Source organism: Aotus nancymaae, unplaced genomic scaffold (genome assembly GCF_030222135.1).
Source record: "Aotus nancymaae isolate 86718 unplaced genomic scaffold, 86718_ANA_hifiasm-v0.15.2.pri h1tg000043l, whole genome shotgun sequence".
NCBI lineage: Eukaryota > Metazoa > Chordata > Mammalia > Primates > Aotidae > Aotus > Aotus nancymaae.
Genome location: NW_026988457.1, coordinates 15,020,715 through 16,174,147, shown reverse-complemented (window position 1 = coordinate 16,174,147; position 1,153,433 = coordinate 15,020,715). Strand labels below are relative to the sequence as shown.

Here is a 1,153,433-nt window from a genome sequence, read left to right as displayed (position 1 = left end):
AGGTGGATCACGAGGTAAGGAGGTCCAGACCAGCTTGGCCAACATGGTGAAACCCCATCTCTATTAAAAATACAAAAGTTAACTGAGCGTGGTGGTGGGCATCTGTAAACTAGCTATTCAGGAGGCTGAGGCAGGAGAATTGTTTGAATTACAGAGGCTGAGGTTGCAGTGAGCCAAGATCACACCGTTGCACTCCAGCCTGGGCAACAGGGCGAGACTCCATCTCAAAAAAAAAAAAGTTTTATTTAATCCTTATAATAATTTTGTGTGATGGCTATTGTTATCCCTATTTTAAAGGTAAGGAAATGGAAATTCAGGAAAGTTAAATAACAATGCCTGTGATTATGTAGGTTGAAATCAAATACCTTCTGATTCTTTTTTTTTTTTTTTTTGAGTCAGAGTCTCGCCCTGTCGCTCAGGCTGGAGTACAATGGTGCCATCTTCACTCATTGCGACCTCTGTCTCCTGGGTTCAAGTGATTCTCCTGCCTCAGCCTTCCAAGTAGCTAGGATTACAGGCACACGCCAGCACACCTGGCTAATTTTTTCTATCTTTAGTAGAGTCAGGGTTTCACTATGTTGGCCAGGATGGTTTCGAACTCTTGACCTCATGATCCCCCCACCTCAGCCTCCCAAATTGCTGGGATTACAGGCGTGAGCCACCGTGCCCAGCTCTACCTTCTGATTCTTAAAACTTTACAGTATAGTATGTGACTCTCTTTTAAAATAAATAATTTTACTTTTCTACTCCTATACATGTCTAAGAGTTTGAGAAGTATCACAGCAATTCATAAGGCTTTCATATTTATCGGATGTCCAAACCAGAGAGCAGCAACTCTATTCCTACAAAGAAGACAAGAGTGTGTTGATATTTATAAATATTAATAAATTAATTTTAATATATTCTCATGTCATTTTATATTTTTCTTACTTTCATAACTCTACCAGGGTTTATACAACAACAGCAACAATACTTAGGAAAACATGTTCTTTCAAATAAATCCATTCTGTACTCTGGAATGTTTTTTGAGACAGATCAAATTTTCATCTATCATACTGTCTGATTTCAGTTAGACTCTAGTAGACTTTTCATTCATCATAGTTATATCACACTATGATGACATGAATTTTTAGAACACATCATTATAAAAATAGATATTTTAATTTATTTGTATATAGTTATTCTGTTAACTTCTTACCTTTGCCTGGCTCTGCTTTTCAGGAACTCTATTAGAAATTATATGGGACAGAAAATGATATTCAAAGCAAATTCTATTTTTAATTTAGTTAGAAAAACCTTTTTTTAATCATTTGGTGTAGAAGAAATAAAAGCTATGGAAAAAATGACCTTTAGAAATTATCTGTTGACTTTTTCATGACTGTTCCAACCTCATTATTTGTAAAATGTAATTTAAGGTTCCTATAAATTATAGCTCCTGTTAGTAAAATGTTTTGCATTTTAAAAGGATTTTAAGACCTATTGCTTCTTTTCACCTTGCTCCTTTTTAATGCTTTGAAACAAGAATATGCATTTTATACACGGAAAAATCAAGATGAAGTAAGGGTGGGAGAAGATCCCAGAGTGAAAAGTCAAGTGTTTTGGCTTTGCCAGAATAGTTCTGAAGCTTGGTTATCTTAATTACAATATGTGAAAATGTAAATAAATAAATATGTAATATGTTAACCCATACCAAACTCTATAGAAATAATGAGTAGCAGGTACAAGTTATTTAAGAAAAAAGTTAGGAGAGTGTTATTTCATATTAAGAAAATTTCATAAATTTAATTTGTTTTTGAAAACTGAGAAAAGAATTTAATATGATTATAGTGGCAGAACACCTGCATTGAACTTGTGCAACTATGAGGGAGTCTAGTTTGAGAGCCACTGAATTATCACATAAAAATTATTAATCAGTACATAGGGTGGCAGTAATATTTTCCTGACTGTTTTTGGTAAGCTGTGTTGGTATGTCAGTAAAGAGTTTATAAGGAATACAGGCCAGCTTAAGTAAACTGCTGAATATCTGTCTCATAGTGTATGAGGAAAAGTGATGACGGCGTAACTATGTAGAGTCATGTAAACTTGGTAAAAAGTCATAAAAATGTGAGCGGAGTGAATTTGTCAACTTGATTTTCTTTTCCCTTAGCCACTTCACTTTCCTTCTCTCTCCATCTGTAATGCTATGCAGTAACTTCAGTTTAATGCTTCCATCCCTGGCAGATATCATCAGCCAATCTGACATTTGTTCTTGTTGAGGTCCCAGTGAGCCTTGAGTCCAAGCTGCCACTACAGGGAGTTATCCACATGGAAAGTGAAGATTGTTACCACTCACCTCATTCCATAAACAGATGCAAATTCTGTATAGGTGAAGGACTTAACTATGACAGCCAGTACTTTAAAATATTTAGAAAATAAATATTATCAGCTAAAATAAGAATTTCTTTACCAAGACTAGGAATACAGCAAATAATAAAGAAAAAAATTATCAATTCAGCAGCACTATAATGACAAAACAAAACTGTATTCCTCAAAGGACACTAAAAAAGAGTAAGAAAAACCCAAAATTGGTTTAGTATATAGAATTTATTAAAGAATCTTTGAATCAGTAAGAAAAGTAAATTTGTAAATATAAAAATAGGAATTTCAAAAAGAGAAAATCCAAATGGTCAATAAACATATGAAAACATGCTGAACCTCATTAATAATTGAAGAACTAAATTAAAACTAGAGTGATGAGAGTTGGGCGTAGTAGCTCATGCCTATAATCCCAGTGCTTAGGAAGGCTGACAGAAGGATCTCTTGAGCCCCAGAGTTGATGATTGTAGTGAACTGTGATCACTCCACTGCACGGTAGCCTGATTGATAGAATGAGACTCTTTATCTCTCTTAGGAAAAAAAAAGGGGTGATGTTCCATTTCATTTCATACCTACCATGTTGGTAAAAATTTAAAAGTCTGAAAATAACAAATTTTGGTGTGGATGTGAAGCAACAGGAACTCTCATTCACTGCTAATGGCGATGCAAATTGGTATAACTGTATAGGTAAATTGAAACTGAACATAAATATGTTTTTTCTCTCAGCAGTTCTATCCCTAGGTATATATTCTGTAGAAATTTTTGCTTATATGCCTCAGGAAATAGGTATGCAATTTTTTAATAGTAGTGTTGTACATGGTAGGGAAACAAACAAATGAAACAAATCTGGAAGCAACCCAACAGAGAACAGAATTGATAAACTGGAAAATATTTTTATACAGGAGAATTAACATAAAAATGAATGAGCCCCAGTTAGATTCATGAGCCTGCAGAATTCCCAAAGCACAATTTTGAATGAAAGAAGCAAGTCACAAAAAAATACATACAACATGATTTTCATTAAAATGATGCAGAGTTTCTTCTTCCCAAGCTCATAGTAAGTTGAAGTTGGCCTCATGGAATTGAGAAACTATGATATTTAAGACACAGTTATGAAGTATGTGTCAGGTTCAAGCGCCAGTTTTCAGGATACCCTTACTTTCTACTTTCGTGGTTTATCTGGGGGATGCTTCATAGTTTGATAAGTGGTTAAAATGGTGGGCTCTGAATTTAGAGAGCTGGAGTTCTGATCCTGCCTCCACCTTCTAGTAACTGTGAGAACTGTAACAAATTAGTTAACCTCTCTGGGCCTCAGTGTCCTCATTTGTTAGGAAGGATGTTTCACTGAAGAAGAGTTCCTCTTTCAGTATGGAGAATGATGAACTGAAGTTGAGAATCTAGCCAAAAGATGGCATACTAAAACTGAGTGATATCAAATGAGAACATGAAATTAAGAGGCAGAGGATTGCAAGTCAAAGGAAACTCTAAAGATATAAAAAGAGCATAAACCAAACATCTGGGGAACTCAGAGAAGGAATAGTGACAGAACATCTCAAGTTGTCTGACTTGGTTGATTGGTTAGATGCTGGTATGATTTATGAAAATGGAAGACATAGGAGGAACCCATTTCAGGGTAAAGATGGGTATTTTACATTTCCTTGTATAAGTACAATAATCTCAGGCCCCCAAAATTAATCTCATCTTTCTTATTGCTGTTTTTCTGTACCTTCCACTGTGTCATTCCTGGAAACTATTTCCATCCATTCCAGTGCATGGTTATTAATCGATGTATGTTTTCTTACGCCTGTTGGAATAGGTCTTTGCTCACCTCGAAGTGGCACCTTTCTGGTTTAATGGAACTTCCATTCTCAGTTATCCACTGTTTTGGAACCATAACTCTTTATCCACTTCATTGTCTAGAACCTGATTTTGGTGCTCTGTTACTTCTTTTTGGTGTTGTGGTGTCTTTTGCTCTCACAGTCATCCCACTTCATTAAAAGAGAAATTTCAGTAGTGTTGCACTTCAAAGGAAATGGAACAGGTGTCTCTGATCCTTGGAAGTTGCTTGGCCATATGAAAATTGTTTAGTTCTTCCCTTCGACTAGCTCTTTAAACTCCAGGATATTGGAAGATCCTTGCTAGGCAACCAGGAATACCCTTTAATCCAGAGCAATGTTGTATCTTTACTTTATTTCTTATGATAAGAAGACCACTCGGGTGTTTAGTAATAGCTAAGAAAGATTTGTTTCAGGGTGAGTTTTGGTGTCCAAATGGATCAAAATGGGTTGACAGATTTTCTCTTCCATTACAAAATGTTAGGGACAATCTCATGAGGCATCGGACCACAGATAATCAGCTTAATTTTTCATATGCTGGATGTGTGCATTATATCATTTAGGAATTGCATTTGGATGCAAGTAAAGAAACTGAAAATAATTGTAGGAAAAAAACTGGAAGTTTATTTCTCTCTCTTTTTTAGTCAAAAACCTTTAATGTATGTCAGTTGCTTTTTAATCTATACCTGATTTGGTTAACAAATTTTTTGTTTGTTAACTTTTATTTTAGGTTTGGGAGTATATGTGAAGGTTGGTTACGTAGATAAGCTTGTGTCACGGGGGTTTGTTGTACAGATTATTTCACCCCATCCCCCCAGGTATTAAGCCCAGTACCCAATGGTTATTTTTCTTGTTCCTTTCCCTCCACCCACCCTCCACCTTCAAGTAGGCCCCACTGTCTGTTGTTTCCTTCTTTGTGTTTGTAAGTGCCCACCGTTTAGCTCCCACTTAGAAGTGAGAACATCCAGTATTTGGTTTTTGGTTCCTGCATTAGTTTGCTAACGACAGTAGCCAGAGGTAGACAATCAGGGATTATGAGTCTGCTCCACAGACCTCAGGGACTTAGTCTCTCTCTTTTTCTGCTCCATCAGTCTAGCATGTGGCTTCCATCTTCAGTGACAAATAGGGTTCATTGCAACTGCTATCGCTCTAACTATCATGTCTAATTTCTAGGCAGCAGGGAAGAGGTGGATATGAGTGACAGACCTATGCACATACCTCCCAGGCAAGTACCTTCTGTAAGCAGCAATTCAAAATGTCCCCCCTCTGGTTACATTTCATTAGCAAGCTTTTAATCAAATGGCTACAGTATGATCTTTTAGCTGGCTATATTACTACTATGAAAAACCAGGAATCTGTTGCCAAGGAAAAAGAAAAGATGGGATTGGGTGCAGTGGCTTATGCCTGTAATCCCAGCACTTTCGGGGGCTGAGGCAGGTGGATCACCTGAGGTTGGGAGTTCAAGACCAGCCTGGCCAACATGGTGAAACTCCGTCTCTACTAAAAATACAAAAATTAGCTGAGCGTGGTGATGCACACCTGTAATTGGGGAAGGAAAATCTCTTGAACTCAGGAGGCAGAGGTTGCAGTGAGCCAACTTCCCACCACTGCACTCCAGCCTGGGCAACAGAGCAAGACTCTGTCTCAAGAAAAAAAAAAGAGAAAAAAAGAAAAGATAGATATTAGGTGATAACTAGCCTGCTTTGCCTCATTTGTTCTACTTAAGATATTGATGGAACTATTTCATTGATAAGAAAAATGGACATTGCTCTTTAGTCATAAATATAATGTGCAGATTCCCTATTTTGAGATGTCCCATTTGAAGTTCATTATCCATTTAAAAATATTTTGGGCTGGGCGCCAGTGGCTCACGCCTGTAATCCCAGCATTTTGGGAGGCTGAAGTGAGTGGATCACGAGATCAGGAGTTCAAGACCAACCTGGTCAACATAGTGAAACCCTGTCTCTACTAAAAATACAAAAATTAGCCGAGTGTGGTGGTGGGCACCTGTAATCCCAGCTACTCGGGAGGCTGAGGCAAAGAATTACTTGAACCTGGGAGGCGGAGGTTGCAGTGAGCCAAGATCATGCTACTGCACTCCAGCCTGGGTGACAGAGCAAGACTCTGCCTCAAAGAAAAAAAAAGTAATTTTGCTGGTTTTTTTTTTTACTTTTTTTTTTTTTTTTGAGACGATGTTTTGCTCTTGTTGCTCAAGCTGGAGTGCAATGGTGCATTTTCAGTTCTCTGCAACCTTCTGGGTTAAAGCAATTCTCCTGCCTCCGCCTCCCAACTAGCTGGGATTACAGGTGTGCACCACCACACCCAGCTAATTTTTTGTATTTTCAGTAGAAACAGGGTTTCACCATGTTAGCCAGGCTGGCCTTGAACTCCTGACCTCAGCTGATCTATCCGCCTTGGCTTCCCAAAGTTCTGGGATTACGGGTGTGAGCCATTGTGCTTGGCCTGGTTTGTTTTTCTTAACACATTAAGTTAAAATGCAGAACTTCATCAAAAGGTTTCAATACTTGTTTCCCTGAATATCTTACACAATTAAAGAACTGAGAGATCAACTAAGAAGGTTTCTGTCTAGATGTATAAACATGTTTAGAACCTTAGGTCTGTTGGAAGGAAGGTATGTTTTTTAGGCAGAACCAGAAAGTGAGGCAGTAATTTTTCCAACATCACAATTTGTGAATTATTATTTCAATACATTACAATGTAATTAATTAAAGAGAAATTGATTCTTGATATGTTTGAATGATTCATTTCTAATCTTAAGCATACGTACTTAACTTAGTCTTTGTGTACTTTGATAGAAATGTGCCTATGCTGCTTCTTATTAATACTGATTTTGAATTAATTTTGGCATAGGGACAGTTATTTTTTATGCCTTTCCAGCTGTGTAAATATACCTATTGCATAAACAGACTAAAATTAATCACAGAATTTACTGTGCTAGCAGTATTTACAACTTCATTGTGGACCCAATGTTTTAAACATCTGTCCTCCATTTACTGTATCTTAAATAGCCTTTTAGAACACAGGCAGAATTAGAAGTATTACACAAAGATGATAAAATACAATAGTACTGAGAAGAAGCAACAAAATTTTGGGGAAGAGTTTCTTCATAATTAACACAGTTCGGGTTAGTATTTCTCACTCCCATAGAAACAAACAGGTGCCTATCCAAAATAAGGAAGAAAGCATTTTTAAGAGAGTTCCTGAGAGATTAAACTTTATAATACTTTTGAAAATGTTGAAAGCAAATTTTTTAAAGGGGAATTTATGTTTTTTAATGGTTTGTCTTATGTTAAAAATTATGAAACTTCCTCATTAAATAACTAGTTTTCCAAATAAAAAAACACGGTGTGGCCTTTAGAGTTAGGACGCTGTACAAAGTAGAGAAACAGATTTAGTAAATATGACTTTCAAGAGTTATTTGTCCCACAAACAGTGACTATATATCTGTCTAATTTGATTATGTGAAAGTTCTAGAATTTTATTTTTATGGCTAATTTTTTAATTTGAGCCCTGCAAGGCTAGTTCTTGATGTATTTTCTTCAACTGATGTTATTTTAGATAAAATTATTTTTATCTGATTTTCCATTGAGAAATCATGGACATTTGCTTCTTTGGCTGACTTACAGGTATGGGTCAGTACTAAAGGACCCACATGAATAGGCTTTACATATGAGACAGCTCAACCCTTGCAGCGATGCCTCCCCAGGCTAGCTAGCTATGCTCTGGAAAAGGCTAATTGCCTGAGAAAACAGGTCCTAAGACTGCCCAGTTTCTCAGGATTTATATACTCGTTTTTTTCTGTATACATGGAAACAAACAGTGTCCTTAAAGATGATTTAAAAAATTAGAAAACGTAAACTTTTGGAATAGTACAACTGATACGTGGAATAGAAGAAAACAGCAAAGCTGAAGTGATGAATTAGAAAAGACATAATTATTTGAAGTCATCAACCCACATGGAAGTCTAGATGTCTATTGTATTTGTTATGTTATAAAGTTGACATTTTATCGTACTACTTATTATATATTTGCTTTGTGTGTATATGTATGTATCACCTTATCTAATTAGATCATAGTCTTTTTGTGGAAACTAATTTTACTTCTTGAGGGTTTCCGGTAGCACCTAGCATCACATCAGACACTTTATCATCCTAAAATAAAGATGTGTATTACCTTAAAACTAGATCAAAATAGCACATTTGCTTAGTAGTGGTTTCTTGGTACAGTGTTTTAAGGATTCTGAGGCTAAGTCTGTGTCATTAGAGAAAATATAGTTTCATATTTGGCCAGGGACTGTGTTTTGTTTATTACTGTTTATCTGGTGCTTAGAATGGTTGCCTGACAGGTTGTAAACTCTTAATAACTGTTAAAAGAATGAATAAACAATTCTATAATAGCTGAGACAGCTGGTTAAGTTCTAAACATATTTGCCATCTTGTTAACTAAATCAACTGTAAAGTCTTTTCTAGTTCTAAATTCTGCAGTTAATGTAAATTTTTGTTGATTCAGCAAATATTATATCAGCATCCAAATTCAGAAAGTTGGATTATCTTATAATTTATAGAATTCACCCAAGAAGTGTAGATTCAAAGATACTAAGAATAAGTTAATAAAAGCAATTCTTTCTAAGGTTCAACTACCATTATTTAAAAAACAATGAAAAAGCCTGACATATTTAATTTGATGAATAGATTTTAATTTTGTTATGCCAAATTTCAACTAATAATAAATTAGTTGTGTGGAATTTTTCTTCGGTTTATATTGCAGCTTATACAGAATGAAAGGCTAGTAACTTGGCTGTGAAATAAGGCTTGGGAATGATTGCATTCTCTGTTTTATGTAGGGTAAGATGATGTGGGGACCTTTTAAATTTTATCATTATAATATCAAAATTTTTAAATGGAACTTAATCTTCCTCTAATATCATCTTTTATACACAAAGTGGATCCTTAGAAATTAAGTGATTAGATTTGTAGATTTTTACTACCAGGGTTAATTTACTACCGAGGTCCTGATTTCAAGATTTGTATGTTTTTGAAATGTCGTTATTTCCCAGGGACTTTCCCACTAAATACTAGTTAAAAACACTCTGCTAAGAACAAAATAGTTCTGTACTTCACACAGTGTCACCTAGCAGGGGTATTGGGTGGAGTGGGAGTGTGGCTGTCCCTCCATCCCGGAGGGTTCTGCAGTGCATGGGAAGAGGCAGCCAGAGCAGTGGCATCTGTAAATTCAAAACTATTTTCACAAGAGCATGAACATGTTATTTGCCTTTTGCTCTGTGCTGCATTTGCTCCTGTGGTTTAGAAGCAGAGCTAGGTAAAATTGCTGCCACCTCAGCACCCCTCAACATACAGGCTGTGCTGTATGCCATTGTGATCTTCACTGCCACACACTTGAAGAAAGAAAAGAAAATGAAAAAAAAAAGAAAAATGAACATTTAACTGAAAAATGTTCTTCATAAAGTAGTAAGAATTTTCAATCGTGAAATCTTATGCCTTTTTAATATTCTTTGTGATGAAATAGAAATATCCTTGGTCCTGCTGCATATTGAAGGACAATAGTTTTACTCAAGGAGTTGTTGCTGAACTAGTTCTTTTATTTAATAGAATATCTTTTTTGACTGTTTTTGCCCAGGCTGGAGTGCAGTGGTGCCATCATAGCTCACTACAGCTCCAACTCCTGGTCTCAAGGTATCTTCCTGCCTCAGCCTTCGAAGTAGCTGTGACTACAGGTGTGCACCACCACACCAGACTAATTATTACATTTTTGTAGAGATAGGGTCTCACTGGGTTGCCCAGGCTGGTCTCCAACTCCTGACCTCAGGTGATTCTTCCACCTCTGCCTTCCAAAGTTCTGGGATTACAGGCGTAAATCACCATGCCCACCCTGGAACACGATTTTTAATTGAAAATGTGACAGACAAACTAACAATTCGGACTTATATATTGAGTAGACATTTTTGTCAAAATGAGTGAACTAATACTTCAAGGCAGATAATTGATAGTGTTTATGCCAGTGATAAAATTTGAGCTTTCACGTAAAAACTGCAATTTTGAAAAATTTTGTAGCTGCCACTGTGACCTTGAGAGCATCTAGATATTTAAAATCCTTTTGGATGACATTGGTCAGATATTACCAGGTGTGATTTTTTTTGTTGTTGCATAAGGAAATGTGTTGGCCAGGATGGTCTCCATCTCTTGACCTCATGATCCACCCACCTTGGCCTCCCAAAGTGCTGGGATTACAGTCGAGAGCCACCACACCTGGGCTAATAAATATTTTATAAACATCTTAGTTTTAATTTTGAGTATGGTGAATGAAACAAAGATAAAACAAGAACATAAATAAAAACAAACCTAAACTAAACATAAACAAAAATAGAAACAAAAGCTCTTCTGGATCCTTATTAAGCTTGAAGAATGTAGAAAGTTCCTGAGACCAAAAACTTTGGTCACATAGCTCTAGACCCTGAGTTAGAGCAGGGACCTTCATGCTGAGTTCTAGCAGGATCTTGTATAACCTGTTAATACTTGTCTCATTACAATTATTACAACTTCATTTTTTTCACTTCTTGATAACGTTTAACATTTAGTATGTACCTTTTACCCTCCAGGTAGCATGTTAGGTGTTCAGAATTATTTTAAGTGAAGATTTTGTCTTCTGCTTATTTTGAAGCTCTTCTGAAGCCATATCCATATGTTATACTTATTTTTATTTCTCTAATTATAATAAATATGTTGACTATCTGGTTTTCTCCTTCCTGTTTTCTGTAACTTTATAGATAGAGAGTTGTAGCTTTTTATTTGTCTTCAGGTTTTTGCCATTTGTTACTATGACAGAGATTGGCTAATATTTGAGCCAGTATGTAATTTTTTCTGGTGTGTTGAAACAATGAAATAGGTAGCTATCTTTGGGGCATTTTGAATGTATGCAATGATTTATAGATTGTAGAGATAAAAGAAAGGCAAGAGAGGGAGAAAGATGGAAGGCTTTAACAAAGTGTTTGTGAAGTGTTTTCCACATCTATTCCTGACTTTTTCGGGGTCCAGGGAAAGAGTACAAATGGAGAACTACAGACCATATGTCAAAATATTTAAAAGTTACACATTTAGCTAACACGTTAGTAAATAAAATATATATGGCTGGATGTGGTGGCTCACGCCTGTAATCCTAGCGCTTTGGGAGGCCAGGGTGGGCGGATCAGAGGTCAAGAGATGGAGACCATCCTAGCCAACATGATGAAACTGAACCTCTACTAAAAATTTAATAATTAGCCCGTTGTGGTGGCACGTGCTGTAGTCCCAGCTACTTGGAAGGCTGAGGCAGGAGAATCACTTGAACCTGGGAGGCGGAGGTTGCAGTGAGCTGAGATCATGCCATTGCACTCTGGTCTAGCGACAGAGGGAGATTCCATCTCAAAAAAAAAAAAAATATATATATATATATAAATTATATATATGTTTTATATATATGAATTATATATTTAATATATTTTAATATATATAAAATATATATTTTAATATATAATATATATTATATAAATTATATGTTTTATATATATGAATTATATATTTAATATATTTTAATATATATAAAATATATATTTTAATATATTATATATTATATAAATTATATATAATATGTATTATGTATAATTAATATATATTATATATAAATTATATGTAATATATAAAAAATATATAATATATAAAAATATATTTAAAAAATTATATATAAATATATATTATATATATAATAAATATATATTATATATATTATAAATATATTTTACATATATATATAAAATACACACACACACATTTATCCCCTTTCCCTGACAAGTGTTCCATCTTACCCACAATATACTATGTAAATATTTGTACAGCAGCAGTTTATACCAAGTAATTATGGATAGTGCAACTTCAACGTGATTGTCATTTTTCCCAAGGACTATGATTTATTACAGGGAGACACAGCAGCATTGTTCAGACAAGACAAGAATAGCGAGAAAAGATTTACACTTATTTTATTTGCTCCTTCTGTTTCTTCTTCTGTAGGGAAAACATTTACTTTGTTTTTCTTTGTGTGAGTGGGGGTCTTACATCCCCACCAATAACCCCACTCTCCAGATTTCCTGGAAGGTGCACAAGTGAGCAATTTGCAAGGTTTCTTTTCACTCTCCAGCAAGCCACAAAAGCAGCTCCCCTTTATGTCAATATTGTTCTTTTCAGTTTCTCAAACGAACTGAAGTTGGAAGGCCATGTTCCAGTGTAGAATTCTTATATTTGTGTGAATTCTGTGCTGACTACTGCTGCCTTGGGTGAAGTTATCTGACCTTTGTCCCATGGCCATCACCCCATTCTTTCTGCCTGTTACTGCACCATGAGGGACTTTTTTGCATGTATTTGGCCTCCACATGTTCATATCTAAAGGCATTATTAGTGTGGGCCATACGGAACCTGTGTTAGAATCATCAGGTGTGTTTCTTAAACATTCATTTCTTGGGCTTCACCTCAGTGTGCCACAAAGTTAGATGTTAAGAGTGTTTTCAGTCACAGGTAATATTTGAGGTGTTTCCTAGACAGATGAATCTTGGCACTTAGCATCAATATTTCAGTGTTGCCCTAAAATCTTTCCTTTAAACCTGTTCTCTCTCAGCAACTCTGTGAGATTGTTATTCCCATTTTTCTATGTGTATACTGTAATGCCATTGGGAAATTTGAGTCTTGAAATGGCCTTCGTATATATCTTTTTGTAATGCAAAGAGTCTACATTTTATTCTTCAGGATTTGTAGATGGTGTTGTTAGGGAACACCTGCTCTACAGTTGTGGCGACTCTAGAGAGATAAGATACTTTTATGTCAACATCAAAGAGGAAATACTGTTATGAGATGGGTAAACAAATGCAGAAAGCTTCTGTGGGCAAAATTCTCTTCTAAAACTTGAGAAAAATACTCTCTTTTCACACTTGATTTTAACCAAAAGGCTAAGCAATAATACTATCGTTTCAGTAAAATCAGTTCACATTAAGTAAAGCAAAATTTTAATTTATAATTTAAACTGAAATATTTAGTGAAGAAATATAAAATAATTATTAAAGAACATCTGCTGATTATTTTATGTACATGTAACAGTGTTATAAAATTCACATTTTAATTTGCTGATAATTTGCATTTTATAATACTGTTCCTAAAGGAAAGAATTTTAGGTATCCAGAATAATATTGCTGTCAACAGAGAAGTTTTACATTGAGTTGGGAATTGTATGGAAATACCTATATTGTTTTTGGAAAGTTTTTTTTAAGAATGAATAAATTGAAAACTGATTAATATTTACATAAAACAAATAATGAAGCCATTTACTCTACTTACTTTTTAAAAAGTTAATATTGCTCCTGCCCATAAAGTGCTGTTTAGTAGCTAGGGGGATGCTAGTTACCGTTAACCACACAGTACTCTAGTTGTTTCCCTGACTTAATATTAACTACCACAGATCTGTAATTTATAATGTGAAGGCATTTTAGTCACTGGATTATCTGGATTATTTAGTATTTTGCATCCCTGTGAAATACTGAATGTCCACTTGTTTATGGAATTATGTGAACTTTTTGTGCAGTTATTTTTGGAATTATTATTTAGTGTAACTGAAATTTCTTCCTAGTGATAAATAGCTACTGTTTTTAAAACTGCCAAAGAAAGCAGCCTAGGATTCAATTTTAGGTTGCATAAGCAAATCAACCTAGTACGGTTAAGAAATGGAACCTGCACTGGAAGAGTTAATGTTCAAGTTCAGCTTGAGCTGTGTTTACTGATCCTTTTCTGCTGCTTCTTGCTTATTGGCGCCTCCGACTTCATACTAATTAATGGGATAGCAAGGGGCAGGTGGCGCCAATCTATTTTGATAATCCTTGTCAGCAATGTCTGTGTAATCTTTTTGTTTAATTATAATGAATGTGCAATTGGGGTGCATGAACTTTCAGCAGTTTTTTTTTTTCCACTGGAAGTTCACTGGTCAAGGAAAGTTTTGCAACTGTTGGCCACTGCTTTGTAATGCATACAAAGCCGCTTGTTTTATCATTGTAGTTGTAGTGATGGAAGTCACTAGTGGAAGTAATCTATGCTTCTTTAAAACTATATAACTCCATCCAGAGAACTGAAAAAAAATTGCTTCATTTAATTGTGCCCACTGCCCCCCTTTTTGGAGTGAGGGTAAGAAATTTTGTTTAAATAAGGACATTTAATTTTAAGAGTGCTTAATGGATGAACATATTAGAATAATGTTTTCTCTGGAAGGAAGAGCCTAGGCAGGGAGTCAAAATAAATGGAACTGCTTTACTTAAGAATTTGCAAGGTTTAGCTATGAAATGACTAGATAAATGATATTTTTGGAAAGTAAAATTACCTACCAGAGAATGCATATTTTGTTCATTTCCATTTTAGAGAAAATATTATGTTTTCAAACGTAAAGGTGGGTTTAGGTAAAATCAGTTCACCATATTAGGAGTATTGAAGTTTGAGGACTGGTCTTAAAATTGCGATCCATGCGATGCATTATTTATTTGTGGGAAGTGGGAGAAAGGGAGGGAGGAAGAAGTCAAAAAACACCTCCTTGGCTGTTAATACCTTGAAACTTAGTGGAAAGGAAATAACACCCAATTTATAAGGACTCCAGTGTAAACAAACAGGACCTATGATAGGAAATAGCAGTAGAGCCAATTTATAAGACTTGGTCCATGTTCATTTTTCAGATAAAACTTCCTGTACTTACTCTTAACTGTTTGAGCTAGACCAAAATCAAAATAAATCTTCCTCAAGTGGTGAAAGGAAATGTTTTAATTGGGGGATATTTTTGGAAAATCAGAAATAGTTACTTCCAATATTGGTACCTTGATAAAATTTAAAATTATTATTGAAGAGAATAGTGTAAATTTATACAATCTTGGGTATTATATACCTTATAAGTTTGTTATATAATAAAGTTTGATTTTATTTGTACCTAGCCAGAGAATCTTGATTTATCTTAATTTAAATTTACAATTAAAATGAAAAAACATTGCCTTAAATCTGTGGTTTTCAACCCAGAGACACATTTTGTCCCCCATGGGACATTTGGCAATGTGTGGAGACATTTTTTATTTTTACTAATGGGTAGGGATGCTACTGGGATCTAATGAATAGAAGTCAGTGATGCTGCTAAACATTCTATACTACAAGGACAGTCTCCTACAAAAAAGAATAATGTAGCCCAAGATGATAGTATTGCCGGTTGAGAAACTTGCCTTACCTAAATGGTGCTGTCTACTGGTAAAACACTATTTTTATTTTGTTATTATTTTCGAGAGAGGGTATTGCCTGTTGCTCAGGCTGGAGTACAGTGGCATAATTATAGCTCACTACAGCCTCCAACTGCAGCCTCCAACTCCAGCCTTGAACTGCAGCCTGGGCTTAAGCAATCCTCCTGCCTCAGCCTCCTGAGTAGCCAGGATTACAGGTGCACACCACCATAACCAGCTAATGTTTTTATTTTATTTCTTTTTTTCTTTTTTTTTTTTTTTTTTTTTTTTTTTTTTTTGAGACGGAGTTTCGCTCTTGATACCCAGGCTGGAGTGCAATGGCGCGATCTCGGCTCACCGCAACCTCCGCCTCCTGGGTTCAGGCAATTCTCCTGCCTCAGCCTCCTGAGTAGCTGGGATTACAGGCATGCGCCACCATGCCCAGCTAATTTTTTGTATTAGTAGAGACGGGGTTTCACCATGTCGACCAGGATGGTCTCGATCTCTTGACCTCGTGATCCACCCGCCTCGGCCTCCCAAAGTGCTGGGATTACAGGCTTGAGCCACCACGCCCGGCCTTTTATTTTATTTCTATAGAGATGGGGTCTTGCTTTGTTGCGCAGGCTGATTTCAAACTCCTGGCCTCAAGTGATTCTCCTGCCTTGCCTCCCAAAGTGCTGGGATTACAGGTATAAGCCATCATGTCTGGCTATCTTATTTATAATCACTGGATTGCAAAGATACTTGAAATTTTATGAAGAAAATATGGTGAAAGAAATAGTCATATATGGGCATGCAAGTATTGAGTTGTGTGGGATTAAGTAACAGCATATTCCTGATATTTAATTTTTTTCCTAGGTCTGAAATATAATGGGAAATAGCAGTTACAATTTTTTTGTAGCTTTTTATTTCAGTTCCTACCATATTTATATTCCAAATGGAAGAAAGTAGAGTACCTACTTGGCCTAGAGAGAATGTAGTGCAAATGCAGTGATTGCCTTATTGCATTCTTTTGTGTTTATAAATTGTTGCATCATTGGCTTGGTGTGGAGTAGCTATAAGTTAGAGATTTTAAAGAAGATTTTTAACCTAGCGGATAAATTCAGCCTTTGGTTGATCTGATTTAATAAAATTTAAATCTGGTGTTAATTTATTATGAAATCAGTAGCTTTATTCCAAATTAAACACTTTATCTGCCTATTTTTCTTTCATGATATTACTACAACTAAATAAATGCCAATTAGGATACAAATTTTTTTTTTTTTTTTGGCATTTTGGTATTCCTCATTGGTCTACCAAAATTCACTAAATCGGTTCTTATTGGCTTCCTTATGTAATAGGGCAGAAATGCTATGCAAAATTTTAAGTTGTGTAATATTTTATATATATGAAATGTGCATGTATGTATAAGTCATGTGAGATATGGAACATAAAAAATGTTTCTGAACCCACCACGGTACCTCAGAAATTGAAAATGAACACTGTTAATGGTGTTTGGAGATTGGTGGAAATAGTTAGAGATGTATATTTCTTCTTTTGAACTGGTCTATTCTCATGTATTGGCAAAGCATGTTCTATCTAAAGAGTTTAGCAGAAAATTAATAGGAACTTACGTAAGCAGTGGGAAAGGTTTCTTTTACATGTGTTACCCCAAAATAACTTGCTAACTATGTGAAAAATAGCTTGTTTAAAAAACAATTCCATTTTGTTTACATTTTCTTTTTTTGGAGAGAAGAAATAGGACAGGCACAGTGGCTAGCAGAGCTGAGAAGACGCATTAGATGGTGAGAGACTTTGTCCGCAGAAACAAGAAGGCTCCTTCAGCTCTGTGACTGTGGTATGTTTTATAAGGAAACCTGTGTCTAAAAATAGATGCTGAATGAAACTTCTTTTTACACAACCATATGGTTTTTAAAGGGCCACTTTGTTTTATTGGAAAGAAAATATGAAAACTCCCCATTTAGAAACAAGTCTTAGTAGTGGCTGTTAGAAAATATCTTTCTGTGCACTGTTGCTAGGTAAGTGTTCCAAATCACATGTGTTTTCTGACCACATTGAATAAGTAACTACTCTAAGCAATCAGCATTTCTCAAATTCTATTAGCATGAACTTCTTTTTTAATGATAGTTGAAATCATTTATAATCATTTGGCATGGTCAACTTTTTTCTGTGAATTTTGGCACATGTTTGATATTTGAAACAAAATGTGAAATGGAAGAAAAATGTATTGATGTCCTAGGTGTGACCTTTGCTATTTATATTTATATATTCTTTTAAAAATTCACGTGCTGTGCCTATTTCAGAGCTTTAATGTTATGTTCTACGGCAGGAAAGTATTTTTATGATGTTTCAAAGTGCGTGTACCCACAGAGTTCATTTCTGTGGCATCAATTTTATAAACTCAAATTTCTAAAATTTGAATTTATAAAAAGACTGTGGAAATTGAGTTTTTAAATGAGGCATTATTAAAATGATATTAAAATACAATATGTCATGTAACTACTGCTAATTTAAATGAATGAGAAATATTTACTATAAAATACATAGAGAACAACCTGCTCTATTGTGAGAAAAACTGTGTGGATCACCAGTAATGTCTTGGTGCTCAGGTTAGATATAAATGAAAGCTACCCTGTTAGCAGGGCCATACTCTAAAGTTAGAACTGAGGGAAAACTTCAGATGCTTTCTTTATTTCCAGAACCACAGTACATCTCTTTTACAGTGAAATTGCCACTACCTTATTTTCCTTCATGGAAGAGTATTTCTCATTTCCAATGTAAAGCCTGTAAGCCTCAAAATATATATAACCCAACGTGTTTCCAGTTTAAACACACTTCCACCCAAAACTTTTCTCCATACCTTTCTCCTCTTTCCTCAGAGACCTTTGCCTTCTCCTATACAACACGTGCCTGCCAAGAACACTTCCAGTATGGTGAAATGTTTTAAATGTATATGTTCTTTCCAACTCTTATGTCAGACCTTTGAAGTTATTTCAGATCTAGCAGCAATGATGGCAAACCTTTAAGACTCATTTCTTTTATTTATTTACATTTACGAGACAGTGTCTAGCTCTGTCATTTAGCCTGGAGTGCAGTAGCACGTTCATGGGTCATTGCAGCCTGAAACTCCTAGACCCAAGAAATCCTTCCATCTCAGCATCCCAAATAACTGAGACTACAAGCGTGTGCCACTATGCCTGGCTAATTTAAAAAAATATATAGAAAAGAAGTCTTGCCATGTTGCCCAGGCTGGTCTCAAACTCCTGGGCTCAAGTGACCCTCCTGCCTTAGCCTCCCAGAGTGCTGAGATTACAGGCATGAGCCACCACATGCAGCCTCACTTTTTTTTAAAAACGTGTTTCACATAACATGTAATTTGTTCAGTGTGACAATATTGGAGGGCATAAGGGATTTCTATTTTCTAGCAAGAACGGATGCTTGGAGAGATTAGGTGACCTCAGAACTGCAGTAGAGCTGGGATCCTGTGATCCTTAGTTTGAGGCACTTCCCTTTAGGCCACTCCTAAAATATATTTTAAAATCGAGCAAGATGACCCTGCTTATTGATAGCAGTGTTGAATTCAAAATTGCCAAATCTGTAAATTAGCCCATAAAGCCAAAATTCTTAGCTATTTGAATAATGATGATTGTATTAGCTAATATATTGGAATCTCCATTTGCACATTGCACATTCTTTGTAATTGAATAAGTAACTTTAACTTGTCTATATTTTAGAAAGTTCCCTTTTCCTCTCTGATGATGAGAAATTATCGATCTTGACAATTGAAGTTTTTTCATTTCTTTCAGGCTATAATTTTATCTTCCAGTTTAAGGTCTCCATTTTTTAGGATTTTCCCCACTTTCTAGAATCCTCCTATGTCTGCCTTCCTAGGTCAGTTGTTAAGAAAAGTGTAATAAGCCTTATTATACTGAGAGAGGACTATCGGGTCCTGATATCTTCATCTGTAACCCATGGCATCCGTCTCTGTGAGAGTTACTTGAAAAGGGCTTATTGTCATATTGTAAATACAACATGAACATGGATAATTCAGTTTACATCACCAGTTTCCTAAGTATCAATTGTGCCAGTCACAGTTATAGATGCTTGGGACATTGTTGTGAACATGACAAAGTACCTGTGTTGATACACAGAAGACAGAGAATAAATACAAAAACAAAGACTATCAAGCCATATCAAGATAAATGCTCTGAGGGAAATAAAATGAGGTAAAAAGCTGATACTTTTACTTAGGATGGTCGTAGAACTGAAACCCAAAAAAATGAAAATAAGAGGGGAAGAAGTACAGGGACTGTGGAAGGAAATTAGTTTTGGGTATGTGGGGAGAAGTGATAGAAAGAAAACCAGTCTTCATGGAGTATTTTGGCAAAGGGGAAAGAGATAAGATGATATGAGGTCAAAGAATCAGATCGAGGCCAAACCATGTAGTCCACAGGAGTCAGTGTGGTTTTGTTTGAAATTGGGAGATGTTAGGCAGGGAAGTCATGTGTGATTTCTAGTTTGTGGTCAGGTCATCTCTAGTTGCTGAGTGGAGAGCTGTGTCCATGGCAGGACACAGTGGAGATAATAGACTAATAAGAAGGCTGTTACAGTAGTTTCTGCAAGACAGATAGATGATGGTGACTGGGGCTAGAGTTCCTGTGGTGGAAGTGGAGAGAAAGGGTTCAACTTGGTATATATTTTGAATATAGTGCTACTGGGTACCACACTTGTGGAAGTGTAAAGTATGATGATTGACTTGGCATTTGCACATGAATTGTTTCATAGTCTTCTTCATCGGGTTCTCGGAAGTTGCGGCTCTAGTAGCTTTGAACACTTCATTAGAAGAAGAAGGTGAGTGGGACAAATTTTGGAGTTGATCTTTAAATTTGAAAGTGATTTTCAGAAACATCATCTTTATTAGAAAGATGAATTTTGAATTTTTTGAATATATGTTATAGAACTTTGATCAAAGTCTTAGTTCACTGGAATGGTTTTTTAAATATCTGTTTACTATAGGATAGGTTATCAAGATATAGAACATTGTTCAAATTTGCGCTGGGAATTTGACAGACTTCATACAATCTTAACAGCATTATTTTAAGGCAGCACATAAAATTGTCAATGAAACATTTGTTAAATTTTTATTAGCGCTGGCATAGATTTACAATTGCATGTTTATATGTCACAAATATACCTGAGGGTACGTCAGGGCCTCTTGTATAATCAGTGTGTACAGTATACTTTTGCTCATTTTATAGAACAAAGAATATAACTTTATTATGTGGAGGTTTATTATCTCAGTCTTTTAATTTATAACATTTTAATCATGTATATGACTTTCTTGATGCTGAAATCTTAGAAATTTAACTTCAAATTATAACATTAGGGTTAATTGTAAAATTAAAGAAAGATATAGCCTTTATAACACAATTGTAAAGCTGTACCTCCTGCAAAATAGCTCTCTGTCCTTATTGACTGTCTACATTAAGCTTGGTTTCTTACCATTTGTTATTCCAAGTATTTTATACCTTACATTCTCTGTATAATTACTAGTAATTTTCATATCCTGAAAAAATTGCTTTAATATTCATACAATTGTTAGAGGTCATTAGAAGTTTTCCCTTAATGTTTAAATTATTTTAGATAAAAGTGGTAATTAGAAGATTATCCCTAATCTTATTTTTCTAAAACATGGGTAAGGGTGCTATAGTTAGTTTTTTTATAAGTCTGTACTTTTAAAGAAATGAAAGGAAGATTTTTCTCCTTCCCTCCCTCCCTTCTGTCACTCCCCTTCCTTCCCCTCAGCTCCCCTCTCCTCGGCTCCCCTCCTCTCCGCTCCCCTCTCCTTTCCTCCCCTCCCTCTCTCCCTTCCATTCTTATTTATTAGAGGTAGGGTCTTACTCTGTTATCTAGGCTGGAGTGCAGTGACATGATCTAGCTCACTGTAGCCTCAATCTTCTGGGCTCCAGAAATTCTCCTCCCTCAGCCTCCCGAGTAGCTAGGACTAAAGGCATGATACCACCACAGGATAATTTTAAAAAGTTGTTTTATAGAGATGGGGTCTTGCTCTGCTTCCCAGCTGTTCCCAAACTTCTGGGCTCAAGTGATCTTCCTGCCTCAGCTTCCCGAAGTGCTGGGATCAAAGGTGTGAGCCACTATGCTCAGCCATGATTTTTCTTAACTAAATTTTTCAAATTATCCATAGTACAGATTATTGCTTCTTTCTCTAAGGCCCACTTAAAAAGAAATAGTAGTCTTTAAGGATCAGAAAATCAGCTAGCTTTGTTTGTACAACATGATGAAAGGAAATATTTGTTTCCAAAACTGGCAGGACTTGTTTTTGTTTTGTATTTTATTAAAAATAAAGTTAAAAATAGAAGTACTGATCATTTCATAGATTAATTTGTTGGGGTCTTAAACGCTAAATCTGTTATCTGAAGTCATCTTATTAAAAGATGTAGGAGAACCCAAAATTTCTCCACTTCTTATCCCCATATTCTGCAGGCATGTGATTTTGAGGGGGAAACTCAGCTTGCTTTATTATTCATCTTTCCTTTGGAACTGGATGATAGATGCTGAGCCATCATGTGAAGCCTATTCTGACGATGTCCAGAGTAACAATAAACCTTTTGTAATGAAAATGGTGTAGGATAGCTGTTTACCAGCACAACCATCATAAGCTTACTTGTTACCTATATTTCATGTACTTTGCACATAGACAGTCTTCAGTTTGACTGGGAAATATGAGTTAAACTATCTTAAATAGGATATAACCGTTTTTACTTTTAGTGTTGTACTTTATTCCCCAGACTGCTCAGATAATTGAGTAGATGAGATGCCTGCTTTTATGCACATAAACACATGTATTTTTCATTATGTTCTATACTTTTTATTGGCAGTGCTAATAATGACCTTTTATCTGTGCATTACTGTCTACTTGATCATTCTATGTCAAAGATTGCCTTGTAGAGGTAAGCTTTCCACTATAGAAGAGTCACCATCTTAAAGGAAAGCACAGTCTTACTCAAATGATTTAACTTAATGAAGATCATCTCTTCAGTGCGGAGGCAACAGAAAGGCAGGGCCAAAAGCACTTACCCCCAGGAGGTTATATATAGGATGACTGGAGACATTCCTAAAGACAATGGAGCACTAGCATTGTGTAAGAGGGAGGCTATTTCACTCTGAGGGCTCATGCTGGAATTAACTGGTGTCATTTTGAAGGAGGGTTTTGCTAATTGGCATCTCCCAATTGTATATAATGCCAACACCTTTTTCTATTAATTATTTCCCATAAGTATAGCTCAGTAAAGCAAAACTCCCTCCAAATGTATAAAGGTTTAAAAGTAACTGTTGGAATTTAATTAGTTTCCAAAAGCCCTATGTGAACTCTAATAGTTGGTTGGTATTATTTGTATAATGCTTTATTGTTTGACTTTGGAAGCATTATGTTCATGTATTGTGGTGATGGCCTGCTGAGTAATTGCAAGGTTCATTATACTACCAAGACTGTCAAGGGGTATTTATGGATATTCATGTGCAGTGAACCCTTGAACTTGAACTGGTCATTCTTGTCTCCCATGACTGGAATTGTGTTTACTCTAAATGGCAGGAGAAACTTTAATTATGAAACTAGAAAAAAGGCAAAATTACCTTCATTTAAAATGGTAAATGGACTATTAAAAAATGTACCTGCATTTTGCACTCTACTAGAAAAGTTGCTATCTCTTTACTCCTAAGGAAACATAATAATTCTAAGCTTTAAATTTTTAAAAGATGCCTTGTTTTTGGTAGAGATATGCTTCTAAGATTATGTGTTTCTGTGAAAAAAGATACGGGAAATCTACTGTTTCCAATGAAGGAATTCTGTCTATCAACAAAATATTAAAGTTGATAAACAGAATTAAATAATAAAAATTAAAAATATTAATGTAAAGTTTAAAATGTGATCTAAGCATTGTACATTTTTTAGAAAATGTTTTAAAATGAGGAAGAAATTTTAAAAGGAAAATGAATTTATATACAGATTTATCAACGAGTATTTTTCAAAGGTATAGTATATGTCATGATAATTGAAATGATCTCTTATCTATGTCTCACCACTAGCCTTTCAACTTCTTGAGAATAGAAACGTTTTCTTAATCTATATATTTTCTCTTAGTTCTCAATGCAGAGAGCATATTCAGTGATATTATGTTGAACTGAATTGAGAGCTGAGGGAGAAGATGGCACATTAGAGAGGAAAGTAATCAGGAGTGGAATGACATGACTGGACTGACATGACTGGGCTGTGAGGTACATAGCAATGGAGCTTGAGAATTAGGCCACACAGATGCTTCTGTTTTCGGAAGCTTGGATCACATACAGGAAATATGGATGGACTGCAGATTTTGTTTAAGGCTGAATAATATTCTGTTGTAGTGTAACCCATGTTTTGTTTATCCATTCATCCATTGATGGACACTTGGGTTGCTTCCACCTTTTGGCTATTGTGAATAATGCTGCTATGAACATGGGCATACAAGTATGTCTTTGAGACACAGCTTTCAAGTCTTAATTTTTGAGAAACTGCCATACTATTTCCATAGCTGCCACACTGTTCTACATTCCCTCCAACAGTGCACAAAGGCTCCAGTCTCTCTGCATCTTTACCAACACTTGTTATTTTGTGTTTTTGATAGTACTCATTCATGTGAAGTAGTATCTCATTGTGGTTTTGATTTGCAGTTACCTAGTTATTAGTGACTTTCATGAGCATATTGGCAGTTTTTATATCTTCCTAAGATAAGGAAGTCTAAGTCCTTTGTCCACTTTTTAACTGGGTTGTTCATGTGTTGTTGTTGAGTTGTAGAAGATTTTTATATATTCTCAATATTAACCCTTCATCAGATACATTACGGATATATCTTCTTCCATCTCATAGGTTGCCTTTTCACTATCTTGATTGCATCTTTTGCATAGAAGTTTTTAATTTTAATGTAGTCCAGTTCATCTATATTTTTCCCCATTGTTACCTGTGCTTTTGGTGTTATATCCAAGAAATCATTGTCAAGCGCAATGACATAAAGCTTTTTGGCCTTTGTGTTTTCTTATAAGAGTTTTATAGTTTTAGCTTTTACGTTTAGGTCTTTAATCCATTTTGAGGTAATTTTTCCATATGGTATAAGTCTCCAACTTCCTTCTTTTACAGTTTTTGCAATACCATTTGTTGAAAAGATGCTCTTTTTCCTTTTGAATGGTCTTGGCATACTTAGTCTACATATACTGCCAGAGCAAACGTGTTTGAGTGTGGAAACGAGGGAATGGCCTAAGTTAAGGCAGAATCTCGGAGACATACTAAGTAAGTTAGTCATGGTGGCATTTCCAGGAACAGAATGGTGAAACTTAGAGGAGGAACTTAGACCAGCTTCCTGAGCCAGAAAGGTGATGTCTGCAATGTTTTGTTTGTGTTTTAAGGATAGCAAAGATAGACAAAGGAGGAAGTATTAAAAGTGTTAAAAGCATGGACAAAGATGAAAGACAGGCACTCCCTGTCCCATAGTGAGGAAAATGAAGTGTGTAATTATAATACAAGGTAAAATAAGTATTATGAAAGTTCAGAATAGGAAGCAATTATTTCTGCTGAGATTACCAATGGAATCTTCTTGAATATATCCATCAAATCCATCAGATTTTTTAGCTCAAAGCAACAGACATCAACCATGATTAATTCACACAGGAAACAAAGTTGGTGGTAGTATATATTAGTTCAACCATCGTGGAAGACAGTGTGGTGATTCCTCAAGGATCTGGAAATAGAAATACCCCAGCAATCTCATTACTGATTATATACCCAAAGGATTATAAATCGTTCTATTATAAAGACATGTGCATACGTATGTTCATTGTGGTACTGTTTACAATAGCAAAGACCTGGAACCAACCCAAATGCCCATCAATGATAGACTGGATAAAGAAAATGTGGCACATATACGCCATGAAATACTAGGCAGCCATAAAAAAGGATGAGTTCATGTCCTTTGCAGGGACATGTATAAATATGGAAGCCATCATTCTCAGCAAACTGACACAAGAACAGAAAACCAAACACCGCATGTTCTCACTCATAGGCAGGTGTTGAACAATGAGAACATGAGGACACAGGGAGGGGAACATTATACAATGGGGTCTGTTGCTGGGGTCTAGCGGAGGGATGGGTTGGTGGGGAGATTGGGAAGGGATAACATTGGGAAAAATACCTAATATAAGGGATGTTGGGATGGAGGCAGCAAACCACCATGGCAAGTGTGAAGCACATTCCTCTTGTCTCAGCTACTCAGGAAGCTGAAGTAGGAGGATTGATCCTGGTAGGTTGAGTCTGCATTAAGCCTTGGTCACACCACTGCACTTTCTCCTGGGTGACACTGTCTCAAAAGGGCAAAGACCTAAATATATATTTCTCAAAGAAGACACACAAATGGCTAACAGATATATGAAAAATTGCTCAACATCTCTAATCATGAGATAATACAAAGTAAAAACCACAATGAGGTGTCACCTCATATCTGTTTGACAGCCAATTAGCAAATAGATGAAAGATAAGTTTTGGAGAAGATGAGGAAAAAAATGGACTTGTTATCCACCATTATTGGTATTGTATATTGATACAGCCATTTTGGAAAACAAAAGTTTCCTCAGAAAACTAAAAATAGAATTGTCATGTGATCCAGTAATTCCACTACTGGGAATATACAGAAAGAAATTAAAATCAGTATATGAAAAAGATGTATGCCTTCCCATGTTTATTGCAGTATTATTTGCAGTATCTAAGATATGAAAACAATCTAGGTGTCCAACAATAGATAAGTGGATTTTAAAATGTGGTATATATACAATCACATAACCCAAATTCAGACTATAGTACAAAGCTACAGTAACCAAAACGGCATGTTACTGGTACAAAAACAGATTTATTGATGAATGGAACAGAATAGAGAGCCCAGAAGTCATGCTGCACACCTACAACAATCGGGTCTTTGACAAAATCTACAAAAACAAGCAATGGTGAAAGTATTCCCATTCAGTAAAGGGTGCTGAAATAACTGGCTAGACTTATGCAAAAGATTGAAACTTGACCCCCTCCTTACATCTTATACAACAATCAGCTAAAGATGACTAAAGACTTAAATGTAAAACTTGAAACTATAAAAGCCCTCAAAGATAACTTAGGGAGTATCATTCTGGACATAGGACCTGGCAAAGATTTCATGATGAAGATGCCAAAAGCAATTGAAACAAAAACTAAAGTCAACAAATCGGACCTAATTAAACTAAAGAGCTTCCCTTTTGAACATTTGCTATGAATAGCAAAATAAACTATCAACAGGTAAACAGACAATCAACGAAATGGGAGAAAACATTTGCAAACTGTGCAGCTAACAAATGTCTATTATCCCGTATCTAAAAGAAACAAATTTACAAGCAAAAAACAGCCTCATTAAATAGTAGACAAAGGGCATAAACAGACAGTTTTCAAAAGAAGATATACATAATGCCCACAAGCATACAAAAAAATGCTGAACACCACTAATCAGTGGAGAGATGCAAATCAAAACCACAAGGAGATACCATCCCACACCAATCAGAATGGCTATAATTCAAAAGTCAAAAAATAGCATGCTGGCAAGGCTGTGGAGCAAAAGAAATACATACACGGCTGGTGGGTATGTAAGTTAGTTCAGCTGTTGTGGAAAGCAGTTTGACAATTTCTTAAAGACAGAATTACCACTGGACCCAGCAATCCCATGATTAGGCATATACCCAAAGGAATATAAACCAGTCTACCCTAAAAGCACATTCATATGCATGTTAATGGCAGCACCCATCAATGGTAGACTGGATAAAGAAGAAAATGTGGTGCATATACCCCATGGAATACTATGTAGTCATAAAAAGAATAAAATCATGTTCTTTACAGCAACATAATGGAACTGGAGGTACTTATCCTAGTGAACTACTGCAAAAACAGAAAACCAAATACACATGTCCTCACTTACTAGTGGGAGCTAAACATTGAATACACATGAACATAAAGATGGGAATAGACATTGAGGATGACTAGACAAGGCAAGGATGGAGGGCCAGCTGAGTTGAAGAACCACCTGTTGGGTACTATGCCTACTTCCTGGATGATGGGATTGTTGGGACCACTAACCTCAGTGTTATGTAATTTAACCCATGTGACAAACCTGCATGTGTATATTTTAATCTGTAATAAAAGTTGAAATTATAAATAAAATTTTTAAATGACAGCACCATTTTACATTCCCAAAAGCATTGGATGAGATTTCCTCTCCAAATTTTTGCCAGTGTTTGGTGATGTCAGTATTTGGGATTTTGGTCATTCTAATAGGTGTGCAGTGGCATGTCATTGTTACATTTCCCTGAGGAAGTATTTTGTGTAGCATCATTACATATGCTTATTTTTCATTTGTATATTTTATTTGATGATGTGCCGGTTAATGTATTTAGCTCCATTTTTAGACAAGGTCTTGCTCCATCACCCAGGTTGGAGTGCAGCAGCACGATCTTGGATCACTGCAACCTCCACCTCCCAGGTTCAAGTGATTTTCCTGCCTTAGCCTCCCAAATAGCTGGGATCACAGGTGTGCACCACCATGCCCAGCTAATTTTTGTATTTTTAGTAGAGACAGGGTTTCATCTTATTGGCCAGGCTGGTCTCAAATTCCTTACCTCAAGTTATCCACCAGCCTCTCCCTCCCAAAGTGCTGGGATTGCAGATGTGAGCCACCACTCCCGCCTGTTAGCTCATTTTTTAATTAAGTTGTTTCTTAATGTTTAGTTTTAAGAATATTAATATATTTCTGTGACAGCCCTTAATCAGATAGGTTTTGGCAAATATTTTCTTCCAGTCCATGGTTTGTTTTTCTTTTTTTTTTTTTTTTTAGTGTCTTCCCCCGGGGGGGGGGTGGGAATTACATTTTCATCAAATCTAGCTCATCAATTACTTCTTTTATGAACTGCAACTCTTATTTTTTCTAAAGGTCATCATCAAACTCAATAATCTGTTTTCTCCTGTGTCATGTTCTGTAAGTTTTATCATTTTCTGTTATATTTTTAGGTCTTTATTTTGAGTTAATTTCGGTTAAGGTGTAAGGTCTGTGATTTATTATTATTATTATTTTTTTGCATGTGGATGTTCAGTTTTTCCAGCACCCCTTCCTGAAAAAAAAATATTTGTTTCATCATCATGTTTCCTTTATTTCCTTTTCAAAGATAAACTGAATATATGTGTCTATTTCTGAACTTTATCCTGTTTCACCAATATGTTTGTCTATTTTTTCATCAATACCACACTCTTGATTAACGTAGCGCTATAGTAAGTGTTGAAGTTGATTAGTCTGTCCTCCAATTTTGTTCTTCAAAATTGTGTTTTGCTATTGAAGGTCTCTTGCCTAGTTATATAAACTTTAGAGCTAGTTTGTCTATATTCTCCAACTTATTTGCTTCCATTTTGATTGGAATTGCATTGAATCTGTGTATTAGGAAAAACTGGCATCTTAACAATACTGAGTCTTTCTGTTTATGAAGAAGCCGGTCACGACTGGACCCCAACAAAGCAGGTGTCCACATCATTTGTTTTTCTGCTTTTTTTTTCCCCAAGAAGTCACTGGTGTTTAATGGAAAGGTATCTTATTAGTCCTTGGTTAAGATAAGGCAGTAAGAGTATCACTAATGTTATGTTTTTGCTTAGAATGAGGCTGATCTTTCCACTGGCATCTTCGTGGGCAATTAGTTCCTTCTCTTTTGCCCCTAGAAACATGGGTAGGAGTGTCTGCCCCCTATTGCTGTTGCATATTCTGAGTGTGTTGAAGGCTCCTCTAGTCTCATCAGAGCAGCTTCCTCAGTGGGATGGAGTGCTGTATATTGCATTGTAGCCTCTCTCCAGGAAGGGTGCAGTCCCCACAGAGGAAAACACAAGCATCTTTCCTTCTGACTTCTCTTCTGTTTCTCTCAGGGACTGGGCCCATAAATGATTCCTTCACATGGTCAATCAGAATGCAAGACACTGTTGACTAAAACATAAAGCAAGTAGCCCTGATCTCGGAGAAATGGACTGACACGTACTATTTTCAACAGTGCCTTAGCTTGCAAGGTAGCTTTTACTGTAAAAGGAGATCAGCTCCTTTTGTCTACCTGTCAGAAGAGAAACAAACCATTTCCATCAAACTAGAAATGCTTAGCTCTTATGACAACATTGTGCTTTTTAAAAAATTCAAATGTTAACATTATTTGCAGTCTGTGTTCTAAGGTTTCAATTTGTTTTTTCTCTAGTCCATTTGATCATTGTTTCTGGTGAGCGATACGGGAATATTAATTTGGCATAGAGATCTTCTTCTAGTTCCAGTTCTCCTGTTTCTGTAACTAAAAAAAATCTGTGCACAACTTCAAAATTCGATCCACATTTGGAAGCTCTTCAAACATGATGGAGTGAAAAATCCCACTGAAGAATTCACGGACAAATTTCCCAATCACAAGGACAACTGAAGCATATAATCCCATAATACTGAAAAAAACAGCAAGTAGAAATTGCATATAGCAGTTAAATATGGTTCCTGAAGCATGTCTAAAAGAAAACATAATATTATTTTCCCTCAAATTCCATAGAAGAAATAACCATATCAAATCTGGTTTGATATGGTTTTTCCTTTTGGTTAAAAAATTGACTTTTTCTATAATTAAAAGGATAATTCATGTTCTTTGTAAAGAAAATAGAATTGTGTATTACAGAACAGCTATTAGACTTGAAAAATGAAAGTCCTTTACAATATCACATTCTGAAAATAATCAATGCCAACTGTTTCATGTATGAACTTTAGGTGGTTTTATTGCATATATTTAATGCATAAACCATATAATATATTTGGTATAAATGTAATTATATATAATTATCTTCTTTCCTTTTAGCAATACTGTCTTTCTCAGAGATTAATTTTTATAATAAAATTCTGGGTGAAAATAGTTTCTTATGAGGCTAACTTTGAGAAATACATTTTATATTTGTGTCTTTGGGGATGCGTGTGTCCTAGGATTTAAGCAACACATTACGAGATGGTTCAGAAGTTCAAAACTGAGATGTCTAATAGATCCTCTGCTAAGGGTTAGAAGGAAATCTAAGCATAAAAGTGATTATTTCTATGCCAATTTCTAAACGTAAACACTGAATTGCATTAAACTGTGCCATAACAGCAAGATGCGGAGTGAAGAAGCCATATGCCTGGACTGTGTGAGTCACACTTGGCATTTTGATCTCTATGGGACTCTGGTGCCTTATTTTTTGAAATGAAGGGCCAAGGATGTGTGCATTTTAATATTACAGCTCTACAATTAGAATATTCTAAGAAGATCAAAGGCTTCCCAACTTTATATGATAAAAGGCTTTCAACTTTATATGATACAGAAATGGACTCACGTAACTGTGAATTGTTCAATGAGTCCTTACCCATAGCCAGCCAGGAATCCCAGACTTGGGGGACTGACTTTGTCACTGAAGGCCACCAGTTCCAGGGCCTGTCACTCCGGATTGTATATTCTGTTCCCAGTCAGGTTGAGAACCCACCACTCACTGTTATATTTAGTTGTATTGTCTCTGGACAAAATGATGGTAATATCCATGAAATTATTTTCTAGAAGGGTAGAAACACAAAATCAAGTCAGCATGAGAATTTTAGGATTTAATGCAACAGTTTTCAGATGGCTAAACCTGGTTACTAACTGTAGCATAAGGTTCTAGGATGAGAATGAGAGGGATGCATGGACATACTAACAGTGTGAGTGGGCAAAGAAGAGTGGGCCCACAGTGGAGGATTCACCACCTGAGCAGCTGAGCAGATAATCCCAAATGACTCTATAGACATTTAAAAACCCAAATCACTGACTCATGATTGAACCAATTCATTCATATTACCAGAATTTACTGAATGCCTTATAGGAGGAAGGCACTCAATTAGGTACTAAGGGGTTCTAAAATTGCATATAACATTGTTCCTTATCTCCATGGGAAAAGACTATGTATACGAGCACAATTTATGCGCACACAACAGCTACCATAGGGCCAGCATTGACAACATGTGTTGGCTTGGAGAGACCATTTCTGGTTAATATGATCCATGGGTGATTCACAGAGGAGATAACTTCTGAGCTGAGATTTGTCAAGTGAGAACTTCAATAGGTGAAGTTGAGTGAGCAGAGGAGCTCAATTCAGGAAGAGTGATGGCATGCAGCTCAGCAAATCTCTGAGAACTATAATATCAGGTCAATGATTACTTTCCTTGGAATTTAGGGTGAAAGCAAAAGACTCATAGAAAATAGGGGGAAAAAGCTTGTGGTGACATTGCATAGGTCCTTCTAAGAAGATATCACTCCTGCCAATGATGCTGGTGCTTCTCCTGAGAAACATGGTGGTGAACTGTAAACTCTGTGAAGGTGGGAACCACATCAGCATCATTTCATACTAAATTCCTAGATCAGGGGTATCTCATCTTTTGGCTTCCCTGGGTCACACTGGAAGAAGAAGACTTGTCTTGGGCCACATAGAAAATATACTAACACCAACGATAGCTTATGTGCTGAAAAAAAGTCATACAAAAAAGATCTCATAATGTTTTAAGAAAGTTTACGGATTTGTGTTGGGCCATATTCAATACTGTCCTGGGCCGCATGCAGTCTGTGGGCTGCAGGTTGGACAAGTTTATCCTAGATGGTAGGAATCCAAGAATGGTGCTTGACAAAAAATACTCTATGGCATGGAAGGATGGATCAAAGAGGAAGAGTAAGGCACAGCATGATCCTGTTAGAGTCCTTATCAAGAAGAACATCAGCAATGCAGAACCCACAGGAACAGGAAGAATGATGGTTCTAAAGTCCAGAGACAGCTATAAGGAGGAAACTCAGGAGCTTGCAGCATAGAGTCACCATGGGAAGAGCTTGTGGAGGGACAGAGTTACTTCGTGGAGAATGACTAATTGTTGAGCAATCTGCATGTACAGATGAAAAACTTCTAGAACCATTCCTGGCTGAAAGGGAAATAGCAAACTTCTCAACGCATCTTGCAAATACCTTGCAAGACATACTTATTTACTGCAAAGGAAGAAATGTGTGTGGATGCGGGGCCCAGCCTGTGCCCATCCCCAGGGCCCTCCATTGGGCCTCTACCAGCCCAATCTCTGTGTGGCCTTCCAAATCTTACTTATGTCTGTGTCTTTCCAGCTAAACACAGCAGCCCAGGCTCCAGTGCCTGGCCTACAGCCTGGTGCATAGTGAACAGCCCATGTTGGAGAATGAATGAATGTGTTCCAGATAACTGCATTGGTTTTCCACATTGTCCAGATCTATACATCTGCTTCTGGTTCAAGCCATGAAGTCAAGCAGTTCTTGATAATTAATAGAATCCAGAAACAGGAAACATGAAATTATACCATCCAAATTATATTGGGGAAATTCAGTCACTAAATTGCCACTACTGATACTTATTAACCCTTGGGATGAATCAAGTACACTTCATGGTATCTTTTTACTGTTCTTATTGTGAGGGGCAGACATATTTAACAGTGTATGAGGCAGTTTTCTGTCAGTAATCTGGCTGCTAATAGAAACAAGCCAATAGTCTAATTAATCAGTACTATAAGAAACTTGGTGTGAATTTAAGTTAATCAAGTTCCATATCAATGGAAAAGAGAAAATGAAGAATGTGGCTCCCAGCTGAGTAAGTAACTCCTTTGGGCTAGTAAAGGAAGGCAGGGGTTTTATAATTCTTGACACACAGGAAGAGATAACTAGAAGGTAGTTTGATGAAGGTCCCAAACACAAACTGTTAACATTGAATAAAAGTAGGATTTAAAAAAATTCTGAAACAAATTTTTCTCATTCTTACCAGATAAAAGTTGCTTTATGGGTTTTGAGTTAGAATCACTAGGTGCTTTCACATCATATGGATAGATCTTTTCTATGGTCCTGTATATTAATAAAAAAAAGATATAATTATGTTTTAGTTGCTTTATTCACCTAAAATTGATTTTTTTATTTTTGACCTCATATCACCAAATAATGGTGAAAGTTTCACATATCTGTACAATGTGTAGACATCATAATTTATAGGTTTCTGTTACAATCAAAACTCTCCGATGCTGAGCAAATTCACTGAACTTTATCTGGATCTATGTGTAAGTCTGTACAACAAGCTAGGTGATGGCTTACAAACAGCCACTGGCCTTTTCCCATTTCTGTGGCTTGTTTGTGAAGCCAAGGTGCTCTCTTTCTTGCTTGGATCCTCTAATTCTTATCCATACCATTGAGCACTCTTTAAATTTTAACTTTTAGATTTTCAAACATATCTATAATCAACCTGATATGGTTTGGCTATGTCCCCACCCAAATCTCATCTTGAATTGTCGCTCCCATGATCCCCATGTATAATGGGAGGGGTCAGTGGGAGATAACTGGATGATGTGGCAGGTTTTCTCATGCTGTTCTCATGATAGTGAATAAGTCTCATGAAATCTAATGGTTTTATAAAGGGCAGTTCCCCTGCACACGATTGCCTACCGCCATGTAAATGTACCTTTGCTCTTCCTTCACCTTCCACCATGATTGTGAGGCACCCCCCGCCATGTGGAACTGTGAGTCCATTAAACCCCTTTCCTTTGTAAATTACCCAGTCTCAGATATGTCTTTATTAGCAGTATGAGAATGGACTAATACACAAGTAGACTGCATGGACTGATTTAGAGGACAGTGAGGGGTGAAGAGAGCTGGTGACCTGGACCTCGAGTGACCTCTGCCTCCCACAAGCCCAGTACCTTGAATATGTTCTTATCTGGGAAGTGATGTGGGAGGATGTGACAATCTCCAATGGCCCTTCAACTTTAGTGAGTTGCAAAACGTATTTTAGTCTGGGAGCTCCTCTAATGCCGGCACCATGGTGCTCTGTATATTCCATGCATTAAAATGGGGGCAAGGCAGACAAGAGGACAGAACTGGGGGCCTTGTTGGTGGATGTCTGAATTATTTTGTTTAGCAGTTTTAGACCCATATCATTTTTTTTTTCTTGCTAGTTCATATATTAGAATTTAAATATCTCAGCTTGCATCTGTTGGAAGTGGAGTACATAAGTGGCAGGATAATATTTTGAGATATATACTATTTTTTTCTTCCAAATTTTCTTTCATCCATGTCCTCTTCAACCCTCTACACTCTACCCCCATTCAGAGACCCAGGGGCAGGAATAATGGTAGAAAAGGGTCTCAGAGGGTCTTTGCCTGGCTTTCGGTGATTTATGGTCAGATAAGAGCAAGGTTTGCCATTCAGAGATGCGATCAATTCTTTCTGTGCCAGGTGGACAGAGAGTGGGACGAGAATGTGCTTGACTCTAGTGGCTTCCTAAAAAGGAACCTTGAGTCCCACCTCCTTCAACTGAGGGTGGACAGGAGAAGTGGGTACCCATGATCAGGTGGCAGACATGAATGACAAGAGTTCTGGGACATTTTAGTGCAGTCCCATGTCCCATTCCTGAGTAGGGACCTTGGAGGCAGCAAGAGCCCAGGACCCCCTGGGGCAGGGAGAATGGGGCACCACTGGTCACATGTTGGGCCAAGTGAACCCAGGTGGATCTGCCGGAGCTCCCATACCTCCAAATGGCATGAGAATCAGTATGATGATTTTTAGTGTGCCCCAAAATGGGTCCCAATAGCTGAGGGAGAGAGCCACTCTGCAGACTTGACAGACCTGGAAGAATAATGTCTCTCAATGGAAGCCCAGTGGGCCAGCACTTTCCATGCCCTGATGAGCTTCCTGGAGCCTGTCACCATACAAACCCTCATTCATGTATTTATTTACTATTTATTTATTTATTTATTTTTGAGATGGAGTCTTGCTCTGTAGCCCAGGCTGGAGTGCAGTGGTGTGATCTAGGCTCACTGTAACCTCTACCTCCTGGGTTCAAGTGATTCTCGTGCCTCAGCCTCCCAAGTGGCTGGGATTACAGAGACATGTACCACCATGCCCAGCTAATTTTTGTATTTTTAGTAGAGACAGGATTTCGCCATGTTGGCCTGGCTGGTCTTGAACTCCTGACTTCAGGTGATCCACCCATCTCAGCCTCCCAAAGTACTGGGATTATAGGCATGAGCCACCATGCCTGGCCCAAACCCATAGACATAACCCTGGGGACAGTGGACAGAAAACTCAACAGCTGAGATTAAGTTTCTTTAATCTTGCAAAATGAGGCCTCCAAATAGAAATTCACTTTGTGTACCAAATAATGAAGTTGCATTTTTCATACACATGAATCTGTAGATGGACATTTTGTACCAGCTGCATATACCTAACAAAACTCTATTAACAAGAAAAATAAACTTACACTGATGTTTTTGAACTTTCTGTGTTGTTGCCTGTATCATTTTAGCAATATTCTTTCGAGTACTATTTTGAAGAGTAAAAGAAAGCTTATCTGTTGCTATTTCCACTTTTGCACCGAGACTTAAGTTTCTGTGAAGAAAAAAAAAAAGCTCAATGTCAATGATTATTCAGAAGTCTAGAAAAGAGATTTACAACATATTTAACTCTTAATTTGATTAATTTCACCAAGTTTTCATTGGGTCTACAATTGTCAGTCCCGACTCTTTCAGTCCATTTCACCTCAATGCTCAGCTTCTTAGACAGTCAAGTAAATAGAACCCAGGGAGGCTACAAACACTTTTAAAACAGAGTTGAAGGTGAGAAAGAGGAGGAGCCTGCTGACCAAAAGAGAACCCATCTCCCATCTTGATGTTTTAATATGAGTTTCTAAGATATTATTTTATTAACCCAATGATGTTAGTCTTCACGACAAGAAACAGACTCTGTGTTAAAAGGAATATTCAATCAGAATTTGAATTTTAATTGTTTTGTTGTTGTTGTTTTGGTAGCTCTAATTTCTTGCAGAATTGGATATGAGGAATTTGAGACACTTAAAAGGAGAAAGTGGGATTGAAGGAGTTCTTTACATTCTAAACAGCCCCACTTTATTTATTATTTTTTTTTTTTTACTATTTCCTTGTACATTTTAGATTCTAGAAGGCACTCTTCTGTATCTGTCACACTTCTTTCTTAATTCTAACTAAGAAGCTGGTCTCATAGACCCAAATGAATCTACTACTTGCCTACCCAAATAAGCTTGCTTAGAGTCCTAAATCTCAAAACTGTAATGAAAGAACTAAGCTAATCAACTAGTGTATTTTGTTGAGGTTCCCAAAACTGCTTCACTAACCTGTTGGGCTTTGGATGGAGTATTTGGATGTGAGAACTTCTGCTAAGATATGATCTTTCTACCAACCCAAGGAAAAAACAAAGCAGGGGCCACGTGGTGGCCACTGGCTCAGGCTGGGCAAGCAGGACCCTCAGGAAGTCTCCCCCTTTGGAGACAGCCAAGCTGCCCTCTCATGTCACACTTGGGGAGAGGGTCAGGTAGGGTTTCCCCAACATTGGTGGAATGCAAGTGATAATCTGGGCCTCCAGAGGGTGCAATTTATTTATTTATTTATTTATTTATTTATTTATTTATTTATTTCTCTCTTTCTTTCTCTCTCTCTCCTTCCTTCCTTTCCTTCCTTTCTTTATTTTTCTTTCTCTTTCCTCCCTCTCTCCTTCTTTCTTTCTGTTTCTTTCTCTTTTGATGAACTCTTTCTCTGTTGCTCAGGCTAGTGCAGTGGTGTGATCTTGGTTTGCTGCAACCTCCGCCTCCCAGGTTGAAGTGATTCTCCTGCCTCCACCTCCTAAGTAGCTGGGATTACAGGCATGTGCTACTACCTCTGTGCTAAATTTTGTATTTTTAGTTGAGACAGAGTTTCGCCATGTTGACCAGGCTGGTCTCAAACTCCTGGCCTCAAGTCATCCGCCCGCCTTGGCCTCCCAAAGTACTAGGATTACAGGTGTGAGTCACCACAGCTGGCCTGAAATTTCTTTGTCATTAAGATGAAACTTCAGTGTTTCGTGAAAATTGTAAAATTTCACCCAGCCTGTTTCATTTTGTAAATCATCACCTTGCTGCTTGTCTATCTACCTCCCTTTCTTGCTCACAGAACTCACTGCCAGCCTCTTTAAAAACTAAAGTTATTATCTAGAATAATCCAACATTAAAATAGATAATTTATTTGGATTTCAGTTTATAAGAAGCAGGATGTTGATTTTTTGGAGACTTACATTCAAATTCTTTTTTTGCATTGAAACAATTTTAGATTTTCTAAAAGCCACATATTAATTTAAATCAACTTTCAAACCACTGGAAATCTGTCTTCATTTCTAGTGTTCATGTGAAGGCACATGGTCAGTTCTTGCTGCATCAGAGCTAGGAGAGGCCCTTCTGTCTCAGGTGAGCATCACTCACTTCCTTTTCCATGGAATATTATGGACAGTAAAATGTAAGACACACAAGGAACATCTAAGTGGAGAGGCTCCCTGTGGTAGATTTACAATAGTACTGTAAGTGATGCACGAGGGAGGTGTTCAGAGCAATACTCTTTTGCATTATAGTAAGAGAACCATTATGTTAATTGTTTCACTAATTGTACATTAAGGTAATAAAATACAGTGGATTTTGAAATGCAAAAGAAACCCAAAACCAAAACACTAAAATTAGCTAAAAACAACAAAAAAGGGAAACTGAAAAGTTCTTAGTCTGGCTGGTGATTCCTGGCCAAGCCATTATTTAATAAACAAAAATGTTAACTTTGGCATTGAAGGTAAGTTCCCAAGGCTGTAATGACAAAGTAAGATCCACATTTATCTAAAGTTTCCATTCTTCCATCCCACCACACCCTCCACCCCGAACTCCAAGTTTAGACTGGGGAAAGGGAGAAATTATGCATGGAAATACAGTAACTACCTCTGAATACTCCATGAAAAAACGACAGAGAAGCTACTATTGGGGTCCAGGAGTTCGTGTATCATTTTCTCCTTACTGGGTGGGCTGATGGTCCACAAAGAATTTGAGTTTCCTTCCAGTTCTGCTACTTATATCTTCTTTTTCATAATTTTCCAGAAATTGCATAGCACCCTGTATGTGCACAAATGCACATGCGTAAATAGATTATATGCATCATGCTGTATACAGAAAGCAGCAGTTACTCTTCCTTTTAACTGGCAGTATGGAAAAAGTTTCTCTCTTTGAAGGGTTTTTTTTTTTTTTTATAATGGATAGTCTTGAGTGTTCCACTGCAATAATTCAGCTCCCTCATCCACAGGTATGGACAGTTTCCATTTACACTGCGCAACCCAGTGGTTGCTACCAGCAATACAGCTACGAAATCATTGCAGTTAAACAATAAAGGAAAAACAGATAATTTAGTGTGATTTTTCCTTTCCACCAAAAGGGAAATGTTATCACCTATGGGGGAATGCCCCTTTTATGAGAGAGACAAAATTTAATCTGCCCAGAACATCCCAACCCTCTCCGAAGAGTTGCTCATTGTTCAAGATTAGTTTATTTTACAGAAGAGAGAAACATCTCCTTACCTATTCACTCTCATAAATAAAAAAAATATTTGTAACAGAAATGGTAATGATGAGGATGATGTTTTCTTATGAAAAGTGTGGCATATAGATAAGAGAATAACATCAGCCACAACTTGCCACCAGAACATCAACATTGTTTTATGTGGTGGGGGATGTATTTCTTATTTTTTATAATTTAAAAAATAATGGCCTCTTTTTAATTTCTGTTTAAGCTTGAGAAATTGTCATGTCCTTTATAGTCTCTGTAATTTTTTTTTAATTACAAAATAAGTTGCTTGGAAAATCTTTGGACAGCATGGCATGTAAATAAAATGGAAAATGGATTAGGAGTCCGCAACGCCCGCGGCCGCCCCCAGTACCTCGCTGCCTCCGCCCCCTGGGGCTCCCCAGCCTCAGCGTCTCCTTTCTGCTCTTTTCCCCGCGCCTCCGGCAGCCGGGAGCCACGTGCAGGCCCGCGGAGACCGTGTCCCGACTGAGGGGAGAGGGCGGAGGCGGCAGCAGTGGGGCGGGCGGCGGCGTAGAGGGAGGCGGAGAGGGGCCAGGCTCGACTGCGCAGGGAAGTCGCTGCCGCCACCGAGCGCCCGTCGGACGGGAAGGAGGAGCAGGAGCTGGAGGAGGAGCCGCTGCCGTCAGCTTCCTGCCTGACACAACTCACTTGAAGAATTGCACAATGTCAGAACGTGGAATTAAGTGGGCTTGTGAATATTGTACGTATGAAAACTGGCCATCTGCAATCAAATGTACTATGTGTCGTGCCCAAAGACCTAGTGGAACAATTATTACGGAAGATCCATTTAAAAGTGGTTCAAGTGATGTTGGTAGAGATTGGGATCCTTCCAGCACCGAAGGAGGAAGTAGTCCTTTGATATGTCCAGACTCGAGTGCAAGACCAAGGGTTAAATCTTCATATAGCATGGAAAATGCAAATAAATGGTCATGCCACATGTGTACATATTTGAACTGGCCAAGAGCAATCAGATGTACCCAGTGCTTATCCCAACGTAGGACCAGGAGTCCTACAGAATCTCCTCAGTCCTCAGGATCTGGCTCAAGACCAGTTGCTTTTTCTGTTGATCCTTGCGAGGAATACAATGATAGAAATAAACTGAACCCTAGGACACAGCACTGGACTTGCTCTGTTTGCACATATGAAAACTGGGCCAAGGCTAAAAGATGTGTTGTTTGTGATCATCCCAGACCTAATAACATTGAAGCAATAGAGTTGGCAGAGACTGAAGAGGCTTCTTCAATAATAAATGAGCAAGACAGAGCTCGGTGGAGGGGAAGTTGCAGTAGTGGTAATAGCCAAAGGCGACCACCTCCTGCTACGAAGCGGGACTCTGAAGTGAAAATGGATTTTCAGAGGATTGAATTGGCTGGTGCTGTCGGCAGCAAGGAGGAACTCAAAGTAGACGTCAAAAAACTAAAGCAAATTAAAAACAGGATGAAAAAGACTGATTGGCTATTCCTCAATGCTTGTGTGGGGGTTGTAGAAGGTGATTTAGCTGCCATAGAAGCATACAAGTCATCAGGAGGAGACATTGCACGCCAGCTCACTGCAGACGAAGTACGCTTGCTGAACCGTCCTTCTGCCTTTGATGTTGGCTATACTCTTGTACACTTGGCTATACATTTTCAGAGGCAGGATATGCTAGCAATATTGCTTACAGAGGTGTCTCAACAAGCAGCAAAGTGTATTCCAGCAATGGTGTATCCTGAACTGACAGAACAAATCCAGAGAGAGATCGCTGCCTCTCTTCATCAGAGAAAGGGGGATTTTGCTTGCTATTTTCTGACTGACCTTGTAACATTTACGTTGCCAGCAGATATTGAAGATTTGCCTCCAACAGTCCAAGAAAAGTTATTTGATGAGGTGCTTGATAGAGACGTTCAAAAAGAATTAGAAGAAGAATCTCCAATTATTAACTGGTCCTTGGAATTGCCTACACGTTTGGACAGTCGACTATATGCACTTTGGAACCGGACTGCAGGAGACTGCCTACTTGATTCAGTACTACAAGCTACCTGGGGCATTTATGACAATGACTCGGTGCTTCAGAAAGCCCTGCATGACAGCCTGCATGACTGTTCACATTGGTTTTACACACGCTGGAAAGATTGGGAATCATGGTATTCTCAGAGCTTTGGTTTACATTTTTCCTTGAGAGAAGAACAGTGGCAAGAAGACTGGGCATTTATACTCTCTCTTGCTAGTCAGCCTGGAGCAAGCTTGGAGCAGACACACATTTTTGTACTGGCACATATTCTTAGACGACCAATTATAGTTTATGGAGTAAAATATTACAAGAGTTTCCGGGGAGAAACTTTAGGATATACTCGGTTTCAAGGTGTTTATCTGCCTTTGTTTTGGGAACAGAGTTTTTGTTGGAAAAGTCCGATTGCTCTGGGGTATACAAGGGGCCACTTCTCTGCTTTGGTTGCCATGGAAAATGACGGCTATGGCAACCGAGGTGCTGGTGCTAATCTGAATACTGATGATGATGTCACCATCACATTTTTGCCTCTGGTTGACAGTGAAAGGAAGCTACTCCATGTGCACTTTCTTTCTGCTCAGGAGCTAGGTAACGAGGAACAGCAAGAAAAACTGCTCAGGGAGTGGCTGGACTGCTGTGTGACAGAGGGGGGAGTTCTGGTTGCCATGCAAAAGAGCTCTCAGCGGCGAAATCACCCGCTGGTTACTCAAATGGTAGAAAAATGGCTTGACCGCTACCGACAGATCCGGCCGTGTACATCCCTGTCTGATGGAGAGGAAGACGAGGATGCTGAAGATGAATGAAAAAAAAAAAAAAGCAGAAGACCAAGTCATTGGATCTGTAATGACCCTAAAGTTAGTGTGGTGCTCCAAGCAGAGTCTACATCATGGACTGAACCAAATGTGGCAGAATCTGCTCGGGTGTTTTCCTGGACCACACACACCTAATGGAGATGCCCTCTCAAAGTACTCTTTTATATTGAATACAATCACACTCGAAATACAGTTTTATAAAAAATGTACTCCCTCTAAAAGTACTCTTTAATATTTTATATAATCACACAGGAAGTACTCTTTTATAAAAAATATACTCCCTCACAATGTACTCTTTATACTGAATATAATCACACCAAAATTAGACTCTTATAAAAAATATACTCCCTCTCAAAGTACTCTTTTAAATTGAATATAATCACACTCAAACTACTCTTTTATAAAAAAAAATACTCCCTCTCAAAGTACTCTTTATTTTGAATATAATCGCACTCAAAGTACTCTTTTATAAAAAATATACTGCCTCTCAAGGTACTCCTTTATATTGAATATAATCAAACTGGAAGTACTCTTTTATAAAAAATATACTCCCTCTCAAAGTACTCTTTTAATTGAATGTAATCACACTGGAAGTACTGTTTTATAAAAAATATACTCCTTCTCAAATTACTATTTTATATTGAATATAATCACACTGGAAGTACTTTTTTATAAAAAAAATACTCCCTCTCAAAATACTCTTTTATACTGAATATAATCACATTCAAAGTACTCTTTTATAAAAAATATACTCCGTTCCATAGTGCTCTTTTATATTGAATATAATCACACTGGAAGTACACTTTTATAAAAAATACACTCACTCTCAAAATATTCTTTTATATTGAATATATTCACACTGGAAGTACTCTTTTATAAAAAATATACTCCCTCTCAAATTACTCTTTTACATTGAATATAATCACACTGGAAGTACTCTTTTATAAAAAATATACTCCCTCTCAAAGGAATCTTTTACATTGAACATAATCACACTCAAAGTACTCTTTTATAAAAAATATACTCCCTCTCAAAGGAATCTTTTACATTGAACATAATCACACTCAAAGTACTCTTTTATAAAAAATATACTCCCTCTCAAAGGAATCTTTTATATTGAATATAATCATACAGGAAATACTCATTTATAAAAATTATACTCCCTCTCAAACTACTCTTTTATATTGAATACAATCGCACTGGAAGTGCTCTTTTATAAAAAATATACTCCCTCCCAAAGTACTCATATATTTAATATAATTACACTCAATGTACAATTTTTTTAAAAAATATAAACCCTCTCAAACTACTCTTTTATTTTGAATATAATCACACTCAAAGGCCTCTTTTATGAAAAATATACTCCCTCTCAAAGTACTCTTTTATATTGAATATGATCACACTGGGAGTGGTCTTCTATAAAAAATATACTTCCTCTCAAAATACTAGTTTATATTGAATATAATCACACTGGAAGTACTCTTTTATAAAAAATATACTCTTTCTCAAATTACTCTTTTATATTGAATATAATAACACTAAAAGTACTCTTTTATAAAAAATATACTCCCTCTCAAAGTACTCTTTTTTTTTAATATAATCACACTGGAAGTACTCTATTATAAAAAATATACTCCCTCTCAAAGTACTCTTTATATTGAATATAATCACACTCAAAGCACTCTTTTATAAAAAATATACTACTTCTCAACGTACTCTTTTATATTTTATATAATCACACCAGAATTACTCTTTCATACAAAATATACTCCCTCTCAATGTACTCTTTTATACTGAATATTATCACACTCAAATTTGTCTCTTAAAAATAATATACTCCCTCTCAAACTACTCTTTTATATTGAAAATAATCACACTCAAAGTACTCTTTTATAAAAAATATACTCCCTCTCATAGTGCTCTTTTATATCGAATATAATCACACTGGAAGTACAGTTTTATAAAAAATATACTCACTCTCAAAATATTCTTTTATATTGAATATATTCACACAGGAAGTACTCTTTTATAAAAAATATACTCCCTCTCACAGTACTATTTTATGTTGAATGTAATCACACTAGAAGTACTCTTTTAGAAAAATATGCTCCCTCTAAAAGTAATCTTTTACATTGAATATAATCACACTCAAAGTACTCTTTTATAAAAAATATACTCCCTCTCAAAGTACTCTTTTATATTGAAATAATCACACTGGAAGTACTCTTTTATAAAAAATATACTCACTCTCAAAGTAATCTTTTATATTGAATATAATCACACTGGAAGTACTCTTTTATTAAAAAAAACTCCCTCTCAAATTACTCTTTAATATTGAATATAATCACACTGGATGTACTCTTTTATAAAAAATATACTCCCTTTCAAAGTACTCTTTTACATTGAATATAATCACACTGGAAGTACTCTTTTATAAAATATATACTCCCTCTCAAAGTACTCTTTTATATTGAATATAATCACACTGGAAGTACTCTTTTACAAATAATATACTCCCTCTCAAAATACTCTTTTATATTGAACATCATCCAATTCAAACTACTCTTTTATCAAAAATATACTCGCTCTTAAATTACTCTTTATTTTGAATATAATCACACTGAAAATACTCTTTTATAAAAAATATACTCCCTCTAAAAGTAGTCTGTTATATTGAATATAATCACACTCAAACTACTCTTTTATAAAAAATAGACTCCCTCTCAAAGTACTCTTTTATTTTTAATATAATCACACTCAATGTCCTCTTTTATAAAAAATATAGTCCCTCTCAAAGTACTCTTTTATATTGAATATAATTACACTGGATGTACTCTTTTATAAAAAATATACTCTCTCACAAAGTACTAGTTTATATTGAATATAATCACACTGGAAATACTCTTTTATAAATAAAATAGTCCCTCTCAATGTATTTTATTATATTGAATATAATGACTCTCAAAGTACTCTTTTATAAAAAATATACTCCCTCTCAAAGTACTCTTTTATTTTGAATATAATCACACTGGAAGTACTCTTTTATGAAAAATATACTCCCTCTCAAAGTACTCTTTTATATTGAATATAATCACACTCAAAGTACTCTTTTATAAAAAATATACTCCCTCTCAAAGTACTCTTTTATATTTTATGTAATCACACCAGAAGTTCTCTTTTATAATAAATATACTCCCGCACAATGTACTCTTTTATACTGAATATAATCACACTCAAATTAGTCTCTTATACAAAATATACTCCCTCTCAAAGAACTCTTTTATATTGAATATAATCACACTCGAAATACAGTTTTATAAAAAATATACTCCCTCTCAAAGTATTCTTTTATATTTTATATAATCACACAGGAAGTACTCTTTTATAAAAAATATACTCCCTCACAATGTACTCTTTATACTGAATATAATCACACTAAAATTAGACTCTTATAAAAAATATACTCCCTCTCAAAGTACTCTTTTAAATTGAATATAATCACACTCGGACTACTCATTTTTAAAAAATAGACTCCCTCTCAAAATACTCTTTTGTATTGAATATAATCACACTCAAAGTACTCTTTTATAAAAAAAAATACTCCCTCTCAAAGTACTCTTTATTTTGAATATAATCGCACTCAAAGTACTCTTTTATAAGAAATATACTGCCTCTCAAGGTACTCCTTTATGTTGAATATAATCAAACTGGAAGTACTCTTTTATAAAAAATACACTCCCTCTCAAAGTACTCTTTCAATTGAATGTAATCACACTGGAAGTGCTGTTTTATAAAAAATATACTCCCTCTCAAATTACTATTTTATATTGAATATAATCACACTGGAAGTACTCTTTTATAAAAAATATACTCCCTCTCAAAATACTCTTTTATGCTGAATATAATCACACTCCATGTATTCTTTTATAAAAAAATATACTCCCTCTCAAAATACTCTGTTTTATTGAATATAATCACACTCAAAGTACAAATTTTTAAAAAATATAAACCCTCTCAAAATACTCCTTTATTTTGAATATAATCACACTCAAAGTCCTCTTTTATAAAAAATATACGCCCTCTCAAAGTATTCTTTTATACTGAATATAATCACACTAAAAGTACTCTTTTATAAAAAATGTACTCCCTCTAAAACTGCTCTTTTATATTGAATATAATCACACTCAAAGTACTCTTTCATAAAAAATATACTCCCTCTCAAACTACTCTTTAATTTTGAATATAATCACACTCAAAATACTCTTTAATAAAAAAATCCTCCCTCACAAAGTACTCTATTTCTTTGAATTTAATCACACTCAAAATACTTTTATAAAAAATATTCTGCCTCCCAAAGTACTCTTTTATTTTGAATATAATCACACTCAAAGTACTCTTTTATAAAAAACATACTCCCTCTTAAAGTACTCTTTTATTTTGAATATAATCACACTTAAAGTACTCTCTTATAAAAAATATACTCCATTTCAACGTCCTCTTTTATAAAAAATTTACTCCCACACAAATGAATGTTATATTTTGAATATAATCACACCCAAATTACTCTTTTATAAAAAATATAATCCCTCTCAAAGTACTCTTTTATTTTGAATATAATCACACTAAAATTACTCTTTTATAAAAAATATACTCACTCTCAAAGTACTCTTTTATTTTGAATATAATCACTCTCAAAGTACTCTTTTATAAAAAATATACTCCCTCTCAAAGTACTCTGTTATTTTGTATATATTCTCACTCAAATTACTCTTTTATAAACAATATATTCTCTCTCAAATTACTCTATTATTTTGAATACAATCACACTCAAAGTACACTTTTATGAAAAATATACTGTCTCTTAAAATACTCTTTGATTTTGAATACAATAACACACAAATTACTCTTTTATAAAAAATATACTCCCTTTCAACGTCCTCTTTTATAAAAAATGTACTCCTCCCAAAGTACTCTTTTATTTTTAATATAATCACACTCAAACTACTTTTTTACAAAAAATATACTCCCTCTCAAAGTATTCTTTTATTTTGAATATAATCACACTCAAACTACTCTTTTATAAAAAATACAGTCCCTCTCAAATTATTCTTTATTTTGAATATAATCACACTCAAAGTAGTCTTTTATAAAAAACCTACTCCCTCTCAAAGTACCCTTTTATTTTGAATATAATGACACTCAAAGTACTCTTTTATAAAAAATATACTCTCTCTCAAAGTACTCTTTTATTTAGAATATTCTCACAGTCAATGTACTTTTTTATAAAAAATATACCCCCACCCAAAGTACTCATTTATAAAAAATTTACTCCCACTCAAATTACTCTTTAATAAAATTTATACTCCCTCTCAAAGTACTCTTTTATTTAGAATATACTCACACTCCATGTAATCTTCTTTAAAATATACACTCCCTCTCAATTACTCTTTTATTTACAGTGTACTCACACTCAAAGTACTCTTTTATAAAAAGTATACTGTTTCTCAAATTACTCATTTTATTAGAATATACTCACACTCAATGTACTCTTTTATTAAAAATATACTCCCTCTAAAAGTACTCTTATATTTAGGATATACTCACACTCAAACTACTCTTTTATAAAAATTATACACCCTCTCAATGTACTCTTTTATTTAGAATTTATTCACATTCAAAGTACTCATAAAATATATACTCTTTCAACGTACTCTTTTATTTAAAATATACTCACACTCAAAATACTTTTATAAAAAATAGACTCCCTCTCCAAGTACTTTCTTAATTAGAAAATACTCACACTCAAGTTACTCTTTACAAATAATATACTTCCTCTCAAAGTACTCTTTTATAAAAAATATACTCCCTCTAAAAGTACTCTTTTATTTAGAAAATACTCACACTTATAGTACTCTTTTATAAAAAAAATACTCCCTCTGAAGGTACTCTTTTATTTTGAATACACTCACACTTAGAGTACTCCTTTATAAAAAATATACTTCCACTCAAAATCCTCTTTTATAAAAAATATACTCCCACTCAAAGTACTCTTTTATAAAAAATATACTCCCTCTTAAATTACTCTTTTATTTTGAATATACTCACAATCAGTGTACTCTTTTATAAAAAATATATTCCCACTCAAGGTACTCCTTTATAAAAAATATACTCTCTCTCAAATTACTCTTATATAAAAAATACACTCCCATTCAAAATACTCTATTATAAAAATATATTCCCTCTCAGAGTACTCTTTTATTTTGAATATACACACACTCAAAGTACTCTTTTATAAAAAATATACTGCCTCTCAAAGTTCTCTTTTATTTATAATATACTCACATGCAAAGTACTCTTTTGTAAAAATTATACTCCCTCTCAAAGTACTCTTTTATTTTGAATATAATCACAGTCAAATTACTCTTTTATAAAAAACATACTCCCTCTCAAAGTCCTCTTTTATCTTGAATATAATCACAATCAAATTACTCTTCTATAAAAAAATATACTCCCTCTCAAAGTACTCATTTATTTTGAATATAATCACACTAAATGTACTGTTTTATAAAAAATATACTCCCTAAAAGTTACTCTTTTATTTTGAATATAATCACTCTCAAAATACTCTTTTATAAAAAATATACTCCCTCTCAAATTACTCTTTTATTTTGAATATAATCACACTCAAAATACTCTTTTATAAAAAATATACTCCCTCTCAAAGTACTCTTTTATTTTGAATATAATCACACACAAAATACTTTCATAGAAAAATATACTCCCTCTCAAAATATTCCTTTATTTTTAATATAATCACACTGAAAGTACTCTTTTATATAAAATATACTTTGAAGAAACTGCAACAATTAATATGCAAAACAACCAGCTAGCATCAAAATGGGGGGATCAAATTCACACATAACAGTATTAACATATAACAAATTCACATGTAACAATATTAACCTTAAATGTAAATGGGCTGAATACCCGAAATAAAAGACACAGACTGGCAAGTTGGATAAAGAGTCAAGACCCATTGGTGTGCTGTATTCAGGAGACCCTTCTCACATGCAAAGACACACATAATCTCAAAATAACATGATGGAGGAAGATTTACCAAGCAAATGGAGAGCTAAAGAAAGCAGGGGTTGCAATCCTAGTCTCTGATAAAACGGACTTTAAACCAACAAAGATCAAAAGAGACAAAGAAAGACATTACATAATGGTAAAGGGATCAATGCAACAAGAAGAGCTAACTATCCTAAATATATATGCACCCAATACAGGAGCACCCAGATACATAAAGCAAGTTCTTAATGACCTACAAAGAGACTTAGTCTCCTATACAATAGTGGAAGACTTTAACACTCCACTGTCAGTATTACAGAGATCAATGAAACAGAAAATTAACAAAGAAATCCAGGACTCGAACTCAGATCTGGACCAAGCGAACCTAATAAATGCATACAGAACTCTCCACCCCAAATCCACAGAATATGCTTTCTTCTCAGTGCCACATCACACTTACTCTAAAATTGACCACATAATTGGAAGTATATCAGTCCTCAGCAAATGCAAAGGAATGGAAATCATAACAAACAGTCTGTCAGACCACAGTGCAATCAAATTAGAACTCAGGATTAAGAAACTAACTTAGAACCACACAACTTCATGGAAACGGAACAAATGGTTCTTGAATGACAACTGGATAATAATTAAATGAAAGCAGAAATAAAGATGTTCTTTGAAACCAATGAGAATGAAGACACAATCTACCAGAATCTCTGGGACACATTTAGAGCAGTGTCTATAGGGAAATTTATAGCACTAAATACCCACATGAGAAGTGAGGAAAGATCTAAAATTGACACCCTAACATCAGATTAAAAGAACTAGAGGGTCAAGATCAAACAAACTCAAAAGCTAGCAGAAGACAAGAAATAACTAAGATCAGAGCAGAACTGAAAGAGATAGAGACATAAAAAGCCCTTCAAAAAATCAATAAATCCAGGAGCCAGTTTTTTAAAAAGATCAACAAAATAGATAGACTGCTAGCCAGGATCATAAAAAAGAAGAGAGGAGAATTGAATAGATGCAATAAAAAATGATAACGGGGATATCACTGATTCCACAGAAATGCAAACTACCATCAGAGATTATTACACACACCTCTATGCACATAAACCAGTAAAAGAAGAAGAAATGGATCTTGTAAATTCCTGGACACTTACACCCTCCCAAGACTAAGCCAGAAAGAAGTTGAATACCTGAATAGACCAATAACAAGGTCTGAAGTTGAGGCAGCAATTAGTAGCCTACTAACCAAAGAAATTCCTGGACCAGACAGGTTCATAGCCAAATTCTATCAGAGGTACAAAGAGGAGCTGGTACCATTCCTTCTGAAACTATTCCATACAATACAAAAAGAGGGTATCCTCCCTAACTCATTTTATGAGACAAACATCATCCCGATACCAAAACCTGACAGAGACACAACTAAAAGAGAAAATTTCAGGCCAATATTCATGATGAGCATTGATGTGAAAATCTTCAATAAAATACTGGCAAACCAAATCCAACAGCATATTAAAAAGCTGCAAGGCTGGTTCAAAATATGCAAATCTATAAATGTAATCCATCACATAAACTGAACCAAAGACAAAAACCACATGATTATCTCAATAGATGCAGAGAAGGCCTTTGACAAAATTCAATTCAATTTTAGCCCTTTGTGCTAAAAACTCTCAATAAACTAGGTTTTGATAGAATGTATCTTAAAATAATAAAAGCTATTTACAAGAAACCCACAGACAATATCATACTGAATGGGCAAAAACTGGAAGCATTCCCTTTGAAAACTGGCACAAGACAAGGGTACCCTCTCTCACCACTCCTATTCAACATAGTATTGGAAGTTCTAGTTAGGGCAATCAGGCAAGAAAAAGAAATAAAGGATATTCAGTTAGGAAAAGAGGAATTCAAATTGTCTCTATTTGCACACAACATGATGGTATATTTAGAAGACTCCATCATCTCAGCCCAAAATCTCCTTAAGCTGATAAGCAACTTCAGCAAAGTCTCAGGATACAAAATCAATATGCAAAAATCACAAGCATTCCTATACACTAATAACAGACAAACAGAGATCCAAATCATGAGTGAAATCCCATTCACAATTGCTACAAAAAGAATAAAATGCCTAGGAATACAATTAACAAGGGATATGAAGGACCTTTTCAAGGAGAACCACAAACCACTGCTCAAGGAAATAAGAGAGGACACAAAAGATGGAAAAACATCTCATGCTCATGGTTAGGAAGAATCAATATCATGAAAATGGCCATACTGCCCAAAGTAATTTATAGATTCCATGCTATCCCCATCAAGCTACCATTGACTTTCTTCACAGAATTCGAAAAAACCACCTTAAACTTCATATGGAGCCAAAAGAGAGCCCACATAGCCAAGACAATCCTAAGCAAAAAGAACGAAGCTGAAGGCATCATGCTACCTGACTTCAAACTATACTACAAGGCTACAGTAATCAAAACAGCATGGTACTGGTACCAAAACAGAGATGTACCAATGGAACAGAACAGAGACCTTGGAAGTAACACCACATATCTACAACCATCTAATCTTTGACAAACCTGACAAAAACAAGCAATGGGGAAAGTATTCCCTATTTAATAAATGGTGTTGGGAAAACTGACTAGCCATGTGCAGAAAGCTGAAACTGTATCCCTTCCTCACACCTTATAAAAAATTAACTCCAGATGGATTAAAGATTTAAACATAAGACCCAACATCATAAAAACCCTAGAAGAAAACCTAGGCAATACCCTTCAGGACATAGGCACAGGCAAGGACTTCATGACTAAAACACCAAAAGCAATGGCAACAAAAGCCAAAACAGACAAATGGGATCTAATTAAACTTCAGACCTTCTGCAGAGAAAAATACACTATCATTAGAGTGAACTGGCAACCAACAGAATGGGAAAAAATTCTTGCAATCTACCTGTCTGGCAAAGGGCTAATAACCAGAATCTACAAAAAAACTTAAACAAATTTACAAGAAAACAAACAACCCCATCAAAAAGTGGGTGAAGGATATGAACAGACACTTCTCAAAAGAAGATATTTATGCAGCCAACAGACATAGGGAAAAAAGCTCATTATCACTGATTGTTAGAGAAATGCAAATCAAAACCACATTGAGATACCATCTCATGCCAGTTAGAATAGCCATCATTAAAATATCGGGAGACAACAGATACTGGAGAGGATGTGGAGAAATAGGAATGCTTTTACATTGTTGGTGGGAGTGTAAATTAGTTCAACCATTCTGGAAGACAGTGTGACAATTCCTCAAGGATCTAAAACTAGCAATACCATTTGACACAGAATCCCATTACTGGGTATATACCCAAAGGATTATAAAACATTCAATTATAAAGAAATGTGTACACGTATATTTATTGCAGAACTGTTTACAATAGCAAAGACTTGGAACCAACCCAAATGCCCATCAATGATAGATTGGATAAAGAAAATGTGGTACATAGATACCATGGAATACTATGCAGCCATAAAAAAGGATTAGTTCATGTCTTTTGCAGGGACATGGATGAAGCTGGAAACCATCATTCTCAGCAAACTGGCACAAGAACAGAAAACCAAATACAGCATGTTCTCACTCATAAGTGGGTGTTGAACAATGAGAACACATGGACATAGGGAGGGGAACATCACACACTGGGGCCTCTCGGGGATGGGGGGCTTGGGGTGGGATAGCAGGGAATGCGGGGATTGGGGAAGGATTACATTAGGAGAAATACCTAATGTAGAAGACAGGGGGATGGATGAGGCAAATCACCATGGCACATGTATACCTATGTAACAAACCTGCATGATCTGCACAAATACCCCAGAACTTAAAGTATAATAACAAAATAAAGGAGGCACTTTTGGTTGACATATCCACTGATGGAGGAATGGTAGTAAGAAAATTTTCTTTACTGAGATCTTTCATTCTAACCTACATATTAATGTATGAAGTTGATTAGGGCAAATAATCATACAGTCATCTCAAAGTAAACTCAAAACATTCACCACCATCACTACCACAACCACCCTCTAAAAACTAGTCAGCCTCCTGTATCCTTTTATGCCTAATTAAAGGCATCACTCCTCGCTTAGTGACCTAAGCCAGGAACTTGGCAGTCACAAAGCACTTTCTCCTTACTCCCATATTTGATTCCTCACCAAATTCTGTTGACTGTCTCAGATCCATCCCTGCCTCTCCTTCAGCACAGATTTTACTTGGTTCAGGTCTTAACATCCCCACCCACCCAGACTCTATGGTTATTTCCCAACTAGTTGCACATATCTGGTCTCACCTCTCTCCAATATGCCATGTACAGCCAGAGAGGATCTAAAATGCAAATCTATTTATGTCATCCCCTTTCTATATCTTGTAATGGTTCCTAATGCCTAAAAAATAAAGTCCTAATTTCTTTGCAAGTCATTCAAGGGCCCTTTTAATCTGGTTCCAGCCTTTCTTTTTAAAATCAACTTGGCTGCTAGCCTATATGCATCATACCTTCTTCCTATCTACAGTTTCAAAGTCTAAAATGGTCAGACTTGAAGTGCCAAGCCATTTTATCTCACTGTGTAGGACAACATTTGACCCTGTATCCATTTAAACTAGTTGACTTACCTTTAGACCTAAACCAAGACTCAATTTATTTCTTGATCACCTCTGCAAGGCTGATACTTTGGTCACCATGATGCCTGGTAAATGCCCCTAATATAGCAATTATTTGATCATATACCCATTTAACCTACTAGAACTTCCCTACTGTCAGAAGGATAGGGAGGGACGTAGCAGATCTTGGCATGGGAGGAGAGTATGTAGTTTGGCATTTCATATATCAGTATCACCACAACAACCATTCAAATGAACATCAGTGAGTCGATGAAAGAGTTTAGAAGAAGGAATTTCAGGGAAGTGGAACAGCAGGAGCAAAGGCTCAGAAGCAATAGTAAACTTGCAGTAGGCTAAGACCATCCCAAGGTGTTTTTTTCCCCCTGTCACTGCTAAATTGAAGGTTTTTATAAAGGGGCTAAAGATGAGGAAAGTAGCCAATCTGAATAAGTGGTGACTCAAGTAGAAGATGAAACCAAAACGTAACCCAAAAACTTCTGCCTGGGAGACTGGAAGATTGGTGACACCTTGAAGGAAAATGATAAGCCTGAATTGTACATTCAGATCAGTTCTCACCATTTGAGTTTGAAAAAAAAGAGGAAAAACAAAACGGAATAGTTACTACAAATTACCTACAAACGTCCTTGCCAGGCTGAGGATTTACACCATCTGGTGGCAATTTACCTAATTTTTTATTCAATTCTTTACAGCGGTGCAAACTCAAAATTTGTACTTACAAACTTGAGCACAGTGTCAGGCATGAAGGAGCTATTAAAATTTTTTTTGTAGAATACATGGATGAGTGGAACATGTAAATAAAGTATTCAATAAAGCAAAGTTCTGTGGTGAAAAAAGCTCTGATCTGAATGTGAAGAGAGTTGGCATCTAGTTCCACATTAACTGTGGAGTGAGTCCCAGGAGGTCACAGAACTCTCTCAGGTCATGGCCAGCTCTAACATTCTTGACTTTATATTGGGGTTTCAGTTTACTTATCTGAAAAAAAAATGATATTTAAAAAATTATATATATGATCTATATATATATGATATATACAGAACAAGAACTCAAATAATATAACTGTAAGACATTTTTATATACCTTTTATTATATATTATATTGGGGTTGTTTGGAAAAATTATTAGCTGAGCTCAAAAGTCCTTCAAGAGTCACAACATCAGAGGGGTTATCAGGAGTGATATGTATACTTTTGGCAGTTAAATTTGAACTCACAGCTGGAGGAACCTTGCTGGTTCCAAGTTCTTTTCCGGGTTATGTCATCATTGTTCCTCCTTAGCCAGATGTTTCTTGGTCCAGCCTCAGAAGCTCCTCCTACACAGCACATTTGATCCCTTCCTATGGTATCCAGGCCATACTAATGGGTGGGAATTGAAGGGTGAGCACACACTACTTTGTGGGGTTTTTTTTTTCTTTTTAGGCTAATATTATGTTTAATAAGTGGGATTATGGTATTATATGTGTTTGTCTAATTTCCCCAACTAAAGCAAAAGATCTATCCCAAAAGAAGCTTTTTGAAAAATTGTATTCCTAACACAAGGTATATTATGCAATGGACGTTCAGTATGTCCTTTTCAATATTGATCTTTATGATGAGAGTTAAAAAGTATCATCCAATCTGGGGACAGGGGAGGGACTATAGAAGATAATTCTGAAGCACTAGTAGTGCCAGAAAGTAAGGGCGTGCTAAAATAACACCCTACAATAATGGGAGTATGTCAAAGGGACACAGGAACCCAGCTGAAAAAGCACCTATGGCCAATTTAAGAAAAACAAATAAAATAATATTAGATTATAATCTAAAGTATATAATAAATATCCATGCATTCATACTGACTTAAATAAATGATTGAATAATGTGACAGAGTAGACAAATCTCAAGTATAGAAGAATTTCTAATAATTGATGTAAATACTCCACCACCACAGGGTGAAACATAACCCTCCACTCTTTAAGCATAAGCTGTGCACACACTGCCATAGAGTGTAGTATGGAAAGGGGGAATGAAAGTGTAACCTTGCGGTGGAAAAACCTGGTAAACACTGCCTAAGTCCGATGATCAACAAATGTCAAGTCAGGTTGGTAGCACGTACTCTCCATGTGATGTGAGGAGAATAGCATGTTACCTCTGTGGTCTTCCTTCCCCAAATCCATATCCTCATTCTAATCATGAGAGAAAATTCAGACAAATCCCAAGTGAGGGAATCCTGTTAATACAATGCTCCTCAGAGCTGCCAAGGTCATGAAAAATAAAGTCTGAGAAACTGTGATAGCCAAGAAGAACCTAAGGAGTTATGACAAATAAATGTAATAAGTTATCCTGGATAAGATCCTAGAACAGAAAAAGAACATTAGATGAAAACAAAGGAAATCTGAATAAAGTATGGACTTTAGTCAACAATAATGTATCAACATTGGGTCATTAATTGCAACAAATGTTCCAAACTAATGTAAGATGTTTCTAATAAATGAAACTGAGTGTTTTGTGTATGGGAACTCTGCACTATCTGTGCAACTCTCTGTAAAAAGTTTATTTTTAAAAATGAGTCAAATCACCCAACACACTCATCAGAAAGTAGTGCCATGTGGAGATGCAAGGAAATGTCAAACTATTACTAAATATCTTTTGGAAAATTAGGTAGCAAAAAATTAGATAGGATATTTTAAAAACATGAATCCTTTGAGGCAGGAAAAAGACAAACGATAGTTTAAGAACAGTTACTTTTTTTTTTTTTTTTTTTTTGAGACGGAGTTTCGCTCTTGTTACCCAGGCTGGAGTGCAATGGCGCAATCTCGGCTCACCGCAACCTCCGCCTCCTGGGTTCAGGCAATTCTCCTGCCTCAGCCTCCTGAGTAGCTGGGATTACAGGCACGCGCCACCGTGCCCAGCTCATTTTTTGTATTTTTAGTAGAGACGGGGTTTCACCATGTTGACCGGGATGGTCTCGATCTCTTGACCTCGTGATCCACCCGCCTCGGCCTCCCAAAGTGCTGGGATTACAGGAGTGAGCTACCGCGCCCGGCCCCATATTTTTTATTTGAAAAAAGTATAGTTCATTAAAGAAAATATAGGAAAAACTACATGAAAGTAGAAAAAGGAAACAAAAGCTTTCATGATTCTACCATCTAACACAACTACATTAGTATTTTATTTTCAGTATTTAAAATATGTATATTTTTAATGAGTTTTTCTTATAGTTTTAATCCTACCTGATTACACAATTTAACTTCTTGGAAGGTTTTCCCTCTCCTAATTGAAGACAAATCTTACATAGAACAAGTTAATTGGTGTCATTCTGTATTTCAGACAGAATTAATTTAAGTGAAAGAGAACCATATGACTTTGCAAGACTGCGCATATCCAGAATCTGCTCTATTTGTCTAGGATGTAGTGCAGAACTAAAGGGGTGCATATGGTACTATACAGAGGCTGTAAGGTCTATCTCTTGATTTCACTGTGGAAAGGGTATGATATTTAAGAAACAAAATGGAGGCCGAGGCGGGTGGATCACGAGGTCAAGAGATCGAGACCATCCTGGTCAACATGGTGAAACCCCGTTTCTACTAAAAATACAAAAAATTAGCTGGGCATGGTGGCGCGTGCCTGTAATCCCGGCTACTCAGGAGGCTGAGGCAGGAGAATTGCCTGAACCCAGGAGGCGGAGGTTGCGGTGAGCCGAGATCGCGCCATTGCACTCCAGCCTGGGTAACAAGGCGAAACTACGTCGCAAAAAGAAAAAAAAAAAAAGGAAACAAAATGGAGAAAAGGAAAAGTCTATTGCCAGGTGAGTTCCTCAGAACTAAGAGATAGGTTATAGAAATAAGAGGTAGGATAATAGGTATTTACCAATTTTCATAACAAGAGTATTGTTGGCAGAAGAAAGAATATAATTGAGAGTAAATGGTAGGAAGTATTTATTATTAACATTATTATAATTGCCGTAATCATCTTCTAGGGAGGAGCTTGCATGCAGACAATACTGTTTCTTAAGATTCACTACAATGGCTATTTTCCAGATAAAAATAGTTTGACATGTTTAAATTCCATTAGATTGAGGCAACTAGAAACAGTAAATATTCTTGAGTACATACTGCCACCCAGTGGATATATCTGCATGATGAATAAAGTATTTGCAGTGGAAGAGGACAAAGAAAGACAGGAAGAGGTTATGACCATGCTAGTGTTAAAGTTTTCCTTGCATTCAACATCACATGCTTGATTACATACATCGTATATAATCCCAAACTGAATTACACCGCTCATTCAAAATTCTAGACTAGATTTTAATATACATTTTCAAAGTATTCTGATAAATATTACCAGAGGCTTTTGGCAATGGGAAAAAAATATTATGTGTGTTTACCACCACTATAGATACTAACTTCTCATTAATATTAATAAAACTTACGTCCCTGAATTTCCAATAAGATGAGTCAGAGATACTTAACTTCTAGTAGGGCAGAAAGAGGGCTGTCAAGGCAGAGACTAAACAGTGGAAAAATCTGGCAAACACTGCCTTAGCCAGATGATCAACAATACTGTCATGTTGGTAGTACATACCTTGGATATGGTAATCTTGACTCCCTTGGATACTAAGAACTCTAGCATGAAGTCTAAAGAGAATTACATTTTTGGCATAATAATCTTGGATTTCCCTTTATCTGAAAGCAACTAAAGGTTTACTAGAATGGAAATATATGGAGACAGTGGATGGAATTTGGGTCATTTAAATGAATATTGAGGCCATATTCATGTAGAGACTTCCTAGGATTTTTAGAGAAGCGCAGAAATATCCGTCTCATGGGGTTACTCCAAGAGTCCTGGTATTCTGAAGATAAGTCCAATTCTATTTGTGTTTCCTGAAAGTCTAAGAAAAACTGCTTGTCTGAATTTTTTTTTTTTTTTTTTGCTACATTTATGCATTATCTTCTCCAAGAAGTTTACGCATTCATGTGTGAACAATTGCTTAGCAAGCAGCATGAACATCATATTTGAGTTAGTTCTCCTTGTCCCCTAAGTCCCATGGGGCACCACAGAGGGGTCCAGGTATATCTTGTACATACAGTGGATTTGTGTTCTAGGTTAGGAATACTGAGTTTAGCGAATCCACTGCTTTTATAATAAGCAGAAAGTAAGGTGGCTCTTTTTCCAAAGTTGGACCTTAACTTATCCCTTAAGGTTGCTTGCTGCAAACACAATCTTGAAAAGTGATTGTATTAAAAAGAGGTCAAAGGTTTGCATTCTTGGTATGCCCAGGAAAAACGTTCTGGGAAGCTTAAGGCCTATTGGCAATTGTCTTTTCTAACATTCATACAAAGCCAAATTCACCCTTCCTATAATTTCCACTAATTGGTTCTGTGTTTTCCAATCTCTTTGGTATTTTGTATGTCAAACTCCTGCAGTGTGCTATCTTACTGCCACTGAGATTTATTTTCTCCACGCTAATGATTTCTAATGCCTTTGAGACTGTCCCTTCCATGATCATATATGACTTTGGGCTCTCTCACCAATAGTATTGCTTTCCTCTGAACTTGTTTAGGTGTTACTTCCCAAAACAGACTACGATAATCCAAGTGTGGACTATAAACTGTTATTTAGCGATACACTTCCATTCTACTCTTACGCCAGTGGATGGAAACTATGTAGTTTTTCATTAAAGGAATCATCATGCCAACCAGATTCCATTTAATGTAACAGAAAGTGTAAGAGTAAGCTCCTTCTTTTAAATAGTTGCTGTTTAGCAGTTCTAGCAGAAAAGTATTGTCATTACTGTCTGTATTTTGCAAATTATGGACCTCTTCTAAACTGTTTTCCATGTTAATATAAATGGCATATGACTCTCATACTCCTTTTTGGGGGTCAAAGGGGTGTACCGTCTCACTCTGTTGCCCAGTCTGGAGTGCAGTAGTGCAATCATGGCTCACTACAGCCTCGACCTCCTGGACTCAAGCAATCCTCCCAGCTCAACCTCTCAAGTAGCTGGAACTACAGGCATGCCAGGCTAATTTTTTTTTTTTTTTGGTACAGATGGGGTCTCGCTATGTTGCCTAGGCTTCATATTCTTTGTTCAAATAAGAATCCAACAGTCACAGGCTTTTGTTTTCTCCTCCAACCCATGCATATAGAAGAATAGGGGATTGACAATGTTTGTCTTCTGCTTTAACAAAGAAAATGGACATGTATATTTACTTTTTCAAAAACAGATTACTTTAGATATTATTATAATTTTTTTAAATTATAACTAAACTACAAACACATAGAAAAGTAGGGAAAACAATATAATGAAGATCCGGATGCTCATCATTCAGATTCAACAATTAAAGACTTTTGCCACATTTGTATCATCTATGCCTTTTTATTATTATTATCATTATTAAAGCTTTAGTGACATCTCTCAAACAACACATCAGTTTATCCCTACATAGTTCAATATGTATGGACATGGATATTTCTAACACGACTTCAATGTCATTAACATCTAACAAGATTAGCAATACTTCTTTAGTGTCATTTAATACCTATTCTACATTCAAATTTCCACAATTACCTGAAAACATGTGTCTTTAGAGTTGGCTTAATCAAACTCCAAACTAGGTCCACTCATTGCCTGTGATTGCCATGTCTTATAAATCACTTTCAATCTAATAGTCCTCCTCTCATTCTTTCTTTTAATTCTTACCATTGACCATTTACAAAAATTAGATCAGTTGTCCCACATTTTGAATTGTGGTGTCCTTTAACTTACTTCTTCCTTCTCCAAATTTCTTATAAACTTGTAGTTAGCTCTAGAGCTTGATTAGATTCAGACTTGACATTTGTGGAGGGAGTATTTCAAGGTGTTTCTGTGTACTACCTATTCCAGCAGATTGAGAAGCAAAAATGGTCGCCATTCTGATGAAATCATGTCAAGAAATTATCCATTGACTCTCATTTTATTGAGTCTTCCTTCCTAGAGATGTGATTTCCCATAAAGTAAAACAGAGTGTAACATGAGATTTTTCCTATTGTGCAGTCTTTGCTGAGGGGCCAAAGCTAAGAGCTGTAGCCCCATACTCTAAAGAACCAGACACAAGAATTTGCTAAGAGGTCGTTGCCACAAAAAATCCTGGGACCCTAAGCCATCATTTACTTAGAGACATTAAAGCTTCAGGAAGAGTTCTGGGGCAGAAATGGGGCCTTCTGCCCTGACTTCTGACTCTCCTCGGGCAGCCAAAAATTAAGTGTCAACAGCTGGCTTCCTTGGAGCCGTCTTGGGTTCCACAGGGAAGGTGGACTTTGTTAGATGGGGAAGAACAGTTGGGACCCCCAGGAGGAGGGGGCTGTGGAGTCCTTCCTCATTTGCACTTTTCCATAGGCCAGGATTAGGTAGGTGGCCATGGGATAATCATATACATATTTTTTGTTGGGGAAATACTGATTCTGAGATGTGTGCTGCCTGGAATCCCATGGCCACCATGACCAGGGTTGTAGGGGGCACAGGTGCCAAGGGTCTCTGATGTCAGCAGCGTGTCTCTTGACCCAGGGGGTCCCACGTCAGCTGGTTTAGCGGAGGCTGTTTCCTGGGGTCGAGGCTGAGGAATTGTTTTACTAGTGTTTCCCGTGGAAATGAAAAAATAGGTGGGGAGTGATATTGTGATATAGACTGAGGTGGGAAGGGACCACGGGTGGGGCTGGATGTTCTTTCGACCTCCCTGGCAGAGATCACAGACAGAGTGGTCAGCTTGGCCAAGCTTCTTCAATGACTGGCTGTGATGTGGAGGAGAAAGCCAGCCCCCAGAGCAGGAATGCCTTCCCTGGGGCTCCTATCCTTGCAGGAGAAGAGCCGGCCATCCTCCCCTCACAGCCTCCTTCACTGCAGCCTGTGGGAGGTGAGTGACCTGGGGGATCTATGCCCCAGGGGCAAACCTCTGGGTTCTGGCCCCACCCCAGGGAAACATTCACAGCCTCTCAGGAGGAGAGCCCTGCTGCAGGAAGGCTCTAGGGCAGGGCCCAGCTGCGGGTCCTGATCTATAGGTGACAGTATCCCAGGCTCTAAACTCTCTGGGCCTAGGGGCAGTTCCCTTCCCTGGCTATAACAGATTCTCACCCCACCCTGCCCTACTGCCCGCCCCACAGGCGGGGAAGTAGCCCAGGAGTGGAGGCGTGGACAGGCGTCCTGGTGTCTCCAGTCGGGGTCAGCCTGGACAGCATGGCCCCTGGGGGGCAGAGAGGACACACAAGGCAGGAACCGGGCTCCAGGGCAGCCCCTGACAGGCGGTGGCCACCTCGGCCTTGGGTCTCCATGGAGACAGGGTGGGGCCAGGCGGTGGAGGAGGCGAGATGGGGGAGTGGAACTTGGTTTCCAATGGCCATCGGCCCCACCCAGCATGGGAAAAGAGACCCTGCCTGGCCTGGGAAGCAGAGACAGGGACTCCCAGGCAGAACCTGACCCCAGCGGGCGCCCGGGGCCACTGCCTTCCAGGCGCTGCTGTGCAAGGATGGAAGCCCTCTTTGGGTCCCACTCTCACTCTGCTTAGTGCCTCCAGAGGCCTCACCCGGACCATCTCTCTGCTGGGTCCCCAGGGGCCTCAAAGCGCTGACCCAGCCGCGGGGTCACTCCTTTGAGCCACCCGACCTTCCCATGGGTCCTTTGGAGGCCTGGGTTTTGGAGTTTGTCCTTCCTAAGTGCCGCCCGCTCGGATGCGGCTGCCCCAGGACCACAGCTGACCAAGTGTGGCCATGTCCCCAGTGGGCCACCCATCAAGGGCACAGGCAACAGGAGCCCCAAGGTGCAGTGGCCCACCTGGCCTGGGGTTGACCCTTGGAGTGGGGAGAGGCCACTAACTCAGGTCCTCTCCCCTTCCTCAAGGCTCTTTCCTCACCTGGGGTTAAGGGCTCCCAATGCCAGCACCTCAGGGACCTTCCTGTTTCACTTATACCAACAAATAATCATTCAGTGTGCTGGGACAGAGAAGACAGACACATTGGCCCCCGGGGTGGGGTGGGGTGAGGGAAATTGGTCTATAAGTGCAGAAAATTCCCAATAGGGACAGGGGCTAGGAAGGAAACACCAGGAAAAGTGAGGATGGAAGATGGGGTGACCCTACTAGGACAGCAAGGTGGGGGTGGGGGTGTGAGCCAAGCAGGCAGGACCCAGACACCATCTGATGGGTGCTGGGGTGGGACCCACGGAGGCTCTGAGGAAGCCCTGGGCCTCAAAAGATGGGGAAACAGGAAGACCCACGTACAGGCTTTCATAACCTTCTAGGGCACAGATAGTGCAAAACGGCTCAGGCCAGAATTTGGTTTAAGTTTTGGAAGGGTGCTGGGTCCCTCATGCTTTTCTTCAGGCTAAAGGGATCCAGCTCCTTAGGTCCTTTCCACATGGTTCTGGGGCCCTGACTACATGGACAGCCTTCTGATGGTTGTCATCTGTGGCCAGGCAGGGGGCATGGGCGGCCCGACCCTTCCTTGGCCAAGTGGACAGATGAAGGGAGCCTCTGGGAGCAGGATGGCTGGACTGGGAATTAGACTTGGAGTGTAATCCAAATGCCCCATGGGCCTCACCTCTTTTCTGGAGCTCAGTTTCTTCAAGAAAAATGGGGACAAGGGACAGCAAGACCAGCTCTCAGGACCCTTGCCATCTACCCCCTGATGCTTTTACATGGTTCTCAGGGGCTACCATTTTCAGGAAGAATTCTTGGGTTATAGGAAAGTAAAGGGAGGAAACGTGTTTTGAGTGGCCCTTAGCTCAGGCTTTAGACTCGGTGTTGGTTTGGTTGGTTTGCTTTTCTTCCTGCCCTATACCCCTTCACAAAACCTGAGTCCTGGCTATGGCCAGGACTGAGTTTCCTGTTTCTAGATTTTCATCATCCCATGTTGCACAAAACAAGGTCTGGGGGGAAGGAGACAGATACTAGCAAGTATAGAAAAGATAATTGGCCAGGCATGGTGGCTTATGTCTGTAATCCCAGCACTTTGGGAGGCTAAGGCAGGCAGATCACCTGAAGTCAGGAGCTTGAGACCAGCCTGGCCAACATGGTAAAACGCTGTTTCTACCAAAAATACAAAAATCAGCCAGGTGTGGTGATGCGTGCCTGTAGTCCCAGCTACTTGGGAAGCTGAGGCAAGAGAATGGCTTGATCCCATGAGGTAGTAGAGGTTGCAGTGAGCTGATATCACACCACTGCACTCCAGCCTGGGAGACAGAGTGAGGCTCCATCTCAAAAAAAAAAATAAAAAGATAATTTAACCAGAGAAAACCTAGAAAAGGAATCAGGATAAAGGGATTAGGAAGAAGTAGGGGAGAGGGAGTTGGGGGTTGGGCTGGGACAAACAGAAAGGAGGTGGGGGAGGTGACCAGGGAAATAAAATCTAAGGACAGTGGGGACCAGAGTCACAGCCTTAGCAGGGCCTCAGAAAGGCAGCAAGCTTGGAAAGGTGGAGAGAGGACTGCAGTGAATTCGGTGGGGAAGAAGGGGTAGGTGTCAGGGCAAAGGAAGCAGGGAACAGACAGGAAGAAGAGTCAGTGCCCTGGCCAGGTGGCCACCATCGCTACCATTTTCCTTTCCCCTGTCATCATGATGCCCCTAGGCTTTCTGCCCTCCCTTCTTTAGTAATAGGTGTTGGCAACTAAGGAGCAGAGTCTGATTTGAGGTTGCTGAGGAAACTGTCAGGGGCAGCTATGAACCCACCAGGTTTGCCAAGTAGGAGTTCAGGATCCCCACATTGGATGAGCAAATAAGCTTAGTGAGTGACAGTCCCACCAGTTTTCCCCAGAGTCCTTAGGTCCTTTCTACATGGTCACTGTAGGCATCTACTGCCCCTGCGGGTCCCCAGGTCTGCTCTGCTGGGCAGCCTCGGGGACCCAGGGATGCACTTTCAATCCTCTGCAGACACACCTCGGGCTTGAATCACATATCACCCATTCCATGAATATTGATTGAAGGCCTACTGGGTGTGATGCCTGTGTGGCAGTGGGGGAGTCAAGGTCCCTGCTCCAGTGGGGGTGATAGGCACAAAACAGGAGGACTTCAGAACCCGAGAAGGGGGACAAGTGGCTAGGCAGCATGGGGCAGCCTGGGAGGGGTAAACAGCAAATGCTTTGCCATCGGTTCCTGGCTGGATATCACTGGAGTTGCTACCCGCTCTCTTCAGCCTGGGTTTCCTCACCTGGATGGTGGAACTGGAGCCCCGCATTGCCCCACTGTCTGAACCCGTTGTCTGAGCTGCCTCTAGGGACCCCAACCTGCTCAGTCCTGCTCCCTGTCTCCATGGCTGTCAGTCCCTCCTGAAAAGAATGTCCCCAAAAGGAGGCCACTGGCCACAATGGGAAATGGAACAAGCAAAGGATGCCCAGCCTGTACTGAGGGCCACATGGCTCCTGAAGCCAGGCCTGGTGGACACTGGAGGGTGCTTTCTGTCTGTGGGTTTTATCCTGGTGCCTGGAGCCCCTTCTCTGTGGTCTCTTGACCCAGCCCAGCTCTCTGGGCCTGGAGCCCTGGCTTCTGGAGAAGAGATATCAAGATCTACCACCAGGCACAGGCCACAGACAACTCTGCCCTTGTCCGATGCCAGTGGAAGCTGGGCCTGGGGAAGGTGCCTTCTCACAGGGCTGTCACTTCCAGGGGGGCACAGCAGCAAGGCAGAGGGACACACTGCCAGGGCCTTGGGAGCTCAAGTGGGACCCATAGGGACCCTCTCTCTGGAGTTGCAAAGCAGCATTGGGTGAAGGGAGATTCAGCATTGTCACCTAAGGGACCCTTAGCCCCAAAGTGGATTTTAAGAACAGGGGTACACTGGCAAAAGAAGGGACCCCACAACACTCCCACCCTCTCCCCAGTCCACCTCTTGCTTCCTGGTCCTGTTCTCTTTGGGGGAAGAAGAATCTTATCTGACTGGTGGAACTCCAGGACCATCCCTGGGCACCATCGATAGTGAACAGGGTCACCACATGTTCAAGGCTGGGCACACCCAGCCCCAGCCATGCACATGGGCAGGGCCTCCTAGACCTTCCTCAGGCTCCTTAGGAACCCACAAAGAAGCTCCCTGATGGGTGCTGATGGGTGTCTGCACCCATAGATTCACTGCCTGGCACAGAAACACCGGGTTCCTGGGAAGCTGGAAACTGCCTTATGAAAGCCCCCATTCCCATTACCCCCTCCATCCCTGGGGGCTGCTGCTATGTTCTTGCCATCAACCCTCCCCAGAACCCAGTATGCCTGCCTCACCCAGAAGCACCCCTTCATCCTAGGCCTGGCTGAAGGCTCACTCCTCCATCAGGAATCTGAGGGGACCACTCCATGCCACTTTTAGCAAAAGAGGAAAGGCCATCACAGCAGAAAGGCCAATGCCACACTAGACAGCCAGGAGCCGGGCAGCACAAGTGGCCCCCTCAGGTGCTTTGAGGACCACACCCCCGCCACTCTCACCCCAGCACAGTCTGGTTCCCAGGACTTCAGGATCCTCCTGGGAACCCCTCAGCATGATTAACATGGGCAGATGGGACCTGAAGGGGCTGTTGGTCCTTCTGAAAATGCTCACAAGGCAGTGTGAGTGTGGGGAGGTCATATGCAATGTGTGGGATCCTGCCCTGCACCCACTCAGAGCCTCAGCCCTGCAGAGACACTGGGAATGATTTGCTGCAGGTGGGGTCACCCTGATGCTTCTCTGAGGTCTCTTTTCCTTTCAGTTTTTCTGAGTAACTTCAAGGACCATGTGACTGCATGTCGAATAAACTAGGGTGTGCACAGCCCCTGTCCTGTGCAGGGAGGGCACAAAGCAGCAGAGTGTCTATGATCTGCCACCTTTCCAATGCTACTACAAGATTTGCAAGAAACGGTCATTAATCAAGAACCATCTTTATCAAAAAAGATAATGTAGAGCTGTAGGCTCTGTCATTGCTGGGCACACGGCAGTGTGGGCATCTCACCCAACTCCTCCCCACAACCGTTGGCATCCACTGTCAGGTTTCAATGTTCCTGGACCTCAGGGCCTTCGTCCTCTCCAATCTAAATGCAGAGACATTTGACATGGACTGTCTCAGGTGCTTTGCAAAATGCAATACGTTCTCATTGACTATGGTCACCCTGCTGTGCACTGGATGTGAAAACCTCTTCCTCCTGTTCATCTCAGGCTTTTTACTATGGCTAACAGGTCTCCATTCCCTCCCTCTTCTCCACCCCAAACCCACTCTTGGCCTCTGGGTACCATCAGTCTACTCGCTACTTCTATGAGGTGAACATTTTTAGATTAGCACTTCCATGACATTATGCAGAATTTGTCTTTCTGAGGTGGTGGCGATACTAAGTAGCATGATTTAATCATTCCACAGTATATATATCTATCTAATCTTCACATTGTACACCATGAATGAATATAACCATGATTTGCCAATTAAAAACAATACTATTAGAAAACACCATAAATACAATAAAATGCAGGAAATGCTGCATTTTTATTGTGGACACACTGACTCCTGGGTGGGCAAGGGAGATTGTTCTGTAAGTGCAGAAAACTCCCAATAGGGACAGGGGTTAGGAAGGAAACACCAGGAAAAGTGAGGGTGGAAGATGGGGTGACCCTCCTGTAGATGGGGTGCTCAGGGAGGGCTTCTCTGAGGAAGTGACATTCACTTGATTGACAAAAGGGATGGGCAGTGCCTGTGAAAGTCTTCTAAGAGTCAGCAATGCCCAGCGGGGTGTCCCAGGATGGAAATAGGGCAGAAGGCGGGGGTGGGGTTGTGAGCCAGGAAGGCAAGTCCCAGACACTGTGTGATGCATGTAGGGGTGGGACCCACAGAGGCTCTGAGGAAGACCTGGGCCTCCAAAGATGGGGAAACAAGAGGACCTACTTGGAGGCCTGCACCCAGGCAGGGGACCAGAGCCTAATGTACTGCACCACCCTCCTGAGGCTTCCCCTGGACCTCAGTTTCTCTCCCCATGCACTGCACTCTGCCACACACCCCTTCCTAGGCCAAGCAGACAGAGGAAGTGGGGCCGCTGGAGGCAGGAGCACTGGACTGAGAATTAGACTTGGAGTAAAATCCAAACACCTCATGGGCCCAGCTCTTCTCTGGAGCTCGGCTTCATGTCACCTGGGGTTGGGGGACAAGGGATGCAACACCAGCTCTCAGGACCCTTCCCACTCCACCCCAAGATGCTTCTCAATGGCCTCAGGGCCCATCTCATTCAGGAAGAATTCTCTGGTTCTAGAAGAATAAAGGAAGGAAACATTTTCAGTGGCACGTATATCATCAGGCTCTAGACTAGCTGTTGGTTTGGTGGGAGATGCTTTTTTTTTTCCTCCATTTCACAAAACCTGAGTCCTGACTAGAGCCAGGATTAGGTTCCAGTTTCTAGATTCTCGTCATTCCATGTTGCACAAGGCAGATATCTAGGGGACAAAGGGGCAGATTATTAACAAGTAAATTAAAGATGATTTAGCTAAAGAAAATATAGGAGAATAGGAATCAGGATGAGGGATTAAGAATGGCAGAGGAGGAGCTGGGGAGAGGGAGCTGGGGGCAGGGCCAGGACAAACAGAAAAGACACAGGGGAGGAGGCCAGGGAAATAAAGTCCCAGAGGTCAGTGGAGACCAGAGTCACAGCCTTAGTGGGGCCTCAGGACTGGCAGCCAGTGGAGGGGGTTCAGAAGTGACTTTGCAGGGTCACACATCCCCAGAGAGAGAAGGGCAGGCCAGAGAAGGACTCTTGAGCCAGCAGGCAGAATGTAGCCCAGAGATCCATGCACACCGAAAGCAATCTTCAGCCTCTCACTAGCACCTTGCCATTGATCAGAGGAAAGCCTTTATGTGGGCAATGGCTTTTTCCTAGAATTTAAGATTATTTTTACCTCTATTGTAGTTTTTGGTACAGACCCTTTCTATTAGAAATGGTTCTGTCCTAGTCATGGTATCCACTTAGTGCCATCAAGTTTTCCATTTGAAAAATTTCTTCTGGTCAAAAAAGGAAGAGTTTTTCAGAGAAAAAGTCCAGGTAGATGGAACACCTGTGTGCATGGAGCGAGAGATGTCAAGGTGAGGACATGCCAAGGCCGGCCCCGAACTCCTGATCAGCCTGACTTTGCCGGGGCCTCCTGGCAGGTGCGGTGGGGAGCATTGTCTGCTGGGAGATTGAACCTACAACCCAGCAACCCAGTGTCAAATGCCACCCAAGCCCACAGTGTCCACGTCTTCAGACCTGTAACCTGGTTTCTGCAATTACAACAGCTAGAAAACAGAAGGGGAGTGCTGGAGATCCAAACAGGGGAAATAAATAGAAGACCAAGTGTGACAGGGGCCTCAGCCAAATTCAAACCACTCATCTATGAAAATTTGGGTTTGAAGCCCATACAGAGGACAGAGAAGGAGGACAGACTCCTCATGACCTCCAGGAGCCCCTGGATCCAGCCACGTCTGAGGTAGATAAATCCTTGGACTTGTCAATTTCATGAGCCTGCCAGTTCCTTTTCTTGCTCCAGCCAGCTTGTTTCTGTCATTTCTAATGCAGGGGCACCCAGCAGGGAACATGTGCTCAGGTGCTTCTCAGGGTGGTTTTAGCTGGATGCAATAATGATGGCTGGAAAGCCCATCTCTCAAACAGAACCCATGCTGGGGGGAGGATGTGAGTCTCCCAGCCTCCAGGACAGACTCAAAGGGCTGCCAGTATCTACAAGGAGGCTACAGGAGAAATGCTCCTGAGATCATGCTTTTCTCAAAGTGCCCAAGGCCCCAGGGCATTGCTCACTGCCAGTCGCTCATGCCCCTCTGCTCTGTGTCAAGCCTCTAGGTATCAGGCCCTGCTTTGTCCTCCAGGAGTCTCTAGCCACAGAGAAGTGCTGCAGCATGCAGCAGAGAGTCTGAGTTTGAATCCTGGCCCCACCATGGGTAACTGCATGTCCTTGAGGGTAGTGACTTCACCTCTCTGCTCCCAGGTTCCCCTCCCTATAATAGGGCTGGTCCTGGTACTGACTTGCAACCTGGCAGTCCTGTAAGCTGCAGAAACCACTCCCCAGCATCTGTGTCCCATTCCCTAAAGGTCTGTGGTGCAGCTGCCCATGTGCCTAGTGCAGGCTGGCCAGAGGCTCTGCTTCAGGACTAGACACTCAGCCTGGACACGATCCAAGTCACTTCCACTGACAACTCTATGATGGTTGACCTCAGAAAGAACACATCTGCCTCCAAAGCCCCACCATCAGGGCTGACAGCTCTCCAGGAAGACTCCAAAGGGATGCCGTGGGCCACAGGCTCTGGGGAAACCTGCAGGAGCCTCTTGGTCTCCAGCCTCCTTTGGCCTCATCCCACAGCTGCCAGATGCCAATCAGAGCCCACCCTCCTCACTCCCCAAGGCCCAGCACCTCATGCACCTCCCTGCATCTCCCTGCACAGAGTTCATCCAGCTTCTTCCATTCCTCCAGACACAGGGAATCCTCTTCCCGATGTCACCTCAGCTGGCTCCTTGTTTCTCAGGCCTCGATTCCTCCATCCTTCCCCAGGCCTCCCCTGCCTTCCCGGCCAGGTGGGCTCCCTCCCACACCGCCACTGTTTTCTTCAGGGCGCTGCACCATCTATAGTCACTGTATCGGGTTTTAGCCTGGCCGGTTATTTTTTATTTCTGCTCAGAGCCTGTGTGTGTTCTCGAGCTGTGGCTGCTCTGGGTCTGGCGTCATCCTTGCCCTGCAGATAACCCATCCAGATGCCCTGCTCAGAGCTGCCTGCATTAATAGCTGATGGTTTAATACCCTCAGGAGCCAGTGCATTCACATAGCAATCAGAAGGCCCCATCACTGCTACTGTGTAATTGCACCCAATCATTCACATAGTGAGTGCTGATTGCAGCTCAGAGATGGCTCAGCTTCCAGGCTGATGGGCAGCAGACCTCAGAGGCCTAATGAGGTTCATGAGTGCTTACCCACCTCCGTTCTTCTCTGGCCTAGAACGTTTAATTGGCTGTAAGTCCTTTGGCTCTAAGTCCATTGGCCAAGAAGATCCCACAGGAGACATGGTGGACCTGGGGCAGGTATCACACCACCCCAGCATTAACATAGGATGAAAAAAAAGCTGGGCCATCTGTTAGACTTCTCTCAGAGTTTAATGAGGAAACAGAGACCGGAGTGAGGAAATTAAAAGCCAATTTATTCGGCTTCCAGGTGAGGTTCTATGGTCCGGGAGGGGCCAGAGAAGTCGCGCTTCTCTTCTTGCGGCGTGGGGTTTTATAGGGAATAGAGGTAGCTGATTGACTACGGGGGAAACAAAGACGAGGTAGTTCTATTGGTTATTAAAAACTGGAGACGGGGTAGGTGAACAAAGCGGGGGCATTTCCATTGGGTATAAAGGGAGTGAGCACCGACGAGGGGCTGGCCAAGAACGTGCTGGGGGGCTACTATAGGGCAGGTTCTTGGCGGGCTTTTTCAAAATTTCTGGCGAGTGCAGGCTGAGACTGGAATGCGGAAATGGGAAAGGGGGGGTCCGCGTGGAGAGGGCAAATGCTGAGCAATGCGCTCAGAAAGATGACGTAGTTTTTAGGCGCGGGGAGGGGGGAGGTGTCCACTCGGCTCCCAAGGAGGCACCGGCCTTACACCATCCATGCTGCCTCTGGCATGCCTTGACAGAAAAAGGAAAAGAGAACAAAAAACCCTAAGCCCTTCAACAGGATGAATGGATTCCCCTCTTGGCTAAAGGAGAGCTCAAATATACCCAGAAAACTGGAGCAGGCCGTAGGAAGCAGGAGTCAGACACATCTCACTACACCTTCCCCTCCCACACACTTTGGAATTTAGGCAGAACTTACTAGCATTAACATTAAAACAGAGATCGCAAGACTCGCAGAACAGACTCTTTATGGCAATAACATACCAAATTATAAACAAGACCTAAGGGTTGCATCTCATCATGAGTGGATCCCACAGCCAGGCAGATTGACAGCTGTGATCATCCTGATGTGTTGTGTGTCCCACTCTGGATGCAGGGGCCACAATAGTGAACTCACTGGAACCACATGGTCTGAGAAAGAAGGTAGTGCTCTGTACTTTCTACTCAGTTTTCCCACAAACCTAAATCTCCTCTAAAAATTATAAAGACTATGAAAAAAACAATTCTTTGATTAGGCACAGTGGCTCATGCCTATAATCCCAGCACTTTGGAAAGGCTGAGGTGGGTGGATCACCTGAGGTCAGGAGTTTGAGACCAGCCTGGAAAACATGATGAAAACCCATCCCTACCAAAAACACACAAATTAGCTGGGTGTCATGGTGCATGCCTGTAGTCCCAGCTTCTCAGGAGGCTGAGACATGAGAATCACTTGAACCTGCAAGGTGAGGGCTGCAGTGAGCCGAGATCACACCACTGCATTCCAGCTTGGGTGACAGAGCAAGACTCCATCTCAAAGAGAAAAAAAAAAGAGATGAGATGATAAGTGAATGGGCCAGTGAAGCTAGTGGCCATGTCCCTGTGTGACCAAAACAAAGCAGGATTAGATGAGGCTGTAAAAGAAGCAGCAGGAAAGTTACTCCCAACAGAGTGGAAAAAGGATAGAAATAGGGGAGCCTGTCTTTCTTGCCTGCTGTTAGTACTGGCCAAAATAGCTGTGTGTCCTGGCTTTCTCCTCTGGAAGCTTACCTGATCAATACTTTAAGGAAAGTCTTCCACAGTTATTAACATCCTCGAAGGAACTGGCCCAGCACAGGTTAACTGGGACCCAGGTTGCCATCCAAATCATCTCTAAGAAGGCTGGCCTTGCTCTGCAGAGAGATGAGTATCACCAAGATTCTCCATTGCCCAAATATCATTCAGCTCTACCAGCTGATTAACATCATCTATGTGGTGATGGAGTAACCAGAGGAGGAGAGCTGCACCACCAGATATGCCACCACGGCTACATCCAGGACAGAGGGGGAGGAGGTGGCCACCACCCAGACCATGTTCAGGCAGGTTCTATCAGCCCTGCAGTACTAAAACATAAAGAACACATATCCAGATGTAAAGCCACAAAAATCCTACCCAACAAAGAAGGCAATGTATAAACTGTGAACTTCGGCTTTAGTCCAGTGTTCAGAGAGAGGCAGATGCTGACAGCCTTGTGTGGTGTGTGGCCCCAGAACACTCACTGGGCCAGGTGTGTGGGTGACCTGCCATGGACATATGAAGCCCCAGTGCCAGGCTGTATTCCAGGAATACAGTATGTAGAAGGGCCGAGTCTGTGACCTTCTACTCAGGGAACCCTATGGACTTCAAGAAAAACTTCTCCCAGAAAGATACCATGCCCTGCCACTTGTTTCCCTTCAACTTGACTCATTCAAAAGTTACTAACACTGGACACCAGGGAGCATCCTTCACTGTAACTGATGAAAAATCCATGGGTGAAAAGTAGCCAGAAGATGCCACTGATACCATACAAAGAGCCACTCCTAGGATAGCCAAACCCCGAACAATCCAGCTCATGGTGGCCATGGGATTCCAGGCTGAGAACATCAGTGTGGCAATCACAGAAAGAAAATTCAATGGCCACCTACCCACGGCCTTTTACCTCATTTTAGAGCACACAAAACAATGAGAGAGGAAGTGCTCCACCATCAGAGAACCCCTTCCTCCTGGGGTTCCCATCTGTCCTTCCCCATCCACTGACATTTCCACCTTCCCTCTCCCACTAAAGTGGGCTCACAGGGAGCCAGCTTGTCAACTTTTAATGTTCAGCCACCCGAGGAGGGCCAAGAGTCAGAGCAGAAGAACACCATTCCTGCCAGTTCACCTGCCAGCCTACAGAGGAAGGCAGATTGGGAAGCTGGGAAGTTTTAGTGAAGCCCACAGGGTGACCATATGGTCTCCCCTACCACGCAGAGCACCAGCAGGTGGTGAATACACAGAAAAATCCCTGACACACCTGAAACCCTCCTAGGAAGTCAGCATGGTCCAGGCTGGGCAGCCTGAGGCTGTGACATCAGCCTCAGCAGTTAAGAAGATAGGGCTGCCCAAGGGCTGCCAGGAGATGCCTTTCCATTCTATTAAAATGTTTTTGTCTCTGTCCACCAAAGAAAAGGAAGAATAAGATTACCCCAACATAGTTGCATGGCTGAAGACAAAAATCATGTAGGTGAGGCGGTGAAGCCACACTTCTCACATTTTACTATATTTATCCTGTCTTTATTAACATTGTTTTAATTGGCAAATCATGCTTGTACATTCATGGGGTGCAGTGTGAGGATTAGATAGATGTGTGCACTGTGGAATGAGGAAGTCCCACTACTCAGCATCTCCACCACTTCAGAGAGACCAATTCCATGTGATGCCCTGGAAGTGTTGATCTAAACAAGTTGACCCCATTGAAGTAGCCAGTAGATGGATGGTGACCCAGGGCTGGAGAGTGGCAGAGGGAGGGAATGGGTGAATCGGTAAAAGAACCAAAGTCCAGACAGGAGGAAGGGGTTTTGACTCTAGTGCACAGCAGGGTGACCAGAGTCAACGAGAACGTATTGCATTTTGCAAAACACCTGAGACAGTCCATGTCAAATGTCTCTGCATTTAGATTGGAGAAGACGAAGGCCCTGAGGTCCAGAAACATTGAAACCTGACAATGGATGCCAATGGCTGTGGGAGGAGCTGGGTGAGATGCCCACACTGCCATGTGCCCAGCAATGACGGAGCCTGCAGCACTTCTATTTTGCCCTGCTCTATTTTTTTAAAAAGATGATTTCTGATAAACAACAGTTTCTTGCAAATCTTGTAGTAGCATTGGAAAGGTGGCAGGTGGGTGGCAGACGCTCTGCTGCTTTGTGCCCTCCCTGCACAGGACGGGGTCTGTGCATACCCTAGTTTATTCAGCATGCAGTCATGTGGTCCTCGAAGTTACTCAGAAAAACTGAAAGGAAAACAGACCTCAGAGAAGCATCAGGGTGACCCCACCTGCAGCAAATCATTCCCAGTGTCTCTGCGGGGCTGAGGCTCTCAGCAGGTGCAGGACAGGGTCCCACACATTGCACATGGCCTCCCCACACTCACACTGCCTGGTGAGCATTTTCAGGAGGACCAGCAGTCACTTCAGGTCCCATCTGCCCGTGTTAATCATGCTGAGGGGTTCCCAGGAGGAGAAGTCCTGGGAACCAGACTGTGCTGGAGTCACAGTGGTGGGAGTGTGGTCCCCAAGGCACCTGAGGGGGCCACTTGTGCTGCTGGGTTCCTGGCTGTCTAGTGTGGCATTGGCCTTTCTGCTGTGAATGGTTTCCCCTTTTTGATAACAGCAGCACGAAGCAGTCCCCCTCAGATGCCTGATGGAGGAGTGAGCCTTCAGCCAAGCCCAACTTGAAGGGGGGGCTTCTGGGAGAGGCAGGTGTCCTGAGGATCAGGGGAGGGTTGATGGCAAGACACAGCGGCCCCCAGGGATGGAGAGGGTGATGGGAACAGGGGTTTTCATAAGGCAAGTTCCAGCTTCCCAGGAACCCGGTGTTTCTGTGCCAGGCAGTGGATCTGTTGGTACAGACACCCATCAGCACCCATCAGGGAGCTTCCTCATGGGTTCCTAAGGAGCCTGAGGAAGGTCCAGAAGGCCCCACCCTCATGCATGGCTGGGGCTCAGTGTGCACAGCCTTGAACATGCAGTGACCCTGCCCACTACTGATGCTGGCCAGGGACAGTCCTGGAGTTCCACCAGTCAGATAAGATTCTCCATCTCCAATAAAGAGTAGGATGAGGAAGCAAGAAGTGGGCTGGGGAGAGGGTGGGAGTGATGTGGGGCCCTTGTCTCCCCAGTGTGCTGCTGTCCTTAAAATCCACTTTGGGGGTGAGGCTCCCCTGGGTGTGAATACTGACTCTCCCTCCACCCAATGCCAGTTTGCAACCCCAGAGAGAAGGTCCCTGTGGGCCCCACTTGAGCTCCCCAAGAGCCCCTCTGAGTCTGTCCCTCTGCCAAGCTGCTATGCCCCTTTGGAAGTGCCACCACCAATACCATCACCTGAAGTGGAAAACTCTGGCTTACTCTTCAGCCTGTCACTATGACATCACCATTACTTTTAGTCCCACTCCCCATCCCCTTTGACCTTTACTAATAGGTTCTGGCCAACTAAGGAGCATTGTCTGATTTGAGGTTATTGTGGAAACCGGCTGGGGCAGCTTCTAGCTATTAAGAAGCGGTGGGCCTATGGGGCGTTTGGATTATACTCCAAATCTGATTCCCAGTCCAGTGCTCCTGCCCCCAGGGGCTCCCATTCATCTGTCCACTTGCCAAGGAAGGGCCCAGGGCAGGGTGTGGGCCTCGGGGAGGGAGAGCAAAGTTCACATACATAATGGGATTCATAACTCATATTTATGCTGAATGTTAGGAGTTAAATTCAATGAAAGATTATTAGAAAATACATCCTAGTTTTCAAAGCAACATATATCCAAATGTTAAAATCTGTATGCATTGGCATACAAAATAACCATACTTTATTAAGAATTTTAGAAAGAAAGATATATGGAGGACCAATGAAACCAGTTATTTAATTTATGCTCACATTTCATAAATTCACTGTGAGGTGTGAAATTTCTCAGTGCACTGCCATGTATCAACAACTTTCAGAATCAATCACGCGTAGCTGTATGGACCTCACCTAGCAATAGAGGAAAGCTAAATCCAAGACACAGCTTTTAGGAAGGTCTAGAAAGTGCCTGATCTGGCCGGGCACCGTAGTGACTCACACCTGTAATCCCAGCACTTTGGGAGGTCGAGGCTGGTGGATTGCTTGAGTTCAGGAGGTTTAGACTAGCCTGGCAACATGGCAAAACCCCATCATATTGCCACCATAGCCAGCTAAAATATAGAACTTAGCTGGCTGTGGTGGTGCACACCTGTAATCCCAGCTACTCAGGAGGCTGAGGTTGGAGGATAGTTTCAGCCTGGGAGGCAGAGGTTGCAGTGAGCTGAGAAGGCAGCACTGCACTCCAGCCTGAGTTACAGAGTGACACCCTGGAAAGAAAAGAAAAGAAAGAAAAAGGAAGGGAAGGGAGGGGGAGGGGGGAAGGAGAAGGGATGGGAGCGGAGGGGAGGATGTGTTTGGTCATGGTTCCCAACTCTGTGAATGTTCTAAAATGTACTAAAAAACCTTGAACTGTATGCTTTAGGTGTGTGAATTGCATGGTATGTGAATCACCTCGACACAGATGTGATTAAAAACAACAGAAATCAGCTAGAGGTGCATGGTGGCTGCCCTTAGACTTGGCCAGTGTGCTTATTTGCCACAGTCCCCACCTCCCCCCCGTTACTCCCCGACACTGCACCTTGGGGCCAGGTCCGTTTAGCACAGCACTTCCAGCTGTGTTCCTCACACCCTGCTGCTTCCCCTCACCAACTTTACACCTATCCTGCCCTAGAGGAAGTTAATTTAGTGACAGCGTATGTGAAGACAGTCAGTAGGTACAAAAAGCCAAAGAAAGGTGCCCCAGCTGTTTCTGAAAGGAGACTCTGGGACATGGTCATTGCAAAGGTAAACTCCAACTTTGGCCTTTCCTGAAGCCAGGAAGTTGTTTCCTGCTGCTGTGAGCCTTCAAGGGCTACCTCCATGAACCAGGCAAAGCCAAGAGAAAATCCAAGTATCAGGATGGCAGGAGACCCATGGTCAGGGCACCTCTAGCCCATCCACAGCACTGCACCATCTGAGTCCCCACCACACACCAAGCACCAAATCAACCCAGGCCTCGCTGGGTCCGGGGAAAGTCTCTGAAGCTGGCCTGACTGCAACACTCCTCAATCATGAGGAACTACCCCTTTTAACAGATGAAAGCAGGTCTTGGGCTCACAGCAGCTCAAAGGCTACAGCATAGCGGTGGCTTAATGACATGCTGGGGTGGGTGTCACTGCCATTGTTGTATCAAACCAATGAGCTTTGGGCTGCCTTGGGTTGATGACTTAGAGAGGGTTTATTACATTTTCAGTAGTAAGAGCTCCCTTCTAAAGTAAGTTCTGCACTTGTGATTGCATCATAACCCATCGTGCCGATATGCAGATGTGTCTGATAACGTCTGTTTGTTTTTACTCTTTTCATTCTATTCTTCCCTATATTTTTGAAAGAACAAAAACATTTTGACCATCCAAATACTCTGATTAGTAAAGAATGGCAAAAGTACAAATGACAACATAAAAATAATCAGTCAGCCTCCCTACCAACATGAGGAAACAGAAAAAGTGAGAATAGAAAAAGATAGTGGAAAACAGAACACTAAATTCTTCCATGCCGCGAACACAGATAAGTCAACACTTGCAAGAATAGGGAGAGGGTCAGGAAATCAACCTGGGTAAACAGAGAAAGGTGCAACCACTTTAAAAGCAATTTTCTTTATTGTTGTTAGAGTGCTGCTTATGTAATAACATTTTAATTTTAATGAAAAGATTGACAGAAAGGAAACCATTAGGTAACAGTGTGGGTAGTTTTGGACATGGGATGAAAATTGTAAAGGTAGCCTGGGTGCGGAGGGTCACACCAGTAATGCCAGCACTTTGAGAAGCCAGGACTGGTGGATCTCTTGAGCCCAGGAGTTCGAGATCAGCCTGGGCAACATGGCAAGACCCTGTCTCTGCAAAAAATACAAAAATTAGCTAGGTGTGGTGGTGTTCACAGCCGGGTGGTGGTAGTCACAGCTACTCCAGAGGCTGAGTTGGGAGGATCACTTAAGCCCAGGAGGTCAAGGCTGCAGTAAGCTATGATCCTGCCACTGCACTCCAGCCCAGGCAACAGAGTGAGACCCTGTCTCAACAATCACCACAGGAAGCCAGCGTCCTCCAAGCTAGGCAGCCCGAGGCTGTGTTGGCCTGGCCAACAAGAAGCTGGTGCTGCCGCAGGGATGCCAGGAGATGCATTTCAATACAAATGAGATGCTGCTGCCTGTGCCCACCCAAGAGGGTAAGATACCCTCAACATAGTTGGACAGCTGATAAAATCAAGTAGGTGTGGTGGTGAAGCCACACTTCTTGCATTTTACTGTATTTATTCTGTCTTTATTAGTATTGTTTTAATTGGCAAATGATGCTTGTACATTCATGGGGTGCAGTGTGAGGATTAGATAGATGTGTGCACCATGGAATGAGGAAATCCCACTACTTAGCATCTCCAATTCCATGTGATGCCCCAGAAGTGTTGATCTAAACAAGTTGACCCCATTGAAATAGCCAGTAGATGGATGGTGACCCGGGACCAGAGAGTGGCAGAGGGAGGGAATGGGGGTGTCGGTCAAAGGACCAAAGTCTAGACATGAGGAAGAGGTTTTGACTCTAGTGCACAGCAGGGTGACCAGAGTCAATAAGAACGTATTGCATTTTGCAAAACATATCCATGTCAAATGTCTCTGCATTTAGATTGAAGAGGATGAAGGCCCCAAGGGCCAGGAACATTGAGGATGCCAATGGCTGCGGGGAGGAGTCAGATGAGACGCCCATGTTGGAGCAATGTTGGAGCCTGCAGCACTTCTCCCCTGCCCTATTTTTATCTTTTTTAGTAAAGATGGTTTCAGATAAATGACCATTTCTTGCTTCTTGCAAATCTTGTAGTAGCATTGGAAAGGTGGTAGGTGGGTGCAGACACTCTGCTGCTTTGTGCCCTCCCTGCATAGGACTGGGGCTAAGAGAAGGGCAAGGCATGAGGCAGACTTACTAGCAGCTGCCTTAGTTGAAAGAAAAGCTGGGATAATGAAAGGATGTGGAGTAGGACGTGGAAAAGGACAAGAAAAAAGTATAGCTAAACCAGAGTCTAAAACCCGGCCCAGACGGGAGAGAGATCAATGTGCAGTGTGCAAAAAGAAAGGACATTGAAAATATGCATGCCCCAAAAGAACGGTCTATAAAGATCATGGGGTTTATCCCCATGCAATACCTAGGGGTGGGATATTATCCAAACTGGTGGGGGCACTGAAAAAGCCATGGAGGCAACTAAAGCATTATTAACAGATACACTACTACTATTGGGGCTACAAGAGTATCAGGGAAAAACAAAGAAAAACAAACCTTTTGCCAATCAAAATATGTCACTGGAAGGCAAGAGGTATGGCACAAGTTCTTCTATCTTCCCAGCTGCCCTGTTCCTTTGTTGGGGAGGAATCTGCTCCAAAAACTGTAAGTACAAATTTCTTTTAAGCCTAAAGATAGCATGACTTTAGATTTTAAGTAACCAAAGGCTATGGTATTAGCCTTCACAGTACCACAAGCTGAATGGCAATTATTTGCTAGGGATATGAAGGGACCTATAAAGCAAACTTGGAGCCAATGAAGGAAGTTATATTGTCAGAATTAATTAGTAAATTCCCAGAGGTATGGGCTGAAAACAATCCACCTGAGCTAGCCATGAATCATGCTCCAGTGGTAGTAGAACTAACAGTGGGAGTCACCCCAGTCCAGCTACACCAGTATCCCATACCACAGGAGGCTGTTCTAGGTGTAGCAAAGCATCCAGAGTGGCTAATAAACATGGCATTTTGGAGCCATGCCAGTCACCCTGGAACATCCCACCCTTATCAAAGAAATGGCTGCCTAGTAATAAATTGTACCATACCTGTGATAATTATAGGCCAGGGTGGAACTTACGAGCTGTAAACCAAGCAACAGTAACTATTCACCCAGTAGTTCCAAACCCATACCCTCTGCTCTCCCTAATTCCCTCCAATGCAGTATGGTTCACTGTTTTAAACTAAAATAATGTTTTCTTCCACCTTCGCCCCATGCCAGTCAGTCAACCCATCTTTGCCCTTCAATGGGAAAATCTCCAGTAAACTTGGACCAAGCTTTCCCAAAGGTTCAAAAACTCCCCCACAATTTTCAGTGAGGCCCTAGCATCAGACCTTAATGCTTACACCCCACCAGATAAAAACTGTGTCCTTCGGCAGTATGGAAATGACCTTCTCCTAGCAGCACCCACTATCGAAAATTGCCATGAAGGAACCCAAAACCTTCACCTTCTGTGGAAGGCAAGGTATAAAGTATATAAAAAGGAGAAACAAAAAAGCCCAGATTTCCTGCAAAGGAGTCACATACTTGGGGTTTGTCATAAGCCACAGACAGCATATGTTAGATAGTGCATGCAAGGAAGCTGTCTGTAGAGTTCCAACCCCAACCTCCCAGCAACAAGTCACAGGGTTCTTAGGGGCAACAGGGTTCTGCCATACTTAAATCCCAAATTTCTCACTAATGGCAAAATAATTATATAAATCCCCAAAGGGGGGGGGAAGAAAACCCTTTATCTGGGGGCCTGAGCAACAAAAAGCATTAATACAATCAAGAAGGCTCTAGTTGAGGTACCTGCTTTAGGACTGTCAGACATAACTAAACCCATTCTCCTGTATGTTCACGAGCAGAAGGGAATGACCATCAGAGTTTTAACCCAATCTTGGAATCATGGCATCACCCAATAGGCTGCCTATCTAAGCAACTGGACTCGGTGGCTCAGGACGGCCATCCTGTTTCAAGGCTGTTGCTGCTACAAGTGCTGATAAATTAACTCTGGGAAAGCAGTTAACTGTATGGGTACCACACTCTGTTTTAACACTAATGGAGCAAAGAAGGTGTAAGACCAGTTGTCTCGCCGGGAGCTCGGACGCACACCCCCTCCTTTTTTTTCCCCTCCGAAAGCCCGGACATGCTCAGACATGCTCGGACAAGCTTGGACAAGCTCAGACAAGCTCAGACATGCTCGGACATGTTCCATCCTCCCCTTCTCGCACAGCCTGGCCTTCAAACAAAGGCTTGTAACCATACCCAATAGTAGTCCTGCTTTGCCCACACCCTGCTCTCCCAAACCAATCGAGCTATTTCACTCCCTATAAAACCCCATGTCTGAGAGGAGTCCGTGCGACTTCTCCGGCCCCTCTTGTCGGACGCAGAACCTCACCCGGGAGCCTAAATAAAACCCTTCACATTGGATCTTCTTGTGCTGGCCTCAGTTTCTTCCTTTTTAAACCCGGTGAGAACAAACCTTACAGAAGGCACCATTGGTTGTCAAATCCTAGAATGGCCCAATATCAGGGCTTTTATGTAAAAACTCCACATAACCTTAGAAACTATAAACACTCTCAACCCTGCCTCCCTGCTCCCACTGGAAACGGAAGCTCCCCTACATAACTGTATAGAGACAGTAGATAAAGTTTTCTCAAGTAGAAGGAAACTTACAGATCGGCCCCTCCAAAATCCAGATGTCAAGTACTTTACAGCTGGTAGCAGCTTTGTAACAGAAGAAGTCAGATGGGCAGGATATGCAGTTGTAACTCTAAATTCAGTGGTAGACGCCCAAAGCCTGCCGACATGAACCCCAGCCCAGGGAGCAGAGTTAATAGCTTTAAAGCAGGCATTGCTGTTAGCAAAAGGTAAAAGAGTCAACATATATACTAATTCAAAGTATGCGTTTGCTATGCTACATGCACATGGGAGCATATACAAGAAAAAAGGACTCCTACCTGCCCAAGGAACAAGTGTAGGGTATCCAGAAAAATCCTACAACTTTTAGATGCAGTATGGGAACCTAAGAAAATAGCTGTTATATATTGCCAAGGCCATCAAAAAGGTGGGACCCTAGAGGCAAGAGGAAACAGGAAAGCAAATGCAGAAGCCAGGCGTGTGGTGATAAATACTCTGCTATCCAGCACAGTAGGTAGGAAGGCAGCTACTGCCATGCCTCTCCTCCAGAACCCTTGCCTAAAGAGAAGCCAAATTACTCCCCAAATGAGAGGACCTGGTTTGCTCAGAAAAATGGAGCTTATACAAAAAAAAGGCTGGTGGAGGTCCTCAAACAGAAAATTAGTTTTTCCTGAAGTAATAGCCCTCAGGTTTATAAAACAGTTCCACCAATGAGTACTCAATACTCATTCAGATTTAAGTAATCCTGCATTGTCTTTAGGTAATTCCTTCCAGTGTTTTTGTGTTGTGGGTGGAGGGTGATAAGACCTCAGGAGGCTAAGAACAATTGTGAGGGGGCAGGGTTTCTAAGGAAGAATAAAGAACAGTTTGCTTGGTGAACTGCTTTGCAGGAGGGGAGCTTAAAAGGGAATGAAACACTTGGTAAACATTGTTTCCAATTCTTTGGTAAGAGTTAGCAGAAACCTTTAAGGTTTCCCTTTGTCCCTTCCCTTGTCTTCCCACCCAGCAGCCATAGCCCTTTTCATCTTTAGTCTTTTCTTCTATTTTTGAGACAAGGTCTCACTCTTGTCCAGGCCGCAGTGCAGTGGCGCAATCATGTCTCACTGCAGCCTCAACTTCTCAAGCTCAAGTGATCCTCCCACCTCAGCCTCCTGAGTAGTTGGGACTACAGGCAGGTACCACCATGCCCAGCTAATTTTTGTATTTTCTTATAGAGAGGGTTTTCGCCATATTGCCCAGCCCAGTCTCAAACACCTGGGCTCAAGCGATCTTCCCACCTCAACCTCCCAACGTACTGGGATTACAGGCATGAGCCACTGTGCCTGGCCAGGTAAAATTAATTTTTAATAAAACCTGTTTTTGAAAGCAGCTTTAGGCTCACAGAAAAATTGAATAGGAAGTATAGAGTTCACATATACAGCCTGCCTCCACTCATGCATAGCCTCCCCTTCTATCCACATCCCCATCAGACTAGTGTGTTGGTTACAATGGAGGAGCCCATGGCAACCTTGCAATCACTCAAAGCCCACAGCTGACCCATCCTTGGCATTCCACATCCTATGGGCTTGGGCAGATGGATAACATCACACACCCACCATTACAGTATTTTTCAGAACAGTGTCGCTGCCCTGAGAACCCTCTGTGCTCTGCCTAGATAATAGATAATATATATTGGCACACACCTCCTAATTACTTGGGACTACAGGCACACACCACTATGCCTGGATAATTTTTGTATTTTTTGTAGAGATGGAGTTTCACCATGTTGCCCAGGCAGGTCTCAAACTCCTGGACTCTTCCAACATTTATTTTTTTGAGATGCAGGCTGGCTCTGTTGCCCAGGCTGAAGTGCAGCACATGATCTTAGCTCACTGCAACCTCTGCCTCCCATGTTAGAGTGATTCTCCTGCCTCAGCCTCCCAAATTGCTGGGATTACACGTGTGCACCATGACACTCAGCTAACTTTTGTATTTTTGGCCAGGCTGGTTTCAAACTCCTGACCTCAAGTGATCTGCTAGTCTCGGCCTCCCAAAATGCTGTGATTAAAGGTGTGAGCCACCATGCCTGGCCCATTATATATGTTTTAACACAATTTTTAAAATGGAAAAGAATGTGCTTGGCATGTGTTTGTTATTCTTATGTTATTACTATTGTCAATAGATTCTGAATATTAAGTTGAAAAATGACAAGAGTCGGAATCTGAAGCTTCCTGCCATTACCACACTGTTCTCAGCTATGCAGCTTTGTAGGAAGTTTTGAAATCAGGGATTGTGAGACTTCCAACACACCTGTGAGCTTTCAAGGTTATTTTGGCTACCCAGGATCCCCTGATTTTCCATATGAATGTTAGGTGGATTTTTCTTTCTTTTTTTTTTTTTTTGAGACAAGTTCTCACTCTGTTACCCAGGCTGGAGTGCAGTGGCACAATCATGGCTCATTGCAGCCACAATCTCCTGGGCTCAAGCGATCCTCCCATCTTAACCTCCCGATTACTTGAGACTACAGGCACATACCGCCATGCCTGGATAGTTTTTGTATTTTTTGTAGAGATGGGGTTTCACCATGTTGCCCAGGCAGGTCTCAAACTCCTGGACTCTTGCAATCTGCCTGCCTGTATATGCTGGGATTACAGGTGTAAGCCATTGTGCCTAGCCAGGTGAAATTAATTTTTAATATTTTCAAAAGCAGCTTTAGGTTCACAGAAAAACTGAGTAGAAAGTATAGAGTTGGCTGGGCATGAGGGCTCAAGCCTGTATTCCCAGCACTTTGGGACGCCGAGGCAGGTAGATCATGAGGTCAGGAGTTCAAGACCAGCCTGGTCAATATGGTAAAACCCGGTCTCTACTAAAAATACAAAAATTAGCCAGGCATGGTGGCACACGCCTATAGTCCCAGCTTCCCAGCTCCTTGGGAGGTTGAAGCAGAAGTATCACTTGAACCCGGAAGGTGGAGGTTGCAGTAAGCTGAGACTGCACCATTGCACTCCAGCCTGGGTGACAAGATCGAAAATCCATCTTAAAAAAAAAGAGAGAAAATACAGAGTTCACATATACGCCCTGCCTTTCTTCATGCACAACCTCCCCCTCTATCCACATCCCCACCAGACTTGTGTGTTGGTTACAATGGAGGAGCCCATGGTGACCTCATAATCACTCAAAGCCCACAGCTTGAGTATTCCACATTATGCCCACCCTTGGCATTCCACATCCTATGGGCTTGGGCAGATGAATAATGTCACACACCCACCATTACAGTATCCTTCAGAACAGTGTCACTGCCCTGAGAACTCTCTGTGCTCTGCCTAGATAATAGATAATATATATTGGCACACACCTCCCAATTACTTGGGACTACAGGCACACACCACCATGCCTGGATAATTTTTGTATTTTTTTGTAGAGATGGAGTTTCACCATGTTGCCCAGGCAGGTCTCAAACTCCCAGACTCTTGCAATATTATATATATATAATTTCTTTTTTTTGAGAGAGTATAGAGTTGGCTGGGCATGGGGGCTCAAGCCAGTATTCCCAGCACTTTGGGATGCTGAGGCAGGTGGATCACGAGGTCAGGAGTTCGAGACCAGCCTGGTCAATATGGTAAAACCCTGTCTCTACTAAAAATACAAAAATTAGCCAGGCGTGGTGGCACAAGCCTATAGTCCCAGCTTCCCAGCTACTCAGAGGCTGAGGCAGAAGTATCGCTTGAACCCGGGAGGCAGAGGTTGCAGGAAGCTGAGACTGCACCATTGCACTCCAGCCTGGGTGACAAGATCGAAAATCCATCTTATTAAAAAAATGAGAGAAAATATAGAGTTCACATATACGCCCTGCCTCTCTTCATGCACAGCCTCCCCCTCTATCCACATCCCCACCAGACTGGTGTGTTGGTTACAATGGAGGAGCCCATTGCAACCTCACAATCACTCAAAGCCCACAGCTGACCCACCCCTGGCATTGCACATCCATTGGGTTTGGACAGATGAATAATGTCACACACCCACCATTACAGTATCCTTCAGAACAGTGTCACTGTCCTAAGAACCGTGTTCTGCCTAGTCATCTGCCCCACTTTTTTTTTAGACAGGGTCTTGCTCTGTTGCCCAGCTCACTGCAGCCTCCAACTTCTGGGCTCAAGCCATCCTCCCATCTCAGCCTCCCGAGTAGCTGGGACTATAGGCATGTGCCACCACACCCAGCTAAGTTTTGTATTTTCTGTAAAGATGTGTTTTTGCCATATTGCTCAGGCTGGTCTTGAGCACCTGGGCTCAAGAGATCCTCCCCATTTGGCCTCCCAAAGTGCTGGGATTATAGGCATAAGCCATCCTTCTCCAGATTTTTTTTTTTTTTTTTTTGAGACACAGTCTCACTATGTCGCCTAGGCCTGAATGCAGTGGACTGATCTCAGTTCACTGCAAACTTTGCCTACTGGATGCAAATGATTCTCATGCCTCAGCCTCCTGAGGAGCTGGGATTACAGGTGTGCACCACCACACCCAGCTAATTTTTGCATTTTTAGTAGAGACAAAGTTTTACCATGTTGGCCAGGCTGGTCTGGAACTGCTAACCTCAAGTGATCTGCCAGTCTTGACCTCCCAAGTACTGAGATTACAGGTGTGCCTGGCCTCAGCCAGAGTTTTCTTTTTCTGCAAAAACATCATTCGGATTTTAGTAAGAATGGCACTGTATATGTTACTTTGTGGTGCTTTGCATTCTAACAAAAGCAAGTTTTAAAATCAATAAACACTTCCCATTTTTAGGTCTTCTTTAATTGTTTTCTGTAATACTATGTTGTTTTCTATACAAGTCTTACTCCTGCTTGATTAAATTTATTCCAAAGTATTCTTTTCCATGATACTGTCAATGGAATTGCTTATTTTATTTTATTTATTTATTTATTTTTTGAGACAGAGTTTTGCTCTTTCTGTCCAGGCTGGAGTGCAATGGCACGATATCTGCTCACTGCAACCTCTATCCCCCTGGGTTCAAGCGATTCTCCTACCTCAGCCTCCCAGGTAGCTAATATTACAGGCACCCACCACACCTGGCTAATTTTTATATTTTTAGTAGAGATGGAGTTTCACCATGTTGGCCAGGCTGGTCTCGAACTCCTGACCTCAGGTGATCCACCTGCCTCGGCCTCCCAAAGTGTTAGGATTACAGGTGTGAGCCACTGCACCTGGCTTATGGAATTGCTATCTTAATTTCCTTTTCAGATTGTTAGTGTAGTGTATAGAAATGGAACTGATTTTTGTGTGTTGATTTTGTAGACTGTGGCTTAGCTGAATTAGTTTTGAAAGCTGCACACGGCCGGGCGCAGTGGCTCTCACCTGTAATCCCAGCACTTTGGGAGGCCGAGGTGGGTGGATCACAAGGTCAAGAGATCAAGACCATCCTGGTCAACATGGTGAAACCCCGTCTTTACTAAAAATACAAAAAATTAGCTGGGCATGGTGGTGCGTGCCTGTAATCCCAGCTACTCAGGAGGCTGAGGCAGGAAGAATTGCCTGAACCCAGGAGGCGGAGGTTGCGGTGAGCCGAGATCACGCCATTGCACTCCAGCCTGGGTAACAAGAGCGAAACTCTGTCTCAAAAAAAAGAAAAAAGAAAAAAAAGAAAGCTGCACACACGGGCACACGTGTGTCAAATCTTTAGAGTTCCCTACCTTCGATCATATATAAGATCGAAATCTGCTTTTGAGGTTGAGGAGATGGCATCATTCAAAGAGGGAAGAGTGCAAGACTAGAGGCCCAGGGAATAATGGCATCTGTGAACCTGGAATCCTTACCTCAGGCCTTGAGCTGAGTCTCCTGGTTACAGAAGTTCGGAGGCTTCTCCATGGAGCTCAGGATGGATTCCAACATGTCTTAGGAGTAACTGAGAGGGGGCTTAGTGTCTTAGAAGGAATGGCAAAATTGCCCCTAAGGCTGAAACCACATCACAGGCAGAAAAGCCACAACTGCCTGGGCCCACTCTGCCAGGCTGCACCCCTCACTGGCCAAGTGCCTCTAAACCTCCCTGCAGGGGGAAAAAATGATCATGTCACAGGCAAACCAAGATAATTTCACTTCTCCCTTTCCAATCTGGATGCTTCTTTTCCTTTTCTTGCCTAATTGTTCTGGCTAGAATGCCAGTACTTTGTTGAATAGAGGGGGCAAAAGTGGATGTCCCTGTCTTTTTCTTGCTGCTAGAAGGAAGGTCAGCTGTCTTTCACTAGTGAGTTTGATGCTACCTAAGTATTTTTCATGTACGGCTTTCATTATGTTGAGGTAGTTTTCTTCTACTCCTAGTTTGTTGGGTATTTTTATCATGAAATAGGTAATGAATTTCATCAGATAATTTTCTTTTTTTTTCATCATCAGAGAATTTTCTACATCAGTTAAGGTGATCATGAGTCTCTTCCCCCTGCAATGAATGGGTTTTTTTAATGTTGAGCAATCCTTGCATTCCAGGAATAAATTCCACTTGATTATCCTATGTAATCCTAATAATACGCTGCTAAATTCAGTTTGCTGGTATTTTGCTGAGGATTTTTGCATCAGCATTTATAAGGAGTTAGTGGTTTTCTTTTCTTATTCTGTCATTGTCTGGCTTTGTATCAAGGCAATGCTGACCTCATAGAATGAGTTAGCAAGTTTTGGAAACAGTTTAAGAATTGGTGCAAGTTCTTCTTTTGCTGGGTGAGATGGCACACACTTGTCTCAGCTACTGAGGAAGCTGAGACAGGAGAATCATTTGAGCCCAGGAGTTCAAGTCCAGCCTGGGTGACAAACAGAGATGCCACCTCTAAAAAATGGGGTGGGGGGATGTTTGGTTGATTTTACCAGTGACGACATCAGGTCCAGATCTTTTCTTTGTCTGGAGTTTTTTGATAATTGAGTCAATCTCCTCAATCTCCTTACCAGTTATGAGTCTGTTCAGATTTTGTTTCTTTGTGATTCAGTCTTGGTAGGATGGCATTTCTAGGAATTTGTCTATAGCACCTAGGTTATCAAAGTTGTTCACATACAATTGTTCAAAGTACTCTTACAATACTTTTTATTTCTGCAAAGTAATGTCCTCCCATTCATTTGTAATTTTATTTTACTTTTATTCTTTGAGATGGAGTCTCATTCTGTCGCCCAAGCTGAAGTGCAGTGGTGCGATCTCAGGTCACTGCAACCTCTGCCTCCCTGGTTCAAGTGATTCTCCTGCCTCAGCCTCCCAAGTAACTGGGACTGGAGGCATGTGCCACCACACCTGGCTAATTTTTTATTTTTAGTAGACAGGATTTTTGAGGTCTGCCTCGTTTTTGAATGTAAGTATTTATAGCTATACATTTCCTTCTTAGCACTGCTTCCACTGCACCTCATAGGTTTTGCAATGTACTTTCTTTTTCTAATTGTGTTTCTAATCCTGTTTTCTTTTCTAACTGTTCTTGTGATTTCTTCTTTGACACATTGGAAGAGACAGATGAACAGGCAGAGCACAGAGGACTTTTAGGGCAGTGATGTTATTCTGTGTGATGCTGTAATGGAGGCTAAGGTCATTATGCATCTGTCCAAACCCACAGACTGTGCAACAGCACGAGTGAGCCCGCGTGGAAACCGAGGGTGCTGGGTGATACCGAGGTTTCCTGTAGGCTCCTCAAGTGTAGAAAAACACACGCTCTGGTGGGGAGGTTTCTAGAGAAGGGAGGCTTAGGGTGAGGGGGTACACGGGAACTCTGTACTTACTACTCAGTTTTGCTGTTAACCTAAAACTCCTCTAAAAATTATAAAGTCTATGAAAAAATTGATCAGCCAGGCACAGTGGCTCACACCTGTAATCCTAGCACTTTGGGAGGCCAAGGTGTGCAGATCAACTGAGGTCAGGAGTTTGAGACCAGCCTGGCCAACATGGTGAAACCTTGTCTCTATTAAAAATACAAAAATTTAGCCAGGCGTGCTGGCAGGCACCTGTAATCCCAGCTACTTGGGAGGCTGAGGCAGGAGAATCACTTGAACCTGCGAGGTAAAGGTTGCAGTGAGCTGAAATCGTGCCATTGCACTCCAGCCTGGGTGACAAGAGTGAAGCTCCATCTCAAAAAAAAAAAAAAAAAAATTCATCTCCCACTCCTACTTTGAGAAACAGTGGATATGATCTGTCTTATACAATGGCCCCTGGGAGCCGGGATCTGGGCTTCTGGTCTGAGCTGTACATCCCACCCCTCTCCCAGTTTCTGTCTGGGACAACCATGTCTCTTCTCTCTCCCCTACAGTGGTGCAGTAATCTCAGGCATGGGCCCTACAAATAAGATACAGCTCTCCCTGTCCAAATGGGAGGAGCCTGAAATTCCCCCTCACAAGCCCACACAGCCCTTCCCTGGGCTGCCACTGAGATCCCCGGGCAGCCTGCAGAGCCCGGCTGCAGCCATCACACCTTTCATGTCCGTGTTACAGGGCTACGTTAAGGACCCACACAGGCCTGAGACAGCCCTGCACAACAGACATGTAACACAGGCCACGCTTTCGTTTTCTCATTGCCATATGAAAAAGTAACAGGTGAAATCAATTTTTAATAAACTTTGTTTTTGAAAGCAGCTTTAAGTTCACAGCAAAACTGAGCAGAAAGTACAGAGTTCCCACACACGCCCTTCCCCATGCATGCATAGCCTCCCCCTCTACCCACATTCTCACCAGAATGGTTACAATGGAGGAGCCTGCAGTAGCCTCACAGGAGGGTGGCTAGTGGCTGGAACTCCCTGGATAGCAAAGAGACAAGGCTATGTTGGGAATCGTTTGCAAATCTAGAATTTGGTAGGGCAAAAATGCCAAGTTTCCTGTGGGTTAAGGGACCACAGCTAGGCTACAGTGGTCTTTGTAAAATAGGAAGAGCCTGTGTAGAGCACACCATCAAAGCTGGATGGGTGTGGTAAATGGTCAGCTGGAGAACACCTTGTCTGAATGTGTGTGTGGTAGTGGTGGGGAGGCGAGTTGCAGAGGTGCCCCACTAAACCAACCTATTTCCCATCCTTCCTTGCTATCAAAACCCTGGCATTAGTAGGTGAAAAAGATGGGCACAGTCGGGAAAACAGAGAATAGATCACGCCTTATGCTGCAGTATTTGTCTGTTCTAAGTTGGGGAGGGGAGAAGCTCTAAGTTAAATCAGGTTAGACTTATTAATATTCTAAAGTTTACCACAAGTGAAACAGAAGTGTCTAAAGATGAGTAAAGAAACATGGCTGAATGCTTTAACACAGATCTCCACTGCAAGCATTCTTTATTTGTAGTACTTTAATTATTACTGTTTTATTATTATTTGGAGACAGAGTCTCACTCTATCGTCCAGGCTGGAGGGCAGTGGTATGGTCTCAGCTCATGGCAACCTCCGCCTCCTGTGTTCAGACGATTCTCCTACCTCAGCCTCCCGAATAGCTGGGACTACAGGCACATGCAACCATGCCAGGCTAATTTTTGTATTTTTAGTAGATATGGGGTTTCACCATGTTGGCAAGGCTAGTCCCAAACTCCAGACCTCTGGCGATCCACTCACCTTGGCCTCCCAGAGTGCTGGGATTACAAGTGTGAGTCACCGCACCCGGCCTGCAGTATATAATAATGATAAATGTATCATTATTATTTAAATAAATTCAACTAAACATTGAAGATATAAAAGTACCTAGTGAGAAGGGGTCCTCAAAATTGTTTATACATTAGAATCCTTCAGGAAGCTTTAAAAGCCTGACATTGTCTTACCCTAGATTCTGATTTAATTGGTCTGGAATGTGGCTTAGACATCAGGGTTTTTAAAGCTTAGCAGGTGATTCTATTATGTAGCCCAGGTTGAAAACTACTATAAAAAGAGAGACTACCAAAAGAGAAAAAAGCTATTTGACTATGTTACTATCAAACGTCGATAGAACTATTGAAAAGTTGGAATTTTCATGGAAAAGATCTACATATTTCATCTTCACTCTCTGGGTCACTGTCATTGAGATTTGATAAAACAGTTTGCATTTGTTTCATTAAAGGCATGGACAGGGTATAGGATAAGATAAATACCAAAAATATATTACTACAGGAGTGGAAATAATTAGTTTTTTAAAATAAATACTGGTTTCTAACATATATGATTCTCACAGGAGACATGTATCTTAAAGCAGTATTTTTTCTTTTTCAAATTTTTTTTGCTTTTATTTTTAATTGACACATAATAATTGCACCTTTGTATGGGGCACAGTATGATATTTTGATATATGTATACAATGTGTAATGATCAAATCAGGGTAATTAGTATATTCAATACCTCAAACATTTATAATGTCTTTGTGCTGGAAACATTTAAAATCTGCTTGTTAAGCTATTTGAAAATATACAATAAATTGTTAATTATAGCTACCCTACAGTGCTATAGAAAACTAGCTCATATACCTCCTACCTAGCTATAATTTTGTATGTTATCCAACCTCTTAATATCCCTCCAAACCTTCTACCCTTCCTTGCCTTTAGTATCCTCCAGTCTACTCTCTACTTCTATGAGATCAGTTTGTTTTTTAGCTTTCACGCATTAATGATAATGTGCAGTATTTTTCTGTGCCTGGTTTATTTTACTAAACATAATGTCCTCTAAGCACGTCCATGTTGCAATAAATGACAGGATTTCATTCTTTTTTTTGCAGTGGAATAGTATTCTATTGTGTATATATGCCACATTTTCTTTATCCATTCATCTGTTGATGGACACTTAGGTTGATTCTATATCTTGCCTACTGTGAATAGTGTTGCAAAAAAAAAAAAAAAAACTGTGAGAGTGCCTTTCAACATACTTATTTCCTTTGGATTTAGACCCAGCAGTGGGATTGCTGGATCATATGATAGTTATATTTTAGGTTTTTGAGGAACCTCAATACTGTTTTCTGTAATGGCTTTATTAATTTACATTCCTACCACCAGTGTATTACAGTTCCTCTTTCTCCACATCCTCACCAGCACTTTTTGCCCTGAAGCAGTATTTTAAAGTTTATGTTGCTATATAAGTTGCAAACAGGAAATTCTAATGATGGATAATGAAACATGGACAAATGCCTTAAAACAGATTTGTATTATATGCATTCTTTCTTTAGTGACTTTGATATATCATTATTATTTAAATAAACTAAACACTGGAAAAGTAAATGAACCTTGTGAAAATCAATAAAATACACACACTCCAAAATATGATTTATTATATTTATCTTTCCAGTCCTTTTATATTTAAGGGTTCTTTCTTCCTGATATGATTTGGCTCTGTGTTCCCACCAAAATCTCATCTCGAATTGTAAGGGGCTTGGTGAGAGGTGATTAGATCATAGGAGTGGATTTCTCCCTTGCAATTCTGGTGATAGTGCGTCATGAGATCTGATGGTTTAAAAGTGTAAGAACTTCCCCTTTCCCATTCTCTTTCCTGCTGCCATGTGCAAAAAAGGTGCTTGCTTCCCCTTCACCTTCTGCCATGATTGTAAGTTTCCTGAGACCTCCCAGTCATGCTTCTTGTGAAGCCTATGGAACTGTGAGTCAATTAAACTTCTTTTCTTCATAAATTACCCAGTGGTTCATAAATTGCTCAGATAGTTCTTTATTGCAGAGTGAGAATGGACTAATACACCTTCCCTCTTTCCCTTTTTCCTCCTATAGATATTAAGTTATTATAATGTAATAATATCTTTGCTGGGTACTAAAAATATGAAGGTAAGTAAGATATGCTCCTTACTCTGATGGAGCCTATGTTTAGTAGTAGACAAACAGACCAACATTTAAAAATCAGTTCACTGAGGACTATAAAAAATGATGCTCAGGATGGGCACTAATGAGGCAAACAACAAAGGAAAATATTCTGGAAGAGATGACCCCAGATCTGAGTCGTAAAGGATGTTTGAGAGTTATTCAAGACAAGTGACATTGACAAATGCCGTACATACGCAGTGTGTACAAAGAGCCAGCAATGTGTACAAAGCCAAGGAGCAAGAGAAAACATAACTATGGAAGATGATGGTGATCATGGTGAGAACTGCTGCTGACCCAATAACACAGAAAAAAATATTGTGCATGCCTTTCAACATAATAAAACTTTCCTTATACAGTAGAAGGTAGACCTTTGAGCATTAGCATGGCCCCTCCCACTGCATAGTGGAACAAAAGCTACTGAGCTTCCATGTATGATCTGGCATGGTATTCACTATGTATATACTACATTGACAACTGAATTTTGGCCATATCTCCATGAAAAACTAGGGAGACATTAGAGTGTTGTACCCATTCATGTAAATGTTTATATTGTAAAGCCCTTGGTACTTCCTATTTGCTAATTTAGTAGAAAGCCTAAGTGAAGGTAATCCTAAACAAAAATCTAAGTTCTAGTCAGTCTTTGAATGCCAACCAACCTCTTTGGTCTGGCCTAGTTTAATGGCATATTCTAGGAAATAAAAAAAATACAGAATGGCTAGAACATGTGGCACAGTGGGGACTGGTAGAAACTGAAGTAAACAGGGGTGAGAAGATGACAGTACTTATACACTTTAGTGAGATCTTCATCTTGAGGAAGTGGGAAAGCCATAAAAATTTTTTGAGAGACATAATAAGACTAGATTTGCACTTTAAAACAATAAATAATGATACTGTAAGAAGGGATTCAATAAGGAAAGACTAGTCAGAAGGCTGCTCTAATGATATAGGTGAGAGATGACGAGACGACTTGACTGTCTGTGGCACTTGAGAAAAAGACATGGGAACAGATGGTAGATATAAAGTCAGTAGTGTGCGAAGGGAAAGGGAAAAGGAAAGGGAAGCATTCAGAAACACTCAAGGGTTTCTGGCTGGACAACTGCATGAATAATGGTTTCATTCTCTGAGATAGAGGACAGGAGGGGAGCAGGTTTTGGAGAGAAGATGATGAGTTAAGTTTGGAGGATGTTGTATTTGAGGGGCCATAGGATATGTTAAACAGGCAACTCTATAGCCAAATCTGGATATGTATTGAAAAGTAGAAAACTAAAGGAATGAAGGTACCTTGTGAATATGAAATATCAAGTATAAAAACAAGGTTGATGGGAGGGTTAAGAAAACATAACATTAAAACATGTGTTTAAAAAATATAAGAAATAGGGAAGCATAGTAAGGTGTAAACTGAAGCAGTGTGTGATGTAGAATTCAGAAAATGAAGGACATTAAAAACCCAATTGTTACCATGAACAAATCTCTTTTCTACAAATGTTTCTCATGAAAATAAGAGCACTCCCTTTACTCCCCTCACTCCCAGCTTTTTTTTTTTTTTTTTGGTCTTTTGTTTTGTTTTGTTTTTGGATAGAAAAGAATGTGGTATTTTGAGCTATAGTGTCTGCTGGAAATTTTGTTTAACAAAATTTAGTAACTGGACACCCCAACCTTCTGAGAATTAAATAAAACAAAAAGTCTTCTCCAAATATAGCAGAGACATAGCTCACCTGAGGTGCTTGGCACAGGTACATGGGGAATGTGATGTAAGCATTTCTTTCTCTACAAAAATGCATCTAAGGAGAGTATGAAAAGTTTGTCTCAACATAGTTGACATGTAATCATTGTGAGTTTAAACTAAATGAGTTTATCGGGACAAAAGCAGTATTGGCAGGTTTCTTTTTTCTTCACTAAGCAATGACCTAGCATGGAATAATGCATTGCTTACAGTAGCCTGCCTCATCTTTGAAATCACAAGTACAGTTTAAAAACACTGCCCACAATGGAAATGCATATGCCCTAGATCACGCTCCATAAACACATCCAGTAAGCCTATGGACCATGCTTTCCATTCTTTACTGCACAATTAATTAAAAAAAAAAAAAATCTATAGGGAGAAATCTATGATTCCACTGCACCCAATTTGTTTTCTGTGTGTGAATTTATATTAGTTAGGGCAAAGAGGCTATATATCATATTTAACACACACATATTTCTTGTTTGCCATTTAGCACATACACAAAGACCCCATGCATACAAACACAACACACAGATAACTGAGTAATGCTTTCTTTAAAGTGCTGAACTTTCATAGATTGGTAGCATTCTCTAAGAGTTCATACACAAAGATGGATACATTGGAAGTATAACTCTAGAACAACCAAGTGAAAATAAATATCAAATACCACTTTGAGATATAAAAGCATATAACTCACTGTTATCTTTCCTTCCAGCTTCTGAACATATGGGTATTATTTCTGTTTTGTTATGTTACACAGAAAAAGCTTCTCTGAGTCTCTCCCAAAAATCTACTTACAGAAAAGCAGTTACTAGAGATTCTCTAGGAGTGAGATAGAGGTGGGTGAGGTTCCTAAATGCTTTTATCTACTTGAACTACCATATGTTATGCCTAAAGTAAGAGCAATACATTCACGAACTTTAAATGTGCCCTCCCTCTGCCTTTTTTTTCCCCCACAAGAAAATAGAGTTTAAGATTGATTCAAGTTTATAACAAGAAATAAGAGTAGAGCTACTTGTTGAAATATTGCCTCCTAGTGGTAAGATAATCTCATTTGTTTTATAAAGCAATGGAGTATAGCATATTTGTTCACTGTGCTATTCTTCACAATTTAAAATTACAGTTGGATAAATGACCCAATAAGTTTTAATTTCATAGTACTTGCAAAAAGGCATTTCATTAATGTTTATTTGATTTACAAACTTAATTCCTCTTATTAATAAAATAGCAATCAATATTTCCTATGTACAGTTAACTGTAAAACAAAAACTTAGATTAAAAACAAAACTTTAGGAGGAATAAGTTCTAGTGTTCTATACCACTGTAGGATAACTATAGTCAACAACAGTATATTACATAGTTTGAAATAGCTGTAAGGAACATATTAAATGTTTGTAACACAAAAATGCTTGAGATGATAGATATGCTAATTACCTTGATCAGATCACTGTATATTATATGAATGAAAACATTATTATATAGCCCATGAATAGGTGCCATGATTGTTTATAAATCAAAAATAAAATTAAAAACAAAAACAAAACAAAACTTAATTTACTAAAAATAATCTTTGTTGTTATACCCCAAAAGTCCTAGAAATCTACATAGAAATGTGTGAGCGTGATAGTTATCTTGTAGAAGCAATAAGATAATTACTTAATAACCTGATAGTTCTGAGTTACTGAATCAACACTTTTCATTCAGTAAAACAGCAAGGAGACAACTTTTCATTATATATATATATATATATATATATATATATTTTGGCAGAGATAATACAAAATCAGATAATCAAAAATAATTTTTATTTGATTTTAGAATGTTATAGTACACAAAGTGAAATGTGCCTGTGGGATACTCTAAATTTGCCAACTTCAAACAAAATAATGCACAGTGAAGAATTAGAAAATTATCAATCTTTCTCAATACATGGAATTATTCTTTAATCTTTATCATTGTCATCAAACAAAATAATATTTTGGATGAGTTCAACATTTCTATTATGCACTTTATATTTAGTGCCTTTCCTGAATTGGAAAAAATGAGATATTTTATTTAAACTTAACACTGGGCTAAGGGAAATATAGAATTAAACAAGAATCAAGTTGTCACAACCTTACAACATATATCAAAGTATTGAAAATTGCTGGTTTAGTGACTATCACTTTTCACTGGATATTAAATATCCTGAGGGCTAAAATTGTATTTTTTTTAACCTATCCAAGTACCTCCACAAAATTTTCACTGAATGTATAAATAAATGATGTTAACAAAAAGTTAAAAATATAATTTAGATCCCTTTAATTTTAAAATCTGAAAGAAAAACTAGAGTCACAAAACATATGTTCCAATCTTCGTCACAAAGTATGTGATTTTTGACTTCCTCCTCAATGAAGCTCAGTTTTCTCAGCTGAATAAAAGGGATAATGCCTGTGTTTTTCAGAGTAGGTATAAAGGTAAAATGAGGTAATGTTTGTAAAAGTCCTTCGGAAATACCAAACAATTGTTATTTGCTATCATGCCACCACATATACATGTAGGAAATACATATATTAAATAAGAAAAATTTCAAGATGCAATGTGATAACTTACATTAAATATATATACCATTTTTTCCCAAATGAAAACTTAACTCCTCTCTTTAGCTGACATACTCAAAACCACTCATCCAAAAAAAGTCCCTTCCTTCAAGAAGCAGTCCCAGCCTTTTTCTCTTCTCTAGTAAATACTGTCAAAGAAGAGTTGACACCTATGCATCTTCTTCCTCAATGCACTGAAAGCTGACTCAATGACCACTGCCTATAGAACAGTTTCAATACATTTAATCCATTGAGTTCTCTTTAATTATCACTTATTTTATCCCTCAAGATTTCTTTTTGAGTACTTTCCACACCTAACCTGGCTTCTCCAAAACAACTACCCTATTTTTTCTTACTTGTATGACTAATTATTTTTACCCCTTCTGCTTCTTATTCTTGAAATGCAGGTGCTTTATAGGGTTATATTCTTAAATTTCCTTTTTTCTCATCCTAATTTCTGCCTAGATGATCCAACCTGCTCCAATAGAATCAGGCATCATTTCTATATCGTGAGCTTTGAAATCTTTGTCTCTGTCTCAGGTTTCCTCCTAAGTTCTAGGTCTATGTTTCTAATTATTAACCAAAGATTTCTATATGGATGCCCTTCATTCTATGTAAAGTCAAACTCATTATCCTTCTCTCTTTTCCCAAACCTTCTCCTTCCCTTTTTGCCAATCTTGGTAAGCAGCCAAGCAGAAATCTTAGAGTCATTAATGACTTTTCCACTCTTCCTCGCCTCTTACTTCCATTATCTAGTAACAGGATCTATTGATTCCATTTCCGAAATGTCTCTTTAATCCATCCACTCCCTTCTCTCTTTTAATTTCCACTTCCTTCATTGGATCTTCATTATTTCTTTTTGAATATTTTGACCACCTCTTATCTAGTCTCTATGCTTTGGTCTCACACAATTTAAATCCATCCTGTTAAGTATGATGCCATGGAAATAAAAACAAATTTTTTTTTTCTGCTTACTTATTGCCTGGAAAATAAACTGCAAGCTCTTTGACACTGCATTTGAGATCCTTACTTATCTGTTTCCAACCTGTTTTTCCATCTCTAAATCCTGCCCACACCCTTCTCTCTCTAGAATATGTTATGCACTTTCAGTTTCATGCCCTGGTTCATGGTGTTCCCTCTACCTGTTATGATTAATCTTCATTTGCCAAAAGCCTCGACATTTTTCGGGCCCATGTGATAAGTTTTTTTTTTTTTTTTTTTTTTTTTTTTTTTTTTTTTGAGACGGAGTTTCGCTCTTGATACCCAGGCTGGAGCGCAATGGCGCGATCTCGGCTCACCGCAATCTCCGCCTCCTGGGTTCAGGCAATTCTCCTGCCTCAGCCTCCTGAGTAGCTGGGATTACAGGCACGCGCCACCGTGCCCAGCTAATTTTTTTTTTTTTTTGTATTAGTAGAGACGGGGTTTCACCGTGTTGACCAAGATGGTCTCGATCTCTTGACCTCGTGATCCACCCGCCTCGGCCTCCCAAAGTGCTGGGATTACAGGCTTGAGCCACCGCGCCCGGCCGATAAGTTATTTTCTCTGTAATATTTTCTCTATCCTATCTTCTGGGTAAAATTAACCTCTATTCCTTCTGTTCTTTTCTACTGCTATTAAAATTAAATTTAAGTTGTAGAATTATTTATCTCCTTCACTGTATTAGACTCAAAGGAAAAAAGTCGTGTTCATTTTGATTCATCTATGCTTAACACAATGCCTGGCCAATAGAGGGTATCCAATAATACTGAACTGAACATATCTATTCCTGATCTGTGTAATAAACAAGGAGAACAAACTTTAAGAATAATTCTGATGCATAAAACATATTAGCTACAACATACTGATTTTTGTCAGTTATTACTATATTTAAGTGAAAATCATTTAGCTTTGAATAAAGGTAAAAATGTGCCCTAAAGATGAATTATTCATTGTAATCCATTTGGTTTTAAGTAAATCAAACAGCTAAATTTCTCTCTTGCAGTCAGTTTGGAAGGATACAGGAAACAGTTATGCAAAAATCCAGTCAAATATCTGTAAAATACATGGAAATCAAATGTGAGATCCTTACTAGTGTTAATAGAATACCAAAGTATCATGAAGTCTATTAAAGTTTTTCTGTATGTTAAAGAGCTAAAGACATTGTAAAGAGTAAAAAATAATATTAATTCAGCTTGAAGTAACCTTAGGGAAAATTACATATATGCTAAAGAGACAGTGTTAAATCACTGTCATGATATATAGTTTATAACTCTAACAAAACCATCTCTAATAAATACTATTTTAAGGAAATTATATTCAATCTTGCTCTAGACTTTATATCTTGTGTCAGCAAACTATAGCCTATAGGCTAAATCTGGCCCCTCACCTGTTTATTTTATTTTTTAGAGACAGGGTTTATGTTATCCATGCTGTACTCAAACTCCTAGCCTAAAGCAGTCCTCCTACCTCAACCTCCCAAGTAGCTGGGACTACAGGAGCAGGGCCATTGTGCCTGGCTCCCTCGCCTGATTTTTGTAAACAAAGTTTTATTGGAACACAGTCATATTCATTCATTTCTATATGATCAGTATCTGCTGTTGCTCTACCTCTACAATGGCAAAGTTGAGTAGCTGAGACACACACTGTATGCCCCACAAAGTCTGAAATATTTACTATCATTTTAAAAGAAAAATTTGGCCAACTCCAACTTCAGATAATCATTTGGAAATCTAGTTGAAAATCCAGCTAGTTTGTATGTGAGAATTTCTTATTATTCTAGAATTTAGAATCTTTATGCAAAGATTTATTTTCAAAAATAAAAACATGAAAGTTGTAAGGGTGTTATGATAGGGAAGGTACAGATATCAAGTACATAGTAGAGAGAAAGGAAATACATACATACCTTTTTAAAGATAAAATTGTTTTATTTATATACTTTTAATATAAGCCTGCCTAATTATTCTTCATTAACTAGAAAAAGTAATGGCTGCTCTTTATAATAAAGTGTTACTGAAAATGAACTTTGCTATCATTATTACATCACGAAAAAACTAGAAACATCATTCTTCCTGTAGGAATAAATCAGTAAAGTTAAACATAATTAATTGTCTTTTTTTTAAATGAGGGGAAGAAAAGGCTAAAAGAGGAAGAAAGAGAAAGGGAGGGAGAGGTGGAGAGAGGGATGAGAGAAAAAATAGAAAGAAGAGTACCTCATTCTCTAATTGATATGAAGCCAATTTGTGTACCAAAATTAAGGCCATCTCGGACATGGGAGAAAAACTTGTCAGGATGGCAAGATGTACAGAGGTTGAGATCTTGGTTCTTGTCCTGAATATTCTGTGGAAGAATTCCTCCCCGTTCTAGAAGAATCCTTAGGAAAAACATTTTTCAAAAGAGAGCAAGAGTTTATTTTCCCAATAGCCAAAGCAATATGAAAAAAAGTATGGATGTTGGCATAAAAAAGAGTTCTGGGAAAGATATACCTAGAACAATGCATACTGTTATTCACTTACAGAACATGGACTAGTCAGGAAAAAAAAAAATGCAACACTTTATTAGCATTTATCACCTAAGTTCAAATATGCACAGTATTGTCCTATGGACATAATCTAGATACAGAACTTTATAATCAAAATCAAGTGCTTATTTAAGAAGAAATCTCTATAAAAGTTAGCAGGGTACCAGACAAAATCCATTTGGCTCAGCCAGAGTATCGGAGTGTGCTTTTTAGTCATCTGGCCCTTCATCTCCTTTCCTCCTACTAGCCAGATTTTTCACAGAAAACTTGTTTCTTCATGAACACTTTATGATATCAAATATGACTAAAAATTAGTAATACTTGATTTAAAAAGTCACATTTAAGAATCAATTTTGGCCAGGAGCAGTGACTCAGGCTTGTAATCCCAGCGCTTTGGGAGGCTGAGGAGGGCGGATCACAAGGCCAAGAGATCAAGGCCACCCTGGCCAACACGGTGAAACCCTGTCTCTATTAAAAAATACAAAAATTAGCTGGGTATGGTGGTGCGTCCCTGTAGTCCCAGCTACTTGCGAGGCTTAGGCAGGAGCATTGCTTGAACCCAGGAGGCGGAGGTTGCAGTGAGCCGAGCTCGCGCCACTGCACTCCAGCCTGGTGCCTGGTGACAGAGCAAGACTCTGTCTCAAAAAAAAAAAAAGAGAAAAAAGAATCAATTTCAATCTTTTCTACGTCTGTACAAAATGAGGCAGACTCTGGGTAAGGTTTTTGTGGCAGGAATAGAAACATGATTTAATAAACACATTAATTTGCCTTTGTAGTAATGAAAATTTCAAGTTATTAATAGCAAAACTTCATAAATCAAAAAATGCAAGGAACTGTAAAAATCTTGAAGGTAAAAAACTGTGTATTTATATTATTTAATATTTTTTCTAAAAAATATATTCTTCCAGTTAATTAGATAATAAGAATAATTTAAAAATATCAGCTTCCTGATAGTTCATTACATTTAGGAGAATTTAGCTGAGGAACGGCTGTGAAGTACAGTACACGCCAACTTTTCTATATGAAGTTTAAGTAGATCTCTTAAAACTAAATGCCAAATGTTTCCAAAGGATTATAAATCATTCTATTATAAAGACACGTGCTCATGTATGTTCACTGCAGCACTGTTTACAATAGCAAAGACTTGGAACCAACCCAAATGCCCATCGATGATAGACTGGATAGGGAAAATGTGGCACATATACACCATGGAATACTATGCAGCCATAAAAAACGATGAGTTCGTGTCCTTTGTAGGGACATGGATGAACCTGGAAACCATCATTCTCAGCAAACTGACACCAGAACAGAAAATCAAACACCACATGTTCTCACTCATAGGCAGGTGTTGAACAATGAGAACACAGGGAGGGGAGCATCACACACTGAGGTCTGTTGGGGGGCAATAGGGGATGGAGGCAACAAACCACATTGCCATGTATGTACCTATGCAACAATCCTACATGTTCTTCACATGTACCCGAGAACCTAAAGTACAATTATATATATATATATAGATAGATAGATATATATAGATATATATATGAAATATCAGCTTCCTGATAGTTCATTACATTTAGGAGAATTTAGTTGAGGAATGACTGTGAAGTAAAGTACACGCTAACTTTTCTACATGAAGTTTAAGTAGATCTCTTAAAACTAAATACCAAATGTTTCTTCCTTCACTTTTAAATCAATGAGAGATACTAGACCGGAAAATTTCTGTTATTCAAACTCAAATGAAAACAGATTTCATAAGTAAAATGATTGTGTACATGTGTATGTCAGCTACTTAAATAACCTCCACCTAAAGTCTTCTTAGAGTTACTAATTGTTCTCTAAAATAATTTTCATTTTAGAGCAAAAGAAATAATCAAACTTGCAGTTCTAGAATGAAATTGGACATACCTTGTGGCTTTACGTATGTCAATATAGGGATTTGGTGAGTCAAATAGTTGTACACATGCAGGATGAAGATTATGAAATGCCTTTGCTGATTCTTTTGGAAGAGTAAAACAGCAAGGTCCTACTGATGGTCCAAGTACAACAACAATGTCTTCCAAACTGCAGCCATATTCTGCTATCATAGCATTCACGGTAGCCATAGCAACACCCAACAAAGTACCTTTCCAACCTGGTAAATAGGAATAAAAAGAGATAAGGAAAGTCAAAACATAGCAAAATTTCACCCAAATTTATGTCTAAGTTAAAAGTGAGCAGATTTAGTTTGTATATTTTTCTAAGTCCAGAAATAATAAATGAACCACATTATCATGTGGTTTTTTAAAATGAGCTATACTACACAAAACACCTGACACAGAAGAGTCATATAATGGGATCTTTCTTCAACTTCCTTTTAAAAATGCTCTATATTTTTAGTTTCCAATGAGATCATAGCTTTTTAAGTCTTCACTCTCTTTTTCATATTTTAAAAGACTGTGGTTAAAAAAAACCCACAAAATTTACTATTCTAAGTATACAGTTCAGTAGTGTTAAATTCACATTGTTGTATAACCAATCCCCAGGATTTTTTCATCTGATAAAATGGAAACTCTACAACTATTAACAATAACTCCTTGTTTCTTCCTTTTACCGGGCCCTGGCAATCACCATTCTTCTTCCAGTGCCTACACATTTGATTACTCTAGGTATATTATATAAGTGAAATCAGTACAGTACTTATCTTTTTATGACTGGCTGATTTCATCTAGCATAATGTCCTTAAGGTTCATCCATATTGTAGTATGTGTCAGAATTTCCTTCCTTTTTAAAGCTAAATAATATTCCACTGTATGCACATACCACATTTTGCTTATCCATTCATCTACCAATGTATCTTAGATTGCTTTCACCTTTGGCTATTGTGAATAATTCTGTTATCAACATTGGTGTGCAAATATCTCTTTGAGTTCCTGATTTCAATTATTTTGGATATACTTCCAGAAGGGGAATTTCTGGATTATATAGTAATCTATTTATAACTTTTTGATAAATTGCCATACTGTTTTCCAGTATGGGGCTACACAATTTCACATTCCCACCACCAGTGCACCAGAGTTCTAATTTCTCCACATCCTCAAAAATGCTTATTTTCTGAGGTTTTAAAATATTAGCCATCCTAATAGATGTGATGTAATATTTCATTGTGGTTTTGATTTGTGTTTCTCTAACTTCCAATCCACGAACACAGAACTTCTCTCCATTTATTTGTGTCTTCTTCAGTGTTCTTCAGCAATGTTTTGCAGTTTTTATCTCTCACTTTTACACCAAAATATATGTTTTATATATCAATTAACAGTCTCTTTTTACTCCCCACTTGCCCAGACTATCATTCCCTTGCCATCTTTGTCTTATCTGCCTTGCAGAGTTCTAAGATAAAACCATATTCTTTATTTCTGCTACCATCTCGCTGCCAAAGAGAGAAAGCTAAGAATATTGCATTTTGCCTTTATTCCCTATATTTGAATTTGATTCAGCTGATCTGGTTGGCCAATAATGAGTCCCCTTACACCTTCCTTAAATACTCCACACTCATACTCTTCAAAAGCGAGGCACTCAGGTGAAGAGATCAATTTTTCCAGATAAAAGGAGATGATGAAAGCAAGAAGCATGTAGGTGATGGGTCTGGCCTCCACAGGTAACCCAGTGGATATGTGGTTATGGGAAGAACAGAATGAAGACATCAAGTTTCTATCTCTAAGAAGGTAGGATATCAATAATCAAAATAGAAAACCTAAGTGGCAGAGAAGACTTTAGGAAAAAAAAAGTTGAGTTTTTGACATAATGATTTGAGGCACCTAGGAAGATGCAAACAGTGATGTTCAAAGGGAAGCAACTAGATATAGACATTTTGAGTTAAAGGGAGAAATTGTCAGGGCTTTTCTACAGATTAGAGTATCTCTCTTCTTTGGTGAGCCTCCTTAATTATCCTCTCACCTGTAGTTCATCCACCTCCTTTCTATTTGATTTTTCTCCTGCAGCACATGTACGTGTATATATACATACCTGGTTAAAGGATTTTTAAAAAATAGTCCCATAGAATAATTTTATTCTTTTTGACATCTGATAAAATAAGTATACAATGTATCTAATTATATTATATTTTAAAGTTAATTTATTTTAATTTTTTTAACTTTTTAGGTTCAAGGGGTACATATGCAGGTTTGTTACATGGGTAAATTGCATGTCACTGAGGTTTAGTGTACAAACGATTTCACCACTCAAGTAGTGGACATGGTACCCAATAGACAGTTTTTCAGTCCTCACCCTCCTCCCAGCCACCACCCTCAAGAAAGCCCCATGTCCATTGTTCCTCTCTTTGTGTCCATGTGTACTTAATGTGTAGCTCCCACTTAAAAGATACTTGCGGTATCTGATTTTCTTTTTCTGCGTTAATTTACTTAGGATGACTTCCAGCTGCATCCACGTTGCTGTAAGGGTATTATTTCGTTCTTTTTTATGGCTGCATAGTATTCCATTATGTATGTGGACCACATTTTTTTCATCCAGTCCACCGTTGATGGCATCTAAGTTGATTCCATGTCTTCGTTATTGTGAAAAGTGCTGTGATGAGCATATGTGTACATGTGTCTTTATGGCAGAATAATTTATATTTCTTTGGGTATATACCCAGTAATTGGATTACTGAGTTAAATGGCAGTTCTAATTTTAAGTTCTTTGAGAAATATCCAAACTGCTTTCCATAGTGGCTGAACTAATGTACATTCACACTAGCAGTGTATAAGCATTTCCTTTTCTCCACAATCTCACCAACATCTGTTATTTTTTAACTTTTTTATAACAGCCATTCTGGTGTGAAATGGTATCTCATTGTAGTTTTGATTTGCATTTCTTTAATGATTGGTGATATCAAGCATTTTTTTATTTGCTTGTTGACCATGTGTATGTCTTCTTTTGAGAAGCATTTGCTCATGTCCTTTGCCCATTTTTTAATGGGATTGTTTGTTATTTGCTTGTTGATTTAAATTCCTCATATATTCTGGATATTAGACCTTTTCAGCTGCATAGTTGGCAGATATTTTCTCCCATTCTGTAAGTTTTCTGTTTATTCTGTTAATAGTTTCTTTTGCTGTGCAGAAGCCCCTTAGTTTAATTGGGTCCTATTTGTCTATTTTTGTTTTTGTTTGCTCTTGGAGTCTTTGTCATGAAATCTGTCCAAAGGCCTATGCCTATGTCCAGAATAGCATGTCCTAGGTTTTCTCATAGGGTTTTTATAGTTTTAGGCTCTATGTTTAAGTCTTTAATCCATGTTGAGTTAGTTTTTGCATATGGTGAAAGGAAGGGGTCTAGTATCAATCTCCTTCATGTGGCTAGCTGGTTATCCCTGCACAATTTATTGAATAAGAAATCCTTTCCTCATTGCTTGTCATTGTTGACTTTATCGAATATCAGATGATTATAGGTGTGTGTCTTTATTCTAGGTTCTCTAACCTGTTCTCTTGGCCTATGTGTCAGTTTTGGTACCAGTATCATGCTGTTTTGGTAACTGTAGCCTTGTAGTACAGTGTGGAGGGAGGCAATGAGATTCCTCTAGTTTTATTTTTTTGTTTAGGATTGCTTTGGTTATTTGGGCTCTTTTTTGGTTTCATATGAATTTTAAAATAGTTTTTTTCTAAATCTGTAAAAAATGACATTGGTAGTTTGATAGGAATAGCACTGAATCTATAAATTGCTTTAAGCAGTATGGCCATTTTAACAATATTGATTCTTCCTATCCATGAGCATGGAATGTTTTACCATTTGTTTATGTTATCTCTGCTTTCTTTCAGCAGTGTTTTTTAATTCTCATTGTAGAGATCTGTAACCTCCCTGGTTAAGGTAACTGTATTCTTATGTATTTTATTCTTTCAAAGTTAACTTATTAATGACTTGAAATTCAAGTTAACTTCATTTTGACTGCTTGATCTTGGATTTTTTAAACTAAAATGTTTCCAAACCTAAGAAGTAAAAAAATAATATCCCCTTTTCATATCCAGGAGCCAAGACTCAAATTTTAAATAACTTTTTGACAATGTCATGTAGTAAACCTGACTTCTACTCATTCAATTCCATTAGTTCAGTTAGATCAAAATAAAAATATGCTACTTTCTTTTTTACCTATGAACTAAAAAGCAAAGTAGCCATAGATTTACAAGTAGAAGGAAATTTTAAAGATCATCCCTCCTTTCATGCAAAGTCACAGCTACTGGGTAATCTAAAAACTATTTTAAAATACCTTCAGAAAACAAAACTCCATATCCTTAACACAATTTATCTTCTAAAAATACTTCTTTGCTCTCAGAGAATAGTTATAGTTAAATACATTAAATGATTTAAACTAAACACAGTTTTCAAAACATCTTGCTTTTTCCTATCTCCCTAGCTTTACCCACGCTGCTCCATCTAGGTGAACACCTTTCGGCAACATGCCTAACATTCCTATTCCCTATGGCCTGGATTTCAAGGATTCTCAACCAGAGGCAGGGCTACTTCCCCAGGCAGTGTTTTGAAAAGCTTGGAGGGTTTAGTTGTTGTTTGATTGGTGGGTTGGTTGTGGTTATTAGAATAACTGGAGGTGCTACTGTCATTAAGAATTTCAGGGGCTAAAGACATTTAATCTGCAATGTGGGATTACCTTGCCCAAAAGGTTAATAGCACCCTTGCTGAGGAATACTTTTACCTAGCCAAAACCAACAAATTCCTCAGGAATCAACCTAGGTGCCACCTCCTTTGGGAATTCTACTATAATTCATATAATTTGATGTGGATACTCCTCTTATCTGTCCTTGTAATAAAACTATGTCACCTCCTCCCATCATTACAATTAGCACAATGTAATGTAATTAACTGTTTGCCATGTCCATCAGAAAGAAATTACAATTTTTCCTGCACAACAAAATGAATAAAATCCTAAATGTTTAATTAAATATACTTACCAGCATGAGCAACCCCACATGCTTTTTTGACTGGATCTGCAAAAATTATCGGTATACAGTCAGCACCAAGAGCTGCTATTGTGACTCCTCTCTGATTTGTAGCTATTCCATCGTAAGAGTCAGGCTCCTTTCTTCCCATAATCCAGATGTCATTGGAATGATCAGTCTAATACCAAAAATGTACAACAAAAACGTTTAGGAAGTGGGATTCTCATATCATAAGCTTTTCTGAAGGTACTCACTGTAATATAAAATTATACAACCAGTGTAAGATTACTAGCATTCATTAAATATATCACTTCTATAGATGGGAAAACACCAAATTTACTTATAATTTAACTATTAAAGCTTTTGGTATTATAATCTCTGATATTTTATACAAAGAAAGGCAGAGTTTAACATTATAAAATTCAATATGGTGAATAATGAACATCTTTCCATAAAGATGGGTAAATCACTTCTTACAGCACTTCGTACAGAATGAAAATTTTTCTTTTAAAAGAAAGTTAATTACCAAATCAATTATACTTTTACTCTTCCCAGACTCAAGCAAAGCTAGAATTCTGTAAGAAACAAGACATTATCTCATCAACTATGACCCTAGTTCCTCCTGGAGTAGATTTAGAAAATAATGGCCCTTCTCTACCACCATTCAGTTGCCTTTCTTCTAAATCAGAAATGGCAGTGGTGGTATACACTCTGAGAATTAACTGTACTTTTACAATTGAGGACTCCAGATGAAATATATAGCAGGTTCTTGAATAATGTCATTTTATTCCATATCATTTCATTACAATGTTAATGAAAAAAATTGATTATCAACCCTGTCACTGAATGTATGAGGTTTGTACCTTCTCCTCATGTCTGCATGGGTTTTCTCTGGGTACTCCAGTTTCCTCCCACATCCCAAAGAAGTGCATGTTAGATGAACTGGGGTGTCTACATGGTCCCAGTAGGAGTACCTGTGTGTGTGTGTGTGTGTGTGTGTGTGTATGTGTGTGTGTGTAAGGGCACCCTGCAATGGAATGGCATCCTGTCTAGGGTTGTGGCCTTGTGTCCTGATCTGCCAGGATAGGCTCCAGCTACCTGAAGCCCTGAAGTGATAATGTTTATTTCAATGGACTGTTTCAAAGAGCCTGAACTGAAATAACTTGGTAAATAGTTATCTGATTTGTTTTTACTACTCTTTCTTAAATGTATGTCTAGCTCACATTTATTTCTATGTTTAATACTAGGAATGTGTTGGCCTTTATTTAGAAGTTTGGTGATGTTTTTATGACAAGAAATATGCCTTAGAAACTTAATTCTTGTTTATATCAATTAGCCTATGGTAAAACTGGTTTTATTATGTCATTTCACTTAAAGTCAACAATTTCCAAGAAGCTATCAACAACATTAAGTGAGAACGTACTCTGTGTGTGTGCATATATACATATCTCTCCCTCTCTCTCTGTGTGTGTGTGTGTGTGTGTGTGTGTGTGTGTGTGTATGAAATAGAACTGATCTTTAGGCTATGGTGTTTAAATCTAAGAAAAACAACCACAGCATTATTCTAAAACTTTAGATAAAATGCCAGATACAAAAGTTAATTAGCTTAAAGTCCATGTAGTTACTAGTAAAGTAAAAATATACTTTAGATCTTTCAAAATATAAAGTAAAATTTTACCTTTATTCGGTAAAACTTCTCCACATTAAATCCTGCAGCATTCGCCAGCCTACGCAGATTTTCTTGAACCACTGCCTTGGGATCTCTCCGTTTGGAGCTACTGAAGAGATTGAATGAGCTAAGAGTTGGTATATAAGATATCCCACCTGTTCTTGTAGTAAATCCGTGTATAAAAATATCTGTTGAAGATAAGCAGTAAAGATTTAAACGATACTATACAAAAGACCAGTCTCCCAATTAGACCTTTCCTGATTACTGCTACCTGTCCTGGTTATTTGGCTTCTAATTTCTATGGCACTTTGTACCTCCATATGTTCTTATTGCATTCTGCTTTGTATTTGTTTTACTCTCCCTATGAAATTATTGCTCTTCAAAAGGTATCTTGTGTCTCATCTGGCTTTGTTATATCTAACAGCACATAGCTCACAGTAAATACTGTTTAACCAAGAAATAAGATTGATTGTTTTAAATTTTACTCTTCTACGAAGGTGCTGATGACTTAAAATTTCAGAATTTCTTTTTTTTTTTTGAGATATAGTCTCGCTGTGTCACCAGTCACCAGTCACCAGGCTGGAGTGCAGTGGCACGATCTCAGCTTACCGTAACCTCCAACTCCCTGGTTCAAGCTATTCTCCTGCCTCAGCCTCCTGAGTAGCTGGGATTACAGGCATGTGCCACCACGCCCAGCTAATTTTTGTATTTTTAGTAGAGATGGGGTTTTACTATGTTAGCCAGGATGGTCTCGATCTCCTGACCTCATATCCACCCACCTCAGCCTCCTAAAGTGCTGGGATTAAGGTGTGAGCCACGGAGCTCAGCCTAGAATTTTTAAATAGAAGATTTTCAGTATCATAAATCTCATTGCAAAGGAGGGCTAGATAATTTGTCTTAATATTAAATTTTCATAAAGCAAATTTATTTATTTAGGGTGGCTTTGAAGGGGTTATCCCTTGATACCTCTGATACTACATGGCCATGCATGACACCTCTGTGTTGCCACTGATGCTAATGAGTAATAAGCCCACAACAGTCAACAAAAGAAAGGAGGAAGAAAAGAGGTGAACTACCTCTGAAGAAAGACTAGTTTGTCATGTACAAAGTAAAAACAACAGTTAGTGGTTAATATACCTGGGATCAAAGGAGAAGTGATAATAGTTAATTCTCCTTTCAGTGCTGGCAGACTTCTCAAATATGTTTCTATTTCATTCTGAATTTCTCTTAGTTCTTGAGCTGTGATAATGTTTATTTCAATGGACTGTTTCAAAGAGTCTCCCCTGAAAGTCACTTGCAAATCTTCAAATTCAAAATTGTAAACATCAGTGAAGAGTTGATCAATAAAAGCTTTCATTAATGTCTTCCTGTGTCTGGGTACAATCACCTTAATGCTGCTCAGATTTCTTTCATCAATTTTCTGCTTAATGGTATACAAAGAGGCAGCCATGCTGGGACAGCTAACAATCTCAAATTCTTCCAAGAGAGCTGATAATCCATTGCTTGTTTCTAACTCACAATTATCTTGTTCTCCATGCCTTTCATAGCTGATGTTACTGCAACACATTATACAAAGAAACTTGGCCTTGGCCGCATGGTGGTACTGGACAGCATTCAACGTCTTCAGTAATGTCTGAGGGCAGTTTTTTTGAGAGTTCAATTTCAAATAAAAAAGATCAATCAAAACTGCTTCTGCCATCCTTCAAAGAATACTTTTGTGGTAAATAAATCACCTGCAAAGAAAAATTAGTATAAGAATATAAAATTATATAAATCCTCTTATAGTTACAACAGAAATTTGTGGTAGATTAAAAAAGAAGTAATTGACTGGGTGCAGTGGCTCATGCCTGTAATTCCAGCACTTTGGGAGGTCAAGGCGGGTGGATCACGAGGTCAGGAGTTCAAGACCAGCCTGGCCAAGATACTGAAATCCCATCTCTACTAAAAGTACAAAAATTAGCTGGGCATGGTACCAGGCACCTGTAATCCCAGCTACTCGGGAGGCTGAGGCAGGGAATTGCTTGAACCCGGGAGGCAGAGGTTGCAGTGAGCCAAGATCGCACTACTGCACTCCAGCCTGGGTGACAGAGTGGGACTCCCTCTCAAAAAAAAAAAAAAAAAAAAAAAAAAGAATTACATTGACTTTAAAATGTAACCAAAATAGTAAATCTAGGCCCCTCCCAGAAAAGCCAATCTACTCTGTCATAAGAGAACCATGACAATGAAAGCAAAGCCATCTTTTAATTTGTTTTGTGAAAATGTTGGTACATCTTTCCAGCAGAACAACAGTTCATCTGTTTTGTCTTGTTTACATACAATTTTAAGTAAAGAATTACTTGCTGAGTTAGACAAAGTCCTGTTTTTTAATTGCAGGGTGTCAACCTGTGTGATATATCATTAGTCCTGACATGATTGTCATATTAGTTCTCATCCTTTCATATGCGGGGATTAAGTTCATGAAGCTAAACGGAGCTGCACCCGAATTTCTCATTTTAAGGTGATAAAAGCTGAGATGGCTAATAGCGTTCCCTTCAGGATGTGTGCAGTACTCCACACTTAACAATGATCACAAAAGTTATAGCCTTTTGGATGAGACAGGATTCCTCGCTACTTTGTTAATTCATTCTCCCCGTGCAGCTGTGCTTACCTCCGGTGACCCCCTCTGGTGACGCCCTTTGCCCCAAGAAGGTTTTCTCCTGTCTCTTCCCCTAACCTTCGCTCCCCATGTTCGGGGCTCCCTCTGAGATTCATTTCGCCAGTTTTGAGTGGGTGACTCTCCCGCTCCCCTGTTCATTGTGAATTTCCACCCAATGTGTGTTGCCGCCGGGTCCCTGTTCCTCCTAACCGCCTTGGCTCACGGGGCGCAGGCTGTGGCTCTGCACCTGCCCAGGCATCTCCACCTGCCGCTCACCGCCCATTCGGGACTTCCTGTCAGACCACGCACACCAGAGGTGATTGCTCTGTCCTCGACTTCCTGCTCTTCATCTTCGGTTGCACACCCGTCTACTGCGACCTCTGTGACGATTTGCCGCCCCGACCCTCGTCCTGAGTCTCAAGGAAATTGGGCAGCCGCCAGCAGGTCGTAAGCCCGGCCCAGAGGCGACGACGCCGCCCCGCCTCACGTCACCCACCTCGCCCCACCTCACCTCACCCACCTCCACTCGGCCGCGCGGATCCTCCGCCTGACACCGTCCCGGGATTCCAGGGGAAACCTGACGGCTCGGTTCGCGCGGCCCAACTGCCGGGAGGCGGGAGGGAACTCAGGCAGGGCCGCCTGGGGTGAGCTGTGGGGACGCCGCGGGTCCAGCGCGAGAGCCGGGGAATCCCAGGATGAGCCAAGCGCCGCGCGCTGGCTGCTGCCTCAGTATTTCCGGGTTTGAGCGGCCAGCCGAGCCGGCACCCTGCAGCCCCGCCGGGGTTAGAGGAACAAGAGCCAGAGTCGCGAGAGGGCCCTCGGGCCGGAGCCAGGCGGGTTAGCGAGTGGGTCGCCGGGAGTCAGCGAAGGGCCCCTTGAGGGGGGATAGGGGGGCGGGATGACGGGCCCCGGGAGCGGGCTCTGGGTGGCGGGAACTGCAGATCTCCAGAGTGCACAGGGAGGGAACTAGGGGCCGGGTTAGAGAGCGTGGGGCGGCGGGGGAGGGATCAGCGGGCACCGTGAGGGGCCGCCGGGCGGCGCGAAGGGGCTGGTCGCGTGAGGCGGGGCTGCTGGAGCGACCTCCGGAGTAAACCACAGTCTCCCTTCAGCTAACGGAAGCTGAAGTCCCGGCTTCCCTTTTCTGAGGACCCCCCGCTGACCCAGCAGTGTGGTCAGGACGCTGGGTTTCCTCACAGCAACCTAGGAAGGGCTCAAGTCAGGGGTCCCCTCGAGGAGATGTTTTTACTGTTTTACTGTTATTGTTCGTTTGTTTCCAGAAACAAGCCATTGTCTCTGTGCTGGTTCTTTCTTGCGGATGGGACCAACACTCTTTCGAGCGCCTTCACTTGTGTTAACAATACAGATGTCCTCTATGGCCCTTTAAAATATGTACCACTAGCAGGACTGAAGTAAAAGGCCCTCATCCCTAAAACCATGATAAAGGTGCAATTTAGCATCCCTGATCTGTCCTCCAGGATTATAACGTTCATTTATTTGAAAATACTGCGCATTAGGACATGGAAGGCCAGTGTATGGTAAAGGGAAAAAATATCCAACCTTCTAAGAGTAACAGAAATGGTGCTTCTTGAGGAACTGGTTATGATGGAAGGAAAGGTCCCTTTTTTCTTTATTGTTGCTCATTTGATAGGCGCTAAAGAACCGTTGTCTCATAATCTTAGATGGCTGGGAGTTGGGAGAGCTCTCTGGGGTAGGCGCGTTCTTGTCTTGACTAGAGAATGGGAGTACTAACCCAGAATAGGAACCCACCCTTCAATAGCTCTAGCACCAGTTTTGTCAAAATTCGTATTTTCTTTGGTCATTTGTTAAGAGCCCGAGCAGTAGATGGTACACCCAATCAGATGGTGCGCTCTGCCCTGAGTTTGTTTCATGCTAAATATTATTAATGGTTGGTGCAAATGTAATTGCGGTTTTTGCCATTGACAAAGACTGCAGTTACTTTTGCAACAGCTTAGTACCTCAAGCAAAATAGGTCTTTTAGTTACAAAGGTTTTAAACAATTATCTTTGTTTTTACAATGGTGGGAATTCATATTCTTTCATGCAACAGTAGTGGCAGTAAAAAATGAAAATATTTCAAAAGAATGAAGTTGTCAGGGGAGAGAGAGTTTGTTATATTGTATTTGCATACCATTTCCTTTCACCATCTGTTCCTAGTGTCGTGTCCTAACACTTCCTCATCCCATTTTCACTCTATCCTACTCCAGTGGTTCTCAGTCTTGGCTGCAAATCAGAACTACAAGAGCAACTTAAAAAAAAATAATGTTGAGACTCCACCCCAGATATACATTGAATCAGAATCTCTAGGAGTCAGGCCTGAGCATGTTTTGCTTTGCTTTTTCGTTTTGTTTTAATCTCTGTGTATGATTCAGATGCATAATTAAGTTTGAAAAAAAGTAAAAACGCCCTATTCCCAAGCCACTCAAATAAAAGTTGTTCTTTGGAGGCCACATAATTTCATTCTTTACATTTGCAGTTCCTCTACTTAGCACAATACCCTCCTCTTGTATGCCTAACTGCTACTTTTTGTTCAAGGCTCTTCAAGCTCAGACATAATCTTCCCTGAATCCCCATCCTTCATCAAGCAAAATTAATAGCTTCTTTACATTTTATATAAGAAGCCCTCTCATAGATGGCCCATAGCCAAGCAATAAATGGAAAAAATGGTTAAATATTAAATTGTACACTTTATAAGGATGAACTTTGTGGTATGTAAATTATATCTTTAAAAAAGCTTTTTTAAAACAAAAAATAATTTTAAAACAAAATTTCTTTTTTAAAACAAAAAAGAAGCCGGGTGCGGTGGCTCAAACCTGTAATCCCAGCACTTTGGGAGGCCGAGGCAGGTGGATCATGAGGTCAAGAGATCGAGACCATCCTGGTCAACATGGTGAAACCCCGTCTCTACTAAAAATACAAAAAATTAGCTGGGCATAGTGGCACGTGCCTGTAATCCCAGCTACTCAGGAGGCTGAGGCAGGAGAATTGCCTGAACTCAGGAGGCAGAGGTTGCGGTGAGCCGAGATGGCGCCATTGCACTCCAGCTTGGGTAACAAGAACGAAACTCTGTCTCAAAAAAAAAAAAAAAAAAGAAATTTAAAAAATTATTTTTTAAACCACAGAATCATGAAAAAGTATAACATAAATACTTAAACTGTATTCTAACCTAAAACAACTGTGTGTTCACTTGCCAAATCTATTGAAAAGGTCCAAGACCTTTTCTTTGCATGTAGTCTACTGTTGGAATTCTGCATTCTATCTCTTGTATAAACCATAACCCCAAACCATCAGCTAAGATTTCCCAAGATATTGTTCTTTTAAGGGGAAAATAACTTAAAGCCACTTATGAAACAATCTGAGGATGAATTTATACTTTGTAATCTTTTTGTTTGTTTGTTTTTGAGATGGAATCTCACTCTGTTGCCCAGGCTGAAGTGCAGTGGCATGATATTGGCTCACCTGGAAACTTTGCCTCCCGGGTTCAAGCAATTCTCTTGCCTCAGCCTCCTGAGTAGCTAGGATTACAGGTGTGTGCCACCCCGCCTGGCTAATTTTTGTATTTTTAGTAGAGACTAGGTTTCACCATGTTGGCCAGGCTGGTCTCGAACTCCTGACCTCATGATCCACCCACCTTGGCCTCCCAAAGTGCTGGCATTATAGGCGTGAGTTACCATTATACTTTATAATCTTTTACAGTTAATTTCACATACCTTTGTTGGATCTTTCCAAAATATTAAACATAGATTTTTTTTTTTTTTTAAGACAGAATCTCGCTCTGTTGCCAGGCTGAAATACAGTGGCACGATCTTGGCTCACTGCAACCTCTACCCCCTGGGTTCCAGCAATTCTCCTGTCTCAGCCTTCCAAGTAGCTGGGACTATAGGTGTGCACCACCACACCCAGCTAATTTTTGTATTTTTAGTAGAGATGGGGTTTCACCATGTTGGCCAGGATGATCTCAATCTCTTGACTTCGTGATCCGCCCACCTCAGTGTCCCAAAGTGCTGGGATTACAGGCCACCATGCCCGGCCTTGAACATAGATTTTTAAAGAAACAACAATTTCCACACTATTTCATTGGTTTATACAATATTCATAACTTAATATTGTAGTTATGACAGTACAATATCAAGTACAAATGGTAAAAACAGGTTTGCAAACAAACACAAGTAAGTCATTCCTTCCCCTCAAGGGAGGGAATCACCATCTCTTGCATTTTAGCAGAGTCAAAGGCAGCCAGAGAAGTGAGCATGCCCTGATTAGAGGCTCTTGGCATGAGGAAGCTGCAGGCAGGCTAACTAGAAGTGGAGCATTCTATGTGATTGGTTAGGGGTGCATATTCGGCTTCTTCTTGTTAGTCTCAACTTGGAAATAGGAACAAAAGTTAGGGAAGATGCCAGTTATTAATCTAGTACTGGCCATTTGGGCCAATTGTTATAGTTTGTTTCCTAGGGTTATTAGAGATAATGATATGACTTGCTACACATTTAATTTATAGACTTCCCGGACTGGTTACTGTAGATAATGGATTGGTTTCCTGGGTTACTTGCTGCAGGTTGTGGGTCAGAGTTCTGTTTTTACATATGGCCTGGCCGTTGTCCATTTGCATATTTAGTCACTCACCCTAAATCCAGGATGATCTCATCTCAAGATCCTTAACCCAATTATATCTGCAAAGATCCTTTGTCCAAATAAGGTCACATTTACAGGTTCTGGGAGTTTTGGACGTGGATATATCTTTGGGTGTGCGGGAGGGCACCATTTAACCCACTATAAAGTTCCTCTTGGTTTAGAAATCATGTTTACTTGTTTAGAAGGGGGAAAAAAAAAGACCTTGCCCCTTGCCTCTCTGAATGAGACAAGCAGGTAGGTTATAACTGGATTTCACCAAAGGTCTATAACTTCTGTCTCAGAGGTAGAAACCTTTTTGAAACAGTTGCCTGGACATCCTTTAAAGCTTGAATTTGAGCTGCAGACCAACTCCTTTATGTCTATACTCCAAAACAAGAGATGTTTTGGTAGTCCAGTACTGTCTATACATTTGGCAAAGCCCCTCCTTTGATAGAAAACTGGAAGCAGTGTGGGTAATGTATGAATGTTGCCTATATTATCTTGGGTAGGAGGTAAGGAACAGTACAAATCCTCCGGTTTCTTTCTTTTTCAATGCCCTGAAACTCTAATCTCATTGCCTGACCAGAAAAGGAAGTAATCCCTAGTTTCAGCAGATTCAGTGGTACTGGTATATAATAGGTCTACAGTTTATTTTTAATCAATTAATTTATTATTTTTGGATGACTCTGATGATGTTCTAATTTCTCTTAAAAACGTATTTTTAAGAGACAGTCTTTCTAAAGCCTTTCTTTAATTTATGCAGTTCTAATGAATTATCAGTAGATGGCAGTAGTTCATTTTCATTTTTCTTTTCACTGCACAATAGAAATCTGAGGGAAAAAAAACTAAAACTTTCCCAATTTTACAGCATAAATTTTATGAATAGTTGGTTTAAATAAATATTACCAGAGTTCTTCAATTTATATTGCTATAGAAATAGAGATCAAGAAATACTAGTTACTTTATTTTTATTATATAAATCCAATTTTCTTTATCCTTTAGGTTACTTTATCAAATACTTTAAGGAATACTAAAATGAATAAAACACTATATTTGCCTTTGTAGTGCTTACAGTCTAATGGGGAAAGATACTATAAAATAATGAAAACAATAAAAATAAAAATTCGTTGCATATTCATAGTGTGACAGGAATTTGCTAAATGCTTTACATGCATTATTTCATTTAGTCTTCACAATAACTGTAATGAAGCAGGCACTAATATTGTTCCCATTTTATAGGTAAGGAATCTGTGGCCCAGGTTGGAAATAATTTTCCTAATAAGCTAATAAATAATGCAATCTAGATTCAAAACTAGCTCTGTCTTACCCTAGACTTTGTACCTTTATCTAAAATTATATAATAGAAATATTGAAACAATTCTTCTAAAAAAAGAAAGTCCACATCTTCCCAGAAAGACCAAGAAAGACCTCTTCAAGAAAATACCATCTAAAATGGAACTGAAAGATTGGCTGTGATATTGACATGATTAGAACAGTGCTTTCAGAGCATTATTCTGTCAGAAAAGGGAGAATTGGAGTGGAGATAGACTATAGTTAGACACCCGTTATGTGCCAGGCACTTCTAGACCTCTGTCATCATGGAGCTTACATTAGTAGAAGGATAAGGAAAAGAAACAAGTGTATGAGATGTCAGTGGTGATAGATGCTATCAAGAAAAATGAGGCAGGGCAAGGAAAGAGAGGCTGAAAGAGGGTTATCAGGGAAGATTTTTCTACTATGATAGTATTTGGAATTGGTAAAGATTGATTGGATTCCAATATAATTTAAAGGTAGAGCCAATGGGTTTTGCCAAAAGAACTGCATGCAGCATGTAATGGAAAGAAAAGAGTGAAGGTTCTGGTTCATCCTTTGGGTAGGTCAATCAGGGCATCAGCCCTGGAGTGTTAAGGATTTCTCAAAGGGCCCATGAAACATCAACAATAAGATCTCCTTTATTATTGCCTTGGGTACTTCTACTTGAATTGCCTTGGGCTCTATACCCTTGTGGAGCCCTCCCTGCTAATGAATTCAGGGTTTTTGGCCTGAACAACAAGAAAAATGAACTTAGAATTTACTGAAATGGAGAGGACTATGAAGGTGCAGGTTTGGTGGTGGTAAAAGAGTGGACAGAGGAATCAAGAGTTCAGTTTGGAATATACTGAGTTGAAATGCCTATTAAAAATCCAAGTGGAGATATCAGGTAAGCAATGAGTATGAGGATGAGTCTTCAGTTCAAAAGGGATGTTCAGAGTAGAGATACAATTTGGGAATTGTAAGCCTATAGGTGGGTTTTAAAGCCATAGAGATACAATTTGGGAATTATCAGCCTATAGGTGGATTTTAAAGCCATAGAACTAGATGGCATCACGTGTAGAATAAGTATGAGAAAAGAAGGAAGCCTGAGGACTGAGCACTAGGAGCTGTAACATAAGTGAAAAAGACGAGAAGGGACCAGCAAAAAAAACCAAGAAGTGTGGTGTTTCAAGAAGCCAGTAATTATCAAATGTGTTAAATGATACCAATAGGTCAAGTAAAATGATGGCACTTTTTCATTGAATGCTACAGTGTGGAGCTCATAGATATCTTGATAAAAGTTTTAAAAGTACGGTGATAAGTGATTGGTTCTAGTGGGTTCAAGAAGAAAGAGGGGAGAGGGAGTGGAGAGCAAGGATCCTGGCTTTAAAGGGGAGCAAAGAAATGGGTCAATACTGAAGGAGGTTATGGTGTTAAGCAAGGCTGGTGGTGGTAATGGTTGTTCATTTATGATGGGCTGTTCAGAATAATATGTTTGACCAAGTAAATAGGGAAATTCTGTTGACAGGCCATTCAAAGAAGTAATATCTGTGAGAAAGAGTACAAAAGTAGAGGATTGGCCTTAGATAGGAGCAAGAACACTTTATTTATTGCAAGAAAATGGTATGCTGGTCTACAGGTGCAGGTATATAATCTGGTAGATGGGTAATTTACTATCTTCTCTGATTTTTTTCTTTTATTTCAGTTAAATTAGAAGGCAAATTATTAACTCAAAGGAAGGGAAAAGAGGTGTGGAGGTTTGAAGACAGGATAAAGAGTGAGACAATCATCTACATAACTTGGTGCATCTTAAGAGCCTAGAATCAAGGGCCCACTTGACATAATGGTCTTGAATTTAAAGTGAGCCAACAGCACAGCTGTATGTCTTTCTTTAAGCATATTCAGCTACTTGAGTGTAAGCAAAGCAGCTGGTTGGGATTCTTCCAGGGAATTAGGACAGGGACTGAGCTGCAATGGAAATGAGGGTGAATGCAAGGGAATCTAAGCCAGGTACAGAGGAAAGAATACATGAAAGACTGCGGGAATCTGTAAAGATAGAAGAGTTGATGGGTTGGAAGCCTTGCAGGGTTAAACAGCACATACTGTCAAAATACTAGACGAGATGAGCTAGTTTGAATCTGAGATTATGGATGAGGTACAGTTATACTCTATGAGTTGCTGTGTAGAATAGATGAAAGAAGACATCAAACAACTGAGAGATCAGCGTTTTAGATATACATTTTGTGTGGATACTGAAATCCCAAAGAAATATAAGAGAGTAGTGATAGAGAAATAGTAAGCCAGAAGATGCTATAATCTAGGAATAAGCCTTCCAAGACCTGGAAGACAGTTGATAACAAGGAAAGATAAAGCCTATATAGTCTACGGACTGAACTTCAAAGAAACCAGAGTTTAGAGAGAAGAAAAGGAAATAGGGTGGCAGTGGAATGGGAAATAGAAAAAAATGTCTCATCTCCAAACTTAGTGATTTGAAGATGAGGAAGCTGTATCTTTGGACTTCAGTTAAAGCCAAAAGGTAAAAGGAAAGTTCACTGAAAAGGTTGACAATAGAGAGAACTTTGCTGAAGATGGCCCATGAATTTCAGAAGTCAAAGTGGAAGGATAGAAAAGGGTAGGGGAGTGGGTAATACGCATCACACTAAGGGACTTACCAAGCTGAATAAGGATGGGTTCTCATGATGAAGAATGACCTGGCTTCTTCTGAAGACTGAAGTTACTAGGGGTGTAAAATTTAATGAGAATAGTGCCCACAATATTTTGGCAGTTTATGGAAGTTACACTGTGATTTGAGGGAGACAAAAATGGGGACTCACCAGGAAGGTAAGTTACCTAGCAGAAAAGTACTGTTAGGTAAGAGCATGAAGAACTCATTGGATTGCCTCTTCAGGCATGCAAACTGTGTCATTAGGCCATTGGAGGTCTGTTGGAGCTGCAGCAGCTCTATAAACACACTTTACCAGAATAGTTGCCCAAAGAAGAAATGTAGACAGTACTAGTGGGAATAGAAGGAGTAAGTTGATTAAAGTGATGTTTTAGCAACATAGGAATGCAAAATATAGTGGACCCTTGAACGACACAGGTTTGAACTGTGCAGGTACACTCATCTATGGGTATTTTCAACCAAACTCAGATATAGTATATGCAGGACTTGAAACCCCCATGTAAGGAGGGCCAAGTTTTCATATGAATGGGTTCTAAAGCACTGACTTTGGGACTTGAATATGCACAGATTTTTTTTTTTTTTTTTTTTTTTTTTAAGCAAAGTCTCGCTCTGTTGCCCAGGCTGAAGTGCAGTGACACGATCTCGGCTCACTGCAACCTCTGCCTACTGGGTTCAAGCGATTCTCCTGCCTCAGCCTTCTGAGTAGCTGGGACTACAGGCGCATGTCACCATGCCTGGCTAATTTTTGTTATTTTTAGTAGAGATGGGTTTTCACCATGTTAGCCAGAATGATCTCAATCTCCTGACCTCACGATCTGCCCACCTTGAACTCCGAAAATTGCTTAGGGCTTACCCTCTCCAGAATAGCACTGGACAGGCATGCTATATCCTCTGGACTCCATACCTATAACAGAAATTGCTAACTAATATTAATATTGTTTCTCACAGATTCTGGTTATAGTTTCAGAATCCACTTCATCATAGTACTAGTGTTACATATTATTAATACTAACCCAAAATAATTATGCAGTATATGTCAGATACTGATCTAAGCATGCTACCTATATTACTTTGATTATTAGAATAGCCCTATGAAGTTTTAAAGATGAGGCACTGAGGATCGAAGAAGTTAAGAAACTTACTCAAGGTCATAACAACAGAAAAGCAGGAGAAGCAAAAATCAAATATAGTTCTACTTTTATTCCAAAATCTGTCACTTAACCATTGTATTTTAAGTCTTGGCACTAATGATGAAATGTCATTGACATCCCTGTGACATGTTTGAAAATTAATTTGCCTTTCAGAATCACCAATATACAACAAGAAAAAACAGAAGTGAAAGGTTATCAATATAGATTATTGAGTAGGAGTAAACCAAAAAGAGGAAAAGAAGAGATTATAGACACAGAGAATGTCAGACAACAAAGAAAGAAAGAGTCAAGGAGTTCCTAAAGAAGGTAATGAAACAATCTTAAGAAATAAATAATTTAAAGATCAGCAACAACAACAAAAAAGTAGTCTGGCAGGATAATTGTGTTAAAATTGATAGCAAATTAGAATAGAGGGAAGCAGTTACATTTAGCCAGGAAAAGCATACGCAGTTTTTAGAAAAGGCATGCCAACCTGAAAATACAAGCCTGCAATGAAAATGCATTAACTCTAATTGCTATAGAGTTGTTATACTAGCACTATAATTATAGTATATGTGCAAGTGGCCTGGATAAAAAAATTAGGACAATCAAAATATTTATACTGTTCCATAAAGGAATAGGTATAACATTGCAGTACGCAACTTTGAATTGCCTATTACTGTTGCCTTTAATTTTGGTTTTGTCTATATCAGCAAGGGAAAATTACTAAATCTAAATTTAGTTTAGGAGGAAAAAGCAACAACTATTTCATGATTATGAGTAAAGAATCATAACTTTCTTAAAATGTCTATATTTTAATTTTTATTATATACTTTATTCTTTTGTCTAGTTGTAGATAACCAAGACACATATTCATTCGCTGATGCTGTAGAGCAAGTTGCAAAGCAACAACAATCACAGGCATCAGAGATAGAAAAAAATAAAAAAGTTCTGTTCAGTTTGCAGGTAATTTCTTTTATATAGTCTTTTAAATGTCTTTACTTTCTTCAAAAGTAAATGACCAGGAGGCTATTAAGAATACTTAATATTGGGACTTAGTTTTAAAGTTATTCTCTGTCAATTATTCTGTTCTCCTTAAGTAAAGTTTACGAGTATTCCAGTTTTATGGAAAATTTTACACTCCCAACATACAAAGATTCAACAATGTCATTGCAACTGTAGGATAAGCATATAAAACCTAACATGTTAGATAGAATTATTTTACATTCCCTTATTTGATAGTTTTTCCTAAAGTGCTGAATTGAAGAAAAGTTAAGTTTTAAGCCAGTGTTTGTAAAGCTATGGCTTGTGAGTTATCGGTTGTCAGTGAACATTTCAAGTAGCCTCCCTTTATGTTCCTTTCCTTTTTAACTATATTCATAATCCTACTACAGGGAATATGGGAGCCATACTTGGTCTTTGCATGCAACATAATTAGATATAACTATACTATGTGAATATGACTAAAGAAATGAAAATGAAAACAGCATTTTGTACTCTGTTAAGATTATTATTAAACATATCATAGAAACGAGAAAAATAGGCTCAGGAGATGAACTGCCTAGTTCAAAAGGCCAGATTTGCTACTTGTTCCATGATTGAATTTGTTGTGCTCCTGTTTTCTTAGTTGTAAAATAGAGATAACAATAGGATATGCCCATAAAATTTTCACGAGGATTAAATGAGTTAATGTGTTTGGTGGGGACCAGGTGGACAGTATAGGGCCTGATTTTGACATTGGCTTTAAATGCATCAGTAGATATATGATGACAATAATTATATCATCATGCTAATATGGATTTCTTATAAATATTTGTATTAGTCACTTCTAGAAAAGAATACATCTATTCAATAGAATAAAATTCAAAAACATTGTCTTATATTTTTGTAAATAATTTTTTTGTAAAACTTTTCAGTCTTCAAAGAGTTTCATAGACTTTATTTCACTTATATTGAGAGCCTACTTTGTGTTAAGCATTTTGCTGAACATTGTCCTCACTCTTATGTTACTTACCATCTACTGGGGAGAGAAAGACGTAAACAAATAATTACATGCAGAGTAGTAGTACAACAATAGAGGCATGAACACAACACAGATTTAACACTAGGGAAGGAGCGATCACAAATGAAATGATGTTTCAGTTGAGGTTTTTAATGGCAGCTGGAGTTCATCTGAATGATTAGGTGTCTAGTACAGCTTTAAGAGTTAGGGAGTAAGGAAGATATTATTCAAAATAAAAAGAACCTGAGGATATTTGCAGAGGCCTGAAATAGCATTGGTAGACTCCTAGAACTGTAACCGGGTTTTTTCTTGGATGCCAGTGATTGTTGTGGGTTTTTGGCCTCCAACCTCTTAAAGAATAAGCGGTGGGGCCACTGCAGGTGGACCGTATGCTGTAAAGCATATATTGGACCCAAAAAGTGTTGCAGAAAGGTGATTTCATTTAGGTAGAGAAAAGAGAAGGAAAAGAGAAGAAGAGAAAGGCTTCCACGAAGACTGTGGAAGGGGATTCCAGAGGGGAAATCCCAGAGGGAGCTCCCACTGTGTGGGAGGGGATTCCAGAGAGCAGGAAATCCGGCGCAGGTGAGGGAGCATGGATTTTTATCCTGGAAGAAACTCCTACCTTCTCCGAGACCCTGGGCCAATGAAAGGAGTTCCTTAGAACTTACTCTGGAGTTATTGACTTTTAGTTTCTTCCCGTGCCCAAGAAATTCAAACATAAACAGTTGAATCTCCCGGATGGAGAGAGATGGGAGCGGGGCATGGCGCTGGGAAATTCTTGCCTTTAAAGCTACGCCCCATCATGTACCCGGAAAGAGAACACATTCCCTCAGAACCGTAAATAGTTTGATGGCAATGTAAATTACAGTGTGTTTTGAAAAAATCATGGAAGATATATACCACAATAAGAAAATCCAACTTTATTCTAAACTCGATGAGAAGCATTTGACAGATTGTAAGCAAGAAGCGAATAATTAAATATATATTTTAGAAAGAATTCTAGATACATAAAAAGCACTTATTATAATCCAATATCCATTCATGATTAAAAAAAAACTCTCATCTAATTGGAAATAAAAGGGAACTTCCTTAATCTAAGGAAGAACATCTACATAAATTCTACAACCAACCACATACTTAGTGGTGAAATAATGAATGTTTTTCTTCTAAGATCAGGAATAACACAAAGATGTCTGCCCTTACTTCCATTCAAGATGATGCTGGTAGTTCAAACCAGTACAGCTATGTGAGGAAAAGAAATAAAACTCATCCATATGAGAAAGTAAGAAGTAAATCTGTTTTTATTCACAGATGGCGTGTTTTTTTTTTTTTTTTAAAGAAAATCTCAAGGAATCTATAAAAAAAAACTATTAAAACTGATAAGTGAGTTTAAAAAGATTGCAGGACACAAGATTAATATACAAAAATTTATTGTATTTTTACATATTGACAAGAGAAAATTATAAATTAAAACTTCAAAAGCAATACCACTTACAATGCCATCAAAACTATTCAATACTCAGGGGTAAATTTGACAAAAGGTTTACAAGACCAGTATGCTGAACACTGTAAAACATTGGTGAGAAAAATTAAAGAAGACCTGAGTATAGAGTTATGTCATTTTTATGAACCAGAAGACTTAATATTGTTAATATGTCAGTTCTCTCAATTTTATTTACACGTGAAAAGTAGTCCCAGTCAAAATTTCAGCAGGCTTTTGGGGAGAAATATATAAGCTAATTCTAAAAGTCATATGGAAATGCAAAGGACCTAGAATAGCCAAAATAATTTTGAAGAAGAAGTGTTGGAAATCTTATACTACCTGGGACATTTTCTAACACTAACAACCAATTTTCTGATTCTCTGGATGCTAACTGGTTGTCCAGTGATTTGATTCAGTTCTGACGCTACAGTAGTTTTTCCTTATTTGCAGTTTTGCTTTCTGCAGTTTCAGTTACCCATAGCCAACTTCATTCTGAAAGTATTAAATGAAAGATTCCAGAAATAAACAATTTGTAAATTTAATATTGCAAGCCATTCTGTGTAGCATGATGAAATCTTGCACTGTCCTGCTCCATCCTGCCTGGGACGTGAGTCGTCCTTTTGTCCAGTACATCCATACCATATGAGCTACCCATTCTTTATCACTTAGTAGTCATCTCAGTTATCAGATTGATTGTGGCAGTATTGCAGTGCTTATGTTCAACTAATCCTTATTTTACTTAATGGCCCCAAAGTACCAGAGTAGTGATGCTGGCAATTCAGATATGCCAAAGAGAAGCTGTAAAGTACTTACTTTTAAGTGAGAAGGTGAAAGTTCTCAAATTAAAGGAAAGAAAAAATCATACACTGAAGTTGCTAACAGTTAAAACTACAAAATGTCTAGAAGAAAACATAGAAAAGCTTAGTGATGCTGGGCTTGGCAATGATTTCTTTAATATGAGATACAAATTTTGATGAATTTCATCCAAAAAAATTTTTTTAACTTACTCTTCAATATACACTATTATGAAAACAAAATAAGATATTCTTGCTGGGGCCCTTTAGCCTTTGGGTTGTCACAGACTAGAAGAAAATACTTGAAAACACATCTAACAGTATACTTAAATTTCCACTCTATGCATACACACAGGAACACACACACATATACAACCCACTAGAATGTCTAAGTTTAAAAAGACTGACCATAACAATTGTTGATGCAGATATGGAAGGCCTGGAGCTCTCAGACCTGTTAGATGGGCTGTAAAATGACACAACCACTTAGGAAGACAGTTTATACTTTCTTGAAAAGTTAAACCTATCCCTACCATATACTCTAGCCATTTAACTTCTGGGTATTTACCCAAGAGAAATAAATGAGTATGCCCACCGGAAAACTGGAAATAACCCAAATGCCCATCAGTTAGATGAACTAATAGACTAATATGGAATATTCATGCAATGGAATTCTACTTAGCAATAAAAATGAAGATTATTGATATATATATAACAACATGAATAAATCGAAATAATTATGCTTACTGAAAGAAGACTTAAAATTTTACATTAAATGATTCTATTTATATAAAATTATTGAAAACAAAACTAATCTTTAATGAAGGAAGGCAGATCAGTGGTTGCCTAGGAATGGAGAAGTGGAAAGGGAGGAGTGAATTGCAGAGTATCAGGAGAAAACGTTTTTGGGTAATGGCTATGTTTATTATCTTAGTTGTGGCGATGGTCTCATGAGCACAAGAAGGTCAAAATTCATCAAATTGTAAAGTTTGAATATGTATTATTTATATTAATTTTACTTCAATAAAGTTAAGAGTTTAAAAAGGAGAGATTGAAGAAGGGGAAAAGGGTGAAGAAGAAGAGGGAGAAAAGAGGCAGAGGAGATAAAGGAAGAAGGGGAAGAGAAAAAAATAACATAATTCTCATGTAAGGGAAGAAATGGATTAAAGGCAAAAGAAACTAAAGCCAATAAGAAAAATTAACAGTCAATTACATTAGTCTAAGAAAGAGAAGAGATGACTAAATTATATTGGTCAATATAGTCCCTATAGTAACCAAGAGAGTTAATAGATAGCCTGATGTAACCAGCAGGGCACGTATCCCTTTCCTGACCTGACCATTGTTTGTGCATCAGTCATTCACTCATTTAATAAATGAGTTCTTTCAAATGCTCCAGGGAGGCAAAGTAAATATCTTTATACTCATTTTACAAATGGAGAAAGTGTAGTTTGAATTGGGTAATTAAGTTTGTTATGCATTATCATACAAACTAGTAAATAGCAATAAGGGTGCTGGAACCTAGATCTTTTGATTCTTAACTCAGGACTTTATCATTTCTTTATCATATTGTCTTTCCTGAGTGTATACTTCTGATGCCTATAAATAGATTAGTAAAATTATTATAAAGAATCTTACATGTATAAAATGTCAAGATAAAACAATGAGATTTTAATATTTAGAATTAGATGAACATTAAAAAATATACAACTCAGACCCTGCTGAAATTATAAAATAATTGTGTTACTTTATTGCATGTTTCCTTTTATTCATCAATTTTTTAATATCTGATAAATATATTTTTCTAAGTGATTTTTTCTATATTCATTATGGATTGAAATATTGATTTTCCTCTTAAGTTTAATATTTTGAATTAATAATGACAATGTTAAACTATATTACAGAATGAACTTCATGAGCTTGAAAAACAAATAGCAACTATCACTGCAGAAACTAAAGAAACAGAAAGACAAATTTATCAACAAGATGCTGCCATAGAGAATACCAAACTTCATTGTGATAGCCTGGAGACTCAGATCAAATCCTTACATTCAGAAAATGTAAAGCTTAAATTTGACATAGAAACAGCCCAAGAAGATTTTGAGGAACACATGATAAAATATAATGCATATTATGCAAAAATAAAAACACATAAAAATAGTTTGGGAGAGGTAGAAAGCAAATGGTCATTTATGACTGAACTCTATGAAAAACGAAATTTTGTTAAAAAATTAAAGACAATGAAAGAAGAACTTATGCAAGATCTTCAAAATCCAGGAGGGAACCGAATAACGCAAGTACAGGTTTGAAAAGTTACTTAGCAAAATTATTTTTTCTATTACTCCTTTTTTGTAAGTACATACATTAAATGATAAATTTATTGTGAAGTTAATAAAATGCCCATAGCTGTTCTATTACATTCAGAAACTATTTTCACAATTAAAAAAAAACGTGGATAATTACATGTGTTATATAACAACTATTCTAGATCCTCAAATGTGTAAAGGAAACATCCACAAATCCCCTGTGGATTTATAAAAATATATGGTCAAAGAAAATCACAGTCAACAAGTAATCCATTTGTTGCAGAAAGTATAATTCACAAAAATGTTGAAGCCTTAGCTTCCATGCCAATGGATACAGACCAATTCAAATCAATTTAGTACACTTAAATGCTGTTACACAAGCAATATAAATTAACAATTGCACCTTAAGCATCTTACTATTTCTCTTACTGTTCTTTGAAGACGATAGAAGACACAAACTTAAAATATTGATCATATCTTGCTAGAAAATTAAAAATTATGTTTTACACTGTTGTTGGGTAGTTGCCACCATAACTACTACTTTCATTCTTATCTTATTTTTGTTTGATTTTTAGTTGTTTCAAATGTAAGGTTTCTTTGTTTTAGTAACAGTTCTTTATTTTGTACACCTATAGAAGTAGTATTCTAATGCTATTTATCAAAACTAAATTTTGATTTGGCTAGTTTTGTTAAATTATAGAAACTGAAAATATTGGATTTATATTGACTATCCTTTTTTGACTTCTGTATTTCAAACGTTATAAACATACAGGAAGACATTACAAAGTTAAAGGATAAAATTATAACTGTAAAAGAATCTATCATTGAAAAAACTTGTTTTCTTGAGGAAGAAAAAAAGACACATGAAAAATTAAGAAAAGAAATAGAGGTAAGTCTTATCTAGATTTCAATGTTTTGTGGGACCATTTTTTAAACTTATACTGTATTCTTATTTCCATAGTTTACTCTCAATACTCAAAAGAGCTGAAGAACAAGAACTATAAAATTTAGTAAATACAAATCCTTAATAGATAACTAGAGATAACTCCTTCATTCAAAGATGTTCACATATGTGAATGTCTTCAAACAGTGCAAGCATTCGCTCCTGTTTAAATCTGGGTGAGGGTTCTTTCGGGTTCTTGTCATTCCACTAAGAATATGATACCCAATTAATGGCTAGAAAGCAGCTATGTAGTCAAAGAGGATGCCCATTCTTAGACATCAAAGACTTCTCAAAATAGAATAATAACACAATGGTAAGCATTGTTTTTCCAAACCCCTCTGACTTCATATTTGCAGTTATCAAGAGTCAAGTTAAAAAACAACTGCAAATATGCAAAACTGAAAATGAGAGTAAATTCTTAATGTGTTGTTGTGCCATCTGTAGACTTCTATAGTCATTATTGCTTAGATGAATAGTGAACAAAAATGTAAAATAATACGCTATTAAGGCCAAATAATTTTCACCTGAATACATTAATTTGGAAAATAAAAATATGCATGTTTCAATTTGTTTTTGACTAATTTGACACAATACAAAGCATCTGAAGAAACTGAAGATAAAAATCCTCATCTTTACATATTCGCTATTAAAAATATCATGATTTTACCTTATAGTCTATTACAATCTAAATAAATAAGGATTTCTCTGCCCTGTAGATGTTAAGGTTCATTATAAAACAATAAATAGTAAGACAGTGTATTAGTGGTATAAAAGTAGAAAAAAAATATTATTATTTTTGAGATGGAGTCTTGCTGTGTTGCCCCGGCTCCTCCTGGGTTCCAGCAATTCTCCTGCCTCAGCCTCCCAGGTGGCTGGGATTACATGCACATACCACTACATCCAGTTAATTTTTGTATTTTTAGTAGAGACAGGGTTTCACCATGTTGGTGAGGCCAGTCTCAAACTCCTGATCTCAAGTGATCCACCTGCCTTGGCCTCCCAAAGTGCTAGGTAAAGGCATGAGCAACCATGCCCTGCCAGAAAAAAATTGTTAATGAGAAAAAGAATCCAGAAATTATGCATGCATGAATGGTAAAAACAAAATAGATTACCTTTATGGAAAAATAAGGAAAAATGCTGAAATAAAACTGGATATCTACCTCATAATACACACAGGTGCACATGTACACACACACACATACGCATACACACAGTTCTGAGTATTGAGTACAACGTAGGAGAAAAACTTAACAATTAGTGTCAGAAAAGCATTTATTTTAAAAGAGAAAAACACTCCATAAATTCTATGGTTAAATATTTTTAATTTCGACTATGCTGTAAATTTCTAGATTATGGGAATACACCATAACAAGAAAAAGAACAAGACTCTAGATTATTATAATACATGTATGTGATATGAGATAAGAAAATGTCAAATCAGTGAAACACTGGTCAAATGGTATAAAAAGACCATTTTTCTGAAACATGAATATCAGAAATAAAGAAAAATATGACCATCCTTATTAACAATAAGAGACTGATAATTAAAACCACAGCAAAATTCCACGTTTAGCCCATCAGATTATCAGTATTACAGTTGGTAAGATGTTAAGCATGGGAATTTTAATAGACTATTGTTGTGAGTATAAATTGCTAAAAGCATTTTGGAAAGAAATTTGAAATTACCTTGTAATATTTTTACAATGACATATTTTATTGAGGTATAATTGTCATAAGAGTAAGTACACAAATTAAAATGGATAGCTTGATTTATTTAGACTAATATGTACATTTATTTATGTTACTATTACCTAGATCAAGATATAGAACTTTCCCAGCATGTCCAGAAGGTTCTCCTCTACCCCTTTTATCAAATAGCCACTATTCTGATTTTTATAAACAGCTTTACTAAGATAAAATTCACATGCCATACAGTTCACCATTTTTTTTTGGTCAGATATTCTGCAACAAAGTTTTAAAAATGAAAATAAATTATCCAGAGATTTTTTTCTTTTTATTTAACTTTTAAGTTCAGAGGTACATGTGCAGCTTTGTTATATAGGTAAATTTCTGTCATAGTTTGTTGTACAGATTATTTAAATGCCCAGGTATTAATCCCAATTCTCGTTAATTATTTTTCCTGATCCTTTCTCTCCTCTCACCCCCCAGTGTGTGTTGTTTCTGATATACCCCAATGTGTGCTGTTTCCCTCTATGTGTTCATGTGTTCTCATCATTTAGATTCCACTTATAAGTGAGAACATGCAGTATTTGGTTTTCTGTTCCTGCATTAATTCACTTAGGATAATGGTCTCCAGCTCCATTCATGTTCATGCAAAGGACATAATCTCATTCCTTTTTATGGCTGCATATATTCCATGGTGTATATGTACCACATTTTCTTTACCCAGACTACCATTGATAGGCATTTAGGTTGATTCTATGTCTTTACTATTGTGAATATTGCTGCAATGCACGTACATGTGTGTGTGTCTTTATGATAGAATGATTTATATTCTTTTGGGTATATACTCAGTAATGGGATTGCTGGGTTGAGTGGTATTTCTGTTTTTAAGTCTTTGAGGAATTGCCACACTGCCTTCCACAGTAGTCAAACTAATTTACACTCCCCCCAACAGTGTATAAGTGTTCTTTTTCTCTGCAACCTTGTCAGCATGTGTTATTTTTTTACTTTTTGATAATAATGATGATAGTATCTCATTGTGGTTTTGATTTGCATTTCCCTAATGATTCATGATGCTGAACTTTTTTTATATGACTGTTGGCCACATGTATGTCTTCTTTTGAGAAGTGTCTGTTTGTATCCTTTCCCCACTTTTAAATGGGGTTGTTAGTTTTTTTCTTGTAAATTTGTTTAAGCTTCTTATAAATGCTGAATATTAGACCTTTGTGAGATATATAGTTTGCAAAAATTTTCTCTCATTGTGTAGGTTTTCTGTTTACTCTGTTGATAGTTTATCTCGCTATACAGAGGCTCTTTAATTAGATCCCAATTGTCAGCTTTTGCTTTTGTTGCAATTGCTTTTGGCATCTTCTCATGAAATATTTGCCCATTCCTATGTCCAGAATGGTATTGCCTAGGTTGTTTTCCAGGACTTTTATAGTTTTGGGTTTCATATTTAAGTTTTTAATCCATCTTAAGTCAATTTTTGTATATGGTATAAGGAAGGGGTACAGTTTCAGTCTTCTGCACATGGCTAGCCAGTTATCCCAGCACCATTTATTGAATAGAGAGTCTTCCCCATTGCTTGTTTTTGTCAACTTTGTCAAAGATCAGATAATTGTAGATGCATGGCCTTATTTCTGGGTTATCTATTCTGTTTCATTGGTCTATGTGTCTGTTTTTGTACCAGTACCATCCTGTTTTGGTTACTGTAGCCCTGTATTATAGTTTGATGTCAGGTAGCATGCTGCCCCCAGCTTTGTTCTTTTGGTTTAGAATTGCCTTGGCTATTTGGACTCCTTTTTGGTTCCGTAGGGATTTTAAAATAGTTTTTTCTAGCTATGTGAAGAATGTCATTGGTAGTTTAATAGGAATAGCATCAAGTCTATAAATTGCTTTGGGTAGTATGGCCATTTTAATAATATTCTTCCTATCCATGAGCATGGAATGTTTTTCCATTTGTTTATGTCATCTCTGATTTCTTTGAGGAGTATTTTATAGTTCTCCTTGTAGAGATCTTTCACCTCCCTGGTTAGCTGTATTCCTAGGTGTGTGTGTGTGTGTGTGTGTGTGTGTGTGTGTGTGTGTGTGTCAACTGTGAATGGGATTTGGCTCTCAGCTTGATTGGTGTTATATAGGAGTGCTAGTGATTTTTGCATAGTGATTTTATATCCTGAGACTTTGCTGAGGTTGTTTATCAGCTTAGGAAACTTTTGGGCCAGGACTTTGGGGTTTTCTAGATATAGCATCATATTATCTGCAAACAGGGTTAGTTTGACTTCCTCTCTTCTTATTTATATATGTTTTATTTCTTTCTCTTGCCTGATTGCTCTGACCAGGACTTCCAATACTATGCCAAATAACAGTAGTGAGAGGGGATCCTTGTCTTGTGCTGGTTTTCAAGGAGAATGCCTCTGGCTTTTGCCCACTGAGTATGATTTTGGCTGTGGTTTGTTATAGATGGCTCTTATTTTCAGGTATTTTCCTTCAATACTTAGTTTATTGAGAATTTTTAACATATTAAGGGAGGGGAATTGTATTGAAAGTCTTTTCTGCATCTATTGAGATAATCATGTTGTGTTTGTCTTCAGTTCTGTTTATATGATGAATCATATTTATTGATTTGCATATGTTGAACCAAACTTGCATCCCAGGTATAAAGCCTACCTGATGGTGATGGGTAAGCTTTTTGATGTGCTGCTGGATTCAGTTTGATAGTATTTTGTTGAGGATTTTCGCATCAATGTTCATCAAGGATATCAGCTTGAAGTTTCATTTTGTTATGTCTCTTCCAGGTTTTGGTATCAGGATGATAAATTCAGTAATAAATTTCAACTATTTATTACTGAATCAGTTTCAGAGCTTGTTGTTGGTCTGTTCAGGGATTCAATTTCTTCCTGGTTCAGTTTTGGGAGGGTATATATGTCCAGGAATTTATCCATTTCTTCTAGATTTCCTAGTTTATGTGTATAGGGGTGTTTATAATATTCTCTGATGGTTATTTGTATTTCTGTGAGGTCAGTAGTAATATCCCCCTTCTCATTTCTGATTAAGTTTATTTTGATCTTCTCAATTTTCTTCTTTATTAGTCTAGCTAGCAGTTTTTCTGTTTTATTAATTTTTTCAAAACACCAGCTCCTAGATTTACTGATCTTTTTGAAGGTTTTCTTGTGTCTCAGACTCCTTCAGTGCAGCTCTGATTTTGGTTATTGTCTTCTGCTAACTTTGGGCTTGGTTTACTTTTGGTTCTCTACTTCTTTTAGTCATGATGTCATGTTGTTAAATTGAGATCTTTCTAACTTTTTGATTTGGGCATTTAGTGCTATAAATTTTTCCCTTAACACTGCCCTTGGCTATGTCCCACAGATTCTGGTATCTTTGTTCTCATTAGTTTCAAATAACTTCTTGAATTTCTGCCTTAATTTTAATATTTACTGAAAAATCATTCAGGAGCAGGTTATTCAATTTCCACATAATTTTATGGTTTTGAGTGAATTTCTTAGTCTTGATTTCTAATTTGATTGTGCTGTGGTCCAAGAGATTGTTATGAGTTCAGTTCTTTCACATTTGCTGAAGAGTGTTTTATTTCAGATTATGTGATTGACTTTAGAATATGTGCCATGTGGTGATGAGAATAATGTATATTCTGTTGTTTTTGGATGGAGAGTTCTGTAGATGTCTGTCAGGTTCTTTTGATCCAGTGTTGAGTTCAGGTGCTGAATATCTTTGTTAATTTTCTATCTTGATGATCTGTCTAATATTGCCAGTGGGTGTTAGAATCTCCCATTATTATTGTGTGGGAGTCTAAGTCTCTTTGAAGGTCTCTAAGAACTTGCTTTATGAATCTGGGTGCTCTTGTGTTGGGTACATATATATTTAGGATAGTTAGGTCTTATTGTTGAATTGAACTTTATCATTATATAATGCCCTTCTTTGTCTTTTTAAATCTTTGCTGATTTAAAGTCTGTTTTGTGTGAAATTAAGATTGCAACTCTTGATTTTTTCTGTTTTCTATCTGCTTGGTGGATTTTCCTCTATCCCTTTATTTTGAGCCTATGTGTGTCATTGCATGTGAGATGGGTCTCTTGAAGACAGTATACCAATGGGTCTTGGTTCTTTATCCAGCTTGCCACTCTGTGCCTTTTAACTGGGGCATTTAGCCCATTTACATTCAGGGTTACTTGATATGTGTACACTTGATCCTGACATCATGATGCTAACTGGTTATCATGCGGACTTGTTTATGTGGTTTCCTTGTAGTGTCACTAGTCTGTGTAATTCAGTGTGTTTTTCTAGTGGCTGACACTGGTGTTTCCTTTCCATATTTAGTGCTTTCTTTAGGAGCTCTTGTAAGGCAGGTCTTTTGGTAACAAATTCCATCAGCATTTGCTTATCTGAAAAGGATCTTATTTCTCCTTCACTTATAAGGCTTAGTTTGGCTGAATATGAAATTCTGGGTTAGAATTTCTTTTCTGTAAGAATTTTGAATATTAGTCCCCAATCTCTTCTGCTTGTAGAGTTTCTGCTGAGAGGTCCGTTGTTAGTCTGATGGGCATCCCTTTGGAGGTGATCTGACCTTTTTCTCTAGCTGCCTTTAACATTTTTTTCTTTCATTTCAACCTTGAGAATGTGAAAATTATGCATCTTAGGGATGATCTTCTTGTGAAGCATCTTACTGGGGTTCTCTGCACTTCCTGAAGTTGAATGTTGGCCTCTCTAGCTAGGTTGGGGAAGTTCTCATAGATGATATCCTGAAATATGTTTTCCAAGTTGGTTCCATTCTCCTCATCTCTTTCAGGGACACCAAAGAGTCATAGACTTGGTCTCTTTACATAATCCAGTGTTTCTCAGAGGTTTTGCTCTTTCCTTTTTATTCTTTTTTCTTTATTCTTGTCTGACTGTCTTATTTCAGAAAGCCAGTCTTCAATCTCTGAGATTCTTTCCTCTACTAAGTCTATTCTGCTATTAATATTTGTGATAGCACTATGAAATTCTTGTAGTGTGTTTTTCAGCTCGATTAGGTCACTTAGGTTCTTTTCTATGCTGGCTATTTTGTCTGTCAGCTCCTGCATTGTTTTTTTATGATTTTTGGTTTCCTTAGACTGGGTTTTAACATACTCCTGTAGCTTAATGACTTTAGTTCATACTCATACTCTGAATTCTATTTCTATGATTTAAACCATTTCAGCCCAATTCTAAACCATTACTGGAAAGGTGATGTTGTCATTTTAAAGAAAGAAGGCACTTTGGCCTTTGGGGTTATCAGGGTTTTTTTGCTGGTTCTTCTTCATCCTTAGGGACTTGTGCTCCTTCAATCTTTCAGCTGCTGACCTTTGGTTGGGTTTTTTTTTTTCTTTTATCCTATTTGATGACCTTGAGGGTTTGATTGTGATATAAGGTGGATTCAGCTGACTAGCTTCATTTCTGGAAGATTTTAGGGGCCAACGGTCTGCTCCCAACTCCTGGACTATGTGCTCTAACTCTGGGGGACTTGTATCAGGCTGCAATTTTGTTCTCTGGCTCCTCGAGGCTAGGAATCCATTGTGCTGGGGAGGGGGCTGAGGTGTTCCCAGACTGCTGGTCACTATACTTGGAGGGGTTTTGTCAGCCAAAGTATTCCATAGTGGGGTGACAGCAAGATCTGTTCTCATTTGTGCATGCCAGCAGCAGCAGTAGCAGCAGCAGCACAGTGGGGTACACACTCATCAGCTGCAGCAGAGTGCTTATGAGTTCTGGGGTGCTTGCCTCCCTGTGGGCATTCACCACAGTAGCAGAGGCAGTGTAGCTGCGGGGAGAGAGGAGGACCGTGCTGGCAGCTGTTTGTTTGGTCTTACTGATTGTGGTGTTGGCTCAGGAACAGGGTGCTGCCAGGCACAGGTCTGTGTCCAATTTACCACTTAAATCATATAAATCAGAGGCTTTCCATAGTCAGATATATGCAACCTTCAACAAAGTTAAATTTGGAAATTTTCATCACCTCACAAAGAATCTTGTACTTTTTAATTATGACCTTTTTATCTGTCTATTGTAATTATCCATATTTTTGCTTTATTATGTTCTTTCTTCTGGATATTCTAAGATTTATTCTTATATCATTTCCTTTTTTATTTAAAACTTCTAAAATCACTCTTTTAGGGGAGGTCTGCTGGTAACACATTCTTTTATTTTTTTCATGTAAAAATGTCTTGATTTCTCCTTCATTCCTAAAGGCTATTTTTACTGGATATAGAATTCTGGGTTGACAGGTCTTCCCACAGTTGAAAAATGTTGTACTACGTCCTTCTGGCCTTTGTGATTTCTGGTGAGAAATCTGCTGTAATTCAAATTGGGAGAAATCTGCTGTAATTCAAATTGGTTTTCCTATATATGTTAGGTATTCCTTTCTTGCTGTCTTCAAGATTTTCTGTCTACAGAATGAGCAGGTTTGGGGAAAACACATTTTTCTGTTTTCAGAAGTTTTACCATGACATGCTTTTGCATGGATTTCTTTGCATTTATCCTTTTTGGAGTTCTCTTAGCTTCTCAATTCTGTAGTTTTATATCTTTTGCCAAATTTAGGATTTTTCAGCCATCAGTTACTTGAATACTTTTTTTCATTAATCTGTGCCTTCTTTCTCCTCTTCTCCCATAACAAAAGATATGACATCTTTTGTTATAGTCCCATAAGCCCCTGAGGTTCTATTTATTTCTGTTTTCAATCTGTTTTCTCTCTTTTGTTCAAATCGAGTAACTTTTCGTTTTGGTTACTGTACCTTTTAGTCCTGAAATTTCCATTTAGATCTTTTTTATATCTTATATTCCTTTGCTTAGACTTTCTATTTTATACGTTTTTTTCCAGGCATGTTTGTAATTGTTTATTGAAGCAATTTTATGACAGAGGCTTTAAAATGTTTGTCAGATAATTTTAACTTCTGTGTTATGTTGATGTGGTACACGTTGATTGTGATTTCTTACTGTTTGATGTCTTATTTTTTGGTGTTATGAGTCATTTTTTAATTGAAATGTGGACATGTTGGATATTATGTTTTAAGATTCTGGATCTTCACTATTTCTAGGTGACAGTTGAGGTCTAGATTCTCCTACTAGTCTCCATTGCCTCCAGTGTTTCCCACGGGAGAGGGAAAGGTTAGTCTGTAGGCCTCTGCTGATATCATTCTGGCTTGGAGGGAAATGGAATACTTGCTACTACTCCTAACATGGCCTCCAGTGACACTGCAAGGACTTGGCCTGGTTACTACTGAGTACTGGTGAAAGTGCTGACTCTCTACCAGACCTCCTTTGATATTACATCAGCAAGGAGAGGATTATTACACTTTGATGGCCATAGAAGTCCAGAATCCTCAAATGGGCTCCAGCAACACCACAGTGTATGGTCTCTTGCTGCTTAGAAAGGATTAAAACTCCTGGTTCCACAGTTAAAACTACTGGCTCCTTAGTTAGCTTTCCCTGACAGTGCACCAGCAGAGGGATTAGGTACTTCATTATATGCTTGCAACATTAGACGTTTAGGCTTTCTAGCCAGCACTTGCTGACATGAGTGTTAGAAGGGACATAGTTTATTCTGTGGTGTTTGACTTTAGTAAAACAGTTACTGCGTACAAGTTTTCTGTCTCACTAGGCTGTTATTTTCCTTATCTTTTGGGAGATAGAACAAATTTTTCTTAGGACTTCCTGTTTGCACTTCTTGACATTTCCAGATTGCTATCTTCTCCAGAATCCTCTCTGGGGTATATGAGGAAAACAGGAAAACCCATGACATTCCTTGGGTCTTGAGGTTCCCTAGACAATTTGCCTTCTTCTCTCCAACTTTCAGGAGCTTCTGATACTTGTTTTATATCCAATGTCCAGGGATTTTAGTTCTACTTACCAGGAAGAATAGGTAACTGAAGTATATCTACTTCATCTTGCCAGCAATAGTATAAATTGGTAAAGGATGATGTAAGTGGTCACTAATGTTAGATTTAGAGGAAATGTTACTGAGGTTAAAACTTCTGTTTTTTAATGTTTCCATCATAAAACTTTTTGTCATGAAATTTAACAAGCTTTTAAAGTTTTCATAATAGGAACACCTCTGTTAAGATTCTTTTGAACTTTTTCATTTTAATTCTATTACTTCTAATTCATTTAAAAGTTGTCCTCAATTCCATCACAATATTACAGTTGAAAAAAATGAAAATTTAAGAACTTAAAGCTTCTCCATGACAAATTATGCAGCTGAAGGACCAATATGGTCAGACCATTGTCTTAAAAATGTTGCATTTTTGTCAATAATTTTACTTATTCCATGATGAGAATTGATCATTAATATGAGTAACCTTCTTCTCAAAACAGCCAGTTTTTAAAGAAGGTAAATTCAAATACCAAAAGATTTTTATTATCTTTTTTTTAGTCTTTTTTCTATCCCTTCTGAATATCTTTAGCCATGGCCTTGGTAGAGTTCAAGAATCATCTTTTGCCTGGACTACGGCATTCTTTTTTTCTAATGCTTTCAAATATTGTGCTTTACATATTTTAGTTTTTATATTAATACTGCTTTTACATTTTTTGGTTCATAAAAATAAAAAATGGTGTTTGAATAGCAATGTTTTCTTGTCAAATAAATGCTGTCAGTGTTTATTTGACAAGAAAAGTAAATCTGCCATATCTGAATGAAAAAAAAGCCTTTTCAACTATTTATTCCCAAAATGTCCTTCCCCCCGCCATATCTATTGTCTGTCTCCATATATTTTGGAAGAAAGGAACAAACATAGAGTGGAAACAAAAGATAAGCTATGAGTCATTGAAAAAAACATTGGGGAAGCAAAGTACAAGGCATGTAAACACAAAGCTTTAAATATAACACATTAAGCAACAGTCAGTGGTTTCTAGTCAAAGGTAAGAAAAAAAGTGTTATTTACAAATCCAGGAGTTTTCAAGCAAAGGATACTGGAACAGTTGAAAAGGGTTTTAGCAAATGATGAATGCTGCAAATAATGCTTTGTGATAACAGACATTGTGTAAAGCATTGATGGCTTAATCTTGTCTAAATTTTGTATAGCATGATTTTAAAATTATTTAAAAGAATAAGGGAAAATTGTGTATACTTTCAGAGCTGCTAAGGGTGATGAACAAAGCATGTTTAATTCAGTATGATATAATACACAGCTATATAATTAACAAATGCATTCACTTATTGAGGTCAGCAACAGAAATGATTACACAAATAGAAAGCCAGTCCTATGAGAAAAACCCAGAGGCTGGGCATAGTGGCTCATACCTGTTATCTCAGCACTTTGGGAGGCCAAGGTGGATGGATCACTTGAGCCCAAGAGTTTGAGGTCAGCCTGGGCAACATGGTAAAACACTGTCTCTACTAAAAATACAAAAATTAGTTGGGCATGGTGGTGTGTGCCTGTATTCCTAGCTACTCAGGAGGCTGAGGTGGGAGGATTGCTCGAGCCTGGGAGGCAGAGGTTGCAGTGAGCCAAGATCGTGCCACTACACTCCAGCCTAGGCAACAGAGCAAAACTCTATCTCAACAAAGAAAAAAAAGCCCCAGAGAAGCAAAGGGAAAAATGCTGACCTGAAGGCAAAGTAAAAATTATTCAGGTAGACACAATGATAATATAGTAACTAATTATTCTCTTTTGTAGAGAGTATTAGAAGAAATGTCCAATGTTATTAAATCTATTATTATTTATTAAATGCCTAGTATTTTTGAAGCACTTTATATAGGCTATCCTATTTAAATTCCCATAATAATATGTCTTACAGAATTTTAGAAAATTTAAATAACTTGACTTAAAACCATAAAAACCCTAGAAGAAAAGCTAGGCAATACCATTTAGGACATAGGCATGGGCAAAGACTTCATGACTAAAACACCGAAAGCAATAGCAACAAAAGCCAAAATTAATAAGTGGTTTCTAATTAAACCAAAGATCTTCTTCTGCACAGCAAAAAAAAAAAAAAAAAAAAAGCAAAATAAACTATTATCAGAGTGAACAGGCAACCTACAGAATGGGAGAAAATTTTTGCAATCTATCCATCTGACAAAGGAACTTAAACAAATTTACAAGAAAAACCCCATCAGAAAGTGGGCAAAGGACATGAACAGACACTTTTCAAAAGAAGACATTTATGCAGCCAACAAACATGAAAAAAAGTTCATTATCACTGGTCATTATAGAAATGCAAATCAAAACCACAATGAGATACCATCTCATGCTGGTTAGAAAGGTGATCATTAAAAAGTCAGGAAACCACAGATCTGGAGATGATATGGAGAAATAGGAATGCTTTTACACTGTTGGTGGGAGAGTAAATTAGTTCAATCATTGTGGAAGACAGTGTGGTGATTCCTCAAGGATCTAGAACCAGAACTACCATTTGACCTAGGAATCCCATTATTGAGTATATATCCAAAAGATTATAAATCATTCTACTATAAAGACATATGCACGGATATGTTTTTTACAGCATTATTCACGATAGCAAAGACAACCCAAATGCCCATCAATCTTAGACTGGATAAAGAAAATGTAGCACATATACACCATGGAATACTATTCAGCGATAAAAAGGAATGAGTTCACGTCCTTTGCAGGGAGATGGATGAAGCTGGAAACCATCATTCTCAGCAAACTAACACAGGAACAGAAAACCAAATACTGCATGTTTTTACTCATAAATGGGAGTTGAACAATGAGAACACATGGGCACAGGGAGGGGAACATCACACACTGGGGCCTGTCTGGAGGTAGGAGGCTAGGGGAGGGATAGCATTAGGAGAGATACCTAATGTAGATGATGGGTTGATGGGTGCAGCAAACCACCATAGCACATGTATTCCTATGTAACAAACCTACACGTTCTGCACATGTATCCCAAAACTTAAAGTATAATAATAATAAAAACACTCCACATAACAACTACCGATGCACTTTAAGTGTACATGAAACATTCACCAAGACAGACAATATACTAGATTACATATTTTAAAGTTGAAATTCTATTATCACAGCAGAATTCCATTAGAAATCAATAACAATGAGAAAGCTAGGACATATATAAGCTTTTGGAAATTGAGCTTTTTGGAAATTGAGCATTCTAAGTAACCCATGAGTCAAAGAAGAAATCACAAGAAAAATTAGAATATATTTGAAATTGAAGAATAATGAAAACACAACATATGGAAAATTGTGAGATGTAGCTAAAGCAGTGTTTACAATAAAACTAAGTTTTTAATGCCTGTACTAGAAAAGAGAAAAAGATTTGAAATCAACTATCTAAGCTTCCACCATCACAGTCTAGAAAAATAAATTCAGCAAAAAGTAAATAGAAGGAATTAAATGATAAATAACAGAAATCATAGAAAGTAGAAAAATGAGAAAAAATCAACGAAGTCAAAAGTTGAAAAGAGTAATAAAATTGAGAAACTCATAGCAATACTAATCAAGAAAAGAAAGATTAGTAGGGACATTACTCCAGGTTCTATAGATTTAAAAGACTGATGAGGCCTATTATGAACAGCTTTATGACAATTTGACAATGAGACATATTTCTTGGAAAAAAACATACTGTAACACAAGAAATTGCATTCACGTTTAGCCCTATTATCCATTTCAAATTAAGCTTTATGAATGGTATGAGGTAGTAATCAATGAAATTGAATTTATAATTAAAAACTCTTCCCTAAATAAAGTTCCAACTGACACATCTTCATTAGTGAATTCTAATCATATATTTAAGGAAGAAAAAATGCCCAATCTAAACAAACTCTTTCAGAAAATAGAAGAGAAAATTCCTCCCAACTCATTTTAGGAGGTGAACATAACCCTGATACAAGAAGAAACAAAAATTGACAGGAATCCTATCAGAAAAGAAATTACAGACCAATGTCCCTCATGAGCATAGATGTAAGTCTCTAACAAAATACTTGCAAATTAAATTTAGCAATATACAAAAAGTCTAATACATTACAACCTACCAGGGATTATCCTAGGGATGTAAGGCTGGTTCCACTTTCAAAAATCAAATGGCATAATTTACTATAGTGACAAAATGACAGAAGTAAAAAAAGATATAACCAACTTAATAGTTTCAGAAATAGTAGTAGACAAAACAAAATTCAACACTCTCAACAAATTTGCTGAGAGTAACAAATTTTCTGACAGTAACATCTCTCAGCAAGTTAAGAATAGGAGGGGCCAGGTGCAGTGGCTCGTGCCTATAATCCCAGCACTTTGAGAGGCCAAGGCAGGTGGATCACTTGAGGTCAGGAGTTTGAGACTATCCTGGCCAACATGGTGAAACCCATCATCTCTCCTAAAAACAAAAATTAGCTGGGTGTGGTGGCGCATGCCTGTAGTCCCAGCTACTCAGGAGACTGAGGCAGGAGAATTGCTTGAACCAGGGAGATGGAGGTTGCAGTGAGCCAAAATCACATCACTGCCCTCCAGCCTCATGACACGGCCAGACTCTGTCTCAAAAAAAAAAAAAAAAGAAAAAGAAAAGAAAGAAAGAAAAAAGAGAGAATAGAAGAAAACTTCCTCAACTTGATAAAGGGCATCTATAAAAAAACAAACAACAACAACAAAATCAACCTTATAGCTAACAACATATTATACTTACTGATGAAATGTTGAACGCTTTCTCCCCTAAGATTGGGAACAAGGCAAAGATGTCTGATATCACCCTCTCTATGCATCATTATTTTGGAGGTCCTAATCAATGTTATAAGATGGGAAAATATATATATGAGGCATAAAGATTGTAAAGAAAAAAAAACTGTCATTATTCACAGATAACATAATTGTTTATGTAGAAAATCTTAAGGAATATGAAAAGACTAATAGAACCAGTAAGTGAATTTAGTAGGCTCATAGGATAAAAGGTCAAAATACAAAAATCAGTTACATGTTATTTAGTTTCTATCTAGTAGCAATAAACAACTGGGAAGTAAAATGTATTAAAAAAACTTTATTCATTAACACTAAATGACATAAAATACTTGCTAATTAATTTTATGAAAAAGTGTGCAAAACTACAATAAAAATGGCTGAGAAAATAATAATAAATGGAATGATATCCTGTTTATGGTTTAGAAAACACAATATTATTGTATCAACTTACCCTCAAATGATGTATAGATTCAATCTTGTTCTTTAAAAATTTCACTGAGTATTTGTTTCCAGTAATTGACAAGATAGTTCTAAAATTTATGTGAAAGTGCAAAGGATCTAGTAGCCAAAACAATCTTATAGAAGAAGAATAAATATAGAATAATAATAAATTTGTAGGACCTAACCTACCTGATATTAAGATTTATGATAAAGCTATTCTTATCAAGAAACTGTAGTACTGGTAAAATAATAAATAGACCAATGGAACAGAATAGGATTCGGAAATTATTCATATTTTGTCAATTTGACAAAGTTGTCAAGGCAATTCAATGAAGAAAGGAAAGTCTTATCAACAAATGGTGCTCAAACAACTGGATATCTATGAGAAAACAATGAACTGTGTCTCCACCTCGCAACAAACACAAAAATTCATCTGAAATGGATCATAGATCTAAATGCAAAAGTTAAAACCGTAAAGCTTCCAGAAGAAACTATAGGAGGATACCTTCATTATGTTGGGTTAGCAAAAATTTCTTGGTACACAGACTTTACTAACCATAAGTGAAAAACATTGATATATTAGACTTCAAACTTTGAAGCTTCTACTCTTAGAAAGACACCATTAAGAAAATGAAAAGGGCTAGACATGGTGGCTCATGCCTGTAATCCCAGCACTTTGGGAGGCCAAAGTGGGAGGATGTCTTGAGCTCAGAAGTTGAAGACCAGCCTGGGTAATAGTGAAAGAAACCTGACAGCCAATAATAAGTCATACAGCCATTTTTTAAAAATGGGCTAAAGATTTGAACAGAAACTTAACAAAAGAAGACATAGTATGACCAATAAACACAGAAAAGATGCTTAACACCAAGGAAATGGAAATCAAAACCACAATGAGATACTATTCACACCTTTTACCCCCTAAAATGATTAAAGTTTCAATGAATATTAATACCAAATTTTGCCAAGGGTATGAAACACCTGGCAAGATCATGCACTGCTGAGAAGATTATTAAATAGTGCAACTGCTTTGGAGATACAATTTAAGAGTTTCTTAAAAATTTAGTATACACTTACTGTATGTCCAAACACTTCCCCACCTAGATGTCTACTCAAGAAAAATGAAAACATATGCCTTAAAAAACTTGTAAAACGTGTATATGAATTCTTACAGCACCTTTATTGATAAAAGCTCCTAAATAGAAACATCACAAATATACCTAGAAAGGAGAATGGAAAAATAAATTGTGCTGTATTTATATAATGGAATACTACACATACTACCTATGAATAAATAACCTGTCCAGCCCTATTATTCTATCATTTTATCAGTCCATTTAAAAGTAGGTGTTTTACAATAATGAGATACCACTTCACATCCATGAGCATGGTGTTAAAGCAAACTAAATATGGCCTGAGAAGAACTTCATACTTCTATATTTGAGTCCGTGTGGATAAATTGCAACCTAACTTAATAGGTAGACAAGACTGAAAACCTAACTTAGGAGTATGTGTCTGTACCAATAGCTGAGTGTTGGACAATCCCAGCAGCCATACTTCAACCACTCATAGACTGCTGAGTGTTCAAACTGTGTTCAAATAAGGCAAACACAGAGCTGTAACCAATCCTACTGTTTCTGTACCTCACTTCCAATTCCTGTATGTCACTTTACTTTTTTTGTCTATAAATTTGTTCTGACCCCATGGCACCCCTGGAGTCTTTGAATCTGCTGTGATTCTGGAGGTTGCCCAATTTGCAAATCTTTCATTGCTCGATTAAACTCTTTAAATTTGATTTGGCTGAAGTTTTTCAACAATGGCCATGACCAAAAACATAGATAATAAGTATTTTCAAGGATGTGAAGAAATTGGAACCCTATACATTACTGGTGGGAATGTAAAATTATACAGTTGCTTTGAAAAACAGCCTGGCAGTTCCTGAAATTGTTAAACATGGAGTTACCAAATGACCCAGTAATTCTACTCCTCACTATATACCCAAGAGAAGTGAAAACATACATTCACAAAAAGTCTTGCACACAAATGTTCATAGCAGTATTATTTACAATGGCTGGAAAGTGGAACCAACTCAAATGTTCATCAAATCATGAACTGGATAAATAAAATGTGGTATATCATACAATGTACTATTATTTGGCAATACAAAGTAATTAAGTTCTGTTTCATGCTATGCCATAGATGACCCTTTAAAAACATTATGCTAAGTGAGAGAAGCCAGTCACAAAAGACCACCTACTGTACAATTCCATTTATATAAAATATCCAGAATAGGCAAATGTGTATAAAGAGAAGGTAGATTTATGGTTGCCCAGGGTTAAGAGTGAGGGAAGGAGAATGGGGAATGACTGCTAATGGGTACTAGGTGATGAAAATGTTTTAAAATTGATTATGGTGATATTTGCGAGATAGAATAGGGATGAAATTTAGCCCTCACCATGATTTGGCCCCCACCCCCACTAATACTTTTTTTTCCATACTCGCCATTACCTATCAGACCTCGCACCACCCCCTCCATTGGGGTCATCCCTGATGACACAAGATATCTCTTGAAATGAAGATAGGCAGCATCCCACTGTAAATCTTACTCAAGGGAGTTAACCCTATCACAGGCATGTGCACAAGACCAGAAGAATGGCTGATCTTTACCCCATGCCTCATTGTAATACTAAAATCCTCACCCAGGGAAGAGCTTATCCATCATATTTTGATCATGCACTGTATGCACTAGCATGATTTCTCATTGTGCCTGCACACCCTGTGCTCCACCCTGTACATGTAATGACACTCCCATACCTCATGCACATTCCTGTCACCTTTCCTAAAAACACCACAAAGACCTGCCCTCGGAAAGCCAGCCAGATAACTCTTGCTCCTGCACTGTCTCCATTGTGTTCAAACGTAAGTCCCAATAAAAAGCCTTGTTTGGGAAACTTGCTCAGCCTCGTGTCAATTTCTGTTACATGAGAGCCTAAGAACCTGTGGTTGGTAATAGTTGTACAACTCTGTGAATACTAAAAACCATTGAGTTGTACACTTTCAAGGATGGATTATATGGTATGTGAATTATATTTCTATAAAGCTGTTTTTAAAAAAGATTGGGTGCTCTTGTGGTGTGACACCCTTGCACTTTCCACTGTGCTTCATTACCTTCCAGTGTATCCTTGTCTGGCTCAGCGTAAATGATGGTTTATTTAATAGCAGGGAAATGGACTACATGATCTGGATCCTTTAGACTGAATGGTCTGTGTTTCAGTGAATCACTGGATACAGGAAATGGGAAATGAAACCATTTCTCTTAACTTATGTTAAAAGAAAAACTTTACACAAATTAAATTTGATAAATTTAAAACTTCAGACAAATTTAAGTTTAATAAAATTAAATTTAACAGAACTTAACAGAAGAATGATTAGAGAATCAGTAGCCCTCGGAGCCAGCAGAGGTTCAGAGAGCTCTACTTCACAATGTGGGCAGGGAACTTTTATGGACAGAAAAGGAAATGAAGTACAGAAAGCACTTTGATTGGTTACAGCTCAATGTTTGTTTTATTTGAATATGGTGTGATTAGTGGATCACCTGTGATTGACTGAAGCTGGCTGTTATGGTCGACTGAGTCTCAGCTATTGTTACAAAAATATACTTGTAATTAGGCTTTCAGTTAGTTTAAATACTGTTAGGTTGTAGTTCCTTACGTAGGGACTCAAAGTAGAGACCCCAGTGCAAATTTAGTTTAAAAAATAATAACTCTCTTAACAAGATGGTGTTCCATTATGGATAATTCACTTTGGTTCAACTCCCATCACTTGCTAGCTATGAAACTTTAGCCAAATTACTTAAACTCTTTTTATTTTTGGTTTCTTCACACAAAAATAAGGATAATAATACCCATATCATAAGGTGTTATAAGAATTTAATTATATGTAGAAAGCTCTCAGCACAGTATCTAACATGTAATGTGTTGAATAAATAGTTACACAATTACTGTTTATTTTTATCATGATTATTTATAGTGTATAGTTTCTAATTAAGTGCTTTCCTCTTTAGAGGAGTCAAAATATTCTTTATGGCTGTTTACTATTTATACTACACAAGCCCTGTTGATGTGTGCTGTTCTTTTAATAGGTACAACATAAGAGATATGATGCAATTCTTAAGCGTTTGCATTGTCAGGTGAATAAACTTCAGTCAAATAGACGACAGTGGCAAAGGAACATTCAACAACTGGAAAAAACTGCAGCCGAATTAAGAAAATGCATTGGAACACAAGAACAACATTGCCATAGGGCAATGTGGAACACAGACGATGACAACAAAAATTATGGGACAGAACATTGAGAAAATCTTTTGGATTCCTAATAACAAGCATCCACCATCAGTGGCCTGTCTTAATGACAGATGTCTTTGGTCGTTGTTGTTGTTGTTTTTTAAATCAGTCATCCATTTGTTAAAATGCCTTCTAACCCTACACTTGATAGCAGTTGACAGACAATAGGAATGCCTACAGGAGAATAGTGTAAGAGTCTTTATGACTATTTTGAGTGTGTAAAATGTATTATACTCAAGTATATCTGTTTATAACTATGTTGCATTCACTACCCTATGAAGTAAAAATTTAGAAGGGAAAAAACATTTGATTTTTTCAATGATTTATATTGTTAAGATATTTGAAAATGTTTGTCTGTTTCGAGCTTTTTATTGTGACTTGTTTTTTTACAACTGCCTTTACAGTAGCCCATAAATATTGATATTTATAATAATGTTTTTGTATCTTCAATGCTTCAAATATTTTCTCCATTTTCTCTTTTATCTAGAAGGTAACGATCATTTTTCTTTGTTATTAAATAACATATTTTAGAGTGATACAATGAATAAAATATTTTGTTCACTTTTCTGTCTATAAATTATCCATATTCTGTGACTAAAGTTATAACATCATGTAACTCTTAAGAGTATTAATCAGTACATACTAACATTTTTTCTCAGTGAAAGGCAAAATGTCGATAAATGTTAACTTGTCCCTTTCAAGGTAAAAGTGATCCCTTTAATGGTTCCATTGAGTCAAATACGTAGAAACAAAAACAAATATGAAGATATGGTTTTAACATATTCATTTGTAAGGTTAAATAATTTCAAACAGACAGCATCAAAAAATTTTTTAAATCCATTATCTCTTTGCCTTTCTATATGCCTAAAATTCAGTAAGTAGAGCTGATATAAAATCTGACATAATAATCTTATTATATCTAACAGTAATAGTTTTATTATGGCTTAGCATGGCTTACTATGGCTAACACTTCAAACAGCTTATCCTGTAACACAATCAGCTTTGGTGCATGACTCAGAAACACAGCTACAGTAAAAATGGTGAAACCTACAGATTGTGGGGAGTACATACTATGCTCAGCTGAAGACAAGCCTGAACCAAATGCTGATTATATAAATAGATTTTAATGTAACTTGCATATTAAAAATTTATTATACTTCCTAAGTTTAGTTATCACTTAGATTCTAGTTTTCTAAACTATTTTTAAGTTTATACTGGGATTCAAAATATTTGTAAATGATAAAACCTTGAGTTATAGATTTAAAAGTTTGTTTTTAAATTCAGATATGAAGAAAATAGATATAATCTGCTTAAGATAATGTGCTCTATTTGTAAAAGTAAGTTTTAATGTAGTTTTCTAAAATATCATTGATAATACATGTACCTATTTTAAATTTTATGACAGTCAAAATTTATTTGAAAAACGTTTTTTCTTCTTCTTTCTAATCTTAAAAACTATTTCAGGTAATAGAGGCTTTCAGATTAATTAAGAACTAAAATTCAAGGTATCCAAAGCTTGATGATTTGGTGGATATGATATTTTAACACAATCATAAACTCTAAAATTAGAAAATTGAAGTTACTTTTAATTTTAGTTCTGTATAATTGAACTTAGCTTAGAATATGAGCTCTTTTGCTTAGTGGCATTCACACACATGCTTCTGGTTTAACACTCAGTCTCTTTGGGGTAAATAGTTCAAAATTCTCCTCTTTCTCATTTTGTTTTTCCTCCATGGAAATGTTCTGAGTTCCTGGGAGACTTGTGTCATCAGGGACACAGCTCTGTTCCAAATGTCATTTTCTTTTTTTTTCTTTCTTTTTTTTTTTTTTTAAAGATGAGGTTTCACCATGTTGGTCAGGCTGGTCTTGAACTCCCGACCTCAGGTGATCCACCCGCCTTGGCCTCCAAAGTGCTTGGATTACAGGCATGAGCCACCACGCCCGGCCTCCAAATGTCATTTTCTAATCTCACTAGCCTGTGCAGAAATGTAATCCATTCTTCCTGGTGTTGAGGATCATCGTGAATCTGTGCTGTATCTGCAACTGTTTAGTCAATACAGTCAGCTTCATTGTCCAATCACAAGACCTCTTCCAGCCCTATTTTATTTTCTGTCTGTATGCTGGTCAAATTTTATCTCTTTGGGACCTGTTATTCTATCCATGCATTCTTCCCCACTCTGGAGTCTTTCAAGGTTCTCAGTGCTTTTAATAGCTCAGCAAAATTTCAGCTCTCAAAATAATGAGTCTTCTGCAAAGGAAAGCTATGATTTCAAGAATACTGTTTCTACTGTGGACTTTTAAAAAAGCCTAACATGAAACTCAAAGCAAACAAATTACTTCTGAATTCTCAGTAGTATCTGTCCTGACCCAGACCTGCTAGGCACTGGTACCTAAATGATCAGTAACAGGTAACAAATGCAAGGAAGCAGAGGGAAGAAAAAAGCCCTACAGTTAACATCTCAAAATATTACTTATTACATGTGCAATCTATGGACAAATTATAGTTGACAAATGTAAAGAAATTGATATCTACTTTAAGCTGTATCTTAAAAACCATGGGAGTCACCAGATTTTACACATTAAAGGTGAAGTCAGCCATTATGGACACTTTCATGGCCAATATAAATGGTCTATATATTGTCTGTTAGACTGTATCTCTTCCAGTCAATTGATTAATCATGCTATTTTCCAAAAACACTGTAGACACAAAATAACAACACTAAACAATGATAAGGTACTGAGTATTCTGTGCCCTATTTGACAATTTGTATATATCATTTCATTTCATTATCAAAATAATGGTCTAAAGCATATGTTATTTTCCCTAATTTGCAGATGGGGAAACTGAGGCTTAGGTTGAGTAACTCGCTTAAGATCTTGTCACACAGCTCATCGGGGCAGGGTTGAGATCAAAGTCCTATTTTAGCTTCATGGAACTACAGGAAAATGATTCTAAGGACAAGCTTCAATTTTATTATAAGTAAGTAATAATTCATTTCTACATTTAATCTATCGTTTTGATATATTACAAGGCATACAATAAATTTAATCAAAGGGAGAAATTTTGTAATTAAAAATAAATGACACACAAATGCATAGGTAACAGTACATGAGAGACAGTGTCAATATAATATTTTGGCTGTGAAAAATGGAATCCTGTTTATGAAAATTGCTTTGGAATCTTTTAAAGTTTACATAGGACATTGCGATTAAAACTCTAAATTTCTGTTATTTTACATTGAACATGGAAGTCACTGTTTATCCATAAAAGTTATTAAAGGGCTACATGAACTATAGTGATTTGAAACTACTTGGAGGGGGAATCAGTAATTCAGAAGAACATGTGTTGTTCATAGTTGTTGTTGCTCATAGTTTACCTTCTCATATTTTCAATATTATAAATATTTTATTTTTCATTAACTAAGCTAATGATTACTAAAGCTAATGATCAGAAGTTAAAAGTTATATGCCTGTCAAAAACAGCGTATGTTATCTGTTATTTGAATTTATAATGTATTTCTAAGAGAAGCAACTGTTTTTCTTTGTTGATAAGGCAATGTAAGGAATGGGTCTTCTATAACTCATTAGCTACCGAATAATACTTTCTCTTGAATATTACTGAACTATAACCAAAATCAAGAAAAATAAATTGAAACAGATACTAATAGCAAAATTGAGCTATTCAAATACATAGCTAAGAATAGGCTGCTTCAAATAGCTTTTTCTTTTCTGTAATGTTCTATTTAAATAATGACTGTGAGCTCTAGATCTTTAGAAAAATAAAAATAGCATATGATTTGGTAATGACAGGGTTGCTGTTTACATAATCCAGTGAAGACAGACATGAAGTAATGAGACTTCAACCTGTTAATTAATGAGATGATGTATTCCAAAAGCAAAATTAGAGTTCATATGATAAATAGTTTTAAAAGGCTTCTTACCCAAAAGCTCTCTAGCATAAAAATCATGTCAAAATTGGAATAAAACACTTAAATTACAGATATTTGCCAGCATTACTCAATCACATAGCACAAGGTAATTTAGAGAGATTGACAATATATTGCCAGTCTAAGATGAATTTTTAAATATTTTTTGTCCAAAATAAGTAAGACACATCATCCACTTCATCTGCTACTGTTATCCCCCAACATTATTTTACATTAAATAGACATATGTGATTCTGATGTTTGTATTGGAGATGCTGTCTTGAGATGCTTTTGAGACTGTTTCTCCCAGAATCCATAGTGCTTCTTTGTTGTATATGACACTGAAAAAAATATAGCTAGCCTACAATTTGCATTGGTTGTTTTGACTTCAGTGGCCTAGTGTTAACGAACTCATGCACAGGGATCTGAACCAGATGTCTGGATCCCTGTGAATGACCTACACACCTACTTGGCAAAAAATATCACATGATTTTCTCTTCCACTTTTTCCACAGAGACTGTCTAGCCACTCTCAAGTGTCATTCTTTAAAATGAAACTTCTCTGAGAACACGTTCATCACTTAGATGTAATATTGACTTTGCTGGGTGGTTAAATAATGTTGGTAATATTTTAATTTGTGGTTCATACAAATAAAACACATAAAACATTCAATTCAGAAAAAAGATCCATCCTTATTCTAACCCTCCACTAATTTAGATTATTTATCTTCTAAGCCTTTCAGTCTCAATTAATCTGTCAATGTAATTTACTCATGCACAGTTTTCTAATAATTAGTGTAATTCTCTCATGTTTCTTTCATCTCTTTTAATAAAAAATGCAACTTCTTCACTCAGACCTTAGCTTTTTCAGTCCCTACACAGCCATAAGTTGCATCACCTTCAAGCTCCAATTCTAATTTTTTGTTTTAACTCCAAAGCTTAATCCAGTGACCTCACTTAGATCTCAGTCATTGAAGTTAATCTCTTCATTTAGAACCAGCTTATCCAGGAATCTATCTTTTTTTTTTACTTTGACGTGCCCCACAAAGAATTCTTTCTGAAACATTGTGTAATAGACACAGTCACGGCTTTGCCCAAATCCTCTCAGATTTTTAAAAATTCCTTTTTGAGCAGCCTTCTCCCAATTGAGTCATGTTTTGCCTCCAAAAACTCTTACCTAAGACTTTCTTTGGGATGTTTGCTACCCTTAAAGGACTTTGCTTGATATTGCAGCCTTGCTTGTCTTCTTTTCTCCTTACCAGTCCTGCTTCCCTTACTAATTTCTCTAGGGAAGACTTCAATAATAAATCACTCATTCAAGAATCTTCATCTCAGAATCTGCTTCTGGGAATCCCAAACTAAGTCACCTTACAAGATTAATCACACATTGAAATCTCTTTTTCAAGAGATGACTATTGTTCTATTCCTGTTCCTCCCTCCTCCCTTACCCTAAATCAGTTCCACTCCCAGCAGCAGCCAAAGGAAAGAAGGAAAGAAATCTAATCACCTGAAGTCAGGAGTTCAAGACCAGCCTGGCCAACATGATGAAGTCCTATCTCTACTAAAAATACAAAAATTAGACAGGCATGGTGGCACGCATGTGTAATCCCAGCTACTCGGGAGGCTGAGGCAGGAGAATCCCTTGAAGCTAGGGAGCGGAGACTGCAGTGAGCTGAGATTGCGCCACTGCACTCCAGCCTGGGCAACAGAGTGAGACTCTGTCTTAAAAAAAAAAAAAGTAATAAATAAATCTAGATTCTAAAACCTCAATGAAAAAGTCTAGGATATTTTTCAGCTATGTTGAGGTCACACTGTTTTTTAGGCAGGTTTATTAGACATCTCAGGCAACCAGACCAAAAGAGTAATATTTGGGGAAAATATTTTGGCTGCTCTCATTCCAACTAGATGACAAAGACAGGGACATGGATAGGAGTAAATTATGTCTGTACAGATCCTATGTCCTTCTATAATCATCTTGGTTCTCTCAAACCATTCTTTCCCATATTTTAAAATGAGCTGGCTGGGCGCAGTGGCTCACAAGTATACTCTCAGTACTTTGGGAGGTCAAGGCAGGCAGATCACTTGAGGTCAGGAGTTTGAGACCAGCCTGGCCAAGATGGCAAAAACCTGTCTCTATTAAAAATACAAAAATTAGCCAGGTAGGGTGGCACATGCCTATAGTCTCAGCTACTCAGGAGGCTGAGGCAGGAGAATCGCATGAACCCAGGAGGCAGAGGTTGCATTGAGCTGAGATTGCACCACTGCACTCCAGTCTGGGTAACAGAGCAAGACTCTATCTCAAAAAAATAAAGATAATCTTTATTTTTTAAAGATAAGCCCCAACCTGCTTATCCATCCTCATTTTATCCCCATTCTATCTAACAGATAAACTCTATCTCAAAAAATAAAAATAAAGTGAGCAATTCTCCCTTTTAATCATTCATTATCACATCTACAGCTCCAAAAACACTAGCATAATAGTGTGATGCAGATCAAGAGAAATCAACTCAGAAAATTAGAAAGGAGTATGGATCTGTAATACAGAACATTGCAAAATATCAGTCACAGCATTTGTCATCATAGTTACAGAAAATTTACAGTAACTTTAACAGTATGTATTGCCAACAATAACATGATATATTTGTAATATCTTTACTATATCAAAACTTAAAATATAAGATTAGTAACAATTGATCAAAAGTAATTATTAGTGTTGTCAGAATGATTTTAGCCTCGGCTAGTCAATATAACCTTTTTTGCCCTGGACCTCAAAACACTTGTAAACTTAAAAATTAATAGTGCTAGTCCTCAAAATGTGTAGCTTATATACAAATAATTTAAAATTGCTTTAAAATGTCATACACTTATGGAAGTGGGGCATAACAATAGGAAGAAAACTTGAATATCAAATATTGTTATATAGCCTAAAAAAGAAACTGAGCAGTGTGAGTTAGAGCTTAAAAACAGGAAGCTGATGGCAAAGAATTTGAATCAATTTTCATGTTATACCTTCTCTGTGTTATAACTGCAAGAATAAATATGATGTAATTCTTTTCACCCGGGAGACCAATTTAGTTGGAAAGAAAGACACGTGTGTGAGTGTGTGTGTGTGTGTGTGTATAAAATAGGCTCAAATATGATGTAAAGCACCCTGTAACAGAAGCATAAACCAAGACCTTATTTTGGAAATACAACAAAAGGAGCAATTAATCCCAATTGGAGAGGGATGGTGCTTAAAGGAAGACTTGGCATTTGAAGTGGCTGCAAAGCAAGTATAAGTAAGTTCTCTGGATATTCTCATTCATTAGACTCTAAAAGTTCCTATTTTATTCTCCCTTGTAGTCTCCATCAGCTAGCAGTCACCCGGCACATAATGGGTGCTCTGATGTATGTTGAATAAATGCATAAATAAGATAGTCATTCTCATCAAAATCTCCCAATATCCTAGCTTCAGTCTTTCCTATCTTTTATCTTCACTGTCAGTACTATTGCCTTAGTTACCTTCTTTGGGTAAAAATTGAGCATGTAATGCCCTTTAAAAAGTAAGAAAAGAAAAATTTCCATGGACACAGAATCCTTGCCATTAGTAAACAGTAAACACTGAAAAATCTGCCCCCAACCTGCCTACCCATCCTCATTTTATCCCCATTCTATCTAACAGATAAACTCTGTACTTCAGCCCAAACACAATTCTAACTCATCTCTAAACATGTGTTTTAACATATTATTCCCTCCGCCTGCAAGTTCTCTTTCCTATATCTAGGAGTCAACTCCAACTCCACCTTTAGGACCAATTTCAATGGTTACAGCTACAATAAAGCTGAACTTCATTTAACATGTCTCAATTTCTCTGCAATGCCACAGTTTAGCAGTACAGCCATCCCTCAATATAAACAAGGAATGGGTGCCAGGACCCCTGTGTGTAACAAAATCTGAGCATGCTGAATCCCACAGTCGGCCCTGCAGAACTTCTGTATACCAAAAGTCAGCCCTCTATTTACATGGGTTTGCATCCCTAGAATACTGTATTTTTCATCTGCATTTGGATGAAAAAGAATCCCATATAAGTGGACCCACACAACCCATGCAGTCTAAACCCATGTTATTCGAGGGTCAACTGTACCAAAAAATCTGTATCATGATTTCAGAATCAAATTTATAGAGACAGAGGCTTACAACTTAGAGAAGTTATGTAAGCCTTCTTGTTTAGAATAGGTTAAAATCATTTTAAGCTTTTGAGTCTTGGGCTCCATTAGGGACAGTCTAGCATTTGATTGACATAAATAGATACCAAATAAAAGATAATTCATTTATGATTTATAAAAAAACATGAAAATTAGCTTTCTCTGGACTACTTCCAAAATCTACTTTTATAATTTTACATCAAAACGCATGAACATTTATAAATACCAAAGTTTTTTTAAAAAATGCTTTTCTGGAAAATATAATGATACTTTTAGGTAACTCTAATTAAAATAAATGTGCTTAACAAGCCACAAGAAATATGCTTTTGTGTTCTTCCATTATAAATACTTTGAACCACGATTTAAAAGAGTTTGATATATTGAAAAATTATGTAAAATGTTCCATCTTTAAAAGAAAACACTGTAATAAGTTTCATGAAAGTACAGCTAATCAAGTGGGACTGTCTGGGAATAAAAAGGAGAATTCTTATTAAAAATGGAAATCATAACATTTCCCTGGTTACGATATTATAAATTAGTCATAAATGTAATAAATATTTAAGATGATTTTGGGCAATTTCACTTTGTTTTATTGTTTCTATATGGTTATGCATGATTATGAAATTTAACTATAATTCTAGTATAGTTTTTTCCAATGATATGCTTTATATCTTTCCTAATTACACCTACAGCAGTCATTTTCAGAAAACCAGCTTTCTGTGTGTATTAAATTATTTTTGCACTGCTGAAAATAACCTCTATTTTGATCACTTTCAAGTAGTCTTTACTTTTTTTCTATAGAGCTACAATATCCCATTAGTTGATGGCACAGGGGTTTTGAGTACTTTTCAGAGTTTTGGCATCAGAGGTATTCTTAACCATGCTTATTAGGCCTTAGAGAGTGCTAATTTTCTAGTACAAAGGGAGTTTTGGGCTTTCATTTGGATGTTTCCCAGATGCTTTAATGTTCAGATACAGTTTAGCACAATTATGGCTGCTTTAATCAGGGATATATGAGAAATAATGTAAATAGCAAAATGGAAAAACACTGGGTAGCTAATAAATAAACAGCCACAGTAACACGATTTAATATCCCATATACCAAAGAGGTAGTGTGTGTTTTGTAATATTAACTAATGTAATTGTGAATACATCACAATTTAGGTAAATAAGTTATAAAATACCAGTGTCCCTGAAATTTTATGCATTCTTTGAATCTGAATTAAAAATATAGCACTATTTAATATGGTGGGCACTAAAGCAGAGTGAAAAAAAAATGAAAGGCCAAATATATCTTACTAAATAGTGGTGGGGGTAAAGAAGTTAATAATATGCATATTTCCAAATTCATTGAACAGGTCAAGACAAAAAGTAGACTACAAAGCATTACAGATAATATATTCTGCTTGTGTTTTTTAAAGAGTGACTATAATTTGTGTTTCAAATGGCTGGGAATATTTAGCCCATGTCAAGACCAAGTACTGTTTTCTCTGGGCTAAATACTTCCAGTTCTTCTTTTCTAAAAATGTTCATTTTCATTTTAGATTCAGGGGGTACATGTGCATGTTTGTTACAGGGTATATTGCATGATGCCAAGGTTTCTTCTACTGATCCCTTGACTCAGATAATGAAGATAGTACCCAATAGGAAGTTTTTCATCCCTTGCCCTATTCTCTCCTTTTATTTTTATTTTTTATTTTTTTGAGATGGTGTCTTACTCTGTCATCCCAGCTGGAGTACAGTGGAATGATCTCAGCTCACTGCAACCTCTGCCTCCCGGGTTCAAGCTATTATCCTGCCTTAGCCTCCCAAGTAGCTGGAACTACAGGTGCATGCCACCACGCCTATCTAATTTTTGTATTTTTAGTAGAGACAAGGTTTCGTCATGTTGGCCAGGCTGGTCTCGAACTCCTAACCTCAGGTGATCCACCCGCCTTGGCCTGCCAAAGTGTTGGGATTACCGGCGTGAGCCACCATGCCCAGCCTACCCCCTCCTTTTAGAGTCCCCAGTGTCTGTCTTTATGTCTGTGTGTTCCCAGTATTTAGCTCCCAGTTATAAGTGAGAACATGCAAATTTTGGTTTTCTGTTTCTGTGTTAATTCACTTAGAATGGTGGCCTCCAGATGCATCCATGTTACTGCAAAGGACATGATTTCATTTTTCCTTATGGCTGCATAGTATTCCATGGTGTATATGTCCCAGTCCACCATTTATAGGCACCTAGGTTGATTATATGTCTGTGCTATTGTGAATAATGCTGCAATTAAAATACATACCTGTGCAAATGTCTTTTTGGTAGAACAATTTATTTTCCTTTGAGTACATACCCAGTAATGGGATTGCTAGGTTGAATGGCAGTTCTATTTTTAGTTCTTTGAGAAATCATCAAATTGCTTTCCACAGTGGCTAAACTAATTTACACGCCCACCAACAAGGTATAAGCATTCTCTTTTCTACGGAACCTTACCAGCATCTATTGTTTTTGACTTTTTAACAATAGCCATTCTGATTGATATGGGATAGTATCTCATTGTGTTTTGATTTGTATTTCTCTGATGATTAGTAGTGCTGACCATTTTTTCATATGTTTCTTGGCCACTTGTATATATTCTTTTGAGAATTGTCTGTTCATGTCCTTTGCCCACTTTTTAATGGGGTTATTTAATTTTTTCTTGTTGATTTGTTTAGGTTCCTTATAGATTCTGAGGATTAGACTTTTGTCATCTGCATAGTTTGCAAATATTTTCTCCCATTCTATAGATTGTTTACTCTGTTGATAGTTTCTTTTGCTGTACAGAGGTTTTTAGTTTAATTAAGTCCAAATTGTCCATTTTTATTTTTGTTACAATTGCATTTGAGGACTTAGTCATAAACTCTTTGCCTAGGCTGATGTCCAGAAAAGTATTTTCTAGGTTTTGTTCTAGGATTTTTATAGTTTGAGATCTTAACATTTAAATTTTTAAACCATCTTGAGTTAATTTCTGTATGTAGTGAAAGGTAGGGGTTCTGTTTCTATTACAACTTATGTGGCATAAATGTGAGTCTTTTCACCATGCTAGTCACATTTCTTTGGCTATACTCTTCCTTCACATTGTCCTATGAAAGATGAAGAAGAGAAAATGATACTGAAGATATAGTCTGATTAGTTGCTTATAAAAGAGGTCTATTTCATCCCATATTTGGGACTCAGGTTTCTATTAATACAACCTCAGTTTACATGTGCCTTTCATGGTAGTCATAACATATTGTTCACTAATATTGAACTCACTCCTCCAATCTGAGAGATTCCTTTGGCATAAAAAGTGTTACACTCCTTGATAAAACATGAAATCGTTACTTATTGTCATTTAATACATTTTCTGGAGGGCAAACCAAGATGGCCAAATAGAAGCCTACACATTCCCCAAGCAGGAACACCAAATTCTAACTACAAACAAAATAGCACCATCATCACAAGAACACCAAATCAGGTGAGCAATCACAGTACCTAGTTTCAACTCCATATTTCTGAAAGAGGTTAGAAGAGACAGTCTTGAATCACCAAAACCACTACTCCTTCATACACCAGCAGTGACTAGGGGCTCAGAGAGAAAGAATTTGTGCACTTGCAGGAGGGAAAACTGGGGGACTTTACATTGAACTCAGTGCTGCCCTGGGAGTAGAGAGCAAAGCTGTGCTGGGATCAGCCAGCGCCCACACATGGAGGGAGCATTTGGAGCAGACCTAGCCAGAGGGGAATCACCCACCACAGTGATGGGAACTTGAGTTTCTCTGAAGGCCTTGCCACTGTGGGCCATAGGTGTTCTGATGTCCTAGGTAAACTTGAAAAGTAATCTAGGACACAAGATTCCTAGGCAACTCCTAGTGCTGGGTTGGGCTTGGATCCAGTGAACTTGTTGGGTATGTGGCCTAGAGTGATACCAGACAGTGAGGCCAAGGAAGTGCTTGCACCATCCCTGCCTCAACCCAAGCAGTGCAGCTCATGGAAATCAAAGTGACTCCTTCCTTCTGCTTGTGGAAAGGATAGCAAAAAGTGAAGAGGACTTTGTCTTGCATCTTGGATACCAACCCAGCCACAGTCAGGGCATCAGGCAGAGTCATGAGGCCCCCCTTTCCAGGCCCTCACTAGTGGATTACATTTCTAGACACACCCTGGGCCAGAATGAAAACTGCTGCCTTGAAGGGAAGGACCCAGTCCTGGCAGGATTAATCACTTGCTGACTAAGAAGTCCTTAGGCTCTGGATAACAAACAGCAATACCCAAGTAGTACACCATGGGCCTTGGGCTCTGAGGCATGTTGGCTTTAGGTGTGACCTAGCACATTCCCAGCTGTGGTGGCTACAGAGAAAGACTCTTTCTGTTTGAGAAAAGCAGAGGGAAAAGTAAAGGGGTCTTTGTCTTGCATCTTAGGTACTGGCTTAGCCACAGGGGAGTAGAGCACCAGCAGGCTTTTGGGGTCTCCAATTCCAGGCCTAGGCTTTTGGATGGCTATTTCTGCACCTGTATTGCACAAGTGAGGAGCCCACCACCCTGACGGGTGAGTCCCAGGCCTGGAAGCATTCATCACAAGCTGACTGAAGAGCCTTTGGGCTTTAAGTGAACATCAGCAGTGGCCTGGCAGAAACTCACCATGGGCTGGTGGTGGTGGTGGCCACAGGGAGAGGCTCCTCTTTCTGTGAAAAGGGGAGAAAAGAGTGGGAGAGGCTTTGCATTGTGGTTTGAATGCCAGTTTAACTGCAGTAGAATAGAATATTGGGTAAATATCTAAGGCTTTTTACTCCAATCTCTGGCTCCCAGATAGCATTTTTGGACCAACCTGGGACCTGGGGGAACTTGCCACCCTTAAAGAAGGAACACAAACTTGGCTGGCTTCACTGCCTACTAATCATAGAACCCTAGGGCCTTGAGTGATCATAGGCGGTAGCCAGGTAATGATTACAGGGCGCCTTGGGTGAGACCCAGTGCTGTGCTGTCTTCAGGTCTGAATTAGTGCAGTCCCAGTTGTGGTAGCCTGTGTTTCCCACCCCCAGTTTCAGGCAGCTCAGTAGAGACAGAGAGAGAGAGAGGCTCCATTTGGGGGAAAGTGAGGGAAAAGAAAAAGAGTCTCTGCTTGGTAATCCAAAGAATTCTTCCAGATCTTATGCAAGACGGCCAAGGCAGTATCTCTGTAAGTCTGCAAGAACCACAGCATTATTGGGCCTGGGGCTTAAGTTCCTTCCAACACCTGGAAAGCCTTCCCAAGAAGGGGGTGGGGGGCACACAAAGAAGCCAAGACTGCAAAGATGACAATAAATGCCTAACTCTTCAATGACTAGACACTGACGAGCATCTACGAGCATCAAGACCATCCAGGAAAACATGACCTCACCAAAGAAACAAAATAAGGCACCAGGGACCAATCCTGGAGAAACAGAGATATATGGCCTTTCAGACAGAAAATTCAAAATATCTGTGTTGAGGAAACTCATGAGAAATTCAAGATAACACAGAGAAGGAATTCAGAGTCCTATCAGATAAATTTAACAAAGAGATTGAAATTATTTAAAAGAATCTAGCAGAAATTCTAGAGTTGAAAAATGCAAGTGACACATTGAAGAATGCATCAGAGCCTCAATATCAGAATTGATCAGGCAGAAGAAAGAATTAGTGAGCTTGAAGATGGGCTATTTGAAAATACACAGTCAGAGGAGACAAAAGAAAAAAGAATAAGCAACAATGAAGCACACTTAAAAGATCTAGAAAATAGCCTCAAAAGGGCAAATCTAAGAGTTATTGGCCTTAAAAACAAAGGTAAAGAGATGGGGTAGAAAGTTTATTCAAAGGGATAATATCAGAGAAATCAAACTTAGAGAAAGGGCCGGGCATGGTGGCCTACACCTGTAATTTCAGCCCTTTGGAAGGCCAAGGCAGGTGGATCACTTGAGGTCAGAAGTTCAAGATCAGTCTGGCCAACATGTTGAAACCCCATCTTTACTAAAAATACAAAAATCAGCCAGGCATTGTGGCAGACACCTGTAATCCCAGCTACTCAGAAGGCTGAGGCAGGAGAATCGCTTAATCTTGGGAGGTAGAGGTTGCAGTGAGCCAAGATTGCACCACTGCACTCCAGCCTAGGTGACAAGAATGAAACTCTGTCTCAAAAATAAATAAAAATAAATAAAAAATTCAAGTCCAAGAAGGATATTGAAAAATGAGCAGATTTAACCCAAAGAAGACCAAAATATTTCAAGTCCAAGAAGGATATTGAAAAGTGAGCAGATTTAACCCAAAACTTTGTCTCAAAAAATAAAATAAAATAAAATAAAATAAATTCAAGTCCAAGAAGGATATTGAAAAGCGAGCAGATTTAACCCAAAGAAGACTATCTCAAGAAGTTTTATAATCAAACTCCCAAACTCCCAAAGGTCAAAGATGATAAAGAAAAAAATTCTAAAACACATTTTTCTTACTGGCTTATCCTGGACCTTATGGAAGAGCATATGGTCCATATGCTATTAAGACATTTGAGAATAAAATTTGGTTTAGGATAGCACTGTTATAAGTTGGCATCAAACATTGTTCTAAATAGAAAAATACATTTCAAGAATATTCTCAATAGCATGTCTGTTTTCTCTATAACATCTTTTTAAAAGAAGGCATACCCTTCAAAAGTGTAACTATAAAAGCTAACATGGACTGGACCTTTACTATGAGCCACAGCACACTATAAAGCAAATCACAAATATTCTCATTTTAGAGATGAGAAACTGCTTTATTTGCTGTGATTCTTATATGAAAAAAATTTGCTTCATCAACTCTTTGATTAACTGGAAACATGGTTCATACAAGAGAGGCAGAATTGATGCCCGATTCTCCCACTTTAATTTTCAATTTTTAGAATAATAAGCCAGTGTTCTAGCCACATTCAAAGGTAATGAGCCAGATTTCCTTTCCAAATCACTATAATGAACTCATAGATTTTTATATAATTGATGCTTTAATCAGTGACAGTATTATTATTGATGTTGAAATAGCCCTATCTTTGATCCGTGAAAGCTTCTCAAGTTAGCTTTAATGTCCTTTTGGCAAAACACCAAGTTTTTTGTAACTTACTTGCTTAAGGAGTGTCAAGTTGTCAAGATGGTATATTGTCAAGAATATACCATCTACATTCTCTGCCTTGGACCTGAAACCTGCTACTTCACCATGGAGCTCTTGTGTTTTTTTAAATTAGGAAACAGTATTTAGAGACCACAAACTGAGCATTAAGGGTGTTCATCAAAACTAGGTTGTCACTATTCCTCTGATTTTTCTGTGGGTAGAGGTAAAAAATATCAATATTTTTGAACTTATAAGTAAATCATCAGTTTCTACTGTATTTTTGACAACAGTGTGGACTGATTTTTAAAAACCCATCTGTTGTTTTTCAGTTCAAAGATTACATAGAGTTTTCTTTAACCCCTTCACTTTTATAGTTGTACTTTTTTCTCCTGTGCTGAAAATCTTAGTTTCTAAATCACATTAATACAAATATTTATTGTTTCAAAATAATAATAATAATTTATTGACAATTTAAAAAATTCAGGTTTTTTTGGTTCTTTTTGTCCTCATGATATTCCACTTGCAATGAACAGACAAAATATGTATTTTTAAATCCCTTAGGGTAATTATTGTCTAGTTAGGTCATCAAATGATAAATAAATTTATCTGTTTCTCTTTTTTATATTTTTAGAAATCACATTTTAAAATCTTTATATCACCTTATTTTTTCACTATATGGGATACTTACATGGTTCCAAATTCAAATTGTAAAATAAGGTAACTTTAGAGAGGTCTGGATTCCATTTCTGCTTTCTTATTTTCCTTATCCCTCTATAGCACACAATTTTTATTTATTTTTTGATTCATCATTTCATTGTTTCTTTTTAAATACAAAAAAGTATTTTATTTATCCTTTTATGAGACAAAAAAAGTAGCACAGTATAGGCTCTTTAAACTTTGTTGGCTTTGTTTCTTCTTTTTACTAAATGTATCCTGAACATGACTCCACAGTGATATATGGAGGTCTTCCTAAATTCTTTTTCATAGTTACATCACTTTTCATTCTAATGAATGTCCATGGGTTATTCAACTTTTAATGGATATTTGGGTTGTTTGTAATCTTTTGTTGTTACAAATAGTACTTCAATGGATGCTCCCTCATGAAAACCTCATTTTCTATTTTAGCCAGTATATGTTTGGAATAGATTCCTAGAAGTGGAATTCCTGGCTGAAAACATACATGCACACACAATTTTGCTAGATATTACCAAATTCCATCCACTGGTGTTGTACCCACCATTTTATATTCACAGCAACAATGTATGAAACTATTTGCTTCTCCAAAGCCTTACCATCACAGTATATTGTCAAGCTTTGGGATTTTTCCTACATAACAAGTCAGAGAACTATTACACAAATGTATTTTAATATGCTTTTCTTGGCCGAGTGTGGTGGCTCACACCTGTAATCCCACCACTTTGGGAGGCCGAGTCTGGTGGATCACCTGAGGTCAGGAGTTTGAGACCAGCCTGACCAATACGGTAAAACCCTATTCCTACTAAAAATATAAAAATTAGCCAGGCATGGTGGCACATGTTTATAATTCCAGCTACTTGGGAGGCTGAGGCAGGATAATTGCTTAAACTTGGGAGACAGAGGTTGCAGTAAGCCAAGATCACACCATTGTACTCCATCCTGGGTGACAAGAGCAAAACTTCATCTCAAAAAAAAAAAAAAATGCAATCAAGAATGAACTGCCATTCATAATTGCTACAAAGAGAATAAAATACCTAGGAATATAACTAACAAGGAATGTAAAGGACCTCTTCAAGGAGAACTACAAACCACTGCTCAACGAAATAAGAGAGGACACAAACAGATGGAAAACATTCCATGTTCATGGTTAGGAAGAATCAATACCATGAAAATGGCCATACTGCCCAAAATAATTTACAGATTCAATGCTATCCCCATCAAGCTACCAATGACCTTCCTCACAGAACTGGAAAAAACCACCTTAAACTTCCTATGGATCCAAAAGAGAGCCTGCATAGCCAAATCAATTCTAAGCAAAAAGAACAAAGCGGGAGGCATCACAATACCAGACTTCAAACTATACTACAAGGCTACAGTAATCAAAACAGCATGGTACTGGTACCAAAACAGAGATATAGACCAATGGAACAGAACAGAGGCCTCAGAGGCAACACAACATATCTACAACCATCCGATCTTTGACAAACCTGACAAAAACAAGCAATGGGGAAAGGATTCCATGTTTAATAAATGGTGTTGGGAAAACTGGCTAACCATGTGCAGAAAGCAGAAACTGGACCCCTTCCTGACACCTTACACTAAAATTAACTCCAGATGGATTAAAGACTTAAACATAAGACCTAACACCATAAAAACCCTAGAAGAAAATCTAAGCAAAACCATTCAGGACATAGGCGTAGGCAAGAACTTTATGACCAAAACACCAAAAGCACTGGCAACAAAAGCCAAAATAGACAAATGTGAGACCTAATCAAACTCCACAGCTTCTGCATGGCAAAAGAAACAGTAATTAGAATGAATCGGCAATCAACAGAATGGGAAAAAATTTTTGCAGTTTACCCATCTGACAAAGGGCTGATATCCAGAATTTACAAAGAACTAAGACAGATTTACAAGAAAAAAACAAACAAGCCCATTCAAAGGTGGGCAAAGGATATGAACAGATACTTTACAAAAGAAGACATACATGAGGCCAACAAGCATATGAAAAAATGCTCATCATCACTGGTCATTAGAGAAATGCAAATCAAAACTACATTGAGATACCATCTCACGCCAGTTAGAATGGCGATCATTAAAAAATCTGGAGACAACAGATGCTGGAGAGGATGTGGAGAAATAGGAACACTTTTACACTGTTGGTGGGAGTATAAATTAGTTCAACCATTGTGGAAGACAGTGTGGTGATTCCTCAAGGACCTAGAAATAGAAATTCCATTTGACCCAGCAATCCCATTACTGGGTATATATCCAAAGGATTATAAATCGTTCTACTATAAGGACACATGCACATGAATGTTCATTGCATCACAGTTTACAATAGCAAAGACCTGGAACCAACCCAAATGCCCATCGATGGTAGACTGGACAGGGAAAATGTGGCACATATACACCATGGAATACTATGCAGCCATAGAAAATGATGAGTTCATATCCCTTGTAGGGACATGGATGAACCTGGAAACCATCATTCTCAGCAAACTGACACAAGAACAGAAAATCAAACACTGCATGTTCTCACTCATAGGTGGGTGTTTAACAATGAGAACACACAGACACAGGGAGGGGAGCACTACACACTGGTGTCTGTTGAGGGGAAATAGGGGAGGGACAGCAGGGGGTGGGAAGGTGGGGAGAGAGAGCATGGGGAGAAATGCCAGATATAGGTGAAGGGGAGGAAGGCAGCATATCACACTGCCACGTGTGTACCTATGCAACGATTTTGCATATTCTTCACATATACCCCAAAACCTAAAATACAATTTTAAAAAGTGCTTTTCTCTAATAAGTGATGTTCAATATCTTTTATATATTTAAAGGCCATAAACATTTCTTTTTCTGCTAAGTATTTTTAAGTGTTCTGTCCATTTAAAAAATTGAATTGATGTTTTTTTCTTCTCAATTTTTAGAGACACTATATTTAAGCAATAATAATCATTCTTGTATTTATATTGTGGTAAAATATGAATAACATAAAATTTACCATTTTAGCCATTTCTATGTGGACAGTTCAGTAGCATAAAGTTCATTCACATTGTTGTTACTACCACCATCAGCACTATCTAGCTCCATAACTTTTTCATCATCCCAAACTGAAACTCGGTACCATTAAACAATAACTCTTCCTTTCCCCCATGCCAGCCCTTGACAACCACCATTCTACTTTCTGTGTCTATGATTTTGACTACTCTAGCTACCTCATATAAGTAATATTTGCCCTTTTGTGCCAGCTTATTTCACTTAGCATAATGTCTAATCCATGTCACAGCATATGTCAGAATTTCCTTCTTTTTAAAGGCTAAATAGTGTTCCACTGTAGTCATATATCACATTGTTTATCCATTCAGCTATCTATTGATGAACACTTGGGTTGCTTCCTGTTTTAGCTATTGTGAGTAATGGTGCTATGAACATAGTGTACAAGTATTAGAGACCTTGCTTTCATTTTTTGGATATACACTGCTGTGAACTGAATGTGTTCCCCAAAATTTACATGTTGGAAACTTTATCCCCAAAGCAACAGTGTTGGGAGGTGAGGCCCAGTGAGAGGTGTTTAGATTAGGCCTCATGAATGGATTAATGCTATCATAAAAAAGGGATTAAGAGAGTGGGTTCACCTGGGCTCTTTTGCTTGGCTGCCATGTGAGGTCACAGTTGATCTTTGAACACCCATGGGTTTGAACTGCACAGGTTCAATTATATGTGCGTTTTTTTTTTTTCAATAAAATTATCTTTATCACTTTTCCACCTTCTGCCATGGGAGAATGCACAAGAAGGTGCTCACTAGGCCTGGCCTTGATCTTAGACTTCCAGTCTCCAGAACTGTGAGAAATAAATTTCTTTTCTTTATAAATTACACTGTCTCAGGTGTTTTGTTATAGGAATGCAAAATGAACTAACACATATACCTAGAAGTGGAACAGCTGGATCATATGGCAACTCTATATTTAAAGATGACCCCTGAATAAATAACTTGGGGGTTATGGGTGCTAACCCACACACAGTCAAAAATTTGCATATAACTTTTGATCCCCCAAAACAATGCTACTAATAGTCTACCATTGACCGGAAGCTTCACCAATAACATAAACAGTTGATTAATGCATTTTTTACATATTTTATATATATATATAAAACATACTATATTCTTACAAAAAAGAAGCTAAGAAAGAAAAATGTCATTAAGAAAATCATAAGGAAGAAAAACTATATTTACTATTCATTAAGTGGAAGTGGATCATCATAAACGTCTTCATCCTTGTCATCGTCATATTGAGTAGGCTCAGGAGGAGGAGAGAAAGGAGGGATTGGTTTTGCTGTCTCCAGGATGGCAGAGGCAGAAGAAATGGATGAGGTGGAAGAAGGGGCAGGAGAAGCAGCACATGGTGCAAATTTCATTGAAAAAAAATCCACATATAATTGAACCTGCGCAGTTCAAACCCATGGTATTCAAGGATCAACTGGAATTTGTTTTCCACAGCATCTGCACCATTTTCCTGTCCCACCAGCAATGCATAATGGTTCCAGTTGCTTCACATCCTTGCCAACACTTGTTATTTTCTGCTCTTTTTTATTTTTTTATTTTTATAGTAGTCATCTTTACGGAGTGAAGTGGTTTTTCACTGTGGTTTTGATTTGCATTTCCCTAAATGATACTGAACATCTTTTTATGTGCTTATTTATTGACTTTTTCTATATCTTCTTTGCAGAAATATGTGTTTCTTTGCCTATTTATTAATCAGGCTATTTTGTGTTTATTATTTGAGTTCTAAGAGTTCTTTATATATTCTAGATATTAAGTCCTTATCAATCACATGATTTGGAAATAGTTTCCTGCATTCTTTAATTGCCTTTCTACTTTGTTGACTATGTCCTTTGGTGCACAGAATTTTGACATTTTGATGTAGTCCAACAATGTATCTATTTTTTTCATTGCCTGGGCTTTTCTGTCATATCCAAGAAATCTTTGCTAAATCCAATGTCATGAAGCTTTCCACCATGTTTTTTTTTTAGCTCTTATGTTTAGATCTTTGATACATTTGTTTTGTTTTGTTTTTTTGAGACAGCATCTGGCCCTGTCACCCAGGCTGGAGTGCAGTAGCTTGATTTCGGCTCACTGCAACCTCTGCCTCCTGGGTTCAAGCTATTCTCCTGCCTCAGCCTCCCAAGTAGCTGGGATTACAGGCATGTGTCACCACGCCCAGCTAATTTTTGTACTTTTAGTGGAGACAGGGTTTCACCATGTTGGCCAGGCTATTCTCGAACTCCTGGCCTTAGGTGATCCACCCACTTCAGCCTCCCAAAGCCATTTGTGGAAGATTGTTTCTTCCTCATGAAATGGTGTTGGTCCACTTGTCAAAAGTCTTTTGACCATGTATATGAGAGCTTATTTCTTGGCATTCTATTTTATCTTGTAGGTCAATGTCACTGTCTTCATGCCAGAATAATCTTTTGTTTGTGACAGAAGTAGCAATTATTTTTCACAGCTTGTCATTTATCTTTTTACTTTTTTAATAATACTTACTTTTGCCATGCAAAAGTTGCTTTATTTTTATGTGGTTGAATTGATCCATTTTTAAAAATTGTTTTTATATTTTGTGCCATAGGAAAGTTTTTCTCATACTTAGCTTATTAAGGAACATGTCAATGTCTCCTTCTAGTACATGGATAACATCATGTCAGTTTATTTAGTAATTGTTATCTTCAATTCTACTAGAAACTGTTAAGAGAAAAAAGAGAAATTGACTCCTTTTAGTAAATCCATTATAAGAAACCAAAGTGTAAAACACCGCAAAAAGACTGAGGGCCAAGCTCGAACATAACCGTTTGTTTATAATAATGATGACAATGATGATAATGACAGCTATTATCTAGTTACTTCATAATCGGTACAAGGCACTGAAGGAGATCTTTGTATACACTAAGTATAGAAAAAGAAGAAATGCACAGCTTTTAAGAGCTTTAACATCGGAGTTATATAAAGTTGATCTCAAATATGTATTTTACTAGATTTGATTCCAAACTCAGTCACTTACTGGTTGTGTGACTTTGGGCAAGTTTCTTTTGTTCATTAAGTCTCATTTTTAAAATCTGTAAAATAGAGGCCGGGCGCGGTGGCTCACGCCTGTAATCCCAGCACTTTGGGAGGCCGAGGCGGGTGGATCACGAGGTCAAGAAATCGAGACCATCCTGGTCAACATGGTGAAACCCCGTCTCTACTAAAAATACAAAAAATTAGCTGGGCACGGTGGCGCTTTCCTGTAATCCCAGCTACTCAGGAGATTGAGGCAAGAGAATTGCCTGAACCCGGGAGGCGGAGGTTGCGGTGAGCCGAGATCGCGCCATTGCACTCCAGCCTGGGTAACAAGAGCCAAACTCCGTCTCAAAAAAAAAAAAAAAAAAAAAAAAAAAAAAAAATTTGTAAAATGGAAATAATGATAGGATTACTTCATGGAGTTGTAAGATTAAATAACATAATGCATATAAAGCCCTCAGTGATTAGCATAATATATTTAATACACATTAGCCACTGTTAATCCCCAATTTAGAAATGAAATTACTAAAGTGATGAGAAATTAGATAAAGTCACTTAACTAATAAGTGTCAGAATTGGAATTCAAACCCAAGCTCTAATCTGTTTTCACTCCAAAGCTCTTATCCCTCTACTACATCAGTAGAAAGTAATTTTTATATGAATACTGATTTTTAGAAAAGCCTAGAATAGAGCATACTTGAATGTTAAGGAAACTGTTTTCTTTTTAAAATTAGAAACAATGGTATTTACTTATTTATTTAATTTTTGGGGGACAGAATCTTGCTCTGTCATCCATGCTGGAGTACAGCAGCACAATCTCAGCTCACTGTAACCTCCTCATCCTGGGTTCAAGTCATTCTCTTGCTTTAGACTCCAGAGTAGCTGGGATTACAGGTGCATGCCACCACACCCAGCTAATTTTTGTATTTTTAGTAGCGGCAGGGTTTCACCATATTGATCAGGCTGATCTCAAACTCCTGACTTCAGGCAATCCACCTGTGTTGGCCTTCCAAAGTGCCAGGATTACAGGTGTGAGTCACCACGCCTGGCTAGAAACAACGGTATTTTAAAAAGAAACTTAGTGTACAAAAACATAGTGCATTACCCTATGATCGTTGCCTCTTTTTCCACAATCAAATGAGATGTATTCAAAATTTTAGAACTGAGAAGTTAGAGGAGAAAAGGACTGAGAAGGTGTGGCTAGATTGGGTAATAAAAATCTTATGGTTGATTGTTAAAGCAGAAACCATAGTATGCGCAGTTAAGGAACAAGTGTATACCAGCAGCAACAGGGCTGTTGGAAGCTGGATGAAGGGTAGCCAAGATTAGACAAGCTTTATGGGGGCAGAACAGGAACCAGGAGAAGCCCTAGAAGGGAGCCAGAGGACTGATAGCAGGGAACATTTATTCCTCAGGATTCATGTTTCAATTAAGGAAATAAAATATCTAATCTATTCCCCAGAAATGGAAAATTATGAGAGGAAAGCTTTCAGCTTATCTTTGGTTTTCCTTTTTTCCTAACAGATGAGTGATTTATCTTTTGTGAAGTTGGAAGAACACTTAACCCCTGATTCTCCATAAACCAGCCTATGAACGAAGTGCATTCTGAGAGAATGCATTCTGGGCTGCTGTTGCAGGAGAAGATTCAACTCAGCAAGCCTTTTGACCAAACATCTAAAGACCTGTTCCCCAAATGGCTTTATCAATAATGAAGTTAACATTTAGAGGTTAATTCTTCCAAACATGAGAGGGGGAGAAGGGAGTGTGCAAGGGGTCAACAGGCAGAAGCTGAAGCAGGTGGATATCCAGGTGGCATCGGTATGCTCGAGTAACAGTAATGCAGGCAGAACCCCATCCCAAGGTGGCGCATTTCCACGGACACTCCAAACCGTGAATCTTACTGCAATAGCTGCTTTCCTGTGACTAGATTTAGCCTAAAATGTAAGTGCAAGCTCATCTCCTTACAGGTGGAATTTGAGGCCTTAGGTGTAAGAACTAGAAGGATGATATACCTCAAACCAAAAGAGTAGAAAAAGGGAGATAACATGTTTGCTGCACTTTTGGAAAATGAGATAGTAAGTGAAAGGCTAGGAATACAATAATTTAAAAGAGAGGGATTTTCTAGCGCTTGGGCAATGTGACCGTTGCAGAGCTCGTGAAAAGGGTGACACTTATGCAAGAAAATAGAAGGTGATTCACACAGTGGTCCTGGAAAGCCAGGAGGGGACAGGAGCCAGGCAGAGAGGGAATGAATAGCCTTGGAAAGAAAGAGCACTCCTGAGACAGGATGAGAAAAATAAGAGAATGATCAAAGGAAAAAGAAAATTTTAAAGTGAGGAGGAAGGAAATCAAAAGAGCTCTTGTTTAGATAGAGGGTAAGGATAACAACTGAGGGTAACAGCATAGAGCTAGCGCAAATGAGGAGAATGAAATGATGTGAACAGACATAAAGCCACTGGGAAAAAAGGGATTGGCATTAATGATCTAAGTAATGCAGATCAGAATAAATCCATGGTGAGCCCACTGAGCTCAGCTTTGCCATGGTTGTCCAGCAATGTTCTGTTGTCCAGGATTAGGAGGCCCTGCAAAAGACTGGGTGGCAATTGAATTAAATAGGTTCAATATGTCAAATGCATTTGGATTTCTTTCTTTTTTTCTTCTTTCCTCCCTCTCTTTCTTCTTCCCTTCCTCCTGCCTTCCTTTCTTTCTTCCTTTATTTCATTTTATCTGTAACTGGCTTGAAACTCAAACTTTTCTTTTTTAATGAGTATCGATTTTTACCACAGGGTCATCATGTTAAATAGTTATTCTCTCAATATGGCAGTTGAGTTGCAAACACAGAAGTTATAAACGGTAACATAACTGGGAAGTAGTTTGCTTACTTTGTTGGTTTATTTTAAAACCAAATTCAACATCTCAGATTACAAGTGCAGTATTAATATTTATTGAACACCTAAGAAGTGCTAGTCATTTTCTAGGGCACCACACAAACATGTAAGTTGATTTAAGGAAGTATTCCAATTGGTATAATTCTGGACCATTTATTCAACAACTGTACATCTACTAACTGCATCTCTGCAAATAATGTGCAAAGTATAGTCCCCTCCTTCCCTCATCTCACACCCAGTTGTGCTACTAACACCTGAAGCAGATGAAACACTTCAGCAACATTGAAAGAGTGAATATAATGAAATACCAAGTATGTTTCACAAATTTTCAGAGGCATGAACAAGATGAGCTATCTTTGAGACGATGGGCAGGATGTGGATGAAATAGAAAGGAAAGGCTGGGATATTTCAAACCATAGCCATTGTATACTGGAACAACCACAGAACTGAGCACGTGGGTCTAACTATCATGGAGAAGGAATAAAAGAGAATCTTTGAATCGGAGCTGTATGGAGACCCAGAGGCTGAGTGGGAGTGGGGAAGCAGGGAAACATGTCTCTGAGGATCTACACCATTGGTTCATGTGCTACTGCCAGCCTCTCTGGATTGGTTTAGACGTGAAATCATAACAATGGCAAGCTTCTTTATAAAGTGTTCTATGAGTATTATTATTTATAATCATTCCATCATTATAATGCTTTTCAAAATATGAAGTCTTTAAGAATCAGTGTTCTCTTCCCTCTCTCAAAAGCGATCCTCAGCTAACCAGCCCCATTAGTCCAAGTTAAATTGGAAACTACTGACTTTGGCGTAAGCCACAAGGCCTTTAAGAGACATACAATTACATCTTCCTTAGTCTGTGAATATGCTAAATAAATATGAGGAAGTGGCAATTTGATTTAAAAATTTTTCTCTTAAAGCCAAACACTAAGTTGAGATGTTTCTATTGTTTATAGGTATAAATGCAACCAATGAGCTAATGCCATTTTAACATGACTCTTGAAAGTGAAAAGAAATAGCCTGGTAATTTTTAGTTTTGATGAGCGCTTGAACAAACTCTATCATAATATATCTTATAACCCTCAAAGCTATGGCAGGTCATATGTAAGACCAGACTGACCCTGAATCAGAAAGCCCCGGACAGTTGGGTGTGTTGTAAGGGATCTCAGGAGACAACTTAGTCCAGTTCTACTCATCACTCTCAAATCCCCTGCTCTTCATGCAAAGTGGCTGGATAATAGCCTGGTCCTGGCTGCCACGCTCTTAACCTACACCTCCCACCATACCTGACACTTTGACAGATTCACTCATTTACATAACAAGATATACCTATGGAGAAGAAATTCGAACCCACAGTGAAAAGACAAACAGTTTCAGCAGTCACGGAACTTCCAGTTGAGAAGGGAAGGCAGTTGTGTAAGAGCTATGAGGTTATTTAATTATAAATATGGCGAGTTCTCTGCTTCCCTTCTTACACAGCCCACATATAGCACAGGGAAAGAGGCAAGCGTATGTTGTATAAAATATGCTGTGATTCATTTAAGTTACATTCATCTGCTGTGTCCAACAGCAAAATCCAATCAGCTCAAGAATTACTAAGTTCCATTAGAAATCAAAGTAGAACTGCATAAGGTTTTGATATATAATTTATATTTTTTCCCACTATTTTTATTTTTCCTTTGCCCTTTCCATATTCATGCCAATAGTCACTACTTCAGGTATAGAAAGTAAAGTAGCCTTTGCCCCTTCTGGCTTTTGTTTCTAAAAATAAAATGTAAGCTGTTTATAGAGGATACATAGGGAGAAAATATTTGAAGGAACAAGTGGAAGTTGAAAAAAGTAGGAGGAAGCCCAGAAAGGGAGGCCCTGGAGCAGGGAGGAGTCAAATGCAGCCTCCAGGGAGGCAGCAGGAGCCTAATGCAGAATGGCTTCAGGTAATAGGGAGGAAGGAGGACAGGGAGGCCTCAGAAGGCAGCCAGGCTGGAAGGGACAAAGCACATAAGCACATTCTCTGTAGGATACAATCAGCAAACCACTGTCTTCACTCCATGCCCTGCTAGGTGTATCCTCCCTACCACTTGGCAACATCTCAGAGAGATCCCATAGCATTTCTGGTCATTTCAACCACAGCTACAGTCTTATCTTTAGGTACACGTAAGTCTTACTTTAATTTTTTTATTCAAACTAAAGCTTCTCTCTTCTCAACTGAAGCCTGACTTCTGGCTTTGTTTGGGTACCAGGAGTAGGAAGTGCAGGCTGTTTCTACTGCTGTCTTCTTCTCAACTCCAGCTCTCAATACCACATCCCCTCCACCCCTCCAATGGGGAAAGGAGGGCAGAAAGCAAAAGAAAAGGCCTTTTTACTTAGCTTCTGCTGTTTGTGGTTCTGTCTCAATGGTCATTAAAATGTAGTCTCTCTTGGGTTTTGTTTTCAGATTATTTAAATGCCTCCCCACCAGAGAATTCTAATCTGCACCATCCTCTATGAGATAGCTTCCAAATGATCTCTTACCAGCCTTCTCAGCTTCTGCCCTCTCGTGATGACCCACAGTCTCTTTCTGCTTGCTTGGAACCTTTCACTTTAATAGGTGGCCTCTGGAGATGGCTCAAACCTGGCTCCTCCCAGTATCCACTTGGTGGTGTGCAAAATCCCAGAACAATGGCATGTTTGGGGCTGGAGGAGGCTTCCAAGAAAGGCAGAGGATAAATTTTCCTCCAAAAAATGGATGGTGGGAATCCTAGAGTCAGAAATTAAGTTCAGTTATAGAAAATAATTTTATGTTTATGGTTTGAGAATCCTACCTGCTATGCAAAAATAGTAAGTCACTTATGTGAATGTTGTCCCCTGGAATTATATAACACATGGCCCTAATCATCTATTAATGTAGACCAATAAGGTTTTGTCTATTGCAATACATTTCCCTGGACTTCCTTAAATAGTTGCAGGGGAGAAGAAGTCAATTGCCATTATCCTACAAGAGGATGAAGGCATAATTTTCAACCGGTTTGTAACCTTATAAATCATGATATTCAATAGCGAGTATCTAGCCTGGGTGCAGTGCCTCAGGTCTGTAATCCCAGCACTTTGGGAGGCTGAGGCAGGTGGATAACTTGAGGTCAGGAGTTGAAGACCAGCCTGACCAACATAGTAAAATCCTGTCTCTACTAAAAATACAAAAATTAGCCAGGCACGGTGGTGAGCATCTTTAATCCCAGCTACTCAGGAGGCTGAGTTGGGAGGATTGCTTGAACCCAGGAGGTGGAGGTTGCAGTGAGCCAAGATCATGCCACTGTACTCCAGCCTGGGTGACAGAGCGAGATTGCATCTCAAAAACAACAACAAAGTATCTTCTGGTTTTAATTCAAAGGTAAAAAACCAGAATTTTCTTTAGTAGAGCAAAATAGAGACAGATTTATTTCCCTCCCACCCCTTGCAGTGTCCCCTTCCTTCTCTCATCTATTGATCAGTTGCTCAAAACTTCGAGTCACTGCTAATTACTCATTGTTAAAAAGCAGATTTCTGTTTGCCATCTACTTTCTAGTTTTACCTTGTCCTTGCTGTGACAGCAGAGAACCATCATTTTTTGACACTTTTCTATTCTATTAATATTTTTCATTAATTTTCAAGATAGGAAGAAAGCCTTTCCTCTGTTCTGGGGAAAAAAATCTGTTACCTGAGCATTTACCCAATCTTTATAACTGTTCTAAAAGAACAAAACTTGATGCTTAAAAGTAGTGATTCTGCTGTGTCACTGTATTCCACTTCATCTCTAAAGAGCTATTAAATACTGCTGAGCCAACTTTGACATGCTTAGTTGACAGGAAAAGTGAGAACAAAGAAAATACAACTACATAACAGGTCTGAAAATTAAAGAGAAGGCAGCATGGTTGGAGGTCTCTCAAGAATCACACATTTGTGTATTCTGTCTCTCACTCTGGCTTTGTGATTTGTCAAATCTTTTTGATTTTTCAATTACTCATCTATGTATCTTTACAAAAGTAACAAAACCTAGACCTAGCAAACTCTGTTAACATTCTCAAAAGAGAAACAAAAAGCAAGGAAGGTGGAACAGAAATAAAGGAATGGCTGTTTGGAACTCACACAGAATATGTTTTTGGGAAAATGAAACGGTTTCATAACAATTTTGGGTCAATGGTTTATGCTCCTTTTCCAAGGATCATCCTCCAATTGGTTCCAAGTTATTTTACAATTGTCCTCAAAGTTCCCTAAACACTCATAAAGGCCTTTTCAGTGAAATTGGCAGATAAAAACTCTCGTTCTTTAAATGTGTTCAAAAACACATTTTATAAACTAATTATATATTTAAACCTGCTAATTTTTCCTGATAAATTAGATGTTAGGCATGTAGATCTTATGCCATCATCATTTCCATTGATTGCTGACAGAAATATTAGGGATTCAATATTGTAGAATACAATTAGATAAAACAATTTCAAATGGATGGAGGAGGGCATTCTGTCCTGATGTGAATCATTTTATTTCAGCAAAAGTTATTTCACACATATATTTACTAGCCATTCACATATACCCCAGACACTTTATGTGCTATACAAAACATAGTGACGGGCTGAGAAATATCCCATGCTATTGTACTCAATAGTAATTAACATCAAAATCCTGGAAACGGTACAGAGCGGGCAGCAAACCCAGTTTGATTTAATCATTGGCAGCATCTTCTACTGGGCAGCACATTTGAGTGGCAGTCATGTGTTCTAAATTCTATTCAAGGCAATCCTTTCCTTGAAGAAAATCACATTCTTGACTCCTTGACTTCTCCAGCATTTGAAATTGGTAGAAATGTTTGGGAAATTGACAGAAATGCTTGGGGAGAAAGAACATTGGTAGAGATTCTCAAGATCTTGTTTCATCAGATTTTCTGTTTCATACCAATTTATAATTCATATATTAACTTAGCAGTTCTTAAACCCATTTGGGGAATCTCTAGCCTTAAAACCTTTAAAATATCTGAGGAGTCTCGTTATCTCCACAAGGTAATATAAGTAGAGCAGAATATAACACTCTTTTACTATACATTATGTTTATATAATTATATTTGGTTTTATTTTAGAGTCTACGTCACTGTGTTGTACTGGCCCGAGCATAGAAAGTCAACACCAGACAAAAGCCAAATTGCAGGGTCTTTATGGCCGGCGGCCACAGAAGACTCACGTCTCTCCAACCCGTGGCCCTGAAAGGAGGGCGTCAAGACCTTTTATACCCCTAAAACCACCTCAGGAGTGAGGGTGAGGGGCAGGGGTGGGGGTGAGGGGCTTCAGACGTTCTGAGGGCTAGTGGATTCTGTAAATCACCTCCTGGGCGGAATGAGGGTGAGGGGCTCCGGACATTCCAAGGGCCAGCGGACTTTTGACATTCTGATTGTTACTTAAGTGGTTCACAAAAGTCAAGATGAGCATTTGTTTACACATTGTCTGGGTAGGGTGGAAATTACAGTCCTTAATTACTTATTACAAGTCGCAGGGGCCAAGATGGCGTGGGTTTGGGCTGCTTGTCTGTCACATTTCGGTTACAGAGAGCAGTTTCGATAGGAAGCCGAGGTATGGTTGAGTTATGCAGTTTTATGGGACTTTTTACCATGTCACAACTGTCGGCTTTTAAGGTAAATGTGTATACTTGCAAATATTAATTTTTAATAGTTAAATCGTAAGCCAGGGTTCTGGCCTAAATTTGAGGAGAAAGACAAAATAGGAACTTTTTAGATGAGCACAATATAAAGCAGAAAATGCAGTGTTTTCAATTCTGACTGCATGTTAGAATTACCCAAAATAATTTTAAAAACATCAAATTGTTGGTCCTCTCTCTAAACCAATTAAATCAAACTTGCTTAGAAGCTTGTATTTCAGCATTTTATGAAGTTATACTTCTAATGTAACCAGAACAGATAGAACTAAGCAGAAGAAGCAGGCATCTAAAATCACCAACCAAAAAAGGACTTCATCTGGGAAGGGTCTGAATTTGAGACCCCAGAGGGTCTCTTACTTGAGACATTTCCTACTCAGCGGCTTTGTGTTGTCAGTCTGGAGAATATTCAACAAGTCCTACATTATAAGCGCTTTTCAGCACTCCAGTAAATTGCTTTTCATGTTTCATTCCTGAGGAGAGATGTAAGAGAAAATCTGTATCAAATGAACTAATATTTATCGAGCACTTGCTCTGTGTGAGATACCATGCAAGATATAAAAAACACAAGACATGGTCCCTGCCTCCAATGAGCATCTTTCCAGTGAGTTGGAAAGATAATGGTAAAGTGAATAATACTCATGTTACATGTCATCCCAAATTTTCTCTTTCAAATCATCCTTCTTTACACCTTCTTCTTTAACACAACTTAAGGACTATTTCAAAACAGTTTGGGACTAGTTGTCGTTTGGTGGATCAAAGTAGCGATGCTGTGGTTTTGGAAAAGAAGAGATCACTATCAACAGGACTTGCCTTGGAAGGCTCCATAGACAGCCCAGATGTGAGCTGAGTTTGATGGCCAGATTGGCTATAGAAAAGTGACAGAAGGGTGTTCTTGGTCCTGGAGATGAGTGTCTTTCCTTGGTGTCACTGTTGTTAGGTAGGAAAGTCAGAGACAGGTCTGGTTTACTGACACCTCATTGCCTTTGTGGGGTCCACCATCTCCAAAATAAGTGATGCTTCATGTGGGTCAACTTCCATGATAGTCTCTATAAGGAAGGCTCTGTGTGTGTGTCCAACCACACACACTCCTCCTCATGACAACCTGGCAGCCTTTACCAGGTTAACGCAATGACATTGTATCTAAAGAAGAAGCACTTGGCCGGGTACAGTGGCTCATGTCTGTAATCCCAGCATTTTGGGAGGCCAAGGCAGGTGGATCACTTGAGGTCAAGAGTTCAAGACCACCCTGGCCAACATGGTGAAACCCTGTCTGTACTAAAAATTCAGAAAAAATTAGCTGGGTGTGGTGGTACACACTTGTAGTCCCAGCTACTTGGGAAGCTGAGGTGGGAAAATTGCTTGAACCTGGGGAGTGGAGGTTGCAGTGAGCTGAGATTGCACCACTGCACTCCAGCCTGGGTGACAGAGTGAGACTCCATCTCAACAAAAGTGAAAAAATAAAGAAGGAGCACTAAGTCTGAAGACATAGTTGGTCTGGACACTACATTACAATATATGACAAACAACATTTCATATTTCCAGATTTTATAGACCACCCTGTGGTCACCTAAGTTCATTAAAAGCTAATGTTTTGGGAGAAGTTAGCTGCCATCAACCACACTTATCAAAAATGGGATAAATGAAAGGTATCAGATAATTGGTAGTGAAAGAGAGAGGAGGTGCCCACAGCAGGAGGTGGAGTACCAAGAGGAAAGGGAGGGGATATGCAGAAAACAGTGGGAGAGAGCAAACCTGTGCTGCCTGCTTCACAGTCTTCTGGAGACTGTCTTTGCAGGGGTAATCCTGGAGTCTCCCTAGAGCTGCAGCTTACCAAGCCTGGCTGTACATTGGTGCAGCCTGAGGAGGTACTTAGTGAATCAGAATCACTGAGATGGGACCCAGGAAGCAGAACTCTTCAAAGTGCCGCAGCTGGTGCTGATGTGCTGGGATACACAGCTCTAGAATAGTCCTTGCAGGACAGCCCTGGAATGAAGCATTGCAGGCCCTCCCACCAGCAGTTTGATCTAAGGTACCACAGAGGCTACAAGAGTAAGAATCCCAAAGTTCTGGACAGTGGTTATCAACCTCCAAAATGCATAAGAATAGCCGGTTTGAATGAGAACACATGGACACAGGGAGGGGAACATCACACACTGAGGCCTGTTGGGGGGTGGGGGGTAATGGGAGGGAGAGCATTAAGACAAATGCCTAATGCATGCAGAGCTTAAAACCTAGATGACTGGTTGATGGGTGCAGCAAACCACCATGGCACATGTGTACCTATGTAACAAACCTGCACATTCTGCACATGTATACAGAACTTAAAGTAAAATAATTAAAAAAAAAAAAAAGAATACCCTGTTCAATGCAGATTCCTGGGTGCCAGACCAGAGGTTTATGATTCAGCATGTCTTGGGTTCAGGCCAGGAACCTGCATCTTCAACAAATTCTCCAAGTGAAACTGATGCAGGTCATCCAAAGAACACAAACACTGTGCTGATGTGTTACCAGAGGGTGAATCACAAACCATTTTCCTGAGTGAATTGACGATGACTGAGTCAGATGAGCCAGGGCACTGAGTCCTCCTGCGGGGAGGATTTGGTAAGGCACACCCAGCTGCCTCTTTTCCACTATGCAGGAAGCATGGAATGATCATTTGTACACACTACATAGGGCACACACAGCTTCCTCGCTAGGAAAAGTGGTTCTCTTTTCCTCTTCTTTTTTGTAAAGAGGGAAATATGTTAGTTTCTGGGATGGACCAGACAGTTTGGGAATAAGAGTTGTAAACTGAGCAGAGGAAATGCATGGTTTCACAAACCTGTGACAGTTTCTCTCAAGTTTTACTTGGTGATGCTTCTCTACAGGGGAGTTTAACTTTCTTCCTCAAAAGGTTTTGCAAAATATTCAGATACATTTCTTTGAAAATAATTATTTTGTTTTTCCTGAATATTTCTTTTAACACCAATAATAAAGTGACTTAGAATGTATTCATAAAGAAATAGGCCAGGCGCAGTGGCTCACACCTGTAATCCCAGCACTTTGGAAGGCAGAGGCAGGCGGATCCCAAGGTCAGGAAATAGAGACCATCCTGGCCAACATGGTGAAACCCCATCTCTACTAAAATTACAAAGAAGTTAGGTGGGCATGCTGGTGTGTACCTGTAGTCCCAGCTACTCTGGAGGCTAAGGCAGGAGAATCTCTTGAACTTGGGAGGCAGAGGTTGCAGTGAGCCAAGATCACATCACTGCACGCCAGCCTGGCGACACAGCGAGACTTCGTCTCAAATAAATAAATAAATAAATAAATAGACAATAAACATAGTCACTCAATTGTTTTTAAATAGCTTGAAATCTTTATAACAAGTAACGAATTCTTTTCTTATTTATGTATTCAATATACATAATAGTTATGATCATCCGCAAAACCTGTAACAAAGAGAAAACTAAAGCCCAGTAGATGGCAGTGTTTGCTACTTTTTTACAAATTAATTCAGTGAGGACTGATTCCCCTTACCCCAAAACCTGTTCGTTTTCAGATTAGTATAAATCCGATTTCAATTTTTTAAAAGCATTACTTGTAAGGAGCCCAATCATTTTGTCCTTTTCTGAGCCCATATTGAGTGATTCTGTCACAATTTATTAAATAAGGAAAGTATTTTAAGGATTATTAATCTTGTCTGAGAGTAGAAAGCATTTAACTTGATTCTTTTCTTTCAGTGTTCCTGGAACTGCTGTTTTTCTCTCCCCCCCCACTATCCCCCATACATATTACAGTGCCATTTCATCAAAAAATATGGAAGTTAAAAATCAATTTCAGGCCAGAATTGCATTTGTGTTTAAATGAAATCATGTTTGTATTGGGATTACACCTAGCTGTTCTCAAATATTATTTTTTAAACATTACAATACCTTTATGAAAAAATACTTTATTGTGTCTTTGACACAGGAACTAATATATAATAGATGTTGGTAGGTCACGGAAATCAAAAGGGACACAGCTACGGGCTTTGGAGTTCTAGTCTCAGCTCTAATCATGTAACTCTGGGTATGGTAATTAACTTCTCTGATCAATTTTATCATATGCATACTTGTGATAATAATGCCTACTCCATAGGGTATTACAAAAATGAAATTAGATAATGCATAGCATCCAGTAAAATGCATGATATATAGTAAGTGTTACTCAATAAATGGTATCTGGTTTGGGTTTTGTTTGTTTTGTTTTGAGACAGGGTCTCACTCTGTTACCTGAGCTGGAGTGCAGTGGTGCAATCACATCTTGACTTCCTGACTCAGGTGATTCTCCCCCTTCAGCCTCCCAGGTAGCTGGGACTACAGGTGCATGCCGCTACACTCAGCTAATTTTTTGTATTTTTTGTAGAAGTAGGGTTTTGCCATGTTGCCCAAGCTGGTCTCAAACTCCTGGGCTCAAGCAATCCGCCCACCTCAGCCTCCCAAAGTGCTGGGATTACAAGTGTGCACCACCGTGCCCAGTGCCACCCTGCCAGGTATTTGTTTTTTATGTTGTTATATCAAATTCAATCTCCTATAGTCAGACATGTTCTATACAAAACATTATTCAAGAACTTCAGAAAAATTAACTCCATAATCTTCATTAGCAATACATTTAGTCCCAACTTTCCTCCAACCTATGTGATGTTAATTTACTGTGTTTTCTCATGATTAGCATCAAGCCTATATTTTTAAGCTTCCTGGGTTTTAGAAGCACACAGAGACAATTCAACAAGCATCATTTACTGTTGAAGGTTAAAGTAGCTGTACCCTATAATCTCCTACTCAGCTGCCAATACTAAATTTAATACAGAGAGGTGAACACACAGCTGAAACATTTAGCACAGTATCTATTTTTCCCATCTTTGTTTAAGATTATGAAAATTATATATTGTCTACAAATGTTGGTACTTCTAGTTAGTGAGTTTCCCAACATCAGGGCACTAAATACATCAAACTGCTAAGGTATTCTACAATGCATTAAAGTTTGATTATCTGTCAGCTTTCAATTTAATTAAAAATCAGAAGCCAAGCAGGAAAAGATTAACAAAATGAACTGGAATATCAAGGAGAAAGAAAAATATCAAGTACTAAAGAGAAAAGAAAAAAAATCACCCTTACAGCAACTTGAATTTTCTATATTTATCCATGTGTATTTGCTTCACTGGGTTGTCAATTTTAATTGGTCTGCAACATGCTGTGGCTCTAATGTATTCTGAATTTCAATTGTTATTTCTGACATCTATTATGGTATCCCCAAATTCAGTCTATTCCTAGTGAATAATAAGGGTTTCTCTTATCATAGAAATAAACAGCTTATTAAATCTATTGTTAGCTTTTATACCTGATGACACAACTCTTTAGAGGTGTAGAAAATGGGAAACTATCTCTTTTGCAAATCGTATTTACTTTACTAAGAGCAAGGATGATTCATCAAGGTTGGCCCAATGCTAATTGAGATTTTGTAAAGGTTAAAACCAAGGCAGGTATATACCAAATGTCATAAGTTCACCACCAAAACTCATGTCTTTCCAATACAATTATGTTTTGGTTGTCAAGGCTATTTTTCAGAAGAAAAGAATCCTACTCTGCCTGGATGTATATATGTGTGTGAAGTACATATATTTTTATAAACCTTGATAGTTTTAAATTTTGAGAGGCTACATGCTATACTGAAAAGAGCATAGGCCTTGGAGAAAGACAGATTTAGATTCCTAGACAGGTTCTAGCATTTATCAGTTTTCTTACCTTGGGAACTTATTTAACCTTTCTGAAGCATAGCTTTATCATCTATAAAAAATGAAATAATAATCCATGCCCTACAGGAAGTGATCAGTGTATTTTATCACAATGCCTGAAATGTAGGAGATGTTCAATACTTGATTAAAAGTTAACATTGAGCATAGATGAGTCCTTACGCGACTTCATATATGAAAATCTGGACTTGGAACAACAAAAAAGTAGTTGTGGCTAATTATTTTAAAATATTATTTTAAGAGAAATAACAACAGAATTACTTTAATAATCATCTATTAGCACATTTAAAATTTAATAAAAACAACATGGTGCAAAATATTAGGTACAGTGAAATATACTGGTAGAATTAAAAGAACACCAAAGGACAAGACATTGTATTATTTCTAAGCCATTCACTTTTTCACTCCTGTTAATAAATATGACCCCACCACCACCACATACACACACTGGAATAACACCCAACAAGTATTTTTGTTTGTTTGTTTGTTTTATTTATTTACTTTTTTTTGTTTTTTTGACATGTAGTCTTGCTCTGTTGCCCAGGCTACAGTGCAGTGCTGCGATCTCGCCTCACTGAAACCTCTGCCTCCTAGGTTCAAGCAATTCTCCTGCCTCATCCTCCCTAGTAGCTGGGATTACAGGCGTATGCTACCATGCTGGCTAATTTTTGTATTTCTAGTAGAGATGAGGTTTTGCCATGTTGGCCAGGCTGGTCTCGAACTTCTGTCCTCAAGTGATCTGCCCATCTTGGCCTCCCAAATTCTGTTTTACTTTAAATACAACTGGTTGATATTTAGGTAATTTCATTTTTAAATTTAGCTAGTGTCAATATGTATTTAATATGCATATAATACATATATGTTATACATTCATATATATGTTGCATACACATATTCCCTAGCTCTGTTCAGAGATGTTAGTTAATATGTGACTAATCAGTATATAAAAATTAAAGGTAAAGAAAAATAAACATAAAGGAGTTAAGGGTCATGGGGTAAAGAGCTGGGATTCTCTTTCTCCTGTAACTGTCTCTGCATGTCCCTCAGACATTTGACTTAATATGACAAGTTGACAAACTACTTAAAAATCTTAGATGGTGTTATTAAAGGGATAATAAAACTGAATGACCACATGTTGACACTGAACACACTAATGAATCCAGGATTGTATATTCCATAATTATTCAAAATGTTATTAGAATATATTCTCATAAGGTCTTCACTTTAAATAAGCTTTTCTTCTAAGATAAATAATTTGATGTTTTTTCAGTTTTTCTGAAAAATGAACAACTGAACTAAACATATGAGGTTAGCTGTAATACAACAATATGTATATTTAAGAGAGACTGTGTGGGTGAAAAAGGATTCGTGGTCTCTTGAGTTATGATTCTGAGAAAAAAGATATACTGAGTTCAACCAGCATCTTCCTTAATGAACCATTTTGAAAAGCTATTTAGCTAAAATGCTACTAAAAGACCAAAATGCATCTGCAAACTTATAGTTTATATAGAAGAAATGTTGAAGATGCTGATATGGTCTCTAAGCTAGTGCACATATCAAATAAATATGTGCATTGTCATTTGATGTCGGCACAATCAAGGGTTGTAGGACATTCCTAGCAACTAATATGTGAGCATCTCCTTCGGCCCAAATCTAGCATGGCTAATATGGTTACTGACTGTCTTCAGCCACATTTAAGGAAAATAGCCACTGAGAAATGCACAGTCATTCTCTTACCCTTCTTTTACTTTCTATAATTCCCCAACTCTCTTACTATAAAATCCAGCTTGTGTGCCCAACATGCTTCAAAGCTCAACATAACACACAAATGTCTTAAAACTCTTATATGCCATTAGCACAAACAGAACATGAATAGCAGACTCTCAGTTGTAAGTCATATGCATCCTGGTATCAGTGTCTGGCTTCTGGGGTTTTCTTGATAACTCACAAGGTTTAAATAAACATATCACATATTTTCTTATTGAAATGAAAGGTTGAGCTTAAACTTTTTAGGGCTCTTCCATTGATTGCATTTTGCATGATATAATTAAGTTTATTAAAGAAGTGCCTATGTACCTGAGCTACTGAACAGAAGTAGCAGCAGTTGGGAGAATGATTTGAATGGAAAGTAGTATTGAAAATTGGCATTACAAGTTTCACTAAATGAAACAGAAAATTAACAATATGTAATGGTTTTTGTGGGTTGAGTAGCAGCCAAGATGGTAAGGATGTCAGGCCTTGCCATGGATTCAATAATTAGTTCATGAGTTCTGGTGACTTGATGTCTATAATATTAATTATTAATTTATTAATATTAATTAAACAACTATTTACTAAGCACTTGCTGTGGGCCAGGGTCAGAGTTAAGTGCTTCCGCACAAAGGTAACAAAATAGATATACTTCCTGACATGTTCAAGACCTATCAAGACCCATGTTGCTTTGAAGCTCCCATAGCATTAGTTGAGAAAAGCAGGGGAATTACCATATGATTCAGCAATCCCACTCTTGGATAATTACTCAAAGGAAAAAAAAATCACTATCTGCACTCCCATGTTTATTGCAGTACTTATAATAGCAAAGATACGGAATCAACGTAAGTGTCCATCAGCAGAAAAATGAGTAAAGAAAATGTGAGAATGAAACTCTGTGATATGCAGCCACATGGATGGAACTAGAGATCATTATGGTAAGTGAAATAAGCCAGGCATGGAAAGACAGACGCTGCATGTTCTCATTCATATGTGGGAACTAAAAATGTTAATCATATGGAGGTAGAGAGTAGAATGACAGATACCAGAATCTGGGAAGAGTGAGTGGGTGGGAGGGGTATAACAAGAGGCTGTAGGAACACATAGTTAGGTAGAAGGGCTAAGTTTTAATATTCAATAATGGGGTGACTATAGTTAACAACAGTATACTATATATTCCAAAATAGCTGGAAAAGAGGACTTGAAATGTCCCCAACACATAGAAAGGACAAATACTCAAGGTAATGGACACTCAAAATACCCTGATTTGATATTACACAGTCTATATATGCAACAAAATATTACATGCACTCCATAAGAATGTACAAATATTTGTACCAATTTAAAAACAGAAGAGCAGGGTAGAGATCCTGTAGTCTGGGATTTCCCTATTGACGTGGACAAGGCACTTAACCTCTTAGTATCACTTTCCACTAGCATACAAGGACAGCAAGAGGATAACAGTAAAACTGCTCTATCTGGCTTTCTGTCAGTGTTGGTGTGATGTACAAATGAGATAATCGATATGAGAATGCTTTGAAAATTGTAAAGCACTCATTTTATTTTCACCTTGCTATAGACAGAAATAATAATTTCCACCTATTCACCTCATACAGATGCTGTTTCTTCTTGGTATCTATTGAACAACAATGCTCTCTCTCTGATTTACAAATAGAATTAGACAGAGATCCTGCCCTGTGATTTTAAACTAGGCAGACATGCATGATAAAAAGAGGAGAAAACATTCAAGGTAGACGATATTTTGCGATGATCATTAATGTGTTTATAAAAGGCTTATGCATTTTTTAGATGGAAAGTACTATGGGCATTTTTCATAATTCTTAAGATATTTGCTTATTGTGAAAAATGATAATCTATGTGATTTAAAAACAAGAAGAAAAGAAAGATACAAGAAGATAGAAAAAAGTGAAAGTGGAAAGAAGGAAAAAAAAGAGGCATGGGGCAGGTAAGTCCAAAAAATGTGTTGAACATCTTATTACACGCTTTACATTATACTGAGTCCTAGATGGGGGAAACATTGATGTAGGCATGAGATGAACAACAACTCAATTTGCAAGTGGACAGTTTCCTTTGCTCAGTAAACTATGCCAAGTATTTCCACTCATGGTTGACTATGATATTATTATTTAGTTTTGAAAATATTAACACTAAATATAGTAACAACTATAGTAATCCCCCCAAATATATTAGCATTTGTACAATGCCTCAGATTTTTCAAAGTTTTTATGCAAACATTTTAATTTAATTCTCATAATAACTTTGTGGGATGAGGCCGGGCGCGGTGGCTCACGCCTATAATCCCAGCACTTTGGGAGGCCGAGGCGGGTGGATCACGAGGTCAAGAGATCGAGACCATCCTGGTCAACAAGGTGAAACCTCGTCTCTACTAAAAAATACAAAAATTAGCTGGGCATGGTGGTGCGAGGCTGAGGCAGGAGAATTGCTTGGACCCGGGAGGCGGAGGTTGCGGTGAGCCAAGATCGCGCCATTGCACTCCAGCCTGGGTAACAAGAGCGAAACTCCGTCTCAAAAAAAAAAAAAAAAAAAAAAAAAAAAAAAAAAAAAAACTTTGTGGGATGAACATAATCATTATCTCTAATTTAGGACAGAAGTTGGCAAAATAATTTGCTCAAAGTAAGACAGTAAGGAGACCCATGGCTTGAACCTAGGTTTTCTGATTTGAAGATATGTGCATCATTTATCTTCATTTCACAAAAGTAAATCCATGGTCTAAAATAAAGCGGTATCATAATACTGCTTTACTATGGAATAAAGACTGCTTCATTATGATTGGGGAGAAAAGAAACTCGACAATAAATTTAAAAGAAAATTCAAAGCAAGAGTTGAATGTGGAAACATTTTCCCTCGTACTCCTCATCTTAATCTAGTTCTACAGTTCACAAATCAATTTCATTGGCTTTCAAAGTGATGCAATCATTAGAAGGATTTTATAAAACGATTCTTCCAGACAAACACTGCCTCCTTAAGGAATGTCACTGTGTGGGTCTAATCGTGGAGTGTGGTTCTGTGTATGCATAGCACATATTTCTTTCCTATCTGTTAGGATGCTCAAAAGAGAACCTTGGTACGATATTCACTAAAAAGTTTATAACACTTGTTTTTATATAGTAATAGGTAAGCATGTGTAAAAATGATATCTAAAAAGACAGTGAAAATGGTTTTAGAGAAAAGTATGACAAAGTGTGACAATTGACATTTCAGTTTCAAAAATTAAACAGGATTCTAGTTAATTGTATTAATGACAAGACTAGACACACAAAACATATACACATCCAAATAATTAAGCATGGTTGTTAGCAAAACTTTAATGATTTCCTTGAAATCCAACAGTCTTCTGGTCCAAGAACATATTACTTTATAACCCCTTTGCCAAAGTCAGGGTAAAAGCTCTCTCTCTCTGTCACTCCACAATAAGAACAATATCTTTAACATTAACACAAGATCTTCTACTACAATAAGAACAAAATCTTGTTTCTCCTCTCTTGGACTAGTATCTCCATTCTGTAATCTAAAATGCAGATTGTCTTACTAAAACAGCTGCTAGAAACCAATTTCCATTTCTTTACCCTTTCATTTTTTTCTCCTATAATTGTCACAGAACAAAACTACCAAAAATGTATCAGTATAAAACCACAATCTGGAGTTTCTATAGCATCAGAGAATCTTTTGACTAGAAGGGTACTTGATTGATCTTCAGTGTCTGGCTTTAGGAAGGACTGTGCATAAATACTTTTGAAGAAAAACTATAAAGATCTTCAGAGAAGACAATTCCACCACCTTTCTTATTAACTCATGTTGGGCACAATCATTTTCATTGTCAGGAAGCTCTTTATACTTTGATTAAATCCCTCATGCCACAGATTAAGAAATATAAATATACAGACTGAATCTCTAAATGTGAAAATTTGACTCATAAAATGTTTTAGATATGGAAAGAATTTGAATTCATTTATTTCAAAAACTTGTGATTTTTATAACATGAAACTCACCAAATGTTTCTGGCTGGGTCACATGAAAGAGGCATTTCCTTAATGAGAGGACCTTCATGGTCTGAGGTTACCTCCACAGTTTTGCAGTTTTTAAAGTTAAGGAGTGGACTGGGCACGGTGGCTCATGCCTGTAATCCCAACACTTTGGGAGGCCTAGGTGGGCAGATAAACTGAGGTCAGGAGTTCGGGACAAGCCTGGCCAACATGTTGAAATCCCATCTTTACTGAAAATACAAAAATTAGCTGCGTGTGGTGGCGTGCGCCTATAATCCCAGCTACTTGGGAGGCTGAGGCAGAAGAATCGCTTGAACCTGGGAGGCGGAGGTTGCAGTAAGCCGAAGTCATGCCACTGCACTCCAGCCTGGGTGACAGTGAGACTCCGACTCAAGTAAATAAATAAATAAATAAATAATAAAAAACACAAGTTGAGGAGTGGTCTAGCCCTGAGCAGTGGAATTATGCTAGCTAAAATCACAGGAAATTGATTTACAAGCTTGGGAATATGGTGTGATGTGAGGACTGGGGAGTTGAGCTGGAAGGAGGAAGAGCAGATGTGTATATTTTCTGCTGGGCTGTTCTTGTACAGATATCACTGTGTCTGAAAAACAAAGTTCCAGTAGTTATTTATTTAGAATGCAGCTTAGATATGGTAAGTTAGTAAAGAGACAATTCATAATAAAACATAGATGTTCCTGAATCTATGTAATGGAGTTCTCTTTTGACCAGATAAGAATCTACAGTCAGTCACGCTGATAGAAACAAGAAGAGACAGCTGACATCTTGATGAAACACAGAGAAAGCACACAAGTGACCTCCATGGTCTATTTGGTAGAGGAAGAAGGTGAACTCTACATACCCCTCCTATCCCTTGGGAATCAATTAAAGTGGTTGTATCCAAAATCAGTTAATGAGGGGTATGTCAATGTTAGGGAAGATGGGAATACTTCACATTGTCTCATTGCATCTTCATAGAAAGTCTTAGGAGATAGGTATTAAATAATCTCTATTTTTAGAAGAGGATATCAAGGTTAAAAAATTTACCCAAGTTCACTTGTGATAGACCCATGATCCAAATCCAGCTCAATCTGATCATAAATCTCATAATACTTTTACTTTTCCATGCTTGCCTATCTTTCCATTCAATATTGATATTTATTCTGATGATTCTGATTTGTGAATACTAAGTTAAGGGATTTACAGCATATTTGTTTTAGTAGAACTGCCACTAAAGTAGTTAAATCTAAAAATATTTTGGAACTTATTTTCATTTTTCATCATTCTGGTCAATATGGTTGTATTATATTCAAGACTGGTTTCTGGTGATGCAGTCAAAGGAAATGGAAGTGGAGAGCCTCCATCTCTTTGGACTTTATCACACATGAGGGGCATTCTGTGTCCACTCAACTCTCATAAACTTGGTTGTGGACCCATGGCCTCATCCTATCTCTCAGTTTCAGAGCTTCTGTTTCTGCTCTCATCTCATTTTTCAGATTTAATGCTATAAACTTGGCATCTCTGAATAAAGACTTCGGTACCTCTTTCTGCCCAAGGTCACTTTTCAGCCCAAGGTGAACCTATGCAAATACACCTACAGCACCTAGCACACAAAAAAATCAAGACGAGTGCTCCTGTGCAATGAGTTCATCTTTCCAGTTGCTAAAATTCTCTGATTTGTTAAATATGATGACTCTCTCTCCTTTGATTAATGCTAGAGGCATAATACCAATTCTCGGGCCGGGCGCGCTGGCTCACACCTGTAATCCCAACACTTTGGGAGGCCAAGGCGGGTGGATCACGAGGTCAAGAGATCGAGACCATCCTGGTCAACATGGTGAAACCCCGTCTCTACTAAAAATACGAAAAATTAGCTGGGCATGGTGGCGTGTGCCTGTAATCCCAGCTACTCAGGAGGCTGAGGCAGGAGAATTGCCTGAACCCAGGAGGCGGAGGTTGCGGTGAGCCGAGATCGCGCCATTGCACTCCAGCCTGGGTAACAAGAGAGAAACTCCGTCTCAAAAACAAAAACAAAAACAAACAAACAAAACAAAATACCAATTCTCTGATTCTTCTTTTGCAATTTAGCAGTCACCAAAACTTTTTAATGCATATTATTATACCATGTATACAGTTCCCGAGATACAGCTTGTCTCATGTGTCACGTTTTATCTCATTGTTTTCTTGGAAGAGTTGCACATGAGTTGTACTTAGAACTTTCATAATTTACAATATAGTGTGTATATTCTACAGAGAACTCCTATAGATAATTAATCCCACCATGTTTTCTCTGCCTCCCTTTCCTTCCTTTCTTCTTCCATCAGTTCTCTAGCTTTCATTTTAAGAGTGGCACTAGAATTCTTTCTCAGATTTGCAGAATTCGATGGGCTGGTATTAAAGCTGTTTTACTTTGGGAACCTGTATCCCTCTATGCAACTAGCATACTGGCAAAATTATAAACACGGTTAGACTTTTTATTAATAATGATAGCTTCCTGGGTAAACTAGTGCACATACTGAACTGCAGAAGTGGGAAATTCTATTGGAACTTTAGCCATCATGTGCATTAACTGTTAAGGATTGTTTATAGATTCTTCAAAGCAAAATAAAACCAACTTTCAAAAACTTGCCTGCAGCAATGGACATAAAACATTAATTCAAATAATTCACCACCTCTGGGCCAAGCTTCTGCTGGGCCAGTATGTAGATGGTCACTCCAATGAACACTCAGGTTACTTACTGAAATCAAGAATCTTTCTGCTCTCTCAGGGAATGAAGTACTAAATCCAAGGTTAGCACTGGATCTCATTTTGGGGGTGGAGGTTAAGTAATGCAAAGCACCTACAGAGTGGCCAGAGGCCAAGGAGCAGGGCTTGTGACTCCAGAACATATCAGCATCAGCACAAGGTGAGATTAAGTTTTTAAAGGGCCATTAAAAGTATTCATTATTAGAAGTGGTAAAAGTGGGAAAATATGAAGAGAAGGTTTCAAGGATGACCAGTGAAAATTCTGTTTTAAAGGACTTGCTGAGCAAAGAGCCCATCTTGGAAAGAAAGTGTAGGAAAGGAAAAGAAACACATTTCAGCCTTTTTGTGAAAGTGTTTGTCTTTTTTTCCTAAAATGGTAACAGTTAAAATGGCTGAATCTTGACTTGAATGACTTTGTTTTGTTTTGTTTTTTTGAGATGGAGTCTGGCTGTCACCCAGGCTGGAGTGCAATGGCACAGTCTTGGTTCACTGCAACCTCTGCCTCCCAGGTTCAAGAGATTCTCCTGCCTCAGCCTCCCCAGTAGCTGGGATTACAGGCAAATGCCACCATGCCCAGTTAATTTTTTTGTATTTTTACTAGAGACAGGGTTTCACCATGTTGACCAGGCTGTTCTTGAACTCCTGACCTCAAGTGATCCACCCACCCTGGCCTCCCAAAGTGCTGGGATTACAGGCGTGAGCCACTGTGCCTGGCTGACCTGAATGACTGTTTAACAAGAATAAATATATGCAAAGAAAATGTCTGAAAGGGTATACACCAAAATAGTAATTGTAGTAAGTCCCTGAGAGGGTAATACTACCGTGATTTTTTTTTTTTTTTTTTGGAGACAGAGTCTTGCTGTGTTGCCCAGGCTGGAGTGCAGTGGCATGATCTCAGCTTACTGCAACTTCCACCTCCCAGGTTCAAGCGATTCTCCTGCCTCAGCCTCCCACCTGTAGCTGGGGTTACAGGTGCCCACCATCACACTTGGCTATTGTTTTATCGTTTTTAGTGGAGACAGGGTTTTGCCACATTGCCCAGGCTGGTCTCGAACTCTTGAGCTCAGGCAATCCACCCTCCTTGGCCTCCCAAAGTACTAGGATTATAGGTGTGAGCCACCGCGCCTGGCCAATCTTTTTCTTTATACATTTTTGTATTGCCTATTTTTTCTCCATAAGCATACACACTACTTTTACAATTGGAAAGTGGTGGGGAGGAGAGGACAGTGAACTATTTTTATTTAAAAGAAAGACATTTTCATAGTTGGTATTAATCTGTAAAATAAATGTTCACATAGTTAAATTAGCAGAGCAAAGCACCATTGGGGAGGCAGAATCTCTGTGACAGAAACAAAACAGAGACTAATTAAAAACAAATGAACACAAAGCTTGGGTTTTGTAACAGCAGCAGAATTTATAGAATTACAGCACCTCTAGAATTATGGAATCCACAATTTCCTGCATGTGTCAGTTTCTGCCAACTTTTGGTTGTCTGTGGTTTTCTTAAAATATCCTTGGAAGGGACTCCCAGGAATCAGCTCAGTTCAACATTATAATAAAGATTTACAGAATTTCTGCAGGAGCTTCCTATTCATCACTGTGTTCCAATTTTCTACCACATACTTTTGATTTAGATCCAAAGTTCACAAAGATTTACTGAGTTCCTACAACACAACAAGGGGACCCTTTTTCATGTTACTAATGTAACTTAATGTTGCTTAATGAAAGCTTCTTAAGAAACTAATGAGGTAGGTGTTATTATCTACATTTCACAGAAAAGGCAAGTGAGGCTCAGAAAGTGAGGTGCTCAATCTCACACAGCAAGTTGTTGCCTGGGCTGGGATTTGAACCCAGATCTTATGATTCAGTATCCTGTGTTATTTTCATGCTGCGCTAAGACCACCTCTGGAAAAATCAAAAGATGTGACTAACAGTCCTAGCTTCCCCACATGAAGCCTCTGGGGCCCATTGGGAGGCAGTTTATATAAAGCATTCAATACATGGATGGTTGGGCTTCAAACAGCTCTAATTAAGTAAATGGCTTTATGTCAATTCACTCTATAAGTGCTTTTTGACTCTTCATAATTTTGCCAGGAATTGCATGAAGAAGTTGTGTTTTTAAAAATTAATTAAAAGTAATTGTGTGTTAATAAGTGGAAAGAAACTGAGAAGGTGAAAATTTTAAAAAAAATTGTAAGGAGAGTAGTAATAGAATGTTAAAATTGTACAAGAAGAGACTTCTGGGTCTTTGTAGACATAGAAACTTCAAAATACTGTTCATGGGTTGCCCTATAAATGGGTTAAATATAAGCTCTAGCATATTCTAACCTATTCCAGTCTGCCCAGGGATCCCAAGGATTGGTAATCCACAGCTGTCATTGCCCACATAGTCTATCCCTCCTTGTCAACTTCTTCATATCCTCAATCTAAAATCCACACTACAGCAATAGACTAGCTTTTTACATGATATATGGTGTGATCATCTAAATGATTACTACTAGGGAATATGGATATGAAAATATGTATATATACATTGGCCACTGATAATCAGTTATAACCCAAGTGGTTTATTTATTTAACAAATAGCTTTATTAAGTCTTACTGGTAATTCATATTGAAGTTTGTTGCACCTGGTCAAGTGATAAATTATGCTTATATTTACTTTTTTTGTTCTCAAGAATAATGATTACTAGACTGTAGTCTCCTTAAAGGCATAGATAGATCATATTTTATACTTGATTGGTAACAAACACAGCTTGAAGAGCAGAACTGATTATGAAGTAGGTACTCAATAAATACTTGTTCGGTTTACTGATTTGCTTATGCATGTTCTTGGTGTTGACAATAAAATAAATTATTAGATTAAAAGTGATATTAGTAAATCTACCAATTCTTTCCCTTCAGCCATAAAATGTCATGGTGCAGTGAATCTATATTAGGCAGTAGTTCTTAACCTGGGCTTCAGAGGAAGTTCCCTTAACCCCCTGAAATTGTATTCAAACATTCTTTACACATTCATGTGTTCATTTTCCTGAAGAAAGGCTCCATAGCTTTCTTCAGTTTCTTGGAAATCCATAGCTCCATAAACTGTTAGAATCACTGATACTAAACATATCTACCTGCACCCCAAATGTCAGCAATGATGACTAAGAAAGAAAAGCGGTCTTCTTTTGCTTTGTATAAACTATAACAACATTTTTTCTCTGATTTTGTTTTTTACCTTCCTGAAGATGTCTGATCTCCAGTCAAAATTAAGCTTTCCTAAATAGCATGTGGAATAAGGCAATGTTTAAAAACATGGATGGATACGAACAGGATGACTTGAGGCTGCTTGTTGTTCCTGTGCTACACTCCGAACTGAGTTGGTACTTTCTTTCCAGGTGTAGGTCAAGGTGTTTTTTATCATTTAAAATTCTAATGGACTAAGTGGTCTGGGACCTAATTATGGGGGACATTACCTGTATCCTTATGTGTGCTCACTGCCACTAAAATCAAGAGCATTTCAGCTAACGGTCCCTGCCTTCTCACTTCAGAGAATTTGGGGCAATAGGCTCCTAGCATGAGGAGTTGACTTTGGAATTCACGGTACATCTCACAGTCAAAAGGTATCAGTCTTTAAAGGTAGAAAGCCTTGTTTTTTTTAATTGAGACTGACAAAACAGTTGCAATCAAATCAGTTTAGAATGTTTCTCCATAGGCCCCACACCTTCACCATCCTGTGTTTTTAAGTTAATGATTGACCAGTTTACTGCACTGCTGCAGACTGAATAAAGCAGTTATGTTAAACGGCATTCCCTTTTAGGATGAAAAATAGAACTTTTACAAATATGCTATTGATTTTAAAGCCGGCTGATAATAACATATAAAAATAGACCTCTCGGCTGTACATTTTATTATTACCTAGTACCTAAGTAGTAGTAGGAGCTATGGGTGGATAGCATATAATGCTAGTGGCTCCTCCAAACTTTTATGTTTAAGTTGGTCAGAAATACTATATATCCATGTTTACCTTTTAAGTTAGCATACATTAACTTATTATTTATAAGTTAACATACATTATTTTTAAGTTAACATACATTAAGATTGCTATATGCCTACATTCTTATTTTTAAATGTTGGTTTCTTATAAGTGTATTCATTCATTCATTCATTCATTCATTTATTGAGACAGAGTCCTGCTCTGTCTTCCAGGCTGTAGTGCAGTGGCACCATCTTGGCTCATTGCAACCTCCACCTTCGGGTTCAAGTGATTCTCCTGCCTCAGCCTCCCAAGTAGCTGGAACTACAGGTATGTGCCACCATTCTCGGCTAATTTTTGTATTTTTAGTAGAGACAGGGTTTTACCATGTTGGCCAGGATGTTCTCAATCTCTTTACCTCGTGATCTGCCGGCCTCGGCCTCCCAAAGTGCTGGGATTAGAGGTGTGAGCCACCATGCCCGGCTAAGTGTATGTATGTATGTATGTATATTTCTTTGAGACAGAGTCTTGCTCTGTTGCCAGGCGCCAGGCTGAAGTGCAGTGGCGCGTCGACTCACTGCAACCTCTGCCTCCCGGGTTCAAGCAATTCTCCTGTGTCAGCCTCCTGAATAGCTGGGACTACAGGCACGTGCCACCATGCCCAGCTAATTTTTGTATTTTTTAAGTAGAGATGGGGTTTCATCATGTTGGTCAATCTCTTGACCTCGTGATCTACCCGCCTCGGCCTCCCAAAGTGCTGGGATTACAAGCGTGGGCCACCATACCCAGCCAAGTGTATTTATTTTTACAAAGACACAACTGCCCCCTTTGGTGGTCATCAGAGAAGTTACAGCTTTATTAACATTCATCCACCCACCAAGACAAGCACTTGGGAAGGTGTTAACATTGTAGGATTTCAACCTTCTGGAGGTTCACTGAAAATCAACTAGCAAAAGGCAGATTAATAGGAGAAAAGATATACAAAATTTGTGTATCTCTACTAAAAATCGTGTCATTTGCGTAACACGAGGGAATTGCAGAATAATTGCCCAATAACCCAATGGGGTACAGATGCTCATATATCCTTCTTCCCAGGGGAAGAATAGAAAGGGAAATGTGGATGATTTTAAGGGGGATAGTAAAGAATTTTTGGTAGAATTCAATGAGCTTGGTAAACATACAATGGCCTGGGATAAAGTCTGTTGGGCCTGAAGAGCACTGTGACAAAAGTATATCCAGTTGTGTTGACAGGCTTCAATCTTTCTTCCTGGGACGTAAATTAGATTAATAAAAACTCAGGGAAGGTAGGTGCAGTCTTCTTTGGCAGGTCTGGTTTCTAGGTACATAAAAGACCTTCAGAGAACAACTTCACCCTGTGCTTTGGGTGAGAGAGCAGACTGAAAGACAGGAGGCAGGGAGAAGGTCAAAGAGACCTTGCAGCTTCTTCTTTAGCTCAGCATGTCAAAGTGCCATATTTTCAGTTTCTTTGAGCCCAACAAAACCCTAAGAGCCACTTTCTAAGGAAAATGAAGCTTTACCATTGTTTTGGAAAATTCTGACTCATACCCATTCTACAGGTTGGCTGTTAAGTGTCCACTTTTGGCATCAGAATTTTTCTGCTTCTTCTACAAGTTTTAGAGCTACTTTCAAGTGAAAAATTTAAATATCTAAGCTTTCAACCTAACAAAAAAGCTCCAATATCACAATAAATGTCTTCTAAGAAGATTGTAAATTGAGTGAAGGTAGAGAAGTCAGTTACAGGGACCCCCCACTAGAGAACACAAGGCAGCACCCAAATAAATCCATTTTAATTTTCACTTTATTTCAGTTATATTTCACAGCTGTGGTATCATGAGTGGAGAGAGAAGCAGCTCATAGGCGAGCCTAGTTCAAAGGAATTGAAATTTAACATGGAATGCAAAATTGAAGACTTCTGCTTCTAAGAGGATGATTGTAGAAATACCGAGGTTGAAGGATGTGGACTTGGTGCTTCACCAGACAGCAGAATTAGCAGTCTGGGGTGACCCTGCATTTATTGGTCAGTGTCCATGAACACTACTCTTTACACGAGAAAAATGCGTACCTGATAAGCTATTAGATGTGTGTATTTCTGGCCTGTCATTGTGGCTCATGCCTGTAATCCCAGCACTTTGAGAGGCCAAGGTGGGCGGATCACTTGAGGTCAGGAGTTGGAGACCAGTCTGGCCAACATGGTGAACCTCCTCTCTACTAAAAACTCAAAAAAATTAGCCGGGTGTGGTGGTGAGTATCTGTAATCCCAGATACTGGGAGGCTAAGGAGGGAGAATCGCTTGAACCCAAGAAGCAGAGGTTGCAGTGAGCTGAGATCGTGCCATTGCACTGCAGCCTGGGCGACAGAGCAAGATTCCATCTCAAAAAAACAAAAACAAAACAATAAACAGTATACTTCTCTTAAAATTCTTAACCCCATCCTTTTGCTCCAGAAGGTACAGTATAAACTGCTCATAAAGAGCGACTTTCACATTTTGAGAGGTTAGGTTCCAAGCTTTGGCCCTCTCATACCCAGGGGATCCCACTGGGTTCCCTGCAGAGTGCTTCTGCGTGCACCCTTTGTTAAGGGTGCACAGTGGATCACTATTGTTGTCTTTCTTTGCGCTTGGGTTCTGACCGCCAGGGGGAAAAATAGCCACACACAGGGAAATGGCATAAGTTAAAATCAAGTAAGCCTAGTGGGGTGGTAATGACTTTCCCAGCATCCAACTCTTTGCCTTCAGGTTATGTGAAGCTAGAAAAACAATGTCATTCATTCAGCATTTACAGGGAGCTCACAGGGTACAGGGTACTATGCTAAGCACTGGAGGGCATGCAAAAGTATGCAAAATACAATCCCTGCAACTGAGGATTCCTGCCAGGAAGGGTATTTCAAGTATTACTCAGACCTTAAGACCCTTGAAGAAATGCTTGGTTGAATAAAATTCCACTCAGAATTTAAAATAAGCAAGGAAAAGTATACCACTAGGACAGTACTATCTTTTAAGAGGCAGGGCATGTAATGTGCTTTAAATATTTACTTCTAAGGTATTACAATGTAGTTGGGATGAAGGAGGAGCGGTAGTTGTGGGGTGGGATCGATTCTCGGACGAGCCTGATTTGAAGGAGGCACTGCTTGGATGCATGCAAAGCTAAGTTGAATCCTAACAAAGAGGAGTCCGGCACTATTATCTGGGAAGTGGATAACTTTGAGGAAAAGTAGCATCCAAAGAGGAAAAAAAGGCGACATGTTACCTGGGGTTAGGATCCCCTCACTCTTACCAACCTGCAGGCTGACTGCACCCTGGCCGAGCCACTCTGGGCCGCACACACCGCATCCTCTGCTCAGGCCGCGCGGCCCAATTCCACCATCTACCCGAAGCCCACAACCCTGGCACACGGCTGCTCCAGCCAGTAGTCAGCCACGTGCGCCCGGGTTCTCCTCTTGGCCCTTCAGCGGGCCTGGCGCCTCCAAGGTCGCTGTAGCAACCGTGTGGTCCCTCTATCGGTTCCCCAGCGCCCAGTAGAGCAGTCCCGACGGCCGCGGCGGCGGGAGCGAGCGGCCTCGGCCCCTCCCGAGAGGGGGCAGCGCGACAGTGGGCTGTGGGTGCCGCCTCTGCTGCATCGGTGGCTGCGCGCTCCGCTCCGCTCCGCTCTGCCTGGCTGGGATCCGGAGCCCGAGCGCGCCTCGCTGCCTTCCCCTTCTCCTCTGCTGCCGCCCCGTGGGCAGCTTCTCCAAGCAAGACGCGCGTTCAATCCTCCTTCCCCGCGTTTACGGATTTCCGGGAGCGCAGAATTTTGCCTCGATCCCTACGAGCATCTCTCGGCCTCTCTCCCCCCGCCTCGCGACTCCCCCACCCCGTGGGCGCGCGCGCGCGCACACACACTCACATTTGCAGGCGCGCGTGCGCACGCCCGCGCGCCTCCAGCCGCGGAGTCTCCAGCGCCCCTCAGCAGATCCGCGCTCTCCCAGGCGCCGCTACTCACACAGGCTTCCAGCCGCCACGGGGCGTCCTCTGTCTGCTGCGGCGGCGGCGGCGGCGGCGGCGGAGGGAACGGCGACTGCAGCCCGGCCTCATCTCCCAGCTCCGTGCCCGGGACAGAGTCCGGGAGAAGCGAAGAAGGAGGACGCCGAGGCTAGGAGGAGCCGCGCCGCGCCCGGCGCCCCACTCCGCACGGCGGGCTGCCTCCGCTCCCCATACGGCGTCCCCAGGTAAGCAGCTCCGGGGCCCGCAGCATCCCTGGGGCGTCCGGGCTGCGAGCGGGGGTACTCTGGTCTCGCCCCCGCCAGGGCACCTGGATCTAGACTGGGAGAGGAGTGGGCGAGGGGGGAGGGGAGTGGAGCTAGAGGTGAGGCTGGGTAAGGAGGGGGTGCGTGGACGCGTGGGGGCTTCGGTGCAGCCCCACACTCTTCCCCGCTGTGCCCCGGCTCAAGCTCCGTCACTTTTACGAGCCCGGGGGTGCCCCGCGCCCCAGACAGCTGTTCTTCGCTCTCCCCGCCGTCCGTCAGCCAGTGTCGGCTCCGGGCTCGGCGCCCACCGCGCGCCACTCACCTCCCCTGCACCTTGGACAGCGCACCCCGCGCCACTCGCCCCCGGCGGGCGTCGCCCCCGGGACCCGGTCCTGCCCGCGCAGTGCTCCCGCTGCCCTCTTCTTTCCAGGTTGTCACCCTCCCGCCCTGCATCCATTCTTCTCCAGCCGTGGCGGACTCCGCTCTGCTGCGGGCTGGAAACTTTCCTCCCCGCCTCGTCTGCGCTGGGTACTATTATTGTTATTTGTGACTGTCCCCTCTCCCTGGGAGCTCGGACACCTTGGACAGGTCTTACTCGGCGGGAGCGCGCCCAGCCAGGCCCCGCGCGAGGCAAAGGAAGCAGTGGGGCAGCCGGACTCGGCCGCTGCTAAGGTGCGGAGCTCGCGCCTCGGCCCCTAGACGCCGGTCGCCTCCCCGCCTCTCCGGACCCGACACGTGCGCGCCTCCCACGGACGCGGCCCCTCCCAAACCACCCCACGTCCTCCCCCTGCACGGCCACAGCCACCCCATAGGTTGGACACCCGGGGCTCTCGGGTCCTGATTGGCTGAAGGCGTAACCCCGCCCCCTTTTGGAGGGGGGTGGTTCTGGAGTGTTGTGGTTGTCATCCCGCGGCGAGCACATGGGGAAAGTGGGGTCGACAGGTGGGCAAGCCTAGCTCTGGGGAATCCCTGCGTATCAGTGTATAGCCACTGAGCTACGCTCCTTCACCCAGATACACTCCTGCTTCTCTCTTTTTCTCCCTGAATCTTTCACTGCTTTAACATTAAAAGAAAAAAGAAACTGGCTTTGTAATCCTAATTTATTAAGATTGCATTTGTTCGGTGGTAGCAATTTTTAAAAGCAGACCTAGGAGAATTCAGGAAATAAGAGCATATGGAGAGAGAGGTTCGTGGCCAACTGGGCTGCAGATTTGAGTCTGGTAGTTTAGAGAAAGTAATGAAGGGTGCTTAAGGGATCTGAAGAAGGCGGATAAAGTGGGAAGGAAATTGATTCCTGAAGGAGAGACACAGGTGAGCGAGCTTGGAAAGCTGAGAGAGGAGGAAGTGGGTCATTTGTAGGGTGAGGGAGAAACCTGGTGGACACTCTCAAGAGGTAGGTGCGTGCTGTTGGAGAGACATCTGTCAGGGAAAGTGGTAATACTGGCTGGTACTTAGCTCATGGTTAACACATTCTGCTTTTGTTTTGCTAGCGTTGCCCCTTTGATAGAGACTTTATATTAATAATGTCTATTCATGTAATGGATATTGCTTATTCCAGTTTCTTGTAATATACAGATTTGAAAGTGATAATGAGTTTCAAAAAGTGAAAGGCCTCTTGGAAGGGATGCCTTAAATAGTTAAAGTGCTTTTGGAATATTGTGAGGGAAGACGGATGAGCATTGCATAAAATGCAGATTGTTCTGGCGTTATTTAGAGCCTTTGAAGAAATATATGTGTATGTATAAATGATACTGATTTCTCTTCATTTCAAAGCGTGATTGCCTCTAGCATTTTCCAGCTTTAATTCCTTCAGGCTGTTTTGTTGTTGTGTCTGTACATCTAAGAATATTGTAATTCTTATCTTTAGAAGCCTTGTCAATGCAAAACAAACAGCAACTGATGCAAGTTAATGTTGACAACTTTATATTGAGTACACTGTATGTTATTTTATTTGTAAGCTATTGAAATATGCAAGAGTAACATAGCATGACTGTTGTTCCCCAGGGACCCATATCAAAACAAAGTGGGGAATCACATGAGATTATTTCAGGGAGAACAATTCAATTATTTTTAAGATGAATAAAATTTAAGATTCTTGGGTGTAAACAGCAACACTCTTTGAATTATCTTTGTACACACTGGTAGCATATGATAGTAAAACAACATATTAAATGTATTACATGATTTCCAAAGTAGGTGGTAAAGGCTTCCCATTATTATTATTTTTATGTAAGTAGACAGAATTGCTTTTCTGACTGGAGGACCTCCTATTCAGGCAACAGGATTTGACATATGTGATAAACTGGAAATTATTGCTGTTGTTAAGAAAAAATTCCTTTTTTTTTTTCCTCTAGTTCATGCCTTGATTTTCCTAAGGGATTTAGATTCAAGTTGTGGGCCTATTAAATTTAGATGAGTTTGTATGTAGGGGAATGTATATAATCACATATGCATACATGCAAAATATTTATATGTATATCAACACACAGTTGTATATTTATACACATAATTTTAGGGTACATTCAGTGTATTTATTCATATATATGTTATTGTCATCCTTGGAATTTTTTTCTGATTTCTTTTTGTCCAAAAGGTGGCCCTGTTTTAAACTGTAGAAAGCATTATCACCAGAAGAATTGGCCAATAGATCATGGAAACAGACAATAGTATTTTGTTGCCTGGCAACCACCTACTGTGAATGAAAAACAAAGCAGTGACAGCTGCTTCCACATCCTGATACTCACACTGTAGCCCAGGCATTGCAACCCTCCAAATGAGACAGATCCATTAAGTTTCATTTGAGTAAGGTGAAAGCTGTTTCTTTTTCTTTTCTTTTCTTTTTTTTTTTTGGATATTTTAAAGGAATATTAAATGTTTTATTATAATAAGAATTATTGTGGGATGAAATGAAGCATCTGACTTCAATTGCCCTCTTAAGCCTAGTATAAACTGAAAAATGCAAGATTGGGAGGATTGTTTAGACCCTTCTCATTCTTCCCTTTATAGTCATTAAACATCGTAAGCACATTTTTCTGCTGCTGCTAGGTGCTCTTAGGATATTACAAAAACTCCAGTTTTCTATGATACCCAAATAGATGGCAGGATTTTACTGTTAGGAGAAAAGTAAAGACTGAGGCTCTAGCCTAACCCTTTAATTTTAAGGAACACTGAGGCATATCGAGATTTTGGGACACAACCCTGGTAACAGACCCAGTCTCAGGATTTCTTGCCCTGAGTCACACTTGACAATTTCCCCCTCATTTCTGTCCTTAATTATTCTTTCTTTGTTCTTTATTTACATAAAATTTGCAACCAATATTTTTATCTTAATAAAAATCTAACATTGTAATTTCTAATTTTATACTTAGAAAATACAGTAACATTTGAGAGTAAAAATTCAGCATTGACATGCTAGGCTAGATTGTGGTCTTAGATGCATTGTGTACAATATATTCTGCCTTCAATCTCTAAAAGTCCTATGATTCCTGCCTCTTTCCCTAAACTGGGAAGCCCAGTCCCTTGCTTTGGTAGTTGTCTATGGCTTTGGGAAGTCCTTAATAATCTCTTATTCTGTGTGTGAATTTTCAGCAGGGACGAGATTCAGGATGGTATTGGTCAGTTTGTAGATCTGTAAGAGTACATTATAGCTAATTAAACAATCAATCACTCATTATAGCTCCTATCCTGCAATGCAGTAGACATACTATTGGTATAGTGATCTGGGCTCTTGAAAGTTCATGGGATGGCTGTGTCCCTGCATAGTATTTTTTTCAGTCTTTTATCAAAGCCATCTTGCCAAAGGTGTTACCTAATGCCTGTTAGTGGAAGATGAGTCGTCTATCTCTGAGAGAAGTGATAGTGCTGATTGTTTCTTAACGCTAAAATGATAATGAATGGATTATTGGATGGAAAACTTGGATCATATATGCATTATTATGCATTTCTTCTAAACTTAGGAAATATATATTGTGTGTAATACATTTTAAGGTTCTTTATGCTATTTTAAAGAATCTGTATTCTGCTGTTTATTATTTATGACAAAAGTAAGCATTTGACTTTAATGCAACTCCTTAAGTAGAAAACCTTGACATTGACTGATTGGAGAAACAATGTAGTGACAGTATTAAGTACCATTAAAGAGCCATTTTCACCAGAAAAGACGTACTTTAGTAGATTTGTAGAGGGGAATAAATGGGTTTACAGCATGTTAAACCTAGTTTTAGAATCCTACTATTAACTTGTTCTAGCTGGAAGGATTTTCCAAAAGAATAATAATTTGGCAAATTTCAAGTGAACTTTACTTTAAAAAAAACTATTTTCTACTCACTGGATATAATTTGTCTCAAAGAGTATTTGTTTCAGATCCACTAGGATTTATCTGAATTTCGAGGTTATGTTTCTTAAAATAATTTCTGGATTATTTCTGTATCTACTTGCATAGTGTGCTGTTAAATATTCTGTAGTTCATATATTTAATTTAATCTACTGGAATCTTGGGATTTAATTAACTTCTTTCTCCTATTTTCATGCACAAGATAACTTGTATATATGTGCAAACACTCAAAATACTTACATTTTTTTCTTTTTGTCATTTTTCATTCCTGTGATAGAATACTAAAGGGCCTGATTTTTGTGTTTTTTTTTCATTCAGTAAAAGAGCTTTAAACAAGAAATATTTATGTTTCCAATTTTCTTATGTCAGCTTCTACTATTATAACCTGTAAACTCTTATCCACCCAAATAGGATGATTACTAAAAATAAGCAAACAAATAAATATATAAGCAGCATTCTATTTGCTACCCTCCAGGATAGCCAGGAAGGTGTATTTTCTCATTCTTAGATACACATATACTTCCACATACACATAGAGTTTAAGGTCCTACAGACTCTTATTTTAAAAGTGGACAAAAGTAGTATTTGATTGGGAGAACTGCGTATGGTAGTTTTTCAAGTTAAAATAATGTATTCAGATTTTTAGAAATGTAACAACATAGGAAGAATTCATTTGAATTACTCCCTCTGGAAAATTTTCATATTTACACTGACAACATAACATCTCAGTGCCCCCAGCACAGAGAACGGTGCTCAGTACCTACGACATGTAGCCTGGCGTATGGCAGACACTAAGTATATATTTTGTGGAATTAATACATCTTTTCTCCCTCTTTGTGTAATGCTGCAAATATTTCAAGCTTCGTCTGTGTGGATAATAAAAGTTTAGAGATTGGAGAAGAAATTACTGTAATTTCTAATTGTTTCTGGCACTGCATTTTTAAGCCAAAATAGCCAACTTAGCCAGCGATATTTTCAGTATAGAAAGTAATGCCAGGGCTATTTATTTTCCACAAATACAGCCATCCCAAGTAGAGAATAGCTCTTCAATAGCCCACAGCAGCATAACAAAGGTTATGGCAGCAAGTCCAAAGAAATACTTTGTTTAGTTGGTGCTGGAGGGTAAAGTTTGCTAGCTTCAGTGTAATTATGCAGACTGGAATGTGGCCAAGGTGCTGTGTTAACATCTCTGACAGTGGGAGAAAAGCCACAGATGAGGTCTGTAATGACTGCAGTGGCCAACGCCTTGCCTCTGCTCTGTTCTCATTTGCAAGAGAGCACCTTGAGCATCTAGAAAGCCTCAGAAGCCATTGTGCATGTGAGGGATAGAGCCCAGAGTCACAGTCACCATCTGGATCCCAAGTACCACATTTCTAGTCACTGGAAGAAGTCATAATTCCAGGTGTTCCATGACATTGAAATAAAACTTTCTTCTTTATCCTGTTGAATCTTTGTGAGGGAGGAGGTATTGTTCCCGAAGACAAACCTGACAGAATCACAGGATAGGTAAAGTCTTACATACTTCCAATTCCTTTTACAATGAGTGCCCTTTACCTTTCTACCACTGCTCAGGTGTTTAACTCCTTTGTAGGGTTTTATTCACATCTGTGTATCAGCAAATCTTTGTTAAAGTGTAAAAGCTGATAAAAGGTTAACGTACTTTGCCGGAGGGATTTCTGAGTGTCTTGCATAGATTAGGGGCTCAATATGTATTTGATTAGTTTTAATAGTGGAATTGTACCTACTGTTTTAATACACAGGGAAGATCTTTTTTGGCCAGGGAACCTTTCAATACTACTTACATAATACCATACTATGTATTTATTTGTGGATTATTTCTTTAATAAACATATGTTGGGCATTTACTATATAAATGGTACTGTATTTGGCTTTAGTGATCGTACAGATTCTTAAGGCACAGTTGCTGCTCATGGAAGAGAACGTGCTGCTTGCAGGGAAGTGCACATATTCAGTGTGTTCTGCCACGTGGACTGTGCATGGAGGTTGGTCTGGAGAGCAGGGCAGAAGACACAGACCATGGAGGGCCTGGTAAGAGTCCACTAAAGATTTTGGACTTAATAATGTTGTCAGTGTTTTTCCAATCTGCCTAGTCATAGGAATCCTGCGATGTGTTCGTCACAATACTGATTTCCAGATCCCACCCAAGACCCACTGAATGGACATCGTCAGGGACATGGCCTGGTGCAGCGGACATAGTTTGCTGCTCATATGCCCTGACATTCCCTGGTTCAGTATGCAGTTTTGCAGGTACCTCCGATTTCCCACCCGGGGTTTCTCTCCTGTGTGGGGGAAGCTTAATAGTGCAGCACAGTTAATGGCCTCAGGAATAGACCTCAGCCAGTGACACAAGAGAGCCAGGTAATATGCTAGCATTCTCTACCATTGGGTAGAATAACTGATGCATATTTCACACTGTATCCCATAGTTTCCATATGAAACTGAGTCTCAGTTACCCACAGTCATAGCCAGCTAGACGACCTGTGCTTTAAAAATGGCTGTCTCCCTTCTCCATTCCTCTACCAGTATGTCCTAGGATCCCCTCCCCAAATAAATAACTTTGTACTTAAATTCAGTCACAAGGTTGGCTTCTTCAACGTAAGATATGGAAGAATCTGCCTTTTTTTTTTTTTTTTTTTTTTTAAATAATGAGGCAGGTTTGGGAGACCTGGCCTCAGGTGATAGAGAGCCACTGAAGAATTAAGATGAGGTCATTGCTCCTTAGATTTGCAGCTTAGAAAGATTATTCTGGCAAATGTGTGGGAAATGGATTGATGGAGGAGGATTTGGGGGCATGGAGACCAGCTAGGAAGTGGCAGTGCTCAGACAAACAATCATGGGCACCTAAGCCAAGGTCGTAACTGTGGGGATAGAGATAAGGAAAGGATTTGAGATAGATTATTGTCTAAAACAGTCAGCATGACGTACAGGCCTGCACCATGTGGTCACTTAGCTCACTGCCATCCCGCAGACGAGTGTTCAGTCCTCCATCTTGTCCTGCTGCTCTGTCCTGCCCATTGGACTTGGTATCCCTGGAAGGGCTGGGAATCCTCTGTCTTGCCTGTAATCTTAGGCTTTCCACAGTCACGTAGTACATGTCTGAGCATAAAAAAAGAAGAAGGAAAGATAAATTGAAGAATATGAATAATTCACTATCAGATCATTAAAGGAAGAAAGTTATATTTTACAGGAAGAATTTGTGGAGTTGTAGAGGAGAGTTGAAGAGAGATCTGTAGTGCATCATTTTGTGATGAGTAGTGATATTTTCCCCACTTGCTGTTGGCCAAGAGGTGATTTTCATCCACCATCAGTTTCTGGAAGACCTAGCATGACTCTTTGTGCATTTGTATCTATTGTTTTCCCTGCTGCTTTGATAGCCTATATTTTAGCTAAGTGAATGAGTGGTAGCTGGGGGTGGGGTTGTTTTTTTCCTCTTGTTCTGTCATAATGCCAAACTTTTGACTGCGATTTATTCCTACCAGTTCTTAGGCCACTAGTTCCCAAAGGAGATAAAAGGGTACAGAGAGTGAGAGAAAGAAAGCATACATCTGTAAAGAGAGCTGTTTTGCATTTAATGCTTAATTATGAAATGAACAGGTTGAAGCTTGTTGGAAGATATGAAATAAGATAAGGCAGGCTTCTAATTGTCCCATGTATGAATACCAATATTCTAGCTTCTCTCCATAGTAAAATGCAAAGGCTGAATAATCAAACAAGAGCAACCTGACGTCATCCCCATATTTTTGCAAAAGTAGTATAGAGTCAGTGACAAAGAAAAGACCAAATCATGAGAAGTTGTGGAGTAGGTCGGCAAAGAGCTTACTGGGCTTTGCTTAACAAAGAGAACAAAGAGTGCTGACAGTAGAAATACTGAGCATGTGAGTGTAAGAGGCCCCGGACACACAGTAGAAAAGAAGAGGCCAGGCTAGGTGCAGTGGCTCACGCATGTAGTCCCAGCACTTTGGGAGGCCCAGGTGGGTGGATCACCTGAGGTCAGGAGTTTTGAGATCAGCGTGACCAACATGGTGAAACCCCATTTCTACTAAAAATACAAAAATTAGCTGGGCTTGGTGGCAGGTGCCTGTAATCCCAGCTACTTGGGAAGCTGAGACAGAAGAATCAGATCACTGCAGAGGTTGCAGTGAGCTGAGACTGTGCCACTGCACTCCAGCCTGAACAACAAGAGTGAAACTGTCTAAAAAAAGAAGAAATAAAAAGAAGACTTGTTGTGCATATTATGCACATATTTGTGCTATTTTAAATTAAACATTTTATTTTGGGATAATTGTAGATTCACATGCAATTTTAAGAAATAATGCAGACTTTGGGAGGCCAAAGTGGGTGTGGATCACTTGAGGTCAGGAGTTCGAGACCACAACATGGTGAAACATCATCTCTTCTAAAAATACAAAAAAAAAATTAGCCAGGCGTGGTGGTGGGCGCCTGCAATCACAGGTACTTGGGAGGCTGAGGCAGGAGAATCACTTGAATCCGGGAGGTGGAGGTTGCAGTGAGCCAAAATCACACCATTGCACTCCAGCCTGGGTGACAGTGAGATTCCATCTCGGGAAAAAAAAAAAGAAAAGAAAGAAAAGAAATAATACAGAGAGATCCTGTGTACCCTTTACCCAGTTCTTACAAATATAACATCTTGTAAAACTATAGTGTACACTTTTATAAGCAGGATGTTGACACTGACAATCTCGTTCAGATTTCCTCAGTTTTACTTGTACATGTGTGTATGTGTGTGCACACATATGTATCATATGTATTTACTTTTATGATATTAATGATATTTTTCATTTTATAAGTCTTTTTTACTGTAGAATTTTTCTTATAAATTTTTTTTCACCTGTTTGGACTAGTCCTGACTTAATTGTAACTGAAGAAAATGTAACAGAGAATAAATTCCCCAACCCCCTTTCAACCTGGATTTTGCATAACAGCATTAGGGGCCACCTGAATGTGGCAGGAAGGTCAGTCAGCTATTCCAGAAGGTAGAACTTCTAGCTTATTTATTCCTTTGTGACCATTGTATGGCAATAAGCAAACCTTTTTAATATGCCTATTGTAAAAGGAGCTTCTTATTCGAGCTCATTGGAACTCCTTGTCCTTTCACTAGCATTTCTATCCTCCCCTCTTGTGTTGGGTACAGCATTTCTTGCTCTTCATCCCTCCTCTCTCTATACGAGGGGGCTCACCCCTGCAGGCCTCTTTCTCAGATTTCTGAGTCAGCTGGCTTGCTGTGTTTTACCTTTGAGAGACACTTGTGGGAGACCGCAGGAAAAAGGGCAATGCAGGATTTTTAAATTCTTTTTCCTAGCTTTGGGTAGCATCCCTGGCAATGGGAATTCACCTTTGTAGCACTGCTTTTGCATGACAGACCTTCTCTGGTTCTAGCTGCTTACTAGTGATTTTGTGCCACAGATTCCAGCAATACTACTTCCTGCTATAGTCCAGGGGAGGTAGTGCTTCCTGCTCATGCTAATCTCTAGATGACCTCACTATCTGGTGTTAGGCTGTCTGCACCTCCATCACCTGAGTAATCAATTCTCTGCAGTTAATTTCCTCAGTGGAAAATACTTGAAGATATTTCGATTTTCCTAAACATTCCTCAGTTCTTCAAAGCATGGAAATGTTATAAATCTGGTAAGATTTTTGTCTTCTGACATTGTAGCTTCTTCCACTGCAAAAATCTTGCTAGTTCCAGGTGGGGTAGAAGTTACCGGCATTTATAACCTCACCCCTGCCACCATTAATTTCTGTTCCTTTGCTGACTCTTCATTCCCTCCTCCTCTGCGTTTTTCCAAGCACCTCTTTTTCATACATGTTTAGCAATTTGGTAATCTCCCTCCAATGTCTTTGTTACTCTGTCCTTCAAACCCTCATTTGCTAACATTCCCTATCTTACTTTCTACCAGCAGTTCTTACTGACCTCATCTCTTACGTATTATATTCTTAACATGCTAACATATTGGTCTCATGACTCACTCCTAAATGTACATTGACTTTCAGGTCATACCTTTGCTCCGTAGGGTTTGGTTTGGCTGGCTCTTTACTGCATAAAAATACTTTTTATAGTATTATCAGTGCCCTCCACCTCATTGCCTCTGGAAATATAGTGGTCCTATCATAAAAACAATGGCAAGAACATTAATAAGAATGCTTGGGTAAGAAAGAAACAGGCCTCAAGTAGCATCTTCAAACATAAGGCAAATTAAGAAGGTCTGTCAGTGGAGCAAAGCTGGGGGCCACCACAGTGGTCACACACACTGCCTTAAGGAAGGAGGCACAAAAGAGCAACTTGGAATCCTTAGGGGTGGCAGTGGGGCATTGTGGTGATTGCTCAGGCTCCCTGTCTCTGTTGGAAAGCAGTTTTGTTGGCTGCAACCATGTAGGCCCCCTAGCAGCCTCATGCTTTTTCCAGGGGCCCCCAGCCAAGCAGAGAGAGCAGGAAGCTGCAGCCTCAATTAAGAACAAACTTTAGAGCTGTCTCTAAGATGTTCAAAAGGACACATCAACCACCCAGTTGTGGGCACTCCATCCTCATATGGCAGGAGCAGTTTAGGCATTGCAGCACACATAGGGATAGTCTTCAAATTAGTAGCCATGCAAATCACCACCAGGCCCGGGAAAACTCAAAGCTTTGGCAGAAGAAAACTTAAGTATCGAAAAATCATCTGTGGGCTAGGTGAGGTGACTCACACCTATAATTCTAACACTTGGCGAGACCAAGATGGGAGGATCACTTGAAGCTAAGAGTTCAAGATCAGCCTGGGCAACAAAGTGAGACCTTCCTTCTACAAAAATTAAATGTGTTAGGGATGCACACCTGTAGTCCCTAGTCAGGAGGCTGAGGTGGGAGGATTGCTTGAGCACAGAGGAGTTTGAGATTATAGTGAGCTATGATCATGCCACTGTACTCTAGCCTGGGTGAAAGAGCATGGGAGACATTGTCTCTCCAAAAAAAAAAAAAGAAAAAGAAAAAAGAGGCTGGGCATGGTGGCTCAGGCCTGTAATCCCAGCACTTTGGGAGGCTGAGGTTGGCAGATCACTTGAGGTCAGGAGTTCAAGACCGGCCTGGCCAACATAGTGAAATCCTGTCTCTACTAAAAATACAAAAATTTGCTGGGTATGGTAGCAGGCACCGGTAGTCCCAGCTACTTTGGAGGCTGAGGCAGGAGAATCACTTGAACCTGTGGGGCAGAGGTCGTGGTGAGCCGAGATCATACCATTGCATTCCAGCCTGGGCGACAAGAGCGAAAACTCCATCTCAGAAAAAAAGAAAAAAAAGGAAAAAGAAAAGATTGCTTGTGGCATGGATGGTAAATGTGTTCAGGTCTTGATGTTCTGCTGCCCTTGCAGTGAGAGCAGGGCTGGGAAATGTGTTGTTGGCTGGTGCACACAGTTATGAACAGATGGATCTTTTTGGAACCTGTCTGTAAGGCCATCCTTGCCTCTGCTCTCCATAATGATCAGAAGTGGTGAGTGCTGGGCGGAAGGATTGTGGATTAGGCAGCTCTGAGCGAACAGACAATGGAAAAGAAATAAGCTTATTTTAAATGGGCATAAGCTTTGAAGGCAAGTAATTAAGACACACTTCAGCCTCATGGACAAATTAGGGTTCTAGTTAATACAAGTGCAAGATTGAGAAAAATCAACCACGTGCACACCTATAATCACTGAAGAGCAGTTTGTTTAGTAACAAAACACCAATTATGCCTGCCTTTCTGTGAGTTTCTCCTCCATTTTCCTTTTTCTTTGTCTTTCAGAACTGACTAAGTCCAGGGCCTTTATTTTCTGGTAGTACTCTAAATACCTTTTTTCAAGAAAGTCATGCCTATGTGAGAACAGCTAACAGTTTCTCCTGACAGCCTTCTGAATTCTAGCCTTTTATCCATTTCAATTGTATCTTTCTGCAGAGAGGTACACTATGTTTCTTTCCTTATTACCTAGTAATGTACTGTGGCTTGAAGAGAGAGTTTTTAAGTGGAATTTTCTTGGGCATTAGAGACTTGATTCTATCAAGTCATCACAAAGCAGGTGCTACAGAAGTTAGAGAAGCTGTTTTCTGTGCTTTGGTGGATACACTTTATGTTGGGTTGATTCTAAGTAGTTTCTGATTTTCCTCATCTACTTATTTGGAGTTTTAGAATAACTTTAACATGTACTTTAAGTTTCATATGATATTGTGATTATAGCTCTATAATAATTTTGTGGTGGAGATTTAATGTTTTTGGAGAATACCATGCTAGATATTCATTATGGGTGCCTAAACAATAGGTATTTGCTGTGCCAAGTTCACACGAGATGCTGGGAACATAGTGGTGAACAAAATAAGCACCATTCCTGTCTTGGGAGTCTATAATTTACTGGAAAAGACATCAAACAGATAAACAGAACAGTAATTATGTAATTGGATCTTATGATAAGTACTTGGAAAAAACCAAGTTTCTCTGAAAGGGCATAATGAGGGTGAAGTGGTCAGAGGAGGCTTATATGGGAGAGTAATTTATAAATTCATACCTGAAGGATGGTTGGGGTTATCCAGGTGAGAGTCCCATGTATGAAGCCCAGATGGGTGAAAGCTTGGCTTTTAGAAACCTGAAGGAGGCCAATGTGGCTGGAGAGTATAGAGAGAAAGGGTTAACAGTGGCAGGAACAAGACTGCTGAGGTGGAGGTTAGGACCCAATGATACCAGACCTAATAAATCGTTCTGGAGACTTTGGATTTTCTCCTATGTGCAATGGAGAGCCACTGAAGCGTTTTTGCCTTTGCCTGTCATTTGCGTTTGTTTTTGTCCACCATTTTAAAAAAATGAGGTGAAATTCACATGACACAAAATGAACCACTTTAAAGTGAACAATTCAGTGGCATTTAGTGTATTCATAATATTGTGCAGCCACCAAAAGCAAATCCTATACTCCTTAAGCAGTTATTGAAGGGTTTTAAGGGAAGTGATGTGGTCTGATTTGTAATACATAAAATCTTCCTGGCAAGTTTCTGGAGGAGATATTGGAGAGGACAAGACTGGAAATAAGAGAACTAACTTGGAAATTATTTTCAAGTGCAGGTTAGGTGGTGGTGGCTTCCCGGGCAAGGGACAAGAATAGTGACCATAGATGCAGAGAAGAGTAGAATGATCCAGGACAGAGTTATAGAATCAGGTTTGATTATCTGTAAGTGACAAAATCACCTTGTAATGATCTACATCATTGTTTCCCAAAGGGCAGTCTGTACACTATTCAGATCTATCTAGGTTGTTTTTAAAATTACAGCTAGTAGCTCACCTCAAGCTACTAATGCAGAATGCTGAAAATAGTCCACAAAGGATTCTTGTTGGAAGTGAAGTTTGAGAACTACTCATTATTATCTTCTTTCCCTTTTTTTTTTTTTTTTTTTTTGAGACAGAATCTTGCTCTGTCACCCAGGCTGCAGTGCAGCAGCACAATCTCGGCTCACTGCAACCTCCACCTCCTGGGTTCAAGCAATTATCCTGCCTCAGCCTCCTGAGTAGCTGGGATTTTAGTAGAAGCAGGGTTTTACCGTGTTGGACAGGCTGGTCTCAAACTCCTGACATCAGGTGATAAGCCCTCCTCAGCCTCCCAAAGTGCTGGGACCTTCTTTCCCATTTTTATGCCCTGTAGGGTGGAAGGCTGCCAACAGTCCATCTAGGTGGGAGGGAATAAGAATCAGACACAGAATAGGCAAATGGATAACCTAGTGCATGCTTGTAATTTTGAATGGGAGAAATGCTTTTTGGGGACGCGTCTTTAACTTGATTCCAAAGCTAACATGTAGTATAGACAATTTGATACTGGGTGTTTATTTTAGATTATTTTCTTTGAGTACCATGACTTTCTCAGAACAAAGTAGTGTCTGACTGTGAATAATGCTAGTATCATGAAATACAGTGTAAATAGTGTAGTAACTTATTGTAAAAGCAACAAGTAACTGCTAGAAATTAACTTTGGAACTGATGGAAATTATCCTCTTATCTTTGCAGTTACCTTATGTCTATAAGATTCCTTTTACTTTAAAGAGATATCACACCAATGAACTGATTGTAGAAGCTAGAGTTTTTGAGACATTTTTGGGAAGATTCTACAAACTCTAACAAAAAAATCACCAGTAAACAAATAGAGATTTTATCTTTGACTTCTGTTTGCCTTTGGTAGATATTTCTAAACCCAGCATTACCTCTTAGACCTGTCACTTCTAGCCTGAATCTACAGCAGTCAGGTGTCTCTAACCCATGTTTTTCAAACATCTTTCAAAGAGTCTCTCTTCACAAAATGTATGTAATGTATTTAATTAATTAAGTTATGATTTTAGAACTGAAAATGGTCACAGAGAACATCTAATCTTCTAGTTTCCTTGAAACTATTACCTTTGGAGAGCCTTGAGTGACTAGAATAAGACTCCTTTACTGAGGGATGGGTTAGATCTTTGGAGATTTATCTCCCAAAAAAAGGATATGGATAGTAAGGGAGGAACCATCTGTCTAATATGATAGCGCCCAGAACCCCTTTGCAGCTTTTATGTGGCCTCAAAGGTTCCTGCTCTACCTGGAGGCAGCTGTGTCATTGCTCTGTCTATGTCTCTGCTCTCCCCCTGTGGATTCTCTCTTTTTGGGATAGGAAGTGTTCAGCTTCTGTAGGATGTTTCATTTTGATTAATGTTATTTCCACTTTTCTGGAAAGATACTTAGGTAATGCTAGCTGTATTTCTTTTTCAGTATGTATAAATTCAGATTTGAAAGGGGTTTCATTGCTTCATCATGGACTTTTTTTTTTTTTTTTTTTTTTTTTTTGAGACGGAGTTTCGCTCTTATTACCCAGGCTGGAGTGCAATGGCGCGATCTCGGCTCACCGCAACCTCCGCCTCCTGGGTTCAGGCAATTCTCCTGCCTCAGCCTCCTGAGTAGCTGGGATTACAGGCACGCGCCACCGTGCCCAGGTATTTTTTTGTATTTTTAGTAGAGACGGGGTTTCACCATGTTGACCGGGATGGTCTTGATCTCTTGACCTCGTGATCCACCCGCCTCGGCCTCCCAAAGTGCTGGGATTACAGGCGTGAGCCACCGCGCCCAGCCCCTTCATCATGGACTTTTATAATGAAATAATATTTCGAGTGCCTGGCTAGTTTTCTTGATTTTTTTTTTCTTCCTGGAGCACTTAAGTTTGGAGAGGGATATGAGGCAAAGCCGTCCATTTATTGTACACTAGAGACAGAATCAGTAAATAGCCAGTTTTTAGAAGCTTATTTTCTCCCACAAAAATGCATGTTTTGCACCACAGCAAACACTGTAGAAGAGTTCAAAAAGAAGGTAAAATTCCTCCAAATTCCTACTAGAAATATTCATTGTTGACACCTCCAGGCATATCTCTGAGTCTGTGTGTATACACATACATATACTCTATGCAGATAAAGTTGTGAATAAATGGGATTTTTGTTGTATGTACTATTATGTAATCGATTTTTTCTTTATAACATGTAATGGGCCTCTTTCCATGTTAATATATTTTTAATGACTTGAATACTTTTATTGGGTGCCTTTCATTGTAATACATTTCCCACAGCAAACTAGCATAAATAGAACATAATGAAAAATCCAGTGGATAAGGGATTCAGGCATGATTTAATCAGGATATAGGATTTCTTTCTTTATAATTTTCTATTTCTGACTCCTTTTTATGCTCCTAATGGTAGCAAAATTGCTGCATCTCTAGGAGCACATTCACTTTCCAGAGAAAAAGAGCTTCTTTTACTCCTTCTACTTACACCATTGTAGGTCATGTGACTAGGGGGAATGGCATTTTCTCATTGTCTCAGATCTGGGTAGAAGCGTATGCTAATTTCATCCAAACCTCAGGAATTGGAAACTTAGAGTTTTGTTAGAGAAGAGGGGGAAATGCCTCACTGACTAGGCAGCTAATGGTACCGGTTAGAGTTTACTCTAGGTTTACTGATAGACATTTGTTTCTGATTTTTCATTCTAAAATTCATTGCTACTCTAAGCGTACTTGTATGTACACCATTTTATACTTGGGCAATTACCTCATTTGGATAAATTCTTATTAGAGGAATTGCTGGGTCAAAAAATATGCCTATTTTGCATTTTACATAAGCTATCTACGCTATGAAACTACACTATTGCCAATTACGCATTGATATCCCTCAACTACCTGTTGTGAGCTTTTTTTCAGTCTCTGAATGTTTAAGTGGAGGCTTCAGAGTTAAAGCAGAATTTCAGGTGTCACAATTTCTTTGAGCAAGACAAATTGGAAGTGACATCATTTGAGCTTAATCAAAGCCCCTGTGGTTTTTAAGTGTTTCACGAGGAAGGCAAAGAGAAAGGGATGGAGAGGAATGTATTCTACCAGCTGCAAGCCTTGTGCTTGGTGGGTGATGGCCTAGAGATAGACTATTTAGGAGCCCCTGAGTGCCCACCTGTATCCTGTTGTCAACACATGCTTGCTCTGCAGTCAGTCTGTTACTATCTTCTTCCCCATTCCGATATAGGATGTAAAAGCCAGTGAAGCATAATTGGAAGTGCTTGGAGTTAATGGCCATTTATGCATTTACTCTCTGCTCGCAACTGTAGTTTTTCCGAAATTCTTGCAGTTGAATTTAGTGAAAAAAAAAATTAACTTAGAAATCAGTGATTTCTAGGGTGGCAACACCTAGTGTGCCTTGGTCATCTTTTGAGGAAGTGAATGGGGAAACTCATTGGGGTGGGACACTTGAAGGGGCCCAGTGGCAGAGGGATGCTCATTTGCCATAGTAGCCTTTATTAATGTGAAGAAGAAGGGCATCTAGACAGAAATCTAGCAGAAGATTCAGCATATGGGTAGTGTCTTTTGAGCATTTTCAGGCACAGTTGCATATGTCATCCTAGTCAGTCCTCATGGCAACCTTTTTAATGTCAATAAAAGGAAGCCAAAACATAGATTACGTAACTTGTCCACTGTGATAGCTGGTAAATAGAAGAAGCAAGAGTTATGAATGCCTTCTTCCACCTCATTGTTCTCTGTGTTGCTTTTTCTCTCCCCAAATAGAAATTAACTAATAGCAACTTGTTTATTTTATTTTAACTGATAATACAAAATAAGCAATACAGTGTTAAATATTGAAATTGAGATATAGTTTTAGAGAGATTCACCAAAGACTTATAAATGGTAAGTGACTGAAAGTGTAAATGGCCCAAGTAAGGTTTGTGACCTAGACAGACGGCAAGGAAGTCCGATTGGCAGTGACAAAGGAAACAGGCTTACTTGTGAAAAATGACTGTTAGTTGGGAGTATTCATGAGCATGAGAAACACGGAACGAGGCCAAGTGGTAAAAATAGACAAGATAAAGTAATATGGTATACATAAGTTTTAAAGCTATAAATATGCTAAAGAAATGTTAGTAATTATTATGGTCAAATTAAATATTTATTTATGTTTTAAGAGATAGGATCTTGCTCTGTCGCCCAGTCTTGAATGCAGTGGCACAATCATAGCTCACTGTAACCTCAAACTTTGGGCTCAAGTGATCTCCATCACAGCTTCCCAAGTAGCTAAGACTACAAGGTATGTGCCACCATGCCTGGGTAGTTCAAAAAATTTTATTTATAGAGTCAGGATTTCACTATGATGTCCAGGCTGGTCTTAAACTCCTGGTCTCAAGTGATCCTCCTGCCTGAGCCTCCCAAAGTGCTGGGATTATAGCCATGAATCACCACACTCAGCCTACAAATGTTTATTATGGAAGCATATGTTCATTACAGAAAATCTGATTGGTGGAGATTTGGAGATAATCGAACTTGTCTGCTGGGTTTATTTGGGTTCAGAATGCTAGAAGGATATAGAACAATTAAACGTAATCAGAAAGGAAGAAAAGCACAACATAAATGAAAGCACAGCTTTATCAGAGTGAAAATATATGTATATAAAAAAGAGAATGTTAGGTTGTAGAGTACTTAGTGGAAAAATATGGCTTAAGTTTACTGGAATGAGTTATGTAATACAGAACCAGTTCATTTGACATTTAGAATATGGAACAGTTCTTTGTGGGCATCCACTGAAAGAAAAGCCCCTGCTCTCTTAGTCTCTCTACCTCCTCCTCAATCCTAATTGCTGAATGCCAGGTGGAACTGGAGGGCACTGACAGATTGAGTGGTCCTAGTGAGTCTGGTATTACATCTGGCATCAGTGTATTGCTCTCCTCAGGCCCCTGCTGGCTGCTATGCACTGCTCATGTTTGTGGTGTCTGCCAGTGGACAATTGATTGAGAGCCATGGGGGAGAGTAGAGGGTTTTGGCAAGTGCCCAGCTGTGTATGACAGACCCTGCTCACTGTAAGTGCTTTGGTGGGAGGCTGAGTGCATTATTTCCCACTGATGCCCTAATGAATCCATTACAGAGTATCTGCTGTACTCTCTCCTTAGTCACCTTTATTGGGAATTGACTTAATTGCTCAATTGCACTCATGGTTATAAACTTTCTTTTAATGCACAGTCTAAACTTTTCCCTCCTTGGCTTGAGGCAATTGTTGCCTGCCCTATTTGGCAGTTGCTGGGAGTAGCTGAACACTGGTGATATTGTTGGCTGAGGAGTAAAACAGAAGCTGCATAAAGTTTGGCTCCCTGCTTACTTCAGGGCACAGGTTCTGATTCCAAGGTTAAAAACAACACAGAAACAGTAACTAAAAATGTCATTGAGCCGTGCATATGTGAATGGTCTTCAGTGCCCAATGGGGACATCTGTGTCTCAGTGTTGAGGATGCCGCTGCAAACTTCCAATGCTCCAAATTTTTGCTCCTGTCTCTTTAGTCTCAAAATCTTAGCGTGAAATATTTAGTACCCTAGGAAAACTAAATTAATGGTGAGTCAGAGTAATTAAGGCAAAGTAAATAATCTCCAAGGTTCTCATTCCCCGTGAAACTAATTTCATATCTTAGCCTTCATGTGTTAAAAATAGTTCTCTGCTAATTCAAGATGCCTGTGCTCTGTGTTGGTGAAGTGCACTTCACTTCTATTGAAAGGATGCAGATTAGAGAGTTATTTTCAATTGGGCAATTTTTTTTTAAGGAAGACATTCATTTTGGCACTATGAGAGTGTGAATCTCTTTGGGTGAGCTGATAGTTGGTTACAGCTGCAGCCGGGCAGATGATGGGCCAAGTAGCTTATGATAACTTGCAGCTGGGATATCCTTTTCATTTTTTTGGTAAGAATTCTCAGTTCCCATCCTTCTGTTCCATGATGAAATTAGTTTAACTTTTTTTGCATGGTTTTTTGACTGTCCGTAGCTTGACCTTGTCTGTGTCTACAAATTTAGAAATCAAGTCTGTTTTGCTCTTCTGAGCAATGGGAACATTGGGACTTGAATATAATTTTAATTGTTTGTTACCTTAAAATAATCCTGAAATACAAGCTCATAACTGTTCCGTGTATGTGTTTTTAGATTTCAGTGCTGCAAAGTTTACCTTTCTACAGTTGAGCTATAGCAATGCACCACCCCATTGTCCCCGGGCCTGAGAGGGTTGTGGTGCTTTGGCTTGAGTGCATGGCTAGGATACTGTTTCCTCAAGCGAATGAACTGAGTTAGGATTTACTGTTACAGCAGTAGTCTTTATCAAATAAGATAATTCTTTCTCTCTGTGACAAGAAAGTATTTTGATTGGAAAGAACATAGATCTTCGAAGAAAATGTTTAACATACAGTCCTCAGTTACCTACAGCTGAAATATGAGATCATTATCACTGCTCCTGTGCACCTTCAGGATCCCTCAGTTACCTTTTTTTCTTCAAAGAGTTGCCTTAGTCCTTCAGTGAATCAGGGACCTGTTTTTCCAGAGAAATGCAATTTTGCTTTTGAAATGTTTTGAGGTGGCAACACGAGAGTGGAATATGCAGTGTCCAGTGTACATCACAAAGTAGAATCTGTATCTAGCCACATGTCCAAGCTGAGAAATGCGGCTGATTAATGGAAGGAGAAGCACATGTGAAATGGTTAATGCTTCTTTTGTCTTTTAGAGGTTTAGTTTTAGTGTTGTAGGAATACTTTTTGGACAATGAAGTGTCCCCTTTTGCTGAAATTTAAATCTCTTTTTTATGAGAAGAAATCGAGTATAGGCAGACTGTATGTGAAGACATCATACTCTATTTGTATGTTATGACATTTTAACATTACTATCTTTATTATAATCATCACCTAACAATGTGAAAAGCATCATTGCGTCTTTTGATCACTATGATTTCTGAATGAACTGGGTAATGATTATTTTCCATTATAAAGGTGATGAAAGTTGGTGAAGTGAGTTTGTCATTCATGCCTTCATTGATTCATTGTTTATTTCATAAATGTTTACCGAGTGCTTACTAATGTTACCGCAGCTCTGAATATACAAAGATGACATGGTCCCTGTCCTGGAGGAGCACTTAAGCTACTTGAGGAATGGATGGCTATAGATAATTACAGTGTGTGATCAGCATGAGGAAGCAAATAGTTACCAAGTGTTAAAGGAGTACACAGCAGGGTGTCAGATTAATTCTGACAAGGGAGTTCAGTGCCGTTCATATGCAGAGCAATTAAGCTAGGTGCCAAGGTGCTCTCCAGGTGGAGAAGGTCATTCAAAGCAGAGGCATGTCCAGGGAGCATAGTATTAAGTGCCTGGGATGTTGAGAACATGTGGAAAGTACAGGAAGATGAGGCTTGGAAAGGTCATATTGGTTGTAAATGACACAGTCAGGAAGGTACAGGGTTTTCTGCTTCCCAGTTTGATGTTTTTCCTTTAGGCTAGGTTCTTTGTGGTTTATTCAGTTTTTTCCCCCTAAATACATTATTGGCACCCTCTATACATGCCATGTTGAGGAATATGACAACTGGGGGTTTAACTTGACAAGGTTATCCGTTTAAGCTAGAGGTGTAGATTTTTGGTCCATGTACAAATTGGTGCGTGTTCCTACGGATCAGTTAAGGTGATGTGAGTGGGGGCTAAGGCCCAGACATTCTCTTTTAAGTGTTCTGGCAGTGAACATTTTATAATCAACCCCAAGTTGCAAGCACTCTTACCTCATGACCGTAGCCCTAGTTTAGAGGGCTCACAGATTACGTATATTTGGCACTTGCAAATATAAAAGCTTTAGTAATTATTTTGAAGGAGATGGTGTTTTTTAAGCTGTTTCTTCTGATTAGAAAGTGACTTTTTGTTCACAGACATGTGGAAATGTTTGAAATAATTGAAAACAACTTGAAGAAGGAGGATAAAGTTAAGGTAAGGCATATTAGCTGTTAGCTGATATTATTGCTTGAAAGCAGGCGTTTTTGTTAGATTTCGTATACTGTATGTGATGTAAAGAACAAACCTTTCCATTTCTTTTTTCTGAGAGCCATGATGTTATCTCAGTAATTGAAAATAATCTTCTAAAGTTGCTCTTTAACTAGATTTATACAATCCCCTTTCAAATCAGCTGTTATCTGCCCTTACATTTCACAGTAAACGTTGCTGTCTGCACAGCCCCTGCTAACAAGAAGATCAAGTGTAACTCTTTTCATGATTTGAAATAAAGTGTTTCCATCGTAATTATCCTGGCTCCTGGTTGTGCTGTTACAAGTGGGCTCATTTCTTAGCTGCCTTTATGAGGATGTTTCATTGTGGAACATAAGGCCTTCTGTTCAATCAAGCAGAGTTTTCTTTCACAAACATCTTAAGGATTTCTCTAACTCTCCAATCATTTAAATTTTTTGTTAGAATATGTTTTTGTAGATGTTTCAGGGTTGTGACTGCGATTAAGACAAGGTAGACTTTCCCTCTTAAGTGTCACTCAGCTATACTGGGTGACAGTGAAAAGGCACTGTATCCCCTGTTTTATCTTCACTGACCTCATTTTGGCAAAATTAGAATAAACACTATGTCTGTTAAGCTGCAGTAGGCAGATTTTAAATAGGTGTTTTATGTCAGTGGTAATAGAGACAAACATTAAACTGTGCTCCCTGGGAATGTTGTGAAAAGCTATGGAATCTCCTTTGGGATTCTTCAGGAGGCAGATAAATTCTCATAGGTCTAGGATACAAATTCTCTATGAATCTTACATATCTGTGATAATATATGCAACTCTTTTTCTAGATAGTGTTCACACTTTAAGTTATGTTGTTCCACAAGCGTGATTAACCTAAAAGTTTTTTGCTTATTTTAGGCTAACAACATTTTCAGTAATGTTTTCTTTAGATCAAAATTGCTAATTGCTTACTTTGAGAGGGAAGATGTCAATCAACTACTATGGAAAGATAATAGGACATGAAGTCCTATTCAAGTTGGGGCATTAAATCAATATGACATTGTACTTAGGATGTTCTCAGAGGTATTCTTTTCTGGTATTTTGGGAAGTGAGTGAGACTCGAGGGTTGAACTAAGGTTGGGGTTGGAGTGGGAAGACACTGAAGCAACTAGTTGAGTTTCAGGCTTGTTTTGAATAGAGTCCTCATAGCTCCATTTCATGATGTCAGTTGTAATGTTCAGATTAAGACCTGCTATGGGCTGGGCACGGTGGCTCACGCTTGTAATCCCAGCACTTTGGGAGGCCGAGGCGGGCAGATCACAAGGTAGAGAGATCAAGACCATCCTGGCCAACATGGTGAAACCCCGTCTCTACTAAAAAATACAAAAATTTGCTGGGTGTGGTGTTGCATACCTGTAGTCCCAGCTACTTGGGAGCCTGAAGCAGGAGAATTGCTCGAACCTGGGAGGTGGAGGTTGCAGTGAGCCGAGATTGTGCCACTGCACTCCAGCCTGGCACCTGGCGACCAAGCGAGACTCTGTCTCAAAAAAAAAAAAAAAAAAAAAAGTCCTGCTGTAGACTGAGTGTTTGTGTCCTCATAAAATTTATGTGTTGAAATCCTAATCCACAGGTGATAATGTCACAAAGGCAGGGCTCTCATGAATGGGCTTACTGCCTTGTAAGAGAGCCAGGAACACTTCCTCGCCCCACTTCCACCCTGTGAAAATGCAGTAAGAACATAGCTGTTTATGAGCCATGGCGTGGGCCCTCACCAGACACCAGATCTGCTGGCACCTTGGTCTTGGGCTTCCCAGCGTCCAAAACTGTGAGAAATAGGTTTCTATTGTTTATAAGCCACCTAATCTGTGATATCCTGTTATAGCAGCCCAGACAAAGATAAGGCCTAACTCTTCCACTTAGCAAACTGTAATTGCCTGAAACATTTTTTAAGCCCAGCTTCCCTTGGATGAAAAGTAAGAAGGTTGAACAAAATTATCCTTTAAGATTTCAGCTTCTCCAAAAATGGTGAATTCAGTTAAATGTGAAAAAGATTCAATGCATCATATACCAATAATAGAGTAAATTTATTAGACATATATAAACTATACAGTTTGCCTTTTTAGACTATCCATTGCATTGGTTAACTCCATTAGTAGGAAATAACTGAGAACCATCCCTTTGACACCTTTCTAATGAACAAATACTGAAATTTTCCATAAATATTTCTTGTAATACTTCAGAGTCTTCATATAAAGTGAGACTTTCTTTTTAAAAAGTGTATTCTGACTTTAGGTAGAATAAGCGTTGTTTTGCATTTATCTTGCCTAATTCCCGCAGTTGGCTACCACAAGTGCCTTTTCAGTACTCTAGGATTCCGAGTGAGTGCTTGTCCCAGATTATTACCTTCCATCTGGTGAAAATAGATGCCACTGGCTTAGATTTACTGGAGACTAGAGACTTAGGTTATACTTCTCCATTTCTTTCCATATTGTGTTTCAATTAGCACAATGCTTACTAGTACTACCACTTAAAAGACATAGAGGGACAATCATAGGGAGTTAAATTCAAATTTTATCCCTATGTACGTGAGAAAATTGATAAGAAACTCCAATCTGAATGTGAAGCTTAGTTTACCTATCCCTAATTATCTCAGAAAACTGAGATGTGGCTGTCCTGTGGAATAAATAATAGCTCCCAACCTGCACACCTTTTTCTCTTTCTTCTCAACAGTAGGCTATTGACAGCACAGGGAGCAATGGGAAAATTGGAGGGGGAGGTTTACTTAGAGGAGATGGAAATGGTTCCATTTGTAGTTTACATTCTTCCTAGAGCTCCAGACCGACTTGGGTAATGAAGTTTAAATTGCCCCTGAGCTGCTTTAATTTATGAGTTTCCCACTTAATTGAGATGTTGCCAGATGAATTCTTCAGACTTTTGCCAACACTGAGCTATCCCTCAAGACATATCTCAGCAGCCCTATCCATCTCAGATACACCCATGCACATTAAACATTAACCTTCTCCTGGTACCGGTAAGTCCAGTTTTATAGGACATATGGTTTAGAAAAAGCAGACAAGGCGAATGTGCATTAGATTTGTAGGAGGAGATACCGTGACCCTAGAGAAGAGGAGAGACACACTTTTATTTTATTGTTTTTTGTTGCTCTTTCTCTTCCTGTTCTACTGCTGACTACTTGGAATGATGTTTCCTATTCATTTCCTATTAAAGTTTGTAATACTTTACTAATTGGAGCTGGAAGGAGACACAGATTTGGCTTAAAGCAGCAAGAACATGGTGAGCACTTTAAAATGTTATATTCCAAGAATCCTGAGTAGATTCAGCAGATGCAGAGGCGAAGAAAGAGGACCCGCCGTCCCTCGAGTTGAAGAGCAGGGAAAGGCCTCTTCCAAGAGAATGAAATTATCCTGAAAACAATCTAGTCTCATGCAGAAAAGTGAGCAGACATCCAGGGACAGTGGGCGGGGAGTTGATATTTGTAACGTGCTAATGCAGAGTCATTTCTGTTCTGTGGAAGTGTGTAGGTAGTTTTATATACTCTTACAGAACAGTGTGGTTTTTCTCTGTATGAAAAGTGCTCTGAGAGTTACTGCATTTATCCAAAGTAATTTCAAGGTGTTTGGAAAGGTGATGAGTCCATGTGGTGATTTAGAAACATGAGGGTATTTTCCTTATGGTCTTAGGTGGTTCTGTGTGTTTTTGTATGAAATAAAGGTGGTTTCCTTCAGATTGAAAATGTCTATTAAAATTTTTCACTGGTTTCAGTGCTGAGGAATTTGCATTCTCTTGCCTCAATTTTTCTATACCTGAGAGGAAAATTAGGTATCTTGTGGGTATCTCTGCTCTGGGAGCATTGTTTCCTGGAAGGAGAATGAGGGCAGGAAGACAGGTGGATCCTCAGGCCTCTTTCTGTGACTTTGGGGAGCTCACTTAGAATCTTGGTGGTCTCAACTTCCCTCTCAAAATATTAATAATTGTACTTGCCTTTTTTCATATCTCAGGAATTTGGGGAAAATAAGGGAGCTAATAGTACAAATGTTTGAGCTTCTTCTAGGGAAAATTCTGTGTAATGATAATCATAATTGACATAATGCTCACTGCCAGGCAGGTGGCATTTGCTTGTTTGTTTTCCTTTTTTTTTTTTTTTTTTCCCACTTTAATGCTTTTGTAATATTTGTGATCCTGGAAATAAAGTAAGGAAAGTGCAATGGCTCTTGACCCACTGAAAATATTTTCCACAAATTCTGTGCGTGTGAACTTCGTTTTGGGCAAAGAGTCCTTTTACTTTAAATTTATACATGATGGCTGTTGTTTGGATTCCCTTGGAAATTTTTATTTATCTTCCAGCTTATAAAATGCAAGGAGGAGAACAATTTATCTGAAGCGAGCAAGTTACAAGGGAGGAATGATGTCAGAGGCAGGCAGTGTGAACAAGTGCTAGTGGAATCAATGGGCCCTAAGGAAAACAGTGCATCCCTGATCCAGGAATGTTTAGTGTCAGGGCAAACATGCACACCCTGGGTTCTAGGCAGTCGGGGGAGGGCATGGACAGATGGCAGGGAACAGCATGCAGCAGGAGTTCTGTTCCTCTACATGCCTCAGAGCGTTCCGTGTCTTCCTGGTATAAATACATAGTACTAGCATTCATAAGGTTTACCAGGAGCCATTGAAAATAGTGTAAATTACAATTATTTGTCTATTTTAGTGATTCAGGGTGGTGTCCAATGTTGCATTTTAGAAAGACTTGGTTTTACAAATGTTCAATAAACTTTTAGCACAAGGTGATACATTCTAGCCTTCTACAAAGTGCACTTAGACCAGGTTATTCTTTGATGATGACAGACAAATGAGATATTTCTTTTCATTATCTAAGTGGCCAGAAAAATAAATGAGTTGATCTATATTTTCTCAGTGTATTCCTATAGGAAAGTGAGTCTTATTGTTGATAACCTTTCAGACAAATAGATGCTTCTGCATTCCCAAAGCCCCTCTTTAATCCCCACCATTGTGCATAATTTTGTGATAATTAAGCAATTATTTGCTTCTTTTGATAGCTGTATTATGAAGGCAGAGACTATGCCACTCTTGCTTATAGTTGTAGCTCCAGCATCTAACATGGTGTTTTAACACACAGAAGATGCTCAGTAATTATTTGTTAAATGAATGGGTGGGTGGATGGATATGCTCTACTATGGTGCATCTTGATTATGTTGTACTCTGGCTGGATTAAGACGTCATCCAATAAGTAAATACAATATCTTTAAGTGTTGCCAATATCTACACACTGAAGAGACATCTTCCAAGGTAATGAAAAAAAATCATACCTTTGAAAATCATTAAACTCTTATTTTAAAAATGTTTATCAAATGATTCTGATGTGCAGTTTAGTGTCATCTGATTTAGAGTTTAACAATTATATTTTACTCTGCAAGATAGTGGCTTCATCACTAGAAGTTAAGAAAACACCTTTATTGATCGGATATTGTAGAGACTGCTTTAGTATAGCCTGAGGGGTTAAAAAAGTTCAGTGAGGTCAAGTTCTAATTTAACTCCAAAGTTTGATGACTCTTTGGACATATATATATATATATATATATATATATATATATAGCTTTATAGAAACTGATCAGTTCCAGCAGCTGGGAGCAGTGGCTCATGTCTGCAATCCCAGCACTTTTGGAGGCTGAAGCGGGCAGATCACTTGAGGTCAGGAGTTTGAGACCAGCATGGCCAACAGGTTGAAACCCCGTCTCCACTAAAAATATAAAAAATTAGCCAGATGTGGTGTGCACCTATAACCCCAGCTATTTGGGAGGCTGAGGCAGGAGAATCACTTGAACCTGGGAGGCGGAGGTTACAGTGAGCCTTAATGGCACCACTGGATTCTGGCCTAGGCGACAGAGAAAGACTCAGTCTCAAAAAAAGAAAGAAAAAGAAAGAAAGAAGAGAGAGAGAAAGAAAGAAGAAAGAGAAAGAAAGAAGAAAAAACTTATCAGTTTCCAGCCCAGGTTTTCACTTCACTTTCTGACACGTCTTATCTGTTTCATTCTCTAGCTGTTTGTAAGGTAGAGCTGTTTTTCTCAGTTTTCTAAACCTTGAGCAAACAGAGCCTCCTTTCCTTTGCTCAGACTGCTGTCTGCCTTGCTGCCATGCCCTCCAAACCTGGTAGGACTTTATCAAATAAAATTTATGAATTTATGACTATGTGTATTGACTATTACTTGTTAATATTACTACAAATATTATCAATAACATTCATTGAATACTAATCATGCACTAAGAATGCTGTAAACATCATTTGATCATCTAATGTAAGCCTCATTAAGTCCTATTTTTCCCCATTTTATGGATAAAGAAACCAGAGCTTAGAGAGGATTAGTAACCTGCACAAAGCCATTCAGGTAATAGGTTTAAATTAAACTTATTTTGTGATATAGACTCCTACACAGCTGTAAGAAATAATGCAGAGAGATTCCTTGTAACTTATTTAGTTTCTCCGAATAGTCTATCTTACAAAACTGTAGTGCAATATCACAATCAAGATACTGACATAGATACAGCCAAGATACAGGACATTTCCATCCCCATAAGGATCCCCACACTGCCCTTCTATGCACACCCACCTCCCTCTCTTCTTGTTCCTCCTCTGTCTGTGACCTGGCAACAGATCTGTTCTCCATTTCTTTCATTTTGTCATGTCAAAAATGTTATATAAACACAATGTTCAGCCTTTTGAGATCGTCTTTTTTTTTTTCCACTCAGCATAACTACCTGGAGATTTATTTACATTACTGTGTGTATTAATAATTTGTTCCATTTTATTGCTGAGGACTAATCCTGGTTTTTAAATGTTTATCTGTTTTGTTTTGTTTTGTTTTTGAGATGAAGTCTTGCTCTGTCACCCAAACTGGCATGATCTCAGCTCACTGCCACCACTGCCTCCCAGCTTCAAGCAATTTTCCTGCCTCAACCTCCCGAGTAGCTGGGATTACAGGTGCACACCACAACACCTGGCTAATTTTTATATTTTTAGTAGAGATGAGGTTTCAACCATGTTGGCCAGGCTGGTTTTGAACTCCTGATCTCAAGTGATCTGCCCGCCTTGGTCTCCCAAAGTGCTGGGATTACAGGCATGAGCCATCGTGCCTGGCCAGTCTGTTGAAAGACTTCTGTGTTGTTTCCAGTTTTTGACTACTGTGAATAAAGTTGTGATGGACATTCCTGTACAGGTTTTTGTTTGAATGTAGGTTTTTGTTTGGCAGGATGAAAAAAAAAAGTCATACAGTTTTGGGATAAATGACCAAGAGTGCACTAGTAGGTAGTGCATGTTTAATTTTATAAGAAACTTTTAAAATGTTTTCCATAGTGGTTGTACCATTTTACATTCTCACTTGCAATGTAAAAGTGACTTTGTTTCTCTGCATCCTGACCAACATTTGGAGTTGTCATTTTTTATTTTAACCACTCTGATAGGTGTGTATTGATACCTCACTATGGTTTTAATTTGCATTTCCCTGATTCTTTGCTGAAATGCCATGCATCTGTGCCAACATGGCAGAGTGGCTCAGAGCCAGCTGGTTGAGGGTGCCCTCACTCACATGTCTGGTAGTTGATTGACTGTCAGCTGGAGTGATGAGGTGGCCAAGATGCACAACCACATGTGTCTCATCATCCAGCTGGCCAGCTTGGTGGTAGGCAGAGATCTGAGAGAGGGAAAGCTCACAAGACCTTTGGAGACCTAGTCTCAGAACTGGCACACTTTCACTTCCTCTGTATCCTATTTTCAAAGCAAGTCACACAGCTAATCCAAGTTCAAGGGATGGAGAAATTGACCCTACCTCTTTTTTTTTTGGAAACGGAGTTTCGCTCTTGTTACCCAGGCTGGAGTGCAATGGCGCGATCTCGGCTTACCGCAACCTCTGCCTCCTGGATTCAGGAAATTCTCCTGCCTCTGCCTCCTGAGTAGCTGGGCTTACAGGCACGTGCCACCATGTCCAGCTAATTTTTTATATTTTTAATAGAGACGGGGTTTCACCATGTTGACCAGGATGGTCTCGATTTCTTGACCTCGTGATCCACCCACCTCGGCCTCCCAAAGTGCTGGGATTACAGGCGTGAGCCACCGCGCCCAGCCTGACCCTACCTCTTGATGGGAGAAGTTGCAAAGTCAAATATCAGAGGGAATGCGTACAAAGAGGAACAGAGAATTGGGGCCCATTTTGCAATTAATCTACCACATCATGTCTCTAATATAATTATCTCCATACATTTTTATCATTTGAAACACACATTAACCTTGGAAACAGCATGTCTTAGAGGAAAAATAATCAACTGGGAGTTTGAAAATCAATATTATGTGTCTGTGTTAAGAAATTGGATTAAGGATACTTACGTCCCTAAAATTATCCGGCTTAGTTTTTTTTTTTTTTTTTTTTGGAGAGACAGAGATCTCACTATGGATCCTCCCACCCACCTCAGCCTCCCAAGTATGTCCTACTTATTTACAAACATTTACCTGTGACATATCCAGGATGGCTTTTGCCTAAATTACAGTGGGACAGTTATAACTAGAGAAGGTCATTTTCATCTTTTTTGTAATGTGCATAATGCAGACTTGTTTCTGCCTGTCCAATTTCAGCTCAACTGCTTCTGGGATAGCCCCTAAATGAGCAAATCCTTACTAAGTACTAGGCACTGGGGATAAAAGAGAGGAATAAGATACCTGCTCAGGGCCGGGCGCGGTGGCTCACACCTGTAATCTCAGCACTTTGGGAGGCCGAGGCGGGTGGATCACGAAGTCAAGAAATCGAGACCATCCTGGTCAACATGGTGAAACCCCGTCTCTACTAAAAATACAAAAAAAAAAAAAAAAATTAGCTGGGCATGGTGGCGCATGCCTGTAATCCCAGCTACTCAGGAGGCTGAGGCAGGAAGAATTGCCTGAACCCAGGAGGCGGAGGTTGCGGTGAGCCGAGATCCCGCCATTGCACTCCAGCCTGGGTAACAAGAGCGAAACTCCGTCTCAAAAAAAAAAAAAAAGATACCTGCTCAGAACTCCCAGTCCAGTAAGACACATGGATGCACATAAAAATGGCCAGTGGTGTGTTGCATCTCCCGATTCATGCAGATATCTCTCTCTTCCTCCTCTCCCCTCCCCTTCCCCTCGACCCCTCTCCTCTCCTTTAACGGAGTCTCCCTCTGTCACTCAGGCTGGAATGCAGTGGTGTGATCCCTGCTTATCACAGCCTTGACCCCCTCGAGGCTCAGGTGAGTCTCCCACCTCAGCCTTCTCAGTAGCTGAAACTACAGGCATGAGCCACCACAGCTGGCTAATTTCTGTATTTTTTGTAGAGATGGGGTTTTGCCATATTTTCCAGGCTGATCTCAAACTCCTAGGCTCAAGCAATCTGCCTGCCTTGGCCTCCCAAGTGCTGGGATTATAGGCATGAGCCACCATGCCCAGTCCTTTTTCTTTGGACCTCTGGCACTTATGTTTTTGTTCTTCTCACCAGGAACAATTCAGCCTCAATTCTTTTCCACTATATATCACCCTGAATGTGTCAACCACATATATTTATAGTCTGCTTAGAGCTCTGTCTGTGGACTGGGCTGTCTCGTATGACCTGGGTGAGTGATGGTATTCTGACTTTCAGTTAGTGAGGAACTTCTTCATTTGCTAGTTAATTCTGCTCATCTTGGTAATAAACCATGGGCTGGCTGGAGATAGTTCAGGTCTCACATCGTAATTATTTTATGGCTTTGGTTTAAGGTCCAATTATCTCTAATGTTTTACTTATTTTGCTAAGATCATACCAGAAAGTAGTCAACATGTATTCTTGCCATTTTGCCTATTTTATAACTTAGGTAACAACTGTGGATGATTTTATAATTTTGTTTTTGTTGAAAATGTTATAACAGAGGAGAAAAGTGTGAGAGAATATGTACCAAATGTTAGGAGTGGTAGTCTCTGAGTACTAGGTTTAATGATTTTAGTTTGCTTATCTAGGCTGAATTGGGTTTTCTGATTTTATACTGTCAACATGTATTGTAATTGTAAAAACATTGAAGTTTTTTATGGGAAAGAAATTTAAGGCCCACAAGTGATTATTTAGAATGAGAGGGACAGCATGCAGGAGGGAGAGGTGTTAGAGCTTCACAGGTACACCAGCCCCTGATTAAAGCAGTGCCCGAGGCCTCCTCAATGACTATGACACCAACCTAGAGAGACAAGAAGCAGGTTTAGGGAATTTTGACCAGATTTTACTCTTTGATGTTAATTCTGTATGTTTTTCTCCTGGTGTCTACTTCTCTCTGCCCTTCATACAGCATGTCATTCATACTTAAAGATGATGGTTCTGAGAGTGATGGCCGTATGGAGATGTGGAAGAAGCTGAAAAAGCTCATGTTTAACCAAAAATCCTTTCAATTAGGAACATGATTTCAGGTTTTCTGTGTAGAATGGAGAAGTGTTTTGTGTTCTGGAGTTTATAACAGTAGTATCTTTTTTTTTTTTTTCCTCCTGAGCAGATACAATTCTGGTGAATTGAAGGATGGAGAAACATGTGACCTCTGAGTTTTCTATTGTGGAGAATCAATGCAACAAGCAGGAAATGCTGCATTGTTAAGCAAGCATTTTATTTACAGATGCAGGGTCAAGAAAAACAGAAGCAGATTTAGTCATAGAGGCATACATTAATAGGTAGATTCTAGAGTCAGTAGTCTAAGACCAGTCATTCACAATACAAATAGAATCCCAGCACTTTGGAAGACCATGGTGGAAGGGACACTTGAGATCAGGAATTTGAAACTAGACTCAGCAACATAGTGACAAAAAATTAGCTGGGTGCGGCAGCATGCACCTGTCACCCCAGCTACTTAGGAGGCTGAGGCAGGAGGATCTCTTGAGCCCAGCAGTTTGAGGCTGCAATGGGCCGTGATTTTGCAAGTGCATTCAAGACTGGGTGACAGAGAAAGAACCTGTCTCTAAAAAAAACCCACTAAAAATTAAAAGATATAAGTGGAGGAGTTTGAGCTCAGCCTGACCAACATGGTGAAACCCTGTCTCTACTAAAAATACAAAAATAAGCTGGATGTGGTGGTGTGCACCTGTAATCTCAGCTACTCAGGAAGCTGAGGCAGGAGAATTGCTTGAACCCAGGAGATGGAGGTTGCAGTGAGCCACAATCATGCCATTGCATTCCAGCCTGGGCAACAGAGTAAAAAGATACACACACACACATACACACACACACTCACTCACACGTAGATACATAGAAGAAATACATTAGCTTAAGTCTCTGAAATGTCAAGACTAGATTAAGGAAATCTAATGTCAGGATTAGATTTCCTATTAAGGAAATCTGGTCATAATTGGATAAGGAAAGAAACAGAAACCAACCTAAAAGAATCAAGGCCTAAAGAAAGGTAACGCATTACTGTCACTAGATCCCTGAATTTCTCTTCTGTGGTAAGGGATTATACTGTTTCACATTTCAGAAACTGTTTTAGGAAGAACCATAGATATTACATATTTGAATTTTTCCCATATCCCTTGGCTGATGGGCTTAAAGGCTCAAACTATCTAGGCCAAAGGCATAGAAATATAAATGATGAGGGTGAGGGTATACTTTCATTTCTTCTCTCTCCTGGGCAAATGTGTTTCCACAGCATGTCTTTTCCTATGGGTAATTGTGATCAACTTCTTTTGTCCCCTTAGGCATCAAAATGTTAGTCTTAATTCTTAATTCCAGTGTCCTCTGGCAAGGTTCTGGGTTGCAATATCCATATATAAAAATCAATTGTGTTACCATATACCTGCAATGAACAGTCAGGAACTGAAATAAAAATGCCATTTATTTCTCCCAATATTGTGGGGAGAAATTTTAAAAGACCTAAATTGTTGGAGAGTTAAAGCTTGTATTTGATAAAAATTCTCAATATGGTTATGATGTCATTTTTTTCCCCAAATTCATCTGTAGATCCAACACAACCCCAATCAAAATGCCAGCAGTTTTTAAATTGAAAAGATGAATCTTAAACGTTATATAGAAATGCAATGAGGCTGAGTGTAGTGGCTCACGCCTGTAATTCCAGCACTTTGAGAGGCAAGGCGGGTGGATCATTTGAGGTCAGTAGTTCGAGACCAGCCTGGCCAACATGGTGAAACCCTGTCTATACTGAAAATACAAAAATGAGCAGAGTGTAGTGGTGTATGCCTGTAATTCCAGCTACTCGGGAGGCTGAGGCAGGAGAATCACTTGAGCCTGAGCGGTAGAGGTTACAGTGAGCCGAGACAGCACCACTGCACTCCAGTCTGGGTGAGAGAGTACGATCCTGTCTCAAAAGGAAAAAGCAATTGCAGTGAACGCGGAATAGTCAAAACAATTTTAAAAAAGAAGAAGGTTAAAGGATTAAATTTCACTGATTTCAAGACTTGTAAAGCTACAGTAATCAGAAGAGTGTGGGACTGGCATCACGACAGAAAAATAGATCCCTGGAACAGAAGAGAGAGCCAAAATTAGATTCACATGTGTACAGACTGTGGATTTTAGACCAAGGTATAAGGGCAATTCTGTGGAGAAAGGATCAGTTTTTCAACAAATGGTGCCAAAACAACAGGATATCCATAAGCAAAAAACGAACATTGAACCATAATTTTTAATATATACAAAATGAACACAACATGGGCATGTATGTAACACGTAAAACTATAAATCTTGTGGAAGAAAACATAGGAAATAATCTTTGTGACATTGGGTTAGACAAAGATTTCTTAGATATGACACTGAAAGCGCATTTCATAGAAGAACAAATTCCTGAATTAGACGTCATCAAAATTAAAAATTTCTGCCCTTCAAAAGATAGTATTAAGAGAATGCAAAGATAAGTCACAGATTGGGAGAAAATATTTCAAATATTATGACAAATCATATATCTGATTTGTCATTCAAAATACATAAACTACTCTCAAAACGTAGTAATAAGAAAACAACCTACTAAAAACTGGGGAAATGAACAAATATTCCACCAAATATGAAATATGGGTGGTAAATAAGCACATGAAAAGATTCTCAACATGATTAGTCATTAGGGAAATGCTAATTAAAACCCCAGTGAGATAATATGATAGACATAGTAGAATGGCTATAATTAAAGCAACAAACCGTATCAAATGTTGATGAAGATATGGAGGAAATGGAATTTTCACACACTGTTAGTGGGAATGTAAAATGCTTTGGCCTTGTTGGAAAATAGTTTGGCAGTTTTTTTAAAAATTAAACATATACCTACCACATGACTCGTATATTTCCATCCCTCAGTATTTCCCCAAGAGGAAAGAAAACATGTCTGTACAAAGACTTTTATGTGAATGTTCATAGTAGTGTTCTTTGTAATGACCAAAAACTTGAAATAACCCATATGTCCATCAACAGGTGAAAAGACAAACTCATTGTAGTATAGCCCTATCCATGCTGAAACTACTCAGCAGTAAAATGTAATGAACTATTGATTCATGCAACATGGATGAATCTCAGTATAATTATGTTGTGTGAAAGAAGCAAGGCAAAAATAAAAAGACTACATATTGTTTGATTCCATATGTTTCAAACTTCAGAAAATGCTAATGCTAAGCAGATTAGTGGTTCCCTGGGGATGAGGAGGGGCAGGGAGGGGTGATAGAGAGAGATGATAAAAGGGCATGGAAAACTTACAGAGATAGTGAATGTGTTCATTATCTTGATTGTGGTGATGGTTTCATAGGTATGGATGTACATTAAAATTTATGAAATTGTACACTTTAAAGTGTGTAGTTTACTGTGTTGGATCTATTATTCCATAAAGCTATTAGAAAAAACCAGTGCTGTAAAGTGCTATGGCAGCCAGAAGAGCAGGAGTGGTGCAGGGGATTCTGTTAGTCCAAGGAAAGCAGTGGGTCACTCCTGGGAAAGGGAAGTTGGTAAAGGCTTTGCAAGGTTAGCTGACTTAATTAAGCTGGGAAAGATGAATAAGCATTTGTTGAAACTGCCACAAAGACAAAACATTCTAGGCACAGAGGTGTTGCCAGTAAAGGCTGAGATACGTGAAGGAGCATGACAGATAATTTGGGGACTTACAAGAAATGTGGGGTCCTGGCAGCCAGAAAGAAAGGCAGCTAGAGAAGTAGGTAGGGGCCAAAACAGAGGTCTTGTTTGTCATCCCAAAGTATTCCTAATACTTTCAGCCTATAGGCCCAGGGGAGCCACCAAAGGTATTTAATCTGAGGAGTAACAGGCCATGTTTGTGTTCCAGGAAGATTATTCTCACTAGAATGAATGCTAAACTACAATAATTAAGGATATATAGGATTTTAATTAAATAAGAGGAGAATTTCCAATCAGTAAAGGGTTCTATATGATTACTTTCCCTGCAAGTATTTTGTTTCGAGTGGGCCTGAAAGAAATTTGATCACATGGAACATTTTGCACCAGGTGCCACCTGTGTAGCTGCATACATGTGTATATACATTTCTGGGTTTCTCTCCTGTCTTTCCCTTACCTCTTGAGGTAGACGGCACATCCATCAGTCTTGTTCCAAGGCTCCTTTGACAAAAGGTTCCAAACCAGAGATCTTGTCTTAATCTGAATTGTAAAGGTGCTTCACTGCAGAATCACGTGAGAGTGGAGTTGAGAACCTAGCTTCATAACTGGGAGACTTGGAAGGTATCTCAGTGTAGTTGAGCTCCCATGGTACGAATACTAAAGACCAGGCCTATCTACCCTGGGGTGTTTTGAAAAGCCCCCTGCTGTGCTGAAAGCCAGCTGTGTGCTCTGTTGTTAGGGCAGCTATTAATCCCTCAGCTGGAATGTTAACGCTTTTGACAATATTAAGGGATGCTGGAAATAATAATACTGGCACAAAGCACAGAGCCCTCTAATAATCACATCTGCACTGATTCTACTGTAAAAGTTTCCACTTCTTGATAATCTTTGGTCACTATAACCCAGAGTATGCCACATTTTATTTTCCTACTCAGGAGAGAAGCTTCCTGTTTTTTCTTCCTCCTGGAAATGGACCTTTAGCCATATGAGTTGGAAAACTAAATCTCCAAGGGAGACCTCTGTATACATCTTGTGAAAACCTAAAGGTTTATTGCTGCTGACTGTTTAACACTAGTGATTTAGTAACCTTTTAATTGTTATAATAAAATTAGATCCAGCCAGCATTTCCATTTTTGGTGAGTCCTGGAGATGGTGATGAGTATTAATTTTAGAGTGTAATAGAATTCTTGGGGTATGTATCATAATTTAACTTTAATATTCATTGTCTTATATGTTGGGAAGATTAATATATTCAGCAAAGGATCCTAAATTCTTAAAGCTCATAAGTAAAAAACTGAAGTAAAATGATGGTGAGAATACTTTCACATGCTTCATAGTTTTGCTGTGTTCCCTTAAAAGATGGAGAGGAGTAAAGTGCTTGTTATTATCATTATTATTGTTTTACTGTTACTCTCAGTTAAAGAATAACATCAGTCATATTCTCAGAGATCAGTTGTTTGTGTAGGTTTTAAATTAAGTCAAACCTTGCTAATTGCCCGTGAGGAGCAAAGCTGGTTCCCTGCTGGGAAACAGGTGCATCTCTGCTACATGATGCTGATGTCCTTGCTGTTGTCACCAAGCCCAGCATTTCCATGGCTCCTTCTCCAAGGTGAGCCCCAGCCTGGGCCATAGAGGCTCCTCTGTGTACCTGTTTAAAGGCATAAAAGCAAAATTATATTTATTCCTATAATGCATAGATCTGTTGCCGTAAAAGAAGCATTTCAAACTAGAGAGAATCTTTCTTTTATGGGCTTTAACTTGGTTACAAAGCCAAAGGAAGTGATGTCTTCCTAATTCCTCATTGTAAATAATTGTAGCTGAATTTATTCCCTGCCTCGTTCTTATTGATTTCATATACAACCATGTAAATAGTATGATTAATGTGGCTGACTCCACTTCATTTATAAGAAATTTTCACTAAAATTCAGATTAAAGAGGAAGAAAGGGTCCTGTGTAACTTGATGTGAAACTATTACATAATTACTCTTGATAATAATAGCTAGTAATTACAGAGTACCATGTGCTAGGCATGTTTTAATGTGCTTCACATATGGTTACTAATTTGACCCACGTAACAACCCTATTGTGTAGATATTGTTTTCCCTATTTTACATATCTAAAACTAAACCTCAGAGAAATTAAGTAACTTAAACAGAGGCACACAGCTTGTAAAAAAAATTTGAGACTCTTTTTTGTACCATACAGCGGTACAAAAAAATTTAAACCCAGGCAGTCTGTCATTAGAGTCTCTATTCTGAAGCAACATGCTCTCTTGTCTTTTAGTTATAGAGTACTTTAAAGAAGTCATCTTAAAGACTCAATATAAAGTCTTACTTAAATGACATTAATAAGTAAAACAGGGCTGAGCGTGGTGGCTCACGCCTATAATCCAGCACTTTGGGAAGTCGAGGCGGTCAGATCACGAGGTCAAGAGATCGAGACCATCCTGGCCAACATGGTGAAACCCCCATCTCTACTAAAAAAAAAAACAAAACCCTAGCTGGGTGTGGTGACGTGCACCTGTAATCCCAGCTATTTGGGAGGCTGACGCAGGAGAATTGCTTGAACTGGGGAGGTGGAGATTGCAGTGAACCGAGATCACACCACTGCACTCCAGCCTGGTGACTAAGCAAGACTCCATCTCAAAAAAAATTTTTTTTTTAAAGTAGAGCAATAATATTGATGTAAGTTATTTATTACTTACTATGTCTGATACTGTGCTAAGTACTTTATATCCATTATTTAGTATTTTGTGTGTATTATTTAATTCTCTTAATAATGCTTTAAAGGAGATATTATTTTTCAACATTTTATAGATAAGAAAACTGAGGCTTAGCTGGGTTTACCGACTTGGCCAAGGTCAGATAGTAAATTCAAGACAAACTTCAAAGCCAAGACCTTGATAGAAATACTTATGTTTTTAACTCTGTGCTAAAATGTTATAACAAGAACTCAAACCGGACTGTTTCATACATAGGCTTTTGTATTTTTAGTAGATAAACCAATACATTGGTTTTTGTATTTTTAGTAGATACAGGATTTCACCATGTTGGCCAGGCTGGTCTTGAACTCTCTACCTCAAATGATCCGCCCGCGTCGGCCTCCCAAAGTGCTGGGATTACAGGCATGAGCCACCACACCCAGCCCTCTTAAAGACAAGGTCTGGCTCTTGTCACCCAGGCTGGAGTTCAGCAGCACAATTGGCAGCCCTAAGCCATCCTCCCGTCTCAGTCTCCCAAGTAAGTGGGGCTATAGGCGTGCATTGCCAAGCCCAGCTAATATATTTTTTGTAGAGATGGGGTTTCACCACGTGCATGATGGTCTTGAACTTATGAGCTCAAGCAATCCACCTGCCCAGCCTCTCAAAGTGCTGGAATTATAGGTGTGAGCCACCTCGCCTGGCCAATTGCCACCCTTAATGATTTCCCTCCCACTGCCAGTGCCACCTGAGACCCCTCTCCCCTTCAGCACGTGCGCGCACGCACACACACACACACACACACACACACACACACACACACACACACACTGCTTTCTGACTTCTTTCCTGCCTCTGCAAGACATGACGCCTGTTCTTTTTCTGGAAGATCACACCAACTCCTATCTAGCCATCAGACATAGCTGCCAAGGAGCTAAGCGACGGAGCAGGAACTGTGGTTGGGGGATACAGCACAAATCCTCTGGCACCTTTTTACTGACAACCAGACTGATATCCCTTAGGTTACCCAAAGTTCTAGGTTACTCGCTACAGAGAGAACCTGTTCAAGATTTAAAAAAAAAAAAAAAAACAGGAATTATCCACCCAGACAGAGACTTAACTTACTGGGTGTGGAAAGTGTGTGTTGGGAGGGGTGAGAGATGGTTCTCCCTTGCTTCAGTTGGCCTCTGCCTTGTTCTTGGTGGTTTAAAGAATCTCCTTTAGCAAAATGAGATTTTGGAATGGATTGATTACACAGTCCTGTGGTATCGGAGCCACTGAATTTCAGAAAAAAAAAATCTGATTTAAAGTTTCAGAAATTGCACAGAAAAATTCAGAGTTCTGGCTTTTCTGGAAATGATTGATCTGCAGTTCAGGTCTCCCTTACCCTCATGGCAATCATAGACTGCCCCTTTAGCGGGGTCCCAAGAGAGGAAAATGACTCCTCTACCCCAGCTGCGTGGGATTCTTGTGAGGATGAAAGTAGAGAGGAGGGCAGAAATAGTGGGGAGTGAATTTTAAGGCTTAAAATGAGAAGTGGGGTGGGTAGAGCCCAGCAGTATTTGGTGGAGCAGAAGGGCTCCTGGTAGGGGTGGGGATTCCTCCTGAGAACCAGTGTCCAAGCTAGAAGGAAACCTGGGGTTACTAGTTCTCAGCAAGTGGAACACTTCGCTTCCTATCAGACCGTCCAGGAGCAAGAGAGACTCGGGGGGATGTGCCCTTCCCCCACCCCCAATGCACAGATTCTGTGGGCCATTTACATCCGGATCATTTGTTAAAAGCTGAATTCTGGGCTGGGCAAGGTGGCTTGCACCTGTAATCCCAGCACTTTGGGAGGCCAAGGCGGGTGGATCATGAGGTCGAGAGATCAAGACCATCCTGGCCAACATGGTGGAAACTCCTCCGTCTCTACTAAAAACAAAAATTAGTCGGGCATAGTAGTGGGTGCCTGTAGTCCCAGCTACTCGGGAGGCTGAGGCAGGAGAATCAAAAATAAAAATAAAAAATGGCATTTCCGCCCTTCTTCCCTATTATGTAAATCAGTCCCTTAGTTTAGAACTTTTTAGTCAATATAAATAACTCCTACACATCAGAATGATTGTAGATTCTCAAATAATGTTTTCATCTTTATAGTTAAAAGTGCTTCAAGCAATTGGATTAGTACCTGCATAATCTTTGAATTGTTGGATATTCTAGTTTGGAGCAGGGCTTCTTAACCTTTTTAGTGCTATGGACATCTTTGGTAGTCTGTTGAAGTCTATGGACTGTTTCTCAGAGTAAAGTATGTGAATGAATGAAATAAAACGCATAGAATGACAAGGAGCCAATTATGTTGAAATAGTTACCAAGTTATTAAAACAAATTTGTATTATGGTAATATACATGCTTCTTCATTAACACATTGTACTATATCTAGCAGAGCACATAATGACCACTAATTTTAAACTGGTGATAAACAGATAATATTTTGAGATAACAAGAATTGCAATGAGATACGAAAATAGTCTGTGATTTCTGTTGGAGATAGATATCCTAGGTATTGCTAATGCTGCCATGATTTGTTGCCTAAATTCCTAATTGAAGCAAATGCTAAATTTCAGTTAGATACTGGTGACAGTAAAGATCTATTTTTTTTTCCATCTGAATTCAAGTACTTCCATGAATTCTATCCATGAATCCCTTTGGGATCTGAGGACCTGAATTAACAAACTGTAGTCCAGAGGGTATTGCTTAATATTACATCCTTCGAGTAAAAAGGATCCAATTTGAAGGCCTGTTCACATCTAGGTCCTCAAAATGTTTTGGCTTCAACATTACCAAAGAATCTGGAATCACCTTCACTGCCATCATATAGGTGTTGGTACCAGAGGATTCTGTCTGGGCCTGAGGAAGGCTTACACATGTTTTCTCCTCTGCATGGTTTGTTGGTTATATGCCTGTCCGTGAAGTATGAAGACACAACCCTCACCATCGCAGAATGTATAGTTCTAAAGAAAGAAGGCAAAAGGTCTAGACTTAAACTTTCAAAGTTGGAGGTGGGATTATAGATGCCTGAGAAACTTGCTTATGAAGGGCAGTTACGGCAGTGGAAGCAGTACATGGAAGACTTGGATGATAAAAGGAAGTTACTTGACCTTACTACAGTGATAGAATTCACTAGAATACTACTGTTTTCCATACCTTCTTTTTGTGCACAAAAATAGCACCATATGGTATCATAACATACTGGTTCACTTGTTCATTGAGAAATATTTATGGAGAGTCTACTATGTCCCAGGCATTGAGCTATCATTTGCTTGTTACTTGAATCCCACAATTCTTTAAACTGAAAAATACCCATTTTTCAGATTAACAATCTGAAGCGTGTAGGGGTTGTGATGTGATTGTAAATGGTAGAGCCAATCGTTTTACTTTTTATACTGAGGTATGCCACTTACTCTTGTCACCATTCCCAGCCTGCTAAACTGGAGAGAAGGTCCCAATAGCTGAAACACTTTTGGCTTCCCTGATTCCTGCAAGTTTCTGAGGCATGGTGATGCAGACTAAAATGAAAAATGGTGATTTTCAAGTGAGTTAGCTGAACTGCTTAAGAGGAGACAAACTGCAGTTTGAAGTTCAGACTGCATTTCAGAACAAGAAAGTGGATTTCAGGTTAATGGGTTTGGAGTCAGATAACTTTGAGCTTGACTAGCTTTTGGTAAATTGGCCATATGTTATGAGTCCCTTCATAAATTCTGTGTACTTTCTTCCAGTTTGTGTGTGTGTGTGCTGTTTTATTCACCGTTACCCACCAGTTTTTCAACCTTGCATTTTTTTTCTTTTCTACTTATCTTCTTCTGTCTTTCAAAAATTCCCCATTACTTTTTCTCAGAACTATATGGATGAACAGTGATCTGTTGTACCCTATGAAACACCTTCTCTTATGTTTATATTCAGATGATTTTCTCATTCCTGTTACCCTTCAACTTAGTGTTGATTGGTTTACTACTGCCCAACTGAGAGTTCAGCTTATCGACCACTTATTTTAATTCCCTTAATTACACTGCCTGTCTCCTGCCCTAACCTCCCCCTGCCCTTCAAATCTCCTCTTAAATTTTAACCCTTAATACCATAAAATAAATTTTCCTAACATGGCAGTTATTTTTTAAATTTTGATTCAGCTTTTACTCTTTAAAGTTTTTTACTAATGACATACGTAATACAAGGTTGCAAAATACAAACCTACAGAAATACATTAATATGAAAAATAAAAATCTCCCATTCCATAATTTCTTTTCTATTTAGTGTATATTGCTTTAAACTTTTTCTTTCTGGTATACACACTGATGTATATTAGTATAGTTGTTTATATTCATATATGATTATACCATATATATTTTTCTCAACTTGTCTTTTAAAAATTTTACTTAGCTATGTATCAGAGACACATCTTCAAGTCAATTCAAATAGGTATATCTCAATTTTAAAAGTGATTAGTCTATTCTTACACTGCTAATAAAGACATACCTGAAGCTGAGTAATTTGTAAAGGAAAGACTCACAGTTCAGTGTGACTTGGGAGGCCTCAAGAAACTTGCAATCATGGTGGAAGGAGAAGCAAATATGTCCTTCTTCACATGACAGGAGCAAGGAGAAGTGCTGAGCAAAATGGGGAGAAGCCTCTTATAAAGCCATCGAATACCATGAGAACTCACTATCACAAGAATGGCATGAGGGTAACTGCCCCCATGATTAAATGACCTCCCACTGGGTCCCTCCCACAACATTTGGGGATTATGGGAACCACGATTTAAGATAAGATTTGGGTAGGGACACAGCCAAACCATATCAGTGGCATAGGAACTTATTTTATATATATGCCAAAGTTTATTTAATATTTATTTATAGATGGATATTTGAGTTGTTTCTATTTCTTTTACCATCACAAACAGAGCTGTAGTGAATATTCACATATGCTCGAATCGCCTTTTAAAAATATAGTGTATGTGTACTTACAATACGATTAAAGGGAGTTTCAAAAGAAAAGTTGATATGTCCACAATTCTAACATTTTCATTAAGTGGTTTTGATTTCTCTGTATTCCCTTCCAGCTTTTGGCCTTTTGTATACATATATGATTTTATGTTTTTATCATTTTATATTTTGCTTTTTCATTTAATGTTATTTTATGAACACTTTTACACGTGGATAAATTTTATTTTGTTCAAATGGAAGTGTACTTTTATATTAAACAGATATTTCAGTTGATGTTTTCATTGTCTTCCCCCCTTCTGTTTTCTGTTCCCTGTCTTGTGATGCTTTACCATTTCAAGCTTTCTATTTCTGTTACTTTTCTTCTTGCATATTGTCCGTTAAGCATCTTCTTCTTCCCCCACTCTTGTAAAGCCTTCTGGCCAGAGGCTGCCATCACCTTGCTACCTCCTCTGTGGAGCTCAAGGCCTAGCATACTTCTAGTGTTCAATAAATAAATGATTATAATTTTGAAGTGAATGTTTTTCCAGTTATCTCCCTAAGAATTTCCTTCACATTGCAGTGCCTCTATAAACACTGCCTTCTGGAAAAACTGTTGGTAATCCATAATGCTAAGATGCATTTTAGATGTAATTTAGATTCACAGCCATTTACACAGTGCATTATTTAGGCAGTTCAGCACCAAGGAGAGTGACTGTTTGCTTTAGCTTGGGTTCAAGGTCAGTGGAGGATTTACTTTGTTTAGGCCCCTGTAGTACTGTTGGCAAGATGTAATTTTCCATAATAGCTGGAAAACCAAACCCTGTATAAACATACTTTAATAATGGTGAAAGCACTAGCAGAGATGCACATTGAGGAAATATTAAAGTTCACACTCCTGCAGCTAAGACTTAATTGAAGCAAATAGTCTTCATATTTACATTTGGGTTGCTTGTTTTAATATCAGTTCCTAGAGTAGTTCATCACATCTTCCATTCCTCTAGATGTGAGAGCCCATTTTAGGATTCCATTTGGTCTTTGTCTTGTCACCAGGCCTGAGGAAAAGATTTACATCTTCCTTTGTGTGTCTTGGAGATGCTTGACATAGTATCCTAGCCTCCTTTCCTCTGAATATCTCTAGTGTTAAGAGGCACAGCTTCCTCATCAGCTGTTGGTACACTAAGAAAGGAATGACTTGAGGGGTTTATTAGGGTCTTGAACTGAACTCTTTCTGTCTGTTTGTATAACAGGTTCTCAGAACCAGTTCAGGGGTTGCCCAGAAATTGTTTTCAGAGAAACACTGAAAAGTATGAGAAAGCCTCATACTTTCACTGTAAAGGAACATTAACTAGTGCCATTCCTGTGCCCTATAGACTCAGTAGATTTTCACTGAAATGGAAATTGTTTCTAGGATAGAGAGAGTGAAAAGCTGCTGCTGTGGTTTTAAGTGTGTCCTCCCAAAGTTCATGTGTTGGAAACCCTATCCCCAATGCAACAGTTTTGAGAGGTGGGCTCTTTAAGAGGTGATTAGATCATGAGGGCTCTGCCCTCATGGATGGATTAATTCATTGTCTTGAGAGTAAGTTTGTTATTGTGAGAGTGGGTTTGTTATAAAAGACAGTGTGTTCCCTTCTTTCTGGCTCTCTCTCACCATGAGATATGTTCTGCCAAATTTTGATGGACCAATAAGGCCCTGACCAGATGATGGCCCCTCAATCTTAGACCTCCTAGCCTCCAGAACTATAAGAAATAAATCTCTATAGTTCATAAATTACCCAGTCTTAGATATTCTGTTATTGCCATACAAAACAGACTAAGACAGCTGCTAAATCCAGAAGAAATTCATCCATTTTTATGCAGAAAGAGATATCTTCAATGATTTCGTTTTTTCCCTGTGTGTTGCAGTACTTATCCTGCTTTATCTACCTCTCTTAAGGACAGGGGAGGAAGATTAAGTCTCTTCAAAGGACACTAGAACTTTAGGAGCTTTTTTCCAGTTCAGTGGTATAAGCTATTCAAGTTGTGCCTTGACCACCTTCTCAAGGGGCTTTAATAGAACTTGAGGATTTATGCCTGAGAACTCCCTGGGCTGGACCTATTAGGAAATCTATGACAACAGATGCTTGAAAGAGTCTCTGAGTTAACAGGAAATGAAGCTCCACTGTCTTCCAGTGAAAATGTTCTGGAGGAGTGTGATTTCAGGGGTTCCTAAAATTCTACTACCCTGTAATGTCTTCTCTACTGTCTTGTGGAAAAATGTGAAGTTCTTACAGTTAATTATTTGTTTTAGGTTAGTTGTGATGTCTCTAAGAAGTTCTAATGACATTTCAAATAAATTCCTGATGAAGGATTATCAAGGTCTCCTTCTGTGAAAGTATGAGACTTTAGGTCTTCTCTGAAAATAACCTCTGGGCAACCCTGAATTGGTTCTGAGAACCTGTTATACAAACAGACAGAAAGAGTTTAGTTCAAGACCCTAATAGAACCCTCAAGTCATTTTGTTTTAGTGAACCAACAGCCCCTTTCACTGTAAAGGAACATTACCTAGTGACATCTCTGTGCCCTGTAGACTCAGATTTTCACTGAAATGGAAATTGTTTCTAAGATAGAGGGCTTTCATCCTGCCCCCCAATTCCCTGTCCCCAGTCTGTTTTACACACAGTAGTTTGAGTGATCATGTCCCTTTTCCTCAAACCAAAATTGCAGTTTGTCTAACTGAAAAACCAAAAATATTAGAGTCAACTTTGAGTCCTTTCTTTATCTCACACTCACATCCAGTCTCACAGCAGATCCTATCAGCTCAGCTTCCAGAACATCCAGAATTCAACCACTTCTCCCCACTTCCAGTGCTACCCTCTTGGTTGAGCCACCATCGTCTCTTACCTGGTGTGGTGATTAATTTTATGTTTCAACTTGACAAGGCCAAGGGATGCCCAGATAACTGGTAAAACGTTATTTCTGGGTATGTTTGTGAGAGTGTTTCTAAAAGAGATTAACATTTGAATTGGTAGACTGAGTAAAGAAGATGGCTCTTATCAATGTGAGTGGACATCATCTAATCTGTCAAGGACCCAGATAGAAAAATAAGATGGAGGAAGGGTGAACTAACTCACTGTCTCCTCTCTCTCTCTCTGCTTGCACATCCATTTTCTCCTGTCTCTTATAGTTCTGTGTTTCAAAGCACACCATAGGATGTGAGGGCGATCTGGCTGTGACATCTGTCAACCCATTGATCTTCAGGGTTGATTCGGCTGATCTGGCTGGCTGGCACACTCATCACTTAGCAGCAACACATGTGGCATGGGATTATAAATTGTATATCACTAGGAGTTAAGGGTATAAAGGCTGGACATTGATGCTTCTGGTTCGTAGGACTTTGGACTTGGACCAGGACTTACGCTATTGGCTCCTCAGGCCTTCAGGTTTGGACTATTACTATGTCACTGGTTTTCCTGACCAGCATGTCGATCATGGGATTTCTCAGCCTCAATAATATGTGTGCCAATTCTTTATGATTTCTTTCTATATGTCTCTATATATTCTATTGGTTCTTTTTCTATGACCAGCCCTAATATACATGATTTATGATAATAGCTTCCTAACTGGCTTCTCTGCTAAAAGCACAAGCAACAACAACAAAAATAGATGAATTGGACTTTGTCAAAATTTTATATTTCTGTGTTTCAAAGCACACTATAGGATGTGAAGGCAATCTGGCTGCGACATCTGTCACCCCATTGATCATCAGGGTTGATTTGGCTGCTCTGGCTGGCTAGGTGGGTGTCCCCTTCCTCCCTCACAGCTCCATGTGCATCCCTCCCAAAGCTGCGTGCTCAGTCAATGAGGATGACCATCCCTAGTAGAGGAGGACACCAGTCTTTGGTCAAGGGTATACAAGTAGCTGCGCTCCCCTGCTAGAACTTCCAAACAAACTCTCAAAGCACACCATAAAAAAGTGAAAAAGCAATCCATGAAATGGGAGAAAAAAGTTGCAAATCATATATCTGATAAGGGACTTGTATCTTGGCTATATAAAGAACTCATACAACTTAATAAAAATGGCACATAACACAATTAAAAAATGAGCAAAGATCTGAAGAGATCAAAAAGCATATGAAAAGGTACTCAGTATCATTAGCTGTCTCTGAAATGTAAATCAAAACCACTTCACACCAGCTTAGATGGCTATATTCAAAAAGACCAATAATAACAACTGTTGTTGAGGTTATGGAGAATTTGGAACCCTCGTACAATGCTGTCTAACTGCAGTTAGACAAAAGGTTCAACACAGAGTTACCATATGACCTAGCAATTCTTCTCCTAGATATTTACCCAAGAGAACTGAAAATATGTATGCACAAAACTAGTACACACATGTTTATAGCAGCACTATTCATAATAGCTAAAAAGTGGAAACAACAAAAATGCCCTTCAACTGTTGAATAAGCAAAATGTGATATAGCTAGACAATGGAATATTATTCATCAATAAAAAGAAATGAAGTATTGACACATGCCACAAGGATGCACCTTAAAAACATGTGAATGTAAGAATCCAGACTTAAAAAACCACATATTGTATGACTTTTATACAGAGGTGGGGGTTGAAGTGACTGCTGATGCATATGCTGTTTCTTTTTGGAGTAATGGGGCTAGAGGGTAGGAGGAGGGAAAGTATCAGGAAAAAGAACTAATTGGTACTACGCTTAATACCTGGGTGATGAAATAATCTGTACAAGAAAACTCCAAGAGACATGTTTACCTATGTAACAAACCTGCACTTGTATTCCTGAACTTAAAAAAATAAAAATAATAAGAAAGAAGATGTTTTAAAGTTGACTGTGATCGTGATTACATACTCTGTGAATATACTAAAACCCATTCAACTGTACATCTAAGATGGATATGATAAGCCAGTTATATCTCAGTAAAGTTGTTTTTTTCTAAAAAAAAAAAAAACAGGTAAATTAGTTGAGGTCATTTCTTTGTGGGGATCATCAAAAAATCTGGAGCTAATAGATGCTGGAGAGGATGTGGAGAAATAGGAACACTTTTACACTGTTGGTGGGAGTGTAACTTAGCTCAACCATTGTGGAAGACAGTGTGGCGATTCCTCAAGGATCTAGAAATAGAAATTCCATTTGACCCAGCATTCTCCTTATTGGGTATATACCCAATGGATTATAAATCGTTCTATTATGAAGACACATGCACACATATGTTCATTGAGGCACTGTTTACAATAGCAAAGACCTGTAACCAACCCAAATGTCCATAAGTGATAGAGTGGACAAGGAAAATGTGGCACATGTACACCATGGAATACTATGCAGCCATAAAAATCAATGAGTTTGTGTCCTTTGTAGGGACATGGATGAATCTGGAACCATCATTCTCAGCAAACTGACACAAGAACAGAAAATCAAACACCTCATGTTCTCACTCATAGGCGGGTGTTGAACAATGAGAACACATGGACACAGGGAGGGGAGCATCACACACAGGGTTCTGTTGGTGGGGTCTAGGGGAGGGACAGCAGTGGGTGGGGAGGTTGGGGAGGGATAATATGGGGAGAAATGCCAGATTTGGGGGATGGGGGGATGGAGGCAGCAAACCACCTTGCCATGTATGTATTTACAATCCTGCATGATCTGCACATGTACCCCAGAACCTAAAGTACAATTAAAAAAAAAAATTACAAAAAAAAAAAAATCCAATGGTTTCCCTTCTCTTTCAGAGTAAATGCAAAGTCCTTCCTGTGGTTCCTGGTGTTTCCCTAACTTGAATACCTACTACCTTTTGTCTCATATCCCTCACTACAGGCACATTGACCTCATTTCTGTTCCTCAGAAATGTCACTCTTCTAACTCACAACTTATGAATCTGCTGTTCCCTCTGCTGGGAGTGCATCCCCGTATTCAGTTGACCCTCCAACAATGTGGGGGTTGGGGTGCTGACTACTCTCGTAGTTGAAAAGTTGCATATAACTTTTGACTCTCCCAAAATTTACAATAAACTTGAGTGAAGAAAGTGTTACAGGAAAATCATTAGGAAGAGAAAATGTATTTTTACTATTCATTATGTGGAAGTGGATCATTATAACATCTTCATCCTTGTTGTATTCAAGTTGAGTAGGCTGAGGAGAGGTTAAGGAAGAGAAGGGTTTGGTCTTGCTGTCTCAGGGGTGGCTGAGGCAGAAGACAATTTGTGTTTAAGTGGACCCATGTAGTTCAGACCCATGCTGTTAACGGTTAACTGTATATCACACAGCTTCCTCCCTCACCTTCTTTACACTTTATCCATCACTTATCTAACCATCTTATTTATTAATAAAATACAACCTCATCACAACAGCTCTTTTCTTATGTTATTTTTCTCTATTGGTCTTAGAATCATCTAACCCACACACATGTTTATATTTATTTAAATAAATATATTTATTATTATTATATTATAATAATAAGTATTATTTGAGACAGGGTCTCACTCCAGTTGCCCAGGCTGGAGTGCAGTGGTGGTATCTCAGCTCACTGCAGCCTCCATCTCCTGAGCTCAGGTGATTCTCCCACCTCAGCCTCCCAAGTAGCTGGAACTACAAGTGCATGCCATCATGCCCGGCTAGTTTTTTGTGTTTTTAGTAGAGATGGGGTTATGCCATATTGCCAAGGCTGGTTTTGAACTCCTGGACTCAAGCAATCTCCCTCTTCGACCTCCCAAAGTGCTGGGATTATAGGTGTGAGCCACCACACCAGCCAATATATTTATTATTAATTGATATATTGTGTTGACCTCCCATGAAAGAAAGAATTTTGGCCTGGTTTTGTTCACCAGTATATCCCCGGTACTTAGAAAAATGTTGGCACATAGTAGGTTTGTAGTGGATATTTGTTGAAGGAATCAATCAGTGTAAGATTGTTAGTGAATAAATGGTATCAATTAATCTGATTAACTAGTTGGAACCTAGGAAACAGTTGGTGGTAGAGGAAATGGGAGATAGGATAGAATTTTTTTTTAGTGTGTCCTTGCAGATTTGTCAATTTTTGGAATGGTGGGTACTGTCCATAGAGGGACAGTCCCACTAAGCCATGAGTATGGAGGGTAAGGGTCCTGGGTGCTAATTGAGAAAAAAAGTTCAGAGAGGAAATGGAATGTAAGGACTATCAAAGCAGAGATGGGCTGGGTAAAAGGCCAATACCTCTTTCTTTGTGGTTTTAATTGGGGTGAATGCTGGGCCTTCTTAAGAATGAAGTTACTGATTAGCAAAACTAGCATGAATAGGCAAAGTGGTTTCAGTTTTTGAGAACAAAAAATCTGTATATATATATTCCTATAATCAGATAGCATTGTAAAGAACTGAGCAAACATTACCCAAGAAGAATCAATTGCCATCTTGGTACGCTTGTTGGACATTAACTTCCTTTATTTTTTTCAAAACCTTTCTAATGATATGTAACTAAAACATTATTGTTTGGAAGACACCTCTCTTTGAAGAGTAGTAAATGAAAACATTGTTTCTATTTAAATGTGAGTGAGAGGTAGATTATTTAAAAAGAGACTGTTAATATAGACTAATTTTTAAAATTGATAATCTAAGAACTAGTTCCTTTGTTTAGGCCTGAGAGAATGGTAGTTAGCCATAAGCTAGGTATTTTGAATGTAATATATTATTTACTTTATTCATTTAATGTCAGATAACTTTAAATTACTACATTGTTTATATACTTGGCTGTATAGCTACACACTATGTTGAAAAACTGATTAAAGTCATACATTTAAAATACTGTGGCCTAATTTATAAAATTATTTTCCTCTAGGTGATATCATGTATTATGTACTCTTTACACTTGGGTAAAAGGGCTTTTGTGAAGGTATTCATACTCTATAAAAAGAATGTGGTGTTTCTAATGCTTTAAGATATTTGGAAAATACCATTTAATTAAGAACATTTTCCTACACATTTCAGTTACATATGATTTTTCAAGGAAACTAATTATTGTGATTTGGGTCCAAATTAAAGTAGGAATTCTTCAGAAGGAACAGAAAAATGGTTTAAAATCATAACTTAGATTTTCCTGTCAGAAATTATTTCAGTAAGGCTGATTTTCTGATCTGCTGTGGGAGATACAGAACAAAGTAAGAATTAGACAGCACATTAGTAGGTATATTTTCTGCAAAAGGGCCTATTGTATGTTTTGTGTAATTGGCAAATTAGCTGTAAGTGTATTTTAAATAATAAAAGTCAAGGTATATGCATGACAATCACAAATTATGACTTGTTTGATAACGTGTATATTTGTGGATAACAGATCTTTAACCACGTGGTCCCTTTTAGAAGGTCAATCCTGGTCTCCTTCTTTGTTGTGAACATGTTATTCTGCTTTTCACTCATGGTCTATAAATAGGTTGCATATGCATTTTGGGTAATGTATATAGCTTGTGCAAATGGGTAGTGTCCTTGGCTGGTGAGATCAGTTCTGAGGAAGGGTTCCCATCTATCTGGCATAGTTCTTTGAACGTCTGAACCAAACAGAAGCAGCATTCTGTGGCCGCAGGAACAGTGAAGCTTGGAAGTGAGTGGAACCTGACAGACTATTCAGGCGTTTGTTGCCACTGCTGAGCAATGCAGAGACTCTCCAGAGATCCAGAGCAGCATTTGCTTGAGGATATCTGTTTCTTTCACTGGTCCAGTGCCCAGGCTTTCTGATATTTACTGTGAGTGCTCCATGTTAGAGGTGTGACCCATCTATTCATATTCAGGGCCATTCAGTCCAGAAATGGCAGATCTTCTTGTGATTGTCTAGAAATGGAAAAACCTAAAGGACTCTGGAAGGTAGCAACACAAATTTAAATTATTATTTCAAATTCTGGGGTATTTTTTAGAGATTATACTTGATTTTATTATACACATCATTGCCTTGGTATTGGAAAGTATAAGGTGCAATGGCAAACATATTTGCTGGTCAATATTCTAAAAGAAATTTAAGTGTAAAGCTGGCTTTCACTAGAAATGATCTATGGCAGGGTAGAATTAAGCCTGTATTAGGACCGTATCTTTTGATCCAGTTGATTCATCCAAGTTTACATGGGCTATATTTAAGGCTAGCTAAAGTGGTATTTAGAGGGAGAAATGAGGGAGGAGTTTGCATGGGAAAAGATGACCATCAGAGTTTCATCTCTTTCCACCTTGAACCTAAATGTCTTTTCTGCATCCTGTTTCTTCAGTAAGAACTCAGCACCACCCCTTCCGCTTCTTCCAAAGGCTGCAGGATCTGCCTTTTGTTACAGCCTTGTGGCTGGTTCTGCAGAGCTTTCCACCCAGACAGCCCCCTTCATTTTCATTTTGAATCTAGTACAGAGTGTCTGGTTGAGAATGTGTCTTTCCGTAGGTCTGGAGGGCTGTACTGTAGAGACAAGTGGGATAAAGTAATTCACTAGACAATGCAGGCCACTTCACAATATGTGCACAATTGTTAGCTCAGGACCTATCTTGTGACCATTTTGACAGACAGCTTGCTCACCTGATGGCTCTGTGCAATCCAAAAATGGCCACACTGGAATGGAACACTTGCTTCCCATTCCCAGAGCCAAATTAAGGGCATCACAGTAATAATTCTAGAAATTAAAAAAAAAAAAGTTTTCATCCAAAGAACTGTTCAGGCTTGTATAATTATGACTTTAGAAAAAAATTCTGATAGATAGTGCATTTGATACATAACCTGTTGATTAGCCTTTTTAGAGGGAATAAGCAAACTACCATGTTTCATTTGCTGACAATTTTTGAAAATTTTCTTGTCATAATTTGAGAAAATAAAAAATACTTACAATAAAGCTCTTCAGGTTTTGTGGCTTACATTAATAATTAAAAGATCAATAAATGCACTGTAGCAGAAGTTTCTACACAAGTATAAATGTGTGCAATTGAATCAATAAGGTACATTAAACGATGTTCCCTGCAACCAAGCTGACTGAGAGAGTGCGAAGTGGGTTTAAAAAAAATCAATAAAAGAAGGGAAATGGAAGGAGTTAGTCCTGAAAATGGGTTTTGATCATCATTCTCTATTGCTCACTTTACCTTCTGTAATGTTGCACTTTTACGGGAAGTTTGTAGAAGCAAGGATTCTTCCTCTCATTGTGCTGTGGTCACCACTAAATGGAAGGATAGATGTTTTAAGCCTCGACCTTGAGTGATCTTCTGGTGTGATTATATACATGTGTTTCAACTGTCCTACCAATGTAGAGATTATCCATGGTCTTTTATCTCTCACATTTTAGTTTTGCTCCACATTTGCCTATTTTTTTTTTGGAGATGAAGTCTTGCTCTGTCCCCAGGCTGGAGTACAGAGGCACAATCTTGGCTCACTGCAACCTCCACCTCCTGGGTTCAAGCAATTCTCCTGCCTCGGCCTCCTGAGTAGCTGGGACTACAGGAGCATGCTCCCAAGCTTGGCTAATTTTTTGTATTTTTAGTAGAGACGGAGTTTCACCGTGTTGCCCAGGCTGGTCTTGAACTCCTGAGCTCAGGCAGTCCGCCTGCCTCAGCCTCCCAAAGTGCTAGGATTACAGGCATGAGCCACTGTGCCCGGCTCACATTTGCCTTTTTAATTTTACCCTGCCTGATTCCACAGTACTTGTATTATTTAAAATGGGTGGTAATAAATTTTATTGTTTGTCTCAGTTTGGTAAATACAATAATATGTTTTATTATATGATTGTTTTGTTATATACAGCAGAAAGGAATTTTTTATGTCTGTTTAGAAAAGCCAGGTTGTAATTGTGGTCTTTAAAGGCCCAGTTACTAGCTTGTTGCCCTAAATGTTATGCTTTCTGATACATTTAAACATTGAGTATTTGGGGATTTTAGAACATGCTAATATGTTCCCCATTTTCCACTTTAAAGTGATAGGCTTTCTTTTCTTTTTTCTTTCTTGCAAAACCGTTTTTTAAACAAAACGAGTTTTAGTTGGGATATCTCAAGCACGTAATAAACAAATATTATCATCCTCCCTTTGGAGGGGGAAGCATTGGGATCACAGTCTGGTAGAAAGCCTGTCTAAGCCAGGGCTCACAATGGTGTCTCAAAGATGTATCTTGAGCATGATTTTTCTCATCTGTAAAATTATGGTATGGCATCTCTAAAAATATAACTAGCTAACAACAAGTTCTCTGATTCTGTCTTCCAGAGCTGTCCTCTATTTTTGTAACTATATCTCATATATCTTTGTTCCAAACAGAGCAAACCAGAATCTCCTTTAGAGCACATTTTATTATAGCGCCTTCAATAGGAATGCTCCATTTTCCCAGTTGCTAGTGGTGAATACTGTGATTTTATTAAATGATAGAGAGTTGTCATTGCCTATGTGCTCATACTACAGATGTTGAAGCATTAAGTTTTTGGGATCTGGGTGTTTTGAAAAACATATCACGAGAGTGAAGAGTTGTTTGCTGGTCCTTCTGGATTTGCTTCATTGCCTCTTCCAGGTGGATTCCCTTAGGAAGGAAGGCAAGATGACAGAAATTTTCAAAGCTACTTTCAGGTGGGAAAGTGGGGAATTAGAGTAACACTTTTTTGTTTCTGTTTTGGTTACTGATAAGAATTTCTAATTTGGGGAGTCTTGTTCATTGGGATAGGTTACAGAAGGTTCGATAGCCTCTCACACAGTCTGCCTATCAGGATTAATTTTCATGCAGCCCTGCTTGCAGGTAAAAGAATGGAAGAGACAACCCTATATTAGCTTTTTAGAGTTTCCATTAAGTGCAAACTAGGTGGCTTAAAACGGCAACAACAAAAACAGAATTGTCTCATAGTTCTGGAGGCTAGAAGTCTAAAATCAAGGCGTTGAAAGGGTTGTGCTCCTTTGACACCTGTAGGGAGAAGTTTTTCTTGTTTCTGGTTTGTCTGAAGTCCTTGAGACCTTCCTTGGCTTACAAAGCAGCACTTCAGTCTTTGCTTCCACAGTCGCAAGGTGTTCTGCCTGTATCTCTTCTTTCTTTTCTTTGTTTTTCTGGTGGGGTCGGGGGGCAGGAGCAGGGTGTTGCTCTGTCACCCAGGCTGTAGTGCAATGGCACAATCATAGCTCACTGTAACTCCTGGGCTCTGTTCTTTCTTATAAGTTTACCAGTCAGATTAGATTAGGGCTCACCCTAAGGACCTCATCTTAACTTGATTACATCCTGAAAGACCCTTTTCCCAAATAAAGGTCAGATTCACAGGTACTGAACATTAGTACTTTAATATACCTTTTTTGGGGGACACAATTCAACTTTTAATAACTCTGAAGCTTTTTTTCATGTCAAAGTTGCAGAAAGTCTTCTAGTGAAGGGTTGAACCTTAAGATCAGCAATCTGAACAGGGTATATTTGGAAAACAAGTGTCTGGTACAAGGCAAGATGAGAAGGCTTTTTAAAGGGCAGTGCTTTTGGTGTATTGAAAAACTAGGTCTCTCTTTCTATGGAGCATTCAGACAAAGTCAAGGATAAATCGCCACATAGGATGTGGCTTACTCTAATGCCTTTTGATGCTTCTTACATGTTTGTAAAGCCCAAGATTCATTTGTGCATAGAGGTTATTATCTTTCAGTTCTTTGTGTGGAAAATAACTGATCTGATGGTGTTTTTCAATAGCACCGTTACTGTGCCTTTCATATAGCAATTGCTATCTGATCTTTGGTCTTCTCTTGCACAGGAGGTATTTTACCTACTATTTGTTGTATTTGGCAGGGGGTGGGGGTGTTATTACTGTTTCCTTACATGGATGGTATAAAATTATTTAGAGTGCATGAAATCCTTATATTTTTGTTCTCTAACATTATAACATTCATACTGTTGTGGGCGATGGGTCTGGTTATGCAAGTATGAAGGTATATTCTTCACATATGAAGGGAGGTTAATTCTTCATCAGGTATGGAGGGAGGTTTCCAGGAAAGGACTAGATAATAGTGAGATCTGTCTTGCAGCTGACCCAGCCAGTTAGGTGTGGACTGTCTTTTACTTTCCATGTGTGCCTCTGTGCAGTTAGATGTAATTTGTGTCAGTGATACGAACTGTCACTGTGTGCAGCATGGGCACTGACTTTGCCATATTCAGAGCAGTCTAATGGGCAAGTGGAGAACTTGCTTTGTTTTGCATTACTGGGGCTGAATGAAAGGCCAGAGAAAATTCAGTGAGTGTTGAGGGCCGTTAAACCAAAAACATTAATAGGAACCATTGTTGAACCCATGCTCTGCCCTCTGACCTTTTAAAATCTACCAACTAATTCTTGTGTGCATTCTCATTTAAGAAAACCTTGGAGCAAGATTTAAGAGGCAGTATGTCTTAGTATTCTTTGATGTAATTGTGCATTGTCTTTATCTTTACCATACTGTTTTTGGTATTGGTTCTTCAGTATTTAGCAGTGGGAAGCTAGTTTTTTTAAAAAAAAATTTTTTTTAAAAAGTAGGGGGCTGATTGGGCACTCACCAGTACTTGGTACAAATTTTTCAATGACTTGGTAGAAATTGAAGTTAATTGTCTGAGAATGGAAATACATTCTAGAGGCTTACATTGTTTATGCATCAATTCCAAATAGTCTTTGGTAATGAGGATTTGAAGGTATATACTCATGAACAAACACAGTGTGAGATGAGTACAGGTTCAACATATTTTCTGTTGAGTACAGGTTCAGTGTCATTGCCTGCTTGGTCATAAGTAGTGAGGAAGTCAAAAAGCTAGGAGGAAATTTTTGTGTCATAAAGCAGGAAAAGGTCCTTGAAGTTCATCTTATTCATCCTGTGTCTTTAGGGGAGTTCTGCCCGTTGCCTGTGTGAGGCTGCACAAGAATCAACACACAAATAAGCTGTTTAGGTGATAGCCAAGTAGGAGCAGGAGCAAGGGGCTATAAGGCAGGCTTGGTAGTGTTATAAGCTTCTTAAATTATATTCACGTTTCAGATGACTCCTGTAAGGTTGAAGTAAATTCTGATGCTGTTAATATTGATTTTAATTTTCTTTCCCCTTTCCTTCGCTGCTTGGGATAAAATGTTAATTAACTCTCACCTGTGAAACTTGTGTGACTCATACTGCTTGTTTAATTTAGATTACAAGCCCAGGGGGCAAGCTCCTTTTTTTTTCTCTGCAGTACTAAGGACCTCAGTGGCAGAAATGTTTATTACTATTATGTATTATAAATCGTGATGTTTTGCTAAAATATTGTGTTGATTGCATTTACTCAGAAGTGATAACTTTAGTTCTTTTTCACTCGAAAATATTTTATTTTGCTTTAAGCTAGTTAAACAGTGATTTCATGAGGAAGACTATGCTAGATACTAAATTAAAATGTAGTTTGAACACAGTTTTAAAATATGTTGGTTCTTCTGAGCCAAAAGCAGTTACACCTTCAGTGTGAAGTATGTTTTAATAATTTTCAATCTCCTCTTACTCCAGAATGGCAATTTGATTTTTTTTTTCAGATTCTTCCTGAAGAAAATAAAATAGGACTGGGACCAAGCTTTAAAAAGCTTGGCTGAGGAAAGGAGTTATGATTGAGTGAAAACAGGTGGCTATACTATTCTGCTTAGAAATATCTTCAACTGGAACTTTAAACAATTTTTAAATTAATATTTTATTATACTTTAAGTTCTGGGATACATGTGCAGAATGTGCAGGTTCGTTTCATGGGTATACGTGTGCCATGGTGGTTTGCTGCACCCATCAACTCATCATCTACATTAGGTATTTCTCCTAATGCTATCCCTCCCCTAGCCCCCAACAGGCCCTGATGTGTGATGTTCCCCTCCCTTTCAACTGGAACTTCTTTAAAAATTATAAACTTTGTCATTTACTATACAAAGCTCTACCCATGGAAAGTGACAGAGAACTAAGGCACATAGAATAATTTAGTCCAGAAAACACTCTGTGTGAAATATCTCAACAGAGAGAACGTCATTAATTAAAACTGACTTGGAAAGGCCAGCCAAATTAGTGAAGTTTAAATTCGAGTAATTTTTAGTGTATGGCAAATTGATGTAATTACCCAGGGTCATTACCTAGAATTTGGAAGGGGTTCTTGGGACTAAGGAGGAACTCAGAGAGAAGTTGGGCCTAGTGGGTCTGTCCTTGTCATCACTGGTTACTCGTATTATTCATTAAGTAGACATTTATTTCACATACATTGTGTAATAGAAACTGGGCATACGCAGATGAGTAAGACACTACCTTTGCCCCCAAGGACGAGACACATCATGAAGAAAGAGTTGGGAAGCAATGTTAAAGAGCAGCACCTGCTGCAGGGTATCATAGGAGTGCTGAGACTGGATAGCTAGACCAGTCCAGAAGATAGGAAATGCTTCCGGGAGGAGCTGATGCCTGGGCTGAGTCCCGCAGAATGAAGGTGAGGATGAAGGAACAGCTAGAGCAAAAGCATGCAGGTCAGAAGTTGCACAGACATTGCAGGCAGCTGCGAGTAGTTCCTGGATCACACAGAGTAAAGGTCATGATGGTGAGGCTGGGCCATGGGCAGATGCTAGATGTGAACCTGTGCTAGGGAGTTTGAGCTTTGTCCTATATGTGACATGGGACTACTGAAGGGTGTTAGGCAAAAATGTGATGGAGTCAGTATGATGTTTTACAAAGATTTCTGGGGATTTCTTGATTAGAGCATGGATTTGAGGGTAGAACAAGGTCAGAGGCATGCAGACCAGCTGGGAGACTTATGGATTTCTCCAAGTGAAAAAGAATTATTATTAAAATTTGGTTGGCAAAAGAAGAAGACTTTGGAGAGTGATTGAATGTAGGTTTTCAGGGCAATTGAGAAATATAGAATGAACCCCAGAGTCCTTGTTTGACTATCTGGTGGATGGCTGTTGCTAACAACAGATTGAGAATAAAAGTGGAGAATCAGGTTTATGGCCAAAGACGAGAAGAAGCTTCATTTGATATGCTTGTAGGGTATAAACAGTACTCTGGTGTGAGGTCAGTCCTAGAGCTACCACCTTTTTCCCCCGCCTTTCTTTATTTTCTTTGCTGCTCCCCTACAGAAGTATTTAAGGTAGCCAACTACAGCAAAGGATTTTGGAGTCATTAACATATGGATGGTAGATAAAATTGTGAAAGTGGAAAAGATTTCTCCTATCCCACATGGGTAAGAGGGAATACCCCCTGAGAGTGATGAGGATCTTCCCACAGGGTGGAGGAGATCTTCCATAGATAGAGTGGGGATCCTCTGGAGAGAGGGGAGGGATCCCTCCCAGAAATGAATGGGAAGTTCTCCCAGAGTAGGAGCAGAGGAGATGTCCCCCACACAGTGAGTGGTAGCTCAAGAAGAGATCCAGTGCAGTGCTCGCTTCGGCAGCACATAGACTAAAATTAGAACGATACAGAGATCCAGTGCAGGCGAGAAGGCCATTTACACACCCAGATTCAGCTTACAAAGTTCACTTTCTGTCGGCAGCACATAGACTAAAATTAAAACGATACAGAGATCCAGTGCAGGCGAGAAGGCCATTTACACACCCAGATTCAGCTTACAAAGTTCACTTTCTGTCGATAAAGACAAAGGTATATTCCTTCATAAGAGAGACATTATTGTTTTCAGCCTATCGTTTTGTCATCCGCTTCCTTTTGTAGTTTCCTTTATTATATTAACTTTTGCCAGGCATGGTGGCTTACGTCTGTAATCCCAGCACTTTGGGAGGCCAAGGCGGGCAGATTACCTGAGGCCGGGAGTTTGAGACCAGCCTGATCAACATGGAGAAACCCCATCTCTACTAAAAATACAAAATTAGCTGGGAGTGGTGGCACATGCCTGTAATCCCAGCTACTCAGGAGGCTGAGGCAGGAGAATCACATGAACTTGGGAGGTGGAGGTTGTGGTGAGCTGAGTTCGCGCCATTGCCCTCTAGCCTGGGCAACAAGAGTGAAACTCCATCTCAAAAAAAAATAATTATATATATAATATTATATATATATAATATATATATATATATTTTAAACTTGATTCCACTTTGAACAAAACATTGACTTCTAGGGGTTGATGGGGAGACATGGCAGAGAATGCACATGTTAACCCAAGGCTGCTGTTACTAAGAATACTTCTAATGCCAATTTATTTTTCAAGATTTAAATACCACAATAAAACATTACAATATTTTAATAAATAGATGAAAAGTAGATTAAAATGTCAGTTCTTGGTGGGTTACTGTTAAGATGTTTCAAAATCATTTTTTGACTGTCATATATGAATTAAGTGTTCCCTGTGCTAATTGTGTTTATATTAGACATATTCCTTCTTCATAAATAATACAAGAGCACATTTACCTAGACCTAGCTGAGTTATCACAAATGCCAATTTTGCAGAGTAGAAATTAATAGACTTTACTATAATTTAATCAGAAGAGTGGTTTAATCTGAGTTAAATAGATACTTATTTAGATTTTATACTTTATCTTGGCATATATAATTACATTGAGTACATATTGGGTAAACATAATATGAGGGAATGTTGGATTGGGAAACATTTAATTTTCTGTTCCATATTCTGCCACTTTCTCACTGAATGACCTCAGGCAAAGCAGATAACTTTTTTGGGCCTCAGTTTTCTCATGTGTAAAACAAAGGATGGAACTAAGTGGTTTTTGTGGTAGTTATTATTACTGATCAAATGAATACAGCTGAGAAAAAACACATCATTATTGATCAAATGGATACAGCTGAGAAAGAACATCATAAGCTTAGCCATAGAAAGGGCAGAAATTTTCTCCAGGTCTTTCTTTCCCAGTCAGTTAGAGTTTTAATGATACTTCTCCTACTTCAATTTGCCATTTAGCATAATTCAGAGAAAATATTTCACAAATATGCATGATTGGATTGTAGATATGTGATCCCTTTTTTCTCCAGCTTGTGTTTTATAGAACAAAGGTTAGTGACACATCACCCCAAAGGAGTTAGTTGTCAGCTAAGTCTTGGGAAATGCTACTTGCCATATCCACCTCTTAGAAATTCCCAATGTATCTCTCAGTCTCCAAGAAGCTCTGCTCTAAACAAATATGGTTAAGTTTTTTTTTTTTTTTAAGCAGAGCAGTTCCCAAGTGAATTTATGAGATTCTTATTTTCCTCAGAATCTATTACTATCCCAGAGAGCCCTTGGTCTCTGTGCACATTTTGGGAAATAATGATCTATTTGCCCAAGCTCTCCAGATGTTCGCTGAGGGGATAGGGTATTAAATGCCAGAGAGATGAGTAGTACTGTGGTGGACTCAGATGTGCATCAACATCCCATGAATTCTTGCAGTGTAAAAAGGCCTAGAAAATGGATACGCTATGGAAAGAAAGAAATGTTTTTTTCTCCTCTCAAAATCTTTAAGCTGACAAGTGCTGCCATTTTGTTCAGATTGCCTTTAATCTCGCATTGGGCAAGAGAATGGAGCTAAAACTTATAATTTTGAGGTTTTCACTTTTTTCACTTACTCTGAGGACAGTTCTAGAAAAAGAAGGTTCTCTGACTTGTGGGAATCTGACCTGGTTTGATTCACAGGCCACTTGCCCTAACCCCACCTCATTTCCGTTCCTTCGCCTCTCTCCAGAGAAGAATAGTATTGGGGGAGCTTTTGTTTTAAACTTAATTTATTGTTATGGGTTGGCAGTATTACTGTTTATACCAGATGTGTTAAGATGGTTGTTTTGGATCTACAACTAGCCTTTTTAAAACTTTTACTTCTTTAAAATGAAAGTATCAATAAGCAAATGTATAATGTTAATGACAATAATTTTAGTAGCCAAAGTTATTTTAAAAACCTCTCAAAACATTTACTTAGAGGTGGGGCGGTAGGAAAAAGAGGGGTAGAGGGGAGAATAGAAAGGGGCTGCCTAATTCTCTTTTTTACTTAGCCATTTAACATAAGATTTAATTTATACGCTCTCTCTCCATCCTGTCTGGCCCTTTCTCTCCTCCCGCGCCCCCCAACAACAGCCATACATGGACTTCAGCACCATATTTTCCATCCCTGTTTTCCTCATGGAAATCCAACTGACATCAGGAACCCCATGCCTAAAACAAAGTTTCTGGAACAACATTGTAAGGACGGCCTAGTTCTGTTGTCTGCCAGCCAAACAGAGAAGAACATGGATTGCATTCATTTTTATCTGTCTAAGTTGTCTGCTAAAAGTGATGAACTGTACAACTTGGGGTATGCTTGCAAAACTGAACTTCAGCTGAGGGTAGAGGGGACCCATTATTGCTGAGTCTAGAGGAAGATTTGGTCTCTTATTCCCACCTGGTTTAACATGTGTTGAGGAATTAGCCCCAGGATGGTTTTAAAAAAGGATGTAACTTGAGTCTGTTAAAATCATTTGGGGGACATCTACCTTTGCTCTGGAGTCTGAGATAGCGAGAAGTGCCCTGTGAAAGAGCTGGAAACTCAGTACCAACACCCATGAAGGAGAGAACAAATGCTGAGAAGTACAGGCTGTTCTTTGGTGCATGACTTCGGCTTTGAGACAACAGTCAGTGCACTTGCCTATAATCCCAGCACTTTGGAAGGCCAAGGTGGGTGGATCGCTTGAGGTCAGGAATTCGAGACCAGCCTGACCAACATGGTGAAACTGTCTCCATTAAAAATACAAAAATTAGCTGGGTGTGGGGACATGTGCTTGTAAGCCCAGCTATTCAGGAGGCTGAGGCATGAGAATTGCTTGAGCCTGGGAGGCAGAGGTGGCAGTCATTGAGCTGAGATCACATCACTATACTCCAGCCTGTACAACAGAGTGAAACTCCTTCTTAAAAAAAAAGAAGAAACCATGAAAAATTGCATAACAAAAATCAGAGTTTAAAACTTTAAAGTTTTGTTTTTTGGTGTGTTCTTTATTGTGGATTTATTTTTAAAATTTTATGATCACGGTTTATTTTTTGTTTCTTTGTTGTATAAGAATGTGGCTTGCTATAAAAAGGTATTGTTATCATGTGCTCCTGGGACCATATCTGGTTACCAAAGAAGGCAAGCGAATCAGAACTTTTTTTTTTTTTTTTTTTGAGACAGGGTCTCATTCTGTTGTCTAGCCTGGAGTGCAATGGCATAATTTCAGCTCACTGTAGCCTTGACCGCCTGGGCTCAATCAACCCTCCTATCTCAGCCTCCTGAGTAGCTAGGACCACATGTGTGCACCACCATGGCTGGCTAATTTTTTTTTTTTTTTGTAGAGATGAGGTTTTGCCATGCTGTCCAAGTTGGTCTCAAACTCCTGGGCTCAAGTGATCTGCTGGCCTCAGCCTCCCAAAGTGCTAGGATTACAGGCATAAGCCACCATGACCGGTGAAAACTATCTTTAAGTGGCTTCTAGCTGGTCAGGGAAGAAAGTAGGCTGTAGAAATAACAGCAGAGAGCAGCAGTCACATTTCTTGCAGAAATTTCATACTTGTGGAAGTTAAATTTGATACAGGAGTTGAAAGATATGCTCTTATTTATAAAATTCTCGCATCCAGTTCTTGCCCCAGTCTCAGGAAGAGGAGCAGACTTTGGCTGATACTGTGTTAAGTCTTTAGGTCCCTCTGTTTGGGTCCCCTGACAACAAAAGAATAACACTACTACTTAGTGAGCTCTGAGGCCTGTATTCTTCAGCTTGGCAATGAGTATAAAAGTCCAGTTAGTCATATTGTAATCCCTTAATGTTCAAGCATTTCAGGGAACTAAGGTCCTTTGTAGTCATTGTGTTTGGCTCAGAGTGATTGGCTTATAGTTGCTCAACCAGTGGGAAGGGAGACCCTATTTGGTTTCCTCATAAAAGCAGAATTTAAAAATAAAATGATTCTACTCTTCTTTCTAAATACCCTTCAGAAAAAGCTTATCCTTTCCTGCTGGCCAAATATTCTAGAGTTATAACTTAATAATCAAAAAAGGTGAGACATACATCTATGTAATCATGTCTGAATTCCAGGTATGCCAGAGAACTTTACCTTGGCTTTGTCATGCCCAACAGCAGGGAATTCCATGGAGGCAGCTGTGCCCTCTCTCTCCCCTTGTCCCAGTGGGTCCCAGAGAATAGGAGAGTGAGATACTCTTCCTTTTGTAGTTATCTCATATATGCTGCATTCATAGCAAGAAGAAGCAGGGTAACAGTGACTAAATCACTAATGCAAAATGTATTTCTTGCATAGGTTTAGATACAACCTGTGTGAGAGAGAACTGGAGAAAGGGAAAGACAGGCAAGAGCTGACAAAGAGGAAGAAAGAGAGAGCTTTCTTTTGAGAAAGGGTGAATGAGATAACTATGGATTAGGAAAAAAATCCGGACTCCTTAAGTTCATTTTAGTTTTTGGTTGAATTTTCTCTAAAACCTATTACCAGAGTTACAATACAAAGGCAAACTTGACTGGTTTTTGTTTAATCTATATTTATGGATTTGGTGTTAATTGTTTCTACTATCGTGCTAGTCGGGGAAGATACGCAAATGAATAAAATGGTTCTTGTGCTCAGGTATAGGCAAGTAGATTATTTCATCAATGTGGTAAGATCGTGTTGCCAAGGAGTGAGGGATGCATAGGTTCTAGGGGAATTCCCTCCCCTGTTCTTTCTGTCCATATGTTGGAGGCACTGTTGAAACAGAGTTGTCAAAATGTGGACACAAGGAGAAGCAAAGTGTGAGGCAGAGCACTTAGAGGACAGACCAGGCCTGCTTAAACTCAGCCTTCTGGGTCCTAGGAAGGATAGATATACCTCTCCTATTTGTGCAGAAGCATGTGCTACCTTTCATGCATGAGAAGTCCTTTGTATATATTTGATTTATTTAATTGAAAAGGACTGGTGGAGGGGCAAAGTAGACACTTCCATTTGGGTAATAACGAAAAGAAAGAGCATGAAAAATGGATTTCTAGAATCTTTTCCTGGTGTTCACAACATTATTTAAAAGACCTAATATGATGTCATGTATGATTTATGCTGCATAGCTGTTTTTCTACTGTGTTTGAGCCAGATAGATATTACACTATAATTTATGATGTGGTTTCAAATATAAAAACTACTCTAGTGATGTGAAGAGATAAAGGGTTGTACTGCTGATCAGATATCCCAGAATAACTGTTTTCAGTAGCAAATCTTATATTTGGACATTTTTATCCTAATGAAATATTCTGGAGTCTCATTTTCTTTTTTTCTACAGCTTAAAGGTTTGGTCCAATTCTTTCTGTCATGTGTATGCATGTGTCTGTGTGTAGGTTCAGGCATTTGTATAGATGCTTAAAATGCCACCACCAATTTGAAGTATAGCAACACCTGGACAGGAAGTGTCTTGGGTCTCATTTATGGTGTGATCAGCCCACTTTTAAATTTTGAGTATCTTCAGTGACTCTCCCTTTGTCTTGAGTTTGGGAAAAGTCTGTTAAAATGCATTTGTACTCATAGAGTGCTTTGTTACCTACTCGAAATGAATATAAGAAGATTAAGAGTTTGAAGTGCTTTTAGGAATAGCAGATAAAGTCGGCTGTCTTCCAATTTTTAATTTTCAGTTGAAATTTGTGGTGATGTCATTTCAAAACAACCCTAATGGGTAAAATACAGAGTACTTACAAGGCTCCTGAGTAATTTTTTTTTTTTTTTGAGAATGGAAACGTCAAATGAATGTTACAGCTTTGCTTTTATAGATTTTGATTTCAATCATGCTCTGGGCTTAAGTGGTGGGGAAGTGAACAGAAATTACCTCCCACCAAGAGGTGATTTCACACCTGCTGTATTTCCAAGTACCCCAGTATGGCTTTCTTTAGAGTGATTTTCAAGATGCTTAAATAATAGAAGCTATATAGTATATCTTCAAATGGGACAAAGGTCCTGTCTGGCAGGCCCAGGCTTCCACTTACTCTGCCAAGGCGGGGCCTAAGGTCTGTGTTCAGGAATCCTCTGTGTAGAGATAAAGCTCTAGAGCCCCAGGTGTTTCTTAAGGTGGGGGGACAGTTTGGGAGGGGCTAGAAACTCACAAACTGTGTTGATGCCCTGGGAAGAAAACCTTATGTCTCCCTGATATTTTTAAAGCTCTGTTTTACAATGATGTAATTTTCTTGGTATATCTTTTAGATTTTCTCGTGATTCAGATGATTATTGTCATGTTTGTGTGAAATTGAGGATGCCATTTTAGTAGTCTTTCACAAATAGACCTGGGATTTGTAATCATTCGTATTTCCTTTAGCAGCTGGGATAAATGTTCAATATTGACTTTGAATTCAGTGGAAGGTGGTTAATTTTGTGATCTTCAATAAATTACTTAACCTATTTTTTTTTTTTTTTTACTTTTAGAGTAATAACAGTGATAAGAGTAATTTTATCTACTTTATGGATTTGTTATGATTTTAAAAGACAATACATGTAAAGTCCCTCTCATCGTGTCTAGTATTTAGGATGCACCAATAAACAATATCTTCCACCATCATTATGATTATTACTTTATGTCCAGTTGTTATCTGATGTTACATGTTTCCTAAAACCTTAGGTAGTCCTGTACTCTCTCAAGGGACAGGGAGCTTACTGTGTCCTCAGACAGGCCCATGTTTGGTTCTTTGGAAAATTTTCCTCATGCTTGTTTCCTGCCTTATTATAAATTTCTTCCCAGAGATTTTTACTGTGTTCTCACAGGTTACTCTTAAACCTGCATCCTCTGTGAACACTTAACTGTTAGAAGTCTTTGGCTGTATTCCTCTTAGATCTTCTCTGCTGCCTGAGGCCCTGCTGTTATGCCATCTCATCATTCCAGTTAATCTCCTGTAGATACCTTCTAGTTAGGATCATAATAACTAACATTTGTATAAAGCATTAGAATTTGCAAAATGCTTTCACTTACATTGTCTTTTAAAATACTCTTTTATCCCTATTTTGCAAAAAAGGACACTGAGACTCACAAAAGCTAATCAATTTCTGTTTGCTTATATTGCTAATAAGCTGCTGAAATAATTTGAATCCAATACCTTTTGATGAGTTCTTCTCTACATTCCTGTTCAAAGGTGGCTCCAAGAATTGGACATTATACCCCAGGTGTGGTCTGTTTAACAGAGTTGAGAGCAGGGTTATTGTCTTCCTACCCTGGGACGCTAAGATCTTTTGTTCTTTACGATATGCACCACATTCTATGTTTAACAAGTGTTTACTGAGCACTGAATGAACAGAAAGAAATAGCGTAGGTGCTGCAGTCATAGAGCCATGCGTGAAGCAGAGTCTCTATGCTCCAGAGACTGATGACTCAGTGGCAGGGCTGTCGACCTAATTTGCAGGGTACCGTGCAAAATGAAAATGTGGGGTCCCTTGTTCAAAAAGCAGGGGAAAATGTGCCAGTAAAGGTATAAAATATATAAAACCATTTTTTCTTATTTACGTAGTCTCTCGATGTATGATGTTTTAAATTTGTTATTTAATATCCTAAGAAAATAATAATTAAAAATTTAAATATTAGCATGAATTTTACCATCCATCTGTATACTGTGTAATTTTGGTTTTAAATGTAAGTATAAGGGTACTAAATGTGTATGTGGAATCACTGAAATGACACAAGTCTGTTCTTACCAAACCAGCAGAAACACTGCACAAAACTAACTCAGTTGTTTCTATTTCACTTCTTGATATGTGCACATTCTACCCACCACTCTCTCCTTTTGGACTACTGATAAATAAGGAAGGACTGAAAAGAAAATGAATAATGGGTTGCCCTGTGTTCTTCCTTTTCTTCTCTGTCATTATTTCCAGCAAGTGGTTGACTACTATTTAGAACAACGTTGCCTTCTTTCTACCTGTGAATCAAGTTCTGGTTCAAGTGGAGAGCATGCCCTCTCGGGGTTGTCAGTGTCCCTGTTTACGCACTACTTAGTCATATGTTTACCTTGTACTTGGCTTTGAGTCTTGTTAGACTCCCTCCCTCCCATTGTGGATCCACTGGAATTCTGTCTTCATGGGGCATCAGGAAAGCTATATACAAATAAAGTAGAAAGGATTGGGGACACACTTGTGCATACACCTCTGGTCGTGCCCATGCTCCAGTGTCCCATCAGACTTCACTTACAAAACACAAGTTCAAAAATAACATTCTTAAAAATGTCAAGATGATGACAGTAGAGCATTAAACTCAGATGGGTCTTTCTAAGAGTGAAGCTTTTTGTGGCTGCACAAGTCACATGCCCATAACAACAGCACTGTGAGTAGTAGAGAATAATTGAGATAGCTCAGAGGGCTGGGGCACCTGGGAAGAGCAGGCAGAGTTTCAAGGAGAAGGTGATGTTTGAGTAGCCATTGAGGAAGGAAATGATAGAGAGAGGCATTGAATGAGCTTCTGTATGAAGGAAAACTTGTGGTAAGTCACTGAGCGATAGAAGTACAGAAACTGGTAGGTTCAGGGAGCAGCCCTAGTCCAGGACTGCCTCATTAAAGAGAACATAGTGTGTTTATAGAACGTTTACTTGTGTGGCACAAGAATATTGAGTAAGATCATTGCTTTCTGACTTATATTGCATAGGATCTGCAAGCACAGTCCTGAGAGAAACATCAGACTTATATATGTGATTTTTCAATAATAACATATGTGGTTTATGTTAACTTTAGACAATTTCTCTTCAAAATGAAACGCTGTTCTGTCTTGTTTTTTAGAATGATTACAGTTAAAGATATGCATCTTGAATTTTTTCAAATATATCTGCTTGAAGAGAGGATTAGGTGAACCTGCTATAGGTTCTTTTCTTTCCATTTCAGTAAATTTACAAATGGTGAAAATTTCAGCAAATTTACAAGTGTTGCTCTTATGATGTCTCAGAAATAGGATATGAGATCTGATACCTTTCTAGCAGTCTTAGAAGGTCAGAATTGGGAAAGAGACTCATTCATTTGGACAGGCTAGAGGTTGGGAGTGTGTATGGCCCCTTAGGTGAAAAGCTCTATAGCCAAAGGGTGTGGCAAGCTTTTTCAGGATTTTGGCTGATCTTTTTAGGGTTCTGGTGCTCCACTGCCTGCTCTGAGACTGTCCACACTTGGTGCGCTACATTAGGGTTCTCTGGCAGTTGGTTGTTCCTTTGAATTACTTCTGTTGAAATGAGGGATTAGTCAGGTGTTTTCTCTATGAGTCCTCTACGACTTGGTGTATTTCTAGTTTCTAGAATTTCACTTTTGATCTTCTTACCTCTCATCTTTCCAGCCACAGCATTGATTATGTCCACTGGGGCATAGAGAATTCAGGGGGAGCCTGAATGCCCAGGCACTGCAATGAGCAGCTCCAGCACCCAGGCAGAAAGCAGGCTGACAGAGTCACAGAAACCAAAGTCCACACCTAACCTTGAATGTGTGTGTATGTGTGTGTGTGTGTGTGTGTGTGTGTGTGTATTTGAATGAGTGTATATGGAGTACTACAACTCAGTGGCAGGTGTAAAAACACAGTTATCACTGCTGAAGTACATCTGATTTCTAACAGGCAGTACATATAAGAGGCTTAAGAATCTTTGTGGAAACAAATACCTGGAAGAGTGACTAGCTCCAGACCTTCAGGGAATGGTTGCCATTGGGAAGTAAAATGCTGATTGTCTTAAATCTGGATCAGCTTGGAATCAGGCCCTGAGCCTTCAGGGGATAAATCAGTTGCCTCCCTGAGAGCTGGAAAAGAATAGTGGTAGGAAAAATAAATTATAGGATGATGATAATTTTTCCCATATATGGAATATTTCTTGGTTAATTCATCGTGTCCATTGTAGCTGATCTTAATGTAGTTTTTAAATAAAGTTTCTCCATAAAGATCTTGTGCATTCTGTTTTAAAACTGTAAATGTGTAAAACCTTTATGAAGACAATTTTAAAATACTACTAAAGGACATAGTAGAATACTTGCTCAAGGAGGAATATATAACAAACTCTTGATTGAAGGGTCCTACATCAACATTACATCATTATTCCTAAGCTATTTTAACAGCTTTATTGTGATTCTAATTTTTAACTAGTTTCAACTTTTATTATAGATTAAAAGGTACATGTGCAGGTTTGTTACATAGGTATATTGTGTGATGCTGAGGTTTGCGGTACAAATGATATTGTCCCCCAGGTAATGAGCATAGTACCTAGTATCTGGAGAAATAGGAACACTTTTACACTGCTGGTATAAAAGCTTTTTCAGCCCATCCACTCTTCTCTCTCTCCCTCCCCCATCTAGTGGTTCCCAGTGCCTGTTGTTCCCACATTTATGCCTAGGTGTATTCCATGTTTAGCTCCCATTTATAAGTGAGAACATACTGTATTTGGTTTTCTGTTGCATTAATTATCTTAGGATAATGGTCTTCAGCTCAATCTATATTGCTACAAAGGACATTATTTCACTTTTGTATGGCTGCAGTGTATTCCATAGTGCATATGTACCACATTGTCTTTATCCAAACCACTGTTGAAGGGCACCTAAATTGAGTCCATGTCTCTGCTATTGTGAATAGTGCTGCAATGAACTTATAAGTGCATGTGGCTTTTTGATAGAATGGATTATTTTCTTTGAGGTATATACCCAGTAGTGAGTTGCCAGGTCAAGCGGAAGTTCTATTTTAACTTTTTTGAGAAATCTTTAGACTTCTTTCCACAGTGGCTGAACTAGTTTGTATTTCCAGCAACATGTATATGTGATTCTTTTTCTCTGCAGCCTCGCCAGTATTTTATTTTTTGACTTTTTTATTATTATCTCTTAAGTTCTGGGATACATATGCAGAATGTGCAGGTTTGTTACATAGGTATACTTGTGCTATGGTGGTTTGCTGCACCTATCAATCCGTCATCTACATTAGGTGTTTCTCCGAATGCTATCCCTCCCGTAGCCACCCACCCCCAGACAGGCCCCAGTGTGTGATGTTCCTCTCCTTGTGCCCATGTATTCTTATTGTTCAGCTGTCACTTATGAGTGAGAATGTGTAATATTTGGTTTTCTGTTCCTGTTTTAGTTTGCTGAGAATGATAGTTTCCAGCTTCATCCATGTCCTGCAAAAGACATTAACACATCTTTTTTAATGGCTGCATAGTATTCCATGGTATATATGTGCCACATTTTCTTTATCCAGTGTATCATTGATGGGCATTTGGGTTAGTTCCAAGTCTTTGCTGTTGTGAACAGTGCTGCCATAAACATACATGTGCATGTGTCTTTATAGTAGAATGATTTATAATCCTTTGGTTGATACTCAGTAATAGGATTGCTGGGTCAAATGGTATTTCTGGTTCTAAATCCTTGAGGAATTGCCACACTGTCTTCCACAATGGTTGAACTAATTTACACTCCCACCAACAGTGTAAAAGCATTCCTATTTCTCCACATCCTCTCCAGCATCTGTGTCTCCTGACTTTTTAATGATTGCCATTCTAACTGGCATGAGACGGTACCTTGTTGTGGTTTTGATTTGCATTTCTCACATGACCAGTGATGATGAGCTTTTTTTCATGTTTGTTGGCTGCATAAATGTCTTCTTTTGAGAAGTATCTGTTCCTATCCTTTGCCCAATTTTTGATGGTGGTGTTGGTTTTTTTCTTGTATATTTGTTTAAGTTCTTTGTAGGTTCTGGATATTAGCTTTTTGTCAGATGAATAGATTGCAGAATTTTTCTCCCATTCTGTAGGTTTCCTGTTAACTCCAATGATAGTTTCTTTTGCTGTGCAGAAGCTCTTTAGTTTAATTAGATCCCATTTGTCAATTTTGACTTTAGTTGCCATTGCTTTTGGTGTTTTAGTCATGAAGTCTTTGCCCATACCTCTGTCCTGAATGGTATTGTCTATGTTTTCTTCTAGAGTTTTTAGTAATCTTCATTCTGACTGGTATGGGATAGTATCTCACTGTAGTTGTAATTTGCATTTCTCTGATGATTAGTGTTGAGCTTTTATTTTCATGTTTGTTGGCCACTTGTACATCTTCTTTTGAGAAGTGTCTGTTCATGTCCTTTGCCCATTTTTAAATTGCATTATTTTTTGCTTGTTGATTTGTTTTTGCTTATAGATTCTGGGTATTAGACCTGGTCAAATGCATAGTTTGTGAATATTTTCTCCCATTCTGTAGGCTGTTTACTCTGTTGATAGTTTCTTTGGCTCTGCAGAAGCTCTTTAGTTTAATTAGGTCCCACTTGTCAATTTTTGTTTTTGTTGCAATTGCTTTTCAGAACTTAGCCATAAATTCTTTGCCAAAGCCAATGTTGAGAAGGGATTTCCTAGGTTTTCTTCTAGGAATTTTATAGTTTGAGGTCTTAAATTTAAATCTTTAATCTATGTTAAATTAATTTTTGCTATGCTGAGAGGTAGGGGTCCAGTTTCATTCTTCTGCATGTGGCTAACCTGTTATCCCAGCACCATTTATTGAATAGGAAGTCCTTTCCCCATTGCTTATTTTCGTTGATTTTGTTGAAGACGAGATGGTTGTAGACATGCAAGTTTATTTCTGGGTTCTGTATGCTGTTCCTTTGGTCTTGGTATCTGTTTTTGTACCAGTACCATGCTGTTTTGGTAACTGTAGGCTTAAAGTGTAGTTTGAAGTCAGGTAATGTGATATCTCTTGCTTTGTTCTTTTTCCTTAGAATTACTTTGGCTATTCAGGCTTTTTTTTGTTTTGTTTTTATTTTTTTGGTTCCACATGAATTTTAGAATAGATTTTTCTAATTCTTTGAAAAACCATGTTGGTATTTTGATAGGGATAGCACTGAATCTATATAGTGCTTTGGGCAGAATGGCCATTTTAACAATATTGATTCTTCCAATCCATAAGCATGTTATTAATATGTTTTTCCATTTATTTGTTTCATCTCTGATTTCTTTCAGCAGTGTTTTGTAGTTCTCTCTGCAGAGATTACTTAGGCCTCTTTAGTAAGATGAATTCCTAGGTAGTTCATTTTTTCATGGGAATTGTAAATGGGATTATGTTCTTGATTTGGTTCTCAGCTAGAACATTATTACTGTATAGGAATGCTATTGATTTTTGTACATTGACTTTATATCCTGAAATTTAACTGAATTAGTTTTGATAAACTAATTCATAGTCTTTAGGATTTTCTATGTGTAGAATTATATTGTCAGCAAAGAGAGGTCATTTGACTTCTTCTTTTCCTATTTGGATATCTTTCATTTCTTTCTCTTGCCTGATTGCTCTGGCCAGGACTTCCTTGAGCATTCTACTTTCAAGTTAATTTCAAGATATTTCTTTTATTGTGGATGCTATCTTATTTTCTTTTATATTTTTCTACTTGATAATTGTTTCTGTAGAACAATGTTGTAGATGTTGATAAGTTTATCTTTAATTCAACCACCTTGTTCAAATTTGTTATTATTTTTCTGCTTATATATTGATGCTGTTAATTGTTATCTATTGGTTTAGCTTACTTTTTTATGTTGGGCACATTTCCCTTTATCTATTGATTGTGTTAATTTTTCTGTGTTGATATATTGATCACTTCTTTTCTGTCCTCCTTCATAGACACATTTTATATTGATCACTTTTTTTCTCTCCTCCTTCAGTTATTATCCTTCTGATTTCTTTTTGTTTTCTCCTATTGTTGGCTTGAAGTAGTGATAGCAGGTAGTATTATGAATTAAAGTTTTTAAATTAATTGAGCACTTGCTGTAGATTTTGGTATAGAACATTTATCTTATTAAGGAAATTACCCTCATTCTTAGTAGTCTGAGAATTTTTAACATGAATCATTGTATACTTTTCAAATGTTATTTCTACATTTATTGAGATAACCAAGTGGTTTTTTTTTTCATTTAATCTGTTAATGTGATGGATTACTTTAATAGGTTTTCTAATGTCAAACCATCATTGAATTATTAGGAAGTTTGTTTTCCAGACAGACATAGGATATATCTGAACATCAGGATAAACTTTATCTGATCATGATGTCTTTGTTATCTTTGTCATAGTCTCCTTGCCCTGCCACCATCTTTCCCTCCCCCTGCCCTCTTTTTCCCCTCCCCTCCTATCTTAATGCTCTGTTGGATGTGATTGACTATGTTTATATTAACATATTTGCATCTATGTTGGTAAGTGAGATTTTCTTATATTTTCCTTATTAGGTTTTGGAGTTAACGTACCAGTGTCTTTATCACATATGCTGGGCCGCTTATCCTCTTTTCCATATATTTTAACAACTTATATAAAATAGAAATGATCAGTTTGTTGAAAGTAAAACTCACTGGCAAAATGAGTTTTGGGCCTAATCTTTTTTTTTTTTTTTTTTTTTGAGATAGACTCTTCCTCTGTCAGACAGGCTGGAGTGCAGTGGCACGATCTTAGCTCACTGCAACCTCTATCTCCCAGGCTCAAGCAGTTCTCCTGCCTCAGCCTCCTGAATAGCTGGGATTACAAGCATGTGCCACCACACCTGGCTAATTTTTATATTTTTAGTAGAGATGGGGTTTCACCATGTTGGCCAGGCTGGTCTCTAACTCCTGACCTCAGGTAATCCGTCCACCTCGGCCTCCCAAAGTGGTGTGATTACAGGCGTGAGCCATCACACCCAGCTGATCTGGGCCTAATCTTTTCCTTTTTTGGAAGATATATACATATATATATATATATATATTTTTTTTTTGAGACGGAGTTTCACTCTTGTTACCCAGGCTGGAAGTGCAATGGCGTGATCTTGGCTCACTGCAACCTCCGCCTCCCGGGTTCAGGCAATTCTCCTGCCTCAGCCTACCGAGTAGCTGGGATTACAGGCGCGCGCCACCATGCCCAGCTAATTTTTTTTGTATTTTTAGTAGAGACAGGGTTTCACCTTGTTGACCAGGATGGTCTCGATCTGTTGACCTCGTGATCCACCCGCCTCGGCCTCCCAGAGTTCTGGGATTGTAGGCGTGAGCCACCGCGCCCGGCCATTATTTCCAGTTCTATTTTTTAATGATTATTGTTTTATTCAAGATTTCTATTTTATTTCAAACAATTTTGATGCTTAATATTTTCAAGAATATTTGATATACTTTTCTTCTTTAAAAATCAGTTTGTAGTTATTTCTGTTTTTAAATTTAATTTACAACTTCTACATTCTTATCTTTTTCAGATTTTCTTTGTGTAATTTAGCAATCTTTTTCAAGAACTAGCTATCTTCCTTCTCCCTTTTTCTTTCCTCCTCTTTCTCTTCTTTCTCTTTGTCCTCCTCCTCCTTCCTTTATGAATGTTTTTTACATTGATCCCTGCCTTCATCATTGTTCCTTTTTCATGTGTTTCAATTTGTTACTTGCTTTTTGCAGATTCTTGTGTTGACTGTTTAACTTGCTTGTTTTCAGCCTTTTTTATTTCCTTAAAAATGTACTTAAAATTATAATTTATCTTAATATTTCCTCTGTAATGGCTATTTAATATTTATTTTGCCAACTTTTTTTACTTTTATGTTCCTTTGTTATTAATTTCAGATTTTACTACATATTATGGTCATAAAAATTTTCTATATGATGTTGATCCACTGGAATGTATTGTGTTTTTCAGTATTGTGGCCGATTACCTCATCAGTTTTTGTGGTTTTAATTTGCATTTCTCAGATAACTAATGATGTCAAATTGAAGCCATTTCTTATACTAATTATCCATTTGCATCTTCATTTCTCAAGGTTTTATTTAATTCTTTTGCCTATTACTTATTGTATTGTCTCTTTATTATTAAATTGTAAAATTAAAAAATATATTTTGGAAAGACATAATTTGTCAGATATGTGTATTTTAAATATTTTCTTCCTTTTTACCATAGTAATTTTATATTCTTATTTTAAAAAACTATAATTCTCATAGATAAGCTATTTACTTTTAAAGCCACTCTGGGAATGCCTTGCCTTTTCATTTTCTTAATGATGTCATTTGAAGAGCAGAATGTTTTTGGTTTTGTTTTGCCTAACCCTTAGCGGGTTTTGCATATGGAAAGATCTTTACCATTCTAATGTCATAAAGGTTTTTTCCTCTATCAGCTGTTATTTTTAGTTTTTATATGTAGCTCTATGAATCGCCTTGGGCGATTATTGTGAGGCCTATTTATTCATTACAGATTTACATTTGTTTCAGCATCATTTGTTGAAAAGATCACAGTTTCTGTGTATGTTGAATTACCTTAGTGCTTTTGTTGAAAATTAATTTGTCATATTGTTAGCAGCAGCAGCAAATCCATATGGGACTGCAGCAACCTTAATTCTTGCCTCCTTAGAAGAAATAATTTGTGGGGGCATAAGGCAAAGCAAGAGACTAAGGCAAGTTTTAGAATAGAAGTTAAAGTTTATTAAAAATTTTAGAGTAGGAACAAAAGGAAGTAAAGTACACTGGAAGAGGGCCAAGCAGGTGACTTGAGAGATTCAAGTGTACTGTTGACCTTTGACTTGAGGCTTAATACACTGGCATGATTTCAGGGTCTATGTTACTTCTACCCTGATTCTTCCCTTGGGGTGGGCTGTCCAATTGCACAGAGCCTGTCCGCAGTTAGGAGGGGCTGCATGCACAATGTGTTTATTGAAGTTGTATGCTTTCTCACTTAAGGCATTCTTCCCTTACCAGATGAGTGTTCCTAGAGCAAGCTCATATACCAGTTAAATGTGCCATTTTGCCTCTTAGTGCGCATGCGTGAGCCAACTCCTGACATCTTATCAGGGAGCTGCTGATCACCAGCTTCAGGTGTTCTCTATCTATTGGAAAACTGCCTTTCCCTGGCACCAGCTGCGACCAATTATTAGTTTAGAGAGACCATTTAACAACTGTCTGGCCATCACTTGATAATAGCCTGACATTCCTAGTATAAGGGGGCCCCTCTCCTGCCCTGGTCATGTCTGCCTAACCACCTACTCTAACAACATACGTCCACTTACATTTCTCAATTCTTTATTTCTTTTCGTTTATCTCTTTTTCTGTCCTTATATCAAAACCACATTTTCTGGTAACATTTTTGTAAATCTTGGAATCAGTTTCTATAAACCTTTCTACTTTGTTCTTATTGTTTTAATAACTATAGGTTCTTTACCTTTCCATACAAGTTTTAGAATCACCTGCCAATTTCCACAAAAATCCCACTGTGATTTTCATAGGTAGGGATGGCATTGAATCTACAATTCGACTTTGGGGCAGGTCATAGTTTAAGTTGAGACTTCCATGAAACATGAAACATGTATTCATTTACATAGGTCTTGATTTTTTCCTCTAATATTTTTTGGTTTTCCTTATAGAGGACAAATACATATTTGTCATTATGCTTTTCCCCTATTTAATGTTTTATTATGCAGTTGTAAATAGTATTATTTTAAATTTCATTTTCAGGAATTCATTGCCGGTATATAGAAATAGAGTTGATTTTCATTTATTCACCTTATGTCATCTGGCCTTTCTAAAGGAATTTTTTAATTCCAGTAATTTTATGCGTATATAAATTCCTTAAAATTTCTACTGTAAGCAATTATGTTGTCTGGGTCAAGGGTGAGGGTGGGGGCAAAAAATGGTTTTACTTCTGTTCCAATGCTTATGCCTTATATATGTCTCTTTCTTGCCTTACTGCACTATACAGGACTGCTAGTTCCATATTGAGTAGATGTGGTAAGTGGATATTTTCCTGACTTTAGGGGAAAAACATTCAATATTTCAACATTAATTGTGAAATTAGAGTGAGATTTTCTTAGTTTTATCAGGTTTCCTTCTATTACTAGGAGCTTGTTTTTTTTTTCTTTCCTGATCATGTGTTCAATTTTGTAAAATGTCCTTCCTATATCTTTTACCATGATCATAATTTTTATTTTACCCTTTCTATTGTTAATATTTTTGTTAATCAGATGAAGTTTTGAATGTGGAACTAATCTTGTATTTTTGGGATAAATACCATATGGCCAAGCTGTATTATCTGTTTACATGTTGCTGGGCTTGATTTGCTAATATTTTGTTAAGGCTTTTAAATCTTTATAGGTGATTTTGGTTGTAATTTTCCTTTTTTATACTACTACTATCATGTTTTATTATTAGGGTGATAATTATAAATTGTGTTGTTGTATGTTCCCTCCGCCTCTTTCTTTCTTTTTTTTTCAAGAACCCAAATTGCCTTTGCTGATATTCATTATTATCTCTTTTCTATTTCATTGTTTTCTGCTTTATTTTATTGCTTCCTTGTTTCAAATTACTTTGTATTAATTTATTCTATTTTTAGCTTCTTAACTTGACCACATAGATCATTCATTATAAACCTTTCTTACTTTTTTAAATATAAGATTTTTAAAGCTACAGATTTTTTTTTCTAAACATTGCCTTAGTAAATCTTACAAATTTTTATATGTTATTATTATTTAGTCCGAAATATTTTCTGATTTCACTTATGATTTCTTTGGACCCATGGATTGTTTAGAAGGGTGCTGCTTAATTTACAAATATTCAGACAGGCCTGGTAATTTCTAGACCTCTTAATATTGATATCTAATTAAATACTTTGTAGACAGGAAACATTCTATCTATTTTTAAAAATTTATTGAGAGTTGTTTTTGTTCCAATGTATGGTCTGTCCTATTATTCTTCAGTGTACTTGACAAGAATGTGTATTATATGAATTTTGCTTTGTTGAATTTAGTATTCAAAATATGTTTTAAGTTGAAGTCCATTGATAATGTTAAAATCTTCTACATTCATACTATCATTCTGGTCCATTGTTTTATCATTTCCTAAGAGAGGGATGTTAAAACTCTCCAACTATGTGAATGTTTCTGTTTTTCCCCTTATTTCCACTAAGTCTTTGTTTCATATATGTTAAAATTCTTAGGTGCCTACATATTTTTGGCAATTATACTTTATTAATGAAATGACTCTCTATAGTCACACTCCATTGTCATTATGAAATAACACTCATTTTCTTGGGTAATATACATTGTCTTTAAGTCTACTTTGTTTGATATTTATATAGCCATACAGGTTTTCTTATGTGTGAAATAATTTATGTACTTTTTAAATTCTTTTTTTTATATTTGTCTATATCTTTACATTTAAACTGCATCTTTTTTAATAGAGCATGTATTTGTTTGCTTTCTTATCTAGTTTAACAATCTTTGCCTTATAATTGGAGTGTTACATATACATATACATATTTTAGAAATATATATATATATACATGTATATATATTTTTTGAGACAGAATTCCACTCTGTCACCCAGGCTGGAGTACAGTGGTGCAATCTCAGCTCACTGCAGGAGTGTTATATATATTTAATTTAATTTTTGATATTTATTTCTAAGTGTGCAGTTTTGCTATTTGGTTTCTATTTGTCTCCTCTATTTTGTTCCTCTGTTTCTCCTTTCCTGAACTTTTTAGGTTAATTAAATATTTTTAGTATTGTGTTTTATATCCTCTATAGTCTTTTACCTATATTTTTCATATTATTGGATGATATCCAATATCCAATTATGTTACCAGTCAATTGTATTAAATTTGGGGAGGCTTGGTATTAGGCTTTGTTAGGATAGGACTTTGTTTGTTTTGTCTTTAGTTGTAAGGAAAATAGTTCTTCAAATAAGTATTTTTAACTCATGACTCTTCTGTGATGTCACTAGAAAGTCCAAGTTATTTCCCAAGCCCCCACTAGTTGGCAGGACTTAAATTACAAAGTTAAGATTATAATTCTCAGCAGGTGAAATATACAGCTGCTGAAATCTCTATTTGGTTCCTTCAGCCTTCCATTGGTTGGAGTCTTCTCCCATGCATGCCTGTACGCACAATTTAAGTGATCAGCCAAGGATTTATATGCAGGTTTCAGGTTTTAGGTGTTATTTATATGTGTTTCTTCTTTTTGAATTGCCAATCCCACCCCCTATTGCTTTTTGCAGTGTTCTGGCAGCCTCAGACTCTGTCCTCTGACACTTCATATCAACAAGACTGGATTTCTGCTTGAATTTTACCTATTCTGTCCTAAGAGAAAAGATGTATAAAAGTAGATCTTACTCAGTGTGTTGTTTTTCTTTCAAAAGTCAGTTTCCTTCTTCATTTGGTTTGTCTTCAGTGCCTTCAAAAAGTTGTTTTTATGTTTTGTGTGGCATTAGTACCTGTTTTCAGCAAGGGTTACTCTGTTATAAGCTACTCCACCATTACGAGAAGTCAGAACTCTTCTGAGGGTCATGACTGGTGGGCTTCTACCATTTACAATGACTTTAAATACTGTTACATCAGGACTTATTCCTGTTATCTTAGTTATATGTATTTTCTGTTTATTATTTTTTCTTTTTTTAACTTTCTCTTCTTTTCTGATTTCCTTTGTATAGTCCACATTTTATTTTGTTTAGAAGATGTTAATTCAGCATTATGTGATTTTCCCTAACTTGTTGATACAGTCTTCTCTTTTATTTTTGTCTATCAGTATCTTAATTTGTCATTTGTAATTCTATCAAGAATGTCATTTTTAGTTCTTTGCTACTAAGGACTTTTTTTTTTTTTTTTAGGTTTGAGCATGAGGAAGGAATACAATAATAGCCTGTTCTAGTTTACCATTTTGCTATAAATTGAAAAAAGCTGTTTTTTTAAAAAAACATATATTCCATTAGATACAGGATAATTTGTCATTTTTTAAAATAGGAAAAGCTAATAAAGAGACAGCTTCCAAAGGAAGGTTGCTATAGAACTGGTAAGCATAGTGTATTTTTAGTAGTCAGTTATTTCTTTTTAGGCAAACATTAGGGAAAACAAAACAGGTAGAGTCTTCATTTGGAAATTAAGGAAATTTCCAAGTTCTCTTAACTTTTAAGTTCTCTTAACTCCTAGCATATTGCCTGTTTATTATATATTTTGCTTTAAACTTGCCATCTACTGAATAAAATCTACTCTCAAGAAATATGATTGAGATATTCTATAGAACTAAGGAATAGGACCATGAGTAGGACTTCTGAAGTAGAAAGGAAGATAAGCATATAACATTCCCGGAGATACCTCAAAGAGATAGCTAAGAATACCATCTAAAGCTGCCTGGCTATATGGCCCTGAAAAGCAGTCTTCACTCAGGGGAATAGCAACATTTCTGGTTACCCATAAATAGAAGGGAAAAGCTAAGAGACAGTGAAAGGGATAAGGGGGAGAAAAATCTAGACTGTTGGCTACCAGGTCTATTCCATACTCCTTATGTTTCTACAGAGGACACTGCACCTGAGGAAGGAAAAATGTGGAAAGAACACTACCATTTTTCTGTGCCTCCCAAGTCATTCCTCTCCTGCGTTTGAGGCTAATCTTAGTCTGTGCCTGGTACTATAACAAAATACCATAGAATAAGTAATTTATAAACAATAGAAATTTACTGCTTTCTGTTTTGGAGCCTAGGAAGTCCAACATCAAGGTGCCCGCAGATCTGGTGTCTGGTGAAGGCCTGCAGATGGTGCCTTCTGTGTGTCCTCTCATGACAGAAGGGGCAAAAGAGCTTCCTCAAACCTTTTTTTGTTGTTGAGACAGAGTTTCACTCTTGTTGTGCAGGCTGGAGTGCAGTGGCACGATGTCAGCTCACTGCAACTTCTGCCTCCTGGGTTCAAGAGATTCTCCTGCCTCAATCTCCCAAGTAGCTGAGATTATGGGTGCCACCACCACACCCAGCTAATTTTTTGTATTTTTAGTAAAGATGGGGTTTCACCATGTTGGCCAGCCTGGTCTCGAACTCCTGACCTCAAGTGATCCACCCACCTTGGCCCCCCAAAGTGTTGGGATTACAGGCATGAACCACTGTGCCTAGCCTAGACTTCTTTTATAAGAGGACTAATCCTGTTTATGAGAGCTCTGTCCTCATGACTTAATCACTTCCTAGAGGCCCTATCTATTAATACTAAGTTTCAATATATGAGTTGTGGGGGGACACATTTTGACCATAGCATTACCTGAAATGTGAGTTAGAGAGTAGGAATTCAGCATGCCCTGGGCTTCCAGATTTATCTGCCATAGAGTATTAGCCAAACCCTGCGGCATCAGATAGAAAACTACATTCTCCAATCAGACTGAAAAGTAAAGCATTAATATATTTTTATCCCCTATCTGCCTACTTCATTTGCCTTTTAATTTGTTTGGAACTTATGAGAAGTGCTATTTATCTATCTATTTAAACCTCAACAATGTATTTCTGTATCCAGTCAATTTGTATGATGATCAAAATGGAAGTAATATTTCAAAGCACTAAAAATGGTACAAATGAACTATTGATATGTGCAGCAACTTGGCTGGGTCTAAAGGGCATTATTCTGAGTGAAAAAAGCTAGTTTCAAAAAATTTCGTAGTGTGTAATTCCACTTATATAACATTCTTGAAAGGACAGAATTATAGAGATGGAGAACACATTAGTGGTGGCCAGGGGATAGGGTTAGGGTGGAGGGAGTAGCATAAGGGTGTTCCCTGGTGGGGCTAGAAGAATGCTGTTTCCCGATTATAGTGATGGTTATCAGAATCTATACAGGGACTAAACCTATGTAAACTATATACATACATACATATGTGCAAATGAGTGCATGCAAAAACTGGTAAAATCTGAATAAGGTCTGTAGTCTGTATAAGGGTATCATACTATTATAGTTTCTTGGGGAGATGATTGTAATTCCGAAAGACACAATCCCAAATGCCATATCCCAAAAGAATAAAAATCCCTTCAGTCTAAAATCCCCAAAATCACAATCCTGAAAGATCAAAATCCTGAAAATATAGTTCTAGAAAAAATAATTTTAAAAATATCTAAAAGATACTTATTGGCATTTTTAAAAGGAGATTTATTTATGAAACATGTAAAAACATGACAGAACACTTCATAGGTTACCTTACACAATAAAATATGAAACTCTAACAGATATTTTGTGTAAACACTCAGGTATACACACGACAGTTGCATGGGTATAACAGTTATGAGCACATAAACCATACTCATAAAGGAATAGGTAAAACGGGAAATAATGAGTGCATACATATCATTACGGTTTATAACCACGTGTACCCAGCTTTGTACCTGTGGTCATCTGAAATGTTGTCATGAACAACCTAAGTCTTTTGAGGAGATGGATAAACAACCAAGACGGGTCACTACAACATATAAGGTCACCCAAATTACTGAGATCTCGAGAAATGTTATTTTCTGCAAATGAACATGTACAAAAAGTACATCTCTTTATTGAGTAAATTTCAGTGTTTTTACGTGCATGTACAATGCTTACAAAAAAATTAATATTGTGATAATGCACTTTTGTGGAGTCACTTTTGCAAAAAAAAAAAAAATGCATAAAACTAATTGGAACTCTCTAAAGGTATCTACAGAATGAATCTAAAGATATCTACAGAATCTCCAGTATTGAATTGATGTAAAGATGAAATACACAGCAAATGAATTATAGAAATTAATGCTGATAATTTAAAATAGTGAAAAAACTAAAATAAGAAAAATACTTAAAAATTCCATGTATGAAAAATTATATTGCAGGAATAGATTATGGGCAGTTGCATGGAGATAGTTTATAAGAGTTGGGTGACTTTCACCGTCATTATATTTTGAAGTCTTGTATCATGATGAATAGCTGAGGTTTTTCTTTTGGGACACAGCTCTCTTTAAACCATATTCAGTTTCCAAATAAAGACAGTAACAAGGTAATAATTTCTTTTTTTTTTTTTTTTTTTTTTTTTATTGCATTTTAGGTTTTGGGGTACATGTGAAAAACATGCAAAGTTGTTGCATAGGTGCATTCATGGCAGTGTAATAATTTCATCTAACATGATGAAACTATCTTGTGACTGTAATTTTCAGGTTTTTGGACTTTCAGATTTTGATTTAAAGGGATTTTGATATTTAGGGATTTTGAGCCTTTAGGATTTCAATGTTTGGGATCATATCTTTCAGGATTACGATCCAAACTAAGTTTCCTGGATTTGATAATTATGTTAAGATGTTACCATCCAGGGGAAGCTGTCTAAAAGTACACAGAACATTTGCAACTTCCTGTAAATTGATAATTGTTTCAGAATAAAAAGTCAAAAATAACTGTGCAAACACTGTCACTTAATCTCAATCCCTCCTCACCTAAACAGATAGCAAGCAGGGAGATGAACTATAATTATAAATATGAACTACATTATATGGTTCATTATAATTGAATTATATCTATATAGTTCAATATGGTTCATTATAATTGAACTATATAGTTATAATTCAATTATAATGAACTATAATGTATAAAGGGAGACATGCTACCTTGACAGGTTCAAAAATACATTTGGCTAGAAGGAATAATATCAAGGGTTTGGTAGTACAGTAGGGTGACTATAATGAACAATTAATATATAGTTAAAAATAGAAGAATTGGAAGGTTGCCGACATAAAGCAAGACAAATGTTTGAGGTGATGGATATCTCAGTTATCCTGATGTGTGTCATACATGCATACACACTGTAAATATGTTTCAAAATATCACATGTTCCCCCAAAATATGTAAAACTATTATGTATTGATTTAAAAAAAGAAAGAAAAGAACCAAACAAGTGATTGTTTGTGGGGAAATAAGTGCAGACTTTAAAACAATTAATTGTTTTGGTAATTATTCTTCTCTGCACAAGTATTAACCAATGTTCATTCTTTAGCAATAATATATACTTCAAGCCCTAAATATTCAAAACATGAACTAATTTTTCTTCATTATTGAAATCTCTATGCAACCCTAGTAGCATTTGAAAGCTAATCTCCCTATGTGCCAGAGTAATTACAGCAAAGTAAATAATCTCCAGTGTTCTTATTCCCTACAGAAATGGTTTAATATCTTATCTTTCAAAACTGGTTTTCAGCTCTTTCAAAAAGCCTGAGAAAAGTTCGCTAGTATTCAGAAAAGGGGTAACTTTAAGAACGCTCGGTTGCCTATCTGCCCTCTATCAATTCTGATTGTGCTGGGGTACCACTCTAGAAGGAGAAAATAATTCTCTCTACTCCTTTTTCTAGCATGGGGTTTGTGTTCCTCTGTAGAGCCCCAAATCAGACTCCTGAACCAGAAGTGAGTAAACATGTAGTGATCTGTTTGACTTGTTGATGATTCCATAGGAGGCATTCTTCCCTAAAGTCGTTTCTTAGCTGGTGCCCCGGTGTAATATTAGGAGCCACTGCACTTTTCCATGATGCTACTTAGAGGGCCTGAGCAACCATGCTGATTTATCACTACTGGGATTTTTTTGTCCTTTACGAGGTTTGCAGTTTTTGTCCCAGTGTCTGCACAAGTTCCAGAATTAGTCATTATGCAATTGCTTCCCAAGTTGTAAGGCAGTCATCAGCTGGGATGAGCTCTTTGCTTCTGTATCTGAAATGTTAGGTATCAGTGCCAAAGCGATGCTTACTTTTTAAACTGTGAAATTGTTTTTCACGGGCTCTTTACTAGTGTATAGGCTGGAAGCTATGCCTTTTTTCCCCCAAAAGGTTAAAACTGTAAGAAGAGTTTCTCAGCATATATGACTCATGTTCCTTCTAGAGTAAGATCGTTGGGAGACATTTTGTTTTGAATAAATATATCTCTGGTGAAGTGTGCAAAGACTTGACATGTGCTATTTGCAGTTTTCAGCCTGTTATAATTTTGCAAAAAGTGCGGTGTTGATTGAAAGTTTCTATTTTTGATCATGGTGTTAAGATAATTGTTTTGTTTTACTTCTTACCTCAATAAAATATGAGGTAAACAAATATGAGGTATTCATTTTTTGTGAATTTTTAGGTGTTAAAATTATAATATTTTAAATTTTCAAAAGATGCATTTCTACAATATAATTTAATTGTTTAAATTTTAGCTCACAGTCTATAACCACTGAGTTTTACATTTTATTATTTATGCTGTGATTTGGCATTCTGTAAAATTTCTGATATTTGCCGGCTGCTATAGCAATTAGGGCTTTGGAAGTCTTTATTTCCAACTTCATATAATTGATTTTTTTTTTTTTTAACTATAGCTTTCAGGTCAAGATTGAATGTGTTTACCAAAAGGAACTTATGTAGGAGTTGCAATTCTTACATATTGGTTGCTGAAAACAAAAGGGGCTTTTGGAAGTGGGATGACAAGCAAAGCATTATTTGTAATAGAGCATCACTGTTGGATACGGTAAAGTAAAAATTTTAGGTGAAAACCAGTGACACAAAGGGATTCCCTGATGACTCACCCATTTTTTTCTGAGTTCACTCATTCATTTTCTCTGATTGCTTCTCTCCTGCTTCACTACTATTCTCTGCTGATCTACAGAGTGTTTGAATGTATTCTCCACCGTATCTTCTTTTTCTCTCTTCCTTCTTTGCCCTGACAAAAGTGGATGTACTGTAAGGCTCTATCTTTTCCTTCCTCAATGCTGATTCTGATGTAATGGAGCATCTGGAAGCTTAGCTTCATTCATATATTGAGCCTTTCCTGAATAGGGCAGAAAGAACAATAGAAGCTTCATCTATAGTAAGTAGCATATGGGGACCCAAACCAGTCTTGCTCCTTTAAGGCAGGTGTTGACAGATGGGAGGTAGAGTGAATTCTAGTTACTCATATTCACACCATCATGTATCCTTCCCGCAAAGCGTATCAGATCTGTCTGATTTGTGTGAACTAGAGCCTTCCTGGAATCCTATCCCTTTGGATGGAACTTGGTTATTTTGCCAAGCTCCTGCTAGTCCTGGAGAGGCTGGGTTCTGCCCTTCATCTCCTGATCCAGTGGCAGGTCTGTCCTGATATGGCCAGCCTCTGACTGGAAATTCCTGCTGCTGTGCCTGACTTTCTAGATTAAACTTCCTATGTAGTTTAATCTAGAAACACTAGCCTGATTAAGCCTGTGTTTGCTCTGTCCTTCCAAACATTGTAGTTGAACAGCCAGCTCACTTTCTCAAGATTGAGCCCTAAAATTGGGCCAGTTTCCCAAGCCCTTGCATGGCCTAGTTCTGGTCTCCTTTGCTTCTTGGGTGGACTGAGTTTCCTGTTTGAGGGTAAGTTATAACAGGCCACTTTGCTTCTCCCTCTGTTCCCACCCTGGAGGCTTCAGCAATGACCTCTCTAAGGAAATACTTTTCTTAAGCTCTGATTCTATATTTTGATATGCTTAATGGACCCCACCTACATATGTTCCCCGGATAGCTTAAACCCAATCTATGTAAAATTGAACTCATTTCCTTCTCGCTCCTGCTAGTTCTTCCTTCAGACTTGACCATCCTTTCTGTTAATGGCACAATCGTCTATCCCATCTTCCATGCCAAAACCCTAGAGTCATCTTGTATTCTACCTTCTACCTCACTTTTCACATTCAGTCAATGTTAATTGTTTCATTTCTTTTGTATCTTTTTCCAACTTCTCATTTGTATTTTTCACTCTGTGCCTTTATTTATAGTTTCCTCTGTCTGAGATGCAACTCCTCATTTCTGCTTGTTTAAAACTTTTTTATCCTTCAAGAGCCAGTGAAGATGTTTTCTGTTCCAAAACAATCTTCTCTGATATGGCCAGCTGGAAATATTCTTATATATTCTTAAAAAAGGAATCTCAAAAATGTATCCTGTCATTATTTATGTATGTCTTGAATTGTCCCGGTTATAGTATAAGCACCTGAGATAAAGGTATAAGTGAATGTATCTATGTGTCATTTATTGCTATATCAAATCAAAACCCACCCAGATCTTCCTAAATTGGTCCCTGAACCCCAGGCATCATTGCTAACTAGCATGGGTATCCTTTCTGTGTGCCCTATAGCACCACATTCTGTGGCTCCCAAGCTTATATTAGCCACTCTGTGTCTACCTATAATGGCTTAAAATTGTCTACTATGTATAAAATGTCTTTTGAAGTATCCCAATTACTTTCCCAGCTGCACCCCCAAAAACCAGAAAGCAGACACAGGAGGAACCAAAATAAATAGCAAAGAAAACGACACAACCCCTTTGAAAATCAGTTAGGTAGTTCCTGAAAAAGTTAAGCATAGAGTTACCACATGACCCAGCATATCTCTTAGATATGTATCCAAGAGAACTTAAAACATAAGTCTATAGAAGTACCTGTACATGAATGTTCATAACAACATCAGTCATAATAGCTCAACGATGGGAAGAATCCACATGTCCATCAACTGATGAACGGATAAACCAAATCTCGTATTAATATATTTATGCCATGAAATATTATTCTGGCATCAAAAGGAATGAAGTACCAACATATGTTGCAACTTAGATAAACTTTGAAGACATTATGCTAAATAAAAGAAGCTAGTCACAAAAGACTACATATTATATAATTTCATTCATATGAAATGTCTAGAATAGGCAAATTCATAGAAAGTAGAATAGTGGTTACCATGGGTTGTGGTGGGGGGATGGGGAGTGACTGCTGATGGGTATGGGGCTTCTTTTGAGGATGATGAAAATGTTCTGGAAGTAAATAATGGTGATAATTGCCCAACTCTGTGAATATATTAAAAACCACTGAACTGTACATTTAAAAAGGAGGAATATTTAGGGTACATGAATCATATTTCAGTAAAACTGTTACTTTGTAAAAAATGAAGAAAAAATTAGACCGGGTGCGGTGGCTCACGCCTGCAATCCCAGCACATTGGGAGGCTGAGACAGGTGGATCACCTGAGGTCAGGAGTTCGAGATTAGCCTGGCCAACATGGCGAAACCCCGTCTCTACTAAAAATACAAAAATTAGCCGGGCACGGTGATGCGTGCCTGTAGTCCCAGCTACTTGGGAGGCTGAGACTGAAAAATCGCTTGAACCTGAGAGGCGGAGGTTGCGGTGAGCAGAGATTGTGGCACTGCACTCCAGCCTGGGCGACAGAGCAAGATTCCATCTAAAAAAAAAAGTGAAGGAAAAAATCGGATAATTTTAAAAGTAAAAGGAGAAAGGGTTTGAATATGTTTTGTTGAACCAAGGTGAGCCCTCTGGCTGTGATTATGTCAGTTAAAGCACTTTGATGGATGAGGAGATCAAGGCCCAGAGAGGCTAGGTAACCCCTAGTTAGACTCCTGCAGTGTGTGGTGGGGATGGAGTAAGGACCATTTTTTAAAAACATGAGCTTATTCTGCTAATTATGGGTTACCTTCTCAGAAGAGTATGCAGTTCACATCAGGTGCGTCTTAGTGAACATATCACTGTGGGGCCTGGTGACTGCAGGAGATTGAAGTCTAGCTGTGCTCAGGACTAAGTCTGCCTTGCAGGGCCTTGAAGGGTGCCATAGATATGGGTGGTTAGTGCTTGTGCTCTTCTCACTGTGATTTGTGTTTTCTGTTCTCACTAGAAACAGAATGGTTGCTGACCTTGCCTGTGAAAAGAGAATGGTTGGAGCACATGTTTAGATCTGGCTTCAGTTTCTTAGACAAAATGCAGCAGACAATTAAGGAGATGATTTTAATTAAGCTATTTCAAAGGGGAGAATGTTCACTAATGAGGATTGTCTCAAAGAAACAGGAGAAAACTTGGGTTTTATAAAACAGGGAAGTCATTGAGGAAGGGTAGAGGTGAGTCTTGTGTTGAAATAGGAGAGGGCAAAGTGGTCCTTTGCAGCCAGCCACTGCTTTAACCACATCTCTTCTAAGATTAATCATAAATTAAAAATTTGCCTACTTCTACCGTATGTGGCATTATAAAGGTAACAGCAATCTTGAAGTATCACTCAAGGGGATGTATTGTTGTCCCCTTTTTACACAATTTGTAGAAGACCATTTACTTCTCAGTGATGAATTTTAAAGGAAACTCAAAAGATGACCTACCAGAGAGTAAAAGAAAGAGAAGGACTGACTTGTATGAACTGCATTGTGTGAGTGTCCTGGCAAAGTGACTGCTAAGCCAGACCCACTGCAGGTGGGAAAGCATAAACTCAGCAGGAGAGGAACTTTGGAGGGATGTGATGGAATGATTTTTCATAAAAGCTGAGGAGTTATTTTTGAACATAAGAAGTGGTCAAAATTTCCAGGTTTGGGGTTAAGACCAATTTTGTTCTAGCACAGACTAGCTCAATAACAAATTAGTCTCTCTGTCTTTTTTTTTCCCTATGCCCAATTTCCATGATTTTACTATATGGAAACTCTGACTTTTAAAAGGAACTTGCTCCATTAAGCAGGCTTGGTGCATTTTTCTAATGTTTCTTGACATTAACAGCTCTATTTCTCAATTAGCAAAGGGAATGAAGTTGATTATGCATATCCACGGGGTGACAATTTACATCTGATTAGCAGCTCTAAGGTAAACATTAAAAGGTCACTATAAATAACTTTTACTTCTGTTGTTCTCATAAAGACCAGTCACTAAGTCCTATCTTCCCCATACTCCCTATGGTTGATAAACCCTATTTTAAAATGATGGACTTAAATACTGGATAATAAAATATGTAGAATTTATAATATTGGGTAATAAACTATGTAGAATTTAAAGCTTCACTGACATTTTCGTTTGTTGGATTTTTCTGCCCATGTTCTGATAACCATCTGTTTTGTGAGAATTATTAACTAATCATTGACATGATTATTGTTAATATGAGAACATATGTATAGGCTTGCAGCATCCCTGGTAACCTCTGCAGGCATTTATCCTTAGAGCTGCAAGGTCATCCAACATTTTTGTGACAAAAGATGGGCAAACTTTCAGAGAGATGGTGGGAGGAAATTAGCTTCACCTTTTCTATTATAAAAATGATCAGAATTGAATGAATAGGAAACAGTTCATTCTTGTTTCATAACCACTGGAATTAGAATAGCAACTGACTGTTTTGTGTATGAGAAAGATTCAGAAAAGGAAGTCTGTAGTGTTAATTGTCCAGGCAGTCTATGGTATTTTGTTCATTGTATTTGGCAAACTTGTACAAGCTGGACTTTATGAGTGTTCCTTGGTTGTGATTGGTATAATTTAGTTAAAATGGCAGCTTTTTTAGACATGTGACTCTTCTCTCTCCATTTACACAAACACTGGTTTTCTCCTTTCTCCATTCTTTTTAAACAGTAGAAATAATTATGTTGATGGTAATAAATTTAATTATAAAAGCATACATGCTCTTTTCATAAAAAAATCAGATAATGTAAAAACCTATGGATAAGAAAGAAGGTATAAAGAAGGAATTCATAGCTCCACCTGTTAGAGATGATGGTGATTTACATTTTGATAAATATCCTTCTAAGAGTGTTTTTCCTTTTGTACATGTAAACACACATATTTAAGAAGATGACTGTGTTTTAAATTGTTTTCAAATACAGTTTTTAAAAGAAATTTATAACATAAGCATAGCTTTTTTGTAAATATGCCATGTTTTGATTGTGATGTACATGATACTATAAAGAGCTACTATAGGGAGGCCGAGGCGGGTGGATCACGAGGTCAAGAGATCGAGACCATCCTGGTCAACATGGTGAAACCCCGTCTCTACTAAAAATACAAAAAATTAGCTGGGCATGGTGGTGCGTGCCTGTAATCCCAGCTACTCAGGAGGCTGAGGCAGGAGAATTGCCTGAACCCAGGAGGCGGAGGTTGCGGTGAGCCGAGATCGCGCCATTGCACTCCAGCCTGGGTAACAAGAGTGAAACTCCGTCTCAAAAAAAAAAAAAAAAAAAAAAGAGCTACTATAATTCAAGAATGCCTCATTGATAGATTTTTTTAAGTTGTTCCTTAAAAGATATTTAAGTTGTTCCTTAGGGTAAATTCTGGTGAAAATTCTGGGCCATATTTTTGATATCTACTATTAAACTAGTTTCCACAAATTTTTATAAGTTTACTCTTAGCAATATTTAACAGTACCCATTTTCCCACATCTTCAATAAGTCAGAGTATTTTTTTAAATCTTTGTCATTCTGTTATACAAACAGCATTTAAAATTTGAATTTATTTGGGAGTTTGAAAACTTTACATAAATTTGGAGGCAATTTGTATGCCTGTTCATGTCATTCACTTTGGTATTTCTAAGAGGAGGTTTGACATTTTGTATTGGTTCCAAAGAGTTCTTTATATATTAGAGAGATTGTCCCTCTGCATATACATCAGTTTATACAAAGTAAATTAGATGTCAGGCAATGTGCTAAATATGCAATTTTCTCTGTATGTTGATTGTCTTCTTACTTGGATTTATAGCATTTTTTCCCAATTGAAAAGCTACTATTTATGTAATCAAATGTATCAATCCTTATGGTTTCTGGCTTTTAAAATTATACTTAAAAAAACCTTTCTCCCCTTGGATTATAGAAATTGTCCCTTAAATTTTCTTCTAATTTTGTGATTTTAAAAAAACATCTAAAATTTAATCTTTCTGGAATTAATTTTTGGGAATGATACTTGGTAAGAATCTAAAATTGTTTTTTCTATATGTTAACTTGTTATCCCAACACCATTATTTCAGAATCCATGGGTTTTTCAGTCATCATACACCAAGTTCCCCTGGATCTTTAGGTCTAATTCTCTTTCCTGTATTCTGTTCCATATGTCAATTACCATTGACTAATTCAGAGACACAAAAGTAGAGTCACATACAGAAATATTAGAGTTCACTCACAGAGTTAGGTAAAGAATGTTTGGAGAGGATTAAGAATGAGTCCAGGCTGGGTGTGGTGGCTCATGCCTATAATCCCAGCACTTCGGGAGGCCAAGGCAGGTGTATCATGAGGTCAGGAGTTTGAGACCAGTCTGGCCAAGGAGTTCGAGACCTGTCTGACCAACATGGTGAAACCCCATCTCTACTAAAAATACAAAGATTAGCTGGGCACAGTGGCACATGCCTGTATTTCCAACTACTTGAGAAGCTGAGGCAGAAGAATTGCTTGAACTTGAGAGGTAGAGGTTGCAGTGAGCTGACATCTAGCCACCACACTCCAGCCTGGGTGACAGAGTGAGACTCCATCTCAAAGAAAAAAAAAGAGAATGAGGTTTCCAGGAGGTGTCCCCTGAATGAACATTAAAGATGCATAAGGTGGTCAGGCGCGGTGGCTCACCCCTGTAATCCCGACACTTTGGGAGGTCGAGGTGGGCAGATCACGAGGTCAGGATATCAAGACCATCCTGGCCAACATGGTGAAACCCCGTCTCTACTAAAAATACAAAAATTAGCTGGGTGTGGTGGCATATGCCTGTAATCCCAGCTACTTGGGAGGCCGAGGCAGGAGAATTGCTTGAACCCGGGAGGCGGACGCTGCAGTGAGCTGAGATCGTGCCACTGTACTCCAGCCTGGGCGACAGAGTGAGACTCTGTCTCAAAAAACAAAAAAAGATACAGTAGGAATGAGCCAAATGAGGGTGGGGTAATTAATGAGGAGGCGCATACTAGGCAGAGACTGGAGTGTGGAAGTCTCATAGGTGAGGACTAGCAGCTGCGTGTATATAGTGTGAAATATGTGACAGAAGTTGTGAGAAATGAAGTTGTAACCATGGTCAAGAGCCTGATATTTGGACAGTTTCTTCTGCCATGGGATAAATGTAGATTTATTCTCAGATGGTGTAGTTGTTATGATGGTTTATACAGAGGCATGATACCATCTGATTGGTGTTTTAGACATTTTTTGTCTTTCCATGCAAGATGAATAGGATGGATTCCGGAGAAATTAGACGGTAGGCAAGAAGGTGACGGGAGGTTTCTGTAGTAGTTTAAGTAAGGAGTAACAGGCATCCTGACTAAGATAGGGGTGGTAGAGGGAGAGAACAGAGGCAGATGAAAGACCTGTTCTGTTACTTATGAAGAATGATGCTGATGGGAGAGTGAAAGGTGGTCCTCAGTTTCCCAGTATTGGTAAGTGGTTTCAATTTTCTACGCATAGAGGAGTCAAGATTGTCTTGTGAAGAGAAGGAGATGGCAGGTTGACATGGTGGCTTTAGAAGAATGGCAGGGGTGAGAGAAGGATCTGACTAAACAAAATTTGATGGAGTTGCAGCCCAGTTGCCATTTGAAGGCTAGATAAAATGTCTAAATTGTGAATTTTGCATTCACATATTCTTTTGAACAAATGCTTAAAAATTTTCATGGGCAATGTACACACGATGTTGGCGAGCTCATGCCCTTCTTCCACCTCAGACTAGCAGAGAGGTTCCAGAATCTTCTAAACTGCATATTTAACCTAGCCAGTGGGAAACAAGTTGTGGTTTCTCAGTTTCATACATTATCTGCATCAGTAGCTAAATTTTTAGATGTGCTTTGCAGATGATATTTGAAGCTAGCAGACTTTGAATAATGATGACCCTATAAAAGTAGCAATAAGAAAGACTTGTTGGAGCTGACAGAAAATCTCCTCACAGAATCCAGAAATGCTGCTTACAGAATTTTTCCTTGCTTATATCCACTGGCTGGTCTCTTTCAAATCAAAGGAAAAATTAACTTTGCTAATTGGAAGGCTATTTTCAATGGTTAAGTTCATTCCTGATATGAGTTACAGTGTGAAAGGAGTAAAGGAAGAATTAAATGCATACGAGTTGTGCTGCTGAACTGCCAACTGGGTGTCATTAAGTAAGGAAATATGGGTAGCATTGTCACCATCCTCAATTTATATTTATTGAACACCATGGTGTTCAGGCTTGTAAATAGTCACTTGGTCAGGCTGAGTACACTAATAATTTATACTGGGCAAGTAGAAGAGATTCCTAATTTTGTTTTCTATATGAGTGCCTCCTGGGCAGTTTTTTTTTTTAAATCTGCTTTTTTTTTTTTTTTAACTTATTTATAAGCAAGGCTGGCTGTTCTTTGCCAAAAAGAGTGTTCTAAATACAAAAATCTCAGAACCCCCATGGTTGCCCTGAATATCTTATATTCTAAAGGGAGAGAAGAGGATAGATTAATGGATACCACCCTGCTAGTTGGTAACATGCCAGCAAGATTTCAGATCTCCCTTTTTCTAGCTGAGATCTCTTCGAGAAAGAGCCAAGGAAGAGGGCATGGGTGTTCTGGCCTGGAGTTTTCATTCAGGCTACAGACTCTGTTGTATTCTGTAATAATAGAGAAGGACTTAAAATGTTATCAGGGTGAAATCCAGCTTCTTTTCCTTGGTCTTTCCACTGAGAGCCAAGAATAGACATGCAAAGAGGGTGGGATGGGAGGTGGAGAAGAAGCCTTGGGCAAAGCAGAGAGCATGGAAAATTGCAAAAAATGGAAGTGAAAAAGAAACTCATTTGGTAATGAATCCTGCGAGTGTTGAGTGTATGTATACAATGACAGATGTATATTCATATTTATATTATGTTTATATGTGTATAAGATCACATATAATTTTTGATGCAGAATACACTTTTCACCTATAGAGGTTGACTTATGGACACAAAAGTAAATGGAAAGAATGAATGTTATGACACATAACCCTAAAGCAGTCTTCCTGCATGATAATGAAAATCTGGCTTTTTTGAGAAGCTGATTTTGCCATTTTCTCTTAAATCAAATTTGGCTTATTTTTCATCTAAATATCAGAGTCACCAAATAATGTCAGCTTGTCAGAGATGTGCTCAGTGCTTAATGATGAAATTTGTACTCATTTCTACATACATTCATTAAGTATCTAATACAGTGTCCTAATTTTATTTTTGTTTTGTCATTCTTCTACTTTGCTAAATCTTCCTTTTATCTCTTCAGTGTATCTCCTAACATTGATGTTCTTCAGAGCTCTGACCTTGGCCTCATGCTTTATAGTTGCCTGAGTCACTTTTATTCATTTTCATGCCTTCTTGACCTCTCTATGTATTTTTTACTCTGGTGGCAGATCCTGGGAGCTGTTCACCAAAATCCAGTCAACTCCTGATCCTAGAAACACAGCTAAACTGCATTTCCCCACCTCTGGCAGTTAAGATCTCTCCATATAGACCTCCTCAAGTGCTTGTCTTTGAACTTTTCTTCTTTTGGCTGAGTAGGATGGATGCTGCTGTTGGATGGGCTCCTGGGATGACTGTCCTCTCCCAGGCCTGGTCTGAGTTCTATCAACATATGAAAAAGAAATTAAACTTCTTATTACTAAAGCCACTGATTTTTGTGGTCTGTTAGTAGATTTTAGATGACCCTAACTAGAACAACTCCCAAATCTATATATCTTTACCTAGAGCCCACGTCTTTTTCCTGAAACTGAGATTCAGCTATCTAACTGCTTATTAGACACGTCTTGGGTGATATATTTCAGATATATTAAACTTAGCTTGTCTAAAAACTGGCCACCGCCTCCTTCCCTCTGACCCTGCTCCTTTTCCTGTGCTCCTTTCTCTGCACATAGTAGCTCTGGACAACCAGATGCTGAGTCCACATACCTGGGAGCCATTTTTACTGTTCTGATTGCCACACTCCTCATTTAGTCCAGCAGTTGGCATGCCCTAGCCTTGGGTCGAATTTTTCCTATGGCCTGTTTTTTTGTAAGTAAATTTTTATGGGGACACAGGCATGCTCATTCATTTATACATTGTCTATGTCCACTTTCTCACTAAAACAGCAGAGTTGAGTAGTAGTGACAGGAACCATATGGCTGGCAAAGGCTAAGCGTTTCTTATCTGGTCCTTTGCAGAGAAATGTTGCCAACCTCTCATCTAGTCAATTGCCAAAGCCTGCTAATTCTGTCATCTTAGTATTCTTTTGAACCCATCCACTTCTTTCCATTTCAAATGTCACCATTACCATCTTCATCTGGACTACGGAAATAGCATCCTAAGTGGTTTCTACATATCTAATCTCACAGTTTTATAATCCATTCTCCATATGGCAGCCAAAGTAATCTTGCTAAAAGGAAATGTTGAGGGTCTACTTGTTGCTGCAGTTAACTTCCCATAATGATACCACTCCCAAATCTATGTGACTTTACCTATAACCCAGGTCTCTCTCCCGAAACTCAGATCCAAATGTCACTACCTTGGTTAAAATCCTCGAAAGGCTTCCCATTGCCCTTAGAATAAGGGCTGGGAAGTTTGAGTTTGCCTTCTCACTTCAACGCTAGCCCTCCCCAGTGACCTTGAGTGTTTTATTTATATTATGTTTTCTCTAGTCTCTGGGTCTTCTCCCCATTCCTACATTCTCCTTTCACGTGGAGAAGTCTCACTTACCCGAGGTCAAAATGTAAAAGGTATGTAGAGGCTCTTCCCGATTAGCTTTGGTTTCCTTCCCATGTGCCCCATAGCACCCTGTGCTGCTTCTGTCATAGTTACTACATTTTACTGACCTTACGATTTATCTCTCCTCCTCCCACTGTCTGTAAATTCTGCAAGAGTAAGGGGCTTGGATGTACTGAGTCTTGCTGAATATCCAGCTTCCATCATGCTTGGAACATGCCATGCACTGTCGGGTAATAATCAAGTCATGTTTCCTGCCCTCCTCTGTCTCCAGGAACTTAAAATAAGAAGAGTGCTTTCTTAGAGTAAGGAGTTTAATTGACCTAGTTAGGTCAAAGAAAATAAGTGATTAAGGGAGCCAGTCATGAAGTAGGCTGGCTTGGTGGGTGTGAATAGGGAAGAGACAAACTCTGTAGAATACAATAGCAGAGGAAACTGTGAGATACACGTGTAACTGCACATACGACACTTATTCAGTAATTGCCAGAACATCTGAGACACCCAATACTCCACACCAACATGACCCATTCCGCTGTCCAATGTAACCATGTCAGCCATCTTCAGTCACAAAGAATAGAGGAAAAAAATATTACTTTTTGTCCTAGTTAGAGAGAACCCTTGAGCAAATGTCATTTATTCATTGTTCCATGCAACCTTTCATTTGTTTGTTTAGCAAATATTTGTTAAATGTGATACCAGATGCTTGGAATACAAAGAGTAAGGGAGAAATGGAATTATTACACTAGTGAGAAGGCAGACACCTAAGATCTAATTAGAGGACAATATGGTAAGCACTGTCATTTAGCAATTTGTACAAAGTGGTATGAGAGCACAGAGGAGGAAGCAAATTCTGTTGTTACCTATTTCTGGCAACACGAAAATGGAAATGTATGTGTACTTTTTATGAGGAGTGGAGGAAGTGAGTAAAGTTCACCTCTCTTGTGCTTTGGTTTTGCATGAGTAGTTTCTCATTGCTGCCTTTCCCACTTTTCTTTGGGGCTGTGTTGGAGAGAGTATGCTGTTTTCCACATGAATTTGCTTGGCAGATCGGATAATTCATGCTGCAGGACTAGCAGTAGCAGCATTTCTTTGACATATTCGGGTGAGTCATAGGAGAGAAGGCATACACTGTTCCCATGATGTCACCACCCCTCCCTAACCTCCCCAAGGAGACACAGGAAGAAAACTCAGTTTCTGTGTGTCTACTACTTGAAATAGCCAAATGGGGCAAATTGCACTTGAATGAGTGTGATACCATATGCATAAGGTCTCAGAGTCTACATGAGAATCTTTAACTGAAGACTCACTTAGCTAAGAACAAACCCTGGCCTTTGTGGGTCAACATTCATGTGGTTCGACTTCAGAACCTCCTTTTGCCTCAGTAAGCCAGGTAACACAGACATGGACTGACAATGTGTTCTTTCCCTTTATTATCTGCACTTTTTTTAAAATAAGGAACTCCCGTATTTTTTTCTTCTGCTCATCTTTTCCTTCATCTTTCAAAATTTATTGGAAGTAGGCTAATACTAATAGAAAATCTCATTGACCACTGATAAGCAGAAGTAATTGATAGCATGTATTCACATCCCATCTCAGCCACTGATTAACTGGGAAGACTTGACTAAGTTACTGAAGCTTGCTAAGCTTTGATTTTTTTATCTTAAAAAATGAGAATATTAATACTACCAGTCTACCTCAAAAGATTATCATGAGGATTGAATGAAATAACACAAATAAAGTCCTGGTATGTCCCAAGAGCTACCTAAGGTTATCTTTTGTTATTAAGTCCCATTATCTAAGCCTTACCGATTATTTCTTCTTTGTTTAGAAGGTCAGGCACTTTTCCTTTTCTATTCCAATCATGACAGTGGCAAGAACCTACTGAAAGATTATCCTAAAGACTCACATGACTTTTGACTCCTTGGTTTCTGTATGTTGGCAAAGACTTCACTTATATTAAGAGATTTCTGAGCGTTTCAACTATGTAGCACACGTGTGTGTGTATGTGTGTGTGTGTGTGTTTCCTTCTGGGTTTTCTAAAAGGCAGTGGCAAGTCTGTTAGATTCTTGAGGAAGGCTAATTTGATAAGTAATGGCTATGCCTCCCGGCAGGCAAAGGTGATCTCATTTCTCAGAATGCCTAGGAGACAATACTAGCTGAGCTCAAAGTTGAGCTCACAGTCATCTGAAAGTCCAGAAGGAGGAAGACAGCAGAATAATATACATGTTTATAATTCATTAGCCTTTATACCACCAGCACCTTAAAGAAAAAAAACCTGTCACCACGTAATGCCTTTCTTTCAGAATTCCCTATTCAGTTAAGGCCTTACATAGTTTAGGGCATGAGTTGCCAAGTACATAACTCATTTCTTCATGATGTAAACCATGAACAGGTTACTGCTCAGAGGTTGGAGGGCCTACTCTAAGCCAGCCTCCTTTATGCACATGGCTGTCAGCTGTGCCTTTACACTTTCGCTCACTTATGCTCCCCTGAGAAATGCCATACTCAAGTCCTTACCATTAGCTGTGAGTCCTACACAGAGGCCTTTTTAGTATCAAAAAACTTCTCCTTTGCTTTCCTGGCAGCAATCTACCCAGGGGAATAGGAAGAAACTATGCAAGATACAGATTGCAATTGCTGGGGAGTGAGACTTTGTGTAGAAAATGTGGATCAACTATATCCGGATATAGGGAAGTATGAAGAGACCCATTGTGGGAAAGTGTCATCTGGGTGAACTTGAAAGCTGTGGCAGACACTTTGGCACCAAGTTTTGTTTAAAGCAAACACTGTAGAGAATGGCCTTGGAGATCCTGAGAAATTGAGGAAGAGCGGCATGATTTACACAATGAGGCTAAAAAGAAAGCAAATGCTTACGGGACAGTAATTTCTAAAAACTGTCAGCTCTAAAGAGACATTCTAAATACTATTTCTTTTTGAAAACCATTGCAAAGTTTAAGTATTTATATTGGTATTATATAGCTATGATCATGATTTTTTTTTTGTTTGGCTGAGTATAATATATGCATTCCTATTTTGTAATTAGGAAAAATATTGCTCAAAAAAATCTGTAAAAAGACACGATTTTTTTTTTATGGTTGAGTATGACTGCTATGCAGAAAGGAACATTGGCTTAATTTAGCTTTTATTCATTCCTTTCCTCCAAAGAGGTCATAGCAGTTGCTGTGGTAAAAGTAACATGGGAATTAAAGTGCTTCTGAAGATTACCTGTTCTCTGTAGGGTGATAGTCCTCAGAGATGGGACTCAAAAACAAATATATTATTATTCCCCAGTTGTTACTGTCACTAGTGTGGATTAGAGGTGCTATTGTGGGATTGATGAATCTCCTGTAAAAGAACTTTTGATCACCCTCATGTCTACTCAGAAGGTTGTCAGAACTTCCTACATTTTAAATATCTGTGCTGGAAGACATCCCGGGACATCTGACTTTTGCTCACCTTCTTACTTAACTTAACATGCTCTTCTTTCCCTTTGACAATTCAGTTTTAGTGTCCCATCAAATATAGCTGAGTGCAATCCTTTCTGACCACTTTGGTTCCTCAATAATTGAGATACTTATGTCTACCACACAGTCAAGAACTTGACGTTTTCTCACATATATTGCTCTTACCAGTTATTAAAATATCACTGCTTAAAGAATTCAAAGGGGCAATAAGACAGTTTCATAAATGGCTAAAGTAGGAGATAGACAAGGACATAGGCGCTTAAGTGAGGGAGATGTTGTTTCTGGTTAGGACAATCTCATGGAGGAGGTTACACTTTAAGGTAAGCCATGAACATAATTGGGTTTCAGCAGGTGAAGTTGCTTCCTTTACAAACATGTCCATCTTCATTAGTTTAGAGGGTAATCTATGGAGGCAGAATATGAGTTCTCTTCCCATAGTGTCCTTTGCCACACATGCTTCAGTGGCTGACACACAACCACGTCTAAATATATATTTGTAGACTTGAATTCCGGCCAGAGGCAGTGAAATAACCACTTCTGTATGGCAGAACAGAAAGTTGTCCTTGTCCAGTAGCCTTGCAATGCTTTTCAGATGGGTATGTACCCCTATGCTGACTTCTTGGACCTGACTGCTTTGATGCCATATTAAAGAGAAGGTGAAGGAGTGAATGGAGTTCTGATGGGACAGCCTGGTTGAGCCTCCACTCATCTTTGGAGGTGGATCTGTGGCTGCTTCATCTTGGGATGAAAAGAAATCATTCCAGAAACCCAACTGAAGTTGTTGTATTTTTAAATCTCACTGTCTTTTGTCTGCTTCTCTTGTCTTTGATGGATCTGCTTTGCATCTCATTGGGAAAGGTTATAATGGACTGGCAAATAGCCATTACATTAGTGTAGTACATCTCTCCCCATCACCAGCTGGACGCCAGACCTGCTTCTGTAACTGTGGAGACACTGCAGTCCCTTATGAGCTCCCCACTTCCTTCCCAACTCCTGCCTCTCTTGCCATAGAATATCGAAAGGCTGTTAAGGAGCTTGTATGGTGTTGGCTGGGGGCCTCAAAGTTTCTTTTGCCTTGCAGTTCACCCCCAAAGAATTGCTCAACAAGTGCCAGAAACTCAAAGTACTACACACAACAGCCAATTGTAAGAGGAGAGTTTCTCAGTAGAGTGTCTGCCACTGACCTTGGCCTAATTTGTCATTTTTGGCTGACGATTCCAAAGATAAAGGATGAGATACCTTAGATTTGACATGCCATATTCTCCTTCTGAAGCTGTTTGTTTTACTAGCTAATGATTTTATTCTGTTATATCAAAAACCCAAAGTTTATTTTATAAGCATGGCAACTAGCCCTTATATGAGTAGTATTCCATAGACCCTAAGCGGAACACATAAAATGACATTTCAAGTGCCAAGTTTTTTCTAATGCCTTTTTTTCTCTTACAGAATTTTGAAAGCAGCTTAAATCTAATTGACTCCCCCAGGATCTCAACTCCTATTATGTTTGTGGCATTTCTTTTTCCGAGAGGCATCTGGAGAGGCTGAACTGCCACTGCTAGCTGGCATGCAGGGTGGGAGGATGCAGCAATGTATTTTTTTCCCCTTCCTTAGAAACTTTCAAATCTTGGCTCAACTCTTTCTGAGCTTTGAGTGTTTAATTTTTGCAATTGTTTTTGTAATGTTGAATTCTACTTTTTCTGTTACTGAATTTCATATGAATGGGAATGGCAACTACAGCTGCCACCACCCATGGTGGCCAGTCTGCATTTGCTGTGAAAGAAAAATAAAGATAAAAAGGAAAACAAAACACATGATAGTAGTATAGATCCATGTAACTAATACTTACCAAGCATGGTTCTAATAAACTGGCTTTCGGCAGGTCTAGTCTACTAAAAGTAAATACTTCTTTACACCATGGAACTGAGTTAGTTGATTCAGATGTTCCTATTACCTAAACAAGTGTGAAGACACTGCCAAAACCTTTCTTTCAGTCACAGTGAGTTCACACCTTTTTATGAAGCCCCACATAGTGAACGAAGCAAATGGACTGGAAGATAGCTACTTTGAATACTAGGGAAATGAGGAGAGTATAAGCACGCCAGGGGGCTTTGTTTGTTTCAAAATGTTTGCTTTATCCAGATCCTTATACTTAAAGATCTGAGATATAACAACAGAAAAGTACACTTATTGGGTCCATTTAAAAAATATATTATTATAAGGCTCTGCTTTCAGAGCCTCAGTCATCCATTGTGGAGTTGAAGGCTGATGAATGTTTAGGAGGCCATAGACTTGATTTGGGCAAAGTATACTGAGGACATTCTGAGGCCAGATATGAAAGCTTGTTGAGTACAGTGGGCAGGCAGTGGGGTTAGAAATAGCATATGGAGAAATGGCACGAAACTTGTTCCTCCTTTGGAAGATAAATGATTTGAAGTCTGTATATTAGAAGAGCCTTAAAACATTTGGTATCTCCTTCTCCTAAACACAGGCCAGAAAAGTGACAATAAGAATATGCTGAAACTTTAAGTGCCTTTTCTTTTAGATGGTGTCTCAGTCTGTCACCCAGGCTGGAGTGTAGTGGTACAATCTCGGCTCACTGCAACCTCCACTTCTTGGGTTCACGTGATTCTCCTGCCTCAGCCTCCTGAGTAGCTGGGACTACAGGTGTGTGCCACCACACCTGGCTAATTTTTTGTAATTTTAGTAGAGACGGGGTTTCACTATGCTAGCCAGGATGGTCTTGATCTCCTGACCTTGTGATCCATCCACCTTGGCCTCTCAAAGTGCTGGGATTACAGGCGTGAGCCACTGCTCCCTGCCTTAAGTGCCTCTTGATATTGTGTGTGTGTGTGTGTGTGTGTTTTATGGCCCAAATGGGAATATCTGTTTAATTGCAATCTGGTTGTCCTGTTTGTAGTTAGACAAGACCTACTCAAACATAGAGAAATCTAATTTCAGGCTTAGCCAGCAATAAAGTCAATAATAAAACATTTATTAAATTAAAAACAGTAAGAGTCTTGTTAACTCATTAAAAAAAAATTCTCAAGATTTTCTTCCCAAGAGAAACATTTAAATATCTGCCAAATGGAATAAAGGCCAGCCATATTGCATTTGAGTAAATGTGTACATTTTGTTGTCCTAAGGGAGATAGCATGAATTTAGGGAGTCCAGTGTTAATTTTGTTTGTGCCATTTATAGAGCTATACAACCCAGGGCAAATGTCTTTGTCTCATGAGCCCTTAGTGTTTCTCATGTATAAATTGAGAGGATTGGGTTAGGTGGTGATTTCTAAAGCCTTTCCATTCTATAAAACATATAAAGTCTTTCCTTATATTCTATAAAACAAAAGTATAAACAGGGGAAAGAAAAGGACAGAAATGGCTAGGACAAAAGTGTAGCTCAGTGCTTGAGGGAGGAGTTTCTGGGAGGAGAAGGGAAAGGGGCAGGGCAGGGCTACAGCAAGTGTGGGGATCTCTCCAACTTTAGTTCAATGTCTGCCTTTCTTATGGCTTGGATGATGCAGAAATGCACCTCCTGTTTGCTCCCTCTCTCTCTCTCTTTCCTGTCATGTTTCTCTGTTTCTTCTTTCTTCACACCTGCATTCTCTTACCATCTCTATATCTCTCTGAGGAATAGATGTAGTTAGGATTTGTCGGGAAGAAACAAGAATATGATGAAAGTTGGAAAAATAATTTTCCAGATTGTTTTTGTCTTTGCATTTCCTGGCATCTATTATAGCTTCAGTTTTACTTAGAAAAAAAAGTTCATAGGTTGTATGTTCACAGTGATGGTAATGATGATGACACTAACCTTGAGTACTTGCTGTGTGCTGAGAATCATTCTTAATGCTTTAGGAGTAATTCTGTATTTAATCCTCATAACAACACATGAGGTAGGTACTGTTATCATCACCATTATGCAGATAAGGACACTGAAATCAGAGAGGTCAAATTACTTGCCCACGGTTAATTTTGGTGAAGTTGGGATCTTATCCTAAATCATCATTTTTCAGTGTCACTACTGTATGCGCTCAGTCTTGCTGCATCTTCTCCAAGGCAGAAATGATGTATATTTTTCATTTTAACTTTAGAATTGGTATACTGCTTGAAGAAGATACTGTACTTTGAATTGAATTGAAGGAACATCATCCTATCTGGAACAGAGAGTTGTCCATGGCTTCTCTTGCCCTGGGCCTCCAGGGGCAAAGCTGTGCTCAGAGTGCCTTCTTAAGGTTCTTGTTGAAAAATATTTGACTTGTTTGAAAGCATCTACTTCCTTTCTGTGTACAACTTATAAAACTTCTTTTAATTTAGAAATTTTAGTTTTAATACAGTTAAACCATAGTTTAAGAAAGTTTGATTGCATTTCTGTACAAGTAGTAAAAGTGTAACATTAAATATGTGAATAAATTAATATATGAACCAAGTAAGTGGTGTTTGAGGAAATAGCTACGAACAAAAGGTCAATGAAGCACTGCATTTAGTTATTAGAGAAAAACCCCTTAAGGTTGTATTTGCCTGAATACAGTTGACTTATTTTGAGATATACTAGGTTTTTCATTTATTATGAACGTTTGACACAAGGAAAAAAAGTGTCAGTATGTTTACACTCCAAGGTTGATATGTCTACTCCTATATATGGTATTAAGGTGAGAGAAAGAAGTAAGAGAGCTAATCTTTTGGGCATTTGTTTCCATAGCACACAGATAATATCTTTTTGATAAGATTTTGCATTTGAAGGCAAAGGATGCATTGTTTATTCATTCTGTCCTCTAATAACTCACTTATCCAGTGGTCATATTTCCAGCAATTCTATCATCTGGAGCTTAGGAGTATTGGATCATAGAATATTAGTGTTGAAAAGGATGTTAGGGATAATTTAACCCAATTGTCTTATCTCACATATGAAAAAGTATAGCTGCAAATGAGTAAAGGGCCTAGCCATGGATTAGAAAAACATCTCCAAATAGAAACTAATAATTACAAAAGTTACATACTGTTTACTCAATTTGCTTCGTAAATACTCGTTGAGTAGGTATTATGTGTAAAATGAGGGACAGAACAGTCCTCCTTTGACTATGGTCCCTCCTTAAAGCTCTTACCAAAATGTGTGTATGTGTGTCATGAGGCCACAGATAAGAAATAGCTGGGAATTGTTCCTGATCAACCCTTTGAAGATGACAGCGACTTGATCTTGTTAATTCCGCAGTGTCTCATGGTGCTGATCACAGGAAGAAATGATGACAGTATAGAAATCTGGGAATATTTGGTATGAGCAAATCTACTGGCTTAAAAAACCCTCAAGGAATTATAATTTTTCATTACGGTGTTAAGTCTAAGTGCATGTTGATAACTGAGTCAAGAAGAGGTTAGAGTTCTTTCAACCTGCTGCTTAGCATAGTGGTTGAGTGAGTATTACATTTTTGAAAGCGTTCAAATGAAGAGAGTATTAGTGCCCAAAAGAGTGAGCTTCAATTCCCTGGGAATTTTTTTCAAAGTTATAAAAATTTATTGAACACCTGCTGTGCATAACAACAAATCTCTAGACCATGAATAGATAAGTTTAATGTTAGTAAAGGGGAAATTGAGTCATTGTAAATAAACTTGATGTTTGGCCATTAACTTTACAACAGGGTTTTATATACGGAAACACCATTATCAAGGTTGGTGTTATGAAAGGGGTCATGCTAAATGTGAGACAGAGAGAGGAGAGAGGATAAATAAGCTGTATTAACTGCTGCAGCCTAGGCAGTGTGTCAAGTGTGTGACTTCATTTTATCCTCACAGCAATCCTATGTGGTACTCAGTGTTGTTGCCATTTTGCTGATGAGGAAACTTGGAATCAAGAGGTGAGGTAATTTGCTTAAGATGTTGTAGCTGACAAACAGCTAGATTGGAATTTGTATCTCTGGAATTCCAAAGTCCAGGACTGGCCCACTGTGCCTGAAGGAAGTGGCATTTAACTCTCCAGCTGACATGGAGTATAACTTTACAGACATATGCATTCATCCATTTATGCATCCATCATCTATTTAACAAATATTTGAAAACCAACTTCATGCCAGACTCTGAAAGAAGAGGCAGAGCCAAATTCATAGAAAAAATTGAACTACAGGATACTATATTACATAATAAAAGTATGTGACAAAATCATAAGAGTGTGGTTTTTTAAAAAAAAAAAAATAGCCTGTAGACTCAGTACCATTACTTTAAGATTATATTTTTTATATTTGGGGGAATTTTTTTGATTTTTATAAAATATTAACTAGATATAAATTCAAAATTAAGTCATTTGTAGTTAGCAAATCCATTTTAAAAATTTCATATTGATGTTAAACTGCTGATGTTGTCCTTGATGTCTAAAAGAAGGCAAGCTTTCTTTTTCTTCTCTACTTTCAGAATGGTAGCGTCCCCATTCAGCCTCCTGGATATATTGGATGCACATTTAGCACCTCCCAGATTTCCAAGTAAATAGAGTATCAAATGTGTTTTATTGCTTCACCAATTCTGAAGTCTTAGTGAAGTCTAAATTAGTAAAATGTACAGAATAGAGAGTTAGAGAACAAGACAGACTAACATAAAATATGTAATTATTCTTTGTCAATTAAAAATAAAGTGAAACCTAAAAATAAATGAAAATAACAAAGAAGAAATAGACTAATAGTATATTCTAGAAAGCACAGGATCGTAAGTCAGAAGACCTGGATTTGGATACAGATTCTTTCACTTGTGTAACATTGTGCACGATTCTAAATTTCTTTGAGTCTGGATGTGTTTGTTTATTTAATAATGTTTATGGAACAACATTGTGAGAACTAAAAGATACCATAGATATAAAAAAATGCTTTGCAAAGAAAGTGTCAAGTTGTGTAAAGATCTTTATAGAATCATCATTATAATAATTGTCACCTGAAGGTGTCAAGTGAGGATACTAGGGATTTGACATTGGGCTCAAGATGTGAAGGAAAGAAGAGAAATAGAGCTCTAGAGAGAGGTTGTCTTGTGTGTGAAGGGAGAAGATTGTCAGTATTTGTCTTATTTTTGAGTGCTCAGTTACTTGCCTTTTTTAGTTTAGGTAGCACTAGCACCCTACAGCCTCCTGCTTGCAGCCTCAGAGACACCTGTACAATGTTTCAAGTGGCACCAAAGGCTCCCATGTTGAATCTTTCTCATTCCTGACCCATTGCTTCCTTTTGGCCACTCCCACTCATGTGCCCTTTGCTCTCCCTGCCTCCCACTATCAGTCCATCTCCATGGCTGACTCTGGCTTTTCCTGGGAGCAGGCTCTCTGAACCTTCCAAATTACTCCCAGTTTGCCTTCATTCTTGCCATCTGCCTTTCCTATATTCTCTGCAAATCTCACTGACCAAACTCCCAGAAAGGAAAGAAAAGTTTAATGATATGAGAAAACAAGAAAGTGATGTGTCCAGAAGTAAAAAGGGTTCTGTAGGGCAGAATGGACAGGGAGAAAAGGCCTTGATGGAGGGTCTTGGCAGGAGACTCGGTGGGCAGTTTCAGAGGGTGACCCACCTGAGTGTTTAATAGCAGGGCAAGTTTCAACTCTACTTTGCATGTGCTGAGAGCTTATTACCGTGTACCTTTGTGAAAGTATTGGCAAGACAATCAGTAATAGATAGAAATGACTCCATCTTCATAAGAAGGCAACATATGTGACCACCATGGTTTCAGTCCTGACAAGTGATTTTCTAAATCTGTAGACTGGAGGCCAGGGTGCAGCTGATCAGGTATCTCAAGCTTCTTTTCCCTGAACCCCTTTCTGTGGGTGTTCTCAGTCCAGTTATATCAGGCCCCAGTAATTGTGATCACTGTGATTGTGCATAATTGCCTGTTGTTCCTTAGTGGGACTGTGCTTGCAAGATAGGGGTCCTTTGGAAAAATATTATTAGAGAAAAGCAGCAGAGAGGAAGTCTGCAAGTCAAGAAGAAAAAAACCAACCCACGTTTAGTAGGAACAGAAAATGTATGACTCACAGGGACAAACACAGAGGCGGACACCGCTTCATTGTTTCTCTGTCAGACTTCTAAATACGAGGTGGGAGTCCTCACAGCTCCTAGGGAAAGCCTGGTAGTTGAAAAACGAAAGCATATTTTTGAAACTTGTACAGGTAGTATACAGACTAAACAGTGTGTCCAGGCTTCCCAGTCCTGCCCCTAGCATGTGTCTTCTTTAAATATGATCTGACTTATTTTAGTGGTAATTTCATCTATATATATTGTATTCCTTTAAATAATGTTACAAACACCAGATGTGTGAACTCTTCGGTTCTAGTATTTTTGTCTTTTTTCCTAAAATGTGGGCTGGCTATGCTTTTGATGTTCTTCTAGAAACCTAAAGACAAGATGAAGAATTCCAGATAAGGCTACCGAAAGGCCTGTGAGTCCTGGGCGTGTGTTCCTTCCATTCACGAGGAATCTCTCTACCTGTGCAGCCCTCAGAAGGATTTCTGAAGAGCTTATGCAGTACAGGCCTTGTGGTACATAATTTAAATATCTGTCTAAAAATCTATGCCACAATATACCTCAACATTTGATTTGCTGTCCGTAAAGTTTGCTTTGGTGTTAATGATCTTTCGGTTTTATCAGCCACATTTTATGGATTATTAAAATAGTGTCTGTGATGGGATGAGTAAAAAGAAAATGACACGGGCAAGGCAGCAGCACCCCCACCCTTACCTCATCTGAAAATGTTCTCACACCGAGGATAGTGCTTGCAGGGTGCCCCGTGTGCTCCAGATGATAGACAGAGCGCGTGATGTACCGCAGGGACTCCTGAAAGGAAGCTGGGTCCCTCTTTCAGCATTGCTGACTGCTTGCTGTGTGACCTTCAGAAGACCCTTCACCTCATTTGCCATCAGCTTCCTTGCATGTTAATTGGGACAATAACAACCCTGGCTCTCTGTTCTTTGAAAGATTGCTGACATGATTTAAAATTTGCTTTCAATTACAAAAAAAGTATTAAAAATGATGTATTTACATATATTCACGTATATATGCATATACATGTGTATATGTGTGTACACACACACATTTGCTACTCACGCTGAGGCAGAGATCAAGCAAGCTGAACTTGATTTCCCTTGGTGGACTGAACACTCCCACTGCTTCCAGAGATCTGTACCGTGGCACATGGCACCTTGTGTGGTTTTGTAGCCAGGGTCTTCCCCATCTCAGTGCATGGTCTCTTCTCCCATTCAGAAATCATCTTTGATTCCTCTTTCTCCTTCATCCCCTACATCCAGTCTGTCTATCACCAATCCCGTCAGTTCCTCTTTCAAATCCATCTACTTCTACTGCTCTGATGCTGCTATCCTAGACTAGACCACCATCATCAGCCTCTGTCGATTGCCTCACTATGATCCATCCATACAGCAGCCTGAGTGACCTTTCAAAAATATAGAACACATAATGAGAAGCCTTGCTTGAAACTATTCACTGGCTTTTTGGTGCTTTTAGGATGAAATTCAAGCTTCTAACCATGGTCTGCCTGGTTTACTGTAGTCACACTACTGGTTACCTTGTTCACTGTGCTTTAGCCAAGCTGAGCTCTTCAGTTCTTTAGCTCACCACATTCTTTCTTAAGGATTTAAAAAACAGACTGTATTTTGGAGGGCAGTTTTAGGTTGACAGCAAAATTTAGTGGAATGTACAGAGATTTCCCATGTAGCTCCCACATGCATAGCTTCCTGCAGTATCAGCACCCCCCACCAGAGTGCTACATTTGTTACAATCCGTGAACCTGTGATGACACGTCATTATCATCAAAAGTTCATCTTTTGCATTAGGGTTTGTTCCTGGTGTTGTACATTCTGTGGGTTTGGATAAATGTAATGATGACATGTATCTACTCTTGTAGTATCATATGGAATAATTTCACCGCCCTTAAAACATTCTGCCCTCTGCCTATTCCTCCTGCCCTTCCCTCCCCCATAACCCCTGGCAGCCAATGATGTCTTCACTGTCTTCATAGTTTGAGTTTTCCCTCAATGTCATGTAGTTGGAATGGTATAGAATGAGGCCTTTTCAGACTGACTGCTTTCACTTAGTAATAGCTTTTAAGGTTATTCCATGTCTTTTTGTGACCTTGAGGATTTGCTGTAGCTTTTTGCTTTGCTTGGCTTTAAATTTTCATCTTATTTATCTAGCCTCTTGTCACTCTGTTGCATTTTCTTCATAGCTCCTATTGCCCTCTGACAGTCTTTTTTTGGCTTATTGCCTGTTTTTTTTTTCATTAGAACTTTAGGGAGTGAGAGTCTTGTCTTGTTCCTGGCTTGTATCCCCAGTATCTAGAACAATTCCTGCTGCATAGTACCTACTCAGCAGACGTTTGAAGAGTTAAAGAGTTAAAACTTGGACATTCGTTCTTTTTAGCTTTACTCTTACGGTGACAAGAGTCTTCTCTTCATTCACTCTGCTCCAGGTTTTGTACAGAGTAGAGGCAGAAATTCATGTTAAGTCACTGAGTCTGGGAATTATTTCTTGTTCACCTTTGGCTTCTGAAGTTCTGCTGGTGTTCTGCTGAATTTAATGGGTCTCCAGGCGAATGGCAGTTTGGTAGCTTGGTGGGAATCAGTCACGCTGCAAGAGTGAACAGAGGCAGTAGAAAATTATTAAAGGAAAATTGCAGAAAAGTATGATTTAACATTTATTGAGTCACACATTGTACTCAGAGCTGTGTATAACATAAAAAGCGAATTAGGAGACAAGTCAGATATAAAATGAGTGAGCACATACAAGCACACAAATACTGCAGAGAGGTATTTCTTCAGATGCTTTCTTTCATTTACCAAACTGTAGTCTTATCCAAAAATATAGGCTACTTCAGGAGAGAAAGAGTGCAGCCAATGTTTGTGGCCCAGTTATGCCCTTTGGGGCACAGAGAGGCTTGCAATTTCATTACTGGTTTTTAAAGAAACTTTCTCTTAGGCTAACAGACTTCCTAGAGAGGCCAAACCAAGTGAAGCTGAGTTAATGTTCTCATTAAAATGTTAAAGAGGCTTTATTCATGAACAACTGAAGCTGTAATTGCTTTATCCTTGTAAACTATGAAAATATGCAGTGATCTCTTATAGAGGCATTCACCCAGTCCCTCAGTCAGGAAGAGCCTTGTTTAGTGGAGGGCTTGGCTGCACCTAGGGACTGAAAAGCAGATCCTCTGGGTGGTTCGTATCTGTCAGGGATATTGTATAAGTGGTGGTAAGGGTACTCCATCAATCTGTTTTCACTTTGTAGATCTTGTTTTGCAAGCATGATTTGACTATTTGAACTTGAGTTCTAATTTGGAAATCATATGAGAATTGAACATGTATATATACACACACATGCAAACAAATGTTGTGGAAGGAAGCAGGTTTTTAAAAAAATCAGGTTTATCTTTTCCATCAGCCATAGCTTATTGAGATGAGAATAGAAGAAATTGAAAGATGCTGATGTACTGGTGAAACTAAACAAAGAATCGACCTGGAAAAGGATGGCATGTGATTTGCAGGGTGAGAAGGCACTCAGATCTGGCTTTCGGAGGTAACAGACGTTTTTGTCCCTACTTTTTTCTGTCTTTCAATGCCCCAGTACAAAAACATAGCTGTAGAACTGTGGGTAGTGAAGTCAGATGGCAAATGCAACTATGTTTTTCTTTCTGGAAATGAAATAAGGATGAAGTCAGACTTACAGGACTGAAATCATAGAGCTGTGGTTTTTGTATAACTAGGAAACTTGTATTAGAAATCTCAAAGTGAAATTTAAAGGGAAAAAGGTTAGAACATTTTTCTTTTCTCTATTGCCTTATTATTAGAACCCTTGCTGATTGAATGGTAACAGAACTAGGCCTCACGACATACAGACGTAATATGAGCAGTACCCCTAGGGATTGCTTTAAAATGGTGTAGAAGGAGAAAATAGCTTTTCCTCATTCATCCTAAGTTTGTGACTGATGCCCCTCTTAAAAAGACATTAACAAGGGAAGAGCATACAAATTTATTTAATATAAATTGTACATGACAAAGAAGCTTTTGTGTGGACACAAGGACCTGAAGAAATGGTTACACTTGTGTATTTTTATACTACGTGATGAAAAAGTGGATAGTTGTAGAGAAATAGGATTGGATAAGGGGAATATTATCTAATGGTAGAAAAGTGGGAAAAATTTACCAAGGCTTTACTTTAGTAAATACTTGCTAAAGTATTTGCAAAATACTTTACTTTGGGTTAGAGTTACACTAAAATACATATATTCTAGAAATGTCTGTATTTTCTTCTTCAAAGGGTCAAATCTTTTTCAGATGTAAGTGCAGGGCGTTTGTTAAAACTGGCTCAAGTCTGCAGGGATAATGGAGTTGAAAGATACAAGAAGCTCTCTCTCTTGGTGATAGATTGGGTAGGTTTCTAAAGAGCTCTTTTCTGGAGGGGTGATGATCCCAGTCCAATGATGTCAATGGTATGAATGGTAGAAAGCACCTCTCGTAGTTTTTGAACACAAAGTAGATTCTAATAACTGGAACAGTATTGGTGATATTTAATAAAATATATATTTAAAATTATTAAGAGATTTAGAGCAAGATATAACAAATTCCTGCTACTAGCTCTTCCAGTAAACTCTTGGTTGATTGAAATGGAGTGACTTGCCATCTCTGTTTTGGGGAACTGCTAACCTAGTTCCTGAATTCAGAAGTGAATCCAGAGAGATAGGGATCCTTGGGTTCTATCCAGACACAGCTCAACTTGTCTTCCCCTTCTGCAAAAAGGATTCCAATCCCTTTCCTGATCTTTAGAGCAGATCTATTCTGGAGGTTTCTTTTTGACTTGCCTAGGAAATCACAGTGGGCTGTAATCAGGTCCTCACATTCCAGTATAACTCAGAAACCTTTGAAGAAATGTAATGATGTAATGAGCCCTTCAGTAATAATGGGATATGTATAGAGAGTATCATGGGAACAAATAGTAGTTTTTTAGAACTTTTGTTTGCTTTCTAGAGTTTTCCATTTCATTTGCTGATAGAATATTGTCACATCTGACTGCTCAGCATCTCTGCCCAAAGCAGCCCCTCTTTTCATTTTAGTTCTTAGAGATAAGTTATATCCAAGACCCTATATTGACCTTATGATTAGACGATGTATTAGTTGGTTCTCACACTGCTGTAAAGATACTAACAGAGATTGTGTGATTTATAAACAAAGGAGGTTTAATTGACTGACCATTCTGCATGGCCGGGGAAGCCTTAGGAAACTTAGAATGATGGTGGAAAGGGAAACAGAATGATGGTGGAAGGGGAACCAGACATATCTTACATGGCAGCAGGTGAGACAGGGAGAGCATAGAAGGGCAGGGAAAACTGCTTTATAAACCATCAGATCTCATGAGAACTTACTATTATTAGAACAGCATGGGGGAATCACCCCCTTAATCCAGTCAATTCCCTCCCTAGACATGTGGGGATTACAATTAGAGATGAGATTTGCGTAGAGACACAGAGCCATATCAGCTGTCAATGCCAAAAGTCTAGGTGAAATTTTCAAAGCACATTATTGTGTGATATTTTCCTTTAAATACTGTTTTGTTTTGTGTTTTTTTTGAGGTGGATTCTTACTCTGTCGCCCAGGCTGGAGTGCAGTGTTGAAATCTTGGCTCACTGCAACCTCCACTTCCTGGGCTCAAGCGATTGTCCTGCCTCAGTTTCCTAAGTAGCTGGGATTATGGGTGTGCCAGCTAATTTTTATATTTTTAGTGGAGTTGGGGTTTCACCATGTTGGCCAGGTTGGTCTCGAACTCCTGACCTCGAGTGATCCACCTGCCTCAACCTCCCAAAGTGCTGGGATTACAGGCATGAGCCACTGCACCCGGCCCTGTTTTCCTTCAAATACTTAATTCAGTTATGTCTTAAGGCTTATGTTGATTGGCCAGTGATTGTTTGATTAGTCAACTCATTCATTCAGCAAATATTTTGGGAATATATACTATATTTCAGGGGCATATATGGTATCTAGGGGCTGGGATAAAAAGACTGGGAAATCAGATTTGTTTACAAAGTTTTGTTGATAGTTCATAGGTTGAAAATTAAGAGTGAAATACCAAAAGTAAACCGAATTGCTTTTCTGCAATTCAAAGATATGCAAGATTGCCATATCAGAGCCTACTCTGTAGAGTTCTCCATTAAGTGCATTTCATGTGGGAAGTGGTACCAGATGTTTTCTATATTACGATAATCTTCATATATTTATTAAGCTGTAACTTATAAGGCTTCCTGATGGGGCATTAAATGAGGCTCTTTGTGTGCTACACTGTGTCATTGTAAAGAAGCACTCTGTTAATTCCTGCCTTGTCATTTATCTGGCTCTTACTGGTAATGAAGCATGTTTCAGTCATTCCAGCAGGGTTTTGGGGATATGCACAAAAAGGAGTAAGTGTAACAAAAGGATTGGTTTCATGGTAGGTTGGAGGAAATACGCTTAGGGAGAACTAGGGGTAGAATGAAACCTTTTTTCTAATATGTTTTACATTTTTATTTGAATAACTTAGAATTGTTCTACATTTTAGGAAATGCTAAGAAAATGCTAGGTTACTGCATTTTTGAAAGTTTTTCTTTTCTCTCTCCATCACTGACCTGGCAGTGGGTTAGGAGAATCCAAGAACTCCCAAGAATTACAATGGTACACTAGAGGAGTCAAGCAATTTTCCTATCATTTCTAAGCTCTGTGCTTGGGAGGAATGGTTATATACTGACAACGGAGGTTTGATTCCAAGAAAGAAAAGAGAGCATAGAAAAGGGAAATAACAATGTGGGATGTTAGTGAAGAAAAGGGAAAAGAGCAAAGAAAAAAAGGAAAGAGGATGTTTTGTTGTCCTTCCTTCTCTCCCTTAGCTCCTTCTTCTCACAAAAGGAAGGGGTGAAAAAATGGGCAGATTAAAAGGGTAAAGAAGCGAGTTGAATTAGAGATAGGAGGGTACTTGGAGGTAGTGAAGGAGAAGGAAAATGAGTCAGAGAAATCGCAAGAATAAGTGAGAGGGAAGGAAATGGGATAAGAACTGTTTAAATTCAGGAAGAAGAGAGGGGCTCAGAGAGGTGAGTGGACACTTTGGTCACACTGAGAGCCGTCAGTTACTCCCAGCAGGGCATCTGCCAAATAGCCAGTGTCCCTTGCTGAAGATATTTTCCTGACTTTTGTATTAACTTTAATGTGATTCTTTTTATGGTCCCCTTATTGGTGGTGGCAGTTTCATCGATAGTCTGTGTGATCAAATAGCAAATGTGTAGGTACAGTTCTGCTATTCCTGCTCCCTTACAGTTTGCAGCCAACTTCTGAGTAGTGCATCTTGTGTTTGACGTTTGCCATTCCTCCGTGTCTTGTAGGAGAGTTGAAAGGGAAGAGAAATGTTCCTAAGGGCTGTCACATTTATAGCTCATGCATTCAAATATTAAAGAAGCTGAAAAAACTCGATAAAATCACATTTTGATATTTTTTTTGAAGTAAGATAGTTGACTCCTTGCTGGTCTAGTGACCTGCCCTAACCTAAGGCCACAGTCACTATATCTGTAGGTGCATTGCTTCAAGACTCAGCTCAGGAAGGCTTCCCAGAATTTCCCACCTAGGCCAGGTACTTTCTAAGTGTGTACCAGTACCTTCCCCTGCCCCTGGCTTCCTGTGCTGACCTTTTCCTGTTCGATCTGTCATGCTGTGTGGTAATTTTTTTTTTTGAGACAGAGTCTCCCTCTGTCACCCAGACTCTAGTACAGTGGAGTGATCTCAGCTCACTGTAACCTCCGCCTTCTGGGTTCAAGCAATTCTCTGCCTCAGCCTCCCGAGTAGCTGGGATTACACAGGTGCCCACCACCATGCCCAGCTAATTTTTGTGTTTTTAATAGAAACAATGGTTTTACCATTTTGGCCAGGCTAGACTTGAACTCTTGACCTCCTGATCCACCTGCCTCATCTTCCCAAAGTGCTGGGATTACAAAGGCGTGAGCCACTGCGCCTGGCTGTTGTGTGGTAATTTTTATCTTTCCACTTTAGGCTCTTTGCACAGTATTCATTATTATTGAGTACCTCATTATGGAACGAATAATGTCTATCTTTGATGTCTACAGATGCTGATCTTTAGAGTGTAAAATAAATTCTTCTAAATTTGGCTATGATTTTAGATATCTGTTTACAATTAGTCTGCAAGTTCTGGAAAGAAAAGAGATGTAGCCAGCTGTAAGGTGTTTCTGGAGAGTTTAGTAGAATATTTGTTTCCAGATTCATGCAACTATAATAAAGGATTTGTGATTCCATTAAGTTTTAGATACCAGAGGATGGTCTTGAAGTTTGGGGGCAACCTATTTCTTATAATTCTAGGACTCACAGCCCTGATGCATAAGGCACTTTAAAACCATGCTTCTCAGACTTTAACGTGCATAGGGATTATCTGAGGATCTTGTTAAAATGCAGATTCTGTTGTAGTAGGTCTCAGGTAGGTTCTCAGATTCAGCACTTTAAAGCTCCTTGGTGAGGCTGATTTCGCTGCCTATGGACCACACTCTGAGTAACAAGGCTTTAAACACTTTCTAGAAAATAAAGCTGGGCTTTATCCTATGAAAATACCTAGGAGCACTTTATAGTTTGCAGAACAACAAATTTCCTGAGGGAAAGCTTGTAAGTGTGTAACTCTTATTTCAATTTGGAAACTTACGAGAATTTCTCACACTTAAAAACAGTACATCTGATACTAGTCAACCCCCAAAACTGCTTTTGAATGACATTTTAGGTTGTACTACCCTTAATTAACATATAGCTTTATTGTTTTAGGCTTTCTTAGATTTGGGAAGCCCTGGCCCTAGGACTGGCCTTAGTGTATCTACTTTAGCAAGAAAGACTACTTTTAAAGCAGAAATACTGTTTGAAAGATTGACAGTTCTAAGGCTTTGTTTATGATGAGACCTTCACATTTATTGATTGTTACCAAGTTAGCACTGTGCAGAGACCTTCTCCAAGGGCATTCAATCGCCATGGCCAGAAATGGAAAGGGCAATGTTCAGCTCGGACTTTGCAGGCGAAACCTTGCATATGCTTACATAGATAGGTTCAGTCAGCTCTCTGAAATTGATGTTTGAAGTTTTTTTCTAACAAGATGGCCTTTATTTTACAGGTCCTTTGCTGCCACCATGATATCATATTTATAATATGTGGAGGAGAGAGAGCTCACCATGCTCAGGTAAAGGGATGGTATGTGTACCACAAATAACAAGCAGGTTAGTTGTCACCATATGGGAAGGGATTTAGTTTGATTATACCTCTGGCATTCTTAGTTGTGTCTAAGTTATATCTGGGTTTCAGGGCCTGTGGCAGAAGATCTCAGTGAACTAACATGCATTTGGGGAGCATTTACAAAATACCTATGACAGGGCCTCTGTGAACATCCAGCAAGGAAACAGTACTGGTCACTTGAAATCTCTTTTCAGCTTCTACAGAGTTTACATACAATTACTACCCTTGTTCAACTTTATCAGCTTATCATGAGGCCTTTATCTTTTTAACATTTATGTAAATAAATGAATACTGAAGACTTCTAATTAAAGTCTTATCTCTGTCCCCTTATCCAAAGATATCCTTCTAAATTTCCTTTGCATTTTCTTTTGAAATAAATGCATGTCTCACAACTTTGATTTTCCCGAACAGGTCACTGACATTAATTTTTCCATTAACCTTTGTTGCTTCTGTTTCTTTCTAATCATCTTCTTAGAGGATTAAACAGTCCCCATTGGGTTAGTCTCTCCTTAGGATATGAGCCATCTTTTTCTTTGATGACCTCTACAGAACTGATTTGGATGGTGGTGATCTATTGTCCAGTCACTGAACCTGGACTTGTTAACTGAGCCAAAGCTTCTGTAGATAGACCCACACTAGGAGTTCTGATGACCATGGCAATGTTGTTATTGGTCTTGCTTCTTTGGTGACCCAGTCTGTATTAGTTTCGTCTGACTGCCTTAACAAACATCACAAACTGGCTGGCTTACACAATAGTAATGTATTGTCTCACAGTTCTGGATTCTGGAAGTCCAAAGTCGAGGTGTTGGCAGGGTTGGTTCCTTCTCAGCTGTGATGGAGAATCTGTCCCAGGCCTTTCTCCTACCTTCTGGCAGCCTAAGGCATTCCTTGACTTGTAGATGGTATTCTCCCTGTGTCTTTACACTGTCTTCCCTACATGTGTGTCTGTGTCTATGTCCAGGTTTCCTTTTAATAAGGACACCAGTCATATTGGATTAGGGCTCACCCTACTGACCTCATCTTCACTCGATCATCTGCAAGGACTCTATTTCTAAAAATGTCATATTCATATGTATGAGAGATTTAGATTGCAGCATCTTTTTGGGGTACACAATTGAGCAGATAACACTATGTGAGTGCTGGCATAACTCATTTTATTGCACTTGGTTTTATTGAGCTTTGCAGATACTGTGTTTTTTAATACATTGAAGGTTTGTGGCAACCCTGCATCCAGCAATTCTATTGGCACCATTTTTCTAACAGCACATGCTCATACTGTGTTCCTGTTTTAGCAATAAAGGATTTCTAAATTAGGGTGTGTACACTGTTTTTTAGATGTAATGCTATTGCACGCTTAATAGACTGTAGTATAGTGTAAATGTAACTTTTATATGCACTGGCAAACCAAAAAATGTGTATGACTTGGTTTATTGTAATGGTCTGGAACCAAGCCTGTAATATATTCAAGGTATGCCTGAATTGAATTCCTCTAGATACCCCTAAAGCATCTAGCATGGTGCCTGCTGCTTAATATTTGTTGAATTAGTGAATGGCGTGGACCATAAAGGCCATGGCCAAATTTAATTTGACAAAGCAAAATGCAGTGACCAGTGGTGGAAAGGTATTATGCCGGCATTTGTCCTCAGTGAACTCTTGCCTTCAGGATAGTCCAGGCTAAACAATATCATAAATGAGATAAGAGTTTTCCTTTAAAGGTAGTAGCAGGTGGAGTTTTTATAAAATACAGCCCTTTGTGTGAGCTGGTACTGCTGTCTCCATTGGCATCACAGGTTGAACTGCCAATTTACATGCTGCCTCTATCAGTACATCAAGATATCGTTCCAGCTAATTCAATACAATTTAAATCATACTTAGCTGGGCTATTCTTTCTTTCCAGCTGCATCGCTTTGCACTTATTAAATTTAACATTCTGTTCTCTGGCTTTAATCTCTAAATGCTATCCTGAAATAGATCTGCCCTAATCATGCCTTCTTCCTTCTTTATGCTTCCTTTAGCTCAACATTATTACAATTTACCTTTTAAGTGTTCAGATTTGGGTGTTGATAAATTATTAGGATACTAGTCTCAAGGTAGCACTTAAATGATCTGTCCTTTAGAGTTGATTATTTGGGAAACCCTTTATTTCCTCTTGGGGTAATGCTTTCTAGCCATGTCTACTGTTACTTCCAGGAAAGGATTACCTTTTTAATAGCAAAAGGAAACCTCCTGCTGAGATGAGTGAAAGTCCAGGGGCAGATCTCCTGGGAGTGAGGCAGGCATCTTTAGGAGCCCTGCGAATTCATTTAAGCCCCTGGATTAGTGCTGTGTGGGGCTGCTGTAAGCAGCAGGCCACTGTCTAGATATTGACTGTGTGGGTCAGGCCCAGGCCTCCAGGAAGTCTGAGCTGCGGAAAGGGTGGAATCATTTACTTACAAGCTTTTCCAGCCCCACAGGAACTTTTGTGTTCCTGCAGGTGGGGCTGCAGGCTGTCCCATGGCCAACTGATAGCATTGGCTTAGACAGCAGTGAATTTATAAGATGATGACAGGCAGTAGAAAATGAAAATGAAAATAAAAATTCATTTTAGCATTTTTCACACTGACATTAGTCCTAAGAAAATTGGTAAATCAAACAGCAAATATTTATGACGTGTGTGATGCATGCAGGCACAGTTCCACCAAATGCCAGGTATAGATGTATAACTTCATCCTGTGTCTCCATTGCTTACTTTCCTTTTCCATTTTATACAAGAGCTTACTACCCTTCATTAGGGGTCTCCTATAACTTTTCATGTGAACTCTCCTAAGTGTGGCTTGTGGGTATGTCTATAGGGTTTCATTAAAATTGAAACAGTTAATTTGTTTTCGTTAGACAATGATCAAACCAAGTGATGATGAGATAGCCCTTGCCACCTGCAGGTAGGGCCTGGTGAGCAATTATATGCTTGTAATTCAGCTGTCCCAAAATAGCCAGTGAAGTACTCTACAGTGTGCGCTACAATAATTATAACATCCCAATAAGTCTTATTTTAATAATCAGGTAATCTTATGTGTACCTAATACTTCTCTATTATTAAAGAGAAAATAACCCAGAAATAAAACCTCAGGTGCCTTGAACATGAAAAACGGGTTTATTATTATTGCTTTGTCTTTACTCCATTTTGCATTCTCTAATTTCACTAATCTTACTTTTCCAAAAACTCAGCTATAAGACTCTCATGGAATTGATAATAATTTGCTAACTTGTTAGACTCTGATTTTAAAAAGGGGAAAATGAGAAAAATGATTCTTATGTCCTTTTAGTTAATAATCAACATGGTAAGTTTTTCTTAGATCTCTGACATTAGAATATAATTATGATATTATGGAAAGTATTTTAATTAAACAAATTATATTTCAAAATTCTATCAACATTTCTCAGAAAATTTTTGTACACAAATCAGTTAAAATATGAATCTTAATGTCTGCTTTCTATAGGATCTTCTTCCTCTCCCTCTGATGGTTCCTTCTTTGTTTCATTTAAATCATGAGTTTATGTTAAGTGCTTATGAGCTGATAATATAAAAGTGATGAAGAAGAGCAGTGGCTTTTGGCAGAGAACTCAGAAGCTTGGAATTCTCTTCATCTACATTTAGTCGTCACTAAGCTCTGTCAAATTTCTATAATTCTTTTGTATTTTACTTTCCTTTTTTAAATCTACAGTTATTCTTTCTAAGCATTTCTCTTTTTCTTGCTTGTTCATATGACCACTCTGTTTTGTTTGCTCGTTGGTTGGTTGATTCATTCATTCATTCATTCATTCATTCATTCATTCATTCATTCATGTAGTACCCTTTTGACAGGTGCCAAACATTGTTCTGGGCATAGTATCAAGTATATTATAATTTATATGGGAGATAGCAATGATTTTTGCATGACTATGGTGGAGCAATAAAACTAAGTATACCTTTTATATAGGAAACAGAGCAACTAAATTGGCTTGGGACAATTTAGGAAATACTTTATAGAGATATTTTATTTGAATGAAAATTAGTAGGAGATGAGTGGTAGAGAGAGAACATTCTAAAGGAAACAGGGTAGATTAGCAGAGAGGTATGACAGGGCAGGGCATGTTTGTGTATTCCATGTTGTTTAGATATTGCTGGAGCATAAAGTCGGGAGAGGGATATAGGGCTGGATGAGACTCTATAGGAAGGCAGAAATCAAATCTTGAAGGTCCTTTGACACATTGTTGAGTCCTCCTTTGTATGTCTTCAGTTCATCCTGCTCCTTGCAGGGAGAATGGCTGTGTGAAAGAGTGATTATATCCTGCCAAACTCTTCCTTTATGACCCTTGTCCTGGTCTCACTGCTTCCAAAGGGAAGTCAAGTGTTTTCTCTCTTTAATTTACTCCATTGAATCATTTACTCTCCTAGATTTGCCTGCTTTGCTTTTCACACAGAATTTGTTATTTTGCTCTCTTAGATTCCATTTTCAAAATCCTCACCTCCTTTAAGACCTCACTGAAATTCATATCCTTTATGAAAACTTTTCTCTACTCATGAATGATTTACCCCTTGTGAATTCCAGAACTTTCATTAGACTCTGCATATTGCAATTTTCACATGCTTCTCATATGTCACAAGTTATTTTTATAACATTCTCAGACTATCCACATGTTGAAGAGAAGAGCCATATACCTACCACGTATCCTATTTATGCTGGAAGTGCAGCTTCTTGCATGTATTAGTAGTAGACATTGCATGGATGTTTGTTAAAAGAATAGAGGAAAACAGAGATCCTTTAATTTGAAAGGCTGCTACAGAGGTGGAACTGAGGGATTGATTAATTGTCATATGGAAGGAGTAGGCGTTAACATAATGTCCAGATGAAACTCTTAGAGGGAAGAATAATTGTCAATGAAGGTAGAAAGATTACATTAAACAAAAGGCAGGAATATGTACAGAAAAGAGACACAGTTTGAAAATCAGTTAAACTACCCGAAGGTTTAGGCATGGGGAGAAGATACTTAGGAAGCCATTCAGCATGTGTGATTGTCTTTAACAGTGAGTGACAAATGGAATAACAGGTAAAAGCACCTCTATTGCATGAAGATGCTCTGCATTATTAAATAAAATGGCCTCTGGAAAACTTGATTTAATTTAAGACTTCTCAGTTGCAGATCTGGAGGCAATCACAAATTCAGAAGTATATTTATGAAACTCTGTTGCCACTGAGCTCAAAAGACTGTAATCCTATTACTTGTGATTTTGAAAAGGGTAAACATGAAAAACTGAAAAGAGTTATTGATTAAAGAAGTAATATGAGCAGGAATAATGGAATTAAAGTAATTGAGGCAATATTGGGCCTAATGGACCTTGTTCTCTTAATGCCTTTCTTCTGCTTTTGTATTGAGTTGGCCCCAAAGTCGATAGGACTATGTGCACAGAGAGAGAAGGACATGATGGAAGAATTAGTATTGCTGTCTATGAAAAAAATCAATCTGTTGTTCTTACAGAAGAACATCAATCAGTCTGTGAAATCAATTAACTGGAATTTTTTACATTTGGCTTCTAAGATAATGAGACAAATGATGAGAAAAGACTGTATGCCTTGCATATAGTAGATACTCAGTAAATGTTTCTTGAATTGAAAACCAAACAATATCATGGATTTAGTTTAAAAACTACTTCAGTGTAAGTCCTTTTATCAGTCCTAATTCAGTCCCATTTCTTTTATTGGACTGCCTATATCTATAGTACTGTAAATGCAGATTGCTCATTTTTATTGATTCTTGCTCTGAAGTGAGTTCTCTCACCTTTTTACTGCCAAAGAGTCCAGGCCAGCTTCACTTGACTTTGTATCTCTGTATTATTTAGTGTCTTAACTGTTTTCTGTGACCAGACTTTCTGCCCTATACAGTATTGGCAGATTACATTTTTTGAAATATCATTTTGCCAACACCACTCTCTATTCAGAAAACGTCGATGTCTCTTTGTTGTCTACAAAATTGTGGGCTCGTTGTACGTTAGAGTTTATTTCCCACTACATGGCTTTGAAAGCATCTGTGTTCAGACTTGTCCAGCCACCCGTCCATACTTAACTTCCACCATCCCCCTACCCAGACGCTATGGGAAAGACAGATTCATCTCTTCATTCGGTCTTCCCATTTTGCAACATGCTCGATGTTCTGCATGGAATCCTTCCTCTCATATCTATATCCATCCAATTAAAGTCATTTCTGCTCCAGGCAATATAGTCCTTACAACTGCACATTATCAAAAGCTGTGCTGTAAAGACAATTATTTCAGTAGCATAAATAGTGTTGGGGACTTGAGAGTTGCAGGGGCACAATAACAAAGTTGTTTTACCTGAAGTTATTTACATAATAATGGTATTTTCAATCTCTGTAAAAGTATAACTTTAAAACCTGAACATCACAAAACATGCATTTTGTTATATCTCTTTTCATAAGATTGTAGTGAACTAAGCTGGTATTTAAAAAAATCGTTTCAACATCTTAATGACCCACCATTGTGAGAAATGGAGAATAAAGACACTTAAAGCAACTGTGTTGTAAAAAGAAGAGCTTTTTTTTTCTTATGCCAGGAGCTCTAGTCTGCATAAAATAAATCTTAGTCCCCAATCAATTGATCACTTTATGCCTAATACACATTATGCAAACTCTGCAGAGGAAATGTCTATGACACTTTATTTTTCAAAATGTAATTTAAGGTCCTTTTTCCTTTACTGAGCTTGCCTTTTACCATTCTTCCTTGCCTGGGAATTTCTCTCTCTGATTACTCTCTTTTAGGTTAATTATCAATTCAAGGACCTCTTTAATTTTCATCTTTTTGAGAATTTGTAGAGACTGTTTTGAAATAGAGACATATTCTTATTTTCCACAGTGTCCAATACATTGTTACGGCAATGATGTACTAGTTTATAAGAGCATGCAATTACTAAATTCAGTTTCATCTAAATCCAAAAATTGCTGTTTTCTCTACTTTCTGTTCCTCCTGAGCATTGGGCCTTGTTTTAATGTTTTGGGGGGAAAGAAGGGTAATCCCCATTTTGATGTCAATGCAAAAGGATAAAAACTAACTGATAGGTTTCAGATTAGGATAAATACATGTGTTAGTTCCTGACCCTTCTTGAAACCTCACTAAAATGATGTTTAAGAGATTTTTATTTTAAAAGCCACACACCGTTGAGAGCAAAGAAAGAGGGCAACAGTTACAGCATTTGAGGATTTGGTATATAGATGGATGAGTGGTAACTTTAGCAGACCTGAGAAAGTGAAGTTTTAATCTAGCAGAAGAGAAAGGAAAAAGGTAACCCAAATTATACTGATGAACTCTGCAAAAACTCAAGAACAAGAATCCCTGGAAGGGAGAGTGAAGATACAGTTGAGAAGTATTGGTTGAAAATTCAGATCTTGTTCCTAACTTTATACAAGGAGGAAACTGCTCCTTCACTCCAACAGAGGGATAGAGATTATGTTTTCTGTAAAGATGGCAAAACAGAAGATTTCTGGATTGAAAAGTACCAGGAAAGGTTAAAGGTGGAATAATATGGTCCTGAAATCTGATAGGTTGTGGCTTACATTGATTTACCAAATCCTAAGAATGACAATACCTTCTATTCCCTGCTCCTTAGCCTGCAGGCAGCTAAGGGTACCTTTCCTACAGGAAACTCCAGGAAACTTCCCTAGGACTTTAACCTAAAAATAGAATTCAAGGATACTGACATCAAGGATTCCCTCAAGGAAAGGCCTAGCCAGAACAATTCTAAAATAAATCCTACGTCAACAACCACACACCCAACTTTTCTGTTGACCTTCTAGTGCCCTGCCTTTAAATATCAGCAAACAGCCAAGGATCATGAGATATTTAAGGAAATGTCTGATATCATGAGAGACAAAAACTAAAGCACATAAACAAAAAAGGCAATTTGGAGGAAACAACCTTAATAGGAAGAAGAAATTTTTTTTTTTTTTTTTTTTTTTTTTGAGACAGGATCTCACTCTGTCATCCAGACAGGAGTGCAGTGGCGCAATCTTGGCTCACCACAGCCTCCGCCTCCCAGGCTCAAGGGATTCTCCTGCCTCAGCCTCCCTACTAGCTGGGATTACAGGCCTGTGTCACTACCATCCAGCTAATTTTTGTATTTTTAGTAGAGATGAGGTTTCACCATGTTGGCCAGGCTACTCTTGAACTCCTGACCTCATACAATCCACCCACCTCTGCCTCCCAAAGTGCTGGGATTACAGGTGTGAGCCACAATGCCCAGCTGGAAGAATAAATCTGAAAAAAGAAATCATTGGTATCTCCGCACAGATAAGGAGGATATTATAACCATGAAACACAACAGAGTTTATAAGGGTTAGGAGGTAAAGTTAAGGAAAATTTCCAGAAAGTGTAGTAAAAAGAGAAAGAATAGAAAATAACATAGAAAAAATAAGAAGCCTAGAGGATTGTCTCATACATTTAAAAATAGTAACACCAGATTGAGAGAATATAGGAAATGAAGGAGAGAAAACCATCAAAGGAATAATTCAACAAAATTGCTCAAAAGCAGAAGTTTCCTGATTAAAAGGGAATAACAATAGATGATCATGAAACTCTACAAGACTAGAATGTACTCCAATAAATGACATGGTAAACTAATAAAAAGAAAGACCTGGTATCCCAGAGATGGGGCCAACACAAGAGCGAGGTGAAAAGAACCCCACAGATGATGGTAAAATGTATCTCAACAGCTGTGCACTGGACTAGTGATCAACTGATCTAAATTGCAGTAGGTAGAGTGATTCAGGAGAAAGTTCTTCAAGATGGTAAAATTGATTAAACATCTAGTGTGTTTGTGCTGAGAGGAGATTTACAGATCTTGGGGAGGCTTTGGGGATAACATCATGATAAGTACCTAGGAAACTAACACAAATTAAGTATAGCAATGATTAATTCCAAGGAAGATGAAAAGTAAGGCAGAAAAGGAGATATAATCATAGAATACTACATGATTCTAATGATGTAAATATGGATATTTAACACAACAGAAATTATTCTCAGACGATGAGAACATGAGGCATGTGCGTGTATAATAAAAAACCTGACCCTTGGCTGGGCACAGTGGCTTATGCCTGTAATCTCAGCAGTTTGGGAGGCCAAGGCAGGCGGATCACCTGAGGTCAGGAGTTTGAGACCAGCCTGACCAACATGGAGAAACCCCATCTCTACTAAAAATTAGTTGGGCATTGTGGCACACACCCGTACTCCCAGCTACGTGGGAGGCTGAGGCAGGAGAATTGCTTGAACTCGGGAGGCAAAAGTTGCAGTGAGCCGAGATGGCACCATTGCACTCCAGCCTGGGCAATAGAGTGAGACTCTGTCTCAAAACAAACAAACAAACAAACAAACAAAAAACCTAACCCTCATTGTCCTCATTAGGAGGTCAATCAATAATACCTAAAATTGAAAAACTAAGAAACAGTAAGAGAAATATGTTATTTAAACCAGTGCATATAAATTTTTGGTTTTAGTATGGCATGCATAGAAACTGATACTAAATAATGTAGGAAGCTGAAGACAATCATTTATAATATAAAACTTCAAATAAAATATTTTCAGATTTTTCAATGAGAAACCTGAGCTTGCTTTCATAAACATAAGTGTGTATAGTTCTTATATGCCTGAAATGGCTGAACACAATTCTTGATCAATAGCTTAATGATGCTCTCTTCAAATTCTTTTTAGTCATTGTCAGTAAGACATTACACAAGTAGTGGTTTTTTAAAAAACAAGCCATTTCACCACTATTTCATATTCTATAACAGTTAAAGTTATATTTAAAACAAATTAATAGTTTTAGCTTTCTTTATAATTCCAACAGATTTCAAATTAACTGAATTTTTTCCTATGAAGTAATTAAAAATAATAATAAAGCCTGAATTTATAAAGTGTGTGTTTATTGTTAGAGCAGTCACCACATAAGTAGCTTGGATGCCAGTAAAAGAGGACATTTGACTCAACTGGAAAGGAATATCTGGTATGTATAAAGACAGAATTTGGCGGGTTGTCACTTGTAGCTTTGGCTACCAGGCCTTTCTGCCCTCACCTTTCAAGAGCTCCACTTTCAACCAGCTGTGCCTTCTATACCTGGAATGAAACCTCCTCCAGCCATCACATGGACTGCTTCTGGACAAAGTGAAGGGGTGCTTTCTGCAGCAGTCTGTTGGCGTGAGTGTCCATGGATGTTTCTAGTGCCTCTCAGCAAAGCCATGAGCACCATGCCTTTGTACCTTGAGGAAGCTGATGGCCAGGTGTGATCTGCCCAGAGGCACCTGCCACCTGAGAACCCCACCTGATTCCCAGAGGCTGAGCGACATCCGTACTTCATTGCATACCTGGAATCAATTCTTTGCACAATAGTGTGCCAACGCCTACCAGTTGGGTAGCTCTGATTTCCACATATGGAAACAAATTCCAAAAGAATTACTTAAATAATTGAAAGCAGTTGTCTCTGGGCCTAGTCCTATTTACCAGTTGAGGCTATATTATTAATAAATTGGTTTAAATACAGACTAATTTTTAAAAATCTCTTGTGTAGTCTTATTGGATTTTCCAGACCTTTTGCCCTCTCAAAACACTGCACAGAGCTGCTTTCAACTTTGTTTTTATGAGATGAGATGACAAAATGTATACAACTCTGGAATATGGTCTACTTCTTAAATGCAGAGGCTATTTAGTTTGTGGATTATCCACATGCCAAATTTTACCCCAAGGATTAAGATAGAAGAAATATAAATCTGAAGATAGCAAGCTTCATTTTCTAATATAAGGAAAAAGATAAGTTGAAATTTTTGATAAATATAGCTTGTGTTTTGAAACTTTGATTATTTTCCTGTTGTCCCTTTAACATGTTCCTAGGGAAGTTTGTAATAATGATATAGGAGAAGAGGTGGGAAACTGATAGTCATTTTTCACTAAATTATCTGGAAAAAAAAAAGAAAGGCACTTGAGAATACATAGCAGAGAACACTCTTCTTTGATGGAGGGGACTGAGAGTGTGGTCTGTTTCGTACCCTCCAGATTCAAGGCTGAAATTGGAAACAATGGTGCGTTAATTTGCTGCACAGCTAATGGGCCTGCTGATTTGTTCTCATTTTTTAGTCCTATAGTATGTCCTTAAAAGCCTCTCAAGGGTTTACACTTTTAGCCTGAGGTCTCTGTGCTTCATTTTTCCTTTTGTTCTCCAAACACTTACGTTGCCTCTTCCTGTTTCATCTTCTGAGAGGTTCAGCATAATGTATGGTAGGATTTGAATAATTTGGATGAAGCCTGTGACATGTCTTGATGATGTTAAGCCACTCAGAATCCTAGGAAATAGTCCCAGCTTGCATTAGCAGAAGATTAATGCAGGTGATCTTTAAAGTCTTAATTTTTAAAAATTTACATTTTTGCCAGATCGAAAAACACTGGCATTCTTTCTGCCTGCCTTACTAATTACAATTGCAAATACTTGCAAAAGTGCTAGAATGGCATCTCATTGTTCCATAAGAAGCAGATTATTATTTTACCCTTTTAATGGCTATCAAATATTAAAAAAAAAACAATTTTCTAAAAATAATCTGTAACTATATGTAACATGGGGATAAATCACAATGGGAAATGTATTCTGATACACATGCATAATAATACTTTCTTAGATAAGTTTATATGTCTAATTTGCTAAGAAGAAATTTAAATTTTTGAGAGGTTTCTTATTGGAGACATCATTATGAGAAAAGGTAAAAATAGGGGTTCTTTTTGGATGAAGTCAAGACAGTGATTACTCACATAGTTCTGCCTTTTGACCCAGGATGTCCTGGATGTGAGCCCAAATCAGGATCCCTGAATCAGGAATGGTGGAATACCATGGTAGGGTAGTTATTTGGAAGATGCAATCAAGGAAACCCACCAGCTCTTGAACTTTTCCAGAGCAGGAACATATTAAGGGGAGAGGTAATAAGAGCAAAGAGTTTGTCCTGCTATCTGGAGAACAGAGAGGGTACAGTCAGCTGTGGAGAGCAAGGGAGTGTGGGAAGCAGTGGGCAGGTGCAGACCACAGCCAGGAAGAGGAGCATCAAGGGAGTTAGCTGTGGCCTGTAGATCTGGGGTTGACATAATTCAAGAAGAAACATTTCAAACATTTGGCAACAAGTGACATGATCAACATGACATTTGAGTAGATGACTGTTACTGTGTTATAAAATAGCTCAGAGAGGAGGAAGACAGTTGGCGCATGCTAAGAAGGACTGCAGAAGAGTGAGGAGAAGGAACTGGACTTGATGACAGGACTGATAGAGAAGACAGAAGATAAAGGGAAGTTATAGACAGTGTAAGTCAAGGCTGGATTGCTGCCTTAGAGAACAACTCCCATCTTTACCAGTCCAAAAAAACAAAAAGCAAAATGATCAGAAGAGTAGCCAGCAAATGTCCAAATGCCTTGTGGAACAGGTTGGTTCTCTTCCCAGCTTACAAATCATGGAACAGTGGACATGGAACAGTTAGCAAAAGATAGAAATTTGCTAAACAGATCATTTCTCTTTTGGATGTGCTATGACTGTAGCCGTTGCCCCATCCACTCCCAGAAGATCATCCAGACAGCAATAAATAAGGAATGTGGTAGGAATTAGAGGTCAGGGAAGGAAGCACAGGTCTGGGGATCATTAGTGAACACAGCACTGGGGTCTGAGTGTGTGGATAAGCATTCTGTGTCACAGAGTGAAGGAAGGGAGGAGCAGAGGTGTGGAAGCAATTGCTGTGAGATGCTTCATGAAAAGGCCAAGGCACAAAAAAGAACCGAGTGGTTGGAGTGGCTCTATACTCATGGAATTGTTTGATCTAAACTTAAGTGAATACTTGCTTCATTGGAATAAACAGTCTGATTTGTGTTTTCAGGCTATACATAAATGAAGGGATAGTTCCATCTCTCAAGATGGAACAGAGAATTCACAATATAAATGCAGCAAGGTGAGCCCCAAAACCTTTTGGGCTCAGCTACCAGAAAGATTTTCATGAGCCCCTTTTCTTGCACACAAATGAAATTCACCCTTATTTGTCTTAGAGTTGACTATGAAAATTATTTAAATGGATATCAAGAAGGAAATCTTCCAGTAAATTCTGCACTGCAAAGCAGTAGCTTTATTTAAACAAAGAATACATTAATTTTTACATTGCAATCAAGATCAACCAGCACTTATCCACCCAGAAGAATGCATTATAATAGTGTGTACTTTTTTAGTTCTACACTGAAAATCCCTTTGAATTCTGTATCAGTGTTCATCAGACAGTATCTATCTACCTATCTGTATATTAGATACATAAATATATATTTATTAGGAGATTTATTTTAAGGAACTGGCTCATGCAAATGTGGGTGCTTGTAAGTCCAAAAATCATAGGGCAGGCCAGCAGTCTGAACATTCTGGCAAGAGCTGATGTTACATATAGCCTTGAGTTTGAAACCTGTAGGGCAAGTTGGCAGGCTGGAAACTTAGGCAGGATTTCTATGTTACAGTCTTGAGAGAGAACTCCTTCTCCTGGAAACTCAGTTTCGCTGTTAAGGCCTTCAGCTGATTAGATGAGGCCTGTTCGCATGATCAAGAGTAATCTCCTGTAGCTAAAGTTACCTGATTATAGATGCTAATCCCATCTACCAAATACTTTTACAGCGACATCTAGACTAGTATTGGACTAAACACCTGAGCACCCTAGCCTAGCTAGGTTGACTCAGATGGTTTTGGCATCTCAAATCTCTTTCTTATTTTTATTATAGTGGAGAGAGCAGAGTCAGCTACATTTGGCTCCATTTCCCCAATGTTGCAATCTTTATAAGGGAGTAAAGATTCTGTTCGTGGTTCAACAGTGGCAGTTTTACTGGTGCTTTTTGTTCCTGTCAAATTATTAGTTAATTTGTTTGAAAAGCTGGGCCATGTTAGCACCTTACCCATGTCCTACATGATGCCAAATGGTCTTGTCTGCTTTGCCTGGTAAGCAGAGTAGGCATGGGAAATGCAAATTTTCATTGAGCAAGGTTATTGACTACTCACATTCTGTAGTGAGGCTGCTCAGCTGACTATGTGACAGTCACATGGGATGTGGGGAGTTAATGTTTTCTGGGAAGAATTTTAATGTTAAAATTTACTGTCTTTTGCACATATAAATTTGAAGCCTTAATGTTATGCCTTTCTGGTTATTTGCATTTAATATGCATGCAAATTCACAATATATACTATATGCCAAGAACATAAATTATAAATCGGTACTTTCCCTGGTTGTTAGCAATTTTGGCTGCTTTAAAAATTAGTACTTTGAAGAAATATATGTTTTCAAATTTATTTGTAGTATCTTTAGTTTCCAAAGGAAAATATATATAATACACTCTCAATCAGGAAGGTAGATCTCTGCTGTAACATTCTCTGGATTTAAAAATTGTGTGTAATGCTAGAGGTTAGAATGTTTTTATTTATCTTTCCTGTGAATGAGATGTTTGTTTCCATTAACAATGCTGAGAAATATGTGTTTCTGTAGCATGATTGCAGCCTTCAGCCATCCTGTATACTTGGGGGTCTTTTCAGTGATAAACACACCTCCAGTACCAGAGCAGCATATTGTACTTCCAAGTGGAAGAAGACCTGACAGTGCTGCACAATTGATGGCCAGAGACTCCCAGAGAGGGACTCTGTAGCCTCTCTGCCTGCCATTGAGGCTTGTTGTCTTGGCAACTAAAACACAGCCATCCATCCTTTCCCCAGGTAGGGAGCTCCAGTCATCCTTAACTTTGCCATGACCTTTTTCCCTCCCGCTTCCAATCTGTTTAGGGTTCTGCCATGCATCTTCCAGACAGCTTTGGATTTTCTCTCCCTTGGACATCACCAGGCCACCTCCTGGTTCTGTTTTTCTCCTTTTGATGAATGAATGCTCATCACTGGCATCCTGGCTACTCAGCTTGCTTACTTTTTCCTAAGTCCAAAGCAAGGCACCCAAGGCCTTCCTGCCCACTATGAAAGTCAGGTCATCTTGCACTGTGAAACTCTAGAATGGAGCATTCTCTGCAGGGTGCAAACATTTGTCCTCAACTTCAGCAGTCTGCTCTGGCACACTATTTAGACTAATTTTTAAAACATTTTTCTGTCTGCGCTGCACATCTTTCATGACTTAGACACCCTCCTCCACCTTACCAACCCTAAGGACCACTTTATCTTCTATGTTTCTAAGTTATTTCATCTCACTCAAAATCAGCCCTCTTTAAGTGATCCAGAGCAAGGGCTCTCAGCTGACAAGTTTTATTGGTGGCACCATCACCACCACCATCACGGTAAATATTATGACTAACTTCTGTGCCAGCATATTAGCATACTACAAGTAGCTGCACAAAATGGGCCTGTGAACATTGACTCAAACCTGAGTTAGGGCCTCTGTGTTATTGTGCAGCTTGGTCAAGGGCTCAAGTCGGGATGAGAATCCATCTTGGTTCTGCTCTTCATGTGTGTCCTTGGGCATGGCTGAATCTGCCAGGATTAACAGGTGACTTCTACCTCTCACTCCTTTTCCCTCCAAAAAAGTGACCTGTAGTTAGTCAAATGGGGCTAGGTCATAGACCTGAAGAGGCATCATTTTCTGATTCACTTTTGGGCCACGTAGGCATTATTTAGTACTTTGTAGCTAGGTACCTATAGGCTTATAAAAGCCTTGACTTACAGAATAGATATGACAATAAAAATGATTCAAAGTGAAGTCTTCTTTTTTATTTAGACAGAGTCTCACTCTGTCGCCCAGGCTGGAGTGCAGTGGCATGCTCTCAGCTCACTGCAACCTCCACCACCCAGGTTCAAGCGATTCTCCTGCCACAGCCTCTTGAGTAGCTGAGATTACAGACACCTGCCACCACACCCAGCTAATTTTTATATTTTTTAGTAGATACAGGGTTTTGCCATGTTGGCCAGGCTGATCTTGAACTTCTGACCTCAAGTGATCTGCCTGTCTCGGCCTCCCGAAGTGCTGGTATTACAGGCATGAGCCAGTGTGCCCAGCCTCAAAGTGAAGTCTTTTATTACAAGGAGAAAGTACTAGGTGAGGATAATTTAATTTTGTGATCATAATTGCATCCTGGCAAAATTTTCTGCAGTAATTGCTTCTCCTTCTATTCCCTCTTCATCCCTGCTCCTTTTCTCCTCCTTCGTTTTTTGGTAATAATCATAGTAGCTAATAAATGTATAAAATATTCTTACTGGCTCAGAGATACATTTTTCCTAGGTTTGATTGTATCATGGGAATTCTAACCCCAGAGGTCCCATGTGGTGTGGGTGAAGCAGCCTTCTAACTGTCATAGAAACATGGAAGTCACATGCTAGATTTACATAGAGCTCAGGGGCTCTGAGTGTAAGAACTGGAGCTTGACTCATTTTTGGCATTCAGACATGTAGTGATCTCTCTCATCGCTTAGGATTCCCCAAAAAAGACTGGATCGAGGGATGTGATGGAGTTCCTGAAAAAAAGCCATGAGTGAAGAAGTCTGCTAACATGGACCAGACCAAGCTACAGGGGTTTTTGTTTTGTTTTCTTTTCTTTTTGAGATGGAGTCTTGCACTTGTTGCCCAGCTTGGAGTGCAGTGGTGCAATCTCGGCTCTGCAACCTCCACCTCCCGGATTTGAGCGATTCTCCTGCCTCAGCCTCCAGAATAGCTGGGATTACAGACACCTGCCACCATACTAATTTTTGTATTTTTAGCAGAGACAGGGTTTTATCATGTTGCCCAGGCTGGTCTCGAACTCCTGACCTCAGGTGATCTGCCCGCCTTGGCCTCCCAAAGTACTGGGATTACAGGAGTGAGCCACCACACCCAGCCGAGCTACTGGGTGTGAAAGTCCAAGTAGCATTGGTTCTAGGTACCTCCCTTGACCTAATGAGCCTTCCCTCAATTTCCCCACCTGCAACAGACTCCTGCTCACACAAAAAGCAAGTATACTATGGCATGAACAATGACTGTGTCATAAAGCAGGGGTCATTGAACCATGGCCCTTGAGGAAAATCCAGCCTGTGGCCTGCTGGATTGTTTTTACATTTTTAAGGAGTTGTAAAAAGGAAAAAAAAAAAACAAAGAGTGGAAATGGCTTCCCTGATAGTGAGGCCTTGAGGTTTCTTCTCTTCCCTCTTCACCCCTTTCTTTGTGCTGTAGAAGAAGTTGTCTTCCCTGAGAATGTTGTCAAAGGTGTTGATGGTGACTTGTGATGGCAGAGTGATGAAGGTATGTGGAGCAGATGTAAAGTACAAGAGAATAGGATTGTCAGGAGAGGAGGATTGTCAGGCAGCAGGCCTTAAGTCTGACTCTCAGGGAATCCTGGAGGGATTAGCCGAGGAAGGGATCCCAGGAAAAGCTCAGACTTGCTGCCATTCATTCCATGCATGGAGCTCAGAGGATTGAGACTTAGGCTGCTGCCTTAAATACAGCATATCTGTGGCACCAGGATGCCAGGGGACTTTTGGTTTGTACTTGTGTTCTATAGTTTATGAAGTCTTTCTCATTTTGTGAGATTCTGAAGCAGGCAGAATGGGTGTTACTGTTGACCTCAATTCATAGAGAAAAAAAAGGATTGATGCTATGTCAGGGAAATGAGTCCCTTCTTCAAGGTCACAGAGTTATATGATGATGTTGGAAATCAAATCTAGATATTCTGGCTCTAAAACCTGAGCACCTTGCTTGGAATCTGTGAATTATCAAAGTGTGAACTCTGCACCTCTTATCCCCAACACAAAAGCCATCTTACTCAGTACTGTTTATTTGTAAGCTCAGTAGATTAATGTATACAACATTAGAAATGGTTAGAATAGCTCCAGAATTGGATTCATTTTATACCTCAGCTTATCCACTTCTCACAGGGAAGGTATCTATAGAACAAACTAACCAGAGTGTGAAGGTAATTTATGCTGCCCTGCATTGTGTATCTGGGAACTCTGGGTTGAGTCAGATTACTTGGATGTACTAGTTTGACTTTTATAGACAAGTTATGAAAGGAGTAATTGTGAGAAATAATTGTTGATGCTATGACAACTGTAATAAAAATTGAAGCTGTTTGTACTATTTTCCCATAGATATCAGAGCAAGACACTACAATAAATGAATTGAGTGGCCTGTTTTGTGTGTATGTGATTTGGATATCAGAAATCATCATTCCTACATGATATGACAGGAGAGAGAATTTTGTACACTTATTTACCACCTTTACACTTTGACATTTTTGTCATAACTAAATGTGCAGTGGAGCCAGCTGGAATCTGCATAGACTCTAGCGCTGTGTCTGGGTCTTACCCTGAGCAATGCATTTGGTTTCAGAGCCAGTGTCGCTGATACAGGCTGCAGCCAGCGCAGGGAAATCCATCACAGTAACAGCAATGTAGCCATCACAGGGAGTCTAACCACATCCATATTCAGATAAGGAGAACATTGAGTGCTCTCACTGAAAATGATATCCAGGGACTCTGGGATAATGCTGCCTTTACACTGTTCATAAAATATGGTAAAAATAAAGCCTTAAAAGTCATGCTTGTGAAGAGTGGAGACAGGAAAATTAGAGTAGCAATTCACACAGTGCACTTTTCCGTGGAGCGAGAAGTCATATCAATTTCTCAAAAATGGGTATTTTGCCTCTTACACATCTGTAAGAAGGCTAGGTTAGCCACGAGTTAGTGGCTTCTGAACTCACTTGGACCTTTGCCTGGCCGGCAAATATCATTTCTTAGAGAGCCTTCCATCCACCCAAATCTGAGGTTTCTGTCTCACCAGCTCCGCCTTCTGTGTTCTCTATCTCATCATCTTATTTTATTTTCTTCACAGCACTTTCCACTGTTTGCAGTTACCTAATTTATTAATTGGCTTGCTTAATCTCTCTCTCTTGCCTTTGGGTTGCGAGCTGCATAGCTGCAGAAGCTGACTGTGGCTCTCTGGTTCACTGTTGTCTTCTGCAGCCCAAAGAACAGTGTCTGGGCTGTGATAGGTGTTCAGTGAACTCACTGACGAATCAGTGAATCACTTGGTAAGTAAATACATGCTTTCCTCTTGCTTAACCCTACAGAATGGTCCTAATACTGGGTGATGATCTTTCCCTAGTGAAAGAATCCAGAGATTCTATTGTTGCCTTAACAAATGACCACAAACCTAGTGGCTTGAACAACACAGATTTATTGTCTTACAGTTCTGCAGGTCAGAAGTCTAACACAGTTTTTACTGGGCTCAAATCAAAGTGTCAGCATGGCTGCACTCCTTAGTGGAGACTCTGGGGGAGACCCATATGCTTGCCTTTTCCAGTTTCTACAGGTCACACACATTCCATGGTTGTGATCTCTTTCCGTTTTCAAAGTGAGTTTGGTGGTAGTCATAATTCTGCCTGTCACGTGGATTAACTCACAAAGGAGGTATAGGGATAGTCAAGCCTAAAGCCTCATTTCTCTTCCAGAATATATATGGCAAAACAGAGAGTCTTCCCAAGTCATTTATTCATTCAACAAGAAATATTTTTGGATCTTGTCACGTTCTTCTTGATAATTTGGTTCCTGGTGACAGAGTGAGCCTAGATTGCTGTTTTGTAGGGTTGGATATGGAGACCCTGGGGAAGTTCTCCTGAATTCCTAACCAAGTGTGATAATCAGAAATTGGGCTTCTAACCAGAAAGAGATCAGTGTGTCCAAAAGGGACTCAAAGCAGTTGTAGTGGTAGCAATAGTGGTATCAGATAATACTAAGTATAGGCCTCTTTGGAGTAATTTATGTATTTTATTCAATCTTTATAATAATCCTGTAATAAAAGCAGTATTATTATCCCCATTTTACAGATGATGAAACTAAGGTACACAGAGGTGAAATAAATTACCTAAGTGACTGAGGCAGGAGTGACTAGCTTATAATAAGTGGATGAGCCAGGATTTAAAATCTCAGGCACTCTAGCTCTCAACTGTGCTCCCTAACCGCTGCACTTCCCTGCCCCGTATGAGACCCATTACAGAGTGACCAAAGGAGCCTCCAAGAGGGCCAGAGTGGGTGCTGAGGCCATCTATTGGCCTCCTTGGTTTTGTGAAGTAGAGGGAACACAGAACGGTCAGAAACTTCTGCTTCCTCAGTTACCAGATCTGGGCCTGGAGCAAGCCATTTCAATTCATTGAGGCTCTGTGAAGAGAAAATAGAAATTCTGCTGGTCTGCATCTCCAGTGTGGGAGAAGGATAAAATGATTATTGAGACATGCCCTGTAAATGTTGGCTGTTACTATCCACATGTTTAAATGATGAGGTGAGGAAGGAAAGTGAGTATGATCACCTTCATGCCCCAAGAATCTAGTTGGCTTTTGTCACCTGGGGTAAACTGGAGAGCATAACTGAGACATGAAATCTTCTCATTTCCTCTGTGAGAGAGGGTGATTGATGACAGGGATGTACAGGTCAGCCTGTGACAGCATGTAATCAATCAGGACATGAGAAGGATAGCTAGTCTTTGGTGTACAGCTGAGGATTCTAATAACCCAACAGTGGCCACCAGAAGGAAAAGCCTCCTGTGCTTATCTTCACTTCCTTCATCTGAATTTCAGGTATGAAGATGGTATTCTTTAGTTTTGCCCTAATTACATGAGCACAAGTGACAGCTGTGAGTTCTAGGCTTCAGAGAGAGGAGTAAAGATTTACCTTGGAGTTAGCCAACATCTGCAAATACTTATTTAAATAATCAATCATACAGAGCTGTCAAGAGCAGTGAGATGTCTGAGATTTTACCCTGCCTGTGAGGTAGCAAGTTAGCCTGCTTGATTCATATATGCTGGCAGAAGACATGAAACTCCTGGATCAGACATAAAGGATATTATTGCTCAATGCACAGCAGGCAGCATGGCCTACAAGCTCTTGGTTTTCCTTGAGGGGAAACTCCCTTAGGGGCAATGCAGAGGGAGCCCAGGTGGATGCTTCATACCTATTGGGTCTGTGTCACAACTGAGGAATACAGAATTTAGGAAATCACCGCTCTTATAAACTGTTTCTGGCATACTTGCCCAACCTTTGCCCTGGAGGAAGTCATTATCTTTATAATTCTTGCCAGGAAACAAAATTATCCTCTGTCCTGGAGGAGGAAGACATAATCTTTATCCTTCCAGGCTGTTTGCTTTACAAACATCCTTGAATAGTCTGAGACAAAAGGTACCACAGGGTAGAGAATTATCTCCCAATAGAAACTAGTGCATAATTAGCTAACTTTCTAGTAATGACCACAAAAGGTGTTTTTTAAATATTTAAAATTTTACAAGTGATTTGCTATAATCGAAATTCTGAGAATAATTCTTTTCTAATTCTTTTCACTTACTGAGGTCTACAAATAATTTAGAATAGATATTCAACCAAACTTGTTGCTTAAATACTCAATTTCCATGGAGTTCAGAACTTCCAATGAATTGGTAATTAATTGGTATTGTAATGAAAGATCGTTTAAATAGAATGAGCAAAGGGCATATGATTGATTGTCCCTTTAATCACCTTTGGTTACAGTAGTTAATAAAAATACACATTTTGTACTTTGACAATGGATGATGCCAATTGAATCTTATTAAAGACTTTTGTGGCCCAACCCATTGGCTCATTCCTGTAATCCCAGCACTTTGGTAGGCTTAAGTGGGAGAATCACTTGAGGCCAGGAATTCTAGACCAGGCTGGGCTGAGCAACATAGTTAGACCTTACCTCTTTAAAAAAAAAAAAATTAGCTGGACATGGCAGCATGCACCTGTAGTTAGTTTTAGCTACTCAGGAGGAGGCCGAGGTGGGAGAATCACTTGAGTCTCAGATGATAGAGACTGCAGTGAGCTGTGATTGCACCACTGCACTCTAGCCTGGGCACAGAATGAGACCCTTCTCCAAAGATATAAATAAAAATATTTTGGCTAAGAAAAACACACTTTTATTTGATTTCCATCAAATTTTTTTTTAGCCTAATTCCTAATGGGAAAATGATTATTTGATACATGTTTCTTTATATTTGATTTTTAAAATTAATTTCCCAAATATGTTATCTTTAGTTGTGGTTAAATATTATAGACCTATTACTGCCTACTCGGTGTGTAGTCAATGACAAATTGAACCCAAATAAATTGTATAATCTATGAAATAACCAAACCCCAAATTTTTTTTAGGGTTAAACTTGGTATAATATCCAAAAGGTGCTGTAAATGCCAGAAGTGCAAGGACCCAGCTTCTGCCTGGAGTTGGTGCAGTATTGTGAACATGGCTTTAAATGCAGCTGGATCTGGATTGAACTCCAACTCTGACAAATTCCTAATTCTGCAATTTAACTAAAATATATGAGCTTCAGTTCTCTCATCTATAAATTGTATATAATGATTACTACATAATAGGATAGTTATGCAGTCCATACGAAATAAGTTATTTGAAGCTGCTACATTCCTTTAATCATGTAAAGAGAATATTGAAGTCAATTCAGGACCATTATAAAGTTTTTTTGATTACTTTCAGCTTGGGTGAAGCTTTAAATTCTTAGTTAAATTCCTTTGCTAAAGCATTCACTTATTGTCTATTATTTTTCTAGTTATCTAGGTGCATTGGGGAATTAAAGTCATCATTTAAAAATCATCCTATGGATATCAAAAGCTCATAAATTGTTAGATGCTAATGGGAAAGTCAAGAATCTGCTTCAACTTATAATTGTAGGCGTACACAGAGCTATCTAGGGAAATGCAAGGGTTGGCTTAAATTCCCAGAATAAAATACTTTGCAGATTTCAAAATATGTCACTCACTATAAAATTAATTATTTACCAGCCACTCACATACTAATCAGGATTTAAAGTATGAAAGACCACAGGAAAGAATTGATGGTTACCTTTCTATTACAAGTGCTGTTATTAAGAAATAATGATAGCTTACTTGTGTGTGTGATGTCATCAGTTTTATGGGAAATCAGGAACTGAATATTTTTAAACTAATTACGATTAATCAAGATGACCTAAAGAGCAACGGCAGTTTGGGATTCTGTTTTTGCCAAATTAATCAATCTCTCCAGTGAAAAGTAGAAGAGAGATTTTAGACTTGACAAACAACTTAAAAGCTTTGTAATGGGAATGGAATGAGAAAGCACAATGAGCAGAAGAATATTTAGTGAAATTCTGTACTCCTTAAAATAAGCAGCTACTGTATTTTGCATATAAAGGTAGACATGACTGAAGAGATAGGGAGATGGGGAGAGGAAAGTTAATATGTTTCAGCAGATGGAATGATGGAAGATAAATGCCTTCTCTTGATATTTAAATCTTGATTTGCTGCTATGATGTAGAAAATAATGTAGAAAATAGCACTATATCACAGTGCCAGCTTAAATCGATATATATTTATATATATATGGATATTTATATGAATGTGCATGTGTGTGTGTGTGTGTGTGTGTGTGTGTGTGTATGTATATATATCTCCAGGATGTCTTCAGATTATATATAAAATGCTAAGGGCTTTACTTAGTGGAGATTGGGTTAAATATTTACTTCTTGCTAAGTAATACCATATGCCTAAACTTTTTAAATAGTAGCGATTTCAAAGGAAGAAACAAACTAAACAATTGGGAAGATGTATCAAATCTAGTTTCAACTGGTGATTCATGGAGATAACTGGGTAACACTGATGTTACTTCCCTGTAGTCCAGCTCATATTAAATAGGCATCTGTCATGAATGGGAGGGTGCTGTGCTGGATCTGTGGTGACTAAACTGATCACAATCATTAACATGACTTCTCAGTTCATTCACAGCTAGGAGGTAGACAGGAGGGGAACACAAACACTGTGTACCCACCCTTGGTCCTTGGCATCCAATGTAAGAAGTGAAGTTAATGAATCTAACCCTTGCTCTCAAGAACCTTATAATATGGTAGGGAAGCTTGCACATTGGTGAGACAGGACAGTTGTAAACATGTAAATCAATTCATAACAATTTTTCTTTATAAATAAAAAAAGTTTTGAGTTTTTATAAATAATATTTTTCCCACATAATTGTAATTATTTTACTTTGAAAGACAGTGAAATCACTATTTCTTCCTCTTAGTTTTCTTTGTATTCTTCCTTACATTGGACTGTATGATCATGGACATAAATATAAATATTTAATGGCTTTCAATACAAACATATCTGTAGCATAAATGAGGAAGTAGAATATCAACTTAAGTGAAGGAAACTAAACTTCTGAGCTCTATTAGACAGGAAAGTGGATATTCCAATAAATAGAGTAGTTGAGGCTATAGCACATTAACTGCACAAAGCTGTAGGGTCAGCATTTTTTAGATAGTATCATGGATGAGTAGTTAATTAAATGAAAGAATCCAATCCCACTGGAATCTTGGGGGAAATGAAGTTTATACTTTCCTTTCCTTGAACATTGGGGAAAATTGGTCTTTGATTCTGTTGAAGCCATCTCTTGGGTGCTTCGGCCCTAAGTTCTGCTTCTGTTACTCGGAAAATCGTTTTTGTTGAAATGACCTTAGTGTCAGTGACACCTATCGGCCAAATTTAATTGCTTTTCTAAAAATACTGTCCTTTTTTCCGAATAATTACTTCAAATTGACAATTAATTAAAATGTAACATGTTGGAAACTTTCTTGTTTAAACTCTTCCTATTCTTCACCTTATTGATTAATTTATTTATTACCAATGACCAACTTACTGTGGGTACTATTTTTCTCAGTTTCCAGCTCCCAGCTTTCTTTCTTAATAGTGATTGAATTTTGAGATCTTCAAAGCAAGCAGACCATAAAGAGAGACTGATAAAACTGTACCTGGGTGTATGTGTATGTGATTGTGTGTTGGAGGGTTATCATCCCTTTTTAAAGAACTACTTACAGGATGGTGGCAGGCTCTTTTGAAATTGGAGACTGAATTTATTGTTAGCATATGTAAATTTAGGTAAGTTATTAAGCAACTCTCAAAGCTTTTTTGTTTTTGCTTCTGTAAAATTAGGATGATGATAATAATATCCAGTGATCTTGTTGTGGGTTAAATGATTAAAAGCACCTAACAAAATGGATTTTATGTAGTAAGTATTCAATAAATGTTAACATGACTATTATTATCATGGTTATTTTGATCTTGATTATTTGTGTTTTATAGCTTTGTCAAACTGCAAAGTTTCTTTTATTTTGAAATATCTTGATAGATGCATGAGACTTCTTTTTAAAAAATTTAAAAATTTAAAAGATTTTATACTTTGTTACATTTGTGTCTCTGACTTCGGTTGTATTGATTTAAATCGCACAATTCCTTATAGAGACTCGAAGGCCTTGAGGGCAGGATCATGTCTTACTCTTGTATAAATCACAAGATAGGGACAGCACTTTATCTGATTAGGTGCCCAACAAATGTGGACAGAACTCTGGTGCATGGAATTGGGGCTTGGGTTTAGTTCTTGCTTCTTACCTGCTATGGGCTTTCTTGGGTCACCTCTCTGAACCAAGGATTTTGAGGTCCTAAAGCCAGGTTTGGAAACCAAAAGGCCTGAAATTTGGGTTCCGGCCTTGCTGAGGGCTGTTCCAAGTTGTGTGGGTTTCCTGGTCAGATATACTTTGATGCCCCTCCAAATCTATATTACTTAAATATTTGGTCAATATCTATTGATTGGCGTCATGGGGGGAATTTTTTTTTTTTTTTTGAGACAGAGTCTTGCTCTGTCGCCAGGCTGGAGTGCAGTGGTGCTATCTCAGCTCACTGCAATATCCGCCTCCCAGGTTCAAGCAATTCTCCTGCTTCAGCCTCCCAAGTAGCTGGGATTACAGGTGTGTGCCACCACACCCAGCTAATTTTTGTAGTTTTAGTAGAGACGGGGTTTCACCGTTGTTGGCCAGGACGGTCTCAATCTCTCGACCTCATGATCTACCTCAGCCTGGCCTCCGAAAGTGCTGGGATTACAGGCATGAGCCACCATGTCCGGCTGGAAATAATTTTTAGTTAATAAAAATGTAGTATAGTAATAGATGCACTAAGTCATTTGCTGTCTCTGTCCAAGGCAGGATCAATCATCTGGAGGAAAAATAGTGAAAGATTGTTCTATGTTTTACTTAAGGTTGATTTTGCTGTAGGTTATGTGTGTGTGTGTGTGTGTGTATTTTAAAACAAGTAATTGGGAGGCATATTAAATAATTTAAGTCTTAACAATTAAAATTTCTCACTTCCTTCAGTCAGCGAGCATCAGCCATGCTTATTTGATTTTAGTTTTAATACACAGTATTAGTGAGTTATTGAAAGATAGATGATGCTGGGCAGGTATTCTTTGTGTAGGTGGGTGGAGGTGGAGCGGATAGACTCTTTCTATTGAAAATGAGAGTTATAAAAGATTATATAACAAAATTTGAGTTGATTGGTGCATATTACTCAAGTAACAACTTTAACACTCTAAAATATTGCCTCCTGAGCAACTGGCCTATTGTTGTGAGCCTGCTCCTCATAGATTTCTGTGTACCAAGCATCTAGAAAAACCTGGTGAGTTGTAGGCATGCAGAAAATAGCATATTTTCTCATGTCTGATACACCATGGATTGCGGATGCAGTAACAGCGTTTTAGAAGATAAAAAAGAACAGAGCCACTTTTAATGTAGATACTATTTTAAGATGTATCTTATTTTCAATAATGTTTAAATGTGAAAAAAGCATGCATCCTAGAATTGAGGAGCAGTGGAATTAGATATGATAATGAGCAACCTGAAATTTAATTTTTTCCTCAGAAAGATTACTTTTTTTAATAGGCATAAACTTATTACATGGTTTCAATACTCAAAGATTAAAAACAGATGCCCCTGTTAGGGCATATAATCTACTTTTACTGTAATAATTTAGGAAAAATATTATAAGATTAATTTTGTAAGTTGACCAGATTATGTATTTCTTATATAATAATACAAGAAAAACAAGAGGTAAATATTTTTATTATTATTTTTAAGACAGAGTCTTGCTCTGTTGCCCAGGCTGGAGTGCAGTGGCACGATCTGAGCTCACTGCAACCTCTGCCGCCTGGGTTCAAGTGATTCTCATGCCTCAGCCTCCTGAGTTGGGCCTGCAGGTGCATACCACCATGCCTGGCTAACTTTTATATTTTTAGTAGAGACAGAGCTTTGCCATGTCAGCCAGGATAATCCCAAACTCCTGGCCTCAAATGATTCATCATCCTCGGCCTCCTAAACTGCTGGGATTACAGGCATGAGCCACTGCACCTAGCCAGGATTTTTATTTTTTGTTTTTTTTTGTTTGTTTGTTTGAGATGGAGTCTCACTGTGTCACCAGGCTGGAGTGCAGTGGCACGATCTCGGATCACTGCAACCTCCACCTCCCGGGTTCAAGCGATTCTCCTGCCTCAGCCTCCCAGCTAGCTGGGACTACATGTGTGTACCACCACATCCAGTTAATTTTTGTATTTTTAGTAGAGATGGGGTTTCACCATGTTGGCCAAGATGGTCTAGATCTCTTGACCTCGTGATCCACCTGCCTCAGCCTCCCAAAGTGCTGGGATTATAGGTGTGAACCACCGTGCCGCGCCTATTTATTGTTAAAGTAGCACTGAAAAAATTCTAAGTGAATCACATATAGATGGGAAGTATGTGTTTTTTAAAACATAAAAACCATGTTGGCTCAGAGTCATGAATGCTGGTGGTCTGTTCAGTGACACCAAAAGATACGTTGTTGGAGGGCATAACTGTCAGTTCCAGTAATTAAGTGCCTGCTCCTAACTGAGACTATCTGGATCAGTGCCTTTTATTTCAATCCAGGTCTATCGGTAAATAGGAATTGAATCTGGTCATGGTGATCTTAGACTGTCAGTGTATCTTCAGGGCAAAACTTTTTAAGAAAATATTAGGTTCTTAGAATTTTGTACAATAAACAGTTTGTTCTCATTAATTAATTTTACCTAATTTTCCAATTTTTTTCTCTTAGTGAAAAAGTTTGTATATGTCACTTTTTTTTTTTTTTTTAACTAGAGGAAGCAGCTTTTATTGATGAGTTATCTCCAGAAACAAAAAAGACTATGTACTCACTTTCAGTTACTCCCTATGCCTCCAGGATCGCATATTGCTCCACCTGGGGCGGATATAAATTCCCTCTAGATTTTCCAAAGCCCAGTCTTTCCCTTCCCGGTGCAGCCTTAGAAACTAAGTAGGGATACTGTTTGGTGTTTGCTTCTCCCCCAGCAATGCCTGCTGCAGCTACTTAGTAACAACTAGAGGTGGGGGTGTTCAGGGAAGCAGTTAGGTGAGTTAAGTGTGATGCACAGGAAAACAGGATCATAGCCTATCAAAGGTCCCTCAGCCCTGCCTCAGTGGCTTGATCCTTCATTAGTTGCATTTCTCTTTGTGTTGGATGACGCCCTTCTGAATCAGATCAGGGATTTCCACTGCCAGCCATGGACCCAGCCCCAGAGCCATGAGATGAGCTAGTCCAAATTTGGGCACGTTCCTGGCCCACAAAGGTTTGAAGTGATCCGTCAGGCATATTTTTCCACCCCTGTACATCTTTGCTGTGTTTCCATCAAGCTCAGGGACTGCAATTTCTGGGGCAGTAGTAGGATATGTGATAGGAATGTCAAACTCGATGTCAAACTCGTATTTCAGGAGGTCACGGATATACTAGCATTTTCCAAACCAGCGAGTCCCTTCCTTGTTGGACTCCAGTTGGAACCAATCGTTGTCAGCATTCTTGTTTTCCACATACTGGATAAGGGACTGATTCCTTCAGTCGCTGCACCCATAACTCCTGATCTTGGGGTCCGGCATTTGTCTTCGGCACCGGGGTCTCAGGCACAACACGTCGCGTGGCCTCATCCGCCATCTTGGACCAGGGCGCAAGCACTTTTTTTTTTTTTTTGAGATGGAGTCTCACTCTGTCACTCAGGCTGGAGTGCAGTGGTGCAATCTTGGCTCACTGCAACCTCTGCCTCCTGGGTTCAAGCGATTCTCCTGCCTCAGTCTCCTGAGTAACTGGGATTACAGGTGCCCACCATGCCCAGTTAATTTTTGTGATTTTAGTAGACTCAGGGTTTCACCTTGTTGGCCAGGCCTCGGACTCTTGATCTCTGGTGATCTGCCTGCCTCGGCCTCCCAAAGTGCTGGGAGTACAGCACAAGCCACCACAGCTAGCCTGTATATGTCACATTTTTTTTCCCCGTGGAAGTACTAATGTTCATGCCAATTCTGTACTGTCATTCCCAAAATTATATTAATGTTCCTAGAACAAAGGAAAACAAAAACAAAATAGGTTTGTAGAAAGTTTTAATCTGAGCCAGAAGTCTAAAAAAATTAATCATATAATGCCATCCATTAAAAGTGGTTTTAAAATACAAAATTTGATACATTACACATGCATAGCATCCTTTATCATCAGTTACTTCATCACAGCGTAAAGTTAGATGAATCTGTACACTGCCCCCCACCACTCAAACACATACATTAACACACACAATTTATATAAACAGATTGTGAAACAGCCTTGGAAAATAAAATACGTAAGCATAAATAAATAAAGACCAAGCAATGCTGCTGGGAGACACATGAATTTTTTAAAAATTCAACTATTTGGCTCTGTTATCTTTTCCTTTGCACTGCACAGATTTAAACTTTTTGGTTTGCTGGCAAGAAAGTTTATTAGGTTAGGAATCGGTTTCTTAAATTACAGTCTTTGTTAGAGCTCAGTGCGTTTAAGGAAACTGTCTCTGAATTAGAGAGCCAAATATTACAGTTTTTGGGGAAAAAAAACCCTAGACACTAATGATGGTAGTGTGAGTTAATTCTAGTTCCTTGGGTGAGGTCTCACTGTGTGGACACAATGCGCCACTTTGGCTGAGATGCTGTTTTCAATAAATATGGAAATTATGGCTTCCAGTGCTTTGGCCTGGTATGAAATCTCGTGGCAAATAGCTTGATACTATGTGATAGATTTGAGATTAATTCCTACCCCTTCCTGAAGTAACCAACCTATATTTAACAAGATGTATCATTATTTCTTGGCCATCCAGAAAGATGGGTAAATATAGTCCTATTTTGTAGAATGAGGCTGCAGCAATAAAGATTTTCTAGTCCATATCCTCTTGGAGGACGAGTTGAGCGAAGCAGCAGGCTCTGCTTTTATTTGTTGAACAAAGTGGGTTGTGCTTTTGTAAGTTAGAGGTGCTCTCTGACCCTTTTCCCTGCTATTGCTTTAGCTTTTTCTAATGACTCTCAGCGGAAAATTACGGTGGGAGTCTTTCCTATTGTCAAATGAGGATAGTTTTGTGATGATGGATTTCAAACTAAACCCATATTCTCAACTTTGTGAAATTCTGGCAGGATGAAGGAGAAATGTGTCTGTCATTTTCAAATTATTTATTAGGGAACAATTAGAGACTTATGCTATAAAATTTGGGGACAACTGTTTTTAAGAGTTGGGGAGACATGGGCGATGAAAAGGTAGTTTGAAAATCTCAGTGGATAAAGCAGAGATGATCAGTGAGAATTTGTTAGAGTGCTGTTCTTCAAGTCTTAAATTCATATGTGGCAACTGCCCACTGAGATCAGAGCAATCGAATCCATATATGCTCTGAATTTGCCTTTTCCTATAATAGTATCTGCAATTAGGAAGGACAGAAAGGAGGCCTAGCCTCCCCTGTAGTTTGCGAGCTGCAGATCTTCAGGGGACAAAGATTTGTGGATATGCCATTGATTCAGGACCCCCTCCTTTAGGTACTGGTGTTTTTGAGTATCCTTAACTTTCTGTTTCATCTGTGGTAGATAGCCTGTTCTCCTTAAGTCATGGCTTACCAGTTGAAACAAGACATCAGATTAACCTGCTTTGTTCATTTCTGACCAAAAAGAAGGAAACTTTGTAAAGACTTAATAGATTAATAAAAACAAAGGCTTCTATGGAATATTTTGAACTCTGGTAAGTTGATTCTGATGAAATCTAAACTATGAGCATTGTGTCAGAGTTAGAATTCCATAAAAGGTAAGGAACTCTGGGCTGAACACTGGGCTTTGCATAGCAGCAGTCCTGATCAGCACCATTAGAAAGATACAGTTCTCCCTAAAATTAAGTCCATATAGAATGTGGTTCTGTGCTCCGTTTGTCTCATTGTATACGAAGTCCACTTATCCTTAACTGTCGTCTCAGCAATCCCGATTTCTCATTTTACAGAAAAGAACCCAAAGCTCAAAGAGTTGTAACTTGATCAAAGTCTCAAATTGAGCTATGGCAGGACTTAGAGTCCAAAGCTTTCATTCATGTCCTGTTTTCATCAGTGCACTATGGAACATAGAATATGCGCTTGCCCGCCCACCTTCTCTTCCTCCCTCTCACCCTTTTCCTTAGTGTATTCTCTAAGCTGTGCCTTCTTTGCTAGTAATTGATTGCTGTGTCCCAGAATTTCTTCAGTGGCTGATCTCCTCCTCTCCTTAGCACTGTTCCTTCCTGACTCGTCTTCCTGGATCTCTGCCACCCAAGCCATTGGTTATGCTGTTGCCATGTCTACTTTCCAAAGGATTTCTGTGAAGCAAGCTGGAATGTTCTAGACATCTATTTTGTAGTGTGATTATTTCCTCTAGATTTGTTGAATAACTGAAAGTGTCAAATATAGGATAATTTTTGCTAAGAGAATATTTGTAGGAAGAGCTTAATAACAAAAATTCATGGGCCACAAGAGTTTTCCAAGGAGGCCAGGAAGACTATTGGGATGAGGAAATCAAGGCCCTGAAAGGTTTAATGATGATGCTCAATGTCAAACAGCAAGTTATCATTTGAAATTGGTTGTGATGTCCTACTATTATCAATAGCAGGTTACCCTTTTATAGTATTTGCTGTATGTCACTATTATTCGCGTGATCATATGAGCATAGGACCCAGTGCTCATGACCCATCATCAGCCCTGCCTACTTATTGTCTTAGTTACAGCTAAATTTCTGTGCCTGAGTTCTCCAACCTCAGGCAGCCTGAGGTGGTGTAGATGAGAACTCTCTTAGTTATTTGGTCCCTGCTCTAGGAAAGAAGCCCTACCTAGCTGTGCTGGCAGCAATTCTGGCTGCACTAGGGCGGCACTTTACCAGAAGGTCAGTCCCATGATAGAGCCCTGCTTCTCCGGATTGATTGATAGTTGTGTGCTGACTGATGCAAGAAGGATCATGAGAACTGCTGGCCCCCTTTCTGCATTTTGCCCTGGTTCCTGAAACTCTTAACTGTCCTTTTGCCCCTGGATTAAGGTCAGAGTGAGCATTATGCTTTGTCCATTTCAATGCATGTGTGTGCATTCTCTCTCTCTTGCTGTCTCCCCCCTCCCTCCCTCTCTCCCCCATCCCTCTTTCTCTCCCTTTCCCTTCCCCCCTTCTCTGTCTCTTTAACTGCAAATCTAATGCAAGTTTTAGCCCCTCCTTTCCTGCCTTATCTGCCTGTGAGTTGCTGACAAGATCCAACAAAATCCTGATATGCATCATATTTTATACTGGATAATTTTAGACGTTATTTCTCACTTCTCACATGTGGAAATTACAGGAAATATATGAACCGAACATGTATTTTTACATTTCAAATAGAGTGGAAGATTTCCTTCTAGCACATTTATCTCTGTCAAAGACCAAAAAAATCATACATTCATTCTTTTTATACTTTTTTCCTTAGTTTCTTTAGAGGAAACAGCACTAGGTACTGAGAAATTAATACAATTGTGGATTTGCCTTTTGTAATGGACATTTGTTGAAAGAAATGCTCATCAGTAGAAATGATAATTTTGATAAATTGCTTCAGCTTTCATGCTTACCTATTTTCTGGTGGCACTAAATCCCAGTTTTAAATCTGAATAAAACTAAGCTGAATGACTTTTCCAGTGGAGCTTCCATTTCCCACTGGTTATTTATAGAGTTTTTCTCTTATACCCCCTTTTGGAGTCTGTTCTCTTTTATCATTTCACAGATATTATCCCCTTTTTGTCCCCTACTATTTGCCTTTATTTCTACCCAGATTTCAGACTTTCTGTATTCATTAATACATTCATTCCTTTCTCTCCCCTTGCTTCTGATCTTCCGAGCAGCTGCCATAGAAACATTTCCCTGTTCTCTGCACACATACACAAGAAATGGGTTCTTGGTCCTTGGGGGAATTAATACCCTGGAGAGCCACCATGCCTGATTAGTAAGCAGCAGATACAGCCACCATGGTGTGGAAACATGTTCTAAGAGTAGTATGTGCCCACATACACCTTCTGTGTTTATGGCCTCTTTTTCCCATTAACATTGTTATTTTATGTTTGGACTTTTAATTCCAAAGGAACATGTTTATAGTGTCATCTGGCTGATATACCCTGATGCAGTCTCTCTCACTTTTCCACTTACATACCCTTGATGACATAAAAAGATAAAAACATACTGGTGGAAAATAAGACTGATAGCCTTTTGCAGGATTTCTAGAGGACTTTCTGCTGATTACAAGGCTGATGGAGCTGAACTGAGAATGACTATCTTTGACCAACACTGGATTTCTGTAGCAGTTAGAAAGCCTGGGCAGCTGTCTCCTGTGGGTATGGCTTTTTGACATGTTCCAAATACTGTTGCAGATCTCCTTCTCTACAACACCCTTTTAAAATATCTGCATAGATGGCAACTCCCAGAAATTTACTATACTTGTTTAGTGGGTCATGCTGGAGAAGAAAAATGAAATTCATTCTAGGTGGTAAAATTCCCTCTCCTCTCTAACCCACCATCCAAATCTGTAACTGGAAGCAAGAAGAGCTTGTCTAGTACTGGGTACATGTATGGTGGCTTTCCTTGTATTCTTTGTTTGAGGGGAGTTTGGGGTAAATAAATATGCCACAGTAGGAAATAATACACGTCAGCCCAGTTGCTTAGGTTAGTCCAGGATGAAAACTTGCTAAACATCAAAAGTGTTCAGACCAACTTGCACTATAGCATGGAACTCAGAAGGGGATTCAGAAGCTACTGCCAGCAGGAGAGTACAAATATTATCTGTTGGCCAGTTCAAATATGAATGGCTTTCTGACACTTCAACAGTAAATAAACAGACAGACACACAAGCTTTTAAGTTTTTGAAGTTAAAATATACAAATGTAGTTAAAATTTACTTATTCATTATAAGATTACATTTATGTATAACTTATATATTTTAAATTAAAACTTTAAAAAACAACACCTACATTGTACTCAATACCATATAAATACTTAGATTAAAAAGTTATCAGCTCTTTTTACTCTCTAATCTCTCCTCCCCAAAAGTAAGCACTACTATCATTTTTGTTCTTATCCTTCTAAATATATTTATACATATACACACTATGAATCCACCTGTCTACACACACACACACACACACACACACACGTACTTTAAAATGTAAATAGCATTATGTTTCTCAGATTGCTCTGAAACTTGTCTGTTTATGTAATAATATATCTGGAAATATTTTCCCCATATTATTATACATATATCTACTTCATTATTTTTAATAGCTCTACAACATTTCTTGGTATGGATACTTCATAATTTACTTTTATCAGTCCTTTACACATAGACTTTTTTGTGGATTCAAATATGGGATTATTACAAAGTGCTACAGTGACCTACCTTGTATCTTTGTGTACATGTGTAAGAATGTCTGTGGGACAGATTCCTAGAAGGGGAATTGTTGGATCAATGGATACTCACATTTTGCATTATGATAGATAGTGGCAAATTTCCTCTAAAATAACTCTACCAATTTCCTTTCTCATCAACGGTCTATGAAAATGCCCATTTTACTCATATTTATGTCAACATTGGACATTATCAACCTTTAAAATGTTTTACTTATTTAATAACGAATACTTTATAATTTCATAGTTAGTAGTGAGGTTGAATGCCTTTTTACATATTTACGGCTATAAACATTATATTTGTCATGAAATTTAGATCTAACTTGAATTGTTGATCCTGAAGTTCATTTAGAAATTTTGAAACTTGAATTGTCAAATCTAAAGTCATTTAGAATAAATGGGTGAGCTACTTAAAATTTTGAGGAAAAGAAAAAGTAAATGATAACAGGAGAAAATACTTGTTTTACAAGATATTAAAATATATGATATACCTCCAGTAAACAGTCTAAGAAACAACAGTTATCACAGTGGTACAACTAGCAAGGTATAAAAACCTAGTGTATGAAATAATTTAGTACATGGTAAAAGTTGTGTCAAAACCAATGAAGACTCAAATCTCTCAAAAATGATATTTACTGTTTAAAATTATAAAACAATTAAAATTATAAAGAACAGGCTGGGTGTGGTGGCTCATGCCTATAATCCCATTACTTTGGGAGGTTGAGATGGGCAGATCACCTGATGTCAGGAGTTTGAGACCAGCCTGTTCAACATGGAGAAACTCCATCTCTACTAAAAATACAAAAAATTAGCCAGGTGTGGTGGTGGGTACCCATAATCCCAGCTACTTGGGAGGCTGAGGCAGGAGAATCACTTGAACCCGGGAGGCGGAGATTGTGCCACTGCACTCCAGCCTGGGCAACAAGAGCGAAACTCCGTCTCAAAACAAAAACAAAAACATTAAGATTATAATAGAAATACACTATTATAATCTTATTTGACTATATATGTAATGCTCTAGAAAAAGAAAATATAATTAATGAGTGTGTATATATATATATATATATATATATATATGATTTTCAGGTTGAGATGATGTCCTAATTTTGAAAATAAAAACAAATGCTAAAGTAGGCAACATTATATAATGTACTAAATTTAAATATTTCTGAATGGTTAAAAAAAAATCACCATCTATGAGATCATTTGGCAATGAAAACTGGGAAAAATTATTTTAAACAAATATGACAGACATAGACATAGGGTTAATATAATCAGTACTTAAAGGGCTTTCTCAAATTCAGAAGAAAAAAAATAACATAACATCTAAATAGAAAATTGAACAAAGGGCATGAATGGATAAAACATTAACCCTTTCCTGCTCAAGCTACTCCTAGAAGGGCAAACAGCTGATGAATATTGGGTGTTTTAAAGTATGGTGACAGATAAATGGTTTTTTTGTGTCAAGTTACTGCAGTTTTTCTTGATGGCAATGGAGGAGAGCACTCTTGTTTTAAAGAAGAGTTTCTTTAATGATTTTAGAAGGTAGTATACAACTAGCCACATTTTTACAAGTTAGTAACTTTCCAGATTGATTAAGAAAAAGAAAGCCTCCGAAATGCCTTAATGACAGCAACGTGTGATCAGAGATGAAGCTTCACAATCAGATAATGTGGTAAAACTATGTAGTGCCTAAGTTTTAGCCAAAGAAAAAATAATAAAAGAAAAAACAATAAAAGTCTATTTGCATATAGATACTGTGTTTTCCCAATTTTGTTTTGAAGATACTGTTTCCTTTAGTATGGAAACTATTATATTTGTTCTAAGATAAATTAGCAGGAAAGGCTTCCTGCCAAAAAAAAAAAAAGCTTCTTACCTTTATACTGACTCACACTGGCAGAATACAAACTAGAGGAAGCACACACATGTGACTCAGTTTCCCTGATTCCTACCAGTTCTTCTAAGGAGCAGAAGCAGCAAATACACCTTTGTGCAAGCTGAAAGAGCCTCAGGCTTACCTGGCTGCACCACTGACAGGAAGTAAGTAATCTAAAGAGAACCTCAACAGTGTCTTGCCAGAAGGGTGCAGAATCTGCAATGTCTTTTCAGTGCTGAGGCCTAGAGTGAACTTGGCCCTAACCCAGAACAGAGTTTCCTGCTGTGGGAGGAAGCCTAGTGCAGCCAGTAACTACAATTCAGTAATCCAACTTCTAGCAGTCAACCCTGAGAAAAATAAACTCAAAGATTTATGTAAAAGGATATGCACTGCAGTGTTATTAAAAGTGGCAAAAATGTAAAAACTAAATACCCACAAATAGAAGAAAGTTTAAGTTATGGCACCTTCATAAGGCAGAATATTATTATTGCAGCCATTAAAGACTCATGTTTTTAAAGACCACTTAACCAAATGGGAAAATACATTTTTATGTTAAGTGAATAAAGCAGAGATCAAAGTGGTTATTTACGGTATGAGCCCATCTAATTTTATATGTTTTCACACACATATGTATGCAAATATACATGTGTGTATATATATATATATACATATATATATATATATATATATATGCATGCCTAGGAAGAGACTAGAACAAAATATTTCACAAAACATTTTACAGTAATTTATAGCTAGATAGTATTATGTGAAGTTACATTTTTATGTATTTTTTTGTACAAAATATTCTAATATGGGCAAATATTTTATCAGAAGTATTTATATATATATTTTTTTTAGTTTGAGAAGTTGCAATATATCTATACATACACCCCCTATACTACATTGAAGCTCACAAGGAGGTATTCCTTTTACTTCATGTGTATATGTTTCTTTGTAGTGAAGGGCAGGAGCTTCAGCTTTTGAATTGAAACAAACAAAAACCCTCTGGGGACTGTGTATTTGTGGCAATAAGCTTTAATCGAGGGGAGGGTGTTTTAATTATATTCCTATCTTAAATGATAGGGCTTTCTTTCTAGTTACTGCTCTCTTGTTCTTGCAATACTCAGTTCACATCAGTGTTGAAAGTAGGTTTTAAGAACTACCATACAAACAAGTCCAGAAAATAAAGATGTGGTGTAATCAAGTGTGAGGGACTCAACAGTGAAAGTGATACTCATCTGGCAAAATTGCTGTTGCTCATCCTTAGTTTTTACACATGTAATGGCTTATTTCTGCCCCTGAAAAGAAGCTGCCTATAAAAGGTGTTCACTTAATGCGTCTTTGAATGATAGCAGTCTACTCCATTCTTCCAAAATACTGATTAAAACAGACGAAAATAAGCATACATGGTGGGGAGAATGGTGAAACTAGGGAATTGTACCAATAAAATACCTGAAACTTCAAGGAAGTTTTGTTTAATATAATCTGATTTAGAATAAAATAGAAGATACCAGGAACTGGAATAAAATTTCCCTTTTCAGGAATCTGTGCAATGTTCACTTTTGTTAAGTGGAGGAGGCTTAGAAAATCTCCACTAATCACCTTCAAATTAGATGAGCTAGGGCTAGGTATGAGGCAGGCAAATGAAAGGAACTCATCTACTAGAAGCTCACTCCTAAACATCATTACTTCTTTTCTACCTTGTAGGAAGAATTTTCTATAAAAAAATAAGATCTTAAGTTGACTCTAAAATGGCAGATGTGAGGGCAAAAATAGATGGCCAAGAACATCTGGAATGAAAACCAATGGTGTAAACCAATGTCGACTCTGAAGAAATGTAATTGGTCCAACTGAAATGTAAATGTGAATTGATACATCTATGGAAGGCATAGGTAACAGCTATGTGAATTAAAAATGCAGACTTCTACTTTCAAGTAATTGGAGTGGATGTGATTTTCCTGTTCTACCCACTAAATACAAGAAAACCCCCTGAACATTCCATATAGAACAAACACAAGATTCTGAAAGGCAGAGAGGACTGGTTAGGGACATGAGAACCAGAGGAATCTGGTGGTAAGTTCCCTGTGTTGTCTTATCTTTCATATCCAAGACTTGATACTGAAGAAGCTAGCAAGCTGGGAATACCAATGGGCACAGACAAAAAACCCCCCCAATGAAACCTACTTTCTCTAGCCAGAAAAGTAGAAAAAGGGACATTGTAGCAAGACAGAACACTTGTAGATACTAATCTCTTTACCAAAAAACAGAAAAAATTGTGGCCCCACTCTTACCCATGCCAAGGAAGCCTGAGTGGCAAATGTAGACTTCCTTTCACTTTCCAGAGGCTGTAACTATTCTCCTGTAGGGTAATATCGGAGGCAAAGTGGGGAGCCAGGACTTTCATCCATGCTGGCTGGTAACAACTTGTTCCTTCTCCTCATTCTTGCTGGAGTATCGATGGGGAATGTAGATTTCCACTTCCACCTAGCAAAAATTATGTACCCTTGCCCCTTCTTCCTGGTGCTATGATATTGGAAACCTAATGGAGACTCAGGACTTTCACCATTGCCAAGAGATTAAGTGCCCGTGGAGGCCACAGAGAACCTGAAACCCCAAACATATCCAGTAGTTAAAAGAAACTCCCACTTCAGTGTCACTGAAGGCCAAGTGGGGAACCTGGACTTTTATACCTAGCAATATGAGATGATGTTCTCCCTTCCCTTGCTGGAGCAGGGTCAGGAAAAGCCAGTGAAAACAGAAGGTTGAAATACAGTTCAAGGTCACAAAGCGTAATATAAAAATGTTCAGCTTTCAATTGAAAATCTCTCCTTATACAAAGAACCAGGAAGACCTCACATTGTATCAAAAGAGACAGCCAATAGCTGCCAACATTTGGATGACTGTCAGAATTATCTGAAAAGGATTTGAAAACAGCCATGGTAAAAATGCTTAAACAAACAATTACACTTGAAATAAATGCAAAAATAGAAAGCTCAGCAAAGAAATAGAAAGTCTCAGCAAGGAAATATGAAGAGGAACTAAATGAACATTTTAGAACTGAGAATGCAGAAACTGAAATAAGATGCTCAGTGGATAGACTTAACAGCATAGTGAAGGGGAGAGAGGAAGGCATCAATGACTGGAAGACATAACAATAGAAATTCCAATCTCAACAATGAGGGAAAAGAGAATGATAAGCAAACAACAAAACCTCACAGACCAGTGGGATTATAACAAAACATCTAACATTCATGCCATTGAAGTCCCAGAAGGAAGGAGAAAGAGAGAAGTGCTAGAAAAGTATCTGAGGATATAATGGCTGAAAACTTCTCAAGTTTGGAAAAAGATATAAACCTACAGATTCAATTAGTTGAGCAAACCTCAAACAGAATAAACACAAAAAAGTTTATACTAAGATGCATTATAATTAAACTTCTGAAAACTGTATTAAAGAAAAATTCTTGAAAGTGAGACAAAAATGACACAGGAGAAATAGTTAGAAGGACAGCATATTTTTCATGAGAAACAATGAAATGCAGAATAAAGTGGCACGAAATTTTTCAAATGCTGAAAAAAAATTATCAACTCATAATCCTAAACCCAGTGAAATTATCACTCAGGAAAGGAGAAATAAAGACATTCTCCAAATAAGGAAGACTAAGGGATTTAGTCACCATAAAACTGCCCGAGAAATGTGGTTTGAAAAGGTTATCCAAATAGAAAGGAAACAGTAAAAAAAAAGGGACTCTAGGAAATTAGGAAGGAAGAAAGAACACAGTAAGCAAAAGCATGTGTAAACATGGGTAAACATTAAGCTTTCCTTCTCCTTTTGAAATTAATATATTTTGTAGTTGAAGTGAAAATTATAACACTGTCTGATGTAAATTATAATGCAGAGGAGATATTTAAGACAACTATATTTTAAGTGGGGAAGGCAAAAAGACCTCAAAGTAGATAGAGTTTTTATACTTCACTCAAACTGATAAAATGATACGAATAGACTGTCTAAATTGTATACATGAATATATATACATACATACATATATGTGATACTCAGAGCAACTACTAAAATATAAGAAATACATTAAAAACACTATAGATGAATCAAAATGGATTCTAAAATGGTTAACCTCCTTGAAACACAAGAAAAACCAGAAATGAAAAACAGAACAAACAGAAAACAAAAAGTAAGATAACAGACTTAAGCCCTAACATATCAATAATTACACTAAATGCAGATAGTCTAAAACCATCAAGACAGAGGCTGGCAGGGTGATTAAACACATGAACCAGGCCAGGCATGGTGGCTCATGCCTGTAATCCCAGCACTTTGGGAGACCAAGGCAGGTAGACTGCAAGATCAGGAGATAGAGACCATCCTGGCCAATATGGTGAAACACTGTCTCTACTAAAATATTAAAAACTAGCTGGGCATGGTGGCATATGCCTACAGTCTCAGCTACTCGGGAGGCTCAGGCAGGAGAATCACTTGAACCCAGGAGGCAGAGGTTGCCATGAGCTGAGATGGCGCTGCTGTACTCCAGCCTGGTGACAGAGTGAGACTTCATGTCAAAAAAAACAAACAAAAAAAGAACCAACTGTTTGTTTGCTGTCTACAAGAAACACATCAAATATAATATATGTACATTGAAAGTAAAAGGACAGAGGCCAGGCACGGTGGCTCATGCCTGTAATCCCAGCACTTTGGGAGGCCGAGACGGGTGGATCACCTGAAGTCAGGAGTTCATAACTAGCCTGACCAACATAGTGAAACCCTGTATCTACTAAAAATACAAAAAGTTTAGCTGGGTGTGGTGGCAGACACCTATAATCCCAGCTACTTGGGAGGCTGAGACAGGAGAATCACTTGAACCAGGGAGGCGGAGTTTGCAGTGAGCCAAGATCGCGCCATTGCACTCGAGCCTGGGCAACAAGAGTGAGACTCCGTCTCAAAAAAAAAAAAAAAAAAAGTAAAAGGACAGAAAAGATACACAAACACAAACATTAATCCATGGAATTCAAGAGTGGCTATGTTAATATCAGATAAAGTAGACTTTAGAGCAAAGAAAATTGTCAGAGATGGAGCTAGACATAATATAATGATATGAAGTTCAGTCTACCAGGAAGATATCACCATTCTAAATATTAATGTATAAGACAACAGAGCTGTAAAATATGTGAAGTGAAAACTAATAGAACAGAAAGGAGGAACAGGCAAATCTACAATTATATATGGAGAATTTATCAGCCTTTCTCAAAAGTTGATAGGACAATTATACAGAAAATCAGTAAGGATATAGAATAACTCACAAAACCATCAACTAATAGGATCTAATTTACATTTATGAAACATTCCACCCAATAACAGCAGAATATATATTCAAATGCCCGTGAACCATATATCACAAAAGATAATAGCTTGAGTGATTTAAAAAACCCTGAATATAAGAACATTGAAACTATATAGAGTGTGTTTTCTGATCCAAATAAATCAAGCCTGAGATCAGTAATAGAAATATAAGAGGACAATCTCCAACACTTTGAAATGAAACAGCATACTTTTAGTAATGCATGGGTCAGAGTATCAGGGACATAAAAAATATATTGAACTAAATGAAAATGAAAATATAACATAAAATTTGTAGGTAGCAGATAAAGCAGTGATGAGAAGGAAATTTATAGGACTAAATTCAGACATTAAAAATGAGGAAATAATCTCAAATTAGTAATTTATCAACTCAAAAAACTAAAATAAAGTTAAACTTGAAGCAGAAAAAGAAAGATAAGAGCAAAAGTCAAAAAAATTGTAAACAGAAAAATAGTAGAGAAAATCAATGGAACAAATAGCTAGTTGTTTGAAAAATCAATTAAATTAGCTTCTAGCAAGACTGACAAAAAGAGAGAATACATAAATTACTTAGATTAAGAATGATATTGTAGATGTCACTACCAACACTGCAGACATCAAAATGAAATAGAGATAATACTGTGAACAACTTCACTGTTATGAATTTGACAACTTCAAAGATATGGGCCAATTCCTTGAAAAACATGAGCTACCACAACTCGCCCAATATTACATTCATAATTTGAATAGTACTGTAATTATTAAGGAAATTCAATTCATAATTTTAAAACTCCTTCCAAAGAACTATCCAGGCCCCACTGGTTTTACTGGAGAATTCTATCACATGTTTGAAAATAATCAATACTAATTCTACCGAGTCTCTTCCAGAAAATAGGAAAGGAAGCAACTCTTCCCAATTTGTTTTATTAAGCTAGTATTTCCCTGATACTAAAACCAGACAAACAGTACAAAGAAAACCTACCAATATCACTTATAAATAGAGAAGTAAAAATACTTTGCAAAATATTGGCAAATAGAATTCAGCAGCATATAAAATAATTGCTTACGATAACCTAGTGGTATTTATTTTATAGATGCAATACTGGTCAAATATTTTAAAATCAGTCTATGCAATCTACCACATTAACAGGTTAGAGAAAAGAAGCCACATGATCATATCAATTGATGCAGAAAAAACATCTGATAAAATTCAACACCTATTTATGATATAAAATTTTGGAAAAAAAAGTGGGATTTCTTCAACTTGATATATGACAGTCTACAAAAAAAATCCTAGAAATAACATTTTAGTTAAAGGTGAAAGACTGAATGCTTTCTCTTGAAGATTGAGAACAAGGCAAGGATATTCAATCTCACTACTATTATTCAACAGAGTGCCAAAAGGCAAGAAAAAGAGATAAAGGCAATAGATTGAGAACGAAAAAAAGTTGTTTTTATCTGCAGATGGCATGATTGTGTATATAGATAATATCAAAGAATCTATTTAAAAAATCCTAGAGTTAGTTTAGCAAGGTTTCAAAATATAAGCTGAACATACAAAAGTCAATTGTATTTTGATATACTAGCAATGAACACATGGACAAAGAAATTGAAAAATACAATAGAATTTACAATTGCTGTAGAAAGAATTAGGCATAAATATAACAAAATGTGTAAGAAGTGCATGCTGAAAACTATACAATACTGATGAAAGAAATAAAAAAGATTTAAATAAAGAAAGAGACATACCATGTTTATGGAGTGGAAGATGTCAATTCTCCCCATGCTGATAGGTGGTATTACTAGCAATTCCTATCAAAATCCCAAGAATATTTTTGGGGATGTCAACAAAATTATTCTAAGTTCTGTATGGATTGGCAAAGGAACTAGAATATTTTGAACAATTTTAAAAAATAAAGTGCAAGAACTCAGGCAATTTTATGACATTATATAGGTAAAGCAATCAAGACTGGTTGGTGATGGATAGAGATATATCACTGGAAGAAAATAGAGAACACAGGCAAAGACCCACACAAACATGAACAGAGGTGCATATGACTTTTGACAGAGGCGCAAATTCAATTCACTAGAGACAAAATACTCTTTTAAATAAATGGTGCTGGAAATGGACAAAAAAATGAACCTCATTCTCAGTATCACACCTTATATAAAAATTCAAAATGGGTTATGGACTTAATGCAAATCACAAAACTATATAACTATTGGAAAAAATAGGAAAAAAATCTTTGGTATCTAAGAATAGAGAAAGAGTTCTTAGACTTGATACCAAAGCATGGAAAAATTCCACTTCATTAAAATTTAAAAATGTTGGTCTGTAAAAGACCTTGGTGAGTAGATGAAAATATAAGCTATAGATTGGGAGAAAATATTTGAAACCAGATATCTGAGAAAGGACTACTTTATATAGTACCCTAGACTATATAAAGAACTCTCAAAAGTCAACAGTAAAAAACAATTCAGTTAGAAAATAGGAAAAAGACACAAGGAAATATTTTACTGAAGAGTATATATAGATGGCCAATAAGCCTAAGAGATACTGAAAATCATTAATCATTATGGGAATGCAAGTTAAAATCACAATGAGTTTCACTATACATGAATCAGAATGAGTAAAATAAAAACTGACAACATCAAATGCTAGCAAAATGCAGAGAAGCTAGATCATTTGTACATTGGTGGTGGGAATGTAAAATGGTACAGCCACCCTGTAAACTATTTAACAATTTCATAAAGAACTAAACACGCAACTATCATACAGACCAGTAATGGCATTCCTGGGCATTTATCTCAGAGAAATGAATACTTAATGTTTACACAAAAATCTGTATGCAAATATTCATACAGCTTTATTTACAATAATCAAAAACTGGAAAAAAACAGTGATACCTTTCAGTGGGCAAATGCTTAAACAAATTGTGATATATACATATCATAGAATAGTGTTCAACAATGAAAAGGAGGAGCAGGATCATCATGGTGTATGGGAGGCAGGGCTAGACTGCATCTCTGGACAAAGCAATGTGCGGGGGCTCGCATCATGAATTTTAGCTCCAGATCAACTGCAAGAACAAACCAGCAGTGCCAAGAGGACCCACAGACCCTCTGAAGGAAGCGGACTGTTCCTACAGGACCCGGGAGATCACTCCCACAAAACTGTGAATGCCTAAACCACGGAAGTGGGAAAGGTAGACCATCCTCTCCCCAACACACACTCCCACTGGAGAAGCCGAAGGTCTGTTTGCGGTGAAGTTTCCGACTTTACCTGGAACTGAGTCAATTTGAGAGCCCAGTGAAATACATGGGTAGAGGAGGCAGTAGGAAGGGCCCTGGGAGCTTACTGGGTCCCCTAGCAGGCCATTTCTTTCTGGCACCACAGGGATCCAACAAGAGAGGAGCAGGGGGTAAAACCACACAGGGAGAAGGACATCTCTAGCTGAACTTTGTAACAATTTGAACAGATTGAGAAGCCTCCTGGCCAGAACTTGGAGGAGGGTGCAAATCCGGTGTGCAGACTCCACAGACAGGGGAAGAACCAAGCCCTTTTCTTTTGTAGTTGGAGGCAGATAGCCTGGGGCAGGGTTTCAGGCTCTCTGCCTGGAAACAGACTTGGGGCTGTTGAGTGGGGTATGGTAGGAGTGAGACTGGCCCTTTGGTATGTGTGGGAGCTGGGTGAAGCCTGTGAGTTCTAGCTTTTCCCACTTCTCTGACAACCTGCATGACTCAGCAGAGGCAGCTGTAATCGTCCTAGGTACACAACTATAGTGACCTGTGACTCTCACCCCCATCCCTCAAAGCAGCCTCAGCAAGACCCTCCCAAGGAGAATCTGAGCTCAAACACTCCTACCCCACCCTGACCTAATGGTCCTTCCCTATCCACCCTGGTAGTGGAAGACAAAGGGCATATAATCTTGGGAATTCCAGAGCCTCACCCACCACCCATTTCTCTGCATGCTACGACAGCTGTTGCTCTCTGGAAAGTGCCAGCCCCTGGCAGGAGGCCAAGTAGCACAAAAATAGACCATTAAACCACTAAAGCTAAGGACCCTCACAGAGTCCATTTCATTCTCGACCCCCATCCCTGTCACCTCCACCGGAACAGGCACTGGTATCCACAGCTGAGAGATCTATAGATGGTTCACATCACAGGGCTCTGTGCAGACAACTCCCATACCAGCCTGGAACCAGGTAGACTTACTGGGCGGCTAGACCTAGAAGAGAGACAACAATTACTGTAGTTTGACTCACAGGAAGCCACATCCATAGGAAAAGGGGGAATGTACTACATCAAGGGAACACCACATGAGACAAAAGAATCTGAACAATAGCCTTCAGCCCTAGACTTTCTCTCTAACAGAGCCTACCCAAATGAGAAGGAACCAGAAAACCAGCTCTGGTAATATGACAAAACAAGGCTCTTCAACACCCCCCAATAAAATCACACTACTAGTAATGGATCCAAGAAGAAATCCCTGATTTACCTGAAAAAGAATTCAGGAGGTGAGTTATTTAGCTAATCAGGGAGGGACCAGAAAAAGGTGAGGCCCAATGCAAGAAAATCCACAAAATGATACAAGAAGTGAAGGGAGTAATAATCAAGGAAATAGATAGCTTAAAGAAAAAATAAAATATTCAGGAAACTTTGAACAAAATTTTGCTCTGGAAAGTCTCAGCAATAGAACTGAGCATGTAGAAGAAAGGAATTCATAGCTCGAAGACAAGGTCTTCGAATAAACCCAAAATCCAAATAAAGACAAAGAGGAAAGATTAAGAAAATATGAACAAAGCCTCCAAGAAGTCTGGGATTATGTTAAACAACCAAACCTAAGAATGATCGGTGTTCCTGAGGAAGAGGAGAATTCTAAAATCTTGGAAATTCTAAAATCTTGGAAATTCTAAAATCTTGGAAAACATATTTGAGGGAATAATCAAGGAAAACTTCCTTGGCCTTGCTAGAGACCTAGACATCCAAATATAAGAAGCAAAAAGAAATCCAGGAAATTCATTGCAAAAAGATCTTCATCTAGGCACATTGTCATCAGGTTATCCTAAGTTAAGATGAAGGAAAGAATCTTAGGAGCTGTGAGACAGAAGCCACAGGTAACCTATAAAGGAAAACCTATCAGATTAACAGCAGATTTCTCAGCAGAAACCCTACAAGCTAGAAGGGATTGGGCCCTATCTTCAGCCTCCTCAGACAAAATAATTAGCCAAGAATTCTGTATCCAGCGAAACTAAGCATCATGTATGAAGGAAAGATGGTCTTTTTCAGACAAACAAGTCCTGAGAGTATTTGCCATTACCAAGCCACTACTGCAAGAACTGCTAAAACGGAGTTCTAAATCTTGAAACAAATCCTGGAAACACATCAAAACAGGATCTCTTTAAAACATAAATCACACAGGACCTATAAAACAAAAATACAAGTTAAAAAGCAAAAACAAACAAAACAAAGTACACAGACAACAAACAGCATGATGAATGCAATGGTACCTTACATCTCAATACTAACATTGAATGTAAACAGCCTAAATGTTCCACTTAAAAGATACAGAACCGCAGAATACGTAAGAACTCACCAACCAACTTTCTGCTGCCTTCAGGAGACTCACCTGACACATAAGGACTCACATAAACTTAAGTAAATGAGTGGAAAAAGGCATTTCATGCAAATGGACATCAAAAGCAAGCAGGGGTAGCTGTTCTTATATAAGACAAAACAAACTTTAAAGCAACAGCAGTTAAAAGAGACAAAGAGGGACATTATATAATGGTAAAGGCTTTGTCCAACAGGAGAATATTACAATCCTAAACATATATGCACCTAACACTGGAGCTAACAAATTTATAAAACTATTACTAATAGACCTAAGAAATGAGATCAACAGCAACACAATAATAGTGGGGGACTTCAGTACTCCACCGACAGCAGTAAACAGGTCATCAAGACAGTCAATAAAGAAGCAATGGATTTAAACTGTACCTTGGAACAAATGGACTTAGCAGATATATACAGAACATTTCATCCACAAACCACAGAATACACATTCTGTTCAACAGCGCGTGGAACTTTCTTCAAGGTAGACCATATGATAGGCCATAAAATGAGCCTTAATACATTTAAGAAAATTGAAATTATATCAAGCACTCTCTCAGACCACAGTAGAATAAAACTGGAAATCAACTCCAAAAGGAACCCTCAAACCATGCAAGTACATGGAAATTAAATAACCTACTCCTGAATGAGCATTGGGTCAAAAACAAAGTCAAGATGGAAATTTAAAAATTCTTCTAACTGAACGAAAGTAGTGACATAACCTATCAAAACCTTTGGGATCCAGCAAAGGAACCTCTGGGATCCTTTGCTAAAAGGAAAGTTCATAGCCCTAAACACCTACATCAAAAAGACTTGAAAGAGCACAAACTGACATTCTAAGGTCACACTTCAAGGAGCTAGAGAAACAAGAACAAACCAAACCCAAACCCAGGAGAAGAAGGGAAATAGCCAAGATCAGAGCAGAACTAAATGAAATTGAAACAAAAAATAATATAAAAGATAAATGAAACAAAAAGCTGGTTCTTTGAAAAGATAAATAAAATTGAGAGACCATAGGCAAGACTAATCAAGAAAAGAGAGAAAATCCAAATAACCTCACTAAGAAAGGAAAAGGAGATATTACAACTGATACCACTGAAATAGAAAAGATTATTCAAGTCTACTATGAACACCTTTACATATAAACTAGAAAATCTAGAAGAGATGGATAAATTCCTGGAAAAGTACAAGCCTCCTGGCTTAAATCAGAAGAATTAGATACCCTGAGCAGACCAATAGCAAGCAGTGAGATTGAAATGGTAGTTTAAAAATTACCAACACAAAAAAGTCCAGGACAGATAGATTCATAGCAGAATTCTACCAGACATTCAAAGAAGAATTGGTAGCAAACCTTTTGACATTATTCCACAAGATAGAGAAAGAAGGAACCCTCTCTAATTCATTCTGTGAAGCCAGCATCACACTAATACCCAACCAGGAAAGGATAAAACCAAAAAAGAAAACTACAGACCAATATCCTTGATGAACATAGATGCTAAAATCCTTAACAAAATACTAGCTAACTGAATCCAATCACATATCAAAAAGATAATCTACTATGATCAAGTGGGTTTCATACCAGGGATGCAGGGATGGTTTAACATACACAAGTCAATAAATGTGATACACCACATAAACGGAATTAAAGACAAAAATCATATGATCATTTCAATAGATGCAGAAAAAATATTTGAAAAAATCCAGCATCGCTTTATGGTTAAAATTGTCAGCAAAATTGGCATACAAGGGACATATTTTAATGTAATAAAAGCCACCTATGACAAACCAACAGCCAACATAATACTGAATGGGGAAAACTTGAAACCATTCCCTCTGAGAACCGGAACAAAACAAGGATTCCCACTCTCACCACTCCTCTTCAACATAGTACTGGAAGTCCTAGCCAGAGCAATCAGACAAGAGAAGGAAATAAAGGGCATCCATATTGGTAAAGAAGTCATAAAACTGTCACTGTTTGCTGACGATATGATTGTTTACCTCAAAAACCCTCAGGACTCCTCCAGAAAGCTTCTAGAACTGATAAAAGAATCCAGTGAAGTTTCCAGATACAAGATTAATGTACACCAACACTGACCAAGCAGAGAATCAAATCAAGAACTCAAGTCCTTTTACAATAGTTGCAAAAAATATATATTTAGGTATATACCTAACCAAGGAGTTGAAAGACTTCTACAAGGAAATCTACAAAACACTGCTGAAAGAAACCATGGAGGACACAAACAAATGAAAACACATCCCATGCTCATGGATGGGTAGAATCAATATTGTGAAAATGACCACACTGCCAAAAGCAATCTACAAATTCAATGCAATTCCCATCAAAATACCACCATCATTTTCACAGAATTAGAAAAAAAAATTTCTAAAATTTATGTGGAACAAAAAAAGAGCCCACATAGCCAAAGCAAGACTAAGCAAAAAGAACAAATCTGGAGGCATCTCACTACCTGATTTCAAACTATGCTATAAGGCCATAGTCACCAAAACAGCATGGTACTGGTACAAAAATAGGGACATAGACCAATGGAACAGAATAGAGAACCCAGAAATAAACCCAAATACTTACAGCCAACTGATCTTTGACAAAGCAAACAAAAACATAAAGTGGGGAAAGGATATCCTTTCAACAAATGGTGCTGGGATAATTGGCTAGCCACATGTAGGAGAACGAAATTGGATCCTCATCTCTAACCTTATACAAAAATCAATGCAAGATGGATTACAGACTTAAACCTAAGACCTGAAACTATAAAAATTCTAGAAGATAACATTGGAAAAAACCTTCTAGACATTGGCTTAGGCAAGGATTTCATGACCAAACCCCAAAAGAAAATGCAATAAAAACAAAGACAAATATCTGGGACCTAATTAAACTAAAAAGCTTTTGCATGGCAAAAGGAGCAGTCAGCAAGTAAACAGACAACCCACAAAGTGGGAGAAAATCTTCACAATCTGTACGTCTGACAAAGGACTAATATCCAGAATCTACAACAAACTCCAAACAGTAAGAGAAAAACAATCAATCCCATCAGAAAGTGGGCTAAGGACATGAATAGACAATTCTCAAAAGAAGATATACAAGCAGACAACAAACATGAAGAAATGCTCAACATCACTAATGAGCAGGGAAATGCAAATCAAAACCACAATGGGATACCACCTCACTCCTGCAAGAATGACCATAATCAAAAAAATAAAAAAAAAAAACAGTAGATGTTGGCATGGATACGGTGACAGGGAATACTTCTACACTGCTGGTGGGAATGTAAACTAATATAATTGCTATGGAAAACAGTGTGGAGATTCCTTAAAAAACCAAACCATTTGATCCAGCAATGCCACTACTGGATATCTACCCCGAAGAAAAGAAGTCATTATTTGAAAAAGACACTTACACATGCATGTTTATAGCAGCACAATTCACAATTGCAAAATCATGGAACCAACCCAAATATCCATCAATCAATGAGTGGATAAAGAAATCATTTTATATAAATATGTATGTGTATATATACATACACACGCACATATATACATATATATGTATTTAGGCACACACAATGGAATACTATGTAGCCATAAAAAGGAATAAATCAACAGCATTTGCAGTGACCTGGATGAGACTGGAGACTATTATTCTAAATGAGGTAACTCAGGAATGGAAAACCAAACATCATATGTTCTCACTGATATATGAGAGCTAAGCTATGAGGACACAGAGGCATAAGAATGATACAATGGACTTTGGGGACTTGGAGGAAGAGTGGGAGGGCAGTGAGGGGTAAAAGATAACAAATATGGTGCAGTGTAAACTGCTAGGGTGATGGATGCCCCAAAATCTGACAAAGCACCACTAAAGAACTTACTCATGTAACCAAACCACCTGGACCCCCAATAACTTATGGAAAAATAAAAAAGAACTAAACAAAAAGGAAAGAATTATTGATAAATACAACAACCTGGATGACTCTCCAGAATATTATGCTGAGTGAAAAGCACCAATCCCCAAAAGTTCTATGCTGTATGATTCTACTTACATAACATTCTTGAAATGACAAAATTATAGAAATGGAGAACAGATGAATGTTGCCAGAAGCTAAGAAGAGCATGGGGAAAAAGATAAGTGGATATGGCTATGAAAAGGCAAAATGAGAGATTCTCGAAGTGATAGAAATATTCTCTATCCTAGCTGTATCATTGTCAATATCCTGGTTGTGATACTGTGCTATAGTTTTGCAAGTTGCTACCATTGGGGAAAACTGGGCAGAGATTACACTCTATGTCTCTATTGTGTCTTCTAACTACATGTGAAGATAGGATTATTTCAAAATAAAAAGTTTAATTTAAAAATGCACATTCATGGCGGGGCATAGTGGCTCACACCTGTAATCCTAGCACTTTGGGAAGCTGAGGCAGGTGGATCACCTGAGGTCAGGAGTTTGAGACTAGTCTGACCAACACAGAGAAACCCCATCTCATACATAATTATCTGGGCGTGGTAGTGCATGCCTGTAATCCCAGCTACTCAGGAGGCTGAGGCAGGAGAATCGCTTGTACCTGGGTGGCAGAGGTTGCAGTGAGCTAAGATCCCACCTTTGCACTCCAGCATGGGCAGCAAGAGCAAAACTCCATCTCAAAAAAAAAAAAAAAAAAAAAAAAAAATTAAACATGCACTTTGGCTGAGCACCATGGCTCATACCTATAATCACAGTACTTTGGGAGGCCAAGGTGGGTGGATCACCTGAGGTCAGGAGTTCAAGAGCAGCCTGGCCAACATGGTAAAACCCTGTTTCAACTAAAAATTAAAAAAAATTAGCCGGGCATGGTGGCGAGTTTCTGTGGTCTTGGCTACTTAGGAGGTTGTGGCATGAGAATTGCTTGAACCTGGAAGGGAGGTGGAGGTTGCAGTGAGCCAAAATTACACCACTGCACTCCAACCTGGGCAACACTCCATGTCAAAGACAAAAAGAAACAAAAACAAAACACATACAATTGATCTTGAATTGAATTTTTAAGAATTTATTCTATAAATATTTTGTACTCACACATGTACCCAATTACTCATTCAATGGATATTCATTTCAGTATTAGCTGTAGTAGCAAAAGATTATACATAATGTTTTAGCCCATCAGGGGGTACTTTTTACTAAAGTCATACAATGAAATTCTGTGCAGATATTACAAAGAGTGAGATACTACAAATGTATTGATTTATATGAAAACGCACATCTAGAACTGTTATGGAATGTTATATAAAGGCATGTTAGTAAAAATATAAGTGTTCATGTGTACGTTTTTATATGCATAGAGTACTTTCGGGATAGACATGTGACTAGAAACCATGATTGAGCCTAGGGAGAGCAACTGTGTGTCTGATGGAAGATGTGGGAAAAACCTTACTTATTATCTTTATACACCCTGTTATTTCACTTGAATTTTGCACCTTGTCCTTATATTACCAAGTGAAGTATATATTAGCATGTTTTAAAAAAAAGCATGGAATTTCCGGGAACAGGCTCAGGTATACCTATTCACATGTATATGTACATGTAAATACACATTTATATATGTATATAAATACACATTTAGATATGTATGTATGTACACATATGCATACATACTCCTTATATTGTAATACACTCCAAATGAAGTAAAGCTATAAATGTAACAAACGGAAACAAACATGCTGGTAGAAAATATAGGTAAATATTTCATAATCTTGGGGTAGGAAAAGTCTTTTAAAAGTAATATAATCATAGAGGGAAAATACTGATGAATTTACAGATATAAAAGTTTAAGGTTTTGTATGACTGAAGCAGCAGCACCCACATATATAAACTGCACTTAGTAATACTTCAACAAGAAAATGGCAAAATAATTGTGGTATATTCATATAATTGATTACCCCACAGCAACAAACATGAATAAACTACAGATACAAGGAATAGCATGGGTGAATCTCATACATAGAATGTTGAGCCAAAGAAATAATTTACAAAATCAGTCTACAGTGATAAATGTCAGGTGGGGGGTTAGTTTTCAAAAGAATGGAGACTCCCTCACATCCCTGCCAGTGAATATTCTGTATCTTGACCTAGTACAGGGTGCTACAGGTAGAACAGGGAGGTGTTTGCTTTGTAATAACTCATTAAGCTGTGTGCTATTTTGTTTGTGTATTCTACTTTAAAAATTTAAAAAATAAGCATATAAACAATAATGGATTTTTTTTCATCTTTCAGGTTAGCAAATGATGTTTTTAAAGTGAAATTGTCTTTTGATTGTACTACAAATTGATGAAACTCTTCAGAAAGCACACTGGTATTGTGTTTCAAAATTTTATCCAGCAATTTTCATTACAGGGATTTGTCCTCAGGACAAAATGAGGAAAGTACAAGAGGGATCATGCATAAGGACATCCATAGCGGCTTCATTTGTAAATGGAATATCAGAAACACATGGAATGTCCAGCATTGGCAGATTGTTTGTATTGAAAACCATATCTACAGAATACATTTTAGCTCATGCTGAGGCAGAGCTACTTTATCTGTATGAAAGGTGTATCAGAAGTTTGGTGAGTAAGACAGCAATTTCTAGATCCCTCTCTCATATAGTTATATATACATACTCATACATACACTCACACATAACTCTCAAAACTACACTGTTAAAAAAATCTTACCTAAATAGTTTGAATACTAGTCACTAAAATGTCACCAAAATTTTTCTTTTTTATATGCGTGTGTGTCTGTGTGTCTGTGTGTCTGTGTGTGTGTTCAATTGTTTTACCTTTTGCATTCTTTAAAAAGTACAAGTAGGAATGAGTTTCAAACCTGAGGAAAATAATAAAAGAAATTAAACAAAAATTCCTAAGGAGCGTTTTTGGATATTTCTGCTAGTTATCTCCCTACCTCTGCAATAATTAGGTTTCTAAGTTAAAATAGGAGGAAAAGAAGGGAAGAAAGAGAAATGTGAACAAACAATATATTTGTTAAATTTAATCATGTTAAATGATAACATTGAAAGGAGAGTAGGATATGAACCATGTTATTACAGTTTTTCTTACACAGGAGCAGAATTATTCCTAGGTCATGTGTCAATTAAGTTGTTATTTTCATTTGTAGATTGAATGGTAGTGTTATAATTCTAAATGTTTCCTAGTGTACTGAAAGGATTTTAAAATATTGTATATGTTGGCCAGATGCAGTGGCTCATGCCTGTAATCCCAGCACTTTGGGAGGCCAATGTGGGAGGATCATCTGAGGTCAGGAGTTTGAGACCAGCCTGGGCAACATGACAAAACCTCGTTTCTACTGAAAATACAAAACTTAGTCTGGTGAGGTGGCAGCACCTGTACTCCCAGCTACTTGGGAGGCTGAAGTGGGAGGATTGCTTGAACCCAGGAGGTGGAGGTTTCAGTGAGCCAAGATCATGCCACTGCACTCCAGCCTGGGCAGCAGAGTAAGAGTCTGTCTCAAAAAAAAGAAAAATATATATATATATTTATATATACACACACACACACACATATATATGTGTGTAAATATATATGTGTATATGTGTGTGTATATGTGTACACACACACACACACACACATAGTATGTGTCAAACTTAAGAAGAGTTTTCATAATTAATTAGATCAGGCATGGTTCCAAGTTTTGTGAATTTTTAAGATCATATAATTTTTGAGTCTGTCTGTAAGAAAGGAGAACAAAATTTTGAATACAAAGTTAGTTCCTGGTTTTTGGAACGGGCATGTACAGGCCCTGGAACTGAAGTTTCCATCATGTTATGCTAGATTCACCTGTTAAAATGTAGGCTAGATGCATACATTTTGTTTATTTATGCCTTACTCCCCTTCTTTGGGGGGCATTATTGCTTACTATTAATTCAGTTATGAAAGCATACTACTTGTCAACAATTTAAAGCTCTTATGCAAGCCAATTTATTAAAATACAAAGAATAAGAATATGTATTTAAGCCTTACTGCTGAAGGTTCATTAAGCTCACTGATGTCTCAAGGCCCTATACATATAGTAACTGGATTTATTTATTCCTCTGATTTTAAAGAAAGTAAATTATTCATTCAGTATTTGCTGAATGTTGTTTATTTACTCTGTAAATAGCCCTGTACATAAGAATTCTACCATTTCCCCATCCCCACCAAATTCCACAGTCTTGTCTCAGAATATATTCAAATTTTATACCAAGGCTCCTCAAACTTTAATGTACATTCAGATCATCAAGAGATCTTGTTAAAATGCAGATTCTGATTCAGTAGTTCTGGGGTGGGATCTAAGGTTCTGCATATTTAGCAAGTTCTCACATGATGCCTTCCTTGTGGCTGGTCCTCAGACCACATCTTGTATGTAGCAAGGCTCCAGAGTCCATATCCTACATTGTTCTGATTGTACCTAACATACCGTCATTGGAAATGGGAGGCTCCTCCCATGCCCTCCACATGTAACTGGCAGGGAAAATGTACCAGCCTAGTGGCTCTTAGGTGCTGCTGGTGGGTCCTTAGTCATTGAATGTAAGTGTAGAGACTGGATTGGGACCCAGCTAATGATGAGTAGGGCAAGGAGGAGGGAGGGAAAGGAAGAAAGAGAAAGAGAGAGCACAAGTGAGAAAGTGCTGAACACGAAGCCCTTTATTTTGGGGAAATGTTTATGGGGAAAGTAGACAGACTGTTTGCACTTTAGCCTGAGGTCCAAATCACAGGTGAGGCAGTAGTGTGAGTTTCTTATGGGAATCTAAGAGTTAAGAAAAAGAGCCTCAGAGTTGTTCAGTCCTGGTCACACAGATAGCAGTACTTTTATTCCAGGGTTCAGGTCATGCTCTGTGTAGTGACAACCCTTTCAGCAGGCAGCCTGTCCAGTCTGTGGGCTTTTCTTCTGGAACTGTCAAGAGAAACCAATTGTATCCAGTGTTTTTGCATTTCTGATGACACAATAGTCTTCCCATAGTAACTCTGATATGGCTCTCTGTATGCTGTCAAGCTAACCACAGATTCCTGATGGGTGAGGAGGGTGGAGAGGCTGCTTTTCAATAAATACTATTCCAGCAGCAACAACGATCGAAGTTTTCATTGTCAAAGTAATCTAAGAAAAGCACCACATGCCCTGTTGCCCCACCTTTGATATCCTATATTCCTAGGACAGCTGACACTTTTACTTGTCATTATGGTGGAAAGAAATGTGTAAATATTTTTTGTTTGTTTGAGACAGAGTCTCACTCTGTAGCCCAAGCTGGAGTGCAGTGCCGCAATCTCGGTTCATTGCAACCTCCGCCTCCGGGACTCAAGCAATTTTTGTGCCTCAACCTCCTGAGTAGCTGGGACTACAGGCACCTGCCACCATGCCCGGCTTATTTTTGGTATTTTAGTAGAGACGAGGTTTTACCATGTTATCCAGGGTGGTCTTGAACTCCTGACCTCAGGTGATCCACCTGCCTTGGCCTCCAGAAGTGCTGGGATTACAGGCATGAGCCGCAGTGCCTGGCCGATCGACCTTCTTAACGAATGTTTAAGTATATAGTACAAATTACCTGTAATCACAATGTTGTACAGCAGATGTCTAGAATTTTTTCATTTTACATGACTGAAACTCTATACTCACTGAACAGTAGCTTCCTATTTTCCTTTCCCTCCAGCCTCTGGCAACCACTATTTTACTCTCTGCTTCCACAAGTTTGACTATTTTAGATAATTTCATATAAGTGGCATCATGCAGTATTTGTGCTTCTGTGACTGGCCTATTTCACTTAGCTTAATACTTTCAAGATTCATCCATATTATAGTCTATGACAGGATTTCCTTTGTTTCAATGGACATTTTAACAATATTAAATCTTCCAACCCATGACAGAGGATTTTTCCCCCATTTATTTGTGTCCTCTGTCTTTCAGCAATCTCTTGTAGTTTTTAGTTTATAAGTCTCGCTTTCTTGGTTAAGTTTATTTCTAAGTTTTATTCTTTTTGATGCTATCGTTGAATAAGATTGTTTTCTTAATTTCTTTTTTGAATTGTTCATTGTTAATGTATAGTAACACAACTGATTTTTGAGCACTGATTTTGCATCCTATAACTTTACTGGGTTCATTTATTCCAATAGATTTTTATTCAAAAATTAGTGGAATTTAAGTGTTTTCTGTATACCGTATAAGGTTATATAATCTGTGAACATAGATAATTATACTTCTTCCTTTCTAATATGGATGGCTTTTATTTCTTTTTCTTGCCTAATGGTTCTCGTTAGGGCTTTCAGTACTCTATTGAGTAGAAGTGGCAAGAGCGAGCATCCTTGCCTTGTTCTGGATCTTAAAGGAAAGACTTCCAGTTTTTCACCATTGAGTAAAATGCTACCAGTGGGCTATGTGGCCCATTTCATATGTGACCATTATTATGGTAAGGTAATTTTTTTCTATTTCTAGTTAGTTGAGTGCTTTTTATTATGAAAGAGTTGAATTTTGTCATATGCTTTTTCTGTTTCTGTTGAGATGATTGTGTGATTTTTATCCTTCATTCTGTAATGCGTATCACATTGATTGTGTTTTATATGTTGAGCCCTCTTTGCATCTCCAGGTTAAATCCTACTTGGTCATGGTATATAATCCTTTTGATGTGCTGTTGAATGTGGTTTGCTTATGTTTTGTTGAGGACTTTGGCATATGCTCCTTGGAAGTGAGGATTCCCATCAGGGACATTGGCCTGTCATTTTCCTTTCTTGTAGCATCTTTTTCTCATTTAGCAATGGGAGGAATGCTGGCCTCAAAATGAGTTTGGAAGTGTTCTATCCTCTTCATTTTTTGGAAGAGTTTGAGAAGAATTGGCAGTAATTCTTAAAATGTGTGCTAAAATACACTAGTGAAATCATCTCACCCTTGACTTTTCTCAGTGGGACAATTTTGATTACTGATTTGATCTTCTTACTACTTATAGGTCTGTTTAGACTTTGTATTTATGGTTCAGTCTTGGTAGGTTGTATGTTTCTAGGAATTAATCCATTTCTTTTGGGTTATCTAATTTGTTGGCATATAATTTTTCATAGTAGTCTCTTATCCTTTAATTTCTGTGGCATCAGTTATAATCTCTCCTCTTTCATTTCTGATTTGATTTATTTGAGTTTTTCTTAGTTAATCTAGATATTGGTTTGTCAGTTTTTTTTTTTTTTGAACTTTTCAAATAAACAACTCTTAGTGTCCTTGATTAACTCATTTAAAAAATAGCTTTATTGGGATATAATTTACATAACATTCACTCATTTAAAGTGTACAATTCAGCAGTATAAAATTTTTCATTTATGTTCTGGATGTACAACCATTATAATCTCATTTTGGAACATTTTCACCATCCTAAAAGAAACCTTGTACCCCATAACAGGTTGAGCCATTTTTAATTGTATAAATACAATGGACTTCCTACAGCCTGTTTTTGGCTATAATAAATATAATGAACTTTGGGAACCAATGTCTGACTGTAGTTAATATGACAAACTTTTGAAGATGGACTGGTAAACAATAAAATTTATTAAGGCATGTATTCTGTTATCAACTGGTCTAAATTTGTTATCACACAAATATAACACTCAAATTTAATTTTTATTTGATTTTTTATTATACTTTAAGTCTGGGATACATGTGCAGAATGTGCAGGTTTGTTACACAGGTATACACATGCCATGGTGGTTTGCTGCATCCATCCCCCCGTCATCTACATTAAGTATTTCTCCTAATGTTAGCCCTCCCCAATCCCACGACCCCGTTACCCGTCCCTTAGCCCCTGCACCCCCCCAAACAGGCCCTGATGTGTGATGTTCCCCTCCTTGTGTCCATGTGTTCTCATTGTTCAACACCCACTTATAAGTGAGAACATGCAGTGTTTGCTTTTCTGTTCTTGTGTCAGTTTGCTGAGAATGATGGTTTCCAGCTTCATCCATGTGCCTGCAAAGGACATGAACTCATCCTTTTTTATGGCTGCCTAGTATTCCATGGTGTATATGTGCCACATTTTCTTTATTCAGTCTATCTTTGATGGGCATTTGCATTGGTTCTGAGTCTTTGCTATTGTGAAGAGTGCAGCAATAAACATGTGTGTGCATGTGACTTTATAGTTTAATGTTTTATAATCCTTTGGGTATATACCCAGTAATGGGATTGCTGGATCAAATGGTATTTCTAGTTCTAGAGCCTTGAGGACTTGCCACACTGTCTTCCACAATGATTGAACAAATTTACACTCCTACCAACAGTGTAAAAGCCTTCCTATTTCTCCACATCCTCTCCAGCATCTGTTGTCTCCTAATTTTTTAATGATCGCCATTCTAACTGGCGTGAGATAGTATCTCAATATGGTTTTGATTAGCATTTCTCTAAAGACCGGTGATGATGAGCTTTTCTTCATATGTTTGTTGGCTGCATAAATGTCTTCTTTTGAGAAGTGTCTGTTCATATCCTTGGCCCACTTTTTGATGTTTTTTTTTTTTTTCTTGTAAGTTTGTTTAAGTTCTTTGTGGATTCTGGTTATTAGCACTTTGTCAGATGGGTAGATTGCAAAAATTTTTTCCCATTCTGTTGGTTGCCAGTTCATTCTAATGATAGTTTCTTTTGCTATGCAGAAGCTCTTAAGTTTAATTCGATCCCATATATGTTTATCGTGTACAACATGTTTTGAAAAATATAAACATGCATTACTTCAAATACAGTCGTCAAATATCATCAAGTATTTTGATCACTCAGAACATTTTTTATTACTCAGAAATATTTATTACAAAATGTAAAGCTTAATATTTATTTGCAACTGTGCATCAAATATGTTTTGTTGATTATATTGATGAAGTGAGTAAATAAAGGTAGTGGTATATAAATGTTCATCATATTATGTTTGTGGAGCAAATTACTGTGCAGAAGTAGAAGGCACAGATCATAATGCTACTGATTTATTTTGGGAATCATATGAAAGTCTGTGAGAAAAACACTGAGGACAATTTATGAGAATTAGTTAGTTACCATACTAAATTTTTGAAACAAATTCTTATGGAGGGAAAGAATCAAGTTTATATTACAGGGAATTCACAGATGTAAACTTCCTAGGAGCCATGAAGTCTGCTTTTGCTTTACTCTTTTAGAAAGTACCCAAATCCTGTTCCTAGGCTTTTTGCAAAAAAAAAAAAACCCTGACCTTTCTAGCTGATGACAAGTGAGGCACTAACAAAGATGTTACTTCTATTTATATAGTCTTTTTGCCAATGAAAATTCAGTTCCCTTTTTGATCTTTCTCAATTACCAAGAGAAGCTCTGTTTCTCAAATAGTGACTGAGAAAATATGAGGATAATCCATACAGTGGGCATCTGTATTTTCATGACTAATATTTTCAGCTGCTGTTAGCTGGGCTGGTCGCAGTGAAATCTGCTCTGTTGGCCCTTCCTAGCTGTAATACACACCGTCTTATTCAAAAGGAGTTTGCCTGGCTCCTTTGTCTGTTCTCTCTGACTGCTTTCCAGAGGTCAACTTCCAGTGTAGTTGAAATGTTTTTCCTTTGGCTTCCCTTCCTGTAGTCACCCCTCATCAACTCTACCCACAAAACAAACTACGAGGAACGTTTTAATAATATGTTATTAACATTCATATGTGAAGATGCCTGTTGACAGCAATTGGTTGGGTATGAATGACTGAAAAAAACTTCAGAATTATAGCAAGAGGAAAAAATGTGTTAACTCTGAATGTGATATCAGACTCTTGGAAAGCATTTAGGGAATCCATGTTCAGAAGGCCAGTGCATTAGCAGGCTAGAAAGCAATGTGAACTCATGAAGAAGAGCAAGGTACCATGCCAGGGGCAAGCCTAGGCCTCTCAGCCAAGCTCCCAACTGCTGAGAGGTTTACTTGTTTTGCATACTGTACAAGTAATTGGTTGTTAAGTCACATTCTGTGGTTTCTGGAAGTGTTGTGTAATGTCACTTTACAGAAAAAAAAAAAAGCATTGCTAGAATGTATTAGAAATAATGATTTAAGATTGAACTGGCTCTGTTGAAATAACCTAAATTCATGCTGCAATATTGTTTTTCCCAGGTGGCCAAAATCACTGGCTTAAGATATTTAAAATGTCAGTAATGTATATTCTTAATAAGGTTGAAGAATCAGCCATACTTCAGGGAGTATTATTTATCTTCATCATCATCTAAGTAGCCTTTTGAGACTACATGGGTCATGACTTGATTTCTGTCATTATACGTAAGTCCAAAATGACTGATGCATTCTGACATCCAGACAAGGCTAAACCAGATGTGGAATAGAGTCATGTTTGCCAGATCCTTGATTCAAATCCTTCAGTATGTATTTAACATTTCACATTTAAACATGTACACCAAAGGATTGTTCTTTATACTATTGTAATTCTTAATGCCTAACAGATTGATTGATGGGTGCATGTATATGTCTGGGTGAGCAGAGCTGGATTAAGGAATGGCAGTTTCCCCAGGCACCTCGTATTGGAACATCAGTGGTGTAAATGGGAAACATGGCACCTGTTAACTTAGCTTTCCACATATTACATTTAGGCAAGTTTGCAAGCAAAATTTATTACAAGGCCCCCAAGGTGGGATAGGAAGGAGATAACTGTAAGAGTTGCTGACATTGTTGAACTGTCTTTATTGAATGCTTTGATAACAATAACAAAAAATCACTGGCATTCCTGAACTCTCTCTATTGAATATTTTGCACAGTGTAACAGGAAGCACCACCACCATCCTATTTTAGAATTGCCTGAATTTGCTATGTCACTGTCAGCTGAAATTCTTACACTGAATAGTATTTTACATAGGTGTGTTTATTGGCAATGAGTGATTTGTTTGATTTGTTTTTAATATTAAGTTTAAAATTTGTTACTGTGCTTTCCAAGCATTTTCCTGGAAAACTGAACTGAAAAAAGAAATATGGAAAAGTGAGAAACGTTTTAACAACATGAAAGTAAATAAAAGAACTTTGAAATCTGTTTTGTAACTTTGTAACCATATCTGTGAGTTACCTCTGTCCTCCTGAATATGAATAACTAATGCTGTCCCTTAATGAGAACCACAAAATTGTGAAATGAAAGACTGATGCAAGTGAAAGTGATATGTTCATTTAGTGCATGAACTAACCCTGTTTATTAACTAAGCATAAACAGAGACATACTTAATAGAAGTTTTCCCCAACTCCACCGAATAAATGTTGAATAAGTACTTTAAAAATATCATTTTGGATGCATACCAAACTTTTAGCCTTTCTCCACACTCACATGAGCCAATCTGAGTTGGACAGATTGTATGGGGTGGGTGTGGGGGATGAATGAGCAGGTACAAAAGCATACACAGTTGAATACACAGCACAAGAAAAGTGCTCCCATGCATATAATTAGATGAGCCCCAGTTTGAAAAATTAGAATTTATTTGTCACCTGAAAATGTTGCAAAAACATTACATAAATGCCAAGAGTGCTTTGACTTTATAATATTACATTAGAGAACTATCTGGACCCTATCCTGATGGCCAGGGCAGATGGTAGATATCATGTGCTAAGAACAGGCACTTTGCAATTCCCAGCATTTGGAAGTTTGCCATACAAATCTGAAATGGGTCAAAGTGAAATGCTGAGATTCTTTTATACTTATGAGCAGTTGCAAAATTTCAAAACTTAGGGAGAAATAGGAAGTTATTTCCTGATAAAACAAAATATTAATTTACCTTGCTTTTCTCCAGATGAACAGAAGATGGGAAAAAATCTTACATAAATGAAGTAAGTCCCTAGTAGTGGATTAATGTTTTTCTCGTATTCGTATGGTCATTTTAAATGTTTGTGTTGATACACCTTACATTAATTGTTATGCCATAATAATGAAGTTATTACCTTTCAATGCAGTAATAATACATGTACAAGCTTTAATGAGAGCCTACATGGAAGTGAAAATAAAATAAAATAAAATGACATGGTTTATTTTGCGAATAACAAAAGAACATTTTTCCAATTGCATGTATGACATTAGATATGGAAAAATAGTTAGATGCTACATGTGCTATACTTTATAATTGCTTTGCCTTTTAGATTTGAATCTTTTATCTCTTAGGTTGTTACCATTAGATGAGAGGAGGCAGCATCAGAATGGTGGTGAAATTGTATATCCAGTGTCACATAATTCAGACCCAGAATTATTCATTATTCATTATACCAAACATGAACTATTTACAAAATACAGATACAGCCAAAGTGACGAATTTATTAAATTAGAACCACTGGGTGGTTCTCCACTGGGTGGAGAACATTTATGAAAATAATAAAGAACCTTTAAGCTGTCCAACTATACAGTTGCAAATGAGTTATTAAGGTATAGGTAAGCTAATGCATATCTCATGCAGTGGTAAAAGAAAAAGAAACTTTATTCACAGATATGTATAAATAGAAAGTAATAGATTGTGATCTGTTGGTTTGCTGACCATAAAGAAGACAAGTACCTATGTATATCCACCTGATTGTAAAAAGACACAGAGACAAGGAAAAATGTCAGATCAAAGATTGGACTATAAAATACAGGGAAAAGGGCTTTAGCACTTATTGAGTGCCTGCTCTGTGTCAAGCACTGTGCTGGACATTTTATACACATTGTAATTTGAGAACAGAGAGTTCTGAATAGCAGAATAACTGGCAGAGCTTAGAAGGGGTGATGCAAGTTGGTGTTGAAATTCAAGTCATGAAAGTGAGGTGGGCAGCTGACACTGACGTTAGAGGAGGCCCAGCAATAAGGAGTAACATTTAGGTCAGCCCTGGACACTCTGCAGGGTGCCCAACAGGAAAGGTCTTCAGCTGTTGCTACCTGTACCTCAGTGATGGCTAACGGCAGTTTTGTGCTGGTTCAAAGCACAATTAGTCATAAAGCAGGTCTTTGGTTCGTATATAGGATGGGAGGAGAAAGGGAAAAGACCAGAAAGCAAACTGACATCGGGGGTATATATATCTGTTATCTGTCTAGTTCCTAATCCACCCCATTTGAGATGGGAGAAGGTAGTTCTTGGTTAACTCTTATAACCAGTAGCCCTGAGCTCCTGTCACACTCATTTCTAGCTGCAACTGTGCTTATCGTTGTGGCCTAGCACAGCAGCTGGCTCAGAATGATGGCCCTCAGTCATCAAGGAGAAGTTGTATAAAATTCAGTATACTCTTTTAAAGGAGGTAAACACAGGGAAAAGGTATTCTGGAAAGATGAATTTCATCTTTTCATTGGATTTGTGATTCCTTGAGGGAAGAAATGATCTCTTATTCATCTTTATATCCTTTGACATCTAACACAATATTTTTTACATAATAATTAAAATATATGTGACACTAAATAGAACAGACATAGCTTAAGTTTTGGGGAAAAAGTCATATATTGTTTAAAGTCCAGTGTTCTTATTCTCAGGAAATTCAACCAGAAATGATACCTCACCCTCCCCATCCTCAAACCCGTTCTCAGACCTCAAAATAATGATGCTTTCATTTATTGATTTAAGGAGTCAATTACTGAGATGTCTTTAATAGTGAAGAGGATATATTTCTAAAGCATTTTTCAGGAACACATAATAAAGGAAGATTTTCTAAAGTGGTGTCACGTGATGGAATAATTCCTGACCATTCTGCAGCATACATGCAAGTCAGAGGGTCTCCTGCCCCTGCCTTTTCAGGTCAGTGACTTGGTGCTTCCAGCCTTAAGGCATTGCAACTCCCTGAGCTCAAGAAACACTTAGACAGATAATACCCAGAGATGAAGACCACAGACATTTCATAGGATGTCTCTACCAGAGGCTTCATCAGAGCACCCTCATATCTACCCAGGCCTAACATACACCTCTGATGATTCCAAACTTCCCTTCAAGAGACTCAGCATCACATGGTAGAAAGAGCAATAGGGTCTTGAGTCTGCGGGGTGGGACTTCAGCAACTGTATTTGCCCTAATTGGTGAGCAAACCTCTGTGAGCTTCAGTTTTTAATACTTATCTACACTCATGAGTATTGTAATATTTGAGATTTACAATATTTGCTCTACAAAATTATTGGTCAGATGATATGAAATAACGTATCTCATATATCTGGGGATTTGTGAGCACTAAACACACGTCAAGTGAGGGTTTACTGTGTGGCCAGACTAACATTTCTGTAGCTTTGCTCCCGTGACTGTGTTAACTTACTGCCACTGGTAATATTTGAAAATAAGGAAAACTGTAGGGAACTTTTTATCAACAAACTATGCAGTTACAAATAAATTACTTAGGGTATATTGATAACTCTAAAGAAAGGAAAACAAAGCTTGATTAATAAAGAAGGACACTTTATGCACAATAAGCACAAACTCTGTATGTACACTCTAGGCCCAATCCAGTACTCTGGTTTTTTTTTAATTTTTAATTTTTGTGGGTATATAGCAGGTATACACATTTATGGGGTACATGAGATATTTTGATACATGCATACAATCCATAATAATCCTTCAGGGTAAATGGGATATCCATCTCTTCAAGCATTTATTATTTCTTTGTTACAAACAATCCAATTACACTCTTATTTTTTTAAATGTATAATAAATTATTGTTGACTATAGTCACTCTTTTGTGCTATCAAATACTATATATATGTATAATATTGTATATATATTATATAATATAAAATATAATTATATATATTATACATATTATATATATATTATATATAGAGAGAGACAGGGTCTCTCTCTGTCACTCAGGCTGGAGTACAGTGGCACTGTCTCAGTTCACTGCAACCTCTGCTTCCCAGGTTCAAGTGATCCTCCCATCTTAGACCCCTAAGTAGCTGGGACTACAGGCACATGCCACCATGTCCAGATAAGTGTTCTATTTTTTGGTAGAGATGGGGTTTTCCCATGTGGCCCAGGCTGGTCTCGAACTCCTGGGCTCAAGTGATTTGCCCACTTCGGCCTCCCAAAGTTCTGGAACTACAGGCCTGAGTCACCATGCCCTGCCATCAAATACTAGATCATATTCATTATATCTAATTATATTTTTGTACCCATTAACGATCCCCCTTCCCCCTGCCCCTACTATTCTTCCCAGTCTCTGGTAATCATTGTTCTATGCCCTATATTAATTAGTACAATTGTTTTAATTTTTAGATCCCACAAATAAGTGAGAACATAAGAAGTTTGTCCTTCCATTCCTGGCTTATTTCATCTAATATAATGACCTCCTTTGCATCCATTTTTGTTGTGGATGACAGGATTTCATCTTCATTTCTTATGGCTGAATAGTACTCCCTTGTGTAGATGTACCCCGTTTTCTTTATCCATTTGTCTGTTGATGGGCACATAGGTTACTTCCTAACCTTGGCTATTGTGAATAGTGCTGCAATAAACATGAGAGTGCAGATATCTCTTTGAAATACCAATTTCCTTTCTCTTGAGTATATATCTCACAGTGGGATTGCTAACTCATATGGTAGGTCTATTTTTAGTTTTTTTGAGGAATCTCCAATTTCTTCTCCCTAGTGGTTATACTAATTTACATTCTTACCAACAGTGTCCAAGTGCTCCCTTTTTTCCACATCATTGCAAACATCTATTGCCTGACGTTTGGATAAAAGACATTTTAACTGGGGTGACATGATATCTCATTGTACTTTTGATTTGTGTTTCTCTGATGGTCAGTGATATTGAGAATCTTTTCATATACATGTTGGCCATTGGGATATGTTTTCTTTTGAGAAGTGTCTATTCAGATCTTTTGCCCATTTTTAAATGGATTATTAGATTTCTTCCTAGAGAGTTGTTTGAGCTCCTTCTATATTCTGGTTATTAATACCTGTCAGATGGATAATTTGCAAATATTGTCTCCCATTCTTTGAGTTGTTTCTTCACTTTTTTGATTGTTTCCTTTGCTGTGCAGAAGCTTTTTAACTTGATGTGATCTTATTTGTTTATCTTTGCTTTGGTTGCCTGTGCTTGTAGGGTATTATTCAAGAAATCTTTGCCTAGTCTCATGTCCTGAAGAGTTTCCTCAATGTTTTCTTGTAGTAGTTTTATAGTTTGAGGTCTTAGATTTTAGTCTTTACTCCATTGTGATTTGGTTTTTGTATATGGTGAGAGATAGGGGTCTAGTTTCATTCTTCTACATATGGATGTCCAGTTGTTCCAGCACCATTTATTGAAGAGCCTGTACTTTCTGCCAATGTATGTTCTTGACATCTTTGTCAAAAATATGTTTACTGCAGATGTATGGATTTGTTTCTGGGTACTCTATTCTGTTTCATTGGTCTACGTATCTGTTTTTATACCAGTACCATGCTGTTTGGTTATTAAAACTCTGTAGTATAATTTGAAGTCAGATAATGTGATTCTTTTACTTTTGTTCTTTTTGCTCAGTATAGCTTCTGCTACTCTGGATCTTTTGTGGTTCCATATAAATTTTTGGATTGTTTTTCCTATTTTTGTGAGGAATGTCATTGGTATTTTGACAGGGATTACATTGAATCTGTAGATTGCTTTGAGTAGTATGGACATTTTAACTATATTGATTCTTTCAGCCTATGAACATGGAAGAGCTTTCCATTTTTTGTGTCCTCTTCAATTCTTGCATCAGTATTTTATTGTTTTTGTTGTGGATATTTTTGTAAAATACATAATTCATATGTATTTTATTTCATTGTAGATATCTTTCACATTTTTGTGAAATACAGAGTTTCTGTGGATTTCATTTTATTTGTAGCTGTTGTAAATGGGATTACTTTCTAGATTTCTTTTTCAGATTGTCTGCTGTTGGCATACAGAAACACTACTGATCATTGAGTATTAATTTTGTATTTTGCAACTTTACTGAAACTTATAATTTCTAATAGTTTGTGGTAAAGTCTTGAGGTTTTTCCAAATATAAGATCATATCATCTGCAACCAAAATAATTTTACTTCTTCCTTTCTAATTTGGGTGCCCTTTATTTCTTTCTCTTGTCTGATTGCTCTGGCTAGAACTTCCAGTTGTGTTGAATAACAGTGGTGAAAGTGGGCATCTATGTCATGTTCCAGATTTTAGAGAAAAGGGTGTCAGTTTTTCTCTATTCAGTGTAATACTAGCTGTTGGTTTGTTGTGTATGACTTCTGTTGTATTGAGGTATATTCCTTAATACCTAGGTTTTTGAGGGGTTTTGACATGAAGGGATGTTGAACTTTATCAAATGCTTATTCACATCAATTGAAATGATCATATCACATTCATTGATTTGCCTATGTTGAACCATCTTTGAATCCTAGGGATAAATCCCTCTTTGTCATGATGTTTTTCTTTTTAATGTGTTGCTGAATTCAGTTTGCAAGTATTTTGTTGAGGATTTTTGTATCAATATTCATCAGGGATATTGGCCTATGGTTTTCTTTTTTGATGTATCTTTGTCTGGCTTTGATAGGAGGGAAATACCAGCCTCATAGAATGAGTTTGGAAGTATTTCCTCCTGTTATATTTTTCAGAATTGTTTGAATATGATTGGAATTAGTTCTCTTAAATATTTTGTAAAATTCAGCACTGAAGCCATGTGGTCATGAGCTCTTCTTTGCTGAGAGACCTTTTATTATGACTTTGATCTCATCACTTATTATTGGTCTGTTCATGTTTTGAATTTCTTCAGGTTCAATCTTGTTAAGTTTTATGTGTCTAGGAATGTCTTCATTTCTTGTAGGTTTTCCAATTTATTGGCATATAGTGGCTCATTGTAGCCTCTGATGGACCTTTGAATTTCTGCACAATCAGTTATGTTGTCTCCATTTTCATCTCAGATTTTATTTATTTGGGGTCTTCCCTCTTTTTCTTAGTCTGGCTAAAGGTTTGTCAATTTTGTTTATCTTTTCAAAAAACCAACTTTTCATTTCATTGATCTTTTGTATTGCTTTTTTCATTTCAATTTTATTTATTTCTGCTCTGATTATTTATTTTCTTCTAATTTGAGGTTTAAGTTTGCACTTGCTTTTCTAGCTCATTAAGATGCATCAGTGGTTATTTATTTAAGGTTCTTCTACTCTTTTGATGTAGGCTGTTATAGTTACAAACTTTATTTGTTAGTATTGCTTTTGCTGTATTTAAGAGGTTTTGGTGTATTGTGTTTCTTTTATTATTTGTTTCAAGAAATTTTTAAATTTCCTTCATAATTCTTTATTGACCCACTAGTCATTTAGGAGCTTATTGTTTAATTTCTATGTGTTTGCATAGTTTATTGCTCCTTTATTTCTCTTTCCTACGTGAAGGATATTTTCTCTGGATATGCTATTCTAAGATAAAAAGATTTTTCTTTAAACATTTTAAATATGTCATGTCACTCTCTTCTGGCCTATAAAGTTTTCACTGAGAAGTTTGCCAGTAGATGTATTGAAACATGTTATTTCATTTCTCTTGCTGCTTTTAGAATCTTTTTTTAATCCTTAACCCTTGGGAGTTTGATTATTAAATGTCTTGGTCATCTTATTTTGGTTAAATCTACTTGGTGTTCTGTAACCTTCTTGTACTTGAATATTGATCTCTTTCTCTAGGTTTGGAAATTCTGTGTTGTTATCCCTTTGGATAAACTTACTATCCCTATCTCTCTTTCTCTCTACCTCTTCTTTAAGGCCAATAATTCTTAGATTTGCCCTTTTGAGATTATTTTCTAGATCTTGAAGGCATGCTTCATTCTTTTTTCTTTTGTCTCCTTTGTGTATTTTCCAATAAATCTGTCTCCAAGGTCACTAATTCTTTCTTCTGCTTGATTAATGCTGCTATTAAGAGACTGTAATGCATTCTTCAGTGTGTCAACTGCATTTTACAGCTCCAGAATTTCTTTTTGATTCTTTTTAATTATTTCAATCTCTTTGTTAATTAGACAGTATTCTAAATTTCTTCTCTGTGCTATCTTGAATTTCATTGCATTTCCTCAGAACAGATTCTCTGTCTAAATGGTCACATATCTCTCTCTCCCCTGGATATAATCTTGGTTACTTGTTTAGCTCATTTGGTGAGGTCATGTTTTTCTGGATGGTCTTAATGCTTGTGGGTATTCATCCAGTCTGGTCATTGAAGAGTTAGGTGTTTATTGTCATCCTCGTAGTCTGGACTTGTTTGTACCTGTCCTTTTTGGGAAGGTTTTCCAGGTATTTGAAGGGATTGTTAGAGTTATAAGTTTTTGGTCATTGCAGCCATATCTGCATTAGAGGGCACCCCAAGTCCAGTAATGCTGTGACTCTTGCAGACTCAGAGAACTATCACCTTGGTGGTCTTGGATAAGATCTGGAAGAATTATCTGGATTACGAGGCAGACTCTTACTTTCTTCCCTTACTTTCTCCCAGACAAACAGAGACTCTCTCTATGCTGAGCTGCCTGGAGCTGGAAGAGGGGTGACATAAGCATCCCTGTGGCCACCATTATTCGGTCTGTGTTGTGTGAGACCTGAAGCCAGCATAGCACTTGGTCTTGCTGAAGGCCAGCGGTAACCACTTCGGCCTGGCTACCACTTGAGTTTACTCAAGGCCCTCAGGCTCTATAATCACCAGGTGGTAAAGCCAGCCAAGTTTGTGTTCTTCCTGTTAGGGTAGCAAGCTCCACCCAGGTTAGAGATGCTGTCCTGGAGCCAGGGCCTGGAGTTGGAAACCTTAGTAATCTACCTGATGCTCTATTCTACTGTAGCTAAGCTGGCACCCAAGCCACAAGAGAAAGTCCTCCTGAATCTTCCCTCTCCTTTTCACCAGCAGAGGAGTCTTTCCCCATGGCCACTACTGCTCCAGACCTGCAGTGAGTACTGCCTGGCTACCACCACTGTTCCTTCAAGACCCAAGCGTTCTTCATTCATCTTGTGGTCAATACTGCCAGCCTAGAACTCTTCCTTCAGGGCAATGAACTTCTCTCTGGCCAGTGCTGGTCCAGAAATGCTGTCTAAGAGTCAACCCCTGGAATTTAGGACCACCAGAACTTACTTGGTGCTCTACACCACTGTGTCACTATGATGGAGCTGGTTCCTAAATTGCAAGACAAAGTCTCCTTTACTCTTCCCTTTCCTTTTCTCAAGCATAAGGGGTCCTTCCCGATAGCCTCTTTAGCTGGCAATATGCTGGGCCACACCTGAAGCCAGCATGTCTCTGAGTCTTACCCAAAGCTCACAGTGAGTAGTGCCTGTGTCCTCCTGCTGATTATTCAGAGTCAAAGTGCTCCTTAGTCAGCATGTGATGAATCTCTCAAGACCAGTTTTTTTTTCTTCTGGCTCAGAATCTGTCTAGAAGTGTTATCCAGGTGCTAGGGCCTGGAATGGGGGCCTCAGAACTCTGCCTAATGTCCTAGTCTACTGTGACTGAGCTGGTATCCAAGTTGCAAGTCCTCAACTTGGACTTGCAAAGTCTTTACTCTTCCTTCTTCTCTCCCCAAGCAGAAGTAAGGAATCTCTCCCAGAGCTGTGAGCTGTGCTGCCTGGGGTTGGTGGAGAAGTGGTGCTTGCATTCCTTTGGCTATACTGGCTGGTGTCTCACTAGGTCACATGCCCCTCGGGTCCACTGCTTTGGGCCCAACAAAGCACCAGAACTTGCCTTTGCAGTCTATTTGGCCAAGACCGCTTTCAAGTTTACTGAGCTTTCTACAGCACTGTAGCCCGCAGTGATGAGGCTTGCTGGAACTCAAGTTCTGACCACTGGAGTGGATGATTTTTCTCTGGTTATGGCTAATCTAAATGCTCCCTCTGTGGGTGCCAGTTGAATTCTGCCTAATGTTGCTTTCCTCTGTGACAGGGCAGCACTGAGTTTCAATGCAAAATCCCACTATCACTGCACTCTCCCTTTCTCAAGTGTGTGTTTCGGGGAGGGAGAGTGCAGTGATGGCGGGATACGTTGCCAGGGGATGGGGAAGGGGTGGCGTCAGCAATTCAATAACGTCTTTTCTACCTTCTTCAGTGTGTCTTTCAGTGATATAAATTTAAAACCAGGTACTGTGACTTTTTGTTCTTTTGAAGGTGCTTTTTTGTGTGAATAGTAGTCCAATTTGTATTCCTGAAGGTAGCATGATTGGTGAAGGCTTGATTAAGCCATCTGCTTCCCCTTTTTTTCTCCTAGTTCAATACTTTGATTGTTATCCTTAATCACAAACTTTCCCACCTGCCCCACAGAATTCTGACCTCCTCCCTCCATGATGTTCACGAAGCTAAGAACATTCTAGAATTCCCACTTAAACTGAATTAAGGTCCTGTTAACACATTTAAGTGGGTCGGTGACATTCTTTCTCTTTTACTTACCAAAGAGTTATCTTCCATATATGTGACAGAATAACATGTTTCCTCTGCAGATCCTTATCAGTTTGCTGTTGCCTTTAGAGCCTCTGTTAAACTGCTCCTTGGATCCTAAAAAAAAAAAGCAGTTTTACATTCTAAACAGCTTGTTTTTAAAGGGGTCTTGTTAAACATGACCCACAGTTTTAACAAACATTTTTCTACAGGTTTGAACATAGCACACTGTATCATCTGTAGTTTAATATTTGTTTTAGCAAGTTACAATAAAAATGAAAAACCTGCTTTGTCACGCTTTTCCCAATTTACTGCTTTGTCATATGGGAGTTAGAGGCATGTTCAGGGACTGGGGGGCACTGGAAATCCTTGTGTCTTCTGCCCATAGACCATGCAAGTGGAGAGGAGCCTGCATTAGGAACAGATGGAGTAGGTTCAGGAAAATGGCCACACTTTCTAAAGCACAGAATGTGCTTAGAGCAGTTCTGAAAATGGGAGTTTGGATCTCTGCTACTAGTACTTTCAATCTGCTTGAGGATAGGAGAAATGATAAAATGTTCACTCATTTGACAAACATTTATCTTGCTCCTATGATCTGCCAATCACCAAGGTTCTGTGGAGAAAGCATGGAACAAAATAGACAAAAACTCTGCTTCATGCAGCAAATTTTCTTGTTGGAGGGGGCTACGTGTCCTTAGGAGGAGAGTGCTGTACACTAATTTGGCTATCATTTTTTTTCTTTGAAGGCCTACTTTGTAATGTTTGCTGATCAAAGCTGGTTTCAGGCTAGCAATGTGGTGTCAATGGACGGGAGCTGGGAAAAGATGAGCACAGTCAGCTCTGTGGAGCTGGGAGACACAAGAGTCAGCCACTGAACAATTTAAACATGTAAAATATATGTTAGATGGTGATATGTGCTGCAAAGGGTGATGAGACAGGGAAGGGAGAATAGGACGTGCTGGAGGAGGCTTGCTGTCATAAATATGGGCAGGACGGGCCTTGCTAAGCTGGTACCACTTGGAAGGGATGAGAGTTCTAGGCAGAGGGAACAGCAAGTAGAGGCTGTTGATATGAGAAGGGGCCAGATATGTTTGAGGAACAATAGAGAAGCCTGTGGGCTGTAAAAGAGTGAGCAAGAAAGCAAGCAGTGAAAGATGCAGTGACCCAGACTCACATTGCATAGGGCCCTGAAGGCTGATGAAGGACTCAGCTTTTTCTCTGAGTTAGGTGGGAGACTCTGCAAGGTTTTGAGCAGAAGAGTTACATGTCTGACAAAACATTTTAACAAGACCCAGGTGGCTGTCTCTTGAGAACAGAATAAATAGAGAAAGGGCTAGAAATGGAGAGGTTAGTTATGAGTAGAGATAATAATCCACTTGAGAGATGGCTGTGATTTTAACCTGGGTGGATTAGATGTGGTTGTAATCTGGATTCATTTTGTGCCAGAGCTAGCCTGATGTGCTGATGGATTGGATATATTGTGTGTAACAGGAACAGATGAGTCAAAGATGACTCCAAGGCTTTTGGTTTAGAAGTCAGTCAGACCTGAGGTTTTGGTTTTCACTTTGAAGTCAGGTTTAGATTCCATTCCACCTCTGTCAGTGGCCCCTTTTTTCCCTTTCTTGCCCATGGATGGTAAGCGCCATGATATTATTTGGCTCTGTGTTCCCACCCAAATCCCATCTCAAATTGTAATTCCACATGTCAGAGAAAGGGCCTGGTAGGAGGTGATTGGCTCATGGGGGCAGACTTCCCCTTTGCTGTTCTCCTAATAGTGAGTGAGCTCTCACGAGATCTGGTTGTCTGATAAGTGTGTGGCTCTCCCCCACCGCCCCTCTCCTCACCTTGTCTCTCCTGTTCTGCCATGGAAAGACATGCTTTCTTCCCCTTTGCTCTCTGCCATGATGGTAAATTTCCTGAGGTCTCCCAGCCATGCTTTCTGTTAAGCCTGTGGAACTGTGAGTCAATTAATCCTCTTTTCTTCATAAATTACTCAGTCTCAGGAAGTTCTTTAGAGCAGTGTGAGAACCGACTAATACACCCCATGAGGGTGGGGCATGCTGTAATTCTTACCATTACATTCCTGTTGCCTAGCACAGCACTTGCCTGAGCATAGGTACTTAGTACATAGTTGTGTGAATGTTGTTGTACCTTTCTCCATATTTTAATTTTCTAAAGTATAAGACCTAAATAATAATATTAATTATAAGTAGTTTTGAAGAATGAATGAAAAATAGTATTTCTAAAGTATATTGTACATCTGTCATTCAGAAAACATTGACACATGGAATCTATAATTATTATTGCCCATGTTCTATGTTCTTTAGAATGTTGATAAAATTTTGAACACACAGAAAGGAGGATACTTTATAGAAAAAATAATGATCGGTTATTTTCATCATTTTCATTAAGATTTTGTCATTAAGAGCCATCTCTTGAGTGGCTCAGAAATAGAGGAAGGACTTCCATGTCTAAAAGCCAGAAAATCCAAACTGATTTAACTGCATTGCTGCAAAGAGAAAGGATCTATCTTACCTACAGGATTAAAGCAGGACAGAAACAAGAGAAACACCCTCCCTGGGAACTTTCTACATATGAGCATTACTTCCTATGATGATTGTTGTTTTTAAGTGGTGAAAAATGGAAGGACTGTGGTGGTGTTAAGTGTAGATGAGGAGAGACTGAACTGTTTGAGCGACAGTACACTTCAGTTGTCATGGTAGCCAAGAGCTCCCAATAGATCCTTTCTCCTGTGCCCAGATGTTTAGTCTATATTAACATGCCCTAAATGGTGACAGAGCCAGATGTGAATGTATAATGTCATTTTTTTAAATCATTAGCAGTTTAGAAAATCTTTTTAAAGCTCAGAGATTGAGTTTAGCTGGGAGTAAGCAAGTGAGAATTTGGTGTAACATCTGTGTTGCTAAAGTTTGTATTTTTAAGCCGTATATGAAAACTCAGTTGCCTTTCCATGTGAATGCATTACTTCCACACATTTTGCAGAGGAATCCAGAGAAACAATTAATAAGAGCATATATGGTAATTGAGACTACAGAATTTAAAAGGATCTATATGAGTCCTTTATTTTCTTGTATCATGGCTTGGGTACCAATTCAGGCTAATGACTGGCAAAGAACAGAACAGACACTAATTTGCAAGTAGCTCCTGAAAGTTGATTGATTTAAGAAAAACCTTTGCCTTTATTATAGCTCTTTTAGTAAGTGAAATTGTATATAGATATTTTCTAAGTGCATTTGGTTTTCACTACTGTTTTAATTTTATAGGATAAAGCTTATGTTAGCCAGTATTTTCCTATGAAAATGCCTCTGATGAAAGTGAAAAGTGTAACCTCTTCTTACTATTGACCCTATGACTCTATGAAAGAATGTTAATTGAGGGCCATGATACACGTTGAAAGAGCACTTAACTCTTCTTGAGAAAGAAAAATTTTAATCCGTATGGAGAACAATGAACATAAAAGTCTAATACATAAGAGAAATAAAATGTTCACTGCAGTTAGATTTTTCTGCAGACTGGAGGATGAAAGAAAAAGGACAAGAATAAGTTTTCATAAAGAGATTAGAGTTAGATAATCAAGAAGGAAGAAGACAGGAGACACCAGAGGAAAAGAAAATGTAAATAATTCCTTCTACCTGCTATTGCTCCACAAACTTCTATTCATCCAATATCTATACCTCATTTGGGTCCTGGCTTCCCTTCTCACTTAACAGCCTCTTAAAATCTGGTACACTAAGCCCCTTCTGATCTAGGTATGCCATTCTCCCCTCCCTGAGGCACCATCTCTTTCCCTAGCTGTGGGTTCACCTGCAGGGAGCACTGGTGTCTTTGAGGCATCTGAGATCCACACCACTGTCCTTCCAGATCCTTACCCACCTCTCTGATAAATCACTTGAGTTTTTCACCTCTGACAACCTTCTTAGTGCCTGCTAGTTTTTCCCAGACTACTGTCTCAAAAGGAAGTGCCTCTAAGGTAAGTCCTTTTTACCTCCTGTTTGGAGCTGTGCATTCAGCCAGGTAATCTCTCTGAGCAACAGTTTTCTCTTTGGGGTAATGCTGTTTAACAGAACTTTCTGCGGTAGCAGAAATGTCCTATGTCTATGCTGTCCAATATGGTAGCCAATAGCCACCTGTGACTACATGGATTTTAATGAATTAAACTGAAATAAAATTAAATATTCAGTTTCTTAGTCATTCCACTCCTGTTTCAGATGCTCAGCAGTTACATGTGGCTAGTGACTACGAGATTAGACAGTGCAGCTTTAGAGGAATCCCAGCTTTAGAGCAGTGGGTTAGGTCTAGTACCCCACCATGCTTAGACATGGGCTGAGAGAAGCCCTGGAAAATCTTGGTCTTGGAGTGAAAGCTGTGGTGATGCAAAGGTATGGAAACTGGAAGCTATTCATCACCCATGCTCCTTGCAGCAGAGTCTCTTGAAGGAAAGCTGGAGCCAGGAATCTCCCTGCTGCCTCATGCACCATCTCCTAATAAATATTGGTTCAACTTTGGTTGTGAGGTTTGGAGTTAGGCCAGGGTTTGAATGTTGGCTCTGCTAATAGTTAGCTATGGGACCATGAGACATTAAGTTCTCTCTCTGTTTGTTTCTTCACTTACAAAATGGAGATAATATTACCTGTTTCCCAGGGTTGTTGGGAAAATTCAGTGAGATAATAAAGGTAGGGCAACACAGTGCCTGATACAGCCTAACCACCTACTATGTAAGCCAAAGGTAGATACTGTGGGTTCTATGTCAGCCTCAGCCTGCTCTTCCTACTACTGAAACAAAATACTAATTAGCCTTTTGAACTGAAGTGCTAAGTAAACAAAAGAATAATTCAGGAATTGTTGCTACATTGCCTGTAATTTTCAAACACATCTTTTATAGAAATATAATTCTCCTTATATGAAGATACTATTTTGAGGAATTGTATGTGTATGTATAGACTAATCTTTATTCACACTATTCCACCAGACAGGAACAGTCTAACTAACAGTTTTTAAGAAAGGATGACTTGACCTCAGTTTGTAGACAGAAGTCACTTGCTGTTTTTACCACTGCCATTCACACTTATCACCCAAAGCAAAGAATTAGACCACATTCCTGGATACTGTATTCCAAATTGTAAAGGGAACTTCTCCTTCCTCATATCTTTGGATGGTGCAGAGGTATTAGACAGGAAGTATCTGTGTGTCTTGAAAGAGTTTCTTTTGCCCTGTTGGCCTTGCAATACCATATGCCTTCACCCATCCAAGCACAATGGGGCCTGGCATTGATGGGTGCAGTAAGAGAGAATCACTTAGGTAGGAGCACATCTCCCTGACCTTGTAGAGATAACTCCAGACCTAGTGGGCAAGAGGATTGGACTCTGACACAAAATCCCAGATGGCTTTACCTGGATGAACTACCAGTTTTAGTGCACTTCATAACTTCGTCATGCAGTAGCTTCTTTGGTACAAAACAGGTCATTGACAATAGGAGAAGGAGGAGAAGTTAAGAAAACTAATATTTTCTCCGAGACTTTCCCCAGAAGAAAGCCTGATAAGTTGCTTCAAAGGGGGTGCCTGTATGTGCGTACAGGTGGCAGGTGGGGGTGGGGAAATACAATCGCAAATCCAAATGGATCCTGAGAGATGAGGGCGCCCTTGTTGGCTACTTCCACGGTTTTGAATTCCTGCGGAGTACGAACACGCTCCGTAGCCTCTCCTTAATTTTGTTCACCTCCCAGGTAGACTTCGAAGGGCTTCTTTGTTTTGTTTTGTTTTAAGGGTTTCATTGAAGACAGAGTAACCAAGAAAACAAAACTGGAGGAGTTGCGGCTGCCTCAGAGACCTAGAAAGGCCCTCCTACAGTGACATCTCAGGCTCCCTCTCTCCCCACTCACCCTCAATTCCAAACCATTTTATTTCTGATCGCTGATCTAGATAAGGCGGTGGGATCATTTATTCATTTTGTTTCTTCTCCCCAAAAGGATGTAAGCCTGAGGATGGATTTTGGGCAAAAGAATCCCTTCATTGCCAGTGAAATGGTCCACATAGCCTATAGAAAGGTAAATAGATGAGAAGTCACTCCAGACAGCAATCCTCGTCAGACTCTAGGCTGCTGGTCTTCTCTACAATAAGTATTAGTAAAAATTTTAATCCAGTTATGCAAGCAGTTCTTGGAATTAGTTGGCATTTATTCTGTTACTATATGAAATATGCTGAATAACTAACATGATAGTTACTGATACTTTTGAGAACTTCAAGGATGCAGACTATCAAGTAAAACTAACAATTTATGAAAGTGTTTTTGTGTGGGTATCTGGCAAAGGAATAATTATAAGTCAGTATCTCCTTGAGATCGATTTTTAGCATGCCAAAGAATTGTTGATTTTTATCAGATCCAAATTTGACTTTAGGAGAATTTGTGATAAACATTAGTGTTTTCAGGGCCTTTCTCTGCAAAGGAGGATAGCAATCTGGTAAATATCAATGCAGTTAAGTTAAATTGGCTTAGTTGAATCATGTAGCCTGTCTTTAGAAAAATCTTAATTCCTTCTTCCTTCCTTCCTTCCCTACCTTCTATATTTCATTAAGATAGCATTTGCAGCATAGAAAAATCTATACCAATAAGTTTTGCATTCTGATGTAAAAACATTGAAAATCCAACCAAACTAATTTTGAGGAGTTAAATCACATTCTAATAGATATTGATATTCTATTATTGACAAGAATAAATCAAGCTGTTAGCCTCTGGTGGCCTAGTCCTTACTATAATTTTTTTTCTAAGAACTTTGTTCTATTCTTCGTATACTTGTTTTTATTTTAAAAAATGCAATAATGGCATTTTAAATTATCTATGAATAAAGCTGCATGAATGTTCCCATAAATTACTTAATCACATATTTCATCTGTCCCAGATGCTCAAGATTTTAAATTACTGCAGTATGCACTAAGTTATGCTTACAAGGACCTAATGTTTCAGTAAACATATTGATTAACTGACAAATAACAACACAGTTCTTAAATTCAGAAGTTACTAACATTTAAATAATAATATAATTACAAGAAATGTCACCTGTATTCATTGTTGGACTCCTTTCACATTTTATATCTAGTCAAAAAGTTGGTCAAAATATATTTTTTTCAACTAGGGTGAATGACAGGAGCTTGTTGCCCACACATGGTGAAACATATAGACAGAGCATTGTGATCATTAGGGGTAACTGGCCCTCTAGAGAGGCTCTGGGATGCTCTTTTAAGTGGTCCACAGGCTGGCCCTCCAGTCACCCCCATTGTGGAGCTGAGTCGTGTGGGGGCTACTGTGAGAAGGTGTCCCCTGGCACGGGGGTGTTTTGGGGAGGGTGTCAAAGCCAGGCTGGTCTTTTGCCTTCAAAGTTTCCATGGGAAAAGTTACCTCCAAATTTGAATTGTCAACACCAGGATTATCACATACTCCTTTGGCAGCATTCATGGATGGGAGCTATAAGAGGTTGAGACAAAATGCAGGTGGGAGGGGTCTGAGACAAATCTGGCCAAAGCTCTAGCTTTCCCCAGGGTTTGCTGCTCACTCCCAACTCCAATGCTCTTTTTAGAATTTTAATACTTTTAACAAAATATTACATACATATAAAAGAAAGCATATAACAGGTATTGATGTTGTAAGACTAGAAACACAAACACCTGTGTGTGCACTGCCTGGCTAAGGACCATTGCCAATACATGGAGTGCCTCCTGTGCACTTTTCTCCAGTTTGCTGCCCCTTTTCTCTCTCCCACCAAACCTCCCCTCTGTGCCTTTTATGTTCTGTCTTATGGTTTGATTCTACATGTGTGATCTATAGACAATATATTATTTTATGTGTTTATATAGATGGACTCATATTCTATTTGGCTTTTCTTTCATTCGACATTTTTTTTCCTGAGATTTATTTGTATTTATTTGTGTAGCTACACTTCATTAATTTTCGCTGCTGTGAAATATTCCATTGTATGACTATTCAAAAGTTTTTAATGATCTCTTGATCATTTGAATTGTTCATAGTTGGGTGTTTTATTTTTACTTTGCTACTAAAAACAATGCTGCTAAGCCCTTAGATGTCTGTGATACATAGGTGCAGGTGGTTGTCTGGGAAATATATCTGGTCATTGAAATAATTAGCCAATGGGTATGTGCAACTTCAAATATAATGCTAAATTATTGTCTAAAGTGGCTGTTAAATTTAAATTCCCACCAGTACTCAGTACTCTGTGTTCTCGTCAACATTCAGAAACCACAACTTTTCTAATTTCTCCCAATCCTGAGTATCCAGTGATATCTCCTGGTTTAAATTTATGTTTTCCTGGTTACTATTTGAGGCATTTTCTCGTAAGCGTTTTGACTACTTCCTCTTCTTTGAATATCTGTTTTTGACGTTTCCCATTTCTCTGTTGGGTTGTCTTCATCTTTTGATATACAGGCATTTTCAGTGTATTCTGTGTAACATCCTTTTGGATTTTATGCTCACCACGTTTGTGGATTAACTCTTCATTTTCTTTATGGTGTCTTTGGATAAAGACAATTTTAATTGTAATGTTTCTTCTCATTTTCTATCATCCATGCCTCAGCCTCTAATTTACATTTTTTGTTTGCTTTGTTACTCTGTGCTACAGTCTGGGGTTACTCCTTCAGGTCTTTCTTTTAGTTCACTGAGTCTTTAAGTGTGCGCTAATTTGTAGTATAACCCATCATTCAGTTTTTTATTTCAAAAAATTTTTTATTTCTAAAGTCATCCGTTTTCTTGTTTTTTAAGTCTGACTGGATATTTTTTGATCATTAAAAATTTTTTCCTCTTTCATTTCTTTAGCCACTTAGAGTAAATTATATTCTGTGTCAGTTAATGCTAACACCTGAGGCCATCAAGCTTTTAAATTTTTGGCTTGCTGTTGGCTTGGTTCCTCACCTACCTATATTAATGTTTGGTCGTGAGCTCATATTTGACTGAACTTAATCTGTAGAAATTACGAGGGATGTATATTAAGGATATTGGTTTTTTCCAGAATAGTCTTGCCTATCCTTCAGTGGGGAACCAGGACTTCAACAAGCAGCCAACTTAGGACAGCTTTTATTTAATTATTTGGTCTGGGCCAGGCATGATGGCTCATAGCTGTGATCCCAGTGCTTTGGGGACAAGATGGGGTGACTGTTTGAGGCCTGGAGTTCAAGACTAAACTGGGCAACATAGTGAGACTCTTATCTCTCCAAAAAAATAAAAAATAAAAAAATAGCTGGGCATAGTGGCATGCTCCTCTAGTCCTGGCTACTTGGAGGTTGAGATGGGAGAATTGCTTGAGCCCAGGAGTTCAAGACTGAGTGAGCTATGATTGTGCCATTGCAATTCAGCCTGGGTGACAAAGTGATACCCTGTCTTAATAATAGTTATTATTATTATTTGACCTGGAGTTCTCCTGGCAGCCCAAGTAATGTAAACTTCACACCATCTGAGATCTAGACTTCTATTGTAGATTCTGAGGAAGACAATTATTTTCTTGTTGTATTTATCCTGAGAGTAGGCAGGGACAGGTAGGCTTCCTATCTGTTTCCTCTGCAACAGGCTACTGGCTTTTGGTGCTCACTTTCACCGAGGGTGAGGTTCTTTCTAGTACCAGTTGAATTAGGATCTCAGACTTAACAGTGTTACTTTTCTGCAGACCGTTTGCTTTTTTTAATTAATGTCCAAAGCTCTGGATGCCTGATTTGGTCATTTTTTTCCTGCCTGAAAGTCCCAGCTTCAGGATTTGTTTAGCATTTTGGTTTAGTTTGTAGGTTTCATCTTTTGTTAGCTTCCCTTTTTTTCTGGAGGGCTCAGCAGTGTGTTTACCTGTAAACTAGTTGTTTATCCATCATGCAAGTGTTTAATGAAAGGAGAGCTTTCTGAATATTTAGCCCATCAAGGATTAGAACTCCAAATCTGTCCCAGTGCTCTTTGCTATTAAAATACTACTTCTCCCTCACCCCAACTCTGGCAAGTGCACGTGGTTAAGAAACACCAAAACTTGATGATTGAAAACAATCATATCTGGATCTCATTCATTGGTTTTAAAATTTTGTTTCACGTGATTGCTGCCAGGGGCCTTGGAATGAAGGGTTAGCGTGCGAAGTGCCCCACATCTGCCACATCGGAATCCCCAGAGCAGCCCTGTTTTCGTCATTTGTTTATTGTGGATCTGAGCAGAATTTCACCTCCAAGAACAAAAACTTGAAACTAGTGCAGTCTATCTGATGCAAAAATGAGGAAACTGGCTCAGAGGCCATATCTTTAGGGGAGATATAGGGAATGAGGTTCCAGTAGTACTTTCAACTTCAAATTTCAACCTCAGTTTCCTTATACTGAAGTGTCATATCATATTTTAGAAATCATACTTGCCCACATTACAGGCTTGTATTTTAATCTTATTTCTTATTTTTTAAGGATTTTATAGATTTCTCAGCCATATTCATATCAGAGGAAAGAAGCTGATTGTTGTAAGCATTACAACGATTACTGATTGTCATTATCATGTAAAAGAAATGGAGAATCTTAAAGAGTAATATGACTTTTTTGATCTTATAGTGATTGAATGAGCTAAGATTATGATCCAGACGTTTTCACTCTAAAGCACTTATTTATACACTTTGTTTTAATAAGATAATGTTCAAGCTGTCATTAAAGTATGTCAAAATATTTTAGATATATTTGTATGTTTTAATTTTACCAGGTCAATATGAGAAAGTAAAATTAACTATATATATGGGATTAACAGAAACATACTTAATCTGGACTGAAATTTTTTAAGGAGTTAATTAGAGATGAAGTTTTTTGCTAAGCTGATCCCATTTCACTTCAGAAGTATAATTTGGGTTTCCATTTCCATTGTTTCATTAGAAAGCAGATCATTTAAAAAGCACTCTCTGCCTTCAAGTGTCTTTCCTGTTATACATTTTTTTGGAAAATACAAACAGAATTCCATAAATGCAATTGGAGGTTACCTCCTAAAACTATTTCCACATGGTTTATCTAAATCATTGTTTCTGGTATTTATGGCTTCTAAAATGAAATTGTATCAACTAATAGTTGAAGAATAAGTATGTTTATTTTTACTTTGAATGAAATTATTATGTACCCACATAAATATATAACATGCTTAAAAATAAAACTCTTAGAGAATTTTCTGAAGCTCTGATTTGAGTCTAATGGTTCCCATTATAGAGTGAAACATCAAGTCAAGATGAGCTATACTGTCAGTGTATTAGACAGTTCTTTGCAATAGGTGAGGTTTTTATTATTCCAGAAAAACATACTGATAGACTATCCTAGCTATCATAAAGATTGAAATTGACATGTAGGTACTCTGTAGGTAAAAAGCCATTTTCACCTGTCACTCAGGGAGATGTGTCAGCAATATAGGGCTGTTACCAAGAAGGTGAACATGATCTGGGGTTGCATTAACTAGAATGTATGTAGCACACAAGAACCACGAAATCTACTCACTGTGTTCAACATTGATGAGGTCTATATTAGAGCCTAATTTGAGTTCCATATTTTAAACACAATATTAGGAAATTGGAGATGGGCCAGGGAAAAGCAATGAAGATTATTTGAAAGTAAAAAACTTACCTATGCTGAAAACTGAAACACGGTGGAATTCTTTATAACCAAGAAAGGAAAGCATAAAAGTAGTTTTGAGTATGTCCTCGTCTGGAGCAAAATTGAGACTGATAAGTGCCTCTTACCCTAAATCTATCTTATAAGGTGAAGGTCTTAGCATTAGAAGAAGTAGCCAGGATATCAGGGTTAACTATTTCTTTAACTATTTCTTAAATCTCTCACCTGCTCACTGAAATCACGGGAGTGTGAGGGCCTGGTGTCTTACCAGGCCAGTATCAGCTGTTAGTTTTGAAAGTAATTCCAAAGCCAAATATGAGCTGGAAGTAAAAGTAAGCTAATGGGGCAAGAAAGACGGTAGGTCAGCAGCTATGAGAAAGGAAGTCTTGTCCCTCCAATTCATTCAGAGGGAGGCCTGGGCTAGCCACTGCAGACAAAGATGAAGAGAGGTCCCAGCCCTCATGGAGCTCACTGTCAAGAACCCACCAACACAGTTGCTTTAGTACTGAAAGATATTTAGGAGTTTGTCAGAGGAGCAATGAGAGAACAGCAGACACAGATAGAGTCATGATGAAGCACCACATGCATATGTCATGCTGGTGGAGCAGCAAGTTTGACCAGGAAGCAAAGATTATAGTTGGATTCTTAGGTAGGTGTCAAACTGTGATTTTTTTCAGATAAAGAAAAGTGATTGTCATTCTGCTGTCAGTGGCAAGCCATGTGTCTTATTTCAGATTTATGTCTTAGAAAGACCTCCTAGGACTGTTTGGTGAATGGCCTTGCCCTGCTTGGGGTTGGAGGAGGGCGTGGCATGAGCAGATGTAGGGAGAACAGTAAGGAGCCATAGGCTGAAGGTCTGTCTCAGGGAGTACCTGTGGAGACAAGGAAAGGTGGATGGAACATAGACACTTTAGGAAAAGATAGGCTTGTACATGTTCTCACTGCAAAGAAATAATTAATATTTCAGGTGATAAGTATTCTAATTAGCCTGATTTGATCATTTCACAATGTATACATACATCAGAATATCACATTGTACCCCATAAATATAAACAATTATTAGTTCATTAAAAATAAAACAAAAAAGAATTCAGGAGGCAGAATCAATAGGTCTTGGCAAGTCAAGTGGCAGGGTGGTAATTGAGAGCAATCAATGAATAAGGGTGCTTTGAGGTGGTGCTATAGACCAGGAACAGAATTGTTTATCTATAAATTTCCCGTTACTGCTGTAACAAATTGCCACCAATTTAGTGCCTTAATACAATATAAATATGTTATCTTATAATTCCGGAAGTCAAAAGTCTGAAATGGGTTTCAATGGGCTGAATCTTCTAGGGAAGAATCTTTCCTTTCCTCTTCTAGCTCCTAGAGGCCGTTCATATTCTTAGTTTTATGGGCCCCTTCCATCTTCAAAACTTGGGATTGCCAGTCAAGTCTTTCTCACATTAAATTACTCTACACTGATTTTTCTGCCTCCCTCTTTATAGGACCCTTGTGATTACATAGAGTCCACAGGATAATCCAGGATAATCTTCCCATCTCAAGATCCATAACCTAATCACATCTGCAAAATCCTTTTTGCCTTATGAAGTAGCATATTCGAAGATTTTGGGAGTTAGGACTTTCACATCTTTGGGAGGCCTTTATTCAGCCTACCACAGTTGGGATGGAGAGAGCGGTCCCAGTTTGGGCTTGTGATCCGGGTAAGAAACTGAAACAGCTAGGTATCTCCTTCTTGCCTGCAGATAGAAATTTTGGTGACATTAAGACTGATTGTAGTCAGGCTGGTCTTAAAGCTGTGGAGAGATGGATCAACACAGAGAGCAGGAAATGAAAAGTCACTGCTAGGTTAGCCTATAGGTAAAGTGCTGGCGATGTCAACTTCTTTGGTTCATATGGTCTCAAAATAAGCAGGAACTCTTGTATTCAGAATGAGCCAGAGATTTGTCATTTCATTGTATTTCATTGCTTTTAAAATTGTACCCAGAATAACAGCTTTATGTTGAAAGTCCAGTTCTCCAGAAGTGTATCAACAATGGTTGGAATCTGGCATTTTCGTACCGTTCTAACCTAATGTCAGTTTATCATGTTAGATTTGATAGTCTCTGCTCTGTTTAATATTCTGTTCCTAGCAAACCTTCGGGTGCATTTCTGATAGGACTGTTGACCCTGCCATGCATAACAAATTATACATACATTTTGAAACTCAACATTTTGACTCTCTCACTAGCTTATACATCTTCCCTGAAATTTTAGAACACAGGTTAATATTTTGTCATTATGAAAAAATGAAAATATGAAGCGGAAGAATACGTATAGTGAAGGGGAGGCAGATGTGAAATAATTGCTTCCAAACCAAAAACCTAATGAAACCAACAGTTCCAACCTGACTTCTTTACTTACTACTACCTCCATGCCTGGAATTGAAAGTTGTAGCTGCTTTTGCCTCCTGCAGTAGCTGTTACTGTCAGTTTACTTGCTCGCTGAAGGTAATTAGAGTTTCTCAGTCTGGGGCTTGAGTGCAGTTCATGCTGCTGTAATTCTGCCTGTGGGAAGATAGAAGGGCTGGCCTGGCTAGTGCCCTGCTGGTTTTCAGATTCTAACTCTTCATTCCATGCACATGCAGTTGCATTTTAAGGGAAACTATTCTTCGCAAGTCAGTTTGCTTTTACAATCTGGGTTTTTGTGTGCTCTTGCACCTAAATGTTTACGTATGGAAGGATTTGTGCTTGGAGTGATTGATTAGAATATAAAGGTAAATAAGACATGGCCCTTACCCTAAAAAAAAAAACTTCATGTCTAATAGGAGATGTAGAGTCTTTACACAAATACCTGTAATACAGGGCTAAAAATAACAAGTGTTTACTTGATGACTATAGAAGATCTGATATATATTTTTTTAAATATAATGAGTGCCGTAAGAAAGATAGCATTTTGGTTGTTTAGCAGAAGACAGGCGTCTGTGGGGAGAATCAAGGAAGCTTTTTTGAGTTAATATTTAAATTGTTTTTTATGGCTAGATAGGATATTTAGAACTGGGAGGAAGTTTAGACAGATGGCATTCCAAACATAGATACAAAATTAGCGGAGGTTAAAAGATAGGAAACAGCACTAGTACGAGAAAAAGTGAGTAATATTGTTTGACTGTCATTGAAATAGTGGGATTAATGTGGAAGAGAAAACTATGTCATCTATAAAAGGCTTTGAATGCCATAATGAGTAATTTGATGTTGATAGATTTATTTCTAAGTTTTGGTCTTTTAAAAAAATTATTTTGCATTCCTGAATAAAATAAATTTCAGTCAGTCATGGTGTATTATTTTAATTGCTGTTGGATTCTATTTGTCAATATTTAATTTAGAATTTTAGCATTGCTATTCTTGGATGAGTTTGCTCCATAATTTTCTTTTTGGTGCAGTCTGTCAAATTTTGGTATCAATGTTACTCTTGCCTTGTAAAAAGAACTTGGAATCTGTCCTAGTCTTTTTTTGTTTTTCCTTTATGCTTTGAAGGAGTTTAAATGGCATTGGAATTTTCTCTTATTTTAAAGGTTTGGCAAGTTGTGCTATGAAACCATCTAGGGTGTGTGTGTGTGTGTGTGTGTGTGTGTGTGTGTGCATGTGTGTCCAGTTTAAGGGATAACTCTAACAGTGTTCTTTGTGTGATAATTAGTGTAATATATTTTTCTCTCTCTCCTGGAGGTAGGTTGACATATGATACTCTCTAGAAAATTATCTCCTTCAGGCTGGGCGTGGTGGCTCATGCCTATAATCCTGGCACTTTGGGAGGCCGAGGCAGGTGGATCATGAGGTCAAGAGATCAAGACCATCCCGGTCAACATGGTGAAACCCCATCTCTACTAAAAATACAAAAATTAGCTGGGCATGGTGGTGCGCACCTGTAGTCCCAGCTACTCGGGAGGCTGAGGCAGGAGAATTGCTTGAACCCAGGAGGCAGAGGTTGCAGTGAGCCGAGATCGCGTCATTGCGCTCCAGTCTGGGTAACAAGAGTGAAACTCTGTCTCAAAAAAAAAAAGAAAGAAAGAAAGAAAGAAAATTATCTCCTTCATCCATGTTTTGAAATTATTTGCACAGGGTTGAGCAAAGAAATCGATTATAATTTTTAAAAGTATCTTTAGCCTAGGTAACATAGCAAGACCCTGTCTCTTCAAAGAAAATTTTAAAATTAGCTGGATGTGCTGGTGTACACCTATAGTCCCAATTGCTTAGGAGGCTGAGGTGGGAGCATTTTATGAGCCTGGAGGTTGAGTGTGCAGTGAGCCGTGATGGCGCCAGTGCACTCCAGTGTGGGTGACAGAGCAAGACCCTGTGTCCAAAAAGAAAAATAAATAAAATGTCTTCTGTGGTGTTTATCTGCCTCTTATTATTTTTATTTTGTGTAATTGTATTAACCTCCTTCTGTATCCCCTTTGATTTGGTGAACTAATTAGGTACTAGCTTTTCAATTTATTTATTGAAAATAAATAATACCCTTTCTTTCAATTAAATTATATTTCTGTATATTAATTACTTTTTCTCCTTTCTGTAGTTTTGTTTCCTTTAACTCCCTAAGTGGAATGTTTAATTTAGTTTTTATTATTTCATATTTATTAATAAACTATTTAAATCTATGAATTTTCCTTTAAGCATGACTTTTGCTATCCTATGTATTTTTTTAAAAAATAGTTATTTTCTGCATGCGATTATTTATTTTCCTTTCATGACCTCAAAATTATGAGGGAAGTTTAAAATTTTCAGAAGGTAAGACTTTTTTTTCTAGTTTTGTTAGATATTGATAGTTTTATTATATCATGATGCAAGAATGTTTTCTGTGCTTTTCTGTTTTGGGGAATTTATTAATGTTTTATTTGTGGCATAGTAGATTGACAAATTTTGTGCCTTTTTAGTGAATACTGGAAAAGAAGGTGTGTTCTGTGTTTCCAGGTGCAGATATGATATATACATGCATTAGATCTTACTATATATGATCTACCCTTTTAATTAGGTTATTTGAATATTCTGGATAATTCCTTATTTTTTTATCCACTTGATTGATCACAAATGGAAAGAGGTAAATAATTTCCTGCTGCCAACTGGTTTCTCTACCTTTCTCTTGTATTCTCATGCTGACTTTTTGGGTAGCACAGTCCTTTGTGCATGGCTGCCATGTGCATTGCAGGAGGTTTCGCATCCCTGGCTCCTCTACATAGTAAAGGTCAACAGAGTCTTCCAGGTTATTTTGACAATCAAAAATACCCACTAGGAGAGTAGGGAAAGTATCACTTGTAATTGATAACCACTGATGTTTGGAAAATGTTTTAAAAACTTTTTTGTCTCACTTATATGATAATTCTATAATATATGTCTTGTGACAGAAGTTAAGATTTTTAGAAAATTATTTTTAATTGCATATGTAAGAAATGGACTTTTCCTCCCTGGGGATGGAACAAAACTGATGAAATATTGATGCCAGAGGAGTCCATTAAGAATCAGGTAGTGCTAAAATTATTTAGGTCAGATACCTGAGTATCTCCCCATTTTGCTCTATGTTCAGGTATAAGAGACTACAAGGTATATCAAATAAACTAGCTCTTCCAATAGCCTTAAAATAAATTCATCTATCATATTTCAACACAAGGTCCTAACTTTTATTACCACCTGCTGCAATTAATCTCCTAAAGGACAAGCTATATTAAATTGACAAGTTCTTGAATGTAAATATGACTTACTAAATAACACGTGTACATTTAAAACTTCTCAAGTTTCTAAAATAAATTTCAGCAAATTTCTGTACATATAGTACAAAAAATAAGAATTCTATTAAGAGAAGGTGGAACCCTGCCTATAAAAATAAACTTTAAAGTTCTTTGAACTCAAAATGAGCTTACCAAAAATTGTGTGCAAACAGTGAGGAAGGACGGTAACAATTCTGAAGCAATTTTTGGCTAGCTCATCAGAATTTGAAAGAACTTCCCCAAATGTATATATAGGATTTTGCAACAGCTTAACTGAGGCTAACACACACTGACATCAAAGTCTTTTGTAGGGTAGGTGAAAATGACTTTCACTGCTGTAGAAAGAAGAATGCGTGTGTATTTTTAGGTATTCACCTGAGCATATAAGAACCATTCTTAGTGCAGCTATTCTGGTCGGCACTTGAAAATACCTCACAGGGAAGCTGCTCCAAATTTACCACTGGTGAGAATTAAGTCATACTATGTCTGTGAATGCTACATGACATTACTTATAGTTGACAAAAGTGTCCACTGATGTTTACAACAAAACCTAAATGTCTAAGGGTCAACTAACTGCACACACATAAATTGGTAATTGTTAGACAATTTGAATATGTATGATAAAATCCAGTTAACATAAATATTAATGTAGAGTGTCATTTAATTGGTATTTTCTGGTGTAGCAGGTGATTTGGAATCTTTTGTAGAGCTCAAGGACATAAATATCCCAGCTAATGTTCTGATGAGGTACATTTAGAAGCCCACTGACTCATTCTCATTCTCAAGTCTTCACCTGGTTTTAGATTTTCCAGGTCTCTCTTCTTTTTTAAAAGGCATGCTTACTATCTGCTTGCATGTAAGTACAGCCCTTTTCACAGCCCTTACCACCCTACCCCTGCCCTCCTTGCTGGCTTTATTGGTGGGCATTTGGAAGAACACCTTCAACTCTTTGCTACTCTAGGACCACTTTGGGAGATGTCAGCTGGTTCCCAGTTTCCTATCCCTCTACTTACAGTAGAATATGGGCTGCTTTGAATTTGGATAAATTTAAATTCTTCCTTTCTAATTAAGAATTGTAGTGTTTTTGTTGTGTTTTGTTTTTTGACTTATTTGAAGATGTCAAAGTTCTTGCAATTTCTCCCCTTCAGGTTTACCCTCAATTTTCTTTACCATGAGGCTTCTAATCAAGCAGAATTCTCAGTGTTCTAGTTTCCAAGAATGCCTGTGTTCCGTTTCCCATGTTCCTCCCCCCCGATTCTTTGTGGTCTCATGGGGAGATCAAGAATATAGACACCGACAGTGAAAGATAAACAGGAAGTTCTCCAAGTACAGAGAAGACACTGAATCCCTTGTGAAAATAGTAGAAATGCATCTGCTGGATATTGGAGACTGAAATGCTCTTTGTCTTTGCATCTGGGAATTGTACTGTGTACTTCTTAGCTTCAGTTTACAATAGGAGCTTAGCATTGCAGGAGTAGAAAGGAAGCTGTTAAAACTTATCTGATGTAATTGGATTTCAGATACATAAATCTTCTTTCTAATATCTCCATCAAGTGGATGATTATCTCTGTTTGAACACCTCTGGGTAGAGATAACTTACTTTAAAAACCATCTGTTTCTTTGTGAGGATAGAAAATCCTACATTTTGTTAAGCCACCATTCTTCCTCATTTACGACTTCAACCTATTATGGAATTTACATTTAATGTGTGCTTAGTAGGTCCCAGATACTGTTCTCTACGTTTTGAGTCTTAAGTAACTCTATGACATAGCTAATATTAATAACTTGAGTTTAATGATGAGACTAAGTCATAAGAAGATTAAGTAGCTTTCCCAAGGTCACACAAGGAGAAGGGGAAAAAAAATGAAGGAACTAGAATTCCTATCTAGGAATATTATTTCTGGTCCCATGTGCTTAATTAACTCTACAATACCTATTAAATCTAGTAAGACTTCTAGAATAAAAATAAAATTAACAAATTTTCCAGTTATAGAGTTTTATATATCATTGGGTGAGGAGATCAAAGGTGGAATTAAGTCAAGCAATAATATTTTGATTTTTCATTCATTCATTCATTCTACAAAAGTACCTACTAAGGGTTGGCACTTTACTAAGGATGGTTGCAGACAAAGCAGTGAATAAGACCCTACCAGCTATGCTCTAACAGCTTACATTCTAGAGAGAAAAGGCAAATGTAAGCAGAAACGTGGATACACTGTGAACAAAAAGTGTCAGATAATAATCTGAAGGAAATAAAGCAAGGGGATTTCGTTGTATCTCTTGAGTGATGTTACTTATGATGGGAAGGCCCTTCTGAGAAGATAACACATAAACTGAGGATAAATTTCATTATTATTAGGTATTAGATAAATTTTGTTATTATTAAAGTATTTTAAGTATGAATTACTAGCATTTTATTATTAAGAATTAGAGATAAAAGTTTTCAAATGTGTCAAAAAATTTTGTAAACAAAATTATTCTAGAGCACAAATTTACATATTTTGAAAATTATCACTTCTTTTTTATCTAGTATACAGTTGTTTGCATCAATTCTTAGTTGAAATAAATTTCATTGATATTCCCAGGTTGTTTTTAAATCTTTCTCAACCACAAGAGAAGCCAAATGGCCCTATCCACCCTCCTTGGATTTTGATGCCCTCTTGGTTTTCTTCCCAAATTGTGTTTATGGCTCTACATCTTACTTGTATTAGAATTGAGATCATTTCAAATGGCTGTCCTGTGTTGTCAGCTAAAGTCTAAGCAAACCTAGTTTTTTTCTTCCTTTCTTCTCTCTGATTACATATTATATGCATATTTTATTGTATTGCCCATAGAGTTGATCAAGTCTCTGGATCCCATTCTTCTTTTTTTATAGCATCCCATTTTGAACAGCTTTTGTTCCATGGGCTCTGTGACTGTGGGTAATTATGGTGGCTATGACTTCAAGGATTCAGGCTTTACTCTCTAAGAACTGTCAATTGGGATAGCAACAAGGAAGCAGAAAGTTGTCAGTTAGTAGAGAAGGCCAAGAGTTTGAAGAGCCATCTAGAGATGCTATAAACGAGCTTTCTGTCTTGAATACTCCTCCTTCTACAGTTTGCATGGTTAATGTTATGGTCTGGAGGACTCCCCAAAAATTAATGTGTTGGAAACTGTGTCCCCAGAGCAGTAGTGTTGGGAGGTAGGGCTCTTTGTGAGGATTTGGGGTTGTGAGGGCTTCAGTCTCATGAATGGGCTAGTGCTGTTATAAAATGGCTTGATGGAGGGAATTTGTCTATTCTTTTGCCCTTTTGTCTTTTCTGCCACATGAGGGCACAGTGTTCCTCCCCTTAGGGGGATACAGCCATAAGGCAGCATCTTGGAAGTGGAGACTGAGCCCTCTTAAGACAGGGGCCCTGCTATCTAGTTTGAAAATACTGAAGCTGGGCACTGTGGCTCATGCCTGTAATCCTAGCACTTTGGGAGGCCAAGGCAGGTGGATCACCCAAGGTCTGGAGTTTGAGACCACCCTGGCCGAAACTCCATCTCTGCTAAAAATGCAAAAATTAGCTGGGTGCGGTGGCACATGCCTGTAATCTCAGCTACTCAGGAGGCTGAGGCAGGAGAATCGCTTGAACCCAGGAGGCAGAGGTTGCAATGAGCCGAGATTGCGCCATTGCACTCCAGCCTGGGCAACAGAGAGAGATTCCATCTCGAAAAAAAAAAAAAAGAAAAAGAAAATGTTTTTATCATTCTAAAAGGACCATCCATACCCATTAAGCAGTTACTCCTTATTCTCTTCTTCCCCCATTCTCTGGCAAACATTTCTTATTATACTTGTATCTTGAGTGCCTTACATAATGTGTGGTTCAGAGTAAATGCTTAATAATTTTTATTGGAATAATGAATGAACTATGTATAAAAGGGGCAAAACCTTCTTTAAATTACTTCATTTATCCACATTATTTTGGACTAACTGTGTGTTAGGAAGCATGCTGGGTATAGAACATGGAGCAGCTGGCAAAACAGACAAGTCCCTGCCCTCATGGAGTTTATAATCTAACCTAGTGCTGTTCCATAGAAATAGTACATGATCTATATATGTAATTTAAACTTTCTGGAAGCCACATGTATTAGTTTTCTATTGCTACTGTTACAATTACCATAGACTAATGTCTTAAAACAATGTAAATTTATTCTCTTATGTTACTAAATCTAAGAAAACTAAAATATGTCTCATGGGCTAAAATCAACGTTTCTGCAGGGCCACATTTTTTTTGTAGCAGTATGTACTAAGTTTGTCATATCTGGCATGTGTTTTACACTAGAACACATCTTTATGTGAACTAGGCTCATTTCAAATGCTTAAGAGCCACATGTGGCTTTTGTCTACTATATTGGTTATCACAGATCTGAGAAGAGAGACATTGAAAAAGTAATTATAAGTATGATAAATGTCAAGAAAAAGTATACAGTCCTATAAGATGATACTCTAGGGAACCTAACCTCCTTGTCAGCTATGGGAAGATTTCCTAGAAAAAGCAGAAAATAGCGGCAAGTGGATTGAGCCTTAGAAGTAGGAAGATGGATTGCATGCTTCCCTCCCCTCCCAGTTTGAAACCCTTTAATAGCTTCTGTTGTCCTATCGCAAGTCTGTGTTAAGCATTTGGTACCAATCTAAGTAGGGAAATGATGGGGTTAGATATGCATTTCTTAGACAGTTAATTCTAGTTGCTTTTTTAAAGACTCCTTTATTGTCATTCTTAATGTTTCTTCCTGAGTTGTGTTAATTGAAGAAAATATTTTTTGTTTCATTGTCTTCTATTAAGTTTCTCATTAGACCACAAAGGTCAGTACATTTTAATGGAATGTATATTATTTTAGTTGAGTTTTTTAGTTTTTAGAAACATATGTATTACAACATAGTTCTAGGATGTGGTTTCTTATATTCTCCTCTGCCCAGGCATTTACCTCCAAAATACAATCAAAGTAAACATCTTCATCCCTTGTCCCCATCATGACAGTCATGCCACCTGTGTTGATTGACTTTACAGAAGAGGAACGTAGAGTAAAATACCAATGGGCTAGCCAAGCATTTTATTGGGCAAGGAATACTACAGCTAGAAATTTGCTAAATTACCGAGGACTCTATGTCTTACTCTTTTGGTAACAATCCTCATCCTATTGTTTTGACCCTGTGGGATAAGTTGTAGCTGTTAATAACCACAGTGTAAAAGCATCTTGTGTTATAATTTCTTGAGATTTTAAGGTCAACAGGAAGGCAGAGGTTCTTCTTAGGAACAGTTTAATAAAACCAATTGTTCAGGAAGGTGTGACCTGAACACTATCTACTGAAATCTTCTGTGTCACTTACCTCTGCCCAGAGTACAGCTGATATATTTCCCATCTGTCAGGAGCAGGGCATAGAGACAGAGAAAGCAGTAGTGGTGTAGCTTCCTGAGACTTCACTGAAATTTGTTTTCTGAAAACTGTCTCACTTTGGCAGAGTTTCCACTCAACCCTCACTTGGGAAGCAGGTTCTGTTTGGTTCCTTTTGCAAGGAGGACTCAGAGATTTAAGATGTCAAATGGAGTCAAACTTCCTAATGGTTCTCATTATACCATCAATTGAGAAAGTTCTGTGCAGTTCCCTGCATTCTTTTAAGAGGTCTCCATGGGGATTCTTTTTCAGTGAAGTTAAATATTAAAGGGCCAAGTGATTCATTCCATGCTGGACACTTGTACCTTTTCTCCCAAAATCTAAAATGTTCTTTTATTATAGGTGCTTAAAACAAATTTTAGATTCAGTCTTAGGTGAACTTTTAAAGCAGTAAGCTCCTAAGCAGAATGTGGCTCTCACTTGTCATGCTGTCTCCCCAGGCGTGCTGCTTTTCCTTCCCCGCCTCTGAATTGGATAAGAAGAGGCATGCAATTTGGTGTCTCTCCATATGGATGCCAGTCATTGTGGGAAAATCTTAAATAATTTCAATCATACACATGCAGTGTCCCTGCTGTGAATCCTTGTAAATATCCACACAGCGGATCTAGAGGGAAAGTCCCCTACTATGATAAAATATGTTTGTAGGAAACCACTGGTTTCTCTTTATTGATAATTCAGGCATGGCAGATTAAAATAGCACAGATGCCCTGACTGCGATTAAGGTGGAAAACAAAGTGGTATGTTTTAGTCGGCAGTGGGAGTTTTGGAATTCTGAGTGTTCTTCCACCTCTCATAATTTTGGTTTGTAGCAAATTAGCAAGATTAAAAACTTTTGAAACAGTATGCATGACACACATATTAAATCATTTCCATTAATGTCCTCTAAGCATTGATTTTAACCCAAAACATTAATTTTAGTAGAAATTAATGTATTGTACAATGAAGGTCAGTTAATAGAGTGGGTATACACCATTGAGTGCTCAAGCTGAAAGAGGATTCTTTCATTTGTAGAACTCGCTGACAATACTGTACTTTTACTAACCGGATGGGAAAAGCTGTGTGGTGGCTTGCTTTCCTGATTGCCATCTTTATAACCTTTTAGGACCCATGTCTACCTGAAAAGTCCTTCGAGTGGCCTCTTGTTTCTTCCTATCAGATTGACAGATATATTATTACATTTTAAATAGCACTTAGTCTGTCATATGTAGCATTAGCCTTGAAGATTTGCAGTCCATGTTGTAATTTTGAGAGGGAAAATTGGTTAAATGACAGGAGAAATATGGCAGTTCATGAACAAAATTCTTTCTGAGTTTCGTTTTCTGTTCTAGTCATCCATATTCCTGTCACTAACCTCATTAGGTCAAGGGCTTAAAGGCATATTGTACAGAATTGACACATTTTACCATCCAAATGGTGGTTTTCCTTCCTGTTTAGGGAAGCAGTTGTTTTCAAATGCCTTCAATTTTTAACTTGAAAAATTAATATTGCACAATGTATTTTGCCTCAGGAAGCCTTTAATGCTGGATACTGAAGTTTATCTCACTTTCTTCATAAGTCTGGGAACTCCTTAAACTTTTACCAGCAGCTATAAAGATCAAGCAACTGAATTCACTTCTTCGGTAAGATGGGTTTTTTTTTTTTCTCCAGTTTGTTTTTATGTTTGTCCCAAACTTATCAGGTATCAGAAGTGAACAATATACTATGAGTTTGAATCTTTAAGGAATGTTAGCCATATTTATATTGAATGGGGAATATAGAATGAAACATCTGTAGCCCTCCATGGATGTCTGGGTAACATAGTTGCAGTGCTGTGCTGCCAGCTTACATCTGTGAACTCATCTTCATGGCAGGACATGAGAACACACACATTTCTTCATTCTTGCAGTGACAGTCATTGCATTTTATTCATGCTAATGTCACCCTCTCTCTTTAATATGAATGCATGTATGTTAGTGAGCCTTGGACACATCTAGAGATAAAATCAAACAAGCTCCAGAGGATTCATAAAACACTATTTCCATGGTACAACCTAATAACTCTCTTAATATTGAGGTATGGGATTGGAGGAAGAAGTAGGAATAAGGGCATGCTGGTTCAATTATAGACATTTTTGAGTGCCTTCTTGGTTGTAGACACTCAGGTGCCAATTCAGAGAAGTATCGGCATCAGTCCTGTGAAGGAGAAATCACTGAAAAATGAACACCATGAGGATATGAGGCAGTGACATTCAGTGAGTCCTTGTCACCGGCAGTCATTAGCATGCAAGCTTGCTATTAGTTTTCCATGCTTGATGTGATTTCCTTGACCAACCAGGGACCCTTTGGAACACTAGTAGCAGTTACTATCACACAAGTTATTGTTTCTTTCTGGAATGCCTTATATTTTTAATACCAATGAGATCCTTCACTGTCCCCATGTGCCTCTAAAAATTTAAAGAGAATCAAAGAATGCATAATTTATATATGTCCCAGAGGTAATGGAGTGACTCAATGATATGTATGAGGAGATGATTTTAAATTTCATGTCTTATGCAAGAGGTGATTTTTATGTGAAAGCTGCAAGAACTGGCCTCAGGGATAACCAGATAATTATCCCTCTAACAGCAGGGTTAGATTCCAGGAGGATTGCAGCTGAATGCTGTGGTAGCTCAGCTATGCCCTTGTGAATTACAGTTGCCACAGTGGAACACATAGCAACTGGTGCACCGCACAGAGCACACCTTCCTTCCACCTCTGGAGAGCACCTGCTGGAACCTTGTGTGTCTCAAAAGGCAGATGAGCAGAGATTTTCTGTGAAAGAATTCAGTGCAAGACTGAGTAAGATTTCTGTTTAACAGAAGAAAAGAATTGCTTTCTCCACTTTGGTCTGAGAGACGTTCAGTGATGAATCAGCTGAACTCCATTGGTCTTGAAGACATGAGTGCCATGACTCCCCTGGATCATCATTGTTTTCACTGAGCTGTGAGCCTGGAAACCCTCTTCTCTTAAGCCTCTTGGTCTATGGAATGTTGGAATTGGAAATGTCTTACTGCTTCCAATAGGCAAGAGAGCAAAATAATATTCCACTGTCCTCAGCTTAGTTAAGAGTCTATGTTTTGATATTTGAGCCAAACAATTCTTAACATTTGCTTTTAGGCATTTTGTGGCCTATTCATTTTTTCTCTTGGAAAATTTAGGTGCAAAGGTACAAAACATTATAATCTAATGAGGGAAAGGGCTTATGTAAGAACAGAAGGGCTGGTGAATTGGGGAGAATTTTTCCAGCCTGGTTCAGTATTTTGCTTTTGTTTATCTCTATGGATCATAATGTATTTGTGTGTATATATATGTTTTTTGTTTTTATATAGCAACTTTCATTTTTGTCTCAGAAAATGCTCTTAATAAGTAAGTTGCCCTCTAATCTCTTAATTTGTCTTCAGCCTAGGAGACCTTTCTGCTTACTACACTGGTGACTGCCTGCTCCTGCTTTGAATCCTCCCTTCCTTTTGCCTGAGATTGTCTGACTCCTTGCCACATCCCCGCCACCCCGCGGCCACCTTGTCTGATATGCACACAAGAGCAAACAAATGTGTCGAGATTACTGGGAGGGACTCGAAGGTTATCCGCTTCAGCCCCTTTATCTCACAGATGAGGAATTGGAGGCCTTATATTTCTCTATTTTTAAACAATCTCCTTGAAATGTAATTGTAAGGTTTTAAGGCAATGATAATTAAGCACCAGTTGCCCCCTTGAGTTCACATTTAGTTGAGAAGCAAACATGAAAGTGAGACAAATGGAGTGCATACCATGAGCTTTATTACCAACATGACTGAATTGAGGAATATGACTTACATCCGTGACCACATGGACTTAATACAACTCCCTTTGATGTAAACAGAGCCCTCAGTTACAGGCATTGGTAGACAGTCGTCATCCTCCCCTGCTATGGCAGGCTGCTTAAAGCATAACAGAATAGGAAATTCTGTGCCTGTTATGAATTTAAGGGAGGAAGATGATGAACTGCAAGTTCAATTCCTTCTCCCAAACTCAAAAATCAGATAAATTATTTCTTTCCAAGAAGAAATGAATGAGAAGCCAGAGATTGTATCTTCTGGTAGAGTTGATGTTCCCTCTCCTTTATAGAAACATGAGTAATGAGGGAATAGGCATTTATCAACAAAAGGGATTATGGAACCGTTTGCCTAGGGACATCTTGCCTAGAATATGCAATATATAAAATGTTGCTGTGCGAACAATAGAATCCTTCCTGCTTTGCCCATTTGCTAATTCCTTCTCACCACACCTTTCCATCCCTCTTCCCCTCCACTCCTGCCCAAAAGGCCACTGAAGTCTTCCTGCTTGAGCCATAGTTTCTGTAATGAATTTGGATGAAAGGCACTCATTCACTCAACTGACTGCAGTCTCTTCTATCCTGGGCTTTTGCCTCCACTGAAATTGCTCTCAATGATGTCTTCGTTTGCCCTGCACACCCCTTTCTTCATACTGTAAAATTAATCTCATCTGTTTATTTTTCATCCCACTTAACCATTATGAGACGCTAATATGATTGATACCCCTTCTTATTTTTTATTTTAATTTCCTTGGCCTCTGAGGTCCTCTAGGTTCTTCCTTGTCATTCTTCCTAGTCTTCATCTATCCACGTGTTCTTCATTGGCTCCTAAATTTGAGGCTAAATTTTTAGTGATCTACAGGGTTCTTGCCACTTTTTCTAATTTTTCATTAGGTTCTCTTTATCCATCTATGGCTTCCACTACTACCTTTGTGTTGCTGATTCCCAGATGACCATCTTCAACTCCAATTCCCCTTTCCCAGATTGAAACCCAGATTTCCCAACTCTCTGATTTCTTCTGTGGTACATCTAACTGGGACTTTGAAATGTGAATATCTCCAAATGAAACAAATGGCATCTCATAATGCAATCTGCTCCTGTTTTTCATTCTCCTTTCTTGGATAATATTGTCACTATTCCTTTTTTCTCCCAAGTGGAAAACTTCAGTTATATTCAATGTGTCCTAAACTGTTTGCTGAGTGCTAAGAAAACAGAAAATTAAGACAAAGTTCCTGCTCTCAACCAGTTCACAGATATTAATTTAACCTAACAAAGCACATGATTCGTGTAACTATAGAAATATTTATGGTAACGGTGCAGAGCTAACCCAGAGAAGGGAATGATTAACTTTTTCCAGGGTGTGGTGTAGGATGATTTATGAACTGGGTTTTCAAAACCAAGTGAGAGTTTGTCAAGCAGACAAAAAAGCAAAAACACCACGTGAAAAGATGTAAAACCCAACATCATGGTGTAGTGAGGGAGCTTTAAAAGGCTCATTCTTGAGAACAGGAATTGGTTGTATGAGGCTAAGCAAAACAGCAGGGATCCAGATGGAGAAAGACAGTTATTTTTTTAAAACCTCTAAGGAACTTGCCCTTTATATTCTAAGAAAAAGATTTTAATAAAGGATGAGATATTGTCTCAAGCTGCCTTTCCATGCAGTAAAGCCAGCGGACCCTTCCTCTTCTGAGAGTGTCACTGGGAATCTCTTTTACCTTAACCCGTGGGCTACAATGAAGTCAAGGTTTCAAGAAGAGAACCCAGGTCTATAAGGCATAACAAACAGTCTGAGATACTTATGCAAGGGGGCAGAATGCAGAGAATAACCAGCAAATTGATTAATGAAGGTGCCCTAGTTCTGTCTGTCTGTCTCTACTTACCTACCTTCCTACCATCCATTCACCTCTCTGTCTAATTTATCTATCTATCTGTCTGCTCTAGGTGGCTTTTATATGCTTGTGTGGCATGCTTCCTAAGAGAGCCTAATGAAAATAAGGAACCGGGGGTAGAAAAAGCAACCATGATCCAAAGTAGAAAGGTCATTTTTATATCAGTTTAGCTTGGGAAGAGGCAAGGAAGGGCTATTGAGTTATTTCAGATGAAAGGTAAGTGAGTGAATGGCTGCATTTATATCTAAGGGCATACAGCCATTGATTTTCTATTACCTTTGTTTTTAAAACTTCTTTTCCAAAGAGACCTCAGCCATTTTTCATAAAACCAAAATTTCAACAAACATGTTTTTGATTACCTACACATGCTTCAAGCCCTGGGGATTGGACACACCTATACCCATAGCTAGCAGACATCATGAAATCATTAGGTTGTACTTTCTCACCATGCTCAGCCTCAGAATTCTGCTCAAATCAGACCCCTAAGGCAGCCACTAGTAATAGATAAAAATTGGCTTTTGAAATGAAGTCTGTTTGCCTTCTTCTGTTTACTCTCATAGAATGAGTTTCAAATGTGGGGATGAAAATAATAATTATACTAATAGACCCAAATCAACAAATTAGTGTAGGAACTTGAATTTTGGCAGACCCAGAAAAAAAAAACCTCCAGAGTTTTAGGACCCACTCTAGATAAAAGAATGGCTGAAGCTGGAGTTGGTAACTGTGCTAGGGATGCCTCATTTTGGGTTATTTCTTATTTGCACTGCTCTCCCTCCTCTCAACTTGTGATCTGGCTTAACCCCTAGCAGCTCAAGTGGAGTGGGCCAGTCTATCAAAATGTTTCTTGGAGGAGGTAATCACCACCACACTAGTTTGGTTAAAGTATGATTTTCACACACTTAATAACAGAAAAGCCAGAGGCGTCTCTGTCTTTCTTCCGAGGGCACCCTGACATGGCTGCTGAAGACAGCTCTTCTTTGGCAAAAGCTGGAATTTTAAGTCAGATATTGTGTGTTCTCAGTGTGTGCCACTCTCTGTGGGCAATGTGCCTCGTGCCTGTTGGCTACTCAAGAGGTTTCATGCAAAAGGAAGTGGAAAAAAGTTTTCTGGATTAGTCTTTTTAGGCAAAGCATTTATCTGACACCTTTTATCAAAATATTGTTGCTGTAGTTATATATACTATCTTATGTAACTCGTTTATAAATAATAGTGCCACTTGTCAAAGAATTGAAAAAAGTATTACTCTGTCACAAATAAAGATTTGTCACCTAGGGATTTTTTGCATTATGCTTTGAAAGTTTACAGATCAGTGTTTTTATAGTATAGGAACATTTCTGTGTTTTTTAGAGATGCAAAGTAAACATCTATAAATGTCATAAAACTTTAAAACCCAAACAAGCTGTAGTCTCATTAGGGAGCAGTCTGGCTAGAATTCACAAATCTAAATATCCTGCCATAAAATTTATTGTAAACAAGAATCCAGGAAAAGGCATGTATGCAATTTAATAAATATCAAGCTCTGGGTTTCTAGCTTGTTAAATGCAGAGATATTTGAAGTTACATAATCATATCCTGACTCAGGTTATCAGGATTTACAAATCTACTTTATAAATTCTGTTTCTCTTCCTTGCAGACTGTGGGAACGAAGTAGACATGTAGATTAAGCACTGATCCCTCATCTACAAGGTGCTCATCTCACTGTATCTTACTTCCTTTCCTCTAAATTGTGAACATTTATGATTCTTTTTCTCCTACTTTTCATAAATATAAGATTAATTAATTATCAAGCCACATGTAGAAGGGATGAAATGAACTTTGAGAGTTGAGTTAATTACTCCAGGCAGTTAAATTTTTTTTTTTTTAAACAAAGTGCCTCTTGGTAAGCAGTTTATTTCCTGGATATGATTTGTCCCATTTTAAAGCATATTAAGCATTGGAAATTATTAAAAGAGGGCTAGATAAAAGGAAGAGTGATAGAACTCTTTGGACTGAAGATCACATTTTAAAAATAATAATACAAGTAAATTAGATAAAAAAACAAATACTGACATAGGGAAAAAGCACTTGGTACTGATTTGCATAAACATGTGTATTTTGATAGCTATTCAAAGTATAATGAATATGTCTTAATATTGACCTTCCTGTTAAGGATTTGGTTACGTGGTTTTTATCCCAAGCTTCCAGGCCACTAATTATGCTATCAGGTTTTAGTTTTACATATTTTTTCCTCCATCTGTTATGATGAGTTTTTTTGAAAAAAGACTTTAGAGAGACCAATCAGGAATTGGCATGGAAATACTTTGTTCAAATTATAAATAAACAAATTGATTTCTTGGATGGAATAACATTTTCTGTTGGCTGTCTCTTCCTCTGGGAGGGCTCATTGTTATGCTCATTCTTATTTTGATGGTCTGGGACCTGATCGCTGAAAAAATAATAATTGACAGGGCTTTAGCTAAAAGAATTGCCATAATAAACAAACTCCAAAAATAATAATGGCATGCCCTTACATTTTATGGTAGTTTTTAATTCACAAAGCATTTTCACATGCATGAACATTTAAACTTATTTAGAATATAATTCAGTAAATTATTAAACCTTTCAAAGATCTACACCTTCTCTTCTGAGAGTGGAGATAATATCTTATAATTATTTATCTCTGAGATGATACTAGATAACATTTAGTACAAATAACTAAAAGTTCTTAGCTTTTAGTCTTTGCTCAATTTTTTTCAGAAATAATTCTTCTCCAAATACCAATGTTCCTTCCGTATTGCTGCAGATAGAAGTATTTTTTAAAATAACATCCTAACAGAAGATAGATATGCTATTGCCACTGAAAATAACAATTTGTGTATTCTAAACTCAGAAATAAAATAAATACATTTATTTGCCCTGGGTGTTCATTTTCCTTAGAAATACTAGTAGAGTAGAATATATATGGTATAATAAATATAAAATTTATTGATCTATGCATTGATGATTTACATTAAAATAACTATATCTGAAATATCAAAATACTTGTAATTTGTGGCCAAATTCATTGACTGTGAGATAATCATCCTTTTCGAGAAAGCAGTATAACTGCATAGAGAAGTGTCTTATTACTGCAAGAATAAAAAAAAAATCTAGTGTCAAATACAAACTGGCATATTAATTCATGCTAATAAATAACAAATGGGAAAAAAATGTAAATATTAACATCCCCAGAGAAACTTACTTATATTCAACATTTGTATATGAAAGCATAATTTTAGTAGCAAAAACATTTAGTTGAAACTTGGCTTAGGAAAAAATGCATTTCTTAAATTTCCTTTTCTTAATTATCATCAGTCACAAGTTATTTTGCTACTGCAATGCACATGGTGATTATGAGGATCAAGAAATTAAAAATGAGGCCAATAGATAGAAAAATCTTGTTAAAAACTGCCATAATCAGTGAGATTCATTTTCTATCCATCAGTGGATCTATTTTATTTTTCAGAATGATCCTAAGGGATGTTTACTAGGATGGTATGGCGGGGTTTTTGCTTGCTTGTTTTCTAACATAAATCTTAAAAGATTAGTTATGCACTAGCAACTGTCCTAGTTCTCCTGGTCTTGATTTACACATAGGTCACCCTTGGATTTTCTGCTGTTCCTAACTGATTTTGTCCAAAGTGCTCATTTGGAAGCTCACAGACAAACTAAGGAAACAAAAGGCAAGAATCTTTCCCTCATCTAAATAAATTAACTAAACTTAACTGAAATTCTGCCAAATGGATCGAAAACCCCTACTTTCTAAAGAGCGTCTTTGTGGGTACTGTAAATGACTATCCTGGTTATCCTTCCCTCCCCTACGCCTTTTCCTTTCCTCACATCAGGCTCTTGATCCCAAGGCTTCCTCCAGGATCCATGAGAGAGAGCCCTAGGCCATGGGAGCTTCTGAGGCTCTCAACACCATGCATTTTGTGTCCAGAGCTGAGGAGCTGCTAAAGCTCTGGCAGCCAACAGAAGGGAGGGAGAGATGTGTGTTTGACGTTCAAAGCTGGAATTCAGAATTACTTTTTGCTTAGGACCCTGGCACTTGGCCCCAGCCTCGCTGCCGTTTCTTTTGTTCTGCAAACACATCAAGCTCTTTCCAGCCATAATGTCTTTGTTCTTGCTGTTCCGTCTGCCAGGGACTTCCTGCCACTTATCTTCTGCCTCATCATTCAGCTATCAACTCAGGTGTCACTTCCTCAGAGAGGGCTTCCACCCCATGACAGCATCCGCTTTTATTTGTTTCATTGCACTCTCCACTCTCTGACGTAATCTTAATCTTACTCATCTGTTTATTTTTATGCTACTCCCCTTCCCTACACTAAAATAGAAGCCTCATGAGAGTAGAAACCTTGTTTCTCTTCGTTCCCCACTATTACTTCGTTTTTAGGAGAGTGATGGACTGGTGGTAGGCATTCATCAGATGCTTATTGAATGAAGGAATGAATGAGTGAATGGGACTGATTATATAGTATAATATCATTACTCTGCCTTTGCATTTGTAGTCAGGGGCTGCAGGGACCAGCCTGGAAAGTCCTCCATCCTGGACATCAGGATTTCTGTAGGAAAGGTGTTTCTTTTTAAAAATATTTGCTCTAGGGCCGGGCGCGGTGGCTCACGCCTGTAATCCCAGCACTTTGGGAGGCTGAGGCGGGTGGATCACGAGGTCAAGAGATCGAGACCATCCTGGTCAACATGGTGAAACCCCGTCTCTACTAAAAATACAAAAAATTAGCTGGGCGTGGTGGTGCGTGCCTGTAATCCCAGCTACTCAGGAGGTTGAGGCAGGGGAATTGCCTGAACCCAGGAGGCGGAGGTTGCGGTGAGCCGAGATCGCGCCATTGCACTCCAGCCTGGGTAACAAGAGCGAAACTCAGTCTCCAAAAAATAAATAAATAAATAAACAAACAAACAAACAAACAGTTTGAGAAGTTGGCAATCTGGATTTTTAAAGTAATCCTTTCCTACTATTTAATCGCAGGCTTTCACGGCACTCCCAGTAGTTTATTCATTGTCCCTGAGGTGTTTTTGTAAGGTTCTTCTCCTCTTTTGGAATACACACAATACTTGATTTTGTTTATTTTAGGCCTCCTCCTCAAATCCTGTCTATTCCTATTCCTCATTGCATTTTTTTTTTCTATTTCTGTTATTATAATTTTTTTATTTTTAAGTTTTGTGGGTACATAGCATATATATTTATGGGGTACATGAGATTTTTTGATACAAGCATGCAATGCATAGTAATCACATCAGGGTAGATGGGGTATCCATCACCTCAAGCATTTATCCTTTGTGTTACAAACAATCTAATTATACTCTTTTAGTTATTTTAAAATGTACAATAAATTATTGTGTCACCCTGTGGTGCTATCAGTACTAGATCTTATTCTTTCTAGCTGTATTTTTGTACCCCTCACCCATGCACATTCTCACTACCCACATCCTACCACCCTTCCCAGCCTCTGGTAACCATCCTTCTGCTCTGACTCCACAAGTTCAATTGTTTTGATTTTTAGATTCTCAAATAAGTGAGAACTTATTTTCTCATTAGAGAAAAGAACCAAAAAGATCTCATTAGAACTCATTATGTTAAGTGAAATAAGCTAGGAACAGAAAGACCTCTAGTTCCATCATGTTGTTGAAAATGACAGGATCTCATTCTTTTTATAGCTGAATGGTACTCCATTGTGTATATATACCCCATTTTCTTTATCCATTCATCTGCTGATGGACGCTTATATTGCTTCCAAACCTGGCTGTTGTGAATAGTGCTGCAGTAAACATGAGAGTGCAGATATCTCTTCAAAATACTGATTTCCAATGTCCTGGAGGGTTTCCCCAAGGTTTTTTTGTAGTGTTCTCATAGTTTGAGGTCCTAGAGTAAGTCTTTAATTCTTTTTTATTTGATTTTTGTATTTGGTGAAAGGCGTCTAGTTTTGTTCTGCATATACAATTTTTTCATCATCATATATTGAACAGACTCTTTTTCTTCAATGTATGTTCTTGGTACTTTTGTCACAAATGAGTTCACTGTAAATATATGGATTTATTTCTGGGTTCTCTGTTCTGTTCCATTGGTCTGTGGGTCTGTTTTTATGCCAGTGTCATACTGTTTTGGTTACTATAGCTCTGTACTATAACTTGAAGTTAGATAATGCGATTCTTCCAGTTTTGTTGTTTTTGCTCATGAGAGTTCTGCCTATTTTGGGTTTTTTGTGGTTCCATATAAATTTTAGGATTTTTTTTTCTATTTCTGTGAAGAATGTAATTGGCATTTTGAAAAGGATTACATTGACCCTATAGAATGCTTTGAGTAGTATGGATATTTCAGCAATATTGATTCTTCTAATCCATGAACAAGGAATATCTTTTCATTTTTGGTGACTTCTTCAATTTCTTTCATTAATGTTTTATAGTTTTCATTGTAGAGATTTTTCACTTCTTGAATTCAGTTTGCTAGTATTTTGTTGTTAAGGATTTTTGCATCAATATTCATCAAGGATATTGGTCTATAGTTTTTTATTTTATTTTACTTTTTTAATGTGTATTTGTCTGGTTTTGGTATCAGGGTAATAGTGGCATTGTAGAGTAAGTTTGGAAGTATTCCCTCCTCCTTTTTTCTTTCCAGAAGAGTTTAAATAGAATTGGTATTCTTCTTTAAATGTTTGATAGAATTCAGCAGAGAAGCCCTCAGGTCCTGGGCTTTTCTTCACTGAGAGACCTTTTATTATAGCTCCAATCTCATTACTTGTTATTTGTCTGTTGAGGTTTTGGATTTCTTCATAGTTCAATATTGGTAGACTCTATGTGTCTTTATCCATTTCTTTTAAGTTTTCCAATTTATTGGCATACAGTGGCTCATAGTAGATTCTAGTGGTCCTTTGCCTCTTTTTTCATCTGATTTTATCTGGGTCTTTCCCTGTTTTTCTTAATTAATCTAGGTTAAGGTTTGTCAATTTTGTTTAACTTTTCAAAAAACAAACTTTTAATTTCATCAGTCATTTGTATTGTCTTCATCTTAATTTCATTTATTTCTGCTCTGGTCTCTATTATTTATTCTCTTCTAATTTTGTCTTAGGTTTGCTCTTGCTTTTCTAGTTAACTAAGATGCATCGCTAGGTTGTTTCTTTGAAGTTTTTCTTCTTTTAAAATGTAGCTATAAACTTCCCTCTTCTAACTGCTTTCTCTGTAACCCATAGGTTTGGAATGTTGTGTTTCTATTATCATTTGTTTCAAGAAATTTTTCAATTTCCTTCTTAGTCTTCTCATTGACCCACTGGTTATTCAGAAGCATACTGTTTAATTTCCATGGGTTTGTATGCTTTCCAAAATTCCTCTTGTTGTTTGTTTCTAGTTTTGTTCCACTGTGGTCAGATAAGATACTTGATATGATTTCAGTTATTTTAGAAATTTTCTAGACTTGTTTCGTGGCCTACCATATGGTCTGTTTTTGAGAATGATCCATGTGCTGAGGAGAAGAGTGTATATTTTGAAGCCATTGGACAAAATGTTGTGTAGTTATCTATGAGACCCATTTAGTTTATAGTGCAGATTAAAGCTGACGTTTCTTTGTTGGTTTTCTGTCTGGATGATCTTTCTAGTGCTAAAAGTGAGGTGTTGAAGTCTCCAGTGATTACTGTATTGTGGTCTCTCTCTTTAGCTCTAGTAACATTTGCTTTATATATCTGTGTGTTCTAGTGTTATATTTAAAATTATTATATTCTTTTGCTGAATTGACCTATGGATCATAATTCTTTGTCTCTATTTATAGTTTTTGTCTTGAAATCTGTTTTGTCTGGTATCAGTATAGCTACTCCTGTTCTTTTTTTGGATTCTATTGGCATGGAGTATCTTTTCAGTCTATGTGTTTCTTTATAGGTGGAGTATGTTTCTTGTAGGCAGCTGATCATTGGAGCTTGTTTTTTATTAAGTTTTGTTTTTTCTATTCAGCCACTCTGTACCTTTTGATTGGAGAGGTTAGCTCATTTACGGTCAGTGTTATTATTGATAAGTAAGGACTTACTCCTGCCATTTTGTTATTTGTTTTCTGCTTGTTCTGTGGTCTTCTCTTCCTTCTTTCTTGTCTTCCTTTTAATGAAGGTGATTTTCTCTGGTGGTATGTTTTGATTTCTTGCTTTTTAATTTTTATGTATCTATTGTATGTTTTTTGATTTGAGGTTACCATGTGGCTTCCAAGTATCTTATGACCCATTATTTTAAATTGATGACAACACTAATTGCATAAATAAACAAATAAACAAAGAGAAGACTATTAAAAAGCTCTACACTTTAAACTTCATTCCCCAACTTTTTAACTTTTTATTGTTTCTATTTATATCTTATTGTACTGTCTATGTCTTGAAAAGTTATTATAGCTCTTATTCTTGATTGGTTCATTTTTTCATTTTTCTACTCACGATATGAGTAGTTTGTACACTCAATTATAGTCTTAAAATATTCTGTGTTTTTCTAGGTACATACTATTAGCAGTTAGTTTTGTATGTTCAGATGATTTGTTGCTCATTAATGTCCTTTTTTTTGAGATTGAAGAACTTCCTTCAGCATTTCTTGTAGGACAGGCCTGGTGTTGATGAGGTCTGTCAGCTTTTGTTTGGGAATGCCTTTATTTCACCTTTGTATTTGAAGGATATTTTTGCTAGATATACTAAATTAGCATAAAAGGTTTTTTTGTTTTGTTTTGTTTTTTTGAGATGGAGTCTCACGCTGTTGTCTAGACTGGAGTGCGGTGGCAAAATCTTGGCTCACTGCAGCTTCCTCCTCCCAGGTTCAAGTGATTCTTCTGCCTCAGCCTCCCAATTAGCTGGAATTACAGGTGCACACCTCCATGCCTGGCTAAATTTTTTTTGTATTTTTAGTACAGACAGGGTTTCACCATATTGGCCAGGCTGGTCTTGAACTCCTGATCTCATGATCTGCCTGCCTCAGCCTCCCAAAGTGCTGGTATAACAAGTGTGAGCCACTACACCCAACCCATAAAAGGTTTTTTTGAAGCACATTAAATATGCCATGTCACTCTCTTCTGACTTACAAGGTTTACACTGAGAAGACTGAGAAGTCTGCTGTCGCATGTATTTTAGTTCCATTTTATGCTGTTTTTTTTCTCTTGCTGCTTTTAGAATCCTTTCTTTATCCTTGACTTTTGGGAGTTTGATTATTCAATGTCTAGAGATCATTTTATTTGAGTTAAATCTGCTTGGTGTTCTGAAACCTTCTTGTACTTGAATATTGATATCTTTTTCCAGATTTGGGAAGGTCTGTCTTATTCCTTCAAATAAACTTTCTACCCCTATCTCTCACTCTATCTCCTCTTTAACTCTTAGATTTGGCTTTTTGAGACTATTTTCTAGATCTTATAGTTATGCTTCATGCCTTTTCATTCTTTTTTTCTTTTTTCTTACTGTATTTTCAAATAGCCTGTCTGCAAGCTCACTAATCCTTTCTTCTGCTTGATCAACTCTGCTGTTAAGAGACTTTGATGCATTCTTCAATATGTCAGTTGCATTTTCAACTCTAGAATTTCTACTTATTTTTAATTATTTCAATCTCCTTTTTAAATTAATTAGATAGGATTCTGAATTCCTTTCTCTGTGTTATTTTGCATTTCATTGAGTTTCTTCAAAACAGTTATTTTGATTTCCTGTCTGAAATGTCACATACCTCTCTCTCTCCAGGATTTGTCCCTGGTGCCTTAGTTTGTTTGATGAGGTCATCTTTTCCTAGATGGTTTTGGTGCATGTGGATGTTTGTCAGTGTCTAGGCATTAAAAAGTTAGGCATTTATGGTACTCTTTCCAGTCAGGGCTTGTTTGTATGGTGAGGCTTTCCAGATATTCAAAAGGACTTGGGTATTGTGATCTGAGTTTTTTTGTTTTTTGTTTGTATGGTTTTTTGTTTGTTTGTGTGTTTGTTTGTTTTGGTCATTACAGCCATATCTGCATTAAATGAGGGCATCCCTAGTCCAGTAATTCTGTGACCCTTGTAGACTTGCAGAGGTACCACCTTGATGGTCTTGGATAAGATCTAGAAGATTGCTCTGGATTACCAGGTAGAGACTCTTTTCTTTTCTTACTTTGTCCCAGATAAACAGAGTTTCTCTCTCTGTGCCAAGCTGCCTAGAGTTGGGAGAGGGATGACATAAGCATCCCTGTGGCCATGATTATTGGGACTGCATTTGGTCAGACCTGAAACTAGCATAGCACTGGGTCTTGCCCAAGGCCTGCAGTAACCACTGCCTGGCTACTGCCTGTGTTTACTCAAGTCCCTAGGTCTCTACAATCAACAGGTGGTGAAGCCAGCCAGGCTTATGTTCTTCCCTTTAGGGTAGTGAGTTTTCCATGGTTCCTGGGGGGGTCCAACAATGCCATTCGGGAGTTAAGGACTAGGTTTGGAAACCTTAGGAATCTACCTTGTGTTCTTTTCTGCTGCGACTGAGCTTACACCAAAGCAACAAAACAAAGGCCTTCTTCCTCTTCCCTCCTCTTTCCACAGAGGAGTCTTTCCCCAAGGCCATCACCACCCCAGGCCCACAGTGAGTACTGTGTGGCTACCATCAGTGTTCATTCAAGGCCTATGGACTCTTCAGTCAGCTTGTGGTGAATGCTGCCAGGCCTGGGAACCTCCCTTCAGGGAAGTTGGCTCACTCGTGGCGCAGGGCAGTTCCAGCAGTGCCATCGAGGAACCAGAGCCTGGGCTCAGGGACCCCAAGAGACTGCTCGTTCCTCTGCCCCACTTTGGCTGAACTGGTAACTAGCTAAGTTTTGGTCCTTATGAAGGTACTTTTTTATGTGAATAGTTGTTCAATTTGGTGTTCCTATGAGGAGGATAACTGGTGGAGGCTTCTGTTTGGCCATGTTGCTCCCCATCTCTTCTCCTTGCTGCGTCTCCCTCCCTCCCTCCCTCTGCCTTCCCCTTCTCCTTCTCCTTCCCCTCCCCCTTCCCTCTTCCCTTCCCTTCCCTCCTCTCCCCCCACTCTCCTCTCCTCCCCCTTCCCTCCCTTACCCTCCCTTCCCTTCCTTCCCTTCCTTCCCTTCCCTCTTCCCTCCCCTCCCCTTCCCTTTCCCTTCCTTCCCCTTCCCTTCCTTTTTTTTTGACAGGGTCTCACTCTGTTGTCCAGGATGGAGTGCAGTGGTATCATCATGGCTTACTGCAGCCTCAACCTCCTGGGTTGAAGTGATCCTTTTACCTCAGTGTCCCAAGTATCTGGGACTATAGGCACACACCATCCTGCCTGGCTAATTTTTGTATTTTTGTTTTTTTTTTTTTTTTTTTTTTAGAGAAGAGAGAATGGGGAAGAGGAAAAAGGAAAAGAAAGAGGGAGAGAGAATGGGAGTATTGCTTTCTTGCCCAGGCTAGAATGCAATTTAGTAGTGGGTATTGAAAACCTCTTGTATACTGATAATTATACTTAATGATGTAGTCAGGAAGGAATAAGGGAAGAAGATAACAAACAAACAGCCAACCAATATTTCATTTAAACCTATGAAATGCTATGCAATTACTGAGGAGTGATTTACTTCCAGTTATATAGTCACTTTTGGAATAGGTGTGAGGTGGTAATGTATGTTTTGTGTATTTGAAGTGGAGAGTTCTATAAATGTTTATTAAGTTTACTTGTTCCGGGTCTGAGTTCAAGTCCTGAATATCCTTGTTAATTTTCTATCTCGTTGATCTATAGGATCGTTAGCTATTCTTGTTACATTGATCCTTTTACCATTATGTGATGTCCTTCTTTGCCTCTTTTGATCTTTGTTGCTTTAAAGTCTACTTTATCAGAGGCGAGAATTGCATCTCCTGCTTTTTGTTTATTTGTTTATTTTTACTCTCTGGTTGGTAAATCTTCCTCCTTCTCTTTGAGTCTTTGTGTATTGTTGCATGTAAGATGGGTCTAGATGCAGCATACCGATGGGTTTTGGCTTTTTATCCAATTGAAATATATATAAGTTTAATACTGGCGTTTGATGCTAGCTGGCTGTTTTGCCCATTAGTTGATGTAAATTTTTCATTGTATTAATGTTCTTTGCTTTTTGATATATTTTTGGAAAGGCTGATATTGGTTGTTCCTTTATATGTATAGTGCTTCTTTCAGAAGCTCTTGTAAAGCAGGCCTGGTGGTGGTGAACTCTCTAAGTACTTGTTTGTTCGCAAAAGATTTAATTTTTCCTTCGCTCATAAAGCTTAGTTTGGCTGGATAGGAAATTCTGGGTTGAAAGTTCTTTTCTTTAAGGATGTTAAATATTGGTCCCCACTCTTTTCTGGCTTGTAGGGTTGCTTGTAGAGATCTGCTGTGAATCTATCAGACTCACAGCAGATCTCTCAGCAGAAACCCTAATTTTTGTATTTTTGTAGAGACGGGATTGCTCCATGTTGCCCAAGCTGGTCTTGAACTCCTAGGCTCACATGCCTCAGCTTCCCACCTCTGCCTCCCAAAGTGTTAGAATTACTGGCATGAGCCACTGTGCCTGGCCCTCACTGCATTTCTTAACTGTTCCTTTGGGCCTCCCTTTTCTGTGGTCACATAGTGCTAATACTTACTTGATCGTTGTAAAGCCTGCTGGATTTCATCACACTCTAACTTTTCTATTGCTATATATATAATTACTCTATTGATATGCCACATTTACTTAAAATGTGCCATGTGTATGCCAGGCAGTACTTTACATAATAACTCCATTCACCCTATAGCAGTGCTATGATGTAGCTGCTCATCTTATTCTGATGGTACTGTTCCTATATGCATCATGTACGTTAGGAATCAGAGGCCCTGAGAGGTTAACTGGCTCTGAGTATACAGTTACCAAGTAGGAGGGTCAGGATTTGTACTTTGCAGCTCAGCTCCAGGGTATGCTCTGCCTCCCTGTCTGCACAAGTACAGGGAACTCTTTGTCAGCTGTGCTTTTGCCTTGGCATTTTTTGCATACCAGTGGTGTCCAGTCAGTCCCTACATAGAGTACTCTAGTTAGTGGTAATGATAAGAGGTAGGTGCAAAACCCTAAAATATAAAACCTAGGACAATCACTGTGAAGCAGGAATATTGAGAATTTGCTGAATTATTTTATCAATAAAATAATAATTTGCTAGGTCTGCCTTTTGGTTACGCACTGTTCTCTCTCCACTCCTTCCAGAATGTTGATAGGGAAGCAGAGGAACAAATAAAAGAGAACAGAAAGTTTGATTACTTTTTAAAAATGACTTCTAGATATAAGGAGGAAGCACTTTGGGGTTAGGATCCCAACTGAGATTAAGAAAGGAGGCTGCCAGGTGAGTGGGAACACTTTATGGAGGGCCACTGAGATGATCTGAAACTCAGCGAGATTTTCGCTAATTAATCCTGGTGACCTTGTTACCTAAGATAACACCTGAACAAAGCACATGATGGCTGGCACCATACAATCTGTGCTTTACAGTTACCAGTATATTCTTTAATATGTCTTATTTTCTAGAAGACTGTCTCCTCATTCCAAAACAAAACCAAAGCCAACAGAAAAATGAAAAATTAGGAATTGTATTTGTAGTACATATGACAGATGATGGGCTCATTTCTCTATGAAACAAGGGACTCAATTAGTAAAAAGCAACAACTTAATAGAAGAAAGCAAGTAGAGAATATGAATGGGCTATTCAAAGAAAAATATAATGGCCAAACAAAGATGGCCTCATTAATGTTGGCAAAAATTAAAATAAGAGAGTATTTTTCAATTGTCAGCTGGACACAATTTAAACAGTTGATACTATATAGTGGTAGTGAGAAGTTGTTACTCTGTTGGAAGGAGTGTAGCTTGGAAAAGTAATTTTTGGAGATGTTTTAGTTCTATCTATACAAGATTGGAAGCTATAACTGTAAGAAGGCATATTGCATATTTTTTAATTGTTAAAACTCAAAAGTAACCTAAAAGCATACCAATAGGAATATAGGTATTATAGCATACCTGTTCAATAGTACATAATACAGCCATTAAAAAGAACAAACCAATCTATGTCAATGATACAGAACAATGTTGCATGAATATTATATATGGTATGAGCACTTTGGAATAAAATAGCAAATGTTTCCATATTTTAGGCCAGTAACAGCAAATACACACATGTGTAAATATGCAGGTATATATGCTTGTATATGTGTGGACTACACATGAAATTTTTATGGTTATTAACTCTAGCAAGTGGGACTATGGTTGGAGGGAAGTCAACATTTCTTGCTTAGTTTATTGAACTACTTGAAAGTTTTAGTTTAATTGTACCATACTTCTAAAAAAAAAAAAAAAGCCCTAGTTAGAGTATATAAACCATTTTACTAAAGGAGTTTGTGTTTTAGTCTTTTAAAAAAGTTACTTAGCCCCTCAAAATAGATATTTTTCCTGAAGGTCCATGCTCTTGGCATGTTAGAATTTCTGTTGGAATGCAAGTTTTATTATAAACACATCTTGCTAACTTTCTTCATGATGCCAACTCCCAATATTGTTCTATATAGCACCTTTCCTACTGTCTTATCTTTTTCGACTAGGTTGAAAGGAAAAACATTTCCCACATTCTCTGCAGTTTGGGGTCTTGTTCTCTTGTTCGCAGTTTTGGAGAGCTATAACTTGAGATAATTTATGCATACATCAATAACAATAAAATAAACTTATTTAAATAAGTACTTCTTTTCAGAAGTCATCTAATCTGCCTGAGAGACAATAAGGCCTAAACCTGCAGTTTGGGAATTGGGATCCATAGACTTTAAGTCCCTCTGATTCCCATATTGTTTTCCTTGCCATACAGAAAGTAAGGTCGTGCATGGAATACTGAATTCCAGTGCCGCTTATAAAGTGACAAAGGACAAAAATAGTTCTAATTAAAGAAGATGGCTTAGCACTGAAAAGAGAAAGGTGTAAAAACACCAAATAAGTGTGCGTGTGTTTGGAGGAGCCATTTTTTGTGAAGCATTTTGTGAAGCTCCCTTGCATATTTGAGGAGTCAGCAGGCCATAGGGCTATCTAACTCTAAATGCTGTTACCCTGCTTCCTTTTACAGGCACAGCTGAATTCTAGTCAGACTTGCCAGCAGGCCAGATGTGTGTGAGTTTGCCAGATTCAGCTGATTGAATACTGCCATGAACTGAGAAAGTCTCTATAACATATTTTTACTCTGTTTATGTCACCCTTTTTGTTATGGAAGCTGAGTGGTTTGCAGAGAAGAGAGAAAAGAAATTGAGAGGCTGAGGAAAACAAAATTTTTCTCATGTTGCTTTGTCATCGTTAAGAGGACAATGTGTGACAGAGGATATAAGTAGAGGATTCAGTGGCAGAAAAGGCATATACTCTCATCAGAAAGATATCTCACTTCCGAAGATTATATTGCGAGCATGTAAAAGGAAGTTTGCTACTTTATAAAACAAATCCAGTCACTTTCTTATAAAACTCTACGTCTCTTTAGTCTCTGTATCTTTCATTGATTTCTCGTCTATAATTCACCATAAGGATTTATTTTTCCCTTTACCTGGAAGAGTGAAAAAAAGAAGAAAACAAATGAATTGTTCAGTCTGTTTAATGCTGAAAGGTAGAAATGTCTCCTTGTCACCCAGGCAAAAATAAAGCCTGCCAGAGCAACTAAGGGAAATAGTGACTAATTCACAGTGATCAGGGTTAGAAATGCTAGACTTTCCCTGAAGCCAACACAAACCATTCTCATCCTAGAAACATTCTGGCTCCTTCAGAGTGTTCTGCTGGAATCTTAGTCCAGCCTGATAGCCCATCCAGTCATGCTTTGCCTTAAGGAAGTGAACAACCAGCTAATTGTTTTCAAATTAACTGCTGCTTGAATAAGGACACCCAGAGGAATAGTTCAGACTGGAGACTGCAGAATTCTTCCAGCCAGTGAAGCCCCATCATCAACACAACAGCTGATGGCCTTTCTGCTGAAAAACTGACTGTAATCAGAAAGGTGCTTATTGGGGAGCAGAAGGGGCAGCTGCTGACTAGCAGCCAGTTGCCTCGTAAAGAGGTATTCTGTTCTCCCCAGTGGTACTAGAATCAGCAGACGCTGCCTTCTTGACAGCTCAGCACCAGGATGGTTCCCCAACTCTCAGACTGACCACAGAAGCAGCCTTCCAAGTAGCATATATTCATGGTGCAGTGCTCATGGATGGGACCCCTCTAACTCTTCTTGTGATTTCACTCAGTGGGACACTGGGCCTAGAGTTGCTTAAACTTCATAAGACAGGAGATAGTGTGAGTGGTAGTAGGTAGTACAGACCCTGTCAGCTATGATCTCCTCACCAACAATCTTCCTATATATTTTTTCTCATCATTATTGTTTTTTTTTTGTACTTATAACCACAAAATGAATTTTAAAAAATATTTAAAGCTTCTGTTAGAGACAAGATCTCACTGTGTCACCCAGTCTGAAGAGCAGTGGCATGATCGTAGCTCACTGCAACCTTGAATGCCTGGGCTCAAAGGATCCTCCTGCCTCAGCCTCCTGAGTAGCTGGAACTGTGGGTATACACCACACAAAATGAATTCTCCTGTTTTCAGCTAAACTTCTTATGCTGTTGGAATCTGGCTGGGTTGACTGTAAGGCATCTTAGGATATTACCCTTGTCAGTGAAGGGTGAGGTGGGAGTGGGGTGCTGTTTCTAGCCCTGAATGAGGCTACTGAACCAGCAAGACACAAGATTCCCTTTAGAACAGGAAGATCAGTCAAAGCCATTCTGCTGCTCATTTCTGCCTTTCGTGCCTCTCCCAGGCAGGAGCTCCTTTAGGCACTCATCGCTATTTCTGTCAGGAAGTTTCTGCTAAAAGAACCATCTTTTAGTGCCCCTTTCCTGAAATTGTGTCTTGTCCCTGCTGAAACCCCTTTTCTTCCCGATAGCCTCAGACTGCTTTGTAGAAACCCCTACCACCTTCTGGCCATAAATGAAATCTGCTTCTTATAGAGAGGATATTTCTTTCTATAAAATTTTGACTCCCCAGATGATCTTGGACTTGGACATGGTATCAAAATTCTCCTGACTCTCCATTTTTCTCCCATCTGAAGTAAAAACTTTCCTACCTTAAGATATGCAGTCCAGCCACTGTCTTTTCTGGTTGTTGGGTGAGACTTTTCTGTCCTGACCCACTGATCTGCACTGTGAACTCTCTCCTGCTTCACCCTGGACTGTGTACTTGCACTGACTTGTCCAGGCTTTTTCTACTGATTGAGGTATGTGCCCTTTTCTTTTTCACATATTCAAATTCCGTATAGCTCAGGTCTTTTACTCTCTCCCCTAGTTCCTTCTCTGGTAACCCCTGCCAATAGAGATTTCTTTATAAGAGCTTACTGTAGCCCTTCTTTGGCACCTAAGCATTTACAGCACTTTTGACAATCAACTTTTATATAATTTGCTTCTTCCAATGTTATCTAACTTTTTTTTTCTTTGAGACGGAGTCTCACTCTGTAGCCCCATCTGGAGTGCAGTGGTGCCTTCTCGGCTGACTGCAACCTGTGCCTCCCGGGTTTAAGCAATTCTCCGCCTCAGCCTCCCGCGTAGGTAGCTGGGATTACAGGTGCGTGCCTGCGCGTCCAGCTAATTTTTTGTGTTTTTTTAGTGGAGATGGGGTTTCATCATCTTGGCCAGGCTGGTCTCGAACTCCTGACCTTGTGATCTACCCACCTCGGCCTCCCAAAGTGCTGGGATTACAGGCGTGAGCCACCACAACCAGCTGTTATCTAACTTTTTAAGTATTGGCTGACTTATGTACTCACTTAGATTGTCAGACTCTTTTGAGAATAGAACCTTCTGAGAACTTTCTTTGATATAATTATCATCACGCCCAAGAGTGATTCTCAAGTGTCTAATGATATTTGTGTAATGAAAGAAATAATTAATCATGAATGAATGTTTCAAGATGTTGGGAATCCCTGCCTTCTTTTGTTGCCGATTTGCCAGCTATGACCTATCTATATACATTTCCCAGTGTGACCTCTTAGTTCTCAGTTTCAACTTACTATGAGGTTTGAGAGATCTACAGTAAAGTAATTTGAACTTGTAAGAAAAAACTGTTTTTAGTTAAACAGTATGACTACAAGGCAAAAGCTGTGGTGGAGTCAAAGTACTGTCTATATTCACTATGATCTCTAGAAGTGAGGAAATACAGTATCCTTAAAAGAAAGCCTAATGTTCTATAATATTAATCTCTGCAAATGTTTCTTTTGTCTTTTGCTACATATTAGAACAGAGAAATAATTACTTATAGAGTTAAAAAAAAAAAACTGGAAAAGTTAGCCTAGTAACTTCTTTTAATTGCTTGCTTGTTTTCCTGGAAGCATCAAAGAGAATGGGAGCTATTAAAGATTTAGAAAAAATACAATTATTTACGCCCCATGTTGCAGTGAGAGCTCACCATGGGATGCTTTTTGCTATACATTGAACATTCATTGGTATCAAAGTTCTTTTCATTTTAGAAAGCCATCCCAAAGGAGAGCAATTTAAGTAAGGGGAGATTTGAGAAGATTGAGAACTGTTAAATGTGGGAGGAGGTAAGTTATAACGGCCAAACCTCCCTCTACTTTGATTTTTCTGCTCTGTGCTATCTCTAAAAAGCAGTATGTCATCTCTAGCTGCAGTGGAGCAGATTCATACATATTTACCACTTGCGAATTACGAATGTGCGGCCCAGGGAGTATCAGGGTTCTTTGTCTTTCTGCTTTTCTCCCTGCACTAATGATTCAAAACTCTTAACACATCCAGGATTTGGAGACCGGTTTTGTAGCTTGTCATTTCCATTGTACACAAATTGGGTCTTTGTAATTTAAATGGAATTTATTTTCCAATTTGAAAGCTTCCATGTAGGTAGACTGAGGTTTTCTCCGTCCTCTGTCGGAGCTTTGATGTAATGATTTATTAAGGTACTAGGAGAGCTATCGATCCTGCTAATAGCTTCTGCCTTGCCACATAATGTTTTACATTTTACTCAGCTGAAAGACCATATTCCCCTTTTCCTCATCTGATTGACCATAAATGCTTTGGCCTTTCCTCAGCAATTATCTCACTTACCAAAGCAGTGGGTAAAAGTCAAGTATTTATAGACTAATTAGTGAAGTCAACATGCCTAAATAGAGTACTTCACATAATACCAAGAAGTATTGTACAGTACTGTGAAACTAGCAAAGTTTGCTACAAGGCAAAAAAGCAAGGGTTGAGAACACAGATGGTTGAGGACACATGTAATGCTGATGGCAGTTGTCTTGTGTGATTATTAAGACACAGCTGAGGTGATGTTTTAATGGTAGCACTTTTCCTCTGTAGTTTCTCTCCTGAATCCTAACATTTTTTTACTCATTAAAGCTTTGGGGTATTAACAGGTTCAGAATTTGTTTCCGATTTATTTTTTATAGTTTACTGTCTTGAGATACCAATAGACAGGAAGATGTCATTTAACACTTGAGCTCTTAGAAAGACAGGATAAAAATGCAAGAATCACCTTGGTATTTTTCTAGCTACTTTGTATGTTTAGAATGTCTTAAAACTATTCTTGTCCAAGATAGAATTAGCTCAGTTTTGAAAATAAGAGAACAGTGCTGGTGTAACAGTGTAGTGGGCTAGGAGTCAGAAAACCTGGTTGGGGCCAGGCGCTGTGGCTCACACTTGTAAACCTAGCACTTTGGGAGGCTGAAGCAGGTGGATTGCTTGAGCCCAGGGGTTTGAGACCAGACTCCTGGGCAACATGGCAAAACTCCGTCTCTACAAAAAATATGAAAATTAGCTAGGTATGGTGATGTGTACCTGTGGTCCCAGCTACGTGGAAGGCTGAGGTGGGAGGATCGCTTCTGCCCAGGAGGTCAAGGCTGCAGTAAGCCAAGATGGTGCCACTGCACTCTAGCCTGGGTCACAGAGTGAGACCCTGTGTCAAAAACAAAAACAAAAAACCTGGTTAGAGTCCTAGCTTTGAAACCAGTTACCATTACTATGTGTGCTTGTATTGGCTACACAAGTCCTCTGGGTACCACTTTTCTCATTTGGGAGCTAGAGATACAAAAAAATTATAAAAGTGAAAGGAGATAATGAATGCCCAAGTACTTTGTAAATTGTATAGCACTATATAGATCTAGCCATGTTTTTAAATCATTTGAATTTACACAAAGGGCAGCAAAGTATTCCTCTCAATGTAAATGTAGGCAGAAATAGGATTTTAGCCCAGACTGCTGTTTGTTGAGTCTGTAATGTGGCTTCCTATTTTTGCCATAGTCATTCCTTCTGATTCAGTGTGTACGTGGATTCTCATGTATACCTGCCTTTTGCATCCCATTTGATTTTGGAGGGATGGAAAATCTACTTGGAATCTCCAAAGATTATGGAACTTCTTTGGAAGTAACAAAGAATGTCTCCTTATCTAGGATCCATCTGTAATTATTTGTATTTTCCCCAAGTAGCATTAGCCCACTTAGAAAGATACTTTGTGATTTCTCAGCCAGGCATGGTGGCTCATGCCTGTAATCCCAGCACTTTGGGAGGCTGAGGTGGGCAGATCACTTGAGCTCAGGTGTTTGAGACTCCTGACCAACGTGGCGAAACCCTGTCTCTACTAAAAATGCAAAAATTAGCCGGGCATGGTGACAGCACACCTATAATCCCAGCTTCTCTGGAGGCTAAAGCAGGAAAATCGCTTGAACACGGGAGGTGGAGGCTGCAGTGAGCCGAGATCATGCTGCTGCACTCTAGCCTGGGTAATAGAAGCTAAATTCCCTCTTAAAAAAAAAAGAAGAAAGAAAGATACTTTATTTTTCAAAATACTCTAGGACTAGAATGGAAAACAACAACAGTCAATTCTCTAACATATCCGCCTTAAGTAAACATCAGTGTGAGCCTGATTTATGTCATGCTTCTTGTTTGTTCATTATCCTGCACTTTCTTTAATCCCTCTACTGGTCATTACCTGCAGGAACTAACAATTTGCAAAACCAGAAACCAAAACAAAACTGAATTGTACAAATGTTATCACAAAGGGATAAGGCAGATATATTTAAGTGAGCTAGTTTTAAAGAAGCGGTGAGTACTTTGACACCAGTAAAATACGAACTTTTTCTTTAGGCCTTTGTTCTCAGAGCAACCGAGTGTCAAGCCCAGTCTGTCTTATGGGATAGCATTTTTTCTTCTTGCTTGTTTTGAGAATTAAAATACTGGAATGGTGATGGTCCTACCTTCACTGTTAACTTTAGTTATTACTTATTTAGAGACTACTCAATGCAAGATTTCCCAATTCAGCACATATAAATTGGTGTTATGACTATAGCTACATAAACCTACATTTAGTAGTAGTATTCATGTTCAATTTTGTTGCTGTATTTCATTTTTGTGTGCCATTCCCACCTCCTGGTGCCTCCTCACACCTGTCTTTAGGTACTGGTGGTGTCTCTAGGTTGCCTCTGGCTGTTTAGACTTCCCAACCCCCATCTCTACCTCCAATATTTCCCAATACAGGATATCCCAGGCGCCAAAATTACCTCTTTCTCCTCCTCAATATTATTACAAATGCCCATTTTTTATTATGACTGGTTCCGTTAGGAAGGAGTAATATCCTTAAATTAGTTTGTAATAAGATATCTGTGACCAGTGAAGCTCCTCCCATAATTCTCCTAGGGGTGTGTTTTTACTTTAACAGAAAATGATATGCTATTCGCTTGGAGAAGCAATCATTTGTTCATTAGCTCAACAAATAACTGATTGCCTATTCTTACCTTCATGTATTAAGACAGGAAGAGGACTACAAGCTTAGGTAGTTCTTTTTGGGTAGTTCAGACCTGGATCCAAGTTAATGACCCAGGCAAAACCATTCATGTCAGGCTTATCTTGGTTCTACTGTGTATACCCAGGAATGTCTACCCTGTAGGCAGCGGCAATTTCAGAACAAATGAGAGGAGGACGAACAGTTGCAGAGATGAGAGGGGAAGCAAGCTGGGACATGGAGATGCAGAGAAATAGAAAGGAAGGAGAATGTATAACCAGAAGAACGGAATTATTCAACCTGCAAGGTTTCTTCTGACCCTGAGATTCTGTGTAAATGAGAAAGAAAGAGGGACTAAGCTAAGGAATCAAAGGGGAATGAGGAGGGTTCTAGGAATATACTAAAAGGCTGCATTTTTTTTTAGTTAAAAGCGTCTAGGTTAATAAATATGTTATGAAGTACAGTTTACCTCCTACAGCAGAGGTGAGTCCTTTTCTATGGCTTCTAGGAATTTCAAAAATCAATTGGTGGATGGCCTCCCTGGCATGCTCCTTTCATGACATCAGAGAATGGCTGTCACAATGAAATTGAGGTTGTCAATGAATACTTCAGTGTTTTATTTTTAAGCATTTTTTTTCTTAAGCCAGGGTCCTCAAAGAGGGTTGATAAGAGACCAGAAACCTCTGACAGGGTTAAAGGTCCCTGCTTCTTCCTGCAGAGGTTGGCGGTGACTCAGACATCAGGATATCAGGTAGAGACCAGGTCAGGCCAGCAGGACATTAGAATACAGAGAAGCTAAGAAAAAAACCCAGCTCCTTATAAAACGAGTGTTTTCTAAACTAAAGAAGCAAATGGAGAAAAATTAAAGTCTGTGTGAAGATTATTTAAATACATTAAGCTTATTACAAACCCTTTAAGTCAAAATAACCTCATCTTGTCTGAGTTAGTGTGTGGGCACAGTTGTGCTGGGCCATCCTCTCATGTGGCGGCTGAGTGTGCTGTAGAAGAGGAGAGATGTAAGAAACAGCTAGAACAGCTTTGTGGGAAATTTTGCCATCATGATTAGGTGCAATTTAAATTGATATTAAGATACCAAATGTTCTTTTACTTTTCAGTCATCATATTATCAAATGCAGTAATCCATTGTTGCAGCTTATGAAACCCATGACTATCAAATTTGACTAAATTATAATGTACCTTTTAAGGTAAATGTTTTTGGTGTACAAAAATGTTTTTGTCTTAAAAGATAAAAAATGAGTCAGTAGCTTCCTGACGCAGAAATATTCTGTGTAATTTTTTATTTTTTCTCTCTTTATTATTATTTTTTATTCTGACAGTTTTTGGGCCAACAGCACCTCAAAAAGGTAATACATCATGATCAAATGGGTTGCATCCAAGGATGCAGGGATAGTTTAGCATACACAAGTCAATAGATGTGATGCATCACATAAATATAATTAAAAATCCATTTAATTTTTAGAAAATAAATTATCCCCTGAACTTGATCTAATTGCTCCATCATGGATAAATGTAAACTATGTTCTGTGTTAGGTATGCTATACTTGGAAAAGTATTGAGAGAGCATATCTTGAGATAGCATCTGTAATTTTTATTTTATTTTAAAAATTCAAGTGAAGGTAAGTTTAGGATTGTGTATCTTTTTCATAGTTATGCAAAATTTCTTAAGTTGTCTCTTGAGTATGATAATATTTGAAGGATGTTACTGGGAAAAAGCACAATGACACCAGGGTTTTGCTCTCTAAATATGGGTTACTTATGGTCTAAACTCTTAAATAAGAGGTGGCATATTTTGTGGTATGAACTCCTTAATAACATAAACTGCTGATCGCAATTGCTATTGTAATGTCATAAAAGGTTCATTGGTTGCAGATGATTGCTTCTTTAATACAATGCAAAGTACAACTTCTTTGCTATGTACACATACCCTGAAGATAGGCCTTAGAAACTTCGTAAGGAGGAGGAGACTTTCTGTAGTGTTTGAGCACATTATCATGGGAAAATTACTTAACCCGTTAGAGGCTCTGTTTTCTCACCTATAAATTGGTAATAATTTAACCCTCTCAGAGTTTTTGTGATAGCCGACTAAGGCACTGAGCAGTGCAGTCGCATCTTAACTCAAGCAGTATTAGATGTACCTTATCTGCAGTCAGGTAGAAGATGAGGAAGATGTGTAGGCAAAACTATTCTCGAAACGAGCCTAATTTCTCATAAAGAACAGCAAATGTGGTTCTCTGCCTACTTGTGCCATCTCTTGGGAAGTCCTCACAGACCATCGTCCCTCCAGTATGACACCCAACTGCTGATGGCACTAAAGTAAGAAACCATGTTGAATGAGCGATTGCATATTGTAGGGCTCCACCTGCATGTAAGATACCCAGCACCATGCCTCACACAGCTCATATTAGTTTACCTTCCCTTATTAATATTAGTTCACGTTTCCCTGGACCCTAGAGCAGGGGTCCCCAATACCCAGGCCATGGACCAACACCAGTCTGTGGCCTGTTAGGAACAAGTCTGCATAGCAGGAGGTGAGAGGCCGGCCAGTGAGCATTACTGCCTGAGCTCCACCTCCTATCAGATCACCGAAGGCATTAGATTCTCATAGGAGTGAGAACCCTATTGTGAATTGTGCATGCAAGGGATCTCTAATGCCTGATGATCTGAGGTAGAACAGTTTTATCCCAAAACCGTGCCCCCGCTCCCATCTGTGGAAAAATTGTCATCCGTAAAACTGGTCCCTGGTGCTAAAAAGTTTGGAGACTGCTGTCTTAGAGCCTTCATATTAGTCTCTCCTGAACCAGTGGGACCCAAATGTGGAATTCAGTACAGCTTTGAAGGACTTGATCACAGGAGTTCAACTTGAAGTGGATGATTCTGAAACCAGATATGTTGGAACTGGATTATTGTGGGATATACCTCATTTTTATTGGAAACTGAGAAGGAGCCACATGAGCATTAGGCTCAGAGCATTTATAAATTTGCAAGATAGAGAGGAGTAGTTTCCAGAATTTACTAATGCAGTTAGTGTATTTTAAGTAGTGGTAAATTTCAGCAGTGTTAAAAATAACATCATCTGAAAAGTCATGCATTGCTGTGCTGTATACTATTTTTTCATGAGGTATTGATCATAGTAGAATACAAAACTTCCATTTTTGTGAAGTCAGAAGATGAACTGAAAATATAAATGAAGTTAGAGATGAATTAGTTATTTTACTAGGTTTTCTGTTGAATAGAGGGAATTGCACTTCCTAATGAGCCATTTTAAAGTACCTTTAGCAGTTGTTATTTTGCTGTTGTCTGAGTTTGAGTTCTATTGACTAGGTAAAAATGCATTTCTCAGTTGCTGAGTTTTCAAATTTCCGTTTACAAGATAGAGACATTAAAGATGGGAGTTTTGCTACAGCCTGTTTCATTGTTATTTCAGAATAAATTCAGTGTGACTGATATTATGGTGGACTGATTTATCCACCCTGAGAGAGACCTGTCTCTGTCAACAACAACAGTCTAATTCCATAAATTTTTACTATTTTGTGCCAAAGACTTTTCTACATGGCAAGGATAAAATGCTTTTTGGGAATTTATTATGCTTAAGACAAACATATGGACAGAGAGTTTCAAAAAGTGTAATAAATTCAATGATAGAAGGAAACATAAGAGTTTGTGGGAGGATCAGAAACGCCTTCTACACCAAAAGAAGAGACTCTAAGGAGAGTTTTTTGGTTTTTTTTTTTTTGTTTTTATTTGTTTGTTTTTTATGTTAACCATTTTCAAGTGAACAATTCCATGGAATTTGACAAGCATTTTTGCAGAAGGTAATATCATTTGAACCCAGTTTTGATAGACTTTTAATTGAAAGAGGTGGAAACAGATAAATAGAGGGAGAGACATGGACATTTCGTTACTGATATCTGTCAACTTGCATTCCTTTCCTGCTAGCTACACCTTGGGTTGTCCCTCCTTAGCTTATGGAATCCAGGTGGTACATCTGCAGGAATAGGCCTGGCCATTCAGACCACAGGAACGGCAGACCATAGGGATGGCATGCAGACCCAGCCAGGTGAAGGAGACCCAATCCTGAGACATTCGTTGAACTCCCAGAAGAAGTTTTGTTTTATGATGTAACATAAATCTGGAAGTCCTGAGAGTCATTTTGCCTCTAGTTAAAGATAATCTACTTCGAAATGAAGCCAATACAGAGGGCAGCAGAATTAAGAGATGGAGAAAAGTTCTCATAATTTAAGCACCTAGTTCTACCCATACCTGAGCCCCTTATCCCTTGAACTTTCCATTAAGTGTGCCCCTACATCCCTGTTTTTACTTCAACCACATTGAATTTGTTTTCTGTTATGTGCAACTGGAATAGTTCTAAGAAAGGTTTCTATGGAAGGTTGAGGACGGGGGGGTGTTAATTGTTTTTCTTTTATGAAATGTTGTTGTTTTTGACTTAAGCTGTGGCAGTTTCCAAATAACTATGTCTTCTGAAATAGAAACTCCTTTTCTTTTTCTAGTGTGTTCACATAATCAGAAATTTAAGCTTAGTTCTAAAGCTATTATCTTATTTTAGAGCAGAATTTTATATCACTAACACTCAAAAGGAACCTTTAGCCAAATTCTAGTCATAGAAAGGCATTGTTTTTCTGTGAAAGGTTTATTGTGTTTGTATATATTCTGTAACCACTTCTTTTGGGGAGGACTTGGGGTTCTGGACAGGAACGCCCCCAGCAGTGGGGACATCAACCCTGGAAACCAAGTTAGGGCCTGTATCTGCCTTTCCTGATCTCACGAAGATCAGGGCTCTCTCTCTCTTTTGGGGTTCACAGTGCAATATCCTTTGTACCAGAGAATCCCACTTTTCAGAAGAGCTTCTCAAGAGGCCATGTCTTGTTTAGCCTCAGTACTGGGTTTGTAGGCCATCTCAAGATTTGTGGATGTGTTTAGACAGAACACGGTTTCATAATATCTGGTCATTTTTGTTAACTCAAACTACTCATTTCAAATAGTAAACTTTACTGAGCTGTTTGCTGACAAATTACTGAAAATTAAAGTATTCCCTTTAGACCTACAACAATAAAAAAAAAATTGCCCCTTTATATGTTTTGTCTGGTGAGTATGTAGAAAGAAATTTCACTTTCAGATCCTTCTCTTTGATGTCTTTATCAATTACCTTTTTCCATCAAAGATAACTTTTATCTTCATACATCATTAATGAATTTTTTTAGAAGTTTGCTTGTCTTATACACATATCTTGTCATTTATCTGGAAGTACTTATTAAGTTAGTGGATTCTTCCACAGGGCTCTCTGCTGTTTGAAACTATTTCATTTCCATACTTTTGTCTCTGGTTTGTTTTTATGTAAGGAAACCAAAGCAGATACAGACTTAAGAATGTGAATGTGTCAAACATTGTGGTTGTTTGTGATTGCAGTTGATTGTGTTGGAGAAATCTTTCCTCATGGAAACAAAATTCAGACTTTGCACGAGAGCTATATTCCCCAGTTGGTCTGTGGGCCTGGGGTGGAGCTCTCAGAGATATTAACTGTGATCCAGTTCAGAGGCAAGAGGATGGGCCAGGCCTGACTCCCCTATGATTTTATGGTTGGCTGAGCCAGCTTAACAAACAATTAGCTTACATGTATTGTTGAAACAATAATCCCCTATTGGCCCAGAGGGAGGTGTTGACAACTCAAATGGGAAGAAAAGCAGTTTAGTCCTGCCCGCATTATCCATGTCTGAGATACTTTGCAGAAGGCACTCACTTTCAGAGAATCCAATCTGACAACAAACAGGATTTGGCAAGTCAATTTCAGGGATGTTGTGAGAAGGATAATTTAGATTAAATTGTACTGTGTTGATTATTTTCTGGTTCTATTTCTTTTTGTTCAAGTCATTGAGATGCAAGAGAATGGTAAGTGACAAGTATGGTGATAGGTGAGAGATCTTACATTTTTTAATGATTGGTTTATTTATATATGAATAATTTGTCATCAGAGTTCTGTTTTGATACGCCAAATAATGAAAAAGCAGAAGTTGGGGTGTAAGAAGGAAATATTTGCTGTTGAAATCTGCAGAGCTCTGGAAGATATGGATCCTTCAGATGTGGTGAGCAGGACTCCGGCAGTGAGGAGGCAAAGGAGATTTATTGGATTGCAGTCTCAGGGTTTCCCTTTACAGTTAGAGTGACATAGGAACTCCTCCCACCATCCCCAGGCTCCTATGGGGTCTGGTCCTACCAGCCTACCCTGTGACCTCCTCTCATGCACCTGCCTGTAGTTGACCAGGCTCCAGGCACACGGCCGAGCCTGTCAAACAGCTCAGCAAAGTTTACTATTTGAAATGAGTAGTCTGAGTTAACAAAATGTTAAACTTTTTGAGTTAAACTTTCAAACAGCTCAGCAAAGTTTACTGTTTGAAATGAGTAGTCTGAGTTAACAAAAATTACCAGATATTATGAAACCGTATTCTGTCTAAACACATCCACAAATCTTCAGATAGCCTACAAACCCAGTACTGAGACTAAACAAGACCTGCTGCCTGGGACCCTCTGGATGGGGCTTGGCAGCTCTTTCTCTTCCTTCACCTTTCACTTTAAATGCCAGCTCATCTGAGAGGCCTTCCCTAAATCTGCTGAAATCCGCCCCCTCCATAGCCAGTCAGTCCCTATCCATGTTTAATCTTCTCCATAGCACTTATCACTCTTTGAAAATTTGTTTTAGCTTGTCTGTTTTGTCTCTTCCTACTAGAATACCTGTCTATGAGGGCAGAGACCTTATTCAGCCCTGTATTCTCAGCACGTAAATATTATCTGGCACAATATAGAGGCCCAGTTAACACTGAACATTTTCTCTTTCAAGACTTGTTCGAGTGCCGATTCATTATTTCATATTTGAAACATAAACAAATAGTTCTACTGCCTCCTGCCATTACAGAGAAAATGACAACCTATGGAGATGGCATCCCCTCCAATATCCTCCCCTGCACCTATCAGAGGTCTCTGTAGCTCAGATAAGGTGGCTCACTTTATTGAATAAAAGAGGAGACAGGACAGTAGATGCCAACAACTAGACGTATACTACTTGCTTGGAGGAGACATCTTCCTCTGAAGCAACTCTCTGACATAAATAGCAATCTCCTTCCCACTGGAGAACATGCATACTGTTACACAGTGTGGACATTAAGTTTCCAAAATCAACAAGTCCCTGGAAGTTTCTTGCTATTTCTCAGTCCGTGCCCTTTGGCTTTGCTTTAATGAACTGTGTGTTCCTGCTGCTTGGCAGAAAGCAGGGAGAGAGGCAGGATCCTGGGAAGCTCCGCGCTCCCCGCTGACCCCTTACGGTGACTGGGGCCCATGGACCAGGCCTCTGATGGAGGCTATTCCCAGGAGTCCCGTCCATTCCTCCCCATCCTAACACTGCCTCCACGCCTGGGGCCTCTTACATATATATGAGAGAGGAAACAGAAAGAAACTTTATAAAAAGATGATTTTTGTGAGGTAGTTTAATAGAAGAATAGACAGCAAATGCCACCCTAGGGTCAGCTGGAAAGGCTAGTTGCATAAGAATTGCATTTTCTTTATCACTTTGAAGATGGTAGGATGGGAAAACTCAGTAGCTGCATACACCTCGGGGTCCTTTAGAGAAGACTGTCGGTTTACTAAAACGCTTCTGGCCTGTTTTATTTAGAGGCACAGACACATTGTTTTAATGATATCTGGAATTCCTTTGAGATAGCAGAGATACCATTGAAGGCTGTGCCTCCACCTCCCTTGGACGCAGCTGTGTGGTCAGGAGAGCATGTGCTGCCAGTGAGGCCAACTGGGACTAAGAATTTAGAGGACAAAACAATGGATGGGGTTTAGCGATGTGTTTTGTTTATGTATAAATGGGAGCAGAAGAAAGGAAGTTTTTGAAAGAAAGTAAGTACTGACCTATGGTTTGTCAGGCTGGTTTCAGAGCAAACCACTGTCCTCTCTTATCAACTTGTTCTTTCCTTTTAAAGATAAGCAGAAAAAAAAAAAAATAAGCAGAAATACCACTCCCGCTTCAGCCTAGATGCTCTGCTTGTCTTGACCAGCAGATGCTTTCCATTATTGGCTTCTTCCCAGAGCAGAGAAATACAGTAAACCCCTGCCAGGTAAGGTAATGCTTACTGGATAAAACTTGACTTTTGTTCTCTTTGTAGTTGGATCATTTGGGAGATAGGCAGTTCCTATTGTGATTATTCTCCCAGCCTCTAAATTAATGAGCTAATTTGGGCATAAAACTTAATTTCTATAATTATTTTGGCAATAAGTGTACTCTCTTCTCAGGAAAACACAACAGCACCCTCCCTTAATTCAATTCTTTCAACTTTTATCAAGCATCAACTGTGTGTCGGGCCATGTGTTGGCCCTTGGGGGGTGAAAGGATATTAAATGTGCTCTTCAAGGCAGTAGACAACAGGAGGCCTGCTTATATATGAGGTTACTAAGAACAGTTGTGTGCTCGGGTTCTCATTGTATTGTAATTCAAAATATCATTTAGCGAATGCCTAACTTTGGTCAGGCACTTACATGAGTCATCTCCACTCCTTGCAACAATCTAGTTAAGGAGATAATACTAGCAGTCAAAGTAACTGGCACTCAGAGAGAATGAATAACTTTCCAAGTTTGCACAGCAAAAAAGTGATTCTGATTCATTGTGTACCTTTTTTTTCCGTAGACAATAACTTAGGCTGGGCGCGATGGCTCACGCCTGTAATCCCACACTTTGGGAGGCCAAGGTGGGCAGATCACTCGAGGTTAGGAGTTCAAGACTAGCCTGGCCAACATGGTGAAACCCCATCTCTACTAAAAATACAAAAAAAATTAGCTAGACATGGTGACTCATGCCTGTAATCTCAGTTACTCAGGAGGCTGAGGCAGGAGAATTGCTTGAATCCTGGAGGCGGAGGTTGCCATGAGCTGAGATCGTGCCACTGCACTCCAGCCTGGGAGACAGAGCAAGACTGCATCTCCAAAAAAAAAAAAAAAAAAATGTAGATGGGAATGTATTTTTAAATAAAGCCTCCTCACTTGCCAGTTTTAAAAACCATCTACAGGCCGGGCGCGGTGGCTCACACCTGTAATCCCAGCACTTTGGGAGGCCGAGGCGGGTGGATCACGAGGTCAAGAGATCGAGAACATCCTGGTCAACAAGGTGAAACCCCGTCTCTACTAAAAATACAAAAATTAGCTGGGCATGGTGATGCATGCCTGTAATCCCAGCTACTCGGGAGGCTGATGCAGGAGAATTGCTTGAACCCAGGAGGTGGAAGTTGCGGTGAGCAACTTCCAAAGGAAAAAAAAAAAAAAACATCTACAGAAGAGATAAAGGAGATAGATGATCTTCATAATCTCTAAAAGCTCAGTGATCTAGTATGGCTAGAGAGTTGAAAACTATTTAACAGGGAATCAATGTGTGACATGAAATGAGAATAATAAGAATTTCTGAAAAGTCAGAAATTGGTTTTTTTCTTTGCAGCATTATGGGTAACAGGGATAAAGAAAACACTCACTGTTTTGTTCTAAAGGCATAAAACACAAGTAAAATATGAACATCAGATATTCAATATAACAGTCTTGTACTATGGGAAGCAGAAGGGAACCTTAAATACTCTAGTTCAGTGACTCAACTACAAACCATAATATGAAAAGCATTTTATATGACAAATCAACACACACATATTTACATATACCCACAAGATAAGATTCATCTCTTTGTGAAACAAAATATTTCATGAAATGTTACCCCTACTACAGCTCACTTGAGGTCAGGAGTTCAAGACTAGCCTGGCCAACATGGTGAAACCCCATCTCTACTAAAAATACAAAAAAAATTAGCCAGGCATGGTGACACATACCTATAATCCCAGCTACTCAGAAGGCTGAGGCAGGAGAGTTGCGTGAACCCTGGAGGCAGAGGTTGCCATTACATACAATATACTCTGATATCTTCTGTTCTAGCTTACCAAAACAAATTCTGTTTCTGATACATTCACTACTAGCTCAAAATAGATGTTTGGAAAACAGGGCTTTCATCTGATCCCCTAGTTTTTTCCTCTCCTCTCTTTATTCCTTCCTCTCTTCACTGCACAATCCCAGGAGAAACATCACTATAACAAGCAGTAGAAGAAATAACAAGAACTTTCTTCACACCCTTCCCCATTCCATGTCCCCATATGTAACATACATACTCCCCTCCTCTCAGCCCTCATGCGTACTTGTTCTTACAGACTGAAAGTTTTTCCCCCGCAAATTCATAAGTTGATATCTTCATCCCTAAGATGATGGTATAAGGTGGTAGGGCCTTTGAGAGGTGATTGGGTCATGTAGGTGGAGCCCTCATCAAGGAGACAGTACCCTTATAATAGAGGCCCTAGAGAGCTCCCTTTCACCATGTGAGAACTCAGCAAGGAGACAGCTGTCTATGAACAAGGATGCGAGCCCTCACCAGGAACCAAATCTTGGACTTCCCAACCTCCAGAACTGTGAAAAGTTGATTTCTGTTGTTTATAAGCCATCCAGTATGTAGTATTGTGTTACAGCAGTCTGAATGAATGATGACACAGCGAGGTGACTCACACCTGTAATCCTGACACTTTGGGAGGCTGAGGCAGGTGGATCACCTTAGGTCAGGAGTTCGAGACCAGCCTGGCCAACATGGCGAAACCCCATCACTACTAAAATACAAAAAAGTAGCTGGGTGTGGTGGCAGATGCTTGTGATGCCAACTACTCGGTAGGCTGAGGTACAAGAATCACTGAGTCTGGGAGGCGGAGGTTGCAGTGAGCCAAGATCATGCCACTGCATTCCAGCCTGGGCGACAGAGGAAGACTCTGTCTCATTAGGAAAAAAAAAAAAAAAAAAAAAAAACCCTTATGCTTTAAATTCCAGGGACCTCTGCCATCTCTACTGTTCATTTTTGTAGTTGAGGGAATTGTATAATTTGTTATGATCTTCTGCAGATTGATTGCTAAGGGGATTTTCTGGAACCCCCCACAGTGAATGAAACTTTTCTAGTGTTCAGAAACCATTCTCTTTTTTTGGGAGAGATGCTTTTTGACATAAATTTTATAACTAGAGACAGAAGAAGAATGTTCAGTTACTCAACGGTCTTATGATTCCATTAGAAACTTTATCTTTTTATTTTGCAGAGACCTCAAAACTTGAAAACCTAAATGGAATGCAGGCCCAATAATGATTTGACATTATTATTTCAATTACAAACATGATGATTGTATAATAGAAATGCTCCTTTTGAAAGCAACAGTACTGGAGTATTGTGTTAGGGAAAAAACAAATTGCATTTTGTATGGACTGCCTGTTTCAATTCATTTTCTTGTGAAAATGCAATACAACGAAACTTTCATGTTTTAATTTTTTTTAGAGACTGTGTCAACCTGGTCTGAACCTCTGAAGGTTTCTGACTAAACCTTACAGTGTGCCTTTTGTGAAAAGAATAATGTAGTATGTGGTGAACTGTTCAGTTTTATTTGAAATCATTTTTATTTCTAATTTTTTAATAATAGTTCTTGCACTGTTGCCTAAGCTGGAGTACAGTGGTGCAGTCATAGCTCACTGCAGCCTCAAATTCCTGGCCCCAAGTGATCTTCCCACCTTAGCCTCCTGAGCAGCTGGGACTAACTATAGGCACATGTCACTATGCCTGGCTAATATTTAAATTGTTCTTTTGGCCTCACTGTCTTTCCCAGGCTGGCCTCAAACTCCTGGCCTCAACCAATCCTCCTGCCTCGGCCTCCCAAAATGCTAGGATTACAGATGTGAGCCACAGCATATGGTCCCTGAAATCATTTTTAGCACAAAAACCACAGAGAGAAAAAAATGTAAGATTGGAGAGTGTGGAACTATGAAAGGTTTTCATAAGCTTATGATATTTGTAATGTATTAAAGAATGGAAATAAGACAGCAGAATGATATGCAGTGGATTTGATAAATGGTCTGTAAGTATTAGACTTTATTTACTGCAGATATGAATTTACTACAAACACTTCTCATCAGCATGTTGATTGATTTAGAATTCTGGACATCATCCTTGACATTACCCTCTCTCTTATTCCCCACATGAGATTCTCATCTGCTGTTGATTCTACCCTCAGAGGCATGTCAAAGCCACCTGCTTCTGTTTCTCCAGTTAAAGGCACCACCTTTTTTGAGGGGGTCCTTTAGAAGACTGAATGGTTACCTTGTCCTCTCCACTTAATTCTTGCCTCTTCTAATTAGTTTTTGCCACAGCTGACTGAGTAAAGAAATAAAAATGTAAACCTGAACTACGGCACTACATACTGGGAAGTGCATTTCTTAAAACGTCAACAACCCCACAAAGCTCTGAAGGACCCAGCTCATACACATCTCACCATTCTCACCACTTCTCACCACACTGGCATCTTTACCATTCCTTAAACTCACCAAGTCCTTTCCTCCTGAGAGCCTTCGAACATACTTTTCTATCCCAAATGTCATGAGCTCTCTCTTTTAAAAGAATCATCTTGGGAGTCTTATCACGCTGCCAATACTCGTTGGTTTTGTTTTCAACTTGTCTGAAACTGCATTTAAGAGCCTACATCAGAGATCTTTGAAAAATCTTTAATAGACACATATTTAGTAACACAAAGTTTGCTTTGGGACATTGTAATTTTCAAAGCTTATACAAATCTCATATAAATTTGTTTAATCCTCATAATACATATTTGAAGTTGATACTGACGAATGTTAGGGGAAAAAACAAATTGTGTTTTTCTGAACCAAATCTTATACTTGGTTCAGAATAGCTGAGTACATTTTAAGATGGTAGACTTAAACTCAGATTTGTTTGTAATTGTATTAATTGTAAATGGATGTGTGTTTCAATTAGAGGACAAGATTGTAAGACTGGATAAGTTCCAACTCAATGCTACATTTAAGAGATATATCTAAAAAATGAGTGTGTAAAAAGGCTGAAAGTCAAAATATTTAAGAATAGATAAGATATAAATACTAATGCCGTCCGCCCAGCAAAGGGTGATGGTAGCTACACTAACATTAATAAGATTTTAAATTAGAAAACATTACCAGATACAAAGAGGATATTTTACAAGTATGAAAACTTTAATACACCTGGAAGTTAAAATAATCTCAAAATTTTAGTCATTTAATAATAAAAACTAATTAAATCAAAGATTGACAGAATGAAGAGGAAAAACAAAAATTCAGATAGTAAGAGATTGCAATATCTGTCTTTCAGGAATTGAGAGTGCGCACAAAACATTAGTAAGCATTTAGAAAGTGTAAATAATATGATAAACTTTACTTATGGCCACATAAATATATTGAATACAGAAGTGCAGAAAATCGTTTTTTTTTTCTAGCATACATAAAACATATAAAAAACTTGAGCCAAAAAGCAAATCTAAAAACGTTTGAAAGGATTAAAAACTTATGAAGAATCAAAAGTTGATCATAATTTATTTAAACTACAAGACAGTAACAGTAATCCAGAAAACAATGGCAAAATCTTGAGTATTTCTATATTTAAAAATTAGGAAATATAATTCTATATAAATAATGGGTTAAAGGAGAAAACACAATGAAAATTAGAAAATATTTTGACCTGCATGATATTGAAATGTTGACATTCAAAATATATAAAATGCAACTAATGCCATCTTTGAGAAAAATATATAACCTTAAGTGCATATGTTAGAAGAAAGACTAAAAATTAATAAACAATGTTCATCTCAAAAACTTAGAAAAAAGGAAAAATAAACTAAAAGTAGAAAGAAGGAAAACAAAGAGGAGAGGAGAAAATAATGAAAATTTAGAAACAACAGTGAGAAATAAATGTACAGCAGAAACCATCATCAAAGCCAAGAGCCAAGTGTTGTTCACACCATAATCCCAGTGACTATGGAGCCCATGGCAAGAAGATCATTTGAGACCAAGAGTTCAAGTGTAGCCTGGACAACATAGTGAGACCCCCTATCTCTTGAAAAATGAAAAAATTAGCCGGGCATGATGACATATACCTGTGGTCCCAGCTGCTTGAGAGTCTGATGTGAGAGGATTGCTTGAGCCCAGGAGTTTGAGACTGCAGTGAGCTATGATCATACCACTGCACTCCAATGTGAATGAGGGTGAGACCCTGTCTCTAAAAAGAAAAAAAAAAAGGTAGATGTTTTCTTGAAAATGCTATTAACATGTTCAAGCTCAAACAAGGAAAAAGAAACTAAAACTATGGCAAGGTGGTAAGAATGAAAAAAGGGGGCATCATTATTGATCCCTGCAGACATTAAAAATGTAATAAGAGGATATTAACAAGTTTTTGTCAAATAAGCACAAAATTCTGATGAAAATATTAGCAAGTAATATATTAAAAAGTTAATACATGAGCAAATTAGAATTAAACCAGGGACACAAGATTGACTCAATGTAATTTTTCTTTTCTTTTCTTTTTTTTTTAAATATATATATATTTTATTGCACTTTAGCTTCTGGGGTACATGTGAAGAACATGCAAGATTGCTGCATAGGTACACACATGGCAGTGTGGTTTGCTGCCTCCATCCCCATCACCTATATCTGGCATTTCTCCCCGTGTTATCCCTCCCCAACTCTCTACCCCCAGCAGTCCCTCCCCTAGTCCCCCCCAACAGACCCCAGTGTGTGATGCTCCCCTCCCTGTGTCCATGTGTTCTCATTGTTCAACACCCGCCTATGAGTGAGAACATGCGGTGTTTGATTTTCTATTCTTGTGTCAGTTTGCTGAGAATGATGGTTTCCAGATTCATCCATGTCCCTACAAAGGACACAAACTCATCATTTTTGATGGCTGCATAGTATTCCATGGTGTATATGTGCCACATTTTCCCTGTCTAGTCTATCATCGATGGGCATTTGGATTGTCTTTGCCATTGTAAACAGTATCGCAGTGAACCTACGTGTGCATGTGTCTTTATAGTAGAACGATTTATAATCCTTTGGATATATACCCAGTAATGGGGTTGCTAGGTCAAATGGAATTTCTATTTCTAGGTCTTTGAGGAATTCCCACACTGTCTTCCACAATGGTTGAACTTCCACAATGGTTGAACTCCCATCAACAGTTTAAAGTGTTCCTATTTCTCCACATCCTCTCCAGCATCTGTTGTCTCCAGATTTTTTAATGATCGCTATTCTAAGTAGCATGAGATGGTATCTCAATGTGGTTTTGATTTGCATTTCTCTAATCACAATGAGCATTTTTTCATATGTTTGTTGGCCTCATATATGTCTTCTTTTGTAAAGTGTCTGTTCATATCCTTCATCCACTTTTGAATAGGTTTGTTTGTTTTTTTCTTGTAAATCTGTTTTAGTTCTTTGTAGATTCTGGATATTAGCCCTTTGTCAGATGGGTAGATTGCAAACATTTTTTTCCCATTCTGTTGGTTGCCAGTTCACTCTAATGCTCTGGAACTTAATTAGATCCCATTTGTCTATTTTGGCTTTTGTTGCCAATGCTTTTGGTGTTTTAGTCATGAAGTCCTTGCCTGTTCCTATGTCCTGAATGGTTTTGCCTAGGTTTTCTTCTAGGATTTTTATGGTGTTTGTCTTATGCTTAAGTCTTTAATCCATCTGGAGTTAATTTTAGTGTAAGAGGTCAGGAAGGGGTTCAGTTTCTGCTTTCTGCATATTGCTAGCCAGTTTTCCCAACACCATTTATTAAATGGGGAATCCTTTCCCCATTGCTTGTTTTTGTCAGGGTTGTCAAATAACAGATGGTTGTAGATGTGTGGCATTGTCTCCGAGGCCTCTGTTCTGTTCCATTGGTCTATATCTCTGTTTTGGTACCAGTACCATGCTGTTTTGATTACTGTAGCCTTGTAGTATAGCTTAAAGTCAGGTAGCATGACTTCTTTGGTCCCAGTACCATGCTGTTTTGATTACTGTAGCCTTGTAGTATAGTTTGAAGTCAGGTAGCGTGACTCCAGCTTTGTTCTTTTTGCTTAGAATTGACTTGGCTATGCGGGCTCTCTGTTGGTTCCATATGAAGTTTAAGGTGGTTTTTTCCAGTTCTGTGAAGAAGGTCAATGGTAGCTTGATGGGGATAACATTAAATCTATAAATTACTTTGGGCAGTATGGCCATTTTCACAATATTGATTCTTCCTAACCATGAGCATGGAATGTTTTTCCATCTATTTGTGTCCTCTCTTATGTTCTTGAGCAGTGGTTTGTAGTTCTCCTTGAAGAAGTCCTTTACATCCTTTGTTAGTTGTATTCCTGGGTATATTATCCTCTGTAGCAATTGTGAATGGCAGTTCATTCTTGATTTGGCTCTCTTTAAGTCTGTTATTGGTGTATAGGAATGCTTGTGATTTTTGCACATTGGTTTTGTATCCTGAGACTTTGCTGAAGTTGCTTATCAGTTTCAGGAGATTTTGGGCTGAGACGATGAGGTCTTCTAAATATACAATCATGTTGTCTACAAATAGAGACAATTTGACTTCCTCCTTTCCTAATTGAATACCCTTTATTTCTTTTTCTTGCCTGATTCCTCTGGCTAGAACTTCCAATACTATATTGAATAGGAGTGGTGAGAGAGGGCATCCTTGTCTAGTGTCAGATTTCAAAGGGACTGCTTCCAGTTTTTGCTCATTCAGTATGATATTGGCTGTGGCTTTCTCATAAATAGCTTTTATTATTTTGAGATATGTTCCGTCAATGCCTGGTTTATTGAGAGTTTTTAGCATAAAGCACTGTTGAATTTTGTTGAAGGCCTTCTCTGCATCTATTGAGATAATCATGTGGTTTTTGTCTTTGGTTCTGTTTATGTGGTGAATTACGTTTATAGACTTGCGTGTGTTGAACCAGCGTTGCATCCCTGGGATGAATCCTACTTGATCATGGTGGATAAGCTTTTTGATGTGCTGTTGCAATCAGTTTGCCTGTATTTTATTGAAGATTTTTGCATCTATATTCATCATGGATATTGGCCTGAAGTTTTCTTTTCTTGTTGAATCTCTGTCAGGTTTTGGTATGAGGATGATGTTGGTATCATAAAATGATTTGGGAAGGATTCCCTCTTTTTGGATTGTTTGAAGAGTTATTATCCTGAAGAGTGTTTTCCAGCTTGTATTCATTCTCTCTGTCACATTCAGGTACACCTATCAAATGTAGATTAGGTCTTTTCACATAATCCCATATTTCTTGGAGGCTTTGTTTAATTCTTTTTACTCTTCTTTCTCTAATCTTGCCTTCTTGTTTCATTTCATTGAGTTGATCTTCAATCTCTGATATCCTTTCTTCTGCTTGGTTGATTTGGCTATTGAAACTTGTATATGCTTCGCAAAGTTCTCCTGTTGTGTTGTTCAGCTCCATCAATTCATTTATATTCTTCTCTAAGCTGTTTATTCTTGTTAGCATTTCGTCAAACCTTTTTTCAATGTTTTTAGTTTCTTTGCATTGGGTTAGAACATGTTCTTTTAGCTCAGAGAAGTTTGTTATTACCCACTTTCTGAAGCGTGTTCCTGTCAATTCATCAAACTCATTCTCCATCCAGCCTTGTTCCCTTGCTGGTGAGGAGTTGTGATCCCTTGTAGGAGGAGAGGCGTTCTGGTTCTGGGTGTTTTCATCCTTTTTGTGCTGGTTTCTTCCAATCTTTTTGGATTTATCTACCTGTTGTCTTTGTAGTTGGCGACATTCGGATGCAGTCTCTGAGTGGACATCCTTTTTGTTGATGATGAAGTTATTTCTTTCTGTTTTTTAGTTTTCCTTCTAACAGGTAGGACCTTCTGCCATAGGACTACTGTAGGTCCACTCCAGACCATGCTTGCTTGGGGATCACCTGCACTGGCTGCAGAACAGTAAGGGTTGCTGCCAGTTTCTTTTTCTGTTATCTTTGTCACAGGATACCTGCCAGATGTCACCCTGAGCTCTCCCTTATGAGGTGTCTCTTTGAATATACGTGGGTCAGGGAGCTGCCTAAGAAGACAGTCTGACCCTTATAGAAGCTAAGTGCTAAGCTGTGAGCTCTGTTGTTCCATTCATTCAGAGCTGCTGGGCAGGTGTATTTAAGTCTGCTGCAGTGGAACTTATAACTGCCTTTTTTTTTCCCCAGGTGCTCTGTCCTGGGAAGGTAGGGCTTTATTTATAAGTTGCTGATGTGCTGCTGCCTTTTTTCAGAGATGCCCTGCCCAGCGAAGAGGTAGCCTAGTCACAGTCTGCCAGCAGAGGCGTTGATGAGCTCCTGTGGGCTCTGCCCAGCTGCTGTGAACTTCTTTGTGGTTTTGTTTATAGAGATATAGTTAGAACTGTCTTGGTAATGGTGGTCTGCCTCAATAATGGTGGACTGTCTCTGTAATGGCAGATTGCCTTGGTAATGGTGGACTGCCTCAGAAGTGGTGGACTGCCTCAGTAATGGTGGCTACCCTTCCCCCCACAGAGCTGGACCATCCTGGGTTCAGCTGTGCTTGCTGTGAAACTCTCAATCTAGAGTGTTTCAAATTGCTGGTCCTTGTGGGGATGGGACCCGCCAAGCCAGATAACCTGGCTCCCTGTTTCAGCCTGCTTTTTTTCAGTTGAATGGGCAGCTCTGTCTCCCAGGCGTTCCAGGCACCAGTTGAAATGGCCACCCAGATTTGTGTGAGTTTTTGTGTAGAGACCCACTGCACCAGCTGAAACAGCTGTGCTGGAGACTCGTGGTGCTTTTCCACCCAGAAATCTCCTGGTCTGTGGGCAGTAAAAAGTCATTTGGAAATGTGGTGATCACTCACCCTCTACGTTCTCACTGAGAACTGCATTCCAGAGCTGTTCCTATTCAGCCATCTAATTTTATAAAGAAGAAAAGGCACATGATTACCTCATGATGATAAAGTATTTATTAAAATTCAACAAATTCAACATTAATTCCAATAGTAACTTTTAGTATAAAAGCAATGAAAGGAAGTTCTCCTAATCTCAATATTATTTTAACCCACCCCAAAATCTACAGTATAGTTTGCATATGTGCACCCCAAGTCTACAATGTAAAATGTGTGTCATGTTAGTGTCATTCTAGCCTTATTCAGACCTGTGCCATACAATTCCACATTTAGTTTCTTATCTTCTCTATGGTTTTTAAAAAATGAAGAAATAAAGAGAAATTAAGGAAATATTTTATTTCTGAAACCATACAGAATGTCTGTAAAGATGGGAGAATTAAATATATCATTATGATGTTAAGGTTAGGCATTACCTGAGAGAGTGGCTGTATCAATGTGTACACACCTGGCAGAAAGGCCAGGCTCAGAGGCAGCCTGATCAGGTGGTTTGAACCTTGGGACAGGCTGAGGGAGATCAGTAAGCGCTGAGAGGACCATGACTGTTGTAGGTCTGGAGCTGCTGGGTCCTGAGTCCAGGAAAGGCCAGTTCACTGAGAGGCAGGACTATTGTGTGGTTGGAGGACAGAGGCTAAGTACCCTGTAGGATGTCTTCTACCTCCAGGTATGTTTGAGGGGTGTTCTTCCTGGGGAAAAGGCTGGGCAGATGTAGGGGGTGCCCCACACAACCCTGAGACTCCAGGGAAATGAGATAGTGTTTTTCCTACTCCTTAGTTCAAATCAGTAATAAGCCAGTTAATGTTCTCTATCTGTGGATTATCATGAGAAAATACAGCAAACACTGATGTTCAGCAGTTTCCTCCACCTGGTTCAGTACTTTTGGATAGTGTGTCTCACATCACTGGATCTTTTATAATTTCACTTGAGAGCTTATTAATTTTTAGTGAAATATTTTGATACAGTTGTCTTACTTCACAGAAACAATGCAGAGAATGACATAGAAAATAAAGTAGCTATTATCACAGTCATCATTATTACTTCTGCAAGTTTCCTATATTTCTGAAGCCACTTCATCCTGGGGATAAAAACAAATCACAGTAACAGTTACAAAAGAGCATTTATTTGGTTCCAGCTGGCTCGCTCAGATTCCTCCCAAATAGCACTGGAGACTCCAGTAGTGTCTCACATACATTCTATGAATGAGGCCTCTTACTTACCACTAATCACCAGCAAGTTATTCCCCTTCTACCCTGGGAATGTTTCCAGTTGCTGTGCCTTACTTGTCCTTGGTAGCTGGGAGTTGTTGTGACTTCTGCTGATACCTGTCCAAGGTGACAGAGCCACATGTCTAGTGGCACTTACGTATAGCTCAGTAATGAGTATTATCTCCCATCAGTGGACAAGCGCCAATGTCTTGCCTTTCTAGTGCCCCACTGAGATGTCAGATAAACTATTCTTAATGTTTAGCTCTGCATTTGTTGCAGTTTCTCTACCAAGGACTCATGAGTGCCCACTGGACCAGTCTCTCAATGTTCAAAGACTTTACCTGTGTGTGTGATTTCTTTTCATTACTTCATTTTTCTGGCATCATTGTTTCTTGTCCTAGAAGCAAATTGTTTCCTTGTCACTCCATTTTCTTCCATTCCCATCTGAGGAGGCTCCTTGGTTTTTTACATAAGTTGGTCAAAAGAGAATCCACCTTATAGTCTTCATATGTGTCAGATAAGTTTGATAGAGACAGATACAAATAGAGCATCTACTCAGATACAGGACAGCTATACCACTAGGACTGCCCCAACAAAAGGGTGAACAGCTGGTACTTTTTGCAATTAATCTTATAAATATTTCTTTCTGAGCATATATGGTTGTGAGTGACCAGAATGATAGAGCAGATATTATGGACAGTGATGATGTATTTTAAAGGAAGAAGGCTGTCATGCAGACATTTTTGTGCCCCCTCTATCATTCTTGTTTGGAATGTATATTTTTCTTGAAGAAGGGTTTATAGAGTTGAGAAACCATGGATTTTTTTTTAATGAAATTCCCTGCTTCCTACATTGTCCAAAAACTAATTATCTTGTATCTTCTTATGGTTTGAAGCCTCTCAGCAAAATATGGGATTTTTGTATTACATGCAAGTAAATCAGCAATAAATTTCTCTAAAGCAGATACTATAAACCTTTCTATGCAAGAGGACTAAAATTCTAAAATGCAAGTCTAGTTACCTGCTTCATTAAAAAACATGAATGCAAACAAATTTTATGAAAAAATTATGGAAAGCAATTGGCTAGAGAGTGATTATAGAGGTTAATCTCTGTACTAATTGGCTTGTTTGGGATGTACCACCAAACCCAATTCACCAATCATTTGTAGTTTAAGTAAATTATGCAGCATTATAGCAATTAAGACATGATTCATTTTTCCACAGTGTTTTTACATTAACTTAAAAATAATCATTTGGGTTTAATCCAAATCAACAAAAAAAATACAGCATCTAAATGGAGCTTTTACCTTCCAAGTAATTTTTCCTGCTGCTGAATGAGTAGAATGGTGCAAGACAGAACCTCATTTCTGAACTGCACAGCTTAAAGGATATTCTCCTAAGGCATACACCTCCCTTATAACCCCTATTTATTTATGCTACAGACCATTATTCTAGTGAATGTGACACTGCAGTCATTCTTACAGTTACAAATTATAATGTGGATGTGCAAATTATAACTTTCCTGCATAGAATAAGGAGCAGAACTGTATCAAGTGATATAAGAAGGATAAGTAAAAGTCACTTGATACAATAAGGAAAATAAATTATGAAGAATATTTTAGCAGGGATTGTTTTTCCTTGAAAGATGCTTAGTTCTTCTAAATTAAGAGCTTCTACATGACAAATGCCAAAAATACCATGGGGAGCAAGTAGCCTGATGATATGTGCTGACCGTATGCTCCTCATGGGCTGAAACTTTTAACACCTGAATCTTGAACATGGTGAAGTTGTTCACGGGAAGTCATTCACTTGCCTGCTATTTTCTCTTTGTTCTGAGAGTAACTCTTTGCCACAAAGTGCCTAAGGTACTAAAGTATATAGAGTTATGATAGAGGGAGAGTCAGTGGCAGGCAGGGTATGAGAAGATCCGAGGGGGCCAAGCATGGCTTCCTGGGATGCTAGAGGCAAATGGAAAGATGGCATTTACTGCATAGTCAGATAGGTTTTCTCAAATGTGTTTGCTCAGCTAGGTGTGTCTGTGAGCTCTTTAGTGATAAGCACTAAGTCTTTATTTTTTATTGTATTTTCAGGTCCAAACACAGTGTCAGGCACCTAGTAGTTATTAAGTCTTTCATGATAATGGTGATGATAATGATAGCAGCAGCAGCTAACCTTTACTCACTAAGCATTTTATGTGTACTACACAGTGTAATCTCTATAACAATTGTGTGAAGGAGCTATTTTCTCTATTCATAGATCAGGTGTGGAATATTTAAGGTCCTTGCTCAAGGTCACACAACTAGTAGATTGTTAGAGCCAGGCTCAGATCTCTGATCATGAAAACTGCACGAATGCAAATAGTTAAATGAACTATTGAGTAATGCAAGCAGTGTTTTCATTTAAATCCATAGATCAGAAACGTGTTTTACATTAGACTGGGACAGGATTTCTTAACCTGTTGTCATTTTGGGCTAAATAATACTTTGTTGTGGGGTCTGTCCCGAGCATTGTGGGATGTTTAGTAACATCCCTAACTTCTGCTTACTAGTTGCTAGTGGCAACAACCCCCACCCCCGTTGTGAAAACCAAACATGTCTCCAGAAATTGCCAAATGTCTCCTGGAGAGCAAAATTGTTGCCAGTTGACAAATACTGAAAAGACCACCTTAGGCATCTGCGCTTTAGGAGCAGCCATTCCTACTGTGGTCATCTTGGAAAATTGTAATTTGCAGAGACTAAAAGCATCATTTTCCACAACCCCTAGAAGACTTACCCTAGGTACACCTACCATCTTCAGTCTATGATAGTATTGTCTTTACACTCTAGAAGTTAGAGGGTGGGGTAGCAAACAGTTTTGTTCCTTTTATCATAGAAGTTAGAGAAGGTAAAATATTATCCCTGGAAATTGATCAGACTCTGCACCTGGTATGGAAATCACTGACCTATTCTGGGAGAGGAAAGGGGTAAACATCAGGGCTGTGGACGAGGAGTGTTGTGATTGGAAATTTTAACTCATTGGTTGCCAGCAACACTGAGCCTATTCTTTAGAACACAAGCGTGTAGCCCAGATGCAGTCATCCTAGGCTCAGAGGAACCTGGGTAAGGACCCGAGTGGATTTCTTCTTACTCCACTATGCTTTCCTGAGAAATTGTTTCTTGAGGATCCAAAGTATGTTTGTGGTTGGACTCATACAATGGAAAGGGTATGTTGGATAAGGAGGTTATAATTTGGTTTACAACAGTAAAGCCAGTGCAAATTTTTAGAGGACAAATTCAACTTTTGCACTTGAAAATCACTGATAAAGATTCCCACCCTCATTTTACACTAAATTATGGAATCAACAGCATCAGTGTTCACAGTTTGAGAACCTTACATGGCTGTACTGTCATTTAGTTCTATTCTCTTTAGCATTCTGGCGTGGATGTCCTGGCCTGCTAAAAAATGGGTCCTCAAATGCCTCCCTAACAATGAAAATTCTTCAATACTTCAGAATACATTTTAGGGAATCTAGTCTGCATCAGAGTTCCTTAGGTAAGTCTCCCAGAGAACATTTGCGTTTAATGAGGCTAACTCTGTATATATTTAATTCGTTAAGAAGTAATATAATGCATGAGAGAATGGCATTTTGTAGAATTTTTATGCTTTCAAACTCTGGGCAGACTTGTTTTTTAATTTCTAAATTAAAAAATAATTAGTGTAGGTAATCTGGTTTAAGAAATCTAGAATTAGAAAACATATACACTGGGCCATGTCATTAAGGGCCATGTGCGTCACCAGTGATTGACTCAGAGGTAGTGAGGATGGGAAGGTAGTTGGGTGACAAAAGTCATGTACCCAGGACTCAGCCTGTTAGAATGTCAATGAGAAATGGAGAAAATAAGCAGAGGCTTCATGTGAGCTAAAGGAAAATATTTGACTTACTGAAGTAAATTTGTATTCCAACTTCTTTCAATGTATTTCTGTGGCAATCCTAGAAAAATCACACAAAATATTGAGAAGAGAGAAAAAAAACTCGACAGGAAAATGAATGTAACCACCCGTAGCTGAGGGAGCTTTATCTACTCCTAGACCCTCTTCTTCAGTCAACCCTACACCTGGGGGAAGAGACGATGACTATGAGCTGTGGTTCCAAAATCAAGTGATTATTCACGGGGTGCAGACTTTTCATCAGGCCCTTTAGGATTTACGGAGTAGTCCTCGTTTTCAAGAAATGTATCTTCTAGGGTTAAAGCATACTTTGAGAACCCCTGTCATAGAAGAACATTTTAAAATGTGAAAAAACGCCACAGTATATTGTTAAGTGACAAAAGTACAGAATTGTTATTAACATTATAATTTAAGAGTTATAGATTTTAAATTAAAAATAGAATAATAAAGAGAAAAACTGGAAAAGTATATAGCAAAATGCTAAACTGGGTAGAAAATAATGCCATTTTATTTTCTTCTTTTTCTTTAACAGAGCTATTTATTCAGTCTTCAACATGTTAAAAATTAAAATTTTTTAAATTAAAAATTTAAGGAAAATACAAAACCTCCTACAGTACTGTTATCTTAATAATACTATTTTTACTTCTTATAAAAAACATTTTATTTTATTTTATTTTTTAGTTTTTTGTATTATATTTTGCCTAATGTTTTTCATAGAGTAGGACAATTTGTTTTCTCACTTACTATTTTATAAGGACTTTTCCAGATTGTCTATGGCCAAAAACCTTTCATTCTAATTATATGTAAATTACTAGCACTCTTATTACTGATACAGATTTTGGTTATATTGAGATTAACTGGCTAATCTAAATGGTACCCAATGATATAAGTTAATGTAATTTTTTTCTTAAAGGGGTATAAGAGTAATTTTTCATTAACTGAGTTTAAAGAAATGTAATCACATTAATACTCTAACAATTTTAGAGCCTTAATTATGCTAATTTGGCTTTAATGATTTAGCAAATTTCTGTTTGTTTTTAAAGATTTAAAGGTAGCCAAAGCTACTTTCCATTTAGACAGTTTTGTTTTATACGATTGTTGCTATAACTATATTGTTGCTGTAATTTTTTAATTGTTTATCATTCTCAACCAGTTTATTCCACACACAGCATGGGACTAGTGTATAAAGGTAACTATTTTCAAATCCTGGGGTTGCATAATATCTGCTCGTGAGATAGTTCTGCTTGTTGACATTCTGCTACAACCATTTTTAAGCCATATGATTTTCATTTCTTAGTGCCACTTGCATGATGAGTTAGCTCTATGTGAAGAAACTTAACACAGGTAGACTCTGCCAGTCACCCCCAGGTGGGTTCCTATCAGAGATGATAAGTAGAAAATAATTGGATGGACAGCTTTGTACAGTTTTGATTCTTTAGGAAAAATTCTACTCTATCAGGAACTAAATCCTTTAAGTACTTTGTCTATTCTAATCATATACTTTAGTTCTTAACAATATCAGTGTCAAGCTTGTTACCTCCATTGAATCAGACTGTTTACGAAAGTTGATAGGTATTGTTTGAAATACTACTACGAACATTGGATGCTTTGTTTAGTTACCTCCCTTCTGCTTCAAGGTACCCTTCACTCACATTCCACATGAAATATTAGATGAATATTGAAACAGCACACTTACACAGGAGAGTCATCTGACTTTAGTCACTGATTGAGAAGGATCCTGAGTCAGAGGCATTCTTGGCATATAAACACAGACTACCCTGGATTGGACAGGTTAGTATGACAGCTGCATTCATAGTTTGTTGTTTTAATAGCTGTGCAAACAATTTTTAGTTAATGCCTTTTTATATTGATTGGGCCCTAGAGACATTTGGCCTGGGAGTAAAGTTGGCACTTCCACTTCTAATAGTATCATTTAGGAAAGCTTCTTAGCCTCTGTCAATGTCTTCATCTGTAAAATGGGAATGCAGTAGTTCCCCCTTAACCAAGGGGGTATGTTCCAAGACTCCCAGCGGATGGCTAAAGCCACGGACAGTACCAAACCCAATTGCTGTCAATTGGAACACATTTCTGTACATGTCTTCCAACCACAAATTTAATGCTTTTTCTATCTTAAGGAAGCATTTATCACACACTGAGGCCATAACTTTTGCAGTTCGAGGAGGTGTGACAGCAAAACTAGCATGAATTTGTTCTTCCTTCTTCTTAATTTCACAGATAGATTCTTAGCATAGATCTTAGCAACTTCAGCATATGATTTTTTTTTCCATATTAAGAACTTTTACCTTTTCACTTAAAGGAAGCACTGTCTAGTTTCTCTTTGGCATCTCCAAGTTGCCAGAATTGCTACTTTGTGCTTTGGGGCCGTTAGTAAGTCAAATAAGGGTTACTTTAACAGCAGCACTGAGATACCAGGACAGTTGATTTAGCAACTGAGAGGGCTACTAAGTGACTAACTGGGAACTAGTGCCTACAGTGAGGATCTTCAGCACAAAAGGGTGGAACAGTGCGAGATTTCATCATGCTACTCAGAACAGCGTGCAATAATACTTTTGGACTGTAGTTGACTGTGGGTAACTAAAGTGCAAAAAAGTGAAACTAAAGGTGGAGGGACTACTGTAACATGGTTTCTATGAGGATTAAATGACCTAATTTATGTAAAATATTTAAAACAAGCAGAAATGTTTACCATATATTAGCTTCTGTTATCCTTATTAATATTATTATTATTATTTGAGAAATTGAAGCACTCCTCCAAAAATATAAAACAAATATCAAATAAATAAGATAATTTCTCTAAATTGAAGATAGATTTGTGTCTTCAGATTAAGTAGGACAATCACTTTCCTAGCATGATGAAAGAAACATAAACTATATATTTAAAAATCTACGTAAGAAGGAAAGAGCATTCTGTTAGTGGATTTTTTAGGGGTTCTGTAACACAGCGAAGCACAAGACTTTAAAATTCTCATGGAAAACTTTTTGAACCTAGAATTCTCAAACATAAAGGCAAAATACTTTTAGAGGTACAAAACCTTCTATAAAAGAATAACTTACAGCTCTACTACAGCAAAATGAAAAATAAATATTCAAGGGCAAGATAAGAGATACAATTTTTTAATGGGCAATAAAATATTCAAACTCATAATTTTAAAATTTTATTTTAAAATAAATTTTTATTCAATGGATCAATAACATTCAGTGTTAATAGACAATAGGCATTCTCATCTATATGCTTTTGGTGAGATTATAATAATGTAGTCCAGCCCTTCTGGAAGATAGTTGGGCAGCATACATTACTATTTAAAATGTACATTCCATTTGATCCAACAATTCTAGTTCTTGGTTTCTATGGTCACAACAACTGCTATGTATACAAAGGGTATATGCTGAGGGCATATTGTAAATAGGGTAAGACTGGAGGAATTAGGCAAAGAAACATATTCTCTGTTGACTTCTAGACTATTTATATTACTTAAGTAATTATTTTAAGTGCCCAAGGATTCAAAAGTAAGGTGAGTCTTGTAGTCTGTCATAGGTTTCATCAACCAAATTAAGCCTGGTCTACTTTTAAAGGAAATACACTTATATGATTAACAGAGAAAAGACTGAATTGAGTCTTTTCTACATACAAGTAAATGAAAACATTCAGTTTCGAATTAAAATCAAGCTTAGAAAATTTGAACCCCAAAGGAAACTCTCTTGGAAAATTATGACAGAATGAAAATTGGATTATAATGAAAGTCTATCTACTCTATAATTTTATGGTTTTCCAAACAGTATATCATCTCACTTTGTAATGTGTTTACTTAATTAGATATTTGAAATATGGAAAACAATATTTAGAAGAAAGTAGAAACATAGTCTTAATGAGACTCAAACAGCATACGCAGAAAAGTTCAATTCAGGTGTCTTTATGTTTTAATCATACAAATAATAATTCTCGTATAGAAATTCCACTGGCTCACTTTTATTCCTTTCCATCAGTCAGATTCTTTTTCACATGCATTATATCAGCTTTTTCTTTCTGTAAGAGGCATCAGGCAGAATTCAGTGACAGAATGAATGTTTCAATGATGAAATCAAAAAGTATATTATTTTTAGATTTCTTCTCAGCTAGGCTGATATTAGCTATGTAATGAACTCTAGTTGTATAAAAAGATTTAGAACTGTAGTCTCCAAAATTAATGTATTTTTTAAGAATCAAGTCTCTTTTCCTTAAGTAGCATATGCTAGTATTTCTAGAGGAGAGAAAGTCTGTAACTTGGGTGGGGGGGAGTTATGGGGAGAAGTATGCAATTAAGTGTAATATTGTATAGCGGTCATCAAGTGAGCACAGCTACCTCTGTAGTTGTTGTGACATTGTGAGTGTGAAGACACAGTGCGAGGCTTGGCACAGAACACACAACAAATTACAGCTAATGTTTTTAAAATTATTTATTTATTTTCAAAACCTTTGTTAAGTGTCTGACATTTGTGAGGGACTGTTCTGGACACCCTTATGCATGGGTCTTTGGGAGGAGGGAGCTGAGGCTGAGGGAGGTTACATCTTGCCATGTGTCTTAGTTCATTAGTGTTGCTATAACAAAATACCTGAAACTGGGTAATTTATGAAGAACATAATTTTATTTTCTCACAGTTCTGAAGGTTGGGGAGTTCAAGATCAAGGCTCTGGAAAGTTTGGTGTCTGTAAAGCTGCACTCTGCTTCCAATATAGTGCATTGTTCCTGCATCCCTCAGAGGGAAGGAACACTGTGTCTTCACATGGCAGAAGGGCAAGAGGGCCGAATGCTGTGTAATGCCTCTTTCATATGGGCCTTAATCCTATTTATGAGAAAGATGCCTGTATGACCATGTCACCTCCTAATCCTATCACATTGGCCATTATTAAACTTCAACACCTGAATTTTGGAGGGGTCACATTCAAACCATTGCACCATGCCATTTACTGCAAAATAAATAATGATTCCAAATTAAGAAAAAAGTAAAGTAGGCTATAGTATAACAATAGTTGTCCACTTTAGAACCTTGAACTGGTACACCTGAACTATGTTATCTTTCAGTTAGTGTGAGTGGGAAGGTAGAGAGAAATTATATATTAGCATAAATTCATTTTAAAATATAAAAGAACATTTAACTCCAAAATATTCTACTAAATGCTGCATTTCTCTAGTTTTTTCATGGACTTCTAGTTGAAAGAACTTTTTTTTTTTTTTCAGTATTTTAGAAAGCTGTGCCTTTTTATTATTACAGCATGAAAAGTTCATTTAGAAACTTTTTCGCTTTTACTGTTTTTCATCCTGGTTTTTCAAGGCCAGAATAAAGAATGAAAATAATGAGTACGAAGCACAGGCTTTCAAGTGGAAGATGTGGAGGTTTTAATTAAAGCATGATGAAAAAGTGACTAGTCCTCCAAATCTTTAATAAAACTAGTTAATTCTCCACTAACGCTGTAGGAATTATACTCTAGTGAGCTGGGACGTTTTACTCATAATCAGGCAACATTATGTGTTTTTAATTAACAGTTATACTTCCATTTGTCTGCCACTATTGAAAGAAAGTGATACCAAATAGTACACCATATTGTTGTATAATCTTCAAAAAACTTTAACCATCAAGCCTGCACAGAGCATTGTTTGTTAAGCATTGCATGGATCAAATCAACAGGCACCATCTCTCTTCTCTATGAGTACACTGTTCAAAGTAAAAACCATTATGGATAGATTAAGAGAACACAACTAAATTGAGAAATGAAAAATATAAATTATTTAGTAACCCCACTGAATGGGAGAAAATATGTGCAAATCATGTATTTGATAAGGGGTTAATACTCAGAATATATAAGAACCTCTACAACCCAACAATAACAAAAACTCAGCCTGATTTAAAAATGGGCAAAGAACTGGAAAAGACGTTTCTCCAAAGAAGACACACAAATGGCCAATAAGCACAAGAAAAGATACTCAGCATCACTAATGACTAGGGAAATGCAAATCAAAACCATGGAGATACTATTTCACACCTGTTAGGATGACTACTATCAAAAAAAAATTGTTGCTTAGGATGTACAGAAATTGAAACCCTTGTGCATTGTTAGTAGGAATGTAAAATGATGCAGCTGCTGTGGAAAACAGTAGGACAGTTCCTCAAAAAAGCAAAAACAGAATCGCCATATGATCCAGCAATTCTGCTTCTGGGAATATACACTGAAGAACCAACATGGATGAACTTTGAGAAAATTATGTTGAGTGAAATAAGCCAGTCAAAAATTGAATTGCATTGATATAAGCTTTAAAGAGAATTATTCAAGTTTTGCAAATAATGATATGTAGTTTATAGGATCCCATTTACATGAAGTACGTAGAGTAGTCACATTCATAGAGACAGAAAGTAGAATGGTAGTTGCCAGGGGCTGGAGAAGGGAGAATGAGGAGTTATTGTTGCATAGATGTAGAGTTTCAGTTTTGCAAGATGAAGAGAGTTCTGTAGATGGGTGATGATGATGCTTGCACAGTGTGAATGCACTTACTGCTACCACTATACAAACTTAAAAATGATTAAGATTGGGCTGGGCGCGGTGCCTCACGCCTGTAATCCTAGCACTTTGGGAGGCCAAGGCAGGTGGATCATGAGGTCAGGAGTTTGAGACCAGCCTGGCCAACATGGTGAAACCGTCTCTACTAAAAATACAAAAATCAGCCGGACATAGTGCTGGGCGTCTTTAATCGCAGCTATTCAGGAGGCTGAGGCAGGAGTATTTTACTACAATTTAAAAATTTTAAAAATATACATTATTTAAATGTGAAGGAATAGTTGATAAAATGAGGGATTTAAAGATGAGTTCAATTTTTGTTTGATTGAGTTATTGACTTACTGAAAACCTTCAGAGTGCCCTATATCGTTCCAGACATCAGGGATACTGGGTCAGAAACAAAGTTACCACTCAGACTTCATGCTGCTGGCAACTAATGAGAGCAGAATCAGATAATAAATGTGTCAACTAATGCATATATAATTGAATTTTAGGTGGTGATGTTATGAAGAAAAATTAAGCAGAGTAAAGATAGAGTCATAGAAGTACTCTTTGAAATAGGGTGCTTAGGGAAGACCTTTCTGAAGCAGTAATATTGAAGCAGAAACCTCAATGAAGAGACAGCTGTATCCATGCAGACATCTTGGGGAAGAGTATTCCAGGCAGAGGAATGGGCATGTACAAAGCCCCAGAAACTGGAATGTGCTTTGTGTTTGAGGACAGCAAGAAGGCTGGGGAGCTGGAGCAAAGCGAACTGAGCAAGAAAAAAAAGTAGAAAAGATGGGAGCAGAGAACAAGCCAGGGAGGCATGATGGTGGCCAGGGTGGAGGGCGTGAGAAGGGGCCATGTTTCATGCACATGGTTGGGTAGGGATGTGAGAGAAGTAAAGATGTCAAGAATGACTATAACCATTTGATCTCAGCCCCTCGGCAAGTAGTGGAATCTGTCACGTCCTGAGATAGGAACCCAGAAGAGAACACGTGTGTGAGGTGTGGAGCAGGAGCTTAGACCCTGATGACTCAAAAAGACCCCTGGGCCAGTGTGCTTATTAATGACAGGAGCTAGGAAATGCAAATGGCTGGAGGTAATGAGTTGAAATTGTCTCTGTGAAGACCATGGAGTGAGAACTTTATTTTCAGATGTCACTATCAAGACAATGAGTTGGCAAGGAGATTTGAGATGGACTAAAGGGATCTGAAGGTGAGGATTGGGTAAAGTAGGCAATTTGGGTGGCCTTCCTGAAACTTGTACAATGGCTGTAGCCATGGAGGATGGAAAGGAAGTGACAGATTCCGTAGGTCCTGTGAGGAAAGAAACGGAGCAAATTATACTTGGTAAGAACCTCTACGTTAGATGAAGAACAGTAATGGACTAAAAAAATTAAGTGTGGTACCTTTTTATTGATCATGTTTGTGGTATGCCACGCTGCTTAAGATGTCTTCCACACGAATCACTTGTCAGGGAGAATCTGGTGATTGGGTGGCTACATTTCCTGTGCTGATTATATTAAAACACATAGGTTAATGGTGAGACCTGCCTTCTCTGGAATCAGAACAGTATCTCAGCAAGCAGTTCATTCAAGTATCTCCTAGCAAAGGGGCCTTAGAGGCTACCAGGGGGATGGAGGGAATGAGAGAGGAAATTGACCAGACAGAACTCTGGGCCACTTCTACTAGGGCAGCACTGCCTTTGTCAGAAGACATTGCTTTCTTTAAAGATTTATTTCCTTAAAATATTTTCTTTGAAAATAGTTTAGCTGCTAACGGGGTGGTTAAAGTTACTTATCTAGTTCACAATCCTTGTTCATCAAGTAAGAAAACGAATTTGAGAATTTTGTCTTCCTCAAATCTTCTCTTTAGTCCTTGATCTTGTCTTCCTTTCCCTTGTTCTCCTCTTTTCTACTTTTATAGTTATTGCAGTTTTCCAAAGGAATTTTATCTGTATAATCTTACCATCAGCCTCTGGTAATTAGAGCAGATGTTGTAAACCATCGTTAAAAAATAACAATTCAGGCTTTGTGCCTTCTAAACTAAACCACTTAAAACCAACCCTATTTCTTGGAAACCTCATCTGGGTTAGGGTCAAGGAACTTGGGTTTTTAATATACACCTCAGATTATTCTGATGCAGGTAGTCCTGAGCCCACCTTTTGAGAATAACAGAATTAGATATCTTTGAAAGGACCAACTCTTGCAGAGGATGGGAGTGGGGGACTGTGGTGTGTGTCAGGAAGTATTATTGAACTTTATGCATAAGAAACAAAACTTAGAAATCAAAATGACTCATTCAGGATGCACTGCGGCTGTGATGTGGTTGACATCCAAATTCTATGTCCTTGCCACAAAACCACTACTTCTCAAAAGGAGGTCTACAGAACAGTGACTTTCCACATTGAGGATTTTTTTCCTGTTATTCCTAGTGAAATGAGAAAAATGTGGAACTGTGTTGTGTTTTATAAATAGTTTCTATTTATTCCAAGATTCTGTCCTCCAAATGTTTTGAGTTTTAAAATATCCTTTCTTTATGACATGACAGTAATTGTAAGTAGTCGGTTCTTTATTTTTTTAATGTAACATGAAATCCATAAATCTGGGTACCAGTGTGCCAAAGCACAGGGGTCTGCATGAAATGACAGCATGATGCAAAGAGAGGAACTGTGCCCTCCATTTTCCCTCAGCTGCTGTCCCAGGATCCTGGAAGGGCTTCTACAGGACACTGTTTGGAAATCACTGATGTGGTAGAAGTGTACCAGAAAGGCATTGTGAGACCTTGGTTCTAATCTTATCTCCTTCATTAATTAGCTATGTGACTTTGGCAACTCACTTCATTTCTTTGGGCCTGTATTATCATCTAGGATTCTGTGTGCTTAAGGACAAATTTCTATATTCTGAAGTATGGGAATTATTAGAATGGATTGGGGTTATTTTTCTTTATTATGAGTAATTCATCAGCTCTACTCTATTTGTATAAAATGACTAATACAATTTTTTATTAAGCCCAGTACACAAAAAGCTCATTAAGCCAATACTGGCTTACCCAGAGTGGTATTTAATTCAAAGCAATTTCTATTCCCTAGTAATCTAGATCTCTGTGGTTTAGTAGTAAAAATACTGAATTATCTGAATCTAGTTAATGCAAGACTCATTTTTTTTTTCGATCTCCCTACTTTTAAATAGATTTTCCTCAGATTTTAAGAACTAGATGTGACTGAGAGGCACACTCCAGTAAGCACCAGCCTCTGACATTAGAAAGTGAGCCCACCTTGATATCCAGAATGCTGCTCCAATGATCTTGTCTACAAATACATTATGGTACACATAGGCTTGATTCTATTCATGATTCGATACAAAGCAGTTTCTGTGATGTCTTTAAGTTCTTATATGCCATAGCAACTTTGAAACTCAAATTTTCATTCAGGGCCACTCTCCTTCCTGTAGCATTTATTTATTTTATTATTACTATTATTTTTTGTATACTTGAAAAAACATGTAGTGAGCCCACACTGTCCACTGAGCACTGAATGAAGCCTTGGAGACACCATTTAGACTTGACCTCAGGGAGCTCCCCATCCAGTAGAAGAGTTAGGCTTACAAATAAATCATTATAATACAGTATAAATGCAGTATTAGAATGTATGTATTTTCAGTAAGTCATTGCATTCAAAGCCTTCTATTTACATTCCCAGCAAAGACCTTCTGGGGCAAAGTATCTTTTCTATCTCTTACTTTTTAGGGGGAAGGACATGAGAGTGGTATTATAGGGCTCAGTAACAAAATTACTTTGGCATCAAAGGACTTCAGTTGTGTGCAGTCTATCTAAAGTATAGGGGAGACTTTGCAGCCCTCCTTATGTGGAATTTGGGCACACACCCTCCTGATGAGAGCAGGAATACCCAGCCCAAATCGTGGTTGTTAAGCAGCCTGAGATGAGCCCCTGATGTAAGTCATTGGATAATATCCTGCACAGTATGTGTCATCACATCACATTGTACACAGATACATCTTACGGTGACTGTCTCATTGGTCTAAACTTGAACACATCCTTTGGAGTTTAGTGATTGGTGTTTTTAATAATATATTCATAAAATATAAAATTTATTCTCTTACTATAGAGAACACTTGTTTCCAGTTATGAGTCAGTTTACCTCATTTAAAATGTCTGGACAAAAGTTAAATTATGTTTACTTTTTCACACAGCTCCAAATAAGAGAGTAGGGCAGAGTATGCTGTTCCGGGTTTTGTTTGAAAAATAGTGATATGTCCTCATGCATTGCTATGTTAAGGAAAAACCATTGTTTCCTTCAAAGTGTACATATATTACCAAATTTCTAGAAATAGCTACACCAAGAGCTTCCCTCACTCCCTCCCTTCCCTTCCTCCCTTTTCTTAGCTAAGTTGGAAGAATCATATTGTTTGGATGTGGTGGGTGACTACCATTGATCTTAAACAGAGTCTGTTTTGACCCAGCCTTTCTACTGGGCCAGATTCTGGCCTCTTCTCACTCACTACTGGGGTTGTTGCAAAGCATTCCAGATCCTAGACCTGCTTGCTGCCACTTTCCTGACCCTTAAGTGCTTAAATTATGTCTTCTGTCTCAGTACCACTTTCTTAAATCCTCACATGCCATCTCTACCTGACCAGTAGCCACCCAGGCAAAGCCTCCCTCATCCTCCATCTGCATAGTTCGTGTGATGATCATTCAGTTCATGGGTCTGTATCCTGTCCCCCATGTAGATAAAAAGCTCTGTGAAAAGAAAGATGATGTCATATCATTTTTGGGCCCCACCCAGCTAGCCTAGTTTCTTGCATATGGTATTTATTAGTGATACTGGAGAATTTTTAAGAATTTAAATAAAACATAGTCATAAAATTGAAAAACAAACAAACTTGCCCTTTACTTCAGGGAACGTATTAGTAAGATAATTAAAACATCAAGATACCTTGCGTGTGTGCAGGGTGACTGTTGTACTTACCAAGGATAACGAAAACCAGGGATAATGAAGCACATTCTGATAAAGTTTGTTGGGGAAGGGGCTCAAGGGCTTGCTTTGGATCCACTATGGCAGAGTTTAAGAATGGGTACTTTCCAGGGTCATGATAATAAGAGTCTAGATCAACAATCCATGCAGCAATGAGGAAGTGCTATTACATTTCTAAACTAGAGTGCATTTATTTATTCAGTTATTTGATGAACATTTAAAAAGCATTTACTATGAGCTAAGCACTCTGCTGGGTTCTCAGAGCACTAAGATGAATGGTCCCAGGCTTATTTAGGAAGTGTATAGCCCAGTGGGGAATCAGATACATTAGTAGATAGTTAAAAAGCAAGGTAAAGCATTCAAGGAGGGAGACTAATGCATGTCACAGGGGGCCTGGGAGGGACACTGAACCCACTGGAAGTAAAGACCAATTCTGCAGTCTAAGTCAAGGGCATAGAAAGCAGAGGAAGCTTGATAAAGGCTTTGAATACAAGTCTCAGACTGCCAGAAAAGTTGCTTATGGCACAAGACACTTCAGGCTTCACAGGGTAAGTCAGAGAAGATCGCAAGGGATTCAGAGTTCCTTGAACTTTCATTGCTTGGTGCTGCCTTCTCTTGCTGATTAGCTACTTTGTTTACCTCAGGCCTGCTCCTGGGGTCTGCTCTGTGGTCTGGGGCCTCCTGGTCTTTGGGTGGCCCAGTTTGTCTGGCTGCCAGACCAACATTCAGTATAAGCTTTCTGCCAAGTGCTGTGGCGAGGCTGAGATGAATTTACCACATCCTCAGAGCTAGCTAAGGGTGGATCCTTGAAGAGGTATGAAAAGTCATTTTGGTTATTGAGATTAGCTCATGCTGATGTTCTCAATGGAATAGGAAGAAATGGTCAAAATAGTCACCAACCAGGCTGTAGAAGTAGGTTGAAGTTTTGTTCTTAGGCTAAAGAATTTGTTATTTATAGTAGGCAAATAAGTTTTTTTAAAACAGGCAAGTGATTAATGCAGTCCTATAAGCTGATAGTTCAAAGGTGAAATATAGGGTTGATGGCGAGACTGGGAGAAGCACAAGCATGTGTTCCATAATGTTATCTAACTCAACTGAATTGAACCTGTTGCATTTGTCTGAGGATGAGCTAATATGTATCTGACAAAACTTCTTGGGGAAACTTTAGCACCAAAATTCCTAACTAAATGGACTTGCGTGGCTGTTTGCATACCTGGAACTAGCACTCCGGGTTTTTGTTGTTGTTGTTCTCTATCCATGCTCTCTGGATCCCCAGGCTTTCATATACTATAGAAAGCAAACAAGGTTTGCTAAGGACTCTTGACCTGAGTGGGGAGAGTTTTGTCATGTACTGCCTGGAATCACTCATTTTGATGCTGAATTTAATGAAAGAATGTTAAAAAATAGATCTTCAACTTGTTTTTATTTTCTATAATTTACAATTCATCCATGTGGACACTGTGGAGTCTGTGTATTACATGTGAATTATTCTATCTCCCAGAGATGGTAAACCAATTTCTGAAGCACCTAATTGAGAGTATTAAATTCAGAGAGTTTAGTATTTGAAAGATGCATGAGGTGGTTACCATAAACACTTCAATTATCAATATATCTGATCAACAAAGAAGACTTAGAAATACATTTTTTTTTTACAATAGTTAAGTGGAGTTCAAGATTTGTGGATTCTGTACTATGGCATGAGCAAAATTTGGGAATCTAGTGATACAAGTCTGGAAACTCAGTCACCTTTTTAATGTCACTGTAGGTTTATAGTCTTGACCATTCTGCATACAGGATTGTTCCATAGTAACTAAAATAATGCTGAGTATTTGCACCAGAACATCAGTGCATCTGCCTCCACTGAACTCTTGATGCAAACTGCTAGGGGGCCACTGAAAAGAACAGAGACCATAACCTATCATGGAACTGATTACCTGTGTTGTATCTGCTTGCTAATAGACGTTTGCACATATGACCAATATGGTAGTAAGATACAGGAGAGGAGACCTACATATCTCACCTACCAGAAGGAACCTAATATTGATGATTAGATTGGCTTAGATCTGTTCTCACAACACACTTCCTGAGAATGAACTGAATAAAAAGGAGGAAAAAATAGAAGTTTAAAAGAGAGGACAACATGTTAGTATTGATAAATTCTTCTTGGTGAGGAATTGGTTGGTTTTGTTTGGTTTCTTAGATTGGTTTTGTTCTGGGGATGTTCCTTCTTTGAACAAGCATCTATGTTTCCTGACTAATTGTGCCGTAGGATCAATGACGAAAGAAAATAATAGTACATTCTTTGACCATTGGACAGAGCAGATATCTTAGTCTGTTCAGGCTTCTATAACAAAATACCATAAACCATATGCCTTATGAACAAGCGAATTTCCCACAGTTCAAGAGCAAGGTGCCAGCAGACTCAATGTCTAGGTAGGGCCTACTTTGTTGTTCATAGATGGTACCTTCTAGTTGTGTCCTCGCATTGTGGAAGGAATGAGGGTTCTCTTCTGGGCTTCTTTTATAAGAGCACTAATGCCATTCTCATGATGTAGTCACCTCCCAAAGGCCCCCACCACAGAATACTATCACCTGGGAGGTGAAGATTTCAACATATGAATTGCACACACATTCAGACCATAGTAGCAGAGATAATTGGCCTACACTGGAGTTGATCAAACCTGTGACCATAGTAGGCAGAGGGCACTCATGCCTAAACTTCCAGTCAAGGACATTGATTGGGATTTATTCCGTGAGATATGGTTTTCACAGAACTCCATATTTCACATGAAACTTGTAAAGACCTACAAACTTAAGGGCTTTTTTTTTTTTGAGACAGGGTTTCGCTCTTGTTGCCGAGGCTGGAGTGCAATGGCGCGATCTTGGTTCACTGCAACTTCTGACTCCCAGGTTCAAGCGATTCTCCTGCCTCAGCCTCCTGAGTAGCTGAAATTACAGACACACGCCACCATGCCCAGCTAATTTTTGTATTTTTTGTAGAGAAGGGGTTTCACCATGTTGGCCATGCTGGTCTTGAACTCCTGACTTCAAGATGATCCACAAGCCTTGGCCTCCCAAAGTGCTAGGATTACAGCCATGAGCCATTGTGCCTAGCCTAAGGGCGTTTTTCTTAAATGACCAGGCCAAAAGCTCTGTAAACGTATATTCCACCATAACATATAATTATGAGGCACAGTGTAGTCTGTATTGTGAGTCATATTGTTTGTTTGTGTGGTAATCTGAGCCCTCCACCTCTGGATTAGCATAATGTCTTTAGCCTGTTTTCATCTTAGGGTAATGTTTAGAAGGAAACATTAATATGCTCTGTTTCTACTAATCACAAATTCCATTTTGTATTTCTTTGATATACAGTCTTTGATGTGAGAGAAAACTCAAAATCTCTTTCAAGGAAGAAAATGGCAGTGAATGTGTTTAACATGTACACTATCTCAAGAGCTCAGTAAGCTGCACAAAATGGGGAAGCTAATATTCTGTGTGTTTGGGGCCGCTTTGTTTGAGGAATTTAATTACAACTCTGGTGGCTTTCTAGGCATGTAAGAAATTCTTCCCCAAGACTAAAAACATTTTACAGCTATCCTGTTTGATTTACTACACCACTGAGAGAACAAGCTAGATAAAATATCAACTAGAGTTTTCCAGAAGTAGGAGCCAAAGAACCAAAGTACTGCAGCTTTGTTCTTCCCTGTTGCTCCCTGTGTTCTTGTGAAAAAGAATTTTGTTTTTCCCAGATGGCTTTGATGGTCATTGCAGAGCAGGGAAACATGATCCTTCAGTAGACAGGAGAGCAGAGTTCTCAAAATCCTTTCCTCTGCCAGCTGGAGAGAAAAGGACTGGATCCACAAGCTAAGTTTCATGCCCCCACCTGCTTACATGTTTATAACACTGAGGCCAACCTTCTCTAATGTGTACACTCCCTTTTGTGCAACAGGAGTGTCCCTGAAAAGCTGTGTCTAAGTCACATTTTCAGATCCCACAGAAGCTTTCCCACTGACTTACATTATAACTTCAAAGATGTTTTATCTGATATTGATCTCCAGTTGGCAGTGGCTTTAACTTTATGTCCTTTAGGGTTTCTGTCAAGACATTAATGATATGTCAATGAACACAGGGATTCAGAAACTTTTAGCAAATTCTGTTATAAAGTGAATAACCATTCTTTACTGTATATTCCATCATTCACTTATTCCACAAGCATCTATGGAGTTCCTGCTGACTGCTAGGTACCTAGGGCAGAAAATAAATAAGTTTCAATATCTACCCTTAGGAAGTTCCTAGTTTCCAGTGGAAGAGGGGCTTAGATTTTCAGGTATAGGTCAGTATAATTAGTGCCATGAGGCTTGTGTGCACTAGACCCTGGGACAAAAGTGAGGGGCATCTGGCTCACTCTGGACGTCCAGGAAGACTGTCCAAGTTTTGTCAGATTAGGAGGGCATACAGGGCATGTTAGCAGGAAGAACATCTGTGAAGTCACTAGAGTATGGAGCAGGACATCTTGGAGTAACTCTGATCTGTTCCGTGAAGCTCAGATCAAAGATTTCCATGAGCAGTTGCTCTCTAGCACTTCTCATGACTGTGATTCTTTGTTTGAAGCTGCAGCTCTTGCATAGTGCAATGGTTGACAAATGGACTCTGGAGCCGCATGGCCCAGGATAGCATCTTGTGTGTGACTTGAGGGAAGTCCCTTTAGTTTTTCTGTGTCTAAGTCTCCTTACCTATAGCATGGGTATTGTAATATTATTATCTACCTTGTAAGGTTGTTGTGAGAATTTAATCAATTCGCAAGAGCTAGGATGTATAAAATATTATATAGTTATTTGGTTTGTTCATAAGACAACTCAGGCAATGAATTTAAAAATCCCAGAAATGTTTCTGATGAAAAGCTAACTGATACTCCAAAGTTTAGCAATAGAAGAAAAGACTTAGCCATTCTGTAACTCTACTGTGAATAAACATTACCTAAGGACCTCATTAAAATGCAGATTCTTGGCCCTACTCTCAGAAAATGTAATTCTTAGGTCTTGGCTGGATCCAGGAATGTGCATTTTAAAAATCACCCACAGCAATTTCATGCTGATAAAATCTGAGAATTTTTGAGAGACATTGTTAGAGACTTTGCTGTTTTGGAGTATGTGATGCACAGGAACTCAGAAGTCCTGTTTTTGGTCCCACTTCTGCCATGTACTGGTTGCATGACTTTGGACAAATCAGTGAATGCTCTGAGTATCCATTTCTTTGTGTGGGGTTAATATTGTTGCATTGCTGTGAAAATGAGCAAAATGTGTATCTGAAAGTTACTGATGAAGCTACCATGGATAAATGGTCTTGTTATTGAAACTGTGGGTGCCTCAACCTACAATCTGGCATATAGAAAGCCTCAATCCTGGTGACAAAGTTATTTTAGGAAGGGGAGCTGCAGTTAGAACCGGACCTCTGGCCGCTTTTCTCCAGAGAAATTACCTGTCTCCTCCATGGCATCTTGACAGTCCAACTAATATTCCAATGCTCAGCAGATGTAGGTGATGGGAGTTAATTTGTAGAATGTTCATATAACAAGAGCTGTCTAGTAATAGGACTGTTTGCCTTGTAAAGGCATGACTTGTAAAGACACAAATATTCTACAAATTAATCCAAAATTGGACTGCCAGTAAGTTTTGCCATATCACTTTAGATAACTGAGTATGAAAGAGTTAATTTGAAGAGACTGGTTGGATTTGGTGAAGCCAAAACCTAGAATGTGGGTGGGGAGGAAACAGAGGAAGGCTGGTTGGCTGATGGGCTGGCCAAGCATCTGTATCATTCCCTTCCAGCTGTTTAAGATAATACTCCCAGCTCAACTGATGTGTTTGGCTACGAGTACAAGTTCATATGCCAAAGTCAAGAGAGAAGCAAGAGTGGACTTAGAAAAAATAAGGGCTAGGAAAGACATTGTATAATTTGTTAAGACAAAAATATATTTGGTGCTAGATACAAACATTTAAATGACTCTTTCCTGAAATAGAATTGCTTCTGGTTTAAGAATTTAGCAGCTACCCATAGGGACTTACTGTGATGGAGCCAAAATATTTAAGACTGAAAACAAAAAATTCTCAATTGAAAATTTAAGATATGTAAAACTGGTTTGAATTGTATTTTATTCTACCTCAACTTGAATAGAATCCAACAAGAAAAAGAGCTGAAATACAAAATTGCCTCTTTGTCTCAAGAAGTGAACATGAAGTAGATATTATTGTTCTACTTAACCCAGAAGAATAAAAGCTAATTATTACTGCTCCTGTAACTGCCTGTTGAGAGAAATAAATGCACATGCAAATGTGTATATAAATATACTTGAACGTAAACAAACATTGCATTAATATATACATTTCACTGTTATAATTGATGTTTTCTATGAAAACATTTATATAATAAATTAATGCAGAATCATAGTTTTGAGATTCTTATATTTCTTTGAAACCTGTATTTTTTTTAAACTACGTGGTCAATAGCTAAGGATTAACTTTTCCTTAAAGGTAAAGGAGTTCTTGTGATTTTTCTCCTTTTTTATTGATTTTAAATGTATTACTTTTGTGTTGTCCTCATTATAATAAATCTCATAAAGGAAATGTCAGTCACAGATGCAGATATAATCATAAATCCTGACCTATCATCTATTAATAAAAAATTCAAAATTTCCTGGTGGAGTAGATGGACAGTTGCTTTGGATTTTGTCATAGCTGATTCACTGGGTTACAAGGAGAGGTCTATGTTAAGAATAATGGAATAATAGTTTTATTGTGTGTTACTACTTCAGGATGTGTTGCTAGTTATCCAGTCCAGTATTTATTAGAACTGTAAATGATCATAGAAGAGGGACCAATGGCAAAGAATGGATCTTATAAAAACAGTAATAAGCCTGTGCTCACCTCTCCAGTCATTTTTCCTACAACTTTGCCCCTTGTGCTTTCTACATACCAGCCATTGTTTTCTGAGTTGTTTTTTTTTTGTTGTTGTTGTTGTTTGTTTTAATGTTCTACACCCTTTCTTCGCCTGCCCTATGGCCCAGGCTGGAGCACAGTGGTGTTATCTCGGCTCACTACAACCTCTGCCTCCCAGGTTCAAATCATTCTACTGCCTCAGCCTCCCGAGTAGCTGGGATTAGAAACTTGCACCATCACACTGGGCTTATTTTTATATTTTTAGTAGAGACAGGATTTTGCCTTGTTGGCCATGCTGGTCTTGAACTCCTGGCTTCATGTGATCTGCATACCTCGGCCTCTCAACGTGCTAGGATTATAGGCATGAGCCACTGCACCCAGCCACAAATTATGATTATTATTCCTTTAACTGTGACCCTTCCCAGATAGGCTATAAACTTTACAGTGGCAGTGACGTTATATTGCCCATCATTATCTCTCTGGCATCTAGCACAATACTTGACATATCTTAGGTACTTAATAAATGCTTGCTAGAAAGATGGATGGAAAAATGCTTATAAAAAAAGGACAGAGGCTGACCTCATGAGGGAGGATCTTATAGCAATTTGAGTCAGGATATCTATACTTCTGAGGTTCTCAATAAATACAGGTTTATTGCTAACTGGTGTGATTGTTTTGCAAAAATGCAATAGGCAGCAGGTCAAATATGGAAGGCAAATTGTGAAAACTGAGAATATCAGTTATTTCTTTGGCCCCAAAATGGGGGAAAAAAAACCCACACACACATTGGTTTTAGACGCTCTCTAAAAATATACTTCTAACATTTAATTCTTTTATGTAAATGATTTTATTATGTAGTATGTTAAACATCTCTGGAATAGTGCTGGCAAGTCCTTCAGTCAATTATATGCTCATTGGCAAAGTGTTTCAAAATATTATGGTAGACTTTGGAGTTGTGTGCCATTCAGCAACTCACATGACATTTCCATGTCAGAACGTTGCTTTTTTTATTACATTTTGTTCACCCATCACTTGAGTGCTTCTTGCCAGCTTTTGTTCTCAGGATGGAGTAGGTTTGGATTTTTGGATGAAAATATGCAAAATGGTATGAAAGCCTAACCATGTTGGGTAATTAGAAGTATATAGTACATAAGAAGGAAAACAGGTTAGAATTAGCTTTCTGGGCTCTGTGACTTTGGGACAACTTTCATGTAACTGTTTATAATGGTTTAAATCTCAATAGCGTTTGCAGACCTGCCAGTGATCGAAAATCTCAACTGATTTTATAAAATCATGAATGCATGTGTATGTATGTATATTAGCTATGTATCTACATACAATATTCATAGATTATGCATATATAATATATTGTATATATAATATCCATAGATGGCATATATATAATATCCATGGATAGTGTGTATATATATATATAATACCCATAGGCCGTATATACATAATATGCATAAGTATACACACACACACACATACACACACACACACACACACACACACACCCTCCCTTCTCAGCCTTAAGCTAGGGATTTTGAATGATTGCCTATGGAAAGGAAAAGAAATATCTGGTGCTCGCCTTTTGGATTCTCTAGAATTAACCTGGAAGATTAATACTGTTTGAAGCAATTGCTGGTGACAGTTTTTCCCCTACAAGGAAGTGAAATGATATAGACCAATGGCCTAACATTTCCCAAAGCACTATAAAGGAAAGAATAAGAATCAGTGAAATGTTACAGTGCTGTATACCTTATTTTGGGAATTTTAGAATTACTTTGGCAAACTCCCTTTTCCTAGGAGAACCTCTTGACCTAATTAAGTAAGTTCTAACTGAAAGATCTTGCTCACAGCACAGAATACATGGTTCAGAGGTGGTGTGTTGTTTCATTTTGGGGTTTGCCTTTTAAATGTTCTAGAGCAATTCAGGTCAATCTGATATGCTTATACTACAGTAAACTGATATCTGGATTTCATTACAGTGGAGCACAAAGTCAATGTAAATGTAACTGCACAAACTTTATCATGCAGTTAATCAATAAAAGAAGGTCTTCTGAATAAAATTATTGTCTGAAAATATTACCAACCCTAAGAATGTTCCTAAAGCAAATCTCAATAAAAATAAAAATTGTTTTTCATTTAAATAAGCTTGTCATGTCCAAGTAACTTTTAAAAAACTTTGTGAAAGAGAAAACACATTTAGCAATGTGCTTTGAAAAACAAGCCAAGAATGGATAGAGAGCCTGAGGCTGCTTCTATGATTAAATGCCTCAACTCATATCCTTATTTTATCCCAAACACAGAACTTTCTGAGATGTAGCTCCATTGAGCTCTTTAAGAAACTAAATATGTAGAAAAATAGTGTGTGAAGTTGAAACTTCAGAGGAATTCAGTAATATAAAATATACCCTTAAACTTGCATGTAGCATTAGTAGGAAAAAAATCACAGTATGGACATGGCTGAATTTCCTTATATTTTTTCTGCATCCCTATAATAATAGGAGTGGTATCAACAGCACTAGCAGCAGTATTCAGTGCTTGCTTTGTACCAGCCCTTGCTCTCAATGAGTTACAGATACTAATCTATTTAATTCTCACAACCCTGTAAGTTAGGCGCCATTATCATCTCCCAATTTACAGATAAGGAAATTAAGCATAGAGAGGTTAAATAACTTTCTCAAGATCATATAGCTAGTAAGTCAGTTATAGAGGTGGGATTTGAACTCACGGAGTCCAGTTTCAGAGTTTATACTTTGAACAACTGCATTATCCTGTGTCTTCCATGTAGATGAGTCTAATTATGGCCCAGTAGGAGGAATCAAAATGCAGGCAATGGCTTTGTCAGAGCCGTTAAGGAACAGGCCCCAACAGGGATTGGATTGTACAGAGTAACAACTGCTCACATCTTAGAATGTTTGGGAATTTAATTTAAAAACCACTTTCACCTGAATTTGTTCCTTTGCTCTTTATAAGTTTACGAGGTTTTTAATTCATTTAAAAATTGTACAGAATACCTATTATATGTCAGACACTCTTTTAGGTGATTGAATACAGTAGTGGATGATACAACATTCTTGCTCTCATGGAACTTACATTCTTAAAAGGATTGCATAGTAATTATAATGTTGGTAACAACCATCACTACGTATGAATGCATCAGAAATAGGAGTGCAAGCTGGCAGGAAAGCAAAACTTTGTTCATTACCAATTCTAGAAAGCCTGTAAAATTTCACATGGATTGATCTGGAGGCCCTTTGAGCTCTGATTTTGTCCACACCAAGACAGTCCTATAATATTTATAGATTATTCTTTTTGTTGTTGTTGTTCTGTCACAAAAATATTTTGGTGATTTCCATCTCCTGCTTAGATCTATACATACGTATAGAGAAACCCTTTTCACAGTAACTTCCAATAGACGTCTGATGTGTATTACTACTCATGAAACTTTCTGAGCCCTAATTTTGCTAAAAATGAGTAAAATATAAGGCTATCCAACACTGAGAACAGAGGTCTGGAAACTTCCAGCTGCTGGAAAATTCTCATTCAGGAAAGGGTGGGTGTCAGGGATTGGGGAAACATTTTTTTTTCTTTCTTTAGGAAAAGCAAGCCAACTTTCATTTTTAAAGCTCCTGCTAGAAGGAGAGTTTGCTGTTGAATTTCATATGTTTGCCTGTATCGAATGACATTGGAAAACCTCTTCATTTGGTTTAAACACAAAGCAAAGGAAATTTGAAGATGAATGAGAATACCATCCACAGATTCTATAATCTTTCTTATTTGGACATTTGTCTTAAGGTTTTCCACTTCATTTTCACATTTTCCAAATCTATATTGCAGAGTAGTTAACACATTTAGAAAGTCCAGTTCATGCTACATCAGGTATATTCCAAATTTTAAGTGATAATTCAGTTGTGTCCCACTATGTTTCAAAAAATTTGAGCTGTGCCATGATTGATGGCAGGAGTATTATGTCCTAGAAATGAAAGTTGAGGATTTGGCTCACAGACCCTGATTCTAGTAGGCAATTTGTAATCTTACTCATGGGAAATCAGAGGGAATAAATGACAGACTCAAGGTATTTCAGGATGGCTGCAATTTAAGCAGTCTTCCATTGTTGTACTAGTGAGCAGCGAGGCCAATGTTCCCCTTTCTCTAATGTTAGTTCCCACTAGTATTAGATACTAGTGGGGAGACTCATTAGGACAGGCATGTATTCATTTTTTTTTTTTCTTTTTTGAGATGGAGTCTTTCTCTGTTGCCCAGGCCAGAGTGCAGTGGCACGATCTCGGCTCACTGCAAGCTCCTCTGGGTTCAAGCGATTCTCCTGCCTTAGCCTCCTGAGTAGCTGGGACTACAGGCACCACCACACTCAGCTTATTTTTTGTATTTTTAGGAGAGACAGGGTTTCACTGTGTTAGCCAGGATGGTCTCGAGCTTCAGACCTTGTGATCTGCCTGCCTCAGCCTCCCAAAGTGCTGGGATTGTAGGCACGAGCCACCATGCCCAGCCTCACCTCATATTTTTAGCAAACATTTTAACCATAGTTTTATTTAACACTTAGTGTATCTGAAATCAGCTATTTTATCTTCTGTTATAAAATGTTACTGTGATATTTTCTACCACAGGGTAGAATGTGTAGAAGACATTGCTATTTGAGCTTAAAAATGTAGTAATTTCTGCATTATCAATAAGACCTTATTTAAATGCTGAGAGCTGCATTATGATGAAGAATTAGTCTAGCTGGATGATTTCCAGATGGATTTTTAAACATTAATAAATGTTTCACATTTATTTTATCAATAGCTGCATATGAATGCTTTTTAAAAATTAAAGAGTATAGGAGGACTTATAATGAGAAACTATACTCCTGGATCCTACCTCCAGACTTACTACCCAAAGAAAAGCTAATAATTTTTTTTAGTTGTTTCTATGTTTATATATATTTTTAGTTTCTTTATAGTTCTAACTGTATAATATTGGCTGAATCAAGTATATGCATGTGTATGTGATCACAATTTCTTAATTTATAAAATTTCAATATTATCTGTTGACTTAACCACTGTGATACATAATGATTTAGCTCATTTGTACTGCCCCATTGCTAAACTGCCCTCATATTTTGGAGAGTAAAACCTCTAAATATTTTAGTGAGTAAACCACAGAGGTTCTTGTTACCTCTACATGTTTGAATAATATATTTGTTCCTTTATTTCTATCTCAATCATATGCACTATCAAATGATTCTTTTTTAAGATGAGATTATTACTGTCTTAGTCTGTGTTGCTGTACCAAAAATACCTGACACTAAGTGATATATAAAGAACAGAAATTTATTTCCTCTAAGTTCTAGAGGTTGGAAAGCACAAGATCATGGTGCTGGCAGGTTCTGTGTTTAGTGAAGTCCTGTTCCATCCATAGTGTGTTTTCATGGAAGCATCCTCATTTAGAAGAGGAGGAAGGGCAAAAGGAGAAAATGCCATATCCTCACGTGGCAGAAAAGCAGAAGAGCTAAAAGGACCTACACTAGTTCCCTCCAGCCCATTTATAAGGCACTGATCCCTTTATGAGGATGGAGCTCTCATGACTTCATCACTTCCCCAAAGCCTCATCCACCTCTTAATAAAAGCACAATGAGGATTGAGTTTCAACAAATGAATTTTGGACAAATTCAGACCAGAACAATTATCCTTTCTATAACTCCTCCTTTTAATACCTTCCAGTTTGTCTCAGATGTGCTTTTAATTTTAAATTATGAAGGTTGATATAATGTTTTTCAAATATATTACAACTCTAGTTGTAATATTTGTAGGTTGATTCTAATGGTTAAAAATCAATATGTATGAATATGTAGTTATTACTACTGATCTAAGTTTTATACTGTGATTATATTGCTTTATTTTGTTGTTTTTCCTAGAGTTTCGAATTGCTTTTACCTTCCTTTGCGTAATTTGCCTTTATTGCATTCTTAAGCACTTTCACTCAGGAAATAGAATAAAATATTTAGAAATCCCCTTTTTCCTAAATACCTCCCTCTGTTCCAGGTTGGGGCAACTGGTATGTAGGCATCTTGCCTTGCTTTTGCTTGCATTCATGCCTTTTCTTACTTTAATTTTATTTACTGCTGAAGTACATCCTCAAGAAGTTTTCCAAAGAGGACATGTGGGAAGTAAATACTCTGAATCTTTGTATATCCAAAAGTGACTTAATTAACATTTTTGCTAGATTTGGCTAGATTAAGATTTATAAGGTAAAAACAAATTTCCCTTGGAAATTTGGAGGCATTACTCTATTTTTTTAGTATCCAGTATTGTTGACCAGAAATTTGATTCCTATCCCTTTATAAGTTACTAATTTTTACCTCCTCAGTTTTTAGAAACTTATCTGTAGGATCTCTTCTAGAAACATATCTGGTTATGATTCCTTTCTTCATTAATTATGTTTACCTCTTGATGAGCCCTTTAATTTTGAAAACTTATGATCTTCAGTTTGTGGAAATTTCAATTCTTCAATTCTTTTCCTTTGCTTTTCTTACTGGAAATTCCCCTTGGCACTCTTAGTCTTCTGGTTGGATTCTCTGTATCCTTTGTCTTTTGACTTCTGTTTTTCATTTCTCTTTCAACTTGTAAAAGCTTTTTGAAAGGATTATGAAACACAATTTCCTTTATATTGATTTTTTAAAAATTGATAATTTTATAAAATTTATGTTTTTAGAGTTTTAAAATTTTTATTCTCTCAATTACTCAAATTTCCTCAAGGGTTATTTTTGTTTGTTGATTGTAGATTTCTTCCTTTATCTTTCCAACTTTCTTCAAATGCCTGTCAGTATCTGTTATACAATTATATTTAAGAATGAAAAGTTGGTTACAAACTTCATATCAGAGATTATAACCTGATATCTTGCTTTTTAGGGTGTATTCTAGAAATCTGGTTGTTTCCCTACAGAAGTCACTCCGGTTTCTGCATTCTTTTGATCCTTTCCTCTCACATGTACTTAGGCTGTGGCTTTCTCAGTTCTATTCAATTCCATCATCTAGACTTTTTCTAGCATTTCTTCATTCACTCCAATTTTCTTTGGCTTTGTAGATTTATGGCTATTTGGGAACCTGAGAAGGCATGGAATAAACTGATGTGATCATAGTACCATGTTGAACTGGAAGATTCTAGAGCAAGTATAAATCTCATGTCTCTTCACAGTTGCTTGAGAGTTAAAATGTAAAATAATTTGATATTACCTTACCAAAAGATAGCTGTAAGTTTCTTTTATTTCCTAAAAGAGTCAGAACTATCCACCTGACTTTTGAAGTCAGAGTGGTTTTGGATATGGATCTTTTTAAAGAGAAATCATTTGAGGTAAGAATAATGCAAAATTTTTACGTATTTAATATATACAACTTGGTGAGTTAGAGATAAGTACATAACCATGAAGCCATCACCATAATCTATACCATAAACATATTAATCACCTCCAAAAGTTTCATATTATTTTACAATATGAACATTTAACATAAGATCTAGCAAATAAGGTCACTGCAAATTTTTAGTGATATAAAATATTAGCTATAGGCACTGTAGAGCACTACAACTTTTCTTTTATAACTGAACATTTTTACCCTTTGACTAATACCTCCGTACTCCACATTTTACCCTTTCCCTACCTTGGCAACCACCATTCTATCTGCTTTTATGAGTTTGATTATTTTAGATTCCTCATATTAGTAGTATCATGTAGCATTTTTCCTTCTGTGCCTAGCTTAGTTTAGTGAGCATAATGTCTTCCAGATTCATCCATGTTGTTGCAAATGACAGGATTTTCTTTTTCAAGGCTGAATAATATTCTAGTGTATGTATATATCATATTTTCTTTATTTGTCCATCTGTCAACAGGTATTTAGGTTGTTTCTGTATCTTGGCTAATGCTTCAGTGAGCATGAGAGTGCAGAAATTTCTTTGTGATCCAGACTTCAATTCTTTCAATTCCTTTGGGTATATACTCAGAAGTGGGATTTCTGCTCTCAAGTGGGAGTTCTGATTCTTCAAGGAATCCCCATACAGTTTTCCACAGTGGTTGCACCAATTTACGTTCCCACCAATAGCTTATAAAGGTTTCTTTTTCTCTGCATCTTCAGCAACATTTATCTTTTTTTTTATAATAGCCTAACAGATGTGAGATGATGTCTCATTTTGGTTTTGATTTGAATTTCCTTGATGATTAATTAGTATGTTGAATATCTTTTTATATACCTGTATGTCTTCTTCAGAGAAATGTCTACTCAGTTTCTTTGCCCATTTTTATTGGATTTTTTTTTTTTTTGCTATAGAGTTGTAGAAATTCCTGATATATTTTCGACATTAACCCTTTATCAGATAAATTACTTTCCCCCATTTTGCCAAGATTTTGTCCCATTTTGTAAGTTAACTTTTCATTTTGTTGATTATTTCCTTTGCTGTATAGAAGTTTTCGAGGTTGATGTGATCCCATTTATCTATTACTTGCTCTTGTTGCCTGTCCTTTGGTATCATATCCAATAAATCACTGCCAAAGTCAACATTATGGAACTTTTCTTCTATGCTTTCTTCTAGAGAATTTATGGTTTCAGGTCTTTTGTTTAAGTCTTTATTTCATTTTGAGTTACTTTTTGTGTATGGTGTAACATAAGGGTAAAATTTCATTCTGTTGTATGTGGATGTCCACTTTTCCCACCACCATTTGTTTATAGTATTGGTATTCTTGTTGAGGATCATTTGATCTTATGTGCCTGGGTTTATTTCTGGATTCTCTACCTTGTTCCATTGTACTATATGCCTGTTTTTATGACAGGTGATTACTATAGCTTCGTAATCTATTTTGAAGTCAGTAAATGTGAGACTTCCAGCTTTTTCTTTGATCAAAATTGCTTTGGCTATTCAGGATCTTTTATGGTTTCATATACATTTTAGGATTGTATTTTTCATTTCTGTAAAAAATGCCACTGGGATTTTGATAGAGGTTTTATTGTATCTGTGTATTCCTTTGGATAGTGTGAACATTTTGATATTCTTCTAATCCATGAACATGGGATTTTTATTTGTATGTGATTTAATTTGTCTAATCAGTGTTTTACCATTTTTGTGTACAAGTCTTTCACCTCCTTGGTAAGGTTTATTTCTGAGTACTTTGTTCTTTTTGATCCTATTGTAAGTGGGATTGTTTTAATTTTCTTTTCAGATACTTAATTGTTTATGTATACAAACAGAACTAATTTTTATATGTTGATTTTTATATCCTGCAACTTTACTAAATTTATTAGTTCTAACACTGTGTGTGTGGACTTCTTAGTTTTCTGTGTATGAAATCATGTCATCAGCAAACGGATGATTTTATTTTATTTTTCCAATTATTTCCTTTACAAAGTAAAAAAAAAAAAAAAAAAATTCTTTTCATTGCCTGATCGGTCTGGCTACAATTTCAGTACTTATTTGAATAGAAATGTTAAGGGTGGATATCCTTACTTGTTCCTGATTCAATAAAAATCTTTCAGTTTTTCACCATTGAGTAAGATGATACATACGGGCTTTTCATTTAAGGCCTTTATTTTGTTAAGGTAAGTTCCTACTGTACCTAATTTGTTAAGTTTTTATTATGAAGTCATGTTTAATTTTATAAAGTGCTTTTTCTGCATCTATAGATACTATCATGTGATTTTTATCCTTTATTAATATGATGTATCACATTGATTGATTTTCATGTTGAACCATGCTTGCATCCCAGGAATAAATCCCATTTGGCCTTGGTGTATGACCCATTTAATGTGCTGTTGACTTTGGTTTGCTGTTATTTTGTTGAGGATTTTTACAGTAATGTTCAACAGGGATATTGGCCTATGTTCTTTTCTCATGGTATCTTTGTCTTGGTTTGTATTGAGGTATCTGGCCTCATAAAATGAGTTTGAGAGTGTTTCCTCTTCTAGTTTTCAAAAGAGTTTTAAGAATATTGGCATTAATTCTGATAGAATTCACTTGTGGAACCATCTGATACTGAGCTTTTATTTAGTAGGTGGTTTTGATTACTGATTAGGTCTCCTTATTTGTCATTGATCCAATTAGGCTTTCTATTTCTTCATGATTCAGTGTGGTATGTCCTGTGTTTCTAAGAATGTATTCATTTCTCCTAGATTACCCAATGTGTTGGTATATGTTGTCATATATAATAGTTTATTATAATATTTTTATTTGTGTGGCATCAGTTGTAGTGGCCCCTCTTTTATGTGACTTATTTGAATCTTCTTTTCTTAGTCTGGGTAAGAGCTTGTCAATTTTATCTTTTCAAAAAACCAACTTTTCATTTTATTATTTTCTAATGTTTTTCTGTTTTCTAGTTCATCTATTTCTGTTTTAATGTTTAATATTTCATTTCTTCTGTTAGCTTTTGGCCTGGTTTGTTCTATTTCTAGTTCTATAATGCATAAAATTAGTTTGTTCATTTTAGTTTTTTGGTTAAGGTAGGTGTTTATCACTATAAACTTCCCTCTTAATATTTCTTTTGATGCATCCAATAAGTTTTATATATTTTTATTTTTCAAGATATTTTATAAATTTTCTTTTTATTTCTTTTTTGAGTCAACAGTTATTTAGGAGTGTGTTTTTAAATTTCCATATATTTGTGAATTTTCTTTTTTTTTGTTATTGATATCTTGTTTGCTTTCATTGTGGTTAGAAAGATTCTTGGTATGATTTTAATCTTTTTAAAATAAAGATTTGTTTTGTGACCAAGCATGTGATCTATCCTAGAGAATGTTCTATATGCACTTGAGAACAATGTTCATTCTACTGCTGCTGGGTAGAATGTTCTGTACATTTCTGTTAGGTCCATTAGGTATATAGTGTTATTCAAGACTGCTGTTTTCCTTAATTATTTTCTGTATGATCAATCCATATTGAAGATGAGTTGTTGAAGTCTACTATTGTTATCTTCCTGTTGAATTGACTCTTTTCTTCACTATATAGTGATCTTTGTCTCTTGTGACAGTTGACTTAAAGGCATTTTGTATATTATAAAAATCACTACCCCTGCCTTCTTTTGTTGCTATTTGTTTGGAGCCTTATGTGTCTTTAAATTTAAAGTGTTTCTCTTGTAGACAGCATATAGTTGAATCTTATTTTTATATTTTTTATTTGGTGAGTTTGATCCACTTAAATTATTGATAAGTAAAATACTGTTATTACGTTGTTAGTTGTCTTCTGTTTTATAGTTCTTTTGTTCCTCTTCCTTTTTGCTGTCTTATTATTTGAGTTTTTGTAGTGATAAGCTTTTATTCTGCCTTTCGTATCTACTATACTTTTGTGATTACCATGAGGTGTACATAAAACTTATTAACAGTCTATTTTAAGATAACATATCTTCAGTTACCTACAAAAGCACATGTTTATTACACACTGATATTGATGTGATAATTTACTTTTTATATTGTGCATTATTAATATTTTGGTTATAGTTATTCTTAAAACTTTTATCTTTTTAATTTCTATTAGGATTAAAAGTGACTTATACATCTCCATTACAATATACATTGTAATGTATTAGTCTGTGTATTTACCTTTATCAGCAAGATTTATATTTTTATATACTTGTATATTGTTGTTTAGTATTCTTTTGTTACAACTTGAAGAACTCCCTTTCACACTTCTTATAAGGAGCACCTAGTATTGACATACTTCCTTAATTTTCATTTGTCTTGGAATATCTTTAGCTCTCATTCACTTTTAAAAGACATTTTTACCAGATAAAGTATTTCTGGATGGCAGCTTTTTTTCTCTTTCAGCACTTTGAATATATCATCCCCCTCTCATCTTGCCTGCAACAGTTCTTCCGAAAAATCTGCTAATGGTTGTATGGAAATTTATTTACGTGATGAGTCATTTTTCTCTTGCTTTCAAATTTGTCTTTGGCTTTTGAAAATTTAATAGTAATTTCTCCTGGAGCTCTTTAGGTTCCACCTATTTGAGTTCTCTCATGAATTTGGTTGTCCATTTTCATCTTCAGATTTTAAAAAGTTCAGCCTTTAAATAAGCTTTCTGTTCTTTTTTCTCTTCTTCTTCTGAATGTCCCATAGTGCATATATTAGTTTGCTTGCTGATGTTGCTTGCTAATGCATATATTAGTTTGCTTGCTGATTAGTTTGCTTGCTGTAAGTCTAGTGGGATTTTCTCACTTTTCTTTCTTCTCTCTGACTAATGATTTGAAATGATATGTCTTTGAATTTATTCCTTCTTCTGCTTGATTCAATCTGCTGTTGAAACTGTTTAATTTTTCAGTTCAGTCATAATAACTGCAGCTCCAGAATTTCTGTTTGGTTATTTTTATGGTTTCTATCTCTTTGTTGAACTTCTAATTTTGTTTATTTATTTTCCTGATATGTTGTCTGTAGCTCACTGAGCTTCTTTAAGGTAATTGTTTGAATTCTTTGTCTGGCAGTTACAGATCTCCATTATTTTAGGGTTGGTTACTGGAATATTATTTTGTCTTTTTGGTGGTGTCATTTTCCTGATTCTTTGTGATCCTTGTATCTTTATTTTGGTGTCTGTGCCCTTGAAGAAGCAGTCACCTCTTTCCATATTTATAGACTGGCTTTGGCAGGGAAAGCTCTTCACAAATCATTTTGGAAGATTCTGGGCAGGACATTTGGCAGGGTCTACAGGTGGCCCTGTTGATGAGGTCCATGGGTGGGCCAGGTGTCAGGGTCTGTGGGTAAGTGGATTTGTGTCCAGGATCTTTGTATTGTGGATATTGATGTTTATTATTTATTTTTCTATTTGCAACCTGTGTCTTTTTTGGAAGTAGTTGTTACAGCTGTTACCAAAGGTGTTTCTGAATTACTCTTGCTTATCCTTGCTTAACCCCTTGTCTATTTCATCTAAGATGATTTTATTTCTTATGGCTTCTGATATCCTATAATAATAATTCCTGCACTTGACTGTACCATATATATTTCCCTGGACCTCCTTTCTTGGCATATTAAACTCAGTGGTATTTTTTCCTCTTCTGAAAGCTTCTCCAGCCCTTATTGATATAATTTGGCACTGCTATGTGTTTTCAGTCATCTTTGTTCATTTGTTTTACCTTTGAAAAATAGATTATAGTGTCCTATAAGGCAGAAATATCTTAAACTTTGATTGTTTTCCATGGCATTTAGCATAGTTTGTTAACATTTAATATGTGTTTCTGAGATTACTGATTTGTCCTCTCTGTTGGTTAGCTTGATATCTATTACAGATATGCTTGGAGCATCTTATAGTAGCAGGAAGCATGAAAAATGTTAAAAAAATAGTGATAATAACTAAGATTGGACACAGTGAACTAACAGGAGCCAACCTGAAAGAGCTCCCAATGGCCAAAACTGCAACAATTTGAGAAACAATAAATAATAATACTGGGCTATATACCTCAAATAATAAAATAATTGTCCATGAGTCCATAATATTGTCAATAGTCAACTGAATGAATCAATAAATGGGTGAGAAGAAACAAGTATCTTTCTTGCAGAATTCTAAATTAAAAAAAAAAGATGGTATGAGAGAAACAATAATTAGAACATCTAGTTAGAACTCCTACAGGCAAAACTCCATGATGAATACTAAAAATGAGTGGCCAAAACTTTAACAAGGAGCAGGACAGTTAAAATGGCTCAAAGTAGTATCTCTAACATATTAATTACTATTTTGGCTTTTCACATATGTCTAAATTTTTTTCATATTCTTCCATCAGGAGATGGAACTTAATTTTTTCCACTTGACTACATGATAGAATTAGTGACTTGCTTGAAACTAATATAGAAGAGAAAAGTAGTAATTGTGAAGAAACCTGGCAAGCACCACCTTTATCAAGTAATCAAGGTTCACATCACCATTTAAAGTCATGTTGATATCATGCACCTTTGGTATTGTGATAAATGTACTTTACCATTGTGATATTTTTTCCTAATATCCATAACGCACATCTAACTGTGACAATACATTGGAAAATTATGAATATTCTATGAAATATCAGACCAGTACTCTTAAATATTGTCAAGGTCATGAAAAGCAAAGAAAACCTAAAACTGTCACAGTTTGGTGCATACTAAAGAAAAATGACCTCCGTGGCATCCTAGACTAGATCCTGGAACAAAAATGGGACACAGTTGAAAAACTAGTTTAAAAAGAATAAAGTATAGACCATAGTTAATTGTCATGTATAAATATTAATTTCTTAGCTTGATAACTATACCACGTTGGAGTGGGGGAGAGAGAGAAAAAAAAATTTAAGATAATTTAAGGAATTAGCTCACGTAGTTACGGACACTGGCAAGTTCAACATCTGCAGGGTAGGCTAGCAGGCTAGAGATCTAGGGAAGAGTTAATATTACAGCTCAAATCCAAAGACAATCTGGAGGCAGAATTCCCTTTCTTGGAGGACCTCAGTCTGTTTTACCTTATGTGCTTCAACTGATTAGATAAGGCCCACCCACATTTTGGAAAGGAATCTGCTTTACTTAGTGTCTACTAGTTAAATGTTAATTTTAACATCTTCACAGTAACATCTAGACTGGTGTTTGCAAATATCTGGGTACCATGGCCTAGCCAAGTTGACAACATAAAATTAACTATCACCGCATTAAAATTAAAGGCATAAAATTTTAAAGACTTTGAGTAAGAAGCAATTTATGGATGGGTAAATACCAGATTGCAAGAGGCTTAGTGTCTCAATGACAAAATGAGGTGAGTATTTATTGGGAAAATGCAAAGGCAAAATAAAATTAATTGACTAGTTTGCAATTACAAAATGGCCTTTTCTTTGATACCTTCTTGGAAAGTCCCTAGTCACATAATTATGTTTGTTAGCTGCTTATGATGCACTGGGTTAAGTTTTAGTTCTAATGTAAGCATTTATCAGAAGTGACCCAAGTTAACAATTTAAGCAAGATTAAGGTTATTTTTAAGGCCTCTGGTTTTGTTTGCTCAGGAATTTTTCAGGTCTGGTCCCCATCTTGATTTTGCTTTAACAACAGTCAGGAATCTCACCATGCCTTAGCTGGGTCTTCCAGCTGTGAGTCTTTCATAAGGCTTCAGTCAAAGCAATGACCATGCCTGTAGTAATTTCAGCTAGAGCAGGATCTACAGCAGCTCTGCTCAATTGGAGCAGAATGTATTTCCAAGCTCATTGTTTGTTGGTAGGATTTAGTTTCTCATAGGCTAATAGACAAAGGGCCTAAGTTTCTCACTGGCTATTGTCTTAGAAACATCTCTCAGTTTCGTTCCAAATGGGCCTCTCCATAATGTGGTTCACAAAGTAGCAGCTTATATTAAAGAAAGAGGGCAAGAGAGATGTCATTTATTACTTTTGTCATAGGTGACATCCTATGCACTATGATGTGCCTCTAGTTGAGAGATTCACTATATAACATAATGAGCAAATTATTTCTACTTGATCTAAGGGTTTTGGTCAGAAATAGTCTGTTTTGAAATTACAGAGGGTGCTGGGAACAGATGTTTCTGGTGAAGAACTTAGGTCTGATCCTTGGAAAATAGGGAGCCCTTGCAAGTTGTTGAATAGTGGATATACACAGAGTTACATTTTGAGAATTATCTCATCTATACACTTACTTTTTTTTTTGAGACTGAGTCTCACTCTGTTGCCCTGGCTGGAGTACAGTGGTGTGATCTCAGTTCACTGCAACCTCCACCTCCTGGGTTCAAGCCATTCTCCTGCCTCAGCTTCTTGAGTAGCTGGGACTACAGGCCTGCATCACCATGCCTGGCTAATTTTTGTACTTTTAGTAGAGACAAGGTTTCACCATGTTGGCCAGGCTGTTCTCGAACTCCTGACCCCAAATGATCTGCCTGCCTCAGCCTCCTAGAGTGCTAGGGTTACAGACATGAGTCACAGTGCCCTGCCTCATTCACTTTAGTTCAAATGTTTGTCACCATTATAGTCTGAGGATGACCCATTTTGGGCTCTTTTCAGGATGAACTACAGGAATAAATACTAGCTAGGAGTTTATGGTTGATAATGGTTTGGATGTTTGTCCCCTCCAAATCTCATGTTGAAATATGATTCCCAGTGTTGGAGTTAGGGCCTGGTAGGAGGTGATGGGATCACGGGGATGGATCCCTCATGAATGATTTAGCACCATCCTGTTTGTGATAGGTGAGTTATCAATAAGTCCATGCAAGATCTGATTGTTTAAAGGAGTCTTGGACGTATACCTTTTCTCTCTTGCCCCTGCTCTCATCATGTGATGGACCTGCTCCTATTTGTCTTCCACCATAGTAAGCTTCTTGAGACTGCACCAGAAGCAGACACCAGCACCATGCTTCCTATATAGGCTGCAGAACTGTGAGCCAAAATAAATTTTTCCTTATGAATTACCCAAGCTCAGGTATTTCTTTATAGCAATATAAGAATGAACTGACACAATGGTAGTGCATAAAGTGTGATATCATGAGTTACAATCAATGGAAAACAGTGTTGACAGGTTTTCAGTGAAAGGGATAAAGAAGGGTACTCTGTTTTTACTGCAGGCTCACTCTTAGTCCATTTGTGCTGCTATACCAAAATATCATAGATGAGGTAATTTATAAAGAATAAAAATTTGTTTGCTCACAGTTCTGGAGGCTGAAAACTTCAAGATAAATGCACTGGCAGGTTCAGTTTTCTGGAAAGGGAAGCTCTCTTCTAAGATAGTTCTTCTGGATGGGAGGAACCTTTTGCCCTCATATAGCAGAAGGCAGAAGAGCAATTATCTAAGTGTGTGTGAAACATTTTTTAATAAGGGTCTTATTCTCATTTACCTGGAGGAGTACTCATGGCCTAATCATCTCTTAAAAGACCAATTTCTCATGGTAAAACCCCATCTCTACTAAAATACAAAAAATTATCCAGGTGTGGTGGCATGCACCTGTAGTCCTAGCTACTCGGGAGGCTGGGGCAGAGGAATCACTTGAACCTGGGAGGCAGAGGTTGCAGTGAGCTGAGATCGCACCACTGCACTTCATCCTGGTAACAGAGCAAGACTCTGTCTCAAAAAAGAAAAAAAAAAAACACCAATGTCAATACTATCACATTGGCAACACCTGATTTTTGAAGGGGACACATTCCAACAACAGTAATCCACCCTGGCCCCTCTCCAAAATTTGTGTCCTCTCACACGCAAAATACATTGATTCCATCCTAGTAGCCAATCTACACTTGTTCTAGCATCAACTCAAAGTCTAAAATCCAGAGTCTTATCTAAATCCTATATGGGTGAGACTCAAGACACAATTCATCTCAAGGCAAATTGCTCTCCTGCTGTGAACCTGTGAAGTTAAACAAGTCATATGCTTGTAAAATATTAATACAATGCTGGGACTGGGCACAATGGTTAATGCCTGTAATCACAGCACTTTGGGAGGCCAAGGCAGGTAGATCACTTGAAGCCAGGAGTTTTAGACCAGCCTGGCCAACATGATGTAACCCTGTCTCTACCAAAAATTTAGCCAGTGTGGTGGCAGGAACCTGTAATCTCAGCTACTTGAGAGGCTGAGGCAGGAGAATTGCTTGAACCCCGGAGGTGGAGGTTGCAGTGAGCCAACATCCTGCCACTGCACTCCAGCTTGGGTGACAGAGTGAGATTCTGTCTCAAAAATAAAGTAAAATACAATGGTGGGACAGACATAGGATAGACATTTCCATTCCAAAAGGGAGAAATAGCAAAGAAGAAAGGGGTAACAAGTCCCAAGTCAGTCTAAAACCCAACAAGGCAACCAACATTAAATCTTAAGACTTGAAAGTAATCGTTTACTTCACGTCTTGCCTTCAAGACATACTGGGGTGGGTTGGGTCTCCAAGGCTCCAGGAGATCCTTCTATGACAACTTTGTTGAGCATAGCCCATGAAGCAGCTCTCATGGGTTGGAGTTCAGCCCTGTAGTTCTCTCAGGCTGGAATTGCATGCTGTGGCTCTACAATAATGGGGGACCTGCCCCCATGGCTGCGGCTGCACTAAGGATTGCCATACTGGGGCCTCTCTGCAGTGGCTCTGACCCCACAGTTCTACTAGTTATTGAGCTAGTGAATGCTCTCTGCCATAGCCTTGCCTCTGTGGCAAGCAGGTCCCTGCCTCGGTCCCAAGGCTGCCTGAGACATCCTTTGAAATCTAGATAGAAGTAGCCATGCCTCCACAGCTCTTGCACTCTGTAAGCCTCAGAACTACCACCACATGGAGGCTGCCGAGGTTTATAGCTACAGCTGGGTTCACTCAAGCCACAGCTGGGGAGGCTGAGGAATGCTGTGCCAGAATGTGGGGAGCAGAGACTTGAGATTGCCCCGGACAGTGAGCCCCCAGATACCCCAGGCACCTTGGGCCCCTTCCTCAAAACCATTCTGCCCTCAAAGCCCTAGTACTCTGGGCCCATGATGGGAGGGGCAGCCTCAAAGATCTTCAGAATGTGTTTAGGGCCATTGGTCCATTGTCTTGATGAATAGCACTTAGCTTCCTTCTATCCATACTCATCTCCTAACCAAACAGTCACTTGGTCATGCCTTTGGTTTTCTCTTCTAAATGCACTTTTTAAAATTTTCCACATGGCCAAGCTAAAAATTTCCCAAATTCTCACAATTTCGGACAATGGCAAATTCAGAATTTACTCCACCAAATATTCTAGTTAATTGCTTTTAAGCTCTGCATTCCACAAAGTCCTAGGACAGGACAGAATTCAGCATAATTCTTTGCCAATTTGTAACGAGGATGGCCCTTCCTTCAAGTTTCACTACCTTGTTCCTCATGTCCATCTGAGATCTCAACAGAATAATCTTCACTGTTCGTATTTATACCAACATTCTGTTCACAACCACTTAAGGCATCTATAGGAAAGTCAGACTTTCTCTACAGCCTTCTGCTTCTTCTTAGCCTGCACCAGAGTTGCCCTTAATGTTCTGTTCATGATGGTAGAGGCTTTATCCAGCATTTACCCATTACCATTCCAGCTTCTACCCATTACCCAATTCCAAAGCTGTTTCTACATTTTTAGATATTTATTATAGCATTATCCCCTTCCTCTGGTTCCAATTTCTGTCTTTGTCATTCCTCTAACAAATACCATTGATTAGGTAACTTATTAAAGAATAGAAATTTATTTTCTCACAGTCCTAGAGGCTGGAAAGTTCAAGATTAAAGCACCAGAAGATTCGATTGTCTGTGGTGCAGGCTGCTCTCCACTTCCAAGATAGTTTATCTGGAGGGGAGGAATGCTGTGTTTGCACGTGGTGGAAGGCAGAAGGACCACCTACCTGAATGCTGTGTGAAGCCTCTTTTAAAAGGGTCTTAATCACTTTCATGAGGGAGGAATCCTCATGGCCTAATCATGTCTTAATGGCTCTGCCTCTTCATACTATCACATTGGGAACACCTGACACATTCAAACCCTCGCACTCTCTTTAATTAGACCTTCCAGGGCTAGGAAACAGGGAGGGTGTAGGGGAATTCAAGCCACTGTGGGCTTTTAGCTCCTCTGTTCAGTACAATATTGTATGGGTCTGGCAAGGACAAAGTAGTGTTCTCAGTGAGCCCTTGCAAAATGAATGTATTCAGAGGAACTATATGTTAAATCCATAAACGATGAGATTCCTGACAAGCTTCTTTTGAATTAAAATACTGAGTATGGGGGAAATACCAATGCTTATTAGTGCAGTAAGACAACATTTCTAAATGAACATTACAAATCAAACAGTCTTTGTTTCTATTGCTTCTAGGGAATTACAGCCACCATCATTTTGTGGCTCTGAGCTTGTAAAAGTACAGTATGGTTTTTCATTATACTTTCCAGAGTAAAAGGGCGTATGGTTTCTGTCCACAGTGACAGACATGTTTTCTTGAACAATGCCAAGGAAAGGTCACATTGGAGATCTGAGTCTCAAACCCTGTGATTTAAATTTGAGGCTAAGTTTAAAATTGGCATGTCTAGAGCTTGCCAAGCTCCATTAAAAGCCATGGTGTCATTTTGGATTACAGTTGAATAGAACAGGATCCTATGGGATCATGTACCTCTCTTGGTAGCAGTACATTGATTTTCTTTGTACTATTACCTGGCTGTGTTGTTAGGTTCAATATCTACTTTCACACCAAACCCTGGAAAATAATGTCTAATTTCATTTTTTTTTCTTTTCTTTTCTTTTCTTTTTTTTTGTCAACTAAGCTATGGAAAACCTATTTTTTTCTAAAGTGTATAATATTCTGGCTTTTCAGTTATGATAGAAGAATTTCTGTAAATGCCTAATCATGTCTGTTTGTTTAGTTATAGTTGATCTTAAATGCTACCTTCCTCACTGAAGCCTCTCTTCATCCCCGAAAGAGAGGATCTCCAACTCCTCTGAAGCTTCAGAGCACATTTTCCATCACTGATATCACCCATGATCTGTTATACAACAATAGTACTAATCTTTCCTAACCCTTTTTTTTTTTTTTTTTTGAGATGGAGTCTTGCTCTGTCGCCCAGCCTGGAGCACAGTGGCATGATCTCAGCTCACTGCAACCTCCACCTCTAGGGTTCAAGCAATTCTTCCTGCCTCAGCCTCCCAAGTAGCTGGGATTATGGGCATGTACCACCACACCTGGCTAATTTTTGTATTTAGTAGAGATGGGGTTTGACCATGTTGGCCAGGCTGGTCGAACTCCTGACCTCAAGTGATCTGCCTGCCTCAGCCTCCCAAGTGCTAAGATTACAGGCATGAGCCATCACTCCAGCTGATTTTTGTATTTAGTAGAGATGGGGTTTCACCATGTTGGCTAGGCTGATCTCAAACTCCCGACCTGAAGTGATCTGCCTGCCTTGGCCTCCAAGTGCTAGAATTACAGGTGTGAACCACTGTGCCTGGCCAACATTTCCTAACTTTTGATGACTTCTTACTGTATGCCACTCAGTGCACAAAGCACTTAATATGGCTTATTTTACTTAATCCTCAAACAACCTTTGTGGGAAGTATATCCTGCAGATAAGGAGGCTAAGTTATAGAGTTTTAGTACTTTGCCCAAGGTCATACAGCCAGGAAGTAATGAAACCGGAACATCCCCAGACAGTTTGGTTTCAGACCCCATTATTACAAACACCCACTGGTACCACCTTGTTATGGTTTTTGACATCCTAGTTGTATCTCTCTACAAGACAGTAAGATCTTGACTAAAAGACTGTCTTGATTACTGCAGTGTTCCTGGAATTTTCCAACTTATTGTTTGGCTCATAAGTATCTAATAAATAGTGGCTGAATGAATGTTTGAAAATTACCTTTAGAATTTTATAGAAAAAGGGCCTACTTGTGTAGGCATTTAATCTGAAAAAAAATTTTTTTTGTTTTGTTTTTTGTTTTTTGAGATAGAGTCTCACTCTCTAGGCCAAGCTGGAGTGCAGTGGTGCAATCTTGGCTCACTGCAACCTACCCTCCTAGGTTCAAGTGATTCTCAAGCCTCAGCCTCCTGAATACCTGGGACTGACAGGTGTGCACCACCACACCTGGCTAATTTTTGTAGAGACAGGTTTCACCACGTTGGCCAGGCTGGTCTTGAACTTCTGGCCTCAAATGATCTGCCTGCTGGCCTCCCAAAGTGTTGGAATTACAGGCGTGAGCCACCGTGCCTGGCCTGAAAATTTGTTTTTGAATGGCATGTAGTAAACAGAATGCTAGTGTATGAGGTTGTAAGAAGAGTTGCTATTCATTTCACATTCCCCTCACTTAGTTTAGATCCATTGGTTCAAGTATTTTTTCCCCATTCTTTGTCAGGCTCTCCTTTTTTCTTTGATGCAAAGATAAACTCTATCTGTTTTCCACTGTTCTTTTTCTTTTTTCTTCATGTAATAATTCTAGGCTTTGGTTCTGTAGAACTTGAAAATATTATCAATCATTTCTTTTTGTTTCTTTATGCATGACTTAAGCTTCTGTGGCCAAAAATCCAATAAACTAAAAATTTTTAAAGTTATGCATGACCTTCCTGACTCCATCATTTTCTAGTCTATCTGAGGGACTTTTGGTCATGCAGTTGTAGCCATGAGCTAAAAGTTTCATGACAGACAAAAGTCTATGACATCCAAAGCTATCATTCCAAGGGATGTGCAGGAGCATTTATTTGGTCAGCAGTGACCCTAGACACAGTGTGAGAGTGAGTACTGGGACATCTGGTGGAGGGTAATTTGGTGGGGGGGTCTCTGCGTTGGCACTGGAACCATCAGAAACAAATGTGTAGATAGTTAGCTAAAAACGAGAATGGAATTCCAGCTAGAGCCCTGGCTTTGTCACCATCAGCCATTAAGGTGGATGTAGCCACAAAGAGATACAGTAATATCACTCGGTGATAGCCACAGAGGATGTGGGCTCCGTTCCTGATCAGCAAAACTAAATGTTCTCATTCATCGGGACAGTAGAGGAAGTGTGGGTCACATGGAGGAGCCAGAGGAAGATGAGAAATTTGCAGCGCTAGCCTGGATGTAGCCCTGCACACAATCCTACACCAAACACAAAGGAGCTCCTCAGTTTCCATCAACTTTCTCTCTTTGCATAAGGAAGAAAGGTTGGGAGAAAAAAATATACTGCTTAAAGCTGGGCATTTGTATTTATGTGGGCCTGACTGAATAAGACAATATTTAATATAAAACTAAAGCAAATTAGGCAACACAAGTTCTTAATGAGTAAAATTTGAATTAATTTAGTATGTTGCACTGTTACCTGTTCTCTTTTCAATTCAGTTTGTGAAATATTTGTCTAAATCACCAAGTCCACAGAGTGAGATGAGGGAAAGTACTTGCCCTGAGGCCTTGAGACTTTGATGGTTGCAGGTTCTAAGCCTGAGGTCAGCAATCTATGCATTGAGTTTTCTCATCTGTAAAATGGAGCCAATACTTTTTAATTGCAGGGCTGTTCATATTAAAGATCTCAGATTTAAAAGCCACTTGCACAGTGCCTTGTATCTGGTAGGTACTCAGTAAATACTGTCATTGCCCTTGTGTTCATACCCTGCTCATAGTTACTCAATCCCAGCCTAGTTAGATAAGAGGAAAAGCAGAAGGTTGCTTAGTTATAAATACTCCTGACCTTTAGAAATTTCTAAATGCAAGATTGAAAGGTTACTGTCCCACCCTGCCATTTATGAATAAGAAGATTTGGGGTACAAAATTGATAGAAATTAATAACATCACGCTGATAATACATACAGGTGATAATAATATCATTACAGGCAGTAATGGCACTTTAGACATTTCCTAATGATGTGCTTTTCTTTGCTTACAGAAGCCTCTGGTATGTCAGAACCACACTGTCTTCCATGGGACTTCCTTTGTGAACAGCATCCATTTAAAAGACTTTTATGAATACATTGTTTCAATCAAGTCCCCAAAGAATATACTTATCTTCTGAGCTGCTAGCAGTTTTAAGGTTTGTTGATTTTTTTCATTTTTTTTTTTAACTGAAGATACTAATTTTGAAGGATATTTTTAATGGAAAATATTTATACTCTATTTCAATTAGAACTCTGGGAGTAGATTTTAAACAGATTTTCATTTCTTAATCTCATTGAAACTTAGATATAAATGAAAATAAATATCTTGTCATACTTAGTTGTGTATACTCTGTGGAATGTAACAAGGATATTAGAAATAAAATATACCCCATATTGGCTTAAAACAAATTTTATTTTTGTGTTTATAAATTCTAACTGAATAGATTCAATTTATACCAAGGGTCTACATATATCAGATTTAGTTAAGCACTTTCAATTATTTAAGACCTTATGGGTAAATTATATTTTGAAACATTGAAAATCAAAACCACATTTGTCAATATCAACTAGTATTATCATTTTTCAAATTGTAAAACTCAGTAGCCAGAATGTTTTCAGTTAGTCCTACCAGGGGATATTCACCCTATGATTTATAAATGATAGAATAGGATTTGTTTGGGGTTTTGTGTGTATGTGTATTAACAGTTTGAAAAATTACTAAAAATGTTGTTGCTTACTCAAGGAAAAAGCTTGCTAGCAGAGCAAGCATTTCATTTTGGAAATACATGTTTGCAGTTGAGATAGTACCAAGTAAAACACTTTTATTTTGAAGGTACTTTCTGACAAAAGACCTAACCACAGGCTAAATTCAGTCCATGCATCTTTCAAAGCTGGAAAAAGAAACAGGATATAGGGTAAGGCTTGGTCCATTGAGTGGATGAAAACTAAATGAAGAGCAAAGGAGAAGGAACACAGTACTTTCTAGCATGACATATCTTTTCCCATAGGCATTTATTTCATTTGGAGGTACTTTTATTCTGTCCACGGTGACAAATGCTTTCTCCCTTAATAGCCCTTTACTGTGGTTTTACTTTTTTTTATTTCTTTTATTTCTACTAAGAATCAAAGTAGATTTTACTGTAGTGCTGGGCTAGACTCCAATTTTCCCACTGCACCCTTCGCTGTTGGGCCTCATGATTAACCCCCGTTGAACAGTGAGGCAGGGGGTATTTACTAGGGTATGGGGTACATGGGAAGTTGTGCCTCCATCCTCAGCTCTCCAGCCTGTCAATTCAGTAGGATATCACAGTGTGTTGGAACCTAATAACTGTTTCCATAGAAACAGAAGTGCTGAGAAGGACGTGAGAAGTTATCTAAGTGCTTCTCCCTGGTATACAAGCAAGATTCTGTGTGAACTGTCTGAAACCAATAAAAGTCTATTTGTTTTCTTTTTTCTTTTTTTTGAAACAGAGTCTTGTTCTATTACCAGGTTGGAGTGCAGTGGTGCGATCTTGGCTCACTGCAACCTCCAGCTCCCTGCTTCAAGTGATTCTCCTGCCTCAGCCTCCCAAGTAGCTGGGATTATAGACATGTACCACCATGCCCAGCTAATTTTTGTATTTTTAATAGAGACAAGGTTTCATCATGTTGGCTAGGATGGTCTCATTCTCTTGACCTCATGGTCCGCCTCCCTGGCCTCCCAAAGTGATGGGAATACAGACATGAGCCACTGCACCTGGCCAATCTATTTGCTTTCAAACCTTCATACCCAGGGATCCAAGTTCCTTTTTTCTTAGTTTTTAAAATTTATTTATTTAATTTATTGTGGTTAAAGAAACATACATATAAGACAGGAAATCTACCCTTTAACAAATTTTTAAGTGCATACGTTAGTGTTGTTAACTCTGTGCATGTTGTACAGCAAATCCTTACAATTTTTTCATCTTGAATAACTAAAACTCTATACCTGTTGTAAAGCAACTCCCTGTTTCTCCTCCCTTCAGCTCTGGCAACTACAATTTTACCTTATTCTATGAGTTTGACTGCTTGAGGTACTTCATATGAATGAAATCATACAGTATTTGTCCTTCTGTGACTGGCATGTTTCACTTAGCATAATGACCTTAGTTTATCCCTGTTGTCACCGATGACAGGATTTTCCTTGTTAGGCTTAATCATCTTCTGTTCTACACATAGACCATGTTTACTCACTCATTTGTCACAAGGCATTTAGGTCGTTTCTACGTCTTAGCTATTGTGAATAATGCAGCAGTGGACTTGAGTGTGCACATATTTCTACAAGATCTTGTTTTCAGTTTTTTTTTTTGATATGTACCCAGAAGTGAAATTGCTGGATCATATGGTAGTTCTATTTTTAATTTGTGGAGGAATCTTCATACTGCATAGCAGAAGTACCATTTTGCATTCTCACCCTCAGTGTACAAGGGTTCCAGTTTCTCTATATCTTTACTAACATTTGTCTATTTTTTAAAAATAATAACCATCTTAAGAGGTGTGAGGTGACATTTCATTGTGGTTTTGATTTGCATTGATAATTAGTGATTCTGAGTATCATTTCATGTATCTGTTGACCATTGGTATGTCATCTTGGGAGAAATGTCTACTGAAGTCCTTTGCCCATATTTAAATTGTATTATTTGGATATTTTGCAGTTGAGTTGTAGGAGTTTATTATATATTTAATATATTAACCCCTTATCAGATACATGGTCTGCAGATTTTTTTTCCATTCCATAAGTTGCCTTTTCATTCTATTGATTGCTTCCTTGGTTGCATAGAAGCCTTTTGATTTGATATAATTCTACTTGTCTATTTTTGTTTTGTTACCTGTGCTTTTCCTGTGATATCTAAGAAATCACAGCCAAGACCAAATGTTATAGAGCTTTTCCCCTGGGTTTTCTTCTAGTAGTTGTATAGTTTCAAATACTGTATTTAATTATTAATTCATTTTGGGTTGGTTTTGGTGTATGGTATAAAATAAGGATCCACTTCTGTTCTGTGGCATGTGGCTATACAGTTTTCCCAGCACAATTTATTAAAGAAACCATTCTTACACTTTTGTGGAGTCTTGGAACCCTTGTTGAAGTTAATTTGACCCTATATGTATGGGTTTATTTCTGGACTCTCCTGCTTCATTGGTCCATGTATCTGCCTTTATGTCAGTACCATGCCATTCTGACTACTGTAGTAGCTTTTTATATTGTACAATTTTTTCATCTTAATGACTGAAACTCTATATATAACATATAGAGAGTTTGTTGTCATATTTTGACATCAGGAAGTATGAGGTCTCAAATTCAACACCAAACTGCTGCATGCAGCATACTACATACTTCTCTTGAATTTGGTTTGCTAGTATTTGTTGCTAGCAAAAAAATTGCTAATATTTTGTTGAGAATTTTTACACTTATATTCATTAGGGATATTGGCTTGTAGTTTTCTTGTGGCATATTTGACTTTGGTATCAGGTGTATGCTATCCTCATAAAATGAGTTAGGAAATGTTCCATCCTTTTCAATTTTTTAGAAGAATTTGAAAAGGATAAGCATTAATTCTTTTTTAAATGTTTGGTAGAATTATCTTGTGAAGCTATCTGATATGGAACTTATCTCTGTTGGAAGATTTCTAACTACTGACTCAATCTGCTTACCAGTTATGGATCTGTTTAGGCTTTCTACATTTTTCTTTATTTAGCCTTGGTAGGTTGTATGTTTCTAAAACTGTATCCATTTCATCTAGGTTTTTAATTTGTTAGCATATCATTGTTCATTGTAGTCTCTCATAATCCTTTTTATTTCTGTGATATCAGTTGTAATGTCCCCTCTTTCATTTCTGATTTTGAATCTTTCTCAAGAAAGCCAGTATAATTTTTGACCTCATATCATGTTAATTTATTTCTTCTTCCATGGAATAAGAAAATTTATTGGTCAGAGTTCCCCTGTATCATCATAGTCTCAGTTCTTAAATCATCCTTTTTCTCTTTGGGAGAGATAAGCCCATTTTTAAAACTTTTCCTATAAATTTACATAATCCAGAATTTTAATTATCCTCACAGTTCTTTCCTGAGTCCCTTAAATCTGCTACATTTTGCTTAAGTTTAAGAACCCAAATAAGTTGAAGGAGCATTAAAAATCATCTATTGATGTTTCTTCATCAGGGCAGTATTGGCATTTTAAGTGGGACAGTTGCTAGATTGTCCCATGCATGTTAGAATGTTTAGTAACTGGCTGGGTGCAGTGGCCCATGCCTGTAATCCCAGCACTTTGGGAGGCCGAGGCGGGTGGATCACTTGAGGTCAGGAGTTCAAGACCAGCCTGGCCAACATAATGAAATTCCATCTCAACTAAAAATACAAAAACAATTAGCTGGGCATTGTGGCAGGCACCTGTAATCCCAGCTACTTCAGCAGAAAGGTGGAGCTAGGAGTACCCCCTTTCTCTAACTCTGGGTATCATTCTCTTTCCACTCTATTGTACTCTTCTACTCTGAGCTGACATTTATTTTTTTAGCTGCCTAGAAATACACTAACATACATACATGGAGGGATAGACTCTTTTGAAAAACCAGAAATTCTGGTTTGGTGTTTAAAGGAGATCATTTGCCTTGATATAGGAACATGGATGAGGGAAAGATAATGTTAGAATTCAGTACAGGAAAATGGCAGAGAAAGGACAGCTCTGGGGATGGAGGGAACAGCCAAACTTGGACCTCAGAAAAGTGGTGGGGCTGATGCCACAAAGGTAGCACGTCAGTTACTGAGAGCAGAAGGGGTAGAAAATCTGAAATCTGCGAGAAGACTGAGAAAAGGTAAGTCATAAAATAGTTTTTTTTTTTTCACTTGCATTTCACCAAGCACCATAGTTTCAGCTCTCTGCTCTAGGTCACAAGCTGCCTCAGAAATTCAAGGATTCATTTGTGGGGAGCTCAGAGCCCTGGATTACAGCCTAACCTCTCTCTCCCTTCAGTCCCAAAATCCTTGGCCTCACCTCCTGCTGTCTCCCTTAACATTTCTGCCTTCTGCCTCACTTAGTGTTGCCAACACCCAGTTCCATCTTTATGCATGCTAAGTATGGGGAAATGACTTGACAACTTCTGTTTTCTCCTAATTCCCCAAGGGCTTAAGTGCAATTATGAACTAGAAGGAGAGGACATAGAGACAATTGACCTTTGGGGAATTTCTCCACCAATCGCTTTGGGGAATTTCTCCCCCTCAAATGGCTCTGACCTCTTGAGGCTTTTACCATAATATAATATGAATACAGCCTCCCCACAAAAACCCAAATTCTCATTCACTACTATTTTCTTTGGGTTTAATGTAAGAAATCATTGAATTCTTCTCATTTTATTATTAAGTAACCTGTTTCAGGTTACTTAATTGAATTCTTAACACGGGTTACTCAATAATAAAATGAGAATTCATGAATGAACAACAGTTTCCAGTAGGAGTATCTCAATTTTTATAGTGGGATTATACTTAATATCTGCCTTAGCTTCCACAAAATACACACAGTAAGTACAGTGTTGAAAATGAGAACTGGACTGAAGGGTCCTTTTCTTTGATTTCTAGTAAAATGTGGAATACTACATGGTAAGATGTATCATCTATGAATAGGCTATGTTTATGGGGATAGAAAAAATAATATCAAAAGACTTTTATTATGTTGTGTTATTTAATTATTTAAAGCTTTTTGAGTGAGTTCCTGAGTCAGGTTTTTAAAATATGGGGATTTTCCTGTCTTGTCTTCTTTTGTGCATAGGACATCAAGTTATATTTGGCTTCTCAGATTTCTCATTTCCTGAAATGCACTACTAGCTGTATAAACATAGCAGAATAAATATTAGCTTTATGAGAACACGTTCCTCTACTAGTTGAAAAATAGCATATAATAAAAAATACAAGGATGTAATACTGAAAATTATAGATCAATATGCCCTCTTATTGTGGGTGTATATCTAATCCTCATGCATGGAGTCTACTTTTTTCAGAAAAATGCACACTGTATAATACCACTTGCATCTGTGATTTATTTCTACTCCTCATATTTAATAATATATTTCAAATGACTTGCATTACTAGTGAAACATTTCAGGCTTATTTTCTACTTTGATTTACAAAAAAAAAAAAAAAAAACCTCTCTGGCTCCTTGCCATTAATTCTAAGAATTACATGTGATCCAAAATTAATAAAATATTAGTAGGTTTCCTTCCTGCTGGAATCATCCAGCATCCAATGAATGAGCTCCTTACAGATTATATTAGAAAATGTTTATTGGCAATTTTGAAAGAAAAGGGAGTGTTTGTGAGAAGCTTAAAAAAGTAATATTAATTGTAGTCTTGCACAGCTAATCAGGATTGTAAGTGTGCAGATTGTTATTCCAAAATCCAGACTCTACATACATTTGTAGAAACAATGAAAATTTGACATCTATTAACTGTAAACCCTTAAACCTCATATTCACACCCCATAAGGAAGACAAAGAGTAACTCACATAAATAGTGTATGAGTTGAAACATTCTTTTAAAACTAGAGGACTCAATATAACTATATTCAGACAATTCACTTCCATCTGGAAATGACCATCCATTTGCCAAAAGTGCCACTGACTTCTCATTGCAAGGACAGTCTTTTCTTCTGCAGTACGTCTCCATTGTTTCTCTTTCTGAAGTTGGAAAATAATCATGCTTGTATATTCTCAGCTCAGCTCAGAAATAAGAAAGTTAGACTTATTGGAACAGCTCCTTCTAATTGTCTCATTTTCTACAGCTTTCTTTTTTTAAACAACAAATTTCCACAAATATATTAATTTTTATTGTCAAGTAGCTTAAACCTACAGATAAGAGCAAAGCTTATGTATCCATACCCATATTTAAAAATTAAAAAATGTTCTTCAGATATCTGTTTGTCCTTTCCCAGAGGTACTATCATGATAATAAGGTTGTTGTATATTATACCGTTCACCACATATATATTTATAATTAGTCTATATATATGTATGTGCAGTTTTTTTTTAAGTTTACATAGGTGGGATCATACTGAATATATACCTTTGAAACTTGTTTTTTCTCAATACCATTTTGTTTTAGAATTCTGTCTGTCAATATATGGAGATTTGCTTCATTCATAGTGGTTAATTGTTACATAGTTTTCCACAAATGAAGTATGTCCACTTTCTCATAATAGAACCAGTCTGTTGCTTTTTCTGGACAATCACCTGCCTGCACCCACCATCTCTTCTTTACAGTGGATATATGAGGTGACTGTGGGATGCTGCTGTGTCTCACCTACCATAGAACAGGCAGTTGGGAAATATCTGCTCTGTACATTCTGCTACAAAAACCTCTTACTTCCCTCTTCTCAACGGTGTTTCTGTTTCGTTTTGTTGTTTCTGTTGAATGTGCCTCTATCCTTTTCTATTGATTTTTCCATGAGCAGTTTCTAATGCGGCTTTACTCATTACATCTCAATCAACTATAATTGTATCTGAAGAGTAGGAAATGACAAGGGAAACAGAACAAAGACAAACTATAGAGAGTAAAAGAAGGAAGAAGGGGTTATTTTCCCCCTTTAACTTCTAAAGGTTCAGTTGGTGTCCAGGAGAGTTACTTTTTGAGTTGCACATTCTTTTACACTGCATTATCTGGGAGGTCAGTTAGTTTTTGAGGCCTTTTCTCTTTTGTTAGACAAATAAAAAATTTCTTTTTGTCTCTTTGTTTCAGACTCACATAAGAAAAATGTGCATGATTTTTTAAAAGTTTAGTACATTGTTAAAGGTTTCAGATCTGTCTCAAGTTAAATGTTGTTTAGTGTCTGGTACATTCACAAAATGAAAACTATCAAAAATTCTCAAATGAATATATATTTGTATTTTTGGTAGATTTTAGGCTTCTTTTATAGAGTGTTTTACCTAGCATGTGCTCAATAAATCTTTTTTTGAATGATTGAGTGAATAAATAAAGTAACAAATATTTGTAGAGATTACAGTAATATTTGTAGAAGTGACATGGTCATTTGACTTGGAGATATGTTAAAATTTCTATTAATCATCTTTCATCTATTAGAACACTTCAACACTTCAATGCTTAGACCTCCTGTAATTGAAAACTGAGGTTTATAAACAAATGGAATGTTAGAGTTAACTCAGACCATCCATTCCCGAAAGTATTAAAATTAAAGTCTGTGAGTCTGTGTTTAGGGTTCCTATCTTATTTAGGGCTCTAAAAAAAATGTCCTGGCTGGGTGCAGTGGCTCACACCTGTAATCCTAGCACTTTGGGAGTCCAAGGCAGGTGGAAAACAAGATTAGGAGACTGAGACCATCCTGGCCAACATGGTGAAACCTCGACACTACTAAAAATACAAAAATTAACTGGGCATAGTGGCGTGTGCCTGTAGTCCCAGCTACTCAGGAGGCTGAGGCAGGAGAATCACTTGAACATGGGAGGCAGGGGTTGCAGTGAGCCAAGATCATGCCACTGTACTCCAGCCTGGTGACATAACGAGACTCTGTCTCAAAAAAAAAAAAAAAAGTATCCTCTATGTTAAAATTTTAAGAGCTGTATGTCTTAGAGTTTAGGCTATTCTCATATTCTGTTTTGCTATTCTAAGAGATTAAAGCCCTTTTTTTTCGGCCGGTTATATTTTTGTATCTGACTATGGCCTGGGCCAGTGCCACCACTAAGAAAAAGGAACTTTAAAAATTCAAGAGTAAAAGCAACTATTTCTAGAACTGACACAGCCTTTCCTAGGTTCAATCATTACCCTTTTAAATTATTTACTCCCTTCCATATGCTGGAAATTATTAGACTGTAAATGATCTTCCCACTTTCCCAATGTGATTTGCTTTATGAAAAGATTTAAGCATTGAGAACTTCCTTTGGTTTTCCTTAGCATGCTCTGGTCTTTTCTGAAATTTAAGTTTGTAGGGTTTCTCCCTCCTTAATCTTCATTTTTGTTGTATTTGATAGAATTCTACTAAGCTACAATATTTATGCCAATTTTCATTTTCAGCAGACTGATAATTGAGCCTAAATCCTCAGAAAATAGAGTTGCTGTCAGAAATGTTGGCATACATTCCCTATCCCTGCCCTGCTGGCCATCCCTACACTGCTTAGGCTATTGTGGACATGTGGAATCAGCAGGGAAATGCTTTCCAGTCTTAACTCACATATGTTTTTAAGTAGAATTTGTTCTGTGGTGGTACTGATATCCCTAGTATGAGATAATTAGTGCTATTTTCTTAATGGTCAATTTTTGATATTTATTAATAGCTATCATAATGATAGATCTGCTGATGGCCTTGGGTTCTTATGTGGCACATTTATTTATAAATGTGGTAGAATTCCAACACCTTGTAAACTCTATTTCTGATGGATTTTACTTTAGAAAATCAGCTCACTGCTCTGCCAATCTGTCTGCCTTCAAGTTATCACATGAAGACTCAGCTCAAATCACCAGCAGACCTGCAACTTCCTTGCCTCCCTCTCCCTTTCTCTGTGAGCAGGCCCGTTCTCTCAGGAATACCAGCCAGGAGGGTCAAGCTACCGAGGAACATGAGAAAACATGTCTGCTGAAATCCCTCTATATTTGTTTTCCTTTTCTTTATATATCAGCGTCCATATTAATTTTTTAAGAAAGTAATAATTAGGCTACCAATGGCTTAGCAGAAGGAAGATTGGTACTGGTCCTGGTACTGGATTCTAAATCTTTCAAATACACTTCGAGAAGGTACTCATCAAACTTTGAAATACGATAAAGAAGAGTGAAAAAAGTAAGTGTAGTTCTTAATTCCAGTGAGAGGACCAGCAACTTCATTTCGAATACATTGAAACCTGAATTTGAAATCTTCCATACAGAAACTGCAGTGCAAAATTTAAGGATAAGCAATGTATTATTCCCAAAAGTGTCTAGAAGACAAAATTAGATAAACAGGTCTAAGCAGAAAACAAACCTAGTAAGTGCTGGGAACTTAGAAAAATCTTAAATTTCAAGTGTGCTCTTAACACTTGAGACAAAGACATAAATAATTAAGCACAAAGAATCTCAAGGATGCTTGTATAAGAGACAAAAATAATATAGGAAAGCCGCCTTAATTAGGGTGAACTAGGGAGAGAGCACACTTGTTGGAAGTAGGTGATGTTTCATTTTAAGGGCGGTTGTACACTCTCGAGTCAATCCAATAATGGAAACCTCAACAACAATAAAAATCCTCCCTATCTTGCGTCACGAATCCCTAATTTTCCCCTAAGATTTTTGCTCCAGGATGATACATACTGGAAGGAATCACAGAAGTTTGGCCTTTCACTGTCTTAAGCAACTTGTATTAACTTAGAAAACCTAAGCCAGTGGTAAACTTAATTTGACTATAGTTCTCCTAATACACTTTTTTGACAAATTCATTACTATTTAAATTAAAAGGATGTTTTAAGATTACAGGTGTGTTGGTGCTGTAAACCAGAATGATGATTTCCAAGTGACGATTTTCATTTACATGTAGCATTTTATTTCCCCTTAAAAGTAAGGTTTCACTGAAGGGGAAGAATAATAAAACATTAAAGTGCAGGTCACCTGACTTCCTGCTTCTGTCTCCACTCAGAGGAAGAGGTTACAGAGTACAGACATCCCAGCACCCCTAGCACAGGGGAGATAAGGGGAGGAAAAGATAAGTACTAGGAAGGGTGACTGCCAACCAGCTTTCTCTTCCCTATTAACCCAAAATTTGGCATGCAGCTAGTGTTTCTGTAACTTTTATTGATAGCCCAGAGATGAGTATGTATGCTGGAGGTAGTTCCTTTTAAATAGATGCAAGATAACTATCTATTTTTATAAAAAGGACATTTTTCTAAATTCTTTCCTAAACTATGGACAACACTTGAATAAATACCATAGGCAGACATTTTCAAGATAAAATTTGTGAGATCATTTCCATTCATTTAGAATTTTTCACACACACAAAAGACTATTAGTTACTGAACAGTGCCATCACTATTAGAAATTCCATCCTAAATTTTAGCAGAGAATGTGCGATCCACACCCCCGTCAAAAAAAGATGAGCTAAGGGAATGGAATGTACTTTTCATTTAATTTAAAAGAATTTTTTGTTGCTTAAAAATTCTGAATAAAAATCCAATAGTTGTAGTTTCTTAGAATTATCACAAGAATATATATTCGACAAGCCAAAGGATGGCAGTCATAGTAGGATGAAACAATGTTCAACATCTTACAGCTCAGTTTGCTCATCAGAAAGATTACTAAATTGAAAGATCATGTGATGAAATTCCACTTGCATGGAAAATATCTATTTATAAAAAGGGTAATACAAGCCCCATAGGAAATATAATATATAAAAAGCTATTTTCACTTCTGCCCTTCTTAGCAAAATGAGACATTACCCACTTAAGAAATTCTACTCCCTTTTTTTCCTGTTTGAGAATTCCTGCCATTTGAGGAAATATGCTGTTGCTTAATTTATGGGTTGGAAATGCTAAAATTGTATTTGTGAAATTAATATTGTAAAAAGAGATGGCAAGATGTAAATAGTATTAACCTTTCATTACACTGTACTTAGAACTTTTTTTTCCCTCAAATTTCTATACCCAGCTTTATTTTGTGGAGGTCCTGGAAAGCGTGCATAGAACTTGGCTTATATTAGGCTACGATTTAAATGTTTGCTGAACAAATAAACAAGAAAAATAATTAAAGATAGCCTACAAAGGTGAATTTCCAAAAATCCCATAACTTCAGTGGGCTAAATACCAGATGGAGAAGGGTGCTGCAGATATGATGCTCCACATTTTCCTTTCATGCTTCGTCTCCAAGGCCCTACTCTATTTATTGCTGTGGCATCTGGTAGGCTTTCTTTTCTGGGCTCCACATGCTCCGTGCCGTGTGTTAGAATTTTCCTGGAACGAAAGTCAAGGAAATACCATTTCTAAAAATATGCCTTATGGAGCTTTTTAAATATAATATTTCCTTTCTACTAGCTCATTCACTTAAAAAGCCTAATAAATGGTATTCACATGTAGAAAAATATCACGGTGAGTCTGATTTTGTCTATGCAACAAACATAACAATTATTTTAACAAAGTGTGCCAAGATTGTTCTCTTTTTCAGGAAATTTTATTTTTGTGTGTTTATGGCTACAGACATTCTGTGCTTACTAAAAATAGTAGCTAAAACATTTATTCACTGCTTATTTATACCAGGAACTGTATTTTATATATATTGGCAAGTATAATCCTTTAACAGTCCTGTATAGTAGATATTATTTTTTTTATTTTATAAATGAGGAGATTTAGGCTTAGACCATTTGTGAAACATGGCTAGTAACTTACAAAGCTGGGATTGCTTTCTCTTTTTTTCTTTTAAAATTTTTTTTTTTTTTTGGTGAAAGACTCAGTTTTAAAGGATTTTTTCTTTAAACATTTTATTATGCAAATATTTAACTATGCCAAATAGTTTAAAGAAATGTACAGCAAATACTCATATACCCACCACTATGCATCATTCTATCCCTCTATCCATTCATGAATCTTACTTTTGGATACATTTCAAAGCAAGTTATAGATATTACTATATATCTTCCTAAATACTTGGATGTGTGCATTATTACCAGAATTTAAATTTTATGATTCTGTTTTTTCCTTTAAGGTAAAATTTACATATAATAAAACACACAACTTTTATGAGTGAATTTCCAGGAGTTCTGACAAATATATCTACCTGTTGTACCCAAATCTATATTATTCCAGAAAGTTCCTGCAGGCCCCCCAAGAGCCAATTGCTTCTTATTTTAGGGCTTTATATAAATGATACCATGCTATGTATACTCTTTCGTGTCAGACTCCTTTCATATAGCATAATGTTTTTGAGATCAATCAGTTCTCTATTTATCACTGACTTGTATTCCATTTTACCAGTTTGTTTATCCATTTTTCCACGTTTTGATTAGTATGAATGAGCTTCTATAAACATTCTTATATAGATGTTTTTGAAGGCATTGATCTTCATTTATATTAGGTCAACATCTAAAAGTAGGATTCTAGTCATAAATAGGTGTACCTTTAGTTTTTGAAGAAATTGCAAGATCTTTTTCAAAGTTAATTGTTTATATTCCCACCAACAAAATATGAGAGCTTTAGTTGTTCTATAACCTCAGCCATATTTGGTACTGTCTGACTTTTAGGTTTAGCCATTTTGGTGGGTTTGTGGTGTTGTTGAATTATGATCTAATATGCCTTTTCCTTAATGACTAATATCTTGAAATCGTTTTCATATGCTTACTGGTCTTTTCTATAATTTTCTCTGTAAAATGTTCATTGAAATTATTTTATCATTTTTTAAATGTGTTGTTTGTATTTTTATTATGGAGGTATAGAAGTTCTTTGTATGTATGAGCCATATATGTAAATATATAAACAAGTACTTTATTAGGTATATTTTGCAAGTATTTCTTTCCAACCTGTGCCTTGCTAATTTTTTCTCTTAGTGATATCTTTTGATGAGCAGAAGTTTTAAATTTTGAGGTCTAATTTATCAGGGCTTTTTTTTCTTTTATGGTTATTATTATTTTCTGTATCCTGTCTGAAACAAGGTTATCTCTAAGTAATATGTATATAAATATATTTATATACATATTACCACATATACTATATATATATGTCATATATATAGTTTGTCTGCAAAGCTTTATAGTATAGTTTTATGTTTTATGTTCAGATTTGTGTTCCATAGTGAATTAATTTTTATTTATTGTGTGAGGTTTGTGTACAGTTTTTTTATTTTCTATGTGGATATTTAATTCCTCCAGCATTATTTGAAGATGTTCCTTTCCTCCACTGGAATTTCTTAATATTATTCTTAAAGATCAAATGACCACATAAATGTACATCTATTTCTGAGCTCTCTGCTATGTTCCATTGGTTTTTGTGGCTTTTAAACCAGTACCAGACTACACTGATTTCTGTAGCTTTATAGGAAGTCTTGAAGTCAGATGGTATAAGCCTTCCTTCCTTTTTTTTTTTTTTTTAACAAAATTGGTTTGTATATCCTAGTTCCTGTAAAATTTTAGATTTATTTTAGAATTATCTTTCTTGTTTCTAAGAAATTAGCTAAGTGGGATTATGATTTGGAATATATTTATTCTAGGGGTCAATTTGAGAAGAATTGTCTTCTCACTAATATCAAGCCTTCCAATTCATGAACATACACTATTTCTGTATTTACATAGGTCTTCTTTAAAACCTCTTAGCAATATTTTATATAAACGTCTTAAATGGCTACTATTATATTTATTACTCAGAATTCCATTTTTATTTATTTATTTATTTTTAAATTGCATTTTAGGTTTTGGGGTACATGTGAAAAACATGCAAGATTGTTGCATAGGTGCATACGTGGCAGTGTGATTTGCTGCCTTCCTCCCCTTCACCTATATGTGGCATTTCTCCCCATGCTATCTCTCCCCAACTCCCCACCCCCTGCTGTTCCCCCCACTAGAATTCCATTTTTAAATATTGTAGATACAATTTAAAATTTTTAGTTTTCAAACTTTCCTGTTAATATGTGAAACTACAATTATAGTATTACCCTGATAGCAAAACCAGACAAATACATAAGAAGAAAGGAAACTGTAGACCACTATTTTTTATGAATACAAGTAGAAAAATTCTCAGCAACGTATTAACAAATTGAATACAGGAACATATAAAAAAGACTATATAACAGAACCAAATAGAATTTATCCCATTAATACAAGGTTACTTAAACATTTGAAAATTAACCACTGTAAACTCCATATTAATAGAATAAATGAAAAACATACAATCATCTCAATAAACTAGAGATAATATTTGAGAAAATCCTTTTCATAATAAATGTGCTCAACAAACTAGAAATATAAGGAAACCTTTTAAGCAGCTAAAGGACATCTATGGAAAGCTCATAACTAACATTACAGTTATTGTTGAAAGACTGAAAGTTTTCTACCCAGGATTAGGAACAAGGAAAGGATTTTTACTCTACCCACTTCTAGTCAATATATTACTGACTATAAGCTAATAAATGAGTTCTGTGAGGTTGCAACATATAAAATCAATATACAAAGACCAGTTATATACACTAGCAAGGAGCAATTTAAAAATGAAATTAAGAAAACCATTTTATTTATAATAGCATCAATAAAAAATACTTAGGAATAAATGTAACAAAAAGAATATAAGACATGCACACTGAAAACTGCAAAGCATCATTGAAAGAGATTAAAGATGACCTAAATAATGGAGAAATACACCATGATCATAGAAAGCTTCAGTTTGCAAAATGTCAGTACTCCCCAAATATATCTACAGATTCAATGCCATGTATCCCCAAATGTATCTACAGATTCAATGCCATCCCTATCAAAATCTTATCTGGCTTTTGTCCTTTTTTTCACCCCTTTTTGTGGAGAATGGGGTCTTGCTATATTGCTCAGGCAGATCTTGAACTCCCAGGCTCAAGCTATCCTCCTGATTCGGCCTCCATAAGAGTTAGGATTACAGGTATGAGCCACTGTGCCTGGCTTGTCTGACTTTTTAAAAGAAATGTATGATTCTGAACTTTATATGGAAATACAAAGACCCAAAATAGCCAAAACAGTCTTGAAAAAGAACAATGTTAGAGGACTCACAGTTCCCAATTTCAAAACTTCTTACAAAGTTAGAGTAATCAAGAGTCTTTGGTGCTGGCAGAAGGATAGACAGATTAATGGAATAGAATAAAGAATCCATGAATAAACATATACAGCTATGGCCAATTGATTTTCAAAAGGGTTCCAGAGCAATTCAGTGGAAGAAAGAATAGTCTTTCAACAAATGGTTCTGGGACAACTGGATTTCCACATGTACTAATAATACAAGATAATGAATTTGGATGCTTGTATCACACCATAGATAAAAATTTACTCAAAATGATCAAAGATTTAAATGTAAAAGCTAAAACTATGAAATTTTTATAAGAAAACATAGATTTAAATCTTTATAACCTTGGATTAGGCAATAGTTTTTGGATGAAATACCAAAAGCATATACAACAAAAGAAAAATATAGATAAATTAGACTTTATCAAAATTTTAAACTTTTGTGTTTCAAAGAACACTATCAGAAAGTGAAAAGAGAACTCAAAGATGGAAGAAAATATTTGCAAATGTTATATTTAGTAAAGAGTATACAGGACATGTGAAGAACTTTTACAATTCAATTAAAAAGACAAATAACCCAATTTAGAAATGGGGAAAAGATATGAACAGATGTTTGTCCAAAGAAGATATTATAAATGGCCAATAAGCACACGAAAAATTCCTCAACATTATTAGCCCTTAGACATGTAAATCAAAACTAAAATGTGGTACCACTTCGTACCCACTTGGATTATTATTTTAACTGTCAAATTATTATAGTCTAACTTTTTTAGACAGTAAATATAGTAATATAGTATATAGTAATGTAGTAATTGTCTAAAAATGACAGACAATAACAAGTGTTCACAAGGATGTGGAAAATTTTGAACTTAACATGCATTTTGATGGTAAAGTTCTGTAACCACTTTGATAAAACACCTTGACATTTTCTCAAAAAGTTTATCATAGAGTTATTTCATTCCTAGGTGTAGACCTAAGAGAACTGAAAACATATATTCATGCAAAATTGTACATGAGTGTTCATAGCAGTATTATTCCTAATAACCAAAAGAACAGACAACCCAAATAGCCATCAGCTAATGAATGGATGAACAAAATATGATATATACATGCAGCAGAATATTATTCAACCTAAAATCAGAATGAAATACATTTGCATGCTGCAAAATGGATAAACCTTGAGAACATTAAGAAGTCAGACAAGAAGACTATATATTGTCTGATTCCATTTATATGGTATGTCCAGGATAGGCAACTCCATAAGGACAGAAAGTTGAGTAGTGGTCATAAGGGACTGGGCTGGGGGGAATGGGGAGTGACTGTTGTACTGTTAATGGGTACAGTACTTCATTTTGAGTGATGAAAGATTCTGGAGTTAGAAAAGAAGAATGGTCGCACAACCTTGTGAATGTACTAAAAAGCATTGAACTGTACACTTTAAAAGAGTGAACTATACTTTATAAAAATTATATCTCCAATAAAAAAGTTTTTGTAAATATATAATTTTTGTAAATATACTTACTAGTTCTGATAGTTGTTTGGTAGGTTTAATGGGATTTTTTATATAAAATATGCCATTCAGTCAGTTTGTTTCTTTCTAATTGTTGTAGTTTTTCTTTCTTTTTATTATAATGACTCAAACTTCCTGTAAATGCTGAGTAGAAGTGGTGAGAGTGGACATCTTTGTCTTGATCCTGATTTTATGAGGAATTTTTTATTAACAATTGAGTATAATTTCCACTGTAGGATTTTCAGAGATGCATTTTATTGTGTTAGGGAAGTTCTCTTCCATTTCTAGTTGATGAGCATTTTTAAAAAATCCTTAGTGGAGTTTTACTTTTTTCAAGTTATTTTTTGTTTCCATTGAATTGTCATATAGTTTTTCTCTTTTATTATTGGAATTTTCCACTGTCTCTTATACCTGATATCAAAGAAATAGACAATATAAGTAGAGAATTCCACAACAGATTATAGAGGCTAGGGATCAAGTGAATAGAATCAATTCTACCGGCATTCCTTTAACTGGAACTAGACCAAAATACAAAGGGTCATGAGAATTATAGTCTTTCTGGGTGCCTTGGAGAAGTATGAAATGATTTGATGAAAACAGAGCAATTAGAGTGATGGTAATTAATAAAAATAAAGCCCTTTTATATATTATTATTTTAAAGTAACAGAAATCTGTCTTCAAAAGAATACCCAATTACTGAGGTTGAACAAATAAGTGAATGATTGGTAGGTGGTGCAAGCCAAGTTTCTCATTGTCAGGGCAATTGCAGTGAGTTAGGAGACTGGGCTGCAGTAAACCCTGTAATGCTGGGTTAGCGTTGGACATGTCAGATAACTTCATGTAAGCTTAACTATTGTTTAGTTTCATAAAAATACATATGGTCAGATGCAGAAACAATTATAGATATGTTTATATACCTGGGTTGGAATATGTATTTATACTTCTTGGCTCTTTCTGCTGAGGGGGCCTGGGAGCAGTGATACCTCAGTAGCATCAAGCACACGCAGTGCCCAGATCTTGGTTTCTAAATATTATTCTCCAATAATAGGAACTACGGATCCTCAGAGAAATGACTGAGTCTGTGGCTGGGACAGTAAAAATACAAAATCTTGGAGCACGTGGTATGCCTTTAAAAAGTGCTCAAAAAAACAAAAGGCATACAGGAACCAATTTAATAGAGTTCCCAGAGACCAAAGCTGGAAAAGTTTGAGCCACAAAATAAATAACATTGTATTTGATTATAACCCGCAGTATAAAATAAATGCCTGAGTCATCCTAATATAAATAATTGATTGAACCAATAAATTAATAGAGTCTTTCTTCTAAAAGAATTCCAAATAGTACAGGTAGATATATCCCCCTTCAGATAGTGAAGCTTATCCTCTCCCTTAAATGTGGGCTGGATTTATGACTGGCTTCCAAAGAGGGGAAATAGTAACTTTACAATGAAAAAGCCTAGTAAACATTACCTTAACCAGGTGATCAAGGTTAACATCTCCATAAGTCAGGCTGATGTCATTTGCCCGCCCCTGATGTGATGTGATGAGAAGTTTACCTGACCTGGGTGACATTCTTCCCAATAACCCTAATCAGTCAAAGGGAAAAAGATTAGCAACCCAAAAGTGAGGGACATGCTGTAAAAATACTTGGCTAATACGCCTCAAGACTATCAATGTCATGGGAAGCCAGAGAAGACTGAGAAACTGTCACAGACCAAAAAAGACTGAAAAGACATGATGACTCAATGCAATGTGATATCCTAGACTAGACTGGATCCTGGAACAGAGAAAGGACATTAGCAGAAAGACTGGTAAAATCCCAATGAAATCTGGAGTTGAGTTACCAGTAGTGCACCAATGTTGGCATCTTAGTTGTGACAGACGTGCTGGGCCATGGTAATGTGAGATGTTAACGCTGGGGGAAACTAGGGCAGGAGTATGTAGGAACTCTTTGTATTATCTTTGCAACATTTTCTGCAAATTTAAGATTATTCCAATATAAAAAATTGTTAAAAACTGTAATAATAAGAAGGCCCCAAAGATGAAACAGAAATTGGCAAAGCTCTTGTGGCATGAATAGGGGTGCAAGGCCTGAGTCCTGACTGCTCAGCCTCTTCTCACTCCTCACTCCCTTCCAGGCTCCCTCCCTCCTTCCTTAGGTCTCCAGGGTTCTCTGTCACGCATTGTGAAAAGTACTGCCCTGCAGAATTAAATGCAAACTCCTCAACATGTCTTCTGGGGCCCTTCATATTCTCACCCTTGTCTAGTTTTCATTTTCATCATCTGTTGACTTCTTGCCTCCTATGTTTATTTTTGTATTTTTATTTCCTTCAGATATTTTGAAGACGCTTTCTTTTCCTCAAGCAGATCATGGCCTTCTTGTTGATTTTGAACAGGCTATTTTTTTTTCAGCTTGGAAGACCATTCTCAAACTTATTCACCCTCAAAAACTCTTCAGAAATCATCTTAGAATTCAGCTTAAGAGTGAGCCTTCTCTTGAAAGGCTCTAAGGCAAAGGAACACATATCTGAAACATTTCTACAATAGCACGTGATTCTTCCTAGTTGCCTGCGTGCATGCCTGTAAGCATTCCTCTTGCCTGCAAATAGTCCACAATCTCCTTTTAAGGAGATGTCATTCGTCTCTCTCTGCCAAATGTCAAGCACATTATTTGCACATAGTAGGTATTCAATAACTGTCAAATAAATGAGTGAATGGATGAATAAGTGAAGAGTAGCAATTTATCGAAATTATTTTCTTTTTTGTAGGCTTTTAATTTATTTGAACCTAGTTGTCATGAAAATACTAATTCAACATTTTAATAAGCAAGTTGATCCCAGTTTGCCAGTTTAAAAGCAAAGCATTGGCTTTTCAGGAGTAAGTACTAGCCTCAATTCAGCCAGCACGTATACAACATATTGAGAGTGGTTGGGTATTTTTTGCATTAAATAACAAAAATTCTACATGGCGCATACTTTACAGTCAATGAAATAGGTACTGTAATGTTGCTTTTTCAGTCTGCTGGTGTTTGAACTAGTTGTCAGTAAAGCTAACTGCATACATTTATCTTCATTAGACATTCCAAGGTGATGCTTTTTGATGCAGGTGGCCCAGCTCTTCCCAGGCACTTTAATTTGCCAATTATTGTACCCACTATCTGTAGAACAGATAGTGATTAGTTTCACATTTTGCTCACTGGGCAGCTTAATGTTCTTGTCACCTTACATTGAGTTTTAAATGTGCAAAGCACAAAGAAAGTGAAATGTGTTTCTCAGACTTGGGGGCGGTGGTGGCTGTCATGCCTAGTAACTTGAATTACTCCTGGATATAGAAATTAAAAAGCCTGGTTCATTAACCAAGAATAAAATAATCTGAACAAAGTGCATCAAAAAAGGCAACATGAGTGTGTGTGCCTAAAGGTTAGATGCATCTTTTCATTTTCTTTCACAAAAGCATCACTTGCTAGCATGTGGGATCTGAGTGCTAGTTTGCTGGCTTAGATTACTACCGTTTAAGAGAGAGAGAGAATGGCAGGATCTTGTTTAGAAAATAGCATTCCACCTTCAGAATTTTTTTCTTTGAGTATTCTAAGGCAACATAAGTCACCCAAAGCAGAGAATGAGAGGCATCGATTTTTAACGTAATGACTATTCAGTACCTTACGTTTTGGGCAATTTTGCTCTATTGCCAGAGAAAGTTGAGATGTTCCCTTTGGAACAATCCAAAACCACACTTAGCAGTTTCGTCTGATGTTCGTTTGTTTAATTTCCTGGGAGTGAGGTTGACTCATTTATGGGGACTTAACCTAGTGTCATTATTAGCAGAAAAGATTATTTAACATTTTAAGAAAACATGGGAAAATGCCAGGCACATGGCATCCCAAACATAAACTTTATTTGCTACCCTCTTGAAGAATTTGTTTGCATATAATGTTGTTCACACCAGTGATAACAGAAAATGTATTTAATAACTACTCAGAATTAATATGCTGTAGTATGCATGGCTGCCTAATTTAATTTATCTCTGATTAAGCCTATTATGTTTGAGATCACTTTACAGAAGAGATTTTTTTGCCAGCTGTAAGCTTATTTGAATTGTAATATAAGTTAATAATGTGTGAAATAACCAGTGGTGCCTACTTCTAAATGTTAATTTTGCCAACTGACTTCCTGAGTTGCATACCAAGACCACTAATGGGCATTTAGTTAATATCTTACATGAAGACCAGCTATTGGAATAAATATGAGAACTATTTTAGGAGGCAAAGACAAATGGCACAGAAATTCTTTAATTCTGAAATCCAGAGGAAAGGCTGTTGCATTATAAAAGTAACTGGAAATCAGTGACTGATAATCACATGACATCACATATAAGGTAACACATACCTTTTACATAAGTTATGTTCTCAATTTATTTCTTCAACACTAAATCATCTCACTGGATCAGATAGAGTGGGACCCTCAGGTGTCTGGCAGTGATCCATGCAGCACCTGCCTCACTGTCTGGGTAATCAGGTCTCTCAAGTGGGCCCAGCACCAGAGGGAAGGGACTTGGGCTATTGCTCTTTAGTGACTTGTTCTCCACATTATAGACCAAGCTTTGTATGTTTATCCAGAACCAAGTTTGTTCCATCAGTCAGTCTAATCCCCTTTTTCAGTGTCTTAACTAAGTAAAAGTGATTGGGCTAGTTACATTCCCTTGCTCAGCAGTTGGCCTCATACAAGGTTCTGTGCATCCTTAGATACAGTTTGCATGGCTCAGAATGTGAACTGTATTATTTGTATACATGCTTAACCTTGGTAAACTGATACCTCCCTACCCATTCTCAAACTGCTTTTCTCCATTTTTATATTTCTTTTTCTGGCTTTTTTTTTTTTTTTTTTTTTTTTGAGACAGAGCTGTGCTCTTGTCACCCAGACTGGAGTGCAATGGCGCAATCTCACTTCACCGCAACCTCCACCTCCCAGGTTCAAGCGATACTCCTGCCTCAGCCCCCCGAGTAGCTGGGATTACACACCTGGCTGTTTTTTTAATTTTTAGTAGAAATGGGGTTTCACCATGTTGGCCGGGCTGGTCTCAAACTCCTGACCTCAGGTGATCCACCCATCTCGGCATCTCAAAGTGCTGGGATTACAGGCATGAGCCACCACAACTGGCCCTTTTTCTGGCTTTCTAATTAAAATTCCACCCAGTACTCAAAGCCCCTTAAAATCATACCTGCTCTATGAAGATTTCCTAACCATCCCAGGCTGTGACCACATCCTCACTCGTTGGCGGTGGGGTCATTTGCCTTGATCATGTAGTCGCCTTTCCTGTATTCTACTTATAGACTCTATGAGGACAGAGTCCTTGTAATTTAAATTGTTATAGCCCCACGTTGTCTAATACCGTTTCATGTAAGAAAGAAACTATCAATAATGGTAGTAATTGATGTTCAGAATACAAACGTGACAAGGGAGAAGCTTATGTATCATGAACCCTAGGTGAATAAATAAATGTAGGGGAATACATAAATAAAGTCAATTAATTTGCGGGTTCTCATTTATTTTAAATTTGAAGTAGAAACTTGCATGTAATAATTAACAAGTCAGAGATCACAAAGTAGATTTCTCCTTGCTTTGAACAGCTCTTGCTAGGCTTATAGTTGGAATCTCAGAATGTGTGTAAAGCAGTGTTTCCAACCCTGACTTACATGAGGATTGGCTGGGGAACTTCAAACATGTATGCCCATGACAAGGGCTCACCTTTGAATAAGTTAAATCAGGGAGCACTATCTTTTTAAAAAGCTAACCAGATGATTTTAGTAAGAAACTAGAATTAAGAACCACTGGTGTAAAGGAAATGTAAAGGTCATTAAATTCATTCATCCATCTGGTATTTGATTACTGTATACAGCTGTTTAGCAATGAAAGAAGAGTGTTTCTAATAGGATTAAAATTGGAGCTCTCTGGTGCAGGTTTCTGTGCCATATCCAGTCCTCTCAAGCTAACACCCAAGGTGACCTACTGTCTTTGTTTGTAGAGCACTGTCCCATTTTTAACACAGAAAGTTCCACATAGTAGGAAACTCCTCTTTACTGGGCAAACCAGGGCAGTTGGTCATCCTACTACCTACACCCTTGTTACTTGGATACCACGGAGGTATTTTTGGATAAATTTCCTCTTCAGAGACAGGAAGTGGGGTTTCTGATATAATTTTTAATGGAAAAATATAAACAGAACACTTTAAAACCTTAGCAGCCTTGAGGGGAAAGAGACACATCAAGAGAAAAATGGAAAACATTGCAATAGGTTCTCATAGAATTTCTGCAGTTAAGATGAAGGAGAGGGATTATGGCATGTAATTAATTAAAGAACATAAAAATATTCACTTTTATCTCTGTTATGTAGGTAAATTAAGGATAACTTTGTTAACATAAGAAGTCATGGAGCAAAAATCCCAAACTTGTAAATATAATTAGACAATATGCTCCTTGAATATAGTTTTGTTTTGTTTTTGAGATGGACTCTCGCTCTGTCGCCCAGGCTGGAGTGCAGTGGCACAATCTCAGCTCACTGCAACCTCTGCCTCCCGGGTTCAAACAACTTTCCTGCTTCAGCCTCCCAAATAGCTGGGACTACAGACGCACACCACCACGTCCGGCCAATTTGTTTTGTAGTTTTAGTAGAGACAGGGTTTCACCGCGTTGGTCAGGTTGGTCTCAAATTCCTGACCTCGTGATCTGCCTCCCTTGGCCTCCCAAAGTGCTGGGATTACAGGCGTGAGCCACTGCGCCCAGCCGAGCATAGTTATTTTTACAAAGAAGAAAACAAAGGGTTATTGACAGCTACATGGAAAGTTACTGACAGAACTAACATGTGGCTCCTAGATCATTTTCCGGTAGGATCTTTGGCTTTTTCCTACTACACATCCTTTTAGTCCCAGTGACGTTTCACATAGTACCTTCCTTTCAGATAAAAATAAGTATTGTTAGGTTGATAGAAAAATGAAAATATTTTAATAACAAAAAATTTTAGCAGTTTGTTGTATAATGATACATTAACTTTTTTTCATCACAAATGTCCACTTGAGTTTTATGCTGATTTTGTGGTATAGTCCTGCAACCTAAGGATTAACTTATCTCAATTATTTTCTGTTTTGGTCATGTTGATCACTGGATAGTCAGTCTGACCACTACATAGTTGATTCATTCTACTTATTGATTGCAAAAATTTCCAGAGGTGCCCTAGTCATTTAACTGTCTTTTTAACCAAATCAAGTCCACTGTGCAGCAATTTAGTCAATGGTTCGGTGTTCATCTGTCTAAAATGTTGATGTGCCACACAGGGACAAGATATCGAGCTATACTTAGAAATACCTCATTTCATGGAAATCATAATAGATTTTTCTCTCACTCTAAAATTGGTATGCTGCTATAGGAGGAAGCATCAATCAATAAAAATTATAACATATTCTGTTTTCCTTTTCTTCCTTAAAACATTTAGCTGAAGTTGTAGAAATTCAGAGAAACATATGTTAGAGTGGGAAGTTGCAGACCAAATCATCCAGTCTTTTCCAAAGTATGTCAATAAATATTACCTGAAAGAAAAGAAAAAAGGGGGAGAGTCTGTAGTTAAGTCAGTTTGCATAATAGAAGGTAAAACAAAATGGAACAGGTACCTTGAATTTACTCATATGTATTTCAAAGCATCGATAATGGAGCGGGGAGCATGAGATGATCAAGGTGTGTTTCAGAATCGTCTAACCGCAGAACTCTTTGTCGTGAACACTTGGAGGGACTTCATCTAACCTCCTAATTTTGTAGTTAAACAAATAGAATTTTAAAGGGGTCAAGCAACTCATCCTGGGTCACATACTTTCTTTTATTGTTTTGTTCAGACTTCCTTTTCCCCTACTTTTATATTGCTTTTCCTAATCTTCTGTAAAAGCTCTGCACACCCCTTTTCAGTGGATGACTGATGCGTTACTTCCAGGTGACCAGCTTACCCATGATGGGATGCTGAAAAATGGAAATGAAAAACTAGTCACTTGGAAAAGATGTACTTTTAGATAGTTTAAGGTTTCAATATCATCTCATATTCTGATTTGAATAGCTTTTTTTAAATTGGGTACCTACAATATGCCAGGTTCTTTTTATGCATTGTATGATTTAATTCTCATAAAATCCTGCAAAATAGAGAAGATGTCCATTTTCCTATTGGGGAGTTTATTTAGTACATGGAAGACTGGAGATTTAAAACAAGGTCAATCTGACTGTAAAGTTGAACATCTTGTTAAACTCAAAGATATGATGACAGCTACATTGGAAGTGATATTGTTAATAACATAGTTAACTTTTTTAAGAAAGTTATTGGTCCATAATTGAGTATGACAAAGAATGGAGAGGACTACATAATTTGAGGTAGACACATTTGTAAGAAATATACTCAGGAAAATAAACATATATCCAAGTTAAAGGATTACCTACAAGCTGACATAAATTTCTTTGGGGGATGAGGGGAGGAATACACACATATTTACCTTGGTGCATACATATATGCATACCAAAAAATAGATACATTTCAGAGCGATAAGAATCAGTATATAGTTAAAAGTTAATCTGGACATGTAATTGTGAGAATTTATTATATGATAGATTTTGTTGCAGGCTATACTGCTTTTCATATGCATTTTGAGTATATTTTTATTGAATGATAAAATGGAGTTTGACCATTAACATTCAATGTATAAACTGGTCAACTGCCTTCCAAATCAGTGATCATTGTTTGGAGTTATCTTAAAGCCAGATGATTTTCTGAAATTTCTCTTCTTATTTAGTGAATGTACATAGCTTTTCTTAGTATAGTTATTTAGTTGGGCCAGTCTTCCTGCTGTTCTATTTTAAAATCTTTTATGTCTGTTTCTTTTTTCTCCTTCCCCCCCCCACTCCCTTTCTCCTTTCTTTCTTCCTTCCTCCTTATATCCTTCCTTCCTTATTGATAAATTGATGTGCATCTACCTCAAATTGATTATTTGTCCAAACTTCTGGAGCCAAGATAACAAAATGCTGTTATCTTCATAAAGATAACATTTATGGAAAGTCAACCTGACTTTGCCTGATAATCCCTAAAAAATAACAGAGAAGTAAAATGATTTTGTCAATACCCTCCTTAAAAGTAGTTGTGAGGTGGTTAGTAGTTGATTTCAGGAAACACATAAAGTTCTCTGGACAAACAAACTAGACCAAAACAAAATACATAAGTATATATAACTATGAAGTAAAATGTATAACACTAGAAACTTCTGGTTTTATTAGATTGAACACATGCTTTCATATCTTCCTGTTCCAGAAATCTCACTAAAATTACTCTCTCTAAAATTAGTAAAGAATAAAAATAAATCTCACTAAAATTAGTAAAGAAGTTAAACTATAAAGCAAGGATAGAAAGCAAATGAGAGAAAACAAAGAGGAGATGCTACTGAACGTGAAATATCAGCCAACTTGTGGAAGATGGCAGAGTGAAAGAGGAGGAAAAGCTGAAATTCCCTGAGTCAAGCCTTCGATTCATGCATGGGACACTGCAGAGGCTTAGGAGTCATAAGACTGGAAGAAGGAGGATTGATTGCCAGGAGTTTCAGAGCAGCATAGTATATGGAGTAATTAGGCCTTGCCCTCCGTAGTTCCCACTGCCACTACCGATTCCCCCATCCCTATGTGTGGCATCAGGGATGGGCTACATTGAATCAGAGATACTCTGGACTCCTCAGAAATTAGGCCCAGAAGAGAGGATGAAACTCCACAGAGAGAACAGGTGAAACCCTCCTGGACTATTTCCCTGACATAGCTCCAGGAAACCTACACCTAGGGACTGCCTCCTTAGACAGGGGTTTAGAGATTCTTATCTGCAGAAACTCAATAGTCCAAAAAATGACTGATTGGCAGAGTCCCCATTGAAATGGTTAGATTCCCCACTCTGTTACCTCAGAGGGATGCCAGGCAAGGAAAAAGCACACCCTTTCTACATTCAGGGTTTCCCTGGGAAACTAGACCCACTGTTTTTAAATACAAATGAATTGTTTGTTTCATATATAATGTATATATGTAAAATAAACATATATATTTCTTAAATATAAATAAGTAATAAAGGGCCACCAGATATTTGAGAATATCTACTCACATAAAATGTAGACTAACATATAGAGATCAAAACAGAGAAAGGGACTAAAGGGGCTCAGAGAAGATACAGATATTTCATGAAACAATTGAAAAGCTTTTAAAAAACTTTTGAGGCTGGGTTCAGTGGCTCGCGCCTGTAATCCCAGCACTTTGGGAGGCCGAGGTGGCTGGATCACCTGAGGTCAGGAGTTTGAGACCAGCCTGACCAATATGGTGAAACCCTATCCCTAAAAAAAAAAAAAAGAAAAAAGAAAAGAAAGAAAGAATAAAAAAGCTTTTGAAAAGCAAATGAAAAGCTTTTTATAGTAACTTCAGAAAGATGAGAGACACTGTTATACCTATAAAATAAAAAGTATTATATAAAACAGGAACAATTAGAAAATAAGGAGATATTGGAAATTAAACTTATAAAAGAATATAAATGATTCAAAGGTATAGAAGTCAAACTTTCTAGAAAGTAGGTAGTCCAAACGTTTTCACACTGCTGATACAGACACACCCAAGATGGGGTAATTTATTTTTAAAAAGAGGTTTAATGGAATCACAGTTTCACATGGCTGGGAGATCTCACAATCATGGTGGAAGGCAAGCAAAGAACAAAGTCACATCTTACATGGTGGCAGGCAAAGAGGCAATGAGAAGCAAGCAAAAGGGGTCTCCTCTTATAAAACCATCAGATCTCATGAGACTTATTCACTCCCATGATAACAGTATGGGGAAAACCACCCCCGTGATTCAAGTATCTCCCACCAGATTTCTCCCACAACACATGGGAATTATGGAAGCTACAATTCAAGATGATATTTGAGTGGGAACACAGCTAACTATGTTAAATGGAGATGGGGTGAGGTGGAGGTAAGACGTGGAGTGGATTAATCCATGAGGTTCCACATTTTGCCATAGGCAGCCAGAAGGAGAAAACAAGAAAAAAATGGTTGAGAGACAAGTACCAAAGAATAATAGAATTATAGTCAAAATGGAACAATGCTATTTTCCAGATTTTAAGAGACCATAAAGTGCCCAAAATGATAGGTAAGAAAAGAACCACTATGGTTCTTTTAGCTCACTATGGTTCTTTATTCTGAGACTTCAGAATACCAGGATTAAAAAGACGATTCCAAAACCTTCCAGAGGAGTAACACAGGTCACATGTAAAAGATCATACATGGTAAAAGGAAGAGTAGTGGCCTGAGACTGCAACACTGGAAGCCAGAATACAATGAAGTACAGCCTAAAAATTCTGAGGGAAAATTGCATTTTACCTAGCATTCAATTACAAGCATAACTCACAAACAAGTATGAGAGTAGAATTAAGACATTTTCAGACACACAAGGTCTCAACAAATTTACCTCCCATGTACCTTTTCTCAGGAAGCTACTAGAGAATGTGCTCTACAAAAATGAGGATGTAAACCAACAAAGAGGAAACCATGGGACCCAGGAAACGGGGGCTCCAACACAGGAGAGAGGCACAGGGATTTCGCAAGATGGTGTTAAAAAGAAGCCCCAGGACAACAGGTGGGCAGCTGGCCTGGAAAAATCCTAGACCAGAGGGACTGGACGGGAGGCTCCTCCAGGGAAAAAGAGATCCAGTAGACTAACCAGTTGGACTAATTGTGTAAAAAATGGTTTTAATACAAGTTTTATAGTTCTTGTGGATAGTTCATGAACAATTTATGATAGATACACAAAAGAGGTAAGCAAAATGACAACACCAGGAAGAACAAGGTGTTGGACAAGATTGAACACATACACTTTTACTACTTGTCTCAGTAATAAACAATATTACATGGTCATAGTAAGGTAAACTAGAATATCAGTTTAACCCCAAATTGCCATTTAACCCACTGGAAAGGTAGGGGAAGAAAACTTGGAAGCCTGTGATAGTATCAGAGTGCTAAATTTTCTTTATTTTGCATAGTAGTAAGGCAGATAATCTCTAAAAATGATAACATAGTATCAGTATACACACAGTATTTAGGTATAGGGATGTAAATATCATAGTTAAAAGTGGTTTCTTCTCCCATGGTGAAATTCAACCTCCCAACTTACATTTGCTGGACGGTGCTAGTTTTCCTGCGCTGGAAAAGACCATAAGATTAACCAAACCAAGAACAGTTGGTTGCAGCCTATATAGGAGGTTACACACTCTGGAAAATAAGGCTTTTTCATAATAAAAGCAAAAAACAAAGTAGTTTCCTTTGAGGAGCAGGAAGAGGGAGTGGTCGGTAAAGTGGGGGAAGGGAGTACTCTTTTTGCTTATAGGCCCTATTTACCTTTTTAAACTGTGGGCATATATTATTTTCATAAATACTATGCTGATTTTTAAAAATTACTGGAATCAGAAGTAGAAATTATAAAACCAGCATGCTGAATGTTCCCACCCTCCCCCCCAAAATAAAACAAAAACAAAAGAGGAAGAAGTTGATGGTGATTTTTTAATCTTTCAAAACTCATTTATCTATCTCATATCTCATAACGAAGGAGGACTCAAGACCCTCTGCCAGTCTTACTCCAACCAACATTTCCCGTCATCTACACCCACTCCCCGCATTCTTTCTTTAAGCTAAACGGGGCTACTTGATGTTTCCTGTACAACACCTAGATTTTCCTTTATCTGGGCCTTTGCTTGTAGTGCAATTATTGTTCGCCTTCTATTCAGACGTACTCCTAACACACACTCTGACACTCACACATAGTTATCCCTTACAAGGTCCCCTTGTAGTACCTCCATCCCTTGAACACTTCCCTACCTGTTTACATGTCGGCTCAGATACCTCTCTGAGGGATCTTTGAGGGACCCCGGATAATAGTGTTCTCCCCTTTCTTTTCATTTCTGCTGTATTGCCTTTAACAAACACCAGAGGACAGGGACCATATTGCACTGATGTTTGCTTCTCCTACAGTGCCAGGCAGAGTGCTGGCATATTCCAGGGATTGCCTCAGCTATCACTTGGACAAATTAATCTTCCGTTAAAGGTGAAATCCACTCTGTCATATGGCCCAGTGCTAAACATCTCTATCTGCAAAAATAAATATCACAAGAATGTATGGCTTTTTGTTGTTTTAAGGAAGCTCATGTGCTTTCTTCTAAGCGGGGAGAGTGTGCACAGAGCCCAGAGGGTAAACTGCTCCCTAAAAGTTTTGCTTGTACTTCCTTCGTGGGGAGTGTGGAAAGCTTGTAAGCTTTTATTTGACTCTGCAGGGTTACAAGTAGCTTGGCATTGATGTTGCTGTGGGCAGGATGTCGCTTAGGTCTCCAACTGAAGAAGCACCTAGATATTACACTGGGCCTGGTGGACAATAGCACAGCCTAAGATACAGCAGAAAAATAGAAACCCTGTTATGAGGCCAGACAAGAAAATAAAAAAGGAAGTGCACAAATAATGATATAGCAAGGTCACCTGTGTAAAGCATAGCACAGCTAGGACTTGCATTCGTAGCTTCCCATGCCCAGTTTAGGTTTCTTTCTATTTCATCAGGCTTTATACTATAAGCCCCAAGTCTCTTTTATAACCATTCAAATGATCATCTAACAGAGTATAACAGGATTAATCTAAAACACCCACCTATGGAAATAACAAAATCCCAGCAATATTATGATACAGGCAAACAATGGAGTACAGGAGACTTTAAAAAGGATAAGGCAGGATGGGTGCAGTGCTCACGCCTGTAATCTCAACACTTTGGGAGGATGAGGTGGGCGGATCACTTGAGGTCAGGAGTTCAAGACCAGCCTGGTCAACCCCAGTCTCTACTAAAAGTACAAATATTAACCAGGCCTAGTGGGGGACACCTGTGATCCCAGCTACTCTGGAGGCCAAGGCAGGAAAATGGCTTGAACTTGAGAGGTGGATGTTGAAGTGAGTTGAGATCATGCTGCTGCACTCCATCCTGTGTGACAGAGAGAGACTCCATCTCAGATAGACAGATAGATAGATAGATAGATAGATAGATAGATAGATAGAAGGTAAGAAAGAAAAAAAGGAAGGAGGGAGGGAGGAAGGAAGGAAGGAGAAAGAAAAAGAAAGGGAAAGAAAAAGAAGGAAGGAAAGAAAGAAAAGAAAGAAAGAAAGAAAGAAAGAAAGAGTGAGTGGAATAGGATTACCTCCTTCAGGTCTGTACTCTACTGTCACCTTTCCAAAGGGGCCTTCCTTAACCACTGAATTCATACTTGAAAACATTTTGTCCCCTCTCCCCTTCTTCTCCATTAGCATTTATCCTCATCTGACATAATCTATAACTTATTTGTTTGTTTGTGATCTATCTCCATACTGGAATATGACATACACAAGGGATTTTGTCTGTTTTATTTGCTGCTTTTTCCAAGTGCCTAGAATAACCAAATGAATGCAGTTATATGAGAAAGCTTTATATTTGCATAGAAACAGTTGTGGAAGGCTACACAAACTTCACAGTAGTTATCTGTTAGCAGTAGAACTAGGGGACGAGGAGAAAGACTTTTTATTTTACGTATCTTACCATGTACATGTATATATCATTTTTTAAATATAAACTAGTTTTATAGGGAATCCCATTTAAAGTGTTTTGTGAAGGCTATGAAAATCAGTTATTAATAAACACCATTTATTTCTAATTGTGAGATAATAAATACCATTCTGAATTTCTCTTCTTTGTAGAAGCAAACTTGTAAATGGATCGCTATTCAAGTTCATGGGCTTTATATTTTATGAAGCCTTTACCAACAGACTTTTTATTTTCCATCAGAGCAGTGCCCTGTGTACTTACATTGTGGTAGGGAAGAAAATGGATTTTTAGGCCAGATACATTTATACCTACTACCTTTTAACTAAATGACCTAGAGCAGGTTACTTAACCAGCATGAGTTCCCTTACCTATAAAATTGGGCTAATTTTCCCCCTAGCAAAGGCTACTCTTAAAGCAAAACAAGACCACATATATATTCAATGACTTGCAGCGTCTGGTCCAAGGTAGGTCTCAGTATGCAAGGTTCTTCCCCTTTTCTGACAGAAGATAAGCCAGAGAGAAGACGCTTCATGATATTTTACTCCTAACTACTAAAAATACGGTCCCAACATCACCAGGAAGTTCAAGAGAAATGCAGAGTCTCAACCTTTATCTGATTTCATGAATCAGAATCTGCAGTTTAACAAAACACTCAAGTGATCCCTGTGGACAGTGAAGTTTGAGAAGCTCTGTTTTCATGCTTCTTACAGCAGTGTTTCAGACAGGCTGCTATTAATCATGTTTTTTTAAAAATTTTCTATATTTTGCAATGCTTTGACACCTTGGGGCCTTGTGGACTTGGAATACTTAACCCTCCAGGGTCAGCTAATTCCTAGAGATACCAAACATCCTGCCTGTGAGCTCGCCTTTGATATCCAAACCAACCAACCCTGAGTCCATGCCACCACCTGCTTTCTTTTATCGGGCTCCTGCAATCCAGAACACTATTTACCTGCCCTAAATCACTCCAGGGCCAGATACTGCATAACTAGGAACCACCCCTATACTACAGAGCCTGCTGAAATTATTTAAATTAGCGAATCCTAAAGCTCCTTACTCTGTCCTGCCTGTCCTTTCTGATGGAAACCAGATAAAGGCCCTTACCCACATTTTCTCCTCACTTCCTCTGCCTCCTACGCACCCTGGTACCTTTCCAGGTGGCCCAGTGTGGTCTGGCATGCCTGCTCCTCTTGGGAACTGTGACAAACTATCCTCTCAATGGCAGTCACCTCCTGATCTGTTGGCCTCCTCATACCTGAATGAAGCCAAAACTCCAGGTGCCTATCCTTAAAAGCCTGCCCTTTTAAACTTCTTTCTTAGTTGAACTCCTCCTGCCATCCCCTGGCTCACCTTGCAAATTTAAGGTTTATTTGGAGAGGTGAGAGGGTGTCCAGCAGAGCCAGATTTTCTGGCAGGAGATGGGTAACAAGCCAAAATCTATGAGGATACTAAGCCACCCATCAGCCTGAACTTACTTTTAAATAAAGATGATCATGGATAACCATATAGAAGGTTGTAAATCTGCTTAATATCATATGACTATATTGAATGCCAATAATACTCCTAAGCACAAGCTTTGAACACTTCTGAAACTGCTATTACAAATGATTAAGACCTCCAAGGAAATGGAACCATTTGAATTGAAACACACAAACTTATTTACGATATTCTAAAACGTCAAAAAACAAATTAAAACCTGCCATTCCATCCTTTCATTTTTCAGTGTGGCTTCTTAAGATGGCATATATGCTTTAGATAGAAATAACTCCTGCCAGGGAGCAGCTGTTATGTGACCAAGTAGCTTCCCTTCCCACATTTGCATTTACCTCTTGTCTCTTCGGTTGTAGAAAGAATCTTGATATATGGAAGTGAGCTAACCGAAGCTGAAGTTAATAAAAGCAAGTATTAAAAGAACATAAAAGGGACATTTCTCCCTGTGACTCAAGGGAAAAAATGCAATAAGTATCTATTTTAGAAGTATTCATGTTTGTTAGGTAAGGTTGTGAAAATAAAAGACATGAACTTTTGCCTTATGAAAGTTATTTTACTACAATTTGGTTAAGAAATTAAAATTTAACAGCTTTTAATTGGAAATATTAGAAAACTTTCCATTGATTGTTTTATGACCATCAGTTTTGTTTCCATAAGAAATATACTCATTCGTTATGATCTTAAAAAGAAACTGCAGATAACAGGATTTTGCTCCTCATAACTGGCCCTATCAGTCAGATTCAATATTACTGCCCAACCAGTGTCTAAAATTTGACTTGTAGTTTGCAGGAATCACAATGTCCCCTGAAACTGCTTGTTTCTAGTAGGTATTTTATTTGATCACTCCTTGACCCTATTCCAGGAAACCTAATTTGCCCAAGGGAGTCTCACACTGGAAAACAGTGTTTGCGTCTGCTTAGGGAAATGTGCCTGAAATAATGACTTATTTAGAACTGAGAACAGAAATGGAATGGAATAGATTGATAAGCCAGTTTGAGCAGGCAGAGAACAACTTGGGCTTCTAAACTCTTATAAAAGGAGCTCTGCAGCAAAGCACTTTGCCTAGACTGTATCTGGCAAGGCCCATCTTCATTCAACAAACATTGTCTCTGTGAACTCTGTGCAAAATTCTTACCCTTATAAATGCCTTAAGGCATGCTGTTTCATTTTAAGTTTCACTTACACTTCTAAGATGGTGCGGATTTCTCGATTCAGCCCTGCAGACCCCAGTGTAGAAATTGCTCTCCAAGGTATGTTACCCGTTTTAAACTCTGTTGCGTCCTTTTAGATGGCTGCGGAATGCTTGTTGGTGGTGATGCCGCTTTGAGTTACAGCGCTTTCTTGGTTGCCAGGAGAGTTGGAGAGTGTGCTGATGCATGGATTACCCAAAGAGAGGGCTTGACTCAGCTTCTTTCTCACTTACTGAACTGAAAAGAAACCAGCAGTCAAAAGTAGGGAGCTGACATCTCATCTAGAGGAATGAAGAATGAGTTGAAGCAAAAAAGAAAAAAAAAAAAAAGGAACTTTACCATTGCATTGTTCTTTGTTGCTGCGTTTCTTGTTTCTTTTGCTTTTTCTTTTTCTCTTCACTTTTCTGCCAATAAAATACAGTTGATTTGTCTTATAACTATAGCCTCAAGGCTAGTAACTCTTTGAAGTGGCAAAGGTACAAACAAAAATGCTCTTAAATTTTGATATACCGGATCCAAGATGGTCGCTTAGGAGGAACTCGGGAATGCAGCTCCGAGAGAAAGCACAGAGGGTGAGTGGACGCCGTATTTCCAGACTGATTTTTACTGCCCACAGACCAGGAGATTCACACGCAGAGAAGCCACACGGGTCGCCAGCGCCGCTGGCGCCACTGGCTTGAACGGCGCAGCCGCTGGGCAGGCACCCTGAGGCAACGGCTCACTGTATAAAGTGAGAGAGTCTGAGTCCCCTATAAGCCAGCAAGGGGAGCTGAAACGGGGAGCCAGGCCAGCGCCACGAATCTCAGAGCCGCGGCTTTAGCCAACGCAGCGGCTCCAGAGGCAGATCAGATGAGACGGTGTCCCCTCTTACCCAGCAAGAAGACCTGAAACACAACTGAAACCGGGACGGTCCAGCTCTGTGGAGGAGGGGCGTTCTCCATAGGCACCCTGCTGTTCTGTACCAAGGCAATCCGCCACTACAGAGACTCCGTCACTACAGGGGCGGGCCAACTGTAGGGCCAACTGCTTCCTTAGCGGAAGCAGTTCTAACTACACCCAGAAGTTCACACGGAAGCTGGGTGGAGCCCACAGCAGCTTAGCGAAGCCTCTGCAACCTGAGTGTGACTAGGCTGCCACCTTGTGGGCAGGGAAAACAGCAACCGCACAGGGGAACATCATAAAACAGTAACTCCCTGGGACAGAACACCTCGGGGGAAGAGCAGGGGGTTTATGAGTTCTGCCACAGCAGACTTAAAATTACCAAAATCAGAAAGACAACAACTACAAAGTCAGCAGGTGGAAAAATCCACAAAGATGGGAAGAAACCAGCGCAAAAAGGATGAAAACACCCAAAACCAGAACACTTCTCCTCCTACAAGGGATCACAACTCCTCACCAGCAAGGGAACAAGACTGGACGGAGAATGAGTGTGATGAAATGACAGAATCAGCTTTCAGAAAGTGGATAATAAGAAACTTCCGTGAGCTAAAAGAACATGTTCTAACCCAATGCAAAGAAACTAAGAACCTTGAAAAAAGACTTGACGAAATGCTAACAAGAATGGACAACTTAGAGAGGAATATGAGCGAATTGATGGAGCTGAAAAACACAACACGAGAACTTCGTGAAGCATGCACAAGTTTCAACAGCCGAATTGACCAAGCAGAAGAAAGGATATCAGAGGTCGAAGATCAACTCAATGAAATAAAACGAGAAGGCAAGATTAGAGAAAACAGGGTAAAAAGGAATGAACAAAGTCAACAAGAAATATGGGACTATGTGAAAAGACCTAATCTACGTTTGATAGGTGTACCTGAATGTGACGAAGAGAATGCATCCAAGCTGGAAAATACTCTTCAGGATATTATCCAGGAAAACTTCCCCAACCTAACAAGGCAGGCCGAGATTCAAGTCCAGGAAATACAGAGAACACCACAAAGATACTCCTCTAGAAGAGCAACCCCAAGACACATAATCATCAGATTCACCAGGGTTGAAATGAAGGAGAAAATACTAAGGGCAGCCAGAGAGAAAGGTCGGGTTACCCACAAAGGGAAGCCCATCAGACTCACTGCAGATCTCTCAGCAGAAACCCTACAGGCCAGAAGAGAGTGGGGGCCGATATTCAACATCCTTAAGGAAAAGAACTTTCAACCCAGAATTTCGTATCCAGCCAAACTAAGCTTCATAAGTGAAGGAAAAATAAAATCCTTTGTGAACAAGCAAGAACTCAGAGAGTTCATCACCACCAGACCAGCTCTACAAGAGCTCCTGAAGGAGGCACTACACATAGAAAAGAACAACCAGTACCAGCCACTCCAAAAACACACGAAAAGGTAAAGAGCATCAACACAATGAAGAATCTGCATCAACCAAAGGGCAAAACAGCCACCTAGCACCAAAATGACAGGATCGAATTCACACATAACAATATTAACCCTAAATGTAAACGGACTAAATGCCCCAATCAAAAGACACAGACTGGCAAATTGGATAAAAAGCCAAAACCCATCAGTGTGCTGTATCCAGGAAACCCATCTCGCATGCAAGGATACACAAAGGCTCAAAATAAAGGGATGGAGGAAGATTTACCAAGCAAATGGAGAGCAAAAGAAAGCAGGAGTTGCAATTCTCATCTCTGATAAAATAGACTTTAAAGCAACAAAGATCAAAAGAGACAAAGAAGGACATTACATAATGGTAAAAGGATCAATGCAGCAAGAAGAGCTAACGATCCTAAATATATATGCACCTAATACAGGAGCACCCAGATACATAAGGCAAGTTCTTAAAGACTTACAAAGAGACTTAGACTCCCACACAATAATAGTGGGAGACTTCAACACACCACTGTCAATATTAGACAGATCAACGAGACAGAAAATTAACAAGGATATCCAGGACTTGAACTCAGACCTGGAACAAGCAAACCTAATAGACATTTACAGAACTCTCCACCCCAAATCCACAGAATATACATTCTTCTCAGCACCACATCACACCTACTCTAAAATTGACCACATAATTGGAAGTAAATCACTCCTCAGCAAATGCAAAAGATCGGAAACCATAACAAACAGTCTCTCAGACCACAGTGCAATCAAGTTAGAACTCAGAATTCAGAAACCAACCCAGAACCGCACAGCCTCATGGAAAATGAACAACTTTCTCCTGAATGTTGACTGGATAAACAATGAAATGAAGGCAGAAATAAAGACGTTCTTCGAAACCAACGAGAATGAAGACACCACATACCAGAATCTCTGGGACACATTTAAAGCAGTCTCTAGAGGAAAATATATAGCAATAAGTGCCCACATGAGAAGAAAGGAGAGATCTAAAATTGACACCCTATCGTCAAAATTGAAAGAGCTAGAGGAGCAAGATCAAAAAAACTCAAAACCTAGCAGAAGACAAGAAATAACTAAGATCAAAGCAGAATTGAAGGAGATAGAGACACGAAAAACCCTTCAAAAAATCAATAAATCCAGGAGCTGGTTTTTTGAAAAGATCAACAAAATAGACAGACCACTAGCCAGACTAATAAAAAAGAAAAGAGAGAATAACCAAATAGATGCAATAAAAAATGACAAAGGGGATATCACCACAGATGCCACAGAAATTCAAACCATCATCAGAGATTATTACAAACAACTCTATGCACATAAATTAGAAAACCTGGAGGAAATGGATAAATTCCTGGACAGCTGCCTCCTGCCAAGCCTAAACCAGGAAGAAGTTGAAACCCTGAATAGACCAATAACAAGGTCTGAAGTCGAGGCAGCAATTAAGAGCCTACCACCCAAAAAAAGCCCAGGCCCAGATGGGTTCACAGCCGAATTCTACCAGACATACAAAGAGGAACTGATACCATTCCTACTGAAACTATTCCAAATAATCCAAAAAGAGGGAATCCTTCCCAATTCATTTTATGAGACCAACATCATCCTAATACCAAAACCTGGCAGAGACTCAACAAGAAAAGAAAACTACAGGCCAATATCCATGATGAACATAGATGCAAAAATCTTCAATAAAATACTGGCAAGCCGATTACAACAGCACATCAAAAAGCTTATCCACCATGATCAAGTAGGATTCATCCCGGGGATGCAAGGCTGGTTCAATATACGCAAGTCTATAAATGTAATTCACCACATAAACAGAACCAAAGACAAAAACCACATGATTATCTCAATTGATGCAGAGAAGGCCTTCGACAAAATTCAACAGCCCTTTATGCTAAAAACCCTCAATAAACTAGGTATCGATGGAACGTATCTCAAAATAATAAAAGCTATTTACGACAAACCGACAGCCAATATCATACTGAACGGGCAAAAACTGGAAGCATTCCCTTTGAAATCTGGCACTAGACAAGGATGCCCTCTCTCACCACTCCTATTCAATATAGTACTGGAAGTTCTAGCCAGAGCAATCAGGCAAGAAAAAGAAATAAAGGGTATTCAATTAGGAAAGGAGGAAGTCAAATTGTCTCTATTTGCAGACGACATGATTGTATATCTAGAAGACCCCCTCATCTCAGCCCAAAAGCTCCTGAAACTGATAAGCAACTTCAGCAAAGTCTCAGGATACAAAATCAATGTGCAAAAATCACAAGCGTTCCTATACACCAATAACAGACTTAAAGAGAGCCAAATCAAGAACGAACTGCCATTCACAATTGCTACAAAGAGAATAAAATACCTAGGAATACAACTAACAAGGAACGTAAAGGACCTCTTCAAGGAGAACTACAAATCACTGCTCAACGAAATAAGAGAGGACACAAACAGATGGAGAAACATTCCATGTTCATGGTTAGGAAGAATTAATATCGTGAAAATGGCCATACTGCCCAAAGTAATATACAGATTCAATGCTATCCCCATCAAGCTACCAATGACCTTCTTCACAGAACTGGAAAAAACCACCTTAAACTTCATATGGAACCAAAAGAGAGCCCGCATAGCCAAGTCAATTCTAAGCAAAAAGAACAAAGCAGGAGGCATCACACTACCAGACATCAAACTCTACTACAAGGCTACAGTAATCAAAACAGCATGGTACTGGTACCAAAACAGAGATATAGACCAATGGAACAGAACAGAGGCATCGGAGGCAACACAACATATCTGCAACCACCTGATCTTTGACAAACCTGATAAAAACAAGCAATGGGGAAAGGATTCCCTGTTCAATAAGTGGTGTTGGGAAAACTGGCTAGCCATATGCAGAAAGCAGAAAATGGACCCCTTCCTGACACCTTACACTAAAATTGACTCCAGATGGATTAAAGACTTAAACATAAGACCTAACACCATAAAAACACTAGAAGGAAACCTAGGCAAAACCATTCAGGACATAGGCGTAGGCAAGGACTTCATGACCAAAACACCAAAAGCATTGGCAACAAAAGCCAAAATAGACAAATGGGACCTAATCAAACTCCACAGCTTCTGCACAGCAAAAGAAACAGTCAATAGAGTGAATCGGCAACCAACAGAATGGGAAAAAATTTTTGCAGCCTACCCATCTGACAAAGGGCTGATATCCAGAATTTACAACGAGCTAAAAAAGATTTACAAGAAAAAAACAAACAAGCCCATTCAAAAGTGGGCGAAGGACATGAACAGACACTTTACAAAAGAAGACATACATGAGGCCAACAAGCATATGAAAAAATGCTCATCATCACTGGCCATTAGAGAAATGCAAATCAAAACTACATTGAGATACCATCTCACACCAGTTAGAATGGCAATCATTAAAAAATCTGGAGACAACAGATGCTGGAGAGGATGTGGAGAAATAGGAACACTTTTACACTGTTGGTGGGAGTGTAAATTAGTTCAACCATTGTGGAAAACAGTGTGGCGATTCCTCAAGGACCTAGAAATAGAAATTCCATTTGACCCAGCAATCCCATTACTGGGCATATATCCAAAGGATTATAAATCGTTCTACTATAAGGACACATGCACACGAATGTTCATTGCAGCACAGTTTACAATAGCAAAGACCTGGAACCAACCCAAATGCCCATCGATGATAGACTGGACAGGAAAAATGTGGCACATATACACCATGGAATATTATGCAGCCATTAAAAACGAGGAGTTCGCGTCCTTTGTAGGGACATGGATGAACCTGGAAACCATCATTCTCAGCAAACTGACACAAGAACACAAAATCAAACACCACATGTTCTCACTCATAGGCGGGTGTTGAACAAGGAGAACACATGGACACAGGGAGGGGAGCACTATACATGGGGGTCTGTTGTGGGGGAGTGGGGGGGACAGCGGGGGGGGTGGGGAATTGGGGAGGGATAGCATGGGGAGAAATGCCAGATATGGGTGAAGGGGAGGAAGGCAGCAAATCACACTGCCACGTATGCACCTAAGCAACAACCTTGCATGTTTTTCACATGTACCCCAAAACCTAAAATGCAATAAAAAAAAAAAAAAAAAAAAAAAAAAAAAAAAAAAATGCTCTTAAATTTTAGAAACCTGGAGCTAGGGTGATCATCATCTTAATCTTTCTCTGCCGTTTGAAATTTTTAAAAAAATTAAAGCATTGACGATATTTTAAATAGACAAGGCTAAGCTTAAACAAAGTCCTATTTAGGTACAGTGGTAATGAGAGTTTACCATTTTTATTTTTAATTTAAATCTGTCTTTGCACAATTAGCAAATTATTAAATGACCTCTCCTGCAAAGTCTGCAAGCAAGTGCCTGTTCCAACTAATAAGAGAACATGTTTTACAAGGTTCATGTTGATTAATTGACAAATGCTGATGAAATCAAAGCAGTGCGAAAATGCAGTGCACCAACTGCAGCATAAATTACTTTTGTTCAATAATGTTTCCAGTGGCTATACATTTATGGTTTGCCTTTCAATAAATATTAGTCTTAATTGAAACATCCATTGTGGAAATTTATCTCTGAAGATGATTGTCAGGAACCACAGCTAGAACTAAACATTTCTGTATCTGTGTATGCTTTTCTGCTCAATTAAAGGCATTGATTGCTATGAACATTTTAAAGATGGATGTTTTATATGTTGTATGAAAGGAATACAAACACAGTTAGTTTAATATGCTTGGAAAATAATACACTCTTGATTGACCTCAGCGTTCCGTACATTTCTGATAGCTTCAATAATAAATACAAAATATAAGTTCTAAACAACTAGACTTACACCAAGCCATCCGCTGTTATGGCAGCTATATAGGACTCCATTAGAAGAGCTATAAGTATGTTTCCAACATCGGAGACACTTGGCCAGACCCAGATTTCTCCTTTTGCATATAAATGAGTAGCTGTCAAAAAGATCTCCTGCATCCTGGATGAAACCTAAAGGTCCAGAGAAAGGTCCAGAGAATCCCAGCAGAGGGGGAATGTAAGTTAGGCACAGACTATCCTGCAGGGTTCCTGCCCCTCTCCTGTTGTGGTCCATGTCCATCTGATAGACTCCCATACTCTAGTGCCTTAAGAACACCTTGGCATGTAAATTTAGGGGTCCAATTAAGCCGATCCTTTAGTTTGGACATCCTAAGATGTTCTGCTCATTCACATTCCTGGGAAAGTAGATATCCTCCACAAAGTGACATTGACATACTTTTCCCAACAAAGTCATTTCAGTTCAACAAATATTTATCAAGCCTATTATATGCCAGAAACTGTGCTGGGCCCTTGGGATATACACATGAATCAGACAGTTTATCTGGAGAAACTTACAATAGCCAATCATATCTCTGAACATTTGCAATGTGTTATTTAAAAGACATCTTTCTATAATTTGCCAATTTTTTGAGCTCCTGTTGTGTACCAGGCATTACTCCAGGTGTCCAAGAAGTATTCTAGATGTTTTCTTTCTTTGATACTAATCAGAGACCACTATGTTGTCATGGCCCTCTAAGGCAAATCTCATTTGCTGGTGTTCTGTTTGAGCTATCCTAGTTGCTGATGACCAGTTTATAGTTGTACTTAAGATTATCGCAGCTGCCAGACCTGGATTGAGATGAAGGTTTGACTAGTACAACAGGATTGACTAGAGACTATCATTCTAAACTTTAGTCAGAGAGTAGTGCGACCCCCAGATGGTCACGAAGATTGTGGAACAGGAATATGGGATTGTGGGATGAAGGAGTTAAGGGCAATTTAGGACATGTGAGAACCAAGCTGATTTCAGGACATGGATCACAGTAGAAACAGATTAAACTGGCAAGGTTGGGCAGAAGTTGGATGGGGCTTATAAATGGGAGAAGTCCAAGTAATTGACTAGAAGGTAAGCCCGGAAGGCAGAATAGTGATGGAGGGTATAGAAAGGCAGCCAGTTAGGAGAGATCAACGCAGGTTAATAAGCAGGTGAGTTAGAGCAGTCAGCCCAGTTGGCATTTAAGCACTGAGAAGATAAGGAAGCACTGGGACATATGCCACCATCAAGAAACTCAGTTTTAAGAAGAAGAAGAAAAAAAAAGGAAATCCTTGCCACTGAAAATTCTGGTAATCTAGGCCACAAAGCTCTGAACAAGTCTGGCAGCATGATGGAGAATTTCTGAGTCTGGGCTCATTTTGTTCTCTCAGCCCAGACATCATTAAGACAGTGTCTGGGATGCTGTAGTCACTCCACAAATATTCCACTGAACTAACCTGGGTTCCGAGAGGGAGGCAGCTTTCAAATAAGGCAATTTTTATATGGCAGTATACAAATTAAATTGTCTTGGCACTTAATGAAAAAAAGGCACAGGACAAACACACAAGAAGGAAGGTGATCATTTGTCTCGGTATTTACATTTGTTTCCTCCCTTGATTTCTTTTCTTGTGGGATGGCACTTAGGAAAAATAGGGACAGACTACTGTGGAACCTGGAAAGTTCTATGAGTGTGTGGTTAGCTGTTACCCAAATTGGAGATGTTTTCCTCATGGGAGCTTTCAGAAGGAAAGCAATGAAAAGGGAAGGCTGAAGTGATTAAACCCTGCAGAACTCCCAGGTTTATGTCTGTGAAGATTTCAGTGAGGAGCGAGAGCTTAGCTGAATTGCTTGCGTCACACCCAGAATCTCTTCTTATCTCCCCACAGGAAGGGGCTGCCTAATGACCTTCATCCCCAGGAGGCTCTTTTGCTTTTGGCGATAGCTGCCAGTAAAAATAATAGGAAAGATTGTTCCATGTGCCCTTGGTAACAGTCCTATTGTGCTGGTGTTGTACATCACACATAAAAGTTGTAAAACACAGTCTTTTTAAAAATGCCCTCTTTTACAAAGTTGGGTCATTGAGATTCAACAAAAACCACCTGGGCAGCATCCATGCCCTTCAATCGCCATTCAGAGCCCCACGCCAGGAAACACCTGAGCGCCGTTCCTTCTCGTGCAGTCATGGACCACGTTCCCTCTTTTAACACTAGGTGGGGCATTGTTGTTATTACAGTGGCTCTTAAAAAAAGGAAATGCCTAAGACCTAGAAAGAAGAAAATATTTCTTTAGAACGTAATATCGTTCTATAGAATCAGAGAGCACTGAAGCAGAAAACAGCCAGGAAGAGAGTACAATCCAAATCCTTGCTTCTCATTCTTACCTGAGGAAACTGTGACCAGCCCAAGTTCACATAGGAGGTCAGTGGCAGACTCAGAACTGGAAGCCAGAACCCAGGTCACCCTAGCCCAGGGCAGCCCCTGTCCCCTGCCTCATGGCCACACACCCAGGGAAGAGGTGCAGGTGGCACGTGGATCTAACAAACCATTTTCTTTTATATGGAGGATAATAAAAGAAAATCCCCAAGGCCTGTCGTCCTGAATACATTCCTCCTATAACTTGACTCTGCGTGTAGATGACTCAGAGAAAAGTGAACAATGAACACAATTCAGTTTTTTTACCTCTCTTACACACATAGGTTTTTTAAATGCCAATATGAACGAATTAACTTGATTTCATAAAATGTGAATAAATGAAAAATGTTTCCAGCTAATTTAAGGATTTAAAATTCTGGATTAGTTAGGCACTGTGAAACGAGTCACAGTCTGTCTTCTTGGTCTTTCCAGCCATTTCCGGCCATCTTCACTTGAGCCATTGTCACCCCTGATCTTTACGTAGAGCCCAGCTGAAGACAAGGGATGTCTCAGAACTTTTTTCTCTCTCCAGGTTCACCCAGGGGACCTTGCTTTTCTACCCTTCCTTTGCCCTCTGTGAAAGAAGTAGAACATGAAGCCTGCAGCTCAGCCTTCACCTCCACGCACACCAGTGTGATTAAGTTATTGAAAGAAAATGATCCGGCTCTCCTTGCTTTCCTTGCTTCTGACCAACAGGTCCCAGCACAGAGCAAAATCCTGGCAGACCCTGTACTTAATAGGCCTTGGCAAACTATGTCTTAGCAGACTCTTTCTTAAGAAGGTTAAGGCTTGTGTTTTAAGCAGACTCAAAAGGGGTGCTATTGTGGTCTGCTTAAAACACTTTTGCTTTTTTTCAATTGACTGGTAGCCCTCCCCGCTCACAGGCCTACAGTGCTACTTCTAATCTTTAGTTCAGTTATTGCAGCGTTCTCACTTTCTCTGTATCTACCAAGGTACTTCACATCCTCTTCTTCTTACTACCTGTACTTGTTAAACAGGTAGGTCCTTGGGAGAAGAGCAGGCTAGTCATAAAGAAACAATCTAGATTGTAATTTTTGCTTCATGTTAGACATTGCACACTTAAACCTTTTTGAAATAAAACGCTTTTAAAAGCCAAATCTGCAAAACATGGCATGTGTGGATGATTATTTTTTCTTCACTTAGAATGCCTCTCCTCTGCCTGGTCTGATCCTATTCATCCTTTACAGCCAGCTCAAATGTCACCCCCTCAGGTGAGCTTCCACTCTCCCCATGCCCAGGTTGCCTTCCAGGATCCTCACTGTTTACTCCATGCTGCCAGAGCCTCTTATTCCTACCACCAGAATATATCAGTTATCTCCAGTACATTACAACCAGTTACGTATGTGTCTGTCCTGCCAGCACAGTTGTGGACTCCTTAACAACAGGGACAGTGGATGGTGCCTGATTTCTCTTGCATCACACAGGCAGAGCATAGTAGATGATGTGCATTGGGACTTCTTTGCATATTTACAGGATTAAATCAAATTATGTCAGTGCCAACTCTTTTAATAAAAGGATTCTGAGCTTTTGGAAGGTGGATCAAGTAAAAGCGTAATTTAAAAGTCATAGTCTTCTGAAGTTTCCTGAAGACAGTTTCTGAGGATTTAAAAATTCTTATATTCTTATTTTAGTTTGAATGTTTTATATAAAATTGGCCATATATTACTATGTATATGAGGACACTGGTCATTTATTTGCTCCCCACATCTGAATTGGACAGAATTTTTGGTCACAGATTCTTTTTGCTACATACAAAAGATGTATACTGGAAACGTCTGTAAATCTAATGTCTGTAAATAAAAGTATACATTAAAGTGCACTAAGGGAGCTGTTTATAGAAAACATTTTTCCAAGTGAATAATATTTATATAAAAAGAATAATTTCTGAACCTATCAGAGAATGTGACTTTTATAGAGTAGTATTTTTTCCCAGAATGATAAAGGCACTTTTGTATTCCAGTCAAAATTCTCCTGGCATTAATTTTGTTTTTCCATGGTATATTTAAAACACTGGACTGACTCTTAAGAAGATTTTTAATTTATATAGCAGATATTCTAAAGTTAATAACTCCTCTTACTGTCATAAAATTGGTATGTATTATTTCTCATCCCATTAATAAAAAATTACTTGTGTAGGCATTTAATGATTTTAACACAAATATTATTTGAAGGAATCAGTATATTATACCCTTGATTTGCAAGAAGAACTGAGGGCTGATGTGAATGCTGACGTAGAGCTGGTGTATGGAAAAGGACCCTAGGCGTAAATCTCAGAGAAACACTTACTGTCCAAAGAACCAAAAATGTTGTGCTTGGAACTGAAGTTTTATATGAGTTTTATGTAAATGTTTCCATTTTTATTTTTTCCAGATTGGCCTAAATCAGAGCAAGGGATGGGGTAGTGTGGGTTTGGGGATATTGTGATTGGTATTTAGAGTGAGTGACTGTCAGTGTCTCTGTGCGTTCAGAATGCAGGGTCACTGCTGCCTCTTGCCCTGTCTCCCAGTGGTGGACACAGCAGAGCTCTTTTAATAATGCATTCACTAAGTTGCAAAATAATATTCTTGGCTCTGGAACTACATATTTAACACATTCTCAGCATATGCCATATGGAAAGCCTAGTGCTTTTAGACTGAGGTTCTGCCGTGCATAAATAAAAAACTTGAGTGTTGACCTTTTTCAGTAAACAATACTAGAATGTTGAGTACCTTTAAAATTCAAATGCAAGTTTTAAAATGTGTTCTCATTTTCCTGGGCAGCTGAGACCAACCTGCACTAATACCCAGCTAATCTGGGGGCTGTGAAGAGCCGGGGAATCAGTCTGACTCGGTTCCTCTATGCTTGTTTTAGCTATATGTGTGGAGGCTCTGGGGCCCTGGTCTGTTCAATTCTCCCTACGTGTAGGTGTTTTAATTTCCCAGGAGATCTCTCTTGTGTCTGGGCATTCGTATGGTGAGCATCAAATTTAGACCCACGTGTATACTTCCACTCAATTTTAATTAAGTAGTAAAACTGATCTTTATTTATTAGAATTTTATTTCAAACACCAACATCCCTCCTTCTACTTCTACCTTTAAAAACATTTCTATTGGCTTAAAAAAAAAAAGTATCTGAAGTGCAAAAAATATATATATATAAAAGTATCTTTTCTTGCTCCTAAAAAATATCTAAGGAGAAAACCTCCACCTCATTGTGAGATCTTGTCCAACTTTTATTACTCGTTCTCGGGATTACAGTATGCAGAGCGGGAGTAGCTGACTGGAGATTGCATTTACCCAAAGATGATTACCAGCAGACCCGCAGTGCTGCCTTGGGGCAGGTAGGTTCTGGGACAGGACCTCCAGGTGGGAGAGCTGTATCTGACCTATTCCACTGAATTAAAAATTAAAAACTGTTTAGAAGCAGGCTGGTAACTTCTAGCCTAGAGCATCTAGTAGTAGTCCTAGGTTAATGAATGTGTTTTAGAATCATGTTTCCTTTCTCCTTGCTTCAAATGGCCCCCGCTCTTTGTTTTACTCCTCCTGTCTTTTTTCCTGTCTGAACAATTGAAGTAACCATGATAATTCTAACAATTTGAGCTGAGATACTGATTTTAAAAAAATATGCAGCCCTTGTAAGAAATGACATGAATATTTAGCTTAGTATAATGTAATTTCAGTCAGTTGCCTGGAGTCATTAGTTAATAAGGATTTTTTTTTTCTTATAAATCTTGGGGGAAATTGCAGCTAATATGAAAACAAGTTTGCATCATAACACTTAGTTAATACCCCAGATGCAACATGGAATCATTGCAATTTCTTAAGCCTATATTTATACATTCAATTGTATATAATGACTACTGATCTTAAATTAGAAATATCAGAAATCAGTAGGACAGATCTTCAGTTTTTTTTTGTTTTTTTTTTTTATCTTTCATGACTGTGACATTTTTGAAGCATACTAGTTATAGAATATCCTTGATTCAGGTCTGTCTGATGTTCTCTCATGATTGAATTGAGGTTATAAAATTTTGGCAAGAATACCACAGAGGTGGTATAACCTTCTCAGTGTATCACGTCAAAGGGTATATCCTGTCAATGTGTCTTATTACTGCTTTCAATATCTGTTTAATAACATCAATTGAAAAAAGATTTTCTCCAGTTAGCCAAATTATATCATTAATCAAAACATAGTATTCTTGTATCATTCTTATGACTGGGGTTCATATTTAGTATTTTTAAAAATATGCTTTTATAAATGTTACCTGGATAAAATTATACTTCAGTGATTTTTATTATAATTAACACTTTTTACAGCATTCTAGTTTTAGGCATTCATGTAAGGTTGCTCTTATTTTTAATTTTCTGATTGGCAGAGTACAGTTTTTATGGAAACTACGTGAGATGATACATGTGGCAGTGGTAGCAGATAGTAGATGCTTGGCAAATTTTAGGTAAAGTAGAATTCTGATTTTGATAATTTTTGTGTTAAAAAAACTCACATTCAATCTCAGGGCAGTAAAATGTCCAGAAAAATGTCATGAGTTATTTACATATTGTAGTAAGCACTGTCAGCAAATGTTTAACTTGGAACATAAAAACACTTTAATAATCACAATTAATATAGAGATTTTTAACATTTCTGGCTCTTCAAGTTAGCCACTTGTTTCTACTTCTTTAATTGCTCTGCTAAAAGACACTTTAAGTTTCTCAGTAATTCATCTTTTCATTCATTTAGTGGTTTTTTATTTAACTGTTAGAATTGATCGTTAGATATAAATGACAGGAAATCTCTAGATTTATCAGACTTCAAGGCTAAGGCTTCTGAGATCTATTAATAGATAAGAAACAGGAACTAGGTTTAGCTTCTGTTTCTCAGGCTAAACATCTATGCCTAATTCACCCTTTTAGATATTTATTCCCTATTTTAAATTTTATTTGTTAATATAAGGGGCTACCTTATATAATATCAAAGTTCTGGGAGTCAAAGTGTTTCCTCGAGGTTAAAAAAAAAATTTTAAATGTTTTGCCTATAGCTGTACGCTTTTGGTTATTTCTGAAACCATTTTCTGAATCTATAATACACTCATGGACATACCTATAGGAATATTGAAAATAATGCATTGTGACTTAAAATATTTCACAGGAAAAATCTGGCTCATTGCTTGTTTATTCACTGAACTGAACGTGTTTGTTCCACCAGGTCAGTGATGATATATACAATAGTGAACAAAAAAAACGGAATGCCTGCTTTTATGGAACATCCATCTAGTCGGAGGAATAAACATTGAGAAAAAAGTAAATGAAAAAAACTATGTAAAAGCACACAAAAATGTTAAAGAACTAGTTGCTATAAGAAAGAATGTTCATCAATAATATAAAAAATATAAGAAAAGATTGAATTCAAGTGAGTCCAGTGATCTCTCAGCCAGTGTTTTGTCTGCAAGCTTAAGCCAGGAACACTATAACATCACATTTGTGGACCCTTAAGTTTAGAAAATAGGAAGGCTAGGTGCAGTGGCTCTCACGCCTGTAATCCCAGCACTTTGGGAGGCTGAGACGGGCGGATCCCATTAGGTCAGGAGTTCGAGACTAGCCCAGCCAACATGGCGAAACTCTGTCTCTAATAAAAATACAAAAAAATTAGCTGAGCGTGGCTGTAGGCACCTGTAATCCCAGCTACTCGGGAGGCTGAGGCTGGAGAATCACTTGAACCCAGAAGGTGGAGGTTGCAGTGAGCCCAGATCTTGCCACTGCACTCCATCTTAGACAGTAAGAGCGAAACTATGTCTCAAAAAAATAAATAGAAAGATGAGAAGATAGGAACGTTCATTTTGTAAATTTCTTACTCAATACTACACTGTTGAACATAGAAAGTCAACTAGCTGCTTCTTCAAAAATTTCAAAAAGCCTTCTCTTTCCCTTCCTCCTTTCAACTAATTACTCAAAGAGCTATGGATTGACTGTATACTACAGTGGCTGTCAAATTTGGATGCATATCAGTCTTCTTTGGAGCTGTTTTAAAAAATGCCTGCGCCTCACACCAGACCCACTAAATCAAAATCTCCTGGGGGTGAAGACCAGGCATACGCATTTGGAAAAGCCTCCTCAGGCAAATTGATTCAACTCCAGTGCCCATCAGAGGCTGAGAGCTACTGTGTGCCAGGCACACAACATAGCTTTGGGGCTACTGAGAGAAGCAAATAGCCATCCAAGGGACAGACACATTTTTGTATGGTTTGTAAGTTTAATATTGAAGCATTTGATTGCTCTATGGAAAACTTAAGTTTTTCTCCTGAACTAAACTAATCCTTTAAAAGTGTTCTTGTGCCATGGAAATTCCTATTTTTATCCACCAATTCCTTTGAGGTGGAAACCTGGGATTCATTTTTGAATGTGTTTGTTTTGCACCATCACACATGTCACTCACTCCCTCTCATTTCCACATTCCAATTGCTCACCAAATGCTACCTCCTGTGTCTCCAGAAGCACCTCTCAAGTCTGCTCCCTCTCTTCATCTCCACTGCCACTGCCTCATCTTGCCTGGTCTCTCATAATTACCTCCGAATAGGTTAACCCTCCTCGGGATTGAATTCCTATAGAGTTTACCCTGTACTTCTCTAAGAATTATCACTCTAACTTACAAATTTGATCTTGTCACTCCCCATTTAAACTATTCCATTTGGTCCCCACTGCCTGTGGGAATTAAACTCCTTAGCATGGCCCCTGCCTACATTTTTAGCATCATTCTCCACTTTTTCACCATGTTCCTCTACAGCCAAACAAAAATACTCATTTTCTGTACCATGGCACATACTTTTCACACATAAGTATTTTTGATCATAGTGTCGTCAATGCTTAAAACACATTTTAAGGTGTTTTAATGTCCCTCCCCACCAATTTTTTTCCTCTATTTAACCTTGGATAAAATCTAAAATTACCTTCAAAGTGAATTGTTTTTTCTTCTGTTTTATTTCTATCAACCTGCATTTTAGTGCATTTACCCATTTATCTGTATACCTGCCTGTATACTGACCTATCTATCCAGGCCTCCCTTCTTTGGAGTGCGTTTCTTGTTCACCTAGTATTTAAAATGCTGCTGCACACAGTGGAAGTTACTAAATATCCACTGAATAAATGGGAAAAAGAATGAGTGGCCCTGAAATCAGTCTGCCATAAACTCTACTCTTTGGCATATTGCTTAACTAATCTAGTTCACCTTCTATATCTCCTTTATTTCTAATATGTGAAGATCAGTCTCATCCTTTATCTTTGCCCCAGGTCACAAACCTAGTAAGTTTTCGTTCTAAAACTGGCACCAACTCTGGAATTCCAGTAGTCATTATGGGTCATTTCCATAGTTGCACTAAGTTCTCAAGGTTGAATGATTGAATCCTGATAAAGTTGCCACAAGCTCAGATTTTGAGAAAGTAAAGTGGAAGCGTTTAATCTGGTGTCATACTATGTTGGTTCCAGGATTGGGTCTTACTGGCTTGTTCTGTGAATGTCTGATGCTAGTTCTGTGTTGCTGAGTAAATCCCCCCATCACTACCTAAAGCTGAAATTCCATGCTTATTTTGTTTATACTGCCCTTCCCAATGTATGGATTATTTTGCTTGCAGGGGAGGACTCACAGAATGGGGGTTGAACAGTTCTGTCATCTTTGCTGTTTATTGTTAATGGCCTTCCCCAAAAGTATTGCTATTTTTTTCCTTGTTCTTCTTTTTAAGATATTTTAAAATATGTTCTGTAAGCATCCCTTTAGGATGTTTTTCGACATGTTCAATCCCAGTCCTGTATTTAGTCCTCTTCGGCATTCTTCTAGGAATTATTCCCACATACTAGTGTTTGTCTTTACTCTTTTGTCCTTGGTTCCATTTATTACCTGTCATTTTAGAATCAGAATTCATCAGAGAAGTTCTTGTAAGACATAGTGATTTCTACAGTGGCACCTCCTTTTCTTTCATTAGGATTCCAGTTATGGAATCAAAATTTTATTTTTCTAAATCTCTCTTATACTTATTAGTTAGCCCTATTACCTGTGTGTTCATATCATGCTTATATTTTCTCTGAACCTTAAAAAAATGTTTTCTGTAAGTCAGTGGTGTGGATCTGATTAGAATTAATGTTCTCTATCCTCACCATTATGAACTCCAAGCTGTATAGTAACTTTCTTCCAAGAGTCCTGTCATCTTCATGTTGTTATTGACTTATTTTTGCAGCTGGTCAATATCAAGGCTGTTTTATAGCTCTTCTCTGCCATGAAAGGTGAATAGACTCCTGCCATTCCTATCCTGGTTTAATTAAAGCATTGCAAATCTGCTCTCCATGACTTTATTTAAGGTTCTCTTAAAATATATAATATTTTATGTATTGTTTTTGGTCTCTTGGTTAGTGAATTCTGAGATTACTTTCTGTGTTGTAAAAAATGTACTCTATTTTCCTTCTACTGAAATGATCTCTTTTATGCTTTCTTTGAGCAGTAAAACCTAGTTTTAGTATTTCATGAGTTGGTGAGTAAATGCATGTTTATATTGTCAAGACTTTCCTAATCTTTTCAGTCTATCTTTTATAAAGAAGCTCACTTTAGTTTTCTAGTTGATAAACCAGCATCTTTATGTAGGAAAACATTGTACTTTAAAAGCATGAATTTAAATCCCTTGACATTTTTCTCAAAGCAACTTTTTAGAGAATAAAACTACTGTTGTCATTATTTAAATACAGAGACTAATATAATCTGAATAACTTGACTTAAATGTAAAATAGTAAAGAGGCAGCTATGTCCTTTCAGCAGCCTCCAACGCTCCCAATTTCACACATTTGAGTTTACCATTTCCTGCCTGAGCTGCCTGCGCACTTTCCTTCTCTCTCTTCCCACTTAGGTTTTTTTTTTTTTAAAAAAACCTTTGAGACTCAGTCCATATTCTTCTCTCTGTTCATGGTGCTTTCCTGATACCACAGATGAAAATAACACCTTTCTTCTGCCTCAACCACACACTTCTACAATAAATGTTTTCCTTTAATATTATTTGTTTCAACGTCTAGTTATTGACCTCCTAGGCATTATTGAGACATATTTTTTTGTGAATGGAAATAAAGACTGATTAGTAGGCAGAATTTTGTTTCTGAACCATTATATTTAAAAAAGCATAAATGACAAAAGCTTTCAAAATACCAACAGCATGTAAGTATTTTGTGTTTTTAAAATAGAAATGAAATATGTAGGTTGCGTGAGTACTGTGGTTTATTTTTTGAAGTATATGAATCATAATTATCCCTATCCATTTCAAAAGACCCAGGCATCATTGTGTAAAGGACAGTATTAAGCAGAATCTGAAGCTTGGTGCAGTGGTCAGCAACTGGGCAGAGAGGACAGGTGCCAATACAATATCCTGGTAGGTACCAGCTTCCCACAGCCTCTGCTGTCTCACCTCTTGGTGGCATTGTCAGTTGGAGTAGAGAAGTGGAGGACATAATGTACAATCATGCTGCTGAATAGAATGAATCCAGATGGTCAACCATGTTCTAGCCAACAGACCACACTGCCCCCAACACTTCCCAGTGGTGAGGTGAGCTCCAGCATGCAGTGCTCCATAGGAGTCCTGTGTTTTCAGTTACTCCAGGTTGCAGGTTTCCTGGCTGCAATGGCATACTCCATTGCATGGCTCATCAGTTTCCGGTTTTAGAATGACCACAAGGAAAACAAATGGTGTTTCCTGGTAAGATCTCATCACAAGTGACCAGACAAATCCCTATAACAACTCTGTCTGCTGCGTGCAGAGTATTATACTAAGAGGTCTGTAATCTCCCCTTGCCTCTTGCATACAAATATCTGGGAAATTAATGGAAGAGAAAACACAAATACATTAATATACCAAAAAAATACACAATAATGAGACACTTTAAAGGGACACATAGAACGGTGTTTGTCAAAATACATTTTGTTCAGTGGTTCGATGGTGTATACAAGCTTAATAATTTTTGCTGTATCTGTACCGTCAAAACATTTATATACTCACTCATTTTTACACAGTTCAATAAAGTACTCATTTTAGCCTCACCCTAAACAATGACGTCTGGTTTTCTTTTAATATATTTTTCCCGACACATATTAGGTTGAACTATATGAAACTGCCAATATTTGACCATTTTTAAAATCCACAGAAGCATCAATTTCACATGACTCAAAAGCAAATATAGCTATTAAAAATTAAAATAGTGGTTTTGGGTCCCACATTGAATCCTCTGACATACCACCCTTGGGGAACTCTAGAGTTCAGAGGAGCAAGTGGTTGTAGAGAATCAATCTTACACGGGGTCTTGGAGGAGGTGGGCCTTTATGTGAGCCTAAAAAGAAGCGTAGAGAAGAGAAGGAGAAGCTGTACCCACAGTGGAGCAGCTGTGAGCACTGGCGTGTAGGAGGCAGCGTGCAACACCAGGCAGAAAGGAAGACTGAAGGACTAGAGGGAGAGTGGCTAGCTCCTTTGATGTCTCAATCTTGCATTTATTTGAGAACTATGTTTTTTAAAAAAGCATATGAGCACAGTTTTAAGACCTCTCTCAAGTTTCCTAAAAATTATTCTCTTATTGTTTCTTGTACCTTGAGCAGGGTCAGGTACTTCTGTTAGAAAGCACATGGTTGTCACCAGGGTGACCACTTTGGCAAGAGCTCTGTAAGGTAAATAAAGGAGGCATGAATCTGACTGCATGAAGACAGCTGCATAGGCTATCAAATCCCACGGAAGGTCCTACTGCCAATGTTAGCAACTGACTGGATTGAGGCTCCATCCAGTGTGTTCTAGAGGCTCCCTTGGCCACTCCTGTGAACATCTTTATATCTTGCTGGCCCATCTCTACTGCGCAGAGATTCCAGCTTCAGGCCTGTGTCCTTACCAGGTGCAAGTAATGGGTAACCCACCCAGCACATTCCTCTGAGCTTACTATGAAAATATATTGAAAGTCAGTTTCCTAGGATCAGTTTCCATGGTTGCCCTGCCTATGGCAGGCCCTGGCTTAGTCCTGCCTTAGTCCTGCCTGAGGTGTGTTCCAGCAGGGAATGTTGAGGCATTTGGCAAATTGGCCATGGAACAACATGAACCATAGTTTTTGGAATAAAAAAGGAACAAATGTGTTGAAAAAACTCAGAATGCATCAAGTCATAGAAATGTACCCTATTACATTTAGAGCTAACTATAATTTAGGAAATCATGGATAGAATTTATTATTTTCTTATATTTAAAGAGAATAAACATATGTGTATGCATTTTTTTAAGACTTAATTCTTTTAGAGCACTTTTAGGTTCACAGCAATATTGAGCAGAAGGTACGGAAATTTCCCATATATATGCTATGGTTTGAGTTTGTCCCCACCAGCACTCATGTGGAAACTTGATCCCCAGTATGGCAGTGTGGGAGGTGGGCCTTATAGGCAGTGTTTGGGTCATGGGGTCAGATCCCTCATGAATGGCTTGTTGTTGCTCTTGAAGTAGTGAGTGAGTTCTCTCTCAGGTAAGACTGGATTAGTTCTCCAAGGAATGTTCTCATGAGAGTGGATTGTTATAAATAGGATGCCCCTGAGGTTTTACCTGTTCATACGTATTCACTTCCCCCTTGATCTTCTCTGCCATGTTCTAATGCAGCATGAAACACCCTCGCCAGAAGCCAAGCAGATGTTGGCACCATGCCTTTTGTACAGCCTGCAGAACCATGAGCTTAATCTTTATAAATTACTCGGCCTCAAGTATTCTTTTATAGCAGCACTAAGCAGACTAAGACATAGCCCCAGACCTCAGACATACATTGTCTCCTTCACATCAACATCCTCCTCAGCGTTGTTACAATTGATGAGCCTACATTGACACCAGAGTGCACAGTGTATATGTGTTTAATTGACAATTAATTGCTGTTTAGTGAATAGGGTTAACTATTTGTGTCTGGCAGAAAGAATAAGTCAAGCTGCTCCCTTGAGGTAACAGTGTCTGAATCCCCCTAAAAAACAAACAAACAAACGTAAAGGGTAAAAGTAGAAAGCAACATTAATAACCACAGAAACAATCCATAAATGAATCTCAGGGCTGAGATGGAGTTTAAACTGTACACAGATCTTTAAAGTGTCAAAGTCATTTTCTTTCTTTCTATTTTTATTGATTTAGTTATTGGTTTTTTTGGGGGGTTTTTTTGAGACAGAGTCTCACTCTGTTGCCCAGGCTGGAGTGCAGTGGCATGATTTCGGCTCACTGCAACCTCTGCCTCCCAGGCTCAAGCAATTCTTGTGCCTCAACCTCCAAGTAGCTGGAATTACAGATGTGTGCCACCACACCCAGCTAATTTTTTAAAAATATATTTTTAATAGAGATGGGGTTTCACCATGTTGGCCAAGCTGGTCTCAAACTCCTGGCCCCAAATTGATCCACCTGCCTCAGCCTCCCAAAGCGCTGGGATTACGGGTGTGAGCCAGTGTACCCTGCCTGATTTTATCTCTTATGAGTCCAGAAAAACCATAACTTCTGGTAATTAGTGTATTTCATTGTCCTTGAAAATACAGTGAATTTTATTTGAGTGTTTATGGGTTTATATTTGAAAATTTTGTTTTCAAATGCAAACACATTTTATTATTACTTTTTGTGTTTGCATTTTATTATTATTGGATGTGATAAGGCCAGCAGATCAGGAGATGACTGCCATAGAAAAGATAGTTTATTACTCACAGTTCCCAAGAGAAGGGAGCATGCCACCCCATACCACGAGGAGCCACACAGGGAGGCACCAGGGTCAGTTAGAAGGGAGAGGAAGTGAGAGCACCTTTACTGTGATTTCTGCAAAAGAGGAGGCAAGGCAAGGTGGGATAAACAGGCATAAGATGGGCTAGTTTGAATAATTTAAGCTCTAGGGTGTAAGGGCTCTGTCAGGAACAGTATACTTGGCTTTGGGGTGATTAGGCCAGAGGAATAGTGGTGTAGCATCTAAGAACCAGTAAAGGAAGTGGTTGAGGGTCTGGGCTCTGGATTGGTTGGTTTGCCTTTGAAGTATGTGCTCCCAGGTGAGGGGTTTGCTCTCTTGGATTGGCTAGCCCTGGGAAGGGTGATCCCTCCAATGTTAGCAAGAACCCAGATGTCAAAGCATCAGGAATACAGAAAATCAAATGGTAATGATTAATACAGTGTATGTATATACACCCACTCACTCATAATATTTAATCAATGAATTTGCATATGTGGGAGGGAAGGGTGTATGTCTACTAAGTACTAGGCACTGTTTTGGCTGATGGCAATTTACCAAGAAAACATTTTAAAAAGGTTAAATATAAGCCTGCTCTCATGGATGGGTAACTTATCAAAGAAATAACTATGTAATATAATCTCAGATGCCAAGAAATCCTAGAGAGAAAGAAAATAAGGCTAATAGAAGGACAGAAGGTAACTACAGTTGCTATTTTAGGTAGAGGTCAGGGATGACATTTCGTCAGAGAAGGACCCAGGTGAGGGAACCAGGGTGGTTGTGCAGGTATCTGGAGGAACTGCGAGGGCAAAGTCACTAAGAGAAGATCACATTTATTAGGCTCAAGGAAGAGTAAAAAGACCTGTGTTGTGGCAGCTCCAAGAGAAGCAGAAGCTTTAGGAAATGATGTGCCGAAGTGACCAGGAGCCAGAATCTGAAGGACTTTGGAAACCATCTAAGAAGGATGGGAAACTGTTATTTCTGAGAAGCTGGAAACCTAAGCCCTATGAAGACAAGAGTTAAGCTTTAGAATCAAAATGCAAGTGAAGTATCCATCAGCCCATTCTATTTCTTTATTTTCTACACTATTAGATTTTTTTTTTAATGTTCATTTGAAATAGTTTAGTTTGCAAATAGGGAAGCTTAATATCTTTCTCCCCAAAGGTCTACATTTAGAAGTTATTTTTACAGTTTAAAACAAATCAAACAACAACTTCTCCACACAATGCAAAAGGACGGCTTTAGGTCATGACTGCAAATGACTTTCTGTACCACTGAGTTGCTTTGGCATCCAGGTGGTATTTAAATAAAATGAAATGCAATTTTTTTAACTGCAATACTTTTGTAAATCTAAGAGATGAAAAAGGAGCTATGGACAATCAACAGTTTGTTTTTGTTTTCTATTAAATTGTATTGTTTTTTGCAGTTGGTATCGTTTACTGAATATAAAATAAAATTCACTTGCACAACACTTACTGTAAGAGCGCCTACAAAGAAAACCTCATTTCTAATCTAATTGTGGGCATTGTGCCTTCATTAAAAATTCATAGGGTTTGTGAATGTGTCACATAAGTACGAGTCTCCATTATTTCCTCAGCTCTTTTCCCACTGCCGGTTCTGATCAGAATTTTAAAACACCCATATCAAGAAAGGTGTTCTCTGAAGAACAAAAAAGGAAGAAAGAAGAGAAATTATGAATGTAAATAGAAAGACCTTGTGACCAAATATGCCGCAGTTTCCCAATTTCGCTTCAGTGTATGTAGGTCAATGGACAGGAGCAAAACAACCTTCCCTTAACCTCTACATCTTGGTTTTGCTATTTAACTACTTCCTCTCAGTAAATTTAAGTGTGTTATTCACTAGTAGCTGATCAGTTGTTTGTTTTGTTTTAGATAAAGGGAGGATACTAAAGAGTAGACGGAGTTAGCTTCTTCTCCATCCTAGTTCTCACGCTTCTTCCTCCACATCAGCCAGACCTCAGTAACATATAAAATGTATATTTTATGCATGTTGCTTGCACAATGGACAAGACAAGCCATGCTACACAGTTAAATCGTTTGGGTAGGCTCCATGTTGAGGTCCTATTGTTTACACTTTATATGCGTTCACTGGTTTGCATCAAGAATATGCAAAGACAAGAAAACCAGTAGATAGCATAAAATAAGAACATACAACTATAACAAAACTGATCACATAACATGAAGGAAATATGCTTTTCTGGATTTCATATATAATTGTACAGTAATTGTATTGTGTTTAATATATTTCAGAAATTACCTTTTCTCCTCATCTAATCTTATTTTTGCAGTTTAGCTTAGCAAGGGAGCTTCCAAATCTTGAAACAATTTCAGCGCAATACAATTGGAAGGATATGACTATAACCTCCATTTTATTTTGCATCACATTTTTAATAGTAACTCATGTTTTCTCTTCTTCTTGCCGCCCTTCCTAACATGGCCTGCTCATCTCTTTGGTTCCCAAGCATGTGCTCTAACAGCAGATTACATGTCCAGAAGATCCCTGCTATTGCTGGCCATTGCTCTGAGTTTCATATTACACAAGTCATTCCGCATTTGATGTACTGTACCAGAGTAATATACAAACCAAACCGTGATGCAGGTGCTGAACCCCCATCACACACAGGCTCAAACTACCTACTTTATTATTCTGCTCTCATGTGTACCAACAATGAATCAAAGCAAAATACTGGTAGAAAAAAAATGCAGACCTGATTATGTACTTTGCAGGTGGGAATAGTGGCTGGGAAGTTGTGCTCATGAAGCTGTCCTTAGCAGAGTTTTTGCTGCTGCTGCTGCAGTCAAAAGAATTTCTTTCAGAGGGCCTATCTAAAGGGATCTGCATTTTAACTCTCAAAATATATGACAGTTTTGCTAGTAATGTTTCATTCCTTTCAGCTCCTCCAAAAGGCATTATACGTTAGCCTCTCCAATGACTCGTGAGATGAGGATTGAAAGCATCAAGTGGAAAAGCTCAGGAAACCGGCCCACAGGGTCCTTGTGACAGGAGCTCTTCTCTGGAATGCAAATTGTGCTGCCAAACTGCTTTGCACGTTTCTTATGGAGAGTCAGAGAAAGCAACTTGCCCAGATCAGCTCTCAGGGTTTCAGTTTGTCTCTACTGGGTATGAAAAAGTAGCTGCCACAATGGGTGATGATTCTAATCAGCACCTAGGGGGACTTTGATTTGAGTTTCCCACATGATAACTGACATAGATCCTCACTCTCCCAGCACCTTCAGAATATCAACGATCCCTTGGGATAGGAGTCAGAAGTTGGGTTTTCTGGTTTATTCAGCTTGTGGCTTTACCCAGCTCTACAGTACCTCCCACCCTAGTTTCTGTAGCTCGTGTTCCCAGTGACAGGTAGGAAGGAGAACTGCATTCCAGGCCTCTTCCTTGTAGCTAGCTGCCAACATGATGAGATAGCTTGTGTTAGAGATAATGTATTTTGTACCATTAAGAGAAGTAGAACCTGTGAGCCGGGCGTGGTGGCTCACGCCTGTAATCCCAGCACTTTGGGAGGCCGAGGCGGGTGAATCACGAGGTCAAGAGATAGAGACCATCCTGGTCGACATGGTGAAACCCCGTCTCTACTAATACAAAAAATTAGCTGGGCATGGTGGCGCGTGCCTGTAATCCCAGCTACTCAGGAGGCTGAGGCAGGAGAATTGCCTGAACCCAGGAGGCGGAGGTTGCGGTGAGCCGAGATCGCGCCATTGCACTCCAGCCTGGGTAACAAGAGCGAAACTCCGTCTCAAAAAAAAAAAAAAAAAAAAAGAGAAGTAGAACCGAAAAAGGTTCTGGCAGAAAGGGGATGAGGTAAGAAAAAGTAATAGTAACCCTACTCCATCTCCCGCCTTTCTATACATAAAGCTGGGATCAGTCTTTCTACCTTGCCATCCACCTCACTCACTACTGCATTCCATCAGGCAGTATGGTTGTGGTGAGGGTGTGGGTGATTTAGAGATTGCAAATAGAAGCTGTTGACACAGGGAGAATGGACCTGGACAGTCCTTGATAGTGATGATGTTTATACCTTTTTTATCCCAAGCTCTCAGCTCAAATTACCAATTTACCCTCAATATACATATTTGGACAGAGTTAAGCCCAATTTGGGTTACAGATCAACCTTAAGTAGACACTTTATATGTTTGTTCTCTCTCTTTGTTTCTCTAAATATGCAATTATTATTCTGACTTATTTAAGAAAATTGTGCCTTTTAATAAAGCACAGGTCTTGAGTTGTCTTTCAGCAGTGATTTCTGCTCATTTGCCTAGATTCTTTCATTTACCTACTTCTAGAACTGAAGTCGAGGGTTTGAGAAGGCTGACTGGGGTAAGGGCCATGTAAAGGTGTAACAAAGCTTCAGGTCCTGATTGCCATGAGAACCTCAGACCAGGGTTTGACCTTGCCGTGGCAGGGTATCGCCTGGTGCATTGCTGATGTTGGCCCTTTACCTCCAAGCAACTTAATACTCCTGGCTCATCCTTCTGGTTTCAGCCAACTTTTTTGTTTTCTTTTCTTTTTTAGAAGCAGATGTCTAACAGAGTTTCCTTTACCAAGCCTAGTAGAAGGTAATACACAAATAGGTAGTTTTATCCAGAATCTAGTTGTTGTTTTCTTATAAGAGGCATGCTCCTAAGAATATCTAATTTGCCATGCTTGGAAAGTTCATGTCTGACAGTGCTTTTTAGTTTTTTTAGTTACCTGACTGTATTATTGCAATCATTTTGAAGACAGGGTCTATGTCTTGCTTACTATTATGTTCTTAGTATCAAGCACCGTACTACATACAGTCAACATCTAATAAAGATCTGTTGCATAAATGCATCTCCCCCCGGAAATGGAACTTTTACAAAAAACTTAGACTTCTTTCTTTCATTAGAGCCAGTTAAACCCAGAGGGACCTTCTAGTCTGACTCTTTGCTGGAGAAAGTTGGAGTTCCTCAAATCTGTAACAGAGGTCCAGGCTAGGACACATTGAGTCCTGGGCTCTGCCATTCATTGGCTTTCTGACCTTGAATAAAAATCCAAAGGAGTAGCCTTCTGGACCTTAGTTTATTTCTTTTGTAAAAAGTTGGAATAACATCTGTCTTATAGGTTGTTGTGAGTCTTTTTCATGAGATGGAGGATGTGAGCTGCTTGCCACAGTGGCTGCTATATAGTGAGCTATTTTCCCAGCGGTTGCTTCTGGGGAGTGTGGTTGACTGGCAGATAAGAAGTAAGGGAATGGCATTCGCCTTTTACTTTATAGACTTTAGCTTTGTTTGAACTCATTACATGTATAAGCAATAATACTTTAAAAAAAATTTCCCAGCTCTCTAGTGTGTATTGATATTTATTCTCAGAATGAAGAGAACTGTGTCATTGCATTTCTGTGCAAGTTTTACCCTTAGATAAAAGGATGGTGAATTAGCCAGTAGTTAAGAATAGTAGCAAGAGTTTAGGGAGTGTGTTTGAATGAAGGTGCTGACCCCTACTAAAATAAGGGTATGTTGTTAGGAGATCATACAGTGAGAAGTCTGGACATGATGGTGCATTTCATTTTATGTTAATTATGTGTCTCACTGTTACATCTGCCTTATTTTTACCTTATTAGCAAAACTCTGTCTGTGGTAGACATTGTGTCAAGTTGACAACTTGGATGAGTATACAAAAACATGTCTACTTCAGTGTGCAAGTAATAAAATCATCATCCTAATTGCCATAATAGTCAAGGCCTGATCAATGTTTGGAGTTGATAGACAATGCGGTTCTCAAATGCCCGCACTTCACACACTGCACTGTTTAACCACCACTAGTTGCTGGTTATTTTCTTAAGTTGTCATTTTTCAATAAACATTATCTTATAAGCCATAAAATTGAGAATTGCTCAAGAGTAAAGATATCAGAGGACTTGAAAAGCAGAAGATCTTTTTCATTAACACTAGAAAGAAAAAAAGTAATAATGCTGGTGGGAATTCTTTTAAAATATTTGTTTAGGTTGGGTTTAAGCCACATAACTGTGAAAATAAAAACCTTGGTAGCAATAGCAATATACTGCAATTCCCACAAAGTACATTCAGCACGATTTCTTTTTTTATAAATAATAAAACCATATATACATATGATGACTCTAAGCTAACATGAAATTGCATTTAGTACCATGAGCCAGATGTTTTTCTCTCTCATATCTGTATTCTTTAAGGTGAATTTTTGCTCATGCCTCCTCCTTCTTTTCCACAATATTTACGTAATCCGTGAATAAATAATGGATTGGCATTTGACCTAAACTGAGTTTGGCAAATTTGAGAGGAAATACAGCTTTGTTTATCTTCCACACAGTAGGCAGGAAGGAGACAGTGCCTCAGAACACAGTCAGTCATTTAAAACCTTTATAGGCAGCAGCAGATGTATTTACTGCATATCAGATCAAACATAACAAGTGCATTCACATCTGATGTTTAAGTATAAGTTTGTCTATAGAAATTTTGGAAAGGATTTTTTTTTATCATTTTGCTTTTGAAATTATTTGCCTACAAAAAGTACTTTCATTTAAAACCAGCTCTGATTTCTCTGCAATTGTACAGACTCAGTAATTTCTGCAAAGTGAGATAGCCCAGTTGCAAATGGTTTTCAACTATAATGACTTTTATGATAATACTAAATTTGATAATTAGAATTGTCATAATATGCAATTTATAGACATTTAGTTAAGTATGTGTTTTAGATAGCATGCTTTTCATTGCATTTGACACAAAATATTTTCAGGTCTCCAGTATTATTGTAGACCCTATGCCTCTAGTGCCTAGTCGAGAACACAGCCCTAGTTAGATAGACTGGTTCCTCAGAGGCAGATGGATCCTTTGGTCTGGAAGACTATAGTAGAAAAAGAGACTATTTGAGTTGCTTAGTTCTTCAAATGCTATCCCCTTGTAAGAAAGGATTTTTATGTGACATTCTCAAGAGGCAAGTATCTCCTCCTATTGACAAGGAGAATGTGTTAACGGGGGACCGTGGGGGTGGAGGACAGGGCATTGGCAACTTTTTATGCAAATCTGTGACTAAGACAGAGGGTAGAGGGCTTGGGTTTGTAGCAGCAGTGTTTTGTAGTGCCCTTCAACTTTGCCTTCAGTGCTGGAGCCTTTCCATCAGCATTTGTTCTCTTTTGATGGGGGTAGGAGCCTCCGTGGAGGTTTTCTGGGTTATGAGGAACTGCTGAGATCACTAGGTGTAGCCAATTTCTGTTTCTGATGATGCCTGTCCTCCGAAAGCAGCTAGAACATAAAGACCTTTTACCAAGAAATAACCAGGATTCAGCTTCTGAATCATGTATGTCCCTGGAGGTTGGAACCACCTTTCTGTGTCCCCTAATCTGCCTTTAGCCTCAGGAGCCTAATTACCCCTTTTGGACACTCAGGCCTTTTTCTCTTCTGAGCACCTTCATTAAAATCTTGCTGGATACAACGAGCAGCACTAAAGGTTTGACCCATTTCCTCAGAACGCTCACTGCTGAACTAGAACTTTCCAACTGGATATCCTGCCGTGCAGGCATTTGCATCAGGCTCCTGTGCCCCCATAGCCCTCCCCTAACTACCCCACCAGACCTTCTGGGTTACCCCTAATGATATAGCCATACTATTTATGAGGCTCTGAGAAGTAAAAAGGACCATCGCAGGGGACTCAAGGCTCCACTGTTCTTGCTCACTGGTTACGGAGCGTGAGCATGGGCTGTGGGTAGTCATTTAGAGAAAGATAAAGCAAGGTTTCTGGCCCAGGGCAATCCATGCAAGGTGGGTGTGTTCTGCTAAAGCTCCCTGTCCCAGGGCAATCATGACTGCAGGGCTAATGCTTTATTCATCATGCTGCAGTGGCATCATTAAGAGCACATTTGTTTAAAGAGTAACTAACATGTTCTTTGTGACCCTACTAGGAGAAATGTTAAACAGGATGAGCAACTGGCTCAGGCTGGTCTTGGTCTGATCTGGGTTTTATTGCAGGTAGATTTCCATAAATTAAAGGGCTGTAACCAGGGCTTTTTGGAAAATAGATAACTAATTTGCCAGTTTGCCACCATTTAAGGGTCAGTTATTTATCCACTACAATTAGAATGTTCCACTTTGTAGCTTAATGTTTTCCACGGTTGGGTCAAGGTATAAAATGAGTACATAATGAAAAAACTGATCACAAAACAGCACAAATTATAGAATTATTTATTGTCTGATTTCCTTTATATGAGAAGACAGTAATGCTTACAGAAATTGCTTTCTGTGTATCAGTGCAGCTGAAGAGGCCAGGATGTGACCAACATTGCCTTTCTGTACTGTGCATGCATACAAAATTATTCTTAGATTTGTGGCCATGTGTATGGTTTATAGAATTCACCTCTTTGAAGCCTGAAATCCACCCGAAGTCTTGTCCCAGAGGCGTTATCCTTTCCTCAAGACAACTCTTTCCTGTCTCTCTTGCTCTGTCTCAACAGTCCATAGCTTTGCCATTTCAGTTGAGGCATTTATTTAGTTACTACATTCTGTTTACATTGTCTACTCTTTAGAACTTTTAGAATGTGAATGTGAAGAGAATCAAGGGAGTGCAAACGCAGAAAAAATTTGATAAGGGGAGGCAAGAATTATCTGATATGTTCTTAGTTACTTTCATAAATTTGTCTGTGGCTAGGTAAGATGGTAGTTAAGCCTCAGTATCCCTATTCCAGGGATAGAAGAGTCACTTTTCCAAGGCCACATGTAACTGCAGAAGTAGGATTTGAGGACAGAATTTAGATTTAGATCTCCCGTTCTTCAGGTAAGTGCTCAGGAGGGAGAACGGTGAACTCTTAGGACTATTTGGCACATGGAGCTGCCACACCCGTCGCTAGCTGAGGCTGGACAGTTGCCTGTCAGACACATTTTAGAGACATGTTTATCTGGGAGAAGTAAGAATTGATAAACTCAGGTTTTACCTGATTCTTCAAACCTTGATGACTTGCTCTATGAACCTGTTATGTGTTTGTCCTGAATCCCAGGGGTTTAGAAAACCTTTGCCTAAAGTGGGACTCTTCTAGCTTTAATGGATCCAGGCTTATGTTTACCGATGATATTTCTTTCTTTAATAATTCACTCACCATCAGAGTCTAGCAGTGATCACTTTTTTTTATGGTTGGTGTATTTTGGAAAGTAGAAAACAACAACATATGACAGCAGATTGTGTATGTGGTTGACTGATATCCATGAATGAGGGGAATGAGTTGAGCCATTACATATTTAATAAACTGTCTTCAAGTATAATGTTGCCCTTTTCAGAAAAATCTCTAAAAGTCTAAATGTGAAAGGGCCTATATTTTAAAACCTGCCTATATAAAGACTTTAAAATTCCATACAGTGCTCTCCCTTCCACACAGGGGATAAGTTGCATAACCTCCAGTCGATTCCAGAAACCTCCGATGGTACCAATCCCTGTCTCTACAGATTACCATAGTAGCATCAAAGCCTGTTTTCTTTTTTCTGTTTTTAATAGAAAGAGAGGTTCTTTATTCTTAAGGTCTCAAGATTTTTTTTGTTATTTTTTCAATTTAGAAATATAAAGCATTCTTTTTTCAAAAGCAAAGTTTTCCTGAGAAAAGTAATCTTACCTGTCATTTCTCTACAATTGTATTTGTAATGCCGAATAATATTTTTCTTTGTGTCAAAAGAAAATTATTTTTATCTACTGTCCTGCCCATGCTAGTTGTCTCTTTGGCAAATTTGGTCATTTTGTTTGATTGCATGATTTTAGAGGAGGCCTTCAGCTCATGTCTCCTTCTTTCTCTCTCTCTCTCTGAATATAGAGTTCTTCAAAGATAGACATGTCGTGGGTAAAAACTTATCCATGTAGTAACCATTTCCTCTCTAAGATGGAAAGGTGATGATTTATAGTTTAAAATTGGCTGCTGGGCCAGGTGCAGTGGCTCATGCCTGTAATCTCAGCACTTTGGGAGGCTGAGGTGGGTGGATCATGAGGTCAGGAGATGGAGACCATCCTGGCTAACATGGTGAAACCCCATCTTTACTAAAATTACAAAAAATTAGCAGGGCATGGTGGCATGAACCTGTAGTCCCAGCAAATCAGGAGCCTGAGGCAAAAGAATCGCTTGAGCCCACGAGGCAGAGGTTGCAGTGAGCCAAGATCACGCCACTGCACTCCAGCCTGGGCGACAGAACGAGACTCCGTCTCAAAAAAAAAAAAAATGGCTGCTATACAAAGTAGAAAAATGGAGGATGTAATCACAAACCAATAATGGAGTTTCATGTTTGAGAAATGGTCAAGTCCGCTTATCATCCTCTGCAGTGCATGCCAAATGGAAATTTTCCTTTCTTCCAACAATTTCACTTCTTTAGTACTGTACATATATGCCTTTGTTACACTAATGTACTGCTTAATGGGTCTGGAGATGCAGTTATTTATAGATTTCAGCTCATTCAAAGAGCAGCTGCAAGAAGTCTCACAAAAGGAGAACATCACTGTAACCTGCTCGTGACCCTACGTTGGTTGCGAGGGAGGTGTGGAATCTTAAAGCTTAGAGGGTGTCTTGTTAAGGATATCAGAAGCTTATCTTGAAAGATCTGACAGATTTTTTTAAAATTGTCATTCTTTAACACTTTAAATTCATCTGTGTTCTAGTTTACGGAAAAATTCCCCCACCCCCATTATGTTCTTTAGCTTTAAACTTCCAAGCTTTGGGACTGTGGAACTGAGAATTTTTTTCCTTTATTCCTTTATTATTTCCTTTTACCTTTTTTCTTCATTTGTACTTTCATCTCTTAATTCCTCCATGCATGAATTCATTTGAAATTGCATGTAAAATGTTTATATTTTATATAAAATTTAAAATATATTTTATAAATTTGTAACATATATATATATAATCACAATATATTTAATATATCACAATATATTTAACACCTACCACATTTCAGGTACTTTGCTAGCCGCAGGGTATGCACAGATGGCTAATTTTCTTGATCATCCTAAGCTTATAGTTTATTAGGGAGCTAGAAATACACTAATTACAATATGAGTCAAAGTGTGAGGATACAGCAAGGTACAGAGTCCTGCGCATGGAGGAGAAAGTATATATCTCCTTTATCTTTCTGCCTTAACAGAAAACTGGAAAAAGAATAGGAATGGCATCTATTTTTAGGTGCAATGTAGTATGATGTATATAAAACTGTGACACCTCAGGAAAAAGTTCAGTAATTTTGTAAACACAAATGATCCTTGATTTAGGATAGTTCGACTTACGCTCTTGGGACAGAACTCCATTGGGTTGTAACTCCAAGTCAAGATGCTCCTTACAACCTGTGATGGAGTTATGGTTTCTACTGAATGTATAGTGTTTTCTCACCATCATAAAGTTAAAAAATTGTAAGTCAAACCATCGTCATTTGGGGACTGTCTGTTGTGTTGCCAGCATTAAATATATTTTCATCTACTACTTTTTCAGCTTAATGGGTTTTATCAGAACATAACCTTATCATAAATTGAGGAGCATCTGTATATGAGCATCACCCCTATCTGAACTGATCTTTGCCCAACTCCATCTTCTGCCCATACTGTTTCCAGAAAATGGCTTTTCTCACCAACTCTGAGAAAGAGCTTTTTAGTGTTATTTGACATAATACCCCTACTTTACAGTCATCTCATCAGAAATTCTCCATGATATGCCTAATCTAAATCTCTTCCCCAAAACCTTAATCCTATTATTTCTCATCAATCAGCTGAATTGATCATTAACGAATAATCACTATCCTCTATATTTAACAGATTTGAGAACTTATTGTGCATTATCATGTAGGATGTTATATAATCCCCATTATTAGCCACCTTTTTATTCTTTTCTTGAAGCTCTCCAAGTGCTCCCAATCCCGCCAGACTTACTCCTATCTAAGAATTAAGGAGCAACATAGACTTAGCTGACATTTCTGAGGAGCTGAGGAGAGATTTACACTGTATGCTTCCCAGTGAAACCACCTGCAGTTCTGCATAAGTCATTGATTTTCTCTGTAGTCATCTTTTTTTCATGAGTGGGTACCAAAGATTCCTTATTTCTTTCCCCTCAAAACCTTCAGCTTTTGTATTTTCTTTTACTATACTTTGCAGAGCAATTCCTACTCTGCCCCTAAACTTGCAGATTCCACTCACCCCCCTTAACAATAAAATGAAACACCCAGTAGTTAATAGGACCCATTCTATTTAGAAGCCAGATTAGTAACCCACTACAATAATCAGAGAATGTCCTTTGGACTCCTTTTGTATTTGAAGAGATGATAGTGAGAATTTTACAAAACTGATGGAAGACACTAAGATTTTTAGTTGTTCCTCAGTGGGAAGATTTATCTGCAGTTACATAGTTTACCATTACAGGAAGCAGAAATATCTCCCTTACTATTAATAGACAGTTGCTTAAAAAATCTAAGAGTTAATACATAAGCATACCTATTTCACAATTTTCTATCTTGTTTTAAACTGTGGAACATTTCTGTAACCTCAAGAGAGTATGGTGCTGACTATGTGAAGATTGAAGTTAGGTGTTTCCTTAGTGATGGAATAGGAGAGTGAATTTTGGATGGAAATGTATCTTTATTTTTACTATAAATATATACCATGATAATGCTAATGAAAAGTTCTTATAAAATAAGAAAGTTGCAGATACCATAGGAAATAAGCTTCCTTTGGTATCAACTCTTTTTGTTTTTTTGTTTTTTTTCTTTTTGAGATGGAGTCTTACTTTATTGCCTAGGCTGTAGTGCAGTGGCTCGATCTCAGCTCACTGCAACCTTCGCCTCCCAGATTGAAGCCATTCTCCTGCCTCAGCCGTCCAGGTATCTGGGACTACAGCTGCACATCACTACACCTGGCTAATTTTTGTATTTTTAGTAGAGACAGGGTTTTACCAGGTTGGCCAGGATGGTCTCAAATCCTGGCCTTGAGTGATCCACCCACCTCAGCCTCCCGAAGTGCTGGGATTACAGGCATGAGCCACTGTGCCTGGCCTGGTATCAACTCTTTACAAGACATTAACAAATCTGATTCTTTCACTGTAATTATTTTGTTACTGAAGTAGGTATAAGCCTGAAGACCTAGATCAAACAAAATCATGATTTTTTTTTGTTTTGTCTTTTTTAAGGCAGGGTCTCACTCTGTCGCCCAGGCTAGAGTGCAGTGTCGCAATCTCGGCTCACTGCAACCTCTGCACCCCCCACTCCCTAGCTCAAGCAGTTCTCCCACCCCAGCCTCCTGAGAAGCTAGGACTACAGGAGGGCACTACCATGCTTGTCTAATTTTTTAAGGTTATTGTAGAGACAAAATCGCTTAATGTTGTCCAGCCTGGTCTCAAACTCCTGGGTTCAAGCAGTCCCTCTCTACCTTGGTCTCCCAAAGTGGATTACAAACAGGAGCTCATATCTGGGATTATGTATATGAGTCACCACACCTAGCCATTTCTTTTTTTCAATAAGAAGGATTTTCAATACCTAGCTGATCTCTACCCTCCTTTAATAGGAATCTGTATTTCGTGGACAGTTACAGGTAGGTCTTATATTCATGATGTGTGTATCCCTGGAACCTGTTGAAATTGAAGAGGGTTAGAAGAAGTTCTGTTATTAATAGTGGGAGTACCCTGTGCAATTTTTTAAGCCAAATAGTATTTTCATAGACTTGGTAAGTTTCAAAAACTATTTGGCCCATTATATAGCCCAATGAAATACTGGGCATAAATATATTTTGTTATGAAATTGGTATGAGATTTTATACTTGAATATATCTTAACAGGAAACATGTTAGATATCTGTTAAGCCCAAACAAAGCTGTACTTTTATCCTTGGCATTTTGTATATCAGGTTGTTTTGCGGTGCTCAGACTTCATTAAAAGCTGTAAGTACAAACTGCCAATTTCATAATTGGTCATGAATCTCTTGGAAGATTTTGTAGTTGCCTAGAGAGAAAAAAATTATATATCTTTTAAGTTATATCATATTATTTATTTTATTTTTTTTTTTTGAGACAGAGTCTCGCTTTGTCACTTAGGATGGAGTGCAGTGGCGCGATCTCGGCCCACTGCAACCTCTGCCTCTTGGGTTCACGCAGTTCTTCTGTCTCCACCTCCTGGGTAGCTGGGACTACAGGTGTGTGCCACCACAGCCAGCTAATTTTCCTATTTTTAGTAGAGACGGGGTTTCATCATTTTGGTCAGGCTGGTCTCGAATTCCTGACCTCAGGTGATACACCTGCCTCAGCCTCCCAAAGTGCTGGGATTACAGGCGTGAGCCACTGCACCTGGCTCCCATCATATTATTTTATAAAGGAATGGTGGAAAATGAAATATTGTGCTACAACTGAGGTGTGGCACAGAAATCTAGGGCAACACTTACTTTTAGAAATATCAAGTGTTATTCACTGTTTTAGAATTAATTACATAATTATCTACCAGAACACAAAGATCCCAGGGTACCTTAATGGAAACACTACATTTCCAAATAAAATAATAGTAATTATCACCTACGGTATTCAGATTGCTTTATTAGCTATAATTTTTAACTCCCCACCTCTCTGTGTGTAAATAAACATCACTAAGAATATTAAACTTTTCTATAGTTTAGAAATAATAAAACTAAGGCAGAGAAATTGGTGTGAATGATAAATTAGGCATTATGGCTTGAATCATTTAAAGAGGCAGGTATTCAATAGGAACGATAGATGCTAACGAAGTACCAAAATCATTCTTGCAACTATTCATAAATTACTAGTTGGTAATCAATTAAAAGTATTACCTTTCTTCCAAAATGAGTGATCAAATTAATTTAAATTTTGTAAACAATATCACAATGGCAGCCTTGAAACTATTGGAAATTCCTAAGATGTGACGGAACTTACTTTAGAATCACCATCCCAGGCACGTGGTAGCCACACAAAGTTGTATGTCATTAAAACCATTGGATTGGGAGACTGAAGAGACGTAATAAATTGAATGTCACAAGAGTTCAATTGGGGGATAAATCTAGGTTTACATGCCACATCTTACCAACAGAACAACGCTTTTTTTTCAATGGAACAGTAGCAGTTCGTTACTGTTTTCAGTGAAACACTTGCAGTCTGTTAAGATGGCCATGAAAGTGTTAGGTAGAAACTACGAGCCTCCAGGACACTTGATGCCCCTTTATAGGACTGTAATCAGTAAGGTGAAACTGCATTGGAACAGACTGTTATAGAGCCAAGAAAAACTAAAGCCATCCCTAAAACACTGCAGCAAAAAGTCAAGGTGAAATGTGATGGGTCAGCCACAAGTCATAAGCCTACAAAGTAGAGGGATGTTCTCTGATATAGTGTTTCAGAACTGCAGACTCATTAGAGAGAAAAAAAAAATGTGTGATTAATGCCCATTTGGGAAGAATCTGAGGCAGAAGGAAGCCAGCCAACTAAACTTCATTTGGGGAGATAAGTAAGACAAATCGTGACCTTGCAAAGATCTGAAACAGCTCTGCTATAGGGCCATTTGAACAAAAGAATGAACACATTCTAGCCTGACTCTGCCTTGCCATTCTGAAATGGCAGAAGTGGAGAGAGAAAGTGCTTGGAGATTTCATCATAGAAAGATCATTGGTGAATGGACAGCCTACGGACCAGACATTTAGGTTAGGTATGCATTTCTTATGCTATTGAATTTATTTTTCTATGGTGAGAATCTCTTTGTCTGTTGGTACCCGTTGCCTAAGATAATTGATGCACAATACATATGCAGGTTGTGATTCACTTGGACAGTAGGGTATAGTGGGAATAAAATACACCTTCTCAGTACAATTTGCTCCCAAAGATCCAAAAATGATTTGCTTCAAAAATCATTCACTACTGGATGATGATGATGATGATTCATCTTCCTGATAGACAATTGGAAAAAATTTCCATACTATCTTACTTACCCCTCCAGTTGAGGACTAGGGATTTGTTGAGACTATAGAAACTATTTGCTCATTATTCACCTGTCCTTGAGAATTGAACCTTAGCTTTGAATTCAACTTCTGTTTAACTGATAAGAATTTTTGACAGTATAGTGCTCAAGGAATTACTGATTCTTATACCTAAGAATGAAAGAAACAAAAAGACATGCCATAAGCGTTTCAAACTTCACATTAGATACACTGTCAGACCATAACATCTAATTCTAAAATCATCATTAACAGGAACATGGTTTAGAAAAACTTCTAAATTTATACTAAAATAAAAGTAAATATTTAGACTTAGTTATATCTAATCTACTTAAGATCAAAGTTGTTATGTCACTCATCTATAAGTTTTAAACTGGTGGAAGTCCACTTAAAATATATGTGAAAGCTCTTTGTTTTTGCATTTCTAAGGGTGGAGAGAAGCCATAGCATTTTATAAACAGTGTGATATTGAGAAGACCTTTGTAACTTTATTTAATGTTTGTTACTTATAAGTGCTTTTAAAGCTACATATTGTTGCATAGCATATTGTGCACTTCTAAGGAAAATTCAAACTAAAAAAGTTGTGGCCAGTTAATCTTTCCAATGAGCTGAAAAAAACAATGCTCTTCCTTTGCTGCCCTAAAACCCTCCGGATCTCTTATGGACAGCATGCCATTCTTCTCTTTTGCCTTTCCTATTGTAGTTTAGGTACCCTCCTTTTCCAGCTGCATGGTAAATGGACTCTTGCTCTTTTCTTCCTCCTCCCAAATTTGTTTCCTCTCTGAATACATTTCACAGATGACCATCTTCCAAAATAACAGCATCAATTAATTTTTTAACTAAAAAAAATCTTTAGCCCTGAGTCTGCCCTCTCCATTGATGTGTAGTGTGTGTGGAAGAGGCTGTGCAGGGACTGATAAGCCCCCATTTGTGAAGGTGCTTCAGTAGGAAGCAAGGCCTTTGAGGCACTCACAAATGGTGCTATTTATTCAGCCAGCCCCAGCTTCAGGTGAGTTGATGAGTTGACCCATGCATCTCACAGGGCTCTAAAACTGAGCCATAAGACAGCCGCTGAGGGATGGGAAGCAGCTGTTCTTCTATGCCCGAGACTGGAAATCGGTCCTTGTTTTTTTATTTTGAATAGATAACAGTTTGTTCCTTGACATTTTCTCTCAGTTAGCTATTAGGGTTTCTCACTACACTTCTGTCCCCTTTTGCAGAACCCGATGACCTCCGAGGGGACCCTGCACTCAGCCATCAAAGTGCTCCTGCCCACCTGGATGCTCATAATTCAATGGTAGATGCAGGTGGAGTTGAGAACATCACCCAGCTTCCCCAGGAGCTTCCTCAGATGATGGCTGCAGGTAAATGCCAGTGGCCAGCAAAGGAAGCAAACAAGGCTTTCTTGAGTTCTTAGCAGAAAAGCTTGCCCTGCCTTGAAAAATTTGCATTGAACCAGGAGCCTGGGTCCTTAAAGAAATCAGGCTGTAGAACTAGTGAAAATGAAAGAGGATTAAGTCAAATTTGACAATTTCTTCTGTTTTGTTTTGGGTTCTTTAAGCTTTATGCTACTTGTTTTTAAATTTTATTTATTTATTTAGAAATACTTCGGAAAAGTCACTTTAGGTAGACACTTGCATTTTCTTAATGTAATAATGTAAAGGTTTATAAAGGAAGGAGTATGTTATGAGGTAACACTTAATAAATTCAGTCAGGACCAGTTTCACTGCTTGACAACTATTTTCTTATTAGAAGGCCTTTCTGCTCAAGAATTACACCTGGAAACAGTAAGCCAGTTAACTCGTTTTACCAAGAGAGTATCACTGTTTTGCAGCTCAGCCTTGTGACTTAACTAATGTTGTTTCACTGGGAGAAGGAAACAATTCTTCAGTTTTTTCCAGAGGTACCTCCTTAATAGCATACTGTGTATAATATAAACTACATGTCATTAAGTTTTCTCCCAGAAAGTATTTGGAAACGCTTTATGTTTAAGTCTGGAGAAAACATTGCTGTAGATTATAGTTCTTTATTTTTTTTGTTGTTGTTTGGGAATGTGCTAAATGAAGCCTTACATCTCTGGAAATGTGATTTTCTTTCAAACAAACGCCCTTGCCTATGGGCCCTAAATCGTGGTTTGTTTCTCCCCACAGCAGCTGATGGTTTGGGGAGTATAGCAATAGACACAACCCAGCTCAACATGTCCGTGACAGATCCTACAGCCTGGGCTACAGCCATGAATAACCTGGGCATGGTTCCCGTGGGGTTGCCTGGACAGCAGCTCGTGTCTGGTAAGTGTTCTCCTGGTTTCAGAGATAGTTGCAGCAGTGCCGAGAGGTGTAGGTGACAGGTGTCTGGTAATCTCTCCACACCGCGAGTGTTAAACATGTTCTTTGATTTATGACTAGGGCATGTTTGGCAAGTTGTGCTTGAGATTCTTTTCCTCATCACCTTTCTTTTCTGCCTAATAGCTGTCCTCAGAAAAAGCCACGCTGTTGTTTCTATACACGGTCTTGCAACATCGATTGCATTTTTTAAATTGATAAATGGAATGGCTAATATTTGCTTTCCAATTTGCAAAACTAATTCACCTACATTATCCCATTTGATTGCACTGTCTTCTCTTTATGATAGGTAGATATTTATTTTTGTTATTGCTCTTGTTAATGTTGCCATTTTACAAATAGAGAAACAGAAGAGCAGAGTTTAGGTGACTTTTCCAGTAAACTCAGCTCAGCTGACACTAAATTCCGTTTTCTGTCCACCGCATGGTGGAATCATGATACAATGCAAGCATTCAGTAGAGAAAATGTTTAGAAATATCACAAAGTCAAAAGTTACCTAAAAGATTTAATCATTGAATTTAACAGGTGTTTGCTGAGGGTTTTACATATGCCCTGTAAAAAGTGCTTTGAGAAATAGAATAAGTATTATATGTATATAAGTGTCTTTGAAGAGTCTTTCTCTCTAAATTGAAACAAAATAAAACACCAACACCTGAAAAACAGTAATAAAAATGATGTGTAGAATCAGGTGTGTTAAGTAGTGGTGCAGACTGGTAATGTGGTAATGAGATCAGTCACTGGGACTCTAAGGAATGATGTTATCAGAAAGGCAGGGCTTGAGCTAAATCTGGAGAGATGAGTAGGATTTATATATTCATTCATTCATTCAACAAATATTCATTGAGCCACTGTCCTGGTGCAAGGGCTCCAGCAGTAAACAGGACAAGCATGGTCTGCCCTCTGAGAATTTATAGTGGAGAGGTGACAATCAGGCATTATGCAGTAGTCATTGTTATAATGGCGCAGGAAAAATTCACCTTTGGCCATCAAGGTAGGTGAGGGTAGATGGTGCTCATTAAGTAGAAACCAATCATCACTTTTGGAATGTTACTAATTTCTACTCCCACATACCTGTGCACTTTGTGCTGCGTTGACCAAGCATTTGTTTTTGTTGTTGTTCTTTTTGGTCAAATAGTGGCCATAGATGAAAAATTACAAATTAATTTTAGTAAATTATATATGTGTGTGTGTATGTGTATATCTGCATATGTGTGTACAGATATACATATACACAATACAGATATACACATACACACATGTATATAATATATATGGTTTCTTTTATTAGAAGATCATGGATTAGAAAATGGATTAGAGACCAGGGAAAGTGGGAAACAAAGGAAATACAAAGGCTGAGTTTTAAAACATTATATTTAGGATATCAAATTCTTCAAAATGCTATCAAATTCATACAGTTGAAGATTAGTCTGCGCCAGGGAGGAGGGTGTACATAAATGCCATTTTCTATGGTTGAAACATGTTTATCCAGGCCCCTTTTCCCTAAAGCTTACCTAGACAGATACTTTCTTCTAACTGGAGAGTAAAGATTTCTGTTTTTTCTCCAAGTTTCCCCAGCTGCCTAACTGAAATATCCAGAGAGCAAAAGTTACCTTACTCTTCTCACCTCCTACTTCTTGGAAAATGTTGTGCAATTCTAGAGTAAGCCAAAACCTTAATAATTCATTATTTTTTCTTGTGATTTTGAGTCTTCTGACATTTTAACTGTGACCAATTTATGATTTTCCCAGCAACTTGCCATGAAAAGAATGACAGCCCTACTTGTTACACAAGATTTACCGTATCTGCCCCAAATTATTTTTTCTATCTCCTGTATTAGCCAATTGCTTGAACTGTTTTTGAGCCTCTCAGGGTCTTGCAGGGCTTCCCTTCCATCATTTACACAGCCTGATAATTTAACTGCACTTTGCTTTGTTCTCAGGGCCACCAGCCAACTATATTTCTTGACACAATCTCAGGGTCAGGTTCTGTTGTGTTTGATTAGTGTTTATGTATTTTATTCCAGTCTTTTTTCTGTGTATTTCAATCATATTGAATATAACATTTTCTATTATGCATTTTTAACATCTTATCCTAAACTATTTTTCCATTGTATTCTTTTATATTAAAAATTTAAAAACAATCCGTCAAAGAAGTCTTTCCCAGATTACTTAACAATTCTACTATTTACATTTAGCCTGTATTCATTTTTTTCACTGGTACTAGCCAAGTTTCTTTAAAGAACTTAGTCTCTCTGAGCATGCAAAAACATTTTACCTTTTCTATAAAATGGTGATCATATCTATTTCATGGAACTGTTGTAAGATTTAAATGGGATAATTTATATAACCTCCATATGGTAAGCATACGTTAGATATTCTTCTTACTCTTTGTTCTTATTCCTTCCTTCCTCCTTTTTGCTTTTTATAAAGCAAAGAATACATTTTTGCTTTAAAACATTTCAATGAACATTTTTATGCATGGGACTTTTAGCTATTAGAATTATTTCCATTGGATGTTGACTCGTACATGTGAAACTAGTAGGTCAAAAGAAATGAGCATTTTCAAGTTTCCTGTTATACATATGGATTTAACATTTACTAATTTGATATGCAAAAATTGCATCCTATTATTTTATTTAAAATTATTTTATAACTACCCTTGTTTTTTTTTTACCATTTATTTTCTTTTCATCTGTTATCTTTCATAAATAATTATTCTCACACTGTATCCATTTATCAGATAGGGTTCTTGGTAATTTTTTGGGGGTTTATATTTGGGCATTTGTTAAACATTTTAATCCTCAGACTTCATATTTCCTAAAAATATCTAGTCCATGTTTTGACTCCTAATGTTGGTTCTTTTTTATGGTTTTTATATTTAATTTTTCATTTATGAGTTTTTTATTCCATTCTAAATACAAAAGGTTTGCCCACTCTGGAAGTTATATTCCCTATTTTCCATGCCCCCATTGACTTAATTCTGCCTTTTTTTGGAAATTAAGTTCTTAAGCATATTTGTCTGTTTCTGAAGTATCTATTCTGTACTACTGATTTATATAGTTTTATTCCAAGACCACATTGTTTCAGTTCTTATAGTTTTATGGTATGTTTACATGACGTAAATGCCCTTTTTACTGTACCTGGTGTGCAGCACTATTGTTTCTTTTCCACGTAGCCACAGAGCCTGGGATGCCACTGCTTGCTCAGTTGCCATGCTGGCCACCTCTGGAGTTCTTCACTGTGAATGCAGAATGTTAGAGGCAGCATTTAATGTTTCAGAAGGGACTTAAAGATTATTTAGTGTAACCTTCCTTGTAAGAAATCCTCTTTAAAACATTTCTGACAGGATTATGGAGAGGCTGGATTTTATGAGTACTTGGCTTTCTCCCAAAGTTTCTGATATTTCTAAATGGCCAACCACTCTTCCCATATTTGTTAAAATTAAACTGACACTAAATCCCTTTCCTCACTGCTTTTTCAATTTATTGAGAGATTAAAATTATCAGCAAAGGAAGGCGTAAAATTTTTATATCCTCTGATTTTATCAAAAGCATTTCCTAGGAAATCAAATCTCTCATTACTGTCGTAGCATACCTTTCAGACGTGTTGTGCTGTGGTGCACTTCCACAGCGACGCCTCTTCCATTTCCCTCCCCTTTCATCATCACCATGATTCTGCTCCCACCTTTATGAACTTCTCTGTTTACCTTCTTCATAGGAAGTAGTACTCAAGATCATTACATTGAATTTGTTCTTTATATCCAAAATATACCATTATACTGTTATACCCCAATCCTAAATCCCATACTCCAAAGTCCTGGCTGCTCTGTGAGATGATATTTGCCTCCATTATTGTTTCCTGTTTGTTTTATTCCCCATACTTTGTTTTGGTTTTGTGAAGTTTTTTTGTTGCCATTGATTTGTTGTTGTCAATACTTTGTGCGTTGGTGTAGATCTCGGTTTTTTAAACTGGTCTCTTGAAACATTTGTGTTCCACTGTTGTTGTTAGGTAGGTTGGGTGGCACATAAGTATTATACCTACGTGGCCTAACAATGGTGGCAAACTCTGGGATAAACACAGGTAAATTGCTTTCTTTGGAGTTTTTCCAAAGTCTTTACTGTGCTAATGTACAATAAGTAGTTCTCAAAGAGTGGGACCTACTATGTAGAATTTCCGAACTTAATTTAGCCTTTAAAAAACACCTGCATTAGGACAAATACGTAATGCGTGTGGGGCTTAAAACCTAGATGACAGGTTGATAGGTACAGCAAACCACAATGGCACATGTATACCTATGTAACAAAACTGCTCATTCTGCACATGTATACCGGAACTTAAAGTAAAATTTAAAAATAAATTAATTTGAAAACCTGTAAGCCTCTCATGAGATGCTGGAATATTCACTGTGGAGATCCTTCTCCACTGCCATCCATCCTTCTATGCCTCCTATGATAACTTCTGCATGATCTAGCGTACAATTTTGTTTGTTTATGTTTGTGCTGAACAGTGTCACTCCCTAATCTCAAATTTCAAAATAACTCTCTTCTGATCAGGTGTTACCTGAAACCTTCTTCTCAGTTTTCTGTGGCACACGCTGTCCCTTTCCAGGAGGCCCCACCTCTGGTGTCCCAAGCTGAAATCTAGAATATCAGATCCCAAGCTTTGGCACCTCTTGTGTGACCAGCTGCTCTCTTCCTGTATACCCGAATTTCTTTTCCAAAGTTATAATTATCAACTGGTAGGAGAGCTGAAAAGCAGGAGCTGAGTACCCAGGTTTTAAATTTTTTGTCCAGACCTGCTTTGGAACTAGTAGTGCTTTCTTGATATTCTCTGGCCATGAGATAACACCTTGCTTTTCTATAAATTTTTTGAAATCTCCTTTCCCAATGTCAGTGATCTTTCTTTAGCCATTATTGCCTCTGGGGTGATGTACATCTTTTACTCCAAGTTTCTTAGCATGCCATTTGTGGTGTTTTAAACACATGTTCCAAAAAGTCATCACACTTCCCAGTTAACTACATAGAGCCACATCCTTTATCAGTGACTAATTTGGAGCCAACAAAAGATTTCACACTTGTAAGGCTCTATCAGCACCCTTAATTGTTCCATGGCTCATACCTTGCTGTTTCTTTTTTTTTTTTTGAGACAGAGTCTCGCTCTGTCGCCAGGCGCCAGGCTGGAGTGCAGTGGCACGATCTCGGCTCACTGCAATCTCCGCCTCCCTGGTTCAAGCAATTCTCCTGCCTCAGCCTCCTGAGTAGCTGAGACTATAGGCGCGTGCCACCATGACCAGCTAATTTTTGTATTTTTTTTAGTAGAGACGGGGTTTCACCATGTTGGCCAGGATGGTCTCAATCTCTTGACCTCGTGATCCGCCCGCCTCGGCCTCCCAAAGTGCTGGGATTACAGGCGTGAGCCACCGTGCTGTTCCTTTTTCGGAAGCTCTGGGTTCACAATCACTACTTCTGTTTCCTGCCATTCTGAGAAGAGCTTAGCTTTCTAACTCATGGAAGGCTAAGATAGATTACAATTCCTTCTCTGTCCCCTTCACTACCCTCTCCCATTCACTGGTGTTTCCACTCATTTTCATTCTTCTCTGCTTCCTCAGAGTACTTTTTTCTAATTTCCTTCTTAGGTTGTTTAATCCTCACAGGAACACCTTTATCCTCTTTAATATGCCCAGATATGAAGAGGGATTTGTTAAATCCTTTCATCTCCTCAAGCATCACTCTTTTAACTGAGATTTATTGAGCCAGATGTTCTGCTAAATACTGGAAATACAGAACACAGACCTTACTGTCATGCTTTAGAGTGGTGGGAGAATCAGAAAAGAGTAAATACACAAATAGAAATCAACACGATAAGTGGTTATGCTACTCATAGATAAAGGGTGCTATAGGATGTCACTGAAGAGAGTTAAGCAGGGCAGTAGCAAGATCAGAGCATGTTTGTAAGCCCTAAAAAGGACTGATAGGGGTGTGGAAAGGTTGGCAACCAGATAGGAGATACCCAGATAAGAGATAGTGATGGCAGTAATGCCAGTGATTATCCTGGCAGTAGAGATGGAGTGATCTGAAGGGACTCATGAGACATTTAATTGTAGAAACCACAGGAATGGATGACTAAGACCACATGGAACGTAAGGAGAGTGAAGAATCAACAGTGACTTGTAGGCTTCTAGACTTGCTAACTGGGTTAACCATAGAGCTGTTTGCTTAGAAGAGAAGGTGGGGAAGGCTGAAAGAGAAGGATGGGCAAGACAACTAGTTTCCTTTGGATATGTTGAGTGTGAGGAACCTGTTGAAAGAAAGCCTGTGGTGAGCAGGGAGATTTATGGGCCTGGCATGCAGGAAGGCAGGCCGGATGGAGATGTGGCTTTGGTGGCCATAGCATAGGGATGGTTGTTGATGCCCTGGGGACTGTAACACCCCGACACATTTCTGCTGTGAAATTAGGAAGAGGCTCTCAGATCCTCCGTCAGGTGTCAGCCTAACCTGCAGCCAGGTCTCCAGATTCCTCTCTTCTGTTCCACTACATTCCCACTGTTGCAAGGCTCCAAAATTTGAAATGAGAGAAGTGGTTGGAGATAAAAAATGGAATCTTGAAATCTGCCTGAAACTGTCTCTTCAGCTTACAAATACACTCAGAACTGTCTGTTGATAAACCATCCCACATGCTCGTTTTTAAAATGAAAATAATACTCATACCAGCAAAGTTTCTTTCTTTTTTTTTTTTTTTTAATTAATTAATTAATTTATTTATTTATTTATTTATTTATTTTTTATTGCATTTTAGGTTTTGGGGTACATGTGAAAAACATGTAAGGTTGTTGCATAGGTACATATGTGGCAGTGTGATTTGCTGCCTTCCTCCCCTTCACCTATATCTGGCATTTCTCCCCATGCTATCCCTCCCCAACTCCCCACCCCCCTCTATCCCCCCCTCTCCCCCCCAACAGACCCCAGTGTATAGTGCTCCCCTCCCTGTGTCCATGTGTTCTCATTGTTCAACACCCACCTATGAGTGAGAACATGTGGTGTTTGATTTTCTGTTCTTGTGTCAGTTTGCTGAGAATGATGGTTTCCAGGTTCATCCATGTCCCTACAAAGGACGCGAACTCATCGTTTTTGATGGCTGCATAATATTCCATGGTGTATATGTGCCACATTTTTCCTGTCCAGTCTATCATCGATGGGCATTTGGGTTGGTTCCAGGTCTTTGCTATTGTAAACTGTGCTGCAATGAACATTCGTGTGCATGTGTCCTTATAGTAGAACGATTTATAATCCTTTGGATATATACCCAGTAATGGGATTGCTGGGTCAAATGGAATTTCTATTTCTAGGTCCTTGAGGAATTGCCACACTGTTTTCCACAATGGTTGAACTAATTTACACTCCCACCAACAGTGTAAAAGTGTTCCTATTTCTCCACATCCTCTCCAGCATCTGTTGTCTCCAGATTTTTTAATGATTGCCATTCTAACTGGCGTGAGATGGTATCTCAACGTAGTTTTGATTTGCATTTCCCTAATGACCAGTGATGATGAGCATTTTTTCATATGTTTGTTGGCCTAGGCAAAACCATTCAGGACATAGGCGTAGGCAAGGACTTTATGACCAAAACACCAAAAGCATTGGCAACAAAAGCCAAAATAGACAAATGGGACCTGATCAAACTCCACAGCTTCTGCACGGCAAAAGAAACAGTCAATAGAGTGAATCGGCAACCAACAGAATGGGAAAAAATTTTTGCAGCCTACCCGTCAGACAAAGGGCTGATATCCAGAATTTACAACGAGCTAAAAAAGATTTACAAGAAAAAAACAAACAAGCCCATTCAAAAATGGGCAAAGGATATGAACAGGTACTTTACAAAAGTTTCTTTCTTTAGTCCCTTCAGATATTAAGGATGACATTCTCTGACACAGGCATGGTGAAGGGATACAGATAGTCTGGTGGGTAGCAGTGGGGCTTTCTAAAGGACAATGCTCAGAGTTCTCTTTTGTTTTTATTTTCCATCTTTTTGAAAGATTTCTCACTATCAAGTGTCAGAAAACAAATAGGCCCTTGACTTATGCTTCACAATTTATGTACCTGAGTTCATGTACTTGTGACAATTCTGTTACACTCTGTGCAGTTACTTACCCTTAATCCCCGGGACATTAGGACAGTACATATTACAATATTACAGCATTTTTTACAAGGCACTAGAGGAATAGCAACTGGCATGACCGACTGGTGATGCTCTTATGGAGAACATGTATCTCTAAAGAAGATGTTATCAAATAATTGTACAAATGCCTAATTATAACTGTGGAGTGTTATAAAGAGAAATTGGGAGTGTAACTTTGCTTGCAGGTATTAGAGGAGCTTCAGAAAAGGTTTCTCTAAAGAAGTAATATTCAGACTAAAACCTGAAGGATAAATTAGACTTATCCAGGTAGCAGGACAGAAGAGCAGGACAAAGTGGGGAATTTGAAAAGATGAGAAAGTTCTAAAAGCATAAAATGTCCTTTTCAAAGACCTGAGGTGAAAGGAGCTTAGGCCCTTCAAATAAGAGAAAAGTGGGTGTATGGGGCCAGAAGTGGTGATTGGGACAGAGTGGGATTGGCAGGTTGGTGCTTAACACAAATCTGGAGGGTTAGTCTGGGGCCAGACCGTGCCTTCCAAAGCTTGGAATAGAGATTTTATTTGAAGTGCAAACTACTGAACAGTTTTAAGCAGAGAAGTGACCTCTGACTCATGTTTTTTGTTTCTTTATTTCTCCTAACAAAAAAGTATCTAACTTGTTTTATAGAGACTACATTGAAGAATGGCAAGAGGGGAGGCTGGGTTTATCTAGAAGGCTGCTGTCCAAAAAGGGATGGCAGAGGTAGATGGCCTAGATATATCCATTGGGACTGGAATATGGAGCATCTACCATGTGCAGGCACTGCCATAGGTGCTAGGATACACATGCTCTTCTGGAACTTGCAGTCTAGTGCTAAGCTGATGTGTGTGTGTCTTTAGTGTTTCTTTCTTCTTTTTTTTTTTTTTTTTTTTTTTTTTGAGACATGATTTCACTCTGTCAACCAGGCCAGAGTGCAATGGCATGATCACAGCTCACTACAGCTTCAACTTCTCAGGCTCAGGAGATTCTCCACCTCAGCTTCTTGAGTAGTTGGGACCACAGGTGTGTGCCAGCTAATTTTTTATATTTTTAGTAAGATGGGAATTCACACCATGTTGCCTAGACTGGGATCCAACTCCTGGGCTTGATCAAGCAATCTTCCCTCCTCGGCCTCCCAAAGTGGTGGTATTATAGGTGTGAGCCTCTGCACCCAGCTTGTCTACAGTGTTTCTAGAGATAAGAGAATATGTAAAATCCGTTTCCAAAAGATTTGCTTTGGCCTATCCCATGTACTATATAAGGTAATTGATATTACTTAAAGAAAATCAAGGATTGTTCTCAAATAACTCTCCACAAATGACAAAAGCCTTATATCCTTGTTGGCTAGAGAGGTTACAAATTTCTTGTTAAATGCTTAATATAATGTAGTCATTTGAAATATAGTTATTTTTCTATTCCATATAAGATAAATTTACTTGTTTAGTACTCTTCTGAATTCAACCTCTTCTGAATTATTAATGTAAAAAGTTTTCCATTCTGTGAATACTACAACAAATACATATATATATAAATTTTATTCTAGTTTGTACCTCTTAATTAGCTTAATCTTTATTTGCCCTGTTGTACTCTGGCATATGTACTACTCATTAGCCTTTTGAACTATACTGGCCACATTCTTACTCACTAGACTAAAACTAGAGAAAAAAAATTTTTTTGTCGGGGGGACAGAGTCTCACTCTGTCACCCAGGCTGGAGTGCCTTGGCATGATCTCGGCTCACTGCAACCTTCCCCTCCCAGGTTCAAGCGATTCTTCTGCTTCAGTCTCCCAAGTAGCTGGGATTATGGGCACCTGCCGACACACCCAGCTAATTTTTGTATTTTTAATAGAAGGGTTGTGGGGGGCAGTTTTCACCTTGTTGGCCAGGCTGGTCTTGAATGGTATTGAACTCCTGACCTCCCAAAGTGCTGGGATTATAGGCGTAAGCTACCACACCTGGCCAATATTTTTAAATAATTGCATGTATATTTACATATGTACATGTATTAAATATATACTATATAATATATAATTATTATCTATATATTCATCACAAACACATACATTCCCTAATTTTCTTGATTTTCTCTGGAGTAGAGAAGCTTCAGTATCTATCTTTAACAGTCCCATGAGCTGAGGGAAAATATTTGCATTCCACACTAGGAAATTGTATCCTCTGCTCAGAGTGGACATTCTAATTCAGCAGAGAATAGGAAGAAAAGCCAGAAAATTAAATTCCCATATTAAAATTAGTTTGAGTGTTCCTATCCTGAAAAAAGTGTGTATATATATGTGTGTTTGCATGCATGTAAATTATTGTATATTGGATTTTTGCTTTGGGTTAATGTCAAAGTCTTTTATTTGTAACTATAGATTAATTGCGTAGGTGACTTCTCTTCCATATCCATTGTTTACTTTTATTTCCTTTTATTATTCTGCAGCCTGCCTTATAGTTTACTATGTGTTACATACTGCATTCTTGAATTGTAAGCACATGTCATTTATGTGCTTATATAATTATTCTATCATCTGTCTAAATAGATGTGCTGGACTTCTATGGGAAAGAACTATAGCTAATCATCTTTGTATTTTCTCTATCATTAAAGCTGGGTGCTTGGTAACTATATAGTTGAATGAATATGTAATTTGATTCCTTTATGTAAATAATTACATAAAATGTGTATTACCTGGAAAAGCCACTTTTATACTTGGTCCTTAGACTATCTAAAATATAGCTTTTACGTCTTCAATCAGTTAGAGATAAAGAGTAACTATGACCTCCAGCCCCGTTATTTGACATCCATGATTTATTTTTCTCATAATTGAGCATTGTATTTTCAGTTCCTTCTTTTTTTAAAATGTGTCTTCCCTGTCTTTCCTTATCATGCTTATGCTTTCGTCTACCTTCTTGCACAGATGGAGTATGTTTATGATAGGTGTTTTAGTGTACTCACCTACTGATTCTATTATCTGTGACATTTCTGAATCTCTTTCCGAATTGATTTTTCTCCTTATGATAGGTCTCACTTTTCTGATTCTTTACATGCCTACTAATTTATTATTGGTTGTAAAATTTATGTTGTCAGGTGCTGGATTTTTTTCTTTTTCTTTTTTGTCTTCCTTATAAGTTTTTTTTTTTTTTTTTTTTTTTTTTTTTTTTTTGAGATGCAGTCAGGTTCCTTGGAAACAGTTTGATTCTCTCAAGACTTTGATTTTATACTTGGGTTAATGGATCTAACCAGCCTTTAGACTGAAGATAATTTAGTCCCATTTCTGAGGCAAAACGCTTCTGGGAACTATTTGCCGGTATATTGCAAGGTTTCTTCTCTCTGGCTCTCAGGAACTTGAGCTACTCCCGGTCCTTTGTGAGCTTCAGAAAGGTTCCATCTGTGTCTTTTGCCCCAGCCTTGGCACTTCCCTCTTATCCTCTCCTGATCAACATGCAGCCACAGACTCTGAGGGGACCTCTGAAGGTCTCCAAAGCTCTTGCGCTGTCTCGTTGTCTCCTCGTCTCCTCTCTCTCTCTCTCTCTCTCTCTCTCTAATTTGCTCCTTCCCCTCTTGTACTCTGCCCTGAAATTTCTAGGGGGCAGTGGTCTCCCCACATGTCAAATTCAGACAGACCCTGGGTTCTGTTCTGGTTTCTCTTCCTTGCATTAAGCCCTGGAAACTTTCTAGACAGTGGCTGGGCCTATCATAAGTTTCACTTCATTTATTTCCCCTCTCTCACTGATCAATGCCCAGCACCTCTTGTTGTACAGTATCTGAAACCCATCATTTCATATATTTTGCTGGATTTTTGAGTTGTTTAAAGTAGGAGAATAAATTATATTCTTGTTGCGTCCTGGTGGCTGGAAGCAGAAGTTTACAGACAAGTCTTTTTAAAATGAATGTATGTATTTCCTAGGGATTTAACAAGTAAACATCTTGCATCATTGAATCCTCTGCTAGCTAAATATTACTAAGCCCATTTTATATAAGAGGGAACTGAGTTTAGGTGATGTGAATTAACTTAACCAAGGTTACTCAGCTGGAAGGAAGCAGTGCTGGAACTGATAACCAGATCTGTCTGCCTAAACTATTTCCACTGTATCAGGAGTTGGGGGCAAATGATTAAAGCAAAAACTCCTATGTTTTTTGCCTTAGATTAACTATATCTTTACACTTTTTTTAAAAAAAATAAATACCTTGGGTGGAAATACATCATTGGTGGCTGGCGTAGGGGGGATCATAGAGATTTCTTTGTATTGAAATTTAAAAGACTTCAATTATTTAATTTTTATGCATATCACTTTTTGTTGTGCTTGAATACTAAAGATTTCCATTTCGAACCTGGGTCCAGTGATCTAGATATTGTACTAAAGTTCAACCAGGAACGACTTAGTAACATAAAGTAGACTTCTATGAATAACACCATGGCGGTGATGCATTCAGGTTTATGACAATAACCGAAAAGTGATAATCAGTATGGGAGAGAATATATACACTGCAGTCTGAAAAAAATAAAACTCTCTCAAAGAAAAAAGAAACTTGGAATTTTTAATGATTAACACAGATGAGATGGACTTGAGTCAACCTACGTACATCCTGCATGGGAAGTCCAGAATGCAGAGCAGGTGGGATTGCTGATTTGGTAACTCAGGTGGAGGGAGTTCCTGGCTAATGGGTTTCACTTCTTATAAAAGGACAGGCAAGGTCATCTGCTGAGGATAAGTGGGCTTATTAAGGAAGGGGAAGTTGGAAGAGAAGGGAGAACGCTGGAAGGTTTCGCTGGGGGAGAGACAGGAAGCTGACCAGGAAAATATGGTAAGCTGTCTGGACACTGTTCGAGAATTCTGTATGGTTTTCTCCAGCACTGTTGTGTCTTCCCAGTAGGCAGGCACAGAAAAGGAAGGTGGGCTTTATCCAAGGTTGGATTTTAACAGATGGTGAGAATGAAACGACAGGGCACAAAGAAGGCATGAGCGTTTTCAGGAGAGTAATTTCAGAGCTGGACTACATAATCCTACAAGAGTGAGGGTAGAGCCATGAAAAAAGGGGTGGACTGATGGAGCGAGGAAGTGGAGGGGTGGCTGGTTGGGCAGAGCTGAGGATGGCAAGCAGAGGGTTGGAAAGGTGAGAACGCACAAGGACAGAGGGGTGTTAGCTCATTACAGTAGCAGGTGGGGATCCTTTCTGTGGTCTTTTCAGGAGAAAAAATATTTCCTTCCACAATGAGGAACTGTCTCTGCAAGAGGCAGATGGTGGTTTTAGAGCCTGAGATCTTAGGTTTGAATCCAGGCTTGTTTCCTTAACTTTGTAACCTTGGGCAAGTTAGTTCACTTCTCTGAGTTTGTCTGTCTGTAAAGAAGGAGATAATCATCAGAGAATTGTTGCCATTTCTAGAATCAGTAAAGTATGGTACATATTATAGGGATCAGATGTGTTAGTTTGAGTTACCCTCATTGGAGAGCAGATTAGGAAGGCCTGGGGAAGGGGAGAAGAGTGACCTTGGATGACTTCCTGTTTTAAGGAAAAGGAAAGAGAAGACTTGGCCTCTGACGTCTCCTATTCGAGGAGAAGTAACAACCATTCTCTGCAAGCCATGTGGAGGCACCCACACACACCCAGTGCATACCCACAAATCATAACTCTGTGACACTGTAGCTAACCCTCAGACAAAGCTAGGTTAGGGTTGCTGACCCCCACACAGTAAAAAACTTACATGTAAGTTTTGACTTCCCCAAGACTTACTTACCAATAGGCTGCTGTTGACCAAAAGCCTTATAATAATGTAAACAGTCAATTAACACATATTTTATATTTATGTGTATTATATGCTATGTTCTTACAGTAAAGTAAGCCAGAAGAAAAAAAAATGTTAAGAAATGATAAGGAAGGGGCTGGGCCCAGTGGCTCATGCCTACGATCCCAGCACTTTTGGAGGCTGAGACAGGCAGATTGCTTGAGCCCAGGAGTTTGAGACCAGCCTGACCAACATAGTGGTAAAACCCCGTCTCTATTTTAAAAAATACAAAAAATTAGGCATGGTGACACACACACCTGTAGTTCCGGCTACCAGGAGGCTGAAGCAGCTGAATTGCTTGAGCCTGGGAGATCGAGGCTGCAGTAAGCCATGATGATGCCACTGTACTCCAGCCTGGTGACAAAGACCCTGTCTCAAAAAAATAGATAAGGAAGGGGAAATACATTTACTATTCATCAAGTGGAAGTGGATCATCATCAAAGTCTCCATGCTCCTCGTCTTCATGTTGGGTAGGCTGAGGAGGAGGCAGAAAAGTTAGGGTTGGTCTTGCTGTCTCAGGGGTGCCAGAGGTAGAAGGGGAGGCAAGAGAGGCAGGCACACTAAGTATCACTTTTATTGAAAAAAATCAGTGATAAGTGGACCTTCAAAGTCAAACCCATATTGTTCAATAGTGAATTATATTAGAGTATTTTCTACAAGCTGTCTGTTTCAGCATTCTCTTGACAGTAGATTTCTGGGCCTATTTTAGACCTCCTATCTGGAAACTGCAACTAAAGTATGAGTCCTTGCAGCACCCCAGGTGGAGTGCTGGTGGAGAAACAAACAATACCTCATTTGGCCTTGGAATGGGTAGGGAAGCTTGTCTGATGCTACATTTCTGTGGTCTTACCTACAGTGTAATTTTACAACTAGAAATTTTTAAAATAAAAGTAGCTGAGCTGTAAAGTACCTAAAAGTTAGTTGCATATGCAAATTAAAACTCGTTTATTGAGTATCTACTATGCTCAAGCACTGTGCTGTGGTCTGAATGTTTGCATACCCCCAAGTTTGTATGTTGAAATCCTAACCCCCAAGGTGATGATATTACAACATGGGGACTTTGGGTGATAATTAAGTCATAAAGGCAGAGCCTTTATGAATGAGATCAGAGCCCTTTTAAATGAGACCCAAGAGACCTCCCTCACTGCTTCCAGCATGTGAAGATGAAATGAGAAGAGGCCATCTATAAACCAGAAAGTGGGCCCTCACCAGACAGCAAATCTTCCAAGTGCCTTGGTCTTGGACTTTCTAGCCTCCAAAACATAAGCTTCTGTTGTTTATAAGCTACCCAGTCTGTGGTATTTGTTACAGCAGCCCCCTCCCACCATAGACTAAGACACACAGTATATAATCTCATTTAATTGGTTTTTATCTTGAAAAAAGATATTTTGGTCATCAAAACAAACAAGATTGAACTGTAATAAACTATATTTTCCTCCTTAACAGGGACATTATCTTGCTATCATAGAAGATATAATTTTGACCTTGAGGGTTTACTTCTGAAAGTTTATGCCTATAGGGCAGAAGGACCCTTTTTCTTTAAGGGGAAGGAAAATGTGGTGTTAAGATTCAGTAAGGGCATCTTTAAAGAAATATTCCTCACTTCACTGGATGGGCCCCCTGTGACCTCTGTCAGTTAATGCATCCTAGCCATTTATTCCATCTCAGCAGGAAAAATAAGCCTCAATACCCTAATGTGAGGTGACTCCAGTCTCCATGGGGACCCTATGCACAGAGTGAATCACTGCTGATGAGGTTCTAACCAGAGACATTTTCATGAACTGTGCAATCACTCAAAAATGTTCATTTTATACTTTCAAGACTTAGTGGCCTCCTCTTGGAAACCATGTATTTGAGAACATCTTTTTGAATTTGTTCATCCCCAGCTGTGAGAAAATACTGCCTAGTCATGGGTAGGAAAAAGGCAATTTAGAAAAATCATAGAGGAAAACGATGATTTCATCCTTGTCTGAATTTTCTGTGTCATCTTTATTGGGGCTTTGCCAGGAGAGGGGCAGGCCAGAGATTCTGCAGAGGTAACAGGATGAGTCCAGCGTGCAGCAGGCCTCACCCAACAAAGAAGACTGGAAAGGGCATGAAAGTGCAGGAAAGGCCACTCAGTACAGCAAGGGGAAAGCACAGGGCCGTGGGCCCTGGAGAGGTGGTGTTACTCCTACCCTGCTGTCACACGGTGGCAAAGTGGCTGTGGGCAAGTTGCACAGCTTTCAAGGGCCTTGCAGTGCCCAGCTGTCAAAGGCAGGTATTTGGGCTCCACTAAAGCTCTGATTTCCTAAGACTTAGAGAGAAAATCTTAAAAATCAAGAACATAAGACATTAATATGCACAATGCTGAAATGACTAACATCCAAGCAACGTGATAACTTTTTAACAGGAATTACAGGAAGAGTATCTCCTAATAATTAAGGTTGTCTTGGCCCGGCACGGTGGCTCACGCCTGTAATCCTAGCACTTTGGGAGGCTGAGGCGGGCGGATCACGTGAGGTCAGGAGTTCAAGACCAACCTGGCCAACATGGTGAAACCCCATCTCTACTAAAAATACAAAAAATTAGCTGTTCATGGTGGCATACACCTGTAATCCCAGCTACTCAGGAGGCTGAGACAGGAGAATTGCTTGAACCCAGGAGGCGGAGGTTGCAGTGAGCCGAGATGGCGCCACTGCACTCCAGTCTGGGCAACAAGAGCAAAACTCTGACTCAAAAAAAAAAAAAAATTAAGGTAATCTTTTTTGGTGGGGTTGGTGTTTTTGTTTGTTTGTGTATCTGGTCTTTAATGGATGCAGAGAACTCCTGAAGAGTCAGTCACACCTAGAGCCATGTGAGTGATTTGGAGAATCATTGTAAGGAACTCAAATCTTGCTAGGCTTTGAAGAAACAAGTGGCAAGAGAAGGGAGGACATTTTCCCGCCAGTTTCTGGGCTTTTGACTTAGCAGTGGCACCTGCTGAGTAACCAGTATCAGAGGACAGACGCGAAAATTAATAGTAAGTTAGATGCTAGAGATTAGATGGTCTCAGTTCAAGCAATCTTAGAAAAAGAGCAGCGCAAGTAGAGATGTTCTTATCAGTAAAAGGTAACCAGGGTACATGCTGTCTGAAATCTCAAATAAGTGGCCATTATTTGTTTTTATTTGTAATTGTTTTCATCATGGCTCTATCTGATTTCTGAATTTACAGTTCTATAAAGAAACTTTGTGAAAATATAAGCAGGAAAGAACAAGAAACAGATATTTTCTCACCTGCATCACCTTGGCAAACGTCTTGCTGTTCCTGAGTCCGTTGCAACCTGGGTGGGATGGGCTTCTTCTCAGAATGAGTAAACAAAGTATTCTGCTTTAAACAGCTTCCTGCTGAACTCCATGCTTGTAGATAATGCCATGTTTCTTCTGATCACATAATGAGAACGAAAGCAAGATCAGGGCAAAAATAAGTATGGATAATTAAGAATGTATTGTGATATGGTGTCCACTATACGGGAAGAAGATCTCACCAACTCAGTGTTAGTGGAAATCATAAGATTTGAGAGTTGGAAAGGACTTCAGATAGTAATATCTCATGCTGGTTTTGTTTTGTTTTGTTTGGAGGCAAAGTCTCACTCTGGTGCCCAGGCTGGAGTGCAGTGGTACAATCTTGGCTCACTGCAGTCTTGACCTCCCAGGCTCAAGCCATCCAAGTGATCCTCCCACCTCAGTCTCCCGAGTAGCTGGGACTACAAATGCACACCACCACACTTGACTAATTTTTATATTTTTAGTAGAAATGGGATTTCACCATGTTACTCAGGCTGGTCTTGAACTCCTGAGCTCAAGTGATCTACCTGCCTAGGCCTCCCAAAGTTCCAGGATTATAGGTGTGAGTCACTGTGCCCAGCCCTGGAGACAATATTTCATTTAAACCTTAGTGATCTGCCCGACAGTAATGAACGTGTCACGCTATTCCCATGCTCATGGCAGACGTTATTAGTCCATCAGAGGGCCTTCTTGCTGCCGAGGTAGGATGTGTGCTCACATCACAACATAGCACTCCAAGTAGCCAACACCAGTCCATATGTGAAGAAATCTATCTGCTAATCTTTCTGCTAACACTGATCTGATCCAGACCTTGCATTTTTTTTCTTGTAAAGGTTTTATTATGTGGGGAGGGGTGGGATTAGTCCTTCTTGGCAGCCACTTTCCTCATGGAGGCCATGACCAGAATGTTGCTCCACTCCTCTCTCTTCCTCCTCCTTATCCTTTTCTTGATGAATTTGATGGCCTGTTTGTTTTTGGAGACCTGTGGCAGTTCCATGGCAGGTTGCATGGGGCAAAGCCACACACCTCTCAGATCACGTCTCCCATGAACTTGGTGTATTTGGTGGGATGTCCATGCCAGTGGCTGTGCCTCGGCTTGCTTGTGTTCTTAGTCACCTTGTGGCCCTTGTTTGAGGCCCAGGTCCCCGGATTAATGCAGAGCCATGGCTGCTGCTCATCAGTGACTGCCAGAGCACTTTCATGTTATGGACAAGGAGACAGAGGTCTGGAGATTGTCTTGTTTAGCTCTACGGAACAATGTGTCTTGACCAGTTTCTTCACTTCTGATAGATTTGAGAGAAATACTCCAGGCACTCTTGCCTATTCCTTTCCTTGCCTGATGAAGAACGTGCTAAGCTGGGGATGCCACTGAATTTTCACTCAGTGAAATTGGCTAGTCATACAAGAGCAGCCTAACCTTGGGCTGATCAAGAGGGGACTTAATTTTTCATTCATTCTCTGTAAGAATTTTGTATATATTAAAAGAAAAGCCTGTTTATACTGCACAAGTGTATTAGTTCATTATGTATTGCTGTAAAAGAATCCCTGAGACTAGGTAATTTATAAAGAAAAGATGTTCATTTGGCTCATAGTTCTTCAGGCTATATACAAGCATAGCACTTGCATCTGCTAGGCTTGTGGTGAGGCCTCAGGAAGCTTATAATCATAGTGGAAAGCAGTAGGTGTGCCACATTGCAAGAGAGGGAGCAAGAGAGAGAGGAGGTGGTACCAAAATCTTTTAAACAACCAACTCTCCTGTAAATAACAGTGAGAGCTCACTCATTACTGTGGGAAGGGTACCAAGCCATCCATGAGGGATCAACTCCCATGACCCAAACACCTCCCACTAGGTCCCACTTCCAACACTGGAGATCACATTTCAACATGAGATTTGGAGGGCACATGCATCCAAACCATATCAACAAGGCAACTGAGATATGGATCAAATTAATGAACCATGTTCACTTCTTTACATTCATAGAGTCTCAGTTATTCTTTGTTTCATTTTTAATTCTTATAACTTTCTTTGTGCTGGAAGACCATACTTATTCATTTGTCTTCTCTTTATACTGTATCTATTTGTCCATTCACCCACCCATCCATTGGCCCCTCCATCTATCCATCCATCCACCTGTCTTCAGTCCATCCATCCAATCTGTGTGTTCTGCTTACTGATGAGCCTCTTAATGGAAAGAACTATATTTTATCCGGGATAAAATATAGTTTCTTTGTGTTTCATATGCCTCCCAGAACCATTCTTGTTATGCATTGGTATTCAATAAATATGTATTGAATAAAAAAATCTTTAGCTTGCGATTTCTAGCCCCTTTTACCCAATCTACTTTGTTAGAATAGTATAAACCATTTGCTCACTTTCTTTTTAATTTGAAAAGAAGAAATTAAAAAGTACCTTTCTTAAAAGCTTGTGAATGTCTTTTATCAGGTCTTACCCAAAGCAGGTAGCTCTGAGAATACTTAAGTTTCTTGGAATCACTTGTACTTCTAGCCAAAGGACTGAAGTACTATTGTGTTTTGGCTGAAAATGAACTCTCTTCTGACAGCAATTAAAAAATACAATGCTTCATGTTATTTTCTCTTATTATTGGTCATCCTCCTTTTTATATGAATTATTTCTAATGACTAATATAAAATAGTAGAAATGCCCACAGAGCTGTGCCTGATTCTGCCTCAGACCTTTTTATACTGACTTATAATTGTCAGGATAGGGACCCATCCCACTCCAGCAGCCTCACACCAGTTTCTCGTGGCTGAACACAGAGAAAAGAACATAGCAAATATTTTTTTATAGTAGAAACCAAGGGAGATATGAATTTTATTTTATTTTTTCCTTTTTATAAAATTTATTTTATTATACTTTAAATTCTGGGTTATATGTACAGAACATGCAGGTTTGTTACATAGGTATACACGTGCCATGGTGGTTTGCTGCATCCATCAACCCTCATCTACATTAGGTATTTCTCCTAATGCTATCCCTCCCTATCTCCCCATCCCCTGCTATCCCTCCCTAAGCCCCCCACCTGCCGACAGGCCTGGTGTGGGATGTTCCCCTCCCTGTGTCCATGTGTTCTCATTGTTCACCTCCCACTTATGTGTGAGAACATGTGGTGTTTGGTTTTCTGCTCTTGTGTCAGTTTGCTCAGAATAATGGTTTCCCGGCTTTATCCATGTACCTGCAAAGGACATGAACCCATCTTTTTTATGGCTACATAGTATTCCATGGTGTATATGTGCTACATTTTCTTTATCCAGTCTATCATTGATGGGCATTTGGGTTGGTTCTAAGACTTTGCTATTGTAAACAGTGCCACAATAAATATACATGTGCATGTGTCTTTACAATAGAATGATTTATAATCCTTTGGATATATACCCAGTAATGGCATTCCTGGGCCAAATGGTATTTCTAGTTCCAGATCCTTGAGTAATCTCCACACTGTCTTCCACAATGTTTGAACTAATTTACACTCCCACCAACAGTGCAAAAGTGTTCCTATTTCTCCACATCCTCTCCAGCATCTGTTGTCTCCTGATTTTTTGATGATCACCATTCTAACTGGCATGAGATGGTATCTCAATGTGGTTTTGATTTGCATTTCTCTAACAACCAATGATGATGAGCTTTTTTCATATGCTTGTTGGCTGCATAAATGTCTTCTATTGAAAACTGTCTATTCATATCCTTTGCCCACTTCTTGTTGGTTTTTTTTTTTTTCTTGTAAATTTGTTTAAGTTCTTTGTAGATTCTGGATATTCCCTTTGTCAGATGGGTAGATTGCAAATTTTTTTCCCCATTTGTCTATTTTGACGTTTGTTTCCATTGCTTTTGGTGTTTTAGTCATGAAGTCCTTGCCCATGCCTATGTCCTGGATGATATTACCTAGGTTTTCTTCTAGGGTTTTTATGGTATTAGGTCTTATGTTTAAATCTTTAATCCATCTGGAGTTAATTTTTTTATAAGGTGTAAGGAAGGTATCCAGTTTCAGTTTTCTGCATATGGCTAGCCAGTTTTCCCAACACTATTTGTTGAATAGGGAATCCTTTCCCCTTTGCTTGTTTTTGTCAGGTTTGTCAAAGGTTTGTCAAAGATCAGATGGTTGTAGATGTGTGGCATTATTTCTGATGACTCTGTTCTGTTCCATTGGTCTATATCTCTGTTTTGGTGTCAGTACCATGCTGTTTTGATTACTGTAGCCTTGTAGTAATAGTTTGAAGTCAGGTAGCATGATACCTCCAGCTTTGTTTATTTGCTTAGGATTGCCTTGGCTATGTGGGCTTTTTTTTTTTTTTTTTTTTTTTTTTTTGGTTCCATATGAAGTTTAAGGTGGTTTCTTTTCCAATTCCATGAAGAAAGTCAATGGTAGCTTGATGGGGATAACATTGAATCTATAAATTACTTTGGGCAGTGGCCATTTTCATGATACTGATTCTTCCTAACCATGAGCATGGAATGTTTTTCCATCTGTTTGTGTCCTCTCTTATTTTCTTGAGCAGTGGTTTGTAGTTCTCCTTGAAGAAGTCCTTCCCATCCCTTGTTAGTTTTATTCCTAGGTATTTTCTTCTCTTTGTAGCAATTGTGAATGGAAGATTACTCATGATTTGACTCTCTGTCTATTACTGGTGTATAGGAATGTTTGTGATTTTTGCACATTGATTTTGTATCCTGAGACTTTGCCGAAGTTGCTTATCAGTTTCAGGAGATTCTGGGCTGAGACAATGTGGTCTCCTAAATATACAAGCATGTTGTCTACAAATAGAGACAATTTGACTTCCTCTTTTCCTAATTGAATATCCTTTATTTCTTTTTCTTGCCTGATTGTCCTGGCCAGAACTTCCAATGCAATGTTGAGTAGGAGTGGTGAGAGAGGGCATCCTTGTCTTGTGCCAGTTTTCAAAGGGAATGCTTCCAGCTTTTGCAATATTGGCTGTGGGTTTGTCATAAATAGCTTTTATTATTTTGAGATATGTTCTATTGATACCTAGTTTATTGAGAGTTTTTAGCATAAAGGGCTGTTGAATTTTGTTGAAGGCCTTCTCTGCATCTGAGATAATCACATGATTTTTGTCTTTGCTTCTGTTTATGTGATGGATTACATTTATAGATTTGCCTATGTTGAACCAGCCTTGCCTCCCAGGGACGAAGCCGACTGGATCGTGATGGATAACCTTTTTGATGTGCTGTTGGGTTTGGTTTGCCAGTATTTTATTGAGGATTTTTGCATTGATGTTCATCATGAATATTGGCCTGAAATTTTCTTTTTTAGTTGTGTGTCTGCCAGGTTTTGGTATCAGGATGATGTTGGTCTCATAAAATGAGTTAGAGAAAATTCCCTCTTTTTGTATTGTTTGGAAGAGTTTCAGAAGGAATGGTACCAGCTCCTCTTTGTATCTCTGGTAGAATTCAGCTGTGAACCCGTCTGGTCCTGGACTTTTTTTTGGTTGGTAGACTATTAATTGCTGCCTCCATTTCAGACATTGTTATTGGTCTATTTAGGGATTCAATTTCTTCCCAGTTTAGTCTTGGGAGAGTGTAAGTGTCCAGGAATTTATCCATTTCTTCTAGATTTACTGGTCTGTTTGCATAGAGGTGCTTATAGTGTTCTCTGATGATAGTTTGTATTTCTATGGGATCGGTGGTGATATCCCCTTTATCATTTTTTATTGCATCTATTTGATTCTTCTCTCTTTTCTTCTTTATTAATTTGGCTAGTGATCCGTCTATTTTGTTGATCTTTTCAAAATACCAGCTCCTGGATTCACTGATTTTTTTTTTTTAAGGGTGTTTTTGCGTCTCTTTCAGTTTTGCTCTGATCTTAATTATTTCTTGTCTTCTGGCTTTCAAACTTGTTTCATCTTGCTCCTCTAGTTCTTTTAATTGTGACGTTAGGATGTCAATTTTAGATCTTTCCTCATTTCTCTTGTGGACATTTAGTGCTATAAAATTCCCTCTACACACTGCTTTAAGTGTGTCCCAGAGATTCTGGTACATTGCGTCTTCATTCTTATTGGTTTCATAGAACATCTTTATTTCTGCCTTCATTTCATTATTTATCCAGGTGTCATTCAGGAGCAGGTTGTTCAGTTTCCATGTAGTTGTGTGGTTTTGAGTGGGTTTCTTAATCCTGAGTTCTAATTTGATTGCACTGTGGTCTGAGAGACTGTTGTGATTTCCGTTTTTTGCATTTGCTGAGGAGTGTTTTACTTAGAATTATGTGGTCAATTTTAGAATAAGTGTGATGTGATGCTGAGAAGAATGTATATTCTGTGGATTTGGGGTGTAGAGTTCTGTAGATGTCTATTATGTCAGCTTGGTCCAAATCTGAGTTCAAGTTCTGGATATCCTTGTTAATTTTCTGTCTCATTGATCTGTCTAACATTGACAATGGGGTGTTAAAGTCTCCCACCATTATTGTGTGGGAGTCTAAGTCCCTTTGTAGGTCATTAAGAACTTGCTTTATGTAGCTGGGTGCATATATATTTAGGATAGTTATCTCTTCTTGTTGCATTGATCCCTTTACCATTATGTAATGCCCTTCTTTGTTTCTTTTGGTCTTTGTTGGTTTAAAGTCTGTTTTATCAGGGACTTTAAAGATTGCAACCCCTGCTTTTTTTTGCTCTCCATTTGCTTGGTAAATCTTCCTCTATCCCTCTGAGACTGTGTGTGTCTTTGTATGTGAGATGGGTCTCCTGAATACAGCACAGCAATGGATCTTGACTCTTTATCCAGTTTGCTAGTCTGTGTCTTTTAATTGGGTTAATATTGTTATTACATTTAAGTTTAATATTGTTATGCATGAATTTGATCCTGCCATGTTGATACTAGCTAGTTGTTTTGCCCATTAGTTAATGTAGTTTCTTCATATTGTTGATGGTCTTTACAATTTGGTATGTTTTTGCAGTGGCTGGTACTGGTTGTTCCTTTCCATGTTTAGTGCTTTCTTCAGGAGCTCTTGTAAGGTAGGCCTGGTGGTGACAAAATCTCTCAGCAGTTGCTTGTCTGTAAAGAATTTTATTTCTTCTTCGCTTATGAAGCTTAGTTTGGCTGGATATGAAATTCTGGGTTGAAAGTTCTTTTCTTTAAGGATGTTGAATATTGGCCCCCACTCTCTTCTGATTTGTAGGGTTTCTGCTGAGAGATCTGCTGTGAGTCTGATGGGCTTCCCTTTGTGGGTAACCCAACCTTTTCTCTGGCTGCCCTTATCATTTTCTCCTTCATTTCAACCCTGGCGAATCTGACAATTACTCGGTGTTGCTCTTCTTGAGGAATATCTTTGTGGTGGTCTCTGTATTTCTTGAATTTGTATGTTTGCCTGCCTTGCTAGGTTGGGGAAGTTCTCCTGGATAATGTCCTGAAGAGTGTTTTCCAACTTGGTTTTCTTCTCCCTGTCACATTCAGATACATTGATCAAATGTAGATTTGGTCTTTTCATGTAATCCTGTGCTTCTTGGGGGCTTTGTTTATTTCTTTTCACTCTTTCTTTCTCTAATCTTGCCTTCTTGCTTTATTTCGTTGAGTTGATCTTCAGTCTCTGATATTCTTTCTTCTGCTTGATTGATTTGGCTATTGAAACTTGTATATATATATGCTTCACGAAGTTCTCGTGCTATGTTTTTTAGCTCCATCAAGTCGTTTATGTTCTTCTCTACACAGTTATTCTAGTTAGCATTTCATCTAACCTTTTTTCAAGGTTCTTATCTTCCTTGCATTGGGTTAGAACGTGCTCCTTTAGCTCAAAGAAGTTTGTTATTACTCACCTTCTGAAGCCTGCTTCTGTCAATATCTTTCAGCAAAGATATTTCTTCAGAATACTTCTACAGAGAGTCATTCATTTTATGCTTTGAATGGAAAAAAAATCATAAGGAAATCAGTAGCTTTTAAAGAAAAACATATTAATAGTTTAAATGTGTTTGTATAAATGAAACAAAAATATGTAGAAAATATTGAAACTAAAATTTTATTCTCAAGGAAAAAAATGGATTTTTGAATTAATATTATGTTCCTCCTCCCCTAATTTTAGGGATTCATACTAGTTTTTTGTTTTGAGAGGGAGTATAACTCTTGTTGCCCAGGCTAGAGTGCAATGGCATGATCTCAGCTCACTGCAACCTCCACCTCCTGGGTTCAGGCAATTCTTCTGCCACAGCCTCCTGAGTAGCTGGGACAACAAGCACCCACCACCGTGCCTGGCTAACTTTTTTTTCGTTTTGTATTTTTAGTAGAGATGAGGTTTCACCATGTTGGGCAGGCTGGTCTTGAACTTTTGACCTCGGGATCCACCCACCTCAGACTCCCAAAGTGCTGGGATTACACGCATGAGCCACTGCGCCTACCTCATACTAGTTTTAATGTCAGTTTAGCAGTATCCCTTCTTCAGTCCCATATTTGTTAACTACCTTTTATTGTGAATACCTAAAATTATTCCTGCTGTCATGGAGCTCATATTCTGATTGTGGAGACAGATAGTAAACAAGTAAATCAATTAATGAACATATCATTAGAAATGGTAATAATTACTATAAAGGAAATAATACGATGCTGCAATAATAGATCATAAAGAGGAAACTTACCATGGATCTTCAGGTAACCATGAACATTGTCTTTTTGGAGACAAAATTTAAGCTGAGATTCCAAAGTATGAGAAGGAGCTGGCTCTGGAAAGCAGGGAAGGAAGAGCATAGAAGAGGACCCCACAGGCAGGAGCTTGACTCACTTGAAGTAGTCCTGGACAACCAGCTTGGTGGTTTAGGTGAAAATGGTTATGTGAAGAACTCAAGGTGATTGTTAAAGGGCCTGCAGGTCCTGGGAAAGAGTTTGAACTTAAATCATCTTCAATCAATTAATTTTAGAATTATTTATTTATTCATTCCCTGAAACAGAAGGATTCTCTGATTGAATTTAATGTTCAAAGAGAATGGATTTTGGAGGTGGGGTAGGAATGGGAAGCAAGAGAATCAGTTAAGAGACCACGGGCCGGGCGCGGTGGCTCACGCCTGTAATCCCAGCACTTTGGGAGGCCGAGGCAGGTGGATCACAAGGTCAAGAGATCGAGACCATCCTGGTCAACATGGTGAAACCCCGTCTCTACTAAAAATACAAAAAATCAGCTGGACACGGTGGTGCGTGCCTGTAATCCCAGCTACTCAGGAGGCTGAGGCAGGAGAATTGCCTGAACCCAGGAGGCGGAGGTTGCGGTGAGCCGAGATCACGCCATTGCACTCCAGCCTGGGTAACAAGAGCGAAACTCCGTCTCAAATAAAAAAAAAAAAAGAGACCACACATATGCAGGTCCCAGATGAGTAGGGCTTTGACTCAGAGTGTGATAGTTAAGTTGGAAAGATAAGGACAAATAGGGATAAGTTCTGAGGTAGAGGACTTAGGATTTTGTGATGGATTAGATGACATGGGAGTGAGAGAGAAAGAATCAAGATGAATGCCAAGTTTCTAGCTTAGGCAGCTGGGTAAATGGAATTTATGAAGTGAGAAACATAGGAGGAACAAATAGAGGGAGAAATCATGCACTCAGATTAGTACCTCCCAGGTTGGAGCTCCTGTGGGAAATGTAAGTGGAGATATTGAGTAGACACAGGGACATATGCGTCTAGAGTAAGAGATCAGTGGACCAGAGATAATCACATCCAGAGGGATCTGTGTTCATCAGCATGCCTGGCACCATCGGCATGAGGGAAATGGCATAAAGAGAATAGAGGGAATAGGAGTAGGCTTTGAAAACTTCCAGCAGTTATAATTTAGGAAGAAGGTGATAAGCCAGTAAAGGGGGTTGAGAAGAAATGAGTAGTCAGAAAATTAGAAGAAAAACAGTAGTGTGCAACATCATGGGATCCAAATCACACATTCAGGCAAGTAGTAGCCAGCATGATCGATTTCTTCTGAGGGACAAAGTAAAAAGACTGCCATGGGGGACTGGGGTCATTGGTGACCTTCACAAGGGCCATTTTGGTGGAGTTGTGAGGATAGAAGGCAGGTCGGCAGGCTAAAGGTTGAACAGTATCATAAGTAGTGGATGAAATGGTACCTAGAGAGGTCTTGCAAAAAACCAGAAGAGCTGGACAAAGAAAAGGGATTCGTAGTAGCCAGTGCCTTCAGATGGTAATGGATGTGCTAGTTTTCATTTTGTTTTTAAATTATGCCTTCTTCGAAATGAAAAAAACAAAAAAGGAAAGGGAGGGAAGGGAAAGAAAGGGAGAAATAAATGAAAGTGAATAACGAGAAATGAAAAAGAAAACTAGAAACCTTCTTTAGACAACTCATTGAAGTTATTGTCTGGAAGTCAGGCAGATGGACTGGGAGGTAACTTCAGGGGCAAACGGCAGTGAGACAGGATGAAGATAATTAGGATATGACGGTACACCTTTAGACGTGGTTTGAGTAGGAAGAAGTATTTGATTCAGGGCTTAATATAAAAAATAAAGTACTAGAGAAGAAAGAGTCCCAACTCCTTGATTTGGGTAAAGGTTTTCCAGTTCTTAATATAAATGGTGAAACTGAGACATAGAAAAATAGTGAATCCTTGGTCTGGGATTAGGTATTATCATAAGCCACCAAGAGGGAGCATTTTAAAACTCAAAATGCGTTATTGGCTGACACAGTCTTGTACTTGCCAAAAATTTTATAAACTAATTGAATTTTTGCAGGCATTCTCTTTGATAAATAATTAAACAAGTATCATATGTGTCCACTGAAGGTTATTATTCGACCCAGCCATCTGGTGCAATACCACTTCTCCCTTTTGAGTAATCTCTCCCCCTGAAGAATAAGTTGACATGTCTAAAGCTCATTTATAGGCCATGATTTCATATCTTTGTGCTGTAATTCATTCTAAATATTTACTTTGGCTAATTAATTGATTATTGTGAAACCAACTGAAGGCTGCATGGCTTTTAGAAATGATGAGAATGATAATTTCTCCTGCTGTGAAATGATGCCTCACTTCCCGCATTCAAACGTGCTCTCCAAGTATATACAATATGTGTAGATAACAGACCTCTCATAATCCTTACTTCATTTTCAGTATTCACACTGTATCTTATATTTGCATGTAAGTTATTTTTATTTGTTCTTTCACACAAGCTAGGTCAGAGACCAACAAATTACTTTTTTCTCCCCTTCTCCCCCTCTGCCAAGTATAGTAGAAGCAGTGTTATTATCCCCAGGGAAGAATAGGAGAGCCATTGTTTCTTTAGACCCTACTGGCTTGGCTCCATGAAATGGGATTGTACGTCTAAACAAAGAGATATTTTCACATAAACAAGATGACTGTATTTAGCCTTGTGAAATTCCAACCAGTTGCATCAGGATTTTTCAGGCATTTGAACTTAGGGCTAGAGAGAGTTAAATTCCTTTACCTCTTTGACCTTCAGTTTCCTCGTTGGAAAATGGGACTATCAATAATATATATCTATCTTTCTTTCAAAGATCATATGTATTGTGAATGATGTAATTTTTAAAAAAGGAAATAAGGAGATACTTTGGACTCAGTAAAACCCTCTACATGGATTAAGTATTTTAACTATTGATCCCTTCTCAGCATTTCTGGAGCTGATTCAGAGGAATGCATATTTTAAATTTTGATATTTCCAAAATTGCCCTGTATAAAATTTAAGCCCATTTTACACTCACACCAATAGGGGATATTTAAAATAATTTTAACTTTTACTAATTCCGTGGGCGAATGATATCACACATCTATTTCCATTACTTTGACCACTCTGTTGATAATCTTTGAGCTGCTCCCAGTTTTTCAATAGTATCAATAACTCTGCAAGTAGTATCTTTGACTTTTTATTTCCCATTTGGACTATTTCCCTAAGGTCAATTGCCAGGTCAACAGATGACATGGTCATTTAGTTACTCTTGAGACATCACAAAATTACTTCCAAAAGAGGTTTTCTGGTTGTATTCTTATCAGCAGAGACACTTGGATGTTTGCTTTTTGGTATCCCTGCTAAATCTGGGTGTAATTAAAATTATTTTTGTTATTTAGTAAGTTAATTTTGTCAATTTAGTAAAAGATGCTGCCTTCTTATTGCCCAAGAACTATCACTTTAAGGGCTTCCTAATGATACCACAGCCAGATGGAAGCTTGGCAGTGGCACCAGTGGTTTGTTTTCTGTTCTTTTCACCTGCTAGTTAATAATTAGGCAGTATTTCTAGACTCACAGTTGGATCAGATTGAACTGCTCTTGTTCAGCTGTTAATGATTCAGAGATACCTTCCCCTGCCTCTCCACCTATCAAAATCCTACCAGCTCCTCCAAGGGCAGCCTCAAGTCCCTCTTTATTCTCTAATAGCCTTCCTTGGTAGCTCTGGCTAATTTCAGAGATGCTTTTTCCTACACACCCCAAGGCAGTTATTGCTCTTACCATAGGATTTGACCCTGGCCTGTAGTCAATTTGTTCCCATTGTTTGCTCTGCTGATAAGATTTTGGAAATGGATACACTCCACATCCTAGGTGGTCTTAACGTCATGCCTTTTCTCTTTAGTAGGTTTCACTCTTTATGAGCAGAGACACTTCTTAGTACAGTGCTAGCCACATATAGGTGCATAATTAATACTGTCAGTCATATTGAACTGAGTTCTTTGTCAAACATTTTACCCCAAAGACTAATGGAGTACAAAGAAACTGTATTCTCCCCTCACAAGTCCTTTTTAGAACTCTGAACAGACAAACCAAGTTTATTAGTATAGGTGGCTTCACATATTATTGTTTTCACATTGTTCTAATTTGTATTTTTTTAATTTAATTTTTATTTTTATTTTACTTTAGGTGCATACTATATCTGGCATTTCTCCCCATGTTATCCCTCCCCACCCCCGACTGTTTCTCCCCTACCCCGCCCCCAACTGCCCCCAGTGTGTGATGCTCCTCTCCCTGAATCCACATGTTCTCATTGTTCAACACCCACCTATGAGTGAGAACATGCGGCGTTTGGCTTTCTGTTCTTGTGTCAGTTTGCTGAGAATGATGGTTTCCAGATTTATCCAAGTCCCTATAAAGGACACGAACTCATCATTTTTTATGGCTGTGTAGAATTCCATGTTGTATATGTACCACATTTTCTTTGTCCAGTCTATCATCGATGGGCATTCGGGTTGGTTCCAGGTCTTTGTTGTTGTACACAGGGCTGCAATGATCTTTATAGTTAGGTATCTTTCCCTAATGGTCTTTTCCTGTTTAGTCTTCTGGTGTATTCCACTGAGCAAGATAAATTTCTCTTCAAACAAAATATCTTAAGCATCCTCATCTAATGGGTTGAGTTTCTTTCTATTTAGATCATATCTCTTAAGTGACACCAGTCCACTTAATTCTGGCAGGCTTCATTGTTGCTATTGACTCTAATGTTAGCATTTTCCAACCCTGCTATTCTCAGAATATACCTGTTCATGTCATTCATGTATCTTTTATTAGTAACCTTTGGTTTCATTGACATACTGAGCTTCTCCAGCTGGGGAAAAGCTTCCACCTACCTATGGTTAACTTGCCTCAGCAGCCTAAAGTACTTCCAAATATTAATATCCAATTTTACCTCCTATACTGTGATTTCTATGCCACTGATTCTCTGGTAGGGATCCTTGTCAAATGTTCAAAAGCACCACAATGTGTATGTCTGTGTATATTTTCATATATATATCTGTAATTGTTTATATATGTATATATGTGCACATTTATATATTTATGTTTGTATGCATATATGTGTGCATGTGTATGTTTATATATCTCCTCTAGCAATCAGAATAAAATTCAAACTACTTAGAGATTTTTAAACCTTTTTTTTCGACTTATAACACTTTTAAAAGACTGTTCAAGCAGAAAGTCAATAGGCATAAAAGACAGTAGTTATCCAGTTGAGTAGTGGGGATGAGGAGGCCCTTGGGAGCCCTCTGTTGGATCTCACATCCGTCACTGTACCCCTTGCCTACCAGGCTCTGTTCGCATTTGCCTCCTTTTAGTTCTGAAATGTGCTGGGCTTGCTCTTGCCTTCAGGCCTTTGCTCCATCTCTTCCCTCTGCCTAAATCTCCTCCTCCATATCTTCCCACCACAGGCCAGCTCCTTTTTTTTAGGCACTGAACTCAAAAGTTATTTTCCAGACAAACCATCTTTAACCAACCAAACAGCTTCCTCCCTCCTTTCTCACACCAGGTAACTCGGTAACTCTCCTACATCCTTGTAGGTGGCACTTAGCACTATCTGAAAGTAACTTCTTTCTTTACTTTTTGATTATGTCTATCCTAACTAGGAGGTAAGCTTCCAGAAAGTAGGAAGCAAGGCTGTCCTGTTCCAAGTTGTGTCTCCAATTCCTGAAACAATGCCTGGCATATAGAAGGTACTTATTAATACTTACTGGGCGAAAAAACATTTCAATGAAGCATTTGCTTTAGAGGACTCCAAATCTTTTCATATTAATTTTCTTCCCCCATTTCTAAATCCACTGGAGTTTTTTAAACATTCCATTTTTTAAAGGTGTTCCACAAGCATTTTTCTATAATGTTATCAGGTCAAGTTTTGATATTTGAACTCCAGAATTTGAAAGGTTATGGTCAGAAGTTGCTGCAATGAATAAAGTTTGTTAACATCAGTTCTAAACATTTTAAGAAAACATCTAAGGAGAGATTTCTATTTATAAAGTGAGTGAAATGTCAAAATTAATTTCCCAAAAGGAATCCCCAAGACAATCATATTCTTGGGCTATTTAGATTCTAATATCAAAAAGTAATTTTATTTTGTTTCATTGTCAAACAAAATACTTACCATTTTACATCCAAATCAACAATGGGTGGTTAAAAATAGTCTTTGGTAAACATTAGTTTCAATTGACTTTCCTCACTTACAGATACATTGAATGGGGAGCAGCTGTCAAACACATCATTTGCTTAGGAAAATAACCTTAATATGATATTGTGATTTGTGTTCTTTTCATTCTTTTATCATAGAAGAGTATGGCCAGGCTGAACTAGACTTTTTAGACCTAAAAATCATTTTATATAAAGTTAAATTTTCCCATAGACCTATCTATTCTTCTTAAATAATGCTCTTGGGAAAACAACAACAACATTGTTACAAAGAATTTCATCCATCATCTGCGCGTGGCCCTGAAGGACTTAGAGGGATGTGTAACATGAATCCTGTTTCTTCCATTTTCCATCAAAGATAAAGTTTGTTTTTGTTTTTGTTTTTGTTTTTAGAACCTAGAATGTACCAAGGAAAGTTTTTTTGTTGTTGTTTGCTTCGTTTTGTTTTTTTACCCCGTCTCACTCTGTTCCCCAGGCTGGAGTGCAGTGGCACAATCTCAGCTCACTACAACCTCTACCTCCAAGGCTCAATTGATTCTCCTGCCTCAGGCTCTGGAGTAGCTGGGATTACAGGCACAGGTTACCACACCCAGCTAATTTTTGTATTTTTAGTAGAGACAGAATTTCACCATGTTGGCCAGGCTTGTCTCAAGCTTGTGACCTCAAGTGATCCGCCCGCGGCGGCCTCCGAAAGTACTGGGATTACAGGTGTGGGCCACCGTGCCTGGCACAAAGGGAAGTTTTAATAATATAATTTTATTATAAAAATTTGAATATATGAAGGTATAAATAAGAAAAAAAGGTAATTTGAAGATGCAGAAATAACTACTACATGTATCTTGTATTTCCTTCCAGTTTCTTTTTCTACAAATGTATAAACAAATGTGTTTAATCCTAAAAACTTGATGTCATTCCAAATATGTTATCATTTTTTCTTACCAGTGGAGGAAAAAAGGTAAAATTTTCTCATGTCAATAAATACCTTTTGAACACTAGCCAGACATATTGTTGGTCCAGTCCTCAAATTCTTGCCAAAACTGCTATTATTGCTTCTTTAAATATTTGCTAATGAGTGAAAAATATCTTGCTTTTATTTGAACTTTTCCAAATCTTAATTTACCATAACTTTTTTTTTAATATCCTGTTTGTTTTTCACTTATTATCTCTTGAAATATATATTTTTTTCCTTGTTGATTTACTAGGGTTCTTTGTTGTGGATTCCGTCCCTTTACAATAGGTCGTATGTGTTGCAAATATTTTTACTTTAAGATTTGAATTGATTTAGGCTGTTGTGTTTTTATAGAATTGTTACTTAATATAAAAGTTAATCATTATAAGTTTCCTCTCAAAATTAATCTTGCGAATATCCTGAGTTACTTATAATAAAATAAAATTTTCTCCTGCTTGTAAATAATTACTTTTTAATTTTTAATTATGAAATATCCCAAATATGCAGAAAAAGGGACTCATTTAAACATCAGAGAACCTTTCCCTCCCATGCAGGAAGCGGAGCACCTTACACTAGATCCCAGTGCCACAGTCCTTCCAGTTACAGTAATGCCATGATGCCAGCATACCACACAATTTTTTTCTCTGAGCTTTCTGCGCAGTATCTTTCTCCGAGGAGGTAACCAATGAACAGCCTGGTTTCAATCAGGGTACCTAGTGGGGGCCAAAGAAAAACCAGGAAATAACTGATTATCCTTTCAAGTATATTATCCTGCCACTGAGAGATGAACCAGCAATGAGGATTGCTATCTCTGTGTTCAGGTGTGACAAGGAAACTGTGTTTCTCTCAGCAGTACTTAAGATTGTCCTTTTAATAGTTTCAAAGACAGTATGCTGTTGGATACTCTGCCTCCTGACAGATTTGTTTTCTCCTGAATGCCTTTGCTCAGAACACACCACTACCTTTTGGGTTGAAAAAGTACATGGTATAGTGGAAAAACCTGGCTAAGAACGAGGTGGTTCTATGCAGAAATATTTGTCTTAGCCACGTGAACTGAGGGAAATTACTTAATTTCTCTGTGTCTCAGTTTCTTTATCTGGAAAATGGAAGTTAAATCATCTGATTTGTGGGGTTGTGGGAATGAATAAGATAATATATAGATGCATTTTACACACTGCAGTGTGTAGAAGGTACTCTGTAATTGGTGGTATTCATGTAATTATTGTTATTTGATAGGCTGGTCTTGTATGGCTCTCTCTCCCAGAAGATTTTGCTGCATTGTTAGAGAAAGTATTTCTATTTTTTGTTCCTACTGTGCTTGCCATAAGGAGGCAGCTTAGAGTAGCTGCTGTCATTCATTCTCCACAAATGCTATTGTGTCAACAAAGCTGTGTTAATAATAATAATTGCTTGCATTTATTGTGTATGTGCCAGGCATTTTTCTAAGCATCTCATATTCATTATCTAATCCTCACCCAGTGAAATGGGTACTGTTATTACTTCATTTTTAGGAATAAGCACACCAGGGCACAGAGAAGCTATATAATGTGTTTGAAGTCACACTGCTAGTGAGTAGTGCAGCCAGGATGTGAACACAGGCAGTCTGGCTCCGCAGCCAATCAGTCTCACGCATTGTGTCCTGCTGCCTCCCTGTCGTGACAGCCTTTACATTCTGGGACACTTAACTTAGAAAGGTGTGAAAACACCTGCTGGAAGAAGAGAAGAAGGATGCTCAGAATTGAGTGTTATTAACCTGCAGGGCGGTGTCCAGAAGGAGAAAGCCATTGCCAAACAAATTCGTGCATTATGCTAGTAACACACCGCCTTTGTATTTCTTTCAATAAAGAATCTCCACAGTGCCAGGAGATTTCCTGTTGATGGTAATGGTGTCATTGCTCGTTTTGCTGAGAATTCTTTCTGTAATTGCAGCCCTATAAACAACAGCAGCAGGAAGCCATGAGGGAAGTCTTTGTGGAGAGTACCATAGGGTCTGTCGCCTTTGAGTAAATAGACCCTATTTATTGAGCATGCAGAATTTATTTAAAATACCAGTTCTAAGGGAAGCAAACAGAAGCATACATGGATTTCCTATGGATTACAAACCCAAGATAATAATAGTGCAATATTAATAATACTTATACTAGCTTTCTCTTAATATTCATTTTAGCACCCAGGATGATGTTTCTCTCCTCAATTCTATTTTAATCTGAAATACAAACAGCTTAAGGTTTGCTTGCCTTGAATCATTATTACCATGAAGTTGAGCCATCTGTGTTTTTCTTATTCTGCTCATGGCTTCAAGGAGAAGTCTTGAAATTTAACAAGTTGGGAAAAGAATTTCTGTGCAGTAAATTCAGATATACAGTGACACCTGAAACCCTGCAAGTTTTTGTTATTTTGGAGAAATTTCCTCCCTTGGATTGTGTTGAGAGTGAGCATTAACCTCACTCTACTAATTCATCTCCAATCTTCAAATTGCTGTGAGGTCTGTACCGTGTTTTATGCTAGGTTTTGTTTAGTTCATCCATGATCCTCAAAATGCTGCTTGTTGACTTCTGATCCTATAGAATTGGCATGTAACTGGTTGTGTTTCTTTAAATTGAGATCTATTAAGTATCTCTTGTTGGGAAACTAAAAAGCTTTGTATATACATATCTGATGCTTTTAAGTTGACGCCAGGAAGGACAATCATGCCCTCCTATCATGCATTTCCTAGTTGAACCCAAGACCTTGGCTGGATGTAGCTTGGTTCACTGTAGCAGTGTTTTCATGTTTACCTATGACCTAAAGTATCTGTCATATTTTATAGCTTTAATGAATTGACATATAAGAAATTGTGCATATTTAAATTCTACAATTTTGTAAGTTTTGACATACGTATATACTTGTGAAATCATCACAATCAAAATAATGGACATTTCAGCCATAGCAAAACATTTCTGGTTCCCTTCGTTATGTCTTCTTCCTGCCTACTCAAACCGTCTCTCCCACTCATCCCCATTCTCAACCACTGATCTTCTGTCCCTACAAATTATTTTGCATTTTTAAGATTTTATATAAATGAGACCATATAGAATATACTCAGTTTCTGGTTTCTTTCACCCAATATAGTTACTCTGAAAGTCACCCATGTTGTCATATATCTTGATGGGCGAATAGAAATCAAATGGATGTCCTTGCCTTGTTTCCGACCTTATGAAGAAATACCATTTTAAGTATGAGCATATGTATAGTTTTAAAATGTATTACCTTTACTGAGGAAGTTTCCTTTGATTTTTAGTTTACTAAGAGAATGGATGTCAGATTTTCATCAGATGCTTTTCTGCATCTATTGAGATGATCGTGTGTGTGTATGTGTGTGTGTTTTTCTTTATTAGTCTAGTGATTTGGTAAATTACATGAATTACTTTTTAAATGTTAAACCAACATATTTCTGGGATAAACTCTACTTGGTCATAATGTATTATTCATTATACTAAATTCAATTTGCTAAAATTATGTTTAGAATTTTACGTCAAAGTTTATGCTGAATTTTATGCTGAATATTGTCTATAGGTTTTCTTGCTTCTAATGTTTTTATCTGGTTTAAGTATCAAAAGTAATGCTGGAATCATAAAGCAAATTGGGAGGTATACCCTTTTCTTTTATTTTCTGGAAGAGTTTGTGTAGAATTAGTATTATCTTTTCTTTAATGTTTAATTTCTACTACAGTAGGATTCTCTAGCATAGTCATCTGGCATGAAATTTCCTTGTGGGAATAATTGTAATTACAAAGTCTACTTCTTTAATAGATACAGGGCTATATAGATAATTTAGTTTTCTTTCAATGAGCATTGGTAATTTGTGTCTTTCAAGGAATCTATTGCATCTAAGTTGTCAAATTTATTGACGTACAATTTTTATAATATTCCTTCATACTAATGTATGGGAACTGTAGTTATGTTGCATTCCTTATGTTTAATATTAGTAGTTTGTATCTTCTCTGCTTTCCTTCCTAAGGGTGGCTGGAGGCTTACAATTTCATTGATCTTCACAAAGAACAAGCATTTGGTTTCATTAGTTTTCTTTATAGTTTTTCTATTTCACTGATTCCTTTTCTTATTTTTTTTGCTGCTTATTTCAGGCTCAATTTGCTTTTTTTTTTTTTTTTTTTAGTGTTTTTTTTGTAAGGTGGAAACGATGGTCAGTGATATAAGATCTTTCTTCTTTTCTAGTATAAGCATTTAGTGCCTTACACATTTTTAAAGTACTGCTTTAGCTGCATACATGAATTTTGATTTTAATTTAATTCACAATATTTCTAAATTTTCCTTTTGATTTCTTATTTGACCTATAGATTATTCAGAAATGTGTTATTTATTTTCTAATTATTTCATGATTCTCTAGATATTTTTTCATTAATTTATAATTTTTTTTAAGATTTCTATTTTTAGTTTTATTATACTTTCTAGGCTCTGGGGTACATGTGCACATCCTGCATCCTGCAGGATTATTGCATAGGTCAATAGATGCCATGGTGCTATGCTGTCTCCATCCCCCACCCCCACTTCACCTACATCAGGCATTTCTCCTGGTGTAATCCCTCCCCATCCTCCCCGCCCCCACACTGTCCCTTCCCTCCCCTCCCCTCCACCCCCCTGCCTAGCCCTGTGAGTGTTGTGCCCTTCCCTGTGTTCTGGTGTTCTCACTGCTCATCACCCACCTATGAGTGAAAACATGCAGTGTTTGATTTTCTGTTCTTGTGTCGGTTACTGAGAATGATGGTTTCTAGATTCATCCATGTCTCTACAAAGGACACAAACTTGTTGTTTTTTGTGGCTGCATAGTATTCCATGGTATATATGTCCCACATTTTCTTTGTCCAGTCTATCTTTGATGGGCATTTGGGTTGGTTCCAGGTCTTTGCTATCGTAAGCAGCACTGCAGCGAACATACGTGTGCATGTGTCTTTATAATAGAATGATTTATAATCCTTTGAGTATATACCCAGTAATGGGTTTGCTGGGTCAAATGGAATTTCTATTTCTAGATCCTAGAGGAATCACCACACTGTCTTCCATAATGGTTGAACTAATTTACACTCCCACCAACAGTTTAAAAGTGTTCCTTTTTCTCCACATCCTCTCCAGCATCTGTTGTCTCCAGATTTTTTAATGATCGCCATTCTAACTGGTGTGAGGTGGTATCTACATGTAGTTTTGATTTGCATTTCTCTAATGACCACTGATGATGAGCATTTTTTCATATGTTTGTTGGCCTCATATATGTCTTCTTTTGTAAAGTGTCGTTTGTATCCTTTGCCCACTTTTGAATGGGTTTGTTTTTCTTTTTCTTGTAAATCTGTTTTAGTTCTTTGTAGATTCTGGATATTAACCCTTTGTCAAATGGGTAGATTGCAAAAATTTTTTCCCATTTTGTTGGTTGCCAGTTCACTCTAATGATTGTTTCTTTTGCCGTGCAGAAGCTGTGGAGTTTGATTAGGTCCCATTTGTCTGTTTTGGCTTTTGTTGCCAATGTTTTTGGTGTTTTAGTCATGAAGTCCTTGCCTGTGCCTATGTGCTGAATGGTGTTGCCTAGGTTTTCTTCTAGGGTTTTTATGGTGTTAATTCTTATGTTTAAATCTTTAATCCGTCTGGAGTTAATTTTTGTATAAGGTGTAAGACAGGGGTCCAGTTGCAGCTTCCTGCATATGGGTAGCCAGTTTTCCCAGCACCATTTATTAAATAGGGAGTCCTTTCCCCATTGCTTGTTTTTGTCAGGTTTGTCAAAGATCAGATGGTTGTAGATGTGTGGTGTTGCTTCCAAGGCCTCTGTTCTGTTCCATTGGTCTATATCACTGTTTTGGTACCAGTACCATGCTGTTTTAATTACTGTAGCCTTGTAGTATATAGTTTGGAGTCAGGTAGCGTGATGCCTCCAGCTTTGTTCTTTTTGCTTAGGATTGTCTTGGCTGTGTCGGTTCTCTTTTGGTTCCATATGAAGTTTAAAGTGTTTTTTTCCAGTTCTGTGAAGAAGGTCAATGGTGGCTTGATGGGGATAGCATTGAATCTATAAATTACTTTGGGCAGTATGGCCATTTTCACAATATTGGTTCTTCCTAACCATGAACATGGAATATTTTTCCATCTGTTTGTGTCCTCTCTTATTTCCTTGAGCAGTGGTTTGTAGTTCTCCTTGAAGAGATCTTTTACATCTTTTGTTAGTTGTATTCCTAGGTATTTTTTCTCTTTGTATCAATTGTAAATGGGAGTTCGCTCATGATTTGGCTGTCTGTTGTTGGTGTGTAAGAATGATTGTGATTTCCACACATTGATTTTGTATCCTGAGACTTTGCTGAAGTTGCTTATCAGCTTAAGGAGGTTTTGGGCTGAGGTAATGGGGTCTTCTAAATATCCAATCATGTCATCTGCAAATAGGGACAATTTGACTTATTCATTTCCTAATTGAATACCCTTTATTTCTTTTTCTTGCCTAATTGCTCTGGCTAGAGCTTCCAGTACTATATTGAATAGGAGTAGTGAGAGAGGGCATCCTTGTATTGTGCCAGATTTCAAAGGGAATGCTTCCAGTTTTTGCCTATTCGGTAAGATATTGGCTGTGGGTTTGTCGTAAATAACTTTTATCATTTTGAGATATGTTCCATCGATACCTAGTTTATTGAGAGTTTTTAGCATAAAGGGCTGTTTAATTTTGTCAAAGGCCTTCTCTGCATCTGTGGAGATGATCATGTGGTTTTTGTCTTTGGTTCTGTTTATGTGGTGAATTACATTTATAGATTTGTGTATGTTAAACCAGCCTTGCATCCCCAGGATGAAGCCTACTTGATCATGGTGGATAAGCTTTTTGATGTGCTGTTGCAATCGGTTTGCCAGTATTTTATTGAAGATTTTTGCATCAATGTTCATCATGGATATTGGCCAGTAGTTTTCTTTTATAGTTGTGTCTCTGCCAGGTTTTGGTATCAGGATGATGTTGGTCTAATAGAAAGAAGGAGAATTCCCTCTTTTTGTATTTCTTGGAATAGTTTCAACAGGAATGGTACCAGCAATTCTTTGTACTGCTGGTAGAATTCGGCTGTGAACCCATCTGGACCTGGACTTTTTTTGGTTGGTACGCTATTAATTGCTGCCTCAACTTCAGCCCTTGTGATTGGTCTATTCAGGGTTTCGACTTTTCCCTGACTTAGTCTTGGGAGTGTGCAAGTGTCCAGGAATTTATCCATTTCTTCCATATTTACTGGTTTATGTGTATAGAGCTGTTTGTAGTAATCTCTGATGGTAGTTTGTATTTCCGAGGAATCAGGGGTGATCTCCCCTTTATCATTTTTTATTGCATCTATTCTTCTCTCTTTTCTTTTTTATTAGTCTAGCTAGTGGTCTATTTTGTTGATCTTTTCCAAAAACCAGCTCCTGGATTTATTGATTTTTTTTTTTTTTTGAAGGGATTTTGTGTCTCTATCTCCTTCAGTTCTGCTCTGATCTTAGTTATTTCTTGTCTTCTGCTTGCTTTTGAGTTTTTTTGATCTTGCTTCTCTAGCTCTTTCAATTTTGATGATAGGGTGTTGATTTTAGATCTTTCCTTGTTTCTCATGTGGGCATTTATTGCTATAAATTTCCCTCTAGACACTGCTTTAAATGTGTCCCATAGATTCTGGTATGTTGTGTCTTCATTCTCATTGGTTTCAAAGAACATTTTTATTTCTGCCTTCATTTCATTGTTTATCCATTCGTCTTTCAGGAGCAAGTTGTTCAGTTTCCATGTGATTGTGTGGTTTTGAGTGCTTTTCTTAATCCTGAGTCCTAATTTGATTGCGCTGTGGTTTGAGAGACTGTTTGTTATGATTTCCATTCTTTTTCATTTGCTTCGGAGTGATTTATTTCCAATTATGTGGTCAGTTTTAGAGTAAGTGCAATGTGGTGCTAAGAAGAACATATATTCTGTGGATTTGGGGTGGAGTGTTCAAGTCCCTGATATCCTTATTGACTTTCTGTCTTGTTGATCTGTCCAATGTTGTCAGTGGAGTGTTAAAGTCTTCCACTATTATTGTGCAGGAGTCTAAGTCTCTTTGTAGGTCATTAAGAACTTGCTTTATGTATCTGGGTCATCCTGCATTGAGTGCATATATATTTAGGATAGTTAGCTCTTCTTGTTGCATTGATCCTTTTACCATTAAGTAATGTCCTTCTTTGTCTCTTTTGATCTTTGTTGGTTTAAAGTCCATTTTATCAGAGACTAGGATTGCTACTCCTGCTTTTTTTTTTTTTTTTTTTTTGCTCTCCATTTGTTTGGTAAATCTTCTTACATCCCTTAATTTTGAGTCCATATGTGTCTTCGCATGTGAGATGGGTCTCCTGAATATAGCACACTGATGGGTCTTGACTTTTTATCCAGTTTGCCGGTCTGTGTCTTTTGATTGGGGCATTTAGGCCTTTTACATTCAACGTTAATATTGTTATGTTTGAATTTGATCCTGCCATTTTGTTACCAGCTGGTTGCTTTGCCCATTAGTTGATGTGGTTTCTTCATTGCATCATCGTTCTTTACCATTTGGTACTTTTTGCAGTGATTGGTACTGGTTGTTCCTTTCCATGTTTAGTACTTCCTTCAGGAGCTCTCGTAAGGCAGGTCTTGTAGCAACGAAATCTCTCAGCAATTGCTTGTCCATAAAGGATTTTATTTCTCCTTCACTTTTGAAGCTTAGTTTGGCCAGATATGAAATTCTGGGTTGAAAGCTTTTCTTTAAGGATGTTGAATATTGGTCCCCACTCCCTTCTAGCTTGTAGAGTTTCTGCCGAGAGATCCGCTGTGAGTCTAATGGGCTTCCCTTTGTGGGTGACTCAACCTTTCTCTCTGGCTGCCCGTAGAATTTTTTCCTTCATTTCAACCCTTGTGAATCTGAAGATTACATGCCTTGGGGTTGCTCTTCTTGAGAAGTATCTTTGTGGTGTTCTCTGTATTTCCTGGATTTGAGTGTTGGCCTGCCTTGTTAGGTTAAGGAAGTTCTCTTGGATAATATCCTGATAAGTGTTAAGAGGAGTGTTTTCCAACTTGGATTCATTCTCCCTCTCACGTTCAGGTACGCTAAGCAAGCGTAGATTAGGTCTTTTCACATAATCCCATAGTTCTTGAAGGCTTTGTTCATTTCTTTCCACTCTTTTTTCTCTAATCTTGCCTTCTTGTTTTATTTCATTGATTTGATCTTCTATCTCTGATATCCTTTCTTCTGCTTGGTTGATTTGGCTGTTGAAACTTGTGTACGCCTCACGAAGTTCTCATGCTGTGTTTTTCAGTTCCATCAAGTCATTTATTTTCTTCTCTAAGCTGGTTATTCTAGTTGGCATTTCATCTAACCTTTTTTCAAGGTTCTTAGTTTCTTTGCATTGGGTTAGAACATGGTCTTTTAACTCAGAGAAGTTTGTTATTACCGACCTTTGGAAGCCTGCTTCTGTCAATTTGTCAAACTCATTCTCTGTCTTGTTTTGTTCCCTTGATGGTGAGGAGTTGTGATCCCTGGGAGGAGAAGAGGTGTTCCAGTCTTTGATGGTTTCATCCTTTTTGTGCTGGTTTCTTCCCATCTTCGTGGATTTATTTCCCTTTGATCTTTGAAGTTGGTGATTTGGGGAGGAATCTCTGAGTGGATGTCCTTTCTGTTGAGGCTGGATCTGTATCTTTTTTGGCCTGAGGAGGCGCTGCTGGGGTGCCTTGGATTCAGTCAGGCTGCTGGGTGGGTGGTCTTCCCCTGGAGTTTGTTTGCAGGTGAGATTAGCCCCGCCTTCCCAATGGTGTCTCTCCTTCCCTGAGCTCGATCTTCCCAGTTGGGCTCAAACTGGTGTATTCACTGCCAAGCTCTCTAGCATGTGGGCTTCAGTTTGAGTTTTGTGGGGGTGGGACCTGCCAGTCCTTGTGGCCTGTTTCCCTGCTTTCAACTCTGCCTCTTTCTGTGGGACAGTCTGTCCTGCTGATGTTAGTCCAAATTTCTGCCCAGGTCCACGCCAACAACTTGTGGCACCGGGCGAGAGCTGTCACTCAAATTGGCGTTGACAACCCATGGCGCTTCTCAGTCTGGCGGGGCTCTCGTGGACCATGGGTTGCAGGAGGGATAAGATAAGCATAGGATCCAAATTGGAGCACTGAGGGGGTGAAGTCCCAAACCCTCTGAGCCAGCTGCACGTTCCAGGTGGGGACGCGCCCCACCCTGTCTCGGTTTGCCCTCCCTAGACGGCTCTTGCCCTGCTTTGGCTCCTTCCCTGGGCAATTTTCAGTGTCCTGCCAGTCACACCAAGAGAAACCCAGCACATCGCTTGGACTCATGAAGTCCTCTATCCCTCTGTGTCTCATTCACTGGGAGCTGCATTCCAGTGTTGCCTCCTCTCAGCCATCTTGGTGCCCAATCTATAATTTTAATTTTATTGTGGTCTTAGAATATAGTTTATATGATTTGTGTTTTTGTAATTTTATTAAGGTTTGGTTTATGCCTAGAGTATGGCCTATCTTGATAAATACACCCATGTAATCTTGAGAAGAATGTCTTTTCTGTTTTTGTTGAGTGAAGCACTCCATAAATGTCAGTTAGGTCAAATTGGTTGATATTATTTAAATTTTTTGTATCCTTACTGACTTTCTGTTTACTTGTTCTAGCAATTATTAGGAGAGGGTTGTTGAAATTTCTGACTGTTACTGACTGTGGATTCATCTACTTCATCTTTCCATTTTATCAGTTTTTACTTCATATATGTTGAAGTCCTGTTATTCAGTGAATAAATGTTTTGGTTGTTATATTTTCTTGTTTAATTCACCTCTTTACCATTGTGAAATGACTCATTTATCCATAGTTTGAGAGAGAGAGAGAGAGAGAGAGAGAAAGAGAGACAGATGAAGTGTCATTCTTGTCTCCTAGGCTAGAGTCCAATGGCGCAATCTCAGCTCACTGCAACCTCTGCTTCCTGGGTTCAAGCAATTCTCCTGCCTCAGCCTCTTGAGTAGCTGGGATTACAGGTGCCTGCCACCATGCCCAATGAATTTTTCTATTTTTAGTAGAGACAGGATTTCACCATGTTGGCCAGGCTTGTCTTGAGCTCCTGAGCTCAGGTGATCCACCCACCTTGACTTCCCAAAGTGTTGGGATTACAGGTGTGAGCCACCACTCCTGGCTCATAATTATATATATATATTTTTTATCTGAAATTCACTTTTCCTAATGTTAACATGCCTTCTTTCCAGCTTTCTTTTGATATTAGCATGGTATATTATTTTCAGTCTTTTTATTTTTAACTTCTTTATGACTTCTTATTAAAAGTGGGTTTCTTATAAGTAGCATAGAGTTTTTAAATCAATCTGATGTATTGGGTTGATCTCTGCCTTTTAATTGGGATATTTATTTAGACTGTTTATATTTAATACGATTATCAGTATGATTGGGTTAAAATTCATCTTAATAATTGATTTTGTTTTTCTGTTTTTTTCAGTTTTCTATTTTTCTACCACCTTTTGGATTATCTTTATGATTTCAATTTTATCTCCTTTGTTGGCTTACCTCTTCATATATAGTGTAAGAACTATATTCTTGTATTATGTTTGCTGTCATATATTTTACTTCTATATATTATAAACCCAAAATACATTGTTAGTATTTTTGTTCTTTTCAGGCAATTATGTTTTAAAGAGTTCAAAAATAAGAAAAAAATTTTTCTATTCAATCATGTATTTGCCATTTCTGATGTTCTTTATTTTGTTGTGTAGATCAAGATTTACAGCTCATCATTTTTCTCTGCCTAGAGGAATTCCTTTTTAATATTTCTTATAGTGTAGATCTGCTGGTGACGGATTGTTTCAGCTTATTATATCTGAAAAAGTCTTTCTGTTGCTTTCATTTTGAAAGGTATTTTCACTGGATATAGGACTTAGTGAAAGAAAATATTTTTTTCATTTCAATTCTTTAAAGGTGTTATTCTAGTGTCTTCTGGCTTACATTGTTTCCAATAAGAAATATGCTCTTATTTTTATCTTAGTTCCTCTGTATGTAATATGTCTTTTTTCCTGGATGCTCTTAAGAGTTTGTCTTTGTCATTGATTTTAAGTAACTTCATTATGATGTGCCCTCATATACTTTTATTCATATTTCTTGTGCCTTCTATTCTTGAGTTTCTTAGATCTGTGAGCTTATAGTTTCTATCAAATTTGGATAATCTTCAGCCATTGTTTCTTCAAATATTTGTTTTTGCCCCACCCTTTTCAAGTAATTTAATTACAAATATATTAGACTCCTTGCAGTTGTCCCACAGCCCTTTTATGCTCTGTTCATTTTGTTATCTTCTTTCTCCATATTTCATTTTGAATAGTTTCTATTGCTGTTCTTTGAGTTTACTGTTTTATAAATCATCTGACCTGCTGTTAATTTCATACAGTACATCTTTTTATCTCAGACATTGTACTTCTCATCTTTACAAGTACATTCTGAGTCTTTTTTAATCTTTCATGTCTCTATTTAATATGTTAAATCTTCTTTTAGAAGTCTGCCTTGTTCAATACATGGAACACAGTTATGACTATTTAATATTTTTGTCTACTAATTCTGTCATCTATGTGTTATTTTTTGTTCTGTTTTATTTTTTCATTATTATTGGTCATTTTCCTGCCTCTTTGTATGCCTGCTGTGTAATATTTATTTATTTATTTATTTATTTATATTGTTATAATAAGTAGCCACAAACTTAGAGGCACAAAAACAGCACAAATTTATTATCTTGTGGTTCTGTAAGTTAGAAATCTAATGCAAATCTCACTGGGCTAAAATCAAAATGTCATCAGGCTGCATTTCTTTCTGGAGGCTCCAGAGGAGAATCTATTTCTTTGCCTTTTCCATCTTCTAGAGGTTACCTGCATTTTTTTGGCTCATTGCTCTCTTCTATCTTCAAAACTAGTAATGGAGGGTTGAATTCTTCATACATCAAATTACTCCAACCTTCTCTTCTGCCTCCCTCTTCCCCTTTTTAGGACTCTTGTGATTATATCGTGCCCCCATCAATAATCCAGAATAATCTGCCATCAAGTTAGCCGATTAACAGTCTTAATGCCTTCTGTATCTTTAGTTCCTTTGACATGTAAAATAACATAGTCACAGGTTTGGGAATTATCCTGTCATACCTGGTAATTTTTCATTGGTTGCCAGACATCATGAATTTTACCTTGTCAGGTGCTGGGTATTTCTGTATTCTTACATCCTTGAGGTTTATTTTAGGACCCATTTAAGTTACTGGGAAGCAGTTGAATCTTTTGAGGCTTGCTTTTAAGCTTTGTTATGAGACATGAGAGCAGCCTTTTTTCTAGGGCTAATTTTGTCCTACTACAAAGGTGTGAGTATTCTACCCAACAACCTCATGAATTATGAGACTTTTCTACTCTAACTGATGAGAAGTCTTTTGTAATCTCTGTAGATTATTCCTTCTAAACCTTTTAAGTGGTTCTTTTCTCAGCCTAGTAAAGTTTTATCACACTAATACACTGACAGTTCTCAGCTCAAGACTTGAGGTAAACCCTCTTTATACCTCCAAGGAAAGATGTGTTTGTGTGCACACATATGTGTGCAATTTTATTCTCTGTGGTACTTCACCCTGTGAACTCTAGGCTGCCATCCCAAACTACCAACTGTTTCTTTACTCAGGGAGACTGTCAGACTTTCCAGAGTTCCTCTTCCCTGTTCTATAGCCTGGAAACTCTCCTAACAGTAAGCTGTGGCAATCATACAGCTCACTTTGTTTATTTTACTTCTTTCATGAATCATTGTCTTGCATTACCTGATGCTCAGTATCTGAAAACCATGTTTCATATACTTTATCTGGCTTTTTAGTTGTTTCAGGTGGGAGAACATATCCAGTCACTGTTACTCTCTCCTTGCCAGAGTAAAAGTCAAACATTTATTATTTGCCAAACATTTCATTTTGATATGGGCAACAATGATGCCTAAATATTTAACAACTGATAGGTCTTGGGCACTGACCAAACAGAACAGATGCTGGCTTAAAACTGTGATATGCCTATACTGGTGTTTACCAGCTAAAGGTCCATCTTGTCCTGTGTCCTGGCCAGACCCTGTAATCCATCCAGTTTAAGGTTTTATCATTGACAGCCCTGGTGAGACAAAAAAAGCTTTGCAATAGAACTGACCTGAGTTTGAGTTCTGACTCTTCTGCTTACAGCTGACACTTGACTTGAGTTTTCTCCATATCTTAACTTCCCCTGCATTGTCGTCCGGAAGATAAAATTAAATAAGTTATGCAAAAATGCCTAGCACCTTGTCTAGCGCCTAGAATACTTGGTTAAAATGAGTACCCTACCCCTTCCCATACCTTCCTCCACAATCCATTTGGAGTCCCCAAAGCTAGATTTTTACTCAGAGGGTAATTCACTCAAAAAAAAAAAAAAAAAAAAAAAAAAAAGAGAGGGGGGATCATATCCAGGAGTTTTATTTGTGGCAAAGAGTCCCAATACAATCACAAATGTGAGGTGGGGAGTATCTTAGTTCATTTATGCTGCTATAACAGAGTACCACAGACCGGGTAATTTATAAAGAAAAGAGATTTAATTGACTCATGGTTCTGGAGATTGGGAAGTCCAAGGGCATGGTGCCAGCATCTGCTCAACCATCTGGTGAGGGCCTTCTTATTGCATCATTCCTAGGTGGAAAGCAGAAAAGCAAGTAAGCATGTGAGACAGAGAAAGAATGGGGGCTGAACTTATCTTTTTATCAGGAGCTCACTCTCACAATAACTAACCCACTCCTACAATAACTAATCCACTCCCACCGTAACAGCATTAATCCCTTCATGAGAGCACAGCCTCCCTAGTCACCTTTGAAAAGCCTCACCTCTTAATGCTTGGCAACACTAGATTTCTAATACATGAAATGTTGGGGGACACATTCAAACTATAGCAGGGACAGAAGGAAAAATTGGGCAGTAAGCATCATAGCTAAGAAGATCTTCTGGTCAGGCTGTATAAAGTCTGTCTAAGAGGTAGCTGATGTGCATGGTCACAGGTGAGGACAGTTCAAGGCAGACCAGCCAAGCCAGGTGTGGAGGGGTGAGGCCAGGGGAGAAGTGCCCAGATTTCAATTGGAAGAGGTTAGGATAAGTCCATCTGACCTGGATCCTCCCAATTCATATCTCTCTGCTTCTCATGGTAATAACAAGAGCTGGCCTGGTACCACTTCTTGACAGATGGTGGCCAAGGGGAACAGTGTGAGGCATGCTTTGTGAGACCCGATTTCTCTTACATTATTCTCTGGAATTAGGATTACCTCTTACATGTTTGACTTTCTGTTGTAATCTACAGTGACTGTGTCAGTCATGTGACTCTGGGTATAGTTTCAGTTCTTTAATTTCATTTTGCCATGCTTTTCAATAAATTAAAGTACTCTTTTTGTCACTTTAATGTACTCTGAAAGTTCCCGTCCCTCTTGAAGCATGAAGCCTAAACACTCATCTTGAACCTTTCTGTGTTCTTAGCACCTAACATGCCTTCGACACAAGTACTTGCTGATGGTATTTAGTGAATGTGTTATAGCATTCTTTGTTCGACATCCAGAAAAGACACTGAACAGAAAAGGTCTCAGGATAAATTTTCATCATACACACTTCATACATCCAGCTTGTTCTATTTTAGTTCAGTTTAGCTTAGCTCTGTTTAACAAAAGCTTTATGATGAAATGATTCACTTCCCTCATGTCTCTGTTCCATCACTTGCTAATAGAAGGAAGTTAAATGCTTGTGATATGTTTTTCAAATTCTTTTGACTGACTGACCAAATGTATTTGAAAAAAATGTGAAGATCTGTTATTGTTATACGAAAAAAAATATAATAATTGAATAAGGTCATGAATGCCCAAGCTAATATTTCTTTTTTGCTATTCTGCCAAATGTAAATTCCCTGTTCAGTTACAATAAGCAAATATAGATTAGCCAGCCCTTGTACTCTGTCTCTGTGACAGATTTATCCTTTATAACCTCAGCCTTCCACAATATGTGCACTTTTGGTGTAGACTCAACTTTCAAGAGGCCTACTGATCTGGTTCCTGTGTAATAAGAGGAGAAAGGTAAAAATATAAAAATAAATAATAAAATACCCAACAATCCTCTGCCCCCAAAATGTCTTTTGATAAATGCAGGAAAAATGACTGCTATTGAAAGTGTGGCTGGGACCCATGGGGTAGCCACTCTCTGACTTGGATGTGTATTTACAAAATGCTCTGTGCTTGGCTTTGGGAATACAGCTGCTTAGCTAGATAGATACTTTCACTGTGGAAGGCCACTTACAATTCAGAGAATGGTCAGGCTCTCTTCAGGATGATGATGTAGGTACTTTGTGTGCCTCGCTAATAACTGCCACTGTCTAACATAGCTGTGTGTCCACGTGTCTGCAGCACCATGGACTAGGGGCACTTTAGGGCCAGGGACCCTGACTTACCTCTATGCCCCTAGTGTCTTGCCTAGCAAACTTGTATGTAATTAATAAATGTTGCATGAACAAATATCTTCGAAGGACCTAGGGCAATATGCCACTCTGCTTTTCAATTTTCCAACTATAAAAACTGGCTTACCCTAACATGGAGAATGGCACAGTTCTGCTGAGAACCATGGATTACAAGGATCGAGGACATACATACATAGACCCTCTCTCTCTCTCTCTCTCTTTCTCTCTCTCTCTCTACATCCACCTTCCTCCTTTTTCTCCCTCTTTCCTTCTCACCTGCCACGCTTCTGTATTCTTGTTAAAACACAGTCATATACTGAATAATATATTGAATTCTCTTTCTGGACAGGGTATGCACTTAGCAGCTTTGTGGAATCTCAGACCACCAAAATAGGAAAAAATGCTGACTATAATTTATATTTGTGTATTGATTCCTTATTTGTAAATTGCTGGCCCATAAACATCAATCACAGAATTTGGCATTCATACTAACAATGTGAAGTAAGTAGGCAGGTTGCAGCCTCACATCTGAGATGAGGAAGGTGACCTTAACATTCAGCTAAATCCCGAATACTGTGCATCCTGCTTCTTCCCCTCTGCTCTGTGCCACCCTGGAGACTACAGACAAGTAGACTCTTATCACGGGGAGGATAGCATGAACCACAGCCTGTTTCCCTGTGACTCCAGTGACACTCTGAACAGATGTTTTCAACCTTCCAAACCTCAACTTCCTTCTTCATCTATGGAGGGGGGAAATCTTGTGGAGATACAATGAGGACCAGCTTTATAAATGACTAAGAAAGGATTTTGAAAATATAGCACTGCATGAAAGCATAGTAACAATTCAAAACTAGAAGTTGCTATGAGTGAGAATGAAATGTAGACCCCTGAATGAAGTACAAAAATGTACTTTGAAGTTATAACTGGCAGAAAGTACTTAATTGAAAATGAAAAATCTGTCTGGGCATGGTGTCTCACGCCTGTAATGCCAACATTTGAAAGGCTGAGGTGGGAGGATCACTTGAGCCCAGGAGTTCCAGACCACCCTGGGAAACATGGTGAAACTCCATCTCTACAAATAATACAAAAATTAGCCAGGTGTGGTGGCACACACCTGTGGTCCCAGCTACTTGGGAGGCTGAAGTAAGAGAATCACTCCAGCACAGGAGGTTGAGGCTGCGATGAGCTGTGATGGAGCTGTTGTACTCCAGCCTGGGTGACAGAATGAGACTCTATCTAAAAAAAGGAAGAAAAAGAGAGAAAGAAAATGAAAAATCTGGGTGATAGTCTCTGCTTTTAGGGTATGTTTTTCATGTGAGAAATGAGCTCTCTGAGTTTCTAATGTTGAGGGATCAACACTGTGGAGAAAAACATTATCCAAACAAGTCATTAAGGAATGCTCCTCCAAGCACACCGCACTCAGCCCAAAAGGCTAAATTAGTTTTAAATGGCAATTTGTTAGTTAAATTATTCCCCCTTAACTTACTTCTCTGAAAAATTCGCCCCTGGAATTACTCAGGATGTTTCCAGAAATGACAGGCTATGGGGGAATATGGGTTGGCATTGGTGCTTTCTCAATTAAAATGCACAACAACATGTAAATAAGTAAATCTGGCCAGGGCCTCAGATGTAACAAAGTATTTTTAAAGTCTGGTGCTGCTCAGTTTTAATTTATTAAAAAGATGCCTCTGTGTGTGTGTGTGTGTGTGTGTGTGTGTGTGTGTGAAGAAGCTCGAAATAGACATATTCATTTGGATGAATAAAATAGAATTACAAAGGGAAAACTCAGCTTAAGGGGGAAGCAGGTATGCCAAACATAGAATGAGCGCAGTTGGTGTGTCGGGTACAACACCTAATCTTCCTGGCAGGGAAAGCAGAGAGGAAACAGCTCTCAATGCTGCAACTCTCATTTCCAAGCATGAAACATATCTTAGGTCCTGGGGGAGAGGGGAGGGGAGGTTTCTAATTTCCCTTGGAGAAGTTTCTTTTGTAGAGAAATTATATGGTATTTTCTCCTCAGTTGTTTTCCTAGAAGGCCTCCTGGTTTCCACCCAAAGAAGTTAGGACAGATAATAAAACATGAACTTAAAAAGCCACCGAGAAATAAGATATGCTTTAAAAAAAAAAAGGAAGGACATGAAAGCAGTATTGTAGCACCTATACACTGTAATATACACATGCATGTACTTGTGCACACAAATACATATAATCTTCATCAAAGTGATAGCTAATATGTATTGAGTGCTTACTCTGTAGCAGGTATTCTTTGAAGCCTTGTACGTATTTGAGTCTGTATACTAATCCTCAGACCAATGCTGTCAGGGTAAATACTCTTTTTAGTCCTCTTATTTTGCAGATTAAGAACCAAGGCACAGTTCCCGTTAGCCTACATTTGAACTAGAACTCGAACCATCCCTCCATCTGTCTGCTGCTGCCTCTCCCTCTGACTTACTTCTTTTCCTTCCATCTTCAACTTTACTTCTTCCTTTTACTTCTAATCTCTACTCAGAATCTACAGTTCCTGTATTTTCTCTATTTTTCCCTTACTAATTTACTGTAATATAGAAGTGAAGATTGATTTTATTGCATATGGTTTATGCTTCCTATTTAAAATTTTAATAGCAGATGAGTGAAGTTTTATTTTTGCCTCTGTCCTAAACTTGTTTTGGTTAGCTTGCCTTTCACGTAGGCTCCTGCTAGGTTGTAGTGTTTCCCCTGAGCCATGGGATTACGATCTCCTCTCCTGTCCCTGTTCCTGTCCTGAATTTTTCAGGCACTCCCAAGCTGAATGGTATGAGATGACCTTGTGTGGATTTAGGTGAGACTGTATTTACTGCCCCTCTGTGTTATTACTTCAGTCTCAGATCGGGGTTCTTGTAGTCAGAAGGGAAGGGAAGTGTGAGGTCTGCCCTCCAGATGCCATATTAAGAAGCATTCAAAGACCAATTCTGTCCATTTATTCTGTGAGCACACCCTCACTCCTTGTGCCTCTTAGCCTCATTATCTGTGAAATGTACGTCATCATAATCATAATTTTCCAATTATAAAGGAATAACAAACAAAAAGCTTCATGGTTCTTACTGTTTAGTTAATAAGATAAATAGAATACCACCTGTCATTTGCTTAGAATCATATATGAATTTATGCTGCGACATTGTGGATTCAACAACCAAATACTACTTCGTCTTGTCTCTTTTGGATGAACTCTGTAAATTCTGTAAACTTTGTAATTTCTTTCATTCATGTAACGGATATTTGTTGAAGAGGATACTATATGCCAAGGGCAATGTTGGACCCTGAGATAAGTGATAGTTACATCACCCAGTTCTCCTTGCCTGCACAGTCTAGTATAAAAATTAAATTAATATTAGATTAGTCTATGATTTACAAACCACACACAATTTGCAGTTCTCTTTTGGAATATTCATGATGTGTTTATCTTTAAAACAGGCTCTATTTTCTCTCCCAGTCTACAGTTATATACTGATATTATTTAAAGAGACCAGTTCTGTGTTGTTTCAGTCCCTTCCAGCAGTAAGTTTAAATTGAAACCTACATAAATTGTTTAAAATAATATGATGTGAATGTTTTCTCTGAAGCTAAATATTGAATGTTTTTCTTTGTTCTTTTTAAAATTTATGAGATGTTAGCTATCTCTCACATGCCTTTGTAAACAGAAACGAAACTTGATAAGTAAAATCAAAAGGTTAACACCTGCATATTCCCTCAGAAAGATGCAGGTTTCAAAGGGAAGATTCCTATAAAGACATTTACATGCTGTGAAATACCATCTCTGCTGTTATAACTACTGACCATAGTGGGCTTTGTATCTATATGGTGTCACGAGGCTATTACCCTGACTTCAAATTATTAGTCTTTCAACCTATTTATTATTTAGTCTTTCAACATATATTTGAAAGTCTTTCAACATATATTTGGTCTTTATTTATTATTTAGTCTTTCAACATATATTTGGAGTGTTCCCACTTCTCAGAAAGATAAAAGTAGATGTATAAAAATTAAAGACCTCTTAGGGGTGTGACTGAATATTCAAAAATTTTTCTCAACATTTAATGATTTTTTTTGCCTCTGCTGTCTCCTCCTGCACCATGAGCTTGTCAGTGAGGACAAAGCAGAAAACACCCAGAGCCAATTCAGTCCTTTTCTCCCTCCCTATCATTATATAACAGTTCTGCTGTACAAAGTCACATAACATGGTACAGAGAGAAAATTAATCATCAGCTAATGAGATAGGGATGTGAAAAGAAGTCTGAAAGAAGTAATTTAGAGGCCCCAATTAGGGCCTGTTCTCATGGTTCTCCCGTGTGCATCGCTTGCTGATCCCAGGTCCAGGAGTGTGAGAAGGGCATATAGGGAGGAGGTGGAGGGAGGAAGGACAGGAGGGAGTGAGAACAGGGGAGACACAGAAGCTACAGTTTGTGGGAACAAAAAGAGGCTTTCACAGTATTCCAGATGAGAGCTAATGAGAACTTAAATTAGCAATGGGGACAAGAAAAGAAAATGATATAGAAATCCTTTCTAAGGTGGCTCCATCTGAAAGGGTTTGGCAAGTGACTAGATGTGATTACCTATAGAGGTTTTAAACCAGGAATGAGAGGAGTTGGTGGCATTAAAAGAAACAACCAAGCCCTAAAGCTACTTAACCCAAAGTGTCTAAGAGGAGTGGAGTAGCACAGATGCCCAGGATCCTGTAAGCAGTTTTCTATGGAGTACATTCAGACAAGATGGAGAAAAGAGTGAAAGGGAGCAGGGAAAATAACTTAGTACACACGAGCTTCCAACCTGAGGAATTAATGGGAACCCCATGTGCATCCCTTAGACCTGGCAATGGCCCTTAAAACTGGAAATTAACAACAGAGGATTCAGAAGAAATCAGTGTTGGGGAAGGAGTCTAAGCAGATTTGCTTAAGAAGATATTCCTGTAAGCACATGCTAGAGTTCACAAACCTGGGGGTGCAGGGAACCTGGTGTACACCTGGGGTGAAGGTAGAGAGGGGAAAGAACAGAAACAATGCCGTGGTGAGAACAAAGTACCAACCGCCTGGACAGAGGGAGGAAATGGAGGAGGACATGCTCCATGTGCCAGCTCCAAGTTCCAGGCCCCCAGTAAAAATCTGCCAGGAAGGTAGCTAATGGTTCACCTCCAAAATGTGGCAACAGAAGGATCTTCTGGCCCTCTGCGGCTGAATCTGTCCTGCAAGAAGAAATTTGCTGGTGTATTAGAAGAGACAGGAACTTTAAGAGAGGGTTGTCTAGCCATTTATAGCTATTGAGGGCAAGAGAAGGGAAATTCAAGACAGGAGGAGAACTAAGACAGATTTTGGCAAATTAAATGGAAAATGTAAAACCTTCATTTAGTTTCAAAATGTCAACTGCAAAGTTGCATGAGAGCATCCTTCTGCAGAGAGACAAGACGTGTATGTTTTAGCTGAATGAGGTCACTTAGCATTAGTCAACTTTGTGATGGGACTGCCAAAAAGATGACATGATGAGATGACATGAAGCTTTCAGCACAGGTCTGTCACAAAGCGAGGAGTAAACATGACCATTGCTTTTTAATCATAACAAACCAACTTAGTAAAATATATACATACAAGTTCAGAACTAAGACCACCATTAATTGGTTGGTCAGCTTCTTTCTGGCCTCTTTCTGTGGATAACCCTGGACCTCAGAAAAGGTGGATTTTTAGAATTTTTAGACCTCAGAAAAGGTATATTTTAGTCCATGAAAGGACTGAGAGAAGAGGGTGCTAAGGCTGAATGGGAGGAAGAGTCAGGTATTTGTGTGAGCTTTCTTTATGGATTTGGCTAGGAATGGTGGGAAAGAGAATCAGACCTGTCACAGGAATCCAGGAGTACTGAATAAGGACAATGGATTTTACTACAGGTTATCAAGTCCTAAGTCAACATATGAGGGATAAATTTTTCGCTGTGAAAATTGTTAAAAAATGGAATGGCCATGTCAGGAGCTAGTGAGTGCCATGTCACTAGAGACATCCAAAGGCAGGCAGACTGGAGAGACAGAGAGCTCAGGTGCACGGTGAAGGAGCAGCAGGCCTCTTGATTCTGATTCCAGCTCTCCTCTTAACCAGCTGTGTAACTTTGGGCAAGTCCCTTCACCTCTCTGGGCATCCATTTTCTTATCTCTAAATCAAGATGGTAGGATAGGTAATGCCCAGGTTGCTTTCAGCTTTGAAATTTCCTAATCTTTGGTTAGGTCCAGTGTCTGCTGCCTCCTTGTCAAAATGAACCCCTCCACACCTGGTTGTCACATGCCAGCATGGTTTTCATGCCTCAGCCGTGAGGCCCACTGTGTCTTAAGAGTGTGTTTCAGCAGGTCTAAGAAAGCTAGAGCAGCTCACTCTGAGTGTGTCAGCCCAGGCTTCTGTATAGAAACCGTGCTGCCATTGAATTCCTGGCCCACAGTGTGAGTGAATTTTGCGAACCTTGATGAGCTCTTACCTCCTGCTCACTCAAAATACACTTGCATTTCAAGTGCATGCTCCGTGCACAGGTTGCTGGAAAGATCTGATGGAGTTCTTTGAGCAGTCAGTTTTTCTCCGTGCCAGCTTTGGTTAGGAGTTTTGAAATTCTCTTTGCTTCATGTCATGTCATATTTTCAAACGTGGTCACAAATCTCCTAACCCAAGTCGACAATACTTAGAATAGCTGTTGACGGCTGCATTCCTTAGTTCTGCCAGCATTGCATCCTGGTCAAAGGAGACAGAGGGTTTTATTGATGGAATGAGGTCTTTGTTTATAAAGTGTGCACAGCAGGGCACCAGGAGCTCACCTGGATATACATCTTGGGTTTAAATGGAAAACATAGCTCGCTGCCTTTGAAACTCCTTGGCAAGATTATAAAAGCATTTTCAATTTCACTTTTTAAAAGATCCAGCTTGTAGGCATTACTCATAAAGTATTCTATTATGTTAATATAGTCTGCGTGGTTAATTTTTTCTTAACAAATATGTAGGCATCTTCAGAGTTTGTTTATTTAACAAAGGAAAAACCTAAGAGCTATTCTGCTTCCAGGGGACTGGTTTTGAACATTTCTGCCAGGAGAATATTTAGACATATCTTTGTATTTATGATCCCAATAGGTATATTTGGGGGATAACTTTTTACATGCCCATTGCATATACAGAAGTTATCCTTTTCAAGAACCTGGTCACTGTCACCCCTCCAGGATTCCTTCCCTGACACTCCCCCAGCATCTCCCCCTGCCACCTCCAACCCCATTTGTTTTCTAGGTAGGGCTGTTGTATCAAAGTACCACAACTGGGTGACTTAAAACAACAGAAATGTATTATGTTGCAGTTCTGGAGGCCAAAAGTCTGAAATGAAGGTGTTGGCAGGGCCTCGTTCTGGCTGAAGGATTCAGGAAGATCTGTTTCGTGCCTTTCTCGTAGCTTCTGGTGTAGCTTCTGGTGTTTGCCGGCTATCTTGAGTGATCCTTGACTTGCAGGTGCATCTCTTCAGTCATCACATGGCATTCTCACTGTGTCTGTGTCTTTTCGCCTCGTCTTATAAGGACACCAGTCATATTAGATGATGCCTATCCTAATCCAGTATGACCTCCTCGTATCTTGATTACATCTGTAAACACCCTATTTCTAAATAAGGTCGCATTCACAGGTGTGGGGGATTAGGACTTTAACATATCTTTTGGGGGGACACAAGTCACCCTTTATACCCTCATCCCAGACTGGTTTAGATGTCCCCTTTTCAGTGTTTTTGTAGCACCCTTTATTTAAAAGTCCCAAAATAGGTGTCATTACTGTATTGGTATTTTCTGCTAAGTTGTTTCAGTCACTAGCTTTCCATATCTATGAAGGAAGGACATTGCAATGTCTTTGAATGCAGAGTACCTAGCAAAACATTCAACACCCAGTAGGCACGCAAATGTTTGTCAGATGAAAGACCGTTTCATCATTATTATATATTTCATCATTATTGTAATTATATATATTTATATATATATAATTATATATTTCATCATTATAATTGTGTGTGTTCTATGTTAATAGCATATTTATATAAGGTTATGTAAATATTCTATACATTAATATGTTTATCAATGCTGTAATTGCTACCATTTATTATTTACCATGTGCTGCACATTATGCTAAACACTTTGGTTTTGTTTCATTAATCCCATTTAATCCTCACAAGAACATTAAGAAGTAAATATTATTCACTATTTTACAGATATTATAAACGAGGCTTAGAAAGATTAAATTTCCCCAAGTCATGCAGGCAGTGCATGACTGCAGACTTGGGGGTCTCCGTACTTTGATATACTGCTATCACCCAGATGTTCTTGGGTGACCGGGAAGACCAGTATGTCTATCTGATAGTCATGTTCTCCTTCCCTTGATGAAGACACTGAAGCCCAGAGGGGTTAAAAAGCCAGTCAGCGTTAGGTCATCGAGCTATGCCAGATCCGTTGACTTTCAGATCACCTTTTTAAAAATGTTCACTTTTCCTCTGCTGTGCACAGAACAGTTTTTTAAGAATGTTTGAAAAAAGGAAAACATGGAATGAAAAAAAGCATTACCTTATAGTTCACAAATTTAATGATATTATAGAACAGCAAGACTTGTCCATTGCAATAGCAGGCTATTCTGAAAAAGTCTTTCCATTGGAAACTCCTGCTAAACACAATGTCCTCATGTACCATGTGGCTTCTCTGCAGCAGAGTGATGATAGGTCAGTAATTTTAAGCCAGTAATTCTGGAAAAAGAAGCAGAGTGACTGCATGTTTGTTAGAGCCCTCCAGCCTATCTCTCTGCCCTGCATAAGTCCTGGGACCTGGCGCCACACACTCAGCCTCTCCCTGGACTTGAGGGTCCATCTGGCATCAGGCAGGAGGAAGGGGGCTATGGAGCCCTGCATTCTAAGACTCAGCATCCAAGCAGGCTTTACGCTGGTCAGGCTGTGACCTGTGTTCCATGTTTGATAACTGAGGGGTCTATCTCATTCCCCAAACCCCAGGCTTCTATTGTGGTGTCTGGATCCTGTCTTGCTTCTCCTACCTGAATCCTGGCTTAAGTAACCTGCCAGTTGGCCTAGTATTTCTCAACTGTGACTTCATGAGTTGATGCAAACTCTAGTTCCCCTGGGCTGGATCTGAACCCTGCACCAGTGGGTGCATGCCCTGTGACCCATAGACAGAGTCCTCTGGGCAGCCACCTTGGCTGGACATGTGTTTTATCTGCTGCTAATAATCTCTGTGTTCAACCACTTTGTCAGGATACCCTCAGCCCAGGACTATACCTGTAATGCAGCCATTTAGCCTGATTACCGCCTCGTTTTTTCTTCCAGGTCAGACTTGTTCCTGGTACTGAGAACTTCTCTCTGTCTGTTTTCCTTGCCCACACCTAACCTAGTTAGTATGCCTAGCCTTGCCTGGCAAAAGGCCTCAACTACCTTTCTTTCAAATGAAATCTAGTTCTCACCTCAAATATGAGACTCTAAACTGAAGCATTGACTAGAAAGGGCAGAAAAGGAGCAAGCCATGGCTAGGGGGCAGCAGACAAAGAGAAGGATTGAGAAAGGGAGGCCCAGGCACTCAGGCCCTGGCCTGGCAGGGTGCATCTCTGACTTTGAGGGGCTGAGTTCCAGGAAGAGCAAAGTTGAAACTCACCAGCTTGAATAGCAGGGTCCCTCTGATCTGATCTGATTCCTGTAGTCTCTCCAGACACTGTGGCCACACTGCCAAATGCACACCATGAGACAGCCATGAAAAATTGTTTGGAATTCCCCAGGCCTACCAGGCTCTCTCTGTGTCCTCTGAGCCTCAGCTCGTGTGTCCCAACTCTTTTGCGGAGTTTGGTTCCCATCCTTTATCCTCTCCTCAAACTCAAGTGGGGAACTTACTACCGTCACCTCTGTAACTCCAGATCCTGGCAGTCGTATGTGCCCAGGAAATGCTGAATGAACGCTTTAATTCAACTGAATGAGTGCTTTAATTCAACTGCCATGCCTCTAAAATCCTAAACACAAAGCCCCAACCTGCCTTCTGAAAAATGCTCATCCAATTGATAAAACACTGGCCTGTGAACCAGTAAACAGGATTTTTGTTGTGGTTTTTGTCTCATCCAATTGGGAACAGAGAACCAAAGAGAAACCTTTGCTGAGCCTTGGCTGTGGACACTCTCTGCTTGGAGCAGGCAACTCAGAGAGGAGCCAGACGGGGCCACGGTCTGAGATGAATAACCCTTCCTTCCTCATTTCAGTACAGTTTTGATAATAAAGTTCTATATACCTAATTGGATTCTTTCTTGCTGTGATTTAAGCAGTTCTCCTCTTATTCGCTGAGTAGAATTATACCTCATTATCTCTGAAGCTTGCAGGGCAGCTTCTCCTAACAGGGCCTGGAGCTGACTCAGGGTTGCGCTGCCTTCTCACCTTTGTCTTCCTGTGTTTGTGTCTTCCCGGATTTTCAGTTTGTGCGTTTGCTTTAATGAGTGAGTACATCCTATTCTCCTGTGCTGTTTGAGAAAACAGTTTGCATCTTTACATATATTGTCAAAAAGTAATGGGTTCTTTTTTTTTTCTTAAACTCTAATCCTTCCTTCCTTTCTCCTCTCAAATACTGAATCTCCGATCCTTTGAGGTCCAACATAATTTTTGTGTTAATTCCATTCTAAGCTCTTTTCAAGCAACTGCACTTGCCATGCAGACTTCATTAAACCTCAGAGTCTCCTACACTGATGTCTCAGAAAAAGCAAAGTAACTCTTGCCGTATATTAAAATATTTTCTACAAGAGTGGTATCTTCTGTCCCCATTTCTGGACATATATTTATTTAGCCTTCAGAAATAACACAGAAGTCTGTTAGAACTAAAGAGAATGCAAGCACTGGGCTTCTCTTCTCATTTGTGGGAAACATCTGCTGATTATAATTCACAGGGCTCTCATTTCAGGGTTTGCAGTCCTGAGTGGTTTCAGCCTTAAATCATCCCGTGTTGGCAAATAAGCGAGGGCCAGGCCAGGAAAGAAACAGATGAAGCCTATGTACGGAATGAGATTAAATAAAAGCACAAGCATGCCAATATTCCCATTGCCAATATTTCTTTTTCTAATGTGGTCACCTTGGAGGCCAATATGTTATTTTAATGATGATGATGTTGAAAACCATTCTGTTCTGGAACTTTTCCTTTAGAATTAGCATCTGGATCAGGACCCATCTTGATTTTTTTAAGGGTAAAGTAAATTTTAAGAAGTAGTGGCTTGTATTAGGTGAATAATCAGGTTGGGTCATTCTAGATGGACACTTTGAAATAGTCACATTTAATACGTGTTTAAATACCGAGACAAAGACCTGGGCCCTCATTATTACTCTGCCATTTGTTTGATTTGGAATGTTAGAAGTTTTACTTAAGTGCTTTGAGCCCTACTTTCTTTTCTGTAAAATGGAAATAATACTTGTGAAACTTTCTGACAATTGAGAGAATAAACAGAGTCATCCCTGTCACTTGTAAACCTTTATGTGTTTTGTATGTCAGTTTGTTCCGAGCACCATCAGCATGGAATCCTGGAGTGTTGGAATGCTAGCCCTCCAAGAGATAATCCAGTCAAACAGTCCTATAATGCAGATGAAGAAACTGAGAGCTATGGCTGTAGAGGGAGTACCTAGAATGCCAGGGTGACTACTTGGAAAGAAAATGCTTATTTGACATTTATATTTAGGGTTCTTTTTAAAAAAAGAACCAAAACACCCGCCTTTTACTGAAGTCAGGCTAGTACACTGTCAACTTAAATGGAGTTTTTAATAAATGGGACAGCAGTCCTCTTGGGGTTATAGATCAGAATCACACTGTTTATTCTGTTCAGCCCAGAGGAGGAGTGGAAATGTCCAAAGTAGCTGGCAGGATCTGTAAACCTTTTCCCAGAAAAGAAACCTTTTTCTAGACCTTCTGTATCCTATGGAGCTTCTTAGTAAACAAAGGGTGTGGTTATCCTTTCATCTGCTTCTGGGCTCCTTCAGCCTTTCAGCACAGGTAAGCAAAGAGTGAGGCCACGCAGAGGCCTGAGACACAAGCTGTGCAGGAGAACCAAAAGGGGCCTGCGGGAGGCTCAGGGGGCAGGAAGGAAGAATGGAAGTGACATAAGATGAGGAGGGAGAAAAAGATAGGAGAGTATGAGACAAGAAGGAAGTTTCATTCTTGCAAGGAAGAGGAGAGCACCATGATCTCTCCTGGCCTGTCTACCTGGGAACATTTGCACACCACCTGTGAGACTGTTTTTTGCCAACGGGAAAACCCTCATGAGCGGGATCCCCTTGTAGCTACTCAGTACAGTACTTTCATAGTCCCTGCTGCTAGAAAGGTCTCACTTATTAGTTTCTATGTCACCTTTGAAATCACTTGTTTCATTATAAGATTTTTAAAAAGTCAGTGTTTATGCTAGAAAACTCATTCATTTTACACACTTTCTATTTTCAAGTGTGTGTGTGTGTGTGTGTGTGTGTGTGTGTTTTAATACAGGGCATAAAGATTTCAAAAGGGTAGGTCAATTATTTGTTGACTAAATTATAGGAAGAAAGTGCAATTATCCAATAGAATCCAGAAATGAATATAGCTAATTTTATACCTGCATGTAGCTAGCCCAGCCATAGTAATTGTAATCACTTTGTTTTGCTTTTTTTTTTTTTTTTAATTCCGGGGGAAATAGGTTAGGTGGGACCTGAATACATCATTATAAAGTATGCACATATAAATTGAACTTTTCTAAATCTAGGTCGCTTGGGTAAGAAGGCTTATTTGATGAAACCACGTTGACAATTAGATTCCCAGGGCACTTCAATGTTAAATGATATTCTTCCCGTATTCTGGGTCATAAGGCAGTATAAACAATACACCAACGTTAAGAAACAGAAAATTACATTCACAGTAATAGTGAAGCTTCATGGTGCATGGTTTTTACACTTTAATATGCTGTGTTCTTTCTGCCATGTTAATATTTTAAGTAATATAATTTCCTTTTCATGTAGTTTAAGGTTCATCTTTTCCTTTTTTTCTCTTTACCCTTCTGGTATAGCTTTCTATAATACTGCATCTTATGCCAGGAGAAATTCCTGAAAAATAGAAAGCATAAAATCAAATCATCTTCACAGGAAAATGGCAAAAACAACAACAAAAATGGATTTAATCTCTAGTCAAAATGTTATCTTGTATACTTTACAGACTCAATCTGTGTCCCAGGCTTTGATCCAAGCCTCAACATGATGACTGGAATCACCCCCATTAACCCAATGATACCAGGCCTTGGACTGGTACCTCCCCCACCACCAACAGAAGTGGCTGTTGTCAAAGAAATAATCCACTGCAAAAGCTGTACTCTTTTTCCTCAAAATCCAAGTAAGTAACACCTATGAGAAATATTTGCTCATCATTTAAAATTTGTTTCTTTTTAAATTTAAGAATGGCATTGCAGTCATTTCAGATGCTACTCACACGTAAATGCACAGAATGGGGATCCATTCTACAGAAGGCCTTTGTCTCTCGATTAGAATACATATACAGGGATGTGGCCATGTGTCTGTCCAGAAGCTGAATCCACACCATAAAGCCAGTATGTGGGATTTGGGGATGTGTATCCGGTGTTAAGACTTTTTGCATGCAGTGAAGTCTAGTGTTTGCTAGAGAACACAGTGTGAAATATGTGAACACTTCCATCCATCTTCACAAATGTGGGAGAAAAACTCTGAAATGTGTTTTGCTAGATGGAAAATTGAATTAATTTGACAGTTAGCAATTTAGGGGCTGGGGAGAGGGAAGCCTGCATCTCAGAGTTTCTGGACCAAATTGCATTTGCTTGAAGGAAACATACATTTGATGAAGTAAATGGGCCAGAATTTTATTTTTTAATTTTGCCTCAGATACTAAGTTTATGGGCTTAAAAAGCTAGGATTTTCTTTTTTTTTTTCACGTTAATCAGTGTTGCCTTTTTTAAGTGGACTTTTCAGGAGATTGCTTTAGTAATCTACATATAAACTAGGTAAAATGTTGTAAGAGTGTACATTTTATCTGTTTATACAGCCTCCCCAAAATTTAATAGTTTGCTCATTTAAATGTGAATAATAACAAAGTATTTTTTTCAGGCCCGGTGTTTCACAGCCAAGTAGGTATTGTGCATGCTTTTTTAGGTTATGCTTGCTGTATTCTGCTTTGCTGCTCCTTTATCTGGAAATGAGACAAAGCAGATAACATGCTGAGGTTTTTCATCATGTTGTCATTTCATCACGTTTTGTACTTGGGAAGTTTTTTCCCTCCCTTTTCTGGGCTTCTGTAGTATAAAGGAGAAATGAAATTATGCAGACATTTGCTTTATCTTTGTTCGTGGACAAGCATATAGCCACTCTGTGTAGCAATGAACACAGAAAGTAAAGGTTGGGAGCAGGAGGGGAGAGGGACTTAGAAACAAGACAGCCCGGGATAAACGTAAGTTGGTATAGAAATTTACCATCAGTTAGTCTGGAGAAAGTTACTCTGCAAGCTTTCGTTTTGCTGGGAGAACCAGAAAGAGAGAGCAAATAAATGAAAGACAAAACTCTGTTTTGTTGTGATTATTAGATCTTCCACCTCCTTCCACAAGAGAACGACCTCCTGGGTGTAAGACTGTATTTGTCGGAGGATTACCAGAAAATGCTACTGAAGAAATTATTCAAGAAGTCTTTGAACAGTGCGGTGATATTACGGCAATTCGGAAAAGCAAGAAGAATTTTTGTCACATTCGCTTTGCAGAGGAATTCATGGTTGATAAAGCCATTTACCTTTCTGGTACTTTGCATTACATAAGGCGTTTCCCAGGCATTTTGTTATGTTTTGTGATGTTAATATGAGCTTATTCCCTTTGGCCTTAATGCAAAATAAAGTCCTCATAGTCTGGGGCTGGAAAAGGAAGAATCCTGCCTTCTTGGCTGCCAGAAGCTCTGTGCTAAGTCTGTGAAGGTACCTCAGTGCAAGAGCAATTTCCCACCATTCAGTCTTTAGGAATTTCATCGAGTTTCTAATTAATGTTCTCAAGTGCTTATTAGATGAAAAGCAATATTATGAGTACAAAGGGTCATTATTATTGTTGGATGTAATCCTCTCAGGGAATAAAGTACTCTCTCAGAATAATTTCAGGTTTTTGGAAATGGATTCACTTTCTAGACACCAGGGTACCAAAGCAAGGTCAGTTCCTTGCAGGAAAGTACCTCGGGGGCCCTAGGAGAAGGCCCAGTATCATTGCCTCTTTGGGGGTTCATTAAGCCTTGTCCTTTGGTGCCAATTTTTATAGGTGATTTTTGCAGATACTGAAATTAAGCCTAGCGCTGCCTTCCCCATCTGTGGGTGCTGGGCCAAGTGAATGGAGTCTGTCCACAAGGCCTTTCCAAATCTAAGAATTAGGGGGTGGCTTTGGAAGGACATATTCTTAGACTGAACTAACTGCCCTTCCCTCACACTCCCTACCCCCATATTTCAGTCTGTCCCTCTGCATTTCACCTCCCTATTCCTGAGGCGAGGCAAAGCTAATGGGCGAAGGTGGGAAAACAATAGTGGGGAACCTATCTGAACATTCCTGCCAGGTTTTACTTAATTTCTGCAGTCTGCCTCTATTGCAACGCAATTCTGTGCAAACCCCAGAAGCCTGGAGGGTGTAGTACTGCAGAGACTTACCTGAGATAGACAGTGATATGGAGAACTTTAAAACTCCTTATTTCAGTAGAACCTTACAAAGTAGAAAATAAAAACTAAAACCATTTCAAAATGGAGAAGGAAGACAAAGCATAGAATGAAGCCATTTTATAACACACAATCCGCTGTTAGACAGCGGGGGTTCTGGTGATTTTGTGGTGCTGGGTTTCATGGCCTAGAGCTTCCGTTTTCTCGTCTGCAAAATAAAGATAGTAACAGTATGACCTTGTAGGATTGTGAGGAGAAATAAATCAAATAATGGATATTAAGTGCTTAGCAGGGTACCTGCAACATAAAAATCATTTAGGAAATGGTTGTTTTTAACACAAATATCCTGATCATGATAAAGAAGGATTATTTTTCTATCTCAAGAACCCTGTCTTGGGGACCTGGGTTCTAATCACCACTGTACCAATAAAGCTGCAGTCTTCCCTCAGTACACTCAGGGGATTGGTTCCAGGGCCCAGGCCCCCGCCCCTGCCCCCGCCCCCGCCCCCACCTCCGCCCCACGAATGTCCTGCAGGACCCTCATGTATATGAAAAGTCAGCCCTCCATGTATGTGGGTTTCACATCCCTCAAATACTGTATTTTAGATGCATGTTTGGTTGGAAGAAATCCTCCTACAAGCGGGCCTGCACAGATTAAGCCCATGTTGTTCATAGGTCAACTGTATTCTTTACCCCACTTGATTAAATGAGAAGGTTAGAGTAAATCAAAGGTTCTTTTCAACACTAATACAACGCAATGTTCAGACCCCATCAGAAGCCTCATAAGACACTGACAAAGATGCACAGTCCCAAATTTATGCATGTGAAAAGTACTCCATGATTATACCTTGATCTTAAGATTTTCTGGCCTGGGCGCTGGTCCCACTTCTTTCAGCAAACCACAGATTGCTGCTTGGTCTGCCCCATTACTGTGGGAGAAGAAGACAGCTAGGCCTCCAGCCTCCCTGCCTGGGTACAGAGGAGCCTCCTAACTCTGCCTCCTTGCCCTTGAGAGGCTGCAGCATCAGTCCCAGGAAGATCTGCAAGGCCAATTAACTGGAAAGGCAGGAAGGAAGTCAGGCGGCCCCTCCTGTGTGTGGGCTCCAGCAAGCCCAAGCCCAGCTGGAAGGCCTGTCTAATTTTAGGACCACATTCACATTTGAAGGCCTAGCTAATTCTAGACTCAGTCTCATCAGGGTCTCTTTTAAGTCCTTAATGATGACATTTCTGTGAAAGTTAGGGTGTTTCTGGAGCCAGACATGTTTGAAAACTGATTCTCTGGACCTGAGCAGGGGAAGGGTACTTGGCCCGTTGGGATAGCTGGCCGGTTTAAACAGTCCTGCTTGCTCAGCTGTTATGCAAGTCTCACTGTGGCCTGCTGACTTACTAAATTTCCCTGGCCCATAACCAAGATACACTTTGCTTTCACATTAATTCTGTGCATCTGTGATCGGATGTTTTTGTCTTTGATTGATATTGTTATGTCTTCCAATTTTTAGATAACACTTGAAAATCTAGCAGTGAGAAGGGTTCCATGGCATCACAGAAATCAGATGTGAGGTCTATATCTTATTTGTTACTTTTCAAAGGTGTGAAGTGGCCTCCTGGGGAGAAGCCAGCCTCTACAGAGATTTTCAGCTGAGTTTTCTCCCAAAAATGCTAAAAAAAAATCCATTGAAATCTACCATGAGATATTGAACATCAGCACAGTGCAGTCTAGCATGTTACAGTTGTATCTCATTTGCAAAGCCCCTACCCTGGAAAAGTGCTTATGTTGCTCTCTCCTCTGACAGCCTCCAGCAGCTGTGTTCCTGCTGGGACCTGGATTTATGTTCTGAAAATCTGAGAACCCAAAATTGAAGAGCAACCTCAAAGTCAACTCTTCTTCATTTGAAGTTAGGCCGGCTGGCTGGTTTCAGTTCTGTTAGTGTTGATTTCTCAGATCAAGTTTCTGCTCATAATCTTTATATAAGTTGGGTAGCTCACAATGAATCCCCCAAAGATTTCCAGGCCCATTTTTTTCTTTGTCTAGCTCTAGGCTTTTGCACAGGCTCCTGTGGCCTTAAAAGATTACATGAACAATTTGTGTGGTACTGCATACCAGATGAGGTGCTGCAGGGCTGTGAGGAAGGCAGCGGTGAGGCCTCTTGATTGAAGGTAAAATATTCTCCTGCGTGCCTCAGAGGATAAGTGGAAATAAAACAGCATTGCAAAATTGCCTTAGTAATTGTGGCTTTTGCAGCTGCTGAGAGAGAATTGAGCAGCAGCATTTTCTAGGAGAATGTAGCAATAGCCCATGAGTGAGGTGTTCCGGAGTTCACTTTGTAGATCTTTTTAAATAGCATAGATACTCTGTATTTACTCATATTTCACCAATACAGTAGAATTATAGTAAACTGAAAATATAATAAAATCAAGGCCATAAAAAGGTAGAGAAAAAAAATGCTTCAGGCCAAATTTGTTTCTGAGCTTCCTAGAAGCCAGGGAGAAGAAGGAATGACCATGATAAGACCCTAGTTCTTAAGATCATCTTCTCTTGGGGATACTGGTTTGGAAGGTGGGTAAGCATCCCTCTGAGACAACTCTCCAAGGTGTGTTTGTCCGCAAACCTGTAATAGCCCTAACTTTGCAGAGCTTCAGGATTTCTGGGGAAAAGCATAGTTGTTTCCCATCTCCTATGGGAAACGTATCCGTAGTGACGTCAAAGAAATAAGTGAGCATTTGCCTAAGCGTGCCTTGGAGGTCTGGACCAAAAACGTGTGGCCACTTTGACATATGGTGTGACCAGATTTTCCATTGGTTTCAGGTTACAGGATGCGATTAGGGTCTAGCACCGACAAAAAGGATTCAGGCCGCCTTCATGTGGACTTTGCCCAGGCCAGAGATGACTTCTATGAATGGGAATGCAAGCAGAGGATGCGTGCCCGGGAGGAGCGGCACCGGCGCAAGCTGGAGGAGGACCGGCTCCGGCCCCCGTCCCCGCCCGCCATAATGCACTACTCAGAGCATGAAGCCGCTCTGCTGGCCGAAAAGCTGAAAGGTATGGGCCACCTACACTGGCTCTTTTTCCTCCACAGGGATCCCCAGACATGCACTGTGCGTTTTTCCTGCCTCTTCACCATTGACCCTTCAGTACAATGTCTGCTATGCCTTAAAAAGGCTTTAAGAGGCTGGTGTAAGCGCAGACTCTTTACAGAGCTGGGTGGGGTTAGCTGGGAGTCCCCTGGCAGCTGCAGACACATGGGCTCCATCTTCCTGCCTGGGACAGAGCCCTGCCCCTTTCCAGCATGCTTACCCATTTTCTCCATGAAAGTGTATGTACAGTCACTCAACAGATCTCACTGAATGAGGGGACAGAAAGGCCCCCAAAGCAGGCTATTATCTTCTGACCCAATGTTGTGCCATTGGTGGGGTGGTCTTAGTGTTCTTCCAGCTCTATAAAGAATGTGCATGTTTACCAGACTCTTAAAGCGTTCTTAAGGCAAAACAGCAGACATGGTGCTAGGGTCCACGGAGGACAGAAAAGAAACATAGAATAGGATTCTGGTATTCAGAGATGCCATTGAAGGGACACGTGGAGCTCTTACAGGATGATTAGCAAGAGAGTATGTTTTATTCCCTCTAATGTTTTCTGAGGCCCTCCATGGTGTTTTATGCTGAGGGAAATAAAGACACAGGAAGGCTTTAGTACCTGTGATGCCAGATTTTGAAGTTGGGATGACGTGTGAATTCAGTTCTATTATTGACCAAAGTTGTGTGAGCTGAGCAACATATGGGCATTTTATAGGCAAATGATGGTCAGACCCTCCTCAGGTCATTGAGCACTGTCAGGATTTGATGAGAGAACATAAGTCAGAGTTGCTGGCCACATGTAGGTGTCTACAGATAAACAATTAACTGTAATACCATGCCAATGGCGTGATTGTCAACCAAGTTATATGCAACAGGCTTTGGGGACTAAGGGGCCAGTGCAAATAATGTTGATGGAAGGGTCAAGAAAGTCTTCGTAGAGGAGGCATAATTTGAAATTTGCAGAATAAATAAAAATTTCCCCCCCCAGGAGAAAAAAAAGTCATAAGAGCATTCTAGTTAGAGGCTGAAGACTTGGGAATAAAAACCCACAGAAGCAGAGGGAATTCAGCATAGAAGCTGCCTTTCTAGAGCGAGGTAAAGCTGGAATGGCAATCTGGGCCAGATGGCAGACCCCTGAAGGCTATTGCTGGATTTGGGTTTTATTTCATAAGCAGTGGAGAAGCCATAACAGATTTCTGACGAGAGGAGGGATGTGATTGATCCTTCAAGTGTTTTAGAACATAGTTGGTGTATTGCTGCCAGTGTATAAAGTGGATTGGATGTTTTCACTTTAAAAAAATGTATGAAAAGCTGCCTAACGCCTATTTTAGGAAGATAGGAAGTTGACATTCTATACTAAAAAAAAAAAAAAAAAAAAAAGTGGGGGCGGGGGCACTGTGTTTCCAATCTTCATCCCCCATCCAGGGCTTGAGAATCCTTAATCAACTGCAGTTGCCACTGAAATGCCCGCACCGTAACCAAGGAATGCTTCCTGCTGATGCTCTTGTGGTGTGTTCTGCTGCTTCGAGAAGTCATGTCTTCCCGATATGAATACATAGGCCATGGCTGTCCCTTTAATAAAAAGCATATGCAGTGCCGATAGACATCATCTCACTTTTCCATCCAGCCTGGAAACCATAAGAAGTAGCCAAAATGAGACACATCAAGGTTCTCAACAAGGAATATTCACCAGAACAATAATTTTTCTTTAATACCCAATATATTGTGTGGTATCAGATTATGATCTACACAGACTAAACTGGATTCAGTTTGTCCACACCTAGAAGTGACAAAAACTAGCACCTTGATCTGTGACCTCATGGAGGAATTTCATTAAAGTGTATCATCTGGTTATGTTGTTTTTAAAAATCCAGTACAGAAGTGTCTCCACACGCATGAAGTACATGGCATTTGCCTCTCCTTTTAGAGGATAACAGATTGGGATGTCAATTTGGTAAAGTAATTTGCAAGCCTTGCCATTTCAAAAATATATATTTATATAGATGAGTATAATTTGCAGAATTCAGAAGCTGTATCTTTGCCAAGTACTGTGTGATCCCTTGAGGAAAGAACAGATTGGAAATTTTAATAGATGGCTGTTACAGTAGAATGAACTAGCTGGGGATACATCTTAGGCAAGAGTCAGGTAATATGAAGCTTGACAATTTCAACCCAAGCATAGAGTTTGGAATATAAACAGCATTTAATTGCTTAGGAAATTGGCTGCCTCAGAGAGGAAATCCACTCCATGCTCCTTATAATGTTGCAAAGCCAGGCAGGAGGAGCTGAGGCCACTGTTTCCCTGAAGATGATTTCATTGATATGGGACATAAAATATAGTCAGGACCTAAGGTAAAGAAATCTGTGTCAGAAAGGAAATGGAAATGCAATTTGAAAATACCTAATTGGATTTGATTTTTTTCCTCCCCTGAGAAATCTTACTATCTTGGATTCATTACAGATACTTTTCCTCTATTTTATATCATACTTGTTTATTCTTACAATTTTTCTCTTTGAAAATCAGCTTTATTCAGCAAAATCTGTAAAAATGAAGTCTTTCTTATGACCCAAAAGGCCCTCTCCATGTCCTGTGCAGTGCTGGAACTGTGCACATAGTAGGTGCTCAGTAAAATAATTCTTTTCTCTCTCTTCTTCTGCTATTTGGATCTATGAGCATGTTGAATTTCTGGCCAGTGATTCTACTGGGCATGACCAGAAGTACATGGAAATGATGTGATGTGTGCTCAGCCATCCTTCCAATCCCTCAAGAAGTATTCATTAATTAGCATTTTACCACATGCCTGGCACTGTCCAAGCCACTGGTGGAAAGGACAACAGCGAACAAGCCCCTGCCTCAAAGAATTTAGGTGTCTTCAGTGACAGAGGCAATAACAAATCACCTTACATTTGCCATTTATAACAGCGCACTATTAAAATAAATATAATAATCCCCTTGTTATATGTGGAAAGTGCAGAGTGCTGCCACAAGGGAGATAGCCAGCCCAGAGTGAGAGAGGGAGGATCTTCCGGACCAGGTTATCCCATTCACTGGCTACTTGACCATCTGAAACCAGAGGAAACACTGTGTTGTGTTTTTGTAGTGTCTGAGACATGGAGTCACCCAGTGCCTGTTAAATTAATACAAATTCTAAAAAAGAAAATTAGTAGGCACCTTGCTGGTTAAGTAGACATTGTTCTGAGACAATTCAACTTAATGAAGACCGACAGCAGTAACTGCTCACAAACCCAAAGTTTATAGCATGGCTTTAAGAAAGTGAGAAGGAGCTCAATAACACCATAATTACACTTTATTGGAAACAGTGGCACCAGGCAGATGAGATAATGAATTTTGGTGTGTCTAACACAGACCATCCACCCCCGGGGGAGCACTGTGTTTGGACTCTGGAAGGAAGAGATTGATTAGACAGTGAGGAAGGATTATATTCTAATTCACTGGGATCTCTCTTGGCAAGAGCATTTAAAAGTTTTTGTGTACTTTTTACCCCCTTAGAAAGCTTCACATAATCTTTCATTTTGTGATGAAGTGAAGAGTTGCTCTCTGAATCAGGTGAAGTCCTGACAAAACCTTGCAAGCAGTGCCTTTGAGAGTCCCTGATGTGTCAACAAGAATACCGTCCTCCTGGGATCAGCGTTCATAATTTCCAAAGAACTGGACTCTGATTTGCATATAGAATGGCCCATGTCAGTCTGCCAGAGGGAGGAAGGGACAGATGTGGTACCAGCATTTTGCTGAGATGGTTGTCAATATTTATGGTTCCGTGAAAGTAAAATCAATAATGTTATGAGCCAAGTGGATGTCCCATTAGCTAGAAGCCAGGCTTCCTTCATAGGGTAAGGGAAATATGAAACATAGCAGCCTGTTTGCAAATAATTTCCTTACATGTTATTGACCTTCATAGAGGCAAGATAGGCTGTTTTATTAGAAACATTTTGCTTGACCCTGAAGCAGGAATAATCAGAGCATTTTCATATTGCCCTCTTAATTTTCCCATTTTTATAGCTACCAAATAGTTAAGAGATTGCATGTGTGTTTAGTAGCTAGAGGGGAGCACTAACTGTTTGTTTAACCTTTTATGCTGTCTGTGATCTCTTCAGCTGATGCAGAGTTAATTGAGCAGCCAGGAAAAGGAGACTTGTTTAGGGACATGTACAGAAATTTGGGGATTGTGATAGCAGCAATGCTGTGACCATACCGAAATTCCAAATTTGCTTAGACGACTATGTGACTGTACACTGTGAGCAATTTCCAGCCATCTTTGGAGCCAGAAATCAGTGATAACTATAGACACACCTTTCCTTGTATGTGTATATGTGTACACATGTGTGTGTCCCTCCATTTCTTTGGAAAGAAAAGTGTTTTAGAACGTCTTCCTTGTTTTCCCTCATTCTGTTCAGACATAAAATCCCTGTCTCCTCATTGTTCCTTTATAGATCCAGCTGTAAATAAGGATACTGCAGCCCACCTAAGTTTCATATTCAGTGCTTCTGGCTTGGGTCTTGTTCCATCTATTGTTCTGAAATTCAGGGCTGCTTCTCCCTGTGCACACAAAGCAGGAGGAAAAAAACACTTACCAATTTGAGTTCCTTTTCCCCATCATTATCTATATATCAGTTTAATTAAAATTCACCAGGTACCCACCACTTTGTGCCTTGTCCTGAACTTTCAAACGATACTGTGGCAGTGAAATCATGACTGTCTTACAAATATAAAATGAACATGTGCCAATGATTTTATTTAACTCACTAATTAATGAGGAGACCAATAAAATGTTAAAACTGTTTCAAAGGAGAATTTGCTTTATAAAGATTTACATTTTCTACTGAATAAAAATTCATTTGCATTGTTACAGAGAAGAATTATTTATATTGTTATCAGTTTGCCACAATTTATGCTCTAATCCTACAGAGTTGTAAAGTAGCCTAGTCAGAGATTAGCCAAAGAATTAAAGGTTCCCAACCCTGTAGAATTAGGTAATTCATGCCCAGCATTCCATAGCAAGGGTCTGGAAGTCATCTCTATGCCTATTTCCAAGTCTTGAACACTTTTTTTTTTCCTTGGATAGAAGTCACAGCTATTCTGTAATTGGGCATGGGGACAGGGACAGAGACTCATAAAGCTCTCAAGAATCACATCTATTCCTTTTGAAAGTCTCTACTATCTCAGCCGCTACTTTCCACTTCAGGTTTTCATTATCTCTTAACTTTGGTCAGCTCCTAACCAGTTTACCTGGCCTTCATTGAGTCCTTTCTTCAGTGCTTCTCAGACCTCCATGTGCATACAAATCACCTGGAATAAAATGCAGATTCCAATACTGGGGCGGGGGCGGGGGGGGTGGGGGGTCGGGTGCGGTGAGAAATGCTGAGTCTGCATTTTTAACAAGCTCTCAAAGGCTGCTCCTGCATCTGGTCTTTGAATAGCAAAGAGTTCTCCCTTATGCAGTTTTGTAATGCCTACTATGGGCCAAGTATTCAGACATGGAAGAGAAGGATCAGGAAGGAGGTTAACAAAGTCTGAAATAACCAGATATGAAATGAGATGGGCATGGATTCCAGTGGTGACATCTGATAGTATCATTATAATATGCTTTCAAAACCATTTTTGAGTTCCTTGATAAAACTGTTTAGTGTCTCACTACAGAGGGCCTTGCTTCTGTGGGATTATCTGACATCGCTTTTAACTTTCATTGCCAGTGATAATGACTTCAGAAGCCTGAAGTATAACAGGATCATCCAGCTTAATTGTCATGAGAACATCTATCTCTGGTAGACAATGGCATATGTAAAAATACTCTTTGACATGAAATTTAAATGTTTATTATCAACTATGATGATTCCTGACTTTTAATCATCGTATTTGTATCTTTCCAGTATTAATTGCTACAAATCTATTAGGAATACACTGGTATCCCCTTATCCTTGAGGGATACATTCCAAGATCCCCAGTGGATGCCTGAAATCATGGATAGTACTGAACACTATATATACTGTGCACAAGCTTCTTTTTCCTTCTTCACAATTTCATAGATTAAAATATTGTTCTTACCCTAGATTTTAGCAACCTAAGCATACAATTTTTTTTCTTTCTTTATTGTGAAGAACTTCCACCTTTTCACTTAAAGGAAGCACTTTGTGGCTTTTCTTTGGCATTTCCAAACTGCCAGCGTCACTACTCTTGCATTTTGGGGCCATTATTAAGTCAAATAAGGGTTGCTTGAACTCAAACCCATCTATACCACTACAGTGGATTTGATAACCCAGGTGGCTACTAAGTGATTCACAGGGAGGTAGTATAGACAATGTGGATACCCTGGACAAAGGGATGATTCATATCCTGGTCAGGTCAGAGTGAGACAGCGTGACATTTCATCATGCTGTTCAGAACAGTGTGCAATTTCAAATGTATGAATTGCTTATTTCTGCAATTTTCCATTTATTATTTTCGGTCTGCAGTTGATCACAGTTAACTGAGACCTGGGGTAACTGAAACCCCAGAAGGTGAAACTGTGGATAAGGAGGAACTATTGTAGAGTGTGATAAAATATAAAATACAAAGGGAAAAACTCAGAGTAACCAGAAGATTGAAATATGCTTTGGAAATTTTATTCTCCTATTAGCCCCTCAAAACTGGAGACAGATCTGTAACCTGACGATTACTATACAGAGTGACTAATGCTTTAATAGCAGGATATGTGGGAATTGTGGAAACATAGCAAAGAGACACCTAATTCATCCTAGAGTTGCAGAAGAGGTTTCTTTACAAAAGGGCACTTAAGCTGAATCTTGAGGGAAGAATAACAGCTGACCAGGGGGACCCAGGAGTGTGAGAGACCCAAGGATAAGCACACAGCATGAGCAAATGCAGGGAGGCATGCCATGGTGTTTAACAAAGAGGGCTATGGCAAAGGAAGCCGGGGACGGATGGAAGCGGGGGAAAAAAGGCAAGACCGGCGAATGAACCTGTGCATTAACTCAGGTGCATTAACATTGTATACCCTGATTAGAAATGGTGGGCAATTTTTAATGAGCAGATGATTTATATTCACTCCATAATATACCAGTTTTTCCCAATTCTTACTGTGGAAAAAGCACATCTGCACATTCTAGCTTCTAAAGTGCCTCCACGTTCAGAGTTACGCCTGAGCATGTTCACAGAAAGTCTTTGGAATTTTTATAAGTGCGTCTTTGATGTGATTTTTATGAGCAGTGTTAATTTCTTTCCACATGAATAGCTTTAATAATGCTGCAATCTAAATCCTGTTTAAATTAGTTTATATTGTTTTCTGCTTTCTCAGTGATCTTTCCACTGAATACAAAATTGAATTTACAGTTGAGTATTGAAAATGACCGCTCCCAATATCCTCCTGAAGCCATCCAGAGGTAGTTACTGGCTTAGTCTTAATTAATACAAATTAGTTACTTCTTACATGGCAACAAATATTGACTGGAGTTATCAAGCATGCCCTAACTAATGTTTTTTTAATTTAATTTGAATGTCAGTACATCAATCATATATCGCCCTGTCAGTTTCAGAAAGTTCAGAAATGAAGATGAAATTGGGAGTTTTCAAAACTATATTCCTCTTTTAGTCTAATGGAATTCTGCCTCCTAGTACTTGTTAACATGTTAGAAAATCTCTTGGATACTTACTTTTGAAATCGTGTATTTTCAGTGGCTTAATCCTAAGAATATTGTTTCCTCTTTCTGAAGTGATAGTCTGCCGGTGAACTTACTGTGCTCTGGATCTAGGTGTGAAGAGCAATAAAATGCGGCTTTCAGACCATTTGAGCAAACATACGTTTTTACAATTTAAGTGTGTTCTTCCTGATAGTAAAGTTAGTCTATTTATGAACTGAGCACCACAAGCAAGAGAAGGAAAAACTACCTGTATATGAGAGAAAGAGACGAGCGGCATTATGCTCCCTCCCTATAAAGCGCATGACAAAAGCATTAAGGATTTTTCTTTCTCTGTGTTACGTAGACACGAAAGTCACAGCAAAGGGGAAAAAATAGTACATGAGGTCAGTGTCTCTTTTTCTGTTGTTATCTTTTAAGAGGGAAAAAAAAAGATTTCTTCTCAGCGTGAGTTTTATTTCTACTGTCTGTTCTGAGGTCCATTCTCCTAACATATATTGGTGGGGAGAGAGGCAGAGAGTGTGGATGGAGGCAAAATTTATTCTGCCTGTAATGGTTGCAGTGGGCCTCTCACAAACATATTGCTAAATTATGGGCCTCTCCATGGACTGAACATAATGTTAAGTTGTGTGATGGATTTTATCTTATACAAGCCATGAAATGAGATAAGAAACCATATCAGCTGGAGTTCACTGAAGGTTGAACTTAGACTGAAATTCCAAAGTTAACAAAATGATATAAGCGGGCTACAATACTCAGTAAGTGTGTTCTGTGCCTGTGAGTTGAGATTTTCAAGACAACTTGAGTCTGTCACTCACAGGATGTTTTGTGGGCGTTCCCAGGCCAGTTATCTCCTCTGGTTAAAGTATGAGGGCAGGGGGGCAGGTTTGCTCATAAAAAAGATTTGATCCCCAAGTCTAGAAGGCCGGTATGCAGCAGGAGAGGGCTTAGAATGGTGGCTAAGCAGCATTCTTAGGGCACATCCCTAAAAGCTGCTTTTTTCCCTGAGGAAGGCAGAGCTCAGCTGCAGGACCTCGAATTAGGCTCAGCCCCACCTTCATTCAGGACACGCACCTCCTGGGCAAACATCAGCCGCACTACCTGTACCCTGGTCTGGGAGGAGGTCTTCATGAGAAAAGATACTGATGAATGTTTGTAAAGCACACTATAAATTTACAAAGCACTCAATGGTGGGAAAGTTTCATATGCTGTGTAAAATACTAATAACAAGTCAATGGTTGATTTAAAAAAATCTGGTGAGTAAAATAAAATCATTTTCTCAAGCATGCATCTCCAGCTGCCTATTCATGTGGTGTGTATGTGTGTTTTTATGTGAACAATATATAAAGATGTCTCTGATGCCCCTCCAGTGGAGGGGCAGTGCCTGGCACACAGTAGGTACTCATTTTAAACGAATGGGTAAGAATCTGAATCTTTCAATCTAATTTTGTTCCTGATTTTTAGAATTCAGACTCTACCTATGTTACTTGTAAAAATGTAGGATATTAGGCCAGATATGGTGGCTCAGGCCTATAATCCAGCACTTTGGGAGGCTGAGGTGGGCGGATCACCTGAGGTCAGGAGTTCAAGACCAGCCTGACCAACATGGAGAAACCGTGTCTCTACTAAAAATACAAAAAATTAGCAGGGCATGGTGACGCATGCCTGTAATCCCAGCTACTCAGGAGGCCGAGGCAGAAGAATCGCTTGAACCTGGGAAGCGGAGGTTGCGGTGAGCTGAAATCGCGCCATTGCACTCCAGCCTGGGCAACAAGAGTAAGACTTCATCTCAAAAAAAAAAAAAAGTAGGATATTTTTCCCTAAAGTACATTTTCTAGGGATTGCAAAATATAAATGAAAGCCTTCTTCCCCTCAGGTTTGCCTGGAAAATAGGCAGTGAGCCTTCAGCAGTAGTCAGATTGATTAATATTGTAACAACTGACATACAACTTCCAGTTCTAATTAACTTAATCACCCACAAACTTCCTTTTTCTCCACCTCCAAGCCATACAATACAGGTTTGTTCCAGTAACCGTTCCCAAATAGGCAAGTCTGTTTTCTTTGAAATAGACTTTATCACTTATTTTCATTTCCCACTTCCTGTCCCCCAGCACCACACACATATATCTCAGCTTCAAATGGGCTTTCCATAGCCATCTCAAGCAAACACCGAACACCTCGGGAAACATGTCCTCTTTTGTGGAAAACTAGGAAATATTCTATTTTTCAGCCTAATTAAATATGTGGTATTAGCCCTAAAATGAAATCAGTTCTGAACTACAGTAGAATAAGAATTGACTTATTTCTACTACTTGCCTTAGGGACAATACCATACATTACAACCAGTTTTAAAGTAATCCGTTCTTTCTTCCACATTTTAACACTAACTCAGCTGATTCCATAAATCAGAAAACTGGTGACACTGTTTAATATTTTTGATAAAGGAAAAAAGAAATGAAGTAGAGACCCAGTAGGTTAATAACAGTTTTTCAAGTCTGTCTTAAGAAAGAGAAATCAAGATTTGGTGGAAGAATCAGGCTGTACCTTATGCCTAAGAATGTCCAGAACAAACCTCCTTCAGCTGAGCTCATGGAGTTGGTAGAGGAGAGTGTGAACCTCTTGAGTGGTTCTGTGGTACCTTAGAGTTAGATGAGAAAAGAGAAGTTAAGTGATTATACGGCAGTCAGTCTCAGGAAAGCCAATTTGTTCAGTTCTGAAACTATATCCACTAGGTTAGACTATGCTCTGTCTTTTGAGAGGAACAAAAATAAAGTATATTTTCTCATCTTGGCATTATTTGTACTCGGTGGTTTTCCATTTCCAGATGATAGCAAGTTTTCAGAGGCTATCACAGTGCTACTTTCCTGGATTGAACGAGGGGAAGTGAATCGGCGCTCTGCAAACCAGTTCTATTCCATGGTGCAGTCAGCCAACAGTCACGTCCGCCGGCTAATGAATGAAAAAGCCACCCATGAGCAAGAGATGGAGGAAGCCAAGGAGAATTTTAAAAATGCCTTAACTGGGATTCTCACTCAATGTAAGTTAAAATTTTGGGGGCCATTTCTTTTGTTGTGATTTTTGCCTTTTCTTTTTCATTAATTTTATTTTTTCATTTGGGGGTAAGTAGTTCAATAATCTCCCATTTTTACTCCATATGGAATGGCAAACTTCATAACCTATTTCATGTTCTGTGGCAACTTGGAGGAACACGGACCCTGCCCTGAGAGTTTACTTCTCAAGGTGAGCAACGTTTCTGTAGCTTTTCCTCAGAACAGTAAGCCTGGCCACCAGGGCAGGGCAGCTAGATGCATCTGTGCCTGCTGGACCCACCACAGTTCATATCATAACTGCAGGGCTGCCACTCTTCGCCCGCAGGCTGTCCACCAGACCCCTATGTCCTCCTAGTGCTGACAGCAGGAAGCCAACTTGAACACATTCTCCTTGGGCTCTGTGTAGGAAAAGGGTACCACCAGAGAAACGCCTCAGGATCTTTTATTTGGGTGAGCTGTGGCTATCAAAATGGGCAACTCAAGAGTAGAGATGTTTTTGTCCTTTCTTCATTTGGAAAGCAAATTGCCTTAACTACTTAATGTCAGTGATTTTTTTTTATGTCCAGAGTCTAAATGATGAAGGGGTGTAAATGGGGCTTTCTCTTATAACAATAGTCAGGGTAATTACCCAGGGCTCTATTCAAAAAAAAGGGCGTATATTTTTTTTATGGGCACTCTATCTGTGTCTGTAGTTAATGTCACAGCAGCATAATGCATCCCAGCTGCCGCTGTTCTCTTGCTTGGTAAAAGCCATTGAATGACACTGTAACAATGCCACGCTCCATTCCGTACCAGGTGCAGGGCCCTATGCGATGGTGACATATGGGGTGTGTATATCCATTCTGAAGATAAGTACTATTTTCTGTGCTATCATGTGCCAAAATGCATATCACCTCTTTCATCAGTGCAAACACAAGAAATATTGTATCTGTCAGGATGGGATGGAAGAGAGGGCAAAACCGAGATCTTAAATGTAAAAGTATCTTATATGACTTTATCAAAAGACAGATTTTGCAGCAGCATAGCATGTCATATAACAAATTCTCAAATGTAAATTTTTACAAGTGATTAAGTATCCAGTATAAGACCAATTTGTCTTTAAAGAAAAGGAATAGGAAAAATAAGACTGCTCTGTCTTTACACAGACCGATACCAGGCCACCTTACCTAGATTCACCAGCCTTGAGGAGTAGCCCTTTATTTAAGAGTGTATGTCTAGAAACTCTAAGGTTATTAGGGATAGAATACAGAGAAGTAATATTAATAGCAGCTTTTAAAGGAGGGAAGAAGAGAATGGATCAGTGGATAGAGGGAAGGTAAGAGTGAACTGGTAATAGAGAAAAATGAGAGAGAGCACAGTAAAACGATTCTAATAATACAATTTCTGCAAAGTTATGGTAAAAAGTCATATGCCTGAACAGTGAAATGATTACTGTATGTTTACCTTTCACTCACTGGCATCAATTTGAAATAAATTCTAATTCCCATGCAATGTATAGTCCCAACGGGCATGGGAGACCCAACCGTTGGCTCTAACAATAAAGATAAGAGGGTAGTCATGGGCTAGAATAGGTGAGAATTTAGTTTTCTTTGGCAGTAACTATTGAAAGAGCCACCTATTAAAATGAGGCCCCTATGATGTGGCTGAAAGAACACGACATGTCTACCTGTCATTATAGAGATGTAAGTTGGCCCATATTTGAAGCAACTGAGAAGTGGACAGAAAAGTGTTGCATGTGGGACTACAAATACTTTTTGGTATGAATACCAAATTGGAAAATGATGTGGAGATTTACAGCAATAATAGGCTTCCAAATGCTGGATGTTGTGTTGAGCATCCAGCCTCAGGCAGCAGTGAAGACCCCAGCCACATTCCCTGGAGGCTACACTTTGGATGCCTAAGCAGGGGAGTAGGCAAGCAGAACACGTGCTCTCCCCAGGCAGGCTGGCTCATCACTCCCTGAGAAGGAGTAAATGAAAGAGTGGAGCAGGGCCAGCAAGATCCCATCTCCTAGAAACCACAGGAGTGGAGACTGCCTCTTGGGCACCTCAACTTTGAAATATCAAAAATGAAATCCTTGCTTTTAATCTTCAAACCTGTTCCTCTTCTGGTTTTTCCTTCCCATTCTAATAAATTCTCAAGCAAAAGTCTTACACTTTGTATATCTGCCATCTCCCACCACCACAACCTTCATCTAGGTCATCAAGAAGTCCCATTGTTTCTTCCTTCAAAAATATACCCCGATTCAGCCCACCCTTCTTCATTTTAATTGCCACCACCCAAGTCAGGCTGTGGTTGCCCGAAGTGTCAGTTAGGCACGGTGTCCACATGTAACAGAAAATTCTGCCAAACAGTATTTGAAACAAGGGGAAGATTTTTCTCTTCAGACATAGTAAAATCCAGATGTGGAGTTTGTTGGCACTGGTCCAGTGGTTCAGGGCTGCCAGGGCTGAGGTCTCTCTGGTGCTATTTGCTTTTCCTGGATAGTTGTCTATGATGGTTGCTGCTGCGCTTGCCATCACATCTTCTTTTTCCAGACTGAAATCACGTAAGAAAAGAGGAACAAAGACATAGGAAAGAGTCGCATCATTATAGCAAGAAAGCAAAACTTGCCCAAAAATGCATCCCCAGCTGACTTCCACATATGTCTCATTAGGCAGAATTATGACACCTGGCCGTGCCTAACTACAGAGAATGTGAGAAATACAATTTTTGACTGAGGCTACTGCTCTCCAGAGTGAAACTGGAGTTACCATAATAAGGCAGGAGTGGAGAATGGCTACTACGAAGAATTTTGCAGTTTTTGCAATACAGAGTGCCTCCCTTTCTACTTCTACTCTAGTTCATTTATTTTTCACATTTCATCTGATGCAAATCAGATCATGTCTTCCCCACTTACATTCCTTGAGTAGCTCCCCCTTGCATTTAGAGAATACTCACTGTCCCTAGCCAACAGAGCGCTCTGTGCCCACCTCTTTAGCATCAGTTATCCTCAGACTCACCATGTATCAACTCCATTGGCCCCCCTCCCCTTGAGCCCATCAAAACGACTTTCCACCATCTGGCCTTTACACATTCTGTTCCCTCTGCCTGGAGCGCCTTTTCCCCTACTCTGTATGCTTGGCTTTTTCTTATCCTGTAGGTCTTGGCTGAAGGGCCACCTCTTCAGGGATGTCTTTCTGGTCCACCCTCTTCTAGTAGATTCACTATCACTGCATCTTATTAAGGTCCTTTGTAACACTTATCCAAATATGTAGTGACTTCATGATATGTCTGCTTTTATTTATTATAGCAGGTATCACAAAGGGGGAGACGTGTCTTTTTTTAGTCATCAATATATATCAAGTCCTAGAACACAGAAATATGAGAGAAATGTTTGGTGGATGAGTGTGTGAATGAATGAGTCAATCGGAAGACAGGCAGGACGGAACTGAAACAGTGAGTTCAGAAATTTCTGGTGACCTCATTGAGTAGTTTGGCATTGATGTTAGCATCATCTACAGGAAACAAGGTTTCAACTTGCATGTGTAATGAAGCAAATCAGAGAAAAAGCTCAATTGCTATACTTTTATTTGAAATTGCCACACTTTACCAAATTCTTGGTAGGAGGCTAGGAAATATTGGGAGAGTTGGGGTGAAAGAATCATCAAAAATTTATGTTGGAGTATCTCCAATTGTAACCATCCAACAATCTCTGTATTTACCATCTGTCTGTTACTATTTGAGAATCCCCCTTAGCCCTGTAATTTGATTCTGAGAAGTATTTCAGCAGTTTGCAGATATCAACCGAGATTATGAAAATCCTACAGTGCTAGCCAGGGCGTACACATCCCAGCCAAGGAGACTCTGAGGGGCCTTCATTTGAGTCCTTGACAGCCAAGATCTTTCAAGATGACTTGACCTTGGAAGTTGAGAGGTACCTTAAATGTGAGCCTCGGCTAGAATTAAACCTGTGAGACACAACCGGAAGATTGTATATCTCATTGAGCAGCCTCAGAACTTTCCATTCTCTTCTATGTGCTTTTACAAAAAGGGCTGCAAAGAGGAACCCAGTCTGTGAAAATATTAGCAGTAACCTCACTAACCTGGTAGGTATATGCACATCTCCTCATCCTTTAATCTGAATGCATCTCCTTGCCTGTCCAGAGTTTCCCTCCCTCTAGTGGAGCTATATTTGTGTCTCAACCGCAATTCCTGCTTTCCACAGCTCTGTTCAGTGTGGTAAGTTGAGTTTGGTGTCAGGACTGTGGGGATGCTTATAAAACAGTAACTGACAAAGTCCACCGTGACTGACACAATTGCTGCATTTTCCAAAAGCAGAACCAGTCACACCCCATTTGTCTGCATTAATATTCCTGGCAAACACCACAGGAATCACATTTTGGCTTCTTCCCTTAGAATGAGATTAGAATTGTTAAGCACGAGTCTTCAGGAGTTGCACTTCCGTTTTCCTTCTCCCAGGTGGCTGGAAATTTCCTGGTTATTCCATAGCACCCCTAACTGCTCCCTCCCACATAACAGATCTCCCTAGTGTCAGTGCCAAAAGATCTCCTCAGTGTCAGCGGCATTCTTGATGGCATTCCCTGGTAGCCCGTTCACTAAACAGCCAAGCGTGTTGAGAAATTCTTGTGAGGTGGTTTGGAAGCAGGTGTATTGGCCAACTAGCTAACTAGTGGAGCAGGCCTGGTATCCCCAACAGAGGGCTCATTCAGCAACGTCCAGGGAAGCTCAGGTACATTGCAGGGTTCAAAGCATGTTAAAAGCATGTGGGTCCCCTTATGGATTTTGCTGGAAATAACTAATTGGTTGAATAGGACAAGGGAAACTTCAGGTGTGACCCAGGAGCTGGATTAGATGCCCCTATCTCCTTTCCATGCTTGTATATTTGTTCTTGCTTTCGTTTGGAAAGGATCCATAGGCTCAAATGTTTGGCCTAGATTACTCTCCAGCCATTGAGGAGAAAGAAAGCTGAGATATCATTCCTCAAGTTCAGTGCTTAACAAATGTCTTTTGAAAAACATCCCAAGCCATTAATAATAATAACATAAGGAAAAAGTCATGATTTATTTAAACGTCTCCATCAAAGTACGGCAGTTACCTTCTATCTTTGATGGTGTTTAGTTCTGTCCCTATTTGCAGAAGTTCTAACATTTTTCATATCTCTGGTCTTCACACGAGGACCAGCTATTAAATATCAAACAGTCATTGTTTTTTTGTCGAAGTCTTGGCTTAAGGTGTCAAGGGGCTGTAACCGAACCAGAAGTTTGGGGAATACAGCATCCATGCACTTCTGTGTGGGGTGATTTTTCACTTCTGACCATGGATGTCTAGTTATCAAAGACGTGAGATGAGGACATTGTCTAGCCTGCTGTGGCACCTGGGGCTTTCTCTTCCCTTCTGGGCCAGCTGGATAGATCTCATTTGCTAGATATAGAAGAAAGAGAAAATAATTGTCGGCACAGGTAAACCATCTTTCTCATGTCACCTTATCCCGATAGTACCCTAGTGTCATCTTTATGTCATTTCTTAACCCGTCCATTTGCCAGAAGCTCCCCCAGGTTTTCCAACTCAGAGACATTGGAGTTTTGATCTTTGCTTTTTAAAAATTTATACTTCATAGGCACTCCCCATAGGCCTGCCCACTTTTAGTTTCTCAGTTATGAACAAAGCTTGTCATTTCAAAGCTCATACAGGAGCTGTTTATAAAGTTCAGGAAGCATGGACTAACACATTCAGTTATTAATATGCATGCCAAGATGATGAGTTGTGCATTCCTTTTTACAATTACAACACACACCTATCTAATAAAAATTTAAACACTCCATGATATTCCCATTTTGCTACTTTCCAAACACACTTCCTAGTAAGAGAGAAGGGAACAAACTGGAGAAGAGGCAAATGGGAAAGCCAGCAGCAGTGCAGAAGGGTTGATTAATATTAATTTAAGAATATGTGCCATACATATAATGAGCATGGATAAAAAGCAGAAATTATAGAATCTTAGAGCAAAGAGGGATCATTAGAGGGTTGAGCCAAACCCTTTCATTTCACAGAGGAAGAAACTGGGGCTCAGAGAGCAGACGTGAGAGGCCTTGGTCATTTAGCAATTTATGGGCAGATTAGAACCAAGACTCTTGGCTCCTTGTACAGTTTGCTTTCTAAGTGTGTGTGTGTGTGTGTAAAATCAAAATTATCAGAAGAATATTATAAATGTCAATGTACAGTTTACAGGTAGAGTTGGAGAGGTGTGCTGACATCACACTGAGTATAAATGCTGGTATCTGGCAAGAGAATGAAGTATTTGCTTCTGGCACTACCCTCTTTCCTACCTCCACACATTTGCTTCCCTTGCCTGAAATATTTCGCCTTCTCCAAGTGCCAAAATTGAAGCTCACTTCTCTCACATTTCCTCCATGAAGCCTTGTTCATCCATTATAGCCCACAGCCATCTCCCTTTCACCTACCTTCTGCAGCACTTGTTAATACTGTCTCCTTGAGCACTTACTTATTTTCTAATTATTTTATGTGCATCAAGTTTATTGTTTTGTGTGCTTGTTTTTCCCTCTAGCAAGATTTTAGGTTAAATAGAGATACTGGCCACTTACTGTTCTCTTTTCTACCTCACTGTGCCACTCCTGGACCTGACATAATTCTCGTAAGCACAAAGAAGACCTCAGAAAAAGTACTGGTTGTTGACCAATCACAGGTGGAAAAGAAGGTGATGCCGAAAATTGGGCTAGAACCTAATAATTGCAAAACACAGTCTACATGTTGTTGTTTTTTTAGTAAACCGTGATCTCAATGATCGTAGCTCTAATATGCCGTTCTCTTTAAAGTAGAGCACACAGCATATACTTTAGTTGAGAATTTTACCGTGGGAGTATTAAGGTACTGTTATTAATATTATTTCAACCTGGAGATTGGAAAAGTTAGAACTATCATGCAACTTTGCTTTATACATTTGTGATAGAAAGTGGCATCAACCTCATGTTAGGTCTTAAAACTGCAAGTGGTGGAAAGACGTTTCACTAGGTGAAGAGATCTGGTTCTAATCCCAGTTTGACCATTAATTAGCCTTGTGACTTTGGGAAAGTCTTCTAAGCAACTGAAGTCTCCTTTTTTTCATCTCAGTAATAAAAGGGTTTAACCGGATAATCCCCTAAGGTTCCTTTCCACCCATAAGATTCCTTTCCACCCGTAAGATTCCACAGTGCTTATCATATCAACCATGTGGATCCTTTATTGTCTCTGGATATCTAAACACAAGTATCTGCCAGGACCCAATCATGAGGTTCAAAGCTTCTAAAGTGGTCATAGAACAGATGATCAGATATTACTCTGTGAAAATGTTCTGCCTATACCTTGCTGTGAAGGTTACTCCTCTTGGACTACACTGTGAATTTTAAGCCACATTTTGATGCTGAGATTGGGTGCATAGCACTCTGCAGGTGCTGAAGACTGGTCAGAATTATTGTCAAAGACAGCTGCTCAGGGCACTGACAGTTTTCCACTGTCACGCCCTCATCTATCTTCTCAGGTAAAATCGTAAAAGCCTCAGGTGTCTGAATGAATGATTAAATTCATTCCACAAATATTTATCAAGTGCCAGTTGTGTGCTAAGTGCTAGAGTGAAATGTGAGGGGTTTCTGATCTCTGTGTACTACGATCCCCCTTTTAGGCAGATTGGTGTCCTCGTCCACATTTCTTCTGCCTGAAAAGCTCTTTCTGAAATCATTTACTTTTTAGGAACATCTCAGCCAAACATTTTTTATTTCCACCAAGGGAAATTTGGCTTCTATGTCCCCTGCTGTCGAAAAGGAATTTTATGAAGTGTTAAAATGTTTTCCCATGTCGGTGGCAGTCATTGCTATAGTTCGTCCATGGGAAAAAAAAAAAAAAAATCCCACGACTGCTTTAGCAATGTGACAGGTTTTCTATTTCTCTTCAAAATTGTACTGATGGCTGTATTTGCCAATGCATTAAATGCTGGAAACATTATTTCCATTAAAAAAAAAATACCTCTTTGGTCTCAGGGAATAAATATCCAGAGAAAATAATTGGTGTAAAAATTTCAAAATCAAGGACGAGCACAGAGTGTTCTGTTTCACTAGATGCCAAAGGTGATGGTGGAGGACAGTCTGCCTGCCAGAACTGAAATGAACCTTTTTTTTTGAGGGGGAAGGGTAAACTTCCTTTCAGTCTCATGGAAAATATATATATATACTGAGTCAAGTAATTATGTTTTTTTAAAAGAAAATATTTTTAATAATACCAAAATGTAAGATAGAAATCAAGTCTTATACTCTGGAAGAATAAAGAACTAGAGTGCATGTTAAGTGAAATACAGCAATTCAGGAAAGGTATAGCTTCTGGGAGCTAAAGATGGAAACTCTGTCACTTTGATATGAGCCCAGGTCTAGGACTGGACTCTGGCCACTGCCCCATGTCAGGAGAGGGGAGTGTGTGTGGATAGCATTGGGGGACTCTGGGAAATAGTCGCTGAGATACACTGGACAGAATCCACACACAAAAACTTTTTTTTTACAAAAATTTTTTAAAGCCAGGACACTTTCAAATTGAGGAAAAGTAAGGTGTCAGTAAAGCTACTTTAAAGCAGAGATGATGTGTTATTGACTCTTCGCATAACTGAAAAAGAAGTACAACTTAGTATTTGTTTTCCAACCAAAGAAAACTGTACCCAGGGAGAATCATGAAAGAGTAGCCACAGACAAAGTGAGAGGATTTCTATTTAAGGAGACAAACCACTTAGGTGTGTAGACACCTTCTACACCAAGGTAGATGTATAACCTGCAAAGCCAAAAATAATTGCTATCTGTTTCTTTGCTTATAAAGTTTGCTAAGCCTTGTTCTAGAGGCTCTCAGAGCCAGAAAGAAGATTAGGTATGGTCTAGTACAGCTTCCTTTGTCTTGGGATTCAAACAAACAGACACTTTTTTCAGGTCTCGAAGCTACTTAGTGATGGAGCTAAGACTTGCCCAACACAGGTTTCCCAACTCTCTCTTCCCTCTACATGCAACCCCAAAACAGTATTGTATTCGTGAAAGCACTCCCTTGGCCCCACCTCTGTAAGTTTCCCCTGCTGAGGCTTATTCAGTGACTTTTACTTCAAAAAAAGTAGGACAGACTGGATTTTAGATGGAATGAGAAGGCTGAGGGCACACACTGAGAGAAATTGGTTCCAGCCTGGTAGACACAAAAGAAGTAGGGACCTTTTTTCCAGACGCTTTTATTCTTCTGCACTGTGGCTCATGCTCCTCAATACACTTTTGTAGAGAGGTAAATGCAGCTTGCTGCTCCATCACAACTTCCAATGTTTGGCTTGTTTGCTTTGAAAATTCAACTTACCTGCAAGTTTCAGCACAGGGGTCCTTTAAGCCTTTCTTGGCCTCCCTTGGCATCCTCTGCAGCTCCCTTAAGCAGTTCCCATCCTGCAATTCAATCATGTATTTGTTGTCTCCCCCAGGGGCTCTGAGAAGCTCAAGGACCAGCTGCATATTTGGTCCTTTTTTATCCCCAGTGTCTAGTACAAAGTCTAGCACATTACACACCCCAGAGTTCATAAGACTTTGGCCCATCATATGATGGGTATAAATACATGATTTGAAGTTGGGCAGATGTAATTCCCATTCCTAACTTCATCACTTCTAAATATATGACCTTGGACAAGTAAATATACCTCTCAGTAAACCTCAGTTTCTTCATCAGTGAAATGGGCATTCATACTAGCACCTACCTCAGAGGGTCATTGGAAAACTTACATAAGATAACGTGTTACATCAGAGGTCCTCAAATTTTAGCATGCCTTGGAATCATGCAGAGAGCTTGTTAAAGCAGTCTGTTGGGCCCCATCCCTAGAGTTTCTGCTTCAGTAGGTCTGGACTCTGAGTGCTTGCCTTTCTAGTGAGTTCCCAAGTGATGCTGATGAACCATACTTTGCTAACTACTGTTTTAAATCATCAAGTGTGGTGCCTGGCCCAGTAAGGGCCAAGTAATTAGAAATTGCCTATCACCATTATATGATTTTTACAACCATTAATGTAGTTAGTGGAGACCCAGAGGAAATCAGGGATGCCATTTTGAGGGTCACAAAGAAGAAAAGATCCCCAGAAACTAGGTCTCTCCTCCTGCTGCTGTGTGACAGCTCTTACTTAACATGGAACCAGCTGAATACAGGGCATGCTTAATGAGTCTGGACTTGTTTCTGTTATTTGTAATGGAAACTGCAAACGTACATATCACTGGTGCAGACAGTTGGTCACCATGTAATTCATGCCTTCTCTCATCTATCAGGAATGGCAAAAGTTAAGCTTGATTATGCACTGTTGGTAAAGGGTAAGACAAATAAACTGAAAAACACTTCGGGAACATATATTAGAGTGCAATGTGCCAGTACCTTTCAAAATTAAAACTTTGGATGCTCTTTTATCTATCCTTTCTACTGCTAAGAATTTTTTTTTTTTTTTTTTTTTTTTTTTTTTATAGTTTCAATCTGCACTTTAATTTTTAAATGTTGAGAATTTTTAGACACATTACCTTTTTACTGTTTGTAAAAAAATTATTTGAAAAATAAGAATAGTAATGTAAAAAATATTGGAAGACTAATTCTTTTTTTTTTTTTTTTTTTTTTTTAAATTGCATTTTAGGTTTTGGGGTACATGTGAAAAACATGCAAGGTTGTTGCTTAGGTGCATACGTGGCAGTGTGATTTGCTGCCTTCCTCCCCTTCACCCATATCTGGCATTTCTCCCCATGCTATCCCTCCCCAATTCCCCACCCCCCCGCTGTCCCCCCCACTCCCCCACAACAGACCCCCATGTATAGTGCTCCCCTCCCTGTGTCCATGTGTTCTCCTTGTTCAACACCCGCCTATGAGTGAGAACATGTGGTGTTTGATTTTGTGTTCTTGTGTCAGTTTGCTGAGAATGATGGTTTCCAGGTTCATCCATGTCCCTACAAAGGACGCGAACTCCTCGTTTTTAATGGCTGCATAATATTCCATGGTGTATATGTGCCACATTTTTCCTGTCCAGTCTATCATCGATGGGCATTTGGGTTGGTTCCAGGTCTTTGCTATTGTAAACTGTGCTGCAATGAACATTCGTGTGCATGTGTCCTTATAGTAGAACGATTTATAATCCTTTGGATATATGCCCAGTAATGGGATTGCTGGGTCAAATGGAATTTCTATTTCTAGGTCCTTGAGGAATCGCCACACTGTCTTCCACAATGGTTGAACTAATTTACACTCCCACCAACAGTGTAAAAGTGTTCCTATTTCTCCACATCCTCTCCAGCATCTGTTGTCTCCAGATTTTTTAATGATCGCCATTCTAACTGGTGTGAGATGGTATCTCAATGTAGTTTTGATTTGCATTTCTCTAATGGCCAGTGATGATGAGCATTTTTTCATATGCTTGTTGGCCTCATGTATGTCTTCTTTTGTAAAGTATCTGTTCATGTCCTTCGCCCACTTTTGAATGGGCTTGTTTGTTTTTTTCTTGTAAATCTTTTTTAGCTCGTTGTAAATTCTGGATATCAGCCCTTTGTCAGATGGGTAGGCTGCAAAAATTTTTTCCCATTCTGTTGGTTGCCGATTCACTCTATTGACTGTTTCTTTTGCCGTGCAGAAGCTGTGGAGTTTGATTAGGTCCCATTTGTCTATTTTGGCTTTTGTTGCCAATGCTTTTGGTGTTTTGGTCATGAAGTCCTTGCCTACGCCTATGTCCTGAATGGTTTTGCCTAGGTTTCCTTCTAGTGTTTTTATGGTGTTAGGTCTTATGTTTAAGTCTTTAATCCATCTGGAGTCAATTTTAGTGTAAGGTGTCAGGAAGGGGTCCATTTTCTGCTTTCTGCATATGGCTAGCCAGTTTTCCCAACACCACTTATTGAACAGGGAATCCTTTCCCCATTGCTTGTTTTTATCAGGTTTGTCAAAGATCAGGTGGTTGTAGATATGTTGTGTTGCCTCCGATGCCTCTGTTCTGTTCCATTGGTCTATATCTCTGTTTTGGTACCAGTACCATGCTGTTTTGATTACTGTAGCCTTGTAGTAGAGTTTGATGTCTGGTAGTGTGATGCCTCCTGCTTTGTTCTTTTTGCTTAGAATTGACTTGGCTATGCGGGCTCTCTTTTGGTTCCATATGAAGTTTAAGGTGGTTTTTTCCAGTTCTGTGAAGAAGGTCATTGGTAGCTTGATGGGGATAGCATTGAATCTGTATATTACTTTGGGCAGTATGGCCATTTTCATGATATTAATTCTTCCTAACCATGAACATGGAATGTTTCTCCATCTGTTTGTGTCCTCTCTTATTTCGTTGAGCAGTGATTTGTAGTTCTCCTTGAAGAGGTCCTTTACATTCCTTGTTAGTTGTATTCCTAGGTATTTTATTCTCTTTGTAGCGATTGTGAATGGCAGTTCGTTCTTGATTTGGCTCTCTTTAAGTCTGTTATTGGTGTATAGGAACGCTTGTGATTTTTGCACATTGATTTTGTATCCTGAGACTTTGCTGAAGTTGCTTATCAGTTTCAGGAGATTTTGGGCTGAGATGAGGGGGTCTTCTAGATATACAATCATGTCGTCTGCAAATAGAGACAATTTGACTTCCTCCTTTCCTAATTGAATACCCTTTATTTCTTTTTCTTGCCTGATTGCTCTGGCTAGAACTTCCAGTACTATATTGAATAGGAGTGGTGAGAGAGGGCATCCTTGTCTAGTGCCAGATTTCAAAGGGAATGCTTCCAGTTTTTGCCCGTTCAGTATGATATTGGCTGTCGGTTTGTCATAAATAGCTTTTATTATTTTGAGATACGTTCCATCGATACCTAGTTTATTGAGGGTTTTTAGCATAAAGGGCTGTTGAATTTTGTCGAAGGCCTTCTCTGCATCAATTGAGATAATCATGTGGTTTTTGTCTTTGGTTCTGTTTATGTGGTGAATTACATTTATAGACTTGCGTATATTGAACCAGCCTTGCATCCCCGGGATGAATCCTACTTGATCATGGTGGATAAGCTTTTTGATGTGCTGTTGTAATCGGCTTGCCATTATTTTATTGAAGATTTTTGCATCTATGTTCATCATGGATATTGGCCTGTAGTTTTCTTTTCTTGTTGAGTCTCTGCCAGGTTTTGGTATTAGGATGATGTTGGTCTCATAAAATGATTTGGGAAGGATTCCCTCTTTTTGGATTATTTGGAATAGTTTCAGTAGGAATGGTATCAGTTCCTCTTTGTATGTCTGGTAGAATTCGGCTGTGAACCCATCTGGACCTGGGCTTTTTTTGGGTGGTAGGCTCTTAATTGCTGCCTCGACTTCAGACCTTGTTATTGGTCTATTCAGGGTTTCGACTTCTTCCTGGTTTAGGCTTGGCAGGAGGCAGCTGTCCAGGAATTTATCCATTTCCTCCAGGTTTTCTAATTTATGTGCATAGAGTTGTTTGTAATAATCTCTGATGATGGTTTGAATTTCTGTGGAATCTGTGGTGATATCCCCTTTGTCATTTTTTATTGCATCTATTTGATTATTCTCTCTTTTCTTTTTTATTAGTCTGGCTAGTGGTCTGTCTATTTTGTTGATCTTTTCAAAAAACCAGCTCCTGGATTTATTGATTTTTTGAAGGGTTTTTCGTGTCTCTATCTCCTTCAATTCTGCTTTGATCTTAGTTATTTCTTGTCTTCTGCTAGGTTTTGAGTTTTTTTGATCTTGCTCCTCTAGCTCTTTCAATTTTGACGATAGGGTGTCAATTTTAGATCTCTCCTTTCTTCTCATGTGGGCACTTATTGCTATATATTTTCCTCTAGAGACTGCTTTAAATGTGTCCCAGAGATTCTGGTATGTGGTGTCTTCATTCTCGTTGGTTTCGAAGAACGTCTTTATTTCTGCCTTCATTTCATTGTTTATCCAGTCAACATTCAGGAGAAAGTTGTTCATTTTCCATGAGGCTGTGCGGTTCTGGGTTGGTTTCTGAATTCTGAGTTCTAACTTGATTGCACTGTGGTCTGAGAGACTGTTTGTTATGGTTTCCGTTCTTTTGCATTTGCTGAGGAGTGATTTACTTCCAATTATGTGGTCAATTTTAGAGTAGGTGTGATGTGGTGCTGAGAAGAATGTATATTCTGTGGATTTGGGCTGGAGAGTTCTGTAAATGTCTATTAGGTTTGCTTGTTCCAGGTCTGAGTTCAAGTCCTGGATATCCTTGTTAATTTTCTGTCTCGTTGATCTGTCTAATATTGACAGTGGTGTGTTGAAGTCTCCCACTATTATTGTGTGGGAGTCTAAGTCTCTTTGTAAGTCTTTAAGAACTTGCCTTATGTATCTGGGTGCTCCTGTATTAGGTGCATATATATTTAGGATCGTTAGCTCTTCTTGCTGCATTAATCCTTTTACCATTATGTAATGTCCTTCTTTGTCTCTTTTGATCTTTGTTGCTTTAAAGTCTATTTTATCAGAGATGAGAATTGCAACTCCTGCTTTTTTTTGCTCTCCATTTGCTTGGTAAATCTTCCTCCATCCCTTTATTTTGAGCCTTTGTGTATCCTTGCATGCGAGATGGGTTTCCTGGATACAGCACACTGATGGGTTTTGGCTTTTTATCCAATTTGCCAGTCTGTGTCTTTTGATTGGGGCATTTAGTCCGTTTACATTTAGGGTTAATATTGTTATGTGTGAATTCAATCCTGTCATTTTGGTGCTAGGTGGCTGTTTTGCCCTTTGGTTGATGCAGATTCTTCATTGTGTTGATGCTCTTTACCTTTTCGTGTGTTTTTGGAGTGGCTGGTACTGGTTGTTCTTTTCTATGTGTAGTGCCTCCTTCAGGAGCTCTTGTAGAGCTGGTCTGGTGGTGATGAACTCTCTGAGTTCTTGCTTGTTCACAAAGGATTTTATTTTTCCTTCACTTATGAAGCTTAGTTTGGCTGGATACGAAATTCTGGGTTGAAAGTTCTTTTCCTTAAGGATGTTGAATATCGGCCCCCACTCTCTTCTGGCCTGTAGGGTTTCTGCTGAGAGATCTGCAGTGAGTCTGATGGGCTTCCCTTTGTGGGTAACCCGACCTTTCTCTCTGGCTGCCCTTAGTATTTTCTCCTTCATTTCAACCCTGGTGAATCTGATGATTATGTGTCTTGGGGTTGCTCTTCTAGAGGAGTATCTTTGTGGTGTTCTCTGTATTTCCTGGACTTGAATCTCGGCCTGCCTTGTTAGGTTGGGGAAGTTTTCCTGGATAATATCCTGAAGAGTATTTTCCAGCTTGGATGCATTCTCTTCGTCACATTCAGGTACACCTATCAAACGTAGATTAGGTCTTTTCACATAGTCCCATATTTCTTGTTGACTTTGTTCATTCCTTTTTACCCTGTTTTCTCTAATCTTGCCTTCTCGTTTTATTTCATTGAGTTGATCTTCGACCTCTGATATCCTTTCTTCTGCTTGGTCAATTCGGCTGTTGAAACTTGTGCATGCTTCACGAAGTTCTCGTGTTGTGTTTTTCAGCTCCATCAATTCGCTCATATTCCTCTCTAAGTTGTCCATTCTTGTTAGCATTTCGTCAAGTCTTTTTTCAAGGTTCTTAGTTTCTTTGCATTGGGTTAGAACATGTTCTTTTAGCTCACGGAAGTTTCTTATTATCCACTTTCTGAAAGCTGATTCTGTCATTTCATCACACTCATTCTCCGTCCAGTCTTGTTCCCTTGCTGGTGAGGAGTTGTGATCCCTTGTAGGAGGAGAAGTGTTCTGGTTTTGGGTGTTTTCATCCTTTTTGCGCTGGTTTCTTCCCATCTTTGTGGATTTATCCACCTGTTGACTTTGTAGTTGTTGTCTTTCTGATTTTGGTAATTTTAAGTCTGCTGTGGCAGAACTCATAAACCCCCTGCTCTTCCCCCGAGGTGTTCTGTCCCAGGGAGTTACGGTTTTATGATGTTCCCCTGTGCGGTTGCTGTTTTCCCTGCCCACAAGGTGGCAGCCTAGTCACACTCAGGTTGCAGAGGCTTCGCTAAGCTGCTGTGGGCTCCACCCAGCTTCCGTGTGAACTTCTGGGTGTAGTTAGAACTGCTTCCGCTATGTTGGCCCGCCCCTGTAGTGACGGAGTCTCTGTAGTGGCGGATTGCCTTGGTAGAGAGCAGCAGGGTGCCTATGGAGAACGCCCCTCCTCCACAGAGCTGGACCTTCCCGGTTTCAGTTGTGTTTCAGGTCTTCTTGCTGGGTAAGAGGGGACACCGTCTCATCTGATCTGCCTCCGGAGCCGCTGCGTTGGCTATAGCCGCGGCTCTGAGATTCGTGGCGCTGGCCTGGCTCCCCGTTTCAGCTCCCCTTGCTGGCTTATAGGGGACTCAGACTCTCTCACTTTATACAGTGAGCCGTTGCCTCAGGGTGCCGGCCCAGCGGCTGCGCCGTTCAAGCCAGCGGCGCTGGCGACCCGTGTGGCTTCTCTGCGTGTGAATCTCCTGGTCTGTGGGCAGTAAAAATCAGTCTGGAAATACGGCGTCCACTCACCCTCTGTGCTTTCTCTCGGAGTTGCATTCCCGAGTTCCTCCTAAGCGGCCATCTTGGATCTCCCCCGCTGCTAAGAATTTTTTATAAAGATACTAACGTAAGGATTTCAGAAGATACGTTGGAAGACGCTTATAAGCAGCCTTATTGATAACATACATATGAATTTCCAAGATAAGAGAAAAAAGCAAGGTACAGAATAGCATATGTAATATTAGCACCTTTGTGTAAGTAAAACCAGTTTCTTATAGAAAAATATATGCCATTTGTATTACATACATAACCTTTTTTTTCTGGATGGATCTGTTAATAGTGGTTACTGGTTACCTTTCAAAAGAGAAATTGGTAGAGTTGTCAAGATAGGAAGGTAGACTTTTATTTTTTACATTGTCCCTTTTCTTCTGTACATGCATTACTTTCATTTCGCCGGTAGGGGTAATCTAGGCAGGAGATTTATGGCAGTTAAAAACTTTGTAAGTGCTATGCGTTTTGAGGAAATACTTGATTTATAATCTCATGGATTGTTTTATCACTTTCCAAAATTTTTAAATATATGCATGAATAAAGGGGTCTACAGTTCCCTGTAGTATACTTGCATTGATACAAACCTTTAAAAGTCACTGTATGCCTAATATCCTTCTGTTTTATTTGAATAATTTGATCATTTCTTGCTTGCTTGAAATTTGCTAAAAACGTCCTATTTTTTATATACTTTGATCATCAGTATGTTTTTCTTTTTTTAAATTTCACTCCCTAAAACAGAGGTCCTCGACCCCTGGGCCAGTACTGGTCCGTGGCCCGTTAGGAACTGGGTCACACAGCAGCAAATGAGTGAGCATTGCCGCCTGAGCTCCGCCTCCCGATGGATGAGCAGCGGCATTAGATTCTCATAGGAACGTGAACGCTATTGTGAACTGTGCATGCAAGGGACCTAGGTTGCACACTCCTTATGGGACTCTAACTAATGATGATGTGAGGTGGAACAGTTCTGTCCCAAAACCAACCCCCACCCCTGTCTATGGAAAATTGTCTTCCACGAAACAAGTTCCTGGTGCCAAAAACATTGGGGATGCTGCCCTAAAAGAAACAAATATCTGGCCTCATCTAGCCAGGAAGTTCAGAAATATGATGTCTGCTGGTGGTGGTTTGGCCTCGGTTTTAAGAGGGCTGTAATGGACTCACAATGTCACATGAGGATACACACACACACACACACACACACACACACACACACACACCTCAAGACAAAACCCCAGAATGCCCTTTTCCCTCCTCAATTTGAAATTCTGGTCCATGCCTCCTTAAAGTATGGGTTTGACCGTATTCATTCTCTGTTTCCTGGGCTTTCTGCCAGGCTGACTGGCAGCTCCTTTGTGCTCAGGACCCAGAACCCGAGTGAATGTGCTGGAGTCTGTCTGGGGCTCTCTTACATAGCAGCTTCCACTTATGTGCTGTCCGACACTTACCGCTCCTCCCTTGGACTTTGTCTTGCTCCTCCGGGTGTCCTGAGAGCTGGAATCACTTACTGCATTCCCTCCATTACAATTCTTCAGTCTAGAGCCAAGGCTCACCTATTCCAGCACCGCATCTAAAGCCTTATACTTTTCTTTTGTCCCTTCTCCCCTAGCTGTTAGTATTTAAAAACAACAAAAACAAGCTGGGGTGGGAGAGGTCAACTATTTCATTTGTGTAATATGCCTTTGAAAAATTCTCATGAGCTATTCATAGAGGATTTGGGAAAATGTTATCCCTTAAAGGAAAAAATGAATTCCTCTGAACCCTACAGAGTTAAGGCTCTATCATGAGCCTAGATAGCATTAAGAAACAAAAATTAAGCTTGGAAGATTTGTTTGAGGTGCTTTATTTAGGCAAGCCTACTGCCTGTAAGGACTTAATCAGTTTCTCCAGATATTTGGGACACTAACTGGATTAAGGCTCTTTCAGTGCTATTTAGCTGGAACGAGGAATACAAGAGGTGCAGGGCCTGTAAGAAAGAACACATTCGGCAGGACATGAAGAGAAAAGGGCTGCGTTTGTGTTCGCTGGAGGACCCTAACCTTTCTCTTTTATCACTTCCCATGCATTCCTGCCCAGAGCTCAAAACTCAGGCATCTTGTGCAGCCCAGAAATCTGAGCTTTGGTGCTCAGTGGCTGCTTCTTCCTAGTGAGTTTGCTTCAGTGTGGACTGTTTCTGGATAAAAGGATGTTCTGTTCTGAGCTTTCCCTCCCTGAAAGACTAAAGTCTGTTGCTTCTCATGATGGTCTGTAAAGTTCTCTATCAGTAAGAAGTGTGCTCTAAACTCGCCAAATGTCCAAACATTTTGGGGTTGGGAAAAATGCAAAAAATGTTGGTTAATTAGTCTTACGGATTTGTTTAAAATTTGAAGCATATATACATGTATGTGTGTAATGTGTATATTCGGTGAGTGTATCTCCACACAAACACGTGTGTAAGTGAATGAATAACCACTAGTGAGGGTTTGCAGCTGTATGGAGTGATTAGCAACTTCATCAAGGCTTCATTTATCCTGCCCTTAGGGTCATTTATAGCTGCTGGGTATACTAGGGACTCTACTGTGATATCTAAGACTGGCATTCAGGCGTATTTCTGAAGAATTTATCATTTTTAATTTTCTTATGATCCTCAGATAACCTAATTTAGGCAAACAATTAAAACACAGAATTGGGGGGCAAGACTTGCAAAGTGTGAGAGGGTACATTTAAATTTTCTGATGGAGCACTCTCTCAGTCGCTAATAGAAATTTGGGAAAACGTTATCCCTCAAAGAAAAACAATTTACCTGCAAAACTTTTGAGTATACTTTCTTGAATAAATCAGGTGGCACTCGGAACAGGATCTCTGCTTTTTATCTGATACAGGATTGTGTGGGGTCTCTGGCCGCCGCTCTGTGGACCGCTAAGGTGGTGAAGGCATCGGATTGGGAGTTGATCTCAATTTGTTCTGCCTGCAGCACACCTTCTGTAAGCCGCTTGTTTTAAACAAATGCCAGTGCCATCTTGTTTGCTGGTTATAACTGTCTCTGAGAAGCAAAGTTTCCAAGAGCCTGTTAGGATAGTAACTACTTAACAGGTCTTATTACATGTAGAATAAGTAGTATGAATTATACCAGAGAAGTAGTAAGTGGTCATCTAATTCATGGGATTCCTCTCTGGTGTCTCCTGCTGTAAGCAATGAATAGTGTATTTACATCAATCCCAGTAGTCATCTTGATTTATGAGTTTGAAAATATGCTGTCTTTGAATGACATTCATTAGGGCCTACTCTTAGAGGTGCTTTTTCTCTAATGATGATGAATTAATGCTGATCCAAGCACTCCTCCAGAGTCCTTTTTGTGTGTGTGCCCAAGAACTTCCATTTGCAAGACAAATAGTTTGGTTCAGGGACAGTGTGTACAGCAATGAGACAAGTAAACTGGGACATGTGAGCGTAGTTGCCAAACCTAAGCTGAATTACTGTTACTGGGTTTTTGTTGGATTTTGTCTTGTTTTGTTTTGCTTTTTGATTGGTATAGGGAAAAAAGTGTAAAAGTTCATAAGAAAAGCATAAAATTAAATCCCGCTTAGTTTTACATCTAATTAATTACCCTTTTTAAAAAGAATACAAGAAATTGAGAAAGGTCTAGAAATTTTCAGATCCATCTCTTTGAATTCCGACTCCTTTCTGAACCCCTAATCCGTATTTCAGTTCCACTTGGATGGTCTTCAGGCATCTCAAACTCAGCATGTCTGAAAGCGAATTCCTCATCTTCTTTCTCAGCCCTCACCTCTGCTTGTTCATGTAGCTTGGAATGTACTTCCCAGCTCCAATCACTGTGATCTCCCACCCCTCTTCCTCCTCCCACGTAGCAAGTCAGCTGCCTCCTCCTTTAAGTCTCCCTGTCAAATGACCGCCTGTGCCACACTCCGCGCCAGAGCCTCTGCCTTAATTCATTCCTTTGTAATTCCTCCCAAGCCAATTCTACAATATAAAGTTTCTAATCAGAGCTAGCATACATGGTCCTTCTTAATTCATACCTAGCACTAGCCCCAGCCCCACAGCTACTTTCACTCATCCCCCCACAACTCTATACCAGCCTTTGAACAGGCCACCCCTGCCTTCTCTGCCAAGCAAGCATTGCTTACTATTTAAGACTTGGCAGAAATGTTGCTTTATTTGTGGAATGTTTTCTAATTCCACTCATCTACTTAGTTACTCTCTTCTCTGTGTCCTCAAAGCTGTCATCTGTGCCTCTCTTACACAGGATAATTATCTGCTTGTCTTTCTTTCTCTTTTGAAACTATGATTGCATCAAGGACAGGACTGGGTCTTGATCATATATTTCTAGCAATTAATCAAGTTCCTGGTACCTCGTAGGAATCCAGATGTTTGTTGAATGATGAATGAACTGAACTTATACCCTGGGATATGGTAATAATGTGTTCTAAGTAACTGAGGCACTTAGTCACAAACAGGAAATATCTAATAGCACATGGCTTGAGTAGCTATTAGGTGATCTCCTTTTACCCCTAAACCTGTGCACTATTGGAAATGTTATTCCTTAAAGGAAAAAACAAATTCCTCTGAACCCTACAGAGTTAAGGCTCTATCCTGAGCCTAGATAGCATTAAGAAACAAAATTCAGCTTGGGAGATTTGTTTGAGGTGGACCATTGGGTCCTCCTCCTTAGCGCTTTCTGTTCTATACTCCTCCAAGTGCATTACTAGTCTCTCTTACCTTCCTTCTCTCTGATCCCTTACACATTTTTATGAACAGATATGCTTTTCTTTAGTGTTTTTTTTTTTTATTAACAGCCTTCTCTGATTGATGTCAGAATTTTCACTATTACCAACCAAACAGTCTCAACCCTTATTGTCCTTTCCCCTTAGGACTGGTGACAGGACATCATAGTTCTTCTCCTTCTAAATGATGCCAAAGAGCTCTGTTGTTAGAAGCAATGAAGCCCATTACTCTTTTAATAACCTCTTTTAATAACCACTCCTGCCAGCCTAGATTTGGGGCTGACTGTTCTGTGTCGCCCCTACAGAAGGCAGCTGAAATTCCCAATGATCCCAGCCTGTGTACAGACAAAACGGAAAAGCCCCAGTGATCTGCCAGAACAGATTCTGTCCTCCACTGGCCATGCTGCAGGGCAGCCAACCAGAGCACTAAGGGTCAGTGCTGAGCTGAAGGCCGGCACTGAGAGCAGCCCCAGGTGTTTAGTCTGGTATTTAGTTCTTCCAGGTGAGGTCAGGGAGGGAAGCCACATGTGCACAAGGAGAGTATGAGCCAAAGTGAAGGCAAATCCTCCTCTTAAAATTGAGTGAAATAAATTCATCATGTGACATGATGACAGGTTTTGCTAAATAAGGAGATTTGGGGTTGGTGTTCTCCTGAAGTGGAAAATAGTAAAAATATTAATAGTAAAAAGATAAAAGCCCGCTGTTAAAATTAGCCTTAGATTGAGAAGTAGTTGCTCATCAGCATACAAAATATTCACGATATTGTAAGTGAATGGAATTTGCTTTTTTCCTTCTGCTCCATTATACACTTATTTTGTGTGCTCATTTTAAAAATTATGGCACCAAGTGTTCTTCTGTGGGGATTAATCTATTGCTCTTTGACATTCTTTGGACACCAGAAGATTTGGAAGAGCTTTGATGTCCTTTTTTATAATAGAGCCTTGGGAATCACTTATGAAAGATTTATGTTGATAAGGTGTTAGAATCCTTGAGAACCTAATTTTAACTATGCCTTCCTAACTAAAAATTTAGAAGTTTAGTTTTAATCATATGATTAATTAAGTGCTTTAATTTCCTTCATCTCATGCTTACTGGATCAATAACTGTTTAAGCAAGATTAAGTGTACAGTTAGTTGGCCCCACCCCTAACACCCACTAAGTGCCCATGCCTTTGTCTAGGTAGTTTTGTTCACAACCTCTCAACATTCACCAGTCCAGTAGCACCAGGTCTGGAAGCAGCAGAAGTGCTAAATTAAGTCAAGACGGTAAGGTTAGAACTTCAAGTGGTTTGGGAGCCAGAGCCTTATGAAAGTGACAATGGAATGTGATCATGAGGAGCTATGGAGGGCGCCCTATGGTGGTTGAAATAAGACCTGCATGCCAGTGCCGCTGGTTGGGTGAGCTTTGGTCTGTCTTGAAGTGGAGGCTGTGGTTCCTGTTCTCTGCCAGAGGGCTGGAGGGCTGGGAGCAGTCAGTGCAACAGGGGGAGAAACAGGAGCCAAGGAGGAAGAATGACCCCCTGAGACTGAGGGGAGATATGGCATGGCTATTTATTGTCCCAACTTGGAACTTGGACACGATAATGTCTTGAGAGGACTGCGATTGAGTCCTTGAGATAGAGTCCAAAAGGAAAAATGATATATGATTGGCTCTTCCTCATTCAGCCACTTCTCCCTGGCTATACTTCTCCATACCCAACCCTGGCATTACTTTGTATATCTGGATGCCAAGACCAGTGTCTATATATCTATAGATCTAGGTATATAGATAGACCAAATCACATATTGAAACAACAGCTAAAGAATGCTTGCAAGTAGATGCCCATGCCCTTTCCCAGTCATACTTAGAATCTGTTTTAACCTAAAGTTATGGAGGCAGACTTGAAGGGAGACATCCCCAACCTTGCTAAAATGTAAGTACGAAAGGCACAAATTGGATGGATATTGATGATGTTGTTTCTATTGTGACATCATCCATAGACTCCTAGTGTCTTTGCTTTGCTTCCCTATAGTGATCACAACATAAATTACTTGTCTTGTTTGACTTCCTTGTTCACCAAAGTTGAGCAGATTGTGGCCGTTTTCAACGCTTCTACCAGACAAAAAGCTTGGGACCATTTCTCGAAAGCCCAGCGCAAGAACATAGACATTTGGCGAAAGCATTCTGAGGTTGGTGATTTTATTATTACTTTTTAACCACCATCACACAGCTGGATTGGCAGAGAATAGTGTGGCTGCAGCCATGATGGTTTCTGTTACAGTGGGCAGTCTGCCTGCCATTGTCTGGTCTCACTGTCAGCTCCAAATGCAGCTGAGATTTGTTCCTTGTCCAGAAAAGCAGCTGACTTAACACTTAGGAGAACAGTGTTTTTCTCCCCTACTATGGGAGAAAATAATTTTTCCCATTCATAGTAAAGATCTCAGAAGTAAACCAAGACACTCTGCCTAGCAAATTATTTTTGAAGAAAAATGTAACTTACAGTAGAAAACTGGCTTTTAAATACAGAGGGGTTTTTTTTAGTGTTCTACGTGATGCTGACAGTTTGCTGTTTGGACAAGTACAACTTTCTGTCCATATTTTCTCATCATAAGCAACATCTTGGTCCCCTATGCTAGTAAGTCCTATTACACTTCTCCCCAGAGCCAATGTTGTAAGGGGAGTAAATATCTAGGCCAGCTGGGTCCACCCATCGGCATTTATGCATGTGTGAAGTGTGAGTATCTATCCCCAAGACAACAGTCTAGAACTTGACCTCCTAGTCACCTAGAAGGACCAAAATGTGTCATTAGTCATTGGTCGTCCAGCTGTTATTTTTAACTCCACAGAGTAGTGTACCCTTTGTACCTGTACTTTAAAAGTAAGTATACTGTCTTTGCTTCTTTTTTTTTTTTTTATGAAAGAACATTTTTCATTTGGATGCCTCTCCATCTCTAGCATGTTAATATTAAAGTTCTCTAAATGATATTCCCCTCTTTCAAAATTCCAAACTTATGGAAGGTAAGGTTTACTTATTTAATGATTTTGGCTCACACTTGTAAAATAAGTATTTTATATAGAGTTTAAGGAACCACAGAGTACTATGATATCAATCATTTGGGTAGCATTTTAAGTGCCCATTAACTAATGCTAAATTACAGTTGAATACCAATAGCACTAGATGTAACATCCACATGAATACCAAATGAATTCTTTATTATCACTGTTATTATGGTGAATACCGAATGACTTCACAATAATGTGACACTTAAAATGCTAGTGCAATTTATTGTTAAGAAGGACATTTTTTATTTTGTTCACTAATGCCTAAGGTGGTGGGTGACTGATAAAGTTCTGTTTTTCTGTTCAGGATTATGAGTAAGGAAGAGGTGGGATTTCTCTCTAATTTTTCAGGGACCAGAAAAATGAAGGATGCTTTCCTGATGTTCTCCCTGACTGTGACCTAAGACCCAGGTCCAGGTTGATTTTCAGGATTAAAAAAGAGTCCTCCGTTTGTGATGCCATATACAAACTGAGGGTTATGAAAATACAAATTGGAGTCCATAAATGATGATTCAGATTTGGGAATGATCAGTCTGTGAATTGTTTATTTCTTCATATAAAAACCAAACATGATTAAAAGGAGTGTTGAGAGACAGGCTGGTGGCCTGATAATAAACCTGAGCATAAAAAGGCCATCATTAGAATGTGTCAGCAAATGTCACATATTGATCTGAATCACGCTTCCCACCACATCTGTCTCAGCTTCTCACCTTTGCTTAACCCTGCCTCCTCCCATGGGTACAGTGGGGAGCAGGACATGTGAAGGCTTCCATGCAGGTCTAAGGAAGCCTGCTTGCTTTGCTTGGTACTAGGAGGCAGAAGTGATGCTCCAGAGGGACAGATGGAGTGCAACTGTCAAAGGTGCTCCTCCGAAGGGTCTTTGTGCCGTCCTGCTATTCTCCCCACCTCTTTTGATATACATTAGGACACAGAATTCTAAATTAGCTGTGATTTTCTCTCCTGCATGTCACTTAATTGATTAAATACCAGTTGGTAATTTAACATTGTGGATGATTTCTCAGTTGCGTATAAGCTTGATAATTGGCTTGATTTTTTCCCACATTCCAATGTACAGCATCTGTTAATTATCTGCAACACCTCTACAGATTTATTAGATTGTACTAGCGATTTAATGCTGAACCGGAGGCACCCTGTGGAAACACCCTCAGCTTTTTTTTTTTTTCCTCAAATTTTTTTTTTCATTTCTACCACCCTTTCCCACAAGAACAACTACCATATGACAGTGTGTCATTAATCGCAGGGACTAAACAACAGGCCCTTTCAGCCTCATTTATTCTTTCCACCTGACTTTTGCTTGTTTCAAGTGTTTTCAGGCCACCTCTTTGGGAGTTGGGCTCTTTGTCAGTAGAAAAATTAGCTGTCCACAGACTAAAAATTTCCCCACTAATCACGTGTGACACCCGCCTCCAATGCCTGATGGTGTTATTTAAGATGGAATTGGCACCTCTTTCTTCTGGGTGGCATAATCAAATAAGGATGCCTTGTCTGCCATCCCTCTGGCCTCTTAGGTCTGCCCTGTGATTGCTGCCCCTGCACCCCACCCCAGACCTTGTCTCTCTGCTTTCTCCCTTCCCTGTCCTCTGCCAGGGTGATTCCCAGGGTACATAGTTGATCATTCAAATGCTGTTAGCAATAAATAATTTCTTCTCCATCGTGCTGTAGTTAAAATCTGTGAGCTAAGGAGAGTAAAGAATTGAAAGAACCCATAACATGAAGTGATATATGCATGTCCATCAAATGGGCACTGGAACCATGTTTAAAGTCATACCACTAATAAATTAGGTGTAGTAATTTACTTTTATTGTTACTCATATGTTTATTGATCATAAAATGAAATTATTTTAACTTTGACTTTTATTTAGAGACTTTACAGAGGGAAAAAGAATAAAGGAGCCTTTCCCATTTTAAGTATGTCTGAAGACATATAAGAGAACAGAATGAATAAGGAAGGATTCACAAATATGTAATATACAGCTTGATACAAAATAATATAAATATTTAGCATAAGTGATTACAGTGTCCTGATTTTAGGCACAGTAGTAAGAAATTTACTGTATAATTCTTTACTCTTTACCATGAGTTTTCACAAATGCTCTTGCATTCAAACAGCCTTGTATTGTTATTCCTCATTTGTGAGTGAATAGACAAAGTCTCAAATAAATTAAATAACTTGATTGTAGTCACTCCCCTAATAGGTGGAAAAAGTAAGATGTGATCTTAAGATCTGTAGCTCTAAACGTGATGCTAAAGCAACCATTACAACAAAAACAACCCCTACATGACCATGTGCAGTACAAAAGAAAAGGCATGTTTGTGTTTTGTTCCCTAACATCTTACTAATTTTAAATTTAGTTATCCGAATGGTGTATGTATGCTTATATGTGTGCGTATGTGATCACACATGTGCACATACACACATGCAGGGGCACCATGTTTGCATGAGAAATAATAATTTCCAGCATTATCAACTTAGCAAACCAAGTGTCTGGCATGATACTAAGTATTGTACATGCATTAATTCATTTCATCCTCAAAACTATTTTTATCATAATATTCCAGTGAGCAGTTTAGGTTAATAGAGATGAAGAATTCTTTCTAATGTCACACACAGTGGGTCAGTGGTAGAACAGTCCTTTTTAAAGTTCCACTGTTAATGTTCTTAACCATAAGTTCTAGGTCCTTACCATACATATGCCAGCCATGTAACAGATATTTTTATGTAGTCTTTGCAGCTCTGCTAGGTGGATGTTATTATCCCCTTTGTACAAACGTGGAAATTGAGACTCAAGAGAGACTAAATAATTTGCTAAAGAGCCCTTAATTAGTCATGGGTGAGCAGGGATTAATCTCAGCCTGACTTTGGTCTATCCTCTACTCCATACCCTCCAGAACCTCCTTTAGGTTAGGTGAGGCTATATCTGGGAGATAAAACCTTTGGATTCTAAATGTTAATATGTCAGTTATATACACCCAACGACCATTGGGGAAAGTCATATGTGTCTATGACTCTGACATTTGGGTATCCTCTACTTGCAGGAGCTCCGGAATGCTCAAAGTGAGCAGCTCATGGGCATCCGCCGCGAAGAAGAAATGGAAATGTCTGATGATGAGAATTGTGACAGCCCTACAAAAAAAATGAGAGTCGATGAATCAGGTAATGCCAATAACTGCCACAGACCCATGAGGTATCATAACGATCTTCCAAATCTCAGATGGGGAATAAGTATTGGGAAATGGCCCTATAACTCACTTTTATTTGAATTATACTAAACTTTCATCTTTGAGTGACTCTGCTTTTTATTAATAGAACTTTAAACTCCTTCTTAGGAACAGAGTGACTTAAATTGCTCCAGTTGTTTCTCCATATGTAGATCTGGGGCCATTATGCTTTTTTTCAGGGATATTTGCCTGTCTCCATAAAAATCCTTTTCCAGAGCACGGCAGCCACAGCTGATGCTAAAATACGGATGAAATTTGGTTTTAGTCAGTGTACTTCTTACATGGGAATTGTTTAATCCCTGAAGAAGATTTCTAGCTTCTGAGCCAAGATGCTGGAGGATTAGACTTCTTTTCCCATAAATCTTCATTCATCTAGCCAGTATTTAAATAGCTGGCCCCATTTGGTATCAAGCTAGGGGTGTCACTCCTTGGGTTGTAAAAAGAAGGGAAGCTTAGAGAGAATCTTGCTTGGTGTGCTTTGTCTGATGGGAGATGCTAATTTTAAATGCTCTCACTGAATTATATATAAATCCATTGGTATTATATAAAAGAAGGCAAGGGAAAAGCTCATTCAGAACATGAGACACCAAGGAAGACTGCTTGTCTGAGTGGAAAGGTATTGTCTAAAGGACCTAGGAAGAACTGTAATTGCCAGGATTGCCAAAAAAGAAAATGACAGAGATGGTAGAGATTTGATCCGTCTCCTCATGTGTACAAGTGAATAAAACACACATCTGTTACAGACTCTTTAACAGAAAGATTGCAGGTGACCAGAAATCAAGAATCTTTGTTAATTTATTAAGAAGCCAAAATCAAGATTCCAAAAGGATCAGGTCACCAAGATGGCAAAGTGGTCAGGATGTTCTGTTTCTCTGGGGCTGTAGAAGAGAATGTCAGGGGTGCGAGTGGTGATCATAAGAAAAAGCTCCTGCATACAGGCATATATAGAAAGGGCTTTAATTTCCTTAAAGTAGTGGTCCTCAGTCCAGTAGCATCAGCATCATCTAGGAACTTACTAGAAATGTAAGTTAGCAGGCCCCACCCAAGACCTACTGAATCAAAAACTTCTAGTGGGTACAGGGGTGTGGACAAGTGAAATCCAGCAATCTGTGATTTAAGCCCTATGGGAAATTCTGATGCATGCCAAAGTTTGAGTACCACTGCCTTAGAAATTTTCCCTTTCACCCTCAAATTCCATTCATTTTAATCTTCCAGAAGCTTAGCGTACAAGCCAGCACTATGCCACTATGTCCTTTGTCTGAAAAATGAAGCTAGCACTTAATGTGTCAATGATGTATGGCTCCTACTAAGCCCATATCAGATTCCTCAGGACTGCTTTACTCTCAGGTTTGTTTATTTGAGGAGACCACCTTCCTCACAAGATTTCTATTCTCCAAACCTTCACATAGCAAAAGAAGGGAATCAAGGATTTGTGTGAGTTTCTTAAATTCAACGAGATCTTCAAATAAAGAAATAAATTTTTTTGTCAAAAGCGCTTTCATCCTTTGTGAAGCCTCTGGATGAGGGGCAAGTTGACATGAAACTTGGATTCTTAATATCCTGACAAGGTAGGTGAAGGAGAAAAGAGCTGCATCAGTCAGAAGTTCTGATTTGAACCTGTGGCTTTTTGTTTGTTTTGGTGATGTTTCTTTTTAAATAGCTCGTCAGTTTCCCAAGTAAGAATTGTATATAATTTCATAGTCTGCTTAGGATAGGACCAGAATAATGATGACTCTGAACAGTACGCTCACTGATGAAGTCTTGCAACACGTACATGCCTATAGGATCGGGGCTGGCCGATCCCCCAACACCTCTCTTGGTTTATTCCCCAGGCATCTGATGAGAGCATGAAGTAGAGCCTGAACTTTCAAAACGCTTTCACCAGTCTTGTTACTTGGTCAGCAGAATTAATGAGCAAAGAGCAGGGCATGTTGTGTACCAGGTTCTGAGGGAAGAGATGAAAGAACTGGAGTTGAAATGCCAGGCCCTGAGGAGTTGAGAGTCTTTTCGTACTTTTCAAAATGAGATGGACCAGAGATCATGGCATGTGGTTTCTGAAGAAAGGACAGGACTGATTAAAGGGAAAGGAAGGCAGCTAACCTTTTTTATTCCACAGGGCCCTGAAGATCTGGCCCAAAGGCAGGCAGTTGTTTTCCTTTCAGCCCTGCTTATTTGGGGACACAGTCTGACAGCAAGAATTCCCATCTGGTCTTTTGTTCAAACCTCAGACAAATCCCTGCTAACTGTTGCTTGAAGGGGAAGGATGGAGGCCATAGCCCGAGGGAAACACCTTCCAGTGGTATCTCCTTAGGCGACACATCACTTGTTTTTAGGTACACATTTGCATCTGCCAGTCACCTACATAGAAGCAGTCCTCTTGAAATGTAGCACTCTAATTCACTAACAGGGGAATTGCCAGTGCTGAAATGGAATTCAATTCTCCATCCTTTAAGGAATCCCTTGCTAATTTCCTCTCTGCTGCAACAGTGGGATTTTGCCTCAGACCTCCTGGGTAATAGCTGACTCAGGAATTCTTGGAAATTCCAGAAGAGAATATCCTTCAGTTGTCACCTCCCTGTGCCATCTCTGGTCCCCCAAGGGCCAGCTTTGCTTGTCATCTCCATACTCAGACTAAAAGTACCCTGTAATGGGTTTTATTTTGGGGGGCAGGGAGGAGATGGAAAGAATTGACTTGTTTGGTGTTTAGAAATGACTTGTTTGGTGTTTAGAAAAGGCATAATTTATTGTGTAAGGACTTGTATGATAGCTTGGGCTTACTTTTAAAAAAAATAATCAAAATGTTTCAATATATCTTTGCTGTTTTGGATATGAAGAATATTTCATTGTACTTTTGCTTTTTACCACATATAATAATTTGCAATATGTCTTTAGCTATAATTCTCCAATACCTATGATAGAATTCTGGGTGGGGTGTTCACTCTTCTTCATCAGTTGAATCTTAAAGGGAAAAAGGAGTTCACTGGAGCAAAACTAAGATGCTGATAAAAATGAAAATGAATTTTGTTAATAAATTTGAAAATGATGACAGATTTATTGAAGCATTCATTCAAGAAGATCAGCATCCTGCTCTAAACCCTATGAAGATAATTTTTGATAAAAATTCAAATTTATTTTTGTTTAGTCTGCCTCCTACTGAAATGAAGCCAAACTTTAAAATCCAGATCTGTTCTTCCTTTTTCTCTTTCTGTCCCTCCTCCTCCTTCCCTCTCTCTGCCTCTCTCCTTCTCCCTTACCCTTTTCCACTCCCTTCCTCCCTCCAGGTTGACTCCGCTGGGCAGGGTAGTATTCACAAGAAATTTTAAAAAAAGGAGAAAGGAAAGAGGAAGTCTGTCCTAGATTGTAAGGCCTCAGATGGCAAAACCCGACACGCTGTAGTATTGTGAGAGTTAGTGAGTCAATGCACGTAAGGCACTTCTGACTTCACTTAGAGTGTTGAGCATCTAGGAAATACTCAGTAAGTGTTGACTCTGCTTGTTATCTTCATCATCCTCCAACACCCAGCCCTGGGCTTTTCCCCAGTAAGTACTCAATAAAAGTCTGTGGACTTCAATTCATATTCCCCTCCTTCTGATCTGAATGTTTTTGATGCCTTTGTCTCGGAAGGTGATAGGAAGATGATAACCCTGAGAGCATTTGTTCTAAATAAATTGAAATGGCAAGTATAAAGAGGCATGTTCAAACAAAACGTTCAGAACTGTATGCACGCAAAATTCAGCGCCACGTGGTGAACAGGCCATGGCCCAGAGAGTTATAGTCTGGCATTGTTTTGATTGTCTACATTTTGTATGTTCAAGGTGCTGTGGACCCTGGGCACAGAGAGTTAGATACAGGGCACCCTGTCCTCCAGGGTGTTTTAAGTGAAAAAAGTGTAATTCTAATGTTAGGTATGTCCTAAAGCCAGTAAATAAAATTTAGTATAAACCGCAATGAACATCACTACATAGTGTGTATACTTCACCCACTGTCTGATGAGTGTACTTTGAACACAAATTTTAGAAGAGTGAAACCAAAAAGTCCCTTGCTCAATAGGCAATCATTATACCATTCCATAAAACACAAACAAATGTTTTTGAATTTTAACAACATTTCATTTAAACTCTGAGCTCTTTATAGGAGCAGATGCTCTTAATTGCGAAGAATGTCTTCTGAGTTGTCAATTTTTCATGAAAATTCACCATAACATAAGTACAAAGGAATTTTTTTTTTTTAACTTCACTAAGAAGTCAAATAAGGACTTTCCAAATCTTTCAGCCACTAAATCAAATTAGGAACTCATAATTAGATTCGGTTGGAACTAGCAGTATCCGCCTATCTGAATAGTTATATATGTAGCTGGAAGCTTTACGTTAAAATAATAATAATAAATACTAATAGGGCTGTCTCTGACCATCCCATTGATTTCTTTGAATAGCAGGACAACCTATTTTTTTCTGATTAAGTATTTTCTGCACGTGGTAGTGCTTCTGAAAGATCCTTAAAAATGCCCATCAGAAGAATATAATCAGGCACAGTCTTGAGAAGAGGCTCACTGCTACCGCATCACTGGCCTGGGCACAGAAGGAGAGGGTTACTGAATACCAGACCAGGGTGCGGCAGCTGACTGAAGGGGCCAACTGAAAAGGTCTTTGTCATTCACAGCTGGTAGAAATTTACTTTTAGGAAGCACTGAATGTAACTTAAAGCAGGCTCACTCTAGATTGGCTCAGAACTTGGCAGAGGGACAAGAGAATTCAGACACTGAAAGTGAGATGGCTCAGTCTGGGGCCACATGTCGGGCTCTGAGCTCCAGGCACCAGCAGACCCCAAGGGCAGGGGTGTCTGTGTCGAGTGGAAGCATGGAAGGATAAGCTATTTTCACATGTAATGAAAGCCCAGGGCACTATCTCCTGAAACAGAAATAGAGCAGTGGGCTGTGTCCCTCAATGACCACGGAATCAAAGACAAGCATTTTTTCTTCTGGGAACCCAAGGGGGCCAAACAAGGAAATGTGATGCATCAGAACTAATGTGGCTTAAAGATGATAAAAGAAATCTTGCAAGGAGGGCTGAGTAGCCTGCTTTCTTCCTAAACTCTAAACAGAGTTTCATTTGCAAAGGAGCCAAGGGTTTCCTGTTTCTTTCCTTTTTTTGTTTTTTAAAATTTTGGTACTCTTGCCCAAGGAATTCAAATAAATGTTATTTTGGGTGGATTTTTAAGTTCCCTAATTTTGTGTGCAGTTACAATTCCCTTTCCATAATGGATATGCTTCTGAAAAGTGTAGAAAATTTTTTTTTGTAAATTGCTTCACCTTTTAAATGCAATAAAACAGATGCTATTTAAATTGATCCTGTAGCAGAAGATTCCATTTCAATGGAAACACCCCTTCTGCCCAACCAGACTGTGTTTGTTTTATAAATTCACACTTAGAGACTAAACTGTCTTTAAGCTTGGCCCCCTTATAATCCTATTTTTGTGTAGCACCTAACAATGGTATATGATTCTTGACATCTCTCTCATATATGCACAAATTTTCCATAATCTGGAATTTTATGTAAGATTGATCTGTGTTGCGAACATTGGTGTCTAGGGGACCAAGGACTTTCCCTAATACTCTTAACTACTCAACGGTGCCGCACCTCCATGAAACTCAGTTGAGGCCTAGCCGAAGTTCTTAAACAATCCATATCTGTTTGATCCTAGCTTGGTGCTGGGTGGGATCTCCCCAGGGTTTCCTGTGTGACAGCCCAGCATGTTCCCAGCTGCTGTCAGGCCTTGGCTTCTTGCTTAGCACCATAAGTCCCTTGAGCCTGGTAGAGGGCTTGGGCTGATGGGCAGTTGGCAGGCAGAGGAAAAGAATGAGGACATTAGCAACCACCCTTCAGAAAGGGAGAGCCACCAAGGCCTTGACCTGGGAAAGGTTAAGACACATGGCCAAGGAGCAGCACAGGGTCACCGCACTGCCGCCTGCATGCAGCCCAAAGTGCTCTGATGCTTACTGACTGCCAGGAACACCATTATCTAGATTACAGTTTATTATGTTTTCTGGGCATTTTATTCTGGTAAGGTTTGATGCAGGATCATTACATAGGAGAGTAGATTTAATCCTGTTTCTGTAGCAGGCTTTAAGGACACTGAGGGAATATTTATGTAATAAGATGCAAAGTTGCTATGGAAAATACTATAGCAACCTAACGTCTTCCCAGAGCCAAGCAGCCACTTGTAACAGAAATCTAAATTTACATTTATTTTAGTGTCATTTTATCGACACTCTTAGTATCTCATTCTGACAGGATGTTAAAATATGTTTTCAGCTTGCATTTGAGCAAAATGAACACAGTGTTGTTGGAATTTAAGTGCGGTTTGCACAACTTCTAGAAAAAATCAGGATTTTTTTTAGAGGAGTTTAGATGACAGAATCTGGGTAAGTTTGTAAGCTTGTTGTTGTTGTTGTTGTTCTTTGCTAAACACAGGAGAGAATCTTCAGTAGAATTTGTTCCTGATTTTCCCTTTTCATTTATAAGTAATACGTGGGAATCTCTGATTATGAAAAAGGGATTATCCTTTAAAACATCGATGAATTTTGTCAAGCGCTTACCTGTGATTCTGGTAGATGCTTATAGCAAACACTTTCAGTAGGTCACCCCATTGTGCTTTAACAGCATGTAACATTTTAAAACATAAAAGTATTTTTATAAAAGTAATACCTGGTCATTTTTGAAAACCTAATGACTAAGAATAATGAACAAAGAAGAAAACAAAAAATTGTTATAACATTACAGAAGAATGTTTTGGCTTCTAAATTTTTTCTTTTGCACAGTTAACTATATAAGTATTTTTTGTGTATTTTTGAGGCTCAGTAATAAAATTCTACATGATTTTGGTTTCAGACAAGAGTCCTCATGTAATAAGTAGACCTTTTTTTAAAGAGCTTTCTTTTTATATATTGATGAAATGGAAAATAGAGAACAAATAAGTTTGTATTCTTCCTGGATTATAGGCTCTTTCCTGTGGACCTTTGAGAGTAGAAGCTAAAATCTTTGAGGTGGTCAGAGTAGATTCCTGAGGTTATTAAAAGCATAGCAACTGGACCAGACCTTCTAAAAGCATCTTTTAGGTCCCTTGAATGTGAGTATGGCAGAGAAGCTATAGATATGTAGGCCAGTTGGTAGTGGAAAAATAGCATCTGTTTTTCTTGTCTACCTCTCCATCCGAAGTCTTGAAATGTGACTATAACACTGTTAAAGTAGGATACTGGCCAAAAGAATCAATACTAGGCCATATAAAACATACACTGTTACCAGCCTCTTAGCATTGTGATGTGCTGTTTATGATCATCATTGTCCTAATTCTCCTCTGCCTTTATACTGTATTGTTCATCAGAACACAGTAGATGACATAAAACTATTCTACCTTGACTCCTAATACTGCTGCACATAAGCTTCGTTCATCAAAGACTTGATGAACTACACAAACAGAAAGTGAAGACAGGAGGATGTCTGGTGGAATTCTAGTTAGCCATATGTAGTTAAGAGTCACATAACTCATACAAAAAAATTACTTTCTTCCCTTTCTTGGAAATTCCACTTGCCATTATATGATACTTAATATTTATACCAATATGATTAGCTCTTAGAATAGGAAATTGGAAATCTAACTTAGCCCTGGAAATTGAAGTTTATGGGAAATTATTATTATAGTAAGCTCTCCTATATCTAAATGGCTTAGAGACCCTTCTCTGTCACTTGATTGAATATTCTTGATATTGAAGAGGGAACATTGAATATTCTTGATATTGAAGAGGGAACAAGAGCTCAGCAACTCTTCCCCCCAGTTCGAGGACACAATTTGTGAAGCCTTCTAGGAAGTGGCTAGAGAAGGAAAATTTTATTTTAGACTCCCGTCACTAGCAGAGAAGTAGGAAGAAACATTTGTGGAGCAAAAGTTGTAATACAGAGTCTGTTAATTGTAGTGTTTCAGGCAGGGTGTTGCAGGGTCTTTAATGTGCCCCCTTTAAGTTCTAGAACTGCTGTGTCCAAAAGGCGCTTGCTTTCTACTTGGGGCATGCTGGTCATTGCAGCTCAAAGCAGTTACCTAAATTTTCAGTTATCAGAATTGGTTTAGAAACATGTCAACATTTAACATTAGGGTATCGGTTAATTAATGGTATATCCATGAGCAGTCTTGAAAGAAACCATGGTTTAGACTATATAAATGGGATGAGAGAAGGTTCTTAATATATTGTGAAGTGATAAAAGCAGTTACAAACTCCCCCATGGATAATTTCAATTGTGTGTGTATGTGTTATATTCACAATTTATGTTAGGAGAAAATCTGTGATGCTATAGGTCAAAATATTCAGAGTGATTATCACCAGATGGTGTATTTACAAGTGATTTTTGTTTTTTTCTGTTCATATCAAAAATGTCTACAATATATGCATGTGTTATTTAAATAACTAAAACTACAATAAATATTGATTTCTAAATTACCTAGGAGAATCTATGAAAAAAATCCATGTTGGTTGAGGAATACTACCTAGACATTTCCAGTCATTCTGGAAAGTCAAGAATAGTAAGGAATAGTAACTAGTATCAGATAATGGTAGTTTATTGAATTGCCTTCTTTTGCTTTAAATTAGGGAATTTCCACAGTTAACTCACCATAATATGCTTACCTTCCCAGACCATATAATCTTACAATTTCCTATTCTAAGAGCTAATCATATTGGTATAAATATTAAATAATGGATCCAAGAAATAATTCAAGTTCTAAACCAGGCAGAAATGTTGAGTTCTTACCCATAGAGAGATTGACAATGATGAGAAGTTATGTTATTTACCCAAGATTGTAAGTGGAAAGTCTAGAGCTCAATATTAGCTTTCTCCTTTTCAAGTTAATGACCCTTTTATGGCACCAAAAAGACTCTAGAATCTCTTTCAGATATCTTCAGTGGCATCATAAAAGTCAGTAACCAAATAAAATCAACCAAAGATTTTGAGTGCCTGCAGTGTACATGTTGCCATAATGCCTTTTGGAGGCCAAGGTAGCTTGAAGATTCTTATTACTTTAATATGTTAATCCAGACAAAGCCCACTGGGGCTTCTCCTTGGCATCCCATCATTTTCTGTATTTTTCTACTAACTAGAAGGAGATTTGCTTCAACATAGGTAATGCACCCAGCACTCTTTTTAAGCCCATCCCAACAGAAATGCCACCACTAAAAATTATTCAGGAAATTGGTACCAACCATTTGCTAATTGAGTGACATTTATTTCCAGAAAGCAGAGGCCACTATATGGCTTTAGGTAAGAAGAAGAAGAAAAGGAAATAGTTTGAAGAGGCAAAGTGCATAGGGAATGTTCAGTGCTGTGTTATGTGTTTCCTTTGGTAACCATACACACTGTCACAACCCATGTTTTCCATTTCATAAGTCCCCAGAAAGGTAAAGAGAAAAATGAAGATATTTCTCAAACCACAGGCACGTGCTTGATGGTAGATATGAAATGATCTGAGCTACAATATCAGCCCTTTGATTTCCCATCTCATCCCGTGTTTTCTCTGCACCCCCAGGGTCTGGGAGAGCCTACCTGAAGATCACCAGTTTATTGACTCACCATCTAATTTCAAGACTTATTGAAGTGCCTCTCTCTGTTTCTCTGTTCCCGAGGCTTTTCTTTATGAGATGTACCTCTCAATATATTTTAAAAATAAGAGTCTGAGGGACAGTATCTACAGTAATATCAATCCTATTGAGATTCACAGACTCAGGGAAATTCTGATCTGGAAGAGATCTTGGAAGTAATATGTCTTCTCCCTTCCCCAATGTCCTAAATTCATGAGAAAAATGAATTTTGGTAGCCCCAAATAATAATCAGTTGAGCTGCTGAATAAATATCACAAGTTTGTACTGGATACTTGTGATTTTTTTGTGATTACAAGTTTTCAGTCACAACTTAATCTACAACATATATTTGGCAAATCTTTTGGAGGTAGGATGAGAGATTTTATTTTTCTTCTTGTAGTGATTTACCAGTCAGTTGTTTATGAAATGTCTCCACCTACAATACTACACTTTGCTAGTGTAGTTAATCTGAGCGTCCTAACGCCATCCATTTCACTATCCTTAGTCCTCTGCCTCCACAAATTGTCTTAAACAATGTCATACAAAGCAGTGATAAAATTAAAGCAACAAATATTCAGTGACTTCTCACAATGTGTGTGGGACCATATCCTTTGTCTTCTTTACAGTGCCAGAAAAAGGGGAAAGAATAGCTGACAAAGTCTTAAAAGACTGAGACTCAAACTTGGATCTGAGAGGGTTGCTTATCTACACTGGAAAATCCTCGTAGCATAACATCAGTTCTGCTCTTCCCTGAATAGCGTCCAATCGCGGGTCCTTACAGTCTGCTCTCTGTGCCCTCCAAATCATAGCCAAAAACTAGTAGATAAACTCTAACATAAAGAAGTGTGAGAGCTTAAACTTTCACATAAAGAATGCCCAGCCCACTGCATTGTACGTAATAGGGGAGCGAGATTTTTTTTAATGAATGCATAGGAAAGTAAAACCAGGAAGAACTAATTTTTAATCTGTTGGGGGATTTTTTTTTTCATTTTGAAGAAAAAAAAAAACCCTATTATTTAATCCTCATAGTACTGACTACATTTTTTGGATAAGGACCCTGAGGTCTCTTGGAGGTTTAGTTTCTTACCCCAAGCCTCATAGGTGGTATCCAGCTTCAGGGCCCCTTCTCTTTCTCTAGCACTCCTGTGCCTCTCTCCTATATATAATCCATGTCCACTCGAGTCTCTGAGGTTGGCAGGGGTAGATATGTGGGATACGGAGCACTGTTATATCGCGTGTCTCTCTCAGGGTGACTGTGCCTCAGAAACACCCAGTAGTCCCCAAAGTACCACCTGTGTGTGGTGCCTCCTCCCCTCTCTGGAATCTTACTGCCATCATTATGTATCAGACACTTTGTATGTTACTCTTTTTGGCAGGAAGAATGTGACATTCCTTCAGGTCATTAAAATGTGGGGGACTATGGCAAGGAGATGGATGGGGCTAACAGGAAGATGAGTAAAGAAATAGGTAACATTTGAAGCTTTTTTTCTGTAGAACTAGGTTGAAATTTTTGCAAATGATAAACTATTTCTTGCTTTAGTTCTTTCTTTCTCTTAGTAATTGAAAGTCATTGGGTTCTTGGAGTTTGAAATAGGAAATAAAATTTAAAATGGACTTTTGCCGCTTCTGTGTAACATTTAGGCTCCTAAGGAATATTGTAGTTGATGCTGGATCATCAGTGTCGTGTTACAAAGCACTTTATATGAAACTATCCATAGTCCCTTACTTGCCGTGTTCAATAAAAAGCTAGTAAGTAGGGAGCTGCCTTCTCAGAGGAATTCTTCTAACCTTTCAGAAACAAAATATTTTATGCTAATTTCTGCTTAATTGGAAGGAAGTCATTTTTTAAAAAAATTATTGAAGATGGGTTTGAAGTCTGTTCCATCGCTGACCTCTTTAATTCAATCAAGGTCACCTCGTAAACTTGCCCAAACAGCTCTATTTCTCAATTAGAAAAAAAGGCAGAGCTGTTTAAAAGCATTTAGTGTTTGATTAATAATGCTTAACTGGTACCTCAGCACTTGCAGAGGCTTTTTAAGGAGGCTCTGGTAAGAATAAAGCATAGCTACCTGAAAAATTATACTCATCAGAAACACAAAACAAATCATTTTAATGAACAAAGCAAAAACTGTTTTTTTGTGGGGATGTGAGAAAGGCTATCATGCTCAATATAGAGAGGGTTTTAATGTCTGAACAACTCTCTCAGGGAAAAATTGCTATAATTTATCCATCCAGACAGTTTATAAAATACATGCATTTTCCCTGCCCAAGGACTCCATGAAGATGAATGCTGAGTTTGTCAAAGCAAGATTTCATAGCACTCAAACTCAGGGTATAAAAAGAAGTGATGATGTGTCCAGTTGAAGAATGTGAACAGGAGCCATCTGAATCACTGAAATATTGAGAATCCCGAAAATAAGTCCTTGGCTTCCTTCTGCATTTCCTCCCCATTGTCGGGGCCTGACTGAGGACTGCCAAGCTCACGATGATACTGTCTTTAGAAGAGAGGGCCATCTGGGTGGCCAAATCATTAGCATGGCTCTGAGAAAGGGCCCTCTACGAGTGAGAACCAGTATCACTGGCAGGGGGAGTTTAGTCACTGAATACAGTAAAGAAGTAACTTGGAAGCCGGACGCTGTGGCTCACACTTGTAATCTGAGCACATTGGGAGGCGAGGCTGAGATAGGCGTATCAGTTGAGGTCAAGAGTTCCAGACCAGCCTGGTCAACATGATGAAACCCTGTCTCTACTAAAAATACAAAAATTAGCCAGGTGTGGTGGCACATGCCTGCAATCCCAGCTACACGGGAGGCTGAGGCAGAAGAATCGCTTGAGTCCAGAAGGCAGAGGTTGCAGTGAGCCAAGGTTGCGCCACTGCACTCTAGCCTGGGCGAATAGCGAGACTCTATCTCAAGAAAAAAAAAAAAAAGTAACTTTGAGCAGATGTACTCAGAGGGCCCTTGAAGTACCTTGGTTTTATTTTTGGCATGGCTTGGCAAATAATGTTCCTTCCCCAAGCCTCAGCTTTCTCAGCAATGACATGAGGCTTGTCCTGGGAGTTCCTCAATGAGGCTGTGAGAAATAAGCAATTAAGGGATTCTGTGGCATTTTGCAAATACCAGGCACTGTGGCAATGTGGAGAGTTGGGAGCAACAGCAAAAGGTAGTGGTTCACGGCCCCACCTGCACATGAGAATCACCTGGGAAACTTTATGCACATAGCCCATGGGTTAATACCCAGGCATCTGTGTTATTAAAACCCTCCCCCGGTGATTCTGATTCACAAAGGATTGAAAAACACGGGCATGTAACCTGAGGTTGGATGGCTGTCACCTAGCGCTTAACTGGCCTGTCAGCACTTGCAAAGGCTAAGGAGGCACTGGTAAGAATAAAACATTGCTACCTGAAAAATTATACTTACCAGAAATGCAAAACCACTTTAATGAACAAAGCAAAAACTTTTTTTGTGAGGATGTGAGAAGGGTTACCTCTTCTACCACCTATTAGGCAGGAAGGAGGGAACAAAACAGGTTGAGGTAATAAAATGTAGGAATGAGAAGAAAACAAAAATGGAGTAAAGGATAAAAATGGAGTAAAGGATAAAGGAGCAACAAAAGAGAGAGGGAGGTGGTTTAAGTGAGGCATGTGAGACCCAGGTGGAGAAGTCCCCTTACACGTCTGTGCTGGGCGCATTTGGAGTATCCTCGGCTTCATTGGAAATAAGGGTGGCTTGAAAAGGGAGGGCCAGGGAGGAGGGTGCCTGATATGAGTGGTGATGCAAACCAGGGACAGAGTCCCTGCCTTTCTTTACCTCTAGGAAAATAGACAGGGACTGTTTGCTCATCCATCAGCAGTGAGAGGGGGAAGCAAGCATGCCTGGCCACTCACCAAGGAGAAAGGCTTCTGCAAATCTAGAGACTGGTATGGTAAGCACATGTATGCAGGAGAGGCCTCCTCTTCCACAGTAAAAAGACTGGTCCCGGCGCTGGGACAAGGGCAGTTAGTTCCAGAGGCTCAGCCTGGCCTCTCCTGGGTGCCAGCCATAAACCTGCCATAGCTGAAACTCTCCAGACATATGGCTGCAAAGAAAAGGAATGCGTGACAACATCGAGCAGATCAGAACGATGTGTTTTGGAGACACTGCCTGTAGGATTTATGAAAGCATTCAGTCACAGTGTCATTCCAGGAGAGTCAGGAGGTAGCATTCAGCAAGGAGCAGGCGGATGGCTGAATGGAATGCGAGAAGACATGGCAGAGGCGGAGAAGCCCAGAAGGCTGTGTTGGGATGTAAACACAGGAGAGAAGATTTTTTCAGCTGTTGGAAAAGGCTGAAAGAAAGCAAGTATGAAAAACTCATGAAATAAATCTGAGACTAGAAGAAAGTTATGAAGAAAGCATTAGGAAGTGGGGACCTGGTCCCTAAAGGCCAGGGAAGTGGTTCTAAAATGTTGGCATCCATCAGAATCACCCTAGAAACTTGCTGAAAGGCACATCCCTGGGCCCCATTCCAGAAACTCAGATTCGTAACATCTGGGATGAGTCCAAGATTGCTCATTTAAGAGATACCAAAGTGGTACAGATACCTTAAGATACCAGCTAGCTGTTCATACCAGGTCCTCCTACCTTGGTCATACATTTAGAGAGAATGCTGATACTTTTTGTCCTATTGCCAGACAAAAGCAAGTGTCCATAAGTCAGTTTCAATGTTGGTAATGAGGACAGTGGGGAGGAGGAGGCTCACGGACAGACCAAGCACAGTCACTGTCCAAGCATAGAAGTGAAGTCTTGGTGCCCTCTTAGTAGTCTTGAATAGTTAACGGTTTACCGAAGGCAGAAGTAGCTTTTGAAAAAAAGTTTTCTGTTCAGCCCACTGTTGTTATTGCAAGCACTTGGCATTATAAAATAAAAGCTTTACAAAAAAGATGCGGCTGTTTGCAAAGAGCAATGCATAGAACTGAGAAGATACCTTAGGTTTGGGCTTGCCATCATTTCACGTTTCGTAGTGTGGATGTGTTTTATGTGGTAGAAGCACCAGTTCAAATATTAATATAACTCTGCATGTGTGTGCACGTGTGTGTTTTTGCATGTAGGGAGTAGAGCAGGAGAAGGAAAATATCACTTCTTAAGGGGAAAGTTTCTTGATGAAAATTAGAAGTGACCATTTGTTAAAAAGGAAGGAAAGTTGTAAGATGGGAGGAAAAAGAGGTCACTGTTTTTATACTGCAGACTGATGAGAAAATGAGAGTAGTTGTTTTGGAGGGAAGGATTGCTGTTTAAAGTTTCTGTCTTTGGACAACACCAACTACTAGTTAGGACGAAGTCACAAAGGGCAAAGCCCGTGGTGGAGCACTACACCCAAGGGAGGTGTGCTGTCTGCAGGGCAGGGAGTACTATTCCTGAAAGCTAGTGTCATTTTATGATCTAGCCTGGCTTAGCTAAGTCTGACTTTCCTGAAAAAGAATCTTTAAAGCCTTCAGATTTTTCTAAATGACCCAATAATCTTGGAAATCAAAATAGGGACCGAAAGTAAAAAAAGAAAACTGAAATCTAATCAAAAGAAAAGGAAGAGTGGGGGGAAATGCCCCCTCCTGAGATGCTCCTGCCTGCTTTGGGGCTTAGTAGGAAGCAGCCTGCTTTCCTCTCCCTCCATAGCCGTGGCACCTCCTCCTGGAGATCTCTGGGTCTTTTGGTAAAGCAGTGTCCACTGTGCAGCAGTCTTGCTCTGCTTCCCTTCAGCTCTTCAGCATGTGAGCTCAACCCCTGCCTTCCAGAAAGAGCCTCCCCCAGCTCTTATGTTCCAGCCAGAAGCCTTCTCTCCTTTATTTGACTCCCATTACACAGTGTGAGGATGGCCCCTCCTGGCACCCTTCTAACCATCTTCCACCAGATTCCATATCTGTAGCTCTCCCTGCAGCTGGGCTGGGAGCTGCTGAGGCAAGGCCAGGCGGGGCAGGGGCTGAGAGCCATGTTTCCCCGCCCTGTCCCCGGCTTGGCCTAGAGTAGGGGGCTAAGCTCATACTTGCAGCATACACTTCTGATGTGTTTCCCTGAGGACTCTAAAGGCATCCCTCACCTGACACAGCATCCTTCAAGGCATTTTAAATGACAGACTTATCCTGCTTTTGGAAGAAGTGAACATGCCTCTTTCCTTTGCTTGTTTTCCTCTGAGGAAAATGGGGATGGTTGTGGGATGGATCAGAGGATAATAATGCAAATGGAAAAGTGATAAGGCATGATGTGAATTCTCCATAGTGGCAGCAGCCCGGTAGCACCTCCTAGTTGTGCTGCTGGTACAGACTACTTCCTCAGGAAGAGCTCTATGGAGGGAGGAGCAGAGGATTTTCTTTTCCTGAGTCACCTGCTGCCCGTTGTTCCTCCAGAGTCACATTGAGCCATCATAATAACAGGATCTAGCTTACCTGCACTCTCCAAATGACCCTTATTCCACTGGCCTCACACAATGATGGAAATAGACACTGCATTCTTCTCCTGTTTAGCTTTCCCTAATAATAGCTAATGTGCAGATTCGAATACACACTGCACGTATGAAATGTTATGTCAATGCTAAGTTGTAATAATAATAATCCTGCAAAAATGTAGCAGAAGAAATTTCTGTGAGCAATTTGAGGAAGATTGCTCTTTCAGTGGTTATACAGGTATTATTGAAAAACAGATCAATTGTACTTGGTTGCTACTGTAAGAGGCTCTCCAGCAGGGGACTGGCTGTCAGCAGATATCATCCCAGGATGCTTTCTAACTCTGTGCCTGGCCACTGGGAGGCCTTGATGGCAACAGCAGCCATTGAGATTGAGGCCATCAACAATGAAGGACTCTGAGTCTCCATTGGCCTTCTGAGCATGGTACTGGTCCTTGTCTTTGGCCTTCATCAGCCCAATCAGAGTAGACTCAGGGGACAGAGTTCATGGGAGGTTAGCACAACAGGAAAGGCGTTTCTGTCACCTTTATTCTAACTGAAGGCACAGATACTTGGAAAAAAACAAACATAGGTGAGTTCAGACGGATGAGGTGAGCAGTCTCATACTGCATCTTCTGGAATCCTGAGATCAGCATGGGTCTGTGGACAAAACTCCCTCAATAAAGTATTATTAACAACTCAGGCACTTGAGCTCTGGGATTAGTGGGTATCAGTGTGGCTATTTGAGAGGAGAGAGACATAAGGCAGAAAGTAGGATCCTTAAGGAGTTCCAGCCAGGCCTCAAGATTTCCTGAAGGGTGAACTGAACTTCTCCATAAATCATCCCCAAGTTTGTCCAGAGGAAAATACAGGTATGTTTATTTTAAAATAGGATCATCCTCTCTGCTTTTATAGCAGAGTCTCTCTCCAGCAGAGCGCTCCCCAGATAGAGCCAGAAATTGAATGTTTTACTTCTGTTAGGAGCAAGCGAGCCACTACAGTAGGGTCCCTGGTTCCTTCCTTTCTCTGGGCTGGGTGGCACTTAGGTGGAGCTAAGCTACCCTGGTGGTATTACATCGAGGCATACAGTTCTAGAGCCACACCTTGAGCCTCCAACCAGAAACCTCTGTCTCTCAGAAACTCCATTCCATCATCTTGAAAATAGAAATAATAATCGTATTTACTGTATCATGTTTTCATGAGGGTGAAAGGATACTGTGTAAATAATATGCTTAGCACAGTGCCTGGTATATAAAAGTCATTAGCTGTCACTACCACTATTGCTATTCTTATTACTGCTACTGTTATTTGAGGAAAACAGAATAGTGACTATACCTTTTGCCCAAATCTTCTCCTAACTCCATAGGAGGTACTCAGGGCACCGGGGCAGAGCTGAGCTCATGGGACCTGGGCACAGGGATGCGACAGGGCTGCCTTATCAGGTGCAGAACATGGAGCTGGGGCTTATACAAAAGGAGATCAAGGAATAAAAACAGAATGAAAAGCCAAGCATGTGGTTCCTTCAGAAGCATTTCTCCAAACAAGCCAACCACAGCCCCAACTTAGGAATTGGGATAGAATGAGTGGCAGTCTGAGCCGTTGCTCTCAGAGTATAGTCTCTGCACCGGCAGCATCAGCACCACCTGGGGACTTGGAAGAATGCAAATCTTGGGCTTCCTCCCAGACAGAACTCTGAGGGTAGGGCCTAGAAATGTGTGTTTTAATGTGCCTGCCAGGAGCTTGTAATGCAGGCCAGTGTTTGGAGAACACTGGGTTAGAGTAACACCAGCTGCTATCTAAAGAAGTCCCAAATTTTCAGTGGCCTAACAAAAAGACAAAAGTGTTACTTTTGGGACACAGAACAGTCCAAGGCAGATAGGCTGGGACTGTGGGCACCTTTCCTCCATGTGGTGACTCAGAGACCCAGGCTCATTCCAGTAGCAGGCAAAGAATGAGGGACTGTGCAGAAGGCATCATCACTCCCCCTCACACTCCGTTGATGAGAACTGCTCACATGGCACCCTCTAGGGCGGTCACCTCTCAGGAGCAACACTGCTGTCTACAAAGAGAAGCATGAGTTTGAGTACACAGTGTGATGATGTCTCTGCCACAGAATAGCATCTAAAGGCCTCAAGGCGCCTCACAAGAAGATTCAGAATGCAGAGAAGCTGATAGAAGCTGGAGAGAGTCCCTGTCACTGGGCTATGACCACAGCTCCCTTTCATAGGGGAGCAGGAGGCAGGGTTGTGGCTGAGGAGGCAGCTGTTGAAGGCACACAGATGCTGTGGTGGTATCTGCTAGGCCTTCAGCCCGCCTCCGTCTTCCTGTGTTCAGGGGCTATCGGTACAACTGCCTACCTGGGTAGCAGCCAATGAAATCCTTGAAAAAGACTTTCTTTGCAGGTGGGAAAGAAAGCTACAGTTCAGCAGTGTCCTTCCAGCATTTCAGGAGGACATCTGGCAAAGTGGAGGTGGAATGTTAAACACAGAGTTCCCCAAACACACAAAGACTAACAGTTCTGGAGAAACGCAGATATTGTTAGGAACAATATGTTAAAATGTTTTATTATTTAGTTACATCTTGCCTGAGCATGAAAAAGATATTAACAGACTGTCAGCTTACTGGGACATAACCCAAAATAACTTACATTTTTCATATATTGCTAATTGTTTTTCTGAGGTTGGCTCAGGCTGGTAAAAGAGATTTCAAGGCTTTCACCAGATTATTTACTTAAAGAAGTTAAGCATGCCATTATCTGTTCCCATGGAAACACAGTAAGACAGGGGACAGAAGAGGAAGTCACTTTGACCATAATTAATATAAAGAATAATAGTTTATATAGAATCTAGCAAAGAATATAACAAGATCCTACAATACCTTAAAGCCTTTTCTTCAGCAGTGCAGTTCAATCTTTGGATTGATTTTTATACATTAGTGTCACTTTGATTGTTTTATTAGTCCAGTGCTAATTTTTGAAGTATAACTACCTTGCCTAGCAAAAGTTTTCCAATATTATTATTTCATTTCTGATCCAATGATAAAATTCCAGTATTCAGAATTTTTCTAAAGTTCTAAGCAGAAATGGATGACTGTACTGGCCTTAAGCTTCTTGTGAATGCTACAGCTCCTCGCCATGTTTTCTCAATCAATACATAAATGGGTAATTTGTTAACATAATTGATGGTAATCTAGAGGAACCAGTAGATTCTGCAGTACACTTAAAATCACCAAAAAAAGATTTAATCATGTTCAGTCCAGTTTACATGTAAGGTGTCTAATTCTGTTCTTCTTTTATTATCGGAAATTGGTAATCCACATGGGGTGTCTCTTAGATATTATACCTATTGGCACTTAGTGCACGCCTCAGGAATTTCTACCCAAAGATTCACCCTGTACTTTTAAAAAAATCCTTATGCTTATTTGGATAGTGGACTTTTGCAGTCTCATAAGGTAAATTTTATCATGGAAGCTTGATGACACGTTTTTCAAAACTCTTTAGTATAGTATTCCAGAAAGAACTAACAAGAAAAGAGGGAAATAAAAGAGTTGCCCTTTCCAATTTCTGAATTTTTAACACACTGAGAAATTATATTAAGTCAGAAATGGTTAGGGTTTTTTTCTGTTAGAGCTGTGGCCCAAGAAACATAGTATAGCCTCTTCCAGGCATCCTTGTCTGAGGAATAGATTCAGGGCTACAGTATGACACTGAGTGATGTTTACAAATGGGTGGCCTGAAGCTAAATGGAGTCAATATAAAACTTGTCACCCTTTTGAAGATAACTACTTGCTACCACATGAGTAACAAATTTTTTTTTTTTTTAAATCAAGCTTGAAATCATTTAATCAGGAATGTAAATCAGTTATATGCCCCAATTATAAAAATGTTGATGGGGTTTGCTATGGTATTGATTTTTTTTTTATTTTGGTGGAAGAATTACAGCTGTTGTGTGTCTTTATATATATATATATATATACATAATGATATCACATTCCTATTCCAGGAATGCAAACAGTACTATATCCCGCTTGGCAGGCACTCTGGTCACTTGACTTAGCCAAGAATAAGAACTCTCAGAAGTGCCACTCCATGGGTTTGTAAGAGATCCCCTAAAATAATGGATGGTACACTTCCTATATGTATTTCTGTTCAGATAATTTATTTAAATAATGCTGCTGGCACATGCTTTATAGCTGCTTACATTTTGCTACACAGATTTCAGCATATCTTGCAGACTATGCAATTCATTTGGAAAATGTAATTTCCATCCCTGCATACTAATCGATTTCTTCACAAACACCTGCTATCAGTTATGATAATAAAAATGCCACTCTGAATTGAAAAAGGGCCAAATAGAGCTTCCTAAGGAAATGACTTAAGTGTCTTTGAATGCTACTAAATGTAGTAATGTGCCTGTGTAGTGCCAACACTTTTTTCATCATTTGCATTTTCTGTGATTTTGCCCTATTACAACATCCCTCTCACAAATGATTCCTCATAACCATTTCCTTATGGCTTGGTAAACGGAGCTGTCAGGAGGTGGTATCTCAGGGTGTGGACAGGATCTGTAGTTAGGCTGCATAATGTTAAAAAGCACTGGCTCAAGCTGCTGAGTACGTGCTGGATCATTTCTGATTTTATGACTAAGTCCCTAAAAACTGTAAAAGTGCCTGCTACTTGGTTTTGTACACACATACACCAAGTAAAATCTCCTTTATTCATTCTCTTCAGCCTTCAGTTCATTCCATGCACCACTGCCAAACTAATGTTCCTCAATCCCATTTGCGTCATGTCCTTCCACTACCCCAAGCACTGTCAGTGGTTCTCAATTGGCCGCTCCATTGAACCTAATCTTCCCCATCTTCTCCCATCACCTGCTAGGGATCACCTTTCTCTCACTGCTTCCAGGCAAACGCTTGCCCTTTTGGTCAAGTTTCTCTCCATCTTGCCCCAAGGATTCTACCTTTGATTTTCATCTCTGGGCTTTTGCCTGTGCTCTGGCTCCTGACTGAGAGACAGCCTTCCCAAGTTCTTTGCTTTTTCATCTTTCAAAGCCCTCTTTTATTCCTTTTTTTTAATTCCTTCAGAAAAAGTCTGAATTTTTCTTTCTCTTCTCTGAACTCCTATAGAATACATTTTTTGTCATGTATCTTGGCTCATTTATTATTCATTCAACCAGCATTTATTGAGTGCCTAATGTATTCCAGACATCACACCATTCTTTCTTCCTTTGAAAGCAGTAGTTTCTTTTTAAATGTGTCAGTTTTTACTAGGTTTTAAGCTCTTTGAGAAAAGAGGTATATACTGTCTCCTCTTTTTGTGATCTGAGATGCCCACACAGACCTGAGCACAGGTAAATATGAAGTAAATGCATGTTAAGTAATTGATCCCTACTGGCTTGAGGTAGGGGATTTTCTGGGTAATTGCATGTTCTGTTTGATTAGTAGTTCAGTGTGTACTACACAGAGATTATCATTTTGCAAGATGGAATAGTGCAAAACACTCAACTGTAAAACTATTATTAACATAATTTGATGTTTGAGGAAAGAATTCACTGTGGTCTCAGAGCACCTCGGTAAAGCTTTATCACCATGGAACTGTAATGTGCAGGTAGAGCACTCAGGAGGCTGACCTTGATTTGGTCCTCCAACACGGGAACAGGGGCTGGAAACGGGCGTGCACTGACACCCCGGTGTGCAGTGGGCCTGCACCATGCCCTGACGTACTGGAAGTTACATGTGTGAAGTTTCTGGTAACAAGAATTTCACATTTTCTTTCGCTTTTCTCTTGCTTAGCAAAGTGGGGAAAGGCTTTTCTGTGAGGGGGAAGATTAAAGGGAGATTGGTGGGAGAGTAGGTGGGGGAATGTGAGACTGGTTTTGAACAGCCTGGTAAGAACTAAACTCACATGGACCGATGATAATTCAGAGCGGAGACTCTGGAGCCTGCAGCCTGGGTGTGAAGGCTTTCAACTACTTACTTTGTGGGATTTAACGAATTATATAACTTCTCTGTGCCACATTTTTTTCATCTGTAAGGATGGGGATAAGACCAGCACTGGCATCACAGGCTTAATGGGGGGAGGAAGTGAGTGAGTTCATACCAAGCCCTTGGTCCAATACTTTGTGAGTGCTCAGCAGGCTATGATCATTCTCGGAGAGACCCCTAAGCAATAAGGTGGAAACTAGAAAAAGGGATTCCCTACCCTCAATCTTTGTTTTGTACCATTCATTCTCTTTTTCAGTTTCGGCTATTTCTGAAGCCTTGAGATGCATGAGACCCTGAGTTAACTGTCTTGGTTTCTTAATAAGATGGACATATGAATGAAGTCTGAATCTAAACATGGAGAACTTGGGGTTTCAGGGAGAGGTATTGGAGTAACCACTCAGCCTTGTGGAGGAAAAGAGTTTTAATTTGTTGGTGAAACAGATGGAACTAGGTTCCCATTCTGATAGGAGTTAGGGAAAAACAATCTGTGCAATTTGTCCCAGCAGTAGAGCAGGAAGGAATGGTGTGCATATAAATTCCTCCCTCCCCTGGGATGCTGCCGCATGTCTCAACCTGTAGAACTGCTGATTATTTGAAAGAAAGCAGCCCTCCAAGGAGCTAAGCAATCCTGTAGAAAGGGGGAAGACAATATTTAGTAGATATGATTGTTGCCTGGAATTCTGAATGTTGTCACCACCTAGCACCACATACCAATTTCTGTGAGGGCATCTAGCATTGAGGGAGAGGTGAAGGGACAAGAATCTGGGAGGAATTAATCCCACACCCATAAGAAGCATTCATACATAGGACAGGACAAACAGAATAGATAAAAATTCCAAGAGAAGTGATGCATACCGACTACAAAATAGAGAGCACCGGGGTAAGGCATTTTGGTTTTATTTCTGAGCTGGTACAAACATTAAGAACGTGGGTGACAGACTCCCTTTCCCACAGAAGGCCTCCTCAAGCTAAGCAAGAAGGTAACTCACTTGAACTTGTTCTGTTTGTCCTTCAGCCCTGGCCGCTCAGGCCTATGCTCTGAAAGAGGAGAATGACAGTCTCCGCTGGCAGCTGGATGCCTACAGGAATGAGGTGGAGCTGCTGAAACAAGAGAAAGAACAGCTTTTCCGAACAGAAGAAAACCTCACCAAGGACCAGCAACTGCAGTTCCTGCAGCAAACCATGCAAGGCATGCAGCAGGTACCCGACCCAGATGCTTTTTTGAGATAAAGGGATATGTGTATTAAATGAAAAGGGAAGGGCAGCTCTGTGCTGGAAAGGGTGAAGAAGAAATGACAACCCAAAAGGTAAGCTCCTAGGAAAGAAAAGTGCTAATGACTGTTTGTGAAAGGGTAGAATCTGGAGAAAAGCCAAGCCAATAAAATATGTCGAAGAATTCACCCTGGAGGTAGGAAATAAAGGAAAATGATTTGGATTAAGGAGATTGAAAAGCTGTATGTGAAATATAGCCCCATGGCAAACATCTAGCAGATCCCTGCCGATCATGATATAAGCGTTTTGTAATCTTAGAACTTTTAGGTTCAAAGCATGATAACTGATTTTACAAAAGCAGTTTGTCTGTCTTCAAGGTTAGTATAAATGTAAATTATATTGTTTTCACTTTTCCTATATTACACTTAGGATCTAGTCAGGTGCTACGAGGACATTACATGTTTAAGAAATGTTTGTTGATGGAATAGATGAAGCATCCAAATTTTAGGTAAATTTAGAAACAGGGCAATAGCTGTGTTTTTGTTGAAGAGTGCCAGACTTCATCCTGGCATACTGAATTTAAAGATGTGTATTTATAGCAAGTGTTGAAAGGAAATGAAAGTTGAGGGCTTTGGAGTAGGGAAAAGGAGCATGTACTGTGGGAAATAAAATGTTGACAGGAGAGGAAAATCTGACTGTTGGCAATGAGAAAATCGAATCAAAGATTCACAGGCAGATTTGTATCTGAAAACGTCAGTTGGTACTTGATATTCTTAAGGTGTTTGGGCCTTTGAGTCACCTTAAAATAACAGAGCGTAAATTATCATCTTGGGTATTTTTTAATTACCCCTCTGAATATACAAATCCAATCAATATTATTTTCTGAAAAAAAGATTGCTTTTATTTAAAGAAGAGAACTATAATGATGGATGGAAAGTTAGAATATATAGTGAGTCGAATTTTTTTTAATTCCCTCATTCGTATTGACTGCTCTGTAACATCCAGAGCATGAATTGCCTGCAGAAGTATCTTAGTGATTAGAGCTAACTACTACGGAAACATCAGCCTAACAGGGAAAAATAATTGAGAGGGAGAGTATAAAACAGAATCATGGATCGGGAAGTGAGCAAGTTAATGACCAACTCACACAAATTATGTCTTAAACATCTCCTGCCATTTTGAAGCAATTTTTGAGTCTTGGCTTGGAGTCCTAACTGGTTGATGTTCACAGTGTGTGTTAGACTAATCAGTGAGATTCAGAGGTCAGAGCCAGCCAGGAAAATGTCATTACAGTCATTGCTCAGGTCTCTGTACTTGGAAATCGATGTAACAGCTGCTGTGTGAGGCTTCTGGGGTTGTCCATATGCCCCAACATTGGGTGTTTGTCAGCACCCTTGCCAAGATAAGAAGCTGTCGATTTCCCCAAAGACCATGACACCAGACCTAGCCCAAAAGCCACTATGTCACACTTTATACAACTCTCCCTTTTTCCCTCCAGAAACGATGATCCCAGTTGCTTTAAAAGTACAGTCTTTTAGCTTATTGCAGATTCAATCTAAATCTAAAAGAAGTCAGAGAATGCAAGGGTGAGCTGCTCAGTCACGGTTGCAGAAGCACTGAGGAGCCACGTGTCTGAAATCACCACCTGAGCCATCCTCCTGAACAAGGGATTCAGTTAATGGAGCTTCTCATATATTTTCAGAATCTCCTTGTCAGTAGGAAACGTACTTTATATAGCTAAAAATGTAGTTGAGACAGAAATGTATTGTCTCATAGTTCTGAAGGTTACAAGGCCAAGATCTAGGGTCCAAGAGCAGGATTGGTTCCTTCTGAGGCTGTAAGGAAGACTCTGACTCCTGCCTCTCTTCCAGCTTCTGGAGGCTGGCTGGTAATCTTTGGCCTTCCTTAACTTGTAGGCACATCACTCTGCTCTCTGCCTTCCTTATCCCTTGTCATTCTCTGTGTGTGTGTGTGTGTGTGTGTGTGTGTGTGTGTGTGTGTGTGTCCCCAAATTTCTTTTTATAAGAACACAGTTCATATAGGATTAGGGGCCCACTCTGCTCCAGTATGACCTTATCTTAATTACTTACATCTACAAGGACTTATTTCCAGATAAGGTCACATTCTGTGGTAGTAGGGGCTAGGACTTCAACATTTGGATTTAGGGCCAGGGAGTGGGGCCATAATTCAATCCATAACAGACACATAGTAGACAGTCAGAATATCTGTGTCAAATGAAGGAATGAATAGACAAAGGCCTGGAGGCAAGGCTAGCATGGTGCCATGGGAGCTCTGATCATGAAGAGCAAGATCATGAAGAGCAAGGTGGGGAGTGGGAGAGCCAAGGCCCGAGAGGTGTGTGCGGTGCCTCCTTAGCCTGCAGAAAGCACTTGGTCCCTGGTGGCTGCTGTGGTTTTCATGTTTACTGGTTGTTAGGCAGATGCATGGCTATCTCTGCGGCAGAACATCTTTAACAGAGTTTTAAAATACAGGTGCTTTTTAAAGAGTCTTATTTCTATCATGACCTACCATGTGTGGGGAAATTACCACAGTTTGCTCATCACCACAAAGAATTAGCCTGGCTTTAAAACCTTCCTTCAATCTCCCCACTATCTACTTCATAAATCAGAAAATCATGGTTTCACATGAAAGATGACAGAGAGAGGAGGGTTCAGCCTCCCATACGTCACCATTTCCACAGTCTAAGTTGGTTATTTCTGTAACAACAAAAAAAGAAAGAGCCTTAATGACCTTAGGACTAGCTGATAGCTTTTGGAATTGCCTTCAACCTTTCGCCAAAAAGTTTCTAATCTTTCTTTCTTTAACCTCTTAAGGATATGTTCACTGACATCACGGTTTGTCATGTGTTCATGAAGAAAACATTATGGGCAGGGTTCCTAAAATGGAAAAACCCTTGAGTGACTTTGGATGTTTCTGAGTTTATCCCTGGACCATGTGAATCACAATTTAATAATATTAAAGGCTTCATGCAAAAGAGAATAGGAGCTTGTATCCATGGTAACACAGTAGCCTTTACCTGATCATAAGCTGATGGTGAAGTTAACCTGTCTCTGCCGCAGGGATAGTGAGGCTTTTGACTTTCATTTGTACCTTTAGGTATACAAGCAAAGAACATACATATTTTAAACTCTTATTTTTCTTCATGTTACTACACTGGTTTATTGAGGTAAAATTTATATACAATGAAACATATTCTTTTTAGGCATACATTCTATGAAGTTTGACAAATGCATACAGTCACATCACCACCTCTACCACAATCAGTATGTGAATCAGTTCCATCACTCATTCCCTTACGCCCCTTTTGAGTCAACCCCACTCCCAGCAACCACTGCTGTTTTCTACCCTTATAGTTTTTCTTTTTCTAAAATGTCATATAATTGAATAGTATGCCATTATATGACATTCTAGAACAGTATCGAACAGTATGCAACCTGTTGAGTTGGGCTTCTTTCCTTTAGCATAATGAGTCTGAGACTGCTGTTGTTGCTGTACATATCAGGTGTTCATTCCATCTGATGCTGAGTAGTATTCCACCGTAAGAAAGAGCTGTGGTTTGTTTATCCAGTCAATAGTTAGTGGATGGATAGTTCCCAATTTGGGACACATAGGAATAAATCTGCTGTAAACATTCACTTACAAGCTTTTTGTTTAGACATAATTTTTCATTTTACTTGAGCAAATCCTAGGACTATAATTGCTGGGTCATATGCCAAGTGTGTTTAACTTTTGGAGAAACTGCCAAACTCTTTTCCCAAGCGTCTGTACCATCATGCGTTCCCTCGGGACTGTATGCAAACTCCAGTTCTGCATCCTCATAGACAGCACTGACAGGGTCAGTTTGTTTCATCTTTTTTCACCACCATTGTAAATTTGTAGTGATATCTCATTATGATTTTATTCACACCTAAATTTGCAGTATTTTATTTTCATTCATGAGGATAGGTCAATATATAATATTTTTGAATAATCCACTTAAAAATCAGAATTGTTTTTGAAGACTTGTGTAATCATATTGACAAGACTAATAAATATTTGGATAACAGGATATCATTAAAAACTGCTGATCATAAAAGTGTGTATGACTAATGATGATTATGGCAGAAGGCTCCTTCCTAAATACTTTAAGTTGATGCTTTTGAATAGCGTTAAATCTAGTCTGAGGACCAGCTGTCTTAGGCCAGCAAGCCATTGGCCCACGTGCAGCAGTGGCTCTCTCACACTCTTAGCTTGGCATTAGTAAGGTGCAGGCCTGGTCTGCTGTCTTGACAACTTTCAACAAGGGAAGATCAGGGAAAAAAAAATGGGAAAAGTAGGATTCTTATGATCAAAAGTATTTTAGAAGTTAAGTGACAAGTATTTTTTTTCTTTATACTCAAAGTAGAACGTACGTGTGATTTTCTGTGTGTATATTGTAAAAATCTCACCGATTTAGACTAATTTTATGGAAGATGAAGAAATATAACATTACTACTTCCCTGAAATACAAAGTAACCCCAGTTAGTTTTGCCAGAGGTTGAGTAAGAGTCAGACTTTGGAATATCTATTAAGGAATAAATGGAAGTATTTTTGAAATTAAACATAGCAATTACATATGACCCCTTGAGTAAGTTCAGCATGTCTTCTGCAATCTTGTTTAAACTATTTAGTTGCTTAGAAAGTACTTTTTTTTTAAAAGAAAGAGAAAAGCTTACACTCCATCTCTCCCCAAAACTCACATGTAATTAAGTCTGATGTTACTTGTTAAAATCAAGATCATAATAATGTTAGGGGTGGTGATGATGGTGGCTCTGGACATGAGTGGACTGTGGAGGTGATGGTTGTCATGTTGATAAAGGTGACTGTAGTTGTGATACTGGCTCTGGAGGTGAAGGTGACTGTGGTGAGGATGGTGGCTGTGGTTGTTTTGGTGACTGTGGTGAGGTTGGTGGCTGTGGTTGTGTTGATGGATGTGTTGATGAAGGCAGCTGTGGTGGAGAGGGTAACGATGGTGGTGAAGATGGCCGTGGTGTGGGTGCTGGCTGCAGTTGTGTTGTTACTGTGGTGGTAAACGTAGCTGTGGTGGCCGTGGTAGTGAAGGTGACTGAAGAGAGGATGGTGACTGATGTTAATGTCAGCTGTGGTGATGAAGGCACCTGTGAGGGGGATGATAACCTCAGTTGTGTTGCTGGCTGTGGTGAGAATGGTGGCTATTGTAGTGCAAATGGCTGTGGTAGGTGTGGTAATGAAGGCAGCTATGGTGAAGATGGTGGCTGTACTTGTGTCGGTGGCTGTGGTGAAGGTGACTGTGGTGGTGACTGTGATGCTAATGTAGGTTGTGGTGATGAAGGCAGCTGTGGTGAGGATGGTGACCATGGTGGTGAAAGTGGCCATGTTGGCGCTGGTGGCTGTAGTTGTGATGATGGCCATGGTGAGGATGGTGGCTGAGGTGTTAAAGGTGGCTGGAATGAAGACGCTGACTGGGGTGGAATGGTGATGATGATGGTCATGTTGACTGTGGTGGTGAAGGTAGCTATGGTGAGGATGGTGACTATGGCGGTGAAGGGGGCCATAGTGGCAGTGGGGGCTATGGTGGTGGTGGTGGCTATGGTGGTGAAGGAGGCTATGGTAGGGTTATTGGTGCTTTTAATGATTAAAAAACTTTAGGGAAAGAGATAAAATGAGCATATTCAAGAATATTTTATAGGATTTTTTAAATTTATTAAAACCTTGTCCCTTGAAAATTGTGGAAATCCTCAAAAGTACAGCAGACCAGATGCCCCCAGCCAACTTTAGAAGCTAGTGCTCCAGAGAACGCAGCAAATGCAGAGCTGCAGGCAAGAGCACAGAGGAGTGTCACAGGAGTTTGTGACAGGGGGCTCTCCTTTTTTATGAGCATTTTTTACTTTTGTTTTCTGTTTTTAATTTCTTTCTGAAATACCCACCAGTCAGATAATGGACCTAATAGGTGAATGCCTTGTGCCCATCATCTTTTTTCCCAGTCTTTTCCATTTTGACTTTATCTTTCATCCTTCCCATTGAAGTTTCTGCTTGGTAATCATATTATTTTATTTTCAAGAGGTTATTTTGTTCTCTAATTATTATATTTTCATGCAACACTATTCATATTTTGTGGTTGCAGTATCTTCTCAAATCTTTTAAAGAATACGAAGTAGGATTTTTAAGATCTTTTTAGTTCCTGAATCATTTCTCTTTACTCCAGGATTAGTTGTTTAGCTATTGTGTTTCCGTCTCTCTTTTATGTACAGGTTTCTTCACAAGCAAGGTGATGGTTGGCAGCCTGTGTATATTTAGGTGTGGAGGGCATGGTTTGCTTTTCTGTGAGGCTCTGTGGCTTTGCTCATTGCTGTGTCTGGACCTCCTGCATGGCCAAGTCTTTCTTCTGGGCAGTGGCCAGCCGAGAACGCTTTGACAGGCAGCCTTCATTTTAAGGAGATTTGGGGATCCCTTAAATGCCAGAACATGTCATACACTAGGAACTCCTGGAACTCACTTTCCTTTCTCCTTGCTTTTGTAAGTTTATTCATTGACAGACATTTTAATTGAGTTTTTGGAAGAAGAAAATACATATACATATATTGCCTCTGACATCTTGAACAGGAACCTGTTCAGGGGCCTTTACCTTTAACTCTAACCCAGTCTTTGAATGAGTTCTTGGTTGCCATGTGGCAGGGGCAGGTGGGAAGTAAGAGGAGTATTGCAAATTGTTCTGGCTGCCCAGAAACATATAGGGAAAGGAGGAACAGCAGGCAGGTTCATGAATGTCTAGGAGGAAGGACAAAGGAACTTCAGGTGGCATACTCTGGAGTGAAGGCAGCTGTCTCAGCAAGAAGAGGCTGATGCACAAAGTAAAATGGTTTCTGAAAGCGAGAAAGGAAGATAAATAGGAAAAGGTGATATGAAGAGGCTGAAATACGGAACAAAGATAGAGAAACAGTGAACTTGCTCTCCACACTATTTCTGTTTCCTTGTCCTAGAAGAGAAGGTGGCAGGACTAATAGTTCAGAGCAGGACACACCTAAGGTCCCATGCATGTGCAGGATGCAAAACAGTAGAGTCTGTTCCAGACGCAGGGATGAGAAGGATGTGCAGAAGTAGTGGGAGATGCAGTAGAAGAACAAACAGCTCTTCCTCTGCAGTGAAAACTGCTTTCAAAGGAAAATGCACAAGCATAGAAAAAGAAGAAATCCCTTTAAGTTCAACATTTATAATGATAAATTATATTTTAAGAACTTTTAAACAATTTTTTTAACTTTTATTTATTATTATTTTTATTTTTTATTTTATTTTATTTTTTTAAGATGGAGTCTTGCTCTGTTGCCCAGGCTGGAGTTCACTGGTGCAGTCTTGGCTCACTGCAACCTCTGCCTCCTGGGTTCAAGCGATTGTCCTGCCTCAGCCTCCCAAGCAGCTGGGAGTACAGGCGTGTGTCACTGCGCCCCGCTAGTTTTTGTATTTTTAGTAGAGATGAAGTCTCTCCATGTTGGCCAGGCTTGCCTCAAACGCCTGACCTCAAGTGATCCCCCCACCTCAACCTCCCAAAGTGCTGAGATTACAGGTGTGAGCCACTGCACCTGACCTCAACTTCCATTTTAGATACAGGGGGTACATGTGTAGATTTGTTGTATGGGAATATTGCATGATGCTGAGGTTTAGGGTACAGATCCCATCACCGAGGTAGTGAGCATAGTACCCAACAGGTAGTTTTTCAACCCACACCTCCCTCCCTCTCTCCTCCAGAGTAGTCCACAGTGTCTGTTGTTCTCATATTTATGTCCACATGTACTCAGTGTTTAGCTCCCACTTATAAGTGAGAAGATGCAGTACTTTGTTTTCTGTTACTATGTTAATTCGCTTAGGGTTATGGCTTCCAACTGCATCCCTGTTACTGTGAAGGACATGATTTCATTCTTTTTTATAGTTGTATTTGTATTCCATGGGGTGTGTGTGTGTGTGTGTGTGTGTATACACATATATATATACACACACATATATATATATACATATACATATATATATATATGCTCCATCCTCCTTATCAAATTTATCATTTATGGGCACCTGGGTTGATTCTGTGTCTTTCCTATTGTGAACAGCACAGCAGTGATAGCAGTGAACATGTGAGTGCATGTGTCTTTTTTGGTAGAATGATTTCTTTTCCTTTAGGTATATACCCAGTATTGGCATTGCTGGGTTGAATAGTAGCTCTGTTTTAAGTTCTTTGAGAAATCTTAGACTGCTTTCTACAGTGGCTGAACTAATTTATATTCCTACCAACAGTGTGTAAGCATTCCCTTTTCTCCACATCCTCACCAGCATCTGTTGGTTTTGACTTTTTTAATGATCACCATTCTGACTGGTGTGAGGATGGTATCTCACTGTGGTTTGCTTTGTATTTCTCTGATGATTAGTGACGCTGAGCAATTTTCATGTTTGTTGGCCACTTTCATGTCTTCTTTTGAGTTATCTGTTCATGTACCTTGTCCATTTTTTAATGGGGTTATTTGGTTTTTGCTTGTTTATTTAAGTTCCCTAGAGATTCTGGATATTAGGCCTTTGTCAGCTGCATAGTTTGCGAATAACTTCTCCAACTCTGTGTAGGCTGACTGTTTACTCTGTTGATAGTTTCTTTTTCTTCACAGAAGCTCTTTAATTAGGTCCCACTCGTCTATTTTTGGTTTTGTTACAATTGCTTTTGGGGACTTAGCCAAAACATCTTTGCCAACGCCAAAGTCGAGAAGAGAATTTCCAGGTTGGCTTCTAGAATTTTTATAGTTTGAGGTCTTGAGTTTAAATCTTTGGCCCGTTTTGAGTAAATTTTTGTAGACAGTGAAAGGTAGGGGTCCAGCTTCAATCTGCTGTCTGTGACTAGTAAGTTATCCTAGAACCATTTATTGAATAGAAAACAACCCATTGCTTGTTTTTGTCAGTTGTCAAATATTAGATGTTTATAAGTGTGTATGATTGTTTCTTAGTTATCTGTTCTATGCCATTGGTCTAGGCATCTGTTTTTATACCAGTACCATGCTGTTTTGGTTACTGTGGCTTTATAATATACAGTTTGAAGTCAGGTAGTGTGATGCCTCTGGCTTTGTTCTTTTGGCTTAGAGTTGCTTTGGCTGTTCGGGCTCCTTTTTGGTTCCATATGAATTTTATAATAGTTTTTCTTAATTCTGTGAAGAACGACAGTAATTTGATAGGAATAGTGGTGAATCTTTAGCAATATGAACATTTTTAAGATATTGATTCTTCCAACCCATGAGCATGGAATGTTTTTCCATTTATTTGTGTTGTCTCTGATTTCTTTTAGCAGTGTTTTAGAGTTCTCCTTGTAGAGGTATTTCACCTCCTTGGTTAGCTGTCTTCCTAGGTATTTCATCTTTGTGGCTGTTGTAAGTGGGGTTGTATTCTTGATTTCACTCAGCCTGGACGTTGTTGGTGAATAGAAGTGCCACTGATTTTTGTACACAGTTATTGTATCCTGAAACTTTACTAATTTTAAGAGCTTTTACGAAAGATTTAAATACTTAGAAGTAGAATGTAAAAAAAAAAAAAAACCTAAAGATTGAAAGTCTGGAAATTAAGTTGCAATATATCAGGAGGATCTATCTTCTAAATAGAGTTCATGAGCCTCAAAAATGTTCAATTAGAAGGAAGGAATAGCCCATACACAATGATCTGGTTATTGGCTCATTCAAGAACAATGATATCATAATATCTTTAATATATGACAGATTTTACATTAGTGCAGAAAATAATTCAGTATCACTGGACAGGGCAAGAAAATCTCATTACAGTGTAGAGAAAGGGGCTTTCTTTTATACTCTCATGTACAAGTAGTCAAATATTCAGCTTTAAAAAGTCCAAAAACTAAATATGTGTTTGCATAAATAGACACTCATACACATATAAAAGCCTGGAGTCTTTACAAGCTATGGCTGCAAAGATATATCCCATGTTTATCTGATTCTTCAACAATCCAGATGAAGTTTCTTTCTTTCTGAATAGGATGGAATAGAATATGGATATGGGAAATGCAGAAGACATTTTTCACATTCATGTTAAGAGCCACTGACATTTTACTAGAATCAGAGAAATCATAAAACATGTACATCTCTCAGATGACATGGCTTTAAAAAGGTTCAGTGACTTAAACATCAAGGTTCACAAGAGCTGCCAAATTTGGGGTCCACTATGGTCTTTCTTTCTTTTGACTACCCCAGGGTTTCATTTTTTATCCATTCCTTGGCCAAGAATCTTGGGATGGTGCATTACAATAACAGGCCACAAGATGATAATCCTCACTTATAATTCCTTGGCACCTTTCATTGGGCTGTTCAAAGTCATTTGTAGGGTTCCTGCTGGCAGTGTGTGCATTTTCTGACGTTTGCATATTACACTCCTGGTACATCCAAAAAAGGTAAGTATCCCACTTCAGTGTGAGACTCTTGAAGGAATTGTAGGCTCCATTTGGAACCAGAAATAGAAACCAGTTCTCCAGTTCTTGGCCCAGGGCTTTCCATTACAAAGCCCTACCTGTCTGAAATGATCACACCTGACATCTGTTAGAGGTTTGGGAGTTTTCAAAGCACTTTCCCTTTTGATTCTGGACAAGATACAAAGACTGAAAATGAAGATAATGGAGAGGAAACCTCCTTATATTTTTTTTTTAGAAGTTTTGAGTGAGGATGGGCCACTGAGTATCTTGCTGTCTTCACTGACCAGAGGTCATAAGATGAGGAAGAAGATAAGCTGTACTCATGCCACCCAAGGGCATGAATGATGAAATGAAAACACTGAACCAGGAGAAGGAAAATGTGACTCCAGCTTCACTGTTTTCTTTACTTCTTTGGGAAAGTCAGGGTATCTGGGCCTCCAGTTCTCCTGGAGAGTAAGTCCTGCCAACCTCAGTAAGACCTTGCTATGATAAAAGCATACGTCACATATGATCATGTATGTGAGGACATTTTGAAAAGCTATTCACAAATGTGAACTGTCGTTGCCATATTCCAGGCGAAAATAGGAAAAGATGTTGAGGCTTAAAAGAAGACTCAGGATCACAGAGTTAGTCTGGACAAGTCCAGGCCATAATTTCCTGTCACAGGGTGGCCTGTGCTATGCCCCTTACCATAGGAAGGCCCAGTCTCTCCAGTTGACTCACAAGAGCACCTTCACATTTTTTTATGTAGTCCTCACAACAGCTCAGGGGTATGTACCTATCCCAGTTTGCCAAGTAGAAAACTGAGACCTAGAGGTGTCAGGTGACTGGTTCAGGGCACAGCTACACCACACAGAGTGAGAACTGCAAACTAGGCCTGTCTGACCCAAACCCCTGGGTTCCCTCTATTACCCCACCCCATAGCTTTCCAGAGTGTACCCTGAAAGCAGTGCTTCAGAACTGCAGTAATCACAACAGCAGAAGACTAGGAAGCTCCATTCTTCCTATGCCTGGAGATTGCTAAAAATAATACTGGCAAAAACCCATTGCCTGTTTTCTAACTCTGTGTCATAGCCCCTAATTTGGTCTTTGCATTAGCAGAGTAAGAGCCTGCAAAAGGAAAGTAACATACATACAGCTTTTATTTATTAAATTTGAATTGTGAAAATAAATCTCTTCACTTCTGGGAAAGGGAAGAGAAGCCCTAATAAAATTTAACTATGAGAGGCTTCGTCTCATCATTAGTTCTCCTACTCTGCCATTAATTAATTTGATCATCAAATGCATCCTCATTAGTAATCATTCCTTCTCAAAATAATGAGGCTAGCAGACGAATCAATGTAGGAGCCAGGGGCAGAAATAATGGCATTGCCCTGCAGACTATTAAAATCATTTGGCTTCTGCCTTTTGCTGCTTTCCCTGATGTCTGCAATGGGAAATCCTGACTCTCCAGTAGACTTCCATTCCCAGGATAAAGGAACTCTGCTTTTCCCAATGCTGTGTCCCTGGCAATCTCTGGATGACCTTTGAATGACCTTCCCTTTCTCTGCCTCTTTTGGAAATTGCCTCCTGATTTATAGTCTATATCACACTATGAGTACCAGATTTACAGTAAAATGGACTTTTCTTAAATGTAATACATCAAAGTGGACTTTCGCTGCAGACACATACTGGCCTTCCACGGTGACCATTGTTGTCTTTCTCCCTCCAGTCACCGACGCTAAAATGAATGCTTGTGATCTGGCCTTGACTTCATTTCTTTTTAGTCTGCCAATGCAAAGACTCATTCACACTGAAGCCCTGAACCCTGCCAGCAGCTTTCTGTCTATAGCAGGTGTCCTGCTCCTAGCCAAACTGATGTAATCACCCATCTCAACTCTGGCCACAGTTGGGGGTCTTCATGCTCCAAGGCTTTCTCTATGCAGCTGGCTAGGAGAGGCAACATGAGGATTAGGAAGACCAGCCAACTACTTCTTGTCAGAAATGAAAGCAGTGAAGAAACTGGGGAGAAATTTGGTGGGGGCAAAGGAATACAGCATTGGAACAAAGAAGAAAGAAGAATTAGTCAGAGGGAAAAAAAAACTCTTTTTTTTTTTTTTTTTTGAGATGGAGTCTTACTCCTGTCACTCAGCCTGGAGTGCAATGGCGCCATCTCGGCTCACTGCAACCTCTGCTTGCTAGGTTTAAGTGATTCTCCTACCTCAGCCTCCTGAGTAGCTGGGATTACAGGCTTCTGCCACCAGGCCCAGCTAATTTTTGTATTTTTAGTAGAGATAGGGTTTCACCATGTTGGCCAGACTGGTCTCAAACTCCTGACCTCAGGTGATCTGCCCACCTCAGCAAAAAAATCCTCCTTATATGACTAAGAGAAAACACAGAGGAAGAAAAACATAGGTGGGAGTAGCAGTTTTCCTGGGTCCAAGTTTGTCATTTAAATTTCTGTTTTATTTTTTCATTTTACAAAAGAATATATGCTCAATGCACAAAACTTGGAAACATAAAAGAAATGTATAAAAGGAAACAAAAATCATTCATAGTGTCACTACCTAGATATAACTATTGCTAACATTTACATATGGCCTTGGAGTCTTTTTCTCCATATACATATAAACATAGAGTATTAATCATTTTTAAATACTGGGCAATAGAATAGCCAGACTTAGTTAAAGTGTCTGGAATTGTAACCAAAGTGTGGAATTGGGAATTCAGTTCCAAGATGTTAGACGGTTAGTTAAAGACTATGTTTTCTCCTCTGTTTAACAAAGCACGCTGAATAGTCATCGAGGGAAACTTAAACAAGTTAGTGCCCAATCTGGTCCTCACTTTACAGACAACCGATTTCGCTCAATTGATGAGTGAACACCCTGCATTGTGACGTTCTTATCTGTATGCAGTCTCTTCCATTTGGTAATTACCTATCTGGTTTTTGTGCTTTCTGTTTCTTCTGTCTGTGTCTGTCTCTGACTCTCCTTCTCTACATATTTCTATCTCCTCTTTTATAATTGCTTCTCATTACCTCTCCAGTTTCCAGTTTTTGTGGTTTCTGTTTCTTCTCTGTGTCTCTCTCTCTCTCTATTCCTGCTGTCTCCCCTCTCTCTCTCTTTCACACACACTCACACACACACACCCCTTTAACAAATAACCACAACAGCCATATTTACTGGGAAAGACAATAAAGGGCAAAGTATATTTGAACTTTGGCTGTAAGTTTCCAAGAAGAGTGTAATACGTAGTGCTTATAAATGAAAGACCAACACAGTGACTTTTCAAAGAGATGAAAAAATAATCTTTTTTATTTTCTTCTTCTTTTTGTTCTCTTAATTCATCCTGCTGACCCACCAGACAACTGCATTCTACTTTTTATGCCCTCCACCACCATCACCATCTTAATTTATTTTAAAGTAGGTATCACTCAGGGATTCAGTCAAAGTGGGTTTCGTTGGCCAGCTTTAAAACTCTCATTCATGGTGTTAAGATATGTATATTTCCACCCATGATTTATATTTTGTACTAAATCATTTGGAGCCACTGTGTTACACATTTTTCAGTCATTTAAACATAGGGTGGTATGCCATGATTTTGTTCTCTAATTTTCTGTGCACCTTGCCCTCTTCTCCCTGGTGTTTATATTTCTTTCCTAGTGGTTTGTATTTCTTATCTTCAGTGCCACTTAGAATTTATTTCAGAGGTTTTTGCAAGGGCCTGACTGTAAAGTCCATAACATTATAACTATAAGCTACTATAAACTCAATATGTAGGACATATAAAGAAAATCATACCTTTCAAATATACTGGGAACATTTACAAAATTAATCCCATATTAGGCCTTAAAGCAAATCTCAGTGATGTCAAAAGAGTGGTATTGTATTTTCTGACCACACTTAATTGTTAGAAATCAGGGCCAAAAATGACAACTAAAAGAAATTCCATATATCTGAAAGGTTTAAAACATATATCATTTTTATAGCCTCAAAAAGAAATCAGAATTAACTTAAAAACACTTAGAAGTAATTGATAATTATAACATACCAAAACTTGTGGGATGCAGCTAAAGCAGAACTTAGAGGAAAAATTTAAAACTTTGTTTTAGGAAAGAAGAAAACTAGTAACAGTGAGGTAAGCATCCATTTCTATTAACAAGAAATGAAAACAATAGGCCAGGTACAGTTGCTAACCCTTATAATCTGAACACTTTGGGAGGCCAAGGCAGGAGGATCCGCTCGAGCGCAGGAGTTTGAGACCAGTCTGATCAACATAGCAAGACCCCAGCTCTACCAAAAAAAAAAAAAAAAAATTTTAATTAGCTACGCATGGTGGCACATGCCTGTGGTCCCAGATAATTGGGAAGCTGAGGTGGGAGAATTCCCTTGAGCCTGGGAGGTCAAAGCTGCAGTGAGCCATGATTGCACCACTGTATTCTCCAGCCTGGGTAACAGAATGAGATCCTGTCTCAAAGAAACAAAAATAATAATAATAATAATAAACAAAGTAGTGGGGATAATACAAAGAATGAAAATAACTAAAGTAGCAAACAGCCATACAATAGAGAAGATCAACAAAGCCAAATGTTTGAAAAGACTAATAAAATGGAAAATCTTTAGCAATATGCATATAAAAAAAGAGAACAATCTAAAAACAGTATTAAAAATGAGGTATAACCACAGCTGCAACAGAAACTAAAGAAATATAAGAATATTAGGAATAGCTTTATGACAAATTTTTTAACTTTGGTGATATAGACCAATTTCAGTAAGAAAAAATAACTAATTGAAAATGAATTGGGAAGAAACTGAAAGCTTGAATTAATAGCTTAACATTAATTTAATTTTATTTTATTTTAAGACAGAGTCTTGCTGTGTCGCCCAGGCGGGAGTGCAGTAGCGTGATCTCAGCTCACTCCAACCTCTGCCTCCCGGATTCAAGTGATTCTCCTGCCTCAGCCTCCTAAACAGTTGGGACTACAGGCACATGCCACCACATCCAGCTAATTTTTGTATTTATTTTTAGAAGAGACGGAGTTTCACCATATTGCCCAGGCTGATCTCAAACTTCTGAAATTGTGATCCACCTGTCTCAGCCTCCCAAGGTGCTGGGATTACAGGCGTGAGCCACTGCACCTGGCCAATACCTTAAAATCTTATATCAAAGCAACAGACCCCAAACTGCTTTATAGGCAAGTTCTACCAAACATTCAAGAAAAAATAATACCAAGAGTGGGTGTGGTGGCTCATGTCTGTAATCCCAGCGCTTTGGGAGGCTAAGGCAAATGGATCACTTGAGCCCAGGAGTTTGAGACCAGCCTGGGTAAAATGGAAGAACTCTGTCTCTACAAAAAATTAAAAAAATAGCTAGGCATGGTGGCACATGCCTGTAGTCCCAGCTACTGAGGAGGATTGTTGGGCCTAGGCGGTCAAGGCTGCAGTCAAACCACTGCACTCCAGCCTGGGCAACAGAGCAAGAGCCTGACTCAAAAAGGAAGAAAGAGGAGAAAAGAAAAAAAAAGAATACCAATCTTTAACTCATTCAGAGAACACAAAAGGAGGACAAACCTTCCAACTAATTCAGAAGGCTAGTATATATAATACTGAAACAAAACAAGGACAGTTAAAAGTTAAAAAGGGAAAAATTATAGGCAAGTCTCAGTTATGAACATGGGTTTATAATTCCTTTAGAAAAGCAAAGTTAACCTGATAGTTTATAAAGCACCAAATTGGATTTATTCTAGGAATGCAAGGTTAGTTCAACATTTGAAAAATCTATCAATGAAATGTATCTCATTAACAGGTTAAACCAGAATAATACAATCATTCTCATGGCCACCAAATATGAATTCATGATTTAAAACTAAAACAACCAAAGAAAAATGAAGATTTTAACAACTTGGAATAGAAGGGAACTTTCTTATCCTGATAAAAATTATCCCCAGCAACCTCAGTGACAAATTGTGATTTTTTAAACTCTCCCAGACTAATCCCAATATAATCTCTCTTAATCCTAATATAATCACTTGGACTAGAATGCAATGATTTATGTCACTTGCTTTGTATCATGATTTACATTTTCAAATTGTCCCTAGAAGCAGAAAAAGATTGCTACACAAAGTCTACTAGCAGACCCTAAAAATGTGGTCTCTCTATTCTTCCCATTTGAAAAGCCATCAACACTAACCTTCGTGTTACCCCTCCCCTGTTTCTACAGTGCAAACTTAAGTACCCATATGTCACAAATGATCATCTTTTCTGTGCCATCACTGTTAGCAGCTGGACTTTCAGCTGACTTAAGCAAAACTCGTGATTGAAATTTTCACAAGTATACATCACATGCAATGTTAAAATGTGCGCAATTGCCAACTGAAAGTAGGGGGATTGCTAAGGCTAGAGGAGCACTTCATCACAGGCATGTGGATATTGATAATAAGTGTAAAGCTAAGTCTCTAATTTCTCTTCATTTTCATATCTTGAAAGGCTTTTTTGCTGTTACCAAATTCATGCCATGCTGACAGCATTTATTGCAAAGGGTCTGAGTAACTCAGGTTACTTCTTTAATGCTTTCTATATTTATTGTCTCTGGAACAGAGAAGATTGGTTTAAGATGATAATTTTCTGCACTTTGGAATCTATGCAAGATGGTGGTGCTGTATTGTATTTTGCCAGATAGATCTCAGCAGCAGATACTAAGAATATGTGGCACATTTCACAATGGCAGTATTTGTTGAGGTTTTGTGCTGCTGCTATTATTAATATTATTTTTCCTTACAAGGAGTCTGAAGTTCAAAGACAGGGCAAACCTGAGATAGTTCAGAGGTTCAGTAGCTGCTACAGGTGGCTGAGAGCCTATGGGGAAACTGTTCCTGTCTAATGCAGCCCTCACCTCTCTATCCAGGGCTTGACCCTGGAGTAGGGAATACATAAAACTTGAAGACCTCCAAAGGTTCTAGTTAATCTGACACTCCTAACATGTTGGGTTCCAGATCAGCCTAAATGTATTTAAGTAACTTGGAAACTTTGGAGAAGGAGCAAACTTCCTCTCCCTCTCGCTTTCCTTAGTGACTGATGAATGTGCCCATTTATTTATATATCCTGTTCCAGAGTCGCCTAAAGAGTAAATGTGCTAAGTTCAGGGCTATTCTTCTCTCTTTACCCTGCCCCTAAATGTCTAATTCTCCTAGTCATAAAAATGTTTACTTGTGTTAACAAAGAAAAATTGGGACTGTTGTAATTACTGGATTAACTTTACTAAAGTTCTACAGTTATCAGGAGTTAAGTAATATAGGTGATACAGACCTTCTAGATCCATAATAAAGTTTTCCATCCTTAGTCAGACATCTATGGCTGATGTAGAGATCAGACCTTCAGCTATATTTTGTCTCTTCATTTATCTACAAAACATGCTACATCACTGTAACTCTCACCATTAAGATTCAACTAAAAGCTCTCTGGACTCCAACATATATCCTTCTTCCATTATCATTAAGGCAAAAGCTGCTTTCCTAAAACTGTAACCAAAGAGACTAGTGATGATGGTAATATCTGTTAATGATGCTGAAACAAGTTATGGTTCAGTTCTCCAGTGGCTAAACTGAATGAGGCCCAGATCACTTTGTGAAAGGCACCTCCAAAGAGGTTACAAGTCACACATAGAGGGTTTTCTAGCCATAATCTCTGATCATGACTAGGTTATAAAATCTGTAAAGAAAGAACAAATTTCTCTTGCCCTTCAGGGCATAGTGCAAGACCCAGCTGTTCAATCAAGTCCTTATTTGATTGAAGTAAATGGGCCAACCTGGCTGGAAAGCATGTTAATATTTTAAATTTCCACATTAACAACTGTACACATGCCCAGAGGTTGGGGTGATGACTACCTCATATAATTGCAAAAAAAAAAAGTGATAAGAATAAATAAATCCAAGCAAATTGGATTATCATTTGCAGCAAAATTGCCAGCAAAGGCAAGGGAGAGAATATCACTGATACATGTTCCCACTTCAGCAAGGCATTTGACACTTTCTCTTGTGAATTGCGTGAATGGTGTTAATTCAAGTTGGCTGGCCTGTGTTTTAAACATGGGCTGAAGGAGGGCACCCAGCATGGCTAGGCTGGGGCTGAACAACCGACCTTTCTTTCTGAATATTAATCCCAGTACTGCCCACTCATATGACTTAAAAGTCACTTCACCTTGTAGGTCTTAGTGTCTCCATTTTTGCAAAGAGAATAATAACAGCACTTTCATTTAACTCAGTGGGCACCTTTTGCCATTCAAGGAGCCTCACATACTTAACACATGTTCTTTAGTCTTACAATATCCCACTGGTATGTATTATCTTTATTAAACATGTGAAGAAAGTTAAAACGGAAACCTGAGATGACCCTGCAAATTACACTGTCAAGAAAATCGTCTGTAGAAGAGAAAATAGATTTTAGAGCCTTTCAAACCACTTTTACATCTGCCTTTACTGTGTTCTGTCGTCGAGACATTCATTGATATTCTGCTTTGCAAATGATTAATAATTCCTCATGAGACAGTTGTAAGGATAGAAGGCTTGGGGAAAAGAGGAGGCCAGAGCAGTAAAGTAGCTTGTTCAAACTTGCACAGCAAGTCGATAATGGAGCTAATCATGCTAGCCTTTGAAATGCTGACGTGCCTAATTTTTGCCTTTTTGCCAGTCCTTGGCTATATATCTTTTCAGAATAATGTTCATATAGTATAAGATGATTAGTAACTCTGGTGGATTACAGGAATGCCACAAAGCATCTGTCTTTCGCACCAGGCGCTCCCAGGGGCATATTCAAGCAAAGGAAATGGTCTCTAAAATCTTATCTGATGACACAGTTCTCCCCAGCCCCCAGCCCAACAGGCCAAGGTCATGACTGTCCCGCCTAGTGAAATTTAACAATCAGAGAGGATCCTTTTCTAAACACTTCCTCCTTTAAATTTAGACAGCATTGTTTTCATTAATTATTAAAATGGAATGAATAATACTGGCCAAGGAAGAAATGCAGACTAAAATTTTTCTTCTATTGAATTTCATGTATATTTATGCCAGTAAGAAAATAGTATGATAAAAGGAAAAAATTGCAACTATCTATTCAATAGTTTTCTTACCTAACAGTTTGAACTTTAATCCTTGATTATAGTTAACATAGTACTGTATGTAAATAATTGTCCAGGGAATCATAGTGAGTATTAAACCAAATGCAAAGGGCACAATTTAGGTAAGTATTGTGTCTCTGATGTAACATTTCCTTGATTTGTCTTTTAGTTTTAAAGCAAGCAATCTATAAAGAAAAATTTCAATTTTAAAAATACTAAAACGTGGTAAACACATTTCACATATGAACTAACATTTTCACTTGCCAACTAAAAATGTTTCATTGTTTTAAATTTTAAACATAAAAATTCTCAGAGTGGTCCTGTGGGGATGAATGGAAGTAACTGCGCTTTTTTTTTTTTTTTTTTTTGAGACAGAATCTCGCTCTATCACCCAGGCTGGAATGCAGTGGTACAATCTTGGCTTACTGCAACTTCCACCTCCCAGGTTCTCCTGCCTCAGCCTCCAGAGTAGCTGGGACAACAGGCGCATGCCACCATGCCCAGCTCATTTTTTGTATTTTTAGTAGAGATGGGGTTTCACCATGTTAGCCAGGATGGTCTCGATCCCTGACCTCGTGATCTGCCCGCCTCAGCCTCCCAAAGTGCTGGGATTACAGGCATGAGCCACTGTGCCCAGCCGATTGTTTATTTTGAATCTAATTTAGAAATGCAGAATATATGTAGTGCTACAGGAGGCTGGAAACACTGTATCCAAAGCAAGCTCAAGTCAGAACAAATGTGTGCAGCTAAGTCCATGTGTAAGAGAGAGCTGGGGCAGACTATAAAACTGGAAATTTCCCAAATCAATTTCTACGTAAAATATGTTTGTTAAAGGACAAGGAACAGAATATGCTAATTTGAAGATTACATACATATTATTAAATCTTAACAGTAATGGCAACAATTAGAATTTAGATCAGCAAAAGGTTTTTATGAGGAAGGAGAATTTTATCAATGATTTTGCTTAGAATTCCTGGTGCATAGTGATGATAGATGGATACACCTTTAGTTTTATTATTGTTTTTATATTCTGTACAATTGTACCTGCTTAACTCCTACACCAAGGCAGGTAGCTCCCAGGCCCCACCACTTCTTGTAGACAGGCCCTCAAATCTGCATCTCAGATGGCTTCCTGTGTTTTCCCAACCTCTCTGTGGCTCTCGAGGTCCTACAAAACTCATTCCTCCCTTTGTAAATTTTTCATGGCTTAAAGATTCTTGGACTTTTGTCCTTTTCTCTGCAGCAGAGGAAATGCCACTGCACTCTAGACCAGCCCTGGGGAGGACCTAGACATTTCAGCTCTAAGTCCTTGTTCTCTGGAGTTCCTCCATCCCCTCTCTGCCCTAGAAAACAGGTAGCCTGTCCCGCACTTCACCCTTGCCCTGGGAGCTGTTGCTGATATATGCACACAGTGTGCACCTTTAGCTCGTGCCTTACTCAGTCCACAGAAATCCTTGCCAGGTCAGTGGCAGCAGGGTGCTTCATGCCTCAGGCAGCCCTGTGAGAAGCCAGACCCTTGGAAACACTTACTTGAGCTTTCTCACTCATCTCCATAGTTGTTCCAGGCTCCCAAACTAATGATAGGCATGACCCCAGAGTTCATGGTCTTGACCTGTCAGAGATCAACCCAGGCAGGTCTGCACCTGGGCTGTTGGGTCTGGCTGACATTAAGATCTTAAAGCAGGGTCAGGGAACAGGGCCATGCTCCCAGCATCTCTCAGCTATAAATGAAGCCTGATCTCATCATGAACAAGAGATTGCCTTTCTGCCTAGCAATGAGAGTGGCATTTAAAATTCAATATCAGAAAAGATATTGACGAGATTAAAGCCCTAGAGGAATTGATTTATGAGGAAAGACCCAAGGAATTAAATATGTATAGCCTAGTGTAATAGGATATTAGGCTCTGAACACAATTGCATTTCTGTGATCCAGCATTCCTGTTATCAGTTATCTGGTGGAGTTCTCTCCAAGAGATGTTTCTCCCCCAGGGGTCACCGTGCCTGAGGCAGAGAAGGGGGTACCAGGCTTATTACACTGGCCATAGGCTTGGTTACCCTTATACCTTGGTGTAAATTGAGTGCAGTTTCATCCCCAGGTGGAAGCAGATGACATTTTAAACTAGAATAGATCTTGAGTAGTTTTACCAGCCCATGTAACAAGAAAATTCCAACTAGTTCAATTCCATTTTTTCCAAGGAGAAAAGGGAGCACTGTAGATATAGGTGGTAAATGACTGTCCTTCCCCAGAGACAGGTTGTCTACTCTGTTAGAAATCCTGTTAGATGTGTTTGCCTTTAGGCAAAGCCTTGCTTTTTGGTTGTGATGATGTGCACATGATTTTTTACATCTCAAACTTTCTCTAACAATCAGGGATTAGCTCAGAATTCACAGTGTAAGATGGAAAGCAAGCATAGGTAGACCTCATTGGCGGACCTAAGGCTGAAGTCAGTTAGAACCAGAACTCGATGGAGCAGTGGACGGACTGGAGAGTCCTGGGGAGCCATGAAGACACAGTAAGCTGTGGGGTGGTGGGGGGTGACAGGATCCCACCAAGAGAAAGGGGATTAAAGGGTATATACTTCCATCTCAAGCTCTATAGTAAGACAAGGATCTGGCAGAGCTAGTAACAGGAAGAGTTCAGATTGCAGGCTGAAATACTGGGAGAAATCAGGTTGGCAACAGGGTGCACAGGCAGGATGGGGCAGGACACTCTCATGGTTATCACCACGTAGAGCAAATGTTTAAAGGACTGCTGGGATGAGACCATCAGACACAGTCACACCCACTATTGCCTTTGGTGAGAATTCTCTTTGGAAACCTCTGGACCTCATTTCCTTAGGTGATATTCTACTGGCCTTAAAGGAATATCCCACTGAGTAGGACATCTGATATATAGCAAAGTTACGGAGATGGAACAACAGTTATTAAAACTGAATCAAAAGAATAAAAACACATTGAATTTAAATTGATAACATTCTATGAATTCAAATATTTCCAGACTATTGTGAATATTCAGTGGTTCATTTCCAATAAGTAGAACAAGTTGTGATTCAAAATGAATCCCCTGAGCTCATTCTCCTGACCCCTAAACTGATCCTCGGAAGTCTCCTGGATTCCTATGGAAATCACACCAGTTATAGCTATTACAAGAGTATTTTGTACTGCCCTGACTTAGGTATCGTGTACATATAAGAACCTTTGTGACCCAGCATCTAGAGGAGAGGCTACTTCCTGTTGTTTCCTCTGAATCCTACACATTGCCCAGCCCAGTACGATGCACAAAGCAGGACCTCAGTATTGACTAAGGGAATGAATAGATAAATATTAGCAGATTGTTTTAGAACTGAACAGAGCCAAGCACTGGGGAAATCCTGAAACAAAGAGAAGAAAAGAAATTGTGTGTGCACGTGTGTGTGTGTGTGTGTGTGTATGTATGTATGTATGTTGGTATCAGTCACTGTCTATATCTATCTACCTTGTGTTAGGAGTTTACCTGACCCACCACCAACCTAAATTTAGAAAGGGTACTTACTCCTCCATCCCACAGAAGTTTCCCTAACTTCACACTATCCTGCCAAAGATTCCTGAATTATTACAATCCTGTGAGTTTCAGATTACAACGAGATGTGGCTGATACATTTCACATAGAGTATTTGCACTGTCATCTATGACTTTCATGGAACCGACCTTATATATATAAAGGTTAACTATATAAAAACTTCACCTTGGTAGCGAAAGCATACAATTTTAAAAAAAGACAAGGAAAGGATTGTTGTTCTTAAAGCGAATCGAATTTACCACACTGCTCACAGAAGTATACACAAAAGCATGTCTCTAACAAGCCTGGCTCCTAAGTGGAAATGATGAATGTTTAGATAGAAGTCGTTGCTAGGAGGATTTGAAGTTTGGCATCTTCTGATTTCCATTACAAATTGACAGCGCAGTGTGGTTGCCAAGGTAGAAACCATGGATGAGGCAGGAAAATTGAGCTATGCAAGTGGTAGGTCTCTCCCAGACAGTGTGACCTTGGATACATGACTTAACCTCTATGTGCCCATGATTCTCCCATCTGTAAAAATGGAAATGTGACCTCACTTATTCTAGGGCTCCAAATAACATTTGTAATGCTCTTTGAATTTGTCAGAAAGAAAGAATCATTACATACTGAAGTCTACATCCCCAAAGAGCATTACAAATGATCCCATTAAATCAGTGGCCTGGAAATATCAAGATGTGTCAGGTACAGCATTTATTTACCTGCTTATGGTCTGCCCGAGTGTTTCCACTTGATTGGCATATGGATAATTGTCTAATTGGAACACACTCAATTGTAACCACCAAAGAATGTAATAGTGCATCTGTTTAATGCCACACTCTGAAATGCTAAATTAAAATTATGCTGCCATCAGCCAATCCAACCAAGAGACTCTTCTGATTAAGTTCTAGCTGCTTATGAACTTCTATAATTGAGGCACTTTAGTACTTAAAAATTCAAACTGGAAAGAATATTATAGAGACTCATAAATTTCAAGCAAAAAAGACCAGAAAGGCTGACTTAAATGATCTAGTTGTGAACTACCTCCCTATTTTTAAAGGACCTCTAGTCAAATGAAGAGTGGCAGTTTTGAATCATTGTTGTTTTGAATACATAAATATTAGATTGTGAGTTTATACTTTGAAAACAAAAGAGCATGTTAAATTTGTAGAATGCACAAAACAGTCTAGGAGTGTTGATTTTCTTTTTCTTATAGTGGTGATTTTGTGCTTATTGTGGTAAAACTTAAGGAATAAATTACATAATTATAAATTCATTCATTGAATTTCCTTAGCCTGTTGAGAAATATTTCTTTTCAGATTAAGGAGGATATCTGGAACTGCTAAGTAATGAATCAAAATGTCTTAAATGAAACTTCTGTTTTCCTCAAAAAGAAAAACAAATTACCCTAGTAGTTTATCGTTCCTCGGGTGTTTTTGGGGGGGGTGGTTGTTTTTGTTGTTATTTTGGTGGGGGGTTTTTTGTTATTGTTAGATCATGGTTTAATCCCATAGAAGTGGAGAAACAGCAAACTTTTCATCCCTTCATTTTTTCATTCATTCAACACCTATTATATGTTAGAGGTAACCTGATCATTGACATTAATATTGGTGAATGTAGTCTGGTTGGGGAGACAGATATGAAATGTGATATCCCATATTAAGTGCTTTGGGAGCAAGAAGGTAGATGAACTAACTTTGCTTGGGTGATTAGAGAACATTTTTATGGAGGAAGAACCCAAGCCTACTGCATTTTGTAGTGTAGTAGCCTTGGACAAGAGCAGCAGGCCAAAGGGCTAAGTGGGAATGAAATCAAGCCTCAATGCCAGTACCCAACCATATACCCGTGAGGGGTTGTGTCTGGGATGATGGGGCTCTTTTCAGTTTTACAAAGGCATCAACTGAGTTGATCTGGAGCCAAAAGCAACATGTGAGGTGGCACTTAAAGAATGAGTAGGAATCAGCCAGGCAGAATTCTGAGTGGGAAACTTATAAGTCATGGAAGCGGCTGGCATGTCTGGGGAAGGATGAGAAGTTCAGTGGTTTAGATTTTATCTACAGTGGTAGGAGAATTAACAGTGTTTTTAATCATGGGAGCACTTCAATCCATGGGAAGTCAACTCTCTCAGGAGTGTTGGATAAATGGCAGGGGGAACAGGAAGAACCCAGAGGAGAGGAAATGGTAGCCTTTACTACGATAGCTAGGATGGGATGGAGAAAAGGTCAAGGAACCAGCAAAGGGGCTGTGAGGGTGATGAAAGGGCCAGCATTGATTTCAACATTTTAATTCTGGATACCAGGGGAAGAGGCTTAGACTGGGTTGGGGTGGGAAGGGTAGGTATGCTAATGGGCACAGTTGGAAACACAAGAAGTGAAGCTTCTGATAGGTGGTAAGAAAGAAGCAGAGGCTGTAAAGGCAGTCTTGTAAAGCATTAGCACATGTGATATGTAGTTAAAGCCATGGGCATGAATAGGATCCCCTGGAGAGAGCGTGCAGTGAGAAGAAAAGAACCTGGAATACTAGTTGGCAATTAGCAAGGCACTGGTGACTATAGTGAGAACGGATTGAGTAGAGTACTAGAGATTAAAGTCACATTATAGTAGACTGAAGATTAAATAAGCATTACAGGATACAGTGGTTTTCATCCCCAGTTACACATTAGAATAATTACCTGTGGAGGTGTTTTAAGGGATCAGTGCCTGTGTCCCACCTCTCAATATTCTGAGTTAATAGGTCTTCTTTAAAGCCCAGAAATAAGTATTTTTTTGAAAAGTTTCCCAGATAGTATTAATGGAGAGTCAGAATTAAGAACCACTGCTCTTGACTATTCTTTTAATAATTATAAATAAACTCCCATAGCTAGCAAGCATATGATGAGATGCTTAAAATCACAGGGAATCAAAGAAGTACAAAATTTTTCAAAGATGAAGAGTCTTGATATTCTATTAAACTGGCAACAATTAGAAAGCTGAATAATACTTAGTGTTATTATTCAGTGGCACAGAGCAGCTCTTACACACCACTGACAGTAAGTAGACTGGCATAACCATCCCAGAGAGCAGCTTTGCCAAATTCACCCTTTGACCTAAGAATTCTACCACTGGAGATGCATCCCAGGGAAATTCTCCCATAGGGCCATAAGGGAACTTGCACTAGCATGTTCCAGTGCAAGCTTATATACAGCAGGAAGAACTGGGGTAATTTGAATGGCCTTCACTGTGAGAGTGGGTTGGGTAAAATTGGGTGGATGTGCTCCATCAGAAGCATGGATTAGATATATAAAATAGTAACATGTATATACCTATGTAACAGACCTGCACATTCTGCACATGTTTCCCAGAACTTAAAGTATAACAAATAATAATAAACAAACTCAGTAAAATCGCAAGGGAATTTCAAAGTTTCCTTATATATAGCACATTTTGGGAATAAAAAGGGAAAATCTATTAGGTTTTTTGTGATGTGGTCCCATTGGGGAGGCGGCGTGCCTCGAGGGTGGCTGAATCTGTGACTACTGCATAGGTTGCTTTTTGTCGCCCCTCGGCTGTCATTACTGAACTCCCATCTACATAAAAGGTAAGGTCTGGGCTAGAGAGAGGAAGGCTAGACAGGCCCTCTCGAGGTTTAGCAAATGCATCTATTAGTTCAGGACAGGAATGAGTTGGGGAGGGGAAATGGGATGGAAGGGGAAGTAAAGTAGCTGGGTTGAGTGGAGAAGTGGGATGAAGGCTGACTAAAGGATTTTCAATAAAGAGTAGATGAAACTCCTGTAACCGAGAAGGTCCTAGGTATGTGAGAGATTTGTGAGAGAGAAGGTCGGTGAGCCGATTGGGAGAAAACACTGAGATGGGCTGGCCCAAGGTAAGTTTTAGGGATTCCTTGGTGAGTTCTGTTGCCACTCCCAAGGCCCACAGGCAAGGCTGCCATCCCCTGACCATGGGGTCAAGTTTCTTTGATAAGTAGGCTACTGGACGGTACACGGGGCCTAGGGGCTGGGTTAAGACTCCGACTGCAATTCCCTGTTTTTCATCAGTGAACAAGTGGAAGGGGCGATTGAGATCTGGTAGTTGGAGCGGGGGTGCCATGGACAAGGCAGTTTGTAGGGTTTTAAAAGCCTGTTTAACTACCCCAGGTTGGGAGAGGGGTCCCGTGGGTGTGTCTTTAGCAGCTACATAAAGAGGTTTAGCTAGAGAGGCAAAATTAGGTATCCAATGGTGGAAGAATCCTACAAACCCTAAAAAGGAGAGAATTTGATCTGCCGTCTCTGGAGGCCATAAGGAAAGGAGTGCCTTTTTGCAGTCTGTTGTCAGGCTTTTAGTTGTAGGGGTGAGGTGAATGCCCAAGTAAACTATTGAGGTGACTGACAACTGCGCCTTAGAAGGAGATACCTGGTATCCTTTAGATCCCAGAAAGTTAAGGAGAGTGGCGGTATGCTGTTGAGACAGGGAGAGGGAGGGGCTACAAAGTAAGAGGTCGTCCACATACTGAAGGAGGAGACTGGGTTGGAGGGGGCAGGAGCTAAGGTCAGCTGCTAAGGCTTGTCCGAAAATATGAGGGCTGCCTCTGAATCCTTGGGGCAGGACCGTCCAGGTGAGCTGTTGTGACAGATTGGTGTCTGGATCAGTCCAGGTGAAGGCAAAGAGAAAGTAAGACTCAGGGTATAGAGGAATGGTAAAGAAGGCATCCTTGAGGTCAAGAACTGTAAAATGGGAGGTATTGGAGGGAATGTTGGATAGCAGAATGTATGGGTTGGGGACTACAGGGTGGAGGGTTACTACTGCCTCATTGATAAGGCATAGGTCCTGAACTAAGTGGTAGTCGCCGGACGGCTTTTGGACCGGCAAAATAGGAGTGTTACAGGGGAACTGGTGGGAATAAGGAGTCCCTGGGCTAGGAGTCGGGTGATGATAGGCTTCAGGCCCTGATGGTGGGCTTTTAAAATAGGAAACTGAGGACGTGAGGGAAAGCAAGTAGGATTTTTGAGAAGCATTTTAGCTGGCGTGTGATTTCTAGCCACTACAAGCTTAGAGGTATCCCATACCAAGGGATTAACTACATCAGGAGGGATACGGGGTTGAGGCAAAGGGTTAAGACAGGGCGTAGTATCGGTTAGGAGAGGCAGTACGAGGTGAGCGGGTGATGGGTTTGAGTATGGGAGGCTAGTGAGTTGGAGAGTGGTCCCCAGAGTCTGGAAAATATCTCGTCCTAACAAGGGAACTGGGCATGAGGGTATAATTAGAAAAGAGTGAGAAAAGGGGTGTCCCTCAAGGACACAGGCTAAAGGATGGGTTTGACTAGGACAGGAAGGCCTTCCATCAGTTCCCATGACTGAGACCTGGGAAGGTATGCTAGGCCCTGAGTGGGAAGACAATACAGAATAAGTAGCCCCCGTGTCCACTAAGAAAGAAATGGACTTACCCGCTACCTGCAGCATTACCTTGGGCTCGGCAAGGGTGATGGGGGTCCTCGAGTCCAGGCTGCATCAGTCATCCAGAAGGCCAAGAAGTTCAAGCGAAGGGATTGCTTCCTGCAGACCGGCCTGCTCCTCACATAGAGGTGTGGGGAGTGGGCCTGTGGTCCAGGATGGGCAATCAACCTTCCAGTGTCCAGTCTGTTTGCAGTTTGGGCAAGGTCCAGGAGGTGGACAAGGACGGGGCACTGCCGGGCCCAATGTACCTCTTGACCACATCTGAAACAGGGCCTGGGCGGGGCCCTTGAAGCATTTCAGAAGGGTTTTGATGGACCTCCCCCACCAGATGTTCGGGGGGCTGCCGACCTCAGGGCTGCTACAAGAGCTCGGGTTTGGAGGCCTACCTTCTGCTGTAAGTGGTCCTGTCGAGTGGCCTCAGCCTTGTCCTCTCGGCCATTAAAAACTTTAAATGTCATGTTTACCAGGTCCTGTATGGGAGTTTAGGCGCCCTCCTCAGCTTTTTTAAGTTTCCTGCTTATATCAGCCGCCAACTGGGAAATGAAGTGGGTGGCTAGTACTGTAGCCCCCGCTAAGGAGGCTGGATCCAGCCGCGTATGGAGGATCATAGCATTAGTCAATTGGTCAAGGAAGGCGGCTGGGTTTTCATCAGGTCGCTGAGTTATTTCCCTCAACCTGTCGTAATTAACTAACTTCTGGGCTGTGCTTTGCATGCCCACTAGGAGGCACTGTAGCATTTGGTCTCGGCAGCGGCGGCCATCGCGACCAGCCTGATAGTCCCAATTAGGGTCGGCCTCGGGGACCGCTGCTGCACCTACCGGCATCTGGTTGTTAGCTAGGTGTACCTGATCAGCGTGTGCTCAGGCTGCTGTAAAGATCCAGTCACGCTCATCTGGGGTGAGGGTGGAGGATAGGATTACATGCATGTCATGTCAGGTTAGGTCACATGCCTGGGTAAGATAGCGAAATTCTTTGGTGTAAGCAGTAGGATTGGTGGAGAAAGACCCTAGGCGTTTTTCAATGGCTGAAAAATCGGAGTGGGAGAAGGGAACGTGCACTCAGACAATGCCCTCTGCTCTGGCCACCTCGCAAAGGGGGCAAAGGAGGGAGGCTTCGTCGTTGGGAGCACAGCGCGAGTGGGTGTGAGCACTAACAGGAGAGGCCAGGTTGGGATTAGGAGGTGGAGGAGCTGAGGAGGGTTGAGGTCTGTCATAAGGCGGAGGATTATTGGGTCGGGCCAGCGGAAAGGAGAGTTCCTCGGGTGCGTCAGGGTCAGAAAAGGAAGAGGAGAAGGGTGGAGGGGCTAAGGGTGAAGAGGAGGTTTCTTTGGCTAGGAACACCTGGGCAGTGGTGCAAGAGGAACAGAGGGTGGAGCAGGAACGAAGATACCAGAAAGCCTGCACGTAGGGGATTTCTGACCATTTACTGTTCTTTTCGCAAAAGTTATTTAAGTCTGTCAGGACATTAAAGTCGAATGTGCCCTCCGGAGGCCACTTGGACTGGTTGTCTAGAGGATATTGTGGCCAGGCTATGGTGGAAAGGAAGAGCAGCTTTTTCTTTTTTATGGAAAGACCTAGTTTGGGTAGGTTTTGGACTAGACATCCTAATGGCGACTTGGGGTCTAAGCGGGACTTCTGATTCCCCATAGTTGGCTTTTGTGGGGCGGTCAGGGGCGAGGAAGGGATAGGAACAGGTATTACACCCAACACGGGCAGAAGTGTTCCTTTCCCGGAGGAGGTGGCTGAGAGAACTTACAGGCTGCAATGAGTATAATAAGGAAGAAAATAAAAAGAGACAGGGCTAGGGCTATCTGCCACATGGGAGAGTTTGAGGAAGAGAGACCTCAGTGACAGAAGAGGAGTAGAAGAACAAAGGAAAACAGAGTTACTTCTAGGGGCATGAATTCAGCAAAGGTTCCCTGCAACCAGTGGTCTGTTACCCACTGTAGAATATCTTCTACTTCAGGAGAAGCAGGCCTAAGCCACTGTATATCAGCCAGCAGGAGTCTAATAAAACTGGCAAATCTACAATAAAGACAGAACCACATGTAAGACTGACGGACAAAGGGTGGATGCCCCCCAGATGGGAGACCAGTCTGATGCCTTCCCGGCCACGTCCCTGAAGGGATATTTCAGAGGCGTCTTGGCTAAGGTGTACCCATATAACCCCTGGGCTTGGTCACCTCAGAACTTTCAGTCCAGAGGTGAATCACCGTTATGCCTTATGATGTCCCCGTGGGACCACGGGTTGAGACCCACACAAGCCCCGTAGCTGTTAGGCTGTGGGACTACACATAAACTCACTCATGCACTCGCATCGGGGTCAGTCTCATAATCTAAAGGTCCCTGGTTCGATCCCGGGTTTCAGCACCACTTGTAAGGGTTCTTAGGTTCTTGCCAAGTTTAAAAAGAAGAAACTGAGGCCAGCACAAGAAGATCCAATGCAAATTTATTCGGCTCCTGGGCGAGGTTCTCCAGTCCAACAGGAGGGGCCGGAGAAGTCGCACAGACTCCTCTCAGATGTGGGGTTTTATAGGGAGTGGAGGCGTTTGATTGGTTGAGCCCAAGGGGAGTGGGGCCCAGACAGGACAAAATGCTAGGTGGGGAGTGGAGCCCAGACGGGACAAAATGCTAGGCGGGGAGTGGGGCCCAGATGGGACAAAATGCTAGGCGGGGAGTGGGGCCCAGATGGGACAAAATGCTAGGCGGGGAAGTCCTGGCGGGGCTTCTTTTCCGGGCTCCCGGCGAGGGGGGGGTGTGTGTCCGAGCTCCCGGCGAGGGAGGTGGGTATGTCTGAGCTCCCAGCGAGGTGACTGGCCTTACAATTAGTACAACTTCATTCTAAATGGCTGCATGGTGTCCTGTGATACCAATACACCATTATTAACGTCCACCCCCCTTCTTCTGGACATCAGTTATTTTTGGTTTTGCCACCCCAAATGCTGCAATAAGCAAACTTAAGCTACCTACCTTTGAAGACAATTTTCTATCCTTCATTTGGCTCATTTTTCAAAAGAGGTTTAAGGATTGAATTTGAAATTGTCTCAGAAAGTAAAATTCACTCAGCATTACCCAAGTCAGAGTACCTGTTCCCTTTGGAACTGTTCTGGGGCCAGTCAGGAATGTGAGTGAAGGAACAGGGCCATTCCCCACTGTCTGGACACAATGAAGGTACTTGTCACTGTGCCAAAGTGCAATATGGGCTCCCTGGTTTCTATACTTTAATCAATGATGCACAATTAAATTCCATAAACTGTTAAGGGAACCAATGTATAATGTATGCATTATCTCAAATGTGATTGATTATTTCATGGGTAGGTGATGAAATAGGATGCACTGAGCTTTTAGAAATTTCAAGAAATCACTGTTTATGCTACAGGACCAAAGTAGGTTCTTATATTTATACCCAGTGCCCCAGTAGTTAGCAGAACAAGCAAGCCCAAGGGAAAGTGCAGTATGTTTTTCTGAGTACTTCCTACCCTGCAAAATCCCCTCAAACCAGTAGTTTTGGAGATTTAATTTAATCCTTCCAGTTGGTAGGTTCAAGCCTGAGAAATCCAGTGCCAGTGTTTTTCCGGGCTTTGATGGTTAGGAACTGGCCAGACAGCTCTGCAGCCAGCTTGTCAAGGCCCTGAAGAAGCAGCCTGGCTATTGGAGACAGGTCTCTTCATGGCAGGAATCCACTATCATTTCTAGATCATTAGTACAGCAACTGTTATGTATGGTAGCAGAAGAAATGCACTTCTGTCTTTTTGAACTAGTCATTTGTTGTCAAGAAGCTCGGAATAGTCAGAGCTGTTTCCAGGGCCTGTTCTGCAGCTCTTGAATGTATTCTCCAACCTATGTATATATTAACATATAACCATGTCCCAGAGAATTCACACTGTGCAGCGCTGTGCTTTTGGCAGACAAGGAAAGCCTTCACATGAGTTACAGTTGATAGGGCAAGGGAAGCTCAGGGCTTACAAAAATCCCTTCAGTGGCCCTGCTTAAAATAGCAGTGTAGGCCATAGCTTAGTGTTTTGACAGTTTATATCAGCAGTTTTCTCAGCTGATATATTGATTGCAGTTTGGACTTCAGTCCTGCTGATCTAATAAAACATCACCATCATAACAGAGAAAGTAAAAGGATCTTTTGTGGTCCCAGCCACTTGGCAAAGTAGCTTTATAGAATTACTGTAAATCTAGCTTTACTGTAATAGGTGAAATGAAGCAATATTGAACAAGTTAATTATATTTTTATTCAACTTTTTCATCTATCAGTACGTTATATATTAGCACTACCCTGTATATTTTTTACAAATAGGCATTTGCTCAAAGGAATATAATGATGCCTTCACAAATATGAAAACAAGTTTTGTACATCAGTATCACAAACAACCTAACAGTGTGTTGAAAACTGCAATGCCCCTGATACTTAGTGGAGAAAACACACAAGGTCAACTGAGGTCTGAATTCAGCTTCAAGACATGTAAAAATCTTCTACTTATAATTTTGAATCAGTATTATGGATATTTTTAAACCATCTCGCCTTCAATCCTACTTATACTAAATATCCTTTAATTTCACAGCAATTGCTAACCATCCAGGAGGAATTAAACAACAAAAAGTCAGAATTGGAACAAGCAAAGGAAGAGCAGTCACATACACAAGCGTTACTAAAAGTCCTCCAGGAACAAGTAAGTGAATGAAACAACTCTGATTTATGAATCAGTTCAAACACCCCAATGCATACCTCCCTTGTGCGTCAGCCGTGCAAACATTTACTGAAAGTAATCTGCAGTACAATTAGCCTGAACCCTGTCAAACCTCCTAGCGGCTTTGCTGTGCAGAATTTATAATCTCATTCTCAGCATCGCTGTCCTCACTCCTGTACCTGTTTAGATTGCCCAAGTCTGCCAGTGTTGTGTGAGAGTTTCTTCCAGAAGACAACCAAATTTTGATAAAGTTTCAAACTATTGGCAATGAGGTATGTTTCAAAGTTTCAAAGTAAGCAGCTGGTTTCCTCTTAAGTCTAACAGTGAGGAAAATGAGTTTAGCATAACCCATGAGACTCCTGCAGACACATGAACAAGGACTGATTCATAGCAACACTTAAAAAATATCTTCCCTGTACATCAGGGTACTTATCTAACCGTGGTGAGCAACAGACCTTTTATATGAAGTTTGTAAATCTGATCATTTCATTCTGGCTTTCTTTGATACGAAAGTGTGCCCTGACATTGATAAGTGGATTGGAAAGTATTGTCTTACAGCAGGGTAAGACGGAGCACTCGGCAGGCAGCAGAGTGAAATCTAAGCCCACTATCTTCTTGAGAGGAGCCAGGAGAGCTCTTGAAATGCCTTCCTATTTCTGGCCTTCACTTGCTGCCAACAATATATGAATGGTAATTTGAAGGAAAAAGTTGTATACAGTAACCCCAACCCTCTATGGGTAATGAAATGCAGCTTGTTTTAAATTTTTCACCCATACATCATGGTTTTATATTGTATAAATAACCTTACACTGTATAAATAACTTCAAAGGTGACATTTGAGAATATATAAAGTCAGCTCTATGTCACTTTGTGAGTGATTTTTTTTAATGCTTTGGGGTCCAGAAAATATCTTTTTAGTTATTTTCTCCTAAAGGTATGATTGATTTGTGAGGGAAAAGTAAAGATATTAGTTTTTAAACTTTTATAGTTTTGGAAGAAAATGCTTCATAAAACTAATAATTATCTTTATGTGATGAATATAGGTTCAGTAACATGTACTGAGGCTGACACTATGATTTCAGATATAACAGATGGAAGTGCAAAGTCTAGTTGACTGAATTCACAATGGCCTGTAGTTGAGGAGATCTGAAATCACTGCCCCTTCCACTGTTATTATATGAAAAGACTCCCAGCTTTTTGGAACTGAGTTGGTCCAAATTTGCTCCAAATCAACCAGCTATAGCTCTGAGCTTTTGTTTTTTCTGCTCTCTCGCCCTGATATTTTTTCTTTTAGATAGCTTTGACTGGAATGGGGAGGGGTGAATTTCTCTTTCCTCTAAATGACTCAAATCTTTTATTTTGATTTTAAGTCTAAACCCTAGTCATAAAACTAGATTCTGAGTTTTGCAGAAAGTATTGCTATATCTTGTTATGGCATGTATTTTTAAAGAGCAAAGCACACACAGGTATGGGTCAAACATCACACTTCACTCTCCATTATTTAAAAAAAGGGACTGTGAAGAGGATTCGAAACAACTAAAATCATTAAAGACCTAGAAAATACAATTGAGAAGGAAGAATTTTAAATCTGCAATATTAATTTAAATGGGATAGCTCTTTCCAAGCAAAGACACCAAGAATCTTTAAGCTTGAGACACCAAATATATTTGGGTGCTGGTATCATTACCAAGCTGTCCAAGAGCCCCTCACTTGCTACCGCTTGGTGGTTCTTGCAAAAGGCCATGCAGTGTACAGGTTCCTTCCAGGCCCCTGCACCCACACACAGATGTGCACTGACAGCCACACCTCTCACCTTCACTGACCACTGCCTTTGAGGCTTTCTTTGGATTTGCTTAGAGTAACTCCACGTGCAAACAGTTTCAGCGGCCACATAGATGTGGCCTAAACAAATGGACACATGCAGGGAAAGATACACCCTTCTCTGAAGATTTGGGATGTTGCTATTAATGGGATTGCCCCTTGCTGGGAATCCTGACAAGAAAGGATAGGTCTTGGGGGCAGACCTTTCCCACCCTCAGGCCCTACCCCTCCAGGGAAGGACAGGCCACTCTCTAAGCTCTCAGTTTTCCCATATGTGAAGATGCAGCTTCTCTAGGTCCCTCCAGGCCCCACTGACTCCTGCCTTTCATCTCCTTTGTAATGAGGATAGCTTTATACATCTGGAGCTTGTTCACAACCTGTTTCATCAGACAAGATGTACAGCCCTACCTGGGGTAGAGTAGCAGCTAAAGGCGAGAAGAACAGGGAGCTGAGGGAAGAACAAAGCAGCAGCTGTCCTGAGCTGCAGCTCCAAGGAAGGAGAGGGGCGATGTGCAGCGGGAGGGGTTTCCTCCCATGGTTCTGGCTACAGAGCACAGTGGAGTGAACAGTGCCAGGAGACAGGGAGTGAGGGAGAGTAAACAGGAACAGAAACAGCGAGGGCAGAGTTAGAGGACATCATGGAATAGGAAGAATGGAGTTTATTTAAAAGGGAGGAGAGCAATGGCACATTTATGTTGCTGAACACATAAAGGTGGAACAGACACTCACAAATAGTCCTTTACTTCTGCTGAGAAAGAGCAAGACCTTCTGAGCTAACCCCACTCTAACTCATGGGAGCACAAACTACAGGACCTAAGGTGGGATGAGCAGAGGGGTTGATGAAGCAGATGATGATGAGGGACACCTACAATAAGAAACCTTCAGCTAGGAAAAGAGCGAGGGGATTTTAGAGTCCTTTCGTGTCCTGTGATAACAGGTAGTATTCCTATCACTGTAGCACACCTCTGCCTTGTCATATATGCCATACATCGCCCATGCTCCCCTGTCTGTCATGTGTAGAAACATCAATGATGTTGCCCTGAAGAACAGTGGGCAGATTTCTTCCTTAAGTGGGCGTGATATGGAAATGAGCGGAAGAGACTTTGGTCCATAATCAACTACTTGATCCTCAATTTCTTCATGTTACCATTCCTTTGGCAAAACCGCTCCTTTGGCATGGAGTAGGTAGGGCTTTTTAGCTGGGAGTTTAAGACTGGCTTTAAAAATCTAAAGACGCTTTCATTTTCATATGCATAAATAGAAGGAACCAGTGTTCTGAATCAAACACATTGGTGGTATATGTGCATTGATTTTCTTTCAACTCTTAAGTATTTTTTCCTACCATGAATACTTTGTATTAGGCATAAAAAAGATAATGGAGGAGATGCTGCTTCCTAAGCCAGGAAAAAATACTGGCAAAACAGCTGCAAGCCCGCTCACCCTCTTCCTTTGCTGTCGGATTCTAAATGTCTGTTTTGAGTCACGACAGGATAAAATGCCAATTAAAGGGTTTCTGAAACCTCCTGATAACTGATTACTCCTAAGCCTCTGAGAAAGAGAAGTGTTTTCAAATGCTCACTGTTAAAAATCTCATTTGAGAAATATCGTTTCTTCTAATGCTTCAGTGGCCAAGGAGATGTCATCCAAACTCTTTCTCTACCAAAGAAGCAGCTGTCTTTAGGCCTCCAGAGATGTCAGTCATTCAAATATATTCTCAAGGAAGACATGTCTAGTAGCACAGCAGCATGTTAAAAGTGGCTAAAAATGCATCATTCACGAATAATCGTTAATATAACATCATTTTGCTGGTGGCAACTTGCAAACACTGCAGGGTTTAAATTAATAGCAATCCAACTAGGAAATGAAATCATTTATTATTCTTAAGAACCAATTTTATACACTTTATGCCTATGGAACTGCTTTCTAATCTTATTATTTAAAAAATAATAACCAAGACCCATTTATTCTTTTGCCAGGCATCAAGCTTCATAAAATATTGGTCTCAAACTGGCTCCAATAAGGCTCATTAGAAATACGTGCTCCATCTGTTTTACCTCATTGGAAGTTTTATAAAATGCAACCTCAGATAAATCAGTTAACAAGATGATATATTTAAGAGATTTGCTTGCTTATTCATTATTTTGTTTTATGTTGTTTTTCCTTAAAATTTGCAGTTAAAAGGTACCAAGGAATTGGTCGAGACCAATGGCCACAGCCATGAGGATTCAAATGTAGGTACCACAAACCTGGTATTTTCTCTTCTTGCTTGATGTTGGTCGAACACATGGGGATGTGGCACTTTATCTACAACTTAGAGGAAATCAGAAGCTCTGCCTCTCAGCAGTTTAAGATTAATATATAGGGTTTGGCAAGAAAATGTGGTTGACAGGCACTGCTATTGTTAGCCTAGTTTATCAAATGTCAGTTTAGAAGTATGTGAGCTAATCCCCACCATCAAAAAATCTAATCTCAGTGAGTCTGTTTGAGCTCTTAATATTTCCAAAACTATGACTGATGATATAGTGGGAGGGAAATGGAAGGAGACCCGACAGGGTAATCAGTTGTTCACTGCATGTATATTCATTAAGTTTGCCTGCCAGCCAAAGTGGTACTTAAATGATTGACATGCTGAAAAGGTCTCAGAGCAAACCCCTTCTCTCAGAATAGCCCTTGAAATTGCACCTCTTTTCTGTTCCTCACCCAGAACAGTAGCATGGTGCATCCATCTTCTTGATAGAGAATAATGTGTGATGGTACAAGATCTCCGTTACACCCTGACTTCCTCTCTTAGTTTTCCTTGAATATCCAATTGTCAGAATGGAAACAAGTATTCTTTTTGGCTTGAAAGTTCTTTAGTCTCAGATGGAATATTATACCATGTAGATCATTACCTCTCCATATGTTTGATGAGATTTTGTCTTTTTAAAATCTCTCTGTATCTGTATGTATTTGATCATCCTCATCATAGAAAATGCTTACTAAGCAGTTCTTTTCACAGAACACAGAATTAGACATGATGATGAATGCCTGATTACACTGGAGCTAGGAGAAATTATATATTTCTTGTTCACTTTTGTTTTAATTATATACAACAGAGAGCCTAATATTCAGAGCATCAAAAAAATCCCACTTAATCATTACTGTTCCTACCCAGCAGACATTTAACATATCATGTTTATTGAGGACTTATATGTTCATAGGTGCTCTGCTAAGTTCTAGGAGGACAGAAATGGGGATAACAAAGAAATATATGACTTGTTGTCTGCCCTCGGGGAACTTATAACTGAGTTAATGAATTAAGAAACACATGATATACAGGAGGTGATAAGCATACAGGAAGTTGAGGCAGCTATGATGTGATATAGTCTGAAATCCAGACTTTGCTGCTTATCAACTGTGTCAGCTTGACAAGTTATTTAACCTCTCTGAGCTTCCTTTTTCTCACTTGTAAAAAGAATGGCAAAGCCTATCTAAAAAACATGTCATAATATTGTACTGAGCTAAGGCCTGGGAAAACCTTGAGGTGGTTATCTGTATGATTTCTTTGTGCTAGATAATCAAGAAAGGCTTCCTGGACCTGTGGGACTTGGGGTTGGCTTTGGGGAGTGAACAGAATTGAAAAAGTGGAAAGCCAGAGGAGGAAACCATTCATACAGAGCTCCCCATAGGCAATGTCGTGTGACATAGTTTGTCTTTCCACTCTAATATTCATGACCCCTGTCCTTACCCTAAAGCCTTTCTTCAGCATCCTGTCTTTGAGGGACACGTGGCTGCCACATTCTCAACCAAGACCTTCATATCCACTCTACATAGGGCCAGTCCCCCTGTGGCTTCCAGGGAAGCTGCTCTCTGTTCCAGTAAGCCAAACAAAGTGGCAGTGGGCCTCCATTTTCTAGTTTGTGAAATGGGGATATTATCTCCTACCTTGCCTTCCTTAAGGCTTACTGTGAGAAGCAAATGAGATCACGTATGTGGACGTACTTGTAATTGTGAGGTTCTATCTAAGATGTTATGGTTATAAATTGATCTGCTGATTGAATTAAATTTGATGATACATGTAAAGACAGGCCTAACACAATATCTAGCCCATAAGCCTTTTTTGAAAAATTTTAAAAGTCATTACTATTCAATGGAAAAAGTAAAGGGAGATAATCTTTGCGGTCTTTGTCCCTTCATTAGGAAAGTTTTCACCTTTTTAAGATACCCATCTAGAGTCTATGATGTAGGCTTTGTAATCAACTCAAAGAAATGACTATTGAGAGATGGGGTTCTGACCCAGCAGGAGGGAAGAGCAGCACCTTGACCTAGGGTGGGGGAGATACTTGTGAAGTGACAGAGCCTGACAGTCCTTGCCAGTCACTGCAGGCCGCCACCTCCCTTCCTAGGCAGAGGGCTGGGCTAATCTTAACAATCACTGTCTGTTGTGTCAGGGTTTCCCAGCTGGTGGATTATTCACTCATCCTCTTTTCTGTCTGAACTTTGTCTCTTTTTGGCAGTTTCCCCAGTACCTCTACTAGGGCATGTGAAAAAGAAGAAATAAAAATCAATTATTTTGCCCTCATATTAGGAGCCCTAGCAAAATATTTTGCAAATGTATTCTTAAATGTCTGAAATGAAGTCTACATCTCATCTGAAGTTGCCACCAGCCTTGTGGTGGTTGAAAGCGATGAGGCCTTCAAATCAGACTGAGAGGGTTTGAATCCATTTTGATTACTGAGTAGACATGTGACTGAGGCAAGTTATTTGAACTTTCTGAACTTCACCTTCCTCATTTGTGTGTTAAGTGAAGCCGTGTACATTAACACCGAGCCTAGAGTACATATTCAACAAGTATTAATTATCTTTATGCATCAGTAGTATTTAATATAGGCTGGGTGTAGAGGTTCATGCCTGTATTCCCAGCACTTTGGGAGGCCGACGTGGGCAGATCTCTTGAGCCTAGGAATTCAAGACCAGACTGGGCAACATGGTAAGACCTCATCATCTCTACAAAAACATAAAAATTAGCCAGGTGTGATGGTGCGCACCAGTAATAGCAGCTACTTGGGAGGCTGAAGCAGGAGGATCACTTGAGCCCAGGAGGCAGAGGTTGCAGATTGCAGTGAGCAGAAATCACACCACTGCACTCCAGCCTGGGTGATAGAGCAAAACCCTGTCTCAAAAACAAAAAAGTATTTAATATAGCTGAAAGGACTTTGGCAGGATAAATTTTAAGGCACACAAAGTTTAAAGCCTCTGGCCCAAAGGCTATTGAGTGAGACAAATAAATTATTTTTCATTACAATTATTTACATCTGGGGGCAGGAATTTTATGCATTATCATTTATTAATAACAGTTATACAGTGGACTGGCACCAGCTTAGCTGGGTGTTCTTGTGAGAGCTGACAATTTAAAAAAAAAACACAGTGTTTTACTATAAAAGTAAAAAACAAAAGTATGTTTGAAGCTTGCAAATTATAGAAAAGAGTACAAAGGTAAGAAAAAAAAAGCTCAGTATCTCATTACTCAGATAACCACCATTAACATTTTATTTTCATTTTTTCCAGTCATGTACATGTATATGACCAGAGGGAAAAACCCATAAATAAATACTGTCATCTTGTCTTCAGTTTTGTACCTTTTTGATTTTTCATTATATCATAAATATTTTTCTTGTCACCAAATGTTCCTCAAAGACATGATTCTTAATGGCTGTATAATGTAGATATGAAATAATTGAACTACACTCCTGTGTGTCAGGCATTTAACTTCCTGTTTTTGCTATTATAAATAATTCTGTAATTAACATATCCATAAATCTTGGTTGCATCTCATATTTGTTTCTGGGGGATTCTGTATATTAATAGCTCTGTGGTGGAGTCTGGCAGGGAGCTTCAGACTTTTGGAACTGCCTGGCATTCAGGATGCTGGTGTGGCTGCTGTTCCCTTACAGTATCTATTAGTCATCCTGAAGGGATCCACTAAAGGATATGTAGCATCTTGAATTTCCTCGTTTGTCTTAGTCTCAAGACTAATCTAGCTTATGGTCTGTTAGTATTACTTTTCTGTTGTTTTTATGTTTTACTGTGTACCACCAGAATCTGACCAATACATTATCCAGCATTCTTGAGGTCTCGAAACAGATACACCCTTTAAAAGCCCAACCCTGGCCCCTTATCACAAGATCTTCTGCAAATGCATGCCCGAGAGAAAAGTTTTCTGAAAGCAGATTTAAAACTGTTAGGGCCAGAAACTGAAGTCAACTGCAAAGGCCCTGCTCTCCAAGAGGACTTGCGCAACTCATGCTCACGCTTGCTGGCTTTTTCTTTGTATTTAGAACTGGATAGATTAACGACAGGCAATTCAACCATTTAAGTGTAACCAAGTTTAAAACTAACCTTTATTCCAATTTCTTTAAGGATTTCAGTTGTTTCAGATCCAATTTTCTTTCCTGGAAAGCAAAGCTATAAATTTTCTTTTCATCTCTGTCTCTGAGCTATCTCCATGTCCCTAGGACTGCTGAATAACCAACCTAGTCCCTGGTAATTGTGTATAACAGATATCAACATCTTAAATTATAAAAATATATAAATAACATGGTCTTATCTTTTTTGATGATTTTCTTCCCAGCAGTATTGCCACATATGATCCTTGCATAAGTGTGTTTGTGGAGGGGAAGGAGGCGGAGGGAGAACTGTAGGATCAGGTAGGAGGAATGAAATGCAGTGACAGCTTAAGCCAGCAATGTTTAGAACAATTTGGTCTAAAAGCTTTCCATGAATTTTCTCTCCTCCCATCCTTGTTTCTGTTACAGGAAAGTTGCCACCTCACATTCCTCTATTTGCTCAATTCACACTCCCACACTGGGGTTAAAGAAATCATTTGCAATTTGTAAAGAGATTTAATTGGTGATGCTGAAGGTTGCCACTGTCAACCGGAACACCCTTCCCATCCACCAATAAAACAAAAACACAAAAGAAAAAAGACTTTTCAGTTTTTCACATCACCTCTGTAAGAAAGTAAATCCTAGGAGCTGTCTTTAAATCTGTCAGAGTAAAGACGTTAGGAGCGTATGGAAGAGATATGTGCAAAGAACATTCTTCAAGTTCAGTATAGCGCAGCAGAAGGCTATCGTTAACCATGTATTTTAATGATGTATGTAAGGGAACCTCCGCATGTGCTGAGTTCTCTGCTCGGTTTCTAAGTGTAGCTTCTAGGCTTTAGGCAGAGGCATGAGAGAGAATACATACTGATGTACCAAACAAGGTGAGAAAAAAAAAGACAACCTCTATGGAAGAATGGCACCATATCTTCAAAGGGAAAAAACAACTCAGCTTGGATTCTTTCTTCCCAGAACTTGCTGCGTGGTCTTAAGGGCCCTGATCTTGAACTGGGAGAGGAGCAGACAAAACAGAAAGGGACAAATATAAGGTTTCACACCTCCCTCACCCCAACCCACAGCTCTATCAAAAGGAAAATGAGCCTAGATCCACTAGGACTGAGGCTAGCAGACACCAACATGGGACCAAAGGTGTCGCAGCTCTTGCATTCTGCTCCATATGTTTTTCCTCCCAGCCTTCCTCCTTGCTGTGCTCGACGTGTACAGAGGCCTCATTTGTCCCCACACAGCCTGACATCACTTTCTACTCGGTACGCCCACCAACATTCATTGAGGGAGGCAGCAGAGTGTAGAGGTTATGAACAGATCTGGACATCAAGCAGCCCAGTTTCAATCTGGGTGACCTTGAGCCGTACACTAAACCCCTGCACCTCCATTTTTTTCACCTCCAAAATGAAGGTAATAACATACCTACCTCATAGGGTAACTGTGAGCCTTGCTTTGCAGTGCTGATGTGATCAGCACGTGTTTGACATTACTGTTACTCCAGCCTTGGACACACTGGGCTAGGTTCTGGAGACACTGTGGTGAGTAATGAAGACATGATTTCTGTTCCAACGTGGAGCTGACTCCCTGTCCTCATGCCTTTCACTTACCAAAACTTGCTATCCTGTTTCATTCTATCAGGACTCATTCTCTGCCTGCAGGTCAGTATAACAGTGAATTGGCTTGAGGCAATTTATTTGTATGGTTCAGGCAATTTATTTGTATTGTTCCAACAATTTTCTGGAGACAAGACCTTTTTTGGAAGGATTGGCTCCATGGCAGGCTTGGGAGGAGAGTCTGGTAGGAGTGGGGCACAATGAATGGTACAGAGAACTTCATGGTCTCCAGAAAGCTCAACTAGAAAATCAGGAGCCACTTTGTCTTCCCTTTAGAGAGGGATAGGCCTCTGTAGATGTCTGAGGTCACCTTTGCTCTATAGATGCCTAAGTCAAGAAGGTGAACTTCTCATGGACTAATATTTCCTTTGCCCTATTGGATATATTACCCTGCCCACATATTATATGCTCATACCCAGAACTTGCTCTTTCCCTCCAGTTACAGCCCCTGTAACATTATTGCTTTTCTCCTGCCAATGCTTCCTTCCCCATCTCTACCCCACCCTCTCTTTATACCCTCTGCCCCCATGCATCTGCCTTCTTCCAGCTGTTTCACCACATTTTCTGCTGTGAATTAACTGCATGTGCTGCAATTCACTCTGAAACCCATAGTTCCATCTGAAAAAATCCATACACATCCCAATGCAGCACCCTTGAAAAAGTCAATGATTGCAAAGGGACCCTGTTAGGATATCCCCATCCCAGCATGTACAGAGCTCCAAAGAAGGATTAAAGAGGGAAATGCTGTCAAAAATGGACAGAAGCTGGCTCATGATGAGTGCTCTTATATCCAGTGAAGTCTCAAAGAAGCTTCCTTCCCAGACACCTCAATGCCAATTTACTGTGTTTCCACTGCTGGAGGCTGGGGCTAGAAGTTTGTCCTTTTTATAAGGGCAGGAGTTGGTGGTACCTGCTTGGTCATTAATGAATTTGGAGCATGTAACAGTATTAGCAGATTTAATAAAGCTGACAAATTGAGTTTACAGAAGTGAAAATAACTTCTTCCTCCAGGCCAGGTTAGAGAAAATCAGGCAAAGGAAACAAATTTCAGTGTTGTGTGAAATGGTCTGACATGGACATGGATACCTGTATAGGTAAAACCAAGATCTGAACAAAAGTTACCCCTTTTGGAGACAGAATGTCCTTCCCCAGAAAGGTTCATGATAATCCTACCAGAGGTAACTGCAAAGCAGTTGTTTAGAATGGAGAATGGTAACTTTTATAGAGCCAATATACATATAGATAAATACACAAAAATACTGTTGTCCTGAAAGTACCATTTTCTTTTTGTGGAAAATGTAGAAATGCAGAAAAAAATAAAAAGGTAACCATTTGCCATCTCACCACTCACAAATTAGTTTCCACTTCTTTGTATTTTCTTTATCTTTGTTTATGTGCATGTATATACATTTTTACCAAGTTTATAGCATATCACATGGACAATTTTACAACCTACATTTCTAAATTTATCAATAATGAACATTTACTTAAGTTATTAAATAGGTTTTAAAAATATATTTTATCAGTGCATAATAGATGCAGATGTTTTTAGGTACCTGTGATATTTTCATATATTCATATAATGTATAGTGATCAAATCAGGACAATTGGATATCCATTGCCTTGAATGCTTTTCTTTATTCTGTGAGGACTCAGATTCTTCTCTTTTAGCTATGTTGAAATATATACAATAGATTACTGTTAACTCTTGTCAACCTACTAAACTATCAAACTCTATTCTAAGTATATTCTTGTATCCAATAATCAACCTCTATTCATCCCTAACCCTAACCCTGCCTGGCCTCTGGCAACCAATCTGCTCTCTATCTTCATAAGATCCACTTTTTTAGCTCCCTTATACTAGTGAGAACATGTGGTACTTAACTTTCTGTGTCTGGGTTATTTCACTTTACGTAATGGCCTCCAGTTTCATCCACATTGCTGCAAATGACAAGATTCCATTCTTTGTATGGCTAAATAGTATTCCATTATGTATATATACCACGGTTTCTTTATCCATTCATCTGATGACAGACACTAGGTTGATTCTATATTTTGACTATTGTAAATAGCACTGCAATAAATCAGTATATCTCTTTGGCATATTGATTTTCTTTCTTTTGACTATATACCCAGTAATGAGATTGCTGGATCAAATGGTAGCTCTGTTTTTACTTTTCTGAAGAACCTCCATACCGTTTTCCACAACTGTGGTACTAATTTACATTCCCGCTAACAGTGTACTAGGGTTCCACTTTGTTCATATAATCACCACCATCTATTATTTTTTGTCTTTTTGATAAAAGCAATTTTAACTGGGGTGAGATGATATCTTACTGGTTTTGATTTGCATTTCTCTGATGATTAGTGATGTTCATCATTTTTTTTCATATAACTGTTGGCCATTTGTATGTCCTCTTTTGAGAAATGTCTAGTCAGATATTTTGCCTATTTTGTAATCAGATTATTTGTCTTTTTGCTATTGAGTTCCTTATGTTATAAATTTCTTACATTATGGTTCTTAATCACGTGTCAGATGGAGAGTTTGCAAATATTTTCTCCCATTCTGTAGGCTGTCTCTTCAGTTTGTTGATTGTTTCCCTTGCTGTGCAAACACTTTTTAGCTTGATGTGATTCCATTTGTCTATTTTTACTTCTGCTGCCTGTGCTTTTGAGGTTTTCCTTAAAAAAAAACCTTTGCCCAGACTGGTGTCCTGGAGCATTTTCCCAATGTTTTCTTCTAGTAGTTTCATAGTTATGGGTCTTAGATTTAAGTCTTTAATCCATTTTGACTATTTTCTAGTCTAATCATTTTGACTATTTGCTATTTTCCTAGCACCACTTACTGAAAAGACTGTCCTTCCCCCAGTCTATGTTTTTGGCACCTTTGTCAAAAATCAGTTAGCTAAAAATGCATGGATTTATTCCTAGGTTCTCTACTCTAATAGTCTTATGTGTTTGTTTTTATGCTAGTAGCATGCTGTTTTGGTTACTGTGACTTCATAGTATATTTTGAAGTCAGGTAATGTGATGCCTCCAGCTTTGTTGTTTTTGCTCAAGATTTCTTTGGCTATTTGGAATCTTTTGTAGTTTCATATAAATTTCAGGACTTTTTTTCTGTTTCTATGTAGAATGTCACTGGTATTTTGATAGAGATGTCATTGAATATGTAAATTACTTTGGGTAATATTGACATTTTAACAATATCAGTTCTTCTAATCCATGGGCATGGAATAACTTTGCAATTTTTTGTGTAATCTTCAATTTTTGCAGTATTTAATAATTGTCCTTGTAGAGATCTTTTACTTCTTTACTTAAACTTATGCCTACACATTTTACATTTTTTTTTAGCTATTATAAATGAGTTTGTTTTCTTGATTTCTTTTTCAAATTGTTTGCTGTTGGTATATATAAATACTACTGATGTCTTTATATTGGTTTTGTATACTGCAACTTTACTGAATTCATCAGTTCTAGCAATTTTTTGGCAGCATCATTATGGTTTTCTAAATATAAGATCATGTCATCTGTGAACAAGGCTAATTGGCTTCTTCTGTCCAATTTGGATGCTTTTTCTTTCTCTTGCCTAATTGCTCTGGCTAGGACTTCCAGTATTATGTTGAATAAAAGTGACAAATGGCTATTCTCATCATGTTCCAGATGTTAGAGGAAAAACATTCCATTTTTCCCCATCTAGTATGATGTTAACTGTGTGTTTGTCATATATGGTCTTTATTATTTTGATGTATGTTCCTTCTATACCTGGTTTGTTGAGAGTTTTTATCATTAAGAGATGTTGCATTTTCCCACATGCTTTTTCACCATCTATGAAATCATCATATGGTTTTCATTCTTGGTTCTGTTAATGTGATATATCGTGTTTACTAATTTGCATATGTTAAACCATCCTTGAATCCTTGGGATGAATCTCACTTGATCATGATGAATGATCTTTTCAATTTGTTGCTGAATTATGTTTGCTAGTATTTTGTTAAGGATTTTTTTGTATCTATGTTTGTCATGAATATTGGCCTGTGGTGTTTGAATAGTTTGAATTGAATAACTATTAGTTCTTATTTAAATACTTGGTAGAATTCAGCAGTGAAGGCAGCAGATTCTGAACTTTTTTTTATAAGAGACTTTTTATTACTGCTTCAGTCTCATTACTTGTTATTGGTATGTTATGTCTCCATGGTTCAATCTTGGTAGATTATATGTGTCTAGGAATTTATCCATTTCTTCTAGGTGTTCAAATTTGTTGGTATACAGTTATTCATAATAGATTCTAAGCATCATTTGTATTTGCTGTGGTATCAGTTGTTTTGTGATTTTTAATGACTGCCTAATATTTCATGCCACAGATGTACACTAATTTCTTTAATCAGTCCCTGCTGTGGGACTTTAAAATCTTACTTGTTTTTGCTGTCATGGATAATAGGCAATGGATACTCTTTGACAATGTATTGGTTAATCATCTATAATTAAAAGCACTTTATAAATAGGGAAGCTTTTATACTTGATTGGAATTTAGGAACAGAGGAAGATTCACTGAATCTTTTTTTTTTTTTTTAAATAAAGCTAAGTCCCCCACTTGGTAAATAATGAAATAAACACCCCATAATAAAGGCTGGATATTACCACATACAGAAGATACTGAGTTCAACTGGAAAGGAAAATAACCTCAATAATATTTGCATTTTGAAGAGAAAGGCAAATTTTATATACTTCATAAATAATTTAGAAGAACAATACTCAGATATATTACTTGGGGTCTTATGCTGTGAACTCTGTACCTGAGCCTTCTTTGTGGCCTGGGGATTATAGAGCCTGTGCTCTGTATGGACCCCAGACCAACATTAATAGCCATCCGTACCCAAATGAGGCTTGTCATCCTCTTGAGAAAACGTGAGATCAAGAGTGATTAATTGAAAGTTAACAAAGTAAGTTCTAACGCAACCCAAAAATTAAGCTTTTATTTCTACTTATGGCCAAGAAATTTCAGGTAAGCTCCAAACCATCAACAAGGGATGCATATACAAACATACAGACATGACTTGCATGCAAGCAGGATCATTTTCAAGTCAAATAAGCCTAGAGGGCTCAATTACAGGATTCCTGCCTCACATCAGGTATGGCTTAGCACTGCCTAATATCCTAAGCAACAAGAAACAGGAGGAACATTCAGTAGCAAATGTGAAAAGAGTTGGGAGCCCAAAAGGTGGACAGAAGCAGAGGATTGCCCTAGTGCCTCATGCAGACAGCAGGGGAGGGGAGGAGCCTCCTTTCCTCAAGCACTTTCAGTCCCCACTGACATGGCACCAGTATTAGTGGTATAAAACCACCAGGAGCAAGGATGCACCAGCAGATAAACTCCCCTTCCTCTTAGTTCTGTATGTTACTCAGGAGCCATAAGGCTTCCTGGACTTTTGTGGTTTTTTTTTTTGAGACAGAGTCTTGTTTTGTCGCCAGGTGCCAGGCTGATGTGCAGTGGCACTATCTCGGCTCACTGCAACCTCCGCCTCCCAGGCTCAAGCAATTCTCCTGCTTCAGCCTCCCGAGCAGCTGGGACTACAGGCACACGCTACCACACCCAGCTAATTTTTGTGGTTTTTAAATTAGAGACGAGGTTTCACCATGTTGGCCAGGATGATCTCAATCTCTTGACCTCATGATTCGCCTGCCTCAGCCCCCCAAAGTACTGGGATTACAGGTGTGAGCCACCGCACCCAGCCCTGGACCTTTGTTTTTATGATTTACATTATATATATTTTATAGCACTTAGGTTCTGGGGTACATGTGCAGAATATACAGGATTCTTGCATAGGTACCTACATGGCAATGTGGTTTGCTGCCTCAATCCTCCCGTCACCTCTATCTGGCATTTCTCCCCATGTTATCCCTCCCAACCTCCCTACCCCCTGCTATCCCTCCCCTATTCCCCCACAACAGACCCCAGTGTGTGATGCTCCCCTCCCTGTGTCCATGTGTTCTCATTTTTCAACACCCACCTATGAGTGAGAACATGTGGTGTTTGATTTTCTGTTCTTGTGTCAGTTTGCTGAGAATGATGGTTTCCATATTCATCCATGTTCCTACAAAGGACACAAACTCATCATTTTTTATGGCTGCATAGTATTTCATGGTGTACATGTGCCACATTTTCCTTGTCCAGTCTATCATTGATGGGCATTTGGGTTGGTTCCAGGTCTTTGCTATTGTAAACAGTGCCACAATGAACCTGTGTGTGCATATGTCTTTATAACAGAATGGTTTATAATCCTTTGGATATATACCCAGTAATGGGATTGCTGGGTCAAATGAAATTTCTATTTCTAGGTCCTTGAGGAATCGCCACACTATCTTCCATAATGGTTGAACTAATTTACACTCCTACCAACTGTGTAAGAGTGTTCCTATTTCTCCACATCCTCTCCAGCATCTGTTGTCTCCAGATTTTTTAATGATCACCATTCTAACTGGCGTGAGATGATGGTATCTCAATGTGGTTTTGATTTGCATTTCTCTAATGACCAGTGATGATGAGCATTTTTTCATATGTTTGTTGGCCTCATATATGTCTTCTTTTGAAAAGTGTCCGTTCATATCCTTTGCCCACTTTTGAATGGGTTTGTTTTGTTCTTGTAAATCTGTTTTAATTCTTTGTAGCTTCTGGATATTAGCCCTTTATCAGATGGGTAGATTGCAAAAATTATTTCCCATTCTGTTGGTTGCCAGTTCACTCTAATAATTGTTTCTTTTGCTGTATAGAAGCTCTGGAGTTTAATTAGATCCCATTTGTCTATTTTGGCTTTTGTTGCCAATGCTTTTGGTGTTTTAGTCATGAAGTCCTTGCCTGTGCCTATGTCCTGAATGGTTTTGCCTGGATTTTCTTCTAGGGTTTTTATGGTGTTAGGTCTTATGTTTAAGTCTTTAATCCATCTGGAGTTAATTTTAGTGTAAGGTGTCAGGAAGGGGTCCAGTTTCTGCTTTCTGCACATGGCTAGCCAGTTTTCCCAACACCCTTTATTAAACAGGGAATCTTTTTCCCACTGCTTGTTTTTATCAGGTTTGTCAAAGATTAGATGGTTGTAGATGTGTGGTGTTGCCTCCGAGGCCTCTTGTTCTGTTCCATTGGTCTATATCACTGTTTTGGTACCAGTACCATGCTGTTTTGATTACTGTAGCCTTGTAGTAGTATAGTTTGAAGTCAGGTAGTGTGATGTCTCCAGCTTTATTCTTTTTGCTTAGGATTGTCTTGGCTATGTGGGCTCTCTTTTGGTTCCACATGAAGTTTAAGGTTTTTTTTCCAGTTCTGTGAAGAGGGTCATAGGTAGTTTGATGGGGATAGCATTGAATCTATAAATTACTTCAGGCAGTATGGCCATTTTCACAATATTGATTCTTCCTAACCATGAGCATGGAATGTTTTTCCATCTGTTTGTGTCCTCTCTCATTTTCTTGAGCAGTGGTTTGTAGTTCTCCTTGAAGAGGTCCTTTACTTCCTTTGTTAGTTGTATTCCTAAGTATTTTATTCTCTGTCACAATTGTGAATGGTAGTTTGTTCCTGATTTGGCTCTCTTTAAGTCTGTTAATGGTGTATAGGAATGCTTGTGATTTCTGCACATTGATTTTGTATCCTGAGACTTTGCTGAAGTTGCTTATCAGTTTCAGGAGATTTTGGGCTGAGACTATGGGGTCTTCTAAATATACAATCATGTCATCTGCAAACAGAGACAATTTAACTTCCTCCTTTCCTAATTGAATACCCTTTATTGCTTTTTCTTGCCTGATTGCTCTGGCTACTACTTCCAATACTATGTTGAATAGGAGTGGAGAGAGAGGGCATCCATGTCTAGTGCCAGATTTCAAAGCGAATGCTTCAAGTTTTTGCCCATTCAGTAAGATATTGGCTACGGGTTTTTTATTTTGAGATACGTTCTTTTGATACCTAGTTAATTGCGAGTTTTTAGCATACAGAGCTGTTGAATTTGTCAAAGGCCTTCTCTGCATCTATTGAGATAATCATGTGGTTTTTCTCTTTGGTTCTGTTTATGTGGTGTATTACGTTTATAGACTTGTGTATGTTGAACCAGCCTTGCATCCCCAGGATGAAGCCTACTCGATCATGGTGGATAAGCTTTTTGATGTGCTGTTGCAATCAGTTTGCCAGTATTTTATTGAAGATTTTTGCATCTATGTTCATCATGGATATTGGCCTGAAGTTTTCTTTTCTTGTTGAGTCTCTGCCGGATTTTGGTATCATTATGATGTTGGCCTCATAAAATGATTTGGGAAGGATTCCCTCTTTTTGGATTGTTTGAAATAGTTTCAGTAGGAGTGGTACCAGCTTCTCTTTGTATGTCTGGTAGAATTCAGCTGTGAACCCATCTGGACCTGGGCTTTTTTTGGTTGGTAGGCTATTAATTACTGCCTCAACTTCAGCCCTTGTTATTGGTCTATTCAGGGTTTCGACTTCTTCCTGGTTTAGGCGTGGGAGTGTGCAAGTATCCAGGAATTTATCCATTTCTTCCAGGTTTACTGGTTAATGTACATAGAGTTGTTTGTAGTAATCTCTGATGGTAGTTTGTATTTCTGGGGAATTGGTGGTGATATCCTTTATTGTTTTTTATTAGATCTATTTGATTCTTCTCTCTTTTCTTTTTTATTAATCTGGCTAGCAGTCTGTCTATTTTGTTGATCTTTTCAAAAAACCAGTTCCTGGATTTATTGATTTTTGGAAGGGTTTTTTGTGTCTCTGTCTCTTTCAGTTCTGCTCTGATCTTAGTTATTTCTTGTCTTCTGCTAGGTTTTGAGTTTTTTTGATCTTGCTCCTCTAGCTCTTTCAATTTTGATGATAGGATGTCGATTTTAGATCTTCCTTGCTTCTCATGTGGGCATTTATTGCTATACATTTTCCTCTAGACACTGCTTCAGATGTGTCCCAGATATTCTGGTATGTGGTGTCTTCGTTCTCGTTGGTTTCGAAGAAAATCTTTATTTCTGCCTTCATTTCATTGTTTATCCAGTCAACATTCAAGAGCCAGTTGTTCAGTTTCCATGAAGTTTTGCAGTTCTAAGTTAGTTTCTTAATCCTGAGTTCTAATTTGATTGCACTGTGGTCTGAGAGACTGTTTGTTATGATTTCCGTGTCTTTTGCATTTGCTGAGGAGTGATTTACCTCCAATTATGTGGTCAAATTTAGAGTAGGTGTGATGTGGTGCTGAGAAGAATGTATATTCTGTGGATTTGGGGTGGAGAGTTCTGTAGATGTCTATTAGGTTTGCTTGATCCAGATCTGAGTTCAAGTCCTGGATGTCCTTGTTAATTTTCTGTCTCATTGATCTGTCTAATATTGACAGTTAAAGAATCCCACTATTATTGTGTGGGAGTCTAAGTCTTTTTGTAGGTCATTAAGAATTTGCTTTGTGTATCTGGGTGCTCCTGTATTGGGTGCATATATATTTAGGACAGTTAGCTCTTCTTGTTGCAGTGATCCTTTTACCATTATGTAATGTCCTTCTTTGTCTCTTTTGATCTTTGTTGTTTTAAAGTCTATTTTATCAGAGACAAGAATTGCAACTCCTGCTTTTTTTTTTTTTTTTTTTTTTTTGCTTTCCATTTGCATGATAAATCTTCCTCCATCCCTTTATTTTGAGCATGTGTGTTCTTGCATGTGAGATGGGTTTCCTGGATTCAGCACACCAATGGGTTTTGACTTTTTATCCAATTTGCCAGTCTGTGTCTTTTGATTGGGGCATTTAGCCCATTTACATTTAAGGTTAATATTGTTATGTGTGAATTTGATCCTGCCATTTTGATGCTAGCTTGTTGTTTTGCCCATTAGGTGATACGGTTTCTTCATAGTGTCGATGGTCTTTACAATTTGATATGTTTTTGCAGTGAGTGGTACTGGTTGTTCCTTTCCATGTTTAGTGCATCCTTCAGGAGCTCTTGTGAAGCAGGCCTGGTGGTGACAAAATCTCTGTGCAATTGCTTGTTCGTAAAGGATTTTATTTCTCCTTCACTTATGAAGCTTAGTTTGGCTGGACATGAAATTCTAGGTTGAAAGTTCTTTTCTTTAAGGATGTTGAATATGGCCCCCACTCTCTTCTGACTTCTACGGTTTCTGCTGAGAGATCTGCTGTGAGTCTGATGGGCTTCCCTTTGTGGGTAACCCAACCTTTCTCTCCGGCTGCCCTTAGCATTTTTTCCTTCATTGCAACCCTGGTGAATCTGACGATTATGTGTCTTGGGGTTGCTGTTCTTGAGGAATATTTTTGTGGTGTTCTCTGTATTTCCTGGACTTAAATATTGGCCTGCCTTGCTATTGCTAGGCCGGGAAAGTTCTCCTGGATAATATCCTGGAGAGTGTTTTCTAGCTTGAATTCATTCTCTCTGTCACATTCAGGTATACCTACCAAATGTAGATTAGGTCTTTTCACATAATCCCATATTTCTTGGAGGCTCTGTTCATTTCTTTTCACTCTTTATTCTTTAATCTTACCTTCTTATTTTATTTCATTGAGTTGATCTTCAATCTCTGATATCCTTTCTTCTGCTTAGTCAATTCAGCTATTAAAACTTATGTATGCTTTGCAAAGTTCTTGTGTTGTGTTTTTCAGCTCCATCATGTCATTTATATTCTTCTCTAAGCTGTTTATTCTCGTTAGCATTTCATCAAACCTTTTTCCAAGGTTCTTAGTTTCTTTGCATTGGGTTAGGACGTGTTCTTTTATCTCAGAGAAGTTTATTATTACCCACTTTCTGATGCCTGTTTCTGTTAATTCATCAGACTCATTCTCCATCCAGCTTTGTTCCTTTGCTGGTGAGAAGCTGTGATCCTGTGGAGGAGGAGAGGCATTCTGGTTTTGGGTGTTTTCATCCTTTTTGCACTGGTTTCTTCCCATCTTTGTGGATTTATCTACCTATGGTCTTTGTGGTTGGTGACTTTCAGATGGGATCTCTGAGTGGATGTCCTTTTTGTTGATGATGAAGTTATTTCTTTCTGTTTTTTAGTTTTCCTTCTAACAGTCAGATCCCTCTGCTGGAGGTGCACTCCAGACCCTGCTTGCCTGGGGATCACCTGTGGCAGCTGCAGAACAGTAAGGGTTTCTGCCAGTTTCTTCTTCTGTTGTCTTCATCCCAGAAGGATACCCACCAGATGTCAGCCTGAGCTCTCCTTTGTGAGGTATCTCTTTGGATACACGTAGGTCAGGGAACTGCTTGAGGAGACAGTTTGACCCTTATAGGAGCTCAAGTGCTGAGCTGCAAGCTCCGTTGTTCCATTCAGAGCTGCTGGGCAGGTATGTTTAAGTCTGCTGCAGCAGAACTCATAACTGCCTTTTTTCCCAGGTGCTCTGTCCTGGGAAGGTGTGGCTTTATTTATAAGTTCCTGATGTGCTGCTGTCGTTTTTTCCCCTGCCCAGCAAGGAGGTGGCCTAGTCACAGTCTGCCAGCAGAGGTGTTGCTGAGCTGTGTTGGTTCTGCCCCGCTGCTGTATGAACTTTCTTGCAGTTTTGTTTATAGAGATATAGTTAAAACTGCCTCAGTAATGGCGGTCTACCTCAGTAATGGTGGATTGCCTCTGTAATGGCAGACTGCCTCTGTAGTGGTAGACTGCTTCAGTAGTGGCGGACTGCCTCAGTAATGGTGGATGCTCTTCCCCAAACAGAGCTGGACCATCCTGGGTCCAGCTGCACTTGCTGTGAAACTCTCAATCCAGAGTGTTTCAGATTGCGGGTCTTTGTGGGGGTGGAACCAGCCAAGCCAGATCACCTGGCTCCCTGTTTCAGCCCCCTTTTTTTCAGTTGAATGGGCAGCTCTGTCTCCCAGGCATTCCAGGAGCCAGTTGAAATGGTCACCCAGATTTGTGTGAGTTTTTGTGCGGAGACCTGCTGCACCGGCTGAAACAGCCATGCTGGAAACTCGTGGCACTCTTTTCAGCTCAGGAATCTCCTGGTCTGTGAGCAGTAATAACTCGTTTGGAAATGTGGTGATCACTCACCCTCTGCATTGTTCTCTCTGGGAACTGCACTCCAGAGCTGTTCATATTCGGCCATCTTGGATCCACCTCTCTGATTTACATTATTAACTATTCCATAGTGATTTCCATACTGCTTCGTTTCTGTGAAACACATGTGAGACCAGGAAGGAGAAAGATGTGAAATGCACCTGCCAGTGCTGCTCTGACTCCATTCTTGACACTGGTCTTCTGCAAGGATTCCTTTCCTGGTAGTCTCCAGCTCTCCCAGGATGGTTCTGCAGTGCTGCAAAAAGTGGTCATTCTCTGTTTCTTCACACACTGCTCATCTCCAACCTTATCCATCTCATTGGTGCGTAGCTCACTGGCCCAGTGGAAAAAAGTAGGTACAAAGATAGGATGAAGAAAAAAGGGAAGAAAGGTGGGAAAGACTGGAACAGGAAGAGCTGCCTAAGTTTCATGGTGCTCTGCCCTTCAGCCCTTCCACGTTGACCCTGGCAGGCAGCAGAGGAGCAGTTTTCACCATCATGCAACTGCCCTGCCAACTCTAGCTGTGAAATCTGCTTGCATCAAAGGTATGTTTGTGGTTGCACAAATATCCACACTTTATGAAATGCTTATCCTAAAATAAGGCTCTTGAACTGGAAGCAAAAAAGCTCAAATGTCAGTCTACAAGTAACATTCTTGGTGGGCATCCTGGGAGAAACAAAGGTCAGACTTGGAAATAAGTATGTTTAAATTTCCCACAACAAACTGAAGTGTGTCCTAATCCTTCTAACCTCAAAACTCTTCCCAGCTCTGATGGAGATCCCCCCTCTCTCTCTGCCCTCCCTTCCCTTGCTGGGGCCTACCATTTGAGAACTATACCCAGGTGAGAGTTCATGGCCACCAAATCCAGCTTCACCTTCCCTCCTTACTGACCTGCCCACCATGCCCAGGGGGACCTGACATCCTGATTGTAGCCCCCATAACAGGGCATTTAAATCAAACCTCTAAGATTACAAACCCCACACTGGTAGCTTTAAATCTAACTTGGGGTCTCAAAACATGTCAGAAATTCAGCAGACTGCACCTCAATGTTCATCTCCTCCACTTGTTCCTAATTCAGGCAGACCAAAAGTGTAATTTGGAAGGAAAGCTGTTGCCCAAAGGAAGAAGCATTCACATGTTTTGTTACAGTTTTAAATAATGTTTGTATAGAAAGACAGCAAGAGTTTCCCGGAAAAAAAATGACGACATTTCTGAGCTGTGCAGATGTCAGAGCCAGGGAGGGCTTTCCCTGTCATCCTCTCTGGGCAGCAGCTCCTTGCCAGGTATATGGAGGCTATGCTCTGAAAACTCTAGGTTCCCCTGAAAACATTCAACCAGGTTTGGAACACTTAATAGATATTTTTTCCATATTTCTGCTCATTTAATTGTTTTTCCCCAAGAAAAACCTCAAAATCTCAGCTTTCCCAGATTGAAACTGTCCTTGCAGGGGAGGTTTGTGGCCGTGATGCTCAGTAACAAGTCATTTCTATTGTTATGTCAGCTTCCCTGTGAGATTACAGTGTGGCTTGCTCTGTCTGGACAATTTCCAGACTGTTCAGTGTATGCTGGCGAGCTACTTATGTTTATGAGACTTGTAAAATCTAATTTGCACAGGCAATTTCTTTCCATGCCAACTTTTAGGAAGATGACATGAAACTATGGGAACGGTATACAAGTACAATCTATATCAAGCCCCAGTACCTGTGTCATTATAATTCTCTGGCCCCCTTACTACACACACACACACACAATCACACACACATATATGCATAACATAGACGTCTCACAGCTGCAAGCATATATATCATTCCTGACCATTTTATATGACAGTATTCAAACTAGTCCTCTTGGTGAAAACAGAATAACTATTGGTCTGGTATTCAGAAAAAAAAATGTTAGCCTGATTTCCCGAATAAATGGCTTGAGTCAACAGGTCAAATTCAGCTTGGTGCACCATTCATTAAAAATTCTAAATAAATAGATTTTGTATTGATAACTCAGCCTCTCCATCTATCTTATCGCCATTTTTGTCTGCAATGCAAATTCTTCCTGTTTTGAAGCCTAGCTCAATTCCCATTTCTTAGGGTCTTACCCTAAGATCAGTCCAGATTAATCATCATCTTCTCCAGATTCCTACAATTTATCATCATTCCAACCATCTTGAACAACCCACTTACAATAGAGACTTACCTCTCCAACTCAGGTCATGTTCCTTAAAGTGGAGAATTTGTATGTGTTCCTTGCATAACCTAACACAGTAATGAGCCTATGTAGGTGGGTACATTAGTAATACTCATCAAGTGATGATTGAATTGATAGGAATGCAGCAGCCTCAGTCAGCTCTGTGAATCTGTTTGGTGTGGTTAGGTGAGAAGTGCAAACCTTCCTTCTGCATATTATCTGCAGGTGATCTTGAAGATAAACATACATCGCTCCAGTTAACTTTAAGATGTGTATAGAAGTCTGGTAGACTGATGGTTAAAACTGAGGTGGTACAGGTCACATCATCCAACTTTCTTACTTTACAGGTTTAAATTAGGTATATGTTTTCTTGTGTAATTGTTGTGTCTGTGAGTCTTACGCTCTCCAAGGCTATACTTCTCAAACCTTAGTAAGCAACAGAATCAAAAATAGCTTTTTTAAGAGTTTTCCATTGGGCAGGTCCAAGCTGGGACCTGAGGATTTGCATTTCTAGTAAGCTCCCAGATAATGCCAGTGTTGCCAGTCTGTGGACCACACTTTGGGTAACACTACCACCTGCTCTCCACCCTAGGACAGGCTAGGTGGCACTCTGGGCTTCCCCAGCACCCTGGCTCTTCCTCTGCCATAGCTTATATCATACTGTATTTTAACATATTTTACATAGCTCATTGCCCTCTAGATTCCTACATTCGTTGATAGCAGGAATCACTATTACTCATCTTTGAATCTTGTTGTCTTAACACAAAATGTACCCTTATTGTAGGTTCTCAATAAATGAAAGAGGAGGAGGCTCAATAAATTCCAATCAAATTATACTGAAGTGAGATGTACAGATACTTCATTTAATCCAAATGTTGAGTTTTGCTGCTATTCAACCCCCAAAAGAAAATTCATCACTAGTAATTTTCAGACTCTGGTTCTTAAGAAATCACTCTGATTTGGACAATACACAAAAAAGATCAGTGGACCCATAACTAGCCACTCCTAACAAGGTCATTCCAAGTCCACATGACAGGCACAATGCCAGCTGTTGGGAGCACGTTAGATCACAGAGCAGTCCCCGTCCTCCAGGAGCACATGGCCCAGTGAAGACAGAGTACACAACTGAAAAGGGAACTCACTCAAGACTGACTGCAGTCTTCTCAGTAAGGAACAGACTTGGGATCAAGGGCCTGAACCAAGTGGAGAATCTATAGTTTCCTGAGATGTCATTCAGACAGAAGGCAGCATGGGCTAAAGGCCCTGGGGTATGACTGCCTGGGCCCAGTCATGATGCCACTGCTTTCCATGTGTGTGAGCTTAAGGAAGCTACTTACTATTTATCTCCATTTTACAGATTAAACAGTGAGGTATACTTGTGCCTCAGTGTTTAATCTGTAAAATGGAGAGAATAAGAGGCCAGTACTGTCATCTACCAAGCACTTAGTAAGGGCTGTTAGTATTATTATCACCACTATTATTTGTATTATTTGGTTTTAATCAGAGGGCGTCCAATGCACCATGCAGGAGCAATCGGGAGCACTTGGTTCTTGGAATAGTTCTCACATGTGGCATATGCAAGGCAGCGGTGAATGAGAGAATTCAATCTGGGGGTGTGAGAGAAGGAAGATATTCAGTGTTTACTAAGATCTCATAGTATGCCAGGAAATTCTTGTAAAACTTGGTTTTACTTTAACAATAATCAAATCTTTCTCTTTCCTATTTATCAGATTGTGTCCCATCTATTTTTATGACCTAATTTACCACTGTAAACGTCCCAAAAAAACCTCCAAATTTTAATATTATCATTAGTAACATAAACTCAGCAGGTGAAAATTATGATAGTGGGTGCTTTGTAGCAGAGAAAAATAAGAAATGTCATACTGAGAAATGAACTGAGAAAATAACATGCCAAGAGCACCGTAATACAATTAATCTTTACCAGCAATAGAGTTAGTATCATACAAGATAAATCAAACCAACTAATTCTGGATGCACATACATACATTTTAGAAAAGTATTTTGCTTTAGTTTCTTCTGTTTGCTGCTCTATTTTTATTAGTTGAGGAGATTTTTCATGTTAGTGCTTTTTCAAGCTATGAAAGGCATGGACTTGAGTGGCTATAGAAGTATGGGTTACATTTTCTACATACTGAGAGAAAAACACAGCTATTTTTGAGATCAAGTATATTTTTTCATTTGATTATATCTACAGTGGCATATAGTTAAACTAAAAATAAAATACTACAACTTAACAGTTTAGATAATGAATGGAGTTACTGCAAAGGATTTTTTTTTCTCATTTTTAGATCATTTTTATTTAACATGGCTGTCACAAAACTAGACCAAAAGAAAGTCATTTAATTGCCAGCTTGAGACCACAATTTAAGCATGGTGTGAACTGTGATAGTCATTATTAAGTTATGATCCAGGCAGCAGTGATCCTCTTAGTATTTAATGGGAAACATTAAGAAATTGAAATTATTCTTTCCTATCAAAGTCTCTGTTCTTTATGTAGAATATTTTCTTTGGGGTCTGTATATGTATCATAATCCTATTTTTCAAATAAGAATTAACAATATATACATGTATGTATATGGGGATTATATATAAACTATAAAAGGCAAATATCTGAATGATAATAACATTTATATCTCAGTAGTAGAATTTCAGTTACTTTTTAATATTTGTTTTGTATATTTTCTACAGTGAATATATATTTTTATTTGTAAAGAGAAAACCAATAAAGGTTATTACTAAGAAAGTCAACTAGAAAAAATGTCATATTTTGGACAAGAAAGGAAAGGAAAAAGGTTATAAGCTTATGGTTTGGTCTCCAAAAAAATAAAAAGTTAATACTTAAAACATTAAAAGCATTAATAATAGATACAAATGAAAAATTAACTTTCTTACCTCCTTCAGTCTACAAGGCTAAACAAATTGTTATTTTTAAATGATACTACAATAAATGCATTTAGGGACCAAAAGGCTGTAAAATGTCCAAAGTGATTGCGGAGTTTTTTTTCCACTATCCACTATATATATAGTGGAGACATATATTCCTCATAGACTTCCAGCTGACTCCAGGCCCAGGGTACTGACCAAACCCTTATGATGGCCAGTCATTTTCACCCATGAGGTCTGGCCTCTCTATGTAGTAACAAATTCATTTGATGTAATATGAGAGGGTCTACTATTTATATTTTTTTCTTTTAAAAATATCAATTTCATCTATGCACAGAGCACTGTGCCAGGTACTGAAGGCTTTTTTGCTCTGTAGAGATTATAGGTAGAGTGATCATGTCAGTTCAAACCATTGTCTTTGAGGGTGAAAGGTGGCACTGTTGCTACTCCTTTGGGGACAACAGGTGCACTGGGACCATGCAAGAGAGACGCCAGAAAGGGGTATTCCCAGCCTGAATGCCACTGTAGACATAACCAAATGAAACAATACACTTGATCTAAAAAACAGCTGTGTGTTCCTCTTCAGTATATAGAAAATGTAACCCACACTGCTGTAGCTAATCAAGTCCACAGCCTTCACAGCCTAAAAAACTACCAACATGAAAAATCTCCTGAGGCTTCCCTTGTGCAGACCGTGACCACTGAAGGCTGCTGGAAAAGGGCCCAGGTGGTGAGAGCCCATGACCCTCAGCCTTTCTAAGACCTCAACTCCAGTATTTAAAAATGTTAGAGGCAAGATGTCTAATTCTTCACGATCTCTGATTCTGGTATCATTATTCTGCTAGCTGTGTAGACGTGACTTGTTTAAATGATTTTAACTTGCCTTTCGCTGCTTCACACATAGAATCTTTCCATTCTTTATTCATAATGGCTTCTGTTTCCACTTTTTTTCTCTCTTCCTGTCACCTCTGGGGTTCCACCTTATTGCCACATCCTTGGGGTATGGCTGGAGAAGAATCAGGGGCCTCCTTGCCTGAGCCTCTCCACCTGCCCAGCCAATTCTGCATATAGCCCAACCACGGTCTTTGGAGTATGACTTTGACCTTGGCTCTCCCTACCCACATCCTTCAAATCAAGAGAGCATGGGTATCACCTCTTCTTCTTCATTGGCCCCAGCACCATTCCTTTGAAATCCCTCCCCATTGCACAGACTGTGGTTAAAAGTCACACTAAAGAAGTCTGCCACCACAACAACAGCAGCGAGCCAGCCTCCTCAGTCTCTGCTAATGCTGCTCCTCAGCCAGGCCCTGGTGGCTTCCTGCCCTGCTCCTCTTCCCTTTCATGTCTGTGCAGGAACCACAGCTCACCAGGCCTGCCTGGAGCCTTGCTGGCTCCTGAATGAGCTGGGACTATAGGCAGCCCTCAGGAGGGGTTTGGTCACAGAGCTCCACAGGCACTCAACATCCATGCAACCAGAAACCTAGTGCAGTGGTTAGGACTCTGGAGGGAGACAGCATTGGTTCAGATCCTAAGGCTGCTTCTTACTAGTTGTGTGACCTTAGGCAAGTCATTAGCCTCATTATTCCTCATTTTCTTAACTTGTAAAATGAGAATGTAATAGCCTGATCTTGAGCGCTTATGACAATTAAGTGAATTCATATTTGTCAAGTGCTTATAATACTTCCTGCATATAATAAGTACTGTACAGGTGTTTGTTAAATAATTATAACCAAAGGTGACCTGGAAAGAAAGCCACCAGGAGAAATGCTATATCTGGATATCTCTGGCACCTAAATCACACTGAGTTTTCATCTGTCTTTAAAGGGTCCTTCGTGTGACCTGTAACTAGTTCTCACCTATTTTAATATTTGCAATTGGAAATCTTAGAAAACACCATTCTTGGAGTTGTCCAAAGACATAATACAGGTGCTCCTGATCCAGCAATTGAACCCCAATGAGGTGGAACATCTCAGCATGTAAAATATGGTCACATCATGATGAACTTGGAGCCCCACACATCTGCTTTCAGATGTCTCTCTGAAACTGAAAACTGTTGGGCCTCTGAGGCTTCCCTTGTCCAGACTTTGACCATCAAAGCCTGCTGAAAAAGGGCAGAGATGGTGAAAGCTCATGACCCTTGGGATGGGCAGTGCCAACCTTTCCCAACTGATTAGGTCAGCAAGGCCTTGGGATTTCTGCCCCACAGGAAATTCCCGAGACCCTGTTCACTCTTTAGGGATGAATGCATTCTTATGTTCCTGTAAGAAACCATAAAAAATTCTAGGCTGGGTGCACTGGCTCACACCTGTAATCCCAGCACTTTGGGAGGCCAAGACAGGCAGATCATTTGAGGTCAAATGTTTGAAACCAGTCTGACCAACATGGCGAAACCCCATCTCTACTAAAAATACAAAATTAGCCAGGCATGGTGGCATATGCCTATAATTTCAGCTACTCGGGAGGCTGAAGCAGGAGAATCACTTGAACCCAGGAGGCAGAGGTTGCAGCGAGCCAAGATTGTGCCACTGCACTCCAGTCTGGGTGACAGAGCAAGACTCCGTCTCAAAAAAAATTCTAAAGCTTAGTCACACATTCTCACCAATCCTTTCCTCATCTATTTGGTTTTTGTTTTTCTCACTCTGCTTCCTCTTTCCTCTCTAATTCTTATTGGCATCAGAAATATAAGTATATATTGTCTGTACCAAGCTGGCTACTCTAATCTGAAGGGAAGGTCCAAGTCAGGGGAAAGGGCACAGAGCAGGCATGGAAGCAGGGAGTAGGCAGACACTGTGGAGGTCATCTGCTTCGATCCTGTCTTTGTATGAAAAGCAAAAATGAAACAAAGGAACACAGCAAGTCAGTGGCAAGTAGAATCTGTTTCTTCTATGTCCAAATCATCATGTTTTCAATATTCCAGGCCATTGTTTCCGGGCCATTCCTTTGCTTATCAGCCACTGGGCACTTGGTATGTGCTAGTCTCTGGCTCATAAAAGAAAGTATGAGGGGTATCTCCATTCTCCTTCCCCCCGCCCCCCAACCACAGTTCTGATCATCTGAGGAATAGTTTGAAGGTTATTGGTGACTGGCACATCATTTGATGGATTGCTTTTGACACTTTGCAAAAATGTGAGTAAAGGATAAAAGAATGTAGCTGATAGACATCTTGACAATTATCTGTAGGGCCCCAGATTTCATGAAGTGTGATGTTTAAGAGTAGGGCCTATGAGCAATTAGCAGAATTGAGCCAACAGCAAAAGAAGGCCATGGAACAAGAGGGCAGAGAAGAAAAGCGAGCCTTGCAGTATGTCGCTGGCAGAGTGGGAGGTGACATGGTGAATCGTTACAACATAGGTCTTGTCGACTGTCCCACTCACCTCGCACTAGCAGCTATGGCAGCCACCAGCCCTTGGAGGGCCATAGGGAAAGTCACAGGGCAATGGTTTCTCTATTTAGGGGGTGAGTGGTGTCACTCAATATGTTACTTAAGTATTCAGTGACTGTGTATCCTTACATGTAGCTCTTGAAAACAACATTGGTTTCTCTTCTTGCGTTTTTAATTATAAGGTTAATAATAACAACATTGTCACAGAAAAATAGAAAGTATCCACTATTTGAACACAACTGCAGTTATCATTTCGGCATAAATATTTTTATGTAATTGTAGTCAAAGTCTTATACAGAATTCTTTCATGGATTCAGTACCCCAGGTATATATCACCACTTGCTCTGTATCCAATCAATCCTGTGAATCATAAAAGTGAGTAATGGTTATAATAATGATGCCACAGTATATTCCTAGAAATTTATAGTTTTTGAAAGCACTGTCTCACTTATATTTGGTCCTCACAGCAACCATGGGGAAGAGGCATAAGGTATTATCCATGTTATTCATTAAAGAAAGTTAAGCCTTAAAGAAATGCTCTTTCTAAAGTTATCTAGTATGTAAATAATGGTGACAGAATTAGAACACAGCTTCCATTCGACCATTCTGCTTCATTTGCTTAGATGTGATTACTGTCTAAAGAAGGCAGTGGTTTTGTGGAGGAAACAAACAGGTGAAATGTGTTTTTTTTACCCACATGTATACGTGATGAACTGCCATATAAGTGGCAGAGGAAATGTGTGCAGATAAGGAAGCCTTGCAAGTGGCCTGAAACAGATGCCTCTGAGAGATACGAGACTTGTGCTGTGTGTAAAATGTAAGTAGGAAGTGGTGAGGCAAGGAGAGGAGAGAGCTTTCTAAGAGCATTTCTGGACACAGAATAGAAAGAAGATAGGCTAGTTTGATAGGAATAAGTCCAAAATGACAAGCAGTAGCATCGGACTTTTTCCTATAGGTTGTCAGAAAGCATCTGAAGTTTCAAATCAGAGATAGATGAGAAAAAAGTCACATGTTAGAAAATTGACCTGGCGGTATTCTATAAGATAGAGTGGAAGAGGAAGAGCCTAGAGGCAGAGACAAAGTAGGAGGTTCTTGCAGCGGTCAAAGTGATCAAAGTGTGAAATCAGCCAGGTACAGTGGCTCATGCCTATAATCCCAGTGCTTTGGGAAGCTGAGGCAAGAGGATTGCTTCAGCCCAGGAGTTCAAGACCAGCCTGCTCAACATAGTGAGACCGCATCTCTAAAACAAAGTATGAAACAAGTAGAACTGAGAGTAAAGCACCAGGAGTGCAAATGGGAACACGGCATGAGAGACATCTCACAGACACTGATAGAATTTGGATTTAAAGATGTCTTAAAAGCACTTAGGGGACAGTAGAGAAAGAATCAAAGATAAAATGAGGGTTTGAGCACTGGCAAGTGGAAGAATGATGCTGGCATTAATAAAAACAGAAAAGTTAGAAGAGGATGCAGTTTGATGAACGAGATGAACTGGGTTTTAGACATAAAATTATAGAATTTTAGAAAACTACATCAGGAAGGACCTGGACTCAGATGTTTTTTTTTTGTTCATTTGTTTGTCTTTTGGCAGGGGGTGGAGGGAGTATAAAGACATTTCTTTTTTTTTGTTCGTTCCTTTTTTTTTTTAAGATGGGGTCTTGCTCTGTTGCCCAGGCTAGAGTGCACTGGCATGAATTCGGCTCACTGCAAACTCTGCCTTGCTGGTTCAAGCAATTCTCCTGCCTCAGCCTCCCAAATACTAGATTACAGATGTGCACCACCACACCCAGTTAATTTTTGTAGTTTTTAAAATTATACTTTAAGTTCTGGGGTATATGTGCAGAATGTGCAGGTTTGTTATATAGGTATACACGTGCCTTGATGGTTTGCTGCATCCATCAACCTATCATCTACATTAGGTATTTCTCCTAGTGTTATCCCTCCCCTAGCCTTCCACCCCCAGACAGGCCCCAGTGTGTGATGTTCCCTTCACTGTGTCCACGTGTTCCCATTGTTCAACTCTCACTTATGAGTGAGAACATGTTCTTGTGTCAGTTTGCTGAGAATGGTGGTTTCCAGCTTTATCCATGTCCCTGCAAAGGATGTGAACTCATTCATTTTTATGGCTGCATAGTATTCCATGCTGTATATGTGCCACATTTTCTTTATCCAGTCTATCATTGATGGGCATTTGGGTTGGTTCCAAGTCTTTGCTATTGTGAACAGTGCCACAATGAACATACATGTACATGTGTCTTTATAATAGAATGATTCATAATCCTTTGGGTATATACCCAGTAATGGGATTGCTGGGTTAAATGGTATTGCTAGTTCTAGATCCTTGAGGAATCTGTCTTCCACAAATGATTGAACTAATTTAGATTCCCATTTCTCCATATCCTCTCCAGCACCTGTTGTGTCCTGAGACTTTTTTTTTTTTTTTTGAGATGAAGTTTCGCTCTTGTTACCCAGGCTGGAGTGCAATGGCGCGATCTCGGCTCACCGCAACCTCCGCCTCCTGGGTTCAGGCAATTCTCCTGCCTCAGCCTCCTGAGTAGCTGGGATTACAGGCACGCGCCACCATGCCCAGCTAATTTTTGTATTTTTAGTAGAGACGGGGTTTCACCATGTTGACCAGGATGGTCTCGATCTCTTGACCTCGTGATCCACCCGCCTCGGCCTCCCAAAGTGCTGGGATTACAGGTGTGAGCCACTGCGCCTGGCATCTCTTGAGACTTTTTAATGATCACCATTCTAACTGGTGTGAGATGGTATCTCATTGTGTTATTGAATTGCATTTTTCTAATAACCAGTGATGATGAGCTTTTTTTCATGTTTGTTGGCTGCATAAATGTTTTTCTTTGAGAAGTGTTTGTTCTTATCCTTCGCCCAACTTTTGATGAGGTTTTTTTTTCTTGAAGATTTGTTTAAGTTACTTGTAGATTCTAGATATTAACCCTTTGTCAGATGGGTAGATTGCAAAAATTTTCTCCCATTCTGTAGGTTGCCTGTTCACTCCAATGATAGCTTCTTTTGCTGTGCAGAAGCTCTTTGGTTTAATTAGATCTTATGTGTCTATTTTGGCTTTTGTTGCCATTGCTTTTGGTGTTTTAGTGATGAAGTCCTTGCCCATGCCTATGTCCTGAATGGTATTGCCTAGGTTTTCTTCTAGGGTTTTTATGGTTTTAGGTCTTATGTTTAAATCTTTAATCCACCTTGAGTTAATTTTTGTATAAGGTGTAAGAAAGGGATCCAGTTTCAGCTTTCTGCATAAGGCTAGCCAATTTTCCAAACACTATTTATTAAATAGGGAATCCCTTCCCCATTGCTTGTTTTTGTCAGGTTTGTCAAAGATCAGATGGTTGTAGATGTGTGGCATTATTTTTGAGGCCTCTGTTCTGTTCCATTGATCTATATCTTTGTTTTGGTACCAGTACCATGCTGTTTTGATTACTGTAGCCTTGTAGTATAGTTTGAAGTCAGGTAGTGTGATGTCTCTAGCTTTGTTTTTTGTTTTGTTTGTTTGTTTCATTTTTGTTTTTTGTTTTTTGTTTTTGCATAGGATTGTCTTGGCTATGCAGGCTCTTTTTTGGTTCCTTATGAAGTTTATTGTGGTTTTCTCCAATTCTGTGAAGAAAGTCAATGGTAGCTTGATGGGGATATCATTGAATCTATAAATTACTTTGGGCAGTATTGCCATTTTCACAATATTGATTCTTCCTAACCATGAGCATGGAATGTTTTTCCATCTGTTTGTGTCCTCTCTTATTTCCTTGAGCAGTGGTTTGTAGTTCTCCTTGAAGAGGTCCTTCACATCCCTTGTTAGTTGTATTCCTAGGTATTTTATTCTCTTTGTAGCAATTGTGAATGGGAGTTCACTCATGATTTGGCTTTCTGTTTGTCTGTCATTGGTGTATAGGAATGCTTGTGATTTTTGCACATTGATTTTGTTGATCTTTGCATATCGATCCTGAGACTTTGCTGAAATTGCTTATCAGCTTAAGGAGATTTTGGGCTGAGAAGATGGGGTCTTCTAAATATACAATCATGTTATCTGCAAATAGAGACAAACTGACTTCCTCTTTTCCTAATTGAATACCTTTATTTCTTTTTCTTGCCTGATTGCCCTGGCTAGAACATCCAATACTGTGTTGAATAGGAGTGGTGAGAGAGGGCATCCTTGTCTTATGCTGGTGTTCAAAGAGAATGCTTCCAGTTTTTGTTCATTCAGTATGATATTGGCTGTGGGTTTGTCATAAATAGCTCTTATTATTTTGAAATATGTTCCATTAATACCTAGTTTACTGAGAGTTTTTACCATAGAGGGCTGTTGAATTTTGTCAAAGGCCTTCTCTGCATATCTTGAAATAATCATGTGTTTTTGTCTTTGGCTCTGTTTATGTGGTGGATTTCATTTATTGATTTGCATAGGTTGAACCAGTCTTGCATCCCATGGATGAAGCTGACTTGATCATAATGGATAAGCTTTTTGATGTGCTGTTGGATTCGATTTCCTAGTATTTTATTGAGGATTTTCGCATCCATGTTCATTAGAGATACTGGCCTGAAATTTTGTTTTTTCAGTTGTGTCTCTGCCAGGTTTTGCTATCAGGATGAGATTGGCCTCATAAAATGAGTTAAGGAAGATTCCTTCTTTTTCTATTGTTTGGAATAGTTTCAGAAGGAATGGTACCAGCTCCTCTTTGTACCTCTGGTAGAATTCAGCTGTGAACCTGTCTAGTTCTGGACTTTTTTTGGTTGGTAGGCTATTAATTACTGCCTCAATTTCAGATGTTATTATTGGTCTATTTGAGGATTTGACTTCTTCCCAGTTTAGTCTTGGGAGGGTATAAGTGTCCAGGAATTTATCCATTTGTTCTAGATTTTTTGGTTTATTTGCATAGAGGTATTAGTAGTATTCTCTGATGGTAGCTTGTATTTCTCTGGGATCAGTGGTGATGTCCCCTTTATCATTTTTTATTGCATCTATTTGATTCATCTCTCTTTCTTCTTTATTTGTCTGGCTAGCAGTCTATCTCTTTTGTTGATCTTTTCAAAAAACCAACTCCTGGATTCATTGATTTTTTTGAAAGGTTTTTCGTGTCTCTATCTCCTTCAGTTCCATTCTGATCTTAGTTATTTCTTGTCTTCTGCTAGCATTTCAATTTGTTTGTTCTTGCTCCTCTAGTTCTTTTAATTGTGACATTAGGGTGTCGATTTTAGATCTTTCCTCGTTTCTCTTGAGGGCATTTAGTGCTATAAATTTCCCTCTATACACTGCTGTAAATGTGTCCCAGAGATTCTCGTACACTTTGTCTTCATTCTCATTGGTTTCAAAGAACATCTTTATTAATGCCTTCATTTCATTATTTATCCAGGTGTCATTCAGGAGCATGCTGTTCAGTTTCCAAGTGGTTGTGCAGTTTTGAGTGGGTTTCTTAATCCTGAGTTCTAATTTGATTGCACTGTGATCGAGAGACTATTTGTTAGGATTTCTGATCTTTTGCATTTGCTGAAGAGTGTTTTACTTCCAATATGTGATCTATTTTAGAATAAGTATAGTGTGGTGCTGAGAAGAATGTATATTCTGTGGATTTGGTGTGGAGAGTTCTGTAGATGTCTATTAGGTCCACTTGGTCCAGATCTGCGTTCAAGTACTGAATATCCTTCTGCGATGAAGCTACCAGAGTAGCCTCTTTCTTTACATTCAGTGGTCCAGCAGAGGGAACAAAAAAGCCCCAGTGAAGACTAAACAAGAATTTAGGAGGAAAAAGACCAAGACCTCCTGTGTAGAGAAGTGAGGCATTTCAAATATCACATGGTAAGAGGACTGAGAAAATAATCATTTGGCAAGAAGAAGGTCACTGGAAATATTTCAGAGTAGATTTGTTGGAGTGACTAATGAAAAAGCTGAGATTTCAGATGATAAGGCAGTAGACACAGGTAGACAACATGTATCCAAGAAGATTTGCACAGAAAGAAAACAGCCCTAAAGATAAGGAAACCACAGGAATAATTAAGTGAAAGCAATAACGAAAGGATTTTATAAGCCAGGGAGGCCATTTTCTTGGTCCTTAGGGGCTTGGGTGGGTGGAGAGAAACAAAAGTAAAACAAGGCACTATTCTAACTCAGTAGACTACTGAAAAAGAGCTCATCTAAATGATAAATTACTTTGATCATTTCTCAAAGTAAGTGATGAAGACTCTTAGAAGGGAAATTTCTGGCTTCAAGTAGCTAACTCTTCTTTTAAAAAGTCTGTGATATCTAGGTTCCAGTTATTGAAAACCTATTCTCTAACCCTTTAATGATTCCTTCTAAGTATCACAGAAATTAGAGTTAAAAGGTAGACTGAGAAAAGATGTATTAGGTAATCTCCAATCTCATGTCAAGTGCATAATTGTTACCTGCAGTGTATTTTCTCCTATGGTGTGCTTTTACTGTGTTCTTGCCAGTTCCTTTGGGAGACTACTACATAATCCAATAGATCTCACTGGTAGGAGGAAACTCTTGATTTCCATCCTCGTGTTCCCTTCCCACTGCGTACTTTCTATAGCACTAACCATTTACACTTAGTAACCTTCCTCACCTCCCACTCCATCCCCACTCACAAACTTCTACTTTGTAGAACCTCTTTTCTGGAATATCTAGTAGACTCATCATTCTTCTGGACATGTTGCATCTATCAGGCTAAAGGATTTTAAGGTGATAGAAGGATAAAGGGTCTTCATAATTTTATGTTTCTAATGATAAAGCTTTCTCATTCCTTATGTTTCTGATGATAAAACTTTCCCATTCCGATAAGGTCCTTTCCATTCTCTAGAGATTTGGGGTGGAGACAGTAATAAGGACTATGAACCTTTTATGAAAGGAGCAAAACCATGCATAATTTATGATTCAATGTCCCTATAATATGTGTTCCCCAATTACTAAAAAGATAAGTTGAGTGTCCTATGTAAATAATATGAAATCCAACTGAGAGATTGCTCCCAGAAGAATTCTGACTTCACCAGACTTACCCTTATGGATCTTATAACCTGAGCATATCCATAGAGGGTCCCAGAGGATGCCAGCACATGCAGTGGTTTGTGCTACAAAATAGAAACACTGAGCTTAGGAATCTACCTTTTTTATGTCAAGTGTAAGCAAGCCTGCTCTTTGTCCCACAAGGAAACATCAAGATTGCCTGCTGCAAACAAAACCTGAGAAAAGTCCCCATAAAAAGAGCTGTCAGAGCCTCACTTCTAAGTTCAGAAACATGCACATCCTACTTCCTCTAAAATATTTTGACAAGATGCTATAGAAACCTTAAGTTCAACATTTCCTAAACTGAACACACAGTCTTCTCCCTGACTAGCTTCTTTCTCTGTTTTCCTATTCACTGAGGCACCTACTCATTCTCAATATTTTCATCATCTACCAGGTCACCTGATTTTTTTTTTTTAGTTCCACCTCTTAAATGCTGTTGGCACTCTGCATACCATTGTTTTTGGTTTTGACTGTCATCATCAAAAAGCAAAAGTGGATACACTTTTGCAGTAGGCTGACTCCAGTTTCATTTGCCTCTAAACCAATGTTCTAAAATGCAGAGCTCAAAACTCTTCACTTGTTAAGCCTTCTAGATAAAATCTACACTTCTTACCATGATATACCTACTTCTCCAGCTTCATCTACTCATATTTCTTTCTTTTAGACCTTTTATAAGAATTGCTTGCTGGTCCCTGGGTAAGCTTGCACTTCTGATCACTTTGAATGCCATATCCTTAAAAACTTAGAATTCCTTGGCATAAATATTTATTTGGTGGCTGAAAGTAAAAACAGGCTTAGCTTAAATGCAACAAGGAATTGGTTTGGGAATTACTTAATTCCACATTCTCTCTGTGTCTTCCCTTCACCTTAAACAATCATGATGATGAAACTCTTTTGACAAATGTGATAATTTAGATTTCTAGACAATAAATAAAAACAGAGAGAGGGTACAGCTGTTGCTTATATCTACTTTGTAGACTACCCCAAACTTGTAGATTATCAATAATTGTCATTTTCTTATTCAACTGAACAATATCAATATAAATACAGATAAATCAAATTAACCTTATTTTTCTAAGGAATCCATGATTACTGAGTCATTAAAACTCTCCTTTTTGAATAGTTGGAAAAGGTAAAACCACAACATATAATGTGGCTGTCTAAAATCGCTATCATGTCTTCTATCCCTTGAAACACAACTATATTAACTTTAACTGTTCTCTTTGACAAAATGGATGACATAAGCATTCACCCATCTAATTAGCTCTGTGACTTTGTCAGCAAGAGCCTGAGCTTATACCAGGCCCAAGGCAGGCTTAGGATCCAGAGCTTAGTCAGTAGTGACTCTTTTGACTGGTCATAAGTCGGTCCACCTCACTCAATGCTATAGACTATTTAATAGGCTTGGACACACCCTTGACTCTAATGGAAATGAGGTTTTCCCTTGGAGATTCTTGAGGCCAGTTTATTATAAGATGTGAGCATTCCTTGGAGCCTGCCTGATCAGCTTCAATGATCCTGTACCACTTCTAGCATAGTTCTTCTCCCTCTAGAGGAGTCAGAAAAACAGCTCTGTCTCCAACCTGGAGAAAACTCACAGATGTCCCCCAAAGCTGGAGTGTCTGCCAAGCCTCTGGTCTCTGTCAAGCCCAGGCCTGCTGGACTGTTGTGGGAGCCATGCGGAGATGTGTCCACTCCAGTCACTGGCCATGACTGCATAAGAGCACACCATTTGTAGTCAGCAGAGCACAAACTCCAGTATCCAGTCTCAAGAAATACTTCCACAGAGTGGTGATCCTAAAACTCTTATCTTTCCATACTCATTTTCCCAACCCTATCTGGCTCCTAGTAGACATTGTTGATTCAGCAGCATTTCTTTGAGCCTTACTCAGAGTCCCCCTTTCTATGTGATTCCACCTTTGGACCTGGGGAGAGAACGGCATTCTCAGGTGGTCTGTCTTTTCTGCCCTTGCCTTTCTCTACTGGCTCCTGACATCTGCCTACCCTCTACAGTCCATTTCCCTCAATGAACCTGGATCTTCAACTGTGTGATGGCCCCAGGACACCACTCAGTCTTGGCAATTAATGTGGGCCTGTTATATGCTAAACTCATTCTGAATAATTTCATTTGGCCCCAATTACCATCCAGACTGTGAACAGATCACCCTCTATTGGAGATATTATTTCCACTCAGCTCCAGGGTTCATTTTTTGTATTTTTTTAATGATGCAATCATTATCCTAGTTAATGTTCTTCTATCCTCTTTCTTCCTACCTCCCTTGGGAGATCTTTACAGAGCCTCAGCCTGCATTTTCTCAGCAATCTTCACCTCCCAGGCCCAGAAGTCCAGTGTCATGTCCCTGTGGGACCTATTTGTCCTTAGGGCATATCACTAATAGAACTCAGCAGGCCCACTGACCCCACTACCCCAGAAAGATGATGTGTACACACGCAGACCTACTCTGCTTCAGTCAAGACAGCCTAATCAGAAAGTACTAAATGTTATTTTATTATAGAAGGAACTTCTATTTCCTTTCCTGTAATTTCTCTTTATAAATGTTCTAATCCCATCTACATAAGCCTTTTGATTTGTTCTCTTTTAAAATTCTTCATTGTGTTTCAGTTGAGGCTGACTCCCAAGATCCTGTGTCTGATTTGTAAGAGCATCTTTCATCTCTAGTAACCTTTGATGATGCTAGCTGGCTCCAGACTTAGCTTAGACCACTCCCCAAACTCTTCCTGACTCCTGTCCTTACTGGAATGTTCCTACCATCAGCCTGAGGCCTGTTATACCCTCTAGCCAACCAAGTTCTTCCCTGTGATGTATCATCACATCACTGTGATTTTCTCAATTCTTTACTTTGCCCTTTTCATTTCTCCTTCAGTCTTGATTACTTGGTCTTCAGCAAGTAAGCGTGACCTTAAGAGAAGCCTCTAAAATGCTCATCAGATATTAGCAACTGCAGTTTCTCAGTAGAGCCTTCTTTCCTGGCAATTTCTAATTAACCCTGGATTACAAAGTAGTAGCTCATAAGTTAAATTAAGCTCATAGATTGGTTTTGACTGGGATGTGCTGAGTTTATTTTTCTTATTTGAATGCCTTCAGGTGTGGCTTTCACTTTTGCAGGCTCAGCATGCTCCCAATACTTCCTGTGTTCTTGGATCTGACCAGTTTTGTTAATATGTACTAAGTAGCTAAATCTCTCTCATATAACCACTTCCAGTCCTGGGAACACCTGTCAACCCATTTGTTCAAACCTTCTGAATTCTTCTTTATCCATTCGGCTCTCCCTACCTGTTCTCTATCATTCCTGCAGGTTCCCTACTACTACTCAATATACGAGTCCTTCTTTGGAACCATCTTTCAGTGAGCAACTTTCCTCCAATTAAGACTTAGTGATTCTACTATCCCATGTATGCAGGTCATATATGCAGATCATTAAATTGACTTTCCATTAAATCATTCTCCATTTTGCGTCCTAATATCAAAAGTCTAGGAGGGTATGAGTTAAATCTTCATCTCTGTTAAAAGACCACAGAAAGAACTAAAAATAGTCCAGCCTCAATGTTTCATGTGTTGTTGGCTTGTTGTACAACTTTTCATTTTTAGTTTTCAAACTTAAAAACACTTCTAACAATTCTATTTTAGCTCTCCAGTAGACCCTGTCTCTCCACACACTCACACACATTATTAGCATGGTATTATGAGTCAATACCCTGTATGCTTTCCCAAAGATTTTTCATATTTGAAATAAAACACATTAAAGTAGCTATAGTCAAATAGAGTTTTAATGAACAGAGTTTAATCAAAATATGGACAAAAATCTAAGATAATTTGTGCCAAATTTGCCACTTATGCAGATAATTACATGGCATGCTGGGAACAGTATCTAGGAGCCTAACTTTACAGAGTTACTTTTCTACTACTGGGCAAATAGATCAATTGTATAAAAGATTTGATCTTTAGTTATAAATAGAAGTGATGACCTCATTTATAGAGTTTAAGAGATCTGGTGTTTTTATTGACATGCACAGAATCTACATAAACCCATGAATGGTTTTTGGTCTTTAACTTTATAGGAAATCAATGTGTTGACAGTTGCATTGGTCAACCAAGACCGAGAGAACAATATTGAGAAAAGAAGCCAAGGCTTAAAATCAGAGAAAGAAGCTCTGCTAATAGGTAAGGAAATTCTGTTGTCTTCGTCTGTTCTCGTAAATAATTATTAGGTAATTAACTTAATATTTTAGTAATTCACCTCCAACTTGTTAATTTAAACAGCATTGCCTTCTGGTCAGAGGTGAGATTAATTTCATCAGACTATATTACATACATTTCAAATTAGTAGCATACAAACTAATGGGAGTATTGCTTTTCTGTAACTGTATATGTTAACTGTCAGACATAAAACTGAGTTCAAGAAGACATTAACTTGCATCTCACATGTCGCAAATCTGAATTTCTAAGTTTGGGCATGTCACTTCTAACTAGAGGCCAGGTTGCATCTAGTTCCAAACCAAGCCACATCCCCAGGCCCAAGAGCAGCTTTGAACCCTGAGATTAAACTCCAAGCCCCTTAGCAGAGGCTACATCCTAAAGTCAGCCCCAAGGCTAGACCTGCAATGCTGGGAAATAGGGGAAGGCAGGGTACTGGTGCTAGGCTAATCCAGGACAGTCAGCTCCAGGCGTCTCTGTCTGAGTTTGGATCATTTTGTCCAGGATGAACAAAAGAAGCATCCTCAGTGGATCCAGATATCATACTTACTTTCACAAGGAAGAGTTCTTGAGGATGTGCTGGCAGTGTGCCTGGAAGCCCATCTTAGACGCCTATACGTTTAAGGCTGTCTTTGAAGCCCTCAAATTCAGAGGAAGGGAAGCCACCACCCTCATGCTGTGATGCACAGCACTGATTCAAGCTGCACCTTGGCACTGGACCCCAGTGTGGGGTTGCAAGTTGAGACTGGCTTCTTGGTGGCATGGTCAAGAGTGAAGAATGAGGCGACTATACATGCAAAACAAATTGTTATCCTACAGTTCATTATCTGGCAGAAGTAGTTGCTTTTCTTTTCTTTTTTTTTTTTTTTTTTGAGACAGGGTCTTACTCTGTCATGCAGGCTGGTGTGCACTGGCATGATCTCAGCTCACTGCAACCTCTGCCTCCTGGGTTCAATTCTCCTGCCTCAGCCTCCCTAGAAGCTGGGATTACAGGTGTGCACCACCACACCCAACTAATTTTGTATTTTTAGTAGAGATGGGGTTTCACCATGTTGGCCAGGCTGGTCTCGAACTCCTGACCTCAGGTGATCCAACCGCCTTGGCTTCCCAAAGTGCTGGGATTACATGCGTGAACCAATGAGCCCAGCCCTGGTTGCATTTTCCGAATACTGCATGTGCTTACCTAAAAATGACAGGTACGCCAGGGCCTAGAGAAGCTGGCACATGAGGAATTAAATTCAAAAGATAGTCCAGAGTCCATCCATCATATATAGATTTTTCAACTACAGGGTTATTGAATATGACATCAACTTAGAGATACTCCAAGGAAAACCAATTATTTTTTTTTTTTGCTCTGATGATATACAGCTGTAATAACATGCCATGCACGAGTCTCGGAAGACATGCTGATGTACTATCAGTTCCAGGAACCCAAAATGAACCCATATGTAGTTGGTAACTGGATTTTTCTTCTATTGGCAAACGTGTCCAACTCTGACAACTGTTTCTCTGTCACTCAGCGTGACCAAAGTGTGATTTTCCCTCTAATGCTTTTAGGGTATGAACAAAGCAAATAAGGATCTGCAGCCAACTTTTCCCTCTTTGTTTAAGAATAATTCTGTCCATTTGAAGGTTAAAAAAAATGGGACCGATCTCTATTTTCTTTATTTTTTTCCTTTTACTAGCGATTGCTTCCCCTTTTATTTTATGTTTTAATTGGAGAGCACAGTTCATTTACAGTGTTTTCCAAGTAGCTATTAGGTTTTATTTATATATGTACACACATATATGTACATTTTTAGTCAGCTACTTCAAATATTTTTAAATAATATGCTTTACATGCAGTACATTAATGGGAATAGGTAGGAAGATTACATTTATAACATGATATGCCTGCTGATGTCTTTGGCATCACAAAAACATCATAAAATTAGTTAATTCAAGTGCATTAGAAAGAAAAATATTAGTTAGGATCTTCAATAAAAAGCATACACAACCAACTCTAAATTTTCTAAGACTTTTCCCCTCACTGTTGGTCTTTTGAACTAGTTTTATATTAGCATTTGAAGTTAGGAGTAGGGCAAAAGAGAAACAGGGGGTGACACTTACTTTGAATCAATATATGAGAATATTTAGGTATAAGGGAGGCCAGAGACTTCAGTGTTTGATTAAAATAAACAGGAATTTAACTTTCCCTTCAGTTATCCATTATCTTGTTCCCTTTCTCCATATTTTATTCTTCTTAATGATATTTTGACAACAGATGTCATTTGCTGGCCAAACCCACATCCAAAACACCTATATATTTCTACTCCTTTGTAACCAAAGAGAGAATAATCCTCCAAAAGAATGCCACAATGGGGAACAGTTTCTAAGACCAGCAAAATGGATCCTGCCAAAGGCTGCAGTTGCTTCCTGCCACTGAATGATCCAGTCTGCTCATTGAGTTTGGTCATTCATACTTTGTAGATACCTGAATGTTGGGTCCATAAAGATCTCCCCTGAAGCTTCTGGAATCTGGATACAGATTGTGATGGGGACAAAACTGCTCTGGACCAGAATAAAGAAAAAAAGGATTTCCTGGTGCTGGGGCTACATTTCTCCGAAGAATTCTCATATGTTGAATGATTTTAGGAGCCCTCTGGCCTTCTGGTACATCTGGAGCAGTCATAAATACTCTGCAATTCCCCTGAAATCTTCCCTTGGAATAATTAAATCAGTAGAGAGGACACAATAGTCATGCTCTAAGCCAGCCTAGAAGGAGAAAATCTCCCACAACTTGGAAGTATTAGTTGGCAAAATCTTCATCACATCTGTGCGCTTGTAGTGAATGCTGTATGCCAATATAGTCATATGATCAGTGCCCTCTTGGGGCACATAAATGTTATATAAGAAATGCACACTGGCATAAAGCATTCCCTGGAAGAGAAAGGGAATGAGGTAAAAAGCTCTTCAAATGGATTCCATCTACAGAGAGAAGAAAACTGAGGCTAGAACTTCCTAAACAATGAGCAATTCTAGTTATGTGTAATTATTTGTGACACTGATTCATCAGGGCAAAAGTGTATATTCTGTCCAGACATTCTCATGACCACTTTATAAAACTAGAATCTTTATTTCAGGGCATATAAGTTGGTACTTATTAGAGAGGATCCATGGGATTTTATTGACATGGAATTTTGCAGACCTGGATCCTGAGTATTTTTAGAGTTCGACCATTCTGACAAACTTTTTTCCTGACAATTAATGGGTCTTCCAATTCAACTAAAGAAGATAGGCCCCTAGAAAATACTTTATTATTGTGATTTCTGGGTTATTTTGTAATCAATTTTTGTAAAGACAAGTTGACATATAATTGGACCTTAGAGAATTCTGTTTTTATGGGGGCATTGCAGGGTAGCGTTTTATATTTCATAACGCTATAGTAACCAAACATAAGGATAGCTTGACATTGTGCAGTGTCTATGCCAGAACTCCTAGTTCATTTCGCATATGGCCCACATGTTAGATTGGCATACACTGAAGTTGTTTAGGGTAGAGTGAGTCATTACTTTTGATTTGGGGCCAAACTTTTGGAGCTGTGTTTGGCTGGAGATTGTTATGAAGGAAAAATGGATCAAATTTTTCTATTAATAAGCTAATAGTTCTGATAACTCTGGGTTCATATCACTCTATCTTCTCTTGCTATAATAATATTATTAACACAATAGATTTCAATCCCAGCAGCTCTGATTGGCACCCTGTTGATGCTATTCATTGTAAATACTATCCAGATGTAGTCAAAAACTTCTCCACAACTTTTAACTATTTGCAAAGCAGCTTTTCTCTAAAACCTCCCTGGTCCCCTGAGAACTATCCTCAGGTTGACAATGATTAGGCAAACTTCATTACATATCCTGAGTCCTCTGCACATCAGGACATACACATTATTTCCATCACAGTCTCCATCTCACAGGTGCGCACAACCAGACTATACTGGAAGTGGAATCTTCCTCCTAACATGAGTATTAAGAAACAGCTGAGTGTAATATGGAAAAATGTTTTTAAAGAGGATTAAGCAATAACTTTTTGATGATTTCAGTGAATAAAGTTGAGGCCATATTTAGGCTGTACCTGAGAAAAGTAATCTTGGGAATATGTTCCTCTCTGAAAGCTACTGACCATAAAGAATGAGTCATTGACCTCAATCTTGTTTCCAAGGCACAAATGTCCATATCAATAAATCAACAAACATTTGTCAAGAGCCTAAAATAAGAATAATCAGTCTTCATTGTGGAAAAGAATTATCTAGGCAGCCTATTTAAAAGGCAGAATCTTTAGCCCCACACACAGGTGTGGTGGCTCATGCCTATAATCCTAGCACCTTGGGAGGCTGAGGCAGGAGGATCACTTAAGCTCAGGAGTTTTAGACCAGCCTAAGCAATATAGCAAGACTCCCATCTCTACCAAAAAAAAAAAACACAAAAAACACAAAAAAATCAAAATGTTAGCTGGGCATGGTGGCATGCACCTGTAGTCCCACCTACTGGGGGTGCTGAGGTGGGAGGATCTCTTAAACCCACGAGCATGAGGCTACAGTTAGCTGTGAGCAGCACCACTGCACAACTGCTTGGGTGATAGAGTGAGACCCTGTCAAAAAACAAAAGAGAGAGAGAGAGATCCTGTTCATTGTAATACTAACATCTGAGGGGATACTAAAGCAAGCACATCTGGTACCATGTTTTGAGAAACACTGGCCTGCTTTGTGCTAAGCCATGTGTTAGCCGATGGTGGAAAAATGCTCTCCCCTCAAGAAGTTCATAGATAGAACACAGTTAATTACAATGAACTGTGGTTTGTACTAAAACTAGAGACACAGAGAAGGGGCTCCTTATGCTACAGATGTCTTGTCAGAAGAAAGGACAGCTGAGCTAGTCCTAAAGGATGAAAATGTTTTCACCGGATGGATAAAGAAGTTGTTAAGGGCATTTCAGGTATCAGAAACAATTTACTACTAAAAGGCCCAAATATAGTCTGAGGGGTTTAACTGAAAAAAATAAGACAGATAAATATTACAAAACAAAACTAACTAATCAGCCATACAAGATCAGGTTTTGTACTCACCAAGTAAGTGGAACAAACTGCTTTTTTGGAAAATTAAAGCTTTTTAGAATCCCAAGGCACTGAGAAGCATCAGCCCAAACCACAAGTGTTTGATCAGTTTCCTACAGTTTCTCTCCACTTCCCATATGTGCTTCATCACTCTCCAGCTGCCCACAGACAACTGTCCCCTCATGGCTTAGTAGGAGACCCAGATTTTGCATGGGTTTTTTTCCCACTGATTCTCCAGTTCAACATCCATGGAGCATTTATACAGGCTTCAACATGAAACAAGACTATTTCAGGCTGGTTTATGGTCAGGCCTCTGGTGATTCCCAGCAAGATGTGGCTGTGTTTAGAGACACAGCTGTTCATATACAGAGCCAAGGTCTCTGGAAAGCCCCAAGGTGTCCCTCTATCCCAGTGAGCTGATGGGCCCCAGGATCTTTTGAAGTTTCCTAGGAGACCATCAACGAGTGTGGATGTAGAGAAAACTAATCTTAGCCAGAACTTTACAACCTGACACGGAGAGTTTGGAATAAAAACTCCAAGCAGCCTGGGGAAGGGGAGTATGTTCTGGAAAGATTCCATTTCTCATTCCACTCAAAGAGAATAATGTGCTGACCAAATTGAATACACAAAGTATTACTTTATTCTCATCTGGTAACCAATACAATTAAACTGTAATAGGGCTAACTCATCCCACTCCCATCTTTTGCATAAGGATGGACTGCATAAGGATGCAAAACACGGCAGTGGGATGGGTTAGCCCTGTGAGAAACCATAATACCTGATGATCTCTAAGCAGCCCCAGGCAGTGGGGCAGAGGGAGAGGTCCTAAATATTTGTGGATTGAGGCATTTCATCCACTGGGTAATCTAAGCCAAATCACTTATCCACTGTGATGTGTAAGCCTTCATACTGTATAAAATTAGGAGGTTTGATTAGATGGTCTTTTTCAACTCACATCTCTGTAATATACAAGGACTATTATGAAAGCTGCATTGCCCCGTAGACAGTGATCTTGTATATAAGTAGAGGATCATGTGCATCAATATATAAACATGGATTCTACTATCTTGTAACTTTAAAACAAACGAGAAGGAAAATCTGTCTTCACACCATGACCTCTTTACACCAACAGTCCATTTCCCACCCCTGTCCAAAGCAGGATTCCTCCAACATGCTGTGCTCACAGTCTCCATCCCCTTCCTTCCCTCTCTCTCCAGCCTACTCCAGTCTGGCTTGCATCCTCACACAAAAACCATTCTTTTTCACATCACCAGAGAATTTCATGTCACCAATTTCTCAACTCCCTGGCAGCTACTATACATGGTTGACACTCACATCTTCTGGAAATACTTTCTTCACTCCACCATCATGGTGCCATACTTTCTTATCGATCACACCCTCTCAGAGTCCCCTGAGGAGTTTTCCTCAGCTCACCTCTAAATTTAGCCTTCTTCAGACTTCGGTCTTGAGGCCTCTTCTCTACCTAGGTAATCTCAATGAATACTTTGGCTTCAAATCCACTGATTTTTTTGGTTGCCACTGACTCACAAATTTATACCATCTCCAGCTGCTATTTAATAGTCTTCATTTAGATGCTAATGGACATCTCAAAGTTAATGAGGACAAAACAGAACTCTTGATTCCCCTTTTTTCTACCCTAATGTGCTCCTCTCCAAGTATTCTCATCTGACAAAATAGTCCCACCCAGTTGCTCAAGTGAAAAACTATTTACTCATCTTTCATTCTTCCCCAGCCTCACTGCTCACACCACCCCCATGGTTCTAACTTTGGAGTCCATCTCTCCCTTTACAGTCAGATAACAACTCACCACTCCAGGTCTCGTGCAAACACTTCCAACTGGTCTCCCTGTTCCCCTCGGCTCTACTCTCCACACAGCAGCTTGAGAAAAGTTTTTAAAATGTAATTCAGATCATGTCAAGCACCTGGTTCTAAGCAGGAAAATTGGTTTAGAACATTTAGAATTTAAATCTAATCCAAACTCTTTCCCCTGGCATACAAGGTCCTGCATGATCTGGCCCCCACCTACCACTAAACATATGTTGTGCCACTTTCCAGCCCAGTGTGTTCTGCCAGCTTGCTTCCACCTCAGGGCCTTTGCGCTGTCTGTGGCCTGGAATGATCTCCCCCAGGCTTTCCATGGCTGGCTCCTTCTCATCTCACACTTGGGAAGGTCTGCTTTCTCAGGGAGAGGTCTTCACATGATCACTGTATTAGTCCATTCTCACACTGCTGATAAAGACATACCCAAGAGTATTTTATAAAGAAAAAGAGGTTTAATGGACTTATAGTTCTACAAGGCTGGAGAGGCCTCACAATCATGGTGGAAGGGGGAAGGCGAAAGGCACGTCTTACACGGCAGCAAACGAGAGAAGTGAGAACCAAGTGAAAGAGGTTTCCCCTTATCAAACCATCAGATCTCGTGAGACTGATTCACTACTATGAGAACAGTATGGGGAAACTGCCCCTATGATTCAATTATCTTCCACCAGGTCCCTCCCACAACATGTGGGCATTATGGGAGCAATAATTCAAGATGAGATTTGGGTGGGGACACAGCCAAACTACATCTGCTTGGTGTAAAGTAGCACTCCAGCAAGCTGCAGGTTTCTCTCTGTCCTCTTCCCTGATTTGTTTTCTTCATTGTGCTAAGCACTATCTAAAAATACTTATTTTTCATCTTTGTGTTTATTATCTGTGTGCTCACCTAGAATAAAAGTTCCACAGGACCAGCCCTTTGCCTATCTTATACAATGCTGTGCCTTAAGCACCTTGCCACCTCCTGGCTGCTAAGTGTGTAAAGTATAAAATAAGTGATGAAGTAGTACAAATCTGGCACTATTTGGTTAATTTAAATACTGCTTCCTTAGTCTTAGTGAGGCCCAGCAATGAAAATAAACTAGGTGGTTTTGATGGGAGTAGCTCACAGTGCTTTTGGGTATCCAGTTTAAATGGGTCTTCCTAATGAAATTTGCCACAGGCATCCAGAGCTAGTTAGTGTATCTTTCTAAAGTAATTTTTAAGATTCCAAGATGTGCAAAAAGCCCAATAGTATAGACAACCTCCTTTGTTCTTTCAAAACTTTTTAAAATTAGCTACTTAAAATGTTTTTTTCCACTGTTGGAAACCCATTCTCAAATATGGAGGCCTTCTACATCTCCATGGAAACAAGCAAGACCAACTGTTGAGCCACCCCCTTGGAGATTCACCAGTTCAGTAACAGCTAAATCCCACACCCTCCATTCCTAGTGTTCCTTTTATCAAGCCTTTTGGTCCCTTCCAGAGGACAATAAGATAGTCTCAATTTTCCAGGTTTGTGGTGTTTTTCATCAGCTTTTGAGTTACAGCCATCCTTTTTCCAACCCCAGGGAATATCCCAGTTCCTTTAAAGAAGCTGCAAAGACGCTTTACTTGTTTATTTAGGAAGATCCCCTCAAATGAACCTGATCCAAAATCACAGGGCCTAGAAACATTTTCTCAAGTGGCATGACTGATGCTTATGTGGTGCTCCTGGGATGGGCAGATGCAGGAGTGGGAGTTGGGCTGAGAGGCAAGTTACTGGGGAGGATGATGACTCATGCTTTCCTTTCTGCTGTGTCTCTAACAACACTGGATAATTGGGTTGTCAACCACAGGAAGAGCTTGGAAAGCCTTTATGTGACTGCCTGCCTTGGCCGTACATATATCTAGTGGCAATTGCTGAACTCTTATAAGGAAAAGCTAATGGCTTCTTAATATCAGCTACCACAGAGATGGTTCTGAATACCCTCCTAAAAGAATACTCAAGTCCACATCAGGATTTCTAATCTGATTTTAGAAAAGTACACAGAAATCATGTAAGCATTTTCCCCTTAGTTATGAGCAAAATAGTTTCAATGAAGATTTTCCTTGCCCAAAACATCCAAGTTATTCTGTCCTTCTAAATCCATGACAGGATGGGTTAAGAGTAAGAATTGCCAGTGAATAATACCTCAAAATTACCTGGTTTTTGAAAGATCTGTTACTACTTGTAGAAATGTTTAAGGTTCTTATCCCTATTTATCAATAATAGACTAATAGAAATTTTAAACAAGTATGCTGGCAATTTCCAGTTCTGGCAAATAAATACATTCAACATATACCTCTTGTAAATGTACACTGTGTTCTAGATATGGAACCACAACACACAAAGACTAAGAGCACAGCTCCTTGGGGTGCAGACCCAGGATCAGGGGTGACAGCAGATAGTGGAGGAGCAAATCCATGTTCACAGAGGGTACAACAAAAGAGGCCACTCTAGGTCCTTCCATTTCTGGTGTCCCTAAATTACCCATGTCAACACTTGATCATCTCCTAGGCTAAGGGTTATCAACCTCACCCCCAACCCACCCCATCCTCCTCTGACTTGTTCTATTCATCCTACTCAAGACATTTAAATTGATAACCAAACACCCATGGGCATTTACAAGAGGCTGTAGGTTATGCAGGAGATGTTGAAGACTCTCCGTCCAGGAGGGATAATAAGAAAAATGCTGTTATCTATTTGCTGGGGTGCCTGGGGTAGTTTACATAAGACTGCTTAAGTCTTATGCCCTCTTTCCCCATGGGAGACTGACACACCCTTGTCACCCCAAAGTCTGCAGTGCCACTGCCACTCCCTGTCTCAGCCCTGCTGCTTAAGCATAAGTCCACCCAAGGAATGCTGCTCCCCACCTTGCAGCAGCCCTCATCTCCCTGGGAGAACCCTGTGGGCAAGAAAAAAAGCTTCCAACTAGGAGCACCCCCTCACTTGCTCACAAAGCCAAAGCTGACTCTTCCTTCTCCCTCCCCTGTCCTTCTCTTGCCCATCACTTTTGGGAGGCTCTCTGTGGAAAGTGGTGGCCACAGTACCTGGGATGGTCAATGAAAGCCCCACTCACCATCCTGAAACAGAGGGGATTCCCTCCACACAAATTGTGATTCAGCCTTTACTCTCTCATTCAAAAAAACGGGACTAAGTTCCAGTATCTGATAGTACAGTAGGGAAATTATAGTTAACAATACTTTACTGTATACTTCCAAATAGCTAAAAGTAAAGATTTGGGATGTTCTCAACACAAAGAAATTATAAATGTCTGAGGTGATGACTATGCCGATTACCCTGTTTTTATCATTACACATTGTATACAGGTTTCAAAATATGCCATGTACCCCAAAAATATGTACAACTATTATATATCAATTAAAGTTTTCAAAAAAGAAAGAAATGCAAATGAAAGTAATCATTTTTAAATTGTTCTATTTTAATTTTTTGAAAGAAATCGCTCATGAGCTTTTGTATTTTAACTCTTAGTAGTAATAGAATTACTTACAATGCCACTTCACCAGAGTTGAGAATTTCAGACACAGGGAAGTAGCTGCCAGGTCTCTAAAATTAAAATATAAGTAAATAAATAAGGGGAGGGGACAACACAATGCTACCTGAGTACATTAAAAGTGGCTATTTTGCCACTTAAAGACACTTCTAAAGTACCATCATTACCTTCTACTATTGCCATTATTTCAAAAAAGGACATTTTGACAAGAAAAAAGGAAGAATATAACCTCAGAATAAAATGGTAGTTTTGTATCTCAGAAAGAACAGGTCAGTCTTTAAAAACTGAGATTCTACCTTTACAGGGAAATGTGGGAATTGTTTCTACCTCCCCATCTCACTGTACACCTCCAGAAGCCTTGGAAAAGCAGTATTCTGAAGACAGGTCTTGGAGAATCCCTTTGGTTCTCTGTCTCAGCCTAAGGATGAACTGGTTACTTTTCTTTAAAAACCTGACACTCATCTCATAGCATCAGGAGCCATGAAACCCTACGGCAGATCAATTCAAGGTCACCTACAAATATAGGATGACCTAGTACAAGAATGCTGTGTGCACCTGTGCCCACCCAGACTGCATTTCATACAAGTGAGGGTCTGCCCCGTGACCTTTGGTTTCCAAGCATGAAGTCTCACACAAATCAGAACATGAAGGCCTACCCTCAGTTTATTCATCTTGAAACCTGTGAAACCTGTTTAATAGAATGCTAAAAACTATCAGTCTGAGCACAACTTTTCTTTTTTTTCTTTTTCAACTTTTATTTTAGAATCCAGGGGTACATGTGCAGGATGGTTACAGAGGTCTATTGCGTGATTCTAAGGTTTGGGGTATGACTGAACCCATCTTCCTGGTAATGAGCATTATCCCTAATAGGTAGATTCTCAGCCCTTACCCTCATCCCTGTCTCCCACCTCTAGCAGTCCCCAGTGTCTCCTGTTCCCCTTCTTATGTCCATGAGTACTAAGCTCCCACTTACAAGAACAGGGAATATTTGGTTTTATTTCTGCATTAGTTCACTTAGGATAATGGCTTTCAGCTGTACTGATGTTGCTGCAAAGGGCATGATTTCATTCTTTTTTATGGCTGCATAGTATTCCACGGTGTATACATACCACAGTTTCTTTATCCAATCCACCACTGATGAACACTTGAGCTGATTCTGTGTTTTTGCTATTGTGAATAGCAAGAGCACAACTTCTTAACAAAAAGCAGTCTGTAGTCTATGGAGTTGACTTCCTCATGTTCACTATTTTGATTTTGGATCCAGGAGCAGGGAGAAGAGGAAGGTAATGCTTTTTACTTCATTCCTGACACCAACATCCAGCTTTTCATTTGTCAGTACAATATTGACAGTTTATTTTCATGATGGAAAAGCCTTATGATTTATAATCAAACTGCAGCCAAACCATCCATTCCCTGACCTTTTAAAATGATCTTGTAAATTACAGCAGCAAGAAGGGGAGAATGAGCTGGCTCCTTTTAAACAAGAGCAACAACCAGGGAAAACAGCAAATGTTTCAGGAAGAATTTGGGCTTCCTTCAATGGCAGTTGGGGGAAATATAGATTAAACACTTTTCATAACTGGCAACTGTAATTATCAGGAAAATTTGAGGCAGTGTGATTTCTGACACAGTTGTATGAGCCATTTTCATACTGCAAAGTCCACTGAGGGAAAGAAAAGATAATTTTATCCTTCCAATAACTATAATTTTATATTGGTAAATCAAGCATAAAATTGGTAGTTGAAATGCTTCCAGGAGTCTTTGTTTTGAAATACCTTTATTCAGCTGTATATTATCTCAGAGTCTAGCTTTGCTAACTACTATCATTTCAGGAGATAAAGTGTTCTGTTTGCCATGTTACTCTTACTGTCTTCAGAATGTACTATTATTGACTGTTTGTTGATGGCTGCTAGAAATGGCAAGACCATAACTCAGTCTGGCAGAACAGTCACTGGGGTTAGATAGCATTATTTAATGAAGACTATCATTTGCCTTTGAATAATTTCCAATGTTTGCCTTTTTAATTCAGGTATCATATCAACGTTTCTTCATGTCCATCCTTTCGGAGCCAATATAGAATATCTTTGGTCATACATGCAGCAACTGGACTCCAAGGTAAATTATTTTGCTCAAGTGAACTTTCATTGCTGAAATTTAGCATGTCGATTGCTGGCTGCAGGTGAACTCTTCATGAGTTGCACTAGGGATGTAACAGCCTCTGGGGGTTTGTCAGCCCTTCTCTTTTGCAATGAATTCAGTTTTTGGCAGATAGTTCTCTACTTTTTGCTTGCTTTTGTCTTTGTAGAAAGAAAAGCAGTTATCCAAAATGATAATGACTTTCATCAGATGCCAAATTAATTTGAAAAGCTTATGAGAGATTTAAAAGTATGAGTTCACTTGAAAGTTCCAAAATAAGGGTGAAATCAGGTGAGAGTGGCTAATAGGGCATTATCCTTAGACCATATTCTTATAGAATTCCATATTCTGGACTTCACACAATTGAGGAAAGGTCATCCCAAATAATACAAAGATCTTCTATGACTCAAGAAAGCTGTATTAATGACCGTTTTTCAGCATTGTTCTCTAAGTGGAAAAAAATGACTACAAAGTTCTTCTCAGCTGTACCCCTCCAGGCTCACATCCGGAGGCAGACATCATTCCTCACCTCCCTGAAGCTCAGTTTTTCCCATCTGCAAATGAGCTGTACTCCTAGCCCATTGCAGTATGTGTATGCCCAAAGAGAAGGGACAAAAAGAATATGATTTATGTGTCGAATTCATATGAACAATTGGAAGGGCCCTGCCAAAATAAAACAATATCATTAACCAATACTAGGGAAGCCCAGAAGCAGGGTGAACACGGAAGCAAAACAGAGAAGCTAGAAAAGCCAGTGAGTCACCTGTCAATTTTTGTCCTGAAGGAAAATGGAAATAAGTAAGAAGGTCCTCCGTAGAGCACAGAAAAATGCATGGGATTGGTGCGACCAGACCAGCAGCCTGCAGTGCTGTGTCCCTGAACAGACACAGATAAACCATGCTCAATTTTCAATGGCTAGCATGCATCGAATGACTACCTTGTGTTCTTATTTTGATTCAAATAATCTTCCCAATACATGATCCCAAAACTGTTTAACCTCTTAAATGAATCTAACTTCCCCTTTGAGAGGAATCTTTTCGGCCAAACAGACTCATGCCTTTTATGACAGGGTAGAACAAAACAGGGTGAAAGGAGTTAGAGGATTTTTAAATTCTTGAGGTTCAGAATCATCTGTTGTTTTCTCTGTGGTTTCCCCTTTAACGTGAAAACGTTCCTGTTAAACTCAGATGAAATGAGAAGGACTTGCTGCACAATGTTCCTTTGTTGTAATTCAGATTTGAAGGATTTCTCTGCTGTTGTTTCCCCTTCACTAGTACAATTGTTCCTTAATATCACCGCCACCTTTGCCTAGAGGATTAAACAAAACACTGCTTGCACCAATGTGTTTGGCAGAGAATAAGCCCTCAAGAAATGATTCCTATTGTTGCTACAATCCTTCCCTTGTATTGTTGACATTTCTGTTCTCCTCTTTCTGGAAGTCCCAAGTGGGATGTCTTTGTTGAGAAGCGGTTGTTGTTTTAGTAGGAATTGAAATAGCCAAGAATCCAATTGTCATTTTTCTCAGAGAATTTCAGGACTGTTTTCTCCACGCCATCATCACAGGCTGACATCTATGATGATCACCAGTGAAGTGTGTGTGCGCGTGCATGCGCATGTGTGTGTAAACTCATCTCCTGGGAACAGGAAGGGATTGAGAAATAATGAATTGATTTGTTTGGGGGCGGGGAGGGAGGCTGAGAGCTCTTGTTTTATTCTTATCCTCAAGGCTCAAGTAACAGATTTGTGACTCCCTTATCAGTCTCTGAGGAGAGAGAATTCATATGCCTGGTCCCTGGCCATTAAATGATGGGCCTTTCTGGATGGAATTCTGTCAAGGGAATTGCATCTTATCAGACTGGTACTTTTATTTTGGAAGATGATGAAAGTATTTCCCTCACAGAGGAAACACACAAGGTGTTGCCTGTCTACCCCCAGATAGCCCTCCATCTCCTGATTGAAATGCCCAGCAGAGCTGTCAGGTTTCCTCCTCATGCCTGGGGTAGAAAGTATATTGAAAAGTGCTCCGAAACTGCTGGGGACTAGGGATCAGACCACATGTTCTTTCTATTCCAGTGAAGCTGAGAGGATATTTAGACTTTTTAATCCAGAGAGCAAAATCCAGTGCCCATCCTGTACTGATGAGAACAGGGAAAATAGGCTCAACCCAGTCCAGTAATGTCACTGTTGTTAGGATTTCCCCAAAGCCTACATATGGGCATAATAATGACTACGAATGGAAGGAATTCATTTAAATTATGCTGGGCATGTACATTGCACATGGCTTTCTAAAACCATGTAACCCAATAATAGGCTGTTTTCCAGTTAAATGTTATTCCTGCTCTTGATAATGACATTTGCATATTTCTCTTGGTCTTTTTTTTTTTTTTTTTTTTTAATTGCATTTTAGGTTTTGGGGTACATGTGAAAAACATGCAAGGTTGTTGCATAGGTACATATGTGGCAGTTCTCTTGGTCTTTTCTAAATTACCCACTCTCATTCACCTGGTTCTCTTGTATCAGAAACACTTAAAAAAGTCAGAAAGATTGATTCAGAGGAAGACAGGGCAAGGGCTAGGTGGGGCGATGGCTTCTGAAGCTTTGCTGAGTCAAAAATCATGCCCAGAGCACAGCAGGCAAACTCTTCAAAATAGGCAACACTATCGTGAAAATTTCTGATCAATGCACAGAATCTTCCATGTCAGCCCCAGGGCCCGTCGGGCCCAACTTCTTGTCTGTCCTAAGCAGCCCAGAAGACACATTTGACTTGAGCATTAGCATATGAATACTTCTTACAGTCAAGAGGAGGGGGCTGTCTGCTCTTCCTGTTTCTGTATCCTTTAGGAGATGAAGGCTGTTTTACAAGCATGTCTGGCTGCCCCCCTATACACCTGCAGCTTCTTCCTAAGGCCCATTGTGAGGAAGATTTAGTTCTGAAAACCAGACTCGGTGTAATGTGGCCACAGAGGTTTGAGGATATAGAAGGACCTGCTATTTTGGCACGACACCACTGTGACCAGCTTGGGAGGTCATGGGCATGTGATACATTTCCCACCAGAGGGGAAAAATCACTTGCATACTATCTCTGCAAACACAAAATTTAAATGTCTTGGCTATGGAAAGGAGATTCAAATCCTGCTTTAATTGGATGGCATTCTTTCCCAGACTCTAGCCAGGTGGTGAGGGTGGGTGAAATGTTCTCAGTAGTGTTTGTGAGATTGCCCACCTGAAGGATCTTTAATAGTATGCATATTCTGGGGTTCTCCTTAAGAGCAACCTGTCACAGTAATATCAATGAGTGGTTCTTCAGACAGACTATAATGAATGTCTTTTTTAGATATTATGGCACTTCTGGAAAACATGACAGCAGAGATAACAATACTTCCCACTTGACTATATAAAGAACAAAAAAGAAGTTGCACACCACAGTGAGAGAAGTTGGTAAGGTTGGCAGGGACCTAATGAATGCTGGGATAACTCATTGCTTTTCATGTACCCAGCCCTGTCTTAGGGACCAGATAAGAACAGGAAATGGTCAAGGTACAAAAGAAATCTAAGCTAGAACCATGTTCTCAACAAGCTTGTAGCCCAGTTATGAAATAACTTGAGAATCAGGCGTGAGCTAATAAAGTGCTAAATTGGGTAGGGAAGATACTTTGTGAGACAGGAGTTAGAGAAGGGTGAAATCTGTGAGAGTCATGATTAACAGTAACGTATCCTCGAGTCCATGCTTCTTTGGTGGCTTTCCTCTGGAATGCTTTAGCTATCATTGCTACATTTCTTTCCTTTCTCCTTTTTCTACCCACCCTTTCTTCTATCCTTCCTTCCCTCATTTTCCTTCCATATTCTTTTCTTCTTTTAATTCTCTCCTGTTTATCTTCTTTTATCACTTTCTTTTTCCCCCTTCCCTTTCTCTACCACTTTCTTGTTTCACTCCTTTAAATTCCTGACTTGTTGTCTTCTTTCCTCTTTTCCTTCTTTCTCCCTTCCTTCCTTCCCTCCCTTTGCCCCATCTACGTTTTGTATTTCTCTGTGAACATTTATTGTGAGGTGTCTGTGTGTGCTAACACTATGCCCTGCCCAGGATGTGAAGTATGAACAAATTTAAATGTGCATTGAAGGTGCAAAGTCAGTTTTGCCCATGTAATGAAGTCTGGTTTTCACCAGGGCTTCCCTTGCCTGATGATATGGGATATGGAGCCAACCATGATGACAACAAACTGATTTGCATCTGCTTGTGTCCATTTGTACATGTGCTTAGAGGCCGGGCCAGGAGGCAGCAGGCTTGGTCTAGAGTCAGCAAATTAGAAAATAAATCAGGCAGATTTTATAAATGACCTCTGTGGTGTTAACACCACACAAGCTCCTTGGTTACACAGAGCCTTTTTTTTTTTCCTTCTCATGTTTGCTTTCTTTCTTTTTTTTGTTTTTTGTACTTATAGCAAATAAATCCTTCCTAAAAGTGTAAGAAAGTTTCACAAAAAAAAGAGGTAGAAGAATCCACTGACAATATCAAACACTGAAAATATATAGGCCACAAATTTCTTGGAAAAAAAGCCAGCTGGGTAAGAGGGTAATCAAAACTTCAGTGTTACGGCTATCTTCTCCACTTGCTAGAGTACTAAATACATGGTGTATGGGAAAAAGATTTCATAGTCATGGCACCTGTCTCTAACCTCTATCATAGCGCTGCACAGTGGTCTCTTAACCACATGTATTACAATCTCCTCATGATAAGCTTGGGAGTGAGGGACTGTATCACTCTGAAAGCAGGGCCAGATTCAGAGGCCCTGTTCCAAATTCTACCCCTTCACTTACCTGCTAGGCAAGCAACAGCTTTTCCCTGGACCCCAGGGCTCCATCTGTGAACAGGAGCAGGAGCTTAGAGAGAATCCCTGGTCTCAGAAGTGATTCAGGGAAGTGTTAAAATGCATGCTCTGAATGAAGAGACCCTCCAAACAGGCTTTGTGTGAGCAACATGGCTGTTTATTCACCCAGGTGCAGGTGGGCTGAGTCCAAAAAGACAGTCAGCAGAGGGCAATGGGATAGGAGTTGGTTTTATAGGTTTGGGGTAGGCAGTGGAAAGTTACAGAAGTACAGTTCAGGGCGGTTTTTGCAAGCTCGGAGTGGGTTGTAGGGTCTGGAGTCACAAGGTTGACCAAGGTTGGTTACAAAGTCCAGTTGCCTTATCAGTTGAGTCGGGAATAAGGAACAATAGAAGAATGTCTCAAGTTAATTAGGCACTGCAAGGGTTGATCATTCTTCCCCTTTTTGTGGTCTTCCAGTTACTTCAGATTTTCTAGTTCCAGGAACTCATCTGGAGTGTCCACACAGGTCACAGAGGCTATTGTGGCATCCATGGCACCATCAGTCAGCCTAAAAGACCTTACATTGCTGTCTTTTTATATTAGTAATATAAAGGAAAAGGAAATGAAGAGTGGAGGGCAGTGGAATATTAGGAAGGCTGGCACAGAGGGGTGATGGGGCGATGTTTCTCAGGGCTTCTTCAAGCAGGATTATGGATGGCATGGAAACCTAAAAATAGGAAAGAATTTAGACTGCTGGGAGATCTCAGGGCAAAGGGTGATACTGTGGGGTTGTTAGAAGGAGCATTTGTCATATTGACTGATTGGTTATCACTTGTATACAATTTTGTAGGAATTGAGAGATTAATCGGAAAACACAGGGTCCAAATAAGAGAAGGAAAAAGATAGGTATCAGAGGACTAAGGATTGGAAGAAGCCATGACAACCAATTAGAGTGTCCAGCCAGTCCAGCCTGGTCCAGACTAACTATTTGCTTGATTAGTGAGCTTTTGGGCTCTATCTTCTAATCTATTGATGGCATCATATATGAGGCCAGACTGGTTTACATAAAAACAACATTTTTCATTTAGGAATAGGCAAAGATCTCCTTTTTCAGCAGGCAGTAAATCAAGACCTCTGTGGTTTTGGAGGACAACTGCAGCTAGGGAATTTACTTGAGCTTGAAGAAGGGATAGTGATTGAGTTAATTCTGCAATGCTAGCAGAGAAATCATCAGAGAGGCTACAGAAGGTGATGATTCAGGTGGTAAGGTCTGCTATGGCTGTGCCGAGTGCACAGGCGGGTTAGGAATTCCTAACTTCTAGGGTTAGGAATTACCCTAGAAGTAAGGGGATCAATGGAATGACCCACTTGTGTTGTATCGGGACCACAAGAGGAACAGGGAGGCTTTTGTCTCCATTGGCAAACTGAATTTTGGGAGTAAGGAAAACTAGGGTCAAGTGCCTCTCCAGTTGGTAGGAAGGCAGATATAAGAAGAACCAGAAAGGGAAAATAAGTCCTTGGCTTAGACAGAACTGAAAGTGTACACTGAAAATGTAAGAAAGTGTTCTGAAGGGGCTGGGGCTTTGGACCCAAATGCCAAGGGAACCAGCAAGGGCTGTGGCTGTTGAAAGTTGTAGCAGGGTTTGGTAGGATAACTTTGTGGAGGGAGAACTTTTGTTTTCATGGTGTATGAGGAAGTATGTGATATCTGTAAGTAACCACTCACTTTCATTAACAAGGTTAGGTATGAGCAGGCAGGAAGAGGGGTCTGGAGGACAGTCTGATGAACAAGGGGAGGGAAGCCAAGGACAGAGTGAGAGACAGGGTAAATGCCTACCTAGGCAAAACTTGAAGTTTATTTGCCAATCTTGGATAGGGGAAAATTTGCAGGCCTGATGTGTAGGAAAAGGAGGGGGTCTGAGAAAGCCCTGAGGAATAGTAGAGTGACAGACCATTGAGATGTGATTGTTTTGAGGATGCATTTCCATGATGGAAAAGAAATAAGGGGTTCTAAAAGATGAGCCAGGGGCTTGTATCCTGCATGGAAACAGTCATGAAAGGATGAGAGGATAGAGTGAGCTTGTGAGGCAGGGAGGAGGAACTTCCTGTGGTTTAAGAACCATTTGCCTTGTGTAGGAAGTGACTGGTAAATTGAGTTTTCAGAGGAAGAATAGGTGGGGAAGATAGATAAGAAGGGAAAATACTGGTCTTGTGGGGGAGATACTGGGGTGTCCGCTGCTCCTTTGGCTGTTTTATCACCTAAGGCATTTCCTTGGGCAATAGAATCTGATGGTTTTTGGTGTCTTCTGCAGTGGATAACTCTGGCCTTGACTGGGAGGAGAGTGGCCTTAAGGAGGGCCTTTATTAAGAGGGCATTGATAATAGAGGACCCCTGTGTGGTGAGAAGACCTCATTCTACCCATATGGCAGCATGGTGGTGCAGGATGTGGAAGGCATATTTAGAGTTAGTATAGCTATTGACATGTAGTCCTTTGACAAGAGTAAGAGCACGGGATAAGGCAATCAGTTCAGCTTGCTGAGATGAGGTGGAAGAGGGGAGTGTGGCAGCCCCAATGATAGATGAGTGGGTTATAACAGCTTAGCCAGCTTTGGCCAGCACCAACCAACTGGGCTTGGAGGAACTGCCATCAATAAACCATGTGTGGTCTGGGTCTGGAATAGGAAAAAGAGAAATATGGGGAAATGGGGAGGATGCTATATGGATTGGGGAGATACAGTCATGGGGTTCAGGGTTTGGTTAGGTATTAAGTGAGAGGCTGGGCTGAAGTCAGGACCAAGAGCAATGGCTACTGTGGGGGTTTCAATGAATAGTGAATAGAGTTGGAGGAGGTGAGGGGCAGAGCGTATGTGTGTAAGGTGTGAAGAGGAAACTAAACTCTGTGGGTTGTGAGAGCTGTAGAGGGTAAGTGGGGCATAGCCTGTGATTTTGAGGGATTCTAAGAGTATCAGGGTGGCAGTTGCTGCCGGCATAGGCATGAGGGCCAGCCCAGGACTGTGAGGTTGTTTGGATAAATAGGCTAGAGGCCATGGACCTGGCTCCTGTGTAAGAATTCTGATGGCACAGCCTTTTACTTCTGCTGTAGAGAGAGAGAAGGGTTGAGAGGAGTTAGGGAGCACTGAAGTAGAAGCAGTCTCTAAGGCCTTTTTTAGAAAAAAGGAAGAATGGGGGAGGATTTTTGGTCTATGGGGTCAGATAGGTTTCCTTTTGTAAGTTTATAAAGTGGTTTGGTTAGAGGGTCAAAACCTGGTATCCAGAGGCAAAAGTATCCTACAATGCCTAGGAAGGAGAGAAGCTATTTAGTGGATGGGATTGGGGTTTGGGAGATTACCCAGACATGATCGGCAGGAAGAGCGCATGTGCTGGCAAATTATATTGAGATTATACCAAGATACGTAACGATTGGGGAAGAAATATGGACTTTAGAAAAAAGTGTTTTTGAGGTCAAGAACAGAATAGTGAGTTGTGGAAGCAAGCATGGAAGATAGGCAGGTATAGGGGTTTGGTACAACAGGATGGATGGGAGGTACAATCTGGTTAATGAGGCGGAGGTCTTAGACTACCCTGTAGGATTTGTCTGGTTTTTGGACAGGTAGGACAGGGTAATTGTAAGGAGAGTTAATGGGAACTAAAAGGCCATGTTGTACTAAGTGAGTAATAACAGGCTTTAGGCCTTTTAAGGCTTATGCTGGAATGGGGTACTGGAGCTGGGCGGGATGAGGGTGGTTAGATTTTAAGGGGATGATGAGGGGTGAGTGACTTGTAGCAAGGGATGGAGAGGTAGTGTCCTGCACCCTAGGGTTAAGGTAGGAGGACATAAGGGAAGCTACTGAGGGAGGTATGGGTTTGGGGAGGAGGATGGCAATGAGGTGTGGCTGTAGCCCAGGAATAGTTAAGGAGGCAGACAATTTTGTTAGGATATATTGGCCTAACAGGGGAACTGGACAAGAGGGGATGATTAGGAAAGAATGTGGAAAGGATTGCTGGCCTAATTGACACCAGACTTGGGGAGTTTTGAGAGGTCTGGAGGTCTTGTGGTCAATTCCCACAACAGTTACGAAGGCTAAGGAGGCAGGTCCTTGAAAAGAAGGCAGCATGGTGTGGGTGGCTCCCATGTTGATTAAAAAGGGGAGGGACTTACCCTCCACCATAAAAGTTACCCAAAGCTCAGTGTCCGTGATGGTCCAGGGGCCTCTGAGATGTTTGGGCAGTTCAGTCTTCAGCTGCCAAGCTGAGGAACAGCGACATGAATCAGACAGTTCGACTTCCAGTGGGGACCCTGCACAGACAGGGCAGGGCTTAGGAGGAATCCCAGGCTGTGGGCATTCCTTGGCCCTGTGGCCAGGTTTCTGACATTTAAAGCAAGGTCCGGGAGGGGCAGGGGTGCTTTGAAGTCTTCTTGAGCCGGTGGTGTGGCTGGGGTCTGTCTTCCGGCAGAAGCAACCATCTGTAGTTCTGAGATGTGCTGCCACTGGGCAGTTTCTTCCCTATTATTGAACACCTTGAAGGTGAAGTTGATTAATGCCTGTGTGGGGTTTGAGAGCCAGATTCTAATTTCTGTAGTTTTTTGTAATGTCAGGGGCTGATTGGGTGATAAAATGCATATTAAGCATTCTTCAGGGGTGAGCATAGAAGTAAGGATGACATTTAAGTCACTCCAGGTGAGATTATAGAACTGGGTTAAGTATTGGAACTCTTGTATATATTTAGTAGGATCCGATGAAAAGGAGCCTAACCATTGGCTGATTTGGGATAGGTCGGATAAAGAGAAAAGATCATGCACCCTAACTATGCCTTTGGCTCCAGCCACCTCTCGAAGGGGGATTTGTTGGGAAGGAGCGGAGGAGTTAGCCACAGTATTAAACCATAAGCCGGACCGGGTATGAGGTGGGGAGGTGACAAGAGGGGCATAAGGAGGCGGTTTGTGGGCAGAGGAAGAGGAGGGAGGCTCTTGGGGTGGGGGGGTTAGGGCCTAGATTGGGGTCTGGTTCAGACAGGCAGGGAGGAGAAAGGTCAGAAGGGTCAATGGACAAGGAGGATTCTGGGTCACTGGCAGAGGCAGGAGGGGCAGACAGAAGGGAGAGAAGGAAAATTTCGGATGGGTTGCATTGAGAGCAGAGATTAGGGAGGGATTGGAGTATAAAAAAAAAATGCCTGGACATAGGGAATTTCAGACCATTTGCCCATTTTACGACAAAAGTTGTCTCGATCCTGCAGAATAGAAAAATCAAAGATACAGTTTTCTGGCCACTCAGAGCCATTGTTCAATTTATATTGTGGCCAAGCGGTATTGCAGAAGAAAATAAGATGCTTAGGTTTTAGGTCAGGTAATAGCTGGAGGGGTTTGAGATGTTTTAGAACACAGGCTTAGGAAGAGTAGGGAGGAACAGAGGGTGGGAGACTGCCCACAGCTTAAGAGCAGCAGAAACAAGGAAAGTGCAACCAAGCAGCTTAGCTGCCATCCCAGACTAAACCTTGGTCTGTACCTGGGGTGAATCGGTCAGACCAAGGTCTGACCAATGGATCACATTGATCCATCACCTATGAGCGCAAGTGGGTGACCAGAGCTGATGTCTCTGCAATGATCAGTCACCAAGAGAAGACTGTCTTCCCAGATCCATGACCTACGTAGGATTTTTTCTGGTCATGAACCTCATGGAAAGTCCTATCTTTCTTGTCTCCACTGAAAGGGAGAGGAAAATGAAACTGAAAGGAGAAGGAGGCTGACAGGTAGTGAGAAGGGCTAAAGAAGAGAGTTGAGGCAGACCGCTATACCTAATCTAAGGATGGTGAGTGGATCCATGGGCTGGTCTGATGAGCCTAGGTTGTAGGTAGGTCTCTTCACAAAGGGAGCACAAGGAGAACAGGGACAGGGGTTTGGTCTCCCATAGGAGTTCCCCCGTTCCAAGTTTCAGCACCAAATGTTAAAACATGCACTCTGAATGAAGAGACCGCCCCAAACAGGCTTTGTGTGAGACCCCCCAAACAGGCTTTATTCACCCAGGTGCATGCAAGCTGTCCGAAAAGAGTGTCAGTGGAGGGTGGGGTAGAAGTTGGTTTTATAGGTTTGGGGTAGGCAGTGGAAAGTTACAGAGGTTATAGTTCAGGGCAGTTTTTGCAAGCTGGGAGGGGGCTGTAGAGTCTGGAGTCATGAGGTTGACCAAGGTCGGTTACAAAGTCCAGTTGCCTTATCAGTTGAGTCAGGAATAAGGAACAATAGAAGAATGTCTCAAGTTAATTAGGTACTGCAAGGGTTGATCATTCTTCCTCTTTTCGTGGTCTTCCAGTTACTTCAGACTATCTAGTTCCAGGAACTCATCTGGAGTGTCTGTGTACGTCACAGAGGCTACCATGGCGTCCATGGTGCCATGAGTCAGCCTGAAAGACCTTACAGGAAGAGAATCACGCAGGAGGTGAGAAAGGGGTAAACTTCACTCAGAGCTCGGCCAGTGAGGCCTGGGTGCTTGGTTTCATGTAATGACTCCAGACTCTGAATTCTCAAGACAAAGAATGTACTGATGGGAAGGCAAAGGATATTGTGATGGCAAGATGATAGTAGCTGACCAATTATTAGGAAGAGAATAGAACTGAAGTGGAAATATTTGAAAAGTAAAAATTCTTTGGTCATACGGTGAAAAAAGAAAGACAAATTGAATTTTCTCTTGAATTTGGCTTAAAAATCCCAAAAGGTAAAATATCATAAAGGTTATTTCGTCAGGGTAGGGGAAGTTTGAAAATCATAAAACTAGCTTACTTGATACGGCTTTCTCCTTGTTGTTTCTTCTGTCATGAGATATAAATATCTTTAAGGAACTTTAAGGAATTCTTCTAGAATTAGCTGAGATTCTTTTTTTTTTCTTGTGACAGGGTCTCACTCTGTCACCCAAGCTGGAGTGCAGTGAAATGATCACAGCTCACTGCAGCCTGTAACTCCTGTGCTGAAGGGATCCTCTTGCCTCAGTCTCCTGAGTTGCTGGAACCACAGGGATATGCCACCATATCAGCCTTTTTTTTTTTTTTTAAGATGGAGTCTCACTCTGTCACCCCAGCTGGAGTGCAATGGTGCAATCTTGGCTCACTGCAACCTCCATCTCCTGGGATCCAGCAATTCTCCTGCCTCAGCCTCCCAAGTAGCGGGGACGACTCGTCCCAGGTGCATGCCACCATGCCCAGATAATTTTTGTATTTTTAGTAGAGATGGGGTTTCACCATGTTGGCCAGGACAGTCTTGATGTCTTGACCTTGTGATCCACCCACCATGGCCTCCTAAAGTGCTGGATTACAGGCGTAAGCCACCATGCCCAGCCATACCTGCTAATTTTTGTATGTTTTGTAGAGACTGGGTCTCTCTATGCTGCCTAGGCTGGTCTCAAACTCTTAGGCTCAAGTGATCCTCTCACCTTGGCTTCCCAAAGTGCTGGGATTATAGGTGTGAGCCACCATGCCCAACTGCTGAGAGTCTTATTAAATGGATATTTTAGATAAGATTTTATTTGAAGTGGTCTGTTCCATAGTTATGACACAACTCTATATTATTTGCATCTTTATGGCAGAATCCAACTGTTAACTTACACTACCAACAGAAACTACAGCTAATACATTAGAGATTAATTCCCATTCTACTAATTTCTGGATTTCTCAAAATCTGAAGTATGTATTCAGTAATTATGAGGATTTCAAATCCCAGTTTCACTACTTTTTAGCTGTTTGACCTTGGATAGCTTATTTAATATCTCTGTGCCGAAATTTCACCATTTGTAAAATGGGTTTTTGGGGGTTATTATCTGCATTAAATGACTTAGTAAATGAAAAGCATTCCAGAACAGTATCTGGCACACAGTAAGTGCTACTAAAGTGGGGACTGTCATTTGTTTTGCACTTTAAAGTGCACAAAAGACCTATCACACCCTCTGATTTTGAGATCTTTGCCACAACCTAATTGACAGATGAATTTTGAATGGCTTGACCTAAAACAAGAACTAGGATATGGAGAGGCCAGCACTCAAACCAAGCCATCAGGGCATTCTGTGTGTTTGTTTCCAATTCCCTTGTCTTGCAAATGAGAAACAAGGCCCAAAGAAGTTAAGTGACTGGTTACTAAACTGGAAGAGGTTAACGAATGTTCTATCACTGTGATCCAAATCTTTTGTGTCTCCTTTTTTTTATTCCAGCAAGTGAGGGGTACACTTGCTTGTTGAATGAGCTTTCTGATGAGATTAATGTAGGTGAAGCACTTACTCTTCGCTTTCCCCGCAGTGAAGGCTCAGTAGAGGGTAGCGAACTCTCTCCTGCTGAAAGCCTTGTCCTGCTTGCTTTGTGGTTAAAGTCAAGGCTCAGGTCAAAAGACATCATGGAAAACAAGATGTTGCCACATTTCAGTACATGCTAGCCAAGACTTCCCATGATTTGCTTACTGTTTTGGTGGATCATTCATGTGGGATGCCCAAGCATCAGCAATATGAATGTGTGAGAGCCAGGTGACTTAGGAATTTTCAGTTTTTGTTGTTGATGTTGATATCACTCTAATACTATTCATCACAGAGGAGCCCTGCCCTCCTGTACACAGATGCCTCCCATGGCACCCACACCCACTCAGGGCCAGAGAAGCAGTGACAAAGAGGATTCTTTCCTGTCCTTACTAGATGGTCCCCTCCCTGGTGGAGGTGCACAGGGGTGGCTAAGAACAAGGCACCACAGCCAGGAGGTCTGGTCCAAACTTAATACCTGTGTTACCCTATGGGAGTTACTGAGTCTCTTGAGGTCTCAGTTTGTTTGTTTGTTTGTTTTAATTTTACTTTAAGTTCTGGGGTACATGTGCAAAATGTGCAGGTTTGTTACATAGGTATACACATGTCATGGTGGTTTGCTGCATCCATCACACGGTCATCTATATTAGGCATTTCTCCTAATACTATCCCTCCATCCCCCAACCCCCAGCTATCCATCCCCTAGCCCCCGACCCCCCGATAGGTCCCGGTGTGTGATGTTCCCCCTCCGCCAGGTCCATGTGTTCTCATTGTTCAACACCCACTTATGAGTGAGAACATGTGGTGTTTGGTTTTCTGTTCTTGTGTCAGTTGCTGAGAATGGTGGTTTCCAGTTTCACGTCCTTCCCTGCAAAGGACATGAACTCATCCTTTTTATGGCTGCATAGTATTCCATGGTGTATATGTGCCACATTTTCCTGATCCAGTCTATCATTGATGGGCACTTGGGTTGCTTCCAAGTCTTTGCTATTGTGAACAGTGTCACAATAAACATACATGTATATGTGTCTTCATAACAGAATGATTTATAATCCTTTGGGTATATACCCAGTAATGGGATTGCTGGGTCAAATGGTATTTCTAGTTCTAGATTCTTGAGGAATCACCATAGTCTTCCACAATTGTTGAATTAATTTACACTCCCAACAACAGTGTAAAAGCATTCCTATTTCTCCACATCCTCTCCAGCATCTCACTTCCTGACTTTTTTAATGATCACCATTCTAACTGGCATGAGATGGTCTCTCCATGTAGTTTTGATTTGCATTTTTCTAATGACAGTGATGATGAGCTTTTTTTCATATGTGTGTTAGCTGCATAAATGTCTCCTTTTGACAAGTGTCTGTTCATATCCTTTGCCCACTTTTTGATGGGTTGTTTTTTCTTGTAAATGTGTTTAAGTTCTTTCTACATTCTTTGTTAATACATAATATTGCCCTTTGTCAGATTGGTAGATTGCAAAAATTTTTTCCCATTCTGTTGGTTGCCGTTTCACTCTGATGATAGTTTCTTTTGCTGTGCAGAAGCTGTTTAATTTAATTAGATCTCATTTGTCTATTTTGGCTTTTGTTGACATAGCTTTTGGTGTTTTAGTGATGAAGTCCTTGCTCATGCCTACATCGTGAATGGTATTGCCTAGGTTTTCTTCTAGGGTTTTTATGGTGTTAGGTCTTATGTTTAAATCTTTAATCCACCTTGTGTTAATTTTTGCATAAGATATAAGGAAGGGATCCAGTTTCAGCTTTCTGCATATAGCTAGCCATTTTTCCCAACACCATTTATTAAATAGGGAATCCTTTCCCCATTGCTTGTTTTCATCAGGTTTGTCAAAGATCAGATGGTTGTAGATGTGTGGCATTATTTTTGAGGCCTCTGTTCTGTTCTGTAGGTCTCCATCTCTGTTTTGGTACAAGTACCATGCTGTTTTGATTACTGTAGCCTTGTGATATAGTTTGAAGTTAGGTAGCATGATGCCTCCAGCTTTGTTTTTGTTTTTTGGGTTTTTTTGCATAGGATTGTCTTGGCTATGCAGACTCTTTTTTGGTTCCATATGAAGTTTAGTGTGGTTTCCTCCAATTCTGTGAAGAAAATCAATGGTAGCTTGAAGGGGATATCACTGAATCTATAAATTACTTTGGGCAGTATTGCCATTTTCACAATATTGATTCTTCCTAACCATAAGCATGGAATGTTTTTCCCTCTGTTCGTGCTCTTATTTCCTTGAGCAGTGGTTTGTAGTTCTCCTTAAAGAGGTCCTTCACATCCCTTGTTAGTTGTATTCCTAGGTATTTTATTCTCTTTGTAGCAACTGTGAATGGGAGTTCACTCATGATTTGACTCTCTGTCATTGGTGTATAGGAATGCTTGTGATTTTTGCACATTGATTTTGTATACTGAGACTTTGCTGAAGTTGCTTATCAGCTTAAGGAGATTTTGGACTGAGATGATGGGGTCTTCTAAATATACAATCATGTCATCCGCAAATAAGGACAAATTGACTTCCTCTTTTCCTAATTGAATAGGCTTTATTTCTTTTTCTTGCCCAAGAGCCCTGGTCAGAACATCCAATACTATGTTGAATAGGACTGGTGAGAGAGGGCATCCTTGTCTTGTACTGGTTTTCAAAGGGAATGCTTCCAGTTTTTGTGCATTCAGTATGATATTGGCTGTGGGTTTGTCATAAACAGCTCTTATTTTGAAATACATTCCATCAATACCTAGTTTATTGAGAGTTTTTAGCATAAAGGGCTGTTGAATTTTGTCAAAGGCCTTCTCTGTGTCTTTACTTCTGTTTATGTGATGGATTACATTTATAGATCTGCATATGTTGAACCAGCCTTGCATACCATGGATGAAGCTGACTTGATCATGATGGATAAGCTTTTTGATGTACTGTTGGATTCAGTTTTGCCAGTATTTTATTGAGGATTTTCACATCAATGTGATCATGGATATTGGCCTGAAATATTCTTTTTTAGTTATGTCTCTGCCAGACTTTGGTATCAGAATGATGTTGGCCTCATAAAATGAGTTAGGGAGGATTCCTTCTTTTTCTATTGTTTGGAATAGTTTCTTTGTACCTCTGGTAGAATTCCACTGTGAACTCGTCTGGTCCTGGACTTTTTTTGGTTGGTAGGATATTAATTGCTACCTCCATTTCAGACCTTGTTATTGGTCTATTCAGGGGTTCAACTTCATCCTGGTTTAGTCTTGGGAGGGTGTAAGTGTCCAGGAATTTATCCATTTCTTCTAGATTTCCTGGTTTATTTGCATAGAGGTGGTTTATAGTATTTTCTGATGGTAGCTTGTATTTCTGTGGGTTCAATGGTGATATCCCCTTTATCATTTTTTATTGCATTTATTTGATTCCTCTCTCTTTTCTTCTTTGTCTGGCTAGCAGTCTATCTATTTTGTTGATCTTTTCAAAAAACTAGCTCTTGAATTCACTGACTTTTTGAAGGGTTTTTCGTTTCTCTCTCTCCTTCAGTTCTGCTCTTTCTTTATTTCTTGTCTTCTGCTAGCTTTTCAATTTGTTTGATCTTGCTCCTCTAGTTCTTTTAATTGTGTTAGGGTGTTGATTTTAGATCCTCATTTCTCTTGTCAGCATTTAGTGCGATAAATTTTGCCTCTAGACACTGCTTTAAATATGTCCCAGAGATTCCGGTATGTTGTGTCATCATTCTCATTGGTTTTGAAGAGTATCTTTATTTCTGCCTTCATTTTGTTATTTACCCAGTAGTCATTGAGGGGCAGGTTGTTCAGTTTCCATGTAGTTGTACGGTTTTTTTTTTTTTTTAGAAAGAAAGAAAAAGAATAAAGAAGAGGAGGAAAAAGGAAGAGAAAGAGAGAGAGAGAATGGGAGTATTGCTTTCTTGCCCAGGCTAGAATGCAATTTAGTAATGGGTATTAAAAACCTCTTTTACACCAATAATTATACTTGATGTAAACAGGAAGGAATAAGGGAAGAAAATAACAAACGAGCAGCCAACCAATATTTCATTTAAACCTATGAAATGCTATGCGATTACTGAGGAGTGATTTACTTCCAATTATGTAGTCACTTATGGAATAGATGTGAGGTGGTAATGTATGTTTTATGTATTTGAAGTGGAGAGTTCTATAAATGTTTATTGTTTACTTGTTCCGGGTCTGAGTTCAAGTCCTGGATGTCCTTGTTAATTTTCTGTCTCATTGATCTATAAAATCGTTAGCTCTTCTTGTTATATTGATCCTTTTGCCATTATGTAATGTCCTTCTTTGCCTCTTTTGCTCTTTGTTACTTTAAAGTCTACTTTATCAGAGGCGAGAATTGCATCTCCTGCTTTTTATTTGTTTATTTTTACTCTCTGATTGGTTGATAAATCTTCCTCCTTCTCTTTGTTTTGAGTCTTTGTGTATCGTTGCATGTGAGATGGGTCTGGATGCAGCATAGCAATGGGTTTTGGCTTTTTATCCAATTAGAATATATATAACTTTAATACTAGCATTTGATGCTAGCTGGCTGTTTTGCCCATTAGTTAGTGTAAATTTTTCGTTGTGTTAATGTTCTTTTCTTTTTGATATATTTTTGGAAAGGCTGATATTGGTTGTTCCTTTATATGTATAGTGCTTCTTTCAGAAGCTCTTGTAAAGCAGGCCTGGTGATGGTGAACTCTCTAAATATTTGTTTGTTCGCAAAGGATTTAATTTTTCCTTCGATTATAAAGCTTAGTTTGGCTGGATAGGAAATTCTGGGTTGAAAGTTCTTTTCTTTAAGGATGTTAAATATTGGTCCCCACTCTTTTCTGGCTTGTAGGGTTTCTGCTGAGAGATCTGCTGTAAGTCTGATAGGTTTCCCTTTAGTTGTACAGTTTTGAGTGAGTTTCCTCATCCTGAGTTCTAATTTGATTGCACTGTGTTCTGAGAGACTGTTAAGATTTCTGTTCTTTTACATTTGCTGAGAAGTGTTTTACTTCCAATTATGTGGTCAATTTTTGAATAAGTATGATGCGGTGCTGAGAAGAATGTATATTCAGTGCATTTGGGGTTTAGAGTTCTGTAGACGTCTATTAGGTCCACTTGGTCCAGATCTGAGTTCAAGTCCTGGATATCCTTGTTAATTTTCTGTTTTGTTGATCTAATAGTGACAGTGGGGTGTTAGACTCCCACACAATAATAGTGGGAGACTTTAAGTCTCTTTGTAGGTGATTAAGAACTTTCTTTATGAATCTGGGTGCTCCTGTATTGGGTGCGTGTATATTTAGGACAGTTAGCTCTTCTTGTTGCATTGATCACTTTACCATTATATAATGCCCTTCTTTGTCTCTCTTGATCTTTGTTGGTTTAAAGTCTGTTTTATCAGAGACTAGGATTGCAACCTCTGCTTTGCTCTCTATTTGCTTGGTAAATCTTCCTCCATCTTTTTATTTTGAGCCTATGTGTGTCTTTGCACATGAGATGGTCTCCTGAATACAGCGCACCAATGGGTCTTGACTATGCAATTTGTCAGTCTGTGTCTTTTGATTGGGGCATTTAGCCCATTTACATTTAAGGTTAATATTGTTATGAATTTGATCCTGCCATTTTGATACTAGCTGGTTGTTTTGCCCAATAGTTGATGCAGTTTCTTCATAGTGTTGATAGTCTTTACAATTTGATATGTTTTTGCAGTTGGTGGTACTGGTTGTTCCTTTCCATGTTTACTGCATCCTTCAGGAGCTCTTGTAAGGAAGGCCTGGTGGTGACAAAATCTCTCAGCATTTGCTTGTCAGTAAAGGATTTTATTTTCTATTTTATTTTATTTTATTTTTTGAGACAGAGCCTCGCTCTGTCGCCCAGGATGGAGTGCAGTGGCATGATCGGCTCACTGCATCCTCCGCCTTCCCAGTTGAAGAGATTCTACTGCCTCAGCCTCTCAAGTAGCTGGGACTGTAGGCACATGCCACCATGCCTGGCTAATTTTTGTATTTTTAGTAGAGACAGGGTTTCATTATGTTGGTCAGCTGACCTCAATCTCCAGACCTCATGATCCGCCCACGTCAGCCTCCAAAAGTGCTAGGATTACAGGCGTGAGCCACTGAGCCCAGCCTGTAAAGGATTTTATTTCTCCTTTGCTCATAAAGCTTAGCATGGTTGGATATGAAATTCTGGGTTTAAAATTATTTTCTTTAGGGATATAGAATATTGGCCCCACTCTCTTTGGGCTTGTAGGGTTTCTACCAGGAGGTCCACTGTGAGTCTGATAGGCTTCCCCTTGTGGGTAACCTGACCTTTCTCTCTGGCTGCCCTTAGCTTTTTTTCCTTCATTGCAACCCTGGCGAATCTGACAATTAATGTGTTTTGGGGTTGCTCTTCTTGAGGAATATCTTTGTGGTCTCTGTACTTCCTGAATTTGAATGTTGGCCTGCCTTGCTACGTTGGGGAAGTTCTCCTGGATAATATCCTGAAGAGTGTTTTCCAACTTGGTTTCATTCTGTCATTTTCAGGTACACCAATCAAACGTAGATTTGTTCTTTTCATGCAATTCTGTATGTCTTGGAGGCTTTGTTCATTTCTTTTCATTCCTTTTTCTTTTATCTTCTCACTTTATTTCATTGAGTGGATCTTCAATCTGATATCTTTTCTTCTGCTTGATCGATTAAGCTATTGAAACTTGTGCATGCTTCATGAAGTTCTTGTGCTGTGTTTTTCAGCTCCATGAGGTCATTTATGTTCTTCTCTGAACTGGTTATTCTAGTTAGCATTTCATCTAACCTTTTTTCAAGGTTCTCAGCTTCCTTACATTGGGTTAGAACATGTTCCTTTAGCTTGGAGGAGTGTGTTATTACCCACCTTCTGAAGCCTGCTTCTGTCAATTTGTCAAACTCATTCTCCAGCCAGTTTTATTCCCTTGCTGGTGATTTGTGATCCATTGGAGAAGAGGCATTCTGGTTTTTGGAGATCTCAGCCGTTTTGTGCTAGTTTCTTCCCATCTTCATGGATTTATCTACCTTTGGTCTTTGAAGTTGGTGACCTTTGAATGGGATCGCTGAGTGGATGTCCTTTCTGTTGATGTTGAAACTCCTTCGTTTGTTAGTTTTCCTTCTAACAGGCCCCTCTGCTGGAGTTTGCTGGAGGTCCACTCCTGACCCTGCTTGCCTGGGAATCACCAGCAGAGGCCGTAGAACAGCAAAGATTGCTGCCTGTTCCCTCCTCTGGTAGCTTCGTCCCAGAAGGGTACCCACCAGATGCCAGCCAGAGCTCTCTTGTCTGTCAGTCCCTGCTGGGAGGTGTCTCCTAGTCAGGATACACGGGGGGTCAGGGAGCCACTTGAGGAGGCAGTCTGTCCTTTATCAGAGTTCAAGCACTGTGCTGGGAGATCTATTGCTCCCTTCAGAGCTGCCAGGCAGGGACATTTAAGTCTGCTGAATCTGAACCCACAGCCTCCCCTTTTCCCAGGTACTCTGTTCCAGGAAGGTGGGGGCTTTATTTATAAGTCACTGACAGGCCGCTGCCTTTTTTCCGTTTTCAGAGATGCCCTGCCTAGGTAGACGGGAGTTTAGTGACACAGTCTGCCTGCAGGGGCCTTGGTGAGCTGCCATAGGCTCCGCCCAGTCACTATGTAAACTTCCTGGCAACTTTGTTTACACAGGCGAGGTTAAAACCACCTACTAGAGCCTCAGCAATGGCGAACACCCCTCCCCACACCAAGCTCAAATGTCCCAGCTCAAGCTCAGACTGCTGTGCTGGCTGTGAGAATTTCAAGCCAGTGGATCTTAGCTTGCTGGTGTTCATTGGGGGTGGAAACTGCCAAGCCAGATCTCTTGGCTCCCTGGCTTCAGCCTCCTCTTTCAGGGGGATGAGTGGTTCTGTCTCGCTGGCATTCCAGGTGCCAATGAGGTATGAAAAAAAACTGCAGCTAAAACAGCTGCCTAGTTCTGTGCTGGAAACCTGAGGCACTGGTGTGATAGGCACCAGAGGGAATCTGCTGGTCTGTGGGTTGTGAAGACTATGGCACTCTGGCTCAGACTTCTCCCAGAGTGTTGGGAGAAGTCTCTAATGGCTTCCCATGGCTGGGAGAGGGAGTTCTCTGGCCCTTTGCACTTCCTGGGTGAGGTGACGCTCCACCCTGCTTTGGCTTGCCCTCCTTGATCTGCACCCACTGTCTAACCGGCCCCAGTGAAATGAACCAGGTATCGCAGTTGGAAATGTGGAGATCACCCGCCTTCTCCATCAATCTCGCTGGGAACTGTGCACCAGAGCTATTCTTATTTGGCCATCTTGGCGGAAAATTAGGGCTTGTTTTCTTATAGGTAAAATTTTCCCTATCTTATGCGAGTATCAGAATTAAATAGTGTTTTCAGAAGAGTCCGGCAAGGTTTCCCAGCAATTTTAAGTTATCACACTTTTTACAGCCAGCTGTAAGGCTGCTGGGTGGGACTGCTTCTCCTGATCCCAGCTGGCTTCCTACACATTAACTTTAAATCAGATATTTATTTTTTTCCCCTCAAGAACTTAGCTTTTTCTCTCCTTCCTAAGGAATAGCACAGGCTTCTTCCCTTCATTATTTCCAAGGGAGGTGGCAGTTACGTTGGAAACAAGGTGCTGGTGGGCACCTTGGCCTGCCTATTCTACTAAAGCCTCTCTTGGATCTGGGGAAGGACATGCCAGGGGTGGTACTTGAATTTGGCAACTAGAGACTGCCATAGATGATTTGTGCTGTCCTCCTCCAAAAGGAAGAAGGGAACTTGTTGAGAAGATAACTTGGTCTCATAAGGCTTAAAGAAAGAAAACTGCCTTCTGCACCAATGAAAAAACTATGTTTGACCACATGTAACTCTGTACCACAAAAGGTTAGATAATAGTGTCATTTTCTAGCAGTATTCCATAAACAGACACTGTGTTACCTTTTACACATAATACTTACAATTACCCTGAGAGATATGACTTCTATTACACACCTGAAGAAACTGAGCATTAGAATTAAGTAATCTTCCCAAAGTCACACAGCTTGAGGCCTACCCAAAGTAAAATCTAAGCTTGTCTGGCTTAAGTCCCCATTCTTAACCCAAATATGCCTGACAATAAGAATGATCTGGAATGGTTGTTAAAAATAGATTATGTGGGCTACACCCCAGACCAGCTGAATCAGGGTCTCCAGAGAAGAGGCTGACTGGGGGATCTGATTTTTTTTAACAAGTGCCCCAGGTGACTGCTACTGAGAAAGACCTCCCAACACCCCTGGGTTGTTTACCCCTGGCCTTTGACAATGATGGAAAGTGCTTAAGGCACACCAATCAAGGCCCCGGCCCCAAGCCATGCACTGTGGGTTCTTTCCCAAGTTCTGTCTTTGATAAAACACTTAACCCTGTGTAGTTCACACAGTTTTCTGAGCTATAAAGTGGAGATGCATCATAATATCTGCTCACAAATCTCACAGGAGTGCTGTGAGAAGTAAATGAGAACACTGGTGAAGGTGCTTTGCAGAGTGCTCACTAAGAGAAAATGTACTTCTCAAAGTTATTACAAACCTTCACATAATCTGTCTCACAGGCTTTTGTTGGTTGACCTGGGAATCTAACCATCCTTCTAATATGGTGTTTATGGGAAATGCATTCAGATTTCAAAATAATTTACCAAAAAAATTTCAGAATACAATTCAATTTTCAGGACTGCCTCTATTTAACTAAAGTTTTGTATTACAGGCCCAAGAATAGTGAACGTATCATATGAAGTCTTTTCCATGAGAATAGTAAATAAACAGTTGATTTGACTTCTTGGTCTATTTGGTGTTGCTTTTAAATGAATCCTAATATTGTTAGATGAAAAGTGTAGACTCTAAAATGATATCTCTACAGTCATTATCCCATTTGCTGAGGCTTAAAGAGACTGTCTTTGCAAGGGTCATTTAACTTGTAACAATGGTAGGTACAGGATTCAAACCATATCAGACCCTAAATTCTGGGGATGTTCAAACAGTATCAGACCCCAGATTGGCCACACTGCTATATAAAATCATGCACGCACATGGATTGGCATATTAACCCATGAAAACAAAAGCCATCACTGTGTTGTTAGAGCAGAGGGATTGTGGCTGATTTGTTCTTTAAGATAAAATGAATTATTGGTATAAAAATTGGGAGAAGAAAAAAGTTGCACTAAAAACTATACCTGGATTTTATGACTGTATATCAAGACTTATTTTGTTGTAGGTTTTGGAGTTTAGATTCCATTCCTAAACCTTCATGGTCTCTGGTCCATGTGAAAGTTAAGGAAGAGAAAGGAATTTGCGTGGCAAGAAATCCACCCAAGTGTCCTCTGCTCCTGGAAGCATTAAAGAAAATTGCTGTCCTTCAAACATGATGATGAAGACATTAAGTAGCTTTCTAGAAGTGGTGATGGATTTGCTCTGAGCCCTCTTAAATTCCCTCCCCATCTCCTTTTATATCAAGGAGGGCTGTTCAGGCATGGTGCTGCCAGTAAGGTAGCCATCCATATGAAGGGTGAACTTGGCACTTTCCGCCCATCCAACTCATGCCCCACCCCGCCAGCTGCTCGGGAGATGGGATAATCACATTCAGTACTTCTGAATGGTCCTTCTATAAGGACATCCCCTGACAGCCCCATAGAAAACTAAATGCTGTTTATATCACTGGAAAAGCTCATCCTTGCCCAATTCATTCCTCCTTTAAGATGAGTTCCTTTCCCCAAAGTAACTTTTCTTCCTTTCTAACAGATATCTGCAAATGAAATAGAAATGCTTTTGATGAGGCTGCCACGCATGTTCAAACAGGAATTCACAGGCGTGGGAGCCACGCTGGAAAAAAGATGGAAATTGTGTGCCTTTGAAGGAATTAAAACTACCTAACTGTGAAGAGCAAAACATCTCTGGAATTGAAACCATGTGAACCTGGCCAGGGCTGTGCAACAGGGGAGCAGGAGGTGTGGGATTGGTCCAGCAAACAACCTTTGTGGAGACATCGAAGCTTGCCTTTAGTTATATCTGTGGCGTTCTCTTGTGAGTGGAAATGTAATTGTGTACCAGTTCCTTAAAATAAACAAAGCTTCATACTGTGACAGATCTGTTTCCTAAGAAAACCAAACAATGATTCCACAGTCATAATGACGGCAAAATCTTAAAATATGCTACATTTGAGAATAGCTCACCAAGCAAAATATTTAAAGTTAATGATGGTGTAGCGATGATTGTTGCTAGGCTACAGAGTTGTATATGTAATATATAGCTGAAATCATTAAATGACATTTTCCTGAAAGTCTTTCTGGTTTAGTAAAAAAAACAAACAAACAAAAAAAACAAAAAATAATTTTACAGTAAGGGAAAATCATACCGAAAGAAAACTTGAATATGTGTCTAAACAGTTATTGTATTTTGTAAATTAAGTTATATGCTGTTCCAGGGACTTTTGCCTTATTGAAGAGGCAGAAAATATGATTGGACACATTGAGAATGCTTTATCAAGAATATTATTTTTCTAATGTAACAATTCTCCATCATAAGTTCTTTTAACATGGACTGCATAACAATTTTCATAAAGTGTAAATAAAGGAAAAACTAGTGTTATTGTCTTGTACTTGGTATGTAACATTCAGGTTTATGCATCAAAATAAACATTCAGTAAATATTCCTGTTACAAATTTTATAGCAAAGATATTAATTTTTTTCAATAAATATGACTTCTACCATATTGGTTTTACAGATTATTCTCTGACATATTTTATTTCTCCCTTAAGAAATCTTTTTCTGATTATTGGTCCCATCTCATATCCTACCATTTAAAAATGATTAAATACATAAGTGACATTAAGAGATAAAACATTATTTCAAATAGGAATATAAAAAATTGTGGAATGGAAATTACCAAGAAAGGAGATTATTCGTATATAGCATTAGCGTAGATTTTTTAAAATAGTAGGACATAGCATCCACAAATAAATAATAAACAAATTTTACCTTTGTTTCGTGTTCTCCTGGGCAGTTACAAAGTAGTCCATTAATCTCATTAACTCTTGGATTTATGCATTTGTATGTTTACTGGAAAACATATTAGAAAAGAAATTAATTAAGGGATCCACACTTGGACCAACAATTTAGATAGAATTTGGGCTTCCCCTCTTTATTTTAATAACAAATGGGATATGACTTTTTGTACCCTTCCTGCTATCCTACATAAAAATCACAAAAAAGACAAATATTCTTAATTGTAATTGGAATGTTTTTTAGGAAGACAGCTAAACAGTTAATGTTCTCTGATATTATGAAAAGATACTCATAATTTCCTATTGGAATAATCCTTTATTGATACCTTTATTGATAAGTATCTTTACTGATCTCTGATAAACTAAGGCACTTACTCATACCTCCCATAAATATCTACACACGTGTTTTGTTCAGGCTCAGGGTTAACACTAATGAGTATAAAGGTGAGTAAGAAAAGACCCTTTCCTTAATGTGCTCAGAGTTCAGTGTGAAGAAGACATTTTCAGCCAGGCACGGTGGTTCATGCCTGTAATCCCAGCACTTTGGGAGGCTGAGGCAGGTGGATCCTTGAGGTCAGGAGTTTGAGACCAGCTTGTCCAACATGGTGAAACCCTATTTCTACTCAAAATACAAAAAAAAAGTAGCTGGGCCTGGTAGCAGGTGCCTGTAGTCCTAGCTACTCAGGAGGCTGAGGCAGGAGAACCACTTGAACCTGGGAGGTGGAGGTTGCGGTGAGCCAAGATGGCGCCACTGCACTCTAGCCTGCGTGACAGAGCCAAGAATCCATCTCAAAAAATAAGAAAAAAGAAAAAGACATTTTCCCCAAAAGTTTCTATATGATGTGATTCTGGGAACAAGAAAGATATGACAGGTGCTATGGCATTCAAACTATATGCCCATATCATATTGAACCCTACACGCCTTCCCTTACTATCAGTCCATGCCTACAGCCACCATCATCCTAACATTTAGCTCCAAGTCAGGAGACACAAAGACACAATAGTCAGAAAGGAGAAGACATCATTTACAGATGCTGCTATTATTGTAAAACAGAAAACCTAAGCAGTTCACCTGAAAAACAAGGAAAATAGAATTCAGTAAAGTGGCTAAAGTCATAAAGTCTAATAAAGACATAGGGGAAGGTACCACAGTCTATGCTATTTCTAATGGAAAGCATGGTGGATATTTTCAAGCATGCATTGATAGGTTCCAGTATTACTAGCAGTCACTTTAGCAGAAAGATATCCTGCACAGGGTAAACCCCTAACTCTGAGCTTTGTGCTCACACAAAGCTGAGGACCTCATATTAGATCTGACAAAAAGATATCATTTCCAAACACATGGATCTGTGTTGTGTAGCACAACTTGGGGGAAGGAAATGGTTAATTTGTCATTGCTGGAGATACGCTTCTGCACTAGAAAAATCTATTTTGGCTGCAATTTTTTTATTTATACTTGAAATTAATTCTATTACTTGTCTAGAAATATATTGATTATATATTTTAACTTCAATTATGTGAATAATTTGTTTTTGGATTTTTTTTTTATCCTCTAAATTATTTCACAGACTCTCAGTTCAGCTGGGACTTTAGAGCTCACCTGGGAAATAACTAACATTGGTGCCTATGAGGGTGGTCTGGAGTCTATGTATATCTGTCACCTCATCTCCTTTAATCCTCCTGATAACCGTATATGAAGATAATATTATCGTCCCCATTGTCACAAGGAAAATGAGGCTCAGAAGTTTTAAGTAATTTGGCCAACTTCGCAGTTAGTAAATTTTGAATGGAGATTTGAACCTAAGGCTAACTGGCTCCCAAACATATTCTTCTTTTCGCTGGTCATACTTCTATTAATAGTTCAACCCATTCCACCCCACCTGTGAGCCCAATGCCATCCAGTGCCTTTGGATCCCTTTTTATTCTGCACCATCCCTTGTACATGAGTAGAGAGGTGAAGACTCTTCATACCTTTCTCTCCTTAGAATAAGCACAATATTGAAGGTTTAGCGATCCTTGTGATCTGGCCCCAAAGGGCCTTTCTAACTTGCTTTTCATTGTTTCCCTGAATATGATTCATCTTTTTTCTTGCTTTTCTGCTTTTGTTCACCTATTTGAATGAAACCACCTTTGTCACATCTAGTTATCACAGTTCTACACAACTTTAAGTGGGAAATAAGCCTTCATGCCCCAGCAGAAGTCATTCCTCCTGCCTCTGCAGTCATCCCACATTGACTGTTTCTTAAGGCACTTGCCACCCAGCTGTCCTTGCCCTATTATATTACAAGCTCTTTGATGGACCTGAACACATCTCATTTACTTTGAATTATTTCTCAAAGTGGTTTTGCTTATAAATATTTAGAAAGTAGGACAGAAAGTGATCTAAGATATTTTTCTACCTCCAGGAACCAATTTGGCTATACATACCCAAGGGGAAAATATTACAAAATATTTGAAAAGGCTGCAAATATCTTAGATCCAAGATTCCAAGGTGGGAAATATGAGTGAGAATGTACTGCATATTACTGAAATAAAAAATAAGCAACCCGATTCCTAGTGAAACTTCAGACCCAGATCAATTATCAAGTCTTCTATGAGGCCCTGATTCCCTCAGGAGCGCTCCTCCTGGGCTCCCCCTACTATTCATTACATTTCTATTGCAGCCCATTGACTGTATTTTAATCATTTTTTAATGTGGCTGTCTTTCCACTCCTGCAGGCAGGAGACCTTCCTTACTTATCCCTCTAGTCCCTCAGAGTCTGACATGACATATTTTTACTTATAAATAAATATTTATCACATTAATGAAAGAAGAACTCACACAGGAACTTTCTGAAGTTGTTGAATCAGAATATATTCAGGTATTAGGTCCAGCAATAGAGGCTAGAACTTTGTCTCTCCTTTGTAATATCTTGGCAAAACCCTTATTTTTCTATTTTATTTTTTTATTGTGGTAAAATACTTAGCAATTTAGCCATAGTGTACAATTCTATGACATTAAATGCATTCACAATATTATGTAACCAATCATCACTATTTATACCCAAAACTTTTACATTATCCCCAACAAAAATTATGTACTCACTGAACAATAACTCCTCGTTCTCTTACCCTTCTAACCTCTGGTGACTTCTAGGCCCAGCGCCTCCATCAATGTGCCTATTCTAGGCATCCCATGTAAGTGCAATCATACCACATTGGCCCTCTGTGTCTGGTTTCTTTCACTCAGCATGACATCTTGAAAGTTCATCCATGCTGCGGCATGTATCAGAATTTCACTTATTTTTAAGGCTGAATAATAGGCTGTGCAAGAAAAACAAGTTGCTTTTTCGTGGTAAGGGTAGGGGATGTTTTACTTTGAGGTTGGTTCTTGGGTTTTTTTGGCGGGGTGGGGAGGGGATTGTAGCCCTTTTCATAAAATGGCTACTGTGTTTATTTATTGGACTCAATAAAAGGTGGTTTATCCCCAAAACATAAGAACTTTTTGACCATAATACTCAGTTTCTTCTCATAAACTGAGAACATAGAGACATCAGATCTCTAAAATCTTATAGCTTGACTTATTTTTCATCAAAATGGTAGAAGGTTCACCTGCAATCCCAGCACTTTGGGAGGCTGAGGCAGGCGGATCACTTGAGGTCAGCAGTTCGAGATCAGCCTGGCCAACATGGCATAACCCCACCTCTACTAAAAATACAAAAATTAGCCAGGTATAGTGGCTCATTTCTGTAATCCCAGCTACTCAGGAGGCAGGAGAATAGCTTGAACCTGGGAGGTGGAGGTTGCAGTGAGCCAAGATCACACCACTACACTCCAGCCTGGGTGGCAGAGTGACACCCCGTCTGAAAAAAAAAAAAAGAAAGAAATAGGAAAAAATGAATACTATTCCATTGTATGAGAACTCTTCTTACTGGCTTATGTAAGTTTTACTTATTACAGTAAGAAAAAATCATTAATCTGTGTTGGAAAATATTTAAATACCACATCAAAAACAAGATTTGAAAGTGTAGGGAAGCTTATTTTTAATTTGATAAACTGTTCATTTTCGTTGAGGATAAAAATGAAATGAGAAAAGTAGAAAACCTTGATAGTAATTGTGTAGAAAATGAGACTGACTAAACAAATGTCCATGCAACAAACTCTGATACGCAACAAGTTATTTTTTCTTGGTAAGAGTAGGGGATGTTTTACTTTGAGGTTGGTTCTTGGGTTTTTCTTGTGTGGGGGAGGAGGGGATTGTACCCCTTTTCAGAAAATGGCTACTGTGTTTATTTACTGGACTCAATAAAAGGTGGTTTATCCCCAAAACATAAGACTTCTTTTACCATAATACTCAATTTCTTCTCATAAACTGAGAAAACAGACATCAGATCTCTAAAATCTTATAGCTTGACTTATTTTTCATCAAAATGGTAAAAAGTTCACATGTATATTAAATAAGACCGTCATAAGCAGCTGAAGAAACTATCCTCTGTAGCGCACCAAAAAGCATTTTAGACAAGTTACAGTGAATGTGTTTATATAGTAGATCACTGCAAATACTGTCACTCTAGTTCCGCCACCTCCAATTTCCTCCTCTACTTGCAAGTGGACTTTTTTTTCATTCCCAGGCTTCAGATATTTGGAAATGTCTCACATTGTAGGTGAGCACTCAGGCGGTACTGCAGTCAAGCCCGGCCCCAACATTCACTGACCTTGTGGCCAGGGCACGTTCCTTACCCACATTGAGGTGCTAGTCCCAGATCTATAATATGGGAATGTTAATGCCTACATCATAGGGTGATGATTAAATAAGACAGCATGCAAATGTACCCCCTAACACTGAGCCAGGCAGACTGAAGGCATTTGTTTCTACAAAAATAGTACTTAAACTACATCATTCCCAGCAAAGGGGACAAGCCCTTTCCCTGCTATCTGCCTATTCCTGTTCCTGACCACCGACAGTCAATCATATGCTTCTAAATACAAGGATAAAATAAGTATAAAGCAAGCAAATCCCCACCAATAGTTCATTAAACATGTTCAAGTGTAAGACTGACATTAGCAAGATAATTGTAATTCTCTAACCTGCAAAGACCTCCGCTGTGGGTCAAGATGGCCAGAGGCAGAACTATGTTATTTCTAGTTAAATAATTATAAGCTTGCTTTACTTATTGTACACTGAAGTTTATACCCTGAACTAAGCTATATCAAATATTGGTGCAGTAAAATAGAAATCAAGCGGCAACAGGAGGCCTAAGGTAAAGACCATCTGAGAGTGCTGTAAAACCGTGAAACACCGCGGCGTGGTTGCTAAGCAGGAAATCTGCTTTGGTCCCACGAATGCCTTCTCAACACGGAGGTTGCATGAGGATCACGTAAAGAGGACTTGTATAAGATCTCTGAGAAGGGAGGTGACCTCTGCTCACAAGATCCGGGAGGGTCTTTGCAGATGGGAGCTTGCAAGGAGGAAAAGCCTTGCAGGGCAGAGATTAATGGACCACCACAGGCTCTGCCTAGGTTCTCAGAACATGGATTAAGCTTGATGGCTCTGTGTCTGAAATGCTCGGGAGGGGTGTGGTCAAAACTGGTGGCACTTTACCCATTAAGCTTGATGCAAATGCACCTTGGTAGCAACCAGTGGTAGAACTCAGTGTTCTAGGTCTGCATAAGAATCACGTCTGCTACTGAATACTGCAGACCATACCTCTCCCTCTTGGCTATCTTGCCCACATTAGTTTCAAGGCCTCTCCCAATAGTTTCAAGTCCTCCCCTGATCATCCCTCCTTGCTCCCCCACCCCTCAATTAACAAGTGTATATACCTAATAAAAGTATGTGGAGCCCAGAGCTCAGTGCCAAGGCAGTTCACCACGCGAGAGAAAGAGTTCCTTGGACCCCTGGACCCATTCTGTGAACTTCTACTCTTGTGTCTTTATTTCCTTTTCTCACTCCCTTGTCACCGTCGGAACACGGGGCACCCACACACAGGGTTGGGCTGGTTCCCAACATCCGCAACTCTTATAGGCGAATAAGTAATGACCATCAAAGTTCTCTCATCACAGAAAAAACTAAAGCCTGAATTCTTTGCTACAGCTCCTTTTTCTTGTTTGGTGTATTTCCAATAAGCAGTAATTAGGGTCAAATACATTCAACTGTGAAGAAACTATGGCTCTGGGCTACTGCCATTTTGAATGATGGTCAACTAGGTATATAGTATGCAAAGATTAAATAAAGTATTAATTATGGTTTCTTTAACCCAGAAGACACATTGTCAGGAAAAATTATAGTTGTAGCTGCAATAGTATTATTTTAGAGAACATACACATCTATTATAGTTGCTGAGAGTGTCAAAGTAAAGTACTCCAGTAAATCTAGTAATTACAGACTGGTTGTGTTAATAAAATTAGCTGTTGTAGTCCAAAATTTTAACTGTTGCCTGCTCACAAAACTGTACAGATACCCCAACAAACTCAGATGTTTGCTCTGCACATTTTGCCTCTTATATAACGTAATTTATCAGAACAGGGCTATTTACTTCATGGGAAAAACAGAAGCCTAAAAATAAATTGCAGACATTTTACAGTAGAGAATGTTACATCTTCAATACAAAGCAGAAAGTGGTTAATGCACAACAGCAAGTGCACTGCATGTAATGAAATGCATTTTTTTGCCTAGCAAATATATTTAGTGTGTGTTGAAAGCTGTAATGTCTTCTCCTGCACAAAGAAATTTCTATTATAAAGCTCATTTGCTATTGCAGGGAGTGAAACCCTTTTTCTTGTTTACTAAAGTAGTCTATCTTAATATCAGCCCACAACGCTGTCAAGTTCACTTAAGAAAAGCTATGTGTAGATAAGAATAGGGCTGAATCAGAAACCAGAATATTCCATTTCATCTGCTTTTCATATCTGAGAAAGTGCTATGTAATTCACTACATCTGGTAGCAATCTCATTTTGGAAAACATTTTTCTTTTCAGAAGAAAAGGCTAAAAATTGGTCACTTTGAGGCTCTCATCAATAAATAAATCATTTGCCTTTGAATATGTTTATGCATAAGCAAGGATTTGTTTATCTAGCATTTCTTGAGATAGAATAGCAAGTATGGTCTGGGAAGTCAAACATTATCTTAAGGTGGAGATAATGTATGAAAACTATTGTGAGTCTTTTATTAAATAGACATTGTTACATCAAAATCAACATATCATGCATCATTTTTAAGACTTGCAATCACAGTAAATCAAGTTTCAAATATGATTGCTATGAATTCTTAGAAAAATTGTCACTGTCTAAGGCTGAGCAGCAACAAAGTAGGATTTTGCACCTCACTGGTCTGTTCCTTGAGGAGATAAAGGGAACTTTGGTTCACTGTGTATCTAAGACAAGGCTTTGTAGGCTGAGCCTTTATGCAATCAGACTGTGGACAGCAGGGGACAGAGAGAAATGCAGACTGTGCTAGCCTACAGTCAACCTCTTTTTTTTTTTTTTTGAGACAAAGTCTTGCTCTGTCACCCAGGCTGGAGTGCAGTGGCACGATCTTGGCTCACTGCAACCTCCCTCCCAGGTTCAAGTGATTCTCCCACCTCAGCCTCCCAAGTAGTTGGGGATTACAGGTGCCCACCACCATGCCCGGCTAATTTTTGTATTTTTAGTAGAGACGGGGTTTCACTATGTTTCCCAGGCTAGTCTGGAACTCCTGACCTTAGGTGATCTGCTCGCCTCAGACTCCTAAAGTGCTGGGATTACAGTCATGAGCTACCGCGCCCAGCCTAGTTCACCTATTTTTGTATTGTTGCTCTACCACGGGGGACTGGTAAATAAAGTGCATAGCCTTTTGGTCTGGAGGGAATAGATAGAGGCAGTAGAGTGAGGTGCTCAAGAGCAGTCTTTTGGAATCATCCCAATTGAGTGATCATGGGCATGTGATTTAATCTCTTTGAGGTTTGATCCTGAAATGGGATAATACTAACCCTTATGGAGTAATTCTGTAATTTTATCCATTGACTAAGTAGTACTAGGTCATCTAAGGTTACAGAATACTTCAAGCAAAAGTTTTCAATCTCATAGACTCACTGTCCCCTGCCAACTGAAACGTATTTCCCCTCAGAGACCACCACTAATACATCAAGTGGAATCAACTTCTTGATTCCTCCCTGGAACAACAAATGCTTTCATACAGCATAAGAGAAAATCTCCCACTTGTCTCAAGAGCTTTGGTAAGTGTATGGAACTAGAATTAGGACTTCCAAAAAACCCGATTCCTGAAGCTTCACCAAGAGGTTCTGAGAACTCATGAAACCAGTGAGTAACAGGCAAGTTCCTAACTCAAACCAGGCCTCTTAGAAGAGAGTCTTGGCAAAGACATACCTGGTATGTGTTCTCAAAATAAAATATTCCAGAGGAAATAGAACAACATCCCACTCTTGAGACAGAGAAGGGACTAGATATCATCTCCTGGGTCCTCTATCTCCAATAAGGATGGGACACTTTGGTGGGAGAATCAAAGGGATAGAATCCATCTTGTGCTCCTCTGTTTCATATTACTTTATGGAAAGGCAACTTGCATGTTTTTATCCCGTATTTACTCAGTGTTGAGACCTGAGAAAGGACATGGGAAGAGAAAGAGTTAAATGCTCATTAATGCCCTTTGGAATTTCTCAAACTTGGAAGTTTAAGTTGGGGTGTAAGAGCCCCCAACTTCTGCTTTGTTCTTATAACCCTTTTTCCTCTGTGTTTCCCATTTCCTTCTTTTCCCATAGGGCTTTGCTTTGTGAGTACTTATGTAACTGGCTCATTCATTAATCAGGTCACGTATAGTGATTTTCAATGAACTGAGAAGGAATACCCATTACCACACACGTAGACATTCACTAATACACATGTGCACAGATGTATACACACCCACACATACCTACACTAATAAAAATTATTGCATACACACTCATGTAAACATTACATCCGGTACAAATATATACACATGTAGCCACATTTACACCTATTCACAACTTCACTGACATCGAGATACCTCTGCTTTTGGCAATCATTTTTGATCCCTCAGGTTCTTCCCTCTCCTCGCTCTATTTATTTCAGCTATTCACTTTTCCCAGTAGGATGACTAACTTAGGACAAGTAAGAGAAGGTGACACTCAACCCTGTAGGTAATAAACATATGGAATTTACTTTAAAAAGATGATACTGGCAGGAAATGTAGGAGGATTGAAAATACTTCAAACAAATTTATGAAATAGCCAGAAAAGGCAAAGAAACTGACACAGTTAACCCACAAGGACATTAGTGAACTCTGTTCCGGGGAGGCACTGGTGCAATCTTCTAACTCAGGAATTCTTTTTTTTTCTTTTTTTTTTTTTTGAGACAGGGCCTCACTCATTGCCCAGGCTAGAGGGCAGTGATGCAACCTCTGTTCACCGCAACCTCCACCTCTCGGGTTCAAGTGATTCTCTTGCCTCAGCCTCCCAAGTAGCTCAGATTACAGGCATCTGCTGCCATGCCCAGCTAATTTTTGTTATTTTTGTAGAGATGGGTTTTCACCATGTTAGCCAGGCTAGTCTCTAACTCCTGACCCCAAGTGATTTGCCCACCTCAGCCTCCCAAAGTGCTGGGATTACATGTGTTAGTCACCACACCCAGCAGGAATTCTTATAGTTACACAGAAATAATTTCTATAGCATACAGAGGTTATTGACAGCACTATTTAATGGTCTATCTATATCCATATCTCTTGCTCTGTAACACTGAAATCTTGTCCTACTCCAGCTCTGGACTTGATTATTTATGCTGCTTTGGCCAATGAGATGGCTGCAGAAGCTGGAGAAGCCCCTGTGCATTTTTGCTTGCCCTCTGGCATGGTTAGGTTTGCATATTCTTGCACTTAGACACTGCTAATAAGAATGCAATGGGCTAGCCCAGTGGGCTAGCCATGCCACATATGGGCAGCTGAGCCAAGTTGCCCCAGCCAAGGCCATCTGGATCTGCTGACGGCCAGTTGACTCCTCAAGAAAATATGTCAGAGACAAGAAGAACAATTCAGCCTCAATAGTTGATCCGCAGACTTGTGAGCTAAATAAATGATTGTTTAAGCCACTTAATTTTGGGGTGACTTGTTATTCAACATTATTTGTAGCAACAAATAACTAACATTGAAACTGTTATTTAGAATTAGGGTGCCATTGTAACCAAAAAAAAAAAAAAAAAAAAGGCCAGAGACTAGAAAAATTATAAGAAAACTGCTACAAGAGGATGGAAAAACGACAACATGGGTTATGCAGTAACAACAAAAAAAGGACAAAACTGCTACATGTGTCAATTCAGATAGAAAATTTGCCTAAAAAACTTGGGATTTGAGCAATAACACTTCCAGGCACAACGCTGAAAGTGTCTGCTGCATCCTGGTAAGATTCTACAAGAAATGAAAGGGCTAGAAAAGTAACTGCCCAGTGTATAAGCAAATTGAGAGAGACCATAGAGGACTAGGATTTCTTGGCTGGAAAAGAAAATTGTTTTTCATCTTTCTCTTCAGCTAGCAAGAGAGCCTCAAAGTGAAATGTAGCCTGGGACAAGGATCTAATTAAATACTTGTCTTTAAGACCATCTATTAAGACCTTGGAAAGAAACAGGACAGAAAATAGCAGATCCTCTAAGCTCAACAAATGGGCTGCTAGGTATCTTAAGAGCACTGTCTCACAGTACTTAACTTGCCCAAATAACCATGGTTGAGTCTAGAGAGAGATCCAGCTCTAAAAGTATTGTATTGCTTTTGGCCCATTAGATTTATAAGAAACTCACAAAGTTTTGATGATACTATATTGACAAAAGGATCACCAGTTTATACAAAAAGAAATTGAGACTATTCAAAATATAAGAAAATCTCTAGGTCTCTAATTTCCACAATCAGGAAACAGGCTAAGAAAGTTTAAAACACATAGGAGTAGCCAAGAGGGGTAGAAAAGACAACACAGATGGTACAAAACAGAGCTTTAGAAAACAATGGACTAGGAAGTCACTCCCAGGAGGCAGAACCGAGGCCTAATTAAGAATATTCCCCCTCCTCTGGAAGAGAAAGTACTGGCAGCATTTTCAAGGATAGAATTCAGGATTGCTATGAGCCAGTGCCTCTTACCAGCTTTCCATTCTTTCCCTGTTTGAATGAGATTGTCTACTATAATTATTCTGACCTTTCTTACCCTGTTGCATTAGGTTTGAAGGCCAAATTTGTCTTTTTCACTCATAGATCTTTAATTCAAAGGAACTGTATCCAACGAGCCACATTAGGACCTGTTTTACACCTTGAGATCCTGGACCTTGAGCCTGATGCTGTGATTAGATGAGAACTTTAAGGATCTCGGGAGGAGGGAGGGACTGTATTTTACATAGGGAATAAAAGAAAGAGTTGGGGCCAGAGTGTGGACATTCCACTTTCCTATCTGTTTCAATTCCTGTATCAGCTTTACACTGCTACATATGATGCTCAATAACTGACCACACAAAAATGAGTGGCTTAAAACAACCATCATGTATTGGCTCACAGGCCTACAGGTTTGTGATTTAAGTTGGAAATTTCTCCTGATCTTGGTTGGACTTGCTTATATATTTTCTAGGTCAGTTGGCTCTCAGCTGAGACTCCATTTCTGGTGGTGGTTGGCTAGTGGTTGGCTTGGGGCAATAAGGTCAAATGACCTCAGCTTTGTCAATTCCAATCTCCCCCACATTCTTCCAGCAGGTTAGCATATGCTAACCTAGCATATACTCATAGTTAGCATATGGTAAATGCCAACTGACAACATTAAGCATACCCTGAGAATGACCCTGTATGGCAGGTACAACTGAATGTGTGTTTTAAGCTAGGGGTTTCAGGGTGGCCAATCCGGAGATTCATTCCTTGTCTATGAGGAACATCTGAGCTCCCTGTCTGTCCTTTGGAACATGGACTGTATGGGAGATTGAGGCCTTGAGATTTGAGTTCTATGAAAGTTGCCAGGTGGAAGTGGTCAGGGAAAAGGTGTTAAGTGAAAATGCTATATAAAACACATTTTTTGCAAGCAGTTGTTGTTCCCCCGCCCAGCCCACTACCACTAGTCCATGCAAATATTCTGTCCAGCCCATCACCAGTGGACTCTCTCCCCTGTATGTAAGACCCAGTAAAATCTCATGTCTCATTCCTTGGCTCTGGGTCTCTTCTTCAGTCTCCAGAACCTGGTACCATCCCCAGTGGAGTCTATGGGGTTCAGTACAACAGTTATGATGAAGGAGCCAGGGAAAATTAGGATCTGTGATTATAAAAAGCAGCAAGACAGAAAACCTCAATGCACAAGGACTTTCTCAGTTTCTGCTTGCATCACGCCTGCTTGCATCATGCCTGTCAACTGCTGATCAGCCAAAATAAGTCACATATCTGAGCCCAGAAACAAGGAGTAGATACATCAATATAATCAACCTACCATAATTTCCAAACTGTGTCCTATGGAAACTAGCATCCCACAAGATGTTATCAGATGTTCCACTTAAAAAAAGTTATATGGTCATACATATTTGTGAAATGTTGCTTATTACATTCTCTTACTAAGTCATACTCATTCACCTATTGAAGGTTCTAAGAATTCCTATTCTGTTTATCTTGATTTATCTGGTGTCTCCTACAATTATTTAGCCATGAAACACATTAATTATTGAAAAAGTTAAACACATCTTGAAAACAAGTGTTCCGTGAATCACAATCTGAGTAACACCAGTCTATGTTATAAAAAGTCACTGTAATAATTGCATTACAATAAGGAGCTTTAAGAGGCCTAGGAGTTTTCATGACACAGATAAGTAAACCGCTAATAATAATTATTTTCTCTACTTTCATATGAGAAAACCAAGAATCAGAAAAGTTACGCAAGCCCCACAGAAAAATAGCAGCCAAGCTGTGCTGCATCCTCACATCTGCCTGACTCCAAACACCTGTCATCTTTATCTCCCTACCTGTCAAGGGTGGAATGTCAGACACCATGACAAATGGCAGGCAGAGCATCACAGGGTGATGGTCTCATAGCCAGGGAACTGGCTTTAGTTCTGGCTTAGTCACTGACTAAGTGATCTTGAGTAAGTGACAGCTTCTTAAACACTTTTGATAGGAAACACCATTCTGTATGCTCCCACACAGCTAGAAGAATCTGGAAAATATTTTTGTGAACAGGTCTCTGGGACACAGGAATCTTCAGAGGCTTCCCCATGTGCCACAATAAAAATGACCTCAAACTTACTGCCTTGTCATAAATCTGGACCTGAACATAACAAATTCATTTTTTAATTTGTTTATTTCCATAACTTAAGATATTCAAAATATCCTTCAGGCTGAATCTCTTTCCTTGTCCTTTCTAATTTTCCAGTGAAATCTCAATGATGTATTCCAGTGAGGGTATATTAATATTCTGAGGAAATACAATACCTGCACCGTAGACTCTAATTTTAGAACATTCATCACTGAGATGGTTTTCTCCTTCCTGTCCTAATTTTTTTTTTTCAGGTTGTCAGCCTGTTGAATTATATTAAAGTAGGAGGTGACTTTCCTCTATGAAACATTTCTTTCTTGAGGTCCTGCCCTTTGTTAGGAATGGAGGCAGGCCCAGGAAAGGGAGGAGCCACAGCCCTTGACCACTCTGAGTCTGCACTTTAACTGAGGAGATCAAACGAGGAGCCGAAAGCCCCAGCTGAACAGTGGGAACAAAGTCACTTCATCAAAGCCATTTTACTGTCATGGTCGCTGTCCTGGCTCTATGTTACCATCATGCTGAGGAATAGGTGAATTGGTCTCAAGTCATTTCCATATCAATTCTGAAATACCTGGTTTGGGTGAGGCAGCACCCACAGCACCACACAAGACATTCAAGCAAATTTATTGTCTTGGAGGAAACATCCAAAATACATCTGAGCCTCCTGTTCTCCAAGAAGCAATGCGACTCCTATGCTATTATTGCCACCAATGTAACAGTCCATACCAGGGCTGCTTACTCTTCCTTTAAGACACGGAGGGCCTCCACAGCAGGATTTCTCAACCTTGGCACTACTGACCTTTTGAGCCAAGTATTTTCTTGTGAGGCTGTCCTGTGCGTTGTGGGATGTTTAGCAGCTCTAGGTGCCCACTAGATGACTATAGCAACCCTGGTCCCCTTCGTGACAATCAAAGACTCCAGGCATTTCCAAAGTTCCCCTGGGGGACAAAATCTCTACTGGCTAAGAACAATTGCTCCAGAAAGAAAAAAAACAAAACCTTTTTTTTGGGTAAAAACTGATCCCACCACCACCAGGTAGTAACCATGCGGTACCAAGCTTCCATCCAAGCCCCTGCCCTCATATCCGGCTGAGACATCTCAACAGCTGTTCACACTAAAAACCCTCATCATTTAACAGCTGTTCTTTTCTCTGTTCCACTTTTCCTCGACTGCCAACACCTTTTGCTGCTCTACTCACCAGGTTTTATAGCTCTTCATTAGGCTTCCAATGGGGAGAATGTTCTCCAAGCTTTTACAAGCATCACTCTTGAACAATTTGGGACAAATTCAGTGGCAAAATTGGGGAATAGGTACACTGAAGTCTTGCGTCCTAGTGGTGACTAATCAAGGTCATGTGCCAAGCATGTGTCCTCCAGTTCCTTTCCTTTTCAGGGTGAATTCTCTGTGGATCCACCTAAGCACATTCTCAAGACTTCCACCTCTACGGAGCTAGGGTCGAACTAAGGGTCTTAAAAAGTCCTGAGTCCCAAAAAGGTAATATCCTTTGCTTTAAATCATAAAGTGGTAAGATGGGAGAACAAGGATTTAAGGGTGGATTGATCCACCTCCAATGCCCCTGCATTTTCCTTCACCAACACATCAACCACACTCCTCCAGGAAACTAGAAGCAATGATTCAGGCACAACATGAAGTGCATTCCTCATTTTCTCCAGCACCACTTCCTCACATACTGGAACACACATGAACACTTTATATACCTACAACATCAAATCAGTAGATTTTAAATTGTGTCAAATAATTTTTCTTTTTTTTTTTTTTTTTTTTGGAGATGTAGTCTCATTCTGTTGCCCAGGCTGGAGTGCAGTGGTGTGATCTTGGCTCACTGCAACCTCCGCCTCCCACGTTCAAATGATTCTCCTGCCTCAGCCTCCTGAGTAGCTGGGATTACAGATGTACGCCACAATGGCTGGCTAATTTTTGTATTTTTAGTAGAGATGGGCTTTCACCATGTTGCCCAGGCCAGTCTCAAACTCTTAACCTCAGATAATCCACCCATCTCGGCCTCCCAAAGTGCTGGATATGTTTTAATATACATGTTTTAATTTTAAAAACATATAGCATTTACTCTGTGGCACATCCATAACAACCTAGCAGCAAATAATCTATTCCTATTTAACAGTTGAGTAAACAGAGCAGCAATGTTTGCAACTTCCCCAAGATCATACAAGAGGCAGGGCTAATAAAAGGCAGGGCTAGGGCAGCTCCAGAATGTTCTAATTACCTTCGAGTCCTTTGTAGAGAAGGAAATGTTGAAATTAACCAAGTGTATTAGTTGCTTAGTATGTTAGTGCTTCTGTCCAGAGAAACAGAACAAAAAGTTTGAGTGGGTGGGTGGGTAGATGGATAGATAGGTAGACAGACAGACATTTAAGGTATGGTTTACGCAAATAGGAAGTCTGGCAAGTCCAAAATCTGTAGGGCAGGTAGGCAGACTATACAGATAAGAGTCAATGCTACAGCCTTGAGTCCAAAATCTTCAGGGCAAGCCAGCAGACTGGAAACTCTAGCAGAATTTCTATGTTGCCATCTTGAAGCAAACATTTGCTGCTTCTTTAGGAAACTGGTCTTTGTTCTTAAGACCTTCAACAGACTGGATGAGGCCCATCCACATTACTGAAGGTAATCTACTTTATTCAAAGTCTACTGTGTGAAATGTTAATCACATCTAAAAATTACCTTCACAGCAACATCTAGACAAGTGTTTGAACAAACAATGGGGCACCAGAGCCTAGCCAAGTTGACATGTAGAATTAACCATCACCCCAAGGAATAAGAATAGGCAGAAGTAGTATTATTGGCATCCACTGATTGCTCAAAGGGAGGCTGACCCTTTCAATTACAGGTACTTTGCTCAATGTGTCAAAAACAAGAATAAAGCAGTAGAAGAGCCACGAAGAGGATTATCACAGACACTAGAGGGAACATGTCAAAGCCAAGCACTTTCCTGAAAGGAAGGCAGAGGGGAGCAATGCAGGGAGTGACAACCCAGGATGCTTCAGGAATGAACAACAGAGTGGCTCACTGCCTTGAAATCTATGCTTGGAGATTGGATCTGACTTACTTTAGGTAGTTCTAAATGTTAACATGTTAACAGATAGGGCATGCCAACATCATGGGCATAATGGAATCCTGATGGGCTCTGAACCAGCTTCCCACCTAGGCTCTTCTTCTATCATCCAAAATGGCTTGTAAGGGTCCTTAGGGGTGGTAAGCACAGGAAAATACACTCCAAGCTCCTGCAGATCATTTCATCTAGAGACAAGCCTGTGGGGCCTGAGTGTAAGTTAACATGCTTCCTTTGCAAGAGAGTATTTCCACTGCCTACAGTCCGTCTGGTGCTGTCTGCATCCCTGGCTCGCTTTCAGTGATTTTTATGTTATTGAGGTTTTTTGGTTTTGTTTAATATGTTTTCCTCCTAATAAAAATGATTAGTGGAGAGAGGTCCTGTGTGCTGCAAGGAGAATACATTGTAGGATGTTATGTATTAAAAACTGGCTTGGGATCCAGAAGTCAGCTTCTTACAACTCAGCTCAGAGCTGGATCCAATTCTCTTTGCTATGCTCACACTGGCCTCTGGAGAGCAAAATGTCCACGCATAGAGATTCTGTGAAATGCTTACATGATATTAAAAAAAAAAAAAAAAAGCAGATACAGGGAGATGACTCAGTTGTTCATGAGGGAGACCACAGCTCCAGATATATTCCCAGTTCTCCTCCTTGCTATGTGACCTTGGGCACTTAACTACTCTGTGCCTCAGTTTATCTACCAGGAACACTTAAATAGTAATAAGACTTGTCGGTCTTCTTCCTACCTATTCAGTAATAAGTCAGGTTGTTAGAACACTCTGTAATCTTAAAGTATGTAAATCAAGCACAGCAAGATATAGAAACCATCAATATCATCATTTGAGGTCAAAAATAAGTTTAAATTCCAGGTTCCAGTGATGAAAGGCTAATGGTCAGAAATGCTGTCAGTTGGCACACAGTCCTTGTCTCTGCGTTTAGTGTGCTCGCCTTCAGATCAAAGAGTCTTTAGTGAAAGACAACCTCAGTACACTAGCATTGTTGTGACAGCAGATTGACAAAAATGGAGACAGATGGCTGCTCAGCAGCAGGTTTTTAAAATGAATTTACTGTTTATGAAATGTGCTAGATTGATGGCTCCAGTGACTGAGTCTGCTGCTTAAAGGGAGAGATCAAGGGGGACAAGGACAATGACCTGGGCAGCCTCCCCTCCATTCTCCAGTCCCTGCTAATCCCAGGCAGGAGGTTCAGGCTAGCTGCCAAGTCCCCAGAAGGGAAACAGTATCTGGACTTATGGCGACACTCACTGTGGAACAAGAGAACAGATTCAGCCCCGTGTGTTCTTCACATTGGCAAAGAAAATGTCAGTGAGCCCCAGTTGTGTGAAGACAGAAGAAAGATCAGGGCTCTTCTCCTGGGAATTGTCCTGTGTTCATTTCTTGGGAAATAGCTTGAGGGTGGGGAGAATGCATTCTCCAAAATGAGATAAGCGATGCACACAGTCATTACAGCATCATCATTAAAGAGACAGTGACTGTCCTCATCAAATCCCCTGAAGTTTCACAAGCTCTAACATCATTTCTTCCAATTCTGTATGATCATGAGGCAGTCATCCCAGGCTGCAGTGAGTTTTATGAGGTCTTTCTTTCATATTGTCAAAGAATTTCTGCCAAACCCTAATAGCTTCATTCTGTTTCCTCAACCATTTTCTTGAAAGAGACTGAAACTTTGTAAAACCACCTCTGGCACCTTTCAGACACCTCTAGCGTCTTTTGTCAGGCATTGTGAATGAAGAACAGAAGGAAAGATCACAGCTGAGGAAAAGTTACCCTAAATCAAGGAGAGCTAGGTCTCTATGACCTGCAAGTGCCACTGGTTGAGAGCGTCGATAGTACACCCTCTATTGTCAACCTGGGGTTGTCTTTTTACTGACTACATGGTTTGGCACCATAATGGAGTTGCATTTGCCTAGACAGCCAGCTCTAGGTGAATGAGGTATGACTATAAACTGAAAATGCATTCTGGTTTAACACTCAAGATGACTTTAGCAAGATGGCCGATTAGGAGGAAGTCGGGATCACAGCTCCGAAAGAAGGCGCAGAGGGTGAGTGGACGCCGCATTTCCAGACAGATTTTTACTGACCACAGACCAGGGGATTAACAGGAGGAGGAGCCGCACGGGTCACCAGCGCCGCTGGTTTGAGCGGAGCGGCGCGCCGCTCGGCCTACGCCCTGAGGTGGGGGGCGGCGGATCCACGTACAGAGCGAGAGAGACTGAATCCCCTCTGAGCCAGCAAGGGGAGCTGAAGCAGGGATTCAAGCCAGGACACTCCCGGGCAAGGGCGCGCCACGAATCTCAGAGCCGCTGCTTTGGCTGATGCAGCGGCTCACAGGGCAGCGGAGTTTTACTGCCCACAGACCAGGAGATTCACAGGTGGAGAAGCTCCACGGGTTGCCAGCGCCGCTGGTTGGACTGGGGCGGCTGCTCTGCCTGCACCCGAGGCAGGGAGCAGCGGCCCCTTGTGCAGAGTGAGCGAGACCGGATCCCCTCTGGGCCAGCAAGGGGAGCTGAGGCAGGGACTCAACCCAAGAGTTTCCTGGGCAAAGAGGACGCCTCCGGAAACACGGCTGAACACGGGACGGTCCAGCTCTGTGGAGGAGGGGCGTCACCCACCGGGAAACACCCTGCAGTTCCCAGGACAATTTGCCCACAGCAGCTCAACGAAGCCTCTGCAGGCTGAGTGTGACTAGGCTGCCACCTTGTGGGCAGGGAAAACCATTGCAACAGCGGAAAATCATAACACCCTAATTCCCTGGGACAGACCACCTAGGGGGAAGAAAAGGGGGTTTATGAGTTCAGCTACTACAGACTTAAAATTACCAAAATCAGAAAGACAGCAACTACAAAGTCGATAAGTGGATAAATCCACAAAGATGGGAAGAAACCAGCGCAAAAAGGATGAAAACACCCAAAACCAGAACACCTCTCCTCCTACAAGGGAGCACAACTCCTCACCAGCAAGGGAACAAGACTGGATGGAGAATGAGCATGATGAAATGACAGAATCAGCTTTCAGAAAGTGGATAATAAGAAACTTCCGTGAGCTAAAAGAACATGTTCTAACCCAATGCAAAGAAACTAAGAACCTTGAAAAAAGACTTGACAAAATGTTAACGAGAATGGACAACTTAGAGAGGAATATGAGCGAATTGATGGAGCTGAAAAACACAACACGAGAACTTCGCGAAGCATGCACAAGTTTCAACAGCCGAATTGACCAAGCAGAAGAAAGGATATCAGAGGTCGAAGATCAACTCAATGAAATAAAACGAGAAGGCAAGATTAGAGAAAACAGGGTAAAAAGGAATGAACAGAGTCAACAAGAAATATGGGACTATGTGAAAAGACCTAATCTACGTTTGATAGGTGTACCTGAATGTGACGAAGAGAATGCATCCAAGCTGGAAAATACTCTTCAGGATATTATCCAGGAAAACTTCCCCAACCTAGCAAGGCAGGCCAATATTCAAGTCCAGGAAATACAGAGAACACCACAAAGATATTCCTCTAGAAGAGCAACACCAAGGCACATAATCGTCAGATTCGCCAGGGTTGAAATGAAGGAGAAAATACTAAGGGCAGCCAGAGAGAAAGGTCGGGTTACCCACAAAGGGAAGCCCATCAGACTTACAGCAGATCTCTCAGCAGAAACCCTACAGGCCAGAAGGGAGTGGGGGCTGATATTCAACATCCTTAAAGAAAAGAACTTTCAACCCAGAATTTCATATCCAGCCAAACTAAGCTTCATAAGTGAAGGAAAAATAAAATCCTTTGAGAACAAGCAAGCACTCAGAGATTTCATCACCACCAGACCAGCTTTACAAGAGCTCCTGAAGGAGACACTACACATAGAAAAAAACAACCAGTACCAGCCACTCCAAAAATGCACGAAATGGTAAAGAGCATCAACACAATGAAGAATCTGCATCAACCAATGGGAAAAACAGCCAGCTAGCATCAAAATGACAGGATCAAATTCACACATAACAATATTAACCCTAAATGTAAATGGACTAAATGCCCCAATCAAAAGACACAGATTGGCAAATTGGATAAAAAGCCAAAACCCATCAGTGTGCTGTATCCAGGAAACCCACCTCACAAGCAAGGATACACAAAGGCTCAAAATAAAGGGATGGAGGAAGATTTACCAAGCAAATGGAGAACAAAAAAAAGCAGGAGTTGCAATTCTCATCTCTGATAAAATAGACTTTAAAGCAACAAAGATCAAAAGAGACAAAGAAGGACATTACATAATGGTAAAAGGATCAATGCAACAAGAAGAGCTAACGATCCTAAATATATATGCACCTAATACAGGAGCACCTAGATACATAAGGCAAGTTCTTAAAGACTTACAAAGAGACCTAGACTCCCACACAATAATAGTGGGAGACTTCAACACCCCATTGTCAATATTAGACAGATCAACGAGACAGAAAATTAACAAGGATATCCAGGACTTGAACTCAGACCTGGACCAAGCAAACCTAATAGACATTTGCAGAACTCTCTACCCCAAATCCACAGAATATACATTCTTCTCAGCACCACATCACACCTACTCTAAAATTGACCACATAATTGGAAGTAAATCACTCCTCAGCAAATGCAAAAGAACGGAAACCATAACAAACAGTCTCTCAGACCACAGTGCAATCAAGTTAGAACTCAGAATTCAGAAGCCAACCCAGAACCGCACAGCCTCATGGAAATTGAACAACTTTCTCCTGAATGTTGACTGGATAAACACTGAAATGAAGGCAGAAATAAAGATGTTCTTCAAAACCAACGAGAACGAAGACACCACATACCAGAATCTCTGGGACACATTTAAAGCAGTCTCTAGAGGAAAATATATAGCAATAGGTGCCCACATGAGAAGAAAGGAGAGATCTAAAATTGACACTCTATCGTCAAAATTGAAAGAGCTAGAGAAGCAAGATCAAAAAAACTCAAAACCTAGCAGAAGACAAGAAATAACTAAGATCAAAGCAGAATTGAAGGAGATAGAGACACGAAAAACCCTTCAAAAAATCAATAAATCCAGGAGCTGGTTTTTCAAAAAGATCAACAAAATAGACAGACCACTAGCCAGACTAATAAAAAAGAAAAGAGAGAATAACCAAATAGATGCAGTAAAAAATGATAAAGGGGATATCATCACAGATGCCAGAGAAATTCAAACCATCATCAGAGATTATTACAAACAACTCTATGCACATAAACTAGAAAACCTGGAAGAAATGGATAAATTCCTGGACAGTTGCCTCCTCCCAAGCCTAAACCAGGAAGAAGTCGAAACCCTGAATAGACCAATAACAAGGTCTGAAGTCGAGGCAGCAATTAAGAGCCTACCACCCAAAAAAAGCCCAGGTCCAGATGGGTTCACAGCCGAATTCTACCAGACATACAAAGAGGAACTGGTACCATTCCTACTGAAACTATTTCAAATAATCCAAAAAGAAGGAATCCTTCCCAAATCATTTTATGAGACCAACATCATCCTAATACCAAAACCCGGCAGAGACTCAACAAGAAAAGAAAATTACAGGCCAATATCCATGATGAACATAGATGCAAAAATCTTCAATAAAATACTGGCAAGCCGATTGCAACAGCACATCAAAAAGCTTATCCACCATGATCAAGTAGGATTCATCCCGAGGATGCAAGGCTGGTTCAATATACGCAAGTCTATAAATGTAATTCACCACATAAACAGAACCAAAGACAAAAACCACATGATTATCTCAATTGATGCAGAGAAGGCCTTCGACAAAATTCAACAGCCCTTTATGCTAAAAACTCTCAATAAACTAGGTATCGACGGAACGTACCTCAAAATAATAAAAGCTATTTATGACAAACCAACAGCCAATATCATACTGAATGGGCAAAAACTGGAAGCATTCCCTTTGAAATCGGGCACTAGACAAGGATGCCCTCTCTCACCACTCCTGTTCAATATAGTACTGGAAGTTCTAGCCAGAGCAATCAGACAAGAAAAAGAAATAAAGGGTATTCAATTAGGAAAGGAGGAAGTCAAATTGTCTCTATTTGCAGACGACATGATTGTATATCTAGAAGACTCTATCATCTCAGCCCAAAATCTCCTGAAACTGATAAGCAACTTCAGCAAAGTCTCAGGATACAAAATCAATGTGCAAAAATCAAAAGCATTCCTATACACCAATAATAGACTTAAAGAGAGCCAAATCAAGAACGAACTGCCATTCACAATTGCTACAAAGAGAATAAAATACCTAGGAATACAACTAACAAGGAACGTAAAGGACCTCTTCAAGGAGAACTACAAATCACTGCTCAATGAAATAAGAGAGGACACAAACAGATGGAGAAACATTCCATGTTCATGGTTAGGAAGAATTAATATCGTGAAAATGGCCATACTGCCCAAAGTAATTTACAGATTCAACGCTATCCCCATCAAGCTACCAATGACCTTCCTCACAGAACTGGAAAAAACCACCTTAAACTTCATATGGAACCAAAAGAGAGCCCGCATAGCCAAGTCAATTCTAAGCAAAAAGAACAAAGCGGGAGGCATCACACTACCGGACTTCAAACTCTACTACAAGGCTACGGTAATCAAAACAGCATGGTACTGGTACCAAAACAGAGATATAGACCAATGGAACAGAACAGAGGTGTCGGAGGCGACACAACATATCTACAACCACCCGATCTTTGACAAACCTGATAAAAACAAGCAATGGGGAAAGGATTCCCTGTTCAATAAGTGGTGTTGGGAAAACTGGCTAACCATATGCAGAAAGCAGAAACTGGACCCCTTCCTGACACCTTACACTAAAATTGACTCCAGATGGATTAAAGACTTAAACATAAGGCCTAACACCATAAAAACACTAGAAGGAAACCTAGGCAAAACCATTCAGGACATAGGCGTAGGCAAGGACTTTATGACCAAAACACCAAAAGCATTGGCAACAAAAGCCAAAATAGACAAATGGGACCTAATCAAACTCCACAGCTTCTGCACGGCAAAAGAAACAGTCAATAGAGTGAATCGGCAACCAACAGAATGGGAAAAAGTTTTTGCAGCCTACCCATCTGACAAAGGGCTGATATCCAGAATTTACAACGAGCTAAAAAAGATTTACAAGAAAAAAACAAACAAGCCCATTCAAAAATGGGCGAAGGATATGAACAGATACTTTACAAAAGAAGACATACATGAGACCAACAAACATTTGAAAAAATGCTCATCATCACTGGTCATTAGAGAAATGCAAATCAAAACTACATTGAGGCCGGGCGCGGTGGCTCAAGCCTGTAATCCCAGCACTTTGGGAGGCCGAGGCGGGTGGATCACGAGGTCAAGAGATCGAGACCATCCTGGTCAACATGGTGAAACCCCGTCTCTACTAATACAAAAAATTAGCTGGGCACGGTGGCGCGTGCCTGTAATCCCAGCTACTCAGGAGGCTGAGGCAGGAGAATTGCCTGAATCCAGGAGGCGGAGATTGCGGTGAGCCGAGATCGCGCCATTGCGCTCCAGCCTGGGAAACAAGAGCGAAACTCCGTCTCAAAAAAAAAAAAAAAAAAAAAAAAAAAAAACCTACATTGAGATACCATCTCACACCAGTTAGAATGGTCATCATTAAAAAGTCAAGAAACAACAGATGCTGGAGAGGATGTGGAGAAAGAGGAACACTTTTACACTGTTGGTGGGAGTGTCAATTAGTTCAACCACTGTGGAAAACAGTGTGGCGATTCCTCAAGGACCTAGAAATAGAAATTCCATTTGACCCAGCAATCCCATTACTGGGCATATATCCAAAGGATTATAAATCGTTCTACTATAAGGACACATGCACATGAATGTTCATTGCAGCACAGTTTACAATAGCAAAGACCTGGAACCAGCCCAAATGCCCATCGATGATAGACTGGACAGGAAAAATGTGGCACATATACACCATGGAATATTATGCAGCCATTAAAAATGAGGAGTTCGCGTCCTTTGTAGGGACATGGATGAACCTGGAAACCATCATTCTCAGCAAACTGACACAAGAACACAAAACCAAACACCACATGTTCTCACTCATAGGAGGGTGTTGAACAAGGAGAACACATGGACACAGGGAGGGGAGCACTATACACGGGGGTCTGTTGCGGGGGAGTGGGGGGGACAGCGGGGGGGGAGTTGGGGAGGGATAGCATGGGGAGAAATGCCAGATATGGGTGAGGGGGAGGGAGGCAGCAAATCACACTGCCATGAATGCACCTATGCAACAACTTTGCATGTTTTTCACATGTACCCCAAAACCTAAAATGCAATAAAAAAAAAAAAAAAAAAAAACACTCAAGATACAGCAGCAATCTTTACAAAGCACTCAGCCCATGTACTTCTGGGAAGCCTGAAATGCCTGCACTAACAGTCCCTGTCTGAGGGGCTTGCCACATCCAGGATGCTGTCCTTGATGCAGCCTGGCACAAGGGTTCTGCATTCTACAGCAGGACCATTTTTGGACATGGCTGGACCACCCAGTCAGAAGAGCTGGACAATGGGACGTATAGTGACAGCCACCAGAAAGGATAATCTACAGACACTGGGAGAAACTCCATGACCAGACACCAGGCGGAAGTGTGAGGTTGGAGGAGAGCAAGAAGCAGTCTATGGGAACAGCAGAGGCAGACCAAAATCACTGTCATCACAATGGTGGAGCAGCAGTTCAGGGAACAATCTCTCCTGCTCTCTTGATCTGCATGGCCTTGCTGGAGACCTTGTCTATAAATACTGAGCTGGTTTCCAGTCTCCCTGGCTTCCATGTATTTTATGTTTTTTAAGTGGGTTAACCTTAGTGTGCTCCTGTTTCTTAAATCTCACAAGAGCCTAATACAAGTATCATCTCACTGCAGCTCAGGCCAGCAGAATGCAAGGGTCAGTGCCTGCCCTGACCTGGATTTATACTGGCTACTCCTAACACTAGTGTGAGTCTCCTAAATAGCCTGTGGCTAGAGGAGGATTTATTCACTCACTTCTTCATCCAGACATTCAGCAGTCTTTACGAATGCCTGTTATGTACTAAACAATGTGCAAGGAACAACAGATACAAAAGGTAATTAGAAACGGACCTCAATCTCAAAAGTATTCCCAAAGCTTGAACTTCCCTGTCTGCAATTCTGATTGTCAGGCAGCTTGCAGATGCAAAGGCTTCCTCATCCTCAATATTTTCAGTCAGAGATTATGGAACAAACACCACTGTTAGATAAACATACCTTCATTGCCAGTGGATCAACAAGAGCGTAGGAGGGTTTAGTTATATAGACAATTGGAAAGAGAAAATTAGAGGGAAACATCTAAGGAAAATGATCAAAAGTTTAGCTCATCTACTCAAAAGAGTCCAACAAAAATAAAAGATCGGCAGAAAAAAAAAGACACAAATCCTAAATACTGCAAAACACTTTTTAAATGATATGTTTCTAATACAAATGCAATACCAACCTGCCCAGGTTTGGTCAGCAGGTGGGAGAAGGAGGGTAATGGAAGGTTTATTGGGATACAAGGAAGCCCGGATAAAAAGGAAAATAGAAAATGACTGTTTCCCCTGGGAATACTCTAGGGAAGGAAAAGGCTACTGTTAGCCCCCAAAACACTTTTGTGTACATTAGAAAAAGATGCCTTCTCTGGGCAGACAAAACCCCACGCCAGCACTTACGCTTCAGCCAGTATAGTGTGGGCTGGATTTCTGCCCTCATTTCTCCTCTTGCCAAGGGGTCCTTGTGCAGTTAACAACCTATAAACCCTTTCATGTCACAGAGAAGAGAGGAAAAGAGGAAGAAGCAGACAAAGAAAGATGAAAGAATCACTCAGAGAGAAACTGAAACTAAGATAGAGACAAGAAAGAAAGAAGGAAGAAAGAAGAAAAAGAAAGGCAGGAGAGAGGGGAGAAGAACTCAGAAGGCAGAAAGGAGAAAGAGTGTGCATGTGCACGCCCCCCAGATGCTTCAGACTTGTTATTCCATGGTCAACCCATGCTTGGTAGTGAGAGAGGCCAGGCCAGGCGGGTCCTCTAAAACATTCCATTGGGTTTAAATCAACACATCGGTCTCAAGGATTGACTCTTGTGATGCACTGGGATTGAGGCTCCGGACACAGATCTGGGAAATGGGCTTCTAGTCCTAAAAGGTCTACAGTCTGTTGAGGGAGCACAAAATGAAATAAAATGTCTGCCAACCACTCTGGGAGCACCAAGGTACACATAGTGAATTCTGACCAGAAAGAGTCATTTTGGGCAAAGGCATGAAAGTCTTATGACTTTATTACACATTTAGAAAGTCAAGCTTGACCGGAAGAAAATAACCAACCAACTAACCATCCACCCAACCACCTACCAATCAACCAAGCATGGCCCCTCCTCATATTATTGAGGTGTGTAGCTGCTGGAGGCTTAATAAAGATGCCAGAGGTCTTGTCAGACAGTTTCAACCATCACAATTTTCTGCTAAAAACAAAAACAGCTGATCTAATTCACTCCACCTGCATCATCACCGTCACAAAAGTTTCCCTCCCACCTACCCCCATCTGCTATGTGGCCTCATTTTGGAGATTCCTTTAATAGTATGGGGGAGAATCTCCTTATAGCACATGGCATTTCCTAGATCACTACCTTGGTTACCAATTTAACATCTTCCAAGCAGCTGAAACTTAGAAACATCTCTGTTGTTTAAGATTCTCCAAAAATAGCTCAAAACAGCCTTGGTCACTGTCAACTCAGTTCCTTAGCTGAGGAAATACCTAACAGTCAACTGGGAGCTAAGCCCTATGAACTGAGTCTGGCATGTGTGGATGTATTCAGGAAGAGAGATGCTGCAAGAGGGAGAAGGTGTACCGAGAACAAAACCCACCAGCTGCATGCTTGTGTCATAGCCAGTGCTCTGGGGTCCTAGTTTTTTGTTTCTCACAGTAATTCATTCGACACATATTTGCCAAACCCTTGCCTGAGTATTAAATACTGAGTGAAGTTTTGCAGATACAGCAGTGAACGAAAGAGACTAATTCCTGGCCTCAAGGAATTTACAATCTCATTTTAAAAAAAGAACTAGAACACACAATAAATTAATTATTCAGTAAGAATTACTGAGCAGCAACCACAAGTGTTACTGAGGCAGAGTACAGGGCTATAGGCGAGGGCGTAACTGAGGCATTTGATAAGGTTTGCAAGACAGAAAAAGAGCCCCACAAGGCATGCACCTAAATTAAAACAAGAAAACTTGTCACGTTGGATCCCTATTCACTTCAATAGGGACAGCACCAAGTTCCAGAAGACAAAAACGAGTCCCAGAACCAGCAAACACGACACAGGGTTTTATCAGTGGGAAACTTACACAAACCGATGGTGCAGCGTCAGGAGGCTAGACAAGAGACCCATCGCTGCTTGTAATAAGCATGCAGTATATATACAGCACCTTCACTTAGCACCCTCCCCCAACAACCTCCACCTGGCAACCTTCATTTACCCAAACACAAAGGGCCTGGATCCCCTGTATAACCCGGGTTCCAGGGAGACAAGCTAGGGGCTCAGATGTTCCTCATAGATAAGGAATGACTCTCCAGCTTGGCCACTCCCAAATTCCTGAGCTTGGAAACCTACATTCAGATGTGTCTGCCCTAAGGGTCATTCTCAGGGTATGCTTAGTTATTGCTATCAGCTGTGTCTACCATCCACCACTAAATAGGAATTACTCTAACAAAGAGGTAGGCAAGAACAGACCAAAGGGAAAACAGCCACACAGAAAACCTTGAGGCCAGTGTGGCCTCCGCCCAGATCCTGGGAAGTGTTGGTGGAGTAGGTGGGAGTTAGATCCCTGGCTCCTAAGGCCAACTTAAGAGTAACCTCCATTTACTGTCTTTGAGACTCAGGTATGGTTTTCCTTTTTGTCTCTGTTGTCTGAACAAGAAATATCTAGAAAGAAATACCTGATCTTTAGTTTGAGATGGCTGCACCATGTGAGTGCATCCTAGAAATGTCAATACAAAAAAGGTAACCTTTGCATTTCAAAATACAGGACTACACGACACTCCAGCAGCCCCCTTCTCCACCTTCCCAGATCCAAATACAGCTGCTGCACCATCCAAGAGACACCCCCTCCCCCCGCCTCTCTTAGCAATGCATTACAGAGCTTCCAGTAACTTCCATTAACTTGAGCTCCCTGATAGCTTGCCTAAGGCTGCCCTGCTTCTCTGTGGGAACAGAGCACAGCCTCTTAATGTTAACATCATCAGTTCCCTCTAAGAAGGTTAAATAGCACAAATGGCTTTAGTATATCCTCCTTGGGTCGACATTCTTGCCATTTATTCATTTTAATTCCTTTCCCATTCATTTTAATCAGTGAAATACTTAGAGAAAAAAAAAAAAGAAAAGCTAGGAAAGGAAAATCACAGAATTAAAGTTTGAGTAATAGTCCTAAAAATGTATAAAAGATTTCAGTTCTTTTAACTTCCCTTGCCCTAGTCAGATTCAACTAAAGGTCCACAATAGAGGGAGTCGAGGCATTCCTCTCACATTTACAATATATGATTTTGCAGCTCAGTAAGAAATTGGCAGAAATCTTTCTGTTTCTAGCATTGCTGGAATTTGAGGTATAGTGTGGTCTCCAGGGATGGGAGTTGAGTTCTGCCCTGAACTTCAATTCTGTTTAATTGCCAGTGGTAGTTGAGAGCAGAGTCATGATGATTCCTAGGCTGCTCAGGTCTTAGCAGGAAGGTGGTGTGTGGTCAGTGATAGGTAATGGGAGCGCTGCAGCACAGTAAGCATGCTGCCCGTTTCCCATCCCTGGCAGACTGTGTGAGAAGAATTCATGGGCTTTTGAGCTTGACAAACTGTGGCTGAATGCTAGCTCAGCTATTTACCAGGTTTATAACCTCAAAATTGAAAGGACAAGGGCATAGAAGGGTCATACAACACATCTTCAGGACTTCATCAGATTAAGTCACTGACATCTGCTGTGACCTGAGGAACATTTTTCCAGTCCTCACTACTGTATGCACACAAACATGGTCACTCCAACAGTAGTGACTCACATTTGATTAGTCTGTGGCCCCATGTGTTGCTGCAGGATCACCTATCCTCAGAAATTTTTGCAAGTCTTTCTATAGGTCTCTGTAAAGTCATTGTCATAGGCCCATAAACAGGTCTATTCTTACAAGTGCCTCTACCTACCAGGCTAAAAGAATCTTGCTGCCACTCCTACAAGTAGTCCATTTCCTTTCAATACACCCCAAGGCAAAACAGTCCCCAAGTACAGTAGGGACCACTGCTCCTCCATCAGGTATCACTCTGATCCCAGGAACCCTCTTAGTGTCAAGCTGCATTGTTATGTGCAGTAGAATTCTAAGAACGACTCACAGTGTGGGTCCTGAGTGTAAGTGGAATCTAAATATCATGAGCTCTCACTTCTATGATTATGCTACCTTATTTGGCAAAAGAGAGATTATCCAGGTGGGTCCAACATAAACCTAAGAAACTCTTTAAAAGCAGAGTTTTCCTTTGGGAGGCCGAGGCGGGTGGATCACGAGGTCAAGAGATCGAGACCATACTGGTCAACATGGTGAAACCCCGTCTCTACTAAAAAAAAGACAAAAAATTAGCTGGGCATGGTGGTGCGTGCCTGTAGTCCCAGCTACTCAGGAGGCTGAGGCAGGAGAATTGCCTGAACCCAGGAGGCGGAGGTTGCGGTGAGCCGAGATCGCGCCATTGCACTCCAGCCTGGGTAACAAGAGCGAAACTCCGTCTCAAAAAAAAAAAAAAAGCAGAGTTTTCTCCAGCTCATGGTAGAGAGAGAAGTCAGAGAGATTCAAAGCACAAGAAGGATTTGAGGTGCTGTTGCTCGCTTGAAGATGGACAATGTGGGAAGAAATGCAGGTGCCTCTAGAAGCTGAAAGTGGCTCCCAGATGACAGCCAGAAAAAACATGGGAACCTCAGCCCTGCAACTGCAAGGAACTTAATTCTGCCACAACTTGAATGAGCTTAGTAGCAGATTTTTCCCCAGAACCTCCAGATGAGAGTCCAGCTCAACCAAGACCTTGATATCAGCTGTGTGAGAGAACACAGCCATGCCTGCCTGGACTTCTGACCTACAGAACTGTGACATAATGGTGTTGTCTGGTATTGCGTTACACAGGAAAGAAAACTAATGCCTGCAAAACAGGAAGAACAACATTCCCAGAGCAGTCTTGCTTCCCACCCATATTTTACAGTTCAGGTAAATGAATCTGATTTTTTTTTTTTTTTTTTTGAGACAGAGTCTTGGTCTGTCGTCAGGCTGGAGTGCAGTGGCACGATCTCGGCTTACTGCAACCTCCGCCTCCTGGGTTCAAGCAATTCTCCTGCCTCAGCCTCCCAAGTAGCTGGGACTACAGGCACATACCAACACACCCAGCTAATTTTTGTATTTTAGTAGAGACGGGGTTTCACTATGTTGGCCAGGATGGTCTCAATCTCTTGACTTCATGATCCACCCGCCTCGGCCTCCCAAAGTGCTGGGATTACAGGCGTGAGCCACCGTGCCCAGGTGAATATTTCTGATCTTATTTATAACCTCACTGTTTTCCAAAGACCAGATATGTGTCCAGTGGGCATTGGGCCTAAAGATAGCCACTATTCTGTCTTCAGAATTACCTTTCTCAGCTACTGGTTAAAACTCTTGTAGGCCTTATTTTTCTGATGAGTTCCAATTCCACCTTGAAGAGATGTATGTGGTTATCTCAATTCATTTACTGCTTCATTTATTCATTAAACAGTAGAAGCCCATTACATACCAAGCTCTGTTCTAGGTTCTGGAGATACAGAAGGAATGCATCAAAGTCCTATCACTCATTTCCATAAGGGGCAAAGAGGCAAACAGATACATACCTATGTTGGGTGATGCCAAGTGTCATGAAGGAAAATAGAGCAGGAAAAGGGGATTAAGAGCAACCCAAGAGTGGAGAACAAATTTTACAGAATGGTCTGCGAAACCTAACAGGGGTGCCATTTGAGCAGGTGAAGAGTGAGCCACGCAGATGTCCAGAGGAAGAACACTGCCGTCAGAGATCCAAAGATAAGGGTGCTGAGGTGGGGGTGTGCCTGGCATGTTTAAGGACTGACATTGCTGGAGAGAAATGAGCAAGGAGGAGAGAAGCAGCAAATGAAACCAGTGAAGTATCAGGGCTAGATCATGCCGGGTACTACAGGCCAGTGAAGAAGTTTGCATTTGACCCTGAATGAGATGGAAAACATTGGATGAATTAAACAGATGAGTTTCATGGTCTGACTTGCATTTCTGGGGTAGGGGAGATACAGGGGAGGAAAGATGAGCTAGTAGGGTAGTGCAGTTGTCCACGAAGAGTGGATGGTGGCTTGCCAGGAAGGTAGTAAGAGAGGTAATGAGAAGCTATTGGATTCTGGATACATTAGAAGATGGTGGTAACAGATTTGTGGATATCTTAGACATGGAAGGTAAAGGAAAGAGAAGAGTCAAGAACAGCACACGCCTCTGTCTCAACTCCAGCAGTGGATGTGGCTGAAGTTCTTTCCCAGGAGACACCCACATTTCCAGTCTATTCTACTAGTTCTCCAGGAGCCACCAAACATTCCTAAAGCCCAGTGGTGATGCCTACATTTCACTTGAGACCCCTGCTTTGATGAATAAAAACGTGGACACAGCCAAGCTTCTGTTAAGAGGCAAGAACCCAGGTGAGGCAAAATCTTCCAAGAAACAAAGATCCCTGGCTCAGCAGTCAGTCAGTTTCCCTGTTAACTGTTTAAGGGCAGAAGGAAGCATGACGGTGGTTCCTCAGGCCCTAATTCTAACCCACTTATGCATTTCTGCCAAGCTTATTTGAGTATGACATTGAAATATGAGTATGAAGAATGGAACTAAGTCCTAAGTGATCCTGAGTCTCAGTGGTAGAATTGGTCCAGACACTATTTCATGGGTTCTGCAACACTTCAACCCAATCATTGCTTTTGTATATGAGCAGAGAACAAGCCTTGGAGTCCTGGCATTAAAATCACATGTGGTCTCTGAAGGTAGAGTGTCATTTTATGAAAAAGAAGAGAAGTCTGAATAGAAGAAACCTTTTATATAGCTAAAAACAGCTAGTCTATACAAAATGGTGCAGAGCCATTTCTCCCAGCTTTTCCCACTAAGCACACTATAAAATCTGGAAATGATGCAATAGGCCCCAAAGAAGAGCAAAGAGTGGCAAAACAAGGTGAGCTGGTGTGGGATTCCAGGACTTGAGGAACAACACAGAAGGAAAGTGATGGGGCATCTTGCATCCCAAATCAGCCAAGGGGCCAGCATGAGACCGTCAGTTACAGCAGGTGATCAGTCCTAAGGCCTTGTGGTACCCATGATTCCTGAGACTCTTTGCCCCAACCCAGAGACACTGGATTGAGGGGCAGGGGGTAGGGAGGTGGAGCCCCAGCAACCAAACTGACCCAAATAATACCACAAAGGCTCAGAAAATTAAAAAGCTTAAAAGAAAACTTCAACTCATAAATGATTCTGATATCTTTGTAGCTAAGGATTAATAGGATAGGCTGGCATATACGGCAGGGTTGAGCTGCAGGGCCAATAAAATGTTCTCAGTAAAAGGTTTTATCTAGAAATAGAGATGTCCAGGTAGGGTTGCTAGCAGTGAAAGCCCTTAACCTTAGCTTTATATTTTAAACACAGGCAGATTGAGGTTAAATTGAAATACACAATTTTACTGGTGTACAGGATGCAAGAAAGAGACATTGGTCTGTATAAAGCTCTAAAATAAAATTTGATTTTCAGCTAAGGTGCTTTGGGGAAATACACATAAAAAAAGCTTTTGAATAAAATTGAAATGTGCTTTTTAGCAACATTTCAGGGTAGTGGACCCCTATCTGTATCAAGAGGCCTTACTTTTTTCAGTCCAGTTTAAATATGAAAATAGATCATCTTACTGAATCAGACCAGAATTTAGGATCCTGGTGATATCATGAAAAGTATTATTACAGATGAGCAATGAGGAACTTTGGACAGTTCCCAAACCATCCGTACCTGAAGCAACAAACATCATAAGGTTGCCAATTATCCGAAACCAAGCTGGGGAAGAAAGTGAAGTGTTGGGATAGGGTGGGAAGAAGATTGGTTCACCAACATTTCAAAGAAAACAGAGGTCAGATATGAGAAATTAGTTAACGATTAATTCAAGAATGTGAAATAAAACATCCCATATGAAGCTGCTATGTAATCAGTCAAAAAACCAGACTGCCCCTCCTAACCATCCCTCCTCAGAGGTAAGATCCCTCCATAAATGACCTGTTCTATAAAGAACAGTGGGAAAAATTGGTTCTTATGAAAATCGACTTGAAATTTCTTTTTTTCTTTTTTGAGACAAGGTCTCACTTTATCTCCCAGGCTGCAGTGCAGCAGCGCAATCTTGGCTCACTGCAACTTCCACCTCCCAGGTCTGAGCAATTCTTGTGCCTCAGTCTCCCGAGCAGCTGGAACTACAGGCATGTGCCACCACGCCTGGCTAATTTTTTGGTAGAGATGGGGTTTTACCATGTTAGCCAGGCTGGTCTCGAACACTTGGCCTCAAGTGATCCGTCCGCCTCGGCCTCCCAAAGTGCTGGGATTACAGGTGTGAGCCACCACACGTAGGTAGAAAATCCATTTGGAATTTCAGGAAGAGAATGTCTCTAATACCACCCAGAGGTTTTTAAAATAAAAACTGTAGCTAATAAAATCTGGTTGGATATATGCCTTTCACAGTGAAAAAGACTTCAAAACCTATTGTACTTGTGTAGAGAGGTATTTTTTCAATCAATAAGAGTCTGAAGACCACTAAGTCTGCAAAGGCTGAAACCTCTGTCAAGTATTGAAACGACAACTAGAGTCATGCAGCCAAGCGCTCCCTGGATCATGATGAAGATGCTCACTGTTGTCTCTCCAGCAACATCCTGTGTTGTTTTCTGCAAGTGTCTTTGTCTTAATTTTTAAGACTTTAAAAATGTAAAGAATTTCTAGCTTGCTAAAGACTATATTAAAGGAATGGAATATAATCCGCCAGATTAAAAGTGAGTTTAGCTTTACTTTTTTGTGACTTTTTCTTCATTATAAAAGTAGTACATACTCAATATTAAAAACCTTTGAAATACAAAAATGTATAAAGAGGAAAATGTTTAAAAACCCTTAATCTCACCATCTAATATTAAGTTCATTAAAAATTGGTTTGTTTCTTTTTAGTACTTTCCCTGAACATACAACTTTTTAAAAAATTGGAATCACGCTACATGAAAAGTATAGATCATTTTCCTCTTTAGATCTTAGTCTTCTATATCAATATTTTTCAATACATGATTTTGAATCACCACATACTATTCTCATAGAAGTACCATAATTTAATTATCATCCTTAATCCTTGAATATTTAGTTTACAACCAATTTTCTCTATTAAGAGTTTTAATGAATATCCTTGTATGTAAATATATTTTCTGCCTCTCTAATAATTTATTTCTGATTTGTTCACAGAATTAGAATGGCTGAATCAAAGAGTATAATGTGTTTAAGAACATGGGCTAACTGAAACACTGCTTTTTAGAGAGGTGAACTAGATTATACTCGAATCAGCCATGTGTAAGAATGTTCGCTTTACTATATCCTTGAAAAAGGTAATTCTTAACAAATTTGTGGGTAGATTTCTGTTTCCAGCATTGGCCAACTAGATTGTTTCAAAGAAGCCTTCTGAAAGAATAACCGCAGAAGCAGGATAATATATATTTTTAAAATATTTTTAAAGACATGAGATCTACCAAGAAAGTAAGACTTGTGAGGCAAAGATATGGGAGAGGAGAAAACCAAAAAAATTTAAACCCACAATTCATGGCTACTTTGACACTTAATGGCTGTTACTGATGCTCAAAGTACAAGTGGCAGCTAAGAGTCAGAAACAGAGAAGGGCTTTTAACAGCTCCAGGTTTAAGGATCAAAACTTGGAAATCACTAAGAAGGAGGGACCCTGGCATACACCTGGGCTTTCAGGATTGGAGGCCTAAAATATATGGGTGAACCAGCAACAGACCACACCTCACACTTAAGGCAAGCTTAATTGGATTCAGGTGGTCAGATTCCTTGCCTAAATGCCTGCCAGAAAAAAGTAAATCCTTCTGGAGAGGATAGCATAATCCAGAGCCACAAATTATCTCTACCATTTTTCATGAAAAATATCTGAAAAGTTCAATAAAAAATAAACAGGTATACAAAAAAGTTAAGACTAAAGAGAAAAAAATGAGAAAAAGAAATAGAAAGAGAGCAGAAATAACAAAAACAATCCAGATACTATAGATATAAGACATAGATTGATATGTTCAACAAATTAACAAGAAGTTCTAACCAGAGTTAGAACTAGAAAATATAAAAAGGAATCAAATTAACATTCTAAAACTGAAAACTATCAGTGAGATTTAAAACTCATTAGATGGAAACAACAGAAATGTCCATCAACAGATGAATGAATAAATAAAATATGATACATGTATACATTGTTATTCAGAAATAAAAACAAATGAAGTACTGATACATGGAACATGGAAAACTATGCTAAGTGAAAGAAACAAGCCACAGAAGACCACATACTGCATGATTTCATTTACACATAATGTCAAAAACAAGCAAATCTCTAGAGACAGAAAGCAGACTAGTGGCTGCCCAGGGGAGGGCATGATGGGAGGTTAAGTAGTGATGGCTAAGGGGTACAGGATTTCTTTTCCAGGTAATAAAAATGTTCTAAATGTACAAAAAAAAATGTGGTGATGGATACCCAACCACGTAAATATACTAAAAGCCATTGAATTATACACTTTAAATGGCTGAATTGTATGATGTGTGAATTAATGTCTCAATGAAGCCATTTAAAAAAAAATCCTCATAGCATGATTCCAAATGGATAGATTTAAAAAACCAATAGGTACGGTTCAAGACAGGTGTTGTGGTGCATGCCTCTTGTCCCAGCTACTTGAGAGGCTGAGGCAGGAGGAACACCTGGGTCCAATAGTTCGAGATTACAGTGAGCTATGATCACACCACTGCACTCCAGCCTGGGTGATAGAGCGAGACCCTGTCTCTAAAAAAAAAGAAAAGAAAAAGTTACAATTAAAAAAATGATTAGTAAACTGGAATATAGGCCAAAATAAAATGTGTTGACTGACACAAAGGGACAAAAAGATGGAAAATACAAGGAAAAAAAAATTAAGAATTATATGGGACATGGTGAAAAGTCTGACAGACCTATAATGGGAGTTCCGGGGGATAAAAATAGAGCAAAAGAAACAATTGAAGAAGGATCACCATCAATGTTCCAACAGAAAAAGGATACTAGCAAAGCTCCATTAGCCACAAGAAAGACACATAGAAGGAAATCACACCTAGAAAACATTGCACTTAAAATTTTGAAAATAAAAACCAGGAGGAAATTATAAAGGCAGGAAGATAAAGTCTCATTATAAAAAAAGAAGATAAAGACATTTTCAGTCAAAGAAAACTGAGGGAAAAAAATCACCACAGAAGATTCACACTAAAGGAAATACTGACGTACTTTTTTTTTTTTTGAGACGTTGTCTTACTCCTGTAGCCTAGGCTGGAGTGCAATAGCATGATCTCAGCTCACCGCAACCTCCACATCCTGGGTTCAAGTGATTCTCCTGCCTCAGCCTACTGAGTAGCTGGGATTACAGGCACCCACCACCAAGCCCGGCTAATTTTTGTACTTTTACTAGAGACGGGGTTTCGCCATGTTCGCCAGGCTGGTCTTGAATTCCTGACCTCAGGTGATTCGCACATCTCAGCCTCCCAAAATGCTGGGATTATAGGCATGAGCCACTGTGCCCGGCCAATACTGACATATTCCTTAGGTTGAAGAAAGATGACTTCTCAATGAAGCAAGGAGATGCCAAAAGGAAAAACAGCTAAGAGAACTAGTGACAACATGGGTAAATGTAAAAGAATACTGATTCTATAACTCAATCATATATTTTAGGATTTAAAATTTATATAGAATCAATACACATGACAACAATATCACATAAGCTGATGGGAAGGGAAGTAGATTTAAAGTCCTTACATTGTCTGGTGAGAGGTAAATGCAGTTTTATTTTCTAAAATGTCAGTAATTTAAGATAACTGCTAAAAATATAAATATTGAAAGAACATTTGAATTATGAGAAACAACTAATTCAAAAGAGCCAATAAAGATTAGAAAAAGAAAGATAACAAGTGGGAAAAATAGCCTTTATTGAAATGTATCAGTAAATACAGTACATCTATACTACTCAAATTGAAATATAAAGATTGGTAGATTACATTTAACAATAACAATCAGCCATATACTGCTGATAGGAAACAGGTACTAATTATAAGAGCATTTAAATATTGAAACTAAAGAATTGTGTGATGTGCGAATACGTTGGTCAGATAAAACAAGAAGAGACAGGACATTGAAATGCTGAACAAAGAATTAACTGCTACAGTTTATTAAATATCAGAAAAGTAAACATTGAGGCAGGATTAATTACCAGAGATAAATAAGGATGTTTCACAAGATAAAATGGTCAATCTACCAGGATCATATGTAATTTGGAAATTTTATGTACCTAACCCATATTTGTATGAAAAATATATAAAGCCAAAATGATAGAATCCAGCCTGGTGACAAGAGCAAGACTCTGTCTCAAAAAAAAAAAAAAAATTACAATTGTAATAAGAGTATAACATAACTCTCTCAATAATAACCAGAACAAGCAAACAATAAATCAGTAAGAGTACAGATTAGTGCAACAGGATTACAAAACGTGGCCTGACATATTTAGAACACTGCACATAATTTCAGAATGCACATTTATTTCAAGTGCACACAGAATATTTACCAAAATTGACCATATGCTGGAGAATAGGGCAGGTCTCAAAAATGTCAAAGAAAAAAAAAAAATCATACATGCTATATTCCCAGAGTACTCTAAAATTCATCTAGAAAATAAAAACGAAAAATAACTAGAAAATATATTTGGAAGTAAAGACATCCAATAAGTAACCCAAGTTTCAAATAAAAACATTGAAATGGAAATTAGAAAATATTTTGAACTAAATGGTAATGAAAAATATATCGAAGCTTATGAATCACAATCAAGGCCTTATTTAGAGGGAAATGTATGACTTAATAAATAATCTAGTCAAGAAAAAAGACTGGAAATCAATTTATCTGAGAAACTGTTTCAAGATTTTTTTAAAAAGCAAATTAAATTTAAATAAAAACAATAAAAGAAAAGGTATTACTGAAATAAACATAGAGAAGAAACTAGGAATAAAATAACTTCTTCTGTAAAGGACCAGATATACACATTTTTTTTTTTTGTCCTTGCAGACAGAGCGCGAGAGAGAGCAAGAGAGAGTGAGAGAGAGCGAGAGTGAAAGAGAAAGCGAGAGCTCACACAAACTAAAATTAGGGCTGAGAAAGAGAACATCATTATAGGTCCTATTAGACATTAGAAAGCTCATAAGAGATCATTGTGAACAACTTCGGGCCAATTAATTTAAAATTTTAGCTGAAATAAACCCTAAGGAAAGTGCAACTCATCAAAACCAAATGCAAACTCTAAATAGTTCTATATCTATGGAAACCTTCCCTTAATGAAAATTCTAGATCCAGAATTCACCAGTGATTTCCAGGAAATATTTATGGAAAAAATTACATAAAATTGACAAATTCTGTAAAGTATTAAAAGAGAGAATACTCACCAAATCATTTTTATGCGAACAGCATAACACTAAAAACAAAATTTGCCAATGATATTACAATAAAAGAAAATTAGAGGCCAGGTGCAGTGGCTCATGCCTGTAATCCCAGCACTTTGGGAGGCCAAGGCGAGCAAATTACAAGCTCAAAGTTCTAGACCAGCCTGGACAACAGGGTGAAACCCCGTCTCTACTAAAAATACAAAAATTAGCCTGGAGTGGTGTCACATGCCTGTAATCCCAGCTACTAGGGAGGCTGAAACAGGAGAATCACTTGAATCCAGGAGGGGGAGACTGCAGTGAGCCGAGACTGCGCCATTGCATTCCAGCCTGGGTGACAGAGAGAGACTGTGTCTCAAAAAAAAAAAAAAAAGAAAAAAGAAAAAAAGAAGAAGAAAATTAGAGATCCACCTTTCTCATTGACATAGATGCAAAAATTTTAGCAAATCAAATACAGTAATCTACAAAAAACACACCATGAACAATTTGGGTTTAAGAAAAAAAAGGTGGGTTTCACATTCAAAAACCAATGTATTTGCAATAACTTCCAAAAGAGGCTACCACGGCCTCTACGAAGGAGACACTTACCTTGCAGCTGAAGTTGCCCAGCAGGAGGAGGAGCTCGGTTCCCGGAAGCAGTGCTCCGTGGAGGCTTCTGGGAAAGCAGGAGCCAGAGACTGAGCCACTGATTCCGTCTTGGGAAAGCCGCGGAGTCGCGACTGTGCTCGGCCAACAGCTAGTGCTGCCTGCACTGACATGCGCTGAAGTTTGCGCACAACGACTATATACGAGCATCACGGACTGTGCTTTGAGGGGCTGGCTGGCCTGCTGGGCCTCCACCTTTTCTGCCTCTGCCGCCTCACTTTGGCCATGGATGCGTTCCCTAAGTCCAGGCCCTCACTCCAGACACCGCGCTGACCTAGCCTGCCGCTAGGACCTGCAGGTGACTGTTCAGACAAAGTGCCCGTTCGCCACGTGGTTAATAAATGCCGGCCAGTCTCTTCTGCGCTTGGAGGACCAAGTGACAGTCTACCACTACGACGGCATACTATCCCTTTGTCTTCGCCCATACCACTTCCAGCCAAGGGGGTTGCATCTGGGGGTGGTGGGGAGACGGGGATCGACGTGTAGTAATGGGGTGCTGGTGCGAATGCTGGAAGTGCTGAGATCTGCTGTTTGGGCCCCTTCACAGTGGCAGCCCTTTGCTCTTAGATGCCTTCATAGGGTAATTCCGTAGTATACTGTTGCAGAGTGCAGGCCCGAGTATGCAGCATGCTTGTGAGGCCTGCCCATGGTGACCAGTCTGGAGGACTGCAAGGCCTTCTGTGGCTCCTCAGTGCTGCTCACTGCAGTTACTGAGGATTGGATTTCGATCACAGACTAAAGCGACTTCTGGATTCTGAGGCCACCCACCTGACGCTGGTCAAATGGTGGTGGATATGGCATTTGACTCATGCCCTACACATCCGTTTGAAACCTTTAAAATAGAGAAATACCAAAAAGCCTGAAACTGCTAAGAGAAGCAATTCTGGAAGAGAAGCCAGGCAAACTTGAAGAGGCAACTCTTCCCTTTTATGTGATTTGCGAACTGAGCAGAGGTTTCCAGAAAGCCTTGAAGATCCTGCAGTTCTTAACAGCGACCCAACAGTTAGATTCTAACACTTCAGGATGTTTTGGTGGGGCTTTGTGGCCTGGGCTGCCAAAACTGATTAAACATTTCTGCAGTATATTGTATAGTCTGACCTGAGAAAGACGTGGATTACCATAGTATTCAAAGATTGATTCATTTGCATTTTTCAGAGAAGAGCCTGGAATTCTACAGTATCTGTAATTATATGGACTTCTTTTGTAAGGAGCTCTTTGTAGTTTACTGGATAGTCATTTTATGCCTGGAATTGAAGTGTAATAAACTTAGTCTTACTGAATTGATCACCGATGATATACTTAAAGGCAGTTTATTGTTTAGTAAGGCGTTCTTTGGTCTTAACATTGAAATGATAGACTGTATCCGACAGAAATAAGTGTTTTAATATGTAAATTTTCTTAACTATCAGAGGAGTCATTCCATTAAACATTTTGAATTAATATCAAAGTAGGATATTGATAGGAAGATAAAGGAAACAACCTTTGTAGTCTGTCAGATTCCCTTTCAAATTGCTGATGTTTTCTTAAGGTTAACTTCACAGTCCACCTTATGTTGTACACATACAACATTTTCTAAGCTGTGTACTATGGTTTAACTTGCTTTGGAATCTTTAAGTTCAAACTACCCCCCCCACACACACACCCATCCTTTAGTCTTTTTTATTTTCATTCAATTTATGTTATTCAGCATTCTGTAGCCATGTAAAATTTAGGTGTTTCTGTTTATTTACATACTAAACAACATTTTTACCAAATGGCAGATAGTCTGCCCAGATTCAAAACTATACAACAAAGTTAGAAGTAGGAATTTGATATGTGAGTATCAGTGGCAAATTTAAGAACACATGCCTTATAAAAAGGGGGTCTTCTCCAGCTGATTTTGCATTAAGGCTCATTGTTGTCAATTTTTTTTTAAAAAGAGAAGGCAGAAATCACAGATATAAAGTTAAAATTTTTGTATCTCTGGTGAAGAATTTATAAAAACCAGAAGCTTAAAACTACTGTGGGCCAGATAAAACCATCTGCAGCCAGATTTACCCTACTGGTCACCAGTTTGCAACCCCTGGAATGGACTCTTGTTTTATTTTAAAAGCCTATGTGGTTTAACAATCAACTTCAAAATTGAGATAGTCATCACTTTTTCATTCTGGAATATATTGTAATTCATCCTTTGAATAGGTAGGCTTTAAGTATCCTATGCCCTTCTCTGTTATGAAGATGGAACAGGCCACTTATGACTACTTCTCTCAAGGAGTTGTAGAAATAAATGAAAGTCGGAGAGGGGAGAACGAAAACAAAAACTCAAAAACAACAAAATAAAAACCTCTTTGTTCACAAAGAATAGAAAGGAATATCCTTTATCTATTAAAGAATACCTATCCAAACCTACAACAATCATCACAGTTAATGGTAAATTGTTGAAAGATTTTGTTCTGAGATTTGAAATGAACCAAGGACTCTTGCTATCACCATTTATATTCATATTGTAATAAAGGTTATAGCCAGCACAATGCAGCCAGAATAAGAAATAAATATTTAAGAGTTGGAAAGGAAGAAATAAAACAACCAGTTTCTTTTTTCTTTTTATTCTAGAAGGCAAATTATATATGTAGAAAGTTCAAAGTGACCAAGAGCTATTAAAATTTATAATTTATAAGTACTAGTTTCATGGTAAATACACAATTATATATCTTTGTACCAAAAAAAAGGAAAATAAAACTTTTAAAGAGATTCCATTTGCAATAACATTCCATTTGTAATAAATATGAAAAAAATCTAAAAATATATATATGTAAAACCTTTACATAGGAAACTATAAAACATTACTAAGTTAGAGAATATCTAAATAAGTGGAGAGATATACCATACAAGGGGTCTTCACAAAGTTCATGGAAAATGCATATTACGGAAAAAACTATGAATGTATTTCAAAATCTTTTTGCACCAAAATAAACTTGTACTAATTTGTTATAAAATGTCTGAACATAATTCTGTTTGATGCACTAAGAAGTATAAGACATCAGTTTGAAAAGAGCTTCTTTCAGGGAAAAAATTAATCTAGTCTGTGCTTTGATTGAAGAAGACCAACAACAGCAGAAACAGTAGCCAATATCATAGACATTTCAATTGGTTCAGCTTATACAAGCCTGAATTAAAAAATTAAGTTGAACAAACTTCCTACTCAATAGAGGCCAAAACCATTGTGCCTAGATTAGCTGCGGGCAAGAGCAGAGCTTTCAATGGAAATTTTAAAACAAGTGAGATCAAGATCCTGAAGCATTTCTTTGCAGAATTGTAACAGGAGATGAAACGTGACTTTACCAGTATGATCCTAAAGACAAAGCGCAATCAAAGCAATGACTACCAAGAAGTGAAAGTGGTTCAATCAAAGCAAAAGCAGACTGGCCAAGAGCAGAGGTCATGGCAACAGTTTTTTGGGTTGCTCAAGGGCCAAAGAATAATAATATCTGCTTATTATGAAAGTATTTTGAGAAAGTTACCAAAGCTTTAGTAGAAAAATGCCTGAGAAAGCTTTACCAGAGAGTTCTTCTCCATCATGACAATGCTCCTATCTTCTCATCAAACAAGGGCAATTTTGTAAGAATTTCCATAGGAAATCATTAGGCCTTACAGATCTGATTTGGCTCCTTCTGACCTTTTTTTTTTCCTTATCTTAAAATATCTTTAAAGGGCACCTACTATTCTTCAGTTAATAATGCAAAAAAAGACTGCACTGATGTGGTTACATTCCCAAGACCCTCAATCCTTTAGGGATGTGCTAAATGGCTGATAACCATCTCTTATAAAGGTGTCTTGAACTTGATGGAGCTTATATTGGAAATAAAGTTTATACTTTTTATTTTTATTTTACTTTGAATTCCATTTTTTCCACTTTTTTTTTTGAGACAAAGTCTTCCACTGTTGCCCGGGTGGGAGTGCAGTGGCGCAATCTCGGCTCACTGCAACCTCTGCCTCCTGGGTTCAAGTGATTCTCCTCCCTCAGCCTCCCAAGTAGCTGGGATTACAGGTGCATGCCACCACACCTGGCTAATTTTTTGTATTTTTAGTAGAGATCAGGTTTCACTATGTTGGCCAGACTGGTCTTGAACTCCTGACCTCATGATCTGCCTGCCTTAACCCTTCCAAAGTGCTGGGATTACAGGCATGAGCCACCACGCCTGGCCCACAACTGTTTTTAACTCCCCTTATATGCATATATTGAGTCAATATTGTCAAGATGACAATTTCTCTAAATTGATTTATCAATTCAATGCAATACAAAATTTTTACATATATGCACCTAATAACAGAGCACTAAAATACATAAAGTAAAAGCTGACAGAATTGAAGAAATAATTGGAGACTTCAACACTTCACTTTTAATAATGGACAGAACAACTAGACAGAAGATCTACAAGGAAATAGAAGTCATGAACAGCTCTGTAAGCCAACAAGAGTTAACAGACATCTATAGAATATTCCACCCAAAAGTAACAGAATAAAAACTCTTTGCAACTACACACATAACATTCTCCAAGATAGAATGCATGTTAGGACATAAAATAAGTTTTAATATATTTTAAAGGATTAAAATCATACAAAGTATATTCTCTGACCATAATGGAATGAAATTAGAAATCAGTAATGAGGGAAACTTAAAATATTTATAAATATCTAAAAATTAAACAAACTTCTGAATAACCAATGGGTTAAAGAAGAAAACATGAGAGACATTAGAAAATAATTTGAGTTGTATGAAAACAAAAACACAACATACCAAAACTTAAGGGAGGCTGTGAAAGCAGTGCTTAGAAGGAAATTTATTGCTATAAATATCTGTATGTTAAAAAAAAAAAAGATCCTGACTCAATCACCTAATCTTTTTCCTTAAGAAATTAGACAAAGGATAGCAAATTAAACCCAAAGCAAGCAGAAGAAAGGAAATAATAGATCAGGGTGTAAATAAATGAAAGAATAGTCTTTTCAACAAATAGTGAACTGAATATGTACATGCAAAAAGATAAAGTTTGGTGTGTACCTTATACCATATTTTTACTCAGAATATATTTAACTCAAACATAAATTTAGTCAAAATGTATGAAAGACCTAAATTATAGACAATGAAGATAGCTTAGGTTGAATATTTCTAATTCCTTGCATTAGGCAATGATTTCCTAGAGATGACACCTAAAGTATAAGAAACCAAAGAAAAAATAACACTAGACTTCAAAATTAAAAATTTTTGTGTATCAGAAGACACTATCAAGAAACTGAAAGAATCCACAAAATGGGATAAAGTATTTTCAAATTATATATCTGATCAGGATCTAGTATCCAGAATATTAAAAGAAGTATTACTCAATAATAAAAAGACAATCCAGTAAAAGTTGGGAAATAATCTGAATAGACATTTCTCCAAAAAAAGATATACAAATGGCAATAAGTACATGAAAAGATGCTCAACATCATTAATCATTAGAGAAATGCAAACCAAGTCAGAATAAGATACGACTTCACATACACTAGGATGGTTCTAATAAAAAAACACATGATAGCAAGTGTTGGACAGTTTGTGGAGAAATTGAAACTGTTGTCATTGTTGGTGGGAATGTAAAACAATGCAGCTGATTCATAAACCAGATGGGCAGTTCCTCAAAAAGTTAAACGGAGTTGCTACATGACCCAGCATTTGTATTCCTAAGTATATACCTGTATTAGTCTGTTTTCACACTGCTATAAAGATAGTATCTGAGACTGGGTAATTTCTAAACAAAAGAGTTTAGGAAGACTCACAGTTCTGCATAGCTGGGAGGGCCTCAGGAAACTTACAATCATGGTGGAAGGCCAAGGGGAGGCAAGCCACATCTTATATGATGACAGGAGAGAGAGAGTGCAGAGGAAGCAAACAAACAAACAAAACCTGTCACTTTTAAAACTATCAGACCTTGTGAGAACTTCCTCACTATCATGAGAACAGCATGGGGGGAAACTGCTACCATGATCTAATCACCTCCCACCAGGTCGCTCCCTCAACATGTGGAGATTACAATTCAAGATGATATTTGGTGGGGGACACAGAGCCAAACCATGTCAGTACCCAAAAGAACTAAAAATACATGTCACGTAAAGATTGTGCATTAATGTTCTCACTCATAGGTGGAAGCTGAACGATGAGAACACATGGACACAGGGAGGGGAACAACGCACACTGCGGCCTGTTGTGGGGTGTGGGGCGAGCGGAGGGAAGTTAAGGGATAGGTCATGGCACAGGTATAGCTGTCTAACAAACCTGCATGTTCTGTGCATGTATCCCAGAACTTAAATTTTTTTTTTTTTTTTTTTTTTTAAGATAGAGTCTCACTCTGTCACCCAGTCGCCCCAGGCTGGAGTGTAGTGGCACCATCTTGGCTCACTGCAATCTCTGCCTCCTGAGTTCAAGCAATTCTTCTGCCTCAGCCTCCCAAGTAGCTGGGACTATAGGTGTGTGCCACCACACCTGGGTATTATTTTGTATTTTTAGTAGAGACAGGGTTTCACTGTGTTAGCCAGGATGGTCTCGATCTCCTGACCTTGTGATCTGCCTGCCTCGGCCTCCCAAAGTGGTGGGATTACAGGTGTGAGCCATTGTGCCCAGCCCCAGAACTTAAAAATTTTTTTTAAATGTGCATTAATAGAAGCATTGTTCAGAGAAGCATTATTTCTAATAGCCACAAGGTGGACACAACCCAAATATCCATCAACTGATGAATGGATAGACAAAATGTGTTATATCCATATAATGCAATCTTTTTCAGCTATAAAAAAGAATGAAGTACTGATAGATTCTACAAAATGGGTGAATCTTCAAAACATTATGCTAACTGATAGAAGTGAGACATATAATGCCACATATTATACGATTCCCTTGGTATTAAATTCTCAGAATAGACAAATACATAGAGACCTAAAGTGGATTCGCGATTACCAGAAACTACAGGGAGAGGGAAATAGGAAGTAACTGCTAACGTACATAGGGTTTCTTTTTGGATGATGCAAATATTCTGAAACTAGATAGTGGTGATCATTGTAAAACCTTGTGAATATACTAAAAAAAATTTGAATTGTATAATTTAAAAGAGCAAGTGTAATGGTATGTGAAGTATATCTCAATAAAATGTATTTTTAGGTGATTATCAAGGTCCCTTTAAGTTTTCTCCAAAGTAAACCTGTCCAGTTTTTTTTATTATTCTTCATGCCATTAATTCAAGTTCCTACAATAATGGTGATTATTTTTTTCCCTACGGGGTTAGTCCTAACATTTAAACTGAAGCATTTAGAGAGCACAGTATTGATTCAATCACTAAAAAATAGAAGGATGCTACTATCTACAGTTTCAGACTTTATTTATATTAATGCAGCTGAAGATTATATCACATAACTGCAACATATTAGCTCATATTGACCTTACTGTCATTTTAAACCTTGAAGTCATTTTTCACTTATCGTTTGTTCTGTACTTGTAAGATAAGCTTTTTGGATATAAGTGTAATAGTTTCCATTTAGCCCTATAGAAATTTCTTTGATTTGGTCCAGTATTTTAATTTTTAGATTCCTATGTTATTGCTATATACATGAAGTATTCCTTTCTGTTTACTATCAGTTTCCAATTTAATTTGATCAGTATCCTACCACTGTTCTCAGCCAGGTCATTAACAGGTAGAAAGCAGAGCCTTGTCATATACCACTATACCATTTTCTCCAGGAATTAGCCACAGTTTATTGATTAGTGCTCTTTCAAAGTTGCTATACATAGACTAGGCTCTGCTATTGTAACAATTAAACCCTCAAATCTCAGTGACTTAATGCAACAGAAGTTTAATTCACAATTATGTCTCAGTCCAGTGTTGGTTCTGACTCCTCTGGACAGTTTTCCTTTAACCAGTATCTAGGAAACTGGGTTGTTCCCATAGAGTGGCTCCACCATACATGAAGATAGGGAACAGAGAGAGAGAGAGAAAGTAAAGAATCTCACAGGAGATTTTAAGGGCCAGGTCTGAATGTGTCATATATCACTTCAGCCACAGTCTCTGAGCCATACCAGTCATATGGCTCCAAACCAAGTGCTGGAAAATGCAGTCTTTCTATGTGCCCAGGAAGAGGAAATAGGATTGATGAACATCCAGCCATAGCATAATAACTTCAATCTTCCAAAGTTGGCAATGGGCTGGGTGTGGTGGCTCACACCTGTAATCCCAGCACTTTGGGAGGCCAAGGCAGGTGGATCACTTGAGGTCAGGTGTTTGAGACCAGCCTGGGCAACATGGTGAAACATTATCTCTACTAAAAATACAGAAATTAGTCAGGCATGGTGGCACACACCTGTAATCCCAGCTACATGGGAGGCTGAGGTCGGAGAATCATTTGAATCTGGGAGGCAGAGGTTGCAGCCAAGATCATGCCATTGCACTCCAGGCTGGGCAACAGAGAGACTCTGTCTCAAAAAAAAAACAAAAAAAAAACAATGCTGGGCGAGGTGGCTTATGCTTGTAATCCCAGCACTTTGGGAGGCCAAGGTGGGTGGATCACCTGAAATCAGGAGTTTGAGATTGGCCTGACCAACATGGAGAAACCCCGTCTCTACTAAAAATACAAAATTAGCCAGGCGTGGTGGCACATGCCTGTAATCCTAGCTACTCAAGAGGCTGAGGCAGGAGAATTGCTTGAACCTGGGAGGTGGAGGTTGCAATGTGCCAAGATCACACTATTGCACTCCAGCCTGGGCCACAAGATCAAAACTCTGTCTCAAAAAATAATAGTAATAAAATAATAAAATTAAAAAAAAAATTTTAAGTGGCAATGGCAGGAGACTCCTCAAATGAGAAGAGATGAATGAACTTGGCAGTCTTTTTCTTTTCCCCTCTGGATTGGCCTTCCTTTGGAGCTCTTTCATTTACATCACCGCCATCACCACCCGGACATTGGAGGCTGCTTCAGCCCCTAAGAGACACCCACCAAAGGAAGACTCACACATTCCCCAGCCTGACAATGTGGACAAGATGCTGTTCACTAGTGGAGTTAGATGAAGCAGGTCAACTTATTCCTTCCACAGCCCAAAGGAATTGGTGATAATTCCAGCTTCTCTAATATGATCTCATGTTGACCCTCTTTTATAGATGGGCCTATATCTGTTTCAAGCAGAAACATTCTTGGATGTTTTGCCCCAAATAACGATGAGAGTTTTGGCCTAATAAATCATCTCTTCTCCAGAAAATCAATACCTAGGAAGTCCTTCTTTTTCAGGGGAGACCCCAGCCAAAGCCCTAATCCCAGAAGGAGTACAGACCTTCATGGAATTAATCAGACAATCCTAACAGAGTACCATATGTACCACCTAGGAGGTAGGTATGATAATCTTAGGATAATTCTTTGTTGTATGGAACTGTCCTAACAACTAACATGCACTAAACCACCTGTAGATATTATTTCTGACAAAAACAATCCCACAATTTTCCAAATGTTCTCTAGGATCTACAATTGAGAATCACTGGGATGGATATGTGAACTCATTGAAACTCAACCCCTCTAAGATATGGCTAATTTAGCATTCAACACCATGCACTTTAAAAATGAAATAAGGCTACTTAGTGGGTTTCATGTACAAAGAAGGAAATAACACTGTCAAATGCCCTTCCTCCTATTTCTCTCCTCTGCTTTCTGCAAAATAGATTTGGCTGATGACGAATGTGGTGTAAGTAACCACTCTCGGAGTGTGACCTGATGCTTCTGGATTCCCATTCTTAGTTTCTTGTTCTCCAGGGGAAATAACAGGATTCAAGTCATAGCAACATCTGAACAAGCAGCCCCCATCCAAATGAGCCTCTGAACAAGCAGCCCCTCCAAACTGAGCCTTCTCATAGAGCCTCACGTCCCATCTTTGCCAGCCCTTTATCTCCGAGCCCTTACTTCAGATCCTGGTCCATCCCCATAAGGTCTTTCCAGAGAATAGGGCTTTATAATAACTATTAAATTAGTTGATTTGGTGATGGGTAACATTCAGTAACTAATTCAGTAATATTTGATCATTAAACTATCCCTGTAGCCATGGTATGGTAACCTGGACAAATGTATCTCTGATTCAGATATTTATGAAAGCTTTCTAAACTGAAAACATTTTCAGTATGACTTTTACTTTTCCTCATTCCAAGGTGAGGTCATCATGATAATCATAGAAATATTATAAGATATAACAGCATAAGGTAATATGTGGCCTTTTAAAAACCTTGCATCAAACATTTACTAATCCATGTGACTGTACCAACATGCATTGTTCTAATAGGCTATCATGAATGACTTTGTCAAATGTCAGGCTAATATCCAGATGTACTTGAGTGATATTCTCCTAATCTAGCTAATATATTAACTTTTCCCAAGAACAATAGAGACAAAAGAAGCTCTTTTCAATTTAAAAGCACACAGAGGAAAAAAAAAATCCTCCAATCTGATAGGTGTTTTATATAATCTTAGAAAATTATTTCTTTATATTATGTTTTCACTGTTACTATCTCTTATGGAGGCAATATGAGGCAGTGGATAAAAGCCTGGATTTGGAGTCAAGAGTCAGACCTGGACTCTGCCTCTTCTTGCTGGGTGACCTTGAGAAAGTCATTTAACTTTCTCCTTATCTCTAAAGTGCTAAGAATAATGCTTTCTTTCTACTTAGGATGTAATTAAGAAAACAAAATCCCATTCAAATATTTAAAGCCCAGGGAATTTAATACAAAGTATTGCTTACTCAGGTGGTAGAGACTTGAAGAGTCAAAGGGAATGAATGGTGAGGTAAACCAGAGATTTCAACAGCAGGAAGTCATACTGCTCCTTAGCAGGAGAGAAAAGGGAAGAAACAGAGTTCCGGAGTCTAGACACAGAAGGCTTGTCTGGTAGGAAGTGGAGGCCCAAAGGAGAAGCAGCTACCTGCTGCTTAAGGGAGAAAGACCGTATCTCCCACCAGTGCTTCCCCTGGGCCAAACCCAGCTAGCAGCCAGCTAATAAGGATGGGGGTGTAGCCTGCAAGGTCTGGCCCCTGGTAATACAGAGTAGGGCAGAGAAACAGTGAAGAATAAATCCAAAGGCAAATAAAGTTCCTTTTTAAGATTACTGCGAGTATTAGTATAAATGAATAAACATATAGGAAAGGACTTTGTAAACTATAGAGTTCTACAAAACATGATGAAGTGTTGATTTATAAGATGCATTTCATTCAAAACATCAGGGAAAACTCTCTCTCCTCTGACCTATAACATTTTACCTTTACTTTCCCTACACTTATTACTTTCTTTCTGCCAAATTCTCTTGATTTTTAAACACATGTCATATCTTTCCCTGCATGACTTTAATCCCTGAGGCCAAGCCTATGTCCGATTCATCTTCATAAGCATCACCATCCATTTCCCTGAGTAGATATTTCGTAAGTATTGGAAGGAGGAAGGGAAGGAAAGAAGGAAATAAGGAAGAAAAGGAAGAAAGAGAAAAAAGAACAAAGAAGGTAGAGGGAGGAAAGAAACAGCATATCCTGAAGTTAAACTCACTTACAGTATAAAACATGATTCCCATCTTGAATATTAATGGTATTAAGGCAGGAAATTCTTCATCATAAGGATTTGACTGGAATGCTACAGGATGTTTAACATCCCTGAGCCCTGCCCATTAAGAGACAGAAGTTCCTTCTAGTCATGATAAACACAGCCATCCACATTTCATAGCCCCTAGGAGGTGGCGGAGACCCATTCTCAGCTGAAGGTGTTCATATATCTCCATCAAGCCCAGCCTCTCGACAATCCCAGGCATCCTGTCTACTATGCTACCAAACCAATATACTTCCATTTCACTTTGTATTTGATTTTATGATAAAATTATTCATTATCATATCTGTTTGGGGAGGAAACGACTAAATGAAGTATAAATGTTCTCAATATTCATCATCTACATGCGACGCAAGAGACAAAGTAATCCAAAGGAAATTAGGGGAGGTGAACTTTGTCACAGAGGAATAATTTCATTCAGAAAAACAAATTCCTTTGCCCTGTTGGGACAGGACTATTCATTTATTCAATCAGCAAACCTACTGATTAGTTATTATATACCAGGCATTGTATTAGATGCTGGGTACATGGATGTAAATAGGACACAGTCTCCGTCTCCATGGAGTTTTTGATGTAATAATGGAGACTGAAAGATGATCAGATTGATGGTGAGAAATAAAAATAAAGTCCTAACCCTGCCCCCAACCAACTAAACAGATGTCCTCTTGGCCAACAGGACCCTAAGGTAACCTTAAAACTGAGCTCCTAGGCATGATGGGATGGGAGGTTGGTCACACCTCAGTATACCCCAGCCCCCACTAATGGTCATTAGACTTTCTTTTCCAAGGGTTTCAAGCCCTTTTGAAAGACTTGCTAGACTCCCTTCCTTTTTTGTGGTTTTAGCACAACCACCAACCAGTGTTCTTTCCTGATGAGAGACCACTGACCATGGACTGGTTCTGGCCAGTTTACAGAGAGGCTGCACGCCAAATGCTTCTGTGTCCTCCATTTCACCTTTCGATGTAAAAAGCCTAATTTTAATGCATTTAAATATTAAGTATCCACCCCAAAGCAAACATGGGATGTATGTATGCTTGCTTATATGCATATGCATGCCCCCTTCATGAATATTCATAGCTCGTCTTGTAACATGTTGAATATATATACTTAGCTAACCCATTCAGCATAAATTTCTGTCTCATTCTTCCCTCCCTCAAAGTGCCTGCTTTTACTTTCTGTGGGAGGCTACACTTCCCAGCCTGTGGAACAGCCAGCCTGTACAGGCTGCAACTCTTTATAAGAAAAAAAGCTCTTCTTTCCAAATTTACAAACTTCATGATTCTCCAGTTGACAGTGGGGTTCAGGACACACTACCTAAGAGTATTTTAAGCCGAAGAAATTTGAGAAAACTGCATAAACAGGAAGATCACCTTCACCTTCCTCTGCCCTTCTTCCCTGAAGCAGGTCATAAAAACCTAGGAAGGATTTCCTGACATTCCTCTGAAGCAGATCATAAGACTCTTATGTGGGAGGTACCCTCCCTATACCAGGAGGAAAGCAGTATCCTCATCTCTGAAGGCAAAGGGATACAGAGAAGAATTTGAATAAACAGGCCTAAGTTCCTCCAATTTGTTACCATTAGATCATACGCTTTGCCCTATCATATTTCTCCATGATTTTCTTTTTTTTTTTTTTTTTTTTTTTTTTTTTTTTTTGAGAGAGAGAGAGAATAGGAAGGAGAAAAAAGGAAGAGAAAGAGAGAGAGAGAATGGGGAGGAGGGAGAAGGAAAAGAAAGAGGGAGAGAGAATGGGAGTATTGCTTTCTTGCCCAGGCTAGAATGCAATTTAGTAATGGGTATTGAAAACCTCTTTTATACTGATAATTATACTTAATGATGTAATCAGGAAGGAGTAAGGGAAGAAGATAACAAACAAACAGCCAACCAATATTTAATTTAAACCTATGAAATGCTATGCGATTACTGAGGAGTGATTTACTTCCAATTGTATAGTCACCTTTGGAATAGGTGTGAGGTGGTAATGTATGTTTTGTGTATTTGAAGTGGAGAGTACTATAAATATTTATTAAGTTTACTTGTTCCGGGTCTGAGTTCAAGTTCTGAATATCCTTGTTAATTTTCTATCTCGTTGATCTATAGAATCGTTAACTCTTCTTGTTGCATTGATCCTTTTGCCATTATGTAATGTCATTCCTCGCCTCTTTTGATCTTTGTTGCTTTAAAGTCTACTTTATCAGAGGCGAGAATTGCATCTCCTGTTTTTTGTTTATTAGTTTATTTTTTACTCTCTGTTCAATTGGTAAATCTTCCTCCTTCTCTCTGAGTCTTTGTGTGTTGTTTCATGTAAGATGGGCCCGGATGCAGCATACCGATGGGTTTTGGCTTTTTATCCAATTAAAATATATGTAAGTTTAATACCAGCATTTGATGCTAGCTGGCTGTTTTGCCCATTAGTTGATGTGAATTTTTTATTGTGTTAAAGTTCTTTGCTTTTTGATATATTTTTGGAAAGGCTGATATTGGTTGTTCCTTTATATGTATAGTGCTTCTTTCAGAAGCTCTTGTAAAGCAGGCCTGGTGGTGGTGAACTCTCTAAGTACTTGTTTGTTCGCAAAAGATTTAATTTTTCCTTCGCACATAAAGCTTAGTTTGGCTGGATAGGAAATTCTGGGTTGAAAGTTCTTTTCTTTAAGGATGTTAAATATTGGTCCCCACTCTTTTCTGGCTTGTAGGGTTTCTGCTGAGAGATCTGCTGTAAGTCTGATAGGTTTCCCTTTATGGGTAACCTGAACTTTCTCTCTAGCTGCCCTTAGTATTTTCTCCTTCATTTCAACCCTAATAAATCTGGCAATTATGTGCCTTGGGGTTGGTCTTCTTGAAGAATATCTTTGTGGTGTTCTCTGTATTACCTGGAGTTGAATATTACCCTGCCTTGCCAGGTTGGGAAAATTTTCCTGAATGATATCCTGAAGAGTATTTTCCAACTTGGATTCATTCTCTTCATCACATTCAGGTACACCTATCAAACGTAAATTAGGTCTTTTCACATAGTCCCATATTTCCTGGAGACTTTGCTCATTCCTTTTCATCCTTTTTTCTGCATTCTTGTCTTCTCGTTTCATTTCACTGAGCTGGTCCTCGACTTCTGATATCCTTCCTTCCGCTTGATCAATTCGACTGTTTAAACTTGTGCATGCTTCGCGAAGTTCTCGTGTTGTGTTTTTCAGCTCCATCAATTCACTTATATTCTTTTCTAAATTGTCCATTCTCATTAACATTTCGTTAAACCTTTTTTCAAGGTTCTTAGTTTCTTTGCATTGGGTTAGAACAAGTTCTTTTAATTCACAGAAGTTTCTTATCACCCACGTTTGGAAACCTGCTTCTGTTATTGGAATACCGGTGTAATCTATTAAGCCTTGTTCCGTTACTGATGAGGAATTGCAATCCCCTGTAGAGGGAGAGGCATTCTGATTTTGAGTATTCTCTACCTTTTTACGCTGGTTTCTTCCCTTCATTATATATTTGTCCGTCTGTCGTCTTTATAATTACCGACTTTCTAACTGGGTCTCTGACGTCCAACTTGTTGATTCCCTGCGCCGAAATCTGAGCAATCCACTGAGCCGGCCAAAAGAGCGGTGTTAAGATTGATGGTGCTTTTCTGCCCGGGAATATCCGGACTCTGCACCAAGAACTGGCGTGCTAAGGCACCAGCAAAACCGCCACGCCGGCCACAAGAGTCGCCCTGGCGACCCGTGGAGCTCCTCCACTGGGAATCTCGTGGTCCGTGAGCAACTAATATTCGTCTGAAAGTGTGGCGTCCTCTCGTTCTTTGCGCTTTCACTGGGAGGTACGTGCCCGAGCTGCTAATCATCAGCCATCTTGGATCTCTCTCCATGATTTTCTACTCTGCATCAAAACAACTATAAAACCATTCAGGTTTAACTGTCTCTTTGGGCCTTCATTTCCCTATGAAGGTTCCCATGTCACATAAAACTTACATTAAATAAATATGTATGCTTTTCTTTTGTTAATCTGTCCTTTGTAATAAGAAACTCAGCCATAAACCTAAGATGGAGAGAGGAAAAAATATTTTCTTCCTCTACAAAACAATTACAATGCAGTGTGTTAAAAGCTATGACAGTAACCAGGAGCCTTAGGGACATACCTGAGTGTGTGTTCCATTTCAGCAGCTATTCAGGGACACTTTCAAAAGGCCTGGGCAATAGTTGGTCCACACTGTGGTCTTCTAGGAACTTCCCATCACAGTCAGGGCAGGAACCTTGGAGGGCAGAAAGGGTGCTGGTGAGTTGCCTGATGTGGTAACATCCTAAGTTACAACTGCAGGTTCAATTCAAACCCACAAACAAGCAGGCAGCTGGTGCCAAAGCATAATCCATTTTAACTTGACAAGATGATCCTTGTTTGTCTTTCCCACTAGGCCAGCTGACACATCAGCCTCTCTGTTGCTTCATGACGCAGTTGTTATTGTTGCTTTCTCAAATGAAGCATCACATGGATATACAGATATGTGTGCAAAAAATATTTATGGCCTCTCCCAATGAAATACGTGTCATGGCAAGCTCTCCCACTGAATGCATTCACTTATAAATGTCACTCCACCCCCCATTTGCCAAGAAATAAGGGTCTAGGAATGGCAACGCGACCCTATAAAGATGTATAAAATGCACACTGTGAATTAGTCCTTAAAGATGAAAGGCTGTGTGCTTGCAAGTACTTAAATCTTTGTTGAAATTTCAGATTTCTCCTGCTTGAACTGTGGATGCTGACTGTGATTCATCAGGGCCTCACTCCTGTTCAGGCTCAGACATGCTGAGAAATGACCCAATAATCCCAGAGGAAGATGAGCCCATTGTTCTCTGAATTTTCAGAAACTCAATACACATATCTGCTAAGAAAGGAAGGCTGTAATGTCTTGTCATGGTGGCCTACTGTGTCAGGGTAACCAGCCCAGGACCCGGGATCAATAGACACTGAACCAATGACTTTGTCTATAGATTGACAGAGGCCTTGTATCTCAGGGGGCTTTGTATGAGCATCGCAGAACCCACATGAAACAGAGTGCTACATGCTAGTGTGCATGTGTGTGCATGACCATGTGCATGTATGGCTATCCTCTGTTACAAAGCCCTTATTTGCAAATCCTCCAGGCATAAAATGAAAAGGAAATCCATTCAAATGAGACAATAAAGAATTTGAAAGTACTTTCTAAGCTGTGAAACACATGCTAATGATAGTTGGTAGTTGCCATTTTGTTATTAGTGCTATTTAAATCTTTGATTGTCATGATTAATTATCATCATCAACATATATAGAGGAGACTTTTTGTTATTTAAAAAGCTGCAACTTGAGTTCCTTTCAGGACTAGAACTATCTTTAAGACAGAGAGCCAAATCATGAGTGAATTCCCAGTCACAGTTGCTATAAAGAGAATAAAATATCTAAGAATACAACTTACAAGGAATGTGAAGGGTCCCTTCAAGGAGAACTACAAACCACTGCTCAAGGAAATAAGAGAGGACACAAACAAATGGAAAAACATTCCATGCTCATGGATAGGAAGAATCAATATTGTGAAAATGGCCTTACTGTCCAAAGCAACTTATAGATTCAATGCTATCCCCATCAAGCTACCATTGACTTCCTTCACAGAATTAGAAACAACTACTTTACATTTCATATAGAACCAAGAAAGAGCCCATATAGCCAAGACAATCCTAAGCAAAAAGAACAAAGCTGGAGGCATCATGCTACCTGACTTCAAACTGTACTATGAGGCTACAGTAACCAAAACAGCTTGGTACTGGTACCAAAACAGATATATAGACTGATGGAACAGAACAGAGGCCTCAGAAATACCACCACATATCTACAACCATCTGATCTTTAAAAAACCTAACAAAAACAAGCAATGGGGAAAGGATTCCCTATTTAATAAATGGTGTTAGGAAAACTGGCTAGTCATACGCAGAAAACTGAAACTAGACCCCTTCCTGACACCTTATACAAAAATTAACTCAAGATGGATTAGAGACTTAAACATAAGACGTAAAACCATAAAAACCCTAGAAGAAAACCTAGGCCATACCAGTCAGGACATAGGCCAGGGGAAAGATTTCTTGATTAAAACACCAAAAGCAATGTCAGCAAAAGCCAAAATTGACAAATGGGATCTAATTAAACTTAAGAGCTTCTGCACATCAAAAGAAACTATCATCGGAGTGAATAGGTAACCTACAGAATGGAAGACAAGTTTTGTAATTTATCCATCTGACAAAGAGCTAATATCCAGAATCTACAAAGAACTTAAACACATTTACAAGTAAAAAAACAAACAACCCCATCAAAAAGTGGGCAAAGGATATGAACAGATACTTCTCAAAAGAAGACATTTAAGTGGCCAACAAACATATGAAAAAAGCTCACCATCACTGGTCATTAGAAAAATGCAAATCAAAACCACAATGAGATACCATCTCATGCCAGTTAGAATGATCGTCATTAAAAAGTCAAGAAACAACAGATGCTGGAGAGGATGTGGAGAAATAGGAACACTTTTACACTGTTGATGGGAGTGTAAATTAGTTCAGCCATTGTGGAAGACAGTGTGGTGATTCCTCAATGATCTAGAAACAGAAATACCATTTGACCCAGAAATCCTATTACTGAGTATATATCCAAAGGATTATAAATTATTCTACTATAAAGACACATTCACACGTATGTTTATTACAGCACCCTTCACAGTGGCAAAGACTTGGAACCAACCCAAATGCCCACCAATGATAGACTGGATAAAGAAAATGTGGCACATATACACCATGGAATACCATGCAGCCATAAAAAATGATGCGTTCATGTCCTTTGCAGGGACATGGATGAAGCTGGAAACCATCATTCTCAGCAAACTAACACAGGAACAGAAAACCAAACACTACACATTCTCACTCATAAGTGGGAGCTGAACAATAAGAATACATGGGCACAAGGAGAGGAGCATCACACATTGGGGCCTGTCTGGGGGTCGGTGGCTACGGGAGGGACAGCATTAGGAGAAACACCTAATGTAGATGACAGGTTGATGGGTGCAGCAAACCACCATGGCACATTTATACCTATGTAACAAACCTGCACGTTCTGTACATGTATCCCAGAACTTAAAGTATAAAAATAATAAAAATAAATAAAATTTAAAAAGAGCAAGAAAGTACTGTACTAGTAATTTTTGGTGTAGAAGCTAAAGCCCTAATGATTTTATTCTAAGTAGACAGAGAAATAAGCAAAGTCAAGGAAAAAGACAACCAGAAAAGAGAAAAGGAGAAGGCTAGAGGCTGGGGACTATGGAGTCAAAGGACTTCTAAGAACTAAATGTCTTCAGTTCAAATCTAAGATGTGTAATGCTGCAATATAAAGCCTTCTCATTGCCCTAATACTTCAGGAAGTCTCTGCATACCTGATTTTATCAGTCAGAAAGTATCTGGAAGAGTGACGGAATCAAGGTGGCATTAAGCAAGGAGTGACAATACAGAAAAGAATCAGAGAGCACGATATGTCAAGACAGTTCCCGAAGCTGGTCTGTTTTGGCTGCAGCAGAAATTATGAGCCAAGAGTTACTAGAAAAAAAAAAAATTCATCCAACAAGGTGTTTCTTCCTCATGGGGCAGAGCGAATGGTAACATTTTATGCTTGCCATTGTTCGTAATGCTCCACTTGCAACAGTTCATTAAATCAGCACCCCAAATTTATACAGGTATCATTACGCCCATTTTATAGACAAAAAAAAAAAAAAAAAAAAAAACAGAGAAATTAAGTAGCCTGCACCAGATCACAATAAGTAAGAAGAGTACCCAAATGTAGAATCTGGGCTGATGGACTCTAGGACTCACATTTTTGTTCATTATACTCTGAAGCCAATTTATTTGAATCTCAAAAGTCAAAAGGATCCCAGCTGACATCTGGGTTACAAATATCTTGGATTAGCAATTTTCAAACCAGTGAATTTGGGGCTGAGATGAGTTTTGATTGCAGTCTTTTTCTGTCCTTGGAAACCAGGGTCAGATCACTGCTCACAAACAGAAGCCCTAGTAGCCTGTGGAGAAGAGAGCCTAGGAGCCCGCGGAGGACAGAGCCTATTGGGACAGCCCTGGCATGGAGGGTGTGCATTGTTCCCATCTCTGGGAGCCAGACCAGCACTAGCCAGATGTTAGGAATGTGAGAAGGGAGCAGAGGAACTGACCCTGGTCTAGAAAAGGTGCAAGCCAGATCCAAGAAAGTCCCGAGGAAGCCAGTTCAAGTTGACCATAACCCCTAAGCTCCAGGCAGTATCCACAATTACAACCTCTTTTCTTGGCTTGCAATGATAAACTTGAGAAACCTGAGCAGGCCCAAAGCGATTGGGTCTCTAGAAGCCTGGGGTGGTCAGTGGGGGCCTGTGGGTGTGCCCCCAAGCACCAGGGAGCACATGTAGTCTTCCGTCAGATGTAGTGAAGACATGTTGGTGAAGCAGTGAGGACCCAAGAAGGGAAGATGAAAACAAGAACTTTGGCAAGGATGTGAGAGAGAAGTCCACGGGGACAGAGGAACAAGCAGTCATTTGCATTTGCTTCCCCAGCCCTTTGGCATAGTAAGCCTGGGCCAATTTAAAGGGCTCCAGCCCGAAATGGCAATAATGATTATGTGGCTGCATTTGATTCTTCAAGGCACGCTGAGTTTAGACCTCTGAGTCTACAACCAGGCATCAACCAGGCCTGGAAACAAAAGGGAATTTTCTCATAACCCTTTTAAGAATCCTGAGATTATAGAAATTGGAAAGATAAAATTATTGTGAGATAAGAATACTATTATTTGGCAAGTGGCATTGGTGTTAAAGTAATTTTTTAAAAAAGAGAAAAAGAATGCTGTTGTGTGCAGAAAGGTGGATCAGCAGCTTTACAAGGTGTAGGTTCAGGGGCTAATAGAGGCATAGTGCCCCCCAGTACTGTCCCAACTTTCTCACCGGTGGCTGAATTTGCACCATCAGTAATGTGTCTTCTCCAACGGCCCTCTCCGGTGCTCCAGCACAGAGTTTTCTGGAACGTATCTATACCCTGGCCCTAGACTCATGCACCAGGCTCACTAGCTCCCCAGATAAAACTGAAGTACCTGGGGACCTCATGACTATTCAGCACTGGGGGAAGAGGGCGATGGGGAAGGTGGATTTGGGCTAATTTTCTCCCTTTTCCTTGTCCTGCCAATACCTTCCATCCTAGAGAACAATCAGATGCCATCAACTGAGCAATAGAAACTAATATGGATTTAATAAAATGAGAGCCTTGGATTGACAGTATTTTGTTTTAAGGACTCTCTGGGCTCTGGCAGCATAATTTATTCATAACCTGCTACTCCCCAGGAAGGGAAGACAGATGGTTTATCTATTTCCAAGTTGGAGGTTGGAAAACTAAGATCAATAGGCATGATCCCATGGCAAACACTGCTGTCTGGCTTTGCTCCAAATCCCTCTCCGCCTTTGTCCTCCTCCCACTCTAAAGAATGAAAATGCCAGAGATTCATGTTACAAGCTTCCTTTGCAACTGAAGGCAGTGTAACAGAACTATGCCAGTAGGCCTCTGGGAAGGATTTCTCCTCTCTGATCACAGGAGGGAGGCATGCGAAGAGAACACTCTTCTGTGACCTTCCTTTCTGCCTCTGGACATTGTTAGGTAAGGATAACCCCGGAGCTGTGGCAGCCATCTTGTGACCATGAGGGGAAGACCAGAGGCTGGCTGCAATAACAACCTGGTGCTTAGACGTCATGGAAGTGCCAAACTGAACCCTGGAACCACCTTTGTCCAGACTTCTTGTTGACTAAATAAAATCCTTTTAATTGTCCTATCCTCTGTTACCTGTAGCCACACACATTCTTTTGAATTTAGTTGCAGTAAGTAGAGCAGCACAGATGATATCTGAAAATACAGAAGAGCTGAGTTGTGGTGGCAGGTAGAGGGCAGTGAGGACCCAGCTAGAATAGGCTGGATGTCGGTAGCACTTGCTGGGTGGCAGCAAGACATTTGCTTTGGACTCTTGCTTGCCGTTCCTTGAGATTCCAATCACGTGCCAGCTGAGGCTGTAGCGTTAAAGGCAATGGCAGGAAACATCTGGGATGTTGAGTTACGTTGGCTACTTCTTGAAGCTTTTGGCAGAGTCCTACAAGAAAAAGATGAACACAGATTAGAGAAAATCTGTCAGTAGGGAGAGAAGAAAAGGAATTTTTCTGAGGTTTTCTCTGCTGGTAGTCAGGTCTAAGTTGACCGAAGTTTCATAATTTGGAGACTCAGTGGAGTCAGAAGCAGGGGAGTATAGACATAACAAGAAGTAAGACTGACAACATTCCCAAGTTCCTAAACTCCCCTCATCCAGCATTATTTGACAGGCAAAGAGGGCAAGTCTGCGGGCAAATGTCTGATCGAAGTGGGGCCTCCTCACCCAAACCTCTTGTTTTGAATTGCTTCAGAACAACCACCATTAAGCCTATAAAGAGGGGAGAGCAGAGCCTGGGCCATGGCGACCATGGAGGTACCCTAGTCAGATCTCCCTTCGAGAAAGAACTTGCAATGAGAGCAGTAGCTGACAGCCTCCAGTTCCTTTGGGATCCTGCTCAGCTTTGGAGTGGAAATCATACTGTTTCCGAGCAACCCCTAGTCAATTGCAAGTACAGCAGGCATCCAAGGGCCTGGCTATTTCTGCCCAATGTGGAGCTCTCCTAATGAGCTGTCTTTGCTCTGAAGTTCCCTATGGAGTTGGCAAAGACGTCTGCCAGATCTGTGTCATAGTCTGAGGATTTTCCTGCCCAATCCTACTTCTACCTCATCTCTTGTGACAGGTGTGAAACTTACATCACAGTCTGAAGGCTCTCCCTTTCCAATCCAGCCTCCTTAACTTCAACTTCCATAATTGTCGCCCCCTAAAAATACATCTCTTGCACTCCCAACTCCATCTCAGTGTTCTGCTTCCTAAAAAACCCAAACAGACACATGGGTTGCAGGAACTGACTTGAAGCAAAGATATCAAAAAGCCCACTAAGTTCGAAGCAATAGCACTGCCAGATAGACTCTAAGGCTGGTCAACAACAGGCTGTGACCACTCAGCTCTGTTGAACTGCTAAGACAGTATCAAGATCTCAAAACCTTGATCTAAAATGCAGTGAGCTGGAAAGGCTGTGCAATTTTCAAGTAGAGCATCTTCCCTAATATCTCAGATGGGTCACAGGGAACATAAATAAGGAACATTTTCCCAAAGAACAGCATTATAGGCTGCCAGATGGGCTAACCAAGGAATTTAATCCTCTCTCAATCTCATTATTCTAGATCAACAAAACTAGATATGTGAAAACAAACAAACAGTGACCATTATGTTTCCTATCATTCCCTTTTCCAATTGCAAGTTTTCATGGAAGGTAAATTAAACTTCCGCATCGCTGCATCTGAAGCAGATATATTTTCTTTTAGTTATAAACTGCTACACCACAGGACTCTACACTGACATGTGATGGCATGGAAATGTGCAAGATTTGCTGCTAGCTACAGTAACTGGATGACCCTGTGGAGTTGCTCTCTCTCAGACAGTGAGCCACAGCATCCCACCCACAGCGGCTGTGGGAGAGGAAAGATATCTACAGATGGTGGGTGACCTGCAGGATGGATTTTGGTAAGCACGTTGGCAGCCCATCCATAGACATGCCCAACTTGCTCTTCACTTGTCTTCCTTCCATGGCAGAGGCTGAAAACCACAGATTTCTGCTTTCTCAAATTTCTTTGCTGCTGAGACAGAGGACAAGTCAGCTGGGGAGGCTTCTGGAAAGGTGTTTCTCTCTCTAATACTAGGAAAGAGGTGCAAAGGGAGAGGTCTCTTCATCTCCCCTGCTTCCTTTCTGTAGTTACAGTCGTCAGTCATGTGAGGATTTATCTGCAGCTTTGTTAGTGATCTTGTGACCGAGAAAAAGCAAGAGAATGGCAGAGACACAAATCCAGGGCCTGACACCTGAAACCACCCTCTCCAGACATCTTGGTGGGTAAACAGTAAATGTTCTTAACATTTTCGTCATTGCTAGTTGAGTTTTGAGTCACTTGTACGGGAATGTATGCTAACTGATCCAATTGCAAACTTCTCCAAAAGAAGTCTCCAGTTATTTTTGTTACCTATGTACATCAACCCTAAACTGCAAATAATGTATCTTCCTGTGAATTTTGTAAAATATGAGAAAGTACATCACTATCACAACATTGTGAAATCTTATTTCTATGCAGTTTCATACTCACTAGTTAAGGAATATATCATCTAGTCACTGTCACATTGTCTAACCCCACATCACTTGTTCAGCTGAAAATGCTAATAAAATATCTAGTTCCACAAAATAGATTCCATACAGTGGGCCAGGCCTAGAGATGCTTTTTTATCCTTGCAAGTGGTAGAGGTAAACAAAGCATGGCACTAGGAATTAGGCCCCTGGTATTAGGAGAGGACTTCCTGTTAACCCTAACTTTGCCTCTGGATTCTTCCACCATTTTCTGCATGAGAGGGACAGAGCTCTAGGAGTATAAAATGTACAAAATGTCATCATGCCTTCCTGCCAAGCAACTCCAGTGACTGGTGCAAGCCATCCAGGACAATTACTTTCTAATCCCTAATATCCTTTAGACATCATCCAGTCTAATGCCCTTACTACTTTGAGGTCCAGAGCCATGGTATGACTTGCTAAGTTCCCTTCACTACTTAATGACAGAACGAGGTGGGAAATTACACCCAGGTCTCTTACTTTCTGTCAGGTACTTTATCTACTGAACTTTTCTTTCCAAATGGGCAAACCCTGCACAATCTCTTCTTTCATAGCATACTTTTCAAGAGGTCTAATCCAGGGCAGTCATGATCACATCTAATAGATGTCCGATAAAGTTTTATTGAACAAATGAATGAATGGGTATAGTCTAAACATGGGAGAATTGCTTTGTGACTGCTGAAGTCAGACTTAGGAGCTGAAAGATGTTCAGAAGTTTTTCATCTCAAATTATCCCACTGAAATGAAGCATTGTATTGCCACACTACAGAGATTTGACTTCATAGGCACTTAATTGATACTTGCTGAATTGAACCAAATGGAATTGACTCTTTATGGGATCAAAAGTATCACAGACTTATACTGTACATATTTAGATAGACGTCTTTGCTTTTTAATTACATTATTAAATAAAGCTGTTGGAAAATGAAGCTTTCTAAAATTATTGTTGGTGGAAGAAGATGAAGATGCCTACATTTCTCAAAAACATGTAAGAAAAGAAAATGATTTCAAAAATCATGCACATGATTTCATTCACTAATTAATTGAACTTTATTGAGCATCTCAAGTCTGTAAGTGCAGATTATAGGCACTGTGGGGGACTCAAAGGTGAAACAGACACAGTATCTTCCTGTTTCCAAAGTACTTCTATATCAAACTGCAGATAAGATATGGATGTCGATATCTAATAAATAATCTGTTATGAGGAGTCGATTGGATTACAAATACACATCTATACATATGTAAGCACTGTGAGCTCCCAGGAGAGGGCAGGTTCATGGACTTGGCCTTGGATGGTGAGTGTCTCAAACATTGTGGATCCTCATCCATCCACCCTGAGACTTTGGTGGTACTTGCTATGGTCACATGTCAGCCTATCTTGACTTGGTAGTGGTTCTGTGAAAGCAAATAAAGGTCTGTAACCTAGCCTGGGGATCAGGGGCAAGTAGGTGGATGGGACATGGGGTGGGTCAGGAAAAGCTTCCCCAATAAAGTGATAATTGAGGTGACAAGAGAAGGATGAGTAGGAGAGAAGCAGGTGAAAGAAGAATGAAGAACATTCAACTTAGGGGAAGTAGCAGAAGGGAAAGGAGAGTCTGGGGCCAGGCAAGGCTGGAGAGGCGGCAGGGTTCTGAACAGCCATGTTAATGATATTGGCATTTATCAGAAGAGAGGTGGAAAGCTGTTGAAGCATTTTAATTAAGAGGGCTTTTTGATATATATTTAAAAGTGCTTATTAGTGAGTCAAGGCTGAGATGATTTCTTTAACTACCTTGCAAGCTAATAATAGAGTCTGGATACTGGTGATAGACTTTGCAAACTGTTCTCAGCAGAATTCTTTCTTCAGATTTGATAGTCATGAGAAATTCCACAGGCCCCCTTGGCTGTTCATCATCGGAGACACTTGAGGGGCACTGGCAGTGATCTGGTTCCTGATCTGGACTGGATAAAAGTGTAGTGCTGTGTTTGCATCATGATAAATTTAATGTATGCTGGCTCACAGCATCAACGCTTTATCAAAGGAATAAATGGAAAGTTATTCTGGGCTGAGAGGGTAAAGAGATCAGTTTATGGGAAAGAGAGTCTCCTTATGCACACATTCTGTACATTCTGTACAGATCAAAAGCCAGAAGAGGAATGCTGACTATGAATAATGAAATCACACATGCAAACATGTGGATGGAGTCAGACATCCTGACAATTTCTTTTTCAAGGAAAAATCAAGGCTTTTGCCTGGTGCTGAATGCTTTGAAGATAAGTGCTCTGAAGGCAGAGCAAGATAGCTATCACATTCAGTAGAGATAGATGAACTTTCAAAATTGGGTTCATTTAAATAGCGTGCCCTGGAGGGCCCCTCCAGGCAAGGAGGGTCAGAGTGGCATTCACAACATTTGAGGGACACTTTAATCTCCAATAATTTGGCTGTTCCATGATGTCCGGTGGTTAGGGACTGAGCTGACCTTACCCGAAGACTTGACTTTAAATTAAAAACTCAAGCCCATATCCTAAGTAAGAAAATTCCAAATATGGTTGAATTGTCAGAAAAACAGCACAACCAAAATCACACCTCAGGCAAGTACATTTCTTAAGGCTCACTCATTCCCCAACCCAGTAAGCTTCAGCCCTGCCTTCTCCCCACATTCGGTTCTAATAGAACTGCTGGTGTCCAGGTAGAATGGCCAACCATTCCAGTGTGATTGGTACTGTTGGGTTTTAGCACTGAAAGTTCTGCATCCTGGACTGCCACCTTAGTCATGGGCGAACTGTGTTAGTCAGTCACCCAACTGCAGTTAGTATTCTCTGATGGTCACACACAGTGACCTGCTTGCATCCCCACTCGGCCTCTCAGCAGCTATGAATGTAATCTCTCTCTCTCTCTTTCTCTTCCTTTTCCTTTGCTGACACTTCCCGTCTAACCATGATAGTGCTTCTCATGATTCTGCTTTTAGCTTTCTCTTTTCTTCTCTTCACCATTATAGTGGGTTAAATAGTACTCCCCAACCCCCAAATTCAGGTCCAACTAACGACCTCAGAATGTGACCTCAGTTGAACCTAGGATCTTGCAGGTAGAAATAGTTAAGATGAGGTCCTACAGGATTAGAGTGGACCCTAATGTGACCACTCTAATGTGGTGACCAACGTCCCTGTAAGAAGAGAAGAGGGCACACAGAGGCAGGAAGACACAGAGGGAAGAAGGCCATGTGGCTATGGAGGCAGGGAGAGGAGCAATGCAGCTGGAAGCCGAGGAATGGCGAGGATGGCTGGCAACTACTAGAAGCTAGGAAGAGGCAAGGAAGGGTCCTCCTTTAGGGATTTCAGGGGAGCACGGCCCTGCTGACACCTTGATTTTAAATTTCTGGCCTCCAGAACTGTGTGAGAATAAATTTCTGTTGTTTCATGCTACCCTGCTTTGTGGTGATTTGTTATACTAGCCCTGGGAAACCAATACAATGCTCTTCATAAGTAATTTTACTCAACCCTCATGACTTCAATTTCATCTACACTCCAACGACATCTACGTCTTATGTGCTGGCCTAGAGTTCTTCCCTGAGATCGAGACCTGTGTTTCCAAGCACCTCCTGAAACAGCAGACACAGTAAAGCCAGGCATTCTGCACATACTGTGTGTAATATGCCCGACTCTGAGTTAGTCTCTCCCACATACCTCCTCTTCCCTTAATAACCTTTTCTCTAGGTTAATGGCTTCACTGAACACCTGACTCCCCAGTTTCAAATCTTGATGTTACTCTTATTTCTCCTGCTCTACATTTATCTGTCCACTAAAACCTCACAATTCTCTTGCAGAAACCTCTCTCTGTAGAGAGTTGGGTGAGGTAGAGTGTGTCCCCGGCTCAGGTGACTTCCATGGCTTGGTTTCAGACAAGTACCTGAGCAGGTCTGACGGCCTGGGGCCCGGGCTGGGACAGAAGGTCCAGCCAGAAGCCAATCTGATAAGAGATGTGTATGAATTTTTGAGAGAATAGCCTACATACTTCTGTCTCACCAGCTTATGATAACAAAACAAGGTCATACATCCCTTTTATAATACAAATTATTATGGCAGAAGACTTCATCCTGCCTGCCTGCAGGAAACGGGTCTTCCTCAAAGTGTCCTTATGCTATTTCCTAAAGTTCCTGGAGGGATGTCTCATCTGTATTCACAAATCAAACTGGCACCTGCTGGCATCAGAAAGTGCATTAGGCAGGACCCTTTTGGCCATGTGTGTCAGAGCCCATCACAAACTAGCTTATGAAAGACAGGAGAATAATTGGCTCCCATTGTTGAGAAAGATGCTGCAGCTTTTCATGTAATTGAAGTAGCAGTGGAGGGCACGGCAGCCTCGAGGGCCATGCTGGTGCTCAGCCTCCACTGTGCTGCTCCTCTTTTCCCGTCTCTCATTTCTGTCTGTCTCTGCTCTCTTTTATGTACCAGCTTTCTTTTCTCTGTAACCGATGGCACACCACATGGCAGCCCTCGCTTAGCAAACCCAATGGAAAGGAAGCACCTTCCTCTCCCAACATCTATGAATCAATCCCAGGCACAGACTCTGATGAACTCTATGTGGGACTCACACCCATCCCTGGGCTGTTGCTGTGTCCAGGGAAAGGGGGCGCTGTGGTTAGCTAGGCCTGGATCGGGAGCCTGTCTCTGCAGCTAGGAGAGAAGTTCTATAACTAGGGAGGAGGAGACAGTGAAAGCCAGAATCAGTTGCTACCACAGGCCACCAGAGCATTATCCTTTGTCTTCCTTTCCTGCTCTGGTTTCTGAATGCCCAGGGCTGCTGCCTCCAGAGCCGCATGGTAAAGCCTGGGCATTGCTGTCATGAGACTCAGAGCACAAGCAGCAGTGCTTAAGCCCCAGGGACAAAGCATATCACAAAGAAGTACCAAAGTGCATTCTTTTATGCAAAAACTCCCAGCCTGATACCCAAGGGCCCCTCTTGACACCAGCAGACATATCTAGCAAAGGATGTGAGAGGAAGCAAGATGAGGTCATGACAACACCCAAGGTGTGGAGCCACGTGAAGAGGAGGTGGAGGTCATCAGGCTCAAGACCGTCAAGGACCAAGAACCAAGGCCAGACTTATGGTCAGTCGTTCAGTCAGGACCAAATGGGACCAAGAGTGGGGAACTCAGAGATGGAACCAGCAGGTGGAATCTTACCGACCCAGGATTTCTTGTAAAAGGTTGAGGTGTGTATGTGCGTGTGTCCCCTTAGAGAGCAGAATAACCCACATCTTAAGCAGTCAGTTCTAGACAGATTCAGATTCTGGGACATTAGTATTCCTGAGTATTTCTGTCCTGCTCAAAACATCAGACCATGGAGATGCCCCTGGAATGCCATTGCAAGTGTTTACCTTGCACTTCCAGGCCCTGCAGCCACTTCTCACGGCAACAATAACAAAGCACAATGCCCCATTTGGATCAGGGCCAGCAGAGAGCCAGACCGGGGTGGAAGTGGTGGTGTGTGAGCAGAACTGCCTGTTCCTAGAGTGGGAGCCTGGGCACCACCCTTTGTCCTGGGTCATTTGTCATATGATGTGAGGCTGCTGCCGCTCATTCTGATCCAATATGGGCCAAGACTGCTGGCCCTGCCATCGCCTGGGCCCTGACTGTAGCAAGTCAATAGAGCCAAAGTTAGCAGCCAAGCTGATCTAAAGGGTCCATTTAGACTTACCCTCACTTGCAGCGTAAAACACAAATGACTGTGCTTGCCTAGAGAGGCTTGGGGAATGGAAGTTTGTGGCTTGACAGAGTGTAATTAACACATCAACTACACAAAGCCCAAAGACGGACTCCGCTACAACACCATGATTACTCCCAGGAAACACTCTGGAATTGTATCATCTCATGCAAATGCGTTGGGACAAGCGTTTATGTGAGTCTGGATGAAAATCAAGGCAGATTAAGAAGTGCTTATGCCAGAGGCAGCTTTTCTGACCAGCATGAGGAAGCAAGAGGTGAGAGGAAACCAGAAGTGTCTGGTTAAGTAAATAATTCCATAGCTATGAAACAGAATATGATGCATAACTAGGACTTGTGTTACGGAAGAACATGTACTGGCACATTATACTGCAAAAACAGCAGAATATAAAACCGAAGAAGCCGTATCATCCCAGGACTCCCAAATAGTTAGTAATTTTTAGTGCTTTTTGAATAATTTTAAAAAATTGTGCTCCTGGGTTACTTGCATAAGCAGAAATCTCAACAGTATTATTTTTAAAGACACAACACCAAAGGTCAGAATGACCTTTCCCAAGCTAAGAAATATCTTTTAAATCATTCCTACCCTTCCCTCCCCATTTCCTGGCACTGAATCTTGCCCAGGAGTCTTGATTGAGAAGTGAGGTAAGTCCTATTCCCTTTTCTGCCCTTACTAATAGTTCGGGCCATCAAGGGGCAGAAAGTGCCAGGGTCTAATCTCATATGAGAGGCACACACAGATGGTAAAGAGAGCCATTTCCATGGAGACTTGAAAAATAAACTCTTTAACTTAATGGTGTTCTATAAAAACCAATTACTAAATAAAATAAATTGTAACAAAGCAACACCATAATGGCCATCTGTTGCGAATGTTGTAAAGGAGATTTCTGCATGGAGAAGGAGGTTGAGCCAAAATATCTCTAAGGACTTCTCCAAACCTGAGATTCTATGAAATAAATAGTGAGCTGAAATAAAGGGAGGCACAGAAGGAAAAAAAAGAAAGAGAGGCATCCCTCTATATCTATAGGTTCCGCAATCTGGATTCAATCAAATGTAAATCAAAAATAATTGAAAAAACAATTAAAAATACCCGTAAGACAATAAAAAATCATACAACTTTTAAACAATACAACAACTATTTGCATAGCACTTACACTGTATTAGGTCTAAGTAATCTACAGTTGATTTAAATTAAACAGGAGCATGTGTGTAGGTTATATGAAAATACTGTGCCGTTTTATATCAGAGACTTGAGCATCCATGGATTTTGGTACCTGAGGGGGTCCCGGAACCAATACCCCAGGGATCCTGAGGGATGACTGCGTGAGGAAAAACTTGCTTTGACATATATTCTGTGACTTACGGCACCACTGTCTGAGCAGCCTCAGATTGGTAAAGTGTTGACCCTTCTTTCCACGTTCCAAAAACCTTACCCCATACGTAGCCTGTTTCTCCCTGAAGAACGCCTGGCCATCACCATGCTTCAGTCTGCTTCTCTGTGTCTCTGTCCTTCTGACAGTGCAGTCCCTTCTTCCCTCTGCCAGCAGCATGCAGCCTGAATTGTGGTGAGAAGCTCCTACATAACCACCAGATGCCCAAAGGAGAGTGTCCTCTCTGAAAGGGCTCAACTCAACTCCTTCTCATTCTTCTACCCTATGGGCTCTGACGCAGGATCAAATGCCAGAAAAACACATGGGGCAGTTTCTCAGGGCACAATGCAGTGGGAAAGCAAGCAGGCAGGGCTCATGATGGCGGCACACAACGCTGCCCACGTATTTTAGGCCAGTGTGTTTATGTATGGTAAGCGTAGGTGTCAGGAATTATTTATCAGATTAAAATAGATTTTTTTCTTTGGTACGTTTGTGGGAAAAGAAGGAGGAAGAAGGAGGTACTATTGGCTAATAATTGGGAGGCACATTTTAGATGCTTATCTTAATTCATTTCACTCTTCTCAAGAACTCCACTTCATAGAGTGAGGACTGCAAATCTTAGAGTACTCAAATATCTTGCCCAGGATCGTGCAGCCATTAAATGGCAAAGCAAAGGCTGGAGCTGGGTTTGTCAGTTTTTTAAGGTTTTATTTAGCCAATTCATAAGCTGATTCAAAACCATAAGATTTTGTTAAATTTTCTGAGTGTCATCTCATTTGAAAAAACATTAATAAGTGGATGTAAAGGTCATACTTGTGCCTCACCAATATTTCAGCTTCAAGTTACATGCAATTAAATTGTATAATTTAGAATATAATGATGCCACTGTATTAGCAAGATAGACACACTTAGTGATGCTGACTACTGAACACAAAAGAGTCATTTAATTTAAACAAGATAATTCAAATGTTTGCTTTGCCTAAAGCTCATAAAATGCCATTTCATTAAATCATGTTTTCATTTATATAAGATGACTGTTGTATCAAAGCTATTTGACTGTTACAGAATTTAGAACAATATGATGTGTTGTTATTAAGTTATGAACTTATAGGGAAAAATACTTTTTAGAATAAAATACACTTGGCTATCTTCATTTATTTGCCAGTTTAATAAATCACAGTAGAGCATCAACAATGTGCCTGGCACTGTTCTAGGGACCTGATGTACAGCTGATTTCCCCCACAGATTACGTGAAGGGCAGAAGAAATTATAGGAGGCTGGGTAATGGTTCCCATAAAATATCAGGTCCTAACCCCTGGAACTTATGTCACTTTACATGGAAGGAGGCTCTTTGCAGATTTGACTAAATAAGGGTATGGGCATGGGAAGATTATCCTGGATTCTCAGAGTGGACCCAAAGTACAATCATAGGTATCTTTCTGATTGAGAAGCAGAGAGAGATTTTTTTCTTCTAAGAGATGAGGTCTCACTGTCTTGCCCAGGCTGGAGTGCAGTGGTGTGAACATGGCTGACTGCAGCCTTCACCTTCTGGTCTCAAGTGATGCTCCTGCTTCAGCTTCCCAAGTAACCAGGACTACAGATGTGCACCACCACTCCTGGCTAATTTTTTAAAAAATTTTTGTAGAGATGGGATCTCACTATGTTGCCTAGGCTGGTCTTGAACTCCTGGGCTTAAGCCATCCTCCCTCCTTGACCTCCCAAAATGCTGGAATTACAGGTGTGAGCCACCATATTTGGCCCAGAGAAAGATTCTAACATAGACACATGGAGGAGAAAGCAGTGTGAGGATGGAGCATAGAGAGATTTGAAGGTACTAGCCCGGGAGATTCGAGTGATGCAGCCACAAGCTATGAGACAGTCCCAGAAAGAGGCTGGGGCAGCTCCTGTGGACTCTGTCTGCCAGAGTAAGGAGCCTGGATTTTACATTTGAGAGCTGTGGAGCCATCGAAGGATATTAATGTGGAATAACATGATCTACTTTACATTATGAAGGAGTTGCCATATAAAGAATGGATTGTAAGGGACAAGGAGACAGAATTGCACCACTGCAGATCGTCATGCTGGTGGCTGACTGCTGTGCCATCTTGACCTGAAAACCAGTCCCTCTTCTGGGAATCCCTATTTTAATTGATATTACCACTGTGTCCCCAGTGACCTATAGCAACAAGCTGAATGGCCCTTTCCGCTTTTCCTTTTCCCAGTCCATCTACCGCTCTCCTGTCATCACATCTGATCAGGTGGCCTCCAACCCTGTGACATCCCAATCCGTCTCCACCTTCCCATGACCACCATTCTGCTTTCGTCAGCTCCCCATTGCATTTTGCCTGGACAAATAACTTAGAGCACCTGGATTGTGCCCCAGGTCCACCACTTATTAGCTAGGTGACCCTGGACAGGTTACTTAACTTCCCTGTTCTTTAGTTTTATTATTTGTGAAATAGTCTCACCTCATAGGAGGGTATGGGGATTACATAAGATAACAGATACAAAGTACATAGAATAATGAAAGTCATTAATAAACAGTGAATCTTAGCTGCCATCCTCATCTTCATCTTTCTCACCATCACCATCCTCTTCCCAGCTGCCCACCCTTCCGACCCCCACCTTCCTGCCTGTCTCTCCTGCAGTCCCTCCTACACACTGTGACGGGTTGGCCATCCTAAAGTGCTGCTGTGATCAGATCATTCTCCTCAGATACTTCCAATAATTGCAGGATACTCCCATATGAAATATCAACTCCACAGCCTGGCTTTCAACCCCTTCGTTTTTTCCAGTCTTCTCACTTTTCTGGCTGATTTTCTATACCACAGCCAAACGCTGACCTTATTTTTCCTGAACACAAACCGCAGCTGAATTTGCTTTTTCGCCTGAGGCCTCTGCTCTTCCCTCTGCCTCCCCCAATCTCCCCCAGCACCGCCTCCAGGCTGCATCCCTTACTGCCTGTTAGGTTTGAGCTTTTTACTCTTTGAAAACCTTCAAAAGCTATTGACACCTCCTGTGGGGTCTCACTCTTCCCTCCCTTGAATAAGCTCATTTATCTATGTGTCTGTATTGGAGCAATCTACAGACTCTTCCCTGCCTGCTTTTATCAGAAGAAGACCCACAAACAATTTAGTCCAGGGCAGTGCCCCACACTTGGCACCACTACTCCTTCGGCAACAAATTTCTCCTGATGGCCTCATAAGGCAGCTGGGCCTGGGAGGGGCGGGAGAGGATCTGATGCTTCCTTGCCCTGTAGCAAGGTGGCCACTGTCCCTAAGAGGCAAAAACATGCCCGTTCTCCATGTAGGATGTATGGGATCAGGCTGTGTGGTCTCTGAGGCAAGGTACAACGACATAGATGACTTGTAAGGTGACAAACCCACCTGTAGCTTTTCCCTGGGTCCCATTCAGGAGTCCCCAGCCCGCCATCACCCAGCAGCTGTGGTGACTGAGCAGAAAATATCCTTGCACACATAGCTGAAGCTCCAGGTTACAAGAGTTTCAAAGAAACCCTTAAAGAGGTGCGACATTTTCCCGACGCAAATGTGGTGTTCCTGCACTCACAGACCTGAGAAGATAGCTGCAGAATGGATGATCAGAAGGAAGAAATTCAGGACAAGCGCTCACCGAACATCTGAGGGGCCAGAGCCTCCTCATGCAGGGCCAAAATGGGAAGGTACAAGAGAAAGAAATGTCTACCTAGAATTTCAACTCGAATCCTGCCTATGTACTTGGAAATAGTCTTGCGAGGTTTTATCTAGTAGTTGTTTGCTCACCTCATTGCCAGAAACTTTCTCAGCTGCCTCCCCTACCCAATGGCACATCCATGTTTTCAGAGAGGAAAGGAGATTTCCACTCCAAGATCAGAGAAAGTGTGATAATGTATATTTTGATCCCCATTTTTGCTGTTTTCTCCTTCTTAAAAAAAGGAGGAGGAACTGGCTTCACTCATGATCCAAGACAGGCAGAAATTCTTGGGATAACATCCCACATACCAGTGGGTGGGGTGCTTGCCTTTAAAAGTGGGAAACAGGCTCGGCCCCTCTCTCGCTCTCTTGGCCCATCTATGCTTAGGCAGGATAGGTCCTTTATATTCAGGGTCCATGCTAGGCCACAAAGCAGATAGACCTGTTATTGGGAAGCCAAGCCAAGCTCATCCCTCTCTTCCATCTCATCTTTCTCCTTCATTTATGACTCAATGAGGTCAGCCTGATATTCACTGGGGGCCACATAACTTCAATTCTGGTGGAGGGAATAGGAAGGTAGATTTTGGTCCCAGGGACCCCACAATGCTGCAGTCCAGCATTGCCCAGGAGCCCCATGTTCCTGAGGTCACTGGGAACTTGTTGCATCCACAATAAAATAGATCCCACCTTTTGTTCTCCCCGGGGAACGCATGCAGCATTGCTTGATGGATTAGAACCCAAATGGAAACTCCAACCCAGTAGCCCTTCAGTAGACAATTCCATGTGTCTAAATTGTAGTCTCAAGTATTGAATTTGGCAAGGTCTAAAGTGTAGGGTGGCCCAAGGAGAAATGGGCCTGTCCAACCCTTTGGGAGGGACGCTTTTGAGATCACTTGTAGGATGAGCTACATAGAAGAGACTCACGACCCAGGAGAGGCTAGAGAAGACTCCAGATTTGGGAGGGGCAACATGTCTTAACCTCTTGATTGCCCTCTAAGGATTGGCAAAGATCACCCTTAAGGACAGAAAATGAAAGGTCCCTGTCACACCTGGGTAATGCATCTCATCCCCTTGCCAGATTAGAAACTCTTCATCATCTGGAGCTGTGTCTTACTCATCTTCGTATTCAACTGTCAAGTACTGAGCCTGGCATAAGGTAAGAGGGCTGAATTAAAGCTGGACTGAAGAAGATATGGGTATGAATTTAAGAATAGGATTGAAAGACATGAGCTCTGTCAGATTCCAAAAAGAATTTGCCCAAACTATCCCTGGTCATCTATTTGAATAAGAAGCAAATGAACACCACCAAATGGAACCAGAATCTTTAAATACAAAAGATAAAAGAATTGTGAAAAGAGAGACAAAATCACTAAAGAAATTGGTCAATAATTGGCAACCAATAATTAATTTTAATTAATTAGGCTTTCTTTTTCTTGTCTCATGTGTATTTTCTTATGCCTCCTCCTGTAAGCGATTGCAATATGAGTCCTCTAGTCCTTCCCTTCTGCTGGTTGTGCTCCATGCATGAATGCACGTGCGCACACATACACGCAGTTATCCCTCTCAACTGCGTATGTGCCAAGTTGCTATTCAGAAAGGAATCCACGAAGAAATAAAGTCCCAATGAGATTATCACCATAAATCTTTTCCAAGGCCCTGGGACTCTTCTGTCATGGCCTCTTAAGTGTACGGCAATGATCCAGAGGCCAGTTATTTTCTGGAGATTAAGAACCAGGTAGGTTAAATTGATGACCTGGGATTCCACCTTGGGGCATTAACTTCTGTCAATTATTGAAGTTACCGCTAGTTTTGAAATAGGGTTTGCTTTAAATCTCAAATAATGTAAATCTCACAAGCAGGAAGAGTCCCTTGGCAGCCATTCCAGTTCCAGTGAGAAACCAGAAAAGATGCTGAGACGTTATAAGACAGTGAAGACCGGGCTCTATCGTTGGACTCACAGAGCAATCATCATTAACATGCAGAGAGGAGAGGAAGACTGCTTTCATCTCACTCATGTTGCAGGGAGAAGCCACTGATTTGAGTTTCAAATTATGGCATAATAGTTTATTTATGCAAATCATAAATAAGATTATATAATGTTATGAATGAAATACATACACCAATCTAGGTAGGCCTTTCTCCCTTGTTAATTCTTATATTTTGTTTGTATTTAATCTACCATTAAGTTTGAAAGTCCTCCATTTGTTCATTCAACCAAAATGTACTGGCACACACTGTGTTTGTTCTGTGTTAGGCAGTGGGCTCCAGGGAACCTTAGGAGCTTCCAGTCTACCGCAAGAGATCAGATGTGCTCACAAGCAAATGCAATTACCATCTTCCTGTAAGGTGTATTGTTTCCTTGGGCCATGAGAGGTGTATTAGTTTCCTTGGGCTGCCGTAACAAAGCACCACAAACTGGGTGGCTTAAAACAGCAGAAATGTATGCTCTCGGTTCTGGAGGCCAAAGGGCAGAAATCAAGGTGTTGGCAGGACCACGTTCCTTCTGAACACTCTAGGGGAGGATCCTTCTTTGTCCCTTCCTACATCTCTGCCTGCAGCAACCCCTGGCTTTCTTTGGCTCTGGCCTCGTCATCACATGGAGCTCTCCTGGTGTGTCTCTGCCTGCCCACGACCTTCTTCTCATAAGGATACCAGTCTTACTGGATTCAAGGCCTGCCCTACTCCGGTCTAACCTAAACTGATTACATCTGCAATGACCCTCTTTCCGAATAAGATCACATCTGTAGTATGGAGGTTAGGACTTCCTATCTTTCTGGGGAGTGTAGGGAAGACACAATTCAACCCACAGCAAAAGAATCTTTAAAACCTGATGCCCTCTCGTGAATGGCAGCAAAGCATTAAGGGTTCATTCTTACTCTGCAAGCAGGACCCAAGGCATGAATATAATCCAGCTCATCTGGTCAAGGGGTCAGCACCTCACACTGCCCCCACATTGGTGTTTGTCCTCTGAGCATCAGGGTAGACTGACCAGAAACCCACAAAGCCTCTGAGGTCGGACTCCGGGGAATATTCTTCCCTCTCTTTTTCTCTTCTTTCTTTTCCCCGTGGTATTATGCTACACCTAGAATATACTAACATTATCCTACAAATTCTTAAGAGGTGTCTGAAAGTTTTAGTAGTTGGAATAGTTCCACCTCCAGTCATCTATGTATCTCGGGCAAAAGAATGTACGGATGTCTGTCCTGAGCCGCCTTCTCGGGCCCGTGAATGCAGGACAAAGAGGCTTCATAGGTGAATTAAAGGGCTGCCGGTAACCCAGGGAAAAGTCTTATGTCTGCAAACTAGTCTTCAAGGCAAGAGCCACTCTTAGTGGGAATTTATACTGCTTTCCTAGAGGGAGAACAGTTTATGAGACCAAGAAAGAGAAAAATCAAATTGCAAACTCTGAATTACTCAGCAATGAGAATTACCTTGAGGATCTTCATTTCCCACAACTCTACAACAGTGCTGATCTAGGTTGTCACTTGGTAAGTGCTCCTGTTGAAATTATCCTGGGAACTAGTACACAGCTGAGTTAGGACTCGGGTCACACAGAGGGCAGATTCCTAACCACAGGTTCCAACAGCTCAGGTGAAAAGCTCCTGATTCCCCTTGCTGCTCCTCTGCTCTCTCTCAGTCCAACCTGGACCCAAAGCAGCAGAGCAGGTGGGGAGGGCATGGAATTGTTCACATCTTTTTTCCCCTGAAGGTTTCTAGAGGAGTCTGGCTTGAGCTCAAGGGAGAGGAGAAGCTTGAAATAGGATGAGAGATTACAGTTTTGAGATCAGATTGTTTTTGAAGTTTTTGCTGTCTGATAAGAATGTACATAATTACCTGGAAGTAATTCAGAAAAGCTATGCACTTGGCCCTAGACACTGTCCAAGGTCAGGGAGTCCTGGGATTGAAAGACAACGGTAAGAGAAAATGAAGGGTTTTCTGTTGGTACCCCATTGTGTCCTGATATAGGTATGATAACGAGATTATAGCAGTGCTAGTATAAAGTTATTTATTGAAAGATCAGCTGTAGCTCAAAATAGCATTACCATGAGTGAGAAATAGAAGTCCTAAGTAGATTTCATTTAACCATTGAATTCTACTGTGGAAGGACAGACTTGCAGACTTGAGTCTTTGGAAGGGGGAGGTTGTAAAGGGCTTCGACTTCCCATGAAAACTCCATCCCTGTCATTTGTCTTGCGAATACCCTGTTTTCTGCATCCAGCTCCCTCTGGGTCCCTGCTTCCTTTTGGGTTCCCTCCCCTATTCTACCTCAGAGAACCCCATCTCTTCCCAGGGGAGTTTCCACCCTTTGGTTCCTTCCTTTGTGTTGCAAACTTGAGTAGCCAGGGTTCAGCAGATCTTAGAGGAGGTGCTCAGCCCAGTCTGATAGACGCAGGAAAGATGTTGGGTATTCTCCTTGAAAGAGTGAGGGAGGAGGCAGATCCTGCACCTGTAGCTCTAACATCACCTGGGAGTTCAGGAAACAAGAATCTCGGGCTCCACCCAAACCTACTGAACCAAATCTGCAATTTAACACAATCCTCTGGTGATTCACATACACATTAGCATTTGAGAAGCACAGCTTTCATCAGCAGAAATCACGAAAGTACTGCAATCTGGTTTAAGCACATACCCTTGTTGTTGTCAATGACACTGAGAGAAACATCAGGTCAAATACCACTTCCTGCATCTTCTATGCTGCACTGGAACCTGTGGATTCAAAATAGTCTTGTCTCTCCCAGTGATACTCTGAATGGCAATTTCTCAAGATCTCCCTGATGGTATATATGAAATATATCTTTTTTAATTTCTAAGGTTTCTGCAGTCATTCCCCATCGTTCGTCTTTTGCAAAGTGTACAGCTGCAATAGATACATAACCAAGCATCTGGCAGGGCTGGCAACCCTTGCTACCCAGAGCAGACTGCTGAAATCCATTCTCCAGCAAGGTACTCGAATGCCACGTGGTCACCTGCCTTCCAGCCACAGGCCTCTGTAAGTGGAAGATTCTAAGAAAGAGAAAGTTTTTGGGTGCAATTGTTGCCCTCAAAGCACTAGAAACCAAGAATCTTGATTGGAAATTTCTTCAGCATTCCTTAGGGAATGTATTTCGTAGAACCTGGTTAATTTAAAAAGCAAAATAAAACCTCTGGAGGAAGATGAAACATTGTCCAAAATTCAAAATGTGTATAAAATTTAAATCTCTGACTTTAATTTTTGGAGTGTTTTTTCCTCCAGCAACTATCCATAAAGCTCTCAAGATGGAGACTGAGAACTGTTCTGCATTCCTCCCAGCATATTTTAACACTTTAACATTCTAAACTTTGCTGGGGCCTTCTCCCTAGCAACCACAGCATTAAATCAACATAGCAGTTCAAGCTTCAAACCCCTCTTTCAGGATGTGGAGCAAAATGCATCCAAAATCTATTCCGAGAGATAGATCATGTATAAACAATTCAACAACCCCTTGAATGACCCATGCTCTTTTTTTTTTTTTTTTTTTTGAGATGGAGTCTTGCTCTGTCATCCAGGCTGAAGAGCAGTGGTGTGATCTCGACTCACTGCAACCTCCACCTTCCAGTGATTCTCCTGCCTCAGCCTCCTTAGTAGCTGGGATTATAGGTGTGCACCACCATGTCTGGCTAATTTTTGTATTTTTAGTAAAGACAGGGTTTCACCATGTTGGCCAGGCTGGACTTGAACTCTTGACCTCAAGTGATCCACTCGCCTTGGCCTCCCAAAATGTTGGGATTACAGGCGTGAGCCACAATCCCCAGCACCATGCTCCTGTTCTCAAAATGGCCTCTAAGAAAAATATGTGCTCAGACATAAAAAGGTCATTTTTTTCTAATCCAAATTGCAACTCAGGTCCAAGAAGTGTATTCTTTGGCATGAAATATTCTTTCTAAGAAGTTTCTCCCAGGTGAGAAATTTTAAATGTGCTTCTTTCAACAGGAAGCCAGAAATATGACTTTGGCTGGTCAAGGGTTATATTTCTCACAGCCAGGATATTCCAATTGGTTTTTCATTCCAAGGGATCAATAAACAGCCAGGCTTATATGCATAAAACTGTCTTGGCCTCACCAGTGCTAACACAGACCATTTCTTGAGCTTCCCCTAAGGTGGAGACTTAAAAAAATTCCTGACATCACTGAAATATGTACAGTAACAAAAACAATAAAAGGATGAACATGAGAGACACAAACTCAGCTCCAGATGTGCCCTCAAGACAGTTGTTCAGCGCAGTTCAGGCTTTCTTCTCGTACAGAGGAAACACAGACCAAATTGAACTCTGTCAGCAAGAACAAGCTGAGATTTCTGTCATAGTCATATTTGCCCCAGATAGGACGTATGAGAAAAACAGTCTATGTGAGAAGAATTAATAACAGTGACAGGGTGATCACTGTTAGTCTGAAGGGCCTCAGACCTGCAGAACAACATAAAGATTACAAATGTTTAAATGCTATAATCCCCATTTAAAGACTTCCTTAGCGTTTCAGCTTCAAGTGGGCAGACCTGAAATCCATCCAGGCCTCTCAGCCAATGCCTGTCCCTGAGGATCAACCGTCAGCTTCATAGCCTGTTTGTCCCTGAAGGGCCAGAGGACATGTGGGATCACATGTTTACTCCTGGGAGCAGAATCATGGCAAAGCTTGTCTCTCTACTTCCTGGAAGGGGTTTTGTGAGAACCTGTGCTCTTCTCAAAAGTAGGCTGACTTTTTCTCAGAAGCTTTTGTGAGAAGGTAGGATCAGAGCCATTCCGTCATCTTTCACCCTCTCTCATTGACAACTCTCTTTCTCTTGAGTCTCCAAGAGACACCCTATATCACTGTGACCAAAAAACATTGACTGTGAGATCCCAAGTGCAGGAAGTTCGGCTACCCATAGGGTTCATTTACCTCTATACCCTTCCACCAAATTATAGGAAGAACCATTGAGAAGACTGACTTGGATTTGTGCAAATACGGGCATCATGGCAACCATGCTTGTTCAGTCATTCAACCAGGGAAGAACTTTCTATTAATATTGGCATGGACCAGTCAGAAGAGTCCTCACTGAGGATTGGTAAATACAAAACTCAGCGTAAAAAACATAGGTGAGAACGGCAGAAGCCCAGCATCACAAAGAAACATAGTGACAGGACAGCATCTTTGAAGCTCCCTAAACAAACAGGAAAAGAGAATTCGAAACAATAGTAACATATTTATAGAGCTTGTGTGCTAAACAATGGTCTAGTCCCTGCAGCTAGAGAGGAGCACATTTGGTAGAAAAACAACTTTGCCACTGTCCTGGAGGACTTTGTGGACTAAGGAGGACACAGAAAGGTGGATGTGCTTTTACAGCACTACAGGGAGGTTCTACAACACACAGGTGGGAAGAAACTCATCTGAGGGCAGAGCAAAGTACCCGACTTTTTTCAGAGCAACCAGGGACAGTTTTCAGAGGATGTTCATCACTCAGGAACTCAGGAGTCTAAAAGGACAAGCTAGGATAACAAGCCAGCAGTATTTACGACGTCTTGGGCTCATTGAGCAGACAGTAGCGTTAGAAGTCAAACAGACCTGGGTTTGGACCACAGCACAGACCCACTACAGGATGCATGGCCCTGAGCAAATTACTTAGGCTGGGTGAGCCTCCATTTCTGAATCTGTAAAATGGGAATAGTAATAAATATCAATCTCAGAGAATTTTTGTAAGGATAGAACACCACAAGACTTAAAAACTGCTCACTCTCAAGCCCAGTACATTTGAGGCTTGCAATAAAAAATGACTTTTATTAGTTTTTATATTTTATGTTCGGTTTTTAAAACTGAATGATGGACCACATTTAAGAGAGAGTCCCAAAAGAGAGAGGATTGTTGTGGTTTCTGCCTTCCACCCCCACAACTTTGCACTAAAAAGGAAACAAGAAAAAAAGGATGTAATGCAGCAGCTCCCCAGGGCATTACATTAGTGAAGAAAAGAATTTGCTGGTTTTCCCTTTGAGCCTGGCAGGCTTTGAGAGAAATCTCAAGAGTCATCCCTGTGAAAGCGAAGGCTGCCAACAGCACCCCATTTCAGCAAGGCTGCTTTACGGACAGCCGCCTGCACGATCAATACTGCAGGGCTCAGGGTAGCAGACTGTGTTCCAGCCCACCCCACCCATCAGGGCTGCTTATTGATTCCAGCTGCTGCTAAGCTGCTGGAAAAAGCCAGGGCTCCTATTTCTTGATTTGGAGAGGCAGATTTGGGGATCTGGGGCTGACTCTTGAGAAAACACGGGGCCCAGATATTCTAATCGGTAACTCATAAACATGGGTCATCAGAGAGCTGAGCCAGCACCAAAAGGTGGTCAAGAAATTGGCTCCCTCGTGGCAGTACTCTTCAGGCTAGTTAGTGTAACAGGAGGGGGCTCTGCCCTGGAGTTCATAGCATTGGTAAGCAGAATTTTTTCAGCATCACACAATGAGGGCCAGACTTAGCAAATAAAACTACAGAATGCCCACTTAAATTTGAATTTCATTTAAGCAATGAAATTTTTTTAGTATAACTACATTCCAAATATTGCAAGACATAATTATACTTAAAAATTGCACATTGTGGACAGTTGCAGTGACTCACGCCTGTAATCCCACCACTTTGGGAGGCCAAGGCGGGCAACTCCTGACCAGTTCAAGACCAGACTGGCCAACATGGTGAAATCTCATCTCTACTAAAAAATACAAAAATTAGCTGGGCATAGTGACTCATGCCTATAATCCCAACTACTTGGGAGGCTGAGGTAGAAGAATTGCTTGAATCGGGACCCAGGAGGCGGAGATTGCAATGAGCTGAGATCGCGCCACTGCACTCCAGCCTGGGCTACAGAGCGAGACTCCATCTCAAAAAAAAAAAAAAAAAAAAAAAAAAAATCGCACACTGTTTGACCAGGTGCGATGGCTCACACCTGTAATCCCAGCACTTTGGGAGGATGAGGCAGACAGATCACGAGGTCAGGAGATGGAGACCAGCTTGGCCAACGTGGTGAAACCCTGTCTCTACTAAAAATACAAAAATTAGCCGAGTGTGATGCATGTCTGTAGTCCCAGCTACTTGGGAGGCTGAGGCAAGAGAATCGCTTGAACCCAGCAGGTGGAGGTTGCAATAAGCCGAGATCACATGACTGCACTTGAGCCCAGGTGATAGAGACCCTGTCTCAAATAAATAAATTAATTAAATTAAATAAATTATACACTGTTTGTTTGAAATTTAAATTTACCTGGGCATCCTATATTTATGTCCCAGATATTTCATAGGATATTCTTATACTGAAAACGTATTTGTTGTTAATCTGAAATCTAAACAGAGTTCCTTTTGCATTTTGTATCTGGCAAGGCTACCACACACACACTTATATGCATAAGGGAACAGACATGGTCTGTCTGCTACAGTCCTGCCATCCAAAGCAGAGAATTGCCTGCGGCGGAAGTCCAAACTTCTCCAGCTGGCATTCTAGGACTTCTACAATCTGCCCCACTCTCTGCTAGCCCTTTTCCTACACAGCCACTCCATTCTAGCCTAGACAATCTTCTTCCTACTCCTGAACATTTCTAAACATTCCTGCTGCCCTTCACAAAGGGACAATGACTTGCCATGCTCTCCCTCCCATTTGAAGATTCACACTCACCTGTGCTTCAAGACCCACTCAAATCTTACCTGCCCCTCAAAGTCTTCTATAATTAACTTTCCCCCCATGCCTCTCAAATAGCCCCCATGTGGCTCCTTCCTGCATGGAACCCAGGGAGTTTTTGCTTTCTCTCTCCGTTGCCCTGGGCTTACCTTGCCAGTAAATTTTCATCTGTTTCTTTAGCAAGCATGGACTGATGTCTATAACTATGGCTCAAGAAATGACACAACTCTTTATCTGTTCTGAGCCCCCACCGCCCGGCTGGTGGGCAAACTAATCCCCGTCCTTGAGTGGGCCCCCATGGTGGGACCATATAAGCCTCGCATGGCTCCCAGGTCTACCAGTAGCGTGTATGAGTGCATGGGCACGGGGTGGGTGAGGGAGGGGCAGGAGCTGATGCAAACTCCAGTCTGTCTTCAAGTTTGGAAACACAGCCTGTTATCTCTCAGATTACACAGGCAGTCTGGCAACACCTGCTTCAGGCAGAGTGCAGATGAATGAGTTAACACTACTCAGTCCCTGGGATCTGACTCAAAAGCATCATCTTTGATGAAGCCTTTTCTAACTTTTTCAGAAAGAAGCCAAAGCCTTTACAAGGGTCTGTGGACACCACCTGATTCTCCTTCTTCCCTTTTTTCTTGGCTGCATCTTCCATCCTGAGATGGAGCGGGGACCCCTCTTAGGGGCCTGTGCCACCCTCACCACCACCACAATCATGGAAATGAAGAAAAATCTTAAGTTCCTTCAAGGAAAATTGCTTGCACTTAGCTGGCCCTGAGAAGTAAATGAGCAATCTGATGACCAAGAAGGTAACAGTAGCCTAAAACAACAACCAAGGAAGTTCGAGTCCCGGGATGTTTGGTTCCCTATGGAAGCTAAAGATTAATTCTTTTTTTTTTTTTTTTTTTTTTTGAGACAGAGTCTCACTCTTTCACCCAAGCTGGAGTGCAGTGGTGTGATCTTGGCTCACTGCAACCTCCACCTCCCGGGTTCAAGTGATTCTTGTGCTCAGCCTTCCAAGTAGCTGGGATTGCAGGCGCCCACCACCATGCCCAGCTAATTTTTTGTATTTTCAGTGGAGACGGGGTTTCACCGCATTAGCTAGGATGGTCCCGATCTCCTTACCTTGTAATCCGCCCACCTCATCCTCCCAAAGTGCTGAGATTACAGGCTGAGCCACCAAGCCCGGCCCTAAAAATTAATTCTTAACGTATGTCCCTGAGTTGTTTTTCAAAAACCTGGACCCCCACCAAATGTATCTGCCGGCACATAGACCCTGGATAAGGGGGAACCAGGGACTGAACTCCGACCACTGCTCTTTGTTTTTTCTTCCTGAGGGGCCTGAAGAAGTCACACCTGTGAGCCAGAGCAAACATTCTTTCCTGCTAACTCCAAATTTTTTAACAAAGCTTCTCTTCCTTAACCAATTGCAAATCAGAAAATCTGTGAACCCACCTATACCCTGTAAAGTCCCCGCTTCAAGGTACCCCACGTTTTTCGGCCAACCAATATATAACCACAATGCATTAACTTAAATTTGTCTGTATTAAATTCTGTTTTCCTGAAAAATTTCCCCTGCCTTTAAAAACCTTGCTTGCAAGCCTTTGCAGGGGTCAGGTCTTAAGCATGAGCTGCCCAATCAACCTTGCCTAGTGCCCTGCAAATAAACGCCCTCCTTTCTCCCTCTGCAAACCTCGGTGTGGATGTTTGACCTTATCGCAGCAGGCCAGCAGACCCCAGTTCAGTTCAGGAACGTCGCCTCTCCTTTGCTCCCTCTGCCTCAGCCACACTGGCGCCCCCTGCTGTTCCTCAAACAAGCCACGCACCACGGGCATGCTCCCTCCTTGCCGTTCTCACCTTTGCTGTTCCCTCCGCTAGCTACGCAGCTCACGCCCCCTCACTTAGGATCCATGCCCTAACATCACTTTTCATTGAGGTCTACCTTGACCATCCCGTTAGAGTTGCAGTACCCTGCCTAGTGACCTCTGTCCATTTCCTGCTCTATTCTTCAAACTTATGGTCATGTAAAATAGATATTTTTTTTAACCTACCTTTTCTTATTTACTGTCTGTGGCGCCACCCTCTCCCACTGGAATTTAACTCCATAGAGCAGAAATGTTAAAACCTATTTTGTTCACTATTGTATCTCTAGTGCCTGAGACATAATAGGCAGTCAGTATTTGTTGAGTGAATAAATAAATGATTTTTTTCATGATTATTTTCACTAAACATTATGCCACAATCTGTAACGCCACCTAGTTTTTTTTCCTGATGTCCACAGAGGCACCTCTCGCGTAGGCTGTGTGTTCTAATAAGTGAATAATGGATGCTCAAAGGAATTGATGCACAACAAGTGTGCCTCACTCTTTAACTCATAAGAGGTAATACTGGGATTGACACCCTGACACCCTGCATTTCTGGGTGTCACCTAGTTCCTCAGGAGCTTTTCAGGAGGCTGGGTCCCATGACCACAGCTGTGGCATTTTATTCAAATCCTGCAGTGGAAACGCAATCTGGACTGAGGATGCTCAGCAGTGGGGCTGGGGTTATCAGAAGTATTCAAACCAGAGTGACTCCATCTTGAATAGGGATTGGGTAAAATGAAAAAGGCTGATTAAATAAAAAAGGTCGGGGGAGGGGGGAACAACACCAGTACTGACCTTTGCAGAGGCTGAAGGGCTAAAGGCAGTGGCTGTTTCTCCAGCAGACGTGGGGACCACTTGTTGAACCATCTCCTCCCTTCCCTCTACCCACTGTGCCCTTCGTCCAATACATACAACCCACGTTCCAATCAGAGCTGTTAAGTGCAGCCTCCAGCCACGGAGCAGGTGAAGTTAACTGGCCCCCTTGGGGATTGAACCCAGGCTTTGGCCTTATTAGCACCAGCTGCAACCAATTAGTCACACACAAACTCCACAAAAACAGAGAGATCACAGGATGGCTGGGCAGGTGCATGAATAAACCAGCACACCCATAAATAATGAAATACTTACACGAGGCTGGGTTAGCAAGACTTTGTGAGGAGGGCATTAAGTGAGAGGGGAAGAGCATCAGCTTTCTTTCCTCTGCACAAAGAAAGGCAATGCCCCCTCTGTGTGTGTTTAAGGGAGGCTTTAGTTCTCCTCAGTCTAATAGCCCAGACAATTTGTAACTCGGGGTGTTGCTACTATTGCTATGGTTCTTTTGATTATTCAAGAAAATTTGTTTTCTGTTTTAGAGAAAACTAATTGCAAACATCTTGGAGACAAGGGGGCTTCATTTTCCACCAGTCAAGCCCTTTGTCAATTAAGTAATAAACCCCATTACACTGCTTCTTTTTTTTTTTTTTTTTTTTGAGACGGAGTTTCGCTCGTTACCCAGGCTGGAGTGCAATGGCGCGATCTCGGCTCACTGCAACCTCCGCCTCCTGGGTTCAGGCAATTCTCCTGCCTCAGCCTCCTGAGTAGCTGGGATTACAGGAATGCACCACCATGCCCAGCTAATTTTTTGTATTTTTAGTAAAGACCAGGATGGTCTCGATCTCTTGACCTCGTGATCCACCCACCTCGGCCTCCCAAAGTGCTGGGATTACAGGCGTGAGCCACCGCGCCCGGCCCTACACTGCTTCTTAAAAGCAATTAACCAACCAACCCTTCCTCAACTTCAGCTTTCAGGAAACTTGCAGCTTCCAGAGGTGGCTGTAACATCAGGGGTCATTTAGCAAATGAAGGGGAGAGTCTTTGGACTGATTCATGGAGAAAGGCCATGATTTTCACTACCCACTCCTTTGCCTAAAACGCACGCCACAGTGAGGAACCCTGAGGTTGACTCATGTAACTAGTTTTCCTAGCCCCAGTCCTCCCTGCAGAGCCTGAGGCAAGGATTACAGTGCAGCTGCTTTATTTGAGAGGTGTAACCCTGGAGAAGTGAGGAAGGGAAGAGGAGGAAAGGCAGGGAAGATGAGGATCAAGGTGACGCAGTGGTGCTGCTCTAGATGCTGCTTCTTGGTGAGTGGCTAGAGACACAGGCTGTTCTGAGTGTGTCCGCTCAGCTCGTGAGACTTCTGCAAAAGGTTCGCCAGGATGAATCACACCTCAGGGTGGAGAGGACATACTCTCCACCTCTAGTTACCTGGGTTCAGGTTCACACTCCGGGGAGGTAACACCCTGCATTTCTGGGTGTCACCTAGTTCCTCAGGAGCTTCTCAGGAGGCTGGGTCCCATGACCACAGCTGTGGCATTTTATTCAAATCCTGCAGTGGAAACGCAATCTGGACTGAGGATGCTCAGCAGTGGGGCTGGGGTTATCAGAAGTATTCAAACCAGAGTGACTCCATCTTGAATAGGGATTGGGTAAAATGAGGATGAGACCCGCTGGGCTGCATTCCCAGGAGGTTAGGCATTCTTAGTCACAGGATGAGATAGGAGGTCAGCAGGACTGGTATCACAGGGTGCAAGTCAAAAAGCCCCTGCTGGTAAAACAGAATGCAGTAAAGAAGCCAGCCCAAATCCACCAGATCCGAGATGGTCATGGAAGTGACCTCTGGTCATCCTCACTGCTCATTATACATTAATTATAATTTGTGTGCTAAAAGACACTCCCATCAGCACCGTGACAGTTTACAAATGCCACGGCAACACTGGGAAGTTATCTAGATGGTCTAAAAAGTAGAGGAACCCTCAGTTCCAGGAATCGCCCACCCCTTTCCTGGAAAACTCATGAGTAACCCACCCTTTGTTCAGCATATCATCAAGAAATAACCATAAGTGTACTCATTCGAGCAGCCCACGCCACTGCTCTGCCTGTGGAGTAGCCGTTCTTTTGTTTCTTTACTTCTCTAATAAATTTGCTTTCACTTTATATACTCACCCCAAATCCTTTCTTGTGCAAGATCCAAGAACCCTCTTTTGGGGTCTGAATTGACCCCTTTCTGGTAACAGGGTCACACAGACTCAGGGTCCCAACTGGATTCCAGGTAGTTCCAGAGCTTGGCGATGACAGTGATGCTGTTGGCAGGGTGAGGAGTATGAGGGGCAGGCAGCACCTTTGGAAATAAGGTGGCTTTGAAGGAATCTGAGGAGGCTGTCAACATTTGTGTAATACAGTGGGGATCTCAAAGATTTCTTCCTACTTCCAACTCAGAAATAACATTTCTTCGCAGAACATCTTTTGAAATCCACCTGTCATGCCTTTTGGCTAGTTTGTTTGCTTACATTGATATCAGGCCAGAGATTCACCTGGAATGGCTCTGCCGGATGACCACTTCCCCCTCTGAGGCCCCACGCTGTCCTGCTCTTTGTAAATGTCATATTCCCAGATTCCCCTTGCTTGGGCCCAGGTGGCACCTTTTCCCTGCTCAGCCTCTTTCCTCAGCAGAGGACTGACATTCCTTGAGGTTATAACCAGGGCCTTGGGCTTCAAGATTGTGACCTTGAGTGACACAGAAGCCTCAACCAAGATGGCCCCACTTTTCAAGGTGGCAATTGCAACGAAGATGGTGCCAACGGGAAACACATCTGAAATGGAATGACACAGGGAAGGACGTGATTTGGCAGTGGCCCATCCAAGTGGACAGTCTGTCTCTCCTTGTCACACTGTTTATTCCTTGTGGCTTGAGTGCCATGCTTGCCATTTGTGGAGACTGGCATGAGAAGTCAGGCTCAGAGCATGGCATACACCTCTGTGAGGGGCTGGTGAGATGCTTCAGTGACATTTCAAGGCACCAATGTCCACAGCTTCCACAAAACATTAGATATAAGTCAGAGGAGATGGTTTGGGGTCCATTTAGCAATTTCTTTCAAAATAGTGATGGAATATGCATTTTTTCCAGAAAGAATATGCATTTTCCCACCATTTTCCCATAGACCATTTATTGCTTTGCACCTGAGAGCCTCTAAGATGTGTGTGGATGTGTGTGTGTGCGTGTATATGTGTGAGTGGATACGTGTGTGTAGGGGTGTGTGTGTATGTGCGTGCGTGTGTGTGTTGGGAGTTGTGAGGACAAAGAATAAGACAGGAATAAAACAAGAAACAAATTCTTTGCCCCTTCCCCACCTTCCACAGCAGCAAAAAGCGAATCAATGGAGGAGGCTATTTCAGAGGCAGCAGATGAACAGAAATCTCCCTGCTCTTGCCCTGTGCTCAGAAGAGACAGGAACCCTCTCTGCTCTTTAACTGTTCTGCCTACAAGATCCATTGCCATGCTTTTTTTCAAGAGGAATTCAAAATTAATTTGATTTTGCTGCATCTTGTCCCATTTTTATTTAAGTGCTAACTGTTCATTCAAAAATAAAAATAAAAGATCATACAAGATGCATGCAGCTGCCTTTTGTACTCAGGGATGAAAAACTGGTTATGAAGGAGGTTAATGTTGTTATTCCAGAGAGATAACCCCGGTTGCTATGGTGAGGAATCTTCTGTCAATCACCCCGATGAAGTTGGCTTCTCTTACCAGAACAGCCTCTATTAGAGCTGCAGTTTGAATATATTTGCCACTGAGCCTTGACTCAAATGTTTAACTTAGTGGACAGGTCTGTGTTTTATCAATTGGAACATTGGAGACGGAGACTTGCAGAAAATGCAGCTGAGGAAAACGGCACGCTCTCAGAATGAGCCAATCTAACCACGCACGCTAGGTATTCTTTAAGCTCTGAAAAAGAATGAAGGCATTTTGGCCAGAATCGAACTAACCATGACTAGCTGAGGAAAAGCTCAAAAGAAGATGTAAAAATGTGTGGTGTGACTTGGTTTGTAAAATGGGAATTCCTTTGGATGGATTTAAGTTAATTGATTGATTGCTTTTTTTTAAATCCAATGGTTTTGATCTGTGACGCTCACAGCTTAACGATCTGCCGTTCCTGCTGAAATTTATTCAGGCAATAATCCACAAGAAATTGGTTGTTTTCAGCAGTTTATGACTTGTTATTTAACATTTAACAGAATGGCTATTTATTTTGGAAACAACCAATTCTGAGAGGTTTATTGCTATTGTAAACCATAATCAACTGCTGTATCATTACTAGTTTTGCAAGAGATAAAATGGGCAGCTGCAAGGGGAAAATTGTTGAGTAGCTTTGAACATTTGCATTCTCGATTATACAGGGGAGTTCCTTCACCTTGAAGTTTGTCTGCATTTACAGCAACTAGGCACTTGCCTTCCTACGAAATTTTCAGCGTTCTGTTAAATTGGATCCTAATACGATAGTGCTCCAGAAGGCCTCTGTACTTTTATTCCCCCAATTATTTACATGGAAAAAGAAGCTAAGATTTGGATGAGCAAGGACGATGCAGCAGATCACATTTTGTTTGTCCCAATAGGTAGCAGGAATTAAGTTTCACTACTTTTGTAATGATTTATCCCATCAAATCCTCAGAGAGCTCCTTCTGTCACCAGGGTTTCTGCTGCAGCGCTGGCTGTAAGATTCACTGCCGTGGCCTGAGTCTGGAAATGTGATTAAATCTCTTCCGTCTGGAGACGGTGGGTGCACGTGAGGTGGGAACAATGACTTACAAATGACACGGTGCACAAAAAAGCCACATAGATTCTCTCTTGGGCAGGTTTGGTTTGAGATGTTTGGGAATTCCGGTGGGATTCACACAGCCCTAGAGTGGAGGGCACGAGAGGGGCTCAGGGTCCCTAGGGGATGAGTGTCCCGCACCCTGGGGCATTGAAAATAACTCCTTAATAGGGAGCAAATCATTGCAACTTTTTTGTTTTTGTTTTCATTTTTTTGGGGGGATGGAGTCTCGCTCTTTCACCAGGCTGGAGTGCAGTGGTGTGATCTTGGCTCACTGCAATCTCTGCCTCTCAGGTTCCAGTGATTCTCCTGCCTCAGCCTCCTGAGTAGCTGGGACTACAGGTGTCCGCCACCATGCCTGGCTAATTTTTTGTATTTTTAGTAGAGATGGTTTCACTATGTTGGCCAGGATGGTCTTGATTTCTTGACCTTGTGATCCACCCACCTCAGCTTCCCAAAGTGCTGGGATTACAGGGGTGAGACACCGCACCCAGCCCAGTGCATCTCTATGAGTATTGGTTCCCATTTTTAAAAATGGAGATAATAATAATGCTACCTCTCCTACTATGAAAAGGTCATGCTGAGAAACAAGAGTGGGCTAAAGTATCAAGAAGTAGATTATAAAAGGGTGAAGATAAAATGCAATGCTTTAATCATAAACATCTTATTCTTACTCTGCATGTCTACCAGTAGACTAAATCAGTTAAACAGCCACAAAGGTTTTGTTTCAAGACATCTGGTTTTGGAAAGTTTGTTTTGCAAGCATTGCAAAATGACTTCCTCAACCAGAAGTTTTTCCAGGCAGGACCCCATACACAGTATTTTCTCTGTACGAAAAGGGGCTGTTAGAAGAGAGATGCATTTTTATCTTAGGCCAAGGGGAAGCGGATTCGCTTCTCTGGTGCTGTGGTGAGGACTTGGGGCGGCTGGGGTTGGGAAGGGGCATACTCCTCATTACTTCTTGTGCTGAGACCACAGCCCTCAGAGGGGCTTAGAAGATTTAAGGGACATGAAGAGCCAGCGAAAGAGCCACAGACAGGGAGAAGAGAGGGACAGAAATAGATGCACACAGAAAGATGACGACAGAGAAATACATACAGAGAGGGAGATAGACAGAGCCAGTGAGAGACAGAAATAGCCAGTTACCAAGAGAGACAGAAAGATTACAAAGATAGACACAGGAAGAGAGAGCGAGAGAGAGAGAAGGGGGAGACATCATAATCACAGCAAATACTTATATCACACTTATTATGCGAGAGGAAATGGAAGAGATGATGAGATTCAGAGAAAAAGAGTCACAGGAGAAATGGAGGAACAAAGTGTGAAAACAGCAAGATAAGGGCAAAGATGGGGGAGAGGAGGAAAGGGAGGAGCAGATGAGAAGGGCAGCTCTCCTGAGCCCCTGTGTGTGTGTTTGGGAGAGAGAGAGAGAGGGAGGAGAGCGAATGGCAGCTCTTCCTGTCCTCCCAGGGAGTCGACAGAGGCCCTCATTAGTAGCTGCAGGACTGCAGGACTCGAACAGAAGGGAGGAGAAAAGCCAACAGCAAGAAAACTGGAGACTGTCCCTGTTTTGTGTGGATTTGCTGCAAAGGGCAAACTCATTTGCAAGGATGACAGATCTTGAATCAAAAAAAAAAAATCCCTCCAAACCCCCATGGCTTAAACTGAGAAGCATAAAAAGGTATGAGAAGGTTGGCAGCGCCCTCTTGCTGGAAGCATGCAGTGGGGACTTGGCCCAGTTGCCCTGTGGGCAGAGGGCTGGGCTGTCAGGATACAGAAGTCACGTCCAGGCCCAGAGCTTTCCATCCCCACTCCAGGAGGGTGGGAAGCGACAGCCACAAAACGACAGGGACGCCAAGAGTCCCGCTCTGCTCTATTGTTATCACATGGATTTCTAGTGCAAAAATAACAGTAATTGCTCCCTTGTACTTAGCATTTATTATGAGCCAAAGGCAGCGCTGAGTTTTTTCATGCATTATCTCATTTAGTCCTTACACGGCCCAGTGAGGTAGCAGCTCCCATTTCACAGAGGAGGACCAAGTCTGTCTGAGCATACTCTTAACTACTCCGATGGGTAACAACAATATTGAAGGAATTTTAAAGAAAAATATGCCCATAACTCCACACTTCTTTACACATGTAACCAATTTCTTTGCAATTTTATAATAAACTCATACTCCATATTTTCATATACATGTCATCACTCTTATTATCATTATCATTCAGTCCTTCCCTTGGACTGAAAGGAAGACACTCTGCATGGAAATGATTGTCGTACATCAGGTCCCTCGGGATCTGTTACATCCATGTGTACCCCGTGAACGTTTGCTGAGTACTTTGTGTGGCAAGCACTGTGCTGGGTGGTCCCGGGGTAAGTACAAACCCCCGGTTCAGCCCAGTGTGAGAGAGAATGCAAACACTCATTTGCATAAAGCATTTATTTGGAGGAAGCACTCATTTGCATAACATACTCGTTTGCATACCTGAGACGGCCTCTGCACCAGCCCAGGCTGCAGAGCCTGGTCCAGGTTCCAGGATGATGAGAATGATGGTGAGAACTTGACCCAAGGTTGTCTTTACTTTTGTTTCCCCCTGAAGCAGCCAACAACAAGCAGCAAAAGGGACAGAGACGAAGATGCAGCAGGGAAAACAGGGTTCCCTGAGCCTTGGCCCAGTGCTTTGTGGTCCGGACAGCTGGTGTGGATTTCAGACCACCAGGATGGAAGAGGGTGGAACTGCTGCCTCACAGCCTGGGAATTCCCAGCCTCGTCAGCCACCAGAAGCAACTGGTATGACTCAAAAAGGCAGAAATCCTGCCATCGGCCTGGAATGTCACGGTTCTAGGCCGTCGCTGTGCAGTGGAATCTTGTGCGATGCCGGACGTGCTCTCTACGTGTCCCGTTCTAAGTGGTAGTCTGTAGGTGCATGTGGCTGCCGAGCACTCCATTGGTGACTGACGAGCCTGTGGAAATAGATTTGTAATTCTATTTAATTTTAACTAATTTAATTTAATGTTTTATTGTTTAATTCTATTTTAATTTTTGTGGTTACACAGTAGGTGTATATATTTATGGGGTATATGAGATGTTTTGATACAGGCTTGCAATGTGAAATAAGCACATCATAGAGAATGGGGCATCCATCCCCTTAAGCATTGTCCCTTTGAGTTACAAACAATCCAATTACACTCAGAATTATTTTTAAATGTACAATTAAGTTATCATTGACTACAGTCACCCCGTTGTGCTATCAAATAGTAGTTCTTATTCATTCTTTCTCTTTTTTTATACCCACCTCCCCCACCCCCACTACCCTGCCCAGTCTCTGGTAACCATTGTTCTAGTCTCCATGTCTATGTCCATGACTTCAATTGTTTTGATTTTTAGATCCTACAAATAAATGAGAACATAAGATGTTTATCTTTCTGTGCCTATCTTATTTCACTTCACATAATGTCCTCCAGTTCCATCCGTGTAGTTGCAAATGACAGGATCTCATTCCTTTTTATGGCTGATTAGTACTCCATTATGTATTAATATATGTACCATATATATATATATTTTTTGAGACAGACTCTTGGTCTGTCCTCTAGGCTGGAGTGCAGTGGTTCAATATCGGCTCACTGCAACCTCCGCCTCCTGGGTTCCAGCGATTCTCCTGCCTCAGCCTCCCAAGTAGCTGGGATTACAGGCACCTGACACCACACCCAGTTAATTTTTGTATTTTTAGTAGAGATGGGGTTTCATCATGTTGGCCAGGCTGGTCTCGAACTCCTTATCTCAGGCGATCCGCCCACCTTGGCCTCCCAAGGTGCTGGAATTACAGGCATGAGCCGCCACTCCCAGCCTATGTACCATATTTTCTTTATCCATTCATCTGTTGATGGACACTAGTTGGCTCCCAAATCTTAGGCATTGTAAACACTGCAGCAACAAACACAGGAGTGCAGATATCTCTTCAATATGCCTATTTCCTTTCTTTTTGGTATATACCCAGCAGTGGGATTGCTGAATCATATGGTAGCCCAATTTTTATTTTTTTGAGGAACCTCCAAACTATTCTCCACAGGGGTTGTACTAAATTTTAACTAATTTAAGTTCATATTGTAAACATCCACATGTGACTACTGGCTACCATATTGGACAGTATAAATCTAGACTGTGGATGCCAGGCTAGTCAGCTCTGGGACAGTCTTTCTGACTCCAGGCCTGTGTTGCAGGGAGGGCCCACAAGTTTTCTATCCATGCCCCTTAGGAACTCTGTGAGCAGACCCGGCTTGTGTCCTTATGTGTGTATGCATCCTTGGTTTTCACAGCAGTGTGACTTTCCTATGCCTTGCATGTAGGTGGACAGGGAGCAGAGAAGAACAGCTGCTTGCATCAAGCAGGTTTTTTCTTGCAACCAAGCCAACTCAGGCTGATTTAAGCAGACTATACACACATTACAAGGATATCGAGAGGCTCACATATTCAGCAGGAGGGCAGAAGAACTAAGTTCAGGCTCCTACAGCCTGGATGGTGGCTTGGGTCAAGTGAGGAGGTCACAGTCTCCAATGCTGATACTGCTGACTCCAGTCACTGGATGCCCCCAGTCAGTGGGCTGCACATGCTGTCCTAAAGAGACTATTCTTCTGCAGCCACTGCCAGCACCCTTGTCATGGTTATAACTTGGGGGCGATGTGTCTGTTTGGTGGTGACTGGGCCATCTGGCCACCTGCTAGCTGCAAAGGAGGCTAGAAAAGTAAGTAGCTGCCACTTTCAGCCTCTGCAATGGGAGGCAAGATCTGCCTTAGCTCAGGGAATTCCACAAAGCCAAGGAGGGGGCTCAGATGCTCAGCGATGATAAGAATGAATATTCATTCATGACTACTGCATAAACTCATTCAAACCTCCATTGAGGCAAGTGAAAACTGCATCCTGAATCTCTAGATTCCAGAAAGCCTATTGTGAATCTAGGCAGGCTAACAGGAAATTACAGCCAAGTCCCATTGTACTGGCCACCCTGTAGAACTGCCTTCCCCAAGGGGCATGGTGATGTGGTACCATAGATGGACAGAAAGAATGTTATATGACACAGCCCCATGAAACATATGTCTATCCTAAGGACAATGTCCATTCACTCAGGACATTGTTCATGATCCCTCACAGGGTCCTTTTTATGAGAAACTATGAGTGAAGTTCCTCTTAGGCCTCAGTAACTGGAAAAGCCATGCTTTGCCTGAACAGCCATGAACAGCGTGAATCAAGGAACTGACAGGCACCAGTTTGGGTTGGCTCCTGGAAAGCTGGGGGCCAAAGCCATGGCCCACCAAGAAGACCCCAGAGTAAATATTTTACATAAATTTTTCTTATTTCCTGTTGCTCTGATCTTGCCACCAACTTTCATGTGAATGGTTTATTTTAAAGTTCAATTATACGTTTGTAATCCACCTCGACTCCTTATTGGGGCAAGTCAAAATAAAAAAAAAAACAATAATGTCAGCCCATAAGTATGACAACAGGTCATTTCAACGTGCCAAAGATACAAAAGGGCCAGTGGGCTCTGCCTGGGAAAATGGGGACACAGAGGCTGCAGAAAACTCCTGCGAGGGCCCCCTTTGGAGGATGAAGCGGTGGATGTTCCTTCATGAAGAGGACAAGGCAAAGGGGACCCTTCCAGGCATCAGGAGCAAAACCAATATTGACGTTCGGTTTTCAGCCCTTTGTTCCTAACATTCCCTGCTGCAGTCTGGAGGTGGGGTTTTAACACCCAAGTTCCTGGATAGTTTTCTCTGACTCATTTTTGCCTTCCACATTTTTCTAATTGTAGGGGGGCTACAGCAGAGTGGGAGAGGACTCTGGTGCTAAATTAAAAGGCTATTTTCTGGCCCTGCTTCGATCCCATCTGCCCCATTTGGCTTCCATCCCCTTGACAGGTGGGCCTGGCACCACAGCTCGGGCCTTTCAGTTAATTGTGGGCGGCTCTGAAAAGGCCTGTTCACTCACTTAGGAAAGAAACACCCAAATAAATCCACCCCCTTTGGTGGATTTAGCAGCCAAAGTAGCTTTCTAGAGAGCAAATGGTGCCAGACCAATTTAATTTCCTTGTCTGATAGAATGAAAGCGCACACAGATAAGGAAACAAGCAATAGATGCAATCTCCTGAGCTGCACAAGAGCTGTGATGCTGCCCAACATGATATCCTCATCAGCCGAGCAAAATGGCAGGGTCGCTGTGGAGTGAAATAGAGAGGGGTCAAGTAGCACTTGATGGGCCAAATGCCTGAGCCCCCTAAAGCCCTGGGTAGAACCCAGGCTCTTGGGCCAAGGATTGAGGTGGAGTGTTTCAAAGATCCTCCTGAGACTGAAGAGGTCCTTTATTTTACAATTTGGTGACCTTCGTGATGAGTTTCCAGCAAGGTACAGAGAATCTCTATGGGAGGGGGTGGTGTGGCTGCAGGGGACCCTTGCTGGTGGGAAGCTTTACTGGGCTACGGAGACATGGCTCTCCAGAGAAGGGGCTCTTCTTCCCTGGGCCTGGCACCTTTTATGTGAAACAGCTGTTTTAAAGAGCCCGGCCTTGGGTGTCTTGGGTGTCAGGCAGACACTCAGATTTGGGTGCCACCTTTGATTCTTCTTATTAGCTGGGTGTGCTCAGATGAGTCATTTACCCTTTCCTGACCTCAGTTTCTTTGTCTGTGCAATGGGAAAAATTCTGCGTACTTTGTTGTATACCGAGCATTAGAGGTTGAAATGAGTATAAATGCACAGTGCCTGGCAGTCGGTAGCCATAATAAATGTCCTTCCTTTTCCCCCCTCACTCAGGCTTCCCACTGCACCCCAAATGGTTTGTGCCCAATGAAACAGCACTGGTTATATTAGCCCAGATATACCATTGTCACAAGGGACCTATGTAAAAAAATGAAAATCCCTCAGGGTCTCAGAGCCCCAGGACGAGAGCTGTATAATGAGACATAACCAAATAAAAAGTAAAGCACACAGGAGCATAAGGACAAATGAATATGGCCAGTTGGACTCTGTATTAGGGCTCTCCAAAGAAACAGAATCAATGGGAGGTGAAGATGGAAGGGGAGATCTATTTTAAGAGATTCGCTCAGGTTATAGAGGCTGGCAAGTTGAAAATCTGCCAGGTGGGTCACCAGACTGGAGACCAGGGAAGAACTCATGCCACAGCTGAAGTCTGAAGGCTGTCTGCTGGCAAAACTCCTTCTTGCTTGGAGGAGGTCAGTATTTGTTCTATGAAAATCTTCGACTGACTGGATAAGGCCCACCCACATTATGGTGGGCAATCTGCTTTACTTAAATTCCTCCTATTAGAATTTTAATCTCATCCAAAAACATCCCACAGAAACAACCAGAATAATGTTTGACCAAACACCTGGGTACCGTAGCCCAGCCAGTTTGACACATAAATTAACCACCTGCTCAGGGGAGCCTTGTTTCAATCCCCCACCTCTTCCCCACTGGGTTAGGAGATACCCTTCTCCACTCCCAGGGCCCATAGTCTTCTTAGAGGCAGGGCTTATGGCCTACCCAGCTGCGTATCTTAGAGACTGGCATAGGGCCAGGCACATAGTAAGTGCTTAATAAATGCTTACTGATTGTACAAGAACTAAGAGATTGTAGGTGCTTAGCGAATCCACTGATAGCCCTTCTGTCATCTTCCTGAACTGGGAGGATACAGGAGTCCTTAGTCTGTCCCCCTCCATCTGGACTTAGCTCCACCCAGGAATATACATGGCAGCATGGAGACTACCTGCCAGCTTTCCCACTTACTGGCTATGTGATTCCAGACAGCATACTTCACCACTCTGGCACAGAGTGGGCACTCAACACACAACAGCTCTCATTCCATGAAACCAAGATCAGCCAGAGAAATGCCTACAGGGTAAGTCGACCAGACAGTGTGCATTCTGACACACCCTGAGGAAAGTCTAGAGGATCTCTGGCCCAGGCTTAGGATGAAGCAAGACACGACAGTGTTGGGGAGGACAATCAGGGCACTGTTATTTGAGTCTCTGTAAAGTGTTGGACATATTTGATTCTATAAGTAAATCATCACAACTTTCTAGGCACGGAGGGCTTTTAAAAGTGTTTTGTGTCATGAGCCTATGGACCTCTCATCAAATAATGTTTTCAACTGCATATAAAATAATTACAAAGGAAACCAATTACTTTAAAATGCAGTTTTTATAAAATTAAAAAAAATCTGTGATATCATGGTGTATGTGCCTCATTACTAATGCATTAAATATCTAGCAGCAAGTCTAAAGGCAACTGTAATTTTGAACTGGATGATACAAATGATATTTGGCGTTATCTGCAACAAATGTAATGTAATATGGAAATGTCTGTGGTTTGTAGCAGTGACAAAGTCACAGGCTTCTAACAAATGTTGCTTACATTCATAATCAAAGAAAATGCTAAATTTTAGTTAGAAATTTGTAAAAACAAAAAAGTTCTTTTCCAATCCAAGTACAAAGACCCTCCTCCATTTCATCCACAGTTTCCTTGGATGTCCATTATTAAAGCAAATCTTTTTATCCCCAATTTACAAATGAGGAAACAGGTGTTCAGAGAAGTTAAGCAACCTTTCAAAGATCACAAAGTAAGTGAAAGAGCCAGGGCTCAAACTCCAAAGAGCTGTTTGCCCCTAAAGTTTGTTCTATTTTCACTATACACAGCAGTGCTTGTCAATCACGCTCACTTGTGAATTTGTTAAAATGCATATTCCTAGGCTCCACCACTAAAGATTCTGACTCAGCAGGTCTCTGGCAGGGTCTGAGATTCTGCATTTCTGACCAGCTCCTGATGATGCTGCGCTGCTGATCCTGGGACCACAATGAACTTCTCAATAATGATTTGGGGAAACTCTCTTCAAAGTAATGGATTACCCAGTCCTTGACTTCTGAGCAGGTGAAAGAGACAAATGGGTCACCCAGGCCTTCCTTGACTCCTGAGTGGGTGAAAAGAGACAATCGCTTTGGACAATTGGACTGAAAGTCAGAAAGCCTCCGCGGTCAGCTGTGCAGGTGCAGGCTTGTTCTCACCACCCCGTCTGGCTGTCTCCTTCCCCCTTTCCTTACCATCGCTCCTTAAGCTGTCTGCTTTGATTATAATACTTCTCCAGGCTGCCCTGTCATTCCGTTTTAAGCTAGTTTCACTTGGATAAAAGTGCTGTGGGGGAAGCAAAGCCCTCAGAGTGATTTGCCCTCAGTTAGGCCCTGGGGATGGCCCTGCCTGCCCCCAACTCCTGGAGTGAGCTGAGCGGTCCCTTCCACACTGCCCCAGGCCCTGACCCCTGCTGCCTTCCTGAGCTGTGTTCCTGCAGAGCCCTCCCAGACAGGCCTGGCTCTGTGCTTGGGCCTCACTCAGCCTGTATCTAGTCCAGGGATGCTCAACCTTGGCTGGATATGGAGAAATACTGTTGCCTGGCTCCCACCCCAGAAAGTCTGATGGTCTGGGGTGTTGCCTTGTAAGGGATCTAAGAAATAGGCAAAGCAGAGGATCACTGGTTTAGTGAAAGGAATTGAATTGTGCACACATTTATGAGCGCCAGCCAGGTGTCAGGCACTATGTTCAGTGTGTTACACGCATTATCATTCTCACAGCAATCCTGTGAAGTAGGTAATATACCTCCATTTTACAGTAAATTGTCCAAAGCCACATAACAAGTAAGTATATGACCCAAAATTTAAATCCACATCAGCCTTTGTCCAAAGTCTGAGTTCATGAAATCCTGCTATTTCTCTGTGGAGATGACATAAAAGTGGCAACATTCTCTCTTACACCTGGGCCCAGGGTCTTCCTTTTAAATCACAGTGTTCATTCTTTTTGCTGTGATCAAGTGTTTAAAAAATGTCACGATCTGGAAATCCATCAGGCTGTACCTTAAGGAGGTTTGAAGATCTACAAGGTCTCTTCCAGTTCCAGCTTTAGCTTCCGAAGTCTATTTGTCACAAAAGTGCCTCCTGTTCATTCCACTGGATGCCTCCTCTGGCGTCCTAAATGCAACATGACAAGTGACAAATGTTCTGAAAGTTAGGGAGGTCCTTGGACTACAATCATGTTGGAATGAATGACTACCCTGAGCAGACTAAATAAATTACCCAGCATTCACTTTAAGCCAGGAGAGAAGTTTTCAGGAACTTAAGCTAAGAGTCTTAAGCTCCCTGGAAGGCAGCAGGATAAGGGGGAAAGAGGATAGACTATGGGGGTAGAAGGTCTGGGAGCAGACCCAACCCTACCCCTTCCTGACCATGTGATGCTATGAAAAGTACTTATGCTCTTGAACACCTTCTTTGTGAAATAAATCTTGATATTTAGCATTAATTATAAGGCACATACATTACTATATCACAAATGTTTTTTAATTTTATAAAAATGTTTGAAACTAATTGGTTCCCTGTGATTTTTTTGTTGTTGTTATTACACATTTGAAAACAGACTCATAGCTAACTGGGTGTTGTAAGGATGAAAAAAATATAGAAAGAATGTCTGACACAAATTTCAGGCACTCGGTAATTAACGGCTATTAATATTATCATACCTTGCTTTACCATAAACCTGGCCAAAGGACTATTTCTTTTTTGTCCTAAATGCTCTTGGATGAAGTTTTCAGCTGTTAAACATGTATTCTTATTTAGCCACAAGTATTGATAGTTATTTAACAATGTCGTTGTAAATACAATGGCCCAAATTCCAATCTAGAGATGTGCATATTTATCTACAGCCATTTCCTATAAGATCAATTCCTAAGGCTTTACGTGAATATGTACCAGAAGAGACCCCAGAAAAAAAAAAGAATATAGTTGAGATTAAGATGTTGGAAATACTGGTAGTTTGTTATCCATCGTTTTAAAAATCCACTTGTAATATTTGTACAGTACTTGAAATAAAAGCAGTGGAGTAAAAAAGATAGGCAGCGAAAATGAGCATTTTCTTGAAAAGCTATCATGTACAGGTACTAAGCAGCCATGTCTGTATCTATGAAATCATTAAACACTCCAAATAACTCTCTGAGGCATGTATTATTATTACACCCATTTTATGGGTCAGAAAACCAAAAGACAGTTTACAAAACTTCCACAAGATTACTGTGCTAATAGAGAGTGGGTCAGGGATTGAAACTTAGGTCAGCGTGACTTGGAAATGTGTGCTCCTTCTACAGGTCCTATGGCCATCAGTGAGTACCTAATGCAAGTGGCTCAGCAAAGGCTATGTCCTGTCTAGAGTCACACAGTTAGTTAGCTTCAGACTAAGAGACTAGAACCCACGTCTTCATTCCTCAAGTTACAGGAACTCAGGTATGCTCTTTTTTTTTTTTTTTTTTTGAGATAAAAGGCTCGCTCTCTCATCCAGGCTGGAGTGCAGTGGTGCGATCTTGACTCACTGCTACCTCCGCCTCCCGGGTTCAAGCAATTCTGTCTCAGCCTCCCAAGTAGATGGAGCCACAGGCACATGCCACCATGCCTGGCTAATTTTTTGTATTTTTAGTAGAGATGGGGTTTCACTGTGTTAGCCAGGATGGTCTTGATCTCCTGACCTTTTGATCCACCCACCTTGGCCTGCCAAAGTGCTGGGATTACAGCACTTTGTGAGCCACTGTCCCTGGCCAGTGTGTTCTTTGAGAAAAAATTGCTTCCACCAGATAGATTTTTCTTTAAAATTTATAAAGTCCTCAAGTAAATCTTTATAGCATAATTTAGGTTAGATGGCAGTATTATCAGAAAATACCCTGACAGTAACCTAGAGATGTGTTGCTACACCCCCTCCCCTCCCCTTCCAAAGCACTTTGGGTGGGTAGATAACAGTTTTCCAAGCGGCACCAGCATAAATATTAGCATCATGAAAAGAAACACTAGGCATGGTCTTCCTTTGAAAGTGGATCAAATTGGCAACACATGTATGTGTGTCTGCTTAATGGAGTCAGGGGAGAACAAGACCAAAGATGACTTCATGTCAAGTGAAAAATATCTTCATATAGAGCTGAACATATGCAGATCCCATTAGAGCAATGCAAGTCACTTGCAGATGTTACCTGGCAGCTTTGCACCTGGCTCTGTGAAAAATACTAATTGGCTTCAAGTTATAGTCAGACGCCTGATTGGCTGGGATATAAAATAAAAATTTAAATCCATCCGTGTGGGAGGCTTGCAGCATGAAGCCTATATACGGCATTCTATGCAGAGTCCGTGCTTGGCATTGGTGAACTCCTGTACCGAGTTCCAGATAGAAAACTTAAAATGATGCAGTTTACCCAAGGTGGATTTAAACAAATAGAAGATTTTCCAGCTATCTGCAATATGGAACAAAGATTCACACCTGGAACTGGAAATAAAAAATACCAACTTCAAATTTGGTGCTCTTAGGCTGAGGATGAGACACTTACTTCCTCTATGTACAAAAGAAAATGGTTCAACCCTCTAGTGACTACTCTGCAAATGCAAAATGGTTCTTGGATGACAAAATCAATGTTACTGTGTCTTGCAAAAATATTAATGCCTTGAACAAACACTTCTCTTCGAGGAGTCCAGAACATGCCGGGCCCCTTTCTTCTCATTACTCCCTATGACCTTCATGTTAGTCTCACTGTCTCTCTCTGTGGGCAGGTCGTTGGGTGGTATTTCAGAAGGGGCAACAAGGTAAGGCAGCTTGGGGAGCTGGGCTGTGGACCCATAACTCCTTGATTGAGCAGCAGGAACCACGCCCCAGTGCCCTGATGCTGTCTAGCAGGCGGATGCAAGTGTAACTGGTGCAAAAGTAAAAAAAGACCAAAAGCAGGAGAGGACAAAGGATGAGAAAGATTGTGGATTTGTAACTCCCAGACAGCAAAGACCAAAAGCTCTTAGGCTAAGCAGCCTCAAGAACAAGAAACGGCTGCTGATGGGGGTTGGAAGGAGACACAAAACTTAGAGGAGAGCAAAGAGTCAACTGCCACACATTTCATCATGTGATCCAGAAAGTAGGAACCCTCATCAGTAACCAGAACACCAAAAATCTCTAAACCTCTTTTGGTTGATCAATTTGGCCCCTAAAGACAATTAACACTACAGCAATTCCACTGCTGCTAGTGAATGAGGCACTGAGCAATTACTGCCTGGCCTATTGCTGACCCCACTAACTAGGTGTTCATGGCTCTAGATATTTCTGGTCAGTTTACACGGGTGACAAATTTGTCAGCCAGGTTGTTTTTCTTTCTCCAGGAGTAACTGTTGGCCAGGCTTTGAGTGATAACACTGTATTCCCTTGATATTATTAAATACAAGAGACCCTCAGATCTTCTGACACCAGAGACTTTATTCAGAGTCCTAAGGGAAGAAGCTGCAAGGAACTGAGGGCATTACTGAGCCACATAACACATCTGAGGGATTTCCCTCTTAGGCCTTCTTGCTCTATTAAAAATTCAGTCCAAAAACGAGACAGTGACACATTACAATCATCTATTTGTCTCTGCATTTCTACATAGAGCACATGCAGGGAATAGCTGCTTCACAAATATTTTGAGTAAAAAATGTAAACTAATAATTTCATCAGTTGTATCTGTTTTCAGGTTTCCCACACACCATACATATTCTTACATGGTTTCAGGTCATGGTAATATGTATTCAATTACGTCTACACAGAAAATTGATGTTCCATACATAAATCCCAGCAACAGCATCAAATAGAACACACTCGCTATGGGATTCTGTGTATTGTTTTTAATTTACCAGACTGCTGTAAAAAACATATTCATCTCCTGACAAAACAAATCCAAGCTCCTGTTTATGGCAGACAGGCCCTTTATGTTATGTAAGCCCAACACCACCAGTCCTCCTCCTTCTACAGATTTGAAAACAGATCACTGGATGGTGCCCATGACACCATGAAACCTCAGGCCAGTTAAGCAACTGCAACATACACTCTGCCCACGGAATGTCTAACTGGCCTTAGTAGGTATTAAGATGTGACCACTTCATGGGGCAGGAGGTGTTGGTATGTGTGTGTGCCTGTATGTATACATACACGAGAGGTGGGGAAAGACAATGAAAGAGCCAGAGAGGGGAAACAGAGGGCACATCTGTCTGTACTCTCCTCCAGTTGGAAGTTGAAAAGTGACCCTATTCTTTAAGTTCCAGGCATTTGTGCAGTCATATTCAACAATTTATTCTGGGGCTGACAGTTCAGATGTTTCAGCATTTCTATTACCATTGCCTATATTTAGAGTTCTTTATGCAATCAAAAGTGCTGAGGCCAAAAACTGATATGAAGATAACAGAGGCAAGATATAAGTAAATAAACCAAGGAACTAGGCACTTTTCCTTGGTATTTGCATTACAAGCTAAATATAAAAATCAATTTTAAAGTATTGTTGGGCTGATTTCTATTTTTTCCCTTTTTTATTTTGGTATGAGAGGTAAAAATCCAAGTTTCAATAATGGTTTCTGAGAAGACTCACATCTATGATTTGGGTTTCTAATAGCTGCTTTTAAAAGTGAACCAGTCAATACTGTGCCCTGAGGGACAACTAGGCTGAGCATCTCATGAGGAAGTAAAGGAAAATGTAGAAAACAATGAAAGACTAACATAGACTTTTAATGAACAAAAGAGCTCACAGTGTAGATGAAGTTATGTAACAGACAAGGTGTTCTTCAAGAGTTATACAACAGAAAAACTGAGTATAAGTTCAATTTTGGCAGGTCAGATTTTATTTTAACTGCATTGGGAAAACCACATAGATAAAACTATCTTATTGTTTATCCTTTACAATTTTAAAGCAAAACAAACACAATAGCATATTATTTATTTTTGTGTATTCCTATTTTCACATATTGGCTTAAAAAAAAAAAAAACCTCTGCTTCCAAGAAAGAAAAAAAGCCCAAACAAGAACGTAGTATGTAAGTGAGTACAAAATGGGATAGTGTAGAAGACAAACTGATTACCTAAGTCCCAAGAAATCAAGAAACAAAGCGTAACTCAGATCCAAGCAGGGTTAACCAGGGAAGGCTGCATTTCTGTGTATACCTGCTGCTTTCTTCAGCACTGCACTATACAACATTCTGGCACAGTCTGGGAGATGCAGACTATATAAATACAGTCTCACATCTCACCACCAAAGCACAAACATTCCAGAGGCATGGAAGCCAAAGGGTAAACACTTCCACAGTCGACTCTTAAAACTATTCACATTTACAGAAGGAAAGAGCAAAGTCACTGCTAATCCAAGAATAGATAAATGGAAAGATCACGGAGTTAGTTTTGGAATACACTTTTTGAATATAGGTGTATCCCGTGTTCAAGAACTCACAAGTCTGTTATGAATATTAGTCATAAGGAGTTAGAAACCTTTTCACCATTTATTATAGCTACCGGAAATAGTTCACTGGATAATCTCAAAGACACATTCTTAGACTGGCAACTAAAGTTCCACTGATTCCACCAGACAATGTAGAACTATACAGATATAATTTTGGACTTGGCAAAAAAATATGGCACGGACAAATAACCCTGTCCAAAATTGAAAATAAATAGCAGAAAACAATTTTTTCAAATTCTACAAAAGTACTAAAATTCCCTTTCAATTGGTGCAAGTTACCTGGTTTCAGTTGTCTTGTTTTCCATTGCCTCTGCTCCTTTCAATCAATTCGGTCTTCTTGCTGCCGTCTTGAATACATTGAGCTCTCTCTTCATTTCTTGTGCAAGGTCTGCTGCTTCACTTTCATGAGCTGTCTTCTGAACCTGGCTCGATGTTCTCCTTGAAAGCTCTTGCCCATGAACATTTCAGATAAAATCTTATCAAGCTTCCTCCATCCTCACTCTGAGTCAGAGAAACTCACTCCGCTAAACCTTACAACAGAACTTTTGCTGTGTACACTTGGATGGACACCATAAGCTTCTAGGGAAGAATTAAAGATTAGGTACTCCTTGCTCATGACGCATGATGACACTGGATCCTTTTGTAAACATAATTTCACATTTTCACAAGGTCACAGGCATCAAAGAATGAGCCAAAAGTCATATATGAGTGTGATATATAAAGAATATGTGTTTCAGAGGCTGAATTTGGATCTTAGTCCCACCACTTACTGGCTATGTAATGTTGGAAAAGATCTTAAACTCCTCTGAGAGTGTTTCTTAATCTGTAAAGTGGGGATACATAATAGTGCCTATCTCTTAGGCTAGCTGTGAAAATCAAGGTAACATAGGTAGAATGTTTGGCACAGGTACTAAACAAATATTAGCTAATATTATTACAATATTATTATCGGTTTTCTTAAAATGAACTCATTCTAATTATTGGCCATTAGCATTATAGTTTAGTAGACGTCCATAATGAACCAGTATCTCTACATGATTTTTATCCTGTCATAACTGAAGTTTGCCACTGTTGATTTCCCCCATCTAAGTTGAGATACTAATTTGAAATTTATGGCCAACACCTAGCCTGAGTGATCATATTCTAACCATGTGAAATTAAACCCACTCTTAATGTTGAAGATTTACTATCTATTTCTCTGTATCTATGTAATATAGTCTGTTCAGACTTAAAATTTTGATCAGTGCTGCTAGACATTGTTGAATAAAACAGAGGGGGAAAGGGTTATTATGGTAGGATGAGAAATGAACAGTACTTAATGAACTTGCATTTCAATTGAGAGAGTTTTTAATAAAAAAGAAAGAGCTTTTTATAAATTCTTTTGCTCAGCAACAATAAAAAGAGGAAAAGAGCACTCAGCTGGGAACAATAGCTACTCAGCTCATAAAAAATCATTAGAAGGAACATTTTCTTTGTCCACCATGCCCAGCAATTTTGCTGGTGGGCAATGATCCAGATCACTTAGGTTCCACCTATAAAAATGAGTCCAGAGAACCTTCTCAATTTTTCCGGCTAATAAATTATGCTAACAAAAATCCTAATATCTTAATGTAATGCCACCATAAATAAAATTTTGACTCATAATTCATAGAATCTTTTTGACTAGATGATACTGATCCAGCATTAACAGTATTTGCTCTTTGAGTTGCTTTTCCATTAGAAGGGAGGGACTATGCTGACATGTTTACTCACTCCCATCAAATCGTCCTTGCAGCCAGGGGCCTGTATCTGGTTGATGACTGCTGGGAGAGGTGCAGAGTGCCTGAGGACAGCATGGTTCCACTGTGTGAAATGAGCTGGTTTACTTTTCACTGCAGTCTCTGTAGCTCATCTTAAGTTGGTTGAGTCAGAGAAACTTCATATCCTTCACATAAAAGGCCTGGCTGATTCATCTTCTCCCATGAATGATATTAAACTGTACTAAGCTAATTGTCAAGTGTGTTGAAGGTTAAGTCAATAAAAGCTCTTTTCTGTGTGCAAGGTTCCCCATGACAACCAAAAGATTTCTGCACATGAATAAATATGTTATTTCTAATGACCCTGCTGGGCAATCATAAGCATGCCCATTAATGCAACTCTTACATGTCTCATTAATTAAAAAGTATGAGGCAGAAAGTTACCTGTTTAAGAATGCTTTTTTTTTGTATTTAGTTTGAACATGTTGAACATTTTAAGAATGAACTTCTATCTTTACTGCCTGATATAGTAAGTATTCAATATCTGCTGAATGTCTAAAATAGATTTAATACAGAGTAAAGTGCTCTGAAGACTAAACAATGTATTCCAAGCCCAACATTTTTTCCTAAACTTCTCTCCACTTTTGACTTTATGCTGAAGATTGGCACCATCAACTAAGATCTAAATAGATCTACAGGAATGCCATGTTCCCCTTTAATTAACTGTCCGTATGACTTACACTTTCTATGCAATGTTTTGTTTTTAAAAGGTCCTTCCTCGTCCCTCAGATTGCATCTAAGATGTAAGAATACACAGAAACTGCAATATCAACAAAGAGCTTAATTAAGGAGAATATGCAATGACAGCAAATACGAAAGTGCAATCTTTACTGAAGATAGGTAACCATTTAAATTAGCTTTTTACAGATAATAAGGAGCTGGGGGGTGGGTAGCTGGTGAAAACTCAGTTTTATAAGTATACTGCCATTTAGAGAATTTTACCTGGGTATCTGCAACAGTAAACAAGACAGATATGATCTCTGCTCTCAGAGAGCTCATAATTCATGGTATTACTTTTGCTGGTTGCACCAGAAAAAGAGGAATACATTTTAGCTTGGCCTTCAACTACATAGGTATAGTTGTGGAGATCTGGGGATTAGGATGGCACCCTTAGGTACAAGGATAACAGCAGAAAAATAGTATTTATTAACTGAAATTTTCTGAGCTTATACTCCAAGTAGCTACAGTTCAATTATATATGCCTGATTTTAAGTAATGCCTTCACAGATTTAAGGGGGAAAAAATATCCCAACCCTGTCCTGCTGCATATTAAAGATGACCACTGATTCTTTCAGTCCTATCCTCTCTCTTTGAATCTAGGCAGGCTCTGTAACTCTTAGACCAACTGAATATGGCACAACTGATGCCCTGACAGTTTCCAGACCCAGGAAGAACAATTTGGCAGCTTCTATTTTTTGTCTCTTGGGCCACTCTCTCTTATAACTGCTATGGTGTGACGATGCTCTAGTACCCCTGGGGAGAAGCCTATGTAAAGAGGAACCTATGCATCAAGGGAGGAACCAAGGCTCTCAGTCAACCACCAGGTCCAACTTGCTGGCCAGAGAAGTGGTGCCTCCAGCCTCAGTTAATGCTGCATGGAATAGAGATGAGCTGTCCCCACCATATTATACCCAAATTGCAGATTAAAGGGCAAAACACATGATTACTGGGACATACCTGAAACTTTACCCTTAATCCAAGGTGGTTTTAAAGATAAAACTAATTAAATGCGGCAGTGAAAGTAAAAATTAAATTTTTTTGAGCATTTATGTGACTAAATGCTTTACACATCCTTATTCCCTACAATAATCTTATTAGATATGATTATTTTCTCTATTTTATAGATACAAGTTATTGACTGGAAAATTAAGTAACTGCCCAAGATCACATAACAGGAAGACAGTATTTAAAGCCGGCTCTGACTTCAAGGCACATGCAAAGAAAATGGGAATTAACGAAATTCCAAGCTAATGCTGGGGTGACTCAAATTCTCATGAATAAAGTATGGATTAGAAAAATATGACATCAATTAAAAGGTGCATCTGAGGGTGCCCCAATATTCCTTAGCAGAACTTTCCAAATTAGCAGTAACATGTTCTGATGTACAGTATTCAGAAAACAGCAACATTATCTTAGTACGTAAAACTTTATGCCTACTAAATACAAGTGCTCCAGAGTAAAGAGGTTACAAAGATGAATGGCAAGATCCTTGCTCTGAAGGTTCTTGCATTTTAGTATGAGAAATAAGGTATGTTACACAAAGAGTTGCTCACAAGGTACCAAGCTATAGTCCCTATATACCATGTGAATGAATAAAGTGCTACAGGAATTTATTCATTCACTCAACAAATATTTATTGGGTGCCAATTTAACAGTAAACAACAGACACGATGCCTGCTCTCAGAGAGCTGATAATTCATGATATTATTTGTGCTGGAAGCACCAATAAAAGAAGGACACATTTTAGCTGGGACTTCAACTATGCCTAGACTTTGGGCAGGTGGAGATCTGGGGACTGGGATGCTGTTCTTAGGTACAAAGGTAACAGGAGAAAAATGAAAAACACTAAAGCATAAGAAAATGAGTAGGACATGTATAAGGACTTTAAAGCAAGAACCATATTTCATCGGCTTTAAGGTTCCACCAATTTTAAGTCAGGATCATTATTTTATAAACCAAAAGAAAAAAGTGTTAATTAAAGTTTTACAGAAGTGGTTCTCAACTAGGGGTGATTTTTGTCTGCTAAAGGACATTTGGCAATATCTGGAACCATTTTTGTTGTCACTGCTAATGAGAAATGACTAGTCTTTAGTAGTGATTGCTAATCATCTAAAATGCACAGGAGATCTCCCACAGAAAAAGAATTATTTGGCCTAACATATCAATAACGCCAGGGTTGAGAATTCCTAAACTACAGACTGTTAGAAGTTGAAAGATGCATCTAGGATATCTAAAAAGTATTTTAAGATAGAGAAAATGCAGTAGTTCAGTTTACCTGGAATGAACCCAAGAGTACTGGGGAATAATGCTGGCACTCTGTATCTGAATCTGTTCTCTCACCTTTGGAATAGTAAAGTGATAATGATCAGGGACTATGTTTTAAGAAATTAATTTAATGCAGTGTAAGTCACAGGGCTGGCCTTTGATGACCACTCAGTCCAACCCTTGCTTTCCAGAAACCCTGCACTCTAATCACACTAATTGATATATCCATTTCTGCTAATTCTCCTCTTAGGAGAAATAACACTGACTCATCTCATCAATCATATGGTATCTCTTATTTTTCTTTTTTAAAGCCCAGCTCTATGCCACGTACTCCACAAAGCTCCATGCCACTTATTTCTCCCTCATGCACTGTTTAACATATTCTCTTCTTCCTCTGAACTTTAAAAATATATCATCTTTAGCTAACCCTATTCACCATTTATGTGATTTATCCTTCTACGTATCCTTTGGGTCATGATCCATAACTGCTTCATACTTGCAACTCTCAGGGGACCCACAATAGTGACTAGCACATCAAAAGGGGTCAATAAATATGTGTAGATGAGTAATGAATAAATACACAGTACTGGAAGACTATAATTAAATACAAACTCCTCAGACTTTTCTCAGCCTTTCCTCATGGAACTCATTTTGTAAACTTGAATCATTTTAGTAGCTCTCCAAGTCCTCATGCTTTAGCTATAGGGTATCAGAGAGAGCAGGGTTCTTGAACAAGTTCTCAACCCCTACTTTACAAAACACCATTTAATAAATTCCATTACATTTCAGATATCTCCAAGAGGTATCAGCCAGTGCTTGCTCTAAGACATTTTAAGCACGTTATATAGGTAAAGTCCCAAATTCCCTGAAAAAAAGGGACAATATAGGTACAAATATAAGCAATAAGAAAATATCTACTCATTGCTCACAAATCCCAATTGCATTCTTGACAGTTATACTTTTTGCATACGTGTGTGTGTGTGTGTGTGTGCACGTGTCTGTGTGTGTGTAGGAGGGAATTTAGAACATAGCAAAAATCTTAAAAATATATGAATGTCACAAAGAAAATAAGAAAAAAGATTAGTTATAGAATTTTAAGGAGATCCTTTAAAAGATAATAAAAAGCAAGACTATTAATATTTTACTGTTATACAGCTTAATGGTGGAAGAAAGGATGTGGTCAATGCATACAACAAATTAAGAAGACCATGTTTCAGAATATTTTGCAGGGCTTTTTTTTTTTTTTTCCTTCAGCGTGGTGCTTGAGCATCAATCAGTGTTTGGTGGTTGCTTCTAGCAAGTCTTTTGCTTCATTTATTTTGATTGCTAAGTAAGGAGATCCACCTGAGAGAAAAAAGAAAAATGAATTAAAATATACTTCATCATTGACATACTTTAAAGTCCCCTAAATATAAAAATAGTTTTCTGATATTGTCTCACACATTAATCATCTGACGAATTATTTTATAAGCTAACTAGAAATCAAAACCGTATAAATTAAACTTGATTAGTGAAGTCTTACAACTATTCAACAATCAAAAAAACCTCTGAGAAAAATGATGGAAGAAAGCTATGATCAGAAATAACTTGAAAAACAATCAAATATTTCAATGGTCAGACATTCATCATTCATTTGCCCAGAGAATGTTCTAAAATTAAGTGAATGGTTAGGTAAATAAAGTTACAGACTTTTCCATGACTTTTTTTTTTTTAAAGACATATTCATCTGTGAAGAGGGGTATCTTTTTGAAGAAGGTAAATCAATTCAAGGGGTCTTTTAAAGTCCTAATCAAGACTTACGATGTCACAAAAATAAAATGCATGTTTAAAAAGGCAACTGTGGGAGGCTGAGGCAGGGGAATCACTTGAACCTGGGAGTCTGAGGTTGCAATGAGCCGAGATCGCACCACTGCACTCCAGCCAGGTGACAGAGTAAAATTCGTCTCAAAAAAAAAAAAAAAGGCAACTATGTACTACCCAGTGCTAAAAACCTACTTAATACTAATAAATGAGATATAAAAATAATGTCAAAAGAAATTCTTTTTGTTCTTTGAAATGATTCTGTGTAGTTTTGGATTTACAGTGCCCCAAAATAAAATTAAGTCAGTTCTTTTTTGGAGTTCTCTACAATGAATTATTTCTAATGTATGTAAACAGCAAAAGGAAAACTGAAGTGAATTTCAAATGCATAGTCACTGTAAATCACAAACAGAAACGACTTGACATACAAAAATACTAGCCCCAAACTGTCACATGAAAGCTAAACCATACGCCTTCTAATTTCTAGTCCTCAATACTGTCATTGTTTAACGCTCAGACTAACAATCATATTACAGCTCACCAATCTCTTTGTGTGTTTCATTTTGTATTCTCCTCTTAAGTACAAACCATCTATAGCTGCTGAAAACATCATAAGGTCTTACTAGCTCACAACAAACCAATCTAGCTAGTATTGGCGTAAATTGTCCTGACTTTTTTCAAGTCTTTTATTGATATCATACCACCCAACTTATGAAGTGAAAAGAAAGCAAATAGATCAACAAACATGGTGTTGTGGTGGAAAGGGTAATGCTGGAGAAAGCAACATTTAGCTCTTTGCCCTTGAGGATACCACTGACGTTTTCATATCAAGATCTGAATTGCTATAAACACTTAGGAATATATCATAGCATGTCCTTGAATATGCTATAATAAGAGTTACAAAGAAAGCTGATAAAAGTTTAAAGTACTTGGTTATGAAATACATTGATTTCATGATTACGTCTGAAGATGATCTAGCAATCAGGAATTAGGCAGTGCCTATGTGGTGAGCTGTTTAAATTCTTAGAGTTATCAGGGTCATGTCCTCAATGTCTTGAATATCCTCAGCAAATATTAAAATATTAATTGAACTTAAACATAACCTTTAATTGATTGATATGCATTCTGGATATTGAAATCACAGGCCGTAATATGCTCACTCAGCAGTTGGAAAAAAAAAATCAAAGCCACAGATGATAGAAAGTCTTATTAAATATTATACTATGACATAGCAATGTCAGAGGAAAAAAAATGACAGTTTATTCAGAATAACGTTGAATTCTCTACCACTCACTCTAAGTTACGGGCTTTTAATTTATGCACATGGTAGAAATTTGGGACTGGTTCTTGTAATCCCCATTCTACCTCTGAATACTTGAGAAAGTTCCTCAGTCCAAAACAATTCCTATATTCCCTTCAAGTAATGATTCACATTAGGTTCCATTAATCAGAGCCATTCTTATGAGACTCAGAAGGTTGAAATGAGGGAAAGGCCTTCTTGCTGCACCTCTTTATCATTACTACTAGTAAGCAAGAGTGTGGTATACTGGTGGCATCAACTGTGCTTCTCGCACAGTTCTAGTGGCAGTCTGTGAGGCAGCAGCTTCCCTGACAGAGGAGCTCTGAATTAGGAATCATTCTTGTAGGCCAAGTGTAGAACTTGCTCCTTCAGATCTTCCAACAATGTGTAACCTGTACTAAATGCTCTCCTGGTTAAAATACCTAGGTGCTGGCACTGAATCCTGACTGATAGCATATCCTAGATTTAACGAAAACAAAATGCTCTTGGCTGGACACAGTGGCTCATGCCTGTAATCCTAGCACTTTGGGAGGCTGAGGTGAGAGGATCGCTTGAGCCCAGGAGTTTGAGACCAGCCTGGGTAATATAGTAAGACTCTGTCTCTATAAAAAATTAAAAAATTAGTTGGGTGTGGTGGTGCACACCTGTAGTCCGAATTACTAGAGAGGCTGAGGCTGCAGTGAACCTTGATTGCGCCACTGCACTCCAGCCTGGGTGAAAGAGTGAGGCCCTATCTCCAAAATAATAAAGAAAGAAAAAGAAAAAAGAAAATAACATTTTTCAACCCCTCTCAGTTTTCTAAGGGAATTCACTAGGTTCCATTTAATTAGAACAATCAACCTTTGCCCTTGGTATTTCTGTATCTTTGTACTTCTACCACTAAATATTGCCAGAGTTCTTCTGCTTCTGCTACTGTGAACTATCATGTTTAAGACCAACCCTCCCACTGACACCCAACTAGAAGAGCTAAATAAAATATAAACACATTAGTATAAAAGCACTGGAGGGCTACCAAGTCAGTCAGGTCTCGAGGGCCAAGATCCTGAGATAAAGGAAATGCACTATGATGAGCCCAACATTCTGCACTGCTTTTTTCCTTTAAAGAAGCCAGACACAAAAGAGTATATAATACTATTCTATATATATGAAACTCTAGAAATGACATGTCTAATCTGTATTCTATGGCAAAAAGAAGAAGGGTGACTGCCCAAGCTGTGGTGGGGGAGGGAAGGGAGACTGGCAATGGGAAGGAACAAGGAACCTTTGGAGCTTATGGAAATGGTCTATGTCTGGATTGTTAGTGGTTACAGGTTCAGATACATTTGCCAGAACTCATCAAATTGCACATTTAAATGGGTTATTCTATATAAATTATATCTCAATAAAGTTGATTAATAAAAATCCAGCAGACTATGTATTAAGAGACTATACTTTTAAGAGACAGAAAAATATATACACTATCAAAAATAATGCTGACATTGCTATGCTAATTATGAGATGAAGTATATTTTAAGGCAAAATCCAAAAATAAAGTGGGCAAATTCACAGTGTTACAAGGGTCAGTCTACTGCTAAGAGAAAGCAATTTAAGTTTGAATATACCTAATAAGATAGCCTCAAAATATGCAAAAAAAAAAAGGAGAAAACAAAAAGAAAAAACCCACAAATCCACAATCTTAGTGAGTGATGCCTCTTCTCAATAATGCATAAAACAAGTAGACAAGATGAGAGTAGGAACACTGAAGTTAAATAACATGAACAAACTTGATTTAACTGACACATAAAACATTCCACCCTACAAGTGCAGAATGTATCTTCTTTTAAACTGCACAAGGAACATTTACTGTAACTGACCATGTGCTAGGCTATAAAGCAAGTCTCAACACACTTCAAAGATTAAAATAACAATAAACGGTTCTACTTAAAGTGTGTTCCATGGACTAATGTTGATTTACAACTACTATTAGACCATAGACATGTTTGGAAATTGAGAATAAGTGTTTAGAAAATATAGCTGTTTGATATAATATTGTATCCCTATAAAACCTGGATCTTACAATTTTCTAGTAATTTCATTTTCATTGCATTTTACAAAAGTTGTCAGTCCACTTGAGACTGAGAGAAAAAAACAAGTCCTCCAACATAAAGAGTTTGAGAAACACTGAAAAAGAGTCTGTTAACTGACCATAGTAGAATTAAACTAGAAATCAGTAACGAACACATCCAGGGTATCCCAACATTTGAATTTTAACCAATACACTTCTAAATAACTCATGCATCAAGGAAGATATCACAATAGAAATTAACATTCAAGAGAGAGAATCAACACAGTGAAAGATTAGTTCTCTAAAAAAACTAATCAACTTCATGTCAGAGCGTGTTAAAATGTAAATGAAAGATAAATTCCAAGAAAAACAAAACTTTTCAAAACTAATACGAGAAGAAATGGAAAATCAAAAGAATATTTAAGAAACTAAACATTAATTAAAAACCTTCCCATAAATAAAAATCCTGGTCATGATTTTATTGAATTTTTCTGAAAAATAGAAAACACTTTTTAACTCTTTTTATGAGGCTAGCATATCTTTGATAACAAACCCTAATGAAGATGTCACAAGGAAACCACAGACCCATATCTCTCATGAGCACAGGTGCAAAACAAACAAAATACTCACTCATCAAATCAGACTAGCTATTATTACCAAGTTAGGTTTTTATCAGGAATGCAAGATTGGCTTACACATTGAAAAATTAATCAATGTAATTTACCACATTAACAGAACAAAAAATAAATATATAATCATGTCAGTAGGCTCAGAAAATTCAACACACATTCATAACAAAAATTTTCAGTAAAGTTCCTGCACAGCAGAAGAAATAATCAGCAGAATAAACAGAAAATCCACAGAGTGGGAGAAAATCTTCACAAACTGTGCATCTGACAAAGGGCTAATATCCAGAAGCTACAAGGAACTCAAACCAATCGGCAAGGAAAAAAATTATCCCATCAAAAAGCGGGCTAAGGACATGAAAAGACAATTCTCAAAAGAAGGTAAACAAATGGCCCACAAACATATAAAAAATGCTCAATATCACTAATTATCAGGGAAATGCAAATGAAAACCACAACGCCATACCACCTTACTCCTGTAAGAATGGCTATAATTAAACAATCAAAAATTATAAATGTCAGCGTGGATGTGGTGAAAAGGGAACACTTTTACACTGCTGGTGGGAGTATAAAGTAGTACAACCACTATGGAAAACAGTATGGACATTCTTTAAAAAACTAAAAGTAGAACTGTTTGGTCCAGCAATCCCACTACTAGGTATCTTTCCACAGAAAAAGAAGTCATTATGTGAAAAAGACACTTGCACACATGTTTATAGTAGCACAATTCACAACTGTAAAAATATGGAGCCAGTCTAAATGCCCATCAACCAACATGAGGATAAAGAAAATGTGGTACATACATATCATGGAAAACTACTCAGTCATAAAAAGAAATAAATAATGACATCTGCAGCAACCTGGATGGAACTGAAGACCATTATTCTATGTGAAGTAACTCCGGAATGGAAAACCAATCATTGTATATTCTCATTTATAAGTGAAAGCTAAGCTATGAGGACACAAGAGCATAAAAATGATATAATGGACTTTGGGGTGGGGAGAGAGAAAGGAAAGATGAGGGATGAAAGACTACACATTGGGTACAGTGCACACTGTTTGGGTGATGGGTGCACCAAAATCTCAGAAACCACCACAAGAAAACTTTTCCATGCAACCAAACACCACTTGTTCCCCCAAAACTATTGAAATAAAAATAAAAATAAATAACAAATAATAACACTAAAAGTGAATGGATTAAACAATCCAATCAAAAGGCAAAGGTTGTCAGACTGGATTAAACAACATGATCCAGTCAGATGCAGTGGCTCAATGCCTATAATTCCAGCACTTTGGGAGGCCAGGGCAGGAGGATCACTTGAGCCCAGGGGTTTGAGGCTAGCCTGAGCAACACAGTAAGACCCTGTCTCTATTAAAAAGAGAGAAAAGAAGCAAACAAGGATTAGCCAACTATATGTTCTCTACAGGAGACACACTTTAGATTTGAAGACAAATATATTGAAAGTAAAAGGATGGAAAAAGACATATCCTGACAGCAGCAATCTCTGAAAAGCTAGACTAGCTAATGAGACAAAGTAAACTTTGAAACCAAAAATGTTATTAGAGATGAAAAGGGACATTCCATAATGAAAAACGGGCCAATGAATCTGGAAAATAGAACAACTATAAACGTATGTGCACCTAACAACATATGCACCAAAACATATGAAGCAAAAACTAACCAAAACAAAAACGGAAATTAAGAAATGAAGAATATTTTATAATACTCCACTTCCAATAACAGATAGAACAACCACACAAAAGATCAACAAGGAAACAGAAGACTTAATACTATAAACTAACAAGACCTAATAGATATTTATAGAACACTACCCAACAACAGAATATACAATTCTTCTCAAATGCACAGAGGACATTCTCCAGGACAGAGTATATATTAGGCCATAAAACAAAACTTAATAGGTTGAAGAGGACAGAAATAATACATCGTATTATCCAACCATAATAAAATGACATTAAAAATGAATAACACCATCTATAGCTTATGGGACACAGGGATAGCAGTACAAAGAAATTTACAGCTATAAATGTCTATGTTAAAAAAGAAGACAGCTGGGCACAATGTGCCACACCTGTAATCCCAGCACTTTGGGAGGCTAAGCAGGGCACAGATCACTTAATCCCAGGAATTTGAGACCATCCTGGGCAACATGGAAAACGCTATCTCTACAAAAAATTCAAAATTTATCTGAGCATGGTGGCATGTGCCTGTATTCCCAGCCACTCAGGAGGCTAAGGTGGAAGGATCACTTAAGCCCGGGAGGTCAAGGCTGCAGTGAGCCATGACTGTGCCACTGCACTCTAGTCTGGGTGACAGGAAAAAAAACAAAAGATCTCAAATAAATAACTTAACCTTCAACCTAAGACAATGAAAAAAGAAGAGAAACAACTGTATGTCAATAAATTAGATAATTTAGAGAACATGCACAAGGCTCCTAAAAGATACAAACTACTGATATTGACTCAAGCAGAGACAACTTGAATATTCCTCTAACAGACTGAATAAACAAAAACTTCCCACGAAGAAAAGCCCAGACCCTGATGGCTTATAGAAGAAGAGAGAACACTTCCTAATTTGTTTTATAAAGCCTGTATTATCTTCATACCAGAATCAGACAAAGATATCACAATAAAGCTACTGATCAACAAATACAGATCCTATAAATATGGATGCAGATTCTAAAACACAATACTAGCAAACCAAACTCAGCAACGTATAAAAATAATTATAAACCATGACCAACCAAGAGATGCAGAAATTATAAACCTTGCATCCCTGTGGGATTTACCCACATAGGGATGCAAGCTTGGTGTAACCACCAAAATCAATTAACATAACCAATCTCATCAAAAGAAAATAAAATTCACATAATGATCTGAATACATGGAGAAAACGTGTTTGACAAAATTCAACACCCTTTTGTGAAAAAAGCACCCAGCAAACTAGTAATAGAAAGAAGTTCTCTAAGTGTTAGTATGTTTGTAGATAAAAAGTATCTACAAAAGACCCAGAGATTGAGTGGGGAAAGACTGGATGCTTTTCCTCAAACTCAGAAACAAGACAAGGATGTCTGTTCTTCATAACCCTAGTCAATATTGTAATGGAGTTTCAAGCCAGTCTAATGAGGTTAAAAAAAAAAAAAAAAAGACATCCAGGTTGGAAAGCAAGAAGTAAAACTATCACTATTCATAGGTGACATGATCTTGTATATTGAAAATCCTAAAGAATCCACTAATAACTATTAGACCTAATAAATAAGTTCAGCAAGGTTGTGGGATAAAAGATCAATCAATATACAACTCAACTGTATTTCTATACATTTATAATAAACCTGAGAATAAAATTACAAAAATAATTCCATTCACAGTAACATTAAAAAGAATAAAACAGGAATACATTTAATGAAAGAAGTGCAAAACTCAGACTTGTAAACTACAAAACATTGTTGAAAGAAATTAAGGAAGATCTACACAAACAGAAAAACATCCTGTCTCTGTGGATCAGAATACTTAACATTGTTAAAATGGCAAAATTCTCCACCCTAATTTACAGATTTAATGCAATTCTTATCAAAAATCCCAGCTTATTTCCTTGTAGAAATTGACAAGCTGGTTCTAAAATTCATATGGAATTATTATGGAAGGACCCAGAATAGCCAAAACAATTCAACAAAACAAGAATCAAGTAGGAGAATTCACATGTCACAATATTATAATTTACTACAAAGCAACAGTAATCAAGACAGTGTGGTACTAGGACAAGGACAGACAGACCAATGGAACAGAACTGAGAACAGGAAGATGAGGGAACAATAGCTAAAGGGGTTTCTTTGGGGTTTCTTCCTGAGGTGATAAAACATTCCAAAATTGAGGGTGATGTTTGCATAGGTCTAAGAATAAACCAGAACTACTGAACTGTGTACACCTTAAATGCATGAATTGAATTGCATGGTATGTGAATTTTATCTCAATATGGCATTAAAAAATAAAGACCAGAGGATCTGAAGAAAAATATCTGAGTCAGATTCTGTCTATCATATCATTAGAGAATCACAGAAACCCAAAGTTGGAAGGGTCTGAAAGGGTTCTACCTCTTACCCAATAAATGAATACCTTCTATGACATGCTAACAAGTTGTTCTCTAGTAGTTTTCAATCAAATTACCTTTGCTGCCTCTATCTGCCATCACTTTTTCCGCTATTGTAGCTCCAGTGCCAGAGTACCCTGTTCTACTGACTTCCAGAAGGCCTCGATAATTACTAGCTGACTGATGTCTTGTGTTCCAACTAGAAGAAAAGTCTTCCTTATAGGGGTCAAATTTTCACTGCTTAGAGTTTCTTCTCGGCGAACAAATTCTGTGTTCGTAGAGGAATAGAAGAGGGACTTCACATGCATGCCACATTTTAAGTATTCGACGTAGCATAGATCCCCTCTCAGTTTCTCAGTGTAGCAAATTTCTCTTTCTCTAACCATTGCTTTGACTAAAAACCTAGGAGTCATCTTTCCTCATTTTTTCTTACCCCTGATTCATAAGCTTTGTTGGGCATTCCCTCAAAATATGTCCTTAAGACTTTTTTTCCCCTGACCTCCTCTACTACAAGCCTTGTCCAAAACTGTATCATTCTCTTGAATTATAATTTTCTCTAGCGACTTCCTTGCTTCCATTCTTGACTCCCTATTTGCTTCATAGCTGCCAAAATAGTCTTCCAAATACTGCAAAACAGGTAATAGTATTCCCATAATACCTAAAAGTAAAACCCAAAGTTTGTAGCACGGCTTGCAAGTCACTCCATCATTTGGCCTTGGGCTTTCTCTCCAATTGTATTTGCTACCACTCTCCCCTTTGCTAGCTAATCTGCTTATAATTCCAGAAACAAACCATATGTTCTCATTTCAGGACCTATGCACTTGGTATTTCTTCAGCCTGAAATATTCTTTCTTCATTTTGCATGATTTACTCCCTTAGGTCTCTGCTTAAATATTACCTCCTTAGAGAGAATTTCTAAGAAGGCTATAAGTAAATCAGCAACCGCCTCCCCTCCAGCTGCCATTCTCTATCTCTCATGCTCTGCTTTTTCTTCAAAGCTCTTATGATCCATGACATCATGGGCATTTTTTTATATCAGTCATTTTTGCATAACAAACTACCCCAAAATTTAGTGGCTGAAAGCAACAATGTTCTTTTTATTTCTCACTTTTCTGTAGACTGGCTGGGTGGTTCTTCTGAGTGGGTGGTACAGAATGGCCTCAATAGGGCCTAAGCTGGGATAGGTAGGCCTCTCTCTACTTGGTCTTTCATCCTTCAAGAAAGCTTAGTCGTCTTCACTTGGTGGTCTCAAAGATCTAAGAAGGTAAGAGCTGAAGCTACAATGCTTCTTGAGGTCTAGGCTCAGAAATCACATGTCATTTTTTGCTATATTCTATTGGTCAAGGCAAATGACAAAGGCCAACCTGAATATAAAAGGTGAGACATCAGACTTCACCTCTTGATGAGAGTTGCTATGAAGAATCTGTGGCTATTTTTAGACTACCAATACCTATCTACTACAGTCTCTCACAGTGGAATATAAGATTCATGACGGCAAGGTCTTTGGTTATCTTCTTCAGTATCTAGTGCATTATCTGGTTTATATTAAGTAGTCAATAAATTTTGTTGAGGAATAAATAATTGCTCATATAATATTGTTTCCAGTTACTTCATGATCCTGTTTCAACTCCCTCTGAATGCTATTTGATTTGTCAGTATCCTTAAAAAATCTAGCATCCGGGCCAGGCACGGTGGCTCACGCCTGTAATCCCAGCACTTTGGGAGGCCGAGACGGGTGGATCACGAGGTCAAGAGATCGAGACCATCCTGGTCAACATGGTGAAAACCTCGTCTCTACTAAAAATACAAAAAATTAGCTGGGCATGGTGGCGCGTGCCTGTAATCCCAGCTACTCAGGAGGCTGAGGCAGGAGAATTGCCTGAACCCAGGAGGCGGAGGTTGCAGTGAGCCGAGATCGCGCCATTGCACTCCAGCCTGGGTAAAAGAGCGAAACTCCGTCTCAAAAAAAAAAAAAAAATCTAGCATCCAAAAACAGACAAAATTCTAGATGAGATCTAAATGCCTAGCTCAGTATAGCTGGATAAATACATGTTAACTGAATGAATGCATAACAAATACAGAGGACTGCAGTAATATTTGGTCTTTAGTAAAGATACTCCGTGTTCTTTATGCAGCTTAGGACTGCATAAAACTTTTAGCAGCTTTTATGCTGTTGAATCTTATAGGCCTTCAGATCAAATACATGTCCCATGGCTCTTTTCCATGTGAAACACTGCCAAATCTGTCCAACATTTATACAATTGACATTTGAGACTTAAAACATCACATTTATTCCCCTCCAAATTTAAACATAATTTCTTCTAAATCATCAACTTCTCTAGTTGATCATTTCCACTGACACACAAACCTGCTCAAAACTACTCAACAAACTTTTTTAATAAAAAAAGTAAAAAGCAAAAGAAAACAAAAAAATAGCATTTTTTTCCTTAATGACTCATCCCCCTCTTGCAGATATTATTCCATTTCTCTCCTCCTCTTCCTCATAAAACTCTCAAAATAGTTGTGTATATAAGCTAACTCAACTTTCACATCTTTTTACTCCTTAACCCAGCACCAATTTAAAGTGGTTTTTTTTTAATTTTGTGATAGAATTTCACTCTTTTTGCCCGGGCTGGAGTACAATGGTGTGATCTTGGCTCACTGCAACCTTTGCCTCCTAGCTTCAAGCGAGTCTCATGCCTCAGCCTCCCAAGTAGTTGGGATTACAGGTATGTGCCACCACGCCAGGCTAATTTTTGTAGAGACAGGGTTTCTCCAATGGGTTGGTCAGGTTGGTGTCAAAGTCCTTTTTTTAAGGTCATCAAAGTCTTCTAACGTTGCAAAAATACTCTAGACCCTCTTCTCTATCCTTATTTTAATGGTTCTCACAGCAGCATTCAACCCAGTTGATCCCCTGATTTCCTTAAATATATTCCTGTCTTAGCTTCTATGGCATGATTTTCTCCTTATGATTTTTTCCCTTCTGTCTCCTTTGCAGTTTTCCCCTTTTCTAACTTGATCAGTAAGTGTTTGGTTCCTTAGACCTGGATCCTCGGATGTTTTTCCTCCTCTTTATTTCTATCCATACTTTCACTTTTCAGGACCTCTTAACGTTGGTTTCAACACCACCTTAAATTGATGATTCCCAAATTCTTAAGTCCAGTCTGATTTTCTGAACTCTAGAGTCATGTATTCAATTTCTACTCTTCATTTCCACTTGGACAATTTACTGATTAATTCACTTAATGTCAAGACACATTTTTTTCTCCTAAATCTGTTTACAATACACTTGTCCACTCTAGATCATCCCCATTTCAGTAAACAGCTCCACCATCTATCTAATTTTTTGACTCAGAAATCAAGGGGAAATACTAAATTTCCTATATCAAATCAACTGGCAGTTAAGTGTTGCTTCTGTTTCTAAAACATATCTCAAATTCACTTTCTTGTCTCCATTCTGAACTAGGTCATCATTATTTTTCACTGAGATTACTGTATCGGCCTCCCAGATGACCTGCTAGCCAATTCATTTGTCACACTATCTAAAAGTAACTTTCTTTATTTCTGTTTTTGGTTATGATGGAGTAGTGTGTTAGATGCTCACATTGAAAACAACTTTAAAAAGCCAGACAAAATTCATGACAAAAAGGAAACCACCACCAAAAAACCCTACCTGTTGAATTAGTGTTATAGAGAAACTGCTAAGAAAACCATGACTTGAGAGTCCAAAGATTCTGAAGGGGGGGATTCTGAAAGGGGAGAGGTAAAATGACATTCTGAAACTGCTTTTTCCCTTGGAGTATTGATGATTCCTGGTGTCAGGTGAGAAATTAAAAGTATGAGCAAAGGACACACTGCTAAGATAAAAATTGTAGACTGAAAGATTTAGGATCCAACTGACAAAGGTAAGCTTGAAAACACAGCATGATACACAGTTGGGTGTTTTACACATACACACACACACAACCTGACAAAGGCAAGCTTGAAAATAGAGCATGATACACAGTTGGGTGATTACACACACACACACACACACACACACACACAGACACACACACAACCTGACAAAGGCAAGCTTGAAAATAGAGCATGATACACAGTTGGGTGTTTTACACACACACACACACACACACACACACAGACACACACACAACCTGACAAAGGCAAGCTTGAAAATAGAGCATGATACACAGTTGGGTGTTTTACACACACACACACACACACACACACACACACACCAAATTCTGAACTTATACAGAGTAGAACAAAGTAGAAAGTTTCTGGAAAAAAGCAAGAAGCTTCTGAAAAGCACAGTAAAGTTTTTGGAAGTTTCAAAATGCTAAGGAGACTGTGATTAGAGATCAGAACGTGCCAGGCATAGGAACCCCACTGAACACCCCAGAAATCCAGTTGGAATCCTTAGAGCAGTGGTTCTCAAACATTAGTGTACATTAGAATCAACTGGAGGGCTTCGTAAAACACAACCTCCATCTTCCGAGTTTAAGCAATTCCCCTGCCTCAGTCTCCCAAGTAGCTAGGATTTCAGGTGCGTGCCACATCTCAATACCCTGATACTTGTATCAACCTCTTCATTCATTCTCTTGTGATATGCTGTTTTGTTTAAATGTATGAAGAAAATATGACTTCAAACAAATGGGTAGTTGGGAAAGGAAAAGAGTATTTTATTCATCTTTTCAGATAATTGCAGATATTCTACATTGCTGCTAACCCAAAACTCAACAAGTGGTAGTTTCTTAAAGATTAGTTGCATTGTAGAACCTGAAACCATGCCAATGAACTTTCAAAGTCTGTTATATTAAAATCTGTTGGTCTTTTACTTTGAATTATTATTATTATTACTTTTTTGCCATCTATGATTTTGTAACATAATTCATTGGTCATTTGGAAAATACGGCTTCACTGAGAGTTACATATCACCCAAATGTTGATGTATTACATTATAATAGCATTTCTAAAGATGTGGTCCCTACACTGTCAGCAGCTTCCCCTGGGCTTCTGTTAGAAATACAAACTCTTGGGTTCCACCCTAGACATACTTAATCAGAAAACCTGGGGTTGGGGCCCAGCAGTTTGTGTAGGAAGCAGCATTGATTAGATCAGTGCCTCTCAAACTATGGCAAAGGAGTACTTCTAAATTTTTTAAAAATTTCCAATCTGTAGTGGACCAGTACTTACACATAGTACAAAAGTATCACACATTTGATTATCATGGTGATGTTATAAAACTTTCTAAATGTTTACTTTTGATTCCTGTTTTTAACTTGCACAAACTGGCCTGGCAAGAACAGGCAGATACACATCGATTAAGACCGCATTGGATAGCCTTTCAGAAATCTCTGAGCAATCTGTCCTCTCCCCTTCTATGCATTACTATAAAACTACTGATTTCATAACCACCAACCTCTTTCTTCATCAATTTAAGAAAAGCAGTAATCTAAAAGATATTAGCCTTGAAAGCATTAGATCAAGGACTGAAGATGGTTTTACTGCATTAATTTTTTATCTCACTACATTGAAAAAGCAAAATTTCCTTTTTACCAAAATACATCTAAATGCTCATTTTAAACTAATTACAAAAAATTTATTTTCAGCTATTTCCCACACCTAATTTTCTGGTGTCACTTTCTTTGCACAGCTGATAATGAAATGTGTAACAAATTATAGTTGGTCCAACATTTGAAATTACAAATTTGTTCTATCAGCTGGTAGCAAAACCAACAGAAAAGTTACTTGGGTATGGGGTGGGATGAGGAAACATTCATGAATTCAGAAGCACTGGAAATGAAATTTAAGTATTTCCAGCTACCAACAATACCCAGTGGTGACCTGGCCAAAGTAAATATGCTGAAAGATTCTAAAAAGAAGAAACAAAATTAAAAGCTGCCCATTCTCATAATTCCCCAAATACTCTTGGATTTCTCTTTCCAAAGGCAGTGAGGCATTTTTGTTTAAAATCTTTTATCTTCCCATTGAAAACAAAACAACTTTCCTTCTCAAAAGATAATTTTCAGATGCATAAGCTACCATCTCCAACTCCATCAAAAACAGAAGTTCCAACATTCCTTAATTGGAGTTCTTAACTGTAAGTATATGGATGGGTTTTAGGAAGCATATGAACTTTCTGAAACTCCAAGTATTTTTAAACTTTGGGTGAATGAGCAGTTATATGGAAAAAAAGGTCCACAGTTGTCAATATATTCTTAGAGAGTACAATAATCCAAAAAAATTAAAAGCATCTTTCTTAAGTTAAAAATGTGATCTGAGCCGGGCGCAGTGGCTTGCCCCTGTAATCCTATCACTTTGGGAGGCTGAGGTGGGTCGATCACGAGGTCAGGAGTTTGAGACCAGCCTGACCAACATAGTGAAACCCTGTCTCTACTGAAAATACAAAAATTAGCCGGGTGTGGTGGTGCGCACCCATAATCCCTGCTACTTGGGAAGCTAAGGCAGGAGAATCGCTTGAACCCAAGGGGCAGAGGTTGCAGGGAGCTGAGATCATGCCACTGCACTCTAGCCTGGGTGACAGAGTGAGACTCAGTCTCAAAAAAAAGAAAAAGAAAAAAAAAATGTGATCTGAACAGAGACATAAGGTGCAGCCTTTACATTATTGAATAGGTATAAAAGGTTATTAAATCATGTAAATCAAAAGGACTTTAAAAATAAATCCCTTCATTTTGTAAATAATAAGCTCATATTTGGAGAGGTTAAAGGAATGTTCAAGGCCAAGATGCTGGCTGGAAGGTAGAAGCCAGAGAAACATGCTGACCCCTTGCTCCTAAGTCCATTCTTTCACACCCAGCTACCCACACAGGGCCAGACCGACGGATATTAGTAAGCCCACTAAAGTCAACAATCTCACCTTGAATAAATATACCATCTCAGAATAAATCAAGGAATTCTTTAAACACTACTGGCTCGTGAGAGACAAACATTTTCTTTTTTTACTACAACTATCTAAAAATACATATGGTTAGATACATTTTAGAACTTGCTTCCTTGCCAGCAGGCACAATCAACAACTTGTCAATCATCTGAAAGACAGACAGGAGTGCTTGACCTTACTGCAATCAATCAGAGAAGGGTATTCACTTGACCTGGAAGGAACAGGGACTGTTTAGGAAACAGACGACTTTAAGGAGGCACTTCAACACATTTCTTTCTCCACCAATTACTCCAAAAGCCCACAATGCAAAGTAAATTAGCTGAATGACTCTTTCAGTAACTGTTGAAACTGTTTAGAAATTTTCAGCAAAACCTCTTTTCAAAGTTTATTCTCATGTTTATTCATGCTAAAGAACAGTAAGTGCAAAAACCAAGAGATGATGCTCAGCAAAAATAATTTTTATAGTAAGTAATTAAGTGAGAAAGCTGAAAAAGAATGCCTTATTTTGGTGTTGGTTAGGATGGAGAGGAATCCAAAATTTGTTCTTAATTTTTTTAAAAAATAATTAGAAAACTGAAAGTCTGTAAATAAGAATCCAAGAAACCCTTCACTCTCCTACCCCCCCACCTTGACTTCTGAAATACAGTGTAACTTTCTACCTACCATCTGTTATTTCAAAGCAGAAACAGCAATGAACATATGGGCTTTCTCTCTCAAGCAGCTGTAGTGTAGTTAAAGTTATAATAATTGTCTTTCTGTAAGATAAATTTACATTAAAAACCTGGCCAGTTAAAAACAAATGGCTCAGCCTCACAGTCCTCCAGAATAAAATTAAGAAATTCAGAATCTTCTATGACATATTATATTCAGAGATTTGGAGGAAATCCTCTAACTCTTGTGGTTTTATATTTAAGGTTAAATAAATATAATTCGTGATACCTAAATCAATTTATACAACCAAAGAGTCCATAACTCATGTTTTCTATTTTTCTTTCAAAATGGTAGGTACCTCAGATGGGTTCAGGAAGTCATACATCAAAATCAGTAACTAAGTTCTTGAAAGCATATAATATAAATCCACTATTTGTGTGAATCACTCAACTTTAACCTAAATGCTGTTTATGAGAAAAAAAAATCACAATACATGTGGCACACAAACTTCCATCTCAACTACATATCATTTATAATGACTTTAATTTGAAAGGAATTCATAGTATATTTTGATACACATATTATAAAAAATACGAATTCTACCTACCTTTATCTGGGTGATTCAAAATCATGATTCTCCTATAAGCTGCTCGAATCCTAGCCTTGCTAGCAGATGGGCTATAAAAAGAAATTAAAGTGCTTATAATAAATAGCGCCAAATGCAGATTATAAATTAATGGTTTATATGGGTTTCAAGAAATTAAAACCCAATGAGAATTTCACCATCTTGTGGACAAATATGAAATTACACCTTTCCACTTAATTCCACTAACCATCAAAATAAATCATTGATTCAATGTTACATGTGTTTTTCTTCAGTCCTTTGTAATGTCAGTCCTTATTCTCAATTCATTTAAAAAACAAAACAATATACAGGTTAGGGGAGTCAGAGTCTGCAGACAATACTGTAAGTTTGAAAACGTATGCTTTTAAGTTATTTTGGGGGAAGGCAGTAAATATAGTGTAGCAGGCAAGTATTTGGATTCGAGAGGGACACTGCTGGACTTTTTTTTTCCGAGGACTCTGGCTCTGTCACCCAGGCTGGAGTGCAGTAGCACGATCTCTGCTCACTGCAACCTGTGCCTCCCAGGTTTAAGCGATTCTCCTGCCTCAGCCTTCTGAGTAGCTGGGATTATAGGTGTGCATCAACACACCAGGCTAATTTTTGTATTTTAGTAGAGACGGGGTTTCATCATGCTGTCCAGGCTGGTCTTAAACTCCTGACCTCCTGATCTGTCTCCCTCAGCCTCCCAAAGTGCTAGGATTACAGGTGTGAGTCACTGCGCCCCACCCACTGCTGGATTTTAATCCCAGCATCAGATTGGGTGAGCTTGATCAAATTTTCATCCTCTTGGTGCTTCAGTTTCCTCATTGTAAAACAGGGCTAGAGCAACTATAAGGATTAAATGAGTTAATGCCTACAAAGTGCTAGAACAATACCTGGAATGTAGCAAATGCTTTAATATCTTTTACCTTTACAGAGGATCTCAAAACTCTTTATACCTCATAGTTATTTAGCTTTGAGAAAAAAACTCATGGGAAAAGCTTGGCTGTAAGCCTATGCTGTAAACAAAAATTAAAGTAGATAATTTTTTTTTATTTTGAGACCGAGTCTTGCTCTATCTCCAAGCTGGAGTGCAGTGGTGTGATCTTGGCTCACTGCAACCTCTGCCTCCCAGATCCAAGTGATCCTCCTGCCTCAGCGGGACTACAGGTACGTGCCACCATATCCAGCTAATTTTTGTATATTTAGTAGATATGGGGTTTCACCATGTTGGCCAGGATGGTCTCGATCTCTCAACCTTGTGATCTGGCTGCCTCGGCTTCCCAAAGTGCTAGGATTACAGACGTGAGCCACCACGCCTAGCCATTCTCCTAAAATTATTTGGGTAAAACCTAATTTATCCAGTATTGGAAATGTTGCTTATGAGTACATTTTCTAGGCAAGGAAAAAAAAAAACAAAACACTAACAACAACAATATCTACTGCTACTTAATAGCTATACTATCTTATTTAAGCTACTTAACTTTTCTGAGTCTCAAATGGGGATAATAATGGTTGACTTAAAGCACAGGGTAGTTGTTGTGAAGCTCAAAGTAATTTAATTTGCATGGATGAACCACAATGTAATAGCTAAAAGCATGTACTTTTAGAGTTAGTCAGAAATAGGTTCAAAGTCTTGATTCCACTACTCATTAGCTGTGAAAGTTTGTCTTGCTTAAACTCAGTTACAATTTTCTCATATGTAACATACATGTAATAAAACCTACCTCCCAGGTTTATTTAAATTAGATAATATAGGTAAAAAGATTAATATAACCTAGCATACATGAATATAAAGGATGCTTATGAGAATGTATTAGATATTTCCTGCTTTCTAAAAATAAAGTGCAAATAACCTAATTTAACATTTCTTGAATGGCTCACAGCATTGTCATCATTATCATTTAAACTCTCAAGGTCTGGTGATGTTTGCTTGTCCTCCTGCTAAATGGACCTAGAATGTTATTCATTTAAGTTCTATTTTGAACAGTGCCTCCCCCTTGCTATCAGTTGTCAATCCTTGATTCTGCTACTGTTCTAGTCTTGGGTAGTTCCTTGCCAATTACTTGCTACCTCTAATCTGTGGGTAAATGACAGCTCACCAAGCATGTTCAAATGCACTATTAATTTCTGAGTAAGCACATAAAATATTCTTCCATGAGTAAAATGAATTAAATCTTTTCCTATAAGGACCTAAGGGTATTCTTTTTGGCTGTTTACCTAAGTCTTTGAGGCAGCATTCTAAACTTGCTTTTTGGCTTGTAGGTACCCCCCAGATAGAAATTAAACATTGTCTGGTTAAAAGACTACTAAATTTTGAGAAAGTAATTGTTAAACATCATACCAGAGGCATGAACACTATACTGTTTAATTGCCTATTCAGAAATAAAAAACCCATTACTTTGAAAAATTCCAGTATAATGGTTTCAAATTCTTTGGCTAATCTACATTTATCACCTCCTCTACAGAGGTGCTCTGTAGCACATCTTGCCTTTGTTAGTCATGTTTTCTAGCTGTTCTGTATGTATTTGGCATGTTGTCTTAAGTAGATTCTAAATAACTTTAGGGCTGAAGCTATGATTTGTATCTTAAAATAGAATTTAGAATGTATATAATACAGGTGCTTAATGTATTTTATATAACCATCCAAAAATGACTGTAAAATGGTAAACAACTTAAAAGAACTAATACTCCATATTAGTAAATACTGATATTACAAAGATTATGCAAAGAATTTTAAAGTAAAAAAGGGGTAACTTAAAAACTTTATTTCATAAAGCTCATCACCAATGTGGCCCTTAATGAAGGTCAAAGTTCAGTAAAACCCAAATTTCATACACACACACATACACACAAACACATACACACACACACAGACATATATATTTATATATATATGTCCGTGTGTATATATGTGTATATATATGTGTCAATGTTCTTCTGAACCACTGTATACTTTTTTAGAAGATATATGGCAAGGTCCATTTTATTCTAGATATTAAGTTTTAGTTGAGCACATAAAACAAAATCTGAAAATTACTCAGTCAAAATTATCCTTGATAATCAATTACGCTATAAAAATCAGTCCACATGGTTTTGTACATAAAAATCCATAAAGTATTATGCATACTGAGGGCCACCAACCACTGAACTAAAGTAAACACAAGGAAGGAACATACATATACGCAAATATGGCATTCAAAACACTCTGCCTTTAAGATAATAATTATCAGACTCCTAATGGTGAACTCTGCAAATGAGACGTATTCTGCTTTGCTGGCAGTGTTTACTCCCTTTTAGTTATTGTTATATTAAGTCTCTTAAACCTTAATACATTTTAATATTAATACATGTTTGTGCTGTAAAGATTAAACATGAGAGAAGTCTAGTTTTTAATCTCAGTATAAAAATTAAATGTAGCTATGATGATATACCTCCAGTATACACAACTTTACTATGAAACTGAAAATGTAACTTTAAACATGATGTTACCTAGACCAGATATTTCAAATGGCTCCCTAGAATGCATCTAGCTGGCAGTGGGGGTGTATGGAACTGAGTGGTGTTCTTGGACCTTACGGCAAATGGAGCAGTTTTGGTTTCATCTTTTTTTTACTACTGAGCTTTTGAGTAACATATAGAGTCATATGGTTTGGCTGTGTCCCCACCTAAATTGCATCTTGAATTGTAGCTCCATAATCCCCACATGTCATGGGAGGGGAGCCAGTGGGAGGTAACTGATTGATGGGGGTGGGTTTTTCCCATGCTGTTCTCATGATAGTGACTAAGTCTTATGAGATCTGATGGTTTTATAAAGGGCAATTCCCCTACACATGCTCTCTTGCCTGCTGCCACTATGTAAGATGTGCCTTTGCTCCTCCTTTGCCTTCTGCCATGATTGAGGCCTCCCCAGCCATGTGGAATTCTGAGTCCATTAAACCTCTTTTTCCTTATAAATTACCCAGTCTTGGGTATTTATTCATGGCAGCATGAGAATGAACTAATACATATAGTTTATAAACAGAGTTCCACAGAAGTTTTTAGAAAGCTTAAAAATCACAAATGTGCATCCTTTCAGACAATACAGTAAATATTCAATGTTGTCGACAGTTCTTAAAAAAAACTGATTTTAAGCAAAATGATGTATGGCAGGTCCTTGAATAATGTCATTTCCTTCAACATCCTTTCTTTATAACACTGATGAAAAAAATTGGTTTCATTATAGTTATTTTGTTTAAAGTCATAGTTTACAAGAACCCAATGGGTGATATTAAGTGAGGACTTATTGTACTAGGTATAAAAACAATTTTCCTGGGCAGGTTTGTAAAATAATTCAGGCTTTTTGTTATAGACATGAGTTATAGTGCAGGACACTATTCTCTTGCAAGGAAAAACATAAGGCAAAGACTCAAATACGCATTTCAATAAGCAATTCTCATTCTATGCAATATGTCAGAATGTATAGAATAATCTAGCACACACAGAGTATTTTAAAAATAGGTTATCAAAAGGATCAGGTCCATTTTGCCTTCCCCTACCTGTTATGTAGTCTACATAGTAAATATTCAAAGATCACAGAAAATGGAACCACAGCCATGTACTCATATCTTAAATCATATTGTCATAATCAACATTGCCTGACTGAAAGAAAGGGCTAGAGGAAAGCAGGTAAGTTTTATTTACCTTTCCATTTAATGTGTTGGGGCAAATATCTAGCTTCTGCATTCATGACAGACATGGAAAGAAACAGCAAAAATTTTTTCAGCACCTGATACTTGGTAGGTATTATATAAAAAGGTATTATCATATCATTCTTATGTTATTCTAACAAGGCAGAATATTATTAATCTCAATCAAAAATGAAGAAGCTGAAGTACAGAACAGCTAAAAACAAAACAAAACAAAAAAACTTGACCAAGATCATACAGGGCAATGCCTAAGCCACAGAATCAGGATGAGGATCTGCTTTGCTTGGCTGACATTTACTGACTAGTTAGTAAGTACCATGTGTTGCACACATATGTTCACTGTGGCACTATTTACAATAGCAAAGACATAGAATCAACCTAAATGCCCATCAGTGGTAGACAGGATAAAGAAAATGTAGTACATATATACCATGGAGTACTATGCAGCCACAAAAAATGAGATCATGGGCTTTCCAGGAACATGGATGGAACTGGAGGCTATTATCCTCAGCATACTAATGCAGAAACAGAACACCAAATATTACATGTTCTTACTTATATGTGGGAGCTAAACAGACACAAAGAGGGGAACAATAGACACAGGCCTACCTGATGGTGGAGGGTAGGAGGTGAGAGAGGGCAGAAAAAATAACTGTTGGGTACTCTTTCAGTACCTGGCTTAGTACCTGGGCAACAAAATAATCCATACAACAAACCCCTGTGACACAAGTTTATCTTTATAATAAACCTGCACATATAACCCTGAACTTAAAAGTTTAAAAAAGAAAAAACAAACCTCCAAAAAAAGAAGTTCACATGTTATATAATTTAATCTTCATGGCACCTTATGCAGTTAAAACTAATCTATTATCTGTATTTTACAGATGATAAAACTGGGGTCACCCATTTGGTAGGTGGTAAACTGGTATTTGTACCCAGATACTTGATACCAGAGTCTGTGCTCTTAATCGCTAAATTTTCCAAGTGAATTTTATACAGCTTTCAGTTCTATGGGATAAAACTTTATAAACATATTATCTTAAGAGAATGTCAAAATGTAGTCAACTCCTGTCTGTCCTAACAACATAAGTGCCCTGCATAATATTAAAGGATATCCTCTTTGTATTTGGTTTTCTAATGTGTTTCATATTCAGATTTCAAGATCACCAACAAGGTATTTTGGGAGGCCAATAAAACTTCAGGAAAAATAACAATGCCATTCTGGATAATTTTAAGCAAGGAATAGTGAGCACTATAGATAACTTCCTAATCTGACTGTCATGCTTAAAATCATTTCCCTATTTTCTGTTGTCTGATAAGGAGAGATCTCATCTCTTCTTAGATTTAAATAAAGCACCAAGCTAAACTGAGCTCCTCCTCCCAACTGTTTTGATTTTCCTGCTAGGTCATAAAAGAGAAAAAAATGTAGGCTGGGCATGGTGGATCATGCCTGTAATCCCAGCACTTTGGGAGGCCGAGGTGGATCACCTGAGGTCAGGAGTTCAAGACCAGCCTGGCCAACATGGTGAAACCCCATCTCTAAAAAAAAAAAAAAAAATCTGATTTACAAGATATCAAAAATTTTTTGCCAATATAGGACTTTACTATCTAATTTGCTTAATTGTGTTGATTATATCATCAGAAGATTTGTTGTACATGACATACTGTAACCGATTCCCACAAAAAATTGAGAGTGGGCTCTAAGGGAACATATGGTAAACAAATTAATACAACTGTTGGTAAATCTATCATAGGGGAAAATATTATTAACAATAAATGTTTTATGGTATCACACAGCAATCATATAGTATCATTAGTTTTCTCCCATATTGTCCAAAAAGACAACAAATGGATACTAAGGTGAAACAAGCACAATAAAATATGCTTGATGTCACATTGCAGCAGAAAAAAACTATGAAACATATCCTGCATTATAATTAAAAATGTGAGACATACCAAATTATAAAACTGAGTCCAGAGAGAATTCAGTGTCACAAAAAAGGATATTTTGGTTGACTGAAACATTAGTATTCAAATATTATAGATCCTTGTTAAAGAATAAAGATACTTCACAATTTTGCCCTTTTTTTTTAAGGGGAGTGCGATACTTTTAGATTTGAGGCTTTAAAACGGAAAAATTGGGTATTTTCTCCTCTGCCTCCTACTCATAATTTTAAATGTAAGTATAACCTTACTGTAGCGTTTTCTCTTTTTTAAAGACAAGCTTGGCCACAGAACAAAATAATACTTATACTGCACACCTACCTTACACCTAAAATAAGACTAGCTTCTCGCCTACTCATTTTCTGTTCAAATCCTCCTTTATAGTAGGATGAAAGCCTCTGTATAGAGAAGAAAAGAGCAAGAGATCGTTAGTTCCATGCATGAGGTGGCATAACCTCAATCTCATCACACAGCTGCAATGACAGTAACGCATTTTACTAGAAGTCAACTCAAAATTACAGGGCGGGGGGAAGCACCACACAATGAAACTTTTCAGGAAACGCTGATCAACATGAAGACTTAAAAAATGTTAACTTTTTTTCACTTTAAAACATTAATTTATCTATACCAAGATATAAGAGAAGGAACAAAAGAAATTGGTAGAAGCAAAATGCTTGAACTTTTTCTAAGCTCGTAGTACTTTTCTCATTGGATAACCTTGATCAAGTCATTTCATGTTGATATGGCAGACATGGTTTAGCCTATCACACTAGCCAACAGAGAATGGGGAGGAACTGATGAAGTGGGGAGTATGTTACAGTGGCAGACAGGCAAGCCAAGAGAGGCTGGGAAGCTGGATTGAAAAGTTTCAATGCTGCTGGAGAGGAAGGAACAAGAAGAGGAGGATTCGAGATGTAATGGGGGCCAGATTGTGGAAAGGCCTTGTAAACAATGGAAAAAATTTAGGATTTTAAGTGAGAGGAGAAGCCAGAGCACTGGAATAACACAATCTAACTTTGATTTAATCTAACTGCCATGTAGAGAAGAGAAAGGTGCAAGGGTAGAAGCAGCAGACCAGTTAAGAAAACATAACAATAATCCAGAAAATAGATGATGATGGTATAACTAAGGTGGTAGCAGAGGGGTGATAAAAATGGTCTGGATGTATATTGAAAACAGAACTAACACTTGCTTGATGGATTGAATTTGGGATATGAGAAAAAAAGGAATTAAAGAATGATGTTGAGGACACTGTTATGTGCTCACTAGACTTACTTCCCAGACACTAGGGCTGTGGCTGGCTGATAGCTCCCAGCTGTCAGACACTTTAGGAATCGCCTTGCCTAAAGACACTCAAGCTCATCCCATTTTGTGGGGCAGCCTGTATCTACTGACTGGTTGACATGGGATAGAAACATTGTAGTTCTCTAGGGTTCAGTCCTTGGACTTATCTATACTCACTTCCCAGGTAACATCATTTAATCTCATGATCCCTTGCCCCAATTTGGGATAACTACAATAAGTCATCCTTGTTTAGAGGTCTTTGTGAGATTGGCTGAGGCTTTTGTTAGGACTGCACTGAAGCCTAATTTGTCCTATCCTTCTTTCCCTTTCTTTCTGGAGATGTTTATGCTAAGAGCACTCCCTAAGAAAAGTACAGCTTGCTTATCTTTGTCTCACTCTGATTTCCACAGAACCCAAGCTGTGCAAATGACCTCAAGGTTTCTGGCCTAAACTGCCAAACCGCCATTTAATGACTTAGGAAAGGAGCAGCTGTTTATTTGCTGTGGGTGATAGACATGAGGAGAATGATTTGGTATATATTAAGTTTGAAACGTCTTAAATATCCAAGTGGAGAATGTCTGACTTAACATTAGACTTAACATTTGAGAGTCATTAGTATACAGATAGCATTTAAAGCCATGAGACTAATGAGAGTTTAAAATTAGAAGTCCAAGGACTGTGCTCTAAAAACTGCAACATTTAGTGATATAGAAATGGAGAGGAATCAGTAAAGGAGGCTGAGAAGGCCTAGCAGTAAGGGAGGAAGAAACTACAAGTCAAGAGTGGGGAAATGAAAAATGGTTTCAAAGTTTCTGATAGGTAAAGTAAAATGAGAGCCAAGAACTAACCTCTGGATTTAGCAAAGAGGACACCAAAAACTAAGAGTTGCAGAAGGTGAGCTGAGCATGTGATTAGAGTGTGTTTAAGACAGAATCGGAAGAAAAGGATGGAGACAGCAAGTAAAGACACTATTTTCAGTAGCTCTAAACAGAGAAACAGGATGTACAAACTCAGTTTTTAGGAGGAAACATATGTATATATGATTACAAGCACACATGTTTATAAGCATGAAACCATTTCGGAAAAATAAGTATGCTTACATAAAATAAAATCTGAAAGCATATAAATAACTTTAATTTTTAGCTGGTAGGATTACAATTTTTTTTTCTTTTTTTAAACTTCTAAATTTTCAACAGTGAACCCATGTTATTTATACAACTAAAGAAAAAGAATACATAAGAAACCAAGGAAATAACTAGAGCTTAAAAAAATGAGTTCCAGGGAGTCAGATCTGGTCATTTATATAAGCTACAGTCTTTGAACAGCTTGTTATAAATTTCTACTTGGTAATAAATAATTTCTGGCAATTAATTCATTCAATAAACACTTTAGCAACTGCTATGTGCCAGGGAAATTTCAAATGAGAGACCAAGGACTGTCCGTCATCACATAGATGCTAATCTATCACTGAATCAATACTGTGAGAATATAATATACTATCCAAGTTTCAAGTAATTTACAATCCAGTGAAAAAAAACAAATAGTCCGCCACCCCGGATACAAGTTCTGAGGAGAGGAAGGATATCAAATTGGGTTAATTACACATACTAAACTGAACAAACTTTGTATCTTTCTAAATATACTACATAGAGAGTATGCCCATATATAAACAGAGAAATGGAGAGAAATTTAGATACAGATACGAATGGAAAGAATATGGGAGTCAGGCATGGTGGTTCACGCCTGTAACCCCATCAAGAGTTCAAGACCAGGTGAATCCCCGTCTCTACTAAAGATATAAAAATTAGCTGGGTGTGGTGGTGCATGCCTGTAATCCCAGCTACTTGAGAGGCTGAGGGAGGAGAATCGCTTGAACCTGGGAGGTGGAGGTTGTGGTGAGCCAAGGTTGTGCCACGGCAAGAGTGAAACTCCTTCTCAGTTAAAAAAACAAAACAAAACAAAAAAGAATGAGGGACTTACTTAGAGGAATAGGGCTGGTTTTAAGGTTTCTTTCAGGAAACCAAAATTTCTACTAGATGCATACCTTACCCCTAAATTAAAGGTAATTAGTTTGGTCATAACAAAACAGAAGTATCACCTAATATTTGTTCTTTCGTTTTTAAATCATGCCTGGAACTAATGCAAAGAGTAATTCTTTATTCAGAATACAAATATTTCAATGAGTCTTTATTTACCTAAAATTTGGAAACGGCATAATAAAAAAGATAAACTCAGGATGTTTTATAAACTGTCATTCCCATTATAGTCAGAAAGCTCATTAACCTTAAAAGCAGGTATTGGTAACTTAGCGATTTTTTAATTTTCAGTTTTGCCCAGGTAGACACAGAGTCTCAGAAAAGGTTCCTTAAAATCTAGTGTCTGGAAGTTCATATGGACACTGAGTTTATTATGAGTAAGTCATTCTCTGTGCATATGTATGTGTGTGTGTGTGTGTGTGTGTGTATATATATATATGTATATATATATAAAATCAACACAACCCTTCCAAAAGAACTCAATCATTTTGCAAATAGAAACTTACATTTGGGGCGGTGTGCAGGAAAGTATGCAAAGAGAAAGCAAAAAATTGCTATGTTACTCACTACTAAAATACATTCAGCCCTCAGTATCTGCAGGTGATTGGTTCCGGGACCACCCATACTAAAATCTGCACATATTCAGGCACCACAGTCAGCCCTACGGACACTGCAGATATAAAAAGTTGGCCCTCAGTGTAGATGGGTTTTGCATCCCATGAATACTATGTTGTTGATCTACACTTGGTTACAGACATGGAGGGCTCATTGAGTTCATTTTTAAAAATCATGATTAAGTGGACCTGTGCAGTTCAAACCCAGGTTGTTCAAGGGTCAACTGTATTTACACATTTCTTCAGAGAAAAATCATGATTCCTAAACTTGTAGGAAATTTAGGTCTTATAATATATAGCTTTAAATAGAACAAAACTGTTATCACAGTATTTTAATCTATTAATATGTTCGAATTAGTGTCCACGTCATGAGCAAGCACAAAATAGTAACTCTTTATTCCTCACCAGTAATAAAGTATAACTGAAAGGCCCTTTTAAGCTTGAAAATAATATACCCATATTGCATTATATTAGGACTGACAGATAAGGTGGTGCAGAACCATTTTCTGACAACACTGTAGTAGGTAAAAAAAAATGTTTAGATCCATAAAAATCAGATTACTCTAAGGAACAAGTATACCATCAAATGGATGGAATAAATGGTCCTATTTTTCTAAGAACAGAAACACATCCTGGACCTTACAAATGATTATTTTGTATTATCCTATTCATAAAATATTGTATAAATAAACGACAGAAATCAAAATCATTTCCTTCTAAAATTGGCACTAAATGCCGTAGTGCCATGTTAGATCATTTTGTATCTCTTTTGCTAAGTTAAAACAAACTCTTTTTGGGAGGCCGAGGCAGGTGGATCACGAGGTCGAGAGATCGAGACCATCCTGGTCAACATGGTGAAACCCCGTCTCTACTAAAAATACAAAAAATTAGCTGGGCATGGTGGCGCGTGCCTGTAATCCCAGCTACTCAGGAGGCTGAGGCAGGAGAATTGCCTGAACCCACGAGGCGGAGGTTGCAGTGAGCCGAGATTGCGCCATTGCACTCCAGCCTGGGTAACAAGAGCGAAACTCCGTCTCAAAAAAAAAAAAAAACTCTTCATTAGCTAATTCATTCACTCAATAGCTTGAAACACAAAAGTCCTCCAGGCAACTAGAGAAGAACTGGATCATTCCATAGTTTTAAAAGAATACATTTACCATAAGCAATAAACTTTATTATATACGATAATCTATTTGATTTACAAAAACTAAAGGATGATTTTAATTAGTATTTTTCCATAATTTCACTTGACCATAAAACAAAAGAAATGCAACTTTAAAAAATTATATTTAAATAAAAAGACAGATTCACAAATAGAAAATTAAAAGCCTAAAAACAAAATAAATAAAAAGACGAATGATGGGTTTCCTCCTCCAGAAAAAAATGTAGAGTAATTAGACATTAGCTGAGTCAATAATTAATACAAAACCAAAAACAAAAACAAAAACAAAAAAAAACAAGCAACAGGGCACTGGTTCAAAAGAGCAGACTGAGTTATAAAGATCCTTTGCTTTCCAAAGTGCCTTTGAAATGAGAAAAGACATTGTAAATTAAAAAAAAAAAAAAACCTTAATAGGCCTAGAAAACAAGAAATAGGATAAACAGCAAACCAGAAAGTTTAAAGAAATCCTGGATAAGGCCAGGCTCAGGGGCTCATGCCTGTAATCCCAGCACTTTGAGAGGCCAAGGTGGGTGCTTCACGAGGTCAGGAGATCGAGACCATTCTGGCTAACATGGTGAAATCCCAGCTCTACTAAAATACAAAAAAATTAGCTGGGCATGGTGGTGCGCGCCTGTAGTCCCAGATACTCAGGAGGCTGAGGCAGGGGATCGCTTAAACCTGGGTGGCGGAGGATGCCATGAGCCAAGATCATGCCACTGCACCACATCCTTGGTGACAGATCAAGACTCTGTCTCAAAAAAAACCCAAAAAAACAAAATTACCGATGTGAAGAATTCAGTGGATAAACTGAATACCAGAATAGACATTGCTAAAGGCCAGTCTGGTGATCTGGAAAATAAGCTGTGAAAATACTATAGAATTAAGAGCTCTAAATGAAGAGCAAAGAAAGATAAGGAGATAGAAAATAAGAGATAAAATGGCAAGAGATATAGAGAATAGACATCTTTTTATTTAGTACAATATCTTTCTATTCAGAGGTCTAGAAGCAGAGAAGAGACACAATGAAGGGAAGAAATAATAAAAGAAAAAACTGTAAGAAAATCTTATAGAACTAAAGATCATTTTCAAGTAAGTTAGGGCTCACTAAGAATTCTTGTGAAATTCCAGAACATCAATAAGGAGGAGAAAATCCTACAAATTTTCAGAGCTAAAAAAAACTACCACCAAACCTAAAACCCCAAAACCCAAACAACAAAAGAAAATGAAGGCCGGGTGTAGTGGCTTACACCTGTAATCCAAGCACTTTGGAAGCCAAGGCGGGCGGATAACCTGAGGTCGGGAGTTCAAGACCTGCCCGACAAACATGGTTAAACCCTGTTTTTTTTTAAAAAAAAAAAAAAAAAAAAGAAAGAAAGGAAAAGAAAATGAAAACAACAGGTTGTCTACAAATGGAATAAGAATAGTAAGAAGACCACCAAAAAAATCTAGCTGTGAGTATACAAGAACACAGGAGTGTAGGCACTGAGGCTTAATCTCAGCAGAGATTTTTATACTTCTCTAATGTTGGCTCCACCAGATTTCAAGGAGCTAGCAGCTGACAACAGTGAAAACAAAAGAAACAAACTGTTTAACAAAGAAGAAAAAACATTTACCATCAATGCATTTCATATAAAAAATTATTCTAGGCACTATTTCAGCAAAATGAAAAAATATGAAAAAGAGAAAGATAAGATTTAAGAACAAGATGTTAAAGCTTAGAGGAAACAAAGTTTAAAAAAACAATAAAATGAAACTCCATTGAAACTTGAGCCTTCGACAGTCTCCTTTGAATAACAGATTTAGTGACACACAATTGCAGTTCCTGTCTTTTTAGTAACCTTATTTGGTTGAATAATGAATAATATTTATAAAGTCAAAACACTGTATATGCTGTGTTTATGAGGTATGACATTAGGATTCATCAACACCAAGACAAAGTATGCACATACTTCATTTCTCAGCTTCCCTAGAATGATTATTATTTTAAAAACTGTTTAAAAATATTTGCATCTTTACTGAAGTAAAAATTTAATAATAATGATGATGATGATGATAAACATATTCTAAGATGTTTTACTGAAAATTCTGAGTAGCACTTTGTGAAAAAGTAGCCAGATTTATTGAAAGCCAGGTTTCTTACCTTGAGGCCCACAAAGGAGAGGGAAAGGGGGGTACACAACATTTCTCTTTCCTTTAAGAAATGCAGGTACTAGGTTCAGACTCTTTAGATTAAATAGGACAAGTAAGGCCCCTGTTAGAAGATGAGGGAGCAGACAAAGTGAGCCACTGAAGAAAGAGTTTACATGAGTGTATCCCTTATAATCTCTTGAATTACCCTGCCTTATCTGTGAGCTACCTCTACCAAGTACTGAAGATTTCCTCATTTTCTTGCTCTCTCTTCCTTTACAATGTGAAATTATATAGTTCTGCAAAGCTTGATAATTTTCTATTTACGGTATACTGAAGATCACCATAACAGAAGAGAAACGACTTCTGAAATTCTTCTGAAATTTATGTCTTTCCATATGTTTAGTATGTATAAACATATGGAAAGACATAAACAGAATTCATTTAAAGAACTATGTTACTGTGTCCATTGCTACTACCCTATTTCAAGCCGTCATCATCTATCACTTGAACTATCTCAATACCCTCTTACCAGTTTCACAGCTTCTACTCTGGCTCACCCTAGTTTATGATCTAGGTAGCAAGCAGAGTTATAACCTAAAATGCAAATCACATTGCCTTGATGCTCAAAACCTTCCAAAGGGCCAGGCACCGTGGCTCACACCTGTAATCCCAGCACTTTGGGAGGTTGAGGCGGGCGAATCACCTGAGGTCAGGAGTTCGAGACCAGCCTAACTTGGTGAAACCCTGTCTCTACTAAAAATACAAAAATTAGCCCAGCATAGTGGTGGGCACCTGTAATCCCAGCTCCTCAGGAGGCTGAGGCAGGAGAATCGCTTGAACCTGGGAGGCAGAGGTTGCAGTGAACTGAGACTGCGCCAGTGCACTCCAGCCTGGGCGACAGAGCGAGACTCCATGTTAAAACAAAAACAAAAACAAAAACAAACAAAAAACCTTCCAAGGGCTTTCTATCATATCATGCTTAAGGTAAAATCTGAAGTTTTTTTTTTTTTTTTTTCATTGTCTATTAGGCACTAAGGGATCTGGGTCCAAGCTGCCACTATTCCCTTCATACAGTCCTTGGAGTTACTCTTGCTGCTAGGCTCATTTGCACCTCAGGACCTTTGCAAGTGATCCTACCACCTAGGAAGCTCTTACATCAGATGCTCACATGGCCTGCTCCCTTATCTTCTTGGAGAAACCTTACCTGGCCTATCTAATGTAAAGATTCCTCATTGTTGTTACTCTTTAGACTCTTACCCTGATTTGGTTTTCTCAAAAGCATGCAACACTTCTGGGTATTATATATCATACTACATTTTTCTTAACTGTGTCTCTACACTAACATGTAAGCTCTTAGAGGGCAATGTCTTTGATCCATAAATATATCCCACTATCTACGATAATGTCTAGCTAGCATGTACTAGGTGCTCAATGAATATTTACTCAATACCTACCACTATTTTAGCAAAATAAAATATAGAAAGACAGAAAATATGCTTATGTTCCCTCTAATCACAGATATGCATTTATCAGACTGTAAAATCACTTGCTGTTTTTTTTTTTTTGAATCTAAGTTTAATTATTTGTCAGTATGTCATCTTTTGGTGCTATCACTGTTCATGGCTAAGCCTCACAAGCCATTCATTTTTTGGTGACCTACACCATAATACAAATGTAAGATATTATAATAAACATTGAAAATTTCGAGTTTCATGATCATGAACTAAAATGTCATAAATTTAATGGCTGTGATAATGGTATTGACATTCTGTTCTCCAATAAATTATAAATTTGAAAAAAAAATGACAGTCTCTCTGGTAGGTTTTGAAATATGTAACAAAATAACATAAAGTAAGTAGTTTAGTAGTTTTACATTTAGTAGTATTATGTTAACTTTTTTTCTTTTTTTTTATATTGTATTTTAGGTTTGGGGGTACATGTGAAGAACATGCAAGATTGTTGCATAGGTACACACATGGCAGTGTGATTTGCTGCCTTCCTCCCCTTCACCTATATCTGGCATTTCTTCCCATGATCTTTCTCCCCAACTCCCCACCCCACACTGTCCCTCCCCTATTTCCCCCCAACAGACCCCAGTGTGTAGTGCTCCCCTCCCTGTGTCCGTGTGTTCTCATTGTTCAACACCCGCCTATGAGTAAGAACATGTGGTGTTTGATTTTCTGTTCTTGTGTCAGTTTGCTGAGAATGATGGTTTCCAGGTTCATCCACATCCCTACAAAGGACACAAACTCATCATTTTTGATGGCTGCATAATATTCCATGGTGTATATGTGCCACATTTTCCCTGTCCAGTCTATCATTGATGGGCATTTGGGTTGGTTCCAGGTCTTTGCTATTGTAAACTGTGCTACAATGAACATTCGTGTGCATGTGTCCTTATCGTAGAACGATTTATAATTCTTTGGATATATACCCAGTAATATATCCAAAATTGCTGGGTCAGATGGAATTTCTATTTCTAGGTCCTTGAGGAATCGCCACACTGTCTTCCACAATGGTTGAACTAATTTACACTCCCACCAACAGTGTAAAACTGTTCCTATTTCTCCACACCCTTTTCAGGATCTGTTGTCTCCAGATTTTTTAATGATCGCCATTCTAACTGGCGTGAGATGGTATCTCAATGTTGTTTTGATTTGCATTTCTCTAATGACCAGTGATGATGAGCATTTTTTCATATGTTTGTTGGCCTCATGTATGTCTTCTTTTGTAAAGTGTCTGTTCATATCCTTTGCCCACTTTTGAATGGGCTTGTTAGTTTTTTTCTTGTAAATCTGCTTTAGTTCGTGGTAAATTCTGGATATCAGCCCTTTGTCAGATGGGTAAACTGCAAAAAATTTTTCCCATTCTGTTGGTTGCCAATTCACTCTAATGACTGTTTCTTTTGCCATGCAGAAGCTGTGGAGTTTGATTAGGTCCCATTTGTCTATTTTGGCTTTTGTTGCCAATGCTTTTGGTGTTTTGGTCATGAAGTACTTGCCTATGCCTATGTCCTGAAAGGTTTTGCCTAGATTTTGTTCTAGGGTTTTTATGGTGTTAGGTCTTATGTTTAAGTCTTCAATCCATCTGGAGTTAATTTTAGTGTAAAGTGCCAGGAAGGGGTCCAGTTTCTGCTTTCTGCACATGGCTAGCCAGTTTTCCCAACACCATTTATTAAACAGGGAATTATTTCCCCATTGCTTGTTTTTGTCAGGTTTGTCAAAGATCGGATGGTTGTAGATATGTTGTGTTGCCTCCGAGGCCTCTTGTCTCAGCCCAAAATCTCCTGAAACTGATAAGCAACTTCAGTAAAGTCTCAGGATACAAAATCAATATGCAAAAATCACATGCATTCCTATACATCAATAACAGACTTAAAGAGAGCCAAATCAAGCACGAACTGCCATTCACAATTGCTACAAAGAGAATAAAATACCTAGGAATACAACTAAAAGGAACGTAAAGGACTTCTTCAAGGAGAACTACAAACCACTGTTCAACGAAATAAGAGAGAACACAAACAGATGGAGAAACATTCCATGTTCATGATTAGGAAGAATCAGTATCGTGAAAATGGCCATACTCCCCAAAGTAATTTACAGATTCAACGCTATCCCCATCAAGCTACCAATGACCTTCTTCACAGAACTCAAAAAAACCACCTTAAACTTCATATGGAACCAAAAGAGAGCACGCATAGCCAAGTCAATTCTAAGCAAAAAGAACAAAGTGGGAGGCATCACACTACTGGACTTCAAACTATACTACAAGGCTATAGTAATCAAAACAGCATGGTACCAGTACCAAAACAGAGATATAGACCAATGTCAACTTTGATATAACTAACTTTCCCTGTTTAATTACTGTTCATTTATTTAATAAACATTTAGTGATTCTTCATCTCTGTGCCAGGAGCTTAGAATAGCTGATAATCAACTTGGTTTGTAGCAATTTGAGAATTTCAAATCTCCACCAAGTTGATCTATCCCAAATCTGCTTCTATTTCCCTAAAGCCAATGTTTATGCTACAGGGTTTCATTGACTTTTCTTTATATTGTCTTCAGTGGTTGCAAACTACAATTCATACTGTTGCTTTTATGGATACATACTATCATTCACTTTTTCACTTATTTTCAGCTCCCAAGAATAGCTATAATGCCAGTACAAGAATGTATAATTAGTTCTATAGCATTTCATGGTTGGAATCTTGTAATTTTATGTTTGAGATGGCCAGGCATGATGCTATAAGGGGACTAGTTTCAAATTTCAAGATGGCATCAACTCTTGGGTAAGCTCCATCAGGACAAAAACCATGTCTTCTTTGTTTATCAGCTATTCCAAGCTCCCGGCACAGGGATCAGGACTCACTAAATGTTTACTGAGTAAATGAACAGTAACTAAACAGGGAAAATAAGCTACATCAAAGTGGATATAATACTACTAAACAGATTATAATAATTAGATGTCAAAACAATGAATAAAGTTAGATATAAAAATAATGTGACCAAAAACTTAAAAGAAACTGAGCCAGTAAGTTAGGCAAACTCATCAATGATATTGAAGGAAATAAACAGCTACAAACATTGGAAAATCCAAGCCATTTTCTAAGTTAATTCAAATATGTCATACTAACAAAAATCAAAATGAGTTTTCTAACTAAAGCCACGTTCAACTTACAATCTTCTTTGCAGTTTCTGTGATAACTTGTTCTAGAGGTTTCCAGATCCGAAATGTATAGCGACCTAAATAGTAAAAGGAATAAAAGCAAACATATTTTCTATAATCAAAATCAATCATTACCTTCAAAGTGCTTGTCACAGTATTTGATAGTTTATATATGTTATTTCAATAAATATTTCAAAACTTACCAAAAAGATGGTCATTTTTTTCAAATTTATAACTTACTGGAGGGCAGAATTTCATGTTAATACCATTATCATAGCCATTAAATTTATCAACTTCTAGTTTATGATAATAAAACTAGAAATTTTCAAAGTTTATGTATAATATCTTACATTTGTTATGGTACAGGTCACAAAAAAAGATCCTAGTATTCTTTCTACAACAAACTGTAAACTCCTATTATGTATAAAGACATTATAATACTAAAATGATTAATTGTATTGCTTTTTATGGTGATAATCACTTTGAAATATATAGAAAACAAATTCTATCTATGATCTACACTACACATATGATCTTAATGGAATTATCTCTATAGTAAAAAGGCAATTATGTATGAAACAATTACTAAGGATGTTAATTATCCAATTTTTCTCACTGAGGATGGCTACTCTCTCTAAAACCTTATTTTTAGCTCTTTCCTTAGTTAGAAATCCTAACAATCAAAACTCCCCTGAGTCTTGACAACTAAGAGTCAAGAGTAAAACAGGTTCTAAATTATTTTGAGGGCATCAAACAAGAGTAAAATATTATCTAGTTAATTTATCTTTTGCACTCCAACCAGATTTATCTTCTAGTATCTCTTTCTCCAACAGTCTTGCTAGTAAAACAGTATATGACACTACAGGCTTTAAACTGCTAACCATAAGCCTATTTGCAAATCAAGAGTTCTACTGCAAAAATTCAACTGCCTAGATCTTTTAGAAAAATTTACCTGCCTATGTATACTGCTATTTCTGTGCAAACATGTTACATGAAAGACAGGATGCCAGAAATGGGAAAATGTGAAGATTAAAGAGCTCTTGATATAAAGAAGAACACTAAAGTGAAATTAAATGAGGCTGATTCCCTAACTTGCCTGTATCTCTTGGGCAGTTGAGCACCAAGCGCTCACCAACTGAGCTAACCGGCCGCTCACCTGTATCTCTTATCACACAGATGATATCTTCCATTTGATTTTACAATAGTATGAAATATAGCTTTTATATTACCTCAAAATTCTTCAAAACCATAGTGACTGACTTCTAGTCTCAGTTAAAAAGCAGTTAAATGCTTTAAGAAGTGACATGTGGTGGTTTACTCTAACTGGAGGACCTAGTTCCAAAAATCTAAGTGTACTTTCTCCTAAATTCTGTTATTTGGTTGTATTTGGCTCTGGAAGAGATTTTGCTATTATTTAATATAATATTCTAGTCAGTGATATGAGTTTGGAAACAGTGTGTTCTACATAGAATACACACACCAATTGCTGTCACTTTAGAAAGACAACCCTGGAAAAAATACATCTTTATCTAATTTCAAATCAAAATCTTACATTTGAATTCATAACTATGCCTACTCTACTATAATAATTAATACTAAAATTCCTTTATGTTTAGGGGCAAGTTTGTCAGAACTTCTTTTGAGACATGATATTCTTCTCATGAAACCTCAGAAATTAGTTAAGTGTAAGTTATATAATTGAGACATAAGACCCTGATGACAAAAAGATCAAGAGAATCTGAACCACTGATCTAGATTTTAAAGTTCTGATTGTTAAGGTGTTTTTTCACTTGCAAGGCAAAAGATTAAAATAAATAAAGTGGTTTAAATGATAATCATGAGAAATTAAATACCATATAAAACAAGACCTTCTTTTTTTCTCACTTTTCTATTAGATCTTACTAAACTCCATATAGCCACAATGGAATGCAACTTCGCCTAAAAGAAGATCCAATTAACAAGATCAGATCGATAGAACTTACAAACACAAATGCTAAAACAAAAAAGTAAATCTTTATCAATGAGGAAATATTATCAAATTAACATTTAATTAGAAAATAGCTAATTTTAAACTACTATAAGTTAATGACAGACTCAGCAAGTTTACTTTAGATCTTTAGAACTATTCTATCCAGCAAGGTAATTTTAGCAGTGAAAAAAGTCTCCTGGGTTTATCAAGGTAATTAAACCAATATGTTGAGAGACAAATTAAAAAATAAACTACAGGGAACAAGTATGCTAATGAGAAAGAACTGACAGCTCAAAATGCATAAACCTATTTGCAAGAAAAAACAAATATGGGAGAATAAGGAACCCCATACCACTTACATTACATAATATTAAAGATTTCTTTTTATAGTATACTATACCTCAAACTGAAAAAAAAAAAAAGCCAGGAAGATAAACTATTATTGCAGCTAGTTTTCCTGGCTTTTTATCACTAATTTTCTTCCCATAAAGTTTATCTAGATTTTGCTACAATGACAAATGTTCAGTAACTACAAATGGTGGAAAGAATGAGAATGCATAATGCCTAAAAACCAAAACCTCAGAACACTAGGGGTCTACTCATGAATCACTGTAGATGCTGTTTGGAAATATTTCTCCTGCAATTTATTGGTATATATTCTTTATCTTACCTGCAAATACAAGAGCCGCAACACCCAGTCCTACAGTTATCAAACTTCTTGACTGTGGAAGAAAAAAAAGAATATTACTTATGATATAACATGCTGGGCTTTAAAAGTAAATCATTTTTAATAATGAGAATAATTATGTTACAATACTACATTTTCTTCAAGCTCTACTGTGAAGACCAGGACTTTAAAAAATATGCAGTGTCTATGAGATTATATCTGCTGCTCACTATATCAGCTAATTCTCAGTGAACTGAAATGATTCTAGATTTTCATTTAATTTCCATATATTTGAATCCATTCTAACCAAGAGCTTTTATATTACCAATTGCTAAAATTTTTTCTATAGACTATTTTTAATAGTGGGTTTAATATATTTATCTTCTATAAAGATAAAAGGCACATATTTCCTCCTCCATATTTTACATTTGCAATGTTCAATAGCATTTGCTATATTTAAAAATTTCATGAAATCTGACATTAACGTTTAGGAAAGAAGTAAAGCTTCCAAACTTAACAAAAATACTACTACTAATAAATCAAGAGTTGGCTAATGTCTACCCTAATAAGGGCCCAAAATTCAGAATGTCAGAATCTAAAGACATAAGCTAATTCTGATGAAAATCGATTTTAAATTGGCTGTATACCCATATTATTGTAAGCTTTTTTCCTTAAACATCTCAGGAAAATATTAATGTCACAATAACAAAAGATTTATGTGGCAAAGATCAATGGTTATCCTCAATATCCAGTCTCCTTTTTTTCAATAGGATCAGGAATTCCTATTTTTAGCCCGACATATTTTTCCAAGCCTGCTTAAGACTTAGGTGTGGCTATGTTAACTAAGTGTTGGCTCATAAGATATAACCAGAGTAGTAGATGCAAGTTCTGAGAAGTCCTACGGGGTGGTAGGGAGATGTCCTTCTCCTTTTCCATTTCTCCTCCTGATGGCTGGAATGCATACATTATTCCTGGAGCTCTTGGATAAAGAAGGAAGAACAATGAGATGAAAAGACACTATTCCAGACGATCATGGCGTTGCCTTGTCACCCCTGAATTGTCCCTATTTATTAATACATGAGATAAAAAGAAAAGTCCTATCTTCCTAAGCCTCTATATTTTTGGGTTTTAGGCACTTGAGGCCAAAACAAATTCTAATGGATACAAAATTAAGAAGTGAAACCACAGAAACGTTTTTGTCTGATAAGTGCTGAGAGAGGCAAATCCATAAGAGTCAGCAAAGACTTTTAAAACACTAGCATAACCTCCCTAGGCAACAGAATGAATATACTTCTTAATTGGTGCAGACATAGTAAGATGGAGGCTGAGACTAAAGGGATGCTAAAACCAAAAAGCCATTCAGCCACGGGCCTTCAAGTTCTGTAAGGAAATATACATACCAAATCATAGGAAATCAAAGTCCCAACCTCCAAGGAATGACTCTACAAGGAGAAATACCAGGTCAGCAAGGGTAGCTGCGTGAAGGTGCTCTAACTTTAATATGCAAAACTCTGAGAAATCTAGAGCCTGAAGACAAGATGAAGGACATTCCTCTAGGATTCTCTCCCCATCAGTTCCAGCTTTAAGTCACGCCTTTTCACAAGGAAATGACAGCAGGGCCATTTCAGTAAAAGAAGATTCATTCTGTAGCAGAGAAGAGAAGGCACAGAGCTACCTACCAGAGAGGGAAACGATATTCAGGGTCCTTTTCTGGTTGTCTAGCCTGCCTGAAACAGAAAGTTATTCCTGAATAGAAGACGTATTTAAAGAAAATAATGTTCTGTTGAGGTATCTTTTTGCCATTTTCTAGGGCTTCCCTGGTGCTATATATTTTGAGCTCTCTGTCCTGACTTTCCATTGGTTCACTTTAAGGACCCTCAGTCCAGTCAAACTATTCAACTATTTCATATGTGAATTATATCTTCTTCCCTTATAATTGTGTTTGTTTTCTCATTAGAAACACTCATATTTGCCTACTCAAATCCTACCTGCTCTTAATATCTCAGCCTGAATCTGCCACAGAATGGCAGAAGTCATTTACAACACATAGCTAAGGGCACATATTCAAATATACATACAGACTTCCTCCAAATTAATAATAAAAAGACAGACAGCCAAATGGAAAATGGGCAAAAGACTAAGTCGGTAATTTCACAAAACACACACACGAAACTAAATGGCTAAGAAACATACGAAAATGTGCTCAATTTCAAGCGGAACAAGAGAATACCAACAACAACAAAATGGCATAGAATATTAATATCAGAATACAATTATCTGTGGCCATTATGGAACTTGTTTTGTTCAATGATGCATCCTAAGGGTATAGCAACAGTATCTACACCTCATAGGGTTATGTGAGGATAAAACGTAAGAATACACATAAAGGATTTAGCACAGTGACTTGGGAAATGTCAAACAATCAGTGAATGTGAACTGCTTTCAGTATTATCAGTAAAAGCTGGGCGCAGAGGCTCACGCCTGTAATCCCAGCTACTCGGGAAGCTGAGGCATGAGAATCGCTTGAACCCAGCGGGTGGGGATTACAGTGAGCCAAGATCACGCCACTGCACTCCAGCCTGGGGGATAGAGCAAGACTCTATCTCCAAAATAATAATAATAATGATAATACAAATTATCAATAAAAATAACTACTATTAAATAAGAGTATTATAACAGAAGTTCAAACGAAGTTCTATAACACTTAAATATGTATGAGTAAGAGAAGATTCAGAAAGTGTTTTTGAGGTAGCCTCTGGAAAATGAACTGCTCTTTCCTAGGTTAACTACCCCAATTTTTTACATTTTGATAAATGCACATTTGAAAAATAAAAAGTCTTTAAAAAGGTAAGCAATTATAATATTGAATTTTTATAGATGAATAATTATTCCATCATTTTACTATGTCAACCATTCAAAATGAGAGCAATAGTTGCCTCTACAATTTCAAAGAGATTTTTATTTCAAGGATTAAAGGTATATAAGAAAACATTAAACCATCAGGCATTTGCTCATTTTTCACTTTAACAATATGTAAGGCTAAATTGTGATTAACAATAAAAATTTGATTTAATTCAACAAATAAGTATCACATACTCTGTTGATTATTCTCCATTTGTCTCTTCCCAGATCTGTTTTCCAGTTTTATCTGCCTTGCTCTGCATCTCTGCCTCGCCGTATTTCTAGGGAATAACTTGCCCTTTAACTTCCGGTTGGGTTTCACCAGTGAGAGGAAGAATCAGCAGAAAAAGAAACAGTGGAAGGAAAGAGAAATAATGGCATAATTTATTCCCCGTTTCTTCTCTGTTTTGTTTCTTGTTTGGCCACTGCTCCCATTGGGGTGGCTCTTCTTTCTGCCTACAACTCTCACTGAGTTTTGGAACATGGTTTCCATCCTTGTCCTGTCACCTGGATGGATAACAGTTTCTAAGTGTTGCTAGTCTCTAGGTGATTCATCATCCTTTCTTAGTTATCTTAAACCATGGTCACATCTCTGCAAATAGTCCCTTCAATAAACTATCTTAAAAAAAAAAAAAAAAATCCACCTATTACTACCAGGATTCTCACTGATAAAATCATCACTACATACCAGTTACTGTATTGCATGTGAGAGATGTGGCATGGAACAGGGTAAACTTGGCCCAAATGTTTACATCAAATGAGTCCTATATAGAAACTTGAACATGTTAGGTAGGCCTCCAACTCTATGCTAATCTCCTAAAGATCTTGCTTTTTATCCTTATTACAACATTCATTGTACTAAATTAGTTAGATAAGTATTTGTCCACACCCACATCTCATGTGGAAATGTAATCCTCAATGTTGGAGGTGGGGCTTGGCAGGAGGTGTTTGGATCATGGGGGCAAATCCCTCGTGAATGGCTTGGGTCATCCCTTGGTGATAAGTGAGCTCTTGCTCTGAATACAAATGGGATTTGGTCATTGAAAAGTATGTGGCACCTCCCACCACACTCTCCCTCTTTTGCTACTGCTTACACCATTTGAAATGCCTGTTCCCACTTTACCTCTGCCATGATTGTAAGCTCCCTGATACATCCCCAGAGGCAGAGCATATGTGAACACCATGCTTCCTGCAAAGCCTGCAGAACCATGAGCCAATTAAACATCTTTTTTTAATAAATTGCCCAGTCTCAATATTTCTTTATAGCAATGCAAGAATAGCCTAACACATGTGTCCTTTAGCTTTTCTAGGTATTAAAAGTCTTTAAAAATTTGACAAAAATCTATGGACCATCTCCTCAGGAAAACACAAACATATTACAAAAATGTCTATACAATTTGAGGGGATTCCATCGGTTTTCCTGAAGTCCTTCAGTTCATAAGCTCCAACCTAAGAATCTTCTTTAAAAAGAAATATATAAATATATGAGCTCACTGAAGTCAGAGAGGATCTCTCATGCAATTTTCATCTCCTAGACCATATCAGAAGACCTGTCACATATTTCACTTTTCATTCATTCAATAATTTAAAACTTAATTTTTTAATAACAGAATTAATAGACTATTTCTCTAAAGACTTACTTTGTAGAAAAAAAAAAAACCCAAAGACCTTGTAAACTTTAAAAACAAAGAGAGGAAAAAATGGTGAAGAAGCAGGACTAATTTCCAGCTCCCACTTGGATGAACACAACAGCATGTGAAGACTCACATCACAAACTTTTGCTCCAAGAACTGCTCCAGAAGTTCTTGGAGGAAAACCAAAGGAATTCACAGACCGTTTGAAAGAAGCAGCTTGCCATTGCAAACTCCATGAGACAGCAGAAAAACTGTTAAGTGCCCAAAGGGTGAGAGGGGGAATGTCTGCCTCTGAACATACATCCTCACTGGGGAACCTGAAAATCCAGGTAACAGGAGGATTTAACCTTACCTAGAGCTGAAGCGAATTTGGAGAACTGAGCAAAAAAATAAAAGTAGAAGTAACAGTGGAAGAACCCTTGGTCCCTGGGGACCAAGAACTCTATAAGCACTCTTGGTCCCCAGGGAAGCCATTTCTGACTATCTCACAGGGGTCCTTCAGGAGGGCTGCCAGTGGAATTAGGGAGGGAACACAGAGAGAAGGAAACTTCCAGGTGACCTTTGTAATAATTTCAATTATTCCCAGTGTGAATTTTCCTGGGAAGAAAAGAGGAAGGGGTGGGAGAGGATGAAACAGGAAGTGCAGATATGAACACAGCAGCTGCAGCATGCAGGGAGCCTGAAAGCCATGGGAAGCTTGTAGCCTGGGGCAAGTTCCCAGTCCTGAGAACCACAACACCATTCCCCACAGTGGCCACAGCAAGCCCTGCCTAAGAACAGTCTGAGCTCAGACAAGCCTCACCCTTCCCCTACCTAGTTATCTTTCTCTACCAGCCCTGGCAGCCAAAAACAAAGGAAATAATCTCTTGGGAACTCTCTGCCCATCAGCTAAGAAAACCAAATACTTATCCAGGTGACCTTAGGACAAGTTTGTATCCCCTCTATACTGCCACAGCTGATGCTCTCTTGAAAGTGTCATCTCCTGGATAGAGGCCAACCAACTCAAGCCATTACAGAAACTCATAAAAGCACGATCACAATCTAAGAAAGAAGAAAATAACAGCTAATTCCACTGCCTGTAGCACTTGGCTAACCAAGGTCCTGAGTCTATCCATGTAACAACTGCACTGCTAGTACAACCAGTATTCAAGAAAACCAGCTCACTAAACAAAACTACAACCAAGGACCCTCACAGAGTCCACTTCTCTCCCGTGCTACCTCCACTGGAGCAGGTGCTGATATCTACAGCTGAGAGACCCAAACACAGATCACATCACAGGACTCTTTGCAGATACTCCCCAGTACCAGCCCAGAGCCCAGTAGTTCTGCTGGGTGACTAGACCCAGATGTGCAATAATAATCACTGCAGTCCAGCTCTCAGGAAGCTGAATTCCTAGGGAAGGGGGAGTGCACCACATCAAAGGATCACCCCATGGGACAAAAGAATCTGAACAGCAGCCTTTGAGCCCCAGATCTTTCCTCTGAAATAGTCTACCCAAACAAGAAAGAATCAGAAAAAAAATCCAGTAATATGACAAAGCAAGGTTCTCTAACAACCCCAAAAGACCACACTAACTCACCAGCAGTGGATCCAAACCAAGAAGAAATCTCTGAATTGCCAGATAAAAAATTCAGAAGGGCAATTATTATGCTTCAAGGAGGCAGTAGAGAAAGGTGAAAAACAACTTAAAGAAATTTAAAATATAATACAGGATATGGACGAAAAAAATTTCCAGAGAAATAGATACCACCAAGAAAAAACAATCACAACTTGTGGAAATGAAAGACACACTTAGAAAAATGCAAAATACACTAGAAAGTTAGAATAAAGAACTTCATAGCTCAAAGACAAGGCTTTTAAACTGACCCAAACTGACAAAAACAAAAAAGAATTTAAAAAAATGAATAAAGCCTCCAAGAAGTTTGGGATTATGTTAAATGATGAAACCTAAGGATAACTGGTGTTCCCAAGAAAGAAGGGAAATCTCAAAGTTTAGAAAATATATTTGAGAGAAAACTGACAAAAACAAAAAAGAATTTTAAAAACTGAATAAAGCCTCCAGGAAGTTTGGGATTATGTTAAATGATGAAACCTAAGGATAATTGGTATTCCCGAGAAAGACGAGAAATCTCAAAGTTTAGAAAACATATTTGAGAGGTTAATAGAAGAAAACATCCCTGGCCTTGTTAGAGATCTAGACATCCAAATACAGGAAGTTCTAAGAACACTTGGAAAATTCATTACCAAAAAAAAAACATCATGTAGGCACATATACAGGCTATCTGAAGTCAAGATGCAGGAAAGAATCTTAAGACTGTGAAGCAAAAGCACCTGGTAATCTATAATGGAAAACCTATCAGATTAACAGCAGATTTCTCAGCATAAACCCTGCAATCCAGAAGGAATTGGGGTCCTATATTTAGACTCCTTAAACAAAACAATTTTCAGCCCAAGAATTTTGTATCCAGCAAAACTAAGCTGCATAAATAAAGAAAAGATAGTCTTTTCCAGACAAACAAATGCTGAGAAAATTCACTACTACCATGCCAGCAGTATAAGAACTGCTAAAAGGAGCTCTCAATCTTGAAACACAACCTCAAAATACACCAAAATAGAACCTTCTTAAAGCACATACCTCACAGGGCCTATAAAACATTCACATCATGAAAACAAAAACACAGGGTATTTAGGAAATAACTAGTACAATGAATATTCGAATAGTACCTCACATCTCAATACTAACATAGAATGTAAATGGCCTAAATGTTTCACTTAAAGGATACAGAATGAAAGAATGAATTAAAAAAAAAAAAATCCAGCTAGGCACGGTGGCTCACGCCTGTAATCCTAGCACTTTGGGAGGCCAAGGCGGGTGGATCACGAGGTCAAGAGATCGAGACCATTCTGGTCAACATGGTGAAACCCCCTCTCTACTAAAAATACAAAAAATTAGCTGGGCATGGTGGTGCATGCCTGTAATCCCAGCTACTCAGGAGGCTGAGGCAGGAGAATTGCCTGAACCCAGGAGGTGGAGGTTGCAGTGAGCCGAGATTGCTCCACTGCACTCCAGCCTGGGTAACAAGAGCAAAACCCCGTTTCAAAAAAAAAAAAAAAATCCACCAACAAAGTATCTACTGTCTTCAAGAGATTCACCTAACACATAAGGACTCACATAAACTTAAGATAAAGGGGTAGTACAAGGTATTCCATGCCAATGGACACCAAAAGCCAGCAGGAGTAGCCAGCTATTCTTTTACCAGACTAAACAGACTTTAAAGCAACAACAGTTAAAAAAGACAAAGAGGTACATTATATAATGATAAAAGGAACAGTCCAACAGGAAAATACCACAATCCTAAATATATATGCACCTAACACTGGAGCTCCCAAATTTACTATTAGACCTAAGAAATGAGATAGATGGCAACCCAATAATAGTGGGGGACTTCAATACTCCACTAACAGCACTAGACAGGTTATCAAGACAGAAATTCAACAGAGAAACAATGGACTTAAACTATACTCTAGAACAAATGGACTTAACAGATATTTACAGAACCTTCTACCCAACAACTGCAAGAATATACATTCTATTCATCAGCACATAGAACATTTTCTAAGATAGACCATATTTCTATTTCCTATAACAATAAAACCAATACCACAGAAATACAAAAGATCATTCAAGAGTACTATGAATATCTTTACATGAACAAACTAGAAAACCTAGTAGAGATGGATAAATTCCAGGAAATATACAACCCTCCAATATTAAACGAGGTAGAACTAGAAACTCTCAAAATACCAATAATAATAAGTGAGACTGAAATGGTAATCTACAAAATTGTCAACAAAAAAAACTCCAGGACCAGATGGATTTAAAGCTGAATTCTGTCAGACATTCAAAAAAGAATTGGTACCAATCCTATTGAACATATTCCAAAAGATAAACAGGGAATCCTCCCTAAATCATTCTATGAAGCCAGTTATCACCCTAATACCAAAACCAGGAAAGGACGAAATAGCAACAACAAAAAACACCTATAAACCAATATCCCTGATGAACATAGATATAAAAATCCTCAACAAAATACTAGCTAACCAAACCCAACAGCATATCAAAAAGAATCCACTGTGATCAAGTGGGTTTCATACCAGGGATGCAGGGATAGTTTAACACAAAGTTAATGAATGTGATATACCACATAAAGAGAATTGAAAACAAAAATCACATGATCATCTCAACAGGCACAGAAAAAGCATGACAAAATCCAGTATTACTTTATGATTAAAACTCTCAGCAAAATCGGCATACAAGAGATATACCTTAATGTAATAAAAGCCATCTATGATAAACCCACAGCCAACATAATACTGAATGGGGAAAAGTTGAAAGCATTCCTCCTAGGAATTGGAACAAGACAAGGATGCCCATTCTCACCACTTCTATTCAACATAGTACTGGAAGTCCTAGCCAGAGCAATCAGACAAGAGAAGGAAATACAGAGCATCCAAATCGGTAAAGAGGAAGTCAAACTGTCTCTATTTGGTGAAGATATGATTGTATAGCTAGAAAACCCTTAAGACTTTTTCAAAAATCTCCTAGAACTGATAAATGAATTCAGCAAAATTTCAGGATACAAAATTAATGTACACAAATCAGTAGCTCTGCTATATACCAATAGCGACCAGGCTGAAAATCAAATCAAGAAATCAACCCCTTTTACAATAGCTGCAAAGAAAAACAAAATAAAATAAAATACATAGGAATATACCTAACCATGAAGGTAAAACACCTCTCTTCTACAAGGAAAACTATCATACAAATGACTGCTGAAAGAAATCATAGACAACACAAACAAATGGAAACACATCCCACACTCATGGATGAGTAGACTCAATATTGTGAAAATGACTGTACTGCCAAAAGCAATCTACAAATTCAATGCAATTCCCATCAAAATAACGACCATCATTCTTCACAGAGCTAGAAAAAAACAATCCTAATTCATACGGCACCAAAAAAGAGCCGCATAGCCAAAGCAAGACTAAGGTATCAGAATAAATCGTGAGGCATTACATCACCCGACTTCATGGTACTGGTATAAAAACAGGCACACAGGTCAATAATAGAAAAGAACAGAGAACCCAGAAATAAAGCCAAATACTTAGAGTCAACTGATTATCCACAAAGCAAACAAAAACATAAAGTGGGGAAAGGATACCCTATTCAACAAATGGTGCTGGGATAATTGGTAAGCCACATGTTGAAGAATGAAACTGGATCCTCATCTCTCATCTTATATAAAAATCAACTCAAGATGGATCAAAGACAAATCTAAGACCTAAAAGCATAAAAATTATAGAAGATAACATCAGAAAAACCATTCTAAACACTGGTTTAGGCAAAGATTTCATTAAATAACCTGCTTCTGAATAATCAAGAAGCCAAAAGTAAATGCTGCAAAAACAAAGATAAATAGATGGGAACTAATTAAACTAAAAAGCTTCTGCACAGCAAAAGAAACAATCAGCAGAATAAACAAACAACCACAGAGTAGGGGAAAATCTCTGCAAACTATGTATCCAACAAAGGACTAATATACACAATCTATAAGGAACTCAAACCAATTGGCAAGAAAAAAAAAAACAATCCCATTAAAAAAGTATGCTAATGGCTGGGCATGATGCTCATGCCTGTAATCCAGCATTTTGGGAGGCCGAAGTGGAAGGATCACCTGAGGCCAGGAGTACGAGACCAGCCTGACCAACATGGTGAAACCCTGTCTCCACTAAGAATATAAAAATTAGCCAGGTATGGAGGCAAGCACCTGTAATACCAGCTACTTGGGAGGTTGATATAGGAGAATTGTTTGAACCTGGGAGATGGAGGTTGCAGTGAGCCAAGATCACACCACTGCACTCCAGCCTGGGGGACAAGAGCAAGACTCCATCTCAAAATAAGTGTGCTAAGGACATGAACAGACAATTCTCAAAAGAAGATATACAAATGGCCAACAAACATGAAAGAATACTCAACATCACTAATTATCAGGGAAATGCAAATCAAAACCACAATACCATACACCTTACTCCTGCAAGAATGGCCATAATTTAAATATAAAAAAGTAATAGATGTTGGCATGGATATGACAAAAGGGAACACTTTTACCCTGCTGGTAGAAATGTAAACTAGTACAACCACTATGGAAAACAGTACAGAGATTCCTTAAAGAACTAAAAGTAGAACTACCGTTTGATCCAGCAACCCCACTCTTGGGTATCTACCCAGAAGAAAAGAAGTCATTATATGAAAAAGATACTGCACATGCATGCTTATAGCAGCACAATTCACAATTGCAAAAATATGGAACCAGCCCAAATGCTCATCAATCAGAGTGGATAAGAAAATGTGGTATATACATACCTTGAAATACTACTCAGCCATAAAAATGAACAAATAGGCCAGGCGCAACAGCTTATGCCTGTAATGCCATCACTTTGGGAGGCTGAGGCGGGCAGATCACAAGGTCAAGAGATCAAGATCTCATCCTGGCCAACACGGGGAAACCCAGTTTCTACTAAGATTACAAAAAAATTAGCTGAGTGTGGTGGTGCATGCCTGTAGTCCCAGCTACTCAGGAGGCTGAGGCAGGAGAACTGCTTGAATCCAGGAGGGGGAGATTTCAGTGAGCCAAGACCAAGCCACTGAACTACAGCCTAGGCAACAGTTTGAGACTGTCTCAAAAAAAAAAAAAAAAAAAAAAAAAAAGAATAATGGCATCCACAGCAACCTGGATGGAGCTGGAGACCATTATTCTAAGTGAAGTAACTCAGGAACAGAAAACCAAATATTGTATGTTTTCACTTACAAGTAGGAGCTAAGATAGGAGTATGCAAAGGCATAAGAATGATACAACATATTGTGGGGATTCATGGGGCAGGTAAGGGGCGGGGGTGAGGGATAAAAGACTATACATTGGGTACAGTGTTCAGGGGACGAGTGCACTAAAATCTCAGAAGTCACCACTAAAGAAACTTATCTGTGTAACCAAACACCACCTGTTCCCCTAAAACTTACTGAAATAAAAAATAATAAAATAAAAGCCAAGTAATAAAAACAACAAAAAGAAATCCAAATTAGGTAGATCACTAGAGCAAAAAGGATGTTCAGTAAATAATCAAAATTGTACAATCAAATCTTACTTATCAAAAACTCATTTATTTACTGGAATTAAAATTCCTTATGCAGTTTCAAATCAAGGCTAAAAAAATTTTTTTAATCTTAAAAATTCTTTATTGAAGAGGGTTTAATCTAAATTACCTTTCATTGTATTTTAATTAATTTGACATTAAAATATAACTTTTTGAGCATGAACAAATGATAGCAAACAAAAACATATTTAGAAGTTGAAATCAACTTGAAATTTTTTAAAATATCATATATCCTATAAAATCAGATTTTATAATCTGAAGTAAGAATTAAAGACCTCACTTTGGGAGGCTGAGATGGAAGAGTTGCTTGAGCCCAGAAGCTCGACACCAGCTTGGGCTACACAAGAAGACCCTATCTCTACCGCAAAAAAAGAAAGTTAGTTGGGTGTGGTAGGTGTGCCTGTAGTCCCGGCTACTTGGGAGGCTGAGGTGGGAGGTTTGCTTGAACCCAGGAGATTGAGGCCGCTGTGCGCTGTGATTATGCCACTGTACTCCAGCTTGCCGTCTCAAAAAAACTAAGAAATTTAAAAAAATTTTAAAGGAAACAATAAAAGTTATTATAAAGTTTCCTATGGAATTAGGAAGGCTGTTAGATCTATAAACAATTAAAACTGACCAAGTGTTGTGGCTCACACCTATAATCCCAGCACTTTGGGAGGCTGAGGTGGGGGGAAAAAAAAAAAATCACCTGAGGGGTCAGGAGTTCAAGACCAGCCTGGACAACATGATGAAATCCTGTCTCTACTAAAAATAGAAAAAATTAACCAGGTGTAGTGGCAGGTGCCTGCAATTCCAGCTACTTGGGAGGCTGAGGCAGGAGAACGGCTTGAACCTGGGAGGTAGAGGTTGCAGTGAGCCAATATCGTACCATTTCACTGCAGCCTGGGCAACAAAGCAAGACTCCGTCTCTAAATAAATAAATAAATAAAACTTTAATTGACCCAGAATAATACGAATTGTTTCCTACTACCTAACATTTTTTTATTTGCTAAAAACCCACTGGTATTTCTTTTCAGACACAGATTTCGTGAGCTGTAAAACATTAACAATTCTCCTCAAACTTCCACTTATGTCAATGACTCAAACAGGAAAAAGAAACTAATTTCAAATGTAGAAAACAGACATACAGGAGAAAGGGAGTCAATCTAAGTAAGTAACTCACACAGAACTCTTGACCATAACCTTTCTTTGGCCTTAATTTTTTAGAATAAAATAACATCTAAAACACACCGAAGTTTTTGAATAACCTATGGTTTATTACTCGGCATAACTGTGTAAATATCTGATAATTCCATCAACATGTTCTCTATTTTACTACTGTTGAAAAAAAATTAACATGCTTTCATCACTATGCTAGTTCTCATTTACTAAACTTCAGTATCATATCCTTGGGCTGAGAGGATTTGTATTATTTTTTTTTTTTAGGCAGAGTCCTGCTCTGTCACCAGGCTGGAGTACAGTGGCACAACCTCAGCCTCCTGAGTAGCGGGGACTAGAGGCGTGCGCCATCACGCATAGCTAATTTTTATATTTTTAGTACAGACAGGGTTTCACCATTTTGGCCAGGATGGTCTGGATCTCCTGACCTCGTGATCCGTTCGCCTCGGCCTCCCAAAGTGCTGGAATTACAGGCATGAGCCATCGCGCCGGGCTGAGGAGCTGTATTTTGTTTCTTTCATATGCACAACATCATATTGATCCAGTTGTAAACAGAAAGATGTACTTCAATTTTTATTTTGAATATTTTTTAAACAATGATGCTTTAAAACTAAACTGCCAATAAGAGAAAAGAAAAAATGATATTGAAAAGACAGTATAATAGCAAAATGGTGAATCAGGCATAATGTTAGTACCACAACTACAGTCATTTTCGACCAACATGGCAATAACCAGGTTAAATGCCTAAAACTGTTCATGCGATCAGACAAACATCTGTGAATTTTGCAGAAATAGAGAAATGTTGCTGTTTCTTTGATTCAGGAAAAACTGGGATATAAAAACAAATCAGAAAGTATCATTTAAAAAAGAAAAGTAAGTATATTCCTGTACGCTCGTATAGGCTAATATTGACCTAAGTGTAACACATATGTAGCAGTGGATGATAAATGTGGATGCCATAAGGCTTTTTTTTTTTAATTCTTAAAAAAAATTCCGTCAAAAAAAAAAAAATCCACAAGGCTGCCTTGGGTGAGTTTTAGTTTTGAAACATTTTCTTTGAAGATTCAGATGTCTATGGCTTAGAAAAGTAGCTAACATTTTCTAGGCCTCCAGAATATCTAAATAAATTATTGGATATATTTATTATTGTTACATAAAATTAGAGTAGCACATATTTCTACTTATAGAACAAGCTGATCTTTCTTTAAATACATGCACATATATACCTTGAAATCAGTTACAAACTCCACCAAAAAAATTCTTTTACAACTGGCCCAGAATGGTGTTAGGGAATAGTGGTCTCTATGTAAGAAAAACCAAAAACCTAACATTCTACTGATGTCAAATTTAGAAGTTTAGTTTTTAACAATCTTGTCATGGTCACCATGGGAAAAGAAAAGATGATATATATTCAAAAAACAAATTTATGTGATATGGGACAAGGGTGTTTAAGATTTAAAATTCACAACTTTAGAATACACTTGTCAAAAATTACAAAAAGCATAGCTTTCACTGCAATCTGACCATATACAATGCATGAATATTTTGGATCTAAAAACTTTCAGGCATATGCAAAAACAGCACTGCAGAATTGGTGGCAAATTGTCAATGAAATCATTGATTGGTTTCAAAATGGTGGCAGAGTTACCACAGAATGGTTAACAGGGTGAAACCTGGTTAATATTTTTGTATTTTTAGTAGAGATGGGGTTTTCACCCTGTTTAATCAGGGCGAAAACCCCATCTCTACTATGAATACAAAAAAATATTAGCCGGGTGTGGTGGCACGTGCCTATATCCCAGATACTTGGGAGGCTGAGGTTGCAGCAAGCCAAGATTGTGCCGTTAAGCTCCAGCCCGGACAACAGTGTGAGACTCAGTCTCATAAAAAAAAAAGAAAGAAAAGTCTTATGTTCTCACTAAATAGCACCATTACACAATTACGATTTCTGATGGCTGCTGGCCCTTCAAGCCTGCTCTGTACCATTATCTTCCTCATTGTTAATTAGTACCCTTTCCCATTCCTCATGACTCTTACTAAACTTTTACTTTCCACATAAGCCTTCAAGTTTTTCATCCATGCAGCAAGCACGAACCCCTTATGCTTTCTACTCCTTCGCACCTGAATGCTATGTAAGGGACTGCTATGGAAAGCCCATGGGCTTCAAGTTAATAAGACCTAAGCTCCAATTCCACCTCAACATTCTGCAACCCTAAGCTGTTCTCTCTGGGCCTATTTCATCATCTATAAAATGATAATATAAATACCTATATCATAATATGCTCACAATGATTCAAACAAGGTTATGAAAAATGATCAGCACCTATGTGAACATGGTGGATATTCCATGTAAGTCCTTTTTTCATTTTCACATTATTTACTCTTACTCCTTCTGTTTCTCTCTGCTTTACTCCTCCTGGGAAATCTTACTCACCAGTCAACTTCAAGTCCATCTTCTTACTCCTTCTTACTCCTGTTCCTCTCTGCTTTCCCTCTTGGGAAATCCTACTCAGCAATCAATTTCAAGCCCATCTTCTTACTCCTTCTGTTCCTCTCTGCTTTACTCCTCCTGGGAAATCTTACTCAGCAATCAACTTCAAGCTCATCTTCTCAATAATGCTTTCCCCACTCACCTCTTACCCAAACACAACTCTTCAGTACTCAGCAGATCTTTCTACTACAATACATATTACATTAGTTATACTCATTTACCTATTTCAAATCCCTTCCAACATGTATGCTTCTGGAGGTACGGATTGTGTTGTTTTTCTTTGGATTTCCAAAATCTAGCAAAGCATCTGGTACATAATACGTTTTCTAAAAGTCTGTATAACATGAAAATGATCTTAAGAAGCCTTCCTACCACCCAGATGTCTCTTGTAGCTCTTATTACATGTGTACCGTACTGGTGACTGAAATTATGTTTTAAAATGGTAAAAAATAATGGACGCTAGTTAAACTTAATTAAGACTCCAACATATAGTCATGCTTCAAAATATCCTAGAGCAGGTAATATATCCAAAAGTCTCATGAAAGACAAAGAAAATAAAGTTAGGACCTTGTCAGGTATATTTCCTTATCAATAAATAAATAAATAAATAAAAATGAAGATTATCCACAGGTTATGTGGAAAACATGAAGGAATAACTAATTTGTTAAACAAACATTAAACAAAATAAACTTCCAATGAAAAGGTTAGGTAATTTGGTAAACAGCCATTTGAAGGCTATTTCCTATCTCTGACTGGCTCATTAATTAATTCAATAAATACTCAGTGAGTGTTTACTATGTGCTAGTCATGATGTTAAGTCCTAGGGATATATCAGACAAAATCACTATCCCCATGCCGGTATATTTTAGCGAGGGACAGACAACGAACAGTATAAAAAAGAAAAATATATAATTATTTTACACAGTGGTATGTGCTATGGAAAAGAAATTTAGCAGGTGAAAGAATTAGGTGTGTGCTTACATGGTGAGAATAACAAATTTGAAGTGAATTGAGCAAGCTTCGCTGAAAAAAGGACTTCTGGAAAAAAAGTAAAAGGATTCCTTACATTTTCGGCTAGCAATGGAAACAAGTTTAAATGCCCTAAAGCACAGGTGGTGCCAGTGTGCCTGAGGAATAGCCAGAAGGCCAGTGTGCATACAGCAGGGAGAGAGAGTAAAAAAAATAGGCAATAAGGTCGGACAGGTCACAAGGAGAACAGAACATGCTGGGCCTTACACGATCAACATAGAGACTAGCTTTTCTCTGAGTGATACAATACCTCATTGTTTTGAGCAGAGGCCTAAGACTATCTCACTTAAAGTTCTAAGGATCCTTGTACTTGTCATGTTGAGAATAGATTGTAGAGGATCAAAAGCAGAGGTATGGGGATGAGTTCTAAGTCTATTAAATAAGCCATGAAAGAGATAATGGTCACTTGGACTAGAGGGATTCATGATGGAAATGAGGAAAGTGGTGAGATACTCGACAGATTTTGGAAGTAAGGCCAATAGGATTTGCTGAGAGACTGGATATGGAGTCAAGGTTACTGTCTTGAACAACTAAAAGAATAAGAGAAGAGTCAAGGTTACTGTCTTGAACAACTAAAAGAATAAGAGAAGAGTCAAAGGTTACTGTCTTGAACAACTAAAACAATAAGAGAAGAGTCAAGGTTACTGTCTTGAACAACTAAAAGAATGAAACTGCCTTTGCTGCAAGGGTTGTGAGATATCTGAGGCAAAGAAAGGGGATGTCAGGAACTCTCTTTTGGACTTATTTTCTAACAATAGCCATGATGAGTATGATAAATAAAACCTAAGCAAAGCAGTATGAGAATTCCTAACACCTAGGGGGTAAAGATGGGGAGGTCTCATCTACTAATGGAAAAGAAGAATGGGCCTGATGTTGTTTCAAAACATTCATTCTTTGTTATCTTGCAGTGACTTAATTCTCAAGGCTTAATCACAAGCAAATCACTTTCTACTGAACTCGGTGCTTATAGTGTCTTACTATTAGGTTCAATTTCCACAAAGAAAACTCTTTGAATTTAAACAACAGCAAGTGGAAAGGAGAAAAAAGAGAGGTGTTGGGAACCAGCCCAACCCCGTAAGTGGGTGCCCTTAGTCCCTGCGGTGAGGAGGGATTGAGAAAAGGAAATAAAGACAGAGACACAAGAATAGAATTTACAGCATGGGTCCAGGGGACCAAAGCAAGTGTTGGTCCCCGAGCTCTGGGTTCCAAACACTTTTATTATGTGTATAATTTCATTGATCTTATGGGTGTGGAAGGGGAGGGTGAAGGGGTGGAGAGCACTTGAGATCCTCCTAAGACCTGCTAAACTAGTGCTCTGAGTATTTGACAGCACTTGAGATCCTTCTTTTTTTTTTTTTTTTTTTTTTTTCTGAGATGGAGTTTCGCTCTTGTTACCCAGGCTGGAGTGCAGTGGCGCAATCTCGGCTCACCGCAACCTCCGCCTCCTGGGTTCAAGCAATTCTCCTACCTCAGCCTCCCGAGTAGCTGGGACTACAGGCTGTGCCACCATACCCAGCTAATTTTTTTTTGTATTTTTAGTAGAGACGGGGGTTTCACCATGTTGACCAGGATGGTCTCGATCTCTTGACCTAGTGATCCACCAGTCTCATCCTTCTAAGACATGCTAAACTAGTACTCTGAGTTTATCATCCATTGTTATCAGGGTGTGGCTGCATCAGAAGTATAGTGGATTAGGAGCCACCAGGCCTGACCACACCCAATGCATCCAGGGGCTTTTATCTCCCGAGCATTGAGGACATAGAGTAATTAAAATCACTCTATATTCTGAGAACCTAGGCAGAGCCTGAGGTGTTCTGTGATCTCTGCCCTGCAAGGCTTTTCTCCTGGCCAGCTCCCACCTGCAAAGACCCTCCTGGATCTTGTAAGCAGAGGTTGCCTCCCTTCTCGGAGATCTTTGCATAAGCCCTCTTTAGGAGGCCGTCATACAGTCTCCATGTTGAGAAGGCATTTGTGGGACCACAGCAGTACTGCCTGCTCTGCAACCACCCCGAGGTGTTCCCCGGTGTTACTGAGCTCTTGGATGGTCTTTACCTTAGACCTCCTGTTGCTGCTTGATTTCTAATTAACGGCACCAATAATATAGTTTAGTTAGGTATATAAACTTCAGTGTACTCTGAACCAAGCAACCTTATAATTATTTAGCTAGAATTAACATAGGTCTCCCCCTGGCCATCTTGACCCACAAGAGGGAACAAGAAAGTCTGCTGGCAAATCAATATAATTTGGGAAAGAGAGGTATTATCCATGCAGATCAGAATAAGGAGGGGAGGAAAATTTACATTCAAGAAAAAGTGTCAGACGATAAAATGACATTAACAAGAGAATTTTTACAACTATCCTGCCCTAAAATCTTCAAGCCAATATAAATTTCACAGACTTTCATATCTAAATTGAACCAGTCTACATTAATATACCCTACCCTTACCATTATTGTTCCATTGCAAAAAGCAAATACATTTGAACTTCTCCCAAAACATCAATTCCCATGAAAGCCTTACATTAAGCAAAAAAGAAAGGCAAAGCCAACTACATTTCTATTTGCTCTGTTTTTACGTCACTTAATTTCTCTTAAACCACAGGCAAGCATTAATATCTATAGCAAGACTAGTGAATAAATAAAAGAGCAAAACAACAAAACAAAATCAAAAGCCGAACTTGTTAAGAAACAAAACTCTCAGGCTAAACCCAAATGAGTATTACTCCACTCCCCAGTATAATTGACAAAAAACTCCTCAAACTTAAATCTTCACTACAGATAATGATTTTTTAAAGAATAATCTTTTTCACACTGTCAGAAAAGGTCTAGAATAAATAAATAATTAAAAGAATGATCTTTTAAGTACTTTTGCATTTACTCAAAATAATGGTGTGAGTCGTGGCTCTACCTTCTCATAACATAAGAAGCTTTCAAGGTCGGGTATGGTGGCTCACGCTTGTAATCCCAGCACTTTGGGAGGCTAAGGCGGGTGGATCAACTGAGGTCAGGAGACCAAGAGTCTGGCCAACATGGTGAAATCCTATCTCTACCAAAAATACAAAAATTAGCCAGGCATGGTGGCACACACCTGTAGTCTCAGCTACTGGGAAAGCTGAGGTGGGAGAATCACTTGAACCTGGGACGCAGAGGTTGCAGTGAGCCAAGATCATGCCACTGCACTCCAGCCTGGGCAACAGGGCAAGACTCTCTTTCAAAAAATAAAAAATAAAGCAGCCTTGTTCACATTAAACCAAAATGTGAATAAATGTGATGGATCAGAAATCTTGCCCCAGTCATCAGCCATTCCCTGACAGCCTGGAGAGCACTTGGAGCCCCTGAATTCATCACAGCCTTGCCAAACCACGTTGCATATTTGGCTCTAAGTTCTTGAAACCAGGTACTTGGTGACAGTTAATTTTATGTGTTAACCTGCTGTATTATGATTACCCAGTTAGTTAAACACTGATCTTGGGGTTGCTGTGAAGGTATTTTGGAGATGTGGCTAACACATATGGCGTTTATCTTTGATAATCTATGTGGGCCAATTTATTTGGACCAATCATTTACAAGGATTTAAGAACAAAATTGAAGTTTCTCTGAAGAAGAAGAAATTCTGCCTCAAGAATCTCATCGTATCTGAAAACTCTCAGACTGTGGGCCTGCTCTACAAATTTTAGACTTGCCAGCTACACCACCATGTAAACTAATTCCTTGAAATAAACAGACAAAGGTTGAACATCCCCATTCTAAAAATTTGATATCTGAAATGCTCAAACTTTTTTGAGCACCAATGTGACATCACAAATTATTCACATGGGTAGCTAAGATAGAATCCTTTGCTTTCGGATAGTTCAATGTATACAAACTTCGTTTCATGCAAAAAATTATTAAAAATATTGTATAAAATTCCAGCCTAGGCAACATAACAAAACCCCATCTCTACCAAAATTACAAAAATTAGCGAGGCATAGCAGTGCATGAGAGTAGTCCCAGCTCCTCAGTTGGTAGGGTGAGGGGCCTGAAGTGGAAAGATCATCTGAGTCCAGGGAGATCAAGGTTTGAGTGAGCGATGATCTGATCGAGCCACTGCACTCCAGCCTGGATGACAGAGTGGGGCTCTATCTCTAAATAAATAAATAAACAAATAAATAAATAAACTGTATAAAATTGCCTTTGAGTTATGTGTATATGGTGTCTATTAAACATAAATGAGTTTCATGTTTAGACTTGGGTCCCATCCCCAAGATACTTCATTTCATATATGCAAATATTCCAAAATCCAGAATAACCAAAAATCTGAAATATTTCTGGCCTCAAGCATTTCAGATAAGGGATATCCAATCTATACACACATACATGCATACATACTACTTGGTTCTATTTCTCTAGAGAACCCTGACTGATACAGATTTCTGTTCCGTTTCAGAAATTAATGCTTTTGGTATCCCCTTATTTAATTCATTATTCACAAATTAATTCAATATTTAAATATTTAATTTGGGTGCCCACTACAGGCTAGGCACTGCCCTAGGCATAGAGATATAGATCAATAAAATGACCTTACAAAGGTTACAAATTGATTCTCATCTCAATCTCAAAACAAAATGTATGACCTTTGAAATGTATTAGTTTGTTTTTATTATTATTATTATTTTTTTTTTTTTGGAGACAGAGTCTCACTTTCTTGCCCAGGCTGGAGTGCAGTTGTGCGATCTCGGTTCACTGCAACCTCCGCTTCCTGGGTTCAAGCGATTCCGCTGCCTCAGCCTTCCAAGTAGCTGGTACCACAGGCGCGTGCCACCACACCCGGCTAATTTTTTGTATTTTATTAGAGACTGGGTTTCACCGTGTTAGCCAGGATGGTCTCGATCTCCTGACCTCATGATGCGCCCACCTCAGCCTCTCAAAGTGCTGGGATTACAGGTATGAGCCACCGCGCCCAGGCAAACTTAATTTTTTTTTTAACTTTTGACCCTAGATTTAACTTGAGAGGGGAAAATTCCATTTTTACTTCTTTATTACAATTTCATAAGTCAGTGCTGATAGAAGGTGGTGGAGGTGAGAGGCTGGAAAATGGTTTCAGAGGGTATTTAATCAGAGGCCACTATTAATGAAGACATCTTTGCAAAATTATAACAGTGAGAGAAATCTAACACAGCTGACTCCACTTGCTTCTAACCTTACAAACTAACTGTCCTTCTTCACTGGGTGTAGGCCAAGCTAACTATGGGAGGAATTTATAGTTTAAAGCAAGGAGGATAATAGTCCCTTCCTGAAACTAATCCCCTCCTTGTTCAGGGACTGAAACCACCTTTGTAAACTAATGAAAGGCTACCAGGTTAGAATTATGGGAGGGGCATGAATTCTGCTAAAACCTACCTACAGTTAAGTGACAACCAGCCATTGTTCCCTGGCCTACTTACTGCTCAAGAGTCATGCAGCTGTAGCCAGAGGTCACAAGATTTATAAACTTCCCCAATTGCTTCTATAGATAACATCACTATTGTAAAATCTAAGACTGGTCTTTGAAATATTTTCCAGACTTCTGCACTCTGACTGCTGCCACCTGGACCCATGACTCTTACCAAGGAACTGACTCAACAGCTCCTATAACCCCCACCCAGAAACTGACTCAGCATGCAAAGGCAGTTCTGACCCTCTTATGATTTCACCACCACCCAACCAATCAGCAACGTCCACTCCCTGGCCCTCCTGCCCATCTAACTAACCTTAAAAACCCTAGGTTTTGAGTTCTTGGAGAGGCAAATTTGAGAAACATCCATCCTCCCATTCAGCTGCCTTGCAATAATTAAACTCCTGCTCTACTGGAACACCACTCTCTCAATGTATTGACTTTATCTGGGCAGCAAGAACCACCTGTTGGGATGTAAGCGTAAGAAGCTAGTGTCCAGTCTTACACATTTTCTCTGTGAGCTGGTCCCCAGCCTATGTGGTACCACGACTTTTTTTCTCAAAATAAGCTCTCCCTCTTTTGAATCTGCTGGCTTTCAGCATGGGAGCTGGGGCATTTGAGTCATATTCCCCAATCCTAGTTGACTCTTAATGCATTCCTGCCCTTCTGTTTCACCACCCTTCAACTAAAGATGTTATGATTGATCCCTGTCCCTAACACAGAAGAGTACCTGCTATATATTGCTTCTCAGCTACTAAATAAGAAGAAATGAAACTCTAGCAGTCCTCTCTTATAGTTTTGCTTTCCACAGTTATAATGCAATAATTCATTTCCAGAGAAAGAAAGACCATATTCACATAACTGTTATTACAGTACACTGTTATTATTGTTCCACTGTATTATGTTACTGTGGTTAATGTCTTATTGTACCTAATTTATAAATTAAACTTTATCATAGTTGAGTATATATAAGAAAAACCACTGTATATGAAGGGTTCAGTACTACAGGAAAAAAATACTGTATATGTAGGGTTCAGTACTATCCACACTTTCAGGCATCCACTGGTGGTCGTGGAACATATATCCCACAGATAAGAGGGGACCTACTAAGACAGGCAGCAGGATTAAGTAAACATCCACCATGAAAGAAGTCAATGTCAGTGTTATGGTCTTACCTATTTAAATACCACCACCTGGCTACTTCCCAGCTTACTGCTCCATTGTAATCCTGGGCCACACTTCAAAACTTCCCTCCTTCACCATGCTATGAACCTCTAGAGAGCAAGAGACAGGCTTCATTCACCTTTGTATTCCCAATATATAGTAAAGGCTAAATAAAGGCTAGCAGTTAATTGACTGCATGGATGTATTCATGAGAGATGGTAAAAGAGACAGCTGGCCAGTTGGCTGAGTACTCTGCTTCGGGCTCACAGATTGCTTCCTAGAAAAGTACAGGTAAAACTGAAGCACAGGTTCAAGGTTAGACCAAGAAGGGAAACGTGAGGATACAGGTAGAGAACAACGGTTAGATGTTGAATTCTGACTCAGATTCTGCCCTCAACTCACTGTTACCTTATGTTATTGCAATCTAGTTTATGTGTGTGTTGGGAGGCAGGGAACATCTACAAAATATGTTACATATCCATAGACTATGTTAAAAACAGATTAGGCCTGCAGAATAATTTATTTATTTATTTATTTATTTATTTATTTATTTTTTGAGACAGAGTTTCGCTCTTGTTACCCAGGCTGGAGTGCAATGGCGCGATCTCGGCTCACCGCAACCTCCGCCTCCTGGGTTCAAGCAATTCTCCTGCCTCAGCCTCCCAAGTAGCTGGGACTACAGGCGTGCGCCACCATGCCCAGCTAATTTTTGTATTTTTAGTAGAGACGGGGTTTCACCATGTTGACCAGGATGGTCTCGATCTCTTGACCTCATGATCCACCCGTCTGGGCCTCCCAAAGTGCTGGGATTATAGGCGTGAGCCACCACGCCCGGCCCAGAATACTTTAAGTACAGATTAGACCAGACAACTTGTAAAATGTAAAGTCAACTTCCATCTATTTAACATTATGGAGTCATTTCAAGATAATAACCATAAACAGGTAAGCCAAAAAGGGACAAAAATTTCAAAGCCAAAACCAAATTCTAGTTAGAAAATAAGCCATAAAAAATATTTGTAAAAGGCTTCAGTATTTGAAAAGAATTTATTAGGATGAACTATAGTAGGCTCTATATCTTTGCTTTGTGGCTCTTGATGCCTGGCACATATGTCAAGTCTAGTAATGCAACTTCTGAGAATTGTTCTTAAGTCTGAAGCTTCAGATACAGTTGCTCTCAAAGGTTCTGTCTTCTGGATTCCTCAAGGTTCATTCAGGTCTAGGAGTAAGATTCTTTAACTTGCTCATCCCTGCTATTTAATTCACTAGTCCTAAATTTATCTGTCTGTCTGTCTATTTATTTATTTTAGACGGAATCTCGCTCTGTTGCCCGGGATGGAGTGGAGTGGCGTGACCTCGGCTCACTGCAACCTTGGCCTCCTGGGTACGAGCAATTCTCCTGTCTCAGTCTCCCGAGTAGCTAGGACTACAGGCGCATGCCACCACACCTGGCTAATTTTTATATTTTTAGTAGAAATAGAGTTTTACCATATTGGTTAGGCTGGTCTCAAACTCCTGACCTCAGGTGACCCACCTGCCTCAGACTCCCAAATTGCTGGGATTACAGGTGTGAGCCACCACACCCAGCCAAATTTATCTCTTTCAAGTTTAAACAGTATCCTTAGTTCTGTTTTCTAAAACTTGAAGGAAAGGACCTTTTTCACCCAACCAACATCTTTTATCATTTTATTATTGTACTGAAATTTTATTAAAATTTTTTGGCCAATGAGTTTCTAAATTCCTGAATTAAGTTCTGAACGATTTTGCCTATGTCCTCAAATTAGCCTTCCTTTGGTATCCCCACCCCCTGACTCCTACACACTCAATCACACACTTCTCCCCTCAATAAATTTACTTGTCCCTTTATGGAAATTTTTCATTTTTGTTTGATTGCATGGAAAGTACATGCAAAAGGACACACAGACTTCTAGGTATGAAACACTATAATTTTATACAAAAAGATGTTTCTGTTTCATTTTCAATAGTTTCCACAGGATGTTTTGTTGACATTTCCGAGGGTAATAATAAATTAAGTCAATGTGACAGAACCATAGAATTGAAAAAAAATGACAGGGAACACTAGTCAAAACCCCCATTTTATGATGAAGACACTGAGGGCCTGAGAAGTTACCTGACTTGCAAATTGCAGCAACAATTATCAGTGTCTGCACTGGACTAGAGCCCAGGTATCCGAATTCCAGAACAGAGCTCATGCCTTTAAGCAACAATCTTGAGTCACTCCCACAATCCCTTTAAAGGATTATAAAAATTACTCATAGATTTTTTCCAGTGTGAGCTCACACTCAACAAAACACCCCATCTGCCCATTCACAAAAAAAAATATAGTCTTGTGCAACTTATTACTAAGTAGGTTTTTAAATTTCCTAGAGAATACAGTGTCATTTTTATTAATCTAATGTCAAGCTAGATCCTAGCACCAGTCCTTGGTGTCCTTACTCCTCATAATTCTTTATTTCATGAAATTTTATTTTTGGTCTCCTTCTCCCCAGTTGTATTTTCAATACTCCTATATTTAATATAAAAATTGAATAGTTTGATAAGTATGAAAGTGGCATTACTAGTCCTCCTTCAGCTTTTCTTCTGGATGGGGCCATGTGACAATCTGTCATACCTGCAGTACACAGCCTGTTAATGAGAGGTATAACATTTTCACCAACAAGTCTTACAAATTGTCAAAAAAATGGTTCAGTGAACAATCTCCTTATGCTGGGAATGCAAATTGGGACAATGTGTCTTGAGGTTACTTTGATCACAGGAATCAACAATCTTAAATATACTAATGTCTTTAGGCTCAGTATGATTCAAAAAAAGTATCCTAAGAAAATAATCAGAAAAATCCATAAAAATATTTAAGAAAAAGTTCATCGCTGTGTTTTATTTGTAATACAAAATAATGGAAACAATCTGACTACTCAACAGTGGGGGAATAATTAAATAAATTAAAGCACATGTAAAATATGAATCAACAATTAAATACATCATCGAGGAATGTTTAGCAACCATACGTTAAGTACAGAATAAAAGCATGCTACAAAAAAAGAATGTTTTCATTAAAATGAAGTCTTGGGATCATTAGACTAGAATCAAAGAAATATCGTGTGAGTTTTGGCTCCTTACTTGTCAGCTTCATGACCTGCCCAAGTCACATGACCTCTGTGTGTTCCTTCATGTGTAAAATGAGGATGATGATTACACTTAATTCCTTGGGTTGGTATAAATTTTTATAAGTTAGGGCATTCATTACACAAACTAGTATATTTGACACAGGATAAACATTTAACAAATGGTAGCTATTACAATTACTATATAATATTACATAATCGTTTCTTTTTAAAATCGGGGGAAAAAATGAAAGTTATCAAAAAAAGAAAAATCTTAGGAATATCCCACCTGGTGAGATGGGTTTAACAAGTTTTAACTTCAGAAGGCAGAAAAACCCTCTGACCTGTCTAGTTTAAAATAAACTTTAAAAATGAATTCTTCCTGGCATTCTTCAATAAGAACTAGTACACTGATCTTTGGTGTTTCTCTTTCTATCCTTGCACTTAAATCTGCACCCTGATCATAAAAATGATCCCACTGCGTCTCTAGCTGGCCTCCATCCTATCAAGTACTCCAACAAGCTTTTATTATACTGACTTTGAAGTCTCCAGCAAGAACGCCTCAAACTCTCTTTTTCAGCTTATATCTAATGTACACCTTATCTGCAACATTTTGTAGCTTTGCTTATTTATTCTTCCTTGAGAAATCATCCCCTTTAATGAAAGCTACTTTTACTCTCTTATAGCAACCAATCTTACTTTAAGGCAGTGGCTGCTACAGCCCTTCTGGAGTGGCCACCACAGCACTGTCTGGAGCTGGCTGCAGAGGGGGAGGCACTATGGGGGCTGCACATTCAGCTCAGTTGCCAGGAGCTGGGAACAAGCGGGAGGCCCACCACCTACCAAGTTGGCTGGGCAGGAGCCGGTGCTCCCGGGCACAGCTACAGCCGCCCAGTCGCACTCTCAGGGACCCAGGAAGCCCCCTGCCCCTACAGGCTTTGAAGTGACTGCTCCTGCTTCTTGGCCTCTCCCCACTCCCAGCATCCACTCCACTGTGGGGCAAAGTTGTGGCTGAGCCCAGGCACTCTCTCAACCCAGCTGGGTGTGCATGCACTCAGGGCGGCCTGCCCCCTGCCCCTTCAGCCCTCTTCAGCCTTTGGCCACCGACGAGCCTGAGGGAGGTCTGACAGGGGACTGAGGGCAGCTTGGTGTGGGCCTGTTGGCTCCCAGCAGCACTGAGAGCCAGGGTGACATGAAGGGCAGGTTGATGGCAGTGGGAGGTTGACAGGTTCCTGGGCAGGAAAGGGTGAGTCCCCGGTGGGACCCCTCCTTCAAGCTAGGACCAGCCTAAAGCCTATGGGCCAGGCTGCCAGTTCTGGGTGAAGTCCACCAACTGGAGTGAGAAGTTCATTGATGACCAATCAGCCAATTGGATGATGCTTTTTCCAGGGCTGCCCATGGACCAATCAACATGCACTTCCTCCATTCTGAGCACATAAAAACCTGCAGACTCAGTCAGACTCACTCACTCATCAGAACGACCTGTCTGCAGATAGGAGCTACCCACTCCAGGTCTCCTCTCTGTTGAGGGTTGCACTGGATGTGGTGATGCCACCTGTAGTCCCAGCTACTCGGGAGGCTGAGGTGGAAGGACTGAGGTGTGAGTACAGCCTGGGAGGCGGAAGTTGCAGTGAGCTGAGATTGCATCATTACACTCCAGCCTGCATGATAATGAGACCCTGTCGCACCCTCCCCCAAAAAACTGAAAAACATTTTGTCCAAGCACAGTTAAAAAAAAAGTAACAAAATAAAATGGAATCTGAAAAAGTCTTCAGATTAAGAAGGGAGACTTTTAGAATCCAATTTTTAAAATGTAAAATTAAATTGGTACTTTGGACTGGGCACAATGGCTTATGCATGTAATCCCAGCACTTTGCGAAGCAGAGGTGGGAGAATCCCTTGAGCCCAGAAGTTCAAGACCAGCCTGGGCAACATAGCAAGACCCTATCTCTACAAAATACAAAAATAAAAAAATTAGCCAGGTATGATGGCACACTCCTGTGGTCCCAGCATCTTGGGAAGCTGAAGCTGAAGTAGGAAGATCACCTCAGCCTGGGAAATTGAGACCACAGTGAGCTATGATCACGCCACTATACACCAGCCTAGGAGATAGAGCAAGATCCTGTCTGAAAAGAAATAAAAAGTTTAAAAATAAATTGGTACTTTGAAAAAAATTATTTACAAATCAATACAGTAATTATTCAAAAACCACATAATACATAAAAAAATCTGTCAGGTACTATATAGTAATGAAGTCCTTGAATTAAACTAACGTCATTGCAGCCAGGCATTATTGCGGGGGGAGGGAAGTGCTATTTAAAGTACCATTCCTTTCACCCTTGGTTTCCTCTTCAATTCTAATGCCTACTATATAAAAATATTTTATCAGTGTGTTGGTGATTGTTAAATTCTAGGTATTCCAAAAGGAAGTGAAAATCATTCTCTTGAAGACCACATTCAGTCCTTCAGAGGAATGAATATGCAATAATATTTTACCTTATACCCAGAGATAGGTTCTTTTCTGTTCATCTGACCTGTACTAAGATTCTATAACAAAACTCGAAATACAATGATAAATGCAGAAGAGTTAATGAGTCTCTTCCTTTCACAATCCCCTCAGCACCCTCCCTCCATTAGCAGTCCCTAACACCAGATATTGAAAAACAAAAATAAAGCCCAAACCGAACACACACAAAAGTGCTTTACTGAAGCTTCAGGGAAAAGTTCTACTGTCCTTGACAGACTGAAAGCAGCAGCCATATGTACCAAGACAAGGATCTTTACTCTTCCCTCATCAGCTATATAGGGAAAAGATAAAGGAATTGGGGAAGATGTGGGTGGGAGGAGAAAAATGGATTAGGATCTTAAGTTATGATCCAGAATGAAGCTCCCCATGAGATAAAATGTTATATACACAGGACTCATTGGAGAAATGGTTAATTTTAGGACTGGGGCAGGAAATACACAAAAAGAGTACCATGTAGTACCAGAAAGTAAGAAAGTGCTCAAAAAATCCCCTACAATGTTGAGGGTATGACAAAAGTACACAAGAGTCAACTGAAAGAGATCCCAATGGCCAAAGATGAAACAGGCTGGGCAACAAAATCAAAATAGTATTGGATTATAATCCAAAGCATAAAAGTAATATCCATGAAACCAAACTAAATAAGTGATAAATGGGAGTAAAAGGACAAATCTCCCATGCAGAAGAATTCCAAATAATCTGACAGATTACACTACACTCAAGAATGGAGAGCATAACTCTCTACTCCTTAAATGTGGGCTGCACAAAGTGACTTTTTTTCAAAAAGTACAGTATGCAAATAAAGGTTACAGTTAACTCACAAATACTACCGCATCAGATTAGATCAACATCAATTGCAATAAACATTTTTGTAGTATGTACACTTCATGCGATGTGATGAAAATGGCACTTCACCTTTCTTTTTTTTTTTTTTCTGCTTCTACTTCACAGAATTATTATTATTATTTTTTTTTTGAGACGGAGTTTTGCTCTTGTTGCCCAGGCTGGAGTACAATGGCACGAACTCAGCTCAACGCCAACCTCTGCCTCCCAGGTTCAAGCAATTTTCCTGCCTCAGTCTCCTGAGTAACTGGGATTACAGGCATGTGGCACCACGCCCACCTAATTTTTGTATTTTCAGTAGAGATGGGGTTTCACCATGTTAACCAAGCTGGTCTCAAACTCCTGACCTCAGGCGATCCACTCGCCTCGGCACCCCAAGGTGCTGGAGTTACAGGCATGAGCCACTGCACCCAGCCTGGCACTTTACCTTTCTGATCTTCCTCCCAAAAACCTACAACCCCGGTCCAATCATGAGAAAAACACCTAAGAATTCCAATAGAGGGGTATTCAACAAAATACCTAACCAGTATATCTCAAACCTGTCAAGGTCATCAAAAATAAGGCAAGTCTGAAAAACTCTCACAGCCATGAGAAGCCAAAAGAAACATGAAAACTAAATATAATGTGGTACCTGGTTGAGATCCTGGAACAGAAAAAGGACATCAACTAAAAAGCATGAGAATCTGAATAAAATATGACTCAGGTTAATAATAATGTATCAATATTGGTTTGTTGTTGTTATTATTTTTTTTCCCAATAGGGTCTCGCTCTGTCACTCAGGCTGGAGTGCAGTGGTATGATCATAGTTCACTATAACCTTGAACTCCTGGGCTTAACTGATCCTACCACCTCAGCCTCACAAAAAACTAAAACTACTGGGCATGTGCCACCATAAGTGACTAAGTTTTAAAATTTTCTGTAGAAATGGGGTCTCACTATATTGTCTTGATATGGTTTGGAGCTGTGTCCCTGACCAAATCTCACTTTCAATCGTAAACCCCAATGTTGGAGGTAGGACCTGGTGGGAAGTGATTGGATCACGGAGGCAATCTCTCAGGAGCAGTTTTGCACCATCCCCTTGGTGCTATTCTTGTGATAGTGAATTCGTGTTAGATCTGGTTGTCTGAGAGTATACAGCACTTCCCCTCTGTCTTCCTCATGCTCTGGCCAAAGGTGGCTCCCACTTTGTCTTCTGCCATGACTGCAAGTTTTGTAAGTTCTCTCCAGATGCTGAGCAAATGCCGGCATCATGCTTCCTGTACAGCCTATGGAACTGTGAGCCAATTAAATCTCTTTTCTTTATAAATTACCCAGTCTTGAAAGCTAACAGTACTTATTTATTTTTGTTGCTGTTGTTGAGACAGAGTCTTGCTCTGTTGCCCAGGCTAGAGTGCAGTTGCACAATCTGGGCTCACTGCAGCCTCCACCTCCTGGGTTCAAGGGATTCTCCTGCCTCAGCCTCCCGAGTACCTGGGACTACAGGCATGTGCCACCACACCCAGCTAATTTTTTCTATTTTTTAGTAGAGATGGGGTTTCACCATATTGACCAGGCTGGTCTAAAACTCCTGGTCTCAAGTAATCTGCTCGCCTTGGCCTCCCTAAGTGCCAGGATTACAAGTGTGAGCCACCACGCCTGGCAACAGTATTTATTTCATCTCTAATAGCATGGAAATAATATTCGAAGGACTTAAGACAGTGCAAATGGTATTCCACAAAATAATACTCTATTTCCCTTACACTGTGGGTTAAACTGACTTCTGTGGGTTAAGGGAACACTTAATATTTCAAAAAGTGTTTTCTAACACTGCTTTTAGGAGGCTGCTTTCAAATTTCTCAGTATCAGGGGAATTCAAATTACTTTACAGCTGAAAACAGATGTGTTGGTCCCAGGCCTATCTACATTCACCAATCAATTCCCTGGCTATTTTCTGTTCTGTTAGAATAGCTACATCCTAAAGGCTCTTGTGTCAGCTGGCTCCCAGTCGAGTCAGACCAATGGGATGCAATGGTGAAAGACTGGACAGTGAAAACAAGGAAGAAATCAGGGTATTACCGCCCCTTCCTCTCCACCTTTAGCAACTGCTCCAACAGCAGCAGTGGCTCCAGCTCCCCCTACAGACATCCATGGTTTCAATTAATGTAGAGTGGTTTTGAAAACACCAACTCTCCCTTTGGCCCTACAGCTCTAGAAGTGCTATTGGTTCCTCACTGTTCCCAATCTCTGGATTGCTTCACCACCCTGTTTCGTTTCTCAACAACTCCAATAGCTATGAAAGCAATGCCTTGAATTACATTTCCCTTGTTTTATATTATTCAAGTTATATGTTTTCCTAGTTAGAACTTGAGTGACACAATTAGCAAAGTTGAAGGGGAAAGAGAAGCAAAGAGAATATTTTGATTAGGAGCACAGAGGCAAGAAAGCAGAGTACCTCTGGGATTCATCTACTTCTCAAATGTGTGACCTTGCACAAATTATTGCAGTGCTTTAAGCGTCAATTTATTCATCTATAAGTAGGGGGCTTATAATACTAATAGTATCTATACCTCCTAGGGTTATTATATAGACTAAATGAATTCACGCATTTAAGACATTAGCATAAAGCCTGGCACAAAACATTTCAGCTATCATTACTGTTATTGCTGCTATCATCTCCTCCTCTATACTCCCAGAGTACTACCCACAGTAATGCATTTTCAACTGGGCTTGTCCTCTTCTACAGAATCTCCGCTGCTGAGGAGTTGCCAGTCTAGAAGTCTAGGTTTAGTTTCTACCTTTCTTAAACAATGCTCTGGGCTTAATTCTCCTGAAGGCCTCCACTGATCACACAACTCCTACAAAACTAATTGCCTACAAATTTGGTCCACATTCCTTAATCTGCCATTTGGAGCTATCTATAGTCATAACCCAATCTACCTTTCCTTATTTTTCTTCCTTGATATAACCCACATTTTAGAAAACTTGTTTTTTTCTTTCTGGTTTCTTTTGAAAACTCAAATGTCTGGTAATAATGGTTTATTCCAATGATCTGTCTCCTTTAGAAAAGCAAGTACTCTCTCATTTTGCTATAATCATCACTCATACAATACAATACCATTTAACCCAGTCATCCCCTCACTCATTTGTGCTACCTGCCTGGCCCCCTTAAGCATGTGAATTTGCTACCTCTGCCTAAGATTTTATCTTTTTAACTTAGCTCATATTCTTCCCTTTTTCCATTCCCTTTTCTCAATGTTCAGCTCATTCAACTCATTCACTAACTTTTCACAAAGTCTTCTCTGATTTTTCAAACAAGAAACAATGGATCATTCCTATGAAATCAAGCATTGTATCCATATATCTCTCTTATGACATCTATGCTTTAGTATTTCATTCACTTACCCTTGAAAAGACATTTACTAAGTATCTGTAACCTACCCCATTCTGTGCTTGGCCCTACAAGTTATTCTCAAGAGTGAATCAGACAGGATTTCCACTGCTGGGGAGTTCCCAGTTTAGGAGTCTAGGTTTAGTTTCTGGTCAAATCCCTTGAGGAGAAAATGCATATTTGATTTATCTTTGTATCCACTATAGCACTTATCCTCAGAACCTTACCTAATAATGTGCAAGTTCATAAATAAAATGGCAAATGGATGAATAAATGAATGAATGAACAGAAATATGATAGCACTTAGAGAGTCTGTCTTTAACTGGGCATTAAAATTTGATCCAAATTTGCCTCCTAGAGCAACTGTTTTTATAAATAAAGTTTTACTGGAACATAGCCACATTTGTTTATTGTCTGTGTGTTCACTCTACAACAGCATAGTTGTGACAGAGGTGATATGGTCTGCAGAGCCTGAATGTTTACTATCTAACTCTTTACAAATTAAGTTTGCTATCCTTTGCCCTTGAGGGTGGCAGTCTTGGTTTATTTATATCCTCTTCATACACATTTAGTTTATAGCTTCCACATATTTGGTGTTACCCAAAAATCTACTAAAGTGAATTTAATTGACAAATTTTAAAAACAGAACCTATTTCTAAGTTGAAGACTGCCTGTGTTATTGGAGATATTAATAAGCAATGATCAAAACTTGAAAAAGCACATCAGAAGTCAGAGAATTATACCTACTCTGATTACACACATATTTATTAGACACTTATTTTAGGCTCTCTTGACTATTACAAAAGTCAAAGAGGCATAGTCTCATTTATCTTGTTCTTTTCTTAATTCCTTAAGGCTGTCAGTTCAACATTCTATAATACTTCCCTAATCTACTTATCTCCATGCTAGTTGTTTCATTCATTTGTTGATTTAATGAGTCAACAAAAATTTATGGAGCGGAGAAACCATGTACCTGGTACTACGTTGGGAACTGAAAGAATGAGTACCCTTAGCGGGGTGCGGGGGCTAAAAAAAAAAAAAAAAAAAAAAAAAAAAGAGTATCCTTAACCCTTCATTCCTGTCTATACAGAATATCTAATTTTAGTTAAAAGGGCATATTTCAAAAAGAAGAAGAAACATTTAAATAATGCCAGCAAATCAACAAATGGGGCATGTCCATGTCAGGTATCTGTTGCCACTACCTGGTTTCAAACATCCACTAGAAAACCAAAATAACAACAAAAATAAAAAAGCAGAAAAATTAAATGTTCCACTAATATGAATTTAAAAATTTCTGAAAACGGCCAGGTGTGGCGGCTCACGTCTATAATCTCAGCACTTTGGGAGGGCAAGGCAGGCGGATCACCCGAGGTCAAGAGTTCAAGACCAGCCTAGCCAACATGGTGAAACCCCATCTCTACCAAAAATACAAGAAATTAGCTGGGCGTGGTGGCAGGTGCCTGTAATCCCAGCTACTTGGGAGGCTGAAGCAGGAGAATCGCTTGAACCCGGAAGGGAGAGGTTTCTGTGAGCCGAGATCATGCCACTGCACTCCAGTCTGAGCGACAGAGTGAGACTCTCTCTCAAAAAAGAACAAAAAAAAAATTCTGAAAACTGAGAAAACAGCTCACTCCATCATAGCTGCTACAGCTGGAAAAAAAAAAAAGGCATCAAAATTGTTTACAAATTCCCTAAGGTATTTTATTCTTCCAAAACAACATAAACAGTAAATAACTTTTTAGATAAATATAAATTGCCTGAAAGTGTTATAAAATGCTAAAACTTCTATCTTGAGACTGAATATCTGAGTCCAAGAAAAACAATAGTTGTACCAGAGGGAAATTAAGAAGAAAAAATTATTCTTCCTCCTCATAAGAGGGGAGGTAGCTGTGATGGAGAGAGGAAAGACGGAGACTACTCACTCATTCAACAAATACTTACTTAGCGTTTACCATATGAATATATAAACATTTATCTGGCATACGCCAGGACTTATGCTAAGTTCTGGGCAAAGAGCAGTGAGCAAGACAGACACAGACTCTTGCTCTCCCTTAGAGGCTAACATAAAAGAGGACCCAGCAAGGAAAAAACGAAGGTGTCAATATGATTTTAAAGTCAAACGTCCATGTTTATTTATTAAGTTGCTCAATAATAATAGAATGACTGTCATGTGCCGATTACAATGCCAATCACAGATACAGATAAAAGTGTTTTCCCTGAGGACTTCACACCACAGGTGCCTATACAAATATAAATAATTTTGATGTCTCCTAATAAACTATATAATAAAAATTTGTTCAACTTCCTAAGGAAACACACAGTATGAAACAATTTTCTTCTATTAGAGAAGAAGAACTGGGGTCAGGGAAAGCTTCACATTGGTAAGATGTGTCTTTTAAAAAATGAATAGGAATTAGCCAGGAAAAGAATTTCAGACAGAAGAGAAAGCTCTAGTAAAGTCACAGAACCATAAAATTTCATGAGGGAAACTCAATGTAACTACAGTATAGGGTACAGTGCAATGTAGAGGATGGGAAATGTGGCTGGATACAGCATTTGAAGATAAGTACATCAAGGGTCCTGTATAAGATCCTGAGAAAGGCTTAGATCATGGTAAACTCATAAAAAAGGATGGTATCATTAACAAGTCTGGATTGCAGAAAAATAACTGATGGCAGTGTGAAGTTTAGAACCAGAAACAAAGAGACCTGTTTTTAAAGGTGATCACTACAGGCCAGAGGAGAGACAATAAGAGAACAGCAAAACAAGGGACAGCAATAAAAAAAATTACAAATGAGGCAAAGTGACTGATGAACCAAATGGTGGAGGTAAAGGAGAAAGTGGAATTGACGATGGCACTAGTCAAGAAAGGGGAAAGAAGAGGAGAGTCAGCATGCTCAGGGAGGACTATAATGAGCTACACGTTAAATAAGCTGAATTTTGTATTTTTGTGTATGGTACTCATTGGTAGACATCTGGAAATTCTTACTGACTCCATTCACTGAAAGAAAAGTTCTCACTTCTTCCCATTCAAGAGTAACATTCATTCATTCAACAATTTCTTTTTGCAATGCTTATCACATATCAGGCACTATTATAAATGCTAGAAATATATACCAGAGAACAAATAAAGTCCTGGTCCATGAAACTTAACCTTCTAGCCTCCTATTATATAAAAAATGGTGAGAAAGAATCAGCTAGGCTGCGTGCAGTGGCTCACATCTGTAATCCCAGCACTTTGGAAGGCCAAGGCAGGGAGATCATTTGAGGTCAGGAGTTTGAGACCAACCTGGCCAACATGGGGAAACCCCATCTCTACTGAAAATACAAAAATGATGTGAGCAAGGTGGTGGGGCGCCTGTGGTCCCAGCTACTTGGGAGGGTGAGGCTGGACAATCACATGAACCTGGGAGGCAGAGGCTGCTGTGAGCCAAGATCCCGCCATTGCACTCCAGCCTGGGCAACAGAGTGAGACTCCATCTCAAAAAAAAAAGTCAGCCGGATGTGGTGGCTCATGCCTGTAATCTCAGCACTTTGGGAGGCCAAGGCAGGTGGATCACGAGGTCAGGAGTTCAAGACCAGCCTGGCCAAAATGGTGAAGCCCTGTCTCTATTCAAAACTATAAAAATTAGCCGGGTGCGGTGGCAGGCGCCTGTAATCCCAGCTACTTGGGAGGCTGAGGCCAGAGAATCGCTTGAACCCAAGTGGGAGAGGTTGCAGTGAGCTGAGATCGTGCCACTATACTACACTCTAGCATGGGTGACAGAGTGAGACTCTGTAAAAAAAAAAAAAAAAAAAAAAAAGTTAAAAATATAGGTATACAGTAAATAAACCATGTGATCACCAATGTAAGCTTCAAAGTATTATTAAAATATGTTTTAAATCATGTTATAATTGAAAAATAATTACAGCATTATCGTATTTTTGGTAATGAATAAATGCTTGATAATCTGTGTGTTTGACAGGTCTTAGTTTTCATGTATCAGGACTGCTTATAATGAAACATATATGTGTCTAGTTTTTTTTACATATTACACTATCCTAATAATAACAAGAGTTATGGGGGTGGGAGGAGGGAGAGCATCAGGAAGAACAGCTAAAGCATACTGGCTTGATATCTAGGTGACAGGATGATCTGTGCAGCGCACCACCACAGCACACTTTTACCTGTGTAACAAACCCACCTATCTACGACATGTAATCCTGAACTTAAAAACTGAAGAAAAATAAAAATAACAGGAGTTACAATTTTCAGGAAAGTAATGGAAACTAAAAGACTACCACTTCATACAAACTGAGTTTTGTTCAAACTATTTTAAAATTTGATAATATTCTCTTTTTAACTTAAAAGTTTCTTTTCTACTTTTCCATGTGAACCAGATTTGCTAGAGCAAAGTTTGATCATGACTTCTTACTGATTAAACCATTAATTGTGAAATGCTATTTTATTCAAGATATTACATATTTTGCCAAATTATTTCAATCTCCTAAACAGGCTAATGAACATTAGTTCTTAGTTTCTAACAGGAAGCTTACCTAAGAAAAAGTTATTTAAAGATCAAAAAAACTCAAAAGCTAGCAGAAGACAAGAAATAACTAAGATCAGAGCAGAACTGAAGGAGATAGACACAAAAAACACTTCAAAAAAATTAATAAATCCAGGAACTGGTTTTTTTTTGCAAACATCAACAAAATAGACCCCTAGCCAGATTAATAAAAAAGAAAAGAGAAAAGAATCAAATAGATGCAATAAAAAACGATAAAAGGGAGATCGACACTGATTCCACAGAAATACAAACTACCATCAGAGATTACTACAAACAGCTCTATGCACATAAACCAGTAAACCTGGAAGAAATGAATAAATTCCTGGACACTTGCATGCTCCCAAGCCTAAATGAATAGACCAATACCAAGGGCTGAAGTTGAGGCAGCAATTAATAGTGTACCAATCAAAAAAAGTCCAGGTCCACATGGGTTCACAGCCGAATTCTACCAGATGTACAAACAGGAGCTGTTACCATTCCTTCTGAAACTGTTCCAAACAATACAGAGGGAATCCTTCCCAAATATTTTATGAGACCAACATCATCCTGATACCAAAACCCAGCAGAGACTCAACAAAAAAAGAAAACTTCAGGCCAAAATCCATGATGAACATAGATGCAAAAATCTTCAATAAGATATTGGCAAACCGACTGCAATAGCTCATCAAAAAGCTTATCCATCACAATCAAGTAGGCTTCATCCCAGGGATGCAATGCTGGCTCAACATATGCAAATCTATAAACGTAATCCACCACATAAACAGAACTCAAAGACAAAAATTACCTGATTATCTCAATAGATGCAGAGAAGGCCTTTGACAAAATTCAACAGCTCTTTATGCTAAAAACTCTCAACAAACTAGGTATCAACAGAACATATCTCAAAATAATAATAGCTATTTATGACAAACCCACAGCCAATATCATACTGAATGGGCAAAAACTGGAAGCATTCCCTTTGAAATCAGGCACAAGACAAGGATGTCCTCTCTCGCCACTACTATTCAATATAGTATTGGAAGTTCTAGCCAGAGGAATCAGGCAAGAAAAAGAAATAAAGGGTATTCAATTACGAAAGGAGGAAGTCAAATTGTCTCTATTTGCAGATGACTTGATTGAATATTTAGAAGACCCCATTGTCTCAGCTCAAAATCTTCTTAAACTGATAAGCAAACCAGCAAAGTCTCAGGATACAAAATCACTGTGCGGAAATCACAAGCATTCCTATACACCAATAACAGACTAACAGAGAGCCAAATCAAGAGCGAACTCCCATTCACAAATTGTGACAAATAGAATAAAATACATAGGAATACAACTAACAAAGGATGTAAAGGACCTCTTCAAGGAGAACTACAAACCACTTGCTCAAGGAAATAAGAGAGGACACAAACAGATGGAAAAACATTCCATGCTCATGGTTAGGAATAATCAATATTGTGAAAACGGCCATACTGCCCAAAGTAATTAGGGTTCAATGCTATCCCCATCAAGCTACCTGTGACCCTTTTCACAGAACTGGAAAAAAACACCTTAAACTTCATATGGAACCAAAAGAGAGCCCACATAGCCAAGACAATCCTAAGCAAAAAGAATAAAGCTGGAGGCATCAAGCTACCTGACTTCAAACTATACTACAAGGCTATAGTAATCAAAACAGCATGGTACTGGTACCAAAACAGAGTCATAGACCAACAGAACAGAACAGAGGCCTCGGAGACAACGTCACACATCTACAACCATCTGATCTTTGACAAACCTCACAAAAACAAGCAATGGGGAAAGGATTCCCTGTTTAATAAATGGTGTTGGGAAAACTGGCTAGCCACGTGCAGAAAGCAGAAACTAGACCCCTTCCTGACACCTTACACTAAAATTAACTCCAGATGGATTAAAGACTTAAACATAAGACCTAACACCATAAAAACCATAGAAGAAAACCTAGGCAAAACCATTCAGGACATAGACACAGGCAAGGAATTCATGACTAAAACACCAAAAGCATTGGCAACAAAAGCCAAAATAGACAAATGGGATCTAATTAAACTCCAGAGCTTCTGTAGAGCAAAAGAAACAATCATTAGAGTGAACCAGAAACCAACAGAATGGGAAAAAATTTTTGCAATCTACCCATCTGACAAAGGCTAATATCCAGAATATACAAAGAACTAAACCAGATTTATAAGAAAAAAACAAACCCATTCAAAAGTGGGAGAAGAATATGAACAGACACTTTTCAAAAGACGACATCTATGAGGCCAACAAACATATGAAAAAATGCTCATCATCACTGGTCATTAGAGATACGCAAATCAAAACCACATTGAGAAAGCACCTCATGCCAGTTAGAATGGCGATCATTAAAAAATCTGGAGACAACAGATGCTGGAGAGGATATGGAGAAATAGGAACACTTTTACACTGTTGGTGGGAGTGTAAATTAGTTCAACCATTATAGAAGACAGTGTGGCGCTTCCTCAAGGACCTAGAAATAGAAATTCCATTTGACCCAGCAATCCCATTACTGGGTATATAGCCAAAGGATTATAAATTGTTTTATTATAAAGACACATGCACACATACGTTCATTGTGGCACTGTTTACAACAGCAAAGGCCTGGAACCAGCCCAAATGCCCATCAATGATAGACTGGACAAGGAAAATGTGGGACATATACACCATGGAATACTATGTAGCCATAAAAAACAATGAGTTCATGTCCTTTGTAGGGACATGGATGAATCTGGAAACGATCATTCTCAGCAAACTGACACAAGAACAGAAAATCAAACACTGCATATTCTCACTCATAGGCAGGTGTTGAACAATGAGACCACATGGACACAGGGAGGGAGCATTACACACTGGGGTCTGTTGGAGGGGGCTAGGGGAGAGGGATGACATGGGAAGAAATGCCAGATATAGGTGACCGGGGGATGGAGGCAGCAAACCACATTGCCAGGTATGTACCTATGCAACAATCCTGCATGATCTGCACATGTACCCCAGAACCTAAACTACAATAAATAAATAAATAAGATATATTTATTTCTTTTTGATTTTTCTTTTATAGAGACAGGGGTCTCATTATATTGCCCAGGCTGGGTCTCGAACCCCTGGGCTCATGGGATTCTCCCACCTGACCTTTCAAATTGCTAGAATTACAGGCATGAGCCTCCATGCTGAGCCCAACGAGATATATTTTATAAACCTGAGAATGAATTACATTTTTAAAATATAGTATGAAAGGTTTTTGTTAACTTATTGAAAAACATATTTTCTATTTTCAATAAGATTGCCAAATACGCCCCACACCTTGGCCATTTTTTTCTTTCCTAATACTTAACTTTGTCAGCTTCTCATTGCTTTCAGTATTTCCAAGTTTCCTAAAGTTATTATCAACAATCTTATCTTCTGCCTCATTATTGGTCATTGCCTGGACCAATAATTCCCAAAAGAAGCAGAGCAACCCCTCAGGGACATTCTGAAAATACATGAGGCCCTGTTTGGTTGCATAATAATTTGAATAGGTTCAAATACCCTCAAGGAGGGAGGGTATTTGGTGGATAGGCGACTATTGATCCTAGAAGTCCTAAAATACATGAGGCAATCCTGTATAACAAAGAACTGTTTGCATCCCTCAATTTTAAAAGATTCCACTGGACATTAAGTAGGTGAAAAGTTTATGATAATCTTAGTCCAGAACTTTACAATATATAAACATATCATTATTACACTGTTTTAGTATAGACTGAATTTTCCACAAGTGCAACTGCCATGTAAATTGAGGGAGATTCCATTGTTTTGTTCAAATTTTTACCAGAAATTGTTTGCCATTTGAGAAAAATATGTTTGTAAAGGACAATGGTGCTTCTGCTATTTGAAAAGCCAATATATTACATTTGATAAACAATCTGCATTGGTAGCTGTCATATACACAGTGATTCTATGAATTGGTGCAATATGCCAGCAACTAATAATTACTTCATTATGTGTTCTAAAGTAGTAATGTTTAAGTATTTACATATTTAAATTGTAGACATGTTAACATGTTATTTTCTGTTTTTTGTTTTTTTGACACAGAGTCTCACTCTTGTCGTCTAGGCTAGAGTGCAGTGGTGCAACCTTGGCTCACTACAACCTCTGCCCCCTGGGTTCAAGCAATTCTCCTGCCTCAGCCTCCCAAGGGATTACAGACGTGTGCTACCATGCCTAGATAATTTTTGTATTTTCAGTGGAGATGGGGTTTCACCCTGTTGGCCAGGCTGGTCTCGAACTCCTAACCTCAGGTGATCCTCCTGCCTTGGCCTCCCAAAGTGCTGGGATTATAGGCATGAGCCACTGCATATAGCTTGCAGACATGTTATTTTCTAATAAAATATTTCACCTTTATGTCTCATAAAGCATTATATTGATTACTAAAAGTTATGTTTAGGAGTATATTTTACTGTCTATGAATCTTCCTTCAGGATTTTAGGATGTTACAGGAGACAGTTTAAGAATCACTGGCCTACACTTTAGCCTTCATGTACCTGCACTACTAAAGATGCTTCCTAACTGATACGCTGGATTCTGTAAACTCTTTCCTCTTCCAATTAAAAATGCCTACAGACCTGAAAATCACCAATATTAGTTCTATCTTCCCACAGCCAATATCATACTGCTCCCAATAACTACCACAGCTCCCAACTACCTTGAACGTCTGATACTGGGATTTTTACAACTCTCCACAAAAGGACTATTTCTACCTAATCTTGTCCAGCTATGTCATACACTGAACACTACCCAGAAATCCTTATTTCTAAGGAGTCAGCAAGTCATAGTAGAAAAAGTGTAGCATTTGGAATCATTGATCTGCTACTTACCAGGGATGATCCTGGACGAGTTACTTACAATTTTCTAAATCTCTATTGCCCCATTTATATTTTTCTTCGTTGGAGACAGGGTCTGGCTCTGTCTCCCAGGCTGAAGTGCAGTGGCAAAATCATAGCTCCCTATAACCTGAAATTCCTGGGCTCAAGTGATTCTCCAGACTCAGCCTCCCAAGTAGCTACAAATACAGGCTCATACTACCACACCCAACTAATATTTTTGATTTTTTGTACAGATGGGGTCTCTTATGTTGCCCAGGCTAGCCTCCAACTCCTGGCCTCAAGTTATCCTCCTGCCTGGGCCTCCTAAAGTGCTGAGATTATGGGCCTGAGCCATTTTTTATACTGAATGTTGAAATATTATCAGGCAACTGTGTATGTATCAGGCTAAAGAAAATACATTGTTAAAATTAAATCCACTTGTTTCTCTTCACTTAACATGGCTACAGAAAACGTAAAAATACATATGTGCCTCGCAATATATTTCTGTTGGACACTTCCTTTTCCCAGCTCTACAGTTCATCCTGAATACACCACTTGCTGTTTCCAACTGGGCCCTGTTTCTGTGCCTGAGACTTTGGAGATAGTACTCTTGGTGTTCAAACACGTTTTCCCCTTCTCTTTGCTGAGTGAACTGCTTGTATTCATTCAGATCTCAATTTTCTTTCTTTCTTTTTTTTTTTATTTGAGACGGAGTTTCCGCTCTTGTTAGCCAGGCTGGAGTGCAATGGCACAATCTCGGCTCACCGCAACCTCCGCCTCCCGGGTTCAAGCGATTCTCCAGTCTCAGCCTCCCGAGTAGCTGGGATTACAGGCGCACGCCACCACGCCCGGTTAATTTTTTTGTATTTTTAGTAGAGACGGGGTTTCACCGTGTTTCCCAGGCTGGTCTCGAACTCCAGAGCTCAGGCAATCCACCCGCCTCCGCCTCCCAAAGTGCTAGGATTACTGGCGTGAACCACCACGCCGGGCTGAGATCTTAATTTTTAACTACAGCTTTCTCTAAAAAGCGTCCCTGATCCCACCACGTCCCCTGCAAGAAGGGAGTAGGGCCTCCTATGAGAAAGGAAAATCCACATGCAGCACTTGTCGTACCGTATTTGCAATTGCCTGTTTTTCTGTTTTGTGTCCCAGACAAGACTGGAAGCTCCCTGAGGAAACAGATCCTCAGAACTGCTCCGTCTTCCACACCCAGTCGTCAAAGCCAAGCACAAAGCGGTCTCTCCGCTGAACAAATGAGCGCCAGGACACAGACAGTTGAGCGAATGCGGGGGAGTACAGAAGGTTCAAGGGTGAGGCGGTAGGGAGGGCTGAAGCAGAAACTAGAAGGGGGCCCAGGAGGACGCCTGTGAGCAGACCCGGGCAGCCCGGAGCCAGAGCGGGGTGGGGGCCGCTGGCAGGACTCACCAGTTTCTGCTGGTCGAGGTCGGAGTCGGGACGTTTGGCGGAGGGCAGCAAGTACTCAGCGTGGCGCAACCCCTCGCCGACTGGGGCGATGACACCACGGGTAGCCATGGAGGTACAGCCGGAGAGACGCGCGGCGCCGCGGCACCACCTACGAGGCCGCTGGAGGGACAAACTAGTTAGGGCGGTTTCTTCTCTCAGATCCAGCAGACTGCGCTCGCTTTGCTAATTAAGGCGGGGGTCGGCCCGGCGCGGTGGCTCATGGACCGGGCGCGGTGGCTCATGCCTGTAATCTCACCACTTTGGGAGGCCGAGGCAGGTGGATCAGCTGAGATTGGGAGTTCGAGACCAGCCTGACCAACATGGAGAAACCCTGTCTCTACTAAAAATACAAAATTAGCCGTGTGTGTGGTGGCATATGTCTGTAATCCCAGCTACTAGGGAGGCTGAAGCAAGAGAATCGCTTGAATCCGAGAGACGAGGTTGCAGTGAGCCAAGATCAGGCCACTGCACTCCAGTCTGGGCGACAAGAATGAAACTCTGAAGCAAGAGAATCGCTTGAATCCGAGAGACGAGGTTGCAGTGAGCCAAGATCAGGCCACTGCACTCCAGTCTGGGCGACAAGAATGAAACTCTGTCTCAAAATAAAACAAACAAAAAAAAGAATAGGTAAGTTTTTTTTTTTTTTTTTTTTTTTTTGATGGAAGACAGGAAATGCCATAAATTTCAACTGGAAACAAATGCAAGGAAATGAAAAAAGGTGATTCATAGGACTGGGTAAAAAATACTCCAGAAATCTTCAGAGAAGTAATCGCATTACAGAGATTAATTTTTGTTAAACGGATCCACAACTATGAAGGACACTAGTAAATTAGGCAAATAAATTGGATCAGGGCCTACAAGTCATTCTTCCACTCATTTATTTATTCAATAAATATTTATTGAGTATCTGTTAGGTATAAGGAACGATGCTAGGCCTTGGACCTATAGAGTCAAACATACAAATAAGGTATTTGATTCCTTGGAGTTTGGCATACCCTAGCAGCTGGGCCCTAGCAATAACAGGCTGCTGGCCTGGAACAAATGAACAATTAGAGCAAGACCCAGGTTAGCTTCAGCTCCTGTTAGGACAGCTGCTGCCCCTCAGGAACTGGAGAGAAGCTTTCAGAGCAGAAGCCAAGAAAAGGGGGAATAGAAGAAGCGGGAAGGGGAGAATATAGCAAGGTGGAGGTGAGATGGACTTAGCAGGGTTGCATCTCAGATCAGACCCCAAACTTTTGAGAGCAGGTGGCTGGCTGCTTGTAGACTTGACTGACCTCGTTCCAGTGCTGCCTCAGGCGTCCACTCCTACAGATGTAGCCAATTTTAAAGAAAAATCTCATCCACAAAGATTACTCAGTTCCCAGCCTTTGGTTCTTTGGTAAATTCACCCTCCTCAGCAAAGAAAGGATGGAAAAAAGGGCAATGAAGTCCTTTCCTCTCCCCTACAAGGATCTCTTCCTGATTTAGCTAAACTCATTTTCCTGGCTTCTACAGAACAAAGAAAAATACTTTTTGTGAAACCCAAAAGGGAGGCCACATTAAATTTTCATTGGCCTACTTTTATTAGTTATGCCACTTCAAAGACAGATTACATTGTGTTCAATAGACTTTGTAAAAGAAAGGCAGATTGCATTGGTAATATGTCTTGGAAACATCTCAGTAGAAAATGTGTTAAAAATTTATTGTTTGAAAGGACTTTTGACAAAGACAATTGACCTCTCTGTGCCTCAGTTCCATCATTAGTAAGGTAGGTGATAATAATGGCACCTCTCCTGTGAGGATTAAATGAGTTCACTTTTGTAAAGCTCTTAGAACTGTGCTTGATACCTAGTAACTTCTACGAAATTGTCAGTTACTATTTTCTTTACATTACGTCTTTCACGGATTTATTTCCTTGAGTATTTTCTCTCACTAGCTCTGCCTCCTTCCCCCAACAGTTGTGTTGATCCCCAACCAATTGTCTTGTCTTCAAAATTACAAAATCGGATTAACATTGCATAGTGATAAAGTATAATTGTGGGAGAAGAAAGAGTTGTTTTTATGAAAATGATATGAAATGCCTTGGAAAGATTTGATAAAAGCAAGTTATTTAAAAAAAAAAAAAAAAAAAAAGCGGCCAGGCGCGGTGGCTCACGCCTGTAATCCCAGCACTTTGGGAAGCCGAGGTTGGTGGATCACGAGGTCATAAGATCGAGACCATCCTGGTCAACATGGTGAAACCCCGTCTCTACTAAAAATACAAAAAATTAGCTGGGCATGGTGGCACGTGCCTATAATCCCAGCTACTCAGGAGGCTGAGGCAGGAGAATTGCCTGAACCCAGGAGGCGGAGGTTGCAGTGAGCTGAGATCACGCCATTGCACTCCAGCCTGGGTAACAAGAGTGAAACTCCGTCTCAAAAAAATAAAAATAAAAAAAGCTGTTGAATGGTGAATATCAGAAGAGAATCACAAACACTATGATTCTGTACGTTTTTTAAAAAATATCTTGCTCCACCTTCATTTTAAACAAACTCAAATTAGGAATCATAGAGGATGGGTTATCAATGGGGAAGAAATCCAAGGCAGAACTGAACCAGAGGACCCACATCCAAATAAAAGGCCTTAGCCCTGTAGCCCTGCAGATACACATAGAGTATGTGAATAGATGTCCAGTGTGTCTGTGTGACACTAAAATTTCATGTGGGTATAGGGAGTGTTATTAGGGAAAAAGTCCAAAAAAGCTTTTGGGTGGAGATAATTTAAAAAAAAGGAAGATTGAGAAACAGTGATGTAAAAAAAACGGTTAAAGTTACATATATATCATATATATTATATATATGATATAAAAAGTTGGTTAAAGTGAGCCAGGCACAGTGGTTCATGCCTGTAATCTCAGCACTTTGGGAGGCCAAGGCGGGCAGATCACTTGAGGTCAGGAGTTTGAGACCAGTCTGGCCAACATGATAAAACCCTGTCTCTACTAAAAATGCAAAAAATAGCCAGGTGTGGTAGCCGGTGCCCATAATCCTCGCATGTTGGGAGGCTGAGAAAGGGGAATCACTTGAACTCGGAAGGCGGAAGTTGCAGGGAGCAGAGATCACGCCATTACCCTCCATCTTGGGTGACAAGAGTGAAACTCCATCTCAAAAAATAAAAACAAAAAAAGGTTAAAATATGTATATTGTTATGATCTCAGATTTTAATTGGTTTTTCAATTAACCCACCAACCACTATCCTGGTCTGATCAGAAGAGAGGCTGGCTTTACTGTATGACAAAGTGCAGTGGGCACCAAAAACGGGCCTGAAATGTTCAAAGAAGGAGTCAGAGAAGCCAGCATCAAGATAACAATGGGAGGATGAAAACAAATTTGCTGAACTGATAAGAATGAGGCAGGCTTGGGGAAACAAGGTGTGAGAAAGCCTTGTATGTAAACAATACTACAAGTCATTCTGTTTTGCTAAAGCTTAAAGTATAAAGAAGAGACTGAAGATGGATGAGGGTGGACAGATAACCAGACAAAGGCCATGTATTGAACACCTTTATGTAATAAGCAAAGGCATTTAGACTTTATCTTATAGGTGAAAGCAGGACATCAAAAAATGTTGAATCTGGCAGTGACATGATCAGATCTACATACTAAGAAGATCACTGTGGCGGCAATGTAGTGGCCAAAGCAAAAGGAGGGAGATCAGCTAAGAAGTTTTTGCAGTAGTCTAAGAGATGCTGAGCCCTAAACTACGGCAATGGCAGAAGATATGGCAAGGAGGAGCATGGTGATTTTAACTGGACTCTTCCCCACATTTAATCCCTCTTGGACCCACCTACAAAGGACCCATCTATTGACTTTGTCCCCTGTTCTCAGGGTGGTCCCTGATTGACCTAAGCCAACCAATGCATCCCATCACTCTAGCCATGATGTCTGTTTCGTGAATGGACACTTTGTCCTTCTGGGACATTGGGATTATAAGAAAGGTTTGTTCGTTATTTCTGGGACAGCAGCTTCTCTCTTTAGCCAGACATGAACAGAGAAGCGTGAAGCCCTAATTATGGTTGGCAGTCTTTTGACAACCATAAACTAGGGTGACCATTTAATTTATCATCCAAAACGAGGTCACATTTGAGAGAAAGATAGTGCTATAAATAATTACGTTATGACAATAGATGTAACTGAGACTGTCTAGCAAACCGGAATATATGGTCCCTATACCGTGAGAAGAGATGGCCTCAGGATGAAATAAACACCATTGAAAGCCATGCGGAAATTAAAAAGAAACTGGATCCTTGATGATATTGACTATATGAAGCTTCATTTAATATCTACCCCATTTCTAAACTTTTTAGTTATGAGAGTAAAAATTTCCTTTATTATGTTTTTTTAATTTTGTATTTAAAATTGCCAGCATTGAAGAAGTAGAAAGAATAGTATAATGAACCCCCACATCTCCCAAAACCAGATTCAACAATTGTCAAGATGCTGCCACCATTCTTCATTTATTTTCCTTTTTCTGATTAAGTATTTAAAATATATCAAGAAATTTCACTCTGGTCATTTCAGTATGCATTCCTGCCAAATATGGACAATCTTCTGACATACCTGCACTATGTGACATCTAACAAAAATTACTGATAACCTTTTGTGTCACCTGATACCAAATTTTTTTGTTACAGAAAACTTTTAAATAGCTGGTTTGCTCATATCAGATCCAAACAAAGTCCACACATAGCAGTAGATAGTTGCTATAGTTTGAATGTCCCCCTCAGAACTCATGTTGAAATTTAACACTGAATGCAACAGTGTTGGGAATTGAGGCCTAATAAGAAGTTCAGGTAATGAGGGCTCCTTCCTCATAAAGAAGTAACACTATTATCATGGGACTGGGTTAGTTGCTGGGTGAGTTGTTATAAAGCAAGCTCGGCCCCTCCTGCTTTTGTCTTTTGCATGTGCTCACTTGCCCTTCCACTTTTCCACAATGGGATGATGCAGCCCAAAGGCTCTCACCGGACACCAGCACCATGCCCTTCAACTCCCCAGCTTCCAGAACTTAAGAAATAAAGTTCTTTTCTTTACAAATTACCCAGTCCATAGTGTTGTTTTATAGCAAAAAAAAAACTAGATGAAGACAATCATTATGTCATATTAGTCCTATTTTATTTTTTAAAATCCCTTTCTCCACCTTTTTAAATATATTAACTTGTTGAGAAAACCATCACCTTATTTTTACGACAAGTTTTAGCTGGGTTTTCTGTATTTGCAACCCCATCATTCTAAGTGATCCAAGGAGTCAACATTTTTTGATGTCCTGCTTTCACCTATAAGATGGTAAAGGGATAGCATCAAGTTGATTTGGGGTTGAACAAATAGGAGAGATGATGAAAAGGGAAGATCCAAGGCAATTCTTCCATTGGATCCAAGGGAAGGTCCAAGATTTCTTCCATTGGCAACTACAGAGCTAGGAAAAATACACAGAGTAAGAAGAAAAAGTGGGCCGGGCGCGGTGGCTCACGCCTGTAATCCAAGCACTTTGGAGGCCAAGGCGGGTGGATCACCTGAGGTCGGGAGTTCAAGACCAGCCTGACTAACATGGTGAAACCCTGTCTTAAAAAAAAAAAGAAAAAAAGTGAAGATTACACTCTAAGGACACCAAGACTCAAGGAACGGACAGTGGGAGGAGAGGGAAGGAGGTGGCAGAAACTACAAATAAAAAGTCATAAAGATAGAAGAAGCCAGGAGAAAGTGGGGTCATGGAAACCAAGTAAGTTTTCAAAAAAATGAAATAGAAATGCCAGGTGCTCACAGATAAGTAAGGATAAAATGCTCCCATGAGATTTGCAACTAGCTGATCACTGGTGACCTAAGCAAGAGGAGTTTCATTTATAGCAGAGAGACAATGATCACCACTCATCCCACATTCTAGAATATTCACCTCCATCTTTCAATAAAGGCAGAAAGAGCTTTCCATCTCAAATTTGTTTTGTTTTGTTCCACATATGGGTTAATTAGATTAAAAAAAGTATAAAAAGAACAACATAAAATGCTATTTCTCTGTGTTGTAATGTCAAATAGTTTATATAGCAAAAAGAGAAGAGAAAACCAACTCATGTGGAGCTTATCATCATCAGTCAGATGATTAGGTCTTTGAAATGACTATTTCTCACACTGTGATTGCTTGGATATTTGCTAAAATATTTATCCCTTGAAACACTAAAAAAACCACCTTAAGGTAGGAAGACAGTGAAATGCTCTGCCTTCTTTTTAATAATATTTCACTGAACTGCCTACAACAAGGAAATATAGCTGAGGAGTGGTTTGGGGGCTTTATTTCTAGTGTGCGTGTGTGTGTGTGCATGCGCATTTGTGTGTGTGTGTGTGTGTGTGTGTTTGAGACAGAGGCTCACTCTGTCTCCCAGGCTGGAGTGCGGTGGTGCCCAGGCTGGAGTGCAGTAGCATAATCTTGGCTCACTGCAACCTCTGCCTCCCAGGTTCAAGCGATTCTGGTGCCTCAGCTCCTGAGTAGCTGGGATTACAGGTATGCACCATGACACTCTGCTAATTTTCATATTTTTAGTAGAGATGGGGTTTCACCATGTTGGCCAGGCTGGTTTCAAACTCCCAATTTAAGGTAATTCTCTCACCTCTGCCTCCCAAAGTGCTGGGATTCCAGGCATGAGCCACCGTGCCCAGCTTTTATTTCTAATCTTATAAGCAATTAAAAATCAAGAAATGAACTTGAAGCCACAAGCTAAACAAAAATGTGGGTTCTTTTTTTAACCTTAACATGTATTTTCAGTTGACTGACAGCCAATAGTTGGCAAGCTAGTTTTGGCCTATGTCAAAGCAGTAAAATAAGTACCCTTCATGATGGTGTCCACTGTCTAATCGAGGAAAATGGGTATCTACATCATGTAGATTTGTCTAATGGTCACCCAGAGCAGCCTTTGCTGCTCAGGTGCCAGCTAGAGATAATCCCATGAAAGAAAAGCTGGCGCCAGTACACATATGTTGCTTTCTGGAGCCAATTTACATTTTGTGCTTTTGTCTAGCTGAGCCAAAACAGCATAAACAATGCCAAACTCAGTTTTCTGATTATTTTCAGGCCGATTGAATCTGGCACATGACATGTTTTTATCTAATTAACCCACATGTGGTACAAAACAAAACAAATTTGAAATGGAAAGCTCTTTCTGCCTTTATTGAAAGATGGAGGTGAATATATAATTATTTTGTCCTTGTCTCTCAGCCAAATTTATAGTTGAGAGAGGAGGGCTTTTTCTCTTAGATAGCAAAACAAGTTCTGTGTATTACCTATTATAATTAAAATTTATTATGTTTTACATTTTTTCAAATTCAGCTCTTCCCTATTCTCTCTCTGTCCTAAAAAGAGAAGAAATGTGTAGAAGGTATGTTCCTAATAAACACATGGGCTGTAAAAGGAAAAACTGTCTCTGGCTACCCACATGACACTTTTTATACCAAATGTGTGGGTGTTTTTCCTCCCACCAACCAATTCTCCACCCTTCTGGAAACCAAGTGTGTGTCCTACAATTCAGTTCAGACACTAACTACCCTGTAATGACGGCAGACCCCACAGGTTACAGGCTTAGGTCCTGTAACACTGCCCCCACTTCAGATGCCAATTGCAAGTCCCAGGTTTCCACCTGTACTTCTGACTGACTGGCTATTAATCAGAGGTTCCTGTGACCCCCTTCTCAGGTATGAGAATTTTCTGTAATGGCTCACAGAAGTCAGTGAAACATTTTATTTATTACTACTAGTTTGTTATAAAGGACACAACCATTATAAACAGCCACATGGGAGAGATGCACAAGACAAAGTATTGGGAGGTGGGATGCTCAGAGCTTCTGTTCCCTCTCTGGGCACTCATCCTCTCATCATCTCAATGGGTTCATCAGCCCAGAAGCTTTTTGCTTTTTTTTTTTTTTTTTTTGTCTTTTTGTTTTTTTCCTTTTTGTGGAGAACGGGGTCTCACTATATTGCCCAGGCAGGTCTTGAACTCCTGGGCTCAAGCTATCCTCCCGCCTCTGCCTCCCTAAGAGCTGGGATTACAGGCGTGAGCCACAGCGCCCGGCAGCTTTTCAAATCTTGTTGTTAATTGTTTACATTTTAATAAACAAGGGTTTTTTTTTTTTTAATTACAAAAACGTAATGGGAAGTCCTATTACATATGCATGCTTAATTAAAACATTAGCCATTGGTGATTGAACTCAATTTCCAGTCCTTCTCCCCTCCCTGAGGGTCAGGGGGTGGGGCTAAAAATACCAACTCCCTAATCACATGGTTGGCTTCCCTGACAATTAGCTCCCGTTATCTAAGAGTCACCTTGTTACCATAAACTCAGTATGTTTATGATACAGTTTATGTTATTTGTTTGATATGGTTTATGTTATATATTTGATATGATTTATCTTATGTTTATGATATGGTATGGTTGAAAGGAGCTTCTTTTTTTTTTTGAGACGGAGTTTCGCTCTTGTTACCCGGGCTGGAGTGCAATGGCGTGACCTCGACTCACCGCAACCTCCGCCTCCCGGGTTCAGGCAATTCTCCTGCCTCAGCCTCCTGAGTAGCTGGGATTACACGCCACCATGCCCAGCTAATTTTTTGTATTTTTAGTAGAGACGGGGTTTCACTATGTTGGTGAGACTGGTCTCAAACTCCTGACCTCGTGATCCACCCACCTCAGCCTCCAAAAGTGCTGGGATTACAGGCATGAGCCAGCCACTGCACCTGGCCCATAAGAGATCATTGAGTGATGTTAAAAGTTAAAAAAAAAAAAAAAAAAAAAAAAAGCGAAAAACCAGAAAACAAAAAACAAAACCAAGTGAGACAGTCTATTAGATTTTGAAGAAGAAATGTGTCAGGCAAAGTAAAAGTTCAGCTATCTATTCAGGGTTGTAATTCTTCTATACTTAATCATATTAAAAACTGGTGGCATCTCTGGGCATGGTGCCTTTCATCTGTAATCCCAACACTTTGGGAGGACTGCTTGATCCTAGGAGTTTGAGACCAGCCACCTGTAAAGAAAGTTAACAACAACAACAAAAAGCTGGGCATGGTGGCATTCACCTGTGGTCCTAGCTACTCAAGAGGCTGAGTTGGGAGGATCACTTGAGCCTAGGGGGTTGAGGCTGCAGTAAACTATGATCCTGCCACTGCACTCCAGCCTGGGCAACAAAATGAGACCCACTCTCCAAAAAAAAAAAATGTGGTCATCATACTGCTCATCTAGAATTGCTTCAGAATATCTATCCAATACTTTTTGTTTTGAGATGGCGTATTGCTCTTTCACCCAGGCTGGAGTAAAGTGGCGAGATCTTGGCTCACTGCAACCTCTGCCTGCCTCCCCAGGTTCAAGTGATTCTCCTGCCCCAGCCTCCCCAAGTAGCTGGGATTACGGGTACCCACCACCGTGCCTGGTTAATTTTTTATATTTTTAGTAGAGATGGGGTTTTGCCATATTGGCCAGGCTGGTCTTGAACTCTTGACCTCAGGTGATCCACCCGCCTTGGCCGCCCAAAGTGCTACCCAGCCTATCCAATACAATTGTGAGAACAATGGGACTTAGCAAAATGCTGTTTTTCATATTATTAGAAGTGATAATGTTGTTAAAGTAGAAAGTGGTACATGCCTACCATTTATCTCTCAAATAATTTGTTTCTGAAATGATGCTAAATAAAGTAAAATGTACCTAAATATAAATCATCCATGGGTCCCTAGGCCAGGGGCAACTTGACTGGCATAGGCCCTGTGAGTGATGAGGTCTGGTTGGGAGCCATCTCAAACAGTAAGATTTACTATATGTGATAGGATCAGGATTGAGGGGCACTTAACCAGAGCAACCACTGTGTGCTATGGAGCCAAGGCCAAGGAGATGATCCACGTGGTAAAGAACTTGGTTACAAATGAGGGGATTGAGCAAATAAGTAAATATCTTGAAGATAATGGGAATCGGGTTATTAATTTTTGGAGGTACAGATATGAAAAATGGAAAACTAGAAAAGCTCAGTGGCATTGGATTAGAATTGGTATAAACTCAGTTTCATATTTATATCAATATCTATCTATATTAGTTTAGATATTAGTATAGATATATCTATATCAATATCTATCTATATTAGTTTTCTGTTGCTGATAATAACAAATTACCACAGACTTGGTGGCTTAAAACAACACACATTTATTAGCTCACAGTTCCATACGTCAGAAGTCCAAGAGGGCTCAGCTGGGTTGTAGGCATAGTGCATTACAAGGCCCAAATCAAGGTATCAGTCAGGCTGGGCCTTTATGTGGGGGTTCTGGGAAATAATCTGCTTCCAAAGTCATTCAGGTTGTTGGTGGAATTTAGTTCCTTGCATTTGTAGGATTGAAGTTTCTGTTTTCTTTTTGTCTTCAGCTCTGAGACCACCTATATTCCACATTATAGTGCTCTAATCCCATCACCTAGCCAACAACAGCACATCAAACCTTCTTATGCTGCAAATCTATCTGACTTCCCTTCTGCTCCCAGCTCATGGAAACTCTGTGCTTTTAAATGATTCACCTGAACTGACCAAGGTTACCTGAATAATCTTATCTTAAGGTCAAATGATTTAGTACTATAATCACACCTGCAAAAATCCTTTCACTACAGTAGCTACTTTAACGTTTGATTGAATAACCAGGAGACAAGAATCTTAGGAAAGCCACTTTTAGAATTCTGTCTACTATATTATCTATACTTTGTCAGTGGGTCAGTAGATATCTACGTGGATAGATACAGAAATAGAGACATGTATACATGCACATATTTCCTATATATGTCTTCTAAAAGGGCCTAGAAGCCATGACACCCCAGTAAAAAGGAGTACACTTTACACCCAAATCTTGGTTTCTAAATACCACTCCCCACTAAAAGGAAACATGGCTCCTGGTTGAAATGGATATTTTCATGGCTGAGGCAGAAAAAGTACAAGAGAAATCTGGAACATCTTATATCAGAAAGCAAAGAAGCACTCGAAGAATGATAAAGACATCTCAAAAGGATACAGGGAGCCGGGCACAGTGGCTCACACCTGTAATCTCAGCACTTTCGGAGACTGAGGTGGGAAGATTTGTCTGAGTCCAGGAGTTTGACACCAGTGTGGGCAACATGGCAAGACCCCATCTCTATATTTAAAAATTAAAAAAAAAAAAAAAAAAAAAAAGATACAGCAGCCTTCATGAAGCAGTTTTCACTGTTCAAATGTGCCAATCAAAGTAATGATAGTAATGAATTATAACCTATTGAATAAATATCCACGGGTGCTTATTTGTATACATGAATACAAAAGGGAAAAGGGAAAGCTCTTCCTTACAGCTGAATTCTAGCTAATAAGTATAGAAGGAATGATGGAGTTAGAAATTCCTATTTCACAATCAAAAATGATTCAGGCAGAAAACATCAATGGATGCAAAAACCTGAGGGTAAAAGTTTGATGAGGAGCAGGATATTTGCATAGCCTCAAAGTATCTCCCTGAAAATTACGTATCGGCTGTTTATTAATTATTCAATAACCACACTGTAGAGAAACCCAGCATGTTCCATCATAACCAAGTGATAATAGTCAGCATTACCAATACTGGAACAAACTAGAATATTATGTTTCCCAATACAATGGACTGAGAAAAACACAGCATCTTTTCTGTCAGGTCAGACTGTCATACTGGATTAGGGTGAATCTGTGTTCTTAAAAGGAGAGGCTGAGGCAGGCGGATCAAGAGGTCAGGAGTTCAAGACCAGTCTGACCAACATGGTGAACCCCTGTTTCTACTAAAAATACAAAAATTAGCTGGGCATGGTGGTACGCGCCTATAATCCCAAGTACTTAGGAGGCTGAGGCAGGAGAATTGCTTGAACCTGGAGGACGGAGGTTGCAGTGAGCTGAGATCGCACCACTGCACTCCAGCCTGGGTGACAGAGTGAGACTCCATCTCAAATAAATAAATAAAATAAAAAATTTTTTTAAAAAGGAGAGGAAGATTTGGAGACACACAGACATATGGGGAATAAGGCCACATGATGGCAGAGGCAGAGATGGCAGTGAGGCAGCTGCAAGCCAAGGAATGCCAAAGGCTTTCTGACAAACATCAGCAGCTGGAAGACAAGCATGGAACAGTGTCTCCTTCAGATCCCCCTGGGAGGAAGGAACCAACGCTGCCAACACCTTGATTTTGAACTTCTAGCCTCCAGAACTGTGAGAGAATGCATTTCTGTTGTTCTAAGCTACCCAGTTTGTAGTACTTGCTACGGCAGCCCTAAGAAACTAATCCTATAACTAAGTACCCTGGTTTTAAGGGTTTTTTTCTCCCCTTTTCCTTCTGCAGCCCTTTGTATTAACTTCTTAGTAATAAAATAATAACCTTTACTCTCCTTCTTTCCACCATAAGCTTGCATTGCTAGCTTATCTAGTTAAGTTTGCTTAGAAGTTCCAGAGACTGAGTCTTGAGACAATTCAGGTGTGTATGGAATTCTCCCCCACCAGGAGATTACCTCAAGGCTGTAGCTAATTGACAACACAGACAAGCCTGAGATGGTGACAGCCCATTCACCAGTTGGGGCAATAACACAAGTCATTGCAACAAGACTCGTACTGCCTCACAGCCTCCCCGCCTCCCCACTTCTTAAACCCTAGCATTTTGCCTGAGAATTTTAAAGCAGTTTTCTTAAGGCAGGAGCCTGAATCACTTCCTCACTGCTAGCTTCAAAAAATGAAGTCACCTTCTTTGTACTGCACTTCATCCTCGTTGTTGGATTTTGCAAGCAGCCAGTGGCTGAACCTGCATTTTGTCACAATATAAATCCTTTGTTTGCTTGCGTTAACATCAGCTTCTCAGGTATATAATCTTCTGAACTTGAAAATTCTAAAAAGTCAACTGAAAGAGATTTATAACAATGTATTACTATTGTAGGGAAACTTCTTTGTCCTCTAAAGGTTGACTAAAAAATCAACTCACAAAAGGCAGAGTAATTCAAGAAAAGATATAGGAATGTTATTAAGCTATACATAGGGAGAACCACAAAGTGATTGTGAATCCCCCAACAGGGGTTCAGAAGCTCATACACTGTCCTGGCAAAACAGGTTATGGGAGGGGGAAGAAGAGGAATTCTGTTGTGGGGATTACCGGGGAGAAGGAATGAATCAGGGAACAGAGATTACCTTATTTTGTGAAAGGATTTGTTCAGGTGTAGTTATATCTTGGTCTTATAGGAAGAGGAAGCAAAAAAAAAAAAAAAAACTGTTCTTTTTGGTGGGTCTGGATCTTAGGCAGATCAAGGAACTTCAATTTCATTCTGTGCTTTGGGAGAGACGGAATGGTGTAGTGGGGAAGGTCAGAGAGACCTTGAGGCTTCTTCAGTTCAGCTTCGGAGCCTCAGCACTGCGTATGTGTAAAGAATATTTTGTCATTTTTCTCTGCATGTATCTTTCATTCGTATACCTATGGGAGCCTTGTGCATGATGTCACCATATATTTTAATTCTCAATTTTTTGCTGAATAGTGTGTCTCCTTTAAAGTTCCCAGTATGATAAAATAGAGAGTTAGCTAGTAAAGAGAACATTAGAGAGTTTAATGAGTTAGATTTGAAGCCTGCTTTTGGAACTAACATAATATAGGAGAAAATGCTTAATAATGGCTGACACATAGCGGTAGCCCAATAAATATGTACATAAATTTGTGTGTATATTAATTATTGCACAATAATTCTGAGCTGCTTGTGTCATCTTTAAAAATGGAAAAACTAGTGGCTTGGCGCGGTGGCTCACGCCTGTAATCCCAGCGCTTTGGGAGGCCCAGGCGGGTGGATCACGAGGTCAAGAGATCGAGACCATCCTGGTCAACATGGTGAAACCCCGTCTCTACTAAAAATACAAAAAATTAGCTGCGCATGGTGGTGCGTGCCTGTAATCCCAGCTACTCAGGAGGCTGAGGCAGGAGAATTGCCTGAACCCAGGAGGCGGAGGTTGCGGTGAGCCGAGATCGCGCCATTGCACTCCAGCCTGGGTAACAAGAGCAAAACTCCATCTCAAAAAAAAAGAAAGGAAAAACTAACATTCTTCACAGGTTATATATCAGGATAAATAACGTGGTAATAAATGTAAAATTTCTTTATGATCTTTATTTTTTTAATTTTTTTTTTTTTTTTATAAAGATGGGGTTTCACCGTGATGGCCAGGCTGGTCTTGAACTCCTGACCTCAGGTGATCCACCCACCTCAGCCTCCCAAATGCTAGGATTACAGGCGTGAGCCACCGCACCCGGCCTCTTTTTGAACTTTAAACTTTCTTGTTGGGAACATGCACATTATCTCTAAAAAAATGTTACCATCTCACTAATGCATGCTACAATACTATCTTCAAGCACAGATTATCCAGTATGCCATTGTTAACTTGTTAAATACTAACTATAAAAAGCACTTTATAATTTTTCATGTGGAATAGTCACATTTGTCCCTGAGATCATGTAAAAGCAAATAGGAGAGGCTTTACAGAAAAGGAAAATGAATTTCAGAACAGTTGAGTAATTTGCTGAAGGTCATGTAGCTTAAGAAGAAAAGACAATATGGGAAAGTTCTTGTTTAACATTCCTAAAATACCAGTGTCAGTTATCTCTTTAGAACACAGTTTAGGATTCCAGCCAGAACTAAACATCTGGTTTGAAGCACAGGTTGTTAGTACCCAAGAGCTAATCCACCTATTACTCTTTATAACAGGACACATTTGATTGCTACATTTATTTTCCGAGCGAGTTTAAAACTCAACCTTAGCATTCTATAACCCAGCAGCACATTTTTCTTGGATTATACACACCCTAAAAAGGAACAACAGCTTGGTGATCCAAGTCCTTTGCCTCAGAAAAAGCATTGCTAACAAACAGCTAGGAAATAGAAAACATTGTGTTTTCATTTGGGTCTCAACTTTGTTTTTGTGGTCAGATTCTACGTGAATACACGAGGTTTTGGGACAAAGTCTGCTGGATTGTCGTAACCTAAATTAAATACCAAATCTAATGCTGACAGTACAAACTGTACCACTTTTCTAGCATTTTACTTGTTCTCTCTACATTGAGTCATGTTAAGTGATTGAAACAAAAGAAACTTAGGGTGATACGTGTTTGCTTTTCAAAATACTTTTATCTTTCACAATTCTGTACCATGAAAACTACCCGTCTCAGCAATGTGATGTCCCTGTACTGTAGCCACAAGAATAGCATGAACTTTTCAAGGTCAACTGAGTGGGGGTCAGATGGAGCTATACTCTGGCAAACAAACATATCAGAAATATGTTTGAAGACATTCTGAAAACACTATTCAAACTGTTAAAAATGTCTCATATCAATAAACAATTTGTGGCCATGTGAGGTGGCTCACACCTGTAATCCCAACACTTTGGGAGGCCGAGGCAGGTGGATCAACTGAGGTCAGGAGTTCAAGACCAGCCTGGCCAATATGGTGAAATCCTGTCTCTACTAAAAATACAGAAATTAGCTGGGTGTGGTGGTGGGTGCCTGTAATCTCAGCTACCTGGGAGGCTAAGGCAGGAGAATCGCTTGAACCCAGGAGGCAGATGTTGCAGTGAGCTGAGATTACACCATTGCACTGCAACCTGGGCAACAAGAGTGAAACTCTGTCTCAAAAGATAAAAAAATAGGGCTGGGCGCGGTGGCTCACGCCTGTAATCCCAGCACTTTGGGAGGCTGAGGCAGGCGGATCACGAGGTCAAGAGATCGAGACCATCCTGGCCAACATGATGAAACCCCATCTCTACTAAAATACAAAAATTAACCGGGCATGGTGGCGCACACCTGTACTTGGGAAGGGTGAGGCAGGAGAATTGCTTGAACCCGGGAGGCGGGAGTTGCAGTAAGCCAAGATTGCGCCACTGCACTCCAGCCTGGCACCTGGCAACAGAGCAAGACTCTGTCTCAAAAGAAAAAAAAAAAAAAGATAAAAAAATAAACAATTTGTGTATGCTTACCTATTCTACATTCTTCTGAAAAGTGTTAAATTCACCCACATTGCCTATGTGTTTGAATATACTCTGTGTCCATGCTTCATGATCCTTCCCACAAACCAGTCGATGATTTTTCTGCTGTACTGCACACCACCTACTCTGGCACAAACCACAGAAAAATCCCAAACTGTTATTCTGTTTGCACACATCCTTGTGGTTTTAGCCTAATGTTCTGAGAAATAACCTACTTAAAAACAATTTAAAATATATGTTTAATGCTTCTCCCTATAATTTGTCTATTTTGTAGCCTCCTGAGCTGTCATTCTGTCACAGTTTAGTCACTTCTCTTTAACATCTTTCTGAACAAAAAGCAAACTAAGAGCTGCTTGTAAAGGTGCTGATAATGACGATTATAGCATTCTTCAGTTACTGTGGTGGTTTTCAACCTCGGCTATACCTCAGAATCCCTGGGAACATTTTAAATTCCCAGAGGCGAGGCTACACCCCAGACCAATTAAATCAGAATCCTGCGGTGGGAACCAAACCTCAGTGATGCTAAAGCCCACCAGGTGATTCCAAAGGGTAGCCAACATTGAGAACCACTGATCTGGAATACAAAGAGCTGGTTTTCCAGCTGCCAGTCAACAGCATTTCCCCCTTGTCCATGACAATAGTCTTGATTGGACTTCAGATTTAGAGGTTCAGATATGTCTGTTTGTTCTTATATCACTGGAACATTGGCCCAGCTCACTAATGTCCATCCCTGGAAACCACACACTCTTACTAACCTTCTGAAACTGGAGTGAGCAGGGAGAGAATTCTAGTTCTCCTCTGATACTGTTAAAGTTGCTCCTACAATTTAAAGCTGTGGACAAGGCCACCCAAACTCTTTTTGATCTAAACTCACTACTGTGTAATCTCATTTAATCACTTGGCTTTGAATACACTCTATGTGACAATGAGTTTCAACCTCATGTCTTCAATCTGGGTATTTTTCCTGAATTCCGTATTTGTACTTCAATAACTTACTCCACTTGGATATTTAGCAGGCTTTGAAAACTTTAACAAATCCAAACATAAGCTCATGACAATACTCTGGCTTACCACCACTACCAGAAATGCCTCTCACAGCCTTCCCCAATTTAGCTGATGAAAACTCCATCCTGCCAGCGACTGAAATTCAAAACCTTGATATTATCCTTGACTCTTTCTCTACAACTGACATTCAATCTGTTCTTGTTCATCTTACGGTTTTAAATCTTGTTCATTATACTTTACAAATATATCCAGAATCTCACTACTTCTCACCACCTCTGCTACACCATGCTGGCCCAAGCTGCCATCATTTTTCATCTGAATCATTGCAACAGCCTCCCTGCTTCCACTCTTGCCTTTTGTCTTAGTCAACTTGGGCTGACATAACAAAACACCATAGACTGAGTGGCTTAAACAACTAAAAATTATTTTCTGACACATCTAGAGTCTTGAAGTCCAACATCAAGATGCTAGCAGGGTCGATGTCTGGTGAGGACTCTCTCCTTGGGTTGCAGAAGGCCTCCTTCTCATTAGCCTCATACAGCCTTTCCTCTGTGGTCACATGGAAAGAGAGTGATCTCTCTCTCTTCCTCTTCTTTTAAGACTACTAATCTCATCCTGAGGGCCCCACCCTCATGACCTCATCTAAACCTAATTACTTCAAAAAGGCCCCACTTCTATGTACCATTGCATTGGGGGTTAGGGTTCAACACATGAATTTAGGGAAGACACAAACATTCAGTCTATAACATTTTGCTTCAGTCTGTTTTCAGTATACCAGCCAGAGTGATCACGTGAAAACATGTAACATCATGTTGCTCCTTTTCACAAAATCTTTCAAACATTTCCCATTTCATGCAGAATAAATGCCAAAGGCTTTACTATGACTTAAATGACACCATACTGTCTGGCCTACATGTTAGGTTATATTTCTGGCCTACATGTTAGGTTATATTTCTGTCCTCATTTCCTCCTGCTGTCACCCTCTGCTCACATTAGTCCTTTTGTGGTTTATCAAACACAGGCACTCTCCCACCTCAGGGTCTTTGACTTCTTTTCCCTCTGCTTACGGCTGATATGCAGCTGGGGTTCCACATGAGGTCTTGGTGAATGTTTATGACCTGTCTCAGTCTTTATTTGTTTGGGCACCTATTCTGGTTTGTCAGTGCCTGTGGCATACTGCTTGATAAACACTTTGACTACAAACATGCTTTTACCCAAAATACTCTTTCTGTGCTCACACATCCTTTATTCCCCTACTCAGAGGCCACATTAATATTTCCCCTGGCCACTCTACCTAAAATTTCATAGACCATGTCTCATTCTCTTTTCGTCTTTTCTTTTTGAGATGGGGTCTTGCTCTGTGACCCAGGCTGGAGTGCAGTACCACGATCTCGGCTCACTGAAGCCTCGACCTCCTGGGCTCAAGCAATCTTCTTGCCTCAGCCTCCCATGTCCCAAGCTGAGATCACAGGCACATGCCACCACACTGGCTAACTTTGGTATTTTTTGTAGGGAAGGGAGTCTCATCATGTTGCCCAGGCTGGTCTCAAACTCCTGGCCTCAAGTGATCCACCCACCTTGGTCTCCCAAAGTGCTGGGATTACATGTGTGAGCCACCACACCTACCCCCATTCTCTTTTTACTTTAGTTTCGTCTCCTCAATTCTTGTCTTAGTTATCTATTGTTGTATAACAAATTATTCTGACATATGGTGGGTTAAAACAACATTGAATAGTTATTTTATCAAATAATTTCTAAGAGTCAGAAATTCAAGAGCAGCTTAGCTGCATGTTTCTGCCTCAGGTTGCAGTCAAGATGTCAACTAGAATTGTAATGAACTTGATAGAGTCTGAAGGTTACACCAGATAGTCCTGTTCAACGTTGGAGGAAACAAAGAGCATAGGGTTAGAAATGCCTGAAGGCAAGAGTCATTGGAGGCCACTTTGGAGGCTAGCTACTACAGTGTGCCTACATCGAATTGAGACTACATTTCTTGGTTTCTTTTGTGACTGGGTTTGGCCATGTAAATCTTGGCCAGCGAAACCTAAGTAAAAGCATTGTGTACAATCTTTAGGTTGTACCCATAAAAGAAATGAACTTGCCCTCCAGTCTCCTTTTCCCCCTTCTCACGGGCTACATTGTGTATGTGTTGGATGCAAATAAAAGCAACAACTGTAGAGAAGGCAGAGCAAAGCAAATGGAGAAAACTAGACCCTTGACTCCATTAAGTCCTCATCCTAGCCCCTGGCTTGCATATGCCCGGATTGGTATCTAAGAGCAAACTTCCAAGTGTTTAAACTATAGTTATTTTAATTCTCTACAACTGCAGCTGAGCCTAAAGTTTAACCATGATAAGTTATATAAGTGAGATGAGTTAGACAGTAGTCCAACAACAACTAGGGATGGCCTGAGGAAGTAAGATAATGGCCAACTAGTACTTACAGAATGACACATACAGCACTTGTTCATACATAGTGTTACATTGTAGGAATATACTGCAATTTATTCCTTTGTGGTTGATGGGCATTGGAGTAGTTTCTAGTTTTACACTCCAATGAATAATGCTGATGTGAACATTTTCATATGTGACTTTTGGTGAATACGTGTATAAAGTTATGTTGGACATCTAGCCATGGAATTGCTGGATATAAAAATATTCAGCCTTAGATGATTCTGCTAAACTGTTTTCCAAAAAGCTTGTATTAATTTACAAGTCCACTAGCAGAGTACAAGAATTTTACTTGTTTCACATCCTTGCCCAAAACAGACTTTTGCTTTCATTTTAACCATTTTGTCGAGCATAAAGAGATATTGCAGTATGACTGTAATTTGCATTTCCTCTGTGACAAATGAAGTTCCTTCATTTGGATTTGTGTGTGTGTGTGTGTGTGTGTGTGTGTGTGTGTGAAGTGCTTGTTCAAGTATTTTGCCCTGCTCACTTTATTTTTTCAGAGCTTAAATAATAATGATCACTACATTTATTGAATATACTACGTTGGATACACGATACAAAGCATTTTGTACTTACCTAATGTATACAACAACACTATTCAGTAGGTCATGTAAATATTATTCCTATTTCATAGGAGAAGAAACTGAGACCCTGAGATGTTCAGTAATTTGCCCAAAGTCACTCAATTGTATACAGTAGAGACAAAATCTAAACACAGGACTATTTGACAAAACCAGAAGCTTGAACAGCAAGCTCTTTGTTGTGAAGCAGGTTCACTGATTACCAATCCTGAGTGAGAACCTCCACTGCATAGAGAGTAGCAAAGATCACTATGTCAACCATCAGAAACAGGAGTCCATACATTTATGCCCACTACATCCTGAGATACTATTTAGGTCCACCATATACTGGTTATCTACTTGTCTGAGTTTAATGAGACAGACAGAACACACTCACACACAAGTTATATGAAACTGGCATACTATTTACAGAGAGTAAGGAACAGAAGATGTCTCAGATCCAATGTGAGCAGGTTCCCCAAGGCTCAAGAAAGCTCCCAGGGAGGATGCAGTCTTGACTGTGCATGCCCCATTTGTACCACAGCTGAGGGACCCCGAAAGGCAGCCTGCCCTGGGTTATGCACTTCAGAGGCCATGTGATTCACTGGGCAAAGCTTTGAAGGACATCCTGCTTCCAGGGGAGAGAGGAACAAAGCCTGGGCTGTCTCAGGCATTCCATCCCTAACTTAAGATGTTATATTCCTTAGGAGGGACAGAAACAAGGCCTGGGCTATTTCAGGCAGTTTCTTTTTATCTCGAGATACAACATTCCCAGCTCATTCTATAGTTTTCTTGAGAACTATGTGCAAGAAATGAGGGAGAACTGGATTGGTCCATGGCCACCTGGAGAACTGTCCTGCATTGATGGATAACAGGGACCACTCACTTTCTTCAGACTGCGTGTAACCTCATTACCTTAGCCATTCTCATCACTTTCTCTTGGTCAAGGATTGTCTTGCTGGTAATTCAAGGAGACGAGCCACACATTTAGGTAGGTGCAAAAGTAAATGTGGGTTTTGTCATTATTTTTAATGATAAAAACTGCAATTATTTTGCACCAACCTAATAGTTGGTGGGTTACTGTGGACCATTTGGAAAAGTCTTGAATTCTGACCCACGTGATGTGCCTTTGGTAAATCCCAACCCTATATTGCAGTCCTGGAAACATGAAAGGTCATAGATATTCCTAATATGATTCCTTCTCTAAGTCAAGTCAAACAGGAGAACCCACAGCCTTAGCCACAGAAATGAAACTCTTGTTAGCTACCAGAAGATATCAGGGTAGGACATTGTCACAAAATGTCTATGGAATGCCCAGAGCTTCCTAATTATGACAACAGAATTCCAGCTTCACTGGAAACTGTATTCTGTGCCAGGTATTTCTATATTTGTAAGCAAAACTATAAACCCTACTTTATTTCTATTCTGAAAGGGATTTCAAGATAAAAACACACTAAAGATACAGCTCTGTAATGCTTTAGCAATTGAAAACCAAAAGCCACTGAAACTGAAGTTAAGAATTCTTTGAGAGCAAATTTAAGTATTATTAGAAAAAATATATCAAGCTCTTACATTGACAGCTCAAAAATTATAATGTCAATTTATATTGCATCAAGGTGCCATTTACAGTCCTCACAAGCTTCTATAAAGGTAAATAGGACAGGTGGGGTTATTATGATTAATATTTCCATTTTACAAATAAAGCAACCAAAGTTCAGAGTTTCAATGGTTGCATGGGATTTTGTGACATTTAAATGGCTTTGCCAGGTCTCAAGTTCAGGTCTTCTACCTTTGTGGCCATTACTCTTTCCCCTGTGCCACATGTTCTCTTACATACCTGGTGATATTTGCCATGAAGTTCACAAAAGTGTTGGCTTGAAGTGAGAACATCAGAACAATTAGGCATTCCCTAAGAAGGGGCATCTTTGGAAAAGGAATAGATGTTGGGTAAAAATAAATGGTACTTTAAGGCTGGGCGTGGTGGCTCACACCTGTAATCCTGGCACTTTGTGAGGCCAAGGCAGGTGGATCACTTGAGGTCAGGAGTTTCAGACCAGCCTGAATGAGCAACATGGTGAAACCCTGTCTCTACTAAAAATATAAAAATTAGCTGGGCATGGTGGCACATGCCTGTGATCCCAGCTACTGGGGAGGTTGAGGCTGGAGAATCACTTAAACCTGGGAGGCAGAGGTGGCAGTGAGTTGAGATCATGCCTGCGCACTCCAGCCTGGGTGACAGAGCTAGACTTCGTCTGAAGAAAAAAAAAGTACAAAAGAAAAAAATGAATAATACTTTAGAGAGTTTCTGTTTGATTCATTTATCACAGCTAAAGAAACCCTTCAGGGGAATCTCCCTGCCAATGCCACTGACAGAGTCTACAGAAGTTTCCCTAAAGTTAAGGGAAATCCCTTCCATTACTGTAGCCAATAGAGATCTTGTGACAGCTACTACACAAGCTACTCCTCAGATTTGAATTTATGAACAAGGAAATTCAGCCATCTATCTGAGGGTAGGAAATATCAATTAAAGCACATTTCTACATTCCTCATTTCCCCAAGTGACAATACACATTGTCATCCGAAAAACAGAACAAATGTATATATTTTCTTTTTTTTTTTTGGAGGCAGAGTCTCGCTCTGTCACCAGGCACCAGGCTGGAGTGCAGTGGCGCGATCTTGACTCACTGCAACCTCTGTCTCCCAGGTTCAAGCAATTCTCCTACCTCAGTCTCCCAAGTAGCTGGGACTACAGGTGCGCGCCACTATGCCCAGCTAATTTTTTTTATTTTTTAGTAGAGACAGGGTTTCACCATGTTGGCCAGGATGGTCTCGATTTCTTGACCTCGTGATCCACCCACCTCAGCCTCCCAAATAGCTGGGATTACAGGCGTGAGCCGCCATGCCCAGCATCTTTCCATTCTTTGCAGAATTCTTTGCACTACACTATAAGGCTCATTATTTTAACACTGTTAAAGACATTTTAGCCCAAATATAGCATGTTTGCAATTCATGAAATTTTGACAAGTTGTATAAAGCACTATCATTGTGGAGATCACTTGATCATGTAATTACAGGGGTAAATATTGGAGTGTTAAGGTTTTTATTAATGTTGATTCTGATAGGTTCAGAAAGTTTGATATAATCATTTTGATTTTAGAAAGTAATACTCAGCTGCTTATTGGGAAAATTATAAGTGAAATACATTCAAAATTCTGAACTTTGTCAAAAGAGACATTTTGTCACAATCATCTTCCAAAAAATGAAAAGCTGATGGGTCTTATGCAAAGAATGATATATGCTTATCATTCAAAAAATATTTCTTTTTTTTTTTTTTTGAGACGGAATTTGGCTCATGTTACTCAGGCTGGAGTGCAATGGCGTGACCTCAGCTCACCGCAACCTCCGCCTCCTGGGTTCAGGCAATTCTCCTGCCTCAGCCTCCTGAGTAGCTGGGATTACAGGCACGCGCCACCATGCCCAGCTAATTTTTTGTATTTTTAGTAGAGACGGGGTTTCACCATGTTGACCAGGATGGTCTCGATCTGTTGACCTCGTGATCCACCCGCCTCGGCCTCCCAAAGTGTTGGGATTACAGGCGTGAGCCACCGCGCCCGGCTAAAATATATTTCTTGTATGAACTTACGGTGACTCACAATTGTACCATTCCACAGTTCTATGGTAGCATTTAAAGAATTTCACATGAAATTGTCACAATACAAATATGTTCAAACACAAACATACACACACACACACTAAAATTGAGGAGATACCAAGTATTCAGCGAGTTTTACATAACTCCTTTGTTAGAAGAGAAAAAAACACCTTTAGATAACTGCTGTCCTAAATCTCTTAATCTAACTTCCCACTGAAGAATCAAATTTAAGAAAATGTAACATTTTAGAATTTTCAAAAACTAAGTTTTTTTCATTGACACATTTTCTGACAAGTCTTAGAGTTTATGTATCTCTATATTTACACATATTAATGCAGGAGTAATCTAAGGCAATTAATTTGAAAGTCAGATATATATTTCCAATCATTTTCTTGAAAGATAAAGACATAGTTAAACATGTTTGCAGTAAAATAAATTGGTAAAATTTCTTTTTGATTTAATCTTCTCTTTTTTTTTTGAGATAGAGTTTTGCTCTTGCACTCCCAGGCTGGAATGCAATGGCGTGATCTCGGCTCACTGCAACCACCGCCTTCTGGGTTCAAGCGATTCTCCCACCTCAGCCTCCCAAGTATCTGGAATTACAGGCGTGCACCACCACGCTTGGCTAATTTTGTATTTTTAGTAGAGACGGGGGTTTCTTCATGTTGGTCAGGCTGGTCTTGAACTCCCAACATCAGGTGGTCAGCCTGCCTTGGCCTCCCAAAGTGCTGGGATTACAGGTGTGAGCCACCGCACCAGGCCTAATCTTTTCTCGTAAAGGTCATAAGGCTGGCTAAAATTGCTCATTGCATACCTGAATTTCTGTTTCCTAACAATGTCTCATTTTACATTTTTCTTTACACAACTTTTGGAATCCTTTTACTTTTCACTCAGCTCTTCTCTTCCCCAACCAAAATGTATTTTGCTCAGATTAAATTCATTTACCGAAAGGAACAAATACATGATTATTTTCCAGAGGCAGTTTCATTTGAAAAGAAAACTATTTCCTAAATAAATCTCTAATTGGCCAAATTTCAGACAATCTAACAATCTCACTAGATTTCAAGTCTTTTTCATGTCTCTTAAAACATATTCCTAGGTCATTGTCTAGTACCGTGGCTTTTCAAACTTTTAAAAGACATTGAACTCCTTCTTCAAACAAAATTAGGCAGTAGCTCAGTGAGCAAAAGAGCTAAGAGGCTAAAGTACTCTGCTAAACGGGGATGAGGGCCAAGGACCCTCCCCACTCACCTCTGCTTCTCTCCACCAGCCACTGCTGCAGAAGAACACACCCCAGAACAACTCCAGCAAAAGGCCAGCCCATATTTTCACCCAAATGCACACACATAAGGTGAAAGAATAGATGATTCACAAGTAGAGAGCCCATTCTCGGGCATCCAAAAGGAGCCTGTAGATGTCTGTTGCCATAATAAATCACATTCACATATTTAAAAACATTTTGAGAATGTGGCAAAACAAGAAGTGAATGGAGTGAAACATCTCAGGTTTGAAACTTTTGTGTGTGATGTGATTGTGTTGTGAAACAAATATGGTCAACTAAGTGTGTTCTTGAGGCCAACATCCCTATTACTAGCTCCTTTAGAAGTGGTTTTCCCCTTATTTGGGTTTTCCCTTATTCAAACTTTAAATTTCTTCCAACCACCAAAATAATTTTGTCCTCTGAAACAAGAGTTCCAGGGGAATTTTCCTGGCGAAAAACAATGTGGAAGATGGCCTCCAGAAAGGCCACGTGCTTCCTCTTTCTGTTAGTCTCCAGGTCTGCGTTTCCCACCCCACAGGTACCTCACACCCAAAGGCACCTAAACAGACACTTAGAACTTCCTTCAAAGCTTGTCCCTCCTCTGGAGGTGAGGGTGGGAAAAAAAAAATAAATAAATAAAAGGGAAAAAAAAAGCTTGTCCCTCCTCTAAGTTAATGGTTCTACCTCCTATCCAGTCACAAAGCTAAACGTCACCCTAAAGACAGCAGCCATTAAATTACTGGGGCCCTAAGGTAGGCATATCATGAAGATAAGGATTTTTCTTTTTTTTTTTTTTTTTTGAGACGGAGTTTCGCTCTTGATACCCAGGCTGGAGTGCAATGGCGCGATCTCGGCTCACCGCAACCTCCGCCTCCTGGGTTCAGGCAATTCTCCTGCCTCAGCCTCCTGAGTAGCTGGGATTACAGGCACGCGCCACCGTGCCCAGCTAATTTTTTGTATTAGTAGAGACGGGGTTTCACCATGTTGACCAGGATGGTCTCTATCTCTTGACCTCGTGATCCACCCGGCTCGGCCTCCCAAAGTGCTGGGATTACAGGCTTGAGCCACCGCGCCCGGCCAGGATTTTTCAACTTCAATGCTATTGACACTTGGGGCAGGACATCTCTTTGTCATGTGGGCCTATTCTGTGCACTGTAAGATGTTTAGCAGCATCCCAGGCCTTTATACACTAGATGTTAGTAGCACCTACCCTCTGTGAGGCCTCACAATTAAAAATATCTCCAGGCTTTGCCAGATGTCTGCTAGAGGAAAAATCAACTCCATTTGAGAACCACTGATGTGGACGATCTCTATTCCTCACAATACCAACATGAAGCAGAAGAGGAAACTGGGCCTCTGGAGGAATTAAGAGATGGACTTGGTTGTGTGACCAGTATGCGGCAGAGCTGGTTTCAAAGTACTGCTACTGCAAAAGCAATCTCCCCTTCTTCTGTTGCCTTCCAGTACTTAATTCTCCCTTTCATCTAGTTTTTATCTATGCTAATCTCTCATGTGAAATGTCTTTTATGTTTTATTTATTTGTTTTGTAGAGATGAGGTCTTAACCATGTTGCCCAGGCTGGCTTTAAACTCCTGGCCTCTGGTGATCCTCCTGCCTCAGCCTCCAAAAGTGCTGGGATTATAGGGGTAAGCAACTGAGACTGGCCTATGTGAAATGTCTTAATTTTGCTTCCTGCTTTCCGGATTGCCTTAGCTCAGATCTGTATTTCTTTCCTAGATATAATTAGGCTCTGACTTTACCTTCCCGATTTCAGTCTCTTTATCTTTCAATCTCTGTCTCACACTGTTAGTAGCTAATGTTGTCAAACAGATATTATTGCATAACTGCCCTATTGAGAAACTTCCTGTGCCTTCCCCATTGCCTACAACAGTGGTTCCCAAAGGGTGATCCTGAGACTGGCATCAATGGTATCAACTGGTAATTTCTTAGAAATGCAAATCCTTGGGCCCCATTGCAGACCTGAATCAGAAACTCTTTTTTTTTTTTTTTTTTTTTGAGACAGAGTCTCTCTCTGTCACCTAGGCTGGAGTGCATGCAGTGGCATGGTCTCAGCTCACTGCAACCTCTGCCTCTTGAGTTCAAGCGATTCTCATGTCTCAGTCGCCATGGTAGCTGGGATTACAGGCACCCGCCACTATGCCTGGCTAAGGTTTAGTAGAGGCAGGGTTTACTCATGTTGGCCAGGCTGGTCTTGAACTCCTGACCTCAGGTGATCCTCCTGCCCTGGCCTTCCAAAGTGCTGGGATTACAAGTGTGAACCACCACACCTGTCCATAAATCAGTTTTAAAACACCCTCCACCAAGTGGTTCAGATGCTTACTGAAATATGTGAAACTCTGGCCTACTCTACAAAACTCTAATGCCTTAGGATGGCATAGAAACCCTGACTGCCTTTCCTACCACTATCCTTGTCATTATTTTCTACTCTCCGGTCCCACCCTTGCCCATGCTTCAATTTCATTCTTTTGTTAGCCATCAAACCTGCATTTGTCTTTCTGTTCTAAGCACCAATACTATAAGGAAGACAGTCCAGCTCCTAAGTGCCTTGCTGACCTAAGGCTGTGGTGCTCCAGCCACATGACAAACCCTGGAATTAAGTACACACCAAGTGACAAGCCTCTGCCATGGCATCTTCTTCCTGGTGAATTCCTATGTCTTTGGTGGCTCATTCTCAAATGTCCCTTTTCCTAATTTACTCAGAAGGCTAATCCCTAGATTCCCTGTGCCTCCACAGCTGTTATTTCATTTATCCCAAAGTGGCATTCCCATTTGTTTACCTGTCTCCTAGAATACTCCCAGAATGCAGGTAATGTGAGGGAAGGGCCTTCACTCATCTTTGTGTAGGACAGCATTGTGACACTGGCGATAACCCTGGCACACCTCAGAATCATCTCAGAGCTTTTCAAAAATGTGAATGCCAGAGTTCACCCATGGACCTACAGAAACTGAGTCTTGCAAATCCATATATAAATATATATATATATATATATATATATATGACGGAGTTTCACTCTTGTTGCCCAGGCTGGAGTGCAATGGTGCAATCTCGACTCACCACAACCTCCACCTCCTGGATTCAAGCGATTCTCCTGCCTCAGCCTCCCAAGTAGCTGGGATTAAGGGCATGTGTCGCTATGCCTGGCTAACTTTATATTTTCAGTAGAGAAGAGTTTTCTTTATGTTGGTCAGGCTGGTCTCGAACTCCCAACCTCAGGTGATCCACCTGCCTTGGCCTCCCAAAGTGCTGGGATTACAGGCTTGAGCCACCGTGCCTGGCCACAAATCTGTATTTTTAAATGGCCCCACATCACCATTGCACACTGCTCTGCACAGAGCAGGTATTTAATAGTTCTCAAATGTCTAGTTAATTACTTAGCAAGGCTGCCTGGAGAATCATGTCTACCTTACTTCTCCATCTTTGTGGGTTTTGGTTTTTGTTTTCTTTTGATTTCAGTTTCCATTTCCTGTAACTTGAAAGTGTCTGCATTGGTAACAGCCACACAGCAGTCATTCCTGATAAAAGGCAACATTTTGTTGAGATGATTTTAGCTACTGACCTAATCTCTGGTATTTTAAGGTTAATATTTTTTTACAGTCTCAAATATCCAGCGGTAACCTTAAATTAGAGTTACCTGTTAAACAGTTTCTCAAGTATCTTTCAGGATTGCAGTCACTTTACGGGCTAATCGCTCAACAAGTGTCTGTGGCTGGTCACAGTTATTCTGATTAACCTCTAAGGTGATCGTGAGACTTTAAACGGTCTCACCTGTAGCGAACCAAGCCAGCTCGTCAACATCCCCCTGGCTGTTAACCCGCGATAAGGCGGGAGGGCGCCTCAGTGGAGAAAGGATGAGGAAGTTCTCTGCAGCTGATACGGAGAAACCGAAACTCAGCTGTTAAAACCGCTGCCCTTGCACTTTGGGATCGCATCTCGAGACTCGCCAGGCGCCCCAGCCGCATCTCTCCAGCAGCGGCCGGCGGCCCGGGACCCGCGGGCTGTGAACCATGTACACCCGCAGTAGAGTGGTGAGCTCTGGGCTCGGCGCCTCCCCTGCCTCCCGCCCGGCCCGGGACCCCCGGAACCCTTATGGGCGGCACGCGGAGCTGGGCCCGCTGCAAGACCAGAGACAGGGTTTGGAGGCAGCCCCCGAGAGCCCTTCGCGGGAGAGCATCGTGCAAGCGGGTCAGAGGCAGTAAGTGTTTTAACAACCTGTCTTGGGGGCGGGAGCCCGGGCCCCAGACATACTCACAAGCACCTTTGTGGTCCTTGGAGTTTGAAACCACAGGGATTTTGACTGAATGAAAAAGCTCATTTGCTTTAATGAAAGCATTCATGCCTTTCCTTATAAATTGAGTCGGCTAGTTTGCAGTCCTCTAGTAAATATCCAGGCCGGTTCCTTCCAGGAACATTACTCTCCTGACTTTGGTGACTGACGACAGAATTGAAAGATAATGGTGTTTAGAAACCGCCTAGGCATCCAGTAAGATGTTATTTTCCAGGTATCTCCAGAACTCATACTCCAACCAGTATGGAAATAGATTTTCCCTTACTGTTTTTAAAAACTTGGTGCCTGGTAGGGCGCGTTGGCTCAAGCCTGTAATCCCAGCACTTTGGGAGGCCAGGGCGGGCAGATCACCTAACGTCAGGAGTTCGAAACCAGCCTGGCCAATATGGTGAAACCCCGTCTTTACTAAAAATAAAAAATGAGCTGCATGTGGTAGCATGCACCTGTAGTCCCAGCTACTTCGGAGGCTGAGGTAGGAGAATCGCTTGAACCCAGGAGGCGGAGGTTGCAGTGAGCCAAGATCACACCATTGCACCCCAGCTTGGGCAACAGAGCGAGACTCTGTCTCAAAACAAAACAAAATAACAAAACTTGGTGCCCTAAATGGAATTACTGCATCAGACACTAACAGGTAAGGGTCAACAGGAAACGTGACATGGTGTAGAAAATTCAAATTCTGCCTCTAGCTAGGAGCAAGCCTGAATCCCAGCAAGACTCCCAGATAAACTAGCCTCTTACAACCAGAGGAGTGGAGCTGAGAGAGTGAGGAGGTGAGTGACGGTAGTATCTCTTGTCCCTGTTGATGTGTGCTCTATGCAGGAACAGATAGGTAGCATTTATTCCTGGCTTTTGGTTCAGGGACTGCAGTGAGTATCCGGGAAACATTTATTATGCAGGTGTCATGGACCTCTCTTTTCACCCAATGGAATGAACTTTAAGTCAACAATATGGTTTATCACAATGTCACTGCCTTTAAAGTGCTGCCTCTGTGAACTGGAACTGTCCAAATGGTTTTATTTTTAGTGTCTCCTTTTTCATCGACTTCTAGTTGTATGAAAGACAAACCCTGGTTGCTAAGAAACAGTATATAACCTTATGACTGATAAACAGCAGATTTTCTTTCATCCCTTAGCTTTTGAAAGTACCAGGACTTTAATATTATTATTCAGCTTAGGTTCACCCTTATATGGGGCAGATAAGCTGGAAATCAATTAGAGATTGTTGCATTTCTCTCCTCCTCAGAATAATTGGTGTCTCACCACAATAGAAGCAGGCCTTTACTTTGAAATATACAAGCTATAGTACTTAACAGTAACAAAGGTCATAGACATATGGTCTCATGTCCATGAGTAGTTAATGATGAATACCATTTGCATGACTTTTTAAAAAGCATTTGTTTAGATCTAACCATTTATTTGTAAGCTCATATCGTCACATAAGTATTAACAGTTGCATCTATCTGTTTTCTTATTTGGTCATAATTACCCTGGAATCTTGTTAGATCAAATTGCTCAGAAGAGACAGTTTTCTGATTGGTTATCCGGGTCTTAAAACCCTGCAATTCCTAAAAAGATTTTCAAATAAACCATTAAAAAATACCAGGAAGAGTTTAGTTATCTCTCACAGAGTCCTCCTTTTTTTCCACATGAACCAGTTGCAGTAAGTGTAGAATTATATATTCCCTTTTAGGGGTTTGATGTCTAAGATCCTGTCTGGATGAACTTTGAATTCTTCTCGCATCTCCATTAGTTACTTAGATTCACTTTCTCATTTGTTTCCTTTAATGGAGTTGGAAAACCGAGGAAAATGAATGGCAAATAATATCTCAGTAGAATTACCTGCCTGCCCCCTGCCTCAAAATAAATAAGACTTTATTTATTTTTGGGTACAAATTAGAAGCACTTTCTTATTTTAAAAAAATTAAGAAAAAAGAGGATAGAGTTAATGCTTTAATAGTACAGCTTCATTTGTTTGCTTATAATGTGAACTTATTTATATGGTAAAGGATTTGTCTTGTTTTGCGTGCATCCTTCCATTAATTTCCTCATGCAGCCCCCATGTGGGGATTAGGAACATGGGCTCTGATGCCAGGTAGACCTGCGTTCAAGTTCTGATTATGCCATCATTTTCTGTTTGAACAGGATCCTTAGCTACTTCACACCTCAGTTTTCTCATTACTGAATATGAGACAATACCAATTTCATAGGGTTTTAATTTTTCCAGGTGTGTATGCATAAAACATAACTTTGTGCCTGGTAAAGTACTATGCTGGTACTTGTGCCTGGTAAAGTACTAAACACCCTTAAGTCAAGTGTTTGTGCCTTGTTAAAGACACACACACACACACACATACACATACACACACACAGGTTTAAAACACCTACTTGTATGGTCAGGGATAGGGGCTCATGCCTGTAACCTCAGCACTTTGGGAAGCCAATGTGGGAAGATTACTTGGGTCCAGGAGTAACATAGGGAGACCCTTGTCTCTACAAAGAAAAAATTAGCCGGGCGTGGTGGCAGGCACCTGTAATCCCAGCTGCTCAGGAGGCTGAGGCAGAGAATTGCTTGAACCCGGAAGGCGGAGGTTGCAGTGAGCGAAGATCACACCACTGCACTCCTTCCTGAGTGACAGAGCGAGATTCCATCCCAAAAGAAAAATAGAAAAGAAAAAGAACTTTAAATTAGCTGAGCATGGTGGCACATACCTGTAGTCCCAGCTACTTAAGAGGCTGAGGCAGGAGGAAAGCTAGAGCTCAAGATTACAGTGAGCTGTGATTGCACCACTGTACTCCAGCCTGGGCAATTGCACCACTGTACTCCAGCCTGGAGTGAGATCCTGTCTCAAATCAGTCAATCAATCAATCAATCACCTACTTGCATAGAAACAAAATATACTAGTAAAAGTCTATGGCTATCTCTTAATATATTAAATGATTCTGAGTACCTCTGATAGTCTCTCAGACAAGATTGAGTTCTTCATGGAATTTGAATTTACAGTTATTACAAGTATTTACTAGTTCATACTGGCTTTCCCAAATATTTTTATTTGGTGATTTTTATCTTGTCCTTAAATATCATAAGCTATCTACACAACAGAGAAGCTTACACAAACTTCTAATCCAAAGTAAACCTTTATCTTTTAATATTCTGCTTCTTTGTAAATAGTTTACATTAATATCACGTCTAGATAAATGTAAGACAAAGACATGCATTTACCTAGTTTTATCCAATTCTGGGAGATGGGGTCTTGCCTGTGCTAGTAATATAGGGTTTAGTTCACATTCATGTACTTGTCTATAACCTTACCTGGTCCTTGAGCTTGATGCTGTTTGAAGAAAATACAAAGAGATTTTGAAAATGAACCTATAATGTGGAATTTTATTTTACAGTTAACTTGAGCTGAATTTGTATGTAAATTATGTTACTCTTAACATATTTGTGGCCTACTTCATACTTAGTATTGTAGAGACTTAAATATGAGCAATAATAAATTAGTACTTATGGCCAGCGTGGTGGCTCACACCTGTAATCCTTGCACTTTGGGAGACCAAGAAGGAGGGATCACCTGAGGTTGGGAGTTCAAGACCAGCCTGATCAACACGGAGAAACCCCATCTCTAATAAAAATAAAAATGAAAATAAAAAGAATTAAAAAAAAATTAGCACTTATGTAATACCTAGTATGTAAAAGCACACTATGTATATTAACTTTTTTAGTCCTCATAACCACCATCAGATAAGAGGATCTCTAGCTTAAAAGAACAAATGAAAAACCAGGAACAAATAACTATTCAACAAAAACATAAGCCCTTATGAAGCTTACTGTCTAATTGATGGGACAGGCATTTATTAATCATTATGTGAATAAATATGTATACTGTAAGGCAGGGGTGTCCAATCTTTTGGCTTCCTGGGGTCACATTGGAAGAAGAATCATCTCGGGGTCCACATAAAATACACAAACAGTAATGATAGTGGATGAGCTTAAAAAAAAAAAATCACACACAAAAATTCTCTTAATGTTTTATGAAAGTTTATGAATTGTGTTGGGCCTCATTCAAAGCTGTCCTGAGCCACCTGGGCTACATGCGCCTTGTGGGCCCTGGGTTCGACAAGCTTCCAAGGAAAGCCAGGGTCTGAGCTGGTTTTGGGAGCAGGGAAATCTTTCCTCAGACATGACGTTTGAACTTTGGTCTACAGGATAATGAGGAGTTGCGTAGTTTGTTTTCCTGACACCAAATATGTCATTCTAACACCAACTAACTCTGACCCCAGTAGCTTTCCCACAGTTCCATTCTAACACTACTCAGAGTTAGTGCGGACCCCACAAATTAAGGGCTTAGTCTCACAAGACTGCCCCCCACTTCAGACTTCGGACACTAGCTGCAAATTGAGGCTCCAGGCTACCTGTACTGCTCAGCAGACTACAGATCTGGGGCTTCCCATGCATCTCTCCTTCCCAGGTTTTGATAATTCACTGGAGTGACTCACAAAACTCACAGAAATCACTACGTTTTTGATGACAGGCTTATAAAGGATACAACTCAGTCAAGTAGAAGAGACGTGTAAGGCATCTCTTGGGGAATGAAGGGATATGTAGTGGGGTGTGAAGAGTTTCTATACTCTAGGCAGATACTTTGATGTGCTCACCAACCTGGAAGACCACCAAACCTTATGGTTCGAAAACTTTTATTGAGGCTGTATTACCTAGGCATAATTGATTAAATCAGTGGCTATCATCAGTGATTAAATCTCCAGCCCCTTCTTCTCCCCAGAAATTGAGATGGGGCTGAACGTTTTAACCCTCCAATCCCATAGTTGATTTTTCTAGATACCAGTCTGGGTTCTTAAGCACCAACAGTCATTAGCATACAAAAGACACTTAGCCCTCTGGGAAATCCCAGGGTTTTGGGAGCTCTGTCCCAGGAACCAGGAACCAGGGACCATGACCAAATATTTATTTTTTATTATAGCACAGGAGTTTAAATGGCCTCTGGACAGCCAGAGAAACTTGTTAATCAGATTGTCTTCAGAAGAACTTACAGTGGGGAGCATAGTCAGCTGACAGCCCCAGCTGCCACCCATTTGGATCCATTACACCTTGCCTATGAGTGCTGGCTTGTGCTGCACCCGTCCCAGCCAATGGCTGAGCATTCCAGGGTGCCACTGCTGTTGCAGGACTGCCAGGCTCATATGTCTGCTGTGCAGCAACAGACCCAGACACTGACAATGGCACTTGCAGCAGAGAAAGGGTTTGATCATCACAATGTTCTCAGTGAGGAAACAGGAGGAATTCTCAAGCCTCAAATTCATTCCTTCCAGGGGTCCTGGGCAAAGATTTTAAGGGGACTCATGGAGGGTGAGGGGCTAGAAAATTTGGGATTGTCCATTGGATAGCTCAAAGTTGGGCTAGCGAGCAAGAAGCAGCTACAAGGAAGTAGACCAAAGGGCAAGCCGGCTTAATGATGGCTGCTGCAAGCCTGGTTGGATTTTATTTTATTTTTCTCTTGATCAATTTTATACAGTTTTCTTGGGATGGTTTCAGTGCTAGCCCATTCCTGGCCCATATGGGACTCTTCTATTAGGCAACATTTGCTGGAAGACTCCCTATATTCCTGTCCAAGATTTTCTCAGAAACGTGTAACAGTCTGAGGATCTTGTCACTCAATCCTCTTCCCCTTTGTCATTTCATAGAATGAAAGTTGTCAGAATCAAAATGAGGTCACTTGTGTCAAACACGGGGAGCTGGGGCTGTGAAGGGAGGATTCTCACGCACGTATGCCCGGTAACAAGAACTCTCACAAAAGGCTCTGCAAAAACTACAACTTTGCAGAAAAGCTACAACCTTACACAAAACCTACTTCTACAAGGATATCTGCCTAGCAACGGCCTGTTCAACCTTGGACTGATGCTACCCTTGTTGATCCTTGTAGCCAAGGATATTTGTCTCAAACAACTTGCACCCTCCTCACTGTTCCTTTAAAAACCCTTGTCTTCCTTTACCTTTTTGAATATACCCACTGTGTTGCCACTGCAATGCTCAGTCCAGAATAAATCTAATTTTCTTTTGGAGAGCCTCTCTCGCTGTCTTTTACCTATGTTTTGGCAGTCGGAATCAGACCCGGTCTTGTTCTCAAGGCTTTCCTTACCTACCCCTGTTCCCCCTTTCATCTCTTGCATGTCTATCCTTGTCTTGGTGTCAGTTTCTGAAGGACCCAGACTAATACAGTCTCTAAAACACCCTACTGCAACCACAACAGCTTAGACACCTTATTCATGTCTGCTGTTGCCATGCTATCCATGCAGATTGGGGAAACCCATTCTTTTTCTCATTTCCTCTTTTAAGGCCCAGGGAACGTTTCCTAATTTCCTTAATCCAACCTTAATGCGTCCCACCAGTTTGTTATGCTTGAGGGAAGAAAATAACCTTTGTAATCCTTCTCTTTACCCTCAAACTCTCAAGGGAGATAAAAGGAGAATAAATGATGGTTTGCTAAGAGCACTTCATTGTGGCCAATCCTGATTTGTCTCTCTTTACTCCTTAAAAAGCATTGTTAAATTTTGTAAAGTATTTTGTAACTATAAAATGGAATACAACGTGGGATATACACAATAAAATCACTAAGTTATAGTGCTAAATTTTTATTTAACACTAACATCACTATTTAATGTCTATTTTCTAAAATTCTGAAGTTTGGTTTCTTATTTATTTATTTATTTATTTATTTTTAAGACGAGGTTTCACCACGTTGGTCAGGCTGGTCTTGAACTCCTGACCTCAGGTGATCCGCCCACCTTGGCCTCCAAAGTGCTTAGATTACAGGCGTGAGCCACCACGCCCAGCCTGAAGTTTGGTTTCTTATGTGTAAGACAGAACTTAAGCCATTTTGACTCACGTTATTTGCATCTGAATCAGCTACATAAAATATTCTGAAATTAAGCCCAAGTTTTTACAAACTTATTAGAGCATATTAGAATTGCTTTCACTATTTCTTCCTCACTGCAATGTCCACATTTCAATTTCTGTCTTTATGATTATGAGAAAATAAAATTCTGCTTATAGATGCTAAGGGGCCTGAATGCATCAGCTAGTGCTCATCCCTGGAGATGGATAATTGAATCATGCTGGAGTTCCTTTAATGTTACGAAATAATAGTATATCAGAAGAGAGTATCTGGGATTGATTGTAATGAGTAACCTTCTTGATGGCTCAGTATAGATGGTTATTCATTAGGGGATTATTTAAGTCAATCTCTAGTGTGCAGGAAGTTTATAAAGCAACAGATAATATTTAACTCTTACTAATGACATGTCTCAATGAGATGGGTAGATGTCTCAATGATTACCAGATATGAATACTATTTGACTTATTTTTGAAATGAGAAATATGATGAAGCATTGCAATCTTGTAGCATAAAGTAAATCAGTTATGACCTGGAATAATTAAACTAGGTACCCCTGAGAGACTAAAACCAAATAAGAGCTCATGTGTTTTCAATAATTAACCATGTGCTAGATCTTGTGGTAAGTATGTCAGGTACATTATGGAATATTCTCTTCATGATAAGTCATTTGCTACCTTAAAGATGAGGAAATTGTGTCTTGAAAATTTAAATGATTTTCCAAGATTTCATGGCTTTTTGAGTGACAAAACCAGTATTCAAACCTGTGTCTGTCTACCAAATTCTGGATCTTGAATATGATGTATAGATGGAGGATAGATAGAAGGAGTGATAGTGCAGCTAGCTAAGGTCCTATCATTGTTTTATAATGACACTAAGAAAAAAGAAATTCTATAGGCTAAAGAGAGTGGTAATATAGAAGCAGTAATATGACACTTACAGCTGCAGAGAGGGGGAAGATTTCTTTCCTTACCTATCCCTAGGTTCATGGCTGATATCCCTATAACAAAAGATAGATTAACAAGAGAAAATCAAACCCATTCATTTAACATAAGTTTTATAGCACTTAGGAGTGCTCAAAAATGAACACCCAAAGAACCAGGGAAAAATGTCTTTATGCTTAAGTTTGATGATGAGTGAATAGTTGTAGAGAAATGAGATTGATTAAAAAGGAGCATGGTCTAAAGACAATAAACTAGGGAAGCTTAGCAAGGCCTGTTTGTGCAAATTCTTTGCATCTCTATGTCTCTATTCCTTTCCTCTGGGTATAGGGAGGAGGGAGGATCCCTCTGACATGAGGGTCTTATGACCTGTCTTAGAGGAAGGTCAGAGAAATTTTTTATGGCTTGCTTCAGGGGATAAAGGCAGGAAAAGGTCAGAGAGGGCTTCCTGCTTCTGCTGTTTTCTCAAATGCCAAGGTGCCGTATTTTGGGATAACATGTGCTGAACCCCATCATAGCTTTAAAATGATTTGAATAGAGAAGTGGTTTGCAGGAGCAAATTTTCTATGTGGATTCCCTTTGTTTTGCTGCTTTTCACAAATGACAGTGAGCTTGGTAGCCTTATATTAGTGTTACTGGCAAGGGGTCCTGATCTAGACCCCAAGAGAAGGTCCTACACAAGAAAGAATTCAAGGCAAAAGTGAAAGCAAGTTTATTAAGAAAGTAAAGGAATAAAGAATGGCTGCTCCATAGACAGAGCAGCCCTGAGGCCTGCTGGTTGCTCATTTTTATGGTTATTTTAATTTTCTGCTAAACAAGGGGTGGATTATTCATGCTTCCCCTCTTTAGATCATATAGGGTAACTTCCTGATGTTGCCATGGCATTTGTAAACTGTCATGGTGCTGGTGAGAGTGTAGCAGTGAGGACGACCAGAGGTCACTCTCGTGGCCATCTTGGTTTTGGTGGATTTTAGCCAGCTTCTTTACTGAAACCTGTTTTATCAGCAAGGTCTTTATGACCTGTATCTTGTGCTGACCTCCTATCTCATCCTGTGACTTAGAATGCCTTAACTATCTGGGAATGCAGCCTAGTAGGTCTCTGCCTTATTTTACCCAGCCCCTATTGAAGATGGAGTCACTCTGGTTCAAATGCTTCTGACATTAGAGCAGTTATCTCACTGTCACTGTGCAGCCTCAACAACATAGTAACTTCCAGGGATTTTTTCAGACTTCTGATCATAGCCGACAGTGAGCAATTCATTTGACTTCATGACCTAGTACATGTCTGAGTATACATTAGGGTATATATAACTGAAAAAATTTCACAAAACAATTTCCACCTTGATTATATGTGCATTATATAATATTATATATATATTATGTTTCTATTCTTCTGCATTAAAAATAAATCCATTGAATTGATTTTATAACCCATTAGAGGGTTACCTCCTACAGTTTGAAAAGCACAGTTCTATGCATGGCAGAAGAGATTGTTAGGGTAGATGAAAAGAAAAAGCATTTTGGTTAATTAGATCAAATTTACCCTCCTGTTTGTGCAGGAAGGTAGAAATTATGGTCCTGTTTAGAAGGAATTTCCAACTTTTCTGCACTGGCTTCCATTCCTCAGTATGGTATACATTTGTGGTCTGCCAGGTCTTGGGGAGCAATCATTTTTGTTCAAATACAATATCATCAAAAATGAATGGGAATTGCTCAAAAAGTCTTTGACAGCTGAAACAGTGAAACAATAAATCAACAGGATGATGAAAGCTTGAAAACACATAATTCCTATAATAATCAGTAGAACCATAGCAGAAATGAGAAAAAAAGAAACTTAGTTCAATTACACAGTAAGGTTACTTACTTCAAAGTCAGTAGAGTGCTGTAAGGTTATACATATTAAGGTTAATTGCATCTATTCAGAATGTATTTGAATCTGAAACAAAAGCTTTAGAGGAAAAGAAATAATCAAAGGGAGAAGACTTCATTTGAAGGGTCTGTTCTATATCGGAGAATCGGCTGATGATGTTTCCTCTGTTCTGTAATGTTTGTAATTCCTTGTCCCCCACCCCCTGCAAATATGAAGACTTAAAAGGCAATCCATTAAAGTCCTGTAGAAAAACTGAAGACATTTACCATCATTAAAACTCAAGGGCTTGTGTTGCCCAGTGTTTTACTATGTACTAGTGAGAGCAGAAACCTATGCTATCTGATCTTGTAGGAAAAGCTGAGACCCTGCTTTAAGAAATCTTTATATTAAATATTTCTCTATTAAAAATATTTGGAATATGTTTCTCTAATTATAAAGTAAAGTCATATCTGCTTGTTATAAAAACTCAAACATTACAAAAATAATACAGAATGTGAAAGTCCCTTGCAATTCTGACCCTAGAAATAAACACTGCAAAGAGTTTAGTGTAAAGAAACCTTTAAAGTATAGGTTGCACTTTTAGACTCTTGATGCCAAGTGGAAAACCTTAGGGCCATGATGCCTGACATGGTTTGGCTGTGTTCCCACCAATGTCTCATCTTGAATTGTAGCTCCCATAATCTCCATGTATCGTATGAGGGACCCAAGGGAGGTTATTGAATTACGGGGGTGGTTTTTTCCTGTGCTGTTCTTGTGATAGTGAATACGTTTCAAGAGACCTGATGGTTTATAAAGGGCAGTTCTTGTGCACATGCTCTCTTGCCTGCTGCAATGTAAGATGTACTTTTTCTTTTCCTTCACCTTCTGCATGATTATGAGACCTCCCCTGCCATATGGAACTGTGAGTCTATTAAACCTCGTTTTCTTTATAAATCACCCAGTCTCAGTTACGTCTTTATTAGCAGCATGAGAATGGACTAGTACAATGCCCTTTGATTTCTATTGCCAATAGAAGGTGACAGATACTCTTTTTCTAATCTTTGTTTTAAACTGTGATTGCACTCCATCATATAGACAATGTTTTTCACATTGGCTTATTATTTAGTTGTACAAGAAAACAACCCTTGTTCTCACAGTGGCATGTTGGATGACCTCTCCTATGTATTACTCTTTCTAAAAATGTTTAACCTAGTCTAATCGTGAGGAAATAATCATTTCCTTATATCCAGATTGTGAAGCATTCTATAAGAAAAGCTACCTGAACTCTTCAAATATGTCAACCATGAAAGAAAGAAAAAAAAGTCAAGGAAATTGTCTGGGGTTATAGGAGTCTACAGACACATGTCAAACAACAGAAGTGTGTAATCCATAATTGGATCTAGGATCAGGTAAAGGTAGGGAAGAATATTAAATGGAAACAATTTGGAAATTTGAATATAGACTTTAGGCAATATTAATGTTAAATTTATTGGGTGTGATAATGTTATTATGTTTAAGTATGAGACTTTTTTTTTTAGAAGATACATGCTAAAATATTTAGGGATGATGTGTTATGACCCTGCAGCTTTTCATATGGTTAAAAAAGAGAAAAAGCAAATGTAGGAAAACATTAACAACTGGTAAATATAAATAAATAGTATATAGGTATTTATTTTACTAATATTTAGCTTTGCTTGTTAGGCTTAAAATTTCTTAAAACATTGGGGGAAATGTAATTGTAGATGATATTCTAAAACTAATTGTGCCTCTTCTTATTTTTTTCCTTTTCTCTTTTGGAACCTGAAGTAAAAGAACTTTTGTTATGAAACTGTATACCAGCTTTGCGCAGTGGCAGTATCGTAGCCAATGAGGTTTACTCGAGGCGTGATTATTGCTAATTGAAAACTTTTCCCAATACTCCGCTGTGACGACTTGCAATATAGTTGGCACTGGCAATTTTTGACAGTCTCTACAGAGACTGAATAAAAATAAGAAAAGAAATAAGCTGTATGCTTAAAATTTGTGTTGTTTTCTGTAGGTACATTATACTTTAATAAATAATTTAATGAAAAAAGCCTGGGCTCAGAATCATACTACCATTTACAGGGGAAATATATATACCAATCTTTAAGATGTATTATTTATAAGTACTACTTTGTTTCATGCAGTGGTCCTTATTATTTAAAGGAAAAAAATCAGGAACCAGGATATAGATGTTAAAAGAAAGAGCCAGAAACAGGGATATAAAGAAATAATTAGAAAAATCTTGATGTATATTTATGAAAGAAGATGCAGCAAAGGGAATGAGTCACAGCATGAATAAAGGAGATGTACTAGTGATTCAGGGCTAGGTTCTATTACACATAAAATAGATGTCATATATGTTATATATAGTTATTATAATTACATACAATAAAACAGATGTCCCCCTAGGTATCTTAAGCAAGTATCTATGGCTTTGTTTATTTCTTTCCCGTAAAATAAGTCTGAAGGTAGGTAGTCTAGGGCTGGTCTAGAACAAATAATGGGAAACTATAATAGAATATTTTCTGGCATTGTTCTAAGCACTGTGAAATGAAAAAGAAATCTTGGGGTCTCCAAGATTTCTTTCAAGAAATCTTGAAGGGAGAAGTCAAGCTGGAGACTGCTCAGGGCAAACTTGCCTTCCATTCTATTCAAAGTCACGCCTCTGCTCACTGAGATAAATGTACATCTGATTGCCTCCTTTGGAGATAGTAATCAGAAACTCAAGGAATGCAACCATTTATCTCTTATCTACCTGTGACCTGGAAGACACCTCCTGGCTTCCAGTTGTCCCGCCTTTCTGGACCAAACCAATGCTCATCGTACGTATGTTGTTTGATGTCTCATGTCTCCCTAAAGTGTATAAAACCAAACTGTACTCTGACCACCTTGGACACATGTTATCAGGACCTCCTGAAGCTGTGTCATTGACGCATCCTCAACCTTGGCAAAATAAACTTTTTAAATTAACTGAGACCTGTTTCAGCTATTCGGGGTTCACAGCACTTTATATTCTATGAAGTGGATAGTTATCCCTATTTTACAGGTGGAAAAATGAAAAAACTAAATAATTTGCTCAAAGTTGTACAGTTAGGAAATAACAGAATTAGGGTTTGAAGTCGGGCAGTACAGCAATAGATTACCACTAATGTGGTGGTTTCATGGTCACAGAGCACCAGACTGCTTCTGTCTTTCTGCTCCGCTATTCCTGATCATGTCTTCCGTATTCAGGGTGCCTCACTGATTAAGATGGCTGCTTGAGTACCAGCTACCATTTCAAACTTCCAGGAGGAAGGAAAATAACAAAACAGCTTTTTCTATTTGTCTATCACTATTTAAAGGAGACTTCTAGAAATCCCTCTCAATGACTTCCACTTATATCTCAATTTCTCAAACTTAATCACATAATTATACCTACCTATACAGAAGGTTGGTGGCTGTAGTCATTTCACTGGGCACATCGTCTATCTGAATGATATACAAGTGCTATCAGTAAGGCAGAAGTGAGAGTGAATGTTGAGTAGGGCCTACTACATCTCTTCTAGTTTAAGAATAAAGGGAGTCGGCCGTGCGTGGTGGTTCACACCTGTAATCCCAGCACTTTGGGAGACTGAGGCGGGTGGATCATGAGGTCAGGAGTTCAAGACCAGCCTAGCCAAGGTGGTGAAACCTCATCTCTACTAAAAAAGCACAAAAATTAGCCAGGCTCAGTGGCATGCACCTGTAATCCCAGCTACTCAGGCAGCCGAGGCAGGATAATTGCTTGAACCTGGGAGGCGGAGGATGCAGTGAGCTGAGGTCGCGCCATTGCACTCCAGCCTGGGTGACCGAGTGAGACTCCGTCTCAAAAAAAAAATCTAAAAATAGGGAGTCAAACATAAGAGTGGAAATTAATCACATGATTATGTTGTCTCTGAGATTTTTGAAATATAAGTGGGCTATCTAAGGAAGAAAAATTTAAATGTAGCCCACATTCCTGTTCAGAGTATTGATTTCAGAGGACTATTCGCGTTTTCTTCTGGATAACGTTCTGTTGAAAACGGTATGTTTTGTACATCCTGCAGGATTATTTATAATAGTGAATAATTAAAATAGTTGAGTGGTTGTATGATGCACCAATAATATTATGCAGCCATTGAGCATTAAGCATGTTACATATATAATCAAATTAGGAAAACCACTTATAAATGAAAGCAGAATATACAACTGTACTTAAAATATGATTGCAACTGTGTAATATGTATAGAACATAGATGAAAAATAAATTCATCCAGATAAAATTGTAATTGTGATCTTTGAGGGATGGGATTATGTGTGACTTTTACATGTTTTAAAAATAGTTTTCTGAATTTTCTTTTAAAAGTGTGTTTCTTTCAAAATCAGAAACGATAAATTTCATTTCTTTTTTTTTTTGAGACGGAGTTTCGCTCTTGTTACCCAGGCTCGAGTGCAATGGCGTGACCTCGGCTCACCGCAACCTCCGCCTCCTGGGTTCAGGCAATTCTCCTGCCTCAGCCTCCTGAGTAGCTGGGATTACAGGCAAGCGCCATCATGCCCAGCTAATTTTTTGTATTTTTAGTAGAGATGGGGTTTCACCACGTTGACCAGGATGGTCTCGATCTCTTGACCTCATGATCCACCCACCTCAGCCTCCCAAAGTACTGGGATTACAGGCGTGAGTCACCACGCCCGGCAAATTTCATTTCTAAATGTTCCATGCACAGATTTTGGAGTACATCATCATGTCTTGCCTTGCTGGTTTTTCCCTTTAAGTTGTAGATAATCTTGAGGAGTAATGCTTGAGACGTGGACATAATCAGCTCTAAGTCTACTACTAATAATAATATGAAGAGAAAATATATAGCGCATTTCATAAGTACGTGGTTTTATGCAAATACCAATTTCCTTATTAAGTCATTCTTAATAGGAATATTAATATTCTCTTGCTGGATAAGAGAGTGTCTCCCTAGGGCCTCTTGCACTCATGTTTTGTTGGATGTGCCAAGACTACTCTTTAACCTATTTCTTAGAGTTGTTTATTTAGCTGGGAACCTTGAGAGTTGAGGTTTGTTCTCCCCAGGGCAAAGACTGGTCTCACTAAGTATCTGCTGTAAAAATGGTGTATTCCCCAAGCATTTTCTCAACTGCAATGCAAACACACCATGTGTGCAGCATCTATCCTCTTGCCCCCATAAGACTTGAGGCCAGAGAGAATAGATGTAAATAAACTGATGCTCATGCTGCCTACAGTGCCGTGAGTCATAAAGTCCTTTGTCTCTGATCCAGGAATTTCATGTCTTCTTCCAGTGTCCATGAAACAGTGACAGGCTAACTTATTAGCTTGTAAGTGGAATCCAATCAAATCCCAGACCTGACATCTCTATGTTCTGAAAATATGAATTTCTTCTAGTTATTTTTACTGAGGAAGTAGGTATAAGACATTTTGTAAGTATACCTACCAACTGGTCTCCATTTCAATGATGGTCCCCTCATTGGTTTTTGGTCTCTTAAAGATGTTGAGTCTCTACAGTGTTGTACTTCATATACATTCTTTGTATTGTTAGTATGACTCCTTCTTGCTAACTTTTTTTGTGTGGCTTTTATTTATGTGTATGTGTTTAAGTGAAGAAATACATCATCTCAGGTCCATTCTATATGGTTGTGCAGATTGGTGACTACACACACTTGCCCAGCTAAGGTGTAATCTGTGGCTGAGATACATACCAAACCATGTGTCTTAGTGTGGGATTACCTCCACCTGAAAGAAGCAGCCCTTTTTTTCTAATTTGCATGAATTTACAATGTCTCATTAAGCCATGGGGATCCTGGGTGTGTATGTGTGCCTCTAGTTTCCATAAAGGCATCCTATAAACAAAGGCCCTGATGATTTCCTGCTTATTTATCTGTCTTTACCCGCTGTGGGTTTATTCAGCCCTCTAACAGAAGCTATGAGTTATATTGATAAAAGAACTAATCAATTACACATCAGCTTCTTGGGTGTGCATATATAGTGTCTTAAGCTTTGTAGTTTCTGAGGCCAAGATAATTCATAAACATTTCCATACTGGAGATGTGGAACACTTGATCAGGGTGGTATGATATAGGCTTAAGGGTCAAGGGCAATTCACTCAGCCTGATCTTGTCATTTTTATTTTTTCTTGGGAATTTGATCTAGTTATGAAAAAACTTTTGGAAACTTAAATGCCTCAGAAGATTTGACTCAGTGTTGACTGAAAACAGTAAGTTTCAGATTCCTACATTGAAGGTCGTGTAACAAAAAACAATATGGAATGTCAGATCCAGAAAAATAAGTATCCAAATGCCTTTGATTATCCCCAAATCTTTTTTTCAATTTATATATACCCAAGGATAAGATTTACTTGCACTATGAAAACTTCAAACCAATTTTTTTGCAGGACTGTAGACTTTACATGTCTACTATTCTGTTTGAAATTATGTTTTTCACTTAATCTTCTCTTTCTGAATTTTTGCTCTTGACTACATTTCTTTTTCAGTCAAACCAGTGTTGTTTCTAATTAGAAGTTTAAATTACATCTAGTGCAGTTTGTACACACCAGGGGATATATTTATGTAATACTTTTAGCCAGCAAGATATTTTTGATAACTTCAACATAACATTTTTTCAGAGTGCTTATTGAGAAAAAGTTATACAAATTGTGCAAGAATGTACACACAAGATGCAGTTGTGTAACTTGAGAGACCTCACAAGGAAAACATTTTATTTTATTTTATTTTATTTTTGAGATGGAGTTTTGTTCTTACTGGCTAGGCTGGAGTGCAGTGGTATGATCTTGGCTCACTGCAACCTCTGCCTCCTGGGTTCAAGCAGTTCTCCTGCCTCAGCCTCCCAAGAACCTGGGATTACAGGTGTGCACCATCACACCCAGCTAGTTTTTGTATTTTTAGTAGAGACAGGGTTTCACCATGTTGGCCATGCTGGTCTTGAACTCCTGACCTCAAGTGATCCACCTGCCTTGGCCTCCCGAAGTGCTGAGATTACAGGTGTGAGCCACTGTGCCCAGCCAAACATTTCTTGAATATCTTTTTATTTTATGTTTCTTATGATGCAGAAAAACATTTTATCTTATCTATTCTTTCATATATTCTCCCTTAGTATATCTCATGGATGTGTGCTGTTGAGAAAGTGAAAACAATCTTACAAATTGAGATATTTCATTAAATTTCAATGAGGTAATTAAGGACACTCATTTTCAAATATATACATTTATTTCAGTGGCTTGAATGTTGCTTAATCAGGAAATGACAAGAATACCAAATGTTGGTTGTTGGACTTGTCTAGATCAGCAGCTTTGAGAGTCAGACTGTTGAAAGGGATGGCACATAGGTTAAAACAGCAAAGCCTTTGCTGTGGGTAGAAACTAATTGGCTGAAAACATTAATAAATTATACGTGCTATTCATGTCAAGAGAAAGCTGAGAAAGAAGGGATGAATATTTGTATCTACTAAGGCATTACACTCTGACACATGATATTAAAAAATAAAAAGCATATCCTTTGACTTAAGCTCTTCTTCCTATAGTAATAGAAACAGAAGCTAAGTTACTTGCCATTTACTTGGCAATGCTTTCTTGTGACTAATACAACATGTTTTAGATTTGGCATTTTCAGCCAATAAAATATTGCTAAGAAGTTTGCCAAGGAATTCACTTACATAAAATGTTTATTCCTGGGACCACTGCCTGGATTTATGCTAAAATGCCTTCAGTAAAAACCCTCTAAATTCAAAGCTAATTCTTTCTCTTTATATTATGATTCTTTATCAGGTAACTGTAGGCTACACACATTGGCCATAGATTGACTGAAGTCCTATTCCTAAGACAGAAGATTCTAGTATGATGTCAGACTTAAAAACTTAACCAGATTAGATGTTATAGAATACAATCTTTTACAAACAGATTGATTTTGTTTTCCAAACGTTTTGCAAAATCTCTGTAAGAGAGACTCATGGACTTGGAAAATTCTCTGTGAAGCTGCTTTTGGCAAAGTCCTGGCAAAGAAGCACTTCTGCGATTTCAGATCCTATTCTTTAAGCCTCAACTTGCTATTCTTCTTTCATGCTATTCAGTTTTCTACTCCTCTGAGGTTTCTATGAATCTCCACGGTTTTGGATCTGCACACATCTTAAACTGGGATGTAAGTACATCGTCCCACTTTAAGACTTGTGCAGATATTCTTTTTAAATTTATTTTTTATTTCTTTTTTCTTGTTTTTCCCCCCAACCAGAACTCATGTTGAGTGGTTGGATATTCTTGTGGGATGCTTTGGTGATTTCCTGACTTGTTCCTAAAGTGTAAGTTCTGTTAAAGTGATTAGTATCCACGTTTCGGACTCTCCCCACACTGTCTGTAAGCCCCTGATATCATAAGTCCATAATAAGTGTTCAGTCAGGTAGGTTGCATTCTTTGGAAGTCTGTCAAGGGGCTGAAGTTAAAGGATGGTCATATTTTGTGTTTTGCACATTGAGTTGAAAAGTTAGCTGCAGACAGATAACTGATCTAAGTCAAAAGTCCTAGTTTGGAGTCTCATCACTGTTGCTCAATTGACCTGGTGATCTTTGGCCTGAGATTCAACCTCTGTGTCTTTACCAATGATTTATGAATCCCTAAGTTTGCTTTTAGCCCAAATGTTCTAAGATAGCTTGATTGCTCTATAGCAGCGGTTTTCCAAGTGTGATACCTAGATCAAGAACATCAGTATCATCTGGAAACTTGTTAAAAATGCAAGTTATTGGATCCCATCGCAGAGCTACAGAATTAGAAACGCTACTCTTTAACAAGCTGGTGGACAAGCCCTCCAGGTGATTATGATGCACAATTCAAGGCTGAGAACTACTGATCTCTGAAGTATAGTCAAATCTGTGGTATAGAGAGAATCTCTATACCACAACGTTAGCAGACATTGAAGATTGCCTAGTAGTTTCATGATTGGCATTTAAATCTGCATCTCATGTTTCAGCTTTCAGTCTCTGTAGAATGGTTTACCATTGCATCATATTCAAGATTCCAGGGACTACTCATGGGATTGCAGCTTCCAAGCTCCTATAAAGTACTGGCAATTCAGGAGTGAAAATTTTTTCTTAGGGTGAACAAAGAACATGCAATGGACAAGGGATTAATTTCCAGTGGCAGCCTCCTAATTTTGCATTCATAACGTTGTATGCATGCTAGGCTACACATGCAATGTCTGCTGATATACATTAGGTAATTGGGCATCCAGCAGCTCCATTTGCATGCAAAGGCTGTTGCATACCTCACATTTACAAGTCTAAAATTAAAGCCCAGTTTGAAGCTGGCTGAAGGCTAGCTGCTAGAAAAATAATGAGATAAGGAAGGAAATGGCTTCTGTTAATCAGTGCTTTTGGCCTCTACTGTTCAATGTTTGCTAATTTGCCCTTTGAAATTGTACATTCAGGTAAAAGAGAGACTTCGAAGAGTATCTGGGTGGTTACTTTCCCCCTCTTAAATCCTACAGGTATAAGTTGGTTGTGTTTACCCACAGCATTTCTCTTAAAACTGTACCTACATGTATGCTGCAGTCTGTTGCTGTGTTATATTTTTGCTTAACGGTGTATTCATGTTCTTGTGGGATCACATGCATCATCTCAAAAATGAGCCATCCCAACACAGACTCACAGACTGGGTCTGTAGCATCGTTTTGTTCTAATTCAGCACACATTTATCAAGCAGCCAGTGTCTTTGTCTCAGACATGTGCCAGGGATTTGGAATATACATCAATCAAGCACACTCTCTGCCCTCAAAAGCTCACAATATTTTAACAGCTTCCTAGTGTCACAGAGTTGAATATTTTTGTTTAAATAAAGTTTTCCCTGATCCCCCGGTTTGAAATGACTCCTTGCTCCTCTGAGCCCCTGATTATGCTCAACCTGTGTCCCTAGGAGAATAAGAGACCCAGTGGGGAGAGGCCTAGAAAGGCCAAAGCCTAAAAGCCATTTGGCTACTCAGGTCATTAAGAGGAGGTGGCTGCATTGCAAATGGCCTCGAGGCTCAGTCTGTGGGAACAAAAATGCACAAATGTTTCCTGTACCCCAGTGTGGTTACATGGAAGAGAATGCCAATTTAAAGCAATCTTAAAGGAATTTACTCACAAGCATCATCTAGAGGAACAGTGGACCCCTGCAAGGACAGTGTACCAACTAGTCACTTGTTACTCTTCATTGATTGCTTTATATTTCTGTATTTGGCCGTGTCTTTTGTTTACTTTGACATCAAGATTGTGAGGTCTCAGAGAACAGGTCAGGGTCTTAAGATTATCTTTCATAGTGCCTATTTGATGGTGATGATCATAAATACAGTATAATAGAAGGAAAAATAATTTGGTGGCTTATATACATGGTAGTTTCTCATGGTGATAAACAATTTTTTTTCTCTTCCTTTTAGCACAAGTGCATATACCTTGATAGCACCAAATGTAAACCGAAGAAATCAGATACAAAGAAGTACGTATAGTCATTCATTTAACATTCAGAATTCTTCTCTCTCTCTCTCTCTCTTTTTTCTCTCTTTCTTTTCTTTCTTTTTTTTTTTTTTTAAAGAGACAGGGTTTCACTATGTTGGTCAGGCTAGTCTTGAACTCCTGACCTCAGGCAATCCACCCGCCTTGGCCTCCCAAAGTGCTGGGATTACAGGCATGAGCCACAACACCCAGCCCTCTCTCTCTCTTTACAATTGGTTTGTTTTGGTGTGAAGTATTTTCTGATTTATATAGACTCACCAAATCTCATCAACGGTTTTTTTGTTGTTGTTGTTAAACAGCAGTTTTGATTATACCTTAAAAATACTCTATTAACACCTCTAGGTTTGTTTCTCTACATCAGTAACAGAACTCATGACATGATGCTACCTCCTGGACTTCTGCTGGCTTGAACAATTTTACACTTATTGCCAAGAAACCTCCTTGAGGGCCGGGATCACATCTTACTCGTTTTTGTGCTCTCTGTATGTTTAACGTTTAATCAATGTACAGTAAATATAAATGCTGCCATTTAAAGTTATAGCATTATCCTTTAGAGGTGGAAGATAACCAAAGTTCATTTAGTTCACAAAGAAACTGCAGGCTTGATGCTGAAATTCGATGGTCTCCTTTATTAGATGATTGGTAGGAAATTTAACTTTATGACTAATGATGGACAGAAAGGCACAAAAGCTCTCTAAAGAGTCCCCACCAGACATGTAGCCCCGAGAGGTATAGTGGGTCAGTGCAGAAGATGACAATCACTGCCATGCAGGGACTATGGGAACTGCCAGCCGTTCTGGTATCTCACAAGCTTTTGATTTAAATACTTAATAGGAGCTTAAGTCTCAGTGTGGTCTGGATTCTGAAATGTTTCAGAATTTGTTTTTCTAATGGACATTTGAAACAGATCTCACGGGGAGGTAAGGGGAGGCACTGGATTGACAGAACTATTCTTTCTGGCGCCCCCTGCTGTCGTAGAGTGAACATTTAGGAAATGAGCCCTGCACCCCAGGAAGCCCACTCTGCATAATTGGTCTGGAGTGCCCGAAACCAGAGCGAGGGTCCCCACCTGTGAAACCGAGCCCTCACTCCCTAGAGTTGCAGCAAGCTTGGGGAGCATTGAACATAAAGCGAGTATGGGTATCAGAATTCTCTGGAGTATGTTTACCAGTGTGTGGAAAATTCTTGACATGAAAATATTCTAGTTGTGCACACATTGTCTATAGGAAACTTTAAAAATTAATTTGATAAAGAGTTTTAAGAATGCCAGAATGGTAGGAAAATCTATACTTTTTTTGTTTTAGTAGGAGCCCAGGCGGTTTTTCAAAATTTGAACCCTCTGTGCTGACTCTTGGTGAGAATGTGCCACAGGCCCAGGGTAACCCATAGCTGTCAGGGCTGAATATTGTGTTTCTGTCCTGGAAGTCTTGTTCACTCATGCTCCCATGTAGTGAACATGGCTTGCCTTCTAATTGTTGTTTAATTGCCTTCTAATAGTTGTTTCTTATGCTTCGAAGGGAGTGTTTTTCTTTCAGAAGTCTCGTAATTGACGATTTGATATTTCTCACCTGCTTAGTTGCGGAGCAGGAGCTGGCCAACCTAGAGAAATGGAAGGAGCAGAACAGAGCTAAACCGGTTCACCTGGTGCCCAGGCGGCTAGGTAAGCAAACACGCTGCCTGAATGCGGGAGGGCGGGGCCAGCTGTGGATGATCCTGTTAACAGCTTGCATATGTCTGTCTGTGAGTGTCCATTGTAGATTGGTCATTGTGCTGCTTGGGTGGAATGCACTTAATGAAGATATATATATTTCTGATTTTCTGTAAGTAGCAAACCTGTAATGCCACCATTCTATGGGAACAAAGTGATGACTTAATTGCCAAATAATTTAGAGCCTCTTAGATGACTGACTCTGAAGAAAGCTTACCTGGGGCGCTGCATATGCCCTGGCATAGCACTAGTCAGGACGGGAGTAAATGCTAGCACAAGCATATTAATCATGGCAGTTAAATGCTAATGTGAAGAAAAGCAGCGGAGAGTCAGTTCCAAGAGCAAGGTGAGAGTGAGCTGGAGACCCGGTGGAGGGTATGAGAGAAACATCACCTGTGTTTTTATTCTACAGAGACCTCTGGGCCTCTGGAGCAGGTACTGCCAGTGTGATGAATTGTCTGGGCTGCCTTTGCTGGTGTTTCAGTCATTCAGAGGGGATGCCACCTAATGGGAATCATTCACATCTTTTCTTTGCCTTTTTTCTTCTAGCAGCAGCTGAAAATTTAAAGGGTTGGACACACAGTGTCCACAGATTTAGTTAATAGAAGCGTGTCTTGTGTCAGGGGTCACTTACTGTTGTGATTATTTTAGAGTTCCCTCTCCATCCCCAAGAACATAGGTAAAAATAATCTAATTTGGAAATTATTTAATGAGAGGAAGTAATAGTAATATTATCTTCATCCCACTGTATTTCATTAAAAGGGTTTACCTCAAGTGTTTCCTTGGTGCAAATGAGCCAGACTTGAAGGGTACAATAAGAAAACAGCTTTAATCTCTTCTAACCTGGTCCTGAGATGGGCTATGTGAGACTAGTTTCTCCCAGGCTTTTTGGATGATGTAAAAAATTAAAGCTTTTGGTTTTTCTCAAACAGTAGAGTGACCAAGATTCTTATTTCAACTTCCTGATACATGCATTATCTGGGGATAGTAAGGTGTGTGTGCGTGGGAGGGGCTTGGGGTAGAAAAGAAAATTCTAAATTGTACTAAACTTTGAGATGAGTTTTGAACAAAACTTGTAAATGTTTAGACATCTGGCTCTCTACATTTCTTCTAATTTTCAACTCCTCTATTTCTCTACTCCTTAAAATATTGGAATTGTTGCAGGAGATGCTAAAAGTTGCTGTAACATTATGAAAAGCGTCCACATTCCTCACTGTTTTGAAAGAAACATTCCCCACCCCCGACAATAGCAACCAAAGGGCCCACATCAAACAGCCCTTATATATCTTTTGAATCTCAGAAGAAAAGTCCCTATGGTATCTTTCTCAGTTCAATTATAGGATCTATAGTGAGCACAAATTGTTTTAATGCATCTTCTGTGAGAGTGAATCTTTCAGAAAGCTGACACTTTTAGTGACCAAAGCACCAGAGAATTATTTCAAAGGAACCTTTATAATATGCACACCAAGCTTGCATAAACACTGAGAATTCCCTAAAGGGCAATTCTTAGATGATTGTCAAGCTGCCAGGATTTCTGGCCCCAAATTCTTTTAGGTTTAAGAGAGAGCAGTATTGCTTCTTGGCCTTTTGGCTAAGCTCTAGTATCTGTTCTTATCAGTTTAATATCTGATTTTAAAAATAAGTATATATAAAAGAGAACAAGTAAATAATCTAACATCCATATTTTTAGTTTGACTATATAAAGACCAATAAATAGTATGGATTGATGATCAGTTACTAACTAGACTATTCCCATTGTATTTTTAGAAACTGAGTTATAAAGACCAAATACTTGTCTAGTGGCAAACCTCTGAGAGCTTCCTGAGCTTTGCTGCTTGAACGCAAGGCAATAGAATTAGAAGACGAAAAGCAGTAGAAGCACCTTTGGTCACCATCTTTATTAGGTTCAGCCATGGTCATAATCAAGAAGGAGGAATATTCTACAGTTTCCTAGACAGGAACTGTTTCTTCTGTTTAGTGCAGACCTTTAGGTCTGATTTCAATCCAAGTGAAAAGTTGAATACCTACATGATTGAAAAACCTTAGAAGTGTTCTTTTGTTTTAAAAATATGGCTTCCTCTTTCCATCCAGCTCTCTCTTCTAAGTATTCCCCTTATTTAAGGTCTTATTAGAAAAACAGGTTATGTTCTTATTTCCAAGAGCATGAGAATATTAACAAAACTCATGTTATAAATTTATTATGTATTAATTAGTCCTTGATGGCTGACATTTCAGCTTAATATTTATGTTTCACCTATGTGAATTTTTTTTTCCTAAGGTGGAAGCCAGTCAGAAACTGAAGTCAGACAGAAACAACAACTCCAGCTGATGCAATCTAAATACCAGCAAAAGGTCAGAATTCATCTCTTTTGGTTTAATTTTGGTAAGGAATATGAGTACCAGCTCTTTCAAGTAACCGTGAAATAACACAGTAACTTTACAAAAAGCATAAAACCTTCCAACCAATTGCAAAAGGCAGCTTTCAAAATCAAAGATATCAGGAAGTAAGAAGTTAAGAGATGGATACCTTCAATTCTTATCTAAGCCCTTTATCACTCAGTATGACCCTCAATTAAGGGACTTCTTTTTCTAGTTTAAGTTAACTATATTTTAACTATAGTTTAAAGTCTATTATGTCTGGAATGTTTTGGTTCTAAGAATGTGGATTTATTTACCACAGGCCAGTCGTGGAATCAGTACAAAAAAGATTTAAGGTACTGAGCGATTTTTACAGTGAACACTGAGTTTTGTAATCAGGAAAAATTATTTTCCCTTTTCCCTCCCCAATACACACACACACACACACACACACACACACACACACACACATATACACACACACATACACACACACACAGAGACAGAAACATTGAGAAAGAGACAGACCAAGGAAGAAACACAAAGACAGAAATTTCACAGGCAGAAGATGTAGCCCGGCCAGTCTGTGATCTAAGTAGCTTGAAGTAACAACCTATAATCATGGTGAGGTATAACACAAACAATACTGCAATTTGCCTTTCATCGTAATTTTGTGTTCCAGAGTTCAGACTGTAAAATGGTAACTGTTTTCGTTCTCTGTAATTTCAATATAATTTAGCTAAAAAGAGAAGAATCTGTAAGAATCAAGAAGGAAGCTGAAGAAGCTGAACTCCAAAAAATGAAGGCAATTCAGAGAGAGAAGGTAAGGAGGAGGAGCATTAGCTCACATTTGCTGAGGGCTTAGAATATGCCAGGTCATCTTCTAGACACTGTCCGTATATCAACTCAGTTAATCCTCACAGTAACCCTGTGAAGAACCTGTTCCCCTTATTACCCAATTTTGCAACTAGGGGTGGGTAATTTGCCTACTGGTTGGGGCCCCTCGATCAGTGTATTAAGTCTGTTCTCACACTGCTAATAAAGGCTGGGTAATTTATAAAAGAAAGAGGCTTAGCTGACTCAGAGTTCCACATGGCTGGTGAGTCCTCACAATCATGGCTAAAGGTGAATGAGGAGCAAAGTCATGCAAGACAGCTTGTGCAGGGGAGATCCCCTTTATAAAACTATCAGACCTTGCGAGACTTATTCACTACCATGATAACATTATGAGGGAAACCACCCCATGCTTCAATTATCTCCACCTGGCCCCACCCTCGACACGTGGGGATTATTACAATTCCAGGTGAGATTTGGGTGGGGACACAGCCAAACCATATCAACCAGTAAGAAGAACTAAGATTCACATCCAGGCAGACTGCCTCAGAGCTGTGCGTCTTTGTCACAACGCTGTCTCATTCCTTAGGGGAGTGATGAAAGTAGTAACCATATATTTATCCAGAAGGCAAAGCAGCTGGTGATGATCGTGGTCAGTGGTATATGCTGCTGTACTTACATCCAAACATTGAATTTTCCAGATTGGGTGTGATGTAGGTAAGCATGCCTCTCTTACTGAAAAAAGAAAAAGCCTATATTTGCATTTCCTTGTTAGTGACATGATCTATTCTAAACCTCAAAGTGATGTTTTAGTTTTGATACTCTTTCTGGGGCTTAGGGGGAAAACGTCTCTTAAAAATGTTTATCTGCTAGAGAAAAAGAAAAAAAAAGGTAGTGGTGTTCTGTCCACACACTTCCTTCCTTCTTCCTACTACTCTCATTTTCCACAAATCCTAAGCTGTAATAGATTTAAATCTTGGAGGTCTGGGACAAGGTTGGCTCATGAAACTGACCACCATGCATGACACTTGCTGCAGCCTTAAGTCAAGGAAATGCATCCTGGCTGGGAGCAGACTAATCCATCTTGGAAGGTGTCTGTTGTGTAGTGTGACCTTGGGTAGGCCCCCAACTTTTTCTGAAGCACCAACCCTTCTTCTCCCAAGTTCAAGGGCACCCTGTTGCTGTAGAGATGGGGGCTCTGTGGTTGGAGGTAAGACTGGGTTTGCAAATGAGGAACTGTAATAAAATGCTGGAAGTATAAAAAGAGCATAGCAACTTTATAAAGTTTGACTCGGCAATCCATTTCTGACTGATCCACGATTATGGTTTCATTGTAGAGAATTTTTATTACAGCAACTTTAAAAATTTACCTGTATTTCTCTTTCTCTATGTTTCTATTCCTCACCCTTCTTTTCTTCATCCAGTGTTTTTTCTTCCATTTCTCCTTCAAAGGAAGATTCATTCTTAGGTCTTGCAATTTTAGAGGAGGCACTCCCTTTACAGTGCAGAGTCTGTATTTCAGGTAGAACAACGGAAATCATTGAGTCATCACCAGGAACAGAGTTAAGAGGCTTGCAGACCTTTAATCATTATTGTATTGCAGTGTCCTAAAGGTCATTTATTGTCATTTAATGACCCATGATTGGCTGGCTTGTGGGTCATTTACAGCTAATTTCTTCATGGATCGATAATATATACTATTCATAAATGTTTGTGGTTGAAACTGTTTTCTTTTCTTTCTTTTTTTTGAGACTGGGTCTCACTCTGCTGCCCAGGCTGGAGTGCCATGGTGTGATCACAGCAGCCTCAATTTTCTGGGTTCAGGTAATCCTCCCACCTCAGCCTCTGGAGTAGCTGGGACTATAGGTGAACACCACCATAGCTTTTTTAATTTTTTTATTTTTTGTAGAGATGGAGTTTTACCATGTTGCCCAGGCTGGTCTCGAACTCCTGGGCTCAAGGGATCCACCTGCCTCGGCCTCCCAAAGTGTCGGGATTATAGGAATGAGTCACCGTGCCTGGCCGAAACTGTTTTAACATTGTCTAACAGTAGTGTTTTTCTCTTTCCTAATATGATAACTGTAATTCTATTGCCATAAATTTGCCAGAAAGTGAGAGATGGGGAGAGAGAGATGATCTGTAGACCCTTCCCATTGAAAATACAGCCCTTGAACAAGCAACATTGGTTTCATCTGGGAGTTTGTTAAAAGAGCAGAATCTGGAGCTCCACCTCAGACCTACTGAATCAGAATCTGCATTTTAACAAGCTCCCCAGGTAATTCCTGTTCACATAAAAGCTTGAGGAGCATTAATTTAAACGACCTTGCAAAAGCAGGAGTGACCTATCCTTATCCTTCCACAGACGCGATTTCTCTGGCTGATTGGCCTGCACTGCCACCATGATCCTAGCATTTCCCATTGTAGATAAATCTGTAGCTTTTCATGTTAAATGTGAGCCTAGTTAGTAGCTTGTGTCAGATAAGAAAAATGAACATTAGCCATCTAGAAATGACATATTTCACACTGCCATTGTGGAAATGGCCAAGGGAAGTGATAATGGCCGTGCTTATGGAGCACTTAATTTTTAAAATGCACAGCAAACACACACATGGACATCAGCCTGCAAACACACTGCCCTCCTCCCTAGGCAAATGGCTGCTGCCTAGAGACTCCGAGTCAAGTAGAATCCAAGCAGCCTATTGCTGCCCAAGAGCCTCTAGCTTTGTCTCTGGTCTTGCCCCGACTGGCCACTGCTCCCCTTCTGCCCTTCATTTTCTCCTTTCCCAGAAGAAGTCACCAGGGGACATTGGGTCTCATTCTGATTGTTCATCATCTCTGTGTGGAGCACGTAGTGAGAGAAGAGTAGACTGGATTCCTTGCCAACATTTGTGGGTGTTTTTTGATCCTTAATGGACAGAAAGGTGTGAAAATCAACCAGCTCTTTAGTATCCAGTCACGTCGATGGGGTCCAGGAAGAGTTAATCCTACGGGTAAAAGGGGAAATTTGGAGAGAGCATTTGGTATACTTCAATTGTATTCAGTTCAGGAGTGTAACTTGCATTCCCTAGGCTATAGTCTGTCATGGTACATATACGTCTAGTGCTATGCCGTAGCTTCCTTGTACTGGCTTATACTGTGAGAATAGATTGTCAAATTTTCAGGATTTTTTTTTAAGCTATTGACTTCATGTTGGCAGCTTGAAACTGACCATGGTGGAAAATATTTACACTGTGGAAATCAGTAAATGCTACAGATCAATTTTCCCTCCTCCTCCTCCTCCCTTCTAGACCTGATTGTTAAATGTTGACCAGCACACCACCACTTAGCACTAAATGAAAAAGGTATTTTCTTACCGCCCGCCCCCTCCACATTCCAAAGCCAAGCCTCAAAGGGCTAGGGAGGGCAAAGATTTGGGGAAATAGCTGGCCTATTATGTGTTTGATATTTATTGATTTAAAAATAAGTTATGGTTCATGTGGTGGGCAGAATAATGCTCCACCTCAAGATGTCCGTGTTTTATCCCTGGAACCTAGGAACATGTTTCCTCACATGGGTAAGGGGATTAAGATCACAGGTGGAAGGGGTTGGTTCTTCCGGCTGCCTTCCTCCTCTCTTCCTTTCTCCGCCGTCGTGGTGTGTGCTTTACTCCGTTTCTCGCCATGTCTTCTCACAAGACTTTCAGGATTAAGCAATTCCTGGCCAAGAAACAAAAGCAAAATCGTCCCATTCCCCAGTGGATTCAGATGAAAACTGATAATAAAATCAGGTACAACTCCTAAAGGAGACGTTGGAGAAGAACCAAGCTGGGTCTATAAGAAATTACACATGCGATGGCACACATATTTATGCTGTCTGAAAGTCACAATCGTGTTACCAAATCAAGCTGAAAAATGTCACCACTATCTGGAGAAGTTTGAAGTTTCCTCTCTGGATCTGTTATGAAGGCATTAGTTAGTACAACCCACAGTGCTTCCATTATTCATGTTAAAAAAAAAAAAAAAGAAGGCGGCTTTGGTTGCCTGGGTTCAGTAATAAATATGTGACACCTTTCACTTCTAAAAAAAAAAAAAAAAATCACAGGTGGAATTAGGGTTGCTAATCAACTGACCTTAAAATATAAAGCGTATCCTGCAAGATCCAGGTGCCCAACATAATCACAGGGGCCCTTAAAATTGGAAGAGGGAGATAGAGAAAGAAGAGATGGCAACAGGAAAAAGATTCAGCCCACCACTGCCGGCTTTGAAGATGCAGGAAGGGGCCATTAGCCCAGGGATGTGGGCGGCCTTTAGAAGCTAATTATTTTCCTTCCAGCCTACAGAAGGAACACAGCCTTGCTTCCACCTTGATTTTAGCCCATTGAGACCCATTTTGTACTTCTGACCTCCAGAGCTGTAAGATAATAAATTTGTATTGTTTTAAGCTGTTAACTTTGTGGTAATTAATTACAGCAGCAATAGGAAACTAATACTACTCGTGGTTTTATAATGATGCATTAATTTCTTTTCCAAGAAATCTATAAAGTAGAGACAATGTCTCTAAGACATTAGAACATTAGAGTAAAGGAAACTTGCTTAAAGTAAAAAGCAGTCTACCAGATGCAAGTGTTTTGCCACTGGTTCTTTCAGCATAAATAGGTTTTCCTAACTCCCCACAGCAAGTATTTCACCCAAATTTAGTACTGTGGGAGTAAATCACATTTTTCCCTCATAATCACATTGATAAATAATAATTTGATTTTCTCATACTTTCATAATGCCCACAAACCTAAAATATGAAAATCTTCTAACTCCATTTTAAAGACTCTCTCTGCTCCCTAGGTTCATCTTATTCTGCCTTTGATCTACACGTTTGAGATAATATACAGTATTATATAGTTTTCAAATACAGCCATCCTTTATGGAGTACTTTTTGCAAAAGCCTATGTACATCCTCCTGATGCTTTAAGTCATCTCTAAGTTATTTATAATACCTAATATGATGCAAATGCTGTGTAAACAGTTGTTATACTGTATTGTTTAGGGAATAAGGACAAGAAAATAGTTTTACATTCAGTATAGATTCAATCATCTATTCCTCATCCCCTGAATATTTTCTATCTGAAGTTGGTTGAGTCAGCAGATACAGAACTCACAGATAAGGAGGACCAACTGTACTTCATTTGATTCCCCAACCTTTTGGTATTGCAACCTCAGAGAACTCAGGAAACCAGTTAATGATCTGAGTGGCTTCCAACACCTTTCCTTGCTCTTTCCAGTAAGCTATGGCTGCTAAAATCATTTGAAGCCCTGGAAGTCACAGTGTTTTATGCAGTCACTGAGAAGCATAGTTTTAATGCTATGCAGTGAAGTAGAAAATAACGGGTAGAATATAAGTTATGCATATTAGATGCAGAGATGCATACATGTACATGTTAAGGAATCACACTTGTTGCTTTCTTATTTCTAGGAAGCAAGTAGTAGCAAGGGCTAACAGTTTAAGGATAATTTTAGGGGTAAACAACATTGAGGAAATTATTTCAATGTTGTTTACATAAACTGGGAGACATTTCCATTTCTGAAAACTTTCAGGGACTATCAGTGTTTCCAAGAAATGTGGTTCCTACATCATGCATTTCTTTGTAGATGAATTGGTAGAGGCATTAAGCCTTTGGTTATTGAAATAGGATCTCACTAATTAATCCCATAATGTTGTAATGTTAATGTCTCTGAAATAAAGATGTGGTACTAAGAGTGTAGGCTGATAGCTTCTCTGTGCTTCACTTACCTTATTTGTAAATGGATATAATAATAATATAATGAGACTGGTAGGACTAGAGGATGCAATATATGAAAAGCCCTTGGTATAATATCTAGCACTTGGTAAGCACTCAGTAAAGGTACCCTAACCTAATTATAAATGTAAAGAAGTGCTTTAACACTGTCTCAGTGGAGTCTATTATATCACTCTCTTGGAAGGGGGCCATAGAGCGTATTATTATTTTTATGCATAAATTTGATGGGTTCAATGTTCATTTCTACTAAACCCACAAGAATGAGGTTGCTGGAGAGAAAAAACACATGTGACTTTTGGGTTTTCTTTTGCCACACTGCATTTCTGAGATTTCATCTCAACTGGGTCTTTCCCAATGCCCAATCCCCAGCATTTTTTTAAAATTTGCATTTTAGGACCAACCCCAATTACCAAAATCCTTGCTGGCTTTATATTCTTCTTATACTCTCGTTTCGTTTGTAGCACGTCACCTTGTCTCTCACTTCATAGGAAATAAAGGTCACTGGCCTTAAGTATCTTCTTTTTTCTCTTACTCTCCCTTTGCTGCACCTACCCGCGTTGTATCTCAGGAGGAATCAGAAGGCCCCTTTCCCACTGCTCACATGGATTCTTCCACCTGTGTTTACCATCTCATCTTCCCTCCCGTCTCCCCAGGGACCTTACTTCTCCATCAGTTAAGTTCCCTTTCTCCTCTCACTTTCTTGTTTTGTTGTTTATTTTTTTTTCTAGGGATTTAATCTTACTCAAATATCTCATCTTAAAAACAAATTTTCTGTATGGTGGTCTGCTTTCAACTCCTCTATCCCAAGCATCATGGTTCAAACTTCTTGAAAGACTCCTCTACCACATTTGGTTCCCAAATGTCAGTCCACAGACTGACTCTCTGACAATCACCGGAACTAAAGAATCTCTATTTTTAAAAAATGTTCCCCAGGGAATGCATGGCTCACCTAGCTTAAGAACTTACCTTCTCTGATTCCTCATTTGTTGATGGACTAAGTTTGGCTTTTCTTTCTAATACTTCTCTGGTTCTAATCTACCTAAGATCATCAATGGTGTTCTTTTTTTTTTTTTTCGAGATGGAGTTTCACTCTTGTTGCCCAGGCTGGAGTGCAATGTCATGATCTCGGCTCACAGCAACCTCCTTCTCCTGGGTTCAAGAGATTCTCCTGCTTCAACCTCTTGAGTCACTGGGATTACAGGCACCTGCCACCATGCCCAGCTAATTTTTGTTATTTTTAGGAGAGACAGGGTTTCGCCATGTTGGCCAGGCTGGTCTTGAACTCCTGACCTCAAGTGACCCACCCACCTCGGCCTCCCAAAGTGCTGGGATTACAGGCATTAGTCACCTCACCTGGCCTACCAATGGTGTTCTTAATGGAAACTGGGCAGAGTGGTTCATGCCTGTAATCCTAGGACATTGGGAGGCCAAGAAGGAAGGATTGCTTGAGCCCAGGGCTTTGAGACCAGCTTGGGTAACATGGTGAGACCCCATCTCTTAGAAAGAAAGAAAATAATCTGGTAAAGGTTCTTAAATACCTCACTTATTTTGCTCTGTGTGAAATTAAATATTAAGGTTGGGTGCAGTAGCTCATGCCTATAATCTCAGCACTTTGGGAGGCTAAGGTGGGTCAACTGCTTGAGCCGAGGAGTTCAAGGCCAGCCTGAGAAACATGGCGAGCCCATCTCTACAAAAACACAAATATTAGCCAGGTGTGGTGGTATGCACCTGTAATCCCAGCTACTCAGGAGGCTGAGGCACGAGAATCACTTGAACCTGGAAGGTGGAGGTTGCAGTGAGCCAAGATGGCACCATTGCACTGCACAGAGCAAGATCCTATATCAAATAAATATATAAATAAAATTAAAATTTAAAATTAACTATTACGTACTCTGTCCTTCAAATTCCGCCCTTCTGAACCTCCCTGGGATCCTTGTCTTGGACTTGCTTTTCCACTATTGATGCTGACCTGATCCCATCCCTTGGTCTCCTCTAACACTTCTGGGCCTAGGCCCCCTCTCCTTAGGTGAAAACTTCTGCATTTAAGGATCTAGTTATTGTTTGTGCTGATTTCTGCAGTCTGTATCTTTAGGCCAGACCATATTTCTAAATTCCAGAACCATATATTTTACTGCATGCTTGATATTTCTCCCTAAATATTCTACAAGTTTACCTCAAATCCAATAAATTCAAAATTGAACTCATGTTCATTCTAATGCTCTTAAGTGATAGTAATCTTAGACTCTTCTTCCCTTTCTACTCATCCCATATCCGTGTCGTCACACTTTCTATTATTTGTGTCCCTTAAGTTTTTCTCAAGACTGTCCTTTCTTCTCTCTCCCCTATACCTGCTGACTTAATTTGGGACTTATAATTTATGGCCTAGATTACTGTGATTACTGTCAGATTACTAGATTACTGTGAGAATCACCTCCGGGGTTCTCTTGTATTTGTGGCCCTTGCTGCAGGTTAACCTCCACGTTGCTATAAGAGTGATCCACTTCCTTTATTGCTAAAAATAAGATAATGGCTTACCACTGGGTGTCATGGAGTCCAAACTCCTTTACTTGGCACATACATTCCTATATAATAATCCCTTCTTTCTTCTCAACCTTATCTTCTACTCATCTCTCTACAAATACCGTTCAATTTATCCATGAGCTTCTTGGGTTTCCCTGAACTGACATATTCTCTTGTGCCCTTGTACATTAAAAATGTTGTAGGCCAGGTGCGGTGGCTCAAGCCTGTAATCTCAGCACTTTGGGAGGCCGAGGAGGGTGGATCACCTGGGGTCGGGAGTTTGAGACCAGCCTACCAACATGGAGAAACCTCATCTCTACTAAAAATACAAAATTAGCCAGGAGTGGTGGTGCACGCCTGTAATCCCAGCTACTTGGGAGGCTGAGGCAGGAGAATCGTTTGAACCTGGGAGGCGGAGGTTGCGGTAAGCCAAGATGGCACCATTGCACTCCAGCCTGGGCAACAAGAGCAAAACTCCATCTCAAAAAAAAAAAGTTGTAAGTTCTGGGAATGCCCTGTTTCCTGTCCAGGGTTACTAGCAGCCCATGGTTGCCTTTGTGCAAATTAGAGACCAATGCTTCATCCAGGCGGTCAAATCTATGGGTGCTCAGATTGGTGATAGGTAGTGCCTTTGTGAGACACAGAAAAAGACACTTCCTCTGTGCTAAAGCAGCCACATGCTGCAGTGCAAGTCTTGGTGAGCTGAACACTGGCTCTATTTTTCTTTTCTGACCCCCCTTCCACCTGCTGGGACCCCCTGGGCTGAACAACTCATATAATGGAGTGTAGTAACCCTGCTCCTACCTCCTCCTTCTCCTGAAACACTCTTGCTTAAGATTGGTTTAGATATAGAATTTCTATCTCTGATTAGATCCAAGGGATTTGTCCTTTTATTTGGTCATCAGCCCTTTGGGAAATATGAAGAAAGCTGTGGGTCTACTCTCCATAGAAAGAAGCACTCTAGCATCCTTGTAACATGTAGCCTACCCGAAGTTAGAAACCACATTCTCAGTGTTATTCAACTTCTTGGCTCTCGTGGCCAGGATAGAGTCTAACACTTGGTAGGCACTGAGTGGCTGGGGAACTTTTGAGAGCATTTTCTAACAATCCACGTAAGTGCTTTCTCGTATTCTTACTATATTATTTGCAAACTGCTGCTCTCTCCTAATGTGTTTAGCATACTGCCATCATTGCTTTCTTGTCTGTGTTCCCAACTAGCCTCTGAAATTTTCTAGAATGGGCACTGCTATGTTCATAGCTGTATTCCCAGCATCTAACATAGTACCAAGCATATAACAGGCATTTGATATGAATAGGGATTGAATACAATTTTTCAACTACTCCAGAAATACTACTATTACTACTACTACTACTATTTCCCCCCCCAAAATACTTCTCCATAAATTATCAACTTCTGCTGAGGCATAAATAGACTTTTTTTTTTAAGATGGAGTTTCGTTCTAGTCGCCCAGGCTGGAGGTGCAATGGCACAATCTTGGCTCACCGTAGCCTCTGCTTCCTGGGTTCAAATGATTCTGTTGCCTCAACCTCCCTAGTAGCTGGGATGTATTTTTAGTAGAGACAAGGTTTCACCATATTGGCCAGGCTGGTCTTGAACGCCTGACCTCAGGTGATCCACCCACCTTGGCCTCCCAAAGTGCTTGTATTACAGGTGTGAGTTACTGCGCCCGACCATAAACAGACTTTTGTTGGATAGAATTTAGCTGCTGTGTGACTGTTTGTGAGTTGGAATCTGTTAGTGAAAAGGTTAAAACCAATGATATCAATTTCTGACCTCGCTGAGGGAACCCAGCCTTTTGTCTCTAGCTGTTTTCGTGGCTTTCTCACTGTTCTCTGAGTAGCATTCTGAATACTGCTTGCTTGCTGTCTTTTATCCTTTTAGATCCACCACTACCCCACCAGTCCCTACCCTGGAAGGCAGGGAAGTCTTAACAATGGAATGCTTTGCACTCTTGAGTCAGGATTTTTTCCTAGACGAGAAGTATGTTTATTTGGTTTTACAATTTTCCATTAGTTTGCCTCCTAGAATTCTGTGTTTCATTAATAATCCAATCGCTTGCCTTATAATTGATTCTCTTTGTAGGAAATTTCCTTTAGTTTTTTCTGAAACCAAAATCATCATTCATTTTGCCTTTCAAAATGGGACTAGTAATTAGTTTTGAGTGAATGAAGACTTTCATGGAAATGAACAATACAGGCAGTGTTTCCCTTTGTTTGAAAGATAGAACTAGACTTATATTTGGGCTTGAAAGTGATGATTTCCTTTATTCCCCTTTCACAGGTCCTCTTCTGGGAAAATTCAATTTTTTATTAAAGCAAACCCAGCTGCTTACTGTCTCTCTTGGATTCATTTAAAACTTCATGATCCTCCTGGGTTGTAGAATGTGTTTCAACTCCCCATCAAATTTTGTTGTCTAGGAATTTTACTTGTTTTTCATAGGCCATAGCAAGTTAAAAAATGACAGTGTGTCATGGTGAGCAAAAAGCAAATGTTCCTGGGTTATTTATATTGGATTAAAATATGCCAGTGCCATGGTGACAGTAATATCAAATATGAAGCCCTTTATCTCTAGGCTCTCCAAACAGCTAATTAAAAAAAAGAACTATTTTCTATTCAAGTGGATGGGTTTTTTTAAATGACATGTGCTGTTCAGTCCCTCAACGGCTTTAAGTATCTGATTCTAAGTCAGAAGGGAGTTGGGTTGTCTTATTGAAAATCTCTTCCTGAATACTTTAGTAGAATTTGGGTGTATATATAAATTTTGCATGAGCTATTTAACCATTTATTATAATTTTAATTTAACATGCTTGGTATGGAAATTTCATGTTTTCATGAAAACATTTTGAAAGCACTGCTTAAAAAATAAATGTTGCTATCATTTGAACTAAAGTATAAAAATGGGAAAAACTGGTTTTGTGATTATACCAGTCAAGCTGGGAGAGGGGAGCTGTGGAAAGAACTTGGAGCTCCTGGCTGTCAGTGCAGTGCCCATGGGTCTGACAGGGAATACCATCTTGGAGCCTCTAGCAGGATGCTCTATGAGACTATCAAAGCTTCCTGAACCTTGGGATTTGGGTCTTGGGTAATTTTAGTGTCATGACTCTGCTTAAAGCATCTTTAATAAGTTTTGTTTTGATATTTGCTATTTCAGAGCAATAAACTGGAGGAGAAAAAAAGGCTTGAAGAAAACCGTAGAAGAGAAGCATTTAGAGAGCATCAGCAATAGTAAGTTTGTGTTTTCAGAACTTTGTACCTTTATAGGCAGATTGTTCATACAGGTTTTAAATTCAGGTGATGGTAACTTGTAAAAACATCTGGTATCGGATCATTGGCTGTTATATTAATTATGGAATAGAACTCTGTCACCATGAAAGTGAGAATCTAAGGTGGGTGACATGTCTACTCACCAAAGTATCCTTTAGTAGTCAATTGATCAGCAATAACACTACATTTGAGAAATTCCCCATTATAAATAACTTGGAAGACTTGATCCTTTGGTGATCCAAGGTACTTCTGCTTATGTTGACTTCCAAGATAACAACGTAAGGAATGGGGTATATGCACTGAAGTGCCTAAGCAGAATCTAAACTGACCAGGACTTATCCAAAGGACTGAGGACTACTATGTACTTGTATTTTTTTCTAGACAAGAATTAAGAAATAATTTAGTAGTTATTGGAAAAACTCTCAACTGGTGGTCATACATCAAGGTAATTTGCAGTATGATTTGTGAACAACAGCAGCTAATAGATGTAGGGCACCTATTACATGCTTTATAATGTACTCTACTTTGTTATGTAGGCTTTAAGGATAAGTTCATGTCCTAACTCTTGGTAGCCCAGTTACCTGCACACTGATTAAAAAACAAAACCAAAGAATTTTATTTCTGGTTCTACATTAATTCTAAATGTGGTAGAAATAGAACCAAGCAGATTTGGGTTCAAAGTCTCAGCTCCTGCTAAAACTCTTTGAATGTCAGTGGTTTTTTTCTTAAATAGAGATAATATCTATCTCATATGCCATTTGCAAGAATTAAATAAAATATGTAAATGACATAAAAGTGCCTATTATAGGCACTTGAAATGATCTTTCTTACAGAGGCCCTTATTGAATAGGATCATACAACTTTTATTTTATGGAGGCTGAATACAGATTTCCGGTCCAACCAGAACCAGTAATGGGCCCTCCACTTTCATATGAAATATTCACTGACTGCCTTGTGTTCTCTTGCTTCATTGTTGTCCCTTGTTTGCAGAATTTAAGATCACTCAGATATTGGGGTAAGCATATTTGTGACATCCTCCAACATATTCCTCCTCTAAGCACAATATTCTCTGATTTCTCATGCCACTAAAATTATCTTGCCTGTATCATAAACAGCTCCTTCTTGCTTTAAGATTCAGAGGCAGGAATGGCAGAGAAGTTTCTCAACCCTCTGCTTTGCTCCTTAGCAAGTGCCTCTGCTACCCAGGCCAGAAAATAGATGGGACATGGGATGGGGTAGGATGGAAGTGTTGATAAGTGATGTGATCTTCCTTAGCTAAAAGGAGCATCACTCTCATTTTCATCACAGAATCCGTAGCCTGTCTCTCCCCACTCTTTTAAGGCAGGCATCTGAGTGAGGATCTGGTGGGAAACTAAAGAGCAAAGCACTAGGAGAAACTGTCTGTCTTGCAGAGAAATATGGTGGGAGGGAGGCACTAGATGAAGTCTGCGAATGTATCATTGTCTCCCCTTTCATGGGTAGAGGATGAATGAGAATTTATTTTTAGGCTCAGCCTGAAGAGTTGAGAGTGATTAGGGGCTGGCCTGGGGGCTTTAGTAGCCCAGAGTCACAAATGAGAACGAATGTCATTGTCCTGTGAAACTAGTATGTCCTATGGCATGCTAGTTTTACATCGGAAGAGGGAAGACCTACTTAGCAGTGAGGGGCCTGGGGTACAGGACTGGATAGTTGAATGGGTTCCTTCTCTGGAGAGTTCTAAATATGGCAAAGTAAAGGGTAAGAGACTCCTGAAGTTTTAATAGATATTGGAAGTTGTGCATCCAACCTCCTTTCTTTTATAGTTTCAGCTTCTTGAGTTTGTATTTTACTAATTATAGAAGATCAATCATCCTTTTTTTGTAAAGAAAAAAAAGTTTGCCCTCAGCCACCCACCCTACTATCAGTGAAGCTGAATTCAATTACACGCACATTTCACTCTTGCTCTTTCTTCTGCTTATTGTAAAAGTCCCAGTTAACCAGGAAAAAGGGAGGTTGGCTAAAAATGAGAAGTATCTCAAATTGATTTTTAAAGCCTGTTGAGAAACACGAGAAGAGGTACATGGTATATGTGTGAGGTTCTTTTTTGAAAGAGTATTATGTTTTGAATTACTTTTGAAATTAAAAGACCAATAGCTCATGAAATGAGCAGCCATTATTTAGTTAGAAATAAAAAAGAGATTTAGAAAAGATGGATCCTCTATATGACAAGTCTTTATCATACCTTCTTAGAATCAGTTTATGGTGGGAAAAATGTCGAGGAAAGCTCTTTGGATTTTTTTTTTTTTTTGAGATTGAGTCTCACTCTGTTGCCTGGGCTGGAGTGCAATGGTACGATCTTGGCTCATGGCAACCTCTGCCTCCTGGGTTCAAGTGATTCTCCTGCCTCAGCTTCCTGAGTAGCTGGGATTACAGGTGCCTGCCACCACATGTGGCTAATTTTTGTATTTTTAGTAAAGATGGGGTTTCACCACATTGGCCTGGTCTCAAACTCCTGAGGTCTCGAACTCCTGACATCAGATGATCCACCTGCCTCAGTCTCCCAAAGTTCTGGGATTACAGGCGTGAGCCACCGCGCCCGGCCAGCCCTTTGGATTTTTAACAGCATGGAGGTTTTGCCAGACCAACCAGACTGCCTACCCTCACCTCCCAAATTAGATTCTCCTGAAACTGTCAAACGAAGGAACACGAAATAGAAACATACATAAGAAATTCTTTCAAGCCAGTCAATATTTGGCTAGTTTCACTGTGCTGCAATGTCTGATACTCATAGCAGACTAGCAATGATTTTTTTTTTTTTTTTTTTTTTTTGTAGAGAAGGGCAACCATGGACTTGAGCAGACTGTAAATCCAAGTTGCTGGAGAAAAAGCTCATGATAGCAACCTGGGGCACCACCATGAGAATCTTGATGTGCTCTTTCTTAACACCTTGTTCCTGACTTCATTCATTTGCTTCTGATTATTTTTAGTGTTGTCAATTATTTAGCTAACAGGCAGAAAACTAGGCTTTTATTGACATCCAAAGGGACTCTCCTGAGTGTAATAATGAAGGCAGTTTATCGAATGCCCGTGAGGTTGCTTTCTAATTGTACGCATTAATCTGCCCGTGCAAGCTGGCTGAAAATACACTAGCAGATTGCACATGCAGATGGAGCACACAGGATGGTTTTTATGAAAAGACCTCTGGATTGTACTTTTGCAGTACTGTCTTTTCCTTAAAAATCGAATGACTGTGACTGTTTCAATGAGTGGCTGAGAGCAGAACAGATTAATGGTGCATTAAGTCTGCTACTCTGGCTGGGGACAGACTCCAATTTCACAATTTAGAATTAGTTCTAGGATTCTTGAGCCTGAAAACAGAGAGTAGAAATCAGCAGTTAGCCTTGGTCTAAGTTTCGAGGTTATTTTTAGTCTCTGTAATTATTTATTACTTATAAAAATTCATTTATGATACCTTTGGGTGGCCTTTTCCATTAAATGGAAGGTGTGAAATAACAGTTGATAAACCATTTTTAAAAAACCATCATAGGATGAATTTGTTCAAACATGTCTAAGCATTATACATGTCTATACTTACCAACTGCATTGAAGGCAGAAGGAAGGAAGTAAGGAGGGAATAGTTCAAGGCCCAGATGGTCATATTTAGAATACACTTGAGATTCTAATCATTGTTACGTGTGTACGATTTTATTCAACAGTGCTGTGTGCATACTGGATAGTTCTTATATGAAATATCTACTCTTTCTGTATACTTAGAAGTGCTTGGTATATTTAAAAGTGGAACTAATAGAATAATACTTTTTGTAAATAGCTTTTAAAAATGAATGGGAAATAACTATCTTTGGAAGTGGAATTGTTAAACCACCTCTGTGAACAAACTCTCTACTTGTTTGTTGGGTTGAGGGAGGTGGGAAGGAAGAAGTTGCAAAAGGTGTTTTGCTTTGCTAGTACGTACTAGAAAATTTCAGCTTATCCATTGCTCTGTGTGATATGTACATGTCATTTAACTTTGCTGTACTTTATATATTGTGTACATACTGCACAAATGGGTCTTATTTTATATCTGGTCTCTATAGTGGAAAACTTACTTGAAACAGCTAGTCTTTTGAGATGTTTAAAAACACACAACATGTTAAAAGTAGAAGACTAAAGTAACAACCATTAGGCATTTTTTTTTGGTTATTTCACAGGAGTGGTTGCATTTGGGAATAGAGTCATTGAGCTTGGTGTTTTGGAGAGTATGCTGACTGTTCATTGGATGGTGGCAGGTTGGGGGAGGAGCAAGTATGCAGAGACAGGTTGTGAGTTAGATTAGTTTAGATTGTCTAATCATTGTTCTATATGTGAATTTTAATTAATATTGCTGTGTATTAAAGGATAAACAAGTCCTAATGCTAAAAGTTTGTTAAAAGCAGAGGTAGTAAAATATCCCCTTTTCAAATGTCCTTTTGTTAGTTTTTAGGAAGTCCTGTGTTCTGGGAGTGACCTTTGTTAATCTGCCTCTTGGAGTTAGATGTCATTCGGTACTTAGTCATTAGAATGGTGGAAGAGGGTGACGGGAAGGGCTTTTGTTAGTATCTCCATATATAGAAGACTGCCTTGGGTTATAACCTTAAAAGTCTATATATGCATTTTCAGTAAAGTGCCTGGGTTTATTGTGGATCAAGTTAATTATTTTACAATATTTAGCTTTATAGATGTTCTGAGGAAACAATGTATGATAAAAAGTTGAGCTACTGAATTAGCCAATTTATACATTTTTTTGGTTATAATTGATAAAAAAGATGCATGTTGGACATGGAATTGTTAAACCACCTCTGAGCAGTGTGGGTCAGGACTTGTTCATTAGGTTGGCAGCAGAGGGGCAGAAGGAAGTAAAAAGGGAGAGATGTACACAGATGTGTTCATATTTACATTTTGATGCTAGCCATTGAGGTAGGTGCATCTCTTGGTTGTATTACAGGAATATCTTAAGTAACTAAATAGAAACATACCTTCTTGCTAGTATTTTAATGTCATAGATGTGATAATTTTCTTAGAAACATTATACTTAGTATATTCTGTTGCTTTATGTTTCATTTTAGATTAAGCATTAAGGGAATGCTGTATATTAATTGGAACTCTACCAATACCTTTATCTAGAGGCCTGTTGCCATTTTTGTCTTCTATGAAACTTTTGTCCCAAAAAAGGTGGGATTACATTTTTTTTTCTAACAGATTGAGTTTGTGTAGTGTATTCTTAGTTATCAAAATACTTAGATGTTGATATTTTCAATTGGAAAATATTCATGATGTGAAAAAGCATGATACATACAGTATGATCTCAATCCCATAAAGTTGGATATTGAATCCGTATACACACAGGGCTTAGAAGGACATGTCAAACTGTACAACTGCTTGTGCTTGCGGATAACTTTGTTCTTTGTTTCTCGTGTGTTTTTAGTTTACTTTTAAAAAAATAAAGATTATTTGAAAAGCTTGAAAAACACCTGCTGAGTAATTTTGAATCTCTGGAATGGCAGGCTTAATATTTGGCACATTTGATATAGGCTTTTTTTCATTTAATTTTCATATCAACCTTTTAGGGATGTATCCCCATTTTATAGGTGGAGGCTTAGGTAATTAAAATTTCTCAAAGTCGCAGAGACAGTAAGTGATGCAACTAAATCTAGGTCTTAGGAGTTTTGGGGGTTAGGGAAAATAGGTGATGGAGAAGTATAAAACATACTTTGTAGGTCAGGAATATCTGAATAGGGTGTAGGGGTAGCAAGCACTGTAGAAACACAGGCTACCTGTGGAGAGGACAGTTGGAGAGGATGGGACAGGCAGTTCAGAGAGAAAGACTTGGGCAGTTGACTTTTATTTCTTTCTGCCAAGATCTAGATTTTGCTAGAATAGGTAAAAGTGCAGCTGAGGAAATGTGTCTGCTTTCTCTGTGATCAGCATATATGAATGACCTCCTCTTCCCAGGCCCAACACTGCGTTAGTACCATAATTAAACTTACTGTAGGGTGGATGGGCTTTTTTGACCTCTCCTGGCTGCACTCTATTCCTATGTACCATTTCCAATATTGTTTCTGACTGAAGGGGCTCAGTTCTAAAAACCTCAGTTGGAAAAGCTCTTGGAACCAAGCCCATTCCAAAATAGGGCCTTCCTATTTCTAAACTGCCATGCACCACCTTGAGCTCAGCGTGTCGATTGTAATATTGGAAAGTTTTCTTCATTTTTGCCATTGAAACCATGCATCTGTTTTACTTCCATTTGAATAATAGTGTGATTAGTTCCTATGGGGCACATCTTCATCTATTTTAGTCTTCTAGAGCTGAGAATCCAGGCAAGTCTGCTGAATATGCACACTTAGGCACCAAGTTTGCCTTCCAATATGCTCACAAAACTTCTAATGTCCTTCATGGGAGCTTCTGAAAGACACTTAAGGGCTCAGTTGATCCCTTATCCATATGGTAGACTTAAATCCAACCTTGAATTTTATAATCCAGGTAAGGTGAATAGAAAGTCATCCTATTCATAACTTTCTATCTTATGTTAATAAAGTGAACTTATGGATACAAAAATGTCATATCTATTTTGTTCAGAATAAGACTGAACAGCTTATGAAAAATATGGTCAGAGGGAATTCCTACCTATTGAATGTAAAATTATGCTGATGGTTAAAACCATGTTAAAATCTCTACCCATTATCAATTCTCCCTGCAGATGTCCTAGTGTATGTTACCTCGTTTTCATTCCCACTGCCACTGGCCTCATGTCAGTACTATCACATGCCACTTGAATCATGGCCTGTGTCTTCTGTGACTCCTTGCCACCCCCCGGTCTACTACCATGACTCCATTACTATCTTTGCTACCAGTGTCTTCATTGTCTTACATGTTTTGTCAAGTTTAGTTTTCTAAAACACAGCTTTGGTCATGTCACTCTCCTGGTCTAACAGATTTGTTTATCTCTTATTCCTGCTGCCTATAAAATAAATTCCAGACTCCTTAGACACACCATGGAGAACCATGGGCCATCTTAGATGTCAGAAAGGACTTACGCTGTTGGCGTCTGTGTCAGGTTGATGTGGTTTGGCTGTGTCACCCCCCAAATCTCATCTTGAATTGTAGCTCCCATAATTCCTGTGTTGTGGGACAGACCTGGTTGGAGGTAATTGAATTATAGGGGTGGGTCTTTCCCATTGTTATTATTGTGATACTGAATATGTCTCAAGAGATCTGGTGGTTTTATAAAGGGTAGAGCCCCTGCACACACTCTCTCTTGCTTGCCGCCATGTAAGATGTGTCTTTGCTCCTCCTTTACCTTCCACCATGATTATGAGGCCTTCCCAGTCATGTAGAACTGTGAGTCAATTAAATCTCTTTTTCTTTATAAATTACCCAGTCTCAGGTTTGTCTTTATTAGCAGCATGAGAATGACTAATACTTAGTTTATTTAGGGGAAGGTTTAAGGAAGTGAGCTTTGCTCTGGATTAGATGTTATCAAGAAGTAGGGGTAGGTCTATGATGAGGTATCTTAATCTTATCTAGAAAGAGGGAAGACTAGAGTGAGACTCATGCTGGAATTGATAAAGAAGCAGCAGTCACTCATATTAGCCATAATTTTGGGATCTTTGGTCACTTTATGTACAAGGTCCATGTATTTTTCTGTGTTCAGACATATTATAGATTGGTCTTGTTTTTGTTATGAGCTATTATAGTGACAGTGACCTCTTTGGATGTTGACATTATGTGACTTGGTTACTTTCAACAGTAGAACACCAAGGCCTAGCTGTTGAGTGCCAGGCCGGTTTTTATCTTTCTCTGTATGTAATTAATAATTGGTAAAAAAATAAAAGTTGACTAGTTCCTTTCTTACAAAATCGTTTCACTTGGTTTTCTTATCACTGGAACCTAGTACCATCCATGTTCTCCTTTTGGGAGGGCAGGGGAGCTGGGGTTAGACTGCTCGAGTTTAAACTATAATGTTTTTCCTCATTAATAGAACATTATTTAACCTCTTGGGGCCTGGGGTGGGGGGTAGCAATAGCTGCCAACTCAGAAGATTAATTGATACAATCCACGTAAGATATCTAGGATAGTGTTTGGAAAGAGACGCTGAATACAGTGTAACTCCAACAAGGACAGCAGAGGAAGAAGTGAGGGAAAGTGAGCAGCCAACTCCAGCCTTTACCCCCAACAATAGAACCTGAGAACCAGTTCTTGATGCATGAGATTCACTAAGAAGGCCCTGGGACCCAGAAAGTGCTCCAGGTAAACATACTATACCTGGGGGAATATGTGGTCCCTATCCTAAAGACAAGCCACCTGCACAGCCAACTTAATCACTTCTCTGTGAGCTCTAAGGGCCTTAATAAAATAATTACATAAAACTGAGCTCTAGTCCAACTAATAGTAAATCCAAGAAAGAAGAAGGCATAGATACCAGAACCATTTGTGAACAAAGAAAACAGTGACATTTGTAGTCAAATATATGCTTGGTTTTCTGTTTAAATAAGAATCAACAGGTTCTAATTAAAATCATGGAGGATTTTAGCACTAGAAGAGGCACAAGGAAGAGACAGGGATATGAACTACAATAAGTTTTTTCCTTTGTTGCATGAGTAAATGTTGGATATCAATCACAGAGATTGATAGAAAAATTAGTGTGTTTATTATATGTTTAATTATGTGCTAATTATATGTACAAATTAGGATAAATAATACAAAAACATGTAGGTATAACACAATAAATACAAATTTGATCATAAATTTATGTCTTTACAATAAAAGGCAGAAAAGAAGGTGGGATTTTTCAAAAAAAAGTAACAAAAAAGCAAAATATTACGTCCAATAAGTCAGCATTCACAAAAAGGTTTACAGGCTAAGGTTTCTTATTAGATTGCATACAAATCTAGCTATATTTGATTACAAGGGATATCTATAAATCAAGAGTTGAAAACAAAGGCATGTAAAATATATCCATAAATGCTAACAAAAGAAGCAATATTAGTGTGAGACAAATTGAATTCAAGGTGAAAAGCATTCGACAGGATAAAGGATATTTTATGCAGATAAAATATATAATCCAAAGGAAAATGCACATCACAAATCTTTATCAAAATAGATTTGAAATACATAGGACAAAAACTGTTAGTCTCTAATATAGACAATGGATTTGCCAAATTTTCCTTTTATTTAATTAAGTTTCCATGGAAATTAACAGATCAAGTGAACCAAAAAACTGTAAGGAAAGAGGATTTGAATAACAATGCTAAGCATAATTATATAAACATAAAGTGTTGTATTCAATATATGAAAACACATATTCTTTATAAATACTGACTTAAGAAAAAATCTACCACAAAATTGTCCATGTTCAAGGCCTCAAAGACACCTGGTAACCTCCAAAAACCCCCGAAATTCTAGAAAGCCACACTCCCTGAGAAAAATGTAGTAAAATTAGAAATTAAGCAATATGAGATTATAAAGTCTATTTACTTAAAAATTTGTTTTCTGTTTTTTTTTTTTTTTTTTTTTTTTTTTCAGACAGGGCCTTGCTCTGTCACCCAGGCTAGAGTACAGTGGCATGACCATGGTTCACTGCAGCGTTGACCTCCTGGGCTTGAGCAATCCTCCCACCTCAGCCTCCCAAGTAGGGGGACTACAGGTGTGTACCACCAGGTCTGGCTAATTTTTTAAGTAAAAAATTTAAAGTATCTTTGAAAATGGCTATTGGGAAAAAAAATTAAAACCAAAACTGAAATTACTTTGAGATAAAAGACTAAAAACTTTAAAGCTGGTCGGAATAACAAAGTGTTATTGGCATTGTAATCAATCTAAAATCTGATTCATTGAATGCTATAGAGAATCTAAAGTAGACCTGTATTTATATAAAAATTCAGTATTTAGGACTTTAGCTATGAATGAAAGTATTTCTTTCAAACAAATGTCAAAAGGATACACAGTTTGATAATTTGTATTCAATCAACACAATAAAAATGTAATGAAGGATGATTTTATACTTTTATACTTTGGGGGTAGAAACTCCTTTTTAAGCAATACATATAAATCTCAGAAGTTATAGAGACTATAGATTTAAGTACATAAAAATTTAAAAATCTATGATTGAAGATATAATGAATAAAGTTTCAAGTAAATAATAATATAGGAGAAAATATTTGCCTCAAACATAATGGATAAAGACTTAATCTCACAAAGAATATTTATAGGATAATAAGAAAATAACTCTAAAAAATTGGCAAAATACTTGAACAAGCAGTTAAAAGAAGAAATAGGAATCAAAATATTCAGCTTCATGAATGATTAGAGAACCACAAATATAGATTTCATTATTTCGGTGGCAAAAATGTCAATGGATTGATAATACCTCATATTAGGAAAGGAGCTTTCATTTATTCAACAGTGAGCACCTGGTGTGGTAGCACGTGCCTGTAGTCCTAGCTACTTGGGAGACTGAAGCAGGTAGATTACTTGAGCCAGGAGTTTGAGGCTGCAGTGAATTATGATCACACCACTGCACTCCAGGCTGAGTGACGCAGGGGAGACCCTATCTCTTAAAAACCCCAATCAGAAAAACCCTCTAAACCAATGAGCACCTAGTGTATGTCAAGCACTATACTAGGTTCTAGGCACGTATTGTGAATAAAGCAAATATACCTCCATGAGCAGATATGGAAATTAATAGACAAGTTGACAAAGAACTGTGTAGGATAACAGATTCCAACAATTCCTGTGAAGGAACATAGTGGTAGAGATAGGGTAAGTGATTGAGCATAACAGGACTGGGAGAGGAAAATCTCAGCGTGATAGATGGGACCTGACTTTCCAAGAAAATGATATTTGAACTGAAGATAAAAGGATGAGAAGGAACCAGACATGCTGATAACCAGAAATAAAGTTCTAGGCTGAGGCAATGACGTATAGCGTATTCAGCAACCTGAAAGGGAGCTGGTGTGTTTGGGCTGAAGTGAATAAAAAGATAATGAAGTTGACAACACGGGCAGGAGCTAGGCAGGTGAAGTGGACCACACAGGCCATGGCACAGCGTCTGCATTTTATTCAAGCCATAGGAATAACCTGTAGGTTTTTATTTTTAAAAAAGAAATGACTACTCTCGTTGCTGTGTTGTGAATAGATTTGAGAAGGCAAGAGAAGAAATGGAGAAACTACTAAAGACGTTACTGTAGTTGCCCAGGTAAGAGCTGGTGGTGGCTCAGCTTAAGTGATGTCAGTGCAGAGAAAAGTACGGGCACGCCTTGTTTTATTGCACCCACAGATATTCTATTTTTAAAGATTTTATGAATTGTAAGTTTGTGGCAACCCTGTGTTGAGCAAGCCTATTGGTGCCATTTTTCCAATAGCATGTGCTCACTTTGTGTCATTGTGTCACATTTTGGTAATTTGTGCAATATTTCAAATGCTTTCTTTATGATTACATCTGATTTGGTGATCTATGATCAGTGATCTTTGTTGTTACTGTTGTAATTGCTGGAGCGACCCACAAACCCTGCCCACAGATTACTGTGTATTTAATCAGTAAGTGTTGCATGTGTTCTGACTGCTCTACTGACTGGCTGTTCCCCTGTCTGTCTCTCTTTCCTCTTTGGATCTTCTGATTACCTGAGACACAACAATATTGAAATTAGGCCAGTTAAGAACTCTACAATGGTCCCTAAGCATTCAAGTAAAAGGAAATATCACATGTCTCTCATTTTATTTATGTTTTTTTTTCTTTTTTAAAATTATTATACTTTAAGTTCTGGGGTACATGTGCAGAATGTCTCTTATTTTAAATCAAAAGCTAGAAATGACTAAGCTCAGTGTGGAGGCATGTTGAAAACCAAGACAAGTCAAAAGCTAGGTAGGCCTCTTGCACAAGTTAGCCAAGTTGTGAATGCAAAGGAAAAGTTCTCAAAGGAAATTAAAAGTGTTATTCCAGTGAACACATTAATGATAAGAAGGCAAAATAGCTGTATTGCTAATACAGAGAAAGTTCAAGTGATCTGGACAGAAAATCAAACTAGCCAAAACATTCCCTTAAGCCAAAGACTAAACTAGAGCAAGGCCCTAACTCTCTTCAATTCTGTGAAAGCTGAGAGAGATGAGGAAGCTGCAGAAGAAAAGTTAAAAGCTAACAGAGGTTGGTTCATGAGGGTTAAGGAAAGAAGTCTGCTCCATAACATAAGCATGCAAGGTGAAGTAGCAAGTGCTGATGTCTAGAAGATCTAATTAAGATCATTGATGAAGGTGTCTACACTAAAGAACAGATTTTTTTTTTTTTTTTTTTGAGACAGAGTCTTGCTGTATTACCCAGGCTGGAGTGCAGTGGCACAATTTTGGCTCATTGCAACCTCTGCCTCCCGGGTTCAAGTGATTCTCTTGCCTCAGCCTCCCTAGTAGCTGGGACTACAGGCACCTGCCATCATGCCTAGCCAATTTTTGTATTTTTAGTAGAAACAGGGTTTCACCATGTTGGCCAGGCTGGTCTTGAACTCCTGACCTCAGATGATCTGCCTACCTTGGCCTCCCAAAGTGCTGGGATTACAGGCATGTGCCACTGTGCCTGGCCTAACAACAGATTTTTTAATGGAAGAAAATGCCATCTAGGACTTTCATAGCTAGAGAGGAGAAGTCAATACCTACTTCAAAGGACAGGCTAATTTTTGTTAGGGGCTAATGCAGATGGTGACTTTAAATTGAAGCCAATGCTCATTTGCCATTCTGAAAATCTTAGGGCCCTTAAAAAGTTTGCTAAGTTGAGTGTATGCTCTGTAAATGGAACAACAAAGCCTAGACGACAGAACTTCTGTTTACATCATGGTTTACTGAATATCTTTTTTTTTTTGAGATGGAGTTTCGCTCTTGTTACCCAGGCCGGAGTGCAATGGCATGATCTCGGCTCACCGCAACCTCCGCCTCCTGGGTTCAGGCAATTCTCCTGCCTCAGCCTCCTGAGTAGCTGGGATTACAGGCACGCGCCACCATGCCCAGCTAATTTTTTTTTGTATTTTTAGTAGAGACGGGGTTTCACCATGTTGACCAGGATGGTCTCGATCTCTTGACCTCGTGATCCACCCACCTCGGCCTCCCAAAGTGCTGGGATTACAGGTGTGAGCCACCGCACCTGGCCGGTTTACTGAATATTTTAAGCCCACTAATAAGACCTGCTCAGAAGAAAAGATTCCTTTTCAAAATATTGCTGCTCACTGACAGTGCACCTAGTCACCCATGAAAACAACATTAATCTCCTTGTATATTTCCTAGGCATCTCAGAGTTAGCATATTTAAACTTAAACTTTTGGTATTTTTCTTCCCAAACCTTGGTTCTAATACCTATTAAGATATTTGGCAGTATTTCTAAGCCAAATATCAAAACCAAGAACCAACATTTGGGAAGAAAAATATCAAAAGTTCAAGTTCAGACATGCTAAGTTTGAGATGCCTGGGAGATACACAAGAAGATTAATGTTTTCATGCCTGCTAATGCAGTATCCATTCTGCAGCCCATGGACCAAGGAATAAATTTGATGTTCACATCTTATTATTTAAGAAATAGATTTTTTAAGGCTATAGATGATGATTCTCCTAATGGATCTGGGCAAACTAAATTGAAAACCTTCTAGAAGGGATTCACCATTCTAGATGCCATCAAGAACACTTGTGATTCATGGGAGGAGGTCAAAATATCGACATTAACAGGGATATGGAAGAGGTTGATTCCAGCCTTCATGGATGACATTGATGGACTCAAGACTTCAGTGGAAGAAGTAACTGCAGATGTGGAAATAGCAAGAGAACTAGAATTAGAAGTGGAGTGTGAAGATGTGACTGAATTGTAATCTCATGATCAAACTTAAATGGATGAGGAGTTGTTTTTTGTGAAGGAGCAAAGAATGGTATTTCTTGAGATGGAAACTACTCCTGATGAAGATGCTGTGAACATTGAATAAATGACTTAAAATTTAGAAGATTATATACATCTAGCTGATAAAGTAATGGCAGCATTTAAGAGATTGACTTTTATTTTGAAAGTTGTGCTCTGGGCAAAATGCTGTCAAACAGCATTGCATGCTACACACAAATCTTTCATGAAAGAAAAAGTCAATTGATGCGGCTGACTTCATTGTCTTATTTTAAGAAATTGCCACAGCAACTCTGACCTTTAGCAACTACCACCCTGATTAGTCAGCAGCCATCACCAAGAACCTCCAGGAGCAAAAAGAGTGCAACTCACCAAAGGCTCAGATGTTAGCATTTTTTAGCAATAAAGTATTTTTAAATTAAGGTATGTACATTTTTTGAGACATAATGCTATTGCACACCTAACAGACTGCAATATAGTGTAAACCCAACTTTTATATGAATGGAAAATGAAAATTACATGACTCACTTTATTGCAATATTTGATTTGCTTTTTTGCAGTGGTCTGGAACCAAACTCACAATGTCTCTGACATATGCCTATACCTACATATTGTATGGAAGTTCAATAGGACAAATTGATATTGGGGATAAACAAGAAGGAAGAATCAAAGATAACTCCCAAATTTCTGACTTTATGTATTGGAGGTGTAGTGATGCTGTGTCCTGAGATGGGGCTACTAGGTGACAACCAAGGTTTGGGAAGAAAAATATCAAGAGTTTAAGTTTACATATTTAGACAAATATCAAGAGTTTGAGATGGCTTGGAGATATCAAATGGGCAGTTGTACACATGAATTTGGTCTCAATGAGCAGATATATGGGAAATATAAATTTAGAAATTATTACCATGTAAATATAAAGCCATGAAAATGGATAAAATCACTTAAGTCTCCCTGTATCTGTACCTATCTTCCTTTAACAAAAAAGTAAAGAGTACTTCCTCAATTATAATAGGGGAGTACTCTCCTTTTAATCATTGACTAATCACTGGTTACGTATACTCAGGAACTTACCCACATATTCTTTCTCAAGTTTATTTCTTCTGTGATCCCCTTCTGTCCAGTCTTCCCCTCCTCTCTCCTGGATTATTTCTATCAACACACAAACATGACCCATTGAAGAAAACTTTTGATTCCACAGCCTCATCCAGTTACTGCCTCCTTTCATTGTTCTCCTTCTCAAATTATTCAAGAGTTATTGATAAACGCCATATCTATTCCCATATCTCCATTTGTTCATGAGTCCAATTCAATCAAGTTCCATCCCATCATCATACCCAAATCATTCCTGTCAAGATCACAGCCATCGTCACTGGTCTTCCTCTCATTTGACCTTTCAGCTGCAGTGGAGGATTAGTACTTAAAGGAGGTTAGCCGTGGTTCTGAATTGCCACTTTCATAAAGTTAACTTTTGGTGAAAATATAAATTTGTATAGATCAGCTTGGCACTATGAAGCATGGTTTAATCATGCATAGGCTGAGTGCAGTGACTCCTGCCTGTAATCTCAATACTTTGGGAGGCTGAGGTGGGAGGATCACTTGAGGCCAGAAGTTTGAGATCAGCCTGGGCAACACAGCAAGACCCCACCTCTAAAAAAAATTAGCTGGACATGGCGGTGTGCTTCTGTAGTCTCAACTACTTGAAAGGTTGATGTAGGAGGATCACTTGAATGTGGGAGGTCGAAGCTGCTGTCCAGCCTGGGCAAAAGTGTGAGACCCTGTCTCAATAAACAAAAACAAAAAGTTGCATATCTATTTATGGCAACCTATATTAGAATATAAATCTACTTCTGGTTATGTATCCTAGAAAAGTATTTATGTATTTGCACAAGATATCTATACCAGGAAGCTTACTGGAAAAAAACCAGAAATATCCATCTGTAAGAATGTTAAATGTATTATATCCATATCATAAAATGCTATTCAGCTGCCAGAAGGAATCAGATGTATATTTATAAATATGGAAAAATCTCAAGGATGTGGTTAGATGAAAAATACCAATTTTCAGGACAAAATATAGTATCCCACTTAAAGAACAAAATATGTTAGTTTGGGGTAGAAGCTATAGTTAAAAAAACATAGACACCAAAATTTCAGTGACTTAAAGAACAAGAAGTTTGTATCTTTCTTGTGGAATAATCCAGGGCTGATGTTTGAGTCAGGTTAGCTTTCACCCCGGCATTAAAAACTGCAGGCAAATAGTGGCTCTACTACCCTTTGCAAATGACTGGCAAGCTCACTTTAGGTACCATCATCAGATAGAAGGATGAAGGAGTATTAAGAATCCTGTGAGAAGTTACTGATGTGGATCACTTCAGCCTGGCCTATACATTTACTCACATTTCATTGGCTAGAATGCAGATATACGCTCCTATGTCACATATAATGGCACGGGAGCTCGGAAACGTAGTCTAGCTATATATCCAAGAGGTAGAGAAACACATTTTAGAGAATAGCTGGGGGCTGGGTGCTACTGATGACTCAGGCCTGTAACACCAGCACTTTGGGAAGCTGAGGCGGGTGGATTACAAGGTCAGGAGTTCGAGACCAGCCCGACCAACATGGTAAACCCCATCTCTAAAAATATATAAAAATTAGCTGGGCACAGTGGTGCGTGCCTGTAGTCCCAGCTACTTGGGAGGCTGAGGCAGGAGAATCACTTGAACCCAGGAAGCAGAGGTTGCAGTGGGCCGAGATTGTGCCATTGCACTTCAGCCTGGACAACAGAGTGAGACTCTGTCTCAAAAAGAAAAAAGAAAGAGAATAGCTGGCCTTCTCTGCCTTCTCCTAATTACCCTCCCACAAAGTAAACCACTATTCATTTGCATGTAATTTTAAATAGATATTTATCAATTAATAGAAAACAATCAGGATATATACCTGAGAATTCGTGATGTTGTCTTTTGGGGAAAGGAGTCAGGTTGAAAGAGGTGTTAAGTAGGACCTTCACTTTTTTTCTTTATATTTTTCACTATTTTCCATTATCTTCTGACTTGTATTTATGTATTACATTTGCAATTAAAAATTAAATAATTAAAGACCAGATAAATGAGGGGAAAGAATTCCTTAAGGTATATGCAGTAGTATGATTACTTTGATCAAGTACAAAGTTCTCCCAGCATTACTACTCACTTTCATGTTTTGTTTTGTAAATCTTATTCTTGTGATCTCTTAAAAGGGTTTTGTGTATTCCAGTAGATTTTCTCTCACTCTCTTACTTACGTAGGCTCTGTGAATGCTTATAGGTATGTGAATGTCATTTGCTCATACCCAGTTAAGTGAAACGGACTCAAGCAAAATCATACTTCTTTAGGTTGTCCTACAACCCATATTGCTAAGCACATGGCAGAGACTCAGGAAATATTTGTTGCCTGCATGAATGCATGCATGCATGTATGAATGATTACTTACTCACTTAAACCGCATGGCGGCAAAGTTCAGGTTTGTGACGCTATTGCAAAGTACACATAGAATGCATTATTAGATTGTACTTATACAGACAGTTCCTAAGACACACTGAGATTTTATTTCCAAATGTGTTATATAACATGAATTATTCATAAGTCAGAATCATGTAGACCTAAGATAATTATGCATATTGAATATCCATCTGCACGACTGTTGTAGTTCTTAACATCACCAGGGGTGCTTTTAAGAAACGCAGATTCCCAGATCCCACTCCAGACGTGCTGAATTAGAGTCAAAGGCTTGAGTCCAGTAATTTCTAGGCAGTACCACGGATGATTCTCATGTAGCCAGCCCCACGCTGGTCTTCCCACTGGCATTCTGGAAACTATTGTTCTATGAAATCAGGAATAGTATCTGTCAGATCTTTCCCTAGTGAACACCACCATAGTCTGTGTTTTTTTTTTCCTTTTTATTTGAGAAACGTTTCAAGCACACAAAAAATATGTATCAACCACTAAGGTCACATTAAGATTTTACTTATATTTGGTTAATTAAAAAAATAAATATTACAGAGACAGCTAGTTATCCCTTCACCCTCATCCCTTCCTCCTCTGTCTTTCCTTAGCTGTAACCACTGTCCTGGTATGTAACCTTTGTCAGTGTGCTTTAGCCAAAGACTACCAGGAACATACCTGTAGTTGAACAAGTTGGGTTTATTACTCATTGCAGCAAAGGAAAATACATACCATGGGGAATGGTGAGTTATCTCCATTTTCATGAATATTCTCCAATATTGTTCTTGAAGAATGCAGTCTTGCAGTAGCATTTTGTTTTGCTTTCTACTACACCCGCTCTCAACCTAACCCTCTGTTACACCTAGGACAAAGTGTTAGGTAGAACAAAGTGAGAAGTTGCTAGAAAGACCCTACTACATGGTTTGTGTTTTGGTTGGGTAATATTGGGGAGGGCCTGTGGAAGCAGGGAGTTGTTCTGGATTGGGAGCCATCAGAAGGTGGGGACAATTTTATGATTGGGTATCTCAATAAATCTTACCTGTGGGAAGGACCGAGTGACTATGAAGCTGTAATTAGTAAAGAAGTTAGCAGTCATTCACTTAGAGGAGATGATGTTTGTTCGTTTGTGGATTGCATGATGACCTTGTATGAAGTGGGTATTCTGTGTGACTATTTACATCTGACAGTGGAACAAGGCTTAACTTCAGTGTCGGATCAGATCAGTGTATAATAACACTGAGGTTTAGATGTAAGCCTCAAGTCAATTCCTGGATTCCAGGAGCTGCTCTTCTTCTCACCTGGCAAGTGTTTGTGATTTTACTACATATAAGTGAATTCACAAAAGCATAGACTGCTTCTTAAAATATCATTGTATCATAATTTGAAAGGCAGCCTCCTCCACTCAGGTATTTAGGAACCAAAACTGATAGAGGCGCTACCACCTTCAATGCACAACTTCCAACATTCCCTGAGGGCTGTCTCTGCTCCTGCCAGGAGAACAATGTATGGAGGCACATGTGTGGGAATTTTCTAATAAGTTAGTACTGGACGTGGTATTCCTCACCTCTCACATTCCCTTGGTCAAGACTCAATCATATAGCCAACCTTACCTGCAAGGGAGGCTAGGAAATGTAGTCAAATTGTGTGGCCAAAAGAGGAGAATGTAAATTTTTCATGACCATTTAGCAGTCTCTGCTACAACTGTATTCTGTTGAGGCAAGATTTTCCTGAAAAGACCTTTCAGGATATGCCATAGAAATCAACGTAAGAATGAGCAGGAGGGATCCTTAAAGATCGTAAGTTGGACATAAGTAAATTTTATCTTGTTCTATGGAGAATAAAGGAAGAAATCCTTTACGCTTGGATCAGAGTGACAAAAAGAAGAAAACCACCCCTCTCCAACAGGCAGTAGAGTCACAGTAGTGATAATACCACGAAACCCCAAGGGCAAGGTGATCATATTGCTAGAGTCCAGGGTTCTTAGTCCAGTTGGACTTCCCACAGGGACATTTTCCTTTGTTTGCCCCTCACACAGGTTCTGTATCTTATTTTTGTTAAATATAACCACAGTTACCTTCAGTGATCCCACTTCCATTCAGTCAATATATGGAAATTTTATTATATCCCAGGGACTAATGCTAATAGTAGAAAAATACCAGTTAGTGTGGTAACGTGGGACTTCCTTTGTGTAGTTTACCACTTGGCAGTAATCCACATTTTCTGTAGGCCCCTACCTGTATTCCTCTGGCAGTCCTGTGACTGTCACTCTGCTTTATATCCTACAGCATGAGTGGGGCAGTGATAATTGGCACAAGGGCCATGGCTCTGCAGACAGCTTTTTGCTTGGCATTGGCAGGTAAGAAGAGGCTGTCGGTAAACTGAGGGGGCTGCCTGTCAACTTGGTCTGAAGGTTCTTCCTTGCTTATCACAGTGTTTCTTTTTCACTGCTTTCTGCTACAGGCTGCACTCAGTTTAGGATATTCAGAGATCTCACCCAAACTTCTGGCATCACTCTTCTTTTTATACTCTTGACTGATGACTTCATAAAGCCCCAGACAGTGGGGCAGCTTCCAGACTCTGTGACTTCGTTAGTCTCCTTGTCTATTCTGGGCAAGATAAGTAACCCAAGCCAAATGGAAAGGCTGCTCGTCTCAACTGCTGAATGTTTCTCAGGGTTATGGATGTTGCTTCATTTTTATTTCTTCCTTCCCCAGATCAAGCTTCTGACCTTTTTTCCAAATGCCATGTTCTACCTAAGTAATTATTTGAAGTGATGTTGGCACCTGTTTAATTTCTAATTCCTTGTTTTCCCCCCACACTGGATACCATTTGTTCTTACCGGATACTTTATGTCTCCTTTGATGCCCATGTCCTAAGTTCTTGATGAATCCAATCTTAGCACTGGGCTTCAAATAGTGGGTGGAAGCAGAGGGCTAGCGGGAGGAGGGAGGGAGATGGGAGCAGGCTGCATGAGTCTGGTGCTCAATGAGGTATGTGGCTGTGAATGTGCAATGAAGAGGTAAAAACCCCACAAATTACATGAGAAAAGGACAAAGGGGTAGAAATTAATCAAGGGTAGGGAGAATAGGCCAGGCACTGAGGTAAGGACTAGGAAACAATTTCAGTGTTCTATGCCTGGCATGAGTGAGAGGAGAAATTGGGGTGGTGGTTTGGATTTTTAAGATAAAAACAGAATTTCTTATTTAAACTGAGGACATTTTTAGGTCAATTTTTTTCAGATTTAAAAAGAGATATTAGAAATGCAGTCCAGAATCAGCAGCACTTTTTAACCTCTATGGAGGGTTTAGCGCCTCTCTGAAATAAAATGCAAAGCAGTGTGTGTGTGTGTGTGTGTGTGTGTGTGTGTGTGTGTGTCTGTCTGTTGACAGATGGTCCACTTTTGCTTTCAGAGTCCCAAAGGGCTCTGTGATCCATAAATGGAAAAGAGTTACTGGATTAGAGGGTCTGTGTATCTTGACAGCAGTCAAAGCCATGAGGAAGATGAGATGACTTGGGAGAAAGACCCCCAGAGGGTAAAGGGCTTCATGCAAAACTGGTGTGAAGCAGAATGTCGTAGGCCGTTAACATTCCACAGCCCTACCGTGAAGTCTGAGTGTTAAACATGAAACGTTCAGATAGGAAATTAGGGCCTCATGCTGTGGAATGTGCTCCGAGAGAGCATTTGAATTTATGTCAGTTACACAAATTGGAAAAAAATGAAGTCATAGGTTCACATTTCACAAACCTAGTTTTATATTTTTGAAATACTGTTTTTGAAGAATGCAGTCTTGCAATAGCATTTTGTTTTGATTTCTAGTACCCCTTGTTCTCAACCTAACCTTCTGTTCTACCTAGGACGATTTTAGTCATCACCCAAATAAGTCTAGGTTTGTATCCAAAGGAACAATAAATAATTATATTCACATTTTTGTGAAGGCACTAATACTCGTTTGTGTTCCTGGTAGCAAAACTGCTGAGTTCTTGAGCAAACTGAACACAGAATCTCCAGGCAGAAGTGCCTGTCAAAGTGCTGTTTGTGGCCCACAATCCTCAACATGGGTAAGTGAAATGGTACGCAGGGTGCTACCTGGCACCTTTTAAAGAGGTATTTAGTGAATACTGAAGATTCGGTGTTTAGAGTGACTTGTATATCATAGAATGCTGGAACTAAGGACAGATGACCTGATCTGAAACTTTGACCTCAATGTTGCCTGAGCTATAAAATAATGCTTGTATTATTTTATGGGCACCTGGACTAAAACGGCCTCAGAGAAGTCCTTGCTCTCACCCAATCATCCATTTACCCACCCACCCACCCACCCATCCATTATCCATCCATCATCCGTCCTGCCATCCAACCGTCCATCCATCCATTCTTCAAATTCATAGGTCTATGTAAGGCCTACTGAGTGCCTACATTTTCTACCCAATGAAACTTAGTAAAGGAGAAAAAAGCAAACTGCTGAGTGTAGAGCATATCATGATAAGAAAGCACTACTGCCTTATCAGGAAGAAGTATTTAAGTCAGACCATGTTAGATGCTTCCTGGGAAATGACACCTGAGCAGAAGCTTAAAGTATGAATCATTAAAGTGATGAGTCCTTCCAGGTATCAGAATTAATAAAGACCCAGAGAGCAAGAATTAAGGTATACAGGCAAGAAATTAGCATGGCTTGTGTTGTGGAAGAAGAGTTATGTAGCTACAGTGCAGCAAAGTGAACTGGAAGGCTGTAGAAGTGAGCAGGAACCATGAGCACCATTTCTCAGTGGTGTTACGTCTGGAAATTCAGGTGGGACAGTTCATTGTGTGAGTTGTCTTGAGTACTGCAGGACGCTTAGTATCCCTGGCCCCTGGGCATGAAGTGCTAGTAGCACCATTCAGACACTGAGACATCTAGAAATGCCCCACACGGTGCTTACTAGTGGGACATGTAGAAATGCCCCACCTACTGCGTGCCGGTGGTGCTCTGGGCAGAAAAGCACTGCAGAAATTTGTATGCCACATTGGAAAACCTGAACCTCATCCTGTGAGTACTGAAAGCATCAGATATTTTTAAACAGGGAAGGCTTAAGGTTAGATTTGGGTTTTCATTCTGGATCACGTTGGTAACATTGTGAAGGAGGGATCTAAAGGAACAGAGAAGCAGAGAGGCCCCTAAGGCTTTTGTATACGTCTGGGTGAAGAATGATGAATACTTCAGCTGGCACAGCAGGGGAGAGGATGGAGAAGAAAGTGCAGGTCAGAAAACTGCCTGGAAGGTGAAAGCGGCAGGGCTTGGTTACAGATTGGTTAATTGGGGGCAAGAAAGTAAGTGTAATTAAGGATAATTCTGGGAAAGGGATGTAGCTGAAAGAAAAGATGAGTTTACGTTTCTGAAAGTCTCAGGTTTCTCAGGGTTTGGGCAGCTAAGTAAGTTGTTGAAGAACCCTCCTCTTCATCTCCCCTTACCCCTTTCTCAGTAGAGATCATGTTTTTAAATGTCAGGAAGATATTATGACATTCCTCAGGAAAAGGTCATTATACTCCTACTTACAAACCTTTAGTTGTTGCCCATGTTTTTTTGCTGCTTCTAATGTGATGTTCTAAACTGTAAATTCAGCAGCGTGGGCCCCACAAGTTATATTAACGTTAATCCATCATCTCTCTTCCCTCACTGCAGGGCTCTGGGGGAAAGAGTTGAGAAGCTGTAGGTAGTGGAGTTAAATCATGTGTAGATGACAGCCCTAAACACCTGTCTGGATATCCTCGTGGCTGTCAGGGAGGGAGAGGGAGAACAGGAGTTGGATAGCTTTAACCACTAGGTTTTCGCCTACCGGACTGTTTCGCCTACCCTCTGTTTGAGGGCCCCCTGAATCCTTGATGTGTAACGCCCGCAGAACTGTGTGTGCTGCTCCATTGATTTTGGCTCATTTCTGCAGTTTAACAAGATCATCCTGAGTTTTAATATTGTCGTCCAAAGCATTAGCAGTGTCTCCCAGAGCTGCATTTTCTGTGGATTGATTAGTGCATTAGTCATAGGATCCTCAGAGGTATTAATAGAAAATATGGAGCAGGATTGGACCCAGGATGGTTCCTTATAAACTGCACACAATAGCTGCTCCCATTTTGACCCCAAACTATTAATAAGTTTTCGGTGTTCAATATATTTAACTGACTTTTTACCCATATTATACTCTTCTCATTCTTTCTAATCCATATGCATAGAATTCTTCTGAGGACGCTTTGCAGAACCATTTCTAATGCTTTAGGAAAATCAAATATGTACATTGCACTTCTGTGAAGAACATTTCTTTGTAAAAAGAGGACACCTGCAGTTTATTTTAGCTATGGTCAACGTATAGAATGTGAACACTATGTGATTCCTATCTATATGGGGTGTGATGAGCTGGAAGAATTTATATTTGCTTTTTTTTAATACTTTAATTTTACTACCTAATGTAACTTTTCTGAGAAGACTTTTTCTCTTGTACTTTTCTCCTTTAAAGGTGGATCTGCCATTGGCAGATGGGGATTTAATAAATACTAGAAAATTATGTCAATGTAAAAGATTACAAGAAAAATCCTTTAGTGGTTACAAGAAAATTCCTTTTGGCGTAGGACTTCAGACAAGAGATATTTACAGGGTTCACTTTTGCATGTGGATTAATATAGTTCTTTGTATCGTGTGCGTAGGCAGAAGTATCAGCATCATTATACCTTCCTGAGTGATCTTCACTGCATATTTCTAGTTAAATAAGAAATGACTTCTAGTCTCTGTTTTGCTGCCCTCACTTTTTTTTTTTAATTGGACAGGGTTTCACTCTGTCACCCAGGCTTGTGTGCAGTAGTGTGATCTTGGCTTACTGCAACCTCCACCTCCCAGGCTCAAGCTACCCTGCCACCTCAGCCTCCTGAGTAGCTGGGACCACATGCATGTACTCCTATGCCCAGCTAACTTTTGTAGTTTTTGTAGAGACAGAGTTTTTCCACATTGCCCAGGGTGATATCAAACTCCTGGGCTGAAATGATCCACCCACCTCGGCCTCCCAAAGTGCTGGGATTACAGGAGTGAGCCCCTGCACCCCGCCTTGTGCCCTGACTTCCTTAACAAAGAATAACAAAAAAAATATATCATCCTGGTGTTTCACTGCCCCAAATCATTCAGTGGTCCCTCATGTCTTCAAGGATAAAATCAGAATGTCTTAGCTTAGGCACAAAGCCCTTTCCTCTCTCTGCCCCTTCCTCTTTCCCTCAGTTTTAGGTTCTGTCTCTTTCTTTAGAACTGCCCCTCTCTAGTCCTCTAGGGTCTGCCCCTGAGGCTAAATCTTTTCTTCTGCAAAGGGGTAAGGGGAAGCAAAGCTTTTGAAAGTAGGAGCAAAGATTTAGATGCAGGCCAATCTCAGGCTCCACTGCAGACCTCCTGACTCAGAGCCTGCATTTAATACAATCCATGGGAGATGTGTGTGTATGTTAATGTCTGAGGGGCCAAGCTCTATAGCTCATGCTTCTCTGGCCATCCTCTCTCACACTACTGTGAGCACTCAGGTTGGTTAGTGTAATTTTTATCTACGTGTCACATGCTCATTCATTAAGAAGTAGAATAAAACCTTCATTCAATGAATATGTGTCCCTTTGTGGCACTTGAATCCCACTTCCACCTTGCTGCTGTAACAAATTACCAACAATGTAGTGTCCTAATACAACAAAAACATATTCTCTTACATTTCTGGAGGTCAGAAATAAAAAATGAGTTTTAAAATGCTAAAATCAGGGTATCAACAGGAATGTTTCCTTCTGGAGGTTCCGGGGGCATCTGTCCCCTGTCCCCGCAAACCCTTGGCACATGGCCTCATTGGTCCAATTTAGCTTCCATCTCTCCCCACCTTCTGCACCGTCTCTGACCTTCTTGCCTTCATCTTATACTGACCTTTTTGATTACAGTGGGTCCACCTGGACCATCCAGGCTAATCTTTCCACTTCAAGATCCTTAATCTGCAAAGTCCCTTTGCCATATAAAGAAACATTCAGATTCCAGGGATTAGGACATCTTTAGGGGGTCATTAAGGTGCTGGGGACCCCACCACCTGTTTCTTTTCTTATCTCTGAATATCTGTTAGTATGTGTTGCTCTCTCTTGACGAATCAGTTTTAGACCTTATTAACTCATTTCTTCCTCTGATTCTTATAATTATTCAGTAATTTGAGCTTTCCCTATTATGACTATATAAATATTTTCTCACTGCCAAGCCAATTGGTGTACTCTGGTTACATCTTCCTGTACATCTTTTTAAACATATTATAGCATTTTCTTAGTTTCCTTTGAACATTTGACTGTCTTCTGACAGCTTTTGTGACTGTTCTACAAAATGCCTCTTGATGCAAATTTCTAAACAATTTTCCATTTTATGCCTGTCAGATAACTTGTCAATTTTGTTTTTTCTTTTCTCTTCCTCCTGGATCCCTCTTTCCTCCTGCTTTAACCTGTCCTGGGTGTTTGTAGGCCTGCTGCACAGCTGTTGTTCTGGGATTCTCCTTTAACCCAATGGTTCTCAGCCTCCTCTGCACACTAGATTCACCTAGGAGCTTTAAAAATCACGGACACCTGGGTTGCACCTCCAGCGAGCCTGCTGTATTGTGGCCTGGGCTTCAGGGGTTCAAAAAGCCCCCCAGGTGATTCTAATGTTCAGCCAAGGGTGAGGATCACTGTTTTAAAGTCATCTTGGGAATTGCTTTTATTGCTTTCCTATGTTGGGTTCTCTGATTTCTGGGTCTCACTTCTTTTACTTTTTTTGCTTTATTTCTTTGTTTTGGTGAAGCATATTACTTAATAGCTTCCCAAGAGAAGACACATGGAAGGTAAATATGTTCAGGTCCTTTCACGTCTGAAACTATCTTTATTCTGCTCTCATGCTTTGGTTGCGTTTTTACTGATGACTGTTCCAAACTGGAAATAATTTTCCTTCAGAATTTTGAGGCATTGCTCTTCTAACTTTGAGTACTGGTTCCTGAGAAATTCAAGGCCATGTGAATTTCAGGCCTTATATGAGGGCTTTTCTCTGCTTCCTCTGAAAATACTTTAATATCATCTTTTCTTTCTCTGGTATTCTGTAATGATGTAATTTAGTGTGAAAGTCTTTTTTAAATTCATTTTCAATCTGGAAATTCATCTCTAGTTCTAGATGATTTTCTTGTGTTATTTCTTTGATTTATTTCCCTTCATTTTCTCTTTATGGAATTTCTATTATTCAAATTGCAGACCTCCTGGATTTATCTTCTAGCTTTAGAGATTTTTCTCCTGTAATTTATCTTTGACTACTTTTTTTTCTATATTTTGGCATATTTTCTTGACTTTATCTTCTAAATATTTTACTGATTTGGGTTTTTTTGAGGGGGGAAGGTGGGAGATTTTTTTTTAAATTCTCCAAACTCCTTTTTTTTTCTTTTTTACTTTAAAAATATATGTCACTTTATAGTTCTCAGAAGAAACAGTACAGGAAGCAGAATAAAACTTCAAAGACAGGGTCTCAGAGGCTTACTGGTCAGTATGCAGGACTTTGTAAAGTCATTTCATTCTCAGCCTGGCATTTGCCCGCTGCTGCTGTCTTTACATGTGTACCCAGTTTAATTTATCTAGAAAATACACTTTTCATTTCCTGTTTGTGTTGGGTGAATTAGCACCTGCATTTTCAAGGCAGGAGCAGGTATATAGGGGTGAAGGGCTTCATTTGACATTCAACTAAAATACACTTTTATTTATCCTCCCCCAAAGCTATGCTTATAATGTATTCATTCAATTAACAGTCTTTAAGCCTCCTATGTGCAAGCCCTGTGTCAGGACACTATATGAAACTTCCTAGTCATTCCTTTCTTTTTACCTGCCTATTACCCATCTGTCTTCCCCAGTAGCTGGTGCATCCATTTCTTGGGGCTTCATGTTGCTCTGTGGAGAGAATTGGCTCCCCATGGGTGTCCTCTAGCCCCTTCCAGCAAGTCTTCAAGTTTGCTGTTTTCCTGTCTAAGTCATTTACTGTTTCTTTACCTACTCTGCCTTCATGGATAGTCCTCTGTAAATATGGATCTCTTGGTTTTTGAAGATAGAGCTTGTGTGTATTTCATTTTCTCCTCTGTTTAGGGTAATTTTGGGGAGAATGGAACAGGAACATTTTTACTCCACCATCTGGAAAGGAGAACTTAATGCTTGTCATGGGTTGAGACTAACACTTCTCAAAATTTACGTGGAAGCCTTAACCCCTAGCCCCTCAGAATGTGACCTTATTCAGAGGTAGCATCTTTACAGAGGAAATAAGTTAAAATGAGGCTCCTAGAGTGGGTTCAAATCCATTACGAAAGGTGTCCTTATACAAAGGAGAAATTGGGACACAGAAGCATGCATACAGGGAAGATGATGTGAAGAGATGTATGATGAAGATGGAGTCTGCAGGCCCAAAAGAGAAGCCTGGAATAGATATTTCTCTCATGGCCCTCAGAAGGAACCAACCCTGAGGACACTTTGATTTTGGACTTCAAGCCTCCAGAACTATAAGATAGTAAATTTCTGTTATTTAAACCACCAGTATCGTAATACTTTGTTATGGAAGCCCTAGCAAACTCATGCACTGCTGTTTTCCATTTGCCCATGTGCCGCTCTTCTCCCTGTGTAGTCAGACTCCTACTCACTCTCCGAAATATAACTTAATCTTACTTGATTTGGAAAGTGTCATTGATCCAGTTTAATTGAATATTCTTCTTTTTGGGTTCCTCTATTATAATACCTGTCATGCTGTACTGTAATCATTAATCTTCTAGTTTGTCTTTCACACTAAGCTATAAATGCTTGAGGTCTGGACTCGTGTCCTGACACAGGGCTTGCACAGAGGAGGCTTAAAGACTGTTAATTGAATGAATACATTATAAGCATAGCTTTGGGGGAGGATAAATAAAAGTGTATTTTAGTTGAATGACAAAAATATAACAATATTGTATTAAATGAATATTTCAATGTTAGAAAATTTGTGTGAATACAGTGACTTAGAGATTTCTAGTGTTTAGATCTAAGAAAATAGTGATCACTTTTTCCCTATTATTTTTGAACAGAAACTTCCTGTCCTGCCTAGGGATCACAGCTGGGTAAGAAAGCATTAGGATTGCAAGTAACTTTGAACTTTTCATAAGTTCAGATGCCACGTGACTTCCCAGTTTCTGTGGCCTATTTTATGGCACCTTATTGAATAATAAGGTGTTTAATAACCACTTTTTTCTAGTCAAAAACTAAGACCTGTATTCTGATAAAAGAACAACAAAATGACAAGTTTAAAGAGAGTTTATTCAAATAGAATTTAGATACTTCATTCAAGTTGTAACTGAATTCAAGTTGCTTTAACTAAATATTTTATTCTGCCTTTTAATATCTTGACTAGAAGTTGCCTGCCTGCCTGCCTGCTTTTCCCTCCCTTCCCTTCCCTTCCTTCCCTCCCTCCCCTCCCTCCCCCCCTTCCCTTCCCTCCCCTCCCCTCCCCTCCCCTCTCCTCCCCTTCCCTCCCTTCCTTCCTCCCTTCCTCCCTAGGTCTTATATGGAATATTTGTGATAAAGACAAACCTTCTCTAATATAAAAAGAAGTTGTTAGAGAATCACTGTTCCCCTTCTGTGTCTTATCACTGTCCCCTGAGTTTAGGGTGCAAATAAGAGAAAGTCATAGGATGTATGCTTACCTGCCCAATGCAGCAGGGTTTGGATAAACAAGAGCTTTCTGAACACATAAAGCTCCAGTTTTCCAGTTGGCACTGCCATAGATGATATCATTTTGAAACCTTCTCTGTTTTTCTGGGAAGTGGTTCTTATTATTTGATGGTATATGGCTTTTTATAGTGACAGAAATGGGAGTATAAACTAAGAAGAGCTTGAGAAAAAATATATAAAAGTTCATGTAGGTTGGAAAACGGGGGAACCAGCTTATATGAACTTTATGGATTATTAGTCCTGAGAACTAGGTCTGAAATATGTAACCTGCTGCCATGATGGTGCTGTAATTTCCTAAGTATTAGCTCTTTGCCTTACAGAAGCTGGGGCTGCAAATCAATGTGAAGGAGAGAAAGCATATGACAAATAAACAGAACACTTGAAATGCCATAAATTTCAGAACACATGGTCACCATGCCAGGGTATGGAACTCTGGTATGGTGGGTCAGAGATACTGAAGGGCATTCTCCCACATGGTGGTTCTCCAAAGGCTTTGTTGTCATATGTTCCTGAACAGGCTTTGTTTTCCTTTTCAGAAATAGAAATAAGCTTCATACAGATTAGGGATGCAAGCACTTAGAAAGTATGCATCCTTGAAATTATATGGTATCAACCACTAGTTGACAGGCTGCTTAATCAGGTATCATTAATGGGCTAGACATACCAGTGCTTCTACAGACAATGCCACCATTGCTTGTCTTTAATACTGACTGATCAGCTAGTTGAAATATTCTTGAAAATGTCCTAAACTTCCACTAGAAGGAATAAACTGTTGATTATCTCCAAGGGGATTTTTTTTTTTTTTTTTTGAGATGGAGTTTCGCTCCTGTTACCCGGGCTGGAGTGCAATGGCGCGATCTCGGCTCACCGCAACCTCCGCCTCCTGGGTTCAGGCAATTCTCCTGCCTCAGCCTCCTGAGTAACTGGGACTACAGGCACGCGCCACCATGCCCAGCTAATTTTTATTTATTTATTTTTTTTTGTATTTTTAGTAGAGATGGGGTTTCACCGTGTTGACCAGGATGGTCTCGATCTCTTGACCTCGTGATCCACCCGCCTCGGCCTCCCAAAGTGCTGTGATTATAGGTGTGAGCCACCGCGCCTGGCGGGGATTCTTTTTTAATTGCACTTTAGGTTCTGCAGTACATGTGCAGATCATGCAGGAAGGTTGCACAGGTACATACATGGCAAGGTGGTTTACCACCTTCATCCCCCCATCACCTATATCTGGTATTTCTCCCCACGTTATCCCTCCCCACCCTCCTCACTCCCCACTGTCCCTCCCCTAGCCGCCCCCAGCTGAGTGCAGTGTGTGATGCTCCCCGAGGGGTATTTTTAAAGCTTAATTAAACATTTAGATTACCCTTTCAAATGTGCCAGGTGATTGTGCTTAAACTAGTTTTCTTTTCATATATCCCAAGGGACATCTTCAGATATATGCATAAATCATTCAATAACCAAGTGTGTATGGAGAGCTTACTATACGCTCAGTACAGAGGTTAAGTTATTAGCACCAGGCCTATGGTAGGCAGCTTGGTGTACTGTGGTGATACTTTATCCTATTAAGTTTTTGAGTTTTTTTTTTTTCTCTCTGTTCCTTTACAGGACAGAAGCTGGGCTTATAGAGATTCTCTAAGGGCAGAAGAAAACAGAAAATTACAAAGGATGAAGGATGAACAACATCAAAAGGTACTTACAAGCCCCTGATAGTTATTGCTAATTGTTTATTTGAGGTACTAGATAATTTTGAAGAATTTATGAACAGAAATATTTAGATACATGAAAATCCTGAAAACAGGAATACAAGCATTGAAAATAAAAGGTGCATTTCTGGATGTGTTTTAAGAGTATGATGGTGGCTCCTTCTGATCAAAACTTTCATGTTACCTAGCCTCATGGAGGCTACAGTGGATCTGCCATACTTGTTGGTAGTAGATCACAAAGAAGCTGATAGAGCCCTGGTGAACTTCTCATCTGCAAAACAAAACACCATCACCATCACCGCTATTTTTAAACCAAAGATATATGAAATTAAAGGTGGTGTCCAGAGAATGCGATAATGCATAAGAAAGTAGCCTTCCAAAGTTATGAAACTGGCATAAACATTCACTAAAAATAGTTATACCCATACAGTAAAACGAAGTTACGCTACACGGGTATACAAATATGTGAGGCATTCCATCTATTTTGAGCAATGGAAATCAGCGAGATGAATTCAGCATATTCTAAGAAAAGTGCTTAAAGAATAATCTTCATTACAATATGAAATTTCTAGTACGGTAACTGAAAATAGTCAATGGGATACTTGATGGCCATACCTGCTTTTAATAAATAGGCCAAAAGCTCCTCAGCATGAGATGAGGATGATGAGAAAGACCCATAGTTAACTCCGAAGTGCCACTTGATTTCAGATTCTTTAAACAAAAAAAAAGGGAGTGGGGTGGGACTCCAACTAGCTAAATAATTTATCTTTCCCATCATTCTTATTTTCCAACTTTTCCTCTTGCCATGCTAGTGGTTGACAAATCCTGTCACTGTTTCTTATAGAACATTTATCAAATCTATGTCTTCAATTATATAATTAACTAGAATTTGAACTCCTGTTTTGATTTCCTTGATTTGGTTTAATCTATTTTTTTGTCTTTCCCCAACAAGGTAATTTATTACAGCAATTGTGTGTAAAAATTCCATTGAAAAATGGACTGTTTGTACTAATTGCTGTTGCTATAATTTGACCTTTTTGAGTGCTACCTTCTTCCTAACAATGTGGAACCCCTTTCTCATTCACGGTTTCACCTGGCATGTGTCAGCAGGCTGTTTTGTGCACCATAGGTAGTCATTAAATCCTTGAAAGAAATTATGTGAGTTGTAAACTTCCTTATTTAGTTCCTGTGTAGGCAAAGATGAACCGTGAAACATTTTTATCCCTTAGTAGTTTTTTTTTCAATAAAAATCTTTTTGTTTTGACAGAGTTCTAATCTTGAAATCTACACTTAAATAGCAATGTTATGGTAAGATTGTAGTAGTTAACAAGTAGAAGCTAAATCTGGTGCATTTTAATGATATCTGCCAAATGACATAAAAATGTTCATCTGTTTCTATGAGCTTTTAACTTAACATAAAATTGTGAAGTACTTAGCATGCTGCGGTGAATGTTGCAAAGTCAGTTGTAGATATGATTTATTTTTAAATAACTTCTAGTGGATTTTAAAGTGTTTTTAAAAGTTTGGTATATGTATTTGAAATATAAAAGTATTAAAAGTAGAACTTTTGACAAAGCGAATGCTTAACAAATTAGAATACTAGATCTAGGATTTAATTTTCAGGTTGAGCAGTTAATTTAAATAGTGAAAATTAAAGTTTTTATTTCTTAATCTTGTTTTTATTCTAGACATAGATAAATATTGATATATACACATTTTCTGGTTATTGATTGAACATATTTTCGTTATATGTCTTTTTACATAAATTGCTTCCTTTTACTTATCGTAGCTTTCAAGGAAATGAATTGCTTTAATATATAAATAATTCCATCCTTAGGGATTTCAATAACTGTACACTACACAAGGATGTTTATCCATCTATTCTACCTTATTTTTACTTCTCTCTTTTTTTGCCTGATGTGTTGTTGTTGGCAAATGTCCACTGAAGGCATTTCTTTATTTGTAGAACCTTTCATTCCTTATCACTTAAATGATTTACCTTAAGAAAACTGGAGGATCATGTTTATGATAAAAAGATAAAAAGCACAATACATTTCTATCATTGCATCCAGTGATGTGTTTGTTTATTCCATTTATTCAACAAATATTTATTGGCTACCTGTACGGAATAATTCTTAGTTAAGTAACCTAGGTTAAGTTTAGGTGGCAGCACATAAGTTTTGTTCTATGTGTCTGTCTGACTTTCCCATTTTTACTCTCGGCTCTGGGAACAAAAAACCTCCTCAAGTTTAAAGTCTAGATATTTTACATGTGATTCACTTCCTTCTTCTTCTAGAAATTTATTTTAATTCCTCTTTTTTTCTATACCTTTAATACATTCTTCTCCATTGGAGACTTTTTTTTTTGTCAGAGATATGCCACAGTTGGTGCCAGTGGGTCATGAAGATTATAGAGCACATGTGAACTTCTCACCTCCTCTTACCATTCGAAAATCAACCAGCTAACCCCTTCCTTGATTTTGCTAGCCTCAGAGATATTACATTTTCTGCTTCTACCAAATTTTAAAAAAGACAAAGGTAGTCTTACTGTAACCACTTCTTTATTACCCACTTCATTCTTAATTCCTTATGATCCACTTTATAGTCACAAATGCTGTTACTGAAATTGCTTTCTAAATGTGAACTCGCTTCTGAACATAAAGTTTAGTGGTCTTTTTTTAATTCCTATCTTCTCCCTGAACTCTAGATAGTAACACTATCTAACACCACTTTAAAGCTTTCCTTTTTCTGGCCTTTTTTAAAAACTGTATTATTCTGGTTGATCTGTTTTAGACTAATCTATCCCAGCATTCATTCATTCATTCTTTTGGCAAACATGTATGGAGTTCCTATTCTATACCAAGCCTTGTGCAAGTTGCCAAAGCTATAATTAAGATCAGGAGAGACAAGGTTGCAGCTCTCCTGAAGTTTACTTACTATGTAAGGGAGGAGGTAGACAATTAAAAGGAGACAAATAAATACAATATTATACTTTTAAATTTTATAGTGATTCATCACTTTGTAGTAATCAGTTCAACTAATTATATTAGTTATTTCATTACTATAAAGAACTACTGGAGACTGGGTAATTTATAAAGAAAAGAGGTTTAATTGGCTCACAGTTCTGCAGGCTGTACAGGAAGCATGGCTGGGGGAGCCTCAGAAAACTTACAATCATGGTGGAAGGAGAAGGGGAAGCAAGGGCATCTTCACATGGGCAACAGGAGAGAGCAAAGGGGGAAATGGTACACACTTTTAAACAACCAGATCTCCTGAGAACTCACTGTTATGAGAACAGCAAGGGGGAAATCTGCCCCCACGATCTAATCAATTTGCACCAGGTTCCTCCCCCAAAATTGGGCATTACAATTCAACATGAGGTTTGGCTGGGGACACAGAGCAAAATCATACCACTAGTGCTGCAAGGAAATAAATTGTGTGTTATGAGAATTTCAGGCTGGTTTATTAAATATTGTTGATTGCCTGCTCATCTGCAGCTCTGATTTTTCTTCAAGTGTCAGTCCTACTTTGCATGAACTGTGTTTCAGAAAAGGCAGGTGCTACCCCAGCTCCAGGGATTCATTCCCAAAGTGGTCTAACTCTTCATGGGAATTCCATTCTCCTTGACTATGATTGGTTTCACTATGGACACATGATACAGTTTTGACCAATGAGACTAAGGGAAGCCTACCTTTTAGGATAGATTTTATCAAAATGAAGTATACTGCTTTTCACATTTAATGATTTGTCAGCTTGATTTCTTTTCTGACTATTTTGTTTGATTCTAATCATCCTTCTACCAGTTTTTTAATTAGTATTTACATGACATTTGTTTAATCACTTACTTTTAACATCTCTGTGTCATGGTTTAAAGTAGATTTTGAGTGGAAAAAATATCATGTTTCTCTTTTACCCAGTTTCAGAATCTCTTTTAATAGGTAGATTTGATGTGTTCTCATTTATTATGATTACTAGCATATTTGCATGTGTTTGTATTCTTACTATGTAATTTATATTTTATTATGTTTTCTTTCTTTTTTTTAACTGACACTGAATTTTCTGTTTCATTTATTTAGGTTTTTTTTCCTTCTCTCCACTCCCCCTTCCCGTGCTATAAGAAATTTCACAGTGTTTGTTTTTGTTTCTAATCTTGCGTAGCCTTTGATTGTCTCTTTTAATCTGAAAATACATGTCTCTCTTTAGTTTTCCTTTTTTCTTCCTAATTTTTTTTGATGTATCTTTCCCCATTTTGTCTTTGCTCTCCATTTCTGGAATATCTATCAAGTGGATTTGGACATTTCAGATCTATTCTGTGTATACCTTCATTGTTTTCTTATACTTCTTATCTCTTTGACCTTTTTTATTGTATTCTGGAAGAAAGCTTTCGCTAGAGCATCCTGCTCACTAAATTATTTCATAACTTCTCATTCTGCTTATTTGGCACATACTGAGTTTGTTTATTTACCAAGATTGCTGGTTTACTTTCTCATAACAGTGTTCTGCTTTATAAGTGCAATATTCTTTCTCATCTCATCTTCTCATTTAATGTTTGCGTGTTTGTAACTATACAAACATTAAAGTGTTCTATTTACCATATTTCCATTTTAATCTTTATCTCCATGGAATTCTTTCCCAAATGTTTGATTATTCTTGTTTATCTCCTTATATCTATTTGGATACACTGCTGAATGAGGTATGTAGGAGCTTGTCTTCTGTGTTGGCAGCCTTGTGTTCTCCTATAGTCAGTAGGTACTTGGGACATTGCCCTGTTTTTCTGAGCCCAGCCATGCCTCTCCCATTCACTGCTTACCTCTTGCTGCCTACTGTGCAGTGCAAGTGTGGGAAGGGAAAGAACCCACCACCAAGCTGCTCTCAGTGCAGTTTTCTAACTGATCATCTTAATGATGGTCTCAGTATTCTTTCCTATAGCTCTTTCAGAAGGAGGTGTACTTAGCTCCAATTTATCCTGCACATCGGTTTTCCCTTGTAATGTAACCTGTCTCCTTCTCCCTTTCAGAAATTTCTTGAAATATCTGATAAGCTGATTGCACTTATTGATTGTGCATGGTTATTGGTTTTATAGTCATTTAGAAGGTCATTTATTTTATAGACAAAATATATAAAAGAGTCAGTAAAATACTGAAAGTCAGAAAATAAACTGGTGACAGAAAAAATTATTATTGTAGAACACATACAAAATTATAGTGAGAGCCTTTTTATAGGGAGTTCATGTAAAGCTGTATTAAAGAAAATTATAACCTTTTAATCCATTCAGCACTGAAAAAAGAAACTAAATGAATTAAGCATCTAATCCAAGAACTTGGAACAAAAACAATAAATGATCCTGAAGAAAGTAATTAAGATAAGAACAGAAATTACTAATAAAACTCTAAGAAACAGCTGTTATAAAAATCCAACAGCTTGTTCTTTGGTAAGGTCAACAAATGAACACATCTTTGGTAAGTCTAATCAAGAAGAGATTAGTAAAAATGCAAATACACAGCATTAGAAATGAGGGACTAGAACCATAGATTTGGAAAAGATTATCTTACTATAGACAGTGCTATGCTAATAAATTACAAATCTGGATTAACTGAATGATTTTCTAGGAAAAAGTATAACTCTAAAGGCTCACATAATTAAAATACATAAAGACAAATGAAAATGCAAGTGATTTCTAAAGTTTTCTGAGAATTAGTTCCCCCAAGAGGCTGAACTTGGATAATTTTAGAGGCAACTTCCTTCAAATTTTCAAGGAACAGATTTTTTCCCTATGCTTTACAAATTATTTCAGAGCAAGGAAAAAGACAAAACATTTTAGAATTTTATTTCACTATCCCTATGATGTCACAATCTGATAAAGGAAGCATGCGCATGTGCACGTTCAGGTGTGTGCACATACACACACACACACACACACACACACACACACATACACACATACACATACATACTCTTTTTCTCTCTCTCTCTCTCACAGATAGACCAGTCTTATAAAGGCAGAGATTCACATCTGAAAGAATATTCTAGCTAATGAAATTTTTTCTTAAATAGCAATTTACCAAGGCAAAGTAGGATTTATTCCAGGAATGCAAAGATGACTAGTTACATATTAAAACCTTTTATATCTTATCACTGCAATAGGATAGGTCATGAGACAAGAATATTGGTTATCTCTTTAGTTACACAAAAAGACATTGATAAATTTTAATCTCTACTATCAATTAGAAAACACCAGTGAAATAGAGACATGTTTTTCTTAACATACATATAGGCTTCTAAACCAATAACCAACATTATTTTCAGTGGTAAAATACTAAAACTATGAACAACAACACAAGGATGTTTGTAACCCCTACTAAACTATATGTTAGCCGGTATTATTCTGGAAATTCCAGCCTTGTGCTACTCAAAGTTATCTGATAGAAAACTTCCTTTTTAACTAAAAAGAAAGTCCCTGGTTTTACTGAATGGAACAAGCTTTGAATATTTTTTAACCAACTTGATAAAACTGAAAATAAAGGAGCTTTTCTAATTATTGGAAGTAGATTGTTATTTATGGATGGGAGCAATTTGCCTGTGCAAACTAAGATAATCAACTAAAAAATGATGAGAACAAATGGAGTTTAGCAAAAGAGTTGGGCTGGGCGCGGCGGGTCACATCTGTAATCCCAGCACTTTAGGAGACTGAGGCAGGTGGATCACCTGAGGTCAGGAGTTCGAGACCAGCCTGGCTATCATGGTGAAATTCCATCTTTACTAAAAATTAGCCAGGCACGGTGGCAGGTACCTGTAATCCCAGCTACTCGGGAGGCTGAGGCATGAAAACCACTTGAACTTGGGAGGTGGAGGTTGCAGTGAGCCAAAAAAAAAAAAGAGTTGGTTACAAAATACATACAAGAATCAACAACTTTCTCAAATACAAGCAAAAATTAATTAGAAAATATATTATGGGACAAAAATATCTAATCAAAAAGCAACTATTAAATAGTTGTTCAACAGCTAAAACAAAATTTAAAACTTTCCTGGAATCCAGAAAGTCCATTTTTAATTGACAGAAAACATTATTTGTATTTATAATGTACAGAATGATGTTTTGAAGTATATAAATGTGAAATGGCTAAGTCTAGCTAATTAACAAATGCATTACCTCACATAGTTACCATTTTTGTGGTGAGATCACTTAACATTCTTTGCATTTTCAAGACTATATGATCATTATTTATTGTCTTTAAGTATAACTACTGTCATTAATCTTGCCATACAGTAGATTCTTGAATTTATTCGCTATACCTAACCGTAATTATGTATTTCTTGACCAACATTTCACCATACCCCATTCCTCCTAACCACCCCAGGCTCTGGTAACTACAATTCTACTCTCTATTTCTATGAGATCAGTTTTTTAAAGTCCATATACAAAAGAAATCATGTGGTATTTGTCTTTCTGTGCCTGGCTTATTTCACTTAACATAATGTCCTCCAGGTTCATCCATGGTGTTGCAAATGACAAGATTTCCTTCTTTTTATGGTGGAGTAATATTCCATTGTGTATATATTCCACATCTGTTCATCCATGGATGGACACTTAGGTTGATTCCATATCTTGGCTGTTGTGAATAGTGCTGCAATAAACATGGGGTTGCAGATAGCTCTGACGTACTCATTTCCTTTGGATATATACCCGGCAGTGGGATTGCTGGATCATATGGTACTTCTGTCTTTAATTTTCTTGAGGAAACCTTATTCCTCTTTTCATAATGGCTGTGCTAATTTACACCCCCACAAGCAGCGTGTAAGGGTTCCCTTTCCTCCATGTTCTTGCCAGCACTTGTTATCTTTTGTCCTTTTTGATTCTAGGCATTGTAACGGGGGTGAGATAATAGCTCATCGTGGTTTTAGTTTGCATTTTCCTGATGATTAGTGATGTTGAACATTTTTTCATATACCTGGTGGCCATTTGTATGTCTTCTTTTGAGAAATATCTACTCAGGCATTTGCCTATTTTATTTTATTTTATTATTTATTTATTTATTGAGACAGAGTTTCACTCTTGTTGCCCAGGCTGGAGTGCAATGGCATGATCTTGGCAAACTGCAACCTCCGCCTCCCAGGTTCAAGCGATTCTCCCGCCTCACCCTCCTGAGTAACTGGGATTACAGGCGTCCGCCACTAAGCCCAGCTATTTTTTTCATAATTTTAGTAGGGACAGGGTTTCACCATGTTGACCAGGCTGGTCTTGAACTCCTGACCTCAGGTGATCCACATACCTCGGCCTCCCAAAGTGCTGGGATTATAGGCATAAGCCACAACACCTGGCCCTTCTTGCTTATTTTAAAAATCACATTCTTTGTTCTCTTGCTATTGAGTTGTTTTGAGTACCTTATGTATTTTGGATACTGACCCCTTATCAGATATATAGTTTACAAATATTTTCTCCCATTCTGTAGATTGTCTCTTTGTTGATTGTTTCCCTTGCTGTGTAGAAACTTCAGTTCGATGTAATCCATTTGTCTGTTTTTGCTTTTGTTGCCTGTTCTTTTTAAGTCATATCCAAAAAAATCTTTGCCCAGATCAACGTCATAGAGCTTTTCCACTATATTTTCTTTTTCCTTTTCTTTTCTTTTCTTTTTTTAATGAAACAGAGTCTCACTCTGTCAGCCAGGCTGGAATGCAGTGGCATGATCTCGTCTCACTGCAACCTCCGCCTTTGGGGTTCAAGTAATTCTTATGCCTCAGCCTCCCAAGTATCTGGGATTACAGGTGTGTGCCACCATGCCTGGGTAATTTTTGTATTTTTAGTAGAGATGGGGCTTCGCCATATTGTCCAGGCTGATCTCAAACTCCTAGCCTCCAGTGATCTGCCTGCCTCAGCCTCCCAAAGTGTGGGGATTACAGGCGTGAGCCACTGCGCCCAGCCTCCACTATATTCTCTTCTAGTACTTTCATATTTCAGGTCTTACATTTAAAGTCTTTAATCCATTTTGAGTTGACTTTTTCTAACGCCTTTTTGTGAAAACTGTCGAGTCTTTTTTTTTTGTATGTGGTGAGAGATTAGGGTTTAATTCCATCCTTCTGCATGTGGATATTCAGTTTTCTCACCACTGTTTATTGAGGAGACTGTCCTTTCCCCCTCATTGTATATTCTTGGCACCTTTGCCAAAAATCAGTTGGCTCTACATGTGTGGGTGTATTTTTGGACTCTCTATTCTGTTCCATTGGTCTATATGTTTGTTTTTATGCCAGTACCACGCTGCTTTGGTTATTATACATAAAAGTCAATTTGAACAAAGCAGAGATGGCTAGTGTTCCTGAGTGCCAAAACTCAGTATTTCAGTCACTGTAGTTCTATCCAAATTTACTTGTAAGCTTAATGCATTCTAGTAATAAATTGCAATGGAATTTGAGGTAATTTGAAAATGCTGTTTCTGATTTCAACTGGGAGAAAAATGAAATTTAAACAAGACACTTTAGAAGAATATGAATAATAATTTGTGTATTTGCTGGGATAAGGAGAACTTCCACTAGTAGATATCAATATAGACCACAAACACTCAAGTACTATACTGAGAGGCACTTTGGCAATGTCAAATTCTGAAGAGTTTCCTAAAAGTAAAAATATTAGATCTAAAGGTATACATATATTCTGAGGAAATAATGAGAGATGCACACAAGACATATGTACAAGGTTGTTTATTTTAAAACTAAGAGTAATGGAAAATTTGAAACAGTTTGTTCAGTGATAGAAGATGTGATGGTTTTGGAGTTTGGAATAAATACCATGCAGCAATTACTACCATATTTTAATAGCATAATAGAAATATGCTCACGTATATGAAAATAACAAAGATTATAAAATAGAGTGCAGATAAGTTTTGAAACCTACCTCCTCCTTGAATTTTGTGCAGACTACTTCATCTCTTAAAGCCTCATCTATTATGACAGTGATGTTCTTTATCTCACAACATTGTTTCTAGGCTCAAATGAGAGAAATCACATAGAGGGTGTATCCTAATGCCTGGCACATGCTAAACCTGAAAATGTGACCCAACATGATAAGTATATAAGGCAACAAGGAAATATACTGACATTTTAAAGGAGTTCATCTTTGGGTGGGCTGTTTTTATGAGCGATTACTATGTTTTTCTTTACAGTTGCTATACTTACTATATTTTCTGTAATAAATAACTTCTTTGAGAAAATTTACTTTTGAAAGTTAGAAGGAGGTTGATAGGAAGTATTTTTAGGTGGGAGACATAGAGCTGTGATTCCATGATTATCGTAGCTGGAAGTTTATTTCTCTTTATGTTAAAATGATAGAACTAGCAACAGCAAGTACAAAGTTACACTTAGATAAGAGGAATAAGTTTTAATGTTCTGTTATACAGTAGAGTGACTGTGGTTGACTGTAAGATATTGTACGTTACAAAATAGCTAGATAAAAGGCTTTGGAATATTCTCACTATGAGATCGTGGACACACTAAGTGCCCCTATTTGATCATTTTACAACATATATATGTATCGAAATATCAAATTGTATCCTATAAATATGTACAAAGTATCAACTAAAAAACTAAAAAATTAAAAACTAACAAGAGGAGAGTATACATTGCTTGTGTTATTTTTGAACTCTACGGGACCCATTAGTATTTATGTCCTTCGATTTGGTTGGTTTTCTATAAATGTTGGGTGGTAGGTTCTCCTTTTTTCCCCATTCTTGATAGCCAAGGCCATCTTTCTTCTTCAGGGCAAAGGCATTACTGTGGGATGCCTGAGAATTAGGACTGCTTTAAACTCTCATCCCGCTCCTGAAAGCTCTTCTGTATTAAACCTTCAAAGGAAGGCATTCTTGAACTTCATGGCCTCAACTCTCCTGCTTCCACTATCCTTTTCCTCTTGTTGTGTTGTGAGAACATCCTCTCCTGGGAGGAATTTGTCCTGCCAGGCGATGACATTTTCGTGTTTACATAAAGCAGTCAAGCTGAACCATGTTGGAACACACTCTGCTGGGATTCAGACATGGTTTTAAAATGACCCCATGTTCATTTTCAATTACTACACTGAAGCTTTGCTTTGGAGCATGCTTTCCTTCTAACCTTGTCAGGTTTCTCATGCCTCCAGCCTTACACACACCTGTCTGTTGTATAGTTGACCCTTCTGTAGAACAGCGCACTGCCAGACAGTTGGAACCCAAACAAATGATGTTTGCACCTCTTGCTGGAAATAGCAACCCCTCTTCTTATTGTTGGCTTGGGCTCCAAGCAGAGGTAAGGGTGCCATCCTGCAGCTCTCCAGCAGAGCAGTCCTCCCGGGTGAGCACTGCATCGGCAGGGTGGCCACAGGCAGTGGCGCTATTTGCAGTGTTGTCCTCATTTACCATATAACACTTGGCCAATGTTTATAGGAAGTTCCACACTTGCAGTCTCCAAGATGGTGTTTTGTTTATTATATCACCAAAGTACCCTCTTTTGTACACAGCTCTGTATGAATGTAGGGATTTGTGCAGCGCAGTGATAAGGCATGCATGAACAAAAAGTGTTGAACACCCTTCTCTTGTTTGCGTTTCTTCCTCGTATTCCCGTGTCACGTAGCTTGAAGTTGTGTCTAGCAATGCATTTCTTTTTGCCTTGTATCAGAGTCTGCCTCATTATACTGTGACTTACTTCAGGGTGGAGCTGATATCTGTACCTTCAGCATGAACCTAGGTATCCGGAAAATGGTTGGTGTGTGACAATATGCATTGAGTAGGCCAGGCCTTAACAATATCTCAGATGTTGCATGTCATTGCCCTCCTGCTTAGGGCACTTTGGTTCTTTTCATGCCCCGAGCTTGATCCTTGAAACAAGAACAACTTATTTTTTATTTGCTGAACTCTAGATATGGAACTTCTGGGTGGGAACTCAGTAAATGAACCAAGAATATGCTTATAAGGCATGCAGACACATCCTCGGTGACTGTCAGATCAGCAGAACAAATTAATCAGCTGAAATTATCCTTCTTAGCATGGAAGGAAAAACCAGCCTCTCCTTAGTAAATACGCTTTGCTAGTTATAGGATAATAATCCTGAATGCAGTGATGCCAGCACCTTCCCTTTGGCCATCTGGAGCAGTGTCCTTGCATGGTGATGCCTCATCAGCTCCCGTCCCTGTTTCCCTCCTGGTCTTTATCTCTTCTCCCCTGTTCTTGCCTCTGTAATAGGATGATGTATGCTGCTCTCTTCCCTTCTTCTTTTCTTCCTCCCTAACAGTTCTTAGCTTCATATGTAGTGTTTTGGTCTTTTATATCTCTCTGTGTTAAAAATTACATATTTATTGGGATTTTAAAATAAAGTGTAAGGAAACAGAAATGGCCTCTCACACTGATAATAAATTCCTACTGATGGTATGAGGAAAAAGTATGTACACGGTTCAAAAGCCAAAAAGCTATGTAAGTTAGTAAAGCATCCTTTTCTTGCCCATTCACACTCCAAGTGCCTCTACCCAGTGTTAATTACAGTTAACATTTTCTCGTGTCATTTTTCATTAAATGTTCATTAGATACATACCAGCATATAAAAGTTGAAATGGACCTATGCATATATTTTCTATTTATATGGAAGCATCCCAAGAAAATGGCTCTGAACCTGTTTTCTATCACTTAGTGTATCTTAGAGATCTCTCCATAAGGCTCCTGCTCAACCTGACAAAAGATCCACCTTATTCTTTGTAACTGTCTCATTGTATTTCATTGTGCTGATGGTCTCACTTACTGCACAAGTTTTTTGTTGATGGGCATTAATATTTTTCCCTGAACTTTTAAAGTTTCAATAATATAGCTGTGAATATCTGTATACATACATATTTGAACACTTCTGCAAGGGATGTATATGTCTTACATTCTGATGCTTATTGCTAAATTGACCTCCAAAAACTAGATTAGTTTTCACTAGTTTAGATACTATACCAGAGGTTTTTTTTTTTGGTCAAACTTCTCTGATTTTTGTCAGTACAATGGAAACATTTTATCTCTTGTTTTGATATTTCTTTGATTTTGAGTGAAGATAATGACCATTTTGAACTGACAGGCAACCTGTAGTTTATCTGTGAACTGCCTGTTCCTATCTCTTGGCCCTTTTTCTGTTTGGTTGTTTTTTCCTTATTGATTCATGTGAAGTCCTTATCCACTTTCTGGGACATTTCCTGAGTCTCAACCTAAAATAGTCACTGAGCCACTGAATCTCACATCAGTGTGTTTGAATCCTCTGCATGGGATCATGGTTGGCTATTTTTCTCACTTGTTTATGGGTTGCGTTTCTGTAGAATATAAACTCTAAAGGAGCAAGGATCTCATCTATCTTGTTTACTACTGTAGCCTATCATTTAGATCCAGGCCTGCCTCATAAGAGATACTCAAATGTTTAATGAACGAATAAAAGAAAATTGAATTAGCCTATGCATATCCTGAATGTTCATTAACAGTTCATTTTTAAATTTTATGGGTTTTTTTTCCAAATAAAAGGTTTGAATTTTCATGCAGCCAAATTTATCAATCTTTTTATAATTTCTGGATCTCCCTCACTCCCAAATTTATAAATAAATTCACCTGTGCTGCCTTTGAAAACTTCTATTCCCATCTTCTAGGCTCAAATCTTAGATTTCTGTAAAATTTAATCAAATTAAGGAACCAGTTTTGATCTTTCTTGCAGAAGTTGCTTGTCCATCATCATTCATGGAACTCTCTCCTGCATTCATTTAGCACAACAACTTTATGATAAACTACATTTCCATATGTATCATGTCTCTTCCTAGTCTCAAGTTGTTTTAATTACTATAGTTTATCATATGTTTTTTGCCTTCAACTTTTAAGTTCGGGAATACATGTGCAGGATGTGCAGGTTTGTTACACAGGTAAACATGTGCCATGGTGGTTTGCGGCACAGATCAACCCAATACCTAGGTATTAAACCCAGCATTCCATTAGCTCTCCCTCTCCCTACATCCTCCACTCCAACAGGCCCCAGCGTGTGTTGCTGCCCATCCATGTGTTCTCATGTGGTATCTTTTAATGTGTGATGAAGCTGGTTCTTTCTCATTTTTTGTTTCCTTTTCAGGATTTTTTTATGGCTATGATTGCATTTTTTCCCTCAAACAAGTTTCATGATCATTTTGCCAAGTCTGAAAAAAGTATCTTAAAATAACATGTCATAATATGCATATATATGTATTTCATACTTTTTTTGTCTTTGTGTCATACTTCAGAACTAATGAGAGTTTAGTTTGTTCAGAGTTCATTGTCTTAAACTCATAATGGACCAGATACCAGAAGTTTCTCCTTGGAGAAATAAAGTTAATGAATGTGAAAATAATCAGCATCCTTGGCCAGAAGGTTTTAGATTTGTGCTTAGGTTACATATATTCTGCTAAAACTTTTGAATATGAATGGGTCCTATGGTTCTGGAAATGACTGTTTATACTTAAGTACGATGAACCACCATGAAGATATCCTTAATTCCAATCATTTATTTTGAATACATCCTGCAGAGGATTATTAGATACAAGATATGTAAGCCCTGGTATTTATTTTGCTTCTAATAAGCTATTTAGCTCTTGACAAGTTACTAAAATTGTGTCTCTGATCCTGTTTCCTCATCAGTAGGGTAAGGATGATATTGCTCATTCATTTATCACATAATACTCCATTTGCCTGCCTACCTTTGCAGTTTTTGTGAGGATCAAATAATAAAATTCTGGTAAAACTTTTTTTTTGAAAATATTAAGGTTTTCTGGTTAAACATTGCACATCAAAAGCATTTCATTTGCTTATGTTTTATCACTCTCTTCTTTACAAAAAATTCCTATATGGTTACTGGTATGTATGGTATATGTGATATATACCACTAACCATACATGAATTTTTTTTAAAAGCCATAAGCCAACAAGAACAGAAGAACAGACTAGTAGACTGTAGTAAAGATATAAGCCAAAATTTTAAATCTGGAACTAGATGGTCAGTGGTAATTGATTTAGTGGAGGAGGAAAAGCCGGAACTCATTCGCAAGAAGCAGTAAGACACACGTTGGTTAAGTTCAGGAATCAGAGGCACCTGGTACCTTTGAAGCCCAGGGTTGAAAACAGGAGGATTAATTAGAAACTTGAATGCTGAACTATAGGATTTCTAGATTCCTCTCCCACCATACTGAATGTTAAAAAAGGAAAGTTGTAAGAGAATAAGGATGAGGGTGTACTATGAGAGGAAGTTGGGATGAGGGTGGAGGTAGTAATAGAGACGTCAATTTTTTTCCATTATAGGTAGTCAAAAGACGATGCTGTTTTAAAAAAATTAAGAAACGGCTATGCATACTATTAAGAAGAAGATAATTGCAGATGAAACCACATGCAGGAACTGAAATGACTGTGGAGATGAGTGAGAGGAGAGGGACTTCCTTCACATTGGTATAAACCGTAGTAGTATTAATAAGGAATACTAATACTGGGTAGACTATTAAAAAAACTATCCTATTGTGCAAAAGTGAGACTTGAGGATAAAGATTGGCATCTAGGTGCATAATAAATGCTTGAGTGGACAAATATTATTCATGGATTTCAAAAACTCAAATATTATTCAATGATTTCCCCTTGTTGGTGTTATATAGGAATTAGGGTTAAGTAATGTGCTTTAGGGGGTTGATGAGCAATTTATTTGGAATATCACAGTATAAGAAACAAGTCTTTTGATTTTGGGGGACTGTGGAATATTAGACGATCTTTGAACAAAGTTAATAAAATGTCAACCTGAACTTTGAGTTTATTTTATACTTTTCATCAAGGAAGCTTGGGAGTTAAAACAACAATAGCAACCTTTTATTGGTATGTTTGATTAAGACATGACAATGTTTTCTACCAGAAAATCTCTCTGGCTCAGGCACTGATATATGACTTGGGCCTAATGATTTTCCTCTGTTTGCATTTTTCTGTCTTTGAAATGGGATTAAAATTTATTATGCCTTAGGGAAGACAGTTGGGTATTAGAGAAATCCTGGGATTGGTTCTTTGGTATAATACTGAAAACATGGCAACTGGGTCTGGAAGTTAAGTTGCCTCTTCCAAGAAGATAAGCAGACTGTTGGAAGCTAAAGATTTAGTTATAATCATGTGATTTATATGAACCAAAGTATCTCCTCTAGAGATCCCAAAGTTCTGATTGTATTAGAAGTAACTAATCAATAATGAGTGCTTATTATCCAGGAAGGAGAATGTTTAACAGAATTACACCATAAGATTGAGTCCAATATTTATTTGTATGTTGCTATGAATTTATTAGGAAAGAAATGCTAGAGAAATACCAAGAAATAGTATTGTGTGATATTCCTGAAGGAACTTATTTGATTTGTTTTTCTCTGTAAGACGTAGATGAGTTTGCCTTACATTGTATTTTTCTCTATTTGTGTTGTACCTCTTGGTCTAGTATCTTGACCATGTACATTGGCTTTTAATCTAACAATTTTACACTCATAGAGCTATTCTGATTGGCTAAGCCACACTTATTTTGCTACCTACTTATATAAGAAAATAATTTCACATCCAAATAGTACTGAAGTAAAAGTTTCAAAAATGAAATGTACCCACTGAGGTTAAATATGTAATTGATTTGGGTGTCTTCTGTACAACCATGTTAATTGAAAACCACATTTTAAAACTTTTATTGTTCCTAGAGTGAATTACTGGAACTTAAGCGGCAGCAACAAGAGGAAGAAAGAGCCAAAATCCACCAGACTGAACACAGGAGGTATAACTGGCTAATAAAATAAGCATCCTTGGTTAAATCAATTACCTCAAAGTTTGTACAGTTGTTTTAGGAAAACATTACAGTAACATTATTAATACGATTTTGGAATGTGTATTACATTTAAATCTTTGCTACTGGGACAGGATATATGTATGAGGTATGCCAACGGCTACATATGTGTGTACATATGTGCATGCACACACATATCCAATTGTCTTGGTTAGGTGGCATTACAAACTTACATTAGAAAACTGAATCACGTTCTTAAGCTGTGTGTTCATTTAAGGTATATTTAACTTGCCTTCCATGGGACAAAGCATCCTAATTTGAAACGGTGCTCTACCATTTATAGACTTTGTTAGAATAATTGCATTAATATAGATGGTCAGATTCCCATACTTGAGTACAAAAGCTCAGACGAAAACTCATTAAAGTTATTTAATATTGACAAATACATTAGAGAAAAAAATCTTAGAACCATTAAGTAATTTTCAAACAATCTAAGTACTCTCCATCTTGATCCTAATAGCAGAATTAAGAGTACCTAGTAAAATATCATGTTAATGTGGGGACAATGCTAATAAGCACCATATTGTCTGCCATTATTATGCTAAGATTCCTAGGGGGGACACGGGTTGTTTGAGTTCATTAGGGGTGCCCTTGAGTATCTTGGAGAAGAATGTAAGGGTTTTCACAATTTAAAGGAGCATATTCTTTTGATAGTAAATGGCTTCTTTTATGTATTTAACCTTTCCACTATCACTAAAGTGTATCTTTAAGTTATGTTGGTTTCATTTTCTAAATGAGGGACTTTAAAAAGCTGTCAGTGGAAGCTACCTATTCCAATGGTGCCTCTAACTGTGGGGAGGCGGACTGTTATTTAAGGAAACATCTTTTATTTAAGGAAACATCAAAATTATCTTATTTAAGAAAACATTGAAATTCTGGTAAGTTGGTTAGGCTATATATTTTTTTCTCTTATTTTTTCTCTTATTTAAGGAAACATCAAAATTCTGATATGTTGGTTAGGCTATATTGTTGGATAACATGGTGGTGGGAAAGGATGCTAACTATTTACTATAAAGTAGGCCAAAATTTAGTCATTTTATTGGTTTTTATTATTTTCTCTCTTTTTTTTTTTTTTTGAGACAGAGTCTTATTCTGTTGCTCATGTGGGAGGGCAGTGGTGTGATCTTGGCTTACCTTTGCCTCCCAGGTTCAAGTGATTCTCCTGCCTCAGCCTCCTGAGTAGCTGGGATTACAGGCACATGCCACCATGCCTGGCTAATTTCTGTATTTTTAGTAGAGATGCGGTTTCACCACGTTGGCCAGGCTGGTCTTGAACTCCCGACCTCAGGTGATCTGCCTGCCTTGGCATCTCAAAGTGCTGTGATTACAGGCACGAGCCACTGTGCCTTGCCTATTTTCTCTTTAAAATACATTCTGTTTAAAAAACACTTGATATTGTATTTATACACTGGTTGCTAGCAGTAGCCAGTTATTTCTCTGGATTTCTGAGGATTACTTGAATTATAAGACTCTAAGTGTCTTAAAGATAGTGATGTGTCACATTAATAGGCTCCATTGCTAAAATATTTATATTTGATGGGCACCTAATAAACACTCAAGCTATTTGATAAGAAGTGGAAAAGATAACTTTTTTGTTACAGGAATCTTGGCCCTCATTCTTTAAGTTTATTTCCATACTACTGAATACCTAAATATTTGGTGGGGCTTTTTAATTTCTATATGTTATTTTCTCTTTCTCTTGATTCTACTTAAATAGATATAATAAATGTATAGATCCAAACTTAATTAAAGAAGAGATTTTATGATAATAAACTCAGTAAATAATTAGTTTTGATGTATCTGATCAAGTAATTAAATGCACACATGTTATATTCTTCATCAATTTTTGAAAAGAGCTTGCATTTGTATTGCCTTTAAAGTGTGCCATGAGCTTTCTCATGTTATCATATGAGAATACATATTCAATGAACTCTTAATAAAATAGCATGTCCATTCTTATCTGAGGCAACAATACAAGTTATATAGTATGTGTGTAAGAGATGTAAATTAGTAAATTAGTTTTTCTCCAGAGGCACAATTTTATTGGCATCAAAAGGGCAATGTGCTCTCTACAGTTTAAAAGTTCACATTGCAGAAAACTCAACTCTGAGTGTTATAATAGAAAGCTTTGAGATTCCTGACAAGCTTTTCAATGAACTTGTAATGAGCTTAAGTGCACCTGTACCTGACCCGTTGTAACTATTTGAATAGGAGAAGACAGGTAGAAACTCTGGAGAGAAAAGGCAGAGCACAGGGGTCAAGGACTTGAAAGGATTTGGGCCATGAGGTGAAAACTGGGATGAACTGAAGTGATTTATTCAAACCTGAACCAGCCCTGATTAATAGTTTCTATCCAAATTAACCCTCAGAAGAAAACTCAGAGCACAACTTTGAATGTGATAGCATATATGTACTTTCTAAAACTATTAAACCAAAATAGAAATTGGTCCTTTTCGCTCCCATTTAGATTCTTGATAGGGATTGAGAGAAGCAAACTATTCCCCACCCATTATCTCTGGTTGACTCACACTGCAGTGGTCATAGGCAAGTTGAGGACACTCCTATGGTGTCAAGGAGTGCTCAACCACTCTGATGTCCTCTTAGTAATTGATGCTCAAAAGTGAATCACATTGCCTTATGCCTTCATGACAAGCCATCAGTCTTCGCAGGGTTTGACTGAATTGGGAGCAATTGCCAGTGAGCTGTTTTGCAGTCTGCACTTATCATCCATGTTGTTTTCAGGGGTGAAGAATGTGTGCCAAGAAGATTTGTTCATTCAGTAATTATGTTATCAGGATGCAATCCATAAAGTGTTTATTCTAGGCCCCAGGAATAGGGTTAATAAAGGCAGAAGGGGTCCCTGACCATGTGGAGACTGTAATCTGGAGGAGAGAAATGGAAGTCAACAATCAAAGGCACTGTCATTTCAGATGGTGATGTATACTGTGAGGACCATATCACAAGGTGATGTTAAAGAAGAAATTGGAGGTGATAGGTTACTTAGGAAGGCCTCAATGCAGAGGTGACATCAAAGGAAAAGGAAGAATCACTACATAGAGACTGGGGGCAGATGCATGTACTTAGATAGCCTATGAACAGGGAAGGAGCAAGTGCAGAGGCTCTAAAGTGCAAATGAGCTTGGACTTTTTGGGTCCCAAGTGACGGGATAATTTTTTTTTTTTTGAGCCAGAGTCTCGCTCTGTCACCCAGGCTGGAGTTCAGTGGTACCATCTCCACTAACTACAACCTCTGCCTCCCAGGTTCAAGCTATTCTCCTGCCTCAGCCTCCCAAGTAGCTGGGACTACAGAAGTCCACCACCATGCCCAGCTAATTTTTATGTTTTTAGTAGAGATAGGGTTTTGCCAGGTTGGCCAGGCTGGTCTCCTGACCTCAAGAGATGCACCTGCCTTGGCCTCCCAAAGTGCTGGGATTACTGGGATTACAGATATGAGCCACCACACTTCACCCCATGTGATGGGATTATGGTGAGTGAAGAAGAGAATAATGCTTAGTGAGGGAGGAAAGGTAGGCAGGAGCAAGACAACACAACATTTTATAAGCCAGTGATTTTATTCTAAGACTAATGGGAAGTCACAGAAGAATTTTAAGCAAAAGGAAGACATGATTTGTTTCATAATCTAGTAAGGTTGGTGTATGGGGACTAGATTACAGAAGGTGGGACTGAAAACACTGGAAAGGTAAAGAGAAGATAGTAATTTGAACTAGAATGGTATCCATGGAAAGAAATGAGTGAAGTCAGGATGTCTTCTGGAGGTAGAGCAAATAAGCCTTCTAGTGGTTTGAATGTGGGGTGGGATGAGTGGAGGATGCTGCGGGAAAGCCCATATTTGTTACTGGCAAAAAGACTGGATAAGAACAGCCCCAGGCATGTAGGCAGTCCAGAATACCATTGGGGAGAAGGGTCACTTTCCTCTTGCTTAATAGTCGGTGGCATTGGAGATTCAAAATTGTTTTTTCTATCTCTTCAGTATCTTTTGCATTAATATGTGGTTAAAACCAAGTACTATGAGGGCTCACCCGAGTTTTGGTTCTTATAAAGGTTTTTTTTTTTTCTGTGTTGATAGTTACTTGGTGTCCTTATGGGGGGACATTTGGGAGTCTTCCACTAAGTAGGTAGGATACTATTCCATCTGCATGCTGAGAGATTTAGAGAAGGTGACTTAAACATGGAGCTTGTCAATGAACTGCTGAGTCTGACTGGCACATTCTATCTGAGTGACAGATGACAGAATTATGCAGACATACATATTTTGCCTGTGTGAGTGCAGCCAGGGGACCCCATGGCTCACAGATCTCTAAGAGGGTTTCTGGAGATGTTCCACATTTATTTAGTATAGATTAAATGACAAAGGCCTCTAGTAAATACCATTAGTGGGTAATTAACATTGCCAACCCCCTCACCACCCCAGTAGAGAGTAGTTCTGCAAGCAGATGATCAAAAGTCGGTCTTAGGACAACATGAGTAAACAAGCTATTTAGATAAACTCCTTTACATTCCTTTGTGCCTACTCGTTGCCTAATTGCCTCTTTGGCTGATTCCTTCCTGAAGCTTTGCAAAACCTCTCAGCCTTCTTTGCATCTTTCTTATAATTTTTCCCTCCACCCTGAATGATCTCCTACATGAGCCCACACACGGCTGGCATCTTAGCTAGCATTGGGCAAGCACAGGCAGACAAAAACTCCCTCTAGCCTTTGACTTTGCCACCCAGCCTTTATTTTCCTTAAAGTTCCCAAATCTCCCACAGTCACTGGCTTGTAGCCACTCACCATGACCATATTCTGCTAATCTTCATGACTGAACAAGGGGCTCGTGTGACTGGTTCCTGCCTTTCTTCCTTCCATAAATGTATATTTGCTGCTATACACCAGGCATTGTGTTTTTGCTTCCAAGAAGCTTCTAGTCCTATTTATGCACTTCCTAAATAATATGTTGATATCATAGGGTATCTATTGCAGTGCCATTTCTTCAGCTTCCAAGTCCCTGACTCTACTCAGCCTCACGTGGGTAACTCAGAGCACACAATGTTATCTGTGATTTATTATTTTGAATTTAAAAGTTGTAATATGAAACACACAGAAAGGTTTATGAAACAGATATTTAGAATGATTAATTATAAAGTGAACAACCAGTAGCCAGCTCCAGAAATAGAATAATATAACTATCACCCTACTACCTTCCACTTCTGCTTTTCTTGTATGGGGTTTATTTTAGCAAGACTGACAGTGGAGTGAAGGGAATATGGGAAGGACATCTGTCTTGCAGCAGTAACACCACAGAGTTGTCTTTGGTTCTTCTTCATGTTTTGGTTCATGTTGAGACTTCTGTCTTGCTGCATCCTCTGAGATTCATACCTGGCATGATTCTGAGGACTGTAGTTGCTTTCTTGAACTAGGGTCTTGCTGTACTGGTAGGAGATGAGTGCCTGAAACTCTCAGGTTAAAAATTTGTAGCCCCTTTGGCTTGAGCCAAGATTGGCAACAGTTCCAGTAAAGAGCGGTTAACAGCATGTCATATGGTTAGTGGGAAGAGAAGTTTCTGTAGATTTCTTCTAAGCTGAAGCCAGAAAGCTATCCCCATGGTCAGTTCATACAGCACATTAGGTTCTCAGAAATATCTCAGCTCTGCAGCAAGTTTTCTACTCACACACATTTTTCATTGTTTTAAAGGGTAAATAATGCTTTTCTGGACCGACTCCAAGGCAAAAGTCAACCAGGTGGCCTCAAGCAATCTGGAGGCTGTTGGAATATGAATAGCAGTAACAGCTGGGTGAGTTTTTTCTTTTCTCTTAAAAAAATCATCTTTCAATATTGAAGACTAAAAACAATGAGAATTTTTAATATATGTTGTGGCCTTCCCCCCAGATATTATTTTTTTGTTGTTGTGCTGTTCAGCAGTGTGATGGGCAGTCAGCCAGGGGGATTACTGTAAATTCCACAATAGCTTCTGAGAGAGGGAGAAAGTCCTGATTTCAGCTCTGGCCAATCACAATAAAAAATGACACCTGCCCTTTGTTCTCAGCGTGATTGCCTGGACGCTAAGGCTTTTTATCATCCCTTGCCCAGACCTACAAAAAAACAAATGAACATTTTTTTCCCAGAACGATTTTAAATGAAATATGGTTACAAAAATAATAAGCATTCTCTAGTAATATATTCTTTCAGTCAAACTAACACATCAAAGAAACCCATAGTTATTTTTTCACTACAAAATGATTTTTTAAAAACCCTATAGCGAAAGGCACTTTTAAAAAATGAAATGTCCTTACATATTTCTGTGATGAAAACCTTGCAACTGTGTTGTAATATGTGTTTAATGTATTTTGTGTGCACAATATATTATTGAATGAGCACCAAAGCTTTGGAATATATATAATTGTGAGGTTTGCAATGTGTAAGGATCAAAACTAAAGACATAGGTGTTACAGTTTAATTGAAGCCCAAGTACATAAGTACTTTCTCTCTCTCTCTCTCCCCCCATCCCTCCCTCTCTTCTCTCTTTCTCTCTCCCCCTGTCTCTCTCTCCCTCACTCTCCCTTTGTATACACACACATTGGATAGAAATCTGTACACTGGTAAAAATACAACAAAATAATCAAGTACTTGCTGACCTAGAAAGTCTAGAGAAGATCTCTCTTTAATAAATAGCTGACAGATGAAAGATCATGTTTGAGAAGTCAATCTGTTAGAAATCTTACAGCATGTATCTTTGAAAGACATCTAGTCGTTTAAATTGATGAATGGATTTTAAAAATGTATACATATTTAAGATAATTGAACATAAGCAAATTTGCAGAGAACACTTCCTGGATGTGTCTATTTATCCAAAATATATGCTCATTTGTTACACTCTGGCATTCAGAATAGGGACAGTATAGAACGGAGAAAATAATTGAAACACAGGATCTTTGTATTGTGTGATACAATGTACACATACTGTCTTATTCATAGCAATATGTGAGTAGGAGTCATGTGGAAAACGAGCCATTGTGAGTTGAAGACATTATCCAAGCTTGCATAACTTAGTTGTGAAACACAATTGGAATTTAGATTTTGGTCAGGACTTGGAAACTCACTGTCCAGTTGTCATTTCTTCTCTGTGGAACTGCTCTTAAAACTTAGAAAGTACCTATCTGGGACTGAGGGGAAGATGATTGGAGAGCATAAATGAAAACTGCATAGGCTTCTGCTGAGGACATGAGGATGTGGCATCTGGCTCACCCATGACTACTGGCAGTCCTTATTGAGCCACAAATCTCTGCTTAGTCTCCTCAAAGATCAAATAGAGGAGTGTTGTTTTCTCATGATGTAATAGTGAGGATGATTGAGTGAAATTTTTAGTAGGGTGGGCATATCCAAGTCCAAAGGGATTATCAATCCTTTCCTTACTTAAAAGAAGCAGCAAGAGAAACCTGGGAACTTCCTCAGGCTCCCACCTTCACCTTTATTGACCTCCAGAAATCTGTACTTCTGTGCTTGCTTTGCTTTATGATTTATCTTCTCCACCTCCTGGGGGGCTTTGTTCTAATAATAGTCTCTCTTCTCTACTGAATTGCTGAATGTTCCATCTCAACTAGAACACTTCCATCAGCATAAAATATAAATCAATATAAATTCTGTTGATAGCATATTTCCCTCTTGCTACTGCCCTGTTTCTCTCTTCTCTTTTAAAGTAAAACATCAAAAGGTGTCTATCCTTGCTATCTCTAATTTCTTTATTTTTTTTTCTTAAACCCATTCTAATCAGGTTTTAGAATCTACCCATCAAAAATAATGTTATCTTCATGGTCACTTAAAAATGTCCACATTGCAAAATCCAATGATTATTTCTCAATCTTCATCTTCTGACTGATTGGCATCCTTTGTCATGGTGAATCACTCCCTATTCTTTGAAACTGTTTATTTACTTAGCTTCTGGGTAACTGTACTCTCCTGTTTTTCACATATCTCAGTGATAATCCCTTTTCCTCCCTCTTTGCTGAATTCCTTGCATCTGCCTGACATCTCAACAGTGGAGTGCCTCAGAGATCTACCTTTGACCACTTCCTGAATTGATGTTCATTTATGCCTTGATGACCTCATTCAATCTTATGAAATTAGATACCATCTATATGTTCATGACTCCCAAATTTCTATTTCCAGCCCAGACTCCTTTCACCAAACTCCAGACTTGCATACCCAGTTGCCTACCCAACATCTCTACTTGGATATATAATAGACATTTCAGCCTTAACATGTCTAAAACTAACCTTTGATCCCCTTTACCCCAGTGCTCTATCTGCACATTTTCCTGTTTCCATAATGGTGGACTCCCTCTCTCACACCCACACAGCTAGCCATCAGCAAATCCTCTGGACTCTTCCTTCCCAATATATCCAGTCCATCAGCTTCTCACCATCCTCACCATCATTATCCTGCTTCCAGCCTCTCTCAGTGCTCATCCAGATTCTTGCACTCATCTCCTAGGTGGTTTGCTTACTTCCACACTTACTTAACTATAGTCTATTCTCAATATGAGAGTGACACAAGTCAGATTCTGACACTGCATACCCCTCCAATGGCTTTCATCACTCCCCAAATCACTTGGAGTAAAAGCTGAAGCCCTTCCAGCAGCGTACCAGGTGCTACATGATCCAGAGCCCTTCTTAGCCCTCTGGCTCTCCTGCTTGTCTCCATCTTCATTTCTCTCTAGCCACACCAGCTTTCTTGCTGAGAGCACTATTCTCCAAAATATCCATATGGTCTGTCCTCCTTCATTTACTTTCTTGAATTCCATGGTCTCAGTGAGGTTACTTTGGGCATCCTAGTTAAAGCTGCTCCCTGTGCCCTCACCCCGGCTTCTGCAGTCCCCTTTCTAGGCTCCCCTCCATTTTTCTATAGCACTCTTCAACTTCTAACATACTTCTAAAACATTGTATGTTTTGTTGACCGTTTTCTCTTTGCCTCTCCATGTGGTGATGTATGTTCCACATTCTACAAGAGCGGGGCCACTGGATCATTGTGTTCACTGATGTGTCTCAGGCATGAAACAATAACCGGAACTTACTGCACATACAAGGAAACAAGTGGTTGTGAGTCAACATCACAAACACAACAGAGAGACTTAGAGCCAGATGATTTCATATGCTGAAATGATTAGATACCAAATTTAAAATCATGGTGTATAAAATATCTGATGAAATAAAAAGTGGATTTGAAATAATGAGCAAGGAAATAATGAAAGACAACCAAGAAAACTTGAAAAAGAATTAAACTAAAATGCCAAAAGATTGACAATATACTCTGTTGGCAAGACTGTGGGGAAACAGGTACGTGACACATCATTGGTGGACATGCAAAGTGATACAAACACCATCAACATCAGTGTCTTACTGTCTTCCCATTAAAGACCAGGCCTATACATATGAGAGCAAAACTCTACTAAACTTTCAAGGAACAGATTATTTCAAATGTTTGAAAGGTTTTCTGATTAATTAAAAAAGAAGGAAGTATTATCCAAAATGATTAAGCAGGTAAACATGATTTTGAATTAAAATGGGACAAAGACTGTATAGAAAAAGAAAATAGACTCATTCTCATTCATAAATGTAGATTCAAAACAATCACAAGATTTTGACAGAATAAATATGAAAAAGCATTACATGTCCTGATGAGATAGGATTTATCCCAGAAATGCAAGCTTGGCTTATAACAAACAAAACAAAAAAACCTATTGAGATAATTCACTTCATAAATTATAACAGAAGCTTCATATGGTCATCTCAGTGAGTACAGAAAAAGCATTTGCTAAATTTCAGTACTCATTTGTGGTAAAAACTTCCAGCAAACTAGGAATAGAAGGGAAATTTCTTTGCCTCATAAAGGGATCAAAACACTATAATAATAAAAATATATCAAAAACATTTCCTTTAAATAAGATATAAAGATTGAAAAAAAAGCCTTTATAAATCACAGATGGTACAATTATTTACATAGAAAATCCAAAAGAATTTACATTCAAATTATTAGAAGAAAAAAAAAAGGCTTGACAATGTTGGTAGATATAAGATCAATATGTAAAAACTACATTTTTACATATTAGGAATAAATGAAAAATCTAATAAGATCCAACCAAAGATATGCATAACCCTTTTTAAAAAATTCTAAAATCTTGTAGAAAGATGCTGTGAAGGCTGCGTGCAATGGCTCACACCTGTACTCCCAGCACTTTGGGAAGCTGAGGCGGGAGGATCACCTGAGGTCAGGAGTTTGAGACCAGCCTGGCCAACATGGTGAAACCCTGTCTCTACTAAAAAAACAAAAATTAGCCGGGCATGGTGGCAAGTGCCTGTAATCCCAGCTACTTGGGAGGCTGAGGCAGGAGAATCGCTTGAACCCGGGAGGTGGAGGGTTGCAGTGAGCCAAGATAGCATCACTGCACTCCAGTCTGGGTGACAGAGCAAGACTCCATCTCAAAAAAAAAAAAAAAAAAAAATGCTGTGAAATAAATAAATAGAGAGTTATACTTTGTTAATGGATAGGAATGAGCTCTCAAATAAGCTATAGATTCACATAAATTGTAATCAAAGCAAAGAACCAAGAGTAACCAGTTCACTCCTAAAGATAAGGAAGTATATATGGGGACTTAATTATGTATTTAATGAGGTATGCAATTGGCACCAGCACACCCAACATTTTCGAATTTTTTACTTTTTTGTATGACAGAAGGAGCGGAGCACATCACTGTGGGAAAACAGACTCTTCAACAAATGCTATTGGGACAATTGAGTACTTACATGAAATTAGGTCCCAATACAATTCCAAAAAAAGAAAAGTCTAAGGGGATTAAAGCTTATAAATAGAAAGGAAGACTTTTTAAATTTTAGAAAATGAGAGAGGCTGTTTATAAAATAGAGCTGAGAAAGGATTTTGTAAGACCCAAGGTATAAACCACCCCCCAAAAAGGTAACTAAATCTACATTAAATTTTAAAATGTCTGTTCATCAAAGGATATCATACAAAAGTAAGAAGAGAGGCCATAAATTAAACTTTTAAATGGTATTTCCTCTGATGGAGTAGGTGAGGCTCTTTGAGATGCTGTGGAAACTCTAAATCCTGTGTCTTCAAGGTCAGTTAAGTATTTCCTAAGACCAATGAGGCAACCTAAAATTTAAATTTCCCAAAGTGTTAGAAGAAACAGCAATAGTGTGTATTCCAGATGTAGCGTGGGCCAGCACTGTGGAAGTTTTATTTAGGACATAAATTTTATTTAGGACATGTTTTGCAAATAACGAGTGGACAAGTTAATATCTAGAATTAGCAACTAAATTATATTAATATATTAGAATTATTATTATATTAAATCAAGGACATGCCACTATTTAAAGACTGACAGAAGAGGACTGAGCTTCTCCAAGGAATGAAAGAGGAAAGCAATGCCTCAGTTCACAGAGGCTTGGAGGATATATTGGAACCAGTAAAAAGCCAGAGACAAAAAAAAAAAAAAAAAAAAAAAAAGGAGGAAGGCAGAAAATATGATAAAACCAAGCCATGCAAAGAAACAGTGGTTTCTTGAAATGTCATCTAGACACTTAAGCAGGAGGCCCCCAATAAGTATATATGTGAGGTTGATTGATTTTTACTTTTTAATCATTGCTAATTTAAACCAGTCTTCTCATATTGCTTAACATACACGTTTATTCTTTAACAATTTATAATTGCTTTTGTATGTTAAAAAATACATTTTGATTTTTCCAGGGTCCTCTATTAGTTTTTTTGAGGCACCTAAGGTGAGGCACTTAAAAAATCACTTTAAAGGATATTTCCTCGTAGGTGAAGCGCTTTGGGATGCTGTGGAAACTCTAAATCCTACATCTTCAAGGGCAGTTAAGCATTTCCTATGACCAGTGAGGCAACCTGAGGTTTTAATTTCCCTGAGTGTTAGAAGAAACAGCAGTAGTGTGCATTCCAGACGTATAATGACCTAGCACTGCAGAAGGCTTGATAGAGGTTTCTTGACCCTTTGCACATGGTGGGAGTGGGGACTCATTAGTCTATCTCTCTACCTCAAGGTCCTCTTAGAAGTCACCTTTCTACTGCATAATACAGGGCAACCCTACTTGAGACTTTCCATTTAAATTGCTCTGTTCCTTATGTGTTCATACTGTCCTTGCTGTAACTATGGAGGTGGGTGACAACATTTTCGAACTGTATTATTTGTGACCCATGTTAGTCTATCTCTAAGAACACAGTCAATAAGACATCACTTGACAAGCCATTACATTTTTGACCAATAGTATTTTGTGAATCAAATGCAATGTGACTTGAAAACAAAATAGTTTCAATGGTCATTTAAGTTGTTAATTTTAAAAACGTTCATTGTAGTTTGATGCAGTAAAAGTGTTCTTTGCAGGAATTTCATTTTTGACTACAAAGGCTTTGAATTTTGCTGCTTGCGGTAATTTTTTATTGTTTCTTTTTCTTGCAGGGTATATGAGAAAATATGGACTCTCATCTGGCCTTAGTCAGCTGACCTTGAAAAGCCTCATGAAAAGCTTCTTAATGTGATTTTGTTCAGCCTCACTGTTTTTGCCTTGATTCCAACTGCCCACCCACTTGACTGATCAGTCAGGAATGACTGGTTTCTCCCTGTCCTCATTTATGCATGTTTGCAGGAGCTGATTACTGAACTCATTTAATTTCTACTGCCAGTGAAATGCTACATTATTTTTTTTAATTGGAAGTATAATTAGAGTAATGTTGGTAAGGTAAAAATGAGGGGGTCACTTGATGCTTTCAGGTTCATCAGAGTTGTGGGTGCTAAAGGCTTGTCTCTCTAAGAGACAAATTCTTATTGAATCCTCAGATCAGGTTTTGGAAAGCTTTGGGGGGGGTCTTTTTAGATTTTAATCCATACTTTCTTAATCTGTGATACAAATATGCACAAAAGAAAAAAATTTGTCTTATATTCTTTTAAACAAATTCTAAATAAATTTTGAACTACTTCTGTGTAAGTGGGTCATTTTTATTTTTAATGAAAATTATTGGAATTTTCTCTCTCGAAGGGTCTCGTTTTAATATCCCCTTTCCAGGCCATATAGATCAAATATAGTACCGTCATTACGATTGGCTCTTGTTTTGGTCTTGACTTACTAATAGTGTACCCTGATTTTCAGAAGGGGACATTTTATCTCCAGAAAGGCCAATGTTTGTGTACAAATCAACTAGACACAAATATAGACATCATATGTGGTTTGTATTTTCAGAAGGGGACATTTTATCTCCAGAAAGGCCAATGTTTGAGTACAAATCAACTAGACACAAATATAGACATCATATGTGGTTTGTATTGTCTTTGCTCTGTGTAAGCTATTTCTTATTGCTAATTCAGGTGGCTTTCTTACTCACTTCTGTGACCTCGAACCAGTTTACAGACCCTATAGTGTAAGAGTATTGATTTTCTATGCTGTGCAATCTAGCTCAATCCCTCTGTGCCCTCTGCCTCACCACCTCCCAGCCAGTACATTGTATAGTGAAAGCATTGCATTCAATCCTAGAATAACGGTAAACATAACAAATCATCTTTGCAGCTGGACAACTAATAATACTTTGCAGCCTTAAGAGATCTTCTGTGTTACCAATCACTCTGTTGAAATTAACTTTCCAAATCTCTTTATTGAGGAAAACAGGGGATTTGAATTTCTCAGGCCAAGATACATGACTAAGGGGTTCACCGAACTAGGCAAGGTGCGCTAGGGAAGGGCCACATTGGTGGGTAGGGGGTGACAGAACAGATGGTGCTCAGGCAGTTTCTCTGGAGTAAATAATGCAGGTATTCTTGGTTTCCCTCTCGTCTGCCAGCTGAAGCTGTGTTGGTGCTGTTGACTAATATAAGATGGGTCCATTTGAAATCCTTGCCATTGCTTTATATGGGGGAAACTAAATCCCCCAGCCTGATTGGAGACAGCACCAAACTGATTGTAAATGTGTGGCCGTAGCAAGCATTTTACTGTGGCGGCATGCAGCCATTTTGGCCCTACTCCTGCCAGCCTGGCCAACTTACAGTCATGTTCCGATTTTTGTGTCTATGCTTGGTGTCCTTCACTTGCTGCATTTTCCAGCATGTAGCCAGGAGTTGCTGTAGGAACAAGGATGCTTTCTTGCTTTGAAGCTCTCAGGAAAGTTGGTGTCAATTTCTCTTCCACTGCCTGGCCTACCTTGCACTCCCAAAGAAAGATTTTGTGCAGATGTGTAGTTTCATTTTTTAAAGATTGTGCAGTTATGGAAAATCGTGACTTCGTGACTGAAACTATCTGTAATATGTGTGGGGGTGTAAACATCTTGCTTGATCAGTTATCTATGTAGGCAGAGGTAACCAGGAACTAAGCAGGAGTTGGTGCCTAAGGGAGCCTACCACGTTACTTCTCACATTTAATCTGCCACATTAAATCAGTTGGAATAAAACCTGATTCATAGGTAACTCTGGACAGGAAATCCCAAAGTTCCACCATTTCTATGCTTAATTTTAACATCCCTTTCTTTTTGTAGAAAATAAAAACAAGAAACAAATGGTTCCAAGGCCAGGTGTTTGTTATAGAAACTTTAGGCAATACAGATTTGTAATAAAATATTAAAGTTTTAAACACCTTTGTATTTGGATTTACCACTTTTTCCTTTGTGGTTTCTTTTTGGTATTATGTTGATAGATCTTAAAATGTGCAAAGCAACAACCTCTACCCAGTGGCCTATTTTAACAAAACAAAGAATTTCCCCTACTACTGGGCTTAATTATATTAGAGTAGATAGGTAGACATAAGCAGGCCAGGAGAGGGCCCACCACTAAGAATGTCAGGTGACCATCAGGTGATGGTCAGCTAGTTGATTTTTTTATTCATTTGTTTGTTTTTTGAGACAGAGTCTCACTCTGTTGCCCAGGCTGGAGTGCAGTGGCATGACCTTGGCTCACTGCAACCTCTGCTGCCCAGGTTCAGGAGATTCTCCTGCCTCAGCCTCCCAAGTAGCTGGGATTACAGGCATCCACCACCACACCCAGCTTTTTTTGTATTTTTAGTAGAGCTGGGTTTTGCCATGTTGGCCAGGCTGATCCACCCGCCTCAGCCTCCCAAAGTGCTGGGATTACAGGCGTGAGCCACTGTGCCTGGCCAGTCAGTCAATTGTTAAGCTGACTCTCTAAAATAATAATTGGTTGCAGCCAGTGCCAGGGAAAGGCAGTCTCCCAATAGGTAGAAACCCAGCTTCCTGATAAGATCTCAGGACTGGGGCGAGAGAGCTCAAGCATGTGCATTAAGAGGCAAAATGGCAGAATTTAACTGAGATATGACCTTCCAGGAACATTAGACTGGTAAGGGAACAACGCCTCGAGTAAGTATATGCACAACTCCAGTAAACACACTGGGCTTTCGCTCCTCCCAAGTGCTAGCCAGCCACTGTGCATGCAGACAGCCCACCCCAAGGGAATCATCGAGAGAAGTAATGTAGACCCTAGAAGACTGCCAACATATAAAACCCCAAGTCAAAGGCCAAACCATGCACTCAATCTCTTAAGTTGCCCACTTGGCCTTCTTCTAAGTATACTTTACTTCCTTTCATTCCTGCTCTAAAACTTTTAAATAAGCTCTCACTTCTGCTCTAAAACTTGTCTCAGTCTCTCTGCTTTATGCCCCTTGGCTGAATTTCTTCTGAGGAGGCAAGAATTGAGGTTGCAGCAGACCCGTACACATTCACTGCTGCTAACAGTTGTAGACAGTACAGGTAAGGAAATCTTATTCCATTCACAGGATAGATCTTAGAACTCATATTTTTTTGTATGTTTTTTAGTATGTTTTCACACTAGAGACATTTCCTGTGGGCCCTAAATACGTTCAAAGGAAACACTAATTTTTTTCTTTAGATTTTTAAAAAATTGATAAGAAGCCTACATATTTAATTTGGAGACTTGGTTGTCTTTCAGAAAGTATCTTTAGCAAAATTGCATTGTAGTTATGGTAAATGTAGACCTATTTCAAAGTAAAATACTTGACATTTATAGAGACGAAAATTGCAAGTTAAAATTCAAAGTTTTGTGATAACTCTGGCTAAAAATTTCTAATTTTTAAAAACATGTAATCATAAAAACAGTGCCTACAAGCTTAATTTAAAATTTCAGGATATTAAGCAGATAGGTTGTAATTAGCTGGACTTGTTATGAGAGGACATGTTTGGAAGTGTGGCTGCCAGAGAAAGTAGAATGAATTGTGTTAGAACTATTGGTAGGGGGAAGAAAATAGAAGGTTGTGGGCTCTTTGTTTTTATTAATAACGCAGTGGACCAGCATATCTAGAAACTAGCTCCATGCTCATGTGCATGAAATAATATCGGAGTGCAGTATAATAAAATTTACATGTGGAGAAAGAATATGCCGTTCCAGTTACCATGAGGATTGCAGAGAGAATAAATATATGTTAGGCATTTCTTTTAAGGAAGGGGCTCTGTTTTGGAATCTCTCCCTCCTTTTAAAAATATTCCCTTGTTTAACCATAGAGTTTAAAAAGGATCACTCAGGATTATTTTATTTTTTCTGCTCACAGAATTACATGCTCAAAAAAGTGAAGTTTTTTTTTTAAGATATATAAAAGCAAATGGGAGAAGCATTTTTATGACATTTATTGCCATGTTGTCGTGCCATCTGCTGGGACGGAGGCTACAGGGAGACCTGTACTGCACCACGCACCTCCCCTAGGAAGCTGATTTATTCCAACCCTTTGCTTTGCTGCTCAGCTGCAGGGCATGTGCTCCGAGCATTCCTTCTCACTGGAATGTCCCTGGAGGACGCTGACTACAGCTGAGCAGAAGGAATCATCTAGTCAGTCTTCGGGGGGTGACATTTCATTCTCTACAAAATGTTACACCAGTGATCAGCTCCAGATTATGAACTGAACAGAAATTTCTATGTTTTAGAAACCATAGTTGAGCTAAAATGAGTAGAAATTGTGCTCTAGTAGGGAGAGAACAAAAACTGATGGGAGAGGGATATTTGAAATTGGACATCATGAATTAAAAAAATTCAGAAATCAACGTTTAAATAGATGTCTAGAGTCTGTTTTAAATGTGACACAATGGAGACACAAGTTAATTGATACAGGTCCTGTCCTCAGGCAATGAAGCAGTTGGGATAGGCTAGGTTATGGTGACCACAGTAAGCACACCTCACCTCTCCTTGAATTAGTAATATTTGTTTCTTGCACACGCTGCATTTCATGTACAGGTCAGCAGAAGTCTCTGCTCACCACAGTCAGTCAAGGACTGAGAAAGTGTCTGTTCTTACGCTTTCTCTACAGCAAGAGGAGGAGATAGTGGCAGTATTCTGTGCTAGGCAATTAAATGCTTTCTCCACAAAATGACACATGCTACTTCTGTTCACATGTCATTGGCCAGAACAAATCATATGGCTATTCCTAATTTTAATGTGGGAAAGAAAATACTACAATTCTCTGCAATGTGCAAAGGAGGAAGAGAACAAGAGCATTTGTAAATATCCCTAATTACGCCTTCCCCCAAGGAACACACTATACAGTTGAAGAAGCAAGACACAGACATATATGAAAGCTTAAGATCAAAAACACATACAAATTCAAAATAGCAAAAACCCAGTTCAATTCAAACTCTAGTAAGGCACTAATATAGGTCAGGCACTGTGCTAGGCATGGAAACTATAGTATTGTTCAGACCAGCCACTAAAGAACTCTGATATTAGTTAGACACACACACATATACACACACACACAAACACACACACAGAATGTAGGAAAAATGAGAAACTCTGCAAAGCAATGAGACAAGAAGCATAAGATGGACAGCTTATGGTGCCATATCAAGTAGCTTGAACTTTAAAAGGTTATAAGCAGGGCATGAACTGATTAGATTTAGCTTATTATTTTAAATTAATCATGAGTGAACCCAAGAAAGATAGATTTGAGGGAAGAAAGCCCAGAAGCAGAGCAACCTGTTAGGAGGCTGGAGGTGATTACACCAGTTCAAAATGATCCACGATGAGAGTCCTGAGCTAGAGCCGTGAGAGTATGGATAAGGATGAGAGAATGTGCAGGTGGAATTCTCAGGATATTACAAAACAGGCTTTGTAAATGACTAGATATAGATGGAGACTGACGAACTGGAGATGAGTTTCATATTTTTGGCCTGTCTAAATACGCTGATGGTGATGTGGTCATAAAGACAAAATGTGTGGTATTTCAGAAGAAGGGAGATTTGGTGTGGTCAATAAAGAGTTTCAGAGACTATAGATTTAAATTCCATGACTTGGCGACATTGTTTTGTTCAATGCTGTATTCCCAGTTCCTTGAACGTGCCTAGCACATAGTAGTAATTCAATGAGTATTTGGTCAATGATGGATTTGATGGAAGACGAAAATTTTTACAGATGGAAAGAAATAAGTATGATGGTGGTTGGTGAAGGATTGAGTGCAGGGACATTTAAAGCAAGTCACGGTGGTGCAGTCATGGTGGTGAGCATGTGTTTGGGGAGCACTGAGGAGGGGAAATGTGGAGGTTAGAGTAACTCCATCTTGTATGCTAATCTGCCATGTTGACTTCTGATTAACTCCAGTTCTGAAAATGCCTCTAAAATTTCTACTTTATCTACTGTTAAGACTGTGTAATTACCAATAAATCCTGCCTTTAGGTCAAAACAACTTTGATGTTATCCTAAACACATACATCTTCCCCTTAGGCAAATTCCCTATGATTTGTAAGCCCTGGGTCTGTGGGCTAACAGTGTAGTGTAGGGATCCACCATTCACAACCGCTTGAGATATGGCTTCTGTCGATAAATCCCTTTTAAGTTTTTCATTCTGAGAATCTGGATTTGCCAGCTTCTTTCTTCTTCTCCTTACCTTCCTTGGCTTTTGGGAGTAGGTTTGCATAGGCCTGCTTGGAACACACACACACACACACACACACACACACACACACACACACACGTGTGTGAGGCGGGGGAGAGAGAGAAGGCGACTAGTGTGGTTGCTGCTCAGAAGAGGAAGATAAGATGTAGGAGAGGAGAAACACCCTGGAAGAGAGCTTCTCTCAGTGTTTTGGAATTTGTCCCAGCTCATTGGCCAACCCCAAGTGTGGTAATCAAGGATAGAAAGAGTCTTGGGATAAGGATATCAGATTAAGCTAATCAGTTATGAATAACCCCAAGCCTTGCCAACAGCAGCTGCTGATGCAAACCAAAGGTCTGGCTTTGCCTCGTTACAGGCAAAGAGGGAGTTGGCAATGCCTGTCCTTTAATCCCTGCAGATGGTTAGCAATGCTGTGAGCTGTAGCATTTTGGAAAAGAAAGAGGAACCACTGGATTGCTGGGAGATATGAAAATCTAGCTGTGCCATTCACTAATGTTGAAACCTTGGACAAATCTCTTTATCTCCACATTACCTCACAGGATAGGTTGTAGACAAACTGATGGGATAAATGCTTTTAAAAGGTAAACGGGAATGCAAGGTAGGACAGTAGCAATGAAAGTGTTAGATTAATATTAAATGAAAAGATGCTTTCTCAACTCCTCTCTGTTGCTAAAAATGTTGGTCCTTCTTTCTTCCTACCTTATCACCATTTTCTAGATCACCTGGCCATGTATGCTTGCAGGCCTCAACAGTCTTCCTTCCTTCTCATAATTATCCCTGCATAATTGATTGTCAGGGATCATCACTTATCTACCACCACAATATCTTTAGCAACTTTCC

At 39.1% G+C, this 1,153,433-nt stretch overlaps 7 protein-coding genes, 1 long non-coding RNA gene, 1 other non-coding gene and 4 pseudogenes across 17 annotated transcripts; 8 read left to right on the top strand and 5 right to left on the bottom strand.

The window, feature by feature from the left end:
- Positions 1 to 27,525: 27,525 nt before the first annotated feature.
- Positions 27,526 to 38,047, bottom strand: LOC105731675 (piezo-type mechanosensitive ion channel component 2-like; annotated as a pseudogene).
- Positions 38,048 to 39,644: 1,597 nt separating this feature from the next.
- Positions 39,645 to 41,883, top strand: LOC135268800 (ubiquitin thioesterase ZRANB1). Its single transcript, XM_064361807.1, has one exon. The coding sequence runs from the start codon at positions 39,704 to 39,706 to the stop codon at positions 41,828 to 41,830; it is 2,127 nt and encodes a 708-aa protein (XP_064217877.1). The 5' UTR covers positions 39,645 to 39,703; the 3' UTR covers positions 41,831 to 41,883.
- A 57,708-nt stretch (positions 41,884 to 99,591) lies between these two features.
- Positions 99,592 to 112,724, bottom strand: LACC1 (laccase domain containing 1). Its single transcript, XM_064361806.1, has 7 exons — positions 112,646 to 112,724; positions 110,872 to 111,467; positions 109,744 to 109,922; positions 108,078 to 108,243; positions 103,051 to 103,276; positions 100,835 to 100,995; positions 99,592 to 99,677 (listed from the first exon to the last, which is right to left on the bottom strand). Exons 2-6 carry the CDS (start codon positions 111,431 to 111,433, stop codon positions 100,836 to 100,838), a joined length of 1,293 nt encoding a protein of 430 aa, XP_064217876.1. The 5' UTR covers positions 111,434 to 111,467; positions 112,646 to 112,724; the 3' UTR covers positions 99,592 to 99,677; position 100,835.
- Positions 112,725 to 121,565: 8,841 nt separating this feature from the next.
- On the top strand, positions 121,566 to 149,305 carry CCDC122 (coiled-coil domain containing 122). Of its 2 annotated transcripts, XM_012473566.3 has the most exons (5): positions 121,566 to 122,430; positions 122,954 to 123,069; positions 128,284 to 128,682; positions 129,458 to 129,574; positions 148,553 to 149,305. In XM_012473566.3, the coding sequence occupies exons 1-5, from the start codon at positions 122,385 to 122,387 to the stop codon at positions 148,763 to 148,765; spliced, it is 891 nt and encodes a 296-aa protein (XP_012328989.2). In that variant the 5' UTR covers positions 121,566 to 122,384; the 3' UTR covers positions 148,766 to 149,305. The 2 variants fall into 2 exon arrangements, with proteins under 2 accessions (XP_012328989.2, XP_021524982.1); XM_021669307.2 differs by lacking the exon at positions 122,954 to 123,069 and having other exon boundaries at positions 122,351 to 122,430.
- Positions 149,306 to 199,439: 50,134 nt separating this feature from the next.
- On the top strand, positions 199,440 to 202,744 carry LOC110567958 (uncharacterized). Its single transcript, XM_021669303.2, has 3 exons — positions 199,440 to 199,530; positions 201,021 to 201,716; positions 202,165 to 202,744. The coding sequence occupies exons 1-3, from the start codon at positions 199,440 to 199,442 to the stop codon at positions 202,431 to 202,433; spliced, it is 1,056 nt and encodes a 351-aa protein (XP_021524978.2). The 3' UTR covers positions 202,434 to 202,744.
- A 116,824-nt stretch (positions 202,745 to 319,568) lies between these two features.
- Positions 319,569 to 825,235, top strand: ENOX1 (ecto-NOX disulfide-thiol exchanger 1). Of its 8 annotated transcripts, none has more exons than XM_021669309.2 (17): positions 319,569 to 319,634; positions 508,322 to 508,465; positions 537,040 to 537,186; positions 582,338 to 582,481; positions 583,268 to 583,405; positions 646,160 to 646,333; positions 647,549 to 647,755; positions 651,450 to 651,683; positions 662,193 to 662,405; positions 685,723 to 685,829; positions 689,758 to 689,875; positions 712,977 to 713,161; positions 746,256 to 746,363; positions 750,377 to 750,433; positions 787,768 to 787,870; positions 800,375 to 800,460; positions 824,266 to 825,235. In XM_021669309.2, the coding sequence occupies exons 3-17, from the start codon at positions 537,099 to 537,101 to the stop codon at positions 824,395 to 824,397; spliced, it is 2,094 nt and encodes a 697-aa protein (XP_021524984.2). In that variant the 5' UTR covers positions 319,569 to 319,634; positions 508,322 to 508,465; positions 537,040 to 537,098; the 3' UTR covers positions 824,398 to 825,235. The 8 variants fall into 8 exon arrangements, with proteins under 8 accessions (XP_021524984.2, XP_021524988.2, XP_021524989.2 ...); XM_021669308.2 differs by having other exon boundaries at positions 319,615 to 319,671; XM_021669313.2 differs by lacking the exon at positions 537,040 to 537,186.
- On the bottom strand, positions 347,734 to 348,540 carry LOC105731680 (ubiquitin-fold modifier-conjugating enzyme 1-like; annotated as a pseudogene).
- Positions 825,236 to 925,904: 100,669 nt separating the features above from the next.
- On the bottom strand, positions 925,905 to 933,057 carry LOC105731686 (uncharacterized). Its single transcript, XR_001110806.3, has 3 exons — positions 932,704 to 933,057; positions 927,016 to 927,129; positions 925,905 to 926,033 (listed from the first exon to the last, which is right to left on the bottom strand). It is a non-coding gene; the product is annotated as an uncharacterized LOC105731686 (long non-coding RNA).
- A 101-nt stretch (positions 933,058 to 933,158) lies between these two features.
- On the bottom strand, positions 933,159 to 1,020,223 carry DNAJC15 (DnaJ heat shock protein family (Hsp40) member C15). Its single transcript, XM_064361782.1, has 6 exons — positions 1,020,084 to 1,020,223; positions 976,405 to 976,456; positions 973,778 to 973,842; positions 962,196 to 962,272; positions 955,246 to 955,316; positions 933,159 to 938,549 (listed from the first exon to the last, which is right to left on the bottom strand). The coding sequence occupies exons 1-6, from the start codon at positions 1,020,189 to 1,020,191 to the stop codon at positions 938,479 to 938,481; spliced, it is 444 nt and encodes a 147-aa protein (XP_064217852.1). The 5' UTR covers positions 1,020,192 to 1,020,223; the 3' UTR covers positions 933,159 to 938,478.
- Positions 1,020,224 to 1,049,064: 28,841 nt separating this feature from the next.
- EPSTI1 (epithelial stromal interaction 1) lies at positions 1,049,065 to 1,146,689 on the top strand. The gene is made up of 11 exons (XM_064361781.1): positions 1,049,065 to 1,049,267; positions 1,069,519 to 1,069,577; positions 1,071,171 to 1,071,254; positions 1,073,581 to 1,073,654; positions 1,074,400 to 1,074,483; positions 1,085,958 to 1,086,031; positions 1,107,391 to 1,107,484; positions 1,116,747 to 1,116,830; positions 1,133,536 to 1,133,609; positions 1,139,368 to 1,139,467; positions 1,146,164 to 1,146,689. Exons 1-11 carry the CDS (start codon positions 1,049,080 to 1,049,082, stop codon positions 1,146,170 to 1,146,172), a joined length of 924 nt encoding a protein of 307 aa, XP_064217851.1. The 5' UTR covers positions 1,049,065 to 1,049,079; the 3' UTR covers positions 1,146,173 to 1,146,689.
- On the top strand, positions 1,060,892 to 1,061,032 carry LOC135268810 (U4 spliceosomal RNA). Its single transcript, XR_010337147.1, has one exon. It is a non-coding gene; the product is annotated as a U4 spliceosomal RNA (small nuclear RNA).
- LOC135268808 (U2 spliceosomal RNA) lies at positions 1,072,874 to 1,072,966 on the top strand (annotated as a pseudogene).
- Positions 1,076,353 to 1,081,482, top strand: LOC105731684 (large ribosomal subunit protein eL39-like; annotated as a pseudogene).
- Positions 1,146,690 to 1,153,433: the final 6,744 nt, after the last annotated feature.

Excerpts from the sequence above, each read along its gene's own strand:
- DNAJC15 (XM_064361782.1), bottom strand. The coding sequence starts at position 1,020,191 with ATGGCTACCCGTGGTGTCATCGCCCCAGTCGGCGAGGGGTTGCGCCAC. Across the intron at positions 962,273-973,777 it reads CAGAAACTGCAAAGAAGATT|AGGCTTTCATCCTACTATAA; the intron begins GTAAGTTGAACG and ends TTCTCTATACAG. Across the intron at positions 938,550-955,245 it reads TTTGAATCACCCAGATAAAG|GTGGATCTCCTTACTTAGCA; the intron begins GTAGGTAGAATT and ends TTTTTCTCTCAG.
- CCDC122 (XM_012473566.3), top strand. The coding sequence starts at position 122,385 with ATGTCAGACAACAAAGAAAGAAAGAGTCAAGGAGTTCCTAAAGAAG. Across the intron at positions 122,431-122,953 it reads TCAAGGAGTTCCTAAAGAAG|TTGTAGATAACCAAGACACA; the intron begins GTAATGAAACAA and ends TCTTTTGTCTAG. Across the intron at positions 123,070-128,283 it reads AAGTTCTGTTCAGTTTGCAG|AATGAACTTCATGAGCTTGA; the intron begins GTAATTTCTTTT and ends ACTATATTACAG.
- LACC1 (XM_064361806.1), bottom strand. The coding sequence starts at position 111,433 with ATGGCAGAAGCAGTTTTGATTGATCTTTTTTATTTGAAATTGAACTCT. Across the intron at positions 109,923-110,871 it reads CACTTCTCCTTTGATCCCAG|ATATTTTTATACACGGATTT; the intron begins GTATATTAACCA and ends TATCTTCAACAG. Across the intron at positions 108,244-109,743 it reads AGAAGTTTTACCGAATAAAG|ACTGATCATTCCAATGACAT; the intron begins GTAAAATTTTAC and ends TTTTGGTATTAG.
- ENOX1 (XM_021669309.2), top strand. The coding sequence starts at position 537,099 with ATGGGACCCAGGAAACGGGGGCTCCAACACAGGAGAGAGGCACAGGGA. Across the intron at positions 685,830-689,757 it reads TTTGGCGAAAGCATTCTGAG|GAGCTCCGGAATGCTCAAAG; the intron begins GTTGGTGATTTT and ends CTCTACTTGCAG. Across the intron at positions 750,434-787,767 it reads ACAGCCATGAGGATTCAAAT|GAAATCAATGTGTTGACAGT; the intron begins GTAGGTACCACA and ends TTAACTTTATAG.
- LOC110567958 (XM_021669303.2), top strand. The coding sequence starts at position 199,440 with ATGATTGTAGAAATACCGAGGTTGAAGGATGTGGACTTGGTGCTTCAC. Across the intron at positions 199,531-201,020 it reads GGGTGACCCTGCATTTATTG|CGCCCAGTAGAGCAGTCCCG; the intron begins GTCAGTGTCCAT and ends TCGGTTCCCCAG. Across the intron at positions 201,717-202,164 it reads TCCCCATACGGCGTCCCCAG|GTTGTCACCCTCCCGCCCTG; the intron begins GTAAGCAGCTCC and ends TCTTCTTTCCAG.
- EPSTI1 (XM_064361781.1), top strand. The coding sequence starts at position 1,049,080 with ATGTACACCCGCAGTAGAGTGGTGAGCTCTGGGCTCGGCGCCTCCCCT. Across the intron at positions 1,069,578-1,071,170 it reads AAGAAATCAGATACAAAGAA|TTGCGGAGCAGGAGCTGGCC; the intron begins GTACGTATAGTC and ends TCACCTGCTTAG. Across the intron at positions 1,133,610-1,139,367 it reads CACCAGACTGAACACAGGAG|GGTAAATAATGCTTTTCTGG; the intron begins GTATAACTGGCT and ends ATTGTTTTAAAG.
- LOC135268800 (XM_064361807.1), top strand. The coding sequence starts at position 39,704 with ATGTCAGAACGTGGAATTAAGTGGGCTTGTGAATATTGTACGTATGAA.